This window comes from Strix uralensis, chromosome Z (assembly GCF_047716275.1).
Source record: "Strix uralensis isolate ZFMK-TIS-50842 chromosome Z, bStrUra1, whole genome shotgun sequence".
Taxonomy (NCBI): Eukaryota; Metazoa; Chordata; class Aves; order Strigiformes; family Strigidae; genus Strix; species Strix uralensis.
Window position 1 is genome coordinate 93,336,877 of NC_134012.1, and position 1,153,433 is coordinate 94,490,309.

General features: G+C 40.4%; 1 protein-coding gene and 1 long non-coding RNA gene across 12 annotated transcripts; one reads left to right on the top strand and one right to left on the bottom strand.

Annotated features, from left to right (window-relative positions):
- Window positions 1-45,140: 45,140 nt before the first annotated feature.
- Window positions 45,141-765,319, bottom strand: CELF4 (CUGBP Elav-like family member 4). 11 transcript variants are annotated; one of them, XM_074855364.1, is made up of 13 exons: window positions 764,716-765,319; window positions 670,606-670,688; window positions 356,626-356,674; window positions 151,653-151,778; window positions 146,725-146,804; window positions 130,511-130,654; window positions 119,379-119,526; window positions 113,919-114,068; window positions 101,702-101,764; window positions 99,943-100,023; window positions 93,874-93,957; window positions 71,609-71,775; window positions 45,141-47,410 (listed from the first exon to the last, which is right to left on the bottom strand). In XM_074855364.1, exons 1-12 carry the CDS (start codon window positions 764,993-764,995, stop codon window positions 71,648-71,650), a joined length of 1,416 nt encoding a protein of 471 aa, XP_074711465.1. In that variant the 5' UTR covers window positions 764,996-765,319; the 3' UTR covers window positions 45,141-47,410; window positions 71,609-71,647. The 11 variants fall into 11 exon arrangements, with proteins under 11 accessions (XP_074711465.1, XP_074711463.1, XP_074711464.1 ...); XM_074855362.1 differs by having other exon boundaries at window positions 101,699-101,764; XM_074855363.1 differs by having other exon boundaries at window positions 151,653-151,781.
- A 323,006-nt stretch (window positions 765,320-1,088,325) lies between these two features.
- Window positions 1,088,326-1,106,980, top strand: LOC141937792 (uncharacterized). Its single transcript, XR_012627066.1, has 3 exons — window positions 1,088,326-1,089,088; window positions 1,105,463-1,105,510; window positions 1,106,806-1,106,980. It is a non-coding gene; the product is annotated as an uncharacterized LOC141937792 (long non-coding RNA).
- Window positions 1,106,981-1,153,433: the final 46,453 nt, after the last annotated feature.

Sequence of the window (1,153,433 nt, forward strand, 5' to 3'; positions counted from 1 at the left end):
CTTATGACTCTTCACTCCTTTTCCAGATATTGTTCCTGCATTTGGGGAGCTACTGTCCAAAGGATACCTGGCAAATGAGGGAAAGAAGGAAATGACCTAACTTTAGAGCTGCTCTCCTTTAGAGTAGCTAGACAGGAAGGCCAGAGCACAGGGAGGGTAATAGGGTAGAACACACGTATAACCCAGTCAAGGACTGAATTTAATTGCTAGCAAGGGATGGTGTTGTGGACTTAGATGACAGAAGAATGTAAGACTGGATACAGCAAGAATCTAAATAAGGGAGAAACAAGCAAACCAAAATTTGCAGTGATCCAATAAACTGAGGTTTGGTGTTAAGGAAAGAGGCGAAAGGACTTAGCTATGCTTGAGAAAGATTGAGCCCGAGATATCGGAAAGATATTCCTTGAAAGCGCGTATGAGCCAGGGGTTAAACTGTAAAAGTTACAGCAGAGATTTTCTGAAATACGACCTCCAGGCAGTGTTTGAATTTGTACCATCTGAGAGGGAGAGAGCACAGCCTAGTTAGTTAGAAACCTCCTTTTTCACTGTTACTAAATTTATGAAATTGTGTGCTAATTAGTGTATGATTTATAAATTTACATAACTGCATGCTACATAAGACAACACAGAATATTGAATGAGGTAATCTAAACTGGCAGAAACAGAGAAGTCTGCTCTGACTGGGTGGCTTTCCTCTGGAAAATGCCTCTCTCAATCCATAGCTGCTCCCTGCAATCCCTTGAAGGCTTATCTGCTCACAATGGCAATAAACATTTTACAATATTGTGCCTCCATGTAGCTGTGAGAGAACAGGCTACCTTGAGCATCTTTGGTATGGTTGTGTACCAGAGCTTCCACTGTGATCCTTGGGGAGAGTGTTTGGAAGCAGAAGTCAGCTAAAGAAGAGCAAGAAACCCAACTTGGTCTGGTCAGTGTTGGTGCTTGATGACTGCCACAGTTGTTCACAGGCAATACTACTGCATCCCAACTGCAGCAAGAGGATGGAGATGTGGAGGGACTGGATTTGATTCCCAGCTCTGGGGAAGCCTCTTTGCCTCCCTCCACAGCATGTGTTGGGCTCTGCTGAAGTGTTTACTACCACATCTCAGAGGGGCTGTGACTTACATTAGTGCCCACAGCAGAAAGCGCTGGACGTACCCACCAATAGTTTGTGAGCTGTAAGCTGTAAGAGCAGAAACATATCAGCCAGTCATTCTTATCTGACAGAAGTTGGACCTCTCAGACTTTTATGTTTTGAGGCTTGAAGGGCATTGGGGAACTAAACTGGAGAAACTCAGATGTCACTGACAGGTGAGGCCCTGACATATGTGAGGTGAGAGATGCCTGGACGGTCCCAAAAGACAAACTAATCCTGCAGCGAGAGCCACAAATTCCTGGTTTTCTTAATTCAGGAGTCGTTCTGAGTATGTGAAAAAACCCCTTCATTCACTCATAACATTCAATGGCCAGTCTTACAGTGCAAGTTCATTCTTTCTGGTCTCCTGTCTGCAGAAAGGAGGAAAGTGAAAAACTGGAAAAAGTCATCTTTCCTGATTACTTACTGACAACTACATTAAAACTCTGAAGTGTGGATTTGATTAAAGTCATTGTCCAAACACAAAGTGTAGATTGTCGTCAGCTTTAAGGACAGTGTGGGAACTCCTCTTCTCTGCTAGACCTGGTAAGAAAGGAAAGATGAATTCACAAACACAAAAGGAGGAAATTGCATTGAAATTTTAAAAACACCTTGTCAGAATCTTCCAGTGTTTAATTACCCTTGCTGCTATGACACTGCCTTATTCTGAGGTTGAGTTTGTCTAATTTCCAGCTGCTGGACTTAGTTGTGCCTTCAGAAGCAGGACTGCAAAGCTCCCCTGTTGTCAGACAGTAAGTACCCCAAACACAGCGATGAACTTCTGGTTCAGCCTTCTCTTTGATGAGATGAGGTCCTTTACGCCTGTGTCCTAATGTCTGCTTTCCAGCCCCTGGATGATTGCAGGGGGCCTGTTTCTAAACTTTCTCCAGCATTTATGCATCTTGAAGTGTTTGCACTAGATCAGAATGCCCAATTCCAGGTGCTGTTGCTGCGAATGGTGACAGTGTGGCCTCATTCTGAACAGTATTTCCCTCCCCAACTTTCAGGAACCTTGTTTGGAGGTGTTGGGCTGGGTACCTGATCTCACTGCATTTCAGATCGTGGCTCTATTTCTTGGGAGCAGAAAGTGTGTGAGTGAAACCAGGAGACCCTACTAAATTTAGAGGAGCTGAGGAAGAAGAAATAACATGAAGTAGGAATTCCAAGCAGGAAGAAAAAAAGGTCATGGGATTCAACTTGGGATGGAGTGTGAACCTGGGAGTGCAGCATGTGTGAACTCACCCACACATGCTTGATGGGGTGGGGGAGACCCAGACAGCAGAAACCCTCAGAAGGGGAATAGTGAAGAAAGCATGAGGCAATAATACCTGATAGCAACAAAAACAAACTTTTGAGCTGCAGGTGAGGAGGCAATGACATCTCCAAATTGCAGAGGAAATGGTTCCTTGTCAGTGGGTCTGGTGCCCCTCTATTTGCACTAGTGTCTTCAGCACAGGGATCTCATTACCAGAGAGTTTACTGGCAGGTTGGAGGGATTTCAGTGAGAAGTAATAAAAATGATCAGGGACTGCTAGAATTGACATAATGAGGAAACAAGATGAGAAGAGTCAGATATTTATAGCTTGGGTGAGAGAGACAATTAAAAGGTGGGGTGGGAGATGGACTGGGTGACCTGAAAGCCTTGTCTGTTTCTAATAACTTCTTGTCGTCTGCTGTACAGAGGATTTGAATTTACCAAGGCTGTCAATCTGACTCTTAACAGCCCTAACTTCCCATGTTGAAAAGCTCAGGTGGGTGTACTCTGGCTGTATTGACACTGTCAGAATGTCACTGGTACTGTACTTTGTTTAAAAAAATAGTCATCAGCTATGTTGTGGAAAAAAATTGACACACTGACAGTAAAGGGAAAAAAATTAGACCTTCATAAAATAAAAAGCCATTGAAGACCTTGCTGAGTGCAGGGCTGATTGGGAAGGGCTCCCAGCTTGTTCAACCTTCTTGCTGCCCGCACGGTGATCTGTCAGGTAGGAAGGTCCATGCAGAGGGAGCAAGTGTGAGCCTTTCCCTCTGCCAGGCAGGCGCTGGTGTCACCCAGCTGTGCACGCAGCTCAGCAAAACCTCTGCTCTCTAGTACACACAGATGTGCACAGGCTGATGTCCCCGAGAGCTGCTGAGTTCCACGGATGGCTCCTGGGGCAAGCTCTGTGCCTGCCAAAACCCTGCTGGTGCCACTGAGGGCTACAGCCACGCGTGGGGTTTCACTTCCCTTCCTACTGCCCCTATGCAGCGGGGTCCAGCCCTGGGGGTCAGGCAGGCTCTGCCCTGGGCATGGCCCGACTTGTGTCTCACCCATGGGGATTCCTGCACCTGGGCTGGGGTGGGTGTTCGTGCATAGGTTTTTTTGTGCATACAGTTCCCCTGTAGTTTTGCACAAACCCACTAAATATGTTTTTTTCACATATCCTACCAAATATGAGCGGCCATTGCGCTCTGTTTTTTCTGAGTTGGAGACCCCTGAGAAGAGGGAAGGTGGCCTGTCTGAATAATTACAGAGCAGCCTTATGGTGAGGGTTATTTAAAACCTTAACTGAGACCACAGCCGTCTCGCATCCTCCCCAGCACTGCAGAGGAGAGAGCCCCAGGTTTGCCCTGGACTTGAGAGACCACAGCAGAGTTTGAGTCAGCCAAGCTGGAGACATCTCGGTTCCTGGACTGGCAGCCAAATTAAAACGCCGCTACCGAAAGCAACACGGCCGTGCATGTTAGAGGCACTTTGGGGAAATACCAGAGCGGCGTTTGTTGAGTCTGATGGTGGAGTAGCCACTCTGTTTTAATGATACCTGTGTGCAAAGGCCACAGCTGCTTTCATCCATTTCACATTAGTCTGACTTTCATAGAACAGACATAGCCTAGGGTGGTGGAAGGGAGAAAAAGGTGACCAAAAAAAAAAAGCCATACATTTTTCACTACTTTTTCCATCCTTCTGAGCTGCGATACTAGGCTCTGGCAGAGCAACAGTAATCTTATCCAGCATACTGTTGATTTAAGCCTCTTGGTTTTATATAACTTTGGAAATGGTAAACTATATTAATTTGCTGTGTTTTCAAGGGAAAGTTATTTATTGAGAGACATTTTTAACTCAAGTGCCAGGAACCTTAAATCATTATAATAAATTCATGCTATTCAGGGTTTCTTACATTGTAATAAATTTGTTTTAAACATGAATGAGGAGATCCATGATTTCTTTAATATACTGTTATGTATTTCCTTTCAAAATGACACAGCTCACTATATCAAGTGGGAGAATAATAGTGAGAGATTTACAATACTTAAGAATAACACAGCCTGAAAATGTGACATGTGAACCAACACCTGGCAGGGGGCTGGAAAGTGGAGGGACCCCACCACCACTCCCGGTGGCACAGCCAAGAGTTAAACAAGTGACAAAGGGTCAAGATCAGCGAGCGAAACCGATAGCTGGGTGGAAAGCTCCCTGCAGGGTGGGAATCACAACGCAGCCTTATATTCACGTCCCTTTTACTGTGCAACGCATGATCGAAACACCTGAAAGGTGACACAGACCATCTGGCTGTGACCTGGGAGGGCGGCTGCCAAACCTCTGCCTCACTGGAGCAGGACCTGTGCCAGGGGTTTTCTTCCCAGCCTGGCATCATCCTCCCCTCACTGACCTCAAGCACCCACCACAGCCTTTTCCCAGGGACCTCATCCATGCTGGCTATGATGGGGCGTAGGGAACAGATGTCAGCGGCCACCAGCACCCCTGAAGGGTGGCAAGGAGGCACCAGGTAAGCACTTAGATAAATTTTGGTCTCTGTTCTTAATCCTTGACCCCTCATTAAACCTCTGCTGGCTCTGCCACTCACTGTTACACATGTAGATGGCTGTGAAAGCAAAACAATAAAACCCGCTACTCGCTCTGCATCAAGTCTTCCTGGCTTCACAGAAGTCCTTATGGGCAGGTGGAGGAGGAGCTGGGCACAGAGACAGCCTCAGTGACACCAGCGTCTGAGGTCTGAGACAAATCTTCAGCAGCACAGTTGTGGTTTTCTTGGAAAGCCAAGCCCCGCTGCACCATGTAAATGTCTGCTGAGTGCTTGTGTCCCAGACTGCTTCATCTTGTCACGGAGTGCTGCAGGAATGGGTTCTCATGTTTGTGTTGATCTTGGGGTCAGGGTTGAGTGGGTCAAAGCAGCACAGTGCTCAAAATGGCAAATGCCAGTTGATTCCCTAGTATTTAATGAGACCGATTACTCCCCCAAGATACCTTCCTGTAGAGAAATGAGTTGTGCAGAGCCATCCTGCTGTGATGTGAAAATCTGCCCCCCAGTATGCTCCTGCACAGGCACAAGAGCATTTCTCTGGCTCTAAAGAATTAATGTGTCTTTGGTGGATGTGCCTGCAGCAGGGGGTAATTAAATGCTGCTGATTCTCCGGTGGGAGGGGCGATAGTCCTGCTGCTGCCCCTCCCCTGGCTGCAGGTGAGATGGAGGACACCCGAAGACTTCTGTCCAGGGATGGGGCTGGCAGTGCATGGAGGATGGCCGCGGGCTGCCTGCACCACGAGGCTGGATGGCTCAGGAGAGGGGAGGAGGGGACACGGGGACAGGAGAGGGCTCAGCGTGCTCACAGAAGTGATGGCAGGACCTCATCTGTCAGCGCAGAAAAATGTCTGGCCAATAAACTTGCCAAACGTCCCTAATAAAGGGCTGGATGTGTTATCATGTAGAATGGTTTTATAGGGGATGGCCATAAAATGTGCACATTGCCCTTTAAAATGCCAGGACGAGGATTGATTCCAGTAGGGAGGAGGGAGAAGAGGAGGGGGAATGGGGCTAATTGGAAAAGGGGGATAAATCCAGGGGCTCGTTCCTGTGCCATGGGTCCCCAGGGTGTCAGGGGGTATTTACAAAGCGGGAGTCACTACCTTATGAGCTGTGCCTGGACCTGGGCTTCTCTGCTCCATCCCCTCCAACCTGTGCAATGCTGGGTGTCCCTTCTGGCATCTGTTTCTGCTGCTGGCTCAGTACAACCCTGCTTTTACTCCTTATACCTGGCCTGGGGAAAGCTGTGGAGATACTTCCATCAGCCTCTCCACTAGTTCCTCCTCATTTGCTCCCAGGGGTCTAATACCCACTGCCTCTTCCTTGCCAGTTCCAGTAGGTGTGTCCTGCTGCCCAGCGGCCCCATCACCAGCTTCTCTCTCCCTCTCTGGCCTTGTGACTCCATCTCCCCAGTCCCTGGCTGTGGAAGTCCACCACTGCTGAGAGATGAACCACAGAGGTTTGGGCAATAGTTTTGGTTCCCTGCTCCATGGAGAGCCCATCCTAGGGATGCAGGTGTCTGCATGCACTCCAGGCTTTGCTTGAATAAACAGGCAAGGGGGAGCTGAACAAAGGTCCAGGGTGTGTGTTTAGTAGTGATCAATAAATATATTGTACTCCAGCTCACTTTTAATGCTGTAGAAAACAGGCAGTCATTTCACTTAATAAATGTAGACAGTCCTGCAGAGCTACAAGACCATCTATTCTGCTAGACAATTTCTGCACAACAGGACTGCACGTGACCCAACGCCTGGTGTTGTCTACAGCTGAGGCTCACCGGCTGCTGTGGGCGGAGGGGCCTGCCTCTGATTTTTCATTTTCTTGTTTTAATTTCCCGGAACAGAGATACTAGGCAGCCAAATCCCCATGAGATCTAGTAGAGGGAGAAATAAAATAATTTTTTTTTTTAAAAAGTCTTCTCCTTAAAGTCACTGAAGGCATTGTGGATTTGGCCACTGGGTGGGAAGGTGGTCAGGTATTGGAGAGATTGAAAGAGAAAGAGCCAGGAAAAGTCAGATTATTGTTGGCAAGGACCGGCTCAAAAACATTTGTCAGAGTGCATTTGTTAGTACGTGCCAGATCTCACTTGTCTGCCTACTTTGTGTGTGTGGTGCTGCCGAGTCTCAAATTCTCTGTGGCCCTGGCAATCCCCATCAGAGCTGGTGGTGGCACCTGTGGGAAGGAGGGGTGGTGCAGGCAGTGTGCCTGGGTTTGCAGGTTCCCTTGGCTCTGAAAATGATCTTTGGCCACCCTTGGTGACCAAACACAGGCAAAACTGGGATGCCTGCTTGCTTCCATCAGGCATACAAAAAATAACGCTTTCCCATCAATGTTAGAGGTGAGTCAATGTATTATGGTAGGGACCCATGTCGACCAACATGACTAATGGATGTGGCGTATTGTGAGTTTGGATGCGAGAATAGTTTTTGCTATTTGACTGATTCTTCTGGAAAGCAGAAAGATGATCTGAAATGCAGCCAAAGCTGATGAGTCTCATCTGACTTTCTCATACTGTGGCCCCACTTCATGCAAAAGCAAGTTAGGTTTATTCAACCAAGGACCTTCAGGACTGACAGAGATTTTGAGTTCTCCAAACTGAGCGGTGCTCAGGTCCAGGTTTTTCAGTCTCATTACACAGCTGTGAAGTTCAGAGGAATGTCCCATCCCCTGAGGTCTGGATTTGCTTCTTTGCTACCTTTTGGCTTAAGCCCATCTCTTCTATACCCACTACAGTGAAATTTTCATTGAGCACAGGTTTAGTTCTGGATTTGTAATTAAATTTAAGGGCTGGTAAATTTTGCTATGAACATTTTTCTGGCTCCCTTCCTAAGCATTTGGTCTATTCAACTAGTACTTAGTGTTTTGCAGATGCCATTGTATGTTATATTGCCAACCACAAGTATGAAAAAAAAGTGTGATTTAGAAAAATACTAATACATTTGAGGTCTTGTTTTTGCTTCAAAGCTTTTTTCGATGTTTGTTGGAGCTGTAAACTTACAGGGCAGGTGAGAATATCATCCTGACACTTGACATCAAGAGCTGTGACCTTTCCCCTTTATCATCAAGCTTACAATCAAACCATGAGCCTGACAGTACTGCCCATAATTGCTTTCTAAATTAAAACATTTCCTCCAACATCCAGCAATAAGGAAAATGAAATCTTCAGGTAGGGTTTAGTAGCTCACCTTGAAAGAATTTCATTTCATGCTAAACATTAAGCCATGTAGTGATGTCTGGGAACTTGTCTACTTTGAGACCCATGGGAGAATTAACTCAAATTCACTTTTAAAGGGGATTAATTAAACTGCATCAGGACCCTGTTTCAACACTCAGAATTAAGATAAGTTGAAGTAAGACCCCTTTAATTAACTGAAAGTGATGAGAGACCTCTGACATCGAAAGAAGGTGTCTGAGGAGCTGCTGGTGTGGTTTGACTAATCCATTTTACATTATACCTTATTTAATTCAGACCGAATGACCTAGTGTAGACAAGCCCTGAGATGTTGAGACTGGGTGTGATCGTACTGGGAATATATGCTTTCCCAGCTGTTTTGTGAAGGGATGGAAGGTGTATAAGAAGCAGGATGCTCTATAAAATGAGACAACCAGTCTTGGTCTGTACAGAGCGACAGTGATGCTGTTGGAGCTTTCACAGGTTGAGCAAATGCCCAGACATACTCTTCAAAAATCAAAATTGCAGGTCTTTCATCAAGGACGGGAAATCTCAAGAGAAGGTAAATTGGAGATAATAGCCCTAAAATGTTTGCTGTTTTGACCAAGTTTTGTCCCATATCACTTTGTTTGGGGTCTCTTGTTTGTTAATTTATTTTTTTAAAGTTCATTCAGCTTTTTTGAACATTGGGAAAAGTTTACTTTTGAGTAAAGTCTCAGATGCATTTAGCTAATTAGTTATCAAGGTGATATGTGCACTATATACACTTCTGACAGTTTCTTATTCCTATCTCTGCCGTCAGTTACTTGGCTTGAAGTCTGATGTCTGAAACCTTGCCAGGATTTCTGAATGGAGCTGTTGGTATGGGATTTCTCCACCTTTTGGTTCCCATTTCAAGATACAAGGAGTTTTCTCTTTACTTTTACCTTTTTTTTCCCCCTTTCTGTTTTCTTCAAACTGGGGCTATGACACATGATTGACTCTCAGCATCCTGGAGATAGTTTGTAAAGTATCCATGGACATTTCTTTTTAAGAGGAGAACTGGCCAGCTTGCTTTTCAGAGACACTCAGAGTGCAGTGAGAGTGTTTCAGAGTGTGGTGAGAGTAGGGAAAGCTCAAGAGATCTTCCTTCAAGCATCGTGACAATGCATATTCATGTAGGATTTTCCTAATATTCAAACAAAGTTGTTAAGTTCATGAATTTGAGTGCATGTGAGGTGTCTGAGGAACATCCTGTGGCTTGGAGCTCAGGTTCCACCTATATCATGAACCTGCCAGTGTGCCTTTGGGATCTCAACATAAAGTCCAGTTGGGGAAGGACAGATTCCACAAAGCACCATACCACCCCAAAACCCACTTGCATGTCTCCTGATTAATAGTCCAGAAGCCAGGATAAGACACCAGATGGGGTACCTTGCAGAAGAGCTGCTCAAGCCCCTTGTGGAGTCCCCGGAAAATGCCAAGAAGAGGTCTGGGTCAGCCTTTGTGGTCCTTTGGAGAGCTAGGGCACCTGAGGTGGGCTGCCTCAAGGCCACTGGGGAGCCGTGTGGGTTGTGGGGCTGGCAGGGTGTCGTGGATGAAAGTATTGACACGGTAATATTTAGTAAGAAATCTAGGTTTATTAATAACTAACAGCAATTTATTATTATAAAATAATTCAGAGATACTAAAAGAAAGAAAAGCGACTTATTCAGATTCTAAAATGACAAGATTCACACTAACTTACTTAACGGTACCTATATATATATATATACACATGCATGCACATAACAAAATGGACAAACATACAGAAACAAAGGTGTTTGGATTCAGTAGAATGAACACAGAACAGACATACACACACAGAAACAAGGGTACGTACACACACACACACACACACACACACACAGAGTAAAGAGAAGCTAGCTCAAAGAAAATTTCCCTCTCGAGTTTAGAGCAAATACTCACAATGCCTTGGCATTCCTCAACGGGCGATAATTGAGACTCGAGCGGGGAACTTCGCCCTGGCCTTCCGTCTGGAGCAGACGACACCTGAAGGGTTTGGTACCTGAGAGGCGTCCCAGCTCAGGGGAGATGCTGGTCACAGGCCCACTGCGATCCAGGAGAGCTCAAAGGGTCTCCCTGGTGGTCGCCATTTATAGGGTCCAAGATAATTGACTTTTGTCAAATGCCTTCTGGTGCCTTCCAGCAGTTACACAAGAACTTGATGAATGTGCGACTCTGTTATTGTTCCCATTTGACCACATCCCAGGCACAGGTGTGTGCCAGGCCCTTAGGAGTTGATGGGCCATTTTAACCATTTCCGAGCAATCGGGAGGGGCAGGAGCCAGGCTCGTTAACATTGTCAGTCCTTATCTCCACAGACTGGTGTATAGCTCGGGGATGTGGGTGGAATCGCACCTAGCACCAAGCAGCCCAACAAAGAGGGGCGGGGGGGGGGGGGGGGGGGGGGGGGGGGGGGGAGGGGTAAGAATTGCACCACCACACAGGGTCTCGGAAAGGCCTGAGTGGGGTGTGCCGCACCGACAAGTTCTGTGAGGGGCTGCTGGTGCTAAGGACAGAAGTAATCCAGTTTGATGTTCTAAAGGTCATTTAGCAGGTCATGGAGGAGCCAGGACAAATCCCACAGTCATTGCCTGTTTTTCCCGTTGGCAGATCACATGGCCTCTTACTTGATTCTTCCTGTGGCTGCTGGCACAATGTTCTCCTAGCACAAGACTGAGCCTGGGATTGAAGGACACTTAGAGATGTTCTATAGGGCAGATGAGCTGCAGGAGGAAACCTCCCGGGAACAGTCTAGGAATTGGTGTTTTTGCTGGTCCTGGGTGGGAACACTGGGGACCTTCCCTATCCCTTGCTAAAGGAACAGCACAGAGTTTTCTGAGGTGGAAAATTAAACTTTTTACATCAGGCAAATCCAAAGCCAGGAATTAATTTTGGAAGAAGGGTTCACCATTTTCACAAACTCCAACTGCATCCAAACAGATTCAGTATGGCTTTGCTAAATGCTTTTCTGAGCCCTGACAATCTTTGGAAGGGAACCCAGTCTTCCCAGCCAGCTCCCCAAGAAGGTGAGCATCAGCGTGGGATGCTATTTCTACTTCTACACAAAGCAGTTTAGCAATGGTCTTACTGGCTGGTGCGAAAAGCTCCTGGTGCTCCACTTCATTGCTCTCTTCTGAATGTCGGCCACGGCTTTGCAGAGAGTTGTTTGCAAAAAGGCAAATTGGTCCAAAGAGAACATAGTAAATATAGCCTTGCATTACACTGGCTGTTTTTAAGGTGAATATACTTCGCTTCCCCTAATATTAACACTTCCTTGTGTAGAGCGTGCTCTGGGCCGTGTGCTTTAGTATCAGTCTCATAATTTTTTGTTGTCCCATCACCAGGCACATCTACCCCTGGATGGGATACAGCCGCTTGGTACATGGGACTGTACCAAGATAAAGCGTGAAATCCCGTATCTCAGTGCCAGAGAAATGTTCTCACAAATTAAACTGGAGCCAAAGTCTGTTGGTTTTGCTTTTAAAAGCTACTGTTGTTTTCTTTCTCTTGTAGAAGCTGTTGTTTTACCAAAGGTTGCTCACATGGAGTTTGTTTTGAGAGAAGAATGAAAAAAGAGAAAGCCTGGATAGGATAAGGAATTGAGAAGCAAGGAGAAATTCTTTGCGCTTTTGCAGATTGGTACATGAAATGCTAAAGATTTAAGGGGACTATGCAAACAAGGGACTAATCTGAGGAAGTTTAATTTTGACACAGAGCAGGAGGAGCATACAGACTAATTATGTCTTCCTTCCCAACTTTGGTTGTCACAGAAGAGTTCCTCAGCAAGAGAGCGCCATTCCCAGGGGCATCAGGATGTTGGAGTGGACAGAGATGCCCTGGCTGATCAAGGGTGGTGAAACTACCTGTGTGACCCAGGGGGCTATCTGAGAGGAGAGGCATCAGCATCTGGTCCAGATCACAGCATAATTCAGGTTGGGAGGAACTTCAGGAGATATTTAGTCCAACCTCCTTCTAAAAACGCGGTCAGCTATGGGGTTGGACCAGGCTCCTCAGGGCTTTATCCAGTTGGGTCTTGTAAACCTCCAGGAATGGAGATGACATAGACTCTGGGATGGATAGGCTGTCTGGGCAGCCTTCTCCAAGGCTTTTGCAGGACCACCTACAAGGCCTCCAAAAGTAATCTTAGAGATCTTCTGGAGAAATTAGTTTTTCCCCTCCCTCTGTGTCACATGTCATGGGCTGTGGGGAAAACCCAGACGTTTCTCATGTGATCTGGACCCATCCAGCCAAGAACTAGAAGATCCTTTTTTTTTTTTAATCTGTTAGTATCCTTAAGGACCAGCAGAAGGTGATGGCTATATTCACCAGATATTTCCCTCTCCTACCTCCCCCTCATTCCCTCTGCTCTCCCACCAGCAAAAAAAGGGAGAAAAAATACTCATAGGACTCCAGCTGGGGAAAGCCCGAATGAGCCGTAACTGAGTGGGGCAGTAGTTATTGGGATCAGAGGGTTATGGAAAACAGAGTGCAGGAATGCTAAGAGGAAATTACAATTGTTCCCTTCCCTTTTTATTTTTTTTTCTTCCTCTCCTGTCACTGATTTCTCCTAGGTGTTGGGGTCTTTTCAGAGGCAGTCGTCACTGTTAATGATTTTAGCTTGTTGGCTATTATCACATTTGTGCCTGGGGACTGCAGCCGGCTATCTGAGCTCTGGCAGACCTTGACAGCAATCAGCTCCTTCCTGCTTCGCACTCATTTTCTCAGGGGAACTCAGAAGAAAATACCTTTTCGTTCATTTTCCCCTTCTTTCTGTGTGTCTCTCCCTCTTCTCTGCATCTGTCCTCCTGTCTCTGGGAGCTCTGCCATTTCAGGAGGTTGGTGGAGAAACCCACAATGAGATGTGGGGCACTTGGATGTAACTGGGTGAGGAAACATCTCCTGGAAAGGTACACCCTGGCTTTTGTTATTCATGCCATGTTTGGACCCAGTTCTGCATTGCTGCTGATCCCCCCAATGTTACAGAGAAAAGAAGGGATCACTGTGGTTATTTCATAAAAAGTGTACGTGGATCTTTTTCAGTGGCTGAGGCTGAGTGCAGAGCTTTTACAGCCTTGAGTTTAATATTCTCTTTTTTCCCTCCATCATCATTTTATATTATTCAAAGCAAATCAGACAGCCTTTGAAGAACAGCTCAAAGCCTTTTTTCTTTCTTTTTTTTTTTTTTTTTTTTTTTTTTTTTAAAGGTGGGAAAGAGTGGGAGCCACCTGGTACATTTCTTTTCTCAATTTAGTGATTTTATTCATTGGGGAAGAGATCGCTTTGCATCTCATTCTTTAAAGAAGTGTAAAAGGCAGTTAAGATCTGTATTTCTAAAAGCCCCCAAAGAGAGTGCTTTTCTGGAAGGGTGACCAGCATCTTCCTTGCACTGAAGCAGCCTGGCTGGTGGAAATGTGACTCCTTATGTGGAAGGTCTCTGGCCTGGAGCCACTGTTGTACTCAGACCTCCTGACAAATTCATTGCTCTAAGACACTCTAGTGAGAATCCAGACTAATCTTGCAAGCTAAGAGGCTCCAAAGACCACTGAATCAAGTAAGGTGACCATCAGGAAACAGGTTGCTCAGCTGTAAGTTGCCTTCTGGAGGGTTTAGTGTGCTGGATGGTGCTTTGGAAAGGTGATCTTTTTCAGGGGAAAGTCTCTTTCCATCTGGAGGAGAAGTGGCCTGGAAGCAGAGATCCCAGGTTGCAGCTTGGAAGGGGCCAAGGTGTCAGCTCCACGTCTGTCCCAGGACCCACCAGGGTGCTTGGTAAAAACATCCCCTCTACAATAGGTATGTGACAACTCTTGGTTCTGCTGAAACTTGGACTCATGAAGGCTGAGAGGCTCTGTGAAGGGATTTTACCCAATTCTCTGGCTCTGTGGTAGATGTTGGTGCCCTGTTGGTGTTTTGTCAAAAGAACTGATTTCAGCTGAGTCAGAGTTAAAACACCCTCCTTGCTCACAGCCTGTGGGAACCTGCCACCCTTTTGTGGGTCCAGGAAGAAATGTGGAATTTTACTGGTTTTACAAACATCATGCTGTCGCATCGCTCCCCACCTGTTATAGGTGAGAAGAGACTGTGTGCCATTGCTAGAGGATGCTTTTGTTCAGTTGCCACTCTCCCCCAATTTGGGGGAGCAGAGAAATCCCTGATGAAGAGTACTATTCTCTCCCAGATCTCTTCTTCACTTGTCCCCACTTAAGAGGCCACTGCCTGGGGCTTTCCCAGGGCACATGGTGGCTCTGCATGGTGGTGGGCTGGAAGCACCAACACACCACTGCACTGAAAATGTGAACATGTAGAGATGTGGAGCTTCCTCCGGATCTTTCCCCTGAGGCTCAGGACCTTCCAGACCTGCCCATCTCTGCTGCTTTCACCACTCTGAGAGAAGCATAAAACAAGCCATCAACCCCAAAGGTAATGGCCTCTCTGGGCAAGTTGCCAGTCATTTAATATCTTCGCTAATCATGTAGAAGTGGAAGTAAAGAGCATGTTAATGAAATGTGTGGGTGAAGTTAAACTGGGAGGAGTTAGAGGAACTGGTTTGGACAGAGGAAATAGAACAAAAGATTTGGGAAGGTTGGAAAGGCAAGCAGGGAATTACAGCTTGACATTTGGCTTGGGAATAATTTGAAGGAATACAAGTGGCCAGGGAAGGAGAGATAAAAGGCCACGTTAGGACATTAGGTGCTGGAGGTGGTTGTGAAGAGGAAATTCAAGTTCTGTCATACAGCTCATCCATAAATTGCTGAAAGTGGGGATGCAGCAGTCTGTATCCATAGAGTGATGGACACAGGATGTGATGCCTTTGGCCAAGAAGGTGTTGGGAAGGCTGGCAGCAAGGTGGAGGAGAAGAAAAATCCTAAGTAATGCCAAAAATACTGCAAAAAAGGTCTGTGCCCCACATGAGCAACCTGTGATGGAAGGCCTTTGAGTGAGAAACACTGTCAAGCATATTTGAAATTGCAGCACATCAGGGGAAGAGTCACTTGAACAGAACAGGGGCAGTTATGAAACAGCTGCACAAAATTGGGAGAGGAGGCATTTCGCTCGAATGCACCGTGTCGGTTCCTAATGGCAGAATCTGCTGAACTGTGGGCTATTAGGAGAGGCACGGTACCTCAGGTAGAGAGAATCTAAAGAGTTCAGCTTGCTTAACCTAGCTAACTGGGTGCCAGGAGGGGATCCAGTGGGTCCCCAGAAATATCCTTGTGGGCAGAGTGGAGGAGAAAAGGCAATGTTAGAGCAGCAACAAACTGCTGTAAACTGGTCTTGAGATGAGTGAGCAGCCTAGATCTAGTTTTCCAATCCTTTTGTGATGATGGCTGGCAACACCTCATCTCAAAAAGAGAAAGACCGAAGAAGGAGCATTTTCTGAATATGACTCAGAATTAGCATTGGAAATTATTACAGAGATAACAGCAGTTGAATGGGTTCAACAGCAGGTCCCTGCAAGTCCTGTGTGGATAGTACTTTTAGTCTAAGTGTGCAAAGATAAGATGGCCCACAGACCAAGGGACCAGTGTGTCAGTCCTGAAAATATTATGATCAGAGATGGTCAAAATAATCTGAATTAAAATTTTCCAGTGACTTTTCTTTTGACATTTTTGTCAGATATTGGAAGATTTTGGATGTACTAATTTCCCTTCACCCCTCCTTCCTTCCAACTTTTCTTGTCCCCCTCCCCCTAAAAAAATCATATTAGAAAGAAAAAGGATGAATATTTAACGAAAATCTGCTGCCAGTTCTCTGCTGTGTTCTCAACAGAGGAGTCATTACAGGACACCAAGCTCCCTCATCCTTGTCTGAGCTTCATTCTCGCTCCACAGATTGCTTTGGGTTCATTTCATACTTGGTCTGGGTTACTAAAAAGGTGTTCTGAGTTCCTGAGTTGAACGTAAACTTTTCCTGCATCTCTGCAAAGTTGCTTGGAGGAATTTGCCTGAGGGAAGGATATGAAAACCTCAAGAGTCTGAGTTGTGGAGATGGATTTTCCTGCACGGAGTTAAATCCTTGAGCCAGAGCAGGTTAGACAATGGGCTAAATTAGTCAATAAGCTTGTTGGTTCAGCTTTCAGCTGCAAAGCAGGAGGGATTTGTGATACAAGGAGTATGGAAAGAGATTGCCCTGAAACGCAGTCCTAGATATGGATGCATTGACTCCAAGAAGTTTTAAGGGGATGAAGGGGTAACAGGGGCTTATTTCAAGTGAAAGGTCCACATAAAGGTATCAGAAGCATGTTCATGAGAGAAGGACCTCGATGAGGAATTTAATGATAAAGTAGAGTGGGAGATTTACTAGTAAAGGCAAGCAAGCTGCCTCTCTCAACTCTGCTCGTGGCTCAGGCCTTTCCAGGTCCACCCATCTCTGCTGCTTTTGCTGCTCTCTCAGGGAGGGAAAATAAAACAAGTCATCAACCCCAGAGATAGCAGCCTCCTGGGCAAATTGCCAGTTGTTTAATATTGTTGCTAATGATCTACAAGCAGAAGTAAACAGCATGTTAATGAAATGAGTGGAGGAGGCTAAACTGTGAAAGCTGCAAGAGCTGGTTTAGAGACAAAATAAAATACAAAGATTTGGGGAGGGCAGAAACGCACCAGGGAGAATCAGAACAGAATTCATTTGGGGATGGTTCAAGGGGGTATTAATGGTCAAAAGGATGAGGAGAAGGAGGGTAAAATAATGCCATGTGTTTAGACTGCAGTGAGCGGCTGGCAAAAGCCCGTCAGTAGGAAAGAAGAGACAGCTCTTGGTAGAGAGAGATCGGATGCTCATGATAAGTGTAGCCCAGCCTGTTGTCTTCTCTCCTCTTCATTGTGATGACTGGCCATAAATTTACCTCTGGCTCTGGGGAAAGAACCTGAACCTGAGCAGTACATAGCATTGCTCTAGCCTGGCGAGGAAAGCCTTTTGTTACAGATTCTGCAGCAGCATAAATCACTGCCCAAAGCTCTTTTTGACAGTGACTAACCAAAAGGAAATGTACTTGCCCAACATCATCACCTGGGATTGAATAAAGGTCTCTTGAGTCTAGCTCAGTGAAGCTAGCTGTGAAGACAGCAACTTTTCTATCAACATGGCAGATCTGGGACTAGCTGGGTTTATGGGTCCTGCTTGTCTTGAGTATATGTAGTGAGAGATGGAAGCTTTTATTGGTGCCGCTACCCTAAGCCAGCAGTGGGATGAGTTTGTTAGCATCCAGTCCTTGTACAGCCTGCAGGGAGGGGGAAGTAATTTTGGATAAATACTCCCCCAAATATTTAATTTCTCTTGTTTTTTTTCCCCTTCCTCCCCTCATTTGAAATTCATTGGCTCTAATTGCAGAGGTAGTCAAACTTTGGCTGCATCTGAACTGCAGGTCTTCGAGGGGACTCGCACGCTAGACAGTGAGATGAATGATTTATTATATTATTATTTATTCATTTAAATTCATGAATGCTTATCCAAATCCAAAATTGCCCAATTTCATCCAGATCTGAATTTATAGATTTTCAGGCCAGATGGGACTGTTCTGATCAGCAGCCTGACCTCCGGCATCGTGGAGGCCAGAGAATGCCACCCAGCAATTCCCACAGTGGGGGGAAGCTTTACTGCTATGTAAATCAGCATTATCAAACCCAGTGACTTGTCTGAAATGGTCTCTAGTGGAATCTGTGAAATTGCCTAGTGGTTTGCAGCACTGCTTCCATGTACGTGGCTGTGAATCACAGAAAATGCAGCTTCAGCTCTCCTCCTCTGTCTGGAAGACAACTGTGGAGAGGGCTGCCACCAACAGGTAAGAGCCAGGGGATCAGCCACCCTTCCCTACAGCTGTGGGATCCAGGCTTGTTCTCATATAAATGCTTTGACAGGAAAATAGATGAATCTAATATAAGCTCCTATAGCATTAACGTGAAAAATGTTGCTTTGGTTGCAGAAACTGTTCAGGAGCCCATGGGAAGTGAACCCCCAAGCCAAGGTGAGTCCTGCCAAAACAAGTTTCGTGGCTGGCTGCTCATGGGAAGTCTGTGTGGACATCTGATTTGAGGATACATAACTGTGGACTTTACTGTTCCCATTTCCTCCATCTCTTCAGGAAAATCCTTTTCATGTTCCTGACTTGTTTCACTGCCTGTATAGAAGTCCCTGAACAGTGACACACCACTGAAACCTCAAATGGCAGTCAGCAATTTCTGTGAGTTGCCAGGGTTTTGAAGGACTTTAGGGTTTGGGGTGTGTTTGGGGAAGAAGTTGGAAAGTGACAGAGGAAACCAATGAGCAATTAATGGCAGAACTTAATAGCAGGCAAGCGCAGAATGGGATCCAGCCTGCCTTAAAGAGTGGAATAAACACCCTATCTCCCTAAAGCTCATTAATATGTGCCTTGCATACCTGAAAGGAGGTTTAGAAATCAGGAAATTACCTTTAGCAGCAAAGACAAGATAAAGGAAACCCCAGAGAGATTATCTCATTCTGTTTCCAAAGACTTTGTTCTTTTGCTGTAAACCAGATACTTGGAAGAATTTCCCCCCTCTCCAGCCACTGAAACATTGATTCCCTTCTCCTTTCTGTAAAAGGGTCTGGGATGAGTTCATGTCTGCTCACCTTTAGTGCCACAGGTCCTGCAGTCCTGGACAGCAAGTGCAGGATGTGGTAGACAGGAGGATTGAGCAAGGAGACCTGTTCTGCATTCAGGTAATGCTCCCATGCTGCCAGCACCCTGGTTTATTTGGCTTTCAGTGAGAGGAAGCCCAAAGCTGGAGAGCTGGCTTTGCACACCAAGGACAGCACTTGTAAAAAGACCATGTTTGTCCTCACAAGTCCATCATTTTTTTCCCCATCTATCCAACTTGTATTCTTATAAATCATAAAGAGATCTGTGTTACCATGATACAGATTTGTAGGTGATTCTTATATCTCCAGCTTGGATAAGATTTGTTATCTGCCAAATTACAATAATGATTTTGATTGATTGTTTGTTCTCCACAGTCTTCTGATGGCTTGGTGGGCCGAGCAAGAAAGACATGCCAGCCTTGCAAAATGAAGTATTGTTTTGAATATTTTAGCACACATGAAATGATGGAAAGAAAAGGGACCCAAGTGGTTTGCACTGCAATCATATCTCCTGTGGCCCTTCAAAGAAACCCCAAAGACTTCATACACTCCTTAACTTGCAGAAATTCAAAGATCACCTTATCCAGGATCAAAGGACAGAAACATTTCAACAGTACACAGCAGCAATTAAAGATTAGAAGCATTGTAGCTTTGTTTTGCATTTCAGGTTGGTGGAATTGAAAGGAGGAGGATGCAGTCGTCATCTGGATGGGGTCCAGTACTCTGAGTCTGTGTCTATACCTGTAAATTAACTGTAGCTGGGTCTTCTCTCTTGTGCAAAAGCCAGCTGGCATGGGATATCCTGCATCTGTACTATTAAATTCTCTCACCCTCCAAAAAAGTGGGGTTGCATCCAAATTGCCTACTGAGAATGGGCACTAGTCTGTGCTAATTCCCAGGCTGTGTCTCAGCATCATTTGGGAAAATGCTAGCTAAATTGTGCCAAAAACATGCCAGGTACTGTTTTAACAACTTACAATGCAGAAGATCAAGTTCTAATGTCCAGGGACATTTTTGCAACTGTTCGTTCTGGTGGTAAAGATGTAGCTTGGGAGTTTGTGTTACAGGTCTAGCTAGAATACCTCCAGGTTCTTCATGAGTACTGCTGATCAGTTTCTTGTTCAGGTCCCCTCCGAAGGTCAGTGCACTGCTGGGATTCTTCCCATTACCCATCACCAACAGGCTTCCTCTAATCTCCTGGTGGCAGTTACACATATGGTTTTGCCATGGTGTGGGCAAAGCAGAGGCAAAAAGGGGCTCAGGAGAGAATCTGGCATTACAAAGGACTTCACAATATCATTGAGGCCATGGAAGTCATCAGAAGCTGGTCATTCAGGTCTGCAGGGTCTTTCCAGGCGGATTTATGGAGCGACCTGGGGAGTACTGACAGTAATCCTGGGGCAGAGGGGCTGCTCTGTGGTTAACTGCACAAAGGATATGAAACAGAAACTTGCACTGGCTGTGGGCAAAGTCCATACCATAAATCTATTCCTTGTACAGACTTGTTTTTTCCACTTTTATGTGCTATCTCAGAAGTCTCCCATCGAAGAGTGTTTCCTGTGTTATAGGAAATATGGCATTATGATGCAGAATCTGGACTGCAGTGTGCTGTAAGCTGATGACATCTTCGTGGTCCAAAGCTGGGGTGAAATGAGGGAAGGGCCACTGTGAAAGCTGTGATGGTAGCTGTTAGAGGCTTTTTGGGAAGGAGCAGGGGCTGAGCCGACCCCTAGCATCCTCCCTGACATTCCCGCACCCTGCTAATGACAGCCAAGACGACTTTCTGCTAATGCAAATGTTCACAGCTGTATGCTGGATGTTGCTGAGTGGATAATGGCTGATGAGGTTGCCTGTAGACAGTCACTCCACTACCAGTGTGTAATTAATTGCTATGTAAAGTGCTCTGAGATGCGGTGCTGCTGAAACGCTGGGTGTATAAATGCCATCCCCACACAAAAGGGAACAACATGCAAATTCTCTCAATATATTTTTAAATACGAGCATTTTTCATCTGTTTGCTCTTTTGTAAAATTTATTAGGCCCCCTCCTGGGAACTGGAAGTCAGCAAGGGCGGTGCGCATGGATGAGCTGGCTTCCAGGGGCTCCTACTGTTTGTGCTGCTTGGCCCCAGACTCTGGGGGATCATCTGTTTTTCTTCTCCTATTCCCTTAACCTCTGTTTAACTTTTGTTTCCCCTTTCACTTGCTTGCTCACATGGTGAGCTGCTGCCTGCCTGCCTGGGGAGGGCAGCAGGGAAGGAGAATACTTTTTTGCAAAGGGCAGAAGCTTGTAAGAGCTCCAGTCCCTGTTTTCTTGTGAACCAGAGAGGTTCCTTGTCCCACTTTTAAAGCAAATGTGTTGTCCTAACTGGACGCAACCCAGATAGGGGTGATTTCAAGCCAACTGGCGCTGGAAAGGCAGTGGGGTTGGGTTTCAACCATGGCTTCAAAGGACAAAGCCCTGCTTTCACAAGGTGATTGACAAGTCTCAACAAGGTGGCCTGAATGAAAGGCTATGAAATCTTGAGTGCTAGAGATTACATGAAGAAGGCAAGATGACTCACTGCTTCCCATACTACTGAGAGGAGAAGACATCCAGCAAAAATATCACACAACTTTAAAACAAAAGATAGGAAGTATTTTCCCTCAGGGCATACAATCCTGTTAGAGAATTTATCATGACAGTGAACAACTAAAGTGCAAAGAGGTTAAAAAGAAGTAGACTAATTCAGGTCCACTACTGGCCATAGGACACAATGGTTTAGTTGCTACCACTGCTACAAGAACTCCTAAACCTCCAGCTGTCAGAAGCTGGGATAATACGTGGGGAGCGGGTGGATGTGTTGCAGTTCTTGCAGTCATATCCTAGGTGTCTGCTGCTGTTAATGGATAGAAAAAGGACATAGAGACTATATGCACTGGAAATCTATGGGGTTTTTATGTGCTAATATTTAATACATTAAATAATGGGTAGTTGACAGATCTTGGACAGAAATTGTGAGCAGGAATTATGTTTAATGAGCACCTCTCTATGTCATTCCTGAGAAGGCAGTCATAGCTTAGATACAATTTAATGTTTCCATCAATGGTCTCAAGATAAATAAAAACAGCACTGCTGGCTGAAATGTGCAGATAACCTAAATTTTGGAGGAGTGGTTAATATGGCTTAGGAATGTGTGGAAAGGCCTCTGGGTCCATCAGTAATCTAGACATGTAAAGCAACCTTTTTCACAGCATTAAATTGGGAGACAGAATAGGAATCAGGAGGAAAGGTTGAAACTATGGAGTGGTGAATAGCAGAACCACAGAACAGCTAAAGTGAGAAGGCATCTCTGGAGATCGTACTCCAACCCCTTCTGCTCAGAACAGAATCATAGAATCATACAATACCAGGTTGGAAGGATCATCTGGTCCAACTTTTCTGGCAGAAGCACGGTCTAGACAAGGCAGCCCAGCACCCTGTCCAGCTGAATCTTAGAAGGGTCCAATGCTGGGGAATTCACCACTCCCTGAGGAGATCATTCCAGTGGCTGATTGTTCTCACTGTGAAAAATTTTCCTCTCATGTCCAATCAGAATCTCCTCAGGATTAACTTGTACCCATTACCCCTCATCTTTTCCATGTGACTCCTGGTAAAAAGGGACTCTCCATCTTCTGTGTAGCCACCCTTTAAATACTAGAACTTGGTGATAAGGTCTCCCCTAAGCCTTCTCTTCTCAAGGCTGAACAAATCCAACTCTTTCAGCCTTTCCTCATGCGGGAGGCTTCCCAGTCCCTTGATCATCTTGTGGCCCTTCTCTGGATCCTCTCCAGCCTGTCCACATCTTTTTTTTTGCATAGTGGGGACCAAAACTGAACACAGTATTCACAGTATGGCCTGACATGCACTGAGTACAGTGGGATAATGACTTCTTTATCTCCACTGGTGATGCCCTTTTTGATGCAGCCCAGCATCCTGTTGACTTTCTTTGCCGCTGCAGCACACTGTTCACTGATGTTGAGCTTGGTGTCCACCAGGACACCCAAGTCCCTTTCCACAGAGCTGCTCCCCAGCCATGTAGAACCCAGAGCGGGTTTCTCAGAACCATGTCTGGTTGTGTTCTTAGTATTTCCAAGGATGGAGACTTCACAATCTCTCTGGGCAACTTGTTGCAGTGTTTTAGCACCCTCACAGTAAAGAAAAGCTGTGTCTTACATTTAAATGGAATTTCGTGTATTTCAGGTTTTTCCTCTTGTCCTTTCACTGTCACCACTGAGGAGAGTCTAGATCTGCCTTCTTTACTCACCCCCACCAGATATTTGTACATATTGATAAGATCCCCTTGAGCCTTCCCTTCAACACACTGACCAGTTGCAGCTCTCAGTCTTTTCTCACATGTCAGATGCTCCAGTTTATTAATTGTCTTTGTGGCCCTTTGCTGGACTTGCTTCAATATGTCTTGTACTGTCTTGTGCTGGGGAGCCCAGAAGGGGACACAGCACTCCAGATGTGTCTCACCAATGCTGAATAGAGAAAGATCACTTTCCTCCACCTACTGGCAATGATCTGCCTAATGCAGCCCAGGAGGCTGCTGACCTTTTTTGTGACGAGTGCACATTGCTGACTCACGGTAATCTTGGTGTCCACCAGGACCCTCAGTTCCTTCTCTACAAAGCTGCTTTCCAGCTGGCTAGCCTGTAGTATGCACTGGGAGCCCCTCTGCAAGACAAAGGCTCCAAAGAAGATTGAGAGATCCTAAAGGAAAATCCTTCATCTGGACCTGTATTCTCAGTATGGTGGTGGGACCATCTAATGCCACCTTGAAGGACACTGGTGAAAGGACAGGATTAATTTTACCTCACTGTAAGTCACAAGGGGACAGGTAACAGAAACCCATCTCCAGTTCAGGAACAGTTCAGGTTTGTCAGGGACAACGAGAAACCAGAGAGGGTGCAGGAGTCCACACAAATCTAGGCTGGAGAAAATGCTTCCAGGAGAGCAATTTGTTCAGATCATCAACAAGCTCAGGTGGTGGCTTGCTGGGTGTGTGCACCTGATATAAAAGTACTTTTAAATCTACAAGAGAAAGAAGGTACAAGACAGACCAGTGCCTGCAAGCTGAACACAAATAAACTTGAGCAGGAATCCAGGAACCTGTTTTGTTGGTCATAATTTCTGGGGTCAAATTGCCAAAGATCTGGTTAAAGATTTCATCTCCATATGTCTTTGAATAACAGCTGTGCAACTGTAGCTGAACCCAGCTTGTCAGGTGACTCACTGCAGTGTTGTGACCTGTGATGTCCAAGATTGCGGACTGGGCTCTTCTTGCTGTAGACTTCAGCTCTGACTATCCCTGGTCAAGAGCACAACACATGATGTATGGCATTTGTCTGCTCTCCATGTAGCTGACAGGTTGTAGGTTGCATCTCTTGCTGCATTTTTAGCCTGCATGGGCTACGATTCACATAGGTCAGTGGGTGGAGTAACAGGGGAGATCAATGTGGAGGGTGGATGTCGTAGATGTTACTTGGAGATTGAAGAGGTGTCTTCATTCACAGGAAAGCAAGAACTCTAGAGAAGACTTCTAGAGCACCCAAGGGGACAGCTGGCTGGCTGCAGTCCTTCTGTCCCAGAGGACAGGAGGGACCATTAGCAAGAGTTCATCATTATCTTTAGGCATTGATTGGGCAGCTGAACTTAAAAGAAAGAGTCTTTGGAGTCTTTGCATAGCACAAGGGTCACTATATGGCAATTCTGATGGATTTCTCAACTCTGTTATGCCTCTTCTGCTTGGGTTTTCCTTGGTATCTTAGCTATTGCTCACAATACCAATACACATGGCTAGTAGCAGATGTCCTCTGTGAGGAAGACCATTCACCTAGTGATGACCAGACCCCAAATTTTCAGCCAAGTGCCTCTTAAGGGCCACTACCTGTTGGTACTGCAGTGACTTCCTGCAAATGAAGCAGAAATAGAGCTGCAGGTCTATGATGGGAAGAAATCTATAGGCACAGATATCTTTTCCTTTTTCTGTGCTTTTACTCATCACCCACAACAGCTTCTATTTCTAACCCTGTGTTTTAAAAAACCAAAACAAACCCCTGAAAGTCAATATTTATTTTTCAGGCTCCCTCTCCCCTGCTGTTCATTTCTGAATTTAATGCTTTTGAAAGGTGAATGATTGACGATTTACTGAAAACGAAGTTAAAATATAAATAATTCCACGATTCGGCTGCTGTATTAAGCAGGCATATGAGAAAAGCCCAGAAGACCAAGGTTGGCTTTTATTATTAACAAGGAAAAAAATTAAATTTAAATAAATGTAATATTTATTAAAATTTCCTTTCACGCTGTTACCTGAGGTTCATAAAACTTTTGAGCTGTGTCAGCTTTGCACTCCCCAGTACATTGAACTCCAGGGAAAACTATAAGCAAATTCTTAAGATCAATGCAAACTACTTCTCCATTACTCAAAAAAGGGAATTTTAACTATTTTTGAAGGCCCCAGGACTCCACTAATCCAGATATAAAGACTTTTTTCACCTTCAGACTTCACAGTTCCAACTCCCCTTTCACCTTCTCTCCTCCCACTGCCACCCCAACACACACAGCCCTTTACACAATGAGGAAAGTGAATATACATCCTTTAGCTCATTTTCCATCTTTCTCATGGGCAGTTGCCAATTGGAATTTGCCAAAAGGTGGAGAGAGTTGCACTGAGGTTGCTCCTGTGTTCAGCCTGTCCCCACAGCAGTGTCTGTGCAAAAGACAGAAGATTTAAAGCTCTGCTTGGTGAGGATGGCAGGAAGAGAAACCTGTTCACCTGTGACACTAGAGTGACAAAGCCAAGTCATGTGCTGTAAGCAAGAGAGAGGAGAAGGATTTGGGGATGAAGGCTTTCTTACCATCCAGTAAGGATCCAGGTTTGGATTTTAAAGACGGTGAAAAGACCCTGTAGGTATTGCCTTGGTGTTTTTAATTATAACAATGCACTAGGAAAGCAGAAGTGTATGAAGCAGTTTTGTCTGGAATACAGTTGCAGATCAATGCTGGGCTTCAAAATTCTTCCTAGCTATGCCATGCAAACACATTCAAGCTTCTAAAGCTTGATGGAGCATGGCTGAGTTCTTCCTTAAAATAGAAGAAATCAGGAAGAGTAGTTTTAACAGCAGATACTCAGTTTTGAGGGCATGGGACTAGAGTCTTAGACCTGTCCAAGTCCAAGTTTGCCTTCACATCAGCTGTGTAGACACATTCCTAGAGTAACTGTCACCTGAGGAAACCTGAGTACCACATGGGACGGAAACACATGGTTGCAACATCTTCAGCACGCACAAAACCATGTCCTGTCATGTGGTTAGGCTGGGTGTGCTATGCTCGGTCATGAAACTAGTCTGGAAGGACTTGACCTTGGCTTACCATTACAGCAGAAAGAATCTTACCCAGGCACAGGCTGCCTACAGGGCAGTGTGATGGCCATGGGACCAAGACTTAGGCATCTCTTTGGTGATAACAGCACAGAGCTAGAACACTTGTTTGTCTGGGCTAAGCATCTTGAATGCAGCCTACAAATATAATCTGGTGTACACCTGTGGTTTGGTAGGGGAGGGAAAAAAATGCATGGAAGGGACAGTCATTAAAATTTAGCCCAGGCACAATAGAGTCTGCAGGAGTATCAAAAAAAAAATGCTCTGTCTCAGAGGAATTCACCTAGGTGTAAAGGATCTTGGTCCCTACATTACGACGTCAATACTGCCTAGACTTTGAAGGAGATTTCATGCACAGAAGAAAGTTTTGCTCCTGGTAAAGTTGCTGGGCGTGGAGAGTACTGGTAGGTTTGGACATTGCAAGAGTGAATTCAGAGGAAAAAACTGAGCTGTATGAGAATGTGCTTTGATGTTGATAAACGTGCCTTGTGGAGGCATTAGAAAAAAGAAAAAGCAAGAGAAAGAAGGATGTTGAAAAGAAGGATAAAGCAAGAAAAAGATGTATAGGATTTGAAAGTATTTGAAGAAACCTTTTTATGAAGCTGTGCTAGGCATGTCCCATCAAATCTCTCCTGCTGTGAGGAATTTTCATGTTACTTTGCAGATAAACTTGTTGAGAGCGCGCTGCCTGCCTCCATGGTGACAGAATGGCGTCTTGAAGGAAATGGCCCTACATCATCATTTCTCCTTCAGTTCCAGGCAGGAACTCTCACTGCAGACCTGGCCTGTGAGCTGCAAATTAGACTCATGTCCTCCCTGGCCTGGGGAAGCTAAATGAAGTTGCATTTTGTTCATTGCCCGCTGACTTTGTCAGGGTTTTCTTTGGTCTTAGTTGGGCAGAGTATCACTTCTTCATGAGGGACTTGTTGCTTAGGTCTCTGTTCCAGAAACCATCTCCTGATAATTTTGTTAACTGCTGTTTTCTGTCTCAGATGGCTTTTGAAGGGGTGAAGGGGAAGGGAGAAAGAGATGAGGCTGATGAAGGATATAAGATAACCCTGGTCTGGAGGCAGCCAGGCAGGATGCATGAACTGACTGTCAGGCAGATGGAGGAGGGGATGTGTGTCATCAAGGTCTGGCTTCTTAAGAATGGAAGGGTTAATGCAGTTGTACTGCATGTGCTGATCTGCTGTTTGGCACCCCTCTTATGTTAACTTTTAACCCCCATGAAAGAAGTTTTAGGTAGAGGAGAAGGAAACTTGCAAGTTATTAGGCTACTTCATGTTTTGTAAAGATGGGCATCTGCATGGAGGAAAGGTGTCCTCTAAACTGCTATTGATGTTCACAAGTATTATCCCCTCTGTCTCCTCCTGCTGATGGATAGGCTGTTATAAGCAGAGAATTCCCATAAGACAATGAAAGACACACACACACACACACACACTCACACAAGGACTTTGCCTTGGGTCATGGGAAATGAGTCTTGGTTCTTCAGTTCACAGAAAATCTTATTTTGGTGGTTCAGAGGAGGAGACACAGGAATAGGCAAAAATGAAAGAGAAAAGGAAAGAATGTATAACTGCACCAGAAACTGATCCAAGTGAGCAGAATATTTTAGATATTGGGGTAGGAAAAATGTTTTCCCTGGAAGATACTGACAGCTCTGGGCTTTTTCTGCTTGTTCTCAGCTCATACAGAGATACATTTACCTTTTCCTAATGAGACCAGCAATCATGACTGTTCTCCATGGCCTTGTGTTACAGAGGATAAGGATGCTTGGCTTTACCAAGGAGCAGTGTGAGTCAAATGGATGTGTGTCTGGGAGGAGGAGGCAGCTCACATCTCCCCTATCTGTCTATTTCCTTCTACATCCTTACCTACATCTCTGGCACTGCATTGTCTTGAAAGGTTGCAGACCCTTTCTTGGTTCAATCTTTTCTTAAGATCCCACTGAAGATTGTGCCAGATGTCTTTAAAGTTGTCTGCATGAAGTCAGGCAAGGCATAGCTGTCTGGGAGGCAGCTATTTGTTTTCAAACAGTGCTCTACCTTTATGTTGTTTGCCCATGTTGGCTTCTGTATCCATGGGATCTTGTTATTGTACCTCCACCCCATTACTTGTTACACTCAGCTCTTCCCAAAATGAGACCCCAGCTCTGTAAGCCAAAGATTGTTTATTGCATCTTTGCACAACATCTAGCATGGGGGATATGAGCTAGGGCATCAGTCGGTGATTGAAAGGCAAGTAACAGCTGACAGTACTGACTGAAATGTATCCCCTGAAAATATTTCTCAGCAGAAAATGGACTTTTTCATTAAATGGAATCTTTCTATAAAACATTATCAGTTATGTAGAAATTTTCCATTTTTTATTTAATAAAAAATTGTTTACCATTTTGGTTTTCTTTCCTCTGTTGGTATTTTGAAAATTGCTAATGTTGTTCAGTTTAAAATGGGAAAAATCCTACAAAAACATCTAACTGACAGATTTTTTTCACTTTGTTCTTACTTTGTGTTGGAAAACAGTAAATAGGTCTCAGTTGCCCCCAGTATAACACTGGCCACGCAAAGATGAACTCATCTTCATCTAGTGAATGTGATGTGCTCAAAGTAAATGTATGACACCGTTAGTTCAGTGGAGCTCTGTGTGATTCTGAGGGGATGGGTTTTGAATTTGTGGGCTCACAGCCTCCTGTGGACTGCAAGACCTTTGAGCTTCGCATTTCTTCTGAGTTTAAATCAGTACCCTGAGAAGGAGGAAGAGGGAACAGGGAAGGGGGAAAGGGAAGGGCAGAGAAGAGGAATGAGAAGGGAAGGGGAGAGGAGGGGAGGGGAGAAGAAGAAGAAGAAAGTGGAGGAAAAATATCCATTTCTGTTTTCATGATTCCTCCAGCTTCTTGACTTTAAGAGATCAAGTCTTTCAATTCTTGCAGGATAGTCCCTGAGGCCATGTTAAGTCACCCTTGTAATTACTGTCTTTAAAAAGAAAATTTGGAGTGCTTTAAAAGCAGATTCCCTTGTATTAAGAGACAGTATAGGTATGAAGCAGTGTGCTCCAGTGAGCTGGAGTTAACTCCCCATTTTTCCACCTCCGTGCCTCTGGTACCAATCTCTGGTAATTTTGCTTTAGCAGCTTGGTTGCGGAGCGTTAACTTCTGCTCTGTGTGGTGAGAATATGGGCAATATCACTGCGGACCATTGTGCTGCGCTTTCTCGGAGATATGCTTGGCTGGGAGGGACTGCAACTCTCCCCGCATGTCACACAGAAGTATTTCAGGCGAAGCCTTTATGATAAATTAGGGAATGTGGTCAGCCAGAAACAGCCAGAGCACTGTTTTATTAATCTGCGGGTGGATAACAATAAAAATGATGAAAGATCTAATCAGCTATGTTATTAGCTAAAGGTTGGTGGGGCCAGGAGACAAAAGGGGTGTGTGGGTGATATGGATGCTGGAGAGGGTTCAAAGACACAGAGAGACAAGAACATTGTCTGCAAGCACTGTCAACCAGTAAAATTGAGAGGTGAAAACACTGCTGGAGATGATACCTTCAAAATTTCAATCTTTAGCACCCCTTTCTCATTTGCCACTTCGACAGCTTGCTAAATCTGGGAGCACCCATATTTTTCAGCAGCCAAGTTGTCCATCAGTGCCTGATGTTCCCTGTCTCATCTGCACCTTCCTTCAGTCCTCAGGGCCTCCTGGGGCAAGGCCATGCCAGGACACCAACAAGATGTTCTCTTCCTGTCTTGCAGAACGTAGAGAGATGCCTCCTTTGTGGTCTGCATTGAGGGGTGAGCTGCTGTGCTTTCTATTCACGCATCTTTAACTTTTCTAGGAATACCTAGGAGACTTTGCTGATAGAAATGAGGGAGGTGGGCAGCTCAGGCCCCTTTGGTATTCAGTATTAGCTGGTGGGGGGTTGTACATGGTGAGCAGGATGCTTATGGTGGTAGATAAAGACTTCTGTGTATTCTCTGTACCCTCTTTCAATCTAGGTCCTTTTCTTTTGGTGTAGTAAGGTAAGCAAACACGATATAGGAGAGCCCTGTCTAAGTACCTGGATATGGAAGGACTGGAAGGCTCCAAGTCTCCATTAGAGCTTTGATTTGGCAACATCACAAAGTCCTGCAGTCAACACACTTGTATGCAAATGCATTATGGACAGCTAAAGAGTCTCTGTTCTTCTCTTCCTCTGTCATACTTTGCAATGCATATTATTTACTTACAATTCAGGTCTGTCTCATAGTCTCTGTGGTAAGAGCATATTGAGGAAAGTCATCTCCTTTCCCAGCAATTTTCTCAGCTTCTCTTGATCATTAACATGCTGGAAATCACTTGAAAGAAACACTGCAATTTTTTAAGGGATTTTATTCATTTATTCATCAAGGTTAAGGACCCTGAAAAACTGCTGTCTACATCTTTTAGCACTTACTTCCTTCAAATCTCATATACATTATAGTCCTCAATCTGGAGTTCTCTTTCGCTATAAGGTTTTCTCTGACTGTATCTTTTGTTGCAGCCTTAATGTACAATAAACCCTTTTAAAATTAGTTATACTGCTACAGTTGTCAGGAGAACTCAAGTGATCTGATGAATTTCGTAAGAATTCTAGGCTGTGAAACAGACACAATGAAATTCTCTACTTCAGCCTACTTGCTTCATTATTAAACTTCCAGTTTATAGTGTGCAGACAGTCGCACACTATAATTGAGGTTGAATTGCCATTCTCATTATAAATCCCCTTTTCTCGGGTGCTCATAACTTCAAACAACACGTGGGCTGAAACTGTGTGCACTCACTTTTAGCCCACAGTAGGATATTAACTCCATGATCTATGAGCTTTAGCTCTGTTGCCGTGCTCTGCTGCCCCATATATTTCACCATAACAGGAGCTTCTGGCGAGGTTAAAATACAAAAGCTGAGTATTAACAGGTCTTCCCGGCTTAGGCACCAGACTTGCATCTGTATTTGAGGTAGCTAGTGAAGCCATTGCCCTTGTGGAGGCATTGGCATTTGTTAGCCAGGAATCTGAGAAGGTGTTTTTTCAAGATCCTGTCTGCCAGCTTCTGTAACAGGACACTCTCTGCAGCCTTGAAATACACCTGTCCCTCCCCATTGACTAGACAGGAAATGTAGGCATTTCCTTCATTCACTGCCCAGAAGTTAGGTACAGGTCAGTCCCAGAAAAACTCTTCTTCTGCTTCCTTCTTTTGTGTCAATGAGGTCTGTAAGTTCAGTCTGAATTTCATTAGGGGATTTAAAACTGTTGACTGGATCCGCTTGGATCCCAAGCAATTCTGTGAAGTCCTTCATGCCAGGGACAAGGATCTCTTTTTCTCTCTCTGTATGCTGTACGTGTTCTGCCTCCCCTCTACTTTACTACCAAAGCCAGAACGTAGAGGGAAGCGCTTGGGTGCAGACTTACACTGCATGGGCCAACTTGGTGTCAAATCCTTCAAGAAAAGGTGAGTTCAGATGGACAATTTGACATTGCATCTCAGACTGCAGCCAAGAAAAGCAGAAAGGAACATCCTTATGGTTGCAGCACTCAAGGAGGAGGTGAAAATTTGGGGTCTGGGACTTGATTCTGCTCTTTGCTGCAGGTTTTGTGTGTGCTGTTGGATGAGGCATCTATATCTGTTGACAAGAGCTCTGTTGACCCAAATAATGGCGCAGACCTCAGGCTCAGATGTAGGCATTGGAAGCTAGATGGGACCATTTCCACCATAACTATGCTTGGAGGGATGCATGCACTGGAGCAAAATGGCACATCTACAGAGACACACTATGCTGCAGTGTCCTGGGCAGACACCCACTCCCTGTCCTATGCACTCTCCACAGGCAGAGAAAGTGTTCCTCTGCCTTAGCTTTAGCACAGTGACTTCTGAGATGCTTCATGAAGAGGACTTGAGAGCTGAGAGTTTGCAGAAACTCTTGCTGAGAGCTTGTGGAGAAGAGAGAGGTGTGAGTGATAAAGAAAATCTAGCGTATATTTGTCAAGAAACCTGAGCCAAAAAGATTTATGTCAGGAGATTTATTTTTTTTGGCAGTTAGGAGAGATCACATAAAAATAAGAAACATACATACTCATATATTTATAATGGGGAGAAGGAGGTGGAGGGAGGAGATTCGTGCTGAAAGGAAGTTAGGAAGTATGAGGTAAAGGAATAAATGACATCCTACAGCCAGACAAACCACAGACCAAGAACAGTCCTGACTGGAGACGGCTGGTGTAGGAAAGTGTTTTTGATGCATGGTGTCAGAGAGGCCATAGCTGTTCACTAAATCCCTCTCTCTGCCCTCACTGTCACGGTCCAACAGCTGCTCATGGAGTAGACAGCACTGGTGATGGAAGGTCCTGCCATTTATTCCCAGCGGTTTATTGCCAACTCTTCATTCTTGCAGCAGAGAGGGAAACTTCTGCCTGTTTCTGGCAGTCTGGCATCTTATCGATTTGCCTTAGTCAGCACTCCAGGACTCTCCTTCTCCACTCTTGCTGTGTGAGGGAACCCATGACAGGGGCTGAGGATGCAGGAGCACGTGGCAGAACCTGAGGACACGATGACAATATTTGCAGAGCTTATCTGCCAGTGCCCCAAATCCCTGTTCTCCTCCAAGGCTTACGGCTCAGCTTTCTCACACCTCTCCCCCACTTTCTTTGCTCTCCAAGTGCTCCTTGTAGGAGTTGAAAGTGAAGTGACGGAGCATGAGGGAAAGGGGAAAATACAATCTGTGTCTCTGAAAATGTGAAAGGAACCCTCCTGCATACTTTGTTCCTCTCCTGATACTCATCTCTGTCCCCAGCTGAACTGCTGTGACCAATTGCACTGAGAATTTTGCTCCATAAGTGCAACTAAAGAGAGTGAAGGACAGTGACTCTACACTGCTAGCATGGGGGATTTTGTTTGACATAATCTTTATTTCAGGTGACAAGGCTTAACATCTTCCTTAATGCCATTTCCTGCATTTCAGGTCCACGCATCAGAGCCTGCACTCACTGGAAGCTGATGGTGTTTTCCTGCATCATATGTGCATGTTTTGTGAATGTGCCAGGGATCCTGGCACTAAGGCAAAGTGCTTTCTAGTGCTATTTTCCTCCATTGTAATAGCAGGAGGGGCTGGACATAAGATCTCCAGGCTGCCCTGTATCAGTAACCTTAATAACTCCTTTCAAATCCTTTTCCTAAAAAGTACTTCTGGCAATCACTGTCCACATGTGCCTGGACTGGAGAGAGTTTTAAGAAGTAGGTTGACTGGAATAAGGTAGCTCTGAGCTTTGCTGACAGAATTACCCCTAGGAAGCCTGTGAAGAGTTTCTGCAGCCACCAGAGCTGTTCTGAATTTGTAATGAATTTGAAAATCATGCCTCAAGCACGATCTGCTCTAGAGACAGTGTTTAACAAAGAGTCAACTTCAGCTAACACCAGGTCCAGCAAATGAATATAGGGCATTTTGGTTAAGTCCAAGTTCTCCTCTGCTTAAACATTGTCACTAAGAAAATTCTGCTACTGTCCAGTTTTGACCATCTGCAGGGAGACCACATCCAAGACAACTAAGGACATACATTTTAACCTGAGTGGTTGTTCTGTTTCCAGACACTTGCTGGATGCTGAATTTCTGTATTAATTTACAGGTGCAGGGATATAAGAAATACATGAAGATAGCGTATGGACCTAGGAAGACAAGTCTGGTGGAATTTTGCTCACCCATCTCCACCTCATAATTCAGTTCCTCTGATTCACCCTTCCTCCAATAAACTAACCATCCTCTGTAGAAATGTGGTAGCAAAGAGGTGGGCAACATATTGTATCTGTTGTTTGTCAGACACTGTCATAGTGTTTTTCTGTTGATCGGAATAGGTGGCATCTATTGTTTATGTTGTTCCTCAGTTAAATTTTAAGCTTTGTTGGTCAGCTGCCATCTGGTCTGTGTTCCTGCAGTGAAAGGTTTTAGGCACCCATACAGTGTGACAAGTCAGATAATGGACACTGGAGAAGGACAAATCTTTCCTGATGAAATATTTTCCACAAAGAAAGGTCAATCTTGACTCCTCCTCCATCCTTCATCTCCTTGGTAATTAATAATAAGAAAAAGAATCATTTTGAACCTGCTGGATGTAAAGGACTTAATTATTGGTTGCATGAGTCAGGGTCCATGTGAGTTGCTGCAGTACCTGACAGGAGACTCTGTGTAAACTGTGCTTCCATCCTGTGCCACTTGTCCTTCTCCTTCACAGAATGCTATTTCCTATGAAATACTGAATATCTTGTTAGTTAGCAACTTTTCTGGAAAATTTTACTGCTTGTGAATCAACAATTTTCTCCATTAAAAGTTTCTGTATTTTGAATATTTTGACCCCATCTGGGCTGAAAAATGTATGTTTTGCATGCTGGAATTCAATTTTTTTCTTCTAGTGAGATCTGCTAAGGAGACGTGTGGGAGATTTGGCTTTCTCCTTCTTTCCCCACAAAGTTCAAGTAGGTCAAATGCTACTGTTGATGATCTAACTTTAGCTTTACTCCTTCAAATCCCCACCAGTCTCCTGGACTTGACTTTTTACAAGTCCTTTCATGTCACTTCACACTGTAGTGGGAGGAAGTGAAAATTACGGGCCACAGGCAGGGTTCCAAAAAGTGCTCTCTTTTTCTCAGAAAAGGGCTGGCATCTTTCCACAGGCCTTCACTGTATTTTATAGCCATACTACAGTATTTAACAGCATAATTTAGTAAGTGTCGGTACTCTGTCGTGGAGTGTGGAGAAACCATCTTATTCAACCCCTGGCGACGTGTGCTGATTCGAATAACGCACTGTGAGGTAACGTTTAATGTTTTCTGGAAATGAAATTGGAGTCAGAAATGCCCTTATTTGCCATCAGCATAAATACTGGTGTCATCCTGATCATCAAGCAGAATTCAAGACCTTTTTACCTTAAAAGGTGACTCTCATGTTTTAATTCATTTCCCACCAAGTTAGCTACCCCAAAGTGCAGACACACATGCCACTGGTTTATACCTGACATAAATACAGTTGGTTTTGTGTTGCTTTTCATGTCACATTTTCCCAGTTTTTGAGCGCTAGTAGATCATTTATTCATTATTATTGTGTATGGTGGTACCTGAATTAGTTCTTTCTGTTAACAAAATATATGAAATGATAAAAAAAATCAAAGTCTTTGCCATGGATTAAAAATATATCCTAAAGGTGTCTGCAGAAGACCTGCTGCAACACAAAATCTGAGTGAAACTCTTTCTCACCCTTCCAACTGTGGTGCTTCTTCATTTCTTGTGTGCTTTAAATGCTTAGGGAAAGATAGGTCTGGCTGGGATCCTATACTGCCATCTGATTTAGGGAGTCCTAAGCATAGAGGAGTGGGAAAGCAATGACTCTTCTGGGCTGTCACAGAGACCATTTCATGTTTACCTCGGCTGTGTAGCCACCATCTGTGTCTTACCGGATTATCAGGGAGGTCAGCTGTCAAATGGAGTAGGAGGCAGCAACAGTTGCATCAGAAGCTGGTCAGATATCACATCCTGAAGAGATTTTAATGTGTTCTCCAGCCCTGAAGGCTGCAATAGTCCATCATAATTTCTATCAGCTGTACCAGACTTTGTACTCAACATAAAAAAAACATTGAATCCATGTAATATCATTCTTCATGCTTGCAGTCACAATGTCAGGCTCTTCCTGCAGGACTGGTGCAGTTTTGTTTATGCTGTATTGATTTTTGACCTGTAGCCAGGTCTAAGTTGAAGCTTCCTCTACATATCAGTCAAGGGGTAGTGACAGTTCATCAAGTCACCCTTCTCTCATCTTAGAGATGAGTTCTAGTATCAGGACTGTGCATACAACATGTCCTGGCTTCAATTCACAGGTAGTAAGGCTGGACTTGGCCTGATGAGGGCAGCCAGTGATAAGCTATCCAGTACGCATGTGAGAAACCACCTACTCTCCACTGTGTGGAACTGGAATTACTGTGTGGGGCAGAGTAGTTCCCCACAATGTGCACTGAAGTCCTTACCCCTTGTGCACCCCAACATTTCTTTGGGTAAATGCTTTTGTTCTCACCACCATCCCTATCCACACTGGTTTTCCTTGAAAAGAAACCCAGTCCAGAAAGGACTGGAATGCAGTAAACCCTGGTAGACCTACCAGGTTAGACAGTGGTGAGGAGAAGGCTGCACTGGGTGCCTGTACCGCAACGCAGGTATAATAGTGGTTGTGCAAGTCTACCTGTATAGCCTTTGATAGTTTTATTTCATCAGAATAACAAGGGACATGGCCATAAGGTAGACTTGCTTTGAGTAGGAGGCTGGAGGAGAAAAATCACAGAAGTCCCTTCCTGTCAGACTTTCTGTAATTTGAGTTCTATACCTGCTCTACTGGGAAAGTTCAGAGGGGTGGTGTTCAAAGTATTAACATGCCCATAGATCTACGCACATTTACAGCAATCATAGAACCATAGAAATATGAAACATCCCACATTGTAAGGGACCTCGAAATATCATCTGGTCCAAACTCTTGTGGGAAAGGGAAACTAGATGAGATTATCTATCACCTTGTCCAATTGCATCTTGAAAACCTCCAGTAACAGGGAATTTACTATATCCCTGAGGATGTTCCAGTGATGGATTGTTCTCACTGTAAAAAATTTCTTTCTTATATCGAGATGAAACCTTTCCTGGTGTAATTTGTACTCTTTGTCCCTTGTCTTCTCCATGTGCTTCCCTGTGAAGAGAGTATCTGTCCTCTTTAAATCAATAACATATTTCCTCTGTAGCCTTCACCTGAAGTTATCAAAGCAGGCAAGGTTGTATTTTAACAAGAATGAGCTAGTTGCGCAATGGACTCTCTTTCGTATTTTTAAAAATCTGCTTTGTAAACCTCAAAACCAATATGAAGGAAAGGCATATGTCATTTCACAAACGGGTGAAGTGATGTGTCTAGAAATGGTGATGAGTAACACTGCCATAGGCTAAGCACTGGTCCATACACTCCTCTCAAGATGGCATGTGGTTTGGTAACTGTCCAGCTCCACCATCTGCAGAGACTGAAACTCAATTGCTGTTAATGAGAATGAAATTATGGTGATATTAGCATAATTAAAATGAGAAGAATCCTAGTTCAAGGATGATTGATGCCCATGGAAAGCTTTGGATGGAGGCAGAAAAGGCAGGTCCAAGACTGTTGGCTCAGACTTTATTTACCTGCACAATTTCTCCAGGTACAGGAGGAAATGTCCGCAAAAAAAAAAAAAAAAAAAAAAAAAAAAAAAAAAAAAAAGGTTTAACGTGGCTACTGACTGGTATTAAATAAATGATGCATGTTGGCAGAGCGATAGATGAGAATAGCAGAAAACACATTGTGAAAGGAACCAGAAGAATTACTGTCATAAATCTCCCCAAACTATTCTAGTCAGAGAAAGACTAAAAACTAAGCAGGTTACTAGGAGCATGAGGAAGGGGGCTTTAGAAGAAATCCATGGCTCTGTAGGTTCACTGACACAAGTTTTGCCTATGTGTCCACCCTGTTAGAGAGGATCAGTGAATGGCCAGGGAAAGGAAAGGGTTGTGAAGGTGTGACATTGCAACTTGGGTTGCTTGGGTTTTCCATTTTATTTTTTATTTAAGGCAGGTTAAAAGAGCTCCAGGTGTTCTCTCTAGAAAAAAAGAGATTAGAAGGCAACATTAATCAAGTTTACAACGTATTCAAACAAGTAGATAAAGAGGAGAGAAAAAAATACCCTGAAATGTTTTTCTAATGAATGCATATTTTAGCTGAAGTATTCACAGGGGTTGACATGGAAAAAGACATGTATATATGCAAAACTAGGGTTAGAAGACAAAGTGGGATTATTTTCAAAGCTCATAAATAATTTAATTGTTGGAAGAAAATTGCAGAGGTTTCTGTTGATCTTATTGCCAAAGGAATGACTTTAGGCCTGATAAAGTAAGGGTCTAAAGGGGTTTTCACACAGAAGAATGGCAGAGCATAGCTGTTTGTCTATTACAACTTGTCACACCAATCGTGTTTTTATTGGGTAAAAGATGGGCATGTTGGGACAGGATATTCTGGCTTCACTGACACACTAAAATGCCTGTATCCAATGCTAAATGACCTTTATGTTGGAAAGAAATTGCAGCTTCTTGTTGACTTTTGTAAGGTGTTCACTGAAGGCAGTTGTAAATGTTCCTATTAACTTTTTTTTGCTGCAGAAAGAGGCCATTGCTGAGTGCTTTTGACAACCGCACTTGCAAAAACCTGGGAGGAGCTTTGCAAAGGACCAGCCACTGGAAAATTTGAGGAACCAAGTGCCTTCTTCGTTTGCATTTCTAGTTACCATGAAAATTGTGCAACTTCACAGCAACCAGTACAGGTCATATAACAGCTTTGTTATCTATTTTGCATGTGCAGTGATCCATGCCACCATCATATCTACTCGGTCTCCACATCAGTCACTTTGTACAGTTTAATCCCACAGCCAAATGGCTGAAGTTCTCAGAGTCCCTGTTTCATATAATTTCTGTCCCTGCCAGGTGATGATGACCAATAGCTGCCCCTCTGGCTTGTATTCCAGTTGTGTTTTATTGAACTGATCTATATTTGTCTTTGTCTTTGAATTTACATTTCCAAACAGTGAGAGAAGATGGATCGACAGCCCTGAAACCTGCTTTCTGTGAACCTATGGTCTCTTTGCCTTAACACACCTCAAGCCTGTTGGCTTAAAGTCACTACTGCTCAGCTCAGGGAAGAGATGCACAGAAACTCCAGCACTTCAGTATGCAGAACCTGACCATGTGTGCACTCTCTGAGGCTATTTCAAATGGTAAGTACAAACCATGCTTAATCTGCTTTACTTTGTGCTGCTCTTGGCTTCTTTCAGTTACTGCCTTCCAGCTGAGATTTGGTGGTTTCCATCTGCACTGAAAGTGTTTCCTAATTCAGCCAGGTGTAATGCTTGACCATGACCACTCATCCATCTCTTGTGGGACAGATAGGTGAATCTGCGTGCTCAGGCCCTGGAGGACTAATCCCTGAGAAGTGAGATCTCACTCATTTCTTGGCTTCTTTGCTAAAAGTGTACAAAAGCACCAGCTGGGCTCATGAGCAGGGATATAGACCCTACTGGTCTAGGACCATCAAAAGATTTCACAGAGGAAGGCTTTACTGACCAGCTGGATGACAAGTAGCTATCACTAGTGATCTGGTATGGAGGCAAAGCAGGGTCCAGTCAGGCCAAGTTTGTCCTCTCACCCCAGCTGTACAGACCTCTGCCCAATTTTGTTCACCATTTGCAGTTAGTGGGGAGGGAGTGCTCCGTTAAATTTGATAGTTGAAAACCCTTCGTAAAATTTAGCATTGGTGGTATCAGACCCTTCATGGAATAAAAATTCCCCAGTCTCCAATTAAACTGGATCTGGACTGTAAGTCTTTCAGGTAAGTGTGTTGCTTTACATAGATTCCCTACCTCCAGAAGAATAAAACACCTTAAATGTCCAGTATTTCACCCAAATTCAGCTCTCTCCCAGCACTGCAAAAGCTTGGTAGTCAAGGAGAGAAAATATTTACTTAGTAAAGCTTTAAGATCTGGCTTTTGGACTGGAAACTGAAAGTTATAAATAAAAGGTATAAATAATAAGACAACTGCTGCTTAAACTGAAGAGCTTAATCTGCAGAGCCAGGTAGTTCTCGTTCTTTATCCTGTTTTGGCTTGAACTGCTCTGTGCAATGCAATCATCAGAACAGGAATTTTGACATTCACCCCCTAAACCATCTCCTGAGTGTGGTGCTCAGACTGGGCAGAGGAGGCTAATAACTGGTCCCACACATAGGGCCAATCTGCTCTTCTCAGGTTGCTATGTGTCTCAGTCCAAAATCACTTGTCTTCTCATATCCCAGATTTGGCTGCTTGCTGCTTATCAGCTAGCAGAGGTATGCACAGGGACTCAGGCCCCTTTGTCTTTGGCATTTGAGCTGTGGAACACTAGTGCACATGTTCTGGATAGTTGTCTCCTGGGGTTGAGAGACGTGGGTCCAGGGGGACGAGTATCTCTTTGTCATCAGGCTCCTCGTTGTCTGCCCTTAAAACAAACCAGGCTGGTGCCCAGAGCCAACTCTAGTGCACTTGTGTGAAATATGGTGCAAAGTTTTAGTTTGATGGTTACTGTGCAAAATTCATGTGCTCTGACATGCTCTCGGCTTGTGACAAAACCCAGCAATAACAGAAGACTAACCAGAAGGAGTTAAAAGAAGTAAAAATTGGGCTGACGCTTTGCATCTGTGCTTATATGCCACTGTAACAGTGGCTGGGGGCTTCTGTTGGCTTGGCTTAAAAAAGATATTGCTGTCTAACACTTGATGACAGACGGTTCACCCATACTGGTAGGCCCATTGTCTCACTCAATAGCTCTTTGTTCTAGCTGAAAGAAGGTAACCTTTTCTTGTAGGAGTTGGTAGGAGGATCTGTGTGCAATGTGCTTTCTGACAACCTTTCCAGTTTTGGAGTATGTTCTGTAGCTCACTGAAGTGGAATTGTCTCCCTTACCCTCCGGAGGAGGGACTCACAAAGGAGACATCACAGTCATGATGTCTAATTTGTGGGTGCTTTGCTTTCTGGTAGGACTCACAACACTGAATTAGGCAATTGCATTCTCCGTGCTGTTTATGTAAAAAGTAAAACACATGATCCAATCTGCCACAAAAGGTAAGGAGAATTTTAGAGCCTCTGTCTCTCTGAGGAGGAGAGGTGCCCATTTTTGGGATGTCATGTGGTGACTCCCCACTGGGGAGAGTTAACCCACCCACTCACCATCTGTCTGCAAACTCGCAGGTTTGTAGGTCTTCTTTTTAAAAGCTGAAAGCTGCAACCCAACAATGTACACAACCCAGGAGAGTGCCATGAGCAGCCAGGAGTCTGTGTCCCTTTCTCCTGGTGAGGTGTCCTGTGTGCTGTACAATGTGCATGACATTCATGGGAGCAGTGTTAGGAGCCTGGGTGTCCTAGGAGAGGTTGTGATATCATTCACTCCCCATTTCCATTTCTATTTCCACCTTTTAAACAAAATGAGGCAGATCAATGAGAGGAGTTGTGAATACCTCCCTGGACTGTTCTGTGATTGTATAATCAGGGCCATCTTCTGCATCATGGGAGTCTCAGGGGTCAAATCCCAGCTTCCAGCTGGACAGATCAAGAATCTGAACCTGTGCGTATCGTATCTCATGTGAATGCACTGCACCTTGCAAGGCTGCTACTTTCAGGAAAAGGACATGCTTACCTGTAATTGTGCAAGGAACCTCCTTTCCCAGTCTGTGCTCACTTGAGGTAGTCCATGACAAGTTCAGCACTGTCAGATCGAGACCCAGAATCCAGGACGGGTTATGAATCCCATGGAGAGAGGACGTTTGCTACTAAGGTGTTTCTTACCACCAGAACCCATTGTTGTGTTTACCAGTAATAGTGTTATACAGGTTTGTCAGTAGCAATGTGAGAATGTTTAAGGTTGGGTGGGCACTGACAAAACCTTGTACAATACTAGTGGTGAGTGCAAGTGTGCAAAGAGACAGGGCCCTAAGGAACGTGATCTAGCTGAAGTTGTCAGTGCTTGCTGCAGGGGGGTTGGACTAAATGACTTTTAGAGGTCCCTTCCAACACAGAGACACCAGCATGACCTCCTTCCCTTAATAAATGGAGCACAAGGACTCTGATTTGGCACCTTCCAAATGTTTTTGGGGGATGTGTTTGTTCTATTGTGAGTGCTTACTGTAGTGAGAGGGAAGCTATGGGATTGGAACCTGTTTTAAGGGCTGATTTCCTCAACAAATAGGACAGCAGTGCTATTCCAAAAAGCATTTTCAGACTCTACAGCTGACTAACTTGAGACTGTGGCCTGTTCGTATTTGATTGGTTCTGGAGTCCTAGAACAAGCCAGGTAGTTTGAAAAGAAGTTTGCTAAGGGACCGTTCTAGGCAACAGCATCAGCAACTTCCTTCTCCAAGGGATGCTGTGCACAAGTTTGTGTAAGCTGCTTGGGCAGCATTTGCACGTTGCACTGAAGCACCCAGTGATATGTGTTTCCCCATCTGCCAAACCCCTGTGATGTGTGAGTTCTTCCTGGGACCACAAATGTGAACACCTTGTATGCTTCTATACCCGTGGGGCGATCACTGCGCTGATGTATTCGGGACCAGGGGAAATGTGTTGTTGGAAACTGGAATATTCAAGGCGGAAAAGTCCTCACCTTGTTTCGCAAGGACATTTCCAAATGGTATCACCGTGCTAGTTACATGAAAAGAAAACAAGCAGAGCTCTGTAGCCTCATTCAAAGTCCTGATCATTTCTTAATAAAAGAAACTTGTCTAACAGACATCTGTCTAGATGGGGATGGGGTGGAAGTGGGGAGAGGAATTGTTTCCTCTTGAGTGTGCAAAGGAAGAGTGGCTCTGCAGCTAAGTCAGGAAATGCTGATATGGAAAAGTGACTCCAGGAAGGGATTTACTGCTTTCTTAGAGACAGAAATGTGATTAGTTGTTGAGGTGTCTCCATGGGACTCCAGAAAAAATGACTGCAAACCATGCCTTGTACTTGTACCAAAGGTTGCCCCCAGCTATTCATGGGGATGAGATTGTAGTTTAGTATAATCACACCAGTGCCAAGGAGCACCTCGGCGAAAGATAGATGTTTGACCTTTAATAAACCTTTTGTTTCATGTAATGTGATTTAACAGCTACAAATAAGAGAGAGGAGTCAGCATCAAACAGTCCGTGGCTTTTGAACCTCTGTAATAAGAGTGTTCCCAATCTGCTGTGTTGTGGTACACATGGGCAAGCAGCTACAGGCTTTTAGGTTGTCTTGGCCTCTCTCTTAATTTTCATTGCTTCAGACTGGGGCTTTTTCTTTGGCTACTTTCCAGACTCAGCAATGCAGTACCATGCGAAAACAGGCCCACGCTGCAAAGCTTTATTTGTTTTGCTTTACAGCACCTATAGTGTAAAGGGGTGAACTTCCTTTGGAACGAAGCATGGACTCTCCGTATGACAAGCAATTAAATCTTAAAACAGGGCTGGTATGTTTGTACAACACATAGAAGGGTGTTTAAATCAACCATAAGGCCATATCTGCATTTGTGCTTCAGCCCATCCTATTTTAATCCGTGTATCTACCATAACCAGTGAGTTGAGTGTGGCAAGTAAACGTCACTTAGTTCAGGCAGCATTGTGGTCACAGCAGTGCTTTATTCCGCAGCACACCAAAGTAAATGAACTTCCAGTGGGCTGACAGTGTTGTGGTGCCTCTGTTCTTTTTGGGAATCGGACTTGGAGATTTACCCACTCTTTGACCTTGCAGTATAATGGGAGAAAGGTGAGGACCATGCATGGTTTCAGTGGTTGTCCCTGCTGGTCCTCATAGCCAGATTTCCCAATTCAGTATACACAACAGTGTCTTTGTAAAGTCAAATATTTTTAGGGGTACAGACCTGGGTGATAAAGGCAGATTTAACAGTGTTTTCTGGCCTCCCTTTGGGAGCTGGTTGCTGCCCAGCACTGGATATGTTATCTTCTGTGTATTGCAGGATGCTTGAAACAATACTCTGAAATCTTGTCTCACAATCGTCAGTTGACAGCCCACATCTCTCTCAGCAGCTAGAGGTGTTCCCAGCTGGATGTCCCAGGGATGCAGCCCATTCTGGTCAGATTATATGGCTGTGTCCTTGCAAATACATCAGGACACATCACCTCCACTGCAGATACATAGCATCTACCTTAAGGTGGTTAAGGAAGGGCTCTGGGGAGCTTTAGGGTCACAAAGGAGAGTGGGGAAGGCAGCCTGAGAAACGGGGAGGGAATCAGGCAACACCTTTTAGTGCTACAATTGTTGTGGGAAAATAGAACTTCCCTATTTGTACTTTCCTTCCTCCTTAAGGGTGGACCCTTAAGGAAGACCACCTTAAGGGTGATCTTCACCACCACCCCCTTAATTCTCAAACTGGCCCGGGTCAGAGGATGTGTCTCTGTTTGTTCCCTTAATCACCACAGCTCAGGGCAGGATGCTGAATGGTCTTTGGAGCAAAAACTTCTTACTGGAGGTCTAGTCTTCATTTTCTAGCTCAGTGACATTTGAGGCCAATACCACATCTTTAGTCTACTCAGCCTTCTACAGAGCATCTTCTCTGCCAAAGGCAGAGATTGGATTGATGTATGTGCTCTTCTGTATTTGCCTTTACCTTCAGATGAAAAGAAAATACTGACTATATTCCCTCCTTTATTCATCACCTGATTTACATTTCATTTATTTCTGTAGCCCTGAATAGATATTCGTAACTCATAATAGTAATAATAGGAGTTTCTACTAATAGAACTCCTTCCATCTGTGGAGTTCAAATTATGGACAAGCACCATTAGCCTCATTTAGACATGTATTTAGCTGGTGCCACTTGTCCAAATGCAGATGTGGCCGCAAGAATCAGGAAGAAAATGCAAAGGCTCCTGATTTCAGCCCCAGCTTCACCTCAGCTGATGTGGTACAGCCATTTCAGGGGGAAAAAATATAATCATTCAAAAGACAAGACATGAGGGATGCTCAGGAAGAAATTGAACCTCATCTCTGGAGATTGCTGAATTTCACAAGGCTTTCCCAAAGCAGCAAAAGGAGCAATGTCCCAAGCTTTGGCCTCTATACTTATCAGCATGAAAAAACCATGAGCGTGAAATCAAACAACAGGCTTCAAATGGGAGCTACAATGTTCTAATTTGTATGTACTATTATTTGATCTTCTAACCTACTAGGTTTAAGGTAAACCACAGCAGAATATCAAGCAGACATTAAATGAAACAGTGTCATTAATTCAATCCAATGAGATACGTTTTATATAACAAAGGGATTTGTTCTGATACTCAAACAATGTATATTAATGAAAGAGTTGAAATAGATTCATTTTGTTCTCAAAGCAAACACATTAAGGAAAGCCATCAAGAAGTAAAGAACATGGCATTTTTTTTTTAAACTGTGCTTTATTTAGGGCTAAGCTGGAAAGCGTCATTCAATAATTACAGAAGATTACAAGGAGTTTTAGGGAATTGAGAGTGAAAGAGCAGTTGTATGGAACTGCAGCTGCATTACACATCTGTACTTCCTAGCTGTGGGCTCAGTCTGGCTGTCCTTACTCAGGCAAAATACCCGCTACATCCCAGTGGGAGTTCCGACAGAGTAAGGACTGGAAGATCAGGCCCAGTAGGGAATTAAAATTAAAAAAAAAACAAAACAGAAAGAGAAAGGAAGAAAGTTCAAGATCAAGATAAAAAATACTAAGAAAAACAAACGAACATTAGAACAGAGTAAAACATAATAAAGAATCAGAAACAATTATCACACTGCTCAGTCGATGCAAACAAGTGTGAGAATGATGTAAATCAAGTTTTAAGATTGTGAAAATAAATTGTAATAAATATGATATACTTTAAAATATATGTGTTCTTAAATAATTCATTGTTTTTTCTGAGTCAGATCTTTTAAAGCAATGTCTTATTTTTTAACTGCTCTAAAGTCATTTACCAAAGATAAATATCGTGCTTTCATTAAATAGTTTTCCTTGTTTTTTCTCTATCATTACAATTAAAAGTCCTACAAAATATGCAAATTTATTTACAGAAACAGAGCCAGCATCTTATTTTTTTTTTTTTTAAACATCCCCCTGTTTTTCAAAATTCCTTGTAAACAGTTTCAGAAATTCTTCAAAGAGATTGTGTTTTCTTTTTACTTTTGCTTCTTATTTTTCTTTTGGTTTTTTTTTATGTTGGTTTTTTTTTCTTTTTTTTTCTTTTTTTTGGTTTTTTTTTTTTTTGTGTTTTTTTTTTTTTTTCTTTTTTAAGATTAAGGTTCTAGGCTAACCCCTTGTCCTGAAGGTTTCTAGAGCAAATATGGAAGCTACTGAAGCATAGGATGATGGGAATTTTGCGGACAGCAGATCATGAAGACATGAAGCGTTTAGCTGTGTTTTGTTGTTCAAGTTAGAACTAGCGTCTGATAAAAAGACAGCTGTTTTGTTTCCCATTTGCATTGTCTACAGAATTGAGTTTTGTTTTGTTTATTTTTTTTAATAGCTGGAATGCTTGCAGTTAAAAAAGCTGCCAAAATAGCCATTTCTCTCCTTTTTCTCCTCGATAAATAACAGCATCCAACAGCAATTGGCAGAGTAGGAATTTATGCTCAATCTAAACTCTACAAAAATTACAGTTCTACAACATCTTTGTTTTTAGCATTAACGCTAACTTCTATGTAGTATTATTTTTTTTTTGCTTTTTTGTTTTTTTTTTTTTTATGTTGTCTAATTTTTTCTATTATATAGGTATTTTAAACTTTCTTTTTTTAAATTCTGTACAACTATTAGGATTTTAAATGGGGAGAGTTAGAAGCATTTACAAACCTTTTGTGTTTTCCATTTATTATCAACCATCTTTCCTTTCTCTTCTCTATGCCTTTTTATGTATTTATTTATGTATTTATTTATTTACTTTTTTGCTTTTCATAGATATCCATCTTACCTGCCTTTAACAGAGCGATCCTTACGTATTATACAGAAAACCATATGAAAGCTTCATAGACTCTAATTAATGTATAACCAAAGAACCTCCCAAAGTATCAAAGAACTATTATCTTGCCGTTTTAAAAGCATTTAAGCATTTTTTTTTTTTAGTTTTTATATATTTCATATAATCGCTCTCAAAAACTGTTTTAGGAACAGCTCAGAGAAAAGGAAAGAACTTCCATATTTTACATACAGCTACAAGTCTGCGGTAAAAAGTTTTGTCCTTTGGTCCCTATATAGCTAAGGAATGACAGATAAAGATGCTTAGTGACTGTTACCATGGGTCAAGCATGGTAACTGCATCCTTGGTGGCAAACAGGCACTCCTTTTTCAGTATCCAGGTTTGCATCTCCTGTTTGAAGAAAAGCCGCTGTGGTGATATCAGTGTCTCTTCAGAAATCCTGGTTGATCTTGTTCCTGTTCTGATTTTACTTATGTGTTTTTTTTGTTTATTTTCAAGCGCATGTCCTTCGAAGTCAGCAGATGTGATACTTTTCTTGAAGAAATGTTACAGTCTAAACAATCAAAGAGAGAATAAGTCTGAAGTCTTCAGCTTGATTGATATTTGCTGATATGTCAAAGGTGTAATCCAACAGTTCACGTTTTTTTTTTTTTTTTTTTTAATATATATATACTTTTTTTTTATTTCCTAAATGTGGCCCATTCAGCTGCTGCCCTAAAAAAATGAAGAAGATCATTGCAAATTAAATCAAAAAGGGGAAGGAGAAGTAGGGAAGGTGGGGGGGTATTTGGGACAGGGGGAAAAAAGACCTAAAAAATGAAAATGAAATTAAAAACGAGCCTGTTCTTTTGGGCCCAATCCTGCTCCTGTTGAAAGTAATGGGTGTTTTCTTCTCCCTTCAATTGGGACAGGATGGGGCTTCTGGTTTGGTGTTTTACTTTTGGAGGCATTGGCTCTGATTCTGCTCCCACTCAATGTCAACAGAAAGATTCCCCTTGACTTCAGTGAGAACCGGATCAAACCCAAAGTGAGCAAGGTAGTCACGATCATGATAGAGAAAAATATAATTGTTCCTAAGAGTAATAATAATAATAATAATAAATCAAAATAATAGTAGGGCATGTCTGCATAAATCTGTATCACTATGTATGTGCAGATAGCTGCATTTTAATTATTTTTAAGTGCCACTTTACAATGCCAGATCACAATCTTGCTTGGCGAGCTTTTGTAGTGTGAAAGGCATCGAGAAAGAATAGTTCTACATTTTAATAGGGTGCCATCTATGACAGTGTATGAGCTTTCTGTGGAGACATAGCTGCCAATAACATCTACTCCTTTGTGAGTGTCAGAAAGTAGGACTTTGAACAGGCAATTTATAGGAGGTTAAATAAAAAAAAAAAAGACTGTTGGAATAAACTTTTTTTTTTTTTTTCAAAAAAAATGTAAAGCTAACATTTCTTAAATAAAAAAGTTGTTTAAAAAAATGTAATCATGATCCGACTAGGCTTGACATTTAAGTAGGATGCTTAATCATTAAGGATTAGCTCTTATCTCTTTCTAGCAAGCAGGTTCTTCTTACACACTCGGTGATTTATTACATCAAGAAACTTAGAAACTGCAAAAGGTCCACTCTGGTGGAAAAGTGTCATGCGGAATATCAATCCATGCTGGCAGGTTTTCACACTGTTGGTTCAACAAACAGCAAACCGTACACAGCAGTCTAAACAATTACAACACCAAAAATAATAATAGAATAAAAAAAATAAAAAACACTCGTCAAGGACCCTTTTTCAGTTGTAAACAAAAAGATGCATTTTGGTTTTTGATCTGGATGGTTTTTTTCCCACTCAAAACAATCCCTCCCTCCCCCTGAGCAATTAATTTTGGCTGGAGTTGCTGTAATACGGAACCTTAGAATTAGGAATTCTTGAAAAGACATACAATGAGGCTTTTCTTGGGGTTGCTTTTTTGGATTGCTATAGGTTTCAAACTACTGTTACTATCATTACCCTTTTTGGTTTTTGTTTTGATTTTTTTTGGTTTGGTTTTTTTTTTGTTTTTTTTTTTTTTTTTTAATTTTTGGAGAGTGATTTGAAATATCCTAAGGGGAAAAAAAGATGTCAATTGAAAAAGGCCCCCAATTCTCCGGAAAAAAAATAAAATCACAAGATTTCCAGTGCAAAAAAATTAACCACGCATTTTTTTCTCTCTCTTTTTTTTCCAAATTATCTGTAGTTATAACAATCCCATTTTTTCTAAAGAATTAGGAATCCATCTTTTTTTTTTCCTTCTATGTGACATCTAAAGAAGCATAAAACGCTGACGAGAAATCAAACGACAAATAAAGAAACCACTGCAAGCACCAAAAACGAAACGAAAATGAGCACAGCAAAAAATTGTGGCAGCACAAAGTCAAAAAAGGCACATGTGATCATGACTGGCCAATCATCAACTGATACAACATCCAAGAAAAATGCTTCAATCACGGCACCTGCACGAAACTTGACGGCATGTCATGCAACCAATTCTTAGCTTGTTACATGACGCCATCATGTCACACTTTCAACTTCGAGTTGATTTGAACTTACGGCCTGGGGGACTGTATTCTCCACTTTCATGTCATTACGTGAACTTTTTTCCTAGCTCAGCGCGAGACTGTGGTGGATTTGACTGGCTCTTGGTTGGTTTTGTTGGAATTTGATTGAATGACAAAAGAAGAAAAGATTTTTTTTATATATATATATATTTATATATAGTGTGGAAAAGGGGAAAGGTGGGGAAAGAAGATATATATAAAAATGATAATTAAAAAAAAATTACAAACACAGCATTGGTCAAGAAGATCTAATGGAAATACTTGCCATTATACTGTAGAAAATGAAACAAGAAGGAGAGCAAAACAAACTAACTGAACAGAAAGAAAAGAAAGAAAGAAGAAAAGAAAGAAAGGAAGAAAAAGGAGGAGGCCTAGCCAGAAACACACACATAAAACACACACTTAAATGTAGACACACGGTCAACAGTGAACAGTAACAGAACGTTATGCAGCAGCTGTTGAGGAGAGCATGCACTGAATGAATGAGCGCAGACACAAATCGGTTTGCAAAGTCTGGAAAATAAATACATTCTCTGCCAACCAGAATGCTTTCATTAGCACCGGCCTTTCCCGCACCACCCCCAGCATCCTGGGCTTTGCTGGACGGCTAGCCAAAGTCCTCTGGGAGTCTTTCCTTTTCCTCGGATGGACTCCGGAGCAGGTACCGCTCTAATTCGATTACATCCCAAGTTTAAATTCATGGGGGAGTAATAGACCAAGAGCTGCTTTGGCTACTGAGAATAAAAATTTTTTTAAAAAAAAAAAAAAAGAAAAGCAACTACTGCTGGTTGCTGCATGTCCATTTAGCAGTTCACAGGATGGCGGGTTCCGAACACAGCAATGCTGGTATGGTGTGGGAAGCAGACTTGTAGGAGGACTCGGATGATAAGATGGTCCCTAAATCAGCATCATTAAAAGAAGGACATTTACTCCTTTAGTGTTTGGCTCTGGCCTGAATTTAAAAAACAATGGGGAAAAAGGAGAGAAGAGAAAGAAGGAAAGGAGAGGAGAGGAGAGGAGAGGAGAGGAGAGGAGAGGAGAGGAGAGGAGAGGAGAGGAGAGGAGAGGAGAGGAGAGGAGAGGAGAGGAGAGGAGAGGAGAGGAGAGGAGAGGAGAGGAGAGGAGAGGAGAGGAGAGGAGAGGAGAGGAGAGGAGAGGAGAGGAGAGGAGAGGAGAGGAGAGGAGAGGAGAGGAAGGGAAAGAAAAAGAGAAAGAAGTAGAAAAAAAAGAAAAAGAAAAAGAAAAAGAAAAAGAAAAAGAAAAAGAAAAAGAAAAAGAAAAAGAAAAAGAAAAAGAAAAAGAAAAAGAAAAAGAAAAAGAAAAAGAAAAAGAAAAAGAAAAAGAGAAAAAAGAAAGAAGAAGAGAAAGAGAAAGAAGAAGAAAAAGAGAAAGAAGAATTAAAAGAAGAAGAAAAAGAAGAAAAAGAGAAACAGAAAAGAAAAAAGAAACTGCCAGGGGCTGGTTTCTACAATCTCCAGAAACACCCTGTTCCTTTCTTACAAAGGAAAATGTTCCTTTACTGGCCCAGGGAGTTTTGCCTCAGTAAACACCAAAAATCACTGCACAGAACGATACACTTGTCTCAGTCAGCAGCTCTGCACCCTGTTCTTCAGGTATTGCCTTTCTATCCCCTTGGCAGGGCTCATATCTCTCCTCCCAGCCTATTTCTGAAAAGTCACTGCACACGACTGAAATTTCACCTTGCATTTGGGTGTCACAAGAATGTTGTTGGCAGTTCTCATCCTGAAGTCATGCACGCTGGCTAGAGAAAATTCTTTCTCTGTTTTTTTTTTTTTTGTTTGTTTGTTTCTATATTTTTTATGAGCTGAAACATGCTTTGTGGTTACAGCAGTTATGCTCAGCTGACAAGAGATGATGCTGAACTAAGCCCCTGATCTGACCACTGGCTTCAGCTCAACACTTTTCCCACAGCTGGCAGTTGTCTTAGTTGGAGCTGAATCCTTTGTGATGGCCTGGCCTCAATGCCCTGCCCTTCGATGAGCTGAAAGTATCAACCTGAGTTTCCTGGAATTTGGGTGAAGGTAATAGACTGGTACCCCCAAGGCAGATGCAATGTCTGGGTCTACAATTATTTCACAAGCCAAGAAGGAGAAAACTCTATTTTTGAAGATGGCTCAGGGTAGAGCTTTTGTCACTTGTGTCACTGGGTACCCAAGAACAAGTAGCATCAACTGTACAGGTCCAGGCTGTGCATTAGGAAGAGAAAAAAGCCTCTTACACCTCAGGGCTTTCTGGTTGTGTCATGCCACACGAAAAAGAGCAGGTGGGGGAGGAAGGACAGCTGGTAGCACCATCATAGCAAAATCTGGCTCTTTCCTTACTGAAGCCATGCCAGCAGCATGGGTTAGGCTTTACGAGAAAATGGGCTAACAGGCTTTGCTCACATGAACGGAGCAGTGGGAATGGGAGAGATCTGGTGGAACAAGTAATATCCTGCTCTATCCCTGGGAAATGGCAGCAACACACATGTCCTGTCTGGGTTTGGAGTATGAGATGGCACTGGCTGCAGGATCAGGGGTGGCAGTACCGTGGGCAATGCTGGATGTGGATGCTAACCCCAGGTAATTCTCAAACCTCTCTGAGGAGAGGTTCTTTGACATAACCTTGACTGGGGAAAACATTTTCCCTTCTGGGTGGAGCAGGAAGGACCAGGTTGGTCTGCCAATGACCCGTGGCTTTGAAGCGGGTACTGCCATCCCTCTGCCTGTCCTCCACACACACCCTCAGACACTGTGGATGCGACACACACACACAAACATATATATGTACAGGTGAAAAATTAGGACTTGCTGAAGCTAAAAGAACAACAACCGCTCTCCCCCCGCTCCCTCTGCCCCACCCCCCCCACCCCCCCACCCCCGCCCCCTTCAAATGTATTTTCACATGAATGTCAACATCTGGGTATCCTGTCTGCCTAATTTGGGCCAGTATTTCAAGAACCCAATGAAGCTGTCCTTCTAAATCAGGGGTCTACAGCACCTACTGAGTCAGTGGAAAAGAGAAGACCCTTTGATGGTCTCTAGGAACATATCCTGCCCGCAGAGATGATTTACCTGAGTTTAGGTAGGGTTTGTAATAAATGATAATATATGCACGTCAATTGAGTGAGTTACGTGAAATAGGTTTTCAAGTGCACAATCTCTTTTTCAGGTCTTAAACTTGGGCAGATGGACTTTCCTTCTGGAGGGCTACAGAAGCAAATGCCTTTCTCTGTTGACTAGGCAGAGGAGTTAGATACCTATCTTATGAGAACTGCTTCATCAGCAGCCTGAAATTGAGAGACAAGTTAGGCATCTGTGTTAGATAGGTTGGACACCAGCCAAACTCATCTGTTTCAAGAAAAGCAATTCACTTTGCTGGGAATGGGTATAAACTTTGAGTATTGCTAAAGTAAATTTGTGAGTAAAAGTGTTAAAGTTATTAAGACAAGTATATACACCCTAGCTCAGAAGTGGCGCCTAGAGATAAAGAAGGAGCAGTTAGGTTCCCAAGCAGTTAGGTTCTGTGCCCAAGAACAGATTATGCAAAGTATTTTTGCCACAGGTAACACTGACCAATAACTTGCTCCACGGAACAAACCATAGCCAAATGCATCTGGTAAATGCCAATATTCCTTCAAACCAGCTGCTTCTTTGAAGCATCTAAGTAGAGCCTGAGACTGTTCTCCTTGCACACTGGATAGATATAATGGCTTAAAGTCCTAATGATAGAATTCAAGATGCAGACATCTCCATCTGAGCAAATTACTCTAGGCTGGTTTTAGAGGAGACAGACAGGGCTTGTAGGTCCCAATTCACTTGTCCTAAGGGACTGTTCCAGATCAGACTATGTCCCATGGCCAGAAGGAGCCTATATCACTCTTGTGGTTATAACTAGCTGTGAAGGAGATAGTTACAGTGTAGGTCTATAATATCAAGGGAAATGAATCTCAAAGTCTTGGTTAGAGCAAATGTAACTTTTGTCATGTCCTTGTAACCTGTGCTGTCAGTGCACTAGTTCTAATGCTCTGTCACAGGAAAGTTTTTAACAGCAGCTTCTTACCAGGCTGTATGGATCAGCTCTGCAATGTGGGAGACATTCATTGTCTGTGTTTAAGCCAGAGTAAGATTTACTTCCCCCAGAAGTCTTTGGCTTGGACTCATCTCATCCAGATATAAACACTCAACTTAGGAGTCCATTTACCCTAAAATCTGCAAAGTCCATGAAGTTGAAGAAGAATAATGATTCTGCTTAGCTAAGATATGAATGGGACTTGAAGGTGTCTCTTTTACTCTCCAAAGACTAGAATCGAAATTTAAGGCCACTCAGTAAGTGATTTAGGTCAAGTTAGCAACCCATGGAAAGCTTCTCTGTGTGGTTACCCCAGAAGAGACATTTAATGGCAATCTGTTCATACCTTCCATCCCTACTTTACACACACATGGCCTTGTTAAAGAGCAATGATGTCCCTTGCAACTGATTCTAGTTGTTCAGCTCTTCATCTATATTCCTTTTGCTACACGCAGGGCTGAGTCATTGCTGAGGCCTGACAGCCATAAACACAGGGCTCTGGAGACAGACTAGGCTATACCGCCAAGACCACTGGATCATTTTCCAAGGACGGATTTACCAGAGTATAGAGAATAGGATGCAGAGGCAGCTTTGGTCCTATTTACACTACCAACCTGGTGGGTAGTTAGAGCCTGAATCCAGGTCTGTGCACAGCAGGAAGGAATCTGCCCTGTCTGTTGCTGGTGTTAATGGCAAACTGCCCTGGCATCAGTGGGAGAAGGATCACTACTCTTGTTAGTGTGACAAAGTCAAGCTGTTACGTGCAGCAAGATTTGTGTCTGTCTTTTTGAAAGCAAGAGAAAGACAGGTCTTTCCCAAAGACTTTATGAACTAATATAATGCAGATGATCTTTAAAAGTACACAGATCCTGTGCTCTGTGACATTCACCATATAGTCTAGGGATTGCTAGGTTTGTGCAGCATCTTGCACACACCTCTCAGTGCTTTTACCTGCTGTTGGGGTATGAATGTACCTGCTAAGCCTGCAAATGCAACCAGATACAGGTGCAAGATTGTTCTGTGTCTTCACAGGACCACAGAATTAGCACAACACTGCCTCCATCATGGTGGGCTACCAGTGAAGTTCTGCCTTCTGTTCCTCATGATTTCTACTGTGTCTTTCCCCTTAATCCTTCCTAGCCATGTCTCCATGGATCACCTTCTCTATCCTTTTCTCTGTGGTGTCTTGGAGGCAAGGAATCTCTCCCTAAAGAAACTCAAAGGCCATCACTTTTTCCAGCACTGAAGTGGCAACCTCCTGTGCTCACACCTAAGCCTCTGATCACAGCTGAACATTGCTCATGTGCCCATCACGTATGTAGACTTCTTTACCTTTATACAATACACATTAGTCTCTGTTTGCACACACACACATGCACACACATGTGTGTGTGTGTTTGTGAGCCCATTCAAAACTGCAGTCAGGATCCTGTTCTTCCATCTGCTGGAGCCTGTGCCCAAGCACACCTAGAGCAAGGCAGTGGAGATATTTTTCCTATGGGTGACAGATCTTTACAGCTATTGCCTCTGAGGCTGATCAATATTATTAAAATTCCAACCCATGTTTTTCTCCCTTGCCTTTCTTCTTGTTTCTACAGCAATTTCTCTCTCTGTTTTATGCCTCTGCACCAACTTTCTTCCAATGTTGGATAGCTCTGATTTCCCTTTGCCTCAGCCCTCCTCTTCACCGTACCCCGATACTAGCCCGCGCCCATATCCCCTTCTCCGGCTCCTGCCTGGACTATCCGGCAGAGGTGGAGGAAGGAGCCAGAGGTCTCCAAAACGGGTGCCATCCCTGTGACAACTGCTGCTAAGCCTGTCATGGGGAGTCCAAGATTGGGAGCCCAAATGTCTTAGAGCAGGAAGGGCAGTGTAGTGAAGGGGATTTTGCATCCATGCTGGAATTAAATGATGCCTGATCGTTTACACTAGAAATCAATGCATTTACCTGGACTCTTGGGGTGCTATTTTGAGGAAGAAGAAAAACCAAAAGAAAATTATAAAAAAGAATGTTTTTGTCTGATGCTTGAGTTCTAACATCCGAAGGTTAAAAAGGAGACAGTATATATGAGTCTTTATATACATGAATATGCACACATACGTATCATACATATGTATACGTACAAAGGTACTATATATACATACATATCAACAGAGACAATTACACATATACGGACAGAGAAGCTAATGTATTCTAACAGGGAGATGGGAGTACAGCATTTCGAATACTAATGTTTTCCATGGGTTTTTTTCAGATGCTTGATGACCCTGCCTCATTTTTCCCATGTATAAATTAAAGGTGATAATAAAAATTAGCTCTTAATTTGTAATGTCCATCTTTCAAATAATCGTATGACTTACTTGCTGTGCAGTGTTTTTACTAGGATTATTCTCATTTAACTATGTTACATGAAGAGCTAGTTGAAAAATGACAATTATTTTCCAGGGGAAAATTGTAATTATTTTGGATTTCTTTCCTGTGAATATTTTAGTTAAAAAACAAAACAATTTTGGGGTGGGGGAGGTGTCCAGAAGAAGATTAATTTTTGTCTTTTTTTAATCAATTTGGAAACCAGTACATTTTTAACAGGAATTTAGTGTTTTGAAGGCCAGCATTTTTAATCAAGACAGTTTTGTTTTTTTGTGCTGTTGGCATTTCTTTTTTAATCTACTAGAATGAAAATTTGCTGTGGAAACATCCAGTTTGGTCAAAATGTCACTTTTTGGTCACCCCCTCCTCCCCCAGCTAGTTTGATGAAAAAATGTCAAGCAGCAATAGCTGTGTCACCTCTGATTTATCTATTTTTCTAGAGCCATTAGTCTCAAGCAGTGGATGAAAAGGCACCGCAACAGAGCAGTTGCTCTTGGAGAAGCCAGCCCGGATGGTCAGAAAATGTCACTGGTTCCCTGCACGGTACTGCCTTTTCTCACCCTGTCCCCGAGCGGTGGCAGGAGAGGTGCTGACAGTGTGATGGGGATCGTGGGGTGGTGGAGACACCCTGAAAGAGATGTGGAGCTGTGTGGTGGGAGGGAGAGTGGGGCTGGGGTGGTACAGAGTGGGGATGAAGGGTCGGCTGGTGCAGAAGAGAGCTCCAGTCTGCCCAGCATCGGGGTTGCAGTAGGGAGCAATGGGTAAGGGCTGAGCGGTCACAGCGCTGGTTGTCCTCTATGGCAACATTCAGAATCTAGTTGCTCATGCAAATATAGCCATGGCTGCCTATTTCTCTCTCAGCTGTGTTTTACCAACAAAGAGCTTTGCAGGCAAAGGTCAATGCAATAAACACAGGTCATTTTGGGAAGTAGGATGGTTGTGATGGATGGTAGAGGTCAAATGTATGTTATGTGGCTACTTCTCCAGCAAAGCCTGTAGCCTCTTTCACACCTGGTGGCAGCTCAGTGGGTCCTGTGCCCTGAGGGGCATTTGTCCTGCCTTGTACAGAGTGCTCACTCCTGCTTTTGCTGGTAGTGAACATTAGGTGGGAGAGGAAATTAAGCTGTGTAGTAGCTACCTTCCTGCACATAATGAAAGGTTCTTTATTACAAGGGGGCCTCAAGGAGTTTGCTATCTCCTGAGCATTGTACCAACAGTTTAATTAAAAAAATATACATGGTTGAGAACCAAGTCTAATTGGGAAGCTGTGAGCGAAACTCTGTGCCCAATCTCCTCTGGTTCTGCTTTTATCCCTTTGTAGATTGACTAGAGCTTATCAAAATGCTGATGAACCTGATGCTTCACTCTCTTTGTTGCTGAGGGTTAGATAGAGATGTTATGCCCATTCCCCCTCTCCTTTTCCCCACCAGACAACAGCACCTCCTAGGAAGATCTCAAGACACCTAATCAAGCCCAGCTCATGGATCTCAGCAGGTTATGATGACCGTTGACCTCCAAGTAGGTTGCCTGATACACCCTACCCAGGGCTTAAGTGCCTGCCACGAGACATGATAGCCCACAGCTGTCTGCTAGGCTGGGGATGAGGAATTTGGTCTGTAATTTTTCACTGGGAACAAAAAGGAGTTACTGGGGTGGTGCTTCTGTGGGTTTGCATCCAGAAAAGGAGGAGACTCCATCTCTCCTCCCAGTGACTCCCCCAACCCTGGTCCTGTGTTGGTGGCTGGAGGCAGGGCTGGACTTGGGAGCTACCTGACCTGCCTGGATTTGGGGTGGCAGGGGCACCCTGTGCCCCATGATCATGCAAGAATTCCCAAGTGCAGAAAACACTCCTTCCTGCCCTGCATGTCAGGACTTGTACCTTGCAACATTTCCCATGTGAAGTGTCACACTTGTGGGTCTGCTTCCCTGTGATACATAATAGGACCATTCCCCAGGGGAACATTCCCTTCTGCCAAGGCTGTTCCAGCACCTCGCCTAGTCTCTGTACCCCTCTAAATCAGAATGCAGCCAGGAACACATACTCCCAGCTTGCAACAGTCAATTACTGCTTCTGATATTTTATTTTTTTTGCCTGCAGCTTCAAATTACCTTCAAGGTGCACAGTGCAATTAGCTAAAAATATTTCCTGCTTCGTTTTAATTGCACTAAAACTCTAATGTACCTCCAGCGAGGAGCAGTAAGGTGGAAATTGGTGCCCCAAATATTTCAAATTGATTAAAGCCTGGGATGACTCAATAAGCTTACATAGTTCTATTAATTATTAAATGTTATTAATTTTTTGTTAAAAAAAAAGCCCTTCCTGAAGCCACATTCTCTATGATGTTTCTGAAACAATATGCTTTCGCTAAGGATACGATAACTTTTTCTGAGTTTGAGAAAGATAAGACAAGAATTCCTCCATATAGTTTGTGTGGTTTTTATCTGAAGAATTCACAGCTCTTGGCTGTTTTAGTATCTCAGAATTTGATTCTGAAAACACTTATGTATGTGACTTATGTATATGAGTCATTTCACTGCTATAGCTGAGGTATTTATATGGTTCTGATTTAGAGAGGGATCACATTTTTGTTCAAAGCCTTTCTTGGTGGAAAATGCAGGTGATCAGTCAAACATTATGATTGCCTAAAAAATAATCAAAACTTTTTGTCTGAGAATTTAAAAATAAATCCAAAACAAACCAAATTTTTTTGAAAACACTGAAAACCAATGTGCTGATTTCTTCATTCCCATGATGACTTGTTCATAAGATTACTTCAGTGTGCTTTGAAAAAGGTATTGAAAATCAACCCCAAATTCCATTTGCATCCAGTGAAGAGTCTGATCAGTCTTAGTCCTTTGAGTTTCTGGCTCATTGTCACCTCGGACAGCCTGTGCTTGTGAAGCTTCCTTTGTGCCTGCAGCTGTGCTGGCTGGGAGTGCTATCATCCCCTGATCCCACACAGCTGAACCCTAAGGCTGGACCCCTTCAGCTCTACCGCTGAGCTTTGCTTTATAATAAATTTTTAATAAAACAACCTGTTCACCTTAAATGACTGAGACAGCAGGTCACTGCTGGTCTAGCTGACTTTAAACATGTCAGGAAGCTATCACATGAGCCATTCAACTGGCAGAAGTGAGGTGGTGGAGGAGACACTGAGCATCTGGAAATGGTAACCCTGTCAGCTGATCTTGCTGCAGTTAAAAGTTAAGTGTGGCTATGACCATAAGCTGTAGAGGGGTGTCTGATGTTCCAGCCTCATATCCTAGCCCTGTAATTTCATTCCCTAATGTTAATATTAATGGTCTCATTCGTTTGAATTTTAGAAAAATACTGCAGTAATTTGAGGTCCTGAAATTTTGTCAAAGGATCTCAAAAGAACTGCTGAGAGGTTTAATACCTATACTTATTATTTCTAAGACTATATATATCTAAATTTGATTTGGTTTATTTTGTTTTCTTTTACATTTTTAGTACCAACAGGACAAAGACATTGTGAAAGGTGACCATGAATAGACTTTGGCAGGGAGAAACTTCACTAGCCAGTGTGCCTGCCTAGAGAAGCTATCCACAGGGGTGCAACAGCCTCTCACCTCTCTTCCCTCTTCCAGTCCTTAGCTCTCAAATGCACTTGCCAGCCTGGTAGCAATAAAAGATTATATGTTACAGAGATGTGTTTAGGAGGAACCAAGGTGAGACCCAAGAGCTCATTTCACACGAGCCATGAGTGAGATCTCAGATGAGGCTTTCTGTGCTACAGTGAATTCAGCAAGTTTCTCACCAGTCTCACACAAATGATGGGCTCACTTTAGCTTAAGGCTTTATGCTCCTCCCTGTGCCTAAGGGCTAGGGATTTATTTACCTGAGTGAGGAATGGTGGTGGGGTAGAGGTGGGATTGAGTGCATGTGTCACCCACTTCCATGGCTGCTAATGAAGCCTTCTAGTGATGGTGGAGTCCATGGCAAATGTCAGAAAGATGCTGCCTATCTCTGCAACTCTCTCTCCCTCTCCCACACTCTCCAGGGCAAGAACAACCTCTGACCATCTGCAGAACAGCTCATGTCTGCAACAAATTCTTACACAGTTTTGAGGGAAATTGAAGGTACTCAGTCTCTTGCCAAAGGGCACATTGAGAAGATGAGTGTCTGGAAAAAAAACCCCAGTCCCTTGCTGCTGGTGTGCAAGTCTCTTCACTTGCTTCCTCTGCTGCAGAACTCCAGGAAGGCAGGTACTGGCTCCTCCTTCCCCATGGGAATACAGGACACAGATTAAAGAGAAGGGGAAAAAAAATCATTTCACAGCTAGTCTGCCCTGAACAAGAAAAGGTTCCTGACACCAACAAACTAATCAACGCTGAAAGCTTATGAGGTCAAGGTTTACCTTCTCCTCCATTATTTTTTTGATTTTTTCTGACTGGCTGGAACTTGAGCACTGCCCTGGCAAGTCTATAAATATAAAAGCCTTTCTTGCTTTCCTCTGGAACACACCAAAGAACATTTGAATACCTGTGGGGAGAAGTTAAAACTAAAGAAAACCAAAGCAACTGACAAAAAACAGCTTGAGACTCCAATCTTCAAGTGCTGACCGTAAATTGCTGTAAGTCAGGCCCAAGAAGCTTGACTCTGCTCAATGGGAAATGAGAAAGACAGCTCTCCCTCCTAAAAGCAAGCCCTCTGGATTCAATGTTTTGTGTGAAGACTTATGGCCAGGAATGCTAATGCCAAGCATCTGAGCAAACTGGCAACTGGGCGTGAGCTGTGCCTGAAGGAGGCAGCCCGGGACCAGCAGGGTTGAGCTCTGAACGTGTGGGATGTCTGGAGCATCTCAGTATCCATGTGTCCTCCCCTGTACTCCATGAAACACCACTGAGCCACCTTGGGTGGCCACCACTGCACAGCTGCTAGGAGTTTCCCTGACCTGACGACCAAGAAGATCCTAGCCTTTGTAGTCTTTTCCCCTGGCATCTATAGAGTATAAAATGCTCCTGAAGCCAAATGAGGAGTCTTTACAAACCTCCTTGGTATGGAGGGAAAATGGCAGAGGATCTGGGAATATCTATCACTGGTCCTGCATTGGAAAAGTGGAGGGTCCCTGTCCTAAGGTGCTGCCCATGCTCCCTGCACTGCAGCACAGGGAACTTTACTCAGCAGTATTTTTGTGGCAAAGGCAAGGCTGTTTCCTTCATTCTTCCTGTCCTTGTTGAGCTCTGTGCTCCTTCAGTGTTCTGTTTTGTAGAAAAGGTGAAAGGGGAAAAGAAAAATGCCCCATTCCCTACCAAGGTCTGACAAACAGGAACCATAGCTGCAACACAAACTTCTCTGATGGATTCTGCCTCAGCAAAATGAAATTAAGATTTCAGCAAACAAGCCCCAATTCCATGGTACCAGTAGAACAAATGACATCTGATAATTGCTAACTCCTTTTGCTTATTCTTTGCTCTGTTCACCCCATCAGTCTCTCCAGATTATATTTTCAGCTGAGTTTAATGAATGTCATTTATTAAACTAACACCAGGGTTCTGCTTTGGCCTCAGACAGATGTGCTTGCTAATATGAATCATTTTGTTCAATTGGATTATTCTGATGGAGAGCGGATCCCCACCACTCCAAGGAGCACAAACAAATGGGGAACAGCTCATGTCCAGTTGTGACCAGCCGCTCGTGTTCATTAGGAGGCAGCTCCAGGCTCTGCAGGCAGCTTGGCAGGGTGGTGTCCCTACCGCTCCTCTCAGCCAGCACTTCTGCTCCTTTCCATTTCCCCCTCATGTACAGAGAGAGCCCAGATCTCAGCGTGGCCCTGAGCCTGGCTTGTCAGTGGGACATGAGCATCACTGCTACCTTCCCTGTGTTTACCAACTGCCTGGGCAGCAAGATTCACCTTCTCCTTTGTCACAACGAACAATCCTTATCTGAATGTAAAACAGACCCCCCTAACTGTGTATTCTTCCCTTCTCAGTGTGCCATGTCTGACCTCCTTTACATTGACACCTGAGAAAATGTAGACTACTTATTTGATATTGATTCTTCTTTACTCTGATCTTCTCCAATTATTTGGGCAAGGGGACAGGGATGATATGCTTTTAAAGGCTTGTATTAATCAGAGAGAAGAGATAAAATCCATCTGAAATCTCCCAGGCAGAGATCCTCTCAGTCTATCGTTTGGGATTTTAGTGTTGAAAATTTTGGGTCAATCTCTGTAATACATTGTGTTCAGGCACCAAACATCCATCTATCTGTCTATCTCAATACAAATCCTACCTTCTGTGAACCATAAAACTCCTAGCAGAGTGACATTACCACTTCTCACATCGACAGAACACACTGAACACACATAACTTGGGGAAAAATTACAGAGCCAATTTGAAAGATCAGTAGAGAAAAAGCAGATTTCTGCTCCCTGAGCGTAAGTGGCCAAATCCCACAATAAGACTTTAGCTGGCATAAATCATCATCGCTCCCTTAAAGCATATCTTTTTTCCCAGTTGAATGGCAGACCCAGCACTTCTCCAGCTACCTGTGATCCTCAGGACAACCTATTCTAGAGCATTTCTGATGGAAGAAATTATATTCATCTTAATCCTAAGCATCACCCTGCCGTTACTTCCAGGAATCACTGGTGAGTACCAGAAACCAGACTGTCAGGAAGTGGGGCTGTGCTGAAAAAGACCCCAAAACCAACCATGGTGCCAGTCCGTGTGCCTTTACTAACAGTCCTTTAGTGTGGTCCTCAACAAAGCCATCTACTGAGAAGTTAATTCCTACATTCAGATTTAAGTTTAGGAACGCTTCTCCAGGAGCAAGATATTCCTTTACTCTGGATCAGGATCTGTACACCTTTCTCTAAATTGCATTACACTGGCCTCCAGGGGGAACAGGGAAAAGACCTGGGGATTCCTGATGGGATTTTTTTCTAACAAGGTCTGTATGATCTGCACCACATAATGCCTTTGCAAGCTAAGAGCAGAAGACAGAAAACCCTCACATACACCCCGTTCTGAAAGTACCAAATCTCAATGATCGACACGTAACAGCCCAGTTTCCTAAAGCAGTTGTTGGGCTGCCTGCCTGGCTCCCTTTCCCAGCGCCCAGTCTGCCATGGTGGTGAGATATGTGCCATGCAAGGAGAATGCACAGACGGAAATAAAGGCCATGGAGAGCATTCACTCATCACATGTCACAGGAGATGGGATGCAACCTCTATTGATGAGTGGAGATGCTTCAAGAGAGGACAAAAAAAGAGAATCTTATCCAGCAAAGAAAAATTAGTAGCTGACTGTACAACATGTGGGTTTCATGGCTCAATCATTTCCAAATCCTTAGAAATCAAGGTAATGAAAACTATTTTCATTTGGAACAACTTGCTTTTTAAGACAGATATTGTATTATAGCACGCTACCATGACAACCAGGACTCTGGTCCACAGCACACCCAAAGAAACTAAAAGGTGACTGTTGACTTCAAAGACTGGGCCTCATATAGCCAGAAATCTCAAAGCTAGACATCTTGTTGCTGTGAGGATATTAAAGAGTTACCCTGATCTGCATAGAATGGGTGCTTCAAACAGACCAGCTACTGGATCTGTCCCATACAGAAAAAAGGGGACATCTGAAGACGTGGGGAGGGAGAATATCTCTCCCAACAATGGGAGAAATCTGCTTTCTAAAGAGGATCACTTGAGTGTACAATTGCAGCTTTCCAGGGATGCAAGAGAATTTCTTCTGTTTGTAAGTCATTGTTGCATAAAGGGATTTTTAAAATAAACCATAAGGATGTGATTGGAGATAAGCATGTTCATTCCTTAGTCTCTCAGCTCTAAAAAATACAGAGCAGCCAGAATAGTGACATTGCATTTCCCTCTAGAATTGCAAATAATTGAAACATCTCTGCTAGGAGAACATTCAGAGTTAAATAAGTAATAGTGGACCTGAATCCTTGGCTGCCATAAATCAGTGTCACTTCACTGACTTCAGGGGAGCTGGTGATTGACGCCGCCTGAGAACTTTGCCTGGTTGTGGTTAGTACCTTTCCAGACAGAGCATTGAGTTTTCATTTACTGTGCTTCTTGGTTGGGAAATGACTTGACTGCTGTTCTCCTTTCCCCTCCAACTCAGCCTTCTACCTAATATTTCAAAAAGGTTGGATGAAGCTCAGCTAAGTGGAAAAATGAACCATTTGAAATAAAAACTGTCTTTTCTCTAACTGCAGTCACAGGACAGAACGAAAGACACCTGAGAAACAGGGTTTACACCATAAACCTTTAGTTCTCTGCTACTGAACTTTGATTCTCTGCTGAATCAAACACTCCAGAGACCAGAGTTTTGATATTTACTTGTATCTGGCCAAAGTTACCATACCCATGAATTATTCAAACATGCAATTATTGCATTTGATATATCACTGGGTATAACTATGGGAATGAGAAACAGTGTTCTAGTGCAGCTGATTGTATATGCCTTCCAAACCATAAGGACATCAATTTAAGGTGCTCACATTGATGGAGCACTCTGCAACCCCTTATTAAGATTCTTGTCAACCCCTGTAGCAGTTTTCACCTGAAGAGTAAATTTCATGGAGTTTTTTAGCCTCCCTTTTCTTTATACCTACAGTGTAAGTGCCAAACACTACCCCATACAGTTTCAATTCATGATTCTGCAGTAGCTCTCAAAGGTCAGTGGCAAAAAGACCAGATGATTTTCAGCCTACTGATCAACGCTACACAAGTAACCTAAGTCCTGTGAACCATGTGTTGGAGTTGACTTGTAACTTTGACTTTATTTGGAGTTTCCAGTTTCAGACAACAACCTTCTCTATTGATGCATTTTTCCTTAGGGCCTGAGGGCTGTGCCTTGCCTTTGGCCTGTAGTGTCCATATTGTCTTTATCTAGACAAAAAGCTTGTTCATGATGCTGATGGTTTTTTTTTCACTAAACACATCAGAGACAGAACTATCAGCCTTCAAGCGTATGAAACATAGACCTATCTAAGAACATCACCAGCCTGAAGTCCTAGACCTTTATGGTCTCATACACTGAGCTTCAAACAATTTGCCCTTTGCTCTCTCCCCAAGTACTTGCTTGTATTTGCAAATTGATAACATGCTTCTTTCCTGTCTGCTTATTTAGTGGGTACTGCTCTCCCCAGTGCCCCAGTACCAACAGATTTTGTTGACTTGTCACTTATGTGAAGGTCCTGTAGGAAAACGACCACACTTGTTTTTAAACCTCTCCTGGGTTTTCACAAGCCTCTTTCACTGCGAGTCTTTCCCCTGTCTCATTCTCTTTGTACCTATTTTATGTAACAGAGGATTGCATTCTGTCAACGTTTGCTGCTTCTGAAACAAACATTTTGGCTATGGGTGTCTCCTGTGTTTTTCCATTTCTTTGGTTCTTATTTCAAATCACAACTGCTTAAAACATCTACCCTTTCATTTTCTTACATTTCCCAGTTTTTCTTCAAGTGGCAGTTCCTTGTGCACAGGCCCAGTAAATCTCTGTGCTGGATGAACCTAGTAAAAAGTTTCCTTCAAAACCTACTGTTTTCAGGTTACTGCAGCTGCCCACTAACTGACACAATCAAATCTCACATCGTTTACCTCAGAAAGGCTCTAAATCTGACCTAGTCAGGCCATTTGCATGATATGGTCCATATGAGACTCCATGGTAATTTTGTTGGTCAAGTGGCTGAAAGTAACACCAGTCAACCCTGGGGCTTTGGAGGTTTTGCTGTTGGAAGCCTCTGAAGGTGACACAAGCATACTGAGCTCCTGATCTTTTCATAGTAGGGGCAACTCATCAAGCTCTTTGCTAGCTGAGTCATCGGGAAAAGTTCTCACAAGTCTCCAAATGTTTATTTTAGAGCATCAGGACCAACTGCATCAGAGTGAGATGAGAAATGGGAGGCTGCTTTCATATCTATTATTTAATTCTGAAATAATTGCATTATCTAACGCTTTTAAAAAATGGGACATGGGTTTTAATGAAGAATTCATGCTCTGAACTGAAGGAAAGTGTTATGGTATTACGTTGTGCTGCTCTATCACTCCCATGACAAATAGTGCAGATCCGTTAGTGACCTGCATGGACTCATTTAGATGCAAACACAGCAATACTCCTGAAAAGCTGCCCTGCTTTGAGGAAGAACAAGTTCCAAATATTGCTGAATGGAATTCAGTCTCAGAGCAGTAATTACTGATTGTAATTTTGGAGTAAATGCAGTAATTAATTATTGTTGTTTTCCATCAGTGCATTATATTGTGTGCCAATCTTAGAATAACTACAATAATTAGCAAATGGGATTTTGCATGCTCTGGTATTGAAACTGTGGTTTATAGAACAGACATGAGAATTTTAACATAATAAAGTTATTGGTAATTTAAATGGGCGGACAGGTTAAAAATGATCTGCCAGAAAAGAAAAGGCTTTGCTTCTCAGTTTTCCAGACACCTTCAGTAGTTGTGTTTTAGCCTCCCCCGATAGCATTCACTTCCATTCTCCCATGTATGAGCACAACACTGAAAAGTTTGGGTTACAAACACAGTGAGGGATGTTTAATTGTTGTCAGTTGTCAGTGGAAATTAAAAGCAAAAGTAATCCAAAGAAAAAAAATATTGTTTGAGTTGATGTTTTTACAGTACCTAAACAGCCTTTCCCAAATGAAGCTCTGTTGATTTTGCTCTCACTTTATTCACTCATATTAAATCTTGTGCTGGAGTACTGTTTTCATGTAATTATACTAGTGCAAATTTCCATAATGTAAGCAAGCCCTAAATGATCTAAGTGATGACTAAGGAGGGAAATGACAATAATCTGTGCAGGAGCAAGAGAAACTGGTTAGCATGATTCTAGGAGGCATAACTACAAGAAATGGGATTAGATCCTGATAAAGGATATTTAGTCCAAATCTCTAGAACAGCCTAATAGACAGTAGTGAGATCAATGTAACTGCAGAATAGCCTCTCACTGGAGGTAATACAGGCTTATCTGAGGGGCATAAGCAACCAAAAATTCAGTGAAAAATACACTTGCATTAGACTTTGCATTGAAGAGATCTCAGATGACAATAGACATCCAGAAATTTTCCATTCACATCTTTTTGTTTATGGGCATTGAAATTTTGCTTCTTTATTTTTGGTTGATAATGCCTGCTTGCTTTAAAATGAGGTGTTTTGGTTTTTTTTGTTTTGTTTTTTTTTTTTTTTTTCTCTTTTCTCTTCTCAGGGCACAGAAAAAGGAAAATGCAAAGTTTTCCAGTTTGGTGACCTATTAATTTCAAGGACAAAAAAAAAGATATTTCCTCTGGGAAAAAAATACCACCTCTTCCAGCCAGCTGCAAAAACAAGCATCTCGCACCTTCTACAATAAACCACACATCAGCACATGTTCAAGAAGCTCTGAACATTTTTTTCGTATCTGAACTTTGGCCTATGTTATTTCCTCTGGCATTCTGGGGAAACAGGTTGCCTGGACAGTGCATTCTTTTAATGTTTTGCCCCTAGTCTTAGGAGCACAGCTGAAAAAAATCTTACTGTTGGCCATTTTTTTCCCACTCTTCTGCTTCACTTTCACCTCACTCAGTTTGTCTCACTCACACTCACTTTGTCTTATTCAGTTTCATGCCAGTCAGTGCTCCAGGTTAATCTCACCCAAACGTCTCTCCATCTTTAGCTTTAAATAAAACTTCAGCTGCAGAGTATCTATCTGAGGTGGTAAATAACACTTTGCTAATGATCAGTCACTGAAATGAAGCCACAGAAGGGGAATGGACAGGATTTTCATTGCTCTTCTGTGCAGTGTCTTTTATTGATCTATCAGCTGGATGCTTCTGTGCTGCTCTGTTAAGTCCTTAATACTGAAAGAGCTGTGAATTATGGGGTTTTCTAGGTAATATTGTCCTACCATGGCTCCTACCGACTTAGCATGGATGGGGCACAAGGGAACTAACTTTGAGACCCAGTGCGGAGGTCTGGAATCACACTGATCACTTCTGCTCCCACGGGGAGGATAAGAAGAGCTGATCTTTCTGCCTGTTCTAGCAACCCTCCACGGTGCTGGCCATGCAGAGGGCTCACAGGCACCCCCAGGCACTGCAGGTTGTACCTGCAACTTTGCCATATCACAGTGTACTTAAGGGCTCCTAGGAATGGCCACCCAAGGGAGCTATGGGTTTCAGGGTGTTTTTCTCTTCATTATTTTGCACATTTACTATCTGAAAGACACATGAAGTGCCTCGGAATCCTTACTTCCTACTCCTGAGGGGGGATTTGTAATAGAATATATTGATTTTGGATCCATCTCTCTTACTTTTGCCTTCTCCCCTCTCCCTTTTTTTATTTCTACAAACACCTTTTTAATTATAAAGAAAAAAGATAGGCAGCCATTTTGGAAATATTTTGCCATCTGAATTCTTCAGGGCTTTGCTTGCCGCAACTTGTGGGCTTATCTGCCACATCACAGAGACCCTTTCAACATTTGACAGCAACTTTAGAGTACTTGCAAGGAAAACAAAGGACTTCAAATCACTGTGGCCTAGACTGCTTGTGTCCCAAAAGAGAGATTTATAAGTTTAAAAAAAAGTGCATCCAGAATTAAAATTGAGTGAAGATCTTTCTTTCTTGGTTAGAAAAAAACACTCTGGTGGATTACATCAAACTGGGTGCTGCTTGTGGTTGTTTTTTTGTTTTTTTGTTTGGTTTTTTTTTTTGACTGCTTCTTATTTTTGGAAAGGAGTTCAATAAAACAAAGCTCTTCCTTAGAAAAATCCCAATTAAAAAGTTTCTTGAGCATCCTCTTGAAGCACATGAGTAATTGCCCTGATGTCAGTATGGTTATGCACATGCTTCAAATTGAAATTAAGGACCCTGAAGAGCTGTGACCAAAGTAAAACTAGATAAAAGACAAACAGGAGTTATTATGTTTCTGACAGTTAAGGGAGCTGTCTGTCCTCAAGCTTTGCAATAGCTATCTGTGCTGTACCCATAGGCCTAGCTGGCTTCTGTCCTAGTGTTTTCAGGAAACATCTTGTTGCAGTAATGTCACTGTCTACTGAACGGGAAAATCAGAGACTTCCAGGGGCATTTTGGAGGCTGACTGGAAGTTCCACATCAAACCAGCCACAGGGGTACGATAACACTGCGCTGAGCCAAGAACAACTGACCTATCTCTAAGTAAGCCTTATTACTGAGAGCGCAGCCCTGTGTTGATTGTTATTGCACAGCCCTGACGGGAAGGTGACTTGTGGCCATCATGACTAAAAATTCTCTATCTGCTTCTAGGGTGGTGGTATGTATGCTTTTGAGCACTAGGAAGCAGATAAGCTGAAGAAAGAGCTGGATCTACACCCTTCTGAGCTTCTGGCTATCCTTGCTGTAGCCAAGTGTCCTCTCCAGTCTAACCTGGCATGGTACTCCCTATGCTAAATGAGATCCTTCCCTGGGACATGATCCTTCAGTGTCCTTCTGGGGGCACATGCACTTGGCCAACTCCTTTTGTTAGGTGTAAAAAACCAGGCACACAATCTTTTTCCTGGAGAACTCTCTCCTGCTAAAAGACAAGTTCGTCTTCAGCTCCTGCAACGGACTCACCAAGGTGGGAGTCTACTAGAGAATAAGGACTTCTGAGCTACATTTACTCCATTTTGATAGGGACTGTCTGTACCTCTAATAAAGGCTCTTATAAGCAGAGGATGGAAGAGATCTGGTGGTAACAACTGAACTGATTTTGCTGGACAACAGAGCATTAAAATCAAAGTAAAAGCCAGGAAAGCTAAAGGACTTCCTATTCAGAAGTGGCAATGCAAGACTGTTCTTCTGCTTTGCAGAAGCAAAAGAAAGAAAAAAAAATGCTCTAAGAGAGAGATGTGGAATTTTATTGCCATTTTCTGAGCTGATTCCTTTGTATATAATTTATTGGGGAAAAAAACCCCGAACAACAAATCTTAGTCCTACTACTGAGTAATCTTTTTATAGGAAACAAGCTGAGACCTCATCATCATCTTGATCATGAAAAGGTAGAGGCAAAGCAGTTCACAATGATCCATGATAATGAAAAGACCATAGACTCATACCAGTGAATCTTTAGCGCACAGGTGTCTACAGCCCTGCACTTTCTTACGTGACTGTAAGAAACAAGCATATCCTCAGTGATCACAGCTATGCTATGATATAAAGTTATTGCTTGGTGCCAGACAACTAGGAATACACTTGTGTTCCTCAATCCCTTTGCAGATGTTATTGAAAATCTCCCCGACAAAGACAGTCCCTGCTTTAACAAAATTGCATGCATGCATCTCCCACTCTCCCCCAGCAAAACCTGCAGTGAAAAGCCAGTGTGATGAAGCAAAAAGCATTTGGATACGGAAACACATTTTGGTTTCAAGCTTCCAAGGGGCCTCGTCATAAGCAAGGAAAAGAAAAGAGGTACTTGAAGAGGGAAAATGCATTCACAGTTATCTTCATATAGTCACATATAAAGGAGAGTCTAAACTATGGAGGCTGTATCTTGCACATGGACCTAATATGTTTATTGGAAGGTTTCTTAATCCACTTCATGTTGTCTTCAGTGCAGCACCTCTTTCAAAGGCATTTTGATCCCATTCCATAATTCTCAGTGGAAAGGATACTGCTCTGAAGACCAGAACAATACATTTTTCAAAGATACTGGAGATACCAGTAAAAATTAGAACACTTCATAGTTCTTTGGGAAGGTTGAAGATAGAGATTTCCTGCCTGCACCTGGGATGGATCAAAAAAAGCCTGAATCAAAATCACTGAATCTTGGACATTATGTCTATAATGGCCTAGAAAGGTCACCTAACCCACCTCTCTGTCACTAATTTGGGAGTGCAGACTGCCTGTTGGAGCTTAGGCCCCTGGGTCCTGGGTTGATTGGGAAATCTCTGCTGTGGGACAGTTTTAAAAACAGGGAGACCTCCTGTCTCTGTAACAAACACATACAGTTTTATATTTCTGTTTCTCAAAGAAATCTAATGGAAAAACCAGCCAGTGGTGGAAAATGTTTCTGTTTTTGGAAATATCTCCATTTTTGTTACTGGTGATAAGCTGGGATTCCAATGAAACAAGCTGCATCTTCTGATATTTTTGACACTGTTACATGTATCAGAAGTTGCCTTGGAGCATCAAGCCGGCTCCTTTCCAGCAACACAGAGTAGATGAGTCTAACAACGAGACCCGTGTTCAGATTTGACTAGGTCCTCACTCAGGAAAAGCTTCCTCGGCTTTTGTTGGGTTTTATCTACACACGGAAGTTAACAGTAACTGAGCAAGAAGTGAGCATGGATCCTTCTGTTAATTTCTTGGGATTGGGAAGAAAAAAATTAGGGGTTATTTAGTTGTCAGAAAGACATATTTACATAAAGTTATTATGCTGGGATGAAGTTGGATACAGACTATACCGCATGAAGAATGAAGAATGCTTTGAAACGTTTGCAAGACAGAGCTATTGAGACAAACACTGTCCCAGTCCAGTCACCTGGGATTAAACTGCAGCCCAGTCCCATCTCTTAATTGCAGATTTTCTTCAGCCACCAGAAATGCTCTCTTTGGCTGAGCAAGGGGATTCAGGACAGCTGCTGGCTCTCCTCTAGTCACCAGGAAGACTTTCTAGAGATGCAGGATGCCCCTGGGGTGGGGAACTTGGCTCATCCCTCGTTAAGCATCCTTCCACCTCTTTTTCTAAAGAGACACACACACAAACGGTTCCTGGTTTATGTGTGCGTGCGTATTTGTGCAGTGTGGCTCTAGCCAGAGGCCTAAGTGTAAAAGGCAGAAGCTAGAGGGTTGCAGAGCTGAATATTTTTGAGGGTCTATAACACAAAGAGAGGCTACAACCACAGCTGACACCCCCTTCCCCATGCAGTTACCTGTGCTAGTGCTTTGTATCCAGTGGTTCCCATAACCCTTCAGTAGGGACGATTGGCATCTTTTGGCCTCTTCAGCTGCACCTTCAGCCTCTTCATGCCAATCTGGAAGCCGTTCATAGCCTGGATAGCAGCTTGGGCACTGGCAGGATTGTCAAAACTCACAAAACCTGTCAAAACATGAGGCAAGGCAGGGGGCTTAATCAGCTGAAGGGAGCCAAGGCACGTACATGCAACGACCACTGAGAATGAACATGGGGAAGGGGGTGAGGGCAGTGGGAGGGCGGCAGTGAGCAGGTAGGAGGGCAGGCAGATGGGCAGGAGAGTGTGGAGAGGATGGTTGCCAATGAGGGATGAAGGGTAAGAGGAGTTGCTACAGATCAGTGTCCCAGGATGCAATGCCTGGTCTGAGTGCCAGCTTGAACATAAGATTATGTGAAGCATGGGGATCCACATGTTGGTGCCACAGTACCAGCACAGACAAATTTGGGTCACCTTTGAGCTCAGTGTCAACAGATGTGATGCATGGTCTCAAGGCACTCTGTCTTGCTCTTTTTCCCTCCACCATGACTTGGGTAAATCTCTAGACCCTCCTTCACTCAGCAGCATAACCTTTCCTTTGCCTTCCAATATTCACAATGAAGGGAACCTGATATACCTACTGCTACTTCCTTATTATGGCAATATAAGTAAAATGAGAATTTAATAAGTTCTCCATTACGGTATTCATTGGCATAAATAGTTTGATTGTTGGCCACTTAAGCAATATGACGAGCTTTATTAAGTGGTAGTTTCTGCAGACTTTATGTTGACTCTGCAGTTGAGAAAGACGAAGACTGGTGCTTTCCTAAAATGGTTTCCATAACTAGTTTCATATCTTGCCAGAAAATCATCCAATCAGCCATGGAGCACACCCAGCAGTAGAAAAACCTATAGTGAGTGAATATTGTATTTACAGGCCACACAAAATGACATTCTTTGTCTCAATGGAAGACTTGTTCTCTGGGGATCAGAAGAGCCAAGATAGTTCAGAACCACGCAGGAGGCAATGAATCTAACCCATTCAGCTTTGGGGAGGGTTTTCAGTGTGAGTTTTGGGTAGGGTTTTTTCGGGGTTTTTTTGTGGGTTTTTTTGATGTTAGCTACAGAAAAAGGCCTCATTTGCCCAGACTATATATGACTTTATCTGGATGACCATGGGTCTGAGATATTAGAGAGGCAGGGGGCCATCACAGAATCATATCACAGAATTACTTCTGCTACCTTTGCCAGAAATGTCCCTGTGTGCCAACAACATCTCTGAGGACAAACTCCGGGTAACACTAGCCTGGACCAGCCTGCACTCCAGACAAAGCCATCTGTTCTCCCACTCCTGCAAAACTCTGGCAGCACAAATCAATTGTAGGAACCCAGTGTCTCTCAGTAGACAAGCTGAAATGAAGACACGGTTTGAGAGCCCCTCAAAAAGCTAATCCTGAGCATTTGCTGCCAGGTATACACCTGGTCCCACAGCAGTAACAGGCAGGGCTCACACCCTTGGGCTGTACTGTGAATGTGTTCAGCAGCACCTCCTTCCTGGTCTAGTTTCTCCTCGAAAACAAGTCTCACAGGTGATACAGGGTGGCTTGCATTTCAAAAAGACCCGCACACACCTGCATACAAGCACAATTTCTCACACTTGCATTAAAGCTGTACTCCCTGCCTTTCAATAATAACATAATTTTATGAGAGGTCATAAACCCCATGGTCTTAGTGTCAAAGTGAGACAACAAGTTTGCTGAGTATGGCTGATGTAGCTTTAAGAGGAAGGCCCATGGAATAAACAGGCATCTCGCTTTATCCTCCTCTCTTGAAGCCAAAGCTCCAAGTAACTGGCTGTCCATGCAGTTTTCCTGCCAACCACCTGGATGATGAGGCACCAATGCTGCACCTCTGAAGATGTGAGCAAAAGTGTTCAAGCCTCACAGCAGTCATCAATCTCTAGACAGAAAACTGGAGAGTTATGGTGAGTAATGAGCTGGGGTATTAATCAATGACAATGGATCTGCTTTTGCAATCTCTTATTAGCCAGTAAGCACCTGGTAATGTTCCCAGTTTACATTTGGCTAGTTGAATAATCTATCAGTCAACAAGGTGCTATGATTTGATTTCAGCAAAAGAACAAACTTAACACCTCCTGATGTCACCTGAGTTGATTCAGTCTTTAAATACTGCTGGGAAATGCTTTACCTGAGCTTCAGCTTGAACTTTGCTGTCTAGCCACCTCACATCTTTGAATATAGGATATAGTGAAAGCCAGTTCTTTTTAAAATCACCTCTGAATTGCTAATACTTCATCCAAGACCCATCAGTTACATCTATAACAGTAAACTAAAACTGTGCCAGGGAAGTTCAGAGAAACTGGAATCCAATCATCTGTACCACTGCATTTTCAGAAAGGTCCTTGTCATAGTTTTGGCTGTGCCTAACTCCAGACAATTCCTGGACAAAGTCTGAGTATTAGCACAGAACAGAGGCTGTTTTCAGTAGTTAGCTTGGATGTGGCCATGATATTCTGGAAAGTAAGAGAATTTAATAGTTTGGGTGTGGGCCATTCTGTGCCAGCTGGCTCCAGTGCTAGGGGAAAGTGCCAGGTATATTTACTTTACTAATACAGACACAGCTACCAAATATCAAAGCTGAGTTGGCTGCAGCTGGATAATTACTTATGTCATGTCTTTAGAGAACCTAGCTTGCCTGGGAACTTTGATTTCTACTCTTGTAACTGGTCCTGTTGCAATGTGCCTCTGACTAAATGTGCACATCTAGAGTGTGTCTACACATGGATCCTTTTGTGAGAAAATAACCTTGGCACCCTAAAATAATCAGTGGAGATCTAGTTAATATAGTCAGTGGAGTGTAGGGCACAATTTCTCTCTTTTTTTCAGGACACTCCTAGCTGTGCTCAGATGAATCAAGTCCCACTCACTGTGTAACAAGGACCAGTGCTGACTGCAATGAAGGCAGACACCTAGCTTAAATCAAAGTACTTCTATTGTGGGATTTACCTTGTTCCATAGTTGGGACTAACATCTCAAGGTAAGATGTTGTTAACTGGTTAATGCCTGGGTGAGTCACTCACAAGTGATGTTAACTGCTGAATCAAACTCCTAATGCATGGGAACTGCACCAGAAATGTTGCCAAGTATGATGGAAGTCTATTTTATAGAGTCATAGAATGGTTTGGGTTGGAAGGAACCTTAAAGATCATCCAGTTCCACCCTCCCTGCCACGGACAGGGACATGTTCCTCTAGACCAGGTTGCTCAAAGCCCCGTCCAACCTGGCCTTGAACCCTTGCAGGGAGGGGGCAGCCACAGCTTCTCTGGGCAACCTGTTCCAGTGTCTCACCACCCTCACAGGGAAGAATTTCTTCCTTACATCTAATCTAAATTTACCCTCTTTTAGTTTAAAGCCATTACCCCTCTTCCTATCACTACATCCTCCCCATCTTTCCTGTAGCCCCCTTTAAGTATTGGAAGGTTGCTATAAGATCTCCCTGGAGCCAACTCTTCTCTAGGCTGCATAACACCAACTCTCTCAACCTATCTTTACAGGGGAGGTGCTCCAGCCCCCTGATCATCTTCGCAGCCTCCTCTGGACCTGCTCAAGTAGGTTCATGTCCTTCTTATGCTGCTGTCCCTAGAGCTGAATACAGCACTGCAGGTGGGGTCTCATGAGAGTGGAGTAGAGGGGGAGAATCCCCTCCCTTGTTCTGCTGGCCACGCTTCTCTTGGTGTCGCCCAGGATGCAGTTGGATTTCTGGGCTGCAATTGCACATTGCTGGCTCATATTCAGTTTTCCATCCACTAATATCCCAAAATCTTCTCTGCAGGGCTGCTCTCAATCCACTCTTCACCCAGCCTGTATTTGTGCTTGGGGTTGTCTCGACCCATGTGCAGGACCTTGCACTTGGCCTTGTAGAACTTCATGAGGTTCACATTGGGCCCACCTCTCCAGCCTGTCCAGGTCCCTCTGGATGGCATCCCTCTTTCCAGAATGTCATCTGCACCACACAACTTGGTGTTGTTGGTAAACTTGCTGAGGGTGCACTCAATCCCACTGTCCATGTTGCCAACAAAGATGTCAAACAACATTGGTCCCAACACCAGCCCCTGAGGAGCCCTACTTGTAACTGCTCTCCACTTGGACATTGAGTGGTTGACTGCAACTATTTGAGTGTGACCATCCAGCCAATTCCTTATCCACTGAGTGGTCCATCCATCAAATCCATGCCTCTCCAGTTTAGAGACAAGGATGTCATGTTTTGCACAAGTCCAGGTAGATGACATCAGTTGCTCTTCCCTTATCCACAAATGCTGTAACCCCATTGTAGAAGGCCACCAAATTTGTCAGGCACGATTTGCCCTTAGTGAAGCCATGTTGGCTGTCACCAATCACTTCCTTATTTTCCATGTGCCCTAGAAGACTTTCCAAGAGAATCCACTCCATGATCTTGCCAGGCACAGAGATGAGACTGACTGGCCTGTAGTTTCCTGGGTCTTCCTTTTTTCCCCTTTTAAAATGGGAGTTATGTTTCTGGTTTTCCAGTCAGTGGGAACTTCACAGGACCGACATGACTTCTCAAACATGATGGATGGCTTAGCTACTTCATCTGCCAGTTCCCTCAGGACCCTCACATGCGTCTCATCACATCCCATGGATTTGTGCACCTTCAGGTTACCTAGATGGTCTCAAACCTGATCTTCTCCTACAGTGGTCAGTTCTTCATTCTTCCAGTCCCTGCCTTTTCCTTCTGCATCTTGGATGGTGTGACTGGAACACTTGTCAGTGAAGACTGAGGCAAAAAAATTGAGTACCTCAGCTTTCTCCATATCCCAGGTAACCAGGTCATTTGTCTACTTTTGCCAAGACTAGACCTTTAGTTTGGTGATAAGCCCTGGTGCTGAAATGCTGATACAGTTGTACCTCTGCAAGAACCTTGCCTTTTGATAAACTCACAAAGCTACACTAGTTTTTATCATTACTTTGCTTTTGAGATGGAATTCTAAGGCCATTTCCTCATTCTGTGCAAAGCTGTAAATAAGACAACATTTTAACAAATGGGACTAATAAGAGAGATCAGAGGTGCATTTGCTCACTATATTTCATTTAGACCACATAATGAAGCTGGGAGTTGTACTCTGATGTTATTGGTATTAGTTACCTACAGATTTGGATTGTTTATTTTTTTTCTCCTTAGTTGTCCTAATATCCACTGTTGTAATATAAAAATCTCCACTGGCTAGCTGCTGAGAGCAGGGGGGCTGGGGTGGGAGGGCTGAGGAGAGAGAAGGAAGAGGGCAAATGCCAATAATTGTGCATTTTCCTTGTGAGCACATCCTGGGGACAGAGCAGCTAATTCCTTTAACTTCATTTCACTGTTTTAGTTTCAGGGGGCTTGATATACTCAGAAGTTGTTGGTACATTTGGCTCTCCCCCTTCCTGTTATTTATGTGGAGTTGTATTTCATGTTGTTGAAGGTATTTGGATGGACTCCAAATAGAAGAAAAGCTGTGGCTTATCCTGAGAGTTGAGATGTCACAGTGTTAAGGGATAGGCAGATAGACAGGCAGACAAGCTGTGCTAACACTATCATATTCCTTTATCTTTTCAGGTCGAATACCTACTGGTAGATTATATGACTTTTTTGTTGTTGTGACATGCACTATTGGCAGTTAACCATCTTTGCTTCTCCACGTCAATGTTGGCAGTGTGCTATGCCAGATTTAAACATGTATGACTAGGAACGGAATGTATGTACTGGGAAAATAGCTTAAATACTTGCTTTCTGAATGTCTTTAATGTTTGAGCCCATGACTGTAGGCTCAAAGCATGATGGTAGTACTGTAGTTGCTTAAGAAGCTATCTGTGTTTTAAACACCACCCCTGTATTGCCATCTACACTCTTGAAGGACAAAAGAGAAAGGGAGAGGTTAAAAAGCTTGAAGCTGTTTCTGTGCATCAGTTAATTAATAATCAGAGAAATATATGTTCTGGTTGAAGATGGCTGGTAGGAGGACAGGATTTTGTGATAAATCTATTTTATGGGGGGAATGTTGTGGGTTTTTTTTTTTTTTTTTTCCTTTTTTTTTTTTTTTTCCCCCCAGGGATTATGTAAAAAGGCTGTTCTAATAAATGATTTATCAAAGCAGTAAAGAATGAAGAAATCTACTAGGACTGCAGCTCAGTGCATATAATCTTCCTGATTCTGCACATCATCTTCCAGGAAGGTACTGATGTTGGAGTCTATGACTTCTTCTGGCCTGCCCTTTTCCTACATGACTTTGTAAATGATTAGCGAGCAGAATCTGGGGTAACATCTTGGAAAGTGCTTTGGTTTCTCCCCATTTCTTCCATGGGATGTCTTGGTAGTGAGGCATGCTGAGGGAGATTGATGCCCTTCTCATGACGCCAGCATGATCACTAATGGCTTTATGTAACTGATATTACTGAAGGGCTGTTTTTCTGTTTTAATCAGCTGAAGTGATAAAGAAGAGAATCAACAATCTATCTCAGAGTGCATTTGAAGACTATTTTGCAACTGTAAAGTTTTCATTCATAGTGAGTAGTGTCTCTGCATGGCCATGAATTAGTTTGTGCACTAAGTGCAGACCTGAATTAGCATATCGTTAGGTTCCCATGGATCCCTAATTGGTGTTTCTGAGTTTTCTGTTTCTCTTTGCATGCTGCAAGGAGAATTAGCGGTTAATGTGCAAAACAGCCTTTTGATGATCTGCTACCAGGTTGGAATAACATGTTGCCTCTCTTCAGCAGAAGCTTTCCTCTGGATGGAGCCCAAGCCTTGGTAACTACACTGAGCATCCCATAAATCAGAAGTCAAGGCCATGGTGAATGACAGGTCCAGATGCAAGCTTTTGATCCAGACTCCTGAACTGGGGGCAAATTCTGGTTCTGATTCTGAATTCAAATAGTTTTACAGAAACAACACTCATGTAACTAGGCTGGTCTCAGGCAAGGCAAGGAAAAGAGGAGCCTCAAAGAAACAAATATTTAATTTTTCTTAAAACTAAGAAGAGTTATTTGATCTATGTTCCAGATACTTGCTGCACAAAACTGCCATCTCAGAGATGCACTTTGCAAGAGGTTGCAACAGAAACAAATAGACATTGGTGATTGTTAGCTTTTTTAGGCCAGAGATACTTTTTTCTGGTTCTGACTGTCAGTGTATTTGTCTGACTGCCTGAGAGATCTTTCTTGGCCTTCACTTATGAAAGTCACTATCTAAGGAAAGGATCTCATTCTTCTGAACTTTTCCCTCTTGTCATTCAACCCATATTCACCTCACTAAAGGGAAATGAGGGTAACAGAGGAGCAAGGATCTGACTCTCAGTCTGTGGAAGACAAATTCCCATGTGGTGAAAGAGAAGAAACACCGTGCAGGTGGGCTTGATATTGGTACAGGAGGAGTCTATGACCCTTGCTTCCCTTGTGACCCAAGTGCTTCTGCCCAGGACATAAGAGGGGGCCTGGGCTACACTACTAAGGTAGAGGAAGCTGCAGAAAGCACTGACAGTTGTTTAGACCAAAGGCCCCACTCCTTTTCTTCCCCCAAGCATTTGAGTTGGTAATTAAGGAAATAGTTATTAATACAATGAGGTGATTAATATAACTGTCCCCTTAGCACATGGCTTCCTTGCTTAGTTACTAACCGGTGAAGAGTGAGATCTAGGAACGTCAGGGAGGCATTTCTGCTGGGAAGGCAACAATAAGGTGTTCAAATCATGGGAGTCTTCTCTACGAGAAGGGTGCTAGGGAGGAGGTCCTGCCCCTCTCCTCCCATTGGGACCTGGCCCCCTACTCCTCAGCATTTCCGTGCTACTTCAGTCCATTTCATTCCTAAGACTGTTCAGTTTCTCTTTCTCCATGTTTATTAGTCTTATCAGAGAATGGAGGTTTTCCTTTAATTGCCTTGCAAGGTCTTTACCTTGCTATGTTCTTTACACGATGTACTAGCTGCTGTCTTGCAATTTTTTAGTGCTGTAAAGAATTTCAGGATACAATCTGTATGTAAGTAGCTCTATAATGTATGTGTGCATTGGAAGGTATTGTATTGTAAGGTGATTTATGGGTACTGGAATACTCAATAAAGGAGTTCGTCTGCAGATCAAGGGCATAGCACTTCAGCTGTTTTCCAGTGTCTAATAGGGTTGGATGACTTTTTGGAATATTTAACCTTCCACTGATGTTTAATCATGTCCAAGTGAGATCTGTCTATCCAGTTATCCATCCCATCCATCCATCCATCCATTAATATATGAACAGTCAGTAACTGACAATTATGCTAAACAACTACTAGTAAATATTTCACATCTGCATGATGAGATAGTTGGAACCTCAGATATTCAAAGAATTGGCTCAGAAATTTGCTGAACCATTAATATTAATTTTAGAAATTTGTGGAATAATAGAAAATCTTCAAAGTGTTACAGAAAAAAAATTTCTATTATTAATTTTTAAGGATGTAAACTAGATGACCTGGTAAACTTAGTTAATCTTTCGTAAGCCTAAGTAAAATTATGAAAATTTTTATATGAGATGATATGGCAAAGAATTAAAAGGTGTGAAATTAATATCAATCATCATGGTTTCGTGGAAAATAACATATATCAAATGAACTTGATCCCATGAAATTGCAGGTTTGATTATTAAACTAAGTTTTCAAAAAGTTTACTTAAATTTTTCTAGATTATTTGAGAGACCCCTTCTTCACAGAAAATGAAAACAGCCTATAACAAACTTCTTAAAATTGGATAATAGGTAGACCACCAAAAAAACTGTAAATTGCGATTTACAATAATGAGGAGTTTCTAGAAGACTCCTCCAGGAGCATGCTGAAAGCTCTGTGCTATTCTTTTTTTGATATTACCTGGAAGACATCTAAAGTAATTACTGGTAAAATTTGCCAATCATACAAAAATGGTGAAGTGGTAAATAATGATAGAAGTAAGTCATGTTGACCTGGGTCACTGCATAGGCTGGACTCAGTTAAAGAGTGTCTATTTTAATCCAACCAAATGCAAAATTAGGCATCCACAGGAAAAAGCAAGCTGGTCATTCATAAAAAGGGTAAATCTTCACTAGCAAACAGTGATTCTAAGAAGAACATGGGTGTCATGATAACAGCCAAATATATGAGCTCTCAGGATTATGTTAAAATACTCAGAGTTCCAAGACTCAGTACAGTGTGGCTCAGGAAAGATCCTTACTGGAATTCTGCACTTAGTTCTGGTGATTTCTCAACAAAAGTAACTTTTAAGAATTATTCAGAACTATAAGACTAATTCTAGGTCTGAAAAAGTAATGACAGTTGCCACAGGTTATCGAAGAGAAGGTTAAACAGTCTTCTGACCACAGTATATAAATAATTTCTAATAGAATGTGGGTTTTTTAATATAGAAAAAAAAAAAAAAAAGAGCTTGATGATTTCTTCTGGATGGAAGCAGACGTCTGACAAATTTAAAATGGAAATAAGACGCTGAGTCTGCATTTTTAAAATATGAAGGTAATTAACTATTTTGGAACATCTTGTTTAGCAATAGGAGTGGAGCACCTATCACATGAAATCTTGATTAAGAGATTTTCTAAAAGGGATGCTATGACTCAAGCAGGAGGTTTGAACCTGTCACATGAGCTGAGGTATCTGGCATATGTTATTTCAGAGTTCAATCCCAAAGATCAGAACAGTCCCTTCTGAGAGTACGTATCTGTCTGTCTGTCTATTGTTCATTTCACATTTCAGATATTTAGAAAATCAGTTCTTGCCTACTAATCTGGCATAGGCTGCGGTAACATTCATGATAGAGGTGACAATTGATGGTAATGCTTTATAATAAATGGCCCCAAAGTGTGGGCTGCGGACCACTGAGACAGCTGACTGGTACTCGTTCTTCATCTTGCTTCCAGCTGAGAAAAACTGAACAGATGGGAAGGGGAGATTAAATGAAGAGTGAAAGTAGATGGCATGATTAACTTTCTCTAAAGGTCAGAACACCCAGTGCAGAAGGTAGCTTGAAATAGACAAGCATCTTCCTTATGTCACCTTCCCATCTTCCTGTGCGTGGAACTACTTCTATACATTGAGGCAGTGTGAGTTGGAACATACAGAAAAGTGGTTCCTGTTATTGTGCATTGTCATTTGGAGGCTCTTAAAATAGTGTCTCAGAGAAGCAGTATCTTCTCTGAAGAAGGTTGAGAGTTGCAGATGTTGACCCTGAACATGGTGGTTCAAACAAATAAGGACTTTTCTTCCTGTGAGTCTTCTGTTTCACAATCTATTTGTTTTTTTTTCCATACAGAAATTACTGTCATGACTCACATTAGAAGCACAAGGTTAAGATTTAAGATTAGACTAGAATTTGAACAATTTAAATTACTGCGTGGTCACATCTAGGATTTTGACTCATACATACATCTGGAATGAGGGCACCTTATCAGGGTTAACTTTTTCTGAAAGGAGAAGAAGTAAAAATCTGATATAGAAAGCCACAACATCTGATACCTCATTATGAGTAGGTTGGGACAACCCAACAGATATAGAAAGACTTGAAGCTTCTCTTGTGGGACAGTCTGGAAGTTTCTATTTAGAAACCAGAAGTAGTGATGACTAGTTTTTGGCCACACTTTTCAAACCAATACTTTACTTTCTATGGAAGCCATGGTGTGAAAACCAGCTAATAAAACTAAAAGTGAAATCAACAGGAAAAAAAATTTTCATATGCAGTAAGTCATTGGGAAAGAAAAAGAGAAGAGAGAATCTCTTACTATCTAGACCAGGAAGTTGTGGACTGGCGCTGAACTATGCTGGGTACCAAGAGGAGAAAGGAAAGAGTTATACAAGTACATTTTAAGCTGGAAGATAACATACTGTTCAGATCCAATCAGCTGTTGTATCTGTGGTCCTTTCAGTGTCAATGTAAGACCTCAGTGTTTTCAACTACCCACAATGGACATGGAAATGATCAGTTAGCTTTTTCTGTCATCAACATCAACAGAAATGAAGCACCTTCATATTATAGCATGGATGTTGATAAATTCCTATCGGTCTGTCAAGCATTCACCATTAATGACCTTCAGAAGAGTATCCTGAATCCTGCCCTCAGAATAGTTACATTCAATCTGTGGGACTTGAATCATATCATAAATTGACTAAAGCCTGATATGATTCTGGCTTCTGGGGCCCCTGCCCAACGACCTGTCTGAACTCTTGATCCACCCTTGGGTGGGAGATGGGAAAATAAGCTTGTGTTTTTATTACTGAAATAAATGGAGTCAGAATATTGCTGGAAAACACATTTATGAAAGTGCCTTTGATTAGAAAAACTGAAGACCTGAGAAAGGCAGGATGGTTATTGATAATTTGGACGATCTTAATTTGAAGGAGTGGGGTAAAAATATGAGTTGCTCTTAAAAAAAGTGACTCTTGCATTGACTCCTAAAGTCAAGTAGCAAAAATTCTTCTCTCATAAGAATTTTTAAAAGCCCAATCACATAATAATCCTTCTGGACCCTGTTCAGCCATGTCATAAGATGCACCATAACCAGGATAAATACTTTACAATTTCTGGAAAGAGGCCTATCTTTAGTATAATCATATAATTTCACCTTTAAATGGTCAGAACACAAACAGATTTGTAGGTCATGTTGCCAAAAATGAAGAAAACCTGTTACCTGTGAAGGCCAAAGACAGCAACTGCTCTTAAATGTTAGATGCACCACTTCCCTTTTATAACAGTAAACATGCCTGGCTACATATCAAGGGCACTGAAGCTCAGCTGGTGAAAGGGGTGGAGTCCCATTGTCTCTAGGTTTTCCATGGGTTACATCACTGAGGATCTCATTAGAGATGTGCCCTGGACTGCAAGGAAGACCAACAACATCCTGAGCTCTAATAACAAGAGCACAGTCAGTCAATTGTGACTACCCTTCTCTACTCAGCACTCATTAGACCACACCTGAACATCTAGTTCTGGGCACCCCTTTCCCCCAGCATAGGAAAGACAGTGACAAAGTGGAGTATATTCATCATAGAGCCATCAGGACGGACAAGGGCTGGAGCACTTGCCCTGTCAGAGCAAGAAGTCAGAGAGAGTCTCTTTGTATCAGGGCAAGTTCAGATTGGACATTAAGAAAAGTTTCTTCAGTGAGAGGGTGATTGGTTCATGGAACAAGCTCCCCAGGGAGGCGGTCATGACACCAAGCCTGTCAGAGTTCAAGAAACATCTAGATGATGCTTCTAGTCTTATGGATTAGTTTTAGGTAATCTGGCAAGGAGCATGGAGTTGGACTCAATGATCCTTACGGGGCCCTTCCAACTTGAGATATTCTTTGATTCTATAATTCACAGTGGTGCATGGTGGGAGAATGAGAGACAAGTGACATAAATTGAAACACGAGAGGTCCAGACTGGATATAAGGAAAAGCTTTTCCACCTTGAAGGCCAGCAAACATTGGAGCAGGTTGCCCAAATTCAATCCACTTTTTCAGTGGTTTTCATTGTTTTTAATAACTACCAGACATATTTGCTATTGCAGAAATAGATACATATATAGAACATACATAATGCACATACCTATACATATGTGATGTATTACAGATCAAGACTGGGGAAAGTGGAGATGGTGTTGAATTTGGTTGGGGATTTGAGATAGATGAAACTAGAAATGGTTAAGAAAGGTATACCTATTTTTATGGGGATCTGCAAGTTGTTACCCTGATGACAACTTTTGAAGATGTCAGTATATACTATTTGAAGATGTTAATCTCATCTGGGGATTTTTTTGATTTTGGTTTGCTTACTTGAAAAGAGAAGATATCACATACACCAATACATTAAAACAGTGATAAGGTTGCAAAATGAAGCACTTGAGTTAGAAATGCAAGAAATGACGTTACCTATAAAATTTTAATTCTGTATTGTTTTGAATATGCATTAAGACATTGCTACTAACCACACATATCTGTATTTTTCTTTTTCATGGCTTCCTTGTTTTAATTACTGTAGAGAATGAATAACATAACAGGGTGAGGAAAATGGCAATGTATCAGACTCATTATTGCAAGTGTCGGAATGTAGATAGTAAATAAGACAGGGAAAGGATGGTTTTGTAGTTGTACAATCAAATGCTGCCTTGGAGAACTGGAATTGATCCCTGTTTCTGCTATGACATCGCAGTTACGCTAGGTATATCATATATCACAAAATTCCTTTAATAAGAATTCCTAGGTTACTTTTCTACTAGTAAATAAAATAGGGCAGGCTCTGAGTGCAAATGGTACACCATGGCTTGTATCTACATGCCTAAACTCTCATCCCTCAAAAGAGGGTGGTCTTATCTATACTGCTGTCTAGGGACAGTCCCTGGCCCTTGTCACTGCCGAGCCATGCCCAAGCAACATCCAGCCATGAGTTAATTGTCATGGCCAAAATAGAGCCAAAGGCACACAAATGTTAAAAAGATATGGCTAATTATGGCAGATATGTGAGGACTCCTTAGTTTGCTAGTGAAGATGAAGCTTTACTGTGTGTTCCTCTTTCCTTGGTGCTCTGTGTGTGACCTGAGATTTCACTGGCAGAAAGGCTGCTGCCTGTACCTGCATCTGAAGCGAACATAAACACAGCATGCCCTGCATTGTGCTAAATACTTTGAGAAAACAAGCAAACAGACTGATCAGACTCATGGCATCTCAGATTAAGCATCCAAGATTAAGAAATACTTTTGAATATCTTGCTATGCCTCATCATCCCCTGGGTGAAACAAAGACACCATGAGCACTGTGAAAATTCTGTTACTTAGCTCTGTGAACCTCTCAAATGCTCTGCTGGGAAGGGCCTTAGGAAAACAGATGAGGAAATAATAATAAATTCATATTCATAGCAGGGTTTGAATATTGTGCGGGAAGGAAGGCCTGAGGCCAAGCACGGAGCTGTGAGGATCTATTGAACAGCTGCTCAGTAACTAGCTAGCCAGACTTCAAAATGCTGAAGAACAGTCCTGTGCAGTGAATGAGACAGGATAGATGGATATAAAGAAGTTGAATATAGATATACGGGGGGACAGATGGATGGTTGGATGGATTGATAGAGACTCGTCCATTCTACAGCTGAAATTCACCTTGCATCAGAGAAGTCTTGGGAAAACAAAAATAAAAACAGATGTAATCTGTAGCCAAAACACTGCAGTGGGCCTGCAGTCTCACAAGAGTGTGACGTTGTAAGTCTGTGCTCTGCAGATCAATCACTTTGAGTTCAGAAATGGGCCTGCCCATTGGAGGGGTCATTATTTCTGACTTCTGAACAGAAACTTCTGACATGAATGAGACTAGCACTAGAGACCTTCCTCTGGCAATTCTACACATAAGGGTGTTTGCATTTGAAACTCTAATATCCTTGGAGCACATGTGGGACCAGCCATAGACTATTCAGGTTGATCTACTCTATCTAATGTCAAAGGGTTTTTAGAGGATTTGGCAGCAGACAGCATGCTGTGCAAGCACACAAGAGCCCGGTCAGGTTTTTTTCCTGGGTCCCAGTGCTGATGGACTGATTTGAAGCCCAGAGCATTAAGTTTTTAATCTCTTTATAAAGTTTTCTTGTTTTTTTTCTTTTTCTTTTTCTTTTTTCTTTCTTCTGGTGTTAATTCTTAACATTGCTGATTTCAATTAGTCATGTAAATGGCCATTCCCCCTTTGAAGGTCATTAAATGAGTAGCCACAAAGACCCTGCAGTAATGAGTTCCTCCATATAATTATCTCATGAGTAAAAACATTTTAAATGATTGTATAAGTGTGCATGTGAGTAGGCATGTACAAACATATCCATAACTTAGAAATATTCTAGATGGACTCTATCACTTGTGTGGAGAAATGAATAGAACAGTGATAGACACAAGGACTGACAGATAAATAGAAGATAGATTCTGCTAACATATTCTTGTCTAATAAATTGTTAAGCTACAAAAGAAAGCAGAAGTCCCTGTATACAATGTATAGATTTTCTACAAAAGAAAGCAGAAGTCCCTGTGTACAATGTATAGATTTTCTTTAATGTGAGTTATTGGGAAAAGACAGAGCTGTCCCTTTAACTGGAGAGCTGCAAACAGCTGTTCCTTATGCATACATGCTTGCTTGGTCTGAAAGTTTTGGTAAGTCAGTGCATAACTGACAGTTAGATTTATCTCCCCAATAAGCAATCAACATTATAATAAAGGAAAAATGCTTTCAGTGCACCTTTGAGAGTGCATCAGAAATTAATCTAAACATCAAATTAATTATAGTTTGTAAATGAATAGTGGCTCACAGCCCTAATACTTCTCCTGCTCCTCCTCCTCCCCCTAAAGCCTCCCCCAACCAACTGCAATGGTTGGAGGTGCTGTTCAGTGAGTTTGACGAACAGCTCCTTCTCTTTCTGACTCACACAACTTTTTTCTTATCAGCTAGAGAAAAGTCTCATCTTTACTCTGCAGACCTGAAGTCTCAGACCCTGGCTGCTTTGGAGTATAACAGAGAGTAGGTAGCAAATAATAAACTTTTGTGCCTCCTTCCCCTTTCCTCTGGGAGCCCTAAGCACCCCTCTAACGCTATCCTCCTCCCCTTGGCTTACTTTCCAACTAAGCTGGACACCTCATGAATCTCTCCTTGGCCGTCTGTCTGTGACAGGTCCTTCAGAGTGGAGAGGACCACAACAAACTAGTGCTGATCTGAATTGAAACATCACAGGCATCAGGCATGCTTAACGTGCCTAGAAAATTGTTCCCATATTGTCTCAACTCAGGCACTCAAATTAGTGGCTTCTTCCATTACACTCTGAGCTTTGGTCTGTAACCTGCAGCTATATGGGAATGACAATCTGATATCGTCCAGGGACCTGAAACAAAATGCATTGCTACTAGATTATGCAAAGTAAAGGACATAGCCCAATTCCATGGGCTATAGAAAGGCTCAGGTAGAGACTTTTCTTAGGAAATTTGAAATCAGGTTAAAAGTAAAAAGAAAAAAAAATCAGATTTAATCATAACACTGGTAACATCAGCAAGCAAAGCTCCACCTCTCTCCCAAGTGCTTTCTAATAATTCTTCTATCTATTGACAATCTTCCTATTTACCAAAAGAAGAATCAGAAGAGAAATGCCAAAAAACTTTGAGCTGATAAATAACTCTCTTTAACCATGGATCCTAAAGCCCTGTGCAATGGAGTTAGTGTCCTGCTAAAAGAAGGGGAATGCAAGGCACACAGTTAGGTTGACCCATGATAGCCCATATGGGGCAGGAACATGCAACTGGAATTTCTTACCCTTACATCACCTTAATCCTGGACCTGCTCATTTCCCTGGATGAACTTAAGGAGAGTTGTGGGGGTTTTCTTATCAAATGAAAAATTGCCAGATTTGGCAAGGCATGTTGGAGTCATATTGTGAGCATGTGCTGACACATGGTCTGTTTTTCTACTCCTATGACTTATGGAGTGATACCAATGCCCTTAGATCTGATCTGCAATGCCCCTGGTCCCAGGGCCCTGCATAGCTTTGCCGGTGTCCTCATCTCTTAATGCTTCTTTCTTCTTTCTGTTTCAACTCCCAGGTTGATACTCTGTAGACTGTCACAACCTGCCTGCTGCCTTGCATCTCCCACTCCACTTTTCTGCCACCACACTGCAGTCATGAACCACCACAGTGTGTTTTTAATAACATGATACAAGCTCTACCCATCCCTCAGCCCTTCTCCTGAGCTTCACCCCCTCCTGTGTCCAGTCCTCATTCCTCACTGCTTTTCTCACCTTTAATCTTTCTGCTTTGGCTCCCTGTCTCTTTTCATAAGCTAGAAGCCAGAAAAAGTTTAGCAGGGAATACAAATTTTTAGCAACGAAGGTAGCTAACTATTATGACCCTCATCAAGTGACGTTATTTTCTCTCTTCTGGCATCTTCAGAGAAGATTGGATGTTTTATCAAATGGGGTGGCTCACTAGCAACTTTCAAGTGGTACTCTCTACAGGAATCTGGAATGAAACAATGTCTATGTTGTACCAAGAGTCAAATGAGATGTTTCCTTTAGGCTGTATAAATCTATAGTCCTAAGAAGCCCTTGCAGTCTGTAGTCAGAGCTAGAATTCTCCTTGCTACATTTAATGTGGAACATTACAAAAAGGGGTGGGACATCCCTTCTGCCAGTATGAAAGTCCATCTGAAATGCATAGAAAAGGAGAAAAACATCCAGCAGCTGTGGTTGTTCACACCTGGGGTGTCAGACCACATTGAGCTGAGTGGAGGGAAACCACAGTGCCTCTGTGGCCATAAGGGAGGTTCTTCACAACCTCCTGGAGTCATTGTCCTATGGGGAGAAGCTGAAGCTGCCATACCAGCAGGTATGGGGAACAGGCACATGCTAAGAGGACACATGTAGGGGACAAAGTGAGGGCAAGGAGCAGAACTGGCCTGCAGTGTCTGCTGCTCAATGGCATGCAAAGAGCAGACAGATCCAGGTGCTCACTGCTCTCAGAAAGCAATGACTGGAGGAATGATTTTCTAAGTGCACCAGTAAAGCAATTCCTCCAGCTTTAATTTATCTACATCTTATGTGACACCTTGGGGTAACCATTTGGCCTCTGCTGCTCCATCCACATCCTCGTTTTTCTAATTTCTGTCATGTCTTCCTAATTAATATTGTCCAAACCTATTCTTTTCTCTCTTTTCTCTGTTAAAACATTTTCCTAGAACATGTCTTGTCTCTGTATTTCACTAATTTAACATCTTCAGATGCCTTCTTAAAATGTGTCTTGTGCAAAAACAGTGAGTGCTCCTGAAATTAGGACTCTATTGTAGTGTCACCCTACAACAGAGGTAAAGTTAGCCATGTGTGGGCAGTGAGAATAACAGCTCTTCTCACATTGACTACTTGCCTTAGCAGTCTTAATAGTGTCATTTTACTCTTTTTCTTTTTGTCTTGTACACAAACTGATCACATTTAAATTATCTGCATTACTGAGAGGAGGAGTATCACCAGAACCATTGAGACCAGCACATAGATATATTTCATGTCCTCTGACATTTAGCATAACTACACACAGAAGAACTTACACCCCTGCAGTAGGAAAGTGAGAGACCCTGTGCAGTCTCTGCCTTGCTCAGAGACAAGCTCCAGGGTCCTGCAGAAGTTGACATTCAGGCTGTGGCACACTCTGCCTCAGTGCAAGACTTCCTAGGTCAGCCTGTTGTGAGAATGGAAGTCACTGTCTTCAAGGAGTGTCTAACTAAGTGTGATTTTTCCCTGAGAGAGACAATGACTTGTACTGTGGTCCTGCCATTTCACTGGAAATCGACAGCATGGCCCAGTAGAAGAAACATGCTGGTTGTAAAAGAAGTGCTTGGGAAGAAGCTACGGGTCTCAGCTGGGCACTGAGTGAAGGACTAGTGAGAAAGAAGAGAGAAGGGCAGAACTGTGAAGAGCTGTGAAGGTGAAATCAGTAAGTCTGAATAAGAGAGGGTGGACAAGGCAGCGCCTGAGGAGAAACCCAAGGAGATGTTGATATGGTTTGTGTGATGGAGGCTCAGGTCATGGGGATAGACAGGGTGTTGTTGAGTGGGAAGGACAAGTGTGGTCTGTACTTGGCCATGTTACAGCTACATCAGGATAGGGGGGAAAATAAAAGCCAGAGGTTTGAATAATTGTAAAAGAAAATGAAGGATTTGTGTCTATCCTGGGTGTGTGCAGCAGAAGAAAAGTCCAAGGCAATGAAGCCTCCCAATTTAAATGGCTCTTTTCAGTGAGGAGTCAGGGTTGCTTCTCAGGAAGTCTTACACAGTACAGCAAGCAGTCCTGCTATGGAAAACAATAGATATATTTTGAGCACTTGCACATTTATACATGAGACTGGTGTTTGCTGTAGCTTGCATTCCTCACTGCTCCTTTTCAGCTAGGAGGCAGAAGCTTCTGAATTGGGAAAGTCAAAGGCTTCATGACCACAATGTGGTTTCTTCAGTGTGTGCAGGTGCTAGTGATTCTGTGAAGGGTCATGGACTCTAGAAACCAGGATAAAGGTTTGTGGCTAATCTCCTTTCTTCCTAACATTCTTATGGCCGCCCCTATACTATCCTTTCAGTAGTGGCCCAAGGAGGTAACTTTTTGCTGGAAATGCAGGGGAGAATTTGGAGCCAAATGGAAAGGAATAGAAGTCCTGTTTTGACATGCCGCTTTACTAACTCACTCAATTTGGGCCAGCTAGTTCAACAGTGAGACAAGAGCAGCAAATGAAGTATTTTCTGTTCCCATAGAAAAAAAACATGGTGACATTTTTCTTCATAGAATTTTTTAAAGTTTGTCTAAAGCAGGACTTCTTGACAATTTCTCGACAACCTCAGGCTAGACTCTGTTACAGCAATTTACTTGGGATCTGCATAGCAGATACATTTTAAAAGGTCATATAATGGTGGAATATCTTTCTGGGGCCAGACAGAATTGTCCCCCCAGGCTACCAGTTGGAGAGCTCTAGCTGGGTTAAAAAAAAACGAAACAGAATGCAAATGCTATGTTTTTACATGTTGAGTTTTGGGAAATGTTTAAGCAGAAAAGGAAAGAGTTTTCTTACTTTCAAAGTTAGCAAAATTCCTTCTTGTCCTTTAGGAAAAAGTAATTTCTTTTTTTTTAAAAATTGACTTTCTGAACAAAAAATTATAATCAGCACCATCTTCAGTGGACTTAGCAAAACAAATGAAAGGCCTGATATTCTGTAATATCTTCTACATTTTTACATTGCTTTAAAGTTGAAGGTCAGCAGGGTGGGAGGTTTTGAAGAGCAGCGTAACATACTTGTTATAACTAACTACCTGTACTTCTGCTATTTCTATCCTTCTGCAGGTGGTGCACATGGCAGCACAGTCAACATGTTTGTCTGAGACCAACGGTCACAGCAGCCACTCAGCTCTATGGAAAAGTAAGTTAAAACCAGAGCAAACTGGGGCTTGACCCCTGGGGCCCAGAACTGTCTGGATTTGGATATTTGTGTCTCAGAAGCTAACATAAGGTGACTAAGATGCACTGGCAATCTCTAATTCTTGCTTTTGCTTACCTGGACACTTGAGTCAACACATCCGAACAGAACCTTCCTGCTTTCAGGATGAAAGTCCCACCATTAGTTTTGGAGTTTACTTCATCAAACAAGCTGATGTTTAGTTTCTCCCAGTAAGACTCAATGTTAAGAAAATTTTCTGCAAAGATCCCTCAATTCCTGCTCAGCTATCAGCCATGATCTCACAGTATGTTGGAAGCAGCAGTAAATCCAGCCCCACAACCCTGGCCCACAACCTAGGTATGTGTTGTTATCCTCATGAAGCCTTGTAGCCAGAAAGCCTTTAAGGTAAGAGGACATGAAGAGAATACCTGTCTAGAAGCTATTCTCCCTTACTGGACTTAGCTCTCACATCATTTCTCCATTTACCTTTGGTCTTCCTACTTGTCAATATGTGGAGAACCAGGCTCAGTAGTCCCCTGAAAATTTATGACAGGAATGGTAATTTCATTGCCAAAGGTCCATTTCTAACACGTGGATATCCTTGAATCATTAGTTTTCAGTGTCACCTAGAGCTATACTGGTCTGCTTATCTTGTTATGAGCTTTTATATGGCTAAAGCTCTAAAAAGCAGGTGGGGTCTGGAGAGAATGGGGCTAATTCATAATTTCTCATTTGAATTTCCCAACTGCCTCTTCACACCAAACTCTTTATCTTTCATTCCTCTAGTGCTTGAGAATGCAACAATCCAATGACTACTGGTGAAGGGGAATGTTGTGTCCTCTCACATCAGGGGACAGAGCTCCTTCAATCAAAGGGGAAAATAGCCCGTTCACACCCTCTGTGTATGGTCAGGAGGAACTGTGCATAGAGAAGGGACATGAAACTCTTGGAAGTAGTGTATGACATGCACCATAGCTAGCAAGGGATGAGGTTTAAGGAGATGGGTTGTCCGGAAGGGGAAAGGGGAAGGCAGCATGGAAGAAGGCATAGTGTGAAGACTGAAAGTGGCTTTAAAATCAAATGAAACTCTAATAAGTCTTAATTCTGGAAGTCTGCTTGAGAAACAGAGTCCAGATAAGCTGCAAGAAACAGGGAAAGAAAAGCAACAGTTTGTACCCTTGCATTTCTAAGGGAAGGTCTGCAAAGAGTGCAGGATGGCAGAGAACCAGAAATTACACATCCCAGTGGTGGGCACGTGGATGGGCGAGATTCCCGCTCTACTGGGTGGGATGGGATCAAATGTTGTAGGGTCCCCATGTTGCTGCACTTCCAGAAGGGACCTTTCACAGCAACACATTTGCAAACAGTGGGATACCACTGGGCTGGATCCCACAACAGCCAACACCACATGGCTGTTGGCTGGCCGAGCCCTCCTGTTGTAGGTGCAGCTCAGGGTGTCCCTAGCTGGTGGCTCACAGGCAGCTGAGGTTGTGCTCTTTCTATGCTCCAGCTGGTGGGGTTGAGCCAACAGAGAGGACAGAGCTGTGTAAGAACTGTGCAGCTTTCAAGCCCAGCCTCTTAGCATGGCCTTTCAGTTGAGGCACAGGGTTACCTTGGTCTATCTGTATCTGCTGTGGTGCTGGCTCAGATCCAGCAGGCTCAGAACATGGATGCCTGTGGTCCACCAAGCAGCCATCCCCCCAGAAGACCAGGCTTTCAGCCCTTGTCTTCTTGCAATCTAATGCATCACAGCTGCTGGAAAGCTGTCCCCACAGCTCTGTTTTCCCTTCAACACCATGACCTGTCTTTCCTTTTCCTTAGGTACAGAAATTCCCCTTCTGCCACATGCTCCTGCTGCTGACCTTGTCAACATTTCATCTACTGCCCAGCCCCCTTCATTTTGCGTCACGTGCTTTAGCCTTTTCTGTACCCTCCCACCTCCCCTTCCAAGAGGGATATTTTCCACCCCACCACCAGCAGCTGCAGCCCCCCACTGCTGGTGAGATGCCAAATCTTCACCTCTAAGCAGCGCACACAACTCTGAGCATGAGACAATCAGGAAAGAAAGAGGGAAGGGGGAAAGTATCGACAGGAGTAAATTGAGAGAAATCATAAAGCTTAAGCAGAAAGAAAGCAGTTTGAAAGGTAAAGTATTCAGAGAAAGCCCTTTCCTGGATGAATCTAATTGTTTTGTTATCTTTACCCACCAAAGCATTTACTTTGGTTTGTCGCCCGATCCACAAACACTTTCGAGGAGATGACATTACCGAAAGGCAGGAACATCTGCATCAGCTCAGCATCCCCAAACTCCTGGGGCAGATGGTAGATAAACAGGTTACAGCCCTCTGGTCCTATCAAGAGAAAAAGAAGACCCATGAATGGAGAGAAATAAGATATGAGAAAGCACATGGTGGAGATTTACTTTGGCATCCTCTCTCTCTGACTGGTGAGGAGTTACCTCTAGGAAGCAGTCTGTAGACTCTCAGAACAATGGACAAAGCAGAAGACCAGGAACTCAGAAAGTCACCTGGAGGCTATGCTAACTTCATTAACCTTCCCGGACAGACACCAAGATAAAATCTAGAGACAGAGGAAGGCAGCAGCACATGTGGCCATGGAAAGACTGAATGGAGGAATAAGAACAAAAAGAATGAAAGAATGCAGTTCATATTTTTTCTTTGCTTCTCATAATCTCATTTAATCTATAAAGTTTTGGGTGACCCACACTAACCCTTGCCTCTTCTCAGCGTCTGCATGCAGAAGTTTCGTTATCCTTCTTGCATCTGTCTGAGGAATGTGACAACAAGTAGAAAGATATACACAAACCCATAGGGTTATTTTGTTTTGTAGAATTTTACATTCAACCCCCCAGCTCGACTCATCCTGAAGACTCCCCCAGATCTGGACAGTTTGGCCATGTCCCCCATTCCAGAGGGTTCTGCAAGAGAGATTACAGATGGATTTAAATCCAAATTACTAGACAAGAAGAACTGCTTTTTTTTTGCCCCAGTGTTGTAGCATATACTCTTACAGACTTCAGAGGGTGCTTGGAAAATTATCCAGAGAGAAATCTTTAGTTGGAACATGCAGTTTTGTTAAAGTAAAGACCCTCAGAAAGTGTTCTGTTGCAATTGTATTTTGGGGCAGAAGAGGGAGAATCTGCCTCTGGTCAAATAGCCTAGAATGAAACTTTTCAATGTAACTTTTATTTTCAACCATGCTGTACTTGAGCAAAAGTCAAAAGGGAACAGGTGTGTCCAAGTGGTTTTGTTGATAAAAACCCACATTTAAATGCCTTGCAGTGTTCACTAGCAGAAAACTGTATAGTTTGGTGAGGCAGGGATTGTTTTCTTCATGGTCTTATTTCCAAAGGTACTTCCACCTGCTGCCCAGCTCTGCACTGACCTCGACAGGTAACTCCAGCTCTGCTTTGCTCAAGGGTGTTGAAATGAAGGCAACATACAGTGCATGCTTCTTGCTGCAAGGGTGAGAGGGCAGAAGGAAGGAGGGTTTCCTCCTTCCCCCCAGCCCATGTGCCTACAGTGACCTGCTCAGACAATTTTCCTCTAGTTATGTCTGGGGCACAGAGTGGGGAAAGAAAGGGTTTTTTAATACTGTCGTTTTCTTCATCAGGGCATAATTACGGTGTCATAACACAGCAAATTACAACTTTGCCTTTCCTGTTAGGGAGAGGAGTTCGCCTAGATGCTCCCACCTTTTATTAGCCATTACTCATCCCCCCGGCTGGCAGGAGAAGTACGGCGAAGTCAGGATTCTGACAGATGCCCATTTAAAGCTCATTAAAATTCCTGGGTCTCAGCGTGATTGAAGTCACAGGCTCTCCACATTTCCTTTTGGATTAATGGAAAATGAAGCCCTAATGAATATTTGCTAAGCACAATTTTCCCCACTAATTTGCTAAAAGGACTGTCATGAAGGAACAGCTGATCCTTTGCATCTTGTGCGTTTCCTAGAGGTCATAAGGATGGTAACAAGGTTTCTTCCAAATGGGGGGGATAGTGGTACGGTGGGATAATTAACTAATTAGGCACCCGGTCATCTGCTTAGCTAAATTACTTTTGAACCTCAGTGGCCCACAATCAGGCTCTCCTATTTCATGCCAAGCTTTTCCATCTTCCCCCATCTCCCGTCTGACTCTTCCTTACTCTCATCACTGAGAAACTATGCCTTCTCCAGTCCTTGCTGCAGTTCATTTCCACACAATGTGGTTATTGGCACGATAAACTAGATATGAAACAGTCTGAAAGTGTTAAACAAACACCAACCCCCTTAGGTGTCTGTTAGAATTGAGAAAATTCTGCCCAGGAGAAGACCATGGTCCAGAATAGCAGGGAAAAAATCATTCCTTCATCTGAACATGCCCCAGAGCACTTCTGCTGTGGGATTTGAGATCCACATTATAATAGAATGGGTAAAATCTTGGCTTTTCTGCAATTAGTGGCAAAATTCCCACTGACATCACCAGAGCCAGCAGTTTACTCTGTAAAACTGGCAAATTCTTTCAAATATACCAGCTGCATTTCCTGGGGTCTTGGATGGCTTGTGCATGAGTAGGGTTTCTGCCTGCATGTGCTGAGAAACACCTACTAAGGCATAAGGCAGACCAGGAGGCACACAACTTCATCTACACCAGGTTTAGAGGTTGGGCTCAAGCAGAGGACAACCCTTAGTTCACCTTGAAATCAGTTTTGCCTCATACTGCTCAGAGACCAAGAAGAAGAGACCAGGGAGGATGTGAAAAAGCAGAGACCATTCTCAAAGCCCAGTTCAGCTCTGAAATGTGTCTGGGAAACCCATGCTGTGGCTTCCCATACCAATTCTGACATTCAAGGCCAAACTTACTCTATTCTCAACAACAGAGGGTTTTTGTTAATTTCCAGTGTTGAAAACTCCACCTGCTACTGAGAAACACCCTGGGGTAGGTTTGATTTTTCTACCATCCCCACATATGAAAATTAACAAAAAATTTCTCATAAAATCTATCCATCCATAAGTTACCTAACACAGTTAGACTCCTTGGTAAATAATTCACAAAAGAAGATCTGTCTGCCGCAGCCCTTCTATCTTGGGTTTTTGGGGTTTTTTTTCCTGAGTCAAGTTAGTCTGGGCACTCCATGGAAGACTATGTGGATGGCTGCCTCTTTGTATATATATATATGTATATTTTTAAGAATCCAGAGGAATGAGTTGTTCAGCTCAGAATGCTGTGAAGAACTAAGTTAGTTCTCTTTGCACAAATGCAATGAGTTTTAAAGGACTCAATCAGGATCTCTGGATCCAGAGGAACTTCACAGCTGCTATGGCAAAACCTTAGTGAAGACTCCAACTATCTTGTTGGAGAGAAAGGTCTTGTTTTGGACTGAGTTAAAGGATTATTGGAGATCAGTATACTTGGCAGCTTAGAGCTGAATACAGTACTAAATTTATTTACCACATTCTTTACTTTGGCTTTCAAAAAGACTGTAAGTCAGCTCAAAATCTAACCCTCAGGACACATTATAAGAAGAGAATCAAGGTTCATTTCTACCCTGACACCTACCATGGCTCTTGGTTTTATGGATTTAAGTTATAGATATTTCTGTTCATTAATATACAAGAAACATCGATAGCCTTGAGTCGGAGAAAAGGGAAAGAAAAGTTTTAAGAAATGCACAGTTTACGAATGGTCTGTAAATTACAGACAAACCATGTTGGATAACGTAAAAAAATGTGATTGAGAGCACAGAAGCATGTGGTAGAGAACTCTATGGTGGGTCCATGTGGATTTGGCTTGGTTGGACCTGAGCTGCTAAGCCATTGCTGTGCCCACACTCCTCACTGTCCAGCTCATTGTTAGGAGATAGCCGCAGAACCAGCCTTTATCCCTGTGTGTCCCCTGTCAACATGAGTAAACTCCATATACCTGTGCTGACATCAGCTATATATCATTGCATCCCCAACACTGGGAATCGGTGTCATAAGGAAAGGCTATGACTAGACTGGTCTTCCAACAGTAATTATAAATGGACTGTCCTGTAAGGTTGTAATAAGTTAGCCTGCAGCCCTTTGGTCAGCTGCACACCTCACCTCTACAGCAAATACTCAGAAGCTGGTATTTCCTTGCCTTTTTTGAGTCTTCTTCTTATTCAATCCCCAGCATGTTTGAGCCAGGGCAGATGAGAGTCACAAGCTTGCACCACTTTAATATCTAAGTGTACTTCTGGGTTTCAGAAACTGTGTCAAGATGAGTAATACCATACATATTTAAAATTACCCCCAAGTTTTGCCTGGTTGACATGGCCTAAATCAAGACTTCATCTCTAGCTTTGATTGTTTTGGATCTGTTCCACCCTATGCACCCCGTCAGCTGCCAGCAGCCTCAGCGCTCATGTGGAAGTAATGACTAATCTCTAACAGGAACACTGCAGCAGCCAAGCGGCTCTGGGCTTGTTATCCAACTGGGATCTGGGAGCAGAGAGTTAGCATTGTTATTAACAATGTGATCATTGATGTTATTGTTGTGGTAGGGCTGGTTCATTAACGAATCAATGTTTGTGCACATCCTTGCAAACATAAAGTACTCTTCTCAGCACTGAGCATTATTATTATTAGACTTCCCTCTTGCTGTGTTTTCCTGTTAAAGGTTAGAGATTCTTAAAGGTCTTGACCGTCTGCTAAAAGGGAGTGTTGTGCCTTAGAGATTCTCCCTCTAGCAAGCAGCAGAGAAAGCCATAACAACTAAACACTGCAGGAAAATGGAGGACACGGTGAACAGCAGCCTGCATTGGACTGGTGGTTCATCTCATATATCTGGCCCCCAACCATCCTCAATACCAGCTACTTACAGGAAGGAGCGAGGAGTTATGAGATAATTTGTCCACTGGGTGACACTCACCCTCAACCCATAGAGACACATTATGCCTTGCAAACACAGGGGGCTTTGGGCAGTTGGTCTTCAAGGTGTGCACAACCGTTATCCCTTGCTTCTGATGGCTCCTGGCACTATGCTATGCTGAGCAATGATCTGCTCGCCATTTTGTCCTGTGCTTAATCTAGCCCCAGTAAGTAATAAAAAGCAAAGTCCTTCAGCATGGGGGAAACATCTCTGTAATGATACGTTAGGTCTGTGCATCTGTTCTCACAGCAGGGACATGTACTAGAGCTAATCAGGAGCTGGAAGTTGTGTTCCCCAGGAAATTCTGACATCAGAAAAAAATTAATTCCAAATTAGATCGAAATGCTGACATTTCTAATTTTCTTACAAAATGAGTTTTTCCCCCCCAAAGTAGTTCTAGGCCATCAGAATGTTTTAGTTTGATAGTGTAATCTTGATTCATTTCATTCTGACTGTTACACTGTATTAAAATATTAAATGTCATTATACATATATATAATAACACATAGAATATATCTGAAACAGTGATCTAATAGAGGATGAAAGTTGAAATGTAATTATTTAAAATGAGGGTATCTACACTAATCTGAAACACCTGACTTAAATGCCTCACTTAGGCAAGCAGTCCCCTCTTGTCAAAAGGGAGCAGTGGACTCCCTGGTGGACAATTGGGACTACCAGAGTGGGTTGCCTCTGAGGATCCCACTGCTCCCCTCTGACTGTAAAGGGGACATTACATGGCATGGTTGACTCCCAAACATTTACATGAAATAGTAGGAGATTCACCTCTCATTTTCATGTCTTCAGTGAAGCCATTCAGTCCTGCAGACTAGACAACCAAGGCTCGTCTCATAGTCGATGTAAAGAAATAGGTACTTTTACTACACGATTCATCTCATCCTGATACAGAGATTGTGCTCTAAAAAGCTGATTTCTGTTTCCAGATTATCAAAGGAGGCTGAAACGACTAGATCAGCTCTTTTAAATAGCAGGTCCTCATTCTCTAAATGGCAGGTGTCTGAAATCATGTTACTGGTTTCTAATGAAGGGCCACAAGAGATTTGTTTCATATTAAGTTCTTTATTCCAATGCAATTTCATTTTTGTCTGCATTCGTGTTGCTTGTCTTGAACACAGACACCCCACTGGACATTATTGGCTATGTTGCTAGCAGGACTTTCCATGGCCCACGAAAATCAGCATGCTCCCCTCCCTGGGGACGGAGGATATCTCAGCGGCGATGCCCCGTGGGGATGTTCCTGTATATTACTGTTAGTGCCAATGATGCTGTTCCACATGTGGAAATGGAGAAAAGACTCAGTGAACCTGGGATTCAAAACAATCGGGCATTTAATGGATACTCCCTAAGCGTATGAGGAGGGGAACCAATGTTGTGGGAATAGTGTGCTGGGGACAGAAAGGAGGGCAGCACATTTACTCACCTTCTCTCTGTTGCTGTGGGATCATGGGAGGTGGCTGTGGGAACGCTTGGCTAATCTGGCCATAAGCAGCAGGATAAGCAGCTACAGGGGAGAGAAAGGGAGAGAAGAAAGAGGGACAGATTTCAGTGCTGGGAAGCAAGGAGCTTTCTCTCCAAGCCATCATACCAAGCTAGAGGTTGTCTTTCCCCTGCATTTTGGGTCTGTAAAGGGCCACCTTGTGCAGCCTGAGATGTGTCAGAAGCACCATGGTCGTGCTTCAGGAGGTGCCACATGGCCCTGAGCACCCACCCTCCCTTCAGCTTCATCAGCAGTAACACCAGGGACAGCCATGTGGTGTAAATGGGGGTCCCTGCTGAGATCTCTCCCAGCAGAGATGCGTAACCATCCCAGATGGTACCACAAACACGTTCATTCACGAGCTCAGCGCGTTGATGCCCATGCTGACAGTCACGCACAGAGCGCATGCACATGTTTCCCTGTGCAATCTCTCTTGGACTCTGATTAATTCACATGCTTATATAAACAATTCATATGTGTGTTTCCTCCCCTACTCTAACCTTCATATGCCCACACATGGTATAGGCACAGTTGCACATACACTCTCAGATATACATTTTCTTTCGTGTCCATAGAGACTTCCTCTCTCTCACACAAACATAGTAGAAAGAGTGTGCAGCTATTAAACAATTTTCCCCACCTCAGCTCCCCCACTAAGCAGACAAGGGGAGCCATTCAGTACCACAGATGGTAGATGATGTGCCTTGCTGCTAAAAATACAGAGGACGGGTCGTCTGCGAGCCCAGAGAGAGGGGGATAGGGGCCATGTGTGTGCAGAGGGGTTAATTAACAGCTCAAAGGGTTGAGCTGCTTCCCATCTATCAAACCTCACAAGCAATAAATGACAATAACTAAAACACCGGCAAATGAAGCCCTACATGGAGAATTAAATTAAGTTTCCAGATACAGAGCTGACATGAGATAATAGCCATTCCTCAGCGGGAGCCCATGATTGCTCCAGTTACCACAGGAAATAATGACTTTGGGGTGGCAGCTTCCTCACAAAGTTGGCCATGGACACCTCACGAGGGGAGGCCGAACACGGCGGGGTCATGGTCTGCACCAGGTCACTTTGGCTGGTGTCAGTCCATCAACTGCAAAGGAGGTGCTCAGCATACAGGGCTATGCGAGTGGAGGCTGACCCGTTGGGAGCCGTGGAGAAAGCTGCTGGGAAGCCAGTGGTATGTCTGTGTAGCTCCTAAGCAAGCCTCAAACTAAATAGCTGGGGTATGGCCAGTGTAGACATACCCTAAAACATAGGTATGAGCAGACGTGCCATACCCTACCAGGCACAGCAGCAGTACCTCTGCAGGGACTGCTTGCCCATCTCCCCTCCTCGCTGCAGCACTCAGGAGACCTGTTTTAGAAACTGGCCTCCAAATCAGTGGCCTGATTTTATGCTTATGCACTGTGCTAAGCAGACTGGACCTGGTCCTGTCAAAGAAGATGAATGGAGGTACAGGTCAGTGGAAACCATTCCCTGGGGAAAGGGAGGAGGTTGCCTCCTTAGGGACAGAAGACCCTGGGCTTTATATTTTTATTTTCACAAGAAGTGCAAATTTTATCTGAGAGTCTGTTGCCCCCAGCTGGCCCCTGTGTCAGCAAACACCTCTCTTCCCCCAGCCCCCTTCAGGTGTGTTCGGAGATTAAAGGCTTTAGAGATTAGAAAGTTTTACTGGGAGAAAGTGTTAATACTAACGACCTGCGTACTGCTGCACTCCAGCGTAGGCTTGCTGCAAGGGGTCTGCTGCAGTGGGGCTCTGTGCTGTGGAGACACAAGAGACAGAAGGAATTAAGGGGTTAAAACATGACAGGCACTCTCCCTTTCTCTTCTCTCATCATTATGTGTTGTGAGACAGACAAACCCAGGGGCTGCAGGTCCCAGAAGAGCAGCTTGCTCACCTTACAGACAGGACTGCACAGAGCCCCACATGATGGCCAGGAGGGCTCTGTCTCCTAGCCGTCACCCTGTGAGACTTCAGAGCAGAGGGCAGACAAACCTCTCCCCTTCTTTCCCAAGCTTAAGCTATGGAGCCCACCTCTGATCATGCGGATTTTTGGCATTACAGTAATCAACCCCAAAGAGCCCTCATCTTACGCCAGGACTGACACTGTGCTAGGTGCTGTGCAAACTCAGATCTCAGTGACAGATACAGCCACATGAAACTTTCAATCAGAGCAGAAAACAACAGGGGCATAGCAGGAGGAAGGAGAAGAGAAAAAAGCAGTGGCTCCTGCCATCCTGACATCCCTTCGAATGACTGTGTTGCTGCCAGGTAGCCCTCTGTGAGAGAGGAGGTGCTGCTTGGAGGGGAGGGGAACACCACTTGTCTGCTCCAGGGAGGATGCTGTGAATCTCTGCGTAAGGTATGCAGTCCCTTGCTGGCTTCAAAGTGCATTTTCTCTTTTTACAAGTGTGCATTCCATCCCCCTAAAACTGTTTATTTTTGTGAAACTTTGAAGTCTATCTCAAATACAACCAACGCTAGTTATGATTTTTTTTTTTTTTTTCTTTTTCCCCTTTGGTTGATAGGGAGAGAAAAAGAGGGAGAGATTGAGAAACATGTTGGATAAGCTCTTTCTTTATCTGCAGCAATAAAATATTTAAAGCAAAGCTTGGCTGAACCTCCGGTCCAAATGTCACCTTGGCCCTAATATTTCACTTCTTGTTATGAGTTTAATTTGTATTTATTGGTGCTGCACAGTTCTACATTTACACAGTCCCTCTGGCTTCTTGTACGATGATCCCATAGGGAGCTGCCACTTTCCCCCCCTCCACCCCATCTTCTTCTTTCTTACAAGAACAGAGGTGTGGCTGGAGGCAAGGGCTTGGAGGATGTAAAGGTGTGGGCCTCTTGGAAGGAAATCTGGTGCCATTGACCTATCCAAGGAGAAACACTGACTGTATGCCAAAGTGTAGGGAAGGCTGGCAAACATGAGTGTTATGGACACAAGAACATGCACAAGATGTTTTCTTACAGATGCAAATTCCAGCTTGAACCTTAACTTCAAAGATCACAATTGATCATGATGGAAGCTTGCAGGGTCTTCCACTTTTCTCCCAAAATACAAGGAGGAATGATGAGAAGACGAAACTTTGAGGGGATAAACCCAATTAGCTGTCTAAGATTTGGAGGCTCCTGTTCATTATGGGCATTATGGATCATGGGGAATCTGAGGATGGGCTAGTCACAAGAAGAAATAAGTGGGATCTCAGTCTTAAGTTGGAATTTGTTTGGTTGATTTCCTGGCTGACTTTTGGCAGATCCCTCAATATGTGTGTATGTGAAATGTGAAAGCATTGCCCTACTCTAAGGATTTTCACCCCTTAAAAAGTGGTGTGAGGATGATGCATTAAAACCTCTGGGAGATCAGTGGAAGGTGTAGTAGTGGTGCAAAGCTACATTTTTAAAGTATAGATGCTCCAGGAAACTGGAGGAAATGCTTGGAAAATATAAAAATTTTTTCCAGTTATTCCTGCCTCCTTGAAGAAGGAAACAACTAAAATCTATTCTTTTTAACGTCTGCTCAAAACTCTTTTCCTCTAAAAACAGAATGTTGAGCATATTGCTCTAGAAGAAAACTGAACGGCTATGAAAGGTTGAGTGATACATCAGTTCCCGCACCCCTTCGGGAGAATGGATCACAATAACTTGGACCCTGCAAAATGACTAAGTCCTGTCATGTAGAAGATATCTCCTGAGGAAGGTGAGGGGACATGTGGTAAAGGGAGCGAATCTTTATAAGACAGCTATGGTTTTGCATTCTACAGTAAAAGAAATGATCTACTGTGTCTGCCTCAAAGGCAACTGCCCTTCCTTGGCTGCGCTCATCTGTTTATAGAGCTAGAAGAAGAAATTGTCTCCGCTGTTCAGGAGATATACACAGCATTTCCTTCCTCTCCAGCTGAGGCTGGACTCAGGCATGCTCATTCTCTCCCTGACATGCTGATAATTAGCAATAACCGCCTCTTTGTTGTTATGGGAGAAGTCACTGAGCAGTACCTGTCTGACTGCGGTCTTTTCCTTTATTCCTTGCCTTAGTTGGACACATGCGGGAACTGTCTACTCTCCCAGCTATAGCTGAGTTTACGTCCTGAACAGGACCACCTTGTTCACTGCAGAGCTGCAACCCTTATCCTATCTGTGGATATCTTGCCTGTCTTTGGAGCCATACTCTGCCCCTCATAACTAAGCCATTCTGCTTGGGAAATATACACCGAAAACCATGGTTCATCTTTAATATTAAATATTAAAACTGGACAAATGCTTTATTTAAAGGGTTTGGGACAAGAGGCTTTTAAATGCGGCCTTTTTCCCTCCCACACAAAGCTTTTAGAGTTCATTAACTTCCTGAGTCTTAACGACTTGTCAGCAAGGGTAGTATCTAACCATGTCTTTTTTTTTCTCAGGAGGCTGCCTTGTGCCCCAGATCATGCAGGGAATTTCCTCCTGGCTCACAGCACATGCAAGCCAGTGGAAAGACTCTCCCCTGGTTTCAGTCAGATTTGCTCCAAGCTTGGAATCACTTATTCATAGTTAAAGAGGATGCAAGGTGGCTGGTCTAACACACAGGACCCTAACACTGACCCAACCATCCCTGAATGTTCTTGAAAAAGAGTGAGCTGAATCCATCCTTGGGCTGCAGGACTAGACAGCATGGGGAGGCAGCAACCCCTGGATTGGGGCTCTCTGTTTTACTTGTAGTCTCATACCCTATCTTGGCTCTTTGGGAAAAGCAATTTTGGTGAGTCACCACCTGCAGGAATTGGACCTCACAGGTCTTGGAAACCAAAGTGATGACCTTTGCTCACTGAAGAACTCATCTTCCTTAGCCTGAAGAGTGTGTTTACTCAGCAAATGATGATGTGACTTCAGTACAGTGGATGCGTCCATGATGGCAACACAACCTATAAAGGTGCAGGGACACAGACTCCAGGGCTAGCTGGGTGCCCCAGCACAAAGCCAGCATAGCTTGAGCAGCCATAAGCATATCTTCATGTAGCTGCTCACTCTGCCAGACTAATTAAACCTAGTGAAGGGCATAACCGCCTGCACTCCCAGCTGTATTGTAGATGAAGCCAACAGCTGGTGTTGATCCAGAAATCTCAAGACACAGATTAGACATTTGCGGAAGTTGTGGCCATGTTGTTCAGTAAAGTGACAGTCCTCCTACATACTAATGCCGCATGAGAAGTTCAGCAAGGGCTCAGATATACGAGGGACTCATGATCCAGAACCAACTTGCCCCGGGGGTTACATGTGAATGTAGGTTGGACCACATGATGTGCTAAGATTCAAAGTGATGGGGAGACATGAATCATTTCTGTATCTCAGCACAAGGAGACCATGATGGAACATTGCTTTATTCCTCCATAAGATACACATAACTTAGTAGGCTGTGCACCCCTGTGGCTTTCATACAGATCATGCTCCACTAAGGTAGGAGAGTTACCCTGTGTCTGCCACCTTTTCTCCCTATCCAACTGGCCAGTCTTGTCTGTTACTGCAAATATTAGTTGAACACAGACATGTAGGACAGGGAACAGATCTCAGTTCCTCTGCATGCTGTCTGTGCCAGGGTGTAAGCCCACCATTGCCCAGAAGGTAAATAACTAAGTAAGAGCTGGTAAGAGCTATAGAGATATAGGAGACACTAGATGAGGGACATGGATATTATAAAGAACCTTAAAGGGGCTTCTGGACCAGAACTAGTATGTCTCTAAGTTGTAACATCATCAAAAGACCTTGGATGTGCTGGTGACTGTGCAAATGTGCCCATAGATAACATTCGAAATCCTTTCCTTGTTGTCAGACTCATGGAGATCTTACGTCCAACATAGAGACATTTAAGAGATTAAAAGTGACGTAACGTACACACTGAGAATCAGCTGGTGATGTGAAGGAAGCAGAGAGGCTCCTGAGAAGGCAGAGAACAACTATCAATCATGTCAGCCTCACTGAAGTCCATGTAGCCTTGCTGCTTTGCAGAAGCTGAGGATCTGGTCTTGCCAGGGCAAACTAAACGTGTACTGTGAAAACAGATGCTAACAGTAACTTAATTTGGCAGCTCAGGGCATGAGCCTTATCCCTGGACATTGCCTCTATATTAATTTGATCGTTTCCATATCTCCATGGGAAAAATCCTGCTCAGATACAATTGTCTGTTTGCAAGACGATCCTGGCCAAGATGCCACAAGGTGACCATGGCAGATAACCTTCCATAAACCTGGAGACATAAAACAAGCCAATGACCTACTATATGGCCATAAATATAAATTTAACGAAGGCAGCACTTATTCATTAGGCAGAAGTCAAGAAATGACTCCCAAGTCCTTCAAAGAAAGTAGATCTGTTAATGTCACTTTACAAATCCTCTGCCTGATGCCAAAAACCAAGGATGATTTCCCAAGTCAGCATGAAATACCAGTGCTTTAAAATTAACACCAGGAAGCTTTCTCATTACTGATATATCTCTAGATTGAAATCCACCTTTTTAAAGGGGTGTTCAGATAGTGTTAGGCCCGACATTTAGCTTTTGTCAGACAATGAAAGGATGAAGGTGGCAGAACAAATCACGTAGTTAAAAATAAATAAAATAGTTTTAAGTGATGTTCTATAAAGAATCCCTTCTGAGATGCCAGTAACCTCGCTACAGTGTTCGGCCAAGACAAGCTGTTCTTAGGTGCCCCAGCTGAAAATGGTTGAGGGGACAGAGGTATGAAGTCAGTTGTGATGGTCAGGTATGTAAATCAGGAGGACCTGCACTGAAGCCAGTGGGGGTGGTGAGGGAAAAGGATGATGGATGATGCCTGAGTCATCAAAAGGGAGCCCTCCATCTCTCTCAGTGGGATATGTCCCAGCTCAGCGTAAGAGAAAGCCAAAGAAATTGACTCTCTGAAATTGGAGGAACCCAGTGCTCTGAGAGACAAAAGCAGTGTCTAGCACATTTTGGGTGCCTAAGACTCCCTGGGATTTCAGTTTGGTGGAATAAGTCAGCAAACCTTACACCTATATGATATCCTCTTCACCCCCTGCTTCTGATTGCCTATGCATTTCCTGACAGACATGTTACATTACATCTGCTTCACTCCGTTTTGCAGTGCTGCTCCCTGCATGGGTCTACAAAAGCGTGTTATCACCCAGATCCACGGCTTTGTGCTCTGCCCCATCCATCCATTCCTATCACTGTCCTGGAGGTATTTTACACCTCTCCCAGGAGCTGCAGCTTGACCACTATCACCTCTGGGAGGGTGAATGGGAGTGGAGTGCGATCAAAGAGAGGCAGCACTGTACAGTCAGTGGGGGGGGAAATAAAATAATGATAGCAAAAAAAATCATTCTGAAGGCCAGGATTAAAATAAATAAATAAATGAGTGGGAGGGCTCTATTCACCTTCTCCTTAAATCCAATTTAAATCACTCTCTACAGACCTAATCTATATCCATAATTATATCATTTCGTACAACAAGCTTGCGAGAGGTCTTAAGAAATTTATGTAGATTAAAATTCATGGGTGCCATAGTACAGATTCCATATTATTAAGATTGATTAGGACAGCTGATGCTGTGATTAAAGAAGCCAGCGTTTACTGTTGTAATTAATTAGGTATTCAGACACAACAATAACTGCAATAACAGAAAGAATGTGCTGATACGGCAGAAAACAGAGACCGATTCTGTGTTTTATAGTCTCATTTCACCATTTAGGGGCTGGACGCCACTCAGTCAAAGATGTTGTCCCACTGTGTCTTCCCCTACATGTCAAAGGAGGCAAGAAATCCATGGCATTTGTGCCCTCTGCTCTATGCTGTTAGTTGGAAAAACCATTTTGGTAACATCCCCCGGTATTTTAGATGTTTGTTTGGGACAACATATGGGCCTACTATAAAATTCATATAGTTAATCCCTAGAAATCAGGATTATCTCTATTATTTTCATAATAGTCCCACCTCCAAGCTCCATCTTTAATCAGGCCCCTGCTGAGATGGGCATTATGCAAAAACATGGTAGGAGTCATGTCTGGTAATGAGGAGTTTCCAGTGGACAAAGCAAGAAAGGCACAGGAGACTCAGAAGTGCAGAGAGGTGGAGGTGTCTGGCCAAGGTGACAAACTAATTCATCAGCAGAGTCAGGACCAGACTTCCCTCCCTTTGCCTAAGGCCATAAACACATAAGTCAGGGTCAGGTTTTAAAAGCCTTTAAGGCACTCTAACTCCATATTTTTGAGGACCTCAGTTTAAGCCATCTTTAACAATAAAGCTCAAGGTCTTAACTCACTTAGGTGCCTCTGAAAACATCAGCACAGGGCCTGATTCATATTTACACCTTCTTCCAGATCAGAGGAGAAAATATTTTGGCTCTGGAAAGGCTCCCACAACTGCCTTAAACAATCTCATTCATTATGTCTGCAGCATGATTGTTGGAAATACATGGCATCATTAAAGTAGCTTAGACTACAATTGAAGATGGCAACTTGTTATTATATTTTTAATGAGTGCATTCCTTCACTTATTTATTTTACCAGTAAAGCGTGGTTTATGGCACGTGGCAGATTGTTACAAATGGGTCAAATAAATGCTTTCTAGTCATAATGATGTTTCAGGTGCTCACTGTTGCAGTTTTGGAACCGCTGATACAAATTATGAACAGGAAAGCGCTCACCCGGAGATTTAGGGTAGACACACATAACACAGCCAAAGATTTCCCATGGTAAGTAACTTAGCCTCTGGGCCACTGAGCCAGGTACATTTCTAGGGCATGGTGTATGTCTAGGCTGAATGCTGTGGGGCTTGGTTTTCATCCTGGACCTTCTACAGGTGCAGGTAGGTCAGTTCTCCTGATTCACCTCCTCTCTGAACTCTTCTTCTCTGACATCTTTCAGGACTGAAATGTGACATTTCAGTGGTTGCTGGGGTGGGGGAAGTTAGTCCTTGTCTCTGCCTGTGCAAGTGAAGCTCTGATCTTGTCCAGTGCCACTGAATGGTGTCTATCATGATCAGGACTGATCCTGGACTGACTGGTCCAGAACAACACTGCTAGTTAATTGACAAGGTAATAGATAAGTCTGTCTTATTAGCATGCCAGCAACTCCTCCCCTACAAAATTAGTTTGGGCAATGATAATAATTACAGATGGAGTTTGAATCCTGTCTCTTCTGGCAATGGATGAAATTGGTTACTGCCTTATAGCTCTTTGTTGAGCCAAGGAAAATGATTTGATGGTCTCGGTTCAGTTCCTAAGACATGAGTTTCTACAGCACAGGAATTCACCCGTGGGGGACACCTTTACTGCCAATCTCAGTGGTGGCTTGGAAACATGTGGGCATAAAGGCTTGGCTGCCCATTCGTACTGACAGCTATTCCTCACTGGAGAGGACTGGACCCCAAATAGGCTATGAAGTGGAGCTTGTTGTCTTGCTAGCCCAGATGTACCCACAATGTAAGCAAGGGAGAGTGGGGGGACCTCTGCTGTGTCTGCAGAGAGGAGAGATAGAGCTAGTCCTGGCAGTGGTGGGCAGTCAGAAACAGAACCACTGTGTGCCTGAGAACAGTAAATGAGATGACATGTTTTTAATGTATTATGAGCAACCGAGGGAACTTTTCTTTTGTTTTCCTTGACAACCTAAGCCCAGACCAAATGCACTGAAGAACTCAGCATCCTGGAAAGCATTTCCCATCTGAGGCTCCACAAAGCTGCCATACCACTGGATCCATCCCTGTCTCTGGTCAAGCTAGACATTGGTCCAGGAGGAATAAGTTTTTTGGGAGCTGTTGGATGCTAAAGGTTATATTTCTGCTTCTTCCTGGGCACATCACTGGGTGATCACACCACAGAACAGTCCTCACTCTTTTCTGGGGTCTCTGCTCTATGCCTCCTTCCAGTTCCCTCATTTCAGTGATCCTTTGGCAGCCAATCCCTTCTCTCTCTTGTTTGCTGCCCTTTGCTCTCCCTGTTTTCTCATATCTCCCTCCTCTTCTCTTCCCAAGGTGGCTTTATTTTTGGAGTGAGCATTTTGTCCAGTCCCTCACAATGCAATCCAGTAGGGCAAGACCTGTTACTGGAGAGCAGAGTGCTGATGGTGTGAGACACAGCAGAAACCAGCGCAGATGGTCTCCACTGTTGTTGTACATCCCACACTGTTACAAGAGAGGCACTGAGCTCTTGTGGCTAAGAAGCTTTGGCAGAAGAGCGCAATCCCTGTTACTGTGGGTAATGTGAAAATGGCAAACGCTCTTGTGCTGTTGCAAAGTGACTCACAAGATCATGGCACAACAGATTATGCTCTTTGTCCCCACTATATGTTGTGACACATTGCCGTGTTCAATAGCTCTGCAAGCTAAAAGACTAAAGGGCAGGCATTAATACATAAAAAGGTCATATCTCCAAAGGGGCTCAGACCAGTGGAAGGGGAAATATTTACTCCCTTGTTAATCTATCCATGCCAAAAAGTGCACTGTGAGGCATTATATACCGGCTGAGCTTGGAGAAGATGAAAGCATGGCTCACAAAGAGTATGTCTGCAAAGAATGGTTTTCTAGTGTTACTGCAAGGATCCATAGCCTGGCCAGAGCCACAGAAAAAGCTAATTCCTGCAGGGTCTAGGACTGTGGTCAGAGACCTAGTGAGTAGGGATCTTTGACCTACTCTTGTCTTTGCCTCAAAAACGTGGATGGTTCAGTGCTCTGACTTAAAGGGTACTGTGTGTATCCCTGCTCCAATGCGAATCTTAAAGAGCACAGGGGAAGACAGAATAAAACAGAGTGGAACTACAGAGTAAATACAGTTACATGGTATGGACCTGTTTTTATAGTGCAAAGACTGTGGCGTTTTGGAGTCCTTTAGATGCAGCATCAAAAATATTATAGCTAGACACAAAGGTGGACATGTAGACAAACTGCACAATTAATGGGATTTATTTGGGTCTGAATGATGTGAATTTCATGGCTTTACAGATTTTGATTGTCCTGTTTTGCTATTTTCAGGCAGCAGTGAACATTCTGCTACAGGATATAATGGTGTGAACCCACATTTGAGTTTTTTTTGGAGTATGAAAGAGTATCTGAGAGCAAAATTCAGACTTTAAACAATATATGACAAGTCATAATCATAGCAAGACTATGGTTATGTACATAATACTGCAGCACTCTTAGTCACTTTCAGAATGAGAGATATACCATAAAAGAAAGTTGTTTGGAAGATGCTGACTTTGGATGGGGACTGGCATATTCTTCTCTTCTCTATAATGTTAGTGCAATTGCATGCTCAGCTTTAATATTTTATTTCTACCCTTGCATTTAGAAACACAGACATGCAGAACCACAGGGCAGTTCCAGTAACAAATGCTGCAGAGGAAAGTGAGAAAAATCCCATAATGAACAATGATGGACTAAGCTGCCCAGTGATGAAAATTTCTTTCTAACCCCAAGCAATTAGTGGCTGGCTTATATCATAAAACATGAAGGTTTGTGTCCTTTCTACATTTTATCCAGTCTAATATGGCTGTGGATGTTCTCATTACCCATATAAATGTCTAATCCTTTTTTTTTTATGCTGCTAAGCTCCAGGCCTCAATAAAGCCTATGGCAAGGAGTAAAGTTTTGGAGAGTGCATAAATGCTTATGAGAAGGAAGAGAATAAGACAGCGCAAACATATGATGTGTCTTACACCCAAACTGCTACAAAGGGGCTTGCTTGCAGGGTTTCACTGCTAATGGGGACAGGCAGAAGTAAAATGGGAGGTGAGGGTTTGGCCTGCCACCATTCCTTTTGCAACTCTGCTATAACTTAAGATGTCGCTAAGTTATGGGGAAGCTGAGCACCAAGAAAGACCAATATATTGCTGAAGACAGACTGAGATAAATCCAAACTTTACACAAAGCAGACTATTTGGATATCAGCTTTGCTGGCAGAAAGGAACCCCTCTGCAGCAAAGTGAAGCAAGGATGACTGTCACCTTTCAGTGTGTTAGGCTGTTGGTGTTCGTGCAAGGACTTACTGTGAACTGCTGTCTGAGCAAGTCTCTCCAAAACTCAGAGAATCAGATTAAGGCCACTGACTTTTATATAATCATGGATTAAATACCTAACTGAAAGCTTTCTTTAATTATGGGGGGTAGTTAGACATAGTAACAGAAGCTCAAGTCATTAAGATTCAGCCAGAAAGATCATCTTTCGTCTGATATCTGCAGTAATAGATCATGGAAGATTAGCTAAAAGGAGCTAGATAAACAAGAAAAAGACATAGAAATGGATGAATAAACAGAGAGATGGTAGACTGGCAAACAGGTAGATACTTAGATGGATAGTTGAACAGACGGCTATTTTTATATAATCTTAAAGACAGGGTGCTTTCTTGGTGCTGTGGTTGAGCTCACTGAGCGTACTAAGGGCTCCCTGCAATCTTCTGATGCCTCTGTAAGCCTCCAGGATTTCCCCATACCTCTAAGCTACTACAAACATGTATATACATGTCTAACTTTTAGCACAGTAAGCCTCGATTTCAATTCTGCTTAAAGTTGAACTCATGGCTAAATGTTTACAAAGTGTGTGGGGGGACAATAATAACAATTCTTCAATACTCTTGGTATTTCTGGGCTTTCCTTTGCTGCATTCACAGGATGGCTTTTTTCAGTGACATTGTCTGAACTGTAACTAGGTAAAAGACTTTTGTGTTTCTACATTATGTGATATTTTTCCCTGTAGCTCATAAAGTCCCCTGTGATGTTGAATCTTCTGAGTTTTCAGGACTGGTTGAGGTCAAAAGAATTTTTTTTCTTAGGGGTTTTGTAGGCATTTTGGCTGAAGCATCTGACTCAGTGTTTGATTTCTTAACAGACTATATCAATCTATGAGTGCCCCAGGGTAAAATACTCCCGAGATGGTGGCTAGGATCAATTAGTAATATTTACTTGAATTTTTATTGTTATGATTGTTATTATTAGTATGTATACAGCAATGGTAAGGAATGTCTTCCTAGCAGAAGTACAGCTTGGAGGAGAGGGCTATCTCAAATCCTGAGGATGCTGAAAACATGTTGGTGCACATTAAAGACTTGTAAACTCCTGAATTCTTGGTGATTACAGCCTCAGAGCGTCCATATATTTATAAGTACAGGTATAGAGGCAGGTATGTATCCTTTAGTCTCCCTCATACACCCCTGACTGCCAGGGCTTGCAAAGTCAGTCCTTCAGGACTGGCACCTTTTGAGCTAGTCACAGTCTGAGTCCCAGCAACAATTCTCTGGTGGTGTGCCACAAAAGGGTGAAACTGAGCCCGTTCTGTGGCTCTATTAAGGGAGCTTTCATCTCCAGGCCTAATAAGGCAAGAGGATTTGAATACAGTGAGCATTTTGGAGGCCAACACCTGCTGTATGTGCACATGGTTTGAGGCATGGAGCAGTTTAGAACCTCCGGGGTCATCTTCCCAGAGCCATCGGCTTCTAGGGAATCCCAGCAGGACATACCAATGGTGAGTGCTAGGAGATGTAAACAGGCTTAGCACAGCTCCTTCAAGGCTAGCCAGGAGCAAGACTCTTGGGAGTATTGCTAGGAGATCTGCCAGCATGAACTGGTCAGGCCTCAGACCAAATTTTGGCTAAAGCAAAGCATGTTGGGTGTCCTGATTGTATTCACCAGACAAGTCAACCAGTAGATGAGCACTCAATTCTTCAGCATAAAGATTTTCCACCTCCAAAATGCTCTTGATGTCTATCATCCAGATTTAAGCGTATAACAACTGTAGCTGAGGAAGAACTAACTACATCAATGATAGAGTGCCCTGATGGCATAGGGTATAATCTTTCTGAGGTGGCTCATGCTAAACAAAGCCTGTGGATGTGGTGCTAAACAAAGCCTGTGGATGTGGACAATCTCCCTCAGACTGAAGGAGCAGGTTGTGGGCACAGCATTGGTCTGGCTTACCTGGATAAGGGTGGATGCCATTAGCAAACACAGCTTCTGCGGCAGGTTGCCCATTAGCCTGCGGCGGGAGGCCAGTGAAACCATTCACCCCAATTGGAGATGGGATGCTAGGCACAGCTGGTGCAGTTATGCCAGGAGGCGTGCTTCCACCTGCAAGTAGAGAGGACAAAAACTCAGAGCTGGTGATTACTGGAAGCAATAACTACACGGAGAAAACTGCTGCGTAACAAATGTGACCACCACACATAAACCTTCTTATAATCCAAGAAATCAAAAATCTCCCAAGCTGTTGTGCAAGGAAAGGGATTGCTTGTCACTGCTACTCTGTTTGGAAAGCACTTAAGAAAAGCCTGTAAAACTTTCTTCAACAGAATGAACCTTTTGTTTGGTGATCATGGTCTCTAGACTAGACCCATGGCTAATGTAAAAAAATAAAAAACTATAGAAACATCACCCTCAACCTTCTCCCTGGAGTATTACCTGTTTAAATTGCTAAATAAGCAGATGTTTCTTTCCTAAATATCATTTAACACAAGAAGCAAATTCTCAGTCCCATCTTTCTACAGCACTTCCTCTCAGTTTATCTTTGGAGATGTCAGCTTTGTGGGTGTACCAATTTCCAGGACTACTCTGTCTGCACTGTCTCATGAATACACACTTCATGTACAAATTCATTCTGAACTTTCTCAGCACCAGGGATCCTTAAAAGGTTTGGCAAGTTGATTTGTAGCTTAAAGGCAGCCAATGATACTTATTTTGGTGTCATTGTTCCTCCCAAACTTGATTTCGTGGAGTTTTAAAAGACATCTCCCACTCAACAGGGGCAAAATTTGGGCTAGATTTGTTTCTTTCATGGAATCATACTCCTCCCCTTCTTCCCAGACACATCTTGTGTGGGACACTAATGCTGCTATTTCAGAAGAACAATTTAGTCTTTATGTTTTGGGTGGGATCCTCTCACCCACTGGTAGCAAATTCTTAAATTTCTGAGGGGAGTATTAAATCCCTGTGCTACTTCATTGTCTGTTCCCATGTATGTTTAAAAGGACTAGGCAGTCTGTGCTTCTTGCAACATATTCAGGATGTTTTGGGGGACCAAAAATGAGTTTTCAATAAGTATGAAATCATATTTTGCTCTTCCTATCTGTCAGTGGGAAGTTAAACTATCTTATCTTCAGCAATATCTTTCTGTGTTGGGGTATACTACTGATTGAAAGCGCCATTTTTGCAGTAATCCATTTTTTAAACCAATTGCAGGAATTTTCTTCACCATAGCAGCATTACATGATGGGTTAGTCCAATAACACACTTTAATGACTGCTTGAATCTGTGTTGGTGCTTTAAGAAAGCCAATATAGTTGCATGAGATGTTTTAATACATTCTGATTTTAGTAGCCCAAAACCCAGGCAATATTTCAGTTCTTTTCTTATACCCTGAGCAGCCAAGCTGCTTCTTCCCCTTTGCTTATTTAAATGGTTTTGGCCTTTAAAAATGTCCTCTGTGGAGGTACAGGGAGCCAGCAGTGGCAACTGAAGTCCAAAGGCAATGCTCTTAGCATATGCCATCAGCTTGCAAATCACAAAGGCTAGTTAAAATTTCAGTTGCTTTTCTGGATCTCTCCTTTATTTGCATAGACAATGTAAGTAATTTTTTCTAAAATTGCAGCAAGGGATTTGTGCTTGCTATTTTATGCATGTCTAAGGAAGTTTAGGCATATTCATCGCAATTCTTTAATTTTCTTCTTATAAAGAACCCCCCTGGAGAGGTCAGATCTGTAGTTGGAGTAAAACTGGCATAATGCCACTGCAGAGAACAAATGATGGTGGTAAATGCCAGTTATGGATTTCATCCTTGGTTTGAGATCTCTTGCTGCAGCTACACCAGGTGCAGATTTACAACATGGAGGGAGAAGAGAATAAAGGAAGGAAGGAAGCCTAAATGAAATTTCATTTCTAACCCCTCTGTGCAGTGAACAGAGTGGCAGATCCCCTGCAGACTCACTTTTCACCCAGATTATTACAGTGATGGGAGAAATGCAAAACTTGAACCAAATTTTCAGAGATGTAGATTTAATTGCCTCACAATTACTGACTGTTGTGTGAGATAAATCTGACTTTTGATGGGCAACCATGAAAATGCCAGCAAACAGAATCAAATTTTTATGGTCTGAATTACCCACTGGGACTGCCTACTGCAGTCTATTGTCTGTAGGCAAACCACGTGACTAGTTTAAACTAGATGTCTAACTTTTGTATGGCTGAAGCCAGGTGAGATGGATCTTGTCTCTAGTCTGTTAGATTTGCCTTGAGCCCAAACTCTTTAAATTCCTAGGTCCCACAGGAACTCATGAGCCTGAATGAACTCATGGTCATGTCCCAAGGAACCTACTCTCCTAGAGGCGAGATGTACAGAAAACCAGCTGGATTAGGAGGCCCAAAGATACCAGCACAGAGGCACTGTGCTCAGCCAATACTTCCAAAGCCTCTAGGACTTCTGGGTTACCAGTGTCCTTTTTCTAGTACATTTTTTCTTTTGCTTAGGAAAGATCAAAACACTTTTTTTTTTTTTTTTTTTTCCCAATGTTCCAAACACTTTTTGTAATGCCTGTTTTTCAGAGAACTTTGAAATGTTTCATTTTCGTTCCAAGTCAGAACAAAGATATACTTCAATGACTGGAAATCCTGCTATGAAGCAGAATGATCATTTTCCATTTGGCTTTCTGAATGCTAACAAAAACCAGCAGGAGAATTCATGTTAGGCTTCAGATATCTCCTGGCTACTCAGAAATCGCTGCTAGTGTTGTAAGCTTGCTTGCTCAGATATTATGTGAAACATTTTCTATGCATCTTATCACAAGCTTTGTGAGTGTTGTAGTAATACAAGGAGTCATTTCAAAGTCTAAACATTTCACCCAAGGAATAATTGTCAATGGACATTTCCACAACCTGTTACAGAGGTTTTCATGAAGGAATCTACCCATTCAATGTAAATCTGCAATAATGCCAATGTGCATAGGCTCCCTGATTGAAAATATGTCATAAGGAGAGTGCAAAATCTGCCACCATGAAAAGGATCAAGGGATCATCTAAACCAGCACCTTTTTTTCAATAATGACGAGTCATGGGTTCTCTGGAAAGCATGTTACAAAAATGAGCTTTCCTCTTCTGTATTCTGATAATAAGAGTTTAACAGTCCACAAAAGGAACTGGGCACACCAGAAGAGGAGCAGAGGTTACACTGAAGAAGGGCTGGAATATTTTTCATGCTGTATACCATGGCAGGCACAGAATTTGGCTGTTATATTGGTATTTACACACTTATGTCACAGAACTTACTCATTCTCAAGACTTATTTATATGCAAAAGAGCTTGTGCTCTTTTATGGTGGGGCCATCACAAACCACTGCCTGGATTCAGCTTTTCAGGCCCTGAGAGCATTTGAATTCCAGGCAGTCGTTGTTTGACGTTCTCTCTGCTCCCACCAACACAAAACAAATCTAGCTAATGCAAATATGATAATCTTTCCAGCATTGGGCTTAAAGGGGGCACATATAATTAAGATACTTTTCTATTTGGATTTGCAGTAGCTCCATTGACTTGTTGTTTATACATTTATCGTTGTGTAAACATCTATTTTGAAATGTGTGGTATAAGATTTTTGAGTCAAGTGTTTTTCCTTGGGTCTCCATAAGTTCACGTGGAATGAGATCTGTTGTCTTTTCCCACTCTTTTCCCCCTTCTCATATTCTAATACAAGCAAAGGAAAAGATAAGTGTCTGATCCAGTAGCTGCTGACATTGTTCCCAGCTACAGATTGCAGAGACATGCGAAGCTGTGTGTGAATGGGGAAGTTTTCTTTGGCAGACAGGTTATCAGAACTCAGTTCATTAGGAATGGAACCCAAGCCTGTGCTGCTGCAGTGCCTTATCTCCCTGCCATCCAGTGTTTCTCAGCCAAGAGGCATCTTTCCTGGGTGCTTTGTCAGTCCGCCCTTTCCTGCTGCAGGGCTGGTGCAGATTTCTTCATGTTCAACAATAAAGCTGCCTCTTTCCTCTCTTACTGCTCTGTTCTGGAGTCCCAGATACTGCTCTGCCCAGCACTGCCTGCACCACAGCTGGCTCAGGCATAGCTCACTCCTCCCATGTCTCACCCCAAACCTTTGTCAGGTTGGTCCCCTCCAGGCCGGCTTGGTGCTTCAAGGCTCACACAAGGGCACTGGTATAATATACCTTTCTGAACACAGTCTCATCTCCAGCACCTCTCATAGGAACAACCTGTATCACCACAGAGACCCTTTTATCCCAACCTGTCCATTAGAAATGATCCTCTGAAGATATACCTTTGAGTTCTCTGCTCCCCTACCAGACTCAGTGGCATACTGCAAAGCTCTCCAAATTCTCACTTCTTTCCTCTCATCGATTGGCCCCACTTTCCCTGCTGACCTACTTCCCCTCTGTTAGGCCACATGCTACTCCATGACTACAAGCCCTGCCGGTCCCTTGTCCTGTGTTCCTGCCCAAATGACTTGTGCTTCAAGCCCCAGGAAAGCCAGTCCTCTTTCCATCTCGCTTAATTCTCTGCCCACTGAATCACATTCTGTAGCTCTTAGCATGGGCTTCTTGTGACACCTTACAGCCTAGCCAGATCCTGGCAGCCCTTCACTGACTTCTCTACTCCAGTGACCAGAAACTCTCTCACCAAACTGCATTCCAGGTGGCACCAGAGGTCTTTCCTGAGTACCTCTTGTCCTATTTCACAGTAGGGGAAAGGCTTATGGATCCCAGAGACATAGCTCATCTTGTCAATGATATTACATCTCACCACAAACCCTATTTTGTTTGTCTTTGGACCAGCCTGGCTGTGTCATCACCACCACTGACTGCTTGGACATCTATATGCAGTACCAGTACACCAGTGTAGGTCACTGGGGGATGTTTTGTGCCATTTGGAAGGTTCTCAGAGCTAAGACCAAAGTTGTGTAAGGTATAAGGCTGAGAGGAAAGGGTCATGGCTAAGAGCCCTTTCCAGTGTCTTCTCTGCCAGCATCCTTCCTCCTCCCCAACAATCCTGTTGTGTTCTAGCTCTAGTGGGTCTCAAATCTCTTTCTCTCCTCACAGCTCTCCTCTCAGCATGAGGCACAGCTAGCCCAACAGCCCATCGCTGGTGAGCCATTTGATTTTGCCCTTACAACTATTTCATGATACAGACTCTGATCCCCAGTTGGCCCCAGCCCTGGAAGAGGCAGTAACAGCTTTTCTCTGCCCCTTTCCCTCCCTCCCAGACCACAAAATGAACCGGTCAGCTTAACTCCTCCATTCTGGTGGCCTTCACCAACAAGACCAACATTTCAGTAAACGCTCACTGGAGGAGAATCTGACAGCTATCATGACCTGCCAGGTCTCCATGGGATGTGGACAGATTTTCCTGCCCTTTGTCCTCTCCACCCCTCCGGCCTCTTACCTGAGGTTGGTGTCATGGGGGCGGCTGCCAGGCCATTCATGTTCAGAGCCGCCATCTGCTGCATCTGGGCCGCAGCAAAGGCTGCCATGGGGTTCAGGTAGCCACCCTGCGCCACCGACGCCATGATCGCGGCTTGCTGCTGCATCAGCTGGAACAAAGAGAGCAGGGAAAAAATATCACGCAGTCACCAGAAGGGCAGCCCGTGGCACCGGTACCAGGATGAGGACTCAGTGAGGGTGAGAGGCATCCCTCTGTTTTGAGATGTCAGCTCACCATACCTGTGGTATCCCCCTCCCTTGGTCTTCCTTCTTGCTATAGGGCCGGAGGCAAAGTTTGGGGTCTTTATGGTCCCCACTCCCACTATGTGTTCCCTAGTGTGGAGGTCTCCCAAGAGTTGGACTCAACCCTCTGACTCCCTGGTGAAAAAGGCAGAGAAAAGGCTTTATATGATCCTGAACAGAGAGGTTTCATGGTTTACACTGCTTGTAGCAAAGCTCTGGGAAAGCACTGGTGGCTGCTGATGGGACACCAGTGTATGTGGAGCAGTAGGGAGATGGGATCCCTTCTCCAGAGCAGCAAGTTTAGCTAGTTCTTTGGTAATAACATGATTTGTTTCCATCTGTCAGTGACAAAAATAATTTTTTCTTATGCTGCTGGGAGGCCTCCAGTGGGCACTGAGCAAAACCATGACCAAACCTTCTAACCAGATTATAGCACTTATTTCCAACACAACCAAGCAGAGACTCCCGGAAGAGCTGTACAAGAGAAGGCAGCTCCCCTACTTTAGCAAGATTAATACTGTGTAGTGGGAAAATCCATTCCCTGTGGTTTTGATTTGGGATGACTTCTTTAATTATTTTTTCCAGAAAGTGATCAAAATGCTGCCTTTTTTAGGGCACATACAAAGGCAGAAATAAGGGACCCAGGCTACATTTTCAGACATTTGGGAGTAAAAATTTTGGAGCAGAAGAATGGTGAATAGTTATGCATCCTGGGGAAATGCTTCTTACATTAAAACCAGACTTTGCTATCATTATTTTACACTCTGAACCTAGCACACAGTTGGTACAGTATGGCTGCAGTGGGTGTGAAGAAGAAGATAGTTTGGATGAAGCTGCCTCCTGTCTTCTTCCCTGGAGCTATACAAAGAGCCAGATGAGGTAAATTTGAGTCTGTATCCAACCCCCACTAGTGGCTGGTGGTGGATGCTTAGAGAAAGTGTGGGGGAAAGAGGATGAACAGAGACTGAATCCTCACTCCATTCCCCAGCCTCTGATAATCTGTGACTTGATGATAATAGTGGAGAAGGAAACTTTTTCTGTAGTGATTTTAGAAGTGACTCATTGTTGTCTCCAGGACTGGAGTACCTCTGTTTTGCTGCTCTCTGTGATTTTATTCTCTCTTCCATCAGGAAATTACCCTCTGATGCTGTTGTTTAAGCACATGGGACATGCTTCTCAGCATTAAACAGACCTCAGAAGTCATGGCAAGGAACAGACTGTTCCTTACTGTTTGCTTTAATATTGAAATATCAGCTAAATTAGCTGTTCATACACATACACACTAAAACAAATCCCTGAAATCACTACATTCATTCAAATGCTGAAACGTTCCTTGTCACCCTCAGTAAAGGGATCAAAGCAAAGGAAACTCTGCCACCAACCTGCTGCTTAACTGTGCACAAGTTGTGTAAACTTGCCTTGGTTTCTCCACTGATAAAATGGGACACAGGATAAGTGCCTCCCCACGTAGGAGTACCTTCAGATCTACAGATGAAAAGTGCTGTACTAGAGTTGAGTATTATTGTTTTTTGAAGCCTAATGCATATAGGTGGCAAGGTACTGGTTTTCCTTTGATTGTTAATTACCCTTTTTTATTATACCCTGCATAAGACACTTTCACATTTTAATTAGTAATATCCTATTCTTTATAATTACTGATGGAGTGATTAGACAATCTTTTCTATTATAGCACAATGCTGATTCCCCTTTAAGGAGTACATTTGTTTCTAGGCATTGTTTGAGTTTATTCTCCAGAGGAGGCACTAAGCAGGTGATTTTAGTAAGTATGATTCAGTAAGAAGTGAATGAGGAAGGGGGAATCCATCCATCTTTAACACTGGATTGACTCCAGTGCTGGGTGTGTTGACCCATATCTCGTTTTCTGTGCTGGGTATTTTCACCTGGGGACAGCTGAGGATGTAACTGGCTGGTAGCAGATCTGTGTTTATGGGATCCATTTACTGCTGCTAATCAAAGAAGCATCTCTCTGAGATGGACGCAGTTGCAAGGGCTAAGGACAGTCCCAGTTTGGCCTTTGCTGACTTTTCTCTGTGTTTCTCCAAAGTTGACCAAAGCTGCACGAACAAAGCAACCTCAGAACATGGAGTGACGTATGACTGGTCATGTGTGTACTGTGGTCAGTCTGGCTGGCAGATAACAGCCTGGTATTTGTATCGGAGACCTTCTAGGACAGGCAGAGGACTATGTTTCTGGCATTTCCCATTGTCAGATTCAGTAAACTAAATGCAGATGGTGTTTCCTCTGAGCTGGTCACCTATTACGGTTGACATGATAACAGACAGAGGAGACTAGACCAAGATTCATCTCCCCCTTCTGTACAGGAATGACTCTGGGCAGATGAATTGTAGCTTTGTTTCTACCTATTAACTGTATGTGGAGCCCCAGGTGATCAGTTCAGCTGCATGTACGAACACAATTAGATGAAACCATTCCCACCCCTTACCTGGCCCTCAGAAGACATTTTTGGACCTTGGTTCTGAACCATTTAAATGAAAAATGTTAATCCTTTTTTCATTTGTTTTTCACCTGTGCTGCAAGAGAAACAGCGCTCTATCTAAAAGATATTGTGTTACCAATGGTAGTACAAATGATTGTGCTGCTCCAAAGACAATCTTCATTTTGCACTCAGCAGAGCTAGGCAATCACTTGTGACATTATTTATGGCTTAAGCAACTTCTCCTTCTGCTTATGGATGTCTCTAAGCTGTTCAGAGTTAACTCCACAATGGCAGGTGCTCCTCCTAGTTTGCAAACCACATAACCTGAGTGTGTGATTTCTTGTGTATTCAGAGGGCTTATAAATTTGCACTGGAAGATGCATGTTTGTAGAATATACCTTGGCTACGTGCATGCTCCTTTTTGCAGTGTACTGTCGTTCATGCATTTCTGTCACAGATCTTCAGAGAGAAGAAGATACTTTCTCTCATGAGAAGAACTAGGTGATCCTAATCTGCTAAATAGCGTTGAAGGTGCAGGGTCTGCAGCCTAAAGCCTGGTGGGTTTCAGTGAAACAGTCACTTAAAACTGGTGTAAACCCACAGAGACTGAATTAGGATCTTGAGGAGCAAAGAGGTTAAATATATCTTAGAGTTAAAAAGATAATGTAGTAAAAATAGTGCCCTAACCTGTAATTTGGGAAACCAGATTCAGTTGCTTCTGCTATAGCAGACATCCTGCAGGGAGCAGCCACCCCATTTTTGCTACGCTCACTGCTCTGGGGATACCCAAGATGCCCTGAAGACCTGGAAACCCCACTGGTATATTGAAATGAGCTGGAGCCCTGTATGTCATGACCCTGAGAACATACACCTCACTGTAGCTTTCAGAGCCAGCCTGTGGGGTAAGCCAGGGTCTCCTCCAGAGCTGGAAGGAGTATAGCATCCCATACACAAACACAGCCATGAACCTCAGCTGACTGGCTTTACTTCCTTGGTTAGAGAGGGGGGCCCAGGCATGTCCCAACCATGTCTGGACATCTTAATCCTTGACAACACTCCTGTCACTCTTCTGCGGCCATGTTTCCCTTTCATGCCCTTCCCTCTCTGATCAGAGGTGCTCAGGGGTAAAGGTTAAGGGGGAAGAGGAGGGGGGTCCTTCCCAGCCCAGTGGCTGATGGTCACAGCCTGGCCGAGTGCTGCGGCATCATGGGGGTGGGAGGATGGGAACTCAGTCACCTTGAAAGAAGCTGACAGCATAGACCTGCCTCATTGCCCCCAGGGTGGCTCCAGGGAAATTTAGAAAGGAGGGCAAGTCCTGTAAGGGTCAACAGTCTCCCTTATAAAACCTCTGGGGCATTCCTAATAAAAGTCACCCCACTCCTTCCCCAGCTCTCCCCCTGAAGACAAATGTCCCATCCACTCTCCTTTCACTTTGAAAGAGGCCCAGTGTATGGTCCCAGTTAATAAAGCTGTAGAAAGTGAGGCAGTGACCCCACCAGAGGCAAATCAATAGCAGCAGGGCCCCTGGGTATTGTGTACTTTAAAATATGCCATTTGAAATGCAGATTTTCCCTGCGTGGGCTGGGGCCACAGAGCACTAATCAGAAAGGCAGCAGCCTTATTATCTCAGACTGATCCAAGGGGACGAAGAGGAGCTTTTCCCTTCCTCAGCTGAAAGGACGTATTTCCTTTTGCTTCTCTTACTTCTTTGGCATGATCTTTGCCTCAGCATTTAAAGCTTTTTCCCATCCAATTTTAAAGATTAGTTTCCTCTTTCTTCTAACCTGCCCTTTACTATTACTCAAATATTTATCCTCTGAGGAGACCAGGAGATGTTGCCAAACTAGTTCACGTCTATGGACAGAACCTGAAGAGCTGAGAGCCTGCCGTCCCTTTCCCAATGCTTGAGAACTGAGGAAGCAGCTGGAGAGGCACTGGTAAGGCCATCCAAAGCATGGGAAGGGGTGATAGTGATGGCTAGTTAACAGAGACAGATGGGAGGATTTATCTCACACACCTTTTTCCTACCTCAATTTGAGGTGGCTAAACTTCAGCCAGCTCTGTCATGAGTGGATAGGTAGGCACCTCCACAGGCTTATACTAGAATGGGAGATTAAGATAAAAAACAGCAAAGGGTGAAGTTTTGCAGCATAGCTGCACCAAAGCAAAAGCTTGCTGATGCACAGCTCCCTCTCCATGTCTTGCTGCTATCTTTGCACCAGGACTGATAGATGCCTGACACTGTTGAGCGCAAGCTCAGAAACAACACCAGCAGAGCATTAACCATACATCACAAATGTGGCACTTACTGCAGCTTTCCTCACAGAAGTGGTCCCTCTGTAGTCACTGTCAGTGACGTGTGGCTTGGGGTGAGGACATGTGGCCAGAGGTGGGGTTGGGAATGGGACAGCCACCTCATCAGGTGACTATCAGACAGCAGGATCGCGCAACTGCATGCAAGGAAAGGAAATACTGTCCTTTTCTTACAGGAGGAACAGATGCACGAAGAGAGGAAGGAACTTTCTCAAGGCCAAAAACCCCTGCTAGAAATAGGACAAGGATGCTACAGCCTGCCTTCTCAAGCCCCCAAAGAAATACATGTGAAACTGAAGAAGGGGAAGAGAAGAGTGAAGGACTATTTCTGATGTGCTCTTTTTGAAATAGCATGATCATTGTCCTTGGAGAAGCCTTACTCTGAAGAATCTGATGACCTTCCCACTTTTTTTTAGTGTTATTTCCTATCATCTCTGAACCACATGATGTTTTGTTTGACTTTTCATATTCTTCATTCAGTAATAATAATAAAAGTAATAACAACATCCCACGCTTCCCACCTCTAATGATCTATAGAAACACTTAGCTAATTAATACTCACGGTATCCCTGTGATACAAAGAGGTAAGTAAAGTGATTAATCAAGCAGTAAGAGGACTCATATTTGATAAAATCACAGAATTGACAACTTCAAACAAACAGAAGATATTCTGTAAAAAAGTTAGAATGGTCCTTCAGACATTTTTAATGTTTTCTTGAAAACAGAAATTTATGCTTTGAAAATAAAATTTAAACTTAATTAAGATTTTAAAAAGGCCAAACAAATGTGCAACACCTGGATTCATGTGTCTCAGTGTCTTTCTGAAGCCTGATACACAATAGTTTGCATTTTTAACTTCCTGAGAACTGTGGAAAAAACCCAAAACCTAAAAAAAAAAGTATATAGAGCCCAAATCTGAGTGTTCATTATTTCTGAATTACCAGGGAGCTGACAATCAGAAATATGGTATTAGCCCTGCTACAAAGTATTATGGCTTTGAAATAGCTTCCTCTTCTGGAACGGATCAGAACAAGTGATTTGCATAACAGGTATTATTTACCAAATATACTATCCCATTTTGGTAATTTAAATATAATAACTATTATGTACAGAAGATAGTCTATATTCAGTAAATTTTCCCTGATTTGATAGGGCTAGTTGAATTTTTTAAGTATCTTTCCAAAATAATTTCACAGTATGAATAGAATAAATATTGGAAGAAGAGATTCTTCCCTTCAGCACTAGCTCAGATCGCTTAGCAGAAATATCCTTTCATCTCCACAGGAGCTGGGACAGGGAGGCAGAGGGGGACACGTACACTTTTATGGTCAGCATGGTAGTCACTGCTGCCCTAACTTCCCAAGGTGACCGCTTATGATGATGACTGAGAGCTTTGCTGTGCTGGATGTTCCCAGATTTGTTGCAGTTATTGTCTGCAGTTCAGGAGCTGCAACTATTTGTACTTTTTCAGAGTGAGGGGCGCTGGGATTTACTGATGGGAAAGGACTTGCTCCAGGCTGGAGAGCAAATGTTACCATTGCCTATGTTGCCTCTGTCCCCATCTGTCTGTTTTTACTCACTAACTCTATGCCTGTCCCCTGCTGCAAGATGCAATCAGTCCCACGGTTGGATTTTGGCCAGGAGACCGTGGCTAACACTGCCACCCCATTTTTTATGCAAACTTGATTTATGACTTTGATCTTATTTTAAATAATTTAAAAATTAAATAATTTATACAGTATCTGTCACTTTCCAAGGCTTCTTCCTTTGTTCTTGCTTTGTTCTTCTGCATTTTCCCATCTTCCCAACACTTTTTGATCTGTACACATTTCCTTTTCTGCATGGTGGGGCAGCAGTGGCATGAGACAGCTACTAACTACTTGTTACTTTCTTCACAGAAAGAAGACCTGCAGGAATTTTTGCCACTGTTGCTTATTTGGACCAGCTCTATACTACCACCATTATAGTCGGGTTTGACTTTTACTGCTCATGATTTTGGGCTTGGCCACCCCACCGCTTACCAGGGTCTAAGAAGGTGTGCTGTGCTTCTCTGAGCTGAAGTGTGTGCCTGCAGGCTTTTTCTCAACTGGCAGCAAATCAAAGGTGGTGTCACCTAGCATCAGTCTCCTTCTTTCCAGGCTCAGTTCAGATCTATACCTCAAGCCGGCCTTAACTGAGACTGCAGAAACAGCTATCAATACCCAGCTGATGTAGATCCACAGTGACCTGACAACAAAAAGGGCTGGTGCCCTATACATGTGTGAACTAACATAAATAATAGCCCCATAAAAGGGGAAGTTAAATGAGTATGGGAAGATATTGCTGAAAAGAAAAAACCTAAAACAATCAAAAAGACCTGAAACAAATTAGTATAGGGGCTCTGGGAGCTTTAGAGAGCCATGAAACCTGACTTGCCTTGAGCTGCATACAAAAGAGGTGAGGTGGGTCTGATGTGACTTTCTGTGTCACTGAAATAGCACACAGAGTTAGTGCCAAGCTTTGTCTGGTCTGCTTGCAGGTGGCACATGAGGAGGGGAGGCAAAACCACACACAGAGGAGAACTCCCTTTGCTTCCCGATTTTTCTACCTCTGGATCTGAGGCCATATGGCTGCTGAACCCAAGGACTAGTTGCTTAGCTGATGTGAGGCCATTGCTGCTATCAAGGTTAAAGTTGCTTAAGCTGAGGTTGAGCGGCTTGACATTGAGCAGCAGCAAGGAGTGAACTGTGTCATGGCTATTTGCTGAGCTGCAAAGGAGGTAACTCAAAGAGAAGCTGGGGCCCAAAGCAGTCCTGGTGGCAACACTGTCAGCTATCAGTCAAACAGTGATGGACTGAGACCCTCACTGGTTCTCCCCAGTGCTGTTGCTGGGATTGCAAATCCACTCCTGCCCACTAATCTCTCAAACAGCCACACTGTGTGGGTTTCTACTGCACTGGCCACCTTGATGCATGAAGACCTTTTTGCAGGAGGCTAATTCAGTCCCGGTGATGTGCATGATGCCTCTCTTGGGGGGATTCAGAAAGAAACAGCTGACTGGAAACCTTCTCCATAGGGACGAACCATTAGAAACTGTTGGTTAACCAGCTCTCATGGGATTGCTTATATAGAGAAATCAGCCAAGCCTGAACTGCAGTGGGATAGCTGGGAGGACAGGTTACGAGTACGAATCAGAGAGCCTAGTGCCTCATGCTAGTCCTGGCCTTATTACTAAGCACTGAGGTAGTTCTTAAACTTGTGTTACCATCATACCCCTGTGTGAAAACCCATGGAGAGACAGCACAAGAGAGAGCCATATCCCTGAGGGAGAAGGGAAAATAAATAAATGTGCTCATCAGCTTTATTTGTACATGGGGAAATGAGACCAGGGCGTCAAACTATTCACCCAAGGTCACATGAGTTGCTGGTGGCAGCGACATCAGCTGTCATTGCTGTCCTGCTCTTGCATTTTCACTGTTTCACCTTCCCTTCTCCTGACTTGCCTTAGATCTTCAACTTCAGTTCAGGCTGAATAAAATTGCCCCTCCTTTCTCTCTCCTCTTATCGATCCCTCCATCTCCCGCTGGCATTTGTGAGGTGCCAATCACCCTGATATCTAAGAGCTAGCAGTCCAAGGTGGATTAATCGGGACCGAGGGAACGTCACAGAGCCTCGGCATTCCCTTCCTTCCCTTTTGTGTGAGACTGTGAGATGAAGCAGATAGGGAAAGACACAGATAGGGAGCCTGATTGAGAGACAGCATCTGAGCACGCTCTGGGTGTACAGGCGCCACATGGAAATGTGATCCCATCATTTAGACAGCTCTGAAGTCCCCGGGGTAATTGGTGTCACCAGCTTGTCATATTCAATGGGTCAAGATCTAAAACTTATTCTTTCCCCCATATTAGCATATTTACCAGGAAAAAAAAAAAAAAAAAAAAAAAAAAGGTTGGGTCCTATTCTGCTTTCACAGAAATCAATAGGAAAGATATTCATTGGTTTCAATTGGACTGGGAGCAGACCCAGAAATTGTTTTCACTCTTCCTTCAGTGATAAATCCTCACTCAAGCACCTAATCTCATAATGTCCCATATTATCTGGTGACAAATAGATGGAGGGAACTTTTGTGGTGCAAAGATGCAGACTGCAATCTCTTTTACATCAATATAAATCGAGGCTGGAAATCAGAAGAATCACTCCACATTAAAAATGATGTGAGAAGTGTTTTTGGACCAGAGCATCAGGACAGTGGTGTCTTTACCACCTCTCCAGCTGCCTGATCAATGCCTGCAGTGTAACACTGGAGCCATATCTCCTGCCTGACAACCTCTGCAGATGTTTGTCTTGAGCTGCCCATGGGTCACCTCCTGTTAATTCCTCTGGTACACGGGGGCACAGATGCTGCATCTCTCTGCCTGGCTGCTGGCCACTGACCTGGGTTCAGCTGTGATTTACTGTCTCTTTTCCTCCTGTAACCTTCCCTGGCCAGGACGGCAGTTAAACACAGCCAGTCTGGGGAGGGACATGTGAGGAGGGGAGCACTGGACAAAGGAAGAGGCAAAGATTGCTTTTGACTGGAAATAAAACTAAAGAGGACAAAATGGAAGGAAAACCAGAATTTTTCAGCTGGGAAGAGAAAAAAAATGTCTACAATAGCACCAGGGGGTGCATCTGGGAGGAGAGGAGGAACTTCTGTGGAGCTCTACAGCATGCCCTCATGAGTCTACATGGCTCATGCAAGGGATAGGCTGGGTTGTACCAAGCGTTCAGTGAGGCACAGGACACTCAATGGAGGACAGAAGTTTCAAGGCACTCAAGTTAATAAAAGAATATGTCAATGTGATGGGAAATCCATGGCACTCATTCATGGAAAAGAAATAAGGAAGAAAGCAGAGCCTTGTGGTCAGTGTGTTGGAGGGAGAATGGGTACACTAGATTGTGATTCCTGAGTTGGCCCTGTATACCTAAGGCAAGGCATTTGGTCTCTCTCATTCAGGAAGATGTTGCTCTGGAAAATGGGATTAATGGTACTTCCCTCCTGTATACAAGTCCAGCACAGAGTACAAGAGGGCTGCATTTTACCACCAAACAGATGAATCACCTAGATACACTGTCACTGCCTGCAAATCTGCTCCAGAGAAGGCAGCCAAAGTCACCTGGCAGTATTGTCTGCGTGCTGCAGGGGTCATCTCTACCTTCCTCTGAAATATCTGGCAGAGAGACCAAGTTACCTGAACCTAATCTTGTCTTGCAGGTCCTTGCTAATTGTAGCCTAAGGAAAGGTAGTTATGCCAGAGGCAGCCATTTCAGAGCTTTGTCAAGAGCCCAGCTGCCTGGACAGCCACATTTTCTCAGAGGCCCAGGGTTCAGGTTTAGTATGTAAGTAGGATACCTGAAGTTAGACCGTGCAACACTGCTTCAAATAGCTGATGCATTTTCCCAGTGTGCTTAAATCATACAGTTTTGGGGAGACAGGACTGTATGTGTGCATATGTCTGCTTGTCCATTTTAGTATTATCTAGCATGCTTTCATGAATCTAAGAGCACTTCTGTCAACAGCTGCCATTCTATCCTGCGGTCACTCCAGAGGTACCTGCAATGATGCATGCGACAGCAGGGGCCTGGACAAATGGAGCAGAGCCACCTCCTCCACTCAGCTCAGTCTGCGTGGCTTGGGAGCAGAGGAGGGCCAGAAAGGTATTTGTGCCCCCATAAACCTTCTTTGGCACCAGATGGTGCTGACATGGGGCAGAGAACTAGGATAAGATGAATTCAGGCCTGTTTTATCCAAATCCTCAAATGCTAGTCGTGTTTGGACTTGACAGCAATGGCTGAGACCCCATCTGCAGTGTCTTGCATGGGTTCACACATTATCACAGTGAACTTACTGCTAGAATTGCACCTGTGAGACTTGCCTGGGAGATGCCCTTGTCTGCTCTGGATGGCATGGCTTAGTTTGCTCCCATTATGTAACCAGTTTAACATAGAAATCACTGGTTCCTCCTCTGCTCAGTTTTTCCTCTGCTCACATGTGCTTCTGTGCAGTTCTAGGCGTTATTCCCATTCCCATGAACATGCATAGAGCCAGTGTCTCTACTTACTGCCTGTGCATAGGCGCCATATGCTCCAAACTGAATGGCCATGGGGTTGAACATGCCCATTTGTCCTGCCATTTGCTGCATGCGTCTCATTGTACGCTCCTTGTCTGTATCCGCAAACTTCACCACCAGGCTTGAAGAGGCTCCCTGCAGGACAGGAAACAAAAGGAGACACAGAAGGGAATTAGCCCAATACACATTGTCTCATGCAATCCATACATCTAACACAGATGTGGTAGCATGGGATCCAGCTGGCGTTGTTTTTTTCCCATGTAACCTCTCAGGCCTTTTGAATTTGACCTTTGCAAAGAGGCTGAGAGCACCAGGGAGGAAGTAAAGGATCCTGGAGGATGAATGACTGAGGCCAGCAGCCTGGTTCCTAGTTTCCTCCAAAATTCAAATCTCCAGGCTGTCATTAATGTTCTCTCTGCAAAAGTTGTTGCCTTATTCTTTCAACATATAGAACACCTTCTAACCCAGCAGGTTGTACCATCAGAGGACAAAGAGCTGAACTCAGTACAGCAAAATGTAGGGGCTTTTCACGGATGAATGTGGTAGGATTTGTGAACGGATCTATTCTCACGGAATGTACTAGTTCTGTTCATGCCAGACCTCCTGAGCTGGATCACCCTTTCACACTGCCGTATCTTGTAACCCTCATGTCCAGTGAGAAATCCATGCCCAGCCTTGGAGACAAGTTTCAGTATGTTGAGCAAAGTGTATGTCTCGTCACAAGGCAGCATCTCTTCAGCACTGTTAAACTAGGGGAGCAAAAATAGTACCTGATGGACCTGAGCTTCCTCTCCATGAACAGTAGGAAATAAAGGTTAGTACAGAAGAGCCCACATTTAATGTTACACTTTTCCAGGAAAGCTTTATGATGTTTGGGTTATGTCTGCACTCAGTACCAGTGCAGAACTACAGATGATCATCAGAGCTGGCTGCAGAAGTTTGTGAAAAATGTAGAGCTTTTGAGAATGAAAGTAATCCCTCTTGTCCCCAGAATGAGGTGAAAGATCAGTAACTGTGATTCTTAAATTTCTGGTAGAGGCAGAGATGGGAAGAAATAGATCTACTCAGGAAGGAAGGCACTGATATTTTTTTGTCTGGCTCCAAGGACGTCCTAACTTCATGGGTCGGTTGATTCCCCACAGCATGGTCTCCCTGGGGAAAGAGGGGTGTAAGGGAGGGGGGGATCTGGCAGCAGCCCCGACAGCAGGCAGACAGTTGTCTCAGGAGCTGGGCTGCCATCGAGCCTGGGGAGATGGGCAGGTGAGCTGTCAGGAGACTGACAAAGAGCAGCTGAAATCATCGCGCTCCCATGGTACGCTTCCCTTTTGACACACTGGTATTCACTCATGGAAATACAGTCAGTGGGGAAATTGCCAGCTCAGCCTCTGGCAGTGGCAGTAGAGGAAGACCAGCTCTATGCCAGAGGAGCTAGGCTGTTTCAGGGCCCTTGTTTTTCTAGCAGAGGTGGGATTGCCTGGGATTGCACAGGGGTAGTGTTATTAACTGGCTTACACACACCCCTATGTACCTCTAAACAGGAAAAAATAGTCTCAGTGAAAGCAGAGTAGCTCTGCTATGAATTGGGAATAGCATAGTAAACCACAACTATGGATTTACGTATACATAAGTCCAAGCTATGCATATTCAATAACGTCTCCAGATCCTCAGTTATGAATAAAGACTTGAGGAATTAACTTGCTAAAAAAAACCCCAAAACAATCTAAGGCCGCACAATCAACAATGTTCCCCTGGATTAGCAGCCTGTTCTGGAAGGAAGTGATTTTCATTGGTAAAGAATCTTTCTTTTTGACCTATTAGTCTCTCTCTAGTAAATCTGTAACCTACTCAAACAATGTGGTGAAGAGCAAGGGGTTGAAAGAAGTGCTTTAGGAAAAGAAAGGGATGGAGAGATGAATACTCTATTCAAGGGTAGAGAGAAGTCTTCAAAAGTTACTATAAGAGCAAAATAGAAAGCAACGAATGGGGGAAGGGAAGGAAAAAATATCTAGCCAAAATTCCTCTGCATTTCTGCTCAAGGCTGGGAGACTTTTCATTTTTTTAGATCACATGATGTAGTTATTGATCCTTCCCCAAATCACACTCTTAATTGCAGCTCATCGACAAATGAATATTTTAATGCATACATTTCCTGCTAATTATCACCTGGACCAGTCCTTAATTAGATTTCAACACTCATTTAATTAACCCTGATCCAAGAGACTGTTTGGTAACCTGAATCTAATGATTTAAACCTATTTGGAGGGAGGCACTGGTCTACAGCAGATTGGGCTGTTCAGAACTGCTGTTGTGATTTGCAGAGCAGAATCTGCAGTGTGATGGGCACAATGCAGCTTGGGGGATTTTGAAACTGAATAATGTGAATAAATATCTATCTTGCAAATGGGTTTTAAAGATGTGTCCTGTTAGCAGGACAGAGGCGTGTAAATAAGTTGGTGTCTTCTTCCTTCCCCTTTTCTTTCTGTCTCTATCTGCCCCCAAAGTCTTGAGGCCAGAGAACTGCCTCAGGAAATTGCTGATGCCTCGCACTGTTGAAAACCAAGCTGTTATTGTACATAGCATCATGAAAACATGGGTAATCTCCACATGAAGTTCTTGCCCCTGGAGTGTTCTTCCCTCCTGATGTGAGTCATACTGACTGCACAGCAGCTATTTGACCCAATGGGATCTAAGACTGCCACTTATGAGATGTTTTTCTGGGTTGCCTGTCGCAGCAGGACTTCAGGCCTCTTTGAACATCACTATTATATACACAGGGCAGAAAGGCCATTGGCAAATAGAAACAAGTTAGAGCACATACTACAAAAAAGAGGAGACAAAGAAGGATTTTTTAAGTGTCCTGCAGTGGGGCGCAGTACAGATACTGCATTGCTCTTGAATCTGAAGACTGAGGTTGGGACTGATACTTTTTGTACGTGGTTCCTCATTTGCAGCCCTTTCATGTGACCCAAAGGAAATCAGGCAGTAAACTCTATCAGATCACCCAGTGTAGGATTTTTAGCAGAGTAACCAAACAATGTTGTTCATCTACAGCAGAACAAGACTGCTTTCTACTCCAGTGACTCCTACTAATCCACTGGATAACATTAGAAATGCCCCAGAACGGGCCAGATATTCTATGGGGTAAAAACTGCGGAGCCTTTCATCTGGACTATTTATTGCTTCCACAAACAGTTAAACCGTGGTGTAAATCAGCTGTTGTCTGCTGACAAAGGCAATAGATCTTGTCTGCTCAGTCATTTATTAGTAATACATAATATCCCTCTTGCTCTCTCCACTTGTTGGACTGGACCTTACATTTTGCCAAACCCCAAGAGAATTACAGTGGGTAAGTCAATAATATTTGAAATGTACTTTGAGATCTGTGTGTTAATTCTGCATTTTACCGAGGGAAGGACCTGTTTATTTCTCTACCTGACAGATCCACAATCAAAAGAGACTATATGAAAGTGAGCATTCCTGCTGGCACCTCTGCAATAGGCTACTTGGAACTGGCATTTATCTCCTTTCCCATCAAATCAACCTCCTTTTTCAAGTGCTTTGATATCTACTGATGAAAAGAATCATATAAGGGCTAAGTATTATTATGCTTTCCCTATTCTCTCTTGGGCCAGCAAGTCTACTTAATATGACTATCTTGTTTCCTGTCCTTCTTCCATGCACGGTAATGAATTGCTCCCCTTAGTCAGCAGAGTCAGATGTGCTCCACGCTGGTGGGGTGAGGGAAAAGATGGAGGAAAAATCACTCTGCGCCACACTCACTTTGTAATCCCTAATCAGAGTCCTCTGTGGGAAAACCTAATTTCCCAGCCTGTCTTGACGTGTGAAATAAAGTAATTCTTGAAAATGGGAACTTGACAGGTTGCTTGTGAAATTTCATATTCAACTAAAAATAAAATATCCATCCATTGATATTTCATTTAAAGGCAAAGGAAAACAAATCTTTTGCCTGGTTGTTGGGACTGTTTCCCATTAGTTATGGCCTTTCAAATTCAGTGTATACACAAATTAAGCAAAAGCTTTTTGGGAGACCAGATAATACTGCATGGCATCTGGAAAAGTTGCTTCTCCCTAGAACAATATTCATAGGAAAAGTTTTGTGAAGATGTTTCCTTGCAGAATATATGTCTGAATTTTCTTTTCCTGTCAGCCCTATAAGTCTCCTCTGACTCAATATGTTACTGATCTCTACAGGTGGTTAGACATCTTTTTCTTGCAAAACTGATGAATTTGGGCCTAATTCACCAAAGCCATTAAATCATGTTTCACTTTAAGCTTAGTGAATGTCCTATTGGAGGTAAGCATACACTCAAGTACTTTACTGCAAAGGTGTCTCTCTCATACAGGTGGACTTTTATATCTTGGGTAGCTCAAAGGGAGCCAATTAAAAGTTCTGGTCAAAAAAATATTTAAAAAAAGACATTATGTTAAAGTTCTAGTGATTAAAGCTCTTGAGTATAAGAGATCTGAATGTGCAGATCCTATTAAGTACCTTCCAAAATGCCAGATGTGCACACCAGCTAAGATGCTTAAATGAATAGGTGTTGTTGGATACTTCTCATTTGGGCAATCAGACTACCTTCCTAAGTGTCACCATGTGAATGGGGTTGTTTGTGCTGGAAATTTTGTCTTAGCACTCCTTTTGTGACTACAAAACAGAGCTGTGAGGATGCTGACCTTCAGCAAGGCATTCAAGGTGGTATTTTCACACAAGGATCTTTGATGTTAGGGCCCGAAAGCCAAAAGGAGGATTTCTTTGCTTTGGGCTCTGTCAGATCAGGCCATTTGGTATGATGACTCCTAAATTTGAAAACAAAACCAGATTTCTTTTTGGAAATACCTGTGTAGCTCTACTGAAAATAGGGCTGCTGAATTAGCCAGCGGGGGTTTGACCCCAACCTGGGATTTTAGACAAGCAAAAAAGAAACTACTGTCCAATTAAAACCGTAGAGCAGAGGGAATTTTAGTTAGGTAGAAATGTAATTACCCATGCTGGAAGATGGCCAGAAGACCAGAACTAACATCCCTCCCCTCTTGTGAAATATGTGATGTTTTTCTGTACTCAGGGCTTCAATTTCATGTCTCATCTGAAAGATGAGTAGGATGGCAGTCAGTAGGAAAGATTTCCACTGTTCAGTCCTGAGAGCTGGTTTAGACACACCTGTTATGAGAGTGACAGAGACGAAGTGGGGAAAGGAGACATTCATCCAGGGCTGGAGTGACAGACCCTTTGATGATGATGCTCCCTTGGTAGAGGGGATTCTTCATGTAGTGTCTAAGCAGAGAGAGTTGCTGCAGGTACTTTCCCTTCACAGGTCTCCAGAGCTATAATTTATTTGGAGTGGAAGCTTGATTTAGGTTTTACTTGCCCATACACTACTTAGCAGGTGTCTCTCTGAGCTAAAGTTATTGCTTTCCATAGGGCAACAGAATCATTGACTCCTGGTGGCTCTGTACCCAATTCTAATTAGGAGGAACTCAATATGTACTTGGTATTAGTATGCCCCTCAAATCAAAACCAGATATCCAAACAACCTAAACTTCAAAGCAGAGTTCTTCAAGCAGCTCCGCATTTTTCAGCTCAGTCTATGGATGATAAAAGTCCTCACAGAATCATTCACCTTCCTTAATACATTATGAAGTGGAAAGTGTTGTTATACCAACAGACTGGAAATCCTTACTTGCTATTTAGGAATATGAAATAATTCAGTTCAGAAAATAAATAATTCAGTCTTGTCTATTTGAAAAAACTTAAAATCCAGAATTGAAAAGAAAATATTTTAGGTTTCCCTTTCTGAGTAAGAGTAACATGGTTTGGAAGATAAGATATGTTTAGTTCTGTATCTACTATAAATATACATTTTTCTGAAAATATTCTGATGACAACAAATGATGACTTGATATAAATTTTTTATAAATTAGTATTACTATTAAGAAAATGTTTGGTAGCTGCAGCATAGAGCCCCATGAAAGCTAGTATCCAAATGATCTCTCTTTCTAGCTAAATAGGCAAGGATGAAAATAAGAGAAGTGGAATAACTCCAGAGCCATAAAGTGAAATGTCTATTGTCACAGCAAGGCAGCATCACAACCAGGTATTGAGCCTGTGATTCTTCAGAACTCTGCCCACATGAGCTCCACTCTCTTCCTTGGCAGTTCAGGTTAAGGACTTGAACAGCTTAAGATGACTTGGAAAGAAACAGATGTTGAGGACGAGCTGGCGAGCTGGGCAGATACATTTCAGCTGTGCATGTGACATAAAAGAACACTTCAGTGGCACTGAGTTACAAACACGCTGCACATGACTGGGCATCCCAGATCACTGTCATGCTGTATGACTCCAGGCTGTCATGGTGTAAAGCATTTTGCAGCATATTTAAACTGAAGATCTCCAAGCACTGTACAACCATAGGATTATTAATCGATAAATGATTCTGCTTGCAGGGAGGTATCACCCATGTTTTATCATGGTGAAAAAAGTGGCTAACTGAAGCTATAAGATGGTGTGAACTCATTGAAGATCTGCTGGTTTTGGTGGAATAGGAAGTTGGTTTATGCTGAAGGATCTGCCCTTACTTCATTTCACTCCACCAAGACTGAAACGTGTCTCCTTGCTGCTGAGTCTTCACAACCACTATTCCTGTGAATACCACACAGATCTTTGGGATGGGAAGTCATGCATATTCTCCTATCTGATTTCACTTGCCAGGGGACATCCGAGGCAAAGACATTCATGTCTGGTAGGAGGCTTTGCATCTGTGAATTTGTGCAGTCTTCAATTGAGGGTCTTATCTGAAAGTTATTGTTTTGATCTAAATACATCTTTGCCCTTTAAAAAATAATTTTGATCTTTGCAAAACCAATTTGGGTAATAGCTACTGAATCACTTAATGCCAGCTATGTTTTAGAAAGGGATTGCAATCTACCAATTACTAAGGTCTTTGTTTTCCTTACTAGAATATGTGTTATCAATCCAGACCACACACCTGAGCAGGGCTGGGAAGGGGTGGATTAAAGGGAAAAAAACAGAAACATCTGGAGTGATTTAATGTTGATGCAGGGCCCAGTTAAATCAAAAGGAAGATCCCACCGAGCTTTGGAGCAAAAGAAAGAGGAAGGGAAGAGGGGGAAAGAAACTCCCCCCAAAGCAAACAGAGAGGTAAAGACCTAATGCTGACATCTTTGTTCCTCTCCACAGTGGGAAGAGAACATCCTTGTTATAGGAAGGTCATGATGCCCAGTGGAGCTCCCTTCAACAGGCTAGCAACACCCCTGCCAGGTAAGGAGCGTTTTATGCCTCTCAGGCTGGAGGCTTATCAATGTCTCTGATATCCCAGAAAGGTCAGTGCTTGCGAATTATTTTAGCTCCTGCAAGTCCTAATATCATCCAGATGAGACAAGTGTTGAACTTAGCAAGCCTCGGAGGGACTGCTGCCGGCACCAGGACTTGGGCAACACTCAGCAGTGGCACAGTCCTGCTCCTGCTTTCCCCCAGCTGCCTCCACAGCTGTTGATTTAGTTCCCAACTCCCCCTGGACCCGTAAAGAGACATTATGGTGCCAATTAAATCTTTTTGTCTGGAGTGAGGCCATGCAGCTCACAAGCAGTTATCCCTTTTATCCCATTTGGAAGGAATGAATGCTGCAGTTCGGAGGGAACAAGAAAGCTGGGAGAAGCCAGCAAGTGAACCCTGTCATATCCCATGGGTCTCTTCACTGTCCTGCCAGATGCCTGCACGACTACAGAGATGTGACTCGAGAAGTAAAGGCCATCTTTGGCGCCAGTATGATTCATACCCCCTGTCAGACAGCCGGGCTGCCTCGATTTCTATTCTGGGACCCAGAATCATGTGATTTATTAGTTCTTTTATGGAACAAGGTGATAGGCAGGGAACACGGTCCTATGATCTTATCTTTTATGGAAAGAATTAAGGGAAATTATGGTAACACTGGTAAACTACTGGCCCAAAGGTTGTAGAATCAGGTCTCCTGGTGGCAGCAGTGGGGTGGGATGGTCTGTGAACCTTAGTCCCCCTCTGGCCAGAACCAGCTGCCCAAAGGAAAACAAGGCTGAGCTATCAAGAGCCATTGGATTTTGATGGAAGAGATGACTGCAAATTAACATCCAGGTATTACACATCCATTGCTTCTTTCATCCCAAAGGACAACACATGACTTTATAAATGGTGTTTAGGTAGCATATTCATAAAAATCATTCATTACTGGAAGGAGGGCCAGGGCTGCTCCTGGTGAGTTATGAATGGGTTCCTAATGCATTATTATTTTTTAATAGAAGGAATGGGTGTGCTGTGCCTTGCCCTGAGTTAAAGCCAGTCTGTGTGTTACGCAGACATTGCATGGAGTGTGTGTTCTTTAAAGAGCAGAAGATCAACAGTGAAAAGGCAAAAAAATGGGTCTGAGTTGACATCTCCATTCTCTTCCATCAGATTCTCCAACATCAACAGTGTAAAACAAGGCCTCAGCCTTCTGCATTAATTTGAGCAGATGAGCTTTCACTGATGATATTTCACTCTGCCCCAGACTTTGCCACTTTGGGCAAGTAACTTTAGGGCATATTCAGCTGCAAGGCATGAAAAGCATTTAGATACTGGACTGTCACCAACTTTCACCTGGAATTACCTTTTAAAATCCCCACTTTATGTTTCTGTGTTCATGTAATGCTAAAGTCTAATGACTTTCCCATTTCCTATTTACCCTGACAGCCTGAGGGGGTCAGTGACTCTCTACCTCTCTACTGACTGTCACAAGGTGGCTTATATTAACTGAGAACTTGAGCCCATACTGGAATCTCAATGAGAGTAAATTTTGTTGGTTAATTGATACTCTGAATCATGGTCTGTTTAATTGTTATCTATTTGTATTATGAGTTTGTCTAAGGTTCTGTTTATTTTACCTGGATATTTTGAAGACACCCTTGGGAAGTGAGGTGGTAGACTAATGGCTTCAAGGTTGACCTTAATTCTATGTTGTCCAGATTTAAGTAAATATTAAGATTTAGATGCTCAGGTATTCACTGGTTGTTACTTCCCTATGGGGATGAGGAACAAGAATTGCTGTGACTTTGGCTACAAACTAGCTAAATATACTGATTAATTGTGTATAAGATCAGTTCATTCCCAAACATTGTATTGTTGTTTCTTTTGCTTATCTCTTGAGTATTGTCCCTCAGAGGGACATTAGGATGACCTAATTGCAGCCTTTTGGGTATCTGTTCTAAACCACCAATTTTTTAAGACATACAGATATCTCTCTGGGGGGCTAGTCTGTCTCCATCAACTGTAAGAGAAGTGTAGGTGATAAGACTACAGATGACTTCAAAGTTTTATACTTTGACCAACACTTTGATGTAATTTAGCCAGGTCAGCCCTGGCCTTTAGTTGGTAAGCTGCTGAGCATGGGAACTTTCCTGTAAGAGGTTTGCATGGTGCTTAGCACACAGCAATTCCATGTAAGATCTGCAATAACCACATTTACAACAGTAGTAGTCTGAGAGGAAATCTGCTAGAGTTTCTAAGAGGGTGAAGATCATGTTCCTGTTGAGGTGAGACCTACAAACACGAAGCTGTGGCTCCACACACCCGGCTCACAGATTTGTCTGACTTCCTGAAGATTTGTCTTGCTGGAAGTGGAATATGCTACAAGTTTTGAACTGCAGATGAACTCCCCCAACTTCGTAGAAATGACAAACCCTCCTTCCGAGCACTAAAGACTGCCATGAGCCTGAAAGGAGAAGGGGAGTGTGCAGCTGGATGTGTGTGCGTATTTGCAAAGAAGGGAGGAGAGACAAGGAAAGTTTCTCCTATGAAAGAAATGATCCAATTTGAAGCAAGTCCCTCATGGGAAGAGCTGTGACAGAGGCTGCTCTGTTCCTGTTAATTTTCACAGTGCAGCTGTCAGCGGGTCTGTAAATAGTACTCCGCGAAGCCAACACTTCCTATCCACACATCAACCATTCAATTAACAGAAGAACAGAAGAAGGAAATAAAGTGCACCACAGCCTTCTATCACGGCTTTGATGTTTCCCAGCAATTTATGAAAGTGTACACAAATCTAATTACAAGCCCCACTGCTTCCCATTTACATGGAGCTCCTCAAGTTCAGAGCTGTTTATATCAAAATAATTGTTAAAAATACCTCAGCTGATCTACGGCATTGTGGCCCCCCACTCACCAGAGCCGCCACGCTGCTCCTCCCAGGGAGTTTCTGCCGACTCAGCGCTTTGGTGCCAGCGTGCACACATAATAACAGCCGCTTCCCCGCCGCTCTGCAAGCGAGGCACCCGGGCTACAACTTCATCATGCCCACAAAGGCCTATTTTCCATCTTTCCTCCACCTGCTCAGAGTTCCTTCTGCAGACTCTCACTGCTTTCCCTTCCATCCCTAATTCACCTAAATATTCCTCTGCTGTGTTGACAGGGGGTGAGAACAGCTGCTCGGCCAGTTTCTGTAATGGGACTGTGTCTGAAGGCAACTTCACAGTGTTTTGTAAAGTCGTAACTTCACAGTAGGAATGCACAGCAATAATAATAGCAGTCATAAACATGAGCCAGAGTTGGTTTCTTTGATGGGGTGCTTGAGCATCCAAACTCAGGAAGATGAGAACCGGTACCCCATTTGCCATTAGTTTGGAAGAGGGCCACTGCACATGACATATTGACAAAGACACTTGGTTTTGGGGCAATTTTTGTCAATCTCATATTTAAGTCACTCTTGCTTGGTAAACTAAATAGGTGAAAATTTCCTCCAGCTTAATTAACAGCAAAAATCTCTTATGGTATGAGAGGATAGATAGCACACTGTATAATACAGGAAGAGAATCCCTTCACCTGCCTATTAATAATGTTTGGCTGGGAATTTCAGTGTTATGGGTGGACTTCCAAAGAACCTGGTGGGAGGAGGCTCGAAGTCAACCTTGTTCTAGGTGTTGTGTCATTCATATTTTTTTGATTAATAAAAAATAAATTAAATACAACAATTAAAGACCTGATCAGTCTGTCACCTAACAACAGTGAGCACTAGTTTGATATAGGTGGTTCCTGAACAGAGATTTGAAGTTATTTTTGTCATTTGTGTTTATAAGAGCTGCACAGAAAAATGTTGAAATGAAAGCCCCCAAATTAACAAAGTTTTGGGCTGCAGCACTTTTTTTTTTTTTTAAGTTCAACTAAGTTGAATCTTTCTCTGAAAGACAGACATCTGCTCAGTGCTTGTATCCAAGTCTCACATTTTCCTTTCTTTTCACAAAACCAAGGATTCTATCCAAAAAGTAATTTTCATGGAAGATGTTCAACCAGGCAGAGATAGACTTGGGATGCTATTGCCTGGACACAGAAGAAATGCTGTGGTTTGACGAAGCTGTTGCAGACTTCTATAGTAAAACAAAAGAGGATTTGGCCTGTGTGATGGGAGAAGCCACCTTACAGGGTTCTGGAGGTCTTAATGGCCTTAAATTTCATTAATTAAAGAAAGATAAAGAATGAACATAGTGTTGGGCAAGTTCACAGTACACCTAATGGATCAGGAGTTAGAGAACTCAGATGCAGGATGCCAGGTTTCTGCATTCCAAATTGCTTCAGTTGGACAGCAAACACCCAGAACAGGATTCAGCTCCCCTTCCATTGGACATGAAATTAAGTGTCTACTCTAAGTCTGCACACTCAACGAAGAGGCAGATGTCTCCATGGCTCAGTCAGGTAATCTTAAACTACATGTCTGAACTATGTGGGAGGAATCACCATCAGAGAAGAGGCCAAGTGAAAACCTTTAATATCTGATTGTAGGTGGTTAATGTCAGCTGGTGTAGAGTCACCCTTGATCTTTACTCCAGCAGGATTATTGTGGAAGCAACAAGTGCAGCAGAAAGATTTTGGGGTGGCAAGAGTGTATCTCTGGTGAGTAAAGGCAGTTGTAGACTCTGAGACAACTGCAGGAAGCAGGTGTTCTTATCTTTTGTGCTTAAGCAGTGTGGGTTCTTTTTCATTCTAAACTGCACTTCAGGTGAAGAACCACTATTTTGGAACTGGCAGGCCATAGGAATCTGACACCTATTTGGCTTTTCTTTTGACAGGTTTCAAAATCTATTCTGTAAAATAAAATTCCTCCAGAGGTATCTATTATCTCTGTTGTTTATAGTAGAAACTTAAATGACAAACACTTAGATGACAACCTCAGACATAGTTCTTTAGCTTCTGGATGTCCCCAATTAGGTGAGATGAGTCCCACCTCAGGTATTCAGTCTAATGCCATTATGGAGATCTCTATTACAATTAATGAAAGGGACAGGCACCCTCAGAAGGTGATTTAGCCCATCCTAACACAGATAGATAAAGGGAAGAATGCACAAATCTCTATAAATGTCTCTCTTTCTCCTTTCTGTAGGAATCCTAGAAGTTCTTCAGAATAGATTACAAACTTCTAGACTGTTAAAGCTAAATCAAATGAATCACACTCTTTACTTCTTCTCACCTATATGCAGAAAATGTAGGTAACAGTACTGTTCTACCCCTTCTAGGAATTAATTCATAACAAAATAAATTCTGAGGTGCCACAGTATGTGAGATGGTGAAAAAGGTGCAACAGTAGTATAGTTTTTAACCCTGTGTACTTTCTGGGTAGGATAAAGGCTGCTACAATTTAGGTATGTATGCTGAAATGTGGAGGAGAGTTCGTTCTGAGTGGGTGGATGGACAAGACCGTATCTTAGATCTGTTAGATGTGTTGTGCAGAACGATTCTTCAACATTTGGCTGTTGTCCAGATATGAAGACAGGGAGAGAAGGAGAAAACCATGTTGAAGATGATGTCTAGGTAGGAGCATGACTGACATGTAGGATCATGGTAATGTCCACAGTGACTGAGAATGGAGGCAGAGGAGAGAGGAGACGGGGTTTGAGAGGAAAAGTTCAAGAGCTCTGTTTTATACATATTGGGCTTGATCTGACAGCTAGACATCCACTAGGAGATGATGGAAAGACAGGCCAAGATTTTAGTTGTACAGGAGTCAGTCCTGCAATAGAGAAGTTAGATCTGCAAGCTGTCACTATAGAAATAGTAACTGAATTTGTGTTGGTGGATAAGGCTGATAGGGACAAGGCTTGGATGAGGAAGGGAAATGAGTCATGTGAAGAGACCTGTTTATGCCCCCATATGGGTGGGGAAGAGAGACAGGAGGCGACAGAGTAACCAAAGCTAAAAGTACAGGGCATATAATTGTTATAAATACATGCAAAAGTACATGAAAATTATGATCTCTCACAAAGGAGGACATGGAGGTCAAGTAATACACTGTTGTAAAGCTGTTGAGTTGATAGGCAATATGATTTAAAAAGACCCCATAAAGTTCTCTTGACAGGCAGATACAGAAGGAACTTTCAGCCTGCTCAGAAGTAAGGGATTTTGGGAAAGTTATTTCTAAAAGCAGTTGATTGTGTGAAAATCAGAAAGATGTAGATCTGTTTGGTGGGCCCTTAGGAGAAACAAATGACTTCAATAGAGAAGTGGGCTTGTGACGGATGGTGGTCAGGCACCTGTCCAAGGAAAGGTTAATAAAAAAAACCCCCACCAAACCCCAAACTTTCATAAAAGAAAGTTGCCTTTTGAAACTATTAGGCAACATATGTTGTGTGAACAGGAAGTCACAGTAGAGCAATAATCCTGACAGCTGTGGAGAAACAGGAGTCTGCTGCAGGAACGAACGTCTTGAGACCTGACAAGAATGATGATGGATGCCCCGTTGGTAGTACACGAGGACAAGGCAAGAGACGTTTAAATTGGCTGAACCACAGGAACAAGTTTGAGCTGGCATTGCAGCCGGACAAAAAAGGCTACTCCTAATGGTGAGAGAAATGGGAGGGGGGACTGATGGAAGATGGCAGGAATACACCCCTCCTTTCCAATGACGAAGGCTACATCGGCATCTCACCACGAGGTGGCTGCATTTCTCTGTGAACATCCAAACCCTGAAAGAAGCTGCATGAAAGCACCTTGAAGCACCATGAAAATGAGAATGGGAACAGAGATCTCTTGCAGGATTTGGCCCATCTCATTCAAAGCGTCTTAGAAATTTTGAGGGTCAGTGGGAAAAACAGTCTGTGCTCCATGTCTTGATCAAGTGGTGGTCACTTGACAGGTTCTCACTAGTTTGCTGAGCCAGAATAACTTCTTGTGTGTTTGCTGACAGCTCATGGGAAGTACAAAACAACACCACATAACTTAGCTTACAATGAAGAACATAAAATTAATAATATTCTACTTGCTTTTCCTGTGAAATAAGAGTAGGTATGTGGACTGCAGCTGAAGTTCAGCCAATTCATGGACACTTGTCAAGCCATGGAAACTTGATTGTAAGCCTGGGATGTGCAGTTAGTAAGAATTAAATTGTGATGCTTTTTCAGATGCCCAGATCTGGTTATTTAAGAACATTTCCATAACAGGTATTTGAATCAAATAAGTCAACAGAATAAATGGTCCCATAAAAAACTGACCCATGAAATGGCCAAATTCTTCATTGTTTTGCACATCCTAAGATCAGTTGATATCAGCAGGACGGAACAGAAATTTGTTCCCAGAGGGTCAACAGATGAGTATTTTCTTCTTATCTACAGTGTGCTGAAAGTAGGAAGGATAAGGGCTAGGGAAACATAAGGATATTTGGGTATACTAGATCTAGATAAAATTTTCAACTCTCCTTGGGTTTTGTCTGTTTTCTGCTGTCTTCCTCTCACCTCTGCCACATGAGTTTGCAAGATTTTTGGGACAGGGACTGTCTTTTTATTACGCTTTTTTGTGATACCACACCCTATGAAACTGCAATTCCTGTTGTCAGTTTATAGACACTATCACTTTGTGTCAAAGTATGAGAAAAAAAGTACGTCTTTGACCTGTCTTAGGACCATAATATTTCACTATGGAATGTCAGCATCAAGCCCAACATCTGATTTTGTTAGAAGGAACCTTTTAGGAAGAGACTACTAAAAATATTGTAATACTTAAAAAAATTGACACCTCTATCTTTAAGGAGATTTTTTCTTTAGTAGTATCACTGGTAAACATGCACCATTTTTAAACTGATTTGTCTAAGATATAGTTCCAAATAATGAGATATTGAAGATTTTCTACTTTTAGGCATCTTTTCTCCTGTAAAGAAATTTCCATTTTTGTCCCTGCAAAGATCTAGAGAAAATCTGCCAGGCCCACTTTGAACTTATTTTGATAAATTCATGAATTTACATTGGAGTCTCTTACTGAAAGGGAAATTTTACACTCTTAAATATTTTTTATTGATCTTTCTTGTATACTTTCCAAGTTGTAGGCATGCTTCTTAGCCTTTCATGATTTACGCTGTGAATAATTAGTAATAAAAATAATATACTATTATAATAAACCAAACCATGTTGGACCAGATTGTCTTTCCCTGCTGACAGTGGAATGCCTTACATTCCTCTGGGTCTGTGTGACGGTGTAGAATTATAATTTTGCATCAAAAATACATCTTCATTTCTACTCTCCTGAACTATCAGGCTTGAAACCCCATATTACTAGATATTTGTCTAAGTGAAATGATCACTCAAATGTTTCCTGGAAGATCTGACTGTCTTTCAAAAGTTGGAGGTAGGGGACCACATTTATGCCTAGGTAGGCACTTTTGTAGTAGCAGTGAGAGGTGCCCATCACCGTGCGATTTGTCTCTAGTTTCTAGTGTCATCCCATGAACATGCTGCTCTCTACTGAATGCTGTCAAAATGTTCTTTATCATTCACCTAGAGTCAGGGACTCTTTGGGGACAGGAAACAAAAAAGCCCTTAAACACAAGTTTCTACATGATTCATCCCTCTGAAACTTGAAAGGTTACACTCATGCTGAGTTTAACCCAATGTTTTTGGTATCTGTGAACCAAATGTCTTTTTTTTTTTTTTTTTTTCAGGGCATCAAAACTGCTGGTGACAGAACACAGTACCTGTTAGGGTTCTGCACCCTTGTGAAATGACAGTGTCCTCCTGGCCTTTCCACTGATGGAGCACAGCCAAGGCCATGCACGCCTGAGCTGTTATCCATCCTTACCAGAAAATGAGTTGCAAAACATAGATAAATCATCCCTCCTCCTTAATTAGGCCACAGGGAAGCAAAGGCTGGATCAATCTGCACTTGCCCGTGTAACAGAACTACTTACCGGCATTGTCTGGCTGCCATGCAAGGCATTGATGGCTGCTTGGGCCTCTGCATGTGAAGAATATTTCACAAATGCACACCCTGGAAGAAGAAAAAGAAGAATGTAAGAAAGGTTGCATGGATACCGTGAAAGTCCATCTAGCTGAGTGTCCTGTCCTCAACACTGGACGATAAAGATGGTTGTAAAGAAAGTATAACAAGCAAATGTACTCCTGGTTGTTCCTTTCCAAAGTCCAGTCATCAGCAGCCTGGGGTCCTTTTAAGGCAAAACTGCATCCAGAATTCTCATGCTGCTTGTAATGGGCACTGATAGAATCAAACTTACCAAGTACATTTTGAATCCACTTATGTTTTGGCCTCCACAGCTTCCCATGCAGAGTGTTGTGCAATTTTACAATTTATTGGGTGAGAAAAAATTGTCTTTTATTTGTATTGAACTCAATGCTGAATGCTCCTCCCTCTGGGGTCATGAGAAACAGTAAGGAAGTGTATAAAAATTAGCAGAAAGTTACACATACTTGTTAGAAAAAAACACAAGCAAAATGTACAGAAGGCACTCAGGTTACTCCAAACCCAAAAGGTACCTTATCACATCACTGTCTGGTAGAGCTCAATGACAGACTGCTTAGAGCTTGTCTTGGCTCCAAGCAGCTTTGGTCTGACAAAGCATGAGACAGCTTCTGATGAAAAAGCAGGGATGGGAGAGATCCGCATGTGTTGATTACCATCTTGTCACCACCAAAATTTGAATCTTAATCTTTCTTTGTTGCACAGCCAGTGCCTGTATAGGCGTTCTCCTCTGGACATTAGAGAAATGTATGCAATGACTCTCTGGCCTGCATTGCCATGTGAGGAATCTTACACTGAACTCTTATGTAAGCTTTTAGGGCAGAAAAGTGCATTTATAAATATGTGCTAGAGTACAGAAATGATCAACACTTCAAAGGGTCACATGCACCACTAGAGTGGAGGAAAGTATTGCTAACACTCTTAGCTACAAGCAAACTGACTCAGAGAAAGGAAGAGTAATTTCCATATGCTAAGGCAGTTTTTGGAACAGATTGGGAGAGATCTGAGAGGGCTTCCATCCCTTCTATTACTACCAAAGACTTTTGAGCTTTTAATCAATTTGCAATGCTCTAGCTGTCTCCCTGAAGGGGTGCAGGTCGCTGCACAGGGGATGCCAGTCCTGACAATGGGACGTCTCTCCTTTATTCCCTTTGTAGCATCTTTAGAATGTCCACACACCCTTATGGATCTATACAGTGCAGGGTGAAAAGTGAAACATTAGAACACTCCACTTGCAGACTAGAAGAATGAGCCTCAAAGGTCCCCGAAATCATCACTGCAGGCTGATAGAAGTGAGATTGAAGAAAGTAGTGATAGCCCCCTCTAAAAATAATACACACACATGAAATTAGTTAGGAGCCCTTCACTTTGCATTACCCGCTCAGCACTATGCTCAGAGTCTATTTCAGGAAAAGCACAACGATTGTTGCTAATAGTTGGATCTAATTTATAAGGAGCTGAGAGGAGACAATCATGAGAAAATTAGATAGATAAACTTCAGTTGGAAACAATAGGGATCAATTATGACATAATCGCAGCCCAGCATTCCCGGGCTCCTGAGATACTGCGTATTCCTCTTCATTAATCAGAGATAATCCAGAATTAGGGTGTTTAATTATTTGCAGAGATTCTTTTGTACTTTCTGCGTCTAAAAAGAAGATGCTCATTAGCAAATATACAAAAGCTTTCCAGCTCCAGTCACCCATTACATTTAAAGCAGGATTTCTGACTGCAGTGTTGCTGTCATGTTGAAGGCTTCACTCTCTTCAGGTGAAATTCACCCCTGTGTTGAGGAACCTGATGGATCAGTGGAGCTGGATAAAGGTGGGAACAAAGGGAGTAGCAGACATTTATCTTGTTTAATGCCCAAGATGCTAATGGGATCCCTCCTACTGATTTCTCTCACTGCTTCCAGTAGGTGTCGAGGTAGGGGGACAAGTGAAAACTCAGCTTTTCCTGGTGTATGGTGGCAAGGCAATAGCAGAGATCCCAACATTTTAGCCCTGTTGTTTTTGTATTCAATGGGTTGACTTCTGTACACAACACCAAATGTGCACATAATCTCCTTCCTTTCCATTGTCACCAGAACGGACTCCAGGACCCCATGAGCTGAGGATGTGAGTCATGTCACTCTCCTCAGAACCATGGTGTCCCTTCAACAGGAGCAGATCTGGAGTTTGAAGGGATTTTGACACACACAGAGATATATAACCTGTGCTGAACAGGGAGATACATGTTCTTAAGTATTTTTTCTTTCCTTACTTCCAGATTATAGAACTGGAAGGCCTGCTCTTACTGTCTTGTCAGCTTGGAGGAGACTGCAGAGTCAGGCCTTAAGGTTATAATTGTAGAGGGTGTTAAGACTCCTCTTGTGTAACTTCTGGTACCGTGGGAAATCTTTCTGAGTTACTGAAGTAGACAACTGCTGAATGAAAAAAAAAAAAAGGGGGGGAAAAGGGACTGTCCAGAGAGGAGCACTGCAGACCCTGTTGGTCCTGCTGGCTTGCTGAACTGGGTCCACTTCAGCTTCCTCACCTGAGGACTCCTGCTGGAGAACTCCTCCACTCCTGGTTGCACACAGGTGAGCTTTACCTGGAGGGGTGCAGGAGGGCTCCTTCCTGTCCCAGGAGGGACAGGCTCTGCATTCACCTTCAGGCAGAGAAATGCCTCAGTCCCAGCTATTCTGCCACCTGGTTACATGCTCCATCCACTGCCCGTACTCCGGGGTGGCTCATGCAGGAGGTATTTCTGCAGCCCCCTGAGGGGCATACCTCATGGCTCAGGACATCACTCACAGCTTCAGGCAAGGTTGGGACAGCTTTCTGGCTGTGACTGGACTATGATGGCATGAAAGCGGGAATCTGGGACCTACCTCCTGAGAGCATTGTTTGCATCGAGGTACCTGGAGGATTTAGAGGCTCACCACAGGGATGCCTGGTGGGGCTTCACATAATGGGTTGGGTAGGACTGAAGTCCATGGGATCTGATTGCTCTCTGGCACTTAGACAATCTGCTTAAATCTTAATTTAGGTAAAATGTAAGCCTTATGGGTTTTACCCAAAATAAGTACCTCACAAGCAATGTGTGTCACATATTGGCTTCTAGCAGATGGAAAATATTACAGACTGGGAATAACTTTGTGGGAGTTGTGGCTCTCCTGACTGTCTCCTAAGATAAGGGCACTAGCCTTAAGTTTTCTGTTGGATTGACTGCTCCGGGTGCATATGTGCGTGTATGTAATGGTATGTGTGTAAATTAGGAGCTTCACTTTCTCAGTAAATAGCACCAGCAAATAGAAGCTGGTAATATTAACTCTGTCAAGGCTCAGTATTGATCCTGAACAGCTCAGTGAAATGCAAGCCTGAGACTGCAGCCTGCTAGCACTAATAATTAAATTGGTTAGCAATATGAAGCCGCCACTCAGATTCAGACTTATAATGAAATTGTTTAAGAAAAGAAAAAAGATAAAACAAGTATGGATACAAGTCTGTGGGTTGGATCTCCTTTGGATTCTGTTTCTTATCAATCTCAGGCACTATTGCTTTTATTATTACTCTGTTTAACCCCTTTGTCATTAGATTTTGTTCTGTACAATTCCAGGTGGAGGCAGATGGACAGATTTTTCTGCTTTTCCCCAATTTACTGATTTCTTCAGTGAATGGACTGCTTAACTGCCTACCATTATGACGATTGGAGCTCTTCTAGGCCAACATAGCCTGCCACTTTCCAGTGGGGCAGCCCCTATCTTTGGGTATCATGAAACTATAGTAGCCATACAATTGAAGAAATGTGCCTACAGTTTATATTCAGCCATTTATATCAGGAAGGGTGAGGTTGCTGACTTATATTAATCAGCTGCCTTATAATGCTGGTTTTAAGTCTTTTTTTGGCTGCAAATGATCTTTCTCCAGTGTATCACTGGGATTTGGATTTTTTGCTTCTCTGTTGCAAAAATATGCCAGTTGATGTTGTCACATGTCAAAATACCCAATAAGATATGAACTGCGTCAGCAAGACTGGTCTCTTCTTTGGTGCTGCACATTCCAGCACAGTTTATGATATATTATATGCAGATCAATATTTAATGGACACATTATACTGTCAAGAGAAGAGGGCTTCCTATTCAAATTGAAGTTTGTCTAGAGACTGATGGGGAAAAAAATGACCCTCCTGTTCAAGAGAGAAACCTCATTCTTACACCTGGACTGTAGCAGAGGATCCTTTGTGCTATCCAGGTAATAAGTGATGCCAAAAAGTGTCAGAAGGAGGTAAGGCATCTAGTTTTGCAATGAAGCATTTGTGTGTTTCAAATGGTAATTGTCTACTGAGTGTAATATTTGAATCAGTACCTGTATCCTTGTAATTGTGATCAATGGCTGGTGTGTAATGGCTGGTGTGTATCTATGCAAAGACCAAGCAAAGAAGGGGAAGACCTGGGGCTGGGGGGAGAGAAAGAAGCAGAGATGGTGGAGTTGGTAAGTCAAGATGTAAAGTAGCACCCTTGATTTTGTTTAAAGAAGGAATTGACCTGCTCAACTGGGTGAGGAGAGCACATCTTGAGTGAATGTAAAGGCCTTGTGTTAGGAGAGGAGGCTCTGTCCTGCGAGAAAACACTAATGAGCATCAGCTTGCACATGGTGAGACACAGTTCGTTGGGGGCATGTGTTTTTAAGTGCAATCAGCTTTTTCTTTACATGCACAAGCAGACAGCAACCAGCAAAGTAATGGCCTTCCTTGGCAAATGTGACCCTCTGGTAATGTAAGTAATGCTGTCCTGGCAGCTACATAGTGACGTTGTCACACCAGAAAGTTATATATACACTGAGACCAGGTCTAGCTTGACACAAGCCATCACCTTACCTTTGCTGTTGCCATCGGGTCCCCGAAGGATTGTGCACTCCTCAATGTTGCCAAACGCCTCGAATAGCCTGCGCACATCATCTTCCGACTGCTGCTTATTGAGCATGCCCACAAAGAGTTTTCTGTCTTCTGGAACAAAATAAGGAGATGCTTACCATATTTCAGGAGGGATATGAAAGCCAAGATGGCTCAGTATCACATGCAAAACAAACGGTGATTTCACTGAGGTGACATATTTCAGAAGCTGTTAGTTTTTCAGGTGGCTGGCTTAAAAAAAGCTTAATAGTATCTGACTTCCACTGAGTATTTGAAAATCATTTGGTAATTTAAAAAAAAAAACCACAACAAACCAGAAAGGTTTGGTTATATATGAAGTCTTTAACTGCTTCTCACAATCTAGGCACCAAAGTCTTCCAAATCAGCTTTTTCTGATCAATTTTTGCAGTAAGCTTGCAGTAATGAAACCACAACATTGCTCAGACTGTGATCTGAGAGGAATGTGGATAAAGATACCATATAGAAATAAAGTCCAAATGAAAAATAGCATGTTAGTAGCCCTCACAATACTAAATAAATTGCAGGAAAAAAATGTTTAACATAAGCTGTTTTAAATCTAATGGAAGACACAGCCTGTAAAGGCAGATTCATCATTCGTACCCACTCAGAGACACATATCTACAAGTTTGGATGAGTTTTTTAATACATTTTTAAAGTTCATTTGAAATAAGCCCAAAGTTTTTGAAACATATATAGTTTTTTGAAACATAAAGCTAACTTATATAATTACTAATATCTGAGATAGATAGCTCAAGCAGGTGGTATTTCATGTTAAAGCAGGACATGGACTGCTAATAGCTAGTATTTTGAATGAGGAAGACTATTTATACTTGGACTTATACTAAGTATGGCGATATTCAGTCCAGAACGAAACACCTTCAGAAAATGTTGATGAAAACAGACCAAGCTAGTGATTGCTGAGTTGGTAGAAAGATCTCAGAGGGCACTGAGTGATGCCTCTAGATCAAGTTTATGTTCAGAGATCAGTACCATTACACCAAGAATAAAAGAAATCTACGCAGTTTACATCGTGTATGTAAACAGGCCATTTGCACATGATTCATAAATGTCTTATTTATCATTCATTAAACACTATGTAAATGTGTGAAGCAAGAGTTTTTTTCAGAGCAGTTTACAGAGCAGATGTAACCAATTTGAATAAATATATGTAAATAAATAAATAAATAGTTTGATTTAAAAAAATTATTTCTTTCTAATGCACATGTTAATGTAAAGCTGAACAAAACATTGGTTTGCAACAACTCTTTTCTGGCTGACTAATTGGGTGATTTATGTCACTTTTGTTCACCAAGAAATCATTGGTGTAGGCAATGTGTTCTGCTTCGACCAGTGTTTGATCAAAATTCCCCTCTCCAGGATGCACCTGCAAATTGGCAAATTACTTTATAGCCTTGGATGAGGATAATTTTTCATGCAGTGGATATCAAGTGAGGATATTAGGAGCTTTCAATCCTGCAGTCGAGTTATCCATGTGAATGAAAAGTGTACTCCTCACAGAAAACAAGGAGTTATGTTGCCTTCAGTTAGACTGCTGAAATGGTAGGAAAAATAGGTTGAGGAGGGTACATGTGTATTTCTGATAGGGGAGAAGAACAGGAATAGCCTTCTGATACACATGTTAAAGCAAGAAATATGCCTACTTTATGTTGGAATTGATTAAGCAAAGGGAATTTTTGAGGTTGCTTCATTTAAATTCAGCTGGCAGCCAAACACCATGCAGCCACTTGCTCACCCTCCCCCACCCCAGGAGAATAGGGGAGAAAGTTGGAGGGGTAAGGGGAAAGAGACTTGTAGGTTGAGATAAAAACAATTTAAGAATTGAAATAAAATAAAGACAAATTAATAATTATAATAATAACAGTAATAATAGAAAATACAAATAGGTAATGCACAATATGATTGCTCACCACCTGCTGGCTGATGCCCAGACTGTTCCCGGCTAGCCATCCCAAAGAAGAGGTAACCCTGAAACACCATCTCGAACGCGCGAGTGGAGCTCCCCAGTCAGCCCTTATCTATATACCGAGAATGACGTTAGGTGATATGGAATATTCCATTGGCCAAATTGGGTCTGCTGTTTTGGCTGTGCTCCCCCCCCCCCCCCCAGCTTCTTCTGTACCTACGCACTAGCAGGCCATGAGAAGTTGAAAAGTCCTTGATTTCTTAGCAACAACTAAAAACATCAGTACGTTATCAACGTTCTTCTCATATCAAATCCCATACTGAATCCAAAACACAGCACTGTTCTAGCTACTAAGAAGGAAGGAAAAAAAACTTGATTAGCTCTATCCCAGCCAAAACCAGGACAGAGGTCTTTGCTGGCAACACAAAGTTCAGGCTCCAATGATGCACAAAGCCCTAACTAATACCATGTAGGGTATCCCCACTTTAAGAGATGGTGCTTTGGACATTTGAAAGATTTGTTTTCTTGATGGCCAAATTGACCTGTAAAAGAGACTCTCAGAGGTGAAGTATAATCCTTAGAGAGGCAGCTACTCGAGTGTGTGTTCTGTGGGGCATCTTTCAGTCTAGGGCTAGACAAAGCCCTGGAGAAAGAGTCCAGTACAAATTCCAATGGTTGTCCAGATATTGGATGAAAACCCAATTAGTGAATGACACCAGCTGTCCTGGAAGATGGGAGATATTTTAAGGAGGCAGATCAGTGGGAATGAACTGGGAACACCACTGGCAAAAGACTTTGTCCAGAAAGTTTGTCTGGTAAATACTAGAGGAAGCACAGAGGAAGTGTCTGTTAAATTGTACTTTATACAGTTTCCCCTGTTTCAAATAAGCTGCATCAGCAAAAGCACTCCTATAGCTGTGTAACAGTATTTTCACCAGGCTTTTTGCTAATATAGATGTATCATTAAAAAAAAATCACATCCCTCCTCTGTCAGCAAAACTCTCTAGTGTGGAACTGGTTTGAAACTGCCTTGTCTGGTTTAGTTTATGCAAAGCTAAAACCAGGTGTTTTAGGAACTACTTAATTTTTATTATTTTATTATTATTTTATTATTATTTTATTTTATTCTATTTTATTTATTTTATTTTTTTTTAATTTTTATTTTATATGCCTTTTCTGCATCTCTGCAGGACACTAGGAGTGATGATGCCTATCCCCAGAGCTGGCTGGCAGAATACGTAGTGCTTTGGTAAGCTGTCCAAAAGGTGACCACCAGACCACCAGGAACAGGCTCTGCCAAGGGTGAAGAGCACCTTCTACAGGGGCTGCTGGTCTAGCTGCTCCAGGGAAGGTAGCGTGAAGGGGTCCCCTTGGCCAGTGGCCAGCTGGGGCTCAGTGCTGCCTGGACATCATCTCCAGCCCAGTCTCCAAATCAACACCTTGTCTTCCCCCTGAAAAATTGTGCCTTGGGCTGTCAGGGGAATCACTTGTCAAATGTACTGTCTCAGAAATCCACACAATCACACACTTAGCTGATAAAAAATGAGTCAGTTTAACAAGCTTTTTGCTCTGAGAGGTTCTTCTAACAAAGTGCTGCATTTACCTTTCATGTCCCAGCCCTGCCAGGGAGCTCAGCAGTGTCTTTTAACAATGCCCCTTGCACATCTTGGGTGGGAGGAGAGGGATGGGTCCAGCAGCTGGGACCATTCAGCATGTTCCAGGTCTTGGTTAATGACTTTATCCTCTATTGGCCTTTATGAGCCTCTTACACCCTGAGTGCCCTCATAAGCTGCTCTTCCAGGTCCCAAACAAAAAACTGACATACTATGCACCAGAGCAACTACTTCTGCTTTGTAAATATGTCTGAACAAGGTCATGAGACTGCCAAAATTCAATGAAAAGAGGATATGCTGGTGTCAGTGGGATGTGTGTGAGCAGATATTCACACCACAGGTGCTCCCCAGCAGACTTTCCCAGTGTCCTCAAATGATAATGGAGTGCAGTGTTTTGTTGTACCATTGCTCAGGCCACTCTACATCCCACAGAAACCAACAGTATAGGCTGCACACAAACCTGGAGCAGTCCCCAGATCAAGCTCTCCCTGAGGTCTGCCTGTCTGTACGATGTAGGGTCCATCCCTACCACCCACAGTCCACCAGTACCACCCTTCTGAATCCCATACTTCCTCCACTTTCAGTAAGACACTTCCAAATCTGTGTTTCAGGACCCTCATCTGCACTGGGCAGACTCAGTCTTCCATGACCCCCATTGCCAAGCTCTATGCTATCATTCCTCATTTCAGGTTGTGGAACTGAGAGGTAAAAAACCTTCAGACCAGACCCGCTAAGACCTGGGCTTCAGGACAAAGTGAACACACAGTCAAGGAGAACAGAAACAACACTGTCCAGGGGCAGAAGAGAAGGACAAAAAGAGGGCGAACATGACCCCATGATCTGGGGTGACCACAACATGAGCTCTGGGGCATGACTGTGTGCTCCAGCCTAAGCTGGCCCATGGGCACAGGAGAAGGAGTGGTACCTTGTAGTACCACCCTGTCTTACACACAGAGGTGGGCTGCCATGGGGAGCAGCCTCTATCTCCTCCTTATGAGGGAAATTAAAACAGTGAGCTTATTTAGCATGTCTAAGGACAGGTGTGATGAAAACCTATGCAGCTTCCTGAAAGCCACTTATGGCCATTAAGTATTGATGCACATCCAATTATGTCCACTTTGCTTTAGTCAGGAAGGGCCTGTCCAAATTTCTATTGCACACATGAAAGTCACAGTTTCAGTTTCTATCTCACACCCAAATATTAGTGAAGAAACCTCTCTAATCTTGCTGTAGAGGCAGCCCTTAGCAGCAGTCTGAGCAGTGACACTGCCCAGCAGCATGGGGGCTGAGTGGGGTGTCCATGTAAGCCTCTTCTCCCCACATTTTTGTTTTCCTTTGTTAGTGTTCACCCCATTATCAGTCTTTCCCCACAACTTGAGTCCATTGTGCCTGCTTGGCCCATGGAAATAACCATCGATGGCTATTTCTCTGTGCTGTGGTGCCCAGGACAGCCAAGAAGGTTCTTGCTGGTGCACCATGAGGCCCTTACGATGAATGACATGAGGCACTCTGATAATATTGAAAATTAATTTCATCCCGAGTCTACCCCATTTTGCCGTAAACAAGTCACAACAACAACAGGAGCTGACAGCACCCACTCTTCCCAGGTAGAGAGAGAAAGGCCACAGCAATGACAAACAAGTTCCCAGAGATGTCCCCTTAGTGACATTTTCAATATCGCCATGAAACCAAACACCCCTCTTCTTGACCGCTCTGCCAGCAACAGAGGCTTGTGTCCATCAGGAAAAGCTGGCTACAAGGCACAGTGGTGAAAAAAATGTAACTTGTCAGATAAATATACAGCATCTATAAATCTTTTCTGCTGTGTTTATATGAAGCCTCGGCACCTTCCCCAGTGCAAATAGGGGTTAAATTATTCCCTGTTCTATTTGTATTTAAATGTTATGTTTCTATGATAAGCATAAGGCAGAGGTGTCAGACAGGCCCGGGCGAAGGAGATGGCACGCGTGAAAGGTGAAATAATAGAGCATTGCAAACTAAGTGCTGAGAGAAGATGGGAAGGGGGGACTCTGAGCGAGGGGGAGAAGGGGGAGGATGGGCACTAATTAAAGAGACAGAAGGGACAATGAGATGCAGGATGTTTGACCCTCTGTGGAGCAAGAGGACAAGAACAAGAATCACAGCAATTGTGGAGGGACTGGGGGAAAATTAGGGTCACTCACAGAGAGACATGACACAGGTTTGTGTTTATCCAGATAGCTCTCGCTAATATATGTGTGTGCGTGGGGGTACATTTAGATAAGAGCATATAAATACACTTGTGTTCTTGTATTCCTCATGCAAAACAAAGAGGTTGAATCCTTGTATCAGGAAAGCATAAACCAGCTTTATCATCTAGAACATCGCATCCAGGGCCTTGGAAATAAAGACAGACAGATCTACCACCTTCACGGCCCAGGCTAATCAGGAAGGTGAACCAGAAGGTCACTACAATCCCTACTAGCCACAAAACCTCTTATTCTAAAACCTATGAGCTTCCCTATTTAATTCTGAGTTCACTGCCAGGGCATCACACACGGACAGTGCGTGCTTCTTTGTGCAAGAACAAAACTAGCATTTACATATTTCTATGTGGGAACAAGCTTCTTCTGTATGCGCATGGTATCACCTGAGCAGCTCTCTAATGTTACTCAACGTTTTTGGCTTTCTAAGCATCAGGACCAGGTTGTCGAATGGCTTTGTTTTAGAAACCAGATACTAATAAGTTCCATTATTTATATAGCTAATAATTATTTGTGCCTGCTGCTAGTCTCCTCCTTCCCAAACACTGCTTGCACATAGAGTGAGGGACCAGCTGCAGTGCCTTGGTCCAGGCACCAGGAAGGCCTTTAAGCTTATCTCCTTGGCACTGTAACAGAACAAAGGAGCAGCCTAGAGAAGTTTTCTGTGCAGATGTGGGTCAGAGGAAAATGCTGGTGCATAGGACCAAGTGGCAGATCAAATAGAGATGATGTAAGGGGCAGAGCGGATCTTCCTGGCTCGCTCTCCTGACTGGTCTTAGGCAGAGAGGGGAGAGGAGGTGGCACTGAGGGTGACAGTCATAGAAACATACAGACTCATAGGATGTTCTGAGTTGGGAGGGACCTTTAAAGGTCATCTAGTTCAACCCCCCAGCAATAAGCAGGGACATCAGTTGGACCATGTTGCTCACAACTCCATCTAGCCTGGCCTTGAATGTTTCCAGGGAGGGACCATATGCCACCTCTCTGGGCAACCTCTTCCAGTGTTTCACCATCCTCACAGTAAAGAATTTCTTCCTTATATCTAATCTAAATCTACCATCTCTCAGTTTAAAACCATTACCCCTCATACTATCCTTCCTGATAAAGAGTCCCTCCCCACCTTTCCTGTAGCCCCTTTAAGTACTGGAAGGCCGCTATAAGGTCTCCCTGGAGCCTTCTCTTCTCCAGGCTGAACAACCCCAACTCTCTCAGCCTGTCCTCACAGGGGAGCTGCTCCAGCCCCCTGAGCATCTTCATGTCCCTCCTCTGGACCTGCTTGAGCAGGTCTGTGTCTTTTCTTAAGTTGGGGACCCCAGAGCTGGACACAGCACTGCCGGGGGAGTGAGAGCAGAGTAGAGGGGGAGAATCCCCTCCCTCGACCTGCTGGCCACACTTCTCTTGATGCAGCCCAGGAGATACAGTTGGTTTTCTGGACTGTGAGTGCACATTGCTGGCTCATGTCCAGCTTTTCATCCACCAGTACCCCCAAGTCCATGCAGTAGGATCAGGATCTGCCAATGTCACAGTAGTGAAAAAGAACTATAAACCTGGTTTGTGTTTTTTTGTTTTGTTTTGTTTTGGTTTTGTTTTTGTTTTTTTTTTGTTTTGTTTTGTTTTGTTTTTTGTGTTTTTTTGTTTGTTTGTTTTTGGTTTTGTGTTTTGTTTTTTTTTTTTTCAATCGGGGGCAAAATATCCTCCTCAGGCCAAAGAAGAAAGTACAAAGCAGAGGGGTAACCTGTAGGTACCCTGAATACGATGAAAGTTTGGGTTGAGCTCTGAACTCAAATCTGCAAGCTCAGACTGGCTCCCCTCTTGAGCTGGAGTGCCCCACCGCTACCCTCAACCCTCAAGCCTTATCAGGCGGATCGATAAGCTAAAAGCAGGGCATTTCCTGGGGCCCAGGCTGCACACTCCTATTGCCATTTTCACAGCAGTCCTACAGCTCTGTGATGATGATTACAGCCCTTTCCACAGGGGAAGCGATTACAAATTCTGTTGTAGCTAATTGTAAATTAGCTAATTATCTTCTCCGTGGTACCTTGCTGGAAAATACATGAACCTTGTAAAATGGAGGTGTTTCAAAAATTAGGACAGCGGAAAAAAAACAACAACAACTAAAAACCCTACCCACTCCTGAAACAACAGAAACCTACTGCTACTTAACTCCAGACAATAGCAACTGAACCCTCCTTCCACCTGCATGGGCTCCTACTTCCCCCCCTTTTCACTCCTCCTCCCCATATCAAACAACACCCACAAGGGGCTAATTCTGCTGCAGGCTTTAAAATGTTTGCTGAGTTCACCTGTTCCTTGCAGCTGGGTGTTGTGGGGCATCCCTAATCACATCTTAGCAGGAATGATTTCTTTGTGCTGATCTCTTCCCTTCCTCCCTCCCTGGTTTGGTTTTAGTTAACAGATTCTTTATATCCCATACGTTAGCAGATATGATTGCACAGCTGCCAGTCTCTGACTGCTGGAGACAGAGGCTTTGAGACACCCGGGCTAGAGAGAATAACAGCTAATCTGAACAGCTGTGTGACGGGGACAAGCGCAAATGAATATAAGCCCAGGTGTGGGAGCATAATTCTCCTACACAAAGAAGGAAGCTTCATCCCACAGGTGCATTACTCTCTACTGTTGCATCTGAAAAAGTTTGAAGGATTTCTCTTATTTAATTGCTTGGCTGCACTCTGAGCCTTGACTTGGACATGGATCCTGTATACAGAGTGAAAAAACAGCTATATGAGAGACAGTGGGTCCGTCTGACTCAGTGTGTTGCATCTGGCAATAGCCAGTTGTGGATGTGTAGGAAAGAGTACAAGAACAGGGGAAGCAATTTTGCTAATCCCCACAAATATTTTCCTAGACTCCAGTGCTCTGCAGTTTAGGGACTTCTGGAGTCTGTAATGTTTGGGGTTTTTTTTCATACGTAATATTTTTTGAAGTGTTTTTCTTTGATGTAATTGTTCAGTGGGCTTCTGAACCCATGGGAACTGTGAGCATCCACCACATCCTGCAGCAAGACGTTCTGCAGCTTAATCATGTGTTGTGTTAGGAACCACTTCCTTTTGTTTATTTTGAACATGCACAAACTATTTTCAACAGACAGGCCCTAGATCTTGTTTCAGAAAAGAGTTGAAATCACTCCTGACCCAGTTATGGAAGAGTGGACCCATGAGAATGTGCAAGAGCTTGGCCAAACCTTCTGTCTGCACATTTCAGATGCGTATTTGGGACTCCTGGGTCCCATCTCAAGCCATGCTCTGGATATTGTGGAAGGCAAAATCACTTTTCCCTTAGAGTCATTTGTTATTTCTGGTACCAGAGAGATGGATGACCATGTAGTTACTGTTACTAAATACTTACAATATATCTCTGCCAAGGATAGTGGCCTCAGTGGAGATATGGTCTACATAAATTACCCAGTACAAAAGGCAGCCTCAGTTTCCCCATCTGAAAAAGAACAATTGGTGCTTGCAGCAGGTAAAATTGGGCATTGCTGAGGTTCCTCGGTGTTTGTCACATACCAGGAATACAGGGAGCTCTGGCAGTAATATTGAAAGGCACCTATCAAGATGGTTATCAGATCTATGTCTGAACCTTCTGATGGTTTCTATCAGATTTAAATAGCTGGAGATTCCCCAACTCCTTTTTCATGCAAGAGGAGTCCATGGTGGGGGTAAGTCAAGGAAGGGTTTAGTTCTGAACAGAAAGCCCTGTTTTTGCAAATGACAGCTGTGGATCTTAGAGTCATCTTCCAGAGAGATATTTTCATGTCCTGAAGCGGTGTGATCCCTAAAGACAGTGCCACAGTGACCTAGGTGTATGTGTCCAAGACAACACAGATGTTGGCTGCTGTTGGCCCCATGAGCCACTAGAAAGACATTTAACATGTTGCTAACTGGTGATCTCAAATTCTAAGATTATGTTTTTACATTAAATTTGTCTGGGTCTATTCTCTACTTTCGGGGTCCTCATCCATCCTATGGTCCTATCCTCCTGAGCAGAGACCTGCTTGACAGTGAACTGGAAGAGGTCCTTGGTCTGCATCAGCTGCTAAACCATGTCCAGATCCTGCTTGGGAGTGTAAGCACAGGAGCAGGATGGATAAAGTGCAGAGCTAGGACAAAAAATGGAAGGGGATAGAGAAGATGGTTCAGACCAAGATGATAAATGTTGTTTGGGCTTGACTGGCCTGTGCTCCTGTGGCAAGACCTGCTGTCTACCTGCACTGACATGACAACCAACCTTAAACCTTCAGCCTCATCTGGACAGTTCACTCAGGAAAGCGCACTCAGGCTTCCTCTGTACAGATAGGTTACGGACAAAACTTGGGCAACAGGCCAAGCAAACCCTGCCATCAAGACATAGCCTAAACGATTCTTTTAACAGCAGACTCTTCTTGTACAGCTGAGAATATTATAACCCCTAGACAAATATCAGTAGTTCTGATTTGCTGAACAGCGCCGTCACAACTGTCCATTGCCAAGTGATGTTATTCCCTGTGCAGATCTTAAATGACAGGTTTTATGGTGTTTGATATTGAGCTGGGAAAACAACTCTCAATGACCCACTTTATTAGTAGTCCTTGCTTAGGAAAGCTGGTGGTGAGAGCAGTCTAAAACCTGGTGTCATGCAAAGCACAAAGACCCTGCCTGATTTGTGCCTGGCAGATCATAATTCTTCGAAGTTTATTCATTATCTGAAACACCCAACTGGAATATTACTGAGAATGATTCATGAGGCGATGCTTTTTAGGAAAGACTCAGGAATCAAAATCTGATCTTTCTAAATTCAACTTATAACCCCAACTCCCACTTTCTCTTCAGCATCCATCCACAATAAAAAGAATATTTGAATTCAAATCAGCCTTCCAATTATGAAAAATTAAAAAAAAAAAAAATCATTCCTCTTTCCCTAGATATTAGAAACCTGTGCTTACAGTTCCCATTTTCTGGGAACACCCCTGGAAATGTTCTTGGGAGAAAAGCACCTAAGGAGACCCAGCATTGACATGTGGAAGCATGCAGCTGTGCTGTAACTAAACTTTGCGGGATTTTCCATAACTGTTTGTACTTCTTCCTCCTGCAAATCTATGAATGTTTCCCTGGCCCAGTTTGACAGATTTCCCTAAGAAGAAAGAGGTGAAGGAGAAGACTGTCTTGTACTACCAGATGACACCTCAAATGAACACTGAATCACACTTTTACACTCATCTTTTAGAGGCAGCTCAGATTTGAATACAACTCCTACAGCCTTTGGTTCCGGGAAGTTTAACACTTCTTAATTCCTATGTGTAACATCTTTTTTCACTCTGTGGCCACACAAGGCTGAGGCTGAGCCTGAAGGGCTGTTTGGTTTTCACACTCACTCAGAGCAAAGCTTAGAAACTTCTTGACAAACTCCACAGGGTCAGTGGTGTCAAGGCTGGTATGTCAGGAAAATAAGTTTCAGTCCCTAAACTCATCTCACTGGTGACCTGCTGGGGCTTTGAAACCCTTTCCAGAAACCTAGAAGGCCAGGACATTAATCCGTGGTAGCACTCCAGTCTTGAGCACTGAGGACTGTTGAGAAAGCAAAGACATGGGCAGGAAGGGGGTGAGAAGGACATATTTTCTCTTGCAAGAGCTGTGACGACATTTCAGATCAAATTAAACTTCAGTTTTTAAAGACTTCAGTGGAGGTAATTGAAACACTTCCTCACAATTGCCTGAACCTAAGTGTTATCTCTCTTTTCCTCTGTATATCATCCCTTTTCCCCCAAGCCTGAGACAGCCCCGCATGGCCACAGCCTCCTTAATATTAAAGACGGTGATTAAATGGGATTCGCCAAAAGACAAAGGGCTGAAAACCTGCCAATTGTTAATCCCTCTTTCGCTGTGCTTAAAAATTCCATTTCCTTCATTTGAAGAAAGGGGGGGGAAAGAAAAGAGAATTATACGCCTATGTCTAATTTAAATTCTGGTGTCGCGGGTCCTGTTCCCTTCTCCCTCTCTTGACGTCTGAATATATTCCTTTATTACCATTATTACAGCTTTCTGATTGCATTAAAATTCATCCACACGCTTCTCTCCACATTCCACTTTTCTTTTGCCAGTTTTTTTGCTAATTCCCTTTTTCTCTCCCCCCTTTCCCTCCCCACTTTCAAATTACACAGAATGTCATTAAAGATCTCCACAAAACGCCTCAACTCCTTTCTCTCTTGCTTTTATAAACTTGCTGGCTTTCTTCCTCTCCATACCCTCGTCTACAAACAAAGAAAATGAAGGAGAGGCAAAAGAATACAATAATAATAATAATAAAGGAATCTAAGCAGCATGTCTTATAGGTCTCAATAACACCTTTCCTACATCATACAGCTTCAGGCCTAATGCTCACTTCAGTTATGAAGCCATATTTCACACAGAAGTTTTGTGTATTATTTGTTTGATGCTTGTACCTGGAATCCTCAGCTGAAATCAAAAGTAGAGTGTGCCAGACTGTGTATGTAAGCTTGGAAAGTCACAGTCCTGCCTGTAACTGTAATCAGAAAAGTAAGGAGGTTGGAAATATAAATATAATTGCACCTTGCTTTCCAGACAAAGAGCTGAAATCCTGTAAGGATTTGCCTATGGATGTGAGCAGTGGAGCTGGACATGCAGTGCATATGCCCAGTTGCAGGTGATTACTTCAAGATCTGAACTTAAATGGGATCCATCCATTTAATCCTTCAGACATCCCACTGTCTGCAAAGAGACCTTAAAAGTGACATTTTTTTCCCCACAAGGCAGATCACCTAAAGAGAAGATGTATCTTTGCTTAAAACGGTCCCACTTTATCTAGGTGGAAATCCTAGTCTGGGGGTTTTATAGATAAAAATGAAGGTGAAAATTGGACTCCTCTCCTATATAGAATACTACCTGCCTTATAAGCATTTAAACTATAAGGTGGGAGCATATGATAGTGCCAGTGTGATGAAGCTGGGGTGACTGATCTCCCTAAACTGTCCTTGTGACTCTCTTAGCCCAGCTGGCAGGAAGAAGCTGCTGTTGTGAAACTTTCATTCATTCTTGCCAGTTTTTTCCAGGGTACCCACGCAGGTTTTTTGTTGTTTTGTTTTGAGTTTTTTTATTATTATTATTTCTGTTGCTGTGACCCTCAATTACACTGATATAATGAAATGACTAAAACTGGATGAAAACCAGAATTTTCTTTCTATGGGAAATACTGATGTCTCAAAATATGTGTTTCCACTTTGAATTGGAGAGGCCGAAGTTCTCGTGAAATGGAAATTATTCTGTTGTGAAATGTTACAGGGCATTGCCTCAGAGGAATAAAAAGGCTTTGTCTTAATAACCTCAAAACATAAAATATATAAAGTAGAATGGTTGCGGTTTTCAGCCAGACAAAAGAGAGTACGTTTTCACACACTATATAAATAAAGGAAAGAAGTTTCTACAATGGGATATTGCTGAATGCAAAAGTAATAAACTAGCTCCAAGGAGAATGAGACAGATTAGTGGTGGTTGTGTCCACTCACTGTTATTAAACATGAAGATCCAGATGCAAAATCTATCTTAGTCACTAAACCTCTGTCTGCTGGAAGCTGAAGGATATTAAGGGAAGGGTCACTCTTTATAAAAGCCCTGTTCTTACTCTTTCTAATGGGCACTGCTGGAGCAGAGGATGCTGCACTAGACAAACCTTTGGTCTAACCCAAAACGGAAGCTTTTATCTTCTTAGTGGTTTAATACAATACAGACTTGAAACAAAATTAATCAAAAAGATCCTGTTGAAATGACAGGTTTGTACCTCCTGAAATGAGAACTCGATGCATTAATTTAAAAAAAATGTCCCCTGGCAAAAATCTCATTGAAATGGACCTGTTCCAGGGGAATGCTTTGTCTTTTACAAAACTACACGTTCAGCTAGATAACTGTTCCTTTGAAATGCTTTGGCCAGCTCTACAGATGACCCAGGAAATGAATGGGTCTGCTTCAGGATGCTGCCTGGCAGGATCTGGTTTTACTGATCCACGTACTCATTTAGACCGTTACCCTAAGGTGCGTAAGGGAAGGAACATCATATTCCAGTGGTGCTACACCAGTCCTTGAAATAAACATCAGGGATTCAGGGTTTGAGATGAAGCTTACTGAAGTTAATGAAATAGAGTGCCACAGAGTCTTGCAGGCTTTGGATCAGACCCTCGATTTGCTGAACTGCTGTTCAGTATGTTCCTACCACTGCTGGGTACTGCAGATTTTCCCTGATTCAGAAGGATGTATTACACCCGTGCCAGGGGAGGTCTGGTGAAGGCAACACAGAAGGACGGCAGAGCCAGAATGATGTTGATCACAGCTTTTGTGTACTAGGGTTGGGGGTCTGTATGCATTTCCTTGATTTGGCCTGTTTTCTTAGCCTTCTTTCACCACACTGTTGCAATAAGGAAAAGAAAAACAAAACCCTGTGAAATCTCCAGCACAGGCAAAACTCCTCCTTCCTCTGAGTGGAAGACTTTCCTGCAAGCCTGACCCCAGGTTTTATAACAGAAGTACAGAGCAGTGAGGGAACGCAGGAAAACTGCGATCAGACGGTGTGGCCTGAAATGCCAAGCAACAATGGCATCGCGTGATGCAGGGATTACAATAAGATTTATAACCAAGACACTCACAGAGTAACCTTCCTTTAGTGAAAGCAATATTCAGCACACACTTGGCTGGAAGAAAGGCCTGCTGGACCCAGCAAGAAGTTACCCATACATGTGGGATGTCCCATGCCCTGGTCTGGAGTTCCCCAGGCACTTCAATCTCCCTGGATTTGGGCTGGTTTCAAACTCAGGGAAGACCTGTCCCACTCAGTGCATTGAGCCAAAGACCTCTCCTCTCACTGGGGAAAGTGAAACTCATTTGATGTCACTTCCCCCTGCACATCCCCTGCAAACGTTTTATTGCAGATTATTTCTTGCACCCACTATTCCACCCCCCAACTCTCTACTCAGACTGGCTTTAAATGCCACCGTCATTTCCATCCGCTGACAGAGCTCTTTAACTGCTGCGCCGAATGGCATTCGCTAAAACCAACTAATAGAGGGAAATGAGGTTAACCTTTAAGAAAGGTGAAAACGAGTTGGGTGCTATGCCAGCAGTAAAGAATAGTTCATAAACAGCCTCCTGGTGTAGAGTCAGTTTACCCCAGACACTGGCATTGCTGGTAGCTCCGTTTGCAGGTGGGTTTCAGAAGTAAGCTTGGCCAGGAGAAGACATGGCATGCCTCTGCTCACACGGTTTAGTCAGCTCTTGCCTGACAGGCCTGTGGGGACAACACCATGACTCTGATCTTGGCTGCTGTTGTCTGAACTCACAGCAAGTGTGTATTGGCTGATATTTATGATATATCAGTGGCTTGCACCAGCAGAGGTTTTTGCCACCATTTACTTCCCTAGCATGCAGGGAGATGGGAGTGCTCAGGGCCAAATCCTGCCTTGCCTGTCTCCTTGTTGATTTCCTTCTTTCCACTGGTCTTTTTAAATCCTTCACAGCTCAGCTCAACACTACCTATTAACTCTAACTGACTGTCTTAGGTCTCTGCTTCTGTAAAAGTGTTATTGCTGGGTGGTCCTGCACTCTCTGAAGGACTATTATTGTCCTTTTGTTTTCCTTCAGGCTTAATAAACTTACATCCTTGCTCATCCAAGAGTTAGTTAAAATCTTGGCTTTATACCATGATTTGATCCGACATGTGCCATTCCCAAGCTCATATCTGAGACCCTGTGCTATGCAGGTCATGAAGGAGAGCAAACAGGAAGAGCTGGGGATCAGAGACTGTGCACTTCCATACAACAACTGCAAGAGGAGGGGCATCTCTTAGTCTACACAGAAGATTAACAGCAGGTGAGTCATACAGGAAGGAACTCAATACCTTATCAGTTTGGGTACCAGAAGGAGGAGATGCAGCACAATGCCATGATGGGAACAAGACAAATATTTGTTAAGTAATTTTCTGCTGTCAGCGGTCTGCTTCATCTAATTTTAATTAGACTGGAGAGCCTGAAAGATGCATATACTACCAACTATATTAGCAACAACTGAAGTGGGGATGTTGGTCTCCTGTTTTCAGTCAATTTTCTCCATTCATGTTATATAAACGCATCTCTGCTTTTACAGAAGTGGACTGAAGTTGGTCCTTTATCTTACCCTTGTACAGTGCTGACCATACTACTGCCTTTTGAATGCCATGGTATATTATCTGTGACAAAAGTACTTGAAACAGAAAATTATACACCTGTACCAAATGTTTGGTAAGCATAAATCTGCAAAGCTTCCTGAAACAAGGTCTTTAGTAGGTGTAAATCAACAATACAGACATACATCATGCAATGATAAAATTATTTCTCTCACCAACACATCTATGGTCAGATCAGCTAATATAAAAAGCAGTTATCCCATTCCTACCCAAAGTTAGTGCCTGAAGAAATTAATTTCCTTATTCACAGTAAAATCCAAGTCTCAAAAAGGCAAATTTCCAGCTACTAGGGCTTCACTGTCCATGCGGGAAAACATAACCCTCGGTAGGCTCTTTCATCACCACTAATAATACTTTTTGGCTAACAGTGTTTTTTGGGGTGTGTGGAGAAAGCAGCTCTGTGCAAACCAGATCTGAACCTGTCTCTGGTCCCTATTACTGCAACAGTACTGTAACAGTGCTAAGGGGAGTCAGCTTTTCCCTTCATCAGTAGCCAGGACTCAGAGACAGAGAGACAGAGAGAGAAGGTGCTGTTTTATAGCAAGCCTTTTCTGAGCTTGAGAGCTCACTGTGCTATTATTTCCCCCTTTTTCCCTCATTTCAGTCCTTTTTTGTGTTTCATGTTTGGCCCTCGGCAGGCTGAGAGACGTGCTGACAAGTTGTAACTCTCACTCGGCTCTGCGAGGGCTTTGTTCTCTGCATGCGTGGCACAGACTCGCTTCCTCTTTCGAAATGTGACAGCGAGTGATAACATTGACACAGAGAGCCAGCGCGTGGTCTCGTCACACTCCCCATGCTAAAGACCCTCTCCAATGATCTGCAGCATCAGTCACGAAACAAAGATGGGCATTGTACAGGAAAAAATACAGTAGTGACAACCCCTTCTTCCTCCCAAAGCCCCCTTAACCCCAGGTTAGTCAGAGGTTTGCATTGCTTATCATCAAAAAGGGATTTTCATGATCTGGTCTCTCATCCTCTGTACAGGAGATGCCCAGAGAGCTTCCCCCAGGAGCCTCCCATCCCACAGCTGAACCACCATGGCTAATCCATTCTGCTGTTGCCCTACAGCTATCCCCACAGGTTGTGTTTTGGTTAAAATGTGTGTCCTGGAGAAGGGTCAAGTCTTACCATGAGGACAACTGTCAACATCATAGTTTGCTTTGATGTGCATCCTCTTGGGACAAGAGCCTGTCTCTGACTTCTCACTTTAATGTGTTTGGCATTGTGTTCAAATTAGAAAAGTTTCCGAGAAAAGTTCAGCGTCTCTCCAGCTGATTAAAGTCCTCTTTAGTATATAGTCTTTTTTTCCCATAAAAGATACTTCCATAAAGACCCAAGTCTCTTGAAGCTCTCTCAGGCAAGGATGAGCACAACCCTTTAAGCCTGAAACTTGCAGGCATCCGTTTCATTTCTACAGGTCTTTTCAAATTTTTTTACAGTTTTTAAAGGATGAAAACCAGGCTGGGGTCAGTTTGCCAGAGTACTTCCACCACCAACGCTGCCTACTAAAAATCATTTGTCCTCCAGTTTCCTTGTTTATACAGCCAGAGGTCCCATTAGAAGGTTTTGCCCACCACCACGCTGGGAGATAATGTTGACTTCCTCAGCCATGCTAAACACTTTTCTAGGTCATTGCCTAGGTACTTTTCTAGGTCACTGTCTTATGAAATATAACCCCTCATTCTTTAGGCCTATTTTTCAGGCTTACTCTTCCATGAGTCAGCTTAGATTTGGTTCTGCAGAAACATGCACATAATGCCTCAGCCACCAAAGCTCGTTCAGAGTGACCTAAGTGACTCAGATGTCTCTGTATCAGAGTCCTGTCCTTACAATTTTCCATTTTGTGTTATCCACAGATTTTATCAGCCAGGATATTTAATTCCACATCATTCATGACAATGCTGACTAGCATCAGAGCTGGTACTGATCCGTGCAGAGCCCTGCTACAAATACCCTCACTCTATCACGCTTTCCCTTTGACAACTGCATTTTGAGATTTGTGTATTACCCATTTCTTAATCCATTTAATGTCCACCTTCTTGAACGCTGTACTCAGCAGGAACTACAAGGAAGTTCCAATTCTAGAGCTCCAACCTTTGCAGTTCATGATAGCTTCTACTGATAAGGAAAACTCAATCAGACAGTTTTGCCAAGGGGATGATAGGATCTCAAAGACACAGAGCCCCTCTCCTCCCTTCCCTTGCCTCTGGCATTGTTCCTTCTCACCAGTCTGAACAGCAGGCCTTCACCTCTGTGACAGTAAAGTTCTTTAACACTAACATTTAAGGAATATTGTATTTTCCTAAGTGCAGGCCGTGTTCTTCAGATATTGCCACAAAAGTTTGACATAGACCTTAGTTATTTCTGTTATTTGCTCTCAGTTATTATGGCTTATTGCTAATGGCTGGGTCATTCACAGGTTGTGTTCACTATGCAGGTGTAGACATTACCTTTGTAAATACAGTGACTCAGCTACCATAAGAAGGATTGTGTTATTCTTTATCATGCCCTTGCCATTATTATGTCTGCAGGACCCTGGGATGAAATAGCCTCTACAAGCTAGTCCCACAGGGAGTGTGAGAGCTGGAGAGACCAACAACTAAAGGAAAAAAAAGGTACAATTCTGAAGACTGTTTCATGCAAGGGGAAACGCAGGACAGTTTTTTCCTTTCCCCACCTCAACATCTTTTTCCTGGGAGCAGAAGTAATTGTATTGAATGCACTCAGAGATTTCCCTGCACAGTGAAACAATGTAAGGCAATAGGATTCTTATCATTCAGCTTCCCTGAACATTTCTCTGAGCTAGAAACAAAGCCCAGATCCCAGCTGGGTTGACATTTATTTAGCATATGTAATGTTAACCAAAAGAAAGTCAAGGAAGATGCACTGAACCTTGTTTTGACTCTTCCACTGTTTAACTATTGGCTTGCCCTGACTCATTTTTGGCCTGTTCCAGCCACTTTGTCCCAGACTGAGGAAAGTCTAGCCCTGGGTGGCATCGTGGTCCTTGGTCTTAGATAACTATTGGCCTTGTCTTTCTTTCAGCAGCAGCATGTACTTTGTCTGAGTGGAGAACAGAGAACAGAGGCTTGAGGGATTTGGTGCAGGCTTTCCTGAATTTTAACAAAAACTCTGAAAGTTTGCCCATCAATTACCCACTCACGAGTAAGATACAACAGTTTGCCTCCAGCTCCCTAGGCAGTGGTCTTACACTCAAGAGAAGACCTTTATCTCCCTTTTTCTGCTATTAAATGTGAGAGTAGTTCTGGGTAAAACTCTTTGTTTTCATCTTTTCATCCCTCCATCTTCAGTCCAGGGGAATTTTGGCCTTCGTTGTTTTGATATCTGATTCTGAAAGAACATGTTATCACAGCAATAATAGCAGAGCTATAACACTGCTCTAAAATGTTCCTTCAAATATTACCCAAGTAATAGCAGGTGGTGGTGTTGGCCCCAGTTCAGTTTTGGGAAAACTGAGGCACGGTGAAGTTAAAGAGGAGCATAGCCTGGAATACACTCCAGGAGTTGTGACCGTTTGCCTTGCATCACAACCCAGCAGAAGGCACAGTCCTTTCCTCTGAGTCTGGACTTTTCTACAGTGCTTTCAAAGCACTAGACCATAATCCTGACTGCAGAGAGCTCTGCAAAGGCTGCTTAAATTATATTAAAGCACAAGATTTGGAGTTCAGTTCAGTCAGAAAATGTCTGTGTGTGTACGTCTGTGTGTTTGCATATGGATGCGTGCAGCGTGTGGGTGTGATTCCCTAAATACGAGGCGAAGTGCCTATCACAGAGAATAGACCTTAAAAGGGGTTTCTGAGCTGTAAGTGAGAAACCAAAGCTGGGAAGAAAAAAATAAAGCAAAAAGGCAACCTTCCCACCACCACTAGCAAGTCAAATTAAAAAGCAATTGTGTGTGTAAGAAAAAGAAAGCTTTAGAAATACAGGGATAAATGACATTTGTTGTGAAATACCTCCCCCACTCCTGTCCCCAAGTGATAAGGAAATGAGCTGGATGCCAGGAGAACTTCAGGTTGGATTCAGGCAACAAAAACATTCTCAGATCAAGCTTCATTTGATATTTTCTTGCGTTCCCCCATGAACTGGCATTCAGCAATGGTGCCACTGTCATCACTCTCCAACCTCATGTGTCCTCATAACTTGATGGACATGCTGCCACTGTCATCACTCTCCTACCTCATGTGTCCCCATAACTTGATGGACATGCAGAGAGATGCCTATGGGCAGGCAGCCCTTTCGTGCTTTCCCCCCCAGCAAACACTATGACCAAAATGCCTCCCCACCCTCTGTTTTATGTGAGGTCCAAGTGTGTGATGGCATCTCTGTCCCAAGAGCCTGGCACGGCATTCTAGGGAGCAAACCTGTAGGAGGGCTTGGGAAAGAGGAGAAACTGCTGCCTCATCAGGAGAGGACAGGAGACTCAGGACCCTGCCAGGACTCTCCACTGCTCTGGTTCAGTTTATGGAGGAGCAGGGAGCCAGGAAGACAGTGCTGCCAGCTTCTGGGGATCTGAGGTAGCTGACAGTTGTCGATCAATGCTAATACAAGTGAGAGAGACCCAACCAAAAGATGCACCATCAAGAGTGGTGGGTGCCTCATATGGGCACAGGAAAATGAATTAAAGAATTTAAAATGCCAGAGAGAGTTTGAGAGACTATTTTTTCCTTCTTTTTGGTCACTGCCTCATCTCCATTCCTACCACCCAGTGAGTCCTCAGAAATCTCTGTATGGTGCTGGATCCAGTCTAGCACTGACTAGGTAGCTGGAGGTGCTGGAGGCCTGGGAGGATGGGAACTGCTGCTGATTTGCTTCTTTGTAACAGTTTGGGTGAGCAGCAAGGTAGGAAAAGGGGGATGATTGAAAGGAGTGGGGAGAGAAGAAAAAAGGGGGAAGAAAGATAATAAGAAAGCCCCCACTGCCCTCTGCCATTGTGCTGTTCACTAGAAGGCTCCCTACAGAATTACGTTGTCGTCTTGCAGGAAAGCATGTAATAACTGAAAACACAGTGTCAAAAGGAATTTTTCAGGCTTTGACAGCTCATAAATTACAGTTCATTGACTTCTTCCTAGGTCTAGATTTAAATTAATAGGCAGGCAGATACATATTTCTTTTGCTGCTTTCTCCTGAGCAGTAACAGTTGTGGAAGTGATGCAATTTCTTGCATCTCTGTCTCCCCCTTCCCTCCCTCCCTCCCTTACAAGCAGTCTCACCCCGATGCAGATCAGCTCAACTCTCTCTCAGACCCCAGGGTGTGGCAGAATGGTCCTCCCGACACCACCTCTCCCCAGCACACAAGTGGAGAAAGCAAAGGAAAAGAAATTCACTGTTCCCTAGAGCAAATGGTGTCTTTACAAAATCAAGCTCTTTCAGAGGACATATTTGGCAGAAAATGGTCACAGGCAGTAAAGGTCAGAAATGCTCTGTTAAGTCTGTGATAGCTGTGGCATCCAAAGTGAGAGTAAGCAAAAAGAATAGGCCTGCCTTCTAAATAAATCAAAATGAGAAGACCACTGATGAACAAATGTGGATTGCCCTTTCCATGAAACTGTAGGCGCTCACCTATAGTAAGAATAAAGGTGGATAGGTGAATGGATGGATAGACAGACAGTTGTATATAATGACAAACAAACTAGACAGGATATCACAGCTCCAGTAGGTAGTCATGTTCTTAAAAGGATTACACTCTTCCTGTCTGAAATCTCTTGCAGATACTTCCATTTAGATGCAATGTTAGCCTGCATGGTAAGTCTGCTGGTCTCAGCTGAACATTTACCAGCATTTTGCTGCTAGGAGAAATGATCCAGGAAGATGGAAGTTTGCACACTACCTGCAATGTTCTGGTGAATGGGAATGCTCAGCACCACCCTATCTGCACAGGTCTGGAGTTGGCGATGGTGCATCAAAGCACAGTAGGTAGCTGGGGTGCTCAAGAAGACCTGTCATTCTTTCGTATGGTCATTCATTTATGAGTTTGGGGCAGGACAACCTGAGGTCTGTCTGTGCTGTTGCTCTGCAGTTATGAGGAGCTCAGCCTGCATCAGTGATGGCTATAAAATTCCTAGGAGGATGTAGGTTTCCAACATGTAAGTAGTATAATGCGTCAAGTGCTTTTGGGTCCTGCAATTTGAAAAGGTCTCATGTAAAAAGGGGTTATTAATAGTATTAATGGTTCCTGCTACAAGTTGTAGTCTGCATCTGCCTAAGAAGCGAGGGTGAATACTGGGCTGCGTGCTTGGCAGCTCCTGTGAAAGAGCAGTCTGGGACACATTTGTTTTTGGGAGGGCGGCAATGACTCAGAGCTGGGAGCTGAACATTTCCCTTGTTTGCCATAGTAACACAGCAAAAGGGAGTGAAAAGCACAGAGCCAGAAGGAACATGGGTCCTGGCTGCCCTTATGGAAGTGTGTGAAGGGACAAGTGTGATAATCACACATCTGAATTATCTGAAAGATCTTTGTGCTTTCACTACCCGCTGCGTTAGTGCTGACGCTGAAGGATGGTCATGTCCCTCTGAGAAAATGACTCCCTGTGAACTGCCGTGGGCTGTGGATTCAGTCATCTCTTGGTTTAGCGGTTACAGTGAGATGCCCTTCATGGGGCTGGGAGAGCTCAGAAGGTGGAAAGGAGACTGAGGGACTCTGGGGGTCTTGCTCAAGCTGAGCACAGGAACAGCAGGAGAGCCAGCACTCCCAGGTGCTTGCCCTGCAGGGAGGCCTCCTGTCTGGTGACACAAGGATGTTTCTCATTGACCAACTTCATTATGAAATGGCCAACCACTCTGGCATTCACCAAGATCTCCGGGTGCTCCCAGCATGGGCTCCAGTGCAATGAATGCAGTAACACAGGAGGGATAGAAACCAAATTTCAGCTCATCCAGGAGTGAAATAACCTATATAGTGCTTAAGGCTTCTCATTCTGCAGTTACCTAAGCACTGAGTTGGACTGTTTAGAGGGAGGTGCTGTTTGGGTCTTGAATGGGGAAAGTATCAGGACTAAGTGCTTAAATCTATTAGCTGTGACTCATTTCATGAAAACCTGTTCTGAGGAATACGCTTATTTGCAATGCATCATTCAAAGGTGTATTTAATACCCCAGCAATGGTGATCCTATCTTAAAGAAGTGGGAGTGGTGGGGTGTTGTCATTTGCATTTTAGATAATTTGTGCAATGATGGATAACTATCAGCCTCCTTCACAGCCTCACACATACCTGTATCAGTACTATTTCAACTGGAGTTACTAGAAAAAAAGTGTAATTTTAGAGTTCCTAATAAGTGAATTAATTTGTCAGCTGTTTCACAAACCCACTGAAGGACCTTTTCCATGACTTCCAGACCACCACTGACCACAGCAGTGGAAAACTGCTTTCAGCTAATAGATACCACCACCAAAAAAGACTGCACTGATATCCAGCCTATGTCCTTTTGTCTTAATTTCAACTCACGACTATTTCCCATGAGCTCTTGTTCCTGGCCCCTCACTGGGACTATCTAATCTGTTATGCCCCTACAGCCCTCTGTGCCTTACTCTGATGAATACTTACTGCAATCCCCAGCTTTATGATTTGCAAAACAGCATTTTGCAGAGGATGCAAAGGCAGAAGTGACAGAGAAATAAGGCAACCTTTCAATCCATTTATCAAAGTCCTTGAAGTTCCCATTTCAAGGAAACAATCAGAAACAGGGAGCATAAAAATTGAATACGAAATCTAGGGCATTTTAAATAAATGGAAAGGTTAACAACAAAGCCGACTCCCCTTGATGATAATCAGTCCTGAGACCTGTTGATCCTGGATGAATCTTGTTTATTAGGAAGAGCCAATTGAATGAACTGATAGAAGAACACCACAGAAATAAAATGTTTTTTAATTTCCTGTTTCTGTTTTCTTAATTGAATGTTTTGCTTTGCAAAGTGAAAAAAAAAATAGGTCTAGTATTATGCTGTACCCAAGAGAGATCCATTTAATCACATTCAATGGGTCAGAGTCTATATTAAGCGATGTGCTGTTGAACTGCACCTGTACTCCCTTGGCAAAGGCATCGTTAGCTGGCAAAGCTCATCCTGACATAGCTGAAGACCAAGCGGAATGTATGAACCACCCCACCCTCACTTGGAAACGGCAACAGATAAAGCAACAACTACAGAAACCTCACAACTAGACTTGGGAGCTAAGAAGTCACGGCTGCTGCCCATTATACTGTCTCCTGGCTAAGGAGAAGGTGTTTTCATGATAGTTGTCTGGCATAATTATTTTCAGGCATAGAAACATTTAAATAATGAAGCTCAGAGGTGTGATTTTTGAGTTGGGATCTCAACTATTTAGGTGTTTTCAGCACATGTGTCATGATGATGTCTCAGCTTCAGGCTCAATGAACCAATGAGACCTTTTAAGAGGTCATATTCTCCCATTTCTGTGAAAACTGTGAGGTTTCCTGTATCTTCTAGAAAGTTTGATTCAGTCTCTTCTAAGGAAAGTGGTGCTGGACAACAAGACCATAAGTCCCATCTTCTGCTTGTTAGGCTTTATAGGTCTGTGCTAAAATGAGGCATGGATGGAACAAGTCCACACCTCTTCTGGAGAGGGAACTGGTTAAATGCAAGGCTGACAATAAATTTCCCCATAGGGGATTTGCAAAGGAGCCTGTAGGAAATGTGGGCTATTTCAGGAATAGCTGAGTACCAAACTCTCTTGCGCTGTGAGGGAAATCTATTTATTATTGTTCTTGTGTAATATTAATCACAGTCTCAGAGACAAGTGCCACCACTTTTTTCACTGGTCCCAGTGATGATCTTCAGGAACACCACAGCCACTTAGAATCATGTTTCTCTCTCTTTTCATTTGGATAACCTACTCCTAATTTCCTTTTGGTAGCCTTTACCATTAACATATTTTCCCTCCTTGCTGCCAGTGTTTGAGGTCATGATGGCTGTGGTCAGCTCCTTGCACACAGGTGTGCATGATGATGCTCTGAGTGTCAACACTGACCATGTTCGCCTGTGACAGCCTCAGCCAAGCAGCTGAAAAGTGAAAGAGTGAAGGAGCCTGAGCTCCTTTTTACCCTTTGGTTTCAGGTCCTCTGGGTCAGGCCCACAGGAGATTGGGGGGTAGATTACACTGCCTGTCTTGTGACTAAGCAGAGGACTGCTATGCCCAGGGCTCTCAGTCTGACATCTCTCACCATCATGAAATGTACTAATTGGGTTTTTGTGTGTGTATTTTTTTATTTAATAGTCCTCTAGGACACTGAATCTGCATTATGATCAGAGGCTGATGAGTTAAGGATATGGGGAATTAGGCTCAGCTGGGCATCTCTGCCAAGGGCTACAATAGCTTATTATAGTCTGTACAGTATTTCCAGCAAAATGCTTTGAAATCATAGAGCACCTTCTGTGTGAGGGACAGGGAACTCTTTACCATCAAGGAGGCAATGTAGAAAAGAAAGCAGGAAGCTTTTAACCCCTGTCAATCATCTGTCTGCTTCTCAAACCAAGGCCCAGAAAATCTCCCCCTCTAGCTGATGGGATGCCTTTGCCATGACATAGTCCTGACAGCTCCACACTCCCCCAGCGTTGAAGCAGCTGATTGCATGTGTGTGTGTATGTGTATGTGCATTTAAACCCAAGCAGTTCAAGCAAAATCTGGCACCACCCACTCAGCATCCCTTTGATAACCAGATAAAAAAACCCAACAACCCCCCCCAACTTGTATTAAGGTCCTACCAACCCCCTGCTTCCCCACCCTGCGTTGCAGAACAAGTTATTTGTCTTGGCATATAGTTCAAAGGAGTTTTCTCTGCTAGATTTTGTTCCACAAGGACTAGCTGTTTCTGAGACTTGGGAAGAGACAAAATATCTATCTCACAGGATGAAAGCCAACATCTAATTCAGGAAAACTGGCAAAGATCTAGTTTGGTGTAAGGCTATCTTAAAACTGCCTTCTGCTTCTTCTAGAGCACCTGGTGCTTCTGAAAGCTTGATTGAAAACAAGCTACCAGATTCAATTTCGATCTATCTTCTTTATCCGGTGTTGCTTTAACTATTTCACATAATGTGCCCACTTTCATTTCTCCTCAAGACATTTTTGCAACCTAGCTAAGCATATAGAATCTGAAAAGGGTTCTGGTTCTGTTGGAAATGATGACTCTGGGTTTCTGGCCCAGCAAAGGACAGGGCAGCAATATCTGCATGCTAGGGAAATGTAAAGCCACAGATCTGTACACATATCTGGCATCAGATGCACAAAACCACATTGTTTAGTGAGACGTGATTAAAGCAGGAAAAGGAGTACTGGAAAGAAAGAAAACAAGAGAGAAAAAAAAAAAAGAAAATAATTAATGTGATGGGGGAAAGCTCGCAGCGCTCATTCCTGCATTTCTCTTTTAATACAGTGACAAGCAGCGTGAAGATGTCTGTCTGATAAAGTGGACATACAAAGCCAGGTCAGGGAGCAACTGGTTCTTTAATCCCCTTGCTGGTCTGCTGGTCCACTGATTCAGGGTCAGTCTCTGAAGAGGCTGAGGGCAAGTCCCTGTCAAGAGCAGGACACCCTGTGTCTCCCTACATTTAGTATTCTGTTGTGCTGGGCAGAACAGGTGATACCTCTAGAAAATGAGAAAACCTTCCTCCTTTCAAGAAAGTAAAGAATAGGCAGGGTATTTTGAAATGTACTGATTTTCTGTGTTTTTCCTCAATTTCAGAGTCAGCCCCACTGACTCCTGAGGTCCCTGGGGAGTAAGAGTTTGCAGAGAAGTCAGGTCTTTTGAGGGGGCCTTGAAGAGCATGGAGGTAACAGCTGTGCAGCAGGATCCAAGCACATGTTTTTATAACCCCACAGCCAGGCTGAGAAATTCTCCAGTGCTGTGAGTGGGAAGATGCTCTTGTATTTTTTAGGAATACATTCAGGTGAGATGCTCATGTAAATCTTGTACTGTATCATCTCACCACATGCACAGACATGGGCTTCTGCCATCTTGTGAAGGCACTGGAAGGGTTTATGCTCATTGCAGCACCCTGGTTTCTATTGAACAGATCTGGCACGTTGCACTGGATGAATGCAATTTTCCCCCTCTATCTTGGAGGGTCAGAACCAATTAGCATAGTCCTTCCTACCTCCCCTGAGGGCAGGATAGGGTGTAATGTAGCCAAGGACTGATCTTGCTATGCAATATCATTGGGGGTGACACAGCTGAGCCCCTGATGAGATGTTTGCTGACATGTGTCAGGAAGGATCATGGCATGCTTCCCTACATGCCCAGGTGGATTGTGGGTATGTCAAAGGAGGTGGGGGGCTTGTAACATTGTCTAATATGCCATTTAAGACAAAAAAGAGTGAGCTGAAGCAGAACAAGACAAATTAATGTGGGATGACAACTGCCTTAAGGAACATCAGATGTCCAGAGAAAATCAAAAGAATTATTCTCCCAGATACTCCAATGTAAATTTTTATATATATATATATATATAAACATACATACATCTGTGTGTGCATGTGCATATAAAGGCAGATTGTGAGCTGGTACTCAATGGTAAAGGTCCACTGAAGTAGGGAAGGTATATGAGGATGCTTAAACATTCATTATCTATTTGCTTCCTGCACATATGAGTTGAACGCATTGACTGCAAGACATTTGGGTATACAGGTGTGCATGTGTAAATATTCTTTTACACTCTCATAGAACTTGGATACAGAAATTTTTCAAAGGTGATTAGAATGGGCAAAGATTAGGAAGAAATCCTGTGTGTATGGATGTGACAGCTATCTGGAGACATATATATAAGCATCAAGAGATGGAAGAATTGAATGATGTGATTCACAGGGCTTTGACTGCACGTAAGAGAGAGAATTAAGGAAGAAAACTTCCACTGAATGGCTTCTTGGCATTGAATTCCTAAAACTGAAGAATTGTCTTAAAAGGAAGGTGGTGGAAATAACACAGTCTGAGAACTTTAGACACAATACAACTAAGATGCACAATTATGGAATAGCTGAAATAGGCAGAGATAAGAATTGGTAAATGTAGATGGGTTTCATATTATCAAATCCTGCTGTTCTTTGAAGTTGATTTACAAACACTGAAGTGCTTACGGACTATTCAGTATTGCAGAGGCCATCGTTGTTTAGCTGTAAGAAGTGTGGCACCACCAGCATATCTGCCTGCATCAAATAACTCAGTATTCATCCTCTTAATGAAGCCATAATTCTGGGGTGAGATTTAATCTGCCGGTTAAAATACTCAAATTTTGTATCTACAGATAGACTGGCCATTTAGATTGTGGTAACCAGTGGAGAGATAGTTGTAGAGTTAGGGAAGCTGAATATGTTATTCCACTTGCTCTGTAGTAGATTCCTATAGTATCTACAGTAGACCTATATTTGGTCAGCTGCATCACTCTCTAGACCCCATATTGCACTGTCAAGATCTCCATTGACTGCAACGCGAACGTCGGCTCCTCACCCTCATGTAGATACCGACATCTGCAAACTGACAGGTTAGGTTTCTCGGTCTGGAGCTGTGTTATTGCTCAAAAAAGCCATCCTTTATTTCAATGTAATGCTGCTTCTCCTGCCGGGGCAAGGAACATCACCAGGGTCTGCAGAACAGGATTCAGCCTCAGACACATCACATCAGACATCTAAATCTGAGTACATCACTCCCACGTCCCTTCACAGTCAACAGAGGTATTTGTGCCTCCAAAGGCTGATTCATCCTATCAACACTGTTATCTAAGAAAGGTCGGGCAAACTGCTCTGGGCAAGTGCCCATCTCTTTCAACTGAGTATGATGCAAGTTCAGACAACTACTTTAGACTTAATGGTTCATATTCAGATGGCTAAATTTAGATGAGATCAATCCTGTCTGTGGCACATAAATTAAACATATGTAATCTTTGGTCCCCAGCTGTGCCTCCAGGTATGTTCTTGCTGGAAGTGGTACAGATATGTATCATAGCTTATCTGACCGATCACAAACAACCAACACAGCTGGAACAGCCAATATCAAATAAACACAAGGATTTTCTCTGTGATAAAATCTACAGAGTTAAAAAAATGCTCAAAATACGTGTCTTAGTAATGATCTAAAATTACTGTTTGATGAACCCATAATCTGCTTGCATGTAGTGAATGAGGAGAAAAACAAGTCAAAAGAAATTGGGAAAAACTATTATTTGTAAAATATTACACCATTAACACAATACATTACAGCTACCTGCAAAACAACTTCCTTAGACAAAGAACTAAAGCATACAAAAATGTGGTGATAGCTGGCAAGACTCTGCAGCTCATGAGGTTTCAAGATATTTTAGAGAAATAATATTTTACACATATGCAGCAGGTTTCACCTGAGGATCTCAAAGCACTTTGTAAATATATATGCGTTAATTAATCTTCACAGCAGCTCTATGAGGTAAGCACTGTAAATATAATTATCTTGATTTTACAGATGGTGAACTTGAGACTCAGAGCACTGAAATAACTCCCCCAAGTTCACACCATGAATCAGCAGCGCTGTAGTGACTGGAATCCAGTGGTTCCACTGCCACTTCTCTTTGCTAACCCAGGTGGCAAAAGTCCCTTTGCTTACAGTAACAATAGATTCCACACAGAGAAAAGAGCTGCTCTGGGACTTCACACTTTCTTGTTGGTAAAGCATTTTCCACCCTTTGAATAAGGCACATGATAACTGCACAGTGTTATTTATTATTAATATGCTCATTAGTATGGGCATCATTACAATTGGAGAAATGTTATCAATAGATTGTGTTGGTTAGCAGGTCAAATCCTATCCCCAGTATTGAACATGGCCAATTCAGGTGGCTGTTTGCTGCTTAAAAGGACAATTTCCTTAATAAGCAGTTCTTAAGAAAGCTCAGACAGCAATCACACTTCCTGCACATCTTTCATCTTCATTTAATGTGACATTCTTATTGTATGTTGAGAATAATCTGTGGTTGTCCCCACTGGGGAGAAACAGTTTGATATAATGTCAGCTTAAGCTGAAACTGAGAAAGCTAAGCTTGCCATGAAGGGGAGGGTCTCTCAAGCACCCACATCTGAAATCTTCAACCTACCTTAATAAAAAGTCAACCTGCCAGCATGTAAATGGCAGTGAACAAAAAGGGATGACATATGGCAAACACAGGCAGTAGTCAGTGGTAACGCATGTGTATGGTGGAGACACTTGAGCTGTCAGAGCTGAAGGGCCTCTGCAGGGGTACCCGGTAGTCTCCTTTCTCCTTAAAGTGATAAAGGTACTTTCTAGCATGGGTGATGTATTTTGAAAACATTTAAAGAGGAACTGCTTTACCGTTTTAATCTAAACTATATTCCTTCAGATTACTCCATTCAATTTTGTTCTGTTCTGCTCTGTTCCTTACATGGAACCCATCTCCATGGGCTACCTTTATTTATGGCAATCTGTGCTCCAACAGTGTGTCTTGATTTTTATTTTTTGTGAAAATTATCTATATTTATATATTATTAATATTATGTTCTCCTGCCCTGGGATTTGAAAGGTATTTTCACCCAGTGAGTTCCCAGCTGTGTCCCTGCAGAGCTGTGCTGGATTTGGATTTGGGAATCCTAAATGTTCATACTCTTTCAGATTATTCCTAGTATATTCATGTCAAATGGTACTAGGCTTCACCCATTTCCCTCAGTACATGGTAGTTCAACCACCATAAGAATGTTTTAATATTCTTGTTTCTGATGTAACAGAGAACAAGAAAAAAAAGCGTTCCCCAAGCCACTGAAAAGGTAATTGGATCCTATCAGGGTCATCACATAGGGATGTTTTGGGCCACAGTTAGTTCCCACTTCACTCCAGGAGGGCATCTCCTCTGCAGCTCAGAGACAGCTGGGTGACAGATGTTCCCCAGCACCACTTCTGCTGGGATGTGTGACCACTGCCTTGCCCTCACACCATACAGACACTTGGCCCTTACTGTGGACATCAGTGGGGCAGAACCTGTCTGCCTGCATTTCCTCCTGGACATCTAAGTCTATCTGAGGAGACAGTCTTGCTGTGAAGGTTAAGATATGTCCTCCTTCCTTGCAAATTCTTGGCTGAGGCAATCAGTTGTGTGGGTGGCAAGCCCTGAGGACAGAAGGCTGGACTCTGTACCATGGCACCCTCTTGAACATGTGCAGGTTCTCTATTCTTCCAAAGATGCCATGTTTCCTTTTTTATTTTAATATAGACTGTTTCAAATCCACCTCTCAGCTGTGCCTGCAGGGGATTCCAAGATGAGGCCAGTAGCAGATGTGTGTGCACATCTGAAAGCAGGACATGTCCCTGAGCTCCCTCCCATACCCTGTCCCTCTGGGAATGGACCTCGACTGCTGGGCATCACACAGGATCCCTGAAGACAACAGATGCCATTTTTATTCACTTATCTTTCTGCAAGTATATTTAGGGGAGAGGGTAAGAGAGAAGAGAGAGAGAAAAAGCAAAAGAAGCCTCCACATTCAGGTGCAAGTTCTGTCTGAAGCATCATGTGATTCCTTCACTGCTGTTTCTTCCCCAGGTTTGAAAGATGCCCTGAGGTAGATTGCCATATTTGCATAGATTTGCTTGTAAAGGGAAAATTCTGCTACTGCAGGTATCCCTGTTGATTGCCACATTGTTATGGGCACCTGGGGAGTCCATAAAGAAATCAAAGAATAATAAAAAGAAATTAATGTAAAAAATTTGCAAACAACAAAAGCCATATTGCATTTCTCAGGAAGCCCTGAAATAAGGACACCTCAGAGAGGAGGCACAGGAGTAAAGCTGACACACAAACACAGCTCTTGACGTAACAGACAACCCCAGATCTGCATCCTATTCCAGTTACCAACTTTGTTTACAAGTGTATCTGCTTTTGTGTGTCTTTCCAACTACCTTAGCATCGTTTCATTTTAGTGCAAATACCGATCATCTAAGGCAGCTTGAACACTGAACAAGGGAAGAGAAAGAAGGACACACCCCACACACACACCTCCCGCCCATTTCCCAACACCGCCCATTTCCCAACAAAACATGACAACTATCCACCCCTCCTTAAGAGCAGAACAATTTCCTTACTATGAGTTGGCACATTGTTCAGGAGGTCTAGGCACAGCCTGTGATCCATATAACCATCATTGCTCACCAGCTGTTAGAAAACACTGTTTCTAGATCACTTGCACATGGCAAAGGTGCTACAGGACCTGAAAATCTCATACTCTTCATCTTGTGGCTCTCACCTGAGACTGGAGGTGGTTTTAACTCGAGGGTGAAACTGGTTCACCTGTACATCCACCCAACCTTGCCTTGGATGTTCCCCCTTCCTGCAGGGTTCTTACAGTTGTTTGTACAATAGCTGCTGAACTCCTGCAGTTTACAGCTCTCCTGTAAATTTAAACCACCACTGATTTGGGATTCCACCTTGGGAAATGACATCTGGTAAACATCATCACCCTGTGCAGCCAGGACCCATGGCTCTTCTCTCTGAAAGTGTCATGCTATACACTTACTGTTTATCTGGCAGCATTTTGGAAACTGGAAAAATACTTAATGAATTTTTTAATGATTGTACAAGTTGCCAGTCTCAAGGTTCTTTGTCTAACTTCTGCCTTCCCCAGGGACAAATGGTCCTGCTTAAACAATAAGAAATGTCAGTGATGCAAAACCAGCATCTAAAATAGCCTCATGAACTCAAAAACAACAGGACAACTCATGGAAGAAAAATGCATTGAAATCTACTGATACAAAGAAAGTACCTCTGGCTCAGGAAATCCCTGAGTTGCCAATTTCAGGAAGCTGGGAAAGTATTGTTCTTGTAATTTTCTCTCCACTTTATGATTGACTACTCTAGGAGCTGGGATATGTGTGAGAATAACTGTTGGTCTCACCAGCTACTGTTGTTCTCATGTTCTTATATTATATTCCGATATTCCTTGGGAAGTGTGAATTGGTGCTGTTGGGAATGGGGGATTACTGCAGCTACCCAAGGAGAACTGTTCCCAGCAGAAAGTTCCACCATGGCAAATTTGTAGCCACCTCCTATGACTCTAATTTCTCACATTGCCAGGAACAGGGAATGGGAATAATGAGACATCCACTTGTTGGGCTAAGTCAGGAGTAAGACAAGGCTGGTCCCCAGGATGGCACTAGTATGTATTGGGGTGGGGGAAGAAGAGGAAGAAAACAGGGTTTTCTTTCTGACCTTCCTTCCTTTCCTCAAAAAGTTTGCATGAAGAATATTCGTAGAGAAAACACCAGGCATTCAGACTAACGCACAGTATGTCAAGGCAGTGTCCGCTTCCCAGAAAAAATCTGGATGTTTACTTGGTTTTAAAAAATAAAAACTCAAAAATCAAAGCTTGTCTTATCTGGAAGTGGAAAACAACTAACTAGTTTTACAGGAATTCTTTGGTTGTGCAGGAAAAAATATCCCGTTTTACAAACAGGTCTATTTGCAGTATGTGTCTGTGAACAGAAAAGGTTGTTGCAAGTTTGGAAAAGCACTTTGTTGAATCATTAGAGTGTCAGCACGCTAATCTGGATTTGTACCAGAATGTGTTCAAAGGCTATTAGACAGACAGAAATTTCCGTATGTGATCACTAAACTCTACAGTTCTGTTAGTAAACAGAAATGTTTTTAGAGCTAGCTAACATCCCCCTCCAAACCCTAGAAAAACCCTTCTTGATTTAAAAGCCCTCAAAATATTCACCAGGTTCTGGAGTACCAGCTCACAATGGATTTTTTTAGACACACTGGATACAAGGATGTTACAAGAAACAAGGAACTGGCCTCTTTTCTCCTCTATCCCCCAAACCAGACCTTGATTGATTGCAAAAATCTAAAACCCAGCATTTGCAAAGAGGAAGGTGGTTTAACTCAGGAATGTGAGCCAAAAGATGAACAGATAGAGCTGGAGGTGGTTAGACTGATGTTGGATCAGGGAACTGCATAGATGAAACCTGACTTTTGAAGTCAATAACTAGGTACAGACTTAGCACTGTAGACAATTACTAAGATAAGATGCAGTTTTACCAATTGTACATCTGTATGTCAAGCAGAACAAATGAAATCCTTGACAGTCTCTTATAGGATACCAATCCAATTTAAAGTGCATGAGAGCAGTAGACACAGGTTAAGATAAATCTTGCCATTTTGCTGTACTTTTTCAGATAATTTATTCAGCCATTTTATTTATTTTTTCATACCATGGAAAGTTCTGTGCATGTTCCTTCAATAATAAATTTGGGCAAGTAGTTGACATAAGAATGGGGATTGACAGATTGATTCTGCCTTTTGTTATGAGCTTGTTTTTACTCTAAGGAAAAACATGCAATTTTCTGGTAGTCCAAAGCATTGCTAATTTGAAATTAATTTATAGTAATTTGATATTAATTTACCTGAGGATATACTCCCTTGAAAGATGCTACTGTTAAAACAAAAGGTTAACCTCACTGCACAGCTCAAGAAACCGAAGCACAGGCTCACAGCACAGATAGGTCCATGGCCGAAAATCATAGGGATGTTTGAGAAAATGGGTTTGTTTGAAACCTTTTTTGTTTCAAACTTTGCTTTTCTGCCAACTTCAAGTGGAGAGAGTTGGGAAAGAACTGCTAGGCTTAGTATCAATAAAATCACTTCAGAGTCGGTAAGGGAGAAAGTTGTTTCCTGGCTCTGAGTTTACTGTAACACAAGATAGGGTCTAAAAGCAATACCCTAACTGCTAGCTATCACTCCAAGGTCTTCATTGAACACAAACTTGGCCGGCTCTGTCAAAACTTTAAATTAATCAGCAGAGCTTATAGCTTATGCCTCCACTGGTGTAAAGTAGCTTTTTTTTTTTTTTTTTTTTTTTTTTTCCCAAAATCAGGAGTTCTACACCCGTTACTACCAGAACAGAAATGGCTGTGTGTTACTGGTATGTAACAGTTGCTGTGCTCTACCCCAAATGGACAGTATTTAAAGAGCAAGTAGATGTTAGTCTGCATTTTTATCTCCTATGACCATTATGTACAGTGGCATTTTCTACTCCTGTTCCAGTGGTGCTTTGGAAAAACCTCTGTACCTTTTCTTCTCCCTGTTCTTTTTGGGAAAATTTAGTCCAAAATATTTCAGTAGAACACATGACTGCCTTGAACTTGGATGAAAAACAACTCCCATTTAGCTTCTTCCAGATGAAAGTAATTTTCCTTTGGGTTTCCACTTCCCCCTCAACAGCCATTAACTCTCATCGTCATAGAAAGCCAAATGGATGGAAGGGGAGACTAGAATAATCAACTCCAGATCAGCTACCCTTCACCAACTGTGTTCATTCATGTGACACCAAAGACTCCTTCTATCATCCTCCTCAAGAAGTTGTACTAAGCAAAGTTAAGAGGGTAGACCCAGATGATTGCAGCCATCAGCTGTGGGTTGGAAATGGTGTCCCAAGTGCCAAATGTTGGAACCTCACTTTAATGTTTAATTTCGTGTTTAATTTTTAAAATTTGATATGATCATTACCATAAACATTAAACAATATTTCCTGTTTAAATATGAATAGGCTGCATTATTTGATTGAAATGAGCGTTCAGATGGCTAATGCGTTTTATTATGGCCATAGAATTTTACTGTTATTTCCCCTCCAGCTGCTGCTGTTCCAGGGAACTCGAAGGGATTCAGTTTTCAATAGGACGGGCTCTATCTGATGGCATGGTGTGGTACACAAGCTTGCCAAGAAGAGTCTTTCCCAGCCTGGGGATACTGCTCCTGGTAGTTTTATAACACTGATGAGTGGCTGTTATGGTTCAATGTCCATACAGGGACCTCTGAAAGGCTCTTCACAGCCTATCTCACTGCTACCTAACATCTCTCATTTGCTATTGAAATGCCAGCTCTCATCTTTGGTTATCCTGTGATAACATCCTCTATCACTCAGTAATTGAATTTCAGACAAGTATCTCATTGTTTTCTCCCATGCTGCCCCTTCATGCATGGTAGTAGCTCCTTAAAGAGAGCTGCAATCCCATCTCAGGATGTTCCTTGAAATTTCTCCAAAACCTGTCCCGCTTGCTATGGTGCTCACGTATGGTTTTGACAACACTGACAACATGAATGTGTTGAAACCACTTCTCATCTTGCCATGAAACTTGCCTCATTGTTTTTTATACTCTGTTTTCTGGTTTTGTCTCTACCTTCTCTTTTACTATCCTTGTGGTATAGAAAGTTTGGAGCTGGGTGTGCTTTTTACTGGTCTCTGTAAAAGCACTAGGAAGGTACAGTCTGTCCCCATGACAAGCATTTCTCAACATTATTTTAATTAGGATGAGGTGGAAAACAAGAGTTCCATTTAACAGAAAATGTCAAGTTTTCATACGTAATTTTTGTTCTGGACCATGACCTTTAAAGAATGGTTGAGCTGACATCATCACTCTTCCCACCCCAAGCTCAGACATTAGGGTGACTCAGCAGCACAGGTGTCTCCTATGCCATCAGCGTATGGCTTACATGTTGGAGCACTTGCTACTGAAAAAAATCCATCCTGGACCTCAGAAACCTCCCCAATAAAAGCTTTATCACATCCACTACTTTTGTTCCCAAAGTCTGAATCATGAAAAATTAACATTTTTGCCTGAAAAATTATCTCCCTCAGCACTAATTATCATGTGGATAATAAGTGTTTAAGAAAGGATCTTTCTAGCAGTATGTTTCAATACATCCAGACCAAATTTTGCTGGCAGAGAACAATAGGTAATGGAACTGGAAATCAGTAACAGCTCTTTCTGATTAAGAAAAAAAGCATTTCTGATTTTGTTAAGATGAAGGTATAGTCCAGTTAACTCTTAAGAAGGATTATAATAATGAAACAAATCCTTACTGTAAGGTCATTATGAAACTCCATCGGAAGAGATGAATCCCCTTCTTGTGGCAGGAAGCATTATTCTAAACATTTACAGATGAGAAAAAGCTGCTTATAGGTCTTCAAATCCAACATTTCTCTTAAAGGGAATTTATCCATTTCTTCAACATGGAGTGGAAATAGATATTAGGGGAGGCATTCTTCCCCTCTAACTTTTGTCATCTAGGAATTTACTTGAAACTAGCTGGCCAGATTCTACAGGAAATGTGGAGAGATACAGGTGAACTTCCACAAAGTGATTCATCCTCACCTGTCTTAGGAGTGGATGAATGACCCTGTGGGAGTACCCTTTTGCTTCTTTATTGATTGTTGAAGCATCTCAGATGAACAGCTAAGAATAACCACCTAACCTTCATAAGACAGAAGTTATTGGTGATGAACACACTCCCCCCTAAATGACTTTCCCCAAACAATACAGCGAGAATAAGACCAGAATTCTGCTCTTCTTAGTTCCAGACCTGTGTTCTGCTGTCTGACTAGCGGTGACCTCTGCAGTGGCAATGCTTTTCCCAGAGAAAAACTCCATAGTCTATAACATTTCCAATCATATATTTTACAGCATCTTCTCTTCAATACCATCACCGTTTCTGATTGCTTTGAGTTCTTATAAAATATGTGTATTTTGGTATGTATGAATTTGTTTCATCCAGAGACGAAAGCAAGTTTGAAGTGAGCAGGGTGAGGACAGTAGTGTCAGATAACACTATGAAGATGACTTACAGTAATCAGAAATGAAAAAGAATTCTTAAGTCATGTGACCCTCTGGTGACATGGGACATCTCCCACCGAATGTTGAAAAACTTTTGCCTATCCTCATTTTAAGTAGTCCAAAGAGCAAGTTACATCTCCTCCCTTTGGGACCGTCATCCACAATCTAAGAAAATTCACAATGAGGACTTTCTTCCTTGAACTTTGTATAAATTAAATAAATATGGTTGGACTCAGTGGTCTTAAAGATATTTTCCTACCTAAATGATTCTATGATTCTATAAAATTCCCCTTTACTTGAAATTTGTGTACAAAATAGGGCTCCTACTACTTTGTGGGAGAGTTTAATTACAGACCTCTAAATTGTCTTGTTGCAGAAGTCTGAGTCCCATCCAATCTCATGTTTGCCAGCCATGAAAACCATATATGTCCTTAAGCAATAGAAGATGCTTGCAGCAAAAAGAACATACACTGCTGAGTCTCTGAAGGTACTATATATTACTAATAGATACGATCTATGACACAAAGGCAGACACAACAAAACTTAGAGCTGAGACCCTCTAAAGGTTTAAAGCCAGTATCTACCTGTGAACCTGTGTGCTCCATGAACAAGATGTGCTCTGTAATAGCTGTTGTTACAGCACTGATAAAGTTGCCTTATTGCGGGAGGCTGAACCAAAGAAAATCAGTGCAAGTCCTCTCCAGCAGAAAGACAGAGTACGTAGCCCACATGATTATGCTGTTGCTGTCTTCTAGACAGATATTTACAATATGCACTTACATGGTACTCCACATCGACAAAACCAGGCCTTAATTGTATTTGATAATCAAATCTGCTGCTCCACTCAGGTACTGTACAGCTGGCAATTCAGAATGAATATAACAAATAAGTTCAATTTTTTTTTTTAGCACTCTCCTTCCCCTAAACCCAATGCAGAATACTGTAGGTATATATGATCCAGAAGGTATTCCCAGAGCCAAGATGTTTATATTAATAAAATAATACTAGAAATGGGATTATGTTAATGGAATCAGTCCCACTTGCATTCTGAAAATATCTTCTCTTCCATCTTATGAGTAATGTTTGAAAAAGAACTGATTTCCCTCTCCCTCTTTCTCTCTCTCTTCCTCCCTGCTTTCTCCCTGTGTCTATTACAAGGATTGTAATAGAAAGACATTCAAATTGTACACTCAGCAGCCCACAAGAATCAATTATTATTTTTTTTCAGTTGCTGGTTACCATATTATTTTGTATAATTGTTGTTGTCCGTTGTCTAAATTCTTTCACCCAAAAAGCTATCACACACACATCAAAAAATAAGAGTAACAATAATAATAAAAAAAAGTCTAACAACTCTTCACAACCCAGACACAACAACCTTGAGGGAAGGGAAGCACAAAACAAAAGAGAAAATAATAATAAAAAAAAGAGAACAGCCCATCTAGCTAATTCATCTGCCCAGTAAGTGCATGTGTGCGGTGGATCAGATAGGCTTGACGGCAGGTGATGGGGGTCGGGGCTTTGCTCACACTCTGAAAGGGTTTTGATGATTGCAATTACTCACCCACGCTTTGACATAGCACACAATGAAAGACTACAATTAGACAACTATTATTGCTAACTGCTGATACCAATGATGTCCATACAAATGCAGCTCACTTTGTCATTGCATTATTCATACTTGAGGTGCATTTGTGTATATGAATTTGTGAAGGGAGAGGGGTGGCAGTTGTTGTTTGTATTTGTGGCACTGTGTAAATTATCTAGATTTATGCACACTGTCTCTGTAAATCTATATTCAAGCACACAGTCATGTACATTGTTTTTCTCCCTGTATCTGCAGACTTGCACACATGGAGATGTGTGTGGCAGGATCCATGAGATAACACAGTGCAGTTCTCCTGGTCTGCACTTAGAGCCCACAGAAGGACTTCCATCAACATTTCTGGGTTTTGGATGAAGCCCTGGGTGGGTATGTGGAAGACAGGGATACAGTTTTCTGTCCTTATCTTGTGTCTTTTCATGTCTTTCTAATTCTTTGCACCACATTTCCCCTGCATCATTGTGTGCTGAGCAGTGGCTTCTGGCTATGGTCTTGTTACAAAGAGGTTTACTTTCACTGCAGCAGATTTTTTAGACTAACAGAAGATCAAGACAGAAGATTTTTAAACTTATTTTAAAACTGAAATTATAACCTCTGCTCAACAGACACAACCCAGTGTTGTTGGCAAACTTTAAACTCGGAGCATGGGGACTTTCACTAAACCCAGAGTACACTGGCCATCATATGTCACTGGAGACTTTGGAATATGACTAAATGTGGGCAGTTATTTTGGAATCATTAATTTCTAATAACTAATATTAGTAATGCTTAATAATAAGAGAAAGTAATAGCTAGCAAGAATATCCAAAGTCGATTAATCTAATTTAAGCTACAGCAGTCTGACTGAAAAAAAAAAAAGCACCCAGACAGGGAATTAATTAAGAAAAGCTATTCCACATTAAATGTAGACTATACCTTAATCTGAACGAACGTATCTGTGTAGAGACCCCTTTCAATTTATTTCATCCTCTGGTAAAGGGAAATCTAGTCAAATGTTGCCAAAAGGAGTCAAATTACCAGTGGGACAAAGGCTCTGTGCTCTGTGTGGGAGCAGAGCTGCAGGATACGCCAAGGCCGGGTTTAGCCCTTGCTCTTGCCTTAGCTGTGTGCACAGCAGTTCTCACTGTAGATAGCAGTAAGACAATCACTGTATGAGTAATATATAGTTAGATTTATAGAGCCTAACTTAGGTAATGTGAAATCCAAAGGCAAAAGCAAGTTTACCCTAATTTTACAATCAATCATGTTTTTAATTGATTTACTGCTGTATCAGCAGGATGAAAACATCCATACAGCCCTGCAACACTCTCACACCTCCTGCCAGTAAACATTTATTCATGAACATTTTTGGACTGAATTGAGAATTTCTCCCAGGAAAGTCTGTTACAATGAAATGAAATGCAAGCGTACCCATTAATGACCAAATCATAAGGCACAAAATAATACAAAACAAGAGTAATAAACCTCTTCAGGGAATTACATCATTGTTAACGAAGCAAGTAATCAACAGACCATTGTTTGAAAGTGTTGCTGTTGCATGACTGCTTAGATGGAGACTTGAGTAACAGCAACAGCAGCCTGAAAAATGTTGTGTCTTGGAAGTAGTTATTTTGTGAGAATTGTTTTGGAATCATGAAATCTAGGAGATTTAGGAGGTCTTTTGCTGATGGCAAAGATTTGCAGATCTAGAGATTTGGTCTCCTAGAGAAGGCAACACCCAACCTTCTCTAGCCCCTAAATTCTAGTTTGTGAATTATCAGCAAGAAATAGCAATTTGGGTACTGAGAGCCCAGCTGGCTAGGACCCCAGGGAGGTGCTCAGATGATCGGCTTGTGCTGATGTCTGTGCTTCCATGGGTCCTCGTTGTGGTTAGAGAAGACAGGCCAGGGGAAAGCAGGAAAGCAGCATGTGGGGAGCCATAGCCAGGGTTGATGTAAGGTACTGCAGTGTCTCATGTTGCTCCCAGAGTTGAGTGTCTCTCAGACAGGGGTTTCTCCTCTCATAGGAAGAGAATGGAGAAGGAAGAGAGCTGGGATGAGACACCAGCACTGTCTGTCTTTACCTTTGTCTGTCTGTTTGCCTTTCCCCTTTCCTTTCAAGATGCTGTTTCACCCAGGGATCCAGCTTTGGAGGTTTCCTAACACGACTGCATTTGGCCTGAGCCAAGGCAGTTCCTTGTCTTAAGTCTCTGGGGCTTTCTTTTGGGATGCTGGAATTGTTAAGAACACTTTCCCAGCTTTCGGGGTGGTTGCATCGGGTTGCAGGTGACAGGGCTTGTCACCGTTTGTAAATGTCAAGCGGGGAGCAGGGAGGCCATGTGTCAGAGGTCAGGGCCAGGTAGATGTACTTTGCCTCCTGCCATCTCGTAAACTGTCCAGGCTTCCTTCATCTCCCCAGCGGGGTTTCCAGACACAGATGTCCTGAGACCTGACAAAGAGGTGACAGCCCTGCTGCAAGGCAGGTGGATACACAGCAGAGCAGAGAGGGGATTTGCAGGGAGGTTTTTGCAGCAGGATAGGATGGAAATAAGGGACTGGGGGCACTTGGCATAGGCTTGCTTTGGCAAAGCAGGTGGCACCCTGTACAGTAGCACGCCATGCCACTGGTCCTGCTTCCTACATTGGGTGTTTTCCAGCAGCACTTTGCTCTTGCAGTGTCAGGAGCAGACCTCTGTAAAATACCTGTTTATCCATCTAAAAAATAATGCACCATGTTTTCAGTGCTGATGTCTAACTACGTGTGAAACGTCTACAATGAGTGTCTGCTCCACAAGAAGGAAACTTTCAGGCTAAAATCCCCAGCACTCAAGATATGAGCCTTTGCTGGGTGAAACTTCAACATAAGGCTCATCCCAAGCACCTGAATCCCAGCTTGGAGTCATCTCTAGAAGCCACGTGTCAGCAAGGGCACTCATTCCCCAAGCTGACCATCTGGGACAGATGTATTCCTGTCTCAGGGAACCCTTTCAGCTTTCTGAGACCTGAGCACGGGAACTCTGCACAGAGGCACCTTGGACCTGGAACAGCTTACGGACATCACAGCCTGTACCCCAGCATTATACACCTTCTTTTAGAGATCAAGGTCCGAGCACTTAAGCCAGGTGTGTTATCTTAAATACAAGAGCAGCTCCACTGGCTTTAGGGAGACGGCACAGGATTTAAACTATGCATGTGTTTAAGCACCTGGAATACGAGCCTTTCTCTCTAGTACACTTCTCTCTCCCCTGGGTTTAATTTCAACTCCTTCCACTTTATAGTCTGTGGCCTCTGTTGTAAATTCAGAGAGCCAGGGAACTGATTTTTAAAAAATACTTTCTGCTTGAAATATTGCAAGTAAAGAGCAGATGAGAATATATATCAGTTAAATGCTTTTTTAAAGGCATATATGACATGACACGACACACTGGATTCTAAAATTAAGTACAGTAGCAAGGAACCCCCAGCTGGAATTTCTTAAAATATGGCTTTTCTCCTCCGAAACCACTTTTAATTTTAAGTGCTGACTTTCTTGACCCAGAATAAAGTTACAGGCAATGTTTACTAGCCAGCATAGAAGGGAATTGCTCCCTTATTGCATTCCAAGCGTGCAAGCCACTGAAAATCAATATAACGAAGTAGGAAAGAAAGAATAAGAGCATACCCACTAATCTCCCCTCCTCTACACGCACAGACAGACACATCCATAGACCTGTCTCTCTCCTCCCCACCATGACAGGTAATGGCCCTCTCTAACCTTAGAGGCTGGCAGTGAAGAAAGATGAAGTTTGTCACATTGTTCCCGAGCAGTACGTTGTACAGCTAGGTCACCTCTGATTTTTAGCTAGTCAGTCAAGGCTACCTTTCCATAAGCAGCGCACAGCTGCCATTCCCCAACAAATAGTGAAATGATGAGTCCATGTCATGGCAGAGGACACCATACAAACTCCTGGTATCCCCTTCAGCTCAGTAACATGATGGGAAATGACAAGGACATGAGATGTGGTTGATGCGAGGCAGGAATCTCTGTAACAGGTCTCCTTACGGAGGCAGCAAGGGGGTGACCTCTGGACGTTTCAGAGACACAGGGAGCCGTGAAGAGGTGGAAGGTCACGTCTGAAAACTGCTACTCCAGGGCAGGGGGCTGGAGGAAGGAGGCTGATCACTACTAGATGCCAGAGCCTGAAGGCAGACAAGATGCTGCAGGAGCAGCAGTGATCCAGGAGACATCTTCCAGACATCTTACTTTCTTAATGCACTTCAATGTTGAGGCAGGAGGAAGAGAATTAAAAAAAGGAAAGGAGAAATGGCTCGTTTGTTGAATCTGCGTCAGTTGCTAAACTTTCTGCGGAAAGGCTGTACTGCTCTTAAAAGAGGTCGTATCTTGTCTTTGTTAACAAGGAACTTCTGTTTTCTGTGTGTCTTGTAGAACTGTTTGTGGGAGAAACACATGGTCCTGTCTGCTGCTTTGGGGTTTATTTAAGTGCTGTTCTTTCAATGCCCAAGCAGAGGTCCAGTGCAAAAGCAATACTCCCCTCTGTCACCCCATGGCACAGTCTAACTGGGGACTGTGCTCTCGAAGAAGAGATTTTGTTTGCTGGAGAGGGTCTGAAAATATTTTTCATCCACGGTGGCATGCAAGGCAGATGTCTTGTGAACCGGACATCAGCTACAGAGTTAGCAGCAATCACTGAGTGTTGAAATTTGTCACGTGTGGGAAGTTACTGTCTCTGCCATCTCTGAAGTCTTTGTGCCACATAGATCTTTTCTTCCCTTGGTAATGCAGACAGAGAAAGAAATGCAGAACCCTGATTATCTGGAACTGTGAACTGAAGACTGACCCAGGATGAAGTTTCTGCAAATCCACCCTATCCTGAGTGTCTATGATCTACTCTTAAAATATGTCCCAGGACATATCTCTAAACAATGCAGTCCTTGACAGTCCTCAGTGACTATAGCCTTGCCTATAGCCTGACAACTTTATCACCTTCTTCCCTCCCTCCTGTTCTCTCTCGCTCGTCCTTTGGTGCATGGGGTATTCAGGGCAATGGTTAGTGCCAGTGTTAATGGGAATAACACTTGGAGGCTGCTGGAGGGAATCAAGGCCTCTGTCTTCCCAGGCCATCACTGCTTTGCAAGCTCTGGCTCTCACCTTTAATGTGGAGTCAGCTTTCTTGGCACATGGAGAATTCACCCTGTGGGATACTTTGCTGACTTTTCTCTTCACCTTGACTCAGACATGCACAATAGAAATAGCAGCTGTGGACTCCTATGGTTTCAGACCCTGCCCTGTTTCAATTAGAGATACACACGGGTTTGCAGAGGAGGCTTTCAAGGAGGATGAGTGGGTTTCCTTTTGAGTCTTAACATGTAGAAAAAGAGTTACACTGAGCTGCCTGTTTCTCCTGAGCACCTCCAAGCACCTGGCAAGCTGTCAGTGGTTCTGCTACCCTCCTTTGTCTGATGGGGGAGCACAGAGTGCACTCCAAGTGCATCACTACCCCTTCACACTGGTCATACTGACAAAAAATGGTTGCATACTGTCAAAATCCATCCCCACATTTTTACAGTGAGTTGTCCCAGCAGAAGGACTTGGGAACAACACCAAGGGTTGAAGGGCATCACTGAGAGGAAGTGATGTTGGAAAGGCATAGTGTTTCTCACCTTTATGTCACCCCACCCTGGTAACTGGATAAATCTGTGCAGGTTGGAGCATGGCTGTTGCAAAGAGATGTCACCAGTGTGAACAGCTCAGCCCTGGGGCTGGGATGACCCGATGTCAGTGAAGAGCATTCTCTCAAGGTCTGAAGGAGAGTAATGTCTACCAGTTGTTGTGCTCCAGCCCCTAGGCAACACTTTCCCAGCCCAGGTACATCAGGTGTGTAACTGGGCAGAAGCTAATTTGTCCCCCCCAGCATCTTCTGCTGCTGCAGAGGAGATGGGAAATATCTGGGAGGGCAGTAGGTGATGCCTGACAGCTGAGCACCCCATGATGGGCATGCTCATACCACAGAATACTCAGCCTTAGGATATCCTTCTGTCCTGGAAGCTCTCTCGGAAGCACCCAATACAACCTGAGAAGCACACCATTACCTAAAAAATGAAACCACTTCCACAGTTTTTCAGAGGTGCTCTTGTTACTGAAACAAGAGTCTTCTCACCCTACTCCTCCATATCCTTCCCTAGGCTGGAGGGAAATAGTGAAATCACCTTTCATGGTAAGCACCATCCTTGCCCAGGAGAGAGAGGAAGAGGAGGAGATGCTAACTGCACATATGGGGAGTGAGGGTAAACTCAGAAATTGTTTGAAAAGTAGAGAGAATTAATTCTGTATTTAGTTGGTCTTCTTTATTGTTTTTTGTCTTTAAAGAATCTATATTAAATTGTTCTAAAAATGTCAAGCTAGCATCTTCCCTGAGACACTCGCCACTCGGCCCTGGGGAAAGGCTGCGTGCTCTGCAGCCTCCCACGAGGAACGTAACTGGCTATGAGGGGTAGTGCCTGCTAGAGGGTTGCAGCAATGATAGGGCTTAGAAACCAATCAGGATTTTCACAGCAATCTCAAGCTGTTTGAGGCTTTGCCCTCTGCTGTCATGTGCACACTTGAGATTTTTTTCTTTCTTGTTCAATAAATCTCCAGTTTTCTAGACCTCAGGAGTGTACCAAGGTTTGAAAGTGACCCAAGTTCAAGCTAAAGGCTCAGTAGGAGACAAATAAAGGAACCTCAAATCTATTATTAAATAAGTAAAATCTCACAACACCTTTAGGTCTGACTTATATTTTCTGAGTCCTTGAAGTTGCTAATAAATACCAAGCAAATGTCTGGAGCTTTGATCCTCAACTCTGATAACACTTGGGAAAATATCCAGAAACATATTCATCAATATTTGGAGACTTTGCAAAATTCTTCGTATTTTCAAGTTTGGGCAAGCTTGTATACAAGAAGAGTTTTACAAAATGAATCTGTATTGGGTTTGTGTGGCAAGGTTTTGGTAGCAGGGTGGGGGCTACAGGGGTGGCTTTTGTGAGAAGCTGCTAGAAGCTTCCCCCACGTCTGATAAAGTCAATGCCAGCCGGCTCCAAGATGGACCCACCACTGGTCAAGGCCAAGAACATCAGTGATAGTGGTAGCGCCTCTGTGATAACATGTTTAAGAAGGGGGAAAAAAGCTGTGCAAGGGCAATTGCAGCCAGAGATCAGGGTGAGAATATGTGGCAGAAACCACTCTGCAGACACCAAGGTCAGTGCAGAAGGAGAGGGAGGAGGTGCTCCAGGCACCGGAGCAGAGATTCCCCTGCAGCCAGTGGTGCAGCCCATGGTGAGGCAGCGGTGCCCTGAACCCATGGAGGTCCATGGTGGAGCAGATCTCCACCTGCAGCCCGTGGGGGACCACACAACAGAGCAGGGGGATGTGCCCAAAGGAGGCTGTGACCCCGTGGGAAGTCCACAGTGGAGCAGGCTCCTGGCAGGACCTGTGGCCCTGTGGAGAGAGGAGCCCACACTGGATCAGGTTTGCTGGCAGGACTTGTGACCCCGTGGGGGATCCACGCTGGAGCAGTCTGTTCCTGAAGGGCTGCACCCCGTGGGAGGGACCCACGCTGGAGCAATTTGTGAAGAGCTGCAGTCTGTGGGAAGGACTCACGTTGGAGAAGTTCATGGAGGACTGTCTGCTGTGGGAGGGACCCCACACTGGAGCAGGGGAAGAGTGTGAGGAGTCCTTGCCTTGAGGAGGAAGGAGCAGCAGAGACAGTGTGTGATGAACTGACCGCAACCCCCATTCCCTGCCCCACTGTGCTGCTGGGGGAGAGGAGGTAGAGAAATCATGGATAAAGTTGAGCCTGGGAATAAGGGAAGGGTGGGGGAAAGGTGTTTTAAGATTTGGTTTTTATTACCCTACTCTGATTTGATTGATAATAAGTTAAAAATATTTCCCTGCATTGAGTCTGTTTTGCCTGTGATGGTAGCTGGTGTCTCTCCCTGTCCTTATCTTGATCCATGAGCCTTTCACCGTATTTTTTCTCCACTCATGCCCAGCTGAGGAGGGGGAGTAATAGAGCAGCTTGGTGGGCACCTGGTGTCCAGCTAAGGTCAAACCACCACACAGGCTTAGATGCACATATTGTTTTTCATGTCTCTAACATGGAGTCAGTCAGAAAGACAAACGGAGGAGTCTTAGTCAGAAAGTTTGCATTGAAGTATGAGAGTGGCTTTTCCCCCAAACACAGATTTTCTTATTGTTATTATTTCAGCTGTTGACCAGTGATTAAAAAATATTCTTCCTCATAGTCTTCAACACTGCTTTACCTTCCAATCCACTTTTTGAAATGGCCTAAATAAAATGCATAGTCATGGTCACAGATAACCTTGGCCAACAAATATTAAAAATATAGCTCCTAATCAGAATTTACTCCCTGAAGGGTAGGATAAATTTAACCAAACAATCCTCATGACCAAATCTCAACACAGACCAACACTCTTTTCACTACAGATATCACAAGGACCATGTTGTAAAGTAATCATGGCCAAATGCAAACTCTGAAAGTCCATGAAATGACTTTCAGCTTGTTGAAGTATTTTGCACATATTAATTAAACTTTAGATCACTTGGCTTAAATCAGAATAACAGAACTACTTCAAAACTAACTTTGAAGTTTGCCTGCTGTGAGCAAGAGGCTGGACTGCATGTCCTCCAGAGGTCCATTCCGACCAAAATTACACAATTTCATGAAATTGGCACAATACTACTTGTAACCTGGAAAGTCAGTTGCTGAGACAGAAAGACATGGGGAGTTTCTAACCACAGGCCACATTATTTCTCAAGAGCTAGAGGCTGAGTGCCATGGTCCTGCCTCACTGTCCACCATCCCCATCGTTCAAATGCCAGACAGTGCCCCCCAACACGAGCCTGGGGACACGAGCTGTCTCTCCGCTGAACAATTGTATTACTTTCAGAGGAAGTAAGAGCATGAAGTGTTTGAAGGTCTCTCTGTCTGAGCAGATTTGCATGACCAGTTCTGTTAGCAATCGCGCATCTCTGGCACGCCTGGGTAGTTAGATGCTCTTCAAAGATTTGCAGTGGACAGTTTTAGCCATGCATCTTTTCATCTTTTATAGCTACACTCCTTATGTCGGAGCCATTAACAATATCTCTAAACTCCCTTTCAATCATGTTTTACGGTGCCTGTTCAGTGCATTGAGGTACCTTTTATGGTTGAGATGACACTTTCATTATAAGCTGCTGTTTTCAGTGGTTTATAACTTTTCCCAAAAATTACCTTTGGGGGCTGAAATTTTCTCACGCTTTCTTATTCACAGGCCAGCAGTGAATTTATTTAGAAAGTTGGAAGATAATATCTGCAGCTATTTTTGCGTTATCAAAACTTTGGGAAAAAAACAAAGAAAAATAAAAAATTCCTAGTTTTCATCATTAAAAAGAAAAAGTAGGCATGTGCTTTCAGCACACTGTAATACAAAAAACTACAGTGAATGCAGGCTCCATGAGATGCCTGTTTATTGTTATTAAATTTGGGAAAAAAAAATTAAAGACAATGAGAAATTGTAAACCACTGAGATACAGTGCAATCCTAATAATAAGAGATGGAAAATGTACTTATGGTTATTTGAAGCTGAAGGACCTTTTTTGCTGGCTTCAGCATTTTGACTTTCCTGAGCTTTGTGCAGTGGGCCCTTACTACAGCATTAATAAATGCTTTTTGAATTCATAAGTCAGTCACAGCCACACAACAAATATATAGGCAAATGCAACTAAGGTATTTATCCACTGTTCTGAAGGTATTTGCTCACTTTTCAGTACGTGTGTGTTCCAACTAGTCCTTGATAATACTTTTTGATGCCAAATATTTTCAGACTTTATTTTTTATGAAACAGTAGTCACAGTCTGGGCATATGCTGCTACCAATTGTGTCCACTTTCCTTTTCAGGGAATGAAAATTCATTTTGCCTTGTTTCCTTCTCAGTGCTTAAACCTGTTCTTCGGATATGTTTTCTTGTTTGTATGACAGAGGCTTTCATCAGAAGACCTAAACACGGTCAGAGTGAGGCTGCTGGGCAAGATGGACACCTGCTTTGATGTAAAGTAAAATAATCTTTACAACAAACAGGTAGATATTATGGCTGCTGCAAAGCTACCTAGGCTTCTTTTAGGTATATATCAGAGGAAAATAAATATGGAGACAGATTCAGTTTAGATTATTCTCCATGGATCTGCTCCAATGTTGGCTCCAGCCAGTGGGTCCCTTTTCACTGGCTTTAATGGCTTTCCAATCAGGCTCTAGGGTCTGATTTTATGTTCAATGACCCGGTTGTTCATGATGAGGTTTCAGCAATTTCAAAGTAACTGGAGTTGCCAAACAGTTTTAGATATAAATGGTTCACTTCCCTCATAAATTTTGCAAAAGCAGCTCCACCTACAGGATCCCCAAAATTAGTGAGAGTTAAGCAACTCCTGCAAAAGGGACTATGAAGGCTTGCTTGAGCTTTTTAAATTTTCAGTAGCCTTCTGTTAGGATTCCCTTGTGCATTTTAACCTGTGCAGGACTGTCTTAAACAGCATCTCCTCCAAACTTGCAATAGTATCTTTCTAATATGACTAAAACCAGAAATCACCACTCTGAGTCTAATATTCTAATTCAGAATAAAATACTTAACTCCCTTATTTTAATTTTCAATACAAGGGAACCTGAACAAACACTCGTTTAAATATTAGGTAGATCTGAATGGTCTCAGCCTGATCCAAACTGAATGAAAAAAAATCTTTCCTTCCACATCAGAGGTCACAAATAAGATGACGTTTTCCCCTTAAAAAGCCAGTTACTTCATCCTGCAGTATGCTATGTTGTATTTAACGCTTCATTTTAAGCTGCTTTGAGCTCAAATGAATATAAATACCCAGTGGTCATTCTCTTTATTAAACTGGAGCTACACAAAGGACTAATAATCTGGTTGTCTTGTTGTTCAGTCTAATTATAGTAGGGAGTGTGAGGAATCCCATGTGCCTCCTAACTTTGGATGAAAACAATTAGTCTGCAGGTTTCCTTTTTTGGCTTTTATTATTATCATTATTGCAATTAATAAACTTTATCTTCCACTGCCACAGTCTACTGAAATGCACACGGAAAAACCAGGAGAGAAAGAAAAATGAGGTATTCTGTCTTTTTCACGTGATTTCTGTCTTGCTTTTTGGATAAGATTTGTTTTGTATATCAGCGTGCTGAGCTCAAAGGCTGGATCCTGGAGAAGGATATTAGAACAAAATGCTCAAAAATGCTTTTGGTAATGGAGGCTGCTGTCAACATTTCTCAAGAATAGGCCAAGTGCAAACCTTGAAGAGGGGCCCTAGGGAATGATTTATAGTACGGACTGATACAGTAAACGCAATTTGTTTTAATTAAGGCGATGGCTTATTGCATAATTCACATTGCGCTGGTTGAAATGACCGCACCAGGCAGTTTTGGAGAATTACAAGCCATTCTCATAAATTCCATTAACTGTAATGCAGCAAATGTTGCAGGGAACAGAGTTTCATCAAGAAGCATAAATGCAACATTCCTACTTCTCACAAGTTTACCCCAGAACTAATTCTGCAGTATATCTTCAGCTTTTAGATCCTATATATTATGAAGTACAGTTTTTCACTCCCTTTCCCTGATACACTTAGCAAACCTGTAAATATGATCAACATTAAAAACACACAGCCAAATTCTTAAGTAGCAACAAACAGCCTGGTGCAAGGCAGGCAAACATATCCCCCAGCCCATCCAGCTGATCAAGGTCCCTAGGCCTGCAGAGGTTGTTACGTAGGCATACTGCAGCCTATAAGGCACCAATAATAGTTTAATTTTGAAAAGTGATTGCTGTTTTTATTTGGGAGGGGGTGTCCAGAACAACCTGAGATGGCTGTGCTATTCAGAATGAGCACACCAAGTTGATTCACTCCAGCTATGGCTTTTGTACTCTCAGGTTTGGTAGCTCTCAAAAAACCTTGTGCAATTATGCAATCACAAAGTGAGTTATGAAATCATGAAAGAGAAATACAATTGAGTGAATTAAATCTGCCTGGGTCAGCCTGATATTGGCCTTGTCAAATGTCTTCAGAGACTATTGTGTAATATTTGTCATCTTTTAATGTCATCATGTACTTCTAAGACAAATATAAATAAATAGCATATAGATGGTACAGTATATACATAAAGAGAGTATATATAGAGAGAGCAGTATATATAGTATGAATAGAGCTATAAAGAACCTAGGGATCTGGAAAAAAAGGGTGCCATTTAGTTGTTAAATATTTACTGTTTCAAATGAGTCACTCACTACACTTCACTTACTCCAGTCCCAGAAAACTGCAAAAATCATATCCTTGAAAGAAAACAACAACAACAAACATCTTACCACGTTAGTGAGGTAATTAAAGAGAGAAGAGAAGGAAGGAAAGAAGAAAGATCTCAGATCAGCACCAGAATTCATGATTAGACATAACCATTGTATATATTTCCTCAGTGAAACAACGATAACCAAAATAGATCTAAGAATCTGATTCCTAATACTGTTATGGATTTAACTCACTTAACACCAGCTACCTAAAATTTACATGTCTATTCTGTCTATAGGCAATAACTGTAGTTTTCCAGAAATCTATTTACAATCTGAGGATAGGGTTTTGAAACAAACAGGGTAAGTCACCTACACCAGCCATCAGAGAAGTGAATTTAGATGTGACCTGCTCTTAGTCTGCTGCATGGAGTTTGTGGCAGAAAAAAAACAGGGGGGTACATGTTGGACTACCTGAATTGCTCTTTGTGAAACAAAACAACAGAGCTTGCTGAAGCTGAAGTTTCCACCTTGTCCGGGCAACCAGTGGCATTGCCAGGCCAATGCCATCTGGCAGTGGTGCTCTATGGGCACACTGAACGGTTGCCTTCTGGCAGGGGTAACTGGGTCACCCCAGAGCCAGCCCCAGGACTCCCTAGCAAACCAACGGCATTGACAGATGGAGAGCTTGACTTCAACACACCTTTGAGTCTACATCTGTGTAAATAAAAATGTTTCAGACAAAAATGATAGGCTTGCAATACTCATGTTCATCTTCTGTTTCCTCTTACAACTGGCTAATGAAACAACCCTCCTTATTGTGTTTCTTCTTCCTTCAGTGCTTGTCTTATCTATTTATTTTGTTCTCCGCTGGAGGACATGGACTCTGTATTCGGGCAATGCCGTGATCTCAATTTGAAGAGGGAGAAGAGGCGGATTTAGGTGCTGCCCAGCTACAGAGGAATGTCAGCTTATAAATTGGTGGCTGTGCTTTTTCCTTCCCCTCCTACTCTGCTGCCTGTGATGTGGTGTTATCATTTTGCCTCCTGTTCTTTCTTTTGGAGCATCGTAAATATAACAGCAAACCGGAGCTGCTTTTGAGCAAAGTTCCTCACTGCATTATACATGAGTTTGGAAACAAGAGAAGTTTGTTCTGAATCCCACTTAGCCTCGTGAACTTTCACAGGTGAATTTCAGGCCTATTTGGCTGGGTAAAGCTGAAGTTTGAATTATTGGAACAACAGGGGGGCGCTTTGGATCTCTTCTGCCAGGAAGGTTGAGGGAGACAGCATTTTATTTTCAGCCTTATTAAAACTTCTCTATAGAGAGGAAGTCGATCTTTTCAATTGCTCTTAATCTCCAGAGAAATCTCCCACTGATTCCTAAAATGCCGAACTTGCAATCCTGGAGCAGGTTTTAACCTGCAGCACTGGAATGCTTCTAATGTTTCCAATACTGCTTAAAAGCATCTCCCTTTGCCGATTACCCTGCTGAGGCTGGTTGCTGCCAAAGCCTGCTATGGCATTAATTTTCACAAGACAATACTTGTTGTCCACAGACTTGTGGGAGCACCTGTGCCAAGCTATGGTAAATGCTGGACACTGAGATCCTGGGTATTTGATAGGGATGCTGAAGTACAAGCCTGCAACACAGTTTAGGGTCTTTGACTCAGAAATAAGACTTGTCATGCCTAACTCTGGGAATGGGATTCAGCTCCAGCCTGTGCACATCTACTTTGGACAAATGTCTTTGTTTTTGTGTGGCTGTCTCCAGGTTTTGACAGACAGATTAGCCACATGTCCTACAGCAAGGTGTCATGTTTGTCTGCAAACTGCTGTCTGGACAGGACCCCTGAGCCCAGGCAGACGATGCGGTGGCAAAGGGAAGGGGCAGAAAGCAAAGAAGCCGCACTCCTGGGAGAGGCTTGGAACTGTGAGGGAACTTTCCGTGATGTGGGCAGGATTTCTCTCCTGCCTGTGAGCGGGGCTGAGGCAGCGGCAGAGGCTCCGCTGGGATGCGATGTTCCGCCTGAGGGGATGGACGCGGGGGAGGGAAGGGGGGGGGGAGTTGTCAGCATCTGGATCAAAATGAGTTTTGCGAAGACAAAAGACAACAACTCATCCAGCAATCTGAAGGCATCAACTGAGTTTTACCTGCACTTTTAACGTGCGTTGTTTAAAGATGATGAGCGTGAGATTAACAACCTTTGTTTTCAGATTTTAGCTGCCTCCATTCCCTGGCCTGGAGTGATTCTTTATCTCAATTGCCAGCTTTGCATGTCATTCAGTTCAACTTAATCGCAAGGATCCACAAATCAAGCGATTTCAGGCTGGGGGCTCTGTCTCACAAAGCCTTTGCACGTCAGCAAATAGGATTTTCTTACACTTCCTCATGGACTTAACAAAGACATTTGCTCTCAGTTTATAGAATTTACATAGTGCAATTTGGGCATTTCACAGTGCTGTTTGCATGAGGATCCTTTTGAAGTCAGAGAGCTCGGATGGCCTTATGTGAATGACTAGGAATTAGTACTGCATATACAAATTGCATCCAGGTTAGAAATCTTCTAATTTAATGACCAAACAGTTAAACCAGATTCAGATCCCAGATCCTCTGCTGATTTGAATGGGTGGAAATATTTCGTACTTAAAGGTTACACGATGAATTACACCAACAGAAAATTGCACCCTAATATTAGGTTATTACACTGAGTTACTGTGAAGCATTCACCGTGATTGTTGCATATATCCTCAGATCTTTATGCAAAATAATCAGCACATGTCAGTGCATATGATTTACCAGAACATTCAAATGTGGGAGAAAACCTGGATCTGAAAACATTGTGAAGCTGGACTTGATTGCCTCTCAGTAGTCATTGTACTATAAGAGCACTTTAATAAGAAAAGCAAACCCAAGGATATATGGCACATAACTGACTGAGAATTTATGGGGACTTTTTTTTTTTTTTTTTGTCAGTTACTACATTCAATGCAGAGGAGAACTTCATGTGAAAATTTAAATTATGTGTGATTTTGGATCAAGGAACACTGACTAGTCTTAAGTAAAAATATTGCCTTTCTTGGAGCACATGTTTGATCTTGGGTCAAAGTGCAATTGGTGAATTCTTGTTTCAAAGTAATATTAAATTTTTATCTAAAGCTTGACCTGATTTCTAAAAGGGCATAAATGGGTTAAATAACTCCCACATTAAACACAAATGTATATTTCATGTAAAAAGAACATTTTGGGTTGACCCAAAATAAAAAAAAAAAAAAAAAAAAAAAAGAAAGAAAGAAAAAGACACTTGCTCTAGAGAGCACTCTAATGTTCAGGGGATTCATATAATTTTAGCAGAAATAAGCAGAGAGATGTAAACCACAAAGACTTTCAGGCCTTCTGATCCAGCATTATTATGTATCCAGCAGAGATCAATGCCTCAAAGAAAAGTGTAAAATCCCCTGAAATGCCCCATTAAAGACTATACATTTGATAGCGATTAGTATATGGATGTCTGAGGTTCCACCTCTTCTCATTATTAGCTCCATCTAATGTGATGTTCCCCATACAGGCTGCTGGGATGACATGAATTTGTGCAGAACTGCATTGGAGGAAAGCAGAGAAAATGTCTCTATCCCAAAAAGCTGTAGGTTGCTTTTCTATCTATCCAGTGAATGCCCTATTCTTCTTTCAGGATTAATCGCTCTTGCCTAAAAACTCAGTTCCTTCTGGGGGAGTGGTGGTAACGCTTCGCACCAGCATAGCAAAGTGTTTAGAGCAGGATGCAAAACATGATTTCAATGCAAAGCGTGATTTCGTAGCCAGTTGCTGTGCTTGTGTGGTGCCGAGTGGGTATATAGATAGGCATAACGGACCCTTCAAATTGGAATTTGGCTCTGGAAAAGGCATTAACTATTGCAGCCTTCCCCAAAGTGCCATGTTATCTATAATGGCCACATGCTTATGGTTATAGGCTGTAGGCTGAGCCAAGGAATTAGGCATTGAGCTGTTTCACTGAAGCTATGAAAATTGCTTTCTGCAAAGTTGGAAGCTTCATTGTTTGTAATCATCTGAGATCAAAGATAGAGAAGATGAGTTTGTTGTTTCTTCTTGGTGTCTTGGAGAGTCCTGGCATTTTACTCACATAGGCTGATTTGTCTGTCTCTGCTGACGTGTAAATAGCTCATCAGAACCGTTTCTACACTGTGTAAATGGATGAAAGGAATGATACAGAGAACTTCTGTCAGGATGAGAAAACCCAGCATGTCTGAGTATCACTATTCCAGCCCCAACATCTCTCTCACTAATAGTGGACTAGGGATGGAAGAGGAGATATAACACTTGTGTGGATCCATGGGAACCAAAACCTCCCTGCTCCATCCAGAGCTTTAAAACACCAACTGCTTCCAGATGGTCAAGGAAGAATTTTGTTGGGAGAAGCTGTGAGGCTCCCAGGACCTATGCAAATATGAGGAAGACAATCTCACTCGAAGCTGACTAACCCTTCAAAATGGGAGCAGGCATGGGGAAAAGTGGGAACAGAGATGCTTTGCGTTGGCCTCATTTCTGAACGTGCATCCCATGTTCCCTGGGAGAAGTATGTCAATCCCTTTCTTCTCCTTTTCCCTTGCCAAGTGATAATTTCCCTCCTAGTGCAATAAATATGGATGCAATCGCCTTTCATAACCGATCAAGTCTACAGGCTCCATTTCATGGCTGCTGAAGTAAAAACAGTGGCATTGCTCTGCCCCTCTCCCCACAGAGACAGCTGAAGCCTCGGCGGTCCCATCGCACCATCAAGCTTGTCAGCATAAAACCACATCCCTCAGAGGTTTCTGCTCACTCTATAACCGAAGCAAGCTGAGAAAAATTCATGTTTCCCAGTTCAGAGTGGTTTTGTCAGACAATCTGAGCATATTTGGGATGACCTGTCTTGAACCAATGTCTCCTGCTCTAAGCACACAGGTGCCCTCATGGACACTACAGGAGAAGCTGCTGGCAACTATATTGAAGCTGTTACCATAAAAGAGCCATCCCGCTCTCTGAGCCCCAGAGCAGTTGTCATGCGACTTTGCTACATGTTTGCTTTTCCATATCAGCTTTAAGGAAAGGCAAAATTAAACATTAGACAAGATGCAAGCATGGAGGCACGCTCAAATGTATACATGCTGCATGCAAAAATAGCTACACACACACATATACATGCACACAGTCCACCTTGACAAAGCTGGTAGCAAAGACCATTTTCCGAGGATTTTGCATACCTCCTACCGAGAAGCCTGTTTTGTCTTTGAGAAAAGTTGCTTTTCCTTTACAAATAGGGGCTATTCGTTTAGGCTGTTTTTTGAGGTGTCAAACATAAAAATGAGATGAGACGTCAGTTGGGGCCCAGGGGGACGGGGAGGGGGAGACAGAGAGCCTGAAAAATGCTTCCGATGCAGGCAGCTTGTTTAAGCACAGAGCGTATTGCAGCCAGCTGGATCTTTAGAAAAAAAGATGAATTTCTACCCATTTAAACATGAATAAGGTGAGATGAAGGGAGGGCGAAAATCCATGAAGGTGAAGAGCCTTTTGTTTTTTCTTTATCCAGTTATGATGGATGATTTCAGCCTAAAGTACTGAGTCTCCCACTGAAGAAAATATCTACAGTGATTTTGATAAATAAATGCTTAGACCTTGCAGTTGCCACCTTGATGTTGGAGAGAAAGAAGTTTACGCTTCATAGTGGGGTTTTTTTCCACTGGGCTTAGAAGGATCAAGGCTGGCACAGTCCTTCTGCCACTCCTGCATTAAGAAGAGGGACTTACTCTTTGGCATCATTTTCCACTGCTTTTTTTACTACACAGGAAAAACTGGAGCATCCACAGAGGCTCAAGATGACAATGGGCAAATTTAGGATGGCATGTGAGACTGCCAAATGCTTGCAAAAAGGGAAGGTAATGGGCCACTTTGTCCTGCTGACTTCCAGTGTTGGCTTCTCTCTTTCCCTGTGTTTGCAGCATGATGTTGTGGCCTGGATGATATGCAGGCTGCCCGCATGGAGCTGTGAGCAGGCATCCTTGCAACAGAAATAAACTCCCAAACCTCAAAATGTTTGTTAGTGGAGACAGGAGCACATATTCCTTGCATGAATCGAGCTTGCAGGTTTTCTGAGGTGCAAGAGTTCCTCGTGGCTGCATTCACATATTAAATGGGTTGAGGCAGTCCCAGATTTTCTTTCCTTCAGACTGTAGCCCCTTACTCAGAGGAGCTGTTTTACCACCTCCTTCAAAATGTGGCTGCTTCTAAGGCAGGGCATCGAGGGGTGCACATCAAGGGGTGCACGAAAAAGTATTGTAGTGCTGTATGGTGTTGCGGGAAAGTAAAGAAAAAAATTCAATCCCATTGCACCTATGATTGACAAAACACAACAGCCCAAGCTGGAGTATAGCTCAGATCATAAACAATAGACTGTACATGTAAAGAGAAGCCTTTGAAGCAATACCCGGGACTTCTGTTTTACATGCCAGCAATGTTCCTAGTGCTGCTTTGGAGAAGTGTGAGAGGGAAGTGGCGTACAGTGATTCACCAACTCTGATTTCTACAGTAGCAGCGTTTCTCCCCCTGGAACATTCCCAGTCCTGCCTTAGCCAGATTTAACACTGCTTTGCTGATGAGATGTGAACAGATCAGAAGTGTCAAGCTATGTCTTGGAGAAACTAGACTCTGCAGCTTCTGTCAGGCTGCGGAGTCTATTTTGTTTCTGAATTAGAAACAAACATTACTGGATTCCCAACCCAACTTTCATTTCAAAAAAGTGAAAATAATAATGGAAAAAATACATTCCTTAGCTTTCAGCATACTGGGCATCTGCTCGCACTCGCATTGCTTGTCCCCTGCCTCCACTTTCCAGAGCCCATTGAGATAGTACCACATCAGCACATGGAAAAGGGCAAATGAGGGCAAAGACATATTCAAGTGGAGTATATATCCTGTCCTTTCATTCGCTTCCCTAGCATGGAGATTCCTGATGAGGACAGCTGTGCTCCTACAAAAGGCAGTTGTAATTCTTCTCTCCATTCCTGCTCAACAATGAAGGGTATGAGCCTGCTCAGTGTGAGTGTGGAGCTACAGAAGAGCAGATAAAAAAGACTGAGCTAAATGGAGAACACAAACACATCTCCGAGCTACACTAATGAGAACATAACTAATATGTTACATATTCCCAGCAGCACAAAGGAAACCTAAGGGAAGCACAGGCAGTCAGAGGTATTATTTCACTAGCTGTAAGCTAGTTTTATTCACACAAGGGTCTATCTATCTGTGTATTTAAGTTCCTCTACTAGTTTCTTATACCCTCAGAAATGCCCTAAACTTTGAATCTGAGACTAAATTGCTTCGCTGTCTGTGCAAAACTACATCAAAACCCAGGATCCAAGGTATAGTGGGAGGAGTGAGATTTGGTTCAGTAAAGGTGGGGAGAAACTCTTGAAATCCTGCTCGACCCCTTTTATTCCCTCTGAAGTTTGCTCAGTTCAGTTAGTAACCAGAGAGCTTCTGAGAGGCTCCAGATTCACCCAAGCTGCGAGATGAAAGGAGGGTTAGAAGGAGGGCTATAAACAAGATATATATCTATTTTTTTTTTCCCCTCTGCAGCAAACTGTGGCAGAGGCAGCAGCAGACAAGAATGCAGATGTCCATGTCATTTGCTCCCCAGTATATCAGGGGAATGACAGGTCAGCACTTGGGTTTGCAGTGATTTGCATTTCTGAGCTGAGCAGGGTGACAATTTGAGGTGACATGACAGCAGGAAATGTTTGTAGCGGTATTGGCGCTTAAGAAACCAGGGACAGGACAGGAAATGTGACATCTCTCATTGGGCCAATGATCAGTAAGATATTTCCAGAAGAGGATGCCCATCCTAACACCAGAAAAAGATACAGGGAAGCTTTTCTACTGGGCCTGTCACAGGGATTCCTTGTTGTCTGTGAGAGTGATGATAGCGAGAGGAAGACAAGAAAAAGAAATTGGTTTTGTTCTTCCACTCACAGTGTCACGTCCTCACCATCTCACTGGGCAGATGTGGGTACAACACAGCCTGCCCTCCTTTCCAAAGTGGTGGAGGTCCTTGGTGCAACAGGGATGTGCCACAGAGTTGCTGTCCCAGGGACTTGCTGGCTGACACCGTGTAAGATCACCCTTTCAAGGCTTTTAATTTTTATCCCCTTTCCATTCCAGTGAGGCTGATTTGCCCATTTGGGTCAACTAACTGTCTCCATCAATGCTTTCTGCAGTGACAATTAATTTGTGTTGAAAAAAGAGGTTTTACTGAGAGATGGGTGAAAGCTGAAGGGAGAGGAGTGAGCCATTGGAGACAGACAGAGAGCAGGCTTCTTTGGGCACTGTTCTTTCCTGTTTCCCCTTACAGATCCTATTGATGCCTGGCTCTACAAACAACAAAATACTGCTTATCAGTCTTCTTGGGTTTTGCATTCTCTCCTTGGAGGACACTTGCCCTTAAACAAAGGGTCTTAAGCTGGCTAAGGGAGAGGGAAAGACTGAGTGACATTGTTTCTCAGGCTGTGAGCAGGGAGATCAAAAACTGAGCCAAGTTTACGCTTGCGAGAACTTCTGAGAGAATATTTCTGCAATTTCTACTTGGAACACAAGCTTTTGAGAGGGGAAAAAATTAATCAAAATTGTGAAAGTTTTCCTACCATCTCTAGCCAAGGTGGAAGATACTGTCCAAATTGAATCACATAAATCCCCTCAAGCTTTTTGGCTGGTCTGCTAGGCAGGTGGCTTGTTGGCCACGAATGAAAAAAAAGGTAACACAAAAATACCCTTACTATGCAGGCTGCAAAGGCTTCCCTGCTTTGTTCTACACGTCATGTTTAAGGGATTCCTCTTCTGCCCAGTGAAGCATCTCCATTGACTTATAGCAACAGGAAAGAAGACACCTGGGCAGATATGTGGCTTTCCCTTGCTGAAACAGCTGATGTATTTGATCCCAGAGGAAATTGTTCTGAGTGTCTTATAAAGCAAAACAGAAGTGTACATAGGAGCATGGTTTGAAGTCCTAACTCAGGCAAAAGCCCATGGCAGGGAAGAAATATTTAGTGGAACAGGAATAAAGAATCTGCACTTTGGAGGCTGACAAGACATTTGGGATGTGCTATGGGAAAAGCTGGAATGGAAAAGACTAAGCAAACGTAGGGTATCATAACTACTACTTGAAAAATTCAGTATCTAGAAACCCCAGCTCTGTCATTAACTAAAACATGAGCTCATCTGAGTTTCACAGACCTTAACACTGTCAGAGCTTGGGAAGACATGGTCTAGCTCTTTCGTAAGTGGTGTTAAGCACATTTATTTAGTTATTTTAAATGGCACTAGAAACGAAGTTAATTTACCAAGTTCTGAACTCATTTAAAACATTTATTACAGAAAATAACGTTAAGACAGAAGGAAAGGAAGACAAAGCAAAGAGCCAACTGAGACAGGGTTTGTCTGTTAATCTCCACTTATGGAAAATAGACTTGTACCAAAAAGACTGCAGTGCTGGACAGTGGGTTGTAATTAGTTAATGGTAAAGCTATGCCTGAGAGAAGTGCTCCTCTTTTCAGCCCACAGAAATCCAAATGGACAGGTAGGGGAAGAAAATTTTTTAGGTCATTTTAGATTTAGGTGGTTAAGAAGTCTCACTTTGTGCTGAAAAGAAAGACTTTAAAGTGAACCACTGCCTGCATAGCAAAGCACTGGGCAGTTCTTGCAGCTTTTGCTGTGGTTTCTCAGGGGTTTTCCACTATGTGATTTTTGGGACAAGTGAAAAAAGAAGTATCTTGCTGGAGCTGACCTTCTGTGGGTTAGAGTGTGACTGTGATACAGGTTGTGCCTTACAAGCTGGGACTTCTTGAACGAGAAGGGTGGTTTGCAGGAGGAAACCATGCAATGTCCTCACCATGCAAAGGTATATTGGACCTCTGCTCCTGGCTTTTACACTGCCCCAAAGTCACCTGTTTCCCCCACTTTTACTCATAAATAGATAGAACTGTTCATCTCCTGTTAGGGAATTATAGAAAATGTGGTAGTGAAATTAATCCCACAGCTTCCCTCTGAAAGGTATTTGTTGTCTAGATATTGCAGGTAAGAAGCTGGCACAGACACACCTGTCAGCCTGACCAAATCCATCCTTTCTAAGTCTTCCTAGGCTACCCATACACTACTTGAAGCCTATCCTGAATTTAATTTCCCATGGCAGGACCAAGTGCTGCTGGGAGTTACGCTGGTGTAAAACTGAAACACAACTGCTGATTTCAGAATAGCTGGACTGGATCTGTACCAGCCTAAACAAACTGTTCAATGAAGAATGTGTCTTTCAGAGGCACTTTTATGCTATCTAAAAGCATATTTTCCATCACATTGCCTCGTTAATTAGATAAGCGTGATAAGTGTTCAGAGCAGAGGGATCTGCCAGGTTTTCAGGCTGCCTCAGTGCGGGGAAGATCAGGGACCAAAACTGCACAGATTTTTTCTCTGGTAGAGCACCCACTGTTTGGACTAGGTGGCACAAAGTGTCTGCCTAATGGAGAATTTGCATTAACCCAAAGATGGCACTAGGCTTGCATTCCTATAGCTCCATTTAACTTTCAGAGGAATAGTATTTCCAAAACTTTCCCAGCATATTAGCATCCTTTTTGTCAGTCCCAGAAAAGAGGCCAAGAGCTAAGTTTTGCTTTGTCCATGTCTCTTCTTATTCCTCTTCACCACCAAGAAGTGCAGGTAAATTTTTGAAAAACAGTGTAGAGGAACCACTCTGTTACTGCTTATTCAGTGTATTGATGGAGGACACCAATCTACTGAGGCTGGATATTTGCAGCCTGGCTATTCCCCATGACAGGGAAAGGCAGTTTGAAGCCTGTTTCTGCTTTGGAAAATTAATTGGCATCTGTACACACATGTACACGTGTATGTATGTTCTGCATGCAAATGCATGCAGACATGCCCCTAGTATTAATTTGGCAGAACCCAAAGGTGTGCCTCTATTTCTGTATGGTTTTTTTCCTCCACAATGGCGGCTTTTTCTGCACATATCCAACAACTATATTTTGGTCCTTACCAGCTGGAATGAAACTTACAGTTCAAAAGAAATTTTAAAAAGAGAGATGAGAAGAGTAACTAAAGAAAATATGAAAAGCTGAGTGCCAGAAGCTGCCATCCAGAGATTGCTTTTGGCTCTCCCTTTCCAAGAAAACTGGAGTGAAGCGGTGTGCCAGTGCTGGGCGTCAGATTCCCCTGGCACGGAAAGGCTGGCTGCTTGGGAAAGATGCCTAGGAATGCCATAAGCATATACATAGCCCATCTCCTTTGTGGGGAGAGGGGTTGATTTAGAATGAGCAGAACATAACTTTCTTCCTCTACTGTTCCCCTATGCTATTGCAGACTGTGACTTCTGGACATGCTCAGTGTTGGTCACAGTCAAACAGCACGGACCTTTCCTGTTGCATAATTTGTGCTTTCCAGCAGTTATGGCAATATTTTAGGATCTGGGAGGTCTGGAATTAGTCTCTGGTTCTGCCACAAATTTCTGTGGCCTTGGGCAAGCCATTTTTTGCTTCAGCAATAAATTTTTTGTTACCAGCTTTGCTTAATTTTCTTGGAAATCAACAGGATTTACTCTAGCCCTGACGTGAAGCATGTGTATACATGCTTGGCTGGGCCAGAGGAGATTTGCTCAACATCCTGTAGCCTTGAAGCTGAGCTAGAAGCAGATGATTTTGGATTAGGTCCTATTTGGCTATAACTGTTTCAGTTGGAAGTTGTGCTGAAGTGGGTGCACAAAAACATCTTCTTCACACCTTGCAACACCTTTCTTCCCCATCTTTGTATCACTAAACATGCCAAGATTAACAAAATTGATTCCTAAAGAACACAGTTAAACTTGAACCCAAAGGGTGACGGTCTTCAAAGATACATAAAATCTATATGGAAGTTGCTTTCTACTGTAAAGCAGTGTGGTGTAAAGTGCTTCTGAATTGCAGATAAAATGATTCTCTGTCTATACTTGTCTCTATCCCAGATAGAGGAAAGAGGGCAGAGAAGAGCGAGAACCCAGTTCTTGAAGATTACCCAGTTCTTGAAGAGGGCAAAGAGAAGATCTAGACAAGGAAGTCAAGTAACAGAGGGCTATCTCAGAGATGGCAACCAAGCACAGCTTAGAGCATAGATGTGGACAACTGCTGAAGGTCAAGTTCAGGGATTTCTAACATAGTTGTTCGGTAGATATGGACTATGAGTGGCCTTACGGACAACATTAACCACTGAAGAAGTCATTGTCTGGGAGTCGAGAGGTACAGATGCTGCTCCACCATACTTCATTCAGACTCCATGCACTTTGTTTTATATCAAGCATAAAAAAGCTCTTTAACAGTCAGATTGGCAGACATGTAAACCCACCTAATTTATTTGATTTTGTAGGTTGCATTTTGTAAATATTTAGTGGGCCAGTTCATGTCTGTGATGCCTACATATAGATGCATTTTTGCCTTTGTAAATATACACACACACAGAGAACCTGTCATATGTGCACATCTATGTAAACACATACACAAAGTACAGAATGATGTTATGCATGTTATACATATAAGCACACACACAGAGGTAGGGGTGTGTGTGTGTGCGCCCGTGTGTGTCTGTCTGTCTGTCTGTCTATCTATATATCTCCCTGAAACACTTGTATTACAAGCATAATTTTCTTCCTTACCCCGATGCAAGTCCTTTTTTTAACCTCCTCTGAAAACACCTCTAGTGCCTCATTCTGGTGCCTAATTGGCCTTATCATTAAGATTTTTTTTAACTAATGTCTAAGCTAAATGTTTCCTTTTTAGGATTCAAGTCATTGCTTCTTGTTATGCCTCTCTCCATGATGACTACATAATATGGATTGATACACTAGTCAGGGATGGTTTCAAAAGAAGCAAATAACATCCATTCAGGAATAGCAATATAGGTATGAGTCATATAAAAATATCCATCTATCTGTATACATATTTCTCTCTGTGTGCAGATGGACACACAAACATTTCAAGTGCACACACACACCCACAAAGCAGACTGCTGCATTTCAAGGTTTTACAACATCTAAAATCCATAGACCCGTAAGAACATGTTATCTCACTCCCTGGATATCCCAAACTGCTACATGCTCATGTCCTTGCAGAAGCCCAGTAAGTTGTGGCTGACTGAAACACAGCTTGTCTGCTGCTAACCATGACAGTCACGCTCATTTTACAATCTTGTGATACCTGCTTTTAGGTAGTGAAAGTTAGGTGAGATAAATCCCACCCAAATGCTGTAAAGCTGTAGGTCTGAAACTAGTAATTGTTTTAATTGTATAGGTTTGTGGGATCTAGTGAAAGCGGCCTCTGGGCCCTGATTAAGATCTCTATCTGCTGCTGCAATGCAAAACAGTATCATTAATAGTGTTAGTAATAAGCAGTACAGAATGCAAATCCTGTGAACACATGTTATCAAAGCCTGTGCAGACTTTAATAGTTGAACGTCTGCAAAGTACTTTTTGATCTTAAAAAAAAAAAATGTGCAAGGGGATTGACTTATTATTATTATGGCATCAACTCCACTAACCATGTGTTTTTCCCTCACTTTCCTAATTATTTACACAGTAAGTCATGGGCTGGTGATGGCACCAGAATTTCCTCAGACAGGTTATGATTGTGTAAATAGTGAAAGTGAGCAGTAAGGGCTAACTTTAAGATGGATAATGTAGCTATTGAGATCAGAGTTCACTTTCTGTTGCAGGTGACTTGGGTGTAAAATGCAAAAGACAGAGGTAGGCTAATGCTGCTAACAGCACTTTTTCTTGTTGGTGCTCAGAAATGTTTAAGTATAATCATTAGACAGAAGTTATTACTGTTTTAATGAACAATTTGTTGCACACTGATGCCCAAACTAAAACTCTTTGATCATCACAGTCGACTCTTCCCTCTTTCTGTTCCCAAGGCCCATTAGAATAATTTAACTCACCTCAAGTTTCAGCACAGCTTGTTGTTACTGGAAATTAGCTACTTTGTCCGATCCAATTTCAAATTAGACAACATAATCAGAAGAGCCTCTGCCACTTCACTGGAAGGACCATACTTCCACCATCAAAAAAATCTCATCATTCTCATACTCTCTTTGAGGTTTTCCTCATTTTCAGCTTTCTCTTAATTGTAATTTGTTTGGACCTCACAAGAACACCACAGCTTCAATTTGCCCCCTCATATTCATAGAGCTATCATTTCTTCCCTGCTTGAAGTGATAAGTACCTCTCCTTGAATATTTTTAGTCTGTCTTTCTCTGACATGTCTGTTCAGTTACAATTCTAGTTTTTTGGCCCCCAAAGAGGACAATCTTCTACACTGAGTAATATCACAGCTACACATAGCTGAACCTTTATTCTGCATATGCCACATATTTACTATAGAGATGTTAAAATCTGGGGGCAGCTTTTTCAAAACATTTTCATTGCTACATCGTTCATAGATGATGTGTTTCTGCAATGACAGAAGACAAACTGACCTCAAAGGCTGGACCACATGAGAATGAAATATGAGCATATCTTTTCCTTCTAATCTTAGACTCTTACAGAAGTGGAAACAAGGTGCTTCATCTCCTTCTTGCATCTGACATGAGAGGGATACAAAATGAACATTCAACAAATTTAATTTCAGAAGATTACCTCCCACAAATCGGAATATGAGATCTTAACTTTGCTGATGTAAATTGATAAAAAAGCCCTGTAAGATCAAGCCATATCTACTATAATCCTCCAGTAACCACAGTTGTACTATGCAAAAGAAAACCCCAAGTGAAAAGTGTGACAAAGGAACAGAACCCCAGGATGAACTTATCTCAGTTTGGGCCGGAGGGATAGAAACATCGTCAGGACAATAATCACTGGAAAAAAAACAACATGGCAGAAACAAATTTATGCTTGTCTGGAAAAGCATGCAGAGCTGAGATGCTGTAAACCAGCATTGCTTTCATCAAGAATTTCTCATCCCATTGGTTAGGTTACTATTAAACATTGCATTTGAATGCTATTGGGTATATTGTGTGGGTTTTTTTGTTTCTTTGTTTCTGGATGGAGACTTAGTTATCTAATATTGGAAAAAGGGGAAAGAAAAATAACCTGTTTCTACAGTAGATCATATCGACATATTGGGATTTCATCTTGCATAGCTGAATCATTTGTATCTGACAGGTACAACTACATGGAAGATGTTAGACTCCGCAGATAAATTAATTCTAAGAAATATTTATAAATCTAGCGAGCTGCACCCATTGACTTCTGCTCCAAACTGAGGCAGAGTAACCACATTTTCAGAAAATGGCTTTCCTGCTGCTGTAACAAAAGAGTTTTTGGTGGAAGTTATTCACTTTTTATTGCTTGAAGAAGACGGTGCCAGGGTGAAAAATTTCACAGTAATGTTCCTGATGTTAATGAACATAAATCACAAGGTGATTTGGCCAGCAGTAGTGGCTCTGGGAAGGGTTTCGTTAGCTAAAGGGATGTGTCACGGTTTTGGTATTATTTGTTTCAGAGGACATAGAAACGGGAACCAACCTTCTCCCTTCATGGTGTGCTGAAGGACATAACGCTTAGGGATATGGTGTAGTTGAGAATGGTCGGTGTTAGGTTAATGGTTGGACTAGATGATCTTCAAGGTCTTTTCCAAACTAGATGATTCAATGATTCTATGAAGAGCAGATGCCTCTGGTCTTGGCCAAAGTGGATGAGTGAGGGAAGAATGATGAAGGTAACAGTGATGCAAAATGGCAATGTACTGAGCTGAGGAGCAATGGTAGCAGGGACATGGGACAGAACAGGATGAAGGCAAGCTGTAATAAGAGAGTTAGGACTTGCCTTTGATTTTAGAAGCACATGGATTTCAGTCTGTTTTCACCAGAAACAGCTTAACTACCTCTAGCATAGTCATGGTCATTTACCTAAAATGTGCCTGAGCCATTCAATAACTGATGGGATAAAGATTTCTTTGGGCTTAATTATATGGTTTACATTAAGTAACAATGGAAATGTAATCATTGAACTCATGTCTTTGTTCATCAGTCTGTGGATCTTGAAGAGAAAACGGTTCAAAAGTAAACCACTTCTTGAAAGGAATAATAGGTATGAAAAAGGGGAAAGAAGGGGGATTAGTGTTATTAAACCATGCTATATATAATTTATGTGTTTTCTCAATAACATAAAATTATGTTATTTCTGGGTAGGTTGGAGCTGCAGCAGGATGTTTCTGATGCTTTTATTTCCACCTGAGTTATGTCAACCACACTAGTACATATGTCCATGCACACACATACTTCCTTTTTTTTTGTACAACCATCCATTCCTTCGAGTCCATAATAAACTTCTGTTCTACTTCTAAAAATGTTCATGTCCTGAAAACAGTCAAAACAAATTTTTTGTTTAATTGAAACCTGTGGCTGAGAGAATCAAGCTGAGCATAAAGAAAAAGAATGAAAGAATTGTAAAGTACCTTTTATGGTTTACTAGCTAAACTACAATGTCTGTCCAGCATTCTGGCAAAATCAGCTCTTTTCATATTTAACTTACTCGTGTATGTGGGGGTTCTACTGTGGTCACTGGCAGCTCTCCCAGGACTAAGTTCTCTGAATAAATCCTGTAGAGGCAGAGAACCACCTCGATATGCCACAGTGTCAGGCTTAATGCATGAACATAGACTAGAGGCAGGGAACAAGAACAGAAGGCAGAGAGAGGTAAATAAATTGACAGTTCTCTCCCTGGCATCTAGAATATGACAGTAAAGAAATGTCATTTTTCTCCATGACCATTTTGATGTTAATCTCTTTCTGGAGACAGGAACAATCATCAGTGCATAATGTTCTCCAAGTTGTGGACCTCACCTAACTCTTCATTTGCCTGAGCCTCATTAAACTAATTTCACAAGTAAATCTGTTCTGCATGCTGCAGTGTCCTGAAGAGGACACCTTCAGCTGGCTTGCACTAATGATGGAGTCCAGGCTGTGGGTTAAGAAGACGGGTTAAAATTTTATGCAGGTGAGACTTGACCTATGTCTAGGATGGCTCTGTGGAAGGATGCCCATTAATATCAATGGACTTTGCATCATTCAGTGAAGGAGATACCCTGGCAAGTTGTCTTGAAGGTGGTTGTCCCAAACAAGTCGAACAGTATGACAGACCATCAATGGACTGAACGTCAAAATACCCAAAGCGATCAAAGACCTCTCCCAGATTAAAGGCAGGCTCCAGTATGGAAATGCCTGTATTTTTGAACATAGTCACAAGTCATTGCAGAGGTAATGTTCACTTCTGCCTGTCAGACAAATACTTGAGAAGTTCCCCTTGTTCCTGTGGTAACTTTTTAGATAACTGGGCAGCATCAGAGAGGGTTTGTTTCCCAGAGAGAGAAGCAGAACTTTAAGAATACCTTCCTCTCCTTATCCCATGCTCTCCAGACAGTCCAGATCTCACTGTCAGTGGATATTCTTCACAAGGAGAAATAAGTATTAGAATTCTGCTAGGAAGTTTCATTGAGGTGAAGAGTAGGGGAAAGAGGGACAAAAGGTGAAGAATAGATAAAAAAACATATTCTCTTACAAGGTGTAGAGCTACCTTCTTAGAAAAGAGAGCAGTGAATAATATTCAGGAAACGTGACTACAAGTGCCTCAGGTGTCTCCTGAGTTGGTGAGTTTTATTGATTGCCAAGTTCCCTCTTTGGCTAGACAGTCACCTACAGGAAGCTCTTGGCTAAGACAATATTTCTGCTGGGCAGACAGAAATCAGCAATGGTCCCACAGACTGGTAATGAAATGTCTTGCTAATGAGAGATGAGTTGGGCTGGGTACAAAGATCATTGCAAGGTGCTGTTGTATATGAGGACATCTGTCAAGTGCAGCTCACCTGCCAAAAACAAGCCATTTTAGTTGGATGGGACTCAAACTTCCTCTGTCTCTACATGATATTTGTATGCCTTATGGAATAAATGCTTCTTGTTACCTTCGTTAACATGTGTCATTGAATATATAATGTCCTGTCAATTTCACTGGTATGTTCTATTGACTATATTGCTTCTTGCAAAGCTCATGTTGAGTTAATGTACCCGATTTATTTATATAATTCATTTTGCTTTATTTCCAGAGACATGCTGTGACCATACTGTGATGCAGATCCTGTGAGAGTGACTGTAATAAATAAACCCGGTGAACAATTATCTCCCAAATACAGCTTCACTAACACAAGTCAGTGAAGTATAGTTCTTCACGTACATTTAAGAGCTGATGGTCGCATACCAAATGTGGAGTTTGACCAACAGGGAGTACAAGCAATGCATTTGTGATCAGAACTGGAGGGACAAAAGGAAGAAACAGCTAAACAGCTTCAATAATAATAATTTGGAGGGGGAAAATTAGTTTTGTGGTGTGGGTGTACTGATAAAAACAATCTTTCTGAATGTCTATATTTTTTTCCAAGCTTTCTGGTGCATTGATAGATAGATAGATAGATAGATAGATAGATAGATAGATAGATAGATAGATAGATGTTTTTAATGGTATTTTTGTCTTATGATGCTTGCATTTGGAATTTAAAAACACCTTGTCCTTTGGCAAGAAAAGTACACTGTTTTTTCCTTCTGTCTGAAAATCTTTTCTTTTTGACCGAGTATCATTTCATTCTCTGTACATTTTCTTTTGACTACTCTTGCAGTAAAACTGCTCTATATACCAGCTGAGACAGTATCATTCTACTGTTGGTGAAAACTGGTAAGTTATCTGGAAACTGGAAGAAATTTCAAATTTCCAAGAGCAGACTGCTGCAGAACCAAAGGAATTCTATAAACACTGACTTGTGCTCTTGTAGGTTGAAATAACTCTGAGAGTGCTTAAAACTAGATGCTCCAGACATGGGACAATCATAAAATGGATCCCAACTAATAGTAGAATTTACAGTGTAGGTGTGAACGTTTGAGTCCAGATGCCCCGATAAGAAACTGAGATCTCATCAATCTCATCAAAGTCAGTGTTATTTAGGATACAATTATTGTAACCAAATGATGGAATCTACTCTAAGCTGAAATGAGTCTTGATCAGACTCCACTGACCATATTGCCCACCTGACTGTTGACTATAGAGGCAGCCAAGAGAGATTTGCTCAGATACAGATGTAAATGCTGTGGACACATATACTCAGTCAAATATTCGGTCAAAAGAATTACTGCCCTGATTTTGGAGTAAATAAAATTGAGAGAGATGAAGCCTTACTATATGGTGGTGGTTGTTGTTATTATTATTATTATTATTATTATTATTAAATAACCAGCACACTGGGGAATCTTCCTTATTCCATGACTTAGTAGTTACTTTACACTATCTGCACTGGTGTTTGCAGTTCCTCAAGGCCTCATGGTGACAACACAGCATCAGGGAGAAGACAGCAGCTTTGATTGCAAGATTGCTCCAAAGCCCTGAAAAGCTAACAAATGTCTTATCCACTGTCATTCTTGTCACTTTGAGCTCTGAGATATTTAACTCCCACTATGCTATTCTGCCTTTGAGGAACATCTGCTAGGAGAATGACAATATCTTCACATGTGCAACGGCTGACACCTGTGTGAGACCTATACCACTGTCTCACAATGGATGAATTTCCTGTCTCTAGGTGTGACTCTGTTCCTTAAGTCATGTCATGGTAGAGGAAAAAAGGAAAAGTAGGAGTAAGTCATATGAGAGGTGGGAGACCACCATACTAGGAGGAGTTTTATACTCTTGGGGCTTATTTAGGTGATAAACTCAGCCACGGAGAGCTGAGGTTTCTCCCTCCACACTCTGACCCCACACACCCAGCAAGTGAATCATAGCTCAGTCTGTCCATCTGCATCAGAGTATTTAAGGACATGGTGCTAAAGGCCATGGAACACCCTCACAAACACGTGAGGTAGGTCCTGACCTTAATCAGGCTGGAAAACATGGGCATGGAATACCAGTCAAAGAAATCCCAAGCTCTGTCCCTCAAGCTCATGTTAGCAGCCGTACCATGGTTTGCTGATACTTGAGCTGCTGGCAGGAACAAAAAGGGCTGCTTCACCATGGCAGTCGTGTGCAATGTGTCTCCTGAAAAGCCAGTGCACGGCAGGGAGAAGGGAGGGTAGAATTTCAACCTTCGCTCCAAGTTGCCTCGCTTTCCTGGGTTTATGTCAGGCCCTTAGCGTTATTTGAACATAGTTTTTGTGGTTTAATTTGCATAATTGATGAGATGGAAAATTATCTCGATGATTGATGGATGTTCTGCACGCACCAGAGTTTGTCACAAAATATAATGCATCTGTAGGATGAGCCTGCTGCTCCTGCCATGTTATTTCCCAACAGGGCTATAAAATTCTAACTTAACCCCGCAGGTTTTTAGGTTTCTTTTGTTTTTAATCTTTTACAAGATAATGTGCAACACGGTAAACAATCACAAAGACACAGCATCAACTGAAGTTACCATCTTTCTTCATTGTACTCCAAGGACATGGAGCAGTAAAAGGAAAAAATGGTATCACACTTGTGGAATTGATCCAAGACTTTCCTACAAGAAGTCTTCTCACTCTCAGTAGACTTGCTCTATAACTATACCTATACATTTCCACCTGCTTTGGGTATGGCATATCTCTTTCAGATGTTTGCATTAATAAAATTTTCATTTGCAGTTGGTTAGCAGTGTGCATATCACAACTCATGTGATGAGTTGACTGTATTTTGATAATTGCTTGTTATAGATATTTTTATAATCAAAAGATGATGCCAAGTGCAAAAGTGCTTCTTCCCAGGGGAAGTCTGACTTGACCCATTCCTGTTCAGCAAAGCACTGAGACACATGGGTGACCTGAAGCCTGTCTTAAAGTTGAGTGTGAAGTAGCATATACTTTCTCTCCAGCATGTGTCACAATTCTCTGTGGGGCAGAGATGCTCTTGGGGACACATGCAACTTATGTGCTCAACAGTGAATTTGGAGAGATGAAGTCTCCCCTGTCCTGTCTGCAAATTAGTGGCCAGGCACAGCAGGCAGTTTTGCAGTTTTCATACACCAGAGTTATACAGTGTATGGATGTGCTTTGTGGGGTGTGTCTTGTGTAATTGTCTCAGCTGTCAAGGTATCTGATGAGCTCCTACCTACACTAAATGGTAGGCCAGTCCCTCTGGTCAGTCTGATTTGGCAGTTTGAGACTAGCCCTGACATCCCAGGACACAGTCCTTCAGGGAATGGAGAAGTCAAGGCACCTTTTATTCCTACATGGTCTATATTCAGGTAGGATATATGAGGAAATAAGAGAGAGAAGGAGGTGAGAAAAGAGTTTTCTTGATCCTCAAATTGATCATACCCAGAGACTATGAACAGTGTTTCTGGGGCACTTTCAAATTATTTCAACAGACTAAAAGTATAGGCTAAGCCTAGGATTATCACAGCACTTGAAGGACAGTTTTGCTGTGTCAGGTGAGTTTTCTAAACAACTCTAGTTTTGGTATAAGGAGGACACAAGTGCACTGATGTCAGCAAGGCTGGGGAAGATGAACAACACTGGCAGTCCTCCAACCACTTAAGAAAAGGTACCAGAGTAAAGGATTTACCCCAGGAACTCTTTACCGTGACAACTCGTTGCACCGAATGAAAATTTTTTTCAACGGGAATTTGTTCTCTGAGCTACATATAAATGCCTCCAAAATTTGAATAGGCCTAATCTGCTTTTCTCAGTGATTTAATTTAATACACTTTAGTTCACGTTTACAGGAGGATAAAAACCTGTGTGCAGTATTAAACCTGCATGTGGTACTATGCACTTTTTCCATCATCTAGCATACGTCATTAGTGTTCCCTGCAGAAAAAGGATAAATCAGACCAAGAAAGGAAAAAAATGAGGAACTGGGGGAAGGCATTGAAAATATTGTGTCTATGCCCTTAGAAAATTACTCTAAACCTGAAACTATTCAGCTGCTGGGCTCTGAGGTAGAAAAATCATGTGGTGATGGCCACAGCTCTTTTTCAACAAGGAACTTTTCTACCAAGGAAAATGAAAGACATTCTCTCCATCCCTGGTCCATGCATGTTGCTGCTCCAGTTTGAAGTGACAAAGGGTTGATTAGTTATGATCAGCTGCTACATCTGAGGGGATACAGAACTCCAATCAATTCCTCAGCAATCAATTTGTTACACCAAACTCTCTTTGCCTCCATCTGCAGCTGCCTGACATACATCAGGGCCCCCTTCTCCTGCCTGCAAGTCCTGGTGAGCATTTGAAGATAGCTCAGTGGGCTGAAATGGAGATCACTTGCTCGGTGTGCTATTGGGCAGATAGGCTGGCGGCATTAACCCTCTGGAGCTGAGCAGCTCAGCTGTGCACTTCAAGTTTCCACTGTGATATTATATTTGACATTCAATTTGAAACCCTAAACTCCTGTAATGCAATATCTCAGCACAATGATAGTAATAAGGCAGTACCACTTGTTTCTGATTTAACTACCAAAGGCAAAATGGAGAGGGGAAGAAAACAGTCTCAATTATATTAACCCCTTTGCTACTAACTCAGTAGGTGACTCACTTTATAGGTACAAACTTCCATGTTACAATAAATTTAGAAGAAAGGCAGAGGAGTGGTTTTTTCATCTAGCAGTTAAAATCCTTTTTTTTGTTGTGTTTTGCTTCCTGAAAGTGCCAATTTGCTTTGAAGATTTCAGTAAAAGTGCGTGAAGGTGGTACTGGTTCCTGGTAGAGCTATCAGTTTGTGTATTTGACAGAATATAAACAGTTAAAATCCTATTTTTCTAAATGCATGGCTACTCTGTGCCCTGATGAGGCCCTCAGCAAGGTCTCTCTGATGCTTCAGAAATCTACCTCCATGGTTTTGTCATCATCCCACATCAGTCAAGATGATAACAGTGGTTTAAAGCACTCTGAGGTCTTCTCCATCCAGAGGAATGGGTGGAAATCAGTGCGCCAGCTCTCAATAGCTGTTTTACAAATGGGGAAACTGTCAAAACTGAGGTCCAGTTTTGATACAAGATGGAAAATTTATTCACTGTTCAAGCTGTAATACTGACTGCTCACCTCTAGAGTTTCTCAAGGCTCAGATCTGGGGCTGTCAGTTCTGGAGAACTTTGAAACACCGCTTCTAGACTACATTTGCCTCTAATCTTAAGGCACAGTAGAACTGTCACCCAGATTTTTGTCAGCTCTCCAGGCTGAGAAAATGTAAAGTCTGGCTGTGTTACACCAAATTTTGCTCACTTCTTCAACTGGCATTCACCATACATTATAATCAGCGGATCTGAGCCAGCATGAGTCAAAGCAGGGATCAGGGTGGGAGTAAGGGGACATAGTCTAAAGGTAGTTAGTATTCTTACTATGCATAAGCATGTAAAGGTAATTTTTTTTCCTTCTGGTAACTTAATTTATTTCTTTTCTAGTATTTTCTCATATTTTTTCCCCACATATAAAGCAATGATTTATACGCTATCTCTTTGACCATGTTTCTAGACATATGACCTGTACTTTAGTGGATGGTATAAAACTTTCCCAGCTGCCTCTTCCTAGTTTGTCCTTAGACACCAAGTGAATGTCAGATATCCAGACTCAAACTATTTAAAAACATTTAGCCAGCTTTACACGGCAAGTCCTCGGTCAAACTTTCTGTGCTTTAGGAAAGGACATGTTGCCCCTCTCGGCAAATCAATTATTCAGACGCTGTGATAGTCCGAGGCATCGTATCAGTAATAAAGTAGTGAATTATTAATCACGGCTTGTGCCGTTTCGATTAGATTTGGGAAATTCAGGATTAAATTTCTGGCACCCTGTGTCTCGGATTGAGCTCAGCCCAGCTGGCCTGACAGGCATGAGCTGGCTTTGTACTTCAGAGGAGGCTGGTGGATAAAAATTACTTGAAAAGCCTCAGAACTTCAATTATTATTATTAGTATTTTGGAAGGAACTGGAATGACTGAAAATAGATTTCCAATCTGCAGGGCAGTTTTTGGTTTCACACAAAACTTGTGCTGTAATAGCTCAGTCTTTTTTTCCAGTTCCTCTGAGCTCATTTGCTTGCTGCAAGAAAGACTAACTCGGCTTGAAAGACGAGGCAGTCTGGTGAGTCTGTGTGTCTGTGTACAGTATTTACACTTTCCACATTTTATCTGGGCTCTGAGGACACTCTGAGAGGCTGAAATCATAGTAATTAGAAGCACAGGACCAGCACTCCTACTGCTCTGGCACTATCTGTTGAGGGAGGGAGAGCCTTAATACAGGAAGCGTGAGCCTTGGCATCCAAGAGACTTTGCTCACAGCCTCTTTAGGGACAGAGTAAATGGGTTTTGGCTTTATCTGCCCTGTCCCCGGCAGACGGCCATCCCCTACAGTGCCCTGCCACATAAATTCAGCCTGGCTTCACCCAACTGATATTGTGTACCTCTTGCTTGTCCTTGGTGCATGCTGTGGAGACCCAGCACTGAAATGCTGGTGAGCGCTCCCTTCACCAGAGAAGGGATTTTTGCAAGCATGTCTGCTACAACGAGCGGAGCAAAAGCAGGGGTGAGAAAGGCAGCCAGGAGAGGCGAGCCTGTTGGGAGCATGTGGTAACTACCAGGTCCCCCACATGTGGCCAGGGGATGTGTAGAGAAATGCTGGGAGGCAATGCTGGAGTTCAAGGTTGAAGTGGAGCATCTGAGCGTGCCATGGGGCAATGCTGTGCATGGAAACTTGGTACTGCAGGGTGTTGAGGGGATGTGAGCTAAGAGGGGTCCCGGACCTCAAACCACCTGGGAGAACTAGTGGGGAAAGTTCTGGGGTGTCCTAACCAGAGCAGAAAATGTGCCACAAAGCTGTGAAGAAAGAGCATTTCCTCTCCAGTGACTTTCATCCATGGATGAAATTTAATTCTTCCGTGTTGCCTATAGGCATGGCAGATCTGCAGAAGTTAGTAACTTCTTCAGCATTTAGCTTGGGAAGTTAAGTAACTTTGTCCATGCCTTAAGGAAATCAAAGGAAAAACCCAGGTGACCTGACCCTATGCTCACATCCTTGTCAATGTGAACTGATAGCATAGGTCTGAAATGAAGCCTGCCGGGTTTCTCTCTGTGAAGTTGGCCTTTTGCTAGACATACAACTGAGGGAACAGCTTTTGCCACAAACGTAGTCCAATTCAAACCCTGAACAGGACTCAAAAGTGACCGAGTTGAAAACTCTTGACATGAAGGAAATAACATTTCACTCGGTGCAGTTTTAATTTCATCCCTCTGCCCTGGAGTCAGAGGTTTCTGAGCAGAACAGGGATTGTGGAGTGCACATGCATTGTGGGGAGGAAAGTGTGTGGGGAGATGCTGCATGTAGCTAGTTTCTTACTCTTACAAGCCCCATGACTTTGGGGGAAAGGAAAAGAAAAAAAAATTTAAAAGAATTTTTTTGAAAGAGGAGCTGAAAAAGACATCAAAACAGATCAAAGAAACTCATGGAAGTGGGAAAAAAACAGAGAGAGGAGAAAAAAAAAAAAAAAAAAAAAAAGAGAAGGAAAAGCTCCTGCAGTAACATTGGATGAAAATTAAGCTTCTCAGATCTGTTTAAAAGATATTCTGTTTGATCTTTTATATCTTCTGCTCTGATTATCCAGGTTCTTTTTGATGTTGCTGAGCCCTATAGAACTGATATGTAAAAATACACATACATATGTATTAATATAGTGGGTACACATGCACATGCACGCACCCTTTCACGCTGTCCTTGCTGTCTATGAATGGGAGATGTGGAGCCAATGGAGATGAGGCCACGCAGGAGCAAGCTCTGGTGCTCTGACCCTGTGTTGTATGTCCCATGCCATGGTGTCCCTAGGGAAAGAAAAGCTTCCCTACTCCTCTTCCTGGAAGGAAACACTAGCAAAACCTGTACTCTGAGATGCACAGGTTAAGGGTGGTGTTGGTCATAATTTTGAGTTAGGAAGCTGTAATTGTTTGGTGGCTTACCATGTCCTACTCTGTGTACCTCCCAAGTCCTTGGGAAGCCGTGGACTGAGTCATGATGATGTACATCCACAGAAAAAGCCTCTCAGAGGCTGTCCAAAAAGAAGCCCACAGCCAAAAGGGGCACAAGAAATCTGCTCCTGGGGACCTTGGAGCAGTTTGTGCCACCCCACAGTTCCCAGCAGAGATATTTCCCTTCGACCCCTCCTGCCTCCCTACTGCTGCCCTTGCCTTCCCACTAAGGCCAGCTCCAGACTCCTCAGGACTGTAGGACAAACTGAATTTTTTTCTGCCCTTCCCTTAAGGCAAGGGGGTGCCGCCAGCCCTAGGATGGGGCACTGATGCTATCAGGAGGATGGGATTTTGCACAGAGCAGCAGCAGAGACAGCTCCAACATGCCAAGGCAGCTGCTGTCGCTGGGGCGGGAGGAGGGAGATGGATGGAGACTGGATTAAAATCCCCTTCTTGGCCAGGCAACAAGCCTGCTTTGCCTCAGTGCCACCACCTGCAAAGCACTTCTCATGTTGCTGTGAGACGTGGCCGCTTTGGAGGCAGCAAGACCCAACCCCTCATGGCTGCAATAAGCTCCGCGTCCCCCTGAGCCCAAGCTGTGCTGTGCCGGCCTCTGGTCCCCACTGCTGCTGCGCCCACACGCTTCCAAACCTTTAATCTGCTTACCCTCAGGAGGCCCTGGGGGGGCAGGCAAAGTGGTGTTAAGCTCATTTTACAGCAGGAAACGTAAGTGATTTCCATACAAAATACCAAGCAAGTTGGCAGTAGAGGTGGGACCCCCACTGCATATACCCAGGCTTTTGCTCTGGGCAGGAGGGCAACTCTCTGCCTCCCACCTCCATCTCTGCGTGCTTGGCTTTGCACTGACAGGTGCCATCTCGTGCAAAGAAAACTCCATCCTCCCTGTCCCCCCTCCTTGGGGACCAGTGATTTCCACACCACATCCCTCATCCCCCCGTCCTCCTGTGAGGATGAACATGATGAAGCCTCCAGCTGAATTTAGACTCAAATGCATGCTTTCTTGCAATTTTGATATACTAACATGCTTCTAATTGTTATACATGTTTGGAGAGGCATGTAGGCAGCTGGGAGCAGTAGGCACGGTATTTTGGGTTTTCTTAGCTGTGGCTGGTACACTTGGTTGTTTCAGCCCGTGGGCTCTGGCAGTCTGATCCCACCTCTCTAGCTGCAGTACTGTATATTTGTTCTCATTTCTCCTCTCTCTGGTCTCTTCCCCCACCCTCATTCAGATGTTTCCCAAGTAGATCTGTCTATTGCCACTCCCCTCCTAACACTCCCAATTTAAAGAAAAAAAAAAAAAAAAGAAAATACACAGCAAAATTATTTTAGCTTTACAGAGAGCAATAAAATGATCAAAGGCTTATTTGTAGCTAACAGCGGACATACACCATTCATTGAACTAAGATGGTGGGGGAGAAACATTTTCTTCATCTTCCTACAAATGTGTTCCTTTTAAAAAAAATCAATGGAGGCAGATTTTTTAATTAAAGCCGATGCTGATCCTTCCTGCCCCTGATGCTGCTACATGTTTTGTTGTTGTTGTGGCTGTTGTTATCTAATCTGGGCCTTTATTTATTTATTTATTAGCCCCTGACAATAGGAGATTGTAGTTCTGATTTCCCTGCTAGACTTGGGGGAGGTGGGTTTGTCGGAGGAAAATGTTTTTGTTTTGTGTCCAATCTCTTTGCTACTCAGGTGAGGGTCAAACATCCCCTTTCTTGGGCTTTCTGCTCCTTCAGCTCTGGCGATGGATACAAAGGCTAAGCCTTGCTGTCTCCTTCTCTCCGTCCTTTTTACAGATGCAAATCCCCTCTGCTCAAGCTCAAGAGTGTCTCTAGGAATAAAACGTGCTCTGTGGAAGCACCTTCATTTGAAAGTGTTATGGAGATCTGGAGCTGAATTGCTGAATGGCTGGGGTTTTTTTTCCTTTTTTTTAAAATACCTCCTTTTATTTTTTTTTCTCCAGAAGAGAACACGAATTTAAGGCTCCGATAAAATGATCAAGAAAGCCAGCTTCTAAAGCATTCGCCCTTCTTCCTCACTCAGTAGATCTGATTCTCCAGCTTCCTTCCTCTCTCCCTCAAACCCTTCCTCAACAACTTTCATAATACACGAGATCAAAAGGTTCTGAATGAGGCTTTCATAATGAATGTCCAAGATAAACATGTTTCTTCCAAGCACAATGCAGTTGGACCTAACACTGGACTTTGTGGGGCCTCTCCCTTTACGGTGTTCTGCCTGATGTCTGCAAAGGTCCCTGGTCTTTTGTTCTTCAAATTCAGGCAGATGCATAGAGGTGGGGGTTCATTTGCTGATAACGACTGACAGTACCCAGCTGTTTCAATCATCCTAAAATCTAAAGCAGAGAGATGAAGCCTCAGAGAATCTAAACCAAGGATATGTTCATTCTCCATTTCAAGAGCTCTTGCTATAAGCCATCAGGCCATGATGGAGGAAGAAGTCCTGGGTCTCAGACATCCTCTGCTGCAGGTCCTTCCTCAAGGTGATATTTCAGTCCCCACAGATGCCTTTTTCCTATGGGACTTCCTGCCTGCATTCATGGGTTATGCCTAGACATAACCTAATGGGCTCCCTTGATTCTCCAGACACAAAGGTGACCTGCATCAGCCAAAGATTTGGCCAGAGCATTTGTCTTTATGTGTGTCAATAGGACATAAGATCTGTGCTGCAGGGCCTCAGGAGAAATTTGTCCTTTCTGTCCCCCACCAGCCAGGTGCTGCCAAGAGGGAGGGCTTCACACCACCAAGCACAGACAACTGCTGGAGGCATGGTACCTGACTGGATGCATCGCTGGTCCCATCTGCTATGGTAAAAGATACCATTGTATGTGGAAGGAAACTGGTTACTAAAACTGCTCAGGGAGTGCTTTTTCTTTTCATCTTACGTGTATCCATGTAGCATCCATATATCTGTTTGAGCCTGACTTCCCAGACTCTGCATAACCCTGACCTTCACTGATCTTAAAGGTTGCCCTGGGCATGCAGCTATTCCTCAGGTCTGTGGGTAGGTGCTGGCAGCCGTACATATGGACTGAGAGATGTGTCTGAATGCCTGTTTACTTCACTGGCCAAAATGCACATCAACAAAATAATTTTTAAAAATTATTTTCCAGTTTCCAAGAGTGACTCTCCTGGCCCAAAAGGGAACTTTTTTTTATTTTGTTACATTTTGTTCCCTCTTCATTAAAAGCAAGCAGATTAATAAAGGAACTTGAGAAAAAGGAAAAGAAAAGGGGTTGTTTAAAAAATGCCTCATCAGTAAAATAGAAGTTTCACATTTTCACTCAAGTGAATTGATCGTATTATGTTATTATTTGATAAGAGCATGCAAATATTTCCATTCAAAGCTTAACTACTCTTTTTTTTCTCCAATGAATAAAATATTTGACCAAAATCCTTCCTCAGTTGTAATCCGGAATAGAATCTTCCATTATGTCTACAAAGAAAACTAAATATTGACTCCGAGAATCTTCAGATTTAGAGATTTGCTTTTGAAAGGGTCGGATCCATTTGAAGAAACATACATGTTTACAACAAGGCATGCCTCCATCTGAGATATTCACACTCAGCTTTCTTCTGTAATCAACAGGGATCTGGTCTGCCAAGTCGAGGGCACAACTCTCATCCTAAAACAGACATCTACTTTCAGCCAAATCACGCTTTCCCTAAAAAAGCACTTTTCTCTCCGTGTTCTATATTGTAAGTCTTGACTGACTTGCTCAGATGGAAGGATCTACATTTTAATTAGATGTCTTAGATGTGGGTAAATTTAGGGAGTATTAAACCTGCCCAACTAGTTTAAAAGTGAGTTCCTTCTTTAAAGCTGCTCAGGACACTAATAAGATTATGCAGAACCTAACAGGGCTATGGTTTCCATAAAGCTGGCTGTGCAACGGAACATGGAAATAAACGCTTCTAACATCACATCAAATGCCTATGGGCAGAGGCATCAAATGTGCACAACAGTGCACAATTTGTTATTTGCAAGTGCAAATACTCTGTAGAGGAAACACTATTAGCTGTATCACTTCTCTACTAAACTCTTCTTCTTTTTCTTAATATTATTAAGACCTTAAAATGCATAGAAAAATTAGAAATGAGATATAAACAGCTCCCCTTCCCCCACCACCCACACTTACATAAGCACATTCATTGAAAGAGGTAAACTATATATATCTGCAAAAGATAAAATCCACTTAAAAATGCAATCTGTAACCCCGTTCCAGCTTTTGCCTTTATCAGGTGGCAAATAAAGGCTTTCACACCAGTGGAGTGTAAATTCTGTTAATAGATTCTGTTACAATGTCTTTGAAAGAGTTAGCCAATAAAATGTTATACCTGGAGATTAAAGTATATCCAGCATCAGTACAACAGCAATGACATCTTTTTGGTGGACCTGGTTTAAGGAAAGGGGTTTTTAAGCATCACTGTGTACCTTTCAACGTGAGCTGAAGAAGGACACTTCAGTCACACTACCTTGGGATAGGTGTATCTTTCACTACAGCCACTTATAACTATCCATGTCTGTGTGTTATCATGGGAGTAGCTGCTTCGCTATATGCATTTTTTCTCAATTGCACGGTATTGATTGATGGTGTAACAAAGTTTTTGAGTGATAGCTCAACAATGGAGAAGTTCCAGACTCCCTCGCTCTCTTCCTCTGTCAGTGGAGGGGAAAAGTCTTATCCTCAGCATTAATTAAACTCTGTGAAACCTGATCCTGCTATGGAAGACCTGTGTGTAGATTCAGACTCTCTGTCAACATCCTAAATTCACTGACTGGAATTTACTAGGTAAATAAATAACCCAGTACTACTGTAGAGAGGTTGAGAAAAATCTTTGGTCTGTCTGTGAAATACATGGGCCAAGTCATCTGCTCTTGAAAACCACCAAAGCTGTACTAAAACTCACCAATTTATGCCATGAAAGGTTGAGCTTCTGGAGAGGATTTGCAGCTGAGAGAAAGACTGAGCCAGAGAGTGACTGCTATTGAGATAACTAGAGGGTCCTTCTGCCTGGGGACCAGGAGGCTCTGGTTTATGCCTTGCTTTGGAAAATCCTGTGAGTCCTAAGTCCATTTTGTTCTCTGCATTTTTTTTTTTTTTTAATGTGTTCTACCTTTCTGTGGCAGTGTTTACCCTGCACCGGATGGTGTAAAATGCTACATACTTAAATCTACTTTCAGGTCAGACTTTCAGAGCCTTTACCTTCAAACTGCCAGTTCCTTGCCTGTGTCCATGGTTCTGCCTACAGGTCTGCTTTTGCCTGTATGGATTTTGCTGAGATAAGGGTGGAATTCTCAGGGTAACTGAAAGACGGACTACCTCTATAATTATTTAGGTTACCTCTGCGGTAATTTGGGCCAGAAAATGAGCTGAGGTAATGTCCCATGATTGGTCAAAAATCTGTTGTTAGCACGGGTATGGTTCTGGAGGTAGCACAGGCCAACACTGTTCCCAGTTTGCAGTATGGATACGGGCACCCTTTTTTGTGTTGAAGAAGAGCTTAGCACTGTAAGTGTGAGCATGTAATCATTTGTCCTTATGACCAGGGGGATGCACCTACAGTGATATGGACATTGTTCTTGCCTACACTGATACATATTAGATGGGGACTCATCTGTGATGCACTATCCATATTAAAACTCCCTAAACAGAGAAGATATACTTTAGTACATTCATTATATTTACCTGATGTTTATATATTTTTGCTAAACATCTACTGTTGGACACTGCTTAAGAAAATGTACTGGATTACCTTTCTCTTTGATCAGAGGCACTATAACTACATTTGTATTCTAAAATGTCTTTGTTGCCTTTAAGGATAAAACATCCCTGAGTTATTTCTTCTAACTCTTCCATCCCCATATTCCCACTTAATCAGCCCATTCTAACCACTGCATTTCTCCCCCTTGAAAATCAAGGGTGACTTTCAGCTCCCAGCATGATTGGAAAAAAAAATCTGGCAGAGAATAAAGCAAAGAGTTGCTTTTCCCTTCCAGAATCTGTGTGGGAGGATGAGATTGGCACAAGTTATTGGCCAAAATATCACTTACGAGTGGCAAAGCTCTTCCTAGGACAGTCTCTTTCACATCCCACTTACAATAACAATAGCCTTGGTATCATTTTAAAAGAGAGAGCAGAGAAGGTGTGGGGGTGGGAAGGGCAGGAATTACAGCCCTTATATTAATCAGATAGAAAAGCTCTGTCTCCCACAATTCTTTCATTAGCTGGCTAGACAGGTGCCCTCCGACCTCCAGCATCACTTACTTCCTTGGTAACAACTACTGCTGGCAGATGATCCCTCTTGTAGACTTCATCCATATTCAAAGAGTTGTCACATCCAACTGATGCTAAGAAGCTAATCAAGTGGAATTTTCTTTGCCTTCTCTTTCTCTTTTTGTTCCCCATTTTATTCCTTCTCTCATGCTAGAAAGATAGTTCCCCACCATGCAGTCAAATTCTTTTGAACCCTGGGAAAGGGCCAGATCCACAGGGAAAGGGAGACAGTCCCTCTTCTGTTCACACATGATGTCTCTGATGATTTTTCCCTTTTTACATGTCAAACATATGACTGTTTTGCATTCCCATTATCAGCATTTAGGAACGACCAAGCACAACCAGGGGCTTGACTAAGACAGCTGTCACACCACACTTGCTGTTTCAGGGTAGGTTGAAAATTTCCCATCAAAACCTTTTTGAGATAGAAAATTAAAGTTCCAGTTCTGTCTAGGTGTTGGAAGGATGTGGCCTTATTAAAGCAGTTGATTTTACAATAGATAGGAGATGAGGGGAGTTGAGAAAAATTATATTTTCCACAGAGAAGGGCAATATTTTCATTGGTGTTTTCATTTTGTTTGCTTTTTTCCCCATGGTAAGCCCATCAGCTATACTGTACTTTCTTCCTGTGTTCAGAACCAGACTTGCCAACATGGTTCTGAAGTATCTAGCAATAGCTTATATGAGAATATTTTACGAGTATTTGATGCATTTTGTACAAAAATAGTTTCTAACAGACATTTCATGGTCATCTCTTCTACATGCAAAGACTAAAGTGATACAATCTCAAACACTGAGGATGAGAGTGCTGACTCTGAAACAGCAGCTACACAGGAAAATGTGACACTTATATCCTTGATGAGAAAAAGGTTCTAGAAGAATAATGAAGATGCCATTTCTGCACTTTTTCATTCTGAGATTTATAGATTTCTGGTCACTGGAATATTCATCTAGGGGAAAATCTGAGGCCATTGAGTTCAGATAGACAGTGAATCTTCATTCACAACTGTATGTCAATGGCTGTCAGTCAAACATGAAGAAAAGGGAATCAAACTCAGGAATTTCTGCTCCAGAAAACATAGAACTTTATTTCAGTGTGAAACTCCAGAACACCTGAAATACGTTATTTCCAACTTTTGAAAATGATATATCATTAGAGAGAGACAATTCCTAGAACCGGCCCAAGATTTCACTGAAAAATATTTGTAAGCAACTGACCTGAAGGATCTGTAATAAAAAAGCATTCTCTATAAACAATAGCCTTATTATAATGCCACTGATTTGTACAATTCAGAGGAAATGCTGACATCCTCCATTCAAGCACTTGTTTCAAGCTACTGAAAATGTTTTAAATCCTGATGGCATCTGTTCCTCTTCCATGACTTAATTCAAGGGGAATAAATGTACAAAACAAAGGGAAGAAGGAAGGCAAAGCCACACTGGTACCAGAGAAACAGTGCCCCCACAAATCTCCCTTATTTCCACCATCCGCTGCCAGGTTTCTTGTTAGAATGCGCAATGTATAATTTAATCCTCATGTCTTTCCTTTCATCATCCTGTGAGTACAGATCCTTCCATAGGCATCCTTGGTGTTATTGCCATTCCTGTCACTGGTGCAAACTGAATCTGGCTGGTGGGTTTACTTGTATGAGTGTGCACTCTGCGGGATTGCTGCTGCAACTTCTTAGCAGCCTCTGTCTTCATGACACTGTTTTTGGACCTCCCTCTCACTCTCTCTTGTCTAGCAATGTCTTGTCTCGTGGAGACTGGAGAGCTAAGTTCATTAAAATGGAATTTGGTGGGTTATTGCACAAAATTACCTCTATTTACATCTGCTGCCTGTCACTTTCAATGCTCTATGCATTTTATCACTTAATACTTCCACTACCTGTCCATGCCAACTTTCAGTGGGCAGCAGTTGTAAACTCAAGTTAGCATTGCTTGCAGTGTGCACTCCTTCCTACAGAAGCCGCCTTTAATGGGCTGTGTGAGCTGGTGTCTTGGCCAAGAATATTTGTTCATGGGTAAGACAGAGCTACAGCTGTGCTGATATCCAGAAATGCCAAGAATATCCATAAATTATTTTCCTAGGCTGAATTATAGTTCCTACACTGTTATTAACTCTTTGGCTACTGCAAAATGTCTTTGTTGAGATCAGCTGGGAAGAAAGAATAAAACTGAAAGTAAGCTTTTGGCTGGAGCGAGCACTGAACCTGAATCTTTTATAGCTCAACTGGGCTGGGCTGCAATATTTCAGCTAAAAGAGAAGTTAATGAATTTTTGCTCATGGAAGACAGCTTGGCATGAGTTAATGAGTGACTGCATTACTAAATTCATGCTTATGAGACATTCAAGAGGTGGAGACCCAGCTGACACTCCAGTGCCTTGAGTTGAAAGATCATATCTGGTTTCTCGTTAGGCACATGGCAGACTGTGTTGTCTAGTGGCTGAGTCACAGCCTACATGGCAGAGTGCTACTCAACTCTAGTATATGTTCCTGTTTGCACAGCACTGCCCCAGGTACTAGAAAATCTTGAAAACCAAACTATTTTCCTGTCTCACATGTCATATCCATCACCTTCACCTCTGTTTACTTGTGCAAGCAGTTCTGCAGAGACATTGAAAGGATGAAGAGCAACAGAGTGCGTTATTTCCACAGACCTCAGCAGGCACTGGCTAATGTCCCACATCTGCAGAAGCTCAGGCAATTACATTTTTCTTCTTGCTTGCTGTTATCATGACACCCAAACACCTAACTGACTACCACAGCAAAGCCAGGAAATCAGTCCCCATGGAAATGAGGTACATACCAGCATGGGACAGCTCAGATCTGGATCAGAAAAAATGGCTTTAAAGGCTTCTTTACTCACACTTTCTTCTTGCCCTTTTGTCAGTGAATTAACACGGCATCAAAGTGTCTGCCACCCTGATCTCTGACCATGAGCCTATTAAAATTGCATTGGAAGTTAACAATGAGGATGGAAAACAAAGATCAAATGAATAATGCATAAACAAAGCACTTCAATTAGATTTTGAGGAAAATAATATAAATATATTAGATAGCAAAATATTTTGAATTATAAATTAGATGGGAAAATTCTTTTTTTTTCCCCACTGGGAAGAAAAAAGGAAAGGAAATAAAGACATACATAGTCTCTGATTGGCTGAATGAGAATAAACTGTGGGGATATTTATACTTCTCTGCTGTTCAAATTTAGTAATTTCATGTGTTTTTGCAAGATAACACTTGGGTCATGTGATTTCATCAACCAATCGAGCTGCCAGGCTCTTCGCTGACACTTGGTAATGAAGTGATATGGTGGGGTAGGACACAGTCACCTTATCTTTTTATAAATGCAGTGAATGGCATTTGGGATGCCTTCCTACCTTTCCAGTTCATTTGCATTACACAAGAACCCTCTAAATGTTAAAGCTTTCACTTGCAGTGAAAGTTTGACGCTTCCAACAGCATTCAAGGGTATCTGTCTTGGAGTGGCATAAAAATAATGATGTGCAGTTGTGTGTGTGGGGACGGGGCTACGTACGCGTGTGTGCAACAGCCGGCTGAGAGGCTCTGGAGCTGTCTCCGCACCAAAGCAACGCGTGGCGTCCATCCAAGTTGACAGGCCTACCCAACCTGAAATCATCTGAGTGCAGTTTCTGAAATCGTTTGAAAGTGGAGTGTCAGGAAGATGTTTGCATGGTGGCTGACATCTCCTCCCGGCGTGGTTTAATGACATCCCTCCCTTGTCATAAGTCTCCTCTCACGCTTCACAAATAATAACAGCAGTGGAAGGATGTGGCAAGATGGAGTTGGGGGCAGGAACAGGAAGGTGGGGAAGGGCTGGGAGGCAGGAAAGTGCAAATCACTAGAGACAAAACCTCTTGAAAGGGCTTAAATCAGCCTGAGCATTCATACCTGGAAGGGGTCTGGGCGTTTCTTGCTCTCCACGTCATTCTCCCATCTTGTTAAACAAAGGGTACAGATTTACCTGCCTTTGCCAATCATCCCAATCTAGAGCAGCAGGCAAGGATGAAATCCCTCTTGGTATGGAAGCCTGTCTATGAAGGTGCTAATTGTCTCTATGTGTTTATTACAATATGTTTGGCAGGTGCAAGGAGGGAGAGGCCAGCGAACATGCTGCTGCCTGCAAGAGTTTCTTCCTACCCCCACTGGGCTTCTGGCTTTGGTGGGACTGGCAGGTGGTTGCATCTGGAGAGAGACTAAAATAAACACTGCAAAATGAGAACTGGGGCGACCGGAGTGCTTGACTGAGTCGAGGGGTTTGAACTCGCAACTTTTAAAACTGGCTCTGCTGCCCTCCTGCTGACTTAGCTTGGGTAAGTGCCTCAGTCTCCCCCTTTGTAAAACTGGGAGGATAAGGCAGTGCTAGAATTGAGGCATGAAGATTAATCCCAGAGCAGACCAAACACGTAAAGATAACATGAAACATGTTACAACATTGTCACATAGGGAATGAATATGATTCTTTTAAAATGCCCCATCAGCACTATATACTCTCAATTATATGCAATTATATCAAGGAAGAATGAGCAAGAGCTAACTGACAGAGTCTATACTGATTTGATATTTTCCCCATTTTCAAAGAAAGAGGCACATTTTCCCAGCGTTTGCTAATTAGTGTTACCCACTTGTCAGCATAAGACTGGGAAACCAGACTTCTGGCCCCATTTTTGGTCAGTTCAGTGCATGCAGAAAAGATGCTGCCTCTGGATTTGTGGCGAGGGATGCACCCAGCAGTATAAGCCATGTCACCCACGAAGTCTGTGTGCTGCCAGGCAGAGGAAAGACTTGTTTCTGTCAGGCATGAAGACAGTGAGAGAGCAGAGGAGCTGGGGAACCAGGTACGCTCCTTCCTGCATCTGCGGATGGCTGTCTCGGCTGTCTCTGCAGCCATAAGAGGCAGTTCAGGAACTGAAAGCCTGCACCTGCTGCTGAAAGAAACATGATTTTGTAGGTGCTCGGTGTCTGAGGATTTCAATGTGCAATAAAAAGATAATTTATAGTAATCATAACAATCACTGGTGAAACCTTGAGGCCTTTAACGGTCTTCTGTGGGGCAGAACAACCACATAAGATAGTGACAAGTTTGCTGTCTCAAGGACTGATTAAATGACTGAACTGTAGTCCAAGGACTATCTCAGTAATAATACAGCAAAGGCAATGCAAAGACCCTCCTTGCTTTAGCTAATACACCAGAGGAGGAGCTTTTTTACACCCAGATTTTGTCTTCTCCCCTTCATCTATACATAGCAATCCTTAGCATGCAGTCTAATAAGAATAAATAGGTGGCTTTTTTACTTACTAACTTTGTCTAAAACACAAAACACCACAGATATGACTGTGCTTTATAGAAAACAAAAAAACCTTGTTGGGCCACCTCCATACACCAGGTACATGGAGAAATCTCCTCATTCCCTTTTTAAACGTCTTTCTGGCAGATGTACAGTGGGCAGGCTCCTGTGAGGATGGAGGGCATCTCCTGGAGGACAGAAGCCTGCATTCCTGCCTTTGGTAGTGATCACTGACACTGTGGTAGCCTCTTAGGCTTGCATGTGCTCTGCCAGCCCTTCGGGAGTGTATTTACAAATTAAATGAAAGAGACAACAGATGCTTTCACATTACTTCACAAGGAACTGAATGACAAGATCAAGGAAGAGGAAAGGAAGAAAAGAATTTTGTCAAAAGCAGTATGTACCTCAGTGGCTGGGATTATCTTAAATGGGCTTACACCTATGGCACTGGGGGAGTCCCTCTGCACCAAAAAACCCTGTTCTTTGGATGAGTTGTTCAGCTAGCATCCTCTCTTGCTTCTCTTGGCTTTTCTGACAGAGGATAAAGGATCCCAGTGAATTTTACTTGTCCAGAGACTTACTCCTACCACTGTGTCATCATTCCCTAGCTCTGCACAGCAGATTCTTCCCCTCTCCAAGGCTGTATGTGGGTAGCTATATGACACATAGAGAGTAGCATTTCTCCCAATCTACACACTGCTCTTCTAGGTTTCAGAGTTTGCAAGGAACACATAGGCATGCCAGTGAGCAGAGCTGCAAACCAAGGGATCCTCTCTTCTCTTGGAGTAGGTGTCTCTGCTTGCAGCTGGTACAAATGTGTCCCTTGAAAACACTGGAGGGTGGATATGGCACCTGGTTGCTTTGCTGTGACACAGACATTGTTCACGTTTGAGGAGGCGTTTGTGAGAGTGATCAACAACTTGGAAAAGGAAACTGAAGCTTGAATTTACTGTGGGCTTAGGTCAAAGTCTGATGTAGTTAGTAGAATCTTTCCCTCTTTATTGGGCTTTAAAGAAATCTGCAAACTCTTTAGGGAAGAATCTCTGGAACTCATTTCACATGGCACCAAATATCTGAAAGTTTGGAGTAAAGGTAAATTGAACCATGTAAGGTCTGTTACCATTGGAAAGATTTAGACTCCTCACTCCAGAGGGTGATTCCTGCCCCAGATATGGAGGTATAACACAAAGTTCATGACAGAAATTTGTTCAGGTTAATGGAGGAAAAATGCACAAACCAGAACAACAATGTGAGTCTGTCAGAAACAGTGCCAGCAGATACCTGAATATTCAGGTAAATGTTGAGATGAGCTGAATAGACATAATGAAAGAAGTCTACTAAACTGTAAGTATTACTGTTAAATGCAGAATGAAATCTAATAGTAAGGCCTTTTAGGTGGAGATCTCTGTGCATTGCTTACATTTTATAATCTTGGTTTCCTCAGATGTCTCCCTGATCCCGCTAATATTTTCTCTGATATTCACCACACAACAGCAATAAGAAGCATAGAGTTTAACTGTTATTGGTAGGGGATATTTAAGGTAAATACTGTGCAATTCAACATATTTAACTAAGCAGCTGAGGAGGGATAACATATCTATCTTTACCAATATTTTTAAAAGAGAGGATAGCTAATTCCATTAGAGATATTTGGGATGCAGTGCTTAAGTGACTTAAGTAGATAAGTATCAGGTGAGTTTTGGTGGATTATGCACTTTCTTTCTCTTTCTGTTTTTGGTTTTTTCAGTTTCTTTTTAGTATAAAATTCACATAAGCAAAGGGGGATTGCAAACAAAAAAAATAACATAAATCTCACAGATGAACCCAGGGTGCATATGTTTAAATCAGAAGTATTTCTGAAAGGCTTGTCCCCGATTTTTTAACAGTGTTGCATCCCCATCTATTTCCAAGGAAATCCTTGGATGGGTGCTTACCACAATCTGAAAATTTGGTAGTTTCTTTTGGTCCTAAACACAATTAGAGAAAAGTAGGTGCTTCTTTTTGAATACTTTGTCCATAAGGGCACTTATCCCTAAATGTCATCCTTATACTTGTTTTACAAGTCTCTCATGACTGCAGAGTGGTGTGGATGTCTGTTCATGTTCGAGCTGAAAGACAGCAAGACAGAGAGTGGCTGTGAAGGGCAGTCGGTAGTGAAGACAAGTTTTCAGTCTTTTAGCTCCTGAGCTTTTCTTCCTTGAGATGAAGGCAGGGAAGGGACTATTCCCCAGCATGGGGATGAGCCCAGCATAACGGAAGAGAATAGTTGCTCATGAGCTCTTCTGATGCAGGCAGGCCCATTGGGAGAGCTCCTCCTGCATGAAAGATCTGTGCTGGCACTAATGAATTTCTTAGCAATTGATTATGGAATCAAAGCTCGTCATCTGTCCTCAATAGGCCTCAAAGTAATTTCTGCATGTGTCAAAGAAGCAACTCATCTTTGTTGATACAGATTAGGATTAAAACACACAAGGGGAGGTAGGGAAAAGCATGAAACTCAAAGCTTCCACCTGTATCTTCTCATCTTTGGAGCTTAGTTTAATAAAAACAGAAAACATATGCAGGTGGCTGGTTCAAAAATACTTTGCCAGCATAGCAGCTGTTTAAAAGCTTCCAAATGCTCAAGATGTTTATGAACTGGGATCTATGTCTTGTCATCTTCCATCCTCCACACTCCTGCACACCTCCTCTAATTACAAAAAAATGAAACACTGAATAGCAAGTGCATTCAAACGGAGTTGTGGGTCTGGATTTGTCCCTCCTCACCTCCTGTTATGCTATCAAATCTAGTGATATGACAGAGCAGTTTGGGCTGACATAGTCTGGGGTCTCCTCTTGTGCTGTCCATGCGTACTTTGTGGCAATTTTTACATTTTATGAGGTGATTTAGAGGGAATATTGACCCAGTAGGAGTATGTAACTCCAATGCTGGGGTCATAGCCCAAAGTATAAGAACTGCAGCACAACAGAAGAAGATAGAGCAGCTCTGAATCAGACACATTGCATGGAAAGTAGAAGTTCAGTGCATGTAGTGATGCTCTCTTCCCCACATTCACCCATATCCAGAAGACACTGCAGTCAATGCTCTGCATGGGCACACAGAGGTTCATCTTTACCTACACCTTCATTCCTACCAGAGGTATCTCTTCTTGGTTTTTGAAACAAACCTGCTTGTCTGCAGGAGGACTTTGGGAATCATTGGCCAAGAAGGCTTCTTTCTGCAACCAGATCTGTTGCATCCAGGCCTGTCGAGCCTTGTTGTGGGCTCAATGAATCTGGTCCACAGACCAGGTGAGGAAGCAATCCTTCCCACTATTGCACCAAAACATGCGAACTACTGAAAATTTCTTTTATCTTCTTTCCCCACTCCCTGCCCTGCCAGCTGTGAAATTTCTAAAACTTTTTTCATTTATGAGGAAAATTAGATAAACAAATAAATAAACCCCCAGAACTCAAAGATTTCTTATTAAAGTTCTGAACATATGCTACTTAGGAAAAAAAAAATCTAAGTGAAATTGGCTGATAAAGTAAGAATCCCACAAAGGGCTGTTCTTCCAATCATCCGGTATTTCTCCTGTAATTTCCTCAGAGATTGTGGAATGATTTTCCAGATGTCTCTGTTCCTTCCAGGTGGCGTGTTCAACATGATTTGGAACAAGGCCAATCTTATGCTTCTTCCTATACAGGGGAGATGATACTGCACAAGGTACATATAGGTACATGCTTCCACATTTTTGGAAACATAAATAGCATGTTTTCTTAAGTGTGCAAGTAAAGCAGAACTCTGAGGTTTACTTGTGAGGCTGACAAAATTGCCCTGAGAAAGACCATCTTTTCTAATCAGTAACGAGAAAACCAAGGTTAGTTTTTGCTATAAGAGTGTTTGTAAGGGGTCAGGAGGTGGCACAGTTTCCTACTGCTCTTTAATTTGACTCACATAAATCCTGTTTAGCCTCAAAGCTACTTTGGTTCCCTCCCAAATGTTATATCTCCTTGTTTGCCTGTTGAACATAGGCTGGCAGCAGAAATGTGCAACCACAGAGCTAGGACTACATGGAGTCGAGCTTCTTGAGGCAAGAAGCCTATGGCAAATGAAAATAACCACAGAAAGCTTGGGTCAGTATATTGGATCAGGCCAAAACCCATTGGATATTCTGCCTACATTCAGTATCTTGACATATGGGGCAAAGAGATGTTGATATGTCTCCTGGAGAGCCTAATCCTGTGGTTGTTTTCTGCAGGGTGTACTGAAGTTTATAGGAGCTGCAGGTATGCAGCTGCCAATGGGGACCTCCATTCATCTCAGCACCTCCTTCACCTGAAAAAGAGCGGATGTAGCTGACAACAAACTGGATGATTCCTCAGTGGAGAAGTCTGCTCCACTTTTCATCCACTACACTTTTCACCCTGTAAATTTAACTGCTTCTCCATAAGTGAGAACCATCTTTATTTTTGGTACCAGCTCACAGCTCTGCTTTGCATTATCAGAGAGATTAAGCCAATAAGTACTATCAATGGCCTTGACTCCCTGTGATGGATGGATACAGCAGTGTAAATGTCATGGGTGCATCTTAATAGTTGTGATTTTTAAATTACAAGGAGGATCCTCTCTGGGAGGACAGAGCTAGACTTTGGCTGTGGCAGAGAGACCTGAGCAGTGCCTTTGAGCAGGGTTTTCTGTTTGCCTCCTCCCAGCACTGATGTCAGCAGGAGCAACAGCGACCTGTTGGGTTTTAAGATGAAAGAAGAAGGGAAGGCATTTCCCCCCTCCATACTGGCTCCTGTGATATATTTAAATACCTGCCAGCACCACAAGCTAAGCGTAAATGATGGACCTTGGGTCTACATTGCTTCAGCTCTACAGTTCACTGTTTCAGTTCCCCCAGCTGAGACTCCATGTACATGTTTTTCCCATTTTCACTTATGTTTTTTCAATGGAAGCCAGCCTTTTAATGGGTAAGTTTTTCCAGCAAAGTGCCTAAATGTTATTGGAGAGACTTTTCCCTTCCTCCAGAAAATAAGTGTGATTTTCAGAAAAACTCCTTAATCTTGTGCTGTCAAAAAGACTTTTATTTAATTCAGAACTTATATCAGCAATTGAAAGTGTAATACTCATTATCTATCTGTAATGCCCACCATAGATACCTATCCAGAAATGTTCTATAAGGCAGTGAGTCTGCTAGCCTGTGTGAATATAAGTAACTTTCAAAGAAAATCAGGAAAACTAGGAATGGGGTAAATTCTAGAAATTTCAACAATTTTCCCCTTTTCTGAATTGAGGTCAGAAGTGCAATATTTTTGCTAAACTGCTCATTTAAGAACAAAACTGAAGAACAAGAAAGAACTCTTTCTCAGCTTAGGCTCACTGAGGCTTTCCATCTCCATAATTATGTGAATACCAGAATGCTGTGCGATGATTTTAACTTTTTACATATTTTACCCTTTTTATGGTAGCCCTTTCTTCCCTGGAGCTTTGTCTGCATTTCACACATTTCTAGTACATTTCTAGTGGAATAGCCTATGCTTTCTTCAACAACCAAATCCAATTCAAACATACTTATATATATATATTTTTTAATATTGAAACAAGAAATTTGCATTATTTCCACCTCTATCTCTTGTGCTGGGAGACGTGTTGAAAGGAACATTTTGCCTTGAACTGCTTTGGTTTTGACAACTAGCTTTTCCAATAAAACTGTGGAATCCCTCTTCATCTGAGGATGTTTAAAAGTTAGATGTCTAAACTGGTCATCCTAGGGTTCCTAGGGGTTATATAAACACCTCCTGAGGACAATTAATCTGTTTTTTCTTACACACTTATCTTTGACTGCAATGAAACGACCTCTGGAGGTGCCTGTTCTTCTGTATTGATTACAAGGAAATCCTGGCATGACTAATCCAGATTAGACATTTGGCTTTTAGGACACCTAAATCAGGGAAGATGAACCTTGCCCCAAGTGGATTGGCAGAAAGTGTCCAAACTCTGTTATTGACATACCTGTGATCATCCCTGTGTTGGATCCCCTGGTATCTGCTGACTCCTGGACTTTGTTCATGAGCAAATGAGACCATGTCTTTATATCTAAGAGCAGTGGGTAGAAAACCATAAGATGTCACCTGCAGTGCATAACTTTCTTAGAAGTGCTGTTGAAGGGACAGAAAGTTTGGAGACTGCTTTCTACCAAGTAATCAAAGAGAGCACTGGAAACAGACTACATTTGTCTGTAAAAACCTCTTTTTCATTTGCACCTCAGGTTTATTTCCCCAGAGTTTGCAACAGCCGGGTTCTAATTTTGGATACGTGACTATCTTTTACTGAGACGGTCACCAAGAACTCGAGATTGACAATAAGTTTTTGGATGTGGGAATCAGCAACAAATTACTTTTTGAAAGTAATTTGAGCAACACTGAGGAGCTGATAGATTCAGGCCACAAACACTTTCACCTGAATCGAGACAACCTCCAAAACAAATACACGAGCCTGGAAGAAAAGAGCCTTCTTTCTTGGGGGATAATTTGGTCATTGAGCATAGCAATACTCATTATAGATAGAAAAACGTAAGAGGAAGGATAACAAGGGACGTCTTATGATCTAGGGAGAAGAAGGGTGTAGAGGGAAGTGCTGAGGACACTTTAGTTATTCTAACCTGTCAAGATCTTAAATGAAAACTAAACATGAATCCACCAAGATGAGGGAATAGAGCAGAAAATGCAGTGACTTTAGCATCTCTGATCTCAGCTCAGCCTACAGTGAGTCTAAAAATGACCTCAGGCTGGAGATCTCCAGCTGTGACTCTGGCACAGATGATCCCCCTTGTTGTCAGTGGAGAAAGGACAGAAGGAACAATGGCTGGTATTTCGTCTCCAGCATTTACTCCTCAAAAAACCTCCCAACCCTTCTGCCCCAAGACAGCAACAAAATCTGCTATTTCCCTCCTCCTTCTGCAGAAGTGACCTTGTGAAAACAGACCCCTGAAGGATCTCATGCCTTGAGACTTACAGGGCCATTTTCTTTCCGAAAAGCACCCCATGCTGACCTGATCCTGCTCCCAGGGAGAGGGCTGATAACAATCCCTCCTGACTGGAGCGAGGACAGACTGGCCAGCACGCAAGCTCTTTGGAAAGCGCTGCCAATCTTATGTACAGCTGCCCAGCAGGAGAGGGCTGTCTCTCGGCAGGACCTCAGTGGCTACATCTACATTACTCTGAAAGGGCACCATCTGGAGCAGCAGGAAACATGGCATACTCCACCTCCTGTGGACTGCCTGCCTGTGGAGAGTTTGTTTGGGCCTGCCTGGTAGCGTGCTAACCCTCCAGGTATCCCTGGGCATGTGAGGTCTTGTGCAGTGTGAGCAGAGTATGCTTAACACACCTTAGGCCATTCTTGCAGGCTCATTATCTGCACAGAGGGTGATCTCCTGGTCTTGAGCTCTCAGGGCTACCCTGAACAGCCAGTGTAGACATCTAACACCAAGTGTTATTCTATTCCACCTGTTCACAAGCAGTTCATCCTCTCTTTGGACAAGAAAACATTTTACATCTCTGTCCACCCGGGTCATTCCTCCCTCCTTCCCTCCACCCAACTATGCAAAACTGCAGACAACATCAGAGAAGGAAAAGCTGATTTACCATAACAGATCAGAGTGTGGGTACATTGCGTAAAATATGCTGTTTGTGACAGAAGCAGCCATCCAGCCAATTTGATAGCTCTGCTACCAGGGGATTAAAATACCTCCTTCATCTCAACAGAGAGCCTGCATATGGAAAGAACCTGAATTAAAATCTACCTTTTGCTTCAGTGCCTTCAAAACACTGCTGCCTCTCATGGGCAAAGCCAGACATAATCCTGGATTCAGTGTTCCCTCTCAGTACTGTTCAGTTTGTTATCTCGCCTTGCTTGTTTGTTCCACTTACTTGTTGTGTACCCCTGACATGAGGATAATCAAAATCTCTGGAGGAGGGCAGCATCCTCCCTGCTGTAATGAGTGGATCTCTGCCTGTACCCTGATGCTCCTAGGCAGTCATCAGTCTCATGTGGCTAAAGGGTTCATGGTGGTCCCCTAACCACAGCATCTGAACACCTCCCCATCTTTAGCTAGCCAGCTAGCTCACACTAAACTCTGCCTTTTAAATAGCTAACTTTAGGTAAGGTAAATAAATCTCATCCTAATTGACTGGATCAAGGTAACCCAGGTAGTCTGTGATAGAATAAAACACAGAATTTACACCAGAGGCCAATGTCCTCTCTAGCCTCAGGTTCATGCCCCTAATGTGAAATAAAAATACATCAAGGGTTATCAAATAGAAAGACACCACCTTTGGCTCAGGGTTCCTTTGAACTACAAATCATGGGAGATGGGATGAATATTTTAGGGAAGAATCACTGCCTGCTTGCCCTGATTTTATATTTTTTCTTAGGTTATATTCTTGGCCATAATCAAAGACAAGATACTAAGCAAGGCAGATGTTTGGTCTTCCATAGTCTTGCCATTCTTGTGTTCGTTCCTATCTCAGATCTTGGATTAGTCACTTAGGGACAGCTTTTTAATGGTGACATTTTTCCCAACTTCTTTGACCAAGGTCACATTGGAAGTCCGTAAAAGATCTAAGAATTAATTCCAAATTGCTCAAGAGAAATTTCTACACATTGCACTGTCCACCCCCTGATTCATGGCTGCTACAACTAATTTCAACTGCAGACTATCAAACTTTTTCAGGAGCTGTCTCTGATCAGTTGATAGTGTTTAAAAAAAAAAAAATGACGGGGGAACACGTCAAATAAATTCAAACAATAAATAAGCCAGCTGAAATCAAGGTCTGCTCATGGATATTCAGTAAGCTGAAAAAGAATCAAAATCTGTTGGATAAATTATTCATTGCAAATTATTTGTTCATCTTGACAGTCATAAAATTATACAATCCATTAAAAAAAATGTCCAGTCGCAGTATTTGACTCCAGCCCTGTGCTAGAGAGAAAACATCACTAGGTTGGTATTTTGAATGGATGAAATAACTGTTCCTCCACTGATGGGATCTGGGGGTGCCCAGCACCTCCTAATTCAGCCTGGGTGGTGGACTACCATACAGGTAGATGCTCATTGCCTCTGGGAGGGATGGTTTCATTTGCTCTTAGAGGATCTGGGATATTCCTCCACATTCCTCTCCCTAACCCAGCAGAAAAGAGATGGTGTGGAGACCACCACTCTCACACCTGTCAAATGTTTTAAGTCACACAAATCCATTTCAGCTTTGTGCCAATAAGCTTTGTTCAAAGTAGGCTGTGTTGCAACACTTCCTGCTTGGACAGACCTGGGACCCTTTATGCCACCTTAATTTGGGTGCTAGAGGAAGACTGTTGTGCATTGATGTCACCTCATAAGGTTCCTGTTTTATAGGTGGATTCTTGGGTTTGTTCTAGCAGACAAAATGGAGAGTGGGCGTGTGCTATTCCACTTCCTCCTGCCTCCATCCTGCTCTCTCAATTACGCACTTGGGACCTTTTCCCCACACAACACAATAAATTTGCCTCTACAGAAGGAAGGGGCATTGAGCTATGATGATAACTCATGGCTGGGCACACTCTTTGTATTCACTTTGCTCTGCCAAGTGTAGAGGAGTTGCACTCAGCTTGATAAGCACAGGGACCATGTCAGCTGTCACGTTGCTGCAATTCATCCTATTTCTTATGGCCCAAACCACTGAAAACACCCTTTATTTTCAAAACGAGAAATACAGCAGAGGTCTTATCAACATACAGCAAAGTGTACCAGAGAAACACATACTACAGTGCAGTGAGTCCCTTATCAATCTCTTATATTCCACGCATGGGCTGAAGAAACTGAAGATGCCTATGATTACTTTTACACACACAAACACACACATACTTTCACACGCACATATATATGTCTCTGTGTGTGCATGTGTGTGTGTGTGCAAAGACCAGTGTGACCTAATTAGTATTAGAAAAAGTCATAGACCTCAGAAAGCAAAAATCCCTGTTACAAAAACAGAGAGAAAAAGGTGCTTCTACTCAGTTCTATTCAGCATCTTATGTACTACCTTCATCACCATGACATCTATTTCTCTCTCTGATATTTTCTTCTTTTAAGATTTGATCTGAGGCCAGGTTTTCTAATGAGTTTAGTGAAAAGATCAAAGGATGAGAGTCACCATCTGCCTAAAGAAAACAATAGTATTTCCAATTGCATGATGGTATCTGGCAGGGAAGGCAGATTGTTGGGCTCCTTAGTTACATCATAGAAGAGAGATGGGAAGAGCAATAGAGGAGGAAACCTTATCTAACCAGATGCCAGTGAAATTTCAAATCTTCCAAACCTCTGTGAATTATGTTAATTTGGCAGAAACAAAGAGGAAAAATAGAGGAAAGGAAAGGAAAGGAAAGGAAAGGAAAGGAAAGGAAAGGAAAGGAAAGGAAAGGAAAGGAAAGGAAAGGAAAGGAAAGGAAAGGAAAGGAAAGGAAAGGAAAGGAAAGGAAAGGAAAGGAAAGGAAAGGAAAGGAAAGGAAAGGAAAGGAAAGGAAAGGAAAGGAAAGGAAAGGAAAGGAAAGGAAAGGAAAGGAAAGGAAAGGAAGGGAGGGGAGGGGAGGGGAGGGGAAGGGAAGGGAAGGGAAGGAAGGGAAGGGAAGGGAAGGGAAGGAAGGGAAGGGAAGGGAAGGGAAGGGAAGGGAAGGGAAGGGAAGGAAGGGAAGGGAAGGGAAGGGAAGGGAAGGGAAGGGAAGGGAAGGGAAGGGAAGGAAGGGAAGGGAAGGGAAGGGAAGGGAAGGGAAGGGAAGGGAAGGGAAGGGAAGGGAAGGGAAGGGAAGGGAAGGGAAGGGAAGGGAAGGGAAGGGAAGGGAAGGGAAGGGAAGAGAAGAGAAGAGAAGAGAAGAGAAGAGAAGAGAAGAGAAGAGAAGAGAAGAGAAGAGAAGAGAAGAGAAGAGAAGAGAAGAGAAGAGAAGAGAAGAGAAGAGAAGAGAAGAGAAGAGAAGAGAAGAGAAGAGAAGAGAAGAGAAGAGAAGAGAAGAGAAGAGAGAGAAGAGAAGAGAAGAGAAGAGAAGAGAAGAAAAGAAAAAAGAAAAGAAAAGAAAGAAAAGAAAAAAAAGAAAAGAAAAGAAAAGAAAAGAAAAGAAAAGAAAGAAAAGAAAAGAAAAGAAAAGAAAAGAAAAGAAAAGAAAAGAAAAGAAAAGAAAAGAAAAGAAAAGAAAAGAAAAGAAAAGAAAAGAAAAGAAAAGAAAAGAAAAGAAAAGAAAAGAAAAGAAAAGAAAAGAAAAGAGAAAGAAAAGGAAAAGTACTGTCATGTGAGAAGCAAGGGATAGATGTATTTTTCCTCCTCCTGGAATGAGGCCCAGAGGTGCAGGGGGACAGGCAGGCAGTAGTCAGGCAGACAGAGCTTATTGGAATGAACTCGTGTACGTCCAAGGCAGCTCCTCTCCTGCCCCATTTGTTCCATCTCTTGACAGATCCCATTAAGCCGAACAGTGAGCTAACTGGTTTGCAGAGCCCTGTGGGCTGTTGCAAGGAAGTGGATGCTTACACAGCTCTGCTTTCCTGTGGTCCTTTCCAGGGTGGGGGGAGTTGCTGAAACAATTTAATGTTTGCAAGGATTTAGCAGATAGAGATTTAAAGGAGGGAGAACAATTTCAGATCTGCAGCTTAAGATCCTGGTGATGCTTTTGGACTTCCAAAAGCCACAAAACATACTTCCCTAGTAGCAGTGCCACTTTAACATGCCTAAGAATAAAAAAAAAGGACTAAGAAGTGACCGACCACTTTTACAAATCTTGGCATGTGAATATGTGTTCTGCAAACCGTCAGTCCTAAACTAGGAATAGGGATTTCAAAGAAATTGGGACTGCTGAAGAGATTACCATTCCCCTGTCATGGATTGCTGGACAGCCATGGAATTTGGGTGTTAATCTCAACATTGCTTCACACAGGGGCAATTGGTGTGACAATATAACCAGAAATCTCAGACAGATATCCAATAGCCTCACATTCTATTTCCACACAGAAACAAAGGAGATTTCTACGGGAAAATGTGGATATATGGTTATTGTGCCTAAAGAGGGATGACAGGCTTTCTGCTTTCTCCTCTTTGGCTGTTTTTGAAAAGAGCAGGCATCTATGCTCCTCATTAGAAGCCTCACTCCCTTTGGAAACCTGGACCTATATGGTCTGTGCATGAGGTGGCATCTAAGCCCATACTCCATAAAACACAGTGAGACAGAGGATGTTGAGTCCCCAACCCTAGACATTGGAGATGTCATCTTTGCAACCATCTCTCTTTAAGAGAAGAACACTTCACACTAGCAGAGTATTTATATTTTTTAATGACAGCATCAGCCTCTTCCTCCTAGGCAAGTTACAGGTACAGAAGGATAAATGAGCTAAGCAGTGGCAGAGTGAAAGGGGAGACACCAAATCCACAGCCCTAGAGAACAAGCTAAGCAAAGAGGGATTCACTCAGGCCTTCTGCACAGCATCCTCTCCCCGATCAGCTACTTGGCATTCCAGCAGTATGGGTTAATCCTTTGCCTTTGATGAATCTTTAATCTTGGCACCTTGTGGCTGAAGCCGGCACTAACTAGCAGATCCTGGCGATCAAAGTTATGCACTTAAATATTTAATTTATAAATAAAAAATAATAAAATAAAAAATAAAGACATGGCTTCATAATAGCAATAAAGCAAATCCAGGAGGGTTGTTATTGCCAATTAATCACACTCTTGGGACTGAAGAGGAGCTCCACTGCTCTTTGTAACTCTAATTGCCCTATGGGTGCAATTATCCATACCCCTCTCTTCCTCTCCCTGTCCAGTCAGACCTTATGACTTAATTCTAGGGTAAGCTTTCTAGTTTTTAACCTCTGTTGCTTTAAGCCACCCTCCCTGTGATCAGGCTGGGGATGGAGAAAGAAAAGACTAATTCTTCTCCTCCTGTGCGTGTTCACTCTGGCCAGCTGCAATGCAGGTGTATTCACACCTGCTTCCGCACACACAGATCCAGGCTGTTAGTGAGGACACTCAAGGGAAGCCCCGTGCTGCAGAAGGCAATCCATGAGCACTGTCTTTTTGGATAGGCTCTGCAGCTCACGTCCATGAAAGCACATAATTCTCACCTCCTACTCAGGACCTCAAACTTCTCACTGCAGCTGTAGCGTCTACTCAGATCTCAGGGGCTGGACCTGAGCCATGAAATTTTGAGTATGGAAAGGAGCCTCCTCATTGCTATTTGTGCTACTTTGAACGTTTGGCAAATACTAGAACTAATCCTGTTAAAGACACATACCCTTTTCTTTATCATCTATTATTGAAGCATTTCCCAGTTTGAAGCTTGGACCTGACCCACAAAACATCTAAACCTACAGAAAAATGGACACACATGTGACACTGCTGTGGGACTGGCAGGAAGAGATACTTGGGGAAAGGAAAGAAAACAGGGCAAGGAGAACTCATCTAATGATGTTTTTGGTCCTATTTATATGTTCTGCAGAAAAGAGTTTTACCACCTGACTGGGTCCCATTAAAAATTAACTTCCGTGGATCCATTTTAAGTGTGCTGCCTGACAATTTTGTTCGATGGCCCCCAGTTGTTACACTGGTAGCAGTGCATGACTATTCTCTGTTCACCTTCCCTGAGACACTCAGTTTTTTATGAAGCTGTCATATACCAGTTTTTTCATAAGAGACTAAAGGCACTAGTTAGCTCCTCAAAGAGAAAATTAAGAGTTGATTTAATAATTTTCTGTGGAACAGAAATATGACAATACAGGGCTCTTTATTTTAGCAAATGGGGATGTAGAAAGAACCAAATCCTAGAAGACGGAGCCTGATATGCAAAGGGGAAATAAGGAGCACCTTTTTAAGAGTAATTAACTGTTAGAAATCTTTACCAAGGACTATAGAAGATAACCTGTCATTAGCTACTTTAAAATGTGATCGGATGTTTTTTCTAAAATATATATTTTACTTCGACAATAGCTCTTGGACTTGAAATGTAAAATAATTCAGAGAAGTCTGAAGGCCCGTTTTATGTAGTACGCTAGCTTATATTGTCACACCAGTCTCTTCTGGGCTTAAAATGCATGAATTATTGAGGTCTGATACTGAGTCTCCACGGCAAAGGTTGCTCTCTCTGAAAGGCTCAAGACTTTAAAGGTTCACCTGTAGCTACTTGTAATGTTCATCACCTGCTGTAGTGGAAGCCCAAAGCTTTGAATTCAGGTCTTAAAGGAAAAAAAAATCAAGGACTGGATTCAGACTGTACGTGTTTTGTTGCTGATCTGAAGTTGGTCACCCCGCTATGCCTAACCATGTGAATTGAGGGCTGCAAAAAAGCTGTCATACTGCAAGTTCAGAGCTCTCTATTTCCTTAAAGAAACGTGGTCTGTAACAATAAAGTTTTCTTCATATTTTTATTCTTTAATATATCCTCGGCTGGTATAAAGAACAGAGCTACCGTAACTTCAGCCGAGCTGTAGCAATTTACCACATCTGAGAATATGTCTCATTTCACCTCTCCATTCACTGATGGCATCACCTCTTGAGAGGAGAAAAAGGCAAATTTAATTCCCATCACCGATTCATTCCTTGCTTTCACTGCTAAGGCAACTAACAATTATTGCTGATCACACATACATACACAGAGCTTTGCAGAGAATCGCTGCAGTTCTCCTGCAAAGAAAATGCTCTAGCTTTCATAAAAAACAGAGATTGAACTGTTCCTATGGCTTGTCTTTTCCTCCAGCATTTAAGGCCTGGAAAGCTTGCTGCTTGTGTTGTAATCTTACCTAGCTACAGGATATGTGACTGTGTTGCTTATTCCTCCCCTGTGTAATGTAGACCTCCATGCCTCACATGAGCCAGAGCCTTGTATGAGTTATACGGCTATTATGTTATAAGTAGGACTGATGTATTACAGAATGCCGCCATAGATCCTATTAATGGCACTTGGGCTCCATTTTTTTCTCCCTGTAGTAAATTCTGGACTTTTTTGGAAATGGACAGCTTCACAAAGATGTAAAGATCCAGCACCTGGGAGGGGCTTAGGCAAAGTTCGGGGCTTGCAGGGTTAGGCCATAACAGAACACCTCACTTCTCTGCAGTGGCAGTATTTACATTGACATGAGCAGCCTCTGCTGATAAACTACTGTCTTGTCCAGCCTTGAGCAGCACCATTTCCAAAAGGTTCCCCCAATCCCACGCACTTCACCCCATGGCCTGAATTGCTTTTACCATAACAATGTGTTCTCTTGTTCTGAATTTACACTTATCTCAGCCCCTCACTTCTGTTCATTCTTTTCTGTCCATTAACATATTTGCGGCTATCTGCCCAGGAGCAAATGTAGCCTGATCTTCACATACAGTGTTTTTTTATACAGGGTAATCTCCATATAAGATTAATCTGGAGCCATATTTCAGGCTCAAAGATCTCTGAATTTCCCTAGATATGCATATTTGTGGGCTCCAGTTCCATTCTGCTCTCAGTTCTTTATAACAGGAAAAACCCTAAGGCCCAGGATACCAATGTGCAGGGGCTTCAAACCTCTGTCTGGATACAACTTAGGCTCCGCTCTGTTTTTAATAATCAGGATTCAAGCACAAAATGAGTCTTTTCCTTCCATGACAATCTAATCCTCTTGGAACCGTTTTCTTATGAAATTTGTTTTTTTCTTGAATTTACAGCCAGGTACTGAACTATAATTTGGAAGGGAGCTCGCAGATATCACATGTAGTTGGATAGGCTTTTTCTCCTCCCCAAAATTTTGAAATGAGGGCAAAGGTTTAACACTGTGGCTTTGTCTATATCTATCAGCTAAACCAAGGCAACCCCAGCACTATGCCATGTCCATACAGATTGTTATGGGCCAGGCATCCTTTCCAGGAAGAAATTCAGATTTACTCATCCTGGTCTGGGTGGAAGAGATTTTAGGTAGGTGAATAAAACCTGTACTGTGTCACTTGTTCCTCAGGCCAGAAAATGGGCCTCAGCTTGTTTAATTTACTAGTGTAGATATATGTTTTAAGATTGCGTCGTGTGGTAATGATAACAGGACAGCAAGACATGAAAGTTTAAAGATAACAGTATCTTCCTCAGTCCTGCTAACAGCTCACCGTGATTGTTCTGTATCTTACAGTTCATTTTTTTATTTCTTTCCCCTATCTTCCCTCCTTCCCAAAACCCAGCCAACATGTAATACATAATTTCTTACTGGATGCCTGGAAATGGGTTTGAAAAGAGCCAGGTTCTTTGCTTAGAGGAACTGTGGAACTTAGATATATTCAGCGCTGTTTCTGCTGCAGCCTAACTAAATGTTCAGCAGCACAGCAAGTGAGTGAACGAGCAGTTGTAAAACCATGATGCAATCCCTGCCTGTCACATCTGATTTAGCAAACAAAATCAGATGGTCTTACAAAAAAAAAAGAAAAATAAGCATAACCAGTGCTTCTGTGTTGTAACTGAAACATTAACAATCAGAGGAGAGTATTGAAGCAGTGCAGCCAGCACATCCATCTTAGGCACATCAGACCAAATGGAAATCCATGGCCAATAGATACAAGAAGCCTAAATACCTCAGTGTCGGTAAGATAGACTCAGCCTGATTACAGGGAGCTGGTGAGGTACAAAACTGAGGTCATAGTTCTGGTGGGTAGACTATAGTGAAGGAAGCGCTGACCAGGAGCTGAATCAGACAAGCAAAGGAGCAACGGTCTGTTGATTTGTATCCACTTGCCTTGTATCAGGTGAAAATCTCACAAAAAAATGCTAACCTCATGTGATTGCCATCATGATGTTAGGAAGTTTCTTGGAGTTTCTTGAAATTACTTTGAAGCCCAGTTTATAAGATTTTGTCAATGCAGTGGCCTTCTCAGGAGGATATTTGCTAAGTTCAGGCTCAGCTTTGACCTTGAATTTGATTTCTCCTGAATGTGGATATGGTTTAATACCTAGCTGGTGTCTATTTTACATATGTTTTATCCTGAACACAACAACTTCTTTTTAATAAAGGGAGATGTAACAAGGTAATTGATACCTCTGTGTTTGTCTTGTTGGGCCCAGAAGGGAAAAGATGAGCGGTGGAGAGAGGGTAGAAAAGAAAGAGAAGGAATTACAGCAAATTTGTCAAACTAGCATATTTCTCCATCATTCCTAGATTTATGTTTTTCTTTCTTATTCTTTATTACTAGGGTCATTAAGATGAAGGCAGTGTCCTTTCTGAGATGCACTCCTATGGCTCCTGCTTACGGAGCATCTCTGGATTTCTCACTGATAAGACCGCACGAAGCTTCACAACACCCTTGTGAGAGGAGTCAATATCGTTAAGGATGATTGTACGCTATGATACATTTTCTGAAGCTCCATCTATGTTACAATTAATCTCCAATTCCAATCCAGTATTTGGCTTTCCAAGGTACACATTTACTTTCCATCGCATGTAGTAACGATTTTCTGTCCCTGGTTCTGAATTTCCACTGGTGTAAATCTATACAGAGCCTGCTCCAGCTCATTTTACACCAGCCCATCATCTCAGACTCTCTCTGATATTTGTTGTCTGGTGGTGTTGCGGGTCATTAAGATAGATGCTTGTGGCTACCTCGGGACGGGCGGATGTCAGTGTTGGGAAGATGTGTTTCCTTATATATGGTTTGCTGCACTCACTGGGATCTTTCAAGGTGGGAAAGACTATCTGAATGCAAAGTGGAATTGAGTGCACTGACTGTCACAACTGTTGAGCTAGAAGGCACCTAGAAAGAGCTAATTTTTCATGTGAGAAGACAAGATCAGCTATAACTTTGTTTTTCTAGACAAAAGTTTGTCTATCCTGCTCTTGCAGACCTGTAGTCCTGGAGAGGCTGTGTCCTGTGAGAACAAAAGATTTCAGATTTTAATTAACTTTACTATTGTACAGTGTGCTGTTTGCAGTAGTAAATTTTACCTTGTCATAAATTTTATCACTTGGTGAAATTTTTTAAAAGTAACACCTGCAATAGTGTAATGAAGTGTGCATTATACGCTTATTTTTACTGTAAGTTTCAAAGAATTATAATCACTGGACCTCTCTCTCCCCCCATTCCTCAGCTCTTGAAGGAATGGAAAAAAATGAACAGATAGGCAAGACATGATGCAAATGGAAAGACTGCCATATGTGTCTGTTAAAAAACACCTCAAGATTTTAAAGCAGCTTTTGTGCTTCTGTAAATCTTGACTCTTGATTTTAAATATTTGGGATCAGGAATGCTACAGTGGGAACCAGCAAAGCGTGGGCCAATTTACCTGCTTGATGTGTGTGAGAACTGAGTGTTACTCTGCCCAAACTGGAAGAGGACAAGCTGCACAAAGCATCAGATGACAGGAGATGAATGCAGTTGTCACTTGGTTAAGTGGGCACAGACTGAGGAGAGGACATAAGTGCTCTCCTCCAGCTTTTGACTAAGTCTGTGATTCACCTGGCTGGGGTCACATGTTCACTCTCTGGAGGAAGATCTGTAGCTTATACTGAGATGCTGGGGAGCCCCTCACCTGTGTCTGAGGGGAGAATTGGGCTCTTAATTGCTGAGCATGGCTGCACAAGAAAGGTGCATGGTAATAATAATGCAGTAAATGAGAAAGCTGGCTATTTGAATATGACATCCTTTGTCAGCTTTATTTCACTTAATAATGTGACATGGCTTGGGGAGGGAAAAAATTATTAACCTTGTCACTTTTAAGCCTGAATTGCTGGGAGTTTTTCTGCTGAAATTCATGTCCTTAACTTTCTTTGATATTTAACAAATTCCTAGTTTTATCTCCATGGAAGTCTGTTTCAGGAGGGATAAGAGCTAGATGTCTGTGTATGTGTGTGGCAGGAGGGAGATCGTAGAGCAAGCCACCATTTGGGAATTGGGTGTAAAGTAGCCTGGCATTGATTAACGTCGTTTAAAAGAAAGTGGGAGGGGAAGTGTACTGAAAATGAGTGAAAGAACGGTATTGTAATCTGCTTTATTGCATTCCTGAGATGCTTGACTTAGCCTCATTGTCATAGCAAGATGATGTGTACCCTACGAGTGTATAAAAATATATGAACTCCTGGGACAATATAGTTCAATCTGCTCTGCTATTACCCATCATGCTCATCTGAGCACACTACAGCTATTAGATCTGTTTGTGAAACAGCTGAGCCCATGGATGGATCTCCTGCAAACGGAGCCTGAATGTACAGTTGAGACAGGATCTGAATGTACAATATATGGAAGGAGAAACAATGGAAATGAATGTACAATGGGGACGACTGCACAATGGGAGGTGCAAGAAGAATGAATCTGTTCCAACAGTGGATATGTAATGGTAAAATAGACAGATTGTCATCTATAATTCATGGTGTTTGCTTCCCCCTTCCCCCTGTCAGATAGCCCTCAATCAGTTTGACTTGCAGAAGCTATCCTTCACTACTGAAAACTGTTAAAAAGCTGTTGTGTTTAACCCCAGAGGTAGCTGCATTTAAAACACAGGAACTGAGCTATGTATGTACAGAACACCATGTCCCATGTTCTTTTGTGTTCCAGAGGGAGCAAAGTAGGGCTACCTCTGGGTGAAGAACAGCAACAACAAAACAGCTCAGTGCAACATGCATACAAAGGTAAAACAGAACAGCAACCAAGAAACCAAAGTCACTATTAAAATGATGTTAAAGGTTAAGAATATATACCAGAAACTTAACATTAATATTCTTACAGGGGTTCTGCCATAATCCTAATAACAATTCATTTTTAAGGCACTTGAAGTTGTGCCATACCTACCACTAGTACTGCTAACACTGATGTTTGGTTATCAGTGACACAATGAAGTAACTGAGTCATGATGTTCTAACCCCACATTATGACAGTTTTTACAGATATATGTTTTTTCTAACGATGGCATTGCTGAACAGGCTGATACTAAGGTGTCACACATCTGCATCCTTGTAATTCTGTCTTTAAGAAAATATCCTGTATTCTTACTACTTCAGTTTGGAAGAATTATAAAATGCTCCAAATATTTTTTCTTGTCTAGTCCTGGGATACTGCTCTCCACCAGGAGAGGAAAAGAAAAAAAAAAAAAAGACAAATAAAAAAAGCTTGTCTTGTTGCTCCCTTCTCTGGGTAATTGCATTTTCCATACTTCCCCCTTCAGAGGCATTACAGTGAGTTCTGTCTTCCAATGCTTCTATTGATTTGTAGCTCTGCAGGGTGAAAGCCAGACCCTGGCAAAGCCAAAGGGAGTTTTGACTTCATTCTTTAAGAACAAATCCACTGGTGAGCTGGATCAATGCAGGAGTCAGAGCGCTGGCCTGTTAAACTGGATTTGTAACTGCTGCTCAGAGCTACAGCCATGCAAACAGCCAAACTGTACCGCTGAATTTAGCCTTTACTTTTTGACTGTCTTTTTAGTGACTGGGTAATTTGGGTTAGTGTAGGGTGAAGGTGTAGGACATCCCTTTCCACTCATACAGTTGGTTTATGCATTGAGAGTTGTCCACTTGGTTTAGCCCTACAAGTAGGTGGTTCAGAGCCACCCAAAGGGGTTGTAGGATACCCTGATGTGTTTAAAGCTGGGAAGCTGCTGCAATGCTGCCTAGTAGTGTGAGGTGCAGGGCCATACAGTCTCCCAAGCATGGATGCCCAACCTGGCATGCAGTGACGGACTTTGTATTGTATAAGGCAGATTTGGCCCAAAGAAAGTGATGTAGCTCCCAGTACAGCCAGTAGAACTCCAGCAAGAAAATTCATGACAGAGGGGGGAATGGAGTCCATTGCATCACCTCTGAGATCACATCAAGTTTAAGAGCTGAATAAGCTGTTGACCTTGGCCTGTTTGTTGGCTATACCACCAGATCAATTAGATACAATTGTTAATACCGTAGCCTAATTACTTCCTAATTTCTTCAAGAATACCCCAAGCATAAGAATTCAATTAACTACAACTATAGAGAAAGTTTGAAGTCTGAGCTATTCTCTTATTGACATCATTTGGATGAAGAGAATGTGAGCACAGATGTTACATTTCTTAAAGAATCCAATTTTTAATTACTTTTAATTTATAAGCTAATTAATAGGTTTCCCTTGTAAATTCTCTGAAAATTACTTCCATCCTCCAAAAGTGAGAATGCTAAGTTTGAGAAGGATAAGCTGCTGTTTGCTTGCAAAACAAGACAGAAACCCAGCCTTCACTGAAAAGCAGAAAATTTTAAATTACCAATCAAGGCTATATTCCTGTTTTTATCAGATTTCCTTATGTTGTATGCCCTCACCCCAAATGAAAAATATAGGCTGTCAGCAGTTTCCAGAAAATATATGGAATTGTGATATTAGGTAATGCTTTGCCAGATTTTCCTTCTTTTCCTCTTGATCTTGATCCACTTCCTAATGGCTTGTAAATGCAGTTCAGCATGCACAATCTCTAAAACAGCTTGAGGACTGCTGAAATGCATGGCACTATCTTGAGATAACAGGGAAGGGATCTCATCCAATGTGTGCAGTGGAGTTTACTTCTAATTATCAAGACTCTTAGTTTTGGCAGGAAATTTGTGGAGGTGAAGCAACGGAAGTATAAAGTAGACAGGAGTTAGAAAGCAAATGCGTTAGCCACAGAAGCCCAGATAGTGGTAATACAAGCTCTAGCAGAGGTAATGTCATCCCCTGGAATCACTGCGTGGGGAAACTGCTCGCTGAAGGTCCTGACAGGCAAATAGGAAAATTGGCACCCCTCCCCTCCTGCGATTACTTGGATGAAAATCCCACTGAAGTCCAGCTGTCCCGGACACCGCACTGCTTCATGCTCATACACAGATATAGACAATGCAGACAGGTTATAAATAGTGGTTACTTTGGTTAAGACTGAGACAGAGTTACTACTTATCTCCCTATTTGCGTATATGCGCCAACGCACAGAGGATGTATATACTGCAGTAACTGCTGCAGAGAGGATCAAAGGTGTATGGTTAGCTCCCTTTAAGCCTTGAGATGCTAAAAACCAGCTATGTCCCCCGCTTTTTGAAGTTTCATACTTGGGCAGCTATTTGTGGAGGGTTCTGATTTTGTTAGCACTGCAGTAATAGTAGTGTAACACAGAAGTACTGGCTTAAAAGCCTTTCATACTCTTGCCCCAGCAGGAGGTTGCACTACTTGAACATGGTGCAAAATGAAGGGAAAACAACTTTAATGTGAAGCGAAGGTTCTGAGATCATAGGACACGTTACCATAACTCATCAGTAAAAATCTCCAAAAGGTGAGTCTACACAGCAGAGCTATCTAAGCTCCCCAGGCTGGGTGTTGGCAGTGCAGCAGCATGGATGGCAGTAGAAAGTTGCAAAAAATTCCACTGAACTGCTGAAGATGTCACCAGCAGTTTGCCTGTCCTGAGCTCAGTATTTCTGCAAAGTTCAGCTGCCAGAGGTGCCTGTGCAACATGGTGAAGGGTAAGCAGAGTTGTACCTACACAGGCAGCACCCCTGCATTGCAGGCAACAACTCAGCTTAAGCCTGACCTGTGTGGTGCTTTAAGCATGGCTTCACTGTGTGATCTTAAGGCTCAAGATCCCCTGGGCCCTGCAAACAGACAGGCTCCCCATCTCTGGCTTGCCAATGGAGACAAGAGGAAGAGGTCTCAGGTACCTGACCTTACTGAGTCTGTGTAAGACACTCCTGAACTCTGTAAATCCCATCCGTGTACTCCTGAGACACAGCTAGACCAAGGCTCCACTAACCTGACCATGTGTGGGTGACAGCCCTGTTTTGAAGGAGAGGTTGGGCTTTTGGAGGTCTCTACAATATTTTAGCTGATATCTCCTTGTCCTGCAAAGCAGCAACCAGATTTGCTCTGGTTTGCCTCCATGAGCTTGCCACTCAACCTGACGCACTGACATCCCCCAGAGAGGAGCTCAGTCCTGCACTGAACATTGTGCTGCCACATCAAGGTACCACTCACTTCTTCAGCAGTGTGCAGTACCTGGCACAATGGAGTTTCATACCTGAAGGTTAACATCCATATTTACTTATTTTCTCCTGTTTTGCTAAAGTTTGAGCATAATACTTTCAGACATTTTTTACTCTAGTGAGGAGTGAGAAAAGGACACTTTTCCTATTTGGAAAACTGTGAATCGTGTTTGCTTTTAAGCTTTGCTACAGAAAGAAGAAGCCAGCTAGCCTTTGAACCCTGACACAGAGGCAATTCTCACAGAAGATGTGTTTGTATCTTCACTAGATTGCAGAAGAAGGAGGAGGGGGGGGCAGAGACAAGCATTTCAAAACATGGTAATGAAAATGCTCACAGGGAATGTGTTAGATCAGTAAATACACTCTAACGGCATTTTCACTTATTTAACATCCCTCTTACACAGCCAGTATGGCTTAAGGGAGCCTTAATATATATGTGAATTGGGGTCATATAGAGAGAAATAGATACAAGGAAATGGGCACAAACTCAGCAATGCTTTCAACTGGGATGCACTGGCATAACTCCTCATGTATGTTAGGTAAAGTTTCGGACGTACAGTATAGTCCCACACATGGATACAGACACACAGATGCACATGTTTTTCCTTAAAAATAGTAAGCTTTCACTGGGCCCCACTTCCCATTAAAGAGGACTTACAGCCTATGAAAATTCATAAACTCTGCAGGCGTTTCCACGGCGATTTGACGGAGTAATCTCCTGTCATCTCAGCTTCTTGGTGACAATGACAAGAGGAAGATGGATTTATCAAATACACAGTGACATGTTTATGACCCTGTTTTGCATAAGCAGGAACCTGAGCCAAAGGCTGTGCAGCTTGAGATAGCAAGAGGGTTTTTATAAATATTGTGACAAGCAGAAGTGATATTTGGAAGAACATGAAAAAAAAATCATTTTTTTTTTGAGACAGACCACATTGTGGTGGGGCAGGGGAAGAAAGCCTTTTTCCTTACTTCTTCACAGTTCAATTTCCCCAAGAGCATGAAGGCTTAGCTCTCCCTCTCACCTTGAAAAGTTTTTCTGTTAACCCTTCTCCTGCCTCTGTGCAGAACACCCTTTTTATAAATGTGTTGTTAGGAAGGGGGCAGGGGGAAATGCTCTCCATTTTTCAGTGATACAAAAATAACATGGAAAATCTACAGGAACACAGATGGCATCAATAACTCCATTTATAACATGCACACAAACACGCCAGGCCCAGCTCCAGATGCACTGCTGCCTTCACCATGGCTTTTAAACGGGGAGCACCACAGAGGGCCCACACACTACTGAAAGTGATTTTACCCTATTCTTGCAAACAAAACCTTACTATTATGATTATTACTGTAGTTCCTAAACAGTGGTCTAGATAGCTCACAGGGTACTGCACAGGGGACCCTCTCAGGTTACTTGGGGCTGCTTTCAGGCAGGACTAGACCTACAGTGGTGTGGAAAGGCTTTAGTGCCCAGGTTAAGCAGGGTCTTGCAGAGAGACCAGATCTTTATATCACCAAACTCACTCTTTCAGTGTCCCAGGCTGGGCACTGAGAGATGAGCATGGTCTCCCCTACTCAAACTTAGGGACAGATTAACTGTTTCCCTGTGTGTCCCCTTGGCAGCCCTGTCTGCATGAGAAATAGAGCTGTCAAGAGACGGAGAGACAGCTTCAGCCCGAGGTCTGTCCACCAGAGGCTGTGGAGATGCTCTGGACTTGGGAGTCTGCAGCACACTGGGGTTTGCACAGCTGTGCCATGCCCTGGGGGGATGCGCAGCCAAGGCAGGAACAAGGAGCGTGGATGAGTGATGTCACAGAGCCAAGGACTGAGACCCACAGTTTTACATCCATAAGTCCCACAGCAGGGGGTATCCTGAACACTGCCAGATACTCTTCAGGAGGTTGGCAGCAAGATAATAAAATGTTTGCGCTGTCTTTCAACTTCTCATAAAACCAGGAGGGCTGGTTGAAAATGCAGTAAATGAATCACAAAGAGCTAAAGAAGGAAAACATGAGTAAGAAATGAGCTTGGATGTGTTTTTCCTCTCTAGATTCCATCGTTTTTGTGATAATTTATACACCAAATTAAAGGATGAATCTAAGAGAGCAACTGTGTGGAAGGAAGGGTTGTGGGTACCCAGAGAGCTCATGTGCTAGACAGACTCGACCAAGACCTGCAATGCTCAATGTGAAATACAATCTTTGTTTTAAACTTGTTTTCCTCCCCCTTTGCTCTTCTTTTTCTTCCTCCGTATAAATATATTAATTAAATGACCCTTCTGTAGAATTACACAAAAAAGAGAGTTCAGGAACCTTTATTGAACTGACCTGTAAAACTAGAACAAAATCAGCTTCTCTGTTGTTCTCTCTAAATGATTTTTCCATTGCATTTCACATCTTATCAGGGACTTGTTTGGGCTTGAAGCTCTGAAGCTTTTTCTGTAGATCAGTTCAATAAGGCACTCAAAGCTGCTTTTCTCTCCATTGATTGGGATGTTGGGTATGGTTTTGGGCTTTTTATTTTTTTGAAAGTAAAATAATAATCAGTTTTTCTGTCTTTTAATTCTTTTATCTTTAAAGGAAAATGAACACCTTCTCATTCATAGTCCATCACAAAAATATTCCCTTTCTTACAGTGAACTTATCTTACTGATATCCAGAAAGGACTCCAGCTTCTCTGCTAACACTGCAGTCATAAAATTTGTCTCATGATTTTGGATTCAAACACTTATTTCACCAGACGTGACCTTGGAATGGAACAGCAGCTTCACCAACCATTCCACCCCAGGGTAAATTGACCCTCTCTGTGTTGATGATCTATAGCCTTTGCACAAAATATTTCATTTGTCCCAACTTCTAATTTTGGTGTCATCACACCTAAGGAAGAGATGGATACATAGGCTGAGATCGGGTGGAAGGGACAGCATGTGAAGATTTTTAGGCAGCCTGAATTATATAATCATCAGGGGACAAATAACACAAATATATCAGACTGAACAATGGCGGATGAGGATGGCTGCACAGGTCTGCCTCATGGCCCACAAGTCCCTGGAATCTTCTCAGGGTGGTTAGTGGTGAGTGTTTAGAGAAGTGGGGCAGCAAGTGTGAAATGACCTTTCTCCTGTGCCTCTTCAGCCATCCGATTTCATGAACAACAGTCCACACCACAAGGCCAGAGATGGGCACCAGAATCCCATCTGCACCTTGATGTCATTTCCCTCTTGTGAACCCTTCTTAATTTCCACCCCTGTTTCCAGACCTGTTCCCAGAGAATAACCACCAGAGCGTGGCATGGCTTCAGACAGACCCTGGTATAGCCTCAAACAGCCCCTTGGGTCTACAGCAAGAAACAGGGCTATCTGAGACCCCGAGGAACCTCTGTGACTCCCACAGGGACTTCTCTGGGAGGATAAAATCTAAGAGCCCACAGCACTACACACACTCACACACCACAGCTTCTCCACACAGCCCTGTTCCAGCTTGAGGCAGCATTACAATATCCCAGGTGGCCAAATTCAAAATTGCTATAGCTCTATTGAAAAGTCACCTTTCTTTTTAGGCATTAGTAAAAATTTCCTATCTCCAGCTGACTGCTTATACATTTTATCTGTTATATTATATTTCTTCTTCCTCCTCCATCCTGCCTCTCCCCCCTCACAACAAACAGTTTCATGCAAATCTTCTAAGATTTCTGTGGGGAGTGGTAGGCAATAGAACTCTGTTGTCTAATGGGACTTCCACCGGCATTTGGCATCCTTCCTGGCATTTCACCCTTCATATTATAATTTATAGTGTAATGTAATTTTTTTCATATCACGCTATAACATAAATTATTGCCAGTTTGTCCTTAACTCTCAAGGAGACAGTCTAGGGCTTTTCAAACCAGGAAAAAGAATGAGAGAAAGAAAGAGAGAGATGAAGAAAGAGAGATGGAAGGAGGAAGGGAGGGGAGGGAGGGAAGGGAGCAAAGGAAGGGATGGGAGGGAGGGATGAAGAAAGGAAGGAAGGAGGGAGGGAGGGAGGAAATTTATTTACAAAAGCAAAACCCCCAAAACCAAATCAGTTTTTCTAAAGGCAAACTTACTAAATAAAATAAAATAAAGAGGACAACTTTTTGTCCCAGTAACTTATTAAAATGCTCTGCTTCAGCCTAGGATATATCAATGAGTCCTCAGTGGACCAGACAGGAGAGAGTTTGAGGAAGAGACCATCAGGCTGAAAAATAATGTATTTTAAAGTTTCCTTATCTTTCTCACTGGTATGTCCCTTAAATTATTAAAAGTGAAAGACATTTTAATATCACTTGGAGGCTGTTTGTTCATTTTTGGCATCTCATTTAGCCTGGAGAATAACATTATAGAAGACAGTTTTACTGTCTATTTACTTTATTACTGTATGTTATTTCTATTATGGTCGCAGTTAGAAGCCCCATTGGGTTAGGTGCTGCACAGATGCCTCCCAAGGCGTGAGCAGCCTGTTTAGCTAAGGAGACTGCAGGGATGTGCTCATGTCCTCTCCTCTCTGCGCTGGCACAGCTTCATGGGCAAAAACATGTCCTGCATGCAGTAATGCTGCCAGAAGACTGCTTCTGTGTTCTTCATTTGCATCACTTGAAGAAATCCTCACACTCCACTGGCTAAAAACTACCCTCCCTCTGCTCACATATCCCATGTGTCCTTTTGGAAGCTCCATCAAAGCAGCCTGAGAGACCAGCAGAGGTTCCCTGGTGTGGACAAGCATTTGGGAACACTCTAGGAGAAGTCCCAAACCCCAGAATGAAGGGACAGATTGCTGCTGTCTTCCATCATTAACTGGTCTCAATGAACAAAAAAAGGAAATTGGAGATTTGATAGTTTGGGGTTTACTGAGGTTTGAACTATCAGGCCAGAAAGGACCATCTGACCCTTGAATGTGGCCTTCTGTATCTGACAGACCAGTCAGTCTCCCTGGGCAAACCCCTCACATGAGCCCTAAGACAGTTCATCGAAGTATTTAGGGCTGTGTGGCGAGGCACAAGGGTGTCACCCTTGCCTGTGGTTGCTGTGCTGCAGACAAGTGTGCTGCATTGTGCCAGACGGAGCTGCTCACATGCTAGGACAGCTGGGCTTAAAAGCTGTAGCTGTCTCCTGCTCACAGCAACCCGGGCCATTGCACCAGCTTTGGTTGCTGGATCACAGCACACCTCATTCCCCTACACACACCCAGTATAGAGGGATGATATCATAAGAGGAAAGGAGTTTTGGAGGAAGCCAGTGCCTCCTTCCCTCTTATTCTGGACAATGCTCATGAAGTACCAAAGACTGGGAAAATCTTTGGGCTTTTGTATCAGGATTTTTGCTAGAGGCCATCTCTTCCCCTTCCTTCCCTTCTCTCCCCTCCTGGTTTTCAGCAGCTGAAGCAGAGCAGAGAGGTTACAAAACCACCCAGAGCCCTCCAGCTGCAATAATTGCTAGGGCTTCTGCAGCATTTACACTCTGCAGTTGTAGGATTACACCTATAAACATCTCTAAGAAAACAAAATTAAAAGAAAGAATACTTCACCATCTCCTCATCCCTCTCGTTTCTCCATGCTCTGAGTTCCACACTTCCCTGGCCCAGAACCTGTGACAACTCAACGCTGCTGGAGTCCCAGTGTCTTTCCTTATTCTCTCCACCCTGTCCTTTTCCTACAGCCTTTCTTAGCTACTTGAGCACAGTCTTTTAGGGCAGCATCTCACATAGGGCTCCTCTTAGGAAATGGTGTGTATTTGGTTTTTCCCTGCATGGGTGCAGCTTGTGCAGGATGCCTGCAGTTTAGTAAAGCCAAACACTTCACCATGTGACAATCAGCTAGTTACAGAGTTTGTCACCTTTCTTTCTGATGGGCTGCTCCAAGGTCTATACACCTTTTGCAGGGTCCATTTTGTAACTATCTGTGCAAAATTACAAGACCCCAGGAGCTGTGTTAGAAAGGGACATCCTCATTGTTTTTTAGAGGAGGGAATATCAGTACCTCCACTGGAAATAAGAAGTGATGAAGATGCAGAAGTGTTCTGTGACATAAGCCTGAAATTGCCTGGTGGAAGAAGACAAAATAGTGACTCCACTGCTGGAAGCCTCTCTGTTTCCTGGGTATTGCTCACCAACTTTATCCTCTCGCTTTTTGAGCAGCAATTTAGAAATTTCACTCTTATTTCCACTTCTAAAAAGAGTGAATGAAATATCTTCCCCACTTTTTCCAAATGTTATTTTCCTGGCCACATCTGGTCTTCAGGCTTTGCTTATGGCAGATCCAAGCCCTTCCCCTGTTTCACAAGGAGGCAGTACAGGTAGGCTGCTGTTCTCATTCTGCTGCTTTATCTAAGAATTTATCTGGGTTTCACTTTCTGCCTGATTGCAAATGAAGTTTGTCCATCCTAATCTTCTCTGTGGGCAGCTCATGAGAACCACAGATGTTTTCTGAGCATGTAGAGATTTGCAGGAAGGATTGCAAAGTGGAGTTTCACTCTTGAGACAGAGTCTATAGAAATAGACACCTGCTGAAACAACACACATCCCTCAGCTGATGCTCACTGCATGGACCTAAACATCACTCTCTTACTGTCTTTAATGTCCTTACTCCTGACTCATATTTCTTTTACTCTTTAAGTCCATGTTTAAGTTTTCTTCCTTTGTTCTGCTCTGTCTTCAGACCCTGAGCAGAATTTAACTCAATGTGTTTGCTTAGACATTTTTTGTCAGCCAGATGAGCAGAACAACTACATTACAGGGACACATCAGCCCCTCTTGGACTTAGCCCACTCCCTGTGTTTTTGGCTTGATGGTTTTGAATTCAATCGATTGGTAAATGGCTAAATAGTGAGAGAAATTGCTTTCTGTCATTACTCTGCATGGCTGTGTCATTACCCTTTAATATTGCATCGTTATTGACTGATGCAGCCTGTCAAGATATGGCCAGCGGGATGTAATGCAGTGGTAGAGATGTGCAAAATATTTCATTCGAAGTTTACTCCTCTAATGGGAGGCATGCATATGGTTGAAAGAGGGAGGGGAGGAGAGGTGTGAAACCCCAGCAACCAAAATGACCAAGCATGCTCTTCAGTTTGGCCTGGACTTTAATCTGTGATGAATGCTTTGGTGGAGAGATGCCCCCATCTTTTATCACAAGGACTAGATCATATCAAAACCATGCCACTAAAACTGGATATCCCCCAAGCTCATCCTGCTCCTGACATGCCTGTTTCTCAACATAAGAACTCTGTGACTTTACCCCTTAAATACTATTATGGCTTGATGTAACCAGTTAGATGTGGTCCAAGAGATATAAAAAGAAGATTTCTTTTTGTTCTTGCTGAGCTTCCCAGCTCCCAGAAATAAAAAAAATTAAAAAAGAAAAAAGGAAGAAAGGATTTCTTTCTTTCTTTCTTTCTTTCTTTCTTTCTTTCTTTCTTTCTTTCTTTCTTTCTTTCTTTCTTTCTTTCTTTCTTTCTTTCTTTCTTTCTTTCTTTCTTTCTTTCTTTCTTTCTTTCTTTCTTTCTTTCTTTCTTTCTTTCTTTCTTTCTTTCTTTCTTTCTTTCTTTCTTTCTTTCTTTCTTTCTTTCTTTCTTTCTTTCTTTCTTTCTTTCTTTCTTTCTTTCTTTCTTTCTTTCTTTCTTTCTTTCTTTCTTTCTTTCTTTCTTTTCTCTTAAACATGTTTTTTGAAGTTGCTTGCTACCTGGGTTGGACTGGTCAGTTCTGGGCTTCCTGCCTTCCTCACACACAGAACATGACTTTGGGCACTGTATCAAATGTTTGTAATCTGCTTTCTTAATTTCTCTCAGTATTTGGAGACTTCTGCTAAATAGTCCCTTCCCATTCAAGACTCTAGTCTGCTGCTTCCATGTCTGAGCAGTGCATGGGAAATGAGAGAGGTCAAACACAAATGGGGGAGACTGGGGAAGAGTAAAAAACCCAGCCCAAACCAACTCTACAAAGAAAAGATGAAGTAGTATAAAGCAACAATGTGACATAAAAATAGTTATTAATTCACCTGTCCATGCTCGAAACGTATGCATGATTGCTCAATGACTACTAACTGTAGTCTCCTCTAAATTAACCCCCAAATGGCTGGTGACATGTGGGCATACCACGAACACCTGCAAAACACTCTTCACCCAAAGTGTAACTGATCCATGGAAGTCCTTGCTGCAGGGAACTGCAAACGCTAAAAGTTGACATGGGTGTACCACTCTGGTAAATTAACTGCAAGGAAATCCCGAGCCTACATCACAGAGAAAGTAGCACAGTATGTCTTTCTCATTCTTTTACTCCTAGCTGCTGTTGGCTCCTGTGTATAGATGGTACTGGGCTAGATAGTCTGGCTTGATGCAGCTGTTCTTATTTCCCTGTGTTCATGTAGAACACGTATTTTGAAACAAAACCATAATATTAGTAAAACAACAGAGAAAAGTGTGAGAAAGATATTTTAGCAATCAGTTAGGAGAGAAAGAAACAAAGGAAAAAAAGAAATATTGTCAGAGGGCTGGCTTTCTGCCCTACTATTTGGTTTCCCCTCCCCCTTGCCATCTTAGTCCTCATTTGGGAAAGAAGACCCATCAAATTAAAGATGGATAAAAACTCATTAAGAAACAACAGGCCTAGATAAAATTGCCACTGGGATTACACTGATGGGATGGTCTCCCCCAACCCTTTATTTCATTCAAAGATTACAAACCCTTTTTCTCCTCCAGGGCTCCTGTATCCATTCTGGTCCTGGCTAACTCCACTCCTTCATGAACCCCTGGGTTTGAAGGGTCCATGAGGGTAGAGAGGAGGAGAGAGTGGGGGTTGTTTGTTATGCTTCCTTTTGTTTTTAATTAACCTCTAGTGTTTTCTTTGCCTAGAGAGTAAATCCTCTCACCCTGATTTTTTACACATGCCTGCATTCAGACTGTAGAAAAGTTAGATCTAGAGAGAGAAAAACTGAGAAAGTTAGAAAGGAAAAAATGCTTCTCCATCAAAAGGAGAAGCATTATATGGAGAGGGAATTACAATCTGTGTAAGCTTTACAGGCCAATCTTTGCTTATTAATCCTGGTGTGAAGCAAGCCCAAGAGGACAAAACTACTCACAGATTGATAGTGAGCTATCAGGCTTCTGCAGCTCAGGATTCCTGCAGCAAACTCTAATTTCAGGGGCTTGCACAGGAATATCTGGGCTGGGCTTTAAGACAGACATTACCTGCCTCCCCAGTGGCTTTTCTTGTTTTTTAGCCTACGCACCTAAAGATGATGATGGTTCAACAAATACCAACATTGAAACAGCTGTGAACTAATCCAACAGATCTATGGTTATATCTGAAGAACATAGGGCTACTTTCATCCACTTGTTCTCATGCCCTGTGACAAGACAGCACCAGAAGATACCCAGAATGTCAAGAGAGGTCCCAAGGTAGCAGGAGGGTCAAGATATTTCACAGGATAGTGTCAGTGCAGAAATGGCACATCAGTACAAAATAGAGGCTAGGAAAAGGGGAGCCACTGTCTTCACTGAACTGTCTAGACAGGAGTTCCTGAGATTGCTGGGTGCGTGAAGCATAATTACAGTTTAGCTTTCATATGCCTTGATCTCCAAGAGTGAGCTGAGCTCTAGATTTCCAGTCATGCACACTCTAGTGAAGTTACTTTCCAAAATATGGGAAAAATCAAAATGCCAGTTTGTGGATGGACCAACTAGAGGTCAAGGAAAGGTATAAAATATCCAACATGTCACTTTAACTGGAAGACAATCAACTTGACTAACTTCTGGTCTGATTTTGATTAGAAAAGGAAAAGGAATTTTTCAAATATGTATTGAAACAGAAATATGGGTGGAGGGCAGGACAGGGAGATTTTTGCTAGGCAGATTAACACAGGCATAGTCAAAGGCTGGAGTATAATTTACATTTAAGCCTTTGTTCCACACAAATTTAGATTGAAGATATCTGCAGAAATTGAAGAACAAATTTCCCTAAAAACCCTTTATTTGTGTGGACTCATTCAACAACAGTACAGTCATGCTGTGGAGAGGTTGCTCACTTCAGGACCCTGAATGTCTCCATGTATTAGCGTCCTCATCTTTTTTGGTCTCTCTTCTTTGTTAACAGTGCTGTTACATAAGGGAACATACCAAATAACAGCTTTCCTGTGAAAAGCTTTATCTTTCCAAGGGAGAGACAGCCCAGCAAAAAGCTTTCTGTCACTTTCAACAGGGACTTCGGGCTAAATTCTCGGCTGATGTAAATCAGTGTAGCTCCACTGAACCTCAAGTTGATGAAGCAGCTTGAAACCACCTGATGTTCAGAGAAACCACAGGAGATGTTGGCACACAGTCTATGTATTAAAATAATAACGGTAATAATGACAATGACATTAATGGAATTTGTTATGAGGCTGCTGGAACACCAAGAGCAAGTTGAAAATATGGACAGTATAAACATTGGAATATGAGCTTCCTGTTCTGTAGACCAAACTTGGGAATTCAGTGCATTGTGTATCTTCACTCAGTAAATAATCGTGCCACTGTTGTTTTGAAAACGGTGAAATTTGGAATTAAGATGAGTTAGGTGATACAGTAAAAATAAAACTATTTCAAATCTTGTGTAATTGAGTCCCAAACTAATTCACCATGTCTGCTATGACAAATTCAAGTTGGGGAGTCACATAATATAAAGTATCACTTGTGTATATATATCATACTGAACGCTCATAGAAAACAATGTTGTAATGGTTGGATTTTCACTTCCCCAGGTCTGGATTTCTTCCCCTTGCCCTAAAAGGGAAATCCAGTTGCTATTAATGATAGCAGGATCTTTACTATGAAGGAAGGACAGCCACCACAGAACAAGGTTGCTCACACACAAGGCAATGCAATACAAGTGGGTTGCATGAAGCATGTAGATGGTTATGGCAGCCTTAAATCTTGTGACACTGAGACACTTCCCAGTGTTACAAGCACTTGTAAACTTTTCTTCCTATGCTTTACTTCCTATAAGGACAATTTCATGCCATCCCAACCTCTTTGATCTTTAGATACCAAACAAACCCTGAGATCTATGAGGTTAAGAAACTCTTCACAAATCCTTGGGTCTGTTGCCTGTGAAAGGAGGGTCAGAACCATAACAAACGACTAGCAGGACCCTGGAGAAGCTGACTAGCTCAACTAGCACAATGCGACACCAGATTTGACTTTGCTATTACTGACAGTTGCATTTCTCTCATTCTTAGTCTACCTCCAGTGCTGAAGACCCTCAGTTTCCCTAGACAACCAGTTCTACAACTTTTCTTTCCTCACCATTAGAAGAGATTTTTTGAGTCAGAATCTTTATCCATTCAATTTCCTGCCTCTTTCCAGTGGCAATAAGGAACTGAATATATCTTCAGACAAATAACAGAGTCCCCGTTCTCTCATTAAAGATGTCTCTTGTAACATCCGTTAAATGACTGGTGCCATGAAATGCAGACATTGATACAGGACAGCAAGTTATTCTGACAGGAACAAGGGGAAGGACATGTCCTTCCACTTTCTTTTCCCAAACTTTATCAGAGCCAGTCTTTGAAAATTCAATATTCATTCTGAGCTCCTGCTTAATAAACTTGGCAAACCTGACATTTTTAAAACAAAACCAAACCATGCTGTTCATTTTCCCTTTTCATTCTTAATTGGCCCATCTAAAAGCAATCAAGTGAACATTTAGCTGTGGTAGAAAGAACTGCAGGAGACCTCTCCTCCAAATGCCATTATTCAGGAGTGCACAGGAGTGTGGATATGTTTATGGAGAGTGGGAGGCATTCTGCAAATTCTCTCTCAGCGGTGACAGAGGAGCAGGAGGACACCCAGGGCTGGGACCATGGGGGGATGTAGGGACCACAGTGCCCCAGCACTGGAGACTAGTTGTCTGGGGGAAGTCACAGCCAGCTATGCCTGTGGCTTAGGCTCCCTTGATGGTGTCAGGGGAAATTAGGTATTAAAGAATAAACTGTATAAACAGCACACTGAATAGGGAGCTGCCTAAACTTGCCAGAATGAAATGCTGCAGAGAAAGGGGTCTCTTTAAATCCCATCTCTGAACAGGTCTCAGACACCACCCTTTGTTAGAGGATCAACTTGCAGGGATTAGGTGCATGAGACCCTTCTTGCACAACATGTCCACCCAGAGGAAGGTCCCCTCTCAACCAACTGCTCTGCGAAAGGAAAGGTAAATACCAGGCTCTAAAGCAAGAGAGACAGAGGTATGCATAAAGCATGTCTCACACAGCTGAAATGCAGACCTGCTAAAGCCCTTAATCTGTTTCATGTGGGAAATGGTATTGGAGGTATGGAAATCCTGGCTGGGCTGCTTGGTGTGTGCGATGAAGTACATCAGGTGTAGACCAAGTTAACTTTTCACAGCAGGTAATACAATTTCTAGAAATACACACAAAAGTGTGTCTAGGGCAGGAATCAGATTTCAATAGTGGAGCCATACAGAACGTATAATTATATTTTGCATTTTTAATAGACTTATTAGCATAATAATGCATCAGTCTAATAGAATATTAATGTGATGTGGAAATATTAGCATATTACAGATCCTTATTCATTAATATATTAGACCCTTATTGTATTAGTGGTACAATCTACTAGAGAAAATGTTGCTTTGTGTCTGATATTGCAATCCAAGAAAAAATTGAGATGGCAAATAGAGAGCCTCTCTGTGTCACAGGCATGCCTGAGCCTAGGTGTTAATTCAAGAGCTGAGAAGAAAATGCTTTTGCAGGTGGAAAGCAGTTGATATTTGAACAGTTTTCCCACTTTCTCTGAATTCAACCTAAAAACTTTTCAAGCTGTTTCCATTAAAATATGAAAAATTGCAGCACTCTAAATTCTAAACGCTCAAGAATCTCAGAGCAGGAGGAAACAGACTCCCTTTTCTGGCATTCAGATAACCTCCTAAAATGTATGGAACTGAGTTCAGGTCATTGTTCTCCCACCATTTTGCATCCTGGGGAATTCCTGCTCTGGGGAACTGATGGCCTCTCTGGTGACCAGCACCCCCTTGCAAATCTCCCCTGTGTTAGACGCTATCAAAAAGATAATCTCAGTAACCTGTACCCTGATACTCCATAATGTGGATGACTGACCTGACTACCTGTTTATCTGGTTTTCTGGCATTGGTCCACTTTTCTGTACCTGCCACCAGAATTGAGAAGACTGTCCTGATAAAAGCTTAATTGAAAATGGTAGTTTCCCATGAAAAGATGTGAAAAATCCTATTAAACTAAGGCCCCCAAAATCTTCTGCATCTTCGTTAAGTCTTTGTCAGACTGACATCAGTCCTGGAGTCCCATCATGGACCTGTTCTCCCCATCTGCTCCTTATCAGGGAGTGAGACCTGTTTGAGCTTGTGTTGCTATCCATGTCCCTATACTGCTGAAACAGACTCCGAGGGCATTTTTAAGGCAGGTACCTAGGACAATCAAAATGTTAAAACAGGATGCCTTTTTGTGACAGGGACTCAAAGTTCCCATGAATGGGACTGTATAACGCAGTTGTCTGCTCAAACTGCGTACTGGGCTGGATGACCCTGATGTCCTTATGGCAACTGAATAAACATTCTCTATAAGCTACGGAAAACAAATATCATCTAGCGACTTAATCCCACGTCTCTCATTCACAGACAGACTGACAAACAGGACTAATTCCTCTTATTAATACTTAGAGCATAGCCAGCAACGCTGGCCAAGATGACTCATAGGTTGAATTACGTGCTTTTAGCAGAATAGGAAAATGCGTGAAACAAAAATGAAGAATGTCAATAAGGATGCAGAGTTTTGAAGTCTGTTGTTTCTTTTTTCCTTTTGAGGAAATGCAGCACAGTTCTTTCCAGAAGCAGGTGTTCTCCAAGCTCCAGGTAACCATCCCAAGTAAGGACAACAGAGAGAAGGTGAAAATCATAAAGCTTACTTTCCAGAAAGCATTTGCATCTACCTGGCATCTCTGTGGCATGAGGGTTGTTTGAAATTCCTTCTAAGGAGCTCAGCAAAGTAGGTATTTTGTTTCTAAAAATAATATACTAGATTTCCAATAAAGAAAGCTGTTGAATTGAACTGACTGTGGTACAAATTTTTCTTAGTCTTACATTAGAGCCAATCAGTTGTTTTCCTGCGCTTTTTTTTCCTTTTTTTTTTTTTTTTCTTGATGCGTTTAAACAGCAGCTTTTCTCTTCTCCTTGTGATCATGTTAAATGTTTAATTGCTCTTTGCGTTTGCTGATGGCACAACATAAGCCCCTGCAGTAAAAGAGATTTGTGCTAAAACTCAAGTGCTTAAGAAATAAGGAAAGGGGTTATATTTTGGGTCAGTTCAATTATCTCTATTTTTTTTGAATTATATATTAATTTTAATATAAGCTGCAGCACAGAAGTGCAATTAGCATTCAGACAAAGTGAGAAAGTCTTGCCTGAAGTTAACTGATGTGTACAATCCATGCAAGGGATTCAGGGAGGTTAGACAGTGCAGATCACTGCCATAACACAGCTAAACCAGGTCCTCAGATGGTGTATATCAGTACGGTCAATGGAACCACCCTGATTTACACCGGATAATTATGTCCCCCCACTGCTATTTGAGATGGGCTCAAAATGACAGCATTGGCATCATCACTAGAATACAGACTTTTTCTAAGTCCCAAATTACATTAAAACCATCCAGTTAAACTGCAAGCTAGAAACTCGAGCAAGCCTTTTATTAGCAGGTATCAAGCCATTCAGAACCAATGTCAGCCACTCCAAATAAGTCTGATTTAAATAATGAGAAAGCCTTTCCTCCTACTTTCCCAACAGTCCAAGGCAGATGTTTTTATATCCCATTTTGAGTTAAACCGCTGCACTCTCTGTCTGGCATAAAAAGGATGTTGAGCACAGGAGAGTCAAACTACTCTTTGGTGGGAACCATCTCCTTCCAAATTAATGCTTCAGGTAGCGACTGGTAGGTATTTACCCTTGTACCATGTCTGGCTCCTTGCATCTGAATCAACTGTAACCCCTTAGCACAGCTGACCTAAGTCTTTTGCTGAGTTAAAACCCTTGTCGGGTGAAAAAAAAATGAGTGAACAAACCCCCTTTGTTTCTAGTCTCAAAACTCCCAACCAGTTTGAGTTGAGAGGTTCGCTCAGCAGTTTTGTGAGAGAGTCTTGACTGACAGAACCTGTCTAAACTCAGAGAATTAATGAGCTTGTATTCTGCAATGGACTGCGAAAGGAAACCAGCTGGAGAGACCCTCGATACAACTGCTAACGTTGTTTTGTTACCATCCTTTGTTCAGCGTGTGTATAGTGCCCAGCAGACAGGGGCTCTCCTGCCTGGTGGAGAGGGGGCCCAGGTGATCCTGAAATGCAATTAATGCATAACAGCTTCAACCAATCCATCTAATTTACTGCCTGCATTTCTCCTGGGCTTGCTTTCCGTTTATTTTTGCCTCTCACCATGAAGGATTGCCACTCATCTTTGAAAAAAAAAAAAAAAAGAAAATAAAAGAATACACAAGAAATAACATGGTTTTCTTTCTTGATTCACCCTACTTTTTCCCTTCCTGAACACTGTTTGGGGACTCTTTTATTTATTAAAACAAGGTCAGCTCATCAGCACAAAAGCTGAAAGTTTCACGGGGTCCAAGACTGCTTCCATCTATGGAATTACTTTTTAACACATTCTGAGTTAAAATTATCCCTTCTGAGCCAAATGCAGATTGACAGCCAAACACCAAACAATCACATTTTGTTAATCCATTTACAGAGGTGCAAATGCCTAATCCAACACCTGTTTGCTCTGAAACCACAGCAGTGTTGTGGGGTTTTTCTCTCTTTTTTTTTTTTTTTTTAAAAAAAACCACCCCAGATTTTGGGAGGGAGACTCTTGTTACTGTTCAAGGGAGAATAGAGGGATCCTGGGAACCCCTGGGGCTGTGTGATTGCTCATCACCATCTCAAGCCTGTTTTGCTTGTTTATAGTTCAGAATGCAGCTTTTGTGTCAAAAACCTGAAATCTTTAACATTTTCAAAGCCTGTCTTTCTCTCAGCTGTAGTGCACATGCTGATGGAGCAAAACAAGGGCAGCAAGAGTTCAGTAGCTCTTATAATTGGACCTAAACTGATTTCAGTCTAAGGTCAATTTGAAGAGGCTTCAGGTGCCATTCAGAAATGACAGGAGAGCCCGATGTAAGCCCTAACATTGCAGGAATAATATAGCTGATCAGTTAGAAATCTTTGCTGGAAAGTTGCTGTCGGGATTGTCTTGTTTGTGCATAAGCTATGGATCTAGATCATTTAGACAGACACAGAGAAAGACAGACAGATATGGGTAAGAAGGTGAAATTCCGTCCTTGTCACTCAGCAATCCAATTTAACCTGATTTTCTTCTGTTTAATTTTGCGTGCCTTACTACAAAGGTGTCTATAACCTCATTATCTAAGCATGGGAAATGTGAAATTGGACTAATCGGTAATAGAGATAAATAGCTGTACCATTCAACAGATGTGTACTTATTACTGCATACCTAACTCCCCTTACCTATTCTTCTACCTATGCATGCATCTTTCAGGTTTTAGTGCTGTTGGAACAGGAAACATTCAAGGCTTAATATTTGTCTTAATATTTTTTAAACCACTTGATACAAACACAGACACACACACTCACAGCTCTGCAGCAAACTCAGCCCTCTTGAAAATGGTTCATTAAGCACCTCTGAAACATCAGTGTGAAGGTATTAGATCATACATGGGATACTCAAAAGCTGTGCCCGATGTTGAAAATTCACCTACTCTATTTGCTTCTGCCCTGTCCTGCATGTAGAAAACCTACCCACCCATCACCCGACCTTTAGAAAATAACTGGTTCCCACTGTAGTTTGAAAACACATGTGCTCATGTGGGTGCTACTTCTTTTGAGGATAAATAGAAGGTCTGGAAAAAAAGAGAGAAGGTATATGACATGGTCCTTTTGCAAACTAACAGGTGACTTGGTTGACCTCAGGCAGGGTTAGCCTGGTGAAGCTGAGAATGGTGCCCTTTGTCTTGCCTTCCAAGCAGAATAACAAAACCTTCCACCTCATCTATTCTTAAGGAAGAAAAGGCTCAAAGGGATTTGCTGCCCACCCATTGTCCCAAGGACTCAGGGGCTGAGTTAATCCCATCACACTAACAGAACATAACAATGTGTTGAGAGTACTTACTACATTCCTTGAAATTGAAGAAAGTTGCAGTGGTTATTAGTAGCTCCTAATGATATTTGCATAGATTAACAGACTTTAATGCAATCATGAATGCTACAATCCCAGGGAAAATAATGAAGAAATCCATTATGAGGTAATAAAGTAACTAAGTCAATACAGTAATAATTTGATCCCATATTAGTAATAATTCCATCTCCTGCTGCAAGGCAATTTTAATGCACATACCATTTCTGGACAGTTTTATAAATATCACCTTTGTTTGAGATAATTAATTAGCAAAATCAAAAAATATATTGCTGGTATTTTATACGATAAATTAGTCATTAGGTTTAAACTGGCAGGCTGTAATAAAACTTATTAAGATAAATGTGCTGGGATTCTTAACACTTCGGAGAAGCTGTTCTCTGTCTTAAGGCTCTTCTGGTGCAAAACTATTATCACTGCTGGGTGGTTCTTATGTGTGTTAAAACCCAATTATGAAAATCATGTTTATAACCCTGACTTGCTTAGCAATAGGAGCTGAATGCATTAGCCCATACTTGCCCAGTGGACAAATCTGAGGCGAGGGTGAGTTGCTGAGGGCCCTATTATCTTGCTTCCCATCGTCAGCCAGAGCCCAGAGCCTCCTGAAAGACTTAACCAAACTAACTTCACTTCAGAGGAACTCAGGTGCAGATCACCCTGCCGATATAGGGGAACGTTCTGCATTCAGAGGCAGGGGAGGTGAACATTAATAATTAGGGGCTGGTAACCAATTCTAGTTTTCTACTTCTGCTCTTATTTTGTGATTGCTGAATCATTTTGTGTTTTCCATAAGTGCCTGGAAATCACAACATACCTCAGCAACATCTGTGACGAAGTGGCCACTGGAGCCAAAAGCTACTACACTTCACAGTGACCACCATTTCCAGCCCTCTGAAACATTCCCTCCATGTGGATGGGGCTCTGAGAAAGGCTTTGCTGTGTGTTTGGGGAGCGGTCCCAGCCAGATGGCACAGGCTGGCTAAGACTGTCAGAACTGGATGGAGACCAGCTTCTTGCAAGGAGCGCAAATCTTGCCATCTAATGAGCTGGTCTTGGCTCCCTGGAAGAGTGTGCTGTGTGGCCAAAGCAAGGATTACCATTCTGGGCTTCATGACACCACTATCCAGGAACAGGGGTATTAAATCATTAGATTGCCTTTTCAAAGGACATAGTTTGGGTCTTGCTTAGACATCCCCTGAGCCAGTTTGCTGTCATCTTCCCACGGCATAACAATTTCCCACTCCGGCCAAACTCGGCCCTTTCCCCACAGTTCCCCATCTAGCTGAGGCTTCCAAATCCATGTCATTTTGCATTTGGAATGGTAGTACATGACACAAATTGATGATCCATCAAATCTAGTCTTCTGTATGGGCCAATTCTCAATGCAAAATAGGAATGTCCCCAAAACCTCATTCTCATTTATTAAAAACTCAACAGAGAGTTCAACATATAGCTGGGAACAGGCCATGAGTGCTGCTGGAATCTACTCTTAAGCCAATATTGCAGCCAAGTAAACCATCAAAAGACAGAGAAAGTGGCAAAACCCATTGCTCCCCCATTCAGAAAGCCACCTCTGGTATAATATCATTAGGGCAGCACAATACATTATAGAGTTGAAAAACTCTACTGTAGAAATAATCCCTTTCCTAATACACCACAAGCATCGCTCTTAAAATAAAATGATAAAATCAATTCTTTATCATACTTGTTTAGCTTATTTGGGGAGAACAAAGGCTTTTTTCCCACCAAGTAGCAATGCCTTCACTTTATGGATACTTTTTCATTGATGTACAAAGTGCTTTCTGTATAAGTTTAGTTTAGGAATCCCATAAGCTCTGGAGTGCTGGAGGCTGGAAGAGCAACTGGGGCAAATATCATTGTACAGGCACTTTGTTCTGATAAATTTTCCTAAGCATGCTCTACTGGCCAATGTCAGGGAAGGCTATTGGACTACACAGACCTTCGATGTGATACAGAATGGCAGTTATTATATAATCGTATCACATCCTGGTGCCAACTGGCATGGTCCATTGCATTCAGTCAGTAGGCTGTATGCCTTGTGTTTCAATGAGACCTTATTAGACTTGAATTTCCAGTCCTGATATTGGGTATGTTAATTGGAAAGCTGTTTAAAAGTGTTGTGACATGAAGAAGACTGCAAGTCTATGCAAGGCCTCAGAGATTATTCCATTTGCTGTTTGTGGAAGCATGTCAACCCCACTGTGCTCTCTGTTCTATCATCTCTGATTTGGTGCTTTTGAATACACAACGTTTTCTCTGACTGCTCAAAGGGAAAGCCCTTGTTTTTCAGGACCAGATTTTCGGGTGTAGGTTTCCTCAAAGCTGTCTGAGACTCCTAATTATCCACTGGAACTATCCCTTTGACTGATCTCCTTTGTGCCTGTTGTGCAATAGAGGCAAGTGACACAAGTTCTTCTCAACATTTGTGACCTACAAGTGGTCTGGCACCTCCAAACTGATGTTTCAGTGATGTCTATTGCGTGGATTATGTGTTGGCTATTACACTTCTCTCCCCTGCATGAATTGAGATACTGAAACACAGAATAAAAAGGGACCATATTTGAATTACCACATGAAATCACTGAACTGGGAAACTGGCAGCTTATTTGTAGCCCTACCCCACCCCTCTTACTAAGGCCTCATGACTACACAGGATGAGGTGACAAAACATTAAGGACTGCTGGGGTTGTCCTGGGGGGTCTACCCCATTTGGCCAAGTTGGAAGAGTTCCCACATAGTTGGCTTATCTGGTTCATGAGAGTTGTTGGGAGCCTTGCTGTTCTGACCTGTTTTGCACCAGGCGTCCTCACCTCTGTGGTCACACTCAGCACCATTAAATCAGGTGACCTCAGGAGTGGGGGTAGGGAGGAAAAGGCCCAGGCATAATCCCTTCAGCATCTCCTGTGGAAAAGTGGCTTTAGCAGCAAGCATCTCACAACTGCCATTCCCACAATCATTCCCCTTGTCAATACGATGACCTTTCAGAGGCGGAAGCTCCTTTTTATTACTCTGTGCACTGGGGTAAACCAGGCCACGCTGTGTTATCTACCCAATTTATCAACACTATTTACAGCAGGTCCATTCCACTGTCTGGCTTAACTCAGTGCCCAGAGACCTGGCATTGAGAGAGAAGGCGGCTGTTGAAGAGAAAGAAATGTCAATTCCAGCCTAGTCCCCTAAAGTGAAATAAAAGAAACAAAGTAAATAAGGAAGGAGAAGTAAATACAGTATCTCCAGGGTGATTACGTCTATCTAGTCCAATACAGGCAAGCATGAAGCCAATAGAAACACCATCTTATCCTCTTAGTTATCACCACACACAGAATGTCATCTCTTGGTGGCCTAAAAAGCAAGAAGCATGCGACATCCATCTTTAATGAATATTACATATCTCTCACCCGTTTGTATTTCAGCAACCTCAAACTGCTGAAAAATGAGATAGTTCTCCCTGTTTGCCCTGAATCATGAGGATAGATTAAAATATTTATTCTGTTTTGCTTTTTAAGGATTACTTTGGGTAATTTTGTTTTATTTGTGCTCTTCTGTGCTTTAAGGGTTCAGGTTTGCCAGCTGTTGTCCATAACTCTGTGATCAAGATGTAATATTTTACTCTTCTTAAATGAAAGAAAACCAGACTGTTATATGCGTAAATACTTGTAAAAGCTGCAGGTAATTGGAAAACACCAAGTGTCATGAGACTCATTGTGAAATCACAAGGGTGGCAGTCTGCTTCCTCCATCACACTCAAATCATCTGAGCCTTGAGCCTGCCTTTCTAGCAGGTTTAAATTCACTGAAGTGGCAAAACAGGCCATACCCTTTTCCCTGTGGTACCACTGCCTGGTCTGTAGGATTTTTCGAGCCATGAGATAAAGGGGATGCTTCTCTGATACTTCACAACGTATCTCAACAAGTCTCTCTTAACATCATGTCCTCCTGCCATATGATCTGTACTCCCCTCTCCCTTCAACAAGGATCATGCCATGGCCATCCATATGTTCTTCAGATAGGTTAATAAATTCCTTATATATTTCTCTGTCTTACTCCTTTGCACCCTGGATCCTTAATAGCTACACTAACTCAAGAGTAAACAGGTAACCATCAATATCTTGGATTTTGTCTTGTATTGTTTAGACCAGTAGTGAACCATCACATGGATGGTCCATGGGGACTGTGACGAACAAAGAATTTATTTGTTTCCATACAGCTGAAATATGGCCCCCACAAAACCCACAGCTGTGATGTATCACAGTGTCTGGGCATAGTCAGAAATCTAACTCAACTGTGTCCTCACAGATTTACAAACCAATCAGAGCAAAATCAGGAGACCTGGTGGAGGCTGTTTTCTTAAATCATATTTGAAATGTGAAATTAAGAGAATAGCAAGAATAAAACATGAAAGAAAAGATCTGTGTATAAAGAATAATTCAGATATATTCCACTGAAACTAAGAACTCTGTTCAGGTTTCCTATTATAATTACACTTTACTGCTGCCTCTCTCTGATGACTGGTTAGGAACCAGACTTTGACAGCCCTCCCTCTAAAGCAGGTTCTCTAGTTTATTGCTCTCTTGGAGTTGGGAGCCATACCTGTCTACTCCAGGCACCTAAACCGGATGTCTGGCTGAAGCCCTAAAGAAACAGTCAGCTTTCACATGCCTTCAAGTCAGAGCTTCATTCTAGCTACTGTGGAATTTGGCTATGAAGCTGATACAGCATATGACAGAAAAAGAGGAGACAATAAAGATCAAGACCACATTCCTGTTCATCCTGGTAAATATTTCACCAGGGAAGAAGGGATCCTAATCAGGATGATGTCTCATAAGGGGAGAGTCCCTTGACACTGCACTAGGCTTGCTCACAGCATGGCTGTTGACCACTTCAGGTTCCCCATAGCAAGAGCAAGAAGCCCTGACTGCATCCAAAGGCAAAACTAGAAAGCATTTAACAGGATTAGCTTGTACCAATTCCAGAACAACCATGCCTCCTGTAATTCCCTTTTTAACTCTCTCCATATTTACCCTGGGGAGCAGAATGCAGCCCATCACTGGTGATGAGCTGTTCCAGTGTCACTATCATTCAACTTTTGGTAGCTGCTTCCTAAGAGTCTCATGGCCATTTGGGCACTGCCAATGTTGTGAGATACCTTTAGGACTCCTATCTGATTGGCAGTGAAGTGTGACACCACTAACACTGAACTTTCTGCAGTGTCTGTTAAAGATAAGGGGGAAAAAACTTGAATAATTTATGTAGTTAGTTTAATTTAAATAATTTATATGCTAAGCATTGCAAACAGAGCTGGAGTTGATAATGAGTCCAAGAAGCACATTTTGAACTCAGTTGCAGATTCTACTGCATTGTAATTCTTGCAAGATACAGGATTTCCTAGCAGTATAAAGGCTGTGGAGTGTAAACAAGGTAGTTCCTTGAAGAAGACTCTGTACAGACTGCTTCTTTACCAGTTACCACCAGATCATCTTATGTTCTCTACAGCTTGTTCAGTTTGAACCCCCTGAAGTTATCAAGAGCTGCATGCATTTCCTGAAGCCACAGAGAGAAACCTGGCTCTATTGTTTGGCAAATAACACTTTGTAACTGGTGTAATCTGTAATCAGGAATCAATTAAAGAGATATCAACAGGAAAAGAAAGATAAGGGAAAACCAGGAGAAAATCAATGAACAACATAAGGGAATTGATCATTCAAAGGGTCTTTCTTAAGCCACTGGGTCCTCTCAGAGGACTCTGCTGCATGTCCCATAGGTTTTGTTTTTTCCTCTTCAGCTGTTTTTTGGCCCTTTTACATGAGGAAGCCCTTCTTTTTAGCAGTGGGGAAAAAAAAAAAAAAATATGTATCCAAGTCCCCCCACCCTCCAAGCTCATTGAGTGGCCACTGCCTTTTACACTTATACTGCAAGTGAAATACATCTGAGAGGTTGCTTAGAGCTAAAGAAAATTGATACTAAACTTTGTGAATTCTTGCATGAATTCAGATGGAATATCTCCAGGAACACTTTAGAGGATGTACATATCCTCCTTAGGGATGCAAGCATCAATACCTCAGTAGCACATACCTCATGAAAAATAATTTCCCACAAATCCTTACACAGTTTAAAAACCATCTTTGTCATAGTAGACCAGTTATTTGCTACTTACTTTTTTTATCAGGATTTTTTTCTTCTGTTTGAATTTCTAACATCCTTAAAAACATACTTACTGGTTTCAAAGAAGCCACTAAAACAGCAGTAATGAATCTACATTACCAACTCCAGCAATTGCTTTGAGTGTTAGGATATGTTGTGTTGATTCGTGACTCCTCCCAGAGTTCTGCTGTTATGTGTGTAAATCACAACTTTCAGGTAAAAAATAAATACATTTCCAGACATGAATTGCTGTGAACAACAAAAGCTTGAAAATGTGAACCAAGTCCTGAGCCCTGAAGAATTGAAAACCAGAAGAGAAGGGAAAAGAAGCCACAAATTTGCATACTGAAAAAGGAAAAAAGTCATGTTTTTTAAGCGATCAGTGTTATGATTTTTACGGGGTCTTATTCATCAATTTTGAACATCTGTAGGTTGGAAGAGTTGTGAAACGGTGAAAGGCTTTAAAGCTTTTTCTTGTAAAATGTCAAGATTTGTGTCATATCCTCTTGTCACTTGTACAATAGTTAGGGAATTCACAAGCCCAGTGAAAAAAAATACTGATGGTGCAGCACAGAACTTGGTTCAGGGACTTTGCAGGATCCCAAGGGTGTCAAAGACAAAAGCTTGATTAGAGGAAGTCCAGAGGTCACCCTCCTCCTCAGACTGCTGAGGAAGACAAAGGGAGCCCAGGCTCTCTTTGTGCCCCACAGGTGGAGTTGGGAAAGATCATACAAGTACAGAAGACATGGTTGTGGGAATAGCTACCTCAGGTGAAGGACTTAACTGCATTCCTAAAAGTAGGAAAAGTTTTGGGAAGCTGGAGTCGTTATCTCTGGGACTAGGTTTGCTAACTGCCAAGATGTGTATCTTCTTGTACCTCAGTCAATGCTTGGCTTAAGCAAAGCCAAACTGAAGCGTGTGCATTCAGAGATGAGCTCCTGTGGTCCACACCTAATCTTTCTCACTGAACCCTCTGCCCTTTATTTGAAAAATCATGTACTTCAGTATCTGAAGCAATCATTCCACTGCTGTCTGCCACTGAGCTTTAAGATCCCACATTTAACAGGAATAAGAAGGCAGAAATTTTATTTTGGTAAAGCCAGCACTTTTCTTTTCTAAGCAAAGTGTGGGATATGTGACAAGGAAACCTGCTCTTTGCTAATCACAAACAAAAGCAGCAAGATGACTCCAATCTCCTTAGTTCTGGTAGTTTATCTTCTATATAAAAATAGCTCCAAGCCCTCCTGGTGCTGAACTAGATGATCTCCAGAGATCACTTCCAACCCCAACTATTCTGTGATAAACTGAACCTAGTTGAACTATCTTTAGAAACTAAGGTGGGGCATGGGGGGACCAGGAACTGGCCATGCTATGTATGTTTCATAGCAATTCAGCATGTAAAGGTGGCTAGACATAAAATTTATCCATTGAGTTAATTTCTTCTCCAGTTTGTCAGGAAGCATTCTAAAGACAAAGAGTCTAGATTTACACTACTGATCAGATTTCAGCCTAGCCAAGGATGAGACAAAGTCTGACAAAGAACAGCAGACTTACCTACATCAGCATTGAACATTTTGGGTTTTGGTTGATGTCTCTACAGGTGAAATATTTTGTGTATTAAAAGAGACAAGAAAATTTGCTGTATTGATTTGTACAGTGTTGGTCCCTGTCTTCTGCCCAGATTGTGCTTGCTGCCTCGGAAGACAAAGATCTCCCCATTTCACCCCCATAATTCACAGGGTCAATTATGCAAAGCTAGGCAGAGAGAGCAGGAGAATTATTTCCTGACCCTATGCACCATCACTTGAGAGATTCTTTTATCTTTAGCTGGTGATGCCTTGATACCAACAGAAAGTTATCACCGCTGCTGGTAAAGAAAGGTGTTTAGAATCCATTACAGCAAGATATGTAATGGGTTTTCTTTCCATCAAGATCTCTTTGTCTTGTTCAAAACACAAGCATGGGTAAGCCTTTCTCCCAGTGGTAGGTGGTAACAGTCAGAGCTCCTTTGACCTCCTTGCATCTGACAGCCCTTTCCTTCTGCTCTTTAGGGAGGGAAAGGTTAAATGTCACCTCTGCCTTTCTTGTTTCCTTCCCTGTTGCTCTCTGAGAAGGAAAGGCCTGAAATTCATATCGGTAACATCAAGTACAGGGTCTGCTGTGCTACTGCACTTTTAAATTTACAAAGCATCCAAGAGTGTCTTTCCTCCTCTCCCTCCTCTTCTCTTTGCCTCTTGGCTTCTTTCTTTCTCATTCAAAGCTAAGCTGACCAAGCATTTCCTCTGCCTGATTTCCATCTAGGACTAAGTGTCCCTGCTCTGCCCCCCAACAGCAGGCTCATCTTTCCCCATTGCTCACTGATGCTGGGACTTCAACAATACAGTGGGAAGAGAAGATGGAAGGGAAGCTGGTCATATACATCTGTCTCTCTTTTGAAAATCCACATGGCTTGATACAATACACCTCTCATTGTCTTTTTGAAATCTGTGTTTCCACACATCTTAAAAATGTTTTCCAACTTTCTCTTCTTGCCTTTCCCATTTCCTTAAAATTCCTTCACACAGTCTTTTTTTCCCTCACTTGCTCTGAGGGACTGAGATGAATGTATGAGGTTGAGTTCACCAAGTTACATATTTCATTCTTTTTCATCCTTCTTACCATATTTTCCACCACCACCAGCACCACCTTCATCACCAATCTGGCTGCATGGTGTTAAAATCTTTTCTGAGCCAGCATGGAGAAGGTAGAAGAGGATAATGCACAGCTCAAAGTCACCATGGCATTTTTTTTAACCAATTCCTCCTGATATTGGAAATAACAAATGAAAAAAAAAAAAATGGAGAAGGAATTAAAAGACGGCATAGAGGAAGGTTCATCTATAAAGAAGGCAGGTGTTTAGCTAGGCAGTTGGTTTAATCCACTTGCCATTACTGCTCTTTTGCTAGATTCAAGAACCTCACAGACATGAAATATAGCTCCTTCCTCTCTCCTGAACTAACACATTCAGGACATGTAATTGTGTATGATGTACATCTACAACTCTGAAGATCTTCACTTTGTAAAGAATATCCATCACTTCCCTTTCCTGGACTACTCCTGCCCACCTTACTAGAGAGATGTAACTCGAAACACTTTGGAAAAAAATATCTGTGAAACATCAGAGTTTTTGTTTGTTTGGGTTTTTTTTAAGATAAACACTTACAGGCAGAGTCTAAACAAAGGAACCTGAATTCCTGAAGTCACTGATTTTGCTCAAGTCTGAGGACTGCATTCATTATTATCATTATTGCATTTAATTAGTAATAACATATCATCATAAATTATGTAACAAAACACTAGTTGTGTTACCTGCCATTAATGTCTCGCGAATCCTAGTAGACAAGATGCTCTATGGAAGAGCACTGGTCAAAATGACTGAAAACACAAACACACATAAAATATAGCAAACGGGTTTTTTTTGTGGGTTTTTTGTCCCTTCTTCAAAATTATGAACCACTTAATTCCACCTTTCAAAAATCTACTAAACCCACAGATCATTTCCTCCTTTAAATGGGGATAATTTTCTGTTTTTTGAAAAAAGATAATTGAAGGACTTCTCATGAAAGTGGAATCTTCCCACAATTCAAATAATAGTGCTGAGAGCCATTTCTTGTGAGAGCAATAGTTTAGCTGTCTCACATCCCCATCCTTCACAGGGCTGGGCTCCCCTGCCAGGCTACAAATCCCATGGTGCCCCCCATCCACAGCATTTGCCTGAGGCACTGCGACAGCTCAGGTCTGGCTGCCTGGAAATTGAATTTCAATTTGAGAAAAGTCTAAATGTTCTTCTTCAATCAAAGATGTCAGACTAAAAAGTTTCAGCATTTCTGGAACTCCTTGTGCCAAGACAGGTTTTGATATTCTGCCTTTTCATTCCAATTCAGGACAAAACCAAATGTTGACAAAACTGTAATTGCTTAAGTCAGCTTTCCTATTTAGGTTCGTTTTGTTAGAGCAAGGCAGAAGACTGTGAGGACATTTCTACTTCTGCTTAGTTCATTTAGGAAGTTTTAAAATAAGGTAGAATCAGTTGTCTTCTTAAAGGAATAATAGTGTTTGGTTTAACTCTTTTAAGTAAGGCCCTGGTTAAATGGTACAGTAATCCAGATATATTGTTCCAGCTAAAGGATTACAAAAGCTTCAGGCACATGAAACAAAGTGCTGATCTTATATACTGATGGTTCAAATGTCTTTGATGTTTTTGATGCTTTAACTCTGTTTCAGAAATTTCAGATTGAACCTAAGGTTCAGATAGAATCTGGGATTAATGCCCAGTTGTAGAAAATCTATTTTCTATTCTTCTATGCAAAACCAACGTTAAAACTTGAAGTCTGTAGCAGTGCTAGCTAGCTCACTGATGTAGATGTGACTGTGTGTGCACACCTGACCTGGGTAAATTAACAGGGCAGCACTTTGTGCATAGCTCCTGTATTAGAGATTTTGGTGTCCTACATAATTAGTTGCCCTCTGTCAGTTGACCTGATATAACTCATCAACGTTCTTAGCTCTGCCACCCCTGCATGCAAAAAAACCCTGTGAGAAGCCCAAAAGGTAGATGGCAACTCATAAGCATTGGCAGCTCTATAACTTTAGACCACGTGGCCACACTTCAACCCAGTGCAGTTACGCTAGCACAAGCCTGTTGTAGATGGAAATTGAGGTTCATTCCCGATTTTACAGCTATGGACAAAAGTAACTACAATATCATATACCTGTGAGATGGCACCAGTAATGTTTAGTCACCTCCAAGTTAAATATAGATTTTCTTAACTGCTAACCCTGCCCAATCCAATTGTGATCTGAACATTAAAGTACCTGGCTCAGCTTTTGAAATAACTGTAAAGAAATAAAGATGCCATACTTTATAACCTACAAATGACTGCACTGGGAGAGACCATGGATCCAGATTAGCACATCCCATCTCTGACAAAGACCAACAGTGGCTGTGTGGGAAAACTCTGTAGGAGCAGGTACTGATACTGCCTGAGGATGTCTTCTTTGCCTTGAAACCTAATTGATAAATTTATCAATAAGGTGCATGATGCAGAATAACATTGTCATGCATTTTCTTACCGGGAGACTGCCAGAGTGAAACTATTACCCTTCTACCAGTGATGGACTTTGCAACACTCATTTGGCAACTGACAGTCAGTCATTGGTCTTTCACATTGCAGCAAGGGAAGGAAAGGCATTTCAAAACATGTTTGTGAGACAACAGAAATCAGCAAAGGATTCTCAAGGGCAAACGTAGCACCTGAAACTACTTGTAATTCACATTTTGTTCCTGAGGAGGTAGAGCATGTTGGCAGTGTCCCTTTAACTGCATTGACACCGCAGAGCCGGCAGCACCAACAGATTCTCCCTGCCGGTAACCAAGTCATGGTGATTCAAAGACACACCGCACTACAGCAAATGCAAGCATGCTGCTTTCGGTGCCTCTACTGAAATAACTCACTCTTTAATAGTACTCCTCTTCAGTCCCCTGCTTCTCAGGGTGCTTTGTAACTGGACTTTGTCTGGTCTCACAACAGCCCTCACAATGACTAACCATTTCCATGTGGAGGAATGAAAGCAGAAAGAGACCCAGTGTCTGTCCTGAATGCACCTGAGACCCAGCAGCAGGTGGTGTACACCTCCGGGATAACAGAGGTTTGAATGACAAACACATCCTTTTTTTTAAGTGCTTAAGAATAACCCCATGTGTCATTTAAATAATTCTGACATGCATTATAATCGTTTAGTTGATCCTGACATATGACAGCTGCTAACTAAACAAGTAACACAAGCCATAACACAAATCATGTCTTTTAAAAGCAATTTAGGAATTGAACATTTGAAGCAAGGCCTTGTATGGATGATTACACTGAGGCAGAGTGAATCAGGTAGGAGCTGCATGACCTGTCCAAAGATCAGCTGACCTGTGGTCTCAAACAAAATTATTTAGTGATTCTTTTAAATACCTAAAGTTGATGAGGTTAATGTGCACTTAGAGTTATACTTCTGACTCACATAGAGAGACTAGCTCATGTTCCCAAACTGCAACAAAAACCAGGGCAGTCAAAATAAATCTTCCTGTTTACTCCAGTGCTGTTGGAAGATGCTCAGCAAGAACAGAAGTGACCTTTGCAGAATCACACAAAGTGACTGCCTAACAGTTCTCCTTTCACACCTCACTGAAGGTAATTCTTGATTTTGTGTGGCGTGTATCCTCTGCTCTCTGCAGACCACCACTGAAATCACCTGAACCCATGCACAGAGAAGAAGACATCAAGACAGTGCCACCTCCAGTCTTCTGCTCAGCGTGGGGAGTGACAAAGCAAGGCACTCTCCTGCCCTCAACCCAAGGACAGCTATGCACTGAACCCTAGTAAAGAGATCTCTTCTGATCCAGGATGAGCATTAAGATGGAGAATTTGGCTATTTAGAGCAATTTACCTATCTGTGGAGACTTTGGGCAATTCCTTCTTAGAAATGTCAAGAACTGTTTAGCTTCACTACCTCTCAAAATAACTGTTAAAGAAAACAATGAAGACTGTAATAGAGAAGTGAGAAATGGTCATGTACTGGCCACGAGCACCAGTTTAAAGAAAGTCATGCTGTATGTGGGAGACCTTTACCTCTTTCCTGCAATAAACAGAACTCAAAGGCACCACAGACTGACTAAGCTAGTTCTTCCTACAGGCAACAGTGACAGCCAACCCGAACCTGTTTTCTTGGGGCCCCAGTCATGGGCACTCTGGGTGCTGAGCAACCAAGCTATGCTTACAGGAACAGTTGCCCACGCTGCTGAGACCAAAACAGCTGCCCTGATGAAGGTGGACATGATGATCGAGAGCACCTTCACCAGGGCACACCTATCGGGATGGCTAAACAGCCATGTGACATGGTCCTCAGTGGTGAAGAGGACCTCCACTACCCAGTCTGGATAAGTATGGTGACAGAAGAAGATGTTACTCCCAAATTAAATTGTTGCAGTCACAACAAGGGCCAAACTTCCTTCCGCTCCCTGTCAAAGTGCAGGATGGTGGTGAGCAGTGTACCGCTTTCAGTAGGAAAATCAGTTTTCTGACTGCATATGAGAAAAAAAAATCTGAAAGAAAGAAATGAACAAACAAACCCCAGGGAAGCAGTGGGGAAAGAAAGGGGTGAAGGGGTCCAAGTGTGATGGTAAAATGTATTCCTCTCTCCCTAGACATATAAACACCCAACCCTATCTTCTGAACCAAAATCCTGATGTTGGAAGCTATGCAGGCTCAGAGGAAAATAACTGTAATTTGTGTGAAGAAGGCATTTGCAGCAATTCATTATAATTCCTTGCTTGCTGTCACCCGTCTCTAAAGTCACTGGCAATGCAGTACTTGTGTGAAGTTATTAAGGCCAAACTCTCTTTAGATTCACGGCAAGTGCCGAATGACAAGGCGAGAGCCCAGGCAGTGATAAAGTGAAGTGACATGCCATAGCCCCTTCCTCTCCCCCACCCCATCACCACCATGCCAAGTATGAAAACACCATGGATTTTGCAAATGAGAGCCACCTCTTCTCTCCCTGCCCTGTGCTGGTCTCTGCCTGCCACACACACATCTCCTTGAAGCATGCACCCAGAGGAGGGGGCAGAAGGGAGTGGAGGAAGACAAAGGAAAATGTACTTTTCCTCACTTTTCTTCCACAAAGATCACACAGGTTTCTCTCAGAGGTTCCTAGACAGATGACATGTATGTGAGAGACAGAGATAGGCAGGCTGGGCAGAGGAGAGATCCAAGTGGGAACTCTTCACCTATCTGAGATAAAGACACCTCATAAAAAAAATTTATATATCTATATATATAAATCGATTGCTAACTTATCTATATCTAGGTTTATCCCTCTATCTGTGTTTTGCTGTTCATTTCAGTAACCCCAAAGACTAGAAAGAGGAGAAAAGAATCTCTTACAGCTGTGCTGACTTCCAGCAAATAAAATGTGTAAGTAAAAGGTGATCACTCTAGAGATCAGGGCTCCTTTCAAACTGCATTTCTCTTGCCCCCTCCTGTTTTTTTTCTTGCACCCTTGGCCTCTATGCTTTTTTCCTTCCTCTGCCCATCCCTTCTTTTCCTAAGCTGGGCAGAAAAATCAGCTTAAAGGATAATACTGCTCAGCTTTCAGTAGGATAACATAGACAGCCCACAGGGAAGAGAAAACCTCAAACCCAACCAGAACGATGAAAACAAGCAGGTTATTAAAGGTCCTCCTAAAGCGACAGCTAAACTCATGTTTGCAGATATTCACAGGCTGTTGCTCAGCAGTGAGGATCTCTGGTTCACATCCAAGTGCTTGCCAACAGCAGGGTTGTAGTGGGAAAATATCCTCTCCTCTCCCCTAGCCCCTTACTCTGGAAAAGCCATATGATATTTTAGCAGTGTTAGGATGCTCATAGGCTCTGAGCATAATCTGTCAGAAGCCAAAAAGGAATCACCTTGCCCAAAAGATTTCCACAAGTTAAATTAACCTGCAGTCAGCCTCTGCCCATGTTAGGTTTAAAACTGCAGTAAAACCTATATTACCAAAACTTCAAACAGATGAGAAAGGCTATTAAGAGGCATCTGATGGGACTAGATATTGAACCACAGTCTGCTGTTCTCACGCACTGAGTCATGGCCATCCCTTAAGTTATCCTTCACACTACAGTACTGATGACCCATCTCACCTCCCTTTAGGTCGGGGAGAACATATAGACCTTTTGAAGTATGTTTGAAAATTCAACACATTCAAAATCTCGGAAAAGCAGGCTTGCAAAAGTTTTCCATAATCAGTGCCTGCAGCCAGGGAAAGGTCTATCAGCAGCCACCCCTCACTGTTTTCCCAGGAGGAAACACCAGTACTGTTGACTTTTCTGATCTTAGCATGGGGAGAGAGGTTTTGCCCCTCAAACACCTGAGGCTTTCAGATTAAGTCATCCTCTTGACTGTTGTGGATGCTCCATGACAAGAAAGGAGAGGGGCCCTGACTCCCCAAGGGAGCAGGGCACTCTTACTCCACTGAAGGCAACAGGAGTTGTGTCTGAAAAGTATTGGGGAACCCAGGAGTGAGTTAACTCTGAGCAAAGATTTAAGGCTAGCGTACAACATAAATGCACCCACTTGTTTAAATTAAAATTGCCCATAACCCTTTTATTTCCTTGCATCTGATTCTTCCTTGGCAGATGACAAGAAATTGCTGCTCGTTTGTGGTTTTTTCTTGCAGTGAAAAGCCACAATCAATCACGCTTTCTTCTGACCCTGCAGTTACAGGGAAACAGAATGACTCTGGGCTATATTTTCAGACTCCACAGGTTGCTCTGACTCTGTATTTGGTGCACCCTCCTCCCTCTCTGCCTCCATGTTATAAAAGATCAGGACTCTCTTTTATAAAATAGATCTGGCATTTCTATTATCACACATGCCTGAGAACAGGGATGCAATTGCAGTGAATAGTGTGAAAAAAAGAAAGGAAAGGGGGAAAAAAAAGAAGAAAAATCAAAGCACAGCCGAGTTGATTATTTAAAGAGCTGGGTGAAATTTGCCATCCTTTTAAGGCATCCTGGGCTCTGGAATATCACTGTGTCACTTAATGTTTGCAGTTAAGTATTTACAGATCTGTTTCCATGGCAACCGATTCTTCAAAGTTACTTTTACAATTCTGTTTTCTAAAATGTGTTTCTTTGGTTGATTGCACAGGGATATTTGGAAAGCAGCCAGGTCTAAATCATGATTTTTTTCCCATTAAGGAGAGGTCCTTTCTAATCATGTTTAGTTAGTTCTTTGATGGCTTTATCTTGATTCGAAAATGTATTTTGTTTTTTTGTTAGCAGGGGGGAGATGGAAGGGGGGAGAACACGAACAAGCATTGTGGGGCTTTAGCAAAAAAAAAGGTGTTGGAAATTAGGAATGTGAAATAACCTTGTCTGAGTTGATTTTATTTATCCTTTCATTGTTTAGAAGAGTAGGCCTTTATCCACAACAAAATAAATAAATAAATGCCCCACTGACAGTTTGAATGCATTTCGAGGGCACAGAAGAAGATGACTCACTTATTAATTAGTCAGGGAGATGGCAGCATGGGGAGGGATGATGAACACTAGAAACAGTGCGGAAACTGAGACAAGCACATCCAGTATGTGCAAGGGCTGGTTGCCCCAGCTGTACCGAGACACCTGCATGGGGCCACTGAAGGTTGGCCTCACCACTAAGGAGACACCTGGTGAAGCAACAGCAGAGAAACAGTCATGAGCTCTGCAGCTTCCTTTGCAACTGTGGACAAAGTAATTTGAAATATGTCATTGTGAAGATGTGAAGGACGTGTACTAGTGTCCTGAGCTCACCGGCCTATGTTCTTCCCATCACTGCAGCATCATCTCCTACCCCTCCATTTGGCCCCCAGTTCACCCCAAACACACAAAAGGGAGCATAAGAGCTTCATCTAGAAAGCAACACATCAGGAGCCATACAAGTACGTGGGATAGATTGGGAAGGGATCCACATGCTCCCTGTCATAAGGTGTTGTCCCTACCTGAAGTCAGAAATAAGTTTAAGCTTGTCAGGTCTGAGAAAAGAGTGTGCTTAGCAGTGATTTCAGAACAGTGTCAACTTTGAGCACATGTTGGAGGGAAAATCAGCTCTGATGTGCCTGTAAACCTCACCACAAGCAAGGACTCCTGTAATGCTCAATAAGCCACCTCCCAGGCAAAGGTGTCCCTGCTGATGAATAACTTCAAATAGGGGAAAGAAAAAGTATTGAGCTACTTGACCGGACCCACTGGTTGGAGTAGCTGAAGGTGAGCCTTTAATAATCATTAATAATGCAATCCTGTCTTCCACCATGCTACAATAGGCAGGGGTGTATATCTCAAGGGAAAGGATAGGACCAGCAGACAGAGTAGAATCATAGAATCACAGACTGGTTTGTGTTGGAAGGAACCTTAAAGTTCATTGAGTTCCAACCCCCCTGCCATGGGCAGGGACACCTTCCACTAGACCAGGTTGCTCAAAGCCCCATCCAACCTGGCCTTGAACACTGCCAGGGCGGGGACAGCCACAGCTTCTCTGGGCAACCTGTGCCAGTGTCTCACTGCCCTCACAGTAAAGAATTTCTTCCTTAGATCTAACCTAAATCTACCCTCTGTCAGTGTAAAGCCATTACCCCTCATCCTATCCCTACACTCCTTGATAAAGTGTCTCTCCCCACCTTTCCTGTAGCCTCCTTTAAGTACTGAAAGGCCGCTATAAGGTCTCCCTGCAGTCTTCTCTTCTCCAGCTGAACACCCCCAACTCTCTCAGCCTGTCCTCACAGGAGAGGTGCTCCAGCCCCCTGATCATCTTTGTGGCCTCCTCTGGACTCACTCCAAACAGGTCCATGTCCTTGTATTACAGAATAATCAGAGTATCACAGAGCATTAACCAGAAAAAATGGTAAGGTATCTGGTGTTGATAAAGCAGATTAAATATGGGCGGATAATTACAATAAGACAAGGAACGATGAGGAGAGGGATGATAGCCTGAGCCGTATTTTCCTGTGCTTTGGGTGAGATAACATCAGATGGTCAAATCAAGGAATAAGGAGTCAGGACTCCCAGGCTCTCTTTCTAGCTCTATCACTTATTAAATATGTGACCATTCAAGCACTCTGTGCCTCCACTAACCTAAACTTTCAGGATTGTTGTCAGGTTCAGTTAATTACTGTCTGCAAAGAGTTTAGAAACCTACACAGGAAACATGCTAGACAGGTACCATGGTTTTAATGTTAAAGTTCAAAATATTATAACTGGAGAGCTGAAAAGGGGTGTGGATCTGAAACTGAAGCAACAGAATTACAGGGAAGCTTATAAAGTGAAAGAAAACTAAGGAAAAAAAAATAACTTGAAGAATAAAGAAAGGAAAATGAAGACTCCTAGGCAGGTGACAGGCAAGGCGAATTTTGGCTGACTGAGATAATAAGCCACTCTTTTGAAACTTTTTCACTTTTTCCTCTTGCTGCAGAAATGCTCCATTAACTCTCAGGAAGATGATTTACCATTTGCCCTTTATAGACAAAGCTGAAATAGTAGGAACATCGTAACAAAACATATGACCCAGCTTTTGGCACACCCTGTGGCTCCAAACCTTTAATGCACAGAGTCTTGGAATCTGAAGGAAAATGGTAGAGAGACACTGTCTTGCTACAATATTTATTAAATGGACAACAGCTACTAAGAGGACCAGGGGAAGTTGCAGGGGGCAGATTTCTTACTTGTGGGGAATGGAGGGACTTGATTTCTCCTGATTTATTTACCCTTAATACAACTGGATGAAAAGAAACCTTCATGATGCATGACCTTGAGGACAAAGAAGCAACAAGGGGTAGTCATGGTCACCTCAAAGAAAACTCAGATGGGAGGGTAAAAGAAGAGGAAAATGAAATCAAAATTAAACATAATAACAATGGAGGTTGGCAGTGACCTGCTATATACTATTAATCTTGGCTGGCTGGTGGGTGTTCATAGCCTCATATAGTGGGATCCAAATCACAAAGGCAACAGGCAATAACAACTACTCTCACCACCTCCTCTTTCTCTCCCTGGTCATTGGCTGGTCTAGCTGAGTGGCCTGTAAGTAAATGGTTGATGTATGAAAAGAGGATGATCTAACCAGCTCTGAGTAATCAGCACTTCAGCCTCCAGGCTCAAGATCACAGCTAGTGAAGGAACAGAAAAGTTTCCCATGTTCAAACATACAGATTTTCAGCTGCTGGAAACTTGCTCTTCCCTCCTAAAGGCAGCAGAAGCACTGGGTATGTCTGCACGGCTAAACAAAACAGGGTTAGGGACCATTCTCTAGCACCAAGGCCAGCTGACATAGTCTGACCACACTCACAGTAAATAGGTCTGTTATTTTCTGTGTGCTCTGCTCAGAGTAATGGGAAAGAAATCTCATATAACAGACCACGGTTTTCAAAGCTTGAAAATGAGGAGATGTGCTAATGCCATGAGGCGTTGCATAAGGATGTCTCAGCACCCATGAGCATGCAAAGCCTGCTGGAAACACAGTGAAGAACAAGAGTAGGGTGGAAGGAGACAAACCTGGCCGAAATTCATTCACAGTACTTTTGGGACTGGCCCTTGACATGACATACGCTCTCATGTAGGGACCAGTAAGCAGTTTGGACCCAGGCCAAAACTGCCAAAGGACGTGCTAGTAGTTCAGTAGTGTGGGAAACTGTAGGGCAGGGCTCACACCAACATCCTGGACTGTTTTATTTGCAGGTAGAGATGTAGGCATTGTTGCCCATAAAGGCAGCAACCCATTGGCCTTCAGTCTTGCAGTTTTCTTTACAATCTCTTGAGAAAACCAACCCCCCAAAATACTAAAATGTAAGTTTCATGGAGCTCTCTTTAACATTTCATATTAGGATACAAGTAAATAGTTATCTTCTTGCTCATACAGGAAATATGTCAGAGAATAGTCAAGACAAACTAGGTTTTGTCTCATAAGTTATACGCTATAGCACATTCAGTAGTGTTATGTAGACATGTTGGAAGGAAACTTTTCTAAGCCAGCGACTCTTTTAAGACTTTCATATACGGTGTAATAAGTCTTTGTCCACTCCTTCTGGAATGAAACAACCTGACTTCACTAATAGTCTATTCAGTTTTCACATCTCTATTATAAATAATGTTAGTTGCAGACATTTTTAAAATAATGTTAGTTGCAGACATTTAATTAATGTTATAAATATACTATTTATGATGTGCTTTGGGAAATGACTAGTTCTCTCAGTATACATCATGTTTTGGTTTATTGTTTCTTCTCCTTGCTGCAGTGGCCAGGTGCCTTGCAGGTTCCTGAGCAATCACAGCCTGTGCTATGGGGGCTCTGCCTTCATATTCATTCCTTTGCTGGGGAGACAGGAGCTTACCATCTTCTTGGAGTCTTTAGGCATCTAACTTAAATGCAAATGGAAGGATCTGTAGTGAGTAGCATACAGATGAGATTCATCTAAGGATTAAGTATCTAAGAGATAGATACTTACCCTGAGCTTGTCACTTAGCCTCCCTGTGTAGTCAGAAGAGCAACAACAATCTGGATACCTGCTTAGGACAGGGTGGGTGACCCACACTCTTTGCCTGCCCATTTTTCTCTACTGGCCCTAAAACAAAATCAACTCAGACTTCTTCTCCTGACTTCTAAATGCTAAAAATAAAGGAGATTACTCCCACCCCTATATAATGCATAGGCATACACAGGGGCCTCCAGATTTTGTAGGATTTTCTTCAGATAGCTACAGCTAGATAGTATTAACACTCCTCTCTGTGGTTCTGATCCATCCCTGTGGCTGTTTCCACCTTAGAAATGTGCTCTCAGGTTTGGATTTCCAAAAAGAAGCCAGAGGACTGAGATACTTTGTTGGGATGAGAGTGTCCATCTGTACCAGGCCCCAGTGAAAAGCCTAGCCTGAGTTTTCACAATAATGTCATTCATGGAGAGGAAGGATTGCCTCCAACAGTGCATTCTTTGTAAAAAAAAAAAGTTTGTTGGCTACATTGAGCAAGTTCTCACCATGCTTTATGCAGTGATTTCCCTCAGAGGATCTGAAACATCTTATACAACTCACTCTAGAAGAGCTCAAAACTCTTATAAAATTTGATATTGTCATGACTTGGGGTTTTCTTTTTTCAATTGAGCAAACTGAGGCACAGTAAGTTATCAGGCAACAAGGAGTACATAATGAACCAATAACTCATCTAACAAAATGTAAAGTTACATAGATGACTTTGTGGTTAAAGCACCCATTAAAAAAGAATGAAGTATTACTTCATTTTATTGTGTTTATTACATAGACACACATTATAAAACAGAGTATTTCATTTGATCTATTCACGTCTCTAGTTCCACTCAAAATGCATGAAAAGGTTCACTTTTGTCTTGACTGAGTAAATGCGCATGAGTAGTTTTATGGGTTTTATTCTCTGACCTACAGCACCTTGCACACTGGACTCTCAGTTCCGGTGAGGATCAGCTGATGCTACTGTTGTTTTCATTAACTGGAAGAGTGAATTTGTAATATGGAATTCCTTCCAAGACTACAATTACAAGCCTGTGTCCAGTGCAATTGTCCTTCATATCAATGGAAGTTTTATACATGTACAAAGTGTATTAGTGTTCCTTGTATTTGTGAAATCTGTTCTGATGTATTGCTGGAGCCTGTAACTTTCAACACATGCAACATGCGCGCGCACACACGTACTCGTTCACTCACACACACACACAAGATAGAGTCTTCTGCCACTTTCTATCTGGCAACATATTAATCTTGTGTTTCGCATTTTCTAAAAGCTTCACCATTATAACATAATTACTGCTGAAATTGACCTTTAAAATATATTCCAAATTTCAAATGTCTTTAAACCCCTCAGTGAGCACCATTTTTCAATTTCATATATTGTTTTCTTTTTTAGGAGAGATGGGACAAAAGATGGGAAGGAGCATTAGCAAATGAATGTCAGCATGTACCATATGCATGCAGTGATAAAACAAAATCTTGCAAAAATTTACCTGGGCATCTTTAATATCCAGTCTTCAAGCAGTTACGATTTCCCTTAAGGTACATGAAAATGTAATAAGACTAACTAAAATGTTACATTTGTGTCTCACCTTTCCCTAAAGTAATTCAATCAATCAGTTTAGCTTCACTAATATTCAAATGTATATCTAATACTGGCAATATAAAAGTTCAAGTACTCCTCAGCCTCTAAATACATTTAAACTACCTTTATTAGAACATGCACTTTCCTAAATTGGTATTAGTACCTAAAACTGGTTGTGTTTCTAACTATCCTTAAAGGAAAACATAACCTTGCCTGCAAATGATGCTGACATGTGTGTGGAGACAGATTTCTGTAACACAACATTTAAGACTGAAAATATGCTTATTACAATGCACAGATGAACTTGTGTATGCTTACATTACTGTGCAAACAAGAAAGTATAAAAGCACATAGTACAACTTCCATCCAGCAGCTTTTGCATCCATCTTCATTCCTTCCATCTCCTGACCCCCAGGAAAGGGAGAGCAGAGGATCTGGAGGAGAGGGGAGGAAAATCCCATCTCATAGGAGCTCTCCACTGCCGCCGTGTGTCCCTGTCCTGGTTTGGGGGACCCAGGGAAAGGACTGCTGAAGAAGGCTGCTGTCTCTTTGGCCAGTGAAAAGCTGGCATGGGTTTATTCATCCAGTTATGGGCTATGGGAAATCCCAGCTGGAAAAGATGGCTCATGGACCTCTCATTCTGTTTTCTCCCACACAGGCAAGTGTACGGTCTGCATGCAGGGACCACTTATGCAAATATGACTGCTCACCCTTGGAAGTATACACTCAAAGGACGCTTTGCAATCTCACACTAACAAAACCCACTTAAGCTAGAGCGGGAGGGAGAGGGATAAAAAGCAAGAGGGAACTGAACCCACAGAGGCCATCAGCCTGTGAAGCACGTGCTGCACTTCAGAGGTTGCTTTGAGTACCCACCGGTGCAGAGTGTCTGAAGCCAAGCGTAGCTCTTGCTTTATGCTCAACTTCTCAGGCTCCTTGCAGGGTTTCAGCTCCTTCCTGTTGTCAGAGCTGTCTGCATCCTCAAGCAAAGCACTGGGCCTGAACAGCACCTGGCAGATGAGCCAAGGTATTTCCTGCATGCCCTGCAAACCTTCCTGTCCAGACCCTTTCCTAACTGACCAAGAGGATGCTGACACCCCAAAGGGATGCAACTTCATAGGACCAGCTCCAACCTTGGGAGGCACGTGGGCAACAACAGGCAGGCAATCACACTGCCAAAGAATGGGTTGGGCAGCTCCCCAGTGGAGGCAAAGGGGGATATCCTCACTGAAGACACTGGTTTTGTGTCCATTTACTCCAGCTGAGGATCCAGCCCATTATTTCCAATTAGGTTTGATGGAAGATTAATCCAATCTCAAGTGTCAGTTTTCTGCCCCCTGACAGCCGCTTATGGCACGATGCACGTGTTGTAACCTGCTGGCCCACCTTGCCTTTCCCTTTATGAAAAAATGCCATGCAGAGTCAAGCTCGCTAGAAATGAAGACAAATGAAAATCATCGGAAATCTCATTAGTGACCATCCAGCAGCTTCCCTGAAAGGCAGAAGTTTTTTGCTTTCCCTTGCATACACCTGTTCTAGGTTGTGGGGTTTTGCTGTGCATGTCACCCCCCCACCCCCCCACCCTTCACCCCTTCTCCTTCGTCCCTTCCACTGAGTGGTGAAATAAATTGCCCTGCCTACTTTGCACAAAGGTTTACATGTTGTTCTGTTGATAACATTTTTGGTATGCCTAATAGAGGTAAGGGGGAAATATCTGTCCGTATCACTTCTAAAGTTTGTGTATTATCTAACTAACTCACACTGCTTTAGAGGTTTTAAGCCCTCCATAAGAAGTCCTTTTGCCTGTGAATCTTTTATGTTACACCTAGGTGTCCTCATTATAAGGGCTCTACTATTTGACAAGCAACACTTGTCTCTACAGTCGGTGATGAACACAGCATGACAGGCAATGTGTGCCTCTGTCCAAGGCACTGAATCACAATAAAATGGTAAATTACTGTCTGTCATAGCTAGAAACTGCAGTGACTAATATGCAATTCCCTATTCTACATAAGATGAGGTGTGTGTGGGGGGAGGGTCTGGTAGTGGTGGGAAAAGCTAGTGTTACATTCCTTTTCATTGAATCCTTGCAATTGAAAACGTTCCTGGACACCGAAAGAGAAAGCAAAAGGGGTTTAGCAGGAGGAAAAGGATGAATTCCTTCCAGACGGCATTGTCACTAAAACATTTTTGGACAGATCAGAATTTGTCATTGTTTGGGGATCATCAGGATAGAGATATTTGCAAATAGGATTCACCCTTCTCACTCTCTGACAGAAATACGGAATTCAGTTTCAATTAAAATGCAATAATAATTGTGAGTTGGACTATGTGTCACTGCTGTTCAGAAAGGCCCCCATTAGAGAAGCCTCTATTTTGAAACAAGCCATTCATCATCGCAGTATAATTTCCAGTAAATATATTGTTTGTTCAACTGTAATGCTAGAGATAATGTTTAAAATTCTCCCCTCATATCTCATTATGAAATAATTGATAGCAACATGGTCATTTCTTTTCATTTGTGAGGATTTTTTGGTTGTTGTTTTTTTCTCCCTCTTCCTTTAAGGCAACCTCTTGAAACAATCAATATCAGCAGTTTCAAAAGTGTGATACAATAAATAAATCTCTCAGACAATGACAGAGAACATCCTTATTATAATAAATTTACCATAAATAAAACTGTGTGTGATATTCCTAAGAGCCATTTTACATGAATGCCTTCAAATTTTGTTCAAGGAGAGAGAGGAAAAGGTGGGGGGCAGGGAAGAGAAGAGGACAAAGATGTGTGTACCACAAATTGCTTCATTCTCAAAATATATTAAATTTGGCTTGCTGTATGGTGCATACAGAGTAAATTCCTCCCCCTTTGCAGAAATACACTGTATTGTTTGGACTTGTTTAATTAATATTGGCCTCAATTATCATATATGACTGGGTTATTTGTATACTTTTTTAATAAGATACATTGCTACAGCAGATTTTGTAACTTATCTATTGTCTCACAAAACACTTTTGGAGTCTTTCTGCTGAAATATGGTACTAGACCAAAATCAATAAGGACCAGTTGCTTTTGTCACTGAGGTCCAGCTTGAAGTGACCCAGCAAGAACATACCAAACAGGTTTAAATATCAACACATATCTGAAATATAGTTTATACCCTGCTTGGTACAGTACAAAAATTCCTATTTTGCAGTCTTTTCCTCTCATTTCATATGCTGAAATTCAGCACTTCATGTGAGCTTGAATTTTTTGAGAAAATTTATCCTTTTGCTCCCCACTGGCTTTCAGTAAAACTGGTGCTCCACTGAGAATTTGGCACCCAGCTTTCTCAAGCCTAAAGCATGTGTTTTAATTTAAGTACGTGCATAAGTGATTTGCTGAAGAGGAATCAAGCATATTGTTAACCTTACAGAGATGTCTTCTTTGACTTAGAACAGAGATGCTTCAGGTGTCTACACAAAAGGCCAGAAGAAGGAAGGGTTGATTTTTATGCAAGACTTGCAATCTGTTAGGATTTGATATTGGTACTGGGACCCTGTGGTATAGATGTGGTAAAATACAGACAGACATGGAGAAAATGGGCTCCTCTGAAATTTTGGATTGCTTAGATCAAAATATGTCTTCTTCACTGGAAGTCTTAAGCTTTCCTACTGACTTGTGCTGGTGTTATCTGAACTTCAGAACTATATTATTTAGGGAAAAAAGAAGAAATAATACCTGGTAGGTGGTATATATTTTGTTATTAATCGTAATACTTGGCACTCAGGTGTCACATTTCGTCTTCAAAGCACTTTACGTAATTAACTAATTCATCTTCACTATCCCTGCATGAGATGGAGCTTTTCACTGAGGCAGCACAGGAGCTCATGCATTCAGGACTGGCACTGTTCATAGAGCAATCAGACTATCCAGATGGGACCACTTTTGGGGGCAAAAACAGCTGACCTGTCCTAAGGACAGGGCTGCCTTTGGACGTTGTGCATAGATATATGCTAAAGGAGTTTTTACTTTGAAAATATTGGCATGTGGTTCCCCAATACTCACCTCAATGCTCTGTGTACCCATGCGGAGAGGGATGCTGTGCAGAGCCTGTTCTAGTTACTCCCCTCTCCAGGGCTATCCCTGTGTCCTGGTGACTCCCTGGACATTTGGACCGCACAGGGGATGGGTTGTCACACCTATAGGACCTACATATCCATTCAGAGCCATCCTCCGCCGTCAGTGGGAGCCAGGGGACACAGGGTTCTGGTTGGTCCAGGTCTGTTGTCAGAACCCACATGTGAGGGAATCTGTGAAATCTGCCTTTCCTCATATTTAGACAGGCACCAGCATTTCTAAGCAAATCACAGCAGTGACAAAGGACACCCTGCGGACTTGGCTGGAGGCTCCTTGCTCAGCAACTATATTTGCTGACATGACTATATTATTTTCTGCTATATTTTTTTTTCCCTATGGGATGACGGAACTTTTTCATCAGAACCCAATCCAAAGCACCTTGAAGTCTGGTTTTCTGCCCTTTTTCCAATAGTCTGGTCATATATATGGGCCAAATACAGACACCTACATGCTCTCTGCAAACTGGTTGGAAGAACAGTTTTAATCCTGCCAAAAGCCCGGACATGCAATGATGAGTTCAGTGGCACAGGTCCTGACCCTGCAGTACAGATCATAACAGGCATCTCCCAGCCAAGCTCTGGGGAATAAACACAGCAAAACAGTAGAAGCTAGTTTGAGGGGTCAACACGGGGCAGAAAGTCCATGCAGGGATCCTGCTGCTTTCTCCTTCTTCCTCACTGATGTAGAAAGCTTAGACAGAAATTACTTTTGCCACAGGCTCCCTAGTGAGGCACCAAAAATTAGGCTGCATGATCTTCCCGTGGGTTTAGGCATGTGCTCTGCTGAATGTGGGAAGTGATTAGCTTTCTTCTTGGTTCATGGCCATTTGCACGTGCATGGGAGGGTCTCTCTGCCAGAAGGTGATTTGTCAGAACTTGCAATGAAAGTCAAACCCTGCAATTAGAGGGAGCGACTGTACTTAAAAAAGAGATGTAGAACATCCCAGTGCGCACTTGGATTTATCATATTGAAAGAACATAGTCCTCTTTCTACACAGTTGCAGTTTTTGATAAACGGCCTACATTAGGACACTTCAAAGGTGTGCTGCATCATTAATTACCAGGGTATATGCTGAAGAGGAAGTTAATAAAACTTGTGTCTTGCATGGAAGTGAGAATTCTTACTACCTGATGATTCCTGATGGAAGAAGATGTTTCTGAAGCCACATGTGCAACCTTGTACAGGTAATAATAGCAAAACACTCAGGGGAGTCTTTTATGTTTGAAGATGTCATTTTTCTTTTTGATTTATAGGATACTAATGGCTTTTCTCTCTTTTTTTTTTTTTTTTTTTTTAGCCCAGAGCCATGGTAAAAATCAACTGATGATGCTCAGATTCAAAGAGAAAAACAGAAAAGAAAAAAAAAAAAAACAGAACAGAATAAAATTGGACAAATACGAGTCTCTCTGGGAGGAATGCCAGCCGCTAGCTTCGCTATTATTATACTGGAGAATCTTATAAAACTCTAGCCATTAATAATGGGCTGCTGCCAGATATTGATAATTTATTCAAATTGTAGGTCTGGATTTGAGGGAGCAGATGTTCCTCATGCAGACACTTTCAGAAAATGAATTCCAAAGAAACAAAATAACATTCGGTGCTATCAGTAGAGAGGAAAGGCAGTATTTTAGTGTGCAGTAAACATCTGGACTGCCTTCTATTTTTATTGCCTCTCTCGCCCCTGGTTCTCTCCTACCCATCCACCCTTACCACTGGATGATTCTGTCACTCTTCTTTTTTGATATCAAATAAAATAAATAAATATACTGTTTAGTCTCCTGTTTGTGTTAGAATATATCATGACTAGTTTCACTAGGAGTAATGGGACCTGATCAACTTGAAATCATTTTGAGCAGGAACAAAGTCTCCAAACAAGCCAACCTTTAGGAAGACTAGAAATTAATTTTGATCCAGAACAAATTCCTCTAGTCATTTCAATGTTTTGAGACTGCTCTGCCCAATATGGGGCTTAGTTTTGCCCTCCAGCAAATTCACAGATGTTCTTTCTTTCTTTCTCTCTCTCTCTGCCTTGCTAGGCTAGAGGAAGACTGGGTATTCATAACCCCAAAATCTCACTGGCACAGATGCTCCAAATTGAAGCAAGCTGTTCTATCATCTTCTCCAGTTGTTGGCTACTCCATTTGAAACCATCCTAGACATGGTGCAACAGAATGTGCTGTGTGTCCAAAAACTGTTAAACATATTTCCTTGGGCACAGTGACAACTGTTGATGAACACTAAACTGCAATGCTTGCTACCAGTGGTCCTGTTCTTTCCAAAAAAGAAGCCAACCTCTAGGACCAAATCCAGAGGTCATAGTGAGATCATGTCGGCCAGATCTTATCCCTGTGAGGTCACTTTTCTTTCTACAGATCTGTGTAGTTCTGTGCTGCTTGGAAAGGTAGATAGGTCCAAGACTGCCAAGGGAGCTAGAATGGTGGTCTAATTTTCAACACTTTACAAATGACTATACAGACTTACATTCCCAAGCAGTCCCATTTTACAATTCCCATCCATTTCCAGCTAATCTCATGCAATAACTTGTCTTCCAACCAGTAGCACATTGCCATCTGTCTCTGCTCATGACTGATCCCAAGTTGCCATCTGCCCCTGGCCAGCCTTTTTTAGCTCTACCCCATTTGAAGAAGTACAGAAATGATACTGCTCAGGGGTGTGAGTCCTTCAGACTGTCTAGTTGAAGCCTGTGACTGACACCTGGCTTTCACACCATGCAGAGACTGAGGGAGACCCTCTTAACACCCCTCCCTTTCTCACACACACAGCCTCCCCTTTGCAGTAAGTGCTACAAAGGATTGTTTACAAACAAAGGGAACCAAAGATGGATTAGTCCAGGGAACTACACAACAGGATGTGAGAAGTACCAGGGAAATGAAAGAACAGTCACAAGCAATTTATCTGCAAAGGGTGTGCAGATGTAGTTGTGGGTTACTGCACACACTGAATAAGAAAACCAATAAAGAGTCCCTGTTTGCTCCCCACTGCTGTGTGCCCATTGTTGGTAACGACAGGCATCTAGGGGAGGCTCTTGCATGGCAGGAAGCTAAAAGTGATTGTGTCTACACTCTCCACGAAGCTTGAAGTAGGGCTTTTGAGAACTCTTCATGAAGAATTCCCACCTCTTCTTAGGCTGTCTTGCTTGGAGGTCTGTTCCCTCTGTGGGAGAAACAGAGCGTAGCTTTTGCAACATTCCTCTGGGACTAATTGTCTCCCTTTTGTCTTCCTTGTGTTTAGGTGAGAGCAAAAATTTCCAAGTTTCACTCTGACCTTGACAGCACTTCACGGTTGGATAGTAGAAGGGGAATAGAGTCATTAGCTCACTTTCCATCCTTTGCAATGCTGCCTTGGCCTTGGAATCTGCACTTCCCATGCATGATGTGGAAAAGAGTGGAAGGATCAGGGCCTGAAAAGTGTATCTTAATTTTTCCTGTGCCCAGTTACCAGCTGCCACTAACTTTGCAAACTTTATTGACTACTGCTATGTATGGTGCTAAGTATCTTCAGACTTCATTCCAAGTAATGGGAAAAAAAACTGAGGGGCAATCAGCTAGTTCCGTGATGAATGAAGCCCATGTCACTCAGAGAAAATGAATATTTCTTTGCAATAATGACCAGATGGTAGCAAGACTCAGATCCAAATTAAAACATGCATGATAAATGCCAAGAAAACACAGAAAGACAAAAACCCAACCTGGAGTGAAATCTCTCTATAAATCTTTCCCCCCCTACAACACAGGCACTTCTAATGGGAATTAAATTATTAAGAGATGTTGCAAGGAGAATACAAATGTGAGAGTCTTCCTCCTTCTTGGAACTTTTTGAAAGAGTATTTCAGCACAGCCAGCTGGCTTTTCTTCTCCATATGAGACAGCACTGGGCTGAATGGGATGCTTTCATGTAGAAGCACAGGCAAAATACTAATCCAGAAAATAAATTATACATTGGAGTTGGCATAGAAATAGAATATATTTTGCTTCCTGCAGACCTGATCTATGGAACTCCTTGCTGCAAGAAATCATTGCCTCTGAAGTTCTTCAAGGACATAGAAAGGGAGTAGTATTTGCAAATAGCGATACCATTCAAAATTCTATTAAACAGAACAAGTGTGGGATAGTGGTTTTACAATATCTTAGTTCCAGGCAGATGCTAAAAAAACCCTAAATAATAACATTAGAGAGAAATGCTCTTACGAAAAATGTAAAGTCCATTATTCTTCTGATGCTTTTTCGTGAAGTATGTGATATTTGGAAGTGCTATGATCACAACAAAGGACAACAAGGACTGCTGGAGCTGATTTAACATGGCATTTGCATGGATATTTGAAGGAAGCCTGTGTTTTGGCATCCTCCTGGATGGCTGCTGGGTGAGCCAAACCTAGACCTTCACTGTCCAATCAAGCCATACCCTCAGAAACCTTATTTTTAACTGTCTGTTTCTGATCCTGCATAATGTCTTCCAAGTCCCCTTCCTTCTATTTGCAAATCTCATGGTGATACAAAATGGATGGACTCTCAGGAGGCTGGCTGGCTCCTCCTTGTCAGCACTGACATCTTTTCCCAGCACCAAGTTAATGAGAAATATTAAATTACAGAGGCATACGCACACTTCGGAAAGAAACACGGTGTTTGATCCCCCCAAACTGCCAAGCTCTACTTAAAACCGATAACAAATGTTCTTCCCCAGCAAGATGTGATTAGCTTTTATACCTGTGCAGATTGTACAAACACACAGGAGGGAGCTTTTAAATATCATTGATTTGCCTATTTGAAATTATTAATTTCAAATTCGGCTGGAACAACCTTTGCTAAATTACACTGTGCCAGTGGGAGTTAGAGGACCCACAAGTCTAAACTTAACTTAAGAATGGGAGGGGGGACAGCTAGAAAAGAAGAAAAAAAAACCTGAAACAACTAAAAGTCCATTTAAACTCAGTAGGATTCCAGTTAATTACATTTTCACACCTATCCCAGTAGTTACAGATGTATTTATAATATATGCCTGCCTCGGTGGTTACTGAACACTGCATTCTCCACGGACTCTATGAGCCAGGATTTCTTTCCTACATCTAAAAGACCTTCCATTTTAATTGCAGCTACATCCAAAGACTGTCTGGGTTCAATTGTAATGGCTCAAACTAATTTCCTTCCCTCCCCATTTATTCCCTTCTTTCCCCCTCTCTTCTCCCCTGTATAAAAAGAACAGCAGGATGTCATGTGTGGAGACATCACTGATATCTGGAGAAGCTTGTTTGAGGACACACCCATCATTTGGCTGTGCAGTGGAACAGATCCACACAACTACTCATGACAGCATTCCCACCCATCCTCATAACATATCCCATCTCTCTTGGATACTGATACATTGATTCATCCCCTCCACAGCTCCTTCCCAGATGGGAAGGCACCTCTTCTCTCTCTAAAGAATTTCTCCTCCTTAACCCTGTGTGACATAGGACTCTGTGATCTGGTCTCCATGTTGTAGGTCCTACAAGAGGGGCCACAGCTGAGATTCATCACCAAGTCACAGCTGGTGTCCCACAACTCTGTGGAGTTAAACAGGCTCTTCCAGAAGTCTTGTTTTTTGGCAGGAGATAAATTGCCACCTAGAATTACCTTTTCCTCTCTGCTGGCTCTAAAGGGAGCCATAGGTGACTAGCTCAGTCACAAGTAAATTTTTGTGATACCTAAATTAAATCAGATGAACCCCACCTTCAGAGACTTGCCAGGGTCATTTGAGGAGACTGCTGCAGAGAGGACTGAATGTGAGTACACCTCAGGGAGTGAAGTCAATGTTACAGAGCCCACCCTGTATCTGTGAAGGGTTCCTGCACTTTTGGGATGGTGGAACAAGGATGGAGACAGAGAGTTAGTTCTGCAAATACCCTCCACTCCCTTATCTCTTTCTGTACAATGACCAGCTTTTTCTGAGATTGTCCTCTCAGGCCAGAAGTCCCCAACTCTTCTGAGGAGCGCTGGAGAAGAACCCCATTATTGCATTCCTTAGCCTGTGTGTATTTGGCCTCTCTAAATATGCTGCATATTCACCTGGAGCCCTATGAATAACAACTTCCTGTCAGAGTAAGAAACTCTGATTGACAGTGTCAGCTCTGAAACACCAAAGGCTTGCAGGACAGTCAAAAGTTTCTCAGGGGCTCTGCAGAAGCAGCTCCCACAAAAACTATGGTCACCACAGACTGCACCCATCTTTTAGTTGTAGAACTAAGGATGCTTCCTTGGCTTGCCTTCTCTACCGCACAGTTCAACTGTAGACATTGAGACAGACTTCAGAAAAAAACCTAACAATACTAAAGTGGTCATGTACCTAAATCTGACCCCCTGAGAAGAAAATGGACAGAAGAGGCTGCACTGTAGAAAAACAGGTCATATTGCTTAATGCATGACTGGAAGACACTCTACTATGCTGGTGCTGAGGATGGGGTGAAAACCTATCTGAAACAGAACAGCACTCAAGAGATTATTCACAGCTGCAGCATAAACAATGAAAATTTACTGGAGTATATAGACCACCCAAGTGTGCAGCTAAATGAGCTTCATACTAATGGAATTGCCATATCCCCCTGAATTGTAACTCAGTAAGGCTACTGTGATATTTCAGAAGCAAATTCAGACTAGATGGTAGGAGCGATGATTAGAATAAAAACCATAGGGAGAGGATAAACTATCTAAGTTGATAAGGATAGCATAGACTGCTCTGACAGACCAAAACCAGTGTGAGCATTCAGAGACAAACAGGTTGCAGAAATATGGCAATGTTATAGACAAGCTTGCAGAAACACTTATCTGAAGTGATATTGAACTATCTGAAAAACCAACCTGTGATTGCTGTAAAAGGAAACCGTTCATCTGGTGTCAATCAGCACAGCTCCATTGATGTCAGCCTCCTTTTTCGGTACTGTAATGTGCTGTTTCTTTGCTAATATAATGCAACATGATTTCACACTTTTTCAAACTTCAGTGGAGTTACACAGACTTCCACCAAGTGAGGGTTTGGTTGACAACCTTATGATGCACATTCAGAAGAAGGCAGAGTTAAGATTACAGAAGCAACCTTAACCTTCCTTCCTGATGTCTGAGTGCTCGACTGCAGAACCACAGCATTACTATAGTGTGATTTCCTCCCAAAACACATCAGTCCCTTCTAACCACTTACATTTACAGTCCTCTCCCTGCATGACTTAAAGAGCCTTATGAACCCTACCGAATGCAGCCTCCCTACCCAACTATCACAGCTGATCTGCAGGTGGCAAAACTGATGCAGTAGGATGTTGACTGGTTCACAGAGGTCACACAGGTTGTCTCTTCTTTTTACTGATTTTTCACGTTCTCCTCGATTACACTTTTATCAGCAGCGGTCAGCATGAAGCCATAGCCAGCAGCTTATTGTTCTTTGGGGCAGTTCTACAAGCTGAGGAAGGTCAAACACCCTGGTCAGTCATCTCATTGTCCAAGGAGGGAGATCTTGTTGTCCCTATTGTTTTGCTACTAGTGTACAGACTGGCACGGTTCTGGCCCCGGACAGCTAGCACTCTCACAGGCAATACCTGGGCACAGTTTGGGGGACACCACAAGCCAGGAATCTTTCCCAGTAGGAAGAATGGATGATGTAATCTGGTTTTATGGAGAAGAGTATTTCTAGAAGTGTGGGCATGATCTACACTAGTTCATTTGTCTGCAGAGCAAGAGGAAGTCTGGGGCTGCTGCAGAGGTAGGTAGCTGCTCAGATATCCTTCTCCTGGCACTAACATTAGCACAGTGACTTCAGCTTTTTCTACCCACAGCTGTTTAAGTGAGGCACCTCTACTAAGACACAGGGACAGAGTCCTACACAGAGTGCTTTGCAAGGGGGACGTGCCTCTCGATGTTAAGAACATCCTGCTTCTGAGATGCTGGTCGACCAAGGGTTGATTTTAGTGTCCCCAGTGTCAGCTCATAGCTCCTGGGTGCTGAGGTCATGAGCAGCTGAGCAGAAAGGGCTCTCCCTTGAGGGACAGGGCTCAGTCACTCTTCCTGACTCTGAGTGCTTACTCAGCAGAGGGGGGAATGGGATGTGGGGAAAGACAGCAAGGAGGAAAAGCAAAAATAAACCCTATCAAACCAAACAAAAATGTTTTCAGTTCCTGTCAGGAAAAGAAAGATTGGAAATGACATCAAGTCAACACTCATTGATTCTCTTTTGTTATGACCATTATATACAGCCTTCCAATCCCTTATGTTTCCCTGACTGGCAAACGCTGTCTGAGCACCCTAACCCAGAGTCTCTGGGCTACCTTCTCCCATTTTCTCTTTTTAAATTATTATTATTTTTCTCCTCATTGTTTTTAAATCACTCTCTATATAACAGTTGTTTTTCACATTAAATAACATCAGATGAGAGCTCACCATAGTCAGAAGAATGAAACTGTCATCTCTAATTTGCCTGGCAGAAGCCACGTTGACAGGAAGTTGTCTGTGGTTGTTTAGAAATAAAATAATGCTCTGAGGAGAAGTGCAGAAACTTAATAGGACTTTAAAAACAACAGGAGCCATGGGGACTGCAGATGGTTCCTAGGCCTAAGGACTAAATAAACAATGATTTTATAGGCAAGAATGTAGCCTAGGGGAGATGGCCTCTAAAGAGATGTTCACACATATTGTGTCCAACATCATTAGACTGCCCGGTGGGAGCAAACGTTCGGCAGTTAAAGACATTTTGAAAAGGAAAAATCAGCCTCAAAAGATGCTTTAAATGAACAGGAGGTGGAAGAGCAAACTGTCTGAAGAACTTCGCACAGCTAAATGACTCACCAAACATCTGTCTCAGGGACCAATAATTTGAAACTGATTGACTTACCGGGTGTAAAATATATAGATAAATGTAGAGGGGAAAAAAAAAAAGCACATCCAAAAGGGAAGGTGGGATTTGCTGCGGGAAAACAAGAAACAGGGCTTGGTGAGGAAGGGGGGTCAGGAGGGGGAGATTCATAAATAAGTAGCGATAAAGGCAGCAGGGATGAGCTCTTTCAAAGGTCCGGAGCACAGCTCACATTCTCTCTCTCTCTCAGAGGTTTCATTTAAGCCTGGCACATCCCTGTGCAGAGATTAAAAAAAAAAAAAAAAAAAAAAAGAAAAGAGACAACCTGATATTCATTGACTGAAAAAGCAAACACAGGGACCAGCTCCGAAAAGGCTCCAGTGCTGCGATTTTGAAAATAAGGGCCTTGGAACACCAAGTGCAATCTTCTACCCAGGGCTGCTAAACCTTTTCTGCCAAACCATTTACATTTATAAGGCCTTCAATCATGTGGGTTTTTTTTTTTCCCTTTCCCCCCTTCCCGCCCCCCATCCCACCTCCTCTCTCCCTCTCCTTTCTGCAGAGCACTCATTTCAGACTCGCTCTTTTGTTACACCTGTTTGCAAGTGGGTATTTTGCAGTTAACTTCAGCTGGCCTCTTCATATTTATGGCTTTCAAGGCAGGACGAAGGTGGGGTGAGGGGGAAGAGCTGAGCCAGGCTTTTTGTAAAGAGGTGTGGTAAATTTCGCATCTAGCATTTTTTGGCTGGAGGGTTTGCTACAAAGAAAGGAATGTTGATGTTGCAGCTGCTGCTGGAGAGACCTTTTTCTGCTACGGATTGAGAAGAACGGTGAAATCCCTATTGTGTTAAAGCCAAATCCTTATTCTTATATCTTGATAGCTGTATATATAGATCTGTTAGATTCCAAACATTTTCTTACATTAATTACCTGGGAATAAGCTTGCATTTGTAAAATAACAAATTCTTTTATAACTAGAAAGATCAGAATTTTTTTCTTGGCAGTAATGTCAAAATACAGCATTTTGACAATTTTCTGAGATCTCTCTCTGGATTTTTTTTTTTTTTCCCAGGTGAGAGACACTATTTTCAATGATCTGGCATTTCCTAATAAACTTAGCAACAAAAGAAGCCATCCAAGCCAAGCAAAATACAATTTAGTGGAAAATTCCTGACCCTCTCACTGGACAAGGTCTGCTTTTGTTATCCAATCTTACTTTTCAGCCTTCCTCTGGAGTTGGCAGTTTAATTGATATGAACCAGGTTGACCTGGTTTTTTGCTCATTTGAGGGTACTTGGATCATATTCTGTGTCCCTTGAAGCAGTAGAAAAATAGCACCAGTGCTCTTGAAACTAACAGGATGTTCATCACCTTGGGTTTGTAAGACGAACACCAGATAAAGAGAATCAATAATCTATCTCAGAGTGGCAAAAACATCAGAGCAAGACCTTCCACAGAACCCTCAAAGGCTCACAGTGAGTCACCATCAGCAAATGTAGATCTTGTTTATGCCTCTCACGCTATCAGGATAACACACTAGAATAACACTGCTATTTAGATCTTGTGTAGTGTTTGTAGGAGGGAAACAAGCCTCTCAAAGCTCTTGGCAAAGGCGGTTGAAGCATCACTATTCCCATTCTGCAGACTGGGCAAAAGTGGGACCCTCAAGAAGGGTCTAGGAGTAAGCTGTAGACTCCTAATGAGCAGCTCAGTGCTCCACCACCAGCCCATGGGCCCCTTTGTTGCCCATGTCTCCAAAGGCATCAGTAGGGAAACCAGTTTTGGCTGTAGCCTCTTGGGGTGGACAGCCATTTCAAACACTCACTTTTGAAAGCACCTGACCTGTTTCCACAAATACGTTGTTCCCAGGGGCCAGTTTTAGCCATGTGAGGACAGAAAGGGTGATTCCTAATACCAAAGGTCCAAAACATGTCTAGAGAGGGAGCTAGTGGGTGGTCCTTGTTCTAATGGATGTTGAGGAGCAATCTTGGTTCTGTCCCTACTGCTCAGTTGCCATCTCTGCATGCGACCTTCATCTACTCTCCTACACCAGTGTTTTCAAATGTGGGTCCCTGAAATCAAATGTCTGAATCCTTATTCAGACATCAAAATAGTTGGCCTTCATTTCAAAGTTGCTAAGCAACCACTGCTCACGCAGGAGCCAACAGGATCTGCAAACACACAGCAGTACCATCTCCGACAAGCAGGTCACTCCTCTGGTCTATAAATGCTGAAGAAAGTTGCTGTGTTTAAGCACCTGAGGATGAACTTTCTCACCTTAATTTCTTCATGCCTCAGTGTTCCCTTCTATGAAATGGTTATTGCACCTCACTGAGTGTATGGATCTCTCCTGCAGTGGGTCTGCAAAACACCTCGACTGCTTTGGTGAAAGAAATTGCAAACAGGAAAGAGGCAAAGCAAAGCATATAAATGCAAGTGAAAGTCCTGACACACAACAGTGTGGCATTGGGGCAGTGCAGGGCTTAAGCATCTTTCATTTTTATGCAGCTGTATAATTACATCCTCATATTACTAAATGACACCTCACAGAAAAAGCCCTGTTAACTTTGTAAGCCCATGCAGATTCCTATAATAGGCATTTGGAAAGCCATGCACGGGGCTGGGGTGGGAGGTGGGGGCTTATAAACACTTATGAAGTTCAGAGAGACTCCAAAAACCATCTGGTGTAAGGATGGACAACCCGGTCCTAGGATCTGGCTAGCAGTCAGGTTTATTTGCAGCTGGGCAGGCAGACTGGCTGGCAAACCAACTGAAATGCAATGTACTAGGACAGGTTGTGTCTGAGGAGGGGAGCATGGCCCCTAGTTTGCTCCTGTGGGACATATCAGGTCAAGCCAAGGGCTGTGCAAACATGAATGCATTGGTCTGGCACCCAGAATACCCGACTTAGGATCAAAGTGGTCCTGGTGTACTGCAGTATATGAAACAGTGACCGGAAATTGTCCCTGCCACTGGAGCTTGGTAATTTATATTCTTATACTGTTATAATGGTCCATGGGGTGTATTTTTGTCTACATTACCTAGTATGCTTCAACACAATCCCCTGGATGTTTAGGGAGTTAAGATAGGCAAAAGACCATCCTCAGCATGCAGTGTGGGTATGAACAACCTGTTTTGGAAGCTAACAAACTTTGATAGCACAAGGTGCTATATGTTGGTTGGCCTCAGTGATTAGAGAGAGGTCTCAACAAAATTCACTTTAACAGTCACCAGAAAATCAAGAATCTGGACATCTTTTATCTAGTCTAATCTCCTGAATACCCCAAACTGAAATATTTCACCCATCAGTTTCTCTGTGCCAGTTGTTTGAACCAGAGCCTCTCTTTAGAAGAGCATTTAACAACAAATTTTGTCCATGGCTTCTTCTGTCCCCCACACTGCTTTCATAGATATTAGTCAAGTGATTCTCACAAAAACACCTATGAGGTCATCTTCTGTCTTTATAAGCATTTCATAGGATTAGGAGACAGAAAATACCCCACGGTTCATATCAAGTGGAACCTCAGCAGAACCACGAGCTATGATGAGATGTAGGGATTCATAGTCTGCTCCACAGCACATTTCTGGTGGGTGAAACTCAGTCCTGCATGGATGAGGATGGTGGTGTGTGGTATGAAGTCGTAGGGTGGGAAACAGTAGACTGTGTGGTGCACCATGGTCAGTACAGGGTAAGAAAAGAAAGCTTTGTGGCAAGAAATGAAAGAGGATGAGGGACATTATTAGGGATACTAATATGGCTGTGCCCAAAGAAATATCACAACACTTGGAAGTTGGTCCACCCCAGATAGTTCTGGCTATTTCAGTGGAATTCTTGTTTCCTTGTTCATCAGAACTTTTTCCTAAACTTGGAAATTCCTTCCTTCTTATTACCGTTTTCTGTCTGCCTTTGCCATGTCTACCTTTGACTGAGTTTAAAAAGTGCGGAAATCTCAAATAAATGAACACATCGCTACTTCAAAAATGCCAGCTATAAAGGCAAAACTGGGTTTGGTGGCAGAATTTGGCGCAAATTCTTACTGATTGCAGAAAACAAGTCAGGAGTGTTCAGGTGCTTTCTTGTCTGTAGCTGCAGCTCTCCAGTCTGACCCTACTCCTCCCCTCCCTTCTCTCCTAGAAAATAAATTTAGAGAGATTTTGACGAGTAGGAACAGGAGGAAGATGTAACATATAAAATGGCGGTCTCTGCCAGCCTGTACTTGCACAAACAACCCCCTGCTGCTTGTGAAGGGGGAAAAACGCGGGAAGAGAGAAAGCAGAATCTATAAGCAGCTTGGCTATTTTCAGGTCTTGTTCCAGGCAAAACTGGTACTAAATTATTTACCAACCAATTGTGTGAAGGAATCAAATCCAGTGGCATCCACATGCAGCACTCATAACCTACTAACTGCATTAACGCAGCTGAGGATTAAGGGAGATTTGAATCAAAGTAATGGGAAAGAAATCATGTGCTGAAGTATTTAGATGTAGTCACTTTTTGTGCTGCCTTGATGCCTAGGGACTCATCTTCCCCTTTCCCCGGCAAGTGTCAGTAGCCAGCTAGTAACCATTGGTGCTGACAGTTTCCAGCTCAGCCAAGCTTCCATTTTGGAGATCAAATTTGCAGAGATGCAGCTGGGTCCAAGAGAAAAAAATAAAAAAACCAAACAACAGGAAAACAGACAAAGAGAAAGGAAACTAAAATAAACCCCAAGTGCTTTGGGAACTATCTGAATCAGTAGCAGGGGGCTGGCAATGGGAAGGAGAAGTCTGTTAAGGGTCTCCCAACTTTTCCCAGATGATTCTGCTAACCAGCCGACATCTTTTGCTGGATTAATGCCTGTTGGGATGGGGAAAATGAATCTGAATAGCAATAAGGCAGAAAGCTGGAGCAGTTAGTCTATGAATGAACAGCCAGCTGCTGTGGTTGTGGAGACAGTCAGTCTCCCCCTTGACTGAGCAAGAAGGAGGAGGGAGACGATCTTATGATTTGGGGAAGAACAGGGGGAATTGGGGACTGCCTCTAAAATGCCCTTCTGCCTTTCACCAGTACTAAAGAGCTTCTACAACAAAGCAGGCCTACAGAGCTGCAAATTTAATAACATACCTCCAGTACTGACAGGCTATACCAGTGTGGTGTGGTGAAGGAGAGACCCACGCATGGGATCTCTTATATCTTTGCTTTCTACTGCAGAACTCACCCATGCTGAGGAAAAGCTGGATGAGTGAGAAATGCATGATGGAGCAAGTGCAGCACAACAGCAGCCACAGTGGTGAGGTTTTAAACCAATGCTGAGTTACCTGGTATATATCCCAGCATGCTATTTTTCTTTTTTTGTTGGTGGGCAGGAACTAATCTGGACTTTTGTATCGGGCAATGTCTTAATGAAGACTTAATGCAGAGGGTTTGCAAAGAGGTGTCAGAGAAGCCTGGCTTTGAGAGTGGGCTTCATCCTGTGGTTCACCACCCAGACACTCATGGAGTGATGTTTGATGACAGTGGTGGCAGTGAGGAGGGTTATCTCTGCAGAGCCTGTAAACCAAGAACACAATCTGGCCCTGCATATTTAAACCTTGAAAGTCATCATGCACTCGACTCACACACAGGCTTTGTTTTGCAGGGAGAGGGAAACACTGGCAAAGACATTGAGGTAACATCTCTTCTGAGAAAGTTACACTGAACATATAGACCTGCACTCCAGGGCAACTCAGGGTTGAGGGGTGGAAGCAGACTCCTCTCACTGAGCCATGTTAACTGCCAGCTTTTAAACTCTGAGTCTGAAATCTTTATTCACTCCCAATACCCTATGTAATGTGAGTTTTTTACATGGCAATCAATGATACAGTTTCCAAGGGCAGAGTTTACTCTTTCCAGTAAAAGGTGGCAGGATCACACCTTAATGGTGGGAGAGGAAGGAGCCAAGAAATGCATGCTGGAGTTGAAAGCTACAAAAATAGCAACTAGTCTGGACTTTCCCCAAATCCAATAGTAAATGAAATCCAATGGGACTTTTCATTCATTTAATCTTGCAAATGTTTCTTTTCTTCTCCTCTTGGTAACTCTACAGGACAGATCTATACATATCTTTTGTACACTGCATTGATCAGAAAACTGAGGCAGGGGCAAGAAGGAGAGGTACATGACTTGCTCTGGATAGCTTGGATTCAGACTCCTGAGCCTTGGCTCATAAAGATGACAGATGAACTGACTGAAGTCTTGAGAGCTGGTCAGTGTCAGCTGAAAACAGGACTGCCTATGGGATGAGATAGATGTATTGTAGTAATCGTGTGCAGGGAGAGCTGTGAGAGCTGTATACATGTACCTTTACCTAACTATATGCAACACCAGCTATAACAACAGATCTTCCAAACCACCCATCACCCCTCAGCAAATCCTGTTTGAAAACTGTAGTCCATTCCTGTCTGTGTGAATGATTAATGCTATGGCCTTGCACACACAGACAGGGGCTCATCAATTTCTTTAAATGGTGATGGCTCTTGAATGCTTCACCTAATTTCAATGAATTTGCAAACCCCATTTCGTTTTACTTGAGCCTGTCCCCCAAGGGCTTACGTTGTGCATTTTCCCTGAAAATGTGTGTTGCTTTAGATCTGTGCTTTGCAATCAGTTAACCACCAACTTAGCAGTGCTTGTCATTTAGGATTTTGTTTTTTTTAATAGTCCTAAAACTTACCAAAACATGAGTCCTAAACAAAATTCCTCCTGCTAACTACCGGTCATGGAGTCATTATTGGAAAGGGCAGCTGGTGGAGGATAGCAAAGCTGAGTTCAATACTGCTATTTAGAACAGACAGCTCTGTACTTAATAATAAAAAAAGTCTCTGAGTGTTTAAACTCTATTTTCCTGCATCTCCTGGCATGCAGCCTGATCAGAGTTTCACTCTCCTCTAGAGTGAAACAGCTGATTCAAAACCAAACTGACCTTCTTTGGTTAATAGTAACAACAATGAAAAAAAATAGCATTCATAGGCATCTCCTTAACAAGAGGAAGCACTCAATTTTGTGTAGGAGCTACTACATTCCTTTAAGCCAACATTTTCTGAAGCAGGCTATAAACAAAAAAAAATCCAAAATGATAAAGTAGAACAAACTTGTCATATATTTTAACTTTTAATCATTCTATCAAGCTGATTAAATAAACAAAGAAGGTGGAGATTTATTTGACTGAGGGAAGAAGGTGACAGGGAAACCTTGAATGTACTCATGGATTGGATGTGGTGCAAAACCAGAAGTCAGGTAGATAAGGAGGTACAGCTCTAATATAGTCTTTCCTTTGGAATACCTGGTTCCCAGCTCACCTGTAGCTTATTATTAGTGAACAGACACCAAATTCTTCAATGAAACAAGGTTTAACTCACAGTGTAAATGAACCATCTGCCTCCTATCCTAGCATGATACCACCCTAACAGAGACCGACCCTGGAAAGAAATCCTGGATATAAACCCGCAAAAAAGAATCAAATCTGAGTTCTCATTTCAATCTTTTTGCTATTTTTGGCTCAAATCTAACTATCATAAACACTGGCACGACTTGGAACAAGATCCTGGAAAAAATTTTACTCTTCATATTATTAAATCTCCATCTGCTGTCAGATATCACTCTTTAATTTTGTTTTTACCCCTTGCACTTGAGAGTTACAGTTTAAGTAACAAAGGCTGTACAAAACACAGATGAATCATACAGGCAGGTTAGGGTGAACAGCTCTTGTATTAGTCACAAAGGCCTGAAGAACAAGATGAATTATGTGCATGCCAGTTGTTGGGAGAAGATTCATTAGACCACTGGGCCTTGAGCTTGGTTAAAATCACACCCTTTTAAATCACCCCGGAGAGGTTTTCTGGTGCAAGGGATAACTCACTAGAGAGAGGCTGAGAGAGCTGGGGTCTAGGCAGGCTCTGACATGGTCAGCAATATGACCTTGGAAAAGTAGTTTTCACCTCTGTGCCTTTGTTTCCCCTCTTATCTTCTCTGTCTGGCCTGGCAAAATCTGCAGATCAAGGACTACTGTTTCTTATTAGGTGTAAATACATCACTTGGGACCCTCAAACCACTCACAGAGGGCACCTGGAGTTGCTACCAGAAGGCAAATGGTGATCCTGAGGCCACACATGCACAAATTGGGAGCAAAATCACAGTACCAAGGCATATTTCCCATTGCAAAAGTATTTCAGAATGACAGTGCAGTGAGGGAATTGCAGTGGTCTTACTCATGAACACCAGGATTTATTTAATCAAGCCAAAACAAACTGTAGAGAGCGAGGGAGAGGAGCTTAGAAGAGTTGAACCCTTACCTGTCATATGAAGATAGAGGTTGGCCCAGTAGCTGCAGAAATTTTACGCAACTTTCAAGAAGCAAAAAATACAAAGGCCAGAGGATGTGTGTAACCAGCAAGCAAGATGCCCAGAGCTTATTAAGCATTAAGTATAAACAAATACAAAAATTAAATTAAAAAGACAAAAGATCTGAGATCAATACTCTCTCAGATACCTGTCTTATCAAGCCTGGCATGTTGATTGCAGCCCAAACAAAATGACCTGCTGCGAATGATTCCCAATCATTTTCTCCTTCGTTTTTATTTTTTCAGTCCTGCACTTGGATAATATTTTATTGATATGATACATGCTTGTAAGAACAATGCTGCAGAGAGAGTGGGCTTGCATCATTTCACAGGCAGTGTCATGTTCAGGACTTTTGCATCCCATCTACCAAAAGTACAGAGGGACACAAGCAGGATTTTCAAAGGAGTCTAACCCCAAACCAAATAGATTTAAGTAAGAGTTAGAAAACACAGGAAGGCGTTTAAATTCACTGTGCAAAGGCTGTTCGGAAGCAGGTAAGAAAGGAGGTTTTGTGCTCAGTGGTGTTAATTTACATCAGTGGATAAATCTGCTCTCTGTTTATTACTTCTATTTTAGCAAAAGTAGAATTGTGGCTTAGAGAAATTAAATTCAGTAGGGAAAAAAAACCCACAGCCATCTTGTAACTGAAGAGAACTAGTGAGTATAATTAACCAGTGAGGGTAATTAACCATTGAGACTAGGGACGTGGCAACCTCTCCAATGCTTTGATAATTTTCAAGGCAATTAGATATCTCTGGCTGAGACAGAGGCTGTGGGATGGATGCAAGACTTACAAACACAAACTGAAATTCTGCACTGTGCGTGAGGTTAGGCAGAAGTGTCAAAGGCTACTCCTGGCCTTTAAACCTCCACTGGAGAAGTGCAAAAGTTGAAGGTGCTGTTATTATTTGTACCAGCATTTTGCTTTATACTCCCAATACAGGAGTCCAGAGCTTATCCATACAATTGCAGCTCCACCTCTTCTTTGACTAAGGAGTTGCAGCTGCTACATAGATCTGGAATTTCTAGGTTTTCCATCCAAAGTTCCTCCCTTAAAATTGAAAACAAAACAAATAACTCCTCTCTGCTTGCCTCACATTTGACTCTCCATCTCAAAGGAATTCACAAAGGAATGTTAAAGAAACATATTTAAATGGCACTATTTGGACACAGTAACCAATCTGATTAAAATTAAATGGTTACATGAGTGCTTTGCATGTATCCAACAACTCATGGGCCATTACACCCGCTAATTGTATGAGTTTGGCATGCTGGATCTTATGAGGCAACATCACTGAAAACTCATGGAGCTGAACAAGGCAGAACCTGAGGTCTGAAATACTTCAGATCTAGAGATTTTTGATTTGATTCAAAATCATGCATACCAGTCATGTTTAGGGAAACCCTTGTTCACATGTGATCTTGGTCACATGAATGAAGGGATATTCAGGCAGAAATGGCTTTTATGTCCTTGGAGCAGCAGTCTACAGTCATTAGTACTGTTTGATTCCAGTTAATGTCTTCCACATCTGCTGCATATAATCTCTCCACTGTCTCTCTCCCCTGTCCCATCTTTGGATCTCATGCCCAAAATCCTCATCATCTTGTCAGCTCCTCTTTTTCCCTCCAACTATCTATCATCTCTTCCCCTTCTTTAACTTCATTATCAACATGGTCTCTCTCAGTTTGAAACTTTCCTTTAACTCCTCATCTCTGTCCACGTTTTTCTGCAGTTCTCAAAATCTCCCTCCATCTTTTCATATGAGGCATTTTTTTGTCTTCTCTGCAGCTGCTCAAGGTTTACTCCAGAGCACATATATGTTACTTTTTTTACAAGAGGTTCTGAAGCACCACATGCACCCACTCTATAAACACCTCAGCTCATTTAGCAGCACATTACTTGCCAAATGAGATGTGTGGGCTCCCACACATTGTTTGCTATCCTTAAGGGAAGCATCTTGGGCTTGCAGGTCTAACATCTCATTCATAGTTTGCTCAAAGCATGCTGAGAAGGGACAAAGGATAAATCAATTGCCCTTTCTGAGAGGGATGTTGGTGCAAGGGGAACAGATTTCCCTTTCCAGTCCTTTCCCATCTTTTTTAATCCTTCTATCCTCTTCCACTTAAGATGACAAAAGGAAGTGAGAAAGTCCACAAAAGTATCAGAGAAGCTTGGAAAGTTCCCAGGGAAAAGAGCAATAAGAAGACCCCAATAAGGATGATGGGATTAGTCCAGGAAACCACCCAAAGTAAGGGTGGAATTTGCCCAAGACACAGAGGGACAAGCGCCAGAAAAGATACCAAAAAATTTCTGTAGCATCGGTGCATCTTTTTGGTAAGAAAGGCAAATGCAGAGAGCTTGGGATCACACCTGAATCTGTTGCAGGGAGATATAAATGTTCCTGTCACTGAACAGAGTTAAAATGGGATTACCAGTTTACATTACCAGCATTGCCCAGTGCATTGGTAAGCTACCCAGGAGCAGGTCATCTTCAAACAAATATGACAGGGCCCAGAAACACCACCCAGGTTTCGAGTGCATGCAGAAAAGGTAGGACACGAGCACTAGCCTTTGAATCACTGCAGACCAAGATCATATCATCCTGCAGCTATCATCCTTCCAAATAGAGAAGGGGATTCACTGACAACCTCAACTTCTTATCTTTGCTACTGACCTTTACTGAGTTACACAATGGGTTTCCTGCACTGAAGAGAACTCAGATTCACAGTTTACTATGCACCGTTTGTCTCCACTTTTATGGTTTGCACTTTTACTTTATTATCTTTAATTTTCTTCTTCCAACTCTTGAATGGGTATTAGAAAGTCAATACAAAACCTATTCTGGCCTTTTATTCTAAAATAACAGCACTAAGCTTGTTTATTTACACTGAGACAAGATGATATTTGTGACAGCCTTGTCAATAGTTCAATGGCATGACGCTAACTTTTTTTCTTTAAACTCAAATGCACTTTATTTGTGTGTGTGTTTGTCTGTCTCTCCAGATTAACTCTTGTTTTCCAGAATCAATATCAATATTCTCCAAAGAGTTGAAAAACTGCTCAGACAACAGCTGGTGAGCAAGGCACATGGCCTTTGAATGCCTCCCCTACAGTAAAGGTGTGCTGATCACCATGAATGAAGGGTCAGCTAGTCATCCACTGAATTTACAGTTCTCAGGTTGCTTAGTTGAATGGGACCATTTGGAAGGATTAGCTTTTACCATCTAACAGGGAGTAATTGGGAAATCATAAAATGCTCCTGTGAAGGAGCCCCAGTTTGCCCTTCCTCTGCAAACTCAGACTCTTTGGCTCCTACCACCAATTCCCGGTGACCCTGTTGCTGCTGACTGATACCTCTGTTCATGGGAGCACCTGAGAAAGCAAGAGTGAGCAGGCTGTATCGCTCAGTGCTCCCTTTGGGAAGAGGTAAATCATTCATCGTCTCTTTGATAGAGCTTGGTGCCCTGCAGCAACATGAAAAGAAAAGCTTTGTCTATTCTGATAGCATTATTTTTCAGTCCTACTATGGTTGGACATCTTAGGCCAAGTCCTATGCCTTCCTGTGCCTCAATTTCCCACTTGCAAAACAGGATGGATGTAAAAACAATGCATTGGTTAGTTATAGATATTAGTTGATAAAACCATATCTGTTTTCAAATTCTAAGTCCCAGAATGAAAGGTTTGATTTTCAGAGGACCTGCTCATATACCTTTCCCCAGAAATCAAAGGGAAGTGTCTTCTAACAATGGCAAAACCCCAGAGCATTAATAGTGTATGTAATAGCTTCCCTACAAAACTTGGTGTTGGGTTTGAAGCTCTCAGGACCAGAGCACCCCTTAAGCCAGGGAACTTATCCACTGCATTGAAGTAGTAGCCGTTTCTCTGATGTGGAACTGCCACAAGTGGAGGTTTTTGCTGCTCTCTTTTGGGGTTGGTTTAAGGTGTTCAGCTTGTCTAGGAATCACTGAAAAGAGAGGCAATCCCCCAGGAAAGATTGTTCTTCTCTTGAGAGGTTTAACGTGGCTGAGATGCAAAGCACTTCTCTATCTCCAAACACTAGTAAAGCACATCCTCCAGACTCTTTAGGTTAAGGGGCTTCTCCACTTCTGGCAGTGGCAGCTGGGAGAACCTGCAAGCCCACTGAGTTTGGGGCTGTTTCTAACAACACTGTGGGAAGGAAAAGTGGGCAGACCAGCCGGGCCAGAGGGGAGTTCATTCAGATCAAAAGATTTGATGCAGATCAAAAGTCAGAGTGAGGTTGTTCATCTGAACTATGCGAAACCCTCAAGCCTGAGGAACAGGTGTTTGAATTGAGGATGCCCTGTCAACTCCCCTATTCTTGGCTGAAATAAAGAAAGTCCCCAGCATAGTTTTTCTCAGAGACCTGGGCAGCTCTATTAAATAGTGGGACACTTATGCTCTTCTTATCTTTTTCTAGTTGCAGGTTATCTATGCCTTGCAAATCCAAAACAAGTAGGCTCTTTGCTTTTGATTCAGACCTGACTATTCTTTGAGTCAGCAGCTATAGCTCTGCATTTAGTTGTCACTTTATGTGGAAAGACCATCATCCAAATGTACATCCACCTAATTAGATGTCAGACAGACACAAGTGCTGCCTTCCCTAAAAACACAAAACTGAGGGCTCTGCCTGCAAGGTTTTATCAGATGTGGTCCCTGACACCTGGTCTTTCAGATCTCTCTCACCAACTTTGAGATAAAATACAAAAGTGAGGTTTTGACACCTTATGATGGAGATCTTTGCCACTGGAAATATGTTAGCTGCAATTCTGCAACCACATTCTTCCTGTAAGACCTGGAATGGACACATGCATTAAAAATAAAGGAGGTATAAAATAATCCTGCCATTCCTTGTTGTAAGATCTGTAGTGCAAGAACCATCAGAAAGTTCCAGTGAGGTAGGCAAGGTTATAGCTCTCCTCATGAGTCTGCTGCATCTGAAGTAGTTTGTGCTTGCGCTGCACCAGCTTAGGTTGCCTGTCCCCAGTGAAGTGTTTCTCTTCGTAAAGTGCTATCTATGCTTGCAGAACCTGGAGCCTTGTGATCCTTTAAAGCATGACTGTCAGAAGAGTTTGACCACTTTCAAAGGAAAATAGATATTGTCTAAATCTGGTCCATTTTCATTCTGCATGGAGTTTGGGGAATAAATGAATCCCATAACTCAAAACAATGCTTACTCTGTCTATAAAGACACCTGATGTCCATCTTGAACATAAGTTATACCTTCCTAACTACACTTGTTCCTGCACTTTTTCATGTTCTGCCTAGCACACACGGGATTTTTTGGCTCATATGCTAGTCCAAAGCATTATTTTGCCTGAAGCTTGTCTCAGACCATGGACTGGGGCTCAGAACTTACTGGGTTTTCTGTCCTGCAGCACATCATTGCTGTGACTTCAGAATTAGTTGCCTTTTGGTATTAGCTACAAACAGCAGTCTTCCAACTTCTGTAAGGACACTGTGGAGAGAAGGCCTGAAACAAGGGCAGAGGTGGGTCATGAATTATTTTTGAACTCTGATTAGCAGTAAAGTGGTGCCTGGGAATAAACGCTAAACTGTGGAACTCAGATGTGGCTGGCTGATTATTTCCCATCTTCTGTTGACCCTAAAAGTCAATAAAGCTCCCATACTGCCTTTCTTTGAGACTCCCCTTTCCTCCCTGTATCAGTGTGATTAAAATACCCCAGTACATGTCCAGGTTATTTGGATGGTGCCATGTGCCTCTTCCCCATGGATTTCTTTGCGTTGGCTGTCGGCCAATCAAGGTTCAGCAATCTGATCAGCTGCATGATTTAATGAACCCTCCTTTCGTGGGGAAGGGCACATTCCTTTATAAAAACTGGTGAAATATCACATTTCACAGGATGACCTCTACTTTCATAAGATGATGGGAGTAAATTGGTTTTGGAAATCGAGGAAGATTGCATCTTGTGAAACAGAATCCAGAGAGTGACACAGAGACCACCTTTCCATTCCAGTCCATTTAATTTTCAGGTTTTGGTTTTGATGGTGAGCTAAATATAGTTTGGGTCACTAGACCAGAAGCACAAATAATTAACAATGAAAGAAATCCCTCTCCCACTTCACTTCTTTACTCCAGGAAACTCTCACTGCAAATGTACTATGCTCAAAGCTGAATAAAGAAATAGAGCTTGTCCTCCATGCCGCTGCAGCAATATTTGGAGGGAGAAGTATACTTTTATTAAAAACATCCTGCAATATCATTCTGCTGCTATTGCTCTGCCCAAAAGGTGGATTTAGGGAGGCAGAGCGAAATGGTCCAGACATTGACCCAGAGGTCTTGACTGCAGTCCAAAGTTCTACATAAACCTAGAGAGTTTGTCACCTATGTAATTTTCAGGGTCCTATCCTGAATTCTTGAGAAAAATGGCAAAAAATAGTTAATAACAAATAGAGATTAACTTTGAGAATTGTTTAGAAAACTTAAGAAAGATTCTCTTTCATGAGGTCATAAACTTGATGCTCTAGGCTAAATGGAGTCTGACAGGCATGTTTGTTCAGGATACATTTCTTACTGAGCCATCCAGGGACATCCACAATTACTGTCATGAGTCATCTGACGATTAAAGAGCAGAATGAGCAAAACGGAAGATTAAAGGCATAGAACAAGGAGCAGCAATGTCTGTCTTCACTGAGAATACCCAACTGACAGGAAATTTTGGCATCTCTGGGTGTGTGTGTGTGTACACTGAAACTTGCTGTACATTTCTTAGACAGCAACTGCCCTGTTTCTATAACCTTTTACAGATCTTAGAGTCTGAACTCTTAGCTCTTCAGAGAGGCCATCATGCAGAATTTGGACACTAACAGGGATGTGTTAGTGCTGCTCAAGTGTGTGCTTTTCTGTGGCCCTTTTGTGATGCCTTGTAATCCCTAGTATCTACAAAATGCCTGTCATACTCTTTCCATTTCCAGTGTTCTTGGCAGAAAACTAGAAGTGACAGAAGTACCATTAGCTTCTACAACCTCGTGTCTTTTTCCAATATTGTCTGGCTTCCAGTTTACCCTGTATCAGGTAACCCTTTTACTGCAGTACTGGGTGAAAGCCTTTGCAGGTGTATTGTGGTAATACTTTCTTTACAGTGGAAGTGCAGTGACTGAGCCCAGGGGTGGATGGAAAGGGGACAGTGTACCAGATTCCACCCAAAATGAAGAACAATAGGTTTTCCTCATTGCTGTTGTGCCACATAGTTATTCACTCTTCCTCTCAAGTCAGACCTACCTGGACTTGCTTCTCCTGGGAAACTCCCTGGAGACAACTAACAATGATAAAAGCTCATCATCATTTAAGATGTGATTTGATCTAAATGTGTATAAGGGCCAGCAAGCATGCCAACCTCTATTTAAAAACTAGGATCCATTCTAAATAGCCAAAAAGACAGAGAAAAATAAGAATAATGTTCAATCAGTAACCTGGCAGGGGGAAAGAGTGTCACAGTAGTTTCATGTCTAGAAATGATGAAATGGCAATAGAAGAGGGACAATTTATAGGACAGACTTCAGTTGGGACAAATCAGCACATCTTCATCTACTCCTTCAGAATTCCTTCTCTACATCAACAGAGAGGTCATGTAAATACATCCTAGAAAAAGTGTGGGGACACCCATGAAATGGCTCATTCAGGATAAAATATATGAAGGGCCAAATTATATAATTGCCTGCTAATATCTACCTTTTCTTTTCTTCATTCCTCAAGGAATATTTTCCCTTTGTCCTTACCCACAATGAGACAGAAGAATACCCTGCCCGCAAATGGGATTGAAACAAACAGAAGAATAAAGAAAAAAAAAAAATCCTTGTCCCTGGAGTCTCTTCACCTGCAAACACTTTTCTTTCTGTGTGTGCACAGCTACATGTACTGCAACTTTATGACTGCACTGGGTTCCCTGGGGGAGCTTCAAACTCTCTTAATGCTTATGACCGCCAGTCAATTTCCATCCAGAAATATCCTCCATAGAAAAGATGTGAAATAGGCAAGGAGAAAACAAATATTCATTACTCCAGGAGTTAAAGTAGCATCCATTTGGACTGCACATCTGTAAAAGGCCAATAAATTGAAGGCAATGCTCATAATTACATTGCAGACCAGACTGAAAAAATGATGAATTCCTCCAGAGCAATTTGCTATTGTTGGGGTTTAGGAAACTTCTCCCTCCCTGCTGTTGCCAAAAGAGGGAAAAAAAAAAGATGAGGAATAAGATACTTCTTTTTTTGGATGTTGATGATTAAATAAAAGAACGCTGAATGGCAATAGTCATTAGACCAGCAGGAGGAATAAATAAGGAACACCATTGGTAGTTGTAAATAACGGATGCTGTTTTGAGCACAAAGCAACACATCTGGTAATTATTCTCAATTCCCCTCCAATTGCTTTGATTTGGCGGCGTAAGGTGCCACAGTGAATTCTGCCTTTATATATTTATTTATTTATTTATTTGCAAATCAGTGTTTAATTGTAAATTGTCTTGGAGGAATCAATGGGATTTATTGCTTCTGCCATGTGAGGTGTGAAATGTTTGCCATTACTGAGCAATGGATTATTTTTTAGTAATCTCTGTCTAATGTCCTTTTCACTTGTAATAGGTTTGTTTTGGAATGGGCAGAAGTTGGTTTTGATCCTCCCCTTCCTCACATACTTACATTTTCTGTCTCTCTGCTTATACTTTTTAATAGCTGTTCATTTGTTATTTTATTAACATTACTTTCTGTATTAAAACAGAGCTTAAACAAGACTACTCTGCCAAAGCTTCTTTATGTGACCTTCTGTCAATTACTTCTAAGCAGATGCTTTGGAGGGACATGCTTGGACCTAATAAACATGTATAGCTCATTAACCAAAAAAAAAAATTTTGTCTTTTCTCAGCCCTGATTATTTTTCTGTTATGATTTGTCCTTATCTTTAGAAAGAATCTTTCCTATCCATTCTCACTCTCTCCTGAAATTCAAGATAGAATCCCTCTTCGTCTCTAAAACAAATGACAAATGAAGAAGGTAGAGCTTTTTTTTTCCCTTTTCGTTTTCAGTAATTATTAGAAATTTTCAAGAAAAGAAAAGGAATTTTGAAGAAATCTGCATTTGTAAAAATCCTCTGGCTTTGACTGATAACACTTGTGAATGTCCCTTTCCTCTGTCAGTAATTTAAATTTACCCTTGTACATAGTATGTACAAACAGCACCAGTGTTGATGGTGACTATTGCACATTTAAAATGTCTCTGGGTCTTGGCTCCTTATCTATGTCTGTAATAACGGACCCTTTTTTCTGAATTGTCTGCTGAGACTATAACCATGCCAGGACTGCTCTTTTATTGCAGTGCATACAGTACTTAGCAGAACAGGGACACAGTCACAGTTGCTTTCTCCAGATGATATTGTAATTACCACATTAATTTGTATAACAACCTCCAATCCTCTGGCTGGGACACTCCTTCCCCTGAGTCACACTTATTCCTGTACTAGACTGCCACATCCTCTCTCCTTAAGACAGGACTCAGTTTGGTTGAGTATGAAATGCTTCTTTTTTGAAAAGAGGTGGGGAGGAAGTGGGGAAAGAATTTTTTTTTTTTTTTAATTTTAATGAGTAAACACTGATTTTCATGAAATTAGCTTTACTTTAAAATTAAACAAAAAAACAATCCCCACCCTGCAGGCCCATAGCACATCAGTTTGAAGCTGATGACAGTATCTCTGGGGAACCAGAGCCCAGATGGTTGCAGGGACAAGATCCCAGACTGGACTGCATCTCCCCATTCTTCAGTGGAGCCCAGCAAGTCCCAAGAACAGTCCCAGAAAACCAAATGGAAGGGAAGAGCACCCTACTGTTTGACAGCCTGAACACTATTTTCCCCTGGGGGTGACTACAAAGCTGCCTCCTTGAAAGCCACTCTTCTGCAGAACAACAAAGTCAATGGAGCTGGGCACAGAGTTCCTTTCTTTCTTCCTCCAGTGACAATTACTGCACATTTAGCTCCACCATGGAACTGAGCAGGCTAGATAATTAACACAATAAGTCATAAAGAGGTGGTGCCAGTGGGGAAAATGGAACTGTGTGAGCTATCTGTGTTTGTACCCTGTGAAGTCCTCTTGTCACGAAACCCTAACTGTATGATTAAGAATGACACATGTTAAGCCCTCTGGTCCAGATGTCCTACTGCAGTGGTCTCATCCCATTTTCTTTATCAGAATTACTGCAATTAGCAACAGAAAAGACATGTTAGTTCATCCATCCCACATGCTTTCTCTTCTGCTTGGACAGAGCAAAATGAATCCCTATATTCATGCAGTTCATTGTCCAGCCAGTTTTTAAATGACTTGAACAATAAAGATTCCTTCAGAAAGTTGTTTCATTGACTAATGTCTCTCAGACTGATTAGCTCCCATACATGAAAGAACAAAATTTATCTGGTGAAACTGAAATGTTCCCCTTGTAGAGCATTTACCAGACAGCTCCCTCATGCATGGGTCAACCCTCTAACCAGCAATCTCTGTTTTACCTGTGGGATATGTTTTGTGTCCAGTCTCAACACTTCCAGATCTGGGATACAACTTCCGGTGAACCGCAGAGACAAAACTGGAATTCACTTTGTTGGAAAACAGGTCATTTGTAACTGTTTTGTTTAAAACAAAAAGAAATTGGTCTTGGGGGCATGGAGGAGGGAAAGTCTGCAGAGAATGGAAATATGCATTTCCATTCCTGATGATGTTCCCTCAGGAAGATTAAGTTGGGTTCAGTGCTGAGTGTAACTCAAAACCCTGATAGAGTCACACTTTCAATTTTTTTTATGGATTGCAGTAGTTGAGTGTGTGGGAAGGGAAGAAGGGAAAGTAGCAGAGGAGAATGGAAGGAGAAAGGATTCAATATGTTGATCCAGATCATCCAAACCCAGTGGCTCTCAGACTCTTATTTCCTCCTTGCAGGAAATATGGATTAAGATACTCGCTATAAACAGCTGAGTCAGGGGATCATCTTTGTTATTATTTTTTCTTGGAGTAAATGTCCCTGTTTAAATTGTATGAAATAATAATTGAAGACACATGGAAAAGCTAGGTAAATTCCAGGCACCAAAACCCATTGGGAGTGAATGCCGTTTTCAAGTTACATTTGTTTTTGCATTTGTTTTCCTTCTTTTTAGCTAACAGTGCCACGTACTTAAATATCCCCTGAAGGGAAAAAAAATATTAAAACCTACAGAACAGCTGACATAAAGAAAAGGACTGAAAAGAGCACCTGACTAAAGTGGTTATTATTATTCATCTTGGTACATACTCAGACACACACATAGACATTAATCCTTAGCCACCTCTTACTAACAACTTCTTTGACAGTTGAGAGGATTCCACTTCACTATAAAGAATTTATTGAATTTTATCAGTAACAAGATCAAAATTGCCCAGGAGTATCCCTTCAACTTCAGCAGGCATGTGTGCACCCAGACATTTTGTAAAACTTTTCGGGCTTGATACAGAACTCCCTGATATCCACAGTGGTGTTAACATGAACTGTACTGGATATTGGATGAGATCTTCAGGTCTCTTTTCTGTCCTTGCTCATGGAAAAAAAAAAAAGAAATTAAACATTGAAGTCTGATTTTGGCAAGTAGGAAAAATCCTCAGCCCATGGATGGACTCCTTTTTTAGTGAATTATAGAAATTGAACAATTTGGGGGGAGGGAGGAAACTATTCTTTTTACATTCAAAATTAAGGAAATAAAGATCATCACTAGGATAGGTCACTCCATAAATTTCTGTGTCTGTTTAACTCATGGCTTACCTCTCCAGAAGTTCAAAAGTAAAGGAGCCATCCAAATCAAGAAGTGTTACTCATCACAAACTCAAAGTGCACACTAGTTCCAGACCTTGCCAGTGAGTCCAGGCAAACCCAACAAAAGCCAAAGGAGAGAAAGAATTGCTTCCAAGTCCCAGCTGAATTTCATCCTTAATGAAGCAAGAGACCTGGAGATGGCCATAACCTTCAAGTGCAAATATGGCCATTACAGGTCACCACAGAGGCGTATGGAGGCTCTGGGACTGCAAGTCAGGACTTCTACCGCTCAAGTTAAAGAATAAACTACTTCTGCAGGGCTACTACCGGGAGTGAAAAATAACAACTATGGGGAGTTGTTCAAGCAATCTTAATATTTCTTGGAGGCTAAAATGATGCACAATTTGAGTTAAAGTCTGACCTGTAAAAATCTAGTCTCAATTACTGCAAGGGTCAATTAGTCTTGGGAAATATGTGTTCACACTAAAAAATTATGTGCTCCAACTGTCATCAGAACAGGTATAGCCAAGTATGGCCTGAGGGAATCTGGTGGCTGGAGTATTGTCCCTGGTTTTCTAGCTCAGCAGTGTGTTCAAAAGCTCACTGTAAGATTGGGAACTGGGAAGAGTGACTTGCATGAAACATAGAAAGAAGCTCTACAAAATTCTTCCAAGACCCCATCCAATTTTTCCCATTATTTCAGAGAGCTCTGCCAGGTACTGGATGACATAGAGATTTTGTCTGCTCTATGGACCCAGTTGCCTTTATGGTTCTGTCCCTTTACCACAGAACGCCCAACAGGGGTTGATGGACATTATCCTTGCAGCGTATCAAATAACAAGTAATATTACTGTTTTAACATCAGCTGAGTGCAAAGGTGATTTTCCCTTATGTTGGCTACACTGACAGATGGCAAAGTCTATAATCCATTACTGCTTAGCTGGGATGTTGCTCTGAGGTTTTTCTCCCTCCAGTGAGGCTAAGCTAAAAGGGATAATCATAAGGTTTGGGTAACTAGAAGTAACTCTGCAATCTTTCTCCTGACTCATTTCTTCACACAGTCAGGAAACACTAGAAATTCTTGAGAAAGACATTCCTCACCTAATTCCTAGCTTGACATTTCGAGTGAACAGAATGAGATTATCTGGATGAAATATTAATTGTGAGGGTGGGGTGAGTGATGGCCACAGAAAGTGGCTTACCTTCAGCAAATAAACCTCAGTTTCTGCAACACGTCCTGCTGCCAAGCTGTCTGCTCTTGTCTGGTTCGTCATTTTGCACACATCCAACTATAAAGAGGGTGGTCCATGGCGTGCAAGAGCACTGTTCAGAATCTTTGTCACTAGAAATGCTCTCCTCGACACAGTGGATTTGCCTCCCCCTCTCTCCTCTCTTCTCTTGTTTTCTGCTTCCATTCATTGAGAAGGGATAGGAACCAGGTTTTTTTTTTTTTTTTTTGCAGTTTCATTCTGTTGGTCTTCCATACATATAAACAACTTCTTTGGCAGGATAATGTATACCAAAGCCTGCTCTAATGTACCCCACAGTAAATCAAACTGACTTTTAAGAACTTTTGTGGAGTTACTGCTTAGTCACTGCCATTTAAAAAGAAGCAAAGCTGGTCCTATTCTTTCACCTGCTTGTTATAGCTTCTAGAAATTATGGTGATATTACCTAAGAGAGAGGCAAGGAGGCAGGCAGGTGGAAGAAAGAAAGGAAGAAAGAAAAAAAGAAAGAAATAAAGAAGGTAAGAAAGAAAGACATACATTACTACTTCCAGTAAAAAGAACATAAAAACTAATTCTAGGAACGAATTCTAAAAAAAAAAAAAAAACCAACAAAACTTTGACAAATTGAAAATAAAACCAGTAATTTTTCTGTAAAATTGCCACTGACTTTTAAAAAGTCTAAAAAGACATAGGACCTGAACAATGCATGTGCACACACAACCTACATTGTGCCTAGTCAGGTGCAAATCCACTTATTCAAATTAGTGTGATTTTCTTTGAAAGGAGGAATTAAACTGACTTTTCTTTTACCTAGAATCCTACATAATCCTTACATTATACAAATAATGTAAGTATACACTTAAAAAAATCTTGATCTAAAGAAATAAGAGGAGGGAGCATTTTCTGATGCTCGTGAATAGCAGTAACTCTGACATGGCATTGATTTTTAGTAGCCTTTCTTTGAAATACAGGTTGCCAGATGACTGGTATGAAGTGGGAGTATATTTCAGTTGCTGTAGGATGCTGTCATTGCAAAAGAAGTTTTATGCATTTTTATATTTTTATATATTTATATCTCTGTGTGTGTGTTTTAATTCCACTGATTCCTTGCACTTTGTAGCCAAGATATATAAACCCTACACCCAAAATCTTTGCTAGAGAGCTTCACCTATATGTTGCTTGTAGTACATTACACCGTATACTGTGAACACCTTCATCTGCATAACTGTGTCTAGAGGTATGCTTAGGTAATGCCCAGAAATTTTACTTCCATGCAGGAAAGCATAGGGATTCCAGAACTGATGCTGAAGCACCATATCTCCTGCGGCTAGATATACTGCCACACAGCTGGGGCTTTGGAGATCTGCTTCAGAGTGTGCTTCCCTGCACTTTGTGATGAACAGAGGTGCTTTAAGTAACAGCTCAGATGTGTTTATTACACATGACAGACAAAATTCAACACTAATAATGCAAAAGAGTTTGGAAGAAGAATTGATACAGGCTGGACCATGTTAGAAGAAAATAAGATTTGTTCACACATCTTTCTTAACCATGAAGTCCGTCTAGACAACCTGAAGATGTGATTGAATAACAGATATCAGCTTATGTTTGAACAGTACTTTTTATGCTGATAAACCAGAACCATTTTATAAGCCTCTGTTTTTCCTGCTACCTTCAGGTACTCCTCACTGAAAAGCAGCCACCTCTGATGTTGTGATAGTTGTTAAACAATGTGCAGGAACTCTCCCCAGTGGCTTTGGTTAGGGAGGGAAGGGAAATGCAACAAGCAGGCTGACTTTTCTGCTGTGTGAAGTACTGTTGAAATCAGCAGAAAGGAGCTAAGAAATCTGTCTGACATCCTGTTAAAACCAAGAAGCTGTTACTACAGGAGGCCTCTTGACAGGGTATCAGAGTGCACACTCTGAAACAAGTTACTTCATGGGCAGCCAAATGTGGAAACCCTCTTCCAATGTCCCTACCCCCATGAGTTCATTGATGTCTAATAAAAGATGGGTTATGAGCACTAATGAGAACTCTCTGCTCTGCCTGGCTGCCTATTTTCATGAAATTTATAGGAACACAATAGCTTTGGGACCTCTTCCACCCCATCAACAATAGGTTAAATTACCCAGTAGGTTCAAAACTCAAAGGAGGAGCCCTTGACAGATTGACTGATAGATGGGCCCAGGCACACACTTACAACAGCTTGATTGTACAAGTCTGATTTCCTTTGGAAAGAAAGAGCAGGGGTTTTATTGGTCCCAGCCAATAGATGGGATAACTTATAGCAAATTGCCTCCTATTGCCTTCTTAAGATGTTGTTTTAATGACAACTCAATGGCAAAGCACCTTCTGGATTTTGAAGACATCACTTTAATGCCTCCTGGGCCAAGTGTCCTTGCTGAGCTTGAGAAGATACGATACAGTCACTGGTGAAGGTGGTACAGCTGCAAGTGTGCCGAAAGCAAAGGTCTGGAAGAGAAGAGCTTTTCAGAAGCATGCCCTTTATTTTAAAGGGCAAGGCCGTGGCTTTGAGAAGCCAAACAATTTCTCTGAAGCACGATTTTGTTTGTGCTGCAGGGGTATTTACTGTTCTAAGATTTCCTGGCATTTGGGTGGTATAGGTAGAACAGATTTACATAAAAAGGGGGGGGTGGAAAATCAAACTTTCAAAGGAGCTTTAAAAGGACAATATCCCAACCCACTGTCTGTTTGGGGGATTTTATTTGGACAGAGCTGTTGCTGAGCCTTTTGTGACCAGACACTTGTATGTGTTTTACTGCATGTTTGAACGACTGCATGCAGGAGATAATAGAACTGACGGGCTAGTGATGACAGATTCCTATAGCTCAGAGGATGCAGGGAGGTCAGAAATGGGGCTACATCCTCTCCAGTATGATAGAACCACCTTGTCCTTTTTTTCCTGCAATGCCAGTAGCAAGAGGTTCGCCATCCACAGGGAAGATGCATATGAGTGGGTGCTAAGGTCCTGAGAGACTGGGCCCAGAGGCAACTCCCCTCCAAACCCCCCACAGGTACACTCTAGTTCTCTCTGATTCACTTTCTATCATATTTACAAAAACCAGAAGACTCATGCAAAGCTGAGATGGGGAAAGAGGACAAAATGAAAAAAGAAGCCCAAATTTAAGTAAGGGACTGAATATGATTTAGAAGACATGACTTCTACTTCAAGCTGTGTAAGGAGGTGCTGCTTCCAAACCACAATGACTCACTGTTCCTTAGATTCCTTGTCCATACACTGAGAAAGGCAAAAAGGCTGATTTCATCTGTAAGAGGCTTTGAGAGCCACTGACAGAGCTGCAGAAGGGCTAAGTATTATCCACACCACCCAGCAGAGCATCATCCATTTTAAAGCCATCTTTCTGCTCTTCTTCACTTTGTGGGTAAAGGTGAGGAGCTTTACATTGCTGATACAGCAATGAGGACAAGAAGGAACAGAAGTTTCACTTTGCACCCCATTCTGTTATTTTCTATGGTCGGGAATGGATGTGTTCACAACTGGTTTAGTATTTGAGGTATGTCTGTAGGAAGCAGTGTCTAACTGGAAAGCTACAAGAACTGGAGGACAGAAAAAGGAAAAGAGAAGAAAAACAGTTGGAAGCATACACGCAGGGAAAAATCCTTCTGCAAAATTTCTATGCCAGTTTCTGCAACCCTCAACGTATTTTTTTAACACCAACTTGCCAAAATAAACGATAGTTTGCATTTTCAGTGGTTGCTTTTTTGGCTGTAATTTTTCCTATGCTCACATCTCAGCTCTAAATACATTTGCAGAAGGGGAAACCAATGTGTGCCCTTCCTGGTAGCAAATCCACGAACTGTCTCTGCACTTCATCAGGCTGTGAAAGGCAGACTTCACACCGTGAGAAACAGTCTAGGATAAATCAACCCATTCACTTTCTTCATTCATCTTTTGAATGTCTTTTGCATGTGTTCAGATTGTATCATGGTGTAGATAATGCTGAAAGACTTCAATATTCGCTTTTAATTGTTGGCAGTTACAATGCTCATCTTTCAGAGAGGGAACGTGATTGCTGAAGAAAATTCATAGGAGCAAACACCAAATTGATGGTAAGAGGGTGTTTAAGGCTCAAGTACTTGGACTGTTCTTGAGGAAACCTTCCATGGAGGTCTTAATCCAAAGGCCTCTGGAGTCTGAGGAGTCTTTAAACCAAATTCTAAATAATTTTATGAGCACACACTGGTTTCAAACTTCATCTCTGTACCTCTGGAGACTCACGAATTTTCAGAGTGGAGAGAAAACCTTACTCCAATTCAGGACTAGACTGCCTGCCCTGGCTGCAGAAAGTCCTGTTGACAGTGAAAGCAGTTGCTTACATGTAGAAGATACCATTAAAAGATTAGTTCATGCATTTTATTTGTCCTTTAACGTGTGGAAAAAGAGCCAGACACAATCACAGAAGAGAGTACACATTACACCCTGTCAAGAAAACCTACCAAATCTAAGCATTTATGACATGCTTCTTGCAGCGGTAATTGAGCATTTGGATTGTGGATACCCAAACTGTAATTTTTCAAGGACATCAACTGATGAATGTGAGTATTTCCCTGGATTTCCATCTTTACTCTGAAGGCAAAACTTATGTGGTCTATGAGCTCTGCTGGCTCATATGATTGCAGTGAATTCAACCAAGGGCCATGTAGTTGTTTATGATCTGTCTGGAGCTGGTAAAGAACTATTTCCTGAGACAAAACCAGCAGAACTGTGTTCTGGGCCAACATGTGTTTCTCTTTTTCAAGGGTGTCGAAGAGGACAGTCTTATAGCAATCTGCTTGTCCCAAGCTTTGTGTCTGGTAGAACAGCCTATGAGTCTCCCTGAGCCACTGTGAGGTGGGATCAGATCCTGGGACCTATTTGCTGGTTTTCCTGAATTTAACAGTAGGATCTTGAAAATAGCTACTAGGAATAATGGAAATCTCAGGGTCGGATTGACTTCAGGACATTCCTTTGAACACTTTGCAGGCAGGAGGACCAGCTTATCAAAACAAGAGTCATGTGAAGTATAATATTCTACCCTGACACTGCTAAATGACACCACCTGTGATAGCTCTTTCCCATTCTGCTAGTTGAAACAGCAGCAGCAGGTACATATACACCCACTAATGTAATCCTTTCTCCTGTAAGCAATGGAAAAGGTCTCACACAGCATACTGCCTTGCACACTTAATCTTTACTGCACCCTGAGCTATAGGGAGGTACAGATCTCCCTTGTTCCAAAACAAGCAGTGATGTCCTAAAGAATCCAAGAGATATGACCAAGGTAACCGAGGCTGTCAGAGACAGAGCAGACACTCGAACAAAATGTTTAGGTTGGCCCTTTAACTTCTGGGCTGTCCTTTTTGCTCATAACAGAAGCAAGTGACAGAAGGAGCCCAGCAACATCCACTGGCTTAATAACAATCATTACTATGCTAGGAGACTGGGTGGATAATGCAGTCCCAAAGCATGGACATGAACTAATGTCATCAGCATTGGTATAAATAGGGTGTCTGCATTTAATTAATAAATAATAGGCTGCAATGCTAATCTCCTTCTGCTAACTCTTTTCTAAAGGTGCAATCTATTAATCACATGTCACTGCCAGCCTGGTCACTTCTTTTTTTAGATTCAAGGCAGAAAAAAAATAGCTAGAAATAAATGGATCCTAAATACAGCAGGGCAATTGAATAGCACAGCCAGCATTATGATCCACTGCTGATTTCAATCCTTAGCTACAAGTTTTTCCCCCTAAGGATGGATATAATACTTTAAAGAGAGAGTGAAGGCTTGCAATGTTGTTAAAGGTCAGCATGTTACTAATGTCTGCAAAATGGAGGATTTTTTCCCTGATTATTTGCCCATGGAAATTCTGTCTCTCAACATGCAATAAGACCCATTTCTGTGGACACTGACTAAGGCAGGTGGGATACTCATTTTGAGATGGGGACAGCATAACTTTCTGAAAAGCACCGGAAATATCTCACCTCTTTGGCACATGCTGAGACTACGAAGCTGGAAACTCAAGGAGAAGAAACATTTGTGTTGGTATGGAAATGTGGTAAGAGGGAAATGGCAGCACTGCTCATCTGGGACTATATAGGAGTCATGCAAATTGCTTGCTCTGCATGTGAATATCCACTTTCCAGGAAGCTTCCCTTTCAGTACTCTGAATAAACTCCATTGTGTCCATAAACACAATGAAGATTTTCACCCGTTCAACTTCACGATTATCACCCTGCTGTGTCTTTTCTAGGTCTCTTTAGAAAAACCTGGAAAACTGTCTCAGCCAAACATTGCCCCTCGTGGTTTTGTGTGTGGGAGGCAGGGGGAGGCATATGTATTTAGGTCGAAAAGCAAGTTTCCATCCCAATTATTTTGATTGGAAAATATATCCTACTATCTCTAGTTGTTACACATAATTGATCGCAAAAATGTACCGTTACTAATTGAACTGATTTTCAAAATGATTAAAAGCTTTTCAGAAAGTTCATCTCTGCAATTCCAACCTGTTTGATATCAAAGTTGTGCTGAAGCCTCAAAAGAATCATTCTCTGGCTAAATTTCTTTATTCTTCAGTCAAATGCAAGCCAGAAGTCTCAACACAGAGCATATGGGTGAAATTTTACAGTCAGTTTATGCAAGAGGTTAAATGAGATCTAACAATTCCGTCTAGATCTAACACCTATTCATTTCCTTTTAATCTAGTCAGAAACACCAGAAGAATGGCTAGTGCTCCAGTGTTTTGGCCTTTCCTCTCAAAGTCCAAACTTCAATAAGGGAACATTACAGGCTCTAATAAAAACCACATTTCCTGTAATACCAGGGAAGAGTTCTGGATCACATACTGAGATCAAGAAGAGACAGGGATAAATTCAGCTCACTGCAAACACTGGAGAGTATACTTGTATCAGGATTTGAATTTCTGTTGTGAGACATTGACCCTTGTTTTTTCCTAGGTGGCTCTGGTCCCTTTGAAGAGTTCCCTGTAAAGAAACAGTTGGTATTCAGGGACTGCTATATCCCAGTTTCCTCTGCACCCTTGTTTCTCTCCCAGTATCCACAGACCTGCCTCCCTTATAGTGAGTGACGTGGTGGCGTAACAAGCTCCCTGTCTGTGCAGTGTGTCCCTCAGTCATCTGCTAAATCTCGGTTTCTTTTCCACCTAGAAAATCTGTACACAAAAGACAGCTGCTCAGCCTTAGCTGTGACAAAATACACCAACCAGGACCACATGTTGTGAGTGTGCAGGAGGAGGGTCCTTGTCAAGAAGGAGGACACTTTATTAGTTTAAGGTCCTATGTATGTTATTCAGGATCTCACTTGCTTTGTCTCAGAGGATGTGTCCCCAAAAGGAGCTTTGCCTGAAGGCCGTCCTTAATGTTTCCTTTCCCCAGCTAGACCCTAATGCCACAGCCCCTGGTCCGATGTATTAGTTTCACTGCTGGTTGTGCAACCGAGCACAATGCTTTTCCTCACATCTGGGAAGACACTATATAACAGTTCTGCATCCAGACACTGTACCTGCTCTTATCTTTAGAGAGTAAGCTCTTAACGAACAGAGTGTCTCCGTCTGTTCTGCGTTGTACAATGAACCTGGTGTCATGGTTCATAACTGGTCTCACAGGCACTGCCACAAGATAGATAGTAAATAATTAGATTTCTGATCTAGGGAGTGGAGAGACTGCTTTGGTTCAGTCCAATCTCTAAAGTCATTAAACTCATACTATCTTCATTCCCCCTTGCCTGAGGTTCTGGCCCATTCTCCCACATCTCTTCTTCATTAGCGATTCATAATAATAAGTCATAGACATTTTGGAAAAAAAAAAAATCCAAGAAAGCAACTCATCCAATGTACTTTACGTTGTGGCAACATCATTTCATGTTAATTGAATGGCTGCTTGGAAGTGTTGGTGTTTTGTGGTGTATAATCAGTGTATCTGGGCATTCATCAGCAACTCAAGAGATGGATAAAATAAAAATTTGGGGGAATTAATTACCACTCATATGGCAGTTCACAGGCAGGAAGTATTTTACTAGCTATGAATTCCTGCATACTAAGTCTGATGCTACAAGAAAGCAACCCTCCACTAAGGCCAGCCCTAATGCATTCGAGTTACTTATCCCTTATTTTAACACTCTTCTAGATTGGGCAATCTCAACTTGTGTTATGAAAGGGACTAGTCCTACTGAAGTTCCCACAAGCATGAGCAGGCAGTGTCTCCTACAGGAATGAATCTGAGTTGACTCCACTGTAAAAGTGCAAGGAATTAGCCCCACAAAGTTGGCTCCAACTATTTGGAAGAACATCATTATTTGGGGAGATTTTCAAAGAGAATATTTAGACACCCAAGGCCCATTGACTTTATGTGAGATTTCAGCAGTGAAACACATTTGACACTTTTGAACATCTCTATTTATCTAACTAAGTTACTTCTGTGGAACTAATGATTAGAGAACCTGAGCACTTAATAATCTTTAATGCATGTATCCTTGCAGCACCAATGCTATTTTATGGAAGGAAACTGGAATCAGAGCAAAATGTTCTGCCAAATTTATGTGTATATTCAGACAGTCAAAAATAATACTAGTCACCAGATAGAAATGGAGTGAGAATAATAGCCTGACCCTGAGTAACCTCTTCAAGGTCAAGGAGAAAATCTGTGGCAGGGTGAGCCTCAGTCTTCCAAGCGGCAATGTATTGCCCAGTGTAGAGCTCTCTCTTCCTCTGTGCGGGATCAGGCTGCAAGACTGCCCTTAAAATTGAAAAGAAGTGAAACAGTCCCTCACTAATTGAAGCCAACTGTTTATCCTCCCTGGGGGAAAATGTTTCAGTGCAGTGCTGCCTTGAAAATTACCTCTCTACAAATGATATTACAAGGGGCCATATTCATTTTCCATCACTGATTCCAAAACAAGCTGGTTTTAAAGATAAAAATATTTTTCTTAATTATGAAAACACATTTTAAAGACATTGATGTTACACATTGCTTTTAATTTGAAACCTTTTTTTTTTTTTTTTTGAGTTCATTTTCTGCCATGAGAATGGGAGTGGTAGCAAACCCAAATACAAAAATGAAAATGGAAATTGACTTTAAAGGGGAATTAAAATTGATCAGATTATCTCTATTGCTCAGGCTGATTGGGATGTAACCCCTCCTATTTTTCCCCTGACATTATGAAGCAGACACATTAATGAAGAAAGATGCCTTCCCTTTTTAGGACAAAACCCCAGCTTCTCCTACAATCCATACATTTTGTATAGCAATTTTTATTCATAGATCTTAACTAGGGTTTCAGAAAAGTCAAGTATCATCATTCATATGATACAGATGGAAAACTATGGCATGAAAAGGTGAAAGTTGCGATTCATCTTACCTCTCTTCAGGTGTCTAAAAGTGAGATGTCTAAATCTGAGTTAATTGCCATAGGTTCAAGATTCAGTGGAGAGAGAGAGAGGGAAACTTCTGAGCACCATTTATCTCATCTATCTTAGGATGGGGTGAGTCACAGTTTGGAGCCACCTTTCTCCTTCTACTGTTCACAGGAGAAGCCTAGATGAGTAACAGACTATATGCCTAGTATCTAGGCACTAAAGCTAGGCAAAGTGAACCCTGCCTGAAATAGCATTTTAAGGAGAGTGGCATAGAAGCCCTGCTTAAAATTTCTTCTGTCGCTAAGCCCAAGGCTCCTAAGAGGACCAGTTTTTGAGTAAAAGCACTAGATACAGTTTACCCAGAGAGCTAAATTATTTACATAGGGATTTCCTATCTCCTAAACTGATTTCATGTACATACTGCAAAATATGTATAGTAATTGGAAAATGCTATGTATGCCATGGAGAAAAGTTTTCTTGACCTTCAGTGTCTCCTGAATCTTGAGACTTCTTGCAAACTGTGATACTATAATCTGGGCTCTCAGCAGGCAAAGGGGCAAAACCCTTCTCACTGAAATTCCCACTCAGAGAAGAGAGAGTTCTGTCTGCATCAAAACTGCAGGGTTGAGCCAGTCTTATTTTAAATTGCTCAATTGTAACCTCTGTGTGTCAAGAGCTGAAGGGTACTGACTATAGTCCAGACATTTGCTAGCTCCTAAATCACACTAAAACTCACTTTCCAGAAAGACCTTGGTTTACTCTAGAGTGAAAGGACTTTGCAAGCATGTGAAAAACAAGTGACAGTCATGAAGAAACAGTCACACAGCATTATGTGCTGAACACTGGACTCAATTTACACACTGGCAATACTTTAGGCAGCAGTATAACTGTATGAGCTGTACCAGATCTGGAAACAGCTAGACCCAGGTTTTTAAAATGTTTAGGTACTTGACTGACATTGATTACAGTTGGGGTTAGATAAATAAATAAATACACACTATTTACATGTGCATGTCAGATGTATTGCAACCGTAAGTTGCCAGAAAGAACTGAAATTCAGACCTAGAGTAATGATGACAGGCAGGGAAATAACTTTGGACACCTTATAGCATTTTTTGTTGTTAACTATAAAGCATGCCTCTTTTTATCCCAATTCTAAGTGACCTGCAACTAATGAGTTTTCTGCCAGATGCCTCAGTTTCCTTTGTACTAATTCTTCTCTTTGTCTTTTCTCCCCACATCATTTTGCACCAGACCTCTTCCAAGACCTCTGCCTTCCTGGTACAGTAATCAGCAACAACGGCATTTTGACATGGGGAGAGAGATTGGATGTTATGCATTATAGGCCTTGCCCAGGGATTGCTTGTGCATTTTCATTGAGGTATCACTTGGTAAAATACAGAAAAAACCTCGCACACAACAGGAGTAAGGACAACACCAAGCCCCTCATACCTAACTTGTTGCTGACTGAATAGGGGATGTTGGTGCATCACTGCTCCAGAAACTGGGCTTGGACTCAGTCTGAGAACATTCTGATCCTTTGTGAATGTCAGACCAAACGCCCAAGGAAGAAGCTTGGAAATCTCTACAAGCAAATGAAATCTGTAAGGTGTGAGCATCAGTCACTCTTACTTTATTCAACATCAGACAGAAAAATGGCCAATATGTTCCCCCAAATGCGTCTCTGAAAGAACAGCAAAACATGCCTTCCATTTTTTAAAGAAATGCCCATGTAACCATAACTACAAGTTCGTCAATAGAAAAACACATAATAAATGGCTTGTTATTTCGACTCTTTTGTGAGACAGTTCATTAGAAACTTCATTTGTCTACATGGATTGCACTTGTTCAGCTATATTCTAATAAAATGCACACTGCTTCCAATAAAGGGAATGCATTTGCTATTGATGTGCTATAAACTACTATACAGAGAGGTGTTATTATATCCCTGTGTAATAACAAGCCAATTATAATGATCAGCAAAACCTTTACAATAAAGTCAATGCACGAGGAGTGATTATCATAATGCATTCTAACTGTTCAGTGCCATAAATGCTTTGCAATTAATTGTAGAGTGTATCTATAAATGTATTATTAATGCTGTACAAAAACCCATTGACAAGCAACCTTTACATTAAAAAAAAAGATACTAGGATTGTAATGTGTCCCTGAGTTCACCTAGGAGGTTGAGCTGTATTTACAAAGGCGGAATTTTTTATAGGATTACATTTTTTATTTCCTTCACTCGCCTCCTCCCACTGCTTCTTCCATTTTTGCCCTGTTGTTGAAAAACCTCCAAATAACACTCTGCAGTGTAAGGGCACTTGATCATCCACCATACTTGATTTTTGTTCCCGTATACATAATTTTGGGAATAGCTATAGGCTTTCACTGGTGTCTTAACCCTATAACACTGACAGCCTGACATGTATGAATGCCAAAGGCACTAGCTGCAAGAAATGAGCAAATAAAAGCATATCATAACCTAAGTAGGCAATGCAGGAAGGGGGAGAAGGAGAAGGGAATCCAAGTTACATAATTGATCAAAAGTCGCATAGTAGCAGAGAACAGAACTGATATCAAAACCTCCAGGCGATGAACTCCCCAGCCTCTCCCCAGGCTCTGCTCTAGACTCTCCTCCTTCTTGTCAGTAAACTATTATGTTACAGATGCTTTGTCAAAAATGTGCAATATGTGGGTTTTTTTCCTTTTATTCCCTTAATACTTGATTTTAAAAGGTTGTCCTTAGGACATGTGCTAGAACACAATGTCCTGTGGATCTTTTCCAGTTCCTATTGATGGGCTCACTTCCATCGATTTCAATCACGAACGAAAGGGCAGACGTGAACAAGCGTTTGACGTTCCTTATATTCTTTCAGCAGGTGTGTGTGGACTGGAGCACATCAGCCTTCAGAAGAGTCATGGAATATGAAACGCTACAAACAAGGATCCACTGGAGCCTTTTTACTCCCCCAGAATTAAGTTTTACCAGACAGTGGAGAGCACGAATGGGGTCATCCAGGGCCACTTAGAATTAACTGATCCATTTGCATGCTGGTACATTCTGCCTGATTGAAAACGCTGCCTTGTGAGGACAACAGGGTGTCAGCTGTCAGTAGGGTCATGCAATCCTGAATTGCTACAATAAACCAGGAGATTTTAATTTCCCATTGACTGTAATCAGTCCCACAACAAGCCACAGCTAGAAAGAGATTTCCATGAGTACTAAAATGCTCTTTCTAAATCAGGTTTATCTTAGGGCTAAAGGAAAAACACTACAGATTTTAACAGATATTCAGACCTGGAATAAAATCCAAGGGACAGGTTCCCTTTGAACCCAGTGACTTTGAGCATTGCTGTAGAAGGCTCCGTCACACACAATGGGGTCTAAAGCTTGGATCTGCCTTTCAAAGACCGGCTTCACATGAACTGAGAGAAAGGAAGAATGTTCACATCTGGGTCAGTTTCTTGATACTGCCCTGGACTTGATGCATCCGTGTTCACATTGGGAGAAAACCAGGACATATAGGCCAGAAGGGGCCAGAGTGATGTCCAAGACTGTGGGATATCTAAGGTGGCCTTCATGGTTCTAGGCCCAACTCCTTTCCTAGCCCTTGACTAGATAGACAGAGAGGTGAACACACTTCAAGCAGCTGACATCTTTCCCTCCCAATACTGCAGCATCTCCGACAGCCATTCCTGAGGAACTCACCCTGTCAATGACAGCAAGGTTTGCTGTTGGTCCTGACACTTCCCCAGCCTCTGAGGCAAGAAAGCTGCCTCCCAGTTTAATATCAAGATCTTTTGGTTAGGTTCTCAATTTTTCTTTATTCCTTTGACTCATGAGCTCATCTCCTCTTCCAGTGGATTTTTTAACAGAATATTAGATTATTTTTAAACAGTCATTCCTTCTCTTTAACCTTCACACAGAGATACTGCAACTCAGCACCAGTGTGCAGTTTAATATCGGATATGTAATTAATAGAGAAAAGATATTTATATTGGGGTGTGGGGGTATTTTTTTGGTGTGTGTGTTTTTTTTTTTTTTTAATTCCTCCTGCAGGAAAACTCAAAACCAACTGATTAATCATGTTTGTAGCAAATCTCAGGAAGAGGAGATGTATGAGACTTAGGAGCAGGATTTGTCATGAAGTTGGAAATCTCCTTTCAAACTGCAAGGGAAGATAAAGAAGGAGAGAGATATTGTTTAAACTGTTGTGGGCACTGAGGGAAAAAAAGGGAAATATGAGGTGCGAGGTGTGGTAAATGATTTGTCCAGAGGTCTTGAGTCTAGACCTCATAAAATGTGAAGACAGAAGCTGTTACTGTCCAACCTTAGCATTGCAAGTGCAATGGTTGCAACAAAGGTTGGCACATGTGTGTTGCATGACCTTTTTAATTTCCTGTCTGTGCCTTGCTCTACTCAAACCACTGAAGATTAGGGTGAGTCATACTGGACTCACAGTGATGTTGAAAGAGTTAATGGGGATGTGTTCATGGAGAAATAAGCTTGGACCTTTTCTCCCAGCTGTGAGAAGGGAGAATATTATCTGTCTCCCTGGTGTGTTTGCCAGTGTCACCTGCTTGCTCGTGCTGAACGTGTGTGGGGACCATAAAAGATAAAGAGATGAGCAGTTGAAGAAAAAGCTGTGGCAGGGCACATAAAGGTAGGTTGTATAGGTTACCACCTAGAAACACGATGTTCTCTCAGCTTGCTCTCCAACTTCTGGGGTGAAAAGTCTTTTAAAGAAGCCCACCAAAGGTACAAGATAGAAAACTGCTGTTAAAGTGACTTTCACAGAGCTTGATGTGCCAGGCAACACATGTGGCTTGGAGGTAAGGAAAAGATGAGAATTACAAAGGTGCAACTCTGATGTGTGCATAGTCCCATACTTCAGGACTTCTTGCACACGGGCACAGCCTAACCTCAAGCAGCGCAGGAGAAGAGATGCTGAGCTCTGTCAAGATTGCCATCTCCTGACTTATCCTTAACTTTCTTCTTCAGACCTTTCCAGTCTGAAAGCCTGAGCAACCAAACCTACTCATTGCAAAGCACTTCCAAGGAAGAAGGAAATCATTCCATGTGGCATTGTACCAGTGTGAAGACAAACTAAGCTGAAGGCAAGTCTTGCTTGACTGTGGCATCTAAACAGGCCTGGATCTGGCTAGTACCTGGATGGGAAGCTTCCTGAGAGGTGTTGGCCACCTGCACAAGCCACAGAATTCTGATCAGTTAAATGCAAAACAGCTAAATGCCAAATAGTTACTGGGACCTTGGGCTGTGCTTGTCACAGATCAACCCTGCCAGCTGCAGAAGAGAGCTAGTGAGAGTTAGAAATTGGCTTGATGGAATAAGAAATAGATTCAGGTCCCAAAGGAAAATAGGGCTTAGAAACCATGGAGAGGCCATTCTGGCCCCATCATCATTGCTGAACTGATGGAATGGAATAAAAAGAAACAGATCATAGTGCATGAGCAAAGCACCACTGTTTTGCTGTTTACTGTAAATGAGTGTTTGGACATTTTGCTCGGAAGCTGGAAGAAGCCACAATGAAGCAGATAATTTCAGAGCCTGCACACTGAGTAACGGGTAGAGAGACGATGCAAGTCAGTTGAAATATGAAGTCCAAACGTTCCAGCTGCTGCTATCACATCCCCCAAATAGCAGATAAAGACACACTGCACATGCCTCCCTCAAACATACACAAAAATAATTTGCTTGAAAACACAAACAAAGACAGAAGCTTTAGTATATTTGTGAAGTCTTGCATGCAAAAGACTCTGCACTGTGATGAACTGCAGACTCTCCTGCAAATCTCTCAACACCCTCTGCAGGACATTGCAGCCTTTCAACTCTAAACCACTTTGGACTTTGCCTTTTTTTATAAAGTCCAGAAACCTCCTGTATCTCTTCCATAAAATGCAGGAGGACCCCAAACCACCATGTATTGTTTTGTGGTAGAGACATTAACACTGGACCTGGGTAGCACACTGTGTGCATCTTTACATGCCTTCCTTTATGGACCTTCTTCTGTCCTTTGAGAGGAATGTGGGAGCAATGGAGCATCTAAGCATCACTAACGGAGTACAACTAGAGTAGCAGGAGAGTCCTTTCCTTTTAAAAAATGTTACTTCTTGTACAACCTAGTGGGACCTCGGGGCTGCGTTTATCATAGGTTAACCCTGCCAGCTGTAGTGAGAGTTGTCTGGTGAGAGCTAGAGATATTGCAGATAAAATAAAAAATGGTTCCAAACGTTTGCCACAACCCACAAAATAGACTTGAAATCTTTCCCTAAGTTTGCAAAATTTAAGTCACTGATATCTACAGACTATTTTTAGAGCTGAATACGAGAACCAAGAAAAATCATCAACAACGGGATGAAAATGAGGGAAAATTATATCAGCTTAATTGGGATTTGTCACATTCAGAATGTAACATGGAGTTATAGCTTACATCCCTAAAAATATATTGGACTACCTAATCTATGGTGAAGTAGTTTCTCTATAGTCAAAGTAAAATTTGGACAATGCAAAGGCCAGTAAGAGTTTTTAAGATACCCTTAACAGAGCTAGAGTTACACCCTGATTTTTCAGAATGAAATACAAGATTTTTGCCTTTTTATCACATTCTATCAATTCCATTACTTCTAAAGTCTCTATAAAATGTCAAAGGACTTTGACCTTCTGGTCAGGTATTCAAAGTTTCATGAAGCATTCTGTAGACAGAATACCCCTATATAACATTTTGTAGCTTGACTATACACACACACACAAACAGACAGGAACACAAAATGCAAAATTTTCCCATTAATTTAGACTGTTTCCCTAGACAAATGTACTGAGGATACATTCATTTCTAGTTCCCATGAGATTAGGCAAATGTAAATAATGCCATTTTTTATTGAAAAGGATTGCACGCTTTGCCTTGCTCCTAGTCCAATATGGGGATTAACAAACAAAATAATAAAAACAGCAAAACTAATAAGGGACATTCAGCATTTCCATTTTGTTGGGCTGAGTGTAATTTGTGCCAAGCCATATTTTGAATTCTTCCCCAAACCTAGATGGTCTGATAGTCTAAATTCTTGCTCACACACACAAAATACTAGCACACCCGCTTTCAGTTCAGCTGAGAATCAAGACAGGAAGGATTAAAGACCAACAGAGTCCAGACTCCAGACAACAGGAAAAAATGCTGAGCAGAATCTGGTTGGGAGGGGAGAGTAAATTTTGGATTCCCATCAGCTTTGGGTTCTGGGAGATTCGTTTTTTAGCAAAATGAAGGTATTTGCCCCTATATAAAACACAATCTCCCTTCCTCGAGATCACTGCTCACCATTTCCAGTAAATGCCTCCTTGCAAACTACAGTTTCAAAGAGCACTGCATCTTTCTTTAATGCCTTGACCTGGCACAAAATTCCCCATAAGCCAGAAGATAGAGGTGTATTCAGAGCACGGGCTTTGGGCAGACCAAAGACTTGTGCTGTGCAGAAGAGATGCTTCATCTCCCAAGTCCCCCTCTTTCATCACGTCCCATCCCAATACATGGACAGGGTATAATAAGCTACAACTTAAGTTTCTTTGTTGTTGAAACTGACCTTTATCTTGCAGCCCTAATGAAGTCTTTTGATGTGCTCCTAAGATACACGGCCTCCTTTTTAGCATTCTGTTTGCTGTGCCTGCTTTAACTGGTGGGCTTGCAAAGAATGTAAGTTTTCATACAATGCCTCCCTTGGGTGACAATTGTTCTTTTCTCCCATAGCTGCCCTTGAGTCATGCTGTCCTGAAACATCACCAGCCCAGAAGCAGCTTGTCAGTGGGGAATCAGGACAACATGTCTTTCATGCCAACGATGAGTGAACCCGCTTGGCCCCTGCATTTATGGCCACCACTGATAGAAGAAGCAATATGGGAGCGGAGCGGGTGAGAAAAGATAAGGTCTGTGTGTGTTGGGGAGACAATTAGCTAAAATACAATGGGGAGGGAACCACTGATGTGACGGATAATGTGGAATCAAACCGCCAGCAGAGCCCTTTGCAGTTCAAACCACCCCTCCTGAAAGCAGCTGCTCTTAGCAAAAGAGTTTGAAAACCCTTCCCAGAAAGCCAGGCATGTGTTCTCTATTAGTGATTTGCATTTAAAAAAACAGAAAAAAAAAGAGTGATTGGGAACTACATACCCTGTAGGCGCACTAAGCAAATTGGCCAGCCTAATTATTATTTTTTGGTATGTCTAATTAAATAGACAAAAGGCCCTCCCTTCACTCTCCCTATCGGCATGAGCTCCACTGGAATGTGCATAATGTCCCCTCATTTGCCCAGGCAGCTGAGCCTTTCCCTTTTCCCCTAGGAGATTGGCATTGACAACTGCCCATGGCTTACCCACTCTTACTCAGACATAGAGCCAGATCGTCAGACGGGAAGGGAAAGAGGATAAATTGACCTGGTTCTGTTAAAAACCACCAGACAATGCTGTATGATGTGACATGTCTTTGTTGCAGGTTAGAAACATGCCGTGGCCCTTGATAGCAGAACTTGCCATCGCAGAGCCCATCAAATACTTTCTACCAAGTGTTGGCCAAATTCCCTTGAATTTACTTTACAGGGACTCTAAAAGTGCAATATTTATCCCTGAGCTTTCTGGCATTTTTCCAGCACTCAGCTCTTCCCCTGCTCTGCAATTACATGGCACCACAGCCCTTCCTTAAAGAGCCTCTGATGACCTGCTGGTTTCACCACTCCGTAACACCAGCCCTTTAACTACAAGCTACGTACAAAGTCTTCCAATGACTTGAGTCACTGGAGAGTTTCAGCCTCACACTGATGCAGTCAAAGCCTCTGGAATCCAAAGCTTTCAACTGAAAAAAGAACACAATTTCAGTGCCTTTTGTCTGCGAGGCATTTTACTCCTTTTAAGTAGTTGTTGCTGGAGATTTCCACTAATGCCTGCACAAAGATAGTCGTGCCATAAATGAGTAAGAGTTTACATCTATGGTGGAAATTAAAGAGTTTTCACACATTTAAGAGCCACATCATTACTAAATGACAAAATCTACTCCCACACTTATATCATGCAGAAGCACTAGTGGTTTTGCTGCATATATGGGCAAAAGCCTCTCTAATTTTTCCAAAGAGATAGGGATAGAGAGGAAGGAAGAACCATGTCATTAGATATATGTGTATATATATAAATGTACAGATACAAGGGAAAAAAAAAAAAAAAGCAGAGTGGCAATTTATCCAGCATAACGGACCATCTCACATTTTCTCAGTGAGCTCTGTGTTTGATCTGACAAACAGGCCCCTATTAGAAGAGTATGGTGAAGTATCACCACATCAGTTCTGGTAGAAAACCTTTTACAGGAAACACCTTATCACTGGTGATCTATTGAACAGTCACTTAGCAAAGCCTTCCAAATCCACTGTGCAGGATGGAAAAGCAAAAGACCAGCTCCTGATTTCAGTTACACCAGTGCAAATCCTAAATAACTCTCTAGGACTGAGACAAGTCTTCAGTTTCAACAACAGGTTTATCCAGATAAGCTGATACAGGTGCAGAAAACTCTGCTACCTTAGAATCTGCTTTTTCCAAAGTAGAGTTGCTTCAGTCCAAGCAGAAACAGCATGGTCAGAGAAACCATAAAATATCTGCTTTATCCTAACCAAATTAAACACCTCTGCAGCTCAGCCCAACATTGGTCTGAAAACCTATATTGCCGTCACTGCTGTTAAACTTTGTTAAGTCAGCGCCTGATGCTTCACTTCTTAACGAGGCAGTTATTTGTTTCCCAGGCAATCACTGGCACCTGCCTGCCTTTTAAAATCAAATAATAATTGAATATGAGGAAAGCGAGACGAAGTAAAGGAGATTTAATAAAGAGAATCTTTGCTGCAGAGGGAATTTCTTTGGCAGTGATTACGTTACTAATTGATCAGCACATTGCCTGAGAGAAGCCAGAGACAACAATTATACTTAGCACTGTGGCTGAAAGCAATGCAGTCAACTACCTCCTCGGCTTTCGCTGTCCGCTGGTTTCACCTGGATTGGCCGGTTCATCTGTAAGAAAGAGCAAAAAGAGACACATAATTAATCATGGAATCAAACAATCATATAGAGGCTTGTTATATTTTTTTACCATGAATCATAGTTAACAACAGAATTTACTCCATGAGGGGGAAAAAAGGCAATTAGTAAGCAAAGAAGTAACCACAGAGTACAGGCTGATTCTTGGTCTGAGGTAAATTAGTGTCACCCCATTTACCTGACAGGGGCTTTGTTGAATCACATTGGGAGAGGGATCTGACTCACTTCACACAGGTCATGAAAATTTAAACATAACTTTTTAAATTTCTAATAGTTTCCTCTGTAAACACTACTGTGTCAGAACAGAAATGCTTTGTCAGAACATCAAGACCAGTGAAACTTTAATTACAAAGATTTGTTGAGACTTGACATGATGAAAAGAAAATGGAAAAGTGAATTCCACCTCCACTGTTAGATCAAGAGGATAGTCACCTATAACATAGCAGACTCCATTTCACAATTGCGGAATGGGATTTGGATCTGGTTTGTCCACATGCTGCAGGAGTGCCAGGTATTGAGATGGGGGGAGGGGCAGAGGATAGGATATGAGTCAAAATATCTCTCTCTGTTGCTTTTTCAAAGATCTTTTTTTCCTTTCTCATATCAGAACATAAGCAAGTATAAAAACTTTGTCATCATGCTGTCAATAGGATTTCTGTTCTCCAACTTACCCCTCTCTCTCTCAGCAAAAGCATTGGGGAACATCATTACCCCAGAGCTGGTCACTTCCAGGAGAGAGGGCAATAGATGTTCACAATCACCTTCACTGGTCATGCCTGACACGATATGGGTGTCTGATGAACAGGGGTGAGTATATGCCTCTCTTGTCGATAGCTGGAAGTGCAGATCGGATCAGAACCGGTTGAGATTTTAATCTGAAAGATCCTCCCTGCCTCTGCCTCTATGTCAGTTAAAGTAATCCATACACTATTCAGACGGACTATTCAAAATATCTTCCTGTGTTTGACCAACCCTGAGTGGAATGAAACTCTCCTTTAGATTTGCAACCAAAGAAAGTTCTAGTTCAAGACATCACAAGGAACAGCAAGTCAGAAGGCAATGGGAATCTCCCAATCTTTTGCTTCCCAATAAAGTCAGACCGTAAACTGGCTGATGCAAGTCACAGGGTGCCTTCAGGTGACACTGTCCATCCCTTATTTGTGGCTAATCACAGTCAGGCAGCAAGGCTGTTAGTTTTGTTTATTCTTTTTTTCCTAATTTCCCTTTTTTTTTTTTTTTTTAAGTAGTTCATAATCATTTAGATTTATTCTAATTGCTCTCCACACATATTTAGTAATAAAAAGTTATCAAGCTGGCTGACAAGTAGGTTAAGATGATGGAGAGCCTAGCAGATCCTGCTGCATTGTTGTCTCAAGAGGGAAATGTACTTAGCCATAAACTGACTACAGTTAGACTCGCACTGAGGAAGAGAAGGATCAATGGCTCCAGATGCTACTGAGCAATTTCTGCTCTCCTGTACGCCTGTATCATGCAACAAACTCCAGACAGCTGAAGTGCTAAAAACAACAAAGAATCTGGTACTGGACAAACCTTGTATCAGCCTCTGTTTCTACAGCTGTAAAGACCTGTTGCTCACACATATATCACAAGATTTTAGGAGGGCTGGAGATGGTACATTTAGCAGCAGCAGGATGGACAACCTGCCACAGGGCTCCTGTAACAACATGTGACCAGCTAGCTGTTACAGACATTTAACGATCTGACATCACAGAGGTGAGGAGGCTAATTTATGTCATGTAACTCCAAATGTCTAAAAAGTGCAATTTTAAGCCACTCTTAAGATTGGTGTCTGAGATAAAACGCATGAATGGTCTTCTGCAGTGCCTGTTCCTTTCCACTGATCATAAAGGTAGTCTATGCAGTTAGAGTTAGGTGAGATGAATGCCATCTTTGTTCTCATGTGCAGGATAATGAGGCCAAACCACCCAATTACTGTGCTTTAACTTCCCTCAGCTGCTCAACCACTGCAATTGGTTTGTGTTTATGGCAGGTTGGTGTTGACACCATCCATGTGCCTAGGTCTGACTTGAGAGCTGTTAACTTTCGACAGCTGCACTCACGCTATATATTCAGGGTTCCTAATCTAACTCCAGTGGTTAGAGGAGGGTGGTCAGAGGTCCCTGGTGCTTACTCTAAGACAGTAAGAACCTGCATCACAAGCAGTCAGTAAGAGAAATAGTAACAGTAGCCAGGAATTTATAGGAGGTGTGCCCTGAGAGGAAATGTCTAGAGTGCAAAATGGACACAGCCTTGCAATGCAAAACACTCCATAAATCTACCAACATAGGTACTGATATGAAGCCTGCTAGAGTCATGAACATTCCCCTTGAACTTGAGTAAACTTTGGATCCAGCTTTTAGAAAAACTAGACAGAGCTCTTCCTACTTGTTGAGTTGGATGTGGTCAGTCTGCAAAAGGTAGAGATCATCAAACCCTTTACCAAAAATGAGAGGAGACTAATGTTTGTTTGGGGTGGGTTTTTTTGAGATTGGGGGATGAGAAAAGGAAGACAATGCCCAAAAAGGGAAAAAAAAAAAAGAGGGAGGGAATGAGCATCCAGCAGAGGAAGAAAAAACTGGGGAAATTAATAAGTAAAAGGCTAGCGTAATTTAATGTACACTATGATTTATATACTTGACAATTTCGTTATAAACCAAAGAGAAAGTGCTGCCTGCACGGAGCCCATAATACGAATTGAGATCATCTTCACTTGAAAGACACCAATTATAGGGAGAAACACTAAGAGGAAAATAATTAAGTTTTCTCTCTCCATCTATGGAATTTTTTTTTTTTTTTTTTTTTTTTTTTGACAGACACTCTGTGAGCAAGGGACTGGCATGGGGAGCAGAAAAGGGCTGAGTGGCAAAATAAAATGGCAGAAAGATGTACCTTCCCCAGTCTGGGGTAATGCCTTCTTGGAGAGAAGGGAATTCAGAGGTTCAAGCTGTCTGCTTATTCTTCATCTGGGAATTGTCATGGGTTTAATGTAAAGAAACCAAAGATTATATTCCAAGCTGTGGTCTTCTGAGCAGCAGTTGGGAGAATATTGATATGGACATCTTTAATATCTGTTCTGTCTTGGTGGACACTGAGAGGTGATAGGAGAAAGATTTGCCAGTCAGCAAATCTGATTAATACCATGGGTATCCACATGGGATCATGTGAGGTTTTATTGATCTCTAGCACTAGAAGTCTTCAAAAGAGATTTAACAACATGGGAAAAGACCCAGGTAGGCTGATACAGCATTTGAACTGACAGATGGACTAGGTGAACTCTGTTAGGCTCTCCTCTAGGATGTGCTACTCTTCTGTCCATACCAATGGTCCTTCTTTCCTCTGGCCATTGATGCTCTTTGTGCTTTCTTTTGAAAAATGATCATGGTTCTTTATTCTATATTATCCCTGTTGGGCTGTCACAGTGAAAGAAGTATACTGTTTTACCATTAGTTAACCCAGAAAGAGTTATTCCTCCTATTCTTTAGGACCTGACTAAAAATTTTTATTCTGTGTATAAACTGTGAAGATTCCTGACATTATGGTACCAGAATGCCTAATAGTCATAAAACCATTATAAATCAGGAAAATATGTTTCTCATTCATGATTCACAATCCAGTTTGGCTACAAATTTATTTTGACGTGCCTCACTCAGCAGCAATCCTTAATAGAGGTGTGTTAAGGACCACTGAGGCACAAAGGGATTTAGGCAAAAGCCAAAAAATTTAATCTGGGGGTCTGGTTACATATGACAGATGCAATTTGCAAAGGGGTGGCAAGCAGATGGCAAACGAGAGTTTTATTCACAACTGTGTTCCAAGTGTGGCCTCAGGCAAAGCCTGTGTCTCAGATTCCCTGTCTGTATTGGGAACTATGGGCACTGGGTACCGCTACAGCTGTGAATCAGCCCCATATCTGGAAGAGGTGATCACATCCTATTTCCACCAGTGCCATAAACACTTGGGTTGATGGTGGAATTAAGTGGAACTTCAGGTGCATCACACTTCTCATTTCCCTTTGATCCTTTGCGCATTCATCTCTGCTGAAAACCACCTTTACCTTTACACACCTTGGACAAGATGATCATACTTGTTACACTTCATACTCTTCATTTTGGCTTTTTCTTCCTTTTGCCTAAAACCAACCCACTCAAATAATGCCAGATGTCATCCTCTCACACCAACTTGCCACTTGCCCCACATACCCCCACCCCAATCCTCACTGCAAGTAGAAACACGACATCATTTTTCATGTCCAATTACAGCCATTGTGGTGCCACTGTTAAAAGACAGCGCAGGTATTCCTGTCAAAAAGGGTTTGAGTTACAAGAAGCGATGAATTACAGCAAGCCCTTTTTCAATTCTCCACAGAAATGAAATGTCAGAGCTTGCTGCTGTATTTTTCTCAGCACCATCAGCTACAGGCCACTGCAGGAATTAGACAGGGGACAGACGCTTTTCTGCATCATGATTTTTCTTTTCCTAAGGTTGTTGTTTTCTCCCCCACCAACCTTTTCCTTCTCCCTTTGGCTTTGATATTAATTTAGAGCAGATAGAAGGATCACCTGGGATAGAAGAATAGGAAGCAGAGACAGCTGATTTCTCACTGTCTCCATCTTTCTTCCTCTCACTCTTCCTACTACCCTTTCCTTTCTTGTCTCACTCACTTCTTCATTAGTCATTAATATGTTTGGTGTTTTGAGCCAGGACTAAGGCTCTACCAAGCTTGAGAATGGACAAATGCAAAGATAAATAGAAGAAGAAAGGGGAAAAAATTAAAAAAGGATGGAGAAACCCTGAATAGCTTCAAGTGTGATCTGAGATATGAAGGAAAATTGAGAAGGGGAGGAGGCTACTGAAGATCACTGAAATGCCACTAATGCTTAGGAAGATCATGTCCAAGGCAGAAAAGAGAGCTGTGTTGGAGATAATCTGCTGGTCGCGCTTAAGGAAGAAATCTCTTCAGGAGACAAAAAATTATTGTAGAGCTTGTATAATTTGTAAGACCATAGAAGATGACCGCAGTGAACATCTCTCTAATAATAGTTTTTTCATCTAAGAAATTTGAATACTCCCTGAGAACAGATTGGAGGGGTTGATTAAGGCTTTGTATCAAAAACTGTGAGGAAAGGTATTCTATTGTCCATGTTTCCTGAAGTTCCCAAAAAACCACTCTGGTACAGTGCAGAACATAGAGGTGTTAACCTCTGACAAGGCCCATTTTTAGCTCTACACTGTCCTTCTATATTAATTTGGACATATCATTACATCTGTCTCTTTCTCAGCTTTCTCACCTGCCTCTTCTTAACTTTCTCTTCTGTACAATGAATATACCCTAAGGTACCATGAAGGCGGATGATGAAAAAAAGTATCTAAATGTTGGTGTTAAACAAGCAAACAAATACACGTCCAGTCATTTCTATGCCTGAGTTATGTGGCAAATAACAAACTCTCCTGTCTCAATCATGTTCTGTTGTGTTTGGCATTGTTCAGGCATCAGCCCTCTAAATCAATGATGAAACACTGCTGTGACCTAATCACAAAGGACAGGATGGTGATGTGAGCTAGCAGGTCTTAGCAAATGCTATTGGGAACTACTGTATCTCTGTAGGTGATGGCTAGCCTCATGGAAAAAAAGCCCATCCCAGAACAACTTGCCTCCTAAAGATGCCATGTAGTTCTTGGGGATCTCATGACATGGCTCAGGTGTTCATTGGAGATATGAATACTTTAATAACTGCCCTGAAATTTCTAGAAAATATGGTTGCTCCTTACTTTTTCAGTGGGAAAGGTTTTTCTGTTCAAAATGACCCCCCAAAACACTAAGAGGAATTTCATTTTACCACTTCTGCAAGTTTTTTTGGGGGTTTGCCATGTACACAATAGTAATTCCTCTGAAGTCAACACAGCTATTTATGTGAATAAAGGTACTGGCAGGAATGTGTTTGCAGGAGTGGGTCATAACTTTTAAAGCATTGAGCAAAATCTGCTGTGATTGAAGGCCCTGAAGGATTGAAAGAAATGCAAAGTATATTAGTGTCAAAGCTGGAAAGGCCAAGAAAATCACCTACAGTTGAATTGTGTGTGTGTAATTGCAAAGTTCAGGTAAATCACTCTGTACCTGATTCTGAGTGACATAATTGAATTACAGTGATCTAAACTAGATAGCCATAATAGTGAATCCAAAGCAATCTCCTCTGAAGAAAAAACAAAGCCAGAGCCCAGGTCCTCAGCTCAGGGAAATTTCTGTGAATGTTACAGAATCAGGAAATCTGCTTCAACATAGGTTAGTCACACAACCAACCTTCTGTATTTGTATATTGCAGCTGTAAGGCATAGAGCAAAACCCTGTCCCCATGGGAATAGAGGTAAGTGCCGTGCTGTGGTTGCATGAATTGCCATGTGATTACACATTAAGCATACATTTGTGTGGGCAATTCAAATTGATACAATGTTGGATTAATGAAAGAGTAGGGAGAGGAAATGTTTTAGAAAGTCTGGTGAAAAAATATCACATTGGCTTGCCTTGTGGGAAGCACTCACTAGTACTGCATTGCATCTGAAATTACTATCTCAAACCTTATCGGGGTGGCAGACTTAATTTCTCCCTACCATCCTCTTCCCTGTCTGACGAGATGTGTGTCACAGACATGTACACAAATAGATGAGAAGACCTGAAATGGGAATGTATGAGATATGAAAAAAAAATCTTGAAGGGTCTGACCTTTACAAATCAGTCAATGCTCTGGTGCCTACCCCTGAGAATGATTGCTACCGGCCATCCCTGCACTCTGAGAGTATTTTCTATATATCATATAAAACACATTATAATCCATCCATCTAACTATCGATTCATCTTTCCAGTTGTCTCGTGTATACAGATGAACCTAGAGGAATCTTAAGTTCAGTTCAGGATCACGTGCAGAAGCCTATGGCTTCAAATCCAAAACTTTTTCCCTGCAGAACAGTTTGGGCTTGAGTTTGAAGAAACCACTGATCTTGTTAATAGCAAAATAAGACCTTTCCAATACAACAAATCCTTTGGTTTGTCCTTGGGGAAGCTGAGAATATAGTGCTCAACCTCAGGTGCCTTTGGTTTTAAATGAAATGGGGAGGGGTAAAGGGCTAACTCAGTCCTGGCAGGTCTGAGGACAGTAGGAGGAAAAAAACACAGGATGCTTGGAACAACAAAGCCTTATTTTCCAAAACAAGAGAGACAGCACTGAATTTTTTTTGTTTAAGTATCATATGCAAATTTGCATGTGAAAGAGACAGCAGGAGATCCCCTTAAAGCTCTGGGCAGTCACACAGTACAAATGATGTCTGGTAGGTCTACTTCACCTGCTAGACTGTGCCAACACACACAGAGTGTGCCCTAAGGTACCAGTGCCCCGATCATCCAGATGAGTATTTATTTGCACTTGTGGATCTTGTCTGGCTTGTGCACTTGACCTGTCTTTCCTAGGAAAGAAGGGAGCCTGGTGGATGCTGAATTTGGCTTGAGAAAAGTGTCTGTAGTTAACCTGCATATGTGAGAAGTCCCTGGACATTTAGTGAATATACTCAAGCAAGTAAAGAGTCCCAGGATTGGCCCACTGGTGATGCTAAGCTATATAAAAGGGTCTATTTGTCCCTGTATCCTGACAGCAGAGGTGTAAGTTTTGAAGGGACACCCTGTTCATTAAATCTAGTTCCCTGCTGCTACCAGGAGCAATCACAAGGTGAAATTCTGTTCATAAACACATCAAATTCTAATATAAATTGAACTGAGTCTTTCGCTGTCCTTTCCTCTCTTCTTCCCTAATATCAGTAGGGATAAGATTTTCCACAATCTCACCTCTCTTTTAATTTCCCACTTGAGTTTATTTCAAGATAATTTACATTCAATTTTAAAATGTGCCCAAACCATCTTTTATCTAAAATTGTTCTTCTCTATCCCTGGAATCTTCTATTAGCCAACTCTGCATGCATTTAGCAGAAAATAGCCACATTCTCTTTTAGTTTAGATATTGTGATCCCAGACTCTTTCAGGGAAGAGCAACAGCATAATACACACATATGAAGATAGTCCATATAGATACAACCAAGATACCTTAAACTACCCAGCATGGCTAACAAATAACTGTATCTAGGTGGCAACACAGAATTTAAATGAGTGATGCAAATATGTGCCAAGTGTCCTAGATCAGTTTTGCAACGTGTACTCAGCTTGGGTGTTTGCAGTTGTAGGTTTATCTGTGCCTGCACTGCCTAGTTGAAAGCTTTCTCTCAGACCTTGTATCTGAGTTGTCTCACAGATGCTCTCTGTGTTGGTCTGCTCTGAGGTTGCTCAGCCCTGCCTGCAGTTGGTGCTCACCCAGGCAGAGGCACAGTTTGGAGTATGCTCAGGAGCTGCCTTGGTGAGGAAGTGCAGATAAGGGGAAAAGTAGGGTGTTCTCTGCATATGGGGCATGTCACGGTTATGTGCGCATTAGGTGCACTGCACAGAGGCCAGAAACTTCTTCGTTATGGACATGAGTGGGGCAGGCAAGCAGGCCAGAGAGACAGATGTGTTACTCAAGGCATTATAGACACAACCCCTGCCTCATCACTTAGAGTTGAACATCTGTTCTAGTCTTTTCCTTATCCTGAGCCCATGACCTCTGGCTGTTGGCACTTCTCTGTTGTACTCTTCATTCTCTAGACTTTATCTCTGCTTCTGAAGCAAGACCCAAATGCCACCTGTGCCACTAATGGTTGCTTGGCTTGACTCTGCAGACTTTAGGCAAGGCCAAGCTCCCATTGACTTCAGTGCTTTGAGTGCAAAAGGAGCTTGGCCACTGTCCATCCAAGATTAGACCTTCTGTGCTTGTGGCTTTGTATGCCTAGCCACAAAGATAAGAACCACAGCCAGCCCTTTCACCCATGGAGAAATGCTTTCCACAGCACTGCCATTTAACAAACTGAGTAAGCAGTGAAAATTAACTAGCTGCTTTCACCCACTGCCAGAATCATGAAATACAGGCTCTCTCACTGATACAAATGTGCAGGTAGCCTCAGGGCCTGAATTAAAGCATAGTCTCCCCAGGAAATATAAGAGGCTACCACACGGTTAAGGTTGCAAGCAGGGTTTTCCTTTGGTACTGGACTAGATCCACTCTGAGCCAGAAAGTGATTTTTGCCCAACACTGGCCCTGCTTTCAAGGGTGATGGACGTGTTCATCCTCTCTTCCCCCACTAATTTCCCTTCTCCCAAGCGTTAACGTTATCTGTGGGGTAAGCTTTCTGCAGTGTGACAGATAACAGTCCATTACCTCAGTCCTGCACACCAGGAGGACCAAACCTAAACCTACTCCAAGTAGGGTGCTGTAGCATTTCTGAAGCACAGGGGTTTCCTTCTCAAGGCATATGCCTATCATTATACAGGTGGTATGGTTGTGCTTTCCTTTCAGTTCTATTAATGAACAAATATAGACTAATTATTTTAAAATAACCTGAAATAAGGCCCATTCGAGCAGAAAAAAAACCATGCCACTTTCTCCACTGGTTTGTCTAAACTGATTTGAAATCACACCTCAATTTAGATGTGTGAAAACCCTGCCTAAAGATAAACCCCTTAGCTGTGCACTGGATCAGGGCTGCAGTTCCTGAAGGAGCTAGCAAAAGGCAAATAACAAAAAAATCATAGAATCATCGAATCATTTCGGTTGGAAAAGACCTGTAAGATCAAGTCCAACTGTTAACCTAGTACTGCCAAATCCACCACTAAACCATGTCCATAAGTGTCACATCTACACGTCCTTTAAATACCTCCAGGGATGGTGACTCAACCACTTCCTTGGGCAGTATATTCCAATGCTTGACAACCCTTTCAGTGAAGAAATTTTTCATATATGCAATCTAAACCTTCCCTGGCACAACTTGAAGCCGTTTCCTCTTGTCCTATTGCTTGTTACTTGGGAGTAGTACCTTACTACATCCTCCTTTCAGGTAGTTGTAGAGAGTGATAAGGTCTCCCCTGAGCCTCCTTTCCTCCAGGCTAAACAACCCCAGTTTCCTCAGCTGCTCCTCCTAAGACTTGTGCTCTAGACCCTTCACCAGCTTCGTTGCCTTTCTTTGGACATGCTCCAAGCACCTCAGTGAAAAATAAAAACCTTCAAACAAAAAAGGAAAGATTCAGGGAAAGAATAAGATTATTTGAATCTTGACAGCTCCCCTGTAAAAAAAAACCTGTGAAAGGACTTAGAGTATTAACATTTTCTTCAGTCTTCTTTCATAGCTAGGAAATACATATTTAGTGGGGGGTTTAAGCCCATCCAGTTGCCCAAGTTAGTTCTGTGTTCCTAACAGCAAATGAACAAACACAAGCAGGAACCTTGCAAATACTAGTATAGCCTTCGAAAAGAGGAGACAACAAAAATCCTTACCTTCCCAAATATTTCCTGAATTGAGAAAAGCATGGAAGGCTTAAAAAACAAAGCAAAACCCCACAATCTTTCCAGATCCTGAGAGCCAATACAATTCCCTGTGCTGGTTTCAGCCCATACAGAATCAGGCCCTCCAACACAAAAGGAGCTACCCCTCACCCCCATCTATGTATAACTGATATCATCTGGTCCTATGTTTTGACAATTATCTATAACATAATTACCAGACTGATGAGTATCACTGATTAATTATGCCATCCTTCAAAGTTGATCTGGGTACTTACAATAAACAAACACCTTGGTTGGGTAACAAAGGTGATTTTCTGTGTCTGTTCCAGCCAGCACATGCTAGCAATCCCATTTCACCATGTAAGGATGTGGTTGGAGATTCCCAGGGATTTCTTTCTGATCTGTCACTCACATGGATCTGCTTCTCTTCTAATCCGTGACTGTATCTAGTTTCTCCCCTCCCAAATGATAAATACTTCCTCTCCACTGAGACCTATCCAACAAGAGTGATGTCTGATACTAATGCATAGCTGATGTTTTCCTCCTTTAATCATGTCTAAACATTGCCTTTCTTTCTTTTTTTCCCTGAACAACCACTTTTTTTTTTTTTTTTTTTTGCATCAACATGTACCAAAGCATTAAACAAGACATTCCATTAATTTCTTCATCATCATAACTTAAGCCTGGGACATACCCTTTAAATATTCATTCAGCTATGAAAACTGGGCATTAAAATTTTAATAATGTCAAGCTCATTTGAACTGAGCTCCTGGGGGACTATTACGCTACAATTAGAATAAATATGATGATTGATTTGGTGTAAAGGTTCACCTGTCCACATCTGTTAGTGGCCGGAAGCAGCATGCCACCTCTGGCATCACAGCTGATAGCTCCAAGTTATTTACTCCCTTCCTCCTCACCTTCCGTTGCTTTTCATTTGTTTGTGAGCTTGACCCCCTCACTTGCTTGCATAGCGCGTTCAGCTTGAATAAAGTTGGAAGAGGCAAACCAGAGAGGCCTCATCAAGAAGAGACAACTCATCCAACTGCATTTCCCTCCTTCCTCCCCCATTCTTGTGCTGTGGCATTTGATTAAAGATGGAACGTTGATCAGCGCCACTAGTTCAGCTATAAACTTTCTGGCGATATTAGCCATTAACCTTTTTGCAGTATGTGTCTGAACTCGCAGGGTCTGATTTTTCTGTGTGGATCAGTAGTAAGCCTAAGCAGCATTGACATGTTTGAACCAGTGTGGAGGAGAACAAGGCTTGATGGTTTCTATCAGCGTCCTTCCAAAATCACAGCAGATAAATATTCTCAAGATGTGATGCTGAGAGTAAAAAAAACCACAGAGAAGGAAACCGAGCAAGAAATCACACTACTTAAGGAACCTTCTGTTTCAAACACAGGATGTTCTCAAATACATAGACAGATAATTAAAAGATTTTGGTCCACTGGGTGCTGAGCATATTTGAAAATTTGGGCCAGATTGCACTTTTTCTCTCTGCAGTGTGAATTGGGTGCTACATGGTGTAAATATGAAATGAGATGAATTGAAGCTGTGACCACTGAGAACAATCATGGGGTTTTCTTTGTTTGATCATCTACTTTAAATAAGCTACTCATTAATTATTTGAATTAGGGTATAATGCGAACCTCTCTGTATTTAAATAGTATTTAAAGGTAATGCTGATCTAGCCCTGCTTACAAGCACTTTCACTGTTTCTAGGTTTTGAGTCTTTCCCATCAGTATCCTGACATGTAGTGCTTTCCTGAAATCCTCAGCTTCTGGACCCAAGCAACTTTTTAACAGCAATTCCAGAATAAAAGAAAATTCTTAATGCTCAAAATGTACCTCAAAGAAAATGAGCATGTTAAAATTAAATCGCTCTTATTTATATTATCATATCATACATGATTGTTTGAGATAATTTATGATTGATGCATCTTTACAGTAGGCAATGTTAATTATTAGAAGCATTATTTGCTTTTCACTGGGTTAAGCTCTTTCTTTGCTCTTCTTGCTTAAAGCAGATACTGATCCTAAATCCGTCACTTTATTTTTCAAATTCAAATCAAGTCCAGTTCCTGTTTCTATTCATCATCTCTACTTCTGCATTATTTACTTTTCAAAACCTAGTAAAGATATATAAAGCTGCCCCAAAAAACCTTTTCTGCTGAAAACTAAAGAAAACAAAAATTCTTTATTACTAAATTTTATAGAACAAAAATGTACATACATAAATCTTTAGTCAAAACCCTTACATTTAGCATCTGCTCTTACTGTCATCAGCTCATTGTTGCTTCTGTATGATGGACCTGGCACTTTAGTTTATTTAGCAAGGAAACATACCTCATGGTAACAATCATTTGAGATCAACGGGTCTGGTTTTTTGTGTTGGATATTGCTCTCCAAGATTTTTGCCATTTACTTTTTTACCAAGATACTTCTAACCATAATAAATTCTTGTGCCCTATATACAATGACCTGTCCCATCTGAACCCTTTTATCTTTGCAGTCTCTGCATGAAAGATCAGAGGTACCCAGAACTAGTTAGATGAGCTCCTGTGACCATCCTTGTTATTTACTGTTAGATCACATAATTGAGGTGACACAGGTGAACTTGTGGGTGTTTCTAGCCTAACAGTGAAAAGTAAAATTTCTTGGTTTAATACAGTTGTGAGAAATTATGGTCATTAATTGGTGCTGACTTCTGAAACCATGCCTGTTTTATTCCCAAAACCACCCAGAAGCACAGGACAATCACAGCAAGCACAAATGGCAGTTACCAAAGGTGCTTATGTGTGATGGGTGTAACCTACTCCTGTAAGATTTCTATGTCCCCTTGGGTCTCCCTTCCTATCCCCTTCACTACCCAAAAAGGGAGAGATGTTTTAAAATAAACTCAGCCCATTACACATTACAATATGGAGACAGGAGAGGGAAATAATGGCCACTTGATGTTGATTTTCTTGGAAGGATAGGAGCAATTTGGAAAGCCTGAAGTCTACTTACTATGAATGCAGAGTGTGGAAAGATACAGCCTTGAACTCTTTTTTGAAGTCTATTACCTATCATTTTCTTCCCCACTTAGTTTCCTCCATGGAAAAAGGGGTTAGGCAGTAATCTTTACCTTCAGGGCCCACTGTGAGGATTAATTAGATATTATTCCTACAAAATTCTAAAGTTCTAAAATGCTATATAAGCTCTCAGTGTTATTATAACGTGCCATACTCTGCATAACTTATACTGTTGCAATATTACCCCTTGGTTGTTCAAGACTACAGAACTGCTGCTTCTAATTGAGTTAATGGCTTTATAGGTTGGTAATTTAATAAAACAGACTGCTTAAACCAGCAAGGTTTTGATTAAATGGGGTGTGTGCAAAGGGGAATTTATATTTGTTAGAAGCTCCATAAATCCAAGGTATCAAGGCACAGATAATGCCGGTATGATAGTGAATTATACAGATAGGAAAGAAGGACGGAGCTGGAAGCCATCTTGGACATCAGCATCATGTACCACTGTAGTCAGATATTTTGGGCTGGTCTCAGGAGTATGCACAAATAAGTGACAGTGCGCACATACAGATGAGACATTGCGCTTCTCCCACTGCTCCCAGAGATTTTTTAGAAACAAGGAGGCTATATCCTAAATTATCATGCCCCTTAGCTGATGTTAGAGACAAACTCAATTGTTTCTTTCCAGCTGGCCTTACCCCCTAGGTTAGCTCTAACACGGGAAGGAAAATTGGAAATTTTGGGCAAGATCCTATTTGGTTGATGAAAAGACTTACCTTGTACTTAAATCACAGATATCTCATGAAATTGCCTTTCTGAAGTAAGTGCCTGGCCTTGCCCATGCAGAGAAACGGGCTGCTTGGAGACCTCCAGAGGGAGCTCTTGGCTGCCTAAATTTAGAGAGCTAAATTATGCAGACCGAATTTCCTAGATGGAGAAATTAAGGATTTACTCTGGGAAGCCTGCTTCATTAGGTACTTAAAATGTACTCAGAAGTTATTTACTTCAGTACACAGACTGGATCACACCTTTGACTCCAGCAATTGCCTGCCTGCACTGATTTTGGACTGTGGGAGTGACACCAGGCTCTTTCACTGCCTGCTGGAGCCAGTAGGAAAAATCTGCCCTGAACTTGGAAAAGCAAGGGAATGAATCCCTCCATCTTGACGCTTTTCTGTTCTGTAAATGCCAATTCATAGCTGGTTCAGTATCATAGGTCAGCACCACTAGGAGTTAAAAGTTTTGATCTTGCATCATCTCTCAAGATCTCCAAGTCATGTAAATCTGAAACCAAAGCAATCCTTTCTTTCATCCATCTGACCCTGAAAAACAAAATAAGTCATGCACAGCTAGCCTGGCTGTTTGGTATATGAAGAACAGCACCCACAAAGCTAATGAGAAGCTTTTACAGCTGTTTGTTGAGTTAATCAGGAACGGGTCCAAGCTGCAAAGTTTCATCTGTCAAAAGCTAGGCAGAAACTTTATATAATAGGGGCCAGCCACAAAACTCAGATCCCGACACAAACACAGCCAGCTTAGCAGGGCATATGGCAGTTGTGCTAGTGGCTGGGATTATGTCTGATTCAGAAATCTGGCTCAATTAAACAGTTACTCGCTCACATCTTTATCTGACCCAGCCAAGCTCAGCAGCCCAGACATCTGCACTTCTACAGGGTTCCATTCGGACACAGGAAGCTGTTGGGGTTTCATCAGAGATGGGGATGCCTGACCCTGTAGATCCAACCAGACGATGGGGGCCTGAGGCCAGACATGAGACCTGAGCAGGCTTTCTGGCAGGGTGACCAACATTTTGTGGCTTCAAAGGAGCTAATGTCAGCACTTCCACTTTGGAGGAGAAGAGCTGGCTCAGCAGAAATCAAAAATAATAGGGGAGTGGGAAGTCTGACATCAAAACTGTATGTTTTTCCTTCTCCCTAAATGTTGTTCTCCGATTCAATGACAGATTATTGGTCCTGGTATTTGTTAGTCTCTAGCCTACTTTATGGCAGGGGTCAGGCTTGGTGAAAATTGTCCTCCTCAGCCTTAAAATCTGTGAACTTTGCTGAAGTTCAGGAAAGGTTTGTGCCCTCACAGAGCTTTGAGTAAAGCCACTTTGCTTGTGGCTCTAGGTATTGTACTCATTCCTCACAAGAGACGACTTAGAGCATCACCAGAAATGTTGTTTTGATTAACATTAATTTCATGCTGGGCCAAAATGCCCCTCTCCCCACTGCGACAAGCCCCACTGAGCCAGTGCTGGACAAAGAGAATTCAAAATTCAGCTCCTTCACGTGAGACAGTGTGCGTGAGTGTGTGTGTTTTAACTAAATCATTTATGGTCAATAATGCCAGGTTATTATAGGTCAATAACTTTCAATTATTCACTAGCCTTGCTGTGCTCCCACTGTCAGGCAGCACACCAGCATGTGGGCTCTTGAGAAGCAAAAAGCTCATGATGGGAGCTTTGGAAAAGCGAGCACGAACACAGCTTGAGCAGAGAAAAAGAAAACAGAGGAGGGAGAGAGTGTGAAAAGTTCTGGTTGCTCTCAAGAGTATCTTGGGGAACGTGTGTGTGACATACTCTCTCTATCTCATACATGCATGTGTATTCAGCCCCAAAATTCATTATTCCTGTGTTTCCAGCTGGTCAGATGTGAGGCAGTCCAGATCCCAGGGCTGTGTGACCACAGAGCTGGTCCTGAGTGAACATTATCTCTCATTAAGGTCTACAAGCTTGGGCTTATTGCCACAGTAGCCTGCGGGTTGTCTAAGCTTTGTGTGTGAACAGTTAATGCTCACAGCTGCCTGCTCTGTACTGGGTACCCAAGAGAGGAAGCATATCGGGTTTTTTTCAAGTCAGGGTGCAAATATCAATAAAGAAACAAAAATTAAGAAATCAAAAATTGCAGGACAACATGAAAATTATATTTGCCCCTGTCACTAGTGCACTGGCACTAATGCTCTTCCCTGTGTCTCATGAGAAAAGTGGCCAGGAGCCTCAAAAGGCAGGCATGTGTAAATAACAGTCTGTTCCTGTGGTGACTGCAGGAGGCAAAAGGCAGCCCTGTGGTTTGGCAACAACTTGTTTTGTTCCTGTGGAGGATCTGAACGTGCTGATCCCAACCAAACATTTTGAGATGACAAGACAGGACACAGGAGTTGTGGATGGAGTTATCTCTTGTAAAGGGCAACCTTTTACAACTGTATGGAAAGTGGAAGCAGAGAACAAGTCAAAGCCTGGGAGAGGAGACAAGGAAGAATAATTCTGTTTTTTTCATTGAAAACAGGGTATCTAATCTATCTGCTTAGAAGCCTTTATGGCTCTTTGCTGAGCAGTGTGTTGACCCTACATCCACCTAGCACTGAGAAGGTGCTTCCTCTATGAAACAGCTTGGCACTGATCACACTCTGTATGTGGAGAGCGACTCAGCTTGGAGGAAAAGTGTCGCCTTTTCCTGATGTCTCAGGTAGTGGCCACTGCTGGAGATAACATCCCTGGCAGCCTTGACTTTTGTTGACTCCCATGTCTGCACAGCTGCCATGGGCAATGAGGAGTTAACAGAAGCTCTGAAGAGCTGGTCCGTTTTGAATGTGAATAATGGGAATACTCTCCTTCAATCGAGTATTCAGCACAGGGATGTACAGAGGTATAAAGTTAATCACTAGCTGGGCCACCCCTATTTCCAGAAAAAGAACTTTAATACCTCCTTTATCCAATGAAGTACCATTGTTATACCTGCATATTATGAAGGGTTTATTAAACCGGTGATAATCTATTCAAGATAAAGTGATCTGTATGGCCAACTGAGCACAGATCAGACAGAATGATGGGAGGTTATTGTTAAAATATGCAAATTCACATCCTATTGAAATGCAAACCCTCCAGATAAGATTTTTTAATAAATCTGGTCTTTTTTCACTGCATGAAGGTAACCTAATGTTTATTGACTTCAAGACCATATAATGGAACGTAATATCTATTAGTCAGATCCTTGCCTCTCTTTCGATTACTGGAGGTACATGTTCTGGCTCCTGAAGAATTTTTGTTTTATGGTTTGGTACAAAAGGAAAGAGATTAAAACCCTTGAAATTAATTAACTTCCTTCCACCCAACACCCCCCTCCCTCCTCAACTGCTGTCATTAGTTACCCGAGTAAAAGGAAGCAGTACCCATCAGCTGAGAAACTGTCCACTATTGTCAGTGTTAGGAAAAACAGCCAAAAGGAGAAATGCTGCTAATGCAGAACACCTCTGCACAGTATATGACAGAAATTAAGACTTTTGGATGCCTTCCTTGGGTTTACTATTACTATGCCAAAGAATGTTGGGTAAAGTTTTATTTCACCCTTCTTTAAAATAGGAGTATGAAATAGCTTGACCTGACTTGTGTGTGTGTGTGTGTTTCTGGGTGTCATACTTGTTTAATGCATGTATTCAGTGTGCTTTTACGAATTGTGGGGCACAGGTGGTTACAGAACCAGACACAATTTCAGATACCAAAGCAGCAGCAGAAATAAAGGCTTTTATTTTAGTGAAATGCCAGCACTGTGATAGCAAAAGTTGAGAACACATTTCTGCTTAAAGGTCGTTTCTCCTCAAACCCTGTAAAATCTACATGCTGATGTAGATTGATCTGAGATTTGGTGTGTCTGGTAGAGGTGGAAGGTTTGTTTCTCTTTCCAAAGTGAAGGTCAGCAGAGTGAAAGTATCTTGAAATACAGCTTCCTAGCTCCTTGGAAAAGCCCTGCCCACCTCAAAGAGGCTTTTTCATATTGCTCCCCAGCTCTCCCAGCTGTTTTGTGGTCAAATGGGGGTTGTGATCATGTCTAAAATGGTCTCATCCACTCAACATTTGCCCTAGCTCGTTCTTGGTGATCACAGAGTGGAAACAGCGAGACAGAGGGAGGGTCTGGGCAAGGGCTGGTGCCACTGCAGGGGATGGGGTGGGCAGCCCAGCTGTGGGTATGTACAAGAGGGATTTGATATGCAGCTGAAGATGTGCAAGCTGGGACCTGTAAACGGCTGCCTACTCTCGGTTGTCTGACGCAGCTACACTTTTTCTCACCCATGCTGTTCCGCAGACAGGGCTATATAATAGCCCAGGGGAAGACTTTTCAACTACAGCTAAAAACCTTTACAAGACTTGTCCCTTCTCTCACAGTAGACCTCTGGCTTCCGTCACAGCTGAAGAATAGCCCAAGCTAAACCCTTCTGGACAGTTCACCTATTAGGCTGAGGGGGACGTGCATAAAATGTGCTGCCTGCCTGTGTGTCTGCCGTGGGAACAGCACTTTCCCATCCCCAGTCTGCACCGCTGCCAAAACACAGACTCTCTGCCCAGGCACCCTTCTCATCAGTCACTTCACTGGGTACACCACCAGTTACAAATTAGCACTTAATCAAGATAAATCCCATAGGAAGGATATGGATAATATGCAATGCATTAAGCCTGCAAATTAAGATGGTCTGATTTAGCCCTGGCTTTAAAACTCCCAAGCTTGCATTAGGACTAATGATGAATGGATGTACGTCCCCGGTTGGACAGGAGCTCTGTCAGGGCAAGGCTGCCCAGCAGTGACAAAGCGAGTGCAGAGCAAGTGCTCTGCTCAATGTTCATTAGGCCTTCCACACTCTCCCTGCTTGGGAATGTGCTTTCCCTTTCTGTGGATGGTTGTAATAGTGACACTTCTCCAGGATCTATTGACTTAATGGTCCCGGAGTTCATTAATAAAACTTAACTGAGGGCAGTGGCTGGTGGCATCATTTGCCCACTGATCAGAGTGGGGAAACTGAGGCACATGGGGCCATATTTGGAAAGGCCGAGTTGCACTGTGCCCAGGGATTTCCATTCACTAGCTCTAAACAGGACCCTGTATGTCACCTTGCTCAGGCACTCTTAAATCACTCTTGGGAGTCTCCTGTTCTTTCACTAACTAGCTGCATGGATGTAGGTTTCAGCTCTCTAAGTGTGGCCCAAGGTAGTTACAGCTCAGTGCCCTGAATTCTCCTAGCAGATTGTGGAGGAGCATAGAAAGGAAACTCTTTCCTGTTCCACCTCCTGGGTTGCAGTATGGATGATGCAGCAGGATGGTCCTCAGTGCTCTTTGCTCCATGTACAAATACAGTTATTTCTAATGAGCGCCCTTCTCCGTGGTGCAGCATGCTTTGCAAATATACAGTTGGAGATTGTTTCTGTCCCTGTGTGACTGAGCAGTCACAGATCTCTGGTTAGCCTTTCTTCCTGCCTCAGCTCCTGCAAGACTTGAAAAAAGCCCATTATCAGGCCTCCCAACTACTATGTATAGCCCAGAAAGTAATCTCTGCGTCAGATCAGGGATGAAGAAAACCCCTTAGTAGCTTGTTCACCCATCAAAGTCAGGGTCCACATGGGCTGGAGTACAACAAGGTATGAATCCTGCAAAATGCAGGGGACCTGCTGTTTTAAGGAAGGTTGTCTGTGATGGACACTTCAAGAGAAATCAGTTTAAGATTCACAGCTTAGGAGCATCAGGAACTGGCTACAGTCTGACAAGGGTTAAGGGGCTTTGTTCTGGCTGAAGAAGTAATTCAGGGAAGGAAAATTCTTTAAAATAACAAACATGGCAAAATCTGTGGTCTTAAATGTAAATTTCTTCAGATTTGCACTAGTGTGCAAGTTTTTCACAACAGGGTACCTTTCCTGGATGTCATACTGCACTTATTACTGGGAACGTCTACTTTCTACAGTGTGTCTCTACTTTATGGCTTTTTAAGATATAGGTGCTTTCATCATATTCCCCAGAGTTGTGTTCTGGTTCATGGAGATGTTGTTTTATATAATCTCCCATGAAAGACTGAAACAACAGCAGCAGGAACAACAATAATGCAACAAACTACCTCCTGAGAAAAAACAATGAAGTGGTGGCACAGGCGACAAAATCTCATCACCCACTGCAAAGTGGCAGACTTAATTCATGTGACTGCACTTCTCATTCCACAGAAAGGTTGAATCACATGCATCCCCAGAAGGACCAACCCTGTCACCCTGTCCTGGGAAAAGCTAATGTATGTTAGTGTATCAAATGACATCAGAGTTTTTCATGAGATCCAGGAGGCTTGGGACAGGACACAGAAGTTGTGACTGCTCTTCTGTGTGACAAAAACAAGGCTCCCATATGGGTTGATGCCCACTGAGTGTTGTGATCCACCATGCATATCTCCTGGTGCTCTGGGCTGCTGCTTGGCTGTCCTCACCTCTTCCCAATCCACCCCACAGGAACAAACACAGTTGAGTGTACAGTAGAAAGCACACTACTGATGTACAAGTACCTGAACGGTCATGAACATGTGAGTACATGCAAACAAAGGAAAGCCTGCCTCTACCTAAGCGTGCCATCTCTCCACTGCTCTCCCCCCCCAGTATCACCCGTCTGCTCTGCATTGCCAATCTCCCTGATGTGCATCAGTCCTGCAGCTCAGATCAGGTACCAGCAAGTGGAGCTCTCTGCCAGCCAGTGCAGGTCCCGATGATAACATCCTTTCTTTCCTGGCCAGAAAATGACAAATCTCATAGTTTATGATTATGTTTCCTTATATCTTCCTCCACTCCTTGCGGAGCAAACCCCAGTCAAAGCAGTGATGGCAGGACTGAAACTGGGGGATAAGTAGTCATTCATAAAACACTACTAGTGAGGGCAAGGTATTACCCCAGGGATTACTCATGTGATCCAGGGTGTCAGCATGTCCAAGTCTAAGCAGAAAGTGGGAGAAGCTGTGTCCAGCCAAAGATGCACAATAATTTACCAGGAATTGCCAAAGTCAGATGTTATCTTATTGTCTATGTGACTTTTTCATTGTCAGACAACACTTTAAGCCCCACATCAATAACAAGAAGGTTGCTGTGCAGCTTATGTAAGAGGGGAAAGGTTTATTTTTTTCTTTTCCTGACTTTTATTTACTTCCCCTCCAAGATAAGAGGCCGGTAACTGCTGATCCACAGGAAAGAAGATGGTTTTGGGATGAGGGAGCAGGATTAAGGTGGCTTCTTAATTTTGATAGTGCTGGAGATATATATTGAACTGAAGGAACGGGATATGGCTGTGCCCTGGGGTGTGTGTATTTTTGTTTGTGTGCATGCATGTGTGCATGCATGTGTGCGTGCATGTGTGCATGTGTTTTTCCAGCTCCCAGGCTGGAGGAAAAGAGGCCAAGCAAGAGAGATCTGTGTGTGCTTGCATTTGACTGTAACATGCTTCTGGCTTTACTTCAAATCTACATTAACACCACGGGTTTGAAAGTTGGACCATGAACATGAGAGTTAAATATTAGGGGAAACTGTTCAAGGCAGACAAACAAATTGAAATGCAAAACTGCTAATGGAGAATGAGTGATGTAAAAACTGGAAGTGGTGAAGAGCAAAAACCAAAGACCTACATTATAAAGAAGCTGAAAACAAGAGGCTGAAAAAAATCTCATAAAAAAGAAGTATAACAAGTGCTGTCATGGATGATTATAAGGGTTTGAACCTGTCACCTACAGCAACAAGAACACTGGCCTTTCTCACTTGACCTGAGGAGATAATGCTGTTAGCTGAGGTTAGAGAGGTCAGGTGATGAGTCGCTGTTCAAATACAAAGCAAAGATGTCCTTTCACTTCAGATAATTAAACCAAAAACATAAGCAAACAAGGCCTGAAGTTCTGGAATTGCCTGGCAAAGGCCCTGAAATCCCTTAAGAAATGCTGCTAGACTGTCTCATCTTGACAGCATCCACCCATCCTTATGAAATGCCATTATTTTGTTCCCTAGTGTCCATTTAAAAAATACCAGTCTAGACACAACCAAACTACACCCACAGCCACATCCCAAAATGTCCTGTGGTACTTTACAGTACACTGAATTCATACAGAAATTCCTGCATGACATTGCTGAAATGCAATGTAACACAGATGCTGTTTAATTAAGGTAAATTCCCTCTTCAAAGGACAGGAGCAAATTGCTTATAATGTTTTTTTTACTTATTTTGTGCACTTCTTATGAACATTTAAACACTTGTGTTGTATAGCAATGAATATTCAAAAGCCCCCAAAATTTCCAGGACATACATGCAAATTTTAAAGGAAGCTGAGTGCTCCATTTTCACAGAGATATGTGTCTGTTTATTCAGTCAGGAATATGAAACAACACCATATGATTTTGCTGATCGATCACAACTCACCGACACAGACTGAAGAGTGAATATGCATAGATATCTATCCAAAAATGCAAAAAGGGAGAGAAAATGCAACTTATAGTTAAGAATAATTTTAAAGGGTGAATTAACAATTAGCCAGTCATTAATATAAATTCTTTGGGATGAGAAACTACCCCTACCATCTATGAATATATTTAGTCTAGAAATCAAGAAAAGGATTATCTCCCATCAATAGTGTGAAGTCCTAGACCAGTAGCACAGCAGAAAAAGTAGGGATGAAGGTACAAGAACAAGTTTAAGATGGACCTTGACAAGTTCATACAGTGGCAAAGAATCAGACTTGCTTATTCAGGAATTTCTTTCACTATCATGTGTTTTTCTCTTTTTATTTTGTTTTTGATTTTACGCCAGTGCTGTCAAAGCAAGGGTGCCTCCTACAATACTGTTATCAGCTCTGAAGCTTGGCTTAGAAAATGCTCAGATTTTTAATTTTTCTTCATTTGAAAGTAAATGTTGTTCAAGCTTTTCTATAAACACTGATAGATAGAAACTTAAGTTATATTTAATTATTATTAAGGTGAATCAACACCAATTCACATGCCTCCAAAGGCAAGAGATTTAGGACACAGATTAGCAAATGTTGTTGTTGTTTTTTAATGATAAAAATATTGTGAGAACTGGCAGAACAGCTCAGGAGTTTCAGTTTTCAAAACCAGTTTCCAAAAACCTGGACAAAGATGTTTTGATTATCTCTTCATCTGTTCACGATACTTAGTTCTCTCATTTGAAAGTCAAATAAGCCGATGTCATTTGAAATGAGAGACAGTGCCTGACGCATGTGAATGGGAGTCAAGGATTTCTGCACAGAGTGGTTCAGAAAACTGCCAATTTGTGTGTGTGCAAAAGTAGTCACCACCCTCTTGACAAAGCCACAGAGTTTGAATCAGGGACCTCTGAAGCGGTGGGCTCCAGCTCCACAGCTTGTCTTGAAGAGCTGGCAGATGCCAGCTGGAGGCTTTAAAAACTCATATCTTCTCAGAGCCAGAAAGGACGGGGCTCATAACACACGAGTTTCTGTGGCTTTTAATTTCTCACACACATTTTGGGAAGGGACAGGGAAGAGGCTGAGGAGGAGAAGGATTGAACAAAAAAACTAAAACGTGCAAATTTTTTTTTTCCACTTTCTGGCAAACGTTTAGATTATTATTATCCATAAAACATGATAACATTTGAAAATGCAAAGCCATTATTCTTTTAGTTGAAAGCTGATTTTCTTTCCTGAACTCCCCTCCCCTGGTATTTCATCAACACCCAGACAACTTCAACTTAAATAAAACAGCAACAACAAAGGCATGCATTTCATAGTGTTTATTTTGGCTGAAAAGCCAGTTTTCATACCCGTACATGCACAATTTCAATCAACACTTTTGCCAGTGCTTCTCCTGTGTTTACATCTCAACCCCCATATTGTCTTTCATACCTCAGTTTCCCTACAACAAATATCTTAATCACCTTCCCCTTCACAGGTATTCAATTAATCATTTTAACTGCTTTAAAGATGAAGAACACAGAGGCAATCTTGAGCCCTGAGTGTTTACATCTATTAACTTTGGGATCTGGATCTCGGTTTTGAAGTGTGGGGATTACAACAAATATTGTAAGTAACATTTAAAATCCAGGGATAGAGATTTGTGGTGGAGAAATAATCTAACGATCAATACAGAAGAAAAACATATAGATAGATTGAGAGATAATTCCTAGTCTAAGGATTCATAACACCTTTAAAAAAAAAGAAGATACATTAAAAAGGAAAATAAAACAAACCACTGAGATGTGCAACAGAAATGCCTCTAAGCAGAAGGCTGCTCTAAGGCTTCTCTTAGGCATGATTATTCCTGGCTGGGATAAAAGCCCCATTAGAAAGCATTTCTGCTCCCTCCCCTGGTTATGGGACACCATCCTGAAGACAAATCATTGACAAGCCTGATTTTTCTGAAAGGGTTGGCCAAACAAATTGTCTTTCTCACCAGAGCTCCTCTCCTTGCTTCTGCCCTTTTGTCTTTCTCTTTTCTTGTTATAGTTAGGAGTGAACGTTTTGGCACGTTAATTAAAAATAGTAATAGTTGCAACAGAAGAAAGAAGAGGAGGGGTAAGGTGGGGGAAGCTGAAGGGGGATGGTAGCTGCAGCCCTAATTAATAGAATTACTCTCAGTTGAAAGCCAGTCTGATGAGGACTCTTGTCCTTGAATAAATACTCTGTGTGTCTGCATATGTATGTATGTGTGCATATATATAGATAAATGTACATGAAAACACAGCTACTCTGTTGCTTAGCAGCCAGTAGTGTCCTTTCATGAGAAAACCAAATATATGTGACAAACCAGCTCAAAAACATGAAGTTCCATAACCATATTTCTTTTTTTGTAGCTGTTCAGACAAGGTGGAGAGTGGCCCTGAAATTAATGTCTCATCCAATGGACAAAGGCAGAACTAAGCTAATTGGATTCCCATCTGTTCCAAATATAGTCTCAACATTACACAATAATAATAATAATAAATAATATAGTAATCATGGCTAACAATTAATCTTTCAGTTTAGATTTTTTACAGGATGCTGAATGGATCCTAATTTCATACAAATATAGATTGCTGTCTGGCCATATCCTCTGGACAAAAAAAGAAAAAAAAATCATAGTGTGACCACACACAAACATGTCAGATCTTTGGGTATATTTCAGGAAAGCAGAGGCTGTCTAATCTAAATGCCTCCTACAGTGAAATACAAACTGGAACTTAACAGATTCTAATTTTGATCTAAACCCAAACCAAATGTGAACCAAACTGTCAAATGACTGTTTAAAGTGACACATGTGCATCTTGTTTAAAAATTTCTGGGATGTGGAAGCACTGAGTAAACCTTTTCAATTTCACCTGGGGTGAGGAGCAGTACGCCCATCCTCTGCAGCTCACAGCACGCCCCTTGCTGCCTCCTTCTCCCTTCAGCATCTCTCCATCTTCACTAGTCCCTAGTTATGTATTTTAACTGCAAACTGGTTGGCCCAATTACCGTCTCCTGATTCTGTACCGGTGCAATGGTAGTTTCAACTCAGGACTTTGCATCAGTACAGGTAGTAAAGAAGGTTCAAAAACTGGGCAAATTCACCTTGTAATAAACCAGTGAGAGATTACAGAGCTGACATACCCTGATGTTCAGTTGCATACCACTGCCCAACCAAGAAGCCCTTCTGCTGGGTCCTCTGTCTGAACATTGCAATAAGGAACCTTTCCACAGACACCTAAAATTCAGCTGTGATGTAAGGGGGACTAGGTCTGCTGAATGTAATCTCCCCAGAGCCATTGTAAATCTCCGTGGCAGAGCTGGATGTGGAACCAAGATTTTTCATGAACTTACGAACTTCCCAACATATCTATATAAAATTTAGATGTCTGCAGCAGCTGGTGTCAATGAGATGTCTAACTCTGCTTTGCTACATGAAAATCACCTCCTTGTCTTTCTTTTACCTGGTTCCTTAGCAACTTCATTCGATGCTCCCTAGTTTTAATTCATGCTGAAGTCAACAGAGCTACAGAAGTAAAGCAGGGCTAAGCCATGAAGTTGTTACTCCACGTTGATGCGAGCTCTTAAACATCTGTTACATTCCAAATCTGAAATAGCCACCCTTTAGTGGTGAGAGAAATGCTCTCTATATGGCTATAGCTGTAAACAGATGGATAGATATAAGGTGATGTGTGGAGCTGGAACAACCAGTTAGTAAAGTTTATAAAGTACTTTGGGGGTCCATCTGGATGGATGGTACTTTATAAATGTAAGGCTGTTACCAGTGCCTCCTAACAGCGCCCGACTATCACTCAGCACTTTTTGGATGGACAGTTAAAGAAAACACATAAAATATATTCTTCAGTAGATATTTCACCCAGACTCTTTTACTTGCAATAGCAGAGATCTGGGCTTTCATTTGTACAGACCATTCCCATTTGCAGTCACAGGGAAAAATCCACAATAGCTCAACTCATGAAGTTGCTGGATTTGTTATGTTTGAAGAATGAGGTTTCACAGCACAGCCCTGGCAATAAATGAGTGGTTTGGGAATTTGCTAGTGGCAGGTCTCTTGCTGCAGTAGGGGACAGGATAACTAAAGGGATAGTGATAGGAGAGGCATAGGGTTTTCTGGTTTGTTTTTTCTTTTTTTTTTTTTTTTTTCTCCTCCCCTTGGGGGCACTGCCCAGAATTAAATTCAAGCTGGTAATGACTGAAAAAAGAGATCGCCTTTCTGGTGACAAGGGAATGTCATGTGTGAATGTTGAACATCAGCCGAAGTTGTACAAAATGCTCATTTTCCCTGTGGTCTCCCTGATGGTCCTTGGGAGTATAGCTGGGGAAGAAAGTGGAAGATATTGCTTCTGGATATGACTTGGAGATGAACAGAAAGATCCTGAGGATCTCACTGAGACTCCTCCACAAGGCTGGGACAATCTTATTCCTCAAAACACTTCTTTAGCTAAAGAAATCTGGGGGAGGGGTGGGTGGCTGCACTCCAGAGGAAGCCTCTCCTCTTGAGCCTTAATCACCACTTAGTGTGAAATCAGGCTGTATTTTCAGAGAAATTTAGGGTTTGAGCTCTATGTTTTTTCATGAAACAAATGTGGTGTCTATGGAGAATTTTATATTTTCCTTCAAATCCTGAACACCCCAAAGATTTCAATCTGGAGATGCTGCCAGAGGAAGTGTATTTTCATTTCCTGTGCTGCCATCATTCTCTGCTGTGAGATGGCTTCTCAGACATACTAAACCTGTCAGGATACTTTGTAGGCAAAAGTTCCCACGATGAACTATCTTTTTCCACTAAGAGTAGAGACTTTTATATGTACCATACCTATGTAGTCTAATTTAGGATTATGGTTTATGGAAGAAGATGTAAGCATGAGTTACCCAAATTGCTATTCACAGCATGGTGGCCTTTTCAAAGATAAATATTTATTTATGCATTTACTTATTATTTGTCCATGCAATCAAAATAGTCCATGGACAATTTTAAGGGCCTCATATAATTGTTTTTGTCAACATTTTTTTTTTTTTTATGAGGAAAAGAAGCATAAATGGAATTGTTTACATTTTTATTACAGACCTAATTTCTCTCTATTTGTGTTGCTAGTGATGTGGTATTTAAACCCTTGTTAGGAGATAATGTTGGAATAAGCTGTTTCTTTACTTGAACTTAATTTCCAGTTTTAGTAGATTGGAAGACTGATGACAGAATTCACCCCTAGTTATAAAACCATCTGTTTGGGCTTGGGGATCAGTCCACTCAAATCTTCATTTAATTTTCAAAACTTTGACACAATCATTAAGTGTCAAGATGATGGTCAACCAAGATCAAGATGGCAACTTCTCAGGGAGGTCTGCCATAAGCGACCAGCATGAACTTGTCTTTTGACTTCTAAAAACCTGTCCCTCTACCTTTCATTAGTCCTGACTTAACAATGGAAAGGGGGAAAGCAGACCTATTCTGATAAAAGGGGAGCTACACAGTCCTGTTAGACTAATCCTGACGGTTCTGAAGGTTTCACATTTGACAACTACGAGACTAGATTACATGCAAGTAGATTGGTGAGCAGACAGATTTTAAGATTTATTAGTTATATGCTACCAAAGACATACACAGTCAAAGTAATAAAGCATGAAGGAGGTAACACACATGATGGCCCAATGCTCACAGGTGTAAAGCCACAGTAGGATCCACCATCAAGTAAGCAACTACAGAGCACCCATAACAATAGCAGTATTTAAGTGCTGAGTAAAGTTATTGGTCAGTACAGCATAAAGGAATTTGCACACCCAGGAAAGTTACACTGATCCAACAAGCACTGCAGAAGGAAGAGAGACAGGCTACATACAGGATATATACCAAATGAAAAATTGCCTCCAAAGAGGACTAGGACAAAGAGATGGAAAAGGATGTCAAGGACAATTTTTTTTTTTTTTTTTTGACTACAGCAACCAGAAGGTTCTCAAATGGTTAATTTAAACAGCTGTAATAGAACAATGTCATTAAAACCCAACAGTCAGTGCTCAGGGAACAACATTGCTGAGTTGCTACCGATGTCTTGGAAAGTGAATATGAAGGTTCACACCATTAATGACTATCTTTTGTAATGACTGCTTTATTTAATTTCAGCAAATACTCCATTTCCAAAGGAACCCCAGGATAAGGATGGGGAATTGAATCAACATGCATTTTGGGCTCATACAAGTCATCAGCCTTTAGCATGGTCACAGGAAGATCGAGCAGAGACCTCTTTCTACATTGTCATCAGCCAGCTCTCAACATTGCTATTTCAACAAATTTCACACTTGTGTCTATTAATCTCATTAATACTCAGCATTTGCATTGTGAAATGGATTCTGGTCCCCACTTGTAAAGGGGCAATTACCTGTACACCATCAACATCACAGCCTAGCTCCCAGATTCAGCAGAGTGCTTCAGAACATGCTTAATTTCAAACACAGGCATACAACCTATTCAACTCAGCATGACAGGAGCGTGTGTTCAACCTGCAGCATGGGGCAAGAAGGCAGCAGATGGGAAATTGGCACAGCAGGGACTGACACAGAATGGTTAGCTACATGTTTTTTTGGTTATTTATACCTGTAGGGATGAGTGGGGAGGGAAGGAGGAAGAAAGGGGGAAATGGGCTTGGAAACGGCAGGAGGACAAAAGGAACGACATCAACACATTACATGTCAAGGCAGAAGAACTGAGAAAAGCTCCCTAAAGAGACAGATTCCCCAGTTAGGATTGGGTCTTTTTTTTTTCTCCTTTGTTTTTAAATGGTGGTGTCTGTCATTCAAGTAGCACAATGGGTTGCTGAGGCTGTTTGCTAATAGGCATGCAGAAGTTTAGTCACTGGAAGAAGACACTAAGGAATAGGAAGAATGTTGTGAATTTCTTATGTGCCTGACAGTGCTGTAGCAAAGCTAACTAAAATGTGTGGAATAAGCCCTGTTTCCCAACAAGTACCTGCCAGTGACAAGTGAGATACTCAAACTAGTATGTGAATGTCTTGGAGAGAGCTGAGTGCATCCTACCGTGCATGGAACAGCTACTGCCACACTCACCACCACTGGTGCTGCCTGATTAAAGTGTATTTGTTAGCAAAACAGAACAGGAGCTGCAATCGTCTGCTTCATGGTTCCACTCTGATCCCCCCTGTGCACAGCTTTCCTAGGTCTAGGAGACAAACAAAGACTTCAGTGTTCTGTTTTTCCAAGACCAGCTGCTTACTTCAAGTCACTTGGGAATGGATGCTGACCTTGTGCCATGTAAAGGCATGGTCCCTAGTCAAGCCAGTGTAGGCTGAATGTTGATATCACCATTGATAGTTACCTGATTTCAGAATCAAAAGGCACTTCTTGCTCTCCCTGGTTGAAAACAAGGATTAGTGGTGCAGAAGTTAACTAGGACAGATAGGGAGGACTTCTCTCTCAGGGTTAAGAAGCCAAGGAATATTCCACTGTGCTAGCCTGTAGCCCTCTGGCTCCTGGCAGATGCTGAGCACTGTCTTCTGCAGGGCCTTTCTGGTGGAGTTGGCCCATGCTGGAGGTAAAAAAGTGGACTTCCTCTGCATTATGCTTGTGTCCCAAGAACAAACTCCCACCAAAGTAGTGCATTCTCCATATCAAGGACTGCGTGTCAAATACAAAGGACAAGCATTGATGCACAGAGTCTTTAGCCTACATAGGCAATAAGTCAAAGAAGGGGGAGAAGCATGGGGAATACAACAGACCCCTTCACAGTCATCAATCGTTGGGATGAAGAAAGGAACTGAACCAAGGACAGTGATCCACAATTTAACACTGTCTCTGCTAGATGAGGATGGGCGTCTTTGAGAGACCTATGCCAGGAGCTTGTTTACAAGGTACTTCACCACTGACCACAGAAGCCCTTGGGAGTATGCTGGGTACACTTCAGTGAGCCTGATACCTAATCTCTGTATGAAACCAGCTCTGATAAAGAGCAACTCTGGTGGCCAAAAATGCTGCAGCGATTTTCAAGCAGACTCCAAGCTAATCCCTGGGATCATGATTAACATGTTTATTTTGTTCAGTTAAACAGATTCTAATGTCCAGGGCTGGGTTTAAGCATTACTAAGAACACAGTCATTAAGCTGCCAGCTTTGGGTTGCCTTTGGTGATCTAGATGGCCACCCCTGAATCTATAATAACCCTGAGCTTCTAGAGAGTGGGGAGGTGGGTTTGTTTCCTTGTATTTATTTATTTGTTTGTTTATTTGTTTGATTTTCCAGACCCAAAATCTGCTCTGGTCTGCCATTAAACAGTCTTCCTAAATATAAAACATTTTAATTAGTCCTTTATTGTCCTAGATTTAGGCAATATATTTTACCCTCCTTTGATAATCTAAACAAATTTCCACAGCCTGGAAAAAAACTTTCTTCTCAGTAGGTGGTAGAAGAAAAGGAATCGAGAGAGAAGGAGAAAATAGCTCTCCTCTACTTGTCGAGATGCTGCCAGGTTCTGTAGTCAGGATTTCCGATAAGATGGGAAATGAAAGGAGCTTGGTCTCTTGGACATCTCTTTGTTTTTTGCTCTCAGAAAAACAATTAAGTGACATGTCTTTGAAATAATAAGTGATTCACTTAATAGCCACTAATAAGAGAGTGTTCTTGCAACCCACACCAGACCTTTCCTGACTGAGAACTGGGGTATTTGCTCTTATATGACTTGATACACATGTCAGCTTTCATGATTAGTGGGAAGTCTTTTACACGCCCCTTTCTTCCCCAAGCATGTGATGGCAGAAGAAGGAATAAAGCATGAATCAGCTTTCAGGGAAACCACACAGCAGAGTGATACCAGGAAAACCAGACCTCAGCTAGATATCATGATGTGCAGAACAGGAAATTTTCCCTTGTGCTTTCTGCAAAACACCATCCTGCTACTGACATAGTCCAGACACCTCAGAAACTTTCTGTGTCCTTTGGATACCTTCCTACAACCAACCATTAGGGTGTGCTGCGCATGAGCAGTCACTAATTGCATCAGAGGAAATCTGAACTTAATTCAAATTGCACATGCAATGCCACGTCCTTTCTTCTCATCTTCAGAGACCTAGGCAAACCAGTATCTCTGTCTGGTTGTCACTGACATCCTCCATGGTCCCTGATGCTATACTCTTAATTATTCTCTCTTGTGCTGTACCTTCCACACTGTCCATTTCCCGCTCTACTCTGGGCTTTACGTGTTTATCCAGCCCCATGACAACAATAGCTGAGTGACTCAAGGGTTACATACTCAAGGAACAACACAGGCAGAACTAATCCTGCCTTAGGGCCTGAAGATAGGTTAGACAAACTCTGTGTGTCTCCATGTTTCATCATTTCATGCCTTATCCACCCAGTTGAAAATTAAGGAATATGCTCCAAATCGACAGAAAAGTCAATTGAAAATTACATTTTAAGGGGACCTGAATAAGTCAGAGATTTGTTCAACATCCAGAATACTTTTTGTGAAAATAAGGGAGAAAAGAGCTTTGGAAATACAGAAAATGGATGGAATTTTTCTTTGTTTCAAAATGGCATGTTTTTTCTTTTAAACTGAAAGGAAAGGGCTGGACTAACCCCTAGAGAGCATTTCACTGAAATTCAGGAAAACGTGGCAGTAATTCTGCCTCTGTTTCTCTCTTGGTATGATTTTTCTTAAAAAAATAAATAAATACATAAATAAAATATTCTTTGTCTTTCATTTCCTCTATTTCCCCAGACCATAATCTCTCTTTAGATGACAGGATTTCTGCAGTGGGGAGCACACCACGTGTTCACACCATCCTCAGCATTTTCAAACCTAGGACTTACTGAAATATCTATTTAGGGATAAGACCTCAAGATGATGTAAACGCAGAAATTGCACAAGGAGGCAGGTCCAATGAGATGCATGGCTTCAGTCCCTGCTCTACACAGACTCTTTGAGTGATTATGGACAGAAACTGGGTTTTTAGTCTATAAGGTAACAGTACCATGGCTTTTCAGCACAATCAGGAATATTCACTGTGCGTCTGTTGTCCTGTATGCTGGGTATGACCAGCATACAGACAAATGTCTTTCCAGGCAGAGAAACTCCTGCATGGACCAGAAGACTGGTCCATAACAGTGGTCCACTTACCTAGATACAGCTGGCTGAAGCCTGTACATTTAAACTTTGAGCCCAGACTCAAGTGGTTCGAGTGCCTCTGTTCAGCAAGGGCAACAGTCCTGTAGCAGGCAATGTCACTAAGGGGTTGCATGTACTCAAACTGCAGTGTGTTGACCCCATGGTAATAAGTCAGTTAAATGAATATCTGGGTAGACAGGTTTTCATTAATCAAGCATATGACTTGGAGAACAAACAGTCATTGAAAACATCTAGACAAGCCTGGAAGAGTGCAGCTGTTAAGATTGCATACTACATTATCACCACATATTTAGATTGTTATTAAGTGAACTTTAAGTAAGGCATTCTCCATTTGTCATTTTCCCCCTGGTGAATTCAGCTACCAACATTGATTTCTTTTTTTTAATCTGAAAACTTAGCTATTAACTTTTCAAAACTTATTAATCTGTTTTCACTCCATTGGTAGCAGCTTCCCCCCACCTTCTACTTAGCTTGTTAAAACTCAGAGTTGATTAAATATGACACAACAGTAAAATATTACATAAGCGCACAAGAAAATTTTTATTTCATTATCAGCACAAAGTGAGTCATCTTGAATATGACACTGGCTTTGGCTCCATTTTCTCTGACTTTTTTGCTATGGTTTTATATTTAATCACAGCTTTTTTCTCCCTCTCTTTGCACATATGATTTTGTTTTTCAAATCCACAGCAGAACGATCCAACTTTGTTCTTATGCTATTAATTAACACCACGCTCTAGTTTCCAACATACTTAAATGATGAATAAGGTTAAATTCCAGACAACGTTCTGTACATTGCCATCAATTAACAATTTTCGAGGCAGCGCTTCATTAATAAACATTGATCAGCAGAGCCCTTGTGTGGAGTGCATTGGAGCTGAGAATTTGTACCAGAGCTTCTTTAATATGTGTGCTGGAGTGTGTGGTGTGGGTGATCGTGTGCATGAGCGTGTATGTGTGCGTGTGTGAAAAAAATCAATGCAATATCCTAGGAAACTCATCAGCACATCATCTCCTTAAAGGTTAATTAAGAATTTGAGGAAGAACAGAGGGGCAGAAGCAGAGGTGATGGACATCCGTGTCTCTCCAGATCATTAAGTACTAATTAGGTTTGGAAAGTCTATTGAGCTTCCTTGGTCTCATCAAGCCATGTGATGGTCCCTGGATACCTCAGTGTGAAATGCCATCAGCACTATATCTCCCTTTATGAACACGATGCACTTCAGTCTCAGGTGTGCCTGCTGTCTCTCACTCTGTGTGTATGCCTCTTTTGGTATGTGTCTGATTAAGCTATTTTATATACTGCATAAAAACTGTGTGGAGAATACAGACTGTCTCAGAATCATGTGTAATGCAGCATTTTTGCTGGAAGGCTAACAAGGCTAGAAAAAGGGTAAAAAAAATAAAGAAAGTTCCTGTAAGGTATAAATTCAGAATGAGAAGGGGGAAAAGTCCATATGAACCTTGTTGCTGTGCTAGAAGTTCATTTAGAGAGGACTTCCAAACTGGCTTCCCCTTACTTATGTTCCCTGAGCTCAAGATGGAGGTGGGGCAAAATTGGAGCTCCACAGTGAAAATTATCAGAGCAAGACCCCACCGTGCAGCTTCGAAGAGACCATAATATGTATTTTGTTAATTACCTCTTTTAAAACTCTTAGCAAGAAGTGCTGCACAGCTAAATCCCAGAAGAAGCAGTGACAGTTTTTTAGAAATGGCTTACATGGAAGGTGAGATGCTGCTTTTAACTTAATTTCCTGGCTTTTCAGTATTTCCCAGTCTACAGGTCTTACAGGGACAGACTTTTCTCAGGATACTTCCTTTAAATTGAATTGGAAATACAAATTTAGATGCTTAGCTATGGACAAGGATCTAGCAAGCAATCAAATCTATGCCTGAAAGAAACCTTTGAGGTGCCCAGGGACTGAGTCATCTCTCAGTGCTAACGTGCAAAGTAATTCAAACCAGATGCCAGTGACCACATAGGTTCTTCTGGCAACCAACCTTGATGGTGCTATTAGAAAAAAAGCACAGCTGGCTCTGTTATGAGGGTTTTCTGGACTTGGTATCTCAATAATATTTGTTAATTCTAGGTTTTAGGCAGTCTAAAGCAGTGGGATGACATAAAGCTGATGAGAAGTAAAGGAAGAATGAGCCTGGTAGCACTTCAGCATTGTCAGTCCAAATAGATCCTTATCTGGGACTATGCAAGAGGTGTCTTCTTTATATATAAAGAGGTAACACATACCCAGTAACACACCCATTCCCTTTCTCAGGATGGAGAGAAGAGTAATGTACATTAAGATGTTAACACTCATTTAACAAAATGATACTGTAAAGGGTTCTCCTCTGAGACAGCATTTTCAAGGAACACCCAGTATAAGGGAGGATGTTGACACTGGGGATAGTTGCCATTGCCTTTTTGAACTTTGCCTTTGATTGCTCTCAATGGAATGGAAGTTAATGGTTCACTGGTTCAAACTGTTGCCCTGCCTATATTGTGCTATTAACATTTTGCTTATTAAGAGCAAGTCCAGCCGCATTAGCAACGTCACAGGGGTGAAGGAAGCAGTCTGGGAACCACTAGGATGCGGTTCCTTAGGATGCTTCTGGAATTAAAATCAGCTGCCTCCCACTCCCACCACTACTGCCACCCAATTTTTAGCAGGACATGGCTGAATTGAAAAGCTACCGATAATGTTGCAGTCTGCACGTCTGCTCCAGAATATCAAGGACCCCTTGATAAACCCACTGCAATGCCTAGAGCACTTCATCTGCAGGCGACTTGCTCTCTGCAATATGGAGAGGATTGCCACTAATCCTGGCGCATTACTGTTCACTTGACAGAAGTCGCCTGAAACAACTTGCGTCTGTTCTTGTCCTGATTTGCTGTCGGTATTTATTAAGAGCACTGTGTTTAAAATGGCACACAATGTAGCCTGCAGATAACATCTTAAGCTTCCTGTCTATACCAACAAAAAAACAAACACCCCCTCCTAAGAAAATCTCCTCCAAACATTGTCACTCCCCACTTCACTCAGCCATGTCACCACTGCTGCTTCCTCCCCAAGAGGTCTCTGCAAGAACAGTGGTGGTAGCAAGAAGCACCTTATCTCTGGTTTTACTGATAACCATTCCTGAGCAGCTAGAAAATAATTTTAAAAACTCAAACCAGCTCTATTTTCATTACTTCAGCAAATAAGTATGTTAGACTGACAGCATCTGTTGTCTTCTGTTGGCCAACAAGACCTTCATGCTCCTCTTCTTTCTGGCATAACTGAGCTCCAAGGATGTGAAGATGTAACAGCTTCTCTGAACATTCAATCTTAACTGTTGTGCTTAGAAGCAAACAAGACTCACTGCTGAAGGCTAAATATGGTGATGGCTATACGATGTGGGCATTTATTTACCAAGAATGTGGTTTGACTCAATGGCACTGACTTGCCAAATGGACTGGATCTACATAGTTTGACTTTTTACATGGTAAAGACCATAAAATATCCCTGCTCTGATTCTGACTTGTGTCTGGACAAGGTTTTAGAAGTATAGCAAGTCCTCTGAAGAAAAAAAAAAGACTACCAGTTAATGGCTCTGCAACATGTATTCTCCAGTTTCCAGCAAGAGCCCTACAGTATTTCCAGTTAGGTTGATTACAGACATTTCTCCTAGTTTTTGATACCTCTTGGTTTCAATATCATCATACACCAAGAAACATTACCAGTTTGAGTAGCATAAGACAGTTCTTAAGCACACTGGCAAAGAGAATCTGCTTTTCCGCGTCTCCTACACAAAACCTGCGGTTCTTCTGCTAATTCAACTATCCTACAGAAAAGTAAGTCTGGGAGGAGATAGATAATCAGTATTTTTTTTAATAAGGAAGATATTAGAGAACCTAAATGATATCCATTTGTGCTGCCTTTACTGGCCCTTGAAGATTTTCTCTTGTTAAGCTGATATTTCACTGTTAGTGGAGGAAATTTTCAGACCTATCAGGTCCTTAAAGACCTATTTCTTCTACTCCTGGATGGATAGTATGCTTAAGAATTTTGCATCAAACAAGCTTTTTCTTGTTATTTTTTGCTCCCAGCACATTAGTCTCATGAAAAATTTCATCACTTACGTGTGTGAAGGATGTGTGTGCATGTGTGAGGGTATGCATATGTATCAGTCTAGCATATTTTAAGTCATTTTATATACATATGTATATATATACACATATCTGTGGAGAGGACATGTATGTGTGAAGAAGGAATACTGTCATATCTGGTCTGGATGTTTCTGTACTTCAGGCACTGTGCAGATAGGGAGTGGAGTGAGCTAAAGAAGGTTTATATTGTGGTAACAGTCCCAGACAGCAAAAGAAGTTAATGTAAAACGTAACTCTTCTGATCTAAGTAACATACTGGAAGACAAATGAGTGGAATATCTTTTCTTCTGCCTTTAAAATAAAGGACAGGTTTGCAAATCAAGGCCCTGCACATCAGCCTAGTCCATGCAGTATCTTAACATTTGTCAGGGACAAGCAACATTAGGTATGGCAGACAGTAACAGCGCTTTCAAATGAGGGACAGATGGCTGTCCAACACTGACACCGCAGGTGTCCAAGACTTTTAATTCTGTTTCATTCAGTGGACCTTTTGCTCTCCAGTCCCTTGCTACCACTGTCAAACTTTTCCAGAAGCAAGAAAGAGTTCAGGGACAATGTGATAAAATTACAGAGGGTGGTGAAGCCATTTGTTAATCCATCAGGTAAATTAGTCCATCAGACAGATCAGACCCTGCTTCACAAACTAGATCTCTGGGAAACAGGTGTGTGTATTGTGAGCATGTATGTGGGGAGTACTGGTGGAAAGCTGTGGATGCAGGGGAGGGGACAGAGAAGAGGACTAGCTAGTGAGCTTCAGGGTGGAAGATGAGGAAAATGACAGCCAGATCCTGACGGGACATAATAGGGTGTCTGAAAGAGGAAGACACAATGTCTGCCATAAACCAGCCTTCTGTGGGTTTCATTTGAAAACCTCAGCTCAGAGAGGGACACAAGTTCTCTGGCACCACAGAGCCTCATCTATCAATGTCCTTGTAGGTACCACTGGGATGAGATGAAGAAGAATAGAGTAAAGGCTCCCTTGTCCTTTTACTTCTTTATCTATTCCTACAAAGAGTGCAGTGTTTGGAAGCTTTAAGCATTTCAAGTTACAGATAGGGATGACCCTGCCAGCACACAGCAAAGTCCTTGGTAAGCCTAGCTCTGGCCCTGGGAGTGGAAGATGCACTGTATTGTGTGCACTGCTCACCTTTCATTGTGATGGTCCTTCTGAGAATGCAAACCTGCCTGCAACTGGGTACTTCAGGAGTCCTTTGTGACAATAGCTACACTTCAGCTTGCCTGATGAAAGTTCAGGGGTGGAGTATCCTAAGCAACACTCCCTCTTGGCTGGTTCTAGGTAGCAAATGCTGGAAGGCACCGTGTAACCATTGTGGAGTTGCTCAGAACTGGAAAGGGACAGAGAGACTCTGTCTTGTCTGGCCAGCCACTGAATTTACAGAAAAAACTTTCTGTGAGCTCTGAAGACAATGAAGCCTGTCTTCCTAAGGGTTTGTACTGAAAGCGCCGAACCCATTTCGTTTTTCTAGTGTCTAGTGAGGGGTGCGCATCAGCATGTCCTCTCTTTCTGTATAAGTGTGGTGCTCCAAACTGCACATTACAGCATATTTCTCTGTGTCAGCCCTCAACAGCATCTTCTTAGGGAAACAGGGTAACTGAACTGAGAGGAAGAAGGAGCTCACTTTATGTATCTTCTCACTTCTTGAGGGATATCAGCATTATGAGATACGATTCTCCAGACCAGCACTACCAGGGTCAAAATCTGTCAGGTTACAGGTTCATAATCTGCATGGCCTATAGATCCAAATCACTGCATGCATCCACTCTCTCTGAGAAGAGGGAGAGGAAGAGGGGAGGAAGAATAAATTTATACTCAGAAATTTTGATTATTTTTACAGAGGAAACCACAAAAAGTTTTTTTCCAACTTTTAGACACACAGCTTTCTCCACAAATCAGGAAATATTGAAAGAATTTCAAAAGCACCTTACTAATAATAGGTTTGGAAAAATATTTTCCATTAAAAATAATATTGAAAACGTTCACTTTTGACCATCTTTTGGCCATAGCTTACATCAAATTGCAAGTCCTGGATATCAACTACTTCATCTTTGATGGAATGATATGAATAAATAAGTGGTTTTCTTTGCATTCCCTAAGAACAACTGTATTTTCTCATCCAGGCTGCTGGGAATGCTGAGCTGTCCTGCTTGTCCAGAGACAGGCAATGCTGCAGGGATATATTCCCACCCATACAACCAAAGTGCAAAACATCCTTCAAGCATTGTTCAGGGAAATTGCATATAGCATTTTGACAAGGCATGTTCTTTACACTACAGATGAACTAACTCAACTTTACATCAGCAGTTTGTTCATGATCTCTGCATTTTTTATTTTATTTATTGAATGAAAGGAGTCATGATTTGGTCAAATTTGAAAGTTCAGATGCTTTTTAGTTTTCTGCATTAGAAACAAACCTCCCAAGCCTTATTAGTTTTGCCTGTCTTTAGCTGAGGTGAATAGCCTGATTCAAATTTTTGTAAATATACTTCAGCTGGTCTCTGAGAGGTACTCCGCACTGCAGAGGAATGAGTCACGTTGTTGCTTTCACTTTTACACTGGGGATACTGCTCCTGCCAGGATCTTGCCATTTACTTGGAGAACTAGTCAGTGCTCCTTTCGTATTGCAGATTGTCATCCTTCCTTCCCTTCCCCCCTTCCTCCACCCTCTGGGAGCTGCAGGACAACATCTTTATGTTGTCCTATGGAGATAGACCTCTGGTAAGTGATGTTGCCTGATCCCCCGAGAAGGAAGAAAAAGAGAACCCTAGCAAAACAAAACCTGTTCCCCTTCACATCCAAACCCTGAATATGGTCCCTCTGTGCCAGCTGCACCATCATACTACTGCGTTCTATCTTGCCATGATTTTTTTGGTGGAAAGCTGCCTATGCAATCCGTGAGCACTGTTGGAACAGCCCAATTTTACAAGCATAAAGTATTATGATTGCATTGATTTCCATCATAAATCATATTTTCCATCCTCTGTCTTTCTTTCCTTGCACTGACTGAATTAAGCCTTGGTGTTTTCTTTAGCTGCTGCCAGAGCTGAGGCTTGAGATGATATTAGGGTAATGATGATAAATTTTACCCTCAAGCCAAACCATTTCCACATTACAGATAATGTTTTTTTCCAAATAAGTTCTGTTATTGGAATCCAGGACCCACCACATCTGCAGGCTCAGAGGCTGCCTCAACACAGTCTCTTTGCTGTAATGGGTTTATGGATGTGAAAATTTGCTCTAAACAAATAAATGAGAGAAGAGAGGAAAGAATGAATGAAGGAATGAAGAAGGAGAAAAAGAAAAGAAGGGAAAAGGAAAAAAAAGAAGAAGGGAAGAAGATAAAAATAAGACAAAGAAGAAATAGAATAATGGGGGAAAAAGCAAATAAGGAGAAAAATTATATAATGCACACAGCAAAGTACTAGCAAGCCCTCTGCTAGCTCTGTATGTGTCTCTGGGAAGGAGCAAAGCTGGCCCTACAGACAAGCACAAGTGCCACACAAGCATGCAGATTGACAGCTGTGTGTTTCAGATTTCACCCCTGCCTTCCTAAAAGACCATTCCCTGGCATCTCATCTCAAAAAGGCCTCAGACAGACTAATGTAATATTCCTGCAAAATCTCCGCTGTCCCCATGATGGACTAGGGTGAAACTGAGCTAAGCCTGACCCAATATTAGTATCTGTACTATGGCTTCAGTCTCAGGTGGTGTCTTACTGGTCTAAGGTTATTCTCATTTTTCTGAAGCTACCGCAAGGCAGGTCATCTTCCAGCTTTCATCTGAGGGGAATTCAGTCTGTGTAATAAGGCTTGAAGGACAGTGTCCCATGCTCAGCAGAGTACAGATTCTGGGCATGGTGACCTTCAGTAGAGCAGCTGCGGGAGGCCAAATCCATTACTTACTTGTTCTTCAGCTACTATAAAGGGAGGCAGTTCACCATGTCACTGTGGCATCTTACAGCGGTAACCCTGTATCACCCTGTATCCCTCACTGGTGTTCCATCTCTCGGAGCATGGCTCAATAAATCCTATGCTCCCTGTGTGGCTTGTAAGCACCTAAGTGCCTCTCTGCTCTGCTCCTCACATTCACCAGACCATACCTGCTTGAGTGTTTTTTCGCTTGTTACTCTACTGAATGAGTGAAGTCCCCCATGGGGGAGCACAGGAAGAGATGTCTGCTTCAGCAGGCAGCCCTTGGAAATCAGGCTGGCTCAGAGCAACACAGGAGTTCTGAGGAACTCTGGTTGGGGAGATCACCTACACACACAGACATTCCCATGGAAAAAAACACACCTTGATTCCTACTCTATTGTTCTCATGGTTTGTCCTGCCAGGTGAGACTTTCTGGGGAAGCTGCTTAGTATCTGCCACCATTTGTGCATGCAGAGGAAGAACAGTTTCAGATCTTTGGTTCATCTTAAGCTGTAAAATTGCATCTCATTAGTTTACACTGCAACAGTGGGATTCATCTGAATGAAAGCAGGTATATGTGATAGACATCTCCATCAGACAGAGCCACTCCAGACTCCCTTTAGAGTCAATGGAGGGAAACCTTGCAGTCTTAGCTTGCGATTTGTCTCATCTTATGGTGGACATCTAAGTAACTCGGACGAATCCCCCACTAGCTCTAAAGGGAGTCCGGGGTGACTTGCTTAGATATAGCAGCCTACATCTGAGATCAGATGAGTTGCATGCACCTGTACCTTACTTTTTACTGGTCCAGCTGCTTACAAAGGGACAACTGACTCATGCTGTATTTGTCTGGCTTACATAAGCATCCCCAGTGTGATTCAAGCTGGCAAATAATACTACTGCACAATGAAATAGGTATACTGCACAGAAGAAGCAAATAGGTGTCTATCAAAGGAAAATTAATTTAATCACAGTGCTGGAATATGAAGTGAAGGTGGAAAAAAAGTGAATCCCACGTGGTTTACTAAAGATATTCCTTGTTGTGCTCAAAAAGACGGCTTGATCTCACAGACAAAGGCTGACTTAGCATGACAAGTCTCTGGGTAAATTCTCCTGAAAAGGACAGAGCAGAGCCCATGGTTTTAAGGTCCAGAGAGGTGTGGAGCCACAGCTCCCTGCAGACTTTGCCTCTCAGTTCTGGACAAGTTGACAGGTCTTCAAACTTTACCCCAATAACTCTTCTCTCTGAACTCACACAAGCATTTCAAAACAATCTGATGAGCTAAGGGGAAACTCACAAGATTTTTGTCCGAGCATTCTAGGACTGCACAGACGTTTGAGTAGTCTGAACTTTACTCTCAGTAGAACAGAAGCAAAGCTGGTGATGTTGTCTCTAAGACAAATCCTCTCCCGAGGTGTCTGGTATCTGATGCCACAGCTCCAGCAGTAGACTAAATAGGCCTGGGAATGGGTTTAGTCACTGCACTGAGAGCACCCAACCAGTTTTGTTGTTAGCATGATCCTTGGCATGATTTTAGTTGATGCCAACTAGTGCTCTTGAACACAAGGCTTTGATTTGGGGGATAGGTCAGACTCAGAATGGTTCCAGATGAAGTCTGGATGAGGCCTCTCTGTTCTGGGAGAAAGAGAGTTTAGCCACATGGATGAGTTTTGTTTTGTGCTGCTTGCCCTTGGGACCAGAGAAGAGATCCTGGCCTGTTTTATTTAGCCATGTAGCGGTTGCTTTACTAATCCTGTCCATTTAAGCCAGCTACCTCCTGCAAACTTTTTTCTTCATGCCCCGGATTCCAGAAAAGCAGAAGAATATCTGATATCTTGATTCATGTTTCTTCCTCTGGAGCTCAGAGTAATTGTTCTTCTCAGCCCTAAACCAGAAGTAAACCCCACTGCAACAAACCTGGGCAATGCTGAAATATAACCTGATGCAGATGGTAGGGGCCAGCTCTGATTCTGGCCAACATATTTACAGCAGGGAGAAGGGAAAAAAAATGGACCTGCAGATAGGTAGGCAGGTGGCAGGCAGTTTATTTCATTGGCAGTGCTGGAGTGCCTACTTCATGGGATGCTAAATGCAGTAAGTGGGGAGGAGAAAAAAATTAAGAGGGAAGAAGGAGGGGGTGAAGCTGTCAGTGCTCTTCTGGGTATGAAGGGAACATCCTGAACTTTCAGAGCAGTCACAAAAAAGGAAAATACTCTCAGGATGCTGCCTTTGCAGGGTTCATGTCTTTATTATTCATATCAGCCCCTAAAGAGATGCTCTCTCTGAGGACGTGAATCATCCAGGAAAGCCAGCAGCCCTACCATATCCCTGCTGCAAGTCCAGGTTGGCACGGGCAGCACGTCCTGGGCCAAACATGTCAGATGATATATCCTTAAAATTGGGCTAAACCATTTTACTCGTTCACCTGGGTGAATCAAATTGGGATCAGTCCAACTTAATCAGACTGTCTGGTAATCCTACCAGCACCCTACAATAAAAACCTGCCTGATACACTGCTGTTTCAGCCAGACCCATCAGAAATCTGTGCTATCCTCCATCATTCCTCACGGCTAAATGCTTCCTCGTAGTGCTGACTAACCAAATTAGACCTCCACTTTGAAGCTATATTCCTAGTACCAAATCCAAAATTCTCTGAAAATCCAGCAGGATGCCAACAGATAGGGCAGGGCTCAGTGATACATTTTCCTCTACCCCTTTCTATCCCACTGTTTAAAAAAATCAGCAAAGGCTTTATGCACATCCTTTCACCTGTGGAGTGCCTCCTTTTCTACCCTGCTCATTGCAGAAAAGGAGGAACAGCAACTGAAATGTGGAATTTAAGTGCAGTAATGCACAGTTTACAATGCAGGACTCCTTTCAATGAATGGATTATCTGCCCGGGAGATAAGTGAGGTGGACAATGCAGCTGGGGAACTGCATGATGGCTGATGCTGTAGCTGTGCAAACTGAAGCAGCCATAAAAGCAAGCAGCACTTAGGATTCAGGGCACAAAACTCTGCATGTACAGATACCAGGAATGACCACCATAAGGTAGTCAAGAATAGGCTGGATCCAAGTGTCCAGAAGCTTCATGTTCCAAGAAGGGCTTCTGCACAGTTCTCCCTCCTCTGCCTCCACAAATCGGCCAGAAATAAAGGCACCATTTTTGCATTGCCTAATAACTCTGCACTAGCAAAGGCAGGAGTTTGGCCACCATTCCTAGGACCTCATGGACAAGGTACCTAAGAGGACAAAGTCACTCTCACATTTACTAACAGCCACTACTGCTGCTGGCATGCACACCACAGGTACAAGGATTAGACAAAGCACAGAGAACAACCTCATCTTCCACCTTGTAAAGCAGCATTTATAACCCAGTGCAATAGAGCATTTATAGTTACTGTGGCTGTACCAGACAGCTTAAGTCTGCTGGGCTGTGATGGTAGGCCTGGTTTCAAATGAGAAGAAATACTAAACTAGATTTGGACTATTTCATGGATGGTATTTTATTTTATTCCATTTGAACAGTGTTTTGGTTTATCTTGTGTTTAATTTGAAGGATTGAGCAGTTTCCCAATAATTCCCACACTAAGATCTACATGAGAAATACACTTAAAAATCTCAACCCAACAACAACAACAAAACCCTTTCTTCTGCTGCTGCTGATAACAAGGCCTATTACTTCCCAGCCTGTGTTTGGTTTCAACACTGTATAATCTCTCAGCTGCAAACAAGAGACCAAGACAGCTCTGACTAGAGCTACCCTATAAATGATTTTGTCCTTGATGTTTGTTCTCACTGGAGAGGTGCCAAACTCCCTGCCATGTGTTTAGGTACAGGTGGTAAATAGGTTTTCTGGCTGGTTCATAGGTAATTCACAGGTAGTTTGCTAGGGAAAGCCAGGTTTGTACCCAATGAGGAAACAGAACTGTTTAAAAACCCCCTATGTCCTGAGGTTAAGGCTCTGGTATGAGGTTCATTAAATTTTTTCCTCATTTAGACACAGTGGATGACATCCCCCACCTCGTGGTCTTTTTTTACAGCAAAGCACCTAACCTGGGCAATAGAGCATTGCATGAGGTTATATTGACATGTAGCACACAGGGAACCACACCTATCCTTTGCTGTTGCCTCTCCCACGCTCTTGTTAACATTTCTCTCTTGACCTGCCCAAAAGCTGACAAAGGCTGACAGCAGCCTGGAGCTCCTTGGTTGCCCAAAATGAGGGAGAATGTCTCTGTTTAAACTAATGGGTATGGACTGACCATGATTAAATCTAGGCTAGAAATTATGAGGAGACGAAGATGTGGAAAAACCTTCCAAAGCAGAACAAAGAATGGGAGTGATCTGAACAAACGCAGATGCCTACAACTGAGCCAGTCCCCTTCTACTCAATGGAGAGAATTAAGCATCCCTTATGAATCATCTCACCCTAAAGAGGCATCCAAAATAGACCATATGAATCACAGTCCAGAAACACCTGTTTTTCTTCCCTCGCTGTAAAAGCCCAAGGTAACTATCTGAGACAGAGACACTTACACTGTAGGTGGTTAGTTAGGTGAGGTGAATTAAAAAAAAAAAAAAAATCAACAACAAAATCCAAACTGGTTTTAGGTGCAGCAGGACACTTGTATGAAGGTTGTCTGACACAAATGTATATGACTGAATGAAATGATGCAAGGAGTCCACTGCAGGTCAAATGGGACAATTCTTGCAACAACCAGTCAATTAAAAAGTACCTTGATGGAAACTGCTCACAACCACTGCCATAAAAATCCAGATACTTTGAAACTAATGCAGCACTTTTTGGTTTATGTCAGGATAGTGAAGAACTGTGTCTTCCCTGTTAATTTGAATTTAAGGCCTAAAGACTATAGTGTTTCTCTTCTCTCTTTAATTAATCGATTTTCATCCAATATTCCTGTAATTAACAGAGATGAATCAAGGGGTTCGTTTAAATAAGGAAGAAGAAGAGACTTATTCAGGAGTGAGGGTTCTCTTGATACTCTTTTCCTCAAATTAGTCTCAAATGCCACTCTTTAAGACTCCTTTCCCCTTGAATAAAACCAGCTTTCCACATGGTTATTTCTGTTATCACTGCTGCCTCAGATCTCATAGAAAAACATTGCCTATGTGAGCATTCACTTGCCAAAACTAATGGGAAATGGTGGTAGATGATGGAGAGGAAAGATGGAGAAGCTTTTGTGTTCTGGGTCCCTCTCTTTAACAAAGGCACTGCAACTTTTTTTACAAAAACCCATGTGTGCCTTTGGCACAGGATGGATCCACGGTGCAGTGGTGGATCCCGGTAAGTAAGTTATAAAGGGAGACATCACACATGATCCCAAAGGTATTGGTACCTTCTCCAGCTCAGGTTGAAGTCCTGCCTTTCTGCTTTTGTTAGGAGTCAAGAGGATTAAATCACACTTCTGACACTAGTGGGGTTTTTTTAGGGTAAGGAAGAATCCCAGATTTGGCAAGTCTATTCGTCTCTTGGTGTCCTTGTGTTGAAACTGACAGTGACAGACTCAGGTTGTTGCTTTTATTTTGGGAGTGGTGAATTTTTAAAACAGCATGAGAAATGTAATTCTGGGGTACCTTTACCTTGATTCACAAAACACACCACAATCACACCTAGAGGACCCCTGGCACAAACCTCCTTAGGACACTAGGTTTGAACATATAGCTGAGTGCTTTTGTTCAGAGTTTGACCTCATCACTTGGGTGAGCAGATCCTGAATCCCATGACTGGAGTGATGTGATTTCTTGCCAATTTCATTTCCTTACTCATATTTTTTTTTCTTACTTTGCTGCATACCTAGTGTTAACAAAGAAATCTGCGTGCAGCCTGGCTTGTCCAGCATTTCACATCTGCTGCAGGCTCCCCCACAACTCTTTCATCTTTCACAACAGTGGCCGACATGCTCTGAGCGTGCTTCCTCTCCGACTGCTGCCTGTTTTGAAACCCCCGCTATAACACCAGTCCTGCCACATACGAGATAAAATTGAATGCCACCACTTCCATTTCTCGTTTGGAAACAGGATCTTGCTACACTGCCATCTTACTAAAGAGCTAAATTATCTGAGCTTGATCTTCTGTTAAATAATAATAATAATGTACTTTTTAACATATCACCTGGTACTCCAAGTGATGTGAAAACTCTTTCAGAGAAGTCTGTTGAGGTTAGCTGGATGCAGGTGGTTTCAGAGCATTGCTTGGGTCCCTTCACAATTTAAGTTATTGTATGGGGAGAAGACCACCACCCACAGCCATCCTTGCCCCTGACACAAGGGTAGATGCTCTTAACTTGCTCCTTTTCCTTCTCCCTTTCCCTTTTTCCATCTCTGTCTTTACAGGAAAATCACCTCATTTGGGGATGAAACAACCAACCGACTTCATGAGTCAAAAAGCCACAAGATGGCATTATAGAGCAATTAAAGAGAAAATCTGTGCTGGAATCTGTTTTTCCCCTTGCTGGTGGAGGAGGAATTATAAGCAGCCGAACTGTGCTCACTGTAAGAGGGGACAGGTGTTTCGGAGCAGCTTCCAACACAGCCACTGTCCCTTCTGTTGACGGTCTCACCTGGTTAACTCTTATTAACATTTCCAAGATTTCAGATGAAAGCCCTTCAGGAAGTAGAGGAGAGCACACGCCTTTTAATCTAGCCTTTGTTAGTGTTATTTTTCTCTTAATGCACTGCTTTTTTTTACTTTTCTTCCCTTATTCAGAGGTGTATGTGCTTCTGCTTGTGTTGATTTCAAGGGGGAGTGCGGTACATCAGTCTGTTGTCCCCTGAGGTTGTGGATATGATATAAACTGCCTGTTTGACCACAGCATAGGCTGCAGATGTGCAGGCACGATGTGGATTAGTGTGGGGGCCTGATGGACTAAAGGAAAAGGTAAGCAAGGGAATGTGTAGGGTGTGCGCATGTGTGCAAGCTGTGTAAATAGTGTGCACACGCAGGTTACATGAACAGCTCAAGGTTACGCAGCTGAAGTACATGTGTGTACGGTGCGGTGGTATGTCTGTACTGTGGTCATCTGTCTGTGAAATAGTAAACATTTTCAGTAGAAAGTTGTCTTAGGAAACAGTTGTAGGTGGGGCATGCATTATTTTTGCTGTGCTGTGGCAAGCTACGTAGCTATCAAAGAGCATTGCATGTGTGTGGGCACCTCTCATGGCTTGTGGGCTCCGTGGCACGAAGCAGGAGTGTGTCTGTGTTGTGGCAGGGTGTGAATTATTCAGACAAACGGTGCCTGCATGGCCATCCTGGACACAGCCGTGCTGGCTTGGCTCTGCGGTACAGCAGGCAGCATGCGTGCATCAGCACTCCCCTGTTTCATGTTTCTGAGGAACACATGATTTACACATACATGAATGTTTGGGGTGCATGTACAGCTGGGTTTGGACAGTTACAGCTACTTCAGCAGTGAGAGTGGGGAGGGGGAACCACTCACATTCAGCTTGATCCTGTAGCACTTGTCAGCATTGAGGGGGAAAAATAACAGTGAAAAAAATCCTACCCCATTGCTGACTTTCCCTGAAGCTCGGTGGAGAATGCAGCACCCGCAGAAACAACTGAGGTGCTCACCAATGCTTGACACAGACTAGCTTATTTTTGTAAATGATATACATCCCCTTTATTTCACACCGTGCACTGTTATGGGCCAGGCCAAGGAATGCATTAGGCCTGATTCCTCAGAGCATCCTGCAAATGAGACAGAGTTCAGGCTGAACACGCTTCAGAAATCAGCGATTCGAAAGAAAAGCTGAGATCACCAGACCTCTCCAGCATCTACTTTCCCTTTCTTATGGCCAGTGAGGGCAGGTACTTTTCCTGGTGGCTGCTACTGAACAAAGAGATGCAAAAGTACAAATGTTGCTGTTTTATATGTGGTGCTGTTTGAAGAAGTGTGTGAAGAAACTCTTTTCCTTTTTATTTGAGGTCATCTTAGTATTGCTATTTTTATTACTCCTACCACTATGTTTATAATTGTTACTATTACTAAATTATTTCTTAACGAAATTAACTAAGGGAATCTTTGAAATTTTTTCTTTCCTTTTTTTTTTTTTTTGTTTTTTTTTTTTTTTTTTTGTTTTTTTTTGTTTTTTTTTGGTTTTTTTTTTGTTTGTTTTGTTGTTTCTCAGCTATAAAAGAACTATTAAGTTGCTGCATTGGGGCTCCAAGGAATTCATGTATTATTCCATCTTGGATTGCTTTCTTGGTGCTTTGTCCAGCTTCATTTCAATATTAGTCATCATTGTTTCATATTTGCATTGTGCTCTGGTCAGGGATCATTTCAGCACTGCATCTCCTTAAACATAAAGCTCCTAAAAGTTTAGAGGCAGAAAAGAGCGCAGGGGTGAGGTGCTCTGTGTACTGCGGTGCTATTTTTCATGGCAGTCAGTGTCACGGTGTTGTTCCTTTGCTTTCCTTCTCATGCCTGAACCTCTCTGCTTTAGCATGCAGCTGTGCAGTGGGGCTCAGACTGTGTAACAGCTCCCTGCTGCCACCAGGCAAGGACAGTCCCCGTCCCCTGCCAACCTCCCTGTGGCCATGTGGTCCTGCCACCCTCACCTAAACCAGACTTGGTGCTTGTAAGACACAGAGATGGTTCAACCTGTTAGTCTTGTAAAAATTTATTCCCTCTTTTTTTTTTTTTTAATTTCTTCTGGTTGTCCTGTTAAGTTCTCTCAATTCAGTGAGCTGATGTTGCCCAGATGAGCAGCAGAGATAATGTCCTGGACAAGATATAGCATGTGTCCCCACAGAGGACCCAGCCTTTGCCACCTTTCAACAGCACTAAGCTGTTGCTCCTAAGCAGTAACAGGAAAGTACAGGAAAGCTGTAAACACTTTGGGGTGATGTTATCCTTAGTCCATACAGAAAAGCAGCATGATCTGCCCATCTGCTGTGTGCGTGAGCATGCCCCGCTCTCTCCCCTTTCCCTCAGCCTGCCTTGAACCTCCTGCCCAATCCCAACCAGACATGACAAAATGGTACCAGCTTCCAAAAGACTGGTTTCTGAAATGGGTCATGAGAATAGGTGGATGAGGTTGAGCAGAAGGAGCATGTCAATGCCCCAGTTAAGGAAAGGCACTGAGATTTCATGCGATAGGCGTGAGGGCACTAAGGCACTAGAGAGTCAGCACAGGATGGGCAGGAGAATACAAAGACTCAAACACAGCAAAGACATACTGCAGGACACCAGGGGACTACTGTAGATGGAGAGAATTGTTTAGCCTGTGACCTTCCCCACCCCAAATGCCGGAGGATCCCGGTCCTTATGTGGAATCCCAGACCCTGTGCTGCTACTGCTATTGCTACAGTATTGCTACTGCTGCTGCAAAGGATAGACATGAAGTAGAGAAACAGAGCAAAAGGAAGATGTCTGGGGAGCTGAGATCCCAGTAAAATGATTCCTCGGCATAACTAAAAGAGGAAGGCATCTCTAACACTAAGAGCCCAATATCACGCTTATTCATGTGATATGAAGAGACAGCTCTGCACAACGCCTTAGAGAAGAAATCCCCTCCCAGGAACACTCTGAGGTCCTGATTTAGCACAGAATTAAAAATGCATTTGAGTCTCACTATCTCGAGTGACGCTTACTTCTGTGTGTATACCACACAGTTTCAAAACTGCACCAGGGCACATAACAGCTTACACCCAAAGAGAAAGCAGATGTAGGCACAACACAATTACTGAGGCTGTGGATTCAGTCTGCCTGACAGCCTTCTCTTTAGTGGCTATCCCTTTGCTACACACAGTGTGGGGAGACCTTTCTGGTAGGGTGTCATCTGCTTCAGGCTGAAACATCTTAGCCATTACAAGGATGAGATGATCCTTTGCATGTGAGATTTCTGCTGAGTCCCTTTCTTGGCTTGAAGGGACTCAAACTCTATTCTTGGGAAAAGTTCCTTTCCACCAGGCTATAAGCTACACTATAAGAGAGGGGAGAGAGTTGCACCCTATACATCCTAACACTGTGAAACTGGTGACAAAAGAGAGAAAGAATATATGGAGCAGAAGAAAGTTGAGCAACAGGGGTATATCTCCACAGCTCAGAGATTAGAGAACACACTTTTGAGTGGAAAAGTTAATGCATTTGCCTTTTATCCAATGCTGATTTCATGTAAAATATATTCTGAGATTTATTTTTTAAAAAAAGAGTGAAAGAGAGGCTGGGCTATTCTTCAAGAACATACCCTATGTATATGGTTATAAAATAAGAAAGAAATGTTTTATGCAATTATTATAGAAGACAGTATGATTAGACAGGCAGAGAAAGATAGAAAGAGGCAGACGGGCAGAAATACAAAAGAAAAAGCCAGAGAGCTAGCTAGCTGTTAGGAAAGCTGAGTATTATGAGAAATTATTGTGTAAAGTCCTAGTCGTGTAGAACAATAGATTAGGGAGAAAGAACCCTTAGCCTGTCATTGGGAAGGAAAAGCAGCGCAAGTTCAGGATGCAGCGAAGCATCCAAAGGATGGTTGAGTGGGTTAATAATGTCACAGAGACATAATCAAATTAGTAATGCTATCTTGGCGATGTAGTCTAGTCTATCAAGGCATTTACCTGGTTACACTGTTCAAAACAACACCACTCGAGAGGCAGGGGAGTCCAGATGTCCTCCCCATCCTGCGCCCTGCGCGGGCACATGCCATTCCCTCTTATGTAAACTCTCACTGCGGGGAGACGGGAGTTAATGGGGCAGAAATCACCGCCCCGGCTCTCTCCTTCCTGCCTCCGAGCCCTGTGCTCTGGATGCCAGCTCCCAGCACTCTCACTGGGGCAGAGGTTTGGGGCAATCAGCTATGCTGGCACAGCAGCACGATGTCCTGCCCTCCCTGAGACAGCTCTGTGAAACAGTGTTGGCTGTGAGGAAGTGGCATCAGCCTCCAGGCATGGGTAAAGCCAAGGCGAGAGGAATGAGTGTCCCTGAAGTCCTTCCTAGAGGAGTAAGATCTATTTGGTGAAAGAGTAGAAATTTTATCATGTATCTCCTCCCTTCTGGTTCATACCAAGTAGCACAGCCTTGCCAGGGCTGCAACCCCTGTTTTCTTTCCCCATCATGTGATTGTCTACTACTGTAGGTCTTCCAGCCTGAAAGCAAGGTAGCCTGATGGGAAGAGACCTGAGCTAAGATGAATCTAGCTAGCCAGGGGAATAAGATAGGAATAATGGGATAAGGACTCGTCTTAAGTGTCAGACGTGGGACACCCAAAAGATGAAGCAGAAGAAAATGCATAGGGATTGATGGGAGGCATACATATAGAGGGATGAACGCATTTCACAAGATTGGGTATGTCCAAGCTAGAAATCTGTATACGGAAGGGAGAAGGGAAGAGAGATCTTACAAGCACAGTGATATGTGAGAGGGACATAGGAATATTTTTACAGTTTCAAAGAACTCATTTGGATTGCCACTTTGTTGTAAGAACAAATTCCCACATCTCACTTCATCAGACTGAGATTAAAATGTGTTTATGTCTATATAGTTAGCTTTCATAGCAGTGATGCATTTAAATACATATATGTAGTGTATATGTATACAGGAAAAAGAATCAATAGTTATAAGGGTCTCTTCAAATTCCTGCAACTGAGAAAGGACCATAAAGGCCACTGATATCTGTGTGAGAAAAGGCCTGTGCACAGCACCCTCCATCTACCCTTCTCTTCTGGGACAACAGGAGGAAAAGCAAAGAAATGCAATTCTCCCTGTTCCACCTCAGCAGCACAGAGTCCCCGTGTCCGCTGGCAGGACTCAAGAGATGGGCACAGGGCTGTGAGGGAAGGAAATAGAAAATAAAATCAAATGAGCCTTAATCCGAAAAGCAAACGTTTGCAGGGACAAAGCCACCGCAGGGATTGTCATTTCACAAATTGTATTAATCTGGGCAAATAGTGCTTCAGAAACAGTAACAGTGGTGTTTATTCTCAGCTCCCCTCCTGACCTTATCTTGCCTCCTCTATTCCCCTCAATATGAGCCAAACCCTTATCACTTTGCACCAAGGGTCTCTTCCTCAACACCGCAATCATGCAAACCTGAAATTTGTGCATGAATCCGATAAGGAGAAGAGATGACCAAAATGCGATTTTTTTCCTTTAGTTTAACAAGTAGTGGGAGAGATTATTGGAGCAAGATGACAAAGCAACTGAACACCCAGATCCCCACAGAGCACTTCCTGCACTTTTCAAGGTCCATGTGTTTGTAAACAGGATTGCATTCTCACGTTCTGCATCTTAGGTCCAAATAAATGTGCAAGGCTGAGCAGGTAGAGGGAGGGTTGGAAAACTAAACCACGCGCCAGTGAACCAGGGTAAGCAGGAAAGAGCAAGGGAAGTAATTATAACCAGGCTTGCAACACTTCCTACGCTCCTTTTTGGTCCAGCCAACACATTGGCCACCTGCTTGCCTTGTGAGATGATTTGCTATAGCTGTAGTCCTTCATTTCAGAAAGGAGATAAGAGGACAGGGGGTTTTCTGGAAGCTGATGGAATGTCTCTCCAGTTGCCTTAGTATTTCTCCTGACCACTTGGCATATGGACACCTCTTAACCCAAGAGTTTTCTATGTACAACTTTTGCCATGCGGAAAAGGAGAGAATAGTGGAATTTCAGTTCTGTGGGTGGAGCCAGCATAGCAACAATAAAATAAAACCAAGCTTTTTTTTGCTAATAAATACTGACTCAAAATAACGCTGGGAAAAGAGCTTTTTGTCTTGTTATGCTACAGAATCCACCAGATCTTGCTTATGAGCTGGGGAGGTGGAGGCAATTTTTTTTTGCTTAATTTCAAAGCTACTAAAACATCATGTTTGAACATTTCAGTTCAATCTGTAATACTATTGAGTTCATGTTCTGATTAAGAGAACAAAGGAGCAGAGAGTGTGTGGGGGAAGGAAGTAAAAGAGTAAAAAGTAGCACGGAGAAAAATAGGCAGTGAAAAATATATTGAAACTGTGAAAAAAAAAAAAGCGTTAAAAATGTGGAAAGAGCAAAAAGTTATAGAGGAAAAAAAAAGCTATCTAATGTATCTACCTAACAGTTCCCCCTAATCTTATCTGTCAGGCTAATTACCAGATTTAGGTGTTCGCACGTTATGCAAAGACGAGGGTGTGTGTGAGCGCATGTGCGTGGCTTCTGACAATTCACACATCCAACCCTCTGATTTCCCCCTTTAGCTAGAGGAAAGATTTTTTTTTTTTTTTTTTTTTTTTTTTTTTCCCAATTGAATCACAGTCAGAATGAGCTGAATTACAGGAAAGACGAGGTTAGGCAGCTCATGTAGCTTTTGAGAAATCCAATAAAAAAATCCAAAGGATTCCCCAAACCCCAGAACTCCAGGAAATGTGCTAGTTCCTGTGTATTACATTGTTTCCTTCCTAACATATTAATGTCCAATACGCAGCAATATGCAATGGCATGCTCTGGTTTACCTTTTCTTACTAAGGCTTTCATTCAGCCTCCAGTTCTGTACAGTGTTCTGCACCTCTAAAGTTGCTGAGGTGCAACCCAGGAGTGTTTTGCACCCACGTTTATCCCCCCCTTCATCCCAAAAATCACTAGCTTTGGCCAAACCGTGTTTTAGGATGTAAATGGAGCTTAAGCAGGGGAGGATGTGCAGAGGGCAGTTGATACCGGTTTAGTAAAGCGGTGAGGTATGCAACAGCTCAAGTGACAACTACTCATTAGCAGCTAATCCAATCGCTCCTGCTAATCCAATCAGCCTGAGTAGCTGGAGTAGTTGCTTTGCAAGAGTGGTCATTTCGCTCTCTCGAATATCCCAGGAAGTTAAATTAGGACTAAAGGCAAACCGAGCTGGCCCGGTACACCCAGAAGGTGCAGCCCCGGCGCTGGGAGCATCACCTGCAAACTGGCCTTGGGTCCACATGGCAAAACAACGACAAGCCAAAAGTCAAGGCACCCCTTACAGTCTCTTTGTAATATCACAAGCTTCTCACTAGCTCATTCTGAGTGCTGGGGACTTGGAGGCTGGCTGGGGTGAAGATGAGGAGGAGAAGGAAAGGGTTAACCCACGGTTATGCCCTCCCCGGGGCCCCCACTCAGGCAAATTGCAATCCAGCGCTGAAATTTTTCAGCAGCCGCATCGATATCATTCCACTGTGCCTTCATTACCTCCTGATCTCTAAATAAGGGCCAGTTGGGCTCAGAAATATTATGTGGTGCTGTTATGGCTGATATAAACCACCAAAGTGGCGTTTTGCAGATGAGAAGAACGAGCAAAAACCACGCAAAATCCTCTGCAGTTGGGTTTAAACGAGGGCTGTAACTTCTCACACATGTCCTGCTCCCAGTCTACAGGAAGAGGCTGATTAATCCTGTGTGTGTTAGGCTGGAATATTGCATTACTGGAAGCAAAGAAACCCCTTAATCATATTGCTGGTTATGCCAGAGGTCTGTTTTCTCTCCAGTGCATCACATTAAGAGCCATCCCTGGGCTACAGCACCGTCCCAGGCTATTTTTCAGGCTGCAGCACTACACACAGGCTTTTTCATTCTGGTTTTGTTTTAGTGGCTGATTGGCTGGACTGTGGTTAACCTTCAGATAACCACATGCAGCAAGGACATTTTTGAGGGGAGAGGAAGATGGGATTTTATCACGTCTCATTTCCAAAAGAAATACAGATTTGAAAAGAAGAGCCTTGCTCCTAATCTCCCTTTGCTGCTTGTTTCAAAAGCAGGAGGGTGGAAGAGCTAATGCCATATGCCGTATGGGAAGTGGTGCTCTGCTTCTCTCCTCCTCTACCTTCCTCTTCCACTCTGACCGGAAGAAAGGTAGGAATTTCACAGGGAGGACTGCTGTCTGAACCTTCAGCCCTTTCTTGAGGGCACAGTTCAATCCTGATTAGGTGTGTGCTAGCTGACAGGGCATCCTTTCAACCTCATTCTCTCCCAGTGTAGCAAGGCTGGTCTTTAATGAGAGGAAAACAGACTCTCTGAGACTGTACTCACTTGGGAGATCTGGAGCTTTGGGAGTCTGTAATTCCTCCCTAGGGCCATTATGGGAGTGGATTGGGAAAGAAAAAACACTGTTTCGTTGACACAGTCCCTCCCTAGGAATCCCAGGGGAGGGCATAAGAAATGCAGATGTCTTCTGGGATGACACACCATGCACCTGATCTCAGTTCCCTCTCCTAAAACACCCACATAGAGACACTTCCCCATGCCAAGGAATAAAGTATTTCTTCCTGATATCACTGGAAAGTTGCTGTTCTGTGTTTAGCTCATAGGTGAGGTTCAAATTTGTACCCACAACTGATCTTCTGTAAAAGCAGGAAATACTCCCCACTTAAAAAATCCCACTGTTCCACAACTAGGACATTTTCAGAGGTCCAATAACCAAATAAAAAAACACAACCAGGATGGGAAGTCTTGGAAGCAGCTTCAACCATTACAAGCACATAGACAAGACCCATGACAATAAATGACATCCCACAAAGCATGAAACTAAGAAGAAATGTCTTTGGGGATGGCTGATTAGTGCACTCAACCCCAGGGAGGAGGAGGTGACAGAAGGAAAAGAGCCTCTGTTTGTACAAACCACTTTGGACTTTCCCTTTGAACAGGGCACAGGGGCACTGAGTCTTATGGCCTTTTTAATAGGAGCATCTGCTCTTGTTCCCATCCCAGCTGGATAGTATCTATGCATGTTTGCTGTTAGTGAGATGTGCCATGTGTCACAAAGAGGAGCGTATCCTGGGCAGGGAGCACACGCACAGTTTAGAGGCCTTTACACCATGGCAGCAGGTCCATTTGTTTGGCCTGGGTGCTTGCTTGGGGGCAGAAGCTGCATTCTCCATCTACTGTGGAATTTCCAAATGGTAAAGCCCCCAAAGGTGGATGTCATTATCAGGGTAATGTGTGTGCATGCAAGGATGGGAGGGAGGGGGCTTCATGGGTGACTTCCACTTTATTTTTATTATTTTATTTTATTTTATTTTATTTTATTTTATTTTATTTTATTTTATTTTATTTTATTTTATTTTATTTTATATTTTATTTTATTTATTTCTTCCACTGACATCTGGAAATGAGAGTCATCTCACTCCTACAGACCCTCTGAACTCAGGCCATCTGTGGGACCATCTTTTCCTCCCCCTCAGTGATGACCTGCCCTGCAGGAGTTTGATGGTGATGGAGAGGGGGTATGGGAAATGTCACAGGGATATCCACATGGTCAATAGCAAATTTGCCAAAATGGGATTTCTGTCTAGTTCAGAGGCTTGTTACATAGCTCTTAATGCTTTGGTAGGTGTTCACAGGGATGGAAATGCCAAAGCAACCCTATTTATTTGCCCTGTGTTCTCCTTATTCCAACTATGCCCTTTTCATGGAAACATCCATCAACAATTTTTAAAAGGCTCACATTATAGGGTAAGTGAGGGCAGATAAAGAAATTCATCCCATCCTACCCCTTCTAAAGGACTTCAGGGGCCCCATGGAAATCTGCAGCAGACTCTTTCCTCTGCCCATCATTAGCAAATTTAACTGCCCCATCTGCCACCCCAGGCCTCCAACAGAACATAAAATGGGCCAGTCCTTACAGCTAAAGGACAGATCATACACAAACTACCATATGCAGCGGCTTTTACAGGGTTTAGTCCAAATGACTTGCATGCAAGAGCAGTCCTAGCATGTCAATCCCCAAATTTGAAGTAACAGCTGCCAAAGAATGGGGAAAAGTTTCTGCTTTGTAAAGAAACCTTTGCCTGAGAAAGCTTACTATGAGGTTTGTAAGAGGAGCCTGCATTGATTTGAGCTGGGTGTTAATAATAAATCCGAAGAGCTACAGCACTGGCTCCCCGCCACCCACCTCAGCGAACCCGGCTGAACCTAGCAGACGCAAATACGAGTCAAACTCTGTAGGCTGGATATACAACAAGATACTGTTGTCCCATCTGTAGCGGTGTACATGCCAGTGGATATCAGCCTAACACAAGGCAAGGAGATACATGGGGAAGCGGTTGCTTTTCCCCTTCCTTCTCACTTTTTTTCTGCTCTGAGCTGGGAGGGGAGCCTGGAATTTGGTGCCATGTCCATGGTGCTCCCCATAGACTGGCTTTGATACAGCAAACAGAAGAGGATGCTCAACATATGCTCTGTTGTGCTACGACACAGAGACAGACGTTATGGGACCAATGTAAGCGCTACCTGCGATGCTGACACCCCAAAATGTTCACTGTGCCTTAAGACACTGATTAATCGGGCTCTCGCTGTTTAAGGATCAGGAGTGCGTTTTCCCCAGGAGCCCCCAGCACCCGTACCGGGACCAAGACACCCGCAACGGCCGGTGGGAAATTCGCTGGACATGACCTGGTTAGTGTCTCCGAGGCCTAATTGGCATCCTCTGCAAACGGTCTGGCTTCAGCTGCCAGAAGAGAGTAAATCGTCTCCTCCTTTCACAGATGGGATGGGGGAAGGGGTGACCACTGCGTGTCTGTGTGTCGGTGTCAGGGGATGGCAACAAAGGATGTCAAGAACATGGTGCTGCCAAGGCGCTTGCATATTTGGCTTATAACCTGATGAGTGCAAGGCAGGTGGCAGAGTCTATGTCATGCCCTGTGGGGAGTGGGGAGGGAAGGGAAAGAAAAGAGGCAAAAATAAGACTTGTGCAGATGGGAAGTGCCAGCTCTCCTCACTGGAACAGAGCTGCTCAATTGGGAAACCCAGCCAGAGAAACTTCAAAGGACCAGGAGGGAAAGTGAAGAGCTGGTCAGTGTCAGCATGCATCTCCTGATCCTTTCCTACAGCCTGCTTCATTGCTATTTTAAAGATCTCATCCTGATAGGAAAATAAATTTAAAACCCCCACAATTTTAAAAAATGGAAAATGAGTAAAATCTCATAGATTTCAAATAAGTATGTGACATGGGTGTGTGTGAGAGGAAGAAAGAGAGGAAGAGAAAGACTGAGATTAAAAAAAAAAAACCACAAAAAACTTCTTGGAACAAAACACACATGAGGCAATGCCAAAAACTTGAGAAGGAGAGTGGTTACACACTAATTTAATTCTCTAATCCCCCTACTCCTGTCACTGTTTACTCACTGATAAATGTGCAGTAGCTTCAGCAAGACAGCCACATTTGCAGAAACTGACAGCCTGACTCGGAGACTATTTACCTAAAGACCATGAATATTAAAACAGGTTTCCAAAAGGGCCCCGTCTTGAAGGAGAAGATTAGCATGGGGCCTCTTGCTGACAGACTCTTCCCTCTCCACCCCTCCTTCCCCCACTCTGTGATGCATCTCTTGTGCAAACACTCCAGAAGTATCACCTAGCTGAAGAACTGAAATATTGGAGCGATGCCCTGGAGCTGTGCATTCAGCTTTAGCCTGACAGCAAAAACACCCATCCACCCAAGACAGAAGTTGGTGTTAGTTTTTTTGGGTGCTTTTTTTTTCCCCCTTCTTTAAATAATTAATTGAAAACAAAATAAAACCCAAATCTTTTTGTTTGTTTGTTTGTTTTTGTTTGGGTTTTGTTTGTTTGTTTGTTTGTTTGGGTTTTTTTCCCCTTCCTTCTGGAAGGAGAACTATGAGCACAGAGTCCTTTAACAGAAATAAAAAGACAAGAAACCTATATTCCAATGTCCTGATCCTTAAGTGACTTTGGCTCTGTCTCCTACGATGATGCATGGAATTCACCAGAAAGCTGGAAAAAGAATAAAGTAGAACTAGAAAAGGCAGAGCAAAGGATGGCTGTAAAGATCAGAGGGAAGGAATAGTTTCCACAGAATGGGGAAGATGAAATGGGCTAGATATCCCAGCTGAAGTGAGACAACAGAGTGGAAATCAAATTGATGTATACAAAAAACATGAGTGAAATGTCAAACGGATTTTTAAACGGACAGTTAAGAGTCATTTACCATATTAAAAAAAAAAAAAAAAAAGAAGTTAAACTATCAGGGAACAAGTTTGAACTCAAAGTAAGAATTTTTGTTTATTTATGCAACATATATTTTACTGGAGGAACGCTTCACCACAGAATCTTGTGGTGGCCAAAATTATAAATAGATCCAAAAAAACCTTAAGAAATTTATGAAAACAGTGTAAAAAGTGCTTTTGAAGGCAATGATGCAGGAGCAAAGAATCACAAATTGCTAGAAGAAGAGAGGCAGATTAGGCCTGTACTATAGTCATTTGGCAACGGAGTTAGAAGCACAATTTATTTACATGAACTTTTGTTTCTCTCTCTCATTACCCTCCCCCCCGCCTCCCTCTACTGGGTATGAAGAGCACTCCTGCTCCAGAAAGAAAGCCTCCACACACACAGAAACAGGAGCATACACATATAGGCCATGTGGACCCATGATATAGCCTAGGATACTGACACATTGCCGACTGGCTGACCCACCCTGGCCAAAGCAGTAAGACTGACATCTCTTACAATGGGTAACAGTGCTACAGTGTGATGTATTTATCCTGATGCAGACAGTACTGCTCATCCCTGGAAATGGGTAAACATCCTGACTCTGAAGTCAATGACATCCAGCCTCTCTCTTAGGTCAGTGAATTATTCAGACAGAATTAAGAGTTTGTGATTTTCCAGCCTCTCAAGCTACCCTAAGATGCCTTGATGTAGATGCTCATTTGGCATAAAATGGCACAGCTCTGTTGAAGTCAGTGGAGTTATTCTGTAGTTTGTTTCTGTCCCCAGCTCAGGATCAGGTGTTTTGAATGCAAGCCTTTGGGAGCATTACTGCCAACTGCATGATGGACAAGGCTAACACAAGGATAAGCATATTTTGTTTCCAGGGAAAAGGTCTAATAGTCATCCTATTTGCACTCCCCCAGCATCCCTGGACACCTTCCTAAGTGCAACCAGGTGGTCCATGCCTAGAAAACTACTGTCAGTAAGGCTGCCCCTCAGCTTTGCCTTTAGCAGAAAAGCGGATTTCAGTAGAGCAGTGCCAGAGGCTTCTTGGTCTGAAAGGCTTTGCAAATGTTTTCTGATTGACCATGTTAATGGGTTAAACCATGAGGCAACCTGGCACACAGCTCTTCTCTGGCCAATGTCAGGCTTCTGCCTCAACACCTGGCCCAGAAACAACCCCAGCCCCTTCAATCTTCATGGTTCCCAGCTGCCATGAGGCTAAAAGTACATCTAGCCAGAGGAAGATGAAGTCTCCCTGTGAATACACTGAAGGCTACTGAAAGACACCTCTTGTCCAGAGGAGGAGAGGTAAGGCAGGAGTCAAAGTGAATGGAAATGTCCCCTAACACAGATGGAAATCCTTGATGAACATATCTTGCAGGCTGGATTTGGTATCATATTAAAGGAAAGGTTTAATTATAACCAGAGCTACCATAATGAACAGGCAAAAGTGGAATATTAGGGAGGTCTCCTGGAAGCAGAAATGCACCATCAGAGTGCACATGAAGTGAGAGTCACTCCAGCCTTGGAATTTGGCTCCAGGACAGAATGGCTTCTTCCAGTTTCTCTTTAGAACATCCTCTGCTGCAAAACCTCTTCCTATCACCTGAAAGCACTTCACTTTCTTTGCCTGCCATAGGCTTTTTATAGAGGCTGAGAAGCTCTGTCATGACTGAGCGTACACTTGCATGGACAAATGAAGCCTACTTCAGGTCCAATTTTAAATGCAAGCTTTAGTCCACACTCAAAGGTTCAAGAACAATGCTATGAAACTTAAAACGGGTAAGCAGTGTTTCTTGATGATCTCACAAGAAGCGTTTCGGTTTCTGGGACACCTTAGACAGAAAAGGTTTTAGACACCCTTAGTGATTGCCAGAACCATGGAGTGGGTTAATACAAGTAAGCGTCACTCCATGCTACATTTGTTTCTTAAATGCTTCTTCTAAGCATTCCCTTTTAGATCATTGAACAGATGGGCCTTGGGTATGTCTCTCCCAAGGAGGCTGAACAGGTATGTTTTTCTGTATTGATTGATAGCTCATTGTGGACTTATTTGGGAAGCTTTTATCTGTATGCTGTTTTCTCTCCATTAGATATACTTATCTACATGTGGAATTACAGCATCCCAGGTGTATAGGCAATATCCCCTTGATTTAGGAGGGTTCTGCAGCCTTTATGAAGTAGACCCATGCCCAGGCTCCCAAAGGGTAGACAAATGGGTGCTCTCTTGTTACATGTAACATTATGCCTGTAGACTGAAGTGCCACAAACCCTCTTCTGCTCGGTATGCCTATGTGTTCTGTGGTAGACTGATCTACTATGAACCCCGAGGTCTGTGTGATGTGCCAAAGAACCTCTGCAAGGTGGTGTATCTCCTAGCCTGAGTCCTTGCTTGGAGGAGCTCCAGAGATAGGCATATTGCGCAGTAACAGTGCTGTGCACAAGCCATTGCTCTTGTGATGTGCCTTAGCAGAACAGTCACACATCCCTCTGTACGTTTGTGTACTCCTCAGGTAGTTCTGCACCCCTGACCCATGGTAAGACCCCATGTATAAAAATTAGCACACTGGGAATGAAGATACTTGAATGATATGCAAAGACATCAAGGTAGCTAACTTCTATTTAGGTATTTTATGCCCAATCTAAGGAAGGAAGATTAGGGTCCTAAAGAAGATTTTAAACACATAAACATTTTCATGGGTGTAGGAGTCTGTCAAGGAACGTACCTCCAAGACTCTGAGGAAATAGTTTCTGCTTTAACACCCCCAACCACGCATTCATCACCCAGTAGACATGCAGACAGTCCTCCTCTTCCCTCTCCCTTCCTTCATCTACAGCAAAACCACACTATTCAAACTTTTCCACTATCAGTAAGAGAAGCTGCCATTTACACATTCACAGAGCAGTAGACACAACACCAGTTTAATGATATAAGGAGGGAAAGAAATAAGGAGTGATCTGTATATAATGTATACACATATATTTTAAAGACTCAGCAGGAGAGACTCTGCTGTCATTTCAGTTTATTGAGAAATAGCTAAATATTAAAGAGGGCCAGGGCTGATGGAATTGGATGGAAAGTTATATCTCTGAATCTATTTGTAATCACCTGTGTCTCTGCTTCTTTTCTCATAATACCTGCAGAGACATGACATACTGCTAGCTACCCCTGGAGCATCTTATAAAGAATGCAAGGATTCTCCAGCATCTGGTATTCAGGTGGTGTTGGACTGGAGCACTCATCAGCCCCAATAAGGCAGGAGGGAAGAGATCAGTTCAAACCATGAGCTTGCAGCATTTGCCTGGAGAGGGAATGCGTGATGGCTACTCTACAGGAGGGATCACAGTGTCAAGAAGCAGTGGTCTGACTGAGCTGTGTAACTGTAAGAGATCTCTAAATCTCCAGCTCTTGTCTCATGATCCACACCTGCTCTTTGCAGCTCCTGCACTGAGAAAAACCCCAGTCTCATGTGCCTTCCAAACTCTCCACGTGTATTCACCACTCACCACGTGCATTTCTTTATCTCTGCACACCCGCCCTTTCCTTATTCTTTCATAACAGCTCCAGATGGGTGTGATTAACAACACACAGGCCTTATACACCTTCTGTGGGAAGTAGTTTTCAGCAAATTTCCCCAAATTGCCTTAATTTTACAGGTAGGCAGAAAGAAAATGAATAACCCAAGTCATGCAGCACACCCAATGATAAAAACGTGGGAACAGAATCCAGATTCATTTTTTCTTAGATTTTTCGGGCTCTACTCTCTAGGCAACTCCATGTCCTGTAATGCTGGTTTCATTTTAAAAATCAGTCACAACTGTAGGGTTGAGGAAAGGACTGAGGCTTTTTGAGTTGTTTTTTTTTTTTTTTTTTTTTTATCTGATACATATGCTCTTGCCAACTTATTTTTAAGTATCTACTGTCTCTATTTTTCTTAAGAGCTATTCACAAATGTGTATGGCAGAGACATTTCTTGCACTACAGCTGGATTGCAGCCATTCGTCAGCAAAGCAAGACACTCAATACCCAGTTGTAGCAGAGGGTTTTGATCAGATAAGGAGTTTAACTGGAAGGATGGATACTTGATTTTAGACCTTAGTTCAATTCCCAACTCAGCCAGGTTGCTTGTCCTGTCTCTATTTCCCCACACCTGGGCACCAAGTTAGTATTTTCCTGATTTTCCAAAGTTTTTGAGGATGTAAGTCAAGTAATCACTGAGAGGCACTCCGCAGTATGACATGGGGAGTACAAGCAGGCAGATAAATTGTTTCTGTTCTCTGCCTGGAAGAGCATAACTTTCGCAGTTGTGTGTTTCCAGTAGGAGCATTCATAATTATGAATTCAGCAAGTCAGTGCCCTGTGCATATTCCACAGCTGCTCATGGAGAAATCATTGTCTGTGAAAAATACTTCTGGTTAACCTGTGTGCTGCAACAGACATAAAAATTGAGCGCAAACTGGCCATGAACAGGCAGAACAAATTCAATTCGGGAGTCACAGAGCTATTGTGTCCTGCACAACGGTCTGTTGTCACAGAGATCTGCATAGGATCCAGGGACAGACATAGGAAACAACTAAATTTTCAAATGATTTTTAGTGTGGTTTCCTAAAGAAACGAGGGATTTTGAGATTATTGTGTATCCTAATGTCTGTTTACATATCTCTTTCTTTTCCTCTCCTCTCAATAACTTTGAACCAATTGGCACAGGAGGTTTCGTTTGCAGCTTGTTAGATATGAGAGAAAGTAATCATGAGATGAAATGCTGTAGGGAAATAGGCTCTGTTATTTTTTCACTTTCCAAGGAATTAATGTTTTTGAAAAACTTCCCTGGGGAAGTGTTTTGGAATATTGTCCTCTATCACCATTAAAAATGTAGTGAATAAATTGAGATCCTTATTTGAAGTAATTTCTAAACTGAGACGGCTGCTGTCCGTGATTTACCGTGTTTACACAGGACAGAGCAGAGATCATCCAGGCCTTTGCTGGCTGGAAGACCAAAGTGTTGAGAAAGTGTTGTCTCAAGTACTTGGTGTTAACAGGTTATTCCTTTAATTTCCTGTTGTTCAGGCTGATGTCGAAGGGTCTTAAAGGCAACAGACTCTGAACTCAGGCTTAGGAACTGCTGGCCTAAAGTCATCAGAAAATCACCAGTCAGGCAGTCATGTCTACTGCTCTATTGCCAGCAGTGAAAAAAATCAGCCTGGCTCCAGTAAATCATTCTGTGATTTAGGGCCAGTTTTGCAGGCATCCTCATAACTTCCTTAGACTTCCCTATGTCTTGTCAATCCTTAAGGCTAATATAAATAACAGTAGCCTTCATGCTGTTCTGACTTTTATGGAGGAACAGATTCAGCCAAAGCCCAGTATAAAGGATCTACACAGCCTATCTCCTCCCTGTCTCTATATACTTTTCACTGATGGATCAAACCTGACCTTGCTGTACCCAGTGGGTAAAAAACCAGCATGGGACTCAGCTGCTGGCAAGTCATTATCCATTTTCAGATGCAGGCTCGTTAATTTCCATAGGTGCCTAAAAAATTTCCAAGATCTGGACTTCCGTACGTCTGTGCCTTGGTTTGCCACCTACCGGATAGGAGGAAAACCTGCTGGTCTGTTTCACAGGAGAACAGATTTCAGGGATGAACCCCCATGTTTGTAGTGCCCAGACACTACAGAAATGGCAGTGCTACTTAGCACTGGTAGCAGTGCACACACGTCCTTGTAGATCCTCTCTTTGCTCCTTAGGACAAAATGCAGCAAGGACAGAGCAGGCTAGGCTCAATCCTTAGCTAGAGTAAATTGAGGTAGTCTGATGAACTACCATTTGGCACCAGCCAGAATGCCACCTGCCTGGCTCTAGAGCAACATGATGAACTGTGTAAAATGGGTGCTCCTCTACACTCCTAGGAAAACCAGTCAGGCAAGAATTCAGATTAAGAGTGTGCACAAATGTTTTCTTAATAATAATTAATACATGATTAATAGGAACAAATTCTGAAAATAAATGATTATAAGATGTCTCTATAACATGCTACCAGGATGATGGGGATAAATGATGCTGAGGCACCTGAAAGTTGAGAGCCCATTACTAAGCATTTGTAAAGGGGAATGCATAAAAATATTTATCCACGTCTTTCTGAAACATGCTCTAATGTGTCTTCAAGCAATTTATCAGCTAAAAAGTAATTTTCATTAATCACTTATTAATTATTAATAAAGTGTTTGTAAGTGTCACCTTAATTTAAAGTGCTTCTGACTCAAGGTGCACATTCAGACTTTCATTCTTGAAGGAGATCTTGATTCCCAGACCTGAGTCCTTCAGACTCAAGTGACCTTGGTACATCTTTCTTTGCCCAACCCACTCTAGGCCTCCACAACTGTTAGGCTTGCAAATGGGACTAAGTCGTGTTTCTGGAAATCACAATTTGTCATTTCAGAAGGAAACTTGATCAGATCCTCTCTCCCTACTCATAAAGCTGGATGCCCAGACCTGGGAACGCAGCATTCAAATGTTTCAATTTATCATTACAGTGGAACCCTGAAGAGATCACATCTGCTAAGACCATAAATTGGACAAGATCCCACTTCAGAAGGAGCAGGCTCAGCTCGATATTCCCATTCTTGAACAAGGGACCAATTAGGCAGGCTTATTTACCTGCCATAAAATGTGATGTTAGCCAGTGGGAGAAGTCACTTAAGGACAACAACAACAAAAAGTCTTTCTGATCTCTCTGTTAGAAATGGCCAGCTTAAGAAACAGCAGCTCTTCCTGCTCTCAATTCAACCCGTATGTCTTCCTTCTGTTCCTCCTGTTTCTTCATTCCTCCTTTCAAGTCAGTCAGTCCTTACCCCTCTCTGCCTTTTCACCTTCATCTTACACATATTATCGTCCTCTCTGACCCTTCTGTCTCTTTTTTTCTCTTCACTATTCTTTTACTTAATTTTTCCTCCTCCTCTTTTGCTCTCATTTTTTACACATACACATATCCAGATAAGATTTAATTTTGAGCTTTACTACTGAACAAGCAATCATAAAGGTCTTACATCTTACAGCAGAACCTGGGCTACAAAATGAACAAATTGCTCACACCGCCTTCCCTTCATAAGATTTTATAGTGAGGATCAGATCTTCCACTTGCCAAAAACTGGATTCAGGCCCCAAGAGATAGTAAGGGCTTAAAAAGTGATATTTTCTGCTTCTCCTCATAACCTCAATTCGGCTTCTTCACTAGATGGATAATGGTGTGAGAGCATCCAGAGTGGAAGCAGAGAGAAGCAGACACACATCTGTCAGGGATGGTCTGTATACATTTATCCTGCCTTCATGCTGAGGGATGGATGAGATGACCTCTTGAGGTCCCTTCCAGATGTACTCTTCCATGAGTCTGTGATTAATTGCCTTCATGATCTTCAGTTTATCTATCCAAAGAAATAAGCCTCAAAATCTCCTGCAAATACATATCCTGTGGGCTGCCTGAGAATATTGCCCCTCTGTCCCTGGAGTGCTGCACCCTAATTTAGACTCCACAGAGGGGATGTCTCCCTGCTGATCCCTGCAGAAATATAGCCCCTTTCACATCCTCTAATAACAAAGGAATTAAAGAATAAAGCTGATTTATCTCAGTAGAGAAAAGAAAGGAAATTCAGCCTCTAAATGGGAAAGAAAATGTCTATCCTCAGCTTCCCCTGAAGACAGAGACAAGGAACTGAATTTTAGTGAGGGCTGCTGATGGCATATTCTGGTTTCCTAGTACTGTCTCCCCTCCAGCATAAGCAAGATTAATTTGTGATTGCCCTCCTGGTGTAATGAGATGTGGTGTAGCACAGAGCACTACCATCCCTGCCAGAGGGGAGCCTCAGGAGAGAAGCCCAACCTTTTCAGGTGGAGGGTGTCCCTTGCTCACACTGAAGCAATGTTCATCCATGTAAGGATGAACATGGAAAAGTGAAGACATATTTTACCAAAGTGGGCCAAAGGGAGGAGAAGTGAAAATAATGAAAAGGAAGGGAAAGAAGTCAATGAAGGAGGGGGTTGTCACATCCCACTCAGTCAAGCGGTTGACGTGACAGAGGTTGTACAGAAATTTAGCATGAATGTCTTATGAAAGAGAGATAGGAAGCATGGGACCCTCTTATCTATCTGAAGAGATACAATCGTGAACGTCACCTGAACTACTGGACTTCTCTAGCTGATTTATTCCAGGTATTTATTTAACAGTGAGATACATTTAACCCTAAAGACATCTTGTTCTCTTCACAGACTGTTGTGGACCAGCTTAAATGGAGATTGCTGTAGTACTGTAGTACATTTGGTCAGATATGACCTACCCAAAGCGATTTTAAGCTGACTCTTCACTATAGCAGGGAAGTCTTGTCAGTAGAAAAGTGTGTCTTCCTGGAGAAGCTGGTCACGCAACAGTAATTTACTGAAAAGGTGCCTGGTTAATGAACACAATGCATAATAAAGATATTGAAGACTTAATCTTCCATTTTTAGGCTGGCCGGATCTAGGCTATGAGTAGTTTATATTAGCCTACCCTTTCAACAGTCATGACAAAAATAATAGAGGAAATTAGTTTGGTATCACACTTTCTCTCTCTTCTGAATCATCAGAATTCAAACTGAGTTAAAAATTAATAGAGGTGAAATTCAACTCACTAAACATAGATACCTACAGTAGTTGTGCACATCTGAGCTAGTACCTTCAACAGCCTTGTTAATCAAAATAGAATTAGACACTTCCTACTTCCATGCACTTCAGCAATTCATTTTCTCCTAAGGTACATATCTAAACCAGAGATAATAGGTTTTTATAAAAAAAAAAAATCTTATTTCCATCCATTGACCATAATGGGAATTTATAGTAAACAGTTCAGATGCAGAATTCTAAAGGTAGATGGGATTTCTAATTTGTAAATTCCAAATAAAAAAATGTATAGCCAGTATTCTTCCATTCTACAGAGTCTAGCAGGAAAATAGTGTGACCTCTATGGTTCCTTCTCTTTAAGAACTATGGAGCAGAGACATGATTTTAAACTGAATATTTCCTGGTAATAGGAAAAAACTTGCAATTTTAACTTTATTTTTTAAATTCAACTCTCCTGAGCAATATTTCATTACTTTTCTTCTTTCTTTAGTTTTTCCTGTCTCCTTCCAACAATCTCACCACTTGTTTCTTTACTCGCTTTTCATCTTGAAAACAAAGAGCAGGTTGATCCCAGCTCTGGCCCTGGAAATGTCAGGCTGAAAATGTTACTCTTAGAGTGATTTGCATGCATTACAAAGTGACAGGTGACAGGAGCACACAACCTCCGCTAATAGATGATTAATGATGTGATGTTGGCCAGCACTGTTGACTCGTTTTCCTGCTCTTCAGGAAACTTCAAAGGCAGCTGGCATTTCTGTTGCCTTATGACAGGCTCATAGGTGAGTGTAATTGTTTAGTCCATATGTGCATAGCATAGAAGTAGCCATGAGCGTGTTCATGGAGCACATTTGTCTGTATGTGTGTGTATGAGACAATGTGCAGAATCGTATGCATGAGCTCCTGCGTGTTTCTGTGTGCATATGAGCTCCTCATATACAAACTGCCTGGTTTCTGTGGGTTGCTCAGAGCATCATTATCCAGCTACTATATTCTGAATAAAATACCATGGACCATTTGGGGTTACAGTCTAAAGGAATGAAAGAAACTCACTGGAATTTTAATCTGGATGGAGAAAAATCAGCCCTAAAGTAAACAGTATGTTTGGAAGGGAGCCCAGTAACTAGCAATCAGAACAGGATTAGAAATAGGTCAAGGCTGTAAAGTTGGATCTTTTCTTCACACCCTTTTTTTCTCAGCAAAATTTGGGAGGGTTTAAGTCATTGTAGTGATTAAGGATGGTGGCAAAATGTGAGTTTAGATTTCAGCCCCACACAGAATTCAAGGCATAGGCTCACTTTGATGCATGCATTATCAGTCTGGAATCCAGTTAAAGAAGTATTTGGAGTTTACTAGGAGAATATTCTTAGGCAGGATCCTTCCAACACATACAGATGCCAACCTCTGGATTTAAAATCCCTGCACTTAGTAAAGGTGAAGGAAATATAATTTCTTACTCCACACATGAACCTTCTGCCTTCTGTCCTAGGTTTCCTATGCTGCAGCACTCTGTTCAGGAGTCTCTTTCAAATTTGCTCAGCATTAGCAGAAAAGCAAGAAAATGGAAATTGTAGGCAAGAGTTAGGGTTTGCAGTTCTGAACAAGGATCAGCCAAATCAGTCTTTTAACAGAAATTAGTAGATTTCTGAATCAAATTTCTGCATCTAAAGTGTGTGAGGTTTGGGGTTTTTTTTTAGATGGAAAAGAAAAAATGTGAAATTTGGTCTCTCTTTAAAGCAACAAATTGCTCAAGACCCAATGTTGCATGAAGTTGCTGCAGCATAAAGGCAGCATGTCTTTAAGGAGATCTTATAAAACAGACAGTTTGTCTTTGTTCTTCCAATAGCTATCATTGAAAAGCACAATGCAGATGTCAAAAGCTGAAAATATATGTTCCTAAAACCAGAGACAAATGGCCAGAGGAGTTTTTGAAAGATTTGTATCTTCTGTTGATTAAAAGGGGAACATATGAGACTCACTGACCACTGACTGAGATAAATCTTCTGCACAGAATCATGTAAAATTGGATTTGAAAGGTCCTCGAGACATCAGCTGGGTTCTGGGCAAGAAACCTGTCCTAAGCAATTGAAGCCCATGTCTGAGCTCTGAACAAGCCCCAGCATAGAACACACTTGGCAAATCAGCTGGACCCAGAACAGATTTTAAGCCTTTGAGTGTCTGCCTGAGCCCCATCAAACTGTGGTTTCTCATCTCTAACTGGAACACAGAGGGGAAATAATCTTGGTAGTTGCTCACAACTTGAGACAGAGTCTTTGGTACTTCTGAAACTATCACTTTTTTGGTTTTCCTTGCCTCACAGACTGTTCAGTGTGTTAACTCAATCTAAAGACTTGCCACGTCCACTTCACCTCTCCCAGTCCTCACTAACCCTTCAATTTACAGGACATCATTCACTCCAACTCAGACAGTGCTCCAGACAGGGCAAGACACTAAGCGCCAGGACACCAGAAAGCAGAGAGAAAGGAAAGATCTGGGAGTGCTTTGTTTTATTTCAGACCTGTCAGATTAAGCAGGTCTGGAGATTTGGGTGATGGCACTTGTCCTTCATGCTTGCTTAAACTGAATTGCTTTGGAGAAAGATGAGATATCTCCATGGTCGATGGAAGGAATTTTGTGGGACCAGCCTTTCTGAATTCTGAATTCTTCACCCACCTCAATTATTAGCAGGGTTTACAAGTAATAGATGGGATTTTTTCAGCCCAGCCCCAGCAAGAAGACTGGTCTGCCTTGAGCCAGTTGGCAGATGGAGACAATGCTTTGCTACTTACTGTGGAAGAAGCCAGATCCAGGGTCACTGAGACAGTCTCTTTTACCAGAGGGAAAGCCTAGTTCTTCTACTGCCCTTACCATGCTTGTCTTTCCCTCATGGTGAAGCCAGTGTCACCCTAGCTCCTCCTATAAACAGCAGCAAAAAAAGTCTCAGCACTTTGGGCCTGTGTCAGAACCAGCTCCTAATTTGTGACATTTGTGACATTCATGTCACAGACCTTCATGTGAACCTGGGTAGATGCTAAAAATGGGTGGTTTTGTTTCTAGTGCTTCTGGAAATGCAGTTCATTGTATAGATTTTATTCAAAGTCTATTGAATAACATGCATATGCATGACTTTGCATGTTAATGTGTCAAAGGGGGAATCAGCATGACAGAAAAAAGAAAGGTAAAAATCAACCCACAGAAATAAATGTTTTAAATTTTGAATATTGTTATGGTACCTGAAACTGTAAGTATTATCATGGTAGAGATGTAGATGCATATACACATACAGACTAAGGAAATGACAGATAAAGACACATGGCCATTGACCAGTAATGCTGACATTTTTAAGTGATACATTAACTGGTACCTTCCTTGTTTCTTAGCACATTGAAAGGCTGCTTTGAACATTTTTCCCTAGGTTACTGATAAGTATTAACTGATTAACTGATAAGTATCTGTACCATGCTACTACCTTTAAAAGCTTGAAAATTTAAAATTACAAAAATCAATTTTCTTCCAAATGAGCTTTGTGAAATCTAGTAAGCATCAAAAAAGAGAAAAATAGAAAGAAAGCAAGATTAAAGTTTCTGGCTCGCACTTGCTTTTGATAGAAATTAGTACCAATAGCAATGGAAATGCTTTTCTTCACCATATTCAAGAATCTGCCCTTATTTTGCCCCATTGTTTTAAGCAAAATTTGGATGGCAACATTTAAGAAGAGTGGCTGATTTGTTAATTTTATTTTCTTTCCAAAGCTGTACTGAACAAATGAGGCAGGTCTGATTCCACACAATCTTTCTGGCTGACATTAAGAATGGAAATTTGCAATAAAAGGGAAATTGTTTTGAGGAAAAATTTGGCAAGCATAAAAGGGAGAATTTCAGAGGGAAGTTGGTAACTGTTGATTCCTACTGATGCTATAATACTGGAGTCATTGCTCACCTGCTGTAGAATTGCAACCACCTTGGGGTGGAATGCACTAGCAGCTGTAAGTGCCAGTCCTGTCGTTTAAGACAACAGGAGTTTCAGCATGTCTTCAGTGGAATCAATATTAGTTACTTATACTATACAGCAGCTGAGTACAGGAGGATCAGTAATTTCTTGTAAAGTATTTCTAAGTCTGTTAGACGTAGAAAGTTCCTGGTACGCCCTAAGACCAAAAGGCTTCCACTCAAAAAGCCTTCTGCTGCTGTGCTGGACAGACCCAAACCAAGCTCACAGCCCCTGGCTGGGACAATTTCAAGAGTGAAAGTGGCAGCACAGTGAAACAAGGGAAGTAATTCCAAGCTCTTGAAACTATTATGAAAAGAGAGATGTAGCATCCTGAAGTTTCTCCTGTGATCTCAGTCATAACTTCATATTGTTACATCTTCTACAACCCAGCTCCAGAGGGCTTGCCAAAATGCTGCTCATGCCTTCTAGAGACTCAGCATGTGTATCCAATCAATCCATTTGATTTGTAGGTTAAAACTGAGTCTTATAGTCAGACCCAATGATCTCATTGTTGCTAGCGTGAATGCAAAATACTTTCAGTGAAAACAAGGGGATTGATCTAAAAGGACACAGGTAATTTAGAGCAAAAGTTGGGCTTTTGTGTATTAATTAAAAAGTTTGCTATAACCTATGGGACACATCAACTCTCTTGCAAAGGTTGTCATCTCTGCACAGCCAGCCATTTGTTTTGCTTTCTTCCTAGAGAAACTTGATTTTCATGATGGGCTATGCCTTTTGCTACTATATCCTCTGGGAGAGAGGTCTGGTCAGATGATTACCATTATCTTCTCTCTTAAATATTACATTATTAAAATCGGGCAGGGGTTTTTATGGCAGCTGACTAATTAGCCCCACGTCTCATCTCAGCTGTCAAAAATCTCTATTCATTGACAGTTTACTTTAAGTGGCTCCATTAGCATAACAAATGACTCACCAAAAGTTCTGTAGGCATCCTGTTGATTAATGTCATTTATTTCGCAAACCAGCAGTAGATGCCTGAGTTGTTCCTAACAATTATTATATACGTTTATATATGTTATGTGTCACTCCCAGAGAAGCAATGCAACTTAAGAGTTATTTGCAGACAATAACAATAAAGAGCTTTCATCAGCTGCAGTAAGATGGACAATGTCCCAGTTAGGAACCAGGTAGAGGACAAGACCAAGTTTCCTTGCGCATCACACTGCATCCAAGTAATATGCTGAACAGAAATTTCTAAGAACATGTGATCAGACTAGGGAAGAAAGAGCCTGATCAGAAGCCTTAGAGTCTGTCTTTTTAACTTTTGCCTACTGTCTGCATATGCCTTTTGGCACATTGGCCTGGTATATAGTACCTTTGCTAATGTTTTACGTACTCGGTGGGTAAAGCACAGAAAAAAAATGGCTGGGCTCTTCAGTTTCAGCTTCAAAGACTTGCCTTGGGATTTATGCTCCTAAAACTCTTATGTGATTTTGAAAGCCCAGTGTTCTAAGCCCCCATGGCCAGAACTGATAGCAGATCAAGGGGCACAGTGCAGCAGCAGGGCAGCTACTTTCCTATTAAAACACTACCCTTGATGAGTGACAGTGCAGCAGTGCTGGGCAAGGGGTGGAAAGATGAGATGTTTTTTTTCCCTCAGCTCTGCCACTCACCTTTGGAGTGGCCTTACTTAACCTCCTCTCTGCTTTTTTCCCATCCATTTTGATTTTATCCACACTGCTTATGAGGTCTGTGCAGTCCTTGCCACAAGGACAGTTCCTCCCTGAATGTTTACACAGTGCTTTACCCTACCTAAAGTCAGGGCCTCAGAAACCCCCATTATATAAAAATACAACATTTCACCACAGAGCAAATTCCAGGTATGCACCACTGTGAGGAAGAGTGGACTTATTATCAGCTCCCATCAGATAGTATCTCTAATCAGATGACAATGTTCTGAAATTTCTGCAGATAGAGGTTTTCTGCCAGTGAAATCAGAGATGGCCATATCTTACGCTCAAAGGCATTAGTATGGGTGCCTTCGTAATCATTATGAAAAAGTATGTGTGGGTTTCAGTTGTTTCAAAGTAATTCTCCTAGAGGAAGAAGCTTTTATCACTGAACTCTTTAATAAGGGCTCTTCCCCCTAGCCCCAAGAGGGACTGTGCAAGCTTTAAAGAAAGTACAGCAAGTGCTCTCACTACTGAAGCCACTAGGAGTGTATTTTATAAAGCAATATTAAAGAAATACTGAGAGCAGAATAATTTAATCAGATTCATGAAATCAAATACCCCCAAGGCAGCGATGAAGATGCAACTCAACAAGTGCTGGCATTTCATTCCATAGGAAGAGGAAAATTCATCAGCTCCTTTTTTTTTTTTTTTTTCTTTTCTTTTTTTTTTTCTTTTCTCCTTATAGAAGTAAAACTTGATGCTAAATAAAACTAAAGTCAAATAACCCTAGGACATAAGGATTAGTGCAAAGGCACCTTGGGCTTCCTCTCAGTCAGACTCTGTCCTGTCTCTTCTTGTTTGGGAGCTGGAAACTATTCACTACTAGGGAGTTGGAAGGAAGCTTGTCAAGCATTTTTAAACAGCAGGTTTTTTACTCATCGCACGATCAATCACTGGCATCACCTTTTCTCTCTCTACTTTCATCATGTTGCCATGACTATATTCTCTTCTGGTAAAGGGCAGCACAGCAGACCTTGATCCCAACCTGAGGTCTCCTCATACTGCAGAGAGATGTAACAAATATATATGAAAATTGGATCAAAAAGTTAGCAGAGGGAGAACCCTCTAAATCTTGAAACTTAAGGTACTCATGTGTCCTAAGTGTCAAACATCTCTTGCAAGGAAAGAGCCTATCATTTTTGTTCTTTTATGCTGTTACTTGTATATTCAGCAGATGGCTGATAGTCTTCCTGGGGTCGACGCAGGAGCAGTGTTTCTGTAGTTACATCAGTGTAGGCTATGAAAATGAGGATTAAACTAACTTTGATGGCAACATGTACTGCTAACTAGGAGGTATTGGGAAAAGCTCTTGGAGGAAAAAAGATATGATTCCTCGGCATCTACTATGGTCCCATTTAAATACCAACTGAGCAACAGCTACGACTGTACCTACCCTTGCAACACCACTGGAGAAGTCAGCTTATTCTCATTTTCCTGGTGCATGACTGAAGCTGGGAGATAAATTCATCTCACTTAAATTTAACTATCCAAAGTTGGACGTCAGGTTCATTCCAGGCATCTACAGTTGCTGTATCATCAACAGAGACAGGTGCCCCATGCAGTGAATCATCCTGTGCTGCAAGAGGTGGCATCCATTGATTTACAAAGGTGCCTGTCTCTCCTTATTGACTATAGAGAGAGCTAAGAATAGTAGCTTAGACTGAATACCTTCCTTTTTACAGAGCTAAAATTAACTGAGAAGATTCCTATCTAGCTTTGTCTTCTCCAACGTAATGCAAGAGAAAGTAGATAGCAGAGTAAATTATGCCTTCAGTTCACCAGGTAGACATGCTGTGCAGGGGATCACCCTTCCTTTTTATACGGCCATCAAACCACCTCTGCAGGGAGGGGATGGGGTTGAAACATCAAATCTATGCACCTAAGGTCTGGGTGAATGCAGTCCACAAGCACTAAGTTAATCTGGAAAAGCTGAGTGAGTACAGAGGAACAAAACATTTAGGCAGAACATGATCCTGACAAGTGGCAACGATATCCCTGAGACAGATTTTTGAAGAGTATGGAGAGAAGAGCCTTCAGTTTATGATGCATATTTAACAGCTAAAATATAGCAGCAGTACTGTCCTGTCCTGCCTCATGGTTTCTTTTTCCAACAAGGCCATCATAAATTTTGCCTTGAGCAAAGCAGAACTGAATGGACTCAATTTATTCTTCTTTAAAACACACACAAACACATTCACTAGGGAAGGATATAGAAGTTCCAGGAAAGAGCCGTAACTCAATTGCCATTATAGAACAGAAAGATAATTAAGTAAATGTTGGCAGGAGATAGCATTGAATAACTTTAGCAGAATGAGTTCTTCTTTGCTTTGCCCTTTGCAGAAAGTATACCACATTCTCGAGAGACACCACCCTAAATTGCTTTGGATAGCTTCCTTTTCCCTGAAGGAAATCAGAGAGAACAGGGCTGGAAGGGAACTCCAAAGGTCAGTTTCCCCCACTATAAGGCAGGATCAACTCCAGCAAAGCTGGTAAAGTTGCGTGTTTTCTCTGCTGGTGGGCAGGAGATTGGTCTGTATGTGGTAAAGGTATGCAGTTAACTCTTCCCATATTAGCTACCTCGAACTTGGGAGGATGCGTCTGAATCACTTCAATCTACAGTTTGAAGCAAAGAGAAAATTTTATAAAGAAATTAATAGTAAGCAAGACATAAATAGGCACCCTGAAATGTAAGTGTCTTCTGATCGTGCCTGAGTATCCAGAATATAAGGGAGCCATGAGCTGCAGTTACTAATTATTTCCAAGGGCAGATAAATAGCAACTCTACTTTTTATTTGTCCCATGTGGTGATCCACTGGGTTTGTAGACTTTGGCACATTTTATGTCTCAAATTTATCATGAGTTTATAGCCAGACAATAAGTTAACAAAAGAAGAAAAAAACCCCCATTGTTGTAAATCTTGTAAGACTGTACTGTTTTTAACTAGAATATGAGAGAAAAAGAGCACGTGATAAGAAAAGAAAGAGAACAGAACAGCAATATGTTAAATTGGCAAGTCTGAGTTAATTCTCATTGAGGTAAGTAGATTTCAAGTAAGATGGCTTCTCTAATGTCAGTGGGGTTTGGACAATACATTTCTTGTTCTTCTTTCTGAGTTCATTGAAAGAATTGTATATCAAATGTTATGCGTGTATATATATATATGCAGCCACCTTTAAAATATAATTATTTTAAATCAAAATCTTAGAAATAATTTATATCACTTTCTGTCATGGAAGGTTATTCAAGCTTCTTGGTAATGAATCTTCTTCTGAAACATACTCTGCAATCTTTGCATAATCATGTCACTATATTTCATAGACTACACCTTCAAGAATCACCACATGATGTGTGAAATGAAACAAAAATAGCAGATATCCTTAGACTGACTTTGGTATGGCAGTACTAATTTCTCAACCTTCAGAAAGATCAATATTATCTTAAAGTTTCAAACACATCAACAAAAATATCTTTGAGAGGGAAACAGAGATGCACAAGTGGGCTGTTTTCATTTAATAGGAAAGTCAGCACAAAGAAATTTGGGGCTATCACCATACCTGAAACGTATGATAGGCTCAGGATGAGGAGAAATGTTTCATGATTGCACAATCACAGGCAGTTCTACCCTTACATGACATCTTTACTGCTGCATTTTGTATCTTAGGGTCTGTTATGACACACCTGTTCAGAGAGTCTAATTTAAAAAATGATACTTCAAACAATGCTGTCCTGTGCTTGTATGGGAAAGAGAAGACGATCAATAAGAAAAATGCATCCTACTGAATCGGCAAAAAACCAGCAGTATCATGCTTATCCAGGACATTGGATAAAAAGTAAAAAGTATACACAGTAAAAAGTATATGTATTTATCACATGATTAATTTCATTTCAAACAATCCTAACTTTAACAGTATAGCATTTAGCTTGAGCTATTCATTCCAGTTCCTTCCATAATCAAATAAAGAGAAGCACATACCTCCAAAGAGAGATTTCTTTTGTTCTTAGACATAGCTCGAGGATATAGAAAACAAACTTTCTTTTTCAATGGTCATCTTTCTCCATTGACTATAGAAAGGTTCTAGATGACCAGATCAGCCTCGCTTCCAGACATCTAAAGGCTGTGCGTGTTGAATCCAACCCAGTAAAATCTCTTGTTTCAGCCTGAAGTGGCTAGAATAACAGAGGTTGAAAAGCAGCTGAAAAATTTTAGGTTTTGTTTAAATGCAATATTGGAGAACATAGATGACCTGATTATAATTTATGATTTGTGGTTTAGTGCTACCAGGAAGTTTAAGCTGCCTAAAGACCTTACAGTGTAAGCAGAGATGATGGATAGTAAAGGATGGAAAGTTACAGTAACTCTAGGACTGAGATTAAGTGACTTCCTGAAGGTCACAACAACTATCTTGTCTATGGAAAAGAGGAATTGGAACTGGATTTCTTGAAAGTCAGCTCAGGGACCTAACTGCAAAACTCTTCTTCCCTCTTAAAACCATGCTAAACTACTTAAGGTAACACAACAATTCCTCTCACATGAATTGTGAATCAGAGTGGTATCAAAACACTTCTAAACATGATCAAGAGCCTAAAAAAACCATAAAATTGGATTATGGTTGAGACCCACAGTGAATCCACAAGCCTGAAACAGGAATCAGAACAAGAAAAGTTCCTCAAAGAGGAAGAGCATCAGCTCCTAAGTCAGCAACACATGTTCTTTCAGATGAGCAATTTTTCCAAGTTAGTGCTATGAAGGTATAAATAGAGACAGTACAGCAATGGGGAGCTGTAGAGGAAATGGAGACTGTTGGACAGAGCCTTGTGTTTCCCTAAGCATTTGAAGATAATCCCAGTTTTCATCAGGCAAAGCATCTAAGTTAGTTGTATCAGGTTCCCTCTGCAGTCATCTGAAAAAATAACAACACCTCTTGAGTCAAATTGCTACCTGGAGTGCCCTTTCAATGCATGGACTGTAAGGAAACCTAATATTGACCCCCACTTAGAAATACAGTGTCTCAAATTTGATGGGGTGAAAGTATCCATGAAGATCGGATGAATCGATGAACAAATCATATAATGTGGATCTGGATAATTTGAGAATCATCCTGTGGATGAGCAGGATTTGACGTTGAGCATAAAGTGTTGCCAGAGCTTTGTCACTGATTTCAACAGAGCCTGGATTTTACCCACGTTGCAGAAGAGGAGCTTAGTTTACAGATAGGACTGCCACAGGTTGTCTGAGCTTGGGACAAGCATCCAAAGGATGAATAGGACATCTACAGGTGGTCTAGGCTTCAAATAATCCTCTAGGAGATGATTACCAGCATCAGATATCTGTATCTGAGGCTCATCTGTCATAATTTCTTAGTAAAGAAGAAATGAGGGAAAAGATCTGCCAAAAATATATATGATGGATCAGCCAAATTGTTTCTAAATGGTACCTTAGTCAGAGATCTCCACAGGGGACCAGCAGCCAGCTGCACTGCACTATAGAGTAAATGCTACTGCTTTGGAAAAGAATCAGTGGCAAGTGATTTGCATTAAACATTTTTTTTTCTTTTTGTTGTTGTTGTTTTTGTTGCTATTTTTGGCTAACACAGAACTGCATCAGCATGTGAAATTCAGAGAAAAAGTGCCCAGTTGCTGATTTCCGGTATATTTTTTGTCTCCATGTTTAGAGATTTTACTCCCAACAGGGGGGGGTGGAGGGGGGGAGTAGCAGGGTGGAGGTGGTGATAGGGAATCTGAAAAAACAAGCAACCAGAGAGACCATCTAGAGCCAGAAACAGCTTTTGTTTTCCAACATTTTCTTTCAAGCTCATGAATAAACAGAAATCTGTGAATTCAGAACACCTGCAGTTAGCTAGCCTTGGAAAGGAGAACAGAAGAGGGAGAACTAGACCTATGCTGAAAGCCACTGAACTCATGAATATGAACAGGGGGCATGGAAGTAAATGAAGCCCAGGGATTCATGGATCTCATCGTGGGGCTAGAGATGCTTTCAGTGTATGGCTGGTATGCAGCAGGCTCTGGCCATTTTCCTGCTATTTAGGCTGCTTTTGGGACTGCTGCTCTCCTGCACATGTTTGTCCTGGAGGATTGTTCTCACTGATATGGTGTGATGAAATTCATATCTAAACACTCATAGGTATATGTAGGGATGGCTCTAGCCATAAGCCTGGGCACTTGCCCAGAGAAGCACATTACTAGGGGCAGCAAAATGACTCTGCCCCTCAGCTTGCCTGTTCTCATCTAAGGAGGTGTTGGGTGTGTTGGGGAGATGTTACACTTGTCCTGCGCCACTACTCTCTGTCTACTAACAGCAAAGTTAAAGAGAACGATCAGATTTTCAGGGCTCTGTCCCCAGCTCCACTCCCTTCTTCCTGTGACAGACGCAGCCTGGCCAAACCCAGACTCTCATCCTAGGAATGGAATCTCTACAGATGTTTTTCATAACCCAGACACACATGGATTTATATGTAAATACAACCACATAAATATCTGTAATGATTGCTATAAGGATAAATATGCAGGTAAGTGTGTAGATTAACATGCATCATATATGTGGACACCTATGTATGGATTAGAAAGGCAAGGAAATACATTAAAAGATTCAAAAAAATCTAAGGCCAGAAAAGACCACTGGAACGATCCAAGAGATCTTCTGCCTTGCATTAACCAGTCTTTATTATGTAAAGTAAGCTCTGTTAGGCTATGAAACGTGATGAAATCATAGAGTATGATGAGAAAAACAAGAACAAACAATGAAATATTTAATATTCTCTAGTGGCACTGACACAGTCTTTAAGCATTAACACTGTCCACTATACCTCTTAACTCAAGTGGCTAAAACTTGACTGTGGGAGACAAAAAATAGAGAACAGTTTTTGCAGTCCTTTTGCACTGATAAAGCCTCAGCTGAACAAAGGTTTGGGCACTGTACTTGAAGATACATGTGGACTGATCAGTGAATTTAGAGGAGGGAGGGTTAGAGGCTGAGAAAACACCAGCCACGAGAAATAGCAGAAAGAATTGTGCCTGCTTAGAGTGCAGAAGAAAAGAATGAGTAAGGATATGAGAAAAGTATTAGAATATGTAAAGCTCTTCACTCAGAAAATGGTTATAATGAGGTTTCAATTAAAGTGTGAGACATTTTTTGCCTGGAAAAGTTACATATCTTAGGGTAAGACAGATCCTGTCTTCCTGAGATGTCACTTTCTCTCCACTGCCTGTGGAGCAAGCCTAGCCAACATGTCTCATTTTTGTGTGTGATGATGAGAACCCTTTCCAGGTGAGACAACACTGTTCGAAATACAGATGTTTCATGAATCAGTGCCATCACTGGCAGGCTGCACTTTCTTTTTGATACCTTTTCCCTGAGTACGTGCCACTTGCCATGGTTAGACAGGACACTAGTTCTATGAATCTTTAATCCAAGTCAACAAGATAGTACATATGCTCTTACATAAAAAGCCCTACCAGTATACCACTGAATTCACTTTGGACAGATGTGCGCAGCATGAACATGAAACTATCTTTCATTTGAGATCCCTCACCCCACAAGCAGTATGTAAGGATGGAATTCATATCCAAGAATCAACAGCCACATTTTAAATACCCTGCAAATTCCTGCAATTCCTCACTCTTTTATCAAGTTCATGAAAAGTTTGACTTCTTGGCTAAAGTGACAGTGCTCAAGTCTGACATGGAGTCCTTTCCTACCTTTTAAAATGTTCCTAGGATTATCCATAAACTTTGATGCCTTACAGAGGAAGCTCTGTTGGAAGGATTTGGTTGCATTTTAGGTTTTGGGGGTTTTTTGTTTGTGTTGCTTTGCTGTTTTTTTCCCCATGAATGCTGCACAACCCCACCTCTCCTCAGTGAGATATTTTTGGTTACCTCTTTTTTCTTGCTGCATAAGAAACGCATTTACAAGTCACTAAAATGAACTAAAGCTCTAGCAAAGTACTGGCTTCCTTGTCCTGTCTGAAACATACTGCTTGTGTGCATCAAAAGGACACAAGTACAGTGATCACCAGATCAACTGCTCAAGCAGACCTTTTCTCTCTAGGTCTACTAGTCCTGGATAAGAGTAGTTTGTTTTTAATTCCACCTGAAGCAGACTCGGAAGATTATGATATTCACTGTAGCAGAGGAATCAACTTAAGATCCAAACACCCTAACTCTCAGCTGACTAAAGACTCTTCCCTCCTGAATACTCTCTTGACCACCCAGCCATATCTCCAAGGTGTGCACCCGAAAGGCTGGCAGAAGCTCCCACGGACTCAGAGCAGATTTGGTAAATGAGATCCAGTGCTCAGACTGCAGGTGAGTTAATTCAGTGCCATTAGCTGCAGCCAGGGCTTCATCTCCTCATTAGGAAAGAGATAAATTATGCAAAGTGTACTCTTAGTACAAGCAGCAAGAGCCAACAAAAGACAGAAATGGAAGGAAAAATAGTCTGCAGAGCAGAGTAAATGCAACATGGTTTTGGGAGTGGTGGGAGGGAGCCCAGGAAGGAAAACCTTTAGGTCTTACATTCCAAGCAGACCCTCCACAATAGAACTTCTTCACTGACATCACTTTGCAAAACCTGATCTTTTTCCTGATGGTTGTCCCTTGAAGCAGGGTATACGTAAGTTTTTCTTTGGGGTTGTGTTTATTTTATTTCTAGAAAAAAATACAGTAGGGAAGAAAATGACTCTGTGAAATATCCCACAACCACCTGAGCATGATAAAATATCCAAGGTGTGGGCAGGAAAAAAATAGTCGACATTAGCTGAGATACCAGACCCCTCTCAATCCCGGCCCCTGCAGGACTGTCAACATGGTGACCAACCATTATGGCACCCTTCTGTGGGAGGGAAATCCTGCCAGGAGCTGGGCTGGACTCACATTAATTTTCTCCTGGCCAACAAAGACTGACCAGATTGCAAAGAATGTGAACTCACGACCTTGATTTGTTTCCTCTCCAACAGCTCACTGGAACGTTTAGTTTCTCAGCCTCCTCTCTGCCTCCTTCTCTTTGCCTAGAAGCCATCACAAGGGGAGACACAGCCCTGACAATGCACCACTGTGGCAAATGTGCCCCACAGGAGTGCAGGAGGAGCACTGGATGCTAATGCATCCGGAGTCCATCATTCATCCCCCCAGCACAGGTAGGACTGAGCTGGAAGGACGGCACATCAAAGGCAGACTACATTTAGCTGGATACTTTCCCCCAATCACTGCATTAGCTTGTCCTGATCCTATAGTTAAAAACAGCTATTTATTCTATCACTACACGCTGGCAAAGATATATTGCACCAAGTCAGCACCTACAATTATTATAGTACAGAAAACCTTTGCTGTAGCACGTTTAGTGCTGCTATTTATCAGACACAGCTATTACATCCTGGCTCCCAACAAGGCTATACAAGTCTGGCACCCAGGAAGACAGCAGGTGCTCTGAATTAAACCAGAACCCAGAGACTTTCTCCTCACCTTCCTCTGGCTTTCCTTAATAGTCTAGCAAGGATTGGGGCTATCAGGAAAGAAAAGGGTTGCAAGAAAGCACTCTGCTTATCTGACAGTATTTCTTGGCACCATGAAATGTCATGTGTAGGGGGAGGAAATTTGCTGTGTTGTGAGGGAGTTGACGGGGTCTCTAGAAATTAGAGAAATTAGAATCCAAGTAGGTTATACAGTGCCTTAAGGTGCTGAAACCACAGTATTTAATTATAGTAGAGATTTCTTTGTGAAATGCTTATCCAATACTACCTGATACCCAAGAATATTACATGTCATGGTCTACATGCCTATCCAGTCATCAGAAAGTGTACTGATATCACTGTTGCTCTATTCATATGCAAGCCCAGGGCTCTGGACATCTGTTTGGTATCTTTGCTATATCACCAAAACTTTATTCTATTATTCCCAGCAAAACCACCTTGTCAATGATCTGCACATCAGATTAATTTGTTTTCATGTCTTCCAAGAGAATGGTATTTAAGAAGGTATTTCTTAAAGAATCCTCTTCAATTTTCTAACTTCAGGGTTGCTAGTAAACTGAAAATTTTGTTCACAAACTATACAGATTTATTTTAATGATTAAAAAAGAGAGAAGGAAATGCTAGAGAATAGCTGGTTGATCAGCAAAAAGGGAATTGTTTGGATACTTTCCTGAAAGCCTGCTATGCCGGAGTTCTTTCCCTCCCACTGTCACTAATTTTCAAAAAAAATTCAAGCCTGAATCTAAGAGACTTCCCTGATGATTTCTTTCTGAAAAATGATGCATTTTTTTTCAAACATGATTTTTCAGTAGAAAATCGTTGTCTAAATTACTTTGATCAGCCCTTGCCAACATCTTCCTAGCCCAGAGTTGCCAGCGGCTACATCGAGTAATCTGGGTGTGGTCTCCGTGGAGCTGTAGAAAGCACCATCGCTGGTGATTGCACATGTTCTAGATGCCAAAAGTCACTTAATATCTGTCAAGTCCAAGTGTTTGTAGGGGAAGAAGCAAGTGTGGAGAATTTCTAAGTTCTATTAAGAGAGCTGAAAGGCAGAGAAAAATATATAAGAATAGCTGAATGGCGATCAGTACACAGCCAGGTACTCAGGACTAAGTAATAGTTTTCACTGTGGACTGGATGCAGAACATGTTGGGACTCTGCTGCTGAGGATATTTCACTTAAAAAGTTTTTGGGATACTTTGAGATAGATGGATTTAGTTTTATTCTCACCAGCTTCCCGCCAAAGACATCTTTTCAAAGTTGCTCCTGAAGGCCTTAAGCTCCCAGGCCTCCTGTTGGCAGGAAACGTGTTATCACCTGAAGCACGTTGTCATCATATTATGGAGCTACTACTGACCACAACTGCCTGATTGCTTTTCGTTTGCAACATGATAGAGGTGACTCATGGGATTTTGTGTGATTGATTTATTTAGGTTTGATGATGATTCAAGACAGTGGTGTCATTTTGGTAGAAGAAATAAGCAGATCAGGTTGTGTGACAGACGAAAGAAGAGAAAGGGAAATGAAAATATTCTTAATAATAATAGCAATATTAATAACTAATTCAACAGGAAGATTTTACTTCTGCTTATCACTGCTGCTATACAAGACACACAGAGTGAGTAGATCTATTGACCTGATATTCCTGCTTAGTGTGCAAGTGTTTCTAATGTTAGGATGACTATATTTAAGAGGCAGAAGCCCTTAAGAGGCATCTACTGATGGAGCTGCAGACACCACCAAAGATTCATGCTACTAACTAAGGGAGGGACCCAGACAGTGGAAATAATTTGCTTAAAAGCATGTTGATTTGGACATCACTAATCTCGGCATTGATCTCTGCCGGCATTAACTTTGCTGTTAATGCAAATAACTGAACATAAGGATGCCATTAATTGTATTGATATAATGGAAGGCATTGCCCTTGACTTCAAGGCCCCCCTCCTTGATTTAGTGCTTGCCAACGACTCAACATTTTTGTCTTCTCTCCCCCTTTCTGTTTGTCCAATGATGTTTCATTCCTTTTTATGTCCCTGTTATGCTTGGAACATCCTGTCTCCACGTTCTGCTCCTTCAAATGCTCTTTTCTTCCTGCATTCACCTTCCTTCCCTTCCCCAAGTGCAATTTCACAACTACAACAGAAAGAAAGCAAGACTATTTATCTGGAACACAACAGCAGTAACAGACCAGAAGAATTCAAGTCATACTTCCAGCATGGCAAATTCCCTCTGTGATTCCCTGGACCAAGAGGATTGTGAATTGCAGAAGTGAAGGCTTAATGAGGAAAAAGCAACAAATGTGACTTATCCATATGGCTTTACTGAGGGTGTTACTTCAAAACAGTGCTTCTTCCTACTGCCCAGTTTCCAAACTGAATACTGATAAAAAGTGATGGCTCTAGAAGAGCTAAAAAAAAATTAGTTTGGGACTTGAAGCCCTTATTTCAGGAATGGATTTAGGGATTCTACATATGTAGCTTCTACAAAGGAAGGTTAGGAAAAGTCTGTTGCCCTTTATTATTACCTATTAGAAGAAAAAATTTCTGATGGCAGAGGACATTTTAGTTTGGTAAAGATACCACAAAGGATCATACTAGACAAACTAATCTAAAATTACAGTACAGTTTATTTTAACTGTAAGTCAACTTTCTAAGTCTTAAAATCTTTAAATCAACTTTAGTTTTCTACAAGACATGTTCAAGGTATGAAGCAAAAAAAAAATTATGTATTAGGGGGAAAGCTCTTGTTTTCCCAACACAAGTATTAATTTAGACCGGAGACTTACCAAATACATATGAGAATCGCTTTCTCTGACCCAAAGACTTTGCAGTGTGAAAAGGGAAGACACAGAAAGAGAAATACTATTGCAGATCTATCATGGGCAACTACAGTTTTCACTGAATAATAAAACAAGCATCAATTAACTTCATATTTTACTCAGCCATTATTAATTGTTTGATTTCCCGAGGGCACTATCATGGTAGAAACTGGTATTGAGTGGATCTGAAGAAGTGAGGGTATGGGGAAGATGTCATAAGTGTAAGTGGCTTTCTGGATCAGCAGGCCTTCAGGCTGTCTTTTTCAACCAATCACCACAGTTTAGTTTAAAACAGGGTTGCTGACTGTTTGAAATGCTGTCAACTTTGAGATAATCAGAGGCATAGCCTCTGGAAACTAGCACATTGTGGGACTGTAAAAGGAAGGCCCTGCAGGGGAGAGTAGGAATAGTGTGCGTAGCAGCATTAAATTGGCATGTATTTGTCAAAAACATCCTTTGCCACCTCTTTTCCCCAGCAAAAATAATTCCACAGCAAATAACCCACACTCATCCTCCAGTTCCTCAATTAACATCTGAATTGTAATCAACAACTTTGCAGTACAGGAATCTTTGAAGAGATGGGAAAATGAATGTTGTTTTTCAAGCTGAACATGAAAATATAGTGATGACAGTGGGATTATATTGGAAATAAATGGCCAGTAGGAACCTTGGAAGGGCTTGATCTATTCCAAATCCCTTTTGGTCCCTTAATCCATAAAGCCTACTAAAGAAGTATGCTATTGCTAAATAGTTGTGTTTAGGATTTGCAGCTGGATTTTCGTGTATTGTTGTCTATCATCATACATCTGTAAGTGCACATTCAATAATTGTTTTGGACTTGCAAAGGGCTTTTCTCTTTGCAAAGCAGTGGTACAAATGTTAACTTTGAATAGCAGTTCTGTAAGTGTGAGATATTTATCAGCTTTATTTTACAGATTGAAAACTAAGGGACAGAGGGTTAATTGAGCCTAGTTTAACAAAAATCTGAATTATTTGTATCAAAAGAACACATAGAGCTTCACACATGAACCAAAACCCCTTTATAATTGTCACTGTAAAGAAAACAAAGTAAAGAGAACTCCTGTCTCAAAGTGGCTTTTGCTGTAATTATAAGACAATAGCGTATGGACAGGTGGATTATCACAAAAAAATAACAAAAGTAAAAGTTACATTTTTTTCCCCCTTCTTTTGACAGTATGGTATCCATGTGGGCCTTAATCTCTCCTGATTTAGTGAAAAGGGCAGAAATTTCCTGGTCAACTGAGGAGATGGGTGTACGTCCTCAGTTTAGCCTTGATTTACTTCAGTGTGACTAATGCCAGAGGCAGCACTCACCCGAAATTGTCTTTCTTTAGAGTAGACTATGAAGAATGTAGTCTAGAATGCTCCTGCCCAGCAAAGCAGCAGGATCTTGGTAGCATCTGCCTTTTCATTAGCACATAGAATATAACATGATCTGTCTCTCCTTTAAACTAAGAAGCAAGCCAAGTCATTCAGAAGGCCAAATTTCATGCTGCTTTATCTCCACTGACTTCAAAATCCAAGACCTAACTGGAGACCCCAAATATGCCACAGATCAGTCAAATTTCAGTGGTTCCACAGTTCCTGAGGAGGAGGAACAGATGGACAGGAACACAAAGCGGCTGACTGCATAAATCCTGTTTCTGAAGAAAGTAGACTAAAATTAGGTGTTTTAAAATCCAGATCGAGGGTTAATTTTGTTTGGAAGTAGGTGCCTGAATACTAACACATATGGTTAGGACAGTAACTGGTTCTTTTACTGTTGTCAAAAAAAGGTTCTGATATATCAGATTCCGTTCTGGTATATCATTACAGACTGTTATGTCATAAAATGAGCCCTAAATCCATGTATATCCAGGTAGGTAGGTAAGTAAGGCTTATGGTCATTTCCACTTTAGCCATGCAACCTCCTAACAATAACTTCTGGTTTCAGTCCATTACTTTATAATTATGTTTTAAAATGTCGTGTCTGATTTGAGCCAAACGCTTGGCTTTTAGCCTTGCCAAGAGAAAGAAAGACTGTGGCATGAAATTGCAATATTAAAAGCAAAAACTGTGCCATTTATAGAGGTACTCACAATTCAGGGCTATATTTCTATACATAACTTGGGGCATGGTTCCACAACAGATATCCTTCCATCACAGAGACCTCAGAAGAGATTTCAACTTAACTATGAAATGATCCACTGGCAAAACAATGAGTATTAAAAGAAAATAATTAAAACAACAAAAAACTCACACCTCCGAAATCTCCAATCCTAAATAGAAATGTCACCAGAAATTGACTTAATTTAAAATTCCTCCAAACAAGCAATTTTTTTGGTACAGCTGAGAAGGGCAGTAGCCCCTTGTACAACAGTGGTGAGGACAGAAGACTCTAAGATTGGTAATGTGTAATTGTAATGTACATAACCTCTTTTGAGAGGCCAGCAAATGATGGTCTATTCTGCCACACACCCTATCTCTCAAAACGCCAGAGACTCCTTCTTGACTTCCTTTTCTCACCTACCCAGAGGAAAGGTTTTGCCCTGTGATGAATTTGCACAGAATTATGGAGAAAGTGAGCATTGCCAGTGCTCTCCGGGAATATGCATGCCATGCAACAGGGTCAAAACCTGCTGCAAATCCTGATGCACCTGCAGACTTCCAGGGCTTCCACAAATCTTCCTCCCATCAATTCCTCCATCATTCCCCACTACATGCCTGGATATGAATCATACTTCACAGCAGGAAAGGAAGATGCTGAAATTATGATAGTACCTAAATACAATGGTTTCAGGACTGGAGTTGTAGTTCTAAAACTACCCTTCCTTTGCACAAGGCCAAAGCACTCTATGCTTAGTAATCCATTAGGACTGCCACTAACTGTGCATTCACGGCACTCATATGTAGCTCAAATCTCCATTGTAGCTTTCAAAAATCTACCCCCAGTGTTATTCATATGCAGCTGTTTGTCTCCCTGTGAACTTATAATGATAATAATGATAGTAATAATGACTGACACTTATATAGTCTTTTCATCCAGAATGATCCCAAAGTGCTTTGCGAACTGATTTGCAAACGACTGCATACTCATAGTAAAAACCCTGTACCTATGTTAATGCAATGTTAATGTTGCAAATATGAAGCAGCAAAAAAACAGGAAATGCAAAGGTTACAGCTTCAGGAACATGCCGTGCATCTTGCCTATGACAGTCTACCATTCACAACATCACCTGGCAAATGTTGTGCAGCAGACAATATTTCCTGAACTGAAGGAAAGGTGCTCAAAATCTTGTGCATCTGGGCATGAAGGTAATCGGGTGAGTGAGGTGGAATTTTCACTCAGTTCTCTTCCTCAGGTGCTGATGTGGAAAGCTGAGTTCTCTAATTTTCTATTTTTATTTGCTGCAATTGAGAGGGCAATACTAGATGTATATGCCCAACAGTTAGAAGTAATGTGGCTAATGATGCTGCAATTGGGCAAGGGAGGGAATGGAAAGAATCCTGCTGACTTCAGTGAATGCTGGATCAAACATTTGTTGAATTATCTGAACAGCAGCAAAATTTCACTCTCTCCCTTTCTTCTACTTATTATTGATATTGTGAGTTTCTCTATGTTTTCACAAAGGGGAAACCATTCTTTTCTTTTCCACCCCTTTATTCTTCAAACTACAGGGAGGATAATCTATTTTGGAACCAGATCTCACATGGCAAGTTTCAGCTGAAAGGCGTTTTACATCTATTTGAGCTATGTTCCTCTGTTGATAGAACAGATGAGCCCAATGTTAATGGTGCAAACGGTGCTGTTTTCAATGCACAATTAACCAGGTCAACACCGTGATGAATAAAAAATAAAGCTGGCATCAGGGAGGACCCCATGGAATTTGAAATCAGTTGTTTAGGTGCTTATGACTCCCAAAACATCCCCATCTCTCAGCAGACACATTTTTTTTTTCACATAAGATCAAAACACCTGCGTCAAAAGACTGAAGCAGAAGAGTTTGAAGGAGAGGAATCTATGTTTGAGAGTGAATGGTTTAACAAAAACAACATCCCCAACCCTTTTGACTCCAACCAGCTGTGAGTTGCTTTTTGAACTGTCTGGACAGAGAGGGATTTTTTATTTTTCCTTTTTTGTTACCAGACAAGATGGCCTTGTGAACAGGGTGAAAGTGCATATGCAAACACAGTAGAAACTGACTGTATGCACAGGGCAAACACCCACCATCTCATAGCTGTAGTTTTTTAAATGCAAATGTAAAAGCTAAGTTATCTGTTAGGACACTCATTTTTCACAAAATGGGAAGTAGATTGTGACTATGCAGATCACTTAGTTGTTCTGGCAGGAGTTTGGCACTTGTTTGAACTTGCCTGTCTGAGCTCCTGCCATACCTTTTATTGAAGGGTAAACCTCTCAGCAGAGTGGGGAAGAATAAGTACAATTTTATTTATCAAGTTCCTCAAGGCTTTTCTTGCTCTGTTTTGAGAGAATATTTCCTGCCAGCTCGGTATATCTTCACACAGTGATGGCACCCAGAGGAAGAAAAAAAAAAAAAAAAAAAGCAGCAGCAATATATAGACTATAAATTATTTACTTTGAAAAGGACTTCAACCTGTCTTTGCCTCAATATCCATATCAGCTCAAAAGGGTTAAAAATCACTCCCCTGTAAGTGCTGCTGTCAAGGTAGGTGGTAGAGTGGCTTCCCAAATCTCTTGCCGTTACCCTCAGGGTGACTTTAGCTTATCATTTTTGTACCACGAAGGCTTTCATCCCACCTCGGGTAAGATTCTGTAATGGTTGGCTTTGCTCAGCTCTGGGAGAAGAGTGGTTAATAGTGTCACTTTGGAATTTCTTATTAACAGGCCAGCAAAACTGCAAGGTTGACAGCACTATTAAATATGACAAAGTCTTCTTTAAAACACTGACTGTTCGACTGGTGGAAGAAAAAAAAAAAAATCATGGCATGATTTATACCCGGCTGTACGAGTCACAGACTCTCCTCTATATCTTGTGTCCAAGGAATGATCTCTCATCTACAGTTTGCAGTGTCCTCAAACAGCTCGTCACAGATGGCTCATTTTGACTCTGTAACATTGAAACACGCTTGTGTGTCACCCTGCACCTTTCCTGGACAAACCACCACCTTTTGGCTCCCAAGCCCAAGGTTTCCTTCCAAATTGAAGTGCTTGTAATTGATCCCTACATTGGACAGCTGGCTGTTTTGAATGGGAATGTCATGTCCATAATGGTGACATCACTGTTTGGGGTGAAGATTTCATAGCTGGGTTGATAAGGTGGGAGGGTATCTCAAAGCAGAAGACCACTTTCAAGATTGAGGAGTTTATTAAAAAAAAGATTTTCTGGGTATACCTGGGAATTTTTGAGACATACAAGAAAAATGCATTAGGATTAGATTAGATGAGATGAGATTAGATTAACAAAGCACAGACATAGTGGACCAGATCAACAGTCAGTCTTAGTTCAATAGCCTATCTCAGACAGTGGTCAATACCATCTGCTCCTCTGCAACAGGCAGAACACCCTTCAGTGGGCAGCTATGGGGATAACATACTCATAAGGACAATGTCTTCCTAAACCCCATTAATTAGAAGTTGGTTTAAGCACTGAAGCAAGAAAGCTTTTATCCACTTTGAAGCTCCAGGTTGTTTTTTTTTTTTTTAAATCCTCACAATTATAAATCTGGATGTTGTTGCTACCTAATAGAAGTCTAATCCTATTCTCCCCCTTCCCCTCCTCCTCTAAATTGTCAAAATTTTGGGTTCATAGAATAGGAACAACATTTTTTTTTAAAAATCCCTGAATTGCAGCTTTTGTTTGGGCAGGACTGAGAAACCTGTGTAACAGCTTGCAGCAGCTCTGCCCAGACTTGAAGAAACAAGGGAGAAGAATGACTTCAGTCACTGAAATCAGAGATGACCAATTTTATGTTATCTGGCTGTAATTGTTAAAGCAGCCTGAAAAATGCCCTTCCATGTATTTTCACTTTTCACATTTACCAGCCATTTCCTTTATGAAACAAGTCTAGTAACTAAACCAGCTTGGAGGGGATCCAGGGGACATGGTTAGCATCCTGTATTTTACACATCTTAAGTGCATGTTTCTTGACTGGGCCACTGTCTTTATACCCCATTTGAATAACACAAGGTTTTACTGAGAGGAAGAAGAAGAAGTATTATCCAAGACAGTAAGGAGAGATATCAGCTCTGCCTCATTTCAAATGCCAGCCCAGTGTCTCATTTTACTGAATGAGTTGTGTAAGGTCAAGAATACAACCGCAGGGCTCAGGGAGAGAGGATACTGGTGGTATTTTTCTGCATGAAGCTCCAAAATATTTAAAGTCACAACAAAACATTTTTAGGCAATATAACTACCAGACAGTGGAGGTTTTGTTAATTTGGCCAATGTTGCCTGTTTTGCATTTCCCCAAATCTTTGAAGTGTGTGTGTAGGTTTGATTATTGGTTCAGGGATCTCTAAAGAAATCATATGAGGTACTGTTTGAGGTATTACATTTTTGGTTGTTTCACTCTATTATTGGGGTATGTCTTTAAACTTGTCCAGCTATTAACTGAACATCTATAGCCTTATAAACAACCATTTGCCTTCTAAGGAAAATACTATTTCATTTTTTTACCCCAGAGTTTTTACAGAAGTGTCCAAATACTGTGCTAAAGGTCTGTTCCCATGTGGCCTCATGAGCTAGTGGGCAATTGCCAGAGGTCTCCTTTCTCCTCTGTAGGTAGTGATCCTCAGACAGACTTCATGTCTGGCGAAGAACTGCTCCTTTTAAAGCGCAGGAAACAAGAGATGCAATCTAAAGGCAGAGTTGAGCCTACAGAGGTAAATGAGAGTATGAGTCATTCCAACTCCCACCAGGTGTTGCTCCGACATTCTTTAATAAAAAATTGCAGCTTTCAGATGAAATACCTTATTTTTAAAATGTACTTGTACGTGAAATGTTATATTTTTCCAGGTGAAATTGGAATGTATTTTGAGCAGATGTAATTTTTAGTATTTGCCCACTGAGTCCCAACTTTGAAAGGCAGGACTTCCCATCCTGCCATCCAGTCATGAAGAGGTGGACAGGATTTGACAGTTCAAATCCAAAGTAGTATAGAAGTCCTGAGAGACAGCTGAAAAATCTATACCCAGAAAGTGTCTGAAGAATACATCTCTGCTTATCTATGCTTGCATACATAAGTGGGTTTCTGTTTTATTTTATAACGAGATATATTGACTAACTGGGAGCATTTTATTAAAGAGAAAAATCTGGGTAAAGCCAGCAAACTATTCACTGCCAAAATTTACCCAGAAGTACCTGTGTAATTGAATTTGGTCGACTTTAGCAAGATATTTGATTTTCTATAATTGGATTGGCTAATGGGGGGAAGAGGGTGGGGAGAAGGAGAAACTGGAAAGTTATCTATCTCCCTTGACAAAATGATCCAGTGTCTTGGGAAATTTCTCTGCCCTCAGGGAAAGAAGGGCCAGATAAAAACATGATAACAAAGCAAGTGATGGACTGAAGCAAGAGGTGGGGCTAGAAAGCAGGGGTTAGTCCATGCCTCTGCTACAGACCCCTGGGATGCTTGTGGGCATAGTCTTCCTGTACTTAAATTCTCCACTCTGTGCCTGTCTTATTTCATATTATGAGTGCTTTGGGGTCCAAGTGTGTTGCGTGCTATAGTGCAATTGGATAAGAGCTGGACCTTGCTACATCACATAACAAAAACACACTCTCCTGATGGATAAGCAAAAGTCAGTAAGTAAATGAGGATGTAGGTAAGGGGTTTTGAAGGGTTTTCACATCTCTAGCATAGGTCTGTTTCTATCACATTATTGTAGACACATTGAATTAGAGGACTTGAGCCATTTATTTTGGGGCATTCAGCAATCCTGGACATTCCCACTGCACACAACTCTATTGTGTGTGTGTTTCTCATGAAGCATTATGAGGTTTCCCTTCAGCTCACTTCCCATGGTGATGGGTGTCATTCTCCTATCACAGAAGACTAAATGTTATTAGATATTTTTAAGGAATATGATGAGTTCTACCAGATCAGAGAATAGGTCCATCCAGCTAAAGTTCCTTTCATCAGCCCTCCCCAGGAGTCGATGCTCGAGGCAAATGTAGGCACAAAGATTATATTTACCCTGAATACTCTCCTAAACTCCAATCATTTTCAGTTCAGGGGATTCCTGAGATGTGGTATCTGTATAGTCAATAACCTTAACTGCATTCCCATATCTATCCTGCATGCTGGACTCATGAAAAACAAGGAAAGAAAACCAACCCCACCTTATGCTATAGCCACGTGATTGCCAAAAATCTCATTTTTAATAATATGGAGCCTACACTTGTCACCACAACAAGATCAGATGGGATAGGAGCAAGAATTTAACAAGGGACATAGAGACCAACAGTTTACCTAATCCTTTCACACCTATGTATAGAAGTAATACTTTTATACTGGTGGTATGAATATATTATGTTTGGTGGTATTGTGACACTTTTTGATAACAGTATCAAGAAATACTCTAATGCTATCCTTATTCTTCATTAAAAATGCAACATTTTCATTTTAAAGGATTTTAAACTGTCTAATCAATCTTCCCTAAAACGTGACACAGATTTAAAGCCAAGATAGAATAAAATCTTTGGTTCTTGGACACAACTGCAGTTTGAATGAGTGCTAGAGTCCTATTTTAGTAAATAGAGTTTGGTTTTCTAAAGAAATGAAGCTGACGTGATCAAGTTGTGTGTGTTGTTAGTCTGTGACTCTTTCCTGATTACATTATTGCATGATTCAGCTGAACATACATCAGGATAGGAAAAAGATAAAGCCTCAAACAGCAAAACACTTTAGCATTGTCACTGAAGGGAAGGGTTATGTTAGAAGCTCACTCTTATTAGACACCAGAGAATCCACAATAATGAAAGTCATCACGAACATCTTGGCCACAAACAAAAATTTAGCCACTGCATGCACTTTTTTAGATATCTGAAAACCTAATCATCAGACAGATGGTTAGGTCAAGTCAGAGGAATTCCAGGTTCACGTGTGCATGGCTTACAGAATAAGTTCTATTTTATTTTGCAGATAGATGAGCTATTACACTGAGGATTGTAAAACTTTTTGGAATTAAAATAGATAGAGGAGGAAGAAAGAAAAAGAACACATACCTAAATCTTTCTTTAAGATTTAATGACAGTCTACTTCTAAGAACAACCTGTTGGGAGGGATGGTTTTATAGCCTCACAAAACTGCAGTCTGGGTTACCCTTGGTATACTGTTCCTTGTCTGCCTGCTCTTTGTAGGAAAATGTACTCTCCACTATCAATATACATGAAGTCAACTTCCTTAATCAGTTTAAAAGCCTTTTGAAAATGTATTTTGTGGGTGTCTCACTAGCTGAATCTTTTATTTATGGGCTTGTACTGGGATGGTCATTTGAATTTTTGTTGTGAGTCCATATTTTATTATGCATTTTATTTGTTTTTTATTGAAAGCTTTCTGAAGCACTAAGAAAGATGCTGGGCAAGTGATTGAATAAAAGCAAACTCATTTCAAAACCCCTCCATGATCTTTCTGCCTCTTCCCACTGCAGATAAGCACACATCCAGACTTCTGCACTGTATTTCATAGCACACACCACTACTTTCTTTTATTTTCATCTTCCATGAAAACCTAAACAATTTGTCCTGTTTCTAAGAACAACCAGCATTAGAATGCTAATAGATGTGATAGACACTGCAGTACGTTTATTTATTTTGAGGTAAATCTTCAGAACCAGAGGAGCTTCCTTATTTTCCTAAAAGTTTAGGATGATTTTTTTTCCATAATGTTTCTCTCTGTGCAATAAATTTCATAAAAAATAAAGTTAAATACCACTTAAAGATGTTTTGGGAACTTTTCAATTTTAAATAAGATAATTTTGAGATCATTCTTTCTCCTTTCTTTTCTAAAAAGAAATCCCTAATATCATTACCAATTTTTTGTGGGGGAAAAATACATTTTTCTTGAAAAGAGAATGGAATATGTGCTCTTTTCTGATTTGCTTTGTATTTTCCTGTGCTGCTCCCCATATACTGGCAATCCTTCAAAATGGGCTATTCCACAGACAGATGAAGTCACAGTGTCCGAGTCCATAAAGATACTTCCCATTCAGCCTTCTGGCCTATTCTCACTTTCCTTTGGAAATGGATGAAAGATAAAATCTTAAAGGAAGGCAGTGATCTGTTCAAGAGCTTTTTACTACTGGCTGACCATGCTGCAGGAGTAAAATGTTGCTGTTCCAAAATGCCATCAGTTTTGAACAGAACATCTGCTGATAGAGTTACACACAAATATAGAAAGAAAAATGAAAGATGTGGATGAATACCAAGGAGAATTTTCTTAAATGAAAAGTATATTAGGTTGTAACCACCATGGGAAATAAAGAAAGCTCTTTTATTTGGGATCTTGAATACTCAGAGAGATCAAGAGAAAATACATAACAGAAAACAATTGGCAAGATTGCATCCTACATCATCTAATCCATCCTCCCAGCTCTTTTTTCAGGAATGTTGAAATTGTAGATGTGTCCTGAATGTGGCTGTCCACAGCCATGTTATTGGAAATTTACTCATGATGAGCCTCTCCACACAGCTTCCCCTTTATTCCAGATCATCCTGCTTAGAGACAAAGGAATCCCTTTATGTTTATATTTTACTTAAAAGGTTAAGTCAAGATCCCTTAACATGATAAACTACATAATGTATATCTTGCTTATAAAAAACCAACTTTATAGGAACACCTTTTTTAGGTTTCTGTTACCCACATTTAGTGGGTCTTTCACACCAATGGCATGCATGTTTGTCAATAGATTTACAGCAGTGATCTTATAAATTACACAACCACATGACGAAGAGCAGAACATGTGATAACTGCATTAACCACACACCTTTGACCAGGTCACCTGCATTCTGTCCACTGATTTATCACTACTGTGTGAGAAACCCAAACCCAGGATTTCAAGAAAACAGTAGAAGTGCTGACAGGTCAGCTCCCAAAGTGCTCAGATACTAGTATTTTCTTCAGCACTCGTGAATAAGAGTCATATGCTGAAGTCATGATGATGAACTCTTATTGTACTTTAACATCACATGGTCCAGTTGGACATAGATCAACACATGTACAGTTCGTGGGCTTTTTTGTTTGTTTGTTTGTTTGTTTGTTTGTTTGTTTGTTTTTAACATGGGTAAAAATCTGAAACAGCTTGAAAGACTGAACACCTGTAAAGTTGTGTTGCTTACTTTTTACAAAAATAAAAGTTTAGGTCTGACTGAGATAGAAATCTTGTAAGAATGTATTTCCCCTAAGTCTTTTGCATAACACTAAGGTCAGGAGGAGCTTTTCATCACACTACTACTTAAAGGTATGATGAAGATATCTGGAGATTAAATGTTCTTTGGACCGAGCATCCTTGACCTGGCAATGGGTTGGGGGTTGAACACTAAAATGACAATCACACTCACCACATAGTCTGATTTATATCTTTCCAAGAGGATGGCACACTCAAACAAAACATTTTCTACTCCTTTTGGTAAAACTGAAGCCAGCAAAGTACCTAGGACATGTCTAAACAACTTTCATACGCAGATGCAATTGCACTTTCACTAATCTCTAAACCCACAGGGTCCTTTGACACCATGGATATCACAGTGATGTAACGAGCTAAGGTGTGCTGCTGAGGAGTAGGAGATAATAGTTTGGTTTTGATGCCTCTAGGATACTCCTCCAGCAGGCCAGAGCAAGCTTAAGTTTATCCAGCCAGATGTGGCTGCTGAACATAGATGACTCCATCTGAGCTAGTCACTTCTGATTTACTCTATAATGAACAAAGAGAAATGGGTGCTTTTGGGACACAATTCATTTGACTGATTTTAGATTTCAACATTAGGATGAGAGGAATCACATTATAAAAGGGTGTACTTCTCTCTACTGACCATAACAGAAGCCCATGCTGATTAGCTCAAATGTATATACCTAAAAATCTCTGCAGCTACAGATGATGTGTAGCACGTCTGTATAGAGAGACTGTAATGGGAGTTGTAGTAAGAAAAGGTGAGACAAGGGAGTAATTAAATAAAATCTCATCTTTTCTTATTCAAAATTTAAATATAGAATATGGTAAAGTGGCTGAACAACAATTAACTGACAGAGTTAATGAGATGGGAGGAAAAACACTCTAAACAGAATGAGCGTCAGGTTTGGTATATCAGGATTCCTGTGTGTACCTTGCAAATTTACAATGTCAAATTGACATAATTTGAAGGAGATGGTGGGCATTATCCTAGGAAAAAAAAAAGGAAAAGCAACCCATTTTTAATTTGCATATGCATATTTATTTATTCAATATAGCAGCAAATTCTGCTGTTCTCTGAGTGGCACCTTTGCATCTTACAAATTTCTCCCCATTTGTGCAATTAGTGCTGGCAGATAAATGTGCTGGCTGGTGAAGCATTCTTTTCTATCTTCTCCCCTGCCAAGTGCACAGGTCCTCAGATATCTTGTTGAAACACAAAGCAGAACCATATCACTGACAGGCTAACCTGCAAATTTTGGATTATAATCCAGTGTGAAACTATTCTCTGTGGGTCATGTAAAGTGGCGGGACATCTAATGTGTGTTCACCAATAAGGTGGACATACAGGCTATAACCTGCATGAGCTACAGAGATGTGTGAGGTCTAGAAAACACTGTTTAGGATGAGCTGAGCATATGATATGGATAGTGATTAGCATTGTGAAATGTTCATCTCCTAAACCATCAACACCCCAACTGTTCAATGGTCCAAAAATCAGAACTTTTGAGTTCTGCTTCTAGCTTTGATCTGTTCTGTTAATCTGAATGAAAGACCTGGATTTCTCAGTAATTCTGTTTATTCACTGGTACATCAGCTGTGTACTGTACTACATGCTGTAAAGCTTAATAGTCATAAATAGTTCCTTATTGTTCATTTGCAGAAAATCAAACAGCAAACATATGTATTTCCTCATATAAAACAAGTTTTCCTCTATATTTCTTTCTTCCACTGCAGAGAATGCCCCCAAAACACAACTGAAGGAAGAATAGGCTAATGGGGATATCATCTGTAGGGGCCAAGATGTACCCATTGGCTACTTTTCCTAGGCCACATAAACCTCTCTGAAATAAGGAAGGGATTTTCAATTAGACATCAAATTAACAAGGCACTTCTGATGCTCCATTCCTGCAGGAAGACATTAGTAATTTGTTTGTTCCAAAGGCGCCACTCATATTCACACAAAATGGCATTTAAATGTTAATCGAGTCAGGGGATGGGGAGTGCTTGCCAATCACTACGCAACTTAAGGTCAAGGTTTTTGTCTTAAAGGAGGACTCAATGTTAATTTTAAATTTAAAATTCTTGACAGATAGCAGGTTTTCAAATGCCTGCCACAATATGGCTTGTTTGATTCATTTTAATGAATAAGTAACTCCTGGTAAAATGAAGGTCTCCCCATGTCTTCAAGGAAATGGAAGGGCAAAGAGGCACAGTGGACTAATCCTGCATCCACTACAGGGAACAGGAAGCAAAACCAATTTAGACTTCCATTCATCTCCTTGCTCCCCACATAGAGACCAAAAAGAGTAATTTACATTCTTACGAACACTAGGCAATTATTGGAGGTTTCAGTTTAAAAGGAAAAAAAAAAAGTTCTCAATATTAAATTCAGCTTTGACTCTCTGTGCTGGAGGAACATTTTATGTGCATGTCTGTGAACATGTTTGATTTTGTTGTTTCTGTACTTTACATTCTTTGATAGGTTTGATTTGGTTTCTTTTGCGGTGTTTTTATTTTTTTTTTTTTTTTTTTTTTTTTTATTATTATTCAACCTTCAGAGTGTAACTTTTAAATAGAATAAGGAACCTGTGATCTCTTCCTGACTTTTTTTCCAAATGTGTCAGCCCTCAGAAAGAGCCAGAGGGCTTTTCCAATTTACCTCTGGCTATTGCAGGCTGGGTCTGGGGCTGACATCCTTCTCAGGCAGTTCTTGCCATTGTTACACAGGTACATGACAAACTGTCATTTTTCCCAGGCAGCCTTGCAGGGGGTAATGAATTCAGATTGCCACTAACTCAAACTTGTGACCTAAGCCAGGTAAGAAGATACAAGGACTACTTCTGCTGATTTCGTTGCTGAGAGAAGAGAGATTGGAAGGGAATGAGAAGGGCTGTGAGTGATCAGTGCAATCACTGAGATACTAAAGTTTTGCAGATGCCCTATAGAAAGGGGGTGAAGTTAAACTCTGTGTTCAGAAGAGAAATAGTGTTTCTAGGGTGCAGTGCATGCAGTGGTAGATGAAAGAGAAGACATGGATCTCATAAAGGAAAGAAGCCATATGAATGTCACTCAAAATTATTTATTTGTCTCTGTTGATGAGGTCTTCCGTATAACTAACTTAGACATATAGACTGTGAAGTTAGCTGAAATGCACTCCACACTAACTGTTGATAGGAACAGCCAGAAAGAATTTAATTTGATCTCTTAGATCAATGAAACTAACTATTACCCTTTCCTGTGGTTAAACTGGAGAGTCATGTCTGCTCTGCTGAAATGTATGTTACTGGTGTACGGATATGTATGCACAGAACCGATGGACCTGGATACCTAGTGCTGTCTGAGCCTTTGTGGACCAGTCTCTCTCTATTTCATTTCCATGCCCCCCACTATAATAGAGACGAATAGCATTTCCATGACTCACCAGAACATTTAATGGTGTTGAGATGCTCAGATTAAGCAACAACACAATTGCTTTAGATAGACAGTGTTTGAAGAATGAAGGGTTTTGACTGGTTTTGCCCCACCTAATTAAAGAGGACAAGTCTCCAACATCTGACTTTATAGAAAATGGAGAGAAATGGGTGAGAAATAGGCATCTGCAGGGAGCTATACAGTCCAGGGTCTGAATCAATCTCCAAGAATGTCAAGACTCCTCAGTTAGGTGAAATGAATCTGGACATTAAAAAATATGGTACTGGAACTACCCGTCCATTATATACATATATAGTCCTCAACAAAGAGGCCTCTGAACTGTAATCTTGACCTCTGCATGTTTCGATAACATTTCGCAACCCTATAACACACATGGCTGGCTCATTCCTATGTCATCATCATTGGCACATGCCCTTTTTGTGATAAAACATACTTTCTCTCACTAAGTTGACATCCAATTCTATTGAACTAAGAAGCAGACAATCTCCCAGGCCTCTTAAAATCTGCAAGGCAGGAGAATGCTAAAACCCCATAAAACTAAACAAAATTTAGCACATGGAGTCAGAAGTAATCTCAAGAGAAAGAAACAGATCCACCTTATGAAGTCATGTAGTCCAACCTTCAGCTAATGCAGTACTGTTCCCCCAAAATATACTGCTTAATTTGGTGTTGTTTCAGAGCAACCAAAAAGCTTTGAGTCTCAGCTTTGATAGTTCCTAGCCTGTGTGATGGTGCTTAGGGAGAACTTTCTATGGATATATAGTCCCCAACTACTGGATTTTATTTATTTATTACTATTTGGTTTATTCTTCCTTATGTGTGATTCATTCTGAACTCCTTGTGTAATTTTTCCTTCTCATGATATCTCTTCTCTTTACAGAGTTACCTAAATTCTTATAGTTAATCAAGGAAGAGATTGGGGAAATGAGTTATCTTTGCATTTGTTCATGGAATGAGTGAGTTCAAACACACAGAAATAAATTTCATACTGGTCCTGAATACTTTCATTTATAAGTGACAGGTCACTTACTTTTTCTTCACAGTAAATACCAATAAGATGCAGGATACAGAAATACGGCACTAGTAAGTGTCACCACTGCTATCTTTTCTTCATTTCTCATTTAAGGAAACTAAAAGAATATCCCAGGAGGCCAAGCTGCCAAATAATAATATAAAACTCATTGTTTAAGGCAGTAGTAGAACAACTGCTTTGAATAAAATGAGATAAGTCTATGATTTTCCATTCCAGGAAAATGGAAATCTATAGGCTCCATCAGATTTGGTTAGTTATAGAAGCAGTTAAATCATGTCAAGCTATTAATGTAATCTGTAACCTATCCACTGTGAGTCACCTACAAGAATTTCTAATCGGCACATTCCCCAGATAAGTGTTTACATCATTATCATGTCTTTGAATGTCTACGTCAAGACTAGAACTAGACTCTGAACTAGACTGGGAATCGGGAGAACTAAGTTCCTGTCCAGTCTGTTAGTAATCAGCTGTAACTTTGGGAAAATAATTTAATTTCTCACAGCTTCTGCTTTTATTCCCTGTCTTAATCCTTGTTAGTTTTACTTGGAACTGGACAGTCTTTCAGTGGAGACTATACTTGAATGAGTGCATGTGCAGCACTTGGCACAGTGCAATCTTTATCTTGGTGGTGACCACTGTGTGCTACTGAAATATAGAACAACAGTAACAGTCAAAGCAGGTATCCTCCCTCCCTCATTACACCTTCTCCTCCACCAGAAACAAACAAACAAAACCCAAACCAGGCTAAATAAATGCATAAGTAAAAAAAAAAAAAAAAAAAAAAAAAAAAATTCAGATTATTATACCAAGAAAAGGTTAAAAAAAACCATTATGAGAGCTCTTCAGATACTGAGGTTGGAGAATTTAAAATTCAAAGAGAGACAAAAGCCATCACATTACCCTGAAAGAATAAATTTAGCATCTTGACTGGTTAAGTTCTCTGGACTTTGCTTTCCTGGCTTCTTACAGACGCCCTTTTCATATTTAGAGAGAAGGCTCTGTGTGGCCAAAAACTGCCCTGGTTTTTCTGAGCATCCTAATCTATGTAGTGTCTTGTTGACTGAAGTATTATCACTTCTTGGGGTAAACAAAATGTAGGACAGTTCAGTAAATGTGGAAAAAAATTACTTTTGCTTTTTCTGGGGAAGCAGGTGAAGGAGTTAAAGTTAAGATGAACCGAACACATGAATGCACTGTGCCCGCTGGGGTCTGGCTGTATATTCATTATACAAGGTCAGGGTCTCACTTCCATTCCTCCTAGTGTAATTTAGGTAAAGCCACCACACAATGCTTGACCTTTCCGTGGGACAAGCTCCCTGCCTCCCTCCTGACATGCTGCAGTAAATTTGTGTGTAATTAAACATAGTGTTCCGACACGCCGGGTCTCTGTGGCCACCTGGCCTCCCCTCTCTGGCTGACCTTTCAGATTGAATCCAGCACAGACCACCAAGGCCAGGAAGTGGCTAGTATCGGAGTGCAGCACAATAAAGTCAGGCATGTCTGCTCAGATTAAAACACACTCCCTGCTTCCCCTTCCACTTGGGCCGGTGCAGCTTACATTGCACTGCATGCTCCATGCTGAATCAGGAGCAGGATTTATGGCAGAATAGTAAGAAGGCAGCTTTGCTCCTCAGTCATGCTTCAGCTACCCCTTGGGCACAAGATATCTCCAGGTCCCAGCCACAATGAGAATCCAGTGGGCAAAACATGAAGTATGTGGGAAGACTAGGTCCTTCTCTAAGGAGTTCCTGATCTGAACAACCACCTTAGAGGGATGAAGGCTCTTCACAGTAGGGCCCTCACAAGGTTACATGTGTTGTTGTTGGCCTGGGCTGATCTAGTCATCTGTCAGATGGCATAATAACTCTGGGTCATGAAAGTGGGAGGAGATGGGGAATGGCAAGATTAAGAGTCTAAGAACTAACTACAAGAACCTCCTCTAGTTCACAGGATTTGCCTGAAATGCAGAACTTCTGCTTGTAGGAAATTGTGGGAAAACACAATGATATGGTGCCATAAGGGATATGTTTAGAAACACAGCTGCTTTGAAAAAAAGCTGCTGTATGGCAATACTGGGCATCTAAAGATGTTCTTTGGAGGTTGCAGGTACCATTCTGAAAGGACTACAAGAGCAACCAGCTGTTGCACAGGACTTGGTTACAAGACTGAGAGTCAACTCACCTATCTTCATTCATCTATATCTACATTTGAACTAGTCCTCTAGTTTTACTTTGTAGTCAAAGGAGAGAAACTGAATATTCCACACATCTGAGCAGCCTGGACAGCCATGCTGGGTAGAAGTTTCAACTATTTAGATTTATAGAGATCAGTTAGAGAAAGCCCACCCTAACTTCTTCATTTACGCATGGACCAGTGAGCACCATTGTAGTGATATAGGGGGATCTCGAAGGTTCTTTAGGGCTCTGAAAGTCAAACTGTTTGTTCCCAGCTATATCAACCTCAGTATATTCAAGTGAAATGACCTCTTTGTGCTTCATTTTTTCTAATAAAAAAAAAAAAAGAAGACAGTGTAACAATAATATGAAAAACTATGTTTCTCTAAATTACAGTAGTATATTACCACCAGCTATGACTAGCACTATCTAGAATAATCGAAAGTGTGAGAAGCCTGAAAATGAACAATTTTGAAATAACACTTCTTCAAGCAAATGGCACTGCAAATCTGGGTACATCCCTTGGAAACATTTCTTTGCCATGACAGGCGTTTAGGACTAAGATTAACTTCCTGTTAGTAGGAAACATCATTATCATGCTGTTTCTTTTCTGCATCAGAAATGAAGACACCACAAGGGAAAAGGCACTGCAATATACTTTCAGAACAGTCTCCATCATTAGAAACTCTGCTGTTTATCATCACCTTCCTTCACAGACAGTCCTAACAAGGAAATGGTGGTATCTTAGGCATCTAAATGACCTTTTGGGTTCAGGATTTTCAAATGCACTCTATCAAACCTATTACTAAAATCTTTTCACATAACCTTCCCTCTGCTCTTCCTTTACACTCTGATGATAATAATTCTCAACCCCATCTTGCTCACGGCTCACGATGCCATTGTCCTCTAGAAGTTTCATGATATTTTCTCTGTCTTTACATTCCATTATTTTAATGGGGAGAGAAGTTAGATTTATAGGATAGTAATTGCCAGGACCAGAAGTAAGAAACAGAAAAAGACCTATTTTTTTGTAGGTCATCCAGCCATTTCCCTTGCCAGCGTCTGAATGTTCCTTCTTGCATATGTTCCTCTGTTTTGCCCAATGTGCCTGTAAGTCTCCTCAGCAATGGATTTTCCACCCTTTCCTTTGGGAGATCATGGCTTGATATACTCCACTGCCAGTAAGTGTTTTATTCCTGATATTTATTGTGAGTTTTTCTTTGCTTAATTGTATCCCATTACTCTTAGTTATATTCCCATGGACCACCTTAAATAATTCCTTCTGTCATTGGCATCTTTCTCCTTCAAGTTTGTGTATTTATTTCTTGTCGTGTTAATCACCTTTTAGGAAAAACAAAATCTTTCAGCACCTTCATCCTTGAAATATAGAGGAGAAAGCTCTACCCTCACAATTAAGGTCATTCTTCCTGTTTTGAAAATCACAGAGATATCTAGGTAATATCCCCTGCCTATAAAAACAAAAGATAGTTAAGAGAAAATGGATAAGCTTTACCATATAGTGGAAGTGTAAGAGTGTTATAATAAGAAGCTGAAAGAAAGGTATTTACACCAAAATCACAAAATCCATCTAGTAGTTTTAAAACCATAACTGAGGGAGTTCTCTGATACTGTTTTCTTGTGGGATCTTAGGAAAAGTGATCCACTTGAATTGTAGTCTTGAATTGGCCTCTTTACTTTATCCTGCAACACTCCTCTAAAAGGTAAAATAAAATCAGAGACCTGAAAATAAAATGCAGCATTTCAGAGTATCAAAGAAAAATACCTGGACTGAATCAAGTAGTTTGGCTCTTTCTGTGCTGTTCCCCTCCTGCAGATGAGCAGTTCGTAAATATTTCTTATATAGACTCAGGAAGAAACAAAGTTCTTGCTGGATGAAAAATCTGTTTCCTGCCCACTTTGAGTTTTAAGTCTATATTTTGCAATTTCTAAGGATCTAAAATACAGGATTTCAATTCAACTATAGGGTGCAGATTTGGTTACAAAGTGCATGTTATACCACCATAATACTCCTTATATCACCAGGGTGCAAGGCGGATTACTTAGTTAATGTCTGTTAAAGGGTAGGAAGTGTTGTTCAAACATTATTCCTATGACCTCTTTGTTTTTGGGGCTGGTTTCATTTCAGCTGAAACTGTCACTAATACTTCCTTGACCTTTTGATTCAGCTGCAGCACCTTTGGCAAGGAACTCCCCATCGAGGTTGCTCATATTTCATCCATCAGATTTACTCCTGAGCCTGAAGCACACTTATTTACAATCAGAATTAAAACATGGGACAAATGCTGTTGAGTTCGTTCTTCAGCCCTGGCCAAAAACCTACAACACAAAAATTATCAAAAGTGGAGGCAGAAAACAGAGACAAAGTATGTCTGTGTTGAGTCCCTCTTGCCAACATCCTCTTTTTGCAGCTTTTGAAGTGGGAGGAAGAGATGTAAATCAAATCTAACAGAGTGTTAGATAGAGTAGAACTGACATTTGAAGCTGCAATACCTTAAAGTCAATATCATCATCTCTGATATTTACTGTAGCATACAAACCTTGGATGAAATGGTAAAGTTCACCTATTCCTCTCATATACACTACATTGTCATACGTGCTGTTACACACACACTCACATACACAAACAGAGGGAAATTAGAACTAGCTTCACCTGAACGTCCAGTGTATACTTGCATCTAAGGACATCTGCTGCTCAGAGTCCTCAGAACTGTTGTGTTGATGGGTGAGACACTTTTTAAATATGTCAGCTTATATATAGGTTATCTTTCTCAAATGTTTTTTCCAAGCAAAAATGCTGGTACTGTTTGGGATGGGTGGTTGGTGGAGAAGGCTAAAATGACTAAAGAGAGATAATATCTGAAGGGACCAAGTTTTGGGACTTCTCAGGTGGGCTCAAGCTAACAAGAATATCACCTTTACTTAGACATCTGCAGTCGGACAGTCAGGACTTTTTGTTTGTTGTCAATGGAAAGAAACAAGCAAGCCCTGGAAACACACAGTTGAGTTATCTGAGATATGTATCTCAGGATGTGATGAATTATTCTCAGGAGAGGGCTATTTCTCTCCACTGACTGTAAAGGGCATCTAGCATAAGTAGTCCAAGCTTAGATGTCTCTCTTTTGGCCTTCAAGGTTAGGGCAGATGGATCACAGTCCAGGTTATATTTTTTCTTTAGTAAGGAAAGATTATAGTTCTTTAATACAGGGGAAAAAGAAGAGTATGGAACCAACGACACCTGCATTTTCTTCCTAGCTGTCTAATGAAGCTCTGGAGTGGTCTTCTGTAAATTTATCAGAATGGTGTGGAATTTTCTTCACTCAATTTAGGCACTGAAATCATAGAGTTGTTTGCAAATATATCCATCAATTTCCTACTTTACCAATGGGGTCTACTCAGTGCCACTGAAGACTTCCAGAGAAAAAGATTCATTAGTTTAACTACTGGACCACTGCTGCTCGTCACTATACTATTAATGGAGGAATTGAGTCTAAGGTATTTGGTCTTAATGCAAGAATATCCTTTAAACCATATACTGGATGCTATTTTATATTTGTTGAACTATCTGTCATGATCCTTAAGCAAAGCAAGGTGAGAAGAGATGTTCAAGTTCCAAGCAATCTCTATGTTTGAGTCCTCTTTTCAGTGAATGAGTACAACTTCCCATTTACTTCTCATGTCTTTAAACAGCATATTACATACTGTCATAGCCCACACTATATACCATCATCTCTCTTAATGTAAATCTTACCTTGGCACCACTTGTGCCAATATGAGCTGTCCTACACTGAATTCACACCCTCCTTCTGCAGTCATGCAGAGCTCAAACTGAGATCTCGGTAAATGTCTGTTGTCTCAGACACTAACATCTTACTATTCCCACAATATTGTCTCAGGAAGGACCTGATAGTATGGAATAGTCTACAACAGAGGTACCCAAACTTTTAGTGGTGTATATGACTACTGATGCTGGCAGCGGGTAAAGGCTATGTGGAAACTCCTGGACCATAGCAGGGACAGGGTTATAACCTCTGCCTGATCACCTGAAAGAGAAGTTCATGGTAGGCTGAGAGTAAATTATCCTGGTAATTACAACAAATCACTGAGAAAATAATTTCTTGAGCAGATAGGAATTCTAGGCCTACTTCAAGGGATGCTAGTGTTTCTAGATGCCAGAATACTCCATGCTCCAAGTGGCTTAGGTTGTTTCTCCTAAGAAATGAAAAAAAACCCAAACCCAACCCACAAACCACAAAAATACAAAAATACAAAAATACAAAGGCACCCTCCCTCCTAGTTCTGTTTCATTATAAATAAACCCAGAGTTGCCTCCCTGAGAAATGACCACCAAGATGATGTTGACTGTCTTGACTTCAAAAGGAATCCTGCTCATTTTCATGCCTTTGTAATTTTACATGAATTAAACACTTTAATGTGATCAAGAGATGCATTCATCAAGTATGGCACTATCTTGGGTGATGAAGGTATTTCCTTTGTCCCTGTTTTTTTGATGGGAATATTTTTTCCACTGCTTTGCCAGTATTTGAAGGTCTGGCCTTCAAGAATAGTCATTCCTATTACTACAGCATCAGCCAAAGTGGAAATAGCAAAACACACAGAAAAACAGAAAAGACAACACTGGAATGAACAAAAAACTTGTAAAGCACCTTCAATATTTTAGAGGGGATTTGAAAAGCTGTCAGTTTTCTGCTGCTAGCTGACTAGTTCTCTGTACCTCTAGCCACAACAAGAAATAATAATGATGCTTTCCACTTCTTATTTCTTTACCTGAGCCTCTCAAAACTCTTGACTAAGTCTGAATTTGGCAGTCTGGCATCTGGGTAAGCCAAGTAGGTTTTGTATGATTTCTTTCTCAGCTGTTCTCAGGATTCATTATTCAAAGACATGTGCTTGGATGGCAGGAGTTGACTTTTTATAGGACAGAGGACCAGTGCTGGAATAGATCTGTTTTTCATGACAGGGAGCATAACAAACCTTTGTGGGAAGTGGTGTTTCTTGCCTTAAACACACCAACTCCAATGAAAAGAAAATGGAGGCATCTTCTTTTCTTTTTTGGTGATACCAGTGCTTACCCAGATGCTCTTTCCCCACAGTCCCTGGATCTCAATTTTCTATTTTAAGAGCTTTGCTTGCATTAAGTATGTACCAAGGTCTGGGCCTCAGCTTGCTCCCTCCTTTTTTTGACTTCTCTATTTATCAAATACTAATTGGTTTTCACTACTGGGGAGGGAGCCTTTCTCACTTTGTCTCTTGTTCTTTGAACAGCAGAATTTCTCTTACTTTCTACCTTATGGATTCCTTTCAAATCGCACTTGAATTCTGTTTTTCCTTACAATAAGGGGACTACACCTGGAGGTGCTGAGACTCAATTTATGTTTAATCTGTTAGGGATGCTCCACTTTCTTACTGTCCCCATCTTGAGGGAGATGATATTTCATTCACCTGAAGTGTGACATTTTTTAGCTATTCTGAAACACTCATTACTTGGAAGCTGTTCTTCAGTGTTTTGTATTTTAAAGTGCAGATTAATGTTTCCCTTGTAAGAGCATCAGGCCCCTTAAATGAGATCATTCTACTCGTAAGGACTGCAGTCTCATTTTACTGCAGTAAGTCCATTGGGTCCAGCTCCTGCTGATCCTATCGATCCACTCTGGCAGCCTGAAATAACTTTACAATGGGTGGAAATCCCTGATGGAGAAATCCCTCAGCCCTCTGATAGAAGGACGAATGTAATGTGGCCATGCTGCTCTTCTTCATGCAGCTCCTGATGGATATATGGGAAGTAGAACCCAAGTTACAAGCTATGGGAGGCTTCTCTAGACCTGTCCAGACATGCTCCAGCCTAGTCAGAAGCACTGGACCCACTAAGATAGATAGCTTTTATCCTATAGCCTTCCTTCTCTATGGTCTCTCTTCTTAACATGGCAATAGGTAAAAAACAAGAAACAGGGCCCTCAATTTTTGTGCTGAGACTAAAGGCCATGCACAATAACACAACTTTTTGGAATCACTTTTCACAAAGCTACAGCTCTGTTTTCCTCAGGACTCTTCCAAAGGCCTGTGTGTACTCCTAATCAAAAAAGAGAACGAATGGGTGAACACTCCTATATACTCTGTTAGGTCATTCTGTACACCTACTGTGTTAAGTTAAAAGCTTTGAATAATCTCTGTTTATTGGATGGTGTGCTTTACTTTGTCAAAGAAGAATGAGGAACAACAACAGAAAGCCACAGGAGGGCTCATTGTTTTCTATTATGCACAACAAGCTGAACAGAAGAGACTGAGCAGGCCAGTTGACTGTTGTCTGGAGACAGGAGAGGACAAAGAGATCTAAGAGACTCACCAGTGAACCAAGATCTAGTTCACCAGGAGATCTGGTTTAGTTAATAGTATTTTAGGTGACCTTTGCATTTTGTGACTCAGTTGCCCTACCTGAGAAAAAAGAAAAGCAAAAATAAACTGAGATGGTTTTGCTGCTTCCAGAAAAATAATACTGACTTCCGTTGGAACCTGCAGTTTGGAACTTGCTTACTGGACAATATAACTGCCTCAAACTAGATCCTAATCTTGAGGTGCATATCAACAGTTCGATATACATACTATAAGGTCTTGACCTCAATTAAACCCATATCCTATGGAATTTAGTGGGAATAGCATGGGTGTGCCTTATATGGAATTCAATCAAGCTTGTAGTTTAATAAACAAATCCAGGTGAAAAGGGGCTAATAAGTACAAGAATTACTGAAAGAACAAGCTGCCTTTCACAGCCAGAAAAGGGCCCTAAAACAATCCAGAATTTTAGTTATGATAGCTATAAAAAAGGAGTTTTTAAGTAAAAGACAAAAATACACCTTTGACAGCATTTTATTTACTCATTTAATTGATATTCACTCTCTGAGCTGACGCATTTTCGTATCAGAGTAGGATGATCTATTACTTAGCAAACAGAATGATCTAAAGTAGAGATGGAAGAGATCTACTGGGACAGATTTTCAAGCAATTTACATACACTCTTATATATACAAGATATGAGCATCGGTGCACACATAACTATACATGCAAGTTTGCATCGATGCATATGCAAATCAGGCTATTGTGTAAGGTATTATGCCCAATCAGTGATTCATTTGGTGCAATTAACCAATTTCTATGCAGAACTCTTGTTCAAATGCAAATGCAAATTAATACAACTGTGTGCAAAGCTTACACCAGCATTTGTGTACTTAAATGTTCTGTATATCTTGCCCATTAAATTAGGGTCGGTTTTAATTAGACTGTGTAATTCAAGCCAGACCAGATCACAATGTACTTGGGAGCCCAGTAAATAGAAACAAAAACATATTTTCTGATATGCTATGTCATTCTAAGACACCATGACTGCCCCACTACTTCCTTTGGATTATGAAATCACAATCACAGCCTATCAAACATTAACATGGGTAAAAAATTTTTTCTAATGTTCAGTCTAATTTTTCCTCACTTAACTTAATCTTATTTCCTCTAGTCATCCTCCCACTCTAAACACCATCTCCCACAGAATCATAAAGTGGCTGCTGTATTTGCTTAATTCAGTTACAATATTTCTAGGAAATATATCTGTATGAAGAAAATATGAGATCAATGGATATAGAAGGGGGACCCTCTTCTATGAGTCTTGTTGGTGACAGGAGACCTATTTTTGACAAGACTTGACAGTGTCCTGTTTTAGTAAAAGTAAACCTTGAGTGGTACTAGCTAGACCTTGTATAATAATGCCCTATGCTTTTCCTTAGTTCATCTCAAAGCCAGGCTCAGATAGACCCTTTTCTATGGACAGAGAAAGTAAAGCAGGGAAGAGAAAGCATCTTCCATGGCATCTCACTGTAAATCAATAACAGAGCAAGAATAAAGCCTAGATCTCCTGAGATGAAGGCCAGCAAGAAAATCCAGTGAGTGGAAGGATTTTCCAAAAAATCATATCCAAAGCCCTGGTTCTTCAACTAGACCTACCCTGGTAGGTCACTGCAAGCTTAGGTTGTGTTCAGAAACAGTGGAATGATCTCTGAATTCAGTGCAGGAGTCCTTAAAAGAGTACAGTTCAGCCCTCAAGGTTGAAAAATCACAGGGGCATTTAGACTGGAAGGGGGTCTTCTGGCCCAGGCTCCACTTGAATCAGTGCCATCTTAGATAAGGGTCCCTTCCTTAACACATAGTTAAATATATAATATAAAAATGATTTTTATATAGTTTCAATCCTTTGATTAATGTGTTTTCTGTAAGTATGGAATGTTTATTTTACTAATGCAACTATGCCATGATGAAGGGGGAAAAATTAAAGCCTTTAAAGGTAAAAATCTTGTCTAGATACAAAGATGAGGTTTATCTAAGGCTTTTCCTTATATGGGTGACGGTGCTAAACCAGTATAAACTCGTGGTACAACACTGAGTTAAACCCCCATTGTTACAAAACCTGCTTTGGCTAATGGCTTAAAAACATTTTTCTTTATCAGACTTAGTAATATGCTTTGCAGATCACATCTCTTAGAGCTATACTAGAAGTACTTATTCTATGTTCAAGGTCCCCTTTCCTATATATCAAACAACACAATAATGAAGAATTATACTGAGTTGCTAAAATATTAGTGAGAGAGGAAGAGGGAGAAATACATTTTTGCAATGTTTTGAACCTAGTGGCACTGGGATTTTTTAATGCATAAGAGGCAGAGTAATTTTGCTCTAGTTCCACATTAATTCCTCCACAATATGCATTGGGGATATTATTTTTTTACAAGACGTTTTAAAACCAGGCCTGAAAACAAGCAAAATCCATTACTGACTTACAGTAAATTCCTAAAGGATTCTCTGTAGTTCTGTTCCTACTTCAAAATGGCTATACACACACACACACACACACAGATTCAGCAAACATGGCAATAGATTTTAAGATTCACTACCCTGAAGAAAATAAGACAAGAAACAATAGACCCTATTCAGAAAATTTATTGTACTTCCTTAATTTCTAAACCTCAAAAGCACAATGGGCACTTACAGTACATGATCATTTTTAATTCCTAGAAAGTGATTTAAATGGGAACATTCCTAATGATGACTTCCAACAAGCCATTCAAACATGGCCCTGTTCCTAGATTTGAACACTCTGGTAAGGCTTGTAGCCTTAGAGCTTCATGCTTAATATGAAGTAGAATTAAACTTTTAAATATATTCTTTACCATGTTAGTAGGAAAAGTTAGTAGTTGAACTGTAAATCTGTGATGATATATATGTATATGTATACATATACATACATACTGTATAATACTGCAAAGACAAGTGATGAGTATGATTTCCCTTAAATAAAAAAGAGAAGGGAAAAATGAAAGAAGAGATACAGTGCTATGCTTCCTAATGATATACTGATAAGGAAGGAAAACTGGAGAGTGAGCTTAGATGTCTGGACAGAGTGTACAGACCATGTCTATTGAAGCTATTCCTTGGGATTAAAGGGTTTTGAACCAGATCATATGGAAAGCTGTGGCTGCAGATCTGGGAAACAAGTTGGAAGACTGATGAATGAACCTCAGACCTTCAAAGGCCTGAGAGTGAGGAGTTGACTTTGCATACCTGAAGGACTGGATGCTTAAAAAAAAAAAAAAAAAAGCCAGCTAAAAATATCACAGAAGTTTTTATTATCTGGCAACAATAGTTTTGCCCATGATGTTTGGAAGTGATGTAATACTTGGAAAGATACTTGCAGGTGAGTACAAAATGACACAAACATTTAATATCAGCACTGTCTAGCTATTACCCCATGTTTTTTGACTTAGGTTGAGGATTAACCAGGTGACTGAACTTGCAGTCAAACTGCCATGGCTCTTTGTTTGCTGTCAGTAGTCGGGATAGTGAGTAGCACATTCTACCAGCACTGCTCATGCTCACAGAATGAAAGGCATGGTAGATAAGTGCATTTCAGAAATCTGCTTTTGAGACTGGAGGTTGGAAGACAAAGCCAAGAGAGTTAGTCTTCCAGGTTTTGACTGCAGTTTTGGGTGCCCTGTTTGAGTCTTCTAGAGTAAAGCCACTGGTTGTCCTGACTTCTCTCTGAGTTCAGATTCCTGTTGCTTCTCAGAATCTCACATTGTCTTTACCCTCCAGTGGTTTATGTTCTGTTCCTTTCACCTCAAACATCCCACTTTAAACCACATAAAATCAGAGCCCACCCTGACAGATATTGCTCAAAGTCTTGAGTCTGCCACAAACATAGGGAAAAAGCTCCAGGCCTGGGATTTTAATTAGGAACCTGCCAACTTTTGTTGCTCTATTGTCCACAGCTGCCTAGACATGACAGATGTGACAAGATGAGACCCGATATGAGGACAGGTTCTCTTAAATCCCTCATTACATCACTTCACCCATGGTGCATGCAAAGGATTTGGAGACACAACATAAATCCTATATGCACATATATAATCTCTCCCTTTGTTGCACAATTCCACACTAAGCCAAATTTTTGGAAATTATAAGCAGCAGCAGTGAATTCAGGTGGAAACAGCAAAACAGAAAGGCATTTTGTTGTCACAGGAAAGATTTTGGTCTCTCTTCTACTACTTCTCTGTAATGTTTTATTAATGTATAAGCAAAGTCTAAACAGCCACTGAGATTTCCCCATCAAAAGCAGGGGAGGAGGAAGACTTCATCTCAGTTCTATTTTTAAAGCAAGAGGAGGGGGGAGAAGTGATTTTATATTTAGACTTTCAGACAAAGAAAGGGAAGATGAATCTAGTAAAATGGTACCGTCAGAGTATGTTTTGGGTTAATGGGATGCTGATAACACAAGCCCTCAGCCTTACAAAAATAAAAGATCCCTGACTTCTCCTATAAATTGCTGTGTCGTTTACATATAAATGACTCCCTTCTATTTAGCCCCCTCCTCTTTTTTTCCTTTGGACTTTGTATCATTTCCATCTATTCTGCCAGACAATAAACCAGCTGAACTCATCACCAGAATTTATAGGCTAAGGATTTGCTTTGGTCACCAGCCTAGGGCAATGCAACACAAAGAGGTTCAGTCAGGTCTAAAGAGAAGGTAGTAGTAGCATGTGTACATGAGCATGTGACACGGAAAAAATAAGGAGAATTATTTCCAGTGTCAATTCTTCTGTAATTATTATAAGTTATATGGCTTTTATGTGTATGGTCACACATATACAGCTAAATTTGGGTTTGTTGAATAGGAGACTCTTTGATGTCCTATATCCAACTTTCTTGTGAAATAATGGATGTGCCTGGATGTAAAAGTCAGGCTCAAGTATATAAACTGTATGCAGTTCCTGTGGGAGGTGTGTTCCTCTGCTGCCTTGTCCAGCTATGTGCAGGGAGTAGGAAGATTCATTCTGATGTTTGAAGAATGTATGGATATGTATTACAGCTACACATCTGCTAGCATGTTCTGACTTGCTGAAAACTCTTTGAGTGCTGCCTGTAAGTACAAAGGCTACATGCTTGTCAAAAAGTCTGTAAGATCATTAGCGTGCATATCTGTGTATTCAGGCACGTATTGATACACACTGACTTGTATATGGTTATGTCACATTGCACGAGTGCATTTTGCCTTGTTTGAAAGTCTCAGTGAGAGTGTATATATCTGCCTTTAAAAATTGCATTGCCGCAGCATATAAATATTTATATATGTAACTGTCATAAATCTGTCAGCTTGGCAAACGTATGAGTCGCCAAGGTAACTTTGGGAGATTTTTATTGAAGAACTCGTAAGCTGGAGTTGAGGAATAGCTGAAAGAAATGAGAATTAATGGCTAGTCAACATCACTATCATAAAGTTAGTTATCCCAAGTTTCAGAAAATGAAACAGACAGTGTGTTGGCGACCACAGACACAGTTTAAGTACACCAGCTTTGCTAAAAGCTTAATATTTTGACTAAAACTAAACCAGGGTTCTAGGTCAGTGTGCTGTGTACTGCTGGGGAACCCTGGGCAGTCACACTTGGAAACCAAAAGCTGTTGTCCTCCTATGCTACGCTAGGATTGCTTTTGGAAGAGCCAACAGGATTTTCAGTTGGTGTTTGAAGGTGTGGCAAGTTACAAAAAATCATTCAAACAAAAATGGTTTTTTAATTGAAACCTCATTTGTATATAGGCAAGTAATCTTTTGTCATTGTGCAGTTATTTGGAGGCACTCGGTTATGCAGTTAGCTTTGCTCAGTTTTAGTGAAAGGAAGAAGTGCAGTGGTTTGGTATTGCAGAGATGTTATCAGAAACTCAACACACCTTTTCTTTAGGCTTGTCTACACAGGAAAGTCTTTCCAGAGTAAGCTGGGCAGTGCTTTTTCACCTGTGGCCCACTGACCTCTGCTGGCTCACACAAAAAGCAGTTCAGAAAATAACAAAAATTTAATTTTTGAATACATCAGCATTCCCTCTAATTCCCAGTCCAGCTTCCCCTGCCTTCCCAGTTTCGCAGGGTAGATAAACCATTCTGCCATGCCCATTCACAAAGTGGTTTGCTATTGTCAGCTGAGCTCAGATTACAAGATTGGTATACTCGTTTGTCACTGGATCTGATCAAAGAAGCAGAGATCCCAGCTCTGGTTTGGTACCACCACCTGCTGCTACCTCCAAGCTACATGGGTTATCTCTGGTTGTACTTTGAAATCACAGAGTTATAAGATATGGGGTTCATTACTTTTGGGGTACAGAGTAGTTACTTAAATGAGGGAATGTTCATAAATCTTAGTCTTCCACTATTAGTGGCTTGATAAATAATAATAATAAAAATATCCTTGTGCATTCTGTGAATTTTTAAAATTAAAGAAAAAATAAATATGTGCTTAGACTTCCAGGGCACTATCTTGAGAAGCATGCCTTTAAAACCTGCCAACACAGCTGGTATTGGGTTGTTTTATGGCACTTGGATCAACAGCAAGCACACAGAGCCACAGGCCTTGTTTGGATAGGAGAGGGGTTGTAAAAATTTGGAGCATATAATCTAGGATCTTCAAATTAGCACGGGGGTGTGCAAGGCTAGGACTGTTAGCATCCTGAGAAACAGTGCAGGGACTCACCTCTCCAGAAACACTTCTGTGTCTTGGGGACACCTCAGCAATACTGTGGATACAGGTGTTGTAACTTTTAAATATAATAATCAACCTTTCATTTCCATGTACTTAATTAATTTCCCTTCTATTATTATTATTACTTTTATTAGGCATTCACTAGGACTCCTGTTTCATGTCAGCTTAAGACTAAGCACTGCAGTGTCTCACAGACAGCTTCCACTTTTTCCTTCAAGCACTACATCACTTTATTTTTAAGTACATATTCTTCTTAATGTCTTGTCTTTGGGTAGCAAAAGAAAAATCACAAAACTAAGTTGTTATCTCGCAATATATTTATATGTATTTGTATGAAGCTGTAACTGTATAGACATCCATATTCATCCACTCATATACGTACACACCCACGCACGGAAAGAATCACATTTCTATTATTTTAAATCTGAGGAAAAGGCTTTGGTGGGCTGGAGAATTGTTTGTAGCTAGTGAGAGCCTTCCCTGTGGTAGGGAGCAGGATAAAAATACTAATAAGCTGAAGGAGGTGGGAAATCTCCACCTTTTTCTCCCAGCAGCTCCCTGAGTTGTGGACAGGTTCAAACCCCAGGCAGTATGTTTGCCCGCAGTATCTGCTAAACCAAAATGCTGTCATCAGGGACAGATAGCAGGGGAATGCCAGAAACCTCTGGGATGGTGATGCTGCTCTCCACTTGGGCTTGCAGGGAGCAAGCACCTTTCCTCTCGTCTTGGTGTTCCCAGCTGAGCAGAGCCTTCCTCCCACGGCACTGCTGTGCAAAGCCTCGCATGGGGACGGCAGCACTAGCGAATAACTTCCAAAGCTGAAAGCAGCTTTCAGATTGAGTTCCATGTAAGTCAGCCTTGCTTACTATTTGTCAGGCCCCTATCCCCTGTCCCCCTTCATCGGACATAATTGGCCTCTCATTATTTGCACATGATGGAGATATCTCATTTATTAGGGAGAGCAGCAGAGTCGGAGAAGCAAGAGGAGGATGCTTCCTGCCTGCATTCTTCCTGTCTTGTACACAAAATGCTCTTATTTCTTTATGGTGGAAAACAAGAACAAACCCCAAGCTCCCCCCCTAAAAAAGACTGGGATGCAAGTTTTCAGACAGCAACCGAGCAGTGCGGCACTATATCAAGCTAGATTTATGACATCCCAGAGTGCAGGACAATTCCTTAAAACACACTCAAAGTCAGGAAAGTGACTCTGTATAAAATGCCATCTGGGGTTTCCATATTTTATTTTCTCTCTCTCTCTCTCATAATGTTTCCAGGTTGAGTTTGTTAAGTCAAAAATGATTTTTTTCGCTTCCAACTCAGCTCTGGCACACTCCCCTAAGGATGGGTCATGTATTATCTAGCTCTTACATCATCTTAGAGGAGAAAGATTCTGCCAAAAAAATACATTTTGATTGCTTTCATCCTTACACTTTGTCTGTCACCTTGCAAATCTGTGGAATTTCTTTCAGAGAGAATGGGAGGCTAAATACAGTAATACTCCTTTGAACCTACTTCACCCAGCAAAAATTATCTTAACTAAAAAGGTAGACAATGAAACAGAAGAATTAACATTTTTTTTGCAGATGTTTTACAACAGAATCACATAAACCTGCCATTTTGAAATTTTTATTATTAACAGCCTTCTAACACAGTATCTAAAAACATTTAAATGCAAAAACTGTAAGGATATATCATAGGTAAACTGAAATATTTATTTTATTGTGCTGAGGGAACATACAGCTGTTGTGCTAGCAGGGTTAAAGATATGATTTGGGTCAATTCAAACATTTTTAAGAACATACTAGTTTAGTTACAGAAAACAAAACCAAGAAAAAATAACTAATTTTTTCTTGCTACTTGTAATGCTCCAGTTAGGAACTGTGTGAGGAATGAGAAAGAATCAACGTTGCAGCCTGGTGGAAATAACCAAAAAAGTAATTTCTTAATTAAAAAATTATGAATGTAACTTTTGTTGTGTAGAATTCCCTAAAGAATAGCTCACATCCTCCTCACTGTGACTTCCAATAGCTACTTAGAAAGCTGGCCTCAACATCAGTACAATTATGATTTTGCTGGCTAGCTAAAGTGAAGTGAGAGGCGTCTCTGTGCATTGAGCCTTTAATTAAGCCATAATAAATGAGATCTACCCATAGTTCTGTGTGTCAGGCTTTGGCTTAGGAAATATAAAGACTGAGGAGCTGTGATTCATGTTCAAATATAATGCATGGTTAGGTAACATCCAAACTGATCAGAGAGGGGAGCCAAGGTCTTGATATAACCCAGCCATTCATCACTTATCAGCTCTAACCTCTTGACAATCAGGGCACCCCTCCCTCCTTTGGTAATAGGTTAATTAATTACCAATTTAGAAGCAATCTTACAAATCAGCTGTTGCCCTTGATAAGAATTAATTGCAAATACTTTTTGGGGAGGAACATATTAAATGGACCTTTCTTTAAAAGAAAATATAATCAGAAAGCAGATGAGAAGCAAGACTCCTAGAGTGGCTCCAGAGATAGGAGAATTGTCTGAATCCTCTTCAGTGGGGATGTGGATGACAATGGAACTCATTAATTTTATTTATTGAGGAATTACCAAGATAGTGATAAAACTGTTCTAAGCTCATTTACAAGCCTCCTTAGCCCACCCATGTTCAAATCCCTCTGAAACAGAAACTTCACCCACTTCTCCTTCTGGAGGGGGATTTAAATGCAACCTAGCTCACTTTCCACTGAAATTAGTCAAACTTTTTAATTATATTGGGTAGGATTCCTGTCACTTAAGTGTCTGGAAGGTAAATTTCTAGACTTCTCCTGTAATCAGTGGAAATCTCTTCAGTCTATTCACATGATGAAATGCAAGTGTCCACTTTGGAGTGGAAGGAACTGTGGCCTAACCTTCAGTAACTGTTCACTTGTTCAGATGAAGACATGCATATTCTAGGCAGACCACTCTTTCTGGATAGCATTCAACTTGACATTTTTACCATATCTAAACTTTTTCTGCTGTGCTGGTAGCATGAGACTTCCATTAGAGGCAACAGAGGAAAATATCTACTTTCGAGGTTGGGAAGGGTGCCACGTTTTAGATGTCTGCTTTAGTATGAGAATCATCTTGCAAGTGCTAACTCTTCTTCATGAATCACAGAGGCTGTTTAGAGATATAAGTGGTTATACCATGTGACGTCTATGTTTGTTCAGATGAATTCCAGCCTTTTTAGTCTGGCTACCATCTGCCCTAATGACACAGTTTCTTTAAAGGAATAGATTGGACATCTAATGTGCTTGAAATCTACTTCTATTAGAGTATTTCACTGTGCTGAGACTGAGCTTTCATCACGAATGACCACATGCTTAGGCTGAACTTAGCACAATAGATGAAATATAAGGTAATCATGACAGTAGCTGATGTCAGACTGCAATATCAAGTTCTAGAGACAGATCTTAAAAATGCAAGCCTCTTCCATCTGTCAGATACTTTGAAATCTGAGATCCAACCTAGGAGAAAACCAGGTACCAGCTATAAAGAGTTCGGTGAATCTAGATCTAAACTCCTCCAGATTTGGAAGGGCTTTTCACAAGTAGTCTTCTCTAATAAGAATTCAAACTCCCTGGACCTCCTGATGTTTATCCATTACTAGAAAAATATATGCTTCATTTCCCATTCCCATTAACATGGATAGCTGTGGCAAAGGTGCATGAGAACCAGCAGGTTTATAGATCTGTAGCCATATGAATTTTCAGCAAGATGCTTCGAAGCTACTGGAGTCCAATATTTACATCTCCTGCATAGAGCCATCATGAAGTCTATGCATCACTTGAGTCCTACCTAAGCACCCAGTTGGGCTCTGCTTTCTCATATCCTCTGCTGCAATGAGATCAACCCAAACTACTGTAACCATCAGCAATACATGGCTCAAACTTTCAATAAGAATTTGAAGATTAGTTCTTATTTTATAGTTGAGAGTTTGTTTGTTTCTTGTGATAACTAAGTAAATAAAAAGAGTTTTATAGCTCAACATTATATTCTCTCATTGGGTAATTATTAGACTGATGATTTGATTTTTCCTCCCATCACTCTTCAGGATTCTGTGGCTCAGAAAGAACTGAAAATACTTGTAAGAAGAATCTGCTAAAAATCTCCTGACCTGTGCGGAGAAAAATGGAAGGGAAAAAAAAACCCCAACAAAATAATACACACCTGCCCCTTCTATAATTTCAAAATAATAATGATTCAATAATTTCGAGGCAGGAAGTGTTAGGTAAATGTCACTAGAAAATTACTTTTTCTTTTGAAGTTGCAGTTCATATCTAAAGGACTAATAAACATAGTAAGATAAAAAGCAAATTAAACAGTTTAAAATCAAGATCTTAAAATATATTCACCTGATCTAATCTGATTTTCTAAAATGTTTATTTCCCACATTTTTCCCTTTATTACTTTCCATCACAACTGGAACAGAAAATATTATATAAAAAGCAATCTCAAAAACTCTTCTCCAATGGGAAGAAACAATTCCCATCCAGCTCTGATGTGCCATTGCCCAGTTTTGGATATATAATTAGAATAACATTATTTAGCCATTCAACTGCTAATGAATATTCTCCTTGAACTCAGTAGTAGGGGGTAGCGCAGGAAGACCTATTTTTGAAGCTTCCCTGTCACCATGAAATTCTAAATGGCCACAGAATAAGAAACACCATGAAGTCACAGACACCAACAGGTCTGTAACCAAAGCATTTGCTGGTAGGAATATCAACAGCATTATTTTTATTTCTAACTGCAGCAGCACAGTTCCTAAAATGTTTTCCCTAGAGCCCTGCAAACCTGTTGTTGCAAGAAAATGAATGGAAACTAGGTTTCTTAGGTGGTTGTGGTTCTTTTTTTCCCTGATTGACACATGGGGCTTGAAATTTGGCTCCTTAATGTTTAGAGCCTTCGGAGTTTGATAAAAAATAGTTGGTCTCAGATCCAAGCAAACCATTTATCAGTTCTTGGGCAAGATTCAGAGGTTTTTTTCAAATTAGGAAAACTCTGCCAGTCTCTCAGAGTAAACAGGGATATGAAATTCAAAGAGATTTTTTTTTTAATCTACGAACCTGTCCGAAACCGGAACATAGCCTCCTCTGAATAAAATCCCTAGAGATTCACAGTCTCTGCTAACCCTTCAGCCCTGAATTCCTCACCAAATAGATGTCATACATCATTTCTGAAACTCAGACTGCAAATGGGAGCTGATAATGTGCATTTCCTAGAGGCAGGAGTAAATGATTCCCCTGACATCTCTTTCTCATATATGGCATTCCACCACCTATTGTCCACTCCTTATGTTTCCTTCTCCCTGGTAATACCCCCAAGAGATGGCTGATGTCCCTCAAAATAACCAGAGAATGCATCTTTAATTGGGTCCAGAAGAAACTTTATTACCCTGTAGCTAGCTTCTTTAGTTTTTTCTATAACAAATTATCCTAATGATCTGACCCAGGACCAGATGTTAATTGCAATGGAAAGTAATCAATTTCCTTTACTGAGCGTGAACTCATTTGCAAGGTTAGTCAGTGAGCAGATATGGAGTTCTTAATGAGGCAAGAACCTAGCAGACCTTCTGGGTTCCTTGTGTCGATTCCAGGTTTACTGCATTGCGCCCATTTTCACTCTAGCCATCTTTAGTCAGGCCACCCTATTAAAAGAGTAGGAATTTGAAAAAAAATGCAATCTGTCTCTAATCACTTGGTAAAGGATGGAAGAAATAATAATGCAACAACCACAGCCGTCTGAGAGCGGTAGATTCTGAGAGACAAAATCACCCTCTGTATATATATAAAAATAAAAATAATAAATATGTAAATCACACAGGAAATTATGGCTAACGGCATGTTGTTTAATAGAGGGTATTATTATAAATATGGGAGATGCTCAAACAACAAATTAAGTCTGCAGTATTCCGAAAAAGAGCTCAGAGGACGCAACCTAAATTCTAACTTGGCTGCTGTCTTCGGTGCTTCTGTGTTTTCATCTGGGTTTTATATTACCACTGAGCACAGCTTTAAGAAGGAAAGGTTGGGCCATGCAGAGCAATAAAAATATAAAGAGGGGAGGGCGGAAGCAGAAGGAAGTACTTAATCTTCCAGTGAACTTCTCAAAAGATAGTTTTGTAAGAAAAGAGCTTTCAGTACAGTTGGATGTGAAGAGTATTTTCCATCCTGGGGAGGACAGGGGAGGAAGGTTATCTGTTCAGCAGCCACCAGGATAGCTGTAACAGTGCAACCTCTAGTGTATTTGCACCAGTGGAGCTGAAAATTAGAGTAAACACCATTGTTGTGAAGAGCAGTTTAGCCTGTCTACCTAGGGGTTGCAGTGGGGCAATTACACCCTATTGCTGCTTAAGAGTAAGTCTCTAGTCTACCCTGACTCTATGAAACAACTTTTTTTCTTTTTTTTTTTTTTTTTTTTTTTAAGAGAGGATAACTTTCCACTCCAGCTCACTCTCAATTCTTAATTCTAAAGCAAGACCTGCTGCTTTTCAGCCCAATTTTTAGTGTACAAAATCCTGTATCCACCATTTTATGTGTGAAAGGGGACCATAAATTTAAATCAAGGCCTCTTACAAACAAACTTGGTTTTAAAATATTTAAGGATTAACCCCACTGCATCAAGATTGAACCTTATATCTCTGTTAATTGGGAAACTTTAGATATGAAATCAAATAGTTGTTTCTCACGGGGTGATCTTCCACAAAATCCTCCAAGGTATACCAGCTGTCAGAACAATTTCAATTCCAAGGATATATCTAGACAGAAGGAAGAAAAGCATGCTAGCAGGTGAGTGATAATAATGCCTAGGACCACCACACCCTTTCAGAATGTGGTGTCTCACTTCTACAGTCCCAACAAAAGATTCTGGAAATTCACATTTTTGGAACTGGCAGTATCAGTCCTGGGAGGTGCACAACTCAGGTGAGCCCAGACATGAAGGCGATGTGCTATGGAAGTGGTGGAGTCAGGTGAGCAAGAGAAATCTAAGGGAACAAGAATTAATTAAACAGGAGGAGGGGAAAAAAATCCATCTCCATAATATATTTTTATTCATATATATTATAGCAGCTAATTGCAAAACTGAAATCTCAGTGGCCCCCAATGGAGTTACATAAAGCACTAGTAATTTTCAGTGCATTCAGCTAGAAAGGGGTATTGGAAGGTGCATTCTGCATCTGTCTACATTAATAAATAGCGGTTCAGTAAGAGACTTTCTCAGTGACGAGGTCACCCCATGTTGTGCCTATATTAGAGACCCTTTCAAAGCACACACGACAGGTTGTTCTGCTACGTCAAGGACAGGGTTCGACGAAACCTGGCAGCTTCCCAATTTGTTTGAGGTGAATACGAATCCTGGAGGTGAGGGGGTGTGCCCATGCTGAGGAGGAAAATGTGCTTCTCACTGCCATCTCTTGTGTACTTTTAGGGGCAAAATCTGAGTGGGGGATTTAGCGTGGGGTGGCTTTCCCACCAAATTGAATTAATTGGGAAGGATGCTTAAGAAAGAAAAAGTATCATCATGGTTCTGACTGGGGAGAGCGAGTGTTCATCAGCTCTGCTCACAGCTCTGTGTTTGCCCTGGAATTATCTCAACTCAGGCAAGAAGAGCAAATGTACTTTATAAAAGTCCTTTTCTAGCGGTCTTTCAGGCTCTCATCTCGCCTGTTGATACATTTAAAGTGGAAATCAGGATCAAGTGACTGTCACTGAATTTGTGAGAAGATGGGCCTGATCACTACTCATGGTGTTGGGCAGCTGAAGAATTTGGACCATTGTGCTGCAGAGACAGCCCTGGACACTGACAGCCCCAGGCCTTGAGTCCATCACACCCCTTTCTGCCTGCCACAGGGAAGGAAGAGCTGCCCCTGGGGCTATTAGGCACCAAGATGCTTTGGCAAAATTGATAACAGTGTAGTGAAGACATCAAACCTCTTCACCTCGAGTTCGATCTTATCTACTCACAGCTCTGCAAACCCAAAGCCCGTTCATCTGCCTGTCAGATGCCAGCCCAGATATCTGCATGAGTAATCACTGCAGATCCAAAACACCGCATGTGACTTAGATGGCACTTTCTCCCTCGCTTCTCCTTTACCCATCTCGCCCAAAATAACAATGACATGACTGTTATTTTCACCTGTTCCCCAGAAGAGACATCCAAAAGCACTTCCCTTTCTACTTATCACCTATCCTTTCTCCTCAGAGTCTCTCTATGCACCAAGAAGGAAACGTTTTTTGCTGGACATTCAGTGAATATGCCCTCACATTCATGAGGTTGCTTGCAAAAAACTTTTCGGCAAAGGGTGCTGAATGTTACCAGGGAATGCACTAAATCATTAAAATAAAGCTGCAAGGAAACTGCAGAAAATATCACAGGTTCATAACCTGTACCATGAACCCCAGACCCCACACAAACACATTGTCTTGCTCCACAAAGGGTCAGCTTTGGACAGACTCGGAAAAATTGAGCCAGGCTTATTAGCCTCGGCATCCAGCCAGCATATTGGTGTTTGTGGCAGGGCACAGAGGCAAGGTGTGGTGGTGTAGGAGGTGGGAAAGTGAAGATCCCACAGAAAGAGGGAGGTGGAGGCAGTGGCAGGAACCTGGGGCGCAGGGTGAGAATGCAGAGGATGTTCAGGGAACAAGGAGGAGAGGTGCGCCAGGAGATGTGGTCAGCAGTAAAGTCGCAGGAGCACACAGAGGAAGAGAAAATGGCATAAAGCATGGATTGGGAGACTGCCATGACACTGGGCTTAGTCACCCACTCCAGCAGTAGCTGATGCACCAGTGTCCCAGCAAAGGCAGCCGCCTGCCCCGCCACATCCCCCCCCCCAATGCCCCCGCATCCCCGACACTGCACTTAGCCAATTGTGCAGTGCTGTGTGTGGGGAAAAAGAAACTTCTTCCTGACCCCTGCAGGCAATCAGTTTACGCCCTGAAGCATGAGATTTGATTAGCCTCATTATCTCAGCTTACATAACTGTAAACGTTATTAATGGTAATAAAATTATCTAGCCTGTTTTAATAATACAGCCACAGTATTTGTCTCGATGACCTCCTGTGGCTGTAAATCCCACAGGGGACTGGCACACGGCATAGTGGTTCTTTTTATTTATTCTAAATTTACCAGCCATTAATTTCACCAAGTCACTCCTTGTTCTCCCATTATGGGATGGAGTGAGAAGCCGCCTATTAGGTCTCAGTGCACCTTTCCTAATGCCAAACGCAAGTAACTCCAAGTCTGATTAATAAGTTTGGGAGTAGACACTACCAGGCCTTAAAGCCTTGGGGTTAATCCTCTCTCCCTAGCTGTCAACTAATGTATTCCCATGATATCATGGGACTCGAGCTGGACTCCTTAAAACCCACCATGCAGTTAAGGATATTTAGTACGCTAGTTGTGAACTCGTTGGTTACTTGAAGCCTAAGCTACAGTTTTAGCTTCCAAGTATCCCAAAGTAACACAAGTGCCCTGACCACTGCAGAGAGGTCTTGCCAAGAGAGATGCAGCAGCATCACTTTAGATTTCAGATGTAACATCATACCCCATCTCTGATACTCTGGTTTCTGCCTCTGTTGAGGCAGCCAAGAAACAGTGCAAATCTCCCTCCTGCCAGTGGATGTTTGTCCCAGAGGTCTTCCCCAGAGAGTGTTCAAGAAAGGAAAACCTAGAGATGGTCACAAACTCTTCTTTAAGCGATGCATGCTTTCTCCATACTATGAGAGGTGAAGGAAACTTCTGCCTTGTCTCATCTTATGCAGAGAAATTGCTTGGCAAATCAGATAAAGAATGAGAGAACAACCTATTCCTTGTCTTCCTGCAGCAGACTGTACCTGCCTATACACCTTTTATCGAAATGCTGAGAATCTGTTCCTGTACCACACTTTTAAATACAAAGGATGGTATTACGGGACAAAGTTAGGGATAATTTGGAGAGTAGAGGAGGAATAGTTACTACTTCACTGTGCTTCTGCATATGGTGCTGTACTATGTTTTCACATAGGATGTGGAGGGAAGCATAACTTCAGCTTTTTCTTTCATATGTAAACATACAATAATATAATTCGTATTCTCTGGGGTTTTTTTTATAAAAACTCTGTTTTGCCTGTTTGTTAAAAATACCCCATTGAAACATTTGCTCATCGTCACAAATGAGGCTGTCCCTAAGTGACTAAACCAAAATGAGCCTAGTTGAAAATAAACAATAAGGTCAACATGGAGTTTGTGTTGTTGGTTGGCCTAACGTAATGCATACCTTAGATGAAACCCTTACGTTTCTTGTTTCTCCATTTGGAGAAACCATTTATAGAGCCATTCTGATCCAAATGAGAAACTGGGATAAAGAATTGCTCTGGTTTGTAAGGAAGAGGACAATTCTTCAGAGACCATGTCAGAGACGGGGAAACAGCAGTAGGGTGAAGGATGAGTTTGCTCTGCACACCACAATTGCAACATTTGTTCACTTACAACATACACACATAGGGTCCCATCCCAGAAGCCAGTGTGTGCTATTCCCTCCTGAGAACACCACACCTGTGCAAGATCCAGGTCTATCATAATGACAAGATCCCTCAGACTTTCATCTACACACCCTCAATAGTTTTGGGAGGAGCGAGTGTAGACTCCTGCCTGAGGGCACAGCTGCTAATATTGCCATTGGGTTGCTTCCCTTTCACCTGTTTGAACAACAGTTCTTTAATGTTGGAGCTGAATCCAGACAGTGTCTTCAGGCCAAGCAAAAGGAGAGTCCCTTGTTTCGGGCAAGAGCAGTTCCCCAGTAAAAGCAGCAAGAGGCAGGCAAACCCCTTCTGTTTTCAGAGCGAGGAGCAGGTCTGGGTAACCCTTATGGAAAGCCAGCATCCTCTGGGTCTTCCCTGTGCAAATGCTGCTCTGCGATACCACCACGACAACATAAATCTGTGTAGATAAACTCTCCACACTGAAGGCAGAGCTGAATTCCCAATCCACAGCATTGACCTACTAGTTAAGCACTGCAGTGCCATTTGCTGGATTCCCAGTGCAAACATATGCTTTCAAACACAAATTGGGATTCTTCTAACAGATTAAAGCTGTTTTCCTTCCCTGGAAAAGCCTGTAAGGAAGAGAGCTGAAGGCTCGGCTGCTTCACCATGCTCCCTGGCTCAAGAGGATTTAATATTCAAGTCGCTCGTCTTCCATCCTCCCCCACCCCCCCTTCCCCTTTCCCCCCTGCTGCAGACCAACTCCACGTCTGGTGCCTTCCTCCTACCGATTTCCCTCAGGTCAGAAGAACTCTGTCATCAATCCCCCACTGAGACTTATTTCCAAAGATCAGCACTGACCCAGAAGTCACTTGGCACCACACCATCAGAACAGCGTGTGCCGTCGCTGCTGAGAGGAGAATCTCACAGAGACCGGATTCAGGATGTTGGGCCGTCTGCTAAGCACTTGTCAGGCTCCCATATTTCAGAAAGAAGTCTTTACGTGGCTGACCTGGTGACTGAAAATGTATTTATAAAACAACACACAATGGCCAAGCTGGTTGACCCCGTTGTAACACTCTGCATTGCTGAGCAGAGGGGCCTGTGCTGGATTCCTGGTTCTCACTGCTCTCGCCCAAAGACAGGAGCAGGGCAGGAGAAGGCTGCAACAGAGCTAGGACTTGGGGAAGGGAAGGGGGCAAGCAGAACTGGGGATGTGGTCTGGGATGAGGGTCTATAAGAAGGATGGAGAGAGATGCATGTGAGGTACCCATTGAATTCTGCACCTGGTTCTGGGCAAAAGACATCCCTGGGGTCACACAAGAGGAATGACCTCTATCTCAGGGCTGGTGTGAGGTAGGGATCAAATAAAAAGGTTTCTTCAGCTCAAGAGCCCTCACCAGAAGCCCTGTACAACACCATGTCATCTTCCCTGCCTTGGGACTTCAGTTGTTGCTCAGTGGACCACATGTTCATCAGACACTTCCATCTGACAGATAAAGTCCAAGGACAAGGGAGAAGCAACAACACTGTCCTGCAGATATACTTGGTCCAGGAAGTGTCAGGTCTTCAAGTGTCTAAACGAAGGACTCTTTGTAAGTATAACCCAAAAGGTAGCTTAGAGCTTGTGAAAGAAGGAAAGAACAATAGATCCCTATGTCACAGATTAAAGAGGATTTTCCCACAAAATAGGGAATGCAAGGAACTATCTTGGCACCAAGGATCTAATCTTTCTACCTAGAGGTTTCCAACCCATCGGGATTTTATCTGTGGCCTGCAGTGTGTGGTAGCCCCACCTAGCTCATCATCTCTCAAGACAACAAATGTCCCTGCAAAGGAGGGAGCCTGCTCCACATGAACATCAAGCACAATTTGCAAACATCCCTCACACAGTCTCTGTGGTCAGAGTCTGAACAAACTGATACATTTTTCATCACAGGCTAAATACATCCCTTGGTACTTGCCAGCTCAAAAAACACAGAGGTTTCCCAAATCTACGGCCACTGGATTGCATCCTGCATGCAGACATGGGCAGCTGATCCCACAATCAGAGCGGGACAGATGGAGAAAAGTGCCTTGCTTTGGGTACATAGATGTCAACCATAAAGGAACCTCATAATAAAAAATGATTGCACTGGCTGTGTCAGAAGCTATCTCGGACTGTACCTTTTTGCTGTATAAAGGGAACATGCCAGGGAGCATCAGTGCTGACTTCACCAATGTTAGCTGGTGTTTCTAAGCAGACAAGCACCAACCAACAGTGATGTTTATTCAACCAGTTTTGAAGGTGCAGATCCGAAATTTGAACCACAGCTTTTCAGAAATGATCAGAATATGACACATGTTATTATGGTTCTGTCTTCTGGGGTGAACAAAATACATTTTTGTGGTAATATTTCAAGTTGTCATGCTCACAGCTTTGAATTTTGCATTCTCTGAATACTGTTAAATCTTCAAGGGCTTAAGCATTCAGAAGAAAGGAAAAGGCCACTAATGGGAGATGGAGAAAGAATTAAAAGAAGCTACAACATAATGCATAGCTAAACACAAGCATACACACACATACAATCAACTCTGTCCTAGTTTGAATGGAATTACTCTGGGAAGAACAATTCCTTTCACTCCAGGAATTACTGGGTGAATTTCTTCAGCCCATGTTATGTAGGTCAAAGCAGATTATCGCAGTAGTCCTCAGGGCTTTAACATCTATGAATATACCCAGCTGATTCCTGAGCAGGCCTTTGGAGTGGCTTGATGTAATGTGATGATACTGTTCAGACAGAGTGGGTGGGTGCATGCCTGAGCTAAGAGGACTGTATTTTTTAGTTATAGCTCACGATTCTCAATGCTGAGACACTGGATTCACATCCCAGTTCACTTACTTTCCCAGCCTTCACGTTAGTTTCTTTTCAGTCTGGGAAAGGGATATGGGACTTCAGCTGTCACTGTAGATCCATGGGACAGCTTCTCTTGGCAGCAGAAGCTAAAATCTTTTTTCTTACTCTTTTCTCAGGACAGCACTTGTGCTTGTCTGACTCCACATGGGTCCTACATGAGGCTCTGTCAGACAAGCTACTTGAGCTGGTTCACCTCAAGCCTGATGAGTGCCACTCTGGTGCAGCAGAGCAAGCATGAACATGCAGCTAAGGACAGGAGATGACACTGCCCCTTCTTGTGGCAGCTCGCCATTGGAGCTATTTACTTATATCATCAAAACACGTCCTTTGCTGTACTGACTTAGGAGCTCTGGTGATTTATGCAGGGCTGACTTCAGACGTCACTCCCCTCTAACCCAGCTAAGTGCCTCAATAGTGACAGCAGAAGAACTGAAGCTGCCTCTTTTCCCAGTGTCTCAGCAGAGGATGGTTCCGGCAGGAACCAGACCTGGCATCTGTTGCATGTTGCGTTAAGACCCCAGGCTGTAAGCTGTAGCAGCATGGAGCAGACGTGCCTTCTGCTCTGCTGCCTTGTCTGTGGGGAGCAGCAGACGCTGGGGAGAGAGGGAGACAGGCACCGCTATGATTCCTTATCATAAAATACCAGAAGCCCTGAGTCAGAGCAGGGACCAGGTCTTGAGGCGTTTTAATCTTCACTCTTCAAAGCATGGGTCCAGCTAATTTTTGGGGTCCTCTTCTCCCTCTTCCTCCTCCACATAAGAACTGAGTTATCAGGACCTCAGTATTCATCCCACAGTACAGGTAAAACCAACATTAATTCTTTGCTCTCCCATCTCACCATTTCTATTTCAGGAGCTTCTGGTACCTTGGGATGCAGCCCTTATACTCTGAGTTCAGCCCACAGGTAAATCCTCAGGTGGCTGTACCTACTCTTTCTATGCCCATTGCTTTAAAAAAAAAAATAATAAAAAGATGTCCACATTAGTATGCAGAGAAAGCCAATTTATACAGGATATTAGGCATGCAGTATAAATGAGGCTACAGGAAGAGCAGAGTAGATGGTGAATGTTTATGGAATAAGTTAACAACTGGGAATGATGTTGCATTTTCCATGCAAGCAGACAGACAGATATAACATGGTCCCAACAGGGAAGAAAAAATCCCTGTAGTTTGTGGCCTACTTTCAGCTTCATTAATGGAATAAAGGCCAGGAGGCATGATGTCATGAAATTAGCTTCCTAATTAAACATTGCCTTTGCCTCTCTTCCCCTCCCCTCTCTGGATGAAGTCAGTGGCTTTTCTGGCTCAGAGTACTTGCTATTTGTCAAGAATTGAAACTCCTTCTGAGCAGTGTTTAGATGTCTTTTCCAGCACCTCACAACAGCATGATCTGCAGTTTGAAGCCCAGAGACTGGCACCCTAGTTTCTCTTTTCAGGACACCTTGAAAGCCAAAGGACTCTTTGATTGTCAGACATACCCATCTCCTTTCAAACATCTGCCTATGCAACATATTCCAAGAAACTCTGAAGAAATGTGCTAGGTATAGACACTAAGGATCCTAAAGCAAATTTGTTGTCTGGGACATTTCAATGTTACAGTGTTTGCCCTGAAATTGTTCTTTCAACCTAACTTTTCACATAAAGAAGAGTCAGAACACCAGCCACAATTTTGGTCAGTACAACCCAAACCTAGCCTGTCTTGCTAGGTAGCAGAAGACTGGCTCTTTGTTGTCCTGTCCTCTTCTTGTTACTCCGTACACATCACTGCTGAAGAACCAGCCTGATTGCTTGAGGAGGTGGAAGCAGATTAAAAATTATTTTCTTTCCATCCTTCCTTCTCCAGGCATGTACAACAATGTTGAAGACCTGAGTCTCTGCCTCGTGAAAGGAGATCAGAACCAGATCATAACAACCCTCCTCCAACCCTGCCTAAGAGCAATGAAGAAATAAACCCAGAAGACATCCTAATAAAAAAGGGAAAATCTACACTTTTCCTTTTTTTCTACTTTTGCAATCTATTAATTGGTAAAGCCACCATTTTCTTCCATGGTTTGTTCTTACTGTGAGTGACTCATACACAGGAAAAAAAAAAAAAAACCCCAACATTTTCCCCATTATATAATATTTTGGTTTACAATAGTAACTGCAGAAAGAGACCAAAATTCAGTACTACCATAAAAAAATTGGTCACAGGCTTTCAAACTAATACAGAGTTTGTGGCAGCCTAGTACGCTCTTGTAATGTAATATCCTTAAATCAAATCCTTAGCATAGTTATAAGAAAACTAGACCGCTCCCATGTTTCTGCACATCCATCACTGGCATGAACATGTTTGTTACTTATTTCTGAATCTACAATATGGGGAGTGCACTGACCTTTCTCCCAGAAAATGTCCATAGTTTTACTTTGTTCATTCAGCTAAAAATGCTGCAAATACAGTATGGCCATGAATAATAGAGAGCCCAAAAGTTGATGTTGCCAAGAATGGGTGACTCAGGAAGTGGTTCAGACATATGCATGAGAACATTTAGCCCTGCAATTCATCAAATGTGGATGCGTTGCTCATGTTTATAATTTTTATTCCAATACCAAAGCAGAATATACTGTGTTTATTAAAAAAGTAACAGTCTCTGCAGCAAAGTAGTTCCCGGAAGATGAGCACACCCCAGTGTAAGGCTAAGATCCCACTCTCTTTGCCTTCCTTATTCAGGTTGTGTGATGGGTATACACGTGCCCTGATACATCTTTGTGTTAGGGCTCATGGTGTGGGGCAGGAAAATCTTGTGGAGTTTCAGATGGGACAGAGCTCTAGCTTGCTCATATTAATCTCCATATATAGACCCCACAGCACTGTCACCACTCCAGTTTCTAATTTATCACCTGTGGGCACCCCACATCTCCTTAAATCCCATGTGTAACAATCTGGGCATTCAGGAATGAGCTGAACTGCTCTGTAAAGGTGAATGCACCACTGGAGTGTGACTGATATCCAGGAACTCCAACTTCCTTTCCCACACCCCTCTATCCCCACTTGATGAACCACACTGATGTTGGCAAACTGAGGCACAAAACAAGAAAGTGAGATGTACAAGGTCTTGAAAGGAAGGTATAATGGGGCTGTGTGCCAATGCTGCAAAACATGATCTATAGCCTTAACCCCAAATCAAACATCCTATCTACCCTGCACTGCTCCTCCCCTCTCCCTCTTCCTGCTCTGCCATATAACTCCCAGTGTGATACTACTACGGGGCATCCCTGTAATGTATGTTAAGTAAGTGTGTGTCTCCGGGTGCGCTTGTCTCCCATTGAGATGGAGCTATTTTCTCTCACTCGGCATCTTTTGTGCAGGTGCGTGCTTTACAAACAGAAAAATCAGCACTCTGCAAAAGTGTTTCTGTTAACATTTATCACCCCTTCCCTTAGTCATCACCACAGCAGCCCTCCCCGGGGAATGGGAATGCTAATTCAAGGGAAGATGTAATGCTAGCCCATTGGGAGCCCTGGATTAGAACAACAACACAAAAGACAGAGGGAGAAAAAAAGAGAGAGAGAGAGAAAGGAAGAAAGAGTCCTAAAGACAGAGACAGAGAAAGAGTTGAAGTCTCATTGGCTTTTATTGCAGCCCCATGCTTTTTAATTGTTCTGCCTGAGTAAATCCTTCCTCTGTGATCCTGTTGTTAATGAAAAAGTCCATTGCGGTCATTCTGCTGGCTTTAAGCTTATGCTTGTCCAATGGTTTCTTGAATCCCAGAGCTGTTAATATATCTGGAGTGGAGCAGCTGCAGGGCAACCTATTTCTATGATAATGTGTATACAGAGCTTTTATCTTTTTTTCGGGGTGGGGGGGTGGGCAAGGAGGAAGGGAAGAGGAGAGTGATGCTTAACTGTTATCTGCTTTCTTCTCCTTCACCTCTGATCTTTCTCCTAAATATTTCCAGAGGGTCTACCCAGAGCCCCAGGTGTTACTATACAACTTAAATTTCGACAGGCTGACTTTATCTATAACTTAGTTGTATAAGGCTCAGTGTTGCCACTGCAAAATCATGAGTGTACAATGGTTAAACTCTATAAAGAACTAGGCTAGTAAAATGAAAATCTCAAGATATCCCAAAATGCTTACAAACTGCAGCAAAACCTCTGGTTCTGAATTCCAAGAGTAAAATGATTTCCTCCAAAAGTTCCCATAGATACACAGTGATTGAAAATGAAATCTGGAGTTTCACCCTATAAGATTGTAAAATGTTACAACATGAAACCAAATCATTTTGCAGACTCCGACCAACACTGCCAGCATCTGTGTTTGAGGCATCTATGTGTTGTAGTACCACATGGAAACCTATTATAATCCATGTCTACATAGTCAGATTTAGTGCTCCTTTCCCTGCCACGCAGGCTGGTCAAAAAGTATGCTCTCTTTTTCCCTCCATTCCTCTTTCTGAAGAAAGTTTTAAAATTTAACAGGAAACAAGAAGCTGAAATATTCCAAAATGTCTCAGACACCCCTCAAAAGACAACAAACCCCCAACTTCATCCCTCAATTTCCTCCTTTAAAAGGCCAAAGAGATTTTTGATAGGAAAACATATGTGTACAAATTAACTACAGTTTTCTAGTACAAAATATTCCTATTTTGAACAAGAGTGTAGTACAGTGAGGATTGCCTTACAAATCTAAGCATGATGTGTAAAAATAATCGTCACATCAAGACACAGAACTTTGCCATATTATCTGCAGAGATCCTTTGGATCTCATTTGAATAAGAAAGGAGATACCTCTTTTGGTTATATGCATCAGAAACACATTCAATTTGAAGACTGTAGCACACAGTATTTTTCTTAAAACTCTGTTAAAATCAGAGACCTGTGCAGGCAATGAAGAAGCAGTAAAGAACTCAACTCTTCCTCTTACTTTTTAATATTGTCCAAAAGCAAACCATCCAAGCCACAAATGTTTTTTAAGTGTTGGCATCACAGTCTCAACCTTGATGAAGGGTGTGGCCAAAACAGTGAAAAATCAAGCTGTTTCTTTTTGTTCTCCACCATGCTATAAAACAGGTGATTACCTTCCCCCCACTCCACAGTAAATGTTTAGATGATATTGTTGCAGAAGGGACAGATGACAGAAAACTTGACTCAGTCATAGATACATTGGGCCTGAAAAGGGCAACTGCTTCACTTATGTACACTGAAGAAAAGTTTGGAGATCTTGCTCAAATGCTTTTGGGAGACAAGAATAGTTATATTCACTGTTACAACACAACCATGTAACAATGTAGATTTTTACTTTTTTTTTGCAGTACTTTTATATTTTAGGGCAAATATTGTTCTGGTAAATCCAGGAAAATGGAAACTTCAATGACCATCATCCTGCAACTTGCATTTTCTCAATCTAAAGACAACACTGTGTGAGTGAAAGGTCTTGTTTGAGCAGCTGGAGACCTGAAGATTTACATTTTTACACAGTGTAAAATAGTTTGCTAATGAGAGCAACGCTAAAGGTGAAAGGAAAATTCAGTCTGAAGCTTATTCAAATCCTTGGTCTCCATTTAACTGCAGTCAAGCTAATGATCTTTAAGAGCACTCTACCTGTCCAGTTGTTGCAGGTTATACTCTACTAATCCTTCCCCGTATTGAATTAAATTGACACTGTACCTGCAATTAAAAATAAATGGGAGAGAGCAAGGAAATAAGAGGAACCTATGATTCATTTGTAATCTCATATATCAGGCACACTACCTTTACAGTAGTGAGAAGTGTTACTCAGTCAAGCTTCTGTTGACATGTTTTGACAAAATTCTTTTCTTCAGGTTGTTCAGAGTGCACAAGATTAGAGAATAGGAATAGTAATAAAAACAAAGACAAAGGTTGAAGGGCATCACTTTCAGAGAAGGCTCAGATACCAGAAGGTTTCAAAGCCCAGTCTTTCGATTGTCTGGCAGAGTATAGTGGAGTCTGGTGCAAACACCAATTCTGAATGAGGGGACAAACAGCTGCATTTGCTGCTCTGTGGACGTATCTCCTGGCTCCAAATGAGCTCAGGCATTTGTACCTCAGAGCTCCCCTCTGGTGCAGACATTGCTTGGAAATCACTCTGAAGCTCTAAGGTCACTTTGTTGCTTTCAAAAGCCTTATTAAAAATTAATATGCAAGATTTGCTATCTAAATCCCATCAGAATGGGGATCAGAATGGAGGTTTCCAACATGGTAGGCCAAGGTCCAGATCAGAGGAGAGAGAAGGGGGAAAATCCCTCTGAAATTATTGTGTTTTTAAAAATCTGATTTTTGTCACTAAAACGTAGACAGTGAATGGTGCCACGTTGAGCTGAACTGCAACCTGCACTGAAGGTCTGGATTTATATTTTTAGCTCAGACAGCTTTCTCCAGTGGTCAAGTTTTTCTATCCTCTAGCAAAGATACAGAATTCACACCTCGAGTCACCATTGGAGACCAAAGACTTTTGATTTTCAATGACAAAACCAAAACAAAAATCCATCATGGATCCAACTGAGACTAATATATTTGGCTAGTTTAAGGGCAAAGTCCTAGTCCCTTAACTTTATCAGATGGCTGGGGAAAAGTATTTGTGCTGTTTGCCTACTTCTGGGTGGGCCTTGAGTTGGAATGACAACGTTTCCAGAAAAGCTGCAGCTCTGTGCAAGAGGAGGAATCACTAACTCAAGCCCAAGATAGTGATATGCAATGAATTGAACTCATCCATTTTCTCTTCCAGAAAATATGTGTTGACTTGATGACCTGGGGAGAAAATAGAATTAAAAAAAAAACCAAACAAAAAAACCCCCAAAAAAACCCCTGGACCCACACCAGCTAAGTCTTTCCAAAATCCAGGTTTGGCCTCTGTCTTACTGCAAGACAGAGATGAACAGAGCAGGTGCCTCTCCAGGGTGCTCCATCAGTGCGTAGTATAATGGTATCAGTTGAACTGCAGACGCTTTGTAGCAGGTAGCCTTTAAGGACCTGGGAAGCCAGCCCATTGCCTTATTGAGCTATTACCTCCTATACAAACATTACATTTACTATCCATATCCCTACCAGGGACATTGCATCTTCATCCTGGCTTGCTAGGCACAATGGCTCCAGCTCCCCTCTCAGTCTTTTTCCTTTTTTCTGCTTCCCTGCTCGATTGTCCTTGCTGTCCTCAGGAAGGAGGGAATCTGGGACATTGCTGCTTCAAAGCCCACTGTTGTCTACTGATCAGCACAAAGCTGTAGACACATGTTTCCATTTGGTCCTTATTGTCTGCTCTGGATGAGAAAACCAGATTAGCTTTATTTCTACCAGAAACTTTAGACCTTTTAGAAAGCAAAAGCATTCCCGCCTTTAGTCTAAAATTACAGTGAGTATAACTTTATACACTCATTGCAAAGCTATGCTAAAGCATAATGTCTTTTAGCTGCTGCAAGGAACACCAAATAATAATGCAGCTTGCAAATTATAATTTTCAATACAGTAGTTGCTGGCTCAGGCAAAGCAAGTAAGGGAAGGGGGGGCAGAAAGCCCAAAAGGATTCTGGGTATTTTTTCCCTTTTACCTCATTAAGCTTTGCTTCCAATTACATTTTAATGATGCTTGATGTCTTCTGTATGCTAGCATTTACTGCAGTCTCTTTAAATTTAATCGTCTTGATAATGGGTTACTCTGACACTGCAAATTAGGGGCTGAAAGAAACCTTTTGCCACATCCAGAAAAAGCTGTATGTCCACTCCACAGCCTGTTGCTACTCAGCATGAAATAGCAGACTTACATTGTAGTGTTCCTTCTTTCTCATGGCTTTCTGCTTCCTAAATGGTGAATTAAGAATGAACAAATCACACATGGAAAAAACAAGAGAGGTTTCTGGAAAGTTGTTTTCTACCAGTGTGTTTGAAACCACTTTGGGGCACGGGGCATCATTTCATGAAGCTCATTTTCTCCAATTTTTGCCACCCTCATTAGGAGCTCTAATGGTTGGTTTCTTGCCTTAACCAGTAGCTAAGGGGATTTTAAGGAATTATTTTTGAAGATACTTTCATGTTTATCCAGCACCTCTCATCCTCATACAACAGGCATCTAGATAGTATACATGCAAGCTGTAAACTCACAGCCTCCTGTGGAAAGATGAGGAGAATAAAATTAGAGGCTCATCACCCACATATTTTCACACTTGCTTGTGTTGTGTTTTGGATACTGCTTTTGCTATCAGTTTATATGACTTCCCATCAGCAAAACATCTAATCACCTAGCAACCACTGGGTCAAAACCCTTTCTAGAAGCTGAACATTTTCTCATCCCTTCTTATACTAGAAGTACAATAAATGTAAAAAAAACATCTGCAGGAAAAGAAAGGAACACAAACAAGGAGAAAGAATACTTGGAGAGAGGGAAAAACCAAGTGCCACAAGTCATAAATCATTTGAGTGGTGCACTGGGATTTAGGTCAGGTTCCAGGTTCTGCTGAGATCTAGAGTCTCCCTTCCTTAAAGTTTATTGATATTTTCAGTAAAAATTTTAGTGAAAAAGCAATTCTGAGCAAAAAATATTTCAAAGGAACTTTATGGATTTGGCTCTTGATTCAGAAGTTGGTTACATTTCCCAGCTTCTTTTTGGTAATATTTTACTTAGCCAAATTATTATTTCACTAGGAAGTGACAGCACCTCAAAACAGCATGAGTTTTTTGGGTGGTTCAGTGGAAGACGTCCCTCTTCAGCTACAGACATAAGCAGGAAAACACCACTTTATTAACATATCTGGTTTCCCATTATAAAAATGAACCTACAGCTTCAGCTTTATCCCAACCTTCTGAGTGTTCTTCAACACAGAACTCACTAATTGCACTGACAATGGTGCCAGTAGGCACCTCAAAGAGGCAAAGGTACTGGTTTCTTTCCAGGTGTTATCTCCCTCTGATAATGGAGCACAGTAGTGGAATAGATAGTAGTAGTGGAATCATTCCCATCCTCCAACTCATAACAGGATCTCTTCTGCAAATAGAGGAACATCACTGAGATGGGTACATGATTTTGGTTCAGAAGGTGACAGGCTGGTGCAAACAATGCAGATCCTTCTCATCATGTTTACAGAAAGTAACTAGTTTACTTAATGGCTGTCCCATTAAAGAAAATAATTAAATAGATTATGGAAGCTGAACTAATCTAACAGCCTCTATGACAAAGACAAACATTTATGCTCTAAATCTGATGGATCACTTTTTTTTTTTTCTATTATTTTTGATTACCCTCTCCTGTCTTTTTTTCCTGAAGGAACTGTTCTGGTATATCAAAGAATATAATTTCAGTCATCGCTGAAGGTCATGGTTGAGGCCTTGCATGTCTGAAGGAGTGGAAGGGATTACTCCAGGTGTCCCCGTAGAAACAGCTCTTGTGACTACACCCTGGAAATGAGTAGCCAGTTTATATTTACATTATAGTTCTCAGTTGATAACTGATTTTTCTAATTGTGAGTTCCAAAAACTCTAGTCTCTATAAAGTTGACCAAATAGATTATTTTTTTCAAACTGGGAGGTCTCTGATCCACCACCCTCCCACCACCTCCATGACTGCTTCCTTGAAGGACCATGAAAGCACAATGGGATGACTGTGAATAAAAATATATTTACGCAAGTGTTTGAAATTTCTAAAATGGGTCTGAATTTATCTCTGAAAGTTGACAATTTTTCAAGTGGCTCCATCCCTTAACTTTTCCAACACGTAATTTTTACCTCCATTGTTTTCTTTCCAGCACATCTCCTTTGTGCTAAAACAAATTTAGAAAGTAGAAAAAAAAGAACATCTAAACCTCACAAACCTTCTGATTTTAACCTTATAAATGAACTTGAAAGAAAATAATATCCATTACTGCCAAGATGTCTCTCTTACAAGCAAGCACTACTATTTTGGGGAAGCAGAATGTGCGGAAGGAAAATCCTGGCTGTTATTCTCAGTTCTAAAATAACCCTTTATATATTTTTTATTTGTTGTTTTTTTGTGGTTTGGTTTTTGTTGGTGTTGTGTTTTTTTCTTTTTTTTTCCCTGAGGGGTTGATTTTGTTTGTTTTTAAGGATCTGATTTAGGTTAAGTATGGTATAAAAAACAATCAATATCTCAAGGAAAATATCTCACTTCAAACAACGTTCAGCCTAACACATCTCCATTTGTTTAGCTTCCTTTCCATTTCAGTGTTATTTTAATGGGATCTCCTCCCTTTTGCTCTAAAATAATCCCCTTACATCTTTAGAATCAATTTCTCAAAGGCCCCAAATGCCATCCTGTTGCTTTTCCAAAACCCTCGGAAATGGACTGGAAATCAGAGAGGGTCAGGCTTTCTCTCCAGAGGTTTCAAACGCCCACTGATTCGAGCAGGCATTGCTTTATTGAGGAAGGTTGTTCTCCTCAGTACAGTCGTATTACTGCTTAAGTGCTACCCCAAGAAGTTGCACAAAAGCATAAACTATGACACTTCTCTCCTGCCTCCAACCCTAAAAAATGGGTTAATTTTCTGCCTTTGGATGAACGTGACTCTAATGAATGCAGCTTTCACCAGGGTCAGGACCAACATTGATATATGTGAGAAATGTTTAGCTGAATCCAAGAAAGTTTTGCTCTTTCAGCTACAGAATTTGTGCTTACCTGTACTATCCATCGTTATTTTGCAAAAACAAGCCACATCCTCCTATTCACGAGTGGTGAAGTTAAGGGATTTGCCGAAGTGCATTAAATAAATCCAAGGCAAAATTAGGACTAAACCTCCATCTTCTGTTACTGTCTTTTTCCTCTGAGCCTTACTAGGTGATAAACTGATCTCCTACCACCAGTTGGTCTAGGGCCTGAATTCTCTTAATTATCAGCTGAGCTCATATTCCAGTCCAAAATAAATAAATAACTAATGAAGAAAAGAATTCTTTCTTCAGATTCCCACTACCTTTAGTCTCCTTTCCCTCTCCACCCGACCATTTATCATTCAGGCAACATAAATAATTGAAAAGAATAGTACATAAAATTAATTGTAGAAAACACAGGCTTTTAAATTCTCATCTGCATTAAAAAATAAAACAAGGATGCTTGAGCACTCCATTTTGTAAAGTCACTTCCAGCAGACTTTCTGCATCTGCATAGAATTAGCCGCAAGACTTAGCAGCACCATTCATCCTGTGAAGATGTTCTTATCTGACACCCATAGATCTTTATCATAGGAAAACATTAATTGAATATTTATTGACGAACACCAGAGAGAGGTGAGAAAGAGAGGCTGACTGAGTGGGGATGGAAGGAGATAAAAAGACGTGAAAGTGCAGTTGGAAAAGTGGGAATGGAAAGATTATGCAGCTGTTCCTTTTATAGATGGCCCTGACTAGTCTTCCTCCTGTTATATTCCCACACCATATGATAGCAAAGGCATAAAATGAGTGCAGTAAGTTTCTGTTCCTCAGCAAGACCTTACTCTAGGCAGGACAACTGAAATGTTATGACTTTAAAAAAGGACCTGAAGAGAAAGGCTACAATACTTTGTGCTGTTGCCCTTAGCACATCTAGACAGAATGAACCTGTCCAGAACACACAATCATCATGATCACTTCCAAGGGCAAACTCTGCCATCTGTCCTCCACACAAGGGATCAGCAGAGGCAGTGAACAAGTCCACCACAGGACCCGGTTAAATCCTGAACATCCTGTTCTACCCAGTTTTCCTAGGGCCATGGCTATGTGTATTACCTATCTCCTTGTCCCATTCTTTCCGGGTCAATATTTTTTATAGCAACCAGACAATTTTAACCAAATTTAACAGAGTGAAAGAAAATTCTTCAAGACAAAAAAAGACATTACTTTCTATAGATGTTTATGAGACTACACAGCTGAGTGAAGGAAAGCTTTGTAAACCTCTTTTGAGAGAAAGCTGAAGTATGTTCACCTTTTTGTATTAAACATCAGAGAATCCACAAAAAGAATGTGATGAGAAGGGAGACTGGATAACATTGGAAACTGGGCTTCATTCCTTCTGCTACAAAAAGATAAGTTATTTTTGTCACTAGCACTTAACTGCCTTCCAACCATAAATAAAGTGACATAACTGATGTCTGTCAAAAATGTTTTGTGCCCTCTCTCTTCTACCTCCCCCACCCAAGGGACAAACCTGTGTCAAGAGCAGAGACACTGCTCTGAAGATTTTATGGTAAATGTTTTTTGTGGGTCGCTGTAGAAGATGTGCTGATGAAGGGCAGCTGGAACAAAACACTCCAGGATATTCCAGAAAGAGGAAAAGTAGAAAGGAAGATATAAACTGGAGTGAAGCAAGAAACGGGGAATAAGGAAGGGATAAGGTGGCAAGGCTGATAAGGAAATTCTGTTTGGATCAGATAAATGGACTTCAGGATCAGTGAAATCAGGGCTAGCATTAGGACATATGAACCTGCAGTTCTGTCACAGGCTTAGTATGGATGTGTGGTGTCCAATATCCTCATCTCTCAGGATCTGGGGATGTGGAAACAACATGTAACTATACGAGAGGGATTTTGGACCGGATGAGAGGAGCACTGAGATGGCAAAGCCCAGCCACACAAATGTTGCTCAGAAAGAGATGGACTATCAGAATGTTCTAAAGTACTTTACACCAATTACAGATTATTGCAAGGAGTAATGGGGTGATAGTAAAAAAGGGAAAAATGCAGGCTGAATACTTGGGGGAGACTTATGGCAATGAGATGATGCAGTAGGTTGAGGCAAGTAGTGAAGACTACTTTACCTGAGATGTTAAAACCCAAGCCAGATGAAACACTAGAAAATGTACATCAGGAGACACTCTCACATTGTCCTCACTTCACTATGACAGTCCTAGCAACTTTCTAACTGTACGTGTAAAAACCCAGCTTCCTTTCCCCCCTTTTTTTTCCTGGAAGAGATCCCAAATTTCCTTTCAGAAGACATTGAGATTCTCAGCTCACACTCTGCTATTGACAGAACACCTGAGGTTTGTTTGCACCTTGACTGGGAGTCAGATAATCCTGACAAAAACATTGCATAGACACGGTAGCTTTGCTCTCGCCAGCAAACTCACTGATGTGTGGCCCAAGGGTGTGTGTGCCACTATTGTGTTTCTTTTAAGTCTTTGTTTTTTAAGTGGAGTCATAGTGAAAAGACAGATGATGCCAACTCCATCGCAGGGGTAGGTGCCTACCCCTCTCCCCTGCACAACTCACGTGGGGCCCTCTTGGCTCATGAGCCTCTGATAAAAGGATGTGTCCCTCTCCATGTTGTCATCCATGGCTTCACTTTTACTCAAAAACTCCTAAAGGTTGCTAGGAGAAAAGATGGTCCAGTGGTCAAGGGCTAGCTGACGGCTCAAGAGATGTGGTTTTAATTCCCTCTGTGGTTTCAGGCAAGACACTTAGCCCAGCATCCACATAGGAAAATGTCAAAACACTGCATTTCAACACAGACAGAGGCAAAGGTGGAAATACCAAAGGAAAACCAAAACCAGACTTTTGTGTTTGGAAATTAGGCTTTTCTTTTCAAATACCTTTGTTAAAACAAAAACCAAACCACTTTCAAATGGGGGGCAAAAGTGGGGGCATTTAGAAAAAAAACACCCAATAATTACATAACTTTTCATCATCTGCCTCATATGAAGCAAGGCAAGAGCAAAACATTTCAGGCTTTCCCTGAAAGAGATTACATTTTTTATTTGTTTCTTTGTAAAAATTGTAAATTTTGATTCAATGCAGACTGAAAGAGGGTTTCTCTTCACTCCAAACTAATTCTACTTTGACCATCCAACACAAAATTCAAGCTCCAACTGGGAATGTATAAAGGATATTGAGAAGAAAGGAAAGAGTTGACAATGAGATAATTTCAAGTTGCTTCTTGTTTTGCAGTTGTTTTTTCAACCATAGATAAACAAAAGTAAGCCAGGAAAACAAATCTAACAGGGGTGAGAGTCTCTTTGAACATACGTTCTTGACACAGGGATTTCTAAAATGAAACAATATGGCTATCAGCCAGTTTCTCTGCTTAATACTGATGTGACAAGTAGTTAATTGAGATGGGGAATATATCTTTAATGCACCAGTTAGTTATGTATAAGTTGCTCTGTTTATATATCTGTTCCTTTTCTCCCCCCTATTTTTTCTGACCACCAGACTACTTGCATAAGACACTCTGAAAGCCCATTGTTTGTGAAGATTTTGATTACAACTTTCTTGTGTTGGTGGAAGAACTCTGGTAGGGCATTCAGCATCTCATCCTCAAAGCATTTAAAAGAAGAGAGAGACAACGACAGAAAGGAGGACAGAAAGAGAGAACTGAGGAATTTAGAGGGATGCATTATTCAGCATGCTTGGAAATAACCCTTTTCACTGTCTCCACTAAGCCCAAATGCCCTGGAGGTTTTCACTATCTATCTTTTTCCAATGCAGCTTGGAAAAAAAGCTCATATCTGTCAAGATCACAGTTTCAAGAGTCCCAATTTATTCAGCTGAATGGGATAAAAGTGCCTGTTGGAAAAAGATTTGAAAGGGGGGTGGGGGAAAAAGATTTGAAAGGGGGGTGGGGTGGGGGAGGGAGACTGTCCAGTTCCTACATCTATCTATCTTTCCAACTCTGTGTGCATGTGTGTGTGTATAAAACACACTCATTCAAATATACACACAAGAAAAGCTGTGTGCATTCCTACCAGCACAGAACTGTTTGTCTATCTTCATGCAGGGCAGTTCTGCAAATCTCACGTTTGTCAAGAGCTGAGCAGATTTACATGCATTGACCTACAGATACAGACCTAAGCATATATGGATATGGTGTAAGGAGGTACAGGCTTATATGAGAGTGTGAGGAGAAGAAAATGTAAGGGAAAAGCTTAAAAATCTTGTTGACTTTTTTAATCTCTGCCCTTCTTGATCTGCTAAATGCTGTCACAAAAACATTTATTAATATGCAAATTCTAAGTAGCAATCTGGAGCCAGTCAGGTTGCGCTAATTTGCACATTAATATCCCTCTTCTGCTTTGCCTTTGCTCTCCAACGGAGGAGAGGAGACGGAGGAATCTCGTGCACTATTCTTTTAAAAGGCTGCCACGGCGGTGGTCCAAAGTTTCATTTGACATGCTGATGCACATTTGAAGAGAAGAAATACAAACAGCATCTAACTCAGATGCAGAGAACAGGGCAGAGAGAATGGAGTGGGTATAAGAGAAACCACTGCCAGATGCTTTCCCCCCAAATCTCATAATTACACCATAATTGCAGGCTGCAAAGAAGGCAGCACGATAATGAAATTGGTCTCAGAAACTGGCTTTGGAGTTCTGATTGTTTTCTCTTGTGGACTGATTCATGTTTTCGATGGCCTCGTTGCCTCCTGGGTTGGATTTCCCTGTAGCTCACAGATGGTGGGGGGAGGTGCAGAGGAAAAGAAAGAAAAAGAAAGAGAGAAAGAGAGAAAGAGAGAAAGAGAGAAATAGAGAAGAAAGAAAGAGAGAAAGAAAGAGAGAAAGAGAGAAAGAGAGAAAGAGAGAAAGAAAGAGAGAAAGAAAGAGAGAAAGAAAGAGAGAAAGAAAGAAAGAAAGAAAGAAAGAAAGAAAGAAAGAAAGAAAGAAAGAAAGAAAGAAAGAAAGAAAGAAAGAAAGAAAGAAAGAAAGAAAGAAAGAAAGAAAGAAAGAAAGAAAGAAAGAAAGAAAGAAAGAAAGAAAGATGAAAGAAGAAGGAAACAAAGACCATCACACTAAGAGAAAAAAAAAAAAGAGAGGAGAGAGGAAAGGAGAGACCTTACTTAAAAAATTTGGCTTTTTATTTAAAATGTGGTTATAGCAGAATGATCCCCTCTTCAGCCTGGAAGAGACATAGCTAAGGCAGGAGGTAATAGTGGTCTGTAAAACTTCCAGTAGCATGAAGAAACCGAATGATATGGACCAGATGATCAGTGAATGACTGGTTGATGTTCTTCCAACATACGAATCAGGGACTACCATATGAAATTAACATGTGGTGGATTCAGAATACGGAAAGGGAGTTGATTCTTCACACAGTATTTAATGAAACACTTTGCTTCTAGATACAGGTACAAAAGATCTGCATAAGTCCAAAAGCTATTGGAGAATTCAAGAAAGAAAAGTCTACCCAATTCTCCTGACTGCAAAAAGAGCTCACCTCAGAAAATGCCTGAGCCTGCATTTCCTGAAAGAGTGTTGTCAGGACCTAGCAAAATGTTTTGCCTTCCTCTTACACCTTAATTTGAGCATCTGTTTACAACCAGTGTTGGAGAAGAAGCTGCTGGACAAGATGGATTTTTGGACTGAGTCAGTAAAGCTCTTCTTAGAAAAGCTGGACTTTTGCTTAGGTGAATAAATATGAGACAAAACTAAGTAATCATGAGACCTGAACACTAGTGTAATAAAGTGGTTGACCCTGTAATTATGGGCACATTCCTGTTACTTGCTCAGATAAATCCTGTTCCTATGTATGGTGTATTTCCTCTTGGGGAAGACAAGGCTGGGGAACAGAGTCTTGAATTTATTAAGGCAGCTGAATGTCTTAGATAGGCAGGATTGGGGACTGTTTAGTTAAAAAAACATTTGTTTTTACAGGGAAACTGAAATACTGAAGCAAGAGACTAGCAGATTCTTTAATGGTGTTTCAGAATTTTCCCTTCCAATCTCATGCCAGACTGGGAGACAAAATGATTGTGTTCTTATATATTCAGTACTAAAACCAAGAGAAGAGTGGTTTTGTGATGTGAACCTAGTCAGCCATCCCTAGTAACTTAAATTGATTGAGATTTCCATACCCTGGACTTCTTTCTCTAGAGACTAGGTTGAGACCTTCAACTTGCTCTTATCATTTGATAACAGCCACTTTTGCTCCTGACTGCCCTACATCAAATGGAGTCCAGTGACCCTGAGGTGAAAGGATCATTTCCAGCCAACTTGATCAATAGCTTAAGTCAGTTTTGCAAAACTATCAGGCAGATTTACCAGCCAGGTCACCAAGTGTACTCTGTCTACCAGACTTTCACTCATGATGTTGATTGTAAAGCTAGTAATTTTATTCACACACAGCAAAAATAAAAAGTTCTGTTATGGGCTCAGCCCATAAAGTCCCTATTGGTACAGGTCCTTCAGTCCCCATTACCAACTGTAACTTTCTGGTAAACTGCTGTAATATTATCTGCTTTACTTTACACATATGCATAAAGAGATAAATGAGAGGTGAAGGAATGGATCTACTCATCTCATTTATAAGTGCAAAGCAGAGATAATGAGGATGAAACACATCTTACCTAATTTTAGCTAACTTGAACACAAAATATCTGCTTTAACCTAGTTGTCCACAGTCCTCCTACCTTAAATAAGGAGAGACATGTCTCCTGGAAGAGATTTATCCCATTCTGAGACAGTTACCTTCAGTGGGTGTGAGAGCAGAGGCACCTTTCTCATCACTGCCTTCAGAAGAACCAGAAGAGCTAGTCTGGATTGCATGCATGATTTTGAGCAGTCTGAAATCCACTGATATGATCATCCCTCCTCCCAGAAAATAAAATGCCTGTGATCTTAATTCTACACTTTGGCCCATACGGGGCCCACATTTAAGGGGAGATGTACCTTGTGCCAACATTTATCCTAGTGTAAAGTCAGTACAAAAATGCTAACAAAAAGGAAAGATGATGCTTGCTTTTACTTAGCAATATGAAAACAAGCATGTGGAGAAAAGTACAGGATCCACTATTGCTCTCACGGGGACTGATGTAGAGGTTGTTAGAGAGGGAGATGCCTTTGGTGGAAGCTGGACCCACTGACAATAATCCCAGACAGGCAGGGGAAGGTGCAAGGTCAACCTGTAGATCACTCTAAACTAAGCACTTCCAATCCATTAATTAATTACACAGCTGGAAAGAGGGGACTGTAAAAAAAAGGTGAACACAATGACATTGCTGACAACAGGAGCCCTCTATTTATCAGTAATAATGAGTTTCTTCCGCCCCCCTGCATCCTCCCTCCCCCAGTGCTGCAGCTGCACTGATGTGACTGAGCACTTGGGTTCCCCTCTTCACTCCCCAGCCAGTGCCCTCCTTGCCAACATGAAGGTGACTCAGTTATTCATGTCAGTTAGGCCTGGGGTATCTCAGTCTGTACCAGGCTGCTTGGAGAGGAATACCACTCCACCGATGCAACACATCTTCTTTCTCTTTCTTTGGGTTCCTTTGCCCAGCAGCTCCTTTTCTTTCCCTCTTGACCTCTTGTGCAATGAGCCCCTGGCTGGAATTGGAGGGCTGAAGACAAAAGTGCCACCACTTGCTCTGAATACTTGAAGCTAATGAAGTTAGCATGTTGAAAATAAGTTGGTTTTGTTTTTTTGTTTTTTGTTTTTTTTTTTCTTGAGTGGTACAGAATTAAATCACTTCTTGCAGGAGATGCTGAGGCAACGAACAACACAAACAAACTTCAGAAGGACAGACTAAACTAATTCACAAGTTTATCAGTACTGAGCACAACGACTTCAGAGCAGGAAGTCCTTACAACATTGATTTCAGGGAAAAAAATCATTGCCTATTCTTATAGTATGTCCCCAGTCACCTACAACTAAGTGTTTTAAAAATGGAATACTAGGACAGATGGACCTGTGATCTTACCCAAATCAGAGCTACTCTTGAGCTAGCTTGCTACAAATCAACACCCATAGCAAGCAAGTCACAGTTTAGACCTGAGACGATGCCAGCATTTGTTCTCCCTCAAAATATTCCCCCTGAATTTCCCTAGAAGAATCCTCCACTGTATCCTATTGTTGGAGAACAACCTTACTACACATAGGGAAACTGAGGAAGAGCTAAATGATGTACAAAGATAGGAAAACCTACTTTTTTCAAGGCAGGAGTGAGAGCAGATCACTTTCTGAAAAGTGTGTGCCTTTTAGTTAGCACAATCTCTCTCTTCCAGTGCCAACTTCATTAGGTAGCTGGGCGTTCATGTTAGCGTGGAGAAGTGTGCAATGGATCAAACAAAACTGCATATCCCGAGGAGGGGAGCTGCAAACTCATGAATGTTATCCCTTATGAACAGAAGAGTAGAAAGGTGTGAACTTGTCATTTGGGAGAATGGAGCTGGGGTGCAGATGGTACAGCATTAATAGTCTCCTCTCATTTGCAAAGGCTAAGAAAAGGAACAATGCCTATTACTGTCTCCTGCTTTACTCCACACTAATGGATGCCTCTGAACCAGCAGAAGTCGTTCCCATTAAATTCCTGCATTATCAGGCCATTACTTGACAGGGCAAAGATTAATCGCAAACTTTCCGGGGACCATTTATTCCATTTGCCAATCTATCTCTCCCCGTTACGCTGCTTTGGTTGTGTTGTCAATTTTTCAAGTGCCAAGGAGTTTGGACCGATCCAGTTTTCTGTCCATCCATCTGTCACACACCTGTCAATCTGGTTCGATCTGAATGCGCTGTTTGCTTTGGGAAAGTCAGAGGGGGAGGGGAGGTGGGTGGGATGCTGAATAGGGTAGGAGGCAGAAGGTCCATGTTTGAAAAATAAACAGAAAACAGATTAGTAGGCTGTATTATATAGTGAGTGGAGGATTCAGAGAAGCCATAGAGGTAAGACTGAAAATTTAACAACATAAATTTAACATCTCCCCTGGTGCTGCAGGCTGACTCATATCGTTAGTCTGAGAAGCTATGAATGGGGTACCTCAAAACACCCATGGATTTATGGTTATAGTTCATTTTATTGTACTGCTTGGTGCAGGGCAGTGTGTGAAATGGATTGAATGGGAGAACAGATCTTTTAAGAAAATAAACTTTTAACTCAGTGGTCTAAGTCATTACTCAACATCTTCAGAGGTTAGCACCAGGAGTGTTCAGGAAATGTAGCAGAGGGAAAGTGAATTGTACAAACACTTGAGAGAGGAGTTAATTACCCATCCTGATTTCCTTTTAATCGGTATGCATTAAGGCAGTGAGTTTGTTCGCCATTAGTTTGGTTTTGAAGAAGATGACCTTTCCTTTCTAAGCTGTTCTGCTTCAACACCAGTGTATTCGTCCCGTGACTAAAAAGTATTCTCACCTCACTGGTAGATATCACAGTAGATCCTGCTGTTCAGCTCAGCTCGGAAATAACACCCTATGCTTTGCCATGCAGTTCATACAGACTTGTGATTTGGAATTGGTCTTGGTTCTGAATTACAATCAGAGTAAAATCCATGTAGGTTCAAGAATGATTTAATTGGACACAGTGGCCCAGATCCTTCCATGTAACTTCAAGTATTTAACTAAGATACTAAAGCTTGGAGTTCTGCCATCCTAAGCTCTCACTGTAGTCAGTGGAGAAAAAAATAAGCAATTCAAATATTAAGTGGTTGTATTCCCTCTGGAAATTACCCCCTCCCACCTTTAACAGACTATGGTTATTAGACAACCAGTATAGGTTTCTCAGGTAATTGTCTAAAGCTAGGTGGGATCAGTATAAGCCACAAATCCATCTGGGATCCACCTTTAGCTCAAATGATCCTGATCTCCAGGAAATAAGAAATCCTGGAGTTCAAAGGCTGCAGCATTGGTTTTAATATTCAGGACTCTCTTGACACTCTTGTTCATTCACTCCTCTTTCACATCAAATTTGCTAGGAAGCACATGGCAATGATTACTTTGCACCTCCTCCCTCATGATAATTAACCAGACTTTGAAAATATCTTGACTTCAGTCCAAACTGGTCTTACTCATATTTTCCTTAGAGTCTTTGTGCTAGAACACTGGAGACAGTTCCCACAACAAGGATGTCCTTGTGGATCAACTATTGTTTTAAGATCTTTAGCATGACAAAAAAGTAAGACCTAAACTTTGCAAAAGCATCAAGCAACTGACAACCTCAGAGAAATGATTACAAAAAATTACAGCTGACAAAAACCAGGTTCAAAACTGTAAAATCCCATGAATAATGTCTAAAATCAAATATACAGGACAGATACCAATGCGAACTCTTAGTGCTCTGAACCTCAACTACACTGGAACAAATTTATTCATGGGCTGAATCTGCAGCAGAACCTAACTGAAGTAATGTACTAATTTGCCTCCCTAATTTACTGATATTACTTCCGCTGTCCTGTTCTGAGTGGAAATACAGCATCAGCAGAAGTAAAACTTGCTGCTCCAATAGTCCACTCAAATCAGGAGAACTTATTCACATGTACTAGTGAGCTACCTGAAAACAGAGAAGAATCACAGAATCATCTAGGTGGGAAAGGACCTTGAAGATCATCCAGTCCAACCATCAACCCAACATTAACAGCTTCCAACTACACCATATCCCGAAGCGCTATGTTGACCCTACTCTTGAACACCTCCAGGGATGGGGACTCCACCACTGCCCTGGGCAGCCCATTCCAACACCTAACAACCTGTTCTGTAAAGAAATGCTTCCTAATATCCAGTCTAAACCTTCCCTGGCTCAACTTGAGGCCATTTCCTCTTGTCCTATCGCTTGTTACTTGGTTAAAGAGACTCACCCCCAGCTCTCTGCACCCTCCTTTCAGGTAGTTGTAGAGGGTGATTAGGTCTCCCCTCAGCCTCCTCTTCTCCAGACTAAACAACCCCAGTTCCCTCAGCCGCTCCTTGTACGACATGTACTCCTGACCCTTCATCAGCTTGGTTGCCCTTCTCTGGACACGCTTGAGTCGTTCAAAGTCCTTTTTGTAGTGAGGCGCCCAAAACTGAACACAGGAATCGAGGTGCGGCCTCACCAGTGCCGAGTACAAGGGTAAGATCAATTCCCTGTCCCTGCTGGCCACACTACTGCTGATACAAGCCAGGATACCATTGGCCTTCTTGGCCACCTGGGCACACTGCTGGCTCATGTTCAGCCAGCTGTCAATCAACACCCCCAGGTCCCTCTCTGACTGGCAGCTCTCCAGCCACTCCTCCCCAAGCCTGTAGTGCTGCCCAAGTGCAGCACCCGGCATTTGGCCTTATTGAAACTCCTCCAGTTGGCCTTAGCCCATCGTTCCAGCCTGTCCAGATCTCTTTGCAGAGCCTCCCTATCCTCGAACAGATCAACACTCCCACCCAGCTTGGTGTCATCTGCAAACTTACTGAGGGTGCACTTGATCCCCTCATCTAAATCATCAATAAAGATGTTAAACAGGAGTGGCCCCAAAACTGAGCCCTGAGGGACACCACTCATGACCGGTTGCCAACTGGATTTAACTCCGTTCACCACCCCTCTTTGGGCCCAACTATCCAGCCATTTTTTTACCCAGCAAAGCCTGTGATCATCCAAGCCTTGAGCAGCCAGTTTCGCCAGGAGAATACTGTGGGAAATGGTGTCAAAGGCCTTACTAAATTCAAGGTAAACTACATCCACAGCCTTTCCCTCATCCAATAAGCAGGTCACCCTGTTGTAGAAGGAGATCAGGTTTGTCAAGCAGGACCTGCCTTTCATAAACCCATGCTGACTGGGCCTGGTCATCTGGTTGTCCCTCATATGTTGTGTGATGGTACTCAGGATGAGCTGCTCCATCAGCTTCCTGGGCACTGACGTCAAGCTAACAGGCCTGTAATTTCCTGGATCATCCTTCCGACCCTTCTTATAGATGGGCGTCACACTGGCCAGTTTCTAATATGTGGGGACCTCCCTGGTCAGCCAGGACTGCTGGTAAATGATGTAAAGCAGCTTGGCGAGCACCCCAGCCAGCTCCTTCAGCACCCTTGGGTGTATCCCATCTAGTCCCATAGACTTGTGTGTATCTATGTGATGCAGTAGGTCACTGACTGTCTCCTCCTGGATTGCGGGGGGGATCGTTCTCCCAGTCTCTGTCCTCTGGCTGAGGAGGCTGGATTCCCTCAACACAACTAGTCTTGTTATGAAAGACTGAGGCAAAGAAGGCATTAAGGACCTCAGCCTTCTCCTCATCACTTGTTACCATGTTTCCTCCTGCATCTAGCAGGGGATGGATACTCTCCCTGGTCTTTCTTTTGCTATTGACATACTTATAGAAACATTTCTTGTTGTCCTTGATTGCTGAAGGCAGATTAATTTCTAGATGGCTGTAGACCTCCTGATTTCCACCCTGCATAGCCTCACAGCCTCTTTGTAATCACTGTGAGTGGCTAGCCCCTTCTTCCAAAGGCTGTAAACTCTCCTTTTCTCCCTGAGTTCCAGCCGAAGCTCCCTGTTCAGCCAGGGTGGTCTTCTCTGTTGCCAGCTTCTCTTACAGCCCCTGGGGACTGCCTGCTCCTGAGCTATTAAGACTTCCTTCTGGGCACTCTTTAAGACCCTTCAGGATCGTCTCCCAAGGGATTCTTTCAAGCAGGTACCTAAACAAGACAAAGTCAGCCCTTTTGAAGTCCAGGATGTCAGTTCTGCTTACCCTCTCCTGGCCTCTCTAAGAATAGAATGTTGAATCATTGGAAAGAACTTCTCTGTATCAGATCTTTATTGTATGATATTAGAAGAAAAATAATGATAAACCTATAATCAGAATTCCCCATGGAAGACAATCTGGAGGATGTGTCTGCCAAATTCCCAAAAGCTGGTGAGAGAAGTTAGAGTACTATTGGAGAAAGAACAAGTACAGTAAATGGGGTTACATCAGGCTGGCCGCCAGTCATCAGTGGGGTTCCTCAGGGCTCAATTTTAGGGCCACTGCTCTTCAATGTTTTTATAAATGATCTGGATGCAGGAATTGAAAGTGCATTAAGTTTGTTGATGATACTAAACTAGGAGGAGCTGTGGACTCCCTCAAAGGTACAGAGGTCTTACAGGGAGAGCTGGATAGACTAGAGAGGTGGGCAATCACCAACCATGTGAAACTTAACAAGAGCAAATGCAGGATTACCTGGGATGGGGTAATCCTGGTTGTGCATACAAATGGAGGGACAAGAGGCTGGAGAGCAACCCTGCGGAAAGAGATCTGGGGGTCTGGGTAAACACAAGTTGAATATGAGTGATCAGTGATCCCTGGCAGCCAAAAGGACCAACTGTGTCCTGGTGGCATCACGCACAACCCAGCCAGCCGGTCAAGGGAGGGGATTGTTTTGGGTGCCTCAATGTAACAAGGACATCAGACCATTAGAGTGTGTCCAGAGGCAGGTGACCAAGATGGTAAAAGGCTTTGAGGGCAAGACAGGAGGAGTAGTTGAAGTTACTTGGCTTGTTCAGCTTGGAGAGGAGAAGACTGAGGGGTGACCTCATTGCAGTCTACAGCTTCCTCAAGGGGGGAAGTGGAGGGGGAGGTGCTGATCTCCTCTCTCTGGTGACCAGCAATAAGACACAAGGAAATGGGATGAAGCTGCATCAGGGGAAGTTCAGATTGAACATTAGGAAAAGGTTCTTCACTGAGAGGGTGATCAGTCACTGGTCACTGGAACAGACTCCCCAAGGGAGTGGTGACAGCACCAAGCCTGTCAGAGTTCAAGGAGCACCTGGACAATGCTCTTAGTCATATCATTTGGTTTTAGGTAGTCCTGCAAGGAACAGGGAGTTGGACTCGATGATCCTTATGGGTCCCTTTCATCTTGAGATATTCTATGATTCTATGATACACTGATTCCAAACGCAGATGATCTGGATCAGGTAAATACCCCTCTCTTTACAGAGATAAAGTGTGGTGTCTTTCAGAAACACTAGGGGTGGAGGACAATAATTTTATATTTTTTTTAAGATTTCTTCTTTCTTTATCTGCATGCAACATTGTAGAAGACAAATTTTGATTTTTAAACTTGCCTAACAGTAAATGAACTCCACAGACGTTATGCTTGTGAAGGTCATGGTTGCAGAATTAGCCCTTAAGCATCTCTACATCTTCCTTTTTTGCCTTTTCCCCATCTTTGAAACTTAAGGTTAAAAATGAGAAAAAGTGGAACAATGTTCTCAGACAAGTTTGAAAAATCAGAACTGCCAGCTTTATCCCATTGCTGTGGAGTGCCAGCTTCACTTTCATCAGTCCATATTAGAGGTTTCTCACCTTTAGTCCATCCAATCAAGGCAAAACAGTGCAGGCAGACAGAATAGGACAGTTGATCTAGCATCTACAGAGTCAGATTGGAACAATCCTTCCAGCAAAGCCTCAGTGGAGATGGAAAATAAAATAAATAAAAAAAAGAGGTCCTTGTTTGTTCTCACTAATAACCCTCCCTCTCACTTTTCATCACCTCCTTTTCATGAAGTATCAGTGAATAGTGTTTCCATTTCTGTCTTCTTTCATTAGAAATCTTTGTAAAATGGAAGAAAGAGCAGGGAATCTTGGAATATTTCAGTTATTAGGAAACTTACAGTTATGTATTACTTGCTTGAATCCAGCTTAAAGTGACCAACAGAGCCTAAAGGAATGGTGAGGTGACCTATCTAGAGTAAAGTGGGCAAGAAGTTTTGTAATGCAGAGCTCTTGAATCACTTCTACTCCTAACAATTCACATCACTTTGCACTCTTGTTACAGCCGCATGAGGACTGTGGAAGTAAGACAACTAGATAATCATATGTTAAAGATAAGTCCTTCAAGGATGGGGCTGAGACATCCTGAATGAGGTTGGCTGAAGGAATCCAGCCTGGTGACAACACCAGCCTCCAAAACTGATGATCCCAAATCATTCATCAACAAGGACAAGCTCAGGTAGGATATTTGGGAAAACAAAAGGTGGGACAGTAATAAAAACTTCTTTAGAAATTCCCCCAGCAATACTCTTGGTATCAAATGCAAGGGAAGTCTTTACAGCTGCCTCCTGTCAAGCTCTCCTCCCCTGCCTCCAGACTAACACCATGAATCATCCTGAAGGGGACTCTGAACACACCATCACATTGGAGCTACCTGTCACACTCTGCTTCTTTTCAACTTTCCCCTTTAATCCAACTGCAGGTCCTCCCTTCTCTTCTGCCTTTAAGGTGTTGGATTTGGGTTTGTTTGTTTTTTTTCCAAAACGAAACATTCTTCTGATCTTCCCTTAACTCTCACTTCCCCCTTTCATTCAAAACTGACATACAGTGTCTCTCAGGTTTTGTTTTTTAAGTATTCACTCCATTTCCAAACTGGCTGCTACCCTTGTTTCTAAAGCAGACCATCTTCTCCATTATGAATCCAAGTTTGTTGTTAAGTATCTTTTCTGTAGAAGTGTGAAAAATTTGCACTGTTAAACAATGCAATGGGGGAAGCTTCACATTTTGCTGTACTGGATAGGGGAAAAGACTGTGAGAGAGCTGTAACATTCATCAACGATTTAAAACAGGACAGGACTTGGACTCCTCTATCCCAATTTTAAGAAAAACATAGGATGGAAAAACCTGCCATGCAGCTGAAACAGCAAATGGTGCATTACTATTGTGTACACAGGAACAGTTAGGGGCAAAAAGTGTGTAGTCATCTACTTTCATACACAGAGCTGCCTCATGGCATGCTTATATTGTTCTGGTCAATACAATGGCAAGAGACAACTAGATTTCTGATGCACTGGATATCCACACAACAAACATCCTAGTATGCAGCAACACCTTATTTGCTTAGATCAGCTAGAAAAAAGCAATGTAAACTCAAGCCCTCTGTATAGCTCCACTATTTAAGCTTTCTGTGTGCAGCATTTCAGTCAGCAAGAGACAGCATCTTAAACTGTCTCTCAGTTGTACCTCACTGTCTCTCCTGCTTTATTTCAGTGCCAAGCCAGCGTCATTGAAAACAGAGGTCAACAACTGATTGTGCAGGTGCCAAAGATGGCATGGAGTAAGCCAGAAGAATGGGGAGATGAGGCTTTTTGAAAGACACATTTGTGAGAGACAGGTGCCTCACACAGAAGCAAGATACTGCTGATCAGCTGTGTGTGTCTTTCAGTGGCAGTCTCCTGGCTCCCGTTGGGTTTCTACCTGTACATGTAACCTCTAATTTTGGAAATAAAATGCCTTACACTGAAAAAAAAAAGAAAAAAAATCAACATGTCGCTATTTAATGGTTGCTGATTCCATAGTTTAATTCATTATTGAAGTTTCACCTTGCTCTGAAACAATTAGGAGTGCTCATATGATCAGTTACCAAGTCTCAGTTGGGAGGTAACAATTTATGGCTGAGAAGCTGGAGGTGACAACTTCTGAAAGTGCCTTTCAATTGCATCTCCCCTCAGTTGTGATTAATGTATGTAATAATGTAAACACATATTTAGGAAAAAAAATTTAAGGAAGAGTGATGGTACACAAGAGTCACAACCAATGGTGCATGTTGATGTACAATGATGTATGCTGTATTATGTGCAGTATAATAGAGTGAAATAATTGCACATGTTCTCAGAGAAGAAAAGGACTGATGGAGAAATCTAAATTAAGTCCAGTTCTCTATTTGAAGAAGCATGATGCAATGTAAAGCCTCTTGTAAACTGACCATCACTGCAGACTTGCATGAGGTACTGAAGAAAGATGCCCCATGAAGACCCAAAATCAGTGAGAAAGGGGTGAACAACTGAACTAACAAGTGCCATAACATGAACACACGCTGCCCCCACCCTTTTAGCTCAGTGGAGAGTTAAATGTGCTTCCGGATGGCATCAATAACCTTGCCCAGCCGTTCTTGTGTGCTGCGCTCCCACGGGGAACATTAGAATAGGTTCCAGCAGGGTGGGGATGAGCAAAGGGGGAACAGGTTGCTAGTCTTCAGCGATATGCTGTTTATCCAGCTTAGCCATAAAGCAACGTAAATCAAGCATGTCATCCTACCTAATTGCATGTTCGTATAGGACTTAATTGGTAATATTCCTGCAACCCAGCTCCTCAACCTTCATGTTGCATTGAGTTCCTCTCAGAGACTAATGAGCTTTATACAACAACAAACATTTAGGTCTGTTGTTCTAATTCATTAACATAATGGGCAATACAATGAGCAGTTATGATAATAAACACTAATAAGTGGTACTAGCGACACTTATTCCTATCAATGCCAGGGCTGCATGGTGTGCTTGTACAGTGGCAATGGTGTGACAAAAAGGGGGTACAGTCTTTCCAGGTCCTCTCTCAGTATCTACCCAGAGTATCAGTTCCATGTCTGCAAGCTGAAAATGCCAACGCTATAAATAATTGCTATTGTAGATATGTACAACTTTAATCTTTTTTTGAAAATTTGAAAAAGGAACATGGAAGACAAGGGAATAATGCTGTTGAGTAATTTCGTGAAATACACTGGCCCATCCCAATAGCTATGGACTTGACTGCTGCCTGAAGAAATTTAATCTGTTCTCCTGTTTGTAAATGCACTTTAGTATGTACGAGAAAAGGAAATACTAACCGAGTGAAAATGTTTTGTCTTTTTTTCTTGTCACTTGGGTCACCCATCTTTGACTACAATTATTCCATGATCAGCTGACACTGTAATTAACCACTGGGACTATCTGGTTCCAAAATGCACATGTATGTGCACACACACTCTGGCAAAAGTTTTTTAAGACTTCACTGAACATAACTGGTTCACTGCAGCTTAGTCCACTCTTATACCAAACTCTCTTGGACTTTGGATTGTGTAGAACACCACATTGCCATCAGAAAAGCTCATTCCCCTTCTTATTTCTCAGACAGGTAAACCCAGGTAATAATGGAGACCTTGCTGAAAAGTGCACTATGTGATACTGATAACCTTCAGTATAAACCGATACCCACTGCTTTGTTACATTTTAAACAATGATCTAAGTAAGTTCAGACATTACACTATGTGGTCCCTTCAAAATTTGTTACTCTCTGGCCTCTTCCTCCTTTTGGATTATGGCAGAAAATGCTTAAATCTAGTTAGGATGGCATGGATGCACTGCAGAGAGGACAGACCTATAGAATCATGTTTTCTTCTTTGTCATGTCAAACTAACCACCTTCACTTAACAGTCGCATGCTTGAGAAGCAAGGCATCGTATACCTTTTAACTTGATCGCTAAAAATGGTATCCCATTTACAGGACTGATTTTTTTTTCTTCCCCTTGCTCTTCTATGAGCAAAGACTTTTCATTTTTACAGTCATATTCAGGTTCTCAGTGACATACATTCCATAAGCAAAGAAATATAAAGCTACAAAAATGTATGGTTTCTGGAATTTATGGCCAGAACTTTATCATAATGGAAATTTTTTTTTTTAATTGAAATCTATGTTGCTGTTATGACACTAATTCAATTATTCCTTATATTTCATCCATCATAATTTTATCTTCCTGTAAAAGAAAAGTCACTTGTTTCCCTGGTATAGGTAGTTGACTAAAGAAGGAAGGGATGAATCTGCACTCTAGCAACTTCTTTTTGCAATTAAGCATATGGGCAGTATTAAAATAAAATCATAGAATCATTTAGGTTGGAAAAGTCCCTTAAGATCATTGAGTCCAACCGTTAACAGTAAAATAAAACAGAATAAAAGCATGTAGAGTAAATATTAAATACCCCAAATGCTTATAAGAAAAGATCATGCAAAAAGCCACCTGACAGTTTAATGTCATATTCCTGTAAAGCTGGATACCTCTTTGGAACAGTTTAGATCAGAAATGTATCAGAGTTTAGAGGCTGAAAAACTTTTTGTGGCAGTAAATAAGAAACTATTTTAAACAAGTCACAAATCACTATCAAAGACTTCTGGATGGTGCTGAGAACCTGTGATATGCAATGCATGGTATAAAAAATGTCTTGTGGTGAAGGTGCATCATCTTTTATAACTCTGGCATCCCTCATGGACCCTTCGTATGTTGGAGTCTGTATAACGACTCAGACTTTCCACATGCTTCCTGCCAATAAACAGTGTTGTTGTACAGGCAATGACTTTAATTATGGTGGGAGTTAATATCTGTAAGGACATGAAATGACCACTCTGTTGACAGTCTTAGATATTTATCTTCTACACCTGTGACTCATGCATAGTGGCAATTTCACCCATATGTTTGGCTATGAAATTCCCTCATTGAGTAACAAAATGCCATATGTACAGTTATTTTTTGCTCAAAATCACCAATGACTCTCTTGTTATGAACCTCCCTGGGGGAAACAAACTGAGGAGGTTGGTTTTTTTCTCTTATAAGATTCAGAAAAGACAGGGAAGAGTGTCTCATCTAAGCTATCCAGATTTTAAGCCTAGCCTCTAAGCTAGTCATTTAAACCAACACTGTAATCAACAAAGTGATCTGTATCTCCATGAAGGACACTCATTCTATCCTAAAATTTATGATATCTTAGAAATATAGGTAATATTGAGTATATAACTCTCAGAGGGTCAGAGGGAATCTACTGTCTTCTGTCAACGGCAGAGGCAGCATGAATCTGGCAGTCCAATGTTCAAAGATTTAACTATTCAATGCTCCTTTGAACTCAGATGTTGCATAAGCCATAGCGTTTATGTTATGCATCTATAGCAAGTAATTAGAACATGATCATCTTTGCTCCTTTATTAAGGAGAAAACCCATCTTAGTTCCCATAGGGAAATAGAGAGGCACTTACACAATACTTTCCCTGAATCTCTCTCTTTCATTCCACTATGTCTCTTGTAGGAAACAACCTCTTCATGGCAGGAGATACATTTTCATGTGCTTTGCACAATGTCAAACACACAATTTGCATGAAAACCCTCTAAGAGCCATTACCATCAAACCATGCCATCACAGACATGGAGATTCATCAGTTCATGGACAACTCATTCACAAAATCTGCTCATCTCTCTCCCTCAGATTGCGGTCCACAGCAGCTACAGAGAGGTAAATGCATGCCACACCTCCCTTGGAAGGGTTTTTTTCCCAACCTTCTGTCATCACTTTTACTGACTTGCAGCAGAAGCAAGACTGTGATTCAAGGAGAGATCTTATTTCAATTAATGGGTTATGAGGATAGGGAAACACACGTTCATTTACAACCTGCGAATTCTGAGGGGTACCTTTGCCTTGGGATCAATATTGGCACTGGTGCCACAAATGTCTCCCCTCAACAAAAACACACATCATTTTTCTTCCTTTCATATCTCCTTCTTGCTCACCCCAGAAGATTTTACAAATCTTACCCCTTCCCATCAATGTAAACTCCTAATGGAGTTTGATCTCAGAGAAGAGGGAGTGAGGAGAGAAGTTGATTATTTTAGAGAGGAAAATTATTCTCTGCTTTCTCCCATCACAGCCTTTTGTTTTCCACCTGGAAAAAGTACATCGTATTTGAAGGAAATAATATTATTTTCCAAAAAATAAGATGAAGATAGGACTCATTGGTAACTTTGAATCCCACCTTTGACAATCTCACCATCCATTTATCTACAACTTGACTGTGAAAGATGTATTGGTGGCAGTTCACTTAGTGATTTTAGAACTAGTACTGCTGGTGCCCCAAGCCAATTTGCCATTAAACAGCAGAGACTTGGAGCCTTTCCATTGTACTGTCTAATTTCTGGAGGGAGAGGAGATGGGAATTGCTTTCTCTGTGTGATGAAAAGTTGATTCTCACCAGTAAAAATTAGAAATATTAACAGATCTGCAGTTTTCTGATGTATATTTTAGAGGCATTTGACATTATTCAGAGTGCAAATCCATGACACACAGAAATGGAAAGCTAAGCCTAGTCAAGAAGTGTTAGCTGCCACAAAAGCTAGTAAGTGTTCCTTCTTTCTTTATTTATTTAGGAAAAGTGAACTCTAGAGTTACCCCACAATACTGGCTGTAGCTAGAAATTAATCTTCTAGGCAGTCATGCAACAGACACATAAATATAACTTAAACCTTCAGATGAGATGGCTCTGTTATGATTGCAAGTGAGTTGAGTTTGGATATACATTTCACAAGATGCTGGACTGTCATTAAGGCCTTGCTGCTCTTCCCACACCTTTCCAAAAGATCCTGGACCAAAACACCATAGTTACGTTTTCAGAAAGTAAATGCATTCTTTCAGACATTCTGAAGACTTCTAGATCCTTAAACTGCAACTGCAAGTTTTTCAGGTGCCTTTTGCCAAATTTACTTTAAACATGGCAGCACAGACCAATTGGTGTCAGCTCAGGTCTCCGTCAGTGCCAGGAATAACACCAATGCCAACAGTTCTCCATCGCTGCTTTTGTCTCACCATCTACATAGCACAGGGCACTACATTTTCCCATTAGCTCTTTATTAAATACAATGTCTTCTAAAGTTGAAATTTATCTTCCAAAAGAAGATACTCTTTTTGAAGAAACTAATAGAAAACACATCACTTGTTTTTCAATAGCCAGTTACACTCACTGCTTAGAAAAAATATCCATTTGTCTAATTTTGACTTCTGATCATTGTTTCTTGCACTGTTTGCTCTGTTAGGTTGAAGAGTCTTTTATTACCTGGTATTTTCTTCCTTCTGAGGGCTGGCCACATAGTCATGAGCTAACAAGTCAATGCATTATGTATCGAATCATCACTGGGTTGTGCATGTGCCTTCAGCTCAGTCCTTTTACTTGGTGACTGCTGTGCAATAATAGTATGGCTGGCTGGCTGCTGTGTCTCACCAGTGTGGTGGTGACTTCTTCAGTGGCAAAAATAATGTTTGTGATCATGTAATTGTGCTCAACAACTTCTCCTCTGTCTCTGCTTCCCCTCCCACTCCTCATCTGTTTGTGCATTTGGCCATGTTTTTCCCCACTTTATTCTAAGTTGGACCTCCCTGCCACTGTCTTCTCCTCCTCCTCCTTTCCCTTACTCTCTGACTTCTCGCTGCTCCGAAAACCTGCTTGCCTTGCAACACCACCTCCTCAGCTCTTGCTGGTGGGGCTGGCAGTTCTGTTTCCTTGACGAGTCAATGTTAATAATGGCAGAAAATCTCATTAGTTTGGATTTTGTGACTTCATTTTAATGCCAATGAGCTACATTTCAACATCAGGAGCCAGTGATTTAGACTGTAAGCTCTGTGAGACAGAGTCTTTATGCACAGTAATGACATCTTCTCACTGATGATGATTCTTATGACTTCTGGGTGCCTAGTAACAATTATAATAAGTGATTTAAGTGATCTCTAAGTAATTAGGTAACTGTGTCTCCCTCTCACCTTCCCAGGACCTCTCTGCACATGATCCCTGTAGCTTTTGATTATCAAAATTGTCAGGACCCTTCCTGACTGTCTGTGAACCTGGATTAATTCAGTCTGTGTCTGCCTCAGTTTCTCGTGAGCCATTCAATTATAATAATTCATTCTTCAAGGCTATGAGGACTAAAGTTGTAGTGTTTGCATCATGCTTTAGGATGCTTCAGTACAAAAGATCAGGATAAATGCAGTGTAATGTTGTTACAGAATCAGAATACTGCACAACCTCATTATTTTAATTTCACTTATGTTTCTAACATTAATGGATTTTTTTTTGTCTAGGAGCATATTTTCAATGGCTCCAAGGAAAGGCAGACATGGGGTTGTCACTGAGTTTCACTGGAAGATGGGAAGTCAATCACCTTTTGTCCTTTTGGAAAGCTATTAAGTATTACAAAAGGACTGGTAAATCAGATAAAACTTTCTGGCAATAAATGAGTGATTCGTCTTTCAGGTCAGAGAAGGGACAAAGTCCTAATAGCAAATTTCATAACCCTCTGTGAAATGAAACAGCTGAATTTCACAAAATTTCTGTCACTACCATTTAAACATGACTATACTAAGAAATTCACTGGTTTATCCAGTCATAAGGAATGATTTAAGTGGCAGGATACAAACATGGGCTCAGGCGTCTTTAGAGCAGTGATACTCATTCCTGATTAACTTCTGGCATGCTGTGACTGAAACTCACTCAGATGCCCAGGCTAATAATTCATTCGTAAGACCAAGCAGAAATTGCCAAGGATCTATTCTAGATAGGAGTTGGCATTGAGAAAATAAAGAATTTCTGCGTGATCTTGAAAGGAAAATCCCTGGACCTGTGTTAGTCTAACAGATTCTGGCTCACAGGCTTCATTTGCTTTTCAAATCTCTCAAGATCTCTATTAATTTCTTTCAAATATTTTAGCTTTAGGAGAAAATCAACCCTTAAAAATAAATAAAGGATTTATAACTAGATGGAGGCCTAAATTCTGTATGTAACTGATTTTTTCTTGAAGCTTTTGTCTGTCCTTATCTAGTTTCTAGGATAATAATATGGATATAATTTTTATATTGTTATTGTGATAATAATAATCTTCATAAATTTATATTCTGCTCATTGTGTCATCTCATGACCTTCATCTAAGCTGTTTGGCACAGATCATTCTGTCTTTCTGGTGCTGGTCTAATTTAACATCTGGGAAATATCTGTTACAACTCACACCCAATTTTAGGACTGACAGATAACAAAAATCTGGAAATGGCTACCATGGCCCAAGAACTTTATATATACTCCCAAAGAAAAGTACGGCATATGCCTTCGAGTGTAAATGGTACCTGAATGTTGGTATTAAATAGCCAAACAGGGCAGAAATACTGTCTTTAGGAGAGATCTGAACAGGTCTGGAAACTGCTAGAGGATGACTGGGTCATCTTCTACTACTAGCTCAGTTCTAGTACCAGAGATGGAACAGTCCGGCAGTTTTTAAATTTATGCAAGATACCCAAGAAGTGTTTATGTTTCCTATTATCATTGTTACCCAGTTTCCCTTTACTGTCCATATTTGGATTTAAATATTTTAGATAATTTCCAGAGGAAGAAAACCATTTCTCCTCCATCTAGTCTTTCACCAAAATATGATTAAATCTTTTTTGCTTGAGTAAATGGTGTTTTTCGTTTGAGGGACAGTTGTCGGAAGGCAGAGGGGCTGATGTATCATTGAACAATGACAATTAAATGAATTTAATCTAATAGGTCATAAAGGTAATGTACCTAATTGAAACATAAGGATAGAAGAAAGAAAGCAAAAAAGAAACCCTTGTATTATCCTTTCTATTTTTCCCCCTTTCTTTTTAAGGATAGCCTATCATTAGTCATCATGAAAGCTCCCGGTGACCACTGAAACAGAGAAGGGACCTTTGACACAGCTTGATCAATCCTAATTGAATAGACAAGAGGGACAGCAGCCAAAAGGAGGGGACCCATTCTTTGCATTTGACAGCCTCGTCCTTTTTAGTTTGTCAGCTGTCAGAAAACATTGGGGCATCCTCAGGGTGCATGCGAATGCTTTAAGTTGCCATGAAATTTTTTGGTACATGAAGAAGATTGCTTTAAGGCTTGAAAGGTGTCTGGTCTGCTCGGAAGATCTAAAATTCAAATGTAGGGAGGTACCTGCTGCAGTCGCTGAAGTAAATGGGAACTTTGGTAGGTGAGGCCTTGCAATTTTTCCTCAAATTAACAGAAGGTTTGGTTCCACTTCCCATCCCATATATCCCAATCCAAGTTGATCATCATTACTCATTTATCACTTACCCTGTGCAAAAGGGGTAGAATATGAGGCAGAGAAGTCAGAGACTCAATATTTTCTGTACCACATCCCCCCTGAAGACGTTTCCTGTATACTTCTTCATTTCTCTTGAAAATTTAATAGCTTAAAATAAAACCTGAACTCCTTGAAAAACTGCATGTATGGGAGCAGACATTCATTGCGTTTGCACTGCTGTAAATGGGCAACATCCTTTTGACTTCTAAGAGGCTGTCCTACATAAACCCTAGCAGAACTATCACTAGACCTGAATAAATATTTAAAGGAATATAGAGGTGAGGGAGGAAAGGGGATAGAAAATTACTGCCTTCATTCATCCTGTCCTCCCATCCTTTCTCACCCAGCTATGTTGGTATGGCATCACTGCAACTAAGGAAGTGGTTTCCCAAGAGACGTTTCAAGGAGTAAATAGGAGAGCAGTGTAGAAATATGTAGGTTTGGTTAAAAAAAAGAAGAAAAAGTCTTAGACTAAAGAACATCAGTGAAGATCTTTGCTTCACACTTATAAAAAGTAATTTCATACTCAGCTCTAAGGCCCTTTTACTCGTGCTGACTTCCCAACCTCTCCTCTTGCCTTCCATTACACGTAATTTTCCAGGATCAACTTTGACTCTCCTGACTACTCTTTGCATGCAAGCACCAGACCACCAAGGGAATTTACTGCTTTCAGATTGCTTTCAGCTTGATGAGGAGTTTAAAATCCTGAAAATCTACTCAGAAACTGTCCTAACTGGGTCTCCATCCCATCTGTAAAAAACAAACAATTAAAAATGCTTGGAGGTGCTACCATCTTCTCCTTCTATGTTGGCCAAGGCTCAGCCACAATTACATCTCATTTCTTCTCTCACATTTTGACAAGTCAGACAGGAACTTAAGAAAGGTCTACACTTGTCACTTCCCAATCACCTCCTTTGCTGCATCACTTATAAACCACACTGTCTTTACTGCTATAAGGAACTGTCTCCCTCCATGTATGTGGCAGAGAAAATGCACACAAAGATCACAGCCCCTCTAGCCATCAATTGCATCAAGAAGACACCTTCTTCATGAGTTTTAAGGGAAGTGAAAATTGTCACGCTGACAGTTCCTCTGGGCAAAGTTTGGAATTTTGTATCTATTTCTACAATGAAGGATTTGCTGCAAATTCTTATTCGTGTACTGTTCTCAGAATGACCCATCTCTAGGCAATTGATGCACTGTGCAACATTAATATAATTAAACCAAAAGAGCAACCACTCCAGCAAAACTGGAAAAAAGGAATTCTGAAAAGAAGAATGAATAACTTAAGAAAGGTCAAAATGATCATCAACATTGTCATGACTGCAAAGGTCTTAAATAGAGCCTGCATGGCCATAGAGGAAGTTGACAGACATCCACAGGGAAGGTCTGAAGCTTGACTGTGACGGTGAAAGTTCCTGTCATATTCTAAAAAGTGTCTCAGCACTGAAAAGCCAGGTGAACTCAGCTGCACTGGAAGTACCAGCTGAGCTCTGACAGGTCATACTGAACTCTTAATGTAAAGAATTCACAGGAATCTGCTCTCTCATTATTCAGTTTATGCTGAGAGATATGAATTTCACCTCGTTGCATTGGTTACTCCTGTGACAGCTGAGTGGGGCTATGTGTCCAGGAACAGCAAAAAGCTGTATTCTTATACTGTATTTCCACTAACAAATGTCTCCCATTGTGACAGCTTCACAGGATTTTAATTTCTGCCTAGAGCAAAACAGGTACTGATGTTGCCCACCAAGTCCCTTTTAGTCCCAGAAAGGGGAGAGGCCATGAGGGAGGTAGTGTAAACTATTTCCAAACATGTCTCAGGCTGTAATTTAGAGAACTTGGGTCTCTGCTGAATTTAGTCCTCCAATAAATAAACAAAAATGATGTGAAACTCAGGTTCCCTTGCCTTGGTGTTTCCAACAGAAACTTTTGATTCTCCAGCTGCCCATGATTCACACAGATGTGTTGAAAACCAATTTAAGATCTAACATAACTGAATATGGCACCACATTCAGCCAGCTGTGGAGATTCATGCCAGTGCTTATGCCACAGGACAGATGATGAACGGCTGGTGGTGTTTGGGAAGATTCTGCAGCCCAGAGCATATTGCCTTGATCTTAAATGTCAGAGAACAGGTCGTCATACTGCTAGCAATAATGGGAATGCCTGGTTCTTATACCTCTTCTTTTTATCATAGCAAAGAGAGGTTTAATATTAGGAAAAACAGAAGGGAAGGAAAATGTAAGGTTTGAAGGTGGGTGGTTATGAAAAATTACAAGCATAAGGTGCCAAGGTTGCTGGCAATGTTCTCTTCCAGCTTAAACAGGAAATGCAAAGGTGCAAGACAGCCCTGTCTATAAGTAACACATCTCACACTTTGGCTTCAAGAAGAAAACTCATTTTACTCAGGGTAGAGATACCTTCTAGAGAGAGGAGAAGAAAGTAATCTGTGACTGTAACTATTGATGGTCATCAGTACAATGACAAAACAGTTTCTAAATGTATAGACTGATCCATGTGGATTTTCCACGTGCTGCAGGACCAAGGAAGTCAATCTCTATAGCTTCTCATGCACAAAAATCTAACTAGATAATATCAGTTGCCTCTACCGACCTTGACATGAATCAAGGACATGTTGAGATCTTTTCACATATGATGACATTTTCTTTCTGGTCTATGACCATATGGGATTTCCTCCCATCTTTCTTCACATACACATTTCTCAAGTATTTGAGCACAAAAGTGTTGGCTCATATATAAACATTTCACGGTGCTTTAAAGGCTTTTTTGTCCCTCAGCAAGGAAAAAAGTTTCCAATACAGATTCTCAAAAAGCACAAGAAAGAAAGAAACCATAGGAATAAAGTTGTGTCCTTCATACATATGGAAATATCGCGGCAGGGGGTTGAGGGCAGGACAGAGAGAGATTTAGAAACTGGAATGAGCTGGCTGGAAAAGACACATACTGAGTGATGGACAGACAGAGAGGGGCTAAGAAAAGGAGAAACCCAAACCAGCTGCTTTAGAAAGGACACAGGTTACAGGAAAACCAAAAGAAAGAACAAATATCACTCTTTCTTTTTTCAACATTCAGAAATAAAGTAGTTCTTATGTCAGCATTCCTCTCCTTGGACCTCCCATATCCTACTATTGATCTAGTTAAGTCCAAAGACACATGCACCACTTGCTAGTTGTAATACACTTTCCAAGCCATACATTAACAAAGATGCATCAGAAAGAGCAAACTTATAAAACAGAACTTACATGTGTGCAGTGATCAGCAGCTTACCATTGTGGGCAATTTGGATTTCATTGCCACGAATCTATGATATTCTAGAAAGAACACTAAGAATTTGGTAGAAAGTATTCCTTGAGTAATTTGGTACCAAAAGTTTTATGAAACTGGTGAAGAATTACTGAAGATTTTATTGTGAGGAGAAGCTTTGATAATATTGAAGTTGCCATGCCTTTAAACTTCAACTGAGGAGCAGTAAAATTTGGTGTAATTGAGAAACAGTTGCTTAGCTCATTACAAAATCAGATGTGCTTTTTTGCAGAAATTAATGTGAAGACAAGAGGAAAAGAAAAGAAAAAAAAAAAAGACAAGAGAATCACTATATGGCTCATTACAAGTAAATTTGATTCTGTTCAAACAACCCTGACTACAGAGATATTTGAATCAGCAAAATGAGATACTTAGCAAGGAACTGGTACATCTCAGTCTTGCTGGACTGTCCTATTTCTTCATCCCTGTAGTAGCAATCAATTGAAAAGACTCATTCATATTTCACATCTGCTTATTACAGAGATAGTTTTTGTGTTAAGAGTCTGAAAGTCCTAGATATGCTATTTCTAAAGCAGAAACAGAATTAGGGATGACACCCTTATTCTACAAAGCCAAAAAAACCTGGGAGCAAATTCTTGCATGACATTCTACTGTAACAAGAGAGGGGACTTTTTATATATTTTTTGTGGTGTTCCCCCCCCCATGCCTTTTTCATGGCACAAAGCTACATTTGTTTCACTTTATTTTAATGATAAAATCAGTGCTCGTATATTATTTCACTCATTCAAAAAAAAATTAAGGAAAAGTGAAATGTCAGTTTTCTCCAAATATAAGCACATTTCTATCACTCTGCTTCTGCTGCTAGTTGTGCAAGAAAGTCCATGGGATGAAATTCCTAACCCAACCATCAAAACCAATACTGACGGGCTATAACTTGTATTCAAAGATTGACCTCAGTCTGATTGTATAGGACTCTAGGGAGAATCTTGGGAACTACAGACTTGTAAGTCTGACTTCCATCCCTGGTAAGATGACAAAATCTATAATAAACAATAAAATCATACAGTATATGAATTATATTTTCTGTTGGGAAACAGTCAGCATGGCTCCTGTAAAGGGAAACCCTACCTCAGTAACCTGCTGGAGTTCTAGCAGGGTGACAGTAAACACATGGATAAAAGACAAGCAAGATTCAAGAGAAGAGGCTTTTCAAGAGAAAAGTCAATAGGGATTCAGTCTGGAAGCAATTCTATGCAATGTCTTTGTGCACGACCTGAAGAAGAAATAAGCAGAGGAATATTCAACTTTGTAGATATGATAATCACTTTACAAAGTCAAAATGCTTTCCTGTTGGCAAGGAATTGCAGATAGATCTCATAAAACTGTACAAATGGTTGAAAAATGAACTCCAATGTGGATAAACCTGAGCTAATGTAGCTAAGAAAAAATTACCCAAACCGTCAACGATTGTTCACAATACTTAACACCAAACTGGCAGTTATAGTTCAGGTAAGAAATCTTGGCTCTGTGTTGACAGGTGTCTTTGGCTCAATGTGCAGCGGCGGTTGAAAAAGCCAATGAGATACTGGGGAACACCATGAAGGTGTTCATAATGAGACAGGGTACATCATTTTGCATCTCCCTAAAAGGTGTGGTGCACCCACATCTTGAACACTGTGTGCTTCTCTGGCTTCCACACCTCAAGATAGACATATTGAAGTTAGGAAAATTACAATGAAGGGCAAATATAATGATCAGGGTGAGGGGGCAGCTGTCTCCTGAGGGGAAATTGAAAGATTGGGACAATTCAGGAATCTGAGGCAAGATATCACTGAGATTTAGAAAAGGTGAAAGCACTGGATGAGCTGAATGTAGAAATGTTGTTCAACATATCATGCAATAAAAGAAATAGGGGAACAATGAAAGTAGCAGAAGGTTGGTTTAAAACAGACAAAAGAAAAAGCTTCTTTATGCAGTAAGTGGTGAACCTCTGGAACTTGCTACCATGTGAGATTGTGTGGAAGGACAATATGATGGTTTATAAAGGGACTAGACATTCACAGACAGTATGTCTGTAAAATGGAGACCAATAGCATGAGGCATGGGAGTACAAAAAGAATAGTCTGCAGAAAGTGGCTGGTTTTGCATGCTATCCCTGAATAGCATCTCTTAACTGCTTCTGCTGCAGACTGAACACTGGAATAGATGAACAATTGGTCTGATTCAATGGGAATTTCTTATTTTCTTACATCTATGTGCTACTTTGAAGGTAGACATGATTTCCATGCCCATACTCCAAGGCAGAGCCTACATGCCAGTTCTGAATCTAAAGCCATGTAACAATGGCTGATCAGGAGTTTACTCCAAGTTAAATAGCTATACTGAAAATTAGTGAATACAAGGCCAAACTCAGTACCATGCTAGTGCAACTGCATGACCCAGCCTAGAGATGGCTTGCACTTGGTCAGCTCAAAGCTGTTTGAGAACTAAGGTCTATCTGGAAAATATTTCATGGGTATATGTCACTACAACCTGGTATCTCCAGGGTCAAAGGTCTATCAACTATCACCTGGGACACTGGGTCAAATCCCCTGCTCCTGCAAACTACCTTGTTATCCATGACAGGAGGAAGTTTAAGGGAGCTATTTTCCTGGGATTTTGTTAAGAAATCAATATGATCCATACTGGCTTCTGACTGAGGATATATTTTGTGAAACCTTACCTGATTATTTATCTTCTGCATCTCTTATACCCCAGGTGGACCAGTAGCATGAATATTTCAAAAGAGGCTTTGTTTACCACTCTGAACATAATATAAGAAAAAAATGGCCCTTCTCAGAGGCAGCTGCTTCTTCTGATCCAAGAGTTTGGGATGACCTGTAGCTGTCATTTTTATAAACCTAGTCAGCAAGGGCACTGGAGTCTAAATGATACTGACTGATGTTATGGAAATAGCTTGTCCTTTGTGAAGACATTTTATCATAGCACTCATAATTGGAAGAGTGAATGTATAGATCCAAAGCAGGGATTGACCGGGGAAGTCCTGGTTATGCTGTTAGAAGAATCTTCTTTCTAAAAATAGGGTAGCAGTTATGACCTATTCTTGGTAACTGGTACATGACTGGGAATGAGGAATGGGTAAAATCCTGACCTCATCTACTCCTCTGTGAGTCCTGGAAATATTGGGCCCCGTCCTTGTTCCATTGTAGGTATGTGGAAGGGCCTGGCTTGTGTCTGCAGAGCAATGGACACAGTAAGTTAAGATCTATTCAAGCTTTGCACTTTGGTGAAAGTCATCCTTGGCATGATCCCAGTGAAGGACATTCAGCAGACAACAGAATAACACATTCAGACCATTTGGCTGAATGCAGTAAATCTACTTCCCTTCTAAATTCAGAAAGGGGGCAGACTCTGCCATCTGTTACTGCTAATGAAAAGTTGAGTGGCCCAAGACACCTATACCTCAGGTGGAAGCCTGTCCACAGCTGCAGTCTTGTAATCCACTGAAAACAATAACTGCTCTAAGCTTGCACCCAAACTATAGGTGGGTACCCCATTACCCTTCTTTACAAGGCAACTTCATTAGGAAGTCCCCTCAAGGATTTAGACTGGCCACTCTGCTCCCTCTGTGCCTTGCATTTGTCTCCCCAGAAGTACAAGCTTTTCACCTAGTTCATGCACCATTACTACGCCTAAGGAATGAGAATACCTCAAAGCCCCTTGTGGTCCACATTCACAATACTGGCAGTTCTGTATGGAAAGATAAAGGTAAACCTCTGAGTTCTATCACCTTTTCCCAAAAAACCCCACACTTTAAACAAAGACATTAAAGGACTTAAATGAAACAATGTGTTAGTTTCCTCACAGACTTTGTGGCTGACTCCTAAGAATAAAACACATAGGATGGTGCAATTAGCAATAAATAGGACAAGGGTACCTGACTGCCCACATGATAGTTCCATATGTACTTTTTGAATAGTTTCTCAGAAGTGTCTGAAATGCAGAGAGTTTGAAAAGAACTTAGGGGTCTAGCTTGCTACATGCTTCTACTCTACATATTTAAGATTGGGAGACAGACCAGAATATTATGTATGCCAACAGAATACACCACAGTTGCCCCAAGAAACCTATTTCAACTCCAGCATAGCATGTTGCTAAATCTACAGTGAGGATAAAGCTTGGTATACACACTACAATGCTTATCAATAGACAGTACTAATAGGAGAAGATATTTTTAAACTGACCGCATTCTGATACTCTCATATTCATTCTTCAGAACCTCAATAATGGTCTGTGAGAACTCCTTTAAAACTCACCAGGCATAAAATAGTTTGCAACAGAGTTCATCAGCAAAAAATATTCTGTAATAAATAGGTAACTTCTGGGTCCCATTTTTGATGTACAATCTGTGAGATTGCCTCTGCACACAATGATGATAGGATCAGAGCAAAAGATGTCAGGTTGTGGGACAAATTTTGGGTTAATAATTTAACTATTATGGGGTATGGCTTATTTTATATGTCTTACTCACATGCTAATTTTTGCTATGATAGTGGTACTCCAGAGTCATTCATTTATCTGAAGACTTTCAGATTTATTCTAGCAAGATCAAAAGGAAGACAAATTAAACTGACATCCCACAAATAGCCTTCCAAATATATAAATCAAGAGATATGAATCTGCAGTTATTGATAGGTACAAATTACCAGTAATTGGCCAGACAAGGTAAGAGTTTTGTCCTGTTCCACTTACTCTTTCTCATTCAGAGGAAAGAAATGCAATGAATCAAAAAAACCTGAAAACACATTACTCATCAGTTTCTTTCATTTACCCTAAGCATTATTACAGACAAGTCTTACCAGTGTTATTGTTTACTTTAATTTTTTAAAAAATATGAAATAAAAAATTATATGTTACAACTAGTACATTTGGCTGAAAATGGATAAGAACAGAAATCATAAACAAATCTGGTTTTGATCAGTTTGCAACTCAGCTGTACAGAATGGTAAGTTTTGAACAATCCAGTCACAGAAGTGTTCGACTTCCTGAGTGACTTAGACTCCTTCTTGATTTCAAATATTGTTTTTCTTCCCAAAGGGGGATGCATAGGAGGTGGACTATAATAAAAGCCAGAGAGATACAGTATCTTAAAGCCCTGTAGAAGTCCTCATTTGAATTCCATTCTGAACTTCCTGGCTTAGGCCTCTGTCTACATCCTTCTGCTTTTATTCTCTTTAGTTGCGCACTAACAACTTTAAGGCTCGTGCAGCATGTAAGCTGATTGCTTTGAATATAAATGGATAGACTATTAAAAGCAGAATTTAGGCTTCTAGACTCATAAATCATAAAAGGAAGCATAAATTCTGTGTTTTAGTGGAGATTTAAATTCCTAAATGGGTTTTATAGGAGCCACATAAGACCTATTGACAATACCCCTTTATGATAAAAAGTAAATAGAAGTGACAAAGTCAGAATTCAAAATGCCACTGCTTAGCTCCCACTAGCCTGAAGAAGACCAAAAAATGGCTGGAGGAAATCTCAGAGGGAAACAAATGATAACATGAAATTAAATGTGTAATATTCCTTTTTATGCTGTGTGGGGGAAAAAAGCACTCAGAGAATGAGCTGGTACATTTGCATAACAAAGGAAATCAACAACAACAACAAATTGCCATCGTGTTCAAAGCTGATAATTGCACAGATGACAACAAGAAAGCGCCTTTCTTCTCAGCTCTCTAGGGGACAAGCCTTGTCGAGATGAGGAAAAAAGGTGGAAAGTGACCCCACTTGCTTTCATGAAAATTAGCAAGCTCAGAAAATGTCTTTGGTGCAAGGGGGTGGCCAGTGAATGGTGTGAATGCTAATGAACACAATGAGGGCAGAGGCTCAGCCAATGTTCCCATCAACTTCATCAGATGATCAACAACTGGCAGCAGACTCTTCTTCAAACCACCCTCATCCAGCCTACCAACGTCCAACTCACCTTGTCAGCAAAATCTTTTAGCAGAAGTGATTTTTGAGGGGATTCTGTTTTTTTGTTTTGTTTTGTACTAAATTATTATCTATTTCTCCGTTGATATTTTCTTTCAGAGTTGCACTGAACTTGAGTTCTTCAAGCCCTGTGAAATATGGGAATCTCTCCTGTTTCTGTACAACATGGCCCCAAGTAATGATCCTCAATTTTCCAAGCCAGTTATCTGGACATCTCACCTTACTGGGATCAAGGGCAAGGTACTTGCAATCACTACCTCCTCTGAGGTTCCCAAGACCTAGAAGAGTTCTCGCTCTGAAGAAAGAGGTATTTCTCTGGGCACCAGCAGATCACCAATTGTGACTGGTTTTGTCAGCATGAAAATATGTATTTGCTTCGTCTGCAAGATGAAACATAATTCAATTTATCCAATGACTTCCTAGAAGTACTGTGAGTTCAGAAGACTACTAAAAGTGCTGAATAGTGGTAGCATTTTTTTTTTTTAATTATCCAGTGATAAGGTGTCCTTGAAAAGAGCTCTGAAACCCTTTGAAAGTATGTGACTGATGCTGATAATCCTAGACAAAAAGACAGGCTGTAAGAGACCAAGACCAATTGATACATCCTTATTTAAGTCCCCACTTCTTCCTTAATTTTTCCCATCCCTGCATCAATAATGCAGCAGGTAATGAAAATGAACGAAGTCACAGAGTCTTATTCTAGTCCTTCTTATTCTAGGATGAGCTCTAGTAGCATAGAAATAGCTCCCCTTGACAAGTCTCCATACACTTGTGAGGTTTAAACCCCTGAAATCTGTCCTTTAACCTTATGGAAAATATCTATAAAATTTAACAGAGTTTCAATAATTTGATTTAGAAAAAGTCCTTTCAGAGTTTGAAGAGTTTAACACAAATAAAAAACAATTCTAGAGATATAAATTATTAAAGTCCATATATATTCTGTAAGTCAAGATGTGTGCATGTATTTTAAAGTCTTTGTTACAGAATTCAGCAGCAGTTTTAATTTTCTGTCATGGTCAATACGATTGATTAAAAAGTAAACAGCTCTTCCTTTCACTCCCCTCAATAACTAGAGAAGAAAAACACAAATGTCTAAAATCAGTCAGGTATTGTTTTGTTTTTAAATCCCCTGGGATTTTTGTATTTGGTGTCTGATGTCTAGTTTGCTTTTATTCATTCTAGAATAAATGGATGGCAGTCAGAGAGAACTTGAATAGAGAGACAGTTAAGGTACTCACACGAGATCCCTGGGTTCAAGCCTTAATAGCAGACAAACAGAAACTTTTGCCTGAGGCTTTAACATCCTATGTACCTTAACCTGTCAGTCCTTACAGTTGGAAGATTTTCATCTTGTATAAATAATGAAACATTTGTAGGGAAAGGGGGTATAGACATGAAAACTCTGTCATTGGGGGACTCATTTAGGAAGGCTGAAGGCACAGATTCAAATCCTTCTTCACTAAATGAAGAAAAGAGCAAGTAAAAGGCCTTCCTATCACCTAGACAAATGCAGTAAGCCACTGGACTACATTCAATCTCTCACATGTAGGTAGATTTATCTCCCACCCCACCCCCTCCTCTGCTTCTTGTGGCCAGTAAATATGGGAGATCTTAGCATTATTCTAAATGATAGTTAAAACATGTTGAATTCTTAAAAATCTGCCATTGAGTAAAACTCTTTCTTTGCAGTTAAAATTAAGCTCTAATAAGCAATCCTGAATTGCTGTAGGAATAGAGGATTAGCTGACCAGGAGAGGAATAAACACCTATATGGGTCTGCTAATGGATCCTCTAGTTATCTGCAGACTCCTGTTTAAAAGGAGTCTTATTTTACTTTCTAAACACTTTCTTAATTTGAAAGCAACTGTAGGAGGTCACTATAAGACAAAAGAAAATTTTATGTCTAACTGCCCCTGTAACAAGCTCAGATGTTTACAACACAGGACAATCATACTCATAGTATAGAGCACAGAGAGCTTTGCTTTTTCTCTGCTTCACCTCCAACAATCAAATGACAATGAAGTAGAGACCAGTTTCTCATGGGACCTAGGGAGCAGTCTAAGACGTTCACTGGATCTACATCTGTAACAAAATGAAAATATGAATCTGAATTCGCTCGACAGAACCCAGGATGCAAGTGTGTGTGTGTGTGTGTGTGTGTGTGTAGTTGACCATTTTATTGTTTATTTACTTTGCTTTGGATGGGTTACAAGAGCAAGGCTTTCTTATCTGAAGTTTGTAGAGCAGCTCATGAAGACTTAATCAGATAAGTGGGTCCTTTCTCTGCTGGTTTCCCTGACTGGTTGATGAAGTTCAAGACCTGAAGACAATGGATGAAGCACCAATAGGCACCTCTTTCAGTGCTGGCTCCACTAGATGCATCTTTAATGAGTTACTCCTGCCAGGTTTCAGTTGAAGCAGCAAGTCTAGGGTTTGCAGATGAGTTTTTCCAAGTGAGGATAGCAGGCGCACAGACTGGACTGTGAAAACAAGAGGGAAATGGGACTGGCTTGCATTGATCCTGTATGAGTGCAGCAATCTGAATCAGGGACAAGTCCCTCTAATGGGCTGTGGAAGTTGTACAGAGACTGATGAAGAGGCGGGCAGGCAGAGGAAAGGTTGAAAATGCTTTGAAATTAGAGTCTTCAGCCTAAATCCATCACAATGTACAATCAAGTACATATGAAAATCTTGTCTTGAGGTGCTGCCTAGAGGCCCATAAAATCAGTTGTCTACAGTGCTGGTCATTAGCAAAAGGTTGACTGTTAATTCTGTTAGTTTTTTATAGTGTGCTTCAGTTTACTGATCTAACAGAGCTGGAAGCTCCTTCCTCGATATTTTAACCTAGTTCCTAAACAGAAGCAAGTAATTTCAGACTTTGTGAAATTATTGGGGACTGTTTGTTAATGGCTTGCTTGTGACTGGATTCTCTGATGTCTAATAAAGGACAAGATCAATTAGCTGTTCCTTCAGTGAAAGCACTGATAGTGACTTTTCCCCACCATTCTGCTGTTTCCAAAATTCTTGTTAGAACAGAATATATTTGAGTATTTTTACCCTCACTGCTTAATATATCTGAAATAAGCTCAGAGTTCAAAAGTTGAAAGACAGACAGTGTTCATATAGTCTTCCCTTCCCTTGAAGCCAGGTTTATAATTTTACATTAAGTCAGAGCTGCATAGTGATCTCCATGGCAGTACAATATCATTTGTCCAGTGAACAGATTCAGATAAAAAAATTATTATGACCAATCCTCAGCTGAGTTGATTAGTTTGCGCCTCACCAACAACTGCCCCTCTCTGGGGGTCTGATACCACCATGCAGTCAGACTCTGCCCATGTGTATAAGGGAGTAGTCCTCTATAATGTCTGGAAGTGTCTGGCAAACAGTAAGAAATTTCACAGTCTCACCAGGGAAGGAACTGGGTTTTGACCCCAACTGGCAGATAGAGAAATAAGGGAAAAGGGAAAAATGGGTTACATGAGTTGTTCAAAGAATGGAGAAAAGCTGTGACATAAAACTACCTCTATCTCCCACATATCAGCTTAGTGCTTTCAATGATATCTTATCTTTTAAACATTGATTTGGTATTTGGTACAATCCTGCAGCACTTCGAGGGTTGTACCTAGGGTTTGGTATGGTTTTGTTTCCCTTGAACCAAATTAGGATCTTTCAAGTGATGGTTTACAGCAGGAGCAGGCCTATTGTTTTTCTCTCATTAATTCACCCACGTAACAGGACAACATCCACCATGAGAGAAAAATTTCAATTCCTGCCCTGTGCCCTCTAGATACAAACCCAAACCCATGCCATCACTATGTCACTCTCCAGCAGAAGAGAGAAGGCAAGCCTCCTGAATCCCATGTCCCTGTACATCCTTCACACTGGATCTCTCTCCCCTTTATTTCATTTCCTGTGCTCAATGTACAATAAACCTCTCCAGGTTGATTCATTCATTTCACTTTGGCAGCATGTCACTACATGGACAATCTATTGAGGATGAGATGGAAATAATACTACACTATTGAGATGATAATACCTGATTTTAATATCTCTTAGCAACATCTCCATTGTGCTATGTCAGTGAAACAGATCAGACAGTGCAGGTCTCTAGAGTAAACCAAAAAACAGTGGAAATACTTCTGCTATCAAAATTAAACTCCTAATACATCAGCAGCAGAAGGTGAAGGGGCAGCAGAACTGCAAGGGAACAGATCAGCTATCTTTCAGTAGCGTCTCTGAGCAGGTAGCTAATAAACATCTGTGTTTAACTCCAAGCACTTTTCCTCCTCTATTCTCCCATCTCCTTGTCTTTTCTGCTCCAAATAATACACTAGTTGGTTATATATAGCTCATTTTAGTGACATCATAACCATTCTGTTGGTCATTATCATGTTACTTAAACAGATTTACGGTCTGTGCGTTTGAATAAAAAAGGATGAAGGGGGGGATGTTCAAGGAGCCATGAGAAAAGATATTCAAGAAGTGTGGTTAAGACAACCCTAAAAAGCTCTGTGAGTGGCTTTGCTCTCTAAATCAAGTCAGTAAGTCTGTCTTGTAGGTAAGACACAGCTCAGGGTGTTGGGACAACCTGATTATTGTTCTTGCTTCTCCCATTTTTTGGCTATCTGACCTTCAGGGATTGTATCTGACCTTCAGGGATTGTTTAGCTTTTCAGTATCACTTTTTATGCATCTCCAGCTTGCATGTGAGAGAGCATCTTCTGTGCTTTGATGGGTAGATGGACATGTACATGTTAAACATATTCATCCCTTTGACTCAGTTGGTATGGCAGCAGTGGAGAACTTAGTTCAAGAGCTGACTCTAATAGACCCTGATCATGGGTCAGATTTGATCCTGAATGCCAATAATTTAATCTGAGGATGAGGATGGAGTTGGATAGAGGAATATTTCTAATTCATTAAGTATCCTCTGCTGCCTCAGCAAGCAGCTCATCACAGGAATCATTAACAGCATGAAATTTTTAAATGTGTGTTTATAAATGATTCTATAAAGAAGATGCCTGGAAGAGCCTTCCAGCTCTTCCAGGTGAATTTCAGTGGCACATCAGCTATGGATAAAATGCAGAAGGTTGAAGAGGTTGAGTCTGAAATGAATGGACCTCTCTTTAACTCTTCATGTCCTGGTGATGCTGGATGACTTCCTTCTGCCTCTCCACCACTCCTCAGCATGCCTCTCTAGTATTCCTCTTTATGTGCCAGTAATCACAACTTATTCCTCCCACACCTATTGCTGACTGGTGTATCACTGCTGTCTATAACTAAGATTGTAAGCATTGATTGTAAGCTATGAGTTCAAGGAAGAATTAATATCCTGTATCTCTGTTCCTACAATTGCCTCATACCTATTTCTTGAGGAGCAGTCAGAATGAGGTGGTCTTGTTTGTTATATTACAAGCCTGGTGAAAAGTGTGAATGAGAGCTGTGTTAAGGCAGAATAATTTACCAGAAAGAAAAAGCCGAAGGAAAGAAAATAAAAAATAAAGTTTTTAATGGGTTTCTGAGCTTTCTGAGAGGCTGCAGACACAGCATCCTAGTTTTTGAGATCTATACACTGATGAGTTTTCCTCTTTTTCTTTTGCTGCTAAAACTTCCTCATGCAGCCAAAATACAAGTGGTCCCTCGGCACTGATTTATATTATTTTTAGCGATGTGCAGGCAGCAACAGTTTTAGGCCCTCAAAGTCTGATAATATTTTTCCTTTAAAGAAAAAGAGGGAGAGAAGTGATCCTCCACAGCAGATCGGAGCAGGAGGAGGTGACTGATAAAAGTTGGGACTGGCAGATTCAGCACCATACCCTAATTAGATGGGAACTTGGCATTTGCAGTGTGACTTCTGCCCTGGTAAAGCTATCTTCTGACTAGAGGAGTGAATAAATTCAGTGCCTCTTAAAGCCATCATGGTCTAAAATCTGTCCAGCTCTGCGAGCAACCTCAAATTTAAATGATCCCGACTTCAAACTCCTAAAATAACATGTTCTGAACTATAGAAAAGAGCTAATTTTAAGGATAAGGTACTGGAATAAGATTCAGAACACTTCAGTCTTATTAGCAATTCTGTACCAAAATTTCAAAGTCACACTGGGCAAGGTGCATAACTTAAGCCACATTGAACAGGTATGTTATTTTCCTTGTCTTGTTTCTTCAGACAAAAACAACTTTGGGAAGGAGGGTCCTCCTGACATGTTAGTCCTGGTTTCAGGCTCCTCTAAAACATAAATAGCCAAAAGAAATTCAGTACTGGCATATCTTCATTGGGGGTAGATTCTTCAGTACGGATTTAGTCATCTACAGTATTGGCATTTACATCTGAGATAGTCATCTAAGTCACCTTCACAACCCACGAGAAATAGTCAATTCTAGAGCAAAATTCATTTAACTCAAATGTTAACTGGAATTGCCTATTTCTCTCCACTGACTGTGTATAGAGTCTAGGCAATTAGGTCAGATGTGTATTAATTACACACATCTATCAATGAAACGCAAGTTGTGACCCCGTGCAGAAGACAGTCTCCTCAAAACATCTAGATTTTCCATGATTGGGCTTCAGGTTAGTTCTTAACTGTGGGATGCTTACTGACCCATGGAGACTCCCTTAAGAACCCAGTTTTTGCCATGATCTGCTAGAGCTCAGAGGGTTAGAATAAGAATGAGTGCTGATGAAACAAGGAGTAGATTTATAGACCCTTTTAGGCAACAACTTTTAATTTCTTCCATAGGATAAACAAAAGCAACACCCACCCACCTCCAAATGTGAGTCATTCTGTCTGCAAGAGAAGCAATGCACTTTGACTTCTTGTGAAATCTCATTTCAAGCGTGAGCAGTGGTGGGCATTCTCCATGGTCTACTAAGGCATCCCTTTCACAAAGTAGGGTAGTAAAAGAAACACCATATCCTCTACTAAGGACCCTAGTTTCACAAACCTGGCCATAACTTCACATTTAATTGAAATTATCCAACAAGTTAAAAGGTTACACCTGGGGACAAGGCGGAACAGAAGACTTACAGACACTGAGAAAAAGATTTCTTAAGAAGATGAGCTGGAGAGGAAAAAAAAAAAAAAAAAGAAACAGAACATAAAGAAAATCAACAACCCAGCCTGGAAACCACCCCATTGCCACAAAGGAAGTCATTCATTTACATTCGCAAGAAACCCAACAACAGCTGGAGGTGTCTGGGCACTGCCATTCCACAGATGATGTCAGGCCTGTGGAAGATTTTTCAATTAATCTCTCTTGACCCTATGCCTTGAACCCTCATTCCTATTTTTAACAACCCCATTCTGTTGGATGACCTTGGGACCCAGTGACCAATAATGCCCATTTAAGTAACTGCGGGGGTGTCGGTAAGTATGCAAGGAGAATTTGCAAGGGGCTCATTATATAGAGAGTTAGTTACCACAAAGAAGGACTCTCTCTCTCATTCTTGCCTGTGGGCTACTAGTTGGGGACATTAAGCAGAGAGTCGGTCATGTTAAACACATGAAAAATGCAAAAAGACAATTATAGAATTTGGAGAAAAGAAGAAAGGACATTTGAACATATACCAGTCAAACTCAGCAACATCATGAAGAAAACTTCATATTACTTATGATTCCATCAAAAACTTCCTATTACTTCTTTCTACTAAAATACTAGATACACAAGAATTGCAGGTAAATCAAAGTCCGGATCTTGTTTTACAGCAGAGTGTGGAACCTAGACTGTTCCTGTTAATCATTTTGAAAGACAAAGACAGGAAGGTTTTGGCTTCAAGTTCATGCATGTACTTCAAATGGAGAGAACAATTTTGAGTCACAAGAGACAAAAATGCACTAAACCACTTTGCCTTACCGATTTTGCAGAACACAGTTTTATACCCACAAGACACGTACTTCAAAACATCCTGATAGAGATTCAGCAATAAGCCTTGGATGCAAACTTAACTTTTATTCCAGTATGAAAATGTGTTTTACCCTCGTAAGCATTGTAAGGTTATGAATGTGTTTTCTTTCCTGTCTTCAGTACATGTGTTTGGCAGGCTGAAAAATAATATATTTCTCTGTTTGTTTTCTTTTTTTTTTTTTTTTTTTTAAAAAGGAAATTATCCACTGTTGAATAGTGCTATGATGAAAAAATGGGAATGAAAACATTATGTGCTGTGATGCTATGCAAGCCTCTCTGTAATCCTCTGTCGACGGAATGACAACCATGTTGGTCCTCACTCTAGATTTTAACCAGCTATCCTTTCAGCAAAACTCTCTGAATCAGAGAGGGGGAATGACAACAGATAGGGCTAGGCTTAAAGAAGAATGAGTGATAAACCTAGTAGACTGGGTTGGAATTGAAGATACCCACTGCAAGTGAAAGGAGAATTTTCTTTGCAGTGTCCCCATTCTTGGGGTTCTAGTAGATAAGAGCTGAAGAACAGGTAAGAGGATTTATATGAGTTGTGTGGGTGATGTTGGATTAATGCTGTTAATCAGAACATAAAAACTGTCATCCTGGGTCAGACTAAAAGTCTGTAACAGAATAACCTGTTTCTGACAGTGACCTGTAACAGATGTTTGGGGAAAGTGTATAAAAACCATGGCAATTACAGAGTGATCTTTCCCCTGGCTGTACTCTTGTGTCTGCAATCAGCAGTTTAGAAACTTCCCAGGTTTTTGTTTCTGAAGCTTTCAGAAGGTTTGCATGTAAAAAGTTACAAAATCCATCAGTAAAGCCAAGCATTGTTGATGTGTACTGGTGAACACCATTCTGTGTCATAAGAATGAATGAAGAGTGGACAGCTTGATAATATTACTCCAAACAGGCTTAGGTACTTGACTAAAATCACCTTTGGTGTATAGGGAGAAGCATGTAATTTTTCTCTGGGATGACATTCAAGCTCCATGCCCATCAGATCATACCAAAATGCATGAACCTAGCAGATTACATGCTGAAAGTCTGAATACAGTACTGGAGCAGGAAGATTTCAAGGCTCTCAGAAAGTTCATAAATTATGATAAACCTGCTCATCCAGCATCTCTTGAAAAACTCTTGTCCATGTAATTGTCCTTGTACCACTCTCGCTAGGTCATTGACTAGCAAGGCGGCCAATGCACTCTGCCCTAGTAGTGTTACACAAAACTGATCCTATGCAGTGATCAAAGGAAAGCAGAAGGGCAAAGCGCCAGCAGAACAAAGAAGATAAGGCCCACAGAAATCCATTAAATTTTAAAATGCATCGGATGCACTAACATCTCAGAGGAGACTCAGATAAGGACACAAGTAATTCTTCTTACATATTCCTTTGAGGCTGAACTTTGACGCACAGCCTCACCAATTCTCCAACAGGTCTGCTCACCTCTTTGTGCGTTCAAGAGCCTTTTTCTTCTAATGGGGAGATTTCATTTTCTGAGCTCCACTGATTATTAAAAAATAAGAACTAAAAATCAAAATGCTGCTGTGCGCATTTCTGCACCAATCATACAAATCTCACTTGCCTCTGTTTGCTTTTATTACTCTAGTTTAACCCAGAACAGATCCTTTGTGTGTGTTTCCAAAACAATCTCGTCACTGCTGTGTTCAGACCTTGTTTCTATATTCTATATTTCCTGACATCAGGCAAAATATCTCCCTTTTTTCTTGTCTACTCCGATTAGTTTCTATTATAGCTTTTCTCTTTCCTTTCCTTATACCTTTTAATTCCCCTTTCTCTTTAAGTCATTGGCTCTGTACCGGTGTCACTTAACTCTCAGGAAGTATTTTGGGATATGCTTGATTAAAAAAGATAGAGGAGATTAAATTCAAGCAGTTCTGCATTTTTATCTTGGTACTTCCACTTTCCCCTGTCAGTATAATATCTGTAATAACTGAAGTATTTATATATTTAGTATTTTAACAATATTTTTTTCAGTCCAAATATTCTAACTTCACTGTTTTAAAACTAAGAGATAGAAACTTATATAATGGATGTAAAAAGGATTTTAATTTTTTTCTTCTAAAATGTATTTTAGTGTTTTATTTGGATTATTATTTATATAACAGTCCTCATGTTTTATGGAAATTTAAAATAAATTTATGTCAAAGTTACAAGAATTTTTTGATGTTATGTGGAATGCCTAAAGTATTTTGAGTTTGTATCTCTTTTCAAGCAGAGTTTGAGTTACTAATGGAATCAGCTTATTTACAGAGATGGAAGTTTCAGAGGAAAAAAATTAAATAAGAGGACTTAGCCATTATAAGTTTAACCCTCAGATAATCCTCATTCTCCTTAACTGAAAAAACAAATTTAAGGCATTTGATTCGCATTCCATTCTGTATATGGAAAGGTAGGGTTTTTTCCTCATTAAAAAGCTGTGCAGTTTTTTAAACACAACTCTGAGGAAAAAAAAAAATCAGCCTTCCACCTGGAGTTTTGACTCATATTCTCTTTCCTTCAAGACATATGCCTGACTTGTTTGTAAAAACTTCCAATAAACATGAATCTGACAGTCAGCCTAATATGCTGGAATCAAAAGCTATTATTGACTTTGCCATATTGATCAATGGTGGCCCAAGCTCCATAATAGATTACGGTGTTTCTCTCTGAATGAGGTTGCTCAGCTGTTCCCTCTCTGCATTAAATGAATGTTCCTCTGTCAAGAAGTGTTAAAATGACCCAGTTCAGAGCGTCCTGCTCCAGGCCTTGCCCTCCCATGGATTGGACGCATGATGCACTTCCAGAGCCACGTAAATGCCAAAGCAGCAGGTTTCTACTTCTGTTTGAAGGTGGATTTCATGTGGTTCTTTGCCACTCACCCATGTTTTACCTACTCTTAGCAAGGTATCCAACCCCTTCCCCATGGCACCTCTCATCAGCATTTGTGCACTTTTGCTTCACAGCTCTGCTGTGTGTGCTATATCCTCATCATATAGACTGGGAATGCAGCCATGGTGATGCTATTTGACTTGTCACTCAGAAAGCTCATGAGTAAGAGGGAGTTTGAAGCCTCTGTCATGCCAACAGCAGGCATATGAAATGTTGACTAGCTCCTTTCTCCTTATGTTCCTCAAACCGACCTTCTTCTCCCAGCATTGTATTCCAAGACAGTCGCTAGCTGAAAAAGATCTCTTCATTTGCCTGAAAAGTATGGCAGGATGGCTTTTCCATGACATCAGTCTGATCTCATAGCAACCCCAAGAGGGACTATCTTATTCCTAGAGGTGACTTACACTTCAGCACACTGTGTATTCATGTTTTTTTCTGAGCTACCTGGAGGTGCTAACTGCAATATCTCTGGGAACCATATCGACCCCCTCCAATAAGCAATAACAGCAGCCATCTAGAAGGCAGACCCTATGCTTTGTACTGCTCTGGGCTGGATTTAGGCCAATGATCAGTCCAGCTAGGTTCCTAGCGGAAGCAACCTTTCATGAGGAGTATAAGGATTCAAAAAACACAGGAAATTCTGCTATTTTTATAGCTGCCCCTTCTCTTGAAGCCAAATAAAAAAGAGCAACAACTCATGTCTTGTGTAAATATGTAATTCAGAAATGTTTAAATGCATAAAAGTCTAAGGAAAATTTCTGCTTCTCTTCTAAATAAAAAGATATAATCTGTACTGTACAACCAGTTGCAAAAAGTGTTTCAATGTTATCTTTTCACAGGAAAAAATTATACATAATGTTCAAGAAAGGTGAAATGAACACATAAATGCTGTTTTCAGTGAAACCTTATATTTTTCAGAGATTGTTTTCCTAAGTTAAAATATTTCCACTGGATTTAATCAGAAGAGAAACAAAAAATTAAAGAAAGGCAGAGAGGTTCAGTGATTCACTCAAGAAGGGTTACAATTTGTAAGTGAGACCCCAATCAGGTCAGGATCAAGGTGTGTACAGGAGCTCCACAGAGGAAAGCTAGCATGCTCTTCCCTGAGAGTAAACCCACAGCCAACATTTCCAGATCTATTAATGAACAGACTTTCATTCAAACTGGGAGAAAACAAAACCATGCCGTGAAGGAAACAATGGACATTGGTAGTGAAATGAAAAGGATATGGAGAACACGAGAGTTTTAGAGCAGGTGGCATCAAACCCTTCCCGAGCAAGTCAAGGGCTCAGTGTCCCCAAAGCAACTCAGCAGAGAGCTCCCCAAAGCAATCTCTTACACAGTCTTCTGTAGTATGTAAATTTATTGAAATACAGTCCCCTTTGCCTACTGGGAGATGAGTGCGCTGTGATCCGTCCTCTCAACCCACACTGACACAGGCAACTGACATTGTGGTTTTGAAGATTTCCCTTTTCTTTTTGCTGCCAGCTCGTGGGAGGGGGAGAGAAGGAGGAAGGGGAAAGAGGAGGGTGGAACGCGCCTGAGAGTGTGTGTAGGCAGGCCAAGAGAATCTGTGCCACCGAACACCCAGATGGCAGGAAAAAGTCACCTTTTACTAACTGGATCCAAGGCAGATTTTTATAGTGTGTGGGTGTGAGAGAGGGCAGGGGCTGTGAGGAGGATGCAGGAATGCAGAGCATGTAAATGCACATATGTCTGCCCCAGAAAGAGGGAGAGAAGGGCACACAGCAGATAAATAGACTTCTATCTGCATGTATAGAGTGACAGAGTTGCACAGAGGAGAGGAGCCGAGTTATCGGGACACCCTTCAGGAGCAGAAATCCAAGCACCGGGTAAGCCTCTCCTTTGCCCTCAGTGCAGAGGCACATGGGAGGTCTCTAGCTTCCACTGTCCTTGAAAGGTATGTGACGGAACAATTTATTTTTCCCCAGATCCCCTGAAAAGGGCTTTAACAAAGGTGAAAAACTGTCTGTCTTTGGCTGTACTTTCTCTACACCCCTCGAGGTGATACAGCCCACGTGCAAGTGAAGTGCCACATTTTGTGACTTCATGCTCCTGACCACAAGGCTGTGCCCCTACCCGTACATCTTTGCAATCTGAATTCCTGGATTTAGCAAGAAATATGTCAGCAGAAACCATTCAAATTACTTCTTGGGGCTCCCATATATCTATGCTAACAAACTAAATCAGGCCATGGCCTGTTCTTTGACCCTGTGGTCATGAAAGACTTACACATGTGCAGTTAAATTCTCTACCTTCTCCCAAAAACTGGGTGGGCTAAGCCCCACTTGCCTGAAACAGTCTGTGCTATCCCCTAGATTGTACCTGGATACTGTGGCAGTGTGCTAATTAACATGGGTCCAAAAGGGAGTGTGCCAACAGCAAAATAGTGTGGACAGACCCTTACCACATTATCACACAATGGTTGAGGTTGGAAGGGACACCTGGAGGTCATCTTGCCCAACCCCTCTGCTCAAGCAGGGTCACCTACTTGTCAGTGCTCAAGCCTGTGCCCATAATTTACCAGTGTATAGGAATCCTTGGAAAGGTCCTGACTCTTCCATCTCCAGGGCTTGAATCACACTTGTAGTTTCCATTCATCTGAACTGTCTGAGATGCTGGTTGGCTTGCAGCTCTTGGCACATGAACACAACTCAGAGGAACAAGAAGGTTGACTGGAGCTGGTGAATCCTGCTTTGGCTGTTACTATATAGGATAATCATAAACAGTTCTCCAAAGATACAATTAAATACCTATAAATATCCTACATTAATTGGATGCCTGAATCAGTACTGAAGTTCATTCTAAAGGTATCTAAAGACTCTTGCAATTCTCTCCATAAGAGGAGGTATAATGTAACACATGTAAGATCGCTTAAGGTCATGACTATTTCACTTTGGGGGTGTTTCTTAAAAGATTTGTAATTGTCAAACCTGTTAAAAGACTGACAAGTATTTCTGGTGAAATCTGACTAGACTAGGGAAGATGTAGGCCTTTGGGTGACTGAAAAAAGAAGGATGGAGAGGTCATTCAACCTTAGTTGGAGTAAGGATGCAAAAACACGCAAAGAAAATCTGATAAAGAATGGTTTTAAGAGCCTTACACAGAAAGTATGCTGTGATCTTACATTTCTAATGTCCAGAAGCTATGGGTCTTGGGTGTTGTGTTTCAAGCCAGAATGGACTATTTTGATTATTATTTTCACTCCCTGACAGCAGAATTTAAGTCAATAAAACCCAGTCTGAGTAAGTGTGCTCTATATCCCTCACTCAGTAGAACAGACAAAACATCACCCAATGCGTCTGCAAATAGAGGTATTTTCTCATCATCTTTTTTCTGATAACTATGCAAGAAAAGACTGGGCTCCTTCTTCCTGATTTAGCCCCAGTCACTGAAGAGATTTCCTGCATTGTGCTAATAGGTAGGTATGTAAAGTCAGCTCTCACACTGGCACGTGCCATGCAGGAAATCCACTGGGAATGCCCTGACAGTGAGTATCAAGGCAAACCTTTCTCAATGTCTTCAAGAGAAACCAAAAAGCAAATGAAAATAGGGGAAATAATCCCCTCACATCTCCCTCTCTAAAGGCAGCAGATGTTTTAAAATTCACTGGGCAAGGTCTACCGTGTAGCACACAGAGGGGCGGAGAGGGTGGCTGCTCTGTATGGCTTCATCTGGTCCCCAGGCCTGCTCCTGGGCATTGCATCTGCATGTGCAATTTTGGCATTTCTATATAGCTGGATGATTGTTATGCAGATCTTTGGTATGGGGAGCTGGGTTTGTTCCCTGCTCCTCCTCAGCGCTCCCTCTGCAAGGGAGGGAGCCTTGTGCATGGTAAACAGCATGCTGCGCTGGCTATTAGTAATCCAACAACCGGCCAGCTATCAGGAACCACTGCAAGTAGCATTTCCAGCTGACTCCAACGCTTTAATTGTTCACTCTGTGCTAAATAGAAATGCATTTCTCTGTCTAGAGATTATGAACGTGAGGCTTGCCTCTCCGCCCTCCCTCCAGCGTTTTTTCCTTGACCTGGGGGAGGTTATTCCCTCCGAGAGGAAACTGTTGTGATAACAGAAAGGGACACCAGATCATCAACGTTAGCAATCAAGGGCACAAACCTTGTCCCAACCTCCCATTTTGCAGATGTTAAGTGAGAGCTGATCCTGACTGGGCATTTCCAGCTTTGCTTATCATGAGCTGCACTTAACGAGGGCCTGATTCAAAGCCCACTGAAGCCAACGGAGAGACTCCCTCAGTCTTCAGGAGCTTCAAATCAGACCCATAAGGAGTCATCTCCAGCACACCCAGTGGGACTAAATCATTAGATGGTATGAATCAGTACAGCAGCACTGACTTCCATGAAGTGAGGCCAAAGTACGTTAACAGAGACCTATTTCAGAAACTGCTGATGGAGGAAACCAGTATGCCCTGTAACAGCCCAGCAAAGCTGCAGCGCCTGGACTGCAAGTTCTGTCGAGCCATTGTTGTATCTTCCAATTCCTTCTAGAAGATCTCTGTGCAGTTTTGACCTCAAAAGGGATCACTTAAAATATATGTGAACTTCACTTGCAGAGTGTTTATTTCTCTGCTTTTGGAAAAGAAAAAAAAATGAAAAAAAAAAAAAAAGAGAGCACTAATGTAACAAAATATGTTACAGATTGCTCAAGTCAGATGAACTGGTATACAGATGTCAATATGTAGAAGTCACACCTCTTAAACTTTCAATGAAATACACACAGAATTAACTGCCTAGTCTGACCTCTTCTATAGCACTGATTTGAGGTGCAGCAAGTGTCAGTTACTGGGTGAGTTACTCTGGGGCTTAGACCAAAGTCCCCTGTAGGGTCCCCTATAGGGTATGACAGTTCCTTATAGCAGGTTGCTGTTCTTCCTCAGCACTTAAGGTGTTGTCACAGGCTTGCTAAATGGACCATTGAGAAAGCTGCATCCTGAGCAGGTCCCTTCCTCCACACTGTCGTGCGGGAACACATGCTATTTTACCAGTTCATACTGTCAAGCAAGGATGGATCACAGAATGCCAAATTCTGGCAATATAGAACAGATTTAATGAAAAATGTATTTTGCACTTTCCACTTCATCCTGAACCAAAAAGCAGAAGTCACTTTTTTCCTAAATACAAACGTTGGACCCCTCTGAGATACTCTGCTGTAGACATCTAAACCTTTGTCATCTGAATTTGATATAACCATCCCATTACAGACAATTAATTTTGAATGAATTGTTATTGAAGCCGAGCATTAAAGATGATTATTTTAAGGACAGAGAGGCCATTCACTCCCCTCATTGATCACAGAAGGGGTGTAGATAATCAGCTCAGATTTAAACATCTATCTTTTAGACATTCAAATAAATCTCATCCCTAAAACTCAGGTTGAGAGTGGGACCCATGTAGTGCAAGTGGAAAAGACTTGATTTGTGCTGTAAACTTCTGTGGACAATGCTACCAGTGGAAGATCCCTGATCCTCACTGTGATGTAGATGGAGCTACTCCAGTCAGCTTGAGTGCTCTCTGTGCTCATGGAGGGAGTCTTTGGCTGTCCCTGTACCGCGAACAGATTTACTGTTGCATCTGTGTATGCGCCAGGAAAACTTATTCTAGTTTCTGAGATGTGTAAAGGCTCCTATCATAGATGAGACTGAACTGACATTCATAGATCTGAAGAAAAGAAGTTATCACCAGAATATTTTAATCTCTCTCTGAATACACTGGCTTTGAGTCCAGGTTCAAACCAGGTTCTCTAGAATCTGAGCTCAGCCACACAATCCAGGATGGGTTTGAGAGAAAACTACATTCAGTTTCATGTGAAAAAGCCAGAAGAAAAAAGTCACAAAAACAAACAACCAAGCAAACCAATAAAAAAAAAAAAATTACTTAAAAACTAGAAAGGAAAAATATCAAAGAAAACCAGCTGTGCTGCAAATAACACATAGTGGTTTTCGTTTTCATGCAGAAATTTATTTCAGCAAAATAAAACTAAAAAATCCTTATTCAAGATTCATCCTTAAAATTCATTCAAAATATCCAAAATTCACCCTTATTTAAGATGAATATCCAGTTTCTCTGAGTACCTGAACAACACTCCTCATTTGGGGTTTAAACCTTAGAGCCACAAGAGTATCTTGCTGTGGATAATGGTAGTGAGTGAGAGATTGTGTAGTGCAAGACTAACCTGGAGTCCCACCTTACAACTTTACTACCCTGCTGATTTCCCCAGGCTCTGATGCAAACATCTGGGTGTTTGTGTGCATGTTGACATTTATTTCTTTATTTTTTAATGCCATGGGGAATTGAGGATTAGGTTTGTTATTTCCACTAACCAGGCATTAAAATACCTTGAGCTGATCACACCCTTACTGAGTTTCAACTGAAAAGCACTAGGCAGAGAGAGGATGACACAGCCCTAGGAAGTAGTAAGAGACATTAATGCAAACCACAGCGGCAGCACAAACAGCACCCAGATGTATGCACTGAGTAAACTTCTGTTCTTTTCCCTTCCTTTCACATTGTGGTAGATTAGCCACCAGAGGGAGTCCAAGAGACCCCCAAGAACTGCAGGATAAACAGATCAGCTTTTGGCAAAATAAAGGTAATTAAACATTTTCTACCGGGGGCTGCAGAGTTCAAACCAATGTGAGCTGCTTTAGGTCACTGCGAGATCTGCATCACAGCAAGATTTCTCAGAAAAGCTAAATCAGACATAATTTACAGTTTAACTTCTCCAAGAAAACAAAGGGAATAAAGAAGCAAGTTGATATTGTTAGTATTATTGTTGATGCTGAAAATGGTCTTCTCCCTTTGTATTTCTAATTAAATAATATTATGTGTTTATAGGTCAATGGAATGGAAAAGAAGGTCAGGAGACCAGAATCCAAAGGGCAAACGGTGCCTCATCTGTATCACTATACACTTTCTCATATGTATGGAAATACACACAGATATTTAAATACAAGTACATTATATACTGCTCACTCTTACTGTTTGGTAACAGAGGATGAGAACACGAGATTTCATACTCCTTGCAACTCCCAGTCTGACCTCAACGATGGAGGAGGAAACCACCTCTCCCAGGGGACTTGGAAAGGGCAAAGGATGTCACAGGCTGATGTTTATGGCCATGTCAGGTTAGAGAGACACTACCACACACAAATTTAAATCATCTCCCTCCTTATAAGACAGGGCAAGAAGTAACACTGGTAGGCCAGAAGTACTGACATGCCAAAAAAATGGGTTATGCTCTATTACAGAAATTTTGTGGCAAAACCTAAACACACGAATGTCAGGAGAAACATCTTCCCCAGAAGATCCTACTGCTCTCCTCTGGTCTGAATTGGGAATATCACCTTAATGGCCAAAAGCTGAGCATTTGTCTTCAACACTGAGCTACAAAATCCCCATCCCTACCTTCCTGCTAGAGTCTGTTGGCTGGAGACTCAAAAGGTTCTTTCTTCCCCCCTCTCTTTTGTCCTACAGTAATGAAATCCTACAAGACTGGTCTGAAAACAGATGGGTTTCTGCAGAATATTGACATTTTAAGCAGGAAATGCATACATATGTGGAGGAGGAAGGGACTTACACTATTTCTGGGTAATATGGGGCAGATCACATTTTCAGTATCATACCAGTAGTGGTAGCTGAGCTGGGCTGTCCAAGAACATATAGCTGAAATAGATGATGCAAGAGAAAGGTGAAACAGGAGCTAAGAGATGTGACTATGGTCATACAGTGGACTGGTGGCAGTGTATATCCTCATCCACTATGCTAAACAGACTGTTCCTTCACCATATTTGAATTTTCCACCTGTTAATACTTCACTCATGGTTGCATTAGGTTGAATATGATATACTGACAGGGTTCTATACAAGAGTTAAGAGCTGAGATATAAAAAATATACACGATACTCAGGACAGTGATTTGGGAGCAGTTTTTTAAGGAGATCAGGCTGTGGTTGGAGACAAAAGAATGACTCAGGCAACACCTCCTAGACCTAACTTCCTCCTCCCTCACATGAGGAGTACGAGATAACATTCCCTGGCAAGCTGTCTGTTCTCTGGATCAGATTAGTTGGAGTGATTACAAGAAAAGAAAGGATATTTTCCGCTCAGTTATTTACAAATTGTACCTAATGAATTATTGATCAAGTGAGTAGCCCTCTGAACAGCCCTTTAGGAATCTGTCCTTTCCAAGTCACGTTCATGGCCCCCCGGCCCAGTAGGGCCAGTGGAGGTGCTTCAGCCCTTACCCTAATGGGGTACCTGGCTGCTGAGGCCACTGTTGTTTTTCTATTGCTTTCTCAGTGTCTGCCTGCAAATTAAACCTCATTAATTTAGGCAGAAAGTAACAGAAATGGGGAAAAAAGCCAAAGCTATGCATCTGTATAGGATAAATATTATATCCACTGCTCCAAACCAGAAAAATATTGTCTCCATTGTTGAAGTGTGTGAAGGATAAAGGCAAGACTCAAATTCAGGAGACCTGAGCTCCTTTGTTGTCTCTGCCACTGAAACACTGAACAGGTCACTGACTGTATTAGCCAACGTAATTAACTGTCAGTAATGAGCATGTACAGCCTGTGCAGGTCTCATCCATGGCTCTCTTCACAGCCATTGGGGATGGGACCAAGAGCCCCACCAGTCTAGAGTGCAATTCATCCAACTAAACACAGGTATCTGCTCAAAGCCAACGTGAGTCATGCCCTAAATCTTACCATCTGTCTTTCCTACCCCTCCATTAACTATGAAGTGAGCTGAGAAGTGGAAGCCTACACTGTATGGACCTAAAGGTAGGTGAAATGAATACTACCACTGATCTATCTGTGTCCCAGTTCTCCAGCTGCGAATGGTACCCAGTCTTTGATGTTCTTGTCTATTTTGTCCCTCTGGCTCTATGTAAATCCTCAGGCCCTTATGTTACGTCCATGCAGGTTAACACAGTACAGTTTTATTTGCATCTTTTTGTTTCAGTACTTCATTGAGAAAGAAGATGGACTGAAAATACAGGTATCAGAATCTGGACCCTGGATAGAAATGTGATCTTTGATTTCACTGTACAAAATACAGTGAGACCTCAGTTTTTATGACTGCCCCTTAGCCTGCACACTCAGATGACTCCGGCTTGAGCTGTTCCATGCCAGACCTTTTACCAGCACAAGGCAGCGTTATGGCACTGCAGTCAATGGCACTACTTTAAATTATATGGTTGAATACCTGTTTATAATCTACGCAGCAAACATTTATGCTTCATGTAACTTCAGTTTTATTTTTTTCAAGGGAAAAGAATAACTTTTTATTTATTATTATTGGTTTTTGCATAGCTGGAAAGAAGGTTAGAGTTAGCCTCTTTCTCTCTCCTCCTCTCTGAGTACCAGCTGTTCTTCATGGGGGGATATATGAGCAGTTTTATACAGTTTTAATATCCACCAGAAATTACATCTCACTGCCTTTGGGGACTGAACCTTTAAAATTCAATTTCAAATAAATATAATTATAAAATAAGGCAGGGAAAAAAAGGGCAAGAGAGGGAAAGAGAGTATCAGAATTCAGTTCCTCGCTATGAGAGCTTCAGGGTACAGCCAGTGGGGCTGTGTTCTTTAGCAACAGTCAGAAAAATGGCCCAGGGCTTTAAGATTAGCATGTTGATGTTTTGGTCACCACTCTGTATATGAAGCCAGTGGTGGCAGAATCCCATTCTGGAGAGGAAGTTTTTATATTTTCCTAAACTCTGTTATAATTGGAGAAACACTGGAAGAGGAGAGAATGAAAATGCAATATGAAACAGAGCTAAAAGAAAAAAAAGAGGACTGCTGAAGCATCATCTCAGGGTTCTTCCCCCAGAAAAAGAGACCTAGCTCCAAACAAAGTAGGGTATCAGAGAGCACAGCTGTAATTTAGGCAGGGAAAAAAAATCCACAAGCACTAAAAAACAACCATCCTAAGGCCAAAAGCTTTGCAGCTTGTTAATTTCCCTCAAAAATGACAGAGGGGAAGATCTTCTTGTTAAAATGTAAGACTGGTGTAATAGTGTGGACATGCTAGTCCTCAGAGAGGCATTGAATCTTACTTGCATGTACAGTGTTTCTAACAAGCCAGCGTTTTTAACTGGAGAAGATTTCATATTAACATAATATTAAGAAAGTCCTTGCTTACAGATCTGAACAGTCCTGATCTGATAGGTGTTTCTTCTGCTCAATGAAGCTAAGGGAAACAAAGCATATTTAGCATTTTACAGAAGTGATCTGCTATTTATTGCTAGTAATACATAACATTGTGCTGGAAGACCTGTTGGGACCCCTGTGTGTGCACATCCTGAGCATAACAGCCAAGCAGGCATTGCTAGAAGGAGAAATAAATGCATGGAAAATGCAGGTATGTGGGGCTGAGGTTGTAGAGTAGATCACTTGTAGGGTTTTTTGCCCCATCCCTCAGATTGCACTGCATCCAGGGAGCACAAACATACTGGGAGACCTATTTGAATGCTGAGGATGGACTGGTTACACTTACAGCTCATCAGTGTGGTTGGAAACAGAACGCTGCTATTGAATTTATGAGGACATTCATGTTCATTAGAAAAATCCCTGTATCAAATAAATACAAAGAAGTGACTTTGAGAGATGAGGAGTTACCTGCACACTCCACACTGGCAACAGATGCATAAGGTGCTCAGCAACTTTCAAGACAACTTTTGTGTGTAGGTGCCCCATTCCATGCCTAGCACTCCCCCTGTGTATTGTCTGTGCCTTGCTTCCTGGGAGGAAACTTCTTTAATCAAAAGGCAACATTAACGTTTTAGAAAAGATGCACATAGGGGAAGGCATATGGTCACAGACTTTTTGGACCATGTGTAGGCTGAGCTCCAAGCGCTTACTTCTGATTTTCTGAGCTAAATCTAAGAGTGTATGCTCTCTGGAAATAAAGGTAAAGAACACTTTCTGGGAAGAAATTCTCTTTTCTTTTCACTGGCAATTCTCAAATTTTAGGCCGAATAAATGACCTAGTTGTGAAAGACTGAGCATTTCTGAGGATTTCTGAGAACTCAAAAACCACATAAAAAGAGGGAAACAGGATTCATGGGCACAAGTGAAATTACTAAGTCTGGAAACTAATTGAAAAGGCCAAACACCTCTCTGGGTCAGTTATCCCACAAAGTTGCTCAGAGGCCCAGGTCTTTCCTGGAGCAGATTTTGTCATAGGATCTCGTTCTGGGACCCAGTGGTCCCAGGAAACTTCTCTCCTTTTCTCTAGCAATTTTGCCAGTCACTGCTGGGACTTTGGTGGGAATTCTTAGAAGTAGATTCGCTCTACAGCCTTTCCACATCATGCTCCAATGACCAACTTCGCTCAGTCCAATCTGCCCAACTTCAGCAGGACACAGTCAAATATCAGTCAGCACTTGGGGATTCCCTTCTCTTTTATCTCGCCTTGCTCTCCTTCTGCTCCCTTCCCAGGCCTTGTCCTTTCTTACACAACTTGTGTATCATCAGATAACCAAGTAAATATTATTTTGAAGAGCTGCCCCCTTTTGCCATGCCTCTGAATAAGCACCAGGTTTGCAGTTATTTGTTTAGCCACTGAGCTGAACAAATTAGATTAACACAACACATGCAGTGAGGGGAAGAGGACAGGAGAGGGGGGGGACCCTTCTAACAGAGAAAGGAAAGATGATGGGTAAATGCTGTCACCATGGCAATTAACCCTGTCTTGGCAACAGTGTCCTTCATTCCCCCAGAAAATCTGCTAGGTAATTCCCCTTTCCTCTCCTTCATGTGCGTTGCAGAACTGGGGCAGAGCTGCACAGGATCAAAGCTGTGCTTCAGAGCTCGGGAGGTTGTGACAGTTGCATTTGTGCAAGGGGAGATGTGTGGGAGAAGCTTCCTTCTGCTAAATTCAGTGACACACTGTTAACAAGACAATACAACAGCTAGGGTTGGTTGCTGTTTTCTCTCCCTCTCTGTTTTTTTTTTTACAGCCCAATGAGACCTTTCATTATATTTCAAACATGTTTCCTTTAAAGCTCTTGTGAAGATTCCCTCCTACTGATTCCACTGCTCTTCCTCTTCTTTTGCTGAAGTTGATAAGCATCTCACTCTATCAGGTCCTGTTTTATACACGAGACACACAGCATGGGGTTGTGGCAAAACAGCTTGCTCTTATCCCTTAAAGATGGGCATCTCACAAGAAGTCTGCTCTTACCAAGCCAACTAGTCATCCTAATCTCTAATTTCAGGGAAATTTAGCATGTTCTTCACCCACAGAGTTGGAGAACAGGTCAATAACTTTTCCAAGGCAGACTTTCTGTTGGTGTGAATTAGTACAGCTTCTCTGAAGTCAAAGAACTTACTATCAAAAAGGACCAGATTAAAGCAGACAAACATTGGAAAAGTTTTTATCCATATTTTATAGATGGCACATCAGAGTCAGAACAGGGTGATTCACATGGAATCCTATCTTGGGAGCAGCCAGAAATCTCCTGCATCAAAAACCAGTGAGTTAAACACAGAACCTCCCTGGTTTGAAGCAGCAGTCACCATCCTACAAACAGTGCTCTGGAAAGCCCAGAGCCTGGTCCATTTTTGAAGACGAAATTATCAGAAAGACATAGGAAAATTTCCCTGTAAAAACATCTTCAAACTACATACTACCAGTAACAAACCCACACAAAATAACAAAAGGACTATCTCTACCAAGGTAACTTAATGAGATTTGTCAAAAAATAACTTTCACAGTGTTCTACAACTTTGACTTGGAGCTGGTACTTTTTTCAACTCTCTGCCCCTCTAATTGAAAGGTCTGGAAGCGGTGACCTCTCACTGTTGGAGACACAGCACTGAATTGTGATTTTCTATTTCTGAAATAAACTCCTTTGCAAAGGGGGAAAAAGTCCCCCCAGCACATGAAAACATCTCAGTGATTTCTCTTCCACCGCAGAAAAGAGTGGGCAAGTGCTTAGGTAATTGCAAAGGGGATGAATCTAATTGCAAGAAAAGCTTCACTAGATTAATCAATTTAATGTCACCTCTGATAATTCTTGAAGCAATTCCATATAGATAATCAGGATATATTGATAATCCAAACTAATCAAGAGGTGTGGAGAGATGGAAAAGCCTTTTTCCTCAGCGTACTATTGTTACAAAAGGCACTTTTGAAAGAATCAAGTAAGAATTTTCCTCCTCTTTTTTTTGTTTTGTTGAATAAAATCGGTGTCCAGATATTTTTGGTGTAACAGAAAAGGATTCAAAGATCTTTGTTTATCTAATCAATCTGGAATAGTCTTGTTCTTTTCCAGGATTTTCCCAGATTCCATAGTATTTTCCAGTGGTCTTCAAACTGAAATATGAACCTTCAGCCAGAAGTTAATTAACTAGCTATCCTGGTCTGAGTGAGGGGTGGGGGTTTTTGGTAGCAGGGGAGGGGGCTACAGCAGTGGCCCCCTGTGAGAAGCTTCTCAAAGCTCCCCCGGCTCCAAGTCAGGTCCACCTTTGCACCAAGGCCGGGCCAATTAACTGCAGCTCTGCAATAACATATTTAAGAAGGTGAACCTGGGCAGAGTTGGGGGATTTGTGAGGAGAAGTTGTGAGGAGAACATCTGTGTGAACACCAAGGTCAGTGGAAGAAAGGCTGAGAAGGTGGGGGGTGTGCCAGACCAGACACTCCCCTGTATCCCGTGGTGAGATGGCAGGGCTGCCCTCCCCCCACCCATGGAGGTCACCAGAGGAGCATATACTAATTTGCAGCTTGTGGGGGACCCCACGCTGGGGACTGTGCCTGGAGAAGGCCAGGACCACATCAGAAGGCCTCACTTTTGTAATTCAGCACTGGGAGGATTGCAACACTTGGGGGTGACCTACATGCCCTTGGGAGTGACACACATTGGAGTTGGTTTGTGGAGGACTGTCTCCTGTGAGAGGGGGACCATGCTGGAGCAGGAGAGGAATGCCAGAAGTTTCCCCACCTCACCGAGGTGGAAAGAGCAGCAGGAGTGACTACACCTCTCATTCCCTGCCCCCTGCACTGCTGGGGGGAAGCAGAGATATCAGGAGCAAAGCTGAGCCCGGGAAGAAGGGAGGGATGGGGGAAGGTGTTTTTAAGATGTGGTAATGCTTCTCATGCTCCTACTCTGTCTGTTAAGTGTTGTTGTTAGTGTCTGTATTAAATTTATGTTCATTTTTCTTCCTCTAACAAATCTGGTTTTTGCCCATGCCTTAAAGGATGAGATCATCCCTCCTTGTCCTTATCTCAAGTTCCTGGGTCTTTTGCTTCCCTCCTTCTCAGTGTTGGGGGGTAAAGGAGGAGCGAGCAGCTACAGTTGCCCTCTAAGCTCAAACCGTGACACCATCCTATTGGCCTTAACAGTAAATAACATTAACAGCAAGAATTCTCTGTTTCTCAGTGGAAACTTACAGGAGGAACTAGTGGAGATGGTGGCAGAAGGGTGACCTCAGAGTTAGATAAAACCTGTAAGGTCTAGTCTAGTGGGAAGCATCAAATCTGCACCTGTATGAGGCAACAATGCCACAATCAATTTGCTTTAGGTTCAGTGAAATGACCGGTCTTGGAGAACACTATGAGCTTTTGGACACTGTGAGTGATTAAGTTATGGTTTATGTCAGATTTAGGATGGATGATGCGTGTATGAGCAACGGCAGAAAAAGCAGGCTGAAGGTAACCATTTCTCAGTGCTTTGCCTGCTGCAGGTGTAGAGTAGGGTTAAACGGGATGACTGTGAATACAAAGCAAAGAGTTAACTAGTTTGTCTGCTGCCTGCAGACTGAATGGTCCACAGAGGCACTGGTATTTAAAGGGGCTTCTAGTTCCTAAGTGTTACTGCAGAGGGAGGTTCCCAAACCACTATAGTTACATATAGAAAACTATACTCCATCCTCCCCAGAAAGCTGCTGCATGCTTTCTGCTTTTGCAAGTGAATAGGGCGGACAATGAGAGGGGAAATGGATTCTGTAGGGCTGATATCTCCCTGCTCTTAACATTACCCAGCTGTGCTCACTTCACAGATTCCCCGGAGCAGTGGGAACAGAGTTGATATGGACCTTTAGGTGATGGATTTTCTTATTTAAAAATATTCCTGGGGCAAAGTCTTCAGACTTTCAGGTTTTCTCCGTTTTTTTTTTTTTTTCCACTAATTTTCCACTGTCCCATCTCAACATTCAAAGAAACCAGTGTACCTGTGAAAAAAATAGTAATTTTAATTTCTTTGATATTAGCAGGTATCATGATCTTTAAAATGGGGAAAAAAAAGACCTTCTTAATATACTGGATTTCTGAAGATGTAATTCCTCTTAGCCAAATTCAACAGAAATGCCTGCACCTATCCATAATCCTGTAGGCTGCCATACTGTGCTGTACTATAGGAGAAGGGAGGGAATGTAATTGATGTTTAAGGGAAGAATCTGGAGAGCCAAAGTCCTAGTATTTATGTCAGCTTCCATCACCAATATGGCAACACCATTTTTGTCAAATCTCTTAGGACAGAACTTTCACTGGAGTGCTTATGTTCAGACACCTCCATAGGTTTTCTGAGGCCTGAAATCATCAAATGTAAGGCCTTCAGGTGCCCTGTGAGTGTCAAACCATGAATAAAGGCATTTATGTCATGTCTCTGATATCACCTCTTGGCAGCTCTGTCTTCCCCATTTCTAAAAGGAGGCTGAAAGTATATACCCCCAAAGGGCTTCTGCACAGAGCCAAGATGCTTGCAAGGGGCTTCGGAGGATGTGCCAAGAGATCTGAGAAGTCAGCCTCCTACCCTTCCTTTGCACTCTCTGGAAGTAAAACTCACTCCTGTAAAGACAGTGGCCAAAGCAAAGTTTTTACAGGCCTTAATTTCTGCTGGATACTTCTCAGCAAATGCTATTCCAGATGCCAAAGGCCAGCTGCAAACTCCACAGTAAGAGCTGAAATCAATTTTCAGCCAAAGTAAAAAGACCTGGATATCTGTCCCTGGGTCCTTCGCTTTCCAGCAAAGCCATGAAATGAGCTGCTGCCTTTGGTTACATGGTTAATTTCAGAAATGAAAAGACCAGTAGCAATAATAGCATCGCCAGTTACGTGGTGTGGAGCTCGAGAAAGAAGGTGCCGGTAGCCTTTGCAATCCAAGCTGCTAGATACCCTCTTGGAAACAATTTCCTTCCAGTTTTTGGAGAAAATAGAATAGGGCTACTTCTGGGGAAGAAATTCAATCTTTGAAACATATATTCAGGTGAGTGAGGAAGGCCTTAGATAAACAATAGTGAATATCGCTGACGGCCAAAGAAAGGAGCCAGAGATTATAAAAACAATGTCAAAATTTGAGGTGCTCAGAGAATAGAAAAGAGAAGTAATTTTAAGTGTCTGGGGAAGAGGACAAAACCTTTTATAAACTTTTCTTCTGCAAGATGAATATATTTCCTATTATGACGTAAATAAAACTGGCCTTCAGTGTATCTGGAAGATGGACATTTTATTTTCCTCTTTCTCTCAGATTCAGAAGAAAACAAAAAAAAGGAAACTTTGTTTTCACAGATGACTAGAACAGTTCAACTCTTCTAACTATGCTAAATCCAGCAAAAACAAAGCCTGATCACCAGTGCCACATAAGCCATTTGACACAGGCTTCCCAGAGACCTCAAACACCAGGAGTCTGCTCTCCTGCTAAGTGAACTGTTACAGTTTATGTTTGCTGCTTTGACATTCCTTTGTCATTTTAGGCTGAACAGGGGTGGGGTCATGTACTTTAAGGAGGAATGTTAAAATTTGGAGGATGTTTTGTTGTTTGTGTTGGGGTTTTTTTTTCATTTTTGCTGAACCAGAACTTTCTGGAGGAAAGGATGAAAACAAGTAAAGAAGCAAGATGCCTGGCATCCAGGAGGATATTACACTTAGGCATCTAATATTCCTTCAAGGTGATTTCATCCTTGTGCTGAACACCAGAAGCAGGCCTGTATGTTGAGGATATTTTCCATCAGTTAGGTTGTGAGCAGGACATGGCAGGTGGATTGGACCAGTGGTGGGTTTCTGCACCAAGGCTGTATGTATCTACACTGCTGCTCAGGCAGGAACAATAACACCCACTGCATCTTCCCAGCATGTTTTATACCCTTAAAATTTACTGCTGTCCAATGCTGTTATATTTCTTTAAAAATAAAAAGTGTTTTTCCCCATGTGATTTTCCAGAGGCTATAGTTTGTCTTGGTATTGCTTAAACACATTTTCCCATTCATGACTGTTCCTTGACATCCCTGCAGGCAATTACACTTCAGTTGGTACTTTGTACCTCAACAGCTTTGGAAACCTGAAATCTTACCTGCCCAGCATGGAGACAAGACAAAACATAAAATAGAGAGGGTCCCTAAATTGACTGTATGGACTTACTGTGTCCAAGAAAACCTCTTTAGTGTATTAACATTAAAATATGTCCCTGGTGAAACATGCCCTGATTTTGTAAATAAGAACCAAACACAGAGGTGGAGGGGGACCAGATCTCCCAAGTCTCACATTGGTATCTTAACCGCAAAACAATCTAGCCTTCACGGGAGTTTTGGCATTTCCATAGAGGAAAGCTCTTGGGACTTGATTTAGAATAGAAAAACCCTAAATTAAGTCAGTTGTGATTCAAACACATGGCACAAAAGAGACAGAAGCTTACTCAACCATGTTCTCCATCACTAGCAGGAATACAGATTCAGGAGAAGACACACACACAAAAAATTATATTTCTCACTGCTGCCTCAGTCATCCATGCTAAATCTGAATATATAGAGCTATAGACTGCATGGATCCTCTGCTATGAATGCTTCTTGGACTGGCAGATGAAATACTGTAACTCTTTAAAGGCTAGCCTAGTGAGGAGACAGCTCTGACACTCCACTATATTTAAAATGCTCATGTTTAACTCAAACTCTGGTATGAATTACACTGCATATTTTTGGCTGAGGTTAAATTGATTCATAATGATTTGTGCCTCTCTCCTGCATAGTAACTTTTCATTAGACACACAGATGTCTTAATAACACTTTGGTTTGGCTTTAGCTTCTTTTCTATCCAACCTCACTCACAGTGTTTGTGCAGGTGGATGGGGACAGCTAAGAGATTTATTTCTTTCTGTTGCATGTGGAAAGTGTTAGCTGACAAAGACTTCTTTACTGTCACACCAAGCTCCCTTACACTCTTAGTTCTCTCTGTATAATTCATTACCTACAGCTGCTTCTTACAGGGGGATGATAACTGTGTGGTTCATCTTGGGTTCTCTCTCCTTTGGCCCATTAAAATAGCAAGCAATCTCCTCCAGACCCAAGTAGGCTACATTGACAGCATCACGTCAGAAAAACTTACACATGACTAGAAAAGCTTAAAAATCCTACATGCAAAAGATACTAGTTCAATTCCTTCCCCATTCGTCCTTAGGATCATCAACTGCCTGTTTAGAAATGCGATCAGAAATGAAACTGAGTGAGATGCTTTTCCAAAAATCCAGAGACTCAAGGGTCCCAAAGAATTGGCAGAGCTGGGCCATGGTGTACTTTGACATCTAAAGAGCTTCAGATAGTTACAATCATGCTGTCTATTCACCATCTTTAGGATGGTCAATGCCATCCATGATGCATGCATCGACGCTTGATCTTGGTCTCACCCACTGTGTCTCAACTTTCCACCTAGAAATGAACCTTTTCCAGCCTTTGTCATTGAATTTGGAAGCTCTTTAAAGCAGTTCCCAGCTCATCCTAGCTTTTTGAATAGCTCTTACTCTATTGGGGCTCTGATTATTGGCATGTTCTCTGAAAACCACCGCATTATAATTGTGAATCAAGAGATTGTCAAAAACATACACATATACTCGAAACAAGCAGAAGTAAATACTCCTTTGGAGGATGATTTTTACCATATTATGAAATTGTGAACAAAGAAAATAAAATCCCCTGCTGACAGTTCTGAAGTGTTTTGAAAGAAAACACAAGGAGGGGGGGGAAGGAAAATGTGCCCCTGCTCTCTTGCATTATTAGTTTCTAGTGCTACTTCTCCTTTTCTTTCCTCCTAGTGGAGGAGTGGGAGTGGGGAGAGAGAGGGGGAAAAAGGGTATTATAAAGTGAAAGTTTAACCCCATCAGGACCTCTTTATAATGCTTGCACAGCAAACTCTGTGGCAGCAGCAATAAAAATAATGAAAGACTTTGTCTCTCTGTTGAAATCACACACTATGTTTTATAAGCATTTCTAACAGTTTCATTAAAAAATTGTATTTTAACAAAAGAAAAGCAAAAGACACCTCAACAAGGCTCACAACACTTCATACACAAACACTCTTTTTTTTAAAAAAAAGAACTGTTAAAAAGTTGTCTTGTGGTACATTTTCAATCCCTTGTAACAGTGATGGTGATGATATTTTAAAAATTTTTCTTCACTCTGTCACTTTCTGGATAAGTCTTCCCATTCTGTTCCCCATTTGAGAGTAAAAGCATTGCCTTTGACAGAATGGCTCTGGACTGGGACCAGTATTTGTGAGGCCTGAATGTGATTCAATAAATTTTCAAGTGCTTTAAATTTGAGGACAGCATTTCACCTTGGTTAACATTTCTGAGTTTTTTCACTCTTCCCTCCTCCCCTCTCCCTTTCCTTTTAATACAGTTAATCTGTTCCTGGGTTTTGCTACAATAAACTCTCTAGATTAGTATTATTAATAAAACCCTACCATCCACCCCCTCATTCAATTAATCTATGCATCCTTTTTTTGTGTGAAGGTGTCTGATGTCAACTTTGATGATTTAGTGGCCATAAAAAATAAAAATAAAATAATAAAATCACCCAATAAGCTCTTAAAAAATAAGGGGAGGGGGGGTGAGGAGAAGGAGGCCCTGTGGTACAAAACTATAAAAGGTTAGATTAGACTTTAGCAGAAAAGTCTCTGTGATAATTACTGTTATCTGCTGATCCATAAACTCTTCACACAAACTGCAACAGTAAACCAAAAAACTGACACTTTAATAGCAATGTGCTTTGTAGCGCGGGGACATCTCTCCTCCTCCTACCCACGTCTCTATGCCTCCGAATGCTTCATTTCCTCGCAGCCCTCTGACAGGCGGAGCTGACAACCTGGATTCCTAGCAAGCAGTGAGCAGCTAGAGGTCGGCACTAATTATTGCTAAACTTTTTCAGACTCACAGCATGATCCAGTTGGGAAAGGAGGAGGAGGACAGGGTGAGACGGACCATCACTCTGGTAGTTTGGGATTTTTTTTTTTGGAAGGGAGAAGGAAAGAAGAGGATGCCAAGAAAGTGTGGGAGAGAAGTGCTGAGCCTGTCCAAAGTCCCACCAAGGGTCCACCATTCCCTGCTGACCCTCAACTGGTATGAAGTGACATGGCTCCACCAACTTGAGCCCAGCTGTGTGTCAGTCCCCAGCACCTGTGGCACAGCCCTTTCATGTTTCACAGCAGGAGGGGATCTGACCGCCACAAAGATGGAAAGGGAGAGATCCAGAAGCATCGGGAAATCTTTCTGGACTTGGCTTTTGTGACACCAAATAAAGAGCAGATTTATCAATGCCAACTTAAGGATGCAGCTCTGGACAGGGAAATTGAATGCTCTGTTTCTCATGTTTGAAAATTGTTTCATGAGTGGCAACTTGGTGCTGTTCCTGTAGCTTCACACAATGTTAAGCCCTTGTAGATACCAAGGGGGAAATTGTATAAAATAGGAGAAAAATATAGCTAAAGAAGAACAAACATTAAAAAGAGGATTTGAGTCAGAGAACTGCCCTATACGTAGCCATGCAAAAGATACTCTGAAGTTAATGATTCTATAAAACAATTAAGAGGAAATTGTAAATTTGAATTACATTTAAAGACTCTAGGCCAAAACATCAGCCAGCATAAATCATTAAGGGCAAAAGACCTTCACTTCCTTCCACTGGCCCCATCTTTGCCTCATTTCTCAACCTGTTAGAATTTAACAGGAAACTATCAGCCATCCCTAAATATTTTGAACTATGTAATAAAATTCAAGAGAGATTCACACCCAGTTTTTCGTGTCCTATAAGAATAGTGAAAACTCCCCCTGAAAAGATCTTACTTTCTATTTTATGGCATCAGGTTTATTGACTCATTTTCTATAGAACACTTAAAATTTGATAACATCCTACTCAGTTCAAAGGGAATTTATTCTGAACAACAACTTCTGCAACACTTTTATTTAAAATGCTATTATATGGCCCAAACAAACCAACCAATAATTTTCTAAGCCAATAACAACTGGGACAATACCAACTGAACAACTTGGAACAAGAGATAAATATAAAATTGGCCTACAAAAATTAATTAACAAATGTAACAAAAAATATTTCACCATTTCTTCTAAATTTAGAGACTCTAGGAATACAAGGAGACACTGATTTTTAGTACGACCTCATATACAAAACATTCCCACAGAATTTCACACAATAGTTTCTGCATCAGGTCCCTCTATTTCATCTAGGATATGGCACATCTTAAAAGTCAATACAATTTTCATGTTAAGATCCCCTACTGATGGAAGATCCATCATGTTCCCAAATACACTGCCCAGCAGCATCCCTTTTTGCATATTCTTTCAAACGCTTCTTTTGTTTAATCATAACCTGCAACTCCAGAATCCTGTTAGATAAAGTGAATGTGTATTTAAATCTTTTTTTTTTTTTTCATGTGGTAGCAATATTCAGGCAAACACATATGCTCAAAATTTGAAGAAACAGGTGCCCAGAAAGAAATTCCTGAGATCAGAAAGCACAGTACTCATTCTTCCAGGAAACCATTACCCTGATCAGCAGGCTTTCTCTGAAAATCTTGCATAAAATATATATGCATATATTACCATTTTGAAGGAGACTCTTAGTAAACTGAAAGAGAGAATACATTTGAAGCAGACAAAAGATTTTTATTTATTTTTTAACTACACTGCATAATTACCCTGTGCAACAAATTGCCACAAGGTTCCACAAAAACCAAGACCTTACCATAATTCCAAATAGGATTAGACATTTATATGCATAATAAGAACATCCACAGTTGCACTGTCTGGGATAAGAAATACTAGGGAAATAACCCTCATGTTTCTAGGCATAAGTCAACCACATAGAAACAAAGTTGAGAAGAAACTCAGTTTATTCTGTTCTTATCCCTTATGTGGATTTTAGCACTTATTCTGTAACAGCCAAAGCGGAGCATTATCTGGAGGTAGAAACAAACCGGTGGTTCAGTCAAGCAGTTCTAACAAGACTCAATTATACAAGTATAATTTTCAAGTCACCGGTGAACACACAAGGTCCCCTCCTCACTTGGATTAATCTTTGTCATTTACATAGCTGTCCTGTATATAACAGATATCCATACTGTCTGCAGACGTATGAAAGAGGAAACTTGGATGTATACACACCTATAGGACTGAATTAAGTATGATCTTAGAAAAATCTTTAGGGTTATCGAAACATTCATAGCTATCTATCCATGAGATCAAAAAATTATCAAATAGATTATATGACCTCTCAAAGTTGTTTCCATAAAATCCTAACGATTTAATTCCTATTGAGTTTGTAGGACTTTGCCATAAGAAACTAATATGTCAAGAATGCTGTTGAATTGGTCTCATTATGCCTGAGGTAGGCAAAGGATATATTTTCAGTAATGGCTGATAGTTCAATTAAAGGACTATTCTGAAAAATTAAACAATGAATAGATTTGAAGGCTGCAATATGCTGACAACCACCCAAGACTTTGCATTGGGCTTACTTGCTGATTCAATCATTTTCTCATCTTCAAGGACCAGCCAACCAGGCTTATGAGTCCACTTCTCGTTATGTTAACAACATAAATCCTCTACTGCAATCAAGCAACATTTATGCTTTTAGACAGGGAGATCTTAGGTTACATACCAGTAGATTACAAGACTACTGACAAATACGTGTCCTTTGCATGGGACAATAGACAACACCTATCCCATTGTCCTCCTAAGAGTTGCTCTCTGCTATGTTACATTAAAGAGCCCAGGCAGAAGACTCCTCAGCAATGTCTTTTCCATCCATACTGAATGCCATGCTAGTCTTTGGCATATGTTCCTGTCTTTTCTACTTGGGTCTTCTGACTTGCTTTTCCTTTATGGATTTAGGTAGGGCCAAGCATTGTGGGCACCTGGCTTCACTGAGCCCAAAGCACATGGTAAATAAGTGAACCATAGCAGAGAAAGTGAAAGAAAGCAACACAGAGCAATTTGCCATTTGACCAGCTCAGTTTTGCACAGCCCCCAAGACTGCATTTAAGAACTCACATTATCAGTGTGCTACTTGATTATTTCTAAATTGTGAGGCTGTAACAAAATTGGTCTTTAGAAATCACCCTGCCCTGCCCAGCTGGTACCCTACAATGCAAAGAAGTCGTGAATGCACCAACCAAATCCATCTCTGCCCTCACCACGGGCTTTCCATCATGATAAAGTCTCATTAGTCCAGACAGAGATGCACATAACAGCACCCAGCAACCAGCAGATCACACTCAGAGATGAGCAAAACAAAATCAGAAGAGGGAGGAGTGGGGGGTTAAAAATATCTCAGAATCTCAGCCTCTCTCCCGGGCAACTTTCAATCCCATTTATTTATTTATTAATTAAAATCATTTAAGCCACGGAAACAATCTCTGGAGACGTGAAGTCTCGTTTAGACTTTCCCCCCCCCCCCCCCCTGCCTGCTTGGAGAATCCTGGAATGATCTCTGCATGCCTCCTGAGGGGAGACGTGGCACTAGAGGCAATTTTCAGGCTCTTGTTAGGCCATGAAAGACCCACAGGAGAGATCCTGCTTTTTTTCAACTTTTTTGTCTGACCACAGCCTGTGAAATAAGCCCTGAAGTTCTGATTCTGCTGAAGTCAATGGCAAAATAGCTACAGCTTCCCTGAAAACAAAATTATAGTCAGGGCTCCTCAGCTTTGAAGATGGCCTCAGAAGAAAGAGATAAACTCTGTCCACCTTCTGCTGCCCCTTGAAAAACAATCTTGAGGCATAACAGCATTAGGATAGTAGAACTAGGTCTTGTCTGAGAAATAAAATGGAAAATATAACACCCAGGTTCAAAATACAGCGTGACTTCTTGAGATAGAGTTGGCCCAGCAGCCACTGACAGCAGAAATGAAGGAGCCAATAAAAAGCCAAAGACCTAAGAAGTAGTCCAATAAATGGCTTCATACATTTAGTTTGCAGCTTCCTAATTCAAAGCTATGACCCTTCTCCATGCCAGCAAATGAGTCAGAAAACACTGGAAAAATAGCTCTTGATTTGGATGTTACACTCACCCACCCCAAAACTGCATCTAGCTCTACCTCAGGTTACCAGTAAGTCTCCAAGTCATTTATCTCAGGGAAAGTGTGAGGTCTGCAAGGGCTGGGGGAAGAGACTGTTTCAGTGTAAAGGCCCTAAACTGGGGTGTGCAGAAGAAGATGAGTAGTGGGTGCCAAATCCACACCTGATGCGTTCTTATGGGGAAACTGAGGGATGGAAGTATGTGCAGCTATTGGCCTGAAATCACCAAGAAACAAGAAACACCACCAGGAACCTAACCCCTCTCCCCAACTCTTTGTTCAGTGCCTGGACTCCAACACTTTCCCCTTCCTTCAACCAGGACACATCTTTATCCCTTACTGAAAGCTACTTTTTTTGAGTTTAGCCCCATTCAGCTACCTTGAGTCCTTTTCCAGCCACAGAGATCACTGCACATCTCTGACAAAAAGCTCTGCAACGCCAAAGCGCTCTATAAAGTCCTCCCTCTGTCTCCATCTCTTTCTTGTTTTCTCCTTTTTTTTTTTTTTTTTTTTTTCCCTCCACAGCCCCTCACATTATTCATCATAATCATAAAACATTCATTTGCGCTTCTGACCAATTGGAAGGTCCTCGTGGGAGGCCATAAAGGGGGGGTGTCAGGGTTATAATGAATGTAAATGCCAGGTGTTTAAGCTGGATAATGTGCAATTTGCAACTCAAGCAATCTGCACAATAAGCAAACCTAACGTTATGGTACCTGATAGGGGCACGATGGCCATTCAGAGAGAATGAAACATTTTACGACCTCTATGTTGCCCTGATCTCATGATCTAATAATAGTCCAGACAAAATTAGTTCCTGCTATAATGTCTTCAAATGTTTGGGAGGAGGCGGATGGGGAGGAGGGATTGCAAGGAGTTGGAGAAAGGGATGAAAATTATATCAGGTGGCTGAGCTGAAGTTTCAGAGGATCAAAGGGAATTGCGAGCTGGATGTGCTATTTAAGACAATAACCTTCTGCTGAAAGTGAGGAGGTCAAAGACGGGTCTTTCATAAGTATCTCGCACACACGTATATATGCACACACAGAGCTGTTCCCCAGGATTTGGCTGCTGATAAAATAAAAATAGGTTGATCCTTGCGAAAAGGCTGATTTTCTGGCAGTGCGGGGCTGGAGAGTCTGATTCCCCAACGACTAATGGAGCATCATTGCTAAGAAATTAGCTAAACTTGGGCTGGAAATAACCACAAAGTGGAGTTATTCCCATCTCGCCCCCCTGATCCCAAAAGTGAGTTTCATTTTCTATTTTTCTTCCCTGCTATACTGGGTCTGGCTTGGCAAGGGAAGGGGAAAAGAAGGTCTCTATCCTCTCCTCTCACCCCATCAAAGAAACCAGCAGAGTGGCTGCTCTGCTCTGGTAGAAGGGATGCCCTGAGAAAAGCCTCTCCTCTCTTCTCTGCAGTCTGTGCAATGCTCTTTAAAATGCTGTTCAGATTGTGAGGAACATTAGAAGGAAAGTGAAAGAAAAAAAAAATCTTCCAAACAGTGCATTGAAAACCCCAGAAAGCATGGTTTCCTTAGGGGAATTCGGTCAGGTTTGTTGCTCTAACCCACGTGATATAAACACTTTCCTCTCATGGTGCAACAGCTCCAGACAGCGCTCACCCTACTGCCATGGAGCAGGAGGGGAGCGCAGAGGCCAACCTGCCAGCTAGAGAGAGCTGTTGAAACTGCAGGCCTGGATGAACTCCACCAAAAATCATGCTTATCCTTCCCTACCTCCACTTCTTGGCTTAACTTTATCCATCTCATCCCTGATGTTGCTCCTCTGGGCGAGCTTCACAACATGCACACAACTTCCAGCACCCTGGTGCTAAGTCACAACGACTTTATTCCATTTAACCACAACAGCCCTGAAAACACTGCCTGGCCTTTGGACATCACAGCTGGTGTCAGTCCTGTACTGGAGAAAGGCCACTTCATAAAGGCATCAAAAGCATATCAGAAACGGTAACAGATCTTTTTAAACTTTTTTTTACTCCAAAGTAATGTCACAACTCAGAACAGCCTTGTAAGCAGCGTCCAGCAAGCTGGACATACACTAAGTCCATATCTATTTAATTTCATTTCATAATGTCATTATTTTTTTTATTTGAACCCAGAAGAGAAACACCAAAACGTGTTGGGTTTTTTTTTTAAGTTTGTTTTTTTTTTTTCTTAAACACTTTATGATATATTCTTCCTCTATATCTTTTATGTTTACTATTAAGTAGAAAATATGTGTATGTGGCACATAGATAGATATCCCACCTGTCTGACAGAGCTAGATAGCTGGATTTGATTCAGATGTTGCAAAGCTATGTTCACCACTGTAACCGTTGAAGGAAAACTGCCATTCTGTTCTCATGAACTTTTTGGTTTGTTTTTCAGAAGGACCTCACTTTCAGGACATTTCTGTTGGACTAATCTAATTTTAAAGTTAGAAGTATTTTGCACCAACCTTCATTAACATTTTTAGAGTTTTAGGAGAGAAATTATGATAATTTAGCCCCAACTCTCCCTGAGAAGTTTCCATCAGAAATTTCACACATATATGAATACAATAATTGCCAAACAAGCTGTGATCAAATTCGACTTTTTTTTTTTTTTTTTTTTTTTTTTTTTCCCTGAACCTTTGTGAAATCAAAGGAACAAGCCAAATGCAAAGAAGCATCTGTTATGGGTCACACTAGCCAGCATCACACTACATTTTTTACTCAAGGCCTCTCAGCGCTCCCTCAAACATTTTTTCTTGCTGCATTTTGCTAAGTTGTGGTTCAAGGCTCCCTTCCTTGCAACTTTCTTGTCCTTCATAAGTCTATAAATTTAGGTCTGAACACTATTTCCTAGGCTATATATCAAGGTCTGCAGTCTGGCACACCTTTCTTCCATTCCCACCTCAGCTTCCCACAGGCCTTTCTGCTGGCATTTAACCACCCTTGAGCATATAAATCTCTTAAAACCTTGAGAAGTCACCTGCATGCCACTGCCCTCCCACTTCTATTTCAGATGTAGAAGACAGAAGATGAGACTTTAGCCATTTCATGATCATAGACTGACCCATGGTGAGGTCCCATTTCACCTGAACCTCAGGCTGTTCTAATCTTCAGCCCTTTACCGCCTGAAACCTCTGTCCCAGAAATTACTCAGGGCTGCAGTTAGTCTCTGTGAATTTGTTAATTGCAGGTGACCTGCAAATAATAACATATAATTGCACCTAGACATCTCTTTGCAGTTCAGAAGACAAAAACCCCGGGGAGGGGTGGAATTGCTAAAACTATTCATCATAAGGATTTTAAATTTGAAAGAGATGTCCATTCTGCACAACACAGGATACAGACCACAGTGGAGTTACTTCTTGTCCTTCTTCAAGCTCCATCAAAACTGTTGATGGTGGAGTCTCCTTTCCAGCTCAGTACCAGGTATCTCACATTTGCTGCCAAAGGGATTTGGGCACTGAATAGGAGAACCTGGCAAAGCTCAAGAAATCCTTTCTGGTCGACCTGTGTTTCAACAACATAGCCCTAAGCAGATGACATTTTACCAGAAACAGGGATGAAAAGTAGCTTGCCTGATTTGCTGTTATAATTTCCTGGTTTGGCTTTTTAATTGCGTGCATGTGGGGAAAAATATATCAGATCTTGGCAGGGAAAAAATGCCCCTTCAAAACCTAAATTCTGCAGATTTTATTTTCTGGAGCAGATGATGGTCTTTGTTTATAAGGAAAATTAGGCCAAATCCAACATTTTCACAGATGGAGGAGACTGAATTATTTATTAGAGGTTCATGATTTTTCTCTTCTTTTTTTTTTTTTTTTTTTTTCTTCTCCTTTTTTTTCCTGGTTGGTAAATAATCAAGTCCAAAAAGGCTGATATTTATTTCAAGACTGGGATCAACTCCACACCAACAAAGCTAAAACAATTTCTCTCCATTTTACTTGCTCCCTCTTTCTCTCCCTCTCTTCTTTTGGAGATATTCCACTTGAATAAATAATTAAACATTCATTGGGCCAAGAAAGAAGGAGGAGGAGAGAAAAAGAGGCTGACTTTTTGGTGTTGCAGTTGAAATGTACACAGAAAAAAGTTTCATACAATGAAAAACAAACAAAATGGCATAATTTAGCTAGTTCCAGCTGTTTCAATTGAGGACACAAGGAACAGTGAAGTAGAGACTGATGAAATAATATGTTCCCATGGAAACTTTCCTCCTAACTCCTAATCATTAAAAGGTTGGTTTAAGCCATGCATTTGGAAGCTTTACATTACTCTGTCTTAAAATGTTTTCCTCTTTTATTTACTAGTTTCTCTATGCATTTTTCTTTTCTGTATTTAAAGACTATAAAATTTATTCTCATAGACTGTATTCATATGACAACGAGTTCCACTGGATCAGAGTCTGGAGAGACACAAATATCCTTAGAATGAGAATGGGGAACATTTTTATGCTAGGTCCCAAATGAATTATAACATTTTTTTTTTTTTTTTTTTTTTTTTTAACCTGTACCCTGTCCCAAAACCACAGAAGTTGCAGAATACATCTGGAAGTTTGAAAGAGATGTAACAGTGGAAGGAATAAAGGAGAAAAAAAACCAACCAGGAGTTCTTATGTATTGAGGCTAATGTGAATTAACAAGTTCTTGCTCTGAACCCTTACACTGACATTGAGATATAGCTTAGGGTATATTCAGATTACTCATGAGGAATGCTGATCAAAACCCCACAAGAAAATGAAATCCTTATCAGCTTGATCTATCCATATCATGCCAGCCTGGAGGTTCCCAAACCTTCTTCTTGGATCCATGTGTAAGTATTTAACTCTGCTCTACCAAAAAAGAAACCAATCAACAAAGCCCCATAACATATTACTGCAGCTCTCACATATGGTCAGGACTGGATCCCATTATCAGAGATCAAAAAGAAGAACCACATAAAACTATCTAAAAAAAAATTACTGCATGTGAAACATCTTATTTAACTCCAGAACCTACTCTGTTATGGAAATGGTTTATATATCTAGAAGACAATAATTTGAAAAAATTGTTGGATTTGTCGGTGCTGCCTCTTTGGCACTTGAAAAAAAATGCAAGACTTTCAGCAGGTTGAAGGAGGGATAGATCTCTTATCTGTACCACAAGACGGTGACATGATAGTCCTCATGCATACACATAAGCCCAGGCTTTGACAGCACCTCCTGTGAAACACCCAGTAACTTATTTTTAGCACAAAGCACCAGTAGTAAAGGGACAGTTGTGAGACATCATTACTTGAAGTTTAGCAAAGACTTGGCACAACAACCAGAGAAAAAAACATCTGATCAGTCTGCTCAAAGTCCTGCAGATGCACTTCTGTCAAAGCAGCTGAAACTAAATTGGTTTTCCCTTTGATGGCCATTAAACCTGGGTTATGCTCCACTGATCAGTTGATCTAATGGAGAGGTCAATTTTCATGAAATGTGGTGGATAGAAGAGCTAAGGGGATGGGTCATTTTTCATTCAAGTATCTAACTTTGGCTTTAAAAGAAATTGTTTTGCAAAAAGTGTGAGATAAATACAGAAAAGTTTAATGAATGTTCTAACCTCTTTCCCTAATAAACTTCAACTCCATCACACTATTATGCTTTGCTTAATCTCAAGAAAATAACCTCAGGAGAAACCAGGGTGATGATGTCTGGACTAATCACAATCACAGTACAACAAATAATATGCTTGTCAGTAATTTATCAAACATCCCACTTGCACTCCAGCAACTTTTTCACATCCTCATCTCCTTGCCAAGTTCTATTCACTTCCCTGCAGAACATGGAAGGGATGTCTTGGTTGGGTATGGGAGAAGTGGGCATCCTTACAGCAGCAGTCTTTGCTTCCCCACTCAGAAAAATTTCAAAGCAAGAGTTACAGACCTGAAATGGGTAAAAGTACCAGAAAGTCAAAGCATTTGTTAAGTGAGAATCATGTGCACTGAGAGTGTAAGCCAGTCCTACAAAATGCCTAACAATCACAACTCTAATTACAGTGAAGGGGAGAGGAGTGCTACCCAGAAATACATGGCAAGGGATCTTTTCCACCTAGATAATTCTGCGTTCTGTCACCCAGGGATTAGGTACAGGCTTTGCACACTATCACAGAACAAGGAATTTCAGTATTTAAATGTATTTGAGGACACACTAATCAAATAATTATTCCATGTCAATGTAATCATGGTTTTTTTTAAAGATACAAAGTCAAATGAGGATATTTAATTTAAGAAAAAAGCTAGATGGATATTCTGAGATTCAAATAAGTTACAATTCCAAGTTACTTTCACTTATCTTAAATGAATTAGAGCAGTTAAAAAAAAAAGTTCATAGGTCTTTGAACTACACAAATACATTAAAAGAACATATTATAATTAAACATGTATTTTACCAAGTATACCATGTCAGAAACAACTGAACAGTAGCACTACTCTGCAAACATTTCTGGTCTAGCTGACTATATCTACAAAAGTAAAACTTTATGAAATTTATTCTTTGAATGAAATGTCAGTGATAAACTAGGATAAAACTCAGTATGTAGCTAAAAGGCTCTTATTACATACCATTTAACTGTCACCACTCAGTAATTGCAATTACAAATTACTGTAGCTTCACAGTCACCAATCTGAGATTAAATACTTGAGAAAAGAACTGAAAATACGTCCCAAAGTAAATGATCTCTGCCCCAGTTTGCTAATAATTTAGGCATTGAAATGCTTGGATAAGACAGACTGATGGGGTAGGCTGGGGAGACTGGTACAGTGAAAGAAAAGGAATTTGCTAGGCAGTCCGAAACCACGGTTTGTCACTTAATCATCAAAGCGTACATGGGAAACACCCAAAAGGCATGGACTATGCATGTGGAAGAGACCTAATGTTGTGTGTTATGGATTGTATTTGACAGGCTCTGAAAGTCCGAAAAACTTTTTTTCCATATATGTAATTTAACCGGGAACAATAATTTTCAAGATAAATAAAATATTTTGGAAGAAACACAGAAACAAAGGACCATTCTGGACACACTAATTTTTTGTAAATAATTTGACCTGCTCCTTGAAATGTTCACATGGAACAGCACATGGATTGAAAAGGCAAAACCAAAAGAAACCCTATCAAAACTCTATCCCACTCAGTATGTCTTACGAGGAGCGGCTGAGGGAACTGGGGTTGTTTAGTCTGCAGAAGAGGAGGCTGAGGGGAGACCTCATCGCCCTGTACAACTCCCTGAAAGGAGGGTGCAGAGAGCTGGGGATGAGCCTCTTTAATCAAGTAATAAGTGATAGGACAAGAGGTAATGGCCTCAAGTTGCACCAGGGAAGGTTTAGACTAGATATTAGGAAGCATTTCTTTACAGAACGAGTTGTTAGGTATTGGAATGGGTTGCCCAGGGAGGTGGTGGAGTCCCCATCCGTGGAGGTGTTTAAGAGTCGGGTTGACACAGCGCTTCGGGACATGGTGGAGTTGAGAATGGTCAGTGTGAAGTTAATGGTTAATGGACTAGATGATCTTCAAGGTCTTTTCCAACCTAGATGATTCTGTGATTCTGAGATAATGATAAAGAAATTAGCTACAGGTGACATAATAGCCCAGATGGTTAGGACACTGTTGGAAAGTGTTTAGGTACAGCAATAAGGGGATAAAAAAAGTAGAACTGGCAAGAACAACATGGAGGGTAAAACTATGCATAAGGAGGAATTTGTGAGATGAATAAGACAGCAGCTTTGGAAAAGGTGATACTAAAATAATCCTGCTTGTAGAGCTCGGACTCCAAATCTGGCTCAGCATCCTTGGTGTTCAAAGGACACTCCTGCTCCTGCCTACAGTTCCGCCAGTGCACGGAAAGAGCAGCTGTCACCGCTGGCCCTGTGCAGCTCAGCTTTCCAACAGTGTGAAATTGGCATTTGGATTTGAAAGCTCTATTCCAAAGCACCTGAAATTTGTCTCTGCAATTTTAATTGACTGAGAAACCCTTAAAAGGAGGGAGCTAAGCACAGCCTGCAGGTACACAATGCCTGACAGCCAGTGTTAACAAGGACATACTTAGCTTGCCTGAAGAAACAAACAAGCACAGAATTGATAACTATTTCATGAATGAGCTGTAACATGTTGTTTTAAAAAGATGCTGTCAGAAGAAAGATACAAACAAAACAACACATGTTATTGAAGGGCAGTTACTATTATCTGGTCTATTAGCAAATGGAAAAAACTATTAAAGCAGAAACTGTTAGAAATTTAATTCACTTTTCAGCATTAACACTATTTACTGCTTCACTCTTCTCTTAAGTTGGAACAGAGAAAACGGACTAATCAATTTTCTGTCCTAGTCCCAGCACAGTTTCTTAGCAGTGCCTGAAACAGTGTGGTTTTGAACTGTATACTCAGAGCTTACAAACTAGACAGACATGATCTCTACAGAGAAAAGGGGTTGCAACAGACGGGGGAAGTTTATAAGCACGTTGACAACATCTGTCTCAGATAATTCCATCATTTCTGGGGATAATTTAAACTTTACTATAATTTATAGTTATTTTTTATTTTCAGTTCCATTTAGTGTCCAAAAATGATCAGGACTCTGGTGTGCTCAACACTGTTCCCAGAAGAAAACATATTCTCTCTCATTCACTGGCATATAGCTAGACAAGATAACTAATGAATTTGTGAAACCAACCACCTCTCCCTCTAACTCTTCTGTTTCACAAAGTTCTTATGTCCCACTCAGGGGTCCTAAAACAACTCTGCAGCACAGACAAAACCTCGCTCCTGATTCCTACTACTTTAGCTAAAATCTCATTGCTTATGCCCCCAGTCAACTTTAACAGCTGTAGACCCTTTGAATCTAGTGGACTATATAAAGGAAATGAAAGAAGAAGAGGTAACATGGTGTTTGGGACACAAAGAGGACAAAAACATAAATTAAAATTAGGGCTTGGAATTTTATTGACTTTCTATTTTTAAAGTTTTGAAATGCTTCTGCTGAACTTAAATTTGTGAAAAATCATGAGTGTTTGAAGCACAGGATAAGCACTTTAAATGCAAGCCAAAGGAAAACAATATACCCTTAGTACTATTTCCATTTAAACTGCTTAGCCACACACTTGCAGTCATGAAACAATTCCACTGAGGTCCTCCTGTACTCAGGAAATTCTTCCTGGGTCACTGACCATCATTTAAAGGGCACATCTCAGCCCAACGTCCAGCGTGAATTTTTCAAATTAGCCTTCAGTTGCTGCCTCTGCAATACACATGATTGTGCTCAAAAACCCTGAGCTTTTCAGAAATCCTTATACCCATTTAACAATCAAAAAACAATACAAGAATATATATTTACTATATTCCACATGCTGTGCAACCACGTACACAGGCCATATAAAAATGAGACACCAGATCACTTGACGGCTCTTTGTTAGATTTGCACACCTTTCTGAGAGAGCTGATGTGATTCAGCCCAAGTGACAGGGGCCTGGTACAGGAATCACTGTAATCCCTTGGCCTCTATTATATCCAGAAGGTCAGGAGAAATGATGCCTTCTGTCCTCAAAAGCCTCTGAGTCCTTAATATTGAGGTAGGCATGGGAGAGCCTTTTGCAACGGTTGGTTCAGATAAACATCCTAACAGCATGATAGTGTTGGCTTAACCCCAAAGCTATGTCAGCTGTTTCTACTGTCCAGAGACCTTTATGTACCAGGGATGTGAAAGTCCTGCCAACATCAGAGGCTTCTACTACATAGTCTGCCTCGCCATCCCTCCTTGAAACTCACCTTTGCAGTGACACTTCCAAACCACTCAACACCCATGAGGCAGCTGGTGTGCTATCACTGCAACTTCCCAACCAAATCATAATCCACACTATATTACCTTGCTCTCCCTCCATCTGTTTGCTGTGGCCTCTCTCAGGCACTCACATCTCTGAGCAGTGCAGGTCAAGGACCATCTTTTCATTTTGCATGTGGTAAGCACTAAGTACTCCAGGTCATTTACCTTCAAACAGGACCTCTGCCTGTTGTGGCAATGCATGCTATAATAAATACGACAGTCCCAAGGACGTGCCCAACTATGGAGTAGGGCTGGAGTAGCACATGTCAGCCTCAAACCTCTTCAGGTTATCCACTGCTCACTTGTTGCTCACAGCACAACAGAGATGCTAAAGTGACACCAGAGCAGTTTCATGGGCAGCCCCCAACCAGAAGCATGACACACACCTTGCACACACAGACAGAGAACTGTCCCTCCTCCTGTGCCATGTCTTTGTCTTTGGTCCCTTTGGACGCCATTTCCATCAGCTCAGCATGGTCAGGACCAGAATCCTTGGGTCTGTGCCAGGAGCGAGTGGAAAAATCCATCAAGTTACTAATGTGGACTTAAAAATAACTTTACATGTATCCCCCCCCGCCCCCCCCCCCCCAAGCAGCAATAAAACCCACTACTTTCTTATTTCACTGCCAGATATCTGATAACCTGATAACCTGCAGCACTAGCTTAAGTCCCCATTTTTCTTCATCCTTTAATTAAAACAAACAACCCTCTTTGGTCACCCATGATTTAAAAAAAAAAACCCCAAAAACTTGGGAAATTACATTGGAGAGGTTATTTTATCCTGTTCCAGTACACTTAAAGCTCCATTTTCTGCAGAGAAATAAATTAAATAAAATATAATTCTTCTGTTTGCTTTAGAAAGATCAAGTGATGGCTTAGATCAGACCTTAAGAGGGCACCATCTTCCCCCAAAGTGTTTTAACTGGTATCCTCTCCCCTGCTCTACCTCAGGCCAGCTCTGTTTGCCCACTGCAGAACAGATAATACCTTTCCCCACTACTTCACTTTCCTACTTTGATCCTAACCTCTCCAGAGCAGGATCCATCTCCTGTATATTTGTACTGAGTCTGCCTCAGCAGATCTACCTCCATGAAAAAGTTTAGTGTTCACAGACTTTTGCTGGTGTCCCATGCAGGGACTACCACTGTTAAACTCAAGGTATATTCATGGTTTTTATGGCTTTATAAGATGCAATGGGTGGCAACGGGATCTAATGTGACTTTCTGAGACACCCTGTCCACTTATTCCTATATGAACCCCAAGAACTTGGCCTTGAATTGTGCACACAGAGGCCCAGGTGGTAAGTACATAAGTAAATCCTTCCCTCTTCAGGACAACATTTAAGCATACATCCTTAGCTATGCATACAGCATGTGTTTTAGTGTTGTCCAAAATAGTATTGATTTCCCAAACTAGTGCTGCAATTTATAGGCAGGGCTATGTTGTCCATGTAATTTTGATTTTATTTTTTTCTCCTAAATCCTTTGTTTTTCTGTCACTGCATGTACAAGGAAAGGCTTGCAAAGCAAACTTAAAAATATATAGGGTCTCTCTCTCCTGTACTTTCCAGTTTCAGTCTCATGATTTTTAAACCAGCCTAACGATCTTGAGTTCCCTGACACCATTCTTGTTTTCCAAGCCTGGGCTTCAAGCATTCTGCCTGGCAAACAAAGTACCATCCCAGGTTTCATGGCAGAGCTGCCAGCGAGTCATTCGGTAGCGCACTTAAATCAGCCACAAACCAGCTGTCCCAGACTGTAAGGGAGCGTGCTGAGCTGCTGAAACTCTTCTCCTGAGTGGGCATAAAATTGAGTCGTGTCCACTTGAGGGTAGGAGTACTGCAGGGTCTTTTTCACAAGCATGCCCCAGTGAGTGGGAACAAATTTTTTCCTTTCAGTCTATCCCCCTGGTTTCTATGCACAGGGTCATGACTGTATAAATATTCTAGGGACCTGGGATTTGGAGGCTGGGGTAAGGAGGAGGAAGCTGAAGAAAATACATTTTAACTAGCAAGGACAGTTGCTTCTCCTTTTTCTGTCACCTTGTGGGCTTTTGCAATAGAAGAGATATTTTATTTGTATTTAATAAAGCCCAGCGGTAGAGCTGCTTATGAATCAAACCGCATCATGCATGGAGCTAGAAAAAATATATATTGGGATTTTCTAGCTCGCTAGAGTTATTAATCTGGCTCAAAGCCTGCAGTAGGATTTAATATATTAAGTGAAATTGCAGGCCTTTGCCCCTGTCTTTTCGCTAAGACAACAACATACATACGCCATATTAGATTCCATTTTTTGTACATTTCAGATAAGGAGTGGATTAAATAATGAATGAGATTCCCATTAGCTTGAAATTTTGCTTATTTCAGGCAACATCCTCCCCCCCCCCCCCTTTTTTTTTTTTTTAATCAAAATGACTCCACAGTGGAATATTTTTGCATTGATTTGAAGGGATTTTTTAAGCACTCATTAAATTTGCATTTACACATCTGACAATACTTTTTTTTTTTGTCCCAGACACTGAACACTGTATTTAAAAAAAAAAAAAAAAAAAGATAAAGAGAAACCCACTCTGCTTTCATTTTGAGTTGTGTGAGATATTTCTCTGGCAGAGCGTGTAAAGATCAGAAGATCTTTGGGATTCCCCATTACTCAACAAAGTCAAGTGAAAGACTCCAGTGTGGCTTTGGTGGGCATCAGATGAGGGTCACTGTAATTGGTATGAGAGACAGAAGACACAAGTACTTCTCATCCTACATACTCCTACCAGACTTGTATGGGATTATCCCTTGCAAAGCACATTCTGGTATTCTCACCAGAATAGTGACATTGCCACCTCAGGTCCCAAGTCCTCAACTACTGTTTTTTGAGCACCCTACTAAGAAGATGTCTTTCCTTGGGCTGGTGTTAGAAAATACCTGCTAAGTCCAACGAACACTAATATAGACCTGTGTAGTGAATTGATCCCAGGCTGGAAAGCAGAGATGCTGGCCTGTTTATTTACCAACTCTTCCAACTTTTTGGCAACTTTTCCCATGTTATTGTGAATATAAACCCCTACCACAAGAAGACAGCCACAACTTGTGCTTGAGCTGCCTGGGAAAAAATTCTGCCAATCTCTTTGTCTTTAGAAATGTCAGCAATAGATGACCAACAACTGGCTTACATAACACTTGATGAGGGAACATGGTCAGGGTCTAGCCAAGCTGCTGCTAGAGTTCCAAAGCCAGTTATGCTTAGACAAGGATTTTTGCCCATCTCTACTTCACATATAGGAGGGAGAATTTTCCCTTCTCTCCCTTTTCTCAAATAACAAGACAGGGTAGAAAGTAATCCTTCCCTATTGCCTAGAAACATTGGATGCAGGAATCAGCTTGCCACCATTTGCCCCTTCTCACTATCAAAAAGCTATGTAAATATTTATCATCATTATATTACCCTTAACAAAATTCTCCTGACATTCAGCTGAAAATTTCCTTTGCTTAATTTCCTACTACAACTTCTAGTAAATCTCCCTTTGTAGCATCATAAGCAGTTCATCTCCTGCCTTGGAATTTACATCCTTGCAAATATATGGAGATAAATATCACATTCCCTTCCTCCCCCTCCCCTCAGTCATCCCTTAGCCAAGCTACACGTATTTGGTTCTTTTAATCTCTCCTCATAAGTCAACTCACAGGTTCTTCATCATTTTTGTGGCTCTTGTCTGAACTCCCTCCAATTTGCCCACATCTTACTGGTGAGAAGATGCCAAAATGATAAAAATGGGATGAGCCACTTTCCACTATATGTATTGCAAACTTGCTACTGACACTGTGCAAAAATCCCTCCGTAGCTCACGGTGCAGATACCTTGGAGTCTGGTTCCTCCAACATGATATTCAGCTGACAGGAAATGGTGCTCTGAAACTTCATGTGAAAATAAAAATATCCCAGCTTTATATCAATCATGGATTATTTTTTCCCCTCCCATTGTTTTTTTCTGTTTTCAGCCACAAAATCAGTGTCTGGAAGAAAAGTGTTTTGTATGTTTATAATCAAAATCTGAAAATATAGATGTATCAGAGTTTATAATATTTTCATCAATATCTTACCCTATCATAAAAAGGTGATCTAGTCTTAGGAACAGGAACTAATGAGCATGTTATCTTAGGGAACAACTGGACCTAGGCTCTGTTCCTCCCTTCTCCCCTTAAATTCCATTTTGGTCCAGAACCGTGCAACTCGGTGACAAAAGAAAAGGTCCTGAGTGACTGCATTTCTCTGAATTTTAGGGAGTTGAAGGCTTGGTTCACTAGAGCAGATAAAGCGCCAAGATCCCCAGCCAGGCGTGCAAATCCTTTCTTAGCTATTGGGATATACTGGCTTCTCTCCGGCTGCTTAAAGAACAAATGCAGTCAGCACAGTAATGACCTACCACCCGACACATAATTGTATATTTTTACCATTGCAATGTCCTCAAAAAATTCCTTTTGAATCAGAAAATCCCTGTGCTGGGTGCTGAGAAAGGGAAAGCACAGAGCTAGCAGCCAGCTGCCATGCCACACACACTCAAACTCTGTTTTGGCTCAGTGCCAATAAATGACAGAGGTGTACAAAAGGACAGTTTTGTTCAGCCTGAAAATCAGTGATTTCTACATGATGCCAGCTGACTATGTTTACTGGAGTTTTATTTACAGCAGTATGAGAGCTTTTTAATTGTGCAGGAAATAAAACACCAAAAGACTCCTCCCCTCTATCCCTTTTTTGCAGAAGAAAGATTTAGTTTACAAATCTATCCTGTAACAGATCCTTTGCACTTTTATTTTTCCACCAAAAGATATACTGGTTATTTACAAACACAATTAAATGTGGAGAGGAGGGACTGTAAATTGCAGGGACTCAAGAGGAAGGTCTACCAGCCAGGCCCAAATTTAAAAGCTGGATTCAGTGAGTATAAAACGTGGCAGTTCTCAAGCACTTCAGTGCACAACCTTTTTGCAGAAATGAAGAGAACGGGGTGAAAAGCATGAAAAGTTGGGGAAGGGCAGGACACTTAGGTTCTTTTCATGTCTTACTTACTGTGTGATAATATTAAGTCATTTACCATCTTTGGGACACAACTCTTCTGCAGCTAAAAAGCCAGATCTTCCCTCTGCAGAATTTTTGGGAGGTAAATCGCATGTATTAGAGAGGGTAGGCTGAAAGGAAAATGAACGACCTGTGTTTCCCTGCCTCTCCCTCTCCCTCCTTGGCCCAGATGAGGACTTTGTAAGGGTTTTGATGCATTCAGGAACACATGCCACAGAACAAAGAGAGGATTTATTTCTGCAGCTAGGTTAAATTTCCCACTGATAATAATGGCCAGGTCCCTTTTGGGGTCTGCATGTTTCTGCCCTCTCCCAGGGTGTCATCGTGGACTTACACCCACCATTCACACTACTTCTGGGATCAGAAGTTCCCACACATTTCCACTGATGTCCTCCTTAGCTGTGGTCCCAAAACCTGTCATTTGGGAACTGCTGTTCCAGCATTTGGGTCATGGTGGATAAAAGTCTCCATGCTACAACAGCCAGTGGAGAAGCCCACTGTACTCTCTTGAGTCCCAGGGCTCATTCTGCTAATGGGCACTGCCAGGTCCTCTCAGGTCAGGCTAACTGTCAAAAACAAATGTGTCATGGTTTGGAAATAAAACACAAGCAATTGGGTTAACATCTATTAGCCTGAGCCAGAAAGACTGTGGGTCTGGGCAATGCATTCCTGAGGTGGCAGCTGTGGTAGCTGAAGCCAGTTCTTAAGGATAGCTCAGCATCAGCAGCAGCAGTTTGGAGACCCAAATCTTCTGATGGACCCTCTCACAGACTGCTGGATTCTAATTACCTGTAAATTAGATACTTGTGGTCCTGCCTTGCAGCTGAATAGACACTCTTTCAAGATCTTTTCCAACCAGTGCACTGTACTCAATAATGATTATCTGTGATGTAAAGGTGATATATAGAGCAAGAAGGGATGGACAGACAGAAAAAAAATATTTTAATTTGAGTGAGAGCTGGGAAAAAGGTCAGTGAGAGGCAACAAGGTGAGGGGAAGCTCTGTCCCATTCTAGATTTTGAGCAAACAGCTTCCAAGGGTTTCTTCTTCCTTTTCTTGCAGAAAAGAGAGACCCCTCTGTAAAACTCAAAGGCAGCAGAACTCTGTGTAAGAAATCAGTGATAAATATGGCTTAAAAGCAAAGGAGCTGAGCTGGCAACTACTAACAGATTGTTCAAAAACTGCTATCACCCAAAAGACAGGCATGGGAAGAGGGTGGGAGTAGGTGAAGGGGGAATCCAGTGAAATGAAGACAAATAGATAAAAGTAACTGTCATCTACTTTCATTTTGTGTTCGTGATAAGCTCCTGTTTGAAATGCCAGTGTCCCACACTACTGGCTTGTTTTTGACTTTAACCCCAGAAAAAGTGCTGTTGTCAATATCCCCCCTGCCCCAGCACCACAGCCTTGCTGGAATGTCCTGCTTGCCATGGACAAGCAGTGTTTGAATCTAAGACTGGGACAAGAAAAGACATGGTTCCTCTCTGACATGTTGTGGCATGTCTGGGCAGTCCCCTCTTTGTCTGGACCCCTCATTGTCCCTCTGCACATGTCCCAGCAGCTACATTGAGGTGCCTTGGGTGGTATCTGGGGAAAACAAGGACAGGCGAGGGAGCTGAAAGAGTCTTATTCTCCACTCTTCCCCCACAACCTCCCTGGACAGCTGTGGAAGAAAAGATAACTTACTGACTGATCGGCCATCCTGGGGTAAAGCAGTTATCCAAGTCTCCAGAACCTTAATGGGGATAGTCACCTCTCCTGCTCCTGCCTGCAAGGGCTTAGTGCACTTTTTCTGCCCTGAATGCTGCAACTAGAGAGAACCTTAGGTCCATTGCAGACAAGCAGAAAGTGTTGCTCAGAAGAAGAGCAATGGAGATGAACCATCTTCTATTCTTCCTATCAGACATCTGACCAACACAGACCCTCATAACAGGTGTATCTATTTATTCCAGAAAGAAGGAAAAACTGTTCATATTAGGTCATACAATTAATTCATGCTGTCTGGTACAGGGTTTACCATCCTTCCTTCATTTTTGTTCAGGCAATATCTGCACTTTTGACACCAGCACTGTGTTCTGGAGGGTCAGATAAATTATGCTGCACCACAGGAACAAAAGTCATCCTGACTAAAAATGGTACCTGGAAAAGCTGTGGGCTGGGACCATCAGATTTCAAGGGAGGCATCTGTCCAAAGCTTATAGGGAGCTGTGACTACCATCCTGCACAAAAGCAACACAATGGGCAAAACCTTTCCTCTGAGTGATGCAAAGCCTCTCAGGATACCCCTGATAAGTTATTTGGTAGTTCCTCCTCACTGTATGCAGCAAGTGGTAAGACACTCCCACTGAGTTCTTATCAAAATAATTTAATCTTGAATTTGGAAAGAAGAATATATTTAGCCACAACACTGATAGAAGAGACTCTAAACACATTAAAAGGTTTGGTTGTTTTTGTTTTTGTTTTTTTTAAAGTCAAGCTGATAGTTTTGCCATAGACTTCTTCTGTGAGGTCCTTTCAACCTTCCTTGCCTCAGTTTCCCCACTCACACACTAAGGAAGTAACAATTTTCACTCTCTCCCCAAAACCTTAGCAGCCTCAGTACACTGAAGGTTACAATTGCCATCAAACCCTAAGGAAACCAGCAAGTGTTCTCATCAAGTTGCATATTTTTGCCTTTCTTAAGCAAAATACTCTATATTTTCCCAATACTTTGATATTTCCAGATGGCTTTGAAGTACTGAAATATTTTATGATCTGAGAGTACCTTATTATCAAGTTTTTCATGTTTTCATAAAGAAAAGACTGGGTGGAACCACAGACAAGAATAGATCAGCGAAACTCTGCTGATGTCACTGTTGCAATAATCAAATTATTATACACAGGGAACACACTTGGCCCCTTAGATCTAATCACTGAAGTTTTCTCTTAACCTGCCTCACTTTTATTTTAAACACACCTTTACAGGTCCTGCAGGGACCCTGCTTGCTGGCTCCCTGGTGGAAAGTTGTCCTGCTTTTATGAAGTGTGAAAGCAGCTTCTTTCCCTGCACGCTTCTCCATTATTTGAAGCTTATCCCCTGGGAGAATGCACAGCTTTTCAGATCAGACCCAAAGGAAAGTATGTCACCAGGAGGAAAAGTTTTGCATACTTCAAAATACCCTATGAAATTATTTTTAATCTCTGCAAAAGGGTTAATGGCTTCCCCCTTGAATTCAAGGTTTCAATGCCCATTTATAAAGGTCATCATAAATCTGCTACATTTAACAGTTTCTCATCCCATGGCAACTTTGTCAATCTGTCCATGGCTCCCTCCCAATGAATCAAGCTTCACTCCTTGCCTAACTAGCACTCAGAATACCCAACAAAGGAGAATGAAATAATGAAAACAGCAGTGCTAGACCCAGCTAATGGTTCCTCAAACCCAGCACTTATTTCAGACAGTAATCGGGAGATGTTTATGGATGAAGGATAAGAAAGAGCACAAGTCAATCCCTCCTAGCCAGAGTCTCTTATCCTCTGGATATCAGCAATTATGGAAATTTCTCAGAAATAGGTTATGTGGGGAATCGTATCTAAGAGCCACTGTAGATTCCTTCTCTGGAAATTTGCCTAGTATGAATTTGCCTAGTACTCTTATGTATTTATTTATTTATTTAAACCTTCCACTCCAGGAATACTTTTTGATCTTCACAATACCCTACAAGAACTAGTTTCACATCCTGATTATTGCTCGGGGAAGATTTCTTCTTTTCAATAGAGCAACTTCTGCCTTATATTTAGAACTTAATGTCTCTACTTCAAATTATTCCAAAGTTGTTCCTTTGCTGGAGCCCAGTTAACTTTTCTTCTGTTTGCCTCAATGCACTCAGGACTGATTGAACATATCCTGTATCTTTCAATGATACTGGTATTTTTCAGGGACATGTCATTTTTCTAAGCTAAGTGGCACATCCTCCATGTACTGTGAAAGCTTTGGATATAATAATTGCTTTCTCAAAGTATGAAGCTAAACTAATGAAGCTTGGCTTGCTACAGATTTGTATCTTAGACCTCCCATATTCTCCCATCTCAATAATCCAGCCTCTTCTGTACTTTCCATTGTGTCCAAAAGACTCTGAGTTCTGTAGCTAGCGCAGGGTACTGTGCATGCCAGTTGCACTGGCCAGCATGTGGGTGCAGATTGGACAGCTGCTGCCTTGGCTGAACTCTCCCCACCATCTCCTCAGCAGGGAAATGCATTTGTATCCCTTTTGTCTGCCAATTTTTGCACAACTAGTGGAATTGCAATTATTGTCAAAAATTTCAAGGTTTTTTAAATGTGGTGGAAACCAATTGACAGATTCAAAAATATCATGGGGAAGTGTAGAAGGAAATGGGGGCAGCGCAGAAGCAGGTGAACAAAGAGATATAGATGGACTGTGTGACTGAATAAGCTGTGTTTTCTTTGGAAACAAAACCAAAAGCAAAATGAAGGTTTGCATCACTCCATTCCTCCTACCAGACCATTCCAATTGGAGCCAGTCTGAGCGTTCACTGAATGCACTCCCATGTCTTAGAGGCTACTGTGGTTGGACAACTGAGAGCAAGATGGAGCAGAGCTCTAACCTCTTCCGCAGCCTGGGGTGAGCCCCTCACACACGGCCTAGCTGAGGGGCAAATCCTTCCTCCCCCTTATGCATCTGGCATGTCAGATGTCTCCTCTCTCTACACCCACTGACGTTTCCTACTGAAGAGGACAGCAGAGATGAAACTGCAATGGTAGCATATCTGCTCATCACGAAGGTCCGTCTAGAGTGGGCAGGGAAAGGACACATCCCTTTCTAATGTTCCCAACTATGGAGGATTCCCTATTAGTGTATTTCCTTTTTAATTCTTTGAGTGGGTCGATATTTGGGTGGGTCAAGTAGGGAAAAGAAGGGGTGTGAAGAATTTAATCCTGTCTGTTTGCCAAAAAGCGACATGAAATCTGCTCCAAGCAGAAACAGACATATTTGAAAAAAAAAAAAAAGAAATGAGAAAGAAGGAAAGTAAAGAAGGCTTACAGAGAGTGTGTGTGTGTGTGTGTGTGTGTGTGTGTGTGTGTGTATCTTTTTCATAGCTATTGTTAATGTTCAAGTTGAAAGGACTTCAGGAAAAAGAATGAAGATTTCAAGCTAAGATACTGAGTGGTCTCAGCTCCCACTGTGCCCAGTGGCAGGATCACACGACCCATCCCTCTCTGAGGCTCTGCTCTTTGAGACATTTTTTCAGGGTCTAAATATAAAAGCAATAAAAGTAGTTGATTATGGTGGCAATGATGAATCAGGAGGATCTTTTTTCTCTAACACAGAGCTTCACCATAGTAAGGAAAGCAGTATTATCCCAACAGTGGTTCTGTCTGTACCCCAAATCTTCTTGCCTCATTTCCTGCTACAGGTTTAAAGCAGCAGTTTGCATCCTTTACCGGTCTCTCCCTTCTTCTCCAGCTTGCAAAATTACCACCAGAATCAGCAGGTCCCATTTCAAATAATCTGTTTCTTCACTCCTTCCTCTCAGTCTTTCTTATCCCCTCTATCAGAAAGTGTAAAACAATGGCCCTTTAGGTCAAAATCTTTTGTTTAAATCTCTGAAAGATGAGACTCAAAATGGATTTTAAAAAGGTCAGAGATCTAAGCTTCCAATTCTCTGTGAACATGAAAAGTCTGAATCTGCTCCAAGACTCCACTGAGCAGAAAGACACGGGGATGGGAAAAAATTTACATGGAACTGCTGTTCCTGAATCTGCTTTATTGTTTTCCCCCTCTTCCCCACCTAAAGCCTCCATACAGAGGCCACTGCAGCTTCCCTCTGCAACTCACAAAAAAAATAACGATCAGGGAAATCTGTATTCTTCCTCTCCTTATTCTCTTTTTCTGTAGTGGTAATGCAAAATACCCCACTGAGGTACCTGTCCTTAAAGACAGTTAAAGCTAGAGGGAAGGGGCAGGGAAAGAAAAAAACCCCTGAAAATAAAAGATAGGAAAAAAAACCTGGAGTCATCCAACAGGGAACATATTTCACAGACTTTAAAGGGTTCAAATCACAACTGTACCTGATTACCACGAAGTACATCACTCACTTTAGAACCAAATTTACCCACACAAACTTGTGTTCTTTCCCCGTTTATTACTCTAAGTTATTGCTGTCCAAAATGCTGACTCATGAAACTCAGCTTATGGAAAACGTTCTGTATGTTAAGGCAGCAAATCCTCACACCATCTCTGCTGCTGCAGTTCGTGTCTCTCCTACTACAAGTGTCAGCCAGAACATAAAGCAAGGGATTTGGTACTCCTTGTTTCTTATTCTTGCTTCTAACACTGATGATTTATGTGATATTGGGCACAATATTCTAAATTATACTTCCCCTTTATCTAGTCAGTTGTCTATAAAATAAGAATTGAGCTCCCAGTACTCTCAAAAACAAACATTAAGACATACTGAATGGCTTCCCTCAAAAAACCATAAGATTTTTATAAAATTTTTTCTTTCTTAATTTGAAGATTGCACAGGTTAGAAATTTATTTCCAGAAAAAGATGCGAAATGGAAACTCAGCTTCTTGTATAATCACGTTTCTAGCAGGTGAAGCTTTATGGAATGTCCAAATATCATCATGCAGGTGAAAAATATATACAGAATCGGAGAGGGGGAGAAGAAGAAATGGCAGATCTGAAAACTTGTCCTCAACAGAGGAGTTGTCAGGTCTCAACAGTTAATGTTGTCAAAAGTGCTTTGGAAGACTCTCAGGAGAAAGGGGTAAAAAAGTGTACAGTGGTTGTTATTTGCTTTTTGAAAGCTAAATATCAGATTTTAAAGGCCAGAAATGGGTGAGTCCAGAAGGATTTAGGCACCAAGAGGGTATCTATTCCAGCCAAATCCAGACAGTCTAGAACTGGGAAGACTTACTATTTACATATACTTTACAATTAAGCAACAGTACAAACAAAATACTACACCTTCCCTTAACTCAGTGCTAAAGCTCCTGGTCCCAATCCTGCATGGGCCTCCTGCACATTCTGTACTTGGGTTTCAATTGAGTTCAAAGGGATTACTCATGCATGTAATGTTATTCATACGAGTGAGTGCTCACTGGATCCAGGGGGGAAAAAAGCAACCCTTTTCAAAGATTCAGAATATTCAGCAGCCTTTATTATTAATTATCACTCTGATTTACTTTTCATTTAATATCATGCAGCATTTCTTCTTCATATTTTATAAACGCGCACACAGAGATCAGCATCTGCTGTTGTGGATTTCAGCAAGAGCAAATCCAGTAAACCATCATGAGAAAGACTCTTTTCAATTTTAATTCTGGACCAACAAAACCCAAGAAGCTCTACAAATCACACCTGACAGAGACCTTCTGAGTGACTTTTAGTCACCAGGGGTCTGAATTAGGTCTGGCTGTGAAATGGATTTTCCTCTATACTCAGATAAAGAAAAAGAAAGATTGAGAAAATAGCATTTTAATTGGATTCAGACTATGGGAAACAACTTTTTTGTTGAAAAACAAAACAATTTTTTGACTGAAACTTGATTTTCTTCTCCAACTTCCCCATTTTAATTTATCAATGCTAAATCACTATTTCCAGGGAAATAGATTTTTATTTTCATAAAAACCTAGCTAGGTGAGGTACCTAGTTACTCCCAAACACAGGTCTGATAGAACATTTTTACTAAACCTTATTTGGACAAAGCTTGCAAATAACTATCTGCTTCCTTTTTGAGGTCCTCATCTCATTCCTTCCAGTTGATGCTTCTGGTAGGAAGCCGGAAAAATCAGACCTACCTCACTTACATTGCATGGGTTATCAACATTTTCTAAAGCATGCCTTGTTGCTCTGCCACAGCTGAACTATGGTCTTACAAAGCTTAGGAATAGTAAAACACAGTTTTTTGGGCGTAAGGGGTACTGTCTGTAATGGATATTCTCAAATGAGCCTTCTTTCAGAAATATAGGAAAATGTCACTTGCAGTGACAAACTTGTCTGGTGCCACAGCCAGGCTGAGGATCCTTACAGGCCTTTCTGAGCACTGAGAATGCACTGGTGAGATGGGCCATCTTATAATCAACAGGGTCTTCCCTGTGGACAAGCATTTGGGGTTGCTGCCTCTTCCCAGTGTGCAATCCAGACTGATACTCCCGCACGGGCTTTATACAAACGCGGCTGGACAAATCATGTTCTCCACAGGAAACATTGCCAAGTTTGTGCACTGAAAGCTTTCCCCAAGAGAACTTGGCACTCTCCGCTGACCATACAGGGAAAGGAGGGATCTCTAACACCAGGCTATGCAACACCCTTCCTAATCCACCTTGAAAGTTGAAGTGATCTGCCCAGGTCACCAGTAAGTCAGTAGAAGCCTATGTCTTCCGGGTCTCATCCCAGTGTCTTCTCCACAGCTTTATGTTCTTCCCTTTGTTCTAGTTGATGCCCTCTAAACTGACAAGCCCAACTTCCAGAGTCCTCCTGGCCCCGTCTGTCATCCCAGCTGAAAGAAACTCCATTCAGGCTGTCCAACTTGGGCCAGCCCGAGCAAGCAGAGCTCACAGATGGTTAAATGCATTTGACATTTCACTACAGGGCCTGCAGCAGAAATCCTTGCCTGCTGTAGCCGGAGCCCCGGATAGTAGCGAATCAAGGCTCGTGGCTCCAACACTGTGTGTGCACACTCTGCTGTGAGTTAATATTATTGGCTCGCCCCTCAATCATGCCTTTTCCAGCTAGCTGCTCCTGTCAAAGCACATCTCATTAGGCCTGAAGGCTCAATGAAATGGAAATTCATGTTTAAATTTAAAAACAACATATTGACCCTGGGAGCCAGTGATGTCTACATTTTTAATAACTTACTGAGAATAAAAGGAGTGTATGCGTATGGAGGAGGGGGAGAGTTGGGCAGCAGGAGAAAGAGGGAATGTAGAAGTGGAGGGAGGACAAGTAGATAGGGTGAATAGCCAGCCAAGGACTCTGGTCCTCTCCACTTCCTTCCAGCTCCATTCTCACTTTATTTATCCCTCTAGCTGCATGGAAAAGACCTCAGGATTCACTTAAATGGACCTCATAGCCTCAGGAGCAGAACATGTCCATAATCTGATACTAAAACAAGGGAAGGAGAAGAGCATTGTCTAATGCAGCCTGTATGTATGCATACATGCATACCTATCCACAGGCACGTGCGCACCCATGTGTGAACCCTGATCCCCAAGCCCTGAGCATCGCAGTGAGATGCGGTTTTTTTTGTACAGAGAAGTAGCATGCTGCAGAGTGCGAGTAAACACAAAGCCTTTTGGAGGAGGATGTGAAGACAGCCATGCTGCATGTGACTTGCCATGTGGCACCAACCCCAGCCCCCTACGCCTCGCTCTGACGTCATTCCCAGAGAGGCACGTACAGCTCCCTTGCTCCTTCCAACCCGCTGGTTAGGTAACCCAGGGGGGAGGCAGGGACAGCATGTCTTATTCTCTGTGATTACAGGAGGAGTGATGCTCGTTCCGCTGGGCTTCAGTGTTCTCTGCTAACACTCAGGGAGCCAGGGAAGGGGAGGCGAAGGTGGGAGGTCCTCTTATTTTGTGATGACTGTGGACCCATGGCAGTGATTTTTTTTGAAAGCAAGCAATCTGACAATGTCATCTTGGCTGCCATCCAGCTTGGGAAATCACACGCTCCACAGATAAACCTGCTCTGGCTGGTGCATCTCCAGAGAGGGGTGGTTGTGTTGCTACACGGTAGCAAGAGTCTTCTGGTGCAAACTACATCTAAGCAGGAGGTGAAAGTCACGACTCCTCATTTTGGGGAGGAGCATGGAAAGACAAATTTGCAACAAGCTTTAAGATCTTTGGATGGAATTGCTATAGAGGAGCAAATTATGCCTTACAAGGGAGAGCTGAAATCAGTTTCAAAAGAGCTCAGTTGTTTCTCCTGTACTCCCTTCACTTTCGCAGCACAGTGTTCCTAGAGAACTGAGCAGTCCTCTTGTGATGTCTCTGGTCCATAGCTCAGCCCTAGCCATCTGTCTGCCTCAGAGGGACACGCTTGTCTGTGTATCAAGAACCCAAACTGAATAGGACTGAGGACTCGCTGACCTACATTCCTGTTCAAAGATATCCACTGCAATTCAAACTAAGCTCTAAACATTGTAGGTATGTGAATTCCTCAGGTTTTCCTCATTTTAACGTGAGATCTATGCTATACAGTTTATCCCTCTTGTCTTGCAATTTATCGTCCTGTCTTTTCTTCTAGACTGCCTACCATTAGCCTTCATTTCTGCACTGCCTTTCCTATCTTGACTACTTTGATAATTTCCCCAGAATTTTTTATTCTGACACTGATGGGTTTTGTTTCGTACTGTTGTAATTTTCCAGATGTATTCAAAGACTGTGTTCATAGAGTTTAAGGACAGATTTCTCTATCTCACCTCCTTGACTTCACACACCACAATTTCCACTCACTGAACACCTTACTCTTGGCTAAAGCATCTTTTCTGAGAAGGCATCCAAATGTTGATTTGAAAACTTTAAGCAATGAAAAAGTCACCAATTTGAAGTTATGACAAAGTTCAGTTACACTCACTGATTACAAAAAAACACACCTTACTTATCATTTTTGTCTGGCTTCCTTTCACAGGTGTTAGTTCTTGGTGTCACTTTCCCTAGAGAAATTTTGTTCTTCACATCATCTAAGTTATGACACTCTTAAGCACCTTTCAACTTCTGCAAGCCTGCTCCATCTGCCTTACTTCCTTTACAGCTCACTGAGTGATTCTCCATCCCTAACACCTTTTTCCTGATGTCCCAGATACCACCACAAGTCCTCACTTGCTGTCCCCCATCACCTAGGTGCCCTGGTGAAGTGTGGTTTACATACTTTGGGACCTATGGTGGCCTTTCAGACTGGTGTGTAGGGGCTGTGAATCCTCTCTGCGGGCCAGATACCGGATACCTCAGAGCCCCTTTAGACAGGAGCCTGCACATTTTACCAAATGGCTACAGAAGTCCATGGCGCTCCTTCCATATCCCACCCAATTCTGAGGCCTCATGTGCAAGAAGAACGAGAAGGAGGGGGCAGAAAATCTACAAGGGTCACATGAAAATGTTATTAAATAATCTTTGGACTTCTATTTTATTTATTTATTAAGCTAGATGAGGAGTGTAAAAAGGGATGGAGGTACTTTGTTTCTCAATTTGTGTCTATTATCTATTGAAATTTGACATAATGTCTCCACAGTTCCCCTTAATATTCCACTGTATATAGAATGTGACTAGCTCCACCATCTAATGTGACAGCTTAGGAAGATTAAAAAGAAAAGCTAAACTAGCAGTAGTTGGAAATGAGGAAAAGTAGCACATTTATGAATAATTTCAGCTGAATTCTAACAACATTGCATTCCCTGGACAGGACACATTTATTATCTTATTCACCATGACTACTGCAACATTAGTGATTTGTTACTGAATCAATTATTAATTCATGTGAGTGAATAAGGCTCTGTCACTTAACTCTTAAGCTGGCCATGCCCATTATATACTGATTGCAATTTTTAACTGTTTTCTCTCCCCTTCAATCATCTTCCTTATCTTCACCCTCCCTGCACATCCATAATGAAACAAAGTTATGCTTTCCATTTCAGAAATCCATTTTACAAAACTCACTTGTTTTCCTTTTAATTGTGAGTATCTCCCCTGCAAAGCTCCTCTTTTGACACACCAACTTGGTACCCAAATGGCCAAGGAGGTAGTCTCAGAAACTGGTTGGGTAAGACTTGATCTGTGAAAGCAACTGGTTAAAAAGATCAGTCAAATGAAGATATCTTCCCCTGAAAGATTCTTAAGTTCCTACCACTGAAGTTGCAGGAACAAGACATTTAAATGGTTTGAGATGTTTTGTCACCAGGATATAAAGCATGCTATAACAAAACATGCAGATGGCAGGTTTTATTCTCCAACAGTGAGATACAGGAACAGACGAGCTCATGGACTCAATCAAGGCTGTCAACCAAAGCAGAATCAAAGATACAAGTAATGTCCACATCATCCGATCTCATGCTTTAAGCTAATACGCCTCTGTCTGTCAGGTAGTTAGAGAACCAGGCAACAAGTTGGAAGAACTGGATTGTAATCAAGGCTCTATCACTGATTTACTGCCATGGGCAGCGATGGTCACATCTGAATTTTGTAACCCCACTGCCTTTGAAAAAAAACACTAGAAAGAAAAGGGATCATACTTAAATCTTCACATTATACATTGCAAGCAATTGAAATGACAGTCATTACTTACTCCTTGTCATGTGCAAAGCACAGCCTACCTAACAATGGTCATTAGACAGAAGGTAAAAACAATCATTTTAACAGTAACTACTGTCAACGAAATATATTGTGATTAAGCTCTAAGATGTGCTTAAACACTATGTGTACAGTGACAGAAGAAAGGAAGTTATGTAGCTCCAGGCCAGGACTAGTTGTTTTCTGAATTTCTCCTCTAGTCCACTGGAGCAAGATGTAAGAAGATCATCTCTGCCTGATGCATGTGAGCTGTACCCCTAGCTGCATTCCTGGTCTTCCAGATCAGACTGTGTCAGCTCAGAGTGGCAATCAGCCAGTCCTTAGCATTGACCAAAGCAATAAATGGCTGTCATACGTGTGAGTCATGCAATGTAGCCACTTGTTCATTATAACAAGCAGCAATGTACAACCCTAAGGAAAGGAAAAGATTGCAACATCCTAAGAGTGTTCTTGGGTCTCCCAAAATGCTTGAGTCTGTCTATGCTCATTGTTCAACAGCACAGTCTGAGGATAGTCACCAAGCACCCTGGGCCCCATACCAACATGTTTGCTGAAACTTGCTAGTTTTGTTTGATAGCAAAGTGGTTTTCACCTCCAAGACCTTTGGAAAGGATGAAGGGTTTTAATGTTTTCTTTACTCTGCCTTTCTCAGACTCTCTCCAAAAAGTTTCAACAGGAGTAACTTTCAAGACAAGGAAGAATGATTTGGTGTAAAACCTAAGCCAAGATCTCTCAAATGGACTTAGGTATGTTTACTAGAGCTTGGTTTTCAGAAGGTAAAAAAATGATAGTTTCCATATCACACCTTTGAAGCACATCAACATAAGGCCATCCTCCAGCAGTGATGACTGATAATGAAGAGTCTTCCAACTCAGTCACAGAGGGACTGAGTATCTGATTAGTGAAATCCTGGCATCCTTTGGCTTAGCAGAATTACCCAGTAACACAAATCAGTATAAAGCCAGAAACATAACACTGAAATCAACAGAGATCTTCCAATTGACTTTACTGCTACCACAGATGAAGCTCTCAGGGCACATGACTCTCATCTTTACTACCAAACAGTGTTTCACTCACAACACAGTGTACATCAAAGGTCAACACAAAACCTTACCAGCCAGGTTTGCAAGGATAGTACTTAAATGAAAAATTTCCTCAAATTATGTTTTGTAGTTCTCTAATGAGAGACCAGAGAAAGAAGGTAACATTTTTAAGGAGGTGATTCTACATCATGCTTACTCACAGCTCATACCTGATGGTGTCAGGTTGTTCATTTCAGTGTTATCACCTGATATAAAGGTTTCTATTGCCATGAAAGGACTAAAGACATCTAACTTATGAACAAAATGTCTCTTCCCCCATTCTCCTTCCAACTTTACTGTCCAAGATGGGAGCACACAAGAACTAAAGTAAATAATCTGAATGATGACAGGTCAATTAGAGGACTGAAATCATGTCCGATTTCATAATCTGAAGTGTTATAAGTAACACAGAAAGGATTTGTCTACACGTGCAAGAGTAAATATTTGATTTTTATCTTGACATTGTCCTTTAAAGGAATGTCAGAGAGTGGAACAGACAGAAATTATAGAGGATAACTAATGTATTGAAAAGCAAATGGTTTATGGTTAACAGGTAGCATAGGCTGGATGCCACCAAGTCACTGTAGTTGTTGGAGAAAGGGCCCAGTCATGACAATATGACCAATACTGTCTACTAAGAGGGGTTAAAAAGGGCCTTGATTAATTATTCTGCATGGCATCAACCTCCTCACACAGTCACATCCAATGACTCTGCCCCGCACATCCTGCAGTCACTGAAGGTGGTACACAGATTAACATTCACACACAAACACAAATATACATTGCACTGCTTGCTTCACTCAGAGAAAGACTGTATTTGCTACAGTCACATGAGGAAGTCAGTGATAAAAGAAATAATACTTAACCCTCTACAGTCCTATTCCAGCCAAAACTGATCAAGATCTGGCTGCTTATTTTGTCAATTTTTTGTCAAAGTTTTATCTCACACTTGGTGTCCCCAGACCTGCCTCAATATTCTCCAATATTCCACTTCTCTCTCATTTTGACGTGGAAAAGGAGATGTAAGTCTTGAAAGTCATTTGCAAGAGTTTTATTCCATGCTTCAGAAACTGAAATTCACCTCTCAGTTTTCCACAATTCTCATTATAATTAAAGTGGCTGTGAAAGACAGGCAAGGTCTCTGCATCAGCTGAGCTGGCTTGACATGGACCTCAGGAAAACAAAGCTACTCATGGAAAACGTTTGTTTATAAAAAAACCTAAAAGGACAAAAATAAAAAAAAAAAATCCTCTATCATTTAAGCTTGCCCATAAATCTCAGTAAGACTGCAAAGTTGCAGCTTGCTTGGTATATTTTATAGACACAGATCTTGCTGACTTGGCTGACACTAGCTAGGAGGCGGGGAAGGCAGGAAAGTTGAGATTTGGGGTGCGTAAACATTCCCATCCATCAAACGATTGGATTTGCAACTAAAGCTGTGAACGCCACATCAGATTAACGTTGCCAGGGCAGGAATGATGTGAAAATCATCCGTCTTTAATGCAAGTGACAGTAGGACAGGGAATACACACGTGGGGCCAGGACAGATCTTGCCCCTCTGTACATTCAGGCCAAGGTACAGGAAAAAAGACTCCCACGCAGATCTATGCCTTTTCTACTACTGGAGCATCTCCTCAGCTCTTTGCACTTGGTGGGGAGTAGGGAGGGGAGGGTGGAGGATGGGGTCCAACAACCAACCCTGCAATTTCCCTTCAGCCTGACATCTCTTCTGTTAAGAGCAAGATGCCCCAATTGTGCTGAACCATGTGAAAAAAAAAAGCTATAGAGATTTTTGTCCTCTGAAATCTCTCGTCAAAGGAAAGAGCTGAGACCGAGCAATTTAATTCACTTAGGACCTTTGTGTCTTAATCCATGGAGCAAGGTTTTCAATCAGCTGTGGGGGGACAGGGGAAGGCGGCTCTGCATTGGCTCCCCGGGGCGCAGGCGTGTGGGTGGAGGGCAGAGAGAGAGGCAAGGACCTGAGCTGTGATCAGTCACGGAGCTCCCACCCAGTCCGAGAGGAGCTGACCAGGCATTACTGCACGCCAGCCTTCACGAATGCAAAGCAGCTTTTGTGTGTAGGTCATTTCAGGACGATAGTGATAATTAAAAAGAACCCTAAAACACACACACCAAATGACGAGGGGAAGTGGAGTCTGTGAGTGAAAAGGGAATAGGTCCAATTCCTCCCCAGGGGGGCAGATGGAGGATGCACAGGAAAAAAATTAGCTTTACAAAAACACATACAAGGAAAATCTATGGAAAGGAGGAGGCTAGGAAAAAGAAAAAAGAAAAACAAAACAAAACAAAACAAAACAAAACAAACAAACCACACAAAAAAACCAGAAGAGGGACAGCACATATTTGGACTGAGAGAGCAAAGAAACAAAGACAACTGGCTAACTAACAGCACAGGTTGCATGACTTGGGCAGTACCTCAGCATATCTAGGAGCCACCTGCTTTCCATCCTCAGTCCCTTCACACTTACACAGCCTTGCCAGGGCAGGGACCAGTTTGGACCCTGGCATTGAAACAAGCAGAAGTCCACTGGGTTGTGGGAATGTGAAATGACCTCCAGTCTCATGCAGAATAGGATGTGCTTCACCTCCCTTCTCACCCACACCCTGACTCTCAGTGTCTCCTGCTACCAATGTGTCATTGCTTCCCCTCACTGCTTACAGACTGGTTCTGCAGAAAAAGGACCAGACACCAAGATTTGTACAGAACTTGGAAATCAGAAGGCGGCTGAGGAAACAGAGCAAAACTTTGTTCATATGTGTGACACCTATACATACACATAAACCCATACACATACATACAAACTTGTTTGCCTCCACCCTTGGCTTTATAAAAGGTTTGATTTTACTTTAAGGACACATTTCAAGCAGCTCTTGAATCGCAGTTCTCCATAGAGCACACAGCTCTGAAACAAAATGTTATCATGAAAATCCCTTTGGGCTGAAGCTGGGAAGGAAAAACAGACTCCTGACCTGCAGTTGTTAAGAACGGCTTTTTGCAGATGAATGGTAATGTGAAGCGCTATCTTACAGAGGATAAAAAAATAACACTGGGAACTAAAATTGCGTGTGCTTTTAGCACCTTGAAAAACAAAACAAAACAAAAAACCCAGCACAGCCTGTAATCACTATCAGAAAGCAGTATTGGCACAGGTCTGTGGTGTGCTGAGACATGTGTCTGCTCTTCAGATAACGTGACAGTGATACCATAGTTAGAAGTTGCATCTTGCTGTTCAGACCCAGATATATCTCTACTGCACTGTGCACATGCATCATGGTGGTCAGGCCCATGGCAAGGTGGTGAAAGAGAGTTTGAGTAACAGAGAGAAGGAACTAGAGATGGTTTCTCCTGTGCTCCGAGTGCTGTAACTCAGACAGCAGAGACACAGCAGCCACAAGCCTTCAAATGTCCAGGTGGGTTGTCACCATGGTTTTGAAGCAGCTGAGCTCATGGGTCAAACAAGCGACATCAAGATTTGGCAGCAGCTGGGCAATAGGTTTGACAATCACAGATCTAGATGCTGACACCAACACCCTGTAGCAGTGCTTTCTCTGCCTCCTATCCCTAGATGTAAAACACCAGTATCTTTCCTTGTTCTCACTGGTCTTCTCTCCCAGAATCTAGGACTTGTGTAATATCTATAGACAGTTCCTGTTCACTGAAGTTCCGAACAGGAAACTCTGTAAATGATAAAATATAAGTGGCACTTTCCATAAAAAGAGAAAGACAGTTCAGTGTTAATGTAATTATTAGAAATTAGTTTAATTCAAACATTAGCAACTATGTCTACAATTAGGAGGTGGAAACAGAACCGTTGTTTACATCAGGTGCACTGTACCTCTGACAGTCATATCAACTCTTTCCTGAAAACTTGGGGAAGAGAAGTGACTGTCATCCATGGTTTTCAAAAAGAAATCAAGACCCTTGTGAACCCAGACAGCTACTGAGACTCTGATCTGAATTTACTGCTGCAGACGGAGGGGGAAGTAAATGGCGCTTTATGAACTCCATCATTTATTGACTCACCAACATTGTTTGCTTTTGGGGAGGCTGGTGATGCTTTTAAAACCTATTATTCTTCACACTGTAAAGGGAGTTGCATTTGTTTGACTGGCTGTGCTGGCCTGATGTAGCCAGTGTCACCACCTCATGTGACTAAGCATGCTCCTTCTCCCTTGTCCAGGTACTGAAAATGCTTTCTTTCACAGCTGTTTTACTTGAAGCCTTCTGACACCCCCCTATAAAGACATCTCCTGGAAACCCCATGCTTCAGCGGGTCCAGAAGCAGGCTGTTGTACATTGAGCAATAGTAACTGGGAACACCCTAAGCTCTTGGGAGCCACCAGAGAGTAGACAGTGTCCCTCCACAGTCTGTCCAGCTGAGCACGGTTATGGAGAGCTGCAGCAAGCATCCACTTAAGCTCTTCCTACCTCAAACACTGGTCTAGCAGAGTGACTCCAGATTTAAGATCCTTGTATGACCTCAGGCAAACTGACTCACATGGGAATCACCTTCCCTAACTGCAGCCAGCTAGGAGTTAGGCTCTGCACTAAGGCAGTCATCTAGCTGTTTTCAGAAGTTAATAGAGACAGACAGCAACCTCAAGAGATATTTTGCCCCACTTCTGGATAGGATAGACTGCATTCCATATGTTTCCCCCCACAGACAGCAGAGCAGTCTAGATGACTAATTTAAGACTAGATAACATCCCAGCTTTTAGGTGGTTAAAGCTCAAGGAGGTGAGTCCTACACCCCTAGTCTCTGTGCCTCACTTCCCCACTCAGAGCTCTTATTCCTATGCTCTGACTTCAAGTTCAGTTAGTGTAGTGAAAATATAGCCCTGAAACTGAGATCCTTAGAGGTTTGGAAATAAATGTGGATAGGTGTCTATGGCAGACACAAGAAATTTCTGCTAGAGTTAAAGGAAAGAATATGGTAAAAGTACCTCCAAACACCTTGTAAAGCTGCCTGTGGACAAATAGGAGTAATGTGAAAGAATACTTAATACAGAGCCTCTGGCCACCGCACGCAGTTCTCTCCTCCAACTGCTCAACATCTACGTGACGCTGAAGGATATTTGGACAAAGATTCTGGGATGTCTTCATTGCTGTCATAACTTCATCTGAACAAGGGCCACTGACCAGCCACACTCAAACTTCTAGGTCCAAAACTTGACCTTGTTTCCATTGGGCCACTAACCACGCTATGACCAGTGCATCTTGCTTGGTTCTGACCATGGAGCACAGCTTGGACTCTTCATGGTCCAAATACAAGGCCAAAACAGTTGGTCCTTGCATGATGGCCTCAAGGTACGAACAGATACTTCCATAAGTTCTGAACTAACAAATCCTGATTTCTGGTATCTGAGTATTTAATCATTGGAATTCTTAGTGTCTATCAAAGATAAAGCAGCAGCTAAAGCTCCAGGAGTTGGACAATGTAAAAAGATTCTTTCCTTCATGTGTGAAACAATGAGGTCAAGATGGGACTTGGGTTTTCTGCAGGAAGCTAACTGATGGTCCTTTTCTCATACCAAGATGAAACATGTAACACCTAAACATCTTTTAAACCAATAAAGCAAGTGCTGTCAAATTAATTTTAAACTCAGCAAGAAGTTCAAAAGCTATTGCATGGGAAGGGGAGGTGGGAAGAGACAGGAGAGAAGAGGCAAAGAGAGAGATAAGGGGTGCTGGAAGGAGCATTTCTGCACCACTGTTAAGTTACCCCAGAAACAGCCAGAGCTGGAAGAATCACTGAAAGATGAAAATCCCAGTAAGAAGAGGAAATACAGTCTCAAAGCCCCCAATGCAATCCCTGTTCCCCCCATGTATGCCATGACTCTGATGAAGGTGTGGGAGCAATCTTGCTGTCTCAGTGCTGAGGGACACATCTCCTGCTCAGCTCTTCACGTCCACTCCCACTTAGGCTGCCACAGAATAACCTTGTGCTCCCCGCTGTGCCACTGCGCAAGGGCTGGCAGGGGAAGGGGCTCGGGGATAATGAATGAAGCTCTATATTAGCCACAGAAGCACAGGACAGTCAAATGAAAGGGTAAAAGTATGGTCATGAAAGACAAGCAGTCACTGCGACTGTGTGCTGGAGGTAATTACTGCTATATAAATAAACCAGAGGAAAAAAAAAATCTTTTAAAAATCTAATTACCATGCAGCACTGTGGGTTTCAACCTTGGTCAAGTACAGGCAGACCTGATTTACGCTCCATCGTAAAATCCTAAGCACGAGGCTGGTTGGTCTCTCTCTTTACAATATGAGTCAGGGAATCAGCATAGGACTCTTCTCAGAGAGGAGCTGCCTGATGGATAGATGTGTCCACGTCTGGGTGGGTCAGCATCTCCAACAAGCCCAGGACTACATGAGGACACCACCTGTATGTGTATTTATCATAGTTTTCCCTCTGCAAGAAATGGTAACATCTGCTTTGCAAAATAAAATATGCTCCTAAACCTCTGTTTCACTGGACTTTTAGTTTTTCTCATGATTAGTATTTCTCATGACCCTTAGTAAGGATATTTCCATTTAGTACAGAGCTGTCTTCTTTCTTTCAAGCATGTCATGAAGGCATTTCTATGAAACTTAAAATTGTGGAACAAAGGGACTCTGAGGCAGAGGTTTAGTTTACGACAGAGACTTTTGTCTCCTCCTACTCAAACAAGAGTTTTGGGCTCAGCTTTTCTGAAAACCTCAATGTGAACACTTTACCCATCATCCCAAGACAAATAATGATACAAACTTAGATCTTTATTTTTTGTGCCTTTGTTGCAAGACAGAATAGCAGGTGACTAAAATGCAGCAACTAACTTTAAATGTATCATCATTTTGAACTTGCAGAATTGATGCGTATTCAACAGCAGAGCAAAATAAATCCTAAAGCACATCTGATTCTCCTCATGTGGAACCAAGTGCTACACTGCAGCTTCTTAACTGCAGAAATACTTCTGACAACAATCAAGTTCACACTGGATTTGCAGCTCCATGTTCAGCGCTATTGATATAAGTGGACAGGAAACAGATTGCCCATCATGAGCAAACGGGAGGCATTTTTTCCCTATCCCAAATTGAGGGAGAGAAATCAGAATCTATTAAGTCAATAATTTGCATGTCAGTAGACATGCACACACACATATACCTATAAAGACAAATTTGTTAGTTCAGTGAAATCTCTCTTATAAATTTCAAAATGTAAAATTGTGTTAAAAAACCTGAGACTTTACTCACTTAACAGATTTCAAATCTCAACATTATTTAAAATCTGAAAGCCAAGCATTTTGCTTAAAGCCATATCAAAACAATATGCTTCAATAATTTCTAAACATAAACAGATCTGAAAGTGGTGGGACAGCCTAGGGAAAAAAATAGCTCATTGTGTCATCTAATTGTTTCCAGCACTTCTGGAAAACAAACAGTGAAACCAGAATAACTATTAAATAGTAACAAAAGTTAGGAAAAAAAAATGCCATCAGAGTTCAAAAATAAGATAATTTCCCTATCACCATTAATGAGATTTATTACCCAGCATCTGTTATCCTACCTTTAAAAAGTCAAAGCCCACTTTTAATAATTGCCTCTTGCTTTTATACAGCATCTGGCACTCATACAGCTTCCTTGATTAAACCTCAAAGCAGGTAAGCATTGTGATTCAGAGGAAGAAGGATTCAGAGGTAAAACAAATTGCTCAGGTTTTCAGAAAAATCAGTGCCAGAGCAAAGACTCAGAGGTCCAAGCTCTCATCCTGTATAATAAACCACGCTGCAGCTAAAGTCTTGGCTACTATTCCCCACCATCAGAGCATTATTCCTCACCATTAGTGTGCATTTTGCAACCTTGATGGCAGCAAAACCTCTGTAACTGGAGTAGTGTTACACACAAACATAAAGAGCCTCATCAGAAGACGCCCTAGATGTTTAAACAGACACAGTGAAGCAGGTGGGTGCTGCTGTTCACGGGGCTGGTGGTGCATGATACCATCAGAAAAAAACTAATAAGTGCAAATAGGTTGCAAACATTTTTAGACATGAAGGTTTACGACCTGCAGAAGAATAAAATTCTTGAAGACCCCAAGTGAAATAATACCCAGCTTTACCAAGAGTTGTGATATGGTAGCAGCACTAGGAGGGGAGAGGAGTGGGTAACCGAGATGCCCCACCTGGTCTCATGTTAAAGATGTTACGGGAGAGTGTGTGGGGCAGGGAAATAACTCACCTTATCTTGTACCCACTTCTGATAATCATCCTTTTACTTGTTTTTAAATTAAGATCTCACCCCATTTTGATAAATTTCATATTGGACAAAGCAAGAGAAATAATTTGAGCTTAAATTTTACTAGCTGTGAAAATCTCAGCTGTAACAGCATGCCTGTAGCAGCAATTCTTGAAGTGCGTTTATCAAAACCATGACCCATACCTCTAAATTTTATCCTATCTTCCTGCAACCCTTTCAATCATGGAAAACATAAGCAGAGAGTTCAAACTGTCTACAGATCCACTTACATTATATTTAAAATTAAAAGAATGAGACAAATATTAAAATGTTTCCACACAAGTAAAAAGATAGAGGTCTAAAAGCAACTGGAATAGCTCTTGGGAACACCTCTTGTCTCTTGAATAAATACTTTTCAGTTTACAGCTTTCTATAAAGAAAGAAATTTTATTTTCTCCGTCTTTCTTCAAGCTACACACAAGCTTTATGTTGTGAAATGAGTTTGATAAGCCCAAGAATGAGCTGCCTGTATGTGTGTCAGAATATGTGCATTTTTAGACTGGGTTTAAGGAAAATACATATACAGCATGTGCCACACACGGAGACTGTCCCTGATCTAAACACTTTGGTAATTACCCGCAACGCAAAGAGAGTACGAGAGGCACAACCTGGAGCTTCGTAAGTGAAACATACCACTAGAAGGCAGAACTGCAGGGACACCAAGGGAAACTCAGATCTTTGTCATCAAACTGAAGTATCTATTTTCTCTTGCACTATTGTCCATTCTCACCTTCCTCTTTCTCTCCCATTTGGCCATGGCCTCCACACTCATAGGTATCTCTAGTATTTGCAGAATTCACAGTTTACTGAACCTTTCCCAGACAATCCTTCTTGATTGCCAATAGGGATTTCATTAAAAAAAACCAAACAAAACTATTCATGTTAGCACTGCAGGAAGGGTTATTATTGCTTTAAAAAAAATATAAATCTACAGAATTTGATTTTGAGGAAGACAGGCAGTTGTCAACTCAGAACAGAATAGCCCAGTGGTCACACATGACTAATACACTCACTTATATGGGTGATGTCTCTCTCTATAGACTAGCCAATGAATAGTTTTGCTTACTCCTGTCTGATTCAGCTGACCTTAAGCAACCTTCCTCTGACTTGTCACAGAGTAAGAATCATCAAGGAAAGAAAGCACAGTGTGAAATTTGTAAAAGTTCAAAAGCACATCAGAGATTTTGATTTCCTCTTTTAAAGAAATAGGATGTGCCACACTTATAAACGGTCCTTTAGGTTCCTGAAGTGCCTCATGGGTACAGTAAAAGAGCAAATATTTTAAGTGGTTAGCTCCTACTTTACTGTCTAGGGTAAGTGACAAAATGTTGAAGTCTTGCAGACAGAATATCCATGTGAACAACAGGAGTTGCTCAATGAGAGACAATCTTTAAAAAGAGATGTACAGGGGCCTTATCTAGGGCAAACAAGACTATGTATTTAATATCCAGGCTATTACTGTTATTCTGTTATGTCATAAAACTTATCCTGTGATGCAGTTTCTCCATTCTGGAAGTAAGGCTAATATACTTATTTTTGTTTCAATCTCACAGTAAAATTATGTGGACACAATCCACTAGAATTTGCTGAAAAATGTTGAATTTCTGAAAAAAAAATAGCATTTATTCTGATTCTTAAATATCTTTAAATGCGTTGAAGTCTACAAACAATGACTAGCATTCTTGTTTCTTTTATCACCATAATAATGTATATTTTTAAAGGAAAATTGAATTTTATATAATACTTCCTGCATAGGTCTCCAGTGTTACATAGGATTAATAATAGAAGTTCTGAATTGTAAAACAGAGAAATAAATTCTAAATAAAGCCATAATTAAAAATGTAAAAGGACAGAATTAGGCAATAAGAATTCTACTCCAAGAACAGGAGAAAAAGTGAGTCCAAATCTCAGATGGAAACCTGACCACTGAGCCACAAAGCAAAACTCAAATTTATAAAACCATAAATGAATATATTTATTCCAGCCTTTATAGCCTGCAACAAGGGTCAGGACAAAATGTGCCCTACTAAGTCTGCCATCTTTCCCTAACAAAGGATGTGAAGAATGGTTGGGAATTGTTTCACTTGTACAGCAGCAGAGAAAGGCACCAAGTTACGTAGAGAACTTCATGAGAGAGCTATACTTATATGGTTACTGTGATGCAGCAGAATCAGGTAATTTAACAACATTGTCTTGGGGGGCTAAAGCCTTCATCACTCCATAACACAGTTTAAAATAACCTTTCTCTGAAAACCAGTAGAGCTTAGCTAGGTAACACAGGCTGTAAATCTGCCCCTAAATTTCTGCCCCCTCTTACTGGCAAGGGACCTCCAACCCCTGTGGTGGCATCCCAGTGTTGCATCAGCAACACACCCAGCCCATCATGAGAGATTTACAGCTGTGTCAGACTGAAGGAGGCTGGGTGAGGGCAGCCGCACAGCAGAATATTTATCGTGCATCACTTAGGAGATGCAGAATATTGCTTGGACACTTTAATAGATGCATCAGTGTTAACTGATTTGCTCTGAGGCACCATATGCTAATCAAATGGGGTGCGATGCATAATGTCACATTAATGTTGTAATAAAAGAAATCTCGATGTGTTCTGTAATGTCTTTATGATTACCTTTAATTTTAGATAGCTGGTGAAGGAATGTGTGTTCAATACCTGGATCTGCTGTCTAATTACCTAGGATATAACAAGAACCAAATGTACGATAAAAGGCCAGGGTTTTTATTGGAGATCACTGGTGACAACATAAACCATAAATAAGTCTTACAACCTGTACAATCCTGAAACACCACAGAGTGATCGGCATGTGAGATTGTTTTAGGCATATTTTGATTTCTTTTCATCTTTAGGCACCAACCTGGAAAAAGGAAATATGTAGACACAGAGGGATATAGCTTCAAAGCTGCTCCCAGGAGGATTAAATACACAGGTCCAACAGATGTTTTACACTTACTTTTACAAATAAACATATCACAGTTCTGTCATTCAATTCAAGCCACCCCTTATGCTTACGACAGCCTTTCAGGTAAAGTCACCTTAAGCCTGCTCATCTTTTTCATAAATGTTCTTACTACTTCCCTTCTTAACACACACACACACACAAATACACCTACTACTTTGAATTAGCTCCTGAGAGTTTGAAGCAATACACAGAATAATGTCTTACTAACAGCATTTGGGTTTCAGGTCTTTTGTTTTATGTAATTTGCCTAATCCTTAATGTATTTTGCATAGGAAATGTAACTATTCCCCTTTTATAACTGGGGAAACTGAGGTACAGCGTTCCAATAACCTGTCCTGTGGGAAGCACTTTGGAGGTGGGATTAGGTGTCAGGTCTCACAATTTTTAAATCAGCATCTGAGTAAATAAGTGCTTGGGATGGAGTCCCTCACATCAAATGTCATATGTAGAAGGAAATTTTAGTTCTGTTGTGTCAGATAAAATAGGAATTAGGAGTTTTGTACAAAAAAGAAATGATTTAAAGTGATGTCCTTGTTATCAAGATTCTCACCCAAAATCTGGTGCTTTTGCACATATGTAAAAATCACCGTTTTACCCTTCTTTTGTAGTAGAGGCTTTTAAACCACGACCCTGGAGGAAAAGTTTTGCAGCTGAAATGGTGAAATTGAAAACAGAACACAAATGAAAATTTATGTAAGAGCCTTCCCAACCAACCCTGCTCGATGGTGATATTTGAGCTCCTTCACACAGGCAGGCTCCAAGGTGGCTTCTCTCAAAATATATTCAACAAGTGTACATGAACAAGGTTATTTCAGGCTGGTGTTGATGAAACTAAGATCAGGATCTGTCCATTATGAGTGAAGCAGAAGAAGAATGGGAAGGAGTGAATTCTGCATTGCTGAGTTAACTACAATCTGCTACACTAGTATGAATCAGAGAAAAGACTCTGCAGGTCAGTGTAGTCACACCAGGGTAGAAGTAGTATAAAGCTAGATGAAAACGAGGCCCAGGAATTAGAGCAGCAATGTTGCCTGGGCCCTAAGAGACAGACAGAAACCCTTTGATAGAATAAAATCCTGATACGCTGCAAGAAACAACCTGCAAGAGAGTTCCCTATCGGCATCATTAATGCATTCCCCAAAGCAGAAATCAGAAGGCTCTTTCCAGAGCACCAAAGCTGTAGAAAGAGGCTCCCTGTTTAATGACACCAGTGAATATTTTGCCTTATGTGGAGACAAAGAAACTGTCTCCTGCTGACTTGCTCTTAACACAGGCTGGGACTAGCCCAAATCTCATGGTCAGAATGGCTACAAGGCAGAGCAAGAAGAGGAAAGGAGAAGCCACTTAGGTAGTGGGGTAAACAGAGAGTGGTTTTAGAATTTATGATTCCTTCTATCCCTTTGGCTTTCTGGAATATTATAGTCTGTTCTTTTGCCTTCTGGATTTATGGGAAATGTGGAAGAGGAGCTCAGGATCAAGCAGAACAAAATCAAACAGCCCTGGGGACAGTCTCGACCTCAGAGAAGAAAAAGATTTGAACTCTGCATCTAGACTAAGAGTCAGGTTTCCAAATGTTACAGGATTTTAAGTCTGTATTTGGTTCTAGTCCAGCTCAAAAAGCATAATGCTGTTACTGGGTACAGAAGATTTCCTTCTCTCTGTTCTTTTCTTCAAAGTTCTGGTCTCAAATAAATTTTGCTGTTTCTAAAGCTAGCAAACAGAACTGTGGGAATCCCAAAAGATCAACTGATCCAAAAAGAAAGATTAACATCCAATTGTTCATGGACGCTTGTCTAATATCATCTACACAAACTCTATGGACTGAGACAGCACAACACACCCTCGTGCTTAACATCTTTGCTGGCCAGTTCCACATCATGATAGCTTTCTGCAGCTTTTTCTATGGTTTGAAACTATTGTTCCCAGTGGTAGCTGTAAACTGTCCAAACACAGAAGTTAACCAGCTCCATAGAAGCACATGTGCCTGACTTCTGTGCTACAGAGGCCAACAGTCAGTTTCTCTGTCACCCTTATGTTTTTCTAGTCCTTAACTCTACCCTTACATTTAGTGGTTCCTCATCTGACTAATGCAACTCGTACAATTTCTACTGTCACTTTCTGTGTTTCTATAAAGTCCAATTTGCATGGGGATGCCTTGATTTTTGAACTCTGTGCAGTGTCTCAGTGCTGGATGCCAAGATATTAGTTTTATCATTTAAGTTAGATGGGTGTTCAGAAAGGAATTTGTCATTCTGGTACACCTTGACTTCTCAACTTTAACATTGGCCAGTGGGTGCTCATGAAATAACCTGAAGATGATAAACACCAGAAGGAGACAGTGAAAAAGAAAGGTCCAGGAAGAAACTAAACCCAAAAACAGACAAGGAAGAGGGATTATAAAAATATTCAGGGTCTTATGATGAGTTTAAATTTCTCCCCCAGTATAGTTCTGAAAAACACTGGCTGATATAGATGGCACAGTTTCTGTTTATCCTACCAATATTGCTGAACCAGAGTAAAAAAATTAAACATAGCACTTCAGCCCAACTCCAGCTGAAACTTAAACTGAACCTGAATATTTCTGGGTTTGTCTAACCTGTATTTCTAATGCTGTTTGTTCTAAGTCAGCAAGCCCTAGTTTCCACAGGGAATGTTTGAACTTAAGTCCTAATCCATATGAACGAAGGCAAGAACACATAAGACCGGGAATCGTAAATCTAAAGCCTTTTATTTTTCATTGCCTGATAGTTCCATAGCTCTAAGCATTGTGGTTTTCACAGAGGGTAGCAGCGCATTGCCAGCAGCATACCTAATTAATTCCTCCTCGCCTGTTCCATGTGGCTTCCTCACCCCCCATTCAACTGACCTATCGCTTCTCTTCAAGATAGGTTAAATTAATGACAGTGAAACTAAGGAAGAAATGAATTATTTAATTCCAGAAAGTATCAAAGCTTACATGAGCCCAGCATTGACTAGGCCAGAAGGATCAGTCCATGCCCTTGGGATTGTTATTCTGGGCTCCTTGCTGTCTTCTCATCAAATTCAATGGGAATTTAGCCTGGTCTTCAGTGGGTGACCTTTTGATTCTCCAGAGGTGTATAATGCTTGGCATTTACTCTGTGTAGTGTCTTTCATGAGAAGGGCTCAAAATATCTCTCTACACCAACACTCACAATATCCTCAAGGAGAAAATAAGCATTATCCTCATTTAATTAATGCATTGCCAAAGGCTAAAATACGAACTAAAGACGACTGATCCTTCAAGGCACACAGCTTGCTCATATCTGGTGAAGCTGGTGGGGAGATGAACACACTGAGCACTAAACAGGATTAACCTCCAAGACCAAGGTCAGTTTTCAGATCAAAAATTCTGGTCCAGCATGATTTATCTAACGTTTTTAATGAATGTGTTCACCCACTGTTGCATCAAGACCCCAGTGATAAAAATAACAAGATACATTTTAAAATAATTTGTTTGTGGGTGTGCCGGTTTTGGCTGGGGTAAAGTTAATTTCCTTCATAGTAGCTAGTTTTGGATTTGTGCTGGAAACTGTTGATAATACAGGGATGTTTTAGTTACTGCTGAGTAGTGCTTACACAATGTCAAGGCATTTTCTGCTTCTCATTCCAACCCACCACCAAGTAGGCTGGGGGTGCACAAGAAACTGGGACGGGACACATCCAGGACAGCTGACCCCAACTGACCAAAGGGATATTTCATACCATATGGTGTCATGCTCAGCATATAAAGCTGGGGGAAGAAGAAGGAAGGGGGGGACATTTGGAGGTACAGCATTTTGTCTGTTTTTCATGAAGGAGCCCTGCTTTCCTGAAGATGGCTGATCCCCTGCCTATGGGAAGTGGTGAATGAATTCCTTGTTTTCCTTCATTTGTGCACATGGCTTTGGTTTTACTTATTAACCTGTCTTTATCTCAACCCACATGTATTCTCACTCTTACTCTTCTGATTTTCTTCCCTATCCCAGCAGGGGAGAGTGAGGAAGCAGCTGTGTGGGGCTTAGTTGCCAGCTGGGGTTAAACCATGACAGTGGTGGTGAGTATATGTACATAAGGTAGCCAATCCTGAAGCAAGATTCAAAAGCACATAAACCAATATGGCTCCTTTCTCTTGCCAATCAGTATAGCACAGCAAGCAGAAAGGCTCACTAGGAAGCCACCAGCCTTCACAGGACTTGGATTCCATTTCTGCACTGGTCAGGGTTTGGCACATGGCCCTGGGGTAAGTCACCACTCTCAGATCCTCTGTTCAACTCCTATCTATTACCATCACCTTGACACTAATGATGAGTATCCTACTATCAGCAATGTGCTACATAAAAACAGAATCACAGAATCACAGAATTGTCTAGGTTGGAAAAGACCTTGAAGGTCATCCAGTCCAAGACTAAACACCCCCAGTTCCGTCAGCCGCTCCTCATATGACATGTGCTCCAGACCCTTCACCAGCTTCCTTGCCCTTCTTTGGACACGCTCAAGTAATTCAATGTCCTTTCTGTAGTGAGGGGCCCAAAACTGAACACAGTCATCGAGGTGCAGCCTCCCCTGCCGAGTACAGGGATAAGATCCCTTCCCTGTCCCTGCTGGCCACGCTATTTCTGACACAAGCCAGGATGTCATTGACCTTCTTGGCCACCTGGGCACACTGCTGGCTCATGTTCAGCCGACTGTCAATCAACACCCCCAGGTCCCTCTCTGACTGGCAGGTCTCCAACCACTCCTCCCCAAGCCTGTAGCACTGCTGGGGGTTGTTGTGGCCGAAGTGCAACACCTGGCATTTGGCCTTATTGAAACTCCTCCAGTTGGCCTTAGCCCATCGCTCCAGCCTGTCCAGGTGTCTCTGCAGAGCCTCCCTACCCTTGAGCAGATCAACACTCCCACCCAACTCTGTGTCATCTGCAAACTTACTGAGGGTGCACTCTATTCCCTTGTGTAAACAAGTAAGAAGGAAGCAGACCTGAGGCATAGAGAAGCTAAGTAACTTCTGAAGTCATGTAGGATGACTACTGTAGCCAGGGGATTCAACAGAGTTGATGCAAGTCTTTGTGGAATTAAAGTTCTGTCCATTGGACCACAAGGAAAGCACAAAGATGTAAATTTCCCTCTGCCTATACTCATCTACCATCCACCCTTTCCCTCCTCCTTTTTAGTCACAAAGCTGCTTATTTTCATTACATTCTAAGTGCTTCCAGGCTTTCTCTACATTTGAAGCAGACTTGATGGCTTGATTGAGACTCATAACAAACATGTAAGCAGGCATATCCCTAAATTAGCTAAAGTATCCTGTTAGATGCGTCATTATAAGAAAAGAAGGCAGCAATGGGGGAAAATAAAACTTTACTGTGGTGCAGACCAAAAGCCAAATGCCCAGAGTTCCACTGAAACCCAGCATCATATTTTTTCAGCATAACAGCTGTAAAACAGAATTAAATTAGCATGTCACTGCAAATAGGATCTCTCCTATGGGGCATAATGCCTACCATCATCTCAGAGCAAATTGCTGCTCTACATTCAAAGAACTCCTGAGTTTCTACAATAGGCAGTCTAATTGCAAGCATTTGGTGTTAATGTTTGATGACCAGAAGCACAGTAAAGCCAAGGTGTATTTCAGAACAGTATGTGTGTTTTCTTTGCTTCAGGGGCAGGATAAGACATCCATTAGAAGGTGATGAGCTAACTGCAATCCTCTTGGAAGGTTTTATGACTGTACCAGGATTTAAAGAGGTAATATTAAATGCACCTCAAATATGTCCAGATATGAGACCAACTCACACATATGTACTCTGACAGAGTCACTTTGACCTGGGGAACAAGGATTTCGGGGTCTGAAACCAAATAAACAAGGCAATGAAGAGGCAAGACAACCCAGTCAGTCAAACACCAGTCATAAAACTAGCAAGCATGGTGTAGCGTATGCTGTATGTAATTGTTATTGACTCGTCTTACTGAACTAACCTGAACTGTCTTCAGCACAGCCTTGAGAATGTTAGTGGTGGAGAAAGTGTATGAAAAAGTATCCTAAAGGTGTCAGCTTGATGAATGCCAAAAAGTTTCTTCAAAACCTGATTCTGTATTCGTGTATTTGTATTCTCTTTGGCCACAACTTCTGTTGACAGTAAAATGCAGGTTCTGTTACAGCAAAATGCAGCTGTGAGAACTTCCATGTTCCGCAGCATATTCATGAAAATTTAAAATTCAAAGTTTCTGGAATGCTTAATTTCTTTTTTTGTATTGAAGCAATTCTCTCAAATCTTTTTATAACTCGGCAATGAAAGCTGTTAAAACAAACACAAATAAAATATATATATATTTTAACAAAACTTTTTTTTTTTTCTTTTTTTGGAACCTGAAATTCCATGAGCAGTATAACATATTGGTACATGCTTAATACATAGAGTTTACAAAAGAAAGGGACTCATGCAAATCTCCTGACAGAGTACTTCCCTTGATTGTTAGTTGGGTATTCCTTAGTGCGTGTTCCAACCAAGTTCCACTGTTATAAACCTATAAACAACTTGACCCATAAAAATTCCACACTAGCTTCTAGTTATATATTGTTACTTACTATTTACTTTATTATATTAGACATCTCCCATGCTCCAGGTATTTTACAGCTCTTAGGATAGTTAATGCAATTTAAATATATATAGTGGTTGTACTGAGTTCTCATTTGGGAAAGGAACTGTAATCTATCAGAAAAAAAGCTAATTACAGTTTATTCCATTGATTTATTTCTCCCCAAGCCTCCCCTCCCAATTTTTTGTAAGTATTACAAACCTTAGGTTGTAATTTTGATATATGCTGCTGGATAGATTAAATACCAGCTAATTCTCATATAAAACTGGTAGTTTGATCAATACAGCCAAAAGCTTCATTCCTCACATATGTATTTCTCAGGTTTAGAACTATCAATTTTAATCTCATGTGTTGGGATTAGATAATAATCAGGCCAGGGATTCAGTTCCACAGAATTCAACAAAACCTCCCGTGCAAATTCTGTAGTCAGAAAAGAACAGTTGATCCCTCTTTGGCATAAGAAAGATGGAATGGATAACTTCACCAGGTTCTGTCCAAGGCTACCTCTTACTCTTCTATCATATTTCTCTTGCCTTCCTCCCTCTCCTTCTGCTCTCTCTCTCCACGAAGTAACCTTCTAGAAACACATGTGAGAGAAAACACCTAAACCAAGTTAAAAAAGGCAATTTCTGATATTATTTGTTTCCCAAACTAGAAACACAAGACAAGACAATGGAAAACCACCAAGAAGGTTTGCCCTCATGTTTTGCAAGAAACTCATCAAATCTGTTTCACCTTTCCTGTATGATACAAATGGATTTCTTGACGAGTGAGTCATTTCATTTCCCAAATAGCCCCTATGTCCTTCTTATGAAGGAGACCACAAAAGAGAAGGGAAAAACAATAAATGAAAATCACTTGGATTCAGTAGCAATGGTTGTGATGTGGGAACCCGAATAGAATGTCATAATGTAGCCCTGATAGAGCAAGCTAAATAGAACAGAGTAAGCAGCCTACAAAGCTTTTCCTTTCAAATAACATTTTCTGTCTCCCTGAAAAAAAAAAGGGGAAAAAAAAAAAAGAGAGAAAAAAAATAAAGAAAAAAGCAGCCAAGCAACATAGCTGGTGCTGGATCTCCAAAAGGTTTTCTACAATAACTTTGAAGAAGGTCATGTGAAGAAGAGAGGAAACTGGAGCCTTTTCCTTTTACAGAGGTAAATATATGGGTGACACTATGCTAATGAAGACAATTCACTCCCAGGATGAGTCATTCAGCAGCAGCAAGTCTCTGTCCTGCCTGTTGATTCATATTCTTTTCCCCCTAGCATCAAGAAGTCATCTCAAAAGGGCTGGCTGGGTGACCTACCCACTAACAAGTTTGGGTTTGATTTTGTTATTTATTGGTTATTAGCATAGTGTCACCCCCAGGAGATTTTCCCTTCAGTGACGGAATATCCTCTGGGTTATCTTCTATGGGGTGAGACAGAGAGAAGCTTGAAACAAGACATGATGCCAGAAGAACTATAGCAGAAACAAGACATGAGCAGGCAGCATGTCTGTTCATGGGAAGGTCAGCTTGGCCTCCACCTTGCAGTACAAAAATTAAGATAGGATCTTTTTTTTCCTTGAAATCTCATTGTCGCTGTATGAATAATTCCTAACGGTTTTATTTCTCTCCTCTGTTTTGACACACAGGAGCTTTTAAACAGATCAGCCCCTTGGATGTGAGAGCCCAGGTCTGAACTAGCAGTGATGGCATATAGGTCCAATTATGCAAACCTTCCTTGAGCAAAATTGTTTAAAAATCAAAATAAAATTGAGATGTTCACAATGTTTGTTGTAACGAGAATATCAGCTGTACAAGGACTCTACATCTGACCTGATCGACTGCAGTGGAAAAAATTATAAATGTTGTCCTTCAGAACTAGAGCACTTTATTTTCATTTAATGACAACTATGATGGTCTTTTTAAGCAGCAATCAAAAATTAAAGTACTAGTTTTTAAGTGTGTATTTTTAAATGTATCACTTTATGGAGATATTACTAACCTGATAGCTGGTATAAACTGTCATACTTCTAGTGACTGAAGGCAGCTGAATCAATACTTCAAACTAGGTTCAATATTTGAATGCAGCAGTAAGGAAGGTGGTGTAATCCACTGTTATAGATTAGATGGCATGTCAATCCTAAATTGCACATTACAGAAGAACCTTTAGTTAGAGAGACTTTTCTCCTAAAGATAACTGTTTTTTTCTGAATTCTGAATTTTCTTTGTACTAAGTCATTTAGTCCAAGTTTTTCCTGATGTCACAGAATGCAGAATTTGTCTCCTGCATCTATCACATTGCCAATAACACTCAATAAAACATCAAATTAATTATCAAAAAGTATTTAAGATCAAAATCTTTGATTGCCTGTAATGAGATGTCCAATGATGCTAATCACAGAAAAAGTGTCTGTTAGAACTAATCATCAGAAACACATTTCAATGTGAAATAAGCAGTGATCAGTATGACAATAATAATAAAAAAAAAAGAATCAATTGCACATATATTAAGCAAGGGCTCTTGTACATTAAATATTCATTTTATGCTTCACATTAACACCTATAACTTAGTAAATAAATTTTAATGTTTATTGGGGATTTCTTAATTTTCAGCAATGATCTTTTGAGAGGAAAACACAAATCTGTTTAGAGAACTCTGAAAAGGTGACTTTCAGTTCCATAATTCAGATGAATAATTTTCCTCCGAGTTGTAAGAACATTGATAAAAAGAATTCTCTCTTCATGTTTTACTCCTTTTTGTTTAAAAGGTTGATTTTCTATCAACCATGACCCCGATTCTGCTGTCCATGAAATTAAAGTCAAAACTCCTATCCACTTCACCAGGAACACAAGAGGGACTCAAATTAACTATGTACACTTTCTCTCAACCAGTCACAAAATCCTGCACTGTCTTTTCCCTGTCCAGATAGGTTGATGCTACGTTGCTTAGACAAGGACAAAGAGGCATCTAGACTAATGTGAGATAGTTTCCCACCTTTTGGTATACCAGTGAGAGTCCCAGGTAACTAAAGAAAAACTGAGCTGTGCTACACTAGGTTTACCAGGTGTCACTGACAGCAGTACCTGGCTCTGATATCATGTATGAAGCCAATGGAGGAGACAGATCACTTCTGATGGGCAAAGACTAAGTGAGCTTTGGAAACTTCTCTCCTCCCTCTTGTTTGAATAGCAGAGCTGTGCTTGCCTGGAGCTGCTGCAGTGGCAACCCATGGATTATACTCCCTTATATCATCATTAGCTTGAAAAAACATGTGATCCATGCTCCAATTTACCAGTAAGGATTGGATAGATGACTCTGTGGAAGGCAGATATATCCTGGCAGCACTGCTACAGCACTAGTGAATGGTATCATGTACTTAGGTTGGATTAGCAGATCTGCTCTCTGTGAAGGTTTGGGATGCAAGAAGGCCAAGCAACTCCTACAGAAAAGCTAATTTTTTGTTTGGATGGGGATTGCTTGGGAAGGGCCCACTGGGTGAATGGGACCTCACTGAACTGTGTTCATGTTATATATACAGGTTTGTCCTCTTTATGGATAGATGCATTGTGTCTCCACAAGTTCCATCACCCACAGCTTTGGGTTGGCTCCTTGGCCTCTGTCCTACACCCTCTGTGCAGAATAACCTGGTGCTGGTCTCCCAGCTGCCACACTCTGCTGTAGAGTCAGCTTCTGTGGGAAACACTCTTGCAAACACTCTCAACAACAGAGCCCCCATTTGTTTAAAAAGAAGGAAAGCATTTCATATAAGTTTCTGCACCAGTAAATTGCTTGTCCCTGCTCTTCATGTCATGAAGCCCCAGAGAGTTTTAAAGAAAGGTGCAGTGACCTGCCCTGGTACAAATGCTTGCAAAAAGTCCTGGTTGAAAACCACGTCATGATGTTTGTTAGGCCAAACTGGACACCCAGGTGAAAGGTGTGTGGTTCTGGCTATAATCAAGATACAGTTCTTTTAGTCATATATCTCCTTGACATTCCTTTTTAAATTTATTATTTACTTAAATAATATTACCTCTCTGAAGGAGCAGATTTAGAGGAATTCTGCAAGTAGGTGCATAAATTGTGGAACTAATGAAAATTAATTTTCCCAGTCTTCCTCCCCTTTTGGATTCTCTCGTGTCAAAATAATATGCTTAATCTCAACTGAGGCTTTTCACTCAGTGGGAATTATGCTTTCCCTCCTCTATCCACAATCCTATTTTCATGAAATTTGTAGGAACAGAATACCTTTGAGAGGGCTTATTCCAGACAAAATTAAGAAAAAAAAAAAATAAAAAAAATAAAGAGAGAGAGAAAGAGCAACTTGGTCACTCAATTAAAAAGTCTGAAAAAAGGCAAGAATGGAAAATAGAACTACAATACAAAAATTTAACTCTTACGTTCTCAGAAATCCAGAAAACTTACATTCTCAGAAATATGGTCATTTCAAAGACATAGCTTCTTGACCTACTTACTCCTAATACTGGCTCTCATTTTATTCACTTGATTAAAAAAATAATCAATAGAGAAAGCAAATAGGTTAAAACCATTGGAAAGAAAAATGGATGAAGAGTTCAAACAAAAAGTCTAGTTATACTGGTTGACTGGTTAAACGGCATGCATTGCCAGCTCCTGAATTCTGACACTGAATTCTTCTGTCTGCTATACCCCCTCTTGTGTATTTGTCCACTTCTTTTGTTATGGTACACACTGACCTTCTCGGTCTGGCATATTTTCTAAAAACTTTTGAAGCTCTTGAGCCTTGGTTGCAACCACTGGTAGTATTATAGGTAACCATGGATATTCCTGCCCTTGATTGTGAAACATTAGGAAACAGCATCAGGAGTGCAGACACAGAGCAACAGGGAAAGTCAAGGCATCACTGAAGCAAGGAGGTCTGAGTCCTGCCTAGGATGAAAAAGACTCTCTATGCCTAAAATGGAAATCCATCTCCTTTCAAGACAGAAGAGCCTCTGGCCATACACAGTGAGTTCAAAGTGCTATGTACAGACCTGCCATGCCAAACAGGGTTTAACTTGTGGAGGGCAGCTTAATTCCAAGTTTCAGTGGGGACACATTAGGGAAGGATTGAGCCTATAGGCATTTCATGCCAAATTGGAAGCAAAAAACACTGTTTCTGATGCAGCACATGGAGAAATAAAAATTATCTGTACCTGTCTTCTCACAGTAAGACTCTTTAAATAAAACACTGTTTTTCTGTGCAGTGTAACAAAAATGACAGCTGCCTCACAAGTTGTGTTTTGTCACTTTTTCTGACATCTCCTGTCTACTCAATTATTCAGTGGCCCAAGGGACCAAGCTTAGTCTGGTCTTGTTCAGAAGCTCATGGTCTGAGCTGTTAATCTAGAGAAGACTCTTATTCACAGGTAGTTGAACAGCAAAGTTTCTGTTGAGACAGAGGCCCCCTAGTGCCAAAAAAGTATGATATTCTGCAAAATGGACACCCTATTACCAGGCTGAGGTCTCCCAGGTAGTGTGGGAAGAAGAGCAGTTGACAATAAAAAAGTAGTAAAAAGATTATTTTAGACCTTTCTGTTGAGTCAAAATTACTCATTTTGATTCAGGCAGAAATCTAAAGTATTGCTTTATTTTCATGTTATCTTGTAATTTTAACCCTTTTAAAAAAAATTAAAACGAACCTTTCTGGAAAGAAAATTACAAATTTTTAAAAATTGAGAAAGCAATCATTTTGTCACCTTCAAAGTGCAGCCTTTTAACACATTTCACATCTTGTTATTGTAGACATCAAATTTGACCCAAATTAGTTAAGCCCACACAAACTTGTTGTTGAGCTACAGATTTAACAAAAATATCCAACTCTGTCCTTAAATCCCTGCGACATGGGAAAATAAGGTTCAAATTCTTGGCTTTACTACAAGTTTTCTGTAAATAACGTGAGGAAATTTATTGTTTATCATATGTTAGTTTGTCCAGCCCTCTGGCTCATTCTGGAACCCCACTATGCAAACACACTCGCAATCCCTGAACAGTTTATAATTTAAGTCCAAGATAGAAAATCAGGAGAAGATAAACAGGAAGGAAAAACAATGAGACAATGCCAGAAGAGCACACTAAGTATAAAACATTTCCCTTGTCATGCTGCTGTAGATTTTGTCTATATATTTAAAAAAAAAAAAAAAAAAAAGGTTTCACAGCAGACATTATCTCTTACAGAAGGCTTACAGAGCCACAAGCATAACAGATCACAACACCTAAACAATATGTGTAGTTTCAACTCTTGCCAATGAGGCATTTGAAAATATGTATCTGTTTCTAGATTTTGCGCATTCTGGAAAAACACACAAAGTATTATATATTGTAAGAGCAAAGGTACAAGCTTTAAACACAACAGCCAGTCTTCTTACTGCACCATCACTTAGATGCTGCAAAGAGAGTAACCCTTTTGTGTTGGACATCTAAATCTTGTATTTTACAGAAGCTGCAGTGATCTTCAGTTTTTCATCTCAGTTCTCTGCACTAGACGGAATGAAACCCTAAATATGCACTTTAATGTAAAAAAGACATTTCTCTTTAAGGGAAAACTAAGCCACTTTACACTTTGCCAGAATGACCATATTGCTAGGTGGGGCAGAACAGATGAAGGTCAAAAATTTGCTCAGGGCTAGGATGGCTGATGTACTTAAGCATTTGTAGCCAGCAACACAGTAGGCAGTGACTACCACAATGTCCGGGCACAGGATAGACACAGAACCCGTAAATTCATACGCATGTTTTTATATTTTAAATAGCTTCTTTAGACAACTTATTAACTCATTGCTTTACTTGTTAGTTACACTATATTCTTGTAAGCAATTGACAGAAATGTACTTATAGTTCTTAAAACATAGCTTTTTTCACCTATGCTTCTCTTTTTTTTTGGTCCATGCAACTGCTATCAGAGGTGAGTAGAAAATTTCTAATCAACACATTTAATCACACTGCCTCTTCAGAGAGGCCACTGTAGTGCTCACATAATCTCATTTGTCTGGGTTCCTGGAAATTACTTGGAAAAACAATAGTGTACAGCTGCAGAAGTGTTGCAGGGTGAATAGGGAAAAGAGGGGCTCCAGCCTCTTCCTCAACTCCAGCAATTCTCCCTCAATTTAGAAAATGCAGAGGATCCAGTTAGCAACACTGAGTAGGGTTTCCAGAGCTACTGATGGAGCCTTGCATGGAGCACTTCACCCAGCTGGAGAAATAACATATGTAACCCAAAATACAACCCATAGTGCTAACATGTTTATATTATATTGGAGACACTGAAGTCATCATCATCATTGCTTAGGATTTGTAATGTGGGCACATCAAATACATGTTGGAGATTTCAATGTGCAAAACTGACAGCAACTTAAAGGGGCACCAACTGTTCAATTTATCTCATTAACGTCAGGCTCTTAAGTAACCTGTCCTTCAGAAATGCTTTAAGAGATTTCATTGACTGCACAGTGAACTGAAGGAGATTAGCTCCAAACTTGACACCTCAGCTGGAGTGAATCAGAGACCAGCAGTCAAAGACACAAGACTGAATCATCAGTTCTCTTCACAGCTGTATTGCTGGCTACTTGTGAACAAGCCTTCCTCTACCCCACTTCTCTGTCATCCCTCTCTGCTCCCTTCCCCAGACTAGAAAGCTTCCAAAGGCAAAGGATATCTCTGCACATTTGTGAGACACTAAACCCTGTAGGGTCTTCACTTTCACTGGGGCCCGCAGCAATTTTTGATGCACCACTTTACAATCTGAATTACTACATCACCCACAGAACTCATTTTGACAAGGCAACAGTACACATTAAAAAAACCATCCTCCGAATCAGATGATTCTAATGGAAGTACAATCTTCTACATCTGAGTAGAATATTAATGTAGAATTGGAAACAGAATCTTAGTATTAGGAGCCTAGTCCCTAAGTTCACTATATATTGAATGAGCAGAGATTGGCATAGCCAGATGGCAACTCAGATCCTAGGTAGGCTGAATTGACCCCTGGAAGTGTCTGTGAATATTAACAGTTCCCCTTAATGATTTGGAAAGCACGTCTTAATTTACAGTGAAACCTCTAGTGTATTTCTTTCCTTTCTCACCAGCCTCACAAAACATTGATATAGAAGACACCAAAGCAGAAAATCCGCCCCCCCCCAAATGAAAGATTTGCTTTCATCTTCTTCTTTTTTGGAGCTGTCTATGCAACAGATTGTTTTAACCCATTTAGTTGTACTTTCTGGACTAAAACACCATTTCAAACTAAAATTTTATAATTCTAGATTTCAGGTAATAGATCAAAAAGAATTTAGGTGCCGTATAGTATAACAAAAGGGCAAATTCTCTGTCCATTGACACAAATGTCAAAGGTCTCATTCTTTTGCAGGTTTGGGCTTTAAATGGTAGGGCCACTAAAGCAATATTGTTGGAACTGGTAAATGATGGGGGAGAGAAAAAAGAACATGAAATGAAGTTGCCCTTGCACTGATACATCATTTTTCCCTGTTTCCACAGAGCATAACAGTTGAAGAGGGGAAACCTGGACATAGGCCTATTCATATGAACAGCTGCTCCTGCTAATTACCTGTCGGTTTCTAAACTCCTTATTGGAAGGTAAGGGAACAGCATTCCCACCACTGGAACTATTAAATGATCATCTGTTTCTATCATCAGACCAGAAATGGAGACTCATCTCACCAGGATGTCTGGTAAAGAAATCTAGGAGGGAACAGTAGTGCACAAGGATTCATTTATCTTAAATTCTGCCACTGTATTTCTGACCAAGACCTTTTCTATTCCCACCTGCTACACTGGGAGATTCTGCTCTGATAGTAGCATAGGAAGCATGAGTAGCATAGGAAGGCAACAGGGCAGGAGTATACATGGATGACCAGAGACATAAAAAATGAGATGGGAGCAATACATTCTTAAGAGAGAAACACTGTTCTTAGTTGGAGACTTGCTCTGGGATCTTTTTCACTAGCCCCTTGGTGGGTTTCAGGCTGGGAACAAAAATCCCAGGCTACTTGCTTTCATGATCCATTCACAGCTGTTTGAAGCCTCTGCTGTAACTGTTTGCAGGTGCCAGGTATCCAGGGAGGTAAGAGTGGAAGTGGAAGGCAAAATACAACTCACAAGACCAACAACATTTCAAAAACTTTAAGAAGAAAATCTATTGGGGCCAAATAGATTTTTCCCTGTGAGACTGTCATCAAACCATGAAGGGAGATGTTCAGATCTTCCCAAAACCTCTTGGGGAAGAACAAAAGTGGGGTCTGGATCCAAAACCACTGAAGGTGATAGAATGATTCCTGCTAACATCAGTGAGCTTTGGGTCAGTCTGGCAGCTGCTTACCAGGCATTTGCATGAACGACTTAAGACTCTATGTTAGGAAACAATTTCATGCATCCACAGAAGTCAGAGGGCTTTAAGGAGATAGTTCAGTCATGTTCTGGATCATACTTTAGAATATACCCACTCTCATCCACTTTATGTAAAAAGCAGACATCATGAAAAATGTAATCAGCTCAGTAAAAGCTTAGTATTAGTCACTGTTAAAAGCCCACACCACTTTTGTTCATTATCAATATGTGATATCAAATCCAACAGAGGAAAGGGTTGGTGGATACTGTACACAGTATGGATTTTTCATGCTGCTAACAATTAATTTCTCCCACAAATGAAACACCTTTCATGCTATTTTGTCAGGGAAATACCAACTTGCCATCAGAAGGGTCTTTTGGCAGTGTAATTTATAAATAATTTTTATCCATCTGTTAGCATTAAGGCTTTCTATTGTTTTGGTGGTGAGTTTTTTTTTATATCCTCTTCCAATTCTCCTCGAAAACTGAAAGGGATTACATTAGGATTAGGTTAGTGTTTTAAGTGAAAAGTCATAGAGATGGATGAAGATACTTTTAAAGAGATAATACACTGGAGATTCTTTGCTACCAATTGTCCCTAGGTGGGAGGATTTTCCATATTTTTTTAAACCTATATATAGTTTATAATAATTTCTTGCTTCTTCTGTCACAGTAAACTGGCCAAGGTATCACTTAGCTGCATTTCCTGAGACCTGACCAAGGGTCAGCAATTACCTTGAACTGATGTCTGACATTAGCAAATAGACAACCTCCTCTTGTTTCCCACTTGGTGAATCAGCAGTCCCCATGCTAATCGCGTCGACAGATTTTGCTAAAGCAGAGGAAGGGGAATTCCAGGTTGACAAATAGGTCCCTGGAGAAATGCACCTGTCAGTTACAGGAGAGCCTACATGGCATCGCAGAGGAAAAAGCAACAGGATGGATCCATGCCACTGAAAGTGATATTCACAGGGTCATGGCGAGAGCGAGGTACGTTGATGCGCACAGGTTACCAGGGCAGCATGCAACCAGTAGGTATTATCCACCACAGAGCCCAGAAAGAAAGACCAAAACAATGCATCGTTTAAAAATCACATCAGTGCGGAAAGAGGAGATGCACTGGCCAACAGGCTTTTTGCTCCTTTTGTTGTTTCTTGCTGTACTGCTACCATCAACATCCCGACAGTCTCTAGCTCCCTGTTACCCAAAAACATTCCTTCACCCAGTTGTCCCAGAGAAAAATGCTAAATCTTCTAAAACTTGTTACCCTTCTACAAGGTTTCTTTTAGAAATATTTCAAAGACCCTCTATTTTTTCCCCCACACTTTCTCTCCAAGTAGGGTCATTGCTTTCCCTCCCATAGTGAACAAAAACCAAGTCTTGGGCCAGATCCTGAACCAGAACTAACTACAGCATTTGAGGTTTTAGTCTTGCAAATAGGAAATCTGGAACTGCTACACCATTCAATGTGGGAAGAAACATATAGATCCAAAGACCACCTTTGTAACCTGTTGCAGGAAAGGTGATTTTAAAAGGAGAAGAATAGGTGGGAGCAAAGTGAGAAGATTTAGGATGGGAAGGAATTGGCTGGATCATGGGTTGGGGGTCTCTCTTTTCGCCTTCTCCCTGCTCTCAGTAACCTCCTTTCTCTCTGTCACACCAAGCCAAGCTGGGGACCTGGCTGCAATCCGAGACGATTTCACACCATGTTGGAAGCTGCAGCACTGAAGGTACAAAATGCCTCTCTCTACTCAAAAATCTCCACTAGCTCCCCACTTCTGTTGCAGCTCTGGTCACTGCAGCACTTTGCTAGGGAAAATTAGTACCATCATGAGCTGGGGAGATCATCTCACTGACATCTCCTTCTCCCTACAGAGCCAGAGCTGAGTCTGTACAGTCCTACAATCAGGACATGGAAGGACAAGGCAGAATGAAACACAAAATTAATAGCACCAATATTGCTATTATCATATTAGCACAGGCTCCAAATCCTTTTGAATTACAAGACCAGCCTGGGATCAGCCTTCCCAAAAAAGTCATGGAGAAGCAGGAAATATACTTCTCTCTAGCTGTCAAATTGTGCTCTTTGCTCAAGCAAAATGTTATTTTTGCTTTCAAAGAAGTGAAAAAAACATTAATGGGAAACTAGCATTTCTGTTTTGATAATGAAATGTACATCAATCCAATTTTACTCATCAAGACCAGAGAGCTTTAAGAGTGCTCTGAATTTCCAGTATTCAGGTGGCCACTGATGCCCAAATTAGCTCTGTTTCACAGCTGTTATTAGTAGTGCTTTGTGCCTGCTTCACAACTAACAAAACAGTTTTATATTAACACAGGGACCTAAATAGATTTGTCCATTAAACGCTAGTACATTAGACCCAAGGTGTCCCTTACAAGTATCCCAGTGGAGTTTTCTAAACAATCTTGGCTAGAGCAACCTTGGGAGGCAAGTTTACTGAGAAACATCGCTATTAATAATAACCCTTCCAGGGCTGAATCTAAGGTCTAACACGGAGCTGTTCTGGAAGCATGACTAAAGCTATGCCACCCTAGTGGGAAGATGGCAAAATAAACTGTCAGAAGTAACATTAAAAAAAAAAAGGTCCCAGCAGAGAATGACGTGAGTAAAGATTTAGATTCAAAATCCGTTACATTAAGTAGGGTCTTTCCCCTCCCCCCCTGCATTGACAATGATATTGCAGGAGCCACAAAAGTATATTCCTGACTGATCAAACTAAGATTTTTATCTCTAGAGGGGAAAAAACTTGTTAATTTCTTGGTGGGCTGGGCAAAGCAATGAGATTCATATTGTAATTATTAATTTGTTCAGTAAAGTGTTAAATCTCCAGGTACTTTACCTATTGGCTATATATTTTTTTTTTTTTTTGTATTTCCAGCAAAGCTTTTTAATGTCTCATCTTCTCAGAGGAAGGAGATCTGAATGGAATTAAGGATGCATGATCACAGCTAGCAAAGTGAGCAGAGACAGGAAGAGGGACAGAGAGAAAAACTTAAAGCTCTGATAGACTGCCCAGGAACACCAGTGGAAAAATCTTCTCTCCAATGCTAATTTGCCCTTATTTAGGTAGATTCTCTATCCAGATCAAAGCCATTTTTCACCATTTTGGTTGTGCCAATTAGTAGATATTACCTGTATCAGACCAAAAATATTCTCTAGAAAGGGACACTCTTTCAAGATGGTATTTATCTAGAAGTAGCGCACACACACAAACATATCTAGTCTGAATACAAACACTCATACATACAATTTCTGCCCACAATTCTTTCTTGAAAAGCAACCAGCAGTAGCTTTGATTCCTGCTAAACTGCACTAGGATCATAGACTTTGTGACTGCAGATCTGCCCCCAGTTCTCGTCCTTCCAGTGAAAGCTGTACCGTTACAGCCAGGGAATATAGGCTGGACAGAGAAAGGAAAGCTGGACAGAGGATCACTTACTGGAAGTCACCATCACTGTCTTTCCCTACTCCTCTCTCCAGGGAACAAGACTGATACAGGCACCTTTTCCCCTGACTGTGACCTGCTGTGGTCCGCTATGAAAGGACGGAACCATTATGGAAAGTCTAGAGCCAGTAGAACTAGTTGTTTGGGAAGACTGCTGGGCAACGGGACCATGTTGCAACGATGCCTGTGTCCCACCATTTCCTGGACATGTGCAAGAGAGGGGCCACTAGGAAGGTAAACCCAGACTCCCTTCATCAAAAGCCAGTGCCAGCATAGAGAGGATAAAGGTTTCACATTAGATGACACACTGAACAGCAGTCTGATGTTTTTAGCAAATGTCTGAGAAAATCTTTAAGTCCCAATTAAGGAATTTGTTCAGCCCCAAATTGTTATTTTTTTTAGTTTATTGAAAATACCAAGATGATTGTGTTGGGGGACAAACTAAAAGATTTTGCTTTTAATCTTTTTTTTTTTTTTTTTTCCCCTTCTTTTTGCTTGCTCAGTGCTATTCATAAAGCATTGCCACCTAGGGACAGGTTGCGAGAGGTCCAAATGTGATGATAATTTCCATATCACTACCTGAGACTAGGAGAGGCCAAGGGGGAATGTACTTTCTATCGAGCTTAATATTTTCAAGGAACAATGCCCGTTACAAACCCACAGTGCCGCTGGGCCCCAAATTCTCCTTTTATTAAGAATCAGTCAATGCAGTTCCACCTTGGGAAAAATCAGTCTCCAAGCCTCAGCCATGAGTCTTTCTCAGAAAAAGGGGTTCTTGCCATGCCTTTCTGGTTCCCCCCTTTGGCCTCACTGCAGCAGACCAGGATGTTAATTGGCAAAGCAAGGCTAATTAAAGCCAGAGAGGCAAAAGAAACTGTGGGGGGAGTGGTGGGGGGAAAAAAAAAGAAAGGTAAATTCAAGCACATAATAAAGAACATTTCTGCCTTGCTGTTCCTAGGAGGGATCTCATAACAGTAGTGCAACAGCCCAGAGGCTACAAGGAAAAAAATTAAGCTACTGTGTATAACAATGAAAACATCAAACCCTTTGTGTACCATCAAAATGGAAACCAAGAAATAAAGTTAAGATGCTAAACATGTGTTTGAGGAGCACTGAAGCATGCAGCATGTATTTGACTTCCACCTTCTGGGGAGTGCAGGGAGGCATGACTGAGATCTATTAAATCCAGTGATGGCCGACTGCTCCGCAGGTGTATACAGCTCCAGTCAGGGCACAGACCCTGAAGTTCAAACACACAGATTTTGAAGGGTCGTCCCACCAGGCAAACACGCTGCCTTCCTTTCCTCTGGAGAAAAGTATCCATCATCTCTTGGGAGAAGGCATCATAACCTTTCTTGGTGAGGATGCTTAGAGATGCTACATGTGCTCAACCTTTGACCAGACACTTTTGTCTCTCACACTCTGGGAGCAGCCTAGATCCCATCCACCACAGCAGGGAAGTGCCTTTGCATGGAAGGAAGTCGCATAAGACCTGAAGTTTGTAAGAAACCTCTCCTCACAGATGTGACATCACAATTCCTCATAGTCTCTAATGCACTAGTGTATACAACAGCTTACTGATGGAGAAGTGCTATCAGCAAGGCCCAGAAAAGGTATCAAGATTTAAAAGATAAGAATAGAGATACTTCTTTTTCTCTCAAATAAAGAACTGTTTTGTACTTCTCTAAGAATGATAAGGCCAAGCTAAACCTCAGGTGATGTAGAAACTTTTTGTTGTTTGTCCAACAAGTCAAAGGGGCAGAAAGAGGCAACAAGAGGGCTAAGACTGACTCTTTCATTTCTCTCCTTCCATATCCCCTCCTTCCTTTCTTGCCAGTGAGTTTCACACCTTTTGCAGAGTCCCCAAATGCCCCCAGTACTGTTAATCTTTGTGGCTCCACGCAGATCTCACTGTCTTTCCTGCAGGTCACTGGATTCTCCATGTCTCAACCTGCACATGAGAAGGAAGAGCTTGTGGTAGCAAATATGGACAAGGTCATATTCCTGACCACTCTGATTTCAGCAACCCAGAGGTGACTGTCTCCTTTGGTAATCCATCTTGAGACTCATTTTAAGGCCACTCAGACACAAGGAAATTTAAAATTCCTAAGTAAATTCAAAGCCCGTAGGAATATATTCAAGTCTCTCAATAAACAGGTAGGAAAGACTGCTTTTCCCCCTACAAGACCACTTTCATTTCACCTGAGAAAGAGACCTGAATATTTGTCACACACAGAAAGTACCAAAAAGAAAACTCAATGCACAATTTACTTTTTTTTTTTTTTTTTTTTCCTGCTCTCAAGTTAACTTTTGTTATTAGCTTAAAAGCTCATGACATTTAGCTACTGGGGGTAGGGAAAAAAAAAGAAAAAAGAAGGATAAAGCAATATGTATTGAGAGCTTGAACGCTATTTTGCATCACAACAGGCTTGGGAGGTTACATTAACTTTCAGCATTTCTGTCCCCCCACAGTCAAACCACCCTTCCCTAACCTGCTTCATCAGCTTAGAAAGAATTCCTGTTTCTAAGGGATTTTGACCTCACTCCCTTTGCTTCCTCACTAGGATCACAATAAGTGTGAGAGGACCTTAAGGACAAAGAGAGGAAAATAAATAAATAAAAGCAGGCAAGGACAATTGCAGAGCGGCCAGTGTTAATGTCGCCATATAAAGGGTCTGTCAGCATTTCCATTAGAAACTCCTATTTTCAAAGGTTTATAACTTGGTCATAAAAATTCACTCTGAGCAGCAGCTGGAAACTTGGCAAACAAAATCTCACTCAGCTTCAATTGATTTTTCTTTTTCTTTCTCTCCCCCAGCTCCCCATCCACCTTCATTCTCTTCCTCCCCCACCTCCCCCCACCCCTTCTTTTCTTCTCCTTCTAGACAGTAAGTTTGGGTTGATTTAACCAAAGGAGTACAAGAACAGGCATCCTGCCACATGTTGTCAGATGCACTAACACTGCTCACATTTTGTCTTTTTTGGTTCCCAGTGCTTTGTTTATAGGGCCTGCAATCTTCTGGGGCTTTTGCTTTGCTTCCAGATATTTTGAATAATGCATTCTCCAAAATTTTCAAGACAGAACTCTACTTTGGGCTGACTACAACTACCATGTGTCAATATATCAAAACCCCACAACTTCTTTGAAGAGAAATAATTCATTAAAAAGAGAGACACACTCATGAAAGTGCATGCTGCAGTCAGTCCTTTGTGGCATGTGAAGCCTGGTCAGATATGTCAGGATAGCTCAGTTAGAAATAGGAAATGTTGTGTCTCTTGGTCTGTGCTGGTTTTGACTCACCAAATCCCTTCTCCTGTCATAAGAAGAGCTCATCTACATGGGATGTTTAAGTGAATATGACAGCAGCCATCTTGGCTGACACTTGAGACTAAACTGGAGACTCTAAGCATGACGCTGCACAACTTGAATTAAATTGCCAAGGCGAATGGACCAGGCACGGAGAGGGGATGCATAACATATGCTGAACAGCGGGAAGGCAGCTCTGTAGGTGTCAGGAGTGACTTGAATTAAATGCAATTTGCCCTGATACAAGTCACTCCCCCAACAGCAGCTCCAAGTATTCAGAAATAAAGACAGGGAAAGGGAAATAGGTGCATCAGTATCATTGACAGGAGTTTTAAAAAGAAATCGCCCTGAAGGTAGGTTTTAAGGTGATGCCAAGCAAACAAACATTGTGAAAGCAGAGCAAGGAGACTGAAAAGCAAGGCACAAAAGGCTGAGAGTTCAGGTTCAGAAACACCTCTGTGTTTGAGATGTTACTCTTAACTGCCTGAGTCAGCAAAAATGAGATGATGACAGGGAGACAGTGGCCACTATCATGAGATTTTACCATCCCAGTTTGCACTGGCAAGAGCATAAACTCATACACAAAATAAAAACGAAAGAGAGATTAAATTAGGAGGAAAAAAAGTCAAAATAGTGATGGTTTGAATTTTGGGATATCACGTAATGGGGAGGGGGGAGATTTTAGTCATGGCTGCACAGTGGATGTTGAATCCCACTGAGGGTTTTTTTTTTCCACCATGTGTCACAATATAATTCAAGCTGGACAAAATGAGGTGACAAGACCAAAATAGTCATGGTATGTATTATGGGTCATCTGCAATATTCAGTACACTCCCTCTATTTTTGCATTAATCTAAACAAAATAAACAATTATATTAGAAGGGCATAAGGAAATTACATCAGGATGGAAGTAGCCTCTTTATACCACGATCTCATTTTTCAGACTCTGCACACAAAATTATCTTTAGAGTGAGACATCTCCTTTTGCTTTATGTTTTGCACATACTAAACTGCCTAAGAAGAAATTTAGGGCAGTGTTTTGTCTTCCTTCAGGTATTATATATTTCTGCACCAGTTAAACATGAGAAGTGAGTTTAGATGCGCACAGTTCAAAACTGGATTGAAGCTCTGTCAAAATTCATATTCAGGGTTTTTTATCCAAATTCCATAAAATCATGTTTTGTCAATGACCTAAGATGTAAGCCTACTTGCTCAGGGGCTTAGGGCTTATCCAATAGAACATAGGAGCTAACTGAAACTCATAAGTCTCAATTATCCCACATGCAGCTAACATAAAAATATTTAACTATTCTTTGGAAGAAATGTTGCAAAAATTGGTACTTTAAAGAAAATTTTAAAAGTCAGCATCAAATTAAACAAGAAGACAAATTTAGTTAAAAAACACACGCTTACATTTCTATCAGAGTACATAAGCTCAGCAAATGCTTGTTTTCCGTTATTAGAGTAGTGATGTCCCCTAGCAGTGAAAGAAAGGGCAAGCAAATAAAATGGCAGGAAAGCATTGGAGCTTCAAGGAAGCTTACAGAGAAAAGAAGGAACACAGTAATTAAGAGAAGGACTTAGGGAAAGAGTTACACCATCCCATGGAGTAAGAGATCAAGTGAAAAGGAGATGAACCAGGAGAGACTTTGGTTTTGATGTTTTTAATTGATGCAATGCATGGCTGACGCCTGAAGATTTGCTACCAGTTCTGTTATTCTAATTAGTGAAGCGTACAGACAGGCAAACCAACATCAAAACCCTGATCCACCGCAGCAGACCTCGGGCAGCTTCAGCAGCAACTGAGGAGATGCGTAAAGCACCGTGACACCAAACACCTACAGACTGAAAAAAAGAGATTTATGGACTAGTGTGCAAGACTGGCAGGGAGACTGTCCCTTAATGTGAGACAGAGGCTCTTTGGTGAGCTGTAGTTGCAGCAGCAGAAAGTAAAGCTGAGCATTAGAAGAACAGACACAAGGCTACTAGCTTAAGCCTGCACTTGATGGGGGCGAGAGTGTTTGCATTTTTTTTTTTTTTTTTTAACAGACATTCATGAATATGTTTGATATGTAGATGTAGATTTATATCAGTTAAGATAGACTAAGTAAAGTTACTGGATAAGAGAGGCTAAGGAGGTGTATGGTTAGGGATTAGAGTGCAATGATAAATGATAATATACTTTCATAATTAAAGCAAATCTTATGTTAAAAAGGACTGGAGTCTATTTGACTGGTAGATAGGGTTTTGGGTCTATTTACAGTCCGAAGGCACATTTAAACTGCTGAATCTCCCAGTCCCAAGTAGATCCTTTGCTGTGTGATGAGCATGTTCTTCATTTTCTTACCAAGTCCCTCTTTATTCAGGGCACATCCTAGTTTCTCAAGAAATAAGTTTTTTCTTTGTGATTGCTATCCAGAAGTTGAGCTTGGAAAATGTGACCTAGTTCTGTAAATATTTGACCTCTCTATCCCTTGCACATCCCATCCTCACTTTCCTCTGTCTCCCCACACAAACTGCGAGTGAAACACCTTACTGATAGCGTCATCTCTCATGGGGCAGGAGATGGACAGAACCAAAAATTGCACACAAAATGTAGCAGTGCTGATGTTTTCCTCTGAGGGTATTTGCTTTACAGTTCACAAAATGGCTACCCAGCTATAAAAACATCAGTGAGGGATTTAAGTGCATCCTATATATATATATATATCTCAAGACAAAATAAAATTGGATATAACTGGGTATTGTCACAGTCCCAAATAAATGACTCGAGGCATCACAGCTATGTAGGAAGCTAATCTTAGTATCTATCATATCATCCTAATTACGAGTTTATTATTTCTTCTGCTTTCATTCAGAGATGGATGCTGATAAAGCATAGGACAACTTGAAATTAGGAATTTGGGCTATTCACTTGGAAGAGCTAGGCCTGAAAATTATTCTTTGACATCTTGAGTTTGGAATTATTTCAACAAAAATGAACACAGTTTTCATAATCAGTTGGGTTTTTTTGGGGGGGCGTAGGGGGATGTATGTTTTGATCATTCACAATGCTCCTTAAAATACAAACAAAATAAATTCTAACAGCAAGCTCCACCCTCTGCAAAGTTTTCCTACTCCCTGTCACTTGTCACTTTAATCTTCCCACCACTGTGTTTTTTTTTTTTTTCTTGAATGACTCCAGGAAATTTCATTTTTTTCAAAACCTTCATCTCACCCCTCTCCCTGAACAGTACTTCCCTTACATAAATACCGCAAAGTGCTGAACATATTTTTCTCTGAGGAATCCTTTAGACCATTGCTAAAGGTGCAGCATGGCATTTGGGTGGTTTTACCTTCTCTGGATTCAGGCTAACTTGTGGCACACCATTCCCAAATTCACCTTGCCATTTTAGCTAGAATCCTATCAGTGCTCAGTGTGGAGTACCTGCACCCAGGATGCAGGCACTATCATATACAAGCCTGAACACATACCAAGCTACACATGCCCGTGGATGTATGCACATGCATACACACATACACAATGCATTCTCAGGGGATTATTAAGCATCTTTTAATCAAAGTCCCTAACTTATTCTGCACAGTCTTAAGATCACCTCAAAATATCTTCCTATAGAAAGAATGGGGTTGTCTGACATGATCACTTACAGTGGAAACAGAACACTGTGACCAAAGAGACCAGTAGAGTGTGTGGGATTGAAACAATGAATTTCAGGCAAAGCAGTACCAGGTCACTTGTCTTTCAGCAGCCAGGCAGTCAGCAACAGAGCTGCAGAAAGTTATCTGACCTCTGAGAACTATGTCTTAGACACGGGACCTTATGGACATAACCACACACTGATGGTTTCTCTGCCTGCAGCCTCCATCTACCCTGTCCCCCAGGCAAAAAGTATTCAGAGACATAACCTCATTCACTTACTCAGGGGAAATTTTTCACTCCCAAAAATGCAGATCACAGTGAGATTCCTTCCCAAAACAGAAAGTTCACAGGGTCCCTTGGCACCTATAATTTTATACACACAAAAGGAAAGAGCAGGAGAACACAGCTGTATCCACCAGCATAGATTATTATAATTTCAAATAAAAAAACCACAAAGGCCATCCAAACACTCTCTGGACATCCACATTTTTATCATTTATGGCAGGTGCAAACCTAGGGGCCATTAAAAAAAAAAAAAAAAAAGTCTAGCTTTTAGAAGACATGTCCACAGCTTAGTGTCTTTTGAATAACACTGTTGCCTTCATTACACTACATTTACTTTGTGAATCATCTTTCCCAAGATCAGTTCCTCAGTTTTTCCCCCTCATCTTTCTTCTTTTTCCACAAATGTGAAGCTTCATCCCTTGAACATCAGTTCCCACAGAAACTAGTGTCATCTGTGGCACTTTATACTATCAGATGAGAATGATATTGGTCATGATGTTTTCCATGTTTCACTGCATTACTACAGGCTCCATGAAGAGTTAAACTCCTTTGCTAGAAATCATGTGTAGCTAAACTCGTGTGGGAGTCTAGTATATTCACAGCCTCAGACAAGTTACGTGTGGTATCTCAAAAAACCCCACATTCTTTAAGAGTCAAACTTGCAGCAAACATGTTTACTTTCAGCACAACCAACTAAACCAAACCATTGTTTATTAAGTGATAATTCTGTACCCCACATGAACACAGTGAAAGGTCTTCACACCATCCAAGTAGACCCAACGAAACTTCTTGCATAGGCAGAGAAAACCAGTTAGCTCAAAAGAGTGATTTCAAAGCTGACAGTGAGTATATCTGCTCTGAATAGCTTGAAATGGCCCTGTCCCGTTGACTACCAAGGGACATCAACCACAGACTGGAATCTATATTTGAGTGGTCTGCATATCCATTCAACTAGCTCTCATTTCCTCTCCACTGAGCTATCTGCAGCAATTTACGAGCACTTCTGTCCACTGCAGTGAGGACCCTGGTTCTTCACCAGACAGAGCAGCACTGACTTTGCTCTGAGATGCAGAGGTCCACATCCAGCCTGAAGATGTGACACTCCAAGAAGCACTGTGTCAAGACCCACCACAGTACACACTTACTGTTCTGAGTCCAGAAGCAATGTGTGTGTGAGGATGGCTGCCTGCAGGAAGACAGGAAGAGTTACCTAAAGGTTAAGTGACTTATTTCAGAACTTGACGCATTTGCAAGAGACATTTAGTGCTAGGAAACAGCTCCTATTTCTTCCTTAATAGGCAGGAAAATTACAGTCTCTATCAGTAAACCGAAAAGATGCTGGAAACTCTAACCCTGGAGCAGGGGTTCCTTTTCTGACTATGGATACTTTATTCCACACTTCATTAAAACGGGTGGTTGAGAAAGGAAAGGCAATAGAGAAGCTTCAGTGCTTCAGCATCCTTCAGAACAGCAAGGGCTTTGCAAATTGCTGTATCCAACTCAATTAATATGGACGTACATAGGGGCAGCAATTTAGGTGTGGGTTTATGTACGGCTATATAGATGCAGATATCCTCACAGTACACTTGCATATAGATATATATTTATCTATGTATGTATATATAAAATCTTCAAGACAGATAAAATGCACACAGCTGTTAGCAGCTGAAGCAGGCCTTAATTACACTCAGGTTGTCATGGTAACATCTGACAAGCTTTGCCTTACTGGATGGGAACATTTGCCCTCTTGGAGTTTCAGCATACCAAGAGAGAGGTTCTAAGGAAAATTAGAATAAATCACACAACTTTCCCTGGCCTTTGTGTCTTCCTGCCAAGGCAAAAGGGCTGGGAAACGTTACTGCTCCACAGGCCTGACACATCAGAACAAGGTAAGAGTAAAATGGTACAGGAATTTAAAGGATGTTGACACTTAAAATACTTTGTTTTGCTGAGAACTAGCACCCAGCCTAAGATCTCAAAGGATTAGCATCATTATTCTTTAACATATAGAAGGCATCATTAATGTCAATAGGTCTCGTACATTAAATCATCAGTGGTAACATATGAGCTTTTATTGCTATTATTCAAGTAAAGAGACTGATGAGAGAAGGATGTTACCCATTTCACCCATCATCTTGTATCAAAGCAATGATACAGCCAGGAAGGGAATTTAGGTCTCTTCTAACTACAAGTCCATAGTCTCTGCTTAAAGACAACTGGTTTACTATGCATTCACTGATGTCTCAAAGTATTTCTGAATAGATTTTTTCAGTGGAATAGCATTAGAAAACATTCAAAACTAGAAGAAAAGCCCAGTAATGGATCTGATTAAGGAAAAAAAACAAGAATTCACTTGGACTGTTTATTTCAGTAGTCTTTTGCTGAGAAAATACTAAATAGTAATGACAAAATGCTTTGGAGCAGAGACCTGGAAAGGAATTGGCAAAGCAAAACTTTTGCCTTTTCCTCTGTCAGAATCAAATAATTCTTTGTTTTCCCTTCAAATGCTTTGCAGAAGTAATTATTCCTATGAATAAGATGTTCAACAAGCTTTCCTTCCTCATTCTCTCCCATGTCTTAAAAATGAAAAAAACAACCCAAACAGGAGAAAATATTGTCTATCTAAAGCACGACACATCAAGACTGCTTTAATTCAGCTGGCTCACATGCATGTTTTCCTGAACAGTTGGCAAAAAAGCAGCAGCATGGTGCACTACTTCAGCGGTAAGCATCCAGCTGTTGAGAGTGGTTTCAACATGGTCAGGAAGCACAGAGTGGGAGTCAAAGATCTGAACTTTGACTTCTAAAGATAAGGTGATTTCAAGTTTGAGTTAGTCTGCCTAGGCTTCTTTTACAAGAAATGCAGACCAACAGGCACAGGGGAATGTGTCTCTGAAGGTGCCTGTCCCATTCCTGGCTATAAAATGAGCCCAGGACAGACCACTCAAGCATGGACAGTTGACTTTCAGACACTGGAGACTGGGCAAGATGAATCTCTTCCATGAGCTCTACAAAAGCCAACAAACATACAACAAGTGAACGTGTCAGTGGTAGCTCTGCTTAAATCATGCAGATGTGGCTCAACAGCATTACTTGCTCTTGCACAAAAGGATGTTAGCAATGCAGAATTCATGTGTTTGTACAGCAGGCCTCCAAACACTACTGTAATACATCTAAGAAAGAAGAACTGAAAATCCTAATGAAAGCAAATTTGCATACAAATGAAAGTTATTTTTGTATGCACTATTCCCCCACCTCCAGTTTCATTCTCTTCTCAGAACCTCAAGGATGCATAAGACACGAGGAATTACTGCTGGACAGAAACCTTGTTTCCATTTCCCACAAAGAGAAGAAACAGAAAGATTTCTCACAAAACATACCTGGCTATTTCTATGCATTGATGTGTTTAAGTAAAAGAGGGACAAAAAGACTTGTATTTTTTTGTAACTTAAGAAAAGGGGAAGAGTCGTATTTCAAAGTGCAAAGTCAAAATGCTTCATTTCAGAAAATTGAAGCAGAAATGAAAAAAAGGATAATCCCTCTGGGCCTCCCCCAAAATTTCAGAGGGCACAATACTCTAAAAGGTTTTATTGCAAGATGACATTTTTACATTAAAACTTTTCTTTAAAACCAAGAAATATTTTGAGAAAAAAATTATTATTCTTTTTTACTGAGCACTGAACATGTGTTATTTTGTCTCTGAAGGTTTCTCACATATTAACTAAGAGCTTTTTGTATCATCCTTTCCTAGGAACCTGTGTTCTAACTTCCACTCCTCTCTCTCCTCCCCCCTCCCGCCTTTAATTTTATTATTATTTTTTTCTTTCATTTCATAAGCTTTCAGCTTTTTAATATGAGAGCCTTTTATTTCTATAAAACTGCAGCTGCTTTCATTTAGTTTTATGGATTTAATGTATTTAGAGGTTCCAAGAGAAGCTTGGAGCTGGCGGTATTATCCAGACGTTTGCTGCTTAGTGCCTTTTCTAATGACAAGGCTTATCTGATTCAGAACATTTCATATCTGTAGAAAAATTAATTCTCTCTCCCTTTGTCTTTAGGCCTCAAGATTTAATTTGTTCAGGGGATTCTTTCAAGCACTTTTTTTTTTCCCCTTTGCAGATACCCTGATGACTTACTTCCAGTGCTGAAGTTGTTCTTCCTGCTGGCATTTGAGTCTGAACCATTTGCAATTTGGTGCCTTCCCATCACCACGGCATTTGAGCTCCTTTCAGTATTTAATGTATTTTGTCCTCCCACTCTGTGAGGTAGAGGTTGTTGTTCTCACCATTTTACATATACGGAAATGAAACAAAGAGGGAACTAGAGCTCATATCTACAATTGATCCATATTGATTTCAATATGAGCTACACATCTAAAATACTCTCCTGAATGTAACCTTAAGTGATTTACTCAAGGTGAAACAGGAAGTTTGCTGAAGGAGTGGAAGTGAATTTGGGCACAGTATTTAAGGTCACCACCCATTCTTCCAAAATACATTGCATTTATGGTATGGTGTCCCTGGAAGCATTGTTTATGGCAAGCCAAAGAAACATGTCCATCAGAGAAAATTGATCAATGAACAGTTGAAACTCTTTTGAACATCAACCTCAATACTGAGAAGCAGAGTAACACAAGTTGAGTAATTTAAGACAGCTCTGGAGATAAAACTAGATGAGTTAAACTGTCCTGTGCTGGCTGCAGGTGGACAGCAAATGAGGTAGCCTATCAACATTCACAAAAATCCAGGTTCTTTTCATGGGTTTGATCATTAGACAAATGTATTCATTTAAGACTACTTCGTCCTCTCATCAGAGTAACCCAAGGACAGCAGCGGGATGCTAAGGCATGGACGAAGACTTTGCAATTACTGAAACACCAATTTAGTTATCACTTGCTATTACTCTGTCACCTCTGTAGCACAGGAGAAAACTGCACCTGTTCAGAAGCACAGTTATTATCCATATCTATTTTCTCTATTTCATCTCTCTACTTTTTGTCCTCTGCAATAACTCCTGAGGACCTTTAGAAGGCCTCATACTAGCCTTCCTCTTCACCCCATCTATTAACCTGATCAGCAATGAAAAAGTTCATTGCAATATTCATCCATCATTTTTAGGCTTTATGGTTAATATCCTTTAATACATTTATGGGGAATTCATGCCTTACAGAAGCACCATTTCTAATCACTTAGGACAGTTCACTGTCTTTCTTGGTTAAACTCTTCCTGCATTTTTCTTGCAATATTAAGAACTAGACTGGATCTGGTGGAGATTCTTTATGAACAGTTTTCAGATATTTATTTTGCTCACCCTGTAAAAAAAAGAAATCGTTATACATATGTTTAAACCTTATTGTGTTTCCAATCTAAGCCTGAAAATCTGTATATTAAAAATTGACAATAAAAGCAGTTGTAATTAGATCTGAATTTAAATTTCTGAAGTTGTGAAATGTTTGCAAAAACGGTATCAAAGAAAAAAGAAACCAAGCCTATATCAGACAATAAACTGTCTCCAAAATCATCAAAACTCTTCTGTCTGTCTTTCAAGTAAGCTACCTGTGTCTCCTCCTTTTCAGAAAAGCTGAAACCATACAGATTTGAATTTGAGGGTGGCTGGGACAGGGACTGGATCTAGAGGTCAGAAGATAGAAAACAACAGAAACAGCAAAATAAATTTCTGTGCCCCCCTCCCTTAAGTCTCCTCTGAAGCTAAACTTTAAAATACTAATAACAGAAGTCTGACTGAGAAGGAAATACATTTTCACACTTTTGTTTCTATTTGTTTAAAGATCTGTGGAGAAAAACCCCAACCCCCCTATATGTCTAAACCCTATAATCTCTACCCCTTTAAAAGCTCATGTTATGACAAATTTCAGTAAAATCAAGAGAAAAAGATTTCATACTTTGCTGACGAACAAAACCACAGAAAATACTGTCACGTATATGTATCATAAGGAAGCTAAAGGGCACCCCTCAAACCATATTATATGTATTCCCATGTACCTACTTCCAAGACTTCTGATGGAAAAACTCATAAAAAGGTTGCATGGTATCAGCTGATACAGGTAGGCCAGTTATAACTGCATATGACACCATCCCTGAAACAGGAGAAAGGACAAGGGATAGATATAAGGCTGGCTCTGTATTTGCCATCTGAGTCCCAAAAGACTATTAAGTATGTGTGCTAAATGTCCCCTGACCACTGAAGAAAGATTGTGCTAGGCACTGCACAGAGGCAGACTGGATGATCTTCAAGGTCTTTTCCAACCTAGACGATTCTGATTCTGATTCTGATTCTGATTCTGATTCTGATTCTGATTCAGACAGCATCTTTAAGAGGTTACAACCCAAAGAGGTAAGACAGCAAAAGGAGGTGACAGCAAGTGGCTTTTCAAGGATCACAGCCAAAAGGTCAAGCAAAAGATGAAGTGGAAGCAAAAGCCAACTTTTCAGCCCAAGGTAGTCCTTGAATAAGGTGTAGAGAAAGATGATGTCTCTCTAGCTGCTAATTCTACACACGGGCACCTTCCCTGCACACATGGGTTTGGGGAGAACCTGCAGAGGGAACTGATGCCCTGGGTACTCTGGAAACATGAATAGCAGAGGACTGTTCTCCAGCTTCAGGATGAGACACACAAGCATCCTCCCTGGAAACCCACCTGACTAACATGACTGTCGCTCTTCAGGCCAGCGCTTTGCAGCTCCCTCGTGCAAGGTCCAGACGACAGGGAGTTTTTTTTCATAAGGAGAAGGAAATACAGCTGGGATGGGGGGTCACAGTGGTGGGTATTCCTGCATACCGCAGCTTCCCAGCTCCTCTGCAAACACATTCTCCCTTGTTTAACTCCACACCAGAGCTGCACATGGAGCTGAACTCCGTATGCTCCATTTCATATCCCTTCCCTTATAAACCTTTATTAAGGCTTTATGTTACACAACTATCACCGATACAAAACTATTGCATTTAGGCTTCCAGGCGACTGAGTGCATTAAAACTCCTTGCGTGGAATGGCAGGAACCAATTCCTCATTTTTACTGGCTGGGAACTGAACCTTAATAGGCCACAGAGCACAAAACTCATAAACCACCAGAGTAAGGGGAGGAGGAGAGAGGGCGACTAAGGGGGGAGGAGGGGGAGAAGTTTGTTGCTGAGGTTATGAAATTATAACAGAAGAAAACAAAAGATGTGAAGCAGGGCACAGCAAGGAATTCTCTCCATGCATGGCAGAGTTAACCTTGCCACCGATGCCCAGCAGCTGGAGGGGAAACAAATAAAGCCAGACCACGCTCTTAACAAAAGAAAGCATTGCTCCTTGACACTGGAATAGCAGCAACCTTCAGCTCCAGCCCTCGCTCTCCTCGGGAGAGGCTGGGGATTGCTGGCTCACGCACGAGTTGCCTTTGCCTAGCAACCAGCGCAAAGTCCGTCTGTCAGCTTGGCCTACAGTCACTTCATCCCGCCTTCCCCCCTTCTCCACGTGTGGTGCAGGGTCTCCGAGCTCGTTTGTCAGACCTCAGCTCCATCCACCTCTAAGCCCATCCAAAGAACGTTATGCTCCCGTACCGACTGCAGGTAGCGTGATGGTTTGCACCTTTGGGTAGTTCAACCTGTCCTCCTTCATCTTATTCTGGTTTTGCAGTCTCACATTGAGAAGTTCTCAGAGGAGGGACCACCTGCTTTGAGAAGGTACTTAATCCAATGGATTCACCTTGGAGGAGGTGCCAGACACTCCTGCAAGCACACACATCTCTTTCTGCCTGGTTGTGATGTTCAAATGTCGGTTTCTGCTGATGGAAACACATTCTGGGTGTAAGGATGCTTTTAAAACAGGATGTGGGACAAAGAAAAAAGAAAAAGAAAAACAACCAGAAACATTTGGAAGCTAATTTCTAAGGACTGCTCTCCCCAGTATATATCAGGTGCTATAAATGCACAAATAATTATACAGGTCGGAAAGGAAAAGTCAAATCCACAACACTGAACATTTCCAATTTATATTAAAGTCTGCAGCCATTTATTTTGATGCTGAAAGTTACTGCTGGGATTCCACCAAACTGTGTCACTCTGCCCTGAACCACAATGGGTCAGGGATGATACTGCTTCCTGGAATAGCAAGAAGTCATTTCATTCCCTTGCCCAAGAAAGGAACTTATTAGGAAATTAAACAAACTGAAATGCACAAGACAAACCCAGTAAACGTAATTGTGCTCCAGTCAGCATCAGAAGGGCTGGCCAGTCTCCAAAAGTTGAAGCAAGTTAGTCCCCACATCAGGGTTGCTTCAAATCAGAATGGAAGATAATCACCCATTTCAGGCACCAGAGGGATATTTACTTAGTGTGTTCTGAGTTTGAAAATAGAAAGCTAAAGATATATGGCAGCAGTTACCTTCCAGAGCTTAAAGTTATTATAATGCCATTCTTATAATTACAAATCGGACTCAAGAGCAAGGGCCAAAGGAGCCAGATTCCAGAGCTAAGAGCAGTGTGTGTCAGGTAAGCTTACCTTTGGAGCTGCCTGGTATCACATCCCAGCCCACCATTAGGAATCCTCTCCCCTCACTATCAGACTTCTCTTTCAAAGTATAATGTACTTTTTCACATTTTAAAACTTATATAATTTTCAATTACAAAATCTGTGTGAACAGCGGAAGAGCATCTGAAACCAAGGAGAGATTTTTTTTTCCACCCTCCCCTCTAGAAATATTTTTCATTTGAAAATAAAATGCCTTTTTCTTCTGGAAGGGAAATTTGAGCAATACAGGGGGGTTGCTGCACAAGTCAGTGCTTAGGATATACCAGGTCCTGGGAAATTACATCCGCAACCCAACCAGGTGGCCAGCCTAAAGATGAGGCTGAATTCAGCCATGCTAACCCCAGACCAGCATTGGCATGAGTGAGAAAGACAGTTGTTCTCACCCTGCTGGGTTGTTAGGGCATGACCAAATTTTCTCATCAAAAAGCTTTTCTCTATAAAAAGGTAGAAGAGACAATGGGTTTTTTTTACACATTTTTAATTACATCAAATTCAATTGAAACGAGCTACTTTGTCATCACGGCTTGTTATCGATTGCAAGCTGAACATTCTCGGCAAAACTGGGATGAGCAAGAGTAAATCTTACATAAAAAGCATGGTTCTATTGATCACAGCAGCCGCCACTGGCCCTCCACTGAAGCAACAACCAGCTACTTTAATAAAAATGTAATCTTCCAGCAGAGAGGAACCCATCTGCCTTCCAATCCACTCTGCATCAGACTCTTCCAAACACTCTTGAGAGAGAAAGCAGACCAGTCCATCCCCCTGGTAAAGCACTATTACTATGCAGTGACACCATCACACTTGATTTAAGTACATATGGCATTTTCAGGTGTAATGCCTGAAGCAATAATACTAAAAAAACAGAACAACCCTAGCTACGCCCTCTGGGAGTTGCATGTGTGTGAACTAAGTAACTTATGGAGTTTCTATTTCCATAGTATCAAGCTCTTTACATTCTGTAATGCATTTATCCTCCTCCTACTACCCAGGGGAAGGAGAGGTCAGTGCTGTTCCTCCTGTTATCCCAACGCTTACTTAGATCTTCATTTTCTATTGCATGGGAGTTGGAGACCTGAATCTTGGTGTGGGCTTGAGGCTAAGAGGCTTGGCCATGGTCATGCGGGAAGACGTTGCTGTGGCTGAGCTGGCCACAGGTCAGACACCAGGCTCTGCTGGAAGCCATTTGGTCAAACTGAGTGTGATAATTACAGGTGTCCCTGAGGATGTATTGGGACTTCTACCTCCATTTCTACTGCTAGGAAATGACATCCAGCTCTCTGCAGACACCGTTGTACACATTTCCCTTACCACCACCCACACTGCCGCATCAACATCTCCTTTTAGCCTAAACATAAGGAAAATGAGGCCCAGAGCCCCCTGCTTCCATGATGAATCCCATGAGAAGTGCCTTGCTCTGGTATTCTCCTCTTCCAGAGTTTAGGCTTAGACCTAGGAGTCTCTGCCTTCACAAGGTGCCTGGGGAGGAACCTTGGTGACCCCTCCTGTTCCCCATTCTCCTCACACTCTCCACAGCCCTGCCTTTATGCTCACTGGGCCCATTTCAAAGCAATGACCAGGACAGTGAGCACATACTTGGATTCAACTTTAGTTTCCTGGACAGTACTGGGCAGTTCGGATTCAGTAAACAGAAGAGGTTCAAAAGACAACCAGGGGTGCATGGAAACAAAGAGCTTGTTTTCAAGAGTCAATCAGGGGTGCATGGAAACAAAGAGTTGGATTTTGATCTCACACAGAGTAAATGGGCAGGGAGACACACAGACTGATGGAAGCCCATAGGGATATGCAATTGTGCAAGGCAATAGATGGAGCAAGGGAACCACCCGCCCTGCAATCATAACTTAAGAACAAGCCTATTCCCCTTCTTGTGATGTAACCCAGGAGCAATTTCTGCCAAATGGGTGGAGCCACTGCCCCACAGAAAAAGGGATGAGGAGACAGAGCAGGAGCGGGTGGGGGGGTTTCAATTCCCATGCCTCACAAGCTGGACCCTGGTAAAATAAAGGATACATGTAGCTCCTGTGTGGCCACATGATTCTGGGGACTACAGGGCCTCTGCTCAGCAAGCTGAGGAGTTAATAGAAGCAAAACAAATCCCCCTTATTTGCCTCAGGGTCAAGGGTCAGTGAAAGTAAATCATTAATTAACAAGCTGGTGCCTGAGTACTATTGACAGGGTTTTGTGTACACAGTGGGACTGTGGCACCCCCTGCAATTAAGCAGGCAGTGAACTTTCCTCCTCCTGCTGTCTCTTGCTTGGCTGGAGCAGGCTCACTTACTCCCTTGTCCTCATTGGAGGCTCCTCTCTGTTCTTCCTCTCAGCACCGGGTACCAGCCACCCCCATGCTCACGCTTCTCGCCTCCCAGCAGAGCTATCTTCAGAAACCAAGCCTCCTCATTTGCTGTTTTCCAACTTCATGCAGCACTTGCTCCTTTAAAAAAACTCACTGGCTATGCATCCATCAACACACACATTTATTTTATCTCCCTGCTCAGGTAAAGCTACACCTACAGCCTCTAAAGAGCTCACAGATGCTTGGTGATAACTTGTCAGACTTAAGACACTACAGTGTCTCAGAGGGAAGAAAATACTCTTCATCTCTCAGACCCTAGATTTTAATAAATATATGCGATCCTAATACTTTACTAATGGCAGCTGGATTTCTTCTTTTTTTTCCTCTTCTAATCAGAACAGGTCTGTTGACAGTCTGATTTCTATGCCAGCTGGGAAATTGCGATATAAAGAGCAGTCATTTGAGAGACTCCACAGTCACAGATCCCCTTAACAAACAGGTCTACTGTGTCAGAGGAGCTCCTAAGAAATTTTTTACGTTTTTCTTTGCAGAGAAGTCTGCTTCCTTTGAGTTGCTTTGGGTTTCAGAAAGGTCTTGGCGTGCTGTCTGAAGGTCTGAGGTTGATAACAAAGACCAACTGCCTCAGAGCTACATCATGCTGAGATTAATGCTGGTTTGAAGCTGAACTTCGAGTCCCAGGAAACTTCAGCTGGAAACCCAAGATCAGGGTTCATTGTTCCCAAACCCAGAATTACACATCCCATAAGTGTTATGTGATGGGACAGCCCATGGTCTGCCAATTCCCAAACTACAAATCAGAGACTGTTCTGACAAAATCCTAATGTATATTTGGGCAGCTACTAATCAGAAACAATTACAGATGCTCTGATCTAGTTAAACATTTTGAAATAAAAACATCTAGACAGCCACCTTCCTCTATTCTTGAAGCATCATATTAGTTCAATGTCATCTTAAAATCTTTGACATACATTTCACGTAAGGCAGGAATGACATGATAAACATGATCTTAACACAGTACGACCTCTGACATTCTCACCCAAATACCTACAAATTGCTGTCATATTAATCTGATTCTCAGTTTTCCCTGCTCTCCCCTTTTTTCTTTTTTAATTTACAAAATTCAGGTAAGTGCCCAGTCATTTCTTTATTTTACCGTTGAGAAATTGCTATATTGGTGAAACAGTACAGTAAAAGTCCTCTGGTACAAAGTTGATTAGCTTTCCACAGGACTTTCTAGAGAAGGAACAAAAGCCCAGTCTGTGCAAAGTGCCTTTTTTCCCTGACAGTTGCAGGCACTGTATGGTCTACTGAAAACTGGGAGAGGGAAGAATGCAGCTGAGCATCTCCAGAAGGTGTGAAAGGGCTTTGCTCAGATTTTGAGGCAACTTAGCTATTTTCAGAGCTCAAATGCCAAGATATCAGTAATTTTAAAGGTACCTCGAATGTATTAGAGACAACTAAAATTTCATGTTGATGGAAATAGCCTGTCCCAATCTATACCTCCCTGCCCCCACCTTAAACCCAGATACTCTCTTCTTGCACTGGCACATTCTTACCAACAATGGTAATCTTCACTTATATGCTCTATCTACATTAAGAGAGCATCTACACCCTGGCAAAATTTCTCTGTGCAGTGCACTTGTGAATCATGCATCCTGGTATTTCTGGTGACCAGGTCAAAGGTTGAGGGAATCAACACTTTGCTCCTCTTTCAGAGTATTCCACTGGTATTTGCTGTCTTTGTCTTTTAAGTATCCAGTTCACAGCCCTGACACTAGTTACATGAAAACACCACCCTGTACAGTTTCTGAATCCAATGTATGTTAAAAGCAGAAAGCTGCTAGCAGCCAAATTAACAGCACATAATTAGTCTCATGCATAAACCTCTTAAAAAAGTACAGGGCACTTGGTGTCAAGATTAGACAATTAACTTTGTCAGAGCACAGGAGAATGCACTGAAATGCTTACATTTGCAACGTAGTATTAAGTCTGCAATCCTCACTGGGACGTGTGTGAGTAAATACTCTAGGTCAAAGCCTTGACAGCCTTATTTAGATTTTGCTCAGTTAGTGCAGGCTCTGCTCAAGTAAAGACCACATATAATCCAAGGAAAGACTTCAGAGTTTGGCACTGTGTTTTGAGAGCCTATAAAAGACTGGCTGGAGCGTAAGCAGGATCAGCAAAAGTAAGCCCTTCCATATACACAACTCCATCTGAAACCAGTACTGTTTGACATACTAGCCAAAACATGACTCTTCACTGCAGCATATTCTGCAGTGCCCCAGCCAGCCAAGCTTTAAAACCATCCCAAACTGGGGAATGGCATCTGCCAATTCCCTTTATGGTGAGATGTGGCATCGAAAGAGTGATCCATCAGCAATTCATATCTATGATCAAATGGGCTCTTTCCCTGGGGAGTGGCAGACCCAGGGAGATTAGCACCTGTCTCTCCTGTTTATCACTGGCAGGTGCTTAAGTGAAGCAAGATATCGGCTCCGCTAAAGTGAAAAAAGCTCCCAAAAGATAAGATGGATGTGCTGGGCCACTGAGCTAAGGCTCGATCAGGAAACAGTGCAAATTAGTCTCCATCTGTTTAGCAAAGGTGGCTTTGTGAGCTCATAGGAGGAACATGGTAATTCATTAATATGGTATTAAGAGTCAGTTTACCGTTACTAGGAGAAAGCCACCTGCAGCACAAACAAAAGAAATTTACTGGCCCTGCCAAATCTGGGGACCTGGGTGACTTTACAATGTCAAGAGAAGACAGGCACAAACTAGCTCTGTACAAGCAAATCCCAGAGCTAAAAGATCCAGGGATCCCGGGACAGAGGTGTGTATGTGAGCCTGCTCTGATCTGGAGGCAGTCTGGTCACATTCACCCAAAACCTGAGCTAACAAGCCCTACTTCTCCCCAGATAGCTCTCCATGCAGTTTAACTCTGTCAGCTAGATAGCTGGATCTCGGTATCGTATTCTGTTTTGCAGCCACCTGGTGTAAATACCAGATAGTAAAATAGCATTTGTAAGTAGGACATCTAGGTTAACTATTGTAGGAGTCTTCAACACTGTAGAACTGAGGCGTGTGAAAGGCAAAAAAGTGTAGTGAGAACTTAACCACTAGGCTTGTGGTTTCATTTGACCATGTAAAAGCTAGGATAGGATATTGTCATCTCTATGTGAGAAAGGAATGGTGAAGAAAACTTATCCCCTTTCTTTCAATTTTGCTTAAATGTTACCTAGACATCTGTAGGAGTATGTTTCTTTTCTTCAAATTCCTAGGTATATACCAACAGGACAGCACAAAGGTTGCACTCATTCAACTGGAGGCATAAGTTTAGTACTGTGATGCTGCTTCTTGCATCATTGAAGTCTCCAAGTTTTCACAGTTATGAGGCTTTGCAAAAATATTAACTCACAAACACTAAAAAACTTGCCTGACACAAGAACGGAAATGTCTGTCGAAAGCTCTGTTACAACATGCTGGTGTCTAATGTCTTTGTAGAATATAGATAATCCTTTAACATAGTAAAAGTAGATGTCATTTGGCCTTCTCAGTTTAAGGAAAAATAGTTCCTTGTGAATTTGTTTAATGTAAATAAACTCTCAATTTATCTTTGTCTTTAATGAATTCATACATTATTAGAAAATCCTTTATACAAGAAGACCCACTGAGCTATATCATCTCATTTTAAGAGATTTCCTGTTGGTAGAAAACAAAGCAGCCACCTGCAAGGGCCTAGTGCTCAAAAGGATTTAAATAAACACACACAGATAATTAGATCAGTTAACCTTGCAAATTAAAATGAGCACATTGCATTATCTTGAGTTTATCCTAAAAGAAAATATGAAGTTGCCTCAGATAAATAGTTTAATAAAGACAGTGAAGAGCTTATACAAGCAGCATAGTGCTAAATCTGAGCATGTGGGCTATTAGAATGAAAACCCACTTTCTGACTAGTTTCATTTTGGAGAACTGGCTGCTAGTTTGCACGGACCCAGGGCATCAGATTTAATTCACAAGCCCAGTTGTCAGAGCAGTTTTACCTAACATTGCTCAGCCAGCCTAAACCATTGGTCTTGGATCACTCTCTATTCAATGGAAAAGAATAGGTGGGATGACTGGCCACATTCAACTACTTCTCTCCAACGGCTGTAGAACCAAGCCAAATATCTAACCTAGGTTGAAGTTAGGGCAGATGAATCATACCCAGGGCCACAAAATGCCACTTTATGACTCAGGCATCCACTTTCTTTTCATAAAGTGATAACTGCAGCTGGGATAAACTTCCTTACACAACCAGAAAACTAAGCACAGCTCATTAGTTATGCTACAGAGAAAAAAGTCCAGATTGAGAGTTGCTCTAGCAGCTGGGTGACACCACTTGTCCGTTAGCATCAGTGTGCCAGCTTGGGTCACGGTAGGTCACCTACATGCAGAGAAGTTTTCTTTGTGGTCAGCATCTTAGGTGTGCAGCGCACAAGCTGCACCAACACTTGTCTACCAGTGTCAGTCTGCTAGAGATCATCTGTGTGACCACCTATGACCAAGGCTGTCCAGAAAAACAACACTCCATTGAACAAACATTTCAAGGCTTTGAAGTGTATTTCTCTCCTGTGAACAGATTGACATTTTAAGAGAAGAAATATCACTGCATATTACCCAGTGGTTAGATGTGACTTTAAAGGAGAGTTTTCCACCAGTTTCAAAGCAGATTTACTTACTGGTTTTTAATCCCAGATGTCATGAAAATATGATAAACAGAACATCTTGGTCAAAATACTGTCCCCGAACTGAGACACCATCACAATAACAAATATGCTGAAAGCAATATTGTTTCAGAAAACATTTCAGCGCTTTTCAGGAAAGAAAAAGTTTTGTTTGCTTGTTTTTTCATCATCTCTGCTCATAAGATTTGGCAGCACCTTATGTTTTAAACAGGAAATGAAATGGTCACAATTTTAGCAGTGAATTGGACTGAACTACTGATCCTGCACACAGGTAGCTCCTACAATGACATGTCACAGACCACTTGCTGCTCACTGCTGGAAGATGGTAGATGGTTGGTCCTGTAGCCAGGGGCTACTATTATTACTCTGGCATTTCCATCACTGCTGCTGACACACTTGTTTTCATGACCAAAACAGCTAACTACTCAAAAGTGTTTTGCGAAAACCTGCTCTAAACGACAGATTTAAGACTCTTCTGTTTGTTGTTGTTGTTGTTTATTTGTTTGGGTGTATATATATGTATATGAATGAATTCCCTTGCAGATGAAGTGAATGGCATTCAAGTACCAAGGACAAAATAGGTTTGTTGGCTTCTTTTGCCCCAGTATTGACCCCAAAACAAGCTTGTGGGTGATTCAGAAACACGATGATGCTATACTGAGGCTAGTTAGGAGATCTACAGAGAAATAAACTGTTGTCCTACAAAATAAAATTTACAGTGAGCACTTGCTGCTATATCACCTGATCTGACTTACTGTGTCACATGGGCCACCGAGGTTTGTAAAGATATTACAAGCCCTAGCAGAAATTGGTACCTACACAAATGGACTTCACAGAAGTAGACTGAAAACTGAATGGATCGTGGGGGCTGAACTGATTATTTTGTTCAGAGTGTGCTTAAGTTGCACACCAAGCATATGCCAGAATCTCAGTTTGATCTTCAGGCTCATTTCTGTACACCTAATGAAATTCATGTCAAGGCCTGATTACCCACTGTCCTTGGTTACCAAATTGTTCTGGTTAGCCTAGCAAACAAGCCCAAATTTGCATCTGCTGCTCTGCAGATAAATTCCCTGGGCTGGCACAGGAGAAGGTCATGGCATTGGGAGTGCATCCCTTAATGCCACAGGCTGTACTATGCAGCCCTGTAAATAAACACAGGGGGCTTAGTTAGCAAGGCTATCCCTTCTGGACCTCTTACGGGAACTTGAACATTAAGAGGAAAAAAAAAACCAAAGTGAAAACCAACAAAACATAAGATAAAAAAAAGAAAATAATCTGGCGGCTGCAATGCTAAGGAAGAGATCTTCCCTCATCTATTTTACACCCTCTGCTTTCTGCTGCAGATCCAACACACTCGAGTTTCATTTCAGAAAGTAAAGCTGCTAAGCATCTACCAAATGACCTTTGCCTCTCAGATGAGTATTTATGGCAGGCAACACATACATCAACAACAACAAAAAGTTTCCCCAGTAACAAAAATGTTTCTGCCAGCAATGTATCTTTTACAAGCTTGCAAGATGTACCGAGAGTCTAATAATCAGATTAAAATCACATCAGACTATGTTGGGAAGTCAAGGTGAAGGCCTTTGGATTGTTCTCATGAATAGCCCTATCCAGACCTACCAGGTGATGATAAATTCAGGTTTTTGCTTGGTTGCTGTTTTTCAAATTTATTTTAAGGGCTTACAGTTTTTAAAAGCCAAGAAATGGGAAAACAGTTGGTGTTTTAGCAGTTCTTTCCAGCATATGACAATAGTGAAATGGTTAAGAAAAAAACCCATAATTTCTCCTGTGCAGGGCAGGCAGTGGACCTGGTAATAAACACTTGGTATTTCTATACCACTTTACAAAAGAGTTCAAGAGCTTTGTCTTCCTTTTACAGGTGGAAGCCCAAGCCTCAGAAAGGCAAAGTGATTTGCCCAATATGATTCATATTTCTAATACTTAACCTAGGAACAAACATGAAATTTCAAGTTCCAGGATGGGGTTTTATTTCCTCCCAGGATCACTGGGAACCAAAGCAGTGGATGGGTTTACTGCAGAACAGGAATGGTTGAGCTTTAAGTTGCTAAGCACAAGGAGAAATGCTGAAGTCCTAGTGCCTTATTTTTATTTCCCATGGAGTGCTTGTCTGAAAGTCTGGTTTGTATCTTTCGTTTCCAGATAGCATACGGCAGCCTATGTATAGGTGCTTGAAACAGATACTGCATCCATGTTGCTGTCTGCTTTCCCCTTCCCGCAGAAAGTCAACTGGGACATACAGACAAGCATTGACAAAAGAAACACTGTCATTTGTCAAGGTGGATTATTAGGTGTAAGAACAGGAGTTCAAAGTGTTAATACCTGCTCTGTAGATGTAAAGAATAGTAAAAACTTACCCAGATGTCTGTGGTACCTGAGGTGAGCAGCATCTAGCCAGACTAGCTACAGGTGAGCATCTGAACTACAAAGCCCTCCCCAGTTTATGGCACCAATGCCACAGTCACCTGTGCATCTCTCCACAGCATAGGGAGACAGTATTCTCACTTTCAGGCTCAGATTAATCAGCTTTGTACAGGTCAGCAATTTAAATATCTTCAACCACCCAGCTGATTGTGCACAAAGCACAATCAGGTGAGACTGTAAAATCAATGGACAATAATCTCATTCAACCTTTCCATCAAGTCCAACAGAGGACAACTGGCCATAGCATCACGCATCAGGGCACTCTACATTATAAAAGAGTCAGTGAACCGCAGGAAAAAGCCGATGCTGAATACACCCAGGAAACTGTAGGACGGCCTTGGTTGTCTATAAGGACGCATGTGATTTACTTTGCACTCTCTCTGGCCTTTGACAGCCAAACCAGCTAGCCAAAGGTAAAGTACTAAATCCCAGGGAGAGAGGTTTTGAGAGAGGGAAGTGTAATAGCGGGATAAAGAGACTGAGATCAGTGAGCTCACACAAAAACTCTGCAATGCCAGAATCACACCCGCTTTAGCTTAATCTAAAAGTCAAATCACATGACTGAATTTTCCAGTTTAACTTGCATGTCTGCCACCACCAAGCCAGCTTCTGAGAATTGTATTCACCTACTCACTGCACAACTCCCACCAGCTTCCCAGTATAAGAAAAACAGCTTCCTTGGAGATAAAAGAGCCCTATCATTAGCAAGACTTGAAGAAAGCTCAGTAAACCCTGTTCCACTTCCTCCCATTAGTGCTGACAATGGACGTTAAGGATAGCTCACACAAAAAGAGGGGTTTATCATGCCAGTGGTTTAATCCTACTTCCAGGGAATCCAGATGAAGATTTTTCACTGGTTCCAATGGGAGCAGAACAAAACAGATACTGAACATATATTTAAGAAAAATCTACCCCCCTATTGCCAGAAAATCCAATCTACTTCATCCCTTCCCCCAGTACTAAGATGGATTCTCGGCACAGAAATGAGTCATTTGGAATTGACTAATGAGCAGAGAGATATCATAACCAGCAACAGGCAAAGACTGAAGAGCCTCCTCATTTTCTTCCCTCTGAAAAGTAAAATTGTGCTTTAATTCCAACTTCAGAAAGCCTCTGGTTTTTCTACACAACTGGTTAATCATGTGGACTCCCAAGATGACATCAAACAGACACCAGTGGGACTTCACCATGTGGAAGCAGTGGTAGTCCCTGCCTACGCCTCAGATCAAGTGGTCCCTCACATCAAGTGGTCCCTCACATCCTTACAGCTGTACCCAAGGCTGGTTTCACTACCAGACCAAGCAGAGTGATCTCACCTGAAGCCTGCGCTGAACACCCAGGGACCGGTGCCAAGTTTCCCCAGACCAGCATCCTGAGTTCAGCAAGGAAATTGGCAGCTAGTGAGAAAGATGCTTCAGCAACCTCAGTTGTGCAGAACAGTTTTAGGTCTGACTGGTAGAAAGATTTGCCTGTGGTGATGAATAAGCATGTGGTGGAAAGCTGTCAGTGCTTCCTGTGCCATCCCTTTGAGGACTATGATGAGCTGGTCCACACAGTCCGGGTCATAATCTAGAGTTTAGTACAACAGGATTTTACCGATCTCTTCCTGCTAGAGTCTTTCTCTCCCCCACTGAAAGATGTTTCAGCACTTCTTGATGTATTCCAGTTTAATGAGGGTCCTCCTTTTCTTTTAAATGACTTTTAAATCATTCTTTTACTTACGTTTCATAAATTGGGTTCTCTGCAAGTCTTAATCAGAATTACAACCAGTATTTTCATTTAAATGAGGCTGTTTTCATTATATGAAGGAAGTTTCTATAATGCTCATTTTCATAAAGAATCTGAAAAACTATGAAAGCATTCCTTCCAAAAAAGTCAAATTTTAACTTCATTTAACCATACCAGCTTTAATATTTCCCATAAAACTGTTTTGTTAGATTTCCTGTTGAATGTATTTCTTTGAGGATAGGCAAGGAGGTGAGATTATGAACCAGAGGTGGATAGTCATCCACAGAATGGATTTGAACATTTGTTAAAATTTAGATAAACTTATTGGGAGTTCACATCAAATCCCTCTATGCCTCCTAAGTATTACACACATTTCCTCATATTAAAGTACATATGTACACACTACTATTTGTTTTGTGTAACCATTTCATGCCTTGTGGAACTTTGGACTTTCAGTCAAGACTGTGAATTCATAAATATTCTAACAATTTTTATCCTGTGCTGCTGCACTTCTGAGTTACCATACCAGCTATCTGTAATGACCAGTAGAGATTTTTTCTCATGAAAGAAACTTAGACCCTAGTGTAGTTTACTTCACATGACACAAGAGGAAAGAATTTGAAGAAATTAACTGTGGGAGAGGAAGGCACACTGCCCTCTCACTTAGAGAACTTTGTCTCCTGAATGCTTCAGCCAAACCAATAAACAAAACAACTCTTCAGAGGGGGACTAACACCTCCTCACTCCAGACAAGATAGAAAATACACTTTATGCAGCAGGGAAATTAACAGTTATTTACCCTGCATGCACTCCAGAAGAGAGGCCATTGAGGCAAGCCAGCAAGTGTGTGATCCCATAATGAGTAATCACAGACTGAAATGGGTTCGTGTCTTTTACTTCCTGACAGTTTTTCAGAGTATATCATCTGCATTTCTTCTTATCTTCTAAGGACCTGTGTGCCAACTACTTGTACCTTAAGAAGAGTGGATGCTCAAAATTAGAGAAGAAATACGAGCTAGGAATGAAACTAAGACTCTTCTGGCAAATAAACAGACCCTGATGAAGTGGGCATCAAGGGAGGATTTCTAATTTTCTTCTTGAAAGCAGTATGTTTCATCTGTATGCCACTTATAAAAGTGCTTCTTTCCATCACGGTGTATCAGTATGAACCAGAACAGTACCAAACCCAGTAACACTATGAGTAAACAGTAACATCCCTGAACTTAATTATTAAAAAGAGCTTTTTACTGGTTGATTTTTAATAATAGAATGTGAATTATGGGATATGAGGATTATTTGTCCAGAAATATTAATCAGCAATTATTTTCCCAAGCAAAAATATAGATTTTTCTTGTATTGATGTGGATAGGTGTATTACTTATTGTTTACACTCCTTACTTTTGCATTTTCCTGACTGTATAGGAAGTGGCAAAGCAAAAATGATGTGGGTTTTTTTTCCAATGTCCAAGTAGAATTGTCTTTTAAAAATAACGTTAAAAGGATTTTTATCAAATGTTCTGCAAAATAAAACACAACGAAACCCCAAGTTGTGCAGCAAATAGTGTTTTCAGAGTACTGGAAACTAATGTGAACCTCTGCTAATGGGATTTGCAAAATTATTATTTGCATTCAATTTGCAGTGTCTACGTCATTGAAATTTTCAGAAAGCTTTTCGGAAGCCCCAAGAGACAGAATACAAAAGATCCTAGCTAGTCAGAAAACTGTACATTAATACTTACATTTTCAATGCATCTCCTTTGAAGGTTTTCTTGAAGCTGTATGAAGAAAAGACTCATAGGAAATAGTTGCCCATAGTAATTAGTGTCCTGTATTGAAAACCATTTATCCAACTTTCAAAACATATTCTGGATCCACCTATTGCTTTAAACAGCAAAAGGTATGTTGAGGGGCTATTTGACCAGCAAGAATCTTATAGGGAAGTTAAGATCACAAAATCTTAAAAAATACCATCAGAATGATGCAACACACAGGCAAGCTTTTCAGTCCTCTCTTTCTTGTTTTTTTACATTAGATACATTTATCCTCTGTTAATGTTCTCTATCTTCTACTTGTTACAATAAACAAAACATACAGCATGCATATATTAAATCTCTCTCCAAAATTTCAAGAAATCTGTTCTCCCTTTTCTTTCAGCCAAATCAAGCCTTTTTTCCCCCTCTCCTGCCTTCTGAAGAACTGGGGGGAAAGACAGAAGTGTTTCCTTGTGAAATCAAAAGCTATCCTTGAATCAAGTCTGATAGGCTGATGAAAATGCAGCACAGAAACGTGTTTGTCAGTGAAAGACCTTGTTTGTAACCGTAAGGATTGCATGCAGCATGTTGTTTGATCCTGGAAGGACTTTGATCTATGCTAGCACCTCAAGTATAGCAAAGGATGTCACTAGTCTTTGGAAAAAGAAGGGAGAGGAGAGAAGGAAAGGGCAGAAAAGTACAGGTGTGCAGCGCCAAGCAGGTAACACTGAATTCTTGATGCATTGGTAAAGTGAAACTGGGCTTTGGACAGAGGAGAGCAGGTGTCACACCTCTGGAGGACACTAGATTTCATCATCTACCCGGGAAAATACCATTCAGAAACAGGACAGATTCAGTGAAAGCATCTCAGAGCAGCTCTGGGCATGGAATTTGAAGCAAATAATTCCTTTACTTTCATGACCTGACTTGAAAGCCTCTTGTGAGGCATGAGTGAAATAAAATCCAGTGGATTCTCCTCCTTGTTTCCACTTGTCACACCAGAAGTGAATGAGGCTTGACTGTGGCTCAGTGCTGAAAGTATTCTTGAGGGCTAGAAACAGATGCTGATATACAAAAGTAGGCAGATCAGGACTCATGGGCCACGACACTGCTGTGGGCACTGATCCAGAACTGGTAGGGCAAGATGTATGAGACAATCAAGACTAAGAGCCATCCATAGATGTGAACAAGTCAGAGGTGGGTGTAGGTCTGTGATAGCACGTGGACTTTTCTGGTGTGGGTGAACAAGGTACAGATATGGCAGGGAATCTCAGTACTAAGGCAACACAGATAGAACCTATTCTGCATACAGGCAGGTGCCTAAAGTTTGTGCACCTGTGAGCAGCATGGGAGGCCTTGAGCAGACAACACTGAAAGGAAGTTACTCAGACCAATCTCTTTCGTATGCTAATGTGCCATTCCCTCATCCCTCTCCAGGACACTGTTCATTCACAAAAAACCCAACATGAAACCTCGTCATGAAGTAATAGCAAGAAAAAAACCTAAAATTCCCCTTGACAAAAACCCTCCTTCCCGCCTGCCATTCTCACCCAGATAGGAGGAGAGGACACATATGGTCAAACAAGACCATGTGATTTCTCCACCTTTTCCCTTGTGGTCATTGATGCTAGAGTAACTTTGAGGAGTCTTGCTCCCTGCTAACCAGCTTCCCTTTCTGTGTCCTTTGGTGAGATGTGGTGGAACATGATAGGCATCTTGTATTATGTCTTGGAGAGAAGCGGAGAAGAGAGAAGTGAGGAATACTTAATACAATGCAGAGGTTCAGTGCAGTGACAATAGTCTCTATTATTCTTGACATGACCCTAATACAAGCAAGGGGCTGTTTGTAGGATGCCTCTTTTTATTGAAAAGTATATCTGACCCAAATTTTATTACAGATGTCAAATACAGTATGGACAAGTACAACATGAGTCTAAGAGAAATTCTACTATCTTTTTTTTTTTAAAAAAAAAAAAAAAAAAAGAAAAAGAAAAAGAAGCAATAGTAAGAATGTCACTCTTCCCTTATTTATTTTCAGGTCAATCATGAGAAAGAGAAAAGAGATAGTCCCTTTCTGAAAGGCAAGAATCATTCTGAGCCATCACCTTCTATTGGAAGAAAGCTTTTCCCTCCCAACAGTTATCATCTTTTGTCAGCATCACAAGATTGTCTAGGACACTGTAGTCAAAAGAAGAAGCTGACACTGCCAAGCACTGTACATAAACACAGATGCATATGAAAGGAAAAATCCTACTCTGGAGAACTCTAAATGTCTACTAATGAAAGGGGTAACAGTGGGGGAAGGTTAATTAGCTCATTTTGTAGGTAGGATATCATGACAAAGGTGGGTTCATTGACTTGTCACATAGGCAAGTATAGTATCTAGGTTTCTTAAATCCTGGTTCTGTTTCAGACCTCAAAACCACACTTTATCATAGGTATTTTCTCTCCACAATTTCTCACAGCCTCCCTTTCCCACCTAAAGGAAGACAAAGGAGACCAGTTTTGAGATAAGCAACTGAAGACTGCCAACATCTTAATGAAATCTGAGGTCAGCTGCAATAAACTCCTCGTCTGGATGTCTAGTCCCCTTTCATTACAGCATGTCAGGACCCTATATAGTCTTCTTAAAATCAACCAGGTCTGGTACTATGCCTCAATGATCCATACAAAAATCTTCATTCACTAAAAAAAATCCTTAGTATTTCAGGTAAATTATTTAGTAATTTCTATAAAAATAGAGGGGAGGAGAAAATAAAGGAAGAACATGTGCAAACGTTGTCTTCAAATAGCCAAGAATCAGGTGAGTGGGAAATTTAATTGGGGTGGGCAGAGGAAAGCCAGTGTCTGTTCACATCTTAGTTTGAACTAGGTAAGGCAGGGATTTGTATCAGGGAGGCTCCATATGTCAAGCAAATGTCATGCCTGCCTGTTTGGGTTGATTTCTGCTTTTCTGGCCCTTTCATTTGAACAAGAATTTTCTAACAGATCCAAAAACTCAAATAAATGCATGACCAAAACCACCATGATCCCTCAAATGGAAAGGTCTTGAAGTGACATTTTCTAGAGAAAATACTTTCATTAAAAAGAAAAAAAAATCAAACATAAAGCCCTAGCAAGAGTCTTATGCATTATCAAGTACACTGCCTAGGCTAAGACAAAAAGGAAAAAAAAAAAAAGAAAGAAAGAAAAAAAAAAAAAAGAAAGAAAGGAAAAAAAAAAAGAGGAGCCAGATCATGAGATGACAGAGACTAGTGGACCTCTGAGTCAAGAAAGTAATGCTGATTTCCTCTAGATATGCAGAATCAGTATTTAAGCACAGCATTTGGGAAGCATATGCATTGCATATTAGTGTTATCATAACAAGTGTGAGGGAAACAGACTCACTAGTGCTTAGACTTCTTAAGGAGAAATCAGGGTTTGGAGTTTTATTTGCTTCAGTCAAAGGAGAGATGGATGAACTGTTCATTTTGGAAATGTTTGTTTCTTCACAGGTTGAAAAGTAATTTTGGGATGGACAAACTGACATAGGGTAACTCACACTCCAGGTTCAAAAGAATAAATCCAGGTTTTAGCAGCTGGATGAACTGGTGATTTTAAGTTTGCATGATAGATACTATGGACTTACTGGTTTAGGATTTCTGTATATCACTGACCCAGCTCCTGCTTCAGAAGCTAAGACCACTTACAGAAAAGCAGTTTAAGTGGAACAAGAAAATTGGAGAACAGCTTCTATAAAGTTGATAGTGGACACAAAGAAAAGGAATGGCTGTGCCAGCAGATGAAAGTAGTTGTACATTGATGCGATCTGCAACTGAATGGTTGTGCAGTCCCTATATATGCTGAATGAAGTTAGTTGCTAACTGGTGCTTTAACTGTATTTTTTATTGAAGTAAATGCTCCATGACTAAAGTATTTCTGGGGAGAAAAAACTCCAACTGTCTTCCTCAAGTACCTGCATTTTGATGAAGGTTTTCTGGGGAGTTTTGTGTGTATGTGTGCACACAGGTTACCAGAAAGAGAATGATAGAAAAGAAATATTTCTAGGGAAAAAATTTAAAAAGGTAATTTTCTCTGATGGAATAAATGCTTCCATTTTTAAACTTTTTTTTTTTTTTTAAACACTGTTGAGTCCACCTGGTACAGACCTGATTTTATCCCTCTTGATTTTAGTGCTTTAAAAATGAAGTAAGGAAAAAAGGGTCATTCACTTTGATTAAAAGGGCATTAGGCTAGATTTCAAAAAGCCACAGGGTAGCATATCATCTTAGCCTAAGTTCAAGGTTAGAGCTGGTATTAAAAGGCAAAACAAGTGAAATCAAGAGGGTTGCTGTTAAACTTGGCTCTTATAATAGTGTCGGCTTCTGTTCAGAACTCTCTTGGCCTCTGGACAAGATACTGCAATTCAATAACAGCTAGCAGAGACTTTCTAGGACTCTCAAGGATGTTTTCCGAGATATAAATGGAGAGACCTCCAGTGGCTCTGATTTGTATCATCAAGCCACCATGAGTAGGTGCAAGACTTCAAGTAACATCTCAGGAGCAGTCCTGGCTGACTGGATGGGCTATGAATAACCATAATAACAATGATTATAAAGAGCATTTGCACATCAGTGCAAAAGAATGAGGAGCAAAGAGGATAAATGTGACTCTTAATCTTCAGCTATCTGCATGGGAAAGTATGATTAATAACTACAGAGGCTTAACATAACCTCCTCAGATAACGAGTGAGGTGGCCTTCTCCGAGCCGTGATTATCCTCTTCTAATGGGCTTCATTTATTGTGTAAACTAATAACCAAGGCCTAAGCATTGCACACTCCAGGGTCTGAAGCAAAAACACTGGGCCCAAATGTGATTAAGTTGGTGAAGATTGCCCAGCAACACAGCGTGTTGCTTGAGTGGGAGGGGGGGACAAGGAGGACAGAAGGAGAAGCAACATATCCTGCAAAGAAATTAAGCAGAAAGTAGCAGTGATCTGCCTTTTAGCATTGATCTGCTAGTATAAATCCCCTGCCTTTCAACTGGGATTGCTATGAGTTTACAGCTGGAATTGGTGGAAAGCCAGAATACAGCCCCAAGGTGCTAATACCAAGAAAGAGAGGCATTGGTAATGAGGGAATTTGATTGCAATGCTATCCAGAAAGTCAGCAGCAGTGCCAGATCTAGAGAGTAACTCAAGTTGTCAGTCAGAGTTTCTGTGCTGGAGAGCAGAGGGGTGCTGGATTCCCCAAAGTGAATGAGTTCAACAACACAACTCTGTCCCAGGAAAAAAAAAAAAAAAAAAAAAAAAAAAAAGACCTTCCAGCTCCCGTGGATGTCTCTCTAAAGTGCAAGCACAGCTGAAGAGAAGCAGTTTTACAGGGCATCTAAAGAAAGAGGGTAAGATTCTCATTTGAGCTGCACTGATGTAAAGAAGCTTAAACTCTGCCAGAGTCCATGGAATTGTCTGTATTTACACCCAGCAGATAAGAGTACAGAATGAGAACCTTGCCTCATTGGGAAGTATATTTCTTAGGTGCACAATGAACATCACTTTAGATTATCCAAACTGAAATAACTGTAAATATCTGACTTATCTGGACCCATTTGTGTTGTCTGCTTAATTGTTGCACTTCACTCAACAAGGACAATGAAATTAGTTTGGACAGGCTCACTTTAGAAGCATTAACACTGTGCTATGGCAGCTTGGGTTCAGAGTGCTGATGGAAAAGGTTTAAGGCTTAATAGAATAAAGAGAAACACATAGCAATATAGATAAATTTGGGACCTCCACTGGGACATGAGACACTGTCTTTTAAGTATGTCACATCTGTATTTTACTCTTTGTAGTGTATCCACATTTGTAGAGCTTGTACTACAGTTTCCAAAAAAACATACAGAGCCCGCAAATACACACATTTTCTCAGGATCCCCTCAGAAGCAGTCTGTTTGTTGGATGCTAGCAACATGTTGTGCCCAGCTTCCCTAGGAGTGCCTTAGCCTCTCCCCACCCAGGTGAAAATGTGTGTAATATCAAACAATGTGAAGGTGCAGCATTAGAAAAAAAAAAAACAACACACACTGGGAGCAGCAGGCTTCAACCACTAAAACAGCTAGCCTGCAAGGCTGGCCCCCATGTACCATGAGCATAGGCACAGAAATCGATCCCTCGTCACTCCCCAGTTGCTCCAAGGAAGAACAGTCAAGAGAACACTGCATGAACAACCCTCTTCTGGCTGCCTTGTTTCTCTTGGGCAACACGAGCATACACTGAAAAGCTCACATATACTAAACCTCATAATTTCAAGACTCATCAGATTTACAACAAGCCAACTCTGCTATCTATATACATCTAGTGTCACAAATAGTGAAAAAGATCAGTAACCTCAGTCTCTCCCTTTGTCTGGAAAAAATACGTGATCTCCCAGGCAGAAGGAGTAGGGAAGCACAGTGTCCCTCCTCAGCAGCTGTAATCTCAACACATTTCACCAGGCAGACATTACGTGAACACAAGGTAATGTTTCCAGCAAATCTACAAAGGAGATAAGAGATGGCAAGGACAGACGTGCACAGTGAGATGGGACAGAGGAGAAAAGGAGGAGAAAGTGGTGCTCAGCCAGACATGAGGCACTAGTGTGACATTATTGAGAAAGGACACCACAAAGTTATGCAAAGACAGAAGCAATGTCTCAGATGTTTACTAAGGAAGATCTTGACAGTAAGTCAGACATAAATAAAAAGACCCAGAAAATATTATTCCAGTTTTACCACCCTGGAAACAAAATGTTATTCCATTGATCAAAGCCATAAATGAAATCAGAAGCTCATGCCAGCATGTCTTATAAGTTACATATTTACCATGCAAAGTCACTATAGTAGCATAGAAATGACTGAGCCATTAACAGAACAAGAGAAAAATAATTTCACTCCATCTGTTTGAAGGAACAACCTGAGCTTGGAATGGATTTAGTTATAGCTGGACAAGACTTTCTCTGCCATAACCTGTACAAAGCCAATAATCAAACCAGTCATTTTTTGTGAAATGACAAAGTAAATATGCACTAGAAAGTAGCAGAGGCTTTGAGGACTGCAGTTTACCATACCTAAGGGGAAAAGAAGGGAACAACTTCATTCCAGCACCGTAGGATTCATTTGTTGTTGAAAATGTTTGTATATCAAGGTCAAAATACAGTGCAGATCTCAAAGAAATTTGAAGGCATATGTTTTTAAAAGGAATTATATTTTAAAAGATGATTTTTTTAAAGGGGTGACGTGGTGGGAAGGGGAGGGTACAAAAAGTGTGAGAAACAAGATAAAAGAAGTTCCCATTAAAGAGAAAAATGGGAAATGCATATTTCTTCTTTGAAAAATAGGTTAGGCTTAATTTTGTCCTTGTACTTACAGAAACTAATCAGAGAGATTTGACATTGCTGGGAACCTGCCAAGTGCAGCAACTCGTACATGCAGTGCCACTGTAAGTCTCTCACTGCAGTTACTCAACAGAGGAAAGTCACTTCAGATACCTACTTGCTTGAACTGATAGTGCAATCTCACGGTCACCCATTCCCCACCACTTTCACCCTGCTGAAGTAAGAGCACAGCAGAAGTGAAGCACAGAAGCTAAGTGGGTTACATCATGTCAAGTCTTATCAAAAGTTATCTGTAAGTGGATAGATGGGACAGATTTTGCCACTCCCAAAAGCATTCCAGCTCAGCTAGTTCCTTAAAAGGTGTTCTTAACTCTAAGCACAGTTTGAAGCGTAATGCATGAATCATGCTCTTAGACTATTTAATACAAGATACACAGCTTTTTTAAAAGATCTGCAGCCAGTGGCTGCATTTCACATAGTAAGGTTTACAGTCTGTCTACAATGCAACTAAAAGTCTGTTTTCAACATGCGTAGATGTTCCTAACCTACATAGCATAAGTAGCACCACCAGAAATAATGTTTCAGGCAAGATTCAAGTCCTTATCGTATAATGGCCCCCCAGGAATTACAGTTATGGAATGTAGTAGCTCCACAGCATTTAAGGCTGTGGTTTCATGTTTTCATTGCTATTATACATGCTATTTAAATAAAACTAGATACCAATATACATCTTTACAGGTTTCAATGACAATAATTTTGGTGGTGGACAGACATACCTGATCCATCACTTCTGTGTATGGTCTTCAAACTTTGTACATTTAATAAAAAAATTTTCTAAAACAATTATTTTTGTCTCACTGAGTATCTGAAGGATGTAAAGACATGTATATATTGCATGAAGAAACACAGGGCAGGCAGCTTATACCAGCGTAAGCTATGAATAGTACAGCTGCCGCTGGTAAACCTATAGTATAGGTGGGTGTATTGCCACAGGTAGAAGTCCAAATCACATAATTATACAGCATCTTCATGTAAGTGCTTTATGGAAAGCTTATGTTAGCCTTGCATTACAGATCAAAATCAACACATGTTTCTCCATTACTATATAGAGCAAATACGAGAAGGTGCTGTTTATGGAAAGTTTAGCCTATGAACAATGGACTAGGTAATGTCACACAACATCATCCATATGACTGAAGAGATGAAAAGCAAATTGACTGTTAAGGGGTGCCTGTTATTCTCTTCCTCTATCTCTCTGTGACCGAGAACACGGGATGAGAAGTGGGGGTTTACTGCTTGCAAGTTATTCCTGGGCATATCCCATCATCACTTGAATCAGTAGGGTGATGCAACTGGAAATCCCAGTGTTTAGGGTTCATTACTATCTAATGGCTAACACTGTTGGAATACCAAGACACCAATCATCTTTCACTCCTGCAGTTTGGAGCTGGGACCTCTCTCTAGTAAAAAGCCCATGGGAGCTACTGAATGGCCCAGCAGGTGTCAGGGATGCTCAGCATTTTGTGAGATCAGATATTTGGATGCAAAGATTCTTGGTAGAAATATGTTTCCTCATTTAGAGCTATGGTACTGTTCACGATGACATCATTTCAGCAGTGACAAATATAGCTGAGTCTGCTCTTTCCTACGCCATATAAATCCCTTGACCTCAATCAGATCACTGTTGATTTACACTTGTGTAAATGAAGTCAGAATCAAACCCATGGCATTCACAAATGTAGGCCAGAGTAAGCATTACTCACAGACAAGAGACAACCCTTCAGAGGAAGGAAAAAAGATCATTTTCATGCAAATATCCTTAATAATAAGGAACAAGAGATAGAAATAAGAGTATGAATGAAATGCAATCAAGAACTGCTCTGAGATCAGATTTGCTTCTAACTTTATGATGCTGCATCAGCTGCTCTTAAAGTGGCTTAAGCCCAAAATTTGACCTACCTGAAACTTGTTATATATAATTTTTCATCAGGGATCTGTGAGCTAACTCAATCCCTAGGCTTGGCTTTGAAGGTAGCTGAAGGTGCTCAGCTACTTGCACGATCTGAAAAGATTTGATTGCTGTGTTCTATGAGAATGGAAACTTTTTTTTCTCTGAGATTCAGGTTTGCCCTCAAATTGTTACACATTACCTATTTATTTATGCATAAACAGTGGCATTATGGTTTGGAGAATAGGGGCCCTTTGATGGGAGGTAAGCTTGACTAGCCTATGGGAGTTTACTGCTATGCATGTAAATGAGGCCATACATACAAATATGCAGAACAGACAAGTGAAAATATACAGCATCTCTTTAAAATGAAATACTTTGATTGCTCCAATCACAAGAAGTTGTAAAACTACCCTGAAGAATTAACAGCCTCAGTACATGCTAACTACATCCATCATAAATTCGTCTTTAGTTTCTGTTATCATATCACTGTCTCTTGGGACCCCCAGTTCTGTCATCATTTGCCCTTTATAATTTATTCAGCTTGTACTTGCCTGAATCCTTTCTACTTATCATTCATCTTTACAGTTGTACATAAAATTAGATTGATCCTCCTATGGCAGACACGTCAGAGAGAAAAGTTGTCATTGAATAACACGTAAAGCAAATGAAGGTCCAGCAAAAGCTTTTGTTGAATAACATGGAAATTGTCCTTCGAGAGCCAAGAGGTGTCAAATTAGAAAGACAAGACAATTCTACCTTTATAATTTATTTTTTGCACACCATTTTTTCAATTGCCACCAAATCTCAAACACAACTGAAAAGCCTTGTTCCCATTTTGCATATCAAGATAAGCTTGGTTAGCTACCACAAAGGTGATGAATACACCAGTCTCAGCTGAGAAAATAGCATGCATCCAACACACTGGTTCTGTCAGAATGTTTGCACTGTATCCTTTTCCTCCAAAGCTCTTTGGACTGGGTGGCAGAGAGAGAGTTTACTTTGTATTCTAGAGGCTGCTGTATAGGGATACATAAGCCAATCTTTAACTAGTGAAATGGAACTTTAATGTTTACCAAGCAGATAGGACCCAGGTGTTTCATCTCATCTGGTGAAGAGAACAGCACTGTCAAACTATAGGGGTTTTTTAGCAAATGGAAAGTGCATTTTAGTTTCCTCTCCCTCTCTTGTCCCCTCCTTTCCCCAAATCAAGATCCAAAAGTCCTTCCACTGGCTGGTCAGTCAGAAGGAGGAAACAAGGGGTTGGAAAAAAAAAAATCTTTTTAACCATGACATTGACACCCAAAGATTTTAAAGCACCGCTGAAGACTTTCTACAGGACTGTTTTTTTGCAAGTCTCTTACCTCAAATCTGGTTTTATTCCTTTTCATCTTCATTTTTAACTTCAGAAAACAGACATGTTTCTCCCAAGGGAACAATTAAATGTGTTTTCTTTCAAAATCTAAAGGGCATGGTGAGCAGGCTGTGTGTTCAGCAGGCTACTTTAATCAATGGAACCCATCCAGCCTGCCACTGCTGACCAAATTGCAATTTACATTGGTAGAGAAAACTTTTGAAATGGGAAATTGTGGGAATATAATACCATTTTTGGCATAACACAGTGTGCAGGGTGATATGTGGTTTAATGGTTTTCTAACAAGCTTTTGGAGATAGCTTTGAAATATTTAAAAAAAAAAAAAAGACTGTAAAATTACAGCAAGGTCTGCTTCAATAGTGAAATCTATGCTATATGTGAAGGACTTCTGAAGTCCACATGACACTTATGTCTCATTTAAGCCTTATTACAAGGATTCAAGAGGGACTAGATTTTGCAAGACATCCTCTCCCCTCCCCATACCATGCTCAGGTGTCTTTCCACACATATACATATGAATTTGAGCCAGATAAGACCAATAAAATTGAAAAACTTTTAATTTTTGTTTTTTTTAAACCAAGGACAACTTTTGTTTCATTAGACTTTTTGTTTGTTTGTTTGTTTGAAACTGGGTTTAATAGGAGTTTTATGAGCTCACCTGTCTTCTAATTCTACAGATGCACATTTTTGCATACGATTAATAAAGTAGAATGCATTTTTTTCTAGATGGCAGACGAGACAAAGAATATGAGAACAGTTAGGAAGAAAACTAATTAAGTTATGGACTGAGAAAGTTAGCATACTGGCAGTACCACTCTCCCTTTCAAGAGGAACAGATACAGAAAGAAAACCCAGTCTATTTCCTAGCCTGAATAAGCCCTGTGCATTGCCGAGGTTAACAGTTTCTTAGCTACCTAATTTCATAACTATTCTTTGGAAGTCTTACATGGAGGTTTTAACATTATGCAAAGAGGCAGTGCCTCCAACCAAGTATTCACTCCCATTGCCTGAGACTACCACAAAGAACTAGAGGAGAAAAATGCTGCTGTGCTTATCATACAGTAGCTCAGTTTATTTCTGCTATAAATAAAAGTAGATCTTGATAGCGTAATTACATTTCTCAGCATTATCCTCTGCCGTTTGCTTCAGAAAGAAAAAAGAAAGGGAAGAAAAAGTTGGCTTCACTATAATTTGTAATCAAAATGACTACACTTAAAACATAATTTTATTTCCCTGATTTCATTTCCTGTGGAGCTTTGTGGGGCAAATAGATAATATTATACCAAATCTACAGGCAGATAATTCTCACATCTCCTGCACTGTCATTGTCTAGATCACATTGCCCCCCTCCCCATACTTTCCCCAAGACCATGGGCTGTGGTTTTGATATTGCATTTTATCATTGGGAGATATATCAACATCAGAAATCCCAAGGGTGAATCAACTTTTAGTTTCTCTACTTTCTCTCTGCTGCTCCCCCAAATTACTCTTCCTTGCCTAATTTGCTTTTTATAATGTTGGAGGGGAAAAAAAAGTGGTTTCCCACTATGAAGGATTAGCACAGATTATGGTGAACAGTGTTAATTATAGGTGGGGAAAGAGATGAGTGTGTCTCTCCAATCTGTTCTTGATTTCCCCCGTGTCTGTCTGGCTGGTAATAAGCCTCCTTTAATCTGGCAGTCCCCTTGGTGAAATCAGCACCACGGACAGCAATATTGATTGCTTCTGAGAAACCATCACAGCTGCTCAACCAAATTACCTTTGATATGTGACCTTTAATGTAATTACTGCAACATCAAAGCATTTCTATAAATTATTAAAGAACTAATATACTTCATCATCCAGCTACTCTATTATATGTAAAATAAACAATCACAAGTAAACATTAGAATTTGAATTGTCCAACACTTGCAAAGTGCTCTTTACATACACACCCTGCTACAATAATCTTCCATTTTTAGGCAAGACAATTTCAAACTGCCCAAAACAGCCTAATTCATTTAGGTGAAGAGGATTCAACTAATAATTTTATGTTTTACATTCCATTCCAGTTGCTTCAAAATATCTATCATGATTCCTTCCCACCCAAAACCAAAGTGCTGTAAAGACTTTATTAATCAACACATACCTGCTTGGAAGTCTTTTGATTATTCCACAAGATGACTTTATGTCCCACATATAACATAGAAATATGTGAAACATATTTCTGTCATCTTACAAAGCACATCCAGAAAGTAATTACTGTAAAATATGTGCATGTAGCCACTCCACTAAAAACAAAGTGATACATAGCTAAGAGGCAAGACGTCTGAATCTGGACACAAACTCCTCATGCCTTACCATTTCCATACATTAGCATTCATGTGCATATTATTAAAAATGACTCAGTTCTGAGTTTTATAATACAAAGAACACAAACAGCAATATTGCAAGAGCAGGCAAATACACTGTTTACTGGGGGATGGGAAAGAAGTGTCTTGATTCAACGGCTCACTGTAGTACTATATTTTTTTCTTTCCTATAACAGGCTTGTTAATTATTTTTGATACCTCCTCAGTAGTTCTGTTTGTGTCACAGACAGTAGAGGGTCAAGAAAAGGTGTTATATATGTATCATTTGTGAACTCATGTGAATAAGGACTTAGACCCCTGACCTTACAAGTGCTTTTTATTTTATGGTGATGAACTATGTTTGATATTGTTGGTGCATGTTATCAAGAACAGTCAAGTAAGTCATAAATAATTCTCTGCTACTCACATAGGAACCATAAAACAGTACCCAGGCATGATAGTTTATCAAGAGACAAGGCTGGTTTCCTTAAATAAACTACAGTGACATCATTCAGAAGATGAGTTCAGAAACTTGGCAGAAAGCTGTATGCAGAGGATTTGCTGGTAGAAAGTAAACCTTTATCCTGAGACAAACAGAACTGGAAATGAAAAGGATGAGAGAAGTCAGTGCTCAGAACTCTCAAAAACCTGGTTGCTATTTTAGACAGAGATTCACCATTCCCAATTCAATCAGATCCTGATGTGTCACCTCAAAGTGTAAAACCAAACAAAAGCTTTCTGAAGTCAGCATGGTCAGTATGGGCTATATGTGATTAGAAATTACATAAACCAAGGAAGAAATGTCTTGCCTGTAGTCTAGAATCAGTCAGCATAACCTCTGAAGGAAGTCTTGATCCTAATGCAAAAGTTGGTTGAATTTTGTCACTGTCCAAGACAACAGTTTTGATGTTAAGAGTTTAGTGATTTGAAATCTCTAAAATGCAGACTGAGATTCAGAACTGTGGACATATAAAGAATTAAAAAAAAAAAAAAAAAGTCCTAAATCACCTTTGCCCTCCCTCACCAGTTCTGAGCCCTCAGTCTCACTGATTCACTGTCTTCTTGAAGATATTCCCATCATAAAACTTCAGGATGAGATTCTAACTTCAGTGAAAACAATTGGAATTCCAGTTAGTATCATTTAAATACACAACACCCTATACATCACAAGCATATCTCTACTTTTGATAAATACATATTTGATTTCAAGCATATTTCAGAAAATTTCAGGTAAAATATTACCTGGAATATCCCTATTCAAAACATCTTTATTTTTTTGTACATCCAGTTCTATCATTCAGAGGAGAGAGAAGTAAAAAGAAAACATCATCTGTTGGAGGGAAAAAAAAAAAGGAAAAAAATAAAACCCAAAACCTAAACCCCAACAAGACTCAAGTTACTTTCAATCTGTGGCTGATGAGTTTCTAGAAAAAAATAATTCAGAGGGAGTTGTCAGCTGACAGAAATGTATTTTTAGGGAATGAAGTATGTATATATTTACATAAGGTATGGCCTTTAAAACGAAGATAGATGTAGATGAGCAAGTGCGTGGGCATCTCCATACTGGCAAGGTGGCAGAGAGATAGGTAAATAGACCCAGGATGATGGAAACAAGCAGAGCAGAATCAACACTTTCTTCAGCAACATAGAGCAACTGATGTGTCTTAGGTTTTGTGGAAAGGCAGGTTAGGGGTATTCAGGACTCCGTCATTCAACACCAACTAATAAAAGCAGACTTTTGGATCAATTTCCTCTCAGTTTAGATGCAACCTTGAACCCTCAGGACCCCACTTTTAATTACTTGATCACTGACTTCTGTGTTGTTGTGAAACCATCCCTATTCTAGCCACAGGAGTACTGCACTCAGCTGTTTCCAAGCCATGTACCCTGGCTGAATCTAAATAGTCTCTCTCTCCCTCCTCCTGGTTACTGCTAAACTGGAAATCCATCCCAGCAGGGCAGGTCTTCCCCACATAATGCTGATTCTATTTTTAGTTCTGCTTGTGTTGTCTGAACCTTAGATCTTGCTCATGTGAATAATTTTCCTCATTATCCTGTGTTCGTCTCTCCTCTCTCTCTTTTCTCCTTGTCTCACTGCCTTTCCAATCTGCTACAGCTGCTTGAATACTAAAGTAACTGAGTCAAACCACTTTGTCATCAGGAATGTGTTTTCATTCTGTGATAACTCAATAATGTGATCTGTTTGTTTATTTCTTGCTGCCACACCTTGTTTCAGAAAAGAAAAATAGTAAGAGGTAGTACCTGGTGAGCACTTCTAATATTTCATGTAGTGGTCAGAATCCTAAACTCTTTCCTCAGCTGAGTAAGGCTGGTAGAATCCAGCCCATAACCAATTAATCACTGTTTTCCTGACTCCAGATAAGAGCAAAAAGGTTTTTTGTTTTGTGCAGTTTGGGTGGGTTGGTGATATCTTGATTTTATTAGCACAATACAAATAGTGAATCATCTAAGCAACTGGAGACATTATGCTTCTAAACCCAAGACAAGAACTCCATATGTAACCCATTTTAGATTTAAAAAACCCCAAAAGTTATCAATCTGGACTCACCCCTGGCAGTGTCTTCTGTTCATGCAGCGCACTCTGGGCCTTTAGAGCAGACTCCCTTTCGCAGTACGTTAGGAAGGCACAGCCTATAAACAAAAGGCAAAACCTCAGTAAAAGCAGTGCTTCAGAAGGGATCTGTTTAACATTAAGACATAAACCAAACCACTTTTCCATCATCACCCCATTCCCAGTAAATCAATCATAAAAATCTCTTGCTGGTAGGTCAGTAGTAAAGAGTCAAGAAATGAAGCTATCATCACTTCTTCTCAGCCCTGATGAAAAGTGAGCAACAGTGTGGCTATGAGTGCGTATTTTTGCTTGAATACATGCTTAAGTGTCAAATATAGAGGGTTGTACGAGATTAGGGAACTCAAAGAACCCACATGGTGGCAAGGTGGAGCATGAGATCCCACTCCTGCTCCAGCAACGGCACTGGGAACAAGCCCCTTACTGTCATATCATGCTGATGGTCTCATGCCCTTTTGTTGTAACAAGCACTTCAAAATAAAGGGCATACAAGGACTTGGGACTTCCTACTGCAGAGGACTACGCCTATTGTTTAGCCTGACTTGCATCCACAAGTAGTCTCCCTGTTTGCATCACAGCAGAAAGCCACCACCCTGCACTTGCTGCTGCAGGATCTCATTGGCTTCTAGCCATGCATACAAAGACAATCACAGCAAAGCCCATATAATCTATCCAAAACATCCATGTTGTTTTACAGATCATTAGAACTTCAGAGATAATCCAATGTCTTTCATTCTTCAAAAAAGTTGTCTTATCAACTACAAAGGCTTAAACCCTAGTCATGGTGGGCAGAGCAAAATCCCTGCCTCCATGCTCGCTTTCCAGTAAAACTGGTAAAACTCATCAATGTTGTAATGTCTTACACCAGTTGTGTGTGTCTGATGTGATCAGATTATTCCTTCTTACTGCAATATACTGAAAGCCTGTCAGTTTCTGCAACAAATGAAGTGCTTGTTATGCAGAGGACATTTACTCTGAAGTTACTACAGAATGTCTGCACCCTTGCCAGCTCCTTGAAATGGAAGTATCATATCTTTCAATGTTCAGGCAGCATGTCCATCAAACTGTGGGCATCTTCCAAAAGCAGCACAAGTAGAGAGACTGCCAAAGAAGCAAACGTGTCCCATAGCTTCATCTTGACCCATCCACTTTCTCCCTATGCATATAATAAAGTATGCAACAGGTGAATAAAGAGTAGGCTATGAAATTTTTTCATCTCTAATCACCCCTGTAATCTTTTTGTCCATATAATTTCACTGTTTTATCCAAATTTGTTCCTTAGACAATATTACTGAAGAAATATACACTTATTTTCTTCTTTACCATGTTTTCAACAGATTAGTACTCACAAGAGACTAGGGATATTTTTTTTTTCCTACAAACATATATATATATATATATTTTCTTAAAGGTTGTCTTTTGGAAGTCACCCTACTTCTCCCACAATGAAGCTATAAGCTGGATGAATGTTCCAATTTGACATGGAAAAAGAAAAAAAATCCCTATTTCTTACCCTATATTACTTTGTGAAGGTCCTGTTCTTTTCAGTTTATTCAAGCCAATCATATTTGTTATGTGTCAACAATTGAGGCTCAGAAGCAGATGTTGACAATCAAGGAAGGAGACTGAACAACAGCAAGTTTTCATACTCTAACTGGAATTATTTGGATTCATTTCCCTTTAACTTTAAATGGATGAGTTTTCACTTAGTCTGCATCTACCAAACAGGAAGAAACTGTGGCAGAGAGTTTACAGCTAGTAGAAGTAATGGATTGAAAAGGATCCTTAAAAGTCACCCATAGCTTGATAATCAAATGGGAAACTATGCTTAAATTTAATTTCAGTGCTAAATCACAGGCTGAGGACACACAATAAGAAAGTCTCCCTTCAGCAGCAGACATGGAGCCGTCTAATTAGGCACATCATAGTACACTGTTATAGAGATAAACTATGCAGTGTAAAGCTCCCATAATGATAGCTATATATTTCTCCTCATTGTGATGGCCATGACAACAGTTCAGGGTAACAACATCCTGCAACTCCTACCATATCATGACTGTAATTCAGACTGCATAGACAGAAGACTACTCCTCTGAAGGAGCAGCTTTCTTCCAAGATCGAGTGTGTGGGGGCAAGTTCTCATAAGGAAGAAACCTCCATTAAGTCCTCTCCAAACATGTTTGTGGAAGTGGTAGAAGCACCAAACTCCCAGAAACTTACTTAGTAGAATGCATCCAAACATCACTGATTTCCCAAAGAAGGTGTTAAGGATAAGACTTTGAAATGGAAAAGAAGAAATCTAGTCTCTCATATGGGCGAAGAAAAAACTTGTTTTTCAGGGACAAAAAATGTTTTGTAGAAGTATTTTTTTCCCCTCATTCTTTAAAAATGTCATGCACATGAATGACACTCTATTCCACTCTTGTATGGCAAAATCTAATTTATGTAGGAAAAATAGTACCTCATTAAGTAAATCCTGATTGCTTAGAGACAATCAGAAGTTGCACCCCAGCAACGGCCAGGTGGAATAAGTTATAGATTAATGTTCATAATAGGTCTCAAATTTGAACTTGAAAAGGCCAGTTTGTGGGAGTTTTTGTCTTCCCTTTACCTATCACAAGATTGCTCTATAAGACACAAACCTAGCATCAGTCATCAGCTAGAGCACTATTTTTCAAAAACATTAATGTGTGGCTTTTGATAAAACAACACATCTATGTTCCATCCTGCAAGAATTTCCATATTTCAGCTCTTTGTGCACTCAGATGATAACCAATTAAGATTTCTTGCCCTCCCCGCCTCCCTCCCGACCCCAAACACCCATCAAGATACTTGATCTGTCCTTCATATTGTGATGCTTAATGGAATTACAACTGTAGCACATCCTTCAGGAGTCACTTTTCTTAGACTACCTCTTTCAGTGTGTATTCATATGACCCCTCCAAAGGATTCTTCCTTCCTGAAGAGTGTTGTTTAAAGAACAGACCATTGAACACTCAGGTTGCTACTACAGGATACAACACCCTAAACAACTGAATCTTGAAACAAATGTCATATAAAGCAGCTGTATTGGATTTTACAGAAAAAAGTAAAACTGTTGTAAAAGGTTATTTTTTTCATTTTGATTTCCCAGATGGAAAACAATTTCAGAACAATCAATTCTCCCTACTGAAACTTTTGGTTGTGTACAGAAGCGCTTATTTCACTAAAAAAAAAAAAAAAAAAAAAAAAAAAAAAAAAAAAAATTATAGTAAACTCTTAAGTAGCTCAACTTAACAGGTCACTTGCCATCAACTGTTTGGGCTCAATGTGAATCTGACTTCTGGGTGAAAGGCTTCATATTGCATTACAAATAATTTGCACCATCCAGCCCCCTGGAATGACCTATGTTCAACAGTATAACAAATATTTCTGAACACATCTCTTAAGGACAGAGTGAAGGCTCTATATTATTTCTGTCCTCTACTTGTATGGGTTATAATGACTGAGCACAGTGCTTGAGAATTATATCTGAATTTGAACAACAACAACAACAAAATCTAATTGACTAATTATTGATAATGAAGGACGGACTTGCTCCTAACTGTTCCTAATTTCAGTTCCATTTCTCTCAAAGCATGCCAAGTTTTCTAGACATATGTCAATCAGCTAAAAGATGCTTTGTTTGGATTGTGTCTTTCCAGCTGTTCATTTTTTTTCCAGTGGACAGCTCTTTGGGGTAGCACATAAACATCTGGAAACTCCCAGATGGCAATTAACTCTCAACCTATTGAACTGCAGTCTCTTGGAAACATGAGGACATATAAAGTGGTCTCCTGGGAAAAGGTTGTTAAAGAGAAAGGGGAAACAAAAACAAGAGCTTGGGAAAAAAAAAAAAAAAAGTGCTCTATTTTAATTTTACCTCCAGGGAATTCAATAATGTAAATAATAATTGCATAGAATACAGGTGGATAATGATCGCACTTACGAGAACTTCAACCCCACAATAAGTCTCTTGGAAGATTTTGCACAAGCCTGGGAGACAGAACAGTCAGGGGACCGATTCTGAGCTGAAGAGAATAATTCTGGAAACCAAGACTCATTTCACCCCACCAGTACTCAATTCATCCTGGGACAAATGAAAACAATCTTTTCACTTGACATCTCAGTGCTTATCACTTCAGTGAATCTGTTCACTCCCAGACACTTTAAACCAGATAAGGTGACCAGCTAAAAAGCACTGGTCACCTAACTCAAATTTAGCTATTTAAATTTATCTCAGGGTCTACCGTCAATGACAAGACATTCATTTGACCTAGTATACAGGAGAAGAATAAACCTCTGGAGAGACCTATCCTCTACACCAGGTGTAAGAACCATACACAGCCATCTCAGGTGCAGGTTGTTAGCTTCAAGGTTGCATGTTCACAGCATCAGATTCCACCTGTCACCTCTAACCTCCCAGTTACCTCAAGTATATGCATTACCTGTGCCTTGATTAATCCTTGTTATATATGGTGGGAGATGAAGGTGATACATACTGGAGATTTATTAATAACTGTAATTAAGGGGTTTTTTTCTCTTTTCTGGTTTTATTCTGGCAGACAGTTACAGGTATCCTGGCTCAGTTTCTCCTCTTTGCCCATTGTTTATATCAAAGAGCAAGCAATTAGTGACTTATGACCCTTTCTTTGTGTGATATGTTTTGGTGACATCTTATGATTTTATTAGTACTACATAACCTCACACAAAGCATGCCTTTAGCTTTTCCATACGTCTAGATCCTGAGGCATTGTCTAAGAGCTAGGCTATAACAATGATCATTTCCAGGTATTTGCTGTCTGTCTGAACAAGGCATTAAAGGTCCAGTCTAAATCTAATGAAAAAATACTTCTACACTTCAACAAGACTTAGCGAAAGGGGCCCTTATTCTTTCTGGGACTATGTTTACTCTTTGGCATTATGGTGGAAAATTAAAAAGTTTATTAGGTGCTTTAAGGCTCTTGGATGAAAACCAAGAACTAAAGCAGGTTCTGAGCTCAGGGGTGTAAATCCAGTCAAGGGAAGAGCTTGCACCTAGCTCAACAGAACTATGCAATTACATCAACGTAAAATTAGGTTCATGATGTGACCCATAATCTATTGCCTCTCTCAGAAGAATTTTTGGGTCAGACACTGGCCTCAAGTAAATTGGTGATAACCCAGAATGGTTAGGATAATCCTAGGTTTTGGGAAGACTGGCTTAACTGGTCTAAGCTGGTTTTTGATTCACAAACTTTTGTGATGGTAGAGTGTTTCAGTTTAAGCCCAGAGGGAAACTGAGCTCATGCAGCTGTTCCCTGGGGGGATGGGGAGCAAAAATATAACTAAAGGCTTGCAGGTTGAGACAAAGCAGGGAGGGATGTCTCACCAATTATGGTCACAGGCAAAAGACAGACTCAATTGAGGAAAAAGAAAAAGCATAATTTTCATTTGAACACTACCTCCCCTAATTTACCAGTCAAATCACAGTAGGACAGTGAGAAATAAAACCACATCTTAAAAACACCTTCCCCCCCACCCTCCCTTCTTCCTGGGCTCACAGCTTTTCTCCTGATTTCTCTAACTCCTGCCCCCAAATGGTATAGGGTGGCAGGGGATGGGGGTTGTGGTCAGTTCATCACACACTGTCTCTGTCATTCCTTCCTCCTCAGGGGGAGAACTCCTCACACTCTTCCCCTGCTTCAGTGTGGGGTCCCTCCCATGGGAGACAGTCTTCCACAAACTTCTCCAATGTGAGCCTTTCCCACAGGCTGAAGCTCTTCATGAACTGGTCCAGCGTGCGTCCCTCCCATGGGCTGCAGTCCTCCCAGCAACAAACCGCTCCAGTGTGGTTTTCCATCAGTCCCGGCCCTCTTCGGTCACAGCCACCTGCTCCATTTTGGGGTCCTCCATGGGCTGCAGGAGGGCATCTACTCCACTGGTGACCTCCATGGGCTTCAGGGTGGTCTCTGCTCCAGTATACCTCCCCTGCTCCTCTTCCTTTCTTCAACTGACCTTGGTATTTCTATGGGTATTTCCCTCACAACCCCTCCTCCTCTCAGGTTCCCCTTCTTAAATACGTTATTGCAGAGACACAGCCACTGTCACTAATTGTCTCAGCCTTGGACAGAGGTGGGTCCAACTTGGAGCCAGGGGAGCCTTGAGAAGCTTCTCACAAGGGGCCACCTCTGTAGCCTCCTCCCCCACTACCCAAACCCCAGCCACACACAGACCCAACACATGGAGTATGCACTCAACCAGTTATCTGACAGGTGATAACTTCTGAAACTACAGCCCTTCTGATACCTGTAAGTGTAACTAAAATCAGAATCCTTGCCCAAGAAAAGATAAAACTATCACAAGCCTGTCAGTTTTCTTTTGTTTTTTTCTTCTTTGAGTCAATTATCTTCATTCTTTTAGTTACAATATTATTATTTGACTTATCAGTGAGGTTTCCTAAACAGTTGTTCCTATGTTATTTTATGTTAGACTCCTGTATACTGAATGAATGTATGAACAAGATACCCTTCTGTTAAGTTATGCTAGAAAGAACAAACAAATCAATTATAGTGTCCACTGCTGTAGAACCTTTTCCCCTATCACCTTTAATGTACCAAACTTCACAAAACCACAAGGCAGAGAAGCCAACTCCAGCAGCACACTGTGGAGTTCAAGAAAGTAAACTTCAGTATAAGCACAACCATCCAAGACCTTCCAGCTGTGTACAGAAAATGGAGGAGAATAGTTATATTGCATACCTTAGACCACATGCTAGTGGTCATGCTCCAACTTACAAATAACGACAGTCTTGTAGAGAAGCTGCTTTGAGAGCAAAACACTTGCATCTCTGGGAAACAGGAATTCTTAACTGGTCACGGTTCTGAACATCTCATTTAGTGATGCTTCAGTCTCTCTGTGCCCTAATTACCCTTAAAACATTTAGACAAATGGGTACAAGTTATCTGTGGTGGACCAGAGATACGTCTCCCATTTTTAAAGCTCTAGGTTTGTGTTTAAGAGAGCTCTTCCTCTGAAAATAACAGTTCTTTACTTCAAGATTCAGGGATCTGTTACACAGAGAAAGATTGTAACACTTAAGAAAACTCTTGCCTTGAAATCAACATCTCAGATTATGTCTCCCAGCTAGGATTTCAAAGTGAAAAAGAAATCTTTTTTCACTTTAACTATCCTAGTTCTACATGTCTGGTTTTGAAACAATTCTCATTTGCTTTGTCTACAGTGGACTGCCCAAGGTTTAATCACTTGAGGATTTCAGAGATTGAGCTGAATTTTCTTGAGGGGGACACAATCAATAAAGACTTTTGGAACTGGAAATGTTTTATCCAATTTCTTCATCTGTTTCTCTCTCAGTGATTAACTACCTTCTGACAAAAGTTAACATCTCTGCTGGTAGAGAACATTCACTTGGCTAGAACTTTCCTTTTCTCCATCTCCCCTGCTGCACAACTACTGAACGCTAACTGTTTAGAGAAAAAGATAGGAATAAAAATCTTCCCAGATATCAGCTTCCCTGTCAATTACATTGCAAGGCAGATTAACATCCGAAGTGCCCTGCTGTGTGGAATGCTAATTTTCTTTTTCCTCTTATGTTATTTTCCATTAACTATTATGATGCTGTCATTTTCCTACTATAGATAACTTGATAGGGGTCTCTATGTAAATGCATACATAAGGCACACTCATATAGACCCATGAACCAATATTAAAAAACAAATTAAGAGTCCAAATCTGGAAATGTAGAAGTTAACCATATTTATAGAATATTAGCTCACTTAAAATGCATTTATGGTATTTCAAAATGAGACATGGATATGCACATTCCAAATCAGAGTCCTTCCTTAGACTAAGCAGTGCTTAATTACATTTAACAGTGTCCAGGCGAAGAGCAAAGAGACTTGAGTAACTGTCAGTGTATGCAAGCATCTTCACAAAACAGAGACAATGTTTTCATCATGATTTTTGATAACAAGTAAGTTTTTAATGAAAACACCAGTTTTTAAAACCCAAAATTTCGCATAGGAAGTTTTAATGAAATATTTCACCAATAAGTGTTTTTCAGCCCCGTGATACAATTTCTGATCAAAGCCTACAGCAAGATAAACTTATTCCAGGACAGTCAGTAGTCCAGACTCATATCTGAATCAGGAAAACAGGGTCTTGAGTCCAGGGCTTCTACACATCAGAGCAGAGTGCATCATCACTGGCAGACCCCTGAGGGTCCATCTCTATTTCTTCTTAAATAACTCCACAGCTACCTTACCTCGATCCCACTGTAGAACTGGAAAGCTTTTGATCTCAAACTTTTTTCCCCAGGATGAGGGAACAGTTTCTGGCTCTGATTCACATAAAGATAAGTTTCTCCTGGGGTCTTGAAAGTTCCTTGCAAGTTGCTTTGAACCATCCTTTGCTGACTGGTATGCTCAAGATAAGGTACAGAATGAACGGTTGATTTGACATAGCATATACCAGGTACTGTTTTCACATAACTGCCAACATTTTAGCTTTAAACTTCATCCTGAAACTTCTGATATACTTTCGATCATCTGAGCCCAAGTCAATCTAAGATTCACTGCTCAAGTTTCTGCAGGTATAGCCATTTTACTTCCCAGAACAGATGTTTAATTTCCATCCATACAGCAAAGAGAAATAAGAATGTAGACTACTGGTTAAGGTAGTTGTCTACCAAAGAGATTGTTGGTCTGCCTAATAAGATCTACAAATATTTGATGCTTTTAATTACAGTAGAAAACTTATTTTTAAACAGATCAGTCTCATTCCACCTTCTCATTTGTTGCCTAATAACTGTGGACTCCGTGATGTAAGGAGACATGCATGCCCTCAGGCCCTATCCATCAAACAATTAGGGCACGCTTTTGATTTTAAAGTACAAAAAGGCTGACTTTAAACTGAAACTCATGAGCAAGTGGTTTTCTGGACCAAGCAATAGTGTTCCCAATATTTCAGAACTCAGTTGCTGATGAGAAAAGTCATGACCAAACTCTAGGGATCATTCAAGTGAGGATGAGAATAAGTAGGTACCAGCTTTTACTCAGTAAGGAAACATTAAGTTTTAGTTAAAATCCTGATCACCTCTAAGCTTGGCTCACTTCAACATACCTATTACTTCAAAGAAAAATCAACTATATTTGTGTTATCCATTTCATATTGGACTTTCATAAAAAAATTAATAATAATAAAAAAACCTATCATGAAATCTTCAAGATTTCTTGTTTCCAGTTTGGTAATAAAAAAGGAAATACAGAAGGTGGTTTTTTTGCCTTGTGATTCACTGGTGAAAGTCAGAAATATACCTAGAAACAATCCTGCTGTTGAAACACTACTGTTTGCTTTCAGACAGTTATGGGTTAAACCTCCTTAGAGTACATGCATTAATTAGACTCTGTACCTGCTGTTCTGGGTCCTGCCTTTCGAGTTCTTTCTATTGTTAGCAGCATATGAATAACTCAGTGGATTTTCTAAAACACTTAGCTGTTTCAAAAACTTTCCCCCACTCTTCTTAATTTTATTCTGGTTTTTGGATCCACTTCTTTTGGGCAGATTTCTTCAAGAATTCTCAACTCTCCAGAGGTTATGCTACAGTTACACAACATTCACTTTGGATGCCTTGAATCTTAGAAAAATAAACCTAAAGGAAAACCATCTCTAAACAAATTAGACTGTTCTCCTACATACAACTTTTTCCGAGCCTTGTCCTTCTGCATTCACATAGGGTTGTTTTGTTTTGTTTTTTACTGCTCATTACCTTTCAGCAGGGTGAGGAACAGACACTTCTTGGAAACTAACATCAACTCTGTGTGCAGGAAATATGTTTGTACTTAAAAACATTTAAAAAGTTGGTATTTTCACCCTGAAAAAAAATGCCAGGGCCATCCAGTGAACATCTTGTTGATAGCAACATCAAATGATGTTATTTATGCTGTTGTCTCAGAAACACACAAGTAGCCTGTTCTAAATACAGACTCATATAAGCTCCAAGCAGCCTCATATTCTTTCTTTTCTGAGATAGGGCACATGTGTCAATATAGACTTCTGACATTTCCATCTCAAGGTTGAAAGCAAAAGGCACTGAAACAACCGCAGGAAAGAGCTATTATTACACAACTTCTAGCCCATTCAGAAACAGACAATTGTAATTATCTCTCTATTCTTCTTACCAAGTTTGCCATTCCATGTTTTTCCAATTCAAGAAGTTCAGATTCAGAGTGGAACCTTTAAGACACCTCTTAAAAACTACCTCAATACATTTCTGTTACTTATGATCAAGTTTTTCACCTCACCTTGTATGCAAGAACTGTAAATGGGATAACGTTAGAGTCTCTTTGCTAAATTCCACAGGGCTTTGTTAAGTTTAAATTCAGGTGAGAGCATCTGAAGCCACATTAGGACTTTTATATTACAAATCAAATCAAAACCCACAAAGAATGTATTTCCTGTTTCCAGTTGATATAGAAATGAAAATCTTTAAGCAGCAGCTGCTCCTGCAAGATGATCAACCTGAGACTGGAAGTCTCCAGAAACTTGTAAGAGTCACAATACGAGCCAGAGAAAACTCTACAATACCAGCTGGCTTCATGAGATTTCTGGAGACAAATTTCAGCTGTCAGAAAAATTAACATCCAGGCTCCCATAACCAGATGCTGTTTTCCATATGTTTTGACTTTGAATAGTTTCTTCTATCCTCTAAGTGATGTTAGGAGCAAACAAGTATTGTCTCTTATCTCCTATTTCTTTCTCCTTACTCCTTTCTCAGTTTGACTTGTTTATTAACTATAGGCAGTGGAATGGCATGAAGTAGGATCAAGTTCTTCTGCAAGCAGTCAGAAGTGAAGTAATCTCCTTAATCAATAGACCTCTATCTACTTAGAGCTGAGAACCATAAGACACATACTCTGTGTGTGTAAATGAGAGAGAAAGCAAGTTGAAATTAGGTGCTATGGGAGTATGGCAGAAGAAAGACGGCAAAGGCTTCTCAAAGTTCCTAACTGTTATAGTACAAAGGAAGAGAAGCAGGTCCCAGGAATGAAGGCCTCCACTGCTTCTCTGGCAAAGAGCTCTAAGTTGTTGCATTGCACAAGCTTGCTTTAAGAGCCTGGGCCAAGTGTAAATTATTTAGAAACTAGACAACGCACATAAAGGCTGGAAGATTTAACCGCCTGTCCAAAGCCACACAAAGAGTTTGTAGCAAAGGTCAGCCTTGAACCAAAAACCTCCCAAGTCTCCACCTAGAGCTATGAACACCCTTTGGTCTGGTTTTTTTTTTTAAATGTGGACAAATTCCTGCATAGACTCACAAATACATTATATCCTAAGTAGATTCTCTCAAAAAAGTAAACTGGAAACACTAATGTTCCTTGCATCCAGGTGCACTTTCCCATCCACTATTATGGGACTGAGTTCCTGAGTAAGAAGTTAAAAACAAACAGTGTGTGAATTTAAGTCTAAAACTTCCAATTTTTACAAGAGGTATAAGGATGTAATCTTTGAAGTGAAAATGAAACAGTGAAATTAATTACAGCAAGCTTCAGTGCACTGGGTTTAAAAGGGCTCTTGTCAGTGTGAAGTGAAGGAAGTACAATTTCCTGATGAACAGAGAACATAAGGTAAAGCGTGTAATAATCACCACCAGAGAGATATTTTGATCACCTTTTTTATTTTTTATTTTTAGTTAGATAAAAAATTAGTGAACAATGAGTATATAGTAGATTGTTTCAGTTAAATATTTGTTACAGCTTCTAGCAGAAATTTTTGCTTTCTAAATTGAATTCATATTAGATTGGATGAACAGTGTAGCCCCCAAAGCACTGAGGACTGGCAGGAGGAATATGCATGATAAATGTCAGTTGCATCAAGATGGAAGAGATATCTAGAAATGTAGAAGGTCTGATCTTAAATTGAAACAGCACAGCAATGAAGATTTCACACATGAAGAAGAATGGAGAATAAATCACAACAGATCCTAGAGGTTGCTGCACCCCTTAATAATGTGCCCAGTCACCTGAATCCCTGCTGGGGTGGATTAGCCATGCCTAGCACCTTGCATGATTCAGCTCGCAAAATACAGTTAGAGAATAGCCACAGGGGCAAATGTCTGAATGTTCAACAGGACATAGGAAGCTGAAAGACAGTAATGTCAAAAAACACTTTCAGATGGTAGTGGACAATATCATATACAATAGTGTGTATGTCACTTCCAGATCAAAGACACCTCCTTCCTTTAGTGTCAGTAGAAAACCCACGTCTAAAATGATACTGTCAACTACGATCACCTGGAAGTCTTCAGAAACACATGGAAAGAAAAAAAGCAAAAGAAAAGATGGAATTCAAAGATGAGTAATAGAGATTCTTAATGGGCTCAGAGGGCTGACTTATGAGGGAAGATTAAGAGAACTAAATATGTATAACTTGGGTAAATGATGACTCAGGGGGATAGATGATAACCAGTTACAAGCCTTGAAGGTGTAAACACAAAGTATGGAGAAAGGTTGTTCAGGGTAATACCAGAGAATAATAACTAGGGGTTACACCACGAAATTCAACAACAGAACATTTAGGCTGAGCACCAGGAATGCTTCTTAACTGTTGGGAATATCTGTGTTTGTTCCTGTCGCAGAGCCCCCGAGGGTGGCTTTGCATCTGACTGATCTGTTACTCAAGAATATATTTAATTTCATTTTTATTTAAGTTTACATGCATGAGTGTAGTGAATGACCACATCACCTGAAATTTTCCAGATCCTATGGGTTCAGGGACAATAATGGAATAATCCCTTAAACATGGTTAAGGGGTATCTATGTGTGTTTGTGTTGAAGGTGGGGGATATAGAAAAGGCAGGAAAGGAAAAGATAGAAAGGAGAGTTAAATTAACATGATGGGGTGCCTCTCAGCACAAATTTTTAACTTGACAATTTTCTAACATCTTTCATGTCATCATTGTTCATCTGACAGTTCTGTAAGATTTTTGTCTCCTTCTTCCACTGTGAGGCATAAGGAGAAAGAAATGTTTACAACCCAAGAACAGAATCATGAGCACAGATTCTTATGCGATTTAGGACAATTGCAAGTTTTAAGATGGAAGTCTATGACCCTATAGAAGGTAAAAGTCAACATTACTAACTGTCTCTCCCAGCCATTAGAACAAATCAGTCCTTCATGGAACTTTTATTACTCAAATCACTTGAAACCATAAACAGAAGTTAATACTGAACCAAGAGCAAATGCATTCAGAAGGCCATTTCCCCCCTTCTCACTATTTCAAACTTTTATGATTCTATCCAACAGTTTAACACATTGTCTAACCCAGGAGAAAGCTCATTCTCTTAAGAAACCAGTTTCAATAACCTTTCTTGGTGAAAACAAATTAGAATGTCAACTGACAGGGATGGAAAGTTGCATTACAATGCAATCCATCCATGGTCAGCTGGGCAATTGCCTGCAATTTTTAAGGAGTTGGACAGAGCTGAGCAGCCATCCAACCACCAAGTTTTTCTGACTGGTGTAATTTTTTTTTATTTTAAAAAGATCAATTTCAAGGGAAAAATTTAGACTCAATTATAAAAAACAAACAAACAAAAAAAAACCAACAAAAAAACAACAAACAACCAAACCCAAACAATTATAATTCTACTAGGGCTTTTTTTTTAAGGTTTAATAAGACAAGTTGCTTAATATCTATTTCTCCACTGATTTAATACAGACAAAAAGTTCTCAACCAAGAATGAACACAAAGGATGTCTGTATCAACCCAGTATGGGCAAACAGCTCCCAGTGGGAAAATATTCAGACTATAGAGCAGTCTTCTCAAAAGAGACTAGTAGAAGCCATTTTGCCCAAGACATTACAAGGCAGATGAAAGAAACTTTCTAGGATACCTCCTGAATACAGTGGTCTACCAAAATTTCCCTGTTACCAGTCTATGAATCACTGGCTAGTGGATGCCTAGAAACAAACACACATTAATGATGTGGTTTCACTTTATTATTTTTTCCATCAGGAAAGCTAAAAATAGGGAGCCAGCTGCTGAGCATCTCTGGGAGGCTGAAACTCACTGGAGAATCCCTGCTGATGTCAGAAAGTAGGGAGTAGAGTTTAATGAGTTTGAAAAAACCCAAACAACAAATAGTGTTGTCTTCAAAAGAGTGATTAGAACATTACATAAGGATGATAGTACTAGGTCAGACAAAGTCCATCCCATACAATATCCTGTCTCCAACGGCAGCCAGAAGCAGATGCCCTGAGAAGAGTATAAGGAAGGGATATGCATAATGCCTCCTCTGGGTGTTCTTCTCAGTCTCCAGTCTTGTGGCTCAGGGACTTCTGGGCCAAATGCAATCTCTGTGTATACAGTAATCAGTTGATGAAACTGAATCTGTCATTTTCCACATCCATTTATTGCATTTTAACATTTCGGTAGTTGCTTTTCCTGTAAACAGATTTAAGATTTTTTTGTTGTTGTTTTCTGGCATAATTTTTTTTATGATTTAGAGTGAATAAAGTTTTCCAGGGAAAGTCGTAGACTCCCGCCTAGCAAACTGCAGTCTTAAAAACATGTATGATAAGAGTCTGCTTCCAGGACCATCTACAATCTGATCTCACTGACCAGTCCAAAAGGTGAATCAAGAGATTACAGCTTTAGAAGTGTGACACACAGTGCTCCCAGCTTCCTACAAACCCATTTATAGACAGCCAGGTAACCTTTCAAGACCTAAGTAGATCAGCTGGCAGAAGTTTCAAGTTGAAGCTTTTGTTAAATATTTTGGTCCCAGTAAATCAACATGGCTCAAGATGGAACTAATTTATCACAGGATTTCTTCTCTAGTTCTACCTCTGCTGATAAACCAAATTTCTCATGATTATACCTTCTGCATGATAATAATAAAAAAATAACCACAGGAATACTAAATAATATTCCCCCAACCTCCACAAAAGAAAAGATTCTGTATACACACACACCACCACCCCCACCACCACCCCCACCTCCCACCCCCCCGCCCCGGCCCGATGCTGTAAAATCTCTGCATAGTCCATACGTTTTTAAGAGTGAAAGTACAAGATTTTGAGGTTTTTTAAATGCAAATCAGATGTCAGGAAACATTAGAATTTTAAATTGTCCCTATAGCAAAACTACGTTAATATATGTATGCTTTATAGGAGTTGTCAGTTATATGATTACACATTATTTTTCCATTCTCTGTATTCTAGCTTCTGTCACTGGACTGTCTTTGTTCTGTGCTCGTACAGATCCTAGCAGATCAGCATCCTCATCAAAATAAATGCATGCAGCCACTTTCTCCAGTATAACTGAAGTAATTCACCATCTGAATTGAAGCAAGTGATATGATCACCATATGATTTAATTGCAACAGATTAGGTTTATCAGGATATGTAGAGTGTTATGCTATAGCTAAGAAGGCAGGATACCTTACCCTGGGAAAGAGGCAAAAGAATGAAAAACAGAAATCTCTTGTCCCAGGTATTATTAAACAGCCCCAATACTGGATCTCTCTGACTCTTCCTCCAAACCCCTGCCATGCATACAACCATTCTACACACCTCTCAGACTTCACTCATGCAGAACTTTGCTTTTTCCTTTCCTCTGTCTACAAAAAGATTTCAGAGACGCATTACCAAGGATGCATCCTGTAAGAATTTGATACCCAAAGATGATGAGGATGTGTTTTTCAGACGCTTGTTTCAGTTTTAAGTGTCTACTAAATTTAACAGCTAAATGGATAAATTTTAGCATCTGTAGCTCATGCAATATCAATATATTGCTTTGATATCCATATATTATGATGTAACACAGCAGTGTGATAACATGACATTTGACAATTCATGCTCAGGTCTATCCAATGGAAAAGCATTCTTCAGTGACAATCCACTGACACACTGGACTAGGGACCAATCTTTATAGATAATGACTGTGTTACTCTACCTCTTGTCTTTGCCCTCTATGGAGTACAGCCAGGTATCCACAAAGTCTCTCATGTGCTCTGCATTACCATGTCTGAGACTTTCACAGTTCTTGAGCGAATGCCCTGCAGCCATACCACCACCCCTTTGGCTACGATTCCTGCAGAACTCATGAAATTGTGTCCCCAGAAGAACTCCACTTGTAAAGGCTTTACTCACAGCTCATCCCACACTGGGAAGGGCTACATAATATCGGTCTTTCCCCTCACATACCCTTTTGCATTGTGTGTTACTTTGTGAATGAGGGCAAGCTAGATCAACTCGTAGATATTCTTTCTTCTGGTTTTGGTCAACATTCAAGATCCATGTAGGTTTTTGCAAGGTCAGAGACTGCCTGGAAAGGTAGCAAGTCAGTGGTCATCCAGTGAGTGTTATGTGACAGGACATTGTGAAATACACATCCAGGGGTGTTGCTATTCCAAACTGATCATTTAAAATCTCATAACATTCCTTCCTTCAAGTGCAAAATGGAAAGGACAATGGCTTCATCTCAGTGTGTTGCTCTAATGCTGCCTCCAGCAGTTAAAAACAAAGCCTATGTTAAGAGGAGTATTGAAGATCAGGGAAAGGAGTACCATAGTCATTAACAAAGCTGTTGTGAAGCCTCAGCATGAAGAGGGGGTACCATTCCCCACATGTGTGTTCCAAGAGATGGAATACAAAACCTAGAGTCAAAGAGATATTTCCAAATTCGTGTTCTATGCAAGAACTAAGAGCTTGCTCTGTCTGTCTATCAAAATGGAAAAAAGCTCAACATAGATAGGATTGCCAGCTACCTCCCCACAGTAAATATCAAGGAGAAAAGAAGAAGCATTTAAAATAAAGGGCAATGTTGTACAAGGACAAATAAGTATAAATTGACCATGAATAAATTTGATTTGGGAATTAGAAAAATGTTTCTAACTAGAGGAGTGATACTCTGGAAGTGCTTTCCAACAAGGATAGTGAGAGCAAATGACCTAATTAGTTTAAAGACGAGGCTCGATAAACTTATGAAAGGGATTATGCAATGCGGTTGTCTACAATAGTAGGGAACAGATCCTGATGAGCCAGGATTTCCCCCCAGTCCTGTATTCCAGGCTGCATCCTGTCAACCTAAATTTTCAGCTGAAGTGCAGTGATTTAACAGGCATCACAGAGACTACCCTCTTCTAAAACAGAACTGGCTTCTGTTTTCCAAAAAGCACAGGTTTCAAGTCACATTGAAAGGGAACATTTCCTACTAAGCTGAAAATGCAAGAAAAAAGGCAGGGGCGGGGGGGGGGGGGGAGGGGGGGGGGGAATGGTGGTGTGGGGGAAGCCCCTAGAAAGCTTTATAGAGGATGAAAAATTAAAAACTTAGAAATTTGTCATTGAAACTAAAGTGAGTGAGAAAGGGAAATATTCTTTCAGTTGGAAGCTTGGGCAAAGTACTCCATTATTTTGAGAAATAATCATATAAGCAGAAAACCATTTTGATATTTAATAAAAATCAGGCCACATATTTGTAATTTTTGTTGCAAGAGATAGCATATCTAGATAAGCATATTAGTCATGCAAACCATTTTTTTCTAATCAACACTACAAATTGAGAGCAGCATTCTTGGCTACATAGCAGTAGTACGTGAATCACAGAACTGTCAATTCACACCATTTACTATGAAATGGAGCTTGGGAGGTCAGCTCATCCAACCAGCTACCAAAACGCACAGCATACGTAAAACATTTAACATTTTTTGTCCAATCTATTCCTAGAAACGTCCATAAATAAATAAATAGATAAATAAACAAAACCAAAATCACCCCTATATTTTGAAATCATAATGCAATTAATACATTGCCTCAGTCTGAATCCTATTGAGCATTACGGTGGCAGGTGGAAGAGATTTAGAATATAACCATTCCTCCTTTTACAGTAAAAAACCTTATGCTGTACTTCTGCCAAGTTAAAGCTGTCCCAGGATTACCCCAACAGTAGTCTTGATATTAGCCATTATTTTTTCCTTAAGATATCTGATGAAGTTCCCAGGAAAGATCAGTCTTGACATGCAAAGCAGTTTCACACTTTAAGGGAAATTATTTTCTGATAAGAATATAAAACAAGCACCTCTAGACTCTTGAGAGATCTTAAGGGTGTCTTAGATTCACCAAACAATTCACAACAGGTTTTTGCCTGACCACTCCAACACTTAAGTGTTTCCTGTATTAAGTCACTGCAATCGCTACTATTAAACCCATAGGGACAGACATCCCCATTTCTATCATTATCAGAAGAAAACCAGGCTGCACAGACACGGTCTGGGGTGTCAGTTCTCATCTCAGACTTCACCTAACATAACCGTCCTCTACACAGCAATGCAATAACTGATGAGTACACTGTATTAAATTTCCTAAACCATAGGGTTTACTAGCTATGTTGCAAGATTCTATTGCAATTTTGATTCCTCTTCTGAACCAATGCTACAGAAAAGGGAGAAATTGCTATTCCCATTTCACAGACATTGAAAGAATGTTTAAAAAGCGCAGAAAATCTCTGACTACCTTTCTCATCTATGCATATAGAGTGCTTAGTAGGTCAGGGCTGTTTATCCTAGGTACCAAGTTAAAAACAGTATTTTGCCTCTTTCAGCTTTTCCCAACTTGTTCATAGTGCATTTTACCTTCTCTCAACTTAGTCCATAAAGAGATTTGGGATCTTTTTTGGAATGGAAGATGTTCTACAGCTACAAGCTGTTATAGCAACCAGCCTGCCTACTGCTCTCCTGGGCACCTGCATTATGCAGAGCTTGGTGTTCTCACTCTTCACTTCAGGATTTGGTGCGACACTTCTGAAACACAGCGGACTAGAGATAGGATATTTAAAAGAGATAAAAATCCTTAAGAGTAGCTTCAGAAACTTAACTTTTTCAAAGTTGTTAGGAAGAGGAGTTTTGAGACCAGAAGAAATACAGATGTGTTGGAGAGAAGCGCTAACAGTAGGAAGGATGTAAAGTAGCTAGAATGGTCTAGTGGCAGACACTAATGTCTTCCCACCTTGTCTCCCCTGCTTTGGTTTTACACAGCTCACTTTCAAGATGCATGACCAGCCCTCATTCAGCAGATCAACCAAGTCTCTCTGATTTTGACCTGTGGAACAAGGGCTGATACTTCCAATTACCTAAATTGTTCTTGAACATTTAAACACCTTCATGAAGGAAAAACAGCTTCTTCCTTCCCTCCCACTGCAATGTCAAAGTCTTTTCCTAGCTCCCTCTTACTCCTGCCACATAATACTCCTGAGATTTACTTTAAAAATGAGCCTGTTCTGGAATCACACACACACATTCTTGCAGGAACAGAATAACATATTCTGATGCACACGTATGAAGATGCTTAAATGTATATGTAATGGTTCATAATTCTGTCGCTTTAAGAGATGAACAATGAATGTCAGAATCTTCTTTAAATTCTCCTAACTCACTTAGGAATCACTTTCTCAAATCACTCTGGAAACTTCACCCAATGTTTTATTCCTTTACTTATGCCCTTTTAAAAGCTGCCAAGTTACATCTTTAAAGCTTGGGCTTTATTCCACCAATTTTGTGAACACAAGCCATTTGTGACTCAATTCCCTTAGGCATTCAAGGGTCAAAGAATAAAAACATATGCTAACCCAGACAATTTCAGGGAGGGTATTTGGGAATGGGGAAAGAGGACGAAGAAGGTGCAAGGCCAAAACAATGACATTATTCCAGAAAGAAAAATCCCAAATTTGAAGTTTATAAGGAGCTTTGTTCTGAATCAAAAGACCGTGATGGATCATTTTTTCCAAGGCAGGAGGCAGAGGGACCAAATAAAAACTCTAAACAAAGCTTCATTTTTGTGTGCATTGTCTGTGTCAGTAACCTACTACTGTATCTGTAAGTCCGCAATGGTGGGACAAAGAATAATTCCCATTTTCACCTCTCAGCTTGATTTGTGCTGAAATCTTAGTGCTAAGTTTAGAGAATCTGAAGGACCATTCCAAGAAAGCTCTGGAAAAATGGTAAGTGGAGTCCAACCCATACCAAATCTTATGATTTTATGTCAGTGGCACAAAACATCGAGTAACGACTTCCAAAACACTTAAGTCACTGTACAGTGGCATTCTAGGTAGTTCAATACTGTTTCTGTGAAAGGAGTTCATGCACTTAAATTTAGACATTTCAGACTAACTTCCAATGAAATCTGTGAAGACACAAGATCCTCATAGTCACTGAAACTATGGTTTTGCCTTTATGAAGTCTGGGTCAGCAAAAAGGTTGATGATGAATTCTTCCTCTGCCCACCGTCTACCCTTCTATGTTCTTGCTTGGGGCTTTGACTCCTGATGCCCACTGACAGAGATTTGCTTTAGAACAGGTTGCTTACAAATCCCATCTGCTTTGCAGCAGCACATGTCAGGATCTTTCAGGAAGGATTTGGCAGCATCTTCTCCACTGTTTGGTGTTGATCAACCATCATGGTTGCAGGAAACATTAAATAACAGAAAGAGACAGGCCAGACACAGCAGACCAGCCCCTCCACAACACAGGTGGAACACAAAGCCTTTATTCCCTCTCTTTTCCAACTCGCCTTTAGATCGAGCACACCATGGCCTTGCATATGCCTTGTATTGATGGCCAGCAGGTTGGGACTCGAGTGCAGGCTCAGATCCAGCTTCCTTACACAGTGCAGAGGTATCCTGAGGCATTTGAGGAAAAGCTATGGTAAGACAAATCCTCTTGCTTCCAGCACAGAATACAGAAAAAGCAACAGAGGATCTGGATGGGGAGCAGTTGGCCGTGTTACAAAGTGTGGGGAGTGAGAACAAAACTAGGCTATGGGCTTGTCCAAAGTTTGGCTCTAGTCCTCTGTGGCTTTATTCCTGCTGCAGCTACAAATGTGTGAGTCTACAATTTAGTAATAATATACTTCTTGACTGACCTTTTCTGGCAAGTTAATGACAGGAGAGAGTAATAAGGACATGCTTTTTAATCTAACGTCAGTCAATAATAGTATACAACTAATAGACTTAGACATCATACATTCAATAATTGTTTTTACTTAAAGCCCTTGCAGTTTGCCCACTGAGTCACAGCATGTCAGCAGCAGTCACTGCCTATTGATAGGCACCTGCAAGACATTTATTCATACCTTTCTGGCTAGTTTACATTTTTTCTGGAGCATCCATCACACTAGTATCTAAGCACTGAGATATACATTCATTTATATACACACACATTTTGGCTCATCTGCCACAGAAGCTGGGATCATTATATGTTTCTCAATAGAAAGCTAGCTCCCCTACAAGTACACCCATTTATTTCACTTCATTGCAAGAGGAGCTTATTTATACCTTATAATACCTAGAAATCCCAACCAGAATCAGTACTTTCTTCATGTAAGAAGCATATACATACTGGGACCACATTCGGATAGACTGAGCACAAAGCTTTTTCCTATATCTATGTGAGTCTCAATCGCTTTTCAGAGGACTAAATAAAATACTGAAGAGGGAGACAGTGAATAAGAAGCAGTTGGGACTCAAGAAGGATTGAGTCACACAGGATATGACTTCAGACCATGGCCAAAGAGTTGAGGGATCCCTGAACCAGGTCCTGTAATGTTATGAGAGAAGCAGGATGCCTCACCAAAAATCACCCATCAGGGAACAGCATCCAAATTCTCTGTCACCCTGCACTGAATCCAGTATTCCTCAGCTATTATTGCCACTCAAGCATCCATCTTTTTGGAGAACAAAGAACAGATTACCAGGGGTTCAGTTAGAACCAAGATATCCAAAATAACAGCAATTGATTATTATTTTTTATATGAGCATTATTGTTCTTCTTCCTTTTGGTAGGGGGCAGAAGAGGCACATTAATAATTAGTTATTTAGATAGTAGATGTCCTAGGGTTAAATTGCTAAAAACACCCTCCTTGCTTGTTATCCTTATTTTGTTGGAAGGATTAGGTTCATCTCATTTTACATTGGGAAAGATGAATGACCCAGTCCACTGGCAAGGTCTAAATTGTAGCCCTTTGCATGCTGAAGTCTTACACCACTTACTCTTGTCACAAACAGAACCCTGCAATCCATTTAGTTTCATTTACAGCAGATTAATTTCTCTCTGACCTTTGGCTCTGCTGTCAAACAGGCCTGAGACAGACAAGAGCTTAGGAACAGCAAGTGCATTTGATGATGTCAATCAATGGGCCTCAGGGATATTCTTAACTTCTCATGTGCCAGAGCACTACAAAGGAATCTTGTCTCCTTCTGCTTTTGGATGCCAGTGTCCACAACAACTGTGTGTTGTTAAGCAAGACTTTCACAGCCCCCACAACTGCTCATAAATCAAGATGGAAATGAAATATTTTGCTTATTTTAAAGTTATTTTCAAATTTCATTCCACTCTCCCTCTGACAACTAGATTTAGTTTCTTTAGGTTACATTTTAAAGGCAAATTCCTTAACATAAGGGTCATACTGCTCAAATTGCTACTCCAGCAATTTTCTTGCCTTATTGCTGTTTGTATACCATTACCCTGTGGGCCTTGCAGTGTCATTACTTGGCTTTCAAGACTCCATCCTCCATAAGGAAAAGAACAGCTAAATTCAGCTCCTGCATGTCTTCTTCTCTAATAGAAAGTTCTCTCTCCCATTCACCTCCATCAGGAGTAAATTCAGCTGAATGTCCATCCAGAACTGAGATTTAGTCCAGAACAGAGGGAAGACAATTTCCTTTCTAAGGTATGGGGATTGCCTTTGGTTAGAAGCTAGGAGCTACTTTTATCCGTCTTCCAAAAGGAGAAGAAACTATTCACATTAACTGTCAGAGCTCTACCCATTGTTGGACTTCCTCTAGACAGAAAGCAAGGCTGAAAGAAAGGGAAGACAGTTAAATTACAACGCCTGGTTGGGCTCATCTGCAATACTTCACTCCCAACTCAGCAATCCTCAAGAGCATGATGGGAGTTGGACTCCTCGCTATTTCCAGGGCACCACCTGGCAGAACCACAGGACTTCTCACGTCACCTAACCTCAGTGCCAGTCTCTTCCTGCAGTACCAAGCAAGTCCTTAGGCTTTCTTTCTCTCCTCCATGAATTTTTCATGGGGACTTCAAGGTTTACTGCAGCAAGTTAGACATTTCCATTAAAGAGAACACCCTGAGTAGAATCAGAAGCATCTTTTCAGTCTCCGTTCAGGAAGTTCTTCTGCAGAGTTGGCAATCGCTTGTGGAAAATTATTTTCCAGAGCACATCCAGACCCTCTTCCTGTAGCCATATGCTAAAAAAAAAATCATGCTTCATAGTCTGAAAGGCCCAAAATGATTTGAAGGTCTGTCATTTTTCCTTTCTCACCACTGTAAAAATTCTTAAAATAAGTTCCCCATTACCAAAAAAACTTAGATTTTTCAAAAGTAAGCAATAAAGGGAAATTTGCAGAACTGAGTCATTTCTGCCAGCATGTTTCTTGAAAATAATGATCTCCCTCCTCCAGCAGACCCACTTCCTCTTCCAGAAAAAAAAAAAAAAAAAAAAAAAAGTGTATCTGTGTAGATAATTCTCACCTTCATTTTTAACTATTGCTTGTTACAGTTGGGACTAAATATAAACGTGCAGCAACAAGAGCAGTTTCTGTCATTAGTCTATTACAATAAACAATCCCGCATCCATTTACATTTTAAGCAATGTCTCTGACCAGTCTTTCCTTTTCTCTTCCATTTACACAACTATTTCAGAATTAATTTTGTTTAGTAGCTAGTACAATGGGCTTTCAGATGGTGCACTACTACATCAAGTGACAAGTTAAAACATTAAAAAATGCAAACACAAAAACACACTTCCTCAAATCCTTCCCTATATTTGTGTATTCAGAACACCCGAATGCATTGAGTTTCAAGAAACATTATTGGCTTTCATTGGAGATTATTTCTTTAATTTAAAAGAAACCTTGTCAGAGATGGAATCCAGTTATTTCAAACTCTGTCAACACTTTTCTAACTTCCTATGTCAGGTTTCTATGTGCGTGAGAGAAGCTTTAAGTGTTTTGATCTCCTTAGACAAAAGACCCTGCACGAATATGCACGATTATTATTAACAGTACTGTGCAATGTTGTATGCCTGTGAATTTATATGCATGACATTCTAGGCATATGAATGCGTGCAGAAACAGAGATATGAAACGTTGTACAAACCCACTAATGCTTAGCACTCACGCAGTGCCTTTTAGTCAAAAATTTTGAAGAACTCTCCAAAGCTAAAGGAAGCTTCAGAACAGAAATATCACAGGTAGAAAGAGGAGCCAAAAGTCTCACACTCAGTGCTAACTGTTAGGTCATCCTCAACCATCTAATGGGTATGATTGTGTCCACACCAGTCCACCAGCTACCTTCTCTAACCAGGAGTTTTTGTTTCTCAAGTACATGTGTGAGAATGAGAACAGACAAGGGTGAGTGCTTAAAGAGTTCACCAAATACCTAACCATTTCATGCTCTTCTGACCAACACAAATATCTTTTTCTTCTTTCTCTCACTTTATTCTCACACCCTCAACGTACCTAATTTACTCAGAAGAGGTCCTATAAAACCAATCTAAAACTGAAGCATGTGTTTATGCGCTGCACCTTTTCCAAGGCCATGGAGAAATGAAAAACATTCATTTGACATACTAATGTGTGCCTTCTTCCTGTGCTCCCCCACCCCTTACACAGATCTTCCAAAAGCAGCAGATGCACAAGTGCTATAATGCAACATGGGGATTTGCTCTGGGAAAGTTGTTTTATTTTTAAATGGCTGAATACATTGGAGGGTAAAAGCTTGCCTATGCCACCAACACACGCCTGCCTCTTACTGTTATCTTGGGGCTTCTGGAGTTTATTGTATAAAAATGTTTCAGTTTTTTGCCTGCCTGAGTTGGAGCTTCCTCTCAGTGGCTGCATTCCAGATATGGGCAGTCTCACATGGTGCAGAGCCTAGAGGACAATTATGGGAGCAGAACTGGGGAAGGCAAAAATTTAATTTCAAGTGACTTGACAGAGGAGATTTTAGAGCTTTATCAGTTTGATTGCTTGAAAGATTGTCCCTCTTCTCTCCCCATCTCCAGCTGAAGAAACATGCTACAGAACTTACCCATATCAAAGTTATAAAAACTGGCTATCACATGTTACATACACTACATATCCACAGAAAGAGGAGGTTGCCCAGCTCCTGCAACATTATGATCTACAGGTAAGAACTGGACAGTTGTCAGGAAGTTTTACTGTTCTCCAGATCTGGTAAGCTGGAAGACAAATTCAGGTCTCCTAGTTCCCTCCCTACTCCAAAAAAATCCAACACACAAGCAGAAACAAGCATTCTGGTTTCCACCATGAAGTTGCATGATTCACCTCTAATCTCTGAGGTGGCCACAGGGAGTTGACTTGTGTCTCATACAGGCAATTTGCAGAGAGCAAGGTAAGGATGAGTCCTTCACTTCTCTAGGGGAAATCTGGAACCTCTCTACAGTCTATAAAACCTGTTGCCTGAAGCCTGTGCACTCACCATTGCTTTCATGGGCACCTTCTGTGTCACTACAAGACTACTCCAGCCCCAGAGAAACAACTATCTCTGAGCCCCACCACATTGCTATAGCTGCTCAGGAGACAGTGTGTCAAGTCCTAAATAATGGTACCCTGTCTTGCACCTACATCTCTTCTGATTTATTTTCAAAGGACAGATCTTGGTTTCTGAACAGTGGCAGATTCTGTAAGTATGTACATTTAAATATGAAGGGGGAATCAAGAGCAATTTTAAGGGCATGTGGATCTGGTCTTCTGCCAAAGTGCTTTATTCTATAATGAACTCTTCCTTTTAAGCCACTTTGCAGACACTTTGGTCTGAACCCAATATCAATAATATAGGTTAAATTTCACATGCTTAACAATATTTAACCCTGGGGCCTCTTCTTGGGCTGTTAAACACCAGACAGTACACCAGCCTGGGGTACTGGGATAGGAGGTGAAAGCCAGGAAGGCAGCCCACTGATGGGTAACTAAAAAGAGAAAGGAAAACCTTGACCTATGCTGCATGAGTTCAGCATTGCAAACAGTAAAGCAGACCTTCTCTTTCAGGCTGTTTGTAGTCACATTTAAATAGTCAATAATTCATCACTTACAGTGAGAATGTTAAATGCAGAAAGCAGCAGAATGTAAATTGAAATGGCTAATCCTTTTTAGCATGATCCATTAACAACAAAATATTAAAGGTGAACGGGAGAATGAGAAGAGACTTCATGGGTGAGTGCATTGGCCTTCTGCCTCTGAGGAAAGGTCTGTACTCAAAGCTTCATTAGGTTACAAGAATAAGTGGGTCACACAGGCCTAACATACATTTGTCCGTATCACAAAACCAGTGACAGTCTGCAAGTACAACCTAGAGCCTCAGATAAAGCTGAGGTTATGAGAGGACCCTGTTCAATTCTGTGCATTCCCCAAGCTGTGTGTGATACTGAGCACGCTGCTTTGTTTCTTTAGTTCTGCCTCCCATCTGCAAGGGAGTAGTAACTCCTGTGCATCTCCATAGTGCTGGAAGGATTAGCAAGTTAAACCAAATGCTTGGGGATTGTCATTATGGGGGAAGGGAAAGGATATTACAAGTCAAAATGACACTATCTGAAATACTGATTTCACTCTGTATGAAAACTGGGATGCAGCAGCTGAGCTGGAGAGTAAAGTAGCAAGAAAGGATGGAGCTTAGGATGCAGTTTTACACTTATACAGTGTTTTCACTTAAAATCCTAACAGAAAATATTAAAACCTTTACAGAATCATATGGATGTCAGAGGCAAAGCAGCTTAACAAGTACTCCCTGTTGATTTGGGATGATGATCTCCAAACCCTTAAAACAAATCAAAAGATCAACTGTTCCATTTTAACAAGGATACTGAAAGACTAAAGGACCAGATCTGAAAGTGGGCATTATAACCTCTCAGTGCTTAAGCTCAACCTATTAAAACTGAACACTGACATCACTACAGATGTTCTCTGCAGGGCCAGAGGTTTGGTGCTAGACTAATGTTTTCAATTCTTTGCTGAGATACTAGAGTTCTAACAAAGCAGAAAACATTATCAGAGCAATATATCAGAATGGGCCCTAAAGGGGCTTTTTTCGGGTTTGGGTGTATTCCTCCAGGACTCTGCTCATTCATCATCTCTCCAAGACAACTTATTTACTCCAAGATTTTGTTGGGTGTTCATGATTTGGGTACCTCCCACCCCACCAACACTTTTGCTTCTGAAATCTGTTCTCTGAAGCCATTTCTTTCTAGGCAGTGCTCCAGAACATAGCATTTCTACTGGGAAATGACGACGGCAAACAAACATAACATCTACTTAGCAACAGAAAGAAAAAGAAAGAGAAGTGGGTTTTCTTTTAGTTTTTATAAAAGGTGCAATAATCTCTTGCCTGAAGAGTAGTATAAGTGCTTCTCATAAAACATCATAAAACAATACAGTCCTGTAAAACCAAACAACATGTCAAAGCCCTATTTATTCCTTTCATTAACCTGATCTAATCCCAAGAAGTTTCTAATGGAACATGTATTGAATTGATGAGTCTTCCTCCAGCCCCTCAACTTACCCAAAAGAGATGGAACAAATATAAATATATCTACACTTTACACTCAGTCTTAATTTGTTCAAAGCTTGGAAGTGCTTAAAAACCCACCAGTGCCTCATGGAAAACTGACAAATATTCTATTTAGAGAGATTTTTGGCTGCTGATGCCCCTGTTTTTCCTATGGTGTTCCCTTCCCCTGCAGCAAGGGCTCATTCACACTAGGGACAGGAGAGTTTTATTGATATTTGCTGAGGAAGGGCCCTGCCACCCAGTACAAACCACATCCCTGCTAGTGGGGATGTGTTCCCCACAGCCCTCAACTGTGGTATGAATAGTCAGGTAAACTACATCCCTGCTTTTCAAGACCTCCCTACCCACCAGAAAAAAAATAAATCTTGCTATGCTTTCTTCCAAAGAGAAATATATTTTTCAGATTTAATTAATATGCTCTCCCTGACCTCTATAATGTTCATCACAGGCTTTCCTCTGTTTAGTTTCATCCCCAGTTCTTTATGAACCCCAATTCAGAACCTACCTCCCAGTAATGAGATATTTTCAAAAGTCTTGTTGCACAAGGTTAAACAAGAGGAAGACATGATGTGATCACTGGAAAGGAAGGGTCCATTGAGGGAAGAACTACCCCTTAAATTTTAAGAAAAGATCTTTGGGATGCCAATGGCTGATGGAAAAGAAATGGATGTATTTGATCTAGTTCAGCTTGGGAAGAATAGGTAAACATGCTGCACTTCATAGCTTTATCTCTACCAGAAAGCAAACGTTAGCAAGGGTGCTGCTCTGTGGAAGGCAGCAAGAGTATATAAGCAGATGGTGTTTGAGCATTTAACCACCGCAATCCAAGCATGACTTGGCAATGAATATACTAGAGGCCTTGTTTACCCTAGAGCTTTGGACAGTGCAGCTGCTTCTCCAGTTCTGGTAGAAATTTTCAAGCACAGGTATGCTTGGTGAGGGGCAGGGATGAGTACCCTAGATAGGCAAGAGGCACTGTCTCAGATTCAGCAGTGTGCTCTGTACACAAGCTCTCCAGACACTCTCCAATGTCGGTCTGCACACTGAATCCTAACCAGGATAGCTGATGGGTGTATCAGCATCTAAGAAATAAGAAATAGTTGGCCCATACAAACTCTGGCAAGCAGTAATTGAGGGGCTAACTGCCTTCTCAGCAACCAGGAATGTAGATGAGTTTTAACTGCCCAGTTGTAAGCTTCATCCTACCCACGCCCTCATCATATATTTCATCTCTACTAAGTATCTGCATAAGGCTGAGAAGATTATCTTCAACAGAAGCCTGTCTTTTCTTCTGTCCATGGTGAAAATAGCCATGGGTGTTTGGAGGTGCTACTTACACATATCTAAAGATGGGAAAAGAGCAGGATGGTCTACACAGGAGTAGAAATTAGGGAAATAACAAATAACTCCACATTCTCAGGCAACAGTCTCTGAATGAATTGCCAGTGATTTAGTCTAAGCTTATTTCAACAAACACCCTCCTTGTGCATAAAGACCAATAGAAATCTGATAGAACTCTAGCTCTCTACTGAAAAGCCCACACTGTGACCTCCAAAATCAGATCCCAAATATCCCCTATTTCTTAAAGCAGCCAACCAAATATAAACAAGTACAAAAACAAATCCAAATTGCCTTAACGTCACACTGCCTGCAGTGCAATGGTGAGGTGATCCCTCGCCTCCCATTACCCACCCCAATAATTCTTTTATATGGAGTGTGAAATAATTAGGAGCAGCAAAAATAATTTAGGAAACAAGAAGAAACTAATTGTATAAGCTTGTTTGGGGAAAACACAAAGGACAAAAGCAAACCTGGTAGAGATGCTGACAGATACAGTACCGGTATATTAAAGCCCACACATGTATTAATAATAAGCTAACTAATGGTCCCTTGCACAATACACAATGAATTTACTACACAGCAGCTTGCTGCTGTGGTGCACTGTGGCTCCACACCACAGAGAAGATCACGGTTTGTGAAGCAGAAGAGTTTAATATTGTGTCCAGTCCAATGACTTTACACTGTGTTTAGGGAGAGACCAAGGTTTCAGAGTACAGCTCTGGGAAACCAAAAATCTCCAAGCCAGAAATGCTGCTGACTACATCCTCCAGATCCAGGCAAGTTGCAATCTACCTCCGTGCCCACCTCCCCAAAGTGTTAGATGCATGTACCTATAAGTGGTAGCAGCATTGCTCAGGCTTTTAACTAATGTTATGGCTCAACCTTCAGGGATTAAACTCATTATCCTGCTTCAAAATGCAGGCCTTCTCAACTGAGCTAAAGGATCCTCTCCATCAGCAATACAAGTCAATAGAAACATTTGTTCAGAGCATGCTGGCAAGACAAGAGGTTATCTTAGCTTGTTAAATGGGGAAACCAATGTATGGTGTTGCTGGAAAGCTCACTGAAGATCACACAAGAAGCTGAGGTTGTGGGAAGGTGAATCCATAGCTACTGCGTCAATGTCCTACCCTGACAGCTCAAAGATCTTCAGAAACCAGGGAAAAAGTCAGAAGACTGTGGTCAGATAGTTTGTTCATGTCTGCTGAGCATGAAGCCTTCTTGACTGGACCAGCAAACCCTGACCTCTGTCAACATAAGTTCTTTTTGACAGCAGGTCATCTGTAGGCCAGACCACATTTTGAAAGACAAACATTCACACTCTCTTTAACATTGTTTTCGTACCATCTCTATTTGTGCCCAGAACAAATGGATGCAAGGTGTGGATATGCAGATGCAAGCAGTGGTCTAAACTGGTCACAACCATTCTGGAAGCTTCTGTGTTACAGGGTAAACACTCTCCCATGAGGAGGCTCTGTTTAGAGAGGTGAGCTGCAACCAAATAAAGCTAAAAACACCGCAACACACAACCACATAGTCCTATAAAACACAGTTTTGGCCTTATGTTAAAAGAGAGAGCAAATGGGGTACTTTTCTCACCAAAAAAAAAAAAAAAAATCAACGTAAACAGCTGCTCTTTAGGGGTGCAGTCCTATGCATTTTAAACTCAACCAATGCTAAAGCTGCTGGTTGTCTCTATAGACTAACCTAGCTTTGCTTGTAGACTGTTTTCTCCAGCAGCTCAACTTCGCTGGCTGAGCTTACACTGTATCCTGAGCTTTAACTGTTAAAAAGAGCCCTCTGTTCTTTGAGTCACTTTCTCAAAGAAACTAGCCAAGTACACTTGATCCTCCAAAATTACCTTTCCTGATCATAAGCTTCCTAGCTCAACACACTGGTTTAGAAACAACACACTAACATACTTTGAAAGCTTCTTTCAATTTTTCTGAGTGAAAGGCATTCATCCAGGCATGCAACCCAAACTCATCTGAATTGCCTACCCAAAACTCCTCTACCACTTCAGTGCATTTTTGCTTCTTTCTCCAGCACGCACTGCAGCTGCTGGGCAGCACTGCTGTTTTGTTTACCCACCTACTGCACATCACCCCAGCAGTGGCTGAATGTCAGTGCCAAGGCTAAAGGTTTCCTCTGTGCATATGCACAGTTTTGTAAAGCACTTCAGGATCAAAGGTGCCAATGAAACGCAAGGGTATTATAAAAGCCCAGAGTTTCCTCACAGCCAGCTTGTCAACTAATTACAGTTGTGTGCTTTGCTGAGAAGCTCTGAAAAGTATCAAGAGCAAAACCCCATGGCATCATCTGACACTGACAATGCTGTAGCTGGGAGTGCTGCCATTTTTTATGCTTTCAGGACTGGCTTTGAACTGGACATGAACTTGCATAGATACGTGCCTGATGCACAAGTCAAGTGCACCAGTGCAGTGATCCACCACACTTTCCATCACTTTACACTTAACTGCATGCCAAGCCTTCATAAATTACACTTGCTGCTTTCCAGTCTGCCTCTGACTGGAGAGAAGTCGACCTCAGTGTCACTCATGCCAGCAGTGCAGAGCACAAGCAGCAGCTTGGATGGAGGACTGCTCAGCAGAACTTTTCCTTCTGAAGGAGTCATCACAAACTTAATTCTTTCTGTCTTGCTGTCTCCCCAAAAGTTGCAGGTGATCTGCAGCATAGATGGACTGACAGTGTAGACCTTGACAAGAAAATTATTTGTCTGGGGTTACTTAGGAAGAGTCCAGGACAAAGATAGAAGTAGAACATGGTTGTTGAATCTCAGTGCACCATCTTGGACTGTAACATTGGTCTTCTCTTGAGAAAGGACTGGTATTTCAGAACCAGATGTTCTTTGTTTGATCCTGCCTAGTCTGACACACATGGATAACACCTCCAAGCAGGTGACTGTATGGGTTAATTGAGGAAAGAAAACCAAGAAAGCCACATCTTCCAGCTTCTTAATTCTAAGTGCTCTAACACACATCTCCATTTCTTGCACTCTGTGTAAGAAACATCAGGGATTTTTTACCCTCTCCCTCCTTCCTCACAATCACTTAAAAAGAGATTTTTCTGGCTTTTAACAGGTAGTGTATGAAATGAATTAAATGACATGGTTGCCTGCAATAGCAGGGGAGCAGACTCAGTGACCCAGGGAGTCCTTTCTAGGGCTGTGTGAGCCTATGACTAATGTCAATAAAAATGATTTCATCCCAGCTTTTACATGTAGGCAGGAGAGCAAACAACAAATTAATGAGAACAAGCTCTGAAAAGCTGGAGGGAGGGGGGTGGAAGAGAACGACAAAGCACATGCGTGATGTTCAGTGTGGGGAAAGCAAGCGTTCAACTTGGACTAAAATATGACTTACAAGGCTGTTCATTTCCACCCCTACTCCCACGTACCTGAAGGGAATAGAATTTAAGTGTCCCAGCTCTGGCTTTGTAAATGATTTGACAAATTGTTTTCTGTGCTGCCGCCACAGTCACCCAAAATAGGTAAAATATTTCATTTCAGAAAGGAAAACATTTACATGAGGACTTGACCTTTAACTCAAAGTCAGAAGCTCCCCAGGTGGGAGGCGAGACTGATGGGAGCTTCAGCAGAGTCTAGAAACCTCCTGGAGTAATTACTGTCTCCATGGCAACAAAACACTGACATGGGAAGAGTGGGGGAAAAGGAAGGAGGGGGTTACAGACCTAAAAAGTACATGGGTTCCCACCTACATACAACTTCCAGCCATTGAAGAGACCTGGGTCACTCTGCTGGAGTGACAAGGGCTTGAACATCCCAGATGGGCTTCTCCCTTGGCTGTATGGGGAAATCTATCATGGGTGTACCTTCAGAATACCACTACCTCACCCCAGAAAAGAAACAGGATGAGAGCAGTCTCCACCCCTGCTCATTGCTCCACTTTCTGCTCAGGCCCTCAAAGGGTAAAGAGGGACACATGCAGAGAAGCTGCTACCAGCTATAGAAACCTCAGTTCACCTGCAAGTGGAGCTACAAAGCAGCCAAAAAGCCTGGAGACAAAGTAGTACAAGGTTTTAGTCAGAATTACTCAAAAACATTAAATTTAGAGAAAAAAAAAAAAAAAACACACAGCAGAAAAAGCTAGAAAAACTAGAGAGTACTGTTGGCCTGCTCTCATAATCACTTAACAAGCCAAGTGGAGTAACTGATTTTTAGATGTTTCACCATAAAATTAGAGTTTCTGGCCAGGCACCATAAAATTAGAGTTTCTGGCCAGGAATTTCTACAGGGCAAGAGGATTCAGCAAGTTACCAAGAGAGGAAGCAAAACTAAACCCTCTCAAAACCAAAAAAGTCTGCACACTGATGACCATCTTCACAGAATCACAGAATAGTTGAGGTTGGAAGGGACCTCTGGAGGCCATCTTGTCCAAGCTGACCAAGATCTTTCCCTCTCTTTGGTCTGTATCAGCTCACTCAAAACATGGAGAGGTGATGTAGGGTTTGCTCTCACTTCAAAGACATTCTCCACTTAAGAAAATATTACCTGCCACAGAAGCAATGCTATGTTCAGGTCCTGTGTGACACTGTGTACTCAAGTCTCTTAACCCATATTCCTTGCTAATGGCTGGAAGTGCTTTGAGGGAGAAAAGAAGGCAGAGGGGGAGGAACAAGAATTTTGCTTCCTGATTTTAGTACAGAGAAGATAATATTTCTCATCTTGGTGCTAAGCAACAAATGTTTCCTCCTCTTTCATTCAAGGTTTGTGTTTTAAGCCATTTTCTCCTCTTTACTCCCTCTTCTTCCTCCCCTCCCTCCATTTACTTACAAAAGCTGTTCCATTCAGTTTAATTGGAACAGATGGAAATATAGAAAGTTCCTTTAAAAAATATAAATAAATTATATACACACACACTTATATTATGATCCTGAGAGGGGAAAAAAACATCAAAATCTCTGAGAGCAGAGAATATGAAGAGCTAGTACTCATTGTTCTGATGCTGAACTCTAATTTTAGATGTGTTTACAAATGTGTGCCTCAAAAAAAATTACAGAAAGTGCTGCTCCATAATATACGTTTTTGCTTCTCTTGCAGCTAATGCTTTTTGCTAGAAGCTAGCAGTTGAAATCTTCATGCAAAGCAATTCCATCCTTCAGAAATAGGGAAGAAGTGGTCTATGAAGTTCACCAAACACTTCCCCCCACACACACACCTTCCCTCTTCACATAAACAACTTCTCTCATTTTCCCACCACCCCCTTCTTTTGACCCTGGTACATTTAACTTTTTCTACAATTATACATATTGCATCTGAATTTAGTGCTTCTGACAAGTGACAGCTACTGGATTGACAACCTGAGAGAATGACATCCTATTTATCCAGAAAAGGGGTACAGGAAGCCATAGCTCTCTACCTACCACGTTAATCCGACTGTGCTCTTGGAAAGGATTTTTCATGAGTAAATCTCGAAACATTTAAGGTCAGTATCTTTACAATGCAAAGTGGCTGGGCCAAGGTCAATCAAGAGAGGTGTAGCAAAGCTGTGTATGCAATTCAACTCCCTCAGGGTCAGCCTCTGTCCAACTCACCCATCCATCCCCTCCCCATCATAGAAGGCAACACATTTCCTTCAGCTCTTGCCCTGGCCAAAGTGCATTTAAGTCAGATGAACACGCCATGGACAACACAAACTGAAAAAAACACTGGAGCTGTCAAAGGCTTCTTCATGGTGTCCCTCTGCTCACTATAAATAGTAAGATACATACTCCCACTCATTTCCCGTAGGCTATTAAGGCAGTAATTAATAGTATTACTGCCATCGTGAATAACCCTGATTTTATATGTTGCCTCTTTTTCAGGTATGAGTACGATCAAATTTGCAGACAAAATAAAAGTCTGAGAAGTCTACTTGCGTATCTCCTCCCAACACCACTGAAGACCTCTGAGCAAGAACATAACACCTGAGAGATGCTACCAGTCTGCCAGGGGACAGAAAACCAGAGCAGAAGGCTGTATTTCTTTCACATTAAGAAGTTCAGATGAGCTGAATTTAATTTACTATTTAATTCAATGGTAAGAATATTACAGTTAGCAGTGCCCTCTATTTATCAGTCCTGTTGACTACCAAAGCTCTTTATTTGTATCATATAACCACACCTAAAACCTCACAGAATCAGCCAGAAAGCAGAAAGATGGGAAATGAGGGGGGTGGGGAGAAGTCAAGGTCTCACCTTGTTTAGGATGTTTTGTTCACCTGAAGATACTTGATGTCTTTCTGCTTGCACCATACTACAAAAGAACATTAGATCTGCAACTGAGAGTTAGAAGATGCTAGAAATATACACAATACAGGTGGAAAGAAAAAAAATGGTGAACTTTATTTTGTTATTAGCACTCCCTCAGTGAACGATTTTCAACTACAAATCTCCAAAAAGAACAGAAAAACCGAGGTGTGGGCTAGCTAAGAGGCATACCACCAGCTCAGGCTAGCAGGACTCATAGGCTGAACCTTGAGTCTTCTCCAGATGACCCAGACAGTGTCCAGATGGATCTCTGCCTCACCCTTGAGTCTTACATTCTGTCACAGGAGGCCAAGATTTGTACTAGAATTTTGTTGAAGATGGATCAGAAGTGATCTGGATGACAAAGGAAGCAGAGGTACATGGATCTTCTGAGGGTGCAGAGGGGAGAAAAAGTGACAAGTACATGTTAGATGCAGACAGGCAGCAAGGTCAGACTCCATCATTCCACCACACATCACCTGATCTCCAAAAGAAACAGCTTTCTCCCCCTGCCACTCAAGCAGGATGTTTCAGCCTCTGCTGTAGAAAACAGTACAAACAAGACAGAATACTCACAATATGACTGATGTTTCCCCACCCTTCTTGTTCTTTACATAAAACTTTGAAATATTTCTACCTTTTCTAGACCTGTCCCTTGGGCTCCCTGTCACTTTCTGTGAGTTTGCATCATTAGGTAGTTTCCTGGCTAAGGGAGATGAGAGGAATCGATGTAAATTTGCATCCCCTTGATGCCATCCTAAACCAATCCTCTCCCTCCTTGAAGCTGTGCCAGTCAAGCACTGCACATGATCAACGCCATGTTGTCTGCTGATGTGGAAGATGTGGGTTCAATTCCCATTTTCACCACAAGCTTCTTAGGTGACAGGCAGGTTTTATTTTCCCTCTGTAAAACAAGCATTGTATTTCATTACCCCACAGGGAATTTGAGAGGATAAAACCCCAGTGATGTTTCAGCAGCTCAGATTCAAAGCTGGTAGAAATTTTCTATTAGCAATAATTTGGAACTGGGGGAGACGAGCTATTTTGCCCACCAAAATAGTAAAAAAACTCCACATGCTCACTTCTAAGGCTGCTTTAAAATAGAAAGAAAAATTCCAGCAAAAGTTCCAGGCAAAGAAACATTATTGCCTGTGTGTGTCCCCCACCCTGGACCAACTTATTCAACAAAAAGTGACCAAGAACCATTTGGAGACACACACATACCAACACTTTTTTTTTTTTTTTTTTTTTTTTTTTTAAATTCTTTTCCTTTTTTAGAAAAAGAGTACATTCTGGTCAATTCCTAAGGGCCACCCTGGAACCTTGCTCCTTTTAGAGATATCTCAAGACAAGCATTCTTCATCCACTCCACTGACAAACAGTACTGTGGAACTAATGGGTGAAGATCAGAAAAGTTTTCTTCTAAACAGGCAGGGCCCACAAAACCAGGAGTTACAAGGTACCAGGTGAATAACTAGAGGAGACAAAGGAGCGTAATTTCATACAGAGACATATCATTCTAATCAGACAGACAATTTAAAGATGTATTTTGTCTTTTCTTCTTTATTGGTAATGAACGTAAATCACCAAGGTAACAAAATCCTCGGTGCTCCCCACTCCTCCCCAATTACCTGCCCATGAGCTCTAACAGAACAGAAAGCATGAGAGAAATTTTGGCATGTTTTATTTTGGACCATCAGGCAGCAGTTTGTACTGATAGATGTATTTTTGAGAGCATACAGCTGCCTTATTCACTAATTAAGGCTTCTGAGAGTGTAATGAAAAACTGTGTGATTTCACTGCATGGCAAACAGCCAGCACAATTTGTTCCAGATACACAAAAGAGATTTGCGTTGCAGATTATCTGGGTATGTGTAGGGCGAGTTGCATGCAGGTGTGCAGCAAAGGCAAGGGGAAGGGGGCTGGCACCGTATTCCCAACACACTTGCAAATCCTGCCACTGGAATTTCTTCCAGAGACAAAACCCAGGTGACATTTAAGGCTTGTTCCAGTGTAACAACCCTTACCTGAGCAGTGGACATTATATGCCATACGTACCTGGTAACACTAGAGGGAGCGTGTAGAAGAGGAGGAGGAAGAGCAGCTATATTTTTGTTGAAAATGGTAAATTTGCAAGCTAGTATAACTTTTATAATATGACAAAAAGCATATTCAAGTAAAAGACAAGATTTCTGCTTTCAATTCCTTCTCTTGATGCGTATTAGCTGGTGTGAAAGTCCCTAACCATTAAACATCTTTTGTTCTTGCTACCGATGAGAAAAGCCTCTTTCACATTGTGAGGGGGGACACCTATAAAACAGTCTAGTCTTGCTCAAAATTGAGCAGCGCCCATGCAACACAATTCAGACAAAACAGTCTCCAGACAACGGCTGGTGTATGAACACATCTCTGAACAAAGTTGGTATTTCAGCAGTCAAAAAGATGGAGCCTAGGCAAGATGCCAAGACTAGGGACCCCAAGAGTTGCTGACAGGCTAAAAAAGCACCAACTCCACAATAGCAGCTATCCCAGAACATCATTGCAGTATATCACCCTGACCACACTGGCAGCAGCCCTGAGCTAGCAGAGAGTGTGAAAGATGCATGCTATCAAATTTACATACATCAAGCAGACAACAATATGACCAAAATTAAAAAGCTACTAATACATAGCAATCTGCCAAATTGAAATTCTGGACTCTTTGGATATCCAACTCCATGTCTGTTTCTATTATATTATGAACATAATCTCTACGGCTATCAGCAGCTGAAACATACAAGGTTTGCTTTCCTTGGTATTTGGAAAAAAGCCTCACTCTTTATCCCAGTGCTCCATAAATAGCACTTTTCCCACCAATTTTTCGGCACTATAATCCAGATTATATACCAAACCTTTAATCATAATCCATCAGTTTCCATATTAAGGAGAATACTGATCCATGGAGGGAAAACATGTCAGAGAACCAGATCCCTCTTACTGATGGAAGTGAACACATTTTTGTAGATAAACTTCAGCTTCAGGCACAGTTTTGACAGTCTGATCAGTACAAGGAAAAGTCGTCACTAAATACATGCAGGATCTTTAAAGGGAAGGCATTCTCAACAAGGAGAGGGAATGGGTGACTTCTTAAAGATTAATTTACGTTTAGTAGAGAACAACAGGATTGTCATGATCACCATTTTTAGCTACACAGTTTTAGAAGTCATTGGAAGTCACTGGAGTTTTTAGAAGTGATGTACTTAGCAAAAATGAATTGTCATCAAGACATTTTTTTTTTTTCTTAAGGGAGTTTGGAAGACAGTAACATTGTCAAATACTGGACAATTCTGTTCAAGCATTCCAAGTTCCCTGTAAAGGCACCCTTCACCCTTAACATAGCTGCAGGCAACAACGGGTGGGCCCACGTTAACCTTAGGAACATCAACAAGGACAAATGCAAGGTCCTGAACATGGGTCGAAGGCAATCCCAAGCACAAATACAGGCTGGGCAATGAATGGATTAAGAACAACCTTGCAGAGAAGGACTTAGGGATATTGGTGGATGAAAATCGAATATGAGCCAGCAGCCCAGAAAGACAACCATATCTTGGGCTTCATCAAGAGAAGTGTGGCCAGCAGGTCGAGTGAGGTGATTCTCCCCTTCTACTCAGCTCTCGTGAGACCCCACATGCAGTACTGTGTTCAGCTCTGGGGCTCCCAGTAGAAAATGGACATGGACCTGCTCGAGCAGGTCCACAGGAGACCACAAAGATGATCAGGGGGCTGGAGCACCTCCTTTATGAGGACAGGCTGAGAGAGTTGGAGTTGTTAAACCTGGAGAAGAGAAAGCTCCAGGGAGACCTTATAGTGGCCTTCCAGTACTTAAGCTTGCAGATGACACCAAGTTGGGTGGGAGTGTTGATCTGCTCGATGGTAGGGAGGCTCTACAGAGAGATCTCAATAGGTTGGATCAATGGGCTAAGGCCAGCTGTAGGAGTTTCAATAAGGCCAAATGCCAGGTTCTGTACTTCGGCCACAACAACCCCCACTGTAGCAGCACTACAGGCTTGGGGAGGAGTGGCTGGAGAGCTGCCAGTCAGAGAGGGACCTGGGGGTGTTGACTGACAGCCAGCTGAACATGAGCCAGCAGTGTGACCAGGTGGCCAAGAAGGTCAACGGTATCCTGGCTTGTAACAGAAATAACACGGCTAGTGGGGACAGGGAAGTGATCTTACCCCTGTACTTGGCACTGGTGAGGCTGCATCTCAATTACTGTGTTCAGTTTTGGGCCCCTCACTATAAAAAGGACATTGAATGACTCAAGCATGTCCAAAGAAGGGCAACGAAGCTGGTGCAGGGTCTGGAGCACATGTCATATTAGGAGTGGCTGAGGGAACTGGGGGTGTTTAGTCTAAAGAAGAGGCTGAGGAGAGACCTCATCGCCCTCTACCTGAAAGGAGGTTGCAGAGAAGTGGGGATGAGTCTCTTTAACCAAGGAGCAAGTGATAGGACAAGAGGTAATGGCCTCAGGTTGCACCAGGGAAGGTTTAGACTGGATATTAGGAAGTATTTCTTCCCAGAAGGGGTTGTTAGGCGTTGGAACGGAGTGGAGGAGTCTCCATCCCTGGAGGTGTTTAAGAGTTGCATTGACATAGTGCTTAGGGATATGGTGTAGTTGAGAATGGTCAGTTTTAGGTTAATGGTTGGACTAGATGATCCTTAAGGTCTTTTCCAATCTAGATGATTCTGTGATTCTGTGAAAGGGGGCAACAGGAAAGATGGGGAGGGACTCTTTATCAGGGGGTGTAGGGATAGGATGAGAGGTAATGGTTTTAAACTGAAAGAGGGTAGATTTAGATTAGATGTAAGGAAAAAGTTCTTTACAGTGAGGGTGGTGAGACACTGGAACAGGTTGCCCAGAGAAGCTGTGGCTGCCCCCTCCCTGGAAGGGTTCAAGGCCAGGTTGGACGGGGCTTTGAGCAACCTGGTCTAGTGGAAGGTGTCCCTGCCCATGGCAGGGGGGTTGGAACTGGATGATCTTTGAAGTCCCTTCCAATCCAAACCATTCTATGATTCTATGATATTTTAAGTTCTTTTATTATTTCTGAAACATGACATGATTTTTGTTTGGTTTTCAAAAAGTTCCTTTTGTTTAGTTGCCTTTCAAAATAATTATTTGTTATTTAACAAAGAAAATCTCATTAGGACTTGCAATGCATTTGTTTCCTACTTTTTTTTTTCCCCTCAGAATAAAATTTACTATTTTCCTGCCTGCCCTAGCTCACAGTGAAATCAGTCAGCTGTCCCATGCCTCAACAAATCACAGCAATTAGCAACAAACACCACCACAGCACAAACATTTCTAAAGACTGTCCACAAAACACGTCCAGAGACAATATTCAGAACACATGTATCAAGAAGCTCTTAAAACACCAGTCATGGAAAACCTAATTAATCTGATTCAAAACAAACACTGTAACCAAATGCTAAGTGACATTAACCAGGCTGCAAAAGACTTCTACAGGAACAAAGTGAACCTTTGACATGGTCAGCGAAGCAGTACTGCAATTCAGAAAGGGAGGGAGGTTGGGGGGATGGATTGGTGCAAACCACAGTGTACTGAGAGTAAAACAAGCAGGAAAGAAGCTTGTGTTCACACCATTGAGCTCCATACAACCCTGGCCTAGGTATATCTTACCATGACATATTATGGGAACTAGAAATCAATGCTCCCACTAAAATAGTGGCATGATTTTTCAGAACTGCTGAGTGCAGAGATGTCCCCATTGATTTCAGTGGGATCTGTTGTGTATTTGGTATCTCTGAAAGCTAGGCCACACACTTAAGTGCCTATATATAGCATTAAAAGTCTAACTTTAGGCATATATTTAAAATTATGTTACAGAAATTTCAACCCCTATTCCTGGAAGTACTATCTTTGAGAAAAGAAGTGAAGCCCACAGGGGGCCAGCATTCTCCTTGGCATTTTAAATCCTATTGCCCTCCTCAAAAGTGTAGCAGTCGATCAGTTGCTGTGGCTGTAAAAACTGCAGGAAGATACCACCGTCCCACCTGTGCTTAGGCTGAACCAATGCTTCATGGTTATGAAGGAACATGGAAACAAAGGTTCCTGTCTGCATTACTGAAACAGATGTCAATATTTTGATGATGGTCAATAGCAAATTCTTCAGTCCTTTATACTGGTCAGGCCATAGGGCCTTAGCTACTACCTAAGGAAAAGTGCCTCAATTTGGTTAAGAAGCTGTTATGTGCCACCCCAGAGAAGATGCACTTCCCTTCTTAAAAAAAGTTTCAAACTCCTGTTTATAGTGAGAATGTCAGGTCACCTTGAAAACATCAGAAAAGAATATAGCACTGGCAGCTTTACATGATTTAGAGATGTTAACTAGTGGCTTTACCAGCCTGCACAGCTTCTGTAGTATGTTAGGTGCTTCAAAAAGTTTATGATATTGCCTGTTTTTAAGCATGATAATATATGAGGATATTACCTCTGAACCACTACCGTGCTTCATTTGACAGAACAGGTCATAACGAGCCTTCACTTTACACCTTTGAAGCTTTGAATCAAGGATAGGATTTTTGTCCGTTTCTGTACTAAAGCTGCTAAAATTGAGGTCCCTTTTCCCTCCTCACCACCAAGCCTGCATTTCTTCCACAGTCCTAAAAAAAGTGAATACTCTTAAATTAGGGACATGTGTTGTTCTAACACCTAATATTAAGCTGTTACAACACAGGTATGAAAGAATCGAATATATTGCTGCAGTTGTCACACAGATGAACTGAGGATTTATACAAGTCCGGTTTTCTTCAGTAAATGGTTTTTCATTACCAAAAGGGGGCCTTGCCCAACATCACTTCTGGGTTTTGGAGAGCATTTGCCATTCACCGTTATGGTTTTAGTTTTTACTTGACTAGCATAGACCTGGAGACAGATATTCCTCCCACCTCACTTTAGATACATGGCTGAGGCTCTCAGAACAGAGTGTGATGGCCCAAAGTTATTTATGCAGCCAGTGAGTGCAGAGAGAGGGGTCTCAAGAGGGCTGTTTATAACCACAGCCTTCTGGGTCAGGCCCAGTGTCCATTTATCCCAGTATCCTGTTTCTGACAGTGGTCAGTAATGGCTATTAAGTGAAAAAGCACAAGAACAGGAGAAATATGTATGTTCTTTCCCTAGAATACTCTCTTAACCTCTGCTATCTGTATCTCAAAGACTTGCTGACCCCAAGGTAGGAACCTTAGACTAAAAAAACCATTTGAGTGGAATTATCTGAACATTTGCCTAGTCACTTTGCGTTGGGGAGCTTCTGCCAACCCCATCATGCTGCAAAGAGGTCAACAACGCATAGGCAATGACATAGAAACCAATGCCATATCACTGCTTCAAAATCTTAGAAGGATGTTCTTATGCCATTGCAAGATACAAGTAGTCACCAGTACAAAAATCCCGGGGAACTCAAATCTCTGGAAGTAGAGATAGAAATATCACAGAATAAATCAAACTACTTTTTGAGCATCCAGGTAATCCAATAATACAGATGCACTATGGGCATTTCTAATAAGAGAAACCATGAGCATTAGTCTTATTTTGTTAGTGAGGGGCTGACAGGGTGTCTTGCTTCAAGTTGCAGTAGAGTTAGGAAAAAATAAGACTCCTGACCCTCAGCTCAGTTGTGTAATGCCCAGTCCAGGCATCTTCTGTGAGATCTGCAGCAACTATTTATCAGGAGCAAACACAACTGCTGCATGCTAGGAAGGTTTTTGTAGGGATTCCGGGGAAACACTTTGAGATACTGAAATGCTATTTTCAAAGGGGTTTTCTAAGCAATATATTTAGCTTTAAAAGCCTGAAATTATTGTAGGTTTTAAAAAAACCCAAACCACAGAAGAATTTCCATAGGTGTTGTTTGACAAATTGCTTTTCCACAGTCTGTCTTTCAGGTAGCAGCAAACACACAGTTGTACCACTCTTCAAAAGGCTTGTAGTGAGTCAGCCAGACACCTCTTGTGTGCTGCCTACAGTTCCCAGCATCCTGTGTAAAACACTTTCAGATCCTACAACTTTTTGCTCCCAAACTGACACACTGATCCAATAATCAGGTATCATGTTATCTGTTTAGACTATCCAGTCAATACATTCTTATTTAAGTTGCATTATAACAGAGATATATTTGGTACAACATCCGCAGGGATTGTATTACAGAACACTAAATTGTTTGCTACTAAAATGCAGGGCTATTCAATCTGCCCCATGCTAGTCAACAAGAGGCCTTGAAACATGACCCTATCTCACTCCACATCTGCATTGCTTTCCCAGACAGCTTTAGGGACAGTACCTGATCAGTGTCTTCTGGACTTCAGGACTGGCTGCAACTGCAGTGGACTGCAGAAAACCTAGTACTTGTACATGCAGAGCTCACAGCACAGCAGAGCTCACAGCACAGTACTGAAAGACATCACAGAGCTGCTCAATGTCCTCTCCCTCCACTACAATATAGGGTGAGTGGAAAATCAGTTGGTGGTGTCCAGTGTGGTTCATAAACAGTGCTTTAGGCCAGCGTGAAGTATGAGAGCAGATACCACTAGTAGGTGGCTAACGTTTAAAAGGCAGAATTCGGGGGGGGGGGGGGGGGGGGGGGGGAAATAGTGTTTTAAATTAGCTCTAAGTTAGCAGCATCCAACTGAAAAAGGGAAAACGCCTGGAGTCACAGGACTGACTACCTTCACATGGACCTGCTAGCCAGCCCCAGACATGAGGGAAAACATCATTATCTTCTGCTTTGCATGAGTTGCCTATTACCACGTTCCTTCAAAGCATCCCAGACAGAGAGAAAAACATCTCCCACCATCAGGCTCCACCAAGGTGACATGGTTGCTGGGAGACTCACAGTTACAGATACCTACTACGGAGAGGTAAAAAGACAAATCCGTTCGGCATGTGCGACTGAGGCTTGTGGCTCAGCCACTTCCAGCTTGCTGCTGGCAGCCTGGATATTACCTCTAAGATAAATGAATAAGAGTTTAGGTCTTATTGGATTACTGTTTATTGAACTTTATAAATTCCAATTAACAGACCCCTGAGCAATAAGAGACATGTAGTGTACTCTTCATTTTATAGTGCAATTATTACTGAGTTTATCCTCAGCTGAACAAGAGGTATTAACGGATAAAACATGGGAAAGAAGACATACTAATAGATAAAAGCAGATATTGGAGACAAGGAGATAAACAGATACAACTAGGAGAAAATGCACAAGGCAAGAAAGAGCGCACATGTTTGGCTGATTAGGTTATTTCATTGCTTATACTACTACGCAGGAGGCCTACAGGAAATAGATGAGACAGTTACACAGATGAGTAAGTGTCCTAAATACGCAAGCAGGAGAAAAGAGGTAGAAAGGGGGAAGGGGGGAAGAGAAAAAAAAAAAAAGGTAAATAGCAGTCAAAATAGGACAGAATTTGGAATTTATTGCTTTCACAGTTGCTCTAGAGGCATGAATATGTTAAAAAAGATCTCCCTATTCAGCATTTTACCGACGTGCAGAGAAAGTTGTATTAGTGAAGCTTTGGTACTATTTAAAAGAAGGAAACATGCTCAGGGTGTTCATCCATTAACTAATTTATACAAACAAGATGCAATGCAATCCAATCCATCCATCCATCCCCACCCCAATATCAGACAGAAACCAAGCTGGTAACACAAGATCTGTGGAAACTCAGCTCCATTAAAAACCATGATGAAAGGAAGTACTGCTTGTACAGTTCTTTCAGGCCATGCTTGCCCCCCTCCTCATTCCCACCTGTCTTTTTTCTTTTTCTCATTTATTGAGGCTGTGCATACTGTCTTTTTCAGAGATAAGAGGAGTATGTATGTGTATAAACTCCAGCAGTAACTAGCTACATCGATCCAGTCCTCATTGCTAGGGTTTCCTGCTACTTTCATGTGCTAAATATAAGAGCTCCCCTACCTGTTTGCTGCAGGTATTATGAAGTGGAAAAAGGAAAGAGATTCACGTCGTCTTCATTTCATGCTTGAACTTTCATGTTATGATTCTCTGCTGGTGGGAATATTAACATGGTAGTTTCCAGTTCCTCTCCTCCATCCCACCATGGTGTCAGAGACCAGATGCCCTCTACAAATTCAGGTGTCCCTCAGAGAGCTCACAGCTTACAAGATAACACAAAAGGTGGGTGGTGGGTGTTTTGCTTCCTAAAGTCCCAAACACAGCTAACCTCAGTTGCTTAATTCAAAACAGGGATCCAATCAAAAGATCATTTCTAATGTTGGATGACATTATCTTGGCCCATAGAAAAATTGACCCAGCAGGCTTAACACTCTCCTCCCTGTGAACTGATGTCAAGGGAGAGGAGGGTCAGGGAGATGATCAGACATACTACACAATCACTAACAAGTAAAATAAGATCAAGTGACTACACCTAGGTGTTGTGCATACTTGTGATAAAAGATAGCCATGTCCCATCACAGTTACAGTCTGAACATAAGGCTTGCAAAGAAAGGGCAGGACAGCAGATCTGCACACAAGGAGGAACACCATTGTTAGGGTATTTAACTTTTACCCGATCAGTGACATCTTGAAACTGGTCCTAGATCTGTCCACATGTAAATTATCTTTTAGTCATACAAGAATTGCAAGGAAGAGCTGGCAATGGTCTTGTTCAGTCCCCCTGCTCAAAGGAAAACAGATTTAGTTGTTGCACTCTGGTCTGAGTTTTGTCTTCTTCTAAGTGTCCTGCATGCAAACTCCACTGGAGTTGGTGTCAATTGCCAACTGCAATAACAAATACCCCACATACTACTAGAAGATCCAAACCTCAATCTTCCACTCTGAATACTATATAGAAACTTCTGCCCGTGCAAAGGAGGTGTAAGAAGGTTGATTTGGTAATACTTTAAATGAATGAGCCTTTTTTTAACTTGAGGAAGAAAATATGAAAAAAAGCAAGGCCTATGACTGTTTTTTTTAAAGCTTTCCTCTAAATATCAGGGTGATTTTTCCATAATATAGCAACAATCAAAGTTAAGAATCTTGACAGCCTCAGCCCTCTTTTTACAGTTCCCACCCCTGCAGCTACATACAACTATATGAATCACAGGAGTTACTTACACTTCTCAACTACTTTCCTGCATTCTCTTCCCTTTAGACACTTTGAAGCTGTAATGCCCATGCCCTTTAAAGCTATTAAGTAGCAAGTGGAAGTAAAATATTTCTCCAAGAGCACCTCTTGTTGATGAAATACAGTCTGCTTATGCAAACATTGACACAACACAGAGCCATCGGCAGAGCTGCAAACTTTCCTTCAGGGTAGAGGTTGCACAATGCCTCAACAGTTACATGAAAGACAGCAAGCAAGTCCCAGGTCAGTGAGAGTTAATCTACTCAAAGAACTTAATGTATCTAAGAAAGTAATGCAAACTAATAATGGCTAAACCCCTGCCTACTCCCTGTACCACCTTCTGAGCCCCCCAATCCTGCAATAGATCATACAGAATGGATTACATTAATTTTCTATAAACTATATCAACTTGAGTGACATGTCCTTAAGGGTTAGGTGATTGATATCCACAATGAAGTCTTATAATCTAAAATCATATTAATATTAATATTAAAGATTTTCTGTCCTTTATGTGCACCATTAAATTCTGAGTATAAGGTGAAATTGACAACATACATTTTGACAGCTTATCTATAATAAATATGCAAATCTTGATACCAGCATGTCATCACAGACTTTGGTGCTCCTTGAAATATCAGAGAGATCCTTTCTTTATATGACATTTACAGTGAAAGATCAGATATAAAGCATTTTGTATGACTGAGATTTTCATTGGTTTAGTCTTCAAGCACAATGATAGGGGCTTCATGTTCTATTGGCACCAACATAATCCCTCCCTCCCATCTCCTGGTCATGACACTATGGTGGGGAAAAAATTTCAAGTGCTTCCACTCTGTCTTTGCTCTTTTTACAGAAAGTGAATCTTTAAAAAAACATACTCTCTGAAGGAATCTTAACAACACCTTCACTTAGGCTCACATATACTACCAGAGGAGATAGTGTAACACAGGAGGGTTGGATTTAACCCAGAAGAGGAATTAAATCAATTAATAGGATGCCACCTGTCCTTAGCCCTGTGAAGGCACCTCACATCTGTACAGTGCCACCTCATACAAATACACAACACAGAGAATTTAGAAGCCTAGCCCTGATGGAAGCAGTATTTTGGAGCAGTACTCTGCTAGTTCCTGCCCAAGACTCACTCAGTCCCAACCCACAGATACCCACTCCATTATATAACCTGGTACACAGCAACTCATGCTTCTGTATTCACACAAGCTCAGAAGTCTAGCAACAAGATCTTTCTTCATTTCCACCTTGTTACTTGTTAGGACTCTGCACATGCAGTGTGAGGTATTGCCATTCCTGGACTGCAACACAACACTTGAAGTGAAGAGATCCAACCCAACTGTCCTGTGTTGGCTTTAATGCATTTTGGAGCCCTCAGCCCCTTCCAACCACCACTCTCTTTATGAGAGGCTGCTGCCAGACAGCAGCGGCAGCAACAGTGTTTTGTTATGTGAAATTGCTGTGACTAGCACAACAAACAACTAATTTTGATTGGGAATTTGAAGCATAACTAATCCAAACAACTAATCACAATTTTTACTCTACCTTGAGAGAGAATGTGTACATGTCCATGTGCAGATACAATTGCTCTCATTATCTCCTTCTAAATTAGTCTTCATATCTTCTTGTCAGTAGAAAAAGAATTGAAAGAAAATATAAAGAGATTTTCAGTGAAGACAATAATTCATAAGAAACCAATCTGAGGTTATGAAATTTATTGTTTCAAGGTCTGTTATAACCGTTTATTCCTGACAAGGGCAGGGCACAGGTAGAACAGGAACAAAAATATCAAAAAGCACTTAGCCATCTTTAGTTCTGTTATCCTCTGGCCAAAGCCTGACACTGGGCATGAAATGTGGGGTATAAACAGGGCAACATGAAAGCCTGGAGTGTGTCATAAGGACTTTGCTGTAGAGTCCATATGTGCGTATGGACAGTTGTGTTGAACAGGGTATAGTAATGCAAGGTAGCTTACCCTACACTCATAGAAGGATTAAACCTGAGATTTTACTTCATAGAAAAAGCATGAACTCCAGCAGTTTGAACAGAATAACTCCCTTCACCCTCAGAGAAGACAGAAGATTTGTAACTTGTTCAGGTGTTGAAACCTTCAGGGTATTTTATTCTCAAAACAAAGGAGTAGGGATTGGCTAGGGAAGACCAACCCCTATTTCTGTCGATTTTTCAATGTTGCCGCACCATTATTACCTTGCAACCACCACTACTTATGTTTCACTAAAGTCACAGGAACTTATATTTAAAAAGCACCTAGGTTTTCTCAACAGCATCCTCCCCCCCATGACAAGCTTTCATGGGGAGTTTTAGTTCTTCAGAAACTCTACTTCCCAGTATGGCTAAGTTGTTTCGAGCCTGTAAGGGAAATCCTGCTGCCAGAGAAGGAAATCTGTGTCAAATAAGGCATCTCTCACTTCATTGTGCCAGCAACCAGCCTCTGCTCACAGCCACACCACACAGCAGCTGCAAACCACAAGACGTGGCAGAGGGCTGCCACTTTGCCTGCCATCTAGGAACCAAACCAGGAACTTCTGAATCTAAGAGATGTAACTCCAAAACCTGAGCTATAAAGAAAGTGAGCTCTGTGGGAAGGGCTGCAATTTCTGCAAACTACAGAGACACATGTCAACAGGACATGTTGCCAATGCTAACCCCAAGACAGTCTGTGACTTCAGAGAAGGAGGGGGCAAATAAAGAAGCTTTTATTTTTTCTTCCCCTGCACCATTCTCACAATTAACACTCAGCTCTTGTGTTGCATTCATCTCTGACTAATCCTCCCTTGCTTTATTTTTTATTTGTGTTGACTTGTCACGCCTTAATCCCTGAGTCAGCTCCTATTTCTTGCTAAACCGAAGGTAAATTATACCAAGTCTACCCAGCAATGTTAAAGCCGGCAGGATTTATAATGCAAAGCACCTGCTAAAAATACCCAGGCGAGCATATCAACTGCAAGAGCTTTCCACAGTGCCAGAGACAAACATGTCACACCCAGAAGATGCAAAGCAAGACAAGGATAAAGCAATGCAGCTTATGAGAGACCAGGGCCTAGAGAAGAAGGCAGGGGCAGGAGAACTTCCTTCTTGGCTCATACAATGATTTTTCACACTCCCTTCCCCAGCACCTTGGTTGTGCCACTTCTCACGTGAGTATCACCCACGTCACTCACTATAGCACACCTGCGTAGTCCCTCAGAGCAGGCGGTGTGCTTACTTTCCATCAAGCACGTATTCCTCCTCACTTGCAGGGACTCCACACAGAGACATTTCGTCTCACCCAGAGCACGGTCTGTGCATACTCTCTCACCCTCAGCTCACACATGCTCCATCAGTACCATGTTTCTGTACTCTATTTTTGCCTCTTCCTTCATTTGTGTCACCATCTCAGTGTCCAACACCCTGCCTGACTCTGCCTCTCGCACTTGTGCATGCTGATGTGTTCCCCCTGCATCCATGTCCCAGGCGCTACGTGCAATTTGCGTTCCCTCTCCCTTTCTCCTGCCTGCCAACATCAGTCTCTCTTTCAAGCTTGCAAGAGCACATGTGCCAGGCAGGAAGACATTTTTTTGATTCATCCACATTATCAGCAAAGTGCATCCAGATCTGAACAGCCCTGTCAGCTCTTGAGAAATGAAACAATAGCAAGTATCTGGTGAATTTCATGGTTATCAACACTCCTAATCAGGCAGATGAACTGGAAAAAAAAGCATTCATTACTTTGAACTAATGATTCCTTAACATCTTCTCTTTTCAAGACTTGACTCACTTGTTTCCTGGTTTTATTTTTAAATGAATTGCAAACCCAGCCTTTTTTGCCTAGGAATGTCTGCAATATCCCGGAGCCTGAGGTCTCATTCCCTCCTCCCCCTCCTCTGGCTTCTGTTTGCGGAGCATCATTATCATTATGTAATGATGTTTCTGTCGAGCTGGCAGAGTTGCATAGTAAAGCGCATTAACCTGGTGATAACGGATCACTTACATTTTTTATCATGATCTATTGCCGAGTTAGCACACCAGGCCACTTCCAATAGCACTGTGCACTCAGTAAATTAGTGTGCTGGCCTAGAACCCGTGATGGAATATTGTTTGGATTTCTGGTGGCTCTGCAACTAATCGCATTTTTTCCCCATCTGTTTGCTATGCTTTGACTCGAGGCTGTCGTGGGAAGGGGGTGTAGGGGATGAGAGAATAAGAGATATGTCTGTGTAAGATTTATCCCTTGGCACTAATTGTCTCACCTACTCCTTCATTAGAACCTCTCCCATCAACTCATTCCCAGTTGATAGCCTCCAACTCTGATCCAAGCAAAGTGCTGAGTCCCTACTTACTGTTTGTAGGGAGGCAAAGTCCTCCCCTGGCTGCTAGAAGTTTCTGTAACCAGATCAGTTCAGGGGCCCTACATCTCTGAAGCTGTCTCAGCCAAATCTGGAACAGGACTGGGCTTCCAAAGCTTTGACTTCCCGTTGTATTTGTCTCATGCCTCAGAAAAATAAAATAAAAAAATAATCAAACTGCCAAAGCATACCTCAAGCCAAGGAAGAACTCAAACTGCTTGTATGACCAACAAAAAGTCCCATCTGACTTCTGGAACTTCACCCAAAGTAGAAATGATAATGTTTTTTTAACTCAGTAAGTTTTTGTGAGGATAACAACAATGGAGATTCTTTCTATGCTCAGCAGTCAAAACAAGGTCACCACACAACAATGGCAGGACCAAGAGATGGATGCCTGCAGTCATCACAGCTGATCTTTCAGGCCAAAGAAAGGAGATACATATTGCTATATCCTCTTTGCTCATAGTGTCTGCAGTGGACACACCTACTACAGCTAATACAGAGGGGCTTTTGTTCCTTTTTCATGAAAGCCTTGTTTATTTTCCTCACACGTCAATAATTGGGGGAAAAAATAATTTGTATTGCCACTACTTACATGGGGCCTACAAAGCCAGATTATGGCACTAGGTATCTCTATGCATAGTCCATTGAGAACTGCCCCGTTATTACTGCAAGCTAAGCAGGTCACTAGAGAGACCTAGAGGTCCCATTTCTGGAAACTTATGCATGTAATCCTTATGGCACTGCTGACCACAACAAGTTTATTTGTGTACTTAAAGTTAAAAAACTTCATGAAGTGCTTGCAGGATCAGAGTCCTATTTCCCTGGATGGCAGTTCTGCTGCTGGTAAATAAGTGCCAGGAAATAGGGCAGAGACATGCTGGTTTGTGCATCCCCAGGCACATGGAAGACAGAAGCAAACTAATATTTACCAACCTGAGAAAACTGTAAAAACCTGGAGTTTCCAGCTTCTCTGACAGTACTAGCAGCAGAAGAGTGAAATAAATTAAATAATCATGCCATAAATACTAATTAATTGCCATTAAAAAGTACTCAAATCGTTTAAAAGAAAAATGCAGCCATTAATCAGAATAGCTCAGGTACCTAAATAAATATTTACTGTTATGCGTGCATATTTAATCTACCTACCCATCAAAGACTAATGCTCTGTTCCTTGCCAGTGAGGCTTATTAACATCTAGAGGGATAAAACAGTGCCCCAGAACTGTGCAGGAATGAGGGATAGGGATTTAGGAATAAAACAGTTGCATAGGTAAAAGCATAAGCATGGAAATGTGGTTCTATATATAGATTTACATACAGGAATAACCTCATCTTATTACTTGTGTTTAAACTAACAGCTCTAGGCCTTAATAGACAAACTCATTGTCCCAAGCAAGCCCTTCTTAATGGATAGATCCCATCCTGAAGAGCTCCTAAGCCCACACATCAAAGTCTTCTCAAGAGCAGGATTTAATATATTGTATTAATGAGAATTACTTTCAAGAGAGTGCAAGAACAGGTCTATCTATAGCCCTCAGAAAATAAAAATCCTCCATGGTTGAAGTCTGCTCAGAGATGATTTGTTAGGGAGGTGGGTTGGAACAATTTTCAGGAGAACATAACTCAGCTAGGAAAGAAAAACAGAACTAAGCTTTAAAGAAGGAAAAAAAAAAAAAAAAGACATAACTAGCTTTGTTTGAGAACACGCAATCCAACTCAAAGCTCACAAACAAGAATTAAGGATACCATCTGGAACAAAGGGATTTAGCAGTCTACCTCCTACTGCAAAATGGACCCTTTAGGGCCTTTGCAGTGCTTCTGTCCCTCATTTTAAAAGGTCATCCCCCCAAAAAGCAAGCTAGAGAATGCTCTTATTGAAGGGAAACTTTAACAAGATACGGCTTGGGAGAAAGAAATGGTAAAAAGAGAGGACATTGGGGGCTTGTTTAGATGCTATTATGTGATGCTTCTGGGGTTGCCCTGAACTTGTGTGTTCCTGCTTTTTCAGTAAATTGCTTTTCCAAGTGTCTTTAGGGGAAATTAAATATAAACAATTAATAAGCATTGGAAAGATTATTTTTAAGTGTTCTCAGTAGGAATTTGCCATGTTTCCTATTATTTTAATAAAATAAATGAAGGTGGAGAGTTTGAAGCATGGTTTTTTTTCCTAACTGGTCTTTTCTAAAAGATTTTTTTTTTTCCCAATGAAGTACAAATAATACTTCAGCAGTAACAAAGCTAAGAAGGACTCAAAGAACAAGAAAGTATGTTAAGCTTAGAATTAAGGGTTACTGCAATAGCTTGTTTGGTACAGTTTTCTGAAACTTCTGCTAACTTCTTACATAGGGAGAGTTAAAGGGTTGCAAGCAGGTAGGGGTTTTAAACACTACTAGCAGTAAAATAGCAAATACTTTTTCCATTTGCTTACTTTTATGATGTTTTGTTTGCTTCTGTTGGAAATGAATTTCAAAGTTTATGCATTCCTTAGCAATTAAAAGAATTGCTACCTGATAGTTCTAACTTACCAATGGACGCTCCTATTCTTCCTGAAAGAAAAAAGTTAGAACACTGCATCCTAGATAATATGTTTAGGATACAAAGTTACATTTATAAATGAAGAAACATAAAGTACTTACTTCTTAGTGTGACTAAGTGTTAAATATAAAACTAGAATCAGGTTTGTATCTCCAAAGGGCTTTCAAAAACAGGTCTACTATCTAAATAACTTTATAGATGCAACTCTGTATCACCCTCACTGTATAGATCATCCATTCATATAGAACAGTTCTAGAGAGAAACAGCTTAGGAAAAAGAAAATAGCCTTAAAACCAACACCTCAACTGTATGAGTTCTCTGTAGCTTTGTTAACTTTGATAAAGCAATGCTAATTTACACCAACTGGGAACCTGCATAAGAAATGCAGTGAGTACCAGGCCCTGCACTTGGGTCACAACAACCCCCTGCATGGCTATGGGCTTGGGGCAGTGTGGCTGGAGAAGTGTCTGGAAGAGAAGGATCTGGGGGTTCTAATTGACAAGCACCTGAACATGAGCCAGCAGTGTGCCCAGGTGGCCAAGAAAGCCAACGGCATCCTGGTTTGTATTAGAAATAGTGTGACCAGCAGAAGTAGGGAGGTGATAGTCCCCCTGTACTCTGCACTGGTGAGGCCACACCTGGAGTATTGTGTCCAGTTTTGGGCACCTCAATACGAGAGAGATCTCGAGGTGCTGGAGTGAGTGCAGAGGAGGGCAACAAAGCTGGTGAAGGGCCAGGAGAACAAATCCTATGAGGAGAGATTGAGGGAGCTGGGACTGTTTAGTTTGAGGAGGAGAAGGCTGAGGGGAGACCTCATCACTCTCTACAGCTACCTGAAAGGACATTGTAGAGAGGTTGGTGCTGGTCTCTTCTCACAGGTAATTGGCAATAGGACAAGAAGGAATGGCTTTAAACTCCAAGAGGGGAGGTTCAGACTGGACATTAGGAAAAAAATTTTCACAGAAAGAGTGGTCAGACAGTGGAATAGGATGCCCAGGGAGGCGGTGGAGTCACCATCCCTGGATGTGTTTAAGGGTCATTTAGAGAAGATGTTGGGGATATGGTGTAGGGGAGAACTTTGTAGAGTAGGGCTGATGGTTAATCTCGTTGATCCCAAGGGTCTTTTCCAATCTGAATGATTCTGTGATGCTGTGGGTGGGAACCAGGTCTGGTCTTGCAACAAGCTCCTGCCCCCAGGTGAAACCACTTCAGCCTGGAGAGCTGTCAGGGCAGAAGCAGAGCTTTGCAGAGGAACCTGGCAAGTTTCACCTCCACTTCTGAGCAAAGCAGGTGTATTCCTTCTCCTGAATATGTGCAAGAAACCCTTTCTGTCCTAACCCTGTACTGTTGCCCCTTTTTTAGGTAATCCTCATAGGGAGAAGAGCAATTTTCAGGAAATGATTTGGTGGTTTTTAGGTGAAACAGTAGAAAGTGGTTGGGTAGCAAAGACAGCAATTGCCTGGTTTATACCTTCCCAGAAGTGAGATGAGGTTACCAGGAGATTTAAAAAAAAAAAAAAGGAAAAAAAAAATAAAGGAAAAAAATAGAAAAAAAAAAAAAGCGTTGACTCTAAACATTGGGTATACCTGTCTTGGAGGAGATATCTGATGGGAGAGGCCTATGCAAGTGTTTAGTGTTAAGGAGCATAGACATGAAACATCTGTTGACAGCATGTGGACATCTTCTAAACCTGGTGTTTATTCTGTGACTGCATAAATCTGATATTCCCTGTTCCTGGGTTGCTGTGGTGGCAGTGAAGGGCACCAGTGCTGTTTTGACAGAGGGAAGGAAGAAGACACTCTTGTCACTCACCTTTCAGTAGTGTTGAAGAATCTTCTGCTTTTCACTGATGACATTGTGGTTTTGTTGCTTTGTTTTCCAGCCAGCATATGTACTGCTCTGCCTTGCCTTGTGGCTCTGAGCTGTAGCTGTACAGCCACACAGGGGAGGAGAATGTGGAAGTGACTCCATGTGGATCAGATTCAGTCTGGGACTTGCACATGCAAAGATGAAGCAGGTGTGACATGTCACTATAACTGCGTGGGGTCTCTTGCATGAGCAGTCCAGTGTGTGTGTCTGCCTCAAATCTAAGTCAACCTTCCAGCTGTGATGCTTTCCAGAGATGTCTGCAGGACAGTGATAAACTAAACTTGGTGACTCTGGCATTCCCTTGAGGAGAAAAGTCCTCCTAGGCTGGATCAGCAGAAGGAGGACCCTAATGTGAGTAGTTTAGATTTACTGTAAAACTCTGTAAGTTTTAAGATGGTGGCTGTGTTTTTTGCTGATTCCTTCCTAGGATTTATTGTCTTTCTTTTTTGCTTTAAGTGTAAGGCAGGTTCAAATCAATGTTTTAGAAAATAGCACCTTGATTCTCTGTCCTTGACCCCAGCCTGTTTTTCTCTGCGAAGAAGAAATGTTTTTTTCTGTCAACTGTTAAAGAAACTACAAGCTTTGTGATTCCATGACCTAGCCTGGTTTTTAGTGCTAAGGAGATTTTAACAGAAAATCCTTAAAAAACCCAATGCCCTAAATGTTTCAGGTGAACTTTTGTCTCATGTTTCTACATGGAGAGAGAAAGATTTTGATTCAGGATCTCAGGCATAGAGGAGGGCAGACAGCTGACCTGGGTGTGCTAATCATAGCTAGGGGATGCTGGTGCTGGAGATGGCTCTGTGGGCTGATACAGCTGAGTGAGTACCCCACCAAGTACGTGGCAGTGATTTGATGTGACAGCTACTACTGTTCCCAAAGCAAACAGCATGCACCAAAAATAATCAAGATGGTGTTTTAGATGATGCATTAGCAGGGGATAAAGATGTTTTGCTGCTTCTTGTATCTTAATTCTGGACCAGAGAGAGTTTGAGAGAACGATGCTCTGGTAAGGGCATTTATGAGACTCAGAGGAGACTTCAGATCTGGGCCTTGTTCCAAAATATGGATTTGTTAGAGAAGGCGTATTTATGCTGATGGAATAGGTGCTTTTGGGGTTGAGTAGAAACTGACTAGAGCATTTGAGGTTGGGACATAAGCACCACAAATTATGGTTTAGACATTTTTATTTATTTATTTGTGGCTGTAGTTCCAGCGTTTTCCTATATCTCTGTTCCTCTTATGTAACTGGGAACAGAACAAATTTTTACTTTCTAAGGGCAAGATAAGAATATAGGCTGTGAGGTGTTCTTGCATGATGATGATAGAAAGTGTAGAAGCATATAAAACTCTTGTGACCTCACTGATGGAACAGTGCATGGTACAGCATAAGAAACACTGGGCTGGTGGTCAAAAAACTTAAGTTCATTTTTTCCTTTGGCTGCTGAGTTGCATGGCCTTGAGTGTATGACTTCCTTTCTTCTGTTTCTTTTGGCTTGCACTTTTGTTAAAGCATGAACAGCACCTTGCACTGTGGGGCACTGATTGCAGCTGAGCTTTCCAAACACAACCATATCACATAAGGCAAACTTATGAATTATTTCTATTGGTTGTCTGATGGAAAACAAAATTATTCTTACTCTTGTAGTAGAATGTCATTACTATTGCAAAGAAATGGAGTTTCTCCCAGCTGTGCAAAGCTGGTGACAGAACTAGGGAGCTTTGAACTTCCCGTGAATTTGCTAATGCATGAATCGTCACTGACTGGCAAGTAGAATTTTCCTTCATGTTTGTTTGTGGGTGAAATTCATTCCTCTTTGTTTAGGCTTATAGAGCTATTTAAATTGAGGCTGACACAGAGGGCTTAAGGATTGCATAGGTGTGAAATTGCTCTCTACAGAGGAGTTCAAGCTTTTTATCTCCTATCTGCTCTTAGCTTTCCTTTAAGATGAGGTATGTGTAGGTGATGTTGGAAGCCTCTTCAAATCATCTGGAGTTTGGAGCTAGAATCACTGATGGTGTGAAGAATTAAACAACACTGATTTCTGTGGAGCATCATCTGTTTACACTAGTGTCCTGAATCAGACACTTGGAACCTAGTTCAATGAGACTTGGTTTTACATCAGTTGACTGGAAGTCACATGCTGTTTCCTGTCTGCTGTAAGGCCAGAAAGATCAAAAGACCTGCTCCCCTTTGCATACCTCTTCTAATGCTAGACAGAGGCACTCATGGCTTTACTAATCATATCTTAAACCCAAAGACTAGATTAGCTCTGTGCTAGTGCAAAACTAAAAAGATTTCTGGATCACCCACACAAAATTCACGGTATTATGTATCCTTGCAGGAAAGGGATCAAGACAACTTGAGTGGGGCAACCTTCCTGCCACCTGTTGTTACTCACTTACATTCTCTCCATGGAAAGAGGGTGGGTGTATTTTTAGCTTAGTTTTCAGAAGACAAGACCAATGTGATGGTGATGTCACTGCCTCTGACTCTCCACTTCTCTACTCCAGTGATTTCTAAACCTATTATTCAACCTCAGGTAATTTAACTAGGTCAAAAATATAAGTGACTAAACTGGAGGAAATTTTATGAATATGGGTGTCTGGGTAGAGAAGAGACATTTAAATTAAAGATGCCCTAGAGAGAGACCATAGGGATGGCTCAACCTAAAAGAACTCAAGATCTATTGGCCAAAAAACCATTCATGTTTTCTGTGTTTTGCAGCACATTTAGCTGTCTCAGATGGCACCTGTGAAGGAATGCAAAGTGAGGCATTTCATATGAAGAATACCGAGGAATAAGAAATAAGCCAGTTTGGTGCTCTTGGGTGACTCCAGTGACAAGTCAGTGCAGGCTTCCCTGCCTTCTACCAGGCCCCTGGTTGTCCATAGTGAGTACTTAAGGATCAACTTAAACCCCTTTGTAGGTCAGACTAGGCATGGGTAGGGATTGTCTACATTATGGTCTGCTATGTCTTCTTACAGTGCTTCAACTCATTGTTTCAAGTGCCTCTTAATACAGCAAGAGTCATGGTCTCACTCTTAACTTAGGCATTTCTGGGAATGGCTGGGCTGGTGGCCAGATGAGGTTGTATGTGAGCTTGGAGACACCAGCATGGATTTCATCTACAGAAAAAAACCCACCCTATGGCCTGCATTCTCCTCCTGAGTGTATGAATGTTTCACTATTACCCCTGCCTAGCACGTGTCCTGCTTTTTTTTTTTTTTTTTTTGCTTCATTGTCTCATAACCATTGTTTTAAATTCTTTCTCAGACTCCAAATTATCACATGAAGCTCCAGTGTCTGTGGCAGAGCAGTTCGTCCTGCTGGACTCTCTAGAAAAGCAAAAGCAGCAGCTGAAGCAGTGTATCTCTCCTCTGAGGTTCCTAAAATCATTGTATCTAACTTTGTCCAAGCTCACAAAGTTCCTTGGATGCTTGATGATTCAACACCTTGCATATCCTGCTAGGAAACAAGCACTGAACTCGTTAAGAAAATGTACAGGAGCTGGAATGTGCCTTCCTCATCAGGGATGCATCTGCATGAAAATGCACAAAAGAGGACTTGCAGCAGTTATGCCAGTGTGTAGCTTTTAAGATAATTTCTTAAGGAAATGTGGTTTTCAAGCACCTATGCTGGCTGCCTACCTAGGGGTGACTCTGTCTGTCAGTCTGTCCTTCCTGTGTAACCCTGAAACTCACCAGGTAAATTCAGCACAGTATGATAGAGAGGAGAGGTCTTGGAGACCATTATAAACTTCATTAACAGATTGACTGATAGTGAAATCACTGAAGAAAAGGCTACTAAGCTCACCCTTTAGTAAGCATTAGGGAATCTGCATGGAGAGTGAGACATCAAAAGTGAAGCATCACCAGTTTTCTCTGCTCTCTGGACAACTTGTTTTTAGCTCTGCTGGACCTGAGTGAGACAGGGGAAGGACGGATTTAATTCCCCCGCCCTGGCAACGGAATATGCTTAGCCCCTGACATCATTATAGATGAATCCCTCCAGGGATATTAAAGATGGAGAGCATAGTTCAATCTTGGTGGCGTCATGTCCAGAGGGCCAGTGGGAGAAATCTTCCTTGCCTAGTTAGGTTTAAAGGGAAACTTAACACGAGGAGGATGACTAAAGTGCATTTAGAGCGAGTGATTTATGTAAAACTATAACCTTTATAAAATAGGATTAAGTGCCAATGTGCTTACATTTGGATGGGGAACGCTTGTTATTTGCCCTGCAAGAGTTATGGCCAATAGGTCTCTGCAAACGGAGACTGAGGAAGAGACAGAGAGTCTCGGTCGCTTTTTCTTTTTCCCTTTGCTCCTGCCCCCCTCCTTCTTTCATTAAAGCTACACATCATACGAAGTGGCACAAGCCTCAGAGAGTCTCTGACAAAACCATTGCATGGAGCCTCAGGACAGAACTTGCTGCAGTTCATGTTCTCTCCCTCTGCCCTTCCTTTCCCTGCCTTTTGCTTTCCAAGTGTACATCCAATAAGTCAGATGAAACTTAATCTTGTTTGCTCTGTCTCTAATTCTCTCTTCCTTTCTCTATTCTCTTTTTCTCTTGCTGCTCTACTTCCTTGTCCCTCCTCTGCCCTCCAGCTTCAAGTTGTGTTTTATGTTGCTCTAGAACAGCAGCACTTTTCGGGCTTACCTTTATTCTTTCCTGTTTCTGGCCTTCTCCCTTAGTTGTGGATCAATAAGTGCAAACAGTGGGCAAGGGAACATCAGTGGAATAAAAATGAATTGATACAGCTCAGTCCCTATTTTATGTCTCTTAAATTGTTGAATGGGCTGATTTTACAGCAGACGTGTGCTTGGAGAGGAGGGAGCAATTCTGCTTTTTTGCTCTGAGGCCTGGAGATATCGGGTGCCTCTCTCAGAGACCCAAACAGTCTTGAAAATTAATTCCTTCCTCAGTAGGTGTAGGTTGTCCAGTGAAACGATGCTCTGATCTGTGATGATCAGTAGGGAGCTAATATCACGAGGCTTCATTTACCACCACCTCTCTGTTCCCATAGCACAGTCCTGGGTGCTTTGGGTTTTATTTCAGGTTCTGTGTATCTGTAAAAATCTACCAACAAGAGATTTGCTCCTGCAGCATGAACTCAGCTCTCTAAGAAGATGGACTATCATTGCCTTGCACTTTTAATTGTTTCTTGCTTTGGCTTTGGTTTTTGGTTGGTTGTTTGGTTGGTTTTGTTGTGTTTTTTTTTTGTTTTTTTTTTTTTTTTTTTTTTTTTACAGAAACATCATTTAATTAGCACACAAGATGTGCTATAAACACTGAGGTGGGAACTCAGGCTTGTACCTTTATTTGTGTGCAGAAACTTACACCCACTTGAACTGGTGGAAGTGGGGAGCTCAAACCACTTAAAAATAGCCACTGTCCAATGAAATCTGAATCTAGTAATTTTTTGGCTTCAGGAAGTTTTTTTCCTTCTTGTGCTGGTGGGAGAACTGAATTATGCGTAGACTTTGCTTTTCACATCCGCTGCTGCTATCTCAGAAGGAAATTGTGAGTATAAATCAGTTGGGGGCTCTGATCCAGCTATTCTCTTCTCTTTTTGAGTGCAGATTGCTATGTTTTCCTCCCTATGAAATGGGAATTAGACTCATGGAAATGCAAGGCCTGTAAAGCTGATTCTTATCACGCTCCAGTTTTCTGCTGGTATTATTGCAATGACTTCCGTGTTCTTAGCTCCTGGTATATATCAGGATTTATGAAGATAAGGGTTCGTGCAATAAGGTTCCTCAATATTAGCAAGAATAATTAATTTCTAGTCTGAGCCCTTAACATGACATGCGCCAGTTATTGATCAATGAATAGTAAAAGGGGCAGAGGCTTCTCTCAGTTTGAATTCTTGCTCCTCCAAACCTGTTCAATGTACTCTCAACTTTAGCCAGGAGATGTAATGTTGCATTTCTGCAGTAAGTCCTTTCTCAGATTTTTCATCTTGACTCAGTATGATCTCTCTTTTGAATGGTTACCTGCAGCTGTCAGTGTTAGGAGTGTTGATCTGCTCTCAAGACAAAACATGAGGACATTTTCAGGACCTGATTTTCTCAGATTTTCACCTGCTCTTGGCTAAGCCAGCCATGCTCTAAGAGCAACTTTTCTTCCAGTGACTCTGTTTTAGTGCTGGAGCTCAAAGCACTGCATTGAGCAGGGGGTTGGGAGAGCACCAAGGCAACTGAACTCCCTCCTCCCAACACTCAAGACATCCCAAATCAGTTTGATTACAGTTTTGCTTGAAAGCTGCTGGGTCCCTTTGAGCCTAAATAGTTGTCATGTTTTACAGATGGATTACTCCAAATCCTTAGGGAGGGGAAAAAAATTAACAATGAGGATAAAGCAGAAAACCACTGTTGCAACAATCACACCAGCTTCAGCTACCTGATGGCTGCCGTTCTGTAATGCAATCCCCATATACGGTGCATTACTGGTTTCCAATATGCGGTAATATTTACATTAGCGTTAGGACACCATCAAGCCTTTACTTATCCACATAGTTAAAATTGTTATCTGTATACGAACCCCAGAGATGATATATCTAATTGTCAGCAGTGACCTGATGATAATAGCAGTACAATTTAGTTACAATATACAATATCATTAATCATCCAAATGTAGCATAAACAGAATGGACCATTTGCTAAGGTCTTGCCAGGGTGGGAGGAAGGTCCCTCACTTGTAACAGCTGTATATGCCGGAGGCTTCCCTAAGGAAAGGGGCTGGCAGGATGGGGGGGAAATCTTCCATTGAAATCAGAATCACCTTCAAGGGTGGTACATGCCTCTATTTATTAGCATTATGCTACATATGCTAATGGCAGACTGTACACTATTTCTGAGCATTAACATCTGCTCAAAGCAACAGACTTTCACTTACAGAAACTGATTTAAACTCAGTGAAGCAGATAAACACAGAAATCTAAGCAGGTGGCTGCGACTGAAGGAAGAATTCTCAATTCCTGCACTCAACCGATGAACTTCGCTAAAACCATAATTAATATTCAGATAACTATATTCCGACACATAGAATAAACAAGATCATTTAAAGGATGCAAATGTCTACCTGGGACGAGGGGAGTCAGGGGCTCGGGTTTGGAATACAGAGTGGTTTGAATAGAAATCCAAAGCATTCCTTAATTTCATACTGCTGCCTTTGATGTTGGCCTGGGCCAGAAAACACAAATAGCAAGAGGATGCTATTGCATCGTTCACAGGCACAAAGTGGGAATTAAACTTTTAAACAAGCAGTTTGTGGAAGGTAATGATAGAAATGAATCTTTCCTTGTATGATGTTAGATGGTGTAAAGATCTTGTTACAGAAATGTTGGTAAATTTGGTCACTACTTTTAATGCCCCCGTCTTTCATTTGGGAAATGTTGCACAGGCATGATAAGAATATGAACAAAAGAAATCCTTTTCTGTTCTCTCCAGTCAAGTATTGTTTTGAGCACTGACAGCTGGTTCTAAGTGAAAGAATAACCAGTGTTTCATCCACAGGATTAGGTTGCAAAAGCGAAAGTCCTCCCTGTTTCTCTCAAATTCCAGACTCATCTGAAAGGTTGGATGGACTTTAAATCTAATCTAGCTGACCCTGAAGCTTAGAGTGAAATGTTAAACGGGGGTGAATTTTACATGGATTCAGCTTATATTGCAGGCATTTGATTTGGTTCCAGATGTACCATTTCTCCAAAGAATTATGATAGTTCTTTGTCTTATACTAGGGGTATATACCCTTTATGGCCAGTCCTAAAAGGGATATTCAAACCTTGTATGTTCCAGCTAGGTCTCTGGATTGGTATTTCCTCTTGGGTGCTTCCAAAAGACTCTGATCAAGGCTTCATTGTGCCCTCTGAAGTACTTTTCCCCTCTCTGTTGACCAGATGCACGGACTTTAGTGGAATATATATTGCACATACAGTGTTAAGTTTTCAAGAATTGTGGATCAGGTCCACACAATGATGAAATTGCTCATTATAGTTCTTTGGGTTTAAAATGGTTGTAGGCTGGGAGAATGTTTGAGGGAGATGTTGTATACACTTGCCCTGTTCTCACTGTTCTCTGGGCATATGCTTATGGACACTGCTGGGTGCAGAGTGGCCTTGCATGCTCCGTACTTCTGAATCAGTATGGCTGTACTTATGTTCTTAAGAAAGCAACATCTTTCTTTCCCTTTTCTTTCTTTTTCCCTTTGCATCTTTAATGTTGAAAAGCTTTTCTGAGCAAACCTCAAAGATGCAAGCTTTGTTTATTAAAGCTGGTACCTATGTTCGTTGAACTCCAGGAGAAGGCGAATGGGAATGGATAGCAAGCAAAGCAAAATTTAAAGCGTAATTTTGAGACCTGACCCTCAAGATAACTAAATGCACCATGTGCACACTCAAAGAACCAATTTGCTATTCTTTTTTTGGTATTGCTATCTCTTCCAGTTTCTACAAGCCTGGTGTGCTTTGCTGTGCTTCCTCACAACCAGCTCCAGAATGTGTGAGAATATATGAGAATCTCAACTTTTTTTTTTTTAGGTACATTTTCCAGCCTGTGTGTTAACTGAGAAAATCTGAATCTTAAAGATTGAAATATTGCAAAACAACAATTAGAAATCTCAAAATGCCCTGTTTTGAGCTAAAATGATTAAATGTCTTTTGTCTTAAGATTTTAATACAATATTATAATTTTGGAGGATCTCTTCCATTTTTCTGAATGGATCAGAGCTGGCAATAAAGCTCTATTAACCTTTAAACTCCAAATTCTTGTTTTCTTTGAAATCAGAAGTAGCAACTTCATGGCTTTCTAAACTCTAATAGCAACTCCCTCTTCTGTGTACACTGGGAATCACAGGGTATTACTACGCTACCCTGATCTTTGGGGAGGAGTCCTTGGATATTGGATATCTAAGATACCGATAATACTGTGAAGATTTGAGGTTTACTCCTGCTCATCCACCCTCCTGCATTTTCACTCCCCAGGTACAGCTCCCCCTATTATGCTTCTATGGCTTCTGGATATTGGAGTCTGCTAGGTGTTTTTTATGTGACACATTATCAGAAACACAGGGGCAAATTCTGCTACGCCCATGCAATCCATTTGACTTGAGTGAGGCTGCATCCCATTAAGTACTTCATCAGACGCTCAACAAAGTCAATAATAAAGCTCCTACTGGCTTCAACTGTGCAGGATCAGGGACAAACTGGGGGCAGAATGTATGATGTTATTATCACTTTAAAATTATTAGCTTCCATATGTTCCCAAATTTGTGGGTATTTAAAATGACTGTTAGAGGCATGTATGACTTTTTGAAATTCTGTTCAAAAGGATTTGTTACTTCAGAATATTAACAATCTGGAGGATTTTTCAGATGAAATTATTAGGCTGTTGTAGCTTTTGCTTTTTTTTTTTTTCTTTTTCTTTCCCCTTTGTGCTTAATTGTATGCACGCGAATGGTTTCATTGACTGCTTTGGAGGGGTGCGAAAAGATCTGCCTGAAAAAGTGTTCTGTATAAAATCACAAGGGGGAAATGAAAAGAATGCCTACCAATCTGTTAAAAAAAATAAAATCGCCCAAGTGTGTGGTATCAATTTCCAGGGAAGAAAAAAAGGGTGTTTTCAAGAGCCCCTAATGAAGTTCTAAGTAAGTCTTCGATGCAGTTTAAAAGAAGAATTTGTCTGAGGAAAAGGAAAGCAAAAGCAGCCACCAAAGAAGGAGTGTACCTGCAAAACCAAACTTTCTTTAAAAAACATACTTGCAGTTTTTGCCAGACCACGCTGCAAAATGCAACGTAGTTACAGCCATCTTTTCTGCCTTGAATTCCCCTGCCTTTTTCTGCGTGTGTATTAAATTCCTGGCTGTTATCCACTCAGCGCAGTAGGGTCACTAAAGATCAGATGATATTCTTTTAGCCAGCCATGACTGAGCGAAATACAGCATCTATGTTTGGAGATGGGGGCCCAGTTCTGCACTGTGTTATTTATCCAACCATCAGGAGACACGGACTCCTGCTGCCTCGAATGGGAACAACCATGGGGTTAAAGTGGAAGGTGTGGAGATATTTTCAGGGCCCGGGGTAGAGGGCAGGAAAACTTGTGTGATGGGTGGACTGACTCTGCAGCTAAGCCATCCTACTGCCGGAAATACGAGAGTTACTCTGTGCCCTGGGGTACCCCTTTAGGTACTGGGAATGTCACCACTTTCCTCTTCCCTGCAAGGGAAGGTTTGCAAAGCAGTTGGAAATCTCTGTTTGAGCAGTAGGACAGCTGTACGAAGATGTATAGTTATTATAGACATATATATAGCAAATAAACCCGACTAGAATCAGGACATCAAAAGACTGATGCTCTCTCCCAAGTATTCATCCTTTAAGTACTGTGTCTTTCTTTCTTTCTTTTTTCGTTGACTACCTATTAGTGTGCTAATCTCTTGGGGGAGATTACTGAACAAATAGCTGTTGGACAAAAATAATGACAGGGAAAGAAAGTGGGAAAAAAATGTAAGAAATGGAGGAGGGGTCAGTGATGGTAGAAGCAGAGGCATATGAAATCGCTCACTGGTTGAAGAGAGAAGGAGGAAAAAGAGTCTAATTTCCCTATAGGCCAAAGGAAAAGGGAAACCAGCTCCTCACAGAGGGGACTCGGCACCCTTGCAGGATCTGTCCTTGTCTTCCCCAAAAAGTGTAAAACCACATCTTATGTGGGAGTGGTAGCAGGCCATGCCCAATTCCGCTCTTCACTGTTCTTGCAGGGACAATGGTCGCTGTCCCTGTGAGTGCTTCAGATTAAAACAATGACTTCCTGAGCTAAACAGCCTGAGTGGGAGCTAGGAGCCATGACAGACTCATGTTCTCCATGGATCTGTTGTGGATAGGATGCATGGAGCCCCCCCCACCCCCTGTGGGTGATGCCAGCTACCCATGGGGACCTCTACCAGCTACAAGCTTGCCCAGCCCTGGCCCCAGTGGGGGCACAGGTCAATGAAAGGGAAGGCTCTAACTGTTTTTTTCAGCTAACTCACTCAGAACACAAATCTATTGTGTGTTGCACAAATATTGTTGCTTCCAGGGAGGAGATATTTATCTATATTTGCCGAAGATTGCTTTTGAACTGGACATTGAACCCATTTCCATGCAATGATTAACACTGGTGGTGGAGCAAACAAAGGGAAATAGCTTGGAGTGAGCTGGTTTAAAAAAAAAAAAAAAAAAAAAAAAAGAAAAGAAGAAAAAAATCCCTGTGGTTTGATAACGCTAGTCAAGGGAAGGCATTCTGTAATCTGGGAAGAGTCCTATATATAGCAATATGCCTGAGTGCCTCTGGGGAGCTGAAGCACTTATAAATCTCACGTATTAGATGGAGGCAGAGTACAGCACTCTCTCTGTTCATATGGAGGTGGCTGTTTCTAGTGGTTCTTGTGCATCTTGGAGTAATATCCCCGTACTCCAGGCTGTCGCTTTAAGAGAAGAAGAAATCCTTTTTGCGTTTATTCTAGTCTCTTTGGCTCTTTCCTAATTTCTTCTCTATTTTGTCTACTTTTTGCCTAGTTTGGAGATACTGAGAGCAGACCGTTAGCTTGATGACTAGACTTGCACGATTTTTTTGTCAGCTGATATTTGTAGAGGAAAAATAGCTTAGCAGGAAGGAAAGCTGTTCACAGATTTGGAGGAAATTTGGCAAGTTGTTTCAAGCAGGACATAAAAAGGATAAAGTCAAAACATTTTCTTTGATTATCTAAAAAAAAAAGAAAGTTTATCTGTGGAAATAATTTCTTTTCTTAAATAAGCAGGACTTGGTTTCGTTACTATTTTTAAGAAAAGTGTAGATGCAAGATGCCCCAACATAAAAGTGCTCAAAAGCAAAATACCTTGAGGTTTTTTTTACTTAGAAAATAAAACAAATTAATTTTTGAGCTTAAGCTATTTTCTTTTTCTTTTCTTTTCTCTTTTTTCCTTCCCCCACTGGTAAAAGGTATCCCAAACCTCCCAAACCAGACTTCCTTAACTGTCTACAGCTCTGTAGTTCTGATTTCTCCCTGGAGCTGGAGTCCCTGGCTTTCACTGCCGCCTCCACCATTGATGTGCCCTATGTCCTTGGTCAAATTATCAAATCTCTCACTAAAGATTTATTTCTCCACACATGCATGTGCAGCACCTTGCACAGAGGGGACTGGTTTTGGTAGTGACCTGAAGGTGTCACTACTACACAATGAATACTGGTACCCTCCATGTCCTTTTCTTTAGCAGCAGGATGGCTGCACTGCAGTTACAACGAATATACAAAAAATTGTAATAGGTATCACAAAGTACAGTTTTAGCACTTAAAAGACACCAATGTATTGACCCATTTGTCTTGATATTTATTCCTTAGCAGCTCCATTACAATGGCATACAAACCAGCTTACATCAAAATCAGTGGCAAATTCCCATTGGCTTAAATGGTGCAGGATTGCACCCCTAAATCTTTAATGTAGTCACGGGCATGTCTCTGCTTTTCCTACATAATGTAACCGCTACAATGTAAAATTACATCTATTATGTGCAGTTTGCTCAAATATCTGTAAATGTAACAGTAATCACCCTTTCATATTATATGCTGTATATCAACAAGTTATTTCTACTTAGAAAGAAAAAAAAAGTTCTTAAAAAGTTCTTTTCCAAAAATGGAAATGTACCTCCGTATAGAAATTCCCAGCTATGACTGTCTATAAATATTAATTCTTCATAACATATACCAAGGCTGTCTCACACTAGGAATTTTACTCCGAAAGATGCGATCCTTATGCAGTCGCTGCATGCAATTATTCCTCAGTGCCTATACATCCCTCATTAACAGCACCAATTGGGTTAAAATAAGACTGGCATTTATACCCAGTGCTGTCACCGGGGATGCCAGATCGTTTTCAACCTCAATGCAGCTTGATCTTGCAGTTAGGATCAGGTTATGGACAGTTTTACTTGCTGTAATCAGCAGCTGCTCCTGAAATGCCTTTCTGACTGCCACCCTGCAGCATTATTTCCACCCGGCGGCAGTGAGGAGGTCTTCTGGGCTGCTATGGCCTCCAGACTTGGTGGGGAAAAGATATCACACCGGTGCCTAAATGTCCTTTCTGGCTATACTTACAGGGCCAAATCCTCAGTGGGTGAAAATTTGAGACCTTCACCCTTCTACCTGCTGAGGGTTTGGTCATCTTGAAGCAAAGAAATGGAGAAAAATGCTTTCCCTAGATGTATTTGCAGGCTTTCTCACACACTGACAGCTCCTCTTTCTTCCCTGCCCCATCCTGCTGGTATACATCTGCAACTTCTAATTCCTTAAAAGCAAGGGTGAAGGGCTGAAGAAGTGTCCACCATGTGAAGATACATGGGTAAAGCAGACCCTCCCAGGTCAGATGTCTCCCCAACACTCCTGTTGGAGTGGCCAAGACCCAAGGACATGCCTCTCTCCTGTCCTTTCTCAAGCTGGGGTAAAGAAGAGCTGGAATGCAAGGGACCTGGTGGGATACTTCCCAGGGTGGCTGTCATGTTTGCCAGGTTAATTAGCCAAGACCAAAAGCTGACCCCACAGCTGCCACCGAGCCCCTCCTCACCCCTGGCTCTTGCCCGGGCACCTGGAGCAGTTGGGCTGCTGAGATGGCTGCCAGCCACATTGTCGAATAACGTCTCAGCGTCTCCTCACACATCCCCCGTCTGCCAGTATCCATCTGCTGTCTCTCGTCCCCTGCTCAGTGTCCCAGCGCCTTGAGGCAGGAGGTGTCTTTTTGTCCCCCATCTGTGCAGCACCCAGCAGAGGGGGGGTCCCAGCCCCAGTGGAGGTGACATGGGGGACAGCTCTAACACCAGAGCTGAGACAACCCCAAGATGTAACCATGCCACACGAAGCAGGAGATTTCATTTAATGCAGAGAGAAGGCTGAACTGCCCTGCCTCTATTTGTTCTCTTTACACCATTGCACGGATTTTCTTTCAACCTCAGAGGAGCTGAGGGCTCATCCTGGGTATTGGGGGTGCACCCCAAAATCTGCTTACCACACCCTACTGGAAAGAAACAGCCTCTCAGAAATGCAACCAGTTCCTCCGGCAGTGGTGTCTTTAGACCTGGTCTGCAATAGGATTTGGAAGACAGGAATTAACATGCATTAGTCCTGCAGCCTTGTTGTAGCAACATATAAATAGCTTATGTATCAAAGACTCACAGTCTTTGCTGCCTGAGACTGTTACTGCCTTTCAGCTAACACCTCTAGAGAAGGTCCTAACCAGACACCAGGACAGAAAACAAGATAAAAACTTTAGACAGCCTGATCTTAAGCAGTGGTGTTTGGAAAGGGAGAGTTAGAGGCACAGAATACACCTCAATTGGCCCTGGTGCTCTTTTAACTGGCAGATTTCCCATCGTCCTGGCAGGTAAATGCACAGGCTATAGCTACAGTACGGTGACTCATGGTCCTCTAGAAAACTCTCCCTGTATGCTCCAAATCCTCACTTCAACCCTGCATTATCAGAGAGGAGCCAGCAGGCTTGTAGGAGATGACTGAATTTAAAATCAACATCTTCAGCATAATTTTTTGGGTAGGCTTTAAACCTGTTCATGAACTGAAGAAGCTGCATTGGCATAAGGGCTCCCCCACTCCATCCCCCTATATAACTACATCTAAACTAGTTATCTGTTAGGGCTGTGATCGTTTTGGAGTGTATAATGCACATGTTCAGCTTCTGAAATGTCTTCTGGCCCTGGTGACTTTCCAGTGGCTTTCACAAGGTTTGGATCTGGCCCCTCCTGCATCTCTGATTATGTGAATGTTAGTGTCTAGGGAAGGGAGATCAAAAAGGTCCCCATCTGTCCTGATTCTGAGAGACTCGAGCCTGATCCTTCCCTGCCAGTCGCTGTGAGTAATGCTGCCCTGCAAGCCCGTCCCAGGCAATAAGGGATTGCTTGTGAGGAGTAAAGGTGGAAGAGGAGGATGTCAGACAGCCCCTCCTGGAAAGATTTATAAATGCACCATAACCGACTTCACAGGCTTAGTACCTTGGAGAGTAATTGAAAGAGATGTTCCATATTGATCTTTTCAGAAAGTTCAGTTTGTCCAATCCATCCCCTCCCTAGAGCCAGGTGAAAAATGTTTGAACTTGTAGGGCTGGGGTTGGATTCTGTTCTCTGTCACCTGGGTGTAAACCTAGGGAGACAACTCTGAAGTCCATGGCAGTTTATATGGTGTAAGGGAGAGCAGAAGCCAGCCACAAGCACAGACAAAGTGTACTGGTGTATCTGGGCTGGGTTTGAGGAAAACCATTTTTGTCACTGAAGGTTTCCAGTGATTTTATGGGATGGGCATTATGTATCCATCTTGTGATGTGAATGCCAGGGATTTATTGCACGAAATATGGAGAAGAAAGATGATTTTGTGATTAAGAAATCAGACTGGGACTTGTATAATCTGTGTTTAATTCCCAACCCAGCTGTAGATTGCTGCTCTGCCCTTGGATAAGTCATTTATGCTCAGATCCATAAAGCTATTTAGGTATCTAACACCCATTGATTTCAGTGGGAGTTGGGCTCTAAGTGCCTTTAAGGATCTGAGTCTTAATCTCAGTGCAACTCAGGGTTAGGAATCAAACCTATTTGATCACAATCTGGCACTTCTTTTCTCCTACTGGATGTCTGCTTGTTTGTGTCCATTGGAAATATGGTAGATCTGTATGTGTCTGTACAGCATCTAGCACAGTGGAGTCCTGATCTCAGTTGTTGCTGGAAAAATATAATACAAATGTGATCACAATTACAAAAAAAAAAAAAAAAAAAAAAAAAAAAAAAAAGCATTGGGAGCTAAACTGCAAGAAAATAATTTAAGGACCTTAATATTTCAGTCTATTTTTTAATGTTATCTTGTGCTTTAAAATTATTAGGAAACCCCATGTCTTTTCCTGTGCATTGATCTCCTGTGGCCTTTTAAATTATTCAGCCCTTCTAGCGACCCTTCCTCAAAACATCTCAATTACTTTACAAGTATGAATTAGGCTTTTCATCCTACCCTTCCAGACATGGGGTTATTACCTTACTTACTTTGCAGTTCAGGAAACTGAGTCACAGAACTTTGCCCCAGACAAAAGGTAAATAAATAAGCACCTAGGTCTTGAAACAGCAAAGCATTTCAGCAAATGCTGCCCTGGAACAGACCAGCAGACTCCTTGTTTGAATCAGAGTTACAAGCACCCCGACTTTAAGCAGGTCTCTGGGGATGGGAGTCCCAGTTCCACTCCTCTGGTTACTAAACCACCCTTTTCTGACACCTCTTCCTGCTCCTCACTAGGTTTGTTCTTCTAATAACAGCACTCTAAGATTTTCTCTCTCCCTCTGTAAAAGCAGACAATGTGTGGTCCTTCATATGATTTTATGCCAATAGGAACATAAAACCAAGCAACCAGAGAACACACTGTTTTCAGGGTTGTGGAGTCTTTCTGAATAAGAAACTGTTTAAACCTTGTACTAGGTACACCATCAGGTGTCTGGCAGTGTTTGCACAACATGAGGACTGTAGGTGTATCCTTTGCTAATAGCCACCAGGGAAAGATGGAGAAATGATGGAGATTTTTCTCCATTTTCATTCCCCTGAGCTACCCCACGCTGCACATGAGATGTGGGGAAATTCCCTGCCTGCAGTTGACATCTGGGATTTGTAGGGACTCAGGCATATCTGTGTGTTATCACACTTGAAAAGTCCACCTCAAAATCTAAGCCTCTTTCCCGGAAGGGTAAGACACTTCCGTGGATGAGCACTGGTTTCTTCTTGTCTGGGACATGTCTTCCACAGAAATAGCAACTATTCTTTATATTCCTGCATTTTTTTTAAAGTGCAAGTTCCTAAATTTGTGGCCCTCCTGTTCTTTGGATTTCAGTATCCCCAAGGGTCAGATCCTCTGAGGATTCACTGCATGGAGGCAAACCATGCTGTCTGGGGACCACCGAGGATGAACAGGGAACCAGAGACATCCAGTGCTTCCTGGCTGTAATGGTTCATATCATCCTAAAAAAGCAAGAGGGATTTGAGGGGGATGTTATGGCCTTGTTTTGAAACAACCTTTCGGTATAAAGCAATTAATTAATTTCCTGGATTAAAAGGAGTCTTGTAATGCCTAGTGGTGTTGCAGTACACCTAAGAGTTGCCTAACCAGGATGAAATGGGGAGAATCACACCAGGAGGAAGCCATTATCCTTATTGTATCCAGGAAAATGGGAGCAGTTCCACCTGGCGTTTAATTCATGTGAGTGTTGCTGATGGGTTTAAGGCTCTTCTGGTTTTCTCATGTGTGTGTGGAAAAAACAACAACCAATGACGGAGCTCTCCAAATAAGTTAAAGGGCTTTCTTTCCTCTACTCAGTTGCCCTCTCTGTCACATCCCTCGTTCTCACTCCTTCCTTTCTGCCCTATAAAAAATAATCAGTGCAAAATAAATGAGTGAAAAGCCGGCATCTTACCAAAGCATCTTTGTGAAAAGGTTTAATTTCCTGCCCTGCTGTGTTTTTGAGTGTGTGTGTTTTTCTTTTCCCCAAAGGAGGGAAGGAAATAAAGAAAAAAGCAATGGGAGAAAAAATAAAGAGAATCAAGAACTTGACAGCCAATAAAGAGAAGGGATGTTTAGGAAAAGAGCAGCCTGATCCTGCCTGCATTTCCATGACTATATTTTCATTGCACCAAAAGGAGCAGCCACTTCTATAAGGATCTGAGAGAGGGGGTAAAACATAAAACAGGTGGTGTCTATCAAAGAAATTAAGTTTGGCATTCCTACACCCTCCTTTCCAACTCAGAGCGTCCTTGTATGAAGCACCAGCAGCCATGTGAGACAAACTGAGAGACCGCGCAAGGGGCTTGTAATTTATGACCACTGGAAGGGGGGTCTTTTTTGGTCTCTGCCCATTGCAGAGGCAAGTGGGGCTGGGTGGCATTCCCGATCGTGCAGCATGTGAGTTGGAGTGCCACAAGCCTTCCTTGGAGAGAAAGCCAGGATGCTCTCTTGCAAGATCCGAGCGCTGGGCGAGTGTATGCGGCAGAACAGATAGGAACGAGCCACAACGTGGCAGCATTGTATCTGGTGTGTGGAAGAGACAGCGAGAGTCAAGCTAGGCTGACCTTGGTCCTGCCTATATCAAATCCGAGATGATTTATTAGGAGAGGCTCAGTGCTGAAGGAGACATAAGAGGGGTGAAGTTTGTTCTCATGTACCAGTGCCTCAGTAACTACCCCTCTCTGGATAAGAGGAAAAAGAAGCAAAAATTTGGGGTGGCTTGTTAATTATTCACCAAAACAGTCTGGATTTCCTTGAGCAAGAATCTGGCAAAGCTCTGCTTGTTAGGAAAAGCCTGTTAACACAATATGTGCAAGTCCAACAAGGTCTGATCCTTTGTACTTCAAGTGAATGTCAATTTGTTAACTTTGTGGAAGATCTCAAAGTTCTTCATGGGGAAGTTTTATTTATCCAGTTTTTTAGAGCAAGGATCAGAAACACAATGCCTACAAGTTAAATATCTTGTGTTTTTTAAATCAATTCCTAATTTACAGTGTCCAGCTTGAAACGCCAATTGCGGTATGGACCCCTCTCCCCAAAGCACGTACACAACAAGCATACAAAACAAGTAGGCACTAAAAGAAGTGACAGCCAGTTTTAATTTTTCTCTAGAAATTACTTGCTCAGCGTCTACGAAGTAAACCAACAGCTGAGCTAGGAAAAAAAAAAGACATCTCTCCTAACTCCCAGCTCTCAACAGCACCCTAATGGTGCGTTAAAAGTCTAGATAGGGCTGCGAATCAAAGACTGTCCTCATGGCAGGGCGTGAGCAAGGTGGGTGGCTTTTCTGGTCTCGCACCAGCAGCTCACCTGAAACAGAGAGGGAATAAGCCACCAAGACAGGTTGCTTGCTCGTGAGGTTAATTTTGTCTGCAGCTCCTTGGAAGGATTTCTGTGCCTCTCTTTCTCCACCCCTTAGAGAGAGAAAGGCTCCCATCAGGGGAAAAAAAAAAAAAAAGGAAGGGAAAATGCATTTGGGTTGTATAATTTGAGCACGAAGCTGACATAAAAATAAGGGCTTCAGCAGCTGGGCTTGGTGAGGGAGGGAAAGAGGGAAGAATTGGAGGGGGAGTAAGGAAATAACAATTTGCTGTCACCTGAAGTATTGTTTAACGCTTTACTTAAAAATGCTGACAGCTTCTGCACAGTTGTATCCACGATAGAAGCAGCCTGCTGGCACATTGATAAAGTATTAAGATGAGCGCAGATCTGGGCATGATACAAAGAGATGAGAGCTCCTTGCAGCTGAATTAAGGCAACACGCACAAAGTAACCGTTACCTGGCAAAGGATCGTTTTGATGCCGACGTCTTTTGTTTTGATTTCAGATCAAAGGAAGGCTAGGTGGTTTAGGGCTGGTGCTCCGAGCTGCATGGCTAACTTATCTGTGCCATTCAAGCAGGCATCACATTGTCTGCTTGTAAGTAGAAAAAGATCTGAAACACATGAGGGAGGGATGGGGAGACAAGAAGGAAAAGCAACAACAACTCCATACTGGGGAGCAGTGCAGCCTCGAGTCCTGCAGAAGTGCATTTAAATACCTGTCTTCTTTACAAAAGTCCGGGTGCAAAGTCTTCCTGCTGTTCTCACTCTGGATAGTCTCACTCCAGATCCAGATCTGAGGTTGTCTCTGCTTTTAGGAAGCTCTTGCTCCTGCGCTGGTATACTCTCCAGGTCTGCAGCCCTGAGCCAGTGTAACACCACCTTGCTATGGAAAACATTATCCTAGTAGACCGCGGAGGGTGGGAACAGCCTTACTGGTGTAAAAATGCCTGATGAGCATGCTTTTACTTTCCTTCTTCTATTTGTGTGTGCATGTGTGTATTTATATGTCAGTGTAACCATTTATATACAGGTATTGTAATGTCTTTAACAGAGAAGTTCTGTCATCCTGATCATGCTGCTGCAGTTAAAACCATGCAGTTTTTCTCCTTCAACAGACCTAAACACAGTCCTGCAAAGTGTTAAGCCCTGTCAGTTCCTGCTGGCTTCAAGGGAACCTCAAAGCCTCTTTTGAGAGGGTCTCAGCAACTATCTCTGCATCCTGAAGGAGAATTGGGCCCCAGGTTAATAAAAAGTAGGGCAGCCTTATACTATCAGCTGTCTGAGAGGGTGCCTGGCGTTTTGAGAAAGAGTGACAGAGAAAATTCAAGTTACCAAGGCAATGGGAAATTTCAACATAGTGAAGGTAGATGAAAAAATATGGGCAGGAGCCAGACACTGCTGCTCTGAGACAGGCTCACTACATGCCCTGCCTCAGTTTCCCTTTGATTTTGAGGCAGAAGATGATTCAGACTCACCGCTAAATGGCATGATGAAGATGTTACAGTCCAGATTTTTGACATGGTGCTTCATGACCTGCTCTCTCTAAAGTGCAAGTATCTTGTTTGTGTTGCATTGGAGTCAAATTGATTGGGTTTTCTGCTGCCCCTGCTGGAGTCTGCACAGAAATGAGTTGTGCAGCGTACAATCCCATCCCAGCCCATGCACACTGAAAAGGAAAAAGAGAACTCCAACTCTTTCTCTCCTTTCTTTCTCCCACCAGACTGGGCCAAATCTTGATCTCATTTATATTGCAGTAATCCTGGAAGAAATTTAGGGGAGTCAGTTCCTCTAGATTTACGTGAGTATAACTGAGAGCAGAATTCATCACCACGTCTTCATAGATGGCTCCTAAGCAGGGAAAAATACTAAGGCCTCCTTTATCTTGACGGCACAAGAAGGCTCAATAAATGTAAAGCACATGTTATATAACAGTGGAATAATCTATGTTATTGAGGGCTCACAGATCCTGAAAGTCTTTTCTGCTTGCAAGGGGGGGAATTAAATAAGGAGAAAAATATATATTGAATAAAGTGCTTGTTGAAGAATATTTTTTTAAATACTGAACTGTGAAACCTAAAGTAGGGCAATACTCTCCCTTTCAACAATACTTTGACTTCCTACAGTCAGCAGATGCAATATGCATAGGATTCAGAAAGATCCCATTAAAATTCATTAAACCATGTTTCCAGCTATTTAGTAAATTTTGAAGAAAAGAAACCTATTGCCTCTTCTGCTCTATACGATGGCCTCTTTGAATGTAATTAACCCTTCATTCATGGGTCTTTCTATCCAACTAATCTCCCACCCCATGACTTCCTATGCATTTTTAATACCGCAGCTAATACCGCCACCTAAAATCCTCCAGCAGTCACCATGCAATAGAGCTCTTTGCACAGGCAAGGTACTGTAAATCTCCATAAACAGTGCTTGGATGAACAGCAAATTCAGATAAGTGATGTGTTCTTTTTCATGCCTTCCAGTTACAAACGGGGGATGCTCTTCATCCTTCAAGGTAGATTTTTATCCGGGAATGATGTTGGTTTCATACCTGCCCAGGGGATTTAGCCACTGAGTTTGGGGATGCTGGGCAAGAAGGGGTGTAAGGAAGAACAAGAGGGCATAAATAAATAGTGAAACAATAAAGAGACGCCTAGTAATACACATGCAAATAAACCTTCAAAATGAAAAGGCAAAACAATAATGGATCCAGGGAAATCAAGAGATGTTATAGGAAGTGTCAACTTTATCTGTCTAAAGTGTAAAACTCTGGTCTCTTTAATACATGGTTGACAAAGACTCAGGACCCAATCTGGTCTAGTCCTGAATGCGATAAACTGTGACCAATTTCAGATCGGATCCTATTTACGGAGGTGCTAAGTGGAGAGGGGGATTATATCATGCAAAACAGAAGCAACCAAAAATATTCCCGTTCCCCCCTTCCTCTTTTCCCATCTGATAAATGAGCTGGTTTGTCAAAACAGGGAGTGGAGCTGGAGGGGCCAGGGAAAGGATTTGGTATAAAAAAAGAAAACTGAAGATGAGAACTGAAAATATTCTGTGTTTCTCTTTGCTCAGAGCAAATCCCATTCCCAGGCCAAATCTAATCAGAATCTGTCCATGAAAAAAAAAATCAGGAGAGAAATATTTTGAAATATAGGAAGGGTCTCAGTCCGATCCATGCTGCAAGGTGTTCAAGGTACGCCGTGTTTCTTTCATGATTTCAGTGTTCTGCCACAGCTATGAAGGAGTGTTATTTCTGAGTCACAGAATTATGCTTTTCACTTGGCTTCTGTAACACCCCTACGCTTAATTATTTCATCTGAACTGCAGATTTCCACGGATCCAGCAAAGCATTTAAGCACCTGCTCAACTTTAAGAACCTATTGCGTTCTGGGAGGCTTTCCACAATATGAATTAAGCGCACACTTTGCTGAATGGACGGCTCTATACCATAACTACATTTCATCTAGAAGAGATACGGGCTCTTTCCCAAGGGGTTTGCTGCTGTTTAGTACATCAGTCTAAAATTTGTCCATGAGTGTGTGTGCGTTTTTTTATTGAAGACTTTGTCGTATCTGATTGAACTCTGGCACAGTGTTTGTGATTAGTCTTGGACAACTCAGAAAGGACTAATCCTGGCACTGCAGGATGGGACACGAGCATTACAGTTTGTGTATCAGAGGCAAGTATCACCCTAAGTCACTGGGAAGCCAATCTGAAGTCTGCGTGCTTAACAGAGAGGCACTGCCACTGCTTTGCTTTGCCAAATCAGGGTATTTTAAAGAGAAAGCAGAGTGATTCTCTTTAAAATGCACAAGACATATGTAGAGAAGATAAGAATTTCAAGGTATGGCACAAGTCTTACTTTATTGGGAAGTATTATTGTCATTGTTCTTCCAGAGCTGGAAAGGGAGGAGAAAAAATTGTATAGGAGCTCAACTGCAAAATTTGCAGACCTGAGTGGCAGGCTAAGTGCGACACGGTGCTCTAGAAAAAGATCAGCAATCAAAAGTCAAAAATCTGGTCTCTGAGCTTCCTGTTTAAAGACATGTGATGCACTATCCTCCTACCCAAGAAAGTGTAGTAAGTACGCACTAAACATGTAGAGGTTAAGCACCTGTATAGGGGTATATGTTAACTGCTCCACACTCCATTGGCACTGGGCATGTTGCCTGTAACACCATGGAAATGTGTGTACGAGTTAACAGCAAAGTTCAGTCACTGTGAGATGCGTATGGATATGTCTGCTTTAATTGTTTCCATGATTTAAACGTTAGACACCAGGAAATTAATCTGGGCAATAGTCAAGACAATATGCACAAAGCTGGGTCCAATGTTGCTAAAACAAGCTGGCTGAAATGAAAAAGTGCAGCTGTGACTCTCCGCCTGATACCAACACACACACAAACATACGCACGCACACAAAAAACGGCCACGATTATTATTCTTATTATTTATGGACACAGATGAAAAGCCAAAGGGGGCATGGTAATGCACACAGATGCTGATTAGCTGGAGATTATATTGATGATGTAATAAAAATTCACTTTGTCTCTTAAGCTGCACCAGGACAATCAAAGAGAGATTAGATAAAAATCAGAGAGAATGAATAATAGAAGGGAGAGGTAACATCGTAAACCATAACTCCCTGCAAAATGTTCTACTTCTGAGTGCCCTGGTCAGAATAAATAAGGGTTGGAGGGTGTAAATACAGCCCAAATGTACATAGAAAGGAGTCAGATATGGCTTTGTACGTGTATGATTTATCAATAAGCAGCCAGATATGCGCAACTACCTGCACAGGTTTGCAAATACACACACATACACATCTCCATGCACACATCTTTCTCTGTTGAATGAATGATGAGAGGGAGTGTGAGAAGGAAAGCATTTTATTTGGAGAGGGACAGATGGACAGAGAAAGTGTATGCGGTGAACGATTAGACGCATACAGAAAATGATCAGAGAGAGAAAGACGTGAAGTTGCAGGAAAAAACAACTCAGTCTCCCCTTGACAGGGTAAGAGACACACATGCAAACACCCACATGCACGTATATTTACCTAGGCATACACCAGTATGGGTCACTGTCTGAAGAAAGGATCCCTTCAGTCACAAAAAATCCCAGTCAGAGAGAGATGGGAGAAAACTTTCTCCTCTTAGAGCGCTTGCTTGCAAAGGAGCAGAACTCCTGCATGTCCAATGTTGGTTTAAGTTTACTGACCATGTTTAATATTTGATTAAATCTTTGGCATAGCTGACTATCCTGATCTGAATAGATGATCCAATGCTTTCCCTTGTAGTAAAGTCAAGCGTAAGTAATAGCTGTCCTCTGACTACTGCTGCTTTATGAATATGAGTAGAATTTTGCCGCGTCTGAAAACCTGCTACCTGCTTCTGGCTTCTTTTCAGCTGCTTGATATTTTCAGCTGTGCCTTATGAAATCAAACAAAAAAACCCAAAATGCTTCTCCCAGACATGGAGGGGCCTGCAATTTATTTGTAGATGAGGGAAAAATCCCTTTTAATGTCTTCCCTAACTTAATTACTTTACCTATTCTACTCACTGTACTTTTTGCCTGTGGTTTGCATTATTACTTGCTAAATACATCAGAAAATGCTCATCAGCTTGCTCGGCAGCTTGGGTATGTTTGTGTGGTTGCCCACACACATGCACACACACACACAAGCAGCAATTTTATAAATAAATCACAGTCACAGGGGTGAGGAGAGGGCATGTGGTGCTTCATAAGGGAGCAGAACTGCAAAAAAGAAAGTACATCTCCAGGATCAGAAAATAGAGGCTGTCAGAGTTTTTCTGTGCCTCTTAATGCCTGTGAGATGGCCACTGCTGTTGATCACAGAAGGTGAGAGAAGGGCCACCAACCTGGGCTACTTGTCCCCTGGCTACCTAGGTGAAGAAATGTCTAATCCATCAACACAGACAAAAACCAGGCCTAAATAATCAGCCTACATGCTTTACACCTCAAATGAGACAAGGCTTGCCGGGAGAGGTAATATCTTTTATTAGACCAACTGATATAGTTGGAAAAAAATAGACAAGCTTTCAGGCACACAAGGAAGTCTGTCCTTTTTTTTCCCAGCTATATCAGCTGGACTAATAAAAGATATTACCTCTCCTTACAAATGTTGTCTCATTTATAACCTTAGACCATCACCGCTAAAGCTGCGGCACAACTTCTACCTTAAATACACACAAAGCTCTTTACAAAGCTGGATATCATAAATTCCTCTTTACACATAACAAACTGAGGAAGAGCAAGGTCTAAGAATGTGATCTGGCAGGACACAGAAGGGTAGTAAGAGGGCTGGGCTAGAAACAGGTTCCTAATCCCTTTCTACTTACCTCTGAATGAAGAAGACTCTGACGCAGCTCTACATCAAAGGTTTATTTTGGCTTCTTACTTTAATTTGGGGTTGCTAGAGAAGGGTCCTGGAGCTAAGGAATAGTTATGTTTCAAAACAGCAGGAAAAAATATTTTTGCAACAAGCTGAACCATAGTCCCGGAAGGGCCCGCCAGGAACAGTTAAGAATAAGATCACGATTTTAAGAATTCAAAGGAAAATACATGCAGGATTTTTGTTCAGGTGTGAGAAATCCGATGGTGATTTAATGAAACAAGAAAAGTTAAAAAAAAAAAAAAGGTGCAATTGACTTGGTGAAATTACAGACTTACTGCACTTTTTTATTTTTTTAATCTTTGAAAGAGGACATCAAGCTTTGAACCTCAAAAGAAAAAAAAAAAAACACACCACCTTTTCTATCTACTCTCTCAGTGTTTGACATTACGCAGAAATACGTATGTTTGTGTATCTCTGTATGTACGCTTTGTGGGTGCGGGTCTTTCTGCTACTAACCATAGCTTTTTTCTTTTTGAAAATACTTGGTCAGTATGGTTCCCTTTCCCAAATCCTGTTCAGGCAAGAGCTGAGAAAGGAGAGGAGAGATAGTTAATGTGGTCTGAATCAGAGTGGTGACTAGTGACATGAACCGGTGAAGTGCTCTCTACAGGGGTGACAGCCAGTGACAGCACGAGAGCAAAACGTCGGTGCAGAGCTGAACAGAGGGAACAGGAGTGTGAACAGAGATGGCGAGAGCCAGGGAATCAGGTCTGTAGCAGCAGAGGTTGGCCATGGAAAATAAATGACTCATGAGCACAGGTAGCCTGAGAAGAACATTATGGGAAACAAGCAGTGAGCCTGGAGCAGTGCCTGGGGAAGGGACCTGACCCTGGGGAGAGCTCTGAGCTTGGTCCATGCACCCACACTTGCCTCTGCAACCAGGGGAGGAAGCTTGGGAAGGGAGGATGAGGAGCTGGTCTTGGCTAGCCAACAAGAGCCCAGGTGTAGCACTTGGAAAGCAAATGCAGGGGCCAGCAATGGAGAACCAAGCCCAGGGAGAGAGCTGATCTCCCGACAGTCGAACCGATGTCTTTTGCCGGCTAGCTCAGAGCAGGCTCGCTGGGCTCGCTGGTGGCTCGGCTATTTCTTTCTGGATTGAGAAGCTGCTGCTGGAAGTCCTGTCCCTGGATCAGCATAGGGGAGAAGACAGGGGAATGACACACCTATTGTGCAACTCCTTTTATGAATAAACTCGTAGAATCTAATTCTGCCAGCACCTCTCTGGCCTTTTTCAATGAGCCGGTCAGTAACAAATGTTCATTTAACAGCACAAAGCAGCCGTTATATGGGAGAACACATTGAGTCTAATACAACACACGTTCCCCTCCAAACAAGAACCCAACATTTCTGCTTCAATTTTTTTTCCCCATCTGCAAACACTGTCAGTAAAGCTGAGTAAATATATAAATAATTAAACAAACAAATACTTTCCCTGCTGCCCCCAGGCCTTTGAAACTGAGACTTAGTTGGATTTCAGGCAATCAAATAGCATCACGTTCGTACACTCACACTGCACACACGCTTCCTCTCCACCTTTGACAGAATATCATTGACTTGAGTGCACTGTGATGATTTCAAATAGACTAAGGGTTAGATAATCGACTCTACACACACACGTACACACACGCACACTCCAGATTCTCCATTTATTTCATAAGAGACATAAGCACAGATGGGATGGAAACACAAAAAAACCCCCTACATAGATTGCTATTGATGAACTAACTAAAACTGAACTGAAATAATAAAATTAAAAAAAAAAAAAAAAGAGAGCCTGATTCATTTGCTTGTTAGATCTTTAATATAGGAGATCACCTGAAACCCCCCTTTTAAATGAAACGGTTTCTAAATTAATTTTGCTGTGGCTGGATACTTGAGGTCACTGGAACCTTGTTTATTCCCCATAATAAGCTACTTCTTGGGTAGCAGCAGTGAAAACTCCTGGACTACCTTGCTCTGCCAAAGTCAGGGACATTCACATCCCTGTTTAAGGATTCACATGGTGTCTGTCTGTTGTTTGTGAGGCTGGGTCAGAGTCTAACTATTGACTTCAGAGAGTGTTGGGTCGGTCCTCAGCAAATGGACGACGACTGCCAATTCCATCTGCCCATACTGAGGGCAGGAGTACACTTGTCTAGAGGGAACTTGCTCTTTTTACTGACCCAGTGAAGGCATATACCTTCAGCTTGATCCAAATTGTATTGCAAACAATAGGTTTGGATCAGGCCCTTAGAGAAGAAAGGTGGGATGCAGCCCTTCGTCAAATCCTTGAGCTTTTCAGCTCCCTCAGTTGCCATAACAATGAAGAGTATATATGTGATTCACTAAAAGAAGAAAAAAAATCAAGATCCTGAATCAGTGAATGATGATATTCTTGTAGATGGAGAAATTACAAAGGCTGAATCCTACTCACACAAAGAAAACTGGCAAAATTGCCATTGACCCTTTCTTGGTAAAGCAGGGACAAATATGTATTTACAAGTGAAATGAGCAAAGCTAATTTTCCACCTCCTCAACGCGTGTTTTTTGAAAGCATTTTATCCTGATCCACACTGAAAGTAGCTCTGATGTAACGCATTTGTCATCAGACATCACCAAAACCTTTACTGAGAAAAAAATAAATGTCAGATTTGTGCCATTAACTTCTCTCTCCTAAAAAAAAAAAATAAAAATCCGACTAGCCTAATATTGCAGATGGGAAAATGAAAGATCAATAGCTCACTGAAGCCAATGGGAATCTTTCCATTGATTCAACAGGTTTCAGATCAGGCCTGAAGGCACTGAGCTTAAGTGACTCCATCAGAGAGTGTTGGTGAGTAATTATGCACTCCGTGATTAGAACCCAGGCGTCCTCACCGTCGCCCTCACCCACCAGATAATGCCCTTCTTTTGAATGAAGCTGCAGGCACAGGCAGTAATTTAAAAGGGGTAGGTCTGAAGTGTACTCGCCACTAGCAAATAATCTAGAAGGAATGGCAATGCTTGCTTTTCTTGTTTATATATTTGTTTCTTTAATTTGGTGTTAACTTTTACTAACCCAATAGTAGAATGTAAAACCTAGCACCACTCTATCACCCTTATCCCCTGCAAGATCTTTATGTGCATTTTCTTCCAGTGTTTCTATATGATGACTTGCTTTTTTTTCCCCCCTTCTCTGTCAGTGACTAAACTTGGAGTTAAATCATTTGTAAGATACAATTTTCTTTGATATCAAAATTAGCTGGACCCAGATTCATGCAAATAAACATACAGCAATGGTATGCTTTTAAAGACACTGTCAAAGGATTTTTGTTGGTTGTCTTGTCCATTCCTCACTTCCACTCCTACTTTTCCATTTATTGCCAGTATCTTGAATGAGATTTCTTTTTCTTAAAAGAAAAAAAAAAAAATCATAATCCAGAAAAAAAAGATAGTAAGGAAAACAAAGAAAAAAAATGTCCAGACTCCCTCCAAATGCATAAACCAGAACAAACCCTACAGAATAGCATAACTGAATAACAACATATCTTTACAAAGAGGGTGAAAAATTGCACCCTCATCCATGTATTATTGAAGATGGAATACGATCAAATAAATCGCTTTTAAAAGCAATTAAATGCTCACAAAAGAAAACCACTTGCCCTGTAAACTGAGAAAAAACATAATGAAATGCAAACCATCTTGAAACTACCATACGGAAACTGGAACGAGACACTTCAAGCCGAATGGCATAGCGGAAGGAGTGAACTAGCATACCTAGATAAGGCAGCCTATTGCTGAAGAGGGAGTAGTTAGGAAATTCAGAAGCAAGCAGGTCTGTGTATCTGGATTTAGATGAGTAACAACCTTAAGGCAGTCACATTGCATATTATCAGTCGTTCCTGCCTGAAGAGCGGTATCTTGCAGAACTGCCCGTAACTTAGAGCCCAATCCAAACACTGCTGCAGGCAAGGTAGAGTTTTGCTGAAGACTTCAGCAGGCTTTGGAGCAGGTCTGTAGCTGCTCTGCAAAGTCCTTTCCCATTAATTATAGATTATGCACATCATAGAATATATGTTACTTCCACCCTCTTTTTCCCCCCATTTCTTAAATGCTGCTAAAGATGTGAATAAAATAAAATAATTCAAGCACTTCCATTGCATTGCTGTGTTTAAAAAGAGCTCTCTGGGATTAATCCAGTTCTGATGGGGACTGAATTGGTTGGCCAAAATGGTCCTGGCTGCTCTGAGTTTCTCAGGCCCCTGGCTTCTCTGCAGCTGCCAGGAAAAGACCCGATTCTAGAGAAAGACGTATCCCGTTTCTGCCTGAGTCAGGTGAAATAATGGGCAAGAAACAGAGCCCTGCCTGTAAGAGGCAAGGAAAGTGAGTTTTCTCTGGGTTTGCTTTCAAATTGGTGCAAGCCAGTTCAATATACTTAGCAAAGGTATCTCCCTCTCTCTCCCACCCCTTCTCTCTTATGCACCATTTCAAAGAAGTGCATCTTTACCTTATTATATTATTAGAATCAATCAATATTATTAATATTACATGTGGGCAATTCTGTAAATTCTTCACAGTTCTCCTCCCTGCCTGTTAACAGCAGGTACATTATACAGTGTCTGGTTAGATTGGTCAACCAGGCTATTGATAGTCTTAATAAGCAATATCTATATTGTGACCTTTGCTCACAGAACTGAATCTCTCCTATAGGGCTGTCAGATTCCTTAAAGAAGTATTGATAAGCTCATTACTGTATCGCTACGTATAATTTTAGGTGTGATTTTCACTCACCCTCAAGCATATAGTAACCTAATACTTTTTTTTCACTCCTAAAGCATTGGCCCTTTTACAATTGATCAAATAGTGAATTAGAGCATTATAGAGAGGAAACATAATCAGGGGATTTCTACAAGCGCACTGTGGTATATCTTTTGATCTTCTGACAACCTTCATCCCTCTGGATCCTAGGAAGGAAGCACTGTTTTATAGGGATATTATTAGGCTGATGCTGCTTTATACATCTACCTGCAAGAAGCTACTGAATCCGACAAAGATATTTGTGTGCGTTTGCAGTGAGTGATGCATATTATGTGATGCGAATCTATCCTTAGGGACGGAAAAGGAGAGGAACTATGTGCAAATGTAAGTTTGCCCTTTCGATACATGCATGCATACACAATCTCTGTGTATTATGTACACAAGCATTTGAATTAGAAACAGGCCAAATATGCAGTCAGATCTCATCAGACAAACTCTGTCTGCAAAGCTCCATTTTTATTCTGTTTGAAGAAGCTTCATGTCCAGAGTTATCTGCCCCAGAACACTGGGAAGTCAGCTGGATTGCCTCTAAAATATTTTGGAGACTCAGACACAATGTACAAATAAACCAGAGATGGATTAATTAAGTGTGACTGTATCATTAAATTAGTATAATGAACAAACAGCTATGTATCATATTAAACTCTGCATATAATTCCAGGAATAGCCTGTTAAGTCACCTGCCACTTTCACACAAGAGTATGATCTCCGTACTGTCTTTTAGAAAGGAATTATTCAGAGACCTATATCAGCTCATCTGTACTGAATGCATGTTTTCATTAATATGCAGATATAATAAACGGTTGCATGTGTGTATGATATACAAACGTGGCAGGCACACTTCTATCTCTCTGCGTATGCGCTTCTCACATAAAAGTTCATTCTCAGCTGCACCTTTCATGAAAACTATGTCTTTTTATGTTTTCCAGATTTAAATAAGGAAATTACAGATTTCCTCCGTGTAAAAGGGGAAGAATAGCTTGCATTACAAACTGTGTCTGCACTGCACCTTGGTCTGTCAAACCATAAGCAACTTTCTGGCGGCAAAATACTTTGAGAGACTTAACAGGGAAGGTCCCTGTCACCAGCAAATATATATCCCTGGAGGCATCAACATTGCCAACAAAACCATCTACGGAATAGTTAATGTTAAACAATGATTGTCCATGTTCAACAAGGGAGGGAGAAATAAACAGATAAGGGTGAGGTAGATCGAAATCTGCATGCCTCATTGGCTGAGCTGTCGGATATTTCTAATGCATCTGAAGGGTTTGTTACTAAGAACCTGTTAAGTATCTTTAAACCTTTGATCTGTAGCCAGTCTTAACAAAGGTGACAATTAATTAATGGAGAGTACATTGCAATAAAGTTACATTGTGGTCAGTTTATATATACTGTCCAAAGCTGGTTCACAGAAGTCACTGTCAATTAAAGTCTTCTCGGAGTCCAGTTCATTATCAATTTTTCCCCCTTGCCTTGATCAATATTTTTGGCTGCTCTGCTTGACAAACTTAACACAATGTCTATATCTATATGTCTTGCCATTCATTTACATGGAATAGATGGCCATATATGATTTATTTTTAGCTACTGCGTATGGTCAGGCACTTTATTTGAGAGGTTTAGAGCTCTCATCCATCTTTATTTTAAGGAGCGACAATAATAAGCCCTCTCTTCCTTCGAGGGGATGTCAGTTGGATATAATGAATGCACATTAAAAGCTGCAGTCACCTGTGTGTGTATTCAGGCTGTGGCTCACGGTGACAAAAGCAAACAAATGCAATATCTGTGGTGACATTCTGACTCCAGCCCACACCAAGCAATGCAGCACAGACAAAGTGATTCAATAGGACTTGCGATCCCCAAAATGCGATGATGCGTCTTGAGGAGTTACGTAGAGAGAGAGACCCCTACAATATATACCCCAGCTCAGTCAGTAAAGCAACAGTGGAAGACAAGACATAACTTTAACTCACCATGGTTATTATTTTTCCCTTTTTCCGCTGCGGATTTTAATACATAAGGGTCAGTCCACCATGACAAACCCCGGCAACAGTCATATGGGCATCGGTGGAGCAGTTAAGTGAGTGAGAAATGTGGCAGAAGTCAGGCTTTTGTCAGCTCCCCAGCTTTGTTATAGTTTGTTTCACTTAACAGAAGGAAAGATAAGTTAAAGGACAAGCCAGCAAGCGCAGAAGCTGGTAGCATTAACTGCAAGTGTTGTGGTTTGCTATGTAAATCCACAGTCCAGAATTTTAAAGGGAATGTGAAACACTGAGCAAGTGCAAACCTGCACCAGGATTTCCAAACGTGAACCCACTGAAGCGATGGCAAAAATCTCATTGACTGCTGCCCAGCGAGCAGTCAACAAGCCTTCGCTCCCTAAGTAAAGATGATGCTGGGATTAATGAAACACCAGCCTATTTGTTAAGGCTGGGATTCAACTTAGCTCACTTAACACCTCACCTGCTTAGTGCAGACTCTTACGGGGCAGAAACCAGACAGCACCTGATGAACAGATCGTGTTGAGCTCTGCAGCCTTCTGCTTTTATGGAATATTATTTTAAGGCTATAGCCAACACCTACATGAGTCTTGGGGCATCTGATGCTTTGTTTCTATTTTAAATGCAGGTAAGCAGCCCAGCAGCCTAGATCATCTCCCCCACTTTTTTCTCTTGGAACCATTACTGCCTGTCACATAAACCCGCCTCAGTTCACACTTGATTGACGGGAGGGACGGTAAGAGCTCCTTTAGTGTCGTTATGGTCTGTCGGGTCAGTGCGGCTGGTATGCATGCGCACAGGGTATGCATGATAAAAAACACCCTGACGTCTTGCTGAAAAATGTGGCTGTGTATTTCCAGCTCTTAAGGCTAGGGGAGGCCCTCCTTGGTCACCCAGCCCCTTCTGTCCCCTTGTTCTTTACCACCATGCATAGAGAATCCGCTGCCCGCCCTCCTTGACAGGTGCAATCCACTTTTTGGTTGAGCACAGGACACTTTCTGCAATCTCACTCACTCTTTACTCAGGCAAAATTTCCAGATACTCTCTGACAACTTCCTTCAAAAGACTATTCCATCAGCTGCCTGGCTTTTATTATACTATGCAATTTGAATTCTCTGCTAAAGAAAGCCCTGTCTGTGGCACTGGCCACTGGCCGACGCAGGATACAGGACCAGATGAACCACACTTTTCATCCAAGGTGACAAGGATCCTCAATTTTTCTCCCTACTTCAGTGCCGACGTTCTCGATCTCTTCTGGCTGAATACAGGAAAAAATAAATAAATAAAACAAAACCAAACTTTCCCTTGTTTCTGTTGTTATACTTCAGAAATTAGTCAGTTCTTGATTCCCCCTTTAATTAAAACCTTGTTTTGGCCGAGTAAATACTATGAAATTTGGCTGTTGTCGCAGTATTTTTTTTTTTTTTTAAAAAAAGAAGTACCTTTTTTTCCTTCCCTAAGGCACTAGTATATGTAGTTATTGAGGGACAAAAACAATTGTAATCCATAAATGTGTAGGAAATATAAGTTTAACCCGAAGAAAGGTAAGAGAAGAAATAAAAGCTCTAGAAACACAAACTTAGATTTCTTTCTTTCCTCCACATTATGTAACTTTAAAACAAATCCATTCTTGTAAGGATGATTAGTTGATATGGTTGTGGGGCTAGCTGAAGAACAGCTTTCAGTGCAAAACTTAACAGCCAAGCGAGAGATCCCAGAAAATTGGAGTTTGTATTGGAAATGCTGACACAACCGTAACAACAGCATCATAACTGGCTGCAGCTGCTTTTAGAAACCAGAATCCATGTCCAGACCCCTGCAAAAAGAGTTAACATATAGCCTTCTAATTTATGAAGCAATCTGTGCTATCTGTTTGACATTATCAAAACACACGCTCATCTGTACTGGAGATTATAATGTACAGGGGGTTGCTTTTCTCGTCTCTCTTCCATCAAGCTATCCAATTGAATTTTGATTGTTTTAAGGGGTTGTTCTTTAGACCTAAGGCATAAAGCCTCCTCTGTTTTATTCCAGTTTATTTGTGCATTTACCTCCCTAAAACTTGTTTGGTTTACTACCATACTAAATGCTGTATGTGTTGCTTTCAGCCAGGCAAGCCTTATGTTTCAATTATGGAGGAGTTTATTCAGCACCTGTATTGCGCTGTGCTTCTTTTTCAACTAAATTTCCATTTCCCAAAGGCTATATGCATGAATGTGTATACATCTCTTTTTTTTTTTTCTGTATGTATACGCAAACACAAATCTATACATTTATACATATATACAAATATATCTTCTTAACGGAATGCTCATTTTCATTGCACCTTTGAATTTCTGAGATATCCAAAACCTTCATAAGCATCCTTAGACTTAACAAGGTTTTAATTTTTCTATCATCTATCTTTGTAATCAAACAGAACAGAATATAATGAATGGAAGCCTTGTTTACCTACCCGCAAGGTGTCTTAAATTTCAAAATTATTTATACTTTTGAGAAGATAAAGCAGCAAAAGAACTAAACTATTCTTTTCATACTGCATTTTTCTAGCTGCATTGAATGGTTATCGAGTGAGGTTCGTGTCAGGTAGGAACACCGTCCTAACCACGGGACTGCAACTGTGGATTTCAAGGAGGTTTTGGGGATTTTGTGCTTTTTTTCCCCCCTAAATAAAAGTTGACAGAATGTTGTAGCTCTCAGGTCTACTGAAGACTCTTGCTTTCACACTGCACACTATCTCCACTCTTTAAGTGCACTCACCCGCGTGTGTTTCAGTAAATCTCAGTTAAGTGTGGAATGCTGATTTCTTCTGACTTCCTAAATAGAATATTATGGAGACCTGTGCGTTTTAAATTAAAACACATTCTGGGTGTTGGGTATAAGCAAACTTTGATAGAAAAGGCTGTTTAAACCTATGGGGACAGTCCTATATTTAGATTACATTAATTCATAAATATTATACTAAATACCACTTAAATTGGCCTTAAATGACTTCAAAGATAATGCATTATAATATGGCTGTCCTGAGAGCACTAACCTTTATGTCTCCCAGTAACTCAGCCTTTAAGCATACTCCACTGCTAGATAAGAAGAGGGGAAGTTATGAATGAGTGGCTTGCTAAATTGTTCAAGTGTGATTAGTTAACTCTGTGCGTGTGTGTGTGTGTGTGTGTATGTGTGAGCGTGTGGGTGGGTCAGCTCAGCCCCGGTAGATTTCTACCCGCGGACCTCAGCACACAGCCTCTTCCCAACCCTAGAGCAAAGTACCACAGCAGGAGCCTGGTCCTGCCCCGTGTGGAGAGAAGCAAGGATGGGGGAGATATGCAGCAGTTACGCTCGTGCCATGAAGGCTTGTTTTCTCGGGGATCTGGCAAGCCTTTCCCGCCTTCCCGCTCATGCTGCTTCCCCCGTACCCTTTTCTCTCTTTGCGTGTCTGCAAGAGAATCGTGCTCCCCTGCCTCTTCCCTGGTATCTGGCCTGGTATCAGCCGTGGCTGCTGGTGAGAGAACCTGGGACTTCACTCTCTTTTTGTGATAGTTTTTCTGGGAAGGGGGGCATAGTAATGTACTTTATCTTCAGGTTCTTATTTTTCAATTTCCTCCTGTTGTACAGGAGCACCACAATAGGATCTCTTCATAATATTTTTAAGAATACATATCTTGTGCTCTCATTTCAATGGATTTACACCTGAAATTACTATGGTTGCTACATTTTCACTTTAAGCTAATTCCTGTTTCTTCCCTCCTCCCAACACAAACCCACCTTCTCCCGCTCCACACCCAAGGTTTGCTCTCCGTACACTTAAATAAACTACAGCCCACTATTAACCCTTCAGAGTATACAACTGCCACAGTCTCATCCGCTGGATTAGGAATGAAATCAACTGAGAGTGATGGATCAATTAATGTATAAACATTATGCATCACTTATGGAAAGCATCTTGAGGTTTCATATTGCCATCCTACCCCTGAGAGCCAAGTTGGACTATCTTTATGCAATTCTTCACCTATGCCTGCAAAGCAAAGCCAAAATAAGGAGAACTGAGTGAATACTATGCTTCACATGACTGCATTTAGAGAAGGGAGAAGAAAAAAATAGATTAAAAATGAAATAAAATGAAATAAAATAATGAAAAAAGCCAAACACAATCCTCATCCTTCAAAGCCCCATCATGCTTTTTGACTTCATAGTAATTAATCACTACTGGCAAGAAAGTAATTTTTTTCCAGGTAGCCAGGGGCACATTTTTATCAGGATTAGCTAATAAATCAGCGGCATCGCTAGAAAGGAGTTCAAACTCTTCTCGGATGTACTAAATAAAACCGATCTCTGAAACGCTGGCAACTCGGTGTCTATTGAAGCTTCACTCAAGCCCTAGCCTGTGAAATAACAATCATCATCATCATTTTTCCTTCCAAAGTCCAAAACTTCTAGGAGGTTAAAAATGACTGTTTCTTTTGAGATGAACTCATGCAATTTGGTTTGATGAGGTGACAAGATTTCCCGCCTGGCTTTTTTCCTAGGTTGCAGCTTTAGAACAGAAATGAAATGAAGGGAAATGAAGTTAGTATCTTGCTTAATTCAGGAATATGTGTTAAACACATCCAAGCAAGATAAATGATCCCTCTATCTCTCGCTCCCTCTCTCTCCCCTCCTTCCTGAGTTTGTCTCTGTGAATACAGGCATACAGTAAAAGAAAAACTGAACTGAAAGAGGAGGAATTCACATCTATGAAATAGACATTAAAGTTAGCGCATAGATTGGTTAATTACAGGTTTAAGATAGAATATAACAAAAGGATAAAATCTCATCAACAAATCAAGATAACCTCCCCCCACCACAAAAATGCTTTATCGAGGTGTTAGCTCAGAGATTTCCTCTACACTATGTTGTGTGGTTCTCTTCAGTGTAGCTTTTACTGATGTTATTTTTATTTTACCGAAACCTTAGATAATTTTTGCAAACACATGTGCGCACACACGAGCTCAGTGGCTACTCTCACTATGCTTCATCTATTAGACAAAACCTCTCAGGACCTTTCCTTCCCTGTGCTTCTTACTATTATTTTTACTGTTATTATTAATAATTATTACAGTATGGATGTCATGTTTAAATGATGCCCATCAGACCTTGATGTGGCTTCTAGGAGCTAGTCTGAAGAGAAAGCAAGGTTCGAAAGGGCTACACTGATCGCTGCAAATATGAGAAGGGTGTTTGGAGCGACCGGCAAGAAAGGAAGGAAGAAATATCCTAGAACTTGGACTAAGTCCCCAGCCTCTGAGCCTTGAACAATTTCTCTAGCCTGTGAGAAACTGGTACTTTGCACCATCAGGCTATATTTTCATTCGCATTTCCTGAGGGTGGAAGAGAGGAGAGTGAGTGGGAAGGGGGAAGAGATGCCTGCTAAACATGCCATTAAGTTCAAGATTTACAACTCGCCAAGGCATCTGGAAAGCTGGGAAGCCAGTAATGCCGTTTCCAGTGACTTTCCCTGACAGGAGTTCACCAGCTGAGTAGACACTGCCAGTGAACCTCTTCTGTAACAGATGCAACTTCCACTCCCCCCATGGCCCCCCGCAAAACCATTCCTCCTCCTGCACTAAATCTGGAGTCACACCCCAATCACTTCTGATCTGATCTTTTTATTTTCTTTTTTTATTTTTTAATAACTACATATCTAATGAAATAAACACACACACACACACACATATACAGAACCTGAGTTAATAAAGTGGCTTGCTTCGCTCCTGGGTGTCTCCTGATCCTAAGCGGGCTACCATGCAAATTATCTTCAACTTCCTCCCTGCGAGTCCTACTTTCCTACCCGAGGATCTGAGCATCTCTTCCCCACTACACATACCCTCCCCCACTCCCAAAATGTAGCATCATCTAATCTGAAATGCACCTCCGGAGAACCTAAGCTAAGCAGGGAAAGGAGCGGGCAGAGATGGAGTGAGCGAAGCATCGCATGGGGAGTACGTCTCCACTGCCTTTAAAGAAAACCTAAAAAGTTCCCGGGATGGACTTTGGGCACATTAAAGTAGTGCTTGGAATATGCCTGCTCGGAGACTTCTCCCCTCTGGAGCTAAACTGCCACCCGTGCCTCCTGGCTCACCCTCTCCAACACCTGCACACATCACGATTTTGTACACGCACCCCCCCCCCCCCCCCCCCCCCCCGCCCCGCTTGAGATAGGCTTTTTTATTGTTGTTTATATCCCTGTTCCCACGCTGAAGAAAACCAAAATGAAATACCCCCCTGGAGCAACTCACTCTCCTCCGCCTCTAGCTTTGGAGCAGACTACAAATAATAATTGTAACAGCAGTAAAAATAAAAAGAAATTAAAAAAAAAAAAAAAAAAGAAAAGAAAGGAAAAGAAAAGGCGCCGGTGCCAGATATACAACAGTTGTAAGACAGCGCTGGGAACACGGGCAGACACACGGACACACACACCCTTGGGTGGAAAATGTGCGGATCCCGAAGATAAATAAAGAAATCCTCTTCCTCTTTTCAGCACCACCAGCGCGCGGACAGCTCCCCGCCAGCCCCGCCGCCCGCTCCTGCGCTCGCCTGGGCGCCCCGGCGTCCGCAAGTGGCTGCATCTCACCCCAAAAAAAAAGAGGGGAAAGAAAGAAAAATGCTAATAAATAGACCAAACGGAGCTGACTCTCTTCCCTGCCTCTCTCTCTTCTCTTTCCAGGAGGGTCTATTATTTCTTTCCCTGCCCCCCCAGCCTGCCGCCTCCGCCCCCGGGCCAACCAAAAATGAAATAAAATGAAATGAAGTCGAAAGGAAAGAGAGAAAGAGAGACCCAGAGAGGGAGCGGGAGCCTGCCTTCCTTTCCCGATCTCTCCCGGGAAAGTTCAGGAGGTAACTCACCTTTGTGCATGCCAGTGAACCTGTCCTTCAGCACCGTCAGTTCATAGATCTTCCCGAACTCCTCGAAGAGCGGTTTGAGGTCTTTCTCGTCCAGGTTACGGGGGATCTGCCCAATAAAGAGCTTAATGGCATCGTGGTCCTTCATTGGGATGGTGGATGGGTTTCCGGGACTATGGTTTAATCCGTTCATATGCCCGTTGGTGCTGGGGTTGCTGTGATTGCTACTCAGGCTGGTATTGTCTGGTTGTCCGTTTGCTAACGTGGCCATCTTTATATACATAGAGAAAATCTTCTTTCCTTTTTTCCCCCCTCTTCTTTTCTCTCTCCCTCCCTCTCTCTCCCTCTCTCTCTCTCCCTCTCTCTCGCTCTCTCGCTCCCTCTCCCTCTTTCACACACACACACACACACACTCTCACACACACACACTCCTCCCTCTCCGTCTCTCTCTCTCTCTGGGTCTGATCTGATTTTTTTTTTACATTGAAGATCTGTGTCCTTTCCGTTTAAACAGGCTGGATCGGTTCAAATTCCCAGCCAGACTAGGGGGTGGGGTGTGAGTGTGTGGATGTGTGTGTGTGCGGGGAAGGGAGGCTGGGGGTGGGGGATTGCTTTTGCCTCTGCTCTGGCTAAACCCCCTCCTCCCATCCAACCACCCCCCTGTCTGTCTGCCCGGGAGAAGCTTAATGGTATCTTCCAACACAGCCCCTGGCTATAAATAGCACTAGGCGCATGGCTCTTTGAGAGACAGTCAATTTCTATTGTGCCAAGTGAGCAAAGGGGAACGGTTGCGTTTTTAGGACCAATGATGATGATTTTTTTCTTTCCTTTTCCTTTGCAAGCCCTCCGATCAATCGCTGTCGTTATAATTTCAGTGATCATCGGGAAATCTGCCTTCTTATTTGAGAGGGGAAAAAAAAAACAAACCCAAGGTGTTCTGACTTCTTCCTATTATGATGATCTCTCTTATTTATTATTTACTCTTATTATGATTTCTCAATTGATAATAAAAGCAGTTCAGATACGGACGAATCCTCGGGCTCAGAGGTTGCTTTTGTTGTTGTTGTTGTGGTTGTGATGTTACAAGCTCTCTCTACTATATCTGTTCTTGTTGCATCTAAAAAAATGCATGCTCTTTAAGCTCTTTTTAAAAAAATTATGCTGTTGATGATGACATCAAGCTAGGAAAGGCGCAAACTGTGTTACTGTAGCTCTTTGGAGGGAGACGAAAAATATCGAGATGACTATTGTTAATGTTCATGCTGCCGATATTTATTTTACGTACAGTCAGTGCGGGCGTTATCTCCTATACTAGCTCCGTGTGGTGTGTGTGTGTGTGTGTGTGTGTGTGTGTGTGTATTGGAAAGGGATTGATTAGATAAGATTTTCTTGCCCGATTTTCAAGCCATCAGGATATTCTGTCTCTCTCTGATGGAAACATAAATCGTATTTTGTAGTCATCAGGGATCGGGAGTTGCTTGTCCGAACAATGCTCTCCAGACAAAGTGTACTGTATGGTGGAAATGAAATCAGCTCTCCTTTCATAGCATCTGGGGGTGGGGAGGGCAGGGAGGCTCGGATTAAGGACACAACTCCCCCTTGTCCCCCAAATAATAATAACAGTAATCCGGACAGTAACAAAACAAGGCTCTGCGTGTGCTCTGAGCAATTCTTTTATTTCATTTTTTTCCCCCTTTCCCCCGGTTCCCGAGCAAGCTGCGCGGGGATGAAGCTCGGACAAACACCAGCTCGGAGCAGCCGTTGAGAGTTACCTGCCCTGAACCCCCCCGCGCTCCGGTCAGGCTGCAGCCACACGCCGCCCGAACATCTCCCCTGCCCCGGGGGTGCTCACAGCGCCCCCCCCCCACCCCGTCCCCCGCAGCCCCCCCGGCCGGCCCGGGCCCCCCCCCAGGCTCCTCGGGGGCTCACAGCCATTGTTCCTGGCGCCGCCGGCTGCTCCCCGCGGCGGAGGCGGCGGCGGCGGCCCCGGGGGGGGGGCGGGCTGGGAGCGGGACCCCCCCACCCCCCCGCCGCGGCCGCCTGTCCCCCGGGAGCGCCGGGCAGGGTGCCGGTAACACGTGTGACTGTAAACGGAAGGGGCAGCCGTGGAGGAGGGAGGTTATTCGTTTAAATTTGCAACGTTCCTGCATGTTTTATTGACCGGAATTTATTTTTATTTCTGTTTTAAAAAACAAACAAACAGAAAAGCAAGAAAACCACAACACCTTTGTAGCAGTTTCCACTTTTACTTGGCTTTTGTTTTAATAACTGAGCAGCGAGGCGGCGACCTGCCCCCACCCCCTCCCCTTTAAAAAATAATTTTTAAAAAACCAACCCAATGCAGGTGGCTCAGCTATTACAACTACTCCTGTGACTGCCAGTCCTCCCGTGACTTAAACGAGCGCCCCTGACAGGAGACGAGCGCGGAAGGGCCCGCTCCTGGGGGGGGATCCGGGACGGGCGAAGGCGGGGTGCGGCAGGGCTGCGCCCCTCCCCTGGGCGACCGAGGGTCCCCGCGGGGGGGAGGGGGGGGCGCGAGGGGGGGGGGGGGGGGCGGAGACGGAGCCGGACAGCCCCCCCCCTCCCCCCTTCCTCTTTCCCTTCCCCCGGGGCCCGCACCTGGGGGCGACACCCGACCCGAGCCGCCGGCAGCCCCCACTCCTTTTTACGGCTCTTTAAATATCTTTCGCCGCTAATGGGGAGGCAGCTGCTGTCAGACGCCTAATGCCGGGCTGGTGGCAGGCACCGCGCATTGTCTGCTGTCTGACCAGACATGCTATTTATTGGGGTCTGAGGGGGGGATCTGTCTGTCTTCCCTTCCCGGGCGCGCACTTACAACGTTTAAAGGCTAAAGACACAGAGATCTGACAGCCCAGGAGCTGCGGGGAGGGTCAAAACCTCAAGACAGCCCCTCTCCCAAATTCCCAGCCCCGTGACTCACCTGCTTTCAAATCCTGCCTTGTGCCTTGGACTGTGATAAAAGAATGACAACAACAACAAAACCCGCATGAAACAAAATCTTCCAGCACCCCCCCCCCCACACACACACACCTTGAACCAGGACATTAAAAAAATCTTAATATCTGCTCTTTTTGAACCTTAAAGCCGCACCTGTGATAAAGCTAGGAAGGCTGTCTGAAAGAAGACTTGTTAAACCTTTTTAAAAGAAGAAATATCCACTATAGTGAAAAGTGAAACAGCACCCGGCACTGATCCATCCAAGGGATAGCTCTGTTAACACCTTGTCCATGAGCAGGCCACTCTGCCTGCAATCACGTCTTATCCCAAATGAAAGCCAATTAAAAGAACAGGGCAGTGAAAAGAGCTGTTTTGTTGCTCAGCGAGGGTGTCACTTTTATAACAGTATATATTTTTTAAAACTTTGAGCTGGTCCACGCCCCGTTTTCACAGAGCCGTAAGTATAGTCATTTAGAAATGGATGCTGTTCAAGTACAGCCCCCTGGTGCACAGGCACAGCTGTGAGGGGTGGCAGGATGAAATAATACGGACACAAATATTGCTACAAGGGCTCTGAGATGAACACAGCTGCTGCTGTGGATGGAAATAAGCTGTACCCCATAAGCACCTTTACACATGTACAAGGGGCTGTACTGGATTTTAAACAGATACAAGCAAAGGAGGAGTGAAATTGTTATCTATAAACCAGCCTTTGCTGAACAGTTCCCAAGTGAGAAATGTTCCCAGTATAATCACAGTGGGTCCAGTTCAGCAATCCATAAGCAGGGGAGTCCACAGGAATTTTGTAAGAATAAGGTCTTTTGTAACAGGCTCCAGTTTCTCCCAGAGAGTAAAAATTATTTATCTGCTTGGAACCAAAATAAAGCACTTTAAATTTTTTCCCCTTTTTCTTTTTTATGTGTCTACTTGCAGGAAAAAAGAAACCCCCTCCAAGCCCATTTACAACCCCATTTGCTCCTGCTCCTCTGGTTAGTGTCTTTTTTGGGAACACTATTTATTTTGGGGTAGATTGCCAGCAATTTTTACCTCCTCAGAAGAAATGCTACCCCAAATCAGCACAGCTGGAAAAATGCACTGACATTGCCAGGCTGGGAGCAGAGAGATACAGGGGGACCAGCCACAGGTATATACACACACCTCGTGTGAGAAACGGTTTGCAGACCAGGCTTTGGCTTTTAATGTGCCTTTCAAAGGGCTTGATTGATTGCTGTTAATCCTGTGAACAACTTCGGTGTTGTTAACAGGACTGCCCGCATTAGTAAAGGTACTTGCATGCATTAGTATGCTCCTCGTCCCCATGACGTCAATAGACAGCTTTCCAGTGACTTCCAGGAGGGCTGGATCAGGCCCTTGCTAGCAGCAAGTTTTTAATGAACACCGTTTGTTGCAGAGAAGGGGGGCATAGTGATACATCAGTCCCGACTATCTTCATTCTCCAGGAAACGAGCAAGTAAAGAAGAAAGGCAGGAATAGGCCGAAAGGTTGCTGGAGGGGGATTCTTCTGCTGAACTTCAAAACCCTGGACCCATAGCACACAGAACCATCATCCACTGACTGATACAAAATAAATTGCAGAAAAGTTTTGTTCCAAATAAATAAACAATATGCGTGAATTTTGTTTTTTAAATAGATAAAATAAATAGCAGGCAAGTTTTGTTCCAAATAAATAAACAGTATGAGTGAATTTTATTTTTAAATAGTAATTTATCCTTCTTTAGATCTAGGTAGCTATACCAGCCCATATACTCCTAGATTCTTTGCTAGTATATTTTATTGAGATTTTTCCAAATAAAACATGAGACTGTTAATAGCAAAGATACTCGTTCTGATCACAGTTCAAAAATACAGCTCTCAGCTACTATTAAAGGGCCCGCTCCTGCCAAGTCTTCTAATTCAGCTGGGATTGTTTCCTTCAGTTTGTTGGGCTTTCTAGGGAGCTCTGACAGGATCAGGGCCTATTAGCTATGTAATCTAATAAAATAATTGAGAGCCGCATGTCGGTCTCTAATACATCTAACAAAAGGAGAGGGACCATCATCCACTAAACTTCGGGTGAGAACCCAAGCATGAGGGGATGGGCCCGATCCTGAAAACCTTAATCTGCATTGTTGTTAATCAGTCCGCTGTGGTCAGAGGGATTATTCATCTGAGGAAGGATTACTCATGTGAACATTTGCAAGATTGGTCCCTGAATTAATGCATGAATCAGTGTGGGTTGTTTTTGTTTTTGTTTTTCTCTTTTTTTTTTTTTTTTCCTCTCTGTCTTAGTTAGAATCAAGAAGGTTGATTGAGGAGAGAAATGAAAAACTATTTGCATCCAAAGGAGCTTAGTACAGGATTGTAGTCAATGTAGGCAACAAAAGGTATCACTGTAATAAAAAGGGAGCTTTGTTTATGGAGGTCTTTTGTTATTAAAGTAACACTGGTGAGTTTCAGGTGGTAAAATGAAGGCTGCATAGAAACCAGGGGTTAATAAAGGACAGAAAAATAGAAGGGACTGTGTATGCATGTGTTCGCATGTATGTTTAGACACAGGGTTTGTGCAGACACATACATACACATCATTACATCCCACCCAGCGGATTCTGCTATTTAAACAGAGGTCTCCAGAATATTCCTATTACCCATGCTATGAACACAGTAAATATGTTGTATCAGTCCTTTGAAAAGAATATCAGGTTTATTATCTCGCCATCCCTTTTCCATAATATGTATGTTCCTGTACATAATGAGTAATGAAAGCAGGCAAGCTTGTATTGTAGGGACAATAATGCTTCATGTTAATATGGTCCTTTTCATCATCAAATCATTGTGCAATCATTAACAAATTAATGCTCACAGCGCCCCTGTGAGGAAGGGAGATTTCAGTTTAATAGGATCTGGTAGCACCACCAATTACAAAGGTTGCCTGAGACTTCCTATAATAAAATCCTGTTCAGCTTTGATAAACTGCACATGTTTTGGCAGAAACTCTTAAGTTGGGTGCCTGAATTCCTTTCAAATTCTTTAATTATTTCTGGAAAATTTCAGCCGGAGCTATTTGTCTGTCCCTGAGAACAACCCAGAGGAGAACTGTGCTGGTTTGAACTGAGTCAAATGAGATTCTTTGTAAAGCTCTCCCATCCCCATACTTTACAACATGATACTAAGAGCTGACAGGAGGTGAAGCTCTTTCTTAAGTCTTTTTGCTATCTCGGGGAAAATCTGCCCCAAAGTGGCCAATTAAAAGCTTTGGGAAAACAGCAGTTCTCACACACTCACTAGAGATGCAGATTTCCAAAACCAGATTCCCCAGTGACTTGCTTCTCATCGGGTATGCTCCAGCAGAGACAAGAGTTATTCCTGTCATTGCAGCACTGGCCTGGGACAGGCCAGGAAAAATTGGAGTCTGGATATGTGAAACAAAAGCAGGAAGTGTCTTCCCTGTGCTTTCAGGGACTGACAGGGAGATCCAACAGTGAGACTAGAGCAGAACCTAAAAAGAGACAGCTGGGGATTTCAGAAAAGCTGGAAAGACATAGGTTGGAGTACACTGGGTTGGATTGAGAAGAGACACAAATGGGGAACAGACTGGGGTTCAGACTCAAAGGTAGTATCTCTACTAGCAAATGAACTAGGTTCAGAGCATAGGTTTAAGAAATTCATTAATTGCCTTAATCTTAGCACAGACTTCGGTATGAGTTTGGCCCATATCAACCTCCCAGGCACCTTCTGGGTGCCTTTTGGAGATTATTGCAGACCAATACGGTGTTTCCAATAGTCACTACAGACAAGGGCAATGTGTTTTTTTGGGAAAAGAAACTAGCCACATGGGTGTGCAGTGCCATGTCATTTGGACCCAGGGTTAAAGATTTCTCCAGCTATTTATTTGCAATGACCCAGCTAGTCATGGAGAGCTTGGGAGGAAATGTTGTGCCAAGATGCGGCAGTCTGCTTCTCAGTAGGAAGGATCTGGCAAAATGGAGAGAAATGGGAGGGGAAATAAATCTAATGGGGAACGGTCTAACAGGGAAAAGGGAGGGATTAATACACAGAATACAATGTAAGAAAATGTTGGAAAATAAACTGTGGGAAAGTATAGAGGATCTAAGAGCTCATGGGGGCTGGTAAATTTAGGGATAGGGCACTGGAAAGCTAAGTCAAGAAAAAGAGATTGAGAAAGAGCCAAAAAGTGAAACTGGATATGGAACTGGAACTGGGAGGGGGAATACAGCGGGATAACAGGTGGATCTGAGACAAGGATGAGTTAAAAGAACAAGAGGTCTTGTCTGGAGGAGAGTATTTGACCCGAAAAGCCTGCTCTCCTATGTGCTTGAAATGGGAGGCAGAATCCCCCGGTCCTCTGCAGTCAACAAACGGCACTGCACATGCCATCTATTCTGTGAGTGATCATGTAATTAAAGGCTGAATTAGAATGCATCTGTACAACAAAGGAAAATCCGAGTTGTGCATGTAACCTCAATTCTGGGGGCTCTTAATATTTAAGTGCTTGTCTTTGCAACCAGAATAATTCCCTTTTAATTAGGGCCTGTGTGCATGTGTGTGTGTGTGCTTGCATATATGTGTGTGATATGTGTGTTCACAATTATATTTATCAATTAAGATGATGAACATGAGGCAAACACCTGTAAGGGAAAAAAAAAATTGCTCCTTTTTATCTTTTTTTTTTTTTTTTTTTTTTGTATCTCCAGTTTGGGATTTGGGGACTCTAACTTAATTTAGGTTAAAGGTGGATTTTAAGCCATCTTTTTGGGAGAGTTTTCTTTGCAGAACTACAGTTACAGTCAGTGCATACTCTTGAAAATCAGGCCCAACTGTGAAGAGGACTTTAAGCAGCTAATTCTTATTTGGGCACCAGGCTGCTTGCTGGACTTTAGAGAGAACCAAGTGTAGAGATTAGGTGTGTGACGTTAGCATCCCAAGTCAGTGGTCACTTTTCAAGTAGAGCTTTATAGCCTCAGGGGAAACAATGACAAAGTCACTGCTCAGCTTCAGAACACGCTGATATCCTGTGGCATGCTTTACTTCTGAAGCTATGCCCAGTCTCACTTTGAACAATGTATGTTGTAGGCACAGTCTCAATATTGGATTTGTTTGCATGAATGAATACTTGTTTTACAAAACCCATTCTTGCTCCTGTTTTATTCTCCAAGTAGCCGGAGGGAAAGTCAGTCAGGGTCCAGTACCAATGCTGCTAATTTCACGCACTTCATGCTAATGCAGAGGCATGGCAAATGACCGAGTGTTGACAGCGCGTGTGTGTGTGGTGTGTGTGCATGCATGTATGTGCGCATCCACGCGTACACATGTATGCAAATACTGTAGACGGATAAGGAGGGTATTCTACAGCTAAATGTGCAAAAATACTCCTCATCAACTTCCTGGTAGACTTTCATAGTATCCTTAAACAAAGTAATTTTCCACTTTATTCTGTATTGTCTCTCTCTGCCTCTCTGTCTATTTCTCTCTTTCTCTGTCTGTCTATCTATATATCCACAAATCTATCAGTTCTTTGCTGTCTGATAGATGATATCTCTACCTCCATTATTTGTTACTGGTGTTGCAAATTATGCTCAGTTTCCTCAATGGTCAATTTTCTAAATCCATCCTAGAATTTATGAACGTAATAAACTTTAGATCTGGTCTTATACCTTTTTAAACTTCTATTTCTTATTATTTTTGTCTGTTTCTGTCCAGGATAGTAAATCACCTATACCATGGGCTGTCTTCTAAAGGCCAGACATGCAGATGGAGGCTGTAAAGGAAATAAGCAAGGTTATACAAATTGTCCAGGGCTTCAACAGCAAAGGGAGACACTGCTCACGGTGTTAGTTAACTGTTTAGCCAACCTAACATTAATAAGTTTATGGAACAAATACAAGAGATCGTCTGGGTGCTGTGTGTGCACACAAGTGTGTATTCTCTAGGAAAGCATGGGTCGTGGTCACTTCAGAACAACTTTTCCACCTGGGAGCCGGTTTTGTTTCGGACACCCTTCCAGCATCTCAGGAAAACTGTGCATTGCATGTACCTCCCTGTGATATTAAAGTAATAGTTATAGTACAAGTGGCAGTGTAATACAAAGATTCAGACTCCATTTGTTCCATTGACTGTAACAGGAGGGTGAAGAGGTCTTTTTCTGTATTTCCAGCTGGTGGGTTCTGCTGGACCTGAAATTAGAACAGACAATTTTTCATCCTTTGTGCTTTCTGCATGTATCCATTTAATTTAGGAGCCCCAGTTACCTCTGTAGTTGATGCTGAAAGATAGGTGTTATAGAGGGCTGTTCATCCCTCCAGACCTTTAGCTGAAGAGGAAATGGTAGATTTGAATTCAGAAAGCAGAAATGCCAGATCTCTAGGAGGCAGCAGATGAGAAAAATGCTTAGAGAATGTCAAAAGAGGGACTGGAAAAGAGGGAGGGCGAGAAATTGAGAGGGAATGCAGTGGTGAAGAGAAAACTGTAACTCACAGGGAAGACAGGAGAAGGCAAAAGAGCTACAGTTTCCTTGAAGAACGAGAAAAGTCTTGGTGAGGAAATGGGTTGGGATAAGAAATGCAGAAGTTATCAGAAAAGAACTGGGTAGGTAAGGAAACTGAGGCCTTTCTGAGGAAGCTCTGAACAGGCACTTAAGGAAAATAGATGCAACAGTTTGGAGCAGTAAAAGCATAAAGTCAAAGAGGTCAAGCATGGGGAGAAATGGCAGAAAAGGTGTAGACTCTTCTAGAGTCCATAACGGAATAAGAGATCTCTGAATCTTGCCATACTTCCACAGTCTTCAAATTCATCTAGGAGACTGACAAAATGTTCCAGCTCCACCCATAGTGTCTCCTCATGGAAACCTTCTATCACTGTTAGCTATTATGTTGTGACAGGAAACAATGCAATGAATGTAAACATGTCATGGTCTTTGTGAATTTATCTACACCAAAATAAAAGTACATAAGATGAACAGAGAAACTTGTACATGCATTTACATACATATTTTAACATTGAAACTTAGGATATGCCAGTATTAGTTTCACATACAGTTGGAAGTCAGCTTTTTAGTGTGAAATCATAGGGCAGGTTTAAATATAAGTTTAAACTTCCTCCCACTGGACTGACTGGAACATCTCCCATCAATATAAACCACAAGTCATCTCAAGCACGTGGAAAAAGTCAAATGAAATATTGGTATCCAAAGTAGGATCAGTTGAAAACTCAGAGTCAGAACAGGAGACCTCCTATCCTGTAGTTCTGCTTCCATGCATTGGCTCATGCTGTGCTTCTGCTGGTGCACAGCCAGAAAGGCACTAAGAGGAGACCTAGGAGAGCCCTGCTTAGTCCCAGACTGACAGAATCAGACCTTGCTTTCCAGGGGCAATTGATTTTGAACAAAAAAGACCTGGTCTTCTTCCCAGTCTGTGCAGAGGAAAGGAAATATTATCTTTCTTCTTGGTTTTAACTGTAGGAAATGTCCAACTGACAAATCAAAGGCGTGTACAGTGTCTGTTTACCTGCAACACAACTTGAACAGAACCAAGACCCCACAGTGTGGCATGTGAAGGTGAGGCTATACCAGTCTTTCATCAAAGGGAGAAATTCATAGCAAATGGCAGCCATGTGTGTTATTACTATTGCATATGAAATCAGTGGGGAGAGAGGCTTCGTTAACAATGCACCTGAGAGAGAATTCTACTCCCTTGAAGAACCAGGATCAGGCCATGGGGAAATCAGCTAGCTTACAGATTTTACGTGGCTGAAAAAGGTTATGGAATGAGATTATGGCCCTGCACATATCAACATATTCAGTATTTTTGGGGTTCAGTTGTTATGAAATGGAATATTTTTATCAAAGAGATGTCTATCTCTAGGTGATTTTTTTTCCACCCGCACAGCTGAATCAGTTGAACTTCTGTAACTCTAGATGGCCTGTGAGCCTCAGGCTCAAGCATGTTTGTCCTACTGACATGCAGTCCAATCAACCCGTAAGAACCTGAAAGATTGGTTGTCTTCCACAGTCATGTCAAGAGGACTATTTAAGGCAAAAGCCTTGCTGGTGGCTTGTGAGTTTCCATTACAGAAAGTGGACTGATCTGAGTTTCAGAACATACAGGAGTTTGTGCTTAACTGAATATGTAGATACAGTTTTTGGTGACTGTAATCTGGAGGGAATTTGCTTCCCAAGAGAGCAAGAGCTGCTGTCCAAAGGCCATCAGCTCCCTCTATCTTTACCTCTCCTGAACTTTACAGAAAACCTAGATCAGGTTTCACAGCCCATCCCAGAAAACTTCAGTTTTTTAATCTGAAAAGAAGAGCTTTCTCAAGCAAATGTGGATTCTGTCTCAATGATTAGTATGACATATATTTGACTATATTGGGTAAGGATATGCTCTTTCATGCCAAACAATTCAAGAAACCTTGCTGTTGGTCAATTCCTCTATTCTATTTTTTATGAAAATAAGAACTGTGTGAGGGGGAAACCTCTGCCTAAGTACATAAGACCAAAGCCACCATATACCCCAGCATGCACTTCAGTTTCAAAACACTCAGATTCATCTCAAGTGTTTCTAAGCATTGAAAGTTGCAAGGAATTCTTTAGTATTACCTCTCAGATATACACTTCAAATATATAAGTATACATTTTTAAAGAATTATTTCAACTGTCATACCCCCTTTCCCTTCTTTCAAAACACTCAACTTGGTCAGCAGCAGATTATATACCAGATCATCCCCAGTTATCATATCACATTGATTTTGCTATACTTGAAATAGAGAATATTGAAGGTTTGAAAATCAGAACTCAATAATGTCAGGTGAGCTTGGGAGGGCAGCGTGCCTTCTGATAAACCAATTCATCAGCTGAATAATCTCAACATGCACCCTAATATTAACCTTAATATTCTGCGACATTTCTGCAACATACAGCTGTCAACCATTTAAATTTCTACTGTGACATTAGTAGGATCATATTCTTTTTGTACTTAAGCTTGTGTAAACTGGAAGGCACTCTATTAGCAATGGATTTACCTGTGAGCTGGGGCCAGGCTGAGCAGTATTATTTCCCAAACTTAACTGAGTACAGAACAGCTTGTAGACCCAACAGTACTTCTGTGTCCCTGAGCTCATATCAGGATGAGATTCAGGACTGTATCAAGGCTTCTGTGCCATGGTTTCCATGGAAAGAAAAGACAGACATGCAGTCTGGGTGGGAACTATTGAGTGCTTTTTTCAGATCACTCTGGTTTGGGCAATCAGGGGACTAGAAAAATGATGATTTAACAAAAACAAAAACAAAAAAAAAGTATTTGCTGGTCAGTTCGGACACAGTCTTTATATATGTTGGCCTAATCTGAGCCCTAAGGCACTCAGTAGACTTTCCAAGGTTCCCCACATTTGCATTGTGCTGCAAGTGAGGGATGTGAATGATAAAAACTGAGTTTCATTCCTGAGTCTAATGCTGCTCTTAGTAGGGACAGCATGTATCTGTGCTGGCCTCCAGTTTCCCATTTGTACTGAGTAATGGACTCAGTAATGAAGAGTCATTCTGTGGTTTTAATATTGACAAATTTAGATTATCCTTATACAAGACCCAAGAAAACAGGAGGTGAACTTCCAACTGTATCTCTGGATGATGTTTTCATTCCTGACTAGTCAAAATTAGCTGGTGGAGATGCATTTGTTCAACAAACAAAGAGTGTAACGTGGCAAGACTCACAACTGGTCACTAACTCAAGTGAATTCCTAAAACTGGGTGTGAAAACTTCAGTCCTAAGTTCATAAGTGGTCCGTGAGTGCCCGGAGGAAAGGTCATTGTAGTGCATAAATATCATATGACTCAAAGCAGTTTCCCTGGACACAATAATTTCCTGGGAGAGAATTTGCATGATGATGGACTGAGGTGCCTGGGAATCTTAGCAATAATGAAACATTCTTCTGCAATAAGACTCAATACTTGTAGATACCATGAATGCAAAGGGTTGAATGTAATGTTATTGTTGGCCCTTATCCAGTTTTCTGATTGAAGAACAGTATTGGATCCAGTACACACTCAATCAGCCAAGGTCCAAGATGGAGGAAAAGACCAATACGTTCAGAAATGTATTGTCTAGTATAAGGGCTTGGACATGATAATAACAGGGGTTTTTAAAGAGGACGGAAGGTATGATACTCTTGAAACCATCCTCTCAGAGGCTGTCCAGGGGGAAGTTAGAGTCCCCTGGCAACAAGGAAGCAGATGAGTATAGAGTTAATAACATTCCCAAGGCCAGAATTCTCCTGCTGAAACAGATTCTAATATAGAAGGCTACATGTGAGCTATTTTTGTGCCTACAATGACTGCTGTGTTTGCCTTCACTCCCGGCATCACTCTCATTGTACTGTATGTAAAGCACTTTGGGACACATTGGCTGTGAAAGGAAGTTCAATTTGTGAAACCAAATTCTATTCTACCCTCAGTCACTGCACACTGAGTCGGGTCAGCTCTGCATTCATTTCACTTCTTTTTTTCAGAATTTACAGCTCCTGCCTGCCTTTAGAGTTACAGAGGAAGCACACACATGGTTCTATAAAAGTCATACAGATATTATGTTTTTATGTGTAAAAATATATACGTGCTTACACATACACACACACACACAGAATCTGTAGAAATGACTCATAATGAAAAGCAAGAGACAGGAGAAAAAAAAATACCAGTTCATGCCTTTCTTTGCTTGAAATTTTCTATTGCTTTTCTGCTGAATGATGTTCCTATACTATCTACATAATGAGTACCCTCTTTCTTCAGATAATTAAAGAGATGCTGCCCATATCCAGCTAAAATTATATATTTATACATGACGACCTTCTATTAATAAACATGTGAGATTGTTATAACTGAACAAAACCTCACAAGTCTCCATTATTTCCATCCACTTAGGCTCTTTATTATCCTTCTCCTTGTGCATTTATCACTGGTGAGAGATGCCAGAGAAACAGTCTCAGTAAAAGGACGAGGCAATACAGCCAGTTGTCTCACACCTGGATTCTGATGATTTGGACTGACTCTTTAGTTCCAATCTCTGGCGTGGCTGTGGGCCACTTTGCTTTGTGTATCATGAACTCTAAAATTGGAATAACATTATTTCTCCCTTACCTCACTCCCACACACAGAATCTTTCACGGAAACTTAATAGAAAACCACTGTCTTTTTCAAGGCCAAATACTTGCCCATGGAATATCACTGATTGTCTCCAGAGCGTGATCCTATACACCCCACATGGAGTATGAAAAATCTCCCTCTGAACATGGTGGCTCATTTTGGATTTCAGTTTTGTGGTCTTCCCTGTAACACTAGAACCAGAGGAAGTTACATTAGATCAACAGATGCAGCTGGAGAAAAAACACAAACGAACCACTAAAACCCAAACCTAAATGCTCAGTTGCATGAGCTTGAAGAAGGCCTTGAAGAAATCTGATGGGTGAGGAAGCATCTATTGTTAGGGTTTTATTTTGGTTTGTTTTCCTTATAAATATTGATGCTTTAATAAAAATATTTATCTGCTTCCTACTCCAACTCACCTTATTCCTATTCTTAAATCATCCTCATTATAAGAACAATACCACCACACTGTATTGCACCTCTGGAAGAAGAAACAAGCAAGACTTACCTCTGTAAAGCTGTCTTTAAGAAAACAAACTTTTCCTTTCTCAAGCTACAAAATGATAAACACATACAAAGCACATGTTGCAGCTTGCCATCTTCTCTCTGTGCTAAGGAAGATGACATCAGCTGTTCTTGCTTCAGAACCAGTGGACTCAGGTGACTCTCAAGGAAAAATCACTTCTGCAGAGCTGAAGAAGAAAGCTAGATTTTATTCTCTGGGTTTCCTGTTAAATGAATACATGAATAGTATTCTCATACACATCCCTTATTTTCAGCATGACTATGGTCGAGAAAAAATGCAGATAATGAAGCATGGCCAGCTCAAGTTTAAGCAATACAGTGTTTACCTGTTTCCCACAGTCTGGCCTCAAACCCAAGCAAAAAGATTTGCTTTCTTCTCCCTTTCCTGCTTAGCATTCATCATTTCATCTCATCTTTCTGGTCCTCTGCTAAGGTATATGTGGGTTTTGGTTTGATTTTTTTCTTTCATTTTTCTCTGTTTTGCTAAGTCTGTTTACAATCATTCCTTCTTCTCTTTCTCCTCTCTTCTAAAATCTTGGGCCCAGGAGTTCAGTTGTCTGAAGACACAGTTTGGTGTCCTTTCTTTCATTGTTTTAGCTCATTTGGTAGCCAAAAACCATTTCAATTCACATTTGACTTCCCCAATAAATCCTGTTATCCCTGACCAGTTGCCAGCCTTCTCACTCACTGTCATTATCAGCTATATCCTATTTGCCCTAATCTAGTTATCTAGCCTTTTTATCAGCTTATCTTACCAGCCCCCACCCAAGCAAAACTCTTTTGAATCCAGTAACAGGCAAAGGCAAAGGTGCTCCTGTCCTCTTTGTAGTGGATAATTCAAAAAATCAAAGCGTGTGACAAAGAAGACTTTGAAAACAGCCATGCAAAACAGCTCAGGACAGTGTTTCTTCTCAGAGGCTAGGTAGGATAAATTACTCCACTCAAGCCATGCAACAAACAATCACCTGGGAGTAAGATCTCTGATACTTTACTCCATAACATCACACTAAATAGGCAACAAATTCCTTCACTCCCACAACTAGCAGCAGTGTGTTTCTATACTTGTCCACTTCCTAACCTCTCCCAGACTCTTCCAGGTACTCACTGATGAGAAACACTCTCTTGGCAGAGAGCATTTTGGCAAACTTCACACTATCCTTATTTCCCATAAATAATACAATATTTCTCATCTACCCTCATCCACTGTTATGTGTATCTGAACCTGGACTAAACCTTTGTACTAAATTATTGCTTCTTGTTATCTAAAAGGAACATCTTGAAATGTTTGAATTTTGTATGCAAAACAACCACCTTTCACATGCCAGGCCCTTTGGAAAATGTCTTCAGCAGTCTGTTGAATCTATAGCCCAGAAATGTGTTAGATGACAGTGCAATGTTAGACATGTCTTTCTCAGATGAGATGTAAAACTGTGGTCCTAAGAGGCTAGAGATTGTTGAGAACAGTGTCTGTTTAGCAACAACTAGCAACCAGGCAAGGTTTTAGATCTGAAAGCGAAGGAAAGATCTCTTCTTCACTGATAATGCAGCATCAATACATGGAGTGTCAATGTGATTATTCTGATTGGACTTTGGGTAAGACAGGCTGTGGCATCTTCAATAACTATCAGTAGGCAGGACTGAATTTGATATCTTGTTTGAAGGAAGGCATCTGTAAGATCACAATATCCTTCATGACCTCAGCAGAGCCCTGCTTGGTAACTGCCATGAAGTGGAAAAGGAAACAGGTCTACTGACTCATTCCCATTTTCTGAGTCCCCTGGGTTTCTCTTGCAGGTCTTGAACTAAGCATTATTCTCAGGTTGCATTACTGGCAACGCCATAATTAAACCTGAGTTTTGATACCTTATAATGTAAATTTCTCACTTTAGTGGTTGAATTCTTTCTTCGATTTTTGGCTCAAATTCATCAAAAGATCTCTAACATATTTTTCTCTTCCACATTAAAACATACTGATGTTTTTACTGAGAAAACCTTTAAAGACAACTTATCTAAAAATGTGAATATATTTATTTTTTGGTTTTTTTCAGATATTTTTTCAGTGTCCCTATTAATTTAAGACAATCTCTCCACTCTTCCTATTTCACCCTCTGACTCATCTTTAGGATTTCTCAGTCATCTGCTGCACAGTGGGAGTTGAAATAATCAGCAAAAATGTTGGGCTCTTGTCTCTCTGTCTTTTTTTTTTTTTTTTTTTTTTTCCCCTAATGTCATAACTGAATCAAGATATGCCAAAGAAATATGAGGAACCTGACAAAGATGCATTAAAAAAAAAAAGTTACAAATAAGCTACAGTGTTAAACTAAATGAATGCAGAAGAATCAAATTCATAATAATACTTGTTTTAAACCTTTGGTTGTTGTGAAGACAACCAATTCTAACAATATAAGAGGGGACAATTCAACAGCTACGGTCTAGGAAATGGAGAGTCAAGTTCCTCCTCAAGCACGAACTCTCTGCATGACTGTTTCTGTCACCCACATGTCAGGAAAGAACTATAGCATGTCTTTCCTTCACAGGAACGTTGGTAGGATAAATACATAGAGGACTGGGAGGCACTCAGGTCCAGACTAAACCCAGTTAAGTGGGGAAACCAAGAATAAGGATATATAAAGTTGAGGCAGAAGGATGGACATCTGCAGAAGGCAATTCAGCCTACTGGAGATGTAAGTCACCTCCAGGAACTGTTGACCATTTTCTGTTGAACCCATAGCAAATATGTACCTAGGGATGGGGTGCAGTGATCTGTCATATTCCCTACAAAGCTAAGACACGTGCTTGCGGTAGATAGATACGACACAGGACTTTCAGGACAGAGTGAGATGTCTCACAGCTCTTTCCATGAGAGTGAATGTCTGTGTTGAAAGAACTGAATTTTGCTCAAAGTGTTTAACATATGTAAATAAATTTGGCCTCAAGGGTGACACTAGTGAAAGCCATTTAGGAGTAAAAAGAGAAACTATTAGATGTAGAAACACCCAGTTGAAGACTTCTGCTGAGAGAATATTGTGGCTACCTTGGAAAGTGTGTCAAGCCTCAAAGGTACCTTTGCTGTTCTGTTTCCCCTGTTCTTTCAGCTTTCAGTTTCACCTAAACAGTTTGTTTAGTTGTAAGTTTAGCTAGGAATAAGGACAGGTAAAAGATGAATTGAGTAACAATACATTACATTTCCTGTGGGTTTTTTTATGGAGTATTAGAGCAGTGACATTTCCCAACTAACCTGAAAAGAAGGTTCTATACCTCTGTTCTTAGACTGGTGGCTGCTCTGTGTGTGCTTGGACATAGTTTTGTCCCTGAGCAGGTTTTACTTTGCTGGTGAAACTATAGGTCATCTTGCAGCTCTGTTAATGTGTAGCAAAGATACCATGTAGAAAAATCTACATCATCCCTGGAAATGCCATGGAGGTGCTCCTTACCGATGTTTCTTGAACATGTCGTTCATCATCTTAATCTCCCTGTAGGTGTATCTATGGCCCTCATTGCTCTAACCTCTGAACATCCCCCTCATCTCAGATGGTTGTCAGTCTTAAGAAATTTAAATTAATAGGTTATTTGTTCTAAGCTCCTGTAAAGTCAGTGGAGAGAAAGAGAAAGACCTAGTCAGTGATTCAGATCTAAGGTGGGCTGAATTCCTCACCTGAGGTGCTGTCTCCATCAGCCTAGAACACCTTTTCACCCAGCCTAGGTACCCCAGGTCAGTTACAGCTGTGCAGGTCACAATGGTTTAAAAAAAAATTATATTTAGAAGATGCAACAAATTCCTTCCTCACCAGTGGATATACAACCCTGATGTATAATGTCATTCCCTCTCCATATCATTGGCTTCTTTCCCCATCTGTCAGCTCCAGAGCCTTGCCTCTGCCTTGCTGTGTCTGAAACATTATAAACTTTCTTCTCTGTCCTCTTGATTTTTCCTTACAACTTTGCTAATAGCTGACCAGCTTTCCACTGTACTGTAGCACAGTATGTAATAACCTGCAATTATTGTCCATTTAGGCTTTCCCCTGGGTCTGCTTTATTCCTGCCATCAGTGGACCTGTACACTGCTTTTCTGCTGATTTTACTACCAGATTCATTGCTGCTGAGAAGAAAAAAAATCACTGATGATCTACAACCTGTTATATAATTTTCCCGTCTGTCGTTCTTAACTTTTTTTTTTCTGAGTTCCTTGGCCTACTGTATAGACTTTACAAAAATTGCTTTATAATAGGCCTTCCTCAGCTGTTGCATCCTGTTCTGTACTGGATCACTCCGTAAGTATTTTGCTGCTGCATGCTGTACTTCTGTACAGTGGTTACAGTTACGTGTTACCTGGAGGTCAGTGTGCACAATAGCTCTGCTGCATTTTCACCCTCTTTGACTTGGCATCTCCACCTTCTTTTCTGCTCTGGACAGCCAAGGTAGCTAGAATCCTAGCTCAGATATTACAGTTTATTGCCTTTCATTTTCATTAGGAGGGAGGAAATCATTACACCGGGTCTGACCTATTTCTTAGCATCTGCACATAAAATTTACTTTATCTACAGAGCATCTATCTCCTGTGTTTCTTCTTGGTCTTGGGTTATGCTCCAGGCCTGGGTTAGGTAGGCTAGTAAATCATTCATCCAGTGAAACTCTTGGATTGAAATGTAATTAATTTCTCAAGGCAAAATCAAGCTGCAGTTATGTGACTTGTAAGCCAAAGGGTTATTGGTGGGAGTGAGATTTCTAAACAATTCAGAGGATCCAGGCTATTGTACACATGAATTTACAGAGGCACACTGTTGTTACACCTACTTCTTTCATATGCTGTGTTTTTTTGGTTTGGTGGGGGTTTTTTGTTTGTTTATTTGTTTGTTTTTTCATTGTACCACTGATTAATTCCACCATATTTGAATTTATCCAGTGTGATCCTGTAAGCATCACCATTGGTGTTCTGTGCACTCTTATGAAGGTCTACATGTGTGCTGCTCAAAGGGTTAAAAATATACAGTTGCTCATTTAAACAAAACCAACCTCTGCTGCAAATCATTAATATAAAAGTCTATGTACCCTTCTTTAGCTCCCCCAAACCACACTTATGCTTGGTTAATGGTCATGATCATCCATGTTTAGATCCAGTCAGTTCAGAGCTGTCTTCACTGCTGAGTTGAGAAGAGGCAAGGAGTGAGCTTTGATCTTTTGCTCACAGTCCTTCACTGCTGCTTCACCACCCTGCCATGCCTCACCTGTCCCCCACAGGCTTCCCTGGGGTACTTGGACCTTCTCTCCAGGAGGCTGTTTGTGCTACCCTCTAGTGGTCAAAGCACAAAGAATACAACCAAGTTAAGAGCACATACCCATTTTTATGCAAGGTGATCATGGATTTTTTTTTTTTTTTTTGACAACATGAAATCAAAGCAAACCATTTTGGAAAGTGGAAAAAAAAACCCAACAAATAAATCTGTTTAAAGTTAAAGGTTGAGAATGAAATGGAACTTCTAAAATATGAGTGTCTTCTAAATATATGTAATTTGCATAATACAAAACCTTGATGAAATGGAAGGTGATTTTAGAGTCTAGGCAGGGACTCAGAGTATTTTAAACATACCAGAGATTTCTTGTGTGAACAGAAGGCAATAGTTTGATGTTCCCACTCAACCTCAGTAAAATATGACAAAAATACTGAGTTTCCCCCACTATTTGTCTCTTGTCGACTATAAACTTTTTCAGCAACAGAAACTTTCCTACACTGTTCATACAGCTCAGTGAAGTTCTTCTCTTGGTTTTACCTTACCACAACAGTGAAAGGAATCAATATATGATGAATTACAATGTTGTAGAAGATAAGATAAGATGGAACTCAATGGTGAACTGCTGACAAAAGACAGATGTCTGAGAGATATGGGGGAGCATGAGACAGGGGTTCCAAAGTTATTAAGCCATCTGAGGTGCTGGACAGTACTGTTGGGCTCATGTAGGGCAAGTGAGAAAATTCAGGGAAAGACAAGGAAGGGTAAAGGCACAACTCAGGTAACTGACCACTGAAGAAAAATGGGCAAAAGATGTGAGTGCTGCAGAGTCCCAACTGTCACTGAGATTTATCATTTATAAGAAAGTAACCAAACATCCCCTGATGTTCCTCTCCTTCACAGTCCTCAAGTTCTTTCAAACATCCACTTAGAAATGGGCCTATTCTGACCCTTAGAAAGTCATAGATTTTTGTAGGAAAATTGTCTCAACAAGAAACATGCGAAATGCTGGGGAACAGAACCAGCAGAAACCTGTTTTTCTTCAAGTCTTGCTTTTCAAACCAGTGGAAACATTTGGCAGAAGACCTATTTTGATCCCAAACTTGAAATAGGGATTTTTATTGCTTCTTGTAATGTTGCTGGGAGCTATGGAAGAAATGTTCTCACATACTTATGGCTGGCCTAAAGTCCTCCCAAAAAGCCGAAGACCCTTTAGGAAAGAATTTCAGAAATCTCAGAGGTCCGCTCTGTGCATCTGCAATGAGGAAATTTAATTACTAGTTGTTAGAATATTCAGATGGTTCCAATTGCTTTCAAAACACAAGGCATTGACTTCCAGTGCCACTTGTGTTCTCACTTGGGAGAATACCAAACTACTGTTCAAATGACAAAAGAGCAATTTAGGTGGAAGTTAAGACCATTAGTTTAAGATAAAAAAATCCCCAAACTTCTTTAACTTCTTTAGGTAACATGAGACATCATCTAATTTTATGGTAGTTCATAATCATCTTACAGTAATGTGCATAGGCAATTCTATTTCTTCTGCTGGACTTGTGGAAAAGGGTTGCCATTTTGATTGTGCTGTGCTACTGAAGTCCTATCTCCTATGGGGCTATTTTAGTCCATGAAATAGTAACCCTTATTTTGAGGGGCTTGATGCAGTAGGCAAAAATAAAAGTAAGACTTACATTCATAAAAAAGTCATGAGTTTGGCAAATAGAGGATATGACAGCAGCTGAGAGTTTTGAATTGAAAGCTTAGTGGTTAGATCATGGTTGCCTAGTGTTTGTCTTCAAAGCTCTACTCCCAGGAAGGAGGGCAGGCAACCTAGATATTAAGTGGAAGATCAGATTAACCCTGACATTTCTAGGTCAAGGAAAGAACTGAGGTCATACCTTTCCCATGCCCACCAAAGTCACATCTGTGTTGATCAGAAATGCTCATGGAAGTACTGATACAAAATTCAGGAGGGCAAATGGTGCTGCTACTCTTTAAAATCCAGCATGTTAACAATTACTTATGTTTTCAGTCACTACACCTCTATATATGTTCTACCCTGTCTCTCTAAAACAATCTTATAAATCATTGAAGAGAATGGTTCTATTTTTGCCTCAGATACGCTAGCCTTGAAATCTTATGAATATTTTCCAAATTAGGTCTTCAATTTACTAGATCATTGTATTACTTGGAACTGGCTGGTTTTGGGTTTTTTTTTTTGCTGCTCTTTACTTTGGAGAACAATAGCTTGGAGGAAGAACAATCAAGTAACTAGCTACTGTTTGATGAAGTGCAGTCATCCTTTCTGGTTTCTGGAATACACTTATCTCTTTGTTATGGAGAATTTTTGTTTAAGAAAAAACAAAAAGCTGACTTTGGTTAGTAAAACATGGGAGCTAACTTAGAGATAGACTGTAATGAATATAGAATCATAAAATAAACTATTATTTTGTCCTTCTATGGCAGATTTTCTGGCTGTTTCAGGCCTGACAGTTGTTCACTGTGTTTTAAAGAACCTCCAGCAATGGAGATGTTACACACTTTCCAAACAATTTACTCAGCTGCTTAACTATTCTTCACCAGGAGAACATTTTCCTCGTGTCTAAATCTGAAATTTAAGGCCATGCCTTCTTTCCTAACCGCAGTGACTCCAAAGTATAATTCATTACACTTGCCTTGGCAGCTCTTGAACTGAAGAACCATTACCTTGCCTCCCACTAGTCTTCTCTTTTCTAGACAAACTGCACCAGTTCCTTCAATCTTTCTTTTGGAGACAAACAGGACAGGTATAGCTTAACCATGTAGCAACATACTTATGCCCATGGCCCTGGTTTTAATATTCCATTCTGTTCCTTTCTCATTAGGATCATATTTTTGTTAATTCCTGGTTCACATATCAAAGTAAATAGGAATGATTTTATATTTGGCCTTGATTTCCTATAACTCTGTATGTCACCCAAGACTCTACCACATATAACATATGTATCGATGGCTCTTTCTGTAACTCCAGTACTAGCAGATGTGAGGACTTTAGGAGCTTTAGTCTGTGTGTAATAACTGTAGGTTTCAGCGCAGTAACTGTAGCTTTTTCCGTAACAGAACTGCAGTCAAAGACCCCAAGCTATAACATCCAGTAAGTGAGGACACCACTGCATCCCTGAAAGACATTGAGCCCTGCCAGTGGGCAAACACTTTATTTCTAGGACTCATGGAGCAGAGGACAATTATTGTCCACATTGCCATGGACAGATTACACAGAAAATCCTGTTCAGCTACCTTCTGTGCTATCTGTATGACTGTGAGTAAGTCATTAAGTTTTCTCTTCTCTAAGTTTCCTCTCTCTTGAACATGGAGAAAAAGGTTTCTTGACCTCATAAAGAGAAAAGAATTTAAAACTGCATAATGGTTCTAAAAAAATGATAAGATGCATAAGTACCATTACGGCAAGAACAACCACTCTATAACAAACTGTAAAACAAGGACATCTTTCAGATTATGCACAAAGATCTAGATACACAAAAGCAAAGGAATACATTACAATGACTATCCTTTTTACTGTTTAACTCATAAACAAATGCATTTGCTCCAGGAACATTATTATTATTATATGTATAAAAAATACATGCCAGTTTACCTTAAATGAGATTTCACATATATTTTAATTTTATGATGGATTTATACTGTACATATTTCTTACTTTGTAAAGAGTATACTTACTTATCAAAATCAGGATAAGAAATAAATAAAAAATTTAAGTTCTTATTGTAGCAGCACTTTAAACGTTCGTTTCTTGATAACTGACATGACTCATACATTTGTCTATTTTGTGGGCAAAGTGGAAGTCTCAGAGCTTTCAATAGGTAGAATTTTTAAACTATGTGATTTGTAAACTATGCAAATGATGGCAATTTGCAACTTTAAATGTTCCTTAAGTGGAGAATTTGGCATTTTGTAAAGCAGATAATAGTCTCAGATAATGGATTTATTAGATGTTGTCAGATCTTGTCACCTCTAAAAAGTAGGTCATTTCCTCCCAGATAAGCAGCTCTGGTTGCTCTGTTTCTTCCTAAGGTTCATGACACTTCCCATTGTAAAGACCTCAATCCATTTTCTTACAGCTTTGATATCTTGGATGCTTGCTTGTCTTTTTTAGGGAAAAAAACCCAAACCAACAAACCAACACAAAACCCAAAAAACCAAACCCACTAGCTTTTCTGGAGAACAAGAGAAGAGAAAAATATATTGCTTGTCTTATCTGCAAATTTCTGGTAATATTTTGTTAATTAAGCTCTAAAGCTCTGATCAGCTGCAGCAAAGATTCAAGATCTCAGATGACGGCCTTTGGTTTGGAGATGTGTCCCTTGCTGTGACCAGGACTTGACTGACGTAAAGGCCTCTAAAATTCACATCTCACTGAGCTATTACAGATATCTTAAATTTCAACCACTAAATTCAATTTCAGCACCAATTGCAGTTCAGCATTGTGGGCTGTGACGCTTTCACCATTGCAGTGCCTGAATGCAATGTCTCTCCTGTGCTTTCCCTGATATTCCTATTTTCTCCTCTCCTTGGGTGGAGAAGATGAGGCAATTACTTGGTGCAAATGTGGGAAACAGAAGATTTGGCTTGAGAACAGTGGAAGTAACTCAGGACGGAATTTTAAGGAAGGAAGAAGAGAAGAGAAGGTGTGAAAAAGGAGAAAGAAACAGCAATTAGGTACTGATGGGAGGGAAAGGGGAGAAAAAAATTGACTGGACACTTGAAATAAATAGGAAGATGGATCTAATTAATAAAAGAATGGTGTGTAGACACCAAGAAGACAAGAAGGGTCTGAGGGTGGGTGCTATGCTAGGGGCAGAAACCATTGTGGGCAGAGAATATATGCAAGTAGGGCAATTATTTTAATTTACATAAATGCTGAGTGTTCAGTGACAGATGAATTCACCGTAGTTGGATTTTGAACATGTGAAATGCAGTATAAAATGAGCCGTACTGAAAGGTTAGGTACTGGCCATTTCCGTACACTCTTTGTGATTTTAAATTTTAATATCTCAGTGCCTCAGTTTCTCACTATGTAGGACTTGCAGTCAGAACCCTGAATAGCTGTACAGTAAATCCTGTTCTATCCATGTACTGAAAGGAAGGCAAATTTTTAAAAAACTTTTTAAAAGAAAAAAAAGTGGGGTTTTTTGTGGGTTATTTTCCAGTTAAGATGCTTTATCAAAATAATGGCCTTTTAACTTTGTCATTAAAATAACTTTTTAATAGAATGGTTTTTTAAATTCACTGGGAGAAAAATATCTAAGTTAAAAATACACCTCTGTCCTTCACATAAGTATTTAATTATATAAAGGCTCCGGTTTTCGGTTCTACTCATACATGCTGCCTGTTTTCCTTAGAGTCATGTGAGAGGAGCTAGAAATAAAACCTAAGTCTGTAAAGCTTTTCTGTTACCAGCCAGAAAGCTGCCAGCACAGTGTTCCTTGATACAATGGGAGTGGTGGTTTTTCTGAGATGAACATTTGCAGCATCTAAACTCACTTCCCCAAGCAACCATCAGATGGTAGCAATGCTTGTTTGCTCTCTACCATGGACTAGATTCAAACTGGGATGCAGAAATCAAGGCTGTTATCGCCAGTCCCTGCAGCCACCCAGTCGCCTTTTGAGAGTGCCCTGATGATAGCATTTCGGAGGACATGAAAGCCGCATATCCGAGTGTTAATGCTGAGGTAGACACTATGTAAAGCAATCTGATCTTATATGCACAGAGTTGTAGCCAATAGCCACATGCATGAGGGAACAGATGAAACCCAAGGGAAATGCAGATGTCCTGTCCCTGGTTTTGATCTCTAGGTTTTGGTTTGCCGCAAAGAACTCTAAGGGGTGCAGAAATAAAAGTAGTGAGAAAATTAACTTGGGACCTTGAAACTAACTGTAGTAGAGACTCTCAGGGAAATCGATTCGATGTCACAGAGGGGTGATAGAGCAGACTCCTGTAGCATGTAGGAGTCCTTGGTGAAGTGATAAAAAGCTTTCTTATTGAAGGCCTGGCCTAAGGTCACTGAACAGAGCCCTCTACTATGGATACTGTTAGTCGAGCATCATCCTTGAAGCTGAGGACAGGATTCAGTACTCCTGACTTTAAATGTCAAACATTAGACACCTAAGCCTGGCTTCCCATCTTCATTCCCTGTATAGCCCATGGGGAGACAGAGACCTCGAGAGAGAGAAAAAAACTTTGCCCATGTTTATGTTCCTGACTTGAGGTGTGACAAAGCAGCCTGTGAAGGTGGCTGTTTCTTTCTACTAACTAGAAATGGATTTCCTTTGACTTGCTTAGATTTTGGCCCTAATTTTAAGTGACTAAGGTGGTATCAATCAATCCATATGAATGCCATTGAAAGGCACAGTTCCCAACACTCGTCCTGTTTTCGTGTCCTAGACAAAAAATGAGAATAACTTTATAAAATGTATGCACATGACATGCAGTCACAAATATCTGTAAGTATCATATTCAGTTTATTAACAATTTTAAATTAATTCCTCTCTAGTTGCTTAAATTACTGAGTTTCTCCTGAGATATCAGTGCTATTGGGACTTTCATCAGGAGTTAGAGAGTATGTTTGTTCACCAGTTCTACTTTTGCCAGTCTTTCATCTTGTCCAGGACTGAATCCCTTAACATGTGCTGCTTCTGCTGTGAAATACCTGATCCAGCTGCCCTGGGAGAGCTGCCTTTTTGGGTTCACCTTGCTTTGGTTCTTGGTGCTCATGTGATGCTTTCTTTGGCAAAATGTCCCTTTTATTTCCCCTCTGGCCCCTGTCCCCTTTGTCTGCAAACGTCTCCTGCTCAGTCTTCCCAAGGTGGCAGCTTCATTAAACCACAGGATGGATGCTTGGGGCATCTTTACCATTTGAGACAAATATTTCCCATCAGTAAATTGCTAAACTGTAGCCCACTGTCAGACTTTATCATGGCAGGTGTACTATATTTAGCAAAAATAGATTTGGCATGCCTGATTACCTGTTTAGCCATAGTGTCTCCTAGTAAGCTCTCAGGGAAGTGAGAATAATATTCTAGAACAAGTACATTTTTTTTTCCTGTCAGCATAATCAGACCTATGTCGGCTTTGCTCCAGAGAGCCTTTCCTTTTTTTTTTTTTTTCCTGAGTCACTGACATTGTTTTTTTTGACTTGGACTGGGCTTATATTTTTGGCATGTATAGCAAGTCTTGACAACTTCTTAAATGTCAATTTATATTTGTCTAGTTTTTATTTTTTTTATATAGCTCTTTGAGCTTTTTCTTAGATTTTTCAATTCTTAACTGGCTTTAGTAGACCCCCAGAATTAGTTGCAATATTTGGGTGTATCTGAATGGAAAGCATTCTGAGGTGGTTATTCTTATAGTACATGTTTGTCACCAGGCAGCTCAGCCACATTGGTCACCCTGGTGGTTTCTCCTCAGGACTGGGATATTATGTTGTATCTCCCCAGATGTGCAGGTTCTCTTTCTGAGTTGTTGCTTTAGCAAGTACAGTATGAATTTTGCCAGGTATTTGTGCTAAATCAAAGAAGAAGCTCAGAGAAAACCTCTGCAATCTGCTCCTTTGCCTTTCCAGTAGATGTTCCACAGAGAGAGACTGAAGTTTTAGCTGTTTGAGAATTGGATTTGTAAGCTGTTTGATTTTAGCTTGCAAATAATATCCAAACCAAAATAAAGTATTTTCAGCGCAGTGGTGGGAGGCCATGAGATGGTTACATGGGGTTTACGGTCAAGATGGAGAGTAACTGCCTCTTATAAATAAGTACATGTTATTTACTACATCTATATGCAACGACTAAAGCTTTATTCTCCATTTAATTGCATCAGTGCAACAAACCCTGTGCTGCTCACCTTTGATTTTCACCATGCTGCTGTAAAAGATCATTAGTGGTGCCCTCCCTGAGCAACTGCATTTTACACTTACTGTAATAGCACCTTATGGCTGGGTCCTTTTAAATGAATGTGTTGTGTCTGCAGTTCTTTACTGAGATTTGCATCACATTTACATCCAGAGGGCATCTGTGCCTGTCACTGGTTTGGATAGTTAGATTGATGGCTACTTTTCTATATTGCTTATCTGTGCATTTGCTCTTTCTTTTGAACAGGATAACTAGTGATGACTCACATGATTGACTTAAACACCATGTTGAATCAAATCATACATTTATTTTTTGTGTTTACAATCTTTCAAGGCTGCCCAAAGTCTTTAGTTATGCTGTTCTAGTGTCCCATCTGAGAGCTATCACTGTTAGTTATGCAGACCTCTCTGTTGTCCATAGTGAGGCTTGTTTGTAGTGAGCTGGGTCAGGTGTTGTAACTAACCTAAATGACAGAGTGTGGGAATGATGCTTCCAAAAAAATATATCCTCAATGTGCAGAGATGCATGACATTTCTTGTAGAGGCACATGCCAAAGTTCTGAATTCTCAAGCAGAAAATATTTAACATTGACCCTAACTGCTGTTATTTTTCTCTTTAAAAATAGTAGGAGGCAATTTCTTTTTGTATCTCTGTTCAGTTTGGAAACACCTATAAACAGGAAAGATTTCATTCTCCCCAGTATCCCCATTTGGCCCTTTACTCACTTGAGCAGTCTCATGGCAATAAGGTTGCCTCAGATTTTCATTTAGACTCTTCTTTAACAAAAAGCTGAGGGTTGTAATGGCCATGAAGTTCAGCTGTGTGCTCAGAACTTCTCTCTTCCTTCATGTTTTTCCAGAGTTGTTTCAGCTCCCTACTTCTGTGCTGTGTATACTCTCCTGATGACTTTAAAATCTTGTTGAATTTTAAACCAATGAGTGGGCTTTTTTTTTTTTTTTTCTTTTCCTGGGGATATGACAATTGCCATATATCAGAGATTTCTGCTAAATGTTAAATCTTTTGCTTGTGTGACTTCATGGAAAACAGAAAAAATTGAAGAAAACGTGAAGCCATACTTTTTTTTTACTGTTATTTTTTCATGCTTGATTGTTGTAAATACTTACGTGGTGAAAAACAAAAAGTATATTTCACGCAGGTATATATCAATAACAGGAAGCAAGAACCTCGCTAGTCCTGTTGGTTAACCACACATGTAAGCCCCTGCTAATTCTTCCCTCTCAGCAGTTTAGAAATTCAGAAATACTAATTTATTTATATACAGGTTGCAAAATTACTTATGGCCCTGTGGCCTTATTGCACAGCCTGAAGCTGGAGAGGTTTTCCCTGTGATTGCTCTACCTGTCTCAAACACCTATGGCTGAAACACAACACTTCTTTCTGAAAGTTGAACCAGTTTTGATCTTGCTGCTGTCATCAAAGGGAGGAAAGTGGGTATACATGGTGCAGGTGCTGATGATTCGTGCTGTGTTTCTCCTCTTGTGGCAGTGACAGGTCTTATGCCATGGTGCGGCTTAGAAAACCATGACTGTACCTCTGAACATGAGATGTTATAATACAAGTCTGAGCAAACTTGTGGAAATGGTATTCTTTCCACTTGCAACAAAAATAACACCAGCTGATATACATTAAGGCCTCTATTTTAGCCAGTTTTTTCTGTTGTTGATAGAGTGATGACTAATATTTCTTTCTTGATGGAGAACAAAATAGGGCAGATAAAAATGAAGGCATCTGCAATTACTGAAAGACAGCATTCATCAGTAGGGAAAGATATTGAGGAATCTGGGAACTCTTGAATTTTAGTGCCTTCAGTTTAAATGTCAAGTATGATATTTTTCTGAATCTATAGAATTTAGGTTCAGTCTTCTTTGAAAAAAGAAAGAACAAAAGAAAAAGATTTCTAAAACGTTCCAGTCCCAGTGTTAAGGGTCTCATTCAACCTTCACTCGGTTATTCAGTGTAAATGGGAGAATGTTCAATGTCGTAAGTGGAGGGTCGATGCATGTGTGAAGTGCAAGGTTTCTTCTCCCTTGAGACAATGTACTTGTCCAAGGAAAGCTGCAGAGACGTTGAAAGAGGTGACTCATGGTTTGAAGAAGTTAAGAGCTATTCAGAATTTTTTTTCAATTGAAAAGGTTATAATGTAGAAACTGAAAAGTTTATGAAAATGACAGGCATCTGTTTCTCTTATAATTTAGAAATGCCCAGAACATTCCCCCTTGAGTAAAATAACCCAGCTGTGTATCAAGAAAGACAGAGGGAGATCACTTCCTCTTCACTGTTGGTAAGACCTATCCCCTGTTTAAAAAGATAATGTATTTGGATAAAGAAGAGGGAAGGGGAAGTCCTAAGGAGGGAAAATACGATGGGCAAAGAATACCCACTGGCATCTGTCAAATGAGAGCAGCTTCTTGTCAGTTCTGCAAGCTTATGGGTTATATCAAGTCAGATTTCTCCATTATGTTGGACTTACTTGATTTTAACCAAGGAAGATTCTCAGATGCCTTGAACTGATTCTGTGGTAAACACGAGCAAACCTAAATAGCTGCTTTATCATAGTTTATTGTGTAAGTGTTGGTTCATAATAAATCATTGTACTCTTTAGAAACAAGCTTGAAACAAGTGCATAAATATTAAATGGCCTCAGGAATAAAGACATTTTTAGCAGAATTATTGAGTGTGGTTTTCCAAATCCATTGGGTAATCCAAAATCCCCATAGTCATTTAAGGACCAACATGTACTGCCACTTATAGTAATGTAAATCCAGTGTAACTGTCTTGAAGTCAATAGAGTTATTAGAAATTAACATAAAAAAATAAATAGTTTAGCCTATGAAATATAAACAAAATAATTGCCTGAAATTCTATCCATTAGGATAAAGGAATAAAAATTCTATACCTCTGCAGAAATAAGATGTAAAGTGATCTGTATTATGTGTGTAAATTTAGGCAAAAAAATTACACTGATTTCATTCATGTAATATGGTTCTTATACCCTAATCAGAAACCTTGAAGCACAACTTATTCATTAAAAAAAAAAAAAGCTATTTTACATTTTAATAATTCCAGCAGAAAAAGAAGAGGAAGGACCAGCTCTGTGGCTTTTGCAAAATAGAGATATTCAGACCAATTTTGTGGTTTGCAGGCCCCTCTTCTTTTAGTGGAAGTGGTAGAAAAAACGAACAGTTCCTGTATCCTCAGTTGCTGATGCTCTGCAGACATCACACATCACTAGGGATAGTCTCTTGAGGATGGTCATGTTGTGCTTTGGTTACCCGAATCTTAAATGACACTTGCACAGGTTGTCCTTCTCTCTATTCCTATATACACTTACAAGATACGTTTTGCCTATGTATGCGATCAGTAGGTAGACATGGGAGACAGCTGAGTCCATGAGAGACATGTAACTTCAAGGCATCCATGTGCAGTAACACCAGTCAAGTTACAGTCCTGCTAGCGTAAAGAAAGAACAAAAGATCTGGGGCTCCTCAGTGTAGCCTGTGAGAGTGTCTTTGGGGATTCCCTAAAATGCAAAATGTTGTTTTTTTTCTCAGAGCAGAGGTGACTACTAAGAGTGAGCAGAGAGTAGGCAGTGTGGCCTGATCCATTATGGAGCTAATGGTTGGGGACTGGCAGTGGATGGGCATCCAGAGACCTAACTCCTGGGCAGCAAGTCAGAGATCATTAATGCTCATCTACCAGGTTGTGGTCATGTTGTGAGGAGCAACACATTGGTGAAGGAAAGTGCTTACTCAATGGTGGTATTGCAGTTCCTGCTGGAAGGTGGAGTGCAAGGAAGGGCTTGCACGTGGAGCAGTAACGGCCTCTCCTTAGTGTATTTACTTGTACATTCATAAGTAATTAGGGCTCAGTTCAGCCCCGTAAGTCTATACTACACGATCTGGGATGCTTTTGTCCACGATCATTGTTTTAGGTCCAAACAGGGACCCAAGGCCCTCTGGGTGGCCTCACAGAGCACAGCAGACACCATTGCTGAAACTTCTGTTAGGACATGACCACTGAGTTACTCTCTGCCCTGCTATCCATCAGCAACAGACTCAGTTGCAACTACAGGGGACAGGGTATGACTTCGAGACATTGTGTCGTATATTTGAGTGCTTGATTTATGAAACATAGCAAAGGCAAACCAAAGCTGGAACAACTTGTCCATAGGAAAACTCCCTGTGCTTCAGCTAGGAGACATGCCTTTAAATACAACCTCAAAACATTTATTATAAAATGGAACAATTTGCATTGTATTCAATAATGTTTTCAAAGGATTGTCAACCTCTGTCTGCAGGTACCTTTTCTTACAGCATATAATCTATAGCACTCATTTTTCCCCCCCTCAATAACCATATAACAGAGATATGCATTACAGAAAATGTGTATAGGTTTGCTTCTATTATAGTCATGATCAAAAGGCTATGATATATTGAAATATTTGCTTTGTACAAATACATCTGTTATCAGAGGGTTCCTTAACGTAAATGGTGTATTTTCTATAATGTGCTCCGCCTAATGAATGGTTCGGTGAAGGCATGAGAACAGAGCTATGTGGGGAGAATGCAGTAATTTCTCTTTAACGTGCAGGAATTCTGAATACAAGTAAATGCATGCCAAATTTTATTGCTTCTAAATCTGAATAATTGTATTTCTAAGCTGTGCATCTGGGTAGATAATAAAGCCACAAAACAATTTAATGAAACATATAAAAAATCAAATGACATTACTAAATATTATAATATGCAGAAAATATATTTTGCATATTGTCACCTAATCTTTCATCCACATACTAACAAATAATGCAACAATAATTGAAAGTCTTATTATCCATCTACGTAAATTGAGACCAAATTTACCTTGTTTCCTTTTCTTTGTGTGTGTGTGAACATAAAAGTGAGATTGATATTATTGCTTTATGTTTATGGTACATTTTTTCCATAATAACTAAGGTGACCAACATAAGTCTTTTTTCCATTCAAATCAGTCCACAACTGATATTGTGATTATGTTACCTAACCAAGTACTTATAAGAGGTAAGACTTGAATATGTGGCCTACATCATTCCCCCTCTTTTATGCATAATTCTGCAGGAATGAAAACTGGAATACCATAAGGAAAGTGGGAGTCCTCATATATAAATTCAGTGTCTAAAATTCATAGGTATGAGGTGCACTCACCATCCATTATAGTCAAAGGACAGATATGGGTAATGCAGAGGGCAGTACTGCTGACTCATTCCAAAGCTTATTTTAGGACGAGTTGAAATGCCCTTTTGGAGGTATGTGTTTCTTTCTGTTGACTCTTAAGGAATCCTAAATGGTTAGCTTAGACTTAGATGTCTAACTTTTAGAGGACCGTGTAAGGAAACAAGAATCTCATCTAAGGAGGTTAAAATACTCACAGGCTCCAGGAGGGAGGGATCTCTTTTGTTCTTGCAATGATTCTAGCACTTTGTCACTGATTTATTCTGCTCTACCATGGAAGAGGTCACTGCAGACTTCCAGCTGGTTGTAATGTCTGGATTTAAAGGACAGCGATCTGAAGTGTCTGCTGTAAAATGTCTTTTGCAAAGGTGAGCCTGCATCATCAAAGGCCACACAAACAGTAGGAAAAGGACTGAATTTCCCAAAGACCAGAGCTTGGTAATGTTGTTCTGGCTTTACTCAACACAGCTGTGTCCCCTTTCTTTCCTTGTGATGTGTTGGCCCAGATTTTGACATGCTTACACAGAGAGCAGTGTCCATACCACAGGATGCCCAGTTGAAGTCAGTGCAGGAAATTGTGCCAGGTCAAAGTGTGTAAGGCACTGCATTATTTCAAGAATACATAACCAACTCCTTTTTGATAGTTACTGCCTATACTCATAGAGAAGGATTACCACCACCACCCCGTCTATCCCTTTGCTGCTGGAAGGAAATCTGTTCTGTCCTCTTGACTTTACTCTGCTTTCTCACACACATCAGGTCAAGTTCAGAGTCTTGAACCTGGCTTTATAAATTCTGGAAAGGTAAACTGGGGACTAATAAACACTCTGAGCCAATTAGTGAAAAAACAGCTTTCCTTGTGAAAGAAGGAACTGTACTCAGTGAAGACAGAGGCTTTGTACTGTGAGGTGTTTATTGTACTGAAGACAGGACTTTTTTTTTTTAGAAACTACACTGTGATTGTGGAACAAATTCCTGTAAGAGGAAAGAGCCATTGATAAATCATAACACTTTCCACTTTGGGTGTCAAGCGCACTTCGGGATCACTTCTGCTGTTCTTACAAACAACTCACAGTGCCTTGATATAAGGTAGTCAGTTAAAAAGTTAGACCATTCTTATCAGAAGAGAGAATAAGAAAACCCCAGACATAACTAACCCTGGTGGCCACATTCCTTGAGGTGCTATTGGAATGATTAAAAGTGATTTGGGGGGCATATAAGTATAAATATGCTGAAAAATAGAGATTAGGACTTGCCACATAGAGATTTGGTACAGTGAAATGGTGAGCAGAACATTCAATGCATATAAAAATATTCTGCTTCCTTGATTTAAGAATCAAACGCCTGTAGACAGGTTTTTCTTTCATTCATACGAGGTAATTTATTGTACTTCACAGAATGCAGAAGAAAACTTGTCCCTTAATCTGTGAAAGGAAGTTTCAGGATGAGGAATTTGATTTGACTTCAAAGAATATGAATCGGTTCTTTCTATTCTGTAGTCAATTATTCCCTTTCAATGCAACTCCCATTGGGAATAAAGCTTTCTCTGATGAGGCCTTATAGTCCACTGCAGTCCCCCTGGATTTAGTCTTGTCTCTGAGCTTCGATTCTTTTCTTTCTTTTTCTTTCTTTCTTTTCTTTCTTTCTTTCTTTCTTTCTTTCTTTCTTTCTTTCTTTCTTTCTTTCTTTCTTTCTTTCTTTCTTTCTTTCTTTCTTTCTTTCTTTCTTTCTTTCTTTCTTTCTTTCTTTCTTTCTTTCTTTCTTTCTTTCTTTCTTTCTTTCTTTCTTTCTTTCTTTCTTTCTTTCTCTCTTTCTTTCTCTCTTTCTCTCTTTCTCTCTTTCTCTCTTTTCTCTCTTTCTCTCTTTCTCTCTTTCTCTCTCTTCTCTCTTTCTCTCTTTCTCTCTCTCTTGCTTTCTTTTCTTTTCTTTTCTTTTCTTTTCTTTTCTTTTCTTTTCTTTTCTTTTCTTTTCTTTTCTTTTCTTTTCTTTTCTTTTCTTTTCTTTTCTTTTCTTTTCTTTTCTTTTCTTTTCTTTTCTTTTCTTTTCTTTTCTTTTTTTCTTTTCTTTTCTTTTCTTTTCTTTTCTTTTCTTTTCTTTTCTTTTCTTTTCTTTTCTTTTCTTTTCTTTTCTTTTCTTTTCTTTTCTTTTCTTTTCTTTTCTTTTCTTTTCTTTTCTTTTCTTTTCTTTTCTTTTCTTTTCTTTTCTTTTCTTTTCTTTTCTTTTCTTTTCCCCTTCCTTCCACCCCTCCCTTCTTCATTTCTTCATCTCTCCCTCCCCCCTCTCTCTCTTATCCTCTCTCTTTCACTCTTTCTTTCACTCTTTCTTTCACTCTTTCTTTTCTTCATTCTCTTCCTTCTTCCTACCTTCTTTCAAATTCAGATTTTTCTAAAATTTTATTGAAGATTTATTTAGACAGCCACCAGCTAAATTAGACCTAAACTTCTGGTAAAAGAGTCATGATTAAATCTTTGAAGCTTAAATGAAGGAAATTATAATGTCCAGTATGTCTAACGGGAGATTATGCTTCAGATATTTGTTTTATATATGATTTATGATGTCATATAATCTTGAAAAAATAAAGCTCCAACAGGATTAGATCTAGGATTGAACAGCTGTCTACTTCCTGAAAAGAAGGGGTTTTTTTTAAATAAATTGTTCAAACCATTGTAACTCATTAATTCTAAATTGAACTCATATTTGAATGAGTACTAATGGTCTTTAATTTTGTTAGTATTTTAAAGTATTAAAACTGTCCATTCAAAATATAAAACATGTATAAATAATATACTTTATTATTCTTTATCCATTATAAACACTGAGCACTCTGTGCCTAAAATAAATGTCCTTGCAATTTCCATTTGTGATGGTATTGAAGGTGGTGAAACATTGTTTTTAGGATTAATGTGAATTAGTATGAGTTTTTGAGTGGGGTCCAAATTACAGGTTTTTATGGAAAAGGTACATTTGGAAATGAAACATAATTGTGAAGTTCAGGCCTATATTCAAATTTCAATTCTTTTCTGAATGTCTGAAAGATAATGTATTGCAGCTACATTTTCAAAAAACTTACTAAGTACTGAGCTTCCCTTCCCATACTCTCCTCTGTCAAATGTGGCCAATTTTAGATGTTTAACTGGAAACAGAACCATTTAGAAAACATTTGCTATAGTTGTAAAAACAGTGTTTGTAGCTCAGTTAAATGGACACTGTAAATTTAATTCAGGATTAATAAGTAGGTTGGTTACACTTGTTATTTTTTATAATTTAGCTATATCTGATTCATCTTTCTCTCAGTCATAAAATTTGAAAAATATACTCTAGTGGAAATTAAACAGGGGCTTGTTAGGAAGATGTGATTTCTCTGTTTCGAACTGATGTATAAATGGGGTGTGGGACAGAAAAGTCAAAAAACCAGATATTTCTTCCCTAGTTTTTATGTATTTCTAAACTTTCCTAACAGTACATTAAAAGTGTCATTTAACCTACTAGTGTTAAATATCTCCATATGATGTCTTAAATGCAAAGAAAATATTCCAGAATTGTAATTGGAAATGAGGAAGTGAAATAGACTGTAAACCTGAACTAAAACTGATTTTCCAATTTCAGTGTCCCATTATGCAGAAGCATAAAAAATGACAAAAAAAAAGAGATCAGATTCTTCATCAAAAAATTGAGATCCAAATTGCTCACCCTGGAGTCACTATCTAGAAAGGAGTAGGTTGCAGACAACTTGGGGGATTCATATAGGGAGAATCTATGCTTATCTTTTCCTTTCTTTAAGTGAGAGAGAAACCATGGTGTTTTTTGTTCTTTCTATATAACATCATGGTATTGGAGAAAGAGCAAGATTCTGTGATCTAAGGTGAAATTTATCCAGACAAGAAAACATCTCTTTTTTAGATACTTAGCTTTACTTTCATGTTCTTCCCCTTTAATGTCAAATGGGTCACAGGACTGACAACCTACCCACCTTTTAAAACTATCCATACATCCTTCTGCTGCCTGAGATAACCAGCAGTGGTTAGAATTGCTTAATATTTCAGGCAGAGGTGTAAGGTAAAAAATGCTCTAGCTTATTGGTAAGCAAAGTAGGCAGCACTGGTCTCACTGGTAGCAGGAAGATGAGTGGTTTAGCATCAGACATTATACACTTGGAAGAAATAAAAAAAATCAGGAAAAATATAAATAAAAAAGAGTGCAAAGTTTTATTGTCAAGCACGGCTGTCACTTCATGAAACCAGAGTCATATATAAGATATATGTGACATACTAATAGGAAGTAATTTACCCAAGGATGTTTTTGTGCCTTGAAGTGCCTTCAACATTTCTGCTTTGAAAACTTTGCAAGTGTGTATGCATCAGAGCAGTTACTGAGGCGCTGAAGTTCCCAATTTGTGCACAATGTGACTTTTATAATGCTATTAAACTCATCTCATGGAAAGCGGTGTGCACAAAACAATGATACATGAGATCTCAAGGAGGCTGCTGAGCAGGAGAGAAGGCTGGAGTGAGGAGAAAGCTTTTATAAAGTCACTTTGAGAATGTACCTCCGCTCCAGAAACCTTCTGTTTATTCACATTGGAAATTATCTCCTGTTCTTTGGACTGAGATTCATGCTGCTTGCATTCCTCAACCCCTCTGTATAATAAATTACATGCATTTTTTTTCTCTCTCTCTTTGAAGTAAATTTAGTGTTGATAAGATGCAGCAGATTGACAGCCCTGGTAATTGAACTCATGTGTTTATCTCTAGCATGGGACAGTGACAGCCCAAGATTCCCTACTGTCCCATGAGTTCTAACTTGAAGGGATGGCCTCAGATGAGGACGCAGTATCTGTGCCTCTACTGATCATGCAGTCATCAAGAAAAACTCACCATTTTCCAGCTGAAGTATGACCTTTTTCTCTCTTACCCTTGCTACTGCCTTGCCCCCCTGCCCTGCTCTTTCCTCTTTGACATCTAGACTGTAAGTTCAGGGGAATTTTTGTAACCTGTGTAAGCAGTAACATACACATGGAGTCCAGATCTGGGTATGGGGATTTCAAGGAAATTATACAATTATACACAATTATACAATTGAAAATGTCATCTTTCCTTGTTGTTGCATGCTGGGACAGTTCTGAGTGTTACTTCTGCCCCATGGGAGCCAAACTAAGGGCACCAGATTAATTTCCTACAGAAATGCTGTGAGAAGGTGATAGATTTGGTGAGCGAGGACACACAGATTTTCCTGTGTGATGGGAAAGTCTAAAACTGTGATTATTCTTTTTCCATTCCTAAAATACAAACAAACCTTGAGAACAAAAAAACCTCTTGCTGCAAAGTGAAATTCCCTGGAGGAAAAAAAAATTGGAAGAGGTTAAGGTCAGTCAAAATATTTTGCTGTGATAAATTCAGAGCATTTCATTCAGAGTAAAACTATATATGACTTTTTAAATATACTAAACCAATGATTTTTTAAGCTATTTTTAAATTTTAAAAGAGGTATCCCATGTGGAAAGTATTGCTACAGAATACTTTGTCATCATCATTGTGTTTCATTTATTTTCCTCCTCACATGAAATTTGCTTGAAAACAATACATTTTTAGGTATTTTTAAAAGATGTCATTTTCATCATCAGACAGACATTCCGACAGCATTGCTTTGAACACGTTTAAATGTCAGTGACTCTGGCTCTGAAACACTCTGCCCAATTTAAGTCATCTAAACTAGGAGTGCAGTTACTGTGGACTTCTGCTGTCAGTGAAGAGAGAGAGAAAGAGACAGCTTCAGAAAGCAACCGAGAACCTTCAGATCTGACTCTCAAGTCTCCTCTGGTCACACTGGTGGAAATGAAGATGTAGTAATACAAGCTTCAGTTACCACACATATACCCATCAGATCTGGTAGACATGTGCAGCCTATGTGAACTCCGCAACTACCATTGTTTTGACCAGCCAGGTGAAGACCAACAAAACTATGGCTGCACAAGTCACAGTGAAGAGTCTAGACTCCTCTGTCAGTACGGCCCTTTGCTTCATGAGAGTAAGGGTAATGGTCCTTAATCATGAACTTAAATATGTTGGATGTGGTCAGGCTTGGGTTCAATAGCTAGGAACAAGTAAAACCCAGTACAGATGGGTTTAGGTACAGGAATATCTGCTTAGTTAGGAAAAGATATAGTCTTGGCTCTGTTCTCTTTCTCCACTGGCCTTCAGAGCTGATGTAGCTCATCAACAAATAAATAGTCTTACATTAAAGCAAGGAAAAAACAGTAGAAGGAGATGAGACATGATAGCTTAAGACCAGCTCCTGAGATGGTGCAATTAATACGTTACCTGTTGTTTATGCCTCCTTCCTCTTAAAGACACAGCTTGGCTCTCTGTCTGGGATTTGGACATGGAAACCTCTATATATCACCTCCAGCCCCTATTTCTGCCCCCTCCCCTTCAATTTTCTTAATGGTATTCAGGGAGAGTCATAGTTTTCATTTTTCACATGGCATCATGGCATTATATTAAATATAGGATTTGGGACTTGGCAAATCAACAAACACATTGTACTCCTATGGAGACAAAAGGTGACTGAACAGTTTAGCCAGCCGACATACAGGCAAAAGTAATGCTCCATGGTAAGAGGATTGCCGGCTCTATTGTTGGGCCCACAACAGGAACCAACTTATTGCAACATTAATTTCCCATCTCACATGGAAGTTATTTAAGGGAGAAGACTAACAAGCGAACAGTGCCCACAGTTTAATCCTATTGTCACCCTGATGGTTTTATATTTGCTGCTGAGTTATAGGGTGGAATGAGGTTGCTTTGTTATTGCTGTAACTGTATTTGTTGGGGGAAAAAGCGACCCCAGGATTAGGAAAACATGGCTTCTGCTACCTTTAGATAGTCAGGAACTGCTGTTCTGTTAGTGTAGGTATAAGACGACTAAAATTATATCTTAGTGATGCAGAAATTCTTCACTTGGGCATGATAGAAATATTTTTAACTGTAATTAAGACTTGTGAAATGTCTCTTTTTTTGGCTACATCTGTTCTTATGACTTCATCGCATTTCTCATTCGCCTTTTTTTAATATGTATAGCAGCAGTCACAGCATTACATGGGGCCAAGTGTAGTAGTTATTGCGTGTAGTGCAGTTTCCTACTCTCTGCATCTTGGAAATATCTGTAGATGTTCACCTATAGGTGTATATTTAGTCTGTAACCCTAAGGTGTGACATTAGTTAGTTTGACAGTTATAGGCAACTACTTTACTGATACTGAGCAAAACCAGCAGACATCTTCAGCAGACTAGCCATTCAAACATGTAGTTACCCAGGTTTGGACTAGGTTTCAGAGCCTCTAGTGATCTTTTTTAGCACAAAGCTATTTAACTTTACATGCTCAGAAAGACAGTCACATCTTTAGATTACCAAGCTGTAGATTCAGTTTAGCCAAATCTTCAGCTGATGTTGACTGTCATAATTCCACTAAAGTCAGTAAGTGTCACAATGATTTACATAAGTAAAAAAACTAGACCTGTAGCTTCTAAGGCTTTTTTGAAAGTGATTTTTCCTTTTGAAGGTATTAATAGTCAGAGTGAATAACACAGGAGGAAGTCAGGAGTCCTCATTGTTTGTGTTAAAATCAAAAATCTAAGTAATTTACAGGCAGTCACCATTTCTTGTGTTTAGCAATTCCAGTCAAGTTTTATTTGGGAGAAGAAACCCACAGATCTTTTGGGGTGAAAGTGACCTTTTTTTTTTTTTTTTTTCCTTTCAGAAATGCCGATAGTTTTTTTTGCTGTTGTTTTGTTTTAATTTTCTGAAATCTATTACCTGCAAATGTACACTTAACATTTTTACCTTAATTATGCTTAAGGGGAAAAAATAGAAAAGAAAAAAACCCCAGCATTATAAATGGCTTGTGAATGGTGTTTACTCATTTTTCAGCCAGTTTTAACTGAAAAAAAAATTTTTGCTGACAGGTAACTCGCTTAAAGTAAAATCTTTCTTCCTTGAGGCATATCCAAATGCTGTCTTCCTCTCCTCTTTATTTGAGTACATCAGACTAACATTGTGAATGGCACCATGGCTCTTTCTAATGTTCCTCATTATGTCTTTTTATTATGTATATGTTTTTTTTCTCTTGTATGTGTATTATATTTTTTGCTGCTCAATACTTTATTCCATACGGATGGAACACATGCAAGGGCCCATCAGCCTGACAGTCTTTCTCAGTCTTCTTTAAAAATAATCTCTCTAAGTATTTCTTGATCCAGATCTCTGCCTTATGCTCTTTGGAGCAAGAAATATATCTGATTTTTAAGTACAAAGAGTTCCTTTCTACAATTAGTAAAAAACATTTTCAAGAGTGGAAGTCTGATACACAGTTCTCAAAAAAGCCAAAAACATGCAAAATATCAACAGTCTTGTTTGCATAAGCCTGATGCTAGCATAAAGTTTTTATACTCCCCACATACCTTGCTTCACGTAGATTTGAAGCATATCTATTGGAAGTGTCTGCCTGTACCATTTTAAATCAAGCATGAGGTCCCCAATCTCCTCTTATAGCCTGTTCCTGAACTTTAGCAGCCATCATCTTTCAGCCCAACTCTGAAATCTTTGATCAGAAATTACTGCAGATCCCAGCCCAGTGATTAATTTGCACTTGATATAACTATAGCTATTTAAGAATTATGAATTTGGGATGAATTTCACCTAATTTTAGTTATCTGCAAGGTTAGTGTCTATATACAAGCTGGTTTTCTGAGCTCTAGTTGCTATGATTGTGAGACTTCACAGAGGGGTTCCTCTGATCAAATGCTGTGCCTACTTCAGGCAGGGCTTGGTTACTCACCAGAATACATTGGCTGTACCTGGGAAAGGATCCTAAGTACTAAGCTCATATTGCAGGACAGAAGGCACTTGGAAGTCTTGCATCCTATCTGTCAGACCAGCATGGATGTCTTGGATAGCCAGTTGTCAGTGCACGTAACTGAGCTGAGCCCTAAATGTCCAGAAATCTCTGAGCTTTCTTGGTTCCCTCTGGAGTCAGCAAGGGGAGAGAGCTGGGAGGAACTGATTTTCAGAGGTGGGTATTGCTCACTCTTTGCTGTAAAGACAAATTACATGGCTAACTTCTAAAACAGCTTAAGTGGTCTGCTGTGAAACTCACCCTTGTTTGCATATGTGGGATGATGTCAACCTTTTAGTAGTGCTTTTAAAGAAACACATCCTTCTGTCATGTCTTGAAAGTGAATCTTAATCTAATTTGGTTTGGAAGGTTGCTTCTGGCCTTGATTTGCAGAGGATCCTGAAGCAGTTGCCTACTTACTTATTTTGATGTTTCTTTACCTGAGCAGTGGATAATAATCTCACAGGGATTTTATTATTTATTATTAACACTGTTATAACACTGATTATATACAAACATATTTAGAATCACATTATGTTACATGCTGTAAAATAAATCAAATGGTACAATTTCTATTCTGCAGGATTTGCAGCCTGAAAAAAATAGGTAACAAAAGTGTCCTAACAAAGAGGTGAGGTTGGTAAGGAGGAACAAAATTAATCGTACAAAATACATAGCCAGTCAGCAGTAGCAATTATAAATCACTACCGGATATTTTTCAGTGCTTTAACATGTTTGGATGACAGTCTCTAGACAGGTTAATGCCAGTGTAAGTGAATCATATAGAGGATGAGTGCTTGTAAGCAGACTTGCTATATTTGGGAGAATAAAAGTTTGTGTTATGCAAAAAAACCCCAACAAAACCAAAACCAAACCAAACACATTTGCTTTGAAATCTTTAGAACAGAATTCCATTTATATTTAGTAAAAGTCATTGTTATGTAAATTAATTACTTTATATTTAATGTGCAACACTTTGGCAAAAAGATTATGAACCTATTTTGATTTTTTTTTAAATGAAACACATTTTTGCAGTGCTTATAGCAAGTTTGGTCTAGTGGATTTGATTGGAGAAAAAATACACCATGACAGGAGAAACAGATTAGCTATGAAGGAAAGGGAATGTATGTTAGACTAAAATAAACAAACAAAACTTACACAAAAGTTTACACCAATTTAGCACACAACCTTCTCTCTAGAACTGTGTCCTGCTGTCATGCGTTAGGTACTAAGGCACCCATGCTAGCAGTGTAGTTGTCCTTGATAAAATTTACAGCTATGAGAGAACAAGTCACCGACAGAGAATTATGTGCAGCATAGCTGGGGTGAATCTCAGCTCAAAGATTTGACGCTGAAAAGACTAGATCGGTGCTTGAGTTTGTGCATGAGGAGCTGATGTAGCTGATTTAATTGGACAATATAATGTAATTTTCTAATTTACATGTATACATATGTACTCACCTATGCAGGACTGACGTAAAGTCACAACACAAATAAGCATAACAGGCTCAAGCACCTGTTTAAGAACAGGATCATACTTACATGCTGTTCTCACTAGAACATGAAGTCCAACTATTGTAGGATCATCTTTACTATCCAAACTTCATAAGTCCATAAGTATCGTATCTAGCTAAATGAAAAGTATGTATGGCTAATGCAGGAACAAAATAGATTTGGGATACATACCAAGCACAACCTGACTTATCCAGTTCGGATTGCTGAGCTGGTTCTTTCTTACAGGGCATTCCTGCTGCATAAAGATGCAGCCATTCCTCTACCTGGTTCACTGTGCAAAGTCAACTGCACATACTGCCAACATAATGCATACTTGTTAAAACTAAATAATACCTTTTCTTTTTGTACAACACAATGTATTAGTATAACCAGGCACACTAAGTTCATATACCAACCCTGCTTTACAGGGCAAAAAAGAGTAAGCAAGTGGGATTTATTTCACTGAGCTTGTGTCTACAAAATGGGCTTCTCCATCTGAACTACTCATCTAAACAGTATAGTCAATAGAGAGCAGTATGCTGAGGATGTGATTGCTTTGTCATATTTTAGATGTTAGGAACATCCTATAGGTGCCTATATCTGCACACTGACAGTGCAGCGAGGTCCTATAAGCTACAGAGATGGAGGTATCTACTTGTCCATGGATAAATCCCACCCTCATTTCTATTAAATCTCTATGAAATATGTGATATGTGATAAAGTCATTGACTGAAAAGGTTTATATTTGTTTAATTATCATCATTGAATATATACATTGGTCAACTGAACCTGTTTCAAGAGGACTAGTTCTGATAAAGGCTGCTCTTGCCTGGTGTGGATTCCCTGGTGTTTAATGAGAGGTGGTGTTACTAAGTTTTCACTTGCAGTGCCTCCTTTTTATATTTGTGCCAACAATTTCTTTAAATGTGTACAAACTTAGGATTTTTTGCTACTTTTATCCCTCTGGTAAAATTGGTTGAAACTGGCTAATGGATTCAAAAACTACTGAAATGGAGATTGAAAATCTGACACCCATGTTTTGTGATCATAAACATTGAATTTCCTTAGAAAATTGCTGAAAACCTGCAGCTATGCCACAAAGTTGTCCAAATATGTAAGAATAATTTGAAGTCTACAAATCATGACATTGATTTCTTAAGTGTTATATGTATTCTTCTCACCTTCCCCCTAAATCTATTGCCTGCTTTGCTCATTAGAAGTGAACTATTTAAACAGACAAAACTGGGAATGGGTAGTGTCTCAGTCTTGCCTATCATAATGGAATACCTTCCTTCATTGTTCTTTAGGTGTTATCATACAGTATCTAATAAATAATAGTGACAAACTGCAAACACCATGGAAAGTTGCATTGATTATAACATTAATTCAAGAACAAACAAGATAGATTTTTTTCTTTAATTCAGGGGGAACAAAACACAGCATAGAAATTGAACATAAACAGAGTTGGGATCTGCAATTCATTTTTCTTGTTTACTATGAAATTGGGCCTAGTTAAGTTTCAAAAATGCTAATGAGGAAATAAATTAGATCGCAATTTTCCAAGGCACTATCTCATTGGATTTGTATTTGTTTATTTTTATCTATATTTATCCTTGTTAACCCCTTTTTTCCTGGCCATTCAATTTCATTCATTTTGGTTTTAACCTCTTTCTATATTTGCTTATTTGTTTGGTATGATTGCATTTATATGTTTCCAAGAAAGGTATATCTACACCTCATAGAAAAGAAAGAGGACAGGAGAGGGAAATAACCCACTTTGAGGGTCCTGTACTCTATTCTTTCCTCACTGTCTGCTGAATAACCACATCACTCATATTGTATTTCCAAAAATCTCTTGACGTTTGACTAGCTCTATTCACACTAAAGTAGTTCATTGAAGCCAGTGAGATCAGACTTAGGCCAGCAGTAATCACTTTTGAAAATTCCATCCTTAATCTCCAATAATTTCTATTGACCTTCGTGAGAAGCTTCTCTAGAAGGAAACTTTAATGTAATGAAACTTGAAAACAAGAGGCAAATTAAGATGTTTTTTTCTTAAGGTCAAGCTATATACTCATAAGTTTAAATATAACTCTCCTGCAAGTATTTTTTTTTTTTTTTTTCAGTGAGAACCATATTCACCCTCATAAGAAAAAGTTTAAGAGTAAATTATTGCATGACATGAAAGGTATATGGCTCAATGTAATGTCATAGCACTATAAATCCCTTAAGTTTTGCTCTTGGCAACATACTTAGCACATGAGCATCAGGCTGGGTAGAGGAAAGACAATGCATTTGCATCAGAAAATCCATCTGCAATGCAATTCCTTTCTGTTCCACAGGACTGTCACCATTAAGAAGTCAATTTTCAAACCCCATATAGTGACTTTGAGAATGGCACTCGAGGACCTGCTGATATAAAACCTATCATTATCAGGTCAATCATTTCCCAAAGCAGTGACAGATATTCAACATTATTTTCAGAGATAAATGAATAGTCTTCATCGCAGCTCCTCTCCTTGTTGGCAATTTCAGTAAAGAGGCCAAGAGGTGAATAGCCTGCAGAACTTGTTCTCTTTTTTTCATGCCTGGGGTTGACTTTTTTAAGTTAAAGACCTTTTGGAGAAAGTTTGCCCTCTCGTAGCCTTTTTGCAAAAAGTGGCCATATATGTGAATTTTGAGTAACCAGCAACACCCATTGCTAAAGGGCAGGAGCTAACCAGGGAAAGGTCATTCCAATTCACAAAGGGCTTTGATATTTCAGAATAGCTGACTTTGTTATGAACTGAAGGAGAACCTCACATTTCAAATTCTTTGTATAAAAGAAAAAATGTCATGGTCCTTAGGAAACCCACCAGAAGAGCCATCCTGAAGATATGAATACTGGAAGCTCTTGGGAGGGTGGCTATACAGAGATTCCAGAAGTTTTCTGTTTCTCTTATCCTACACATTAAAATGGGAAGGCACTTTGATGAGTAGCAAGATGAAGAGAGGCCAAGGTGTTCAGGAACTGAAGCTCCAATGGCTTCCAAGCTTTCATCTCCCCTTCTATATAAAGAGGCACAGTGGGATCCCAGCAATCCCCATACCCAACTAATGGAGAAAATAGAAAGGCACTGACCAAAGAGAACACAACATTTTGAATGGAACCAGTCATAAATTCCAGCACAACTCTGTCAACATTCAACATCTGTCACAAAACATTTATATTTCTATGAATCATCACCTCCTGAGGGAATAACATTCCTCAGGGAGTTTCCAATGAGCAATAATGAGGATGCAGCACTTCTATAGGCTAGGCTTTTTTTTTTTTTTTTTTTTTTTAATTTATTGCTATTCTTTGTTAGCTGCCTAAACATAAATTTAGGGGCCGCCTGAGGTACAGGGAGCCAGCTTTAACAATACTTTCCATGCTTATTCATTCTTTATTTTGTTTTTCACAATATTTTACTAGCATATACATGTATTAGCATATATATTCAATGTCAAATATGAGGTAGATTTAGACAATGGTTGGGGTTTTTTTTTTCAGAACTGGGAACTGAGTGTGGCTTCCTTCTATACTAGATGTGTAACTGGGAATAGATAGAAAAATCTTTCTAAAAATAAGGCTTTAGAAAGATTTATTCAACAGAACGATAGGCCTCTAAGACATGGGAAGAAAAAAAAGTACACCTACGTGAGGAAACATGGTTTTTAGTTGTATTATATTTCTGTTTAGATTGTTCCCTCTTACATGTCCATCAGCCAACATATCAGTGAGATTTTTAAGCAGCTCCAGGCAGACTAAGACTTCTAGTTTACCTTTTAGAAAGCCTTATTCCTTTGAAATGAAACAGGTTAATGTAAGTTCCACATGTAAACTAGATTTATCCCCTGCCAGAAATCTCCTGTGGAGGCCTCTCTGTAGCTGTCATATCCCTCTGACAGAGCCCAGATACTCACAAATTGAGGATGACCCTTTTTCCTACTCTGCTGAGGTTTTCCCCTACCAACCCAGACTTCCAGCCTTCCTTTCTATACTCTCTAAATGCCTGTATCAGGACCTCACTCCCTGAAAGAAGATGCCTATTTCCTGCTAAACACCTCTTTAACAAGCCTTGTTCTAAATAAACATCATCCATCACATAACTGTGTGATTTATACTTTTCATCTGGGAAGGTGTGCAGGTCCAGGCACCAAATGCAGACTAAGCTCCCTTAGGGAATGAATTCAGCCTTATGAAACTTCCTCTTCCAACTCCATTTCTCATTAGAATGAGTGTTTCCTCTTTCTCCTTCATCCTCTCCCACATTTTACTGTCTCCCCTCTTCCTCCCAGGCATCAAGTACTTTTACCTTACTCTTCCTACATTAAGAAAAAATGTTTTATTACAGGCAACATTTCAATTAACTTTTCTAACTAAAATGATAGTATTAGACAAAAGTTTGTGCAGTAGCCAATAAATTGTCAGATAATATTGAATGTAGGCTTGGACTAACCTTGCAACCCAATAAGTTATTATGTGCAAATGTTATCACTTGATTTTGAAGAGAATACACATGTATGATGAAGGCATTTTATGGCTGATTGATTGATTGATTACAATATTCTGATCCATCTCAACAAGATAAACTCGGATAAAAGAATCTGCTGATATTTAAGACTTGACAATTTATTATCCAAAGACTACTGTAAAAATGATTTTATAATTCCCTTCATTTAAGTGGGGTTTTTTTGAAAGTAATAAAATATATTTTCCAGAGTAACCGAGTATGATCAGAAACTCTTCTTGCTAGCTAGCAGTAAATTCCACTAAGAAATAAAAATGAGACAAAACAAACATTACTGGTTGTCTTAGCTGTTCCTTGAAGCTGTTGTATGAAAGCTAGTCATATGGGAACTTGTTCTTCTATTAAAATTTTAAGCCTTTTATTATGCTTAAAATCTTGTTATGGGCTAAAGGGAAATGTAGCAAATATGTGAAGTCAAGAGTAAATTATGAATAAAATAGATATCTTAATAGTATAACTAGACAAATATTATTAGTTCAGATTTATTTATTACAGAAAAAGAAAATAAAGAATACTTTTTCCAAGAAAAATCTTTCAGTAATATAGCAAAACAGTTATAACTGTTATCCACAGAATATAACATATCTATCCCTTTTAAGAGTGTTATGATCACCCTTCCACTGTTCCTCTGGATCCTGTGACACCAGTCCTCCTCAAGCAAGGAACATTTGGACCAGGTCATCAGTGTACCAAGTTCTCCAATAGGAAAAGGTGATGTTAATGGGGTTTCTTTCTTTTGCCTCTTTTTTGGGGCAACTGGTATGGGCTCTTTTTGTATTTTCTAACATCTTTATACACCTTACTCTTTCTTCCTTGTTTGCAGCTTCATATTACATCCCAGTTTACTATACATACTATGTTCTGCATGTTAGATATTTGGTCTTTGCTGTCTTTGCTACCCTTAAACCTGATTTCACCCAGCTCCAAGTCTTCATTTCTTTCACCACTGGTGACCTGTTTATAATCTTGAGGTCCAGAATGAGACTATAGATCAAGATCCATTTCCATAACTTATTAAAAGTTAAACCCAATCTTTGATTGAGGAGAGTGAGAGACAGATATAGAAGCACTTCCAAAGGACCAAAAAGGAGCCTAAATTATATGGATTTAATTACATACTGGAGTCTCTTGTCTTTCTTACTTTCTGAGAGTTATAATTCCTTCTTTTGGCACCAGCTACAGAGGAAGCTTATACTCCTTACTCCAGTGCAGTGTTTAACACATAATGACATGACTATCCCATCAATCCCCTGTGTTTTCATTGTGGTAATATGGACACCAGACTATTAAGAAAATATGAGTTTTCTGGAAAACCATTGTTACAGTTGACATAGTCTTTCCCCCTCATCTTCAATATTGGCAAGTCTCTTTCATTTCCCTCAGGTTCAACTATTTTAATTTATCTGAAAAGAAAGCAAAACCGCCAACCCTCCAAAACAAAGAAATTGTCTGGAAAGCTCCTGTTGACTTCCCTGAGAACTGACTTATTCTGTATTTAATGTTGTATTCAGGCTTTCTGGATTTCAGACAAATATTACCTAAACTAACTCGGTGATCTGGAAAGCAATCTATTTTTGTGAAATGGCTGCAGGAGTAAGCCAAATTTCTACCACTGGGACTTTTTTCTTCTATCACACTTAGTTCTGTCTAGTCCCATTAAACCAATGAAATACATTGCTCTAGAAATGAATAAGGCCAGAAAAGTTTGGGTCCCTGCTCCAACTAATTTTCTTTCCATAACCTTGGGCAAGAGTTTTAATCATTATTTCTGTCCATCTCTAATACATAAAATGGGGAAATTAACATAGCCTGATATCAAAGATATCAAATTTCAAGATTCTGGAACCACATAAACACCATTTGAATAACGATCTGCATGTATTCCCTACACATAAATAAGCATAATAATAAATGTTGTAATAGGTAATAATGTATTTGCTTGCTATGCCTATTCTTTCAAATGGAGCACAACCAGAAGAACAGCAATAATTGGTATGAGTAATAAACCATCACAACAGTGAAAGTTTCAACTGAATATGAGTACCAGATGCTGAATGAAAATTAGTGCAATAAATGGATAATATTAACCTAAAGTTGCAAAAAAAAAGCAAGTTCCATTTCATCAACAATTTGTGAGATTATGAAGTTTGTTTTTTTTCTGAACTGGATAAAATATACCAAAAAACGTTTATCAGGGGAAAAAATAATCTAAGAATACTTTCCTTTAACAAAATAATGAATTTCCATCTTGATTCAAGTAATTAAAAACTTGTCCATATATTAGAATCTAAGACAAAATATAGCACTGTAAAAATCATATTACAACACAAATATCAAGTTTCTGTTCCACAGATACTGAAGATACATTACAATGCCATTAGAATTGTTCCCATATTACTTAAAATTGAAATATAAATTAAAACAATCTTATTTCTTAAAGCTTTTCGATTTCAGTGGAACCCTGTACTTCCACTTCATACAATTTCTCAACGTATTTCTGACCAGATACACAGTCATTACACATACTCAATATGTGCTGTGTGCCAGCTACAGAAGCTAAGTTTTTACTTCATCTGACATTACTACATGTAAACAACATGTCCCGGAGACTCTATCACCCATGCCTCCTCTCTCACTAGACAGTCTGAGACCGTCATTCAGCAATTCACATGATACAAGGTTAGATCACCCTCTGGAGAGGGTCAGATCTCTCTGCAAGGGCTTTAGGTGGAATTTAGACCATCTAGTCCCCTAATTTAAAACCTTGTTTAGGTCTTAAGCTTTGTTAAGAATAATATAAGATCCTTATCTCATGTTTTAAAGTTTTCTAGTAATTTCTTTTTGTATCAGTATTGAAGGTCACCAGTTTAACTGCAGAGAGTGTCATCACGGATCTCCTGGGTTATTTGGAAGTTAGCAAGACTATATCAACATTCATAAAACAGATACATCCTGCCTTTGGAATTATTTTCCAAGATAATTTAACTTCCTGCTAATGAAGGTTTATTCTTCTATCTATTGAAGATATCCAAGCATAGCTAAAGTTTTTGACGATGTTGTTATTGAGCATTTGGGTGAAACAAGTTGGGGTTTAAAGTACTCTTACTACTTTGAACAATAGTTTTTAAAATAATTCTTATATAATACATCTGTTCAGGTCAAATATATAATTACATTTCATTACTATCTGGAAATGCATAACTGTTTTGTCACACTTTTGGTTTATTTTGAGGTAAATCATTCTCCTGATCCCAGTTCACTGAATCTCTGTCTTTCCCATTGTGAGTGAAGCTCAATATTAAAGCTTTAAATTCTTGTAAAGAAAATTGTCATTCTTGATTCACCTCATCCCAAGGCAGCTGTATCTTGGAGGAATACAATTTCCACTACCTTGTCTTGGCCCCTCATCTGGTGGATGTGCATTGTTCATTAGGCTGAAAAAGGTGTAGCCATTTTGATTTACAGGCTGTTTCCAGACGTTGGTGTATAGGGACACTGAATGCTGTCAAGACTGGAGTGGTTTTGTGCAGGTCAAGATCTTTCTGATCTTAGTGACTGTTAACTATGAAAGTGGAGAAACCTCTGCATTGTCCCACCAGCTGGACACCGACTGCCTGGGGAAAAGCTTTGCAGAAAAGGACTTGGGGGGCCCTGGTAGACACTAAGTTGAACATGAGCCAGCAATGAACCCTTGCAGAAATGATGGCTAACCACATACTGGGCTGCATTAGCAAGTGCTTTGGCAACAGATTGAGGGAAGTGATTATTATATTCCACTCAACATTAGTGAAACCAAATATGGAGTACTGTATCTCCTGTATGAGAAATATATTGAAAAACTCAGGCTTGTCCAGCAGAGAGCTACCAAGATATATGGGTGTCCAGAACATAAGACATACAAGGAGAAACTGAGAGAGCTGGGTTTATTCTGTCATTATGTCATTACAATTCTTCTGCATTCTCCTCTGGAGTATGACTTCGTGGCAAGGTTTCATACAGAAAGGACAATAGATCTCAACAATTGAGTTCTGCTTATCTTCTCAACTGTTCTGTGTAATATCCCAGAGCCAAAAGAACAGACAGGAGTACATACTGAAAAACCTGTTCCTAAGAAATTCAGAGCATCCAGTTTTGTGAACACATGTGAAGGTCAGTACCTTCTGATGTGTTCTTATCCATATGTGAGAGACGACTTGTAAAAACAGGGCTGTGAGAAACAAGGACTGAGAAAAACAGCCTGAGAAAGAGATAAAGGTTAGCAGGGGGAGTGGAGGCCCTCTGAGCTAAGGAAGGTCTCAAACACTCACAAGTAGTGAAGCTGTAGCTATGGGGTGGGTAGTGTGGAGGTCGAAGCTGATAAGGCTGCCCCAATAACACAGGATGCAGCTGGAGGGGGGAGCCCTGTGGAGACAGGACAGCTCTGATCTGGTGCACCTGGTCAAGTTTCAAGGACCATCTGTCCAGTGAATGACCTTTGTTTCATTATCCATGAAATGCATATTAAAACCCCTGAATATGCTAATGAAGACTAACAAGATCATGTTAATTACATCATCCCATGAAACACTTTACCCCTCCCCATACATGGGATATGTAGGTATGTGGGTCAACCTAGGGGACGGACCTAAGGAAAATGCGTATAAATCGAGGGGGGCAAAGGGTGGGTGGGGCCTGGAGAGTGAAGTGAAGAGAAGACGATGGATGCCTCCTTGAACCCTCGCTGGCAGGATTGACACAGGAACTCAGACTGGTGATCTTTATTCCTCTATTCTCTCCATCTCCCTCCTTTCCTTTTTTCCCCTTTTCCTTCACTACCATTAAGTAACGCAAGGCATACTCTATTGCTTGCCACAACTCGTTATATACTTAGCCAATTATCGTGTGTCCAATTAGTACATTGTGGGAAGTTAATAAATGTTTGGACTTTGAGACTTGTCTCACCATTGTCCGCTCCGTTGGGGATTTATGAATCTGAGTCCCTTGTCTCCCTCATCTGAGAGGGACTTGACACCATATATTGTAACCCAGAAAGGCTGAAAGACAAAGACTGGCAGGTGATCTTTGACTGCAGGCAGAACTTCAACCTTATCCATTTAAATGATGCTTTTCCCTGGGAGGAGGACAGCTTTTTTTACAGTTTTAGAGGATATGGTAAATCCCTTAGAGATACAGTCTCTCCTTTATGTTGCAGGTGCCTGCTTTGCCTTCCTCCTAGGACCCAGAAAAATCCACAACTGCATCTCCCCTGCTATCATATGTACTCACAGCCAGGGAGCTTATTTTGAGTTTCTAGCCTCTCAGTTCTATCAGAACCATATTGGACTTTCCTAATCTGATGTGCAGAATCCCTTGGCACCTCTCAGATTCTCGTTAGGAAAGAATGAACCTGTCATACAGCTTCATGGACATTCACCACATCCATACTTCAACTAATATTGTCTTCCCTGTGAATGATACCACTTTATCATGGCTGTCTGAAGATAGAACTTTTTACTTCCCAGGGAGGCAGTTATAAAGACAGGCTCTTAGTCTTGTCTGGCCTGGAAGGGGAAGGACCAACAAATGCTGCATTTACTAGGAATATGAGACAGAATTTCTTCAAGGCAGTAAAGACATTTAACATACTCATCTGTCACTAGAATCTGACTGTCACGACAGGGGCAAATTTTTAAGTCCAGGGATTTTAGGAAAGCCCTGACTCTGGAGAGGTTTAATAAATATCCCAGACTGAGTAAAGAAAGATGTGTCAAGTTATTAGTTCTGATGAAAACAAAAAAATTAATATAATACTAATTCTACCCTGTAGACCACATGGCACACTGGGAAAGGGAAATATAAACTAAAAGGAGGGAGAAAATGGCTCCAATGTATTTAAGTGTCCTGTGGCAAAGAGCTCAGTGTGTGGAAGGTGAATATCTCCAAGACTATGCCATAACAGAAGTACTTTTTACAGCATTTGTGAACATCCATAGTGCTAAGCAACACAGTAAATAGGAGTCACGAGTAAGCATCTTTATCCAAGCCTATCGCCTTAGACTCCTCTTATAATTAAGGGAAAGAGAGATCAGTATACCCAAAGGATGATTCATCTCATCCAAGACCAGGTAGCTAAGGTAGATCAGTTGGACTGCCATCTGGATATGCCACCTTTCCTTCAATGACTGTGAGAGCCTAAGCTGACCTGTACATCTAAGTTCAGATGCCTAAATATAAGTGATAAAAATCATATCAATGTGACTTTCACAGTAACACCAGTCATTTAACTTAATGATGGAGTGAAACAGTCAAAGAGTGTAATAGAACAGACATAATGCTGGTCATTTCATGAAATATCTGAAAATTTCAGTTATTTCATGAAATGACTGCTTTCACCATCTGACTGTAACATACAGCTGGAATTAGAAATGAACAAGCTACAACCACGTTCTTAGTTACTGCATTTGTATCTGAGCACAGTTACTCTCTCACTGTGGCTAAATCCTTATGTAGGTTCTTATCAGGAAATTTTGCTATTGCAGTTCCTCTTTACCAGATAACAATTTTTGCTGTTCTGTTCTTTTTTCCCCCTATTGTTACCAAAATAGTAATGATTATAAACATCACTTTAAAAGCATGCCATGTTAGGGATGGCTGTGCTACAATATATCATTCTGAGCTCTACCGTATTCGTTTATGGTGAAGCATTTTATATTAATGTTTCCATTGCTTATCACAGACACTGGCATTATAAGTGCTTAAGTCAACTCAGCTCAGTTATTTATTAGGATGGGTTTCACTGCCAATTCCTTGAGTAAAATCCTTCCTGTCCCCATTCAGTGAAACTGGTTTATTCCTGCCAATCACCGCTACTTGATTGTCTTTACCCATCATACAATTCACTCCATCAGTTTTAAATAAATTAATAACACATCGGACTCTTGGTAATTAATAATTATGCTTTTCAGGCATGCAGCTTCTTAAGATTATGTGCACAGATAAAAACCCAGAAAATTTAGAGCAATTAAGAAATGATCTAACACCCGAACATCCAGTCACATGTGAAATTTCAGGTGTTAGAAACCTCCTCTCCTGAATTCCAAGTTCAACGCTTCTGGGATATTCTGATTCTTGATATTCCATACAATTTCCTGAAATATGCTTTCTGTTTAAGGCCTTGACCTTTGCTTATGAATATTAACTAGTCCAAGGCAGTGTTCATAAGAAGCTGTGCTTCCTTGTCCTGGCAGCTTCCCTGTGCATCAGTTGTTATTTTTCCATAATGAACAGTTCAGGTGGCAGCAACGAGATGACTTTTTTTTTTTTTTATCTGATCCTTTACCTGTAAGCCACCTTCCTTAGGCTACTCTTGAATACGCATTTTTTTTCTTAGGTCTCTTTTCTTGACTGCCTTGCACCAGAGATTTTGTATCAGGGTCTTCTCTGTTATAAGCAGAAATTTTTATTCTGAACTCAGTGGAGCTGGACTTCATAGCAGCTGATGGTTTGGCCAATGTTATTATTTCTTCACCTAGCAAACTCATGTATGTAACTAGGACTAATTCCTTGTTTAGTGATTACCTGAATGTATTCATACTTAAATGCTTAACAAGCTGCAGCTTAGAAATATGCTAGAAAAACTGGGTTTTAAGAAGGAATTTGTAGCTATTCGAAAAAGAGGGACAGAGAATGATCATACATTATGCTTAGCCAAGCCATGTCTGGAGACAATATGATATTCTTTACCCTCTAATTAGCTCCTTTCCAGGAAGAAAAAAATCCTGTCCAATTTAGGTATGAGCAGTTGAATTTGATAGTGACCAAACAGAATTCCACTAAATGAGGGGGTCAAACAGAGTTTCACTTTGAGGTTTCATGTAAAAAGAACTCTGAGTCTTGGATTTTGTAGGATTATCTTCAAATCACTTTTTTTTTTTTTTTCCAAAGCTATGTGTATATTCTTTAAATATAGGTGGATTTGACTCTCCTTTTTCTTCCCTTTTATTATTTTTTTTGTCTACATCTTGAAGTATATGGTAAAAATTCTGCCTTGAGTGGAGAGGTGTAAACAAAAATCCAATGATATTGTAATCCATGGTATGTCCTATTATAGGGAAAAAATAACTACCAAAATGCATGCATTGTTTGATAGCTAATCCTAACAAATAGACAGACCTGTGTAACTAATTGATTTTTCACTTGGCTGGTAGACCCAAAAAGATTTTTCTTTTTCTCATAGAAAAAAAAAAAACCACAAAAGCCTTGGAGAGAAACAAAAGACCAATTTGTTTCGTTTTCGTATCTCTTACCTTGTTTGAAATTACTAAAGGAGTTTTTTAAAAAATAAAAGTTTCATTTTTGTTTGAAAATACAGAGAGGAAATAATGTGACTTTTCCCATTCTGGAGGCATGAAATCCTTTTTGTTCATTGTGATTCAGTGCGTAAATAGTTCTTGAACCGCAGCATCTCAGCCAATGGGCTGATGTCCCATACTGTCCCCAGGGTCTTTCCTGGTCATCCTAGGGCTTTGTCTGACACGGGCTACTCTCTCTGAACCTGATCCTTACCCCCAGCCATAAACTCAGCCTAGCCCTGTCACCATGGACCAGGCAGATCACGGTGAAAAAGAGCTCTTATATGATTTTATGATGGTATATATTGAGTTAACCGATTGCAACATGGCAAATATACCAAGTTCAGCTTCAGAAAGCATCTACATATGTGTACAATACAAAGTCTGTAAGACAGTATTACCAGTACTAGTATTTATACACTTTAAGGTAAGGAAGTGCTTCAGATCTTTACTGGGTAAAGAATTTTAGGAAAATAATTTCTGTGGAATTATAAAAAAACCCTAGTAGTATAATATAATAGTAATGAGCACAATCTGATAGAAAATCATACTGAAAGCTCAGCAGAAGAGGTTTCTAGTGTATCAAACATCATGGTAGTTAAGTTTACAATTTCCTGGAGAAAGAAGTATTTAAAAAACAAATAAACACAGCTGCTTCATGAAGGACTGCTTTCAGACCACAAAGAACCACTAGTTCATAGGGCATGTGTCATTACTTGTGAAGATCAGCAGTAACTGGTTTAATTTTATCCAAGAAAAATACTTTGGAAAAGTAATTGAAAATCTGGAAAGGTAACAGAAAGGGAGGAAAATGAGTATAATATTGATTTTTGAAAAGAAAAAAGAAAAAGAATGATCATGGTAGTTATCTATTCCAAGGCCCAGCTGAAAATCTGCACTGAAATAATGGAACAAGTACTACAAAATAATAATTAGGGAACTTCTAGATAATTTTATGACCACAGTAAGCACTGTGGGCTTATTAAAGGAAAATACTGAAAAGACTCAGAGCTTGAATCCTCACTGCATTGCACCTAATAGAGCTTTCAGTATCTACAGAAAGATAGAGAAAATCAGATTTGTTCCACTACTAAGTCAAGAGTTTTCTCTGAGTTACCTATAGAGCCATCCACAGGAGGTGTTCTGAAGCTGTGGGAGGAGAATACATCAAAATGTCTCTGCTGTGCATTTTGATAAAGCAGTTAAACATCCTTTTTTTTTTTAAACAGAAATGTGTGTCACAATTTCTGAGGTCATTGGTGTCATTGTTCAGATGCTAAAGAAAGATGTCTTGGGTTCCTGGTATGAAAAGGGAGATCTTATGAAGTACTGCAAGCTACCAGGAGATGGTAAGAATGTTTCTCAGACTTTTAATTTTCTCCATAATGCTGTTTGGCTCTCACCAAGAAATTCGTTTGGAGTGCATTCTTTTATTTGCAACACTGCCATAGCCTTTGTAACATTATTGCACGACACTACAATAAAGAATGAGTCATATTGCATGTATCTGACTGTATAGGAGCTAGATTTTGGAGAAACTTTTGCTGTCCACCTTAGCTGAGAATGTCATCAGTCAGCTTGAATCATTACCTGAAGGTATAAAGCCATGTTGACAAAAATGACACGTATACAATAAGTCCTTCCCCACCCCATCTCCAAATGAAAAAAATACCTAAACCATAGCCAAATGACATCAAACTTTCTCAGCGCTTCCATCCTCATAGAGATAGACTTTTGGGTTGGCTGGAAGCAGTCTGGGCTAAAATGAGACCTTCATAAAGAAAAAACTATTTTCACTTATACGCCACCCTAAAGCTCAAGAATTGAAAAGCTTTACAGATATTAAACAAGTCATCTTTAATATGTAAATTTCTCAGCTGAGTAATTTTACTGACATTGATAAAATTACTCTCAGGAGTAAGTGTTACCTGCTAAAGTAAAAGTTGTCAACAGTGCGTCTTCACTTTCACCACCCTGCTCTGAACTACAGAAGTGTTATTAAGGGTCATTATTAATCAAAATCTCACAAATGGGGAAACTGAGCCATCAAGAATTGATTTATTAAAGGTCATAGCATAAATCTTGGTTGCAGAAGCTGGACGAAATGATTTCCAGCCCTTTTCTTTAAACACAAGATTAACACTTCCCATTGTAAGAAATTTATGTGCATGCAAAGATTCCTAGAAATATAGTAATAAATAAATAAATAACTGTATATATGGATATATGAGATCTTGGGGTTTCCAAAGTAGGGAATTCTTTACTGCTTTAACTCCATCCATGTTAATTGGCTAACAGTGGGAACGTACTTGGTTGAAAAGACTTTTTGCTTAAGATGTACTCTGTACCTATGTGTTTGTGGGTAAGAAAGAAAAAGGTGATAATTTTCTTTTCAACTAATTTTCAAGGTCATAAGAAACTCCATTTTGATGGTTACTTGCATTTTAGCGTGATGGGCCTATGGGGTACAGGAAATGGATTATGAGCTGGATGGAAAATGAGCAACTGCTAACAATAGATAAAATGTTTAGTTTAAGACAGATTGAAAGCAAAAATTATTCTTTCATGAACATAAATAGTCATTTAGCTAAAAGATCTGGCAACAAAGGGCCTAAAGGAAGGGGCTCATAAGGAGTAGGAGACATTTTAGTTTTGAGACTCTGAACTTCAAAGTCAAAATAGATAGAAATAGAAAGACCTACAAATACATCCAGCTAAATCTCATTCCCTTTTTCTAGGTGTAAGTCAACTATGATTCCTGTAAAGTATTTGGGATCTTTATGGTTATATAGAAAAATATATAAGAACAAATATGTTTCAGAAGATTATGATCAGAGATATGTTACACTATATATTTAGCTAAAAAGACATCTGTTTCTTCTCAAAGAAAAAAAAAAAAGAAAAGAAAAAAGAAGATCATTTAATTAACCAATGAACTAATGAACCTCTATCTCCTCCACTCAAAACAGAGAGAAAAGAAAGCTTGAAAAATTTCAACAAAGGACCAGTCTTCGGTGTAAGTTGAAACTGTTGATTTACAGTAGTTCAAAGATGCAGTTCAATATAAGGAAGAATGAAAAATAATAATGATAATGAGCTTTTATATAGATCTCAAATCTATTTCCTAAGCTTTGTTCTTTGGGAAGCACCTGACACAGTCTGGGGTCTGCAATAACCTAGAAAATAAATAAGAAAGGATCAGTTCTGTAGAGGCACAATGACTTGTCATACAACATATGGAAGATGGAGGAGCCTTAGTAGAAATGTTGATCACTGGACAGTTAGAAAAGAAAATCAATAACATATCCCTAAGTCATATTACAATGTGCAAATGCTGATATTATTGCAAATCAACATGTAATACTGTAGCATTAAGTTTTAGCTTGTAGGCTCCTTAAGGAAGCTTTAGGTTTAAGCTCTTTGGGACTTAGGGGTAGGTTCCTTCTCTGCTGTATACACAAGAATTTGCCAGAGGCCTGGGGCATTTCAGCAGTTGCATAACACAAACAGTTTCGTGGTGATATCTTTAACCCCATCCAAGACAATTAAAAGTTTTGGATAAGTCAGGTTTCCTTGTCTGCTGCCCTAATGCAGTACCTCAGCCAGCATTCAGAATATAATAATAAAATACAATCAATGACTACAATATTTTGCTCTGTACTTGTGAACATGAATCCTGAGAGATGCTAGATAAGCTGCCAAGAATCTCAGGGGATGGCAAAGTTGCTCTGGACTTTGTACAATTCTGATTTCTAAGTGAACTCTTACACTGACTTTGACCTTTGCTTTTAGAAGGTTTTTTCTTCCATTTTTTTTCTTCCACTGATTTTGGCTCTGTCAGAGTGGCTGTATGAAACTAAGGATGCTGAAGGGAGTTGAGACAGAGCCTCCATATTTTTCCACTGAGTCAGACTGACAATCTTCTTCCCTACTCTTCATTTAAAAATCTGATTAGGCTGAACTGTGGGTTGTGATAACATGACATCCAATGAAAGGTCAATCTTTTCTCTAAATTCTGCATAAACTATGTCATGACAGGGTAAACGGTATATGATCAAGTGTATGAACATCATGTCTTTCACCTACTTGGCTTATCCAAAACAGAGCAGAACTCTTTTACCACAAAACCAAGCCCCTCTATACAAGTATATTTGAATAGGAAAACAACCCCAAGACAAACTCTTTTTACTTGAATCCAGTGCTGTTTCCCCCCTCTAAAGAATACTGCAATTTGACCTCATTTACCAAATATAGCATTGATAAGTGGGAAAGAGAAAGGAAGGAAAAGGGGGAATTTATGGAATCAGAATTACCCCTCTGTAAGTATAAAAGTGAATAAAAATGTATCTGACAGTGAAACACACTTAATTTGAAATTCAACTTAAATACTTACATAGTGATGTTGGAAGCATGTCTTAGAGCCATAGGAATTTAAAGATGCCCCAGAAAAATGGGCCCATGCTGCCTCCCTGCAAAGAATCACTGAATGTCAGGACAATAACTAAATGATTATTTATCTAACTCAGTCCATATGTAAGATCAGAATTACTAGGGAAGCACTTGATAGTTATTGCTGATTCAGAAAGAAAAGCAAGTATGACATGATGTAAAACTGCATGTTGAAATCAGGGTGTACATGGATTTGCTTTCAAGCTCAGCATGCTAAGGGACTGTGTAGTTAGGGCAGAGTAAAATCCTCTGGGAATTATTAGCCAACATCATATCAGTCAACCTTTTCTTGATTGACTGGGTTTCTGAGGCTGCAGCAGAGCAAACAACAGCATTTTCGTGTATTCTGATTTCCCCTTGCTGTTACAAATGGATATATGGGGGTGAGGACATACGTCCTAGTGAAACCTCTTGGTGTCTAATAATGGATGTTTCTATATACAGGCAAGTGGTATCCTATTATTCTCTACATCCTCTGTGCAGGGAGAGGGAAAAGATAGACTATCAGGAAAAAAAGTTTGTATTCATTATTTCTTGGCCTTAAGAAAATGTGCCCATCAATCCATCAAAAACGAATTTTATTCTGTAATATTAACGTTTAAGGCTATGCTCTTCTGGTGTATTGATTCTCCATAGGCAGAAGGACTCTGAAATGGAAACAATTTTAGAAATGTAGTTTTCAGTTTTCTTAATATTGTATGTTCCTGTTATGAAAGAAAATGGTTTTTCCTCCACCCTTCTCTCTTTCTGTGCTATATATATTAGTCACAGGAAAATGGGCCAAGTTTATCTCCTGTACAAGTCCAACAACCTTACATTTCTGTGAAATTTCCACAATCAGTTTGTTTCTTAAATAATTAAGTGCCATCACATCTTTATTTATAAATATTGCAATAAAATCCTGGCCCAAAGTCAGGATTACAATCAGGATTACTTTTTTTATTTTTCATTGAGCCTCCACATGCAGGGCAACAACTGAGTCAGGACATAGGTTAAACATATGCTTAACTTGGACTGTTGCCCATAAGAATTTGATAATTTATTACTTCTAAAAGATGGAGCTAAACATGTGCTGAAAGCTTTCCTTTATTTGTATAATTGGGGGATGTTTGGGCAATAGAAAGGTGGATCTTCAACTGCTTTGGAACCAAAATCTTGTAGTTGAATGAGCACTGGGGATGAGTGTTGGAGAGTGTTACGGAAATAAATGGTGCAGTCTTGGACAAAGTTCTGGGAAACTAAATTCCAGACCTCTAAAGTTGAGGCTGAAATTGGGATGGCAGCTAAAATCTCCTCACGTCTCTACATCTGGTGCCTCTATATCGTGGCTAACATACATGAATGCTTCCACTGCCAGTGCTTCTAGTGTGTGACGTGGTTTGAAATCTGTTTTTCCCTGTTGGGGAACAGAAGGTTTAGGTCTCCAGCTCTGTCAGTTTGACACCTTTTGACAGCACAGACCTCCCTCTTTGGCACTGTGTTTCTTAGCTTTTCTGTCAAACGTCTCCTGCTTTTTGAAGAAAGAAATCACTTAATTCATTATGGCTGAAATGCAGTCCTCTACAGATTGCCAGCATATGATCTGTGCAACCCTAGGGCACTGTCTGCCAGGATCTAACAGAGGACCTTCAAAGAGGACTTGGGAAACATTTCAGAGGTGAATGGATCTTGTTCTGAACCACTGCCTACAAGAGAACTTCAGTGCAGAGGAAGAAAATGCACAAAAAATTATATCACATATTTCATCCAATACGCTGTTGTTTATATAACAGCTACTGATAACCCACAGAAGGTCTCTAAGCATGGCTTACCATAGAAGATCATGTAAACAGGAAGAATTGATAGACAGCTGTCCTCTTGAGCCAATAAAAAGAACAAATGTAGCTTGTTTATAAACTCTGCTAAAATGAGATCTAAATGGCATTAAAAGAAAAAAGAGAAGAAGGCCTATTTATAAACTGTTTCCACACTCAATAAAAGTCTGCAGGCTAAAAGTGTGAAAAGCCTTCCACCATACGGGTTTGAAAAACACATGGAAAAATAAAGATGTGTGTGTTTACAGAAAATATCCCAAAGTCTCAGGCTGCTTTCAGTGCCCAAGTGATGATCACAGTTGACGGGTTCCATGGTGTTGCTGTGTGACTCGTTATGTCAAGCATCCATCTTGGCTCAAAGATTTTGTACATCCCTGCCTGCATATTGCTGCTGTGATTAATTCTGTAATTCACTGGAGGAGGAAGTGCCATGCAGACAAGACAATAAAAGTTAGGTGGAAGGAAAACTAGTTCCAGAACTACTTGTGCAGTGATGTGGGAAAACATGATTCTTTACATCCATCTATTAATTGTGGTCAGCACCAAGTACATATCTCTGAGCAATTACTCCAACATGTAATTGTGTGATTTTGAATCACCACACAGTCTCACACAGCTTCCCAATTTCTCCAGCTCGGTCATCAGACAGATCATGGTGCAACACAGCTCCTTAAAGATTAGCCTTTTATTCAGGTAGTGATGCTGTGAGCAAGATTACACACTGAGTTATCCACAGTCCATTCCTGCATGCTTGCTCTGGAGCTCAACAAAACAGTTTAGAGTGACTTCTGTTTCAAGGGTGACCCATGTTTCCATGTCAGTTTTTTAGCATGTATGCTTGACATTATTTTAGAAGGTGGATTGACCACGTCTAAGTTAGAGACATGATTGGGAAAAGGCAGAGCTGCAGAAGGGACACCAAGTAAAAAGGATGTTGATTTACATCAAAGGATCTGGACACTTAGAAACAAAAAGCATTCTCATTCATGACAGAAATAAAACTGTGCCCTTTTCAGTATCTGGACTGTGGAGTAATCATTGTCCCCCAAACAAGTTTACTATGGCTTCTTTTTAAAGCAGGTTTTTCCCTTAACTGAGATACGTTAAAGTCAAGATAGATGCCTTATTGGGACAGCTCTCAAAGAACCAATTTAGCCAATGTTAATGAACAGTAATGCCTGATGGTTAATCAGAAGAGTATTATAGGGGGAAAACCAATGCAGCAGAGATGTGTATTTAACATATGCCAAGTGATTAAGTGGTGATTAACCAGGGGCTGAAATTCTGAGCTCTGGACTTTTAATAAAGTGTCAAATAAAGATTAAAAGGAAGAGAAAGAGTAGTCAAAGAAGAAACTCAGTAAGCTTCTATTTTATGACTGTCTTTTTATTCAGTGTAGGGTTTTTTTAACTCCTATATATTTGTACTCTCACATAAAATCCTGTAATAGAGATGGACATTTAGGATGCAATATTCAAACACACTTAATGGATTTAAAAGCCTGCCTGTTATCAGGTTGTTTTTCATGTTACCTAACTTTGCAATGCATTAAATGGAATCTTAACTATTTACAGTTTCACTTTTAAATATAAATATATATCTTTGTTACATCATTTGTCTTTGCTATATTAAAACTCCACTGTAATGCACTTAGTAGCTTCACAAACCACTGATCACATTCTGCAGATTTTATCCAGCTTGGATAAAAATTACTTGGGAAAGTGGCGTTACTGAAGTCAATGGACAGAGGCATTGATGATACCATGCCACGAATGTGGGTTGTGGAATCAAAACCTGTGGTAGCCAAACTACTTTACTGACTCCAAAGGACTTATTAACATGCAGTGGAAGCTCTCAAGGTGGTTCTACTCTCCAGAGCTAATGATTCATGCCAGGTATTATCATCATGCTTTGAGTGCTGTTCAACGTCAGGCCATCTCATCAGATGCAAAGGATTTAATTTCTGGATAGCTCCACACGACAAGCTTTAGCTCCTCTTTTGGACAGACAAGAGTGGTAGGTACCTAAAGCCAGTGTGTGGGAGTAAGAGTTCCCCTTCAGGAAAAAGCAAGCTATGAGAAGTAATAAATTACCTTCATGTTTTTCCTCAGACTCAGGACTGAACAATCATGGGGGCTTGAAGAACCAGGCTCCAGCTACCCTTGTATTTGTGTAGCACTCTGTGTTATTACGCAAAGGTGGCAAATTACTGCTCAACAGTCCAAGTGCAGCTGCTTCATGGTGCTTCCCAAACGTTTCACTGCAAAGGGAGAGGAGAAATGCTAAATGTCTTCTTCCAAGTGATGCTTCCTCGCATGGGAACTGCTGTGATAAGTTGATGAGTTTACCAAGAACTTGGCCTGCCAAGTGAACTCTGAGGAAATACCAGCTGCAGCTGAAGTTGTACAGTGAGTTGGAAAGAAATTAAAGGTTGCCTTAATTAATTGATTCTTCATTTTTACAATATTTCAGAAATAGAAACAAAGAAACAAAAACAATCCCAAAATTAAAAGATAGAGAAAAAAATTGGTATCTTCATTAGCTAGACTTTAAATTATCATGACCACTTTACCAATACTTAGTTTCTGCAAATGGTCTATTGCTTATATCTTCACTGCTTTTACTGTAGCTGAGGACTGATTTTTAAAATAATTTGATTGCTATAATGAAAATCAACTTCAATGAAAGTGAAGGTAGCTCAACACCTTTGAACATCAGGCTATTATAAAGTTATTAATGTCATAGCTGATGGCACTGCCTAAGTCATTTCTCAGGTAGCATTGCACTGCAAATGTCCATGCACTTAACCTAGTGGCAGTTTTATACACAAGTATTGTTTATCAAAGAAAAAACAAAAATCAATCCAAGTAGCAAACTTTATGCTGTGTGGCTTTCTGCAAATTCAGAAAAGGCTGCACTGCAGAATTTTCCAGTGATACTTGTTAATTTTTATGAGTGCAGAGACTCAATTACTATAAACACTCATGCAGTGAAATAGGTATATTTTGAAGCTGTGAGAAGTTGTCTCTACTTATTCTACTGTACTCCTTGCTTCAACTAGCTGAAAAAAGGATTTTTTCTCAAACAAGGAGAATCTTATTGTTATTTTATTTCTTACACCAAATTTACTGCTTGGGGTTGCAGAAGGGTTCAACCTACCCTCAGTTTGAAAAGTGAGGAACTTGCCCCTCCAATTAATGAAAAGAAATGCAGCAGTGGGGGTTCTGCCAGCTGTGGTTCAAGCCAAGCATAAGGTTTTGTAGCAAGAGTGTTAAATGAAAAACAATGTTTATCATGATCTTGAGAGTCTTCTTTCCAATTTTGACCATCCACACCTCTTTATCTCTCTTTTCTGTCACCATCTGGATGAAGCAGATTCCAGCATCTGGTTAATGGAACCCACAGAAATATTTTTTTAAAGGATTCTTTATGCAGACTATTGACCAGTCTGCCCCTAATCCAAGATCAGATGGAAAACAAATAAATATAGACATTGTCACAAAGAAAATGATAATTGGTTATCCATAAATTCTCTAAAAATATGTGCCTTTCTCTCATCTTAGTAGTTAGATCCATTTTTCTATCCTTTGTAACTGCAGTCCTGCAAACTTTTGATGAAAACTTGCTCAGCTCGTCTCTACTGCTTGTCTTCTACAGCTGGGAATATACACGTAACACTGCAGAGGAGAAGTGCTGAAATCAGAGAAAAAAAAACGGTTTCCTGAACATAGCAAGAATATGAAAAATGTTACCTTTGCTTACTCACATTGCTGATTCCTGTTTTTCTTCCTTTCCTGTGTGTTGCTCTCACAGGAGTGTGAATTTTAACAGAAGAAACCATTGCCTTTAGAACTTTCAGTATTCTCTCTGATCTTAATTTTGGACAGTTTAGGGGGTTGTATTCATGCTCTCCCATTGGAAATAGCTTTTTGAAAAACTCATCTGTGCTGAATTGCTTAATACATTCATGTAAATCAGCCAGAGGTGAAACCTGTGGCCACTGAAAGAGGCATACCCTTTGTTTCATCTCACATTGCCACTCCCTGGCCTGCAGTGCTGGGCACCATTATCAGCAGAGACTTATTTGGATAAGCAGATGCCATAACGTAACAGTCATAGCCCATTTACAAATCCAACACAGGCAGCTTAACGTAGTAATAATAATGAAAAAAATCAAACATAAAATAATGGGAAAATATGTGTATTGTTTGCTCTGTTTGACATAATAAAAAAGGTGCACGCTTGGGATGTTTATGCCCCAGATTGTTATTTTCTGATAATGTACCTGGTTAAAGTAAAGTTTTCCCTCTGGATGCATATATAACGCTTAGATAAGAACAATTCACAAAATCCTATTATAGTGCTGCTGTACACAAACACATTTTTGGATGCTTCAGATAATATCAGGTACATATATACAAGAGGAAAAGGTATTTCTAGGAATATCATTATTGGTGGCATATCTGTTTAGGTTTCTATATGCACTGGTGGCTCACTCTTTGAGGCAGACACTGAAAACATCAAAAAATACATTTGATTTTTTGAAATGACAGTCTTTTTTAAACAAACAAACAAAAAAACCCCAAACAAACAAACAAAAAGAAACACAAAGTTTTAGTATTATTCCTCCCCGCTAGCTACCATGATTCCTTCTTTCTCCCCTGAAACAAAATCATCACCTTTAGATCTCCAAGGTACTCTATTACTTTTAGTATATGTTTAATTCCATCCAGGAGAAGAAATGCATGAAAATTTTCAACTCTGGGGAAACATATAATGTAACTTTTTATTGTCTTTTAATAGGTATTTAAATAAGGAAAATGTCTAGATCTTACACTCTGGAAGACACTGTTTTAATTGCTGTTGCATCACCTTGACGGACCCTTCCAATTCCTTATCCCACACTGGGGAAACTGACAGCTGCATTGTTGAACCACTACTTCTGTGTTTCTACAGACTTACACTATAAAGTCTATATCCAACATGGACTTCTTTCATGACCCCAAGGAGACAGTTTAATCTATCTTTGTCATCAGGACATGGGGGTAGTCTTGAGGAAATTTCTGGGTTTGCCTCTGGTTTCCATTTGGCAAGTCATTTCTCTTCTTGTGCTTTCATTTTCCCAGATGTGCCTAATGAATTTGAAACCAATACTAAAGGGCATTGAGATATACAAGCCTACAAAAGAATGCTAGAGGGGGAGTGCAACCACTGTTGATCCTTGAATGCCTATAGATAACATTGAAATATATTTGTAACAGAATTTACTCAGGGTGGTTAGTAGTTTGTTGAGAAATTTTAAGATAGCTTTGTAATTGTTTTAAATCTCCTATGTTTAAAATAGGTTTAAAAGTATCTGGATGTGTATTTTACTAAAATATTCAGGCTGTTCAAATATTCAAGCTAATTAAAAATAGTCCACACTGGTCCTATTTCTTTCATCCAATATTCTGTTCTACATGTTAAAGGAGGTGATACCACAGGCTATAGAACAGCCAGTATTATATGAAATCTAAATATCAGCTTTTATAATTATAACATGTTTTAGCTTTCACTGCCTTCAACTATACTTGGCAATATATTTATAAACATTTAATATTTTATAGCACTTATGGAAGAAAACACTTTCAATAAGAAAATCATTAACATCTTTTTAGTAGATTTAAACTAGAATTTAAACTAGTAATGATATAAGTATTACATTTTGTGCTTTGTATAGAGTATTTTAAAAGAGTCTGTAATTGGAAAGTTGTAAATGCAATGCAGTTGTAAAGCTAGGAACCATTTGGTCAAGAATCAAGCAACTAACATGAATGTCTCCTCAAAGAACAAGACTCCTTGTACTAGACATCCAGCTGGTATAGACATTATCATAATCTCACAAAAACAGATTTTATAAAATATGTTTTAGAAAGAATCCTGACTTTCAAAAATGTAAAGAGCAAAGAGGAATGTAGGGGTATGTTAACAGAATATATCATAAACTGCTCTCATTCCACAGTCTAAAAAAACTTCTTGCTGAAATAAAATCAAAACTTCCTGATGATTCCTTATTGAATGTGTTTTCTTCTAAAAGTGCTCTAAGCTTTTGAACTTGAAGAAACATATATTTATGGCTCGAAAAGGCTCTCGAGGAGCAGGTGATTATTTCTGTACTACTCGTGTTTTCTCTTAATCTTATAGATGCTTTTTGTTTTGATCTCCTGGTAACCATGAAATAGTAAAAGTCTTCTGAGATATCTATCTGTAAATATTAGATTTTAGTTTGTACATGATATGAGCCTAACCTGTAGCAGTAACTGAGGCAGTAATCGTAAAATAAAAATGTGATTCATTTTGCCACATTTTACTACCTAGCAGGAAGGAGTCTAATCTAAAGTAGCCTCATAGGCTACCCCTGTAGTCAGTACAGGAATACTGATGCTTTCATCCCTTATGATTGTCATTTAAGATGTGTGGCATATAAAATGAAGCCAACCAAATCACTATCTTCTGCAACTATCTATCTGACAAAGGGGACATCTTCTGTGACCAAGTCAAAGGAGATGCAAAACTTACACAGGTGAAGAGAAGTGAGAGGAACCTTCCAGCACATCAGTAGGAAAAGGTTGATATCTTCATACAGTTCTTTTTGAGGTGAGATTGTGTCCAACTAACTTAAGCTCCTCAACTTACATAGATATTACCTTTCTTTGACAGTATTCAAAGGCTTACTTCTTTCTCTTAAATGGAGAAATAAAAGACTGTTTAGTCTGTTTCTTCAGGAGGCAAACAAATTTAGAGATATGTAGATTTTAGTTACATCATCTTTACTTACAAAGCCTACAGAAGCCACGTCTGATGTCATGGACAAAAATGGACTGTAATTGTGTAGTTTGACTATTAACAACAAGAAACCTTTGAAATATAAGACCATATGTTATTATATAATATATACAGTACCAAATGAAGACTTCAATAAGACCACATATTTGTTGTTTAGCACTGGATGTATTGATAAAGGTATATCTATGCTGAAGATTAGGCTGTTAAGAGCTTGTTATACCTATTGTTGAGGTATAACAGAAGGGTGTTGCAAAGTTGCATTACTGAACAAAATTTAACATTCCTTCTCAGTACTGCTTATTCATTTATGCTTTCTTTTTAACTAAATTCTTATGTGTTCTGATCAACTTAGCAGAAAAATTGAACCATTCCTCTTGCTTGCAGCTTATGTTGCAGCTATAGCATTTCTTACCAATTAAAAAAAAAAAAAAAAAAAAATAATAAGCTAAAGCTTGTAGACACAGATTACTCAGGAAAACAGCAATGTTTTTTTCCTGGTCATTCAATTTAGAAAACTATCTTAAAGACCAACTCTTTTGAGAAGTGGAAGTCTGTTCCCTTACTCTTTTATAAAAGGGAAGTTCACTGCAATTTAATTGAAGCAGAATTTCAGCTTGAGTTAAGTCTTATGAAAATAAATGTCTCAAATAAATGCAAAAAGTGAAAACCTTGCCATGAAAGGAATTCTGACTCATTCTTACCAGATACACATGCATACAAAAGCCAGTTAGAAGTGTACTACATATGCATTAAATTGATTGCATAGTCCTGAGTTATGTTTCTAAGGCCATGGACGTGTTAAGGAGTGGATGAGAAGAGCTAATTTTGCATCCAGTCAAGCCTGAAAGATGCACATTTTTCCTTGCCTAAAGTAAGAGAGAAGGTTATAAAATCCTCTGAAATAAAGAGGCAGCTCTCCTTCTGCTCAGCTCTATAGTACGGCTAACAGCTCTTCCAGTTCACTCCTGGGAGTTTGCAACAACCAGAAGCCTAAGGAGAAGGACTGAGAACAAAAGACTTTACAACTTGACATAAACCAGCAGTATTCAATAACTCAGCATTATTCCTACCATGTGATGACATCACAGAGATGACATTAGGAGAGGTGATGTGCAGCTGGGAAGCTTTGCCAGAAAACTTAATTTAAATTCTCTTTGAACAATTTTACTAGGATGTTGAAATGCTATTGTGTAAATGGTTGAGGGCTTCTACTCTTGAACACCAGCTTTTTTAGAATGTATGTTTCTAGAGAGGACGCTGAGGCTAAAATTTGGTAAACAAAGATCAGTAATGGGATTTAATACAGATTTAAGGTTCTTGATATTCATTGATTTGCTTCTCTCAGGACAACTGCTTGACTGACTTCTTTTGATTAACTGACTTAAAGGCTTTCTTTGATTTCATAGCATTTATTTAAGATTAGTCACATTTGCCCACTTATAAATTGCTTAGGTTCTCCATGACATACCAAATAGGATTCACCAACCCTTTAATGAATTTTTCCCATCTATAAATTATTTTAATTACCTGTGATACAGTATTACTTGTCTGCTACTAATTTTGATAATAGAGTACTTGGTTCCCCCAAGAGTCAGCTGATTCTCCAAGGTGTAATATCTTTCAGAAATCCTTTATAGAAAAATATGCAGGAGACTGAAATAATCATTATTTGTGTACTGTTTGGCTTTTAATTTAGGTTCATTTTTCTGAGAATAAAATTATCATTGCAAACAATCATCCATTTCTTCTTTTTGTCTTTAATTATGCCATGACAAAGAACTCAGTTCAAGAGGCTAAATGAAGGGAACCAACCCTGATTCACCATCCAAAGGGCCAGATATTAAGATTTAGTTTCTACCTTTCATAATTTTTTCAGATTATAAATAGCCTGCAAGTTTTTAAATAAAATTGAATGGCACTCAGTAACTTGAAATAACTCCTTCTAGCCTCACAGTGTTATTGGCAATCAAGAGTACTTCATGGGCATCTTTAATTCAATTATTAGTTCTTGCTAAACAGGAGTTCTTTTTATCAGGGATTTCTTTTCAGTTTAAGAAATGGGGAATTGCAAACCAGCATGTGTGACAATATCAAGCAAATTGGAAGGAACTGTAATCAAAAACAGAACTGGCAGACAAGTAGATGGATATAACGTAATGTGAACGAGAAAACACAACTTTTATAGGATGTAGTTATCCCTTACAAAATTTATTAGCATGCTTTTAAAGAGTCAGCAAGCATACGGATAAAAGTGCACTTGGATTTTCGAAAAGTCCCTTACCAAAGGCTTGTAAAGAAACTAGGGTATTGCAGAAAGAAATAGGAAAGACTTTTCCTGAGTTAATAACTGCTTAAAGAAGGAGATGTGAAGTGTAGGAATAAATGGTCAGTTTTCCTATTGGTGGGAGGTGATCAAGGGAGTTGCACAGGGATCCTTTCTTTGCGGTGGAGACAAAATCTGTTGATGGCATTTGATGGTAGTCAGGGTAATAAAAATAAATATGACAGCCAGGAGCAGAGACCTCATGATGCTGAATGATTGGGCAACAAAATGGCAGGTGAAATTCAATGCCAATAAATGCAAAGTAATGAAAAAGGGGGAGAAAACCCTGACTATACAGACATGGTGCTAAGCTGTCATCTCTCAGGAAAGTGATCTGGGAAGCACGGCAGAAAATACCAACAGAACATCAACATATTGCCTAGAGGAGGTACAAAAAATGTAAATAAAAAGAAAACATCATTATGCCATTATTAATATAAAGTGCACCTGTGTTCTGAGTCCCATGTACATTTCTGTCTCCTCTCCACTCTAGGCTAAGAAATGATGTAGTAAATAGGAAAGGGAAAGAGAAGGGCAATTAGAAATGTTAAGAGCTGTGAAAGAACTTTTGTTTTTCTGCCTTTTGATAAGGCAGTCATGGTACAGATGTATCATGTACAGAAGGAGGTCTGCAAATGTGACCCCCATCTACAGAAAGGGCTAGAAGAAGGATCCAGGGAGCTACAGGCCTGTCAGTCGGACCTCAGTGCTGGGGAAGGTTATGTAGCAGATCATCTTGTGTGCCATCACATGGCACATACAGAACAACCAGGCAATCAGGCCCAGTCAGCATGGGTTTGTGAAAGGTAGGTCCTGTTTGACTAACCTCATCTCCTTCTATGTCAAGGTGACATGCTTAGAGGATGAGGGAAAGGCTGTGGATGTTGTCTACCTACACATTAGTAAAACCTTTGACACCATTTCCCACATCATTCTCCTGAAGAAACTGGTTGCTTATGTTTAATGGCTTGGATGGGTGTAATCTTTACTGGGTAAAAAAATGGCTAGATGGCCAGGCCCCAAAGAGTGGTGGTGAATGGGGTTAAATCTAGTTGGTGGCTAGTCACAAGTGGTGTTCCCCAGGGGTCAGTATTGGAACAGTTCTTTATCAGTGATCTTGATGAGAGGATTGAGTGCACCCTCAGTTTGCAGATGACACCAAGTTGGGCAGGGATGTTGATCTGCTTGAGGGTAGGAAATCTGTACAGAAGGATCTGGAAAGGCTGGATTGATGGGCCAAGACTAACTATATGAGGTTCAACAAGGCTCAGTGCCAGGTTCTGCACTTGGGTCACAACAACCCCATGCAATGCTACAGGCTTGGGGAAGATTGGCTGGAAAGCTGCCCAGTGGAAAAAGACCTGTTGGTGTTGGTCAACAACCAGCTGACTATGAGCCAACAATGTGCCCAAGTGGCCAAGAAGGCCAATACCGTCTTGGCTTCTATCAGAAACAGTGTGGCCAGCAGGACTAGGAAAGTCCTATACTCGACACTAGTGAGGCTGCACCTTGAATACTGTGTTCAGTTTTGGGCCCCTCACTACAAGAAAGACATTGAGGTGTTGGAGCATGTCCAAAGAAGGGTAATGATGCTGGTGAAGCATCTAGAGCACAAGTCTTACCAGGAGCAGCTGGGGTTGTTTAGCCTGGAGAACAGGAAGCTGAGATGTTATGCATGTGAAATGACCCTGAACACTGAAAATCATCCTGAAGTTAAATGCATTCCTCATAAAATAACTCTTATAACGCAGTATAAGTTCTTGCCACTCTACACTGACTTGTTTGGTCTTCTACATTTGGGTGTCTCATTTCCCACTCTCCTTTTCTCTCCTCTTCTGCCTTAGCCCTTCTTTCCCTAATTTATCTACAATTAATTGTTTCATTTAGTCTTTCAGGCTTACCCCAACACACTCATTTTTCCACCCAGTAATTGTCTTATTCATTTCCTTATCTAGGAAAACAAAACTTTTTCTTTCAGTGTTAGGTTGATGGTTGGACCCAATGATCTTAAAGGTCTTTTGCAACCTGAACAATTCTACAATTCTATGATTCAATGAAAACTGTGACTGACATGGAGAATGGAAAATGGGCATGAATTCTCACAGTTTCTTACAGTATTGGACCTAGAGAGAAAGAAATTATATACTCAGGAAAGAGATTCAAACATCTACTAAACATCAGAAATACAACTTAGTCAAGGAGTTACCAGAGACTATAGCAGTGTTTGCAGAGCACTTGTGTGCATTTAACTCATGCAAACACGCATATACCTGTCGACATAAAACATGATTGTGATATATTTTCCTTTTCTGCACAAATAATCATAAATCATACATAAGAATAATATCTATTGAAATGCACACCTGCTGCGTGTCTCTGTTTATACATGCATATATTTAATTTGGGGCTACCAAGGAAAGATTCAGTTCCTAACTTCAGCAATCCTCTGAGGTGCTTAAAGCAGGGATTTCACTGGATAGAGAACTCCAGCTTCTGCTAGTGGGAGAAAAGGGCCTTTCTTTTTTATTCTTCTTTAGTTTTGAGTAACACACAGGAGAAAGATACAATGATCCAGAATGCAATTTCCTTCCCCCCAGGCAAATCCAGAGCAGACAGACCAAAGCCAGCCACATCAGTCCTGCTGTACAGCAGCTGAGCTGAGAGCAGACCCTTGCCACACGAAGTTTGATGAGATCTTGCCACAGCAGAGCTTCTGGAATAAGAGATTACAGTCATATGACTTAAACTCTGAAAGTTTCTGACATTTAATATCAGTAATTAAGAGTTCAGATTGGTGGCTGAATCAATAACCCCTTGCAGCTATTGATCAGAAACTGCTGCCCTGTCAATCACGGAGCACAGCTGACCTTATGAAAACTGCTCTCTGCTTCTAGCGCTGTCCCTGTACCACCTCCTCATGATCTACATGCCTTAGAAGTGCTTAAAAAGATGTCTGGATGCTGTCGTCAGGATCTGCTCTGGAAGGGGACTGCTGGGTTGCTCAGTGGTGGCTGGCTGCTGCAGCTTGTTTGGGTATGGAAAAATCTTCAAAGGCCCAAAAGCCAGGACCACTGGAGAGGCACTCCTTCCCCCACAGACTGACCCGCCTCTCAATCTGCCACCTCTCAGCTGCCAAGCCAGAGCAGCTGTCCCCTCTCCCCAGACTGAGACAGCATGAGCTTTTCTCTCCCACGTGTAAACACGAAAGTGCTTGAGGCACCCTTTGCAGCCCAGAAAACTTCACACACTGTAGGACGAAACCCCTCCACCATTCCTCCCCACTGATCACCACTGAGGAAGCATCTCTGGGCACCACAGGATGACAGAACCTTGTGACCTATGGATGGGAGGGACTTACCTGGGTGTGCAAAAGACACTTATCTGGAGAAGCAAACCACTGAAAAGTTCAGCTGGGTACCAGGGTGTTTTTTTTCACCCATGGATCTCTAATGGCTTCTATAAGCAAGGTCTTAGATTTTATTTCCCACGTGAAGTGGAGGAGTAACATTAAAGTTACTAACTGGCAGTGGTTAAAAAATTAATATACTACTACTAAATAATAATAAAGATAATGATAACAATAATAATAATAAATCTATCAATTAATGGAGCATCATAATATAATACTTTATAAAAGCAGTCTTCTTTCCAAAGAAGATATTGAATTTTTATTCACCAAGAATAATTCTCTGGAATAACTCTCTCTGTGTCGCTCGTGTCCCCCCCCCCCCCCCCCCCCAACTATTATATAACAAACTTAAATATCTTAATTCACAAATCTTTGTCTTGGACTGTGTCTGCCACAGTTAGCTGCGTTCAGAGAGTCTTTTACTTTAGTATCTCTTCTCTTACCATGTAGAAGCTCTAAGGTGCAATAAGAAAAGTAGTTCAACCAGACAATTCAGTCAATGAAGAAAAATGAACACACGAAACGTCCCATAAAACCTGTGAAACCTGTGACTCGCATGAAACACCCAGAGGATATTCTGAATGAAAATATTTAAAATCTTTATTTTCAGAAAGTTGTAAAACTTTTGCAGAAAAAAAATCCTAACAAAGCAAAACATATAGTCTGTTTTTCATATCAGCTTAGGTAGTAACAAAAGGATATTGCCATCTCTGCCATTTCTTTCACTGTCACCTGCTAAATGGGTCCCAGTCATTCAGTGGTGAGTTTTAAAAGATTCAGAAGTATTCAGTCTTTCCACAACTAAATAGTACACTTTACCTTCTCTGCCTTGTTCCATGCCCATGCGTGGCCTGTGACAATGTTTTACATCCTCCTTCACACTGCATCTCTACAGCCTGGTTTAATACCTGGCCCTGCAGAAGAATTAATAGTTACTTAACTTTTTGGAAACAATGGGTAAGTATTTTTAGACTTGGTGATATCTGTAGATCTGGATTTTAGTCTTTAGAGATATTAATGTCATATTAGGGCTTAGATGTTAAAAGAAAAGTTGATTAAACTTTAAATTAAGAAATACCTGCAGAAGCAGGTGTCTGTGGAATGTTGGAAAGGCACACACAAGCAACAACAGAGTGTTATCTTCCAACACTGGTTAGCTCCCCTTCTGAGCTGAACCTTCTGAGATGGGACATGTAAATGGTGCACCTCCTTCAGCAGGGAGCTGGGAGCAATAGAAGCTGGAGGATGCTCTAAGTCTGCTCAATCAGCTAATCATAATTAGCTCTGCTGGTGTACAAACCAAGCTGAGTATGTCACTGGCTGAGTGCAACAAGACTTAGCTATGGATGAGGAAAAGTCACTATGTTTGTCTCTACTGTATGCTGTCCATTTAAGCCCAATCATTATGTTTATCCCAATTCAGCACTGTGCTTTGCCTTCCTTTTGCAGGGAGTATGACATGCAGCAGAAGTACCTAGCAGAGAGGGCTGACTGATATTGCTTTGAAAGCCTATTTCATGGGAAACACCTTGCTGGTACCTTGTTGGACTATATGACTTTTAAAGGTCCCTTCCAGCCCAAACTCTTCTATGATTCTATGATCTCATCAGTCTACATCAGAACCTTGATGTTCACTATCAGATACAGTCAGGCTAGCAAGCACTGTCAACATGGGGAAAACAAGGTGTAAGTTGTTACTCACCTGAAGGTTGTTTCACCACAACATATTTTAACTAAGAGAAAGCCTGAACTTAAACTCAAGACCTGAGATTTGGGCATAGCCAGCTAGACATAATGATTTTGCTATTTCTGTGTACCATAATATGCAAATACTGAGATAAAATTCCTGCCCACACAATAACTTAATAAATAGGGACAGGGTCTACAAAGTATGGTTTCCGTTTTTCTCAATGATTTTCTCAGTCCTTAGGGTACAGAATATTTCCATCATGGACACCAGGCATTACAACTATCTCTGATTACCCTATGCTAGTGCAGGTTTTAGGGAAGGAAAAGAAATTGCTTCAAATCACTTCAAAAAGACTGTCACTATATTCCTGTGTGAACACTTTATTTTCTGAACTTCTCAACTGGATAAAAGTCGCTTTTCTCTAGCATGAGAATTTGTCAAATGCTTTGAGGATGTCTATTGAATGTGACTTAGATATGAAACAGACACTCAGTTGTTTAATATCACCAGGAACTAGACATTTTGGGCCAAGTCTAGGAACACATATAGGCATCCAGTGACCTCTTATACTAGCAGACTGGATCCTTCCAAGACCTCTAAGATCTCCGCAACTGAGAGAAGAGTTGCCAAGGTTAAATGTTTTCCCTTTCTATCAAAAATGGCAATAAGTACTAACACCATTTGTGTTTGTTACACTCCTTTTAGTGCAGTGACCTTTCTGGGACCAGAGATGGATGTTTCCTCCACTGAACTTGCCTGGGGATAGGGATGCTTTTGTCTTGGATGGTAGCTGAGGGCTTGAGTCCACTTTGGATGAAGAAGACATGGTGTTTCCCACTGCCCATGTGAATGCACCAAACAAAAGGGTTTTCATCACATACTTTAAAAACTTTCTCATGAAACAAGGAAACAGTTTACATGAGAAAGATGTTGCGGAATCATGCTTTTTTGGTTTCAGTTTTGGAATTAGATACCCAAATTCCTTGTAAGTCCTATGGGACATGCTCATGTTACTGGTGCTGGGTCTTACTTCCTTAGAAAGTTACTGGCCCACAATGATATCTATGTGCTTTCGTAAGGTGTCTTGACCAAACCATGCCATTTGCATGGTTTCCCTTGCAAAGAAATTAGAAAGAACAGGTGGAGCTTTCACCAAACCTCACTGAAACAGGAGGAAAGACTCAGGATCCAAAGGATGATCCAGACTGTGAGGGGACCATAAATACTTGTCTATGCTAAACCTTCTGCTGTCATATGCTCCTTGTTGCCATTACCTGTGCTAAGGAAATGCAGCCAGCATGTGTGTGTCTTTCCTTATGCTGTGAATATACCTTAATTTTTTTGTTCAAACACACCCTCAGCTGTTCTGCTCCTCAGCACCCCATCTGCAGAGATGGAGATGACAACACTTTCCCATCTCAGAGAGCTTGATAGTGGAGGCCTTTGTGATTTCAACAGATGGTGTCTTGGAATTTAGGGGAGGAAATCAGCTGGTAATCTGGATTTAGAGAGCTACACACACTTCATTTCATGCATCACATTGGGGAAAACCTCCTGGTGCTTGTTCCTCAGGTTGGGAGCTTGCCAAGGGGAAGGCTGTGTAGATACCTCACTTCACACAGTGGCTATTTCAATTTTAGTCCCTCTCCTGCACAGGGACAAATGGCTTAATTTTATAAATAATGGCACAATGCGTCTAAGGCAAGACAATTTAGATGGATAGATTTTGGCTGATGTTTAAGAACTGTAATAAATAATCTCCTTCTCACCCACACCTCTCCCAGAAATCTACATACCATTGTGCATATTTTATAACAAACCTTAATAAAGAAATAATCCAAAATGGCACCTGTTTAAAAAAAAAAAAAAAAAAAAAAACCCCAAAATGTAAGTTATTGAAATATGAGTATAATATAGAAAAGATAGCACTACTGATGTTAATGACCTATCTGTCTCCTGGTGCACTTAAAAAAGTCTCTTATGTATTTTATTTTATTTTTTATTAGAAACTGTATCATTAGCTCTAAAAGATCTTACTGGGAAGGGCAAGGAGAAAGATCTGACTTTTTAAAAGCCAAATTCAGCTAGATATTTTTTTGTCTTACCTAAAAAAAAAAGATTTTTCATAAGCATTTTTTCCCTCTGGCTGGAATATTAGGCCAGTATATTAAATTCCCGCCCCCAATTCCACAAAAGGAAGACCCAGCTACATTTACATAATAATGTCCCTACCGTGCTTTTGACAGATGGGTTTCATCGACACAGACATACTGTTAGGGGCTTAGCAATAGATTAAAAAAACAACAACAATACAGTGTAACATAATAAAAGTGTATAGTAATGTACATCATAACTTTTGGCCAAGGTTAAATATCCAGTTGGTGTATGAAAGTCGTATTCCATTAGACAAAATAGATGTCACACTGCAAAGCATTAAAGATGAGTTGACTGAGCCATTTGTTTTTATTTATATTACATTATCTTTTCCTTGATTCTGTTTATGCAGTGGGTAAAAAAAAAAAGAAATCCTTCAGTTCCCCTTACTCACCTACACCACTGCACCACAATGTTATTGACAGCACTTCCATGTGAGGCTGCCCACAGTGCAGGGTGCTTTACAGAGCCACAAGATCCACCTGCTGCAGTTGCAGCAGTCCCATGTAGACACACCTGAGCAGACTCTTACATGGTTAACAAGCCAGACACAGCAGCACTGAGCTCACTGAGCAACAACCTAGACTGCCAGTACAGCTCTGTCCACGCTACTCCAGTCATCTCTGCAGTGAGAGCTGGTTCCTGCTCTGTTCTGCTTATAATTTCAGAGGCCAGAAAAGAGTCCATGCTACAGCTCACTAGCTAAGCTGTGATGAGATCCCTGCTGTCCCCACTCCTTGCCGACTGCCCTAAGCCTCACAGAAAAACTGCTTTGTAATATAGGGACTCTTGGAAGATATATCCAGGTGAATTAATCAGGGTGGGATGTATAGTCCTACCCCAGCAGTACGGTCTATTGCAATGCTCACTCGGTCAATTTACAGGTGTGTCCTGTGCACTGTCCCCTCCTCACAACACCTCTGCAACTATCTCCAGTCCTCAGGAGATTCTCCAAAAGCCTCTGAAAAGAAAAGAGAGCAGCATGTGTCTTATTTTTATTGTTGTTGGTTCTTTCCCCTTTCCTCCCCCCTCCAAGCTCCAACAAATTTGTGCCTTTCTTCAGTAATGGCTTTGTGCAGCTTCACGATAAAAGTCATCCACCAAAGAGACAGAGCAGTTTTCTCTTCATGTCTCCCTGAAAGGTACTCTTGGTTGCAAGAGCTTCACAGCCTCTCTTTAATGTCAAGTTATACGGTTTTGGGGGCTTTCCCAACTCCATCAATCCCCCTGACGGCACAGACACTTTGAGTGGAGTGGTGAGGACAGAGCTGATAAACTGCAGCCTCCTCCGGTACTGGACTCTGTCCAATGAGACAATAATGCTCTCCCCAGGAAGCGGTTTATGCTCTGTATAAAAACATTTTCCCACCAGGAGGTGGTAGCCAAGATGCACATGGGGACGGGTGTCACCAGGAGTCAGGTGAGGCTGACCTCGCTGGTGACACCATCCTTTCCTTAGCAACCAGAGCTGTGGTAATGGCCTCCTGGCATTGTTCCTCCTGTTGTCATGACAACATGCAGCCAGAGGGTCTCATCCTGCCTTGGAGAAGCTGTCGTGATGCCCGACGCAGCCCAAAAACGTAGGAAGAACTGTAGTAGAAATCACTGAGAGAAACCATTCCCTATAGAAAAAGGATGAAGGGAAGGAAATGCAACATCTAGCGACTTGGGAAGTAAATGGTTAAACAGGAAGGGAGTCCCCTTCTCCCTGTCACTCTAGGTTTCCATTGGTATCTGCCCACTGGGCTAAACACAGTATGGCACAGGTAAAGGGAGTTCTTATGAGAAGGAACTCACAACCAAAGGGAATAGACTTGTCCTAAGAAAGGAAATGGATTTCCCTGCTTTACATGGAGGTAGAGATGGACTCAGTCCACTCTCTTGCTTATCCTTTGTTTCTACAGAAGAGCGAGAAAGTGAATCCCAGATCATCTGTAAAGCACAAGGTGTGTTCTTGCTTTTATTCCACTTCTATGAACTCCAGAAATGCCCTGAAATAGTATGAGATTAACTATTATATGGGCAGGCTGGTGTTCCTCTTTTGGTCATGACAGACAGACAGGGAGACTGTAGGTACCTGTCCAATAAAACAAGTCATTGGGATGGATATACACACAATGAGCTAGAAGCAGTATGTTTTATTTTCCCTTCTTTACCTTGTGTTATAAAGTGTAAGAAGCCACACAACCTTTTAGCTCTTCACAGCCTCAAATTCTATGCTGCCATAGCACCAGGATCATATCACAAAAAGATGATTTATTTCTTTACATGCACACAGAACTGCATTTTGCAATGGGATAACACTAATCCAAATTACTCTTTATTGAGTAGAAGTACATTGCATATACCAGAAGGAAGGGTTTTTCCGTTTGTTTTTGTTTCTTAACCACATTCTGAAGGAGTCATATGTGAAACACAGCTGCGAGAAAAATTTTTTGTTCTCTGCTTTTTATCAGCCTTCCTCTGCATTTATTCTTATAAGATTATACAGCTATCTGCTTTTAATTTCCTATTTAAAGCATATCTCCAACTTGTAAATAAATATATTTTTTCTGGTTCAAGTCAAGTTTTAGTCTCCAACTAATGAGGAAAATGCATTGAACACCAATGCCCTGTTCTAGGATTGTTGATAAAGCGAAATCTAATTATGTTCTGGTCTTCACATTTGCTGGAGATGTTTAGAACTTGTTTATACTCAGAGTCTCAATTTAAGGTAAACTGACACATGTTTATGTTTTGAGAAGCTACATCAACTTTCACCACCTGAAGAATGTGTTAGTGGTCTAGCATCTGTCTGCCCAGGGGTGAAAATAGGGAGGAGGACATTTCTGTGATGTGTTCACTTTAACCAGGGAAAACGAAGTTCAGTCACCTGAAGACAGTGGTGCTTGCAAAAGTTCCAAATAAATCCAGTTCCCTGAAGGATCTATGACACTGGGATAAGCACCAGGGAAGAATCCAGGCGTTCCAATTGGCTCAAACTTGCAGGCAAATCTCTGGTGGAGTTACGGGTAGTTCTTTCCAGTAAGAGATGAAAAGAAATTCAGTGATGTCTAAGAAACACTCATTGTTTCCCCAGGAAAGAAAACAGCTTTTGTTTCAGTATCTGAACTCTGATGTGCAGTGGGTAAAAAGAGAGTCATCCATGCAGATAAGAAGATCCTCAGATGCTGCTGCAGGGCTAACGCAATTGCTTTCCTCCTGTGTTTGTTAAAATTGGTACCTCCTGCGCAAAAGCCATGATAAACAAATAGCAATATAATTCCAAATGCACTGTCATCATCATCATCATCATCACAGGCTTCCTCCTGGCCTCTCTAAGATGAAGGCCTGACCTTAAAAATGGCACCCCTGGCTCGGACCAAATGTGACCATTTCTGTCCCTGCCATCTGTCTATTCATCTTGGTGACAGGCAGCTCTGTCTCTGCTCACTGCCCATCCAGTGCCTGCAAATGAGCTTCACTTAAATGGAGGGAGTTGATACCGGCCTCAGGAAAGTATTTTGCACATCACAGTAGGAAAGGGCTACTGTTTTTGTTCAGATTTGTGTTTTATTTCTTGCTGTGCTTATAAGAAAGGAAATTTTCTTCCTTGGAGGTAATGCAGAAGTGAGCTCATTGTGTATGGATAGAGAGTTAAGGGACAATAAAAAGGTTTCAGGGACGTAGTCCAAGTAGAAGGGACAGCATGGGGAAAGGAATGGAGATACCAAAGAGAAGAGCAAATAAGTGTTTTTTTCTGAGGTAAATACTCAGAAGTAAGACCATAGAGAAAGTAATAAGTCTCTAGAAGGCATCTGGGATTTGTTTTGAAAGTCATCTGATTAAACCATGTTCCTCACATAGCCAGTAAATAGACCGAGCTTTTTTCTCACAAAAAATATCTTACCTCCTGGGAATTAATGAAAATTTAGAGACTAGCAATTACAGATAGACAGGAAATAAAGACCAGTGATCGAGATGCAAAAAGACCTGAACTAATGTCTCTGTTCTGACTTAGGCATCTTTTATAAACCCGGACAAAAAGCCCTCAACCTTTCTACACCAAAGTTTCACAGGTAGAGACCTGTGAAATGGATGTAACAACACTTATTTACCTTTCCAGAGCTTGGAAAGAGCACACAAAGGGGAATAATCTAATATAGAGGCAACACTTTTCTACTGACATCATTGTCTTATTATGCTGGGTCACTTTAATAATCGAATGTGCTGTTCAGGCCCCAGGTTTCACCATAAGCTCACACTGGTTTTTATGTCTACCAGGACTGTAGTTGGGCGTAATGTGGTGCTTGACCATATCATACTGCTCCTGTAAGTCTCTTATGTCCTTGATGCACAGAGCAGTGCTGTGGTTGTGTTCCCTGGAAAATGTATCTGATGGAGGAGACAGGAAAAAAAAGGGCAGGTGTTAGGCAGAATGTGGACAGCATATTTTGGGAGGCATATGAGGCAACCAGGGGAAAAACATTAGTGGGATAGGAATGGGGGAGGAGAGAAGACTGCATTACAGAGAGTAGACTGGAGGACTGACAAAGTGAGCTGTGGGTCCTGGGCGGGAGCAGGGAGGATGGCTCAGACAAGAGTGTCATTTTGTGCTGCTTGGCTGCTTCTCCAGATGGAGACTTCTGAGGCCAGGCGTCACTGAGAGTTTGCCCATAAGTGGTGTGCCAGCATCTGAGATATTTATTAGGTCGGCTCTATTAATCCCTCACTTACACAAGTACTTAAGTTTGCTGACAATTGTTTAAAAGTCATTAATAACATTTAACAGCGGTAAGATGATCAGCTTTTTGTTTTGCCTCTAAGCATCACTAATGTAGGGGACAAAGCCAGAGGAATACAAAACAAGCATCACATCGGTACAAAAACTGGCATTTTGCTTTCAGTGTGATTATTATTATTTCGGCAACAGTTGTGTCTAGACAGCTCAGATGAGACTGGGGTCCATTGGTGATTGGTATGGAACAAAACAGACGGCCTTGAAGAGCTGGTCATATAAATGGGCAGGGCAAAGGAAAGGTGGGAGGAGAAAAAAGAAATACAGAGAAGAGATTCGTTCCAGGAGGCACAGCAGGTCTCTGACCAAGAAAGGAACAATATTCAAATCTCTTGATTACTGAACTGCTATTTAATCTACTTCCACAGACTTCTGTCGTTGAGCTGTAGCATGACTGTCTAGTGTACTGGGGAAAAATCAGGACTGCATTAAGGCAGGAAGACATACTTCCTCAACTGCATTGTGCAGCCCCAGACAGACACTTGGTTAGATCACTTCTTTTCTTTGGGCTCTTCTGGTGGAGGGTAAGTTTGGATGGTCATCATGTGAGTGGGAAGAACTGGAAAAAATTGTATGTTTTATATGAAAATACAGGGCACAGGCAGGACCTGAGGGATCTGATCAAAATGAGAAGACAGATCCTGTAGCCCTGGACAGTTCCAGTGAAAAAGGTTATTTCACTGATGGGGTCTGGTTGCACTTTACCAAGGTGAGATGCTGGTTCTTGTCTGAATTTGAAATGATCATCTTCCCTTTTGAAGAATATTAACGTTGCCCACCACTAATCAGAGCTGCAGTGTGCAGCATCTGGGGTCTTTACTGGGCAGCTGGATTGTCATAGAAAACATGACATCGTCTTAGGAATAGCCCAAATTCATGCGTATACCTGCCATTCATGCAGCTCAGGGACACTCCCACATGAACTCCCGGACACTCCCAGGGCCACTGTTTTGCAACTCCTGTTCTTCAGGAAGTGAAGTTCTCCACTTTCTTTGCCCAGATCACATCATGAGACCTTTCCACCACAACCCAGCCAAGGAATCTTTCTCGTAGCAACAGTCTGGTGGGACAGAGCAGGTTACTATGTACAGAGGAGAGGAAAGACTCCCACACTGATGTTTAATAGCTCAACCTACCTGAATGTTGGCCTGAAAGTCTCCATGTGGTGGCTGGATCTAAAGGTCTGGCATTATGGATAATATCCCCAGATACTGTTTGTGGCCAGGAAACTACACATTTTAAAACATGGATCCAGGAAGGGATGAGCCACAAAGGTGGTAAATCCAAGTCTAGAATTCAGAAAGAAATGGAAACATCACCTTAGCAAGTAACTGAGATCTTGCTGCAAGCCAGCATACAGCATTTTAACACGGCACATTACCTAGATTTAGGTGGCAGCTTGTCACTGTGGGACCTTGTGCTGCCTTTCTGTTGTGACTAATGAGCCTGTATAGCCAAGTGGGCTCCTTGCACAGCTACTAGAGAGGAAAGAGAAAGGTGATCTTAGAGTTTATGGAGTTGAATAAAGCCCTTGAGCACACAGCCTCACTTTTTCCTCCTGTTGCTTCTCCAGATTTCATTTTACCTTATAAAGGAGAGAAAACAACAACAAAGAGGTGAAATTCATTATTGTCTCTGGGTTACACAGATGGGATAATGGGGAAACTTTGACAGACTGCACCAGAGGTGAGAAAGCACAAGGATCTCATGACCTTGGTGAAGGCAAGAGATCCCAGGGGTGGAGTTCTGGTATGCATGACCTAAACAAATTACTTCAAGGACAGGCTTCTCCCTGAATGTCTACACATCTATTGTCTCCATTGATGAAGTAGAAAGGAAGGGTTTCAAATCCAAGCTGATCTCTAGGAATGTGCGTACTTGGCCCAAGGATCATCTTTGTGATGGGGGGCTTGTCTTTGAGATCTCAATTCAAACAACAATAGGAACAGAAAAAAAGGTCTGTTTTAGTGAGGGAAACACACAGTTTAGATATATTTTTATAGTGTTGTAGAAATTTGCTGTCAAAACTTCTTTTTTTTTTTTTGTTTTCTTTCTGCCTGTATAAAAAATGACTCTGGATGCAATAAGAACAAGGTGTTCTAATTAAATAGATTTGTTTACATCTCGTAGCATGAAAAACTAATTCAGTCTGATATACTGTAGGTTCTTGCACTATCTCTCTCCCACTTCATGTAAAATTACCCATTTTAAGTAGTATTTTATTTAAGGATATTTAAAAAGTGGCCTTGATTAAAGAAAAACTGATTTAAGTTCCGAAGTGTTTATTTCTAAAATAAAGGTTTCACTTCAGGGTGCAGGAAGATGGGAGGGGGAGAGAAGAAGCTGTGCTATAAATACCACAATATTTCCTCCCTGTTTTATTGCATTGCAAAGGTCCCTAGCTTTACTAGTCATGAGAACTCATAGCCTGTGGCTAGAACACATTTTTATTAAGTGAAGGTTACAGTCAGGGCCAAAACAGATCCACTGTAATATGCTTACAAACATAATATCCTGACCTAGACCTGTGCCATAGTATCAACTCCAAACCAGAAGCAAAGACAACACTTCCTGATTGTAACTGTGTTCCTACCAGTGTAAATACTTCTGCATGCTCTCCACCCAGACAAAGCTGGAGCATCCTTAAAGGTGCCACAACAGGAATTACGTGGAGGGTAAACACTGCAAGTATCCTGGGATGCAGCTGCAAAAAAAAAAAAAAAAAAAAGAAAAAGAAAGAAATGAGAACAAATCTCAGCAACTCACAGGACAGGCCTGGCCACTAGATAAACTTTTGTAGGTATACAGAGAGAGGCTGGATGAAGTTGCTGCAGGGAAGAATAATATACCAATTAATTTATTTCCCAGTTTGTCAGTGTTACACACAATGATATAAACAGGAATTTTGACTGCCACTTAGACAAAATTCTGTTCAGAGACAGGCAGTTTAGATGACCTGCCACTGAGAGAAGCGGAACCCAAACATCCAGTCCGTCTCTGAACCAGGAAGACAGCAATGTCTGCATGCAGCACAAATCAAGCAACAACCTTCTCTATATCATAGTCCCATCTATGTTGGTTATAAGTGGTGAAAATAATGAACTACTTGAAATAGGGTAAATATCAGATTAGTCAGTATTGTCCAAGAGTAAATCCTCTTGTAGAAATCCAAGAGTAAGTGATTTTCCTGAGACCACCAAGTGCCATTGCAGCAATATAAGGAGGTCTAGGACACTCAGTAAGTAACCACTGCACCTTTCATTTCTGGCACTGCATATGGCTGCTGTAGGCAGCTGTGTTCATCCCGAAACTGAGCTTGGGAACTGGTGGAAGCAGAGAGATGTGGGCAGTTCTTGACCACAGCAGAGAACTGTCTCAGTGCGTATCCCTCGTTGTCAGAGGTGTACAGTCCTTATAACAGCCATAGGAACACATCTATTGGAAGAGAAGAAAATTGAGATCAGAGCCTATAGATGACTATGTATAAAGACAGTCTAGTATTGAATGAAGATCTATTCCTCTTCTCTGTAGACTGAGTAATCAAAGCCATTTTTAATATAATAACTGCATTAATGTATCTCTAGGGAAAACACATTTTTGAAACAGTTTTTTCTAAATCCTGATGACTAATTGAAATTAAACTGTGCTAACTTCCAAAGTTCTCTTTTTGAGGGGTAAGAAAATTGCTTTTACAAGTTCTCACTCTGCTCCAGCTCTCTGGCAGCCAGAGTTGCAGGAGATGTGGAGATGCTAAGCAACTTGGGCTTGTGCCTTCCTGGCAGCTGGAGCTGTAAGGAGGCTGGGAACCGGGCGGGAGCTGGGTGCTCAGCCCCTGGCCTCCTGCCTGCTGCAAGGCTCCTGTTTTTGTCAATTGCCTGTCTGTGCACCAAAAGTTGAATTGACAAGAACGTTCTGCGGGGGGGATAAAAGGAACAGCCAAGTCAAATCACTGCCATCTCTCCAAAATCAAAAAGAATTTTAAAAAGAAATAAAAAAGGAAAAAAAGCTTCAAAATTGTCACTAACACTGAAAATTTCCACAGAAATTTCATTTGGATGAAGAGTGCTTGTTCAACCAGGAAATCATTCCAATGGGTAAGGGAAGAAAATGAATCATTCAGAACTCTCCCAAGCTCCTGATGGTCTCGGTGAAATGTGCCCATCACCTTTCAGGATAATGATCAGCACTTTCCAAGAGACCCTCAGCACCTTCTGAGGATTTTGTCTTAAGTTTGTTGTAACTTAGAGATAAGGCACACAGAAGGTAAGAGCTCCAGGGAAGAGTAATTTTCACCTTTCTGGTGCTTACAGCATGATAAAAAACTTTCCTCCGTGCTTTTGAATTAATTCCTCAAAAGTTCCAATGCCTGCACACCCATTTGTTTCCTCATTGTTTTTATTAAACAAGAAAGGCGAGCTTTATTACTGCGCAAATGAAAGCATCACCAGAAGATAGATACTTCCCAGATTCTTATTAATCTCTAAGACTTATGAGGCTGCCTAAGTTCCACAGAAATTAACATACTCTACAGATTTCTTCCAGCAAGTCATTGAGTCCTTGCTACCCTATCTGGGGAGAGAAGGGAAGCCAAAAAAGGAAAACCAAAGGAGAATAAATCTGTATTATTAGGAGGTTGTTGCAAGCCAAAGTGTGTATGTGCATGCATGTCTTTGTCTACAGATACAGAGCAAGGCTCTGTGTTATGGTGCATCATCTACAGCACCATTATAGTAATTCACCATAGACTGTGGTTTTATAGGTTGAACCGTGTGCCACGAAGTAGAGGTCATAATCATAATTAAAGTACAGTTGGATTTGCAATTCAAAATAATTTAAGACTAACCTCCAAAAGTGCTACTGTGCAAATTAATACAGTAGGGCATTAAATTTATTATTTTCCCTACTTTTGGGTGTAAGATTACCTGTGCATAACTGCAGGCACACGTAATGCCTGTATTGTAGCAGCATTTAACATCCCTAGCAGAGACCAAGTTCCCACAGCAGCAGCTATTACATACAACACAGAACCTGCCACAAACATAACAGTCAAGAAAGAACCCAGAGTCATAGCAGATAGGTGAAATGACTTAATCATCCAGATCAGTGGCTGAATACCCAATTGAATACTCAAAACAGAACATTCTACCTCTAACACCTTAAAAAGCAGAGTGAGAGTAAGAGAAGCACAAACAGCACAACAAGCAATATCCTAAGCCAAGAATAACATACAATTTGAGGAAAAGAGACTTATGGCACTGGCAATATTCTTAATATCTTCTGGCTTTTTTTTTTTTTTTTTTTTTTTCCAGTGGCAAATTCCACGGTTTGTAGTTTTTGGTTTCTTGTGGTACAGGAATCCGGTTAGCTAGATAAGGATGTTATACAATGCTGGGAAGGCTTTTGTACCTTTTTTTTTTTTTTTTTTTTTTTTTTTTTCCATTTGAAGTAGATGTTTTGTTAATTCTTGTGATGTAAGTGGCTAGAACAAGGTTTCCTGAGGCAAGAGGAGACTTAATATATGTCCCTCATGGTCCTCATGTAGCCTATGCTCCCCAGTTACTATGTTCCTGTTGACATTTCAATTCCCATAAGATCTCACCACTCTGCTAAGTCTTATCTGTGCATCACATATTTACTGCAAGTCAATATTGGCTAGCAAGGAATAAGAAAAAGGGAATGGGAAAATTGAAGAGTTGGGTGCATGCTGGATGTCATGAGAGATGTTCCTGGTGCATCAGCAACCAGCAACTGAGTCATGTCAGGTGTATCTGGACTCTCCATGACTGTGAATAGGCATAGACAGCTCTGTTACTGATGTTGATCACCAATAGATTCAGTCTCATGGTCAAAATGCTGAGACTTAACCACATGATGCCTAAACTTCAGTAATTGATTGTTGCCACATGAGCTTACTCAGTGGCAAATGAAAGCAGGTATCAATCAGTGATACGATCTTTTACAGAAACCTAAGCTCCACTGTGCAGGTAGAGTTCTCCAAAGATCTTTTACAGCACAACAGTTGTTGCAATGGATTTACATAACCAAATGGGAGGAATTTCTAGGCCCCAAAACAGCCTGAACAGAGAGATCATGGGCAACAAACTGAAAAAAAGAAACTGATCTTGTAACAAGTAAAAGGTTTCTTATATTTTAACTAATTAATTGGTAATGAAACAGAATTGAGAAAACTTGAAGCCTGCAACAAATAGGAAGAAATGTGAAATGAAGACTTTCTGTCTGTGGTGACCCTGATAAAGCCTGTGACTGGATTGAATGAAGTAGCTCAGTTTAGCATCCATAGCCTATAAGGGATGCCCAATAGGAGAAGGGGCACAGAAAGGGAAAAAAAAAGAGTCTGACCTAACATCACCAAAGAACAACATACAGCATACCATCAAGAAAGGACAGAAGGGCCTGGGCTTCCCTGAGATGGCATGAAAATCATACCTTGCATATTCATAATCTATATCATTGCTTTTTTTTGTAACATGTGCTGAGGTATTTCAGCACATCATGTAGCTTTTGATAATAAAGTCACACTGACAATGAAGTCACACACTGGGTGACTGGTGACATAGTGTGTCACTATTTGTTCCTTGAAGTATCATGGTAGGCTGCAGTATCTATCTGAATATTAGTTGTGCAGACTCCCTCCCTCACTTATTTCATGTAAGTACCAACCACTCTGTACATATTTCCCCACAGTCATCCTCCCTGGCTGGTGAGTAGCAGAAGACCACAAGTGATGCACATAAAGTTCTGTTGCCTTCTACTTGCCCCAGGTCAGGAGAGTACATAGTTATAAATATGAGCTAATCTGCAGCAACTTAAAATCAGGTAAACCTACAACTTTAGACCTAAACTGATCTCTTTCAGCTGAAAATCTTAACCTCTGGTAACTAATTTAAACTTCTTCCTGAACAAATGGGCCACAATTGGTTGTCCTCTGGTTTGTGTGTTGTTGTAGGATTTTTTTTTTTTTTTTCCCTTCCTCTCCCTCCTCCCCACTCTCTTTGATTTTGGGTTGCTGAGGTTAGCATTTTCAGTATTTCTTCTTTAACAAAAAATTCCAATGTATACACATTGTGTTCCTCATTTATGCTTCCCCACTACCCAATTAACGTCACACTAAATTATATACCTGCAACAGATTTAATTCCAGACCACTGAGCTGTCGCTTTTAACAGTCTGCATGTATCTCTACAATATTTATGAGAAAGCTGTACTTACTTTAACAAGTAATGAGAGATTTCCATAGTTTTTTAACAATTCAATTTGTTATAAGAAAGAATATATTCCTTCACTGAAATTTGTGGGATGGTTCCAAATACATACAGAAGGATTTTGATATCTATTCAGTTCTCAAGGTTTTAGAATAGTTTTCCAAATCCCTATTATGCTGCTATGGAATGAAAACGGATGGTTCTATGGCTAAAGAAGCAGAGATCTGGGCTCATTTCCAAGCTCCATTGAACTCTTCTCAGATGACCTTGAGCAAAGCACTTGAGATGTGGTCCAGAGTGTTTATTTCAGTGTCCAAATGGGGCTTTGAATGAACTTAAAACCTTAAATTCCAGGAAGCTGTTTTCAAGGGATTGTCTAAGCTTAGAGCCACACAAATCTCACAGCAAATTTTCATGATGTTTGAACTCAGAAAGTACAGGACAGTCATGAGTTGCCTGGCCTGAGGTATTAGAGTGACCTCAGGCCCATCACATAGATAAACTACAGCAAACAATTTCTGAACATGAAATGCCTCTTACCAGTCCATTATTCAAGTTACAAACTGAAATGTAGCTGTTATGCATATCAAGGGAAAAAAAACCCAAACAAACAACAAAACCAGATCCTCAGCTAATTGGTACACACTGGTTTGTGACTGTTTTCTGGAGAAAATGGCTGTGGCCATTAAGTTTATCGCTTGGAATGAAACCTAGAGGGTTCATCATCTTTCTGCTTTTATGAAATGGGCCTGTGAATGGAGTGTCCTCTCAATAGCATTTTTAATACCTTGGAGAGAGATCTTTCATCTCAATTTGGACCAAACTATCATATACTATCATATACAATGTGATGAATGGGGGGCTAGGTCCCAATGCAAGGAGTAAGACATTTTTATAATGCAGGCGTGTCCTCAAAAAAGTCTACAGGTGGTAGGTGACTCTTGAACAGTTCCCACAAAGACACTGACATGAGAATGAGGAGCTCTCCCTGCTCAACGACCAGCATAGAATCAATGAAATTGATTTTTGGCCATTATGATGTGAAAGTAAGTACTTAGAGTCTTGCTTTTAAACTTTATAGGTACATCTCTAAAGATATTGCTATGTGATGATTTCAAAGGGAAGTAGGAGCTTAAATACCTTTTTGGTTTGGCCCTCTCTGTCTCAGTTTCTTTCATGCAAAATGGAAACATATGTACTTTCACTACCTTCCATAGCTGTTGAAATGGAAAATATGTGACACTTTGAAGAAATCAAATCCTGTACTTCTGAGAACATAAGCAATTTACATGGATAAACACTGTTTGGTTTTGACACCACCAGTTTTCAGAGGACTTTTTCTGGTGGAGACACAATTTACCTCAAATTAGGCAAGAATGAGGACTCTCACTTCTCGTACAAACTTTTGAAAAGTTTTTGCCACTTGCAGCTTATTTTGTTTCATACATGTACTGCTTCCTGCACATTTTTAGTATTCATGTTGTGGTTACAGTCCTTCAACTTCACCTGGCTTATCTGTAGCTGGTAATCAATCCTTTGTATCTATCATCTACCTCCTGGAATTAATAAGAAAACAAATGATCTCATGGTATTTCTTAAAAAGATAGAAACCAAACAAAAACATTAGCAAACATTTGCAACAAGACAAAGTCCAAATAAGCAACTGCAAAAAGCTAAAAATTACGTTTGTTCACCCTCTTTGACAGATCAGCCAAAGCAGATCTGATTCAGATGTTATTGCTCAAGCTTAGCAGGTTTTCTAAATGTTGGCATGAACGTCAGGTAGTAAGGTTTTTCAAATCACCAGTACTGTTAACCAGGTAGAGTAAATGAGCCACCATTACTACTTATTCTGTAGCTATCTCTTAATACTTCTGTTACTTAGCCACGATTGAGGAGGAAACAGAACAATCCACGTTTTGAAGTTTTGGTTGGTATTTCACAGCCATTCAAAATGACAAAGCAAATCTCCATGTACATGAAACTGCTGTTTTTTTCAAAGAACCCTAGGAACAGTTCTTGATTTTCTCATAATTCCTGCAATTCATCAAAGTTCTGGGCAGAAGAAAACAGTATGGTCATCTACCCCTGCCAACTAAAGGCAAATGAAAGCAGAAGGCGGCTCCAAAGTGGTACAAAGGTCCTGTAGTTTTCAATTAATTTATCCCAATTAGGAATCTAAAAATTAGTGGTGTGATCTGGCTCAGGGATTGACATCTAATTTTAGATGTCCGCATGTAAGATAAATGCCCAAGTTCCCATTATAGAGAGTAAAGGTCTAGTCAATACAATTAGTGGTTTAGAAAGAGATGAAGCAAATGTCTATATCTGGTCAACCAATAGCTCTCCAAGCTTAGACACATAGCTCATATGTAAACACCTAAATTTAGACATGTAGTGGCTTGAGTCAGTCGCCTGAAAATAGAAGTCTGACAACACTTGAAGTGTCCTTGCATTTTGGAGACATCCACATAGAGGACCTGTGTGACACAGGACTTTAGGGAGATGCCTGCTTTTACATATCAGCCGCTGAAGGCCAGATGTCATGCCCTACCACAACTCAAGTGACACTAATTGCCTGTTTGTGATCTACTGAAAAAGTCCCCCAGATACTGAGTTTAGTCTAGATCAGTCCTAGGACTTTCAGCTGCCCATGCACAAATATCTAATGCCACTTGAGATGTTCTAGACTATCTGAGAAAGTTAAAAGGGCTGACAAATACCACATAGGATCGAAAGGATGTTGCACCCAGAAGCTAAAAGTTGGCCAGAATACCCCAGGGTCTATGTTTAAGCAATTGATTTGAGCTCTAAGAGTTAAGATAATCACTTGAAGTTTGTTTGCATAGTCAGTGGAGAGAAATACAGAAATAAGTTCATCTCATTCTAAGATAAATGTCAAAGCCAGGACAGATAAATTGCCCTCCAGATTTCTCTCATCTGACAATAAAAGGAGCCCAGTATGGCTCGTGTCTGTTTCCAGTTTGGGAGACAGAGTTGTTAAAAATGCAGGTTGCATGGGAGTCCATGTAGCATCCTTAGCAGCCAGGACCCATCAGCCTTCTAACAAAATGCTCAAATATACCATATGCATTTATACTGTCACTATATGCCTTTCAAACTCTATTACCAACAACTGACTGAAGAGACTGACACACAATGTGTATTACAAACATCTATATTGGGATAGAATCCCTGGCAACAGGGCCCATCAGTATAAAACAAACCACCAAATCTTGCAGTCCTGAATAAGATCCAGTGCATAGATTGCATATGACAAATTTGCAGACAGCTTGTTTATGACCAACAGGCCATTTTTTTCTGTGTTTGGTTTAGAAGCTAATGTGGTTACACTGCGTGAAGCTTTTGTCCCAGAATGATCCCAAAGCATTTTGTAAATTGAAAAGATGTAAAGGAGGTGGGGGGTGGGAGGGAGGAGGAGAAAGAAAAAAAAAAGTTTCGCTTTTGCTGGGAAAATGAATCCCTTTTTCTCCGGTTTAGGAGTCTGGCAGTTAAAATTGGTAAAGGACATTGGCAGCAGATATCATCTGTGAGTAACATCAAAAGGTTAGTTCTTCTCAGATACAATGTGAGATCTTTTAGAAATATAATGTGGTACAGACTGGAGGGGTAGGTCCAGAAACATTTGCTGAATTTGATTTCCCCCTTAATTTCCCCTTAAGCACAAGGTCTGATTCTCACTGGGCTTTGAACCAGTTCAGCTAGTGGAGGGAAAGGAAAGAAAGGCCCAGCGAACCTTTTCACACTTTGCTGCTAAAACCATCTGCAGAGGAATCATATGTCTTACACAGTTGATCAGAGGTTCGGGTGTGTTATTTGTCATTTACATGTCGTGTATAATGCAATGTGGTTTAGGTTTCATTATGCAGATTCATATCTTCAGCCTGGAAATCACTGTGTAAGCCCCACTCCCCCATACTAGCTAAACTAACGGACATCCCTAGGGCTGTGGCTGAGCATGTTTCAGTCCAAGTCATAGATGGTTACCTAAATTTCACCTGCCTTGTTAGTTAGTGCTTTTTACCATTACTAAGTTTAGTGAATGCTTAGAATCAGCAGACTCCCTTTGTCTTCGAGGTCTGAGTGGTCTGTATATTGGTATTACTACACAACAGCTCTTACAGCTGCTCTCAGAACAGAGATAACCACTGAGTTCATTAAAGGCAGACACTGTGTTAGGCATGGTCTTTCAGATTCAACAAATGAGGCAAGAGGACCTCCTTCTGCAATAAAAATAGCAAGGGATTAGAGATCTAAAGTCCCAAGAGGCAGATGTGCGAGAGGCAAAACAGGGAAGCTGACTGGCCCAAGGTGTTCTTCTGGAAACCTAGGACCAAATGGTTATGTGTGCAGCCCATGTGGCTGGAAGCTGGGTGGAATCTAGCTGCATCCAAAGCAAAATCAAAAACACAGTTTAGAGTTTATAGGAGACGCAAGCAAGATTTTAGAAATAAATAAAATATTGCAGATGATACACTCACTACCTGAGGGTTCCTGCTCCTTTTTTTGGTATGGGGCTGCAGGATATCTGGTTTCTGCTACTGTGTCCTCATCCTACCAGACAAAAACATCTGAGACCACCTAAACCAGAGGGATGTGAAGTTCTTGTAAATCCACCCTCTTTTGATTGACAGCACTGAGGCGACTGTTGAAGAAACAGGAACTTATCTGGGGAAAGAAAAGCTCAGCTGCTTCCAGAGAAGAGTGTGCAGGGTCTAAATTAAAATAAATCATTCCTAAAAGGGGCATCAATGTCAAAGCAGCGCAATAGCCTTATTCCAGTGATCAAGCCCAGGGTCTGCAGTTTGGCTCGCTCTCAAAGTCCACTTCCTCCATGGGTAGCTCTGATCACATACCTGGTACCTTCTCCTCCTTTGCCCAAAGGACAGACAACTCTGTCCACAGCCTCTCACCATGCACACCCTGCACAAAGACACCAACTCTTCTTTCTACTCGGTTCCCACTCAGTGCTCTGTGCTGCAGCAGGAAATGTTATTGCACTGGTGACATTTCCATGTGCTGGTTGACATTTCCCTTTGGAAGAAGCTACTCACTTTACAGTCCCTTTTATTTATTGTTACTTTGGCTCATGGGCCACAATGGAGGTTACTTTAACATAGCTGTAATTAAGGATCTATGATGATAAGGTCCTTTAAGTAGGGATCTGCTATTTTTATTCAACTGTAAAAATTACATACAACCACAGGGACTGTGTAAACCATAAATATAGACATGGTTGTGATCCAGAGCTCAGCAACAGTGGTGTAAATCACAGTAAAAGCACTGTATTTAGGAGAGTCTTACTGCTGTAAATTAGAAATAACTCTATATAATATTAAGCATTCTATACATATAAATTTTGAAAGATTATGCTGGGAAAGTATCATCTTTTTTTTTAAAAAAAGATGGATACAGATGCTTTAAGGTCACGTTCTAAATCAGTCTGGTAAGGAAATCAGTCTTTGTGAAATTTAGGTTTATAAGTAGTATTTTGGATTAATGCAGTCAGTAACTGATTGGTAAAAGAGTAAGAATACCCATTATTCTTTATTTGTTTTTTATTCGAAGGTTGAAATAGAAAACTACAGAGTTGGAAAGGAGGAAAAAGTATCAGTGTGAAACTGTTTTCATTATTTTCATTCACATATACATACACAAAATGAAAAGAACCGCAAACTGAAGATTGAAGAAAATATTCAAATAAAAAAGTTAAACTTTTTCTTTCATTTGAAGACACAGCAGGAAGGAGAGGATTAATCTTTGGAGGGAATTACAGAAAATGATATTTTGGAAATGGAAAGCCATAATGTTTCATTCTCAAATATGTCAAAATATGGTATCATAATAAAATTGACACTAAAACTTTATTTTTATTCAGATGACAATTTTTTTTTTTCATATAACCAAAATAAAATAAAACAAACACATATAAAAGTATCAAATGACAGGATGAGAGGAAATGACCTCAAGTTGCACCAGACGAAGTTTAGTTTGGATACTAGGAAAAATTTCTCTACTGAAAGGGTTATCAAACATTGGAGCAGGCTGCCCAAGGAAGTGGTTGAGCTACCACCCCTGGAGGTATTTAAAAGATGGTTTAGTGGTGGACTTGGCAGTGTTAGGTTTATGGTTGGACTTGATGAACTTAAAGGTCTTTTCCAACCTAAATTATTATATGATTCTGTAAAAAATTTTTTTACTGGTGTTAAGAATTCCTTGTAAATCCATATTTAGTAATTGTTCAGAAAAAAAAATATTGCTGCTTTCTATGAAGCAACATAAGAGATGGAGTACTGAATTTAAAGGTCTTAGAGTCTTTAACATACAAATTATGGTGTTCTTATGTAGTATTTGATGACTTAGTGGACACTGATTAACAGATTTGGTTTGAAAAAAGAAGTGATCCATTACATGTAGCATTACATGCTACAGTTATTGAGTTACAGAATCATAAAAATATTGGTTGGGAGACATCTTTTGAGATCTCTAGTCAGGTTGCTGATTTGAAGTAGGACAGTTGCCAGCATTATATTAAGTCAGGCACAGCTTTATCTACCTGGTCTTGAAAGTACCCACGGATGGAGACTCCTTTAATTTCCTGGGTGATTTACTCCAGGGCTGCACAATCCCCAATAGAGGACATTTTCCCACTCTCCAGCCTGAGCTACCCAAGCTGCACCTTGCAGCTGTTCTGCTTATTATATTGTCTGCTACTGCCAATAAAAGTTGATCTTTATAAAAGAATTTTTGTCAAATTACTGTAATTCATTTATTTTGTTAATATTTTCTAATATATTTTAAAATCAAATCTAAGGTTAATAGAGTTAGTTCTACAATCCCCTATACAGACTGTGCTTTGATGTTTTTGCATTCTATAGAGTGTCTATATAGGTTAAAATAAATAATAAAGAAAACACTATCTAAACCTCTTATTTGATTGGAAGCACGTAAAATTGAGCATTCTAGACAAAGTTTTACTGAAGTGTATATGGTTTAATCATGTTCTCTTCAGGGCATTTTCAAGGGTTTTAGATCAGATTGGTGCAGCACAGGTAATCTCAGGCAGAAATTCTCAGACTTAAACCAGTTGTTCATTTTTCAGGAACAAGAGTGCACCTCAGTCCTTGGAAAATTTACCCCCTGAGGGCTTATAAAGTGAAATGGGCTAGAAGCAAGGAGAAACTGATTCAAGTGTTTTCTAGTGCTATTGAAAATCCTGAGAATTTAAACAAAATTGAATAAAAAATTGTTGATAACATCCATCACCCTTCAAATTTTGTTCATCTCTTCAGTCTAAGCTTTAGTCCTTTGAAAATATATTCTTGAGGCTTCACACGGCATAAAGACTTTTCACAAAAGTAAAGCTTGTAATTGTAAATTCTTATTAAAATCTCAATCTAAAGACTCTTATGTCAATGATTTGTTCCTGTAGAAATTGCTGGCCTCTGGATAAGTTCTAACAATAGTAAATTCTACTTCAGCTGTAAACTCTTTTGTGTGACTATTTCATTATGTGTTTGGTCTGGGTATAGTTCAGAGGAGATTGAGACCAAACTGGGGACTCCAGATGTAATCAAATTCCCATCATGATACGGTGTTTAACATTTCTTTATAACCTTGACATCAATTGTTTCAACTGGCTTACCATGAATACTGGAAAAAAAATGGGGAAAACACATTATTTACCTGAAGAGGCCATTCTGCCAACAGAATCCCTTCTAACGTAGTGAAAGGGGACAAAAGAGGTCAGAATCATTCACACTTTGCTTGTCCACAAATCTGAAATCTAATAAATACTACCATTCACTGAAATTGTAACCAAAATCAGTGAACATTTCTAAAAAACTAATTAAACAGCTAGACTAAATCATAAATGCACTGAATTAATTTGTAATCAATTTTTGAATGGGAGTGCATTTCTTCTTTAAATTTGCACAAAGAAATGCATGTAAGCTTGAAGTACATATTTATTTATTTCTACTTCTTTATATTGTATTTTTTTAAAAAAATCAGATCTTCTGGAAGATGCAGTATAGTGATCAACTCTGAAAATATCAAATCGAGATCCTAAGAAGGGGGCTGTGCTTAAAGAAAAAAAAAAAAAAACAAACCACACACAGATATACTACTAATAAATAAATTTTAAAACAGACTAAACAAAAGCCAGACAATGCTTTCCCACTTTTGATTACATTCATCAAAATAATCCCCTTGGCTCCTTCTGCACATTCACTTCTTTGTTGTAGTAACCTGTTGTTTTCCACTACCAGTTGCAGGTTTTCTGGAATAAGTGACTTTTTCCAAAGGATAGGTATGTGGTGCTTGATATATGTGGACTATGATTCTTATTTGTCATAGTAAATACCCTCACCACCACCATTGTTTTATGAAAAAAAAAAAAAAAAAGAAACACCTAGGAATAACAGAAGGAGGAGACATTGCGTAGAATAACTACAGCAACTACAAAACCTCACAAGATGCAGTCCACATAGACCAGCAGTTTTAAATGAAGGGACTGCAGCTGTGGTTCATTTATTGACAATGAACAGCTGTGACTGATGAGTCCACTATGTCATTTATGTTGAATTGAAGTTCTCCTCAACTCCTGGTTAACCTTGCATCTGGCATAGTCTATAGGTAATCATTATCTCTGATAGCTTCCAGGCTGGTACGCCAAGTATATTTTAGCTTCTGTGAAGTGTCTGCTTGTAAAGAGAAATGTAACAGATGTCTAGTAGCATATTAAACTCATGTCATACTTGTGCATGGGACTATATAGAATTCCTAAAGAATAATTGGTCAAGAAAATGGCCATAGTCCTTTTATTCAGGATGCTGGCATTCACAAATCCAAAACTCTAGCAACACAGCTAACATTTTATTCATCTAGTCAAGCTTTTCCTAAAGCAGTCAACTCTGTCTTTTACAGTATTTGATGAATTTTAAGAAACATTCACCTGTAGTACTTTCATTTTCTAGTTCCTTTGTGTTTTTTCTCCAATTTTTCTCTGAATTTCATTTAAAAACAAAAAGAAACAAAAAACCTCAAGAAAGAACTCTAAAATTCAATGACATAATGCCACATATATATGTTTTAAAAAGTAAAATATTTGCTCTTAAAATTGGCAAGCTGAGCTCTGTGAACTGTAAACCCTGAAACAAAATTTCTGATGCTGTACCATGACAAAGTTATGTTAACATTTTACCTCTCCGGGTGTATAAAACACATCCTCATTTACAAGAAAGGGTATTTTTCTAGGGTTCTTCACAGAAAAAACCAGAAGCTGCATTTCCTTTTGCCGACTGGAAAGCACAAAAATTAGGCTATAGAGACCGAAGCAGTAATAAAGGGGCCAGATTCATTAGCTCAGAGTTGTCGCTGTGCTAACTATGTTCACTTAGTTTTGGTCATCTCAATACCTGCCAAGAGACATCTCCCACCCACCTGAACCAACTCAATCATGCACAAACCTGTGCTGAGCTATGCCTTTTCCTTAAGACATGAAACTTCAGACAAAATACATCTGAGAAAAAGCCTTTTCTGATTTTGAAGATATCAAGCGATAGAAAAAACACTGTTTCCCTCAGTAGTTTGTGCCGCTGGTTAATCATCTCCTCTGTTGTGCCTAATTTCTAATTTGAATTTGTCTGGCTTCCGCTCCAGCCATTAGTTCCTGATGTGCCTTTCCCCGCTAGATTAAGAGCCCATTAATACCCAGTGTTCTTCCCCTGTGAAGGTACTGATACGCTGTACTGCAGTCACCTCTCAGTCTTCATTTTAATAGGCTAAACAGATTGAGCTCTTTAAGTCTCTCTCTGTAAAGCATTTTCTCTGGACCTGAAATCATTTCCATGGCTCTTTTCTGCACCCAGCTCATTTTTTTTAATAAACTCCTTATTTTTATTCATGCAGATGTCACAATTATATTCTACTATCAGTCCTGTGAATGCGGAATGCTGAAATAACATATTTTCTGCACTCCTTCCCCCTTCTTCCCTATTTATGCAGCCCAGGATCACACAAGCTTCTCTTCTATCAGTGTCACTCTTAAAACTATCATTACACTTATCCTTTTCAAAGTCTTCAGGTTACAGCAACCTGAGCTTCATCCTGTGTATGAGGTGCATATGTTGTTCCCATATATATGACTGCATTTAGATAACCAAACACAGCAAAATTAAATATCATGCATCGCAGAGACCGGTTTACCAAGTAACCCAGATCCCTTTGTAAGACTGCTTGGAAATCATTAATATTTATCCCTCTACCAGCTAATGGAGGGATAAATAACGTGTCATCTGCAAATTTTATCAGTAATGATTTTATATGTCCTTCCAGCTCCCTGTTTAAAATGTTGATGAGCATTAAGCCTTTCTCTAAACTTCTAGTATTCACTGGTGATTCTCTGTTGATAACAATGTTTTTCAGAGCTGTCAGTTAACCAGCTCTCAGGCTAGTAGAGAGAATTGTGTGTGTTTTATTGATATTCTGAAGTACATATTTTTAATCAAAACAGTGTGCTGAAATAAGGGATACTATAACATAAATCATGGTAGTAGAATTACCAAGCAACTTGTAAGCACCTCCAAACATAAACCTAGGTTTTCTTTATGAGACCTATTTTACATAAAACATAAACATATTATTATTAATTGGTTTATTATTATTATTATTGGTTTTGATTATATTCTCCCACTTTGACTTTTTATTTGCTAAGTGTCTTGCAAAATTTTTCATTGTCTTACCCAGAATTGACGTCTGACTTTTTCTTTTTTTTTTTTTTTTTTTAAAAAAAATACTGGAACAATAATGTTATCTTTTTAGAAAGCTAGGGTGTTTTCTCAAAAAAACTATTACAAGTTCACATTAACAGGAAGATAGGCACTTAAGGCCCACGCTCAGGTTCTTAAGATGAGAATTTCAGCGCCCCTGATTTGTAAATGTCTATGCCTAGAACTAGTATTTCTCTATCTTTATTAGTTACTACTGGACTGAAAAGTACTTCATTGACCTCATCTGATACAAGTGCTTCATACTGCCTCTTTCAAATATGAAAGCTAAATTTTCATAGAAAATATCTCTTTTTGTGCATCCTTATTATCATTTTGACTATTAACATTTAGTAATGGAAATATTCCACTCGTAGGATCTCTTTTACTCCTACTACACTTAAAAAAATATCTTTTTCATTGTTCTGAGTGTTGCAAGAAACAAAATTTTTCCTTGAGACCTTTCTGAATTTTCTTTATATTTTATCTTCTATTCCAGACAAACCAGAATACTCATAATTGAGATATTCAGTTAACATACTGTTAGTGTTGGTTATACCCAGTTCAGGTGAACTTCAGTTTCCTATAAGCACCGGGAACATCTCCAGGATTGAGCCATTCCAGATATATTGATTTCAAGCTTTTCAATTGCTAATATATCACTTTGAATAAATACTGTAACATGCAAAAGAGTAAGGGGTTTGACTGTGATGCTTCTATGATGCAAAACATGTTCTAAAATTTTAAAATTGCATGGGCATTTTATGGTTAACCATCTTCTTTGTATTTTTGACCAACCTTTCATCTTACATCTGGAAAATTTTTCCTACTTAAAACAACAAACACAAAGGATTTAGTGGATTAACATTTACTCATGAGGTAGGTGCAGTCATCCTGTGTGGCTGGAAACAGCCTTTTGTAAGGCTATCTGGAAACCTATAATTGACCTACTCATGGCATTTTGCAGAAAGCAGTCTCAGTTTCTGTCCCAGATACTAAGCTTGGTTAAATAGAGAACATCTCCAGATCCATAGATGATCCTTACTCTTCACCATCCCTGCTTCCCTTGAGGCTCATATATAAATAACAAAAAAGGAAATATTGGCACTAGCTGGCACCCCAAAAGCAGAAACAGCTCTGAATATTGCATGAACGTTCTATTGATAAATATATTGAAGAAGTCACCATTTATAAAAGTATTTGACCCCTCTTATTATTATTATCACAATATCCCTAAAATTTCAGTGTGGTAAACCAAAGCCTGTCCTGTGTTTGGGATGCCTTTATTTTGCTGTGGTAATTTTTTGTATTTCTTTGTTTGTCCCAACAAAACATTCATCTTTTTGATAGAGATGGAAGAAGGTAAAATATGAAAGTACCAAAAAACCCTATCCTTAATGCTTAAACATGTACAAAAATACATAAATAGTAATCTGAATAGGCATTAATTATAACTTTGAAATGTTTGCATCGCATATTTCTTCGTTCCCTGTGTGCATACATGTGCATATTTGTATGTATCTGCATGTATTTGTATATATACACACAAAAATATGTACATGCATATAAATAAGTACAGACTGAATGCGCATCAGTCTGATACCTCTCTCCTTCTCTCCCACCTTCTGCATGATCTATCAGGAAACTTTAACTTTTCTTGGTTAAAATTACCTCTATTTACTTATTACTTAAATGTATATTCTGATATGCATAGACACATATGTGTTTTCCTGAATGAACTTTTATCAGATATGCTTCTCAGATTGCTCAGGGAAGACTATAAAACCTGGGTGTCTTCCAAACTGTCTGTCCTGGTCCATATGAAGGGCTGTCTGAGGGTCTGCAAGTACATGGTCCACACTGGCAAAGTAAAAAGTGAAAGGATATGAAATATGCAGTGAGAAAACAGGTACAGGAGGTATCTGTCATTTTCCCTTACAGAGTCTCTCTTGATATTTTTCGTCTTTACATTCTCAACCTTAACATGGCTTGAACTTTTGTGGAAAAACCTATGCAAAGTGGATCTTGCAGCATAGATCATGTGATAAATGGGATGCCTCTCAGGAACATAAATCTGTGCTGGTGCATCCTGATGCAGAATTGGTGTTGATGCTAACATGTCATTTTCCCAAATGCTTCAGAGTCCTTTGGGCTTGCCATGAAGGTAAGGATTTATCTTCTAATCTCAGAACCACTTTTCTCTGTCTGGATTAGCCATGAGCAGGAAAGTCATTAACATTTATGAACTGGGGATTAATAACACTCCAGAGCATATTATGTAGTCTGTTTATCCCCTGCCCAGCCCCTTAACCTATGTCTCACGTAGAAAAAAAATTGGTAGCACAAGCCCCTATTCACTTGGAAACCTAATTGAATCACAAAATAGCTGAGGTTGGAAGGGATCTCTAGAGACTGCCCAGTCTAAACCCCCTGATCAAATAAGGGTCACCTACAGCAAGTTCCTTAGAATCATGGTAAGAGGGATTTTGATTATCTCCATGGATGGAGACTTTGCAAATTCTCTGGGCAACTTATTGCAGTATTTGATTACCCTCACAGTTAAAAAATTTCGTCTTATGTTTAAATGGAAGTTCCTGTATTTCTATTTGTGCCCATTGTCTATCATGTGCAAACTTGTTGAGGGTGAGTTGTCTCATCTGTCAATATACAGTTTAAAACACAGGTTTTGAAAGTATTGACCCTTATTACAGATCCTTGGGATATACCACTAGTAACTGGCCTCCATGGACTTTGCTGATCACAAACCCTTTAAGAACAGCTGTTAGACAGTTTTCAGACCACTTCACTGTCTATTTAACTAGCCCATATTTCATCAGTTTGTCAATGGGAGATGATGTAATTAGCCTTGTTACAGTTAAGCGAGACAAGATTCACAGCTCTTTCTTCATCCACCAGGCTAGCCTTTTCATCATAGAAGGTTATCAGATTTTTTAGGCATGGTTTACCCTTTATAAATCCACACTTGACTACTCCGAATCACATTCTTGTACTTTATGTGTTTAGTTTCCATGATTATTTGCTCCATCATCTCCCCAAGGATAATCGTAACATTGACCAGCCTACAGTTCCCCAAATTCTCTTGATTGCCCTCCTTGAAGACAGGAGTGATGTTTGCTTCTTCAGGAACCTCCCCCAATTGCCATGACCTTTCAAAGATTATTTAGGAGTGGTCTCACAATGATATTGACCAGGACCGTCAACAAATGTGGGTGCATCCCACCAGGTCCCATGTTCTTGTGTATGTCCAGTCTATTAAAATACTCTCTAACCAGATTTTCTTCCACCAGAAGTGAATCTTCCTTGCCCAGACTTTCCCACTGCTCCTGGGGATTCCTTGAAGGTCTTGGGATTCTTGATGTTAAATCTCACCAGTAAAGACCAAGGCAAATTAAGCATTGAGTATCTCAGCCTTTACCATTTTGCAAGTCCCCTCCCCCAATCCAGAAGCAGGCCTATATTTTCTGTAAGTTTTCCTTTTGTTGATGAAAAAGTTTTTCTTGTTGCCCTTCATGTCTCTTGTCACAGTCAACTCCAAATGGTCTTTCCTAACACCATCACTTCATACTCAGTCTCTATAATCCTCCCAGGACACCTGACCTTGCTTCAACCTCTTGTACTCTTGTTTTTCATAATTGTGTTTTGACAAAAATTTCTTGTCCATCCATGCAGGCCTCCTGCTGCCTCTGCTTGATTTCCTGCTGATTGTGATGGACTATTCCAGTGCTTGGAGGAGGCGGTCTTTGAAAATCAATCAACTCTCCTGGACCCATCTTCTTTCCAGGGATGTATCCCATGAGATTCTTCCAAGCAGGTCTCTTAACAGGTGAAAGTCTGTTGACGTAAAGTCAAGTCTTGTGATCCTGCTGTTTGCTTTGTTAGGTCCTCTCATGGCCCTGAACTCCACCATCTCATAGACACTGCAGGCAATCTGGCCCCAACCTTCCTTTGTTTAAGCATAGTACTATTCCTCAGCTAGTGTCTACCTCCCTCTAATTGAAGAGTCAGTCTTAGAAACAATGAACAACAAGTACTGAGCTTTCTCTTGTATATTAATGATGGACCTCCTCTGAAATACTATAGAAGAAATTATTATGAGCCTGATCCAAAGGACATGGAGGTCAACAAGATTTTCATACTTTATGCTCTACAGATTACAGTTGATGACCATTTTTTCAACACAAAAAATAGAAGACATCAAATTTAATCAGTAAAAGACAAATGTAAATCTAACAAATGAAGGGTATTCTTCTGATTGTAAAGACTAAAAGCTTGATGAGTTGTTGAACTCCTTGGTGCAGGAACATTTGGAGATTAAATATCTGTATAGGTTCATAAAAAGCCCTTCATGAAAGAAAAAAACATCAAGGCTAACACATAAAAAGGCCGCCCCTTATCTTAGAAATCTCTGCATTGCAAATTGCAATTTGCATTGGAGACTGAAAGAGTATTCTGACAAAATACCACTATATGTTTACCTTACCTGGACATCCACGAATTGTCAGTATTAGATAGAGGATACTCAGTTTAGTGGATTACCATATGCCAAAATATTGTCACGCAGAGTCCTGATGTAAACACCTAAGGTGCCAGGGGAAAAATATCTGAAATGACTGGAAGATTTGTCATTGTTTTAAGTGGAGTTGGGATTCAGCTCTCAACAAGTCATTTTAGGAAATCTCTCATACTTTGCTGTTATAAACCAAAGACCTGTGGATCAATCTATTATGTCACTGTGGATCAAATTATCAAAGTGCTTCATACTTGTTAAAAGGACCTGCTTTTCTAAAAATAATGAAATTTGGGTGTTTTTTAGACATATCTCCCATCATTAAAAATTGAACTTCTCAACAAAATGGAACGGTAAAAAGTGCTACTCTTTGCAACAAATGGCAAGAGCAAATATAATGCAAGAAGTTTAATCTTGGCATTTATGTAGGCATAAAATAAAGAAATAATCCCATCATGAACTGGTTTGTTGCTTTTCCTGTTAGTGTTTCTTTTATACAAGTAATTTTGTAGGTCCAGATTAATTTCTGGTGCAAGTCTATGAAAAGCTCTGCATCAGGAGAAGGGATAGATTTGTTGGGTAATCTTTTTTTCATTCCAGTCAATGATAAGCCCAGCACTTTACTCACTGTTTCCCTTTGTGAGTTAATACATAGTATTGGATTTCCTCTTCATATTTTCATTCATCCTTTGTGTGGGCATTTTTTTGTTGTTGTTGGTTTCCTCAGGGGACGAGGCAAAGGTGTCATTAACAAGAAAGCCTTCAAAAAAAAAGCTTATTTCTCCATGTATTGAGCAACATTTTACAGCTAATAATTTTTGTTGTTTTGCTGGACAGGTTATTGGAATTATTAGTAGCCAGGAGACAACATGTAATTATAATAATGTAAATCACAACAGGATTGAGGAAGAAAAAGGGAAAAACGAGAGAAAGGAGAAGAAAAGAAAGAAAAGACAATGACAACAAAAAGAATGGACTGTATCTTTCACTTCTGTGAATCACACATATGGTTTTATTACAAATATAGGCTAATTTCTGGTCCTATTTGTTATTGTGTGAATCCAAATTCATTACAGAGTAGTTTTGTATTATTACAACTGAGGTTGGAATCAGGATCATGTAGGAGGAGTGAATGACACATGTCCTCTTGTACACTGAGACTCTTGTTCAGCCTGCTTTGTTGGCTGAGGATAGGAGTGACATTTTCATTTGTATTTAATATGTACTAAATGGTAAATCTAGCTGAGGTTTCTGAGAGTGACACTGTTACCTGGGAATTCATGCAGTTGTCATCTGGCATTGTATGCTTTTAGTGACAAGGCAACAGCAGTCTGATTTCTGTTATGCAGCTCCAAGCAAAGTGTGGGGTCTGGTCCAGAACAACAGCACTGGCTACTCAGGAACACAAGTAATGCAAATCTTGTGGAGTTTTGAGAAGAATTAAAACAAGAAAAGAACCAAAATAAAATACCCAGAACCATTCCTGTCCTATATTCTCATTAAAATAAAATCTTTCTCACTTTTACCATTTCTTTGCATTTCTGTGCTGAAGAAACAGAATATATACCTGGTAGAAGGATGGTGAGCTTCCTCTCACCAGAACTTCATCCTATTCTAAGACTCATAAGATGAATACTCTGATAGCCCCTATTTTTCTCTGCAGATCACAGAGATAGTCCAGACACTTTCTTAGAACTATTCATGTCTAACAGTAGGTGACATGAACGCCACTTCATGTATCTACAAAATTGTGCACTCACATTTTGACCAATCTACTTTTAAAAGTAGAGCCTGGCTACAGATGTATTTTCTGTTTCACAGGGAATTACATTATTTCCATAGTTTTCACTCTTTTTAACTGGATAATTGTGGTTTAACTGCAACTGGTAACTAAACACCACGCAGCCGTTCACTCACTCCCCACCAGTGGGATGAGAGAGAGAATTGGAAGAGTAAAATTGAGAAAACTTGTGGGTTGAGATAAAAACAGTTTAATGGGTAAAGGAAAAGCCATGAATGCAAGCAGAGCAAAACAAAGAATTAATTCACCACTTCCCATTGGCAGGCAGGGGTTCAGCCATCTCCAGGAAAGCAGGGATCCATCATATGTAATGGTTACTTTGGCAGACAAATGCCATCACTCCGGATGTCCCCCGCTTCCTTCTTCTTCCCCCAGCTTTATACGTTGAGCCCATGTTTGTATGGTATGGAATGTCCCTTTAGTCAACTGGGGTCAGCCGTCCTGGCTGTGTTCCCTCCCATCATCTTGTGCATCCTCAACCTACTCGCTGGTGGGATGGGGTGAGAAGTAGAAAAGGCCTTGACACTGTGTAAGCACTGCTCAGCAATATGGAAAACATCCCTGAATTATCAACACTGTTTACAGTACAAATCCAAAACACAGCCCCATACTACCTACTGTGAAGAAAACTAACTCTATCCCAGGCAAACCCAGCACAAAACCCAGCACATTCTCCACTGGTGGTTCCAGTGGGGTTTGAACACATGATCTTCTTCATGGAAAGCAGATGACAATAATAATAATAATAGAACAAATGTGAAATTTGCTCAGGAATGGGAGACTGAAATAAAGTAATAATGATTTTTATTTGAAGTTTGCTTTTCCAAAGAAAGTGAAATGATTCATTGAGATGCTCATGTTTGATTTTATACACTATAAGCAGCTTTAAAATGATACAAAAAAGGTTGTACTGAAATGGAAACATCTGAACATTCTGTTCCATTACAAGCTCATCAGAACAATCTTCTCAGATTTCTTCATAATGAAATTTTATTAGAATTGATAGATTTTCACACAAGCATGCAGTTTTGACAAGCATTTTCTGAAAGAAAGAAAAAAAGGTTGGTAGAGGACATCCTGCTAGCTTTATTTAAAAATCTCCATATTATATTAAAAGAAAAAAAGAAAAAATAAAAAAGCAACCTCACCAAAAAAATAGCTAAGCAGTTCACTTTGGTTCTCTTTAGAGAATTATCTACTATGGTTCTTCCACAAAAAGATTTATTTACTTTGTACTGAAAGAATATTTTTTCATTCAAGGATCTTTAACTTACATGCAAACTTTTATACTCAAAACAGCTCCAAAGGGTAGTCTAATATAGCTGTTCTTTTTTTCCCATTCACATGTCAAGATATAAAGATTTTAAATTATTTGGAAAAATGAACCTTGAGTTTGATGCAGAAATCCAGACTGAGGTATTGCCACATTAGACACCATTAGGCAGGTACCTTTACCTCTGTTTTTTAAAAACATGTGCAGTATGAAGGGAGAGGTTGCTCTGTCATGTTGAAGAATCAAAGGAACACGTATGAGGGAAAAAAATAGTGGAACAACCCACTTCTGCTTCTTCTGCATAAATAATTCAACCCAAGGACAATTAGTATTTGGAGAGTGGTTTCTTGTCATATCAAGTACCACTTCAGAAGCTAAATGATATAGACAAGTCTCTATTACAATGGAAAACACAGTGGGACAAAGGAAAATATTTCACTTCACTAGGTAAAATCCTTTATTTAAAGGCCAGTTACAAAAGAGACAATGATCTTTGCTCCTGGACACCTACTAGCCATTAATGGGAAAGTTCCTCTGAAAACATACACATGCACTTACAACTTGGGCTCTAATGAGGGCTTTGCTGTTTGATGACGACACATCTGGCATGCTTTCAGAACTCTGCAGTCCCAATTATAAAGCTGTCCAGCAGGAAAACCCATTACAGATCTGAGCTGTCAGACCTCCGAAATGAGGTTGAAGAAAAAAAAAAGAAAGAAGAGGCAAAGGAAAGGGGTTAAAGATGAAGAAGAAAAGGAAGAAAAGAAAGGAAAGCAAGGCTTGATTTGGGGAAAAAAAGGGAAAAAAAAAAGGTAAAAGGCTTTTAAAGAAAAGTTGTTCCTAGAGCCCCCTATAATGTGACAGAGCTAATTTGTGCCTTCAAAGATCTAAAGAGCCTGCTAGCTGCAGGTGGCAAAGAGGTTACTTCTGGTATGGACTGTGGGCATCAGATAACATAACACAGAAAACTTCTGTCCCCCATGGAAAAGTTAATGAGATCAACTCTTTTAGGAGCCCCTAAAAGTGTTCCTTCAACCTCACCCCATCCACATCTCATTCTTGCAGCCAAACAAAAAGTCTCTGGTTGAGTTTAATTGGCCAACCAATGCTTTGATAGCTGGGGTTTTTTCCTTGCCCTTGGGGTTACTGAGTGTAGCAGAATTAGGCCATCTTGTTGAAACGTGAAGGTCAATTTTCATCCATTTCTTTTGTTTTGCTTTGGAGAAGGTATGTGCATTTTAATTGCTATTGAAAATCTAGGTTTGGTGATAAAATTCCATAAATAGCAAACCTTTTAAACCTGTCAGCTTTCTGTGTGAAGTCCCATCATTCTTAGTGAGGTCCAAAGATTCTCCAAGGCAGCTCTAAGCAAAACATACACAGAATGACAAGTGGTACATCTGTATCATAATGCGGTGTGATCTATTTTACGTATGTAAGAGACATAGCTTCAGTGTTATAGGACTCAACTATTATATCCACAATGCATTAAACATGCAAGGTATGGATGTGGGGGGATGACTGCATTGCATGGAGCTGTGCAAAGATACCCTTTTTGCATTACATGTATCAGTAGTCTCTGCAGAGAAAAACTGTACAAAGTAAATGTTCAGCAAATTTGTTCCACATTCCAGAGGCCACGATATCGGTCTCTGTCACAGAACAACAAAAGATCAGATATATAAAGCTAGAAGGAGCCTACATAACCTTAAATATTGGTCTCATGTAGAACTGCTATCTCAGTAGTGTCCTTTAGCACACTAATCACCGGGACAATTGGTCTTCCCACTACTAGTTTGTCTGTAGCTTGAACTCAAAGCATATAAACTGGCAAAAAAGATCTGAACTCAGGAAATACATGGAAAGGATGGGTTGCAGGGTATTTGTTCCTGACTGCATCTTTTCTATTCAACCAGTGTGTCTTCTGAGAGCCTGGTTTGAGAGAACAAAATATTCTTGGATGCTTCCTAACCTGGGAACTGCAGACCTTGAACTCAGTTCATGCCTGCATGGAGTCCATATGTAAAATGGAAAGTCTGGGTAGAACCCAGCCTGTCCCAGAACAGGACTATAGGTATTTTTGTGTGAGTCTCAAAAACTGAAGCAAAATCATAAGACAATCTTTCTTGTTGAAGTAATCACTCCAGCTGAAATGCTCAGCTGTCTAGATTCTCTGTAGCTCCTTTCACAAATTCTGCTTTGTGAGTCATTCCCTTCCCGTACTGTTCATCCTCCAGACAGAGAGGATCATTTTACCCCTTTACCCACCTCTATTGTCATTTATCCAAGCCATTTGCCCCTCTGTCAATGGGGCTAAGGGAAATCACTCCTCAGTGTGGGAGGCCTGGGACTTTAATCTCTCCTCTTTTTCACCTCTTAGGATAATGTGAAAACATTTTCCTTCAGAAAACATGTTTATGCAGCATCAGCATCAAAAAGCCATTTTCTTGTTTTCCCTAATGACTTTATCAGACACACAGCAACACAATGAAAGATGTTGTTGTTATTCCTTTTCCTTTCCTTGATCTTTATGTTTTCATGGAAACATCATTAGTGAGGATAATAGTTGTGCCAGAATATATTCAACACATGGGCCTGACACTCTTATTCTAATGTATCGCCAAGATGATATTTTTTTTTTTCCTTTTTAAGCTCCCTGGCATTCATCAAAAGCTCTTTCAGAAGCAGAAAACCTTCTGCCATCTTTTAGAGGGAGGATGCAAGAGACTTCCCCTTTATCTTTCCATGTTGTGGGATTGATATTTGCATAGGCTGGTAGCATCTGAAATATCAGTTTCTTGCTCTTTCTCCAACCTGTTTTGTGATTTCCTTTTGCTCTGGTGAAGGAGGGAACTTGGTCTACACCAGCTATGTTGCCTACCAGTATGATGAAATGTGATCTCCCTCCAAGTGCTGTCAGAAACCTTTACAATAATTAAAAATTACATAAACAAACAGCCAAACCCCAAACAAACAAATGAAAAAAATCCCTAAATTCCACTGTCTTGCTATTTGTCCTGGCTAACCTGGTGCTTTTATTAGCAAAGCTTTTTGCACTCAGCTGTGGTGGTCACTGTACATCAATCTAAGTCCCAGCTTTTCTAAAGTAAAAATATCCATAACCAGGAACACTTTGGTGAGAGATGCCACTGCCTTTCCTATGCCACCTAACAGCTGCTGAAGAAAGCATGACTTTAGTGTCACTGAACAGTCATTTTTCTGGGAATTATATACCAGTTTTGGCCTTCTGTATCTCCATTTCTCTGTGAGATGTTATCAAGGAATGCCTACAGGAAAATCAATATCTAAAGACAACCAAACTCAGCTGTGAGGCAGAGACAACACATGTCCTCAAGAGTTTAGAGACCCCTTAGACAGTGGAAACAGAAAGTAAATAAGGACATAATGTTACACACAGAGCAGCCTCAGGAAGAAGAACTCACTTGACTGACTCCCAGTGCAACACTGCTTTTGTATACAGCACTTAGAGCCTGTCTTCAGAGAATAAACTTCCATTAGTTAGTATTTGGAAGCTGTGTAACTTAAACTTTGTGTGAAAGAGTCCAAATAGATAAGCTTTACTTTTCAGGGCCTACTCATTTGCAATCAGTGTTAGGTTGTAGCTCAGTAGAGTGGGTTTATTCCTTTTTAGATTGTCACACAGGGAGGAAGCAGATACAGGTCTCTGACATAAGCTGTTGTATCATCTTCCCAGCCACAGGGTCTCTCGGATCTCTGAGGGTACCCACTCAGCCATACTCCTTGGTTATATGCTGGTGAGCATGTATGTAGGGAATGGGAATGGCTGACTGTCATTGGAGCTTGCTGCAGTAGGTCTCTACTTCCTTAACTTTACGGGCTAGTTTGAAGAGAATTATGTATTTTTGGGGGTGTTATTTGCTCAAAGGAAAAGGTTAGAAATGCATATTATTTTTTGAACACTTTCTCAGCTGGTCTCTTAAGAAAAGACTCCTACAATTGTTCCCCTCAGCAGTGAGACTTTCTCTCTGTATATCACTGGAGTCCCCTGTTCACAGTTCATCTAGAAGAGAGTGAACTGCTCAGCCTCACTTCACAGCTTTCAGGTCCCAACTGAGATGTATTCATGAGATGCTCTACAGTACAAATCAAGGGCCCCTTAGGGCGCTGTATAAATTCATAACAAGGAATAATCCATTCTCAGCGTTGCATGCAACAGCATTAAAAAAAAAAAAAAAAAAAAAAAAAAAAAAAAGAAAACACTGTATAAAACATTGGGGGAAGGCAGAACCACAGGGGGACCACAGAATGGTGTGACAGAACCACGAGATCCTCCAACCCCCGGTGATGTCACAGTCCCTGAACGCTAGGCAGCAGATGCAGGAGCTGGGCAGTCCCCTTCACAGAAGAGGAATGGAGGCACTGAGGGGCAGTGGGTGGGATCCATGCACTTTGTCTGAGGATGTGCCCATGTGAGGAGTGGGATTGTCCTAGGTTTTCTTTAGAGATAATGGTAAGACTTGACAGTCCAGTCCAGATCTGGACCATGCTCCAGAGATTTCTCTTTCTCTGTCTTAGGTTTGGGGGAAATAGGGTAATTAATCATCTAAAGAAGGCAAATATCTAAAATTAAACAGGATAAAATAGGCCCAAGGGCATTACCCAAAATTAAATAAAAACAACTATGATAATTCTTAAATTGTGCCACAGTTTATCAGTCTCTTGAGCAGACCTTAATTCATTTTTTTGGTTACAGCCATTTGCCTCCTCTTGCCCTTCTCCTCTTCTGTGTGGTAATAGAGAAATAACAAAACCCAGTAATGTAACTGGATCTTGGGACACAGCAAGGTGACTGGAAAGTAGCCTTGTGTAAAGGAATCCTGAAGCAGTTTAAGACAGGTAGGGCTAGGTTTATGCCTCATACAGACACCTGTGTCAGATATTAGAAACAATTGATTTCCACTGAGGAATGTTTAAGAAATGCTGCTCCTTCCACTGTGTGGAAGTCATTAAACAGTTCTTGTATGCTGATTTGTCTGGAATAAACAGGACTTGCTGAGAGTCTCTTCTAAGCTGGCCCTGCAGCCAAAAGACTTCAGTGGTAGCCCAGTGAATCTGTCTGAGACAGAAAACCTCCAATTACCTGTTCTTTCACTACTGCTTAGGGTAACATTTTCAATGTGTCCACTATTAATGTGTTACATCTCTGACCATAGCAGGTAGAAAAACTGGTCATGAACTAAGACTGTGTACCACCAAACGCTAGTGAGTATTTCAAAATATGGAAATTTTCTTTGTGTGTTTCCTTAAAATGTTTCACAGCTTGGGTTTATTACGCAGTCTATATCCAAACTTGTTCAACTGTCTTTACCTGGACTGAATTTTGGCAGTTTAATGACAGCCCTGCCTCATGAAATTTCCAAGAGTTTTGGAATTTATCTAAGAATGTAAGCACTAAGAATTATTTTCCTTGTGTGTTACCATTATTTCTCTTTTCAGTTCTGACAGAAGAGGTGTAGAATAAAAATACGCTCGCTCATCCCTACCTGGGGGAAAAGAATTGGAGGTGTAAAGGTAGGGAGACTTGTAGGTTGAGATAAAAACAGTTTAATTATTCAAATAAAATAAAACAATTATAACAATAATAGAAAGTACAAACAGGTAATGCACAATGAGATTTCTCACCACCTGCTGACTGATACCAAGCCTGTTTCCAGCTAGCAATCCTGGAAAAGCCAAGATCCCAAAACCACAATCCCAGAAGCGAGAGAGAACCCCTCCTTCCTGGCCACCCCTCTTTTGTATACTGAGCATGACATTAAATGATATGGAATATTTCATTGTCCAGTCTGGGCCCAGTGCTCTGGCCGTGCTCCCTCCCAGCTTCTTGTACACCTGCACACCGGCAGGACAGGGGGAGTTGGAGGGACCTTGATCTCCGCAACAACTGTAAACATCAGTGTATTTTCAGCATTATTCTCATACCAAATCCTGTACTGAATCCAAAACACAGCACTATTCTAGCTACTAGAAGAAAAATTATCTCTATCCCATCTGAAACCAGGACACCTAACATATTTGAACCACCCATAAATCTCAAAACTATTTGGATCCATATGACAAAAAACCACAAGTAAACATTGATATTGGAATGTTAGGCAGCAATCTTCAAATTATTATGAGAGGAATTAAAAACAATAATTTTTTTTCTCATTTAAAAAGAGAAATCTGTAGAGTTTTTGCTTTTTGCACAATCATTAAGTATTTAAGTGAATAATGAAAACATAAATAGGTGTTGTCCAGATTCCACAAGTTGTAGATTCATCAAGATCTAAAAAAAGTTAGAACTGGAAACATCAATGGACTTCATGACCACTCTAAAAACTATTGTAGTTCCTAAGAGATAAGAAGATTTAGGTATAAGCAAACAGGTTATAGGGGGTGCTGGAAAAATAGTCAGGGGAATCAGCACAGAAGACCTCATCAAAAGTCCACTGAAGTCAATGGAAAAACTGCTATTAACTTCAGTGGGCTTCAAATTGGGCTTTAAGTGTTTAGACAAGGCTGCAGGGAAAGGATGAATAAGAACAGAATAATAAAGAATAAAGCAGTGTTGGGGTGAATTACGTAGACTCCAAGAGCAAGAAATAGCACGGGAGTTGGGCTGTAGCAGGCAGCAGGACTGTGAGGTGACTGCAGAGCTGTGTGTGTGAATTCACACAACATCCTTTCACACCATTTCTCAGACGCTCACTTTTCTGAGCAGTAAATTCATTCCGTCTTTTTTTTTTTTTTTTTTTTTTAATATATATTATTTATTTTTAGGAAAAGAAAAGCATGCTGTTGAATATTGGTGGCTCCAGGATGCTGAGTGGGAAGGTAATGATTTATAATACATTATAGGAGTGGGCATGATAAAAGTCTGTAAAAAGATTCTATTGCTCTGCAGCCTCTGGTCCCTGCATATCTTAAGCAACAAGGTGCCTCTTGCAGACTGCATGGTTTTAACCTGAAGCTATTACCAGCATTTGAGATAACATATTGTTTAATCCTTCTAACTTCAACATGAATCATTCAGAGGAATGAGGGGAGGAGGGGAAAGACTGAGGGGAGGGAAAGAGAAGGACTCTCGTAAGAATTATGAGAAGTGTGAGCTGCAGTATCTGATGATAAGGCAGAAAGAGCTGCTGAGCCATCTGTGTAGGGAAGGTAGGATGCTACGTGACAGCTTTTGGGGAACTGTGAGCGCATCCACCAGGCTGGGAAATGAGGAGCATACAGCGGCTTGCCCCTCGGCTTTGCTCTCTGTCAAGAGATGCCTGACCAGTGATGTCTCTTTTGAAGCCATTTATTTTCCTTCAGCAATGACCACTGCTGATATCATTGGAGCACTAGAGTCTTTTCCCCATGGTGGGTCCATCTCCATGGTGAATATCTCATTACTGACAGTCAGAGCCACATCAGAGTTGAGCATGTGCCTCACCTCTCATAACCTGCCTCTGGGATTAGACAGCCTTTGGGGCCTTGCAGTGTTTTTCAGGACTTTGCTGAGACCTCAGGGATCACAGCCAGGTAAACTCTTGGAGCAGACTATTTACATGCAATACCTTTAGGCTTCCCTAAAGCAGTATAGGGCCAAAAAAAAAGTCAGTTGCCTTAGTCAAAACTACATGTCCAGCACTGTGGGAGGCTCTCTGTGCAAGAAGCAGTCTCTGCTTTTTCTTGGGCTCACTTTCACAGCTTCTTGGTTTATTTCTTTCTGTTTCAAGAGCCCTATAGATTGCAACTCTTGCTGCTCTTTTTACCTACAGAGGAGCCTCCATTTTACACATTCTTAAACTGTCAAGTACTCTAGTTCCAGAGCTTTGACACAATCCAGCTGTTATACTGCAAAGAACAGCTTGTTTCCTCTTTTTGCTGAGCCTGAAGGATATTTTTTGGCCAAAACATTAACTTTAATACATCAATACATTTAATGAGATTTATATCTGCATCCAAAATTCATCCGTGGTGGCCTTTCAGCCTTTCAGTGAGGTGTTGGCAGCCTTGCACTCTTGACTATTGGTTTGAAATTCAAGCTCGTAAAGAGTGTTTCTATCCATTAAGGTGACATGAATTAAATATTCCCTTGGTGTTAACTTGTGTATAACCAAGAAAATGTATTTTTTTTCCTGAAGACAAGAAGAACAAGCAGCAGCAAGTAGTTGGGTATCAAACATACAATCTCTCTTTTCTTGGTCCTATTTGTGGTTTCAGGATGGAAAAAAGACCAGCATTTTTTAAAAACTCTGAATCAAGGTGATTTTCCTGAATTGACCCATTGATCTTAAATTGCAATGCACAGGAATTCTTGAAACCAAGTGACTTCTGTTCAGATAAAACTTGCATATAGGATGTTTCTGTTCATTCTGTAATACCTAAATCGAGGTGTCTGAATACTGAGCCTAACTGTCACTTATACTACCTTGGACTGAACAAAATATTTCTTTGGGTAGCCAATTTCATGGAGATCTATTTTTCTTGGTTAGGAGAAGGAAATACACAATTCCATGCCCCTTCCATTTCTGTAATGATATTTTCAAGGGAAAAAAAAGCATTGAAGCTTGGAACACAGGCTCATTTTAGCTCCATTATGATTGTTATTATTACTATCAGTAGATAGTAATAATAGTACATAGATTTATAACTCTTTTTTTTTGTATCTTTCTTAGAGAACTACATAAAACAAGGAAATATTTTTATCCTGGCTTGTCTGAGGTACTTAAACATACAGAAAAATGAAACAATTTGCCAACAGTTAAAATGGAAGTTATTGGTGTGGCTGGAAATAAACCATAGGTCAGATGAGGAATGGTTCAATCGTCAACATGGTAGAATAGTAGTTTCCAGGGTAATTTTGTCAAATATCTGGAAAAGTCACCCATTTTGTATTGGGAATTGTTCTTTAAGACAGAAATCTTTGCTTCAGAGGAGGAGAAACAATATGGGGCAATGGGTGAAGGGAGAGTGTCATATGAACAGGTAGGAAGAGAAAAGACTCTGGACTGTGGGGAAACACAAAAGTCGTTGGAAAATTTAAGTGAGATACAAATAAAAAAATCTGAGAAACAACATTCTAGATGATGTTACCACTCATTAGAAAGGGGAATCCAGTTCCATTTTTTGGAGGATGGAGAAAAATATTCATATATGACTCTTCAGCCCCTTTATAGACACATAAACAATCTTTTTAATTAGGCTAAAACTAGGATTTTCTCTAATCATATTTCAATCCCTGAATCTCTGGTTCCTTTTTCAGTCCCAGATATATTTAACAAAAAATAAAAAGGGGAAAAAAAAGAAAAAGAAAAGCCTCTACACACTGCCAACTCCATTGGTATCAGTCACAAATGCTTACAAGGATTACAGTGTGGTAATGAGCTTTTGTACTAATGGTACATCTTTTAATAACTGCTATCTGCACTTCCAGTTGTAAGTAAGTGATAAGTGAGGCTATATTGTTAATGACAAAATGCTTCACCTTTCCCCTCCCCCTACCCTGATACTTCATCTTTCTCTGAATTCCTCAGCTGAAGGTTGGAGAGGAATTAGAGTTAATTCTGGAGCTGTTGCCTGAGACCCCATGCCGATGCCGTTGTATGTGACTGGTGTCTTCCAGCTGATCACAGGACTGAGCTCCTGCTCTGCTGGGTCCCTCTGGGCTGTGGCATTGGGCAGCTCACTGGAATGTGGTAAGGATGCCCAAATGAAAAACAGTGAAATGCTTCCTTTTGTGGCAGCGACTGATAACAGTGGGGAAGAAGAAAATGTAATAATAACAGTCTTGTTTCAGAGACAAGGGACAGGACGTTCAGAAGGTGGGACTTAGGCAAAATGTCTTCAGCTTTCTGCTCTGTCTTCCTGTGTGATGTTGGCCAAGACATTTATTTTTTCAGTGTCCCCTCTAAAGCAAGGCTAACAGCATTTTCCCATCTCACATGAGGGATCGGAAGGGAAAGGGAATGAGGACACAATCATTCAGTGAATGTCAGGTCATTACTTATTGTGATGGAGATGTAATGTTGTGAAACTTTGTTGCTCCGGAGCTTTTTAAGAAGAGATTAGACAGTGTCAGCGCCAGACTGCATTGCTCATCCTCCCTTGGGTGCAGCTAGGTCTGTGTCCTGTGATTCTGTAACTGCAGCTACATCTTTGTTTAAGCTTTAATTTCCCCTTCAGCACCCCTTTTTTCTTTCTTTCTTTCTTTCTTTCTTTCTTTTTTTTTTTTTTTTTTTTTTTTTCCCTGAAGGAAGAGAGATTTAATTTCCATGGAGCTTTACAGAGGAGCAGAGAAAGAGCCAGCTCACATTACATGCTTGTTTCGTCCCTGTTCATCTGGAGGTGTCCTTCTCTGACAGTAGTCAGTAGTGAGCCAGGATCTCCAGGGTCTCAGCCTGTGACTGTATCCCCTCTCCTAGCACAGTCTAGAGTATGTACCCATAGAATCGGTGCCACCTTGGTTTTTTTTTTTCCTGATCTCTCTTGAGTACAGGAACATTTCTATTCAAAGTTCAGAGGTCAAAGAGATGCTGGAGCGTTGTCTGGAAATATCATTAAGCAATGTCCTCTAACCTGAGGTTCTGGCCTTGCTCAGCACAGCTCCACAGTCCCAGCAAACTTGGTCCACAGCATGGGAAATTACATGAGTGGCAAAGATGGAATGGATTTGCTTAGAAAGAATAAGAACAAAAATATAAGTACAAATAAGAAAGGATTTGGCTTCTACACAGAGTTAGAAATGATAAGAAGAAGAACGGAACCTTCTGGAAAAGAATTTTCATGGGTATCAAGTGGAGGTGTCACCCATATTTGTACCAGTTGAGCAGTTCATCTTCTCACCATGCTTTATAATCAAGGAAAAGGAAATAATTAATAAACATACTTTAGTCTTTAAGCGATATATACAGCTGGCCAGAAAATGGAATTTTCAGAAAGATTCCAAGTCTTAAACTTTTTTTTTTATTTTTAATTTAGAGCAAAATATAGTTTGGAATTTCATGCAAAAGAGAATATTTGCAGAGGGAAATGTCAGAAGCACAGTAAACACAGCTATCACTACCACCTGGAACTGTTTAGAAAAATTTCCATGGAGAATTTTATCAAAATTAGCACATTCCAGAAACATTTTGGTTTTGCTTAAATGGCATTTTCAAGCAGAAAAAAGTTATATAAAAATAGTTTGAGCAGTTGTATGGCTTATTTTATTTTATTATTTTTTCAGTAAACCCATTTGCTTGGATTTTTAAAACTAGAGATAGAAGAAAATCACTAGACAATGTAAGTGTGGATAATAATCCTACCCTGGGAGAGAAATGGAATATTTTAATAATGTGAGGTCCTTATGATCTCTGCCTGCTAAGATTATATGGTAATAATATTTTTTGATGCAGAAACAAGTGCAAAGTCTTTATTGTACAAAATGTTATGGCAGAGAAACAGTACCATATGATATCAATACAAGACTTGAAAAAAACATTTAGGAATGCCCCCCTACAAATATCCATAAACACCCTTGCTTCAAGTCTGCTAAAACATTAAGTTTAAAAATATATATATAATTCTGTTCATGTGTGCATTTATGTACTTTATATGAAATAATTTTCTTTGTTCAACTGTATTTTGAAACGTTAAATTTAAATATTCTATTAAGATGTTCAAACAGAACATGTAATGCTCAGAGTTTCTCATAACGCACTTCCAGCAAAAATTTTCAGCTCTATTATTTCATACAGATGTACATGCATACACGTACACACAGACACACACACAAAGAGACAGAGTATTTCTACTGAAATAACATTTCTGATGGAAATCTGTTTTAAACATTTTTTTTCTGACCAGTTACACTGAAGAGCTAGAGGGTGAGAAATGTTGCATAAAAGCATAAGCATGTAGTGTTATTTCTCCAGAATATTCCCCAAGGATTTCTTGTTTCAGGCTGTTCCCAGTCCTAAAGCAGTATCTTTGGGTGTAACAAGTCTCGGTGGATTTTTATCTCATTCCATCTCTTTTTTAAACCCATAGGAATTTTATCATACACAACATCCTGTGGCAAGGAGTTCCAAGAAGTACTTCCTTTTGTTCATGTATAAATTCTCATCTGCCATTTCCATTTCATGCCTTAGTTCATATTTTGAAAGATCCAGTGAACAATGCTTTCATAGACCTTATAATATTTTCTCTCAATGACCTCTTTTTTTTTAGGATTCAGAGTTTCATGCATAGATGCTGTTTTATACCTGTGATCTTTCTTGTTGCATTTTTTCTGCATCTTCTCCAGTTCTCTTACTTGCCTTAAGAGATGAGAAAAAGTAGAATTGTAGACAGCATTGTGTGGAGAGGCATTGTAGACTTGCAGTGCCTTTCTCTCTCTTGCATTCCTAAATTTAACTACGGGTGAGCTGGTATTTTCTTAGCACTATCTTTTATCATCCCAAGACCTCATTTCTAAATGGTTCTGAGCCCATCGTAGCATAAATAAAGTGAAGATTTCTGTTCCCATGTTCATCAGTGAAACCCAAGACTGAGTTCTTTATGTGAGGAGAAAGGAAAATAAGGGACAAGACATTCTAGGATATAGTAATACCTCCAGATAATAATCCTAGGCAAGAGGTTTGGGGTGAAGACCCTCATAGAAAGCAGTTATCTACAAGAAAGGCTGAGTGAACTGAAAAATGATGAAGAGCCGATGCCAAGGGTATAAATTGCCAGAGAATAAAAGATGGAGAAAGGTTAAAAAAGGAATTTAAAAAGATTAGCATTGTTTGGAATCATATGTCTAGAAAGCAGTCTGCTAAAGGACAGCATTATGGTGAAAAAGCATTCAACATAAAGTCTGCTTACCCAGGGAAAAAGAAGAAACTGAGGCAAAAATAAAAGTGCCCAGAGCTAGATGCTGTCATCTCTACTACAGAACTGGCAGTTCATTTAATAACTTTCAAGCCTATGTCTTGGTATTACAAGCTTTAAAAGCTCCAGCTGAAAACAATCGCTATTAATAACCCCCCTGCTTTGCAATATGAAAGCAGCAGGTACAACAGTGAGACACCTATAATCCCCCCATGTTAGACATCAGCAGAACAGCACTCAGCCAACCATGGAGGAGAATCCTATAAAAATACCCAAATCCATCTCTCAATGATGGATGGTCTTTGTACAAGCACTAAAGTGTATTCCCTTTAGTACCACTGTCTATTGATGCTGAGCTACTAAGTAATCTGAGGGAAACTAGGAAGCGATCGCCATGATAAAAAATAAAATGGATTGGGGATAAAGCTGGAATTTCGTCAAAACCATCATGATCAGAACAATATTGCCTGAGAAATGGGGAGCTTTATATCTGTCAACATGTCAGTGTTTGGACAGGAAACCAAAGCCTTGGAGATTGGTGTCAGAAGAGGGATCTTTTTCTTCCATAAGCACCATGCATGTACCAACATGAAATACAAATGCAATCTTGCTGACTAGAATTCATGACAAGTAGCTCCTGTGAGAACAGTCAGAAACCAGTAAGACTGTTCAGATATTCCTGGAAGACTTATCATATATTCACTAAGCATTTACTCAGCCTTTACTCATGAAACACATTCTGTTAATTCATAGGACTCTTTTCTGAACAATTCAGGATTTATTTCTCAGTTTCAAATTGAGCCGAACCCTGCATAACTTGTGCGAACTAATGAGAAGGGAATCATTAATGCTGAGAGAATAACTCACAGGCAACAGATAGGATCAAGCCCTACACAAGTACTAAGACTAAAATTCCAATAACATTAGTGGGATGTAAAGATGATTGAAAGAAGAATTAAAAAACAAAAACAAAAACAAAAAATCAGGAAAGATTAATTGACACTGATTTTGAGAAAGAAAAACTGTCAGCAAAATCACATAGGAAAAAGTTGGCTAGTTGGGATTTGACAGCTGGGTGCAACCATATTTCTGAACAGTATGGACAAAGGCATGAATGTTCAAGGACAGAATCAACAATTCTGGAGTAATAATAACATAATGCCAGAAAATAAAGGCGGACTGAAATCTATTTCCATTCTGCATGTGTGTTAGGGATCTAAAGCAGGGAAGAATAATGAAGTCACAGAACAGGTGAGGTTGGAAGGCACCTCTGGAGTTCCTCTAGTCTAATGCCCAGCTCAGAGAAGGGCCACCTTGAGCAGGTTGCTCAGGGCCATGTTTATCTGAGATTCGAGCATCTTCAAGGATGGAGACTCTACAATCTCTCTGGGCAACTTTGTGCAGCGTTTGACCACCCTCACAGTTAAAAAGTTTCTTGTGTTTCCATAATATTTCCTGTGTTTCCATTTGTGCCTCTTATCCTGTCACTGGGCCTTCTTTACTACCTCTCCTAAGGTATTTACACACATTGATATAAGATACCCTTTGAGCCTTCCCTTCTCCAGGCTGAACAGTCCCAGAAGTCTCAGCTTCTCTTCATATGCCAGATGCTTCAGACCCCTATCATCTTGGTGGCCCTTTGCCAGACTTGTTCTGGTATGTCAATGTCTCCAGAACTGGACCCAGCACTTCAGATGTGAGCCTACTTCCTTTTTCTACACTAGAACCACATTAAGTCTCTCAGCAGGAAAAAAACTGTGGAGCAACATTTCATAGGCTTTTATCAGGATGATTTAAAGTAATTCAATAGAACTACTGGGAAGTCATTGACAGAAAAAAAGAAAGTGAAAGCCACGTGAGCAATTCTTACATCAACAAGGGGAAATAATGTCTACATTTCGTTAAAATGTTTTTGGAAAGAAGCTGATTGAAAACACAAGATTTCTGAGGTTTCCGGGTTTTTGAAATCTGCAGAGGGACATTCATGAGCTGTAAGCCTAGAGTTCAGTTGCTCTGAACTTGATCATTTGCTGCAGAGAGCTCCAGAGCCTTACATGAGAGTATTGTCTGGCTAAACTCTGAATAAGACCCTTAGAGCCTTAGCACCTTTAGTTGTTAAAAAAACTTTTGGGGATGGAGAATATTTCTCTAGGCTGAAATGCATCTCTCTCTGAGCTGAATAGATTTTTATTTGTTCACAAAATGCCTTAAAATCTCTAGGTTTGAGTTATCTGTGACTGGGGAATTGCAAGTACTTTTCATGCCTGAAGACCATTTCAGATGCTTTGCTTGTGCACAAATAATTCAATGTTTGGGATAGCAAAAACTTGGCATGGAGAGCATCTGCAGTGAGGAGCAAGAGACCAGCTTCTTAAGGAAAGGAATAAAAGGACTAGAAATAACAAAAAAAGGAAATATTAAGGCCACAGGGCTGGATAGGCTGTTTCTCCTGAAGGATGTCATGACTTAAAGGATGAGACACACACTTGAATAAGATGAATGCCAAGAATTAGAATAAATATTTGCCGACTACCATCTTTGAGGGTTTAAGAAAGAATGTTTTCTTGGAGGCAGGTTATTCGGTAACCTGTATCAGACTTTTTTATTTGGGTATGGGTTTATTTTGCTTTGGTTAGTTGTTTTGTTTTGTTTTGTTTTGTTTTTTCTTTTCTGTCTTGTGTTGATGCTTATGCTTTTTCTTTGAGGCAGGCAAGCTTCTTGTTTTGGGAGACAGGACACTGAACCCATTAACTTTTGTTCTGACCTGGTAGAATGAGTCTTGTGTTCCTCTATTACACGATATCTATTTTTGTTCATATGGATTATCCAAATAAAGCCAATGCATGGAAAAGCATGCACAATCATCTGTGCTCTTCAGGTGGAACAGAGCATATTTTTGAAGTTGGATTCAAGTCACCTAGCCTTTTCACATTTAAATGCCATCTCTAAGGTGGCTCATCTAGGTTCTGCCAGTACTCAGTAGAGAGATGTTGGCAGTGATATACAGGTTCAATCTTGGACAGTGGTGTCAACCTAGACTGAATCCTCTATTGTTCTTGACCTGCTCCTTCCTCTGATACCATCATTGTTTAAGTGATTAGCACAGACTAAATCGCTAGTGACATGAAATCCACTTCAAACCCTGGTGCATAACCAAGAATGACTTCATAGTGGAGGGTGACAAGAAATCTCGCTTCTTTCTGGAATGCCTGGGAGTAAGAGGAAAGGGAAATAAGCACCAGGGAGGAAGAAGAAATTATTAAGTTAAAGGATGATGTTGACACAAGAGTATCTGGAGGTAAATTGGCAATGAGTGTATGTGGGATGCAAAGGGAAAGAACTTTTCTAGCCTAAAAAAAAGATATTTTAATGGATGTTCACAACATGGATCTTCCAGCTTTGTAAAATGAAAATCAGGAAAAGGAAATCTAATTCTCTTTTAATTCAATATATAATGAAAGCAATTTTCTGAGGTAGTACCTGCACTATGAGACCAGAAAGTTCTTACTTTCCTGTGGCATTGGTAGTGCAAGCAGAATTTGGTTCATATAAATTTATTTCAATGTGTTTCACACATTCTAATGGAGTTAATCCTTTTTTTCTTCATTAGTGCGAATATTCATTACATATTGCTTTTATTTCCCTGTTTAAATGTTTATATAACTGCAACAAAGTCAGGCAGAGTATCACATTACAATAAGTGAAGTAAAAATTTTCAATGAATTTTTAAAGAGTTTAAATTAAGTTAGTGAGAAATTTAGCATTGAAAATTGGGAGCTTCAGTGTGTACAAGCCATAAGAGCTACCAAGCCAATTCAAAGCTCCACGTTTCCTAATAGAAGGATCTGGATAACTGTCTTACCCTATGCCATCTGACTATTGCCCTTGAGGGTCTCCAGATCTATAGAGGGAAGATTTAATAAAAATAAGAAAATCAGGTTGTGGATTCATTTCTAAAAAGTTTTGGGTTGTATGACTCAGAAGATGATGGTTTATGTCTTAGTGCTATTCTTGAGAAATAAGCTCTGTCAGGGAGGTTTTCATTGAACTGCAAGGTACGATGCAGATAAGGTGGGGTGTTTCACAAGCCTCAATTTGGCTAAGGATAAATTTAAGCTTGGTCCTACATGTCTTACATAATATGTAGATATGTAGAGATCTTACATGATACAATAATGAAGAAATGAGATCATCAGAGTAGATCTGAGCAAACAATATTGCTTTGTGATGTGCATGTTAAAATCACTGAAAAAAGCAAAATTCTTAATTCACTGACTTATATGCGTACCAATTTTGTAGGTTTATAGTTGCATTACTTTGAATTTATTATGATTTGGAGGTTGATTTTTATGTTTTCAACTGCTATTAGTTTTAGACCAGAGTTTGGATGCTCAATACACAATCTTTTTTCACTGCAGAAACCATAGCAAGATCAGTCTGTGTAACTATCATGTACAGGAAATTAGGATAGAGTGTTTTCATAATTCGTGGGCTTGCATACAAATCTCCAATTTCTGGAACACAGACAGCACTTCTCTCCCTCAGAGCTGAAGATAAAAGCCTGTGAGTGATTCTGAGGTGCTAAAATATGAGGAAGACAACGACCAGATAAGAGTCTTGGTAGATAGGATAGACAGATATAAACACTAACCCTGGATAAGATTTCAAGCAATAATCTAATCAATAAACATATGTGCAAATGAAAATGTAAATGAGCCACAGAGATATAAATGTTCAGGAAGAAAGAAAGATTTCTGTAATACTTACCTGTATTGCATTGACTTGAAGTAGCCCTTAAGTGGAACTGACGGTATTACAAACACAATAAGCACTTCTAGACAAACTGGAATAACAATCACTTCAGGAGCCTGGAAGCATTCACAATTCTGCTGTTGTCAACTCTTTCAGTGGCTTTAATTTTCAATGGTAAGCACAACTCCTATATAGTGTTGTCAAAACCGCAATGAAGTTATGTCATTGAATATTAAAGCGCTGGCCTGCGGAATGCCAAACACACAGATTTGAATTTCATGCTCTCTACTAAACATCAAGACAAATATGTCTAATTTCATAAAAACCTCACCAGCCCAGAAAGGCTGACAATCAGGCCCAGTATTACCACTTCACCAGCTGAAGCAGGAGTTTCTGTTGTAAAAAAGCTCTTCCCAGGAGTTCAGAAGAGGGGAGAAGAAGCATGGGGTTAGGATTCATGGACACAACATGAGATCAAAGCATAAAGAGTTTGGGGTACTGAGGGTAGAAATCATCACTGAACAGAAAATGCACATTTGTGTATGAAAATATTTTATTGTTACCTCCCAATGCTACCTCGTGTTCCAAGATATACTCAGGGCCTCTGTCTTTCCCTGACTTCCCATGTCTTCATGAGATTAGAGATAACTCATGGTAATCTTTTGTGAGCCTGCAGTCTCTCTGTTAAATCTACAGATATGGGCTGATACGTGTTTTCCCCTTTGGGGTAGGTTTTATTCTGTGTGTTAGATTACAAACAGTAGTGAAGGGCTGTGACCACTGGAAAGTCTTGGAAGGCCATATGAACATGAACTTCATGGTAGTCTCTAGACTAGCGAGGCAGCTTTCTTCTGAGGTGTTTTCTAAAATTGATTGGTTTGACTTTGAAAGTGAAATTTTGTACCTGCTTCTATTGGATGAAATGCATCTATTTAAGGAATAGATGCCCAAAGCTTACCAACTATACTCAGATGCTCAAAATACTCTGGACACCAATATTCTGGGCAGAATGAGTTCCATGTTGAAATATTCCTGGCAGAAAACAAAATAGAGAAAATTATTTGCTCATTCTTATTTGGTCTACAGTTTATAGATAGAACTGTGGAAAGAAGTGTTGACTGTGCTGGATTTGTGCCCTGTGACCTCTCCAGTCTGCAACTGACTGAAATCCACCAAACTCTTTTCACCTGGGTATCCTAAAGCTTTGAAAATTAAAAATCATTAATTACTCTGACTCTAGTTTTAGTGCCTAACAAATAATCAACAATTATAATAATTAATGGGATTTTTTGTTGTTGTTCCATAGAGCACCAAAAGTATATTAGAAACACCACATTTCTCCCAAAGTTACGTTGGGTTCAACATATTTCCTTCTGATTATTTTATTTCCTTGGGGAGGCATCTCTATGTTCACAGAAATCTTTTGGATGTTCTGTTTTACCAGTGCTTATGCCCTCTGAGATCTTGCATTATTAATAATACTAATTATTGCAATTATTTATTATTAGATGAAGGATGAGAGAGTTTCCAACAATTCACAAAGCACAGAAGAGGATATAAGCCTTATCCTGCAGGGATTGTTGTTGAACTTCAGACCCCTGTATAGTAAGAAGTCCCTGACAGAGAAGAATTGTACTTAGCAAGAGCAGCTGCTAAATGGACACGGAAAATAAATAAATAAATAAATATTGGACTTCATACATCGCTGGACTTCTTACTTAAAAGGTCACATCAGGGGGGCTGATAAAGAAATTTTAGTAGATGGTATAATAATCCAGAATACAGATCAGTATCTGGAGAGGTCAATTAACATCTGATAATTTCAGGAGGTATACTTTAATTTTTCATAGGAGATGTCCTTTATCTCCTCTGGAGGACAGAGGTATGTCTGGTCACAAAGATGCAGGTGTACTGAATGAATAACCATAGCTCATAGTGTGCACTGTTATGCAAGTTTTCTGAGCTAGAGTGAAGATAAGAGAGAGATGCTGTATCTGCAGATGCAGAATAAGAGCTCACAAGCCAGTAAGAGAGACTGAGTTCAGATAGCAAACAGCTTAGAGTAATGACCCAAGACAATGTAAGGTCATAGGATAGCCTGACTGGCACAACAGACTGTCCTAGCCAAAAAGAAAATTTTACATCTTAGACTTGCAACAAAGCCTTTTGTTGTTATGTAGGATAAGGAAAGCTCAGAAATGGAAGACGGTGCTTTGAGAAAAATTATCTTCAGGGAGTTTGATGTTAAGGAGGGAGCATACTCTCTGGAAGGCTGGTCCACCACATCTCCTGTATTTTTTCAAGGAATAGAGAAGCACATCTGTTTTTTTCCTGTTACTTGAAAGTGGAGGCCTCTACCTCATCTAAGTGGTGAAACAAGAGCTGAAGCAGATCTAGACATACTTGTAAGTTTTTGTATTTATTTTCCTAATTCTCCTTTGTTAAGCAGATATCTCTTCATCACTATATAACACTGATTAGATAGTTTAAAAGAAAATGTATTGGTCTTCTCACAGAACTGGAACACATCATGTAGTTGATATAGATCAAATATTGTGTCTTCAGCTTGGTCTAAAGCTGGAGAAACACAAAATGTCACCTGGAAACACATGCAGTATACCTAAGCAAAGCATGTGAGGAGACCAGAGAGAGAATACAGACAAAATCATCTCTGTAACTATCACAGTGACATTACTGATTTACAGAAGATTTTAGGTATTATTACTCCCTTCAAAAGATAAGTGTGCTTCCCCTGTGCTTTTCTTTCTGACACATGCCTTCCTGCCCAAACGCGCAGCAAGTGATTTTTATATCTGAAACATTCTATGAAATACAGAACAACAGATGTACAATTGGAAACAGATCCAATCCAAAAGGCTGCTTCTGAACAACATCTGACTCAGGAACCTTGTTATTTTATTTTATTTTATTTTAATTAAACCAATCCAGAAACCAAGGGTTGTTTGGTTGTTGTTTTTTTTTTTTTCATGTGGACCTACCCCTACTCCCCTGTACGCTGAAGGAAGAGTCCTACTTTAGATTCCAAATGGCTTAATGCCAGCAGAGTATGTATTAGATACAATCACAGAAAATAGCATTGCAAAGGGTCTTAAGAAGGTGTGTAATCCATGTAGTTCTTTCCCCAAGGCAGGATCAACTACTTAAGCCATTTGCAAGCGAAGATTGTCTATCTCTTGTTCTCAGTAATGACCAGTGATGTATTCAGAACCATGTACTTATATATATTACACCAGAATTTGGAGAGTACAGGTCAGATTAAAGTCTCACTTGCTGACACTGTGCAAACTCATAAGAAGAAGCAATTCCAGTTCCAAACAGCTTTCAGTCTCAGTAGACAAAGCAGCCAAAGGAAAGAGAAATAATATGTCATCATGTTTATTTTATATGGAATTTCTTACTTTTTAGCATTAGCCTAATCCATCTTTTCTTAAAGCTAATAGTAACCTCCAGCTGACCACAACTGAAGTTAACAAAAGGCACTACAGACTGCACAAAGAATATGCAGAAAAGAAAAATAGTCCATATGGGACTCCAGTATAAACCAGGTCACTCAGATCTCGAAATGGTGACAAAGACTTTTAAATCTAGCATGAAAGTTTTGTCTCATTGTGCATTTACAAAATAAAATGTTGGGCTTTAAAATAAATAATTAAAAAAAGCATAGCACATGATGGAGTTTTCCCAACATAGCATGCAGCTGTGGAGCCAAACAAGCTTATCCACATTCCCTGAGCGATGGTTTATGTTTTGACATTGACTAACTCATCCATGCTCAGGGCACAAGCACTCAGACAATCTCCATCACCAGTTTCCCATTAGAAATCTTGATCTCTGCTGAAACAAGCTCAATTCCCTTCATTATTTCCCAGCCGACAGACGGTTTGAGAGGGAGGATATTACAAGTGTCAGTCTCTTTGCCTCCGGACAGGCCATGGATGACACAAGGAGAGAAACAAACAAATAAAAAATATCTCTGTTTATGTGGCAACTTTTAATGTGTTTGTTGTACCTCCATGCTTCATTCATTCTCCCAAAACTAGTTTAGCAGGATTATATTCTTGGAAATCTTTCAGCAAAAGTGTTCTCTCCCCTTTTTCTCAGAATTTTTGTTAGAGTCTTGTTATTTTGCTGAAAGAAGGAGCTGGCAATCCATCTTGAAGAGCTACTTTGTCATTAGAAGGAATTACAGAGCTCTTCAAATTACTAATTGTGTAAAACCTAACAAATAATTTTGAGAAGGGCAGTGTTTTCTTGCTAAACAAGACAAAGAATAGTAAGATGAATCTTAATGTAGAGTTTTTCATAAATATCTTCAGAAGAATGATTTTATTTGTATTAAGACTTGCATTATTTTGGCAATGAGAGGTCAAGATCAAGGTCTGCAACTTAACAACAATTTTCATAGTTCCATTAACTGCAGTAGAGGTATGGTGGCTTTGCTAAGAGTTAGTCATAAACATAGTGAAAGATAGTCCCTGACCTGAACAACTTACTTTTTGAAGGCAAAAAATAGAAAAAAATTGAGAAAATGCATGAAGAGCAAAAAGAAAGTATGTTTTCCACTCTGTACAATCTGTGTTAGTCATTTGAGGATGCAAGCTGGTTCTGAACATACGTGCAAATGTTTCCTCATTCTCTGCTTTTGCCCCTGTGTGTTTGTGGGTATATCTCATAGTTCTGTGTGTGGAGGTGCTCCAGAACTCTTCTTAGTCAATAACATTAGAAGCCACTGTGGCTATGTCAATACAAGTAAATTATACATTTATTGGTCCATTCCTTGACACTGAGTCTGAATGTCATGAAATAGCCCTCATCCATAATATAACACTTTCTTAGGTTTTAAAACAAGATTTTAACTGACTATTAAGATTGGTCCTTGATATCTACTAGATGCCCAAACCATGCAAAGGAATAGCTTTGAAGACTGATAATTATTATAAGCCAAAACCATATCAGGAACTGTTCTAAGTACTTAGTAGTATCAGTAGTCATGTTCTAGTGCCCATGAATGTTCCCAGATAGTGTTTTATTCATTAATGTAGCCATCCGTATCTGTCCCCTCAGGGGAGCTGTATGATGGCCAGTGAAAGAACAGCAACACACAGGTGAGCTTTATTAAATGTGTATGAGCAAGACCATCTGAGAAGAAAGATAATAAAAGATTGGTAGTGTGGGGATGTGACTAAGGTAGCTATAACCAGAGAGATTCTGTAGCCTCTGGAATATGAAAATATTAGTATGGACCACATCAAAAATTAAAACACTTTCCCTTAGCTGTTGATGTTCACCATTTTGATGAAAGTTTTCATTAAGAAGATAATTTTTCCTGAATATATTAAAAAACCTCTAATAACAGGAAACAGAATCAAAGCATCAACATTTTGTCATTAAAAGAAGGAGGAGAAAAAAGAAATAAAGAATCATTGATAAGAGAAATGGTGCAAAATAAAATAAGTCAAGGAAAACTAAGGGAGGATGCGCGTAATGTCTCAAGAAATCTAGTAATGACCTGCTAGAGGATGGAGGAGAAGGAGGTATGTTTTGCTTTATTGTGTATTTCTGTAGAGTGCAGTAAAAGAAAATTCTACCATCTGTCATCTTCAAGAAATTGGCATGCTATGACATTGGACAGGTTTGTTCATACTTCCAATCTGCTACTGGCTCATTTCTGCTGAACATTTTTGTTCTCCACTTCTCCCACGTAATTTTTATTTTTATCATTATTATTATTATTTGGAAGTTGGATCATGTTCCATTATTTTGCTATAGCTTGAATTCTTCAAGCTAAAAGAAAATAAAATAATAAAAAGAACAATCTATCAAAAAATCCTAGACTGACTCCATTACCTGGCTCGATATTTCTTTTTGAATTTTCCAGATGTCATTTAGGTATACTTTTTAAGGTGATTAGGCTTCCCCAACACACTGTTTGGGATACAATATTAAATGAAATGTGTCATAATGAACATTAATGTAACATTAATTTTTACTTACATTAAAATCCATAAGGCAATATATATGAAATTTATGTAAGTAGGTTATATCTCCTATTAGGGAAAGTGTATTTCTTCAGGATATAGCAGGAAAGTGTCTCTGTCAGAAGTTATGATTGCAAATCCAAAAGACGGGATTCCCTTGCTATATGTCACAGAAAGCTCTAAATGTAGAATTTACTTAACCCAGCTGGCCCAGCTGGGAGATATGTGGATATCAGTTCTCAGCTGATCTCCCACCTTGGGAGATCCCTGCCTCCATTTTATGCTCCAAAGGGAGGACACTAAATAAGAAGAGTTTATTGTTTCTCAGTGACAACCAGTAGGACTTAGACACCCATTCCAGGGTAGAGCTCCACATTTTAGACTGTAAATGTTAGAGTAAACAAATCTATTCCTAAGTTATATCAGGAATGCCCGCTTCCTAAATCTGCTAGGTCAGTGATTTTAAAGGAGAAAGCTTGAATGTTGTGGCCTCATATTCCAAGATGTAGATTCAATTTCTGTGATTTCCTTCAAAAAACACAACAGGTCCTGAATAGAAAAAGAGGTCCTGAATAGGGTAAAAAGGGGGAAAAAAGAGGTTTTTAATTCCTGCAGCTACAAATGTTTTTCTTAGAATTAATCTCCTACTTCATGTTCCAGATTTCCAATGATTGGTACATCTTCAAATTTCAATCACAATTTAACTGAAAACCAGACTTCAGGAACGTCCCCATGGATTTCAGCAGAAATTTTAGAATAAATGTGTAGCTTCAAGGTGAACCAAGTTGTTTTGTAAGTAGAAAAAGGCACAAATTCTAACTTGCTGAATTAGGCAGGTCCATATGATACATAAACATATTTCAAGTAGATTACTGAAAGATTATTTCCTTGGCGTTTTACTAAAATAAATTTTCAGCATTATTAAATTTATTTATGGGCCAGATTTCTTATTTGTGCAATTGGAATAGTTACATCAATTTCAGTGAACTGAAATTATTAAAATTCTATAATTAAAAGAGGATCTAATTTTTTTGGAGGTATGTGTGTTTGATCAGATTAAGGAATATTTTGTGTGGTTTTCTTTTAACCTGAAGGGATAGGCTGAAGCAGCACACAGACCTGCAGGGAAAAACTCAAGACTCGAAACGCTGAGAGTGGTGATGACTCAGGGGAGTTACACTAGACTTGGAGCAGTGAGTCTCATAGCACACTTTGGCCCACGGCCTGGAAAAGAGTCTTCTTGCTGTCTGTCAATGTTCAAACGAATATTCTTCAAACTTAGCACTCTTTTTATAGTGTCTTCCATCTGGGGAATTGTAACATCAAGGTGTAAGAGAGATCAAAATTTGGCCAGGTAGTTTATAATTCAGGGGGAAGTGCTTCTAGCCTGGTGACACATGCCATGCAATCAATAAATAACAATATTTACAACATCTGTGAAAAGTATTGCCTCGGTAATTAAGAGATAACTTGACACATGTCTCATGTCAGGTTTAACAGATCAGTTGTACCAGTATTAATGATTGTATGTAGCTTTTTTTTTTTTTTTTTTTTTTTTTGGGGGGGGGGGGGGGGGGAGGGACCTGTGGGGGGATAACTGTTAGAAAGTGGCATTTGCATAATTTCCAGGAGAAATAACCAAGTTGTAGAAATTCCATCCAGTGAAAATTAATACAAGCAAAGCAGAGGAATGAACAACAAACACAGACTAAGAAAAGACAATTTGTTTTGCTGTGATCTCCCCTGTAAAGAATCTGTCTCCGGATCCTTTCCATGACACAGTGTAATATTTGACTCGCCAGTGAAAGCACAGAAGTTCTGCCCACTGTCTCTGGGAAACTTTGATCATATCAAATGACCTGATCCCCAAGTCATTGTGTGGGCTTCAATTGATATTATCTTTCAGTTTTCAGTAATGGAAGAAATTGAAAAAGGCTAACTCCTCTCCATGGACTTCTAAAGCTCACCCTTTTTTCCATCCCCTTCCTCTAATTAAGCAAAAAACAATGAAGATAAGAAACGGAAGAGAAAAAATGGCAGAACTTCTTTGGTCCCTGGCAACCTTCCTGGGAAAAGGTTTCTGGCTCCATATCTGATACTGAGTTTGACATCCAGCTCGTAAGAAGAATAAACCAACCAAGAGGTACTTCAGCACCCTCCTCAGGCTTCATACAAATACTCTCACTCCTGATTTGTAGCTGATGTTCAGAGAAGGTGAACAAACTAAATTATTCATCAGGCAAAGGTGGAGAAAAAGGTGAAGGGAAAAATCCTTCCTTGTCCATTCAGGTAGTGAGAAGAAACCATGAAACATAGGATTAGCATATACCAGGAGACAACTGCCATACCTTCTATCAGTATGATTTTTCTCATTAAAAAACCCTTGTTGTTCTGACTGTGACAATACTTGTTTGGCCTTTTGTTACATTCTCATCTGCTTCCGGTTATCCAGTCATTAGCCATCAAACTCTGCTGTCATGAGCCACTACCATGCAATTTTTTGGTTCACTGTGGGTCAAGGATAACAAATATTTTTGATTGCATCTTATTTTCTTGGTGTCTTGGAGGGGGAAAAACAAACAGTTAATCTATTTCATTTTACTGATCACCATCAGGAGTTCTGGATGGGTAATTTTGTGTCGTTACTCTGTCCCCATCGCATAAAGTTTCATTTACTGCCTTTTTAAACAAATGATGACTCCAAATCTATTTGTCACACAATAGCTCTCAAACATGCCAAACAATAACTATTACTATTCTTGGCTTGTTTGATCCAAATGGCATTTGCAGACATTATTCCTCCCCTCTCCTTGATATGACTTGAATAGAAACCTTTAAATAAATAAAACAAAACCCAGAGCAAACCTTGAAAACAATATAACCAACATCCAAGCCCTGGAAAATAATCACAAAAACAGTGGCTGTTACTGTTGTAAGTGGGGAAATCCAATTATGAGATGTCAATATTGCTCTCCTTTATATTGCTTCAAAAAGATTCATATGTGTATAATTTTTAGGTTGATTTCATTGGCTTTGTCAAAAAGAAATAGAAATTATGTAGCTGAAAGAGGACTTAAGCCCCAAAATTCTTCTTGTACATAAACATGCTAATACATATACACACATACAAACACACACAAACACACAAACACACACACACACAAACACACAAACATACAGTGATCAATACCAATTTTCAAATGTACTATTGATTTCAGTAGCCCTTAATTTCAAGACAAACAATAGTTTCTTTTGTAATTTCCATGCTGCTGATATAACTGCCATCATTGGTGACCTGTATGTTGTCAAATAATATTGATTGGATATGAAATGAAGCAACAAGGGACTGGCAGCAAGGTGTGTGATGGGAGAGGAGAAGAATATGGGTGCCTTCTCATTAACTAAAGGAATAAAAAAAAGGGATGCAACAACTTTATATGTCAAGTGGCTGAGAGGTCTGGGTCCCCAGGCTGGACTTTGGTGTCCTCGATAACCCCTGCACAAACTGTTCTTCCTCCCTGCACCTCTGTCTCCCACTGTCCCATGGTGGTTTCTCCTATCTATTCAGACTGTAATCTCGTGATAGTGGATTTTTCAGCTTGAATTCATTAAATGTACTTCTCGATTAAGCCAGGAAAGAAGGATGTTTTTATGACTAAACCACTGGGGACCCAGCAGCCCCAGGTTTCTCTTTGCTCTACGAGTGGCTGGTGAATCCAGAAGAATGTTTCCAGATCGCTGACAGTTCCACATGGTCCCTTTGCATGACCTTCATTCTCCAAGGTGGGGCTACAAGTTCCTTGTCTGCCTTGTCTATTAAACTGTATAGCTTTTATGATAAGGGGTAGCAATTGAGACACTTCATACAGCTCTTCCAGGGCCCTGTCCTTGAGCTTCTGGAGGCTGCTGGGCTACAGATATGTTTCTGGAAGTGCTGTAACTGTGGCAAGTGCTGTAACTGGAGGTGAATAGCCCACAGACCAGGAGAACAGCTCCAGGACTAGATTCCAGAGCTCATTCAGGTGACTAGTGCATTCACCAGGATTGTCAGATCCTTAGATTTACTTTGCAGGACTCCATCCAGTATCTTGTGCTCTCTAAATCAATATTAAATTCAAAGTATCCTCATAATCACGTCTAAACTTGGAGTTATGGATATCTGAAAGAAGCCTCTGGCTCTCACACAGAAAGCAGAATATTCATTCACTTGTCTGGGCAACATGCTGACTGGTGTAATTATATTCTACCAGCTCAGATTTCTCCTGCAGTATCTGCTGGCTTTGATATCACTCTTAACTTCCCATCCTGAGCTGCTTTGTAGTATTACTGTGTGGTTTAAATCATCTGAATCAGCCATGTATCTACAGTGATGGTACCACAGCTGACTCATGCATTAGTGTACATACCTCAGCCCAATTAATATTCCTCTGAGAAAACTGCATAAATAAGATCTTATGACTACGTTATCCAGAACCTTTCATCCTCAAATATTTTGGGATGTCTTGCTAGGCTATGTGTATACGTACATACACATATACACATTTATGTATATATGCACAGAGTGAGAGAAGAAAGGCCAGTAATGCAGTGTTTGGATCCAAATTTGGATCATAGCTGTAAAAGATCCAGCTTCAGGGTATTCTGATACTCTGTGCACTTATTTACACTAAGAGTTCACTTAACTGCATTAGGATTCAGGAGAATTTAGATGCAATATACCAAGTTAATCTATAGCACAGATATGAGCCTATGGGTAAAATCCTAGGCCCCTTTGGAATCAATGTAGAAATTCCCAAATGACTGAAAACTTCTTTCTATCTAGGAATCATTCCCTTCGGCATGACAGTGCACCCCTCACTGGAGTGGGAAGCAGCTGCAGAGCTTTAATGAATGAAAAAGAATATAATATCCAGCTAAAACTAGAGTGGGAATTATAAGTAGGCAAATCAACCAGCAGTTACTCAAATTTAAGTCTATTGAGGATGCTGGGGTTAATGACTAGTTTATGCACTACATTTCCTTCCTTTAATATTATTTTAATATTGTTGTATTTTATTTTAATTACATTCAATCTTAGTTTTTCTGTTACTTTATAGACGAAGCACATTTGTGCTTGCTAGCTTGGAAAAAAAGCAAGAAGCAAATGTCAAACTTACACTACCACATGGGATCTAAAGCTTGGTTTAATTCTGGTTAAGACAGATCTAAATTAAAACTACTTTCCTCTCCCTGCGGACCCCTTATTTAAAGATGACAAGTCCCTGAGTGTGTGTGTTTGTGAGACTAAATATGTTACTGGAGGATCATGAACAGAGCCCAAGAGAGAAGTAGGGAAAAGGAACAGTTAGATGTAATGGATGATTTCAGATACTAAGCCTTGTTTGAGTATCCCACACTTTTGAAATTCATCTGTCCCTCTTGTTCTGTGTGAGGATGTCTTTTACCTTTCTGTCTGCTTTGGAGAATAATAAAGTAATGATAAGAATCACATAGGATATGGGGAATTATGGTATGCATGAAAGAATCTACTGTAGCAACAACTGGTCAAAAGTCTTTAAACTGTGTTTTCTGGTGTATGAAAAAGCAAATCTTTTGTAGTTTCAAAAGATCACTGCTATATTCTCCAAGAATTTATTTATTTAGCAATAGGAAAAGTGCAAAATATTCTGGAGACCCCCACAGATAAAAATCTCAAATATTAGATCTTAGTTGCTAACTGCTAAAAAGGACTGTTTGAATTTTGTTATATTTATAGAAATGTGTGCCAGGAAGAACAAAATGGTTAAATAAATAAAGAAAAGATAAAGTAGATGTGAATGCAACTGTGAGCAAGAGTTTGTTCAGATCTCTAGAAACAACTGACAGCTTGGGAAAGAAAATTCTATGGACAAGTTCATCTTCCCCCACCCCTTAGCTTCATGTGGTCGATGAATGACATTCCTTCACAGTTTTATCAATAGAATGTAATTCTGGCCAGATCAGTCTGTCAGCAAGGAACAACATCAAATCATTTTGTCCATATAAATAAATCACTTGCTGTTTATTATTTCTTTTCTTTATTTCTGGATGAAATGGGTCTATTAAAATGCCTTCTGTAGCCCAACATAAGAATGGGGGAAGATACTTCATTGTAGACAAAAAACACAGTGCAGGTATAATTGTCATCATATAAGGAACTGCAGAATACAAAAGATGCAATAAAGTGAATGCAAAAGAGCTTTTGATTGTCCACTGCCTAATTTATAAAATGGATCTGTGGTGAAAGTGACGTTTTGAGGTTCAGGTGTGAAACTCTGGTATAAGCACAGTAAACACATAAGATCATAATGACTGTTGTATTGAAGGGCTTGAGAGGCAGTTGTCTTCACTAATACGTAAGAAGGTTGGGAAAGTCCAGTTCAGTGGACAGATGGTGTCTACTTTGCATAGAAATGTTTCCAATTTCTCATTCCAAATGTTTCCAGATTTCTTATGAAAATTCAAAAGTGTTGGGGTATGTGTATGGGGATTGATCAGCCATCTTTTCTGAAAGCTGCTTCCTCAATCTTATCAGTACTCCTTTATCTCACTTTGGTCCTTTCTCTCACCCACAGGTTGCTATTTCCTGCCCCTTTCCATCTACTTCTCAACCACCTGTGGCTCCATCAAGGAAACCACAAAGGTCAGAGCACCTCTGTTAGTACTGCCAAACTCCTTAACAATATGAATTCTGCATCACTAAACAAAGAAATACTGTAGAAGATTAAAACTTGGGATTTTTCCAACCAACACTGTTTCAAGCCAGAAATTCACACATTTGGTTGATTCAGGCTTATATACTTCCATACATCCATGCCACAAGAAGAGATGGGTGAGTGTAACTGTCTATCTCCTTGTAGGCCTCTAGAATTGGGTAGGACAATACTGTACAAACTGTGTCTTATATCAAACAAGGAGAGGAAAACTGGGACTTGTTTTGCTAAATAATAAGCTGTATGTCATCACAAAAGAACCCTCAACCAGTAGATTCATAAGGGTAATGACTTTCACATCAATAGATAATTCAGGACAAGGACTTACCAGGATACTTGATATATCACAGCAGAAAAAGAAATAGACCTATCTGTCTGTAACCCAGGGTATGCTCAGGTGTTTGGATGATCCTTGACCTTATACCAGGAGATCTCAGGCTCTGGGACTCTTTAAAAAATAGTGCTAGCTTTCTGCAGGGCTCTAGAACTTCAAAGTATACAATTACTGGGGCAATGAGTATAGCAGAACATAACTTTTACATGAAACTGCAGCATGCATTGAGGGTACAGTGTTTAATAAGATTAAATGGATATGTGAAGAAATATGAATATTTAAGTTCATGTTCTCAGAGCAGGACACATGTAAACTAATCAGTAGATTTAAAGTTGCCCTTCTCAGGAAGAGAGGTGCCTAATCCTGGATTGCCAGAATGATTGCCACCTTCTATTTGGCATCCAGAGACACAAATGCTCTTTCAAGTCTAGCCGACTTGGTAACTGTAAGTTTACTGTAACCTCAGTAGTTGGATCACAGTTTAGCTTCCCTCTGTGTTTATAGTAATTTAAATTCAGACCTCCTCAGTTGTGGATGACTGCACTAGCTTCAAGACAATGTATTATTTCATGCATGGAAATGTTATGTTTGTGCCCAGAATTTCTCAGAGGTGTTCATGAATGAGCTGAGAAAGTCCAATGGGCTGAGAAAACTTCAGGACAGTCTTTTCATTTTATCTAGGCTGTCAAAGAAGATATATTAATGAAACTCCCTGGATAAAAAGTAGTCCCACTGACCTTTTTGGTACCTTCTTAGCCCCTTCAATATTTAAAAAAATCTGTACAAAATGAAATAATTTTTAGCAGAGGACTTAAGCTTAAGCCTGTTCAGAGTGCCCAAAGCAGTAGGGCTATAGTCCTAGGAGATAAGCATAGGACGGATTCTCTAACTTATGGGCCTAAGAGTCATATGTCAGTGAATTTGGACCCAGGTGACTTAAGTGATAACTGGGCAAAGAAAGACTAACAACAAACTCCTTTCATTAATCTAACTCTGTAACAAGGAGCTGACCATTGAGCGCTGGAGACTCTTAGCCTGAACCAGCTGTCCCTTAGCCAATAGCAAATATATCAGTTGCCTGCAACCTGGTTGCTGCTCTGGAAGAGAGCCAGAGTGGGATGGGGGAAGAGCAAATGATCCAGACTCTAAATCAGGCAGGGCATCTTTCGCTCTGGATAGATTGGAAGGCTGTGCTCCCAGGGCAGAGGCCCTAGGGAAGGGTAATGTTTCCCTGTACCTCAGTCTTCTGTCTCTAGATTTCTTAGTTATATTTCTTCCCCTCATTTTTCCATACTCCCCCATGTTTGTTGGCATGGTCTCGTCCATGCAAAAACAAAGTAAATGCCTTGGATTTTGTTCATTTTTGTTGTTGTTTTTGTTTTGTTTTGTTGCTGCTTTTCTTCCTCGAGTCCCCAAAGAAACATCAAAGTACAAAGGAAAGAAAGCAATACTGAGAATAAGAGTGAAAGCCAAACAAAAAGACGGATGGAAAAAAAAAAAAAAAAAAGAATAATAAAAGAAACTAGCAACGGCCCTGCGGAACTTTCTTCAAGGGGGTTAGGCTTCCTTCAGAGAAAGTTTAGATATACGTTTGGTTGTTTGCATTTTCAAATTGGGGCTGTTTGTGCACATTCAGAGGAGAACAAAAACAATGCAAATTTCCAGAGAGGTGTTTAGTGGCAGGCTGCTGGCAGGGCCACCTGGCTACTGCAAGCAGCCCATTGCCTGCTGTGCTCACCTGCTTAAATATTAACAACGAGGGGGAAGGTGGAAAAGTATCAATTAAACATCAGGAGTGTCTGAGCAGGGAGATGGATTGTTTTCAGGACACAATGCAGGCAGTCGAATACCCTGACCTCTGTTCCTGGCTACTTAACCCTCTGAATGTTAACCCATGTTAACCAGTCTTCCCTCCCTCCCCACTCTTCCCTATGAGGACATGATTGTGACATATAAAGGAAACAACATTCATTTTTGAAAAGTGATTCATAGAGATTCAATATTAGTCCAGAAATGGACTTGAGCTGACTGCAGCTCCAGACCAGAATATGTCATTTTTTTGTCTACAGAGTCTCCACCTGAGTTGTGAGGTGTTTTGTGCAAAGCAGAAAAGAGACACACAAAATAAGTCTTAGTGAGTGAAAATTAAAAAACCTGACAGTTACTGAGGATCCGGTCTTTGCTATGTGGTAAAGAAAACCCATGCCAAAGCCAGGAAGCAAACTCTCATCAGTCTAAACTGGAAGACATTACTTAACTAGTCTTAAAAATAATAATGTACTAGATAAAATTTAAGATCCATCAGCCCCAAATTCTGCATGCTGCCAATAATGGGTGCTTAGGTGTAAGTGTAAGAAGAGAATGTGTATATATATTTTTTTTTTTTTTTTTTGTACAGTCTCCTAGCCTCCTGAATGACATCCTGAATGTAGTGTTTTCTATATATTTAGTAACTCTTATTTGATTTATTTTCCATGAACTTGTTTTTCCTTGATGCATGAATGCATGTGAACTTCTGATTTCCATGGCACCCTGTGAAAAGGAGCTCCCCCATTTAACTATTCTAATTACATAGATTAGTTTAGCTGACACATGTTAAGCAACACAAATAAACCTGTGATCAGCTAACACAAGCAATTTAGGTTAGCTATATTCTTCCAATATATTCATGTTGCCACATACATCAAGTTTTGAAAAAATCTGCTTATGAGAAGTTACTCCAAATTATGGCAGATTTGGTGAATGTACTTAAGAAGAGGATAATCTGGAAAGTCTAAAGCAAATGAAGCTCATACATAGTGATTTGGATGGGTGATGGCTTGCAGTTGTGCTCTGCGCTACTCAGGCAGTGGGAAGCATGTTTTCACCTATATAGATTCACCAAGCTTGGCAGTCATTATGGTAGATGGCCTAGTGGTCTTAATTTCCAAAAATCCTTTCAGTTTTTACTAGTACCTTAATTTTATACCACCCTCATTTTCGTTTGAATTTCAAGAGAATTAAACTAAAACATTTTTACCTCTTCAGCTGGGCCATTTAAAATACTTGCTGATAGTTCAAATCTGCAGATAATTTACTCTCCCAGTATTTCTAAGAACTAATTACCTGTGTGTATAAAATGATGAAATCTCATTATATTTTCTTTAAAAAACCCACCATGCATTTCATTACATTATCCAATTACTGCTGTGCTTGTACAGTATTATGTTACTGCCCGATCACAGGCTATTTACTGTACAGATGTGTTACTTTAATTAAACAAATGCAACTAGTCATACAGAGCAATGTTTATTTGGAACAAAATTCTCAAGAACTAGCCATTGATCATGACTTTAGTTTAACCAGTGAAGGGTGAATTTAAGGCTTAGTTTTGCAGAAAAATTGGTCTCAGTTTCCATAAACATTTTAGCAGCAGTCATTGCTTGGAGTTTCTTCAAATCAAAGATAACAGTCCAAAGCTGGATAAAATATTTTTGCCCCAAGTTAATACCTAGAATAATGTATTTTAAATGATCATTATTATTTTTCTATTTGCAGTGGTGAAATCAGATGAAAACATGAAACAGAGACATCTGAACAAAGAAGATGGAAAACAATTGGAAAAGAGAAGGGGAGCAAAGAATGACAAAATAAGTGGCCAAGGACCCTCACTAAGTTAGTTACCCAGAAGATGGACCTTTGTTCTCTAGAGGCCCAGAGTAGTGTTGTACCTTCTTGACCAAGATAAAAACTTACAATAATCACATAGGACCAGCTCAACAACTGGGAAAAAAAGTACTGTGGAATTTCAAGAGGATTCTCTATTTTAAAACAGCTGAGAAATTAGACGATAGTATGTATTTGTAAAGAAAATATCTAATAAATTTTTAAAGGGATTGATTAACAGAACAGTGCCATGTCTTTTCTCCTTGCAAGCAGGTATCTTGGTCTTGCAGCTAGTCTTCTGCTGAAGGAGAAATCCATGACTCCATATATGGGTCCAGCTCACATAATGTATTGCTATTGTATATGTTAGTTGTTTAACAGAACTGATCAAATCAGAATTTGGACAATCTCACTTTCAGGAACTTCAACCCACTTCCCTGAGTGCAATTCTGTGTTTAAGTTAGAAAAGCTATGACAGAAAAAAGCCTTCCTGAGCTGTTTGCCACAGCTCCCAACAAAGGAACTGCAACAAAGATCCAAGGATGATGCAGCATTTCTAAAAAGAGAAATTTGCCATGACTCCAGTGGTGTTGGCAACTCCTGAGACTGTGTGTGAGTGCCATCTGCTGACCCCTGCCATGGGAAAACAAAGCAAAACCCACTGGTCTCCTCCCTGTTCCTCTGGGTCTGCAAATGCTCCCCACCATATTGAGAGCAAACCTGTTACCTTTTGCCATAACGTTATACATTCTCTAAGGCAGCTGCTTTCCCAGTTATTCCCACTTACTGTCTTCCCCTAAGACCTCACAACTGTAGAATCAAGCACCAAGTCTATGCTGCAATTGCTTTTTAATCTAAAAGCCTATTCCAACACCCAACCTCAACTTACTGTCTTGACATAAGCCTGAAGATTTCTTTAGCTCCTGTGAACACAATGTCTGCTAGAGCTTCCTGCAGCTGGGGCATACCTTCCAAGTACCACTTCTTCTTATGTCATATGGAAAAAAAATTAACACAGTGAGACACCAAAATCTATGCATCCTTTAAATTTTGCTTATATAATATATGGATGATGTTACAGTAATAAATGCACCAACCTGGGATTGAACTACCCATTCTGTATGTCCTAGTTTTACCACAGGTTGCTCATGTGACATTGGGCTTGTCACTGAATCATCCAGTGATTCAGGTGTCTGTGTGTAAAAGGGGGATAAGAATATTTTCTTTATTTGCCTGATCTGGGTGGATTGCGAGCTCGTTAAGGCAGGCGCTATTTCTTTTTACACATTTCTTACAGAATCTGCCACAGCATGTTCCCTCTGGCATTGTGAGGACTGCACAGCTGCAGTACATACAAAAATATGGTAACATTAATTTAAAACTCTTTTGAGGACTCACATAATGCTGGTTTTGGATTTTTTTTTTTTTTTTTTTTTTTTTAAGTCTTCACAAGGGAAATTTCACTCAGAAAATACAATAGAGACTAAATTAAACTGTGAGACCATTGGGAGAGATTCAACCATTTCAAGTAACAGTATTGATATCTATATGCATGATCTGTGGTACAGGATTGGCAAATCAGGAAAAACAGAAAAATTGTCCTAACTTACAGAAGTGGTAGCATGCCACCTTGTTCAGTCTTTACTTGTCACAGGAAATACTCCTCGTTCAGATTACCTCATTTTTTGGATCATTCATACCCTTCCCCAGAACACTTAGGGTCTAAACCAGAGCAGGGATTTGCTAATCTTGTTCCACAGATAGGAGTTATAGGCCAGAGAACTGAAAGCACATGTCCAAGACTGCAAATACAGTCATGCTGCCAAGAATGGGAATTGAACCCAGACCTTCCCCGGATTACACTGCAAAGAGACACACACGCACTCTGAGCCAGCAGTATTTACATCTGTTGGTCTTCTAATACTGTGTGATTGTGTTTGCACAGAGCTAAGCCCAGGTGAATAGGCTGTGTCTCTTGGCTGGGCTCGAAGGCTTGGGCATGCTGACATATGACGTGTATTTATACAGGTTTTAGTTGACCCAGAATATAAGCAGTGACAGCGCTTGCCATAGCCCTTAGTGTACAGCATCAGTACATCCCAAGTCTTAAACTTTGGCCACAAGAACAGCTTTTAAGAATTTGCTTCTTTAAGGTAGAAAAGAATTCGAATAATACATTTCTTCCTAAAAGCCACAGAACAAAGTGAGAATGAAAGAAAAAAACTAACCTTCCCTCCTCCACCAGCTAGAAACAGCAACAAATTCCCACCTCTGTAGGCACCACATTTCCAGCCTTTAAATAAATAACAACAACAAGGCCAACCTTTCTATCTCCCCTATGTAAGAGGAGAAACATTCTGGCTTTGCCACATGTCCTGTAATTATGGGTCGAACCCCTGTTCACAGGGGTATCGATCTGCTGCTAGCTGAGTCTAACTCATTAGGTATTCCTTCATTGTTTCCTATGCAAATTAAGTTAATGAGAATTAGGAACATAATGGAGCCCATTCACCGTTCTAGTTGGTGGAAAATGGGTTTGACTACCAATTTTCCATTACAGCTGTTTTGTAATTACTCTGGAGCACTCTGCATTCTAATGGAGATCCTGAGCTGATCTGACAGTCGCTTAGCTTTTTTTCTTTTTTTTCCCCCCTCCTGTCTCCCATCTTCTCCTTCTTCCCAGAAAAATGTAAGATTTTTCCATTAAAGCTCTGGAGTTTGATTTCTACTGCAGTTAAAAAAAAAAAAAAAAAAAAAAAAAAGAAAGAAAGAAACAAACTAGAACAAAATCCCCCCCCCCCTTTTTTTTTTTTTTTTTTTTTTTTCTGGAATAGTTTGCCCCCTTCTTTTTTTCTGAAACCTGATTTGGAGATTGCTCTAGTTTTAATGCTGGGGTTAGTTTGCCCTGGGAAAAACAAAGGAAAATTAAACCGAAAGCATCACAGATTTTATTCTTTTTTACCCTGGTTTCTGAAGGAAATGAGGCTTATCATGGCCAAAGAGCACGTGTGCCTCTGCCTATCTGTCTGTCTGTCTCACTTTACAGACTGATTATCTCATTTCAATCAAATTTAGCTGAGGGTTGGAGGTGTCAATGATATTAAATTACTATGAGCTTCAGAGAAGAGGCATCTGAGTAGCAGAGAACCACTCTATGACCATGGCCATTAAGGGCAGGCTGCAGTGTGAGCCCACTCTCATTAGACACGAAATAACCCACACAGGAGAATGTTTTTTCGAACATCTCAGCCACAGGATCAGGGTTTGCACCTTCCCTGACAAGGCACCGTCCACCCACGAGACACAAAACCAGTGAAAAGCAGGCATCATTAGATCTGCTGATCACAGAATGAGTCGTTTTTCAGCCATTGAGTCTGAAAGTACATTTAAAACTGCAAAAGAATTTCAAGGCTTCAAGCCTTGGAAACTCCTCTCAGCTATTTCTCTACAGAATGCATATTATTAACCATGTTAATTGCAACAGTGTCTATGGGCCAATCAAGTATGGGGCTCCACTGTGCAATTAGGCACTGAATAAACACCAAATAGTAGCTGGTCCTGGTGCTGGAGACCTTCTTAGTCTCATCAGACAAGTCACATAGGAAGATAGAGATGTTGGAAAACATGGAGTCAGATGTGGCATTGCTGGTGTCCCCATCAAAGTTGTGTTGAGGATGGGGGTAGCTACCCTCAGGTCCTTCCCTTCATCATACAGGGTGTTAGCATGCTGGAAACATTCTGCATATTGAACAGTGACGTTCCTTTTACTTTTCTGTTTCAGAAGAAGATGGCTGGGGTCTGATCCTGAAATAAAATTAATATAATTCTGAAGGATGATATAATAAGGTGCCTTCTTATAGTTCTTCATGAAGAAATGAAAGTTACTAACACCAAAAATATTTTTGCTGTTAATAATAAATATAGTTTATATAGGCAAAGATCATAAGAGACCTCAGCATGGTCTGATATGCTGCTGTACTCAGAACAGCAGAGATGGTTGCTCTTGCACAGGTCTTATGAACTGCCTTTTGGGGCTTACCTCAACTCTAGGGCTCTCCTGGAGTTCAATAAGGTAATGTGGAGGATTAACAGCTACTGATTCAGGGTCCACAGGCTACCTTGCAAAGAACAAGCCAAGATTTTTTGGTGTGTTTACCATTCCTTACTTCTTTTGAAAAGCTGGACACATACAATCCCACATGGCTTCATTTCTGACTCCAGTTAGTACAAGATGCATAGCAGACTTGTTTTCAGTAAACAGAAAGATTCCCAACCTTTCTTAATGAGAGTAGGATGAGACTGAGGGTCAAGAAAGGCCAATGACTACATGGAAGGAGGCAACAGGAATACAGCTGGATACCTCTCTACGAGGCCAAATGCACACAAGGTATGCTATACCATTTGGATTACGAGGGAGGTTTAATTGAAATGCACAAACCAAAAGGTCAAATTCATGTAAAATTTAAAGGCCATTTTTATTATTTGACATGGAACAAATTGTAACTTTATATTGCCTTTAGATGCAATTTTGTTCAATGAAATTAGATTAAGCTAAAATAAAACACGCCCTTTAAAGTGTTAAGATGAAATATTAGAACTTATTATGGGTGGAAAGAGATTTTGATTTCTCTAATAAATACCGAGGAAAATATTTGGTGGAAAGTACAGCCACCTAATTTGCATTAATACAAATGAGAACTATTAAGTTTCGCTGATTAGCATATTCATATGTACTGTAGGCACCACATATTCAAAATAGACTCTGATTACTAACCTAAAGTACTACATTTAAAAGCAGAACCTTTGTAACTCAAAATGCGCCATTCATTGCATTTGGAACACGATGCAAAGAGAAGGATTTTATGAAGAAAATGTGAAGTGGATCACCTGTTGGGGTTTTTTTTTGACTCACAAAAACTCAGAGTTTAAAGAACTTTAAAACTTTCAAAAAGAAATATAAATGAGGTAATGGTGACTGTTTTGGGAATGTTTCACTTTAAATAGAAAAACAAAATGAATGTGAACATTGGCAAGTGAAAAGAAAATCACAAATACAATAGAGACATGGTCCCTTGTTGATATGGTGTCTGGACATCAAGAGATTTCATCCTGATAACATTTTAAGATTATGGGAAAATTATTCCTGTTTTAACATGAGAGGCAGGGTAAATGAAGTGACTGCCTAAAACCATGGAGGAAGATTTAGGCTCAGATAGAATTCAAATACATATATATATATTTTTTTACATCTGCAATATATGCCTTATTCAATATCTTCCTCTGACTAGTCCTTTTCTTCCATTTATAATAACGTGCACTGCTCAGTCTAGCAAACCACTGTGGCACATAGGTTCAACTCTCTGAACTAGCAGGACTATCTGAATAGTTCCATTGACTTCACTAAAATTGTTGTATTTAACCCTACACAGTTTAATGTATCATGGTATAAAATACTGGTAATTTCAATCTGTCAGTTACCCTTCTAATTTGATCTTTGGTAAGCGTAATATCAAAAAAATTACCTTTTCACTCTTTATTTATTATCTTAGGTGGTTTCTATTTATCTTATTTTTTGAGTTTCATCTATTCTTCCAGAAGCTGGAGGATTTAGAGGCCTCCATCCTTGCTCTGTCATGAAGAAGTAGGGCGGGAAAGATGCTGCTGCGATCCATCCAGACCCTTAAGGAAAGGGACATACGGAAAAATTACTCTTTCTCTTTTTTCCTCTAATCACACTTAATGCCAGTGTTGAGCTGGGGTGTCTCTTTAAAAACAGCCTTGCAAATTCCTTGAAAAGCATGGGATGCTAACACTATATTCTCACTATTTTTCCTTAGAAAGAACTGATTAACTCTGCTGGACTTTCATCAGTTAAAATATTTTATACATTATCAAGATGCTTTAGGTGCCGTGATAGACCTTTCTAATTAAGCATGCAGAACTTAAGAATAGGAAGGTCCAAGCGAGCTTGCCATACTGGCATACCAGTCACAAACTGGAATTTCAGATCTAGTTGCCCTGATGAAATCCTAGCATTGTTTTAAACCTGTGAATTTAATAGGAACTTGGGAGCTTTTTTCCTTACTTTTTTATTATTATTTTATAAGGCAATCATTTTAGCATTCAATTCCCCATCATCACTGTTTTTCATTTGTTTGTTTTCTGATTAACAAGGAAAGTGAAACAATTTTCACAAGGCTACTACCACTGCATTCAGCCACTGAGATAAGATACACCATCAGAGATTTAACCCTCTGTTTTGCATTTTCACCTCCCTCTTTACAGTAGTTATATTCAAATCTGGCAGTTTCTAGCCAAAAGATTAGACCTCCAGCTGTCATAGCAAATTTAACTCTAATAGGATCTTAGGCAAAAATAACAACAGCAACAGCAACAAATTGTCCACTAGTGAATTTTCATGGTTCCACTTCTCTGCCCAACATTTCTGAAACTGGATAAACTGCTGATACAGACTGTGAGAGTGAATCACAGAAAAGTGCTTCAGAGAAGTCCTTCTTGGGCAAATCCTATCCCAGATAAGGGAATAAGAATTCACATTAAGAGAATTGCAGTGAAAACCAGAATACCAAGAGGTGTCCAACACAGCAGTTGATGTTAAAACTCCTAGTGGAAAGAGGAAAAGAAAAATCCATTGGTAAATGTATATTAGACTGGATGTAACTAAAAGCCTACAAGGATGCATATTAAAAACAAATTAGACAAAATGAGAAGGATGAGTGTATACTGATCCTATTTTTATAACATTTGTACACATCAATCTCAGATGCACCCATCTTCACAGTATCTCACAGGTATTTTCATCCTTATTTTACATACATCAAGGCACAGAAAAACATCTTGTATTCAGGCCTCCAGGGTCAAACAGTGCCTTCCTTTCTTTCCGTAGAATTAAAGCTAGCATTACCAGCACAAATTTCTCTAAAATAGAAGGAAAGGTCTAAACCCTGGAAACTAGAAGAAGCTAAGCATTTAGTAGGATAACTTTTTGCTATGGAGACCTCAATGGGAGTTGTAGATGTGCAGCATCTTTGAAGATTTAACCTATCACTTTAAAAACAGGCAGTGTGAAGCTTATTTTCTCCTGTCCTCACTCACCCAGGCTGTGCTTTATTAAGAACGCTATATTCAGAGCAAAAGATAGTTTTGGATTTCATACTCAAAAAGTGTAACTTGAATTCCTGAGCTAATTGAATTAGATGAATGGTTTTCCCCTGGACCTTACTGGGATCAAAACTTGCCATTTTTCATTTCCATTAATGAGATACCATAGATATACACTGGCAGCAATTCCGGCAAGAATGAAAGTGGAAAGAAGAGCAAATGGTCAGACTATCTTTTTTAAACTTAAACTCTGAAGGCTGTTAGGGAACTTTTCTTTCCCTGCCTTACTACTGCAGATTTTCTTGCTCCTTTCTCCAAATAATCCACCATTTATCAGCGAAGAAAGAGTCTAGATGAAGAAACACAGCTCTGTTATGACATCCTTTACAAAAGCTTCTAAACTTCCTGTTTTCCAATTCTTTCTTGTCCAGAGTAAGAGAGACCTAGGTGTGACCATATTTAACAAAAACTGAATCTACAATTCATCATTAATTTTCAGAACTTTCCTAGCACACCAGAAAGTTTCCCAGAAGAAGGTAAAAAGTACTAAAGCTTCAGATCAAAGCCAAAAATCCTGTTTTTCTTGGGGGAGGGGCATGAAAAAGTGCTTTTGGTGATATAACTTTGATGGAGCCCATGGGAAAGAAAAGAGGGGTTTGGGGTTTTTTGTTATTTTCTTTTTCTGGTTTTTAGGTTTTTTTAAAGGGAAAATAATTCATGATAGAGGATTTGAAGAAATTATTTGGAACACAATGCAAAACCCTGCTGAATGAACAGTCTGATTGTAAGAATAAACTGGCACTATAAAGTAAATTGGCACTGGACCAAGAAGCTAGGAGAGTTTTTGTCTTATATAACACTAGCACACTCTCTGAGCAGGAGTAGTACTATAGAGTTGTCTCTAAAGGCCATACTTGGAGAAGTGCAATTTCATATTGCAGAGATGTGGACAAAACCATATTGGTTCTTCAATGGGGACACTATCTAGACTGAAATCACTGGAATACTTCAGTGGTTAAAACCAGCATGGCCAGGCTGGGTTATAAGGGGTTTTGTCTTCTAAGCATGTGTCTCACATGTGGAAAAGGCAGAGTGAGTTTATGTACCATTTCCAGTGTGATCTTGTTGCTGTTTTCTACAAGCATTGCTAGTGAAGGATGACAATGTATTTCAAGTATTATTAAAGATTTGACTTCCCTTCTCTGTGTGAACTGGAGAAAGCAAAGTACTCCCCTGACCACCATTACTGCTACTATTCCCTCTTCCTTCTCCAAGTTGAGTAAATATTCCTCCTACCATATCATTTATGATTAGTATTACCTTGTGCTTAGAAATAGAAGACTGGAGCTTCAGTGGGAATCAGGCTTGCACTTTAATTTAGTCACTAGCAACACTGGCTATCATTATCCCTTTGTTGGGAACCACATTTAAGACATGAAAGAGAGACAATATTCCCTGCCTCTCTCACACAATGTTAGATATTCACCCATACAAAATCAGGATGCATCTATTAGCAGTGGCATGACCTGATTCTGCTAGAGTTTTTATTTTTTCTGCAGCCAGAATCTTTCAAAGAAATATCTAGCATTAATTTGTTTACGTAACATCCTTGAGCAATGAAAATGTTTGGACTTTGGGCTGAAATGAGTAACACCCTTTTTCAAAAATATTAGAGACAAAATTAAGAATAGGACCATAAAGCCACAGTCTGTAGCTACAGGGGAGGTTAATGCCCCCCCCCCCCCCCCCCCCCCTTTAGACTAAGGCCTATTCCCTGTCACACTCAAGAGTACAAGAATATACTAAATGAAGCCACCAAAAAGTAATGTAAATTGGTACTGTGTAGTCCTCTGAGAAGTCCAGTGAAAGCCAGGAACAAAACAGTCTGTCTCTAGGTCCATGAGATTCATGACTTTGAGAAATACCATGTAAAATACATCATATAATGTCCTCCAGAGAAACATTCAAGTGCCCAACTTTATTTTCTGCCTAGGGTTGCTTGGAAGCATTAAATAACATTCCTTCAGTTTTGGGGGCTTTAAAGAACTTCCAGTTTTTTTACTTTATAAACTCAGCAAGACAGATGTACTAAACAGTTGTTTCATAATGGTATCCAACTCTCTTAGTCCTTTGGCAAGAAAATTCCTTCCTTCATCTCAAAACAGTGTAAACTACAATATCTCCTATCCAGAAGTTGCACTGCTTATAGGCAGTCAGTTCTCCAATACAAGTAAGAGTTGGCTTTACTACACTCAGTCTGAACTTATTTTTAAGTCACAAATGCAAGAGAAGCTTAGGCAAAACAGAAAGAAAAATGATCTACTTCACCAGGATATTGCCACTTAGTTTTGGATCTTGTCAGCAATTATAATTGGAGGTGCATCAGCATAACTGCAGAAATATTGATTCACTTTATATGTCTGTGGTACTTTAAAAAAGAAGACATACAGCATAAACTAGGCCAGATCTTCAGTTAAGAGAAACTGTCATAAATGTATGGAAGAAAATAGAACTACCCTTGTTTACATCAGTGAAAAGTCTATCTCATGATAAATGCAGAGAAAAAGCTGAACAAAAATTTCAAATATTTACGTCTATTTACATACATATACAGGTACACTTAGACACTGCTTATTGAGTATATAAAGTTAAGCACTTAGGCATTAGTAAACACCAGAAATAAGTTGCCAGTGTTATTTGCCTTTTCTCTTATTGTGGATGTTGATTATGAAGCCACTTTTAATTACATGAAGACATGTTGTTCACTTCATGGGTGTCCTGCCTCATTCAACACTCAGGTTGAATAGGCCTCATTTTGTACATAATAATCCTGTACGTGCTTTTCCACTGTTGATTACCAATCATGGGATTCACCTCACCTCCTTACAGAGATCCCACAAGTAGATGTTTATATCTAAACTAGCTGCTCCAGGCTCCCCCTCTAAGCAGGGGGAAGAAAGAGGCATTTTAAGAGCTGACCCATTTTAAATGTGTGTTTTAGAGTGAAATGAATCACCCCTTAAGGGAAGCACTTCTCTCCTTTGACTATAAAGAGACTTTGACTAGCTCAGATAGAGCCTTCTGCACTGTTGATGCATCCCAGTGCATATGACCACAGCTGTTCATCTAGCACCTAGTCTTTAAACTCTGTTCCAAACAAAGAGATATTATCAGCCCTAGGGGTAATCTGGTGGTCCCTGTATAGCACCACCTGAGTGATTCCTGTAACACATTGACACTGTAGGCAGGAAGGTTCAAATCACCCATCTTCCAGCACTAGTATTTACTAGCAGTGCTATCAAGCCCATCTAACCTCATGCCATTGATAATCAATGGAGGAGAGAGCCCTCTCCAGAGAACAGTTCTCCACTGGCTCACGAGAGGGGGCGTACAGGGAAGTATTCTGTGCTTAAAGTTGAGTGAACTGAATAACTCTCTCACCCAGGACTTCCTTTTTTAGACTACTTCACATAACATTTTACATGCTGAGTGCACAGTCCCTCTTTCCTTTCATTACTGCTGTGACCCAGCACACACCTTCACAAATCAGATCCCAGGACCTGAAGTCAGGCACCAGAAAATGAGGAAGAAGTCATTAGTGATCACACCTGAGAAGTTCAGATCTTCATTTGCAGCATACATGAGGTATAATCCTGATCTCCAAAACAGGTCAGTGTCTTGTCTTTCAACTCAATACATCCTTTTTCAACAGATGAGGATGGGATTTCTTTTTAATTTCACGATATTGTCTAACCACCAGGATATATCTATCCTTTTGACCAAAATGAAGCAGAGATTCTTAAGGCCTCAAACTGAAGATAAATTCTCTCCCTTGGCCTTGTTATGACATCCATGCAGACGTTTTTAAACTGAAAAAAAAAGATAAAAAGAACCAAACCTGCCAACTTCCCCTCTTAATTTGTCAGGTATGGCATAAGCATATCTGTGACCCCTGCAATTCTGTCAACATGTTGGTTTTCTTTTTTGCCCACAGGCTCAGACTGTCCTATCCTGAAGCTTACAGCTGAGGGTGAGCAAGTGTCTGAGAAGAATGGACCTGAGGTGAATCCAGCATAGACTCAGACACAAGCTGAAATGACAATGTAGTTGTATCTTCTGTGTTCCTGCAGCTTTTTTTTTTTTTTTTTTTTTTTCCTCATGTGGCTCTGTCTTCTGTTTCTTCAGCTTTCTTCCTGTATCTTTTTATGACTCACATCCCCTATAATTTGTTTCATTTGTTTTCTTCAGTCATGTAAAAGCTTTAGTGATCTTGATCTGCTTCACTCCTGGTCTCAGTCCATGCAAAGGGACCCATGCCCTATCAGTTCCAGCTCCCTATCTGCTGGGCATTAAAAAATTGGTGCACGTTTAAACCATCCATTCGTTTGGCAAAACATATCACCCACCTCTGGGTCTAGTTCACTCTGAATTCAACCAGAGACTTTTTACTTCTCTGCGAAGATAGCAAGAAAGTATCTAAGAAGTCAAGACAGACTATTTCCCTGGTTGGATCACACATCCAAACCTAACTTCACTGGAGTTCAGACAACAGAAACTATAATGCATCTCAGGTTTGGAATAGACCATGCCCAATGGAAAAAGAAAATGATCGAGGTATTTAGCAGAGAGAATTTCTATTCCCGTGTAACCTGTACAAACTGATGCTTTCAGGAGCATGTGAATTTTTCACATTCAGGAAGGTTTTGCTGTCCAGGAGATACACCACTGCTATGGGGATATTTTACGACCACCAAATTTTAGCTATGCTTTTTCCAAAACAGATCAACCTATCATTCATGAAAAAAAAAAACCAATTGTGGGATTTTTGTTTCCTGTCTTCATCCATGGAATAATGAACTATGTTGGCTGAATTCAGAAAAGGAGAGGGAAAAACCAAATAGATCTCACCACAACTGGAGGCAGACACACTGCTGGGACAATTTCAGTTATAGAGGCTTAAATTTAGCATTTATTGTGAGGTTATATGACAAAAGCTCATTTACACACCCACACAGGAGCACAGAGAGAAAACAGCAGGTGGGGGAGCCCAATAATACACTGTCAGATTACTTCCATGTCCATCACAGGGACCATCAACCCATCAAAGGCTCATGTGCACAAGCCCAGAGAAACACAGGGATACAATGCGAGACAGGGACTCAAATCAAGGACTTCCCTGTCTGCACCTTCTACCTCAAGGTGCCCAACAAAGCCTTCACCCCACTATACAGGTGTGATAACCATCATCATAAGCCATCAAGAGCAACCCTTAGGATCACCTTTCAGATGAAGCAGGAGTTCCTGCCCAGGAGTGTAGGATATGTTTTATAATGCAGAGGAAATAATATTTTGGGATTGCACTGACCTTATTATTGGATATTTAGGGAAGGAAACAAAGGAAGGAAAAGGGAAGGATTTAGGTGATTTGGGAAGGAATAAGTGTACCAAAATAGAAGGATAAGAGGCTAAAAATGGCCAGTCACATTTGCTGATCAGTGCACTTGTCTGGCTGTGCCCTGATCTTGCAGCACAATCTGTCCTGTCTTAAATTCTTTTCTCTTTCCTGGGTGAAGGCTGTCTGTTCTGTGTGCATATGTGTGTATGGGGATTGAGTCCAGCAACTGGAGTCAGACTGTGGGAGGGCCCCTCTGTCCATGGTACAGTAACTGGAGCAAGGGCAGGGATGCACACCAGGGAGGATACAGCTGGACAGGACAGTGAGCAGGTGGAGTTGCACAGAGGGGTCAGCTATGGGACCAGGGCAATCCCAACAACCTCTCTGTATGTGATGGTCTGTATCATCAACTGGAGTAGGGCTCTGACCTTGGCGGCTCATATGTCCAGGTGCCAGCAACTGGGGAGATTGGAATCCAGGGACAGCTATGGGACAGACTGAGTGTCTGAGGCCAGTTGCTGGAGAGATCCACCCTGTACGTACGTACATACACATATGTTCTCACTAATGGACCTCCATTCTCCTCAACCTGAGAGGGGAGCAGGATGAGACTGTTGGTGCTGTCGGTGATTGAGTGAGTGCTCTGAGTGTCTGCCTGTGATCTGTGTGGCCAGATATACATGTATATATGTATATTTATGTGCTATATGTGTGTGCTCTGTGTGCGTGTGCCCACCGGGCATGCTTCCTCCTTATTGCTACCGGTTAGACCAGGGGATGAGGAGCTGTAGCAGCCTCATCTCTCTTAGGATGTTGTATTCAACATGGTATATTTTTCTCTAATGCTTATAACTAACTGAATACAACATTTATTAGTAAAACTTATAGAAGAATGGTAATCTTAGGTATTGGTACCAAATATTCTCAAAACAGTATCACAGAAATAACTCTCCTAAACTCTCTGGCCAAAAATAAGAAGGAAATAACCTCCCAGAAGACTGTTTTACACAAGCTAGTCAAGACTCTTCAATGACTAGTAAGTGTTGGCAAAGGTCTAGAGTAGCTTGTTTCATGTTTCGTGAATTCTCACACAGTCCAGATATGATCAGTGAAGCTTCTTGTTACAGACATCACTATCGAGTTTCCTAAGGTCTTTGTATATTGGGACAAAGTGGTACAAACCACTACATTGAAGCTGGAGTAACCTAGATATTAAAAAAATATTATTAATTTGCCACTGCTCATTCATGAGAAAGGGGAAATCTTGATATGTATGTATGTGGGTGGTTTGTTTAAAGATACATATAAATTGATGCTGGTTTTTGTCAGGAGATGTCAAACTCCCCAACTGATGGGTAGTTTTAAGGTAACCAGAACTACCTGGATTGTAAAACTTGAAATTTTGATCTGAGTCAGGAGGGAGATGGGAGAGTTCATTAAATTTGTAATAATGTCTTAGATAAACATACTTGGAAAGATTTGTAAAGAAAATGATTTTTTATTCTTTATCAAATCAGACAAGTTGGTTTGTTTAACCTGTTTGTTTTCTCATGCACTAGCATTGTACTGTGACATTCACTAGGATTTCCCACTGTGCAACAGGTATTATGTAGCCCTCCTCATGCCAAGTCACTGTTTTCTTTGCTCCAGCTGTGAAGACACTTCCATCTCAGGTTGTATGGTCCCTGTTCATTCCTTGGTGTTAGAAACAATAATAATTAGGACACCTATCCCCTCGTAAGTATCTCTGGATGGGGTGCTGAATAGCTTGAAGAGCATAGTCACACGACTGTATGGTATTCTTCGGGACATGTGCATCCTCATGTTTTTCTGTTTGCAAGTCCTTTTTAGAGATAGATGAGTAGGAAAAGTTCCCTGGTGTGACAGGAGGTCAAGAAGGAACCAACAGCAGAAAATATTGAGCCATACTTAGCATGGTAAACTAACAGGAAAACAAGAAAAAAACCCTCAAGGCCTGTCATGTCAGGGCTGCAGCTTTAACCAGGCCTGACTGATGGTCCCTGAGGTCACATTGTTCTGCTCCAGCTCTGATACCAACTGGGAATCAAGGCAATGAAGGCTTTCCAGGCAAGAGGCATCAAGCACAGGGGAAGAAGAGGACATGGAGAATGGCTTGTACTTTTACTTCCCATGCAGGCAACATGGATTTATCTGACCCAGGAAACCTATAACAGAAAATTCAAGCCCACACTAAGGAGTGGTTAACAAGGGTGTCAGAGAAACAGGCAAAGATACTTCTTCAGTGAGGGACAGGCTCAGCCTCTGTCACTGACCTGAATTTATATAGTTATGACTACAGATTATACTTACATGTTCTCTCTTCCATCAGAAGCACAGGACATTTTCTTAGTCCTTAGAAAAGGAGAGAGCAACCACCTTTCTTTTCTATCAGTTGTGTGGTAATAGACAAAGACTAACCCAAAGCAATGTAGCAAACATTTAAGGAACCTTGAAAAATACTTTCAAGTTCTCCATGCATTTCAATTTTCCTACTATTTCATTACTGTTGCCATCAACAAGAATGTTGTCTAAAACAAGGGTGGAGATTAAATGAGTAATTTTCCCCTTAGAGTGCATTTCACAGAGGTTCATGTTATGAATGGCTTTCAGAAAGAAATTATAATCTCAGGACACTTTATCCACCCCTTGTTTGTCTGTTAAGACCCTACTCCATTTGTTATGCTGTCTGTGGCACAAATACAGAAGAGGAGAGAAAACCGTAAGATTTCTAATGAAATATTTCCCAATTCCAAATAGTTAATTTGCTAAAACTCAACATTTATTGTGGGGATCTGAGAACCTTTGTTTAGAGTACAGACTTGTTTTCCCATCTTCTTTCCCACAATTTGCAAATTTAATTTTTTTTCTTCTACTTGAAAACAATTTTTTTTGAGACATTTGGGAATTCATTGGAATTTTATTCCTTTGGTTAATTCTACAATCAATGGTGTGTTTGATCATTTAAGAGCCTACAGTCTAAGAAACTCATTATTACTAGTAGTGATTGGATGTTACATCCTGATATGGACTAATGCATTTGGATCTCTTGAGCAAAATGAGTTTAGTGTTACTTGGCATTTCTCAGGATCTTATATGTACTGTGGGAAACAGAGACAAAAGAAAATGAAGAGACCAACTGATTCACTGAGCCTATCTGTCTGCCACTGCTGACATATATGTGACTAATGCACCCCTGTACATCCAACAGGTTTCCTTTTAAATCTGCTGGGCTTCTTGACCTTCCTGTTTTGGTTGAATAATGTTTGGATAAATAGATATATACATAAATGGACTGACAGAGAGTTGAAAATACTCTGGAATGCATTTTGATTTCCTTTGCTGATGATCTATTGAATATACCTGATGCATTCTATGTGTTCATTGACTTTTCTATTTGTTTCATACTTGTACTCATTTTTACTGATCACCATCCTGCCTTCTGTAATGTCAAGATATAATGAAAAATCTTCCACCAACAAAGGTGTCCTTTGATATTTCTTATACGTTTTATATCTTTTTTTTTTTTTTTTCCTGGATCTGGGCCTGTTGCTTTTTGATGAAGTTTCAAATGCACAGCACACAGTCATAGCTCAGGATTTTGCAACTGTGTTAGTTTGGGGGGTTTTTTTGTCCTTCTTTTCACTGGATTTTTTTCCTTAGATATTTTATTCAGAATTGTCATAATTGTGTAGAACATTTATTAAAGATACTTATAATATTGTTATTATCTGACTCATAGGGAACTAACAACTGGTCAAGTCACTGTACTAATGAAGTGTATAAATGTGAATGTTGGTCCATTATTTTGTTACCCAAATAATTGACAAGTGTAACTATATGGACCAGAACAATTTATCTACTTAACAAAGGTGGGGTGTTTAAAAGGTATCAGTGACTGCAGTGCATTTGTGTCAAAACAGCTTATTCGAAGCAGAAGCTCGTTATACAATTTAGAAGCTTTTTAGGGAGTGTTTTTTAAGTAAGTGCACTGGTTTGGGATTTTCTTATTCATCTTTGTTTTTCCTCTATTTTTTTTTCTTCCATGTTTTTATTGTTTGAACATAAAGGACAAAAAGACCCTGGAGGCCAGACTTAAAAGTGGTATTTTCTCACCTTCACACACAATGCTCTGTAGTGGAGGAAAAGACTTAGAGCAGCTTTCTGGGGAGGAGGGAAGGAAGATTCTTTAAATGGATTTTTACCAATATTTTTACACCCTTCCTATCCAGGAAAAAAAAAAAAAAAAAAAAAAAAAAAGCAAGCTGTGTGAATTAACAAAAGAAATCTGGCATGAATGAAAGACAGTTGTTAAAAAAGTAAAATAAATAGAAATCCCTGTAAGAAACAGAAAACAGAAGAACCTTGCTGGGAATTTTCCTCTTTAAAAGGGGCACCTGCATGAAAACAGATTGTAAGTGCCTGTCCTTCGAGAAGGGAAGACATCCCAAGCAGAAACAAGAAACAAAGCCCTTCCTGACTGGCACCCTCTGTAACAATCCCAGAAGCTGTGAAAAATGGCAGTGATCTGAAAGGTCTGATCCCTCTGTCCTGCACTGGCGTGAATCAGGGCTACAGATTCCAGCAGATTTATCTGCAGGCAAACCTGCTGTTCAGTCAGAATAAGGCATTTGTCTTAGAAGACATGTTTACCACAGGTTATTGGGTGTTGTACATGAATTACTGGGTGAAGTTCCCCTGGCTGTACTCTGCAAATTGATTGCTAACTCCCATGATTTCAGTTCATTTCTCATGATAATTTTTTCTCTTTAAACACCTACTATCTGGAGGTATATGTTTTGGAAAATGTCTGGGTTTATGTCTGTCTTTTCTTAAGTAATTTATAGTGGCCACAAAATTATGTTTATGGACATGACATGAGAAGAATCCTTAAAAACCTCTAATCAACCAGAGAGAACCAGGAAAGTGTTTGTCAGGACACCCTCACAATTTCAACATTTCATTATTTGCTAGGAAAAAAGGCTGAGTTTTGGTATCAGTATTCCTGAATCTGGGAGCAGTGTCAATAAGCTCAACAACACCTAATGGCCTAAAAATATAAAATAGATCTTTACAAATAAACTTCCTAAAAGAATGTCAAGAACAATGAACTCCTGTGTGAAAAGGTTTGTCTTGCTCACATTGTGCCTGTTCAATGAATAGAGGAAGAATAACAGAATCTGTGGTGTCAATCTAGTACCTTTTTTTTTACTAGCACTAATTAATTTTGAACACATGAAAAATGATTGGAGGAAAAAAAAAAAGGAAAAAAAAAGCTTGGGGAACCTACCTAAATTTGATTAAATTTCTTTTGTAATTAAATTGCTAAGAAGTGACCTAAAGTGCAGTTAGCTAGACATATACTTAATTACTAAGTGATAAATAAATATCCTGAATAAGAATCTGACTTCTTGGTAGAGGAATAGCAGACTTGGGTAGACAAAGTGATTGAAACAACGAAGATGGGAGAGTGTGGCTTGGCTCCTTCTGCTCTAACTAGAACTCTTTGCATTTGAATAGAAGAACCACAGCTTATAACTTGACTGTTGCTAAATTGTCATCATCCCATCATCACCCTGCTAGTCAAACAGGGTGAGCTGTATTGAGGCAGCGTCTGGGTACTCATCAGAGTGGGTCTGTATCTCTTCTCAGGGAAGCTGTGACAGTGGAGATCCACTTATTTTCTTCTCTCCCTGGGACCTTCTTTGCAGCTAATAGAAACTTAAGAGACTGTCTTCTTCCACATCCTTCAGGATGGCACACACCTTCAGACAACAGGAGAGAAGATGTTTCTACCACAACTAGTCTACAGATTATGCTGTCACTAATCACCATGGCATTCAGAGAAGAACTGTGCTTGTGACACTCTGTCTTGTCCTATGCACTCAGGACAAGATAGGCTTGGTATCCTCCAATTTAGTTTTGAAGAACAAGGTGTGTTTGCTTCAAGGACACCAGGGTAACACATATTATCAAGAATGAAACAATTTGCTTTAAATGGAGAAAAAAAGAGCTGACTGGTCCACAGATTATTATTGATTTTCAGAAATAAAATTAACTTTTTGATTTGTAAACTTTTGGTCTATTTGGTCTCCACTCCAACTGGAATAGGAAAACTCTGAATTGTGTCATCTTCCAGGAAACAGAGAACTCAGTCCCATTTTCCATTGCAAATACAGTTGCTAAAGTGCTGGAAAAATTTTCATTCTTTAAATCAGTGCAGAGCTTTCACCAGTAGAATTTTTATATGATCCTGGAAGTTGAAAGGGTTCTTGCCCTGGTTTTGTTGTTTTGACAACAGATTGAGGAAATGTTTGAAGGAATACACCTGATTGAGACTCACAAGGCTGAATTAGAAGTTGTCTCCACATTTTGAATGAAGCTTTGAAGAAGGTGAAAAGCAATGTGAGTTCACTCCATCGGGCAATTATACTGCTGATAAGATGTTAATGAAGAGAAGCACTGAATAGAGTCTGCAAAGTAGTTATAATCAGGTCTTGTTGTAATTAAAATTGTCAACAAATTGACAAAGACTCTTAGTGACTTGTACTAAAACTGGAGCTGGGAGCATCTGTGCATACACTAAGGCCACTAGCTGAAGCATTGCCTCCTTTTGGGATGACCTTTTCCTTAGGAAATTTCCCATATACAAGGTCAAGCTAAATGTCCTGTTAGCCTGATGCATTAAGTCTACCTCAGGCCAACTGCATCTGTTTTGTGAAAGCATATAAGAAGTCAGACAAGCACAGAGTGATGCTTTGTCTCTTTGCTTCCCCTGGCAATACACAGTTTCAGGAGTCACTGATCAAGACTTTGTGCAGGTGTCCATGCTTCTAAAACTTCTGGATACTTTCAGACCTACCAATGAACTGAACTTTCTCTGGACTGAAATACCTGCGTGTATGTTTATATACATATCTAAGCACCTCCATACCCCAGTCAGCCCACACAAATCTCATGTACGTGGCTCACTTTAGCAAATACAAGACCTAATGTGTAACACCAACTTTGTGTATATATAAGCTAAAAATTGCATTCATGCAGTGGTAGTGGAAGGGATCTCAAAGTCTTTTAGAGGTTCTGTAAAATAGTATAATTCAATTAAAAAGTCTATGGTAATTTATTTGTAGTGAGAGTCCAACACAGGGAAACATTACATTTCACAATAAATTGGACTGGACTGAGTTACTGTGCAAGGCCAAGCTATGGATGACTATAGTGGAGATTTGGTTGCCTGGCTGCAGTTTTCCTGAACCAGGTCATTTCTTCTTAGTATAATGTTATATTTTTTCCTTCTATCGTTACTTCAAAAGTTCATGGAAAATCATTAGCAGCAGTTTCACAACCTTCAAAAGGTATCACCCCTTTTATTCCACTGTAGAAGAAAACACACTGTAACTCTTAGCCTTTCATCCTCAAGTATTTGCCACTTAAAAACAAGTTTGAAAGCAACTTAAATGTACAACACATCATATATTTATAAGTCAGGAGCAGAAATCAAACAGACTAGGCTTGAGGGAAGGCTGGAAATAGCCCACATCTCTTTCTATAGATAGATACTTTTGCATATGGCACAGAACCTCTGAGTCAAAAAGATTTTAGCATAAGGTGTGAAATAACTCCTTACTTTTGAACAGGACAAGTGCAATGTGATGTGATTAAAAGGATGATTGTAATATTGTCTGTCCCAAAACATTAATAAGCTGGCGTTACAAATGCTCCCTGGTAACTGGTTTTGACATCAGCATTATTAAATCTTAATCAAGCAAGAGGAATCACTAGATAAACATTAAGCGATAGTGATCATGGAGTGTTAGTAAACACTGGAAGGAACATGTTCTCACACATGGTTACAGCTGGAATCCGCACCACATTTCTTTATTATGTTTACTACTTCTCTGCCTCTCTGACCGGTTTGCATCACTGGGCATTCTGGGAACTTTTTCTTCTAATTTTGATTGGTGGAAGTAGAAAACAGAATTTACTTTTCTGCTTAGATTTTGCTTTGGTTTAGAGCAAAATAAAAACATTACTATTAAGATTTATAAGAAGTTTTTAATTATTTCCTGCAAAATTTTTGACACCTTCTTTAAAGACAACACATATTAGTCCTGCTAGAAGTAAAGAATGAAAAGGAAGAATGTTCTGAATAAAGATGCTTTCCTATTTTTTCGTGTTATCATCTGTGAAACCCAATCTGAATTTGTAATAATTATTTTCAAAGTTTGAGTTCAGCAAACTGTGTTATTTAAAAAACCAAAAACTTTTCATGCACGTAGTAAAAATACATTATGTTTCTTCAAGATTAAAGGTAAGCAAGTCAAAATGTAAACAGAAAAAAGAAATAAAGAAAACAGAAAAAAAGAAAAAAGGAAAAAAGAAAAAAAAGTGAGATGGTTCCTTCTGAAATGAGACCTAAAGGTGACTCTACAGCAGAGTTCCTCCTTCCAATGAGCTAGTGGTGGCTTATCCAGGCTTAAACATTCTGCAGCCTGTGAAAGAACAGCCACACAGTTCATCTAACATACACTGATTAAACATCTCTGTCAGCCTGGATTCACCTGAGAGGCATCGCAGTCCTGCTCTACTTCCTCCACCTTTCTACTCCACTGATATGTCCCCCAGCCTGAAGGGGCTTTATGTCAACTGGGGACCCTTCACTGGTGGGGAAATCCTTAGTGGCCTGTTTAAAGCAGATGGAAATATCCTTTAAAATGTTACTGCAGTTGGAAAGGGGGGGGTTAATCAAGGCTGTCCTAAATTTTACTTAGAAAACTTATTTACTTGGACTTTAGAGACAGAGCGAATGGGACAAGGAACGGACTTTCTTCCAAACATGAAGTGTGGTTTTCATGCTGTTTCTTATTTAGATTCTTTTTGACAACAAAATTAGAGTTTCTCCTTTATCAGTGGTTGGTTATTTTGCGCATGTTTTCCAAAGCTTGTCAGTAGCTGTCAAGACCCATAGGACAAGTGCATTTTATCAACACCCCATCAGACATACAGATAAAGGTACATATTTCTGTTTGCCACTTCTCCTTATGCTCTGAGCTGCACAGCTTACAGTGTCAGAAAGACATGAGTGTTGTCACCAAGTTCTCCCAGACAAAGGCTTGATAATACAGAGTCAACAAAACCAATGTTTATTTTGTATTTCAGAGTACATAACTGCATAACGTAATCCCATTTATTTTAGGATATGTAATCTGAACCTGTCACAGCAAAAGCCCAGCCTTCCATGCACCATTCCCACTTCATTTTTGAGTGCTGTCTATTCCTTGTAGCCAGACACTTGGAGTTTGTGTCTGTCCCTTATTTAAAGCAACTGACTCAGGTTCTGTACCTGAGTCCTCTGAGGCTGGACTTCAGGCAAGGACCATATCCATGCTTAGGCACGAGGGAAAAGTTATCTTGATGCAGTCAATGCCATGAACACAGGGAATTGATGACTTGGCATTCAACTGCCGAGTCATCAATCATAAAGAATCAATCTTCAATCCCTGAGGAGCTGGCCCCAGGCAAACATAATTCTCTCTCACTGCCACAGACCTGATAGCTCTTGTTCCGTTTATAGGTTGTGTATTTGTTCTTATTTCAACATTGATTCACTTGGCATTCAGGAGTATTTTCCAGATTCCCAGAAAATGTCACCTAATTCATCCTTTCTAAGAGGGGTGGTGATGTTTGTATATTAGAGTATCCTAATACTTGTTTTCCCAGGAGTATATTACACTCTAAGAGCTGAATGGAAAACAGATCCTGTTGGTTCCTGTACTGCCTTTCGTGCATGTGATTTGAGGAAGGGGAATGGTAGACACACAAGGAAGGCTGTTAAAAGCTTTTGAGAGCTTTTAACTCAGTCAAGCTTTTTGTGTCTGTCAGCAGGTAGGTTAATCAGTAAGCCTTATAATTTGTATTCCAATGGCAATTCAAAGACATCATTCTGGACTACAACATCATTGGAGTCAGGACATATACTAACCATAGAATGAAGGCTGTGCCCTACCTTCTTAAAGCTTATACTCTAACATTTAGATTCGATTTCTTTTTTTCTTTTTTCCTGAGCCAAAATGTCTTGAAAATCATCAAGGTAAGTAAGACCACCAAATTCTAGGAATTTGGTGTGGTGACTCAGGAGCATAGCTGCTGTACTTGTTGCACAAGGGAAAAAAAATATATATATTTATTTTTTCCCCTTAAATTATTCTTAGTCCTAGACAGGGAATCAGAATAGCCAGCTCCCAAGCACCAGAGTATGTAACTAGCTAATTATATGTGAAGGAGAGGAGTGCATTTACAATGTTCTCTTCTGCATAGGTTCTTATTATAACTTGGGACCTCTTAAAATCTGGTATTTGGAGTTTTAAAATGTTCCAATAATTAGGAATCTGCATCACATTTTTCTCATTAGAAGCAAAGCTTGTACTCAAAACCTGCTAGGGAGAGCATTTTTACAGAAAATGGAAGACCTTTTTCAATGTCCCTGCCATATTGTGGGGGGTGGGGACTTACATCTCCTCCACCACAACAACCAGTCTCAATCACCAGTCCACACAGTGCTTCAGGAGGTTATTCCTCCCCTCAAATGTGGCTTTTTACTTGCCCTGAATTGATCTAACATTGTGCTACAGGCTAAAAGGGTTATGTCAAACATCCCCTGCTCTTTACTGTGATCTCCTTCTGCTAGCTTACATGAGTTCCAGAAATCATGCAACAGTGGAGTGAGATGATGCAGTTCGATGCTCTGGCTGAAAATGAATTAAGGAAAAAAAAAAACAACCAACCAAACAACCAAACAACCACCCAGATGTTAGGTTTTCAGTAAGAGAAGCAAACTGTTGAGACTCACTTTGTAGTCACCAATGTGCTAAATCTGACATGAGGTCAGGAATAGGGACAGAGGGGAAGGATGGATGACTGCGTTAGATCATGAAACAACAGTGCCCACACTTGAGTTACTGTGTAATCAAGACTGGAAAATTCATGTGTTTAGCAGTGGGTTGTGTAAGAGGATGTGGGAGGGATCAGATGTCTTGACAACTTCAAACACTGCTGGAAATATAAAGCAATGCAAAGTGTTTTTAGACAGTCATCAGACTGTTCTTTCCTGCATTTACTGGACAGCTGGCCAGATGTCTAACCCTGTTCTTCATTTCTTACATTTCTTTCATTTTCCACAAAGTGAAAAATCTTTTTTTTTTTTTTTTTTTTTTTTAAATATTTAATGGAATGATGGGGAATAAGTCAAATCAATAATAATCAATTTGAACATTTAAGCACTCGAAAGAACCCAGATTCTGTTGCTGTCATTTCTCAGGGTAAGATACACTGAAGAGGAGCTAGAATCTCTCTTTTTATCTGGGAGGGACAGGCCTGGATGAATTAAAGAGAACATATTCACTCTAGATGAAATTCATCTAAGGAATATAATGGCAGCAACTCAGCCTTCAAAATTTAACTTAAGTGGGACTTTCATAGTAAGGGAAAATTGTGTGGACTGATCATATAGGTCTGAAATTCCCTTCTCACAGATAAACTGGGGTAATGATGGTGAATTTGCACCTTGTTACTCCAGCAATAAATTCCTGTTCTACAGGGAACTTGATAATCACATTTCACTTGCCTAGAAGAATTTTTGTTCCCATTGCTTTGCTGATCGGGAATAAATAATTATTAATGCTAGAATTTAATGAAAATTTATAAACACAAGAGTTTCAAAATACGTTTATATAAAGTTTGGGCAAGTCTCTAAACCGAACCTCCGAACCATCTGAGTTTTGTTCATTCTAAGGTTTAATGCTTGGGAAAGTGACCAATGAGGCATAAAGCAAATCTTATTGCTTCATCAGATGGTGAGTGCAATTTATGATCTACTGACAAACCCAGCAGAGAATGCTGAAATATTGTGGTCACGCCTAATAAAATAGCAGGTACAGTCTGCAGATAGGGCAAAGACTAACTCAGCTTCATGCACTAATCTTCGCTGAAGCCAATGGGAGTAACCTTGGCCTCAGTTCAACAAAATATTTAAGCACATGCTTAAGTCCAGAACTGTGATTAGAGTGACTACAGGCTGCAAATGAAAGAAAGTAAGAGCAAACTCTCAGTGAAACTGGACAAGGTGGTCCATTTCACTTCTTTTACTAAGCCCTATAACAAGTTCTTTTAAATACTGTTTAAGTCTCCTTTGTAAGAAAATTTTTCCAGATTTGAAATGTTCTTAAGTATGCTTTAAATTAAGGTTTTCCATTTAGCTGAATTAAGTTTTGAATAGCAAATTTGTCCACAGAACTAGGACAGTGATGATAGGCAAATGATCATGAGGTTCTGCTGGTCAAAGAAATGCACGTTAGATCTGTAAAAAGGGGTGTAATTAGCCAGCAAGTTTCCAGGAGACCCAGTCAAACATTCGCAGTTCTTGTAATAACAAAAAGGCAGAGTCTTGCTGAGACAATGAGGGACCTGCTTGCATGATGAATCCATGATTATCTTTCTCTCCACACATTTCTGCTTGTCCTTCTCACCTAGCTTAGGAGAGCTCTTTTCAGAGAGAATTTCAAGGGCTGCTTTATTTGTTAGGAGACAAGGAGGCACTAATAAATTCCTCTGTGTGAGGTATTTAATTACATAATAATGTGTACACTAATCAAGGTAAATGTGTTTGTGAAAACACCTTGATATGGGAACAGTTAATCACCCAAGGCATTGCTTCTTAACACACCTTGGAAGTTAACTTAATTAAATTAATTAGAACAATGAAAAAATGAACTGTTTATTGGTCTACAATGGCCCGAAGCAAGTGCTTTTCCACCAATGCTAGGAAATCTCCCAGACTGCAAGTCATTTTTTTTTTCCTAAGCCTCTAGTTCTTGCACTTATGGCAACCTGTGAGGAGCCTGAAACTGATGACATTTTCCTCTACAACCTTAACATCTGAACTCTTTGTCTGCAGGAACCAGGTGATTCGTACCCAGAAATGCTGTACCTGCTGCCAAGACCCAGAAAATGAACTCATCTGTGAGCTGATCTGTGCAGCTACATGCTAGTTAGAAAAGAACAGTTAGTACGCAGAGGATATGCTTGCTCACAATCAAAAGCCAACAGAGACATGTGGAAAGACACCTTATTATCTCTAGGAAGCTTTGCATTGGATCTCATTATCAATTATCCTTGCTGTCTCCAAATATTACATCCAGTACAGCCATTTGCTATCCTGGTTTTCTGGTGGATCTAGCTGACAAATATGATTATGTTTTCCCCTGTGGCTTCAGCAAATTCTTGTTGACCACAGCTTTGACAGCCATACAGCTGGTCTAGGAACGTGGTTGTGTGTTTGGTCACATATCAAGCTGCTGTTAGCTGTAGGTGGACACCAGGGCTGACTTAAGCTGTAGATTCATGTATAATTAAAGATGCTGTCAGGACAACATTGATGTGGAAAAAAGAAGACACATTCTTCTAAGCCATCCTTTCCTGCTCCCTTGCCTTTCTCTCTTTAGCTCTGGAGAAAACACTCTTATAGTGCTATAGAGAGAGATCTACTAGATTAAATATATGCATTTTTCTTTCTTGCCTTAAATCATAAAAGTTCCTTAACTTGATTCCCAGTGTGGCCTCACAAAGGTTTGTTTTAGCACAGGATGGGGAGGATATGCTACAGGAGGTGGAAGGAGGGGTTTGGTGAGCATGTGATGGGTCTTCTTTGTGAAAGCAGTAACTTATGTTGACTTAAATCATGAATTAAATTAATGCTGTATCAAGTCACTCTGAGTGATGTAAACAAAAGGCTTGAAAGTCCAGCAGACAAATGGTTGGTTGTTCATAACTTTTGCCATGCATTGAACTTTTGGAAGTGACCTAGATCACTTTCTCTAAGACATCCAGGAGAGGCTGGTCACGGACAGTAAGGCCCATGGATGTCTCAAGACCCTGACATCTACTTGTCATTTGCTCCCACATGAAGCAGGGGAGAAAGGACTTTGTCATTGCCACCAGTCTGAGAGGGGGATTACTCTTTCAAGCAAGAGAATAGCCCTTCTTTCTTCATTATGCTCTCCTGATAGTGCTTGTAAAAGGGAAGTTGTAGTTTCTGAGTGGACTGGTCTTAAAGAGAAGTATGTAAGTTATCCCCAATGCTCAAGGAATAATACTTCTGGGCCAGGACGGCCTTCTTCCAGGCAATTTACAAACATGGAACAAAACAATGGGCTTTGCTCTGAACTAGTACTATAGGGTCAGCTAAGATGCTTTGTAAACATGGGACTGGCTCCTGTGTTTGCCAGTCTGAACAGCAGAATGGGATTGTGCACTCAAAGGTCCAAGTTGGTGATCTTTCAAACCTGATTGCACTTCTTGATAGGATACAAATGGCAGCTTCCACTCCTCCATAAAAACTTTGTCTTTTGTAGTTCCCACGAGTTTAGTAGCTGGTGCAACTGTCTATTCAGACCAAAACTAGCATTCTCCCCCAAACTGACTTCTTCACATTGTGTATCCTAGGAACTTGTGCAGATGCACTGCTGGATCCAGAAACAGGTTCACTGTGTCAGTGTGGCTTTGCATCCCAATCCACGTGTCCCGCTGCTCAGCTTTGCAGTTTGAATGCAGGCATGTGATCATACCGCCAGAGTCATCCCAGCTCTGGAGCTGACATGGCCAATAGCCCAACGATCTCATCGTCATGCCCTGTTGAGCCCTGTGATGTGGAGAGCTTGATTTACTGACCTGGAGTGTGTTAGTGGCTGAATCAAAGATGAAAAAATCCCACAAAAATGAACTGTGAAAACAGTGCTGGTATTTTCAAAACCAATTAATGATTTTGACAGACATTTTCTTCTTAGCTGGCAGTTGTTTCTGCCAACTATTCTTTGGATATCAGGACCTTTGAAGGCATCTCTAACCAGTTTAAGAAATAAGGACTGTGAAGAAATGAACTGCAGGTACACTTTTGGCCTTTTTTTAGCCATGTAAATTAATCTGTCACTGCAATACTTCCCTTCTACTCCTGTTCTTGCTCAGCTGTATGATCCACTCTACCTCCTTGTTACAGCTGAAACACAGCAAATGAAAAGAGAGGAAAAGGAGACATTCCATCAATATGTGACCCCAGTGTTCTCTGCTTGCATTTCCTAACCTTTTTCCGAAGTCTCTGTTTAATTCTGATTCCAGGTTTTATATGCACTGTTTTTCTGCATAATTGTCAGTTGTTCTCACTTTGTTTTCTTGTTCTTTGTTTTTCGCTCTTTATGGTTTTTTTTTTTTTTTTTATCTTAGAGTATTTTTTATTAGTTTGTGTTCATGTGCAAACGCATTTATAATTTTCTTGGGACTCTTTCATCAGAACCTATTATCCCAAACCTATGTTGTTGCTATGTAACGAAACCATGCTGCTGTTTCAACATATTTTTTTTTTGTTTTATCTCTGTGCTTCTTTCAATTCTTAATTCTCTCTCTCTTTCTCCCAGACGTTTGTCTCTTCCTTCCTCTCCCCTGAAGTCCAAAAGGCATACACCACATACACACATGCGCACGTATACACACATGCATGCATACAAAACCAGAAAGGAACAATGGGAGAAAAATAACCTTTAATTTCTCCCATACTGTTTGGTGACTTATTTATTTATTTTCAAAGTCTCTCCTGGAGCTGAGAAATAAGACATGACAAGGCGTGTGTTATGCTGAGATAACACATACCTTTGGGGAAGTGTGAAACACAAGGCAAAGAGGAGCGCCTTCAATGACCCAAGATGAGAGTTATCTGGTGGAAACACACTCCTAGATGTGTCCCATTATGGCTGTGAAGGATGGGGATAGAGGAAGCGGAAATAAAATGAATTCTAGAACTTAGATTCCTTTTATTGTTATTATTAAGTTAGTCTGCAGCATGTCCTTCTGTCATTAAAAGGAGAGTAGGATTCCAGCCAATAATCCTGTGGGAAGTCCATTATAATCTGAAATAATACATGTGCAAATGATAAAGCCAGAAGGGACACTCACATTTACTCTTACTGTGGGTAGTTCCGTACCACAATTTATTAAATGTCACCGAGTTAGCATTGGATTCAACATATTTGATTACATACCTTCCCAAAATGCATCTGTACTACTTCTGAAAACATCAAAACATGGGGAATCTATTACTTACTTGGGTAATTTGTTCCAATAGTTTATGATCCTTACTATTAAAAAGTTGTGCCTTCCTTTAAATTTTATTATATGCCAGTTTGAATGTGTCCAATCATTTGTGCTTGCTCTGTCATATTCCATTAGATTAAACTACATATCCTACCTTGTCCTACCTGTGTTGTAATCAAGTCACAATTTCAGAAGGTTAAGTGAATTGAGTTCTTGTAATTCTTCATTGAGAACATTTTTGAATCCTTATGATGATTTCTAAGATTTCTTTGTCCATTGTTTATGTCAGCACCTTCATTTTTCAGGACTGTCATGTCTCTAATCTCATAAATAACACTTACAGAAAATATCATAATTTCCCAATCTCTACTCCTTATTCTGCAGTTTAGACACTGAATGAAAGTTTATGTAGGCATAGTACATATATGTCTAAAAAAATCAACATGGGAATCCATGATGAGTTTCTGGTTTTCAAAAGTGTTCAGGATCTTCTTTCTAAAGAAGATGTTTTGGACCTTCTTTTTCAAGGTATGACCTTGGCATGCGTTGCAATGGAATTTATTTTTATATGGCTGCCATTTTGTGAGACAGCCAGATGATTTCCCTGTCCCCATCATTATTTACCATCTTGCCAATCTCTGTGCCATCTGCAGATTTTAGCTGTAGTGATTTCTTATGTACTTATTGATAAAAATATTGAACAATGCTGCACCAATTACCAAGCCACATTAGAAACAGCTCCCTCCTAAATCCTGGGATCATACAGCATTAAGTACTGCTTTTTGAGATCTGACAGTTAGCTAGTTCTTAATCCATTTAGCATATGTTTAGTTCATACTATATGGTGATAATTTTTAAATTAGACTGGTTTTCAGTACTAAGTTACATATATCCAGACATACTAAAAAAAAAAAAAAAAAAAAAAAAAAAAGGATGAAAGGTGTCTTATGTTTTATTGGCCTTTTAAGCTATTCAGAAAAAACAAAAAACATCAACCTAAGAGGTTCCACCTACATTTATTTTCTTTAACAAGTGGCTTTTCTTTCTAAAGCATCAAGCTTTTGAAATCATAGGAACTTGTCAGAAATTTTGGAAAATAGGCTGATCCAATCAAAAGGCAAGAAAAGATTGTTGTGGTCCTTCCTTTGGTACATGAACTTATCCGTTACCATGTGCAAAATCTTTCTAAGTGTGATCCTAAAAACAACTGTTTTTCTATGTGACCTGGGTGAATTGAATTCAGTATTTGTTGTAGCAAATTGTGCTCAATGCCCAGTAGAATGAAATCTTTAGATTAATAGATTTTAAGGCCGGAAGGGAACATTATGATTATGTGCTCTGACCTCTTGCATAGCGTCAGTCATGGAATTTTACCCAGTAATTCTTGCCTTGGGCTCAGTATCTTGTGATGCATAACAGCCTATTACTACAGTAAGTGTTGGACTTCTTTGGTGCTGCCTACATGAGAGTGAACGGTTTCAGTATCAGTTTGGGGGTAACTTGGGGGTGGTTATGGAAATAGCTGTGAAATAACATATATTTTAGCATTTCTTTTTTAAGGGAAGGTAGAATGTTTCAGATTCCTTTATATATATACATAATATATATTACATAGAATCATGGAATCATAGAACAGCCCAAGTTGGAAGGGACCTCCAAATGTCATCTGGTTCCACCTTTTTTGGGAAAGAAATCCTAGATGAGATTATCTAGCAACCTGCCCAATTGCATCTTGAAAACCTCTAGTAATGGGGACTCTACCATGCCGCTGGGAGGTTGTTCTGGTGAATGATTGCTCTCACTGTAAAAAATCTTTCTTATATCAGGATGAAACTACTCCTGGTGCCCCTTGTCTTCTTCATGTGGCTCCTTGTAAAGAGAGAGCCTCCAACCTTTTTGAGGCTACCCTACAAGTACAGGAATACAGGATGAGGTCCTTCCTGAGCCTTCAATCCTTCAGGATGAAAAGACCTAACTTTTTCACTCTTTCCTCATAGGGCAGCTTCTCCTGTCCTTTTGATCATCTTTGTGACACTTGTTTGGACTCCCTCCAGTCTGTCCATATCTTCTTTGAACTGTGGGGACGAAAACTGGACCAGGTGCAGCCTTACAAGAACTGAGTAGAGCAGGATGATCACATCTCTATCTCTGCTAGTAACTGACCTGTAGACTTAGCCCAGGATTTGATTTGCCTTTGTTGCTGCAGCGGCACACTGATGACTTATGTTCAGCTGCTTGCCCACCAGGACCCCCAGATCCCTTTCAGCAGGGTTGCTCCCTAGCCACACAGATCCTAGACTGTAGTAGGCTCTTTGGTTATGTCATCCCAGGACATTTACGTTTTTTAAGTCTTACATTTCTTCTATTTTTTTTTTTTTTTTAATCTTCTACATTACAATTCCTGTGTTCTGGAGAGATAACATGTTCCATGCTCTAGGTGACTGAAAAGTCTGAGGCCTTGACATGGCTCGGAGTATGCCTGTCAATTTAGTTTGTATCAGGAGTGTATTTCTGAAGCGACCTTCTGGACCTTTCCCAATTATTGCACTTTGCACAGAGTGAGTTTGGAGTGTGTGAATGGGATCATTTTTGGAGAAAAAAAAAAGATCCTGATGATGAACTTTAATAGAATAGCTAATGTGCTCCTGTAGCTTGTGTTTACGGGACCAGCCTAGGGTTAGTGCGAATAAAAAAAAACCCTAAAAGGTGTACAGTGTGGATACTGGGCCCTCAGCAGCAGTTGATTCTGCATATCTACTGAAGGTGCATCACCCTGCTTGCTAATGTAAATGCATCCTCAGATATCTCCGCATCACCCCACACTGTGCAATGGCTAAGCACACTGCTTTGCAAACAGTAAGAGTGAGCCCCAATCCAGAAACACTCCTTTATTGACTTTATCTATAAGTCAATAGGCTTTGTTGGTCTCAGCCTGCAGTGGGAGGAACCTGCTTTGAAGTCAGCCACAAGGCATGCTTTATCTACAGTCTGAATAATTATCAATAAATGATATCTGATTTTTTTCTGTGGTACCTTTCCACCCTCAGCTCTGCAATGTCTTCACTTTTGCTGTGTCACAAACAGGAAGCTGGGTACTTCCATTTATCTCATACATTGAGACACACATCTAGAGGGTGTGAAGTTGTTCTTCCAGATTAAAATCTGATGGCACTGACCAGCAGTATCCTGGGGTACAAAAGTATCCTGGGGAAATGTGTTTCTTATACCTATTTTTTACATTAAAAAGAGAAAGATAAAAGGTCAGGGGTCTTAGAAACCCAGAAAAGAATGAGATTTTCAATCTCACAATATCTTAAAACCATGATTTCAGTGGCCAGTGAGTGGCCCATATGGAGTGTGTTTCTTGACTCTCTATTTCTTAGGATATCAGGCTATGCATCCAAGATGGAATTCTGGTTGGTAGTCCCAACAGTTCATCTCCAGTTCATCTGGGCATGTATATTGAACAAACTACATGCAGCAGAATCTAGGAAGACATGGATGGAAATTTTGACGCTGTGAGAATTGTGCTTTGTGAGACAGCCAAGGCTTTGAGCATTCAGTGGGACTGATGTATCTTGTGTAACATACAGATAACTGCTAGCAATTTTTCTGAGTGCCCTTTCCTAAAGGACGATGAACTTGTTATTGCTTCATAGAGAAAAATTTAGGTATCATAGCCTTTTTTAGTTCTTCACTTGATTCTCAGGGTGCTGGTCAAGATGGCAGCCTTTGCAAATATGAACAGAGGAAAAACACAGTAGGGATGTAATGAAGTGAATTCTTCAGCATATAACAGTAACAGATTTTTATACCAGTTCTGCCAAGGGCTCTCACCATGAATGACGTGCACAACATTAAACTCATATTCCCAGGAACCTAATACTTAAAATCTTTTGAACACACTACTGGAAACAGGACATGCAAGGGGTTGTCATTCTACTCACTAACAATGCCATATCCATTATTATCTTCAAATGCCCCTTTTAGAACTTTGCTGATCCCATTGAATATTCTGGGTAGCTGAGTTTTCAAAACATATTCATTCCCAGTAGAGCTCTATGCTCTGTTGATTGGCTGCCTCCTTTCCTGATCATGCTGTGAACTTTAGTGGATGAAATTTTATACATAATCACGCTGCATTCTTTGCTGATTGAGCCGCCTATTATCACTGTTTATATAGCTATTACATTCTGCGTTTGCCAGTCCAGTTTCAAGCTTGTTTTTCCCCCAATATATTATGCAAAATAAACTGAACAGGAATTACAGTATTTCCAACCTGCTGTGTCTTCAGAATCTAAGATAGCAAAATGCTTAAGTTTTCTTTCAAATAGTGGGATAAATGCTTCTCCAAAGATTAAAGCTGCTGGTTATGGAATGCTTGTGCCACTTACTATATGCAAAATAGGGAGATTTACAAAGAAACTGATTGCATCTTTATTTGCTTTATCAAAGAATCTAAAACCATAGCTGAAACTATAGAAAATGCACTTTAGTGGTCTTAAAACAAATGATATCCCCAACAGATTTGTCGACATTTTAGCACATAAGCTCAGGCTGCTGAAGCAAAAAGCATCTGGAATTTCTCCTGCTAGAATATGCACCTTAATAAGGAAAAGATTCAAAAGTTCAATGCCTGAATTGTACAGCTTGGTCAGCGGAGTTTTGCAGCTGAACAAGCGTTGTTTGTGCAGCTGGCTTTGCCAAAAATAAATAAATAAGGGGAATGAATAAACCGGCGCTGAAAAATATGAATCTTCCCTAATAATAAAATATGCAAAAATGATAGTAAACTCTCTCCATTTATTAAATTAAATTATGCATCTCAATCAGCAAAGTGTGCAACAACTGCACTCAAGAAGGGCGTCACTAAATCAGGGGAAGATACAGCCCAATCAGGAAAATTTAACAACTTGATCATTAAATTAGGCAACACTACCAGAACCAAGGTAAATAAAAAGGAGATAAACTGTGCACTGATCTTTACAGGCTAGAACAGTGACAGGGAGACTGAAAGACACCATTGGATAATAAATAGGTCAGTGTCCCGGGGGACCAGACCTTTAGGTGATGTAAATTACTATTGCTTTAATGAAGTCACTGGAGCTCTATCTGTTCTTCTAAAATAAATACCTGGTACAACAATTGTGTTGTGGCTCTTTACAGAATGTTAGTTCCTTTGTACAGTGATGATCACTGGTACTGTTACCTACCTCCATCAGGAGTGTACTGCAGTAGGCACTAGAAAGGTAAGCAAGGAATTGAAGTTTAGTTCTTACTTGTGTAGTAGTGCTCTTTTGTGCCTTTCCTGAAATAATTTTCTATTTAAAAGAAACCCCAAACAATAAAAAGTGTTGGATATACAAAATTCAATGTAAAAATATTCCACTGGTGCTATTCAAAAGATCAGCCTTCATGCGTAAATGTTTCCTGCCAGCCTTGAAACAGATAAGTCTGCAAGGTAATTCAGTGTAGGTGTTATGAATGGCTACAGGGGGCTAAAAGATATAAGGGGAAAGAATTTCACACAAAGAAAAAGGCAGTGACTCTGAGGTGGTGATTCCTGGAAATGAACAGGAAGTTTGCTATTGATTTGAATGGGAGAAGGAACAGTCCAGGCAGGCTTTGCTGACAATTTTTTAGCCTCTCTAATCAGACAGCCTGTTGTAGGATGGTGTGTCTGCACGGTGAATGGAGGATCCCTGGATATTGCAATGAAGAGAAAATCATAAAAATAGATAAGATAATATCAGGCTTTGTATAGCAGGATAGGCTTACAGGCAGTATTGTCAACAAATATATCAACCTTTACTGCTAATTTCTAAGATAGATCTGACCTCTTAATGATGGCTGCAAAGTGAACATGACTCTGCACCATAAGAGGCAGTCACTGCCCTGGAGAGTTTGTAGTCCACTAGACAGATCAGATGAAAGGATGAAAAGATATGAAGGGATTACATGGCCAAATTGAGGAACAAGTGGAAGTCAGTATTAAAGCTGCTGAACCACACTGTCCTTACTCGGTCACAAACGTTTGTAGTCCTGTAACGCAGGACTCACTAGACTGTCTTTCACTAACCAGTGTCAATTCTTAACTGTCAGTCGTTGCTGATTGGCATCCTGTCCGTTTGTAAGGACTGGGAGCTTGAATATTTACCCAGGGCCTTTGGTGGGTGCATATGAGTTTTTCTAGCGTGTGTCAACATGTCATTGCTATTATCTTTACCTGTATCAAGCAGGTTAAAGGCAATCTGTTCTGAAATTACGCCTCCATTTTTCTGGGTAGACATATGCTTACTCAAATCCTTAAGGAAAGCTGCCACTAATACAGTGTATAGAGGAGCTGAAGTTACTGAGCATTACAGGTGTTTATTTAACCTTGGCATACATGGAAAAACTATAATGATTTGTTTTGTACCTGAAGCCCCAGAGAGGATTATGCTGCCTGTCTACTGTCTGTATGTGAGGTGTATGAGCAAGGCAACTTAAAAGCCACAGCAATTTCTGTGCTTCATCAGGATCAAACATTTCCATTAAAATACTAACTTTTAAACATTAACATCAGTCTGAAATAATTATAAAATAATGCTCCCTGCGGCCATTATATCCTTAAGCGAGACGAGGTAATTTCTGCTGTTAGTGTTCTCAGCACTATTTTTCCAGCTTTCTTCTTTAACAATTCTTTCCAATAAATTCTGTACTCTTGCAAATCAGATACTAATTAAAACGGCCGAAGAAGGCACGTGCTAGAGAACGCTAAAACACAGAGATGCATAAAAATGCGCGCACACACACGTACACATGCATAAACACACAAAATAAATGTTCATACACACACAAGCATGCAGAAGCTCTCCTGAGGCTTTGTATTCTTGATAGTTTCATTGCATGTCATATTTTACAGGTCATGGGGCCATAAGGCAAATGCATGCAGTGCCTAAATTCAGTTGCTGCTAACTGGCAGATGTCTGAAGGAACCATAGTTTCAGGAGCTGTCAGAGTTACAATTCACAAGAGTTTAACAGGGCTTTGGGAAGCAAAATGTCCTTTCATCTTCTGCATGCTTCACGTGGTGAATTACCATTCTCCTCCAACTAGAGTCTATAGGAGGTGAAATATCTAGCACCTCTGGGGCAAGGCTGGCTGCCCAGGAGACATCGATTCTCCAAACACGCAGGCATGTGCTTCAGAGACACCGACTTCAATAACAACTGCCCAGTTTTTCCCAGCTCTTATTGAAACCAATGGCTCTGAAGCACATGCCTGCATGCTCTGAGGAGACAAAACCTGAGGACCTATCATGTTCTGAGGCTGATTTGGATACAAGCACACAGACCCCTTAAACTGAGCTAAAAATCCCACAAAACATAGACACACGCATTTCGCCACTTTGCCATGCCTTGAAAATCAACTCATCAGGAAACAAAACAGATTCTCTATAACATTGGATAATGGATGAAAAGGTAAAATACATGTGATATGACACAGTTTTACCTGAAATTATTCCTTAAGGAGCATTTGGCCTTTACTTAATGGAGCAACCACTTGTTATAATAAGATTTGGAAGTTTGTTTATTCATTCTCTTACTTATCGGAGGATATCGTTATTTGTTTTCTGAAGTGCCACACTAGGGACATAGAGAATTAGGGAGCATTTACCCTTTTTCTAGATGCATTAAGAGGGCAATTTATATGTACATTTGGGGAGGGATACTTAAAAAATTTAAAATGTTTCATTAAACAGAAACCTACCCCAGCTGTTCATTTCATTTTTATACCTTACAGAAAGGAAGCTGCTGCCGATAGCTGTTCAAGGCAGCTGGTGTCTTATTTGAGGTTGTTAGTTGCGAATGGACGATCATACATGTCGATGTACTGGGCAGAGTTTGTAAATTCTCCTCAGGCTCCTCTCAGCATTGGAAACATCTGCAGACTTTTATAACTCCCATCTCACTGCAGTGACTTAGTTCTCTGTAATCATTAATGGATCAAATAACCACATCACTATATCGTTAGTGCCAAGAAAGAGGGTGTAGTTCATTTCACAAAATGCACACATCTATATATATGGTGGTCAGTTCAGGACTTCCTTACAGTCAATGGACAGAAACATATTTAGATCATGTAGATATATAAAATGGTGTAGTAGAATTGTGCTTTTTAAAAAATGTTTTATTTAAACAAATGCAAAAAAAACCCCATAGCAGCCACTTTGAAAGGAAAGGGTCAGAGTTAATTTTTCAGTGACAGCTCTTTGGGAGGAATATAAATTAATTATGTTTCTCTTAAGCCTCCCCTCCCTCATAACGCTTCCCTATACACACCTGAATTCCTTCTTACTATAAGGGAAAATTTCTTATATAATTTCTTATATTAAGGGAAGATTGTGATGAACATTTTGACCAGCTGTGTTCCTTATCACCCGATTGATCAGTTTATATACTGATATAACAAGCACAAGCTCTGCTATTGTTTCAGGACTATATTTCTTATTAGAAAATGGTTTAGGCTGTGTTAAACTCTTTTCTGCATGTCATAAAAATCCACTGAATTTACTGGTATTTAAACACGTTCCTAAATGCAAGCTTTTGGTTTCAGTGTTCCTCTCAGTGTGAGTTTCTGCTACTTTGGTATGTAAAAGTGTTGATTTTGTAAAAAATAATTTTAGCTGACCACTTAATTACACATTAGCTTTCTGAGTCCCCACAAGGTGGCTGAATCCTTGTTGTTCAGATACTTTTTGGAGTACTTAGTTTTGAGTACTTAAGTTTGCAACTTGGTAATATTCTCTTAGCATAATAAGTGTGCAATATGTCATCTGTGTTCATGTACTGTACATTTAGAAGGCCTTTTTTAAAACAGATACTACTCTGAAGAGTAATTTATTATTACAGTACCTCAGAAGCTGTTTCTCAGAAATACAGAGCAATTTTGAAAAGGAATAATTTTTCATATTAATTCTTGTTTGACCATGTCCCTTCCAGTATGAAAAAGCATAATTACTTTATTTTCTCATGTGACCTAACCTCAAACTGTCTTTAGAAAATATTACTTTTACAAATTATGCATGCAATTTCCTTAAAATATATTGTTAAGATGTTTCTTTAATGAGAACCTGCGTGGAAAATTTATACTGTATGTTACTATCATTATATATCTAATTGGACAAGTGCACAGAAATGGAAAATGGAATTTTTCTGTAAGCTGACAAAAAGCGTGTATGTTTCCAGGTGTAAAGTATTTAACCATATTAATCTGCAGCTGTATAATTGTATTGCTGAGCCAAACAGGCAGTCTTATAGTCATTGATAATTAATCTTGCAATTTAATTCTAAATCTCTGTATTTACTGTTCCATTTTATCTATTATTGAATGTTATATTTCCTTCTTAGAACACTCCCTATATGTAGTACTTTCCACATAAGTACTTTATTATAAAGAATAACATGCAATAATGTAATAAGGTGCTATGGACAGAATGTATCTCACCTACCTTTAGTTGTCTAAAAAATTAGGTACTTGTTCTAAGCTAGATAGCTGAACCCTTTTTATATTCAGTGAAGAGAGATGGGCACCCTCAGAGACTGATTTGTCCTGCCTGTGTCAGACATCTGGCTTAAGTTGGGACAAATCACTATTTGGAGTTGCCTGTTTTTCTCTGCTGACTGCAGAGAGACCCTAGGTGATTATTTTAGGCCATTCACCTTTCAGACAGCGAAGGTTAGTTGAGATGAATCCTATCTCTAATTGTGGAAACCCAGATGGCAGGGGAGGAAAAAAAAAAGAAAAAAAAAGAGAAGATGAAACAAGAGAAACAAAACAGCAACAGCTAAAACATGTTTCTTGCATTTATTTGAGAAAGAGCAGACACTGTATTTAAAACCAGTGTATAAAGTTCTGTGCTCATCATGTAAAAGCCACAGCAAAGAAAACAGCATTCTTCATGTGTGTGGATGTGTGTAAAGGGACTAAGCAGTTTAACAAGTGCTTATGCTTCCAAAATATCTTTTGGATTGGACCCAAATTAAATTCAGTCAGGCCCAAACACCTGTTTAAGGCCGTGATGACACTGCCATATGGTGGGTCAGTTTCTGCACACATGCAGACATGATCAGGTTTATTTGATCAGTTCAAGTAATAATAACCCAGACACCTACCCAGGACCCAGAGCATGTTTTTGGTGCATGTGATCAGTAAGATTCACAGCTATACTTCCCTGAGGTAGCGAGCATACAGCTATCTTGGGCTACCTGCCCATGATGTAGTAACATTTTGAGTTGTGCAAATACCCGCGGGCTGCCTTGTGCTGCCAGAAATCTCAGCAACATGGGGTGTAACTCACCTTCCACTCCTGCAGCCTCACCTTTACCTCCATCCCAGTGTACCACTCTACCAACATTCACAGTGTGGTACTTGGTGTAATCATATATGCCTGTTCATAAAACCTTTAAAGGAAGAATAAGCACATTAGAATTTACAGGCTTTGGGGTTTCCTTAGTACTATTTTGGGTCTTTTACCAACCACAAAGGAACCAGAGTGGGATGTCACACTCCCACCCTGGATGGCTATGTCAGGCACTGTAGCGTGATATGAAAAAAAAAAATCAAAACACTTGGCCTTTACGGAAAAAGAGTGGGTTCAGCAATGTTTTTAAGAAAAATAAGATAATTAAAAAAAGCGTTTTGCTCTTGGACGATAATTAAATGCAAGCACAATTATAAAACTACTTAAAAATAGGGAAAATTACTTAAAACCAGTTAATTCAGGATTTGGAAGTAATTTGCATTTCACAGACTAAAAAAAAAAAAAGACAGCTCTAAGCTGGGGTATATTCTTATTGGTATTTTTATTAAGGTCTAAAAAATGTTGTATTTCAAAGAGAAATTAAGCTGTAGTGAATAGTGTAACGTCATTTTTTTGCCTTGAAAATATGGATATCAAAACAATCAAACAAAACCCCTTATGATACCAGCAACACTGACTTTTTTCTTTTTTTAATTTGAAGGAATAAAAACATTTTAAAGCATTTTTTGACATAAGTATTCCACCTGTAAAATGCCTAGTAATTTCTAACTGCTATGAATGGATCGAAACGTCTGTGTATAAACCTTAAGACCCTGTTGTAGGTTCATCTGAATTCACACCTGCTGCTGTGTGTGACTGTGATACTGCATTGCCAGCATTCTACCTGTACTTTCTGTTAGTTTTAATAGTAAAACATCTGTTCATTTAAAATCAAAGAAAGCTTTGCCATTGACTCTTTCTGCCTTCAGTCAGACTTCTCAATTCAGGTTTCCCTTTCTTTCACCAGAGGATGGAAATCCTCACGGCTTTTTCTAGTTTGCTAAGGACCAGACAATTTGGACATTATTTATAGGGTTAAATGTATACATTTCCATCTGAGATAGTCATCTATGCCCCCTTGTAGTCAATGGACAGAAAGAGAAACTCTCTTTTCACTCTCTGCCTCATCCTGAAGTAACTGTCTAAAATTTCTCAGATGAACCATACTCTAAAATTGCCTATTTCTCTACTTGACTCTAAAAGACTCTAGGGCAATTGAATCAGTGTTTCTTTACTAGTTTCAGATAACTATAATTACACTCAGTGAATCCTACCTCTTCTGCTGTCTCAGCCACTGCCCTCCAAGATGGCTAGTCTCTTTTCCCAGCCCTGTTTCATTTGTGCCACTCATCAGAAGTGACTAAAATTTGCTGTGCTTTGGTTGTTCATGTCTAATACAACACGGGTAAATGAGCACGGCTATGGCTTATGCTACAAGGAAACCTAATGGTTTCAGCAGGTTGGTTTGGACTCAGTTTGACTCCACAGCCCTAAACCTAAAAGGCTAAGAATTAGAAATAAACCTCTACTGGGGTGAGTTACTGGTAAATCATAAATCTGCTCCCTGATGAGACATTATGCTTATCTTTACTGTCTAGTAGGGTTGTATGAAAGAAAAGTAGCTGTATAAGCAAAACAGCTGGTGCTAAGCACTTGATGGCCACACTATAGACATTTCAAGAGTATTTGCTTGTGACTAGCTGTAGTCTGAACCCACAGACTGCAGTCCCATTAGCAGATGTAATGCATCTGAAGAACTCCTGGAATATATTTTCTAGTTTAATTTAATCTAAAAGGAATACAGTTTGCACGCTCCAAGACTGCCACATAATGCAAACCAAGGCATGGTAAATGAAGACAATTTGGAAATTTGCTTCAGAAGCACACTTCTGGTCCAAAGTAAAACACTGATGTAGATGCATCTGCTAATAAGTGTGATTAGGGCTTATTACTATACAAGCTGTGTGCAGTTACCTGTAGTCAAGAAGACATATTTTAGAGATGTAACTTAACAATGTAGAGGCCATAACCTTAATGGTGAAATGTTTTCTTATTCATTTCTCTGTCCATAGTAAAAATGACATTTATGTAATCTGGACTGTTTGTCCTTTGAAGTTATGTTATTGTATTGTCAGGAAACAAATCTTTTTTGTTAAGAAATCTGATTACATGTTTGAGTTATTGACCTTTTTTTTTGGAACTTTTTTTTTTTTTTTTAAAGATGCTCATTAAGATCTTTTGTCTACAAAACAAGTATGTTTTCCTGTGCCATAGAGCCACCAAATTCTAATTGCTGGTTTCATTATACAGAAAAGTAGAAGTGTAACAATCAAGAGCCTTATTACACATACATAATTGAGTTTCATTGCAACTTATGAAAACATAAACTGTCTTAAACACACTTGCAGAAAATGTTACATCATCAAATCAACACTTTTATTATACAAAAGTAATTGTGTTTAAAGACACCAAACATATGTTTCATATACAAGAGAAAAACCACAACAAAAAAGAACACTAATATGATCCAGAAGTCTTAGCAATTCTCAGATCTCTAAGGTTTTTTTTGTTTTTTTTTTAAATTAATATGACACAAAACAAAGGTTGGTGGAACTAACACCAACTAAACATACTTCAGTTGGTTTTGGCCAAAGCCATTTGAACAAGGTCTCATTTGATACAGAAGATAGGATACATTCCGAAGTTTGCAACACAGACATCTGGAGCTGTTTATTGTCTAACCTTATTGTCCATGTTAGGAGCTGGAGATACGCTTTTACTGAATGTGTTTCATTTCATTCTAACCCAGATTAAAAAGAAAAAAAAAAAAAAAAAAAAAGAACAAACAAGACATTGCCTAAAATGCCTACTTCTTGCTATGCAACCAAATATAGACATCTGCACTGTATAAGGCTCAAGCTAGATGAGATCAATCCACCTCTTATCAGTCTTCAACATGGATTATTGATAGGGTTTTGAGTGGGACCTTCAGTCCAAATCAAAGTGGAAATTGTATTGCTGGATTCTCTTAGCAATAAGAGGCATTGTGTGTATTGTGAGCCATTGTCAGCTCATCTTCTAATATTCAATGTCTTCTGCTTTGGAGACTCACTGAGAGTCAATCACTTTGTCAACTAAGATGGTAGCCTTCAACACACCTTTTCCACTTCAAGTCTTGAGGCAGGACATAGTCTCTGGTCATTTATCACAATATCCTATGGCAGGCCTTGTTAATACGGAGATGTCACCTGAGTCCAAGCTTGTTGTTTGAGCTTGGACACAGTTGGGGTTTCCCTTTGGGAACTCCTGAGTGAAGCAGGTAGAACACCTTTTGCAAGACTGTTTTGTCTTCTTGTTGGCATGTTTATTCACTATAACAATGTGAATTACATGGGAATAAGCCTTAAAGTATGAGGTAGCCCTAGTTAATTTGGAAGGGAACAGTGCAGCACCTCAGGAAGATGTACATCTTCCTATAGAACAGTGCATGATTAGGGGAACCACATACCGAGTTTCACAGGGTTGCAGTATTTTCTCCACATTAAGACTATATAGGTATATATATTTATCTAATATATCCTACCTTCCATTTCCCACTGTCCCACATTTTACATTTTGGATTAAGCTAATCTCATTCTCAAATTTTAAATTACCTCCTAGAGAAACACTTAAAAATCTGTATTTAGTATTTAGATTTCACCAGTTGCTCTGGTTTTAATTATTATTATTAGTGTTATTTAATACTAACACAAATATTATTGTATGGTACTAGCCTTGTTTGAGATGTCACTGTGTTCTGAATAAACACGTGGAAAAAGTCAACTCTCTAAAAGAAGAAACTAGACTGAACAGGATATCGTAGATTGGGATGAATAGATTTAGACAACAGTTCATAATACACCCATAGCAGGGAACAAATTTCCTGGTTCCTAGTTCAGAGCCTTATCCGGGAGACCACAATTCTAATTCAATCTCATCTCAATTAATCTAATCATTGGGTAGTAAATTCCATATTACACCTTTTCCTGATCCTTAGCGATAAGTAATTAGTTCAGTATAAGCATCTGACATTTTCTCCTGACCATTAATAAAAAACAGTGAAGCTATTCATTCCAGTCAGTAGCACCTTGACTGTCTTCCCTCACAAATAAATGGTGAGAGCAGGAAATAACATAAAGCTTTTTTTTTTTCCTTGGGACTCGCAGTGTCTCCTTTGCCTTATCCATCAACTCTTTTGCTAGTATTTGTAATGTGCCCTATTGTGACATCTTTGCTTGGTTCCACATGTTTTATACATCAGTTCCTCTAACATTCAAGCAGACTTTATAGAGATCTATTCAGAGACTGATATATGTGCACTATTAATTGTATATATTATATATAGTATATGAAGCGAGAGGGAGAAAGAGAGAATCTGATTACTCTAGGGCATCGGCTCCTTTCAACCAATAATAATTTAACATCTCTATTAACTACCTTTTGATGTTCTCTGTAGAGGGTACATACTGTTTTATATACAGGATGCATAATAAATTCCTATGAGATTATGCTGCAATTGAGTAGAAAGTCTATAATGCATAAGTGATGGAGCTGCAAAGCAGCTAGGAAGGATTTTCCTTTCAAAATAAGGTCACATATTTATATCTCATAGGGCAACATGATGGGTGCTGAGGAGCAAGAGGCACTGAGTTGTACTTTCTGGTGTGTTAAGCTTTTCTGTATATTCACAGCTGCTGGAAAATGAGGTGATACATGATAAGAAGAAGATGCGGAAGAAAAACCCATAACCTTCTGAACCTCCAGCCAAGGATTTGGAGTGACTTTCTTCAGAATAGAGAAATCAGGATGGGATTAATCTCAGCTATCATTAGCTAAATGAGGCATCTCTTCTCAAGCAGGCTAGCACTTTTAGTCACCTCTATTAGGTAGGATTCTTGAACTCTGAGAGGTGCCCACTTGTGCTACAGGCGCTCTCCCTCTCCATGCCAGAGGGAGCCTAGGGAACCAGCACAGACTAGATGACTATCATCCCTTGCAGTCAGTAGGCTGGCATGCAGCATCCAGCTCATTGCCTGAAAGAAAGATATTCTACATCCCAGCTGTATCTCCAATCCTTTGAGATTTCAGAATACATTTTAACCTATTGTGGGAAAAAGACTCCATGTCATAACAGGTAGTGTATCTGCCTGAGAATGGAGTCATATTCCAGTCTGTGTTGGCATATGGTAGATCAGGGATTGAGACTGGATTTATCAACTCCAGAAAGGTGATGCTTTGAACCATCTATGGAAGGATCTGTCACCCACTGTTGCAGATTCTATCCTGGACTAGCCGGAAGTTTTGTTGAAGGGATGTTTCCATGGTAAGTTTTGTTTTGGAAAAATCAGTATTTTCCAGTTCAGAGAAATTTACTGAAACAGGTATCAGCTGTCTCAACTGCCTAATTCTGCCCTGAAGATCTCTGCTCACCTTCTATCAGTTGAAAACAATCTTCTTTCTTTAACCATTTTCATTGCTTAAATTTGGAAATATCGTCACCAAATATTGTGTTCTCCTAGAGCAGCTGCATATTAGAAAACAACTATTCTGATATTCTTAACTATAAATACAGTAACAAAAGTTATTTAACTTTATTCATAGAGTTCTGAAAGTTGTCAGTTAGAAGCAAGTCCCAGAGAATTGTCAATTTTATAAAGTTGGTTTCTGGAAATATTGGTTTATCATGAGTAAAGTTGGCTATAAAAAAGGGTTCATTCCAAACATAGAAGCCTCTCAGCTTGAAAATCAAAATGGAGAAAAATGCATAACTGCAAAACATTATATGTTGCTTTTTAAACCACACAAATAAACAAACAAACAAACAAAAAGCCAAAACAAAACAAAACAAAATCCCAAGCTGGGGGAGTTGTTTTAGGTAGTTTGACTTTCAGGACCTAAGTTAATGCATTAGAATGTGTCTTAAATATTAATTGAAAAAGAATTGGAACTGAAAGGACAAGCTTAAGTTCAATAATTTTTTTTTGAGCATCAATTTTTTAAAATCCTGTTTTCCTTATCTGTGATGAGATTGCCTTTTCACATGTTCACAGTTGTCACAGATTTAAAAAATAAATAAATTCTGGCTTGGTTTCAGCTAGAATCTTTGTCACACCCTGTACGCTATGGTGTTTGCATATAATGTCTGTGATTGCCAAAGAAACTACATATTAGTCTGTGTCTGTTTGTGTCTGCAGTTAGGCATACAAATGTATAACATACATACACTCACATGTGTTTTAGAGAGGGAAAGAGATGATGTAGGGATTCGTATGTGTGTAGGGACTTCAAAACCAGTCTAAATTTGTCTTATTCACAGAAAACAGTAAAGATTTGAGGGCATTAGTGAAATCTCTCTTTCAAACATCACTGCTCTGTAAAATTGACCAAGAAATTTCATGTGCACATGATTTCTTGAGAAATGTAGGATGTTCCTATTTCCTCCCAGATCTTCCTTACGCAAATTAGAGGTGGAGAAATAATACAGTTTGTCCACGTAAGAGGCAAAAAATAAAGTATCTAAACATGAGAAAGGAGTACTGAAGCACAAGACTGAGTGAGAAGTTCCTATCTCCCTGTGTCCCTCATCTAAACTGGGGGAGAGGGGGCTCTTAAAAGTGAGCAGAGAAACACACAAAGGCTTTTCAGTTCAGATTTAAGTTTTAGCTGGACACATACTAGAGTTACATATAGTTTAAAAAAAGAAATCTCAATGTGAGGCAGCTTAAAAATCAAACTGCCAGCAAACCTATTTCTTTGTAGTACGAGTGGTTTCTCTCAAGAAAGATGGAAAACTTATTTTCAGTTCTTCAATTGTTTGTGACTTCTTGGGTTTCAACAAACTCTACATAGTTGTATCAGGATTCTCAGGAAAGTCTCTTTCTCTTTCTTCTTAGGCCTGGCTATGTCTATATGCCCTGTTCATCTTCAGAGGCTGCTTGTCTCGAGGTTTCCTCTAAATGGTTTTCTTCCAAGACTAGCCTGTCCTCTAGAAACTGCCTCAGATGAATATAATCAATTAAATTTCAATAATAATTTATTTTCCCTCTATGTACCACCATAACAGCTGAAACTAGGCAAATGGGAGCTTTGCTACCTGTAGTGTAGTCCTCTTTTAAGTGAGCCACAGGACACTGACAATACAGGGTTGTCTTTGACAGTCAATAGGTTTTAGGTTTCTCACTGAGAAGTCAACAAATGGAAAAAAAAATTACACCAGTGAGAAAAACAGTTTCTAGGAAGTGTAAACAATACTAAAGAATAATAAATTAAAAAAACTGAAAGGAAAAAGATATTAAAAACCAATCGGAGAAAAATTAGGTATAAATCTCTATAGTATTAAAACTTCAACTTTTCCTTCAAAAATTATTGCCTTATATTTTTTTAAACAGCTCTAATGCTGATTCACTTAGTTCCCTACTAATTTTGACTAGTCAGCTATAATAGGCATGACTACATTGTGAGCAATAGCATTTAAAAATGTAAAACCAGTGTAATACAAAAAGCAGTTGGCTCAGTAGTGCAAGACTAATGCAAGCATAGCCCCTCATTTCTTGTTGCCTTGTGTTACGCATTCAGTTCATCACCTTGCTGATTCGGATGCTTTTTAACTCTGTGTGTGTGTATGTGAATGTGTGTGTGTGACTCTGTGTGTCTGCACACGCATACGAGAATGCACGCATGTTATACATGGATGTGATGTGATGTGATGTGATGTGATGTGATGTGATGTGATATGTGATGTGACTACCAGTTTGCAGTATTCAGGATCAGAATGGCATGGAATAGAAAAAGCAGAAAAGACAAAGATATTGCTCTGGCACAAAGGAAAGCTCTGGCTTTACAATGCTTCAGGACTGAGTCACCCACTCTTGAACCTCACTCCCCACCTCTCCAAAATCCTCCTGCAGGTAAGAACACTGGTCTGGAGTGGTATATTCACCTGATAAAAGTGCTTATATTTATGGAGAGTAACTGTCTGGGAGGAAGGCAATGAAATGTGGTATTTCACATAACAGTGTACTGCAGAAATCATGCAGAGTGACTGTCAAATGTCAACATTCAGTGAATAAGACCAACCTGAAATGGAAGATGAAGTCACTAAATTATTTCTGCACTGCACAGAATATCCAGACAGAGACTGGCCTGATCATGGCCTCAGATCTCTAGTTACATTTCACAGCTATGCTTGTGTCGCCATTGCTTGCCCTTAGCTTTTCAAAGCTCTATATTTTAAAGGCTCAGACAACAAAACCCACTGTGAGAAAATACTGACGAACTATTAACTCATAACCAAGGATAGGCTGTGAGCAGTATCTTAAGGAACACAATTGTTCCTCTTTGTATTCTGTTCTTTGTTGCTTCTCTTGTGAGATGCATATAGGTTTTCTGTAGATTTTGGACTTAGATAATCTATCTTTTTTTAATTGTCTTTACTCTAAAACTTCTCACTTTGAGCAAGCTGCATTCCTGCTTCTCATGTTTCCAATTCCTCATCTTTTAAAGGAATGAATGATGACAGAGTAATTTACAAAGGAAGTTTGATGAAGGCTGGAAGACTCAAGTGCATGTGTTGCTAAAATACAGCTTGGGGGTTCTCCTAGCTGTCACGTATTCCTTTATCGGAGCTGCTGGATAGTAATTATGAACTCATGCTTCACATCATGAGTATGGTTCTTATGATTACTTAGAGAAAAAGAAGAACATGAACAATTCCCCGAAGTGGTTGCCTGTGCAGGTTTGGTCCTGCTTTTTCACTGCCTGCTTTTTTCTTTTGTTCTTCTTCTGGTTTGGTTCCTCCATCTTCTACACCTCAGAATACCTTCTATTCTTTCTGAGGAAGAGAATCTCCCCCCTTTTCATCGTTGTAGCTTGCTGCTTTATAGGATTTTTTTGGTTTTTTGAGTACTTACAGCTAAACCTACATCACTTCAGCTTCTTTTACATCTCTCCCTACAAACCGTGTCATTATTCTGTTAGTACTTGGATACTGCCTACTCTTTACCACTTCTGCTATCATGTTATGACTATTCCATCCCTGGTACCCTGTAAGGTCTTAGCTTCCACCACCATCGCTCTTGCTTTCTGCCTCCAGGATGATTTTTGCAGCATCTGCTTCGATTGATGGTCTCTCTTCTACTGATGCTGTTTTCTCTTCTATTTCAGAATGAGGACTGAATCTCACCTGAGCCCTGAGGGTTCCTCCTGCACTCCTAGGGATATTGTTTAGTCACTGACATTTTCCCTGCTAAGAGTTGTCACTGTGATTGCTTGTACATGGCATCTCTTCAGCATGAGAAAACATGCCCTAGTAAGTGACATTTGCCTTTGACCTTTTGTGACTCCTCTGACTACTATGTGCCAATTGCACCTTCCTCAAGAGAAGACAACTTAGAGTTTTCATGCTGCCGCTGTTTTATATTTAGGTGATTACAGTGGCCAAGCTTTCCACACTGAATGAGAGCTCTAAAGGAGCATTGCTTTGGAAGAGCTCAGAGCAACCAGGTATCACAGAACCATAAAATCACCAAATGGTTTGGATTGGAAGGGACCTTAAAGATCATCTAGTTCCAAACCTTTCACTAGACCAGATTGCTCAAAGCCCCATCCAACCTGACTTTCAACAATTCTGGGGGGGGTAGGGGGGGGTGCCCACAACTTCTCTGGGTAACCTGTGCCAGGGCCTCACCACCCTCACAGCGAAATTCTTCTTTACATCTAATCTAAATCTACCCTCTTTCAGTTTAAAGCCATTACCCCTTGTCCTATCACTACATGTCCTTGTAAAAAGTCCCTCTCCAGCTTTCCTGTAGCCCCTTTAAGTACTAGAAGGCCACTCTAAGGTCTCCTCAGAGCCTTCTCTTCTTCAGGCTGAACAACCCCAACTCTCTCAACCTGTCTGCACAGGAGGGGTGCTCCACCCTCCTGATCATCTTTGTGGCCTCCTCTGGACTACTCCAACAGGTCCACGTATTATTTCAGTTCTTCGAAACTGGTTGGGATGAGAACCTTTTGTGTCAAGCTGGAACATTGCAATGATTTATCCTGAAGGGAGGTCCATTTGCTCAAGCAAAATATTCTTCCAAGCTATAATATAATACGAGGAATCAGGAATTATTTACAAAAGGGGTTCTGTAAAATGACTGGGAATTGACTTTATGGACTGAGAATATCCCCTCTAATCATGTGTGAAATCCAGAGAGTGGGCTCATGGCCCACGTTTTGCTTATAGACGATAGCTATCATGTTAAGCTAGCTCAGCCCTTCTCAGTCTGTGATCCATGAAGTATTAGAAATCAAGATATAATCTGCAGAATGGTTGCAGGAAATCATCATAGCTTCTTATTTACTTTGCCTATTTAGAAGGTCAAATCTCCAAGTTAGATATCTTCATTCTGTATCTGCATGACAACTTGCTTGAAGGATATGGAATTTTCTACTAAGACATGTCAGATTCATCTACTTTGCTAAATTTATGTCCGAGAGATCCGTGATAGAGCTGGGACTGAACTGGTCAGTCTGTAAAGCACAGTATGATTAGCTTGGCTGACACACTGGATGGATATGTGTAGACAGTTTCCATTTTGGCATTTACTTATTCTGAGCTAATCTCTCCAGAACATCTGAAACACTGCTCAAATACCAAGAGTGGAGTAATAGATGGTGATTGATAGTTTTCACTTCACTTGCACAGTACATCCAGCTCCCCTCATTCACTGCCCATTTAGGTAAGTTGTTTTTTACATTTTAGCAATTCAGCAGAGAGTAAAGTTGAGCTCACACCATTACAAGCTTGCAACAAAAAATGTCTTTGCTCTGATTTATCAGAGGTTCTTTTCTATCTCCTATTGCTTCTTCACAAGATCAGAGATGAGTCCAAATCTGTCAGGCTTGTTTTATTTTGAAAGTAAAGTCAAGATGCCTAAGGAATTTTAGAAAAGCCAAGTTTAGAGGGATGAGAAAATCTGTAGCAAATTTGTACGGAGACCATAAAGGGAACAGTATAGATATTTGGACTGTCACAGTATAGGCATTCATGATAGGTATTCATGATGGGAATAGCAGAAGAGACAGGGAAATGTTTTTAGTTCTTCAGTTTAGGATATCCAAGACATTACCAATATCCCAGGCTAGCAGAGTAAGAGGCAGAATTTCACATGTTTATGCAGACCAAAGAAGCCTGGGGAAACAGAATAAAAGTAAAAAAGCCCACAACACTGATCATGGGTAAATTTGTAATTATTCTGACACTGTTAGTGATTACTGCCATGCAGTCATTTGGAATGGCTGCATCCCTTAACGGGGAATAGCATACTAGCACTGTTAAGGTAAGCCCTTCTGACATGTGCTTTTGCAGAAATGTTTGAATAAACAAATAGTGTAATAGTTGGAACTGCTTTATTCAGTCTTAATATGCATCTCAGATACACATATCATCTTGACAGGCCTGCGCAAATGCACAAAAGCCCCCTCTTTTTTCTTTTTTTTTTTTTTTCTTGAGGCTGACATTACAGCTATATGTATCTATGCCAGCCCAGTGGCTAACAGATCGCATGAAGAAAAGAACTCATTCCTTCTTAAATCCTGCTTTTCACCTACACCCATCCAAATGCTGGAGCATATCTGGCTGGCCATCCTTTAGCACAGTAATTAGAAAATTATCAAAATCTTTCTCCTAATATTGCAATTGGTATGAGGCAAACATAGTCAATCTACAAAGTACTGAGAAAAAGAGCAGAATAAGACACATAATGGATAAACAGCATCTTCTGCAGAAAGCCTAGCTTAAATCAGAATAGTGCAGCCACAGTTTCAATAACCTTTGTCCTAAACACTTGGCTCTATACACAGACATCAGATACTGGTTTTCTGATATGATTCTGGATGAACAGAAGAGTTGTTGGGTTTCCTTAGCAATTCATTTAACTTCCTCTTTCCTCTTGTTTCTGAAGAAATGGGGAGAAATTCATACAAATAATTTTTGTGGTAATTTTTTTTTAATCATAGCCCCTAACACAACTGAGTTCAGGATTCAGCGGAGGTCTCTGGTTTGTGTAACACTACAAAGAGCAGCAATGATGCGGGGAATCTATCTGAAACGTACTGTTTTGAAGTGTCTATTTTCCTTAACTGATTGTCATTTTGTTACTACCAAACACAAGAAGCAAATTTGCTTTGATTTTTTGCTAGGGAGATGCTTTGCATTTAAAATATTATCTGGATTAACAACTACCCTCTGCCACACACACCCCTCCCCCCATGCTTTTATGGCAGCTTTGCTTCCAGGTTTCACCTTTAAATGCTTACTTGCAGCAAAGCTTCTGAGTGACCTGTGAACCATACAGAAAGTCTCTGAAACCCTGGGGCAAAAGGGTTAACTACAGATGACAAAGTGCAACCGTCACTGCTATAACTAACCCTTCATGCCATTTTTTCTAATAGGCTTTTGCACTTTCAAATTGCTCCATTCTCAACCTGAAAGAAACAGCTACTGATCCTGGGGCAAGAGCAAGTCAAAAATAAATGACAACTTGATTTAGCTGGGATGGCCTGTCACAAACAGACTGGTGATTTGTTGCTTTCTGCAGTTGTTTAGTACACTGTAGCCCAGCCAGGTACAGTCATTTGTATGGGAATGGCTAGCAGCATTTGCTTCCATTCTGTGGAGGCTCTTCAGAAATGCTTCTGAGTTTGCAATCTGTTTTTATAGCACCCACTGCTCTGGTGCAAGTGCTGTATTTTCCACCTGGTGCGATCTCTGTGTCAGAGGTTTTGAGACATGAAGGCCTCTGTGCTAGTCCTTCCATGTTGGGCATTAACAGTGCACTCCCATGTGGCCCCATCTCCACCTCCTTATTAGCACCTCTTAGTAACAGGGTTTTTTCACCACTCCATGTGCATTCAGCTTGCTTCTGCTCCACCCCTCCACCCCACACAGCCCCACACTGCAGAAACATGGAAATAACGACTGGATTGAACCAGTATGCAGCTTGGCCAGTATGTTGTCTCTGAGAGTGACCAAAAGCAAATGCCTAGGGAAGAACAGAGGAACCGGACAATTTTATTTGATACTCTCTCAAATATTCTCCCAGCATGTAGCAAAACTTTTTCAAAAGTCTCCTAGTCTCCAACATTTTGAGAGAATTCCTCAAAATATGGCTTTTAGTTGATAGCCTTTAATGAATATTTTCTACAATTAGCCTAAGGATTTTTTCACTGTGTCGTCTTTTTGCCTTTGTATCATCTTTCAGTCAGGAGTACTACAGCTTCAGAACCAGTTATTGAAAGGACAGCCTGCTAACATGTCCATATCTTGCCACCTTTCTGTCACTCATCGCTTCACCCTAATTTGGTGTTTCCTCCCCCTTTAACAGTCCTGAATGCAGGTGAAAAAAAGGGGCTCTTGCAATTTCTATAAAAGTACACAAGCTTTAAATTTAAAATATTTGTCTTTGTCATCCCAAGTCATATCATCACTCACCATCCCAAAATTTATTATCTGGCTGTCCCATTTTCCTATTTATTTGTTTCAATAGCGTCTGGTTGCACTGATCTCCACATTCATAACAGAGGCCCAGACTCAAGACATACAGCTTTCTGTTTCAGCAGAATCAAGGAAAAACTTCAAGTTTCCAGTTGTAACTGAAACAGGCTGAACCATACTATCAAGATAAACCATATTTAACTTTTTGATGGACCATTATAAATTCCATTAATCTTTAATGTGAAGGATGATTCTGATATGAATCTCTGAAGTTTTTCCATGTTTACATCTAAGTGAAAGACACAAGTGAGAATGTTACATGCTCCTTTAACGTTGAATCGCTCATGTTTAGAAAAGACCTAATGGTCCATGGGCACTCCTCAAGGTTGATTCATCACTTGTGGTAACCAGGTTTTTAAATTAGATGCCTTAACGCTCTAAAGTTAACAATGATGAAACTGGGCTTACATAATTAACTATACTAGAGACCTCCCAGATGCCATTTTTTTACTTTGTTATTGAGTGCAAAAATGTCCCCAAGTGCAAACTTCTCACTTTGATCATTTTCCACAGACATTTACAAATAAGTGGAAGAAGTGCAATAGGTGAGCATGGCTAAATATGAGGGCTTGTAGTATATCTAAATGTTATGTAATTTTCTTAAATTGCAACATCTGCATCAAGGACAGGCTTTGAATCCACTTTAGTAGAATTGCTGGTGCAGTGCAGCCTTAACCCATGACTATAGTTTCTAGTCATTACCATGCTATAAATCAGAATTTGTAGTAGTAGTAAACAATATATTTAAAGGCAGGAGACAAATATAACCAATAGCAGAATTGTGCAACGCCAAAATGGCATTAGGAACCAGTCATCTGAAAAATAAATCTGTTTGTAGAAATCATATTATGATGCTCTGACTTTACTGATTAGAAATTCTATAGGCCTGAAACATAATTTTGTTCAAGCCACCAATAATAATTAGTGATATAGAAGTCTAATTATTTGTTGCTCTTTCCTTCAGAAATTCCATTTCAATCATTCAGAAAGTCTTTGTTTATTTATTGCTAACTAGCGTAAAAACCCCAATTTATACCATGAAATTAAAAAGTGGTATTGGTAGGAGCTGCCTTCATGCCGCAACTCATATCAAGGAGGGGAAAAGAAAGAAGGAACATAGTGCTGCTGTTTGTTAATTAATAATAAGGCAGCCAAGCGTTGCAGAACACTAAACCCACTCCACTACAGCTGGGATGTAAGTCTCCTTTTTTTCTTATTATCTATATTTCAGTCATTTTTAAAAACCCCTGACTGATTTCAGGGTGTCATTGTACAGATATGGAATTGATGCCTGCCCTTGAAGAATTCTAGTCTGAATACAGTCAAACACAGAGAGAACTGAGCCAGTGAAGCAGCTTGTCCATTAACACCCAACAATAAAATTAAGGAAATAAATCTGTCTCCTTTCTTTTAGGATGCAAGCCAGTGGATCCCATGCCCTCCACCTATGTAAAATTTTAATTCCTTTTTTTTTGACTCACATAATTCCTCTGTATCTCAAATGTTATTGCTTTATGCTAGACTTAACACTTTCTAAAGGAATTCCCATCTTTATTATTGATCTACTATTCTGTTTTAAGCCATTTACGGTAGTTGGTAATATTCGATATTAGAAAATATTAAAGCTATCTGAAGTCAACAATATAGATGATAGATTAGCAAAATGAGAGTAAAACTACAGGTAGTAAATGGCCTGCTTGGTGTTAGTCATAATAATATAAAATAAGGTGACTGCTTTTTAAGATAGGAAAATTCAGAACTGAGAAATTTCTCAGAACTGAGAGCTAGGTTAGAAAATTTCTGTGGGCTGTGATCAGAAAGCATGCTTAAAGACAAACCATCTTTTGCCTTCTGTTCGATAAGATAATCTTGTACTAGCAAGAGTTATACATATTTAAAGATAGTTGTTAGACATTTTTATTAAGATACTTTAGAATTAGTAGAATAAAAAACTGTTTTTCTTCATGCTAAGATTTTATTTAAGTTTTATAGTTTGAAATGGTGTTTCTTTGACATTGAACCTCTGTTTCCACAATGGTTCACATATGTAGATGTCCCAAAGCTTTTCTTGTATATGTAAGCATACATAAATGAGGTCAGATTTTGTCCTCTGTAATAGATTGGCCACTTGTGAGAAATCTTCAATGTAAAGCTTAAGTTTTGTATCTGAACATCAGTTTTCTTTGTCATTAATTATCCATATAATCAGTCACTTCCAAAAGTCTTGAAGCTGTTACATATGAATTCTTCATCTCTTAGTTGTATTGCATTGTTCTTTAATTAACCCTCAGGATTTTGTTTGATACTAAGAGGGTTAGGGGTTTTTTGTTTGATTTAGTTTATTTATCTCTTCCTCTCAAAATCCCATTTGTCTTTGCTTGGTTCCCTGAATTTTCAGACTATGTCTGGAAATCAATATCAGTTTGACCTGGCCCTTTATAAATTTCTGAAATTTTTCAAGGCCCTGAAATTCTAATTTTTTTTTTTTCCATAACCAGAAGCAGAATTCTCTGATGCAAAATTTAAATCATCATTATTTCTGTACACTTCTACTACAAAGTTTCAGCTACCTATGGACTCACTTTTTCTAAATTAAGAACCTTAGTTTTCCTGGAGATCAGTTTTTATTGAAAAGGAAAAGGGTCTCTTTATTCATAAGCTTGTATTCACTATTTTTTCTTTGACCTTAAACATTTGCACGTATCTATATCTTACACTGCTTTAAAAATATATTTCCTAAAAAACTCCAAAAGTAAATTTAAAAAGCCTGTATGCTTTAGTTTCCTCTCACTTAATTTTAGGTGGTCAGATTAGAAGAACAGTTGCCTTTCCTGTTCTGATCAAAATGGAAAAAATATCCACCAGCTGCAGGTCCCTTAAATCTCAGGTGTGCTCAGTGAGTGTATGGAGAAGCTTTTCCTCTTCCATTCATTACAGAAAAAACCTAACCTGATAAAGTTCCTAATTTGAAGCCTTCTAATTTGGCATCTCTGTTAAATATCTCTAAATGGGCAGGATAATTATTTGTCAGCTGTGTGACTGACTTAAACTCACTGTTTTAAAAACCTGGACATAGCTCAAGCCAGATGTATTCCAAACCAGAACTACACTGTATAACTTATTCCTGAGGCTGTGTTGGAGTTGGTCAAATACCTGAGATATACCTATTCAATTTAGTCTGAGAGCAATATTTTTTTCTTCTTCATTTTTGTTCTGATTACCAAACATGCTAACTTTGTCTGTTTACTGTTCACATTCTCATAAGGTTTACTTTTCACTTTGCAGCTACAGACCTGGATATAATTTTTTGACATCCTTTTAATATTTTATGGACTATGGAAAAAATTTTCTTAATTGGTTGGCAACTAACTTAACTTCATAACATGTAATCAAAAGCACAGGCGCTGCATATCCCAGTGCCAAATATCATTTGATTTAACCAAACAAGCAATCTGGCAGAGAATGAAGTGACACATAACCAGAGCTGTGATTTATAAACCACATGTTCTGCTCACGACTATTGTAATTTTTTGAGACAAGATGGGAACAGTTTTTTCTGTTGTTGTTCTGTCCTGTGTACATTTTTATTTTTTTATTTACCTTTCCATAGTTAAATACGAACTGAGTGTTATGGCTATAGCAAAATTTGAAGCATCATATTTCTTTTGCTTAGGAAAAAATTTTTAAAAATATCTACTCACCATGAATATTTTTAATCTGACTATTAAAATACTCTAACAATAAGAAAAAATATTCTGGAATAGTATGTTAACAATAGAAGGAATGGGGGTGGAAAATGGACTAATTTTAAAATGGGACCTGATAAATGTATAGATTGGATTATAAAGTATAATTGCACTTGGTATCAGAGGACGGAACTTGTCAGCTCAGATATCCTCTACTACTTCTTTATGTTGTGTTCTCCTGTTATTCACTCGATGCTTTAAATAAATCTCTTTTTATGAGAGATCATAAGCAAGAAATTAAAGAAAGTCCATTTATTTGGACCATCTGCATATATTGTAATTTCTGGATATGTACCCTGATTTTAGCATGCCTGTTTCTCTACTGTCTTGAGCCACCTGTCATTTACGTTTAAGCAAACTTTATGGCAGGTATTAACTACTTATATTCAATATGCTACCATTTTACTGCTGTATTTTCCAGGCAGGACTCAGCATTGAATCAGATCCCAAAATGTTGTAGATTATAGGTTTACTGGCAACTAATAACGCTAGTACACTATGGACATAAGTTAGTATATGGATCTGCTTCAGCTCATTTCATAAGACTCTACCTAGTAAACATAGTAACTAGAAATGGATGAGAACTCAGTAAAGTACCTTGCTGGAAAATGTCTTTCTTGCAAAAACACCAAGAAAATTATACAAGATTATACAAGAAACATGATAAAGAAATAGTGAAATATGACCAACAATAGATATGGACACATCTTGATCAACAAAATGTAGAGCCAAAATATAATGAAACCTGTACTGTGTATCTTACCCATTGCCTATGCAGACACCTTAACTAATATGAGTAATCTGAAAGAATGAGAGTCATCAAGAATGATGTTTGAGGACTGTTTAAGTAATGATACCTGAATATAACTTGATGAGTTAAGACAGAAAATACTGAAAAAGATCAATTCTTTCTTTCTTTCTTTCTTCAAGTACCTCTTGAAATGTAGGGAGGTAAATTGCAGTCAGAGGGCTCCAGGGCCATAAAGTCAGTTATTTCATCATTCTGCCTCCATTACCTTACTCTACACTACTATGGAGATGCAAAAATGACTCTGCTATCTCTGGACATTGCAAGGTCAGCCTGCCTTTCAGTTCAGGCGACTCCTTAAAGTGCTATGTGAACTCACCAGGCTGAGTCAGATAAGCTGAGTACAAGTGGCGGCTCTAAAGGAGAGAATAACTACCTTTCCCCATTCCCCTCCCACCCTTCAGTCTACACCAAGGAATCACAGGAACAAGCCATGGATCGGTAAACCTGCAGAGCTCAGAAAACAGTCAGTGAGTCAATCTTAAGAGCAATTCATTCTTGGATTTGTGGATGCTTAGAAAAATCTAGGATAGGGTAGTTATTAAAGGAGATTAAAGGGTATTATCGAGTGCTTCAGCAAGTTATAATTAAAAAAAAAAAAAAAAAAAAAAAAAAGGAGAGAGAGAGGAAAAGAGAGAGAGAGAGGCAGAGTAGGCTAATTTTTCCAGTCAGTGAAGTTTCAAGGATGAGAAGCCTAGTTTTGCTTTGTTATTGGCTTCAATATTAATTATACAGTATTTTTTCCACTTAACAAAAAGAATCAGCTCCTTCAACCCAAATTCCCTAGTTAATTTCTTTAAGGTAATAATGCATACATAAAACACAGACTCAATGTTTTTGTCAATTAGAGGTGCGCCAGTCTAGCACACTTGCTGAAAATTTAGCCTCCTCTAAAAATTGAGTGCCTCATGACACACAGACAGCCCAGGTATGAATCCTATCTTCCTAAATGGAAAAGGTAATTCAGCATTTGCTTCAATCATGCAAAGTGCTCTACAGGGAAGTATCTTTCTGTCTCTTCATTTGCAGGCAGAACTGGGTGAATTTTATGGTGTTACACAGAACATCAGACTACATAACCTCATGGTCACATGTGCCCTTAGAAAACTAACTGTCTATCAGTCTGTGTAATGACCTATTCTTTTGTACATTCACCCTCACTGTAACATCTGATTGCCCTCAAACTAGGATATTTAAAACCAGGAGGCATTCTTATAAAGCCATTACTTAAACTGCATCGCAAAGAAAATAAAATAAATCTGAAACCTTTCAAATTCCTAATGAATGGAGTAATTTTTTTTTTTTTTTTTTTTTTTTTTTTTAAATCTTGTGTCTAGATGATACTTACTTGTTTTTACTGCTTTTACCCTGGTCAAGAAACCAAATAGAAAGACCTAGTTTCTATGGTGAGCTGGAATCTGGAAGTGCTTTGTTTTTCTAAAAAAGATATCTTTTTCCGAATTACACAGCAAAATCCAATCCTGAAGGATGAATTTCTTTGATTCTCCACCCTGATTCTGTCTTAGGTTGTTTCAGTTTCCAAATGGGTGATGAGGATGATCTGCTTTCAAGATTCCAGGATTTCTGGACTGTGGGCTAGGATCCCACCTCATCTAAAGATGAGGATATTCCCACAGACATTAACATTCTCAACACTGCAACAGACCCTCATTTTTCATATGCAATGTCTAGGAATGGCATGCAGCTGATTAACACTTGTTGACCATGCTGAAACCTAGTAGCCATAGCTAATTCCTCCCCTTATATTCAGACCACATTCAAGATTCAATTAAAATCTTCTCAGCATGTTCTGTATCTTTCACTTATCAACGCTAATGACCAGGTCCTGAAACCTCCATTATACTGTGTGGTGCATTTTGCTTCCCGGAGCTGTGCTACACAGAACCTGACATAGCCAGAACTTGTAAAGACCCTTTACATCCTTAGATTCCAGACCTGCAAGGTCACTTCATCAAACCAAAGCTCATTAAAAAGAAGGAAGAAAGGTGATCTACCATTCTGACCTCGGATATTGTAGCTGAAAAAGCCCTTTGCCATTTATATTTCAACTTTCAATGAGTATATGACTCAGTACTGGAAGGATTTGTAGCTGACACTCAATAGAAGCTGCTCTCGAATTTTGACAAATCCCATCTTGAGCCGAGAAGAGAAACAGATATTGATCCTAAGTGTACCTAATTCATCTCTGCACTTGTAATCCCAAAAGAAAATGGCTTCTATGACCAGAGGGCGTTCAATATTTTTTCCATCTTGTAAAATAAACAGCAGTTATTTTGGTGTGTCTTCATGCATCAGGAGCAACATTGTAAGTAAACAAAGCACTGATTTTTTTTCTCTCCTCTTTCCTGAGCAGAGTTATAAGAACTACTGGGCTTTTTGATTGGACTAATTAAATCGTATCAAATAATTTAGACTGATGAAAGTCTGGAGGCCACAGCACCAGAGCTCAGATTTGTGAGTCTGAAAGGAAGCTCGTTTCTTTATCAGAGAGCTGTATTTCAACAAGGATCATGTAATAAATCGTGAGGAAATTCATTTCACCCCAATAATCTAGCCTCAATAACAGCACGGTGGCACTAGCACTTGGGTGGTGCTGAGAGTGATGATACATAGAGAGATAAGAGGCCGAGATCTGTTGTTGATTACATTCGTTTAAATTTGGAGCAATTCTATTGATGTTACTGGCATTGCTTAAGATATAGCCTGAGGTCAGGATCTAGCCCACCATTTTTCTTATTGTTCCTTTTTTCAGCATATCAGAAAAACTGACTGCAAAATATAAAAAGTTTAGAAGTTCTGTCCTGAGAGTTGCTTGTGAGAAGAGATGGATAGGAAGCAACCAACCGTCCTAGCTGATGAATATTTTCAGTTTCTAAAGCACGCTCAACAAGAAGGACCTAACCATGCAGCATACTGTGTGTGAAGTCCTCCTCTGATGTGGGAAAAACAGTTTCTTGTGGGAAATAACCAGACCAGGTATTTGAACTTGTGTCTCCCATCATTATTGGGATATTGAATTTTATGGGGCAGCTGGGACTCTTTCCTGACATAGCTAAGATTCACTAAATAGGCTGAGTTCCTGTGAAAAGTTTTCATTTCAATGAATCAGTCTTTTCTGACAGCAATGACAACAAATAGTGAAAAATTTCCTATCAGCTCCAATAATCATGCAAGGGAGCATCTGGCTGCAAAAGACTGGTGAGCAGGGCAGAGTATTTTATAGACAGGTGAAAGGCATTAAGTGCTACTCAGCAGGGTTTTGACACTTTTAAGCAAAGGACTGTTATGGGAGGGAAAAAATAAGGAATTTAGTCTCCATTTTAGATTTTTAAGGGCATTTTTATCTTAGAAACAAGGATAACTCGGTGTACTTCTGTGTATATGGATAGTTGTTGAGAATAGATGACACACACGTAAGCATCCAAATTTTCTCCTGTTGTAGATCTGGTTTCAGTTTGCTTTTTTTCCCCCTAGAACTTCTTAATTCAGTGCTAAGTGCTGCTACAAGTTCAGTGGCATATAAAAAGCATCTCATCAGTGTCTACTACTTTTTCCTGGGCTGAAATCTCAGCCTTCTGTTGAAACTACAAAGTCCTAATTCAAACAGGTATTATGAACACGCATGTCCAGCAAGACCTTCTAAAATGTCTGGTTACATTGAAATCAATGGAGGCATCTGTCTGCAAGACAAAGGTGCCTCTCAGTAAGACTATAGTCATGGCCCACTCAAGACATTCCCAAAGAGGTTGCCTATTAGTAGCGAGATATAGTCAAAGCAGAGAGATGGCAGGTAGGAGGCTAGATTTAGTGCTCTACTGGCTGATCCAGAAGCCATTCTCTTGAAGCAGCTCTAGAGATCTGGTCCATGGGACCCAACAGTCATACTAAAAGTGAGTGTGGTGAGTGTGATTGTCCAACTATTTTTCCTGCAACAAATTTCAGCTAAGAGAAAAGGAAGGGGAAGTCCTGGATGCACAAGTATAGGCAAGTGAGGGTTCACCTTCAAGCAGGAGTCCATAGCTTCTTTCAGAAATACTAAATGCCTTCATCCTATGAATTCAGCAATATTTTGGATCAAAAAATAAGGATTTTGTTATATGTCTTGTGGTCAGAGAGATGCAAATATGGAAGTTATTTATTGTCATTTTTGTTTGGTAATATTACTGTTATGGGTAACCCCTAAAACATGGAGACCAGGGTAAACTCTACATTTATTCATAATGAAGAAAACACAAATCGTGTAACGAACTGGATATTCTGGGGAGAAAAAAAAAGATAAAAAATAAATGCAGTACTGGATTTCTTTTTAAAGAAAGATCGTATATAATGTTTTGTCTTACATTTTTCATACTTTCAAAGATTTTTATTGTTTTATTGCTTAGGACAAGATTGCTGCTGCTGATGTACAAATAAGCAAAAATCAGCTCTTGATTTTCTGTGGGTTCTCTTGAGTAGCTGTCAGAAACACCCGGTTACTTCCTCAGCCACAGTATCACATAGTTCTGCTGAAGTTATCGAAGCTCTGCTGCAGAACAGCTTATAAATTATCTGGAATGAATACTGGACAATAAACAAAGGAAACAACCATATTTGCAGACTCATGTTGCAGGGCTAGAAGAATCCAGAAAGAGTTTGAACTGTGAAGATGGTTGTTGGAAAAGAGACATCATAAGGACAGTGTGTAATGGTCAGGTCGTTTAGGTATTCTGGTTACCAGGTGAAGCAATGTGAAATCTCTGACATATAGAAATGAACCATAATGCTAACATTTATTTACTTTCTTTGCTGTGACTAATTTCCTACAAAAACAAACAAATAAATAAATAAAGCCTTTGGTAAACTTGCAGTGTACTGAACATAAACATTAATGGCAGTGCTTTTGCACTTGCATATCACTTTTCATCTAAGGTTCTTAAAATGATCCACATTAATTAAACCTTATAACACTTTGTTAAGGTCCATAAGAAAAGGCAGATAATACTTGTCGACACTTTCTGAATGTTAGGAAGTTAAATCAATGACGAAGATTCTCAGATAGTATTAAAAAGATGAGTTGATTCAGATTGTATTCACTCAGAGGTTTGCATCAAAATTGTAGCAAAGTATCTATGAATTTACCTCTTTCTTTTTTTTTTTTAATGGCTGTTTCCAGATTTGCTGGGACTGTTTTCTTTATCAGATGATGGATGATAGAAAGGGAAAGATGAGCTACCTGAGATCCTGCAGAATTCTTTGTCTGGAACATGAGCAGATTACAGTTTTCATTGTCCATGGGTGGAAAAATAAAAAAAAAAAATAATAAAAAAAAAAAAAAGCTGTAAAAATGAAAGACCTGTCCGGGCTGTCTAACCACACACTGAGGCGCACATTCACAAAGGCCTAGATTCATTGTTCCCTAAACACCTGACTGGTTATAATGATACAAAAACTCCATGATGTTAAAAGCAGGAGCTTAATTTTTCCAGAGGTTAACTCAGCCTTCCTCTGATCTCAGTTAGCTTGTGAAGGGACTTATCTCTCTTCATTGACTAGACAGGGAGCTGAAGGCAACTATATTACAACTTAAAAGCCCACAGATGCTTCACAAATTAACAGGATTATTCCAAGTCTAAATCTTCATGTGTGGCTGACTCCTTCCTATAAAGTTCCCATTGGAAAACCAGCTTGAGAATGTATGTATCCAATTGAAAACAGGTTGAGTGATGGTCAAAAGAAGTCGTCTCAATGGAAACCCAGTTTGATTAAGTAGAATTTATCTAGAAAAATGACAGTAGCCTTAAAAACCCAAGATGTTAACCTGGCTCCTCTGTTTCCAGTAGGAGATTTTATCAATTGTTGTAGAGTCAAGATTTCACCCGATTTGTCAGTGGAGACTCCCATTTGAAACAGGCCTAGGTCACCTCAGCTCTTCAGCCCAAGTCAAGAGATTTTTAAATTGCATGCCAGCAGATTATTCTTTCCCCTTCTTTCTGCTGTAAGGTTTTGGAAAACACTGACCCTTCTCCTCTCTGAGCACAATGAATACTAGATAGTACTTCAATACAGAATTCTCTGTGATACTGTCCTTGACCAAAATTCTCTCTCATTGTTACTAAGCACATTGTTTGTTGACTCTACTTCTTTGCATGTACATGCAGGAATACACCATACTTAGATACTATATGTAAATACATATAAAGTATCTTCTCCTATATAGAGGCCCATTAATAAAGATTATACTATTCATTGCTATTTCTTCCAAATGAATAGAGTATTATCAAGAGTATTCTTCCTGTAGTAGGAACAATAATATATTGTCGATAGAAAGATAGCTTAATAAGACGAAAAATCCGTTCAACGACAGGGACAATTGATTTCATAGGAAACTATATGACAGGAAAGAGTCATTGCATTGTTTGGAACACCTGTGGTTAATTATCATAGCTGAATACATTAAAATCAGTTTCCAACCTCATATATCTTCATAGACTGTTTGGTGATATTAAGTGATAAAGGCTTAATAATCAAAAGTACTGAGTTAGCAAATGTTTTCTAATTTTAATAACTTCTTGTTGTAATTACCAAGTCTTGGAGTGAAATGATTTAATTAGAAAGTAATCAAGAAGTGTCTACTGTTAATTGAAGAAATTATAAAAGATCTACATTTTTAATATATTTCTTGGGTAATAAAATTAAAGTCTATGATAATTATTTTATAAACTATGCTGATAAGAAAAGTTTGATACCAAAATGAGATATTGTGTATAATAATTCCCACAGCTGCATTTGCCTTTGGCAGGTATAACCCAAAGCAAGGATACTTTGGACATATCCATTATCTGTCATTTCACATCTTAGTGTATTTAAAGAATGTCCATTCATGCTCACAGCTCCTATGAGAATAGCAATAATTATCATTATACTTATTTTCTCAACTAATAAAGTGAGGTTAAATGCATCAGGATAAATCACGACTATTTATAGGTTAGATTGAAAAATTTCTATCTAATCTCCTTTGATAGAAAACTGGATTTACAATTAAGCTAATTTTTAAAAGAAATGGAGATGATTTTCTTTTCATAAACATTTTAACTCTTCAGAAATGAAAAAAGGTACATTTCAAATCAAAACAAAAAGGAAAACTTCAAATAATTTGGATTTAGAAAAAGTCTGCAGATCACCTAGTAAGATTTATAGTGCATATTCTTCACCTTTTCATTATTCTCTGCCAGCTGAGTACTGAAAATGGATGGTATTTCCCAAAACCCTCCATGGTTATGCATTCCCATGCCGAACCATGCTCAGCAAATGGGGTGTCAGAAATGCTGAATGTGTCGTAGGGATAAAGCCTTTTTTTTCCTGACTGCTGCTATTTCTGTTAAACATTCCAAAACACTGATCATCCAATTTAAAACTTCTGTGGTGAACTGCTATTCCCTCTTGGGTGTCTGTTAAAGTTAATTTGTCAATGCACAAGAAGCACAGGATAAAGATCTTCTAACACAGGTTTGTCAGAATAGACATGCTGTATGTAGGTTTCTGAAATGGTACATGCTCTTAGATCCTAGGCTTGCATGAAATTCTTGTACACTAATAAATAAACACTATTAAAAAATATGTTTTCCATGAAAGGGAAAAATGACCTGCTTGCAGGAGAAGTGACAGAGTTAAAAACACACAGAGAAATATTTTCCAACCTGCAATAGAAATAATCAGAGAAAAGAAATACATTCTGAAAAAAAGAGAAATGATCTCATTTTTTCATGAGAATGCCATTATTGGTTTACACCTTTTAGTTACTTCTCCTGAAAAGCATATTTGGTTAATAAGAAAACCAATATCACTCTTCCTTTCATTGCTGTTCTTAATCCTGGAGGACTTTTCAGACTGTCAACAAATGATGTCATATGACACGCATGGTGAGCCGCCACTAGTGGGATGGAAAGTGACATCTGTATAGCTGAAGAAAATTCAAATGATCTGTCTGACTAACAAGACTGCAAGTTGTTGCAGTAATGATTGACAAACTGTCAGGCACTTCAGACCAGGTTCACAAATGCATGTACATTCCTAATTTGCACATGCTGTTAATATAATTGTAGGTGCAAATAAGACACTCCCACGACAAAAGTGTACTAAGAGCTGGAAACACCTGATTCACATATTATCTGAATTCTCTTGTCAGTTCAATTGTTTTCTATGCACCCATACCTTTTCTTAGTTTGGTAAACCTTTAAAAAACCCCTATCAACCAGCCAAACAAAAATGCCCAGGACACATTGCTTTTCTAGAAATGTTCAGATCAAACTAAATGTGAATTATTGGACCATAAAGAACGGCTGTTTTGTTTCTGTTCTGCCTTAGACAAAAGAGATCACCTTGACATAAGACATATATTTGGAGCTAATGACTGGTTGGTGATAATGCTCTCTAGGTGTTCACAAGGCCATCAGCTCCTCCCAGCTCTTCACTAATCCCCAGAAGTTACCTTTGGCCTTGATCATTATTGCTTAAACAAACACATCTTGAAAACTTAGGAGGTTACTTTTAATTTACCTGCCATCTAAAGTCATTCTTCAGAGACAGTCTGTCAGCAAAGGAGATGAGTCAACATCTTCACTGTAAAAGAAAAAGAAAAACCTCACTCTATGGCATATTTTATATGAAGAAGAGAAAGAATAATTATATGTTACCTCTTATGGTTACCTTGCAAGAGGGAATTTTCTGGATGACTTCTTTTACAGAATGAGAAAGTCTATTTTACAAAAAGAATCAAAAAACATTTGGGGGAGTGGAGGCATTGGGGAACTTTTGCATCCTTTAGGATAACAAAAAGGGGAGCATTACAAAGACTGTTCCCAACTGGGCATGGATTTATAAGTTACACAGAGCACCCTTATTTACTGAAATGCAGAAGTATATGCATGAGAAATTCCAAGCTGCTGACATTTTGTGAGCTTTTAATAGTACCATTAGTCAATATATCAGTATGCAGCATATCATATTGACTAGAGCTGATGTTTATAGTGGAAAGCTATTGACTTATGGGATGAAAAAGTGGATATAATTCAGCTTCAGGCATTATTGCCCACTGGAGGTTACTTTTTCATTTACAGGGACAATAATTTGCCCTGTAAACTGAAAACTCTAGGCTCACTATATATTTTACTATGCACTTTAATAAGACTTTTTTGCCCTAAATGTGCTTTACATGGAGGCTGGAATTTCAGCTGTAGTATATCCTATATTATCATAGCTGATACTAAAAAAAACAAAGAACCTTGAGTGGCCCACTAAAATTCTTAATTTTAGAAATGGTCAATAACACATTTAGATATAGATGTAAAGGGATACCTCCTACATATCTATCATACTGTATGACATTGCCAGCAGTCTTGAGGTTGGACTTTAAATCTTAAATTGACTACTACTCATTTATGCATCTTTAGTATGGGATCGGGATCCTTGGTATAGGATTTATCTCAGCTAACTCTGCCTGTTCCAAGCATCCAAACAGGTTGGGCAGAGAAGTTGTGCAGTGCTCATCCTCAAAAGATATTCATGGAAGCCCTTAGGACCCCTGGTCTGATTCTACTTTGAACAAGAATTTGGACAAGATGACCACCTGAGATCGCTTCCAACCTGAATTGTCCTATGATCCTATGAACTCAATCAATTAAAAGTTTATACAGGCTCTTTCTGCATTCAGTGGAGAGACACAGACAGTTACAGAAGTTAGGTCACACCAGCAAAAGACAAATGTCTGTTGCAAGTGGGAAGAAATGCTCTCTGGACCCACCGTAGAGAGAATCCAGAAAATTAGCCTGATTAGGCAATCAACAGACAGCTGAAAATGGTGATATGGTGAGGCACTTCATTTTGACTACACAAACTACTGGTTAGTTGCAGATCACATGATTATTCCAAGATGTTTTCTTTGGGTGGGACTCACTCATCCTTGATCACAGCTGATGACTTAGAATGTTACCATAATAGAGGTAAATAGTTGCATAGAATAAAAAGTACCGTATGTATTGACTGATGAACTAGTGGGCTGGATCCTACAGCTTTAGTAAAAGATTGGCTTGATAACCACAAGACGCATACACTTCAGCTGACAATACATCTTGATAAGCTAAAAAAAATTCAGAATTAGCTTGTCAATAGCAGAAATGAGTCAATAGCAGAACAACCGCTATCCACTTCTAATCATACTAATGGCACAATAGACGATATTCATTATCCACCTGTCAAATCTTGGTGTGAAAAAAAGCAGTAATAGATCAAGGATATATAACAATAGCAGTAACAATAATGGTAAAAACAATAGCAGCAGCAAAACCAAAAACCATCATGTCCTAAAATTAGTGACATAAATCAATGAGTGGTTTTTTTGTGTCAATTCACATTAAGATACACTGTATAAGACATAATAACCCAGCGTATCGTAACACAACATGACATCCTGGTTTTACTTCATGAATTGTAATTTAAGACTTGATTTTTTTCACCCACTGGATAGTTACTTACTATAATACGGTCAGGGATTTTCACCAGATTTCTTGGTAAGGTGCTCACTTACCTATATCCTGGAGAAAAACCAGTTCTTTCCTCTTGCCTTTTTTGGTATCATTCATCCTACAGTGTTATTGTGCAACAGGACTAAATAATTTCAGAGACAGTTTGACAGCTTAATGCTGACTCTTCTCTTAGGGAGGAAATTCCCCTGAACTAGAGCATAAGACAGGAGAGTTTTGAGATTTTAGGTAAGTCATGTTGTTCTCTTTGTGGAATTCTGGTGTTGTTTTCCAGCTATACAACCTATTTCTTCCTCTACTTGTTTGGCCCTTGATTGGTAGTGACAGCATTACAGGGAGAGTCAAGATGGTATTGTATTAGCCACGTAGAATTCCATCCTTAAAGGTAGGTGTCTGCTTTGCAGGTGTCATATGTGAGCTGACTATCTGAGATATGGGAATTATGGTCCATAGAGACACCTTACTCTAAAATAGACACTTTTTTTTTTTTTTTTTTTTCCCAGTCAAGTTCCTTTCTAGATATTTCAGCGCATTGACTGAATTTCCATTGAATGCAATGAGAACCAACATATCGTCATTACCATATGAAGGTTTCTGAATCTGGAGCTGAAACCCACCGTTACTACTCAATCTAGTTGGCTGGACATTTAAGTGTGTAATGTCACGAGATACTGCAGTGTTATCTAAAACATTTGTAGGGGGTTGGCAGATGTGACACAATCTATAGGTAAGTAAAATCCTTCCATTCTTTTGAAACGACAACAAAAATGGAAACCCAAGGGCATCTCAAATGACACTAGGTAATTACGTCTAGTCAATTTTACTTTATTCTTAGTGTCTAATTTATTACAATCATTAAGGATATATCTATACTGAGAAGTTAAATGGGACCAGGAACATTTCTGGTCATTGGGGTCAAGCAGCAAAATATATTTGGGTCCATGCTGGTGAATTCTCCGAGCTTCCAAAAAGGGTGAGTGCACCTGGAGTAGTTATTGGGAAAGGGTGGTTCTAACTCCTACAATGGTCCCAGATGGTGGCAGTGTGCTAGCTGTTATGAACCAAAACTGGACCAGAAACAGTCCTAATATCTCACTATTATGGTCAGGCATGCTTAAGAGTCCTTCTGGGCATTATTTCATTTAACAGCCATAGATAAAGTGCCTAGGAATCCAGCCATGTTTAAGCATTAACAGATAAACATTCCTGGTTTAGACAACAGATTAGGTAAAAATTCTCATCTTTTCATCTCCCCACTCCTATCTGCACCCCAGTATATCTAAAATAATTTCAGCCCTTTGAGGTAACACACCTCTAGATGCATCAAGTTCTACCCAGATTTATTTTTCTCTCTTCCTCTCGAGGTGATTGTCGTTCAGTCCTGGAGTTGAGGTATTGCAATAGGTTTGTATGGGTTGGGTATTTTATTCATTCTTCTCCCCATCTCTGTTTTTCTCTTTCCATTCAGACACAGAGCATAATAGAATTGCCACTGCCAAAACCCTCACTCCACTGGAGTGAAAACCATTCATTTGTCGTCTCAATTTTAAGATTCCTGACTCCAAATGCAAGGGTATTCTCCATGGACGTAATGGGACATTTAGCAATTCATTCATTTTCTTCACATGCTACTTATTTAGACACTCAGCAGTTGGCAGCTTTGATGTGAGTGGTGGAAATTATAAAGACATTACATATCATAAAAATATAAATGAAAGAAAACATAGGCCTTGTTTTATATCAGACTAAATTGACTAGTGTCATACTCAGGATATTTTGTTTTATAAATTATAATCGTTAGAGGAGGTGCTCCCTTGAGTGAAACACTACCTGTCTGTTTCATATATAACACCATCCCTTCACTTTTTCTCCTATAAAGAAATTGCTGTGCAAGACTTAGACACAAAGAAGTAAATGTACAAACTCAAATAGTACACATACGAGTAGAATAAAGTATGTCTGTGTTTGAGATCTTAAACATAATTAAGGTCTCTGACTGTCAGTGAAGGAAAAGAATATTATATGGAGGGAGTGGTAAAACTCAGCTGGAGAAGTAGGGCTACTACTGTTCATAAATATTTATATAGAACGGGAAGAAAAAAAAAAAAGAAATAAAGACAATTTTCCATGCTGTTGTTCTGTCCTATTTTCTGGCCATTTGAGGTAGATTGAACCCAGACAACTAAGCACCCACACAGCTGCTCACTCAATCCTACCCCTGTAGTGGAACAGGGGTGAAAGCAGGAAGAACAAGAGTGAGAAAACTCATGGATCGAGATAAAGACACTTTAATAAATGAAGAAAAGGGTGGAATAAAACCCAACTATAAGTGATGCAAAGACAATCAACCAACACCTCCCACAACCAGACTGATTCTCTGCCTGTCTCTGAGCATCAACAACCTTGGAAGACATTTCCCTCCCCACTTCAATTTTTAATTGTGGAGCATGACATTGCATGGTATGGAATATCCCTTTGGTCACTTCAGGTCAACTGACTTGCCTCTTTGTCCTCCCAACTTCTTGCCCACCCCTAGCCTACTTGCTGTAGAGGGGCAGAGTGAGAAACAGAAAACCTTGATGCTATGCAAGCACTGTTCATAAATACACAAATCATTAGTGGGTTATCAACACTGTTCAGTCACAAATTCACAACACAGCATCATCTCGACTCCTGTGAAGAAAGTTAAACTCCATTCCTCACAGGCTTAGTGCAACATTAAAAGTGCTGGTATCAGAACAGTGACCCATTTTGACTACAGGGCACGTATATAGTGAGAAAAAACTGATAGGTGTAGTGTGGGGAGTGAATCTCTAGATGTTTGAAGTAGGTCTTGCATACTTCAATTCAAACAAAATGACATATTAAACCAAGGATTGTAGTGAGATGAAAATCTACCATAACCATTCAGCCACCCTAGAGCCAGTAAGAGCGACATAACTAATGTTGCTTATGCCTTTTTCCTTCACGCACTTTCTGATTTGGTTCTAATGGACTTCCTCTTCACTATGCATTTTTTTTTCTCTTAATTTTCTTCTATTTCCACCACCCCACCCCACCCCCCCCGCCCCTCTCTCCCCCTAATTGTTTGTCACTGGAAGCTAAAACAGATTTTGGAATCTCCACCCTTGTAAATATTCACGACTTTACCAGACAAGATGCTGAGCAGCTTGATCTAAGTTGGTTCAGCTTTGAGCAGGACGTTGAAGTAAGGGACTACCAGAGGTCCCTCCTCCCAGCTGATACCACACAGGTCTGCTCTGTGCTTCCACACCAGTCCACTCCTACCAGTGCCAACAATCCTGTACACAACTACCAGCATTTAGATCACCATTTTATCCACGTTATTTTGCGGTATCCACAAATACCCTGACTCACAGTGAGTGGGTATCCTATCTGTGTTGATGTTCTCACTGCCATCTCAATTCCCTGGCTCTGATCTCATGGAAATTACTGTGGGAAAACAGATACAAATAGCAACGTGTAGTTAAAACTCATACAGATATCTGGTTTTTGTTGTCATATTGAATGATAGCAGTGAGCCTTACAGTGAGGCTGTCTTCAGATGTGGATTTTGGGAAGTACTGAACAAGTCTACACCTGCTCAATTTGCTTCATGTAATTTTACCTTCTGAGACTGACACCTAAGATACCAGTCAGGCAGGATAGTAAACAGTATCTTAAAATTTAAATATGTGCTTAAGTATGTTGTTGAAACTTAAAGAAGCAAATCTGGAAGGATTTTTCAGCATATGCTTTTTAATATATAAATCTCTAAGATCTTTGTATTTTCCACAGTTGTAAGCACAGGGCACCAAAAAGATAGTCTTCTCACTCTACTTTGGTATCACAAATAAATGTAGAACTTTTTCAAGGGCTGAATAACACCTTTCAAGTAGCAATGACATACAACAAAATGCTTTTTAAAAGAGCTTGTTTAGTTTTCTTGTGATTTCAACAGTTTCCATAATTATTTCCATTTAAATTTTAGAAATTTATAGATTTATTTCTCAAAATCAGAAGACGGGAAGGGTATTCATCTCAACTGTCTTTACCCATCTGAAGGTTTAAAATCATACCAGTCTTCTAGACTTTGAGTAGAGTTAATCACTGAGATAGATACTTTGAGACGTGACTCATTCTATTAGTCATAGGTATCTGCTTTAAGGTGGAATGAGTTTCCTTTTCATTCCCAAAATCATATTGATTTCTCATTTGAAGACATAATAAATAACTTCTCCAGATGAAAAATTTCCTTCCAAATATCTTGATTATGTAAAATTTTTCATGAATGAATATTTTATGCTAAAAATGTTAGTTATTCATTGAGGTATTTTTTAATCCAAACCCTAAACAATCAAATTCTGTAACATTATTTTAATTCCTACAGGCATTGTTGTTGGTATGCTGCATAATCTCAGTCTTTTCTGTTCTGTCCCCAGCTTGAAGACATTCTTGTGATCACATGAATGCAATGATGCACTGGTTCTTCTCACAAAAAAGGGCATACTATGATATGTTTGTTTATTTTGGCCTGGAGGAATAATGGATTATAGAGTTATGACAACATAATTCATTTAGATGCATTTATTAACTGAAATATATTGCATTGTTTGACCAAGGCAGTTACAACTTTGTTATTTTGTCAGTATTCAACACATAAAAAGAATCCTATGTAGATTATTGCTTCTCATTAAACTGTGTAGAAGATGAAACTCTGAATGACAAGCTTCCTAGGATCCATTGTTAATGAACTTTTCTGTTTAAAACAGATTTTTTTAATATAGTTTCATTACAAGGAGGTATGTGGCAAATACACAGTTAAAAAAAGATTTCAAGCGATGATGTAAATATTACAAGATCTTTCATGGTTTTTCACTGACAAATAAGCAAACCGTTGATATTAAAATTACTTCTGTTAGACTTCATGTCAACCATAAATCAAACTTAAATCCATCACAAGTTTTTGAAGATTCAGATATATATAGTTGATTGACCTCTTTTCCCAAAATTTTTGTACTGATGTCAGCTGGAATTTATTGAAGTGGTTTTTGTGTTTGGTTGGTTTTTATCCTCTGCCATTTCATTATTTTTGCAATCAGGAAATATTATTCTCTCCACAGATATAGGCTGAATTGGTAAAATGTATGGCTGAAATATATTTGAACAATTCTGGTTTTATATTTATTCTACTTCTTTTCCTCAGTGCTGCCTGAATATTTTAATTTCCCTTGACAACTAAAGTATATATTTACTATTGAAGCCTGATAATTTTTTTGCCTCAGTCTTGATCTTTTTCACTTCATATATATTGTTCTCTTGCTAATGACTCTTGAACAACTTCAGGAATGTTTCTTTTATTAGCCAATAATTTTGTCTAACACAATTTAGCTATACCTATACATTTTTTGGCTTCTATTGCTTACTAGTGGTTCTTATTTCCCTATGAATTTTCTGTTATCATTTTCATTCAGTATAGTACAGAAGCATTTTAGTCAAGTTTAACTTTTGCTTGAGAAAGAAATTTTCCGTAGTTTTCTGATGCTGAAAAAGGAAAATATACAAGCTTCCTTTATATTCATGTTCTGATCTGTTCCACCCAGATGATTTCTCTGCCTAATTTCCATTTGTTCTTTATCACTGAAAACCTTAGTTACAGACCTACTTTCATACTTCCATTTAATTTGAATAGAATTGACTTAAAATCATTCTATCCAGGGTTAATTTTCATGCCTGGCTTATTGTCTTGACTTACCACTACCAAATCTTACAGTGGGATCAGAAATCTTTCAACTCTGGCATGTGACAAACCTGTAGGTAGCTAGGACTGATATGCTATCGCAGTGAAATTATTCTGAAGGAAAGGTTTGGCCAGTGCAATTTTGATTTTCCACAGCGCTAGGAATGTCTCTACAAGTACAAAAAAGAATAAGCTGCTCTAACCAGGATTAGTATGAGAGAAGGCTAATTGGTCTTTCACCTTATTTTTTGCTGTCATTCCTTCAGGGATTAGGTTAAGCCTCAGTATATGTTTCATCAGGGAATCACGGAGATTATACTTTGTCCCTCTGTCTATCATTCAGACACTTCCTCTAATGTTGACTAGATTTTTATAAACCTCACAACACATCATGCAGTTCCATTTAGTCAAAATAGGTATATAATTTGTGGTACGAAAGGCAGAAGTTAGGGTAACAAAATGGAAGGTATGAGACAGCAACAAGATTGCTAAATCTTTATTAAGTTTCCTGATTTGCCACCTTTCATCCATACTGAGTCTCACCTTACCTATGGGATTTTTGCATTTTTAAATTAAGAAGATGCTAATGAGGTGTCTATGAGTCTGACCTCAGACACATAAAGCATTCTGGGTAAAACTGAGATTGCCTACTATAAAGTAATATAACCCAAAGTCATGACCTGGTCCTTTAAAATAAAGCTCCACTCAATGACAAAATAGAACTGCTGAAGAAGAATGTCAGTTACTCAGCAAAATTTAAATGAGGCAGTGAGACCAACTCTTTTTCTTTCAGTTCCAGCCAGGAATCTTCATGGATATTGTAAAATTGACTATCATTGTGATATCTGAATGCTTAATTATTCATAGAATTTCCTGTTAGCCTAAAGGCCATGAGAAAACATTGTATTAATTTAGGTTGGGATTCATCTCATACAGCTTCAAAAGACTACGACGTCTGCAACTGGGATAGTAACACTTTCAATTCAGTACAATAAACAGACATTTTTAGGGAATGATTCCTTGGCTCTACTTAGAAGTTCACCTTAGGATGAGCTGAGTTATGTCCTAGAAATACCAATTTCTGGTTTTGACTACAAGATGGACTAAGGGTAAAACTATCTGGAGATACCTGTGTTTGTTCAGACAACTCTTACCCTTAACCTGCCTATACAGTCCAAGGAAATAGGTACATTCAGAGGATGACTCATCCCCAACTAAGATCCACGTCTAAGGAAACTGGAATGTGAAGGTGTTAGTCTTTCTCTGCTGAATATGCAGAACACTCTTTTTACATAACCATCATAGACAAAATGCCCAGTTTCCAGTTTATATTAAAGTAAGTTAACTATTTTTGAACTTTTAACTGCACTTCAGATAAAGACATGAATTCCATGGAGAAATTCCATTTTTAATTCTAAGATCTATGCTTTTGCAGTACATTCTATAAACAAACAAAACCTTTATCTTCTTATTTGAAAGTGCCAAATAATAAAAAACTGACTATAGTTCTTGACCAGTCATTCTACTCTCTTCTGTCATTTTTGCTAAAAATGGGTATTTGCAGAACCAGTTTGCCAAATGTCAATTCCTGACCACTGGATCTTTTCAAGTTTTTCCCCTCTAAGACTAAAGAAACTTCTATTATCACATTTTCATTCCTTTAGTTGGTATTTATAGACCATATCTAGTTACGCCTTTATCTTCCTTTTGAAAAATTAAATAGAGCATGGAGTACTTCATTGCACAGTGTTTTCAAACCTGTAATAATTCCTATGGAACTTTTCTGAAGCCTTTCCAATCTTTTTCAATATCTTTTCTCAGCTGCGGATACCAAGACTGGACGGTTTTCTTGTAATGGTCATATCAATGCCAAGTACAAACTAATATAAGATTCCTTTCTTCTATTTGATATATTTTCATTTATGTGTTTAAGGATCTTATTAGTCCTCTGCAACATAACATCTCGTTGGATCCCATATTCTGCTGATAAGCTATGACTGATTCTCATTTTCCCCTTCAAGTCTTTTACAAGATCACAGCTTCTCAAGATAGAATTTTCCATCCAGTAAATGTAACTTTGATTTTCTGATCTTGGGGCAGCAATGCAGCTGACTGAGGTCAGTGTAATTCTGTTCTATGTTATTTTCTGCTAGATCAGGATCTGAGCAAGGAGTTTATTTCAAGAACTTGTTATACGGACATGATAAAGTCCTTTGCTTAATTTTACCCCAGGAACTAAAGCTAACCTTAATGTGGTTCTAATATCATTCCTTCTGAGCATCTCAACTAGTTGTTCAACTTTATTTTCAGGAGCCATCCATGACAATCTTGGAAACTCTGCTTTACTTCTGACTATGCTGGTCCTATTCCCTTATTTTTCCCTGTCTGAACTGTGCTTGTGGCCTTCACATTCACAACAGTCTTTAAAAGCAGAGAGCCCTTCATCATCAATAACACATTTTTCTACTCATAATCTCCTTTCCTCCTATATCCCTTCTCTGCTTTCCAATTTGTCTATCTAAAAAAAAAGGTTAATAAAAATATTTTTTAAAAAACTCTATTGAGTAATTTCCAGAAATGTTCCACTTCACAAATAAGAATCACAATGTGGGTAAGATTGGTTTGATTGCAAATTGGTTGGGAAAGGGTAAGCCCTGACTGCAGAACTGGGAAGAGTAGTTCATGTGGCTTCAATTTTTTGGAGGTAACTGTAGATTCAATTCTATATATCCATGTAGACTTACATGGTCTCTCTCTAAGCTTCAGCTTGTTAATGATGGTATCTTCCCATTTCACAACATGATTTTAAGGCTAAATCAATAGGAGCTAGTGACTAAGGATCCACAGTGATCCAAACCAGGAATTACCTCCAAGTACCGGGTCTGTCTTGTGCAGCTGCTTTAACAGGTTTACAGCTTTCTGAAAATGATATGCACACTTCTTCCTTCATTTTGAACAGAGAGCACTTGAAGGAGATGCTATGGTTTTCAGAGATGTGGATGCTAATTCACATCTTATTGGCAGCTACTTAATCTTGTCAGGTGTACTAGGTGAATCTTAATAAAGGATTAATGAAGACAGCATGTTTCTTCCTGCTTTTATTATTGCTCCATTAGACTTTCAGTGCATCACATTTTTTTTTCTTCACCCTCCCCTGAGCCCATGAAGAAGTCACAATCATCCAGAACCAAAACCATCAGAATGGTATTCTCCTACCAACTCATGAAGAAGTATGGCTTTATCTCTTCTCAACAGTTTTCCCTCCTGTTACCCAGAAATCCCAGTCTTTCCCTTAACCTGTTACTGATTCTCGGAAAATCCTATTCAACAGACTTAGTCCCCCTAAGGAATGCTATTTCTTCCTCTTTTCTAGTTCATTTTAGTGTTTTGTCTCTACTGGCAGCTCTCTCTACAAAACAACAAGCCTCATTTCCCTGTAATCTCCACTTTTCCTCTTCCTAGACTTTGTGGTCAGTCCCTAAATGTATCAGACTTCTCCTGGTTGTGATGGTAGCTCTCATAAGCACTATGAGAACAATATTAATCTGGCATAGGTAGAAACATAGAATCATAGAACCACAGAATTGTCTAGGTTGGAAAAGACCTTGAAGATCATCCAGTCCAACCATCAACCCAACACAGAGCATATGTAGTTCCCAACTACACCATATCCCTCAGCGCTATGTCGACCCTACTCTTAAACCCCTCCAGGGATGGAGACTCCATCACCTCCATGTACCTGGTCCCCAACTTTGATCAGAAGTGCCACCCCTTCCAGCAGCCACTTACCCCACTTGCCTCAGAAGTGTCCTCAAGTCACATGGTCTGTGTATGCCACCTCTTTCCACCATTTTGTTTCAGCCATGATTTTATGGCAGGGAGACCATTTTTGACAACAACATGACCCACATGTTTTCATACTACCTTGTGATTGGCTGGCAGAAGTGGGCATGCCTTTCCACTTTCCCTGGAAGTGCATCAGAACAGGAAGCTCTTGCCCACCACATACACAGAGGCTGCCATCTTTGGACATCATAGCCCCATGTGTTTTTATACTGTGCCATGTTTTGATGGTTGCCATTTCTTGAAAATGCAATACTCATGTGATCTCAGAGCACCATTTTGTTGGCTGCCTTTTTCTTTTGGACCACGAAGTTCTTATATATAAAAATATATACATTTTACACATCTATGTATGTGTGTGTGTGCAAACAGGCTTAAATATATGTAATTTATTTATACATAGATACACTTTATATATATTTATACTTGTATATAACCTACATGTGTGAATATATACATAAAGATATGTAAATTAAATATATATATGTAAAAGTGTAGCAATATAATGTATAAAAAATTATTTACTAAAAGCTAGTGAAATGAATAATTAAAGTTTAAATGTAAATAGAAAGGTATTAATCAAAAGGCATGTTTGGGACCCACCGTTTTGCAAGTTTCCTAAAGAAACCCTGACATGTTTGGGGTGGGGAGTTTGCAGAGGTGTGGGTGGGTGTCATTCAGCAAGGGGGACATGCTGAAACGTGCCTAAGAACTACAAGCCTGTCCTAGGGCGTGGCCAAGGTTGATTCTATGTGTATTTCCTCATTCAGGGGTGTATGCACAATGGCAGTCAAACTTGGTGGATATATAACAGTTTTGCAAACACACAGTGTTGTTAAGTTCATCCTAAAAACAATAGAGATTATGCAATAGCCACTATGCACCTAACCCATTGCTCTAAAAGGCAAAACAGGTTCTGAAATGGCTAGGACTTTAAAAACAATTTTTAGCAGGTGAGGCATGCCTTCAGAAATTACAGACTGACCAGGAAAAAAAAAAAAAAAAAAAAGACAAAAACCAACAACTATCTTTTAAATAAGCTGTTAAAGCAATATGATGTTCACCATTTTGTTACTAATATTTAAGACTGTTAAGATGTATTCCCATATCCAGCTGACCTGTGCTGCTGTAGAATAATAGAATCGTTTAGTTTGGAAAAGACCTTTAAGATCATGGAGTCCAACCATTAACTTAACACTGCCAACTCCACCACTAAACCATGTCCCTAAGTGCCACATTTACACGTCTTTTAAATACCTCCAGGGATGGTGACTCAACCACTTCCTGGGGCAGCCTGTTCCAATGTTTGACAACCCTTTCAGTGAATATATTTTTCCTAATATCCGATCTAAACCTCCCCTGGTATAACTTGCGGCCATTTCCTCTTGTATTACTTGTTACTTGGGAGAAGACACCCACAATGTCACTATGTGACCACTCTAGCCCATTCAAGATCCATCATTCCTGACACTATGTACATTTCTCCTGACTATCTTAGCTACGTATAGAAGACTATCCTATGAGACCACTTCTGCATCTGCAGGAACAGTTTATACTGACTGTTTGCAGGTTTTTTATCTGCAGCTCCTGTGGAGCTAACCAGCCTGGCAGAGCTGGGATAGACAAGAAGACGTAAAGAATAGCTCAGGAGAGAGTTTTCAGGGGGTGTTCTGGTAGTGTACAGGGAAGGAATTGACAGCCATGGAGCTCTTGGGATGTGTTTTCTAACAGGACCCAATGTACCCCTGCATCCTGACACTGCCAGGCTAGGGTTGGAGAGCCCAGGCTACTGGGCTGGATTCCAGGGTAAAGCTGGAGGCAGCCACAGGGAAGCTCACCAGGCAGTTCTTATGGGTACAGACAGTCCTCCTGTCTTTTCTGCCTGTGAATATCTGGGTCATGATCTGCCTGGTGATAAGCATGCACACTGGAAAGAAGGGAGAAGGTGGTACAAACACTGAGCACCTTTCAGGGGCCTGAGAAAGTGCTCTTGGGGGATTTTCCCCCAAAGAACCTGCTTTGTCCCTATCTTGCTGGGTGACAGGCAGGGCTGGAGATGTGGGAAGGATACTTGGTGGCTCTGGAGAGGAATGGGGCATTGAAGGGATGTGTTTTACAAGCACAGACATGTGTGACACAGGCACCAAGTAGCATGTGGGGCAGGATGTGAGAGAGGCTGGAGAAAGACATCACTAGGTATTGGAGGTCAGAGTGCCTCACCACACAACTTGGGTCACTGCCTTCATGGCCTACCCTCTGTGACCCACATCATCCTCATTCCTGTGCTGATTCCTGTTCCCTGCTCCCAGATGACACCACATTCTGACTCCAAGGAGAACTCCTTCTTTAGCCTTGGTGATTTGGTGTGCGTATCTGTGTAGTTTTTAACAGATTAGGTCTGCAAGATGACGGGTCTACATGAAAACCTTTCCTCACTGAACTAAATGGCAGAGTGTCCCTGACTTCTGGGGAGCTCAGATCTCATCAGAAGCCAATATCTGACCCCGGGCTTCTGTTCAGGCACTGGCATTGGCTTAACTTTCTCCCAATTCAGAGGTCCTTGTTGTTAATGGTTTTTTGTTTGATGATCTCAGTGGACTTTTTATTAATCTCTATGGAGAATGTTTGCTTGACCTGGTTTAGGCATCTAGCTTATTTATATATCTATCTATCTATCTATCTATCTATCTATCTATCTATCTATCTATCTATTTATTTATTTATTTATTTTTAGATCCCTTTATAGATGGTAAGAATAAACGACAAGAACATGATTTGCTCTATTTTAGGTACATACCTATCTTAGGATAGGATGGATCGCCTTCCTGTGGAAGTATTTCTTAACAAAAGAAATTAAGATTACCATATTGATCATGGAAATTTAGGTGGTTGAAGGTAAGTCTGGACCTACATGAAACTCTGAGATGCCATCTCTAGATTCCTTCACTCATCTGAAGGAAGGAAAAATACCATCTACCCAGTACTAAGGCTTGATTTATGATTTCTAAGTAAAAGCAATACAAGATTTTTCACCACTAAGGTGATGATGGAGCTTCCTTTTCTCCCCAGAGATTACACCTGATCATTTATTTTAAGTGAAAGATGAATATTTGTGGCCAAGTGATAAGAATAACATTTTGAAATGCAGTAAGCAATATCTATACAGAATCATATCTGGTAACTATAAACAATGTTAGTTTTTTGAAGGAGACTAAATAATGCTGCTGCTCTGACCCAGGGGATCACTTCTGTCACAGCAAAGAAACCTCTGATGTGAACTCCAAAGGCATCATGACATTTAGTGGAGAGATTTTTAAGTTTTGCCTGAATATCTTGCATCAAATGATGCATCATCACTTTCTTCCACAAAGCTATCAGCATAAACTTTGTGCTGTTATCAAAACTCTGCAGATTACTGGTCCGCTTTTTGAGACTCTTATTTCATGATATGAGGCTTCTATGTTGCCCAAAGCTTAACTGCCTGGATCCTATCTTTGGTACACTGTGTAGTACAATTCAACCACATGGGCTGTCTGAATAATGCCGCATCGTTCACTCGCTTGCCTCTCACTGTGGTTCAGCTCTCATCATCAGCTTCAAAAAAGCACACAGCATGACATGCTTTTTTGCATTTGCTTGGACTGCAGTGGTCAAGCTGAACAGTGAAAAGTCTGTGCCAGTTCTTTTCTGGCAGTTGGATCTCATTGACTGCCAGACCCTGTAAAAGAAATAATCTCCCAATTGAAGACAGTTTGTGATGGAATATGGAGATGGGGTAATTGTTCAAACAGCTTCGTTCGTCTTTCAGAGCCAGAGTTTTTGACTGTCAAAGTCACTGATTATCAGCTCAGCCAGTGTAGGAGGCTTTTTTCCCCCCTCCAAGCTACAGGACATTGAGTTCCATAATTGTTTACAGTCAAATGCCTATGCAATAGTTAATTGCCTTCTGTAAGCTGCTTGGCGAGTGGAGCAAGAGGAATGGTTTGATGAGTAGAGCTAGAGTCCAAAACACTGTGGAGCTTGCAGCAATAGGATCCCTGCTGATAAGAAACAAACACAACTGCTTCTGTGTCATTGTGTTTTTGGCTGCATCAGGCAAGTTTTGGGAAAGTTATTGTCTCCTAGCAGGCGGTGTAATGGGCAAGGACAATGTACTAGCTCACCAGCCTTTCATCTCCAAACCCAACCTCAAATTCTGGCTCTAGTCACTCTTCAGAATGACTTTAGTACATCCCCATTTATGCTCATTTCAGTGCCACAGTGACTGGCAGAGGCAGGCGAGTTTTGCTTCAGGTTGCTTCAGTGGTATCCAGAAAGAATCTCAGCATAACTATATGCTAAAGGCCAGGACAGAGGTGTATCAAGAGCACAGTGTGGGAAGAGACAAGGGCCAGACTATGACAGAGACCAACAAGCAAGTTTTTTTTATAAAAACCTGTATCTATGCAAAGCTGCAGTCCTAGTGTATCAGAAAGTTCTAAATCAGGACTGAAGTGTATTATGTCTCCAATATGATTTTCAGAATGGGCAGAATGTTTTACAGCTTGATCAGAAACAAAAGTCTTTCTTAATTACAAGCAAACAAATAAACAGAAGAATTCTCTCTTCTTTTTACTGTAGCACAGAGCTGTGTTCAATCCTGCAGGGAATGTTTTTGAAGATCAGGGGATTAGCTATGTTATTGTGTACCCTGAAACCTGAATTTCTTTAAAGGATTTTTAATGCTTACTTCTTTTGAAGAATCTTGTAATTTACAAACAGACCAAGGAAGAAAAACAAAAGAAATTAGAGAAAACTTAGGTGTAAAATAACTCCTAAGGTACTTTTTAATGGCAAGTTAATACAGACATGTAGTTCATATGGTACTATTTCTAGAGTAAAAGATATTTAAAGATATTATAACTCTTGCTGGTGCTTAGCTAGATAATAGGACCACATTTTAAAAACACTTATACATGTTCTTAGCATTAAGTAATTAGGTAGTTCCATTACTTTTATAAATATATCATTATTTGGTTCCATAGCTTTAAGCACATTACTAGTTTCATTACAATGTTAACTAAATTCAGAGTAGTAATGGACATAAGTAAAACAAGTTATTATGTCTTTTCAGGAACCAAATTTTACCATTCTCATGTTCATTGTACAAAAAGTCTAATCTTAGATGGCTTGGGTAAATCAATAATTCAGTTAGCAGAAGTTAAAAATAAAACCTAAAAGATTGTTATAGATTTTTAGAAAATACTATTTGTTCCACTTATTTTTGCAGAGGACATATTATTTAAGATTTTTTCAATTTATTTTCTAAAACCTGAAAACAAAAAGTATGAACTTTGGTTTAAATTTTAAGATTATAAAGTAACTGTGTGACTTTGCTGGGTAGTGGTAATGAATTTTGGAGGACATAAAGATAGTAAGAAAAAGTAAACACATTAAAATCCCAACAGCCCTTTTGAGGCGACTGGATGAAAAATGAAAAATCAGATGCTTCCTGAACTCTGACAGGTTTGGTGCCATGACCACTTCCCTTGGAAGCCTGTCCCAGTGGCCAACCACCCTCTCAGTGAAGAACCTTTTCCTAATGTCCAATCTTAACTTCCTCTGATGCAGCTTCAAACCATTTCCTTGTGTCCTATTGCTGGTTACCAGAGAGGAGATCAGCACCTCCCCCTCTCCTGCCTTCCCTGAGGAATCATACGGAGCAGGGAGTTGGAGTTGATAATCCTTATGTGTTCATTCAAATTTGAGATATTCTATGACTCTATGATTTATTTTCCAAAGCCTTTCAAAGAAGGCCATATTTCATTCATATACGCCAGTGTTAGCTTGCTACTTTAATTCTCCTATGGAAATTATTCCTAGGAAAACCTTTATATCCAGAAGAACACATTTCAACCATTAATATTTTCCCAAACTGATTGGGAATTTAGACTATATATTATTGTTCAATAGAAAGTGTTGATTTTATTTTTGCTAATTTTTCACTGTTTGGGAATTTTGAAATTCCAGTGAAAAAAAAAATATTTGAAAACTCCCAATAAAATTACTTTGACTTTCCATTTGGCTACTTTGCCATAATTAATCGCTCAATCCATTACATGGAATTTCTCCATTCTAATGGTAATCTTACTGAGTAGTGTCTCAGAATGGATACGTTTGCAAAAGACTGTGCTGGCCAATTAATATATTACATATACTACTTATTGAAAAAAAAAAATTGATAATGATACTTAAAAAAAGCCCAACCTTTTTTGACAACTTCTGTCATTCTGGTTGATAGAAAAATTAAAAGTAAATGCTGAATAAAGTTCTGAAAAGGAACAGAAATTACCTGGGGCAAAAATTAGTTGCCTGAATACAGATGTTGAATGCCCTTTAATACATTTTCCAGCAGTACCTGGATGGAGGAAGAATAATTTATATCTAAAGCAGGGGATCAGTGTTGGGGCAACTGAATCACAGTCCTAAGATTCGTGACTTTGGCACCAAATATCTGTGTTGAAATCCAAGGGAACAGAGCACTGCAAGGGTTTTAAAGATCAGGCAAGAAGCCTACATGTCACCATTTTTTACTGATATTTAATCCATACACTTATAAATTATATAAACACACAGAAAATTTGGTAGCTCGAATTTTGGTTTATTTGTCCTCAGGACAATTTTTGTCACCTTAAAGACTAAAAAAAACCCAAACCAACAAAACTGGAATAACTTCATATAAATTACAGAATCATAGAATGGTTTGGGTTGGAAGGGATCTTGAAAATCACCTAGTTCCAACCCCCCTGCTATGGTCCAGGACACCTTCCTCCAGACCAGGTTGCTCAAAGCCCCGTCCAACCTGGCCTTGAACTCTTCCAGGGAGGGGGCAGCCACAGCTTCTTTGGGCAACCTGTGCCAGTGTCTCACCACCCTCACAGTAAAGAATTTCTTCCTTATATCTAATCTAAATCTACCTTCTTTCAGTTTAAAACTGTTACCCCTCATCCTATCCCTACACTCCCTGATAAAGAGTCCCTCCCCATCTTTCCTGTAGCCCCCTTTAAAGTACTGGAAAGAAGCTCTAAGGTCTCCGTGGAGCCTTCTCTTCTCCAGGCTGAACAACCCCAACTTGCTTGGTCTGTTCTCATAAGGGAGGTGGGCTGGAGCACCTTTGTGACCTCCTGTGGACCTGCTTGAGCAGGTCCCTGTCTTTTTAATACTGGGTGCCCCAGAGTTGAACATAGACAGGTGGGGGTCTCACAAGAGCAAAGCAGAGGGGGAGAATATATACACTTTTTTTTTTTTCCTTTAATGTGGGATATCTCTATTTTGTAAACCACAAAAATGTTGTGTAGGTTAATTTTTTATCTACTTAAACATTTTGAGCTACAAGTCATTATTGCTGTGATTTATGGCAGCTGATCTATTGCCAATCTTAAGACAGTATTTTTCTTATTACTTAATTGTTCTAGTAGTGTTTTAGCCATTAGTTTCTTAGTTCTGAAAATCGGAAACAGGAGTTTTCTATTACAGATGCTTGGCTAATTAGCTCAGAGTCTGCCTAATGGGGACTATTAAAAATGCAAATAAGGAGTGATCAAATAGCACAAAGTTTTGTCCTGACAGAGTATACTAATAAGTTTCTGCCAAAATAAATACATGAAATGAAGGAAGAGAATCAGGCTTTAGATGGCACCCTTAACTATAAATGGGGTAGCACAAAGTTAACATGGATGAAAGCCAAACACTTTGTGACATTTAAATTTGGACACAGCTATAAAAATGTACCTTGGGGGAGAAGGGGGTGTGTGTGTGTGAATCCTGCACTGACCTTAAGATAAAAGATAAAGAACAACAGTAAGGCAGTGTTTGTCTGTGATCTGAGCTGATTCACAAAACATCAAAAGGATGGGCCAAATTTTTTGTCATTGCATTATATAAACATGTACATGCATGTAAGCAAGAAAACAAACACGGTGCTATGAGGGAACAATAATCAAACATTCACAGTTTAGCCTATTTTTTATTTATTTGTAAGATGAAAACCACTGTAGCAACTCTGCATAAGTTGTCTCACACACTTTTAGGATGAATGGTCTTTGAATTAAAAAAAGGTTGAAAAAGCTGGCATAAAGGACCTAAAAAGCTGACCTATAACTTTCATGATGCAGTGAATACACTTTTCTTCAGTGTCTCAAGAAGCCACTAAGAAGGGGCAGAAGTTAACTGGATGTGAGACAAATATTATTTGCAATTCAAATTAACAAATATTACTATAATTTTATTCACTTTAGACAACTTTACAGACATGAGGACCTTTGTGGACTTCAGTGCATTAATCAACTTAGACAATAGGCTTGCTACAATTTGCAAGTTATGAATTGTCCAGAAAATAAATTATATCCTTTGGATGTCCAGCAAAGAGGTTTCCTGACTATACATTTCAGGGTTACTTTTCCTTAAAGAGAAAACATTTCTAAATCAGAAGCAAGACACTGCAGAAGGAGTGAAAGAGTCTAGAAAGGGAGAATCCTTAACTGCTTTAGAACTGACATGGAAGAAAAACTCGAAGGAGGAGGTAGGGCTCCTAACAGATAGAATGGACCTTTGCAGTAATTTGGGACTATTTGTATTTTTGCTTTGGTAAGATTTATCTCACTTTTGCTGCTGACTTCGTCTAGGTCTTCTTGCTCATTTCATTATGGAGATGCCTTTTGACTCTCATGCTATTTCTAAGAAAGAAATTTTGACATCTCTCTCTTCTCTTCCTTTCTGCTCTGCTCCACATAAATACCAGTCATGTTCTACTGCTTGGTGGTCCTTTATTTGTTCCCTATTATTGTTACCACTGATTGGACAGTCTTATTGATTTTCTCCTCCCATTACTACAGCTGGATTGTCATTTACATGACTGTCATAGGCTGAAACCTCAGGGCCAAATTCCTGCCCATTAGCAAGCTGCCTTGCCCTATTTAAAAAAGGCATTTGGTGTCCTGCCTGTCTTCTAAATAGGCCTCTTGCTGGCTGTAGCTCCTGTTGGAAGTGTCTTTCTCTGTGCTGATTAGAGCCTAGACTGAACATTTGCTAAGGAGGTCCAAGACAAACTTCTTTATGCACAGGGTAAGTCATGCATAAGATTGGATCCCAAAGGCAGCAGTACAATCAGCAATAGTTTATACACAAGTTAAGCAAACACTCAGAGGGGAAAAGGCTTTACGGGGTATAAAACATGAACAGATAACTAGGCTCATGACCTCCTTTCCTTGTAAACTGTTACTCTTCAGCTGTGGTCATGAGCTAAGTGACTTTTCCTTCAAGACTTTCCTTGAGCATTAGTCCCTCTGGATTATTTTGGTAATATCTTTTGAAAGAAAAGGAACGGGATCTGGTGGATTTGGGTGGAAGGGTCTGTAATGAGCAAGCTGTTCCCTCTGGAGACTGCAAATGCTTTTCTGACTCCAAAAAGGCATATGGTGGCTTTAATAGGGGACATGACCTGCATTCACTTAACAGTGTTCAGCATTCCATCATCTTTCTCTCAATTCTTCTTGTTAAACCTCTTCTACTCTGTTTACGTTTCTCTATGTACACACAGAGATATAAGGAAATGTGCTGAATAATTTGATAGTAAAGTAACTAGCACACTTACTTCAGAAATGAAACAGTTCAGAATAAGCAGAAAAGAAACTCAAAGCCTCAGTGCCCACATATTCTGTCTTTTGGGCTACCCCAAGATGAGAAGCTTTTGCTTTCTCTGGTTTTAATCACAAGCCTCAGTGGGGAGCTGAGAAAACTTCTGTGACAAAAGTTTCCTCTGCACTGCCATATCTTCATGAAAAGTTTCAGTTTTGATGATTCATCATTTTCACACACACACAAAAAAACACATTGTGTTGAAAGATTTCTGACCAGCCCTAGTAATGAATCCATCTGCTGCAGTCAGCGAACACAATTACGAGACAAATCACCCATCTTCAACGGTAAAGCTGAGAATAGAACCCCATTTTTTTTTTAGCTAAAAAAAAAAAAAAAAAAAAAGAAAAAAGAAAGAAAAGGCACAGACTGTTATCTTTTGATCTTAAGGAGCTTTTTACTATCCTCTATTAGCAGATAACTTATTCTACTCTCCTAGGCATGGCCCAGCTGCAAGAAACAGACATGATCTTATACCCACACACAGATGCACACAGAGAAAAAGAGAGAATCTGTGTATGTCCTTTGCCTACTCTGTGATCATTAAAAATCTGATAAAACTTCTGTTCAAGAATGAAGGTTAGACCCCACCTGCTAGTCATTCTGCCCAGGTATCTGCTAAACACCGTCTTCTTTATTCTCAGTAGTATGACTAGGTAGCTGTTACATACCTGCTGTGCTCTGCACAAGAGACGGCTGCATATGAATGGACAGAGAATTGCTCTTCCTTTGTGTCTGGTCTACCTGACAGTGCATCAGTGTGAAAGCCCATTGCTTCTGAAAATGATAAGAAAGTAAAGAATGTTATTGAAAGATCAAACCTGAGGCCAGATTTTGCCTGAAGACTAAACTGCTTTATGAACAAAACACTGAGGTTCAGGTAATCGATGTTCAATGTCCATTTCTACCTCAGATTTCTTTCAGCCCACTGGGGACACCATTTAATTTAGCTGTTTGCTGTAAAACAAAGATTGTGCTCATTCTGCCTCTACCCTCCAGCCTCTGCCTGGTCTTCTCTACTTACACTGTAAGATCTTCAAGTCAGGGAATTTAATGTGTTTGTACAGCACCTCACACACGGGGACCCGTCTCCCACCTGGGGCCTCTACACATCACGAAAACCGCACAGCAACAATTTGGAAATGAGAGTTTAAACACAGAAGTTGGCATTGCTTGCACCAGCGCGGATAGAGTTAACCCCTTCCAACACCCTTCTCTTTCCCTCTGAAAGGGCTCAAACCAATGAATTTGTGATTAAGACTAAACTGTGATGCATGAAAGTTTTGCTTGTGTTTGTTTCCCAAGGACTTCTCAACTGTTTTCCCTCTTTGTCTGTCTAGACAAAAGTAAAACGCTCCCTATATAACTCACTGATGGCAGCCCTCAATGGGCACTTGGGCAAACTAAGATAAGGGGGAACTTGAACAAAAGGACACAGAGATACCATCTAGGGAGGATGATCTCACCGATTTAGGAAGAAGACACCTGGACTTTACCTCACAGTGCATGCCTCCGGAAAGAGCAGACACTGTGAAGACCACAACTTCTTCCCTCGATCATCATCATAAGACACCCTTTTCCAGGAAATCTAATGAATATGTATGATTCGTGTGTACATAAACTGATGTCCCTTGCTAGTTCGTGGGAGCCCTTATGGTGGAGAATCGCCAGGGCGACCCCAGCGCTGCTAATAAAGAATACCTGCTTAACAGTTATATTGGATTCTGGCTGTTGAGTGAATTTCTTCATTTCACCTCCCCAAAATACAGATATTCCACTGTACCACATCTGACATTTGGGGATGGTGTGGAAACCAGGTAAAAAAAAAAAAAAAGAAAAGAAATAATCACAGGGCACATACCACCTGCCTGGACTTCTCCATGGGAATGAGTGATCTGACAATTATAGACTTCAGGTGCTGTGAGGAATCATCTTTCCAAACTGCTGCCAGGGGGAAAAAGACTAGTTCTGATCTGATATCTAGACAGTCTAAGAGTTATTTTTGTCCTTGAAGCCTAATAGTGGGTTATTGGTAATTATAGGAAAAAATACCCTAGAAAAAGGGTGGGATGTCTGTTTTATTTCTTCCCCATCTATTCAGTTCTACAGAAATGTTGTGGGGTTCCTATTCCATGAAGTGCCACTTTAAGGAGACTTTACCCCTGTTATTATTTCAAATTAAAAGATGCCTGTATTTTTATTTTTTAATCTTAAGGTTTATATTATTATTGCAATTTCTCTTTAAACTGCTGCAGAAAGCTACTATAACACTGCCCAGAGAAATAAACCCCATTTAACACAGCTGTACCTGGCTCTTGGAGGGAGTGGGGATATATCCCTGCTGCTAGAGAAGGGGGAACACAAAAATAAAAGCCAGGAGCACATGGCAGAGGAAGAAGAGGAACTGAAAAGAATGAAAGGAGGGAAAAAAAAAAAGTAGGTTGGGAGGGAGGAGGAAGAAAAAGGGTAAGAAAAATAATAGTAACAGGAGTGAGACAACAGGATCAGAGAAGTTCCACATGAAATTGGGATGCCTCAGAGAAATCTTTTTATATAATATTTCAAGATTTTACTTAATTTTGTTTAGGGATGGGGCTGAAGGCAGCCTAGATGGAGGCTATTTAAGAGTTCCAAAGGCTCCCAGTGGCTATTAATTTCACCGAACAGGCAGCAGCTATCTGGGTCCCTTGTTAGATAGCAAGGGGGAGGAGGAAACTGCCAAACAACAAACAGCAAAAAAAGCATAACTTCCATCTCTTTATTAGGGTGTCAGGACAGATTACTAAAAGTCAGAGGTGTATCCTAAATCCATTTGCATCTCCGGAAATGCTAGGGCAGAGGCAGGGAAGGATAGGTAGAAGTCTGAGAGAGCAGGTGTAGGCCTTTGTGGCAAGGTTTCTTGTTGGAGAGTCTGCAGTCATCCCTGATTTCAATGGGAAAAACAAGTCTATTTGTCATTGCATCAGACCCTTTATACCAAATGTTTCAAAGGAAGAGTGAGAAGGGACAAAGAGAGTAATAGGATAAGGAGAAGAATGTAGAGGAAGGTTGAAGAGGATGAGGAGGCTATGGAATTTGGAGGTGGTGCAGAGCCTGGATTTGAAGCAGGCAGCAGAGAACTCCAGCAAGGAAATCTGGTCTCCAGCCTGAATCAGTTGCAGAGATGCTGCAGTTATTTGCTGAGCTGACTGGCATTGTTTTGAACTATCTGAGAAACCAGTGGCATTCAGGGCAAATTACATCTAATTTTCTGTACAAATTGCCAAACTATCAGACCCAGAAAATGTGTTTATTAAAAATCAGAGGCATAGGCATGGGTCACCTCTTTGTGGCACCAGATAATCAGAAAGAGACTAAGCCCACTAATATGGACAAATTGCATTTGATTTTTCATGCTGGAAAGGTAACCAATAAACTCCTTCATCCTTCCTTTCACTGTCCTGAAGTATGTGTGGCCCAGAAGGGGGTGCTTGCCTATTCCAGTGTTACTGATTTATTTGGGGACCTCAGTCATTGACCCACACTCATGATTAGGACTGGGTAAACTTTGCTCTCAGTTAGTAACTCATGAAGTTTCCTAGCAATGAAGAAGTAACTACAGAGAACTGAGATCATGCTGGAAGAACTGTGTAAATAGCTATGATTCTTCAGAAATCTATTCTTCACCTTGCAGTGGATATTCAAGAGTCCTTGATGTGGTGGAGGTGTGAGGACAGGTGATGAGAAACATTTTGGAATTTACAGAGGTGTTTAAGCTGATCTTGAAAAACATGCAAAGCTGTTGACAGCATACCTTCTATTATCCAGCTAACCTATCTTGTTTCATCTGTAAAAGGGATCATCTACTGGTTTAGGTCATCTAACTTTGGAATGTAAAAGGTCAACAAATCTGTTACCACTAGCAAACAAACTAGGACTTGGTGTATAACTTTGGTGGAACATTTCAGTTTAAGGAATGCACAGGGTCTGAACAAAATTTTCTCTCCAATTGTTTTGGGTTTTTTTAATACAAGGACAATCTTCTTTGATAGAATTTAAGGAAATCATCAAATCCAGAGTTGTGAGGTAATTCATAGAGTCTTGATCCACCTCGAAGCTATACTAAGGCACATGGAAAACAGAGAGGTGATTGGTGCCAGCCAACATGGCTCCATGAAGAAAAAACTATGTCTGACATTTGGTGGCCTTCTAAAGGCGAGGTTACAGCATTGGTGGATAAGGGAAGAGCAACTGATGTCATCTACCTGTACTAGTGCAAGGCATGTGACACTGTCCTGCACAACACCCTTGTCTCTAAAATGGAGAGATGTGGATTTGATGGGTGAACCACTCAGTGGATAAGGAATTGATTGGATGGTTGCACTCAGAAAGTTGCTGATGTCCAAGTGGAGACCAGTGATGAGTGGTGTCCCTCAGGGGTCTGTATTGGGACCAGTAGTATTTAACATCTTTGTCAGGGACATGGACAGTGGGATTGAGTGCACCCTCAGTAAATTTGCTGATGAGACCAAGCTGAGCAGTGTTGTTGATGTTCTAGAGGGAAGGGATGCCATCCAGAGGGACCTTGACAGGCTGGAGAGGAGGGCCTGTGTAAACTTCATGAAGTTCAACAATGCCAAGTACAAAGTCCTGTACATGGGTCAGGGCAAACTCAAATATAGATACAGCCTGGGCCATGACTAGATTCAGAACAGCTCTATGGAGGACTTGGGTGAAAAACTGAATATGAGCCGTCAATGTGCTTTAGCAGCCCTGAAAGCCAACGGTATCTGGGGCTGCATCAAAAGAAGTGTGGCCCGCAGTTTGAGGAATGTGATTCTCCCCCTCTACTCCACTCTCGTGAGACCCCATTTGCAGTGCTGTGTTCAGCACTGGGACTCCCAGAATAAGAAGGAAATGGACCTGCTTGAGCAGGTCTAAAGGAGGCCATGAAGATGATCAGGGGGCTGGAGCACCTCCCCTGTGAGGGCAGGCTGAGAGAGTTGGGGGTGTTCAGCCTAGAGAAGAGAAGGCTCCAGCGAGACCCTACAGCGGCCTCCCAGTACTTAAAGGGGCTACAGGAAAGTTGGGGAGAGACCCTATTAGGAAGTGTAGTGATAGGATGAGGGTTAATGACTTTAAACTGAAAGAAGGCAAATTTAGATTATATGTAAGGAAGAAATTCTTTACTGTGAGGGTGGTGATATGTTGGAGGAGGTTGCCCAGAGAAGCTGTGGCTGTCCCCTCCCTGGAAGGGTTCAAGGCCAGGTTGGATGGGGCTTTGAGCCACCTGGTCTAGTGGAAGGTGTCCCTGCCCAGGGAGGTTGGAACTGGATGACTTTTAATGTCCATTCCAACCCATACCATTCTATGATTGTATGATTCTATGATCTCTCTTAATATGTCTACATATGTACCGAAATTTGAGTGAGATTTAGACAAAATATTACATAGGAAAAACACCCCACATATATGGATTGTGATGGTTTCCAAAATAACTGATTTGAATTAAAAGAGATGAAGCTCAATAATTTAAAAAAAAAAAAATTTACATCAGAAAGGAAACTGTGAAGGACTCATTCATTCTGAGTCTTCCTGTCCTAAATATATGGAGTTCCAAGTTGGAAGTGCTCACATACACCAAATCAATTAAACCTTGGTTACAGACCTGGACTAAGGTTTGTATTTTGATTGGAAATTAATCAGTCTGCATAGGTTTATGTTGTTCGTTAAGACCTAGCTTAAGTGGATCATCTCATTCAGAGCCTTGTTCTGTGGAGGACTGATTCTTTTGTACAAGAAACCTACCACAGCGGAAGCTCCCAGTCTTTTAATGTTATATTTCTAGCTGTGAACTGGATTTTTCAAGTAAAATTAGTTAAGTGTTAGACAATGGCATTTGGAATGGAATATGCATAGACAAATTTTTCTGTATCAAATAGGAAGAATATTTTCTGAAAGGACTGAAAACACATAAGGGATAATTTATAGAAAATTTGGGGACACGTATCCAAGGTGAGTCATAAAAGCTTTAATGAAAAGAAGAAAAGAGATTTTTTTTAAAGTTTCCTCACTACCTTGTTATAAAGGGACAAACTTGCAACTGGGTATGCAATTCTCCCCTCTAGCATGGTACCAAATAATTATATGGATCACTGTATAATTACGTAGATTCAAGGTTCTCCTAGAAAGCTTGATTTATTCAGAATTGTAATGCCTATGCTTTTCATTCTAAAAGGTCTTTGTTTCAATCCCCACTTATGTAAGCTGCCATCTTGGCTGACATTTAAGGCTTGAACTAGGTATAGTCAAGCTGAAAGTGTAAACTGTTATAGCTTGAGCACAAGTTCCAGGGTTCTTTTGTTAGGGCTGGAATAGGCTCAGAGCATCTGCAGACTGCACACACAGGAGGCCTGTAGCACACAATCTCCAATGTACTATGAGTCCTCTGAACATGAGTTTTGCTGGAGCATGGTTTAACACACTATAGGCATTCACAGCTCCTATTAGTTTACACTGATATGAAAAAGGGAGAAAAATAATTTCAGAAAATGAGAAGGATTATCATCAACTTTTTTTTTGTTTGTTTGTTTGTTTGTTTGTTTTAGGGTTTTTTTGGTTTTTTTTTACAGTAATTGTTTATAGGGCAAGTTAATCTCCCAGGTAATATTCCCAGAACTTAAATATCTGGTGAAAAATATTAAACTAAGAGTCAAAGGTGGATGGAGGTGTGAGATATGCCCTTGATTGTGTTGCAAATGTTGGATAATCAATGAATGTGCTGCTTTTGCAAAAATATGAATCATCTTTGCAGTGTTTTGTGATCAACTCTTTAGAGCAACAATGATCACTTCTGTGCTTGTGTGCTCTGACAAGATTCAAAGGCTTGAGTACTCAGTAAATCTGTGGAGTGTGCTGGGAACTCATGACCTGCATATTGAAAACACAGCAGGTGATAGTCTGTAAATGAGTAGAATTTCCAAATTTACGTCTTGTGCAATTTCTAAAATTTCTGCATAGCAAAAAGGGTACTTATGTAGATTTGCACAAATGATTCGCAAACAGAGAAATCGAGGGCAACATTTCTTTGTTAGCAAGGGTTCCACGTTGAGCTCCTGAGGGAAGACTGAAAACATCACCATAAAGAAAGGTTGAAAAGCTATAGCAAAAGTGAGGATGTGTACAAAACTGATCAATATAAATTGAAACTAAATAAAATTTAAAATGTCTGAAGTTTATGTGTATCACAATAATTTTTCTATGAGATATTTTCACAGAAGGGATGATAGAATTAATTAGGTCCAAATGTAAATGGATAAAGATCTTGAAAAAAGAAATTGTTTCAAATAATATCCAACCTGACTTCTGAACATGTTCTTATTCAAGGAATCCTTATTCTTATTTTTCTCTATGTGAAAAAAACTTATAAAAATTTTTTGTCATAGTACAGTGTTCTCATTATCCATTTTGATCTCCCACAGAACTTAAGAGTACTGGAGTGACCTGTAAAAGCTGACTTGAGCATTTTTTCTCCACTGGAGTTCATTGTGGTCACTGTTTGAAATGCGGCTACTCTGATGACTGAATGCTAGAACACATGTAGGTATCAGAAGAAAATACTTTGTAGAGAGAAGTGTCCCTGGAAAATCCCCTTTGGCAGACAGTCATGTCAGGTGAGTCAATAGTTCAGTACTTCTGCTAGATCCTTCAGACATGCAAAAGTCTGGTTTATTCCAGCTTTTATTAATAACTTTTTCTAATCTGTTTGTTTACAATGCTCCATCCTTTTCTAGAAGTTAAAAATCTTCTTTCTTAAACATACTATGAATAGCAATATTATGTATCTGGAAATGAAAACATCAATGCTTAGGAGACTCTTCATGGCCCATTTATCTGAAGTATGCCTGCCCAGAAACGTGACCTGCCATACAGCCTGGATTTCTGTAATATGGTAAGTAGTTTACAGACAAAATCTAAAGTTTCAGTTGTCATTTGCAAGAAACATTTTTCAGTAAATTCAGGGTCATGATATAGGCAGGAACACTATTATGCACCTGTCCAGTCTGTTTGGTTATGAGCCTGCTCCTTGATGTGATTTTATTTCAGGTTGTCTATGACTTCTCAGATGAAGGTCTGACATATAATTTACCATGAACATTGCACACATATAAAATGCGAAAATGAAGATGACAAAATGTACTTAATGTTTTACTGGAAGGTTCTTAGATACAGCAATGATAACAATTATATGAGAAATTGAAATGAATAGAAAAGATCCCGTATTCTGGATTTTGTAGAATTCTGGTGTGCTGTCAAATTAAATTTCATATGTTTATAGGCAATCTTTCCTAGCCAAAAAATTACACCAGAATTTTATCCACCTTAATCTATGATAATGATCATGAGGTTTTATTGATATGTAGGATTTGAATTAAATTTTCTGGTAGAAACAAGTATCACTTCCACAGCATAACTACACATGTGGTTCTCAATGACAACAGTATTATAACTAATGTACTAACAAACTGTACAAGACCTAACCACGATGCTTTTTATTTTCCAGGTATCTGAACTCAGCTAGATTCATAAATCATGAATGTTGGACTCTGGAGGGTTTCTTGGGAACTCTGTCATGTAATGATGTTTGGCAAGATTACTTTTGTTTTTTTAAAGATCCACATTTTAGATAGGAAAGCAGTAGCATTCAAAGTCAAGTAGTACCTATCTTGATGTTGGATGCTATGAAGAGAACTGAGGCCACATCTTGTTGTGGTGGCCATCAAGGATCAAATCATGACTTGCTAGAATTTTCTGTATGTTTTATACGTGCATGAGGCTTAGAATGGGTCTACAAAATACATGCCAATCTGTTAGCTGTGTGTATGAAGTAAATGAGAAAAGAAGCCATAGTTTTCTAATGTCAACATGCTCATTCTTCCTAAGGTGAGCTCTGCTTTTTTGTCCTCTTTTTCCTGTATTTACCTGGACACACGGATCACACAACATAAAATATAGTTGAATGTTTTTCACCATCATCTAATAGTGATATATCAAGAATTCCCACATGACCACAACACTGGGAAAGAATAAGGTGTATGCTTGTTCAAGTCTGTAAGTGATTGTTAGTAGAATACTCAGGTTTTGCAGTGTCTCCTGCCAGTATGCACTGCTGTTCATAGCCAACCCTTGGCATCCTGAGAAGTCTGCAGAAGAACAAGTAGTAGTCCTAGGCCTGCATGGCCACAGAGTGCAAACACATTGCCCTGCTAGGGACACACTGCCCTAGCAAATTCTGGAGGTTGCTGTCTTTCAGTGATATCTCTGGAATAATTATCCCCACATGAAATCAAAGGACCTTCTAGCCTGGTGTCAGGTCTCTGAAAGTGACCAACAGAAATAAAAATGGAAATAAATGGAAAGAGCGTAGAAGGCAGGACAAGTACAGAATTATTATTTTCCTGCTGTAATGCTTCAGTTTCTATCATTCTTCTGACAGACTTCCCAAGCTGACTAACTTAATAGCCACTAATGTCTCTATCCTTCACAAATTTGTTCCATACTTATTTTGTTTTAGCTACTACAGTGTCATATAGAAGTGAATGTCATACTCTAATGACATGCTTCTTTTTGTTTTCTGTTGGCATCATAATTATTCCATTGGTTCATTTTTACATTGTGAGAAATATGGAATCATTGTTTCCTGGTTGCCTACACGATAATATTCACATCCTCCCACCATCTTCTCTATCGCTCTTTCAGCTGGCAGACAAATAACTTAAAATACCTTTATATATGGATGTATTCCTCCAGAACATTTTCCAAAGAAACATTGGCAAAGGCTGGACTTTCAAAAGATTAAGATATTAATTTTCAGAGAGAAATGAATTCTCTATCAATTCTGTAGACCTGCTATACTTCTAAAATGGAGCATGTTCTCTGCAAGCCTGTAAAGGAAAGTTTCCATAAATAGGTATTCTGAAGCCACTGTTTCTTAATATTTGTCTAAAATTACATGATCTCACCATGCCAAATACAAATTTCTAGTACAAAGGATATTGCAATAGTGAAAGCAGTCATTATACTATTCAAATTTGTTATATAGTACTGCAAAATAATCACATTTGTCCCTTGTCACATTATTGCACAGTCAAGTATTGATTACAACTCTATGACCCAAATGATATTTATCATCACCTCTTTTTATGACTACCTTACATGAAAGAAACTTGGATTTCAGAAAAAAGTAGCCTTTCTTTTACCTCTCTTGCTGTCTTCCTCCCATTGTGCCTATTCTAATTTTACTGATGAATAGTAACCTCATGAGGATGAGAGCCTGAAAGAACTGCATTTTTCCAGCCTTAAGAGAAGGCTAAGAGGATATCTGTAGACTAGGTCATGTATAACTACCTAGTGGGAGGCTGTTGAGAAAATGGAGCCAGTCTCTTCTTAGACGTGCACAGTGGAAGGATGAGAGGTGATGGACACAAGCTGGAGCATGGGAAATTCTGACTAGATGTAAAAATAATTTTTTTCCCCTCCCATGCCCACAGGGCTCCATCCTTGGAGATACTCAAAACTTTGACAAACAATTCCTTGAATACTTTGCTTTAATTGGACTTGCTTGAGCTGACCTGCTCTGGTCATTTCCAACATCTATGATTATGTCATTTTATTATTGTGCATATCTCCCTGATGCAACTTCTGCCTACAGCTGAGCTGTAAATGAGTTCCACATATTCATATGTAACAGCAGGTGGTGATAGCTTCTTACAGTTGAGGAATAATAATTTGTGTAATGCACAACAGACTGTTTCTTACAAAAAAAGTAAAAGGAATCAAGATGACCCCCTCTTCTCAGTACATCTGGGAGAAGAAAGTATAAACATGGGTAATTAGAATTTAACAGAAATTTAAAAAAAAAGTCAAACAAGTAACAAAGGGATTGAGGGAAGAGCAGTTCATTTTATTCAAACGAGTGAGTTAAGACACAGAGAGGGATGGCTCAGAGTAGTCTTGACATGAATAGTCAACATGAAATCCCCTTTAATCTAAGTAGCCAAATTTACAGCAGCAGGTTATGTCCTTCTGGTTTTCTTGAATCCCTGAATGGCTAACACCTACAACAGAATGTCAGCTGTGCTCTTGTAAGGGACCATAGTTTGGAAAGGTATTTTCTAAAAAAGAGTTGGAAGGTCTAAGAGATCTGCAAGGAAAATGTTGCAAAAAGCAGTAAAGGGAACAAAAAATGGGATTGCAAAGAGCATGTTTTCTATCAAAGAAACAGTAACACAAACAGAAATGAAAGAGTATATTTTTATTAATCATAGAATCATGGAATAACATGTCAGAAAGGACCTCAGGGATCATCTGGTCCAACCTTTCTGGCAAAAGCACAGTCTAGGCAAGATGTCCCAGCACCCTGTCCAGCTGAATCTTAAAAGTGTCCAGTGTTGGGGAATCCACCAGTTCCCTGGGGAGATTATCGCAGTAATCGTTAATATCTTGAATGAAAAAAAAAAAAAAAAAAAAGAAAAAGAAAATGAGAGAAACTCCTTTATGACTGTTGTAAATATTCTTTCACTCAGTGAATGGGGAGATCACACAGTGGGTTGTAGAGTCAAGGCTAGTGAATGGCCCTGGAGCCAGTCTGTGACATCAGGTGTTCCTGCATAAAGGCACCCATTCTGTTTATAATATTTGTGGCCATATCATTGATAATTTACTTTCTTAGGATAGTTATGTGGCAATTTGCCCTCTTTGCTTCTTGTCTTCAGGTCTCTTGTGTTCCAATCAACTATACGCATGTTCTATTCAAAACAGCTACTTAAGAAGAGATGGTATTGCTTGCTACTTGTCAACATTTTTGGAGGAATCTAGCGAGGAAGGAGAGGAGTAATATAAACAGGATTTTTCAGCTAAAATTCTGCCCCTTCCACAGACATCTGAAGGGTGAGGCACTTTTGAAAAAAAATTCACATGTATGACCCTATTAAAAGCCTGACACATGTTCCAAACCTTTTTTGGATTTTATTCCTCCCTATACCATAGTGGCATATATACCATTCCTGTACATATTGGTATTACCTTAACAATGTTTTGGATCTCAGAAACTTTTAATGAAGTCATGCAAGGCTCACAGTTTAAAAGCAATAACTGACAATTATCCACTTAGGGGGTTAGAAAACTGCCTTGAGAATGTAAAGTAGACTACCAATCATATCTTTGTTATTTAATGGAGAGCTACTGTAATTTAGTTGGTATGACTGTCATGTAATGGGCCACAGTAAATTCACTTGAGAAGAGAAGACCAAAGGCAGGATATATACCACTGCAGTAGCTTTGAGGGTCCTAAATTTATATTTTCCTGTAATGCTAAAGAGGTTTTTCAACTCATTTTCCTTTCCAAAGTCTAAATTCTCCAGACTGAATAAACCATCACTCGTAAATTCACTATGACAAACAAGGAGGCGAGTGTATGTACATGAAATATAGATTTAATAAATGTTCCTCATATACAGGGAAACTGCTGATATGTATATAGCCTACTGGTGTCCTGTCATGGACCTTTCACAAAGTGTGATGGGTAATGTGCCATTCTTTTTGGTAAGACTCCTGACAACTGACTTTGTTACCGTATTTCAGTATTGCTTTTTCCTGATATGCGTGCAAGGTAAGCATGAAAAACATATGCAGAGGCCCATATTCATGAGAATAGTGGGAAGAAACACCTCAGAATCAAAAGATTGATTGAAAGTTACATTCAGTGCTGGAGGAAAGGTTGAAATATTTCTTATATTAACGAATCCATTTAGTAATGCATAGTTCCAAACCTTCCTCAGCTTATTAACTCTCAGGTCCACTTGTACCTTTTAATTATTAATGCAAGAATAAAGCAATGTGGCCTTTTCGGACGGCTGAAGCTCTGCCAGTTCACTTTACATGTCTGTCTATCTAGATCTGAGCCCAGAACCTCAATCCTTGAACACTTTATTAAAGTAAGAAAAGAAAATGCAGCTCTTTCTTTTTCCCCAGACTGTAAGCTTTCAGCTAAACTATTCAATAAGATCTTTATTATTCACTGTATGATTTGTGCTTATATTATCATGCATTATTATTACACAATCATAGTGATGATAGTGAGGAAGATAGAGAAACAAAGTTCTGAATAGACCTGCTTCAAAATATTATTTTTACATTAGAAATTTTTTTTATCATTATCACCATTTTTAGTAAAAAATACCTTCAATGAATACTTTTATTTGAAATAACAGTAAAATCATAGAAAAATCCAATACAATATTACTTCTGAATTGCTAATTAAAATATTGAAAATTTTGGCCAAGGTGATGATTTTTCTAAGGGCAGGAAAGGGGAAAAGGAAAGAAGACATTCATTCTTCACAGTACTAAGAAAGCTTTGTCACTGTACTTGGTTCTGTAATAATCTTGTTGTCTTGCCACACATGCAAGAGAGTTCAGTTTATGGAGTAATTTAATAAATATGGCTGGAAACCAAATTTCTACCATTTTCTGTGTTTTTATTTAACATAAATCAGTGTTACTCTTATGCACACGTTCCATTATAAATGCAATCCTTTTTCACTTTACTCTTTAGTAATGGGTAACACTTTGTATGAAAGAATGCAGTTTGCCTTGTTCTCATTTTAAGTTAATTTTATTCAAATTCTACCTCAAAGACCAGAATCTGCCTGTAAAGAACCTACCAGATTCTGGGATTAATGTGAAGTTCAAAATGCACCAGTGATTACCTGTATATTAGAGCTGGAATATTTTAAAAGATATTCCATTCTTATTAGTAATATGACAGATTCTTTACCTGGCTTGACTCTACAGAGAAGTGATTGCAGAAGAGGTTACCATTAATGTGAGATACAACAAGTGCTAATCAGGAACAGGTAAAACAATGTGTCACCTTACAAGACCAATGATGATTTACCATCAGAATGCTATTGAACATCCACTTTCATCTCCCTTTTGGTGTGAAAAAAATGCAGATGAAAATATGTTGTCTTATTAACCATCCCAAACACATGTCTGTAAAATACATCTTTTTTTTTTCTGAAAAAAAAGTCTCTTAAAAAAAAAAAAATCTTCAAATCTATTTGTGTAGTATAAAGGACACATCTTATTCACGAGACCATTTTTTTTCTCTGGAATGTAGACATTAAAGATATTACAAATTCCAGTCTACCTGCAGTATAATTGATTCTTTGATGTCCATTTTCTGTGTAACAAATATTAAACAACTTGTCTGCAGATCAGTGATGATTTTTATTTTAGTGGGAGGTTATTTTTTTTTTTCCTGTGTAATTGATGAAAGCTTTTACTTATTTATTTGGTTAGTTAGTTATTTTCTTAAGACTATAGAGTATGACCTAAATCTTATGTTCACTATGAAGGAATAAGAATTTTTAAGACACCTGACTTGGATAGGTTACTCTGTGCTTTCCTTATGTCAGAAAGATGTAGAAAAATTACAGGATTATATGATTAAAGCCATTGAGAAACTGAAACAATCTAAGTCTACAAAGATTTTTAGAAGGAAATGTTAGTCTGGATAAACAAGTGATAATCAACATATTTTTGTATTCTATAAAAAACAAAAAATATGGAAACATTTCCGATCTTGAGTAATGCTAAGAAGTCAGCATTTTGAGAGCTTTTTTCCTAATTTAAAATGTGCAGACAAAAAGGTCTTGTGCCTATCAAACTATTTAAACATTAAAGTTTTGTCTTGACCTTCAGTTCTTTTTTGTAGTAATCAACTTAATTTTTGAATAAAAACAATTTCTAATCTGGAACAAAGAGTTTTTCAGTTTGGCAACATCAAAATGGAACATTTGAAACATTTGTTTTCAAAAATGTCCTTAGCCAAGAAATTTCATCTGAATTCTAACTGGTTTTTGTTAAAAAAAAATGAAAAGGAGAATGAAATGAAGGGAAGAAAGTTTAAACACTCCTTCCTCTTTTATTTTGAGGATGGTTTCTGGATTTTTAAAAATGTCTTGGTACGATATGTATCAAGTAAATCATTATTAGAGAATGCATTTTCCAAAAAAGATAATATTCTGATATTATATTTAAAACAAATTTGTCAAGAAAAAGATTTGGATTCAAGGACATAAAGTGTTAATATCTATTAGATAATGAAAAGTATCTCTGAAGGGAAAATGGCATACGTCCTTTTCTTTCAGTTTTATCAAACAAACTGGCTAGTTCCTGTAAAATTCAAAGAAGAAAATAGTATTTTGATTGATGTCAGGAAGCTGTTGTTCTGGACAGCATCACGGACAAATTCTTGTATTGCTTAAAGCCTGGTTAGACTATTTTCATGACTGAAGTATTAAGTCACTGTAAATGGATTGCTTAGGAAAACATAATAAATAATAATAATAATAAAAACCAAACCAAAACATCAAAACAACAACAACAACAAAACCCCAAACAAAAAATATGAGACAAAATGTGCTATGGAAAAGATATTATCTGAAAGTTAGAGATAAATAAGAATAACAAGATTATATGTAGTAAACTCTTTGCTTGTGTTCATTGGTTTTTTTTCTTTTAGTCTACCTGCTATTCCATTGTGTATCTTGGAAGACTGTGTGCTAAGACTTGGATATAGACATTAGAAACTACCCCTTTGACTCACTGAAAGTCAAATCCAGGATCTTTAGAATCACCAGTTGCAAGCAAAGTAACCAGCTAATGAAAGCCAAGAAGAACCTGTGATGATGTACTAAACTGCCAAACTAAAGCAATGTTACAGAATTCCTTTAACATGATTCTACAATATACAGAAAGGAAAATCATACTATTATATAGGCTTCAAACTTAGTTGTATGTGCCACTGGTGGTCCAAGTCTTGTGAATGTCTAACAGTTATTAAAAATGTTCAAGCATAAGAAGTGTTGAACTCAACAGCTCCTGGATTTCAGCAGGACATTTAATGGTAGGGTAGTGGTGAATACTGGAGTGAACTAAATACTGCCTAGGTACCAGTGATTTCCCTTAGCAGATAGAAAGAACTTAGGGTGAGAATATATGGAATGTAATTGTACATGGGTTTTGAGAATAACGTTAAGACTTGTTCAGCATAGAAGAATAAGATGAGAAACAGAAGTAGTACATTAAACACCCAGATAACCAATTCCAACAACCACAGCTCTCAGATCACTGATTGATTGATGGACTATTGAAGGGAACACCCGAAGTCCTGAGGAATTTCATCTAGAACAGTCATTAACTGATGAGAAGAAGGAAACAAGATTATCATGAGTTTCAGGGGAAAGAGAAAATTTATTGTGGGATATTTAAAAAGGCTTGTGGGGTTGTACAAAATGTGGGATGTTTAGAGAAAGGGCAAAAGGTAGGCAAAAGGTATGAGCAAGGTGGATCAGAGAGAAAACATGGAAACTGAGAAGATGGGAATAAAAGATGTTGTGTAAAGAAGGTACAGATCCATTTGCTCTTGTCTAGCCAATCTCTTTGCCTGATAACCAGTCTGGTCATCTTAATATTTTCTTACCCAACTCTACTCCTACCTGTTTTCCCCAGTGAGAGTGCTTGCTGTTCTCTGTGTGTGTGTGGATGGTGAATTTCAAGGTGGAATAGTAAGAGTTCTGGGAGACAGCTACCAGAGAGACCAGGGGTCTGAGAGTCAGCTGCTGGAGTCACCACAGGTCTCTCCTACAGCAATGGCAGAGATCTCTGTGTCCGAGTGGGCATGGGTACAAAATCTGATAGCAAACATTGAGCCTGAGTAGCCAGCAAGCACAAACAGGATCAAGCCATTTTTATTAATCATGTTTGTGTGAGTGCTCTTTGTGTGTATGTGGTGCCTGTAAGGGTGTTGTCCTTGTGTTTGTGTTGGTTAGTTTGTGTTTGATCACATGCATGTTCAGCCTTGCTCCTGGCTGAACAGAGGGACTGGGGAAGCAGCAGCCTGGCTGTAGCAGGGTGGGAAGGAGTCCCAGCCTCCCATGGGAGTCTTGGTGCCTAGAAGATTTGGATTCTCTTTAACATTGGCTGTCTGCAAATATATAAGAGTCATACAAGAATACTAATTCACTATAGGCATGTTATCATTCAGTGCTTCATGTTAAGTGAGACAGAGGATCATGCAGATGTTCTGCAGTATCACAGTTTCTGTTCTGAAGTTCTCCAGATGTTTCTGCTGACATTTTGCCTTGTGGCTATAGCCATAAGTTCCAGACCACAGAATAGAATACATCCTTTCCAAGCCTGTCGTGTGGCACATGGACGCAGTTCAAGCTCCATGCAAGCCCTTGAACATAAACCTCTTGACCAGGTGCATCAGAACTACTGAAGAACAAGGCCAATGTAACTTATTACCTGGTAAACTTTCTTCCTGATAGTGTCTTCTTTGGAAGTATGAAAACATGGTGAGCAGCTTTCTAAGGTTAGGAAGCAAATTGATTATGAACTGGAGTTTTGTCTACCAACAATTTTTAATATGTAATCTTGTCATGAGTGAACTAAAGTCATTAATAATACAGTAAGCAAAATGTGCTACAGTTAACCTTAAATTATAACTTACAAAGAGCGTTCCTGCAGTTTCTGCTATGATTTATGGGCTCAGTTTATTCTATGCAAATTCATGCACAGTTTCTAATAAGAGGGAGGAGGAAAGATAAAAGAGCCCTGAATATTTTATAAGCTTTTTCCACTTACCTTAATTTAGAAATATGAAGCTGAATATGTAAGTAGAGAATAATTACCTATTACTAATCTCCCACATAGTTTATCTATTTCAGCCCTGAACATCCTGAGCAATGCAAAACATAACTGTTTTACTACCTGTACCACTGTAAATATGATAATTAGGTATACTTCAGTGCTAGTTTTTGCTGATACATGAGAAGATAGATACTGTAATATAATCAGGCAGTGCTTCACTATTGTTTTATATCCCTTTTAAAAATAATATACCTGCTGTTCAGTATTTCAGTCATTGGACACAGTAAAGTTAACTTTTAAGAGGATGATGTCCTAGATAAGTTCCTTGAGTGTGCTTTTCCAGATGCAATCCTTAAATTTTAGAAATGATGTAACAAATTTGGGATTGTCATAGAAATCCATGCAAACAGCTGCAGCAGAACTCAGTGCTCTTTGGTCTGTGGCACAAGTATTTCAGTAGTCAGTACTGAGTTGAGACCCTGACTCATAAAGGCACTTGGACACCTACACTGTATGCTAGACAACTAGTTCCAACAGAGCAATATTCAAGCCATATATCTCTAAAAGAGCAGTATGCAAACCCTCTTCCAGTCTGTTCCTCTTGTTGCTGAGCTACTTACATATGTTTGACCAATTCAGAAATTTAATCAGAAAATTGGTAAGTCATGAGGTTACATATCAGATAGGCCACCATGTTCACTCAACTCAGTGTCTCTCTGGTGAACAGCCATAGTCTCAAATCCTCATGCTATCCAGTGAGTTTCATCCAATGACAATGCAGCAGATAAAATCTGTGGGGTGTATTTCACTACCATAGTCCAAAGGAAGCTAAAGTTTTCTTTCATTGTTGTTGAGTAACACTAAGAGGAACCTAGTTAGGGGGGTCCACTGTTGGTATTTGGAGACTGCCAGCAAAGAAAAACATGCTGATGGTTTTATTCAATGAATGAACACACTTTTGAATCCAAGAATCCCCATTTTTTAGAGAGCTTAACCTGACAGTAAAGACTCCCCTGACTCATACTTCTTTTCACATCACCATCAATACTTTGAAAAATATTTGAGTTGATCACCTATATATTGCTCAGGGAGGGAGGGAGGGAGGGGGGGAGGGAAGGAGGAGGAGGAAGGAAGGGAGGAAGGAGGGAAGGAAGGGAGGGAGGAAGGAAAGGAAAGGAAAGGAAAGGAAAGGAAAGGAAAGGGAAAGGAAAGGAAAGGAAAGGAAAGGAAAGGAAAGGAAAGGAAAGGAAAGGAAAGGAAAGGAAAGGAAAGGAAAGGAAAGGAAAAGGAAAGGAAAGGAAAGGAAAGGAAAGGAAAGGAAAGGAAAGGAAAGGAAAGGAAAGGAAAGGAAAGGAAAGGAAGGAAAGGAGGGAGGGAGGGAAGGGAGGGAGGGAAGGGAGGGAGGAAGGGAAGGAAGGGAAGGAAGGGAAGGAAGGGAGGAAGGGAAGGAAGGGAAGGAAGGGAGGAAGGAAGGGAGGAAGGAAGGAAGGAAGGAAGGAAGGAAGGAAGGAAGGAAGGAAGGAAGGAAGGAAGGAAGGAAGGAAGGAAGGAAGGAAGGAAGGAAGGAAGGAAGGAAGGAAGGAAGGAAGGAAGGAAGGAAGGAAGGAAGGAAGGGAAGGAAGGAAGGAAGGAAGGAAGGAAGGAAGGAAGGAAGGAAGGAAGGAAGGAAGGAAGGAAGGAAGGAAGGAAGGAAGGAAGGAAGGAAGGAAGGAAGGAAGGAAGGAAGGAAGGAAGGAAGGGAAGGAAGGGAGGGAGGGGAGGGAGGGAGGGAGGGAGGGAGGGAGGGAGGGAGGGAGGGAGGGAGGGAGGGAGGGAGGGAGGGAGGGAGGGAGGGAGGGAGTGTCCTGGTTTATCCAGAAGTGCAATGAAGCAGCTTTATACTGAATTGTATTTTTCATTAGTTAGCGAACAAGCCAAAATGTTTTTCTGTTATCACCACTTCTAGCTGTCACAATATATTAAGATCAAATCACCAATGGCAAATAGACATCCTCTAATCAACAGACAAAATAATTTGTTTTCCTATAAATCACAATCTCATGTTGCATTATCACCACCCTCTCCAAACTATTTGCCATTCACTGTTTTTCATGCACTTGCATATCTAACGCATACTAACACCTAAAGCTATCTCCCAGGTGAAATTTAAGTATTCAGTAGTTTTTATCTTTTGTTTGGACCTTAAAAGACCAATAGCTGTCTTTTCTGGTTTAAGTCTTATGGCCTTAGGTCGTCTTGCTTGCCACACCTAGCTCAAGATATCTATTTTGTGATGCTTCCTCATGTTTAGATCCTGCCAAAACCCTGATAGGATCCTCAAGGTGTATTTTTTCTTGATACTTTTATCTCTGAATCTGGAGCCAGAACTATTTGTCTAAACATTGTTACTGAAGCTGACTTCACTCAAAGGCCAATGAGGAACATCTGGATGAGAACCAATGTAATTTTATTTGGGGAAAAGAAGGAACCCCTAGTTTGGAACTGCTCTTTCTGTGATGTGTCCAAAAACCAGGACCTATGTCATCATCCCATGTGTTCAGACTACCAGATATCCTGATGTATATGCACAGTTCAGTCACTGAAGATGCAGTGTTAACTTTTGAGAATATCATCCCTCTTGCTCTTAATGTATCGGCTCTGGTTATGTTTTGTTTGAGGGGGAAGAATATATTTCAGATTTGAGTCTTGAATGAAATTTGATGGGGGGAAAAAAACCTAACAAAACCAAAACGATAAGATTATTTGTGTTGGATTTGTGTGTGGTGGAGTTTTGGTAGCAGGGGAAGACCTACAGAGGTGCCTCTTGTGAGAAGCTTCTAGAAGCTCCCCCAGCTTGAAGTCAGACCCACTTCTGGCCAAGGAGGAGCCAATCAGCAATGGTGGTAACACCTCTGTGATAGCATATTTAAAAGGGAAGAACCTGCTGGGCAGAGAAGAGTAGTGAGATGTGAGAAACCACTCTGCAGACACCAAGGTCAGTGCAGAAGGAGGGGGAGAAGGTGGTCCAGGCACCAGAGCAGAGATTCCCCTGCAGCCCGTGGTGCAGCCCATGGTGAGGTAGCTGTGCCCTGCACCCATGGAGGTCCATGGTGGAGCAGATCTCCACCTGCAGCCCGTGGGGGACCCCACACCGGAGCAGGAGGATGTGCCCAAAGGAGGCTGTGACCCTGTGGGAAACCCGTGCTGGAGCAGTCTGTTCCTGAAGGACTGCACCCTGTGGAAGGGACCCATGCTGGAGGCGTTCATGAAGAGCTGCAGTCTGTGGGAAGGACTCACATCAGAGAAGTTCATGTAGGACTGTCTGCCATGGGAGGGACTCCACTCTGACCCAGGGAAAAAGGTTGAGGAGTTCTCCTCCTGAGGAGGAAGAAGCAGCAGAGACAATGGGTGCTGAACTGACTGCACCCCCCATTCTCTGCCCCACTGTGCTGCTGGCAGAGAGGAGGTACAGAAAATCAGGAACAAAGCTGAGTCTGGGAAGAAGGGAGGGGCGGTGGGAACATGTTTTTAAGTTGTGGTTGTATTTCTCACTATCCTACTCTGATTTGATTGGTAAATCAGTAGTGATGGTGGTGTCCAAATTAAATTGACATGGGGTTTTTTTCCAAGTTGAGTCTGTCTTTTGCCCATGACCATAGTTGGTGAATGAGACCTCCCTGTCCTTGTCTTGACCCACAAGCCTTTTGTTATATTTTCTCCTCCTTATCCTGCCAGGGAAGACGAGAGAGCAAGTGGCCACATGGTGTTTAGTTGCTGGCTGGGCCTAAACCACAACATTATTCCATGCTCAGAGTTCATTGGGATCCTTCTTGAAGATTTTTGTTGAGTGACAGCTATAACCGATTAGTGATCGGCAGCTTTTCCCTGAGGCAAATTCATGTTTCACTGGACAACTTACCAGTTATTGAAATTTTCCACTGATAACAGAACCCAACCAGGTATCCTGGATATTTCATTTGTGCCTAAACTGGAGCGTGAAAAAAGAGAAAAAAAAAAAACATAAATTAGCCTCTAGCTCTTCAGTGGCATGCAAAGGCTATTTCTTTTCCCACTGGGGAGCAGCAAAAGTGGCTTGGAGTGAAGAAACCTAACTTCCTTGGCTTCAACTCCCTTCTCAGGACTTATGAGAGTGACCCTGCAAGGTATTAGATGCTCTTTTCCCAGCAGACTCTAGTCACAGCTGAATAACAATTCCTTCCATCTGACTTTTGGCAGCTAACTGAGCTACCTAAATTATCAACATACTTGCCCTCTGGCTTTTACTATAGTTGGTGGAAAGAAATAATCATCTCAAGATATCAGATTCCTATGCTCCACTTTTAACTCCTAAAGCAAAAAATGATACTAATTTGGTTTGTAATTTTAACCTTAGTTAATAGTGTAATTAACAGAATGAGAATCAATACAGAACTTGAAAATGGATTCCTAATTCTTAACTCTTCTATAAGGTGTGTAATTACATTTGTGCAAAATGACCAATGAGCCATCCTAGTTGAAAGAGCAGCAACAAAGTAGTATGAACACTAGCATACTTTGTGAATTCAGTGGAAGACATCTTAAACAACAACCTTTACCACAGTACGTGCTTTTCTGAGGGCTACAAAAGCTTTAAGTCATTTATCAGTTGTTTTACTCGGGGCTGTCCCAGAGACTGATGTGTTTTTGCTATCTGTTCTTCTTCTGTTCAAAAATGTTTTTCCAGTAACGTCCCAGAGTTTTCACCTGTAGTCCAAAATTCCCAGACATGTAGAATTGCTTGAAATGGCTACAGAGCATCTGAACACGTTTAACTTTTTATGCTTTCTGGATAACCACAGGCTGAAATTGGAAGCTTTAGCTGCAGAGTGCTGGGAATACTCACTTAAGTCACTTGGGAACTTTGGCTAAAACAGTTTGTCAGGTCTAGAGTAAGGAAAAACCATTGAGAAAAATGCAGCACCAAGACATCCATATGATGAAGAGCTATATACAGAGGTTCAGGCTTCTAAGTTTCATCTATGCTATTAGTACCAGTTACTGTCATGGTCTCCTTGACATGCTCCTGAGTTCTGTCTGGAAGAGTGCTAGGTCTTATGGGCCGAGTATCAGGGAGCATGCTGATAGCTGACCTGAATGGGCAATCGTGAGGCAGTACTCACACTTTGTGGGGTTAGTTAATACATAGCTAGCCTAAGCAACTCAGGGGCTGAACTTCCTGGGCACTCCTTGTTACACAGAAACCTTGTCTATCTTCTTTTCCGAAGATTTTTCATTAAAGGACAATTTCAAATGATCTCAATATGCATGGAATGAAAACATATTTTGAAATCATGATGAACGTACATATGTGTACATGTATGTTGTCACTGATGGTTTTTAGTCTACCTATGTCTTGCTCATGAAGGTGTCAACACTTGCCAGTTCTCAGGGTCTATTCCAAGAGACAGTAATAAAACAGAAGTTGGTAAACAAGTTGAGCACTCCACGCACTAAGAACTTCTCTGCAGATTGAAAGGACCACCATTTCTGACTGGAGAGGAGCTAGCATTTTACAGGATCACACCCATCAGTCACAGGAAGAGAGGTGGGGGAAGACCTCAACTTAGTGCACTGATCGTTAATGACTGGAGAAAGAACAAACAAGCAGGCTCATTAGACCTGGTTTTATGGTGGAAAATTAATATAACCTGAATTCTTGGATGAGTGGAACACAATTAATATCTCTCTCTCTGTCTTACACACATTCATACACACACACACACACACACATACTTTTACTCTTTTTTCTTTTTTCTTCCTAAGATGTAACTGCTCTGAGAGAAAGAAGATTGCATTTCTTCGACGACTGCATTGTTTATAAGAAGCTGTCGGTATTGATCAGTGGTTAAGGCTGGCAGAAAGAAAACGGTTTATACTTTCTATTTTAAATGTGCAAAGACTAAATAATCTAACAACCAGTGCTGGACAGCAGGTCTCTCTCACTAGCATTTCCTTTGTTGCCTCATACATGGTTGAGTACTATACATCTCCCAAAGGAAATCCAGAAACTGGATCTCCAAAACACAGTGGGTGGTAACCCCTTCTCTTTCCCACTGCTCCACTAGCCTCACAATTATATCTTTGAAATAATAATAAACACAACAAATTTTCTTGCCTTAAGTGTTTGCCTTATATGAAATTAGCATAGGAATGGGAGCATATGTACATGTGCTTAGGAAGTAGGTGTGAAGTAGAAATTCCACAGATGGGTTTTTTTATTCTGGCTCAAGACAAAGGGGATAATACTTGTTTCATTTCCCTTAATTTCAAAATGAACTTCTTATTCTTTTTTGATTTAGTTAAATTTGAGAAGTAAAATTAACAAAATTTTGGTCAAATCTCAATAGCTTTATGACATTTTGATCTGAAATAACTTTCTTTTTTTTTCTTCCTCTGCCAGGGGGAAACCAGTCCAAACTGGTTATTTTTGGCTCTCCACGAAAGTTACATTTTTAGTTTTGTCTTGGGCCATAATGTAGAAAGGGGATTTTATGGCATGCAGGTATTGTCGTCAAAGGAAACCATTCATGAATGCCAAAATAACAACCAAAGATCATACGTTTAAGTGTAAACTTCATTTAACCTGCATATATCTTCTGGAGAACCAAATTTTGCAGAACAGTGTTTGAGCTGCTCAATTGAATTTGTGTGCATGAAAGCTAGTGTATACCACAGGGAGTTCATCTTTTTGATTTTCCTGGCTTATTCTTATTACAACTGATCCAGAATTGGAACTTTTTGAATGAATGAATGCACTGGGGAGCACTGAACATAAATGTGGCTAATGAAAAGATTTGCTAGCCATAGCAATTCCAAACTCAGACTGAATTCAAGGGGATCATTTATCTGTTGATTCTCCATAGGTTTTTTCAGTATTTCAGTGTAAAAGGAACAAAAAGAAAGCAGTTTTTGAAACCAAATGGGTGCAGCAGGCAGGATTCATATATGAATTTCTGGGGGAATAAAAAATAAAGGTATTCTTCAAGGGTTAAAATGCCACTGGCCTGTTCCCCAGGCCAAGAGAGACCTTTTCATTTTCACAAATGTGTAAAGAGGATTAGGCAGGGAATAAACAAAAAAGGAAACTTACATTAAACAAAGCCACTGCTAGGAGGGAAATGAGAATGTCAAGTAAATGGTGGGTATAGATGGTACCTGTTAACCAGTCAAGCTGTTTGATAGCACTCCTCTGTAGACCCGAGCAGGGAATTGGTAACGTAAGAAAGAAGGGTTAGCAATACCTTCTAGGGCTTTTATGAGGCTTACTATTGATCACAAACCTTTGTTGTCGAGGAAAAAGGTAAAAGAATATCTAGATAAATTGGAATTGACAAAGCTAGGCAACTTAGAGAGAGAAATCTCTTGAGTCACCTGTAAAAAGAGAAGAGATATTGAAAGTGATACAATCAATGTAGCCCAGGAAGTCTCTGGGGAAAAATGACTTTACCCATCAAGTATCCATAGTTGGAGGCATGTGGTTAGTACCAGTTTGCTTTGGATGATGTGCTCATTGAGGCTTCTATCCCTTCTAAATTTCATGTTATAATTTCAGGATTTATTTGGGAACAAATGAAGACCATCTTAATAATTTACAAAATTCTACAGTCCCTTTCAGTTTTAGGGGATCCACCAGTCTTTTCAGCATTAGGAGAGAGATCTAACTTTCTATGGGACAGATGTAAAACAGAGGAAAGAGAAAATAGGGTTACTCTCTTCCATCCATTTATTTGCTCCTCCAGAGGAACAAAGAGAGATTGAGGATAGCCAAAGAGTATTGATGACTTCAGAAAAAGCTCTTAAAAAGAGAAGTGGCTCAAAATGTGTAACTTAAAAGCCACTGAATGGAAAGAGGGACAATATATAAACAGAAGCTGGCGTGAGGCAGGCTATTGAATTCACAGAGCTCAGAGTACTAGAATAAGGAAGGAAAACCTGCTTTTTCCACCAGCCCTGAGTATTTATCCTTTATCCATAAATGCGGCTAATCTCCGAAATCTATTCTGGGGTCATTGGTGAGAGACACATTTGTTTGAAGACCAGTTTACGGTCAGACTTTAGCCTAAATCCTTTCTGGATCTTTGGTTTCTATAAATTCACAAATTTTCATTCATTATAAAGGGATCATAAGGAATCTAGCTTGGTAATTTAGCTGGAAAAATCAAGAGATTCTAGCTGTATAGAAGTACTGCACTTGAGCCACAGTCTGAGAGACATGTTTTAGAAGCAGTATGAAACATTCCTCATCTTCATATGTGCATAGACCATATAAAACAGTAGGAATCTGTTAATGGTTAGGCTAAAAAAGTAGATTTGTTTGATTTTTGTGAGTTGTTTGATCTTGTCAGGGTAGATTTAGAGATCTCATGTGTAATACGATTTCAATACATTTCACATGCACAGCTTTTCCCTGAGTTGTAATAGTAGCCATTTTTTGTATCAGCTGCATTTTTTCAAAAGGCAATTCAGGTATCATTTAATGTTAAGCATGAATTGCGTATAGTATGGTGTCCTTTTTTAGCAAGATGTCAACTTTGCCTGCTGCCAGATAAAGAAGGGCATGCAAGCAATTTAAATGTGAACAGTCAATAATGGCAATAAAATGTGTCCAGGCATCTTCTGGGCATATTTAAAAATGGACCAGAGGTGTCCCCCTCTCTCCAAGAAATCCTGCAATCATGTAAATGTCATATAAATGACTCTATCTTCTAACACCCATTACTCCAGGTGATCTGAAACACCCATTGGAAAAGATCTCCACTGTTGACTGTTGGCCAAGGAGAAAAAAGTGCCAAAATGGACAAGGACTCATCTGTATGTCAGTTCCTGCAACAGTCTGGGGCACAGTTATATTTTGACATAGGAAGAAGGGGACAAGAAAGCAAGAGGGAAAAGGATTAACGTGCAAGTCTTGTGGAGTAATTAGAGAACAAAGGAGAAGACACACTGGATATCCAAGCTGGATTCACCTCCCTTTATGCAGTGACGTCTTGGTTCCAAAGACATAGAGATGTCCGTCTCTCTCCATCAGTTACAGAGGGAGCTTAAGATGTCCATTTTCGTACCTAAAAGATTGAGTTATACACTAAACCAGGTGAGAAGAATCCAAGCCTTTATTCATATAACCTTTGGTCTATTGAAATTGTTAACTCTTCTAACCTCAGTTCATCCTGCCACACCCACCAATCCAGCCAGTCTGGATGTTACACAAAGTACTGAGTGCTTACAAGGGGGAATTACTGCTGACAGAAGAACCAATTAGCAAGGTGAATCTTCAGGTTTTATCTTTTTTTTTTTTTTTTTTTTAAATTTAATTTCCCTGGGAAGGGAGCAGGCAATATTATTTCAAAATTTTTCTTCAGCAATGCTGTAACAGCCAAGTCAAGACCTCTAACACTTGGAAGAAGGAGTATGCACAAATGTCTCTGAGTCCAGATCCAGTTTTCTGTATCTATGTGAGGATTCACCCATGTCACTCCAAAGGCAAAGATCAAGGCACTGGGACTGGTACAATTTCAGGAGACTACACAGTTCTGCATATAACTTTATGCTGAAAGGTACAAAATTATAGTTTAATTGGAAGAACTTCAATGCCTAGAGTGGCCCTTAGGGCATAAAACCCTGCTGTATCAAATGATACAGCCTCAGCATGTGAATATAAGGACCATAATATTGAAGGTTTTACATATTTAATTTCCTGGCAGAGACCAAGCTGCAGTGATTTAATCACTTGTTTGCTTATCCAGGGCCATTTGCCTATGCTGCTTTTAGCACCAATGATGATATACTAAAACCTTTTGTTTGTGGGGGTACAAAATAAGAACTTATCTCCTAATAGCAGCAGTTTTGCTATGTTTATGTCAGCGCTGCAGTACATGAGGACTGGCATGTCTCTGCTGATTTAAATTCTCCTGAATACAGGCCTTCCAGAGCTGTAAATAGAGAGAGGTTAAGGCCAGATCTTCCAGCTCAGATGAAGTTGCTTCATCGTTTATTATTGTTCAGTTACAATCAAATTATTGATGTTCTCAACATTGCTGGGGCTGGTGCATGATGCAAGCCACATGAGTGAGATAGTGGGAAACAAAGAAGAGAAAAATAATAATGTAGAGAAGAATAGAGCTCTTAGCACTTGCATACACAATCATATGGGAAATAAAGCCCAGAATGGTGCAGCAATTTTTTCCCGTTGTTCATGCATGATTTGAAAATTATTTGCATAGGAGAAGAGAAAAAATAAAGTTAAACATTCTCAGGAATGTTGAGATGTCAAAGTGCAGCTTTTTTCCCTTAAGCATATAAAATATTAAGAATGCTCAGCAAAAGCCAATAGGGAAGCTGCTTAGATAAGATGAAAAATTAATTTTAATGCACAGAGGACTAAGTAATACACTTATTTCACAACCTCAATCAATTTTAATATTTTAGTATATAAAAGTATTGTCTCCTTAATAATATTTAAAAAGTTGCTTGTGTCTCTTTTTACTAACACTCTAAGTTGTTCTGTTTCTTTCTTTGACTCTTGCTCTCATTCTTTCTTTCAAACACATATAAGAGACTGCCTTAGACGCATTTTCTTCTTGGTAACTATCAGTATAGGGTGATTAATGGATTCCTCTCTTTCATGGTGTGGTATTTCTTCTCTACTCCACATTTGAGAATAGAGGGTTCTTGCAAATAAATAGAGGCCAACTTCAGCACACTGAAAACACTCATCTTCGACAACAGCTCAGCTAAATTGCAGTAGAAGATTGCATAGACATAGTCAGAGTACTTCTCAATTAATTACTTTGAAAAAGTAACCCATAAGAGCCAAGTTTTCAGTGCAGACAGTAAAAATGCAGCCAGGAACTCAAGTGAAGATAAATGTGTTCAGGCCAAGCATCTCTATGGCTTTGTGACTGTGTTATCATTACTGCTTGAATTATGTAGTTTAAAGCTATCTCATGTATATCTGCATGGGTGAGTTGCCCCATTAAAATACAATATAGACATGCTTGGAGAGGAAATCCTTATCTTCCAATTAAAACAAAAACAAAAGCAAAAAAATATGGAGGAAAAAAAAGAAACAAGATCTTGACTTACACATTGGTAATCACGTCCAGAAATGGCCCCAGGAAAAAAGCAAAACAGCTTTAAAAATAAATTTAAAAGCTACAAATTCTGTGCTGATTTACAGGTGGATTCTTAAAAATCAAGGAATCTCCTTTTACTTCTAACACTGCTTCTATTGGGAGTCTGGGAAAATGCTCTTATTATAATCATTAACTGCTCAGCTATCAGTGAAAGGGACTGTCTGCCTTATACCTCCATTTAGGCATTTATCTCCACTACCACATACCTGACTCATTTTGTAACAGAGCTAGTGATGGGCAAGTCATTTCCCCTGCATTTCCTCCCATAATTTTATTTGAAAGCAACACAGATTTAAGTTGATGTGAAAAGAGAACTCTCTGAAATTCTGTTTCTCTTAGGTGAAGAAATACTTTTATTTGTGCCTAATAATCTTAGAAATAACTGGATAATATATAAACAGAGCACTGCACATTAGAAAAATGGCCATGTGTGCTATAAACAAATATACGAGGCTTCACTGATCACATTTTCCTCTTCATTATACTAGATTTCTTAATTATCATACCATCATAGCACTTAGAGAAAAAGATTGACTAAATACTATCTCTAATGTTATGGCAGAGAGGACTGATTTTATTATTTTATTTTATAATTTTATTTTATTTACTATTTTATTATTTTATTTTATTTTATTTTATTATTTTATTTTATTTTATTTTATTTTTAAGCTTCATTCTCAACAACTCTGGAATTTAGAATTATATTCAATCAAAGAAAGATTTAGGAAAGTACAAATATTTCTGATGCTATGTGTAACTTTAAAAAAAGTTTCAGTGTGGCTGACTGAACATTGCCACAGCAAACATCCCTTATACATTCAAAGGTGTAGAACAAGTGAAAGCACCCTACAATAGCAGCACACAGTAGCTCCCAAATATAATCTAGTCTACCATTATTTTCTTTTCCTTCTTGACGCATTTTCATCGAAATAGGAAGAGTTGTTTACAAATGCCATCCAAGTTTTTCTTAATTAAATATTTCATAGACAATGATGTTTCTGGAATTTCTCAAACTATTCTACCTAAATAATGATAACTGAAATGCGGCCCAAATATTCCCTCCTCTGTATGAGCGCTTTGTCATCAATTAAGATCAGTCTATTAATTCTTCTTTTGTATACTTGCAAATTTTGATTATAATAGAGCCTTTTCTCTTTTTTTCAACACCTGAACAATTTCTAACATTTTTTCTTTAACTGTTTATTGTATGTTTTTTTCTTTCTTTCATTTCCTTTTTCTTTTTTTCTTCTCCTGATATTAAGGTGTCTGAGCCTGTTTGTGACATTCTAAGAACGATCACCTTAACGAGACAGCTGTTTATGAAACAGAGCTCTCTGGAGTGTTATTAACATATGAACTCTGGTAAAAATGTATCTCTGCTCCAGAGAGCCTAGTTCAGACACATCCAAGATGGATATGTAAAGAATCAGGCTAGAGATAAAATGTTCAGATGAAAAATGTTTGTTTGCTTGTATGTTTTTTTCCTTTGAAAAATGAGTTTTCATTATATTCCTAGTTGTATGTAGGGACTGTCCATTCTCATGTTCTTTCTGGTTTTGGAAAGCAATAGTTTGGAACAGAGTAAAATATTTCTTTTAAAATCTCAGTTCAGACCTAACCGTTTACTTTTGAATTGGCATTTGAATTAAAGTAGAATTTGAGTGACATTTCAATATATGATGCCAATTTGATACAAAATTTATGCTTCACATCAACTTTTCAAAATGAAACATTTCATTTCAAATCAATGTTTTGATTCAATGTTTTATTTTAACCTGTCAAAACATTTTGTTTTAATTGAAAAAAAATAAAGCTACTTTACCCTTCTGTATCCATTTCTTTCTGAAACTTAGTTTTTTATCATTCCAACCTGGTGTATTCATCAAAAATAGCTGTAATGGAATTTTCAAACACAAGGAAATGGTATTTTAACTACTATAATTTATTTTTGAAATAAAATCAATTAAATTGATATAAAATTCTGAAGAGAAATTTGGAATGTTAAAAAAATACCTTAATATAAATACGTCACTTCCTAAATTGGTCTTTAATTTTCCTTAGATGAACACTGAATAAATTGGACAGATTTGTACACATCACGTACACATCATGATGAAGTGGTTCCTACATGCTTACATGACCTTAAAATATTGTGAAAAAATCCTTCAAATTCTTTGTAAAATAAGCAAATTTTAAAATAAGTATAATTGCTAAAATGAAGTGAATTATTTACATAACTTATAAACCAGAAAAAGTAAAGAGTTAGAATTGAATTAGAAGCAAAGAGCCCCTACATTTCAGTATTAATACTATTTATGTACCTACTGAAGTCTGAATGACATTACAATTGGTATCTTTTTAAAATCCCCTCCAATTCTAGTTACAGTTTGGACTACTTTTTTTAGAAAGATGGAAAAGATATTTTTTTTACTTTTTTTGATAACAAATGTTATCCAACATACTCGTCTGAACAGAGGCAGTAGAAAATATTTTTGTTATTAACCAAACCAATTTGCTCATCCTCCAATAGCAATGTCTCTAAAATAGGATTAACTTTAGGTCACAGTCTTATTTGTAAACTATATATTTGGAGAAATTATACATCATATAGGAAGAAAAATAAAACCAAAATAACCCTTAATTTGTCTTACCCTTTTTTTCCAACTGCTTTGCTTACATTCTTCATAAGAGGGCCTAATACTGCCCTACGCACATATTGTGGACAATATTGTGGACAACATGAACCATAATAACTAATAAGTAAATGTTACCCAGATAAAACCCAAGCCTATTAAAATATTTACAAATCTTAGTAGAAATAAATATGCATAATAGACTTCATCCTATTCTGACACCCATTTTGAGAAGCTCTTTTCTATTTGCACAATGAATTAAAGCAATTATTGTTCATTCTACTGTAAGCCCCAGAGACTCCATTATGTTACATAGCCTAGAAGGACGCATAAAAATACAGAACTTTTCCTGAAATCTTTCTGGTCTGCATAGGGGGGAAAAAAAAAAAAAAAGAAAAAAAAGGTAGGAAAAATTAAGACCAATGAAAAAGGTACAAAAAGTGAACTGATATTCTCACAGCTGCATTGAAGATCTTTGGAACCACCAAGGAGAAAATGGAGGTTTACTTTCCTTGTTACAGTCTTCAGGCCCAAGACCACAGCTCAGTACTTAAGGATAAAGTAAGAAATGAGAATTCATTAACATTTAATTTGTTTTTAAACTAGAGAGAGTGGCTGACATCCCAGGTCAGGTGACACTGAACACATGTTGTTGACTCTGCCACTCACTTTGCTAATCCTATAAAGCAGGGTTAGTACTCAAGAAAAACTAATTCTCTGTAGATCCCAGCCTGAGAGCAAGCTTACATACACACAGGACAAGGACCCTGGGTAATGCAGGAATGAACTGACTTGACTGCCTAAACCACCCTAGAGACCTTCATTTGCTCCATTAAACTTTTTTACACATGTAACAGCAGTGCCTATGTTAGGAGATAGTTGTTCTAGACTACCTGTTTAACAAATGCAGAGAGAGGCATAACCGCATGGCAATTAAACCCTCTAGAAGGTCTCACTTGCTAGAATAAAATGCCATTCCTGGCCTCTAAAACTGCATGTGACATCTAGAAACTAAGGTGCCAACAGGCTCACTACAAGTAAGGCTATTAACAGCTGGAATGGCTCTAGCCAGGAGGAACTTGATATCAGTATAGGTTGATTTTGTCTTTCATTAAAAAGAGAATGTTTTTGTATTTATGCACATATGCATTAAAAATGAATACTGAGTATTTTTCTCACACAAAATTTCTGCTCATATCAAAGCATACAGATGGATGTGTTGCTGAAGTGTTTCAATAAACTCAAAACATGACATTAAAGGCTTGGGGTTTTCTTAAGGGTTTTTTGTGTTATTCACTGAAAGAGAAAAGTTAACCACAAAAGGAACTGCTTTGCTTTAATCAAAACAGAGCATACAGTTTGGCAGGAGACTAAATATTTTTGAAACTAATTGCAGGAAGAATGTTTCAAGTAAAATATATTTTTTAAACCTGGAACAAGTAGAAATATGTGAAAATGGTGGTATTTCTTGCAAATATATTCTGATCTTACTTCAGTCTTGTCTTCCAGATGTATGCATCTTTTTTTGTTGTTATTTCAGGCCAGTATTTTCAGACTGTGTTTTTTCTATTGTGTAAAGCAACTACTGAAATAAGCCCAGGAAGATTTTATACAAACTACATACACAAATCACTGTGCTTCTCATTCTCTTCATTGTTCCTTCTAGTCCTCCTTCTGCCTCCATGCAATTTGCTACTCTTGTAGACTCTTACAAAACCTACCAGACACTAATTTTTAGTAAGCAGTTCTCTAAATTAATCACACACAAGTAATCAGTTCTCTTTCCCCTAGAATTTTACCAAAGGGGAAAAAATAAAGCAAAAAGAGATAGCTTCATATTGGGTTTGGGTTTTTTTTTTTTTTTTTTTACTTCTTCTGTTCTTTTCCATCCCTTATCTTCATGCAGTCTATTTTGACTGGCAAGAGAGAAACATTCTCCAATTACTGTATTCTTCAGATGATGCTTTTTTTTATTTTAACTGGTACAATTTTCAGTATGTTCTTAAAGTCAAAATAGAAGGATTATTTATTTATTTTGGTTTTTGCTTATTTTATAGAATGGCACTTGAGAAGGTCAGAACATTCAATTACAACAAAGGCTGGTAAAGCTTCCATGGACAGGGCATCATTACTGGAGTTTTTACTGCAATCCAACTGTCAGCTCGTGAGTGTAATTTCCTCCTTTCTGCTGCATGCAGAGAATTCTTGGAGAGAGAGGGATTTTTTAAAACATTATCTTCTTTACCATATACTGCAGAAATCAACCTCTGGAGCCTTCTCCCATGCCCCAGTGAAGAAGTTAAGTTCTCCCTTTCTGCCCCATGCAACATATAATGGGGCATGCCCCACTGAAAGGCATGTGAAAGAAATCCAGCAGTATGGATCGAATCAGATACATCAATCTCTGACTGCAGCACTGCAGTTTGTTTCTGATGGTCTTTATTTAGCACATAAGATGAAGAAATAAGAAACTTGTGCCTTGTTGATCTGGTCTTGTACATAGTGCAGGAAATGAAAGGAAAAATTAAAATTTCTTTCTCCAATAAGATTTCTCTTCCATTGGGAAAAAACCCCAGTTGTTCTTCAGAGTGAGAATGAGCTCCCAGACATTCAAGTTCTGTTGTCTACATGGAACGTAGGTCTCTAAGCTTCTGTTACAGTCCCTGGAAGGTCTAGTCAATTCCATTTAACTACACATGTGTATCCAGCAACATTTGAGATATGTTAGGGTATCAGAGCTATCCACAGGGCAGATATGATATGGGACTATGAGATACCCTTGGCTTTCCAGACAGTTAGTTGGAGACCAGATAAGGGTGCCTTAGGGAAACACAGTTGTTTCTATATCCTGTGTTTTAAAAGCTGAAGCAAGCTCCGCTGAACATACTATTTAGAGCTCTGCTGAAAACTCTAGGTCACATTTAGGCACTTACATGGTGACTTAATTTGTTTTAATCTATGAATTGAATCTCACCCCTATAAAAGAAGCACGCCATGCTTATAATCACTGGGGAATTTGCGCATCTTTCAATAGTGAATCAAAACCAAGACTAAAGAATCATTTTGTGGAGATGATGTTCTCTAGGAAGCTGCCCAGATAAATGGGGTTTAGCTTAGAAAACTTGTAAATGTCGACAGTTTGGAAGGACAAACACAGGCAGTTGTAGCTGGGAAAAAACAACAACTAAACAGAAACTGGTTAGTTCAGAGATGGATTCCATTACCATCTGAGTGTGTGCTACCCACTGTAAAGAGTATGCCAAGACCAGTGAGCACAGCAGTTCAGGCTCTGAAATGAAGCTGAGGCCATTTTGGCTAGCTGCCCATTTGAATCAAGCCAAGCTTAACTGGAATCTAGCATAACCCAGCATCTGGTAGTGGTTTATAGCAGTAGGTCTCACACAGCTTGCAGATCTCCAAAGTACAAGAAGGCTATGCATTGGGTTGAAGGGATTAAGCACAAAAATAAAGTGTTCCACCAGGTAAATCTGTTACTAAGGAGATCTTTCTGTGCTGATCTCTACAAGTGTGCCAGTTCTCTTATTCTTTCCAGTGTCATCTTACTTTTAAAGATGTTGGTGCTAAAGTCTTTCACTGTTGTGTCTTAATGCCATCTTTATCAGAGACCCAATAGAAAATGAGAAAACCTGTGTGGCCATTCTTATTGTGATAGTTTGTAGCCCAAAGTTACAGCCTTGGATTTGAGAAATAGCTTTTTCCTAAGCATTCTCCTCTTATCTCCTGTTCCTTATTCCTCCTACCTCTTTTAGGTATGACACAAGTTACTTGATGGTCAATGGCCTGGAGAACTCATGATATGGATTATGACACTGTACATTGGATAGGACAAAAGAATTAATTATTGCTCCTCCAGTATCAATTCCTTTTAGTTATAGTGGTTGCAGTCAAACAGTATCATGCTGGACATACACTTCCTACCTTCTCCAACCAACCTATTTGAAAGAAATAATTAAACATGTAAGAAACATGTTAAATCACTGAATTTCCACTAGGCACTAATGTAGTACAAACTATTCATGCAAGTAGATATTTGGGCAAATTGTCTGCTGGTCCAGCTTCATTGGCTTTAATCAGTAGAGAACTCAGCTGAGGTTTCCCAAGGGAAGATATTGGATTTTAAACTGATGCTGTGTTTGAGGTCGGCCAAGAAGCCATGATGAATTAAATCTACAGTCAAACATAGTGAAGATTTTCTCAGTTCTTCATGTCTGTGCATTTCAGGCCATTTCCATTGGAAAAAAAAAAAAAAAAAAAGCACTGCAAAATATTTTTATTTCCTTATTTCCACAACCTGAATTCATGGAAATGTCCATTTGTTAATGTTTGATTAGAATTATTTGGGGTGGTGAGCCCAATAATGGGGAAACATTATGTTGGGAGGAAAGAATGTGAAATATAAAACCATCTCCCCTTCCCCATGAATGAACACAAAGCCTTACTCTGCCTCTCGTTTCCTTCCCCATGCAAAAGAAAAGAAAAGAAAAGAAAAGAAAAGAAAAGAAAAGAAAAGAAAAGAAAAGAAAAGAAAAGAAAAGAAAAGAAAAGAAAAGAAAAGAAAAGAAAAGAAAAGAAAAGAAAAGAAAAGAAAAGAAAAGAAAAGAAAAGAAAAGACTATTAATATTAAGGGAGAATTTTCCTTCACTAATGATATTCAATTGTTCTAAGAAGAAAAAAATGGTACTAAGTATAATGAGATGCCAAATACAAAAAAGCCATGCTGCTCATCTCTAAGCCCTTCTGTTCCTTGAAGTGAAAACTCATTTTAAGAAGATTATGCTGCATATATTAGAAGATGGGCTGATATTCTGCATTCATACTCTACTGGGGCTTTGGCAGTAAAAGAGAGAGAGGAAGAGAAAGAAAACAGCGAAGCTAAAAAACAACATTTGTTCCTATTTACCTAATATACTAATATGAGGCATAAGTCTCTTTTCATTCATTTAGGCTTGAATATATATATAATCTGATGGATTCTTCAGCTGAAAAGGAGTCATATAGTATTTTTGATTAGCAAGGAGGCGACAGAGGGGAATAAGGTGGTATTTGAATATATTCCAAATTCAACATGAGCTACAAATTTTTTCTGGTTCCAGGGAAACAAAAACTGAAAAAAAAATTCATTTTATTAGAGGAGAAGGGCTCAGATATCCCACAAAATACTTCCAGAGTTGTAAAAATGTAAGAAGGTTTAATTCCTCGACTGCATGAGGGATAGGGAATATATCTCCAAAGAATGAGTAGCTGAATGCAAGTTCCTTAATGAATTTGTAATGAAAAAAGCCTTTTCAATTCATACCCAAGGAAGATATTACTGGGGTTGGTGTTGAAATTTTAAATAAGAAATTGTGTCTGTTCTCCACCTTATTATCTCCTAACAATATTTTTCTTATAGGAATTGACTATAAGTTACTCATCTAATGATGTGTTTAAGGTAAAATCATACAAATAAGATTTTCAGTCAATTTTTTAATGTTTATTATGTCAGTTTAGAACTAAGTTTAGCTATCTGTGTTTGCAAATTCAAGACTTGCTCTGTCCAGATCTCTTTCCTAGACCCATCTAATTTATTTTTCAAAAGGAATTAATACAAAATTATGTTACTGACCTCATGTTATATTGACCTCATATTATGTTAAGGTCCTGCTCCGAGTGAAGGGTTTGTCTGGATGACCTTCCACCTCTCTAACATAAATTATTCTGCTTCTTTGGCAGTTATTTCATCTAAAGACTTGTCACCTATTTTATTTCATTTTATTATTTTTTTCTTTTCATTTCATTAACGTCAGTAGCAGTGTTCTGGAAAGAAATAAGGGCCTGATCCTGAATTGTTAAATTTTGAATGATTTTTGCATTGTGCATGAGAGGATTTGAGTTGCAACCAGACAAAAAAAATTGGACATTTTCCAATTATATTCCATTTCCATTATATTTTCCACCTTTTGCAAAGATAAAATATAACTTAACTTTTTTCTCTCAGAAACAAATAAAAGAATATTCATCCCTATAATAAATTTATACATGCACACCCCCCCTTACATATATTTTTAATATATATATATATATACATGAACACACAAATCCATACATGCACACAGCCTGAGATAAAACAAACACATTTTAAGTGTAAAGAAGTTATATGTTTAAAAAGTCAGGTACTTAAAGGCTTTAGGGACCAAGTTAATTTTCATTTGTGTCTTTCATGCTTAAAAGTCTAATTTTAATTGAAATACAAGGGATTTAGACTTCTGATTACTAGGCTACCACTAAAAGTTAACTTTAGGCCACTGAATCATTTATGCATTTTGAAAAATGCATAAAACCAAATCAAAACCAAACCCTTCTATCCTTTAAAATGTACATATGTTTATACAAGTTAAAAAGATTTAAAATTAAGCTATTCCATTATTAAACTTAAATGCTCTGTCTATACCTGTTTAATGAAATGAGAAAGAAAAAAAAATCATTTTACATTTTAAACTGATCAAAATACACTGTTTTTTAAAGACAAGTTTTAAGTTCAGTTTTCTAAGTGCTGTCTAAGAAATTAATTGAAATAACTGTTCAGTTTATAATGTGTTGAAACAGGAGAGAATATATATATGTTTGTTTTTGCTGAGTTACTTCTGTCCATGGTACTCCTCTACCACTCCAAACCTATGGTGTCAGAGCTAAGGTACCTGATCAGAGTAACTTGAAATGCAGTTCATGAAAGTTGAACAGTCCGGAAAACATACGATCCATCTAATGTTTTATGCATACCTATAGGTCGATAATGTTATTTATCATTACAGCATACTGGCATGTAGACAGAGCCCGAGAGAGGACCACAGGGCTATAAGCCAAAGGGAAGTACAAACAAATGACAGCCCAGCACTGCAGTGCATCTATTTGGTAGCAATTATCAGTTTGTGAGTAACTACCGGAAAAGCTGTGGAAGAAATGACCTAATGACCACAGGTGATGCTTAGAGACCTCTGCAAGTTGTGTGGAATAATACTGGAAGAAACTTGCTAGCTATTGGACAAAGTAAATTATTCTGAACTAGGCAGTAGTAAAAAAAAAAAAAAAAACCTGTTTCAAATTTCTCATCTGTTACTTGCAATGACATTACACAATGTCAAGAAATGCTTTAAAATTAACACAAGAAACAAGTGTCCAAATTAATGAGACTTTATTGAGTATTTTGTTTATTTATGACTGCCACCTCAAATTTTAATCAGATAAATCAGTTGATGTTTTCCCATGTAAGTAATAATAAAAATATCCGTGCTATATTACCTAACATGCCACACATATGAAGGAATGAATCATTGCAAATGCCTCTGCAGGAAAATGGTGTATCCACCTCTTGCAAACATTACTGCATACAAAGGCTAAATTGCAGTGAGTGTCAGCCATACTGATCACAATCCAGGGCTGGACTAGGGTTTTCCTGGCTGAAAGGTTGAGAGGAAGAAGAAATACCTTCTAATGCCTTGCCCAGTCCTTGACTACAGATGTAAGAGAAGCTGTATTCTGCAAACTGAGCCATAGGGAATTAGGAAGAGAAGAGAGAAGACATGAAGTAAACCCAGCAGTGGAGGAGGAGTTGCTGGAGGTCACACAATGAGTTGGCATCAGAACTCAATTGTTTAGTAATTGCTTTCCTTTGAGCATTCCTCTGAACCACAGCTTTGCAAATGTTAGTCCGCAAAGTGCCCTTAGATGTTCTCCAGAGATAGTCCTCTCAAAATGGCAGGATCAATATCACAATTCTTGAGTTTATAGCTCTTATTCCCTGTTTATTGCAGCCTAACCTGTTACCCCTTAGGAGCAGCATGGGATGTTATTCTGGGTTTCTCTCATCTAGGTATTTCCTTAGCGGCATTGTGACTGCGATTTCTTATGCAGTAGACTACACAACTGAAGAAGAGTCTACAAAAGAGGAAAAAATCTTAAATTGAGCTGCTGGAGAAATTAAAGATTCAAGAAATATAGAAGTCTTTCCTTCAGGACGCTCCAGACAGATTCAAATAAAGGGTTATAATTAGAAAATTCGATTTGTATACTTGGAAAAGGTTCATTTTGTTAAAGCTACTTTGGTTTTAGCAACATGTAGTCTAATTGCACACACAAAATATGAGAATAAGCTCACACCCATCCTGAGAAACACAACTGTTTACAACACAAGTGGTCTATATGATCTATCCAAACTAACTAGATTTCTGAATAGCTGAAGAGGGGATTAGTTCTAACATTATAATGACCAGAAGATCGTTCCTGTCTTACTTTACTTACTTTACCAAGTCTGTGTTTGCCTTGATCATCTTGTCTGTGTAGAACAGTAAAACTTTAACTTCAGATTTGACTGAGGTTCAAATCTGGCTGAGGTCTGGAAACATAGTTGCCTTTGGCTTTTTTAAATGATTTGCAGTGACCTCAGAGAAAGCCTAATTTAGGTGCTTCAGTTAAGTTCCTATATTAGGATGGCATGAAGTCCTTAAAGATTGTAATTGTCACTTGAAGAGTGGCTAGAACAATGAAAAGGGCTGAGTAAAACTGTAATACAAAATAATGTATAGCAATAAGCTGCATAACAATAAGTGACATTGTTTATTACAAATCAAGCCAAGTGACATCTCTCAGCCACGAAGCTTGATTTATTTCCTTTTTCCTGGCATGGCTTATGGCATGTGTTAGAACTGTTATCCATGCATTATAAATATTTATTTATGTATTTATATTTTATGCTTTTACAGGCCAGTAAAAACAAATAACTGAACAAGTTTACAGGCAGTTAATTTGGTGTTTAATGGAAATAATAGTCTGCAAATGTCCTGCTTTGGGAGAGCACTGAGCTGAGCTTCTCCAGGGAATCATTTATAGCAAGTGAGATTTTTCCCTCTGGGTGCTTGGAACCCAGTCTTTGAGTCCCTTTCTTATTCTTTTCAAAACAATGGAAACAGCAAAATTCTGTCAATGACACTGAAAGTTCTCAGCAATTCTTCCTTTCAAGGACATAATTGCTGTATCATGGTAAGAAAAAGAAATAACAGCAGTTTGCCATCATGATCTGAGAAGATGTAATTCAGGCTATGTCCTGACTGGTAAATTATATTAATGAAAATTATGGATTTTGGTTTTTATAATAAAAAAAATTCATATTAAAAAAAATATTAAGATGTTTAGAAGTTAGATATTCTCCTTTACTTTCCCCCTTTTTAAAAGGAAATGTTACAGAAGAAGGAAGGGAAGAAGAGCAAAGACTTGAAGAAAGAGGGAATGCAAAGACAGAGAAGATGAGGTACTTTCAGAAAACATAAACTGAAGAAATTTCAGTGGCCTTGTTTTGATTAGTTTCTTTGATTTCATTAGTTGTGGTTTGCTGAAAATGAGAATATTTAGGGAACATTAAATTTTATATGGGAAACACATTTTTTAAAAAAAGAAACCAGCCACGTTTCTTCAAAATTTTACACACACAAAATTCATTTTTTTTTCTCCAAGGTCTCACTTGGTCCAACTGTCTATTGCAATTTCACCACCACAAAGCATCTTTGCTTCACTGAAAGATCACATCTCATAGGGGATCGTTTCCTTCCTTGCTTAGAGCAAAAATCAGCTATACATCATGGCAGGAGAGGTACAGTGGAGATGAGGGGATGGCTGGGAACAACAGTGTTGTGGGTTCCTGCCTGTGTTGGAGGCCAAGCATCTTGTTTAAATCCTGACGAAGCTCAGTAAATCAAGGCAGAAAAAAAAAAATGATGAAAAGACCAATCTCTTCCTCATTTCTGTTCTGAGGAGTATAAATGATCATTAAATCCCCTGTGAGGGAAATCCATGTAGCAAGTTTCTAGACACTGTGGTCATCCACTTGTTCCAGTGTAAGCAATTTTATCATATCTTTTCATCAACAAAGCCTTTTATTTCCTTGAATAAGGTTTTGCTGTTATTGTTCTTGTCTTTGGTTTGCTTTGGTTCATTTGTGTTTGGTTTGTTTTTTTGTGTTTGTTTTTAGGTTGGGGGCTTTTGGTGTGGTTTGTTTGTGGTTTTGTTTGTTTGGTTTGGTTTGTTTTTTTGTTTTTGTTTTTTTTTTTTTTGTTTGTTTGGTTGGTTTTTTTCCATTTTAAAGATAGAGGCTAAGTTTATTTATTTTCTGTAGTACTAAAAGAAGAAGGAAAAACCCACTGAATAGTCCATTACTTTCTCCCAACTCCTTTAAGCAGTTCAGAATTCAGCTTTCATTTTGATGGTGGTTTAACAGCACTTGATTAAAAAAAGTAAACTAATTACAATGGAAATGCAGCTCTGCAAAACTTTTAGAAAAACACATTATTTTGTTTTAGGGTTCAGTTAATATACATTCATTTATCATCTTTATAAGAGATGTACAGGGCAATGATGAATAATCCCTGGCTTCCAATCAGGAAATGCAAATTATTCTTCTTTTTCTTTTTTTTTTCCTCTCTTTTTTTTTTCCCCTCTTTTTTTCTTCCAATGAATAATGCATACTAGTAAATTTGAAGAAAAAAAAATATGGTGCCAAAAATCTGGCAGGATGTAAAGACAAGCAAGAAACGTAACGATGTGGTGTGTTACCAAAAAAGCCTCTAAAGAGAAGATAAATGCTGCATTTCCTTCAGTCACAATTGCATCATCAACCTTGAACTTAGGGGAAAGTCTGCAAAGCACAAACGAGAGAAAGAATGGAAAGGGGAAAAGTTCTCCATGGGAAATTAAATAGATAAAATCCAATTCTTAGTTTTGGAGAATATTTTTGGTTTGGTTCGGTTTGGTCTAGTTTGGTTTGGGTTTATATTGGGGGCCAAAATAACATCCCGTAACTTGAGACATCCATCTGCCTACCTGAAACACTTTAATCAAAAGTGCCGGCAATCCTGGCCCTCTTTACAGAGACACAAATCTGCATTCTTGCTGCATCAGAGAGATCTTAGGTTGGCTGAACTGGTTCAGCTCCCAACCTTCCTCCAGCATGGACTGAAGGAGCTTCAGTTGATTGGGCTTGTACCTTAGACCATGTCTTTAAAAGCTTAAATTTACATGGGCTGAATTAAGGTTACAGATTCATCCTGCTGTCACACACAGGAGTCAACTCTAATGAAAACAGCTGAATAATTACAGTTTTAACATACCACAAGAAGGTCTCAGTGGAAGATGTATAGCTATGCACATAACACAAAGAACGATACAACAAGGTCTCATGCATTTCTCTGAAATGTCGAAACTCAGTGAAAGCTTATTCCTCTTCAGAGCCTGCTACTTATAACTGAGCTCTTGACTTTAAACCACAGTATTGGCATAACTGAATCATAAAGTACATAGAGAAAGTATTGTAAAATCTTTTTTTTAATCTTTTCTTTGTTTTTTCTTTTTTTTTTTTTTGTTTTGTTTTGGTTTGGTTTTTTGTTTCTTTTCCCCAGCTCCTTGAAATCTTAAGAGTGAAGGGTTATAAAAACTTTGGATTACAGTGCCTGTGCCTGTTGCTACTGTACTTACAGTGTTTGAATCCAATCGTACTTCCTATAATGAAAAGAAAATACATTACCTCCAAGTTTAACCACAAACTCGTTAGACTGAAGGCTACCTCCATCTGTGCTCTCTAAATGCCAGAAGAACTCTGACAAACAGATTAGACAAGAGGAACCAGATTGCAGAATTTTAAGCACTGGTTATTAAATGTATCATGGCAACCTGCAATCACTTTTCTCTTTTGAAGTCAGACTTATTTTGGAGGGCCCTGATTTAATGTCTTGAGCTGCTCAATCCCTCTGTGGAATTTGCTTTGTGAATGAGTCTTAGAAGTTTGGTTTACCTGAGACTGTTGAGCAAATGCATTATACCACTCAAGAACAGCCTTGTCTTTTCTTAAACAAAGGTGTAGTTTGAAAACCTCAAATGTTCATAGAACTAGAGTCAAGACCTAGTTACATAAGATCCTTGAAATAAGATGATTTTTTGTTTTTCTTTCACTATAGGCTTCTTATATGTCTCAAAACTCAAGTTTTGAAATTTGATTTTGAACTAGTAATAAAAATTATCTACACAAAATAAAGAGATAGGAAAAAAAAGCCAAATAATTGGAGGAAAAACTGAATACTTAGTTTAGGGATAATACTAAGTTGTCATAAGTATCTTTTGTGTGCATATCTCATTTTTCTTACAAAACAAAAACGGAAAGAAAATCTTTCTATTTCAGTTCAGTCTTCATTGATTTTCCTTTGGGTCTTTCTGGTTTGTGTGTTTTTATTGTTCATTTGAAGGTGTGATTTTTGCTAAAAGAACTAGTATTTTAAGAATTATAACTGAACCAAGCTTTTTGACTTAAAAATAATTTTCTATTGAAAAAAACACTTCCGTTTTCTAAGAAATTGGGCTGTTTTATTACTAATCTTTAAAATCTACATATAATTTGCTTTCAATTATTCAGAGGTCTGTTTTTGATGAGGAAGATGATAACTTATAAAAATATGTAAAGTCAAGCACAGCAGCAACAGCAGAGTTACAGAGAGAAATTATTTGAAAAAATAATTTCGTAAAGAAAAGATCTATAAAAGTTTCCTTGAAATGTTTTGGTCATCCAGACAGTATCAAAAAATGTTGCTTCTCATTTTGAGTACTTAGAGGTAATTGTGGGCACATTTTATAGTAGTTAAGCATGTGGGAAGAGGTTTAAAGAAAATGGGCTGCTAAATCACATTGGATTTCAAAAGGATTTAGATCACTACACTTCTGTAGATTTTTTTAAATTTCGGAACTCTCACTACAGATCTATGAACATGTCAGACTGATGAATAAGCATTTGCATTTTAAAACCAAAACCATCTGAGCAACCACTTGAATGCTTCTGAACCAGACCTAGGATGTAGCTGTATCTCACCCCCTATTCTCCTTCCTGGTAGCCACAAGCATTGCCAGAAGAGATATCAGTGTATTAGATTCTTTCTTACAGTTTACTGGAATAATTTCTAGTTCTACTGCTAAAGGACTATTCTTTTAGTGTTGAACAGATGCTTTGAGTCTCTTCTGATGACCACGTTACACCCACTTTTTTATACACGAGTGCACATTCAGGGCATAATCATTAAGATGGTTTTTGATAAACACATGTTGTTTCCAACGCTAAGTTTTCTTCTCCTTTTGGTAACAAGATTTAAATTGTTATTTTTGTTCTTTTGACTTGCACATTGTGCTGCTGCTATTTATTTCTTCCCATGTCCCTCCTTCCTATCCTCAAGACCGTCACAAATCCCTGATGTCAGTTACCTATGTAAAAAAAAAATATTTTATGGTTGGATAAAGGCCAAGATCAGGTTATTTCATTAGGACAGAGCAAAATGTCTTCTGGCATACCTTTAAAAAATCAAGAAATAGAGGCAGGATGGGACCTCTCATTGTGTTAGAAGCCAAAATATATTTATCATCCAGATGTAATTTCAGTTTTATTGCCCAGATCACAGGTCATTGGTTAGCAGATGCTGGGCAGGGAATCTAGCCGGTCAGCTAATAGCCTCCCCACTGCTGAAATTAACTAACAGTCAAAAGGTTTAATAACCAAAGGTCACAATAGGCTGTTTGAAGAGTCGGTAGGAATCCAGCTGATAAATTATCATCTTCTGTTTTGGGGGAAATTCTGCCTCATCTCCCTCCATGATATAAAATGAGAATTAGAAAAGTAAACTCTTACTCCAGGCCAAAAAGTTGATTTTCACAGCTTGCAAACATCTTCCAAGGAGCGCACTTCCTGTCCTAAACTTTTGCCTGTGCTGTTGCTGTTTATTCTGAAACCAAAATTGATCAAATTAGTAAGTGGAACAAAAGCACTGATTAATGAATTAGGAGTAAGTGGAGATTCTGAGGTTTATTTTTCTAAAAAGTATTTGAGAATATTCAACAGAAGATGCCATGCAAGCATGCAGAATCCTTGTAATACTCAATTTTATGTTTGCATTTCAGTTATTCTCCCAGTCTATCATGATAGCTAACAAAACCTACCAGTTAGGATTAGAGTCCTCAAAAAGATTATCATATAAGAATTTATCATCAAATTATACCAACCCATCAGTCTTGAGTCTAACTGATAAAGGCACATAGAGGTATATTTTGCCACCTCCCCCATTAACTTCATCATTCCCATCTAAAATGTCAAGAAAATGACAATTTGCAGCTTTGATAAGTTGCTATTTTTTCCAGTAAAAAATGACCATTACTGAACAATGAATGTTTCATGTTTATTGAAATTACCTTTTTTTTTCACCTTTAACTTTTCCCTGAAATAGGCAGAAGCTTATTTTGTACACCCTTAAACATGGTTTAACAAAACATTGGAGTCTGCAACACGTATTACCATTATGGAGCAATATCAAGCAGTGAGGAGATGAAGAAAACTTTTCTGTACTTTCTCTTTATTAACATCATCTTTATGTGCTCCCTTACTCATATGATGGAAGAATTGCCAGGTTGTTTCAAGCCATTCTGTCATTGTATGAGAGGACTTTGTCGACACTTTATAGAAAAGGTCTGAAGTGCAAGAGGCCATAATGTTAATGTTAGTGAAGATATATATCAGGTTCCATTATGCTTACCTTACCATAATGCTGGTTTTAGGCTTGACCTTGACCTGCAAACAAACTCAACTCTCATCAGTCATGTCCATACTTCCAACAGGGGGAAGAGTTTGCATGCAGATGCTCAGCATCTGGGTTGTTTCTTGTGCCTAAACTTTCCTATCTGGTGGACCTCCTAGCTCATTCTAGATGTGGATCAAGTCATCACCAGTGTGAATAACTGATGAGTACTGTCTAGAGGGTGAGCTGGGTACCAAGAAAGCATAAAAGCAGAGTTACACTCTGAGCATGCGAACATGATTAAGTAACAGGAGTGGGCTTGCATAACCAACTTTTAATGATGGCCCAAATTCAGTCACTGAGATTTTATTTTAAAGAACAAAAACCTTCCCTGCTTGGAGAAATTTCATTCACAGCCTGTAGGATCACAGCTTATTTTGTACTTTTCAACATTTTCTCATAACCCTGTGCTACACTCAGGCTAAAATAATCATCTCCTTTTAATTTCATATTCATGCCTCAGTTCAAGAACTCTGAGGGAAATGAAATAACATGCAAACCTCAGGACCAATGCAGCAAACATAGATCTAAAGGAGAGCATGACCATCACTGCAATACTGAAATACTGCAGTAAACAGACAAGCCCTTAGCAAAATATAGAGTGAACTCAACACACTCATATGAGCATGAAGGAGAAGATTTATACAGAGAGCACAGGACTAAAAAGAAATGAAAACCAGCTACAGGACAGGGCTTGTGATACTGTAGCAAAGTACTGTCAAAAATCTGAAGTTTTCAAAGTGACAAGAAAAGTGAGCCAGTTCAAAAAGAGAGTCATTGATCCTTATGACCTGCAGTCCACAGTTGAAAAGAAGTCATTTTTCTTACATTTTAGGTGATATGCATTGCTTCATGTTTTCAATCCAAGGAATTCATGGCACTGAATTTCACCTGACACATTCATGTTAGAAGAAAAATGGTAATTTGTTATGAATGAAGTCTGGGAAAGAAGAAAGAAAAGGGATGTAAAAAGAAATAATTAAAAAGCTATATTTCTGATGGAACAGTTTGGATTACTAGGTGGGACTCATTTGTCCAAACATGGATGAACTGATCAATAAATGCTTCTAGGAGTGATTGGCTCACTTTAAGATATATATCAAATCTAGATTAGTATGAATCGATCTGTGGAAATGTCTGTTTCTCTCTATTCTGGACTCTCCTGAAGGAAGTTGTAGGTAATGAAATCAGACTTAGGCCTCTAAATTTTAGACAAGTGAAGTTAGGGGAGATGAACTGCATCGTTACTTATCCGTGATAAACTAGTCCTCAAATAAGCCAGCTCAAAGGGACACACACATAACCCATACAGGTAATAGCACACGCAAGGGTATGAGGGTTACTTTATCAAAAAGAGAAAAATACTGAGCAGTTTTGCTGCTCAACAGAGTGTCTAAGAGTTAATTACCCTTCTGGATGTTGATCTGATAAACATAAATCCCACAGAAAGCATTGCTGCTTAGATTGCAAGTGACCCAAGTTACTTGTTGCAAACATTCTGTGAGTTTTTATAAGATTTGGGTGATGTGGCCTCAGTTTCCCATTTGGACAATAGTTTCATCTACTGAAATCCTGTGAAATCTTTCAGAAATGGGGAATATGTAGCACTCTCAAGCAGGTAGAGAGCTATTCCACATTCAAAGACTTTCTCTGCACTTGTACAGCGATTTTCATGCAGGCTCTTGAGATGAACGTTATATTAGCATCCCTTTAAAACCGTTCCTTTTCCTAGTCAGCGGTTTTTCTCTTTTAGTCCCACACTTCCCTTGGCCAATTACATTAATGTGTGTTTGTCAATACTGAATTTCATTTGCTGCATAACAGCTCAGAGCCCAGCAAATCTTGTTGAATTTTCCTTGCCTCTTAAGCCTGAGTTCTTGAGTCTCCCTAGCTTTGTGTTGTCAGCAAAACTTAACACATTTACAATCGGTCTCTTGATCTAGGGCAATTACAGAGAGAAGCAATAGCAGGTGCAGGAAGCTTAACAAGAGACGGATGTTGTACTATCATTGTGGTCTCCAATCCTGCATTAGTATCAGGGTTGTCAAATTGGTTCAAATTAAATTGACATGGTGGTAGAGTAGGTATCACACAGTTGTTATAAATCTGAGACTTTCTTGGCTCTAATGCCTTGAGAGGCGACAAGCAGAAGGAGACAAACATGTGTAGGGGCAGCAGCAGAAGGTGAGAGTGAATGAAGGGAAAAAAAGGGAGAGAAGAAAAGGCTTTAACAGGCTACATACTACATCTGTGGATTATCATAAGAAGATAATTGATGAGGACATGCTCAGTTCAGAACACAGGAAATGCATACATCATTATTCAATAATTTTTGCTATTCTCAAGGCAGAGAATGAACAGGCTAGAGCTTATAAAGGATGGAAATCTCTGTAACTTGGTGACACATCACCCAGGTTTTCCCCATAAGGACACCCCGTGGAATGCAGAGCCCTGAACTGAGAGCATGTGGAGCACTTCCTTGGAAAGAGGGAGCTTCTAGGTGAAGAATAAATTTTATCAAGGTCTCCCATATCTTGAGTGATTCCTTTGGGTGATTAAGCTGTTATAAAACTGACATTCTCTAACTGTAATTGAATGCTTTGAGAGATATGATTCTTTTAGCATTCAATAGACTCTACAGGAGTATTTTTAACACATCAAATGACTTAAGGAAGGGTACATTTCTGTGCACACACAGCGAGAGAACTCTGATCCCTCAACTGAGCCTGATGAAATGTAGGCTGTTCACAGCTGTATTCAAGTTAGGAAGATAGTCACCCTGAAGTCCAGATAAATATTTCCAGAATATGAAGAAGGCATGATGAGACAGCATGTGTAGTTCAACATAGGAAAATGTAAAGTCTTGCACTTGGGGAAAAATAACTCCAGGTACCAATATGTGCTGGGGGCCAAGAGTCTGGAAAGAAGCTCTAACAGAGAAAGACCTAGGTGTCTAGGTGAACAAGAAATTGAATATGAGCCAGCAATGTGCCCTTACAGCAAAAAAGCCCAGCAACATTCTGGGCTGTATTAGGAAGAACACTGACAGCAGTCGGAGGCAGGTGATCCTTCTCCTTTGCCCAGCACAAGTGAGACATCTGAAGTACTATGTCCATTTCTGGGCTCTGCAGAACAAGAGAGATATGGGCATACTCAATCAAGTCCAGCGAAGGGCCACAGAAATGATGAAGACATTAGTGTTAAGCTGTCCAGATAGAAAGTACATGTTTAAGTTTCCACAGTAGTCAACAGATGATGATCTAAATTGAGGTAGTCCAGAAATCTGTGTATTTAGTCCTAAAACACACATCAAAATTTCGTAAGCTGAATAGTTCTGTAGGCTTTATTATGTTTGTAAACTAGCAGCTTGATTCAGCTGTCTGAAATGAAACATCTACTGTCATTTGAGATTATGAGAGAGTACGAATCATCCACATGGGTCTGGCAGGACTGCACAATGCCTATGCCCCTCTGGACTGGAATTTGGAAGCCAGAAGCAATTATCTAAAGCATATTGAATGGCATTAGACACCTCTTTTAAACAGCTCAATCAAATGTCTGATTTCTTTTGACTGTAACAGGAGTTTAGAAGCCTAGTTCAGAGGTAGACCTTTACATCTGAACATGTACCTTTAGGTTTTCAGTCTGAGTTGAATCCCACCTCATATACCAGTGTGAATTAAATCTCACTTGGGTTATGATGGAACGAATGTATGCAGGAGCAACACTTCCCTGATAAGAACATGCATTTCTGCTAATATAATATAAGAACAGGAAAGGCAATAAAAACAGAAACAACCTTACCCCATGTTCTGCACAAAGAGAATTCTCTTTTGTTTTATCCCTTTGTTAGCTGGAAAGAAATTTACTCATTCTTGTTGCTCTAAGACCTTTACCATGATCAAGTGGTCCTTCAGTAAATCAGCAGTTAAGGTACTGACCCTGTCTATGGCTTTCAGTTTCTGAACTCTTTTTTTTTTTTTTTAAGAACTCTAGCATTAAAAATTATAGGAAATTCTAAATTTTTTATTCCAATCCAAAACCAGAAGGAAATCTTTACAGAAAATGCTTCTCTGTACTGCTTAAGAACAAAGTTTTTGGCCAAATAAAGGCAATGTCAAAAAAGTAAAAATATTAAGGTAGATAAAAGAGTGTAGCCATGATGGAAGACACAGAGCATTACGTATACTGTGGAAATATTGGATTGGGTTGTATGATTCTCTCAGGTAATGTTGGGATATTCTCCAGCAGATGTTTCATTGTTCAGACATTTAAAACTAGATTAGGAAAAGCAATAGGAAAGCAAGTGCAGTGACTAATCGTTCAAAAAATGGATGAGATTGCCATTGGAACAGATGAACTGATTCAATGTGCCTTATTAAATATTAAATATTTGATTGCTCTGATCCTAACATACCCTGTAATTCTTTGTAAATTCTTTGTATGTTCTAAGACATTACCAAATGGAATAAATAGTAGGAATGTGGTTTTAATTCAAATCTATCAGTAGATGATACCTTTTGGATATTTAACTAAGGACTATTAAACCAATTCTATGGTGAGTTCACTGTCCAGATTATGACATAGTTCACTGGTGTCAATCACCTTTATACTAAATACTCTATACACATATACACACAAAGTGCAATAAAGGAGTTATTTCACCTGTCCCCTTCACATTGTCTTTCTCCACATAACATGTCCTTACAACAGGCACCTCAGCAAAACTCGTTTTTTCATGCCCCTATACCATCTTTAGGCTTCTAGAAGACATTATAGTCTCTGTCCCCTGAGAAATAAACATAGATGAGGTACCATCAAATGGAAGCAACTCAAGACAGAGCACTGAAGCATAAATGATTCTTTCCAGACAGGGCACTGTGATTTGTGGGCGTATGTGGGTGTGTGGACTGCGTACAGTGGTATGTGAAAGCTGAAGACTAAGGAAAAGAAATGAGACTGCACTTGAAAATTAAATTACAACCCCACCAAATGCAAAACAGAAAGAGAACAGAATTTTAAATAGGTTGGTAGATAACATCAGCTCATTAGCAGTTCTATTACAGCTTACACTGGTTTGTTTTCTCTGAGCACAAAAAAAAAGTGATATGTTTGTGTCTATATGTCTGTTTGTGTATGGGAGAAAGTAAATTAGGCAGACATAGCACAAGTTATTTTAGGACAGTCTGAAAATTTAAATGCATCCTTCACGACTACAGGGGGTGGGAGCTGAAACTGATTTTCCAAAACATTGATATATCTTGGGTGGACACATGTCTTGTGCAAGACTTCTGCTGCCTCAGAATGACCATAATTTCTTCCTATTTTGAAACCATGCTGTTCAAACTCAAGAATAGTTCCAGGCAAATGAAGCCAGGGCCTTTCTCCTGCAGCCTTTGCCACAGAAATCAAGGTCAATAGGGCAAGACAAAGCAGAACAAAGGAAATAATATAGAATCTAATATTTGCATTTATAAACAAAAATACATCACACTGAAAGGTTTGGTTTTTTGTTTTTTGTTTTTTGTTTTTTGTTTTTTTTTTTTTCCCAGATTTCCTTATAGGAAATGAAGTAGCCACAAGGAAAAATTAGAGACGTTACAGTACCAGAGAGAGAAAAATCCCTTTCTACTTTAAGACTAAAACTTTAATTTTTGCTAATAGATGCTATCATGAAAGGTCCAAGAACTCTGTTTGCGTAAGATCTTATTGCTATTGTCTCTGTGATAACAAGTCAATATGTATCAGCTTAATAAAATGAAGACTGAACAACAGCTGCATGCAAATATTAAAGCAAGATCACTGGAAGACAGAGAATTGATTGTGGACAACAGAGACGTGAAATGGACTTGAAAGGTTTTAATGGGATGCCAGAAGGAAGAAGGAAGAAGCAGTGAGATTTCAATGATAGGCTCAAACAAGATGAAAATCATAACATCACATGTAATTTTTACTTATTTGTTTCCAATTTATGGGGATGCTTGTTTACAAACTTAAAAAAGTATCTTTTTTCAAAGGATGTTCCCATTTTGAATTTTACAAATTTGTATAGCTGTTTGGAGTCTAATCACAGTGATCACACATGGATAGATGCATCTCAGAGTAGCACAAGTAATTTTGCAGTGAGATCACCTTGACTTTAAGTTTGTTTGTAAAAGCAATATTTCCTTTGTTTTGGGAAAATAATTATAATTAAAGACATGGCTCATTTACTATGTATATACATTTTTTCAAAAGGTATTTTTATACCTAGTTCACATTGAGTCAACAGAACCTGAAGCTAAATTCAGTTCACTGACTGTGGTTCATAAAAGCAACCTCTACTCAAGGTGAGAGTAAAACCTAAAGTTTTAGATATAGATGCTTTAAGTGGGCTGAGTATGTCCCTGCATCCATTTACCACCAATGTAGTCTTGGCTACTAGAAGTTTCTTACTGAATATAGACAACAGAATGACTTTCTATGATCAGATTAATGCTTTTAATTACCTTTGAAGGTTTGTTCTATAGTATTTAATCACTGATGTAAAGGACACCAGGCAATAAAACATTCTGGCTGCTTCACACTGTTGAGGTAGATTTTCATCTCCTGGGTCCTGAGACACCAGCATGGATTAGGGTGAGCAGATTAACAACCTCATGATTTGAATACAAGTGAACCCTCAGCAAGTATAACATGAGATAACTCTACTGTGTTTGGTGGAATGACACTATCCAAAATTGCCATAAATGCATTAACTAATAGGTGCTTCCTTGTTAAAAGGTATTATTGGCACATTGTATATTCTCCTTTCATGCTTCTAGGAAGAATTAGGGACATTAGAGACAAAGAGGCATTAGAGGACCTCAGCTAGTGTAGGTGGTAGGAAGCATCTGGGTAGCTACATTGCATTTGGCCTGAAATATCCTCTAACTAAACCAGAGCAGTTGTAATTCATACCACTGAGGCAAAGAATAGGGATTTTAGATGATGGTCTCAGTGTCAAAATTAAAGGACATATAAATTGATCTGCAACACATTTCTGTCCTTTTTTGATGATAAAAGGTAATGTGAGTTCATGGGGAAGACTGGACAGGTTTACAGAGAAAAAAAAAAAAAAAAAAAAAGAAAAAAAAGGAAAAAAAAAAAAACCCAAGAAAAATAAAAAAGAAAAAAACGTTAAAAAAAGAAAAAAAAAGGAGATGGTTACCAAGTACCTGAAAAGTACTTCTTGATCAGGAACATTCTGAGCTTAAAGTGTTTGGAGGCCAGAGAAATATTGAAAGAAATTGTCACACTTGCTTGCATAGCTTACCACAGAGAAGTCCATAGAGTCAAGTGCACCATAATGAAAGCCCTAGCCATCTGTTTATAGATTGAGTTTGATGGAGGATTCTGGACAAAACTTAAATTCTTACAAAGTACATTTCCCTCAGTTATAATGTGCATAAGTGTCATCCAATAATAAGCAACTTATATAGGTCTAGATAATGTAAAAATAAAAATTCCTAATTTTCTCTATGAATTACAAGGAGAGTTATGGATAGTTCAGACTCAATTTTGGTGAAGTAATTTACTAGTACTCACTTATCGCTGAAATGTTGCTAAAACAGGGAATATTTGGAGCATTTCATAGCAACTATATTCAAGAATATGATTTAGGTCTCAGTTCTGGTAAAATCAATATGGAAAATCTCCCTACCTGGGGTTTGTTTCTCCAGAATTGGCCATTACCCAGTGGTAGTGAGAGACAAGTCCCCTGGTGAATTACAGGGGGCAGAAAAAAGCAAACAACCAAACTCTGGGAAGCAGTCAAGTCACAACAATGACCTCACTCCTGTTACATATAAGTGAAGTCTACTATTCTGTAATTTACCACTAACTGTATTACATGGTATGCACACCACAACTTCACTCCCTCACCAGTGCAGTCAAAGATACAGAAAGAATAGAGCAAATAAAAAGCAAACTTAAGATGGTATGTATTGAGTCAAAACCCCATAAAAAACCTGAGGCATTTGAAAGTATTTGTTGCACTTTTATTTGATAGAAGCTATTCCAAAAATCATGCAATAAAAGCCAGATCCATATCTGAATGAACATAATGACAGGAGAAAAGGAGACACTGTGGATAAAGGTACCAGGATATTGTCTTCTTTTATATGTCCAAAGAAGGGTCTCTTTCCCAATAACAGTTATTGGAACTGTCTGAATACTTCGGCATGTTCCACAATGAACTTTAATCCTATGATTTCTGGTGCCAAGGTATTATTTTCACTTCAAAGAATTGCTTTGAGTTAGTAAGAAAATACTTAACGTTTCTCAGCAAAAGTACTGTATTTACAAATATATAACTTCTACTTTATAAAAAAAAAAAAAAAAAAGCTGTATAGAGGACCTCGTAAATAAGTTTTAGAATAGCATCAGCAACATTGAGGCAGGGAGGTGGAAATCAGGAGAAGCTGGGGTTTTTGGAAAGTGAAATAAGGTTCTGGATGTGGGGGGAATCAAACATCAGGATGTGATGATGGGAGGAAGAATCTGGGGTAAATCTTCCATTGTATTGTTCATATACACATACAGCCTGCTTTGTTGCAGAAACACTGCTATTGATTAGATATTTTTCCAGAGAAAAGTGTGTAGTCACTGAAATATGGATAGATATTTTGCATGAACTGCATTACATACATTCTTATGTTTCATTTCTGCAGAAACATGGCATTGAATGGACCCCTGAGGGTCAAGTAATTCTAGTTTCCTGGTACTTTGAACACACTAAAATCCCCTTCCTAAGTCAAATTCCATACCACTCTGGTGAAATATTTTCCTGTAGAATTATTTGAAATTTGCTATTTAAAATCAACATCTAGATTAATCCAATTTTTAACACTGCTGAAAGAAATCTTACTCAGAGGTAGCCAGAGAATCCTCTTTGATCGCAGCAGATCTTCACGGATTCACATCATCCAGAGTTGTGACTCTTCAACCCTCAGTGTCAGAGAAGATCATTTTCCTCTCCAGACTGTGTACAAAAGCAAATTGAGACCCTCTGCTGGGTTTATATGTCAAGGTTTTCAGTAGCCGGTGAGGAGGCTACAGCACTGGTCCCTGTGAGAAGCTTCTTGAAGCTCCCCCAGCTCCAAGTTGGACCTGCCTTTTCCCAAGGCCTAGCCAATTAGCAATGTTGGCTGTGCCTCTGTGATAACGTGTTTTAAGAGGTGGAACCTGAACGGGAATTGGGACTTGTGAGGATGAGTTATGAGGACACCTATATGAACACTGAGGTCAGTGGAAGGAAGGAGGAAGAAGGCTGGGGAGGTGTGTCGGAGCAGAGACACCCCCACCCTGTATACCGTGGTGAGATGGCAGGGCCACCCCCCTGCCACCCATGGAGGTCACTGGAGGAGCAGAGGCCGACCTGTGGCCTGTGGGGGACCGCACACCAGAGCGGGCAGCTGCGCTTAAAGGAGGCCGGGACTCTGAGGGGAGAAGCAGCCCCCACTGTTGTAGTTCGGCACAGGGAGGGCTGCCACACGTGGAGGCAATCCACGCTGGAGCAGCATGGGGACAGCTGTAGCATGTGGGGAGAACTCACAACACAGAAAGTTCATGGAGGACTGTGCCCCATGAGAGGGAACCGCATGGACCAGGGGAAGAATGTGGAGGACTCTTCCTCCTGCCAGGAGGGAAGAGTGTCAGACTGACCTAAAACCTTCCATTCCCTGCCACTGTGTCACTGGGGGGAGGAGGTAGAGAAGTCAGTAATAAAACTGAGCCTGGGAAGAAGAGAGGGGTGGTGGAGGTGTTTTTAAGATGTGGTAACATTTACTCACTGTCCCACTCTGTTTAAATGTTGGTTTTGTTATTGTGTGAATTAAAGTGGTGTTCTTTTTCTTCCCCTAATGAGTCTGTCTTTTGCCCATGACAGTAATGGGTAAGACACCCCTCCCTGTACTTATCTTGATTCCTGAGGCTTTTGCTTTGTTTTCTCCCTCCCATTCCTGAGGGGGAAGAAGTGAGTGAATGGCTATGTGGTGGTCAGTTGCCTTTAGGGCTCAAACTATGAGAGAACCATTAATCCACTGTCCTTGAAAATCCACTAGTGATACTGATAGTGAAAATGCCATCTTAAAACAGTGTTCAGGTGTTATTTTTCCATCAAATACCTGTAACTGGTGATACGCCCTGAATGTGAATTTTTCCTTCTTTCTTTCCCTTCCTCCATTCTGCCTATGTTTGTGAATCCCTATGCTTGTAACCACCTTTGAACATATTTTTGCCATGCAGAAACACTGCTTTAAATTTAATCGAAAATCCATTCTCAGTGTTAGCCAAGATATTTTCTGTATTTTTCACAGTTAGTTTAATTCTGTAGTATAAAACTGGTTATAAAATAGTCCAACTCACCAGCTTTGAACCCGTGTAATTGAGAGGAGAAACTTGTGAAATGGAATTACACCAATTTTACATCAGGATATCTGAGTTTAATCTTCTGATTAAGATTTGAAGTTGATAGCATATAGATGACTCTTGCACTAGCAACCAAATTATTTAATATTTCTGCAGTGTCAAAATGCAGGTAGACATGAGTACTCCATATGTTCCCAGAATTATAACCATTTTAAAAAGACAAAGCAGCTCAAAATGTTGAGATGTTCTCTCCAGACTTCAGAGGCAATAGTCATGTTTGTCGGTGGTTACACACAAACGCAACCTGTGACCTGAATACTTATGAACATCAGGGTAGCTAAAATAACTCAGACTAGAGGTCTGCCCAGCTCAGTCTCTTGTCTCTGACAGAGGCATAAAGCAAATGTCTCATGGAGGGTTAAAGTTCAGGACAAGTAGAAGAAGTAAATAAAAGTTTCTTTAAGTCCTTTCTGGGCTCCTTACCACTTGGGGCTCAAGAGATTCCTGAACTGGGGCAGTGTCTCAGTATTCAGTAGTCTGAGAAGTATTTCTCTATCAGGTACTTTCCCAGTCTCTCTTGCAAATGTGTACCTTGTCAGCATTTAGCATTCAAAACATCTGTGGCAAAGAATAATATGCTTTTGTGCTGCTAAAGTGGTCAGCATCATCGTCAGTGCCACAGAGAATGAAACAGGCAAACCCATAGAGGTCCAGCTTAAGCCTCTCCAATATCTGGTTGCAGATCTGAGAAGCCAAACTTCCACAGATCTAGCAAAGAGGGAGACAAATGCTCGTATGTTACACCCAGTGCAGAAACAAAGAGTTCATACTCCAGCTATAAACTAGCAACTCTCAAAATCATTTGAAAACAATTTGGAGTGCTCTTTAAAAAACATAGGCCCAACAGTATCTTTACATTTCAAATCTCTACTGTTACAATAAGAGAAGTGGAGAAGTAGAGCCAGTGACTTTGAGAAAAATGGGTAAGTTTCTCCTCTGCTAAGAAACAGTGGCATTCACTGAAGTTTGTGAACAATACAGCTTGCCCCAGAGGGAGATTTGGCCCAGTGATGCCTCTTCAAACTATTTTAGCCCTGTGGATGCTACACTCCAAAAGCATAACACAGGCACCAGCCTGTTCATGGATATCAAGATCATATCCAAAGACAGTAGTGGAAATAAATAGCATTTTTATGGCGTAACACATTCAAGCAATTTTAAACACCTAATGCAAAGTTAGGAAATCACCTCCCAGGAATGCCTATTCCCTTCCATTGAATACAAAGGAGTCTCGAGTGATGAGCTCAGCAGCAAACAAGATTTGTTTAGCACCAGGTGTTTTTGTCTTTCAGTGATGACAAAACTGAAATACAGTAAAGTTTAAGCAGGCATACTGCTGGAACACAACGCAGCTTAGCAAAGCACCTCCATTACACTCCCTCATGCAGGACAGCACTGCCCACAGTGTCCCACAAGTTCTTTGCTACCCTGAGACAAGATGGATCTGGAAAGAACATGCTTAGATACATGTTTTCCTTTGTTTCTTTTTTTTTTTTTTTTTCTTCTTTCAAGAATGGGTAAGTTGCTCTTTCCATTAACTTTGGGAAACAAGCATCAGTTTTAATAGAGCTTGACATGTTTAACAGCCAATGTAAACTATGCCTTCACATTGATTATATGCACTTTGGACAATTTTCCTTCAGTGAGGACTTTATGGGGGGAATAACATGCATCTTATTTTTCTCAGTGTGAGGCAGTTACATCCTGTAGGGCTTTGTATAACATGTGCACATCAAAACACATTTGGCTTCCTTGACAATAATATATTTTGGGCTGGAAGAAAAATGAACCACTGCATGACTCATTTTAACTTTGTACACTGGGTTCATTTCAACCTTTGTAAACTTTATATAGCCAAGCCCAGAATTAGCTGTAAAATGCCAGCACAATATATTTTTTTTTTCCTATTATTTGCAGTAATTGGAGCTCTGAGCATGTCCAAAATTTATTGGCTGGAGGCAACTGGTCTGCCTTCAAGGATAATAGATCCTTGCCTTGATCCAGAAGTTGCAATTTGTTTATCTGAGAATTTCTCTCACTGGAATGAGAAAACTGTGTATTCAGCTTTTTTATCAAGTTTTAATTGCAGGTCTTAGTCCTATTGCTTCTGGATAGGGGCATCTGTCAAAGAATCAGCCATTGTTTTTATCAGTTGTAGCAGGGCAACCAGAAACTCAGCAGGCATGCACACACAACTCTTGGCACATCACTAGAGCTGAGAGTCAGGTTTCCAAGAGCATGGAAAACAACATACCTACTTTGACTTAAATCTACTATTAAAGCCAGGGCAGACTGAACAGCGACCGGAATAGCTTTGCCCTTTGCTGGATCTCCACCAAGAACTCTTGATTATAAAGAATCAAGTCCATTGGACATAAACAGGAAACCTCAGTAACAGCAAAAAGAAGAGACCTTATGGAAAGTTTTATGTAGTGCTCAAATTGTGCATGGTGTTGTTGCTTCTTTCCTGCTATGTATTTCCTTTAATAACTCAAATATATGATCCAAGTGGTCATGACAGAGGGAGAGTGTAGGAGAGAGATCATATGGCTTTTGAGGCACACTAATACTACAGAATTGTCAAGATTCTTTTTTTTTTTCTACAAGAATCTTAGAAATGTAAAATAGTTATAACTTGTGTGAATACTTGCCTGAGTTTATAGATAGGCTGAATCACTTCTCCAAAAGATAAAGAGCTTTCCTGTTGTCTTGTGGATCAGCAAATTTGCAGTCCACCAAACAAATCTATCTCTCCCTATATAAATATATAGAACTATAAAGACAGAAGCTCATATGGCTGTGATTCAGCTGTTGAGTGATTCAGATGCACGGCAATATTGAAACTGTACTGGGCACATCCAGTCTCCCCAGTTTAGAGTGCTGAATAACTAAAGCTGCAGATTATGTAGAGACTTACATGATAGCTAGTGCAAGAAGTTGGACGGTTCTTAATGATTTGTGTAGCATGGGGTGCAGTGGACATTGAAGGAAGAGTTAAATGGAAAGCCATCAAGCATAAAGAAATGTCTTTTGAGAAAGGATTTATAGAATGACCCAGTAGATGGACCTTGGCTGATTGTAATCTGCATATGAAGCCAAGGCAGGGGGGAAAGGGACTAACAATCAGCACTAGAGTAATTTGCTTGATAATAGAAAATTAAAGAACTGGAGAGGCAAGCAGCAGCCTGCAAAATTCATGCAGATTTGGATCTGCTGTATAATTAGCCACAATAGTTATACCGAAAAAAATTAAAAAATGAATGACATCAAATTAGAGAAAGATTTCTGTAATATACAATAAAATGCAGAGTTTATATAAAAAAGGAGGCTTAGATAGTGGGGAGAAATTAAAAAAGCTAACAAAGTACTCATAATCTGAACAGTAAAAAGTTTTGATATGATTAGACAAGCATCTGTGACTTTACAGTCAGTACAGGTTGTAGTGCAATAATGAAATAAAATTGATGTACAATATGCTTGCACAGAACAAAACCACCATACAAACTCATACTTCAGGGATGGGTTTGAATGACACTCAAAACAATGTAGTGGTGAGGGAAGGATTTGGAGTTTGTGCCCTGCATGCATCTTTAATTATATTCTAAAGATGAAATGTACCAATATCTTATCCTGTTTTGGGCGATGTATATGAAAGCTAACCTTTGCTGAAAATTAGATTCACATAGGATAATAATATTGGCTTTGTTTATGAGACTGGTTCTTCCCATGGGATGAACTTAAGTCCTGGTCTGTGAAAGCTCCCGGACAGAGGAACTGCTGTAATTTTTTTCTTATGTTGTCACCCAAGTTTCCTTCCAAAGAGGAAAGACATAACATTCTTTAATAGAAATAGGACTTGATCAGGATTGAATCCAGGAATAAGGACTGCATAAGGCACTTAAGACTAATCTGCTCTGGAATGCAAACACAAAAAAATACATTTATATTTTCAAGCCTTCCTTGAAGTAGCAGGACATTAGTGTCTTTGCTGTATACCTCCAACATAGGTTACCAAGGATTTTGGACACTCTAACCTCTATTGTACATCAGCATGGATACTTATCTTCATTCAAGTGAGCATTCAATTTAGAATGCTCTTAAGGACACTCTTGTGCTGTGTAGTTACCAGAGACTCCTGACCATATCTTCTGGGACATCAAAGGTTGTGGACTATAGTTTTAGGACGAATGAATTAGGGGAAAAATAAACTAGCTTTCCTAAGACCCTAAAACCTGTAAGTGAATGAAAGACAAAAATCTTTAGTAACCAGCCCTTCAACCTAATATCTGTTTCACTTTTCCCTTTTCTTCTGTTTTTGTCCTATTGTGTTAGAGCTAAGAATTATGTTTTTATTTTTCAGATGAACAAACTGAGTATGTCTGTCTGATTCTGCTCGTTTTTGTATGGTTTCTACTGTGATTGGAGTAAAAATAATATTCCAAGTGTGTTTTGAATTAATATATGTTTGTAAAGAGCTGACACATAGACAAGACACTCAGAAATATGCTGAAGTCTCTGGGTTTTGTAGAACATCTTGTATCTCTGTGTTCTCTTTTGAGCATCTGAGTACTTGAGTAATCTAATACCAACAACTGGTCTCAAATCTAGGTAGGATGTAGATACACACTCAAATATGGTTTATTACAGCAGATTAAAAATTAATTACTTATCTTTATTCTTACCTTGGAACTGAAGCAAGTGAGGACTGAACGCATGTTTACTCCCACTAACTATAAATTGAGCCAGCTGAAACATAAGCCTATATTTTCAGGCTACCTATATATACTTTTTAATGATGAATTTATTTCCTTTTATTCTCTGATCGAGTTTCTACTTAACTGGAAGCACAGCGCTAAGTTGGAAGTGAAAAATTCATCGAAAAAGGCAAAGAGAACTAAGAACAGATTTAACTTCTTAAAATTAATTACCTTCCTATTTTCTCTCTTCTTTTCCCCACAGTCATGATAATAAACATCCTTTCTATTTTTATTATTATTAGACAAAGATAAACAGCAATACACAATAAATTAGCAGAATTCTGAACATTATCTTACTGTCCATTAGAGCACCTACAAGATTCTGCATCACACGGCCACAAGCAGTTTGTGCAAAGAGGAAGAGTGTTAGTTAGAGAAATGAAACCTTATTTTCTCCCCTTTCTCTCTGTCTTTCCTTCCCTCCTCAATTTGTAACTACCTGTGAGGAGGAAGACAAAATAAAGGGGTGGGGGACACTTGAAACTGAAGGACAGCTAGTTCCAAGTCACCAGAAATAAACTGTAGATGAAATCTACCCTTGATTGTTGTAACAGCTTTTAGAAGGTATAACTGAATAGTGTTTAGAAGTTACAACTAAACACCTCTGAGCTTTCCACTATCAGTTATATATGCATACATTTTAAAATAGAAATGCCTGCACTCCATTTTGCACGGGGCTATGACAGCTGGTGATCAAGTTCTGGAGCATCATGCAGCATGGTGTACTGCAGGGACCAGATCTGGTCTTGAAGAGATCCTTTATAATTAATGGTCAGAAAGAATGAGTTTCATTTCTTGTGAGTTAGAAACAGAAAGGAATACTGTGATTCCTAACAGTGCAAGGTGTGATTGTGGTAGGTTAAAGAATTTCTCTAGTCTCAGTTTCTGAAGAAAATGAACACACTTCATATTATGATCCAAATCATATCTTCATTCAAATCCAAGAGTTATATACAGAGACTGACAAATTTTCACTGTGAAAGAAAGTCCCTGGTTATGTTTCTCCTGTGAAAGTGATGAGAAAAGAAGTTATCTTCTAAACATGGTTGTTTTTCCACTGCATTGCCTTACTTGTATTTCTCTATTTTATATCTCCTACAGGCAAATCATAGAATCGTAGAATGGTTTGTGTTGGAAAGGACTTTAAAGATCACCTAGTCCCAACCCCCCTTGCCATGGGCAGGGACACCTTCTTCCAGACCAGGTTGCTCAAAGCCCCATCCAACCTGGCCTTGAAGCCTTCCAGGGAGGGGACAGCCACAACTTCTCTGGCCAACCTGTTCCAGTGTCTCACCATCCTCACAATCAAGAATTTCTTCCTTATACTTAATCTAAATCTTCCCTCTTTCAGTATAAAACCATTATCCCTCATCCTATCTCTACACTCCCTGATAAAGAGTCCCTCCCCATCTTTTCTGTAGCCCCCTTTAAGTACTGGGAGGCCACTAGAAGGTGTCCCCAGAGCCTTCTCTTCTTCAGGTTGAACAACTCCAACTCTCTAAGCCTGTTCTCATAGGGGAGGTCCTTCAGCCCACTGAGCACCTTCTTGATCCTCGTCTGGACTCTCTCCAACAGGTCCATCTCCTTCTTATGCTGGGGTCACAACTTGTGATACAGCCCTGGATACAGTTTTCTTTCTGTGATGCAAACACACATTGCTGGGTCACGTTGAGCTTCTTGTCAGCCAAAACCCCCAAGTCTTTCTCCTCAGGGCTGCTCTCAATCTACTCATTGTACAGTGTATATTTGTGCTTGGGATTGCCCCAACGCATGTATTCTTTTTACCTTTAACACCACTATTACACTTAATGTTTATTTCCTATGAAGAGCTGATTCACTTTTTTTTAGGATACTGTGAAAATCAGATTTTTGATAACTATTGCTGTTCTTAGAAAATCACTTTTCACAGAGTTGGCCAATACCAGCTGAAAGTCAAAAGGCAAAACAACTTCTCATTTCTCTGCCAGGAGTTTCTCATGAAGAGGTTTTTTTTAAAATATTTAATCAAATCCAGGACCTTTCACTTGGGACCGTGGTTAGCTCTTCCTTTCCAATTATAATATTTTGTAGAGTGCTGCAATATAATTAAGGAGTTTCCCCTCTCTCTTCTGCATTGGTCTCATATATTTCCACTCCTAAAATTTAGCAGAACTCCACTTCTCATCATCACTAAAATATTTGATGGAGTGTAGGAAAGAGAAAGAATTAAAACAAAATCAAAAAAATTATCTACACTAACTATCCTTCAATACTTTAATTCATCCATCTAAAATATTCATCTAGTCATCAGTCTATCCATCAGCCTATATATCTATATTAACTTGCACTGTAGAGCAGATGAGATGGTATGAAAGAATATATCTTGTCAAAATTGAAAGTCCAGTCACTAACTTCAGATAAAAAACCCAGATTTTCCACTTATGCAAATAGGCAGTTAAATTGACTAAGATTTATTTCCATTGTAAAACATCAACAAAAGAGTTTGGATGTTGTCAAAGCTAAGAAGCCAGCCTTCAGCCTCAAGAGATACATACACCTCTTTTCAACTAAAGGTCTTCATTTCACATTCAGGATGGTATTTAAATAGAAAAAAGAAGATTTTTTTTTTGTTGTAAGTGTGTGCGATATAGTCACTAAAAGTAAAAAAGTTCTTATTTTTATGTAGAAATGTAAGAAATAATTTATGCACAATAGCATATAGTGGACTTTCCCTAAATTGTAATCAACAGGAGTAAACAATCTTGACATTTCATACAATTTTCTTCACTCTATTTCTATATGTCACCTGGTAGCTGTGACTTTTTATTAGACTGTTTTTAGTTTTTATCTTTATTATATTTTCTTTCAGATATTTTTGGCTTGGCTTAAAGTGTCATATTGATCAGCCTGTGGACTTATCTGATTGTCTTTCAGACTAAAGTCCTCTATTTAATTAACAGTACAAGTAGAGAAAAAAAAAAGGGTACTATCAGCTGTACTATGTGTGCCACTTCCAAACAATTGGCTCATCTTTCCCTCCAGAAATAAGATGCTTAAGGCAAAAATACAAGAAGCAAAGACATACAGACTGATCTGCTTTTTGATATGCTCTTGAAGTTTCCCACTATCAATGTGCAGAGCCCTCATGAACCTCAAGTTGCATGAGACTGTAGTCAATGATGGGACCTAGCATCCATAAGATTGCCCAATCTACTTCTGATTTATAATTTACAATTTTGGATGTATCACGACATTCTTACAATGAGTTTCATAATAAAATACTTTGTATGAGAAAGTTGTTTGTGATGCCTGGTTATTTTACTTGGTGCCCTTTATTATTTTTCATGTGAGATCTTCCTAGTTTCAGATTCTTTACCATTCATGACTGTACATGAATGATAAAGAACAAACATATGCCCTCTCTTTAGCCTGAAGATTCCAACACTGTTTTATGTCTCCTCATCAGAAGAATCTCACCAGGTATCCTACCATCCTCATCTCCTATTTTTGTAGCTTCTCCAGCTCTTCTAAAAGTGACTTTTACTCAGCGCACTTTCTTTGCGATAGCAGTGAATGATATCCTTACTTGGCAATGATGATTTAGCGATGGTGACTTGTAGACTAGGACCTTAAAATGTTCCAAGCATGGTGCTTACATCCTAGTCTGTCATGCTCTGTTCTTCTAATTGTTGGCAAGTCAATTCTGGCTGTAACTCTTTTGTTTTCCTACACATAGTTAGACTACTTTTCTTTTTTTCAGGAAGAAGTTTGAGACTTTGAAAACAGGCCATGAACTCAGAAATTACAGCTTCTAGTTCAATCGGGTCTGATAGAAAGAAGACAATATATATTTCCATGTGCAGTAGAGTAAATGCTCATTATTGCCAGAAGTTAGTTGGACCATTTTGGATATTGGACTGGTCAATTAATTTTGCTCCTATCCAGCTCATTTTATTTAAGATCAGAAGAATTATTTCAGTGCAGAGTGGGCTATGCCTGTTGCCCACCTCTGTTGTGAGTGAAAGGTCTGAAACTCATGTCTTCTGTTAATTTTGCTATTTCCTTTTCAAGTCCACATCTACACTGCCTACTTTAAAGGAAGCAGAGCAAAAGATCCAGAGAGTGGTACTGAAGGATTTTTGCAGGACACTTAAAGCCAGTCTCCTTTGGCTAATTTGCAAAAACAGTTTTTGATTTAAAATAGAAGGATGGCATATCCCTCCCTGGGAGAAAAGTCGCATCCACTAATGTTCTGGAGGAAGTGAGTTATGAGAAGAAACCTCAGATGGATTAGAGATGAAGGTTAAACTCCAAGGCACTAATTTGTTGAAAAGGTGAAGGAAGCTAACTAAAGAGAGAAAAAAAAAAAAAAAAAAAAAAAAAAGAAAAGAAAAGACACACCAGGTCTGCAATATCTTTTCTCCTCACTGAATATTGCTGGGTAACTTATGGATCTCAAGAAGAAGAATAAATGCCATAAAATAAAGCAAGATTTTTGCCCTTACAAAATGCTGGTGCAGAGTTAAGGTAAAGCCAAATACACCTCTTTTTGACTTGTTAAGATCTTTCTACTTGAATTATCAATTTTAATGTAATAACTTAAGAAGGTTAATAATAGAGAGATACCTTCTACTTTTAAAAGCCAGATAACTTCTTTTGGCTACTTCATCATTCCTTTGCCTCCCTAACATTTCTCACAGACTTAATGGCCCAGTTTCTGGTGTAAATCAACATAGCTCCAATTATGTCAACTATGCTAAGCAGATAATATTGGCCCAGTATTTTATGCATAAGTGTACACAAGGTCAAACTTACTTGGGAGTTGAAAGTCATTGGACAAAATTCTGACAGAAGATAGAAAGGATGTGGCTGGGTAGGATGAAGTAGACAAGGCCTCCATGCTAGTCCATGAATTTTAATAGCCCATGCTTAAAACTTATTCCTTTCTAGATACAGATATTTGAATGTTGTTCTGATGCACACATGAATGTCCCAAAGCAACAGGAAATAATGAGCCTTCAAACCTGAAGAACAGTTTTTTTACTGCTTCACAAAAAGGGCATCTCTGTCAGTAAAATAGTACTAAGCTATCTGTGTCCATAAGATATCTGCTTGAACTTAGGCAGCTATAAGTTAAATGTCTAAGTCCAAATTAGACCCTTTCAGCTTCTTTTAAAGTCAACAGGGAGACAGAGACACTTGCATAGCAGCTGGGGCATACTGATGAAAATTCTGGTCCCAGAAGATGGTCTGGAGCTTTCTTCCATTTTTTCTCAGGATCCTCAAAATCTCTTTGCCTTCTTTTTCCTTCCTATCTTGCCTAAAGAGGATTTGTTTGTTTGTTTGGTTTGTTTTTCTTTTCTTATGCTTGGCACATCCTCTTTCTTCCTTCCCTTCATGTTGCAGGAAATGTCCATGTTGTATGTCCTTCATGTAGTCCACTAAGATTCCAGAGACAAAACACTCCCTCTGCCTTTCCTTATGATGTTTTGCTACCAATACTGCAGTCTTTTGAATTATAGGGAAAGGTGCTCAAATGAAAGGATCAAGTCTTCTTCTGTGTGTTAGTCTTTTACAAAGAAGAGGCCTATGTGTGCATTTGTAGAATGATATTAACAACAGCCATGTGATTTCCCATGTCCAGTCAAAAACTGCTTTTTGTTCTGGACCCTCATTCTAGGGGCCCTGGCATAGCTCCTCAAAGCAAGGGAAATTTCTGAAGATCCCAGAACACTGTGATTGGAATTTGGGGAGATGATGAACCAGTTTGGTCAGTCAATATTTAGACAGCCACTAAATCATAGTAACAGAAACACTGCAGATTACACCCCTTTCAGATCACATGATATATGTCACATGTAAAGAAGTATGTGAAGATATAAGAATTCAAATGGTAATTTCAAAAGGCACTTCAAGAACAATCTGTCACGTTGCTGTGTAACCTTAACTTCTTTAATTGCTGAAATTACTTTTAAAAATATGTCTTTACCTCTGCTTGGATACCCTATCTTTTTAGATTTTTATAGCTAAGAGACTTATCAGCCTTTCAGGCAGTTTCCTAGTGCAGTGGAAGAAAAACAACAGCCTTCAGATTTGCTCCTTGTTTAGCCCTGCACCGCTACACTCAATCTCTCTTTCAAACAGGGTAAATCCACAACCTGCTTACGACCTGAGTAAAATCTCATGTATAGAGACATTGTAAGCCTATATCAGTCAATTATGTATATGCTTTTCCATACTTGAAGCAGTTTTGCCTGCAAGCATATATATAAGAAGGATGGAGACATTTGTAGGCTCAGTCCAATAATTAAGTTACCACACATTGTATCTCTGCTTATGTAAGTCCTTAGCAAAGGTGAGATAATGAAAGGTCTTTAAGATAACTTTCATTATGACTCATCTGTTACAGACTCATAATGTGCACATTGAACACAGCTGAATCTCAGCTGATGCTCGGTTATCTGATGAGCTGCAGGGACTTGACTATGTTTACACCCTGAGAATGGCAAATATATCCATCAAGGATACAAAAGGAGCAGAATCAGAGAACAAGATTTGATCAAAAATACTTAGTGGTCCTCATGTTAGTTGGAAGTGTAATAATGCTAAAAATGTAAAGCATGGCACCAGTGAAAATCTTGCCAAGGATATTAAAAAACAAGAAAAAACCTCTTCCTTTTCATTTTCTCACATCCACATCCCCAGCATTCCTTTTTAGCCAAATATTACAATATACTTAATGCAGTAGAATAGTTTAATACAAAGGCAAAATATTAGTGCTGTGCTATTCTGATTTCAGGCCATCAGTTATTATAATAAAATATAGAATACCAAACTTTTCAGTAAGCAGAAGTCTCAGGCTCTAATACATACTTAAGCTTATTGATTACACTGGTTTATGTGATAATAAAAGTACAAACATATGCACACACCTTTTGCAAATAAGAAAAATCATTTGTCTTGGGCTATCTCATTCTTTGTGCTTTCACAGCAATTCAAAAGTCATAATAGATAATGGGAAAACAAAGTGTTTGCATTTCATGAATGACCTTGGAAAAGTTGCCAGATTTCTCTCTACTGCAGTTCTAACATTGGGTATGAAACATTATCCTGCTGTAAACACTTGTGAGATCCTACAGTTCTTGGTGGGACGACAGAGAAAAGACTTTATTAATTTTACTTCAGTTTTAACTATTACAAAGGGGTTAAATAGATATATTATTGTGAGCATACATTTTTTATCTAAAAAAAATATATATATTTTAAGACTGAATGTGTTTCATCCAGTTCAAAAAACTATTTACTTTTTATTACTCTCTACTGTAAATATGAAAGTTAAATCTAATATATTACATATAGGTACATAATTATTTTGAATGAAAAATTAATATAAGCAGACTTTTTGATGTTAAAATATTTCATTTCAATATCTGCGTGGTTTTTGGTGATAAGCTGGGAAATAATTTTTCAGAAGAGGTTCTGATCTACTCTCTACCTATAAATGGGGTTAATTTTAGCTGTATGTTATTTCCTGTAGTTTGTCCATGTGAGCTTTGATACTTCAGAGAAGTAGGTATGTATTTATTTTTTGACTTATAAGCAGATCTTCTGTCACATTTGGAGATCAGTGTGGCATTTGTTATATATTGATATTTGTGAGACGTTATATGCTATTTAAAGACCAAAGTGTAAAAGATAATGATATTATTTTTTTAAAAAAGGAGAATAAAAAAGTGATTTGCATGAGAAATCAGGCAATCCTAGACATCGATCATATTGTGCCTATAATGAGGGAAAGTTAATCCAAAATGTTGCCAGCAGCCTTAGCTGAGATCCTGAGTCTTCACATCCATCCTGAGATACCTACCTGTATACAACCTTGAGCAGGCTGATTGGGTGGATCATGGTTTAGACACTGCCACTGTCCATCCAGTCTGTGTCAGCGGGGATCTCTTCTAGTTCTTGACATAACCGATGAGGGAATTTTGCTCTTTTCATCCAACTCAGCTGTCACTACAGGTGCAGGCACATTCCCAAAAGGATTACGAATATAACATGTCTGCCCTCAATGGACCGTATTCATGTGCCAAATGTTGGATCCACCAGAGGGTCAAAGGATAGATAGGCCGTCTGCTCCAGTGATGTGTTTGGGTTTCTACTATTACTTTCTATAGGAGGAATGGAGGTACATTTTCTCGCAGCTCAGATTTGAATGCAGGTGTAATGGGAGTTATGATAGTTAAGTTGTGGTCCAGTTAGGCTATCCCATGGTCTGCTACATGCTCTTATGTCTGCCTAATACAATGTAGATCTGTCTGGGATGGAGCCACATACACCCTCCTCTCACCCCAGCCAGACTTTGCTTATCCTAGTGTAGCTTGAGCCCAGAACCATTTATTCACCTCTAGTTATGACTTATGGACTTCTGTGGGAGAGTGAAGCACTGGAATGCCTTAGGGCAAGTGATGTTTTCTATTTGTGGGTTTTTCTTAATTTTATTTTATTATCTTATAAAACAGCTTAATCAATGAACTGAAGCAGGAGGTAGAAACTGAGACTTCTGTTTATGGGGAAACTTTTGAGATTTATTTTGGCCATTTCTAAGTAGTGCAAACATCTGAGCTCTGAAGGAGGAAGAAATGGAAAATGACCTGATGTGCTTTTTTCAGTGTGTGATGAGTAAAAATTTCCTTTCCTTTCCAGGGGCTTTACAAAGCAGAAAAGTGACAGGATTGTCCTATTTATGATGTTTGTTGTGCATCTGTGTGAAAATAAATAGATTATTCCATATGAATTCCAAATAAAATATATGGCTAAAGTAAATTTTTCTTATGGATATTGATTGTATTGACTGAAACCTCCTCCTTACAAATTCCCTTGTTTGTATAACATAAGTGTTATCACTTGGCTGAAAAAAAGATGTGTATAATGAATTTTGGCATTGCATATTTTACTTAACAGTGAACTGAAAAGCTTTTATTCTTCAGAGATTTGTGTTCTGATTCCCAATAAGGTGGTGGTGGTGGGGCAGATTATTTACGTTCTTTTCTTTTTTTTAATAGTAAGTATAATTCTGGGCTGTTTTTTTGTAGGTTGTCTCTACAATCCTGCCTGCATTTTTGCACTCAAACAAACTGCAATATGAAAGGTAGAACAATTGTTGAAGCCTGTTCCTGTTCCTCAGAAGTCTGTAGAAATTGTATTTCTGATTTCATCCATACCTAAGCTAGCAAAGAAAACCTCTCTTTTTTCTCCCCCTTTTATTTTTGTTTTGAGAATTTTGTCAAATAATGATTTTCTCATGCTCATCAAGCACATCAGTATGTGTCAATAATGATATGGAAGGACAAAATGAAGTGCAAAAGAAGCCAAAGCCAAAAGGTATTAGTCCACATTCTGATGGGAGTAAAGTTAAATTACTCCCATACTACTCAGCTGAGGTGATGGCATATTGTTTATTTTTTGTCTCTTGCTGCAATCGCCTGTCTTAATCACATACAAGGTTATATATCTCCTCACAGGAGAGCTTCGTTACAAGCATAGTCATAACAAAACAGGGATGGCCACTTAAAATCTTCAGCACCTGCAAGGCAGCCTGTTTTCCTCTCAGTTGGCCCCACAGAGTAGACTTTCCTAACTCAGACCCTTAAGTAGTCAAATAAAGACAAGTGCAAAGAATTTGGACTAGTGTTCTCAGCAAATAGTCAGGGAAAGGCCGTTAGCCCAGAAAACATATCCCTACTCAACAGAGAGAGAGAAACAACAGAAGAAACACTGGGAACATTATGTGAGGTTCAACATCAACTAGCAGATTATGCTCAGTAGATTCAACATTAATGATAATAGTGCAACAAGTACAACATCTGGTTCACCACAAGGCTCTGCAAGTAGAAAGCCAGTTTTAAGAAGAGTTAGTTTATATAGACACGGTCTGTGCAGACCATGGGAAAAAAACAAAATAAACAATCTAACATAACACTTCAAAGTCAGTTTCATTTAGTAGCTAGTTAATATATGTTGACAATAATTAAATATGTTGTGCTCGCTGTCAGTAGAGATAAGAGTTGAGGTGGTGTGGAGGCTTTAACCTAAAAATTTTAATCTGGTTTGTTTATGATTCTCCAGTTTTTAGCTTGCAGTTTTAAAAGTGAAGCTTTAGGAGTGACAATCGCCAAACTGTGACATATTCCATTATAATGATATCCAGGTTCAAATTTGACTCTATTTCAGTTGACATTTTTGTCTGCAGTTTACAAAAATGCAATAGCTCCCAATGTTCAGAACCCCTTTGTCTCTGATTGTGCTGTAAATATACAGAATAATAAACTTCTTCACATTTGTGGTCTACAGAGATGACAGGCAGAGGATGCAGAGGACTGATTGGTTCTACACTGTAGCAGATGGGTGGGTGTAGGAACAGTTTTACACACAAAATCCTAGCATCTCCCAATCACATGGCAGACTCATAATCTTCAGGCTGCATACCTGGGCAGGCATGAGTAGGGCACTATTTGCTGACCTAGCTCAAGCGTGTAAATTCGCGTATGTTCCATTTCTCTCTGAGGCCATACAAATAAATATGTATATACATATGTGCACATGCATATAAATGGCATTCTTCATGGCAAGTTCATTTTGTCTTGAAGAGCCTGTCTTCAGCAAATATTTATGGGGAACCATTTTTTATTCAGCTGCATACTAGGAGTCTAAAGCACCAGACACCTTTGCACACGTCAGTTTGGTAACAATGATGGTGGTTGCGTGTCTAGATAGTTCATTTTTATGCCATGGATAGGTACCTAATCATTCTGTGTCTTAGTTTACTGATCTGCAAAATGGGAATAGGCTGAATCTGAACCTAACTCTGGGAAAAATTCTGTCAACTCCATTGACTGCATAAAAACTTAAGGATTTGGCCCTGTGCTGACAGTCAGTAAGCTGGAGTGCAAATGTTCTACATGTGCTATTTGACCTCTACAGTTGAGGATTTAAAACTTTAATTATAGGAACGAGAAGATGAGAACAGATTCTGAGTTAGCTACTTTTTTTGAATAGATATTCAGACTCCAGGGGGAATAGTGATTTGCAGGCTCATTGAGGGAGAAAAAGGATGTCCTTTCTTTCCTAGGTGTACGGGGGGAGGAACAAAAGGGGCCTTGATACTGTTCCATTAAAATAAATCACTTCTCAATCCAGGCGAGAATTTGTATCAGAATATTTGATAATCGAAACTTTACCAACAAGAGCAAATCAGAGAGGACATTTGATTACGCAGGGCCAGATCCTGCTAAGCCTCCCTCAGAGGTGTCTTACTGAATTCAGGAGCAGATCAGTATGCAGAAAGTTACCTGGATGAGGCTGTTAGACAGTGGAGTCTATGAAAGAGAGATCTGTGTCGCTTCTTTGTTCTGGGGAGAGTTGGCATTGGACAAATTACAAGAGTACTAATCATACAGCCCGACCTCCAACCGCCATTGAAATCTGTGAAAAATTTTCTTTTGAATCCAGCAGAGACAAGACAGAATAGTTAGGGTTAATTAAATAATTACTTTCCAGAAAATACTTTGAGATCATCTGATGTAGGGATCCTATATAATGGCAAAGTTGCATTGTAATCCAGAGAGATGTTAAGAGAGCTGTCATTCATCAATACCAGAATACAATCATTATAACTTAGTAAATCTGCTCGTTTCTTTCCATTAGGGCAGAGAGATATTTTTAGGGTTTAAATTCTGTAATCAACAGCAGAAGCAGTAGTCTGAGAATGGGGCAGGGAATGAAACTAGTAAAAAATTTGGCCAATGGGTCTGTCTAGAAACAAAATATGACATAAACATGCTGAAACAGTCAAATATTTTGCTGAGACGTTCACTTAAAAAGGATGTGTGTGTGTATGTAATATCCTTACTTGATCAGTAGGATATTTCTTTCTGGAATTGAGCTACACATAATATAGATTTCAAAAGGCCCAAAGCATACTAACATCACAAACAAAATATTTCAAAAGCTAAATTGTTTTCTTCCTTGTTTTGTTGGGTTTTGGGTAATGTTTGAAGAGAAAAATAACTTTGTGTACCACAAAGCAATTCTCCCCTCCTTGCTACCCCACCTACATTTTGAAAGTTAATCCATTAATATTTCTTTGCATACATTTACATGCACACCCATGCACTTATACACATTCTCACAGCTTTACTTTCTATGTCATTTTCAGATTCTTAGAGAGAAATTACCCCAAAGCACCCCTAAAAATAAACTCATAAGCCTGAATATATATATTCTTTAGAAGACATAAAGAAAGTTAAACTTCCTGCCCCAAATGAATATTAGCAGTAACAAATGGCCTGTCTGCATTCTCTTTCAGCTATAGATTGCAGTACATCTTATAAGCAGTCATTTAGTTTTGTAATACCCTGACAACGTAGTACAATATTACCATTCCCATTTTATAGATGAGAAGAACCAAGGCAGAACGATTAAACAACTCACCCAAAGTTATACAAGGTCTGGGGCAGAGCCAGGAATAGAATCAAAGTCTCTTGAGTCCCTGACCTTCATATTAAACACAAGATCATCCTCCCTCTGTTTCTAGTTAGAGCATTCAATTCACCCCATCTGGTGTGCATGTGTAATTTGTACCGGAGGGGTAATTCATCCCTAGAGGAGGACAGGCGGGGCTTACAAGGGGTGTCAGCTGTGAGCTCAAGATTTGCATAGCCTGAACATTCATCGAAATGAGAATTTCTCCCAAGGAGCATCTCTGGCAAACACATAAAAAGGGGCAATGCAAAATTCTGTTTAGACCTCTCCAAGCTTTTAGAAGGTGATTTCCTCAACTGTTTTCTTCCTTTGATTGCAAAGCTAAAAATGAAGTTAAATAACCTCAATAACCTCAGGCTTCATTTACTACCTCGAAACTGTCATTTGGTGTTTGGGACAGGTGATGTTTAACATCTTCTGCTTAACCCTGCAGGGGACAGGCTGTTGATGGTGAGTGTGTGCTGATAGAACCAATCCTTTATGTGGCCTTCACACGCTTAATTAGCCAGTGCAAAACGAATGCCTCTCAGCTATCAGTGTCATCGTCGGAGCTCAGTAGCATTCCTTCCAAAAGTACTAAAGAAGGGAAATAATTACAATAACATTAAGGAGAACTACAAATTATATGTCTGTCTGTGCATGCACATAGACATGTATGCAGAAAAATGTACATATTATTTGGAAATTATATAAAAGTTCACAATTTATGTTTTAAGAAAACCTCTCTGGAAACTGAGGCATTGTTTGTTAGTTAATTGACAACTTAACTGATTATTGTTTCCTTTCATGGCACCAATTAGGACACAAAACTGAACTAATGTGGTAGGCTGTCCTGGGAAGATTCCCAGCCAGATGGCTCAAAGTCTTCAAATTAGGATAAGAATCATAACTTTTTTATACTTATCTAACATAAAGTATTAAACTTGTTCAGATTCATCTAGGGCTAAAAATTAAAAGCATGCATTGGCAGAAGGCAGACCTGTCAGCTGTGAATCTGAAACATTTCAGCTTCTGCATTTTTAAAATATTAGTCACAAAAAAATGGGACTGATTTTGCTCTCTCATCTATAGCTGATGATGTAATCCTGCTGTCATCAAGAGCTCTCCTCCAGATTTATGTCACTGTATGAAAGTGGGAAGGGAATCAGGCACAGGATCTGTGTTTAGAGCAAAAAGCAAGATAATTTGATTTGTTGTTTGGCATTACAACAAGCAAAGTGTCACTCACTTAAGTCTACATGTTTTACAGTAATATTGGGACATTTCCTGCTGAGGTTGAAGTCAATGAGTGTTTTCCACATGACTTCAGTAGTCAATAAGCTCATATTTGCTTTAATATTTTTCTTTCCCAGGGGAGCAAACCACTTCTGGTGACTTCCCCTGAGGGGTCTAATCAAGCAAACTGTTATTGACAATGTGCTTTCCCGAGTTTGGTCCTTAGCAGCATGGAGCAGGAGGTGAGAGTGGCCGGAGGGCAGAGGAGTCTCCTCTCACCTGTGTGGAGTCCTCGCTCCTCTTGCAAGCCTGCAATACTGTCCACTTGATCCTGGTGTGTGGAGAGAAGACAAAGTATGCCTCCAGACTCTTTCAATACCTTGGAAGAGACTTCAACTTGCTATTCCATCCCTGACCAAGATCACCTCTAAAAGGGATGTCTCAGAGATGTAATACTTTTGGGGCCACTGTCTAAACAGGTGGAGATTGTACATTCACCCCTTTCTCTTCCTCATTCCTAGCCTTTCCTCAGATCAATAACTGTGCAGAGAGATCTGCAGTATGCCCTGCTCAGGCACAGATTTCTTCAGAGGAGATGGAGCTACTCACACGAGTAAAGCTGAGCTGGATTGGGCCCAAATTTAGTATTAAATCCTGGCAGTTCCAGAACTGTAGCTTTAACAAGGCTTATTTGAGATGAAGGCACATTTTTCAGTGCTCATAACAGCAGCAAGATTCTTATTATACAACATTTAAAAGCAATAATTTCTGCAGATTTAACCTCATAGATTTTCTAATACAATAAAATTAAATTTAAAAAACCCTGAATGCAGCAGATATAACCCCTTCATGTGCAATTAGCAAATTTTAAATAGAAACTTTAATATTAACATTATTCTTTATGCCTCGATGAGTGGAATATTATTTAAATTGATATGACATAAGAGGATATAAATAATTCCTAAGTGTAGATCTAAACTAGAATTTCAGACCATATTGAAATGGCAAAACATTATCAATTCCCTATTTCCCAATGTATCATTCATTACAAGCCTGATGACACATTTTTTCAAAGAGATTAAATTAACATTAGAGTGCTGATAAACATTATAAATAAATACAAAAAGCTATTCTGAAAATCCAGTGTAACATAAAATAAATGCCTATGCTTCACCAAATTTCACCTTCTTTCTTGTAGCTGAGAAAGTGTTGCAAGCAGACACATAAGTTGAGAGTGAACTGCTGCTCTCTTCACTGCAATAAAAATATAAACATATTAAAACCTGTAAATGTAATTTAATTATGGACAATTCTTTATTCCAAATCTACCTATAGTTCTTAATGGAGAAAATTGTGACTGACATTTTTACGAAGGAAAATGAACTAAAAAGGTTCTCTGTGTAGCTTTGTACAAGTTAGATGAAATAGTTGTTTTCTCTTCTACAAGGTGTAAGAGTAAACCTATAAAATCATGACAATCTATGACCATGAAAAGCCCTATGATCCATATATATTTTTTATCAAAGCAGTAAGGTCAGCCTGAGAAGATCAGATGTATTGCAGTCTGAGTAGTTACTTTTCATTGACCACTTTTCTTCACAATTTCAGGATTGGTTTTTTTGGGTTGTTTTTCTTTTTTTTTTTTCTTTGTCTAGGTACTTCATCAAGAAATATATAGATAATGAATGTTATTTTTTTGGTGTGTGATGGAAGCACATCCAGAAGGTACCAGACCTGTGTAATTTTTATGCAAAGTCACTTCGGGCTACAGGTCTTTTAGATCCTTTGAGGTGAGCAGTTTATGGTACAAATCTAGCAATCCTTTGCTAAAACTCCCTGTAAATTCAGGAGGATTTGGCCTTTGCAACGTGACATTTGATTGCTGCTTCTTATTAAGCAGATACGAAACAAATGACAAAGGTTAGGCATTACCTAAAACTTGCTTTCTTCAAGATGCTTAACAAGGAAGTTCATCTGAGTGAGGAAAACAATATCTTGCCTAATGCTTCTCCCTCTATTTCCCACAGTGGTTTTCAGAAAGCCAGAATATATTTCCCTTCCAAGACTATCAGGGCAGAATAATTTGTCCTTGGTACTGTTCAAGATTTCTTGGTATCTACAGCTACAAAATAAACGCAGCCTAATATTCTCTCTGACACATGAACCTCACTTTCCCCATACCCCCAATTCGAGGTTAGAGTTTTGTCCATTTCATTTTTAAGGTTATGTTACAACTCAGTCTCCCGTTTGATATTATTTCTTAGTGAAAAATCCACTTTCCAAATTCCTTCAAAATCTGAATCACCTGAAATAGGCTGGATGCAGGTTACAACATGAGAAGGAGAGTGAAGAAGTGCTCTCAACAGATTGTGCCTGGCCGATGTTGCTGAATGATACGCTGTTGTGACAGGCAGTTCAGGTACCTGCTTCAACCCTGTTTCAGTCAGTAAGTCCAGGCATGCACACAGGTGCTTATATCCCTAATAATCACATTGCAAATTATCAGTGCCTTAAACTCTTCATGAAATTGTAAATGCCTGTAATGCCATGGCCTTGCTGTCATAAATTCTTACAGGCCCCATGGCCAAGTCTTCACCAAGAGTAAATTGCCAGAACGTTAATGAAGTTAATAGAACTATACTGAATGGACAGATATAGTGTCTCTTGGAATCTGCAAGTCAAACCAACTAAAAAGAAAAAAGAATGCCAAAAGGAATAGGTAGGTTAACACAGGACTTTGAGGATTAACAGAAAGAAGAGGGCCTCACAGGGAAACAAGAGAGAGAGGGAAAGAAGGAGGGAAGAAGGTCCGGGATTGGGAGTCCTGAGAACCCAGACTTCCTTACTGTTCTGGCTGTTCCTACTTAACTATGAGGGTTAAAAAACAAAACAAAACAAAACACACAACACATGGCTCGGTTTAGTTCCTCCATGAGTTAAATCACAACGCAAAGACACCTCAATATTCACATTCCAGAGGTTGAAGGAGGGAGAGAACTTTTCTACCTCAAGGGTTCATAGAAGAATAATCCATTTTCAGTTATAAAGCTTCATAAGAAGGCAGGCACTTCACAGTAATAAGGACAAAATAATTTCTGATACGTATCAAAACTTTCAGACTTTTCAATCTCTCTGTCGAAATAGAGCTGTTCTGCATAGAGCACTTCTCAATACCACCACTAGTTTTCAATGTTTCTGTGGCAAGCGAAAAATGGAAAAATAACAAAAATATCCTAGAACCAACATGAACTCTGTTCTTTCTGCAGCTAAGAGTAGAATGGCAAATAAGGGGAAGTGCTTCCAGACACACAAGCTAATCAACCATATACTCTGAAGCATAAGATTTGATTAACCTTAGTGTGTGCAGGCACAAAAGCTGCTCTGAAGGTAACTTTATTTTTCTTTTCTTCTTATTTCCTTTGAAGTGATAGGGCCAGGTTTTCAGTCTAGATCTGGTCACTATTTCTTATTCTGTATGATCAAGCATACAGTCTTTGTAATGACATCCACTATGCACACACCTCTTTGAAAGCATAAAACAACTCTCCAAAACAGTCCAGCCCTGTTAAGGACAGGCACAGTTCTTCCTGTTGACAGTGATGAGGAGAAATGATCATTAGGGATTCTTAAATACATTTTGCAGCCAAAAGCTAGCCCCATAGTATATTTGGCATTGTACATACCTCAAATATAAGGAAATGCATAAGCTGAACTATTAGACATCTGAAGGCAGGCAATAGAAATGTGTTTGGCCTCTCACAGTGTTTGAAAAGCTGAGACACATAGTCCCTCTTGGCTGTCTGTAACCACGATCACACCATCAATGCAGCAAGCTGCTAACAGTGTTACAGATCAGCAGAAAATGGATATGGTGACCAAAAATGGTTCTAAGTTCCTATCTGCTATTTCTCCTTTTTCTGGGTTAGCAGCAGCATTGTTCAAAATTGTGATAGACCCAAAACCCAGCAGCATTATCCTTCAGCTGTGCTGAAGCAGAAATTTACTCCAAGTCTGGTGTAACATAACTGGCCCCTGTCTGGTTATGCACTTTAATAGTTAGACTTTGTCCTAAAGAAAGAAATTCAGCCTTCTGTGGATTTGCCTCTCCTAGTCTTAAGGGAGTCTCATAGTTGGCTCCTGTTGTACTGAGTGGATAATACTAAGTGATCATTTAATAAAATATTGAAATGTAAATACTTAGGCACAGTTAGTCGCTCAGATTTCCTGAATAATCACCCCCATGGAGGGAATGAACACAGCTCTACACATAAAGCATTCAAGGGAAAAGCCATCAGAAAAGGTTTCTCTTTTTCAACATCATGCAAATTAGTTTCTTAGCTCTGTAGGGAGGAAGCTGAACCAGGCCCTGCAGTCTGTGGGAGAAGAATAATACTCCTAAATCCTAAACAATATCTCCCTGTGATATTGGCTGGACTGGTAGATCTAGTTTAGAATTTGAAAAAAATGTGGGAGGAAATAGAAATGTTATCCAAAAAAGCTTCTAGGACTCTGGATAAAGAGTAAGTCACTTTATCCCAAGCTGTCTGGGGGAGATGTGCACTTTGGTATGAAAACTAGCACCCCTGTAATGAAGAGCTAGCAGCTTATACACACACACACACACACACACACACACACGCACGTGCATGTGCACGCATGCAGACACACACACATCCTTGAAATGGGTTAGCTGGGTTTCCAGACTGCTCTAAAAACTTCTGGAACATGTGATGGTGCAAACCAATGAGCATTTCCACAGGTTGTTCTTTGTTTAGAATTTTTTTCTTTTCATGGTTCGTACAACTAATTTTTGCCCACTGAGATGTTTCTGCCATTGGAACCAGCATTGCCTCTGGTGTGTCTCCTGTTGGCTTACTCCATTGCACTGCACCAGCTCCTCTTTCTCTTTTAGTACATGGAACTCTTTTCTAACTCCCTTGCATCAGGTTCACTGTGTGTCCTTTATTCTCCACTGTCACATCTCATTTTCTTCTATTTCCCCCCTAAAGCAGGGATGCTCTGTGCTTGCCACTCAGATGACTTCAAATCTCTGTTCCCTCATTCTTGCTTTCATCCCTTGTCCTTTACTTCTTCCCAGGGAAAAAGGACATATCAGCCATTCCCCTTTTCACCTCCCTGGGGAGGGCAGATATTTCTCTCTGCCAAATTTCCCAACCTTCACATTACCAATTCGTATTGTCCCTAAACTGCTCCAGGTTTGTAGACCCATTTTCAGTCCAGTCGCCACCACAATTTTTATTTATTTTCAAACTCCATAGGAAATAATGAACCATTTTAGATTATACTAGGAAGAAGAATAAATCTGAGTCTGTAAGTGATCACAGGAAAAATGTAAATAGACAATTCTTCCATTTAACAAACAAAGGACTGGCAATATCCAGTGGCTACCACTTGAACAGTAATAAATTTAAAGAAAAAAACCCACATTAAAAATAAAATTATAGGACCAGTGATAAATGCTGTAGTGCTGGCAATTTGAAAATATATTATTTCCTTCTCCTTCTCCTTCTTCTTTCTTCCTTCTCCTTCTCCTTCTCCTTCTCCTTCTCCTTCTCCTTCTCCTTCTCCTTCTCCTTCTCCTTCTCCTTCTCTTTCTCCTTCTCCTTCTCCTTCTCCTTCTCCTTCTCCTTCTCCTTCTCCTTCTCCTTCTCCTTCTCCTTCTCCTTTGTTTAATATCCATTATAATTCTGTGAAGAATTAACTCAAAGCTTTATGAGCTGATTCTACATTCTATAGAAGATTGTGCTGCATGACTATGATAGCCTGCTTACATTATAAACCATGTAAAGGTTTATAACAGAGGGTGATTTTAATGGCTACCATGAATGGTTTCTTTGTTAAAAGACTTGAAGCTGGCGGGTCTGCTAAAGTGTCCCTCGTCCACAGTACAGCTTTTCCCCAAAGCCCATTGACAAGCCAGATCAAATGGAATAAAACCTAAGATGAAGCAGACTTCTTTGTCTTTCCCTTTTTCGTTAATCATGTTATCTTGTTTTCTAAGGTATCCCATGTAGTTAAACCAGTAGGAAAACTAAATTAATATCTAAACTTCTGTTCACTTTTATGTTTTATAAATGTTTTATTAATGATAATTAACATTATATTTCAATATTGCTTAGTAACCTCAGTCATACATCAGGATCAGATGTATGTACATTTAGAGTGCAGCACACTGTTCAGTCCATCAGGCACTTTTTGTATGTTACTCCTATGAAGCAAAAGCTCCCTGTATTCATAACTATGAGCCATGTGAGGAATAAGTGGAAGAAAATCCTTTCATTTGGCGTAAGAAGGGTTATTTCCTTATAGTAACCTCCATTACGATTAAAAATAGTTGGACAAACAATATGTCTTTTAAACCATGACACAATACTATGAAATCCCCCTCATCTATAGAGCTGAGAACTGAGATGGAACAAGCCCAGAACAGTGTAGGGGAAGAATTCCACCCTGAGGAGGGACTGGGAGCAACTTAGCAGATACTCGGTTCCTGTAGTCTATGTGGCTGAGGATTGTCAGTGATAGCATTTCTGACAGTCTGCTTTTCCAAGTAGTGAATAGAAACCTTTGCTAAAGAAGTTTTACTTCTCTGTATTTCCTTGCCATTCCTACTCATTAAGAAGAATATTTTTCAAACTTTATCACTGTTACAGGTTTCCTGATTACCTTTTTGTCTCTGCCTACAAAGGTCCTCTTCAGCTTTATCATTGTAACTTGTGCTTTTCCTTCAAAAATATCTTCAATGACTTGGATTCAATGACCAGACAATTTTTTTTTTTTTTTAAACCTGTAACACGTTGGCCCCTTTGCAGTGAGTTGGGGAATTACCTAGATCCAAAGGCTTTAGAACCAAAGCATCCATAGCTTATGGTTATAGGTTATGGTTGATCTAGGTTTTGTCAAATGCTCGGAAATAGGTATTCCCTCTGCTTCAAAGACAAATGATAAATAACTGTCCAATTTATTAAGGTTTCTTGGACATTGTAGTCTTTTTTATTCCTCCAGCATGAATATTTTTGAAGTTGATGGGAATATAGGATATCAGACAAAACAAATAGCTCAGGGTTTTAAAATGAACCCAAGGAACTTTGGTCTTTATTTATTTGATAGTTACTTTCTAATTTCTTTTGAAAACAATCACTAGCCAAATCTCATGATCTTTTATGTCTTACAGTGTTAAGAATTTTGCTTGAAGGCTAAACTTAGAAATTATACCAGTTATCAATAATGTACGGAGAGTAATCCCTAAAACAGAGAACACAACTGGAAGATATGTTGGGAAACCAAGCAGTCCATCCTCAAGTACTCAGGTTTACTTCCTCAAGAAAAGATCAATTCTATTCGCATCATTCTTGATAGATGTCAATTTCCTGAAGACCTCCAGTGATGAAGAGCCTACAGCTTTCCTTCACTAATAGCCCCAGAACTTCACTATTGTTATGTCAAGGATTTATCTTCTTTGTTTTTGTTTGTTTTTGTTTTTTTTTTTTTTTTCCCCATAAAATGTCTCTGTCCTCTTTTGTTCTCTCTGTGATGAACAGATAATTTCCTTCCTTTTTAGAGCTCAAAATTGCAACTAAACCTTTACTGCTTCTCAGTGTCTTCTCTGCTAAGACTAAAGTCTTGCATGTTCACACAAAGTGAATACAAAAGGGCTGCAAACAAGAATAACTTTAAAAATGGCTTTCTGATTCACATGAATATTCAGGGTCTTGTACTGTCTGAACCAGATTTTTCTGAAAAAAATATTTTTATTTATGAAAGATGTAATATAAATCCCAGCACATTTTCATATTTCTTCTCCCTTTCCAGATTTTTGTATAATAAACAAAAACTCCCAAATAAATAATTAACAAAAAATGACTTATTTATAAACAGAAATGTTTGGCTACCAGATGGTCCAGAGTATATCTTCATATAATAGGATCTCAAGTACAGTTTTAACTCTGCGGGAACAAACAGCAGAATATTAATAAAATGTCAATTAGTTTAATTTAGTCTCATATCTATTGAATATATATATTGGCACCTACATGGTTTTAATTTCATTTTGGGATTCCAGCTGCTATAGAAGGCAGAAAACTTTTAAACAAGTAAATTAAAAAAACTACAAAGACATATAAATATGTCAAAGGATAGAAAGAAATAATTTTAAATGAAGCTGACAAGATACTTCACTGGGAATGTAAGAACTTTTCATTCATTTGCATTGTTAATGTTCTTGATTGTTTGGGTTTTTTTTTCTGATATTAAACTAGAAGTCTTATCCTAATTCAAAATAGTTTTCATTATCAGCATAATCCTGAAATATTCCTAAAGTCAGTGTTTTGCCCCTTCCCCACTCCCCATTTTCAGACTCCTAAAGTTTTTGATGCATAAATAGATTTTTGTAACGTTTATGCAAGTTTATTTTCCTCAGACTATTTTGACTCCTCTGAAATCCATTGTTAGATCCTAGATTGAAAGTCAGTGTTTTACATATTTTCCTGAATTATACTTGTGTTAAAGGCATCTCAGAGAAATTCAACAATTATCATAAACTCACTGTGAGTTAGTCACAAGATTGTATTTGACCCTCTCTCGAACATGAGGTATTTGATGTGTGAGGCTGTGAATGGGTGATGAGGGCAAATACATCAAAACGAAATTTAACTTCAGCTGTTGTACTGGATCTGGCTGGGATGGAAATAACTTTATTCACACCAGCCTGTAGAGTGCTGTGTTTTGGATTTGTGACTAAAAGAGTGTTGCTAACACAGAGATGTTTTAGGTGTTGCTGAACAGTGTTTGCTGTGTCAACGTTTTCTCTGTTTCTCACTCTGCCCCTTTGCAGCAAGTAGCCTGGGGGTGGGCAAGAAGTTGGGAGGGACACAGCTGGGACAGCCGACCCAAACTAATCAAAGGGATATTCCATGCCATGAAATGTCATGCTCAGCAATAAAAAAAGTGTGTGTGTGGAGTTATCTTCCAAGTTAGCTGTTGCTTGGAGACTGGCAGGGCATCAGTCTGATTGTGGGAGGTAGCAATTCCCTTTGTATCACTTGGGTTTTCCCCCTTCCTTCCCTTGAACCATGAGTTTTCTTGCTTTTGCTACTCCTCTTTTCTCCCCCATCCTGTTGGGGACAGGAGTGAGCAAGAATCTGGGTGGGTGCTTAGTTGCTGGCCACTGTCCAACCACCACAGATGTTCATCAGTTGCAGCAAGGGCTGCAAAATCCATCTGGGAAGGGAGATTTTGATGATTAGCCAGGACTGAGCTCAATGTTACTGTGACAGTACTGTAAGTACATGAATCCATTGGGCTATGTCTACCTACAGCATTAGCACTGAGTTATATATACTGTCTCAAAAATATTTTGTTTTCTAACACATGCTGGCTGTCACCAATTTGCAGCCTGGGCTTGATAAATCCACATTGCTCCTAGGAAGAGAAAAGATGGCGATGCTTGATGGAGAGCTAAGCTGTCATGTGTCAGGCTCCATGTATGCCTACTCTGATCAGAGTTCATGGAGCATGCATGGGTTTCATTTTAGGGTTTGAGATAATTTAGGATTCTTTCCACCCAAATTCTAAAACTGATACTGAGGTGCCCACTCTCACTGAGGTGAGAAAAATTACTATGTCAATGGTGATTGAACTCTGAATTAAGAATAAGCTCAGATATGTGCTTAAATTACAATGTAGTCTTAACCTTTAATTTAAAACTAGAAATGTCTATACAAGTAGATGTCAGAAATGACTGCATTAAAGAAAAACCCTTAAGACAGTATTTCAGGATTACTTAACTTTGTATCTGTACTGCAGCGTGAAGTTCAAGCCCTGTACTTCTCTGAGAGTTCAGCAGAGAACATCCACAACTGTGTCCTATGTAGAAAAACTCTCATATTTCAACTTAAAGTGCTGTGCCAGAAGAGTCTAACCTCCTGTCCTTGTAGTGCTAGATGTTAGAGTTATGTAGATAGCTCTCTCTTTCCAGGCTCCATCTTCTTTTATTTTCACCCTTTTCTGTGAGGACAAAATACACAATTTCACACTCTCTGGCTATAGTAATTTCCTTTAGGGAAGGATGAAGTACTAGGGTGAACACAGCTACCACTGCATTATCTGAGGCAAAAGCATGCACGGTACATAGGGAGGTGCTAACAGAAGGGACTTTGGTCCCCTCCTTCCCTCCAACTCTTTTCCTGAGAAGAAATACATTCCCGTCTTTCAGGCATGCTGTGCTTTTTGAACATGAGGTTGCTCCATTTAAATATTTTTTTTCCTTGGAACTCATATGTATTTTACCTCTAGATAAAAGCCCATGTACTTTTATTAAAGCCTATATTGGTATTTTATCGAGGACCCAGGTTTTTGCAGTGCTGCATTGCACTGGAATTGCTGATGACACTTAAATCCTGTGTTGCCAGGGGATAGTGTTGTTTATTTCTATGGTCTAGATGCTGCATATAACCTGGAACCGTCTGCAGCCACACTGGCTGCAGAAAGGTAGATTAACATTATCTCTGACATGTGGAACTTGGAGGTTTGTTTAAATTATTATTTGCTGGATGTTCCAATGGAGAACAGAGCCCCTTTGCACTAGGGGCTGTATAAACATGCAGCAAGGCATGGTACTTGCTCTGAAGAGTCTACAATATAAATAGACAACAGAGTGGGGAGGAAAATCTTGCTCAGAGACTTGCCTAAAGTCACACTGCAGGGAAGAGCTGGGAATAGTATCTAGGTCTCCTGATCCTCTCAAGTCTGTTGCTTTATTCGCTAGGCCATGTTGTCTCCCTCCATTTAATTCCTTTCTCCTTTTCTTTATTCTACTGGATAAAATTCATCAGCACAGGTTCCTATATGCAAATAGACATTCTGTTAAGGGGGAAAAAAACCCACAGAAACCAACTCTCTGGAAAAAAAAAAATCTAAAGCTTTAGTACAGTGCTCTTTGAACAGGGTAGCAGCAGTGTTCATGACACTGCCTATGGGATATTTGTATAGGGAATTTGAATGTAGTTTTATTTGTAGTCTTTGAAGGAGTGGTAACTTTAAGATGACATGCAGGTTGGCCTGTATTGTGTGCGTGTGCATGTTTACTAAGAACTTGTCATCTGTGGAATAAAAGAAAAGAGGGTCATTGGGGAGGAGAAAAATAAATGTCTTTCAATATTTCTCATTATTTCTTTTAAATCCAGTGCATACCCAATATCAATTCAAAGAATTTCCCTTAAGTTCAAAGCTAATTGGCATGGTATCCCCAGACATCACCTGGTATTGCTCTTAAACTCTGCTGGAAGATTTTATTCATTTATTTATTTTATTTTTTTTAAACCAAGATGAAGATTCAAACAGCCTTAAGTAAAATTTCTGGATCACATGATACATGCTTGACTACTGGGCATTCCTCAAAACTCCCATGCCTTTCTTCTTCTTTAGTGATCTACATGAGTCTAAATAAAAATCACATTAATGCACAGGTTGTTTTATAAACTGGGGATGTTGTGCAGTAGTGAGCACAGAGTAGTGAGCAAATCAAGCTTCCTGGATTCTCCTCACTGGAAAAGGCTTTGTTGGTGATCTTTGTAGAGGCCATTTATGGTGGGATTTTTAATACGTACAATAAACCCAAGATTTCTTTGTGCCATTTTCCTTGCGTTCTTCTGAATTCTGTGCAAGCAGAAGTCTGAATGTGAGTAGAGCCACTTCAGAGTATTGTCCCTAGAGCACTTCCCTAGCAAGTCTGAGCACACCTGTAAGGAGGGCTGTGCTGTGATCACTGCTAGCAACGAGCTTCCTTCCCCTTTGACACAAGTCTCACAATTTGCAAGAGGGGGTCCATAAACCCCTCTGAATGCTGTATCCCTAAACTGAGTTCGAATTATGTATCTCAGAGGGGACTGTTGTGAGGCATCAGGAGTAAAATCTTTTTATGGGCTCAGGGATATATGTGTTAGAAAATACTACAGGTGGTTATGCTGGTGGGAATAGCTACCTATTGATCAGAAAGATGATTTCACAGCTAGCTCATTTGATATTTGTGTTAAGTCCTGCGTCTTCCTACAGATTAGTTGTGTTATCTGGGACAAGTCAGCTTCCCAATCATATGGCATCTCTGTTCCCCCTGTTGCAAAATAGGGAATAACAACTACCCTTTGCCTTGTTTGCTTAAACAGCAAGTTCTGCAGGCAAGACAGGATTCTTTATTATGCATATGAACAACATCTGGCCTAGTGTACCAGGTGCACAAATCATTTATTTATGTAATTAGTTAAAACGTGAGCTAAACTGTGATAACAAATCCATGTAGACACTCTTAGTCCAGGATGAATATAAGGTAAGTAGAGCAAATTTTCTTTCTTTTAAAAGCTTATTGCATATTACCTTATATTTGGTACAGGCTAAATACACGAGTTGTCCCAGATAAGCTAACACAAGATTGTTCCTTACTCCTTCTTGTTCACATGTTTGAGCCCTTACACACCTGACTATAATGTTCTTAGTAAAGTAAGGGATGTTTACAGTGTTTGTTGTACTAGGCTTGACTTTGATGGATAATTAAAGCTCCTCACCCTTGCTTAGGCAATGTCTGTTATTGCCCCTGGAATACTTCAGGGATAAGGAAATTGCAGGAATCTCAGTTCCTCCAGGGGAGCTTTTGCTCTCTGATCCATTAAACGCCAATGAAATAGGCAGAAATTTGGGGAAGTAAGAGGTGACAATCTGTGCAATGACTGCTTTTCCTGCACTGGTAAATGGATGTGTGTTCATTTTTCTTCTGATCCAGAGCCGTGTCAAGCAGGTTATCTTAAACCATCTGTGCTTTGCATTAACTTGTTTGTCTTCAAATTAGAATGGGACAAGAGAGATGAGCTTTTACATCCAGCTATAGTGCTCAACTGAGATCTAGCAACCAAAACCATCATTTTCTAGAGATTATGGTGCCTGCTGTATTTCAGCTCAGAGATATGTGTGTGCTGTAGATATAACACGTAACAAAACTAGTTAGACCAAGGAAGCACAGGACAAACACAAAGTTTTCAGAACTGCTATGGTCTTCTAGATAATTAGTAGAAAAAGAAACCTTATCATCTCAAATACCTCTGCAACAAATTCTGCTCTTGAGTAGATGATACAAATCCAGAGAAGTACAATAAATTTTACTGGATCCACACCAGCAAAATGGTTGATGTGTAACATCAGCCACAAGAGCTTAGCAGGAACAGTAAATACTTGCTTTCATTCTAGAAATACAGTAATAGCAGATCCTTGCTATGTGTATCATTTCTTTCCCTTTATCTTCTCTAATTCAGATTAAGTACACTTTAATGAAATTAAATCATTATTTTTCACTTGTATTTCCTTCTCCTCATGTGGATTAAGTTGTAAGGTGGTGTGGATTTTTTTTCTTTTTTTTTTTTTTTTATTTTAGTTGTTTTGACTTTGTCAACTGACATTAAGTGGGACTGGCTTTTCTTTGTATCTTTACTGACAAATCTATATTAATAACAACATCAATACTGTATTAAACCTGTACTATGAGAATAATTTGTAATCATACTGAAATTAGTAATGTCGCATATCACACGGCGAGTCATAGAGTATGGGAAATAGAACTACTATTAGCTTGGGTTATCATTACCTTATTATGGCCATTTAAATAGGCTGTAATTCTGGGAATTTAAAGGTCATTTTGATTTATTCAGTTTAGTTTGCTATGTGTCTAGAAAACTAATTAAAGAACAAGCAACATGCTTATATCATTCTTAATGGCAAATATGTGCGAAGGGGCTACTCATTCTGAAACCCAACAGAATAATGAACATTGTTATAATTTTCAACATTCAATATTACTTCCTCTCAAAAATGATTATTTTTCCCTTGCATTAAAACAGTTTCATGCAATTTTGCTCTTAATATTTTGAAAGGGATGTCCTATGAATATTTCCCCCCAGGCCTGGAAGACTAAATGATCTCTCGTTAGTTTGAGCTTTCAGAAAAATGACAAAAATAAATAAATACAGAGGCAAAAAATAATCTCTGAAATAGCCTTTAATCCCCCTGACTGACCTACAATTTGTTCACAAAGTAATGACTGTCAATTGTTTAATGTTTCCACAAAGCCTTATGCTGTGATGGCAATTTTTCTGCACTGCCTATTCAGTGAAGTACCTAAGCTTATAGTTATGCTCAAAAAAAATGCTGAGGTGCCTTTAGCTTCAAGAGTCTTGAGCACCTATAAAATTATAAGCTAAGTTTATACACTTTGTTGAATAGGGAAGAATATTTACTCTGTCTTGCATATTTTGCAGAATTGAACAACAGTGAATAATGCTGTTTAACCTGGCTCTGATTTGAAGCCTGCTCCAAGATGGACCATCACAAATATTGACTCGCAGACCCCAGGGCATGGGTATGTAGCATGTTTGTGCAGAGGGACATGAAGAGGATTGCAGATAGATGAAAGTTATGGGAGAGATATCTACCTAATAAGTACAGAATTCCCACAGAAATTAGCGTAGCCATGACAATAAAGTTAACATCATGATTTTACATTTAAAAATGTCATTTTTCTTTTGACCACCAATGGCAAAACATGCCTGTTTCTTCAGTTGAAGTCTTATGTTGCAATACGTGAATCCTACCCCTTTTTACAGCATCAAGATCAGTGTCACATAAATGCTACTTTCTTTACCACATTGGGATTTATATGAAGGCTGCAAATGATCTGTCATGTCAATTCAATCCATCCCCCTGAAAATGTACAGTCAATATCCAATATGAACCCATGACACAACATCTGATACAAACTCAGTCAAATACTCATGTCAACTTCCATTTACTTCTGAAAGGGAGAAACAAAGGCAGCCTCCATATTGAGAGATATGGAATATGTGGCAAAGATCTCAAGTCAGCTTTGCATCCAGATGGAATTACAAGAGGCTGGTTGAGCATGTAACTCCATTCTACTTTTGCCAGATCCAGAAAACCTGTTGCTAATGCAAGTAATTATTCAATGTGTTATCTAGAAGGTAGTGTTTCTTCCAAGCTCAAGATTCTGGTGCTGGTGCCAGACTTATTTAGCAGGAGAGAAGTGGATGTCACTTGTGTGTCACCATCAGCATTTCCCACAAAGTTGGGGGATGTCACTGTAGCTCTTCTTCAAAAAATGACCCTCCCAGCTTATCCAGGGAGAGCTGACAAGGTTATCACCAGAGGCGGATTGCTAGAAGCCCCAGCTGACAACAAAACTGAAGGTATGTGAACGTTAATATCCAAAGAGACAGCTACCTGCTGGAAGCACTTGCCTGGAAGAGATGCAGAGACTGAGGGGAATGCCTGTATAAATATCACCCTCTCCATGCTCATCTCAGGAAGTTTTGATGCCATCCCAAATCTGCAGTATCTGGGATCGAAAAGGCAACAACAGGATTGTCCTTTTGTTATTGTGCTCTTAATAAATTCTCCATGTGGAAACTTGTTAACCCTGGCTGTTGCTTCTATGTCTGCTTATATGCAAGACCTCTGCCAGCAAATCAATCCTTACATTGTAATGGCGGTCACTTGACAAGATATGTTTGACTTTGTGCACTGCTGCTATTTGTTCTGTGTGCAGCGTTACATAGGGATGTGTTGTGTAAGAAAACCGAAGAGAGAAGCTAGTTGATATGCACAAAGGATAGAACGAGCAATGAGGTGGTGAAGTGGTGAAGGACTCAACTGCCCTTAGTGCTCTGTGACATACTGAAGGTACCCAATGCTGGTTTAAGCCAAAAATAAACAGAGATGGTCTCTTCTGAGGTCACTGTATCTTTCATAAATACTACTCCTTAATTTTGTTCTTTGATGATGTGCCTTTGACTTTATTGGTTCATCCTCATTATCCCCTTTTTCCTTAATGAATGCCTCCAGGTCTCCCAAATAACAGGTTAGGGAATAGATTGCAGACTTGGAGAAGTATGGGGGAGGGGATGTGACTGCTGACTAGGTAACACCTCAGGGCACTGCCCTGGAAAATACTATGTGCACAAGCTTTCCTGTCTCAGGAGGCACTGACCCTCAGAGACATTTCCCCGAAGTCTCTCCAATGCTTCTTGCCTGATCTTGCTAAGTGGAGGAGCATATAGAAATGAGAAACTTTCTATCTGGAAAAGTGAAGTCCACCACTCATCCAGTTCAATCCCAAACTGGCAGTGGGGATGAACAATCCCATTTTTCTCTGCTCCCTCAGTTTGAATGCTGCCTCTGGATGTCTCAGAGAGGATCTGCAGAGGTTTTGCAGCAGTCTGGGGTCAAAGGGTTGAACAGGTCTGAAGCTATGCTCCTTCCCCCTCTCTCTGCCAGTCCAGAACCAAGACAGTGAAAGAGGAACATTTAAGCAGGATTTAATTTAATTTAATCTAATTTTATTTTAACTCCTGGCATGAGATTGGACTGTGAAGTTGGACTCCATTGCTTGACCCTGAATTTTTTTTGTGCAGCAAGATTAGCTGAAGTAGTGCAGAGCTACAGAAATGCTTAGCCTGTCCCTGGGCTTGTTCATGCAACAAAAGACACTGAAGAGCAGAGGAATATTAGGCAAGTTGTTGAAACAGTAACAGGAATCCGAGTTCAGTGCTCATTTACCTACAAATAGTTTCTTAAATAAAAGGGGAGGAGGGGAGCATACACATTAAAACTTTCTGTCAAAAATTTTAGACCATCCCCTTCTGCCTAGTCACAAGAAATTCCGAGTTGTCCTTGCTTCTGTTTACATCGTACTGCGTCAGTGCAATTCCTTCTTGCAGACTGGGTTTCAGGGGCATATGTGCTGTATCAAAATTTCTTATCATGAGAAAGGAAAACTGAACTAGCTCTCACCTAGCACCTCTAAGAAACTTGGACTACAGTATAAGACTTGCTGTTTATGAGGTGACCTTGCTCTTTCTCTTTTCTTTTTGTGCAAGTTTAGAAAGAAAAAAATAAATAAGAAAACCTCCAACCAATCAACCAACAAAAAACCCAAACAAAAACAAGTGTTAGAACAAAGTCTGGAATCAGTGGATCAAGAGCACCTTTAGGTAAGAGTATCCAACATGACACAAATGAGAGGTGTATTCAGAGGGCAGAATCTCTTCTCCAGTCTTCTGCTCTGACCATGATCTATTCCTTTCCAGATGTGAAGCTATGGAGTATATTAGTTGCCCCTGCCCTTTCAGTACATAGGCTTGATTACTTTTCCGCACCGGAACCAGAGTTCATGCCACCTCTGACCATAGCTGGATGATACCAGATGACATCTGATCATACAGGACACCAGGGCTGTTTCTCTGATGCTTTAGGTTACACTTCCTTGTAATTTTTTTTTTTTTTTTCGTGGGTAGAAGTGAAAAAAACAGTGCCTTCAATATGAGTTGACCAAGCCAACTTCAAGCTATGAGTTGCTTGGCTGTTTTACAGTGGCATTACAATTTAAGCAGCACTGCAGAACAGCTAATAAGCTGTGTTAATGCATCTCCACCTCATCCAGGAAGCTCAGAGGACAGAGAGGGTAAGCTGCCATCTGTCTGCAAAAGACTGTATAGACTTCCACTGAGTCATGAGTTGGACTTTGTTAATGTGTAATGAAATTAATTAAAACCTCTCCCTTCCCCCAATATTGGTTAAATATTATGACTCACCTGGTTGCCTTCTGAGCATAATAAAACTTGACAGGATTAGAGAAGGGGGGAGATGCGGAGGAAGGAGGAGATGTGAGATGTTTCTTCTTCTTTGAGTCTTTTTGGCTCTTCAGTGCAAAGTCACATTCTGTCATGTTACATACACACCAAAATATTTAGAAACAGTCAGGGCAAAGATCAGCTTGCAAGCATGAGTTCATGAACTCTGCCAGCACACAGATCTCTCTGCCAGAACAGCACAGGATCCCAGAGGCAAGTCAAATGAAAACAGTCAGAATAATATGCTCAGGTAACAGAAAAGGCAATTGTACGGCCAGGACTGATCCTGAACAGAATACATTTTGGCATGTATTGAGACCTTGACAAAAGGAAGCCTCTGAGGTTACCAGCAGAGATGACTTAGTTTTTTTATCCACCTTTTTATTATTTTTTAAAGGAGAAGGAGTGTTTAATTATCAGTTCTCAAGCAAACGGTGGTTCGGCAAAATGTCAGATCTCCAGCTGAGACGCCACCAGTTTGTGCTTGGGATTGTGTGCCAGGCGGCTGTATGGACAGGCGAAGACCTCCGACTGTTCGCTGAATGAATTTCCACTCGTGCCTCTCGACATTGATTGAAAGCGAAGGCTGCTGTTGGAGCCCTCAGGCTGTCTTAAGAAATCCATCCCTCCCCATGCTAGATCCTTGATGAGTGTAACTCCAGCTTCAAGAGAGACGGGTGAAGTGGGAGGAATTTAACCCTTCTGGCCCCTGGAAGAAAAGCATTATCATTGGTTTGGGCTGATAGTCAAAGCAAAAGAAAAGAAAAGAAAAGAAAAGAAAGAGAATAATGAAACAAGAAAAGGCCCAGAAATATTCTTTTTTTTTTTTTCCTTCCTTTTTTTTCACCCCCATAAGACATAAAAGACATCAGCACAGAATCTATTGTAAAATGTTCTTTTGTTTTGTAAGTTTAAGGTAGAAGTTCTCTGAATCCATTTTAATATCAGAACAAAAAAGAAGAGGAAAAACAAGTCCATGAATTTGGCATGGAGAGTTAACTACAGTCTTTGCTGAAGGAAGGTAAGTTGGACTAAATATAGATTGGTGTAAATTTATCTTAGAGCTCACTATAGTAGTGGTGCTTGAACTATTTGTACACACTGAGAATCAAATTTATGTGATTCACTGGCAATACAACTCTGATTGTCAAACACCAGGTTTGAATTAAATAGCATGCCACAAGGTTAATGTATGTTCTAACAGAAACACCTGACAGCCAGATCCTACTCAGGCAGAAATGGGTGCTGTCCCATTAGTGCCACACCAATCCATTCTTTGCAGGAAGGTAGCCCATGAAATGTAACAAAAGTGTATGTTAATTTCAGGCAGCATTTTGATTTTCTTTTATCATGCCATGTAGCATTTCTCCTAGAACTTAGTCCTTTAATACTGTGAATGAATTGCCATGAGATCTAAATGAGACTGCAGTCTATCCTATCAAACAGCTAATGGTGTATGTTGTTCATTTTGGTTTGCTCTGGGTTAGATTTTTTTGTTTTCTTTTTGTGCTTCCCTCTCTGTATTCTCCTGCCTCATATTTCAGGGGCCATGTTTTGATTCGATAGTTGTGCATCATGTAGCACAGTAGGGTTCTGATACATCACTTGGAAATATTACAGTAACAGCATTAACAACTGCAGATAAACCAAGGAAGTCACTGCCACTGCAGACCACAGACACATCAGGTAGAAAAAAAAGAGTGAAACATTAAGCAAAAATTCCCTCAGATAATAAAGACTAAACCCACAGTTCATTAACAAACCATATTAAAAAAATAAAAATAAAAATAATAAAAAAGATATACACATCTGTCTCACTGCTAAAGCTAATCAAAACCACCATTGATTATCATGGGATTTTGTTTAAAATTTTCCCGCAAATTCCTGACATAGGCATTCCCTTCTACAACCAGACTGCATAAAGGCTTTTTTCTTTGTGCCTTTGGGTTTAGGTAAATATGTTTCATATAATAAAATCCCATTTTACCTTCAGCTAAACCTAAAGTACAAATAATATACAGTTTTCAAAACAAAAAATATTTGGAATTGGAAAACAGGTAAATTAATTTGCTGTGTATTGTTTTGGTTTTTAAATTTAATTAAATTTCACAAAAGTTCTTATTTTTTTAAAGTATAGTTTTTATTCGTCTCCCTTTTCCCCACAGAAAACCAGGAAATTTATATAAAAGTTAACATTTTAACTCAAAGGGAAGGTTTTACATGCAAATAGCCTTTCAGTATAATACCAAACATCCCCACTTGCTTCATTGGGCAATGGATACAATGCTAATTAATGTTCTTGCAACGTGTGAGGCTTAAACTATGCCCTGCTGAAATCAGTGAAACTCCTGCTATTGACTTTAGTGGATGCTGGACTGGTCCCTAAAACAGACTGATGAAAACAGGAAGTAATCTAGACTTGGAATCTAGCCTTGGTTTCTGCCCCAACCATCCCTGAAATCACTGAAAACTCTGACATTAACCTCAGCCTCTGGACAAGCAATTTCTGCTTATACATTTAAAGTCAATTAGTTTCACCAAAATAGAGCAACTTATGCAGATGGGATGGAGAAGCACTGGTGCTGTTATCCAGTGGTGGTCTTCAAATGTGTAAAATCACTGAACCTTCCTCTCTGACCAGCAGGTTCACCCATAGTTGTGCTCTCCTCTGCCACAACAGACACAGCCAGGACGTTAGGCAGACAGATCGTTCATCCCCGTGAAGAAACATTGGAAATCTCTGACCCCCTTCCCACAGGCTGGTCTCCTGCAAAGGACACAGCTGTAGTGCTGTCACTCCCCCGGGGGTGCTCACCTTGTATAAAACTATGTGGTGGTTTCTGGCTCCAGTCTCTACCCCAGAATTGCCTTGGTTTCCCATTCATTGGCAAAATATGTGTACAGCCTTAGGCAGCAGAGTTCTCCCCTCAGAAGCATCCTGTGACAGCCATGTGAAAATCTCCCACCCCGGGACCGTCACAGTCCACCCAGCACAGCCCAAGGGGCAGGGAGATGCCCTCTGTTGGGGTACAGGAATGGAGATTTTTAGGCTCCTGGAGAATGTCATAGTGAATGAGAGATAGGAAGAGAGGTGTGTGGTAAAACACCTCTTGCCTCCCTTAAAAGAAGCGAGCCATATGCATTTAATTCAAAGAAGAGATGTATGAGACTGCCCCTGACGAGGGGTCCTGGCTACCAGATACCAGATGATTGAAGGCAGATACCTGCAGTCTTGATCAGGAGTCTGAGCTTGACACATGGCCAAGACTTTCTGACAAACCCCAGTATTCAGTGTGCAGTTTTTTTTCTCCTTTCCCATCCCTTGACTTTTCTTTGTGAAAACCTCTTTGAGGTGCCTTATACTTTTATTTCATCGTACAGAACAGCTGAGGTGCCCTAGAGGTCCAATAGTCTATTCTTTGAGGCAAGGACTGTTAAGTTACCACCACTTTTTTTCCAGCACCTTCCAGATTAAGTGATTTAAGTGGCAGGTAAAAAGGCACTGTTATCAGACAAGTACCTGAGAGTGATTTGTACACACAAGTCATCTGAATTTGTTTAAGGAAATAACACACATCATAACTGCAATTCACACTTTCTACTGTTTTTCCCTCCATAGCTGGCAAATATGAAAGGCTTACTCTTGCATAAACCACACCAGAATGCCTCTTTCAAAAGGTTTATTTGGGTTTTTTTGTTGGAGAAATTAATTTACCTATTTAAAAAAGAAAAAATAATGAAACAGTAAATTAATTGTTGGTATCGGTTTGCACTCTTAGGAAACCAGGCTATTTTCATTACAGCATGAGCCTTTGTATTTGCTGTCTGTGACCATCAGAATCACCACACCATCGAGGACTTGTAAAGGAAGATCTCATTCAGACAGATACTTCAGGTCATGCATAAAATTTAGAGTGTGAATTTTCTTCTGGTGAAAACAGGATTTTGCTATGTTGAAGGGAAAAACATACATGCAAAGTCTGCTTCCATGTTTAATGCTGAATACAGTGAAGCACATTGTCCCATTGGATTGAGACGTAAATGCATCATAGGTTTATTCACAGGATTATCTGCAGGAAGTTACACACACTCAAGGTGAGATGGCAGGAAGCTGTTACAAGCATGCACACTTCTGAGCTCAGGTTTGTAAGACCATTATAGGAGCGTAATAGCTAAGATGGTTTCTTTTCTCCTAGTTTAGAGATGGCCTGTGCCCTCTGGCTTGACTATGATTTCCAAAGTATAATGAAGAAATATCTCTAGAAGTAGTCCTGCAAATGCAAACTCCTGTTATATGTTTACTCACAGCAGCAGCATTATTCCTACAAATAGCATTAGATGAGACAAGTATGGTCTAAACCTACTATAAAAGCCCTGTGAATGTTCACTTAACTGAGTTCTGTCACAGCACAGATTTTTAGAAGCCTGTAAAAAGGTCAGAGAAAAGGAATTTAGAAAATAAAGACACAAGGTTTCTTCCTCAAACTTAATGGCTGACCCTTCTGGAAAAAGGGGCTTTAGCAACTTCAGTAGAAGTTTGGGACTGTAATGTGTTAAATAAAATGGAACCCTGTCCTGGCTGCTTATAAAAGACACTTCTGCTTCTTATAAGACAGCAGTTAGATCATGAAACGTTTTTTTTGAAACTTCCCATTGTAAATAAGTCATACTGTTGTGCATGACATGCTATTAGAAAGCGAAACTTGTTACATCCAGTACAGAAGCTCTCATGTTGGTAGTGGTTTCTGTGCACAATACATTTTTCTTCAGAAATTTTAATCTGGAACACAAAGAAGGAATTGTGGCAGACAAAGCACTAGACAGACTGAGGAAATCCATATTGATAACTTTGCATTTCCTAGTCTGGGGCCCCTCTTCTGCTCCTTACCCTTACCTTCCTCATCTATTTAGCCCGGCAGATATTCAGCATGGAGAAAAGGAAAGAGTCTGAAAGTAAAGATGAATACCCTGATGATGAAATTGAGAGACATATGCTTAACTTCTGCCTCTTATCTCTTATTTTTTCATTGGACACCTCCAAGAATAATCTGACTCCATATTTTGTAAGTACCTATGTAGTAGTCAAAGACACACAAAAAAATCCCCTCAGTCATTCTTCCCTCCAGGCTGAACAGACTCATCTCCCTCTGCCTTTCTGTGTTCATCTTGTTCTCCAGAACCTTCACCATCTTGATAGTCTTTTGCTAGACTCTCTCCAATGTATCCATGTCTCTTGTGTGCTGGGGTGCAGAGCACTCCAGATGTGTCCCATCAGTGCTGAGCAGAGAGGAAGGATCACCTCCCTCAACCTGCTGTTGACCTTTGCTGCAAGGCCACATTGTTGTCTCAGTCAACCAGTTAATCAGGACCACCCCAGGTCCATTTTTTTTGCAAAGCTGCTTTCTACCCTCCACTCAAATAAAATAGCAATTATAATAATAGGAAAAGCATACAGACAATTCTAATTAGCAAAGTTATATCAATATTTCCTTTCCCACTCAGGAAGCCAGACGCACGGAGAGCAATACAGCAGAGGAGGGATGTGGACCTCCTTCCTCTGGGGAATTGGGGGTGGGACTGCCAGAAAGAGCAGAGTGACTGCCTCCTGTGTTTGTTTTCTATAAGGGAAAGGGAGTGTTTGCTGATATGCTGTGCCTCTGTTTAAACTGACTTTAGGAGTCTAATTGCCTGGTGTTTTCTGGAGTGTATTTGCTTGCTGTCTTGACTTGGTTTGGACTGGAGTGTGTTTGTTCTGAGTGATTTTGGAGTTTGTTTGCTTTAAGGGAAAGTGGAGATTTATCTAGACTGAAACTTGCGGTGTGCCTGTGCCAGCTGCTTCATACAAGGAGTTTCTTTTCCCTTGGGGCACCACTTTCTCTGGACCTTTGTCCTTATTTTTCCTCTATGTAAGCAGGGGTATCTCATGCAGAAAGGGGTCACCACTTTTTTCTCTTTTTCAAGTCCATTGCAAAAGGAATTATTTAGGAAGGAAGGAGAAAATTCCCTTTAAGACCATTTCTAAACAACTCCTTGATGTTTTTTTCCAAACAACAAACTGGATACATTCACTGTCATTTTTAGACATAAGCACAGTATCTCTAAAATTTATTTCCTGGGAGGAATTTGTGAATAAGAACTGGCTAACAGAAAATTTAGCATTAATTATATATAGTCTAAAGGTTCATCTCAGCAACTAGCCGGCCAAGGGTAGGGAAGACCCTAGTTTTTAACAAGTTTATTTATAAAAACCCAAAAACCCCAACAAAACAACAAATGAAACTCAGAACCCAACAAAACCTGTACAGACAATCTGCACAGTTTGGGGTGGGGAGGAGGAGGAAGAAAAAGAAGAAGAAAAAAATCTTGCTGTTTCTATTTGCTGTTCTCGGCAGCCATAAAATACCAGGGAAATTTCAAAGTAACAGAAGACAAAGTAAAACAGAATCGGAAACCCAAGATTTTTTTGTTAATATGGGAGTAGCCTTAGTTCTATGACTTCTCTGCAGTGAGAAATTTCTGCTGTTTTTTCAGGGTCAGAGAAAATAAGCATCAATTGCTTTAGTGTGGCTTTTTTTTTATTTTTAATTGTTTGTTTGTTGAAATGCATTGTGAGTGATTAGACAGGAATACATTAAGCAAAGCATAGACCAAGGAGGCAGAATACGAGCCCTAAACTTTCTCACAGGAATTATAGGACGGGAGCTCTGAAGCATGACCTGTAATTCAGTGAGTGGGGAAAAGTTTCTTTCAACAAGATGAATCCTTAGTATCCCACTTGAAAGGACTGGGAGAAAGGGATCCTTAAAGCATCAAGACAGCTGAGGTTGTTTATATGTCTTGGGCGTTTATGAAAGAACTGCATGTAATTCTATGTTTACTTGCAATTTATCAGTTAGCCACTAGATGTCTCTGATTATTGCACACAGTTTCAGGCCAATTCAGTCCCTGGTAAACAAAGCAGACGAGTAGATCTAAAGAGGTGTGGAAGGCTTTTTTATGTAGATCTCGACTTATATTTCCTGTGTTAGATAAATATCCCCATTTTAAAACGTTCATGATCCTGCATATTAGAGTAATATCAATTTTTCATATATTCAAACTTCCTTTTATCACAAAAGATCCAGGCGTATTTCTCCTCCTTCTAGTGACTTCTGGATTGTGTAAATAAGTAATTCTTTTATTTTTTGCAGTATATGAAAACAAGTCTAAGACTCCACATAGTAGCTATTTTATCAGTTTAACAGAATACAGCACTGTGTTGTCCCAAAACAACACTAAGCCTTTAATAAATATTGTGTTCACTGAAAATGCCCAAGTAGTTTTCATGCATGCCCAACAAACAGTTGAGAATGACATACTGGCCAAATTCAGTCAAGGGCGTAGTGTGCATCACCCGTCTAAAATCTGCAGCTTTTGATGGAAAAGACAATATACCACATGTTTTTCCTAAATGGAGTACGTCGTGTTATAGGCCAAGCCTTTCCTGCCCAGAGCGCTGATGATAAGGAAAATAAACTTATACACACATGCATGCACATCTGTGTTTCTTTTTTGTGTAAGTGTGTAAATATAAGGGCAAGCTCTTTGCTGCCTTTTTCTTACAAAACCATATATAGTGAGTTTCAGACTGTGTATAAAATGGAATTACTCTGGACCTGAGCTAGGTAACAGCTATATAATTTAAAACAAGAGGGAAACCTGAACGTTGTACAGACTATAAGGGCACATTTACTTCAGGGGCTATTCAACGTACCTGGTTTTTTGTGTTTCCTACGGGTGCAAATGGGAAGTGATATTTAGAAAAGTAAGGAGACAGGGTTAGCACTTTGTAGAAATCTGCAGGTTTAGCTGTTTAGTTTTCTAAAAAAATTCCCTCCAGAGCAGAGAGAACCTGAGTCTTGACAACCCAAGTGCCACCTCCAATTTCACCAATTCCTTAATGTTCTGCAGTGGGTTAAAGCCTCTCTGATGTGTTAAATATATCACTTCATCATGATAATGATCATTGGAAAGGTTTATTCATTGACGTTGTTGGCAACAAATTTTTCTCCGTGCTGTGCCAACCACACTGAAGGAAGGCATCTCCCTATTCCACGTTGTGATTAAGTGTGCTGGGATGTCAAACTAGAAAAGGACTTCTTGGTTGAGAGTAAAAGTGATAGAAATAGGAACTCAGATTCTCAGGGAGATAAATGAGTAGGAGAGATTTATTGATGAAGCATAGATAGTGCTAAGAGTAGAAGTTAAAATAGCATAAAATGAGGTTCAAGGGAGTAAATTGAGGGAAGAGATTTGTACTACAGGGAGAAGCAGCAAATGGAAAGTGTGTAGCCAGGATAAAAGAGCATGAAAAACATGGGCAAGAAACAGAGATGTGAAGTTATAAACATCTCCTGGTCCTCCCTTGTGGGTAACCCATTTTAGCAATATTCCTGCAGTGTCATTACTAGAAATGAAATTTGGTATTTACATGATGGCTTTGAAAGGTGGTGGGCCACATGTATTGCTGCTGTAATCCCACTGGTGTCACCACAGACTGTGAAGTTCCTCTGGGGAGAGCACACTTGGATGTTACACCTGCAGTTAATAAACCAGAGCACATCTCAGCCCCACTTTTCTGATCAAAGGCAGTGGTTCATGTTAAACCAGACAGAACAGCTGGCTTGAGGCTTTTGTGGCTGCTCTTAGGAACCAGGCTCACTGCAAGGTTGGCTCCACTATTTAACTAGTGTAATGCTTACTCTATTCCTCAGTTTACACCTACAACAAATTTGACCCAGGGCTGTAAAAACTTAGCTTGAACAGCCTATGCTCTAGTTATTTAGTGCAATGATAATTATTTATAGTGGTTTTAAATTCAGAGTGTTAGAAACATAAATGATTAAATTTTCTTGGATGTGTCTGCAGATAAGGTTTGTAACACAAATGTAATGAGCTTTGTTGGAGAGAGTCATAACTATTTCTGCTCTATTGAAAGGCAATAATTCCCTGCAGGAACAAAGGCATCAGATGGGAAAGATGTCATCTGAACTGTAAATGTATAGTCAGATGGATAGACTGCAGTTTGGGTTACAAGAGCATAAACTTGATGTAACTATTTTCGCATTGGTGAAGCTTGAATCAGAGCTCATTGTGACTCAGCCAGATGCTAGATCTCGTTCAAGCCCAGGGCATGATTCTTACCACTTGCTCAGTTTAATACTGATCACAGAGCTGCTCTAAAGATACTATAATTAAGTACAAATTACTGAAGGTACCTAGGTCAGAGATTTCAAACTAGTGCAGTCCTGCAGTAGCTAGCAGGGCAACACGGTTTATCCTGACTGATCCAGTGGAATTATGATTAGGTGCTTGCCCTTTGCAGTGAAAACACAGCCCAGAGCTATGATCCCAGGTATTACATCTGGCAAAGAAAAACTAAGTACCACCAGCACCCAGAATAATAAAACACATTAACTATCTGAAAAACTGCTAAGGAAAGAGGTCCACTGAACCAGGACTTAAATGCCTTTGTCTTTGCTATAGGCAGGCAAGTAAGACACCAACACTTTTGTTTCAAAATCAGAATGGGGAAAACCTGTTTATTCAGAAGTCAACCAGAGTAGGCTGTGCTCTCTTTTATTGCAGTGCTTAGACCTGCAGGGCTCCAACCATACTTTCCTCTTCAGATGACACTTTCAAAGCAAGTCCTACCTAGATGAAGAAGTCCACCCTATCAGTTAATTTGCCACACCTGTCTTGACAGTATTTACCAGATTGATAAATACTTGACTATTCTTAGTTAAGCCATGGTAATTGGTAGAAAGATTAAAACTAAACATGAATATTCAACCTGGTAACAATATCATCCATCCAGGAAAAATATATCTTGTTAACAGCTGAAAGCAATAGATTGGGCCTTGAGTCCTGTTCTCCATGATCCCCAGGCATCTGGGTTATGCAGAAATAATTAAGATATGAAGTTAGCCTTCTGTCCACCAATTGTTGCAATAATAACGTAGAAGGTCCCTCTATTCATATCTTCTCTGACTATCGGGTTCCTTCAAATTATGCTGTTTTTCTAGGCTGGCCAATGTTTTTAGACAAACCAAATTCAAAGCCAAGTGTAAAACTCAACTCTAACTCAATAATTTCTTCACATAAGTATCTATAGAGAAGCAGCCACAGCCACAGCTCAGCAAATCCAGCAATTTCTGTCCTCTGGGAAAGAAGAAAAAGATTATAGCTGTCCTGTCTAATCTGAAATATTTGAGGCATACTGAATTACTGCACTGATGAGACCTATGATTTCCACAAGAAAATGAGACATGTAGGCTCCCTCTGGGAAGGTGTTTGACTTTAACAGAAACATGCATGTTCCCCCAGGCTGGGATGCGACTGGCAATGTACCATCGATCCGTAAACCGACTGATTTCTTATCCTGCTTGCCATGCACAGTGTTATCACCGAAGAAGCTGCTCCGCATTTAGAGCAAAAAACCACTGCAGACCAGTTCTGGTGGGTGGTCGTGAGTGTATCTGATATCCTAGATGCTATATTTGAGGAAAAGAGAGATTAAGGTCTTTCAGAAGCTTCCAGCTGCTTATGCTGTACTCGTATCAACAATTTTGTGGGGTCCATCAATCCTATGCCTCCTCCCAACTATTCCTCAGCTATGAAGAAAAGTCAGAGACAGGGCTATTCCATCCCACATCCTCTCCTCCATCACCTCTCTACTATCTGTAGACTCCAAATGGAGGAAGACGTGAAATTTTCACTCCTCAGTCCAAACAGGAAAGCCTAAGATGATGTCCAGGTGAATCATCAGGGATAGTCTGACAACCCTCTGCCTTAGGAAGACATGAAGAACAGCAAATTAAAACATACAGGAGGACCTGAAGCATTGCACAGTGACACATGCCTCACACCTGGGCTGGTCCCCCAATATTTTAGGGTCTCCTGTAATAATCTGATCTAATAGACCCATCTCAGATATCCACCAATATCCTTAGTCATCTCCTTTCCTCCTCCAGCAATGTAACCCTGATCAGCCTTTAATTCTGGATCACTGGATAGTCCGTCTTGGGGTTTGGGATGAAATAAAGGAAAAGATCAGCAACTGGAGAAAAAAGGAATTTAAAGGATGCCTCCTTAAAATCACACATTCAAACCATAGTGCTGTTACATATCTTTTACAGGTATGTTCATAACCTCTGATGCAGAGCACAGAATTGGGATACAGCAGTTCCTACTGGACTGTTATTTCACCATTTAACATCAGTCAGTGCACTCCATGTTTCTCTCTGTTGGATTCCTCATCAAAAGGAAAATCAAAACCCAAAAACAAGGCAGGTCACAAATTTCAAATCCCATTATTGGAATTATTTGTAAAATGCTTTACCATCTATTGACAAGGTTTTATTAGAGGCTGGTAGGTTAGTAACAGTCCTGGTGTGAACACCATGTTTTCATCTGAAAACCTACAGACAACAGATCTGAGGTGGAAAGAGAACAATACACTAGAGGAATAAATGAATGAATGAACGAACGAAGGAATGAATGGTGAGAGAGACAAACAGTGGATGGATAAGTAGAAGGATCTGATTTTCATCACTGGAAGGAAGTAGAGCATTCCCTTTTACTTCAGGCCAACAAAAATGGATATGTATGAGTTAAAAAAAGATATAAAGCATGAAATGTAGGAACTTGTCTTCCAGCCTATTGTTCAGGTGACAGATGACTTTGTAAATGTCACACAACTTTTTCCCTCCCATATGAAAAAAGAATCTGATCAATTCCTGCTCCCCCCTACTTCCCCAGGCAACTTCTGCAACCGATGCAAAGCGTAGCATTCAGTGTCAAAGCCTGTTACATGCTGCTATCTCCTAATAATATTAAAATGAAAATGAAAGTAGCTCCCAAACAATCTTTAAATCAATCCTAATGTGATCAAATTGAATATCTCCCTCTTTTCTTTCGTCCTCCCCTCTCCCTTCCCTGTCTCTTGAACGTTTACTACAGCATTTTGTCTGCAGCAATGGATTCAATTGTCACATTGCTGATTGGTGTCCAGCCTCTCAAGTTTGACATAATTGTTGTGTTCAAAGGGTTGCTGTACGTATCTTTTTATTGTGATTTCTTTTTTTTTTCTTTTTTTCTGACCTGGAGTTGCAGCATCTTTTTGGTGTAATTGAACTGACGTATAAGTGTAAGAAGATAAGAAGTTTTACAGTGGCAAGAAAGAAAGTAACTTCTGCCTCTTCTGGTCTGAGGATGGCCTGTGTTTTCCAGACCTTGTCTTTATATGGGCTACACTCAATGCTTGCCAGAACTATTGTTTCTGGTACTCCCTCCCTGTTTTTTGCTGCTATGAAATAGCCAGGATTAAAGTGTTATTTTAGACTTTTCATAATTCTCATCTGCACTTGACTTGTTCTGAAAAAATAAAGGCATTTGAAGAAAGCTAAAAACGTATAAAATAGTTGTCACATAGCTCTTTTTTTTTTTCACAATATAAAAGTAATAACTGTTTTTTTAAAGATCAGACGTTGTGAAGTAGACTAAATTCATTTTTAATGCATCACTCATTATAGCTTGGAAAGACTGATGTTATGATACACAGACGACAACTTCAAAGTCTTGGCCAGAGGTCACAGTAAGAACATTTTTGCAGCAAGAATGAACATTCTTGCAACAAGAAGTTAGAATAGTTCCCTAAGAAGAAGGGGAAGAGGGAGTTGGTAGTGTTGGTTTTAATAATTAATATAGCTTACTCTGCACAGGTGAAAAAAATACTAAGTATTGAATCCCAAAATATCACATAAATCAGCCCTCAAAAATCTAAGCAATCAGCCCTCAAAATCCTTTCAGTGGAATTCCAGAGAGGTCATGGTTCATACCTATCATTATTAAATACTTTTTACAAGGACCTGGGGAAAAAAAATAAATGGAAAATCATTACTGAGAGTATTTTCAGATGACATAAATTTGGGTGTAGCAGTAAATAATGAGTAAAATAGATGACTTGGAGCTCTCTAGATTGCTTGGTAAGCTGCGTGTAAGAAAAGAACTGGGACCAAGTGTGCCATTACACATCCAGGGAAGAAAAAGAATTAAAGTTGACTATACAAACAGAAGGATAATGCAAGGAAGTAGTGACCCAATTTTTAAACATGGCTATAACTGCTGCTCTTCCAGATTCCCTTTGTAAAATCTTTTTCACATCAGGGTTCAGACATAATTTTTTCTTACATGTCACCATATGAATTCAGCATTTCATTTGATTTGACTTGGCAGAGGTAAAACACATGTGGAGATTTGATAAGTCTGTAAGTATCTACATAAAGAACATTGTGGACAAAGTTGTAGCAATGTTCAAAGTCTAGATGTTAAACCTACAGAAATTCAAACTGAAAATAAAGCATAGATTTAAACAGTAAGACGATTAACCACAGGAACTATTTACCAAAGATGATGGTATATTTTCCATCTCTAGGTGTTCTTAAAATGGGTTTGCTATTCTTTTTCTACTTCAAACATAGATTTTGAACTCAGTGTAGGAATTAATATAAGCAACTTCCAGGGCTTGATTTGTGAAAAGAAGTTTTCCTTTATCCAGAGAGCTAAAGAAATTACACTGTCAGCAATGCCTTGTTTGGCCCAAGATTTAACCAACTAGAATAGTGACTGTGAGACATTCACCCACACGTATTTTACTCCAAGCCCAATTCAGCTAACTCTGCCAACATGGACCAGAGGACTAAAGGTGCACTGTTAATTGTCTATCTGCCTTTAAGGTAACACCTATTTTCCCTGATACAGTCAATCTTTTCAACTCAATCCTGAATTTGACACTGCTTCAATCTATTTATTATGATTTAGAAATAAATCCTCAAGTCTCATGGCACAGCTGCTTTTGTCACAATAATCACCTGCGCACAACACATTCCTGTTGTGAAGCTTGATAGGTTAATTGAGCTTCACAAAGCTTACAATGGGGCTTGAGATGCATGGATAAAAATGATAAGTATTGGGTGAAATCACTGCTAATATTCTTTAAAACCTCTCAGGTATACTGGCACCCAGTTAAACATGCTGAGAACATTAGCAGAGTATTAGTCAAGATATATGTCAGCACCTTTCTTTTCTCAACCTTCTTTTCTATAAGAACTGTGACTTATTTATTTTTTCTATAGATTCAGCACTGAATCATTAGGGCTGGAATAGGGACCCTAGTGGGTGGCATATCTTGTGCTTGTGCTTCACAGCAAGGCTGAATTCATTTTCCTTAAGCCATTACTGTTAGACTGATTATAAGTCCGCCCTTGAAAGCTTCTAAGTGAAAGTGGTTCTGTGACCTCCCTTGGCAGTTTGTTCCATGGCTCTAGCTATCCTAATAGTTATAAAGTTTGTCTTAATCATTAACTTAAATTTCCCCTTTGTTGCAGCTTCATCCCATTACTTCTTGTTCTGACCTTGGTGACTAATTAGAATAATTGGCCCCTGACCTCCTTCTATTATTCTTTATGTATTTGGAAGAGAGATGGGTGTAGACCAGAAAATGTGGAACCATATCGTAATGCCCTGACAGGCTCAGGAAAACATACAGCCTTGGGACTTCTGTTTGACCTACAGTAAGGTTAAAAGCCATGTCTAAAAGTTAGAACAGTATTCCATCTTTAAAGAAGCATCAAATGGTTTACTGACCCGAACTGAATTTACCTGGCCACAACTACTTGGTTACTCAAGTCAGGTCTCCCCTCACTTAGCCACAAGGGTAATAGTGAGACTAGTAGTTCAGAGCAGTACAGAGATTTCCATCAGAAGAACTGGCCTGGAATTCACTGCTATAATACCTGCATGCTGCCAAATCTTAGCACATCCATCTAAGAAGGCGGGGATTTGTCACCATCCCTGCTTTATGGAGGAACAATAGAGAAGATCATGTTAGATCCTCAAAGATATTTAGGGAGATATTCTTACTGGTTTTGGTAGAGAAACTGAATCCATGACTCTCTAAGATACCAATTTTTATGTTAATCACACCCTTCCCCTCCCTCTGAAACTTTTCCATTGAGTATAGGAGTCAGGATCTTCTCCACAGTCACAGGTGTAGGCTGTTTTATTGGACCCCTTAATTTCTGAGATTAACGTTTGTTCAGATTCAGAATATTTGTCTTTTCTATGGTAGTCATTGGTCTGGGTAGTGACAACAGACTTTAAAAGATTAATTTTTCATGAAATAATTTTACACTTTTACTATATATATTGTCTTACTAGGGTGGATCTTGAAAGGATGGTCAGAAAAGTCCAATTCTTTCCCACAGAGTTTATAATTTCTGTTCCATATAGACTGTCATGTACTTAATGCTATTTTCCAATGCCATGAGCTGAACCAAGGAACTTATATCTAAAAGATATTCATGACCCTGAGATCATAGAAATTTTGGTAATCTCTTAATGCAGAGCATTAGTATGTCATGTACCTTCAGTCCTCCCATCTAACAAATATGATGATCCAGAGGAAAAGGAGCTTCTGTCTTACTCTTATTGGATTAGCACCTAATGGTTAGATCAGCCATTGGCATTGTCTGAAGTTGCCTTGAAATGCTGTAGAAATTAGGTCTTGGTAATAGGACCTATAATAATATTCATCACCAATTTAACATTATCAGCAAGTGGTTTTTTTAGAAATTAATAAAATTATCTTGTAGCTAATATATACTTTTGGTTTCTATCACACTCTGTAGTAAAATGTTACATAAGATTGGTTTATTACTCATGAGAAATATATATATATATTGAGCCCAGTGCCTAATAATGTCATTGTTTGCTCCATGGTGCTTGTAGTGAGGGGAAAAATAATAATTTTCATTATACCCCTCTGTAGCAGCCTTATTTTAAAGACCTTTGCTGCTTCTTCTTTATCTGTGAAGATCTAATATTATTGCACTTGGCTGTACTTCTCTGCCACATTGACATTGTTGATGTCACTGAAATCTGTAACTCATTGATTTCAAGAGGAGTATATGGGAACAGCCCTTTTCTGCTCTGATAAAAGGATTTTTCCTCTAAATAGTGAAGCAAAAGAATTTGCTGCATAGAACATCACACTCAAATTCTGTGGCTAAACTCACAAGTGATGTGTAAAGAAATTGAATGAGATTCCCTTAACTTCTGCTCCATTAACATGATACTTCCCTGGGATAGTATAGCAATAACATATTGAAGTCTTGGTCCTAAATTAGATTGGTATATAAGTAAATTTTACCTGTGGGACCAGATTTCATGTCATGCTTGACAGTTGTGACAGAAGGTAACTTCTGAGCTACAGCACCTTATCATTCATGGCATGTCACAAAATATTAACACCCTTGAGGATGATTAAGTGACACATCATAATAACTTATATCTTGAAGAAAGTCAGAAGTCAGTTCTTCATTTGATGATCTCAGCTCCTACCAAACATGAAAAAAATTGTACATTGTTTGCAAGCCAAGAGCCAACATCACACTAAGACACCGATTTAAAGGGTTCTCCAGTAATAATTAAAATGAAATGGAAATAGACCTATCAAAGGCAAGGAAGAACTATGTAGCCATCAACATAATTCTTGTTTGTGCAGTACATGTTGCTCTGAAATGCAATGATAGGTTTTGCATAAAGGTCATTTAACTTGGGGATGGAAGAGGGTAACATAGAGTCAAAAGGTCTGAATTCCCATTGGCTGATGGCTATTGCCTTATCATGGGATCGAGGTTGCCAGACTGATCTATGATTATGCAAATATGTTTGCTATGATTTGAAATAGACCCAACAAGAGATAGAATCTCTTTTTCTTCTCCTTTATTCACAATATCTAGGGCTATTAAGATACATTTAATGAAGAAAAATCTCATTCTGTCAAAAATATTTTTTCTAAAATATTAGAATTCTGAAAATGTTACTTACAAGCTCAATACTTACAAAAAGAGCACTAGTTCTTTTTTTTTTTTTTTTTTTATCAAAATAATGATTTTTGGTTGCCTAAACACCAGCTATTTTTACATGTTTAGTTCCTGATTATTCAAAAAAACTGCAGGTTTATGGATTTTTTCCATAACATGCTGCAGACAACAATTCTGAAGAAGATATTTGATGAAAAGTATAATAAAAATAGCTATTTTTCAAAATCAGTCATACTGAAATGCAGACTTTCCCAACAACCTTTTATCTGTACTCATTTGAAACCTTCAAAGGGAAGTATCAAACAGTCTTAAGAGTGTATTTTTTATCCTTTACATTAGTTACTTTGCAATTCCATATTTCATTATTCTATGCAGCTTGTATCAGGTGTCCTGAGATTCTTTCTCTTTGTATTATAGTGTCTTGATCACAGTTCATCTAAGGTAGAGGATCACTTAGCTTTTCTTCACAGGACTGCAGCTGAGATCCACATCTCCCAGGAGACCATCTGTGATACAAGGTAAGTGACTCCCAGGAGGATGTCACACAAATTTACATCAATTAGTATGTTCAGACACCAGGAATATCTGGTAGCTTGTGAAAGGGAGAAAAAAAATAACCCCTCTGCAAGATTCATTAATGTCCTCTTTGAATTACCCTGCAGGGCTATGAAGCTGTAATGGAGAACCATGACCATAGACGAGACAGTACTGCTGCTTCTGAGTGTCTCCAATGCCACTCAGGCATATTTCCATAAGCTTGCTTCAAGGTTCATATATTTAGACAACATGCAGTGTATTCGTATCTCTCCAAGACAAACAACCCTTACAAGATTTAAAGATGTATGGTCTCTGATTTACAGTTTATTAGCATGACACATTTTAAGCTGAAGTCTGGGTAGAGTCAGTCAAAGGTTGTACAGAGAGAGACAGAGATAACCACACATGGAGAGCCCTCCAGGAGGAATTCCCATCATCCCAAAGTATGGTAGAACGTGAAATTTCATGCTCCACTGCTTGAAATGTCCCTAGTGACAATCTAAAGTGGGTAAGGGTGGAAAAGTTTGTGTAACACCCCAAATTCATAAAAAATTATACACTTTCTTTTAGTTTTGCCTTGGTATTTTCACTGAGAGTCTTCCATTATCATATTTGGTCCCCACATTAACCACTCATATGTTAGTAGTCATATACCGTGATATGTGTTAGAGATGCCCTCTCTGAATACTGCAGAAAGGAGAAAGAAAAAGTCTGTCAGAGGAGCATCAAATCGTACCCTTTGTTCAGAAGTGCAATGGTCATTGCTGGTTCTGTAAAGCAGCCTTAACTTGAATGACCCTGTGGTACATCTACCCTCCTAGATAATTTTCATACCACTTCCCTAGAAGGTAGTAAATTACCATGATGTTTTTGATAAAAATATACTCAAAACAGAGACAAAGTGGCATAGTCATGACCATACAGAAGATATGTGGCAAAGCAGGAACTTGAATGAGGATCTCACAATTATAGCATTGCTAATCTAACTAAGTCTACTTCCTAAAACAACAGACAAACAGGTATCAACCAAGTAAACTAGACACACAATGTATTAAGAAGACTCTGCATGGGCTCAAGCTGAGGAAATCAATTACTTAAACTGTTAAAAGCAGATGGGTCAGTATAGGTAAAATCTTCACATTAATTATTAAGTCCTTTCAGCTTTTTATTTTATCAGCAGAATGGAGGAAAAGGAAAAAAGAAAAAAAAAAAGAAAGAAAAGAAAAAGATGTCTCTGTATTAGGAGTGATCAAAAAGATTTTTTTTTTTTTTCCAGGAAAAGCTGTAACAAGGTTTCATCAATTATAAACCAAAAAAGACAGGGGCAAGAAGAACACTTGGCAGGTTGGGTTTTTGTTGTTTCCACCACCCCTGCCTCCCCCCTTCGTTCTTCCTTCGTTCTCTCTGCTCTTGTGCTCCTTCCTCAACCAAGAGCAGTTCTGCCACAGCGAATGCACACCTGATGTACAGCACTGTTTCATGGTTAGACAATTCTGACAGCTACTCTCTGCAGGTTTTTTTGGAGGGGGGAGGGGCAGGAAGAAAGGAAGGGGGTTTTCTAGGCTCTGTGTGGGTATAGGACATAGTGCTTCTGTGGCTTTTTGCTTCTGAGTGCATAGTCCTATGTCCAGCCTGGAACCATCAAAGTCACATGTGCAAAGAGACCATCCAGCATTGAGATGTAATGACAGATATTAATATTATTCAGCCAAAGGGGAGGGAAAAAAAGTCTTTCAAGATCTTATGATAAGTTCTCTTGCTTCTGCCTGCACCATGACTGCTTTCAATTTTGCTGAGGAACTAGTTTGCTCTTTCTCAGTCCAAACCTCCCTTTTCTTCTCTTCTTTTTTTCCCTCTTTCTTTCTTTTATTTTCCTTTAAGGTTCTCAATTTTTCTTTTTTATCTTCTGCCTCTTTGTTCCTCTTCTCTGTGGACCCCTCTGCTGAGATCAGATTTCTTTTGTTTTTGTCAGTTTCATTTTCACTTTCTAAAACTCATTATTTCTTTTGATGACCAGCATTCATCCTTCTAATAATTAGATATAAAGAAAGACAGTATGTAAAGAGAATAGCTAATAACTTCCCCTGTTAATGTTTCAGTCTGCAACAGGAGCTGACATCCTCAGGAGGACATGGTAACAAGTTTTGGAGAAACTTGTGAGGGACCTGCCATGGAAATTGACAGGAGAGACCCTAGTCACAAAGAAAGAAAAGCAAATTCTTTCCTGGGCTGGTGACAGCCCTTAACTCATTTGCGTTTTCTTCTCAGAGGCACGACAGAAAAAGTCTATGGATGGGAAGAAGGGATGCAAGGATTGATGTTCAAATATCATAAAAATGGACCAGATCCTCAGCTGGTATAAATCAACACAGACCCACAGGAATCAATGCAGCAATGCCAATTTACACCAGATGAAGACCTGACCCGATAAATCTATCATGCTCCAGATAAAGGGGTGAGTGGGGAGGGGGAGTGTACCATGAGTTAGTGTCTGGTCAAATGGGCAGTGAAATAGAAACACAGCTCCTGCTTGTTGCAGAGGGCTAGCTGCGGAAAATGCTTCATTTGAAGAGAAAGCATATCCCTGGGGACTGACTCCCTGTGCCTTTCTCTCCTCTTCCCGTGAGGGGGACAATGGCCAATGTAGCACTGTGAGTGCTTGCCTGGAGATTCAAAGGAGATGGAGACATTGCTTCCACGTTACGCAGAGGGGGCTGTTAAGAAGGGGCTATTAAAATTAGCCATTTAAATGTAAAAGAAGCAAACCTGCTCTAAGGGCTCTTCCTCACACATATCCACTCTGCCCTGAAAACACCATCCAGAGTGTCCTGAGATAGTGCTCAGTGTGTGGTATCTCCTCTACCAACCATACTGTTAACCTACAGCTCTCCAGTATTTGAATATTTTGTGAAGATTAAATGAAACACTGTATCTGTTTCTTCACCTTTGGTGTCTCTTTAGTGTTTAAAAGAATGTTTTGGGGCTTGCTTGTGGTTTTGAGCTATGTGATGTGATGAGTGTGTCATCTCTGAGGTGCTGCTGAAAGATAAACAAACAAGGATATGAACTAATTTCCTTTATTTCTTTCCACTGGTGCTTTTCTAATACTTACTCTTCCTCACTTTTCATAGCAATACAGTTAAGAGGAAAGTTGCGAACAGGAAGAAAAAAAGGCTGAAATTAAGCAAACTGAAAGAAAGTAGAGGGTTTTTTTTCAATTTGAGGAGTAAAACTTTCAATTAAAAATATCACAGAGAAACCAAGCAACTCAACTTGAAGTATGGAAGAATAGGAAGTTTGCTCAGTTCTCAATGTTCTCGGGTGACATTTGCTTTTCGAGAGCAAATGCTAACAGCTTAAAAGAAGACTATGAGTAACTCTCAGATTTTGTCAATGATGCCATGCAATATAATTTGCTGGAAAGTTTGGGGTGGGGTGGGGGGTGTTTCTTCTTTTTGTTTTTTTCTTTTTTTTCTTTGTTTCTAATGCAATTTAAATTTCAGTATAGCAAAAAGAATACAGTGCATATGAGCCAAAACTAAATACCAGCTGGTTGTCAGAAACTAACATTCAGTTACTTTGTCAGTTACAAAAGTGATCAATTTCTCACTTAACATAAAAAACAAGGAAAAAGAAACTATTGCATCTAAGGAGAGAAGAAGGGAAAGTAATATACATGAAATAGCAAAATTATATTCAGACTCCCAATAAAAAGATTTTGTTCCTGTTCATCTCTGGAAAACTCACTGGCAGAAATAAACAGGTAACACTTCTATTTATTTTACTGATAAAGCTTCAAAAATTAACAAGGTTCAAAAATGAACAGTGTCAAACCATCAAAGTAGGGAAATTGTGCCACATTCAGAACAGTGCAGCAAACAAGCACAGACAAACAGTTTAGTGGGTCATGAGAATTTTTAACAATTTAATTAAGAAAACAACAAAGGAAAGTAAGGAATTGACCTTAGTGGCCAAGAAGATCCTCTCCAATTTTATGTCTTTAATGAATAAAAAGCTGCTTTTGTTAAAGCAGTTTGGGGTAAATCTTTCAATGTCCATTGTTAACAGGCAAACTGAAAACAACCTGGGATGAGAATTTTACCACGTAAATACTGACACTAGGGTGGCCTCCAGAACCATCTCAGGGATGGAAACAGCCAAACCTACGCACCTACACTAGGTCTCTGCAGGTTACTGAACTACACTATAGACAGAAACCCACACATCTATCCTCTGCAAAGACTCCAAAAAGATAATTCCTCTCACCCAAACAATTAACGAGGATATACGTGGAAGGGAACAAAGTTAGTCTGGATCTTGCTTAACTCCAGAGAGGAAAAGGAATAAGATGGGTTATTTTTTTTTCCTGTGTATTGACTTGAACACATGTTCAAGCTTGGCTTTTGAACACAAGAAGACTTGAGTCACAGAAAAAACTTTGATAGTTCCTCTCTTTCACCAGGGCGTGGTCATATTCTTCCTCCTTCTCTTCTGCCTTTGTTTCATCTTTTTGCTTAGCCATATTTTCAGGCCTTTTCTGACTGTCTGGTCCTTTTATATTACTTCTATTTCTACTTCTACCCCTTCACCCTTTTCTTCCTGCTCCTTTTCTGCACAGCTGCAAACAAATGCATTCTCCCTCCTTCCCCACCACTGCTATATTATGATTCAGACCACTGTGATTTTTTCCATCCACATAGTCCAGATCTCTGATTTATTTTATGTGTGACCTGTATTTGGGGCAGTGCCTCCCATTGTTTCAGCTGCTTCTAAACAAAGAGCCATATAATTGTTCCTTCATTCAGCTGCAAGAGGAGGTGGCTGCTAGGCACATCCACTTCCGTGAGGTTTACCCCACCATAATGAAGCTATTTTATTATTTTCTCCAAATTTAAAATGCAAGAGAACAGCAGGCTAAATCTATTTGGGCAGATGAAACTCTATGGAGGAGATGAAATATCAAGCGTTAAAAAAGGAAGAGGAAAGTGAGAGAAAGTGACTACTGAATAGAAACAAAAATGTAAAGATAAATGCAGATTTAAGTTATAAAACCATTCTAAAAGGTCCCCAAGGAGAGGTGCAGGACTTTATTCAGAAGAAGGCAGTCTTATCAGGGGTTACAGTATATAAATATTGAAAAGCTCCCTAACAGGTTAGCCACACTGCTAGATGTCAGAGCGTTCTTTTCAAGATCCAACTTGCAGCAAATTGACTGTGAAAGGAAGGCAGAAAAAAAGAAGAAAGAGAAAGAAAGGAAGGAGAGCTGTTTGACAGAAGGCCTTCAACCCCCTTTTTTTTCTCCTCATTCAGCCATACTGCATATAAATGCACTTAAACATCTCTGAAATGCCTTGCTCATACAACCCCCTACAACTTTTGTCTTGGGCTATGATTTTCTCAGAAACCTGCCTCTTTCACTTCTGGAGGAGAGAAAAAAAAAAGTATTCTCCCTGCCAATAACACCTCTGTGAAATCTCCTCAAAGGACAGCACTTCTTGCACCTATGCTTTTCCTCCACAAGCTGCCATCTGCTGTAATGCATCTCTATTTTAAGCTTTAGTCATGTGACTTAAATCCACATAAGTGTTGATTGTACATGATTGCCTTTATTGATTCTTCCTGGGACACAACTTGCCTGTATCCAACTTCATATACAGTCTTACTCTAGACTTTTCTTCCACTCTTTCTCTAATACTTTCTTTTCCTGTCATTCCATTTTTATGATTATTCTTTTTACTGTGGTAGTGCCTGGGAATTTCAGGCAGTTAGAAAAAGTGTGTTATGCTATATATGCAACAAGTGTTTCTCCAAGGATGTAAAAAATACTTCTGTCTTGCTCTGAAGAGTTCCTTACATTGTAATAACAGCCAGTAAATCTGAAAAAAATAAGCAGCCTGAGTAATCAAAAATTAGGGGAAAAAATGGAAATTATTCTAGTGAGGAAAAAGTAAATTTTTTAAATGGTAGTTTGAAACAAGTTTTGCTATGCTTTTGGTGGGGATAAGTAAGACTCATAGCCCTTTTTGGTTTGGATCATCAGATTGCAATAGAAACTAGATATTGATGCTGTTTCTACCTATCTTTTGCCAGACTACTTCCAGGATGAAGGGTCTTTTGGCTATCTCTTACAGTATTTAATTGAGACATTTAGACCAATGGTTTGGGGCTTTTTTCTAGTCTTTTTTTTTTTCTTCTTTTTTTTTTGATCAGCAGAATCTGACAACAACTACTCAGTTATTTCTCTGATTTTCTTTTGTCCCTCCTTATCTCTAACAAATTCAGTGGTGATAGTGCTTTCAGCATTACCACTATTTTGGATATCCCTATATGGATCTGAATTTTAATATATAAACTCATGTTCAGCTTCCTTCAAATTTTCTTAAAACTAAAAACTGACTTGTGCTTGCTTCACTGTTTATAATTTACATCCTTTTTTCCATGCAGGGATTGAACAGGTATCCTGGGTGCCAGAGCAGCCCTGATCAAATCAGCGTGTTACTCATGTGCTTAGAATTAGGCACCTGGTTACACTGTCTGCCTAGTGAGCAGCTGAGTGAGTGAAATGGCTCGTGAACATCCTGAGAACAAATCTCCAGATTTATCTCCAAAAATAGTTGCTAATGCTTAAAAAATATAATTTCCCTGTATTCAGTCAGGAGGGAGTGTGAATTTGACGTCAGAAAGTAAATAGACACCTGAGAGGAAAGATCCAGAATGTTTCTTGCTTTTATACTCCTTTTTTTTTCCTGTTGTTCCTTCCCGCCCCCGCCCCCCCCTTCTTTTCTTTAAATGGTGGACATGAGCTCAAATCATTTGCAAGACTTTTGGATACAGATCAGCAACTATACACAGAGAGTATGAATCTTGAATCTTCCATTTCACACTCTGCCTGAACAGGGTAATAGCTTGAGGTGCTGTCAGGACCTTCATCTGCAAGAAATGATGAGGGTAGCAAACTTTCTGTGATTACACAGCTGGGGAACAGGCAACAGGATCTTTGGATGACTGAACCAGGGAGAACTAAAAAAGCATTTGATTTTTACTGATGCTTACATGTGTGCACACTGGAACACACTGATAAATTAAAGGAAGGACTCTATATTCCTTCTCTGGACAGGAGGCAGATGAGAAGATAAAGTATAGGGCTGAAATTCAGCTAACTCAGGGTGTGACATTGCTATAGGCTGCTTGGTAGTTTTCTTTGAGTATGGGGTAATCAGTGACCCTGGTTGTGGTTGTGAGTGGATGGAGAGAGGGAAAGAAAAAGGCGTGGTGAGAACATGACTCCCAAGTTATCAGATAGAATCTGTCCTGGAGTGGTGGCCAGGAGGTGGGAGGGATGCATGTTTATAGATTCCTCCTCTGTCTGGGATTCCCTCCAAAATCTTGGAAATCACAGAATCACAGAATCATCTAGGCTGGAATCATCCAGTCCAACTGTTAACTTAGCACTGGCAGTTTCCAACTCCACCATATCCCTCAGCGCTATGTCTCTTAAACACCTCCAGGGATGGGGACTCCACCACCTCCCTGGGCAGCCCATTTCAACGCCCAACAACCCGTTCTGTAAAGAAATGCTTCCTAATATCCAGTCTAAACTTTCCCTGGTGCAACTTGAGGCCATTACCTCTTGTCTTATTGCTTGTTACTTCGTTAAAGAGGCTCATCCCCAGCTCTCTGCAACCTCCTTTCAGGTAGTTGTAGAGGGCGATGAGGTCTCCCCTCAGCCTCCTCTTCTCCAGACTAAACAACCCCAGTTCCCTCAGCTGCTCCTCGTACGACATGTGCTCCAGACCCTTCACCACCTTTGTCGCCCTTCTCTGAACACGCTCGAGTAATTCAATGTCCTTTTTGTAGTGAGGGGCCCAAAACTGAACACAGTCATCGAGGTGCGGCCTCACCAGTGCCGAGTACAGGGGTAAGAACCCTTCCCTGTCCCTGCTGGTCATTCTATTTCTGATGCAAGCCAGGATACCACTGGCCTTCTTGGCCACCTGGGCACACTGCTGGCTCATGTTCAGCCGGCTGTCAATCAACACCCCCAGGTCCCTCTCTGACTGGCAGCTCTCCAGCCACTCCTCCCCAAGCCTGTAGCGCTGCTGGGGGTTGTTGTGGACAAAGTGCAGCACCCGGCATTTGGCCTCATTGAAACTCCTCCAGTTGGCCTTAGCCCATCGTTCCAGCCTGTCCAGACCTCTCTGCAGAGCCTCCCTACCCTCAAACAGATCAACACTCCCACCCAGCTTGGTGTCATCTGCAAACTTACTGAGGGTGCACTCGATCCCCTCATCTAAATCATCAATAAAGATGTTAAACAGGAGTGGCCCCAAAACCGAGCCCTGGAGGACACCACTCATGACCAACCGCCAACTGGATTTGACTCCATTCACCACAACTCTCTGGGCCCGGCCATCCAGCCAGTTTTTTACCCAGCAAAGCGTGTGATCATCCAAGCCTCAAGCAGCCAGTTTTGCCAGGAGAATGCTGTGGGAAACGGTGTCAAAGGCCTTACTGAAGTCGAGGTAAACTACATCCACAGGCTTTCCCTCATCCAATAAGCAGGTCGCCCTGTCATAGAAGGAGATCAGGTTTGTCAAGCAGGACCTGCCTTTCATAAACACATGCTGACTGGGCCTGGTCATCTGGTTGTCCCGCATGTGCTGTATGATGGTACTCAGAATGAGCTGCTCCATCAGCTTCCTGGGCACCGATCAGTACACTTTGTGTTTCATACTACAGGATTTGACAGAGATTTTTGCTCACTGTTTTGTTATGGATTAGATTTAAAGAAAATCAAACATCTCAGATATTTAAGTGAAGAGATCCTGTGGAGTTTAATGCAGAAGACAACTGATGCACAGAGCTCAAACTGATTGTCTCTGGAAAGATGCTTTTCCCTCAGATTTTTTCAGCCAACACTATCGAAATATATTTTCTGTGTAGGTAACATGCAATCGTATATCAAAACTAGCTAAAGAGAAAAAAAAAAGAGGCTATTTAAAGGAATAGTCAGTTCAAGATGTATGCTGCAGCAACAAGAAATAGTATTTTTATCTTTAAAGTGGGAGAAGCATTAACATTTAAGTAAGTTACTTTCAAGAGGAGCCTCTGAATCACATGTCTTTGGCTCATCATTACACATTAAGAGTCGGAATGCAGAAAGCAGTCTCGGACGCACCAGGCCCAGCAGAGTACTTGTGAGCTAATTCATTATAGGTGGTTTTTTCTTTTTTTTTTTTTTTTGGTTGTAATTTAGAAGAATGCAATTAAAACTGAACTTGATAATTAATTCTGAACCGGTGAGAACCAGTTTCAGAGATTATGACTATAATGCTATGTAGCCATTGATATAAATATTCATGAGGTTTCATTGTTTTATGTTTTTTTATGAAGCACAAAGCTTATCTGAAGAAGTAAAATTAAAGTACTATTATTTAACATTACAGTGTAAATAAGACTCAATACAGAGAGACAAAAATATATGCACAGTAAAATGTAATGTACATATTCTGTGAATATGTTTATGGGTATTTGTGCATTTAAATGTGTGTGCTGTATTATGTACTTCTCTATGTTATGTACAGACATTATGTATAGTTGGATTATTAGACACTCTTTTACAAGCATATACAGACTCACAACATATGAAACTGTCACACTCAAAAAAATGTGTGCACATATTCCCAAAATCTCCATCATCCATAAATACAACATAGAATTAGAAAAGACTAAACAAGTTTGGATCTCCATTTGGGCACTACCTGGTGACTGAAATGCATAGAAATCGACTTACCTGACCACCAAAAATCAATAAACATATAAAACTAATCATGTATAGTTGATGACAGAGTAAGAAAATGACCTGTCTTATTCCATTCTCAGCTCAAGATGTCCATCATATCTGCCTCCAGAGCAAAATCTCTTTTAAACATGGAATCTTCAAAATCCTGGAAAAATAAAAATACACTGATAAACAGTACCTAAAGGAAACAGTACAGCTAGAGGAAAGCTCAATATCTGGCTAGAGTGCAACAGACAAAGAAGTAACAGAATAAAAGAAAAATAATCTGCAAAGAAGAAGTTCGACTTTCAGTATACTGTTTGAGCTATTTTTTTTTTTTTTTTTTTTTTTAAATTAAAGTAGAGATAGATTGGCTTAAAGAAAATTGCTCCATGTAGTATTGGAGACCTGGGGAAGCTGGTTGTAGCTCAGGCCCCCCAGTCAGTGAACACAATATTCAAATTGGAACAAGATTTAAATCTCCTGCACTGGTATGTTCAGTTCATTTATTGTGAGGCACTGAAAAGTCAAATTCAGTATTATGTGATTAAGCTACATCTGTCTCAGCACAAGCAGTAACCATATTTCTTTAAGTTCAGCAGGTGTTTTGCAAAGAATCTAAAGGATTTTGCACAAAATTAGTGCCTATAATAAAGCGCCAGTGATGAAGAGACAGCTCTTTATATCACTGATATATTATAGTTTCGTTCTAATAAATGTCATTGCCAAATATTTCAAAACCTAAAACAGGTTTGCTGACTGAACTGTTTTGCAAGCATATTTGCTATGCCTTATTGCAAAGATGTTCTTTTATAGACATACAGTTTAGAAATTTTATTTGACACTGCTGACTACTAAATTAGCAGCTTTTCAACTTTGCCAGACTCATGCAACACAATTGAGATAAAAGGTAAAATGCATAACTTCTGCATTAATTCTTGTTGGCAGTGTCGTAAGAATCCTCAAGATGTGTTAATTGAACCTAGAGTATGCCAAACAAATGATAAAGCCCCCCTCCAACCTTGAAATCCTCTCTCTCCCCTTCCTCTCCCTATCACTTTGTCTGTTCAGTCTGTACTAAGCCTATCATTACAGTATATAAATGCAGCCCAAGTACAGTTTGGCTTGCACTGGGACACAAAGGAAACAAGTCTTTGGTATACTCTACTTCTTGTGAGTTTGTCTCAGAGAAAATAAATTACCTTTCCAGCTTTCTGGTTCTCATTTCTTGCATTTACTGCTGGGGAGTTACTTTGGGCTATGCTTTTAAGTGTGTAAATGCATGAGAGTCAGGGATACACCTCTGCAGACAAAATCCTGTTGAATTTCCAGTAGAAGAGACTCACAAAGTTCCGACAGAAGTTTGCCAATGTTTCGAGACACAGAACTCAACTGTGATTTGTCTTTTTTAAAGTCATATTTGGATTTATAAGTATACATTTTTCATTATTGATTTTTTATGTAGAAATCAAAAATCTCTTAAAACATAATTTTCAAATATTTTTCTAATCTTTTCATGAAAAGGAGGGAATTAGCAAACAAACAGAAGCAAAATTCTCTACATTTTATAAAAGTATAGAATTTTGGAAGAACAAATATGTTTTCTGTGGGGTTTTTAGTTGGTTGTTTTTTTCTCCCTTGCAATCTTGGAGCAAAATTTTGTGACAAATTTTTTCAGTCATTTGTGACATAGTTTTCCAGCAATGTCCAAAAGCCTAAAGAAGATTGGGACTGTGTGATGATGAGTATAAAACTAGAAAATTAAAACTTTTAAGGGTGAGGTTCTAATTCCATCACATGCTTGACCAGCAAAGACCTGAGGAGGTCACTTGGATTCCTGTAAATTCATCTTGAAAATTGACTTGGAGGGAGGAGGGGAATGGGTGGGAATCTTCATTGACTCTCATTTGTCTCCTAAAAAAATTGCTAGAGTAGGCAAATCAAGCCCAGCAGACTCAAGGATAGGTTGATTATGTTAGTTCTATAGCTTTTAATTTCAACTGACATACAAATGCAATTTAACGAGTTGTCCAATCTTTTATTTAAGCTGTGAGGGAAGAACAAAAAAATTAATCACTTCTGGGTGAGAAACATAACCTGCAAACAAAAAACAACAAAAAACAAAGAGGAAAGTGCAGCACAAAACTCTGCAGTTCTGTGTTAAAATATGCTTCGAACACTGTCTTGAATCTTACTTAGTTCATCATCATTTTGCTGTCTGAGCAACTAGTATATAAAGACCCAGATTCTACAGACATACTATAAAATATCTGAGGTATTTAACTAGGAATGCAATTACTTTAGGTTCTTACCACTGTGACTGGAGAGAAATAAGTGCTCCTCACTACCTGGGTGAGGCAGTCAACACTCCAGAGGCACCTATTTCTTTCCATTGATTAAGAAGGGACCCTGCTGTGGCTGTGCTTCTAACTTAGGCATCTCAGTTAGGTTCCCATAGGTAGCTAGGATGAATCCAAGGCAAAATCAATAGCAATAGCCAACCTCAGACTTCTGGAAAAAGGCAGACTTCTGGAAGGAAAAAAAATCCTAGTCTCTCCCTCTCTTCTCCCCTCCTCTGATAACCACCTAAACTAGGAGCCTTCCTTCAGTGTGCACTTTGGTTGGAGCACTCCAACTGTTCTGTGCAGAGAATGCTGAAAACAAGGAGAAAATGCACAGAGCATAGCTCCAGAAATAACCTCTGAACATATCCCTAGAGCACATCTTCCTCTGCAGAGAGCCTTTCCAGGTTCGATGGACCAGCTCTGAAATGAATGGTGACTGATGAACAAGACTAAGAAAGCTTGTGTACATTTTACATTGTTGCTGTGAATGGATGCCTGGAATTTACTTTCAAATGAATTTATATGCTGTGACCCTGAACTAGTGCACAAGAAGTTCTTGGGATGCCCACGTGACTCCCAAGGTTTTGTTAAAATACAAAAAAAAATAACACCAGAAAATATGGTATTTGTTGTTTTTCTTTTAAGAACAGAAATAAGCAAGGTGAAGCAGAATGCCAAACAAAGCCAGTTGCAGGCTCTGTCCTGAGAAATCTCTATTCTTATAAAATATTTTAATCACATTTTCAAATATACTGTTGAAAGTGATAAACTTTTTTACCTAGAGCATATATTTATGGAAAGGCAAAATACTGTAATTTAAAAATTGAAGGCTTTAGTTAAGCATTTTGTCTGTTATGAGGTAGATTTTTTCTGATTTAGTTTAATATTTGCTGTGAACCACTCTTCGTAGTAGGAAAAAAAAAAAAAAGGAAATCACAGTGAAACATATTGTTAAGGTTTCTATCATTTCCATCTACGTAATTGTTGTGCCTTGATAAAAGTTTAACAATAGGATTTGACTGCCTCAAATCTTTTTTTTCTTTTCTTATTTTTTTTAATAGAAAGTCAAAATACTTGCTGAGTTACAGTAGGAAAATACACTCCATTTGTAGTTAGTAGTCTGGCAAGAAATTGTATAAAACATGAAAAATGAAGCTATGAAAAAAATAGAAAATATATTAGAATTAATGCTTGTGCCAATGCTGTGAAGAGAAGAATATATGAATCTCATGATTTCCACACCTGCTCATAATGCAATGTGTCAGGGAAACATCAGATAGGTAGATGATTTTCTCTCTGTAAGGCCAGAGTTTGCAGTTTAGCTGAATCTTTCACCTTGTTTTCAGTAACATACTTCAGGAAATATGTCCACCATCTGTAGAGATTTTAGAAGAAGAAATTATTGGAGAGCTTAGAAATACATCTTTGGGGTGTGATAGCACTGTCAAGTCCTACAAAAGATGGAAATAATCCCTTCTCCCTGTTATGAAATACAGTACAAGAAGCTGCTCATTTAAATTGCTGCAAGGGAGATGTCAACTATGAATTGAGGAACTTTTCCAATGGTGGGGATAGGTAGGGGTCAGAATATAGTTTCATAAGGAAATAGTGGGGCTTCCAAATTTAGAAGACTTTCAGAATAGTTTAGACAACTGTTAACTCAAAACAATAGGGGTGGTGTCAGGTTTGGCACATGCCTGGGCCATAGCGTCAGCCTGTCTGACCTCTTGACATCTCTTTGAGACATCTTCTGTGATCCTTTGAAGAACCATTTGGGGATAAAGGCACAAAGGTAAGCATTGATAATAAGTATTCAATTTCCAACTCCTCCCAGACTTCATGTGTCCTGCAGCAATTATCTTTCATCTTTTCATATCTCCACTTTTTAAAATAATACAAATCCCTGGTTTGTCAGCCCATAAAGATGCTGATGAAATAGCATCTGAGAGGATGTCCAGTATAGTGGTGACTGAACCTGTAGAGGAGCCAGGAGAGATGAAATAATGACAATTGTAACTACCTACTCAGCCTCAAAATAGGCTGTATTTACATACTCATAAATAGATCTAGCTGTGCAAAGAAATATTATCAATTCTGGTTTACAGATAAGAAACTGTAGGACCTTTAAAAAGGAAAAAAAGTACTCAGAAAAGGAACTTGAGAATATATTTAACTAAATATTTGTGGTGGATTAATTTAAATGAAGTCCTCCAAAAGGCTGGATAGAATGGATAAATAGAATAGATATCGATGCCAGTGGTTATATTTCACTTATTTCAAGGGTCGAATAATTGTAACTGTACAGTTATCTCTCTCTTTGACCAAGAACTTCATTAAAAGTCCTAGACTTACCCCTTAATAACTTTTCTGAGAGTTGGGGTCCATTGGTAAGCTGTTTGAACTACTTCTAGGTAAGGCTGCCTGTGTTTTATTCTTGCAAATTATGTGCTTACATGCCTTTCATAGTCTCTTCAGCCTGGCAACTAAAAGGCACCTGTCATTGAAGTTCAGAGCTTGCATGTGCCCCTGTACAATCCTGTGCTGAGCCTTAGTGACTAATAATGAGAAAAGGGTGAGGGTGATGTATGAATGAGCTGGAATTTGTTTTGGAACAAAGGTGAATTTAAATTGTTATTTTAGTGCATCAGCTTTTTTTCTTTGGTTTTTTTTAGAGATATGAATTCTCTGTTATTTATGGAATACTGTCTACATAAAGGGCATATGAAATTTTAATGAATCAGGCTTCCAAAAACAGAAAAAAAATATACAAATGGAAACAGGACCCTTTCTATGTTATCACAGATACAGTCATATTCATTATTTAGCAGTAAATAATGTAACCCAGACATTGAGTCACCACATTAGGATGGAGATGAAGTAGTGACTCCACTACCAAAGTGCAACTAGTGGTTCATTATAAACCTAATTCTGAATCACTCTTTCCACCCCTTCTCCCCAAACACATATAGGAAATGACTTGCAAATAGCTTGCTTTTACTTTAAAACTATTTTACAAGTTTTAATGCTGGGGAGGTTTTCTTTATTTTGCCAACTTTGAATTTAATCAAACAAGTTTACTCAGAGACATAAGAGAGGAGTCTTTTCCCCTTTAGGGAGATGTCTCTAGTGCTTATGGGGAGAACTTCAAGGATCAAAAATGACCCTATCCTATATCAGCAAATGGATTACATTTAGGTGTCTGCAAGAAAAAACAGTGACCTGGACTCTTTTCAAGAAAACAGACAAAATCTGTCTGCATTTCCTGTGAAAGAACCAATCTTTAGAAAATTCTGAAATTGCTGTCCACTGCCAAGTTTGTAAACATGGGTCTGCAGTGAGTTCTATTACTTCCTTGCAGCTATGCATAATAGCAGTAACTGTATTTAAGCTCTGGATCGAGGTATATTAGCGGGTCATACAAACAAAATGAACATAAAGACAGCTCTACCAAGTCAGACCATCCATTTATTCTGTCTCCAACAGCAGACAACAGTAGATGTCTAATAAGGAATATAAGAATATGTCAGTCGTTGAATGGCACTTTCCACAGTTCTCTTCTGGCCTCCAAAAATGAGGGACTACAGGATTTTTTCTTTGAGGTAGTAACTTTGTATTTAGTACCCTAAAAATATAATTCTTCCATTAATTTCTTTTTCTTTTGAAACCTTGTAAAATTTAAACACTCATTAATTCTTTCTTGCATGCATATTATGTGAAGAAAAATTCTCAATTTTTTATTGTGTAAAGTATAATTGAGAATTTAATTTAAGGTGTGATATGTTGGAAAAGACTATAATAAATTGTTTTCTATTCACCTTGTCTATGTCACCCATGGTTTTGTTTAGTCTGTCCTGTAGGTACTGGCACTACAGCAACAACTTGATCTGGCCAACATATGCAAACTTGCCTGTCTATATTAATAGAGTTGAATTTACAGTTTATCATTCAGGTTAAAACAAAACAAAACAAAACAAAAGATTGTCTTTTCTTTGACATTTAAAAGCTACTGGACACTTACCTGCCTTAAACATTTTTGGAAATGTCATCCCTAAAGATAACATCAATCCAAAAGATCCTCCTTGTGGTCAAACAATTGAAACCCATGAGAGCTAAGTTTGTAAAGTCCATTAATAGCAGACCTAAAGAGAAGCAGGAGTTAGAACCCACATAAGGCTTCAGGACCTAAAAATGGTTAAAAACCCCCAAAACATGCTTAAATATCTCAACCAGATAAGCTATATTGAGGAGCAAGCACTTTTCGAATGCATATATCCTTTTCTCTTCAGAGCAACTCTTCAGTTTTATGTTTAAAAGCATACATAGCTCAGCATCATGGTTTTATTGTAAGGTTCACTTGTTACTGAAGTCATGCCTTTCTACATCCTCTGCCCACTGACAAATACCTGTTTGAATGAGGACAGCAACATGGTATACTGAATAAGGCTTCATAAACAAAATCTACAACCATTTAATTAAGAACATTTGCATTGGTTTGGACGAAAGTTGTCTTGTCTCTGGCAATGGTCAGTGCTGACGTCAGTGCAGTATTTACCAGAAACTAAAGGGACATATAGACAGAAACACACACATGCACAGTCACAGAGGGATAGAGGTATGGGTATGTTTGTATGGGTATCATGATTATTAACCTGAGACACTTCTAGCTGCTGACAGAGACAACTTGGATGAGAGGTTGGATCCAGAGCCTGGTTTTTGCTTAATGTTTTGCTACATGATCTTTAAGTGCTCTTTAATAAATAATTTCAATCCCTTCCCTATTAATTTCCTCCCTCCCTTTTCTGATGTTGTAAAAGGATGCATTTTTTCAGATTTAGTTTTTAGTTTTATGTTGCTGTTTGCTTTTTAATCTTCCTTACAAGCACTGCAGGCTACCCATTGTCTCCTATTACATTATGTACTGCACCTAGCACTGTGGAGATGTAGTATTATCAGGGGATTCTAGACATTACTGAAACGCAAATGATGATAATTACAGTATTGCAGCTACTCAGCTGGTATTTTAGTTTGGAGCCAAAAAAATTCCACTCTCCTTTCCTCACAGCCTATTTCCATCTTTATAGATTTGCAGATGTAAAGAAAGGAAAACAGCAATAAAAAGCCCTTGTGATTGTTTTCTGTAAGGGACAATACTTTTATAAATGTCCCTTGAAGCAATACTTTATTTCAAAATAAGTTTTTCTTTCTCTGGCAGTGCTCCTTGGAAGGGGCTGCGTATGTTTCAGGGAATGGGGGGAGAGGTTGCAGGGGAGAGAGGGAGAGAAAGGGAGTCTGATAGCTTTGTAACTAAAAATGGTGTCCTCAGATCCTTTAAAAAAATATCTACCATGCCCTCAAACACCTATAGCAGATCAGGTGTTCGCAGACTTCAGTACCAAACCACCCATCTTCTTTTGCAGAAGATACAGTTCAGGAGGCACCAGCGATGTCAGTGATTTCAGCATTATTCACGTAAGGAGGCAGAATTAAATTCCTCGGCTCCTGGCAGAGCAGGGAGGAGGCTGGAATTTACCTACCGTTGTTCAAGCATAGGGTGATAGCAAGGCTGCAGCTGCTTGGCTCCCTCTTAAACAAACCTCCTAACCAGCCACCATGGAGCATCTTTCACTCTGTTCCCATGGCAACACCTCTATCCTCTGGTGCCCATGGTGTCTCTAATGCTTTCGACTAGTTGGATTCTTTGGCACCTGCCTCCAGTGCCAGGTCTTGTCAAACCTTATTAGACTGAGAATCCATTTCGGCTGCACTAGTGGGAAAAGAAAGCAGACCAATTTAGTTCACCTGAGATCTCTTTCAAATCCCACTAAAGTCAATTTCTTAAGTTTCCAACTAAGAGCTGAACTTGCCTAGGGCAAAGATGTGCATGTGCACATACACAAATACACAGAATCTCCTTCTGTCACATGCACTGTTTCTTTCTGCTTCTGTAGAGTACACATGTATGATCATACTCTCTTGTGCTCACAGACTAATACAGATTCTCTTGTTTGCAACAAGAAACCCCCTAAAAAACTGGTTTTTTTTTTAATGCATGAGCAAACTGTCATACAAAACCAACTTACTCCTCAGGTTTTACGCATTAGCTCATCACAGACTTCCTTGCAGGAACTACCTATCCCTCTCCTACACTGACACAGAAACTTTCTGTTTTACAAGCACTGATGTGTTTGATACATGCAGACTACAATACAACAAACTTTGTCTTTGCACACACTCACTCTTCTACACCCACTCTAGCTCCTATAAAGTCATTATGTTTTTCTAAATACAGATAAACCTTAACCAATTTAGTTGAGAAACAAAAGGCACATTTCTAACCAACTCACTAACTATTGTTATAAGTGCACCTGGGTATGATTATATCCCAAGCTTATAACCTTCATGTCTAAGTACCTACATATGTATAAGCATATTAATATGCGGGAATGACCTATATGCTGGTACCTGCACTGCATTTTTGATGGGCACATTTTGCCAGTTAGGTGGATATCTGTTTTTACCTTGGTCCCCAAGCTGACTTCTTCAATCAACACAAAGTTCAGAGTTTGAATTTAAGTGTTTAACAGAGACACACTGTTACTCTGGCCTCCATCTGTATTTAATGTTGTAGGCTGATAGCTTTGTTTAGTCAAGTCTGGACAAGATCTGTCTTGTGGTGTCTAATCTAAATAAGTCATCTAAGATCTTTCTACAAAGACAGGAAAAGGAAAGACCTGTAGAAGATGATTCAGTACACTAAACTTCCCCTTAAATATCTTATTTTTAAAGGAACTTAGATTTTTGTATACTTTGCTAAGTATATAAATTACATGCCTAAAAATTAATCTGGTGCAAAATGGGTATGCCTTTGAATCCTCTTTTGGACGAAAAGCTAAGAGTATTTTCTTCAGGTTAATTTCCTATGTGCAGGATTCTTTCAACAAAGAACAAATTAATTTTCTCTGTTAATACCATCCCCTAAGCTACCCAAGGAAGCAATAGCTCCTTAGACCTGGGCCCTCACTGTATTTGCTAGGGCATTGCCTTTTTACTTAGCTGAGTGATAAGCAAGTCTGGATCTCTCTGAACAAATCTGTTTCCTTGAAGACCTTCCTATATTTTGAAGTTGTCTATATTACTACACATTTATGTGACACAATTCAGAGTACAACTGGTGTGGATTATCTCCAGTTTCTAGGGAATTTTTAAAGGTAACTGTTGCTCTTAGCTCTGTCAGTATGCTGGGCACCAATTTCTGGAATCACATCATTCCAGAACATTTTTTCATGGAAACATATCTCTTCATAAAACTTTCACTATATGCAGACCTGTTTTGTTAGCTAAGGTCTTATATAGGATCCCGGGAGCAAAGAACACAGGTATTAGAAGAAAAATTAATTTTAATTTATAGACCATTTCATACTCTTCTCTGTGTCCGCTCAAAGATGTGGTAGATGATTCAATTATGAAGACCAGTCTGTACAGATATTCTTGTGTCACCAGTCCCTTCAACGTGTAGTGACATCTAAAATGTCTGCCCAATCATAATGAATTTTGCTGTGGGGAAAGCACACAAGAAGGATGTCAGACTGTCTACTACCTAATTTTTCTCTTGTGTCAGTTTTGTGTAAGTTCATGCTTATCACTGGACATGGTTAAAAATCATTAATTCATTTTACTCTGTCTTCAGTAAAGGTTAAAGGAAGATTTTAATGTTTGGTGAGGTGGTTGCAAAAGTAAATCTGATCACTACACTGATTGCACAACATTAGTGAAGCCTGTTGTCAGTAATTTCCCTGAGACCCCTCTCACTGAGGAAAGGAGGTTGCAGAGAACTGGGGATGAGTCTCTTTAACCAAGTAATAAACGATAGGACAAGAGGGAATGGCCTCAGGTTGCACCACGGAAGGTTTAGACTGGGTATTAGGAAGCATTTCTTAACGGGTTATTAGGCGTTGGAATGGGCTGCCCAGGGAGGTGGTGGAGTTCCCATCGCTGGAGGTGTTCAATAGTTGGGTCGACTTAGTGCTGAGGGGCATGGTGTAGTTGAGAACTGTCAATGTTAGGTTAATGGCTGGACTGGATGATCTTCAAGGTCTTTTCCAACCTAGATGATTCTGTGACCGCATCTCCTTTATAACACTTTTGTCAGAGACCAGCTCATTCCATGGGATGTCACCCAGCACAGAACACAGCTCCATTCACAAAGCTTCCCCAAATTCCCTTGCTATGCTGCACAGGACTTGTGTTTGGAGGCTGACGACTGAGCCTGTGGCTTAAATGTGTGCTTCATCCATTTAATTTGAGGACAATGCTAATAACCACTATTTCTGTAAGAAGCATGCTTTTCTAAACTGTATTGTGGTCACTACTCCCTTCAGAGCCCTGCTTACATGCATCGGAACTCTAGGACTTTCTAACATACAGCTTGCTTTCCTCTCAGGGCTGAGTAACCAAAAAATGTCCCTCTGATTTCTATTTCACTCATAACTTTAGTGGAACTCACCAGTAGTTGTATTTCAAACTTACCTAATTAAAAATAATCATCAAAGAAAGACAAGGAACCTGTTTACTCACAGAACTCAGAGGCTATGCAAATATCTTAGCTTGGGCTATTTGATTCTTATACTCTAATTGAAAGGCTTGGTTTCTCCCATCTCTCTGGTGCATCCTCAGACAATCCACAGTTCAGTTTATCTAGTTATACCAATTATGCAGTTTAAAGATAATTGCATAAAATCACAGTAGTATCACTCAATCCAATTTCTCCTTAAGAATTCATAACACATAAACATAACAGGAAACTTAATTAAGTGTAGGGTATTGTGATTGTTTCTCACTGACAGTTTTGGATAGTTTTTTGGTTTTTCAAGGCTTTGCATTGGGTAACTCTGTGTGTGATTAATACAGAGGTCTCAAAACTTTTCAGCTTCTAGTTTAAGCTATCCACCTTAGGAGAGCAGTGTATTGATTGCTGAAGTAGAAGAGCCATTTCTGCAGGAAGTGCTGAAGTTCTTTGTCTTCAAACCAACATCTACACTTTTTCTTCCTTTTTTAAAACTCATATTTTCTTCTGAAATGGAGTGATGAGTTTCAGACAGCATTGGTTTATTCCTTGTGCTTGTGTGCAGCCAGACAAAGAGGTTTTCCTAATCATATTCTATTTTGTAATCTCGGTCTCATCTGTGCATCAAGATAACCTGAGACCACAACATTCTTATGTTAGTTTAGTTTAGAGGTGATGTTCCTTTCATCAGAAAATTTTTAATCCCTGGAGAATAGGGGCTCTATATCTCCCTCAGTAATAGTCTAGGCAGAAAGATGGATAACCTTGATAACTGAAAATTCAACCTTGCAAAAATTCATCTGCTGAATAATAAGATGTAATTTGTACATGCACTTGTTAATTCCATTCAAAGGTCTGGCAGTGATATTTTGGAGGCTTCCGTGCATTTAACTAACCTAAATTGTACAATTCACATTCAAGACTGAAACTGAAACAATAGCACATTTAACTAAAATTTAAAATCCAGAAATGTTAGCAGAAAAGCAAAGATTGTCTAATGAAAGTATTTATTTGATTTGATTTGATTTATTTTATTTTATTTTATTTTGAATGGTTTTGGGGAGGTTTTCTTCTCCACTGTTTCTAAAACCCAGTTAGTATAGGTATAAAACCACAATATTTCTTCACTTAACCTTTCATATATTTTAAACCTGAAAAAGTAATTATTCCTCTCCTTTGCCCATTTTGCAATTTATATCTTTCTTTTTGCCCATTTTGCTCTAATGAACAAAAAGACTGTGACTGGAATGACATATAGGGCAAATTTCAGCCTCCATTTAAGCTATAGGCTTCTTAACTATCTGGGAACAAGTGATTTCTATTGTGATCCTGAAAACCCTTAAATTTCAGCACATGGAACAAGCAAAACAGGAGACTAAGTGCTGATAGGGTGATTGGTAGATGCTGGTTCATGCTACTTGGTGCTCCTGGTAGGATAGGTTCCTATGTACTTCTAAACTGTAAATAGGGTCCTTAACAAAACTAGGCATAGCCCTTCCTGGATCTGAAAGCCCACTGAAGGTATAACAAAACCGTCTTAAGTTGAAAAGAATGACTACAGCATCAAATGAACACAGCAGCTTTGCATCTGGACCCAGTCTTATGAAACTCTATGGTTCTGTCCTATGTCAAGCCACCTGAGAGACCCACCAAGCTTTATCTCAACAATTTCTGTTCTGTTTCACAATATCTGATGCAGACATATCAATGGGCACATAAAAAATTTATTTCGAAAAGGTTCTTGCCTTGATCATACCCTCTAAGATCAAGTGTTACAAAGTCTGAAATATCCTAATTCCTTGAACTGACATTGCCACATTCTCTGCTCCTTTTCACTCTAAAATGTGGCTAGAGGAGTACTTTAATGGAAGAAAAATAAGGACCCAAGTGGCATTGGATGTTTCAGATGGCAACCACCCCCAGGGATATTTTCCTTGATTAGTGGCTCCATTGTCTTTAGCTGGAAACCCTTCATTCCATTTTTTTGTCCCATAATGTCTTGGACCTCCAAGATGCACAAGGAACATGTACCTTCTCACACTAATTTGCTTCTAGGTGGTAAACCAAAAATGGGATAAAAAGGAGAATCATACAGACATACTTGTAAAATCCACATGAAAATATACAGTCACTTAGGACAAGACTTTCAAGATACATTCTGTAATTTTCTTTCTGTAGAAGAGAGGCATGTAAACCTAGGCTCTATCTGTAGCAAATTGATAGAGGAAGAAACCTGCAGAGATGCTTTAGTTCTTGTATCTTAAGGAGCTTTCTCACAAAAGCATGTCTCCATGTCAAATAGAGAGAGCCTGTGTGACCAACTTAGACTCAACATATGGCATTTACACAGCTAAATAGGTGAGATGAAACATATAATCTACTTCCTTGGTTCACCTACAGAAGATACATGCCACTTTACATATTAAGTCAGTTGTTATTCCTTTTCCAAAGGTAATTGATTATTAGCATTATTAAAGAATAGTGTTACATAGTTGAAATTTTTTGAGTTTGTCACTGGCATTTGGAAACTTACTATATTCCTGCCCAACTCTGGGTATCTTTTTGTCATAAGTTGAGGGCGTGTTTACATCTTGGATTATTAGGAACCCTTATTAAGAGACTAAACTGGGATTCTTTAATGAAGTATGGTTCTCCATAGATTATTATTATTTTTATATATTATTATTATTATTATTAATAATAATAATAATAATTTTAATTTTAGAATCATCATTATGTTTAATGTTACCATTAGTTTTATTCTAATTTTAATTTTAAGATTCACACTACAGCAACATGAATTAAAACACTCGGTTGAATAATAGCAATAATCGTCAAAATAATAACAGTGATCATTGTATATCGTACTAACAAACCTGTGAATAACCACTGACAGTAGTAATTAAAATAATCATACTATGCTGAAACTTAGAGCTGAACCAAGGTTGTACTGAACAGTTTCTTCTCCAGTCCTGGAAGATTTGGATGCTAAATGTTTTTAAGTATTAGAGTTCACCAGGGGAAACACATGACAGAAGAAGACAAACAAATGAGCCTTGGCAAGAAGTTTTTGGACAGAAGTCAGCAAAGTTAGGGAGATTTGCTCAGTTCTTTGATAACTGTGATGACAATTTGTTATACAAATATGCAAGGTCTGGGTCAGCCATATGAAAGAAACAGATCACCAAGATTTTAGAGCACTTTGGTATCCATCAAGATGGCTGTCATTGCACAAATGCAGTGTATCATTACTATTATTATTGTTGCACATTACAAATAATGTTTGTCTAGAATGTTTTGTGAAAGAGACTGACACTGGTACAATCACTGATGTTCTCTGTAATGGGAAAAACAATTAGTTTTCAGTCATTTGCCTTCCTGGGAGTGCTACATGCTAAATTATATCCCTTGTTCTTCAATGAAGATACTCTGTAAGACTTAATATTTCTGTTGGAAGACTTTCAGATAATAAGGGTGGATCCACTCCCCTTGATTGCTGTCTGCGTCACTGTTTTTGGAAGCTATAATCACACTGCAAGCATCTAGGTTTGAAAGAACTCTGATGATTTTCCAAAGCCCCTGCTGATATTTTGGGGAGTCAGATATGTGAAACTCAGTGAGAAGCCTCAGCGAATACTGTGACAATGTGACCTGGATGTCTTTCTAAAAGGCTGCCTCTAGCACATCCAGAAATAAGGCCTTATGTAGGAATTACTTGGTAAAATCTTTTGGCTTATGTTACATAGGATATCAGATTGGATGCTTATTGTAGGCTTTTTGACCCTTGACAAAATTTCTCTCTAACTATTTATCTGTGGTTTCTGACAGGAGAATATTTTGAGAGGGCAAGCATCTATGCAGTGAAGGTGGAAGACACATGTACGCTTATTTCCAATAAGCATACAAAGTTTCACTATTTACCTGAAGTATGTCTGGAATCTAAACCTCTCAGAAGATCACAGTTTATGTGCTCTAGTAGAAATATTCTTCCTAATCTCTGGAGTTGTTACCATTATCTGGGCCTGTTTATAGATGAGATAGTTTTCCTTGCCCCTCTAGTCCAACTGAAAATCCAGGACAGATGGATCAAGGTGAAAAAACTCGTAAACTTCAGTAAAGAGTTCCTTTCACCTAAATGTAGGCATGTAAAAGATGGTGGCTAAGGGTGAACTAATCACCCTAGACTCCCCTTCTAATCATGATATAAAATACATTGCCTGGCCCAGATTATGGTGTGTGGAGGTGGATTTGGAGGATTCTGTAGGACTTCCTGCTCATGAATATTACAACTGTTCATCAGAGAAACAACAGTCTCGATTTAAAAGTTCTGTATTCAGAGGAAAATGACAAAACCTTCTCTAGAAAGATAGTGTTGTTTCTTCATTTGCTCTTTAAACAAACTGTATGTCCTGAAGATATTTTCTGGGTATAAGATGTTGACATAAAGATACCTGATAGTTAAAAAGAAGACATTTATATTCATATTCAGATGTTAGCTGAACCAAGGGCAGGTCTTTAAAGGTCTCTGATAAATCTTGCAATAAAAATAATACTGTGGAGGGGAATCCCTAAAAATATCCTGAGACTTGCACTTAGGTCAAGTTTCAGTATTTTTGGGTGTTACTTGCTGGATGTTCTGAGAATTTGCAGGTAAATACTCCAGTGTTTAGTTAAGTTAGAGTCACAGTTTTGTTTATAGCAACACTCAGTTAATCTAAAGAAAATCTGAACACTGAAAAGGTCATATCTTCTTTATATCTCTTTCTCTATAAAGCCAAGAATTTATTGTTAGCATAACTGAAATTTTATCAGGCTTATAATTATTAGCTCAGATATAATTACTGCAGAAAAAGAGTACTTTTGTGCAGAAAAAAATTCAGCAATAATGACAATAGAGTTATAACGTTATAAACCACTTAGTTTTTACTTCTTCTTGTGGTGTTATGTTAATCCTTTTACTGTTACTCATGATCCCAAGGTCACTGGCTTCATTCAATTGTAGTGGGTGTTATGGTGAGTCAGAATCAGGAGTCCTTTGTTTACTACTGTTATCTATATAAAACTATGTTTTTATAACTAAACTCGGTTAAAAAATTAAACGGTTAAAACTGTACTCAGTTTTAAAAAGTAAAACTCAGTACATCACACTGTTCTTAGTGGTATTTCGTCTGGTGTATTGGAATAGGGGAGCAGATTTTCTAATAAAACTCTAGTCACACATGGTTAATTTGTTTAGAGTGTCTTAGGCATTCTATAGCCGCCTATCCTACTAGTAGATTAAGTCAGTTATTCAGTGTTGAGACAGATATTCAGGCCTGGTTTCTGCTTCAAAGAGCTTACTGTCTAAGTTTACATACATGACATGGAAATGAGAAGTGGCAAGTGAACAAAGGAAACAGCAGGGGAGAGGGGGAGCACAAAAGGATGCGGTTTACAGAATTATAGAGTTTCTTGAAGTCATGTTTAATCTCACCTAAATTTAGTCATCAAAGCTATATATCTAGTATTGGCAAATAGAAGACCATTTCTGCATGTGGTCAATGGAGCTAACTGGATGCCTCAAGAAAATTATTTAATTTAGGAATTTATTTTAAAGTGGATGAATGAGTTTTTGGATGTCGCTTTCTCCCCTCCAACAATTGAAAGACCCTTGGCTTGTCCTACTCACCTAGCTTTCAGTTTGCAATGTTTTATATGACAAATGTTTTGTAAGAAGACTATATGGCTAGCTAAGAAAAGATGAAGAACCAAGATGATAAGGAATTACCTTACTGAAAGATCATGGAGCTTCATCTTGTCCTATACACCATTTTAAAAGTGTTTTAAGGAACAACACAGATTAATCCCATTCTCTTTTGTTAATAGACCTAAATTTAGGACCCTGTCAGCAGTGGCTTTTCTGTGGTGAGATCCTTCTTGCCTCAGAACAGTATTCAGTGAGGAAACTCTCACCCAGTCTCAGCCCTTCGCTTGGCATAGGCAGAGTGCTTTGTGCTCCTGAGTAGCAATGCAACCAGGCAGCAAAGTCATTTAATAAAAAAGTAAAGCAAGAATTTTCTCCTACACACATTAGTGTCCAGTGGTAAACAGACCCAGAGACCTGGTACAATGTGGATTTTCAGACTTCAGACAACTCAACAACTCCAAGTTTTATGTTCACCCAGCTGAAGTTTACATATTTGTTTACTACAAACTAAACAGAGTAGGGGTGCCATTGCAGGAAACCTTGAAAATTAAGTCTCTGTATCAATCTGTGTTGAATCTAATCTGATTTCAGGGGCTGGGCAGAAGGAGAAAAATGTGACAGATGCCAAAAATGAAATTTCAATTGTACTCCTAGACCATGCATTACAAGTGATTACTGGTTTAATATATGGGATTGTTTTACTTTGTGTAGACATTTTGACATGAAAAAAATCTTGTTTTCAACAGGGAGTCTGCAAGATAAGTTATGATTAGGAGGAAAAATATTAGCAGCGTATTCATACTCTGCAGCCCTTAAAAAGCAGACATCATGCAGGTAATTCAGAACTCTTGGCTGAGATATTCACTTCTTTCTATTTTTTGTGTAAGGAGTGCAGACACTTCTAAGCTCCTGAATGCTGCATAGGAAGATACTTAGGGCCTGGGAGTGTCTGAACCAGAGGGTGAATTAAGTTTTCCCTGTAGGCACCATATCTTTTCAGTATTCAGAAGGCTACATCTGTTTCCAAGGTTGTATGTCCATTGTGGGGAAAAGAAGAGGATGACAACTGAAATTGAATTTAGGCAGTCTGGATATGGTCCATAGTGACTTCAGAATGGAGGAATGTCTTCCAACATAAGGCTTTGATCTGTGGCTAAAACATCTTTTTTTCTGTAAATGTCACCATTCTTTAGTCTGTAAATACCACCTATCTCATGTGTAAGGATAGGTTTTAAAATAGACAGATTTAAAGTTCCTTTCTAACACAAGGAGTTTATTATCATCTAAAGGACATCTCTTTTTTTTTTTTTTTTTTTTTTTTTTCTTTATGCTGCAATGAAAAATGTAGGTGTAAAGAAATACTCTGCCAAGACCGTTTACACATCACATGTAGATGAATTAAAAATAATTGCTGGAAAATCTTTTACTCGCATACACAGAATTCAAAGTGAAACCTGTCCCTTCACACCTCAACCCACAAGCATACAGTCTGTTCACCAGAAATTACACATGCTGAGACACTACCCTTAGCCTCTCAAAGGTCTTTCTCCACACATTGTGTAAGCACATAGCAGTCTCCATTTTAGGAGCTGCAGCTAGATATGTACTGGACAAAAAGAAACCTGAGATCCAAATCCACATCCTTACACCTAGCCTCTACACATGATCAGAGACATTCAGTAAAAGATGCATATACACTTTGCTGCATATATTCAACATAGACTCACATTACGTAGGCATGTTTAAAGACCACAGGCTATATATATGTCACTAGAAATTAAAAAAAGTGAGAGATTTGTTCCTCTTCAGTTTAGACACTCTAGAGGACTTGCAAGAAGAAAAAGATGGAATGAACTTATTGGGAAAAGAATAGAAGTAATGGATTTATTTTTTGCTTGGATAATATTTCTACAAAGTTTGTAAGAAAGGAAATATATTTGGTGAGCCAGATATAAATTTTGTTTGAAAATTTTGACAAATAGAAATGTTAAAAAAATATTTTTATTTGAAGTAAATGTTGCATTTTATTCACATTTTCAACACTTTTCAACAATAAAATTTGAAACAAAGAAATTTTGAAATACAGTTTTTATTCAAATAGACATTTTGAAAGGGAAAATCCAAAACTTTTGTGCTAAAAAAAATCAAGAAAAAGGTTTTGATTTTCTCCCCAAAAGAAATAACAAAACAAGGAAGCCTAAGTGGAATGGTGGCAATGCAGTTTATTTCTAACAGTCTGAATCCTTTTCTTAATATATGAGCTCAGAAAGTTCACCAATGTTTAACCAGCAGGCTTCTCAGCCACACCTCTTGAATACTGATGTCCCCTCTTTATTGTTCTTGATTTGCTTCCCTGGATTTTCTTAAACTGTAATTAACTTATCATGTCAGATCAACATGGATCAGAATTCTGCTCTTGGAAATTGCTATAACACCCTCACATCAGCTTCTACTACATATTTCACTCAATGATCCTATTTCTTTCCACAAATGTGTAGAGAATGATTATTTTAAATCCTGGAGGGAACAAAGTACTAAGATTTATGAATATGGCTAGAAATATTCAGATAAAATTGTTTTTCACTTGAAAATGCTGATACATCAACCTAAAAACCCTGGAGTTCTCTCAAAATTTCTTTTGTGAAAATCTTGTTCCAGACAGAATTTCTATGAACTTTCATTCTTTGACATATTAGATCATTTATCCAAATTCTGGGCTGCTAGAGGTTCCGGATTTGTTCCATTTAGTGAAGCACTGAGTAACAAATAAATAAATAAGCCAATATTGTTTTTATTGCTATGGGTTGCAAGAAAACTATTTGAAATTTGGAAAAAAGTCTGGATGCTTAGTTCTATTCAGAACTAGAATTTTTATCTCTGGCTCTGTCACCATCTATTTTCTGAGCTTCAGTTCTTTTCTTTTCCATGACTCAAATTACTCATTTTTAAAACAGAAATAAGTATACTTGCTCTGGTTATACAGAAGATGTAATTACAACTTAATGAAAACTGACAGAATTGCCAATTTCAGCTACATATGGCTTGAAAGGAGAACTGAAATTGTTAATTTCTCATCACGAAAAAAATCTGGTTTAGATCTTACGACACATCTGGAACATTTCAATTGACTTTTCATCATTTGTATTATGATATAGTATGTTATGGAATGGTATTGTATGGTGTGTTATGCAATATTAAAACACAGAAATGGAAAGTAATTTCAGAAGAAAGAGCAAAATGAAAGAAAAAGCTTATTTCAACAGTGTCAGAATGTAGTATTTTGAATTGTGAGAGCTTTTATTCCATTTTTCTTCAGAACAATATTATATTGAATCTGAACCAGTTTTGTAATATGTTTAATTCCTGAGTGAACTGTGCATTTCTGATGGGAATATGGTTTTGTCAAAGACTCTTCTACTTCCTTGAAGAGTGCTATGAAATCTAGCAGTGAAAAGTGCTATATAAATGCCAAATGGGTCTGATCCCAACCAGGCTAAAGAAGATTGACAGCTCAGATAAGTTGCTCATCTCCCTTAGCATTGCTATGTAAGTTGCTATGAAAGTACCAACCACACTCCTGTTTCTTGATCTCTGAAGGAAGGGTACAAAGATCTGGGTTTGAATCCTGCATCAAATGATACAGAAGAAACATGTGAGCAGCATAATAGAACCTTGTGCATTATGGCTTTATGTTTCAAGGCTGGACTTTCTGATGTAAACACACAACTTTCTGTTGTAAAGTATGAACATTGCAGTATTTCCTGTTTCTGGGTTTTATTGCTACAGGTTGTAAGAAAACTATTTGAAATTTGGAAAAACGTCACATAGCTCTTTTTCTCATGTGAGCTCTAGTGACTACTAAGGATATATTTCATGATCTTACCCCTCAGATGATGATATGAATTTATAAGATGTCTTTTCTCTTTTCAATCATTTTCATGGAACATAATAAAACTTAATAGCTGTAAATGTGTTCTCTTATTAGTTGTGCACAAAACTGAGTAACAGGTTCACAAGCTGTTGACGAGGGAGCACTGACACATAAAGAAACAAACAAGCATGCACACATAGATATAAACGCAGAATGTTATTTTATCAGATTCATTTACTTAAAAAACCAGGCTGGAATATACACAAAGAAAGAATTCTAGATGCAGATCAAGTTTGATAGATGAGAACATGTGAATTTTTCAAGATCTAACATGCAAGTTGAACCAAGCCATAGACTAAACTAATAGAATAAGGTTGAAATAATAAAACTTTCTCAGTTTAAGTTGCATGAGAAATGTCTGTGTGTGATTGGAATAAGGCGTATTTGGATCAATACTTGGGTGAAAGCCTGGGTCATCTGCAGTAAAGCCATTGCCTGAGTGCTCAAAGTAAACACTTTGCCAGAATAGGTTGTGTACTCTAGGAATCCAACGTGTAATCTCACAGGGTGAAGCATCATGAAAAATCTAGTAGTTATGAATGAGTGACACTAGCAAGGATAAAACAACAGGGGACCTCAACCCTCCTGCTTCAGGGCATGAATTGTTTAAGAAAGATGAAAGGTATTTTCACCCCTTTTTCCCTGAAGTATAATACTGAGCAATTGGTTCTTCTGGCTGCATGTCAGAGTCTGTTGCTCTCAAGTATCAAGCACTGACCATCACTGACGAGAGGGCAGTAGGAGAGTGGGACCCTTGGGTGCTAATTCTTGTCTGCACACAAAAACAAGGCATGTAGGCAGATGGATGCCTCAAAGCTGGGAAAAAGCTGTGTGACTTCTTCTGAAAGCTAGAGGTTGAGACACACAGATCCCTGTGCCTCTAGGTTAAATAAAGTTTTGTCATCCTCAGCCTCTGAAGTGATTAAATTTGTCCCAGTATCATTACAAAATGGAATTAGCAGCAATTCATGGAGCCACAGTAGCCTGGGGGTGGTTTCAGCAGATACGGCGACACCACTCTAATAACAAGGGCTGAGAATGACATGTCACAATTACTGTTGGTGCTGCTGTTGATTTACGTCAATGCAACAGTTCCATGGCAGCCATCATTCAGTTTTATGCTGATTTCTTGGCAAGTATTTCTGGGTATGTAAATGTTAACAAGGCTTTGGGATGTGCTGGTGGGTCACGGAGAGAGATCCATCATTTTGTGAAGGCAATAATGCACTGAAATTGGACATTAGGAGAAGGTTTTTGACAATGAGCTTTCAAATAGGAGAACTAAGGATAGAAAAGAATGACAAAAAAAGTAAACACTTTTAAAAGAAAAGTAAACCTATTTTAAAATCATTGTGTACTGTTATATTTATAGGGGGAAGAGATAGTGCTTGATGATTCTATGAGTCCTATTCAAGTCTCTGTGTTTCTGAGAAGACATGCCACACTTTCATTTCTGCTTTGTTGAAGTAGGTCAGTCAAAAACTGATCCTCTTAGTTATTTCCTTTTTTTTTTTTTTTTTTTTTGATGATGGGAAGTATTAGAAATTGAGCTGATCCTCTATGTCTTTTTGGGGTTTTTTTTGATGTCCCAAAGCATAAAATCCATCAGATTTAGTGTTAAGTCACAACAAAATACATTTTTGACTCAATTCAAGGCCAAGTTCATAGCAAACTTGAAGTGAGCTTTAGCTAATATTTTGGCTTAAATATAAACAGTAAAAACACTGATTTCATTTTCCCAACACAAGGTAAACACCCATCCAGTCATTGCGACAACAAAGAAAGAGGTAAAAGTTGTGTTTATAAAGACAAAGACTGTGAGTGATATCCATGTCAACAGACAGAATTCCAAAGCTTCAGTTAAAATGTATTTAATGTCAACAAAGAAACAAAACAAATGAGCATGAAGACTAAAAGACATAATTTCTTAATTTCCAACAAGTTTTGAATTAAAACCAAACAATACTTCCAATTCTTTCTACCTGCCTCTCTTCCTATTTTGTTTCTTCACTACTTCCCTTCTGTTAATCTCTACATTCACTATATCAGTGCAGCATACGGGAGAGTGGAAAAATCTATTAAATATCCCAGACCTTTCATATCATACTGGAGAACAGAATCAAATGTGACCTTTGAAATGTTTTGAGAATTCATTGTGTAGAAGCCATTTTTCTTCATATGAAATAACTTGAAAAACACATCTCTCTCACAGGAAGTAAATTCTCACTGAGCAGAATTCATTGAAATGATCCTTCTTTTGGGGAACCAAATATAGTTCCAGACTGGCCAAGAAACAGAATTGCAGACTTGAGAATTAAAATTATTCCTTAGCATAGAAATACCTATCTAAAATATTTAATTTTATTTATAATCCAATCTGTATCATTTAACAACCTTCTTATTGCTTCCCTACCCCAGATCTGAATTTCAACTTAGTTGTGAGAAGTGTTACAAAAACACAGCAGCTTTAAGATTCTTCCTAAGACCCCATGTAACCTCTCAAGTCCAATGTTATAATTGTCTGAGCATGTATAGATTTTTTTTTCTTTGCAGCTTTCTTAAGCTGACATAAATGTTGACAAGCCTGGTGACATAATGGTTATTATTTCAAGCAGTTTCTAAACAATATCAGTTTTGAGCCCTTCTACTTTCAATAAAATTATAGGTTTCTTTATTTTTTATGAAACAATGTCTCTCAGCTCCCATACTATATTTCCTGGGCAAATTTCCGATGAGACTATCATGACTCACTATTAATGCAATTATCACTGTTGACGTCAATGGAAGTATTGGCTATGCTGAGGTCTCCATTCATGGTGTCACTTGTGAGGACAGAGTTATAAACACTATCTTGTTTTTTAGCTTGTCTGTGTAAACCAAATAAATAAGTAAATACAAATACAAGTACAATGAGATAAAATAAGCTTCTAATTCAAAATATATCCAGATAAATAGGAGCAATATTTATAGAAATGCACTGGTGAGAGATCAGCTGTGAATATGAACGAGGAGCTGATAAATTCTCATTACCTTCTTGGGGCTGACAACTGAAATGACCTGCTAGGCATCCGCTGGAAATTCAATAAGGTACCTGCAAATAGCAGACATCCCCTGCAAAAATCCAACATGTGTAGGGCTTCACTTAGTGTTTAGGTGTTCCATCCCTGTACAGTCAGGAGTGGAGGAGGCCTGTCAAAATTTCAAGCTTGTCTAAGGTACAAGGAAACTTTAAAGAGCTTGCTTTATCCATTTTTCTCTCTGTGAGGTTTGTGTGTCTTAGTGTTTAATAAGGGAATAAAAACTTATCTATATTTTTTGAAAAAACTTTGGTTTTAATGTCCTTTAGCACCAGTCCAAAAAAGCTCATGATTATAGGGCAGGAGGATATTGGCTCCATTCACGTCACGTTAGCTCCACTCACATAATATTGGCTCCACTCATGCAAGTCTGCAAACTCTTAAACTGAAGGAGGAAGTGATAACCATGTTGATGATAGACACAAAGTTTTAGGTGGCCTCAAGAACTTTGTACTGGCTCCACCATTGGCCCTCCTGTCACAGCTCTCTCTCTAGCTCTCAACATATGTTCTGAAAATCCCCTCTTACTGGCATTCATTAATATTGTTCTGCCCAGTCCTAAAAATTTAGCCCATATTACTGATAAATTTCCTTCCTTTTCTGAGATCTCAATGGTTTCTTTTATTGGATTGCATTACATGTGGGCTAAACCACACTTCCTTTAGCGAAGAAAGAAGGATTAATACAGTTGAAGGACCCAACCATCAGGGGTTGAGAAAATATCTGTGACAATCCCAAAACAATGTTAGACAACTCTGAAAAGAGAAAGAGGCTGAACTGACACTTTTGTAATCAAAAAAGTCAAACCAAAGTGAAGACAGTATTAATGCAACTCATACAGCATGTGGGAGAACTGACCACAGATGTGACCACGCTTGTCCAAGGAACATAAATGCTAAATTGGATCAAGGAACGACATAGGAAAGGAGAACTTATTTTAAGAAATTAATTTGATTTGTTTAGATCAGTAAAATGAAGGCATAGAGGGACTAAACTGTTCCCTGTTAAAGAAATGAACACTATCATACTAGTTCGCTTAGTTTTACTAATGTCCTGGTAAACTGAGGTATTTAATAAAAATTGCTAACCAAAGTTATTTTTGCTGGAAGCTAAAGAAATTGGCAGTCATCAGGGAAGTGTTATTCTGCAAGAGCCTTCTAATAGGAATAGTGAGTGCAAATGATGTAGGTAATCTGAGACTTCTTTGCTACTTTTTGTTTGCTGGGGCCTTTTTTTTTAAGAATAATTGTGACCAGTTTGGTGATAACACTATATACTTTAGTTTCCTATGACAACAGAGATCTGAATTCTGTGAGAAAGATCCCTTTCCATAGTATGTGTTCTTATGCATTATAGTGACGTATACCATTACAGCAAACAAGAAACCCAAATATCCCCTTCATAGAGTGGATATATGTTTACATATTCTGAAGTAGCTGATACACTCAGAAACTTTGCAGGTGAAACATATCCACATGTACACAATTAACAACTCTGCATTACCTTCCACCTGATTAAACCAACTATATATAGCAGAACCCTGAGTTCATTCAGGCAAGCAAAATGGCACTTATGAATTTTATTTGAATTTTCTGCTCCAGATCCTTAGTCTTGAACATATCTTAATAATTTAGTTGAATAACAGATTTGTCTGTGTAAGACTGTTTGGTAATGCATTGTGTTCTACTGGTAGTCATTAGGCTGCCTGCCCTAATGACTGTGATACAGATGTAGAATTCAAGGAACCTGGGTTTTATTCTGTCATTAATTTAATGCAAAATTTTTGAACGAGTCATTCTCTTACAGTGAGAACTTGCATAACTTTGGGTTATTCTGTGAAGTAGGTGGATGACAGCTATTACATGCACCCAGCCACGTACATCATAAACTTGAATATTTTTTCTAGATTCGAGTGTGAATAGTGCCTAATCTGAACAAAAAAAGAAAAGGGGGGGGGGGGGGGAGGGGGAAGAAAAAAAGAGACCATTCAGAAATTCATCCAAACAAGAAAAATTCCCTAGGGAAGTCCAAAGCAAAGAAAAGAGTAATTCTAAGGTCAAGGAGTCTAGCTGGAATATCATCCATCAGATAAAATGAATGACCCATAATATTACCAACAACAGACATGAAGAAATTTTGATTTTTGGAAGGAGTTCTCACCCTTCTTTTTATATGACAGGTAGATTCATATAAAATGTAAAATAAATGTTTTGCTTTAGGTTTCTGTGGCTACTCCAACAGATTTTAATGTTCCCCCTTTCTCTCAGACCTTTTTTTCCCAGCACTGTCCAAGCTGAACACAGTTTATTATGTATAGGATTACATGCTTGCCATCCTCAGAAATGGTCCAACCATGCTGCGGCAGGAGTTTTTAATAGTGGTACAACACCACCTGAGCCATAGCTTCTACACCTTAGTATTCCAATTCCAAATAATAAGAATCTTCCTCAGAGCAGGATTGTGGACATAAATTAGAGCCTTTGACTGATTATTTTTCTTAATGAAGAAGATGGGCTTCTTTAAAAGTAGCTAGTGATAGTGGAAGAACAAGTGCTTCTTTTCAGGTAGCCTACCCTTGTAGGCAAAATGTTCAAATTGCTACCACTGTCAAGCTCCCTTGTCTTTACACCATAAGGTTATTTCACACATTAGCGAAAACAAGCAAGACAACAAAAATGCAGAACAAGTTGGGATCCATTCAGTTTTGATCTTCTATAGACTTAGACTGCCTACATTAATGAAGCATCTAAAAATTTTTGTTGAATGAACTGGAGAAAGTATAAGGCTTGGCATAAAATTGAATTGCTTTAGAAGATCTGTTCCATGGACAGTCCCAGTCTTTGTACACAATCTTCTCTCACTTGAAGACAAAATAGACACAAAACCTCAAACGAGAACAAAAAAGCTTTGGCACCTTCTGTGATCTAAAAATCACTGAAGTCACATGAATCATATCAACAACTTGATCAGATTCATATCAGAACTTCAGGCAAAGTGAAATGCTTTCAAAGAATTTCCCTAACTCCAGAAAGAAAGGACATTTTTCTAGCTCAAACTGTGGTAGAGGAGTGACAGTAAAATTGAGAACCTAAAAGCCTGACTGGAAAGACAAGAACACCTGTTTCAGTCCCCACAGCAAAAAGGAAGGGAAATTGTAATATCAAGAGATGACATATCTGAAGGTTGTATTTTTCTCAGTTCATTTCTATGATGTTGGACTCGCCCTCCCTGACAAGGTCTGAAGAAGATGTAGTTTATGAGGGTGGTTCAAGTGTGATAAAGAAGCTGCAAGTTGAGGACGTGAAGGGTTAGGTGCCCTTGAGGAGCGGATGGGCTCGAGTGCTCTGCAAGGATTGATGTTATTAAATTGAATTATTATTATTAGCACTTGTACAACATAGGGAATGGATGAGCAAAAGAAGACAAAAAAACTATACATGAGAAATTAAAGTGCGGTGCTGAAAATATTGCAAGAAAACTGCTAACACTCCATAATTATAAATATATATGTAATGTATGCTTGAAAAAATAAACAGTTGAAGAAAACACCAGCATGTCAGATAATCTCAATACCTCCTTCAGACTCTGCTTTAATATCTGTTAAAAGTCAGTGCTTGTCCACCAAAGCCTACCTTTCCACGAATATCTCCTTAACCCCTTATATCTGGGAGCTACACTATGCACCCCACTGAACAATGTTTAATAGGAGTCAGCAGGCACCTGCTGGTATAGGGCAATTGTGGTAGCCCGCTCATGGAGATAGATAACAGTATATGTAGATTTTTATATATGGGTAGATAGATACACATGCATATATCTATAACTCCTACATGTGTCTCTGAGTGCATATGTGTGTATATATGTGTATATGTGTGTGTATGTGAGCACATAGGAGGAAATACATATATTTAGGAATGAACAGCTCTGCTTGGATTTGTTAAAGGATAAATACACTTTATTAAATATCAAACCCACTGTTTCTATAAGAAACACAGTCATGTAATAACTTTAAAATATTACATCTTTACTTGTAATTTACTACCTCTTTTTCACTCCACAATCTGAGCTGTTTGGCCCATGATTCATATATTTTTGATGTTTTTTATCACTTAGGTTTCAGATTAAGAATCACAGAATAACTGAATAGTTTTGTTTGGAAGGGACCTTTAAAGATCATCTGTCTACCATTCACAATGGCATTGATGAATCTTGCTAGCAAGTACACCAGAGATAATATTCCAAATTGTGTGTCATGGGAGTGGAACATAGCATAGAATCAATGGAGTAGCAATGAAAAGAGAAGTCTGTGCAATCATTATATCTATATATAAGGTAAGTGGTTGTAGTTGTTGCAAGACAACAACATATCTGATGCAGAAATATGTCTACCTCTCCAAACCTATTATTAGCCTTTAGATGGTCTTTTGAAGACTCTTCTTAACTGACCCTCAGGGTTTAGTTTAAAGTCATACTAAACATAGCTCCTATCTTCCTTTCTGGAACTGTCTCACATCTGGCAAAAGCAGAGAACATGAAGCTTAAGCTCTTTACTCTGAGTTCATGTAGAATTTATTGGTGTGTAATTGGTACCAAAATTCATATAGGTTAACATACCCACAAATTCTGGGAACAAATACTTCATACAGTTTCCTAAAAATATGATTAATGTATGTTGTGGTTTAACCATCGACAGCAACTAATCCCCACACAGCTGCTCTCTCACTGACCTGCAGTGGGATAGGAGAGAGAATTGAAAGTGTAAAAGTAAGAAAACTCATGAGTTTAGATAAAAACAGTTTAACAAATAAAGTAAAAGCTGCACGTGCAAGCAAAGCAAAACAAGGAATTCATTCACTACTTTCCATTGGCAGGCAGGTGTTTAGAGCCATCTCCAGGAAAGCAGGGCTCCATCACACATAACGGTTACTTGGGAAGACAAATGCTATAACTCTGAACATCTAAACTTCCTCCTTTTCCCCTTTTTTTATTGTTGAACACGATGTCATATGGTATGGAATATCCCTTTGGTCAGCTGTCCCAGCTGTGTCCCCTCCCAAATACTTGTGCACCCCCAGGCCACTTGCTGGTGGGTTGTGGTGAGAGGCAGAAAACACCTTGAGGCTATGTAATCACTGCTCAGCAGTAACTAAAACATCCCTGAATTATCAACATTCTTTTCAGCACAGGTCCAAAACATAGCCCCATACCAGCTACTCTGGAGAAAATTAACTCTAACCCAGCCAAAACCAATGCAATGTACTGTGACTGGAATGCAAGAAACTTTTAAGCGATAAATGACTACTGGCAGTGATGATGATAGCTAAGTAAAACTCTTTTGAGTACCTCATGTTTAGTCTAAGTATCTATATAGCAAGAACTTCCATAATTTTGACAAACTTTCTCTTTACTAATCCGCATAATGGCTATTCAGTAAGAGCATATCTTTGATAATATTATCTCATCTTTGTCACAGCTCATGTTCCTACTGTGTCTTTGTTATGATCACAAATATCAGTGCTTTATCTTTCCAAAACTTGTTTGCTAAAGAGCCAAAGGGATAATTAAAGAAATGTACCAGTCATAATCACTGCTAGCCATGGACAATACCAAGAAACTCTCATCCTTGACTTAACCAACAAGTGGGAGAAGCCTTAGCACTGTGCACAACATCAGATCATTCCATAGCAATAGCAGAGCTGACAGCCCTATATGAGTCAGGTCCTCCATGCTGTAATAAGGCCTGACAGTTTTAGAACAGTGTGCGTTTCTGCTGGCTAAATATGTCAGAAACCTAAAAGGAAATTGCCACCAAAAAAAACCCCCTTCTTTTTTTTTTTTTTTTTTTTTTTTTTTTTTTTCAGGAAAGCACTTTAAAAAAAAGAAAGAAAAAAGTATTAATAAAACTACACTGCTTGAACTGACAATGCCAGATGGGTCTAAAATCAGGACAAGGGACAGACAGTGAATGAAATAAAAAGAGGGTGGCAGGTAAATGAGAATGATACAACTCCCATTAAAGCTAATTGGATACCATTCCATGGTGTGCTAGGCTTATTTAGTCCAACCTAAATCTCTTCCGAAGGAAAAGTTCACACTGAGGAAAATCAAAGCCAGAAGACCATTTGTCCCCAATCACATTCCAAAGTTTGAGAGTCCATTTATCACAGCTCACTCTTTCTCTGTGCATGCTCATGTCTTCATGAATTAATGCAAGCCTACATATGAAAATCAATGTTTCTTACACATATAAACACAGCGGATCTGAATCAATCTCTCAAAGCCAAAGAGGGTTAAATATTTAAACAAGCTATGTATTGAAATGCATTTTTAATGCTGTGAAGTCATTCTGATGAAAGATTACTCAAGAGCCTTCATTACTGAGTTTAGAGAGTAATGTGGTATTATTGGAACAGATGGCACAGCTGTGTGCAGCCTCAGCCTCAGCCCTCCCCCCCGGGGTAAATCCGAGTGCCACTCCTGTGCAAAGTCATCCGCTGTCAGCCAATGGACTGAATGGATGGATGACTGCATCTAGCTTGCACATCCATACATGACAGCCAGGATGGCTAAAGTCTTTAAGAACGGGCTCCTTAAAGAGAACAGCGCCTTCTCTAATCCCTTGTTTCTTACGTGCAGCGGAAGGCAGGGAAGGAAGAGGGAAGCGATGCTGCGATCACTGAGAATGAACTCGCTGTGCTGCTCTGTGACTTAATTGCTAGGATTATGTGGTATCATTATGTCAACTGCAATTGTCTCTGTTAATTTCAAGCTGGCATCTCCCCCACCCCCCACCCCCATCCCGCCTTTCTTTCTTCCCTTCCCCTTGCTGAATGAGTGAGTGTGGGTGTTGGGAGAGTGGCAAAGAGAGGGGAGAACCATCCGGGCACATTTTGATGATTATTAATTAAAAAAGACAAAGGAAGAAACAGGCAAGTGTGAAGTCAGGGTCTGTGCTGTTGCAGCCCAAGAAAGGATTAGCTGCATGGCGTTTAACACTGTCGCAGCTGTGGGGAAGAGGAGCCTTGCACCCCAGGAGAGTATTTCTGGAGTTTTCCCTTACATTGAGTTTTCAGTTGGATACAAGTACAAAGAATGTCAGTTTATGAATAAGGCCCTGGCTTCTACGTTTATACAACAGGATCGGATTAATCACATTCCCTTTAGTCTATATTTGCAATACTGAATACAAACAGGGTGCACAAAGCCTCAAAATGTCTCTCTCCTGGTCTTACACTGATGTAATGTAATTGGTTTCTGTGGAAAGATTTCTAGTTTATATGTCCACCTCTTTATCCACCTAGTAAATAGGCTGAGTCTTCTGAAAGGTTAATATTACAGCTGCTTAACAACATTCAGCCATACTGCGTGGTATTTTGGAATAGAAACCAGAATCCAGATCAAAGGAGAGGTATGTTTGAGCAGCATCTGCTGGAGAACCATTGCCCTGGTAGAGTCCATAAAAACACCTCCCTATGGATTTAAATATCTTCTGTGAGCTGAAGTACCTATCTGGGTGCTGAATATCCAGTATGGAATCAACATGTTAATTTTTAATTCTGGAAACTAGAACTAGAGATACAGAGCATTTAGCAATGCCCATTATGTTCTGTGGTTCCTCCAGAGGTTTTCTTTCTGATCTCAGAAATACCTTTGTCCTTATTTAAACAGTCTTTCTATTGCTCTGGTGATTCTGTTTCTGCATCCAAGTCTTCTTCTGAGTAAAAGTGGCAAGGATGGAATTCAATATTCTAGGGGAGATCACATAAATGACTTATATAATGACATTAGCTATCCTTACAACTACTACTGAAAATTCATTTCACATCTGTTAAGACTGCATTTACTTTTTCTATAGCCACATGGATGCTTCAAAGTCAAGCTGTAATCAAATAAAACAAGCAGGTCTTTCTCTTCCTTTGGACTTTACCAAATAAGTAAATTTGTGGCTTTTTGTAAAGGTTTATTTTCTTAATCCTTCAGCATGCAATCTCTCATCCAGTGTTATTTCTATTACTTCAGTTTCTGAGGACATCTCTTGTTGTATGGTAGTGACTTTTCTGCTTTGGCATTCCCTCTTAATTGTGCATTACCAGGAAATTTCTTTACCTTGCTGATGATTTGAAGTATAATTATCAAACACAAAACCAATCCTTGCTCTGTTAAAATTCTTAAATTAAGATTTCAGTAATATCAGACAAGTAAGTCAAGCATCAAATGAGGTCCAGAGAGAGAAAAATACAATACAAATAGAAAGAGGATTTGCCTAATTTAAATGCTTTACTTGTCTAAGTAGTTGTAAATAGCACCAGATTTAGGATTCCAGTATAGGTAGATTTATACCAACATCTTGGGTTGGCAAATGTAAAGTAACATGGTTATTTCTGTTAAATACCTAAAATTTTTATTCTTTGTGCACTCAGATTGCTAGGTAATGTCACTTAATTTTCACTTCAACAAAGAAAATTGTTAACTGACTTTTCATTTGGAGCAGGCTAAGAATATATGAACAAACTGTTACTTTGCTCAGCTGACAAGCAATAACTCCTCAAACTGCCACAGCTCTATTGATCTCTAAACAATACTAGATGACAGTGATTTGTAGGCATCACAGAAAAGGTAGAGTTTTAAGTGGGGATTTATAAAAAGACACAGATATGGCAATGTAGATTTTGATTTTCAGGATTCTACAACAGTGAACATTTGATCTCAAGAAGGATAGTATTTATAGGAAAAAAAAGAAAACATAAATTAATAGTTGTAATAGAAAAACAACTATTCAGGGCTGGGTTTTTTTCCTAATCAATGACTCTTGGGTGCTAGGACCTGAGAACAATACTTTTGGCACATGGGGCAAACAGATGTTTTTGCAAGTGAGGCCTTGTGTAATTCCAAGAAGACATTCCTGCAGGTGAAACTGAAAAGTGTCTCTTGTGTTAGAGAGTATCTACAGCAGTGACTCTCAACCTTGGAGAACTGGAGTGCCACTTCATCACTGAATAGAGCCACGTGCTAATTATCCTTCTACAACATTGTGCTGTTGCATCATTTTTGAATCACTATCAGAAACCATTGTATGGTGATTTAACATGTCGTTAAGTCCAGGATGAAAAATCTGTAGAAGGAAAAATAAGAAAATGTTTTTTTCACCCAGGGTACTTATCCAGCACATGCAATAAGTCAACATCTTTATATTTTGCATTTTGAATTTCCAAGCCCTTCACTGCCTTTTGTTAGAAGCCTTCTTCAAACTGCTTTTAAGTCAGTGGAACTTTCCTGCTGACATATACTAATTTTGGAATAGACACTAAAAGAGTTTAAATAGCATAAACTACTGTGAACCTTAGTCTGAATATCTAATTATTGTTTTGTTTTTCTCCCAGTGATTTTCCTCATGCTACGTCAGATAAATGCCTTTCTTCCTTCTTTCCTAAGGCACTATGGTCACACAGTCTGTGTGATACTAAGTTGGTCCATGTCTCCACAATATCACTGAACCCTTCGGCTAATTTCAATCAAATTTAATAGAAAATGTAGAAGTCTGAGAGATAATTCAGATCCTCCAAACACCATGAGGAAAGACAATGAGTATAAAACTTTTTTTTTCTTATTAGTTAAGGAAAGAAAGGCACAATGTGAATTTACTCTATATAAAACACATAGGAATCTGAGTGAGAGAGTCACAGACAAGGAGGGAAAGACAGATATCATGAGACCTGAAATTAAAAATAAAGCTTCATTTCAACATTACCTCTCAACTATTGCCTATGAATCCATTTATGAGATACAAAATCATACATAACACACCCTCACTCAATCTTTTGTTCACAGAATGTGTTCTTTAACCACCGGTTTGCACAAGGGATACTTTTGACCACACATCGTATATGAGAAATATAATATAACAATAGTAGACAAGACAGATCTTATGGGGCAACTGGTGGTAGTAATTTAATACCGTTGGTTGGACTAAATCTGAAGGGCTTGCCAAGTCAGTTACATGGTGCAAAGAAAGGAAAAAGTAAGTCAATGTCAAAGGTCTCCCAGTCTTTCCTACTGGTGAGGAGCAAGATCAAGAGGCTGAGAAGTGCCTCTAATGTTTTCTGGCCTGACACTGAGACCAAACTCATTTCATTTACTTTCTGGTATTAAATCGAGATATACCAAATAGGATTACAGGTTCTCTGTACAGACAATAAAAGAATTCCCCTAAAAGGCAAAACATTTTTTCTCTTTGCTTCTGGGAGAGGTCTTCCACTTACAGTAACTCATAGTATCCCTTTGCATGGAAGGGTGGTGCAGGAGATTGGACTAAAACAACTGTGAAGGCTTTCAGATTGACCTTAAATCCCTGCTCTATCCACATACAGATTTTAAGATGGTTAGTAGGTTACAATTTGTAGGATATAACAGAGTGAGACAAGGGGAGATTATACCAGGGTGAGATCTTACCTAAGGAGCCCTATGAAGATTAAAAAGTAGTTGTACTGTTGTGGCTACTCTGTACCTGAGCTAAAGCTGGTAGATCACTGGCGCTGAGCTATGTGGACATAACAGATCTGATCACCACAATATGAGATATTCTTGTGTTATATTTCACTGTCTTATATATGCAGCCCCAGAGAAATAGAGTCAAAATGAGCTCTGAAGTCAGGTGGGACCATTGTAGTAAGACTATTGAAAAACACAAACTATAGAAATTCACTAAATCAACACTAATGTAAATTAGGTGATTTATTTTAGGTAAGAGAAACAAATGGAAACCTTATTGTTTTCACTTAGAAGTTATTAGGAAAGGAGTATGCATAACAATGAACTGTAAATGTGTTGAACAGTGGAAGACTGCTTTTATAGAATAAAACAAAAGGAAAAAAACCACACTACTTCTAGTCTAAATAGTTTAAAGTGATCTGATCTAACTTCAAGTACCAAAATGAAATACTTCTAGGAGTAATCACCTCCATTTTCCCCAGCAGTTGGAGGAGAAATACAGAGACTTATGAAGAATGGTTAAGGTATCAGGTGGATGGAAAATACATTTGCTCAGCATTCAACGTCTGGAATTCATATATCTGCTAACTAAGCTGAAGAGCCTTCTATTAGCAAACTTCTGCTCCTTGTAAGGACATTTAAAGCAGGATTCATCTCAGTTAACTTTAAGTCTTGGCTTAGCCGAAGCTAATTGGCTCGGCTTCCTTTGTAGTCAGTGCATTGAGAAATAGGCTTCTCCAGAAGGTGATTCATTTCAGCTGTCGTAGACCCTAGTGCGTCACTGCTAGAGACACCTCTATGATAAAGCAAACAGTCTTAGACTTTGATAGCTGTTAGAAGTGTAGATCAAAGGTGGATGACTGTCTTAGGCCCAGTCATACCTTTAACCTTTTCCTCTTTACCTGTTACCAGATGGAGTTCCTTGACTCTAGCAATAAAAGCACACTTTCAATCCATTTTGTGGTTCTTCTCTGCCTTCTTTTCAATTTGCAGATCTCCTTATTGATCTACAGAGATAAGAAATGAGCACAGTTTTCCAATTACAGCTATATCAGTGTTAAATAAAGAAATATTGCAATTGGCTTGGTTTAATTTGCCCTCTTTGTATGTTCAGTGTTGATGCTAACCCTTTTGACCACTATGATGAAATCTTTTCCAAAATCACCCCATTCTCAAAGTTGTTTCCCTGCTTTCTAATAATGTTTTATGTTCCTTATTTCTAGAAGTATAGTTTTATATTTTGTATATATGCATATATTTGTTTGTCTGTGCAGTTCACTTGTCAAGTGACTAGTTCCAAAGGCTTTTGCTCTTTGTTTTTTTACACTCCCCATTAAGAAAACACATCCAGGGATGATATTCTGCTCAAAAGCATGCCTGATTTATGGGTATTCCTTGATTTCATTTCAGTTTGAGACCTAGCCTATTTTGAAGATAGCATATTAACTGTTTAGTACTCGCATTTCTTGCTAAAACAGTTTCTGATATAAGACTGAATCTTTGGAAGTTTAAAAATTAGGTAATCAGAATTGACATTATCACTCTTGTACTTTTCAAAAAGGCATCAAACAAGTGTAGGTCTATTTTTATAAACCAATTTTATTTGATATTAGTTATATTGCCTTCCTTTAATTCTATGTTAATTAAATCTCATATTAGCCATTTTATTGTTTGCCTTAGGTTAACTTTAAACTGACAAAAGGACATTTATCAGGGTCATCCTATTTTCATTTCCAAATGTTTCTGTACCTTGAATTTTTCCAGATCTTTGGGGATTTTTCTGTGCCGCAAGAGTCCCTGTTATCCATTACATTCCAGGGGAAAGATCACACAACTCTTTTGAAACTCCTGAATGTAAATACTAGGATTTTGGGGATCTCCTCCTTCATTCTCTCTATAATTATTGTTTGAATGTAAAGTGTTTCAGTTCCATCACCCAGTGATCTGAAAAAACTTCTATCTTTTCCCCAACTACAGGACAGAAATACATTGATTCATAAATACTAGTCAATTAATTTTTTTTTTTTTATGGGTTGTCATTCTCCTTTCTCCCTTTGTCCATTGTATCCTCTTTTAAAAGGTTATATCCACTTATTTTAAAATTCTAGTCATGCAACTCTTCCCACCAGGTTTCAGTAATACCAACTAGGTCAAATTTATGCTCATAAATGAGCAATTCCAATTCCCTGTGTTTATTATCCAGGCTCCAAGCAGTGGTGTACAGGCAATTAAATAATTTCTTCTCCTCATGTCCTTCGGTGTCTTGATTAATTTGGTTCTCAACATTCTGATTTTGTTCTAAGTGAGTACATGTTTGTTCCTGCTTTTCACCTTCTTTTTTTTTTTTTTTTTTTTTATTCTTAGTTTAACACCTACGTGCCTGCAATTATTTAGAATTATTTCTTTGTACTAATTTGGTTTTAATCCAAATAAACTAATTGGCCAAAACTAAAACTTTACACAAGGATATAGAGGTTTCAATTAAACTCTCATCTAAAAAGATTTTAATTCCCAGGATAATTTCTGGTCAGAGCACAAGTCTAGAGTAGCCACTAGCTAGGACATATATTCAGTTTTGAATACAATTTCCCATGAGAGTGTTCGAATCTGCAGGATTTTTTTTTAATAAAGTAATCAACTTTCAGTCTTTCTTATTATGGGTTTTCTAGTGGACATATTTGCTTGCTTATGTGTTTAGCTGTGGACGTGCAAATTAAATAGGGTTTGACATTCTATATGGTATAAGAAAAATATTTGAGCCAATAAAATTGTGACATGTTTTTTTGGCACAACTTACTCACACTCTTGTCCTCATTTAAATATACACCTACACACATACACAGAAATATGAAACTTTCAGCCAAATATGACATAGAGAAAAGTTTTTAAATGGGTATTGTTTTGTATGGACAAATAATTTTGCACTCTAGTCTTTTCTATCCGGCTTGCTGATCCAGAAGGTTTTTTCTAATTTCTGAAAGAGAATTCATGCAAAGTTTAAGAGCTCTCATTTAACACAGAACATGCACAAATTTGCTCGACCAAAGTATTGTAAATTTAGGAAGATCATACTTACAGTTTTTCACTTCCAGAAACTTCTCTGTTATGTGTTTTGCCTTTACAAGACAGGAAGAATTTCTGAGAAAATTAGATGGGTAGTCTTCCATTGTAGCCTTCTTTTAAGAGCTCTAAAATCTCTTATATACATTGTGTGATGTTTCAGAAGCATTGTCATTAAATAGTAACAGCTAAAAGAACTTTGCATGCTAACTTCAGAACTTTCCACAAGGTTTTATTCATGTCTCTAGTGTCTTGGTCTTGGAAGACTTCAGGCTGTCCTACTCTTTGCATTTCAGAATATTGTTTCTGCTCCCCATAGTAAAAAACGTCTCACAAACTTTGGCTAGCTCATTCAGATGGACACCTCATTTTACTAGGATTTGAGTGGAACCATTATCCAAAACTGTATATTATATTTATATATTTCCATTTTATTGCTCAACTGCCTTTAGACTGTTTTCCTCATTTTTCATATTGAAGATCTGTTGAGATCAGCAAATGACCAGGTATGAGGTATTCTTGCTAGTCCTTTTCTTTCAGACATTATGTTTGCTCACCACTTGGTCTCTAGTCATAGGGAATGGTGATTCAATGTGTTTATGCTGGCTATTAGCTGCCAACCTCTCACTCCAATGCTTCTCTCACTCTCTGTTTTTTTAATGGATTTTCCTTCCTAGAATCAAAGAGCATAGTCCTTGTTTGCCCAAGAATTTTTACACTCCATGGTTCTTCATAAAATCAAAGAGATCTGGTGTTTATTCTTCCAGAGTAAAAACTCTTGGTTTTGAATATACTTCAAATACAAAAGCCCTTTATGGTTTTGAGAAGAAAATTAATAAATGGCTTCACTGTTCCAAGTCAGAACTAATATTTCACCACAAGGTAATACAGTATTGTACATAACACTGAACTGGAAAAAAAAAAAAATCGTAATCCTTTGCAAAATCTTCTGTTGATTCCTCATAAATTCCCT

Bases quoted from the DNA above. Each gene is read 5' to 3' on its own strand.
- CELF4 (XM_074855354.1), bottom strand. From the start codon at position 764,995: ATGTATATAAAGATGGCCACGTTAGCAAACGGACAACCAGACAATACC. The intron at 119,527-130,510 runs GTAAGTAGAGAC...TCTTTGTTCCAG, and splicing joins ATGGCGCCTATGCACAGGCA to CTGATGCAGCAGCAAGCCGC. The intron at 100,024-101,698 runs GTTAGTATTAAC...TCTCCCCTGTAG, and splicing joins AGTGCAGCAGTACGCAGGTC to CTGCTTATCCTGCTGCTTAT.